General features: G+C 47.7%; 2 protein-coding genes, 1 long non-coding RNA gene and 1 other non-coding gene across 7 annotated transcripts; 2 read left to right on the top strand and 2 right to left on the bottom strand.

The window, feature by feature from the left end:
* The first annotated feature begins 232,676 nt into the window (after positions 1 to 232,676).
* On the top strand, positions 232,677 to 411,161 carry LOC138503343 (ras-related protein Rab-39B-like). The gene is made up of 3 exons (XM_069622977.1): positions 232,677 to 233,369; positions 355,197 to 355,581; positions 410,098 to 411,161. The coding sequence occupies exons 1-3, from the start codon at positions 233,158 to 233,160 to the stop codon at positions 410,149 to 410,151; spliced, it is 651 nt and encodes a 216-aa protein (XP_069479078.1). The 5' UTR covers positions 232,677 to 233,157; the 3' UTR covers positions 410,152 to 411,161.
* A 96,665-nt stretch (positions 411,162 to 507,826) lies between these two features.
* LOC138503341 (transcription initiation factor TFIID subunit 12-like) lies at positions 507,827 to 921,287 on the bottom strand. 4 transcript variants are annotated; one of them, XM_069622975.1, is made up of 8 exons: positions 920,999 to 921,142; positions 900,288 to 900,355; positions 871,084 to 871,167; positions 848,715 to 848,969; positions 742,680 to 742,757; positions 656,923 to 657,037; positions 578,475 to 578,563; positions 507,827 to 508,356 (listed from the first exon to the last, which is right to left on the bottom strand). In XM_069622975.1, exons 1-8 carry the CDS (start codon positions 921,054 to 921,056, stop codon positions 508,321 to 508,323), a joined length of 783 nt encoding a protein of 260 aa, XP_069479076.1. In that variant the 5' UTR covers positions 921,057 to 921,142; the 3' UTR covers positions 507,827 to 508,320. The 4 variants fall into 4 exon arrangements, with proteins under 4 accessions (XP_069479076.1, XP_069479074.1, XP_069479077.1 ...); XM_069622973.1 differs by lacking the exon at positions 900,288 to 900,355 and having other exon boundaries at positions 920,999 to 921,287; XM_069622976.1 differs by lacking the exon at positions 871,084 to 871,167 and having other exon boundaries at positions 920,999 to 921,141.
* On the top strand, positions 757,266 to 1,007,178 carry LOC138503342 (uncharacterized). The gene is made up of 4 exons (XR_011279621.1): positions 757,266 to 757,377; positions 996,738 to 996,836; positions 997,163 to 997,254; positions 1,006,998 to 1,007,178. It is a non-coding gene; the product is annotated as an uncharacterized lncRNA (long non-coding RNA).
* LOC138505269 (5.8S ribosomal RNA) lies at positions 978,451 to 978,601 on the bottom strand. Its single transcript, XR_011280094.1, has one exon. It is a non-coding gene; the product is annotated as a 5.8S ribosomal RNA (ribosomal RNA).
* Positions 1,007,179 to 1,153,433: the final 146,255 nt, after the last annotated feature.

The raw sequence follows: 1,153,433 nt of genomic DNA, 5'->3' as shown, positions 1-1,153,433 counted from the left end.
ACACGGTATATGTAGGGCGACTAACATTACATCTGGAGTCAAGAGGGATTGACGGGTGAGTCGAGGTGCAGTAACGCCCCATGTCAAAAAAGATTTGCGAGCAGCTGACACTGGAATGGATATCTATCTGATGAGAAATCTGCGGGAGAAAGCAATCCGTTGAAATGTGTTTTGCATAAAAATTGAACTGGGTAGCCATACTTGCTCCCTCTCACTCTTTCACTCCGTTCATGATCTTACTCTCTACCTTTGTCTTCGACCTCTCTCAATTCTTACCCCCCTACCCTCCCACCTTCTCTTACTACCCCCACTTTCCATTCTCTCCTCCGACTCTCTCCCTTTTCCCTATCTGCTTCCACCTCTTTCCTCCTCTGTCCATTCCGTGTTCTCACACTCCTTGCTCTTTGGTCTCTCAAACTCCCCTTCTTCAGCTATGACAGTCTCCACCACTTCATATGCCCCTCTACAACTCCTGCATATCATTTGCCCTCTGTACCACTCACTACTCCCTCACTCTACCACTCACTTCTCATTTCCACTTTATATGCCCCTCTAAAACTCCTGCATATCATTTGCCCTATGTACCACTCACTACTCCCTCACTTTACCACTCGCCTCTCATTTCCACTTCATATACCCCTCTAAAACTCCGGCATATCATTTGCCCTCTCTACCACTGACTAGACCCTCACTCTACCACTCACCTCTCATTTCCACTTCAACCCCCTCTACTCCTTCCACATCTACACTCTTCACCTACCCCTCTTATACATCCTGCACACCACAACACTACCGCTCATCTCACATACACTCACAATCACAGATCCCTCTGGAGTCACTGGTTACCACTCCCACACAGAGTGTACGCAAGTCATCCACAGATTATTCAGCACTTGGTTCAACCTCTGTGCACCTCTCTGATCAAAAGGTATCGGGGCATCTAGGAAGGGGCTAGAGGATGCATATACATCGCTTAAGGGGAACCAGAGTAAATCTAAAATAGGATAACCACTTGTTACTGTGAATTACCCCATGTAAAACAGGGTATGTGAATTACCATAGGTGTGCTCAGGCCATGAAATCATGCACCCCCAAAATGAAAAGGTATGTGGGTGTCCAGGGAGGAGATAGATGGTGCTGATACATTGGTTGGGACCGGAGTAAATATAAAAACAGGATGACCACTTGTGTTAGTGTGAATTACTGCAAGAGAATTAGGGGATGCAAATTACCATAGGTGCAATCAGGCCATGATATCTTGCACCCCCACATCAAAAGGTATGGGGTGTCCAGGGTGGAGATAGATGGTGCTGATACATTAGTTGGGACCAGAGTAAATATGAAACAGGATGACCACTTGTGTTAGTGTGAGTTAACCCCAGTGAGGCAGGGGATGCAAATTGCCATAGGTGCAATCAGGCCATGATATCTTGCACCCCCACAATCAAACGGTATGGGGGTGTCCCACGAGGGGCTAGATGGAGCCTCCACATTGGTTGGGACCAGATTAAGCATAAAACAGGATGACTACTTGTCATTGTGAGTTAACCCCAGGGAGACAGGGGATGCGAGTTACCGTAGCTGTGTACAGGCCATGATATCTTGCACCACCACAATCAAAAGGTATGGAGGTATCTAGGGAGGGGCTAGATGGTGCCCTTACATCATTTGGGCCCAGAGTAAACATACAACAGGATCACCACTTGTGTCCGTGTGAGTTAACCCTAGAAAAACAGGGTATGTGAATTACCATAGGTGTGCTCTGGCCATGAAATCATGTACCCCACAATGAAAAGGTATGGGGGTGTCCACGGAAGAGATAGATGGTGCCGATACACTGGTTGGGACCTGAGTAAATATAAAACAGGATGACCACTTGTTTTAGTGTGAATTACCCCAAGAGAAATAGGGAATGCAAATTACCATAGGTGCAATCAGGCCATGATATCTTGCACCTCCCACAATCAAAAGGTATGGGGGTGTCCCGGGAGGGGCTAAATGGTGCTTCTACATTGGATAGGACCAGAGTAAACACAAAACAGGATGACCGCTTTTGTCAGTGTAAATTATCCACAAGAAAGCAGGGGATGCAAATTACCATAGGTGTGTTCAGACCATGATATCTTGCACCCTCACAATCAAAAGGTATGGAGGTGTCCAGGGAGGGGTTAGATAGTGCCTCTACATTGGTTGGGACCAGATAAAACATAAAACAGGATGACCACTTGTGTCATGGTGATTTAACCCCCTGGAGACAGGGGATGCAAATTATCATAGGTGCGTTCAGGCCATGATATCTTGCACCTCCACTATCAAAATTGTTTGTACTGTTTTTGTAAGTGTGTGAATGCTGCACCTCTGGAACATGTGCATAGTATTCAACGCTGTGACGTGCGTTATGGGCCATGATTTGCAAGGGCAAAATTGTTTCGATGTAGTAGGGCCCATAGGTCTGATAAAATGTCCTCTCCACACATAATGGAATATTCTCTGCAGGCCTGGGTGAAGATGTGAGGGGGACTATTTCAACATGATGGTTGGGGGCTCCCCTTGCTTAGAGCAGAAAGGAATCTGAGGCTCCTGTGGGGGTGGAGGGCATACATTATAATGGAGATAGGGATATGGTTAATAGCCGCCAGTTATCATGAGCCAGCAGGGAGCTGAAACACTGAATGACCACTTAATAGTTGTGAATGATCCTTCTTCATAAGAAAGGACGTGAAGTGAAGGAAACAGTGTTGAAAGTAGGTGATAATATTTCTGTTTTCCTCAATAGGGCTCCGTTAACGGTGCCGGTGCTTCCGTCATCCACATTCTCATTGAGTCCTATAGGACTCAAATGGGAATGGGGATTTACCGTTTACCGGCGCCTGACTTCCCAGAACACTGGGGTTGTAATCCCCCCGTGTTTCCGGCAAGCCAGGTGCCACTAAATATTGCAAGTCTGGCTGGAACCTGCCAGTAGCGCACCGGCAGGGTTACTGCCGGACTTGTAATGAGGCCCATTATGAGATTACATTATTTGCTCAGGATCGCACACTTACGCTAAGAAGCGAAGCAGGGATTTTAACCCACTCTGCAATTTGGGCACGGCCATCTTCTTCCACACTTTACTTGGAACAAATATTTAAGTTTTGGGTGTGAAGACCTACAATAATACTGTCCTATAGAGTTTACTTACAAAATCCACAAATTGCTTAGTAGAGCATCATGACAACATCTAAATACTTATAGCAGCAGCATGTTGGGCCACAATAATCTCAGTGTACCTTTATTTTCCACACCCTGAATGGAAAACTATAAGATGCAAAAGGCAAAATATCTATGTGCTCACTTTATTTTCAGCGCTTTAAGACACACAATCAAAGAGGCTAAAAAACTGACTTTGGTTTGGAGATGTGTCACAAAACTCCAACGTGGTGTTATGCATGGTTTTAAGAATATTCAACTGAGGACATGAAAGCACACTTTACGTTTTAGGATATCAAGCTATCAGACGTTGTGGGTGTGAACACATTTTAAAAGTGTGCTTTATTGTGTTGCACACTTTGGGGCAAATTCATGGAATTATTTGCGCCGAAAAACGGGGATTTGTGCGCCATTCTGCCCGCAAATCCCCATTTGTTAAACAGAGATTTGCGGGTAGAATGGCGCACAAATCCCCGTTTTTCGGCGCAAATAATTTCATGAATCAGCCTCTTTAACTATAACAGATTTGAAGGTGACTGGTGGTCTTTCAGTTGGAAAGTCACCATTATGAATAAGCAAGCCTCGGCTGCCGAAGGCAAAAGAAAAATAAACATATTGCTGGGTTTATTACGCAGACTGTGTGTCTCAGAGGGGCTGTGACACTGTGAAGAAACAAAATGTGTCCCATGTTTCTGATCCTTTGAACTCTTAGCAGCTAACATTTCGTTGCGTGCCTGCCTTTTTTATGATATTCTGCATCTCCACAGATGACAGGAATGGTCAGGGGCGGAGCTACAAAGACATCACTGGCCAATCCCAGGAACAGAGCTGTTGGAGGGTGGGCTATCAGGCTGTATTTTCTCATTTTTACGCTGTTTGTATGGCTGTAGCCATCTGTGGTGGGCGGGGCATCCAAGTGACCGGCTCCAAAGATTGCTGAACACTTGCCTCCCACAAGCTACCATGGGATGCACGATAGCATACAACACTGGTGTAATATCATTTTTTTTCAGCCGGACTTTTCACAAATATGTAGTGTATGTGAACTAAGTGCATTATTATAACATTAATAATGCACTTAGTTGACATACATGTAAATATATATTTGGGATGGATTCTTTCATATGTTTTGCACATTTAGTGCTTATTAGAATCCTGTGAGCTTATAAATACAGTGTCCACTGCGTTTTGTCCGCTGGGTTTGTGCTTTTTGCATCTGTTTTTCAGTCGCTCGTAATGCAGCTTCACTTTGTTCTGTTACTTCAGTGAGCCTGGCTCACATAAGTTACAGAATTACACCCGGGGACCATAGAAAGACAGGCACACCACATTCCTGCTGTCAAAAAATCCTATCACTTAAGTATGGAGTCAGCAAGATAGGATTTTCTGACAGATAGGAAAAAGTGACGTTACACGGGCTTAACGCCACAAACCTCTGTTCTTCAATCAGTGTAAACTACTAAACCGTGCGTATGAATTTGTTGACCGGAGGCTCCATGTAACGCCATGCTTTCAAGCCCGGCAGTGCGATAATTTCTCCCAACTAAAATGGTGCCCTCAGGAGCCTGTTGACATACCTCACATTCCCTTTCTTTGGAGCTCTGGGTGTGGGCCCTACGCCCGGGGAGCACAGAGCTGGTAATGTGAGCTGGCCAGCATTCCAGAAGCATGGATGTTACAGGGCGGCAACGGTTTCCATGGGGACGTTTGTATTTATTGGCTGCGCCTACACTTTGTGAGCTTTTATGTTTCAAGATTCAGCAGTGTTTGTTTTATACTGTAAGAGGTAATTTGGCAATAGGTTTTAAACGGAGGAAATCTCAAAATACATATATACTAAAAGTAATCGTCTAATTATTAACTCATGCCGGCAGGTTTACGTTAGTATACTTTAGTTATGACATCACAATTGTCAGCACATATATAGAATTAGACATGGTAAGCTATCAACTAGTGGGGCATGTTCCAGCAAGGGGTTCAGAGTGACAGACAAATGGAGCAAAGCTGGAGTTGTCTGATGCACCTTGGAAGATCAAGATGAAATGCATGTACCCTGAGCTTGAAAGCTGCCCAGTTATAATTGTATATGACCGCCCCTCCAACTCTTTCTCAACACCTGAATGGATCATTGAGGGCTACAACATAAAAATAGCAAGGGCCTAATAACGTGTTTTGCGGTGTGAGAAAAAAAAATGCAGTGCGGTAATTCCTTTACCGCCAATTACCCTGTACGACCAAATTCCTAGTTTAGTGGTAACATGAAGGAAATAACTCCCAACATTTTCTGGAGGTTTTTCCTCAGTTTACCTCCAAAAACTGGCGGATTTACCAGGGCCAGGGCAGGGGCATAACTACTTTGGTCTCAAAACTACATAGTAAATTCCACCACTCGTAATCCGTCGGATTTACTGTGAGTGGCAGAAACAGTAAATGAGTTTGGCAGTACTTCACAAGAAATACTGCCACACTTGTCAGGAGGGCCGAAGAGCCTTCATCCCAAGGAACCCTAGCCAGAGAGAAGATAACATCCTATAACCCCCTGCTGTGACTTCATAGTAGTTAAGACTTCCATAATCTTCTGCTATGACGTCACAGATGGAAGATATCGAGTATTTGGAAAATAGTTGCTAACAGCTTCCCATAGCAGCCATACCCAACATGATTTGCTAGTTGTGAAGTCAGCTAACGCTTTGCGACAGACTAAAGTGGTTTTATGTAGCGCAACTTGTGAATTTTTGGCAGGCTTGTGGCCAGGGCCGGTGCAAGCTGCCTAGGGTGCTGACTGGACGGGGGAGCCAAACAACAGTTTTTTCCCTAGGTTATATATTACAAAAACGTAGTAAGCCAATCTAAAATAAAGTGACTACATATGCAAACCATAGTACTCACAGGTTTAGGCGTCACTAACGTGGCAGTAGAAATAGCCTTCTGTCCTACTTGCACCTGATTTCTGGCTGCGCACCATCTTGCTGGTGCAAAAGTAAAAACACTGAGGCCTAATAACACCCCACTAGTCACTCACATGTCATAGTCATGGTAGATCCCTCCTGCGACTTCTGGGCAGAGCTTGGGCAGCAGAAGTAGACACCACAGGCAGAAGCAGGCAGGAGGTGGAAGGGGAGTGGTGGTGTCATGCAAGTTCCGCAAGGAGGAGCTGAATAGACTTGTCCATACAACCTCAGAATAGGACAAAGGGCATCATTTGAAAGTGCGGGAAAAAACAGAGTTAACACTGCATTACTTTTTTTTTTAATTGAATTTAGCTGAATTTAATCAACTTTTTCAATTATGAAAAGACACTTTATCAAAAAGTTACAAAGCATAATGACGAAACAAAATAGAAAAAATTAACATTCACTTCCTTTCACAATTTACAAGAGGACGTCCTTAACTTAATTAATTACACATGCTAAGTTAAAAATCTTTTGTGAAACACGATAAAATATAGGAACAGAAATGTCAAACAGCACAAATGGTAAGCAAAGGGAGAAAGACATTTAACATTCAAGTCCTATACACTTTGCACGAGGATGCCCTCGGACTGTTTAGTAATCAATTAAAAAAAATAAAAAATCCTTTCTGGAGCACAATAAAATATAAAAGCAAACATAACAATCGTCGCAACTACTAGTTGATTACATTTACAGTAGATTTTCCTTTTTTTTGTTTTAAGGACCACAATTGCAATTCATAAATCGGAACTACATAAACGTCAATTTGATTGAATAAATTCCAGAAGTTGATTGAAAGGGCAGCATATATAGTTCGTACAGACTTCATAAGGCATTTCTCACAAGAATTCAGACCATTATACCAAGTTTAGTGCACGCAAAAAGTTAACTGTTGCCAACCTTATACTCATACAATTAGTGGCAGAGATTGCAAGCCATCTATTTTCCTGCTTCATTTGACTAAAATAAGCCAAGTGTTTTATGAAAGGAATTTGTCTTAAATGCATAAGATCTGGACAGTCTACTATAACATGCTCTAAGGTTTCTACAATTATTGCATTTTTACAGAAGCTACACCCTGTGATTTCAGGAACAATCTCTTTCCTGCGTGCTTGGATTTCACGGGTGGGGCATAGGTGGAAGCGAGTGCGCAATATTGCATTTCTGATGGCAGGAGAAGGAGCTTTACAGAGATAGGAAGCCATTTCTCTGTAGCGTTTAGGGGCAAACACAGACGAGTCAAAGTCTTTGTACCTTAGACAGGAGGATCTGGTATCGATCCAGTCCATCATGTAAAGCTTTTTCTTGGCTCTGTCCGGGTTAGAGACAAGAGTTTCAATTGAAATTTCAGCATTCAGCAATATGGACAAGATGTTTTTGGACCATGTTTTAGGGAACTCGTGAGGAGATGAAAGCAAATAACTGGATACTGTGGCTAGGGTAGACTTATTCAGAGCTGACACCAAACATTTTCTAAATAAGCCACATACACGCCAATTATACATAGCCATTAGCGAAGTAAGTCCTCATTCATAACGAATCATCGCCCCCGGGGTACATTGCGGAAGATGGAGTGTCGCACGCCAAATCTTGCTTCCAATACATTCAAAAACGCTGGTTGAATTACATTGTATGTTTCTAAACCATATATAATGGTGGGAATGACATTTTGAGTCCAAAATATAAGAGCAGATATACAGGGTAATTCATAGAATTTCGCAGAAAAGTGTCGCAAGCGGCTGGCGCAGAGTGTCCGCGTGCGATTGTCTGCGCCAGGCACGTGCGGTAAAACCGATTTCCGCGCACAGCGTATTCATGGATTTTAGGCTCCCAAACCAGCAGTGGCGCAGAGTATCGCAGCGACCCTGCAGCAGCGCCAGTAACGCCCCCAAGAACGCCCTCGCGCAAGGAAAAGCCATCAAAATCGCTAAATCATCGCAAAGGGCTGCGCTAACCCTGGACCAGTTTACAGGGCTGCCAAACAAGGAACGCAAAGCGGGTAACGTTCATATCAGGGGTACGGGGGAAGTTTTACATGCGATTAGCCAGAGTACGTGTATTACAGGGGTACGCGGGCAGTTTTACACGCGATTGCCCAGGGTACGTGTATTAGAGGGGTACGCGTGAAGTCTCACACACGATTAGCCAGGGCACGTGTATTACAGGGGTACGCGGGAATTATCAAACGCGATTTGGCTGGGTACGTGTATTACAGGGGTACACGGGAAGTTCTACACGCAATTTGTCTGGGTACGTGTATAACAGGGGTGCGCGGGAATTATCACACGCGATTTGGCCAGGTACGTGTATTACAGGGGTGCACGGGAATTATCACACGCGATTTGGCTGGGTACGTGTATTACAGGGGTGCGTGGGAAGTTTCACACGCGATTAGGCTGGGTGGGTCCTCACAGGTGTTCCCTGTACACCCTCCACGGCCCCTGCAGGCAGCCCACAAAACAGGGGACTACCCTGCACACCTGCTCATGTCCCCTTGCACCCCCACCCCCCAGCAACCAGGGGCAGCCTCCACCAGGCCCCCACTCATGTCCCCTTGCACCCCCACCCCCCAGCAACCAGGGGCAGCCTCCACCAGGCCCCCACCCATGTCTCCCACCACCCCCACCCCCCAGCAGTGCAGGGGCAGCCTCCACCAGGCCCCCACCCATGTCTCCCACCACCCCCACCCCCCAGCAGTGCAGGGGCAGCCTCCACCAGGCCCCCACCCATGTCTCCCACCCCCCCCCACTCCCCAGCAGTGCAGGGGCAGCCTCCACCAGGCCTCCACCCATGTCTCCCACCACCCCCACCCCCCAGCAGTGCAGGGGCAGCCTCCACCAGGCCCCCACTCATGTCCCCTTGCACCCCCACCCCCAGCAACCAGGGGCAGCCTCCACCAGGCCCCCACCCATGTCTCCCACCCCCCCACCCCCCAGCAGTGCAGGGGCAGCCTCCACCAGGCCCCCACCCATGTCTCCCACCACCCCCACCCCCAGCAGTGCAGGGGCAGCCTCCACCAGGCCCCCACTCATGTCCCCTTGCACCCCCACCCCCCAGCCACCAGGGGCAGTCTCCACCAGGCCCCCACCCATGTCTCCCACCACCCCCACCCCCCAGCAGTGCAGGCGCAGCCGCCACCAGGCCCCCACCCATGTCTCCCACCACCCCCACCCCCCAGCAGTGCAGGGGCAGCCTCCACCAGGCCCCCACTCATGTCCCCTTGCACCCCCACCCCCCAGCAGTGCAGGGGCAGCCTCCACCAGGCCCCCACTCATGTCCCCTTGCACCCCCACCCCCCAGCAACCAGGGGCAGCCTCCACCAGGCCCCCACCCATGTCTCCCACCCCCCCACCCCCCAGCAGTGCAGGGGCAGCCTCCACCAGGCCCCCACCCATGTCTCCCACCACCCCCACCCCCCAGCAGTGCAGGGGCAGCCTCCACCAGGCCCCCACTCATGTCCCCTTGCACCCCCACCCCCCAGCCACCAGGGGCAGCCTCCACCAGGCCCCCACCCATGTCTCCCACCCCCCCCACCCCTAGCAGTGCAGGGGCAGCCTCCACCAGGCCCCCACCCATGTCTCCCACCACCCCCACCCCCCAGCAGTGCAGGGGCAGCCTCCACCAGGCCCCCACTCATGTCCCCTTGCACCCCCACCCCCCAGCAACCAGGGGCAGCCTCCACCAGGCCCCCACTCATGTCCCCTTGCACCCCCACCCCCCAGCAACCAGGGGCAGCCTCCACCAGGCCCCCACCCATGTCTCCCACCCCCTACCCCCCAGCAGTGCAGGGGCAGCCTCCACCAGGCCCCCACCCATGTCTCCCACCCCCCCCCACCGCCCAGCAGTGCAGGGGCAGCCTCCACCAGGCCCCCACCCATGTCTCCCACCACCCCCACCCCCCAGCAGTGCAGGGGCAGCCTCCACCAGGCCCCCACTCATGTCCCCTTGCACCCCCACCCCCCAGCAACCAGGGGCAGCCTCCACCAGTCCCCCACCCATGTCCAACCCATGTCTCCCACCACCCCCACCCCCCAGCCACCAGGGGCACCCTCCACCAGGCCCCCACCCATGTCTCCCATCACCCCCACCCCCCAGCAGTGCAGGGGCAGCCTCCACCAGGCCCCCACCCATGTCTCCCACCACCCCCACCCCCCAGCAGTGCAGGGGCAGCCTCCACCAGGCCCCCACCCATGTCTCCCACCACCCCCACCCCCCAGCAGTGCAGGGGCAGCCTCCACCAGGCCCCCACTCATGTCCTCTTGCACCCCCACCCCCCAGCAACCAGGGGCAGCCTCCACCAGGCCCCCACCCATGTCTCCCACCCCTCCCCACCCCCCAGCAGTGCAGGGGCAGCCTCACCAGGCCCCACCCATGTCTCCCACCACCCCCACCCCCCAGCACTGCAGGGGCAGCCTCCACCAGGCCCCCACTCATGTCCCCTTGCACCCCCACCCCCCAGCCACCAGGGGCAGCCTCCACCAGGCCCCCACCCATGTCTCCCACCACCCCCACCCCCAGCAGTGCAGGGGCACCCTCCACCAGGCCCCCACCCATGTCTCCCACCACCCCCTCCCCCCAGCAGTGCAGGGGCAGCCTCCACCAGGCCCCCACCCATGTCTCCCACCCCCCCGCCCCCCAGCAGTGCAGGGGCAGCCTCCACCAGGCCCCCACCCATGTCTCCCACCACCCCCACCCCCCAGCAGTGCAGGGGCAGCCTCCACCAGGCCCCCACTCATGTCCCCCTGCACCCCCACCCCCCAGCAACCAGGGGCAGCCTCCACCAGGCCCCCACCCATGTCTAACCCATGTCTCCCACCACCCCCACCCCCAGCCACCAGGGGCACCCTCCACCAGGCCCCCACCCATGTCTCCCACCACCCCCACCCCCCAGCAGTGCAGGGGCAGCCTCCACCAGGCCCCCACCCATGTCTCCCACCACCCCCACCCCCCAGCAGTGCAGGGGCAGCCTCCACCAGGCCCCCACCCATGTCTCCCACCACCCCCACCCCCCAGCAGTGCAGGGGCAGCCTCCACCAGGCCCCCACTCATGTCCCCTTGCACCCCCACCCCCCAGCAACCAGGGGCAGCCTCCACCAGGCCCCCACCCATGTCTAGCACCCCCCCCACCCCCCAGCAGTGCAGGGGCAGCCTCCACCAGGCTCCCACCCATGTCTCCCACCACCCCCACCCCCCAGCAGTGCAGGGGCAGCCTCCACCAGGCCCTCACTCATGTCCCCTTGCACCCCCACCCCCCAGCCACCAGGGGCAGCCTCCACCAGGCCCCCACCCATGTCTCCCACCACCCCCACCCCCAGCAGTGCAGGGGCACCCTCCACCAGGCCCCCACCCATGTCTCCCACCACCCCCACCCCCCAGCAGTGCAGGGGCAGCCTCCACCAGGCCCCCACTCATGTCCCCTTGCACCCCCACCCCCCAGCAGTGCAGGGGCAGCCTCCACCACGACACCAACTTCCCTGGCACTGAAGCTGGTGCCCCTCTGCCTCCTTGGCCGGGGGTTGGCACTGGTGCCACCTGTTGTAGTGGCCGACATGGCAACCCCAGAGGCAGGAGTGGGTGGGCAACTGGGTCCTGGGGCAGGGCTGTGGGGCGACGGAAAAGCAGTCGGGAGCCTTTGGTTCCAGCAGGGGTGGTCACAGCAACAGCACCCCTGGCTGATGTGCAGGCAGCAAATGGCAGGGCACGTGGCCAGCAGGCAGTCAGGCAGCAGCAGATGGCAGGTGGGAGCGTGCTCAGGGCTCTGGGGGGCAGTAATTTGGCCCCCTGGGCAGGAGCGTGGTCTTCCGTGTGTGAACGCGTGGCCAGCTTGATACGAGTGATTTTGCACGCGAAAATCAAACACGTCTGCGTGTAAATCGACGTGCACGCGTAGAAAATGTTGCGTGACACGTCCCAGTGTCAAAGCGTGTAATAGTTGAAAATGGACCTACACGCAGAAGTGACAAAGCGTATGATTGGTGAAAAAGGACCTACACGCAGAAGTGACAAAGCGTGTGATTGGTGAAAAAGGACCTACACGCAGAAGTGACAAAGCGTGTGATTGGTGGCAATGGCCCTAGCACGTACACGCCGCGTAAGTGACGTTGTACGTGTGGGCCTGTATATAAGGTACGTGTAGAACACCATTTCCTTGTACGTGCTTTTCGTGGAGAGCGAGTGGGTGAATTCTGTACTTCTTGTCGTTTCACACGCGATTTACTTCACGGCGTTTCCAGTTCGTACTCCCTGTTACCTCTGACAGCTTTTTCTCTTGTACTGGTTTACCTGGGCCTGTTCCCTCAAACAGTGTCCCCTTCTACTGTTGTCCTGTCTCCTCAGACAGCGTACAAATCTTCTTTTGGCGGGGGTGTTGCCAACCAAACGCGCTCATTTTTCACGCTCTTTTACCTGGCAGACGGTGAGTCACGCACGTATCTAACTTCTGTGCTTGCCCCGTGTGTAGCCTACCCCTTCAGAGGTCATTCTAGGCTGCGTGTGACACGCATACGTTCATTCTTGTGTTACTGGGTGCCACAGCGTAGTGCAGGTTTTTCTTTCTGCACACGTGGTCTAGGAGAGGTTGCGTGCACGTCATCTCCCTTTTTTGGGCCTCCTGTGCGTTGCGTGACCCGTCATCTTTCCCCAGGGGTTACTACCCAACCCCTTTGACCCCCAATTGCCCAGGACAATAGTCTACATCCACTCCCATACGCACATTAATATCAGTGCCATGGCTGGGAGGCGAGGATTCCGTAAGGGTGGCAAAGGTGGAAGAGCCACAAGTGGTGGCCGTGGTGGATCCGGTAGGGGACGTGGTCGTAACTTGCAGGGTGAGCCTGTCCCCCCATGTGTGGAGGACCAGTCAAGGGCACCCATAATCCCCCCCCTCCCCCCCTCCCGTTGAGGCTGATGTGGCTGACACCATCCATGCTCAGCCCTTGTTGGACCAGCCCATTGTGGCACCAGACCTGGCTGACTCCATGGCTGACTTCCAGGTCAGCAGGGCTACGACACGTGCGCTGGTGCACGTTGATGCCATCATGCCACGTGGATCTGGGGCAGCAAGGTCATCTGCTGCCCCAAGTAGGCAGGGCGGAGAGGCTGCAGGGGCAGCTGCGGCTCCATCCACCCCAGCTCTCACACACCCAGCCAGGACAGTGTCGGTCCTAGTCCATCCTGCTGACATTCCCCCTGACACCATTACACTAGAGCCAATGCCTGCACCAACTCCCATGCTGAGTGTGCAATCCCACACACCTGATACAGAGCCCACCAGGGCTCCTGCCCCTAGTGTCCAGAGCGGCGCAGGACACTCAGGATCACCACCACCTTCCAAGCGGAAGAGGAAGAGTGCTCGTCCGGCACAGGCTGATGCCCCAGACACGGCTACACAGTCCGGCCCGTCCAGGAAGCCCAGATTCACGGATGACGAACTGAATGCACTTGTCCAGTATGTGTCCGGACATGATAACGAGATGGTCATTGTTGCAGGATCCAAGACCACACCTGCACAACGCCAGGCACACTGGCAGACCGTTGCGGACATCGTAAGTGCCCTTGGAATCGTGAGGCGCACAGCCAATGATTGCTATAAGCGCTGGAATGACCTAAAGCGCAGGGCAAAGAAGAAGCTGGCCTCAAGTCATGCCGCAACTCTAGTGACCGGAGGTGGGTCTCCAGTATTAGACATGGAACTCACTCCACATGAGTCGGTCGCTGGGACCTACGTCACGGAGGAACAGATCCAAGGCGTGGGAGATCTGCCTGATTACGAGGCATTGTCCGGTGAGTGCACATGCATGTGTGTGTCATCCATGTGCATGGTGTGTGTGTGAGGGCATCTGTTTGTGTGCCAGGTGAGAGTGTGTGCGCCTGAGTCGTATGGGTCAGCCATGTGCTTCATGCAATACATCCTGCGCAGCTGCATTTGGCCATTGCAGTATCCCTTCTGCCAACAGTAGACATCTAGCCCAACAGCACCCCAGTTGCCCTTGTAGTGTCACCTTGCCACAACATTGTTGCTTATTTTTCTATGTTCAATCAGACAGATTGTTTGCATTCCACCACTTATACTAGGCATTCCTCAGTCCTCTGGTCACATGTCTGGCATGGCTATGGTAAAGTGGAGTGACTTTGTTACCTGGATATCATATGTTCACACATGTCCCTGTGCAATTGGACCATATTGGACTGGCAGCTCCAGGTGAAAAATCAGACCTGTTTGAATTAGAAAAGCTATTGCATGCGGGAACTGGACTGAATGAATAAGTGCTGCCCTCCTCTCCATCTACACTCAATAGCAATGGTACATGGCAGCTGTGTGATGGCATGTGTGTGTCACCTGGCAATCACAGGCCAATGTGTGATGCCACTGCCAGGCAGCATGCAGAAAATGTGTTCATCTTCCATCTTTGTGTCATGAGTGTGTGCCATTTGCCTGCCCTTCATACGCAGTGAGGGTGCATGCATGGGAGGGTCTTAGTCATGTGGGACATGTGTCAATCAAGTACTGGTTCTCTTGCTTCTCAGCCCTCATTGTGTGCCATGGTGCTAATGCGTGTTTCCATTTCTTTGTCATTATGTCATTGCAGGGGAAGACGCACCTGATACTGCTGGGGTTGTGGAGATGGTGCAGAGCCAGGAGGGGTCCGAGGGCCGACCAACCACCAGTGAGGGACGTGGTGTGCTGGTGGGTGAGAACCCACAAGTGCTGTAGGTCGTGCTCTCAAGGGGTGTCTCTGGCTGCACCTCCCCCGAGCTGTACTCAGCTGTTGACTCGGATGATGAGACCTACGTGCCGTCGCAGGTGAGTGTTCCAGGGAGGGATTCTGTTCTGTCCCACCCACCTGCACCAGGGTCAGAACCCTCAATGGGGATGTCAGTGTTGGCAGCTAGGCCTTTGGTGGTTACGGATGCAGGGTCACACTCCGCGACATCTGATCCTGTTCCTGGGCCAGCAGATCAGAGGGGGAATGCAGTCCTGCAGCCTCAGGCAGTGCCGGCACAGCAAGGCGCAGTCCGCCTTGCCCCAGACAGGTGTGGTGCCCGCCGACGTGGTGGCCGTACGCCACCTGGCAATACCGCATGGGAGCAATCCATTTACGGTATGGCTACCCAACAGGCAGCATCATCCGAGATGATGGCTCAGGCCATGGATAGGGTGGCCACTTCCATTGTCCCCCATGAAAGGCTGATGGAGCGACTAGAGCAGGCAACCAACTCCATCTGCCAGTCACACAGGGAGGACATGTTGGCGTCCAACAGGGACAGGCGGGCGGCACTGGCGACTCTGCAGGAGGCCATCTCCATAGAGTCCCAGGGCCACAGGGAAGCCCTGAGGCAGGAGCTACATCAACTCAGGACGACTCTTGTTGAGCTTGAGGCTTCAACACACCAAAGGACAGAACAGCAGCTGGAGCGTCTCACCCGTACGCTCTCAGCTGAGATGCAAGCAACGAGGGCGGAGGTCCGGGCATCCCGTGAGTTGTTGCATGGGGACCTCCGCACCCTCATCCTCCAGAACGAGACCTACCACACCCGCATGCTTGCAGCCATGGAGGAACAGAGTAGGGCCTTGCGTGGGCTGCCTCCCATAATGCAACCACCTCCGGATGCAGCTGCACAGGGTGATAATAGCGACAGCAGTGATACTCCCACAATAGGGTAGCCGTGTGGGCCATGAGCCCATGGAGGTGTTTTTTTTTCCCAGGATCCACACAGGTGGGTTTTGGTGTGCACCCTGACCTCGGACCTCCTGGGTGGCCTCCCCAACCCCCCCGGGCCCTTTAATGGCCATTTTTTATTTTTTTTTATTTTTATTTTTATTTTTATTTTTAATTTTATATTTTTCCCAATTTTTTTGGGACAATTTGTCGGCTTCCGTGGTTCCTGTGGGCATACGCTGCATTGTGGCTGGGCACATGCAGGCTTGTCATGTATTAGGTTCAGATGCCTGGGTTTGAGTCACACACACCCCTCCTGCTTCCCGTTTCCATGGGCTTGCAAAGGGTGTGCCCAAGTGACATTGAAGTACATGGTGACATTGGACTCCCACTACATGTGTGGGTAGTCTAGTCAATACTGTGTATACATTCCTAGTGCATATTGCTGTTGTGTTGTACACTGCATGTTGCATTGATGTGTAACTCATCATCTGTGTCTGCCTCCCAATTTGCAGGTCCCTACCTCATGTCTACACAAGGCCCTCTAGTCTGGAGATGGGGTCCTTGTTGGCAGCAGTGCACCTACAACTCTACATGGCGCCAACACTGTTCAGATGGAAGTGGTGGGAGTGCAGGCATTTCCAGGTGGTGAGACTACTGATTTATCACATTAGTGAAGTCATGTCAATGGTAGTACCTGCTCAAGTTTGTTGTTGGTCCTGCATTACAGTGAGTATTTCAGGTGTAGCAAGTTTCAATTGGGGACACTGTACATCGCAACACTTGTCATGTTGTGGGGATTACTTTGTTTACCTGCACATAGCATGACATGGCATGGTGTGTTGTGTGGCGGTGCTGGGGATGGGTTGGGTGACATGGCACTGTCCTCTTGTTGCATTTAGCAAGTGGGTATTCATTTTAGCTGCTTGAATGTGTTTCTTCACAAGACTGCATTGGTGGTGTGTGTGGGTTGGGATGCACACATTGTAACACTTCCAGGTGAACAATCTCAGGCTGATATGCTTTTCACGGTTGAATCTCCAGACATTCAGGATCAGTGTCAGGTTGAGTCATCATTGACTGTCAGATGGAATGTGCCAGGCCAGTGTGCAGTCCACAGGGGTGTGATTACTATGTGAAGTAATTAGCCACTAGCTGTGTACGGGCTGCCTCCCCCCGTGCCCTTTCCCCTCCCATGCGCAGCGGCTGTGCATGTGGTTGGGGATGTGGGGCCACCACCATGTCCACGGCCAGGCCCCGGCGTGTTGCAACGTTGTGCAGGACACATGCTGCCACTATGATCCTGCACACTACTGGGGGAGCGTATAACAGCTGCCCGCCAGAACGGTCAAGGGAGCGAAAGCGTGACTTTAGCACTCCGAATGTGCGCTCCACTATGCCCCGGGTTGTAATGTGGGCTGTGTTATATCTTACCTCGGGTGGCGTGGTGGGGTTCCGAATTGGCGTCATCATGTGGGGGCTGAGAGGGTAGGCACTGTCCCCTGTGGAGGTGGTGATTGGTATCATTGGTGGGGTTGTGACCTTGCTCAGTATCCAACATGCATGCATGTGCAGTGGCATACATACTCACCAAGCAGCCATGTATCGCCATGCCGCCCAGCATCTAGGTCCCGGCATAGGGTGGACATTCGGTAAATGAAGCTGTCGTGGGTGGAGCTGGGATAGTTTGCATATACTGAGGTGATGATTCCCTTGGCATTACATACTACCTGCACGTTGATGGAATGCCAGTGCTTGCGGTTCCTATAGATGTGCTCAGATGCCCTGGGGGGACGTAGAGCCACATGGGTGCAGTCGATGGCACCTAGCACTTTGGGGAATCGTGCCACGCCGTAAAAATCCAGGGCTGCAGCGTGCCTTTCTGCAGGTGTTCTGGGCAGGTATATGTGCCTGCGGACTGATGGGCGTGCAGTGATGATGTTCAAGACCTGGTGTCGGCAGCGTGACTGGGTGGCCTGTGACACCCCACCCACTATGGCACTTGTCCGCTGAAATGATCCAGTGGCTAAGAAGTGCAGTACATTGAGGACCTTCTCCAGGGGGCTGAGTGCTTGGGAGCACAGGGTGGGTGATGTGAGGTCATCCTCCCACTCACTCACCAGGTCCAGTATTATGTGTGGTGGAAACCTGTACCTTCCATACACCTGGTCATCAGGCATCCCGAAAAGGCTGGTTCTGGGTGGGAATATTCTGGCCCTGACTATCCTCCTCCTTTGGTAGCCCACTGCCACTGCTGCTAGGAACGGTATGTTCATCCTGGCGTCTGGCTTGTTATTGTTAAAGTGCGCAAATTCATGCTTTGCGCGTGTTCTAGGCGAGCGTGTGACCCGCGCACCCCTGGAATCCAGTTCCCAGTCCAATAGCGTGTGGAAATTCACACGCACAACGGGATACAGGTGCGCTGACGTACTTGCGTGTGTAAGTGCCCGCGCACCCCTGAAATACACGTACATAGGCCAATCGCGTGTACGCGCACTTTTGTCCAATTACACGCGATGACACTCTGACGTGCAGCATTTACACGTGTGCTCCGTCATCACGTGCTGGGTGGGGAACACCCGTGCGGGTCACGTCACATACGCGCTTACGCGCTGAGGGACTCTGGACCAATAGAATCGCGTATGCGTGCTTACGCGCTTACGCGCTAAGGGCCTTTCCTCGGATTTCACGCTGACGTGCCGAATTTTCACGTGCCAAATCACTCCGTATCAAGCTGGCCACGCGAAAACACACGGAAGACCACGCTCCTGCCCAGAAGGCCGAGTTACTGCCCCCCGTGCCCCGAGCAGCCTCCCACGTGCCATCTGCTGCTGCCTGCCTGCCTGCCTGCTGCCACCGTGCCCTGCCATTTGGTGCCTGCACATCAGCCATCTGCAGGGGTCCAGTTGCTGTGTCCACCCCTGCTGAAACTGAAGACTCCCGACTGGGATTACATCGCTCCACAGCCCAGCCCCAGGACCCAGTTGCCCACCCACACCTGCCTCTGGGGTTGCCATGTCGGGCACTTCCACATCTGGCACCAGTGGCAACCCCAGGCCAGAGTGGCAGAGGGGCACCAGCTTCACTACCACCGAAGTTGGTGTCCTGGTGGAGCATGTCCTGGGGCAGTATGATACCCTCTTTGGATCGTCCCGCGCCAGCAAGGATGGACGGGAGAGGATCTGGGCCGACTGTGTGGTTGCCATCAACGCGGAGGGGGTGGCAACCCGCAACGTCCAGAAGATCAAGAAGCGCTGGGAGGACTTGAGGTCCAGGACCCTTGTGAAGGCCCGGCTCCTCGTGGAGGGGGGCCGGGGCCGCATGAGTTCCATCCAAATTAGGGTCCTGGAACGCGTACGCCCAGCGCTCCACGCCCAGATCCTTGAGAGGGAGGCCCGTCTGGAGTTGAGCGGTAAGTGTCCAAGCATTACTGTGTGACGCAGGGCATGTTGCTGTGTGCTGGGTCTATGATACTTGCCTGTATGTGTGCCATAGGCCATGTATGCATGTATGTGTGCATGGACATCATGGTAATGCATGTGCAACCAGTGATGTGTGACCCACATGGTTGTTGCATGTGTTCAAATGCCGCATGGGGACCCCTATGCAGATTTTGAACATGAGAGCATGCCAGTCTCTGTACCGGGACATGGGTGGGGGTGAGGGATTGGTGCTGATGCCAGGTACATATGTGGTAGCCATGTCTGTGTGGCTGACCTGCGTGTCTGTGACTTGTGCATGCCATGGATGCATGACACATGTGTGTGACAATGCACAGATTCAGTGAAGCAGCCAAATTGCCCTTGTATCCGCTGTGTTTGTTGTGTTTGGGGCCAGATGGATGTGACTGAGGTGAAGTGTGTGCATGTGAAAGGCATGAGCCATGATGCATGTGAGTTCCATATCATTGAATGTTTCAAGAGTCCATTGGACATGCATGGAAATGTCCATGGCATGCAGCATGCCTGTTACTGTGTGTGTTTTGCCTGCACTGACCCATGTGTTGTGGAGGGACATGATGGAAGTGTACTTTGACAGTGGTGGTCATCTGCTATTGCTTCCTGTCTAGGGGACCATTGTACAGTACCCTGATGCTTGTGTTCTTTGTCTCCCTCTACGCAGCGGCTAGTGAAGAAGAGGGCGGAGACGGCGCTGTGGAGCAAGGCGGCGGGGATGCCCCCACGGCTGCAGCGGAAGGGGTGGGTGAGCCCCCACAGGGGCCTGCTACGGTGGGAGACGGTGAGGAGCCATCCAGGTTGGTGGTTTGCACAGAGGAGGAGGAGGCCGCCACTGGGGCACACATGGGGCCTGGTGGGGGCATCCCTGCTGGTGCAAGTGGTGCAGTCCAGGGCCAGGGGCAGGAGGCAGCACAGGTCACCGTGGAGGGGCCTGTGCATGTCGCTGTCCCTGACCCTGTGAGTGCACCACCATGCACCAGCAGGGATGCCCCGTCCCAGGCCCGTCCGCAGGTAGAGGGGATGTCCATGTCACCTGACTCCCCTCCACCTGCGGACGTGGGAACCCCTGGCCGTGTGGAGAAGGTCCTGATTGGGGTCGCGATGCGCACGGCTGTGATTCGTGATGCCGTACGTGCTTCCCGGGAGGAGCACGCACGTCATCACGAAGTGCACCGTGCCGACGTGGCCCAATTGGGATCGGCCATGTTCGGGGGTTTCCTGCATGTGTTGGCCAATGTGGCGGCCCTCTCCTCCTCTGTGCAGGCTATCCACCAGTCGTTCTCCTTGCCGTCTTCCAGCCCAGATGCCACCAGGGCCCCCTGTGGACCTGCCCCGACCAATGCAGCCAGCTCGGTGGGGATCCCATCCCTGCCACAGTTGGGAGTCGGAGGTCCAGCAGGGGTGGACAACACAGCAACTGGACCCCAGCAGATGGAAGATGTGACAGCATCATCAGGCAGGGCACGTGCACGACAGCGTTGGTGGTTTCCATCAGCCTGGATGCCGTCGTGCTGGCAGAGGCAGTGGCGTCGGAGGCAGCAGCGGGCTCGACGTGGGAGGCATCATGGCTCGGGGCCATCAAGATCAGAGGGGCAGGCATCGGCCGGAGGGCAGGGCAACCCTGGGATGGTGGTGTCTTCCGTGTGGGAGCAGTTGGTCCAGCGGATAGGTGCGGAGCGGCAGCGGGCGGAAGAGGAGCGGCTCGCCATGGTCAGGGCGGAGTTCTCCATGCGTCGGGCGTTGAGGCGGGCTGAGTGCCTCGAGGAAGCTCGCAGGGAGTTTGAGCTGAACATGGGGTTATCCCTGCGAGACCTCGGGGCCAGGACAGAGTCCCGCCTCCAGGACATCGACATGGAGTTCGATGATGCCCTGGCCAGCAACATCAACAAGTGAGCCGCAGGACTTGCCCGCTGCCTTTGTATATAGTTATATAGTTAGTTAGTGTTAGGTTTCCTTTATTTGTTTTTATTATTTTGGACCGCTCGGACAATGGCCACTTTTTTGTTTATATTTTTTTCATTAGGTAGTAGTAGGTTTCCTTTATGGTGTTGGGCTCATGGACCCTGGTACATTCCTGTATTTAGTTTGTTTTTTGAAGGAACATTTTCTTTTTTTCATTATTGTGTTCACCATGTGGAAATGGTTTTTCATTCTTTTCCTTCGACTTGATATTGCTTTGGTCAACATTTGTTTTTGTATTCCTTTTTCTTTTTTTGATTTTTACTTATGTTCTCCGACATGGACCATTTATTTTGTTATCCACATGGTTGTATGTTTGATTTGTTTACTTATTTTTAATCTTTAATACATTTTTTATTTTTACTTCCACTTGTGTTATTTTGTCTTTGGTTTCATACATGTCATGATATGGGTTTTGACATTCACTTGCAGCCATTGTGTATGTGTGTGTGACGGACATGTGTTCATTTACATACTTGCCATTGGGGTTGTGTCATGTAATTGCATTCACTATGTGGGTGGATGCAATCCTTGCCTGGGTGTTTGTGCTGGGAATGCTGCCCATTACTGCCATGATTGTGTATCGTCAGGACCTGGGGGCAGGGGGACATGGGTGGGGGCCTGGTGGTGGGTGCCCCTGCACTGCTGGGGGGTGGGGGTGGTGGGTGACATGGGTGGGGGCCTGCTGGCAGGTGCCCCACAGTGCTGGGGGGTGGGGTGGTGGGTGACATGAGTGGGGGCCTGGTGGTGGGTGCCCCTGCACTGCTGGGGGGTGGGGGTGGTGGGAGACATGAGTGGGGGCCTGGTGGAGGCTGCCCCTGGTGACTGGGGGGGTGGGGGTGGTGGGAGACATGAGTGGGGGCCTGGTGGAGGGTGCCCCTGGATGGTGGGGGTGGGGGTGGTGGGAGACATGAGTGGGGGCCTGGTGGAGGCTGCCCCTGCACTGCTGGGGGGTGGGGGTGGTGGGAGACATGAGTGGGGGCTTGGTGGAGGCTGCCCCTGGTGACTGGGGGGTTGGGGGTGGTGGGAGACATGAGTGGGGGCCTGGTGGAGGGTGCCCCTGGATGGTGGGGGGTGGGGGTGGTGGGAGACATGAGTGGGGGCCTGGTGGAGGCTGCCCCTGGTTGCTGGGGGGTGGGGGTACAAGGGGACATGAGTGGGGGCCTGGTGGGGGCTGCCCCTGCACTGCTGGGGGGTGGGGGTGGTGGGAGACATGGGTGGGGGCCTGGTGGAGGCTGCCCCTGCACTGCTGGGGGGTGGGGGTGGTGGGAGACATGGGTGGGGGCCTGGTGGAGGGTGCCCCTGGTGGCTGGGGGGTGGGGGTGGTGGGTGACATGGGTGGGGGCCTGGTGGAGGGTGCCCCTGGTGGCTGGGGGGTGGGGGTGGTGGGTGACATGGGTGGGGGCCTGCTGGCAGGTGCCCCACAGTGCTGGGGGGTGGGGGTGGTGGGTGACATGGGTGGGGGCCTGGTGGAGGGTGCCCCTGGTGGCTGGAGGGTGGGGGTGGTGGGTGACATGGGTGGGGGCCTGGTGGAGGGTGCCCCTGGTGGCTGGGGGGTGGGGGTGGTGGGTGACATGGGTGGGGGCCTGCTGGCAGGTGCCCCACAGTGCTGGGGGGTGGGGGTGGTGGGTGACATGAGTGGGGGCCTGCTGGAGGCTGCCCCTGCACTGCTGGGGGGTGGGGGTGGTGGGAGACATGAGTGGGGGCCTGGTGGAGGGTGCCCCTGGTGGCGGGGGGGTGGGGGTGGTGGGTGACATGGGTGGGGGCCTGGTGGAGGGTGCCCCTGGTGGCTGGGGGGTGGGGGTGGTCGGTGACATGGGTGGGGGCCTGCTGGCAGGTGCCCCACAGTGCTGGGGGGTGGGGGTGGTGGGTGACATGGGTGGGGGCCTGGTGGAGGGTGCCCCTGGTGGCGGGGGGGTGGGGGTGGTGGGTGACATGGGTGGGGGCCTGGTGGAGGGTGCCCCTGGTGGCTGGGGGGTGGGGGTGGTGGGTGACATGGGTGGGGGCCTGGTGGAGGGTGCCCCTGGTGGCTGGGGGGTGGGGGTGGTGGGTGACATGGGTGGGGGCCTGCTGGCAGGTGCCCCACAGTGCTGGGGGGTGGGGGTGGTGGGTGACATGGGTGGGGGCCTGGTGGAGGGTGCCCCTGGTGGCTGGGGGGTGGGGGTGGTGGGTGACATGGGTGGGGGCCTGCTGGCAGGTGCCCCACAGTGCTGGGGGGTGGGGGTGGTGGGTGACATGGGTGGGGGCCTGGTGGAGGGTGCCCCTGGTGGCGGGGGGGTGGGGGTGGTGGGTGACATGGGTGGGGGCCTGGTGGAGGGTGCCCCTGGTGGCTGGGGGGTGGGGGTGGTGGGTGACATGGGTGGGGGCCTGGTGGAGGGTGCCCCTGGTGGCTGGGTGGTGGGGGTGGTGGGTGACATGGGTGGGGGCCTGCTGGCAGGTGCCCCACAGTGCTGGGGGGTGGGGGTGGTGGGTGACATGAGTGGGGGCCTGCTGGAGGCTGCCCCTGCACTGCTGGGGGGTGGGGGTGGTGGGAGACATGAGTGGGGGCCTGGTGGAGGGTGCCCCTGGTGGCTGGGGGGTGGGGGTGGTGGGTGACATGGGTGGGGGCCTGCTGGCAGGTGCCCCACAGTGCTGGGGGGTGGGGGTGGTGGGTGACATGGGTGGGGGCCTGGTGGAGGGTGCCCCTGGTGGCTGGGGGTGGTGGGTGACATGGGTGGGGGCCTGCTGGCAGGGGCCCCACAGTGCTGGGGGGTGGGGGTGGTGGGTGACATGAGTGGGGGCCTAGTGGAGGCTGCCCCTGCACTGCTGGGGGGTGGGGGTGGTGGGAGACATGAGTGGGGGCCTGGTGGAGGGTGCCCCTGGTGGCGGGGGGGTGGGGGTGGTGGGTGACATGGGTGGGGGCCTGCTGGCAGGTGCCCCACAGTGCTGGGGGGTGGGGGTGGTGGGTGACATGGGTGGGGGCCTGGTGGAGGTTGCCCCTGGTGGCTGGGGGGTGGGGGTGGTGGGTGACATGGGTGGGGGCCTGCTGGCAGGTGCCCCACAGTGCTGGGGGGTGGGGGTGGTGGGTGACATGGGTGGGGGCCTGCTGGCAGGTGCCCCACAGTGCTGGGGGGTGGGGGTGGTGGGAGACATGGGTTGGACATGGGTGGGGGCCTGGTGGAGGCTGCCCCTGGATGCTGGGGGGTGGGGGTGGTGGGAGACATGAGCAGGTGTGCAGGGTAGTCCCCTGTTTTGTGGGCTGCCTGCAGGGGCCGTGGAGGGTGTACAGGGAACACCTGTGAGGACCCACCCAGCCTAATCGCGTGTGTAACTTCCCACGCACCCCTGTAATACACGTACCAAGCCAAATCGCGTGTGATAATTCCAGCGCACCCCTGAAATACACGCGCCCAGGCTATTCGCGTGTGGAAATTCCCGCGCACCCCTGAAATACACATACCCTGCTGTAATTGCGTGTGGGACTTCCTGCGCACCCCTGAAATACACGCGCCCAGGCTATTCGCGTGTGGAAATTCCCGCGCACCCCTGAAATACACGTACCCTGCTGTAATCGCGTGTGGGACTTCCCGCGCACCCCTGAAATACACGCGCCCAGGCTATTCGCGTGTGGAACTTCCCGCGCACCCCTGAAATACACGTACCCTGCTGTAATCGCGTGTGGGACTTCCCACGCACCCCTGAAATACATGTACCCTGATCGAATCGCGTGTGGAACTTCCCGCGCACCCCTGAAATACACGTACCCTGCTGTAATCGCGTGTGGGACTTCCCGCGCACCCCTGAAATACACGTACCCTGATGGAATCGCATGTGGAACTTCCCGCGCACCCCTGAAATACACCTACCCTGATGGAATCGCGTGTGGAACTTCCCGCGCACCCCTGAAATCCACGTACCCGGCCAAATCGCGTGTGAGACTTCCCGCGCACCCCGGTATACACGCACACGTATTTTTTGTCAGCGTGTCCGTGTTTGTGGGTACCCCTTTGCACGTCATTTGTCCAGGAGGGCCACAGTATAGGACATTCATCATGGCAGTATATGGGTGCTATTTGTTGGCGCACCTTTTGGCGCACATTTCTTACAGCCGCAGAGACGCTACCGCCTGCTTTCTTGTGGCGGTCGTGTTTGTGCCTGTGCGCTGGTTTGAGCGTGCGCTTTTTTGCCCTATTCTATTCCATGAATACGTGTTGTAGGCGAGCGTGTGGGCGTTCCGCGCACTTGTGCCCTGTACTTCCCCCGTGACGCCCACGTTTTTGCAAGTTGTTCCCCATTCCGAGTGTTACGCCCGTGTTCCGCCTACTTTTGTTGCGTGCGCCGCGCTATGTGCGAATTTCGCTGTGGCCTGTGCGATTTTCGCTGTGACCTGGCGCACGCTGTTAGATGGCCTGTGCGCCAACGTGCGCGGCGCACTTTTTATCGCACATCCGCTGGTTTTCTCGCGCACAGACTTCCATGAATCGACGTGCGCTGCTTTTCGTGCGATTTTCGCACTTGCACTGCGATTTTCGCTATTCCACTGCGATTCGCACGTTTTTGCCCACTTGCGCAGCGCTAATTATTCCATGAATCGGCCTGTTAATAGAAAATTTGCCATACTTGAACATAATAAGTCTTGTCTGACGTATTGCAGCAGTTAATTTGAATTCGATTTTGGTTAGCTGGGACTGAAATGATGCAGGACCATCAAATATGAGGCCTAGATAAACATAATTAGGCACCACCTCTAGACTTATGTGTTCAATTTTCCAGTCCATTCTGTGACTGCGCTTGCCTTTCGGTGCATATACAACAACTTGAGTTTTCTTGCTATTTACTATCAACTCATTAGTACGAAAGTACTAGCACAGTGCTGTTAAGAGGTTCTGAAGACCAATGGGCGTTTTAGAAATTAACACCAAGTCATCAGCATACCAAAGTGCTTTCACCTCGATGTTATGCAATTTTGGAGCATCCTCACAAACCTCATCAAAGACCCTTCTGACATCATTAATAAAGAAATTAAACAACGCTGAGGCAAGGATGCAACCCTGCTTGAGTCCCCGTTCGGTGAGCACTGCTGATGACAATAGTCCCTCTGATTTCAATCTTATGGAAACTGAGGTATTTGAATGCATTGCAAAGATGATATCACTTAGGGTTGACGGGCAATCTGCCTTTATCAATTTATCCATAATTTGGGGTCTAGAGACTGAATCAAAGGCAGAGTGCAGATCTACAAACGCAAAATAGATGGGTTGTTTAGTCCTTTGAGCTTGATCTTTGATGGCATGAAGAGTGATTAAATTCACCGCAGTCCCCAATCCTGCTACAAAGCCAGTCTGTGCGGGCTCACGCTGATTTACTTTAGCGGTCCAATGATTGAACTCTTTTAGAACCAAACGAGAAAAAATCTTGCCAAGCGCATCCAAAAGAGCAATCGGGCGATAGCATTTGGGATCCTTACGGTCACCCTTTTTATAAATGGGGACAATTAAGGATGTGCGCCATGATTTTGGGATTGCTTTTGTTAGTAGGATGTGTTGAAAGGTGTTGTTTAATATAGTCGCCCATTCTTTTGGGTTTTGTTTGAGCATGTAATTCGTCAGGCCATCAGGCCCAGCGGCTCTTGAGGAAGATGACTTATTTATGAAATCATGCACAATGTCTGTGGTGCAATCCAAATACCAACATGAAGACCACTGCATTACTGCTGCATTGCTTCACAGCCGTACTATAGCTTTGGCGGTGAGACAGAGGAAAAAACTCAAGCAAAATGCTGGAGGTAATTCTGTTGCTTTACTGCCAAAAATTGGCAAAATTACCCCCAGTGGTAACTCCGTCAAAATCCTCATGAAGTCCACTAACACTGCCATACCACCATTTATAAATCGGCAGTTATTCCGCCAGACCAAGTGGTAGTAACAGTAATTCTGTTTGTCGGTATTCTGGCAGATTTACCACCGGAATACTGCCAAACTTGTAATAAGGCCCAAAGATGTGTTGTACTTACAGCACAGTTTTTCTCAAACATTGTTCTCACGATGAACATTCTATTAGTTGTAGCTCTTTAAGCCAAAGTATATTTACTGAGACCAACCCATGATTGATTTGTTGTAGGGTTGGTTCTCGGGCCGACGTATATTTACTTCTGCCACTTCAAAATTACTGCATGAATAGACTTTCTTGAGCACACGTTACTGACAATTTGTCATACTTTGTATGTGCATAAAGTCATACGGCAAACATTATCTAGCATTTCTTGGAAAGTTATCAACCAAAAACTGGCCAATTTGCACATTTCTGTACTAACTTTCCAAACCACGCTGACCCGCAATGGTTAGGGCTTGCCCATGTATGCCAGTGCATGTTCATCTTGTGCAGGTTATAAAACCAAGGCAAGCTTGCTGTCTGAGACTATGTGCATATTGAGAGGAAATGCACATCGTTCAACCTATCAGTGTTTGGGTCATCTAATGTTATATTAACCTTAGAGTGAAAGGCATCAACCTAAGTGAATATTTTGGAAGGTCACTGCAGACTACAGGTACTTTGATGCTGACAAAAGTTTGGACCCTCTAAACTAGGGTCATTTATAAGCGGAGCAGGTGTAGACACTAGGAGAGAAAATTAATATACGTGGCGATGATAACACTTTGCCTGCAGTGCACAAAGTGCAACGTGTGTGTGTGTGCCTTCAACAGCTGCGCTTACAGACCACATTTTCTTCACCTCACCCTTTCGCTCGCACACAAGAAGTAAGACCATCAGACTGGTATTGCCTAGCAAGAGAGCGCACATAAAGTAGGCATGCTTGCACAGTATGCGCCTTGTCCCGGCCCCTCTTCCGCGACAGCCTCTGGGAAGATTGGCAGAGGGGGGCATCTGAATGCACAGAGCTCCTTATGCATGGAAGTTTTCAGGTTGTATGGAGCCAGCACCCATGCTGTAACTGTTCTTAGCAAGTAAAAACTGCACTGGCACAGTCCATGCTGTGCCAGTTTTGTCTGAGGTGAGCTTTCCCTGGCTCTAACTCTGGCTTGTTTGCACTGCAACTGTAACCATGTGTAAGGAAAGCTAGCCCTGGCCTTGCATATGCTGTAGCTGTACCAGGGTATGAGGTGATTTTCGCACTGGTCCCATCTGTGCTATACATTTGTACCATGTATGATGGAAATGTGCACAGACCCTTGCAGAAAGTTGCCGTGATAATGCTTTTGTACATGGCATACCTATTTGTGTGGGAAGCTTTCAGTAACCCTGCAGTAACCCTGCACATGCTGCACCAGTTTTTGGGGAAACCTTCTATTTCCCCAGCAATACCTGATGATGATGATGATGATGATGATGATGTTGAGGGAAGCTTGTACTGCACATGTCCACACTATACCTGTCAAAGGAAAGCTTGCACATGCCCTTCCTAGACTATGCCTAATCCATTTGTGAGGTAGGCCTGCGCTGGTCCTTCCATTATGCTGTATTTGTGAAGAAGGTTCATACTTTTGGGAAACGTGCAGTGCTGCTGCCTAGGGAGTGGGTGTTATGGGTGTCTGTGAGGCAAGCAGACACTGCTGCTAGCCATGTTTTACCCATGTTGCTGGGTTCTTTGTGAATTATGCAAAGTCCTGCTTGACTCCATCGCAGGACGCGCTGTTCCTGGGATCCAGGCTCAACACAGTGTCATGCCTGGCATCACCATCAGAGGAGAGGATATCGGCCATCTTGACCACTGTGCAACGGCTGTTGGCACTGAAGGTAGCCACGGTAAGGACCATCAAGTCTCTACTCAGCATGATGTCGACGTGCATATACCTGATTTGGCTCTGCAGGTTGCGGATGCGCCCACTGCAGGGGTTCCTCGATGCCCGTTGGTTCCAGGTGTCCGGAGGCTTCCAGGACAGGATCACGCTCGATGAGGAGTTCTGTCGTGTGATAAGGTGGTGGGGAGTGCACTCCAATATCTCTGTAGGCATGGATTTCCAGAGCCCCCCCCCCATACCAGGAGACGGTCATGACAGACGCTTCCCTGGAAGGGTAGGGAGGCCACACCAGACGTATTCACGTACCAGAGGCCTGTGGCTACCAGAGGAGAAGGCGCTACACATCAGTGTTCTGGAACTACAGACTGTGTTTTGGGCTCTCAAGTCATTTCTTGCCGTCCCTCAAGGGCAAAGTGGTGAGGGTCTTCACGGACAATACCACCATAATGTTTTACATCTGGAAACGGGGGCACCATATCCCCAGTGCTCTCCAAAGAGGCGCAGGACTTATGGCACTGGGCTGTCGCCCAGGGGATGTTCCTCATTCCGTTTCACCTGGCGGGAGTAAAGAACACTGTCGCCCACTCTCTCAGCAGGGAGCTGCACTCGCCATGAGTTGGATCTTTGTCAGGACCAAGTGGACAAACTTTTCCTCAAATGGGCAGTCCCCAGATCTATCTGTTTGCGACCGCGATGAACACCAAGTGCCGGGGGTTCGCCAGCACGATCCCCCAGGCAGGAAGCATGGGGGACGCATTCTCATTCCCTTGGGAAGGCCTGTTTCTGTATGCGTTCCCTCCGTTGCCGTTGCTTCTTCGAATCGTCAGTCAACTCAGATGCTACTGGTGCAGGATGATTGTCGTCGCTTCAGCGTGGCTGAGGCAGATCTGGTATTTGGACCTTCTCAGCATGACAGCGTCCCCTTCAGTCAAGCTGCCAGTGGTCGCTGATCTTCTTGCCAGTGAAGGAGGAGCAATTCTGCACCTCAACCCGGGGTCCCTGAACCTGAAGGCCTGGATTCTGCAGCGTTTGAGTTCAGGGGCTACGATCTTCCGGTGGACTGCAAGGAGATACTCGCAAGGCCAGGGCGTCATCTACTTTAAAAAGCTACGGACACAAATGGAAGCGCTTTGCAGTGTGGTGCCGTTTGCAGAAGATCACCCCTCTGAGGGTCACGCCCCTCAAATACTTTGTATTTACTGTCATTGGCTAAATCGGGGCTGGCTCACGCCTCTCAAGGTTCATCTGGCGGCTATCTCCCACGATGGTCTTTATTGTGGTCGCACTGTCTAGTTAAGGAATTCATCATGCAACTGTTCCGCTCGTTCCCGCCGGTGAAGGCTCTGGCCCCGGTGTGGGTGCTGACTAGGTTCATGGGGGTGCCATTCGAACCTATGCGTTCAGCTCCGCTCAAGTTTCTGTCGTGTAAAACAGCTTTCCTCGTGACCATCACCTCTGCACGACGAGTAGGTGAGATCCAAGCCCTGTAATGCAAGCGGCCTTACTTGACTTTTCACAAGACGAGGGAGGTGCTGTGGATGAACATCTCCTTCGTGCCCAAGGTTCTGTAGGAATTTCATCCCAACAAGCCCTTGGCGTTACCTGTGTTTTTTCCGACGCCCTCATTGCCGGCTGAATGGACTTTGCACTTGCTGGATGTGGCTAGAGAGCTGAAGTTTTATGTGGCCCACACAAAGTTTTTCCGGAAAACTTCTCATCTTTTTGTGAACTTTTGGTCCTGTGAACCATGGGAAGGCCCTGTCCAAGGCTTCCATTTCCAGGTGCCTCTCCAGCTGCATCACTCACTGTCACCGGTTAGCAAATTGACCGCTACCTGTCCGTCTGAGAGCCCATTCTACCAGAGCAATCACTGCTACTACGGCGTTCCTCTCTGGTGTTTCCCTGCTGGATATTTGCAGGGCTGCTACATGGAAGTCGACGCACATCTTCTCAAAATTCTACTTTGTCGAGAGGGATTCCAGGGAAGAGTCCAGAGTCGGCCAAGCAGTACTGTGCGCAACCTGTTTGCTTGAGGGAGAGCCGGGTGAGGAGGTAAGAGATTGCCACCTCCTGTGGTTGTGCATGTGTGTACTGTTATGTATTCTTTATTCATAATATGATATGATTGATTATTTATAAGGCGCTTAATACCCAGAGGTTTCTAAGCGGGGACCCGGGGATCGAACCTGTGTTGCTCTGTGTCATCTTGCTTCCAAGGCGAGCATGTTACCCCTGAGCTATCCTCCTGAGAAAATGAGCATGTGAATCCATGCCAGAGAAGGAACAAGTTACTTACCTGTAACTGTTGTTCTCCAGCATGGGTCTGGCATGGATTCACATGTGAACCCTCCTGCCTGCTCCTCTGTGGTTCTTCTCTTGGTTCTACTGTCACTTTACGTGCTACCAAATTTGTAGATGGCTGCCAGAGGAGGGGCTTTGGAAGAGGGCAGTCATTGGCTATGGGCAGGATGACCCAGAGATCAGTTTATAGGAGAAAGACAGTTTAGAAACTAAACTGAAACTGTTTTTTCTTTTACCGAGGATTCCCAGCCTGACTACAGGGAATATTCATGAGCATGTGAATCCATTTTTTTTCCAGGGTATTTCTTTGCCATTTTTGCTGCCTGAAAGCAGGGTCTGAGGGGACAACCTCCAACCTAGCAGTGGCAGTAGTAAAGCTACCGCCAGCCAACAACACCTGGGGGTCTGTGTGTGTGTTGGTGTGTTGTGAGAAAGGAGAAGCCCTGTGGATGCCTGATAATTATTTTTTAATTTTACCAGGTTGCATGTAAGCGTATTTGAACTTTGTCTTGTTATGAAAAGATCTAAAATATGATGCTAAACAGCAGCTTGTAATTGTGATGGGGGGCAGGCCCTGCATGTTAAGTGGTGAGACACATTTTGGGGAGGGGTGCTAGTCGGAACACATGAAGTTGGCAGGGGGGTCGGCAAAATCCCTTGAACCAGTCCTGCCTGTGGCAAATGGTTCTGGCAGAAGGGGGAGGAGTGTGTAACTGGATCGAGGCTGAGGCTGGATTTAAACCGCAATTGTTGATAGTTATTCAAAACGTTCTGTCGGCTGGTTTGTTTCTAGTTGATTTATAGCAGTGCTCAGTTAGTTTCCAGCTCTGGCATACCAGGAGAGCTGCTGGTCTAAAATAAAAAGTAAGGGGTTTGTGGTAAGAACAGAATTAGAAGTGTGATCAAAGCTGTGAAACTGTGACCTTAGCATGGGGCATCCATGGCGGCCAGGGGCTCCCCATGTCATGGGTCTGGCTGAAGTGGGATGTAGAGCCGGCCAAATGGGCACTGTACGCAAAATAGGGCAATTCTGCTGGCCGGTATTTTTTCTTCTTCAGTCAAAACTAACTGCTGGTTTTCCTCCTGCAACTTGAACACATTCTAGAAAGTGTGGGCAGTGTGGTCATTTAGATTGTTGTTTGGTTTTCAGTAGTAATGACCGTTTTTGTTTATTGTTGTACAATAGTTTTGATTCTTGCAATTTCTTAACGGTTCAAATTTGAAGATTAAATAGTGTTTAACCCCCTCACCCAAATGGGGCCCCTTCAGGTGGGGGAAGGGGGTTATAAATAGGCGCATGTAGGGAAAACATCACAGGCATGGCTATGAGTGTTTTAAACAACTTTAATGTCTGTGTTTTTTTTTGTTTGACTAACTTACCCGACTCTACCATGCCTCTCTAAAAGGGGGGCATATTGACCTCTGGGACTGAAAACCATGAACAGGAATCAACTGCCTACAACAGGAATTACTTACCTGATGAGAACATTCTGGAGAGAACCGTTAAAGGTCGACAGTTGAAAGAAGGAGAAAAACAGAGGAAAATAAACCAAAGAGAGACCGAGAAAGGGGAGAGAGAAAAAGAACAGCGCTTCCTGCGGAGGGCGTGGCTTCAAGTGCACACCCAAAGGCATCACAGAAGTGGTGAGCCAGGCTGCATATGCCAGCAGCAGCCCGGCAAAGATCGGGCCTGGATAGCTCTGGATAATCTCCCGGGGACTGCTTCTGCGAAATATGAAAGAGTGATGAGTGGTGGGCAAATCTATGGCACATTTTAAAATGTTTTTGTATAATTTAGAAACAATAAAGGAAAAAAGACATAAATCAGAGTTAATAATGACTGTCTCATATTATCAACGTCTCCCAATGTGGCCCTCTAAATTCCCTCTCATCCCTCCTGCCCAATCTGCTGCCCCCTTTTAATTCGTACTAGGAATCGTCACAGCATTATTATCAGAGCAATGGTGTACTTTACGCCCGTCTGCTTGGGCATATTCAGTACCAGTTGAAGGCACCAAAGGTCAACCGTTAACTCCCCAACATGAACCCAAGAACTGCTCCTGCCTGTGCGGACAGTATTATTACAGCCGTTGTTTGTCCCCAAGATCCACAGTTGTCATCGTATGCCACTATCCGCCGTCCTTCAGAACTCTCATATTGATAACTAGCAACATCATCACTTGCACACCTACAGGGGCTTAGTGTCAAAGAGGGCAAACAGTGCCTGTGTCAATGCATTCCATGACATCACATCACATCACTCTCTTCTCTCAAGCCTGTGTACGCAGCTCAATACCAGACATTAATTTCAGCCATTGCCCTAAACTGCAGATCTCCCCACCACGCATCAACCCCAGGGCTTGCCTTCGAGTTTCATGCCATTGCAATATTTTATTTTTTTTTCATTTCTTTTATAGTGTTATAGTATTTTTACAAACCTTTAAGAAGGATAAAAGAAGGAAAAAGAAGGATAAAGGAAAAAGAAGGAAGGAAAAAGCAGAACAGGCAATCCAATAGGAAGCAAGACCTCTCCTTCTTTCGTTATTCAGTTTTCAATTTCTCTTCTTTCCTATCATTTTCTTGTCTCTTCTTCCGTAATCATTTTAATCCATGGATTCCTAGTTCCCATATTTCGTGTTTCTCTGAATTATTCGTATGTCAAATAAGATTTCAACCGGTGCGTGTTTTAACTTCCTTCCTCATTTGATTTTTGATCTAATATTTGGTCGAGGAAGTTCATACCTGCATTTATTCTTGATGTGTTTTCACCAGCCATGAATAGCTTCCACCATTCATCTGCAGTTAATGTTTTGGTGATGCATTTTCCTAGTAAGTTAGTTCTTTCCATCGTTAGCCCCGGATATAGTCAACAGATGTTTTGTTGATTTAATATTATTATCGTGGTTGCAGAATCGGCAGAAGTTGTCTGTGTAGTCTCTTTGTTTCCATCTAAACAGAATCTCCTTTGTTTGATATAGGTTTAGTTGCAGCTGTAAAAATTGATTCCGATGATAGCGGCTAGGAAACGTTCGTAAATTCTTTGGTGTCTTGTTCAGCCTTTGGTGAACTATTGACATATTAGCTAAGGATTTGTAGTGTGCTCTTTCATTTTGCGTTGCTATCCAATCTCTGGTTTGGATTTATTTTTTTCGCCGCTTCAGGATTTTCAACTAAGGTGATAATGTCCAGATCAAGTTCTGTCAGCTGCTTCATACAATTCTTATTCCATTCATTTAACAGCCATATGGCTGCCCCATTTTATGGTTCAGCTAGAATTCGATATGGAACTGCAGACTCTTTCATCATTTTCCTAAGCTGTACCAAACTTTTCCAATGTTATTTTTGAATGCAGTGATTTCAAGCCTAGTTCACTACGAATTGCACTCATCAGAGTAGTTTTTGGAAGAAGGATTTTTTTCCAAAATATTCCTTCCTTTAGATTCCCAGTGGACCATATCATGCTCAAAGCCGTATCGCCTCAATATGTGACTATTGGAAACACATTTTTGTTTATAGAAGCTTAGTAGTGGTATCCTTGTGATTTTTCCATACCGTGCATTAATGATTGCTCCTTGTGCAGCTAGTAATTTGTTTTTTGATTTCAACATCTCTATCCAGATCCGTTCACAAAAGGTTTTATTAAACTGAATTCCTAGGTAGCTGATATAATCGACTTCTTCAAGACTGTCATTCCCTAGGCAGCAATTGAATGGCTGTTTTTTACTTCTGAATCCGTGATTGAATGTTACTATTTTGGATTTCTTTGTGTTTATTGAGAGGTCGTTTGTTCGCATATATCTTTCCAGTCGGATCAATTTCCGTTGAAGCCCTATTTGCGATGATCAATGAGCGCCAGATCCTCAGTGTACAAGATCCATGCTATTTGTTGACCATACATTTTTGGTGGAAAGCAGTTTGCCTCCATCAATTATTTGGATAGGTCGGCTAGATACAAGTTAAACTGCCTGTCTGCAGCCAATAAATGCTCACTGACCACTGCCTCATCTAACTACAAAGAAGCCATTATCCTCGCTAAAAAATATACTTTTTTTAAAAAACAATTTGTATTGGTTTTCTTCAAGCAAACATACAATCAACTTGCAGTACATGTCAAATTGCTCGAGTGTCACATGAGTCAATGAATGTCAATTGCATCCCCTTTCCCCTCCCCCTTACGAGCTTACTCCATCTCGCGCGCTGCAGCTGTTTCATGCGCAGGGGATTCCCTATCTATACTTTCATCTGAGTACCGATCACTTGGCCAGTCCTGGGTGGGCCCATACAGTGTAGCCACCAACTGTTTCCAGGCCGTCAGAGTTCCCATTTCCTCCTCCCCTCCCGTAGTACCAGCATCTTGCCACACACCTGTTTCAGCTTCGGTCCATTTCTGGAGGTCTTTCCACCAAACCTCTATCCTCGGTCTGTGGCATGCCTTCCACCCCATGGCAATTCTGCGCTTTGCTAGTATGTACGCCAGATCTTTTAACTTGCTTACGTGTTTCAATTTGCTTGGTCTGGAGAACCCTCCCAAGATGCATGCCCATGCCGTCTCGATATCTAACTTAACCCCTTTCTCGTCTAATCTCTGGGCTACTTCTTCCCAGAATTTACCAGTCTCTGGGCACGCCCAAAACATGAGCATCATCCTAGCATTTTCTTCACCACAATTGGGACACGTCTGCCTTCCCACGATCTTGAATTTGGCTATCCTTTGGGGAGTCATATATGCCCTATGGGTTATATATAACTGTATTTGTTGTAACCTCGCATTCCTCGACACTTTCTTGTGGTACCCTTGAGCCCGTTCCCATATCCCATCACTCATAGGAGCACCCACATCTTCCTCCCAGTCCTGTCTTAGTTGTGTCACTTCCTTCCCCGCTCTGGACATCAGTAGCTCATATAGTCTAGATATCTCGTGCCCTCCTTCTGCTATGTCATATATTGTTTCTGTGGCGGCATCTGGTAGCTCTTCTAGTATTATTTCTGACCATGTCTCTTGGATCCTCTTCCTCAGTCTGGTATATGTAATGTATTGCCCGTTATGCAGCCCCGTTTCTTCCACCAACACCCCAAATTTCTTGATCTTCCCTTCCTGTAGTACATCTCCCACCGTTGCTATCCCCACCAGCACCCAGCGCCTCCTAACTGTCATCATTAGCTGCCCATCTTTTCCTGTTAATGCTGCCAGTGGCGCTTGCAGGGAGCACGGCGGTGGGTTTTCTATGACCTGGCAGGCTCTACGCCACACCTTCCATCCCAATGTCAACATCTCTGGCCGGTCTTTAATCTCCTCTTTGGGAAGCCATATCATCTCCCTCAGGAAGAACGGGGTACATTCCTGTCTCAATAATCTGGATTCTGCGGTTGGATCTTCTGATAGCAATTTAGCTACATATTGTAGTTGACTAGCGAGGTAGTATAACTCATAGTTTGGCAATTTGATGCTCCCTCTCTCATACGTGTTTTGTAGTTTCCAGAGAGCTATTCTATTCCGCGTCCCATGCCAGAGGAAGTCCCTGCAAATGCTATGTAGCTTGACAAAGAATCGCTTTGGTATCAAATGTGGTATATTCCCGAAGTAGTGTAATAATCTTGGCAGGACCACCATTTTGAGCATTGCTCCCCTCCCCATCATTGCCAGGGGGAGTTTCTCCCAGAACCTCATGCTGTTTTCTATGTTCCTAACCACCTTCTCCGTATTGTGGTAATGTTCTGCCTCCACAGTATGGTAAATATCTATCCCCAAGTATCTAAACGTGTTTGTCTCCCATGGTATTTGTAGGATTGGTAGCTGTTCTCGTGGGGTCCCTACATACTTGCCCAGTGGAAATATACATGACTTCTTGGGGTTCACCGCTATACCTGATAGCGACGCAAATCGCTCCATCACCTCCAGAATATACTGACGCTTCTCTTCGGGGTATCGTACATAGGGCAGCATGTCATCTGCGCACAATGAGATTAGGTGCGGCTCCCCCTTCATGTTGATCCCTATTATGTTGTATTGCTGCCTCAAGTCTATAGCCAGGGGTTCCAGCACAAGGATATATAACATTGGGGACCACGAACATCCCTTTCTAGTGCCCTTGCTGAGTTGCCATCTCTCCAATATTACCGCTCCCATCTTAACTCTGGCCAGCGGTGCACTATATAGCAATTTGACCCACCTGAGGTACCCCGGACCAGTCCCGTAGCTGGCCAGAGCAGCCATCAGCCAAGGCCATTTAACTGAGTCAAATGCTTTTATTGCATCCAGTGACACTATCACTATCTCGCCCGGATCCTCTTTAGTATGTTCTATGACCCGGTGCAGTCGTCTAAGGTTATCAGATATGTTCCTGTGAGGGACATAGCCAGCCTGATCTGGGTGTATGAGTTTATTAATAATCCCTTTCATTCTATTGGCCATCACCGCTGTAAGTATTTTACTATCTTGGTTGAGCATCAACAGCAGCCTATATGAACCACAGTCTTTGCCCAATTTGTTGGATTTGGGTAGAGGAACTATGATCGCCTCTCTTAGTGAGTCTGGCAATCGTCCTATGTCATATGACTCATTCAACATTTTCAAGAGTGGAGGGGGTACTTCCTCGCTATAAGCTTTATAAAATTCACCAGGGAGTCTGTCGGCCACGGGGGTATTACTAGTGTGCAGCTGTCGTACCACCGCTTCCAGTTCTTCTAAAGTTATAGGGGCATCCAATGTATCTCGCTCTTCTGTACTAATTCTCGGCATGCTTATGTCTTCTAAGACCTCCTAAATTTTCCTGCGATCGCTTCGCTCTGCATCCCCATATAATTGCTGGTAATATTTCAGAAACTCCAGGTTCACGCCCTCCTGGGTGTCCTCTGTTTGCCCATCTACTCCCGAGATCTCTCGAATTACAGTTCTGGGGGTGTCACTTTTGTACAGCCAGGCAAATATCCTCCCCGGCTTGTCCCCTCCTGCATGCTGTCTCTGCACATATTTTTTATAGTTCAGATCGCAAAGTCTCTCCCAATGCCCCATGCATTTCTGTTGCAATTTAAGTAAAGTGTCAGCATCTTCTTTGGAGCCCCTCTCTCTGCTTAGGGTCCTTTCTAACTCCCCCTCAGTTTCCTGCAGTTCCTGTAAGATCCCTCCTTGCAATCCTTTGGCCTTAGCTATGGCTATCCCTCTTTCCACTACCTTAAAGGCTTCCCAGAGCATGCCGGCTGACACAACACTCCCAGTATTAAAATCAAAGTAATTTGTGATTTCTTCTCTCAGGTCCTCCCTAAATGTCACATCCTTCAGTGCCTTGGCTCTGAGTCGCCATGTTGGAATCCTAGCTGTTGGGGGTCGATATTGCCATCTCAGGATCAATGGCGAATGGTCTGACAAAACCCTTGCTTTATATTCAGTCTGTGCAATTTCCACCATCAGCTCCTGTGTGGAAAACATATAGGGCCTCATTACACGGACAGCGGTAAGGGTTAACGGTCACCGTTAATGGTACCGGTGACCGTTAACCCTTACCGCCTTACTACGAGGTCCCTTTGCTGGTTGGAGACTTTAACGCCTGCTTTTTGCAGGCGTTAAAAACCAACCCGCAAAGGGACCAGGGAGCTAATTACGGTACCGCAATTTGCGGTGCCGTAATTAGCACCTTCCCCATTCCCATTATGCCCTATGGGGCAAAAATGGGAATGGGGAAGGGCAATGGGGGAAAGGGGAATTACCGCCCCACCAACCTTGGAATAGGGCAGTAATTCCCCTTTCCACCAAGGCAGTGCTGGTATTTTACCGCATAGCATAGACAGAGTACGTAGCTCCCACCATAGTCCCCTTCCATTTCTTCCAGACCATTTCTAGTTTTTTTATCGAGAGGTGGGTCTCTTGTATCAAGGCTATATCTATCTTTTGTTTGCACAAATACATCATAACTTTATTTATTTTTATATAGCTATTGAGTCCCCTGACATTCCAGGTAATTACCTTAAGGTCCCCCATAGCCCTTTCGCATCCCGTCCCCGCCTTTGTCTATCTCCAAGCACTGCTCGGAGACCATCTGTCGTGTATGTAAGCTCGCCCCCCAAACTGCCCAACTTTTCCCAACACCCCTCACCCCTGCTTCCATCCCTCCGCCGCCCTTCCCATACCCCACACATCACTCAACACCCCACCCCCCCACCCCCAACTGTTGTCCAGCTCCATCCCTGGATCTCCGGCTCCCCCACATCTAGCCCCTTTCTTGGCACTGCCTGTACTTGGGACTCAGCGGGGAGATGCTGCCCTATTAGCACACCTACTACTTCTACTAGTGGAGGTATAGCGTATGCGGCCTGTGGCTCCGATATATCTATAAGTTGCTGCGCTGTGCATCACTTGTCTAAGATACTTGTGACTATATTCCAGTCCACAATGTTCTTTGGTGAGTATATATGGCAAATGGTCCAGCCTCACTGCCGGCCAGTTTTCGCAATCACTGCCCCTTTACCCTACACAGTACCCCACCCTTCCCTTTAGCCCCCATGTCATCAGATCACTTAGCTCCTCCGTCTCAAGCCTGATCCCCCTCCGGTTCTGGGCATCCCTGCGTGTCCAGCCAGCTTGTCGCCTCCTACGGGGTCTTAAAAAAATGGGCTTTACCCTTGTGCAAGACTTTTAGCTTCACCTGATATAAAAGCATGTATTTCATCCGAGCAGTGCGTAATCTCCTCTTGACCGCCACATAACTGTATCGTTGCCACTGCACTAGCATAGCATAGTCCGGGTAGGCCGTGATTGCTGCTGACGCTCGATCTATTGTGCCACCTTTCCGGAAATATTCCAAGATCTTTTCTCAATCCCTGTAGTTCAAGATTTTAGCAATGATAGCTCTGGGCGGTGCTCCTGGTTGAGGCCTTCTCGTCTGGGCTCGGTGTGCTTGCTCAACCGCGAACCCTTGTGAGAGTTTGCCTGGTCCTATTTCCTGGATTCTCATGTTCTCAACATAGTCCGTGGGATCCGTGCCTTCTTCACCGTCCGGTAGCCCCACCACTCTTATTTTACTCCATCTCGCGCGCCCTTCTGCTTCTTCTGCCCGGTTTTCCAGGTTAGCCACTTGTTGCTTCAGCACGTGTACCTCTCTCGCGTTTGCGGCACTAAGTTCTTCATTCGACTTTATGGCGCTTTCTAACCCACTGGCACGGTCCGCCAGCGCCCTCACATCTTGCCTTAGTAGGTTAACGTCAATGCCTATTGTGTCTATCTTCTTTTCAAGCATCTCCTTGAGCTCGCCATTGCCGTTCCCCACGAGGATTTCAATTCTGTAATGGCTGCAAGTATTCGTTGGTCATCTCTCGGCATATTCTCAGCCTCTTACACCGTAGTCCCGGGCTGTGTTGGCGAGGTTACGGGCTACTGTGCTTTTATGTCCATGGTGGGCTGCTTTGCCTTCCCTTTGCCTCCCTTTTGGGGCATTCTGTGGGCGTCTCCTTCTGCCTTGGCGGTTCACTTCTTGTGACGATGCACCGCTCGCCGCTTTGTTCACCTTTCCGTGGGCTCTCGGCAATGATTCTCCTCACCTCGCTTTTTGTCCGTGACGTGGGTCCGCCCCTCCCGGGAAGAAGTATTATACTTCCTGTGTTTAATGCCTGTAGGGCACAATTCTCTCTTCTATGCTTAAGCCCTTCCAGCAGCCAATTCTTAGTTGCCGTTCTTTGCCTTTGTGGCCTCAAGCCTCCATAGGTTCTTTGCAACCTCGCTGCAGGCCACCACGCCTGTCAGTCCTTTGCGTGACTCTTCTCGCCGTGCGGCTCTTCCACAGCCCTCCCAACTTGGAGGGTCAGGTTCAGGTATGGTGTCTCATGGCAGTGTGTGGGGCTGCTTATAAATCACTGCTGTGCTGCCTACTGCGGACTGCACCATGCTTCCTACGATCTGTACTCCCTGTGCTTGGGGGGGTTAACTCCCGGGCTCTGCTATTGCTGTCACGGTGCTGCTGGCCTCGTGTCACGTGCTATGGTGCATATTTACTTTGCCCTGTGTTGTGCATATTGCGGGTTGTTGCACTCCTCCGCCTCCTCCGTGTTACACTGTCCTTGTCGCCATCGTGGTGCTGCCCATGCAGTACACCCTGTGGATGCTGCTGCCTTGGGCTGCTTTCCACCACTCTGCAGCCCTGCGCACCGGGCTATCCTCTACCTGCCCTGTGTGCCCAGGTTAACATTAGCATCTGTGTTCAGTAATATCCTTGGGGCCACCAGCCGCTCTGTGTCCCAGGCGCTGCCCGCTCTTCGTTATGAGTGTATGCACCGCAACGTGCTGCTCATAGGCTGATAGCTGTCCTTTATGTGTGCCTTATTGTCACACCCGGACCACGGGGTTCTGGCTCTCAGCTGATTTCAGGTTGGGCTGCACAGCGAACTCCCTCCGAGCAGCGGCACTTTCTGTTCACACGGGGGCTCATGGCCATCCCCTGCCACCGGAGCTGCTCGCTTCATAGAATTAATAGATTTGCTGCGTGTATTCATTGCCTCCGGCGGCGGCGGTCCTCATTGGTGCCGCTCGGGGTCCCTTGTACCGAGATTTCAGAGCTGCACGCTCACTATCAAGTGTGGCATCGCCGCCCGCGCCGCTCTTTGTCGTTAGAGCGGCGGCGGCCCTATGTTGTGTTCCCAGGGGTTCCCAGTCTCTTCGATTCACCGGAGCTGCATGCTCCAAGCCGAATATTGCATTGCTGCTCTGTGCTGCCCCGATAGTTCACTCCTGGGCTGATGACAGCTTTTTGCAACAGTAGCAAGCCTCCGGCATGCCAGCCTCTTCTTCCTCGGGGCGCGCCCCTCTGATGTTCTTTGTTCTACACCGCTGCCATCTTGATGCCAATTCCGCGGCCCGGGTCTTTGAGACACAAAGTAGCATTACAGTTGCTACAGTGCCTCGAGCATTCCGCCGGCCTGTTCATTTCCTTCCCAGCATATTCCTACACGTTTTGTGTAATTTTGGGGCTGCAGTCAGGTGTCCAACTGCACGTGCTTTGTCGGATCTGTGTGGCGGATCACGGAGCTTTCAGGACTTGCATCCTACTCCATGGCTGCCTAGTCACACCCCACACTAAAAAAGATACTTATAATAAACATATCACACAAGCTGCATCCAATATTAAAGAACTGTTCAAGATACTTAAAGAATTGGAATCTCCAATTGCCCTTCCAGACAATTGTATTACAAATGCGCTATGGTGCACTAACATTCAGAAGGCTCTCCTCGATAAAATATCGATGTTGCAAACAGAAATTAATGCCAAAAAATGCAACCTACTTCTTGACCCGGAATCCAAACCAGCAGCGTACAACATCACTACACCCGTGTTCTCATGCAAACCATTTAGCTTTTCTCCCTTGTCAACATGGGAAGTGGAAAATATCATCAGGAAGCTTAAACCTTTCCCATGTCCTGGTGATTTATGTCCTGCACGTGTTCTTAAAGCAGCTGCACATGATCTCGCTCCCTTCATCAGCAACCTCATTAATGCTTCCTTCAAAACTGGAACGGTACCTGACAACCTAAAAGATGCTTGTGTCATTCCCCCAATAAAAAAACCTACACTTGACCTTGGGAACCCATCTAACTACAGGCCCATCACAACGGTGCCCTTCTTACTGAAAATACTAGACCGGCTGCCTACCTCCAAATACAGGCATATCTTGAAACTAACAAGCTTCTAGGACTCAGGCAATCAGGTTTCAGACCCAGACATGGTACGGAAACTGCCCTGATCGACCTTATAACACAAATCCAAGACATAAAAGACAAGGGTAAACTATCCCTCCTACTTTTACTTGACCTATCAGCAGCTTTTGATTTGGTCAATCACCAAACTTTCTGCCACCACCTGAAAACTGCTGCACATTTTTCGGACTCATATTATGGATTAGATCCTTCCTTGCTAACAGAATTATGAGAGTTTTCCTTCCAACAGCCTCTGCTGAACCTTCCCCAGTAACCTGTGGGGTGCCACAAGGCTCATGTGTCTCTCCTACGCTGTACAATGTCTTTATGAAGCCTCTCTCTGACATACTTGATCAACTGGGTGTCACGTATACTAATTACGCTGACGATACCCAGAGACATGTACCCATCATGGGAGATCATGCAATAGACAATATAGCTCTCTATGAAATCTACTCAGTAATCCAAGCCTGGATGGCACAACACAGTCTGTGTTTAAATGACAAAAAAAACGATTTATTAATCCTTGGTTCTCAGGCCAGACTCAGTAAGCTAGACCCTGCCTTCAAATCCTTCACAATCGATGGCAACACTATTGATATGATATGATATGATATGGCATTTGTAACGCGCCTATACACAGGTGTTTTAATGTCTTTAATAACACGAAAACCCTTGGTATCTACCTTGACGCCACACTATCCTTCACCAGGCAAACTAATTCTGTGGTAGCAGCATCAGCATACACCTGTAAACTAATCACTGCATGCAGGCCGTTCCTCACGACAGCTAACTGTATCACGCTTGCCAGAACCCTAGTCATGTCTAAAATGGACTATTTCAATGCCCTCTACTTAGGGATCTGCCAAAAAAACATGAATACGCTGCAATTAACACAGAACAATGCTATCAGGGCGGCACTGAGCATCTCTAAGAAATCACACATATCAGACACCAGACGCAACCTGCTATGGCTGTCTGTCGAGCACAGAATCTCCATGAAAACACTTGCTCTAACCCACAAAATAAGAGCAAACCTTGCTCCAGTCTACTTTAACAATAGACTCACTTCACATACTTCCACCAGGCCACTTAGAGCTGTCCAAGTTCATACCATGTCTATCCCGAGATTCAAGCTCCAAAACTCAGGTGGTTCTAGTTTCCCTGTCTTGGCAGCCAAGCTTTGGAACACGCTTCCTGCCTCCCTTAGATCAGAACCATCCTTCCACTCATTTAAGATCAACGCTAAACATTGGCTCCATGAACTTGACCTCACTGGACACCCTCAAGTTTAGGTCCCTGACAGGAATCTACTGCCACTACTACATCTATATCCGTCCGGCTTTCTCTCTGGCTTTATTTTGACTCACACTGTATTGCCTTATTCAATATTGCATATTGCCTGACTAGACTATGTAACTTCTGTATATGTTGTGTAACAGCTGCTCTACAACTCATGTAAATAATGTAACCTATGTAATACCTTAAATGCTTTGTAACACTGTATGCTGCTAAACATGCGCCCAGATGCCCCAGGGCCAGGAGTGCTTTATAAATAAAATAAATACAAAAAAACAAATACAAATAAAAAGTGGGCAACCTTGTTTTACACCTTTGTTTGTTTGGATTTTAGAGGAGACCTCTCCTTGTTTGTTTAGCCTGACATGAGGTGTTAGAGTAGAAGGCTTTAATCCCTGGCTGCAGTTATTCTGGACATTTCCAAGCTTGCATTTCTTCCCAGAGTCCAACCCTATTTATGCTGTCAAACGCCTTTTGCAGGTCAATAAATGCTAGTTGTAAATTCGTTTTCGTTTTTATTGCATGAATTTTGAGTACATTTAAGATAAATAGATTTAACTCTGTGCCCGTCCCTTTGGTGAACCAGGTCCGTCTCGGATCCATAGTTTTTTTTTTGTTAGCCCATGATGCAAGTTGTTTTTGTATATTTGATGCCAATACTTTACCAATTATATCCATAAAGCTATTGACCTGTAATTCTTCGGATCTGTTTTACCTCCTTGTTTAAATATGGGTAGAATGGTAATGTCTGGTATGGTAATGTTTATTTGTATAGTGCCTATACACAGGCAAGTTTCAAAGCGCTCAAGGAGGGTAGGAGTACAAGGAAAAAACAATAGCCGTTCAGAGTCCTTGAAATTCTGAAATGATAATAGTCTCCCTAGGCAGACTAAGTGCATATAATACAATTATCAATTGAGACAACAGCAAATGGGTCTGACGACAATTCTGTAGTTTTCCAAGTTCAATTAAAGAGTGAAGACCGGGGGTAACAGACAGACTATCTTCAGGCAGGTGCATTTGGGTCGCGCAAGTGCACAGACGGTTACAGGGGAGGGGGAGGTGAAGTGAGGGAGAGGTCCTGGAGGCGAGGAGGGTCCAAGTGCATTCAGTCGCCAGAGAGTCCATCTCATGGGTCATTGCTCAAGTGCAGCAGTGATGAGGTGAGCTCAAGAGGATTGGCAGGGGTGCCAGGGATCTGTGAGACTCTGAGGTACACTAGGTGGCCAGTCAGCAGGCTGTACAGAAAAGAGGAGGGAGAGAGGGAAAGAAAAGAGATAGGTTAGCAGGGTAGAGGAAGAGAGAGAAGGAGGAGGAGAAAAGGAAAGCCTTGAGGAGTTTCCGGAACTTAAGGAGATCAGGCTCAAGACAGAGGGCGGCAGGGAGGCTGTTCCAGAGGGAGGCCCCTCCTGAGGACAAATATCTCCCTCCAAATCTCTGCTTGGAGAACTGGCTCCCGCGCAGAAGGTTGGAGGTAGATGAGGCCACTCTCCCACTTGTCTTCTTTCACACTTCCTTCATTACAACTGACATGAAATTGCTCCCTTGGTCTGTCACGTTCTCAAGGGGTATTCCCACCCTAGCAAAGAAGGGTAATAGTACATCGCACACCTGTTTAGCTGAGGTTCCTCTTAAGGGGAACGCCTCAGGGTATCTGGTGGCGTAATCCACTATTACTAGGAGGAACCTAAATCCTCGACTAGAGGGTTCTAATGGCCCTACTATGTCCATTCCTATCCTCTGGAATGGCTCCTTGATCAGGGGCATTCGTTGCATGTGTACATGGGCTGGTGTGTGGTTGCTCGTTTTCTGACATATGACACACTCCTGGCAATAGTTAGCTATATCTGCGTATATCCCAGGCCAGTAGAAGTTCTGTAACACCTGTTTCCCCGTCATGTTTTCTGCTAAGTGACCTCCTGTGGAATGATCATGTGCTAGCTGAATCAGCGTCTTCCTATATGACTGGGGAACCAACAGTTGTTCCTTTTCTTCGTTATTTGTTCCTCGGGTCACCCTATAATATAGCCCTTGTTTCTCCTTGAATTATGGAGTGGTAGCTGGGTTTTCCCTTTTGTTTAAGGCTTGTTCCCGGGCTCGTTTTAGGGTTTCGTCTAGACCTGGTTTAGTCCGGAAGGATGGCAGATGATCCCCTATGAGGGCAATATCCTCTTCGTTTCCCCCATTCTGTTTATTCTTCCTTTTCTGGTTCTTGGTGAGTTTTCCCCTTATGTCCCTTCCTATTATCTTGGTTTGTGAGAAAGGGGCTTCCTTTAACCATTGATCAAACTCAGGAATGTCTGTTCCTATTAGGACGGGAGCGGGTAGGGTAGGGATAATGGCCACTTTAACCGGTAGTTCCTTCCCATGTAACCCTAACATCAATTCTTTTGTTGGGTACCCTTTAATATCCCCCATGTACACATTTAATGTCAATAGATCTCACCTGTCCTGGATCAGGTTCGCTCACATGTGGTTGTATGGCCGTCTGTCGACTTCCGCTATCCATCATAGCTTGTTGTGGATGTCCATCCACTGTTACCTCTATCACATAGGGCAGCTTCTTCTGATTTCCATGCTGTTGTAAAATCCCTATTTCCATGGGTTCGGTCTTGTTTCTCTTGGCACAAAACCAGGCAATGTGCCCCCATTCCCCACATTCAAAGCATTGGAGCGTCTGTCCTTTCATTAGGTTGGAGCCATTATTAGTTTTCAGTTCAGGTCTTGTTCTCGGCTCCGGGGCGCCTTCTCAGTTGTTACCGCGCAAGGAAGGAAGATCATGGTGGTGCCTTGCTGGTATCGTTGTAACACTGCGAGGGGTTCCAGCTTTTTGGTAGGCCGTGGCTACATCAATAGCTTCCAACAAGGTCAAGTGGTGATGTTGCTTAACACACCTCTGGATGGGCCCTGGTAAGGCTTCAATGAACTGCTCAAGCATTATCTTCTCTTTTATTTGCCCCATTGTGGCTGTATTGGTCTGTAACCATTTCTCTGTTAGGTCTTGTACTCGGTAAAACAGCTGCGTTGGGCTTTCGCCATTTTTTAGTCGGGTTCACGGAATTGGGGCCTATATGATTCATCGTCCATTCCTAGCCTCTCCAGTACGGACTTCTTGATGTCGGCATATGGGGTGTCCCCATTAGGATTGGCTGCCTGATAGGCTCCTTGCATCACTCCCGCAAGAAGGGGCACCAGAAAGAAAGACCATCTGTCCTGGGGCCATTGTGCTGCTCGAGCTATTCTTTAAAAATGTACAAAGAAGAAACTGGGATCATCTCCCACCTGGTATTTTTGAAGCACAGTAGGCGGTATGGCTGGATGTGACCTCTGTGCCGCTACCGATTCCCCCAGAATCCTCAGGGCTTCCCTGCCCTGCTCTTGGGCTGCAGTTTGTACCTGTAGAGCCTGTTGCAGGGCTTGTCGGTCTGCTTGGGCCTGATGACCTTGCACCTGCACTAGTTGTAACTGTTGTTGCCCCTCAGCCAATGCCTTTATGACTGCCTCCATGGTAGACGTGTCTCTGTGAATCCCACTGCTGGCACCACTGTAAAGTAGTGAGCCAGAGACAAGAAGGTAAGTTAACCAATGGTATTTTATTCTTACAACTCACCAAGGGTTAAATGGTTGGGTGCAACCAGTCTTCTCCTTAGCCAATTAACGTCACTTAAAGTTCATAGCGAAAAACCAAAATAAAGGGTCTTCCAGGTTGCTCAAAAAGAAAAACTCAAGGATTGCAATATTGCTTGTCCACAAATGAATGCAGTTCAAAACATGGAGAACACAGGAATGGCAGCCTTTCTTTGTTCGAAACAGCAATATCCAGACTCGAGCGTTTTTACTCCACACTTCTGAATGGTTCAGAGCCTTCTTGTTCAAGCTCTGCTGCAGGGTCTCGGAGCCAGCCGTTCCACACTGGCCTCTGGCTGGAATTCAGTAAACAAACAAACTTTCCTTTTTACGCCGTTGGGACTCAGGCGTCTTCATCTGCTGTGCAGTCGGATTTGACTACAGGTCCGGTATGGTACACTCCAGTGAGATTTCCTTTTCCCTCTAATACGCCCACCGATATGGGGTACTGTCCTCGTACCATTCCGAGTCCACTCTGTCAGCCTCCTTCCACTCCTGCAAAACGAGAGACAAGTTGAGCTGTTTTCTGATGCTTTTATCCCCGGTGAGTCTCCTCCCCAGCAATTAGCCTTGGGCGTTCCCAGCCCTGGGCTCCTTACACCTGCGGCTAATTCACCTCCCCCCAGCTTCAACTTCACGGAGTTAGCCTTGTATTTAATCCCCGCCTGCCCGGAACCCCCATTATATGGAAACGTGGTTTTTCGTCCTGCTTGTCTGATTTCTATTCCCATTTTCTGGCTTTTGTTTTGATTATGTATCCGTTGGGGCATTCTGGGATATGTAGTTTGTGTCTTTTCTCTTGTGTCTCTTAAATTTGTATTGTCCGGTGTGATAGTTGATTGGTGGGGCATTCTGGGACATGTAGTCTGGGTTTTTACTTGTTCCCGCGTGTCTCTTAAACTTGTCATTATATGGTCCGGTGTGATAATAGACTCATCCCCCTCCCTCCTGTTTTGTTCTTTATTGGCCGCTATTGGTTCCCCATCACACAGACCCAAGCCCGTACCCGGTCATTCACAGGTCAGTGATGGAAGGGAGAAGGCGAGAGATACACTGTTTGACTTGGAGCTTGTTTGTGCCTAGTCCCCCGTGAGAACAGGACTGGTGCTGCAGGAACACAGAGGGGAGGGGGTGGGGGGTAATAACTGGCTTACTGTGTGCGGTTTCAAGGGAGAGCTGCAGCCCTGCAGGTTGGCTTAGCTATAAGGCCTGCTTTAGCAAGTACAAAATTGAGTCAGTAATCGGCCCTCTGATTGATCTGATTGGGCTTTGCATCCATATGTGTCGTTCCGCTGCAGTCTGGCACCTCTAACTACAGGTGCATGGGCAGCCGTAGGACGAGCATCGTATACAGGAGGGTCAGAATGGAGGTGAGAGGGCCTAGAAGACCATTCCTCCCATACATTCCCCCCTTTTGTTACTTAAGTAACGAATACTGTAATTCACCCAGTCTTTTATGCTCTTCCTCCTCGTCCACTGCCTCATCCCATGCAGGTGTTCCCTTTCGTGGCATCCACACTCTGCACACTGCCCTGAGACTTTCCCCAGCCCTAGCATACTCATATGGGGTGCAAGTCATGTAGATACAACCCCCATCCCACTCCAGGTCGACCCACACCTCGTCATACCAAGCTAGGTCACGGGGCTCTTTTATGGTTGTGTGGTATAATCTGTCTACAATATTCCCATTGTTATATATGGTCGTCAACCTATATTTTGGCTCTGAATCATCTCCTGTTTGTACTTGTGCCTTATGTGTCATCTGCACCACTCCTTTTGCACTGCCCATTGTCACCATCATCATTGCACTGTTAGGTATTGCATCTGTGCAGCACCTAAGGCCTAATTGGCACACGCAAAAAATCAAAACCAGAAAAACGATGGTGGGCATTAATAGTGTTGACAGTCATTCTGAGCCAGGAAGGTAGGCACGAAAACATGTCATCGAACCAAGTGCTGGGCTGTACCCCTTCTTCCTTCATGCACTCGCCAAGGTTGTGCACGGTTGCTATGACATGCGAAAGTGTACCGTTGTGCACGTCTGCAGAAGGTACAAAAGTGCAACATGCGCTTCCTATTTTTCGGCAAACACCTCCATCCATGGCTGTCAACAGGTCTAGGACATACCTGTTCTGCATCGTCAACAACCGCAGGGCCCTTAGCTCCACCTTGATCACATTGAAACCTTCTTCTGTGCCGTTGGCCAGGTGGATCAGTTCCCAGCGGGTGACCTGGAGCCATTTTGCGTTGGCCTGCACCTGGATGCTGGGAACGAGGGAGGCAAAGAACGTTTCAGCAGAGTTAAACAGTCGGAACCGATCTGGAGTTTGTGCCAAAAGTTCGGAGGATGCCTTGGATATATAGTTTGACGACCTTCTTTTTCTCGTGACTGTGCTTTGCAGTAGCATTTCTTCGGATAGGGCCTATACGGGGGCGTCTTCAGTTGGTTGCCAGGGCTCTGGATTCTTGAGTATTGCCGGCCCTTTCCCCCCTTGAACATGGCTTTTAGGTATGACCATCAGGGCGGAATGAAGCGTTGCCAGAGAGCATGTGCCCCTCCATGACTGTGGAAGGTGCAAATACGCCTGTTTGCTGCAAACCCAGTAAGTGTCCATTAATGCATCAGTCCCTTTTTTCATGTCTGCAATAATGAGTGTTTTGCTACAGTTCTTGTTTGCACCCATAGCTACTTTTCCCTCTCCACGGAAGCACAGCTCATAGGATATTTCCTTCTGCAGTTTGAATGGCTTTTCAAGGGCCGTGCCCCACGTGAGCTTTGCAATGTGTTGGGTCCATATCGGGGTGCATGTTCTCTGGATCCATTGCAATTTTTCATCTGCCAGTCCTCGTAGTGCTTCTGCTTTGCATGTTATTTGCTCGTTTTGCCACTTGTCTGAATATAATGTTCCCTTTATCACTAAAAAAGGTTATTTCAGGCATATTACTCCTTAGGGTCTCGAGTAGCATGTCTTCCCATTCTGCGGCATTTCAAAAGAAACAGTGTGTGTCTCATCACGAGTTGGGCTGTAGCCCTTAAATGCGGTGGTAACGGTATTACCACCACATGTAAGGGCTGGCCCTATCACGAGTTGGTCGCTAAATCGGCTGTTTTACTGCCAGCTTTTTTCTGGAGGTGAAAATCCCTGTTTTCGGTGGTATTACAGCCGGCTGTTTTAGCCCGCAGTATTATCACCGAAAATTCTCCATTGGATCCAATGGACCCAATCAGGAATGGGGATTTACTGTTAAGGCCCAACCCGTGATCTGGTGCTAATACCACCAGGCCGGTCGGTGCTGGGGCTATTACAGTCGGCGGTATTACAGCCAGGAATACAGCCCAACTCATGATGAGGCCCTGTGTGCTTGAAAAGTATTTTATATTCTGCATAGTGCAAGATGAAGGAGACACTGTGCCTCTGCAGCAGGTGATTCTTGTGGTAACAGCACTTTAGGAGTACCCGAGGCATGGGGTATTAGAGAACACACATAGCAGCTCTCATTAGTTGTTTGCTTTGCAGTGAAGCTGATGTCTGCATACCATTTATTAGACTGGTGTGGGTGTTGTGGGTCTTCTATTGCGTCTAGTCCCAGCCCATGATATTCATCATATTTCTTCCGTCCCGCCCCCCTTTTCCTTCTTCTATTCCCTCCTGGGTGCCCCAGAGCTTTTCTTTCATCATGCTGGGTTAAGGGTGTTCCGCCTGCCCCCCTGTTTCCCACTCGTTATATAGAGCAATGTACCTTTCAACAGTACTTTCAACATCTTGTTTCGCATCCTCAGAGAATAATGCATATTGTTCAGTTGTGTCGGGTACAAGGCATACAGTTGAATAGGGATCATCATATGACCAGGGTAATTCAGAGGGGTCTGGGTCGTTCATCTCATAGACACTGAACTCAGATTCATTATATCGGGCAGTGGGGCGTATTGATACAAAAGTGCTGGTTGTGTGGTTTTCGTACTGTGTGCCGTTTCTCTGTGTCTCGTGTTCCCAAATAAGTTTGAACCCGTCCCATATGAGGTGAGTGCCCTGTTTTACCAAGTTGCCCCCCCCCCCTCATTTAGATCGCTAGATATAAATGCTATGGCCCAGTACAACACTAGGCCAAACAACATTGAGAAGAAAGTTATAGCACAGAAAAACAACCCGCACGCGTACGAGTATTAAATTAAATCCACTATTCCTATTTCTATCTAATCTACTATTGTTGACATCGGGGGCCCCCTCCGTTGCCATGGTTACTCCTACATAATAAGACATAAACAGGCCGATTCATGGAATAAATGTGCGCCGAAAATTCCGGCGCAGAGGGGCCTATACGTGCGCTGCGCCGAAAAATAGCGAAAAGCGCAGGGAAACCAGCGCACGCCGATTCATGGAAGTCCGTGCGTAAGAAAAGCATAGGACGTGCGCTGAAAAAGTGCGCGGCGCACGCCGGCGCACAGGTCAACCAACGGCGTGCGCCACGGCCACTGCGCTATCACTCCGAGCGCAGCGCACAGCTCTAAAGTAGGCGGAACACAGGGCGGGACACTCGGAATGGGGAATAAAATGGGGCACAACACTCGGAATGGGGAAGAATGTGGGCGGCACGGGGAAGTACAGGAGGCAAGTGCGCGGAACGCCCACACGCTCTCCGGCAACACGTATTCATGGATTCGAACAGGGCAAAACAGCGCTCGATCAAACCAGCGCACAGGCCCAAAAACGTACGCCACAAGTAAGCAGGCGGTAGCGTCCCGACGCACTTAACGAAAGTGCGCCAAAACCTGCGCCAACAAATACCACCCACATACAGCAATGGGCCATACCGTGACCCCAAAGGACAAATGAGGTGCAAAGGTGTACGCCATTAACACGGACACCCACTGTTCAAAAATTTGCGCGTGTGTGTACAACGGGTTGCGCGAGAAGTCACTCGCGCGATTGCCCTGGGTACGTGTATCCCGGGGTGCGGGGAAGTCCCACACGCGATTGCCCTGGCCACGTCGATATCAGGGGTGCGTGTGAAGTTCCACATGCGAAAAGCCAAGGTACGTCAATTACAGGGGTGCGCGGGAAGTTTCACACGCGAAAAGCTAGGCTACGGGAATTCCAGGGGTGCGTGTGAAATCCTACACGCGAAAAACTAGGGTACGTCATTTACAGGGGTGCGCGGGAAGTTTCACACGCGGCTCTGCTGGGTGGGTCCTCACAGGTGTTCCATTCACACCCTCCACGTCCCCTGCATGCAACCCACACCACAGGGGACTACCCTGCACACCTGCTCATGCCTCTGACCACCCCCACCCCCCCCGCAGTCAGGGGCACCTGCCAGAAGGCCCCCACCCATGTCTACCACCACCCCCACCCCCCCCGCAGTCAGGGGCACCTTCCAGCAGGCCCCCACCCATGTCTACCACCACCCCCACCCCCCCAGCAGTCAGGGGCACCTTCCAGGAGACCCCCACCCATGTCTACCACCACCCCCACCCCCCCCAGCAGTCAGGGGCACCTTCCAGCAGGCCCCCACCCATGTCTACCACCACCCCCACCCCCCCAGCAGTCAGGGGCACCTGCCAGAAGGCCCCCACCCATGTCTACCACCACCCCCACCCCCCCCCGCAGTCAGGGGCACCTGCCAGAAGGCCCCCACCCATGTCTACCACCACCCCCACCCCCCCCAGCAGTCAGGGGCACCTTCCAGCAGGCCCCCACCCATGTCTACCACCGCCCCCACCCCCCCAGCAGTCAGGGGCACCTTCCAGCAGGCCCCCACCCATGTCTACCACCACCCCCACCCCCCCAGCAGTCAGGGGCACCTTCCAGCAGGCCCCCACCCATGTCTACCACCACCCCCACCCCCCCCGCAGTCAGGGGCACCTGCCAGAAGTCCCCCACCCATGTCTACCACCACCACCCCCCCCCGCAGTCAGGGGCACCTACCAGAAGGCCCCCACCCATGTACCATCCATGTCCACCTTCACCTGGGTCACAACCCCACACAATCATGACCGTAATGGACAGTCTGCCCTGCAAGAATTCCCAAACAACTATCCCATCCACCACATATCAAACACAATGACATGTGACACACCCAATGTAAATCATATGAATGAACACATGTCTGTCACACACAGATGTTGCAAGTGAATGTCCAAACACCCCACATGTCATGCATGAAAGCAATGAGATGATACAACACATTGAAGGATCAAATGAAAATGTATTAAAAATAAACAAGGATGGTAAAAATAAAAAATAACAATAAACATGCAATGCAAACTAAATAATAAAAAAGTACAACCAAAAAAATCAGGAACACTAATTAACAAAAATAAAGTAAAATAGGGGTCCAAAGTCAAAGTCCAAAATTAAATCCAAGTACAAATGAAAGAAGAAACACATTGCCTCATGTGAAAAATTAAAACAAATATTAACATCCCTCAAACTATCAACATGATGATCCGGGTCCATGAGCCCTAATAAATGAAACCTAACTATTTACACTAAGTAAGAAAATGTCTATATACAAATATGTGGTGCATTGTCCTTTGGCAACCAAATAATAACATTAAAACAAAGGAAACCTAACTACAACTAAACTACAGAACTATATACAAAGGCGGCGGGCAAGTCCTGCGGCTCACTGATTGTTGTTCCGGGCCAGGGCATCATCGAACTCCCGCTCGATGTCCCGGAGGCGGCCCCGTTCCACAGCCCCGAGGGTCCGCAGGGACGCCGATGTACCCACCTCCAACTCCCTGCGGATGGCCTCGAGGCACTCGGCCCGCCTCAGGGCCCTCCGCATGGAGTTCTCCGCCCTGACCATAGCGAGCCGCGCCTCTTCCGCCCGCCGCCGCTCCGCATATATGGCATGGCCCAACCGCTGCCACACGGAAGCCACTTGACGTCCAGGGTCCTCCTGCCCTCCGGCTGATGCCTGCCCCTCTGATGGTGATGGCCCCGAGCCATCAAGGCTCCCACCTTCTGCCTCCTGCTGCTGACGTGCTGGTGCCGGTGCCCTGACACCTGCTGCCTGCACATCCTCCATTGTTTGGGGTGCTGTTGTTGCGGTGGCCACCCCTGCTGGACTCACGACTCCCGACTGGGGCAGGGATGTGTCCTCCACCAGCCTGGCCCCATCGTCAGAGGCAGCTCCACAGGGCACCCAGGTGACAGGTGGGTAGGAAGATGGCACGGAGGACGACTGGCGCATAGGGGGTTCAGGTGAGGAAGGGGTCGGAACAAGGCCCAGTGTATGGAGGAACACAGCCTGGTCTCCCTGAGAATGGGTCCGGACGTGGGCAACCCTGCTGGTGCAAGATGATGCAGACACAGGACCGGGGACAGGATTACACACAGGCACCTCCGCGGCGGCCTGTGCTGCCTCCTGTCCCTGCCCCTGTGCTGCACCACTAGCACCAGTGGAATGCCCACCTCCAGACCCCATCTCAGTCCCTTGCACGGCCTCCTCCTCCACCAAACCCACCACCAACCTGGATGACTCCCTGCCATCTTCCGCCGCGGAACCCTGTGGGGTCTCAGCTGCCCCTTCTGCTGCCGAGGAGTCCAACTTCCTCCTGCGCCTCCTGGACCTCCCCTCGGGAGCTGCGACCTGGGACACAGCACCGGACTCCTCACTCCCCGACGAGATGACAACAGGGGAGGGGAGCCGGGCCTTGCGTCTCCGGCTGGCGGTGGCATCCCTGCCGCTGTGCTCCACAGCACCTTCTCCGCCCTCCACATCAGATGACGCTGCAGGCAGGGAGAGACAGGAGACAGGCATCAGGACACTGTACAATTGACTCACACACATAACAGTTGTACAAGAGTGGCATTGTCATACTCCAGACCTGGCATCACAATCCCCAACACACTTGTCTCCTCAACGCACACACATGAGTCATTCAACAGCCATATTGCTACAGCCCGCTACATACATTCACATACAGCAGCATGAGCAGACAAAGGTGAGCCACACATCACATGATACACACGGACTCAAATACACATGCACACATGCAAAGCACACATCCAAGCATGTGTACCACTCCGCAAACTGTCAGTCATGAGATGAACATCCATGTCACATTTGCAATTCACTCTCCAACATGACAGTGTCACCTGCATCCATGTAGCAACACTGTTGCACCCTTCACAACTACACACACGCACACGCTGCAGACTAATGCACCTGGAATCAACATCCATGTGTCACAACACAAGCATGCCAACTCACATGCACAGTCAAACACATGTGCCCACACACAAGCATTTGCACTGCAAGCACACACACACACACACATGCACCATCCTTGTCTCACACATCACAGGCACACATGTGCTTGTCTCACAGCCCTGCACACACACATTTATACATGGCCACACAAAGACATGTGCAACATGCACACTCCTGGCACACCACCACACACACAGCTTACAATCAGTATGCATGTACACTCACCGCTCGACTCCAGACGGGTCTGCCTCCCAAGGACCTGGACATGGAGCGCTGGGGATATGCGTTCCAGGACCCGAAGTTCATCTTGCGACAAGTGGCCCCGCCGCCCCTTGGCATCCACTGCCTTCACGAGGCGCCGGGCCTTGTTCAGGGTCCTGGACCTGTAGTCCTCCCAGCGCTTCTTGACTTGATGGAATTCTCGGACTGCCACCCCCTCTGCGTTGATGGCAGTCACAATGTCCGTCCAGATCCTGGTCCGTCCTTCCTTGTCGAGGCGCATCCGTCCGTAGAGGGCATCATACTGCCCCAGGACTCGCTCCACCAGGACACCAACTTCGGTGGCACTGAAGCTGGTGCCCCTCTGCCTCCCTGGCCGGGGGTTGCCAGTCGTGCCAGATGTTGTGCTCCCTGACATGGCAACCCCAGAGGCAGGAGTGGGTGGGCAACTGGGTCCTGGGGCTGGGCTGTGGAGCGATGGTACGGCTGTCGGGAGTCTTTGGTTCCAGCAGGGGTGGTCACAGCAACTGCAGCCCTGGCTGATGTGCAGGCAGCAAACAGCAGGGCACGTGGGCAGCAGGCAGTCAGGCAGCAGCAGTTGGCAGGTGGGAGCGTGCTAGGGGCTCTGGGGGGCAGGATTCCGGCCTTCGGGGCAGGAGCGTGGTCTTCCGTGTGTGAACGCGTGGCCAGCTTGATACGGAGTGAATTGGCACGTGAAAATCATGCACGTCTGCGTGGAATCCGAGGAAAGGCCGCGTAAGCACGTCAGCACGCGTACGCGATTTCATTGGTCCAAAGGGCCAGGCGCGTAAGCGCGTCTATAACGCACGGCCGTTTCCCAACCCGCGTGATTGGTCCAAAGGGCCAGGCGCGTAAGCGCGTCTATAACGCACGGCCGTTTCCCAACCCGCGTGATTGGTCCAAAGGGCCAGGCGCGTAAGCGCGTCTATAACGCACGGCCGTTTCCCAACCCGCGTGATTGGTCCAAAGGGCCAGGCGCGTAAGCGCCCCTATGACGCACGGGTGTTTCCCAACCCACGTGAAAAAAATACACGTGCCGCGCGAGCGCGTCAGCACGCGTACCCGATTTCATTGGTCCAAAGGGCCAGGCGCGTAAGCGCGCCTATGACGCATGGGTGTTTCCCAACCCACGTGAAAAAAATACACGTGCCGCGCGAGCGCGTCAGCACGCGTACCCGATTTCATTGGTCCAAAGGCACACAGCGAGTAATCGCATATTCAACAGCGCGCGTGAAAAACGCCCGGTTACCATTTACATCTGGATACAATTACAATATTAATAACGTACATTTAACCTGGTAAACCTCGAGCATGTAGTCACACACGCTCGGCCACGACACGTGCAAAATTACAACAGGCAATACGGAAAGACGTACGCCTGCAGGAAGCAGGCGTACGTGACCCGGCACGTCTAAATATTCACGTGAAAACATCCTACAAGCTCAGTGCAAAGATGAACATACCGTTCCTAGCAGCAGTGGCTGTGGGTTACCAAAGGAGGAGGAGGAGGAGAGTCAGGGCCAGAATTTTCTCACCCAGAACCAGCCTATTCGGGATGCCTGATGACCAGGTGTATGGGAGGTACAGGTTTCCAGCACACATCATACTGGACCTGGTCAGTGAGTGGGAGGATGACCTCACATCACCCACCCTGTGCTCCCAAGCACTCAGCCCCCTGCAGAAGGTCCTGAATGTACTGCACTTCTTGGGCACTGGATCTTTTCAGCGGACAAGTGCCATAGTGGGTGGTGTGTCACAGGCCACGCAGTCACGCTGTCTACACCAGGTCTTGAACATCATCACTGCACGGCCATCAGTCCGCAGGCACATATATCTCCCCAGGACTCCTGCAGAAAGGCGGGCGTGCATCCAGGAATTCTATGGTGTGGCTCAATTCCCCAAAGTGCTTGGTGAAATTGACTGCACCCATGTGGCTCTACGTCCCCCCAGGGCAACAGAGCACATCTATAGAAACCGCAAGCACTGGCATTCCATCAACGTGCAAGTTGTATGCAATGCCAAGGGAATCATCACATCAGTATATGCCAACTATCCCGGGTCCACCCACGACAGCTTCATCTACAGAATGTCTACCCTAAGCCGGGACCTAGAGGCTGGCCGGCATGGAGATACATGGCTGCTTGGTGAGCATGAATGCCACTGCACATGCATGCATGTCAGATACAGGGTCATGTCACAACACCACTAATGATACCCATCACACCCTCCGCAGGGGACAGTGCCTACCCTATCAGCCCCCACATGATGACCCCAATCTGGAACCCCACCACGCCACCCGAGGTAAGGTACAACACAGCATGTGTCCTGCACAACGTTGCAACACGCCGGGGCCTGCCCGTGGACATGGTGGTGCCCCCACATCCACAACCACATGCACGCCCGCTGCGCATGGGAGGGGAAAGGGCACGGGGGGAGGCAGCCCGTACGCAACTGGTGGCCAACTTCTTCACCTAGGAATCACAGTGCTGGCTAGTGCACACTGCTCTGGCACATACCATCTGACGATCAATGATGACACTACCTGACAATGTCACAAAATTTCTTGACAATAGACTGTCAGAAACACATCAGCCTGAGATTGTTAACATGGAAGTGTCACTATGTGTGCACCCCTACCTACACATACACCAGCAATGCATAACTATGAAAAGACACAACTCCATTCATCAAATATGCATTGGCACAGGCGAATTGCTACATGACAACATTGCCATGTCACCCAATCCCTTCACAGTCCCGCCACAGAGGACACCATGTCATGGTATGTGAGAGCAAACAAACTGACCCTCACAACATGACACCGGTGTCACAAATTGCAGTGCCCCAAATGGAACATAGCCGCACTTGAACAGCTAACCGTGATGGAGGCACTACTACACACCTGTGTAAGAGTCATTTCAATCAAATTACACACCAACCCACCCTGAAGCCCACCAAAACAAGACACAATGCATGTAATCAATGGTAGTCTCAATACCTGATTGTGCTGGTATGTCCTCACCGTCCAGATGTACAGTGATGGCGCCACGCAAAAGTGTCACTGCACATCTACCGACATGTAGTCTGACTCCAGAGAGTATGCCCGTGTGAAGAACTGTGTGAAATACCTGCAAAACATGAGTAACATATGTAAGTTGAGGCACATATCAAACCATCATGCTTAGTTAGGTGCAACAACAATGTACACTATGAATGTCTACACAGTATTGACTATGGACTGCCCAACAGCTCATGGGAGTCCAATGTCACCGTGCAATTTGCTGTCACTTGGGCACACCCTTTGCAAGCCCATGGAAACGGAAGCAGGAGGGGTGTGGATGCCAGGTACCCAAGCATCGAAACCAAACTCAGGACAAGCCTGCATGTGCCCAGCCACAATACAGTGTATGCCCAGGTACCCACACAAGGCAACACACTTGAAAAAGAAAAATATGATAAGAAAAAATGGCCATGAAAGGGCCGGCGGGGAGGGGGGGGCCACCTATGAGGTCCGAGGACAGGATGCACGCCACAATCCACCTGTGTGGATCATGGGAAGTAAAAACACCCCATAGGCTCGTGGCCCACACGGCTACTCTGTTGTGGGAGATGAGTCGCTATCGCTCTGGCCAGACCCTGCAGCTGACTCAGGAGGTGGGGGAGCTGCCTCAGAAGATGGTGTGACAATGGGAGGCAGCCCACGCAAAGCCCGAGTTTGCTCCTCCATGGCTGCAAGCAGGCGGGTCTGGAAGGTCTGGTTCTGGATTATAATCATGCGGAGGTCCCCATGCAGTAACTTCCGGGATGACCTGACCTCCGCACGAGTTGCCTGCATCTCGGCCGAGAGCGTCCGTGTCAGACGCTCCAGCTGCTCCTCTGTCCTTCTATGGGATGAAGCCTCAAGCTCTGACAGGGTCGACCTGAGGTGATGGAATTCTTCCCTCAGGCCTTCCCTGTGGCGCTGGGACTCCATGGAAAGTGATTCCCGCAGAGTCGCCAGTCCTGCCCGCCTGTCCATGTTGGACGCCAACATGTCCTCCCTGTGTGCCTGGCAGATGGACTCTGTAGCCTGCTCCAGTCGCTCCATCAGGCTTTCTGGGGGGACAATGGAAGTGGCCACCCTATCCATGGCCTGTGCAATCATCTCGGATGATGCTGCCTGTTGGGTGGCCATACCGTAGATGGATTGCTCCCAAGCGGTATTGCCAGGTGGCATACGGCCACCACGTTGGCGGGCACCACACCTGCCTGGGGCAAGGCGGACTGCGCCTTGCTGTGCCGGCAAAGCCTCAGGCTGCAGGACTGCATTCCCTCTCTGATCTGCAGCCCCAGGAACAGGATCAGAGATTGTGTGGTGTGGCCCTGCATCCGTAACCACCAGAGGCTGAGCTGCCGACACTGACATCCCCATTGAGGGCAATAACCCGGCTGCAGGTGGGTCGGACAGAGGAGATTCTCTCCCAAGAACACTCACCTGCGACTGCACATAGGTGTCATCCTCCGAGTCTACACCTGAATACTGCTCGGGGGAGGAACCCCCAGAGACACCCCTCGACAGCACGACCTGCAGCACTTGTGGGTTTTCACCCACAAACACACCACGTCCCTCACTTGTGGAAGGTCGGCCCGGGTTGCCCTCCTGGGACGGCTCCACCACCACATCCCCAGCATCAACAAGTGCGTCGTCCCCTGCAAAGACATGAAAGAGAGAAATGGAAACAGGCATTAGCACCATGGCATACAACAAGGGCTGATGAACAACAGAGCCAGTAGTTCAATGACACATGTCCCACATGACTGGGAAACCTCCTATGCATTCACCATCACTGGGTCTGGAGGGGAGGCTCAGGGCACACAATGATGACACAGAGAATGGAGAGCAACGCCTGCTCCCCATGCTGCCTAGCACTGGCATCACACATTGGCCGGTGATTGCCATGTCAAATGCACATGCCATCACACACATGGCATGTGACATAGCCACCAAGTGAAGAGGGAGAGGAGGGCAACTAATTTGGATTTTGGCCACTCTGGTCCTGACATTGCTTCATCACATCAAGAAGTTAACATGTTGGACATGGATCTGCTAGTCCCAATTGGCCACGATGCACAGTGCCTTGTCAACATTAACAAAATGCAGTAAACAATGAGATTCCACCTCCCCATCACCTGTAATGGATTCATATAGCATTCGTGAAGCACCTGTACAGAAATGTATGAAGGTACAGCGGAGCACTGAGGGGTGGTGGGGCAGAAGGGGATGCCATTCAACAATCCTACTGGTGCTGGTGTCATTCATGTAACGCAAGTGCAGAGGTGGGTGGCACAATGAAGTGCAAGGGGAAGTTGCGGCTGGAAGTGCTGTACAAGGTAAGTAGGACTTAACGTCGAGGGCAGATGGTGGTAGGCGCAGACAAGTGCTGGGGGGGGTGGCCTATAGGGGTACAGAGACAGTCATGCAGTGCTGTGGGCTCGGAGGGGACAGGGGAGGTACACACTGCATCTGGCTCGGCAAGGTCCTTGCAGATTTCAATGTGTCCTGCAGAGTTGTCAGATGCCGCAGATATGTGCCCTTGGATTGGGGCTCTCATCTTGGTGAGAAGGGTGAGACGCTATTGCCTTTGGAGCAGGCGGCAGGCCAGTTTGCCAGAGGATGAGCATGATGCAGGCCATTTCCTCTCTGCCACCCGGCACCTGTGTTTTGGGTTCACAAGATCCGAGTCATGCCAGGAGTCAGCATTGGCATGGGGCTTCAGGCGGATTGTCATGACCATGGCAAAGACATCCAGTGTACCTGACATAGAGTGGAGCATGGAGTGGGCCCTGTCAGGATGGGAGTGAGCCTAAGGGGGAGCTGGATGGGGGGGGAGATTTTGGCAGCATAAGCCTCGACTGACACACACTTCATGGGTTGGAATACCAAGAAGGTGTGTGACAGTGGTGAGGGTGGCTTTGCCTGTGGGGTGGTGAGGGTGAGGTGGGAGGAGAGGAGAAAGTGATCAATCCAGGAGAGAGGAGTGCAGAGAGGGATGGAGAGGGGAAGGTCAGATGAGATCAGAGCATCAAGAGTGTGCCCTGCAGAATGAGTAGGGACAGACGGGAGTTTAGAGGGTGATAGGGAGTTGCTGAGGTCACGGAAAAGTCACGTGGGGGGGACAACAAGCATGCAGGTGGATGCGTACATCACCAAGGAAGAGGATTTCAGTGTCTGGGGACATGAGTGAGGAGGAGAGGTGAGGCCACTCAGAAAGGAAGTAGTACATTTGACCAGTTTTCCGATACACAGTACGCACAGTTTGTGAATGTCGAGGTGAGATGGAGAGAGACGTCACACAAGCCATTCCAGAGGGGAGTAGGTCTACGTAGGATTGACAGTGGCAGGAATACCCTCAGGGAAGGCAAGGGCACACCCCCCCCTGCACAGTAGTGCCGGGCCAAGGAGAGGATCTCCTGAACGTCAGGTAGGAGTGTGTCAAAGATGCAGACAGAGCTGGCCGTTAGACATGTTTCCATGAGACCAAGGATGTCAAGGTGCATTACCTCATGTAAGTGACATATATTGGAGGAATGCCTGATGCAGCGGCAGAGTAAGGAGTGTAAATGTGGAGGAGGTTGACAGCCTTGTAGGACTTACGGGGAGTGCTACAGATCAGAGGTGCAGCATGTGTAGGAGTTGGAGTGGGAGGCGGAGAAGGATCATGGGAGGGTGCAGGGAGGCAGTGCAGGATAGATGAGGAGAGAGGAGGGGGGACAGCAGGAGAGGAAAGGAAGTTGATGAGATGTGGGTAGCATTTGTCAAGGAGAATAAGGTTGGCCTGAGGGCCTTGGACTGAGATGCTCCCATTACCATACACATCAATTGTGGCCTCTGAGGATTGGAAGGAGGCCAAGAGTACACCCCAACGGGTCACACCATTGATGGTGGAAGAGAAGCAAGGAGAGAGGACTGGGACCATGTGAAGGGTCCATGGGACAGGCAAAGGCATGTATGAGCAGATGTCAGTGAGAGTTAACCTTGAGTAGGCTCAGATGTACTTGTCAGCAATAGGGTGGGTCGCATTGGAGGGCAGGGTGCCCTCATTTGACTGTTTGCAAGCAGGTGTCGTGAGTAGGGCACGATGGTCTGAACAGTAGAAGTCAGGGAAGATAGACCATGAAGAGCAGCATGGAGTGTGAGGGAATGGGGCTTGAAACCAGACGGAACAAGAGCACACAGGTAGGAGGTGGGTGTCAAGGCAAATTCCAGAGTATGACAGCATGTTGAGTGCCATGTATATACAGAGGACGCATTAGCATGTGGTATCATTGCATGTCAGGCATGTGACGATGGAACTTGAATGGCTGGGGGAAAGTGTAGGAATGGTATGTAAGACATAAGATGAATAGACAGGGGAGAATGAGCAACAATGTCGTGACAAAATGACAATTCAAGGGGAACTTCCATGGTGTAGGGCCATATGTGCACTGTTGGCAGTAGGGATAGTGCTGTGGGCACATGGTGTTGCACTGAACATACTGGATGAGGCACATGGGTGACACTATCAACTCTGCCACACACCCCCTTGACAGGCACCCAACATGAAGGCTTCGCACACACACCATGCACATGGATATAACACACATGCATGTGCACTCACCGGATGATGCCTCGTAATCAGGGAGATCTCCCACACCTTGGAGTTGTCCCTCGGTGACGTAGGATCCAGCTACGGACTCGTGTGGTGTGAGTTCTATTTCCTGTGCTGGGGACCCACCTCCAGTCACCAAGGTTGCGGCATGACTTGAGGCCAGCTTATCCTTTGCCCTGCGCTTAAGGTCATTCCAGCGCTTCTGGCAATCACTAGCTGTGCGCCTCACTACTCCAAGGGCACTTATTTTGTCAGCAATGGTCTGCCAGTGTGCCTGGCGTCTGGCATGTGTGGTCTTGGACCCTGCAACGATGACCATTTCCCTATCATGGTCTGACACATACTGAACAAGTGCATTCAGTTCGGCGTCTGTGAAGCTGGGCTTCCTTGATTGGCCGGACTGTGCAGCCGTGCCTGGGGCATCAGCCTGTGCCGGACGTGCACTCTTCCTCTTCCGCTTGGAAGGGGGTGGGGATCCAGAGTGTCCTACGCCGCTGTGGACACTAGGGGCAGGAGCCGTGGTGGACTCAGTACTGGGTGTGTGGGATTGCACACTCAGCATGGGAGTAGGTGCAGGCATTGGGGGTAGAGGAATAGGGTCAGGCCTGATCTGAGGTGCATGAACTAGGACCGACACAGTCTTGGCAGGGTGTATGAGAGGTGGGGTGGATGGAGCCACACCCTGCCCACGGGGGGCAGCAGATGACCTATCTGGCGTAGATGCGCGTGTCCTGATGACACCACTGTGCACCGGTGCACGTGCAGTGGACCTGCTGACCTGGATGTCAGCGATGGAGTCACCCTCGGACAGGTCTGGTGCCACAATGGGCTGGTCCAACAAGGGCTGATCAGGGTTGGTATCAGCCACATGACCCTCAACCTGGGGGGGAGGGGGGGCATGGGTGTCCCTGACTGGTCCTCCAGACTGGGGGGGACAGGGGCACCCTGCAAGTCACAACCACGTCCCCTAGTGGATCCTCCACGGCCACCACGTGTGGCTCGGCCACCTTTGCCACCCTTACGGCTTGCACGCCTCCCAACCATGGCACTGATGTTATTGTGCGTATGGGAGTGGGTGTGCACAATTGTCCTGGGCAATTGGGTGTCAAAGGGGTTGGGTACCAGATGGTATTCGTACCCTAGTGCAGTGGCAAGGCTATATGACACCCCTGGGGAAAGATGACGGGTCACGCAACGCACAGGCACCCCAAAAAAGTTAAGGAACGTGCACGATACCCCTCCTAGACCACGTGTGCGTATAAAAAACCCTGCACTACGCTGTGGCATCCAGTAACACAAGAATGAACGTATGCGTGTCACACGCAGCCTAGATTGACCTCTGAAGAGGTACGTGACACATGGGGCAAGCACAGATGATAGATGCGTGCGCAACTCACCGTCTGCCAGGGAGAAATGCGTCAAAAAGACGCGCGTGTGCGCGTTGGCAACACCCCCGCCAAAAGAAGAATGGGACGCTGTCTGAGGAGACAGGACAACAGTAGAAGGGAACGCTGTGTGAGGAAACAGGCCCAGGAAAAAGAGCAAAAGAGAAAAAGCTGTCAGAGGTAACAGGGAGTACGACCTTTGAACGCCGTGAAGTAAATCGCATGTCAACTGACAAGAAGTACAGAATACACCAACTCGCTCTCCACGAAAAGCACGTACAAGGAAATGGCGTTCTACATGTACCTTTTATGCAGGCCCACAGGTCCTGCGTCACTTCCGCGTGTAGGCGCTGGAGGGCCAGCCTCCAATCACACGCATTGACACTGGCTTGTGTTTCTTTCACGCGGGTTGGGAAACGGCCGTGCGTTATAGACGCGCTTACGCGCCTGGCCCTTTGGACCAATCACGCGGGTTGGGAAACACCCGTGCGTCATAGGCGCGCTTACGCGCCTGGCCCTTTGGACCAATGAAATCGGGTACGCGTGCTGACGCGCTCGCGCGGCACGTGTATTTTTTTCACGTGGGTTGGGAAACACCCGTGCGTCATAGGCGCGCTTACGCGCCTGGCCCTTTGGACCAATGAAATCGCGTACGCGTGCTGACGTGCTTACGCGCTGAGGGCCTTTCCTCGGATTCCACGCAGACGTGCATGATTTTCACGTGCCAATTCACTCCGTATCAAGCTGGCCACGCGTTCACACACGGAAGACCACGCTCCTGCCCAGAAGGCCGAGTTACTGCCCCCCAGTGCCCCGAGCAGCCTCCCACGTGCCATCTGCTGCTGCCTGCCTGCCTGCCTGCTGCCACCGTGCCTTGCCATTTGGTGCCTGCACATCAGCCATCTGCAGGCGTACAGTTGCTGTGTCCACCCCTGCTGGAACTGAAGACTCCCGACTGGAAGAACACCACTCCACAGCCCAGCCCCAGGACCAAGTTGCCCACCCACTCCTGCCTCTGGGGTTGCCATGTCGGGCACTGAAACATCTGGCACCACTGGCAACCCCCAGCCAGAGAGGCAGAGGGGCCCCAGCTTCAGTGTCACCGAGGTTGGGGTCCTGGTGGAGCGAGTCCTGGGGCAGTATGATGCCCTCTTCGGAAGTAGCCGCGCCAACTATGAAGGACGGACTCGGATCTGGGACGACATCGTGACTGCCATCAACGCGGAGGGGGTGGCAGTCCGCGACAACCCACATGTCAGGAAGCGTTGGGAGGACTGCAGGTCCAGGACCCTCTCAAAGGCCCGGCGCCTCGTGGAGGGGGGCCGGGGCCACATGAGTTCGATCCAAATGAGGGTCCTGGCACGCATACACCCAGCGCTCCACTCCCAGGTCCTTGAGAGGGAGACCCGTCTGGAGTTGAGCGGTAAGTGTGCAGGCATTGCTGTGTGAGACAGTGCATGTTGCAGTGTGCTGGTTGTGTGATGCTGTATGTGTGGAATGGGCCTTGTAGGCATGTATGTGTGCAGTGTTGTCATGGTGATGCATGTGCGACCAGTAATTTGTGGATCACATGGTTGTTGTATGTGTTGCTATGCAACCTGAGGAGGCCTATGCAGATTGGACACATGTGAGCATGCAAGTGTATGTTCGTGGACATGGGTGTGGGTGAGGGATGGATGCTGATGCCAGGTACATGTATGGTGTCGAGGTCGGTGTGCTTGACCTGCATGTCTGTGACTTTTGAATGGCATGGATGCATGACACATGTCTGTGACACTGTACAGATTCACTGATGCTGCCTAATCATCCTTGTATCCACTGTGTTTGTGATGTACGAGGCCACATGGATGTGACAGAGGTGAAGTGTGTGCGTGTGATTTGCATGACCAATGATGCATGTGAGTTCCATGACATCGTACTTTAGAAGAGTGCAGTGGACATGTATGTTGATGTGCATGCCATGGACCATGGGTGTTGCGTGTGTGTATTGCCTGACCCATGTGTTGTGGAGGGACATGATAGAAGTGTACTTTACCATTGCCAGTCATCTGATATTGCTTCCTGTGTAGGGGACCATTGTACAGTGCCCTGATGCTTGTGTTATATGTCTCCCTCTATGCAGCGGCTAGTGATGGAGAGGGCGGAGACGGCGCTGTGGAGGTAGACGGCGGGGATGCCCCCACGGCTGCGGCGGAAGGGGTGGGTGAGCCCCCACAGGGGCCAGCTACAGCGGAAGAGGGCAAGGAGCCATCCAGGTTGGTGGTTTCTACAGAGGAGGAGGCGGCCGAGACTGAGGCACACCTGAGGCCTGGTGGGGGCATCCCTGCTGGTGCAAGTGGTGCAGTCCAGGGCCAGGGGCAGGAGGCAGCACAGGTCGCCGTGGAGGTGCCTGTGCATGTCGCTGTCCCTGACCCTGTGAGTGCACCACCATGCACCAGCATGGATGCCCCGTCCCAGGCCCGTCCGCAGGTGGAGGGGGTGTCTATGTCATCTGACTCCCCTCCACCTGCGGACGAGGGGACCCGTGGGCGCATGGAAAAGGTCCTGATTGGGGTCGCGTTGCGCACGGGGGTCATTCGTGATGACGTGCGTGCTTCCCGGGAGGAGCACGCACATCATCACGAAGAGCACCATGCCGACGTGGCCCAGTTGGGATCTGCCATTGGCGCGGGTTTTCTGCAGGTGATGGCCAATGTGTCGGGCATCTCCTCCTCTGTGGAAAGTATGCGCCGGTCGTTCTCCTTGCCGTCTTCCGGCCCAGTTGACACCAGGGCCCCCTGTGGACCTGCCCCGACCAATGCAGCCGGCTCAGTGGGGATCCCATCCCTGCCACAGTCGGGAGTCGGTGGTCCAGCTGGTGTGGACACCATGGCAACTGGACCCCTGCAGGTGGAGGATGTGCCGGCATCATCAGGCAGGGCACGTGCACGACGGCGTCGGTGGATACCATCAGCCTGGATGCCGTCGTGCTGGCAGAGGCAGTGGCTGCAGAGGCAGCGGCAGCGACGTGGGAGGCGTCATGGCTCGGGGCCATCAACATCGGAGGGGCAGCCATCGGCTGGAGGGCAGGAGGACCCTGGACAGAATGTGTCTTCCGTGTGGCAGCGGTTAGGCCACGCAATAGATGCGGAGAGGCGGCGGGCAGAAGAGGGGCGGCTCGCTATGGTCAGGGCGGTGGACTCCATGCAGAGGGCCCTGAGGCGTGCCGAGTGCCTCGAGGAGATCCGCAGGGGCTTGGAGGTGGACACTGCGTCAGCCCTGCGGGCCCTCGGGGCCATTGAGGATGAACGCCTCGGGGAGATAGAAAGGGAGTTCGATGATGCCCTGGCCCATAACATCTCTCAGTGAGCCGCAGGACTGGCCCGCCGCCTTTGTATATAGTTATGTAGATAGTAGGTTTCCTTTATTTTTATTTATTATTTGGGTTGATTGGACAATGGCCCACGTTTTTTGTATATAGTTAGCATTAGTTAGGTTTTGGGTAGGTTTCATTTTATGGTTTTTAGGGATATTGGACCCGGACAATCATCTTTGTACATAGTTTGTGGATATTTTCGATTTTATTATTTGGACCATGGGGCAATGTGTTTGTTTTTGATTTCCATTTTGATTGACTTTGCACCCGTTCTTTTGGATTTCACCTTTCATTAGATTTTTTTTGTTTTTTACCTGTTACTTTGTGTATTCATTTAGGTGTTTCTTTTTTTTTCCTTCTTACATTTTAATACATTGTTCTTTTGATTCTATTGTGTGGACTTCTCTCATTGGTTTGTTGACTGTCACAATCTGGGTTTTCACAGTCATGTGTTGCCATTGTGTGAGTCTGACGGACTTGGACTCATGCGCATACTGCTCATTGGTTATGTATCATGTAATTGGTATTTGATTTTTGAATGGATGTGTACCTTGGATGTGTGTATGGACTGGGGTGACATGGGGTGGGATGTGGTTGCCCATGGGATCCTGGGATCTGTATTGTGATTTCCTATTGGCAGGGGAACATCTGTGTGGGCCTGGTGGAGGGTGCCCCATGACTGCTGGGGGGTGGGGTTGGTGGGAGACATGACTGGGACATAAGTGGGGGCCTGCTGGCAGGTGCCCCACAGTGCTGGGGGGTGGGGGTGGTGGGAGGCATGAGTGGGACATGGGTGGGGGCCTGGTGGAGGGTGCCCCATGACTGCTGGGGGGTGGGGTTGGTGGGAGACATGAGTGGGACATAAGTGGGGGCCTGCTGGCAGGTGCCCCACAGTGCTGGGGGGTGGGTGTGGTGGGAGGCATGAGTGGGACATAAGTGGGGGCCTGCTGGCAGGTGCCCCACAGTGCTGGGGGGTGGGTGTGGTGGGAGGCATGAGTGGGACATAAGTGGGGGCCTGCTGGCAGGTGCCCCACAGTGCTGGGGGGTGGGTGTGGTGGGAGGCATGAGTGGGACATAAGTGGGGGCCTGCTGGCAGGTGCCCCACAGTGCTGGGGGGTGGGGGTGGTGGGAGGCATGAGTGGGACATGGGTGGGGGCCTGGTGGAGGGTGCCCCATGACTGCTGGGGGGTGGGGGTGGTGGGAGACATGGGTGGGGGCCTGGTGGAGGGTGCCCCATGACTGCTGGGGGGTGGGAGTCATGAGCATGTGTGCAGGGTAATCCCCTGTGGTGTGGACTGCATGCAGGGGACGTGGAGGCTGTACAGGGAAGACCTGTGAAGACCCAACGATCGGAGTAGCGTGTTCAACTATCCACGCCCCCCTGAAATGGACGTAGCCTGGGATTTCGCGTGTGAAACGTTCCCGCGCACCCCTGAAATGGAAGTAGCCTGGGATTTCGCGTGTGAAACTTCCCCGCGCACCCCTGTAATGGACGTACCCTGGCTTTTCGCGTGTGAAACTTCCCGCGAACCCCTGTAATGGACGTACCCTGGCTTTTCGCGTGTGGGACTTCCCGCGCACCCCTGGTATTCCCGTAGCCTAGCTTTTCGCGTGTGAAACTTCCCGCGCACCCCTGTAATGGACGTACCCTGGCTTTTCGCGTGTGGGACTTCCCGCGCACCCCTGCAATTCCCGTAGCCTAGCTTTTCGCGTGTGAAACTTCACGCGCACCCCTGTAATGGACATACCCTGGCTTTTCGCGTGTGGGACTTCCCGCGCACCCCTGGAATTCCCGTAGCCTAGCTTTTCGCGTGTGAAACTTCCCGCGCACCCCTGAAATGGACGTAGCCTGGGATTTCGCGTGTGAAACATTCCCGCGCACCCCTGAAATGGAAGTAGCCTGGGATTTCGCGTGTGAAACTTCCCCGCGCACCCCTGTAATGGACGTACCCTGGCTTTTCGCGTGTGGGACTTCCCGCGCACCCCTGGAATTCCCGTAGCCTAGCTTTTCACGTGTGAAACTTCCCGCGAACCCCTGTAATGGACGTACCCTGGCTTTTCGCGTGTGGGACTTCCCGCGCACCCCTGCAATTCCCGTAGCCTAGCTTTTCGCGTGTGAAACTTCACGCGCACCCCTGTAATGGACGTACCCTGGCTTTTCGCGTGTGGGACTTCCCGCGCACCCCTGGAATTCCCATAGCCTAGCTTTTCGCGTGTGAAACTTCCCGCGCACCCCTGTAATGGACGTACCCTGGCTTTTCGCGTGTGGGACTTCCCGCGCACCCCTGCAATTCCCGTAGCCTAGCTTTTCGCGTGTGAAACTTCCCGCGCACCCCTGAAATGGACGTAGCCTGGGATTTGACGTGTGAAACTTCCCGCGCACCCTTGAAAATCGCATGGGCCGCTTGCCGTGATGGTCCAGGGTTAGCGCAGCCCCTTGCGCTGGTTTGTGATTTTTATGAGATTTCCCAGCGCAAGGGGCGTTCCTGGGGGCGTAACTGGCGCTGCAGCGAGTCGCTGCGCCACTGTGCGCCACGGCTGCCTGGGGAAGCTAAAATCCATGAATACGCTGTGCGCCGGATTCGGTTTTGGCGCACGCGGCTGGCGCAGACTATCGCACGCGCACGCTGTGCGCCAGCCGCGTGCGCTACTTGTGCGCTGAATTCTATGAATTACCCTGAAAGGCGGGTTAAGCATACATATATATATAGTAAACAAACTTTGTTAAAGGGACGTTATGGTTCAAAGTGAAACCTAAAACACCCTGAAATTCGCTAGTTATGGTAAAGTAAGCAACCATAATTAGCGACACCAACGTGCACTGCTAAGACTAACACCCAGGACATCAAAGATGACATCACAAATGTCATTGATGACATCACATGTGCATATACCCGTCATGAAAAGTCTGTACAAGGGATTCTTATTGTAATGTTAATAAAAAAAGTGTCAAGGATCATTGGAATAAATATCATGAGGTACGTAGTGAATTAAGCAATGCATTAATCCAAATATAATGGTTGTGTTGAGCTATCCCTTGATAGTGCGCCGAAAAATAATGGAATGGCAAGTAGTGATGATTAATCAATTCCTGTTTATTTTTGTGATGTTAGAGCCTTTGTGGATGACACGTCCAGTGTCCAGGACACTCGGACATACGGAGGACTTCTTTGTATCAGGAGGGATTCATCCCTGTGAACTTCAGCACCTTTATGCATTATGCAGTGACTTATGAGCTATCTATATAGCCTGGATTCGATAAAGGCAGCTCTGCCGAAACACGTGTCATCCACAAAGGCTCTAACATCACAAAAATAAACAGGAATTGATTAATCATCACTACTTGCCATTCCATTATTTTTCGGCGCACTATCAAGGGATAGCTCAACACAACCATTATATATTGTCACAAACGGAGTGGAGGGACTCTAAGTCTCCGTAGTAGCTAAACCTGGTGCGACGCAAGATCTTTAACATCACCTCAACTCTCATGGACAAACCCTTTTAATTTAACGGGGCGCGTAGGTACTGCAGCAGGTGTCATCACAAACAGTCCCTCACCAAGAATGCATTAATCCAAATAGCTTTGTATTATCAAGTTTTTCCAATATACCAAGGTACACCTGTAGTAACATAGGCATAGTGTGCAGCAGACATGATGGAGATGCAATATTAATAATCTTGCCATGTTAAATACTAAAATTATAAATGCTTTCTTATTAGAGTTTTTCATACTGTAAAACATTTACTAAGTACCTAATAAAACCCACCTACTACATTATTGCATTACTGCACACAAAACACAAACAAACAACAGCACATACAAATATGAGCATATACAGGGAAAGTGAAGTAACCTAACTGATTATCTTCATGCACAGAAATGATTGCTCTGTTTCAAAGCTACTACCTCCCTATGTATAACTATCACATATTGTGACTAGGCCCTAAGGAAAGTAGTGTAAATGCAATGTGTAAAAATATGAGCATACCCAAGGAAAGTACAGTAATAAAAAACAGAACTAAGTCAGTGTTGATAACCTTACTTATCATCTTCATACATAGATAGCATTGCTGTCTTCCAAGTCTGTGTTTTCCCCTTTGTATATGTTTCATATGCTGTGAGTGGACCCTAAGTGAATTACTGTAAGAACATTTTTCAAGTATAAGTCTACAAATATAGTACTTTTTAAATTTCTAGTTCCTGACTGTACTGGCCTAGATATATCAGTAAAGGAAAAAAAGAGTGAGCCAGGCATCTGATGTCATCAGTGATGTCATCAATGACATTTGTGATGTCCTCTTTGATGTCCTGGGTGTTAGTCTTAGCAGTGCACAGTGGTGGCGCGAGTTATGGTTGTTTACCTTACCATAACTAGCAAATTTCAGGGGGTTTTCGGTTTTACTTTGAACCATAACGTCCCTTTAACAAAGTTTTTTACTGAATATACATAGGTTTTTGGTAGCGCAACTTAACCATAACGTCCCTTTAACAAAGTTTTTTTTACTGAATATACATAGGTTTTTGGTAGCGCAACTTAACCATACCGTCCCTTTAACAAAGTTTTTTTACTGAATATATATATACATACTGTGAATTTGATGTATGTTTACTAGGATTCCCTTACTTTATATACATGTAACATAGAACATGCTGAACCCCCAGCTAGTGATTTTGACATCCGCGGACTGTGCGTATGTGTGCGGCCTGATGCTGAAATGGGGGATGAAAGCCATTAGCAACCTAGGTTCCCAAAGCGGAACAGGGGGTGCTAAAAACGAGGATTTTACTTCCTACACCGGGACGCCTGTGGCGTCGCAGTATAGGAAGGAAAATCCTTTTCCAAGATGGCCACCATGGAAAAGGAAGGTGAGGGTTCCATACAGGGCCCTGTTCGCTTTCCATGGCAGCGTGCAGAAGGCAAAAAGAGAACTCTATGACCATATTACCACAAGCACATTTTTCTTCCCTTTCAGATCTATCCTAATTTCGAATAACTTTACCACAAAGCCAGTCCCAGGTGGACATGGCCACTTCATATGTTTTCTCACTTGTGGTCATAGCCAGTGGCCAGATTGTATGGATCATGACCTTATTCCATGAACCAGACAATCTGCCCATTGCCACAGGCTACCCCTCATTCACTAAAGGTATACCCTTATTTTTTTATAGACATTATGACACTTGGCAAATAATGAAATACTGGTACATTGGTAAAAGCATGCTTGTAGGTCCTTGCCAATGCTTCTTATGCAAGTTTGCTACAAATCCATCCATGTTTTATTTTTTCAAAAGTGTCAAATGAATGCACACACAATCTTCATATAACCTAGCCCCCACTTGACAAAATCCATTCAGACTGTACGAAAACATTTATATCTAGATCTATAACCTTTTTGCAAACCTTTGTGTAGATTTGTCAAATGGCACCACATTAATAAGCCATTACATTATTTTGGCACCTCCCCTCTAATTTTGCCCCCTCTTGACAAAATCCCACCAAACTTCGGAAAAACATTTATATCTAGATCGATTATCAGTTTGCCAAAATAAGTGTAGATTCATCAAATGTCACCTCATTTATAAGCCATTACATTATTTTGGGACCCTCCCTCTAATTTTCCCCCCTCATGACAGAATCCTACCAAACTTTGTAAACTCATTCGCAATCAAGTCACAAATATACAATCCCATCCTCATCTCCCCTTACCTCCTTAGAGATTATTTGATAAGTTTGACAATAGCAATGCTCAGAAAATATTATTGTTCCGAGGGTTCAGGCATGTATTTTTATACAATGTTGATCAATCGCACAAACATTTCCATTGCACCTTACCTTAGTTTTCCTCTTTTGTACACGTGCAAAATCTGGCAAGAGGGCGCGGCCATCTTGTGCTAATCTTACCCGTTGCTTCATCGACCTAAGGCAGCAGTATTCAAACTGGGGGCGCGACCCCCCAGGGGTCCGTGGGTGCATCACTGGGGGGCCCCGAGAGCTCAGCATGAAATCTAAAAAAAAAAGAAAAAAAAAAAAATATATATATATATATATATATATATATATATATTTTTTTTTTTTTTAGATTGGAAGAAATGGGCTGAGTGGCTCACATGGTCGGGCTGAAGCATGAAACTGTCTCAGGCAACAATGAAAAAGTGGACCGCAGTTGTAAATGGATATTCATTCCTTTAGTCACAGACTGGGCCTCATTACAACTATGGCGGTACGGTAACAAAGGTGCCGGTAAGCTACCGGCACCGTTGCTACCGTACCGCCATAGTAAAAGTTGTGCTTGCGGGTCAGATGCACCGGCAACGTTATTAACGGTGCCGGTGCATCCGAGCTCCCCTTTCCCATTGAGCCCTATGAGGCTCAAATGGGAATGAGGATCTACCGGTACCGGCACCCGCGAAAGGGCAATTATCAGGTCCGCCTAACTCGGCATGACCCGGGAATTGGCACTTCGCGGGTGCACAGCTACCGCCAGGGTTGTAATGAGGCCCACTGTTTCAATAGTACCCAAGGGGGTGTTTTGTGTTAAAATGTAATTAAATTGTGATGTATTCAGCAACAATGGTCAAAATTACTAACTGCATAGTTAAGTAACTCATCAAACTGGTCCACATTGGCCAAAATGGTGGCCCATTTTGACTGGCCCACACTAGCATTTTACATTTTTGGTACAGGCATTGCCCTATAGCCCAGTCCGAGCCTGGCGGCTCATCCATTATGGAGGAGCTAAGGAGCCGGCCCAGTGAAACAGTGAGCACTCCCTCAGCTGCTTTTTCCAGCTGATGGGGTGCTCCTGGGCTGGCTGAACTGTCTAAGGGAAAACTGTTTCCCTTTGACAGTTCAGTTTAGTTCCCCAGCCGCACATGTTCACTGAGCCATAAGTGCTGGGGCGTTCTGCTTCGCCAGCATTGCATAGCTCATTGAAAATGCTGGCTGGGGCACTGCATGTCTGTATATCCGAGGAGGAGCTCCTGCGCCTCCTCGCACATATGGACAGAGCAGCCTGGAGCAGGGCGTTTCAGCACCCACACGCAGGCCAATGCAGAAGGTACGTTTATGTTAATTGTTTTTATTTAAACATGTGTATGGATGCGTGTATGCTTATGTTATGAGTGAATGTATGGTGATGGATGCTCGTGTCAATGATAGAGTGATTGCTGTATAAATGTGCAGCGCCTTGCATACACACGTAATCATGTTGATTGTGTTAGGCCCAGTGAGGCCCAGGGGACAGGGATGGTATATTTTTACTGGACATCTATTATAGATGTCCAGTAAAAAATGTCATGCCTGCCCCCTGGAACCCCAGCACCAATTGCAAACTGTTTGGCTATTTACCCATTTGTTTGTTAAAAGTATGCTCTACAATACAACATTTTAACTCATTATTTAAAAAACATTCGCAGGGAGAACCCCCCCCCGAACCCCCCTTTATTGGTTCTGGCTCCCTCACTATGCTCGGTCGCTATGGCATTTTTGTTGGAAATAGTTATGCCCCTCCACTTAAAAAAATCACCTGCTGCCACTGGCCCTCAGACTGTGTTGGAAACAGGATGGGGGGATCCCACGTACTATGGTGGGATCACAATGGGAATTTGAAGACCACTGGCCTAAGATGAACTGCCCTGACGGCACTAAGCCCTGAGCCTCACATTACCAAACCTAGTGATATTGTCTGCCTTCCTCAGTGACGTTCCTGAGCAGCGTACCCAAACGCGCCCAGTCATCACATACGTGACGTGACGCAGAACCCGAATATCAACACACAACTTCTCACAACACAGCACGGCACAATTTGGAATACTAAACCGTACTTTAAAAAGAAACAACAAGACTGTACAATTTGTGAAGTACTTTTATTTCACAATAAACGCTCTGACAACATCCGACTATTGCCATATTCAATCAAATTTGAAATTTCTTTCTTCGCTTGTAATCCAAAATGTTTATCGTGAGTCACGTGTTGTTCTTTTTGCGTACACAAGGTGTTCGTTTTGGATAAAAGAAGCGCTTGGGTCGCACTGTGAATTCCAGGGCTTGTGCATCAACTTGAGGCTAGACCACCGTAAAGGATGTTATGTTGCTCCTAATCGCTAGTACAGCGTAAGGGCAAATCTGCCCTTGCCGATCATCCCAAAAAACTGTTAAACACATCCAGTTGTTCACAAGTAGCTGGAGCTGCCGATTAAAAAATCTGTCAGTTGGCATCTGGAATCTACGACAATCGCAAAATGGCAAAATGTACCTGTTTCGGAAACATAATAGAAATATGCCTCACTAGCCGATCTTTATTACAATATGCTTCCGAGAACATTGCTATGTAGTATGATCAACTCTAAACGGGATACGAAAGCTGACGCTACAATTTTATGTGCTCATACATGGCATTTTAATGAAATATTAGCTTTGAACCTGGGAGAGCTGAGTAGTGGTCTACATGCATATCAATGCTGGCCTGTCCATCTGGACGGTAAAAAGAACATTACACACAAAGGTTATACTTGCGTTTTCATTGTAATATGCCACACAGAACAAACGACTACAATGTAACCCACAAATAATGCTCAGATAATGATAAGTTGATGCTCGTTCAAGTATAAAATCATCCAAAATTAAACTTACATTACATTCACCATTTCCATTCTCTTGGCATAGCTCAGACCGTAAGGCAGACTCCGTTCACATCAACAATTTTTCATTAAACTGAATTTACATGTTCCTTTGTCCACTTTTTGAATACATAAGCTTATCATATCTTACATTATAGCAATACTCTTTCATTCAATTCCTTTTGGAATGCTCCCTTTGTCTCAAGGTCAAAAAACAATTGAACCTTATACTGTGTGTCCAATGCGTGGGCTTCCTGAGCTCGCAAACAAAAATTCAAAGCTGGTGACCTTCACTTAGAATCAAAATACATTCTTACTTTGCAACAACTTGCCACACTGCATCCATGAGAACTGTAACTCTCATGCACGTGCAGGGCGGTCTTTGCATCAGGCAGGGAAGGTGGCTGCCTGAGGTGCCGACTGTAGGGGGCGCCAGCCTAACTCCATTATTACTTTAATTACATTTTAACACAGACATGCATAGCCCTTTCTTTGCCGCGCTCTGAGTGTATGTTACGCTCACCTGATTCCCACGGGGGCGTCGATCTGGACTGGCCCGCTGTTGCTTCCACCAGAGTAACACGTAGAGCCGAGATGACAGACTGGACAGACCCACTTAGCTTTGTTTGTTGGACTCGTACGAATATCTTTCTGCAATGGAGAAAGGGAATTAACCTCCCGTAATATGAGCGTTAACCCGCCTTCCCACTCCCCTTGTCTGCCCACAGAACACTACTGAAGTTCCCTCTTAATCTCACCTGAAGATTTGGAAAGATGAGCTCTCCATCCTGCGTCGAGCGCAGCGGCGCGTAGACGACCAGTTACTTCACTGGCGTGGAGGAATTGGTGAGTTCCAGTATTGACTCTAAGTCCAATTGTTCGTAAGAGTTCAAAAGTCTGATCAAAAGTCTGAAGAGTTCCAAGTGGCTATTGGTAAGATCCTGGTAAGTCTATTGTGGTTCTCCCCTTTGGGGCCGGGGTACAGCGATGATGCAGAATTAACTGCGCCGACCCGAAATGAGGTGAGTACCCCCCTGTGGTATATCAGGTAAGTCTTTGGGGTTAGGTTGTATTGTCCTTGTTTTTTCCCCTTAGGGGCCGGGGTGCGGCGGTGATGCGGAATTGACTGCGCCGACCCGAGATGAGGTGAGTACCCGCTGTGGTAATCAGGTAAGTCTTTGGGGGTGATTTGTATTGTCCTTGTTTTTTCCCCTTAGGGGCCGGGGTGTGGTGGTGATGCGGAATTGAATGTACCGACCCGAGATGAGGTGAGTACCCCCTGTGGTAATCAAGTAAGTCTTTGGGGGTGATTTGTATTGTCCTTGTTTTTCCCCTTAGGGGCCGGGGTGCGGCAGTGATGCAGAATTGACTACGCCGACCCGAGATGAGGTGAGTACCCCCCTGTGGTAAATCAGGTAAGTCTTTGGGGGTGGTTTGTATTGCCCTTGCTCACCTATCTGTTCTTGTCTCCCCCAGGTGATGAAGAATGGCCTGGAGATGCTGGATTCGCGATGGAGTAAAGGAATGCAGCCCCGGTTTGTGAGTTCAGCGCGGCTCTGCGAGGTGCGTGGCAATGCACCTGAGAAGGCTTCTCTCTTCCAGATCGACGATGTGCTGGATCAAGGATTCAGGTAAGGGTTTTGTTCTGACCTCTTCTCCTTCTCCTTTTCTTGTTCCAGGTGTTCAAGGGCTGAAGCGGGCGTGGCTGAAGACTGGAGCTGCTGAAGACACGGTGAGCGTTACGCTGCAGCAAGCAGAATAACGCGAAGCACGTGTGGCTGTCCGGGTGTGGCTTAAATAGCCTTGGAAGAAGTCCCAGGTAAGTATTCTTCCACAGCCCCACCCGAGAGGAAAGGAGTCCCTGAGGTAAAGTAGTCCCTTTAAGCCTCATTTGGCTTGTGGCTTCGTGCAGCATGATCTGCATCAGGTAGGTGTGCAGCATGGTCTGCAACAGGTAAGATTTCTGTAAGATTTCTGTAATGAGCCTGGCGCCCAGGACTGTAGCCAAAGAGCCCCTAACTGGGGTTTTTGGGCATGCTTCAAGTGGCTTCAAGTGGCATGATGCCTGCTTCCGGGGTTGCTGGGCCTGGTCTGGCTTTCCGGGGGCAGGCATCATGACAGTGTAGCAAAACAACATCAATTTATAAACATCAAGCGTCATTGCAAAGTTTCCTTACCCCATAGCAGTGGGTACTGTATCACTTCTCTGCACAGTGCTTTTAGCCTGCAACCTTCACTAATTTTTAAGTTGATTGCATTATTTCAGTGACAACACAGATGGTGAGGCAGAAACGTAAATGGTGGATTTATAAACATAGATTGTAAGTCAATCAACCACTTCTTCGGGTCCTCCACAGGACTGTTCACAAACATCCTAACTGTTTGCACTTTGTAACAAAAAAACACCTGTTTTTTGCTTCTTACAGCCATATCCCATCCCATCCTCATCACCCCTCACCTCCCCAGAGATTATTTGATAGGTTTGACAAGTGCAATGTTGTGTTTTTCAATATGTTTATACCGCGATGTCCGCGGACACCAAACACGGATCCAAGATGACGGGCGTTTCCAAAAATCTGACACACTTCACGCTCTTCACCATCCAATCAGGTACACGTTGCATGTCCGCGGATATGACGTGAGCCGATTAGCCAATCAGAGGAAGTGTGTCCTCGGAGCGGACATAGATATTGCTAATTTTGTGTGACCTACTTTTTGGTCTTTTTAAAAAAACTACCAGACAGATTTTCACCAAATGTACAAAAGCACGCTTTTGGGACCAAGCCACTGCTCCTGCCGCAAATTTGGTGAAAATCCGTCCAGCGGTTTAGGCTGTAGGCGTGCGCAAAGTTATTTCCCCATTCAGTCTATGGGAAAAAAAATACATTTTGGGACCCCCCTATAACTTTCCCCCTCCTGGACCAAACCTCACCAAACATTGCAAAATAATTCAGAGTGGGCAATAAACTTTTTTTTCCAAAGTTTGGTGTGGATTCATCCAGGGGGAGCGAAGTTATAAGCCGCCCAAAAAGTGCTCTTCCTATGGGATTAGCAACTTAACCATAACTACATAGCCACTAACGTGGCTGTGTAATATATATAAAATTGTTACTCTGCTTTTTTATATACATTTCGTTTGTGGCTGTGTAATATATATAAAATTGTTACTCTGCTTTTTTATATACATTTCGTTTCATTTAATTATTACTCTTATTATTTCTTGTGTCTTTTCATGAACACCATTGTTTACACTATTCCACTAACATAAGGAAAGTGAGAGAGAGAGAGAGAGAGAGAGAGAGAGAGAGAGAGAGAGAAAAAAAGTCACTGTTCATCATCACTGTTATTGCAATGTTATTACTTTTTTGACACCTACAACTTCTATTTTCTTCACATTTTTTACAATACAAAGTGCACATCTAATTTCCCCATAATCCATTTATTTGTCTTTACTCTTTTGTTTCACATATCTCATCAGTTGTGTCTGTTCTCCCTTTTACGTTTGTGTCTCTCCTTCTGACCCATTTGTTTCTACATTTTGTGTTACACTGTCATATGCTTTGCGCACATCAGCCAAATGTATCCAGTGTCTCAGGCCCTTCACCTTCATGCCAGTGGGTGTGCAATAAACAACTTCATATGGGCCATGAAACCTTGGGGCATTTCACCGATGTACAAAGCTCCTTGCATACACCATCTCCCCTGGCATGAGCTTGGGCTATCTGTGGCTGGCGTTACTGTGTCATTTGCTGTTTCTTGCGTGAATGGGGTTGCTAGCTGTCTTGCAATCATACGCACTGCTTTTTTAAGTTGTTTCAGATACTTGTGGAACTCTTCCCCCAGCACCGTTGCAATTCTGTGTGCATCTGATTGTCTCCGTAGTGGGGAGTGTGCTGTGTGGATGCGTCTGCCTGTCTCTATCTCGTGGGGGGACAAGTGGTGGTCCTTACTGGGCTAGTTTCTCAACTCAAACAGTGCTACGGGTAAACAATATACCCAATTTTTCTTTAATGTGTAACATAGTTTTTACAGTCTACTTTTAAGGAGTCAGTTTATTTTCTCAACGATGCCATTTGATTGTGGGTGGTAAATTGTGTATAATTTTTGAGTAATGGCCAACATTGTCGTTACTGCTTTGAACAGATCATTGATGAAATGCGTTCCATTGTCGGAACGTATTACATCACATATCCCCCAACAGGAAAACACCTCCCGCACTAGGAACTTGGCTACGCACTCGCGTCTGGGTAGGCACAGGGCCTGCTTCCACCCACTTTCAAAAGGGACACACTACCACTTTCATGTATCGGGATCCATTACATCTTTCTCCCATATCTGCATAATCTATGTGTAGTTCTCGAAATGGTCCTATTTGCTCAGGCAATGCTCATCATAGTGTTCTCAATGTCATCCCTGGATTGTATATTTGGTATGTGGTACATTCTATCACCATTTTGGATATCTGCTCTTGTAGGCCTGGCACGAACCAATTTTCCTGAATTTCCGCTGCAATATGTTGTTTGGCATTATGGGCTGGGAAGTGAAGCTGTTGAAATGCTATTTCTAGTAGTTTCCCTGTCATCACTACTTTACTTGTGTTATTCTGCCGGGAGAAGGTCAGAGGATGATTGACTACACCCTCTCTTTTCCCATAGTTCTTTTTCCTCAGTTGACACATCCTGCTGTAACTCTAATATCTGAGAAACTGGCATGGAGTTGTATCCCTCACTCTGCTCTTCTTCCACATGTCTTTGCAATATGTACTCACCTGTTGTTTCCTTAGTTAAGTAGGATGCTGCTTTGGCGGCAGCGTCCGCTGCCGCATTCCCTAATGAGATGACATCATTCTTGTTTGTGTGGGCCTGGCATTTTACTAACGCTACAACTGTTGGCTCTTTTAGTGCTCCTATTAGTTCTGCTAGTAATTCAGCATGCTGCACTGGGGACCCATCTGCTCTTCGAAATCCTCTCCTTCCCCATCGGGCCAGTCCCCCATGCACTGTTGTGGTCATGTATGTGGAATCAGTGTATATTGTTACAGCACTTCCTTTCGCTGTATGCAGCGCTTCAATTAGTGCCACTAGTTCGGCTGCCTGTGCCGAAAAATGGGCGGGCAATATTTTTTGGACAATTACTTCATATTCTCCTTGTTCCAATCATACCACTGCCGCCCCACATGTTTTTCCCCAGTTTCACAATTTATTGATGCTGACCCATCTACAAAATATACCTCTCCTTCAGTCAGTGCATCTTCATTGGCTGTCGGTGTACCATCATCTTCCCCTCTGTATTTGGCACATGCTTCTGTGAGAAATGTGGCTGGGTTCACTGTTTTACACCTTACTATGTGTATATTTGCACTTAATATTATTTCATATGCTGTGGCTCTTTGTGTTGTTAGTGTACTTTTGAAACTTTCTAGTATGGCAAACAGTGAATGCTCCACGTACAGAGTCACGGAGCATCCCATCAGAATTGCTGCACTTTTTTCAATGGCAAACGCTGCCGCTGTGAGAGCTTGTTCGCAAGTGAAGTGTCCCTGCATTACTGTGTCTAGTGTACCACTGTAGTACGCCAGAGGCTTGCGACCCAATGATGTTTTTTGTGTCAGTAAGCCTGCCATGAGTGTTCCATCACAATGTGAAAATAAATAAAATCTGCGTTCATAATCTGGTGTGGCTAGGACAGATGCCGTTGATATCTGCTCCTTTAGTGTGTTGAAAGCAGTGTGCATTTCTTGTGTCCATTGTATTGCTATGTTTTCCCTTTGTGCTTCCTTTAGGGCCTGTAGGAGAGGTTTTGCGTATCCTGCGTATTCTGATATACAGGCGCGGCAATAATTGCACATGCTGAGACATTTCTGCATCTCCTTCACTGTTCTAGGCTCACTCACAGCTCGTACTGCAGCTGCTCTGTCGAGTATTATTCTTTTGCCATCTTTTGATATCAGCTGGCCCAAATGCAACACTTCTGTTAAACAATACTGTAATTTCTTCTTGTCCACTTCGTAGCCCTTATGTGCTAACAATGTCATAGTGTTATGGAATCCTGTCTGTACTCATCCTCATTCTTTCCACAAATCAATAGGTTGTCTATGTATTGAATGATCGTGCTCTTTGTGTCAATGTTTCCAAGATCTTCGTGTAAAATTCTGTTGAATATACTCGGGCTCTCACAATACCCCTGGGGCAACCTACAATGTTCATATCTCCCCCCACCCCAGGGTGAAGGCTGTCAAATATTGTGACTCGGGGTCTAGTGGCACTGAGAAAAATGCATTCTTCAAATCCACCACTGGGAAACATGACGCATCTTTGGGTATGCTGCACAAGAATGACACAGAATTTGGGACAAGTGGGAATTAGTTTTTTATGACATCCTTGAGGGGGCGTAGGTCCTGTATCATCCTCCAAGCCCCTCCCTTTGCCTTTTTGATGCGGTAGATACAAGTGTTACAGGGAGAATTTGAAGGTACTATGATCCCTTGCTGTAATAGGGCGTGTATTGTTTCTTTTATCCCTTCTGCTTCTCATGACAGGGGGTACTGTTTTACCGGGTTGAGTTTGATTTTTACGGGTGTCACCTCACGCAGCAATCCCACGTCATGTGGGCCTGTTGTCCATAGATCTTCTGGCACCTGTTGAATGTCATCATTGAAAATGTTGGTGGTGCGTTAACAACGGCCATAAGCGGAAGTGGCACTTGTCGATTCTGAATCATTATGTCACAGGGAATTGCTGTCTCCATTATTATTTCTATGTCATTGTCTGAGTCAGTGAAAGGTTCTCCATCAGACAAATCTCACAAGGCTATGTTGCCATTTATGCACAACACTGTTCGCCATTCACATCCATGTATGTCTAGTCCGATCACTGCTACCCTTTGTGATGATATCCCATGTAAGTCTAGGGATACCACTGACCCGGGCATTATCTCGGGGGGTGCTACGGGACAAAACACAAATTCTGTTGGCACTCTCCATTCTTGGCGCTTGAACTCAGGTACAAAACGCGCCAAGGCCTTTAACCCTTGGATAAACATATCTGAGTCTACAAGTATTCCACACACCTGCTGTGCTGTAGCTTGTGTGTTTATTACCAGCATGGCTCGCATTGCACAAAACCCAGGAGTTGAGCACACTATCCCTCTCTCTGTAAATGAAATGGTCATATTGAGCTTACTAAGGAGATCCCTCCCTAGCACATTTATGGGCGATTCTTCATAGTACAATAAAAATGCCCGCACTGTTTTTCCCCCTACTGTTATTTCCAATTCTTCTGTGTATGTAACCTCGACCACTGCCTGAGAGAACCCCTGCGTCTCCATTTTATGATTAGATAGCGGAAACCTGCCTTCACGTAGGCCCGATTTTTCAGCTCCCGAGTCATAAAAATGACCTGTTTTTGCCTATCACTCGGCTGAACTCTTTAAAATCTGCAAGGATCTGGCCAATCCCGCCGCAGTCTCTACCTCTCCTGTCCCCTCCCAGGCCCTCTGCACGGCTCTGGCTTCTCACTTCATTTTCAAAACTCAGGACATCCTGTCCTCACTCTCCTCCTATCGCCTCCCTCCCCCTATCGCCTGCTCCTCCTCTGGCCCTTCTGCTGCCACCCCCCCCTCCCTCCTTCTCTGCCTTTCCCCTTTTCTCCACAGACAATGTTTCTAGACAAGTCCGATCTATGAAAGTCTCGTCGAAACAGGTTCACCGCTGTTCATCCAAAACCATCAAGGACCACATCGACTCCCTGGCTCCTGCCCTGGCTGATTTCTGCAATCACTCCTTCGCCACAGGAATCTTCCCATCCTCTCTAAAGCACTCCCTTGTGCACCCTCTTCTTAAGAAGCCCTCTGCCGACCCCTCTTGCCCGGCTAACTATTGCCCAATCTCCATCATTCCCTTCCTGGACAAGCTCCTGGAGAAACTGGCCATCTCCCAGCTTAATCTCCACACTGAATCTGTTGGTTGCCTCCATGACCATCAGTCGGCTTCAGAGCCACCAGAAGCACGGAAACTGCTCTCCTGAACATCCGTGAAGACCTGCTCTCCAATCTCGACTCCAACACCCCTTGCGTCCTCATCTTGCTTGATCTCTCTTTTGCCTTTGACACTGTCAACCATGCCATCCTGTTCAACCGCCTCCGTGATAACCTGGGTATCACTGGTCAGGCTCTGGCATGGCTGACTTCCTTCCTCTCCGATCGACCCTCCCAGGTCCAACTTGGGTCCTTCCTCTCTGATATTTTTTTCTCTACCTGCGTTGTCCTCCAGGGATCTAACCTCTCTCCCTGGCTGTTCAACCAATACTTAGCACTCCTTACCCACCGCATCGCGGCTTTCTGACCCAATTTTCAGTGCTATGCGGATGATACCCAGCTCATTTTCAGGCTACCCTCGGCCTCCTCCTCTCCTTCTCTCATCTGTGACTGTCTGTCTGCTATCCAGGTGTGGTGTGCAGCCAATGACCTCTGCCTTAATGCCAGTAAGACTGAGATTCTACTCATCGGCACACCCACTCCCTCCTTCCCTGCAGCTCTCTGGCCTGCCTCTCTTGGCCCTCCTCCTGCTCCCACCTGCAAGGCAAAAAACCTCGGGGTCATCTTCGACTCCTCACTCTCCTTCTGTCCTCACATCTCTGACGTCTCTAAGAAGTCCCACTACCATCTGCACCTCCTCAGAGGTATTCTTCCTTTTCTCACCTTCCCCCAGAAGCTCATTGTCTCCAGAGCCCTGGTTCTCTCTATGCTGGACTATTGTAACAGCCTCTATCTAAATCTGCCTGCCTCTACTCTCCGCCCTCTGCAACTTATCCAGAACAGTACTGCGAGACTTGTCCTTGGCCTCAAGCCCAGGGATCGTATCTCTCCAGGACTGAAATCTCTGCACTGGCTCACAGTGGCTGCGAGGATTAAATTCAAAACCCTCTGCATTGTCCACAAGGCCTTCTGGGGGCTGGGGCCGGAATACCTTCAACTCTCTCTTCCTAAATATCTTCCTTCCCGAGCTCTTCGCTCATCCGCCTCCAACTCCCTCAGGGTCAGTCGCTTCTCCAAGCAACGAGTTGGTGGTAGATCTCTCTCCTCGGCAGGGGCCTCCCTCTGGAACAGCCTTCCTGCCTCCCTGAAACTTGAGGAAAACCATCTCCGGTTCCGGAAGCACCTCAAAACCTTCCTCTTTGCTTCTGATTTCTATCTTCCTCTCCCCTGCTGATTCCTGGCTGAAACTGCACTTGTTACATGGCCTCCCTCTCTGCTCACAGGCCCGGCCCTGCCAGTTGCTCACCTGCACTGCCTCCCTGGCAACCCCTCACCTGGATACTGTTTCTGTATCACTACAGTCCCCCTACCTGCACTTATGCCTGCACTTACCTTGCACTTGCCACTAGCTGGCCGTTTATTTATTCTTATACTTCTATCCCTTGTACAGCACTTCCCCTCTCCCTGCACCCTCGCACTTTTCCCTTTCCCCCCTTCCCATGCACTTGCTCAATCTGAATGACACCTGGCCTAGTAGGATCGTTATCTGTCTTCCCCTCTTCGAGCCTTGAAACACTTGTGTATAGGCATGTTACAAATGCCATATCATATCAAATCTATCTCCGCCCCACCAGTAGTTCCTCAGCTGCATCGAGGGTCGTTGATAGTACTGGACATGCAAGTGCTCCCTGTGGGCTGTCCTATGCTGAATATCTCGTGTTCTCTCCATTATCAAAAACATTGCCTGATACCACTGCCTTTCCTCTGAAAGGCGCAGGGGCACCATTTGCCGTTCTAACAATGGAATTACCGCGAATAGGGCCATGTGTTCTCAGGACTGGTATTGTTGTTGTGCGTGCTGTTGGGGTGCTCTGTGATCATCTATGTACCTCGGATCGGGTTGCCCTTCTCATCTGTCACCACCAATAGGCAGCCCATGTGGGCTTCTGGGCTGGGGGTGACCATACTGCTGTTCATTCAGGTAGTTGTTCATGGGGTGGCTTTGGCACCCCCTTAAGAAATGCCCCACCTCCCGCAGTTCTCCTCCTCCTCTTGGACTATGTCCTCCATACCCTCTGTACCCGTACCCACCCCCTCTAGACCCTATGTACCCACCTCTGCCTCCACAGGCGCTCCTTACTTGCCATTGTGGCCCCCTGTATTGTTCTTCTCCATTCCATTGCTCTTGTCCATTTCCTGCCCAGTTTGCTGCCATCCTAGCTTGTATTGCTATTGGCCCATCCTCCTCCTCTCGTTCTCTGCCTACAGGGAGGGCAGCTACTGCTGCGGTGACCTTCAACTTCTTTTGGGCTATCTCCCTTTCTCTATATTTATTTCTTTTGCAATGATGTACTATAATACTGTATTTCTGGCCAGCCTTTGACTTCTACCCCAGCTATTTTATCAAGAGCCTCCTGAACTTCCTTCAGGAACCCTCTTTTGATTATAAAGTAGAACAGGGAGGTTGATTGATCCCAAGCCATTCCCGTCTCCGAACTCCACATCTACTGCAACCATAAAATGAAGGCCATTGCATCCTCCTCCTCTCCCATTGTGCAATGCATTATAGACTGTAAATCTGGTATATCAGGAAACGTGTAGGTTAGTGTATCCCATGCTCTTGCTCTCACTGTATTAAAGGATGTCCCATCATGGCGGTCACAGTCTAGTGTTTTTCCGGGGAAGCCTGCCTTTGCCCACACCCTGTTGGCTTGGCCACCTACTGAGGACACTAATACACTTTTGACATCACTTACTGCCAAGGGAACCCCGGCAGTGTTTTTCTCAAATGCATATATCCACTTACTTGCCCCTCCCGAAAGTGGGGGTAACAATTTTAGTAAGTTTGCCTTATCCATTTGAGCCCAAGGTATATAATTGGGTCTCCCCCCTTCTGTGTATCAATGGTAACTGCAACTTGTTTCTTGCTGCCTTCCCTATACTTACCTTTGCTCCCTTTTTTCCCAGCACCCCCATTCGTCCCATCCTATTCCTCAGCCTTCCATTCCATTCTTCTTCCATCACCCTCCCCAAGGGAGTCTGTTCCATTCCTGCTGGTACCCCACCTGTTGCCCCCCCCCAGTCTCCTCTCATCTTCTTCTTGCTCTTCTATGTCGCACCAATATTCTTCCTTTCTATCTGATGTAATGCCCCCTCCTTCAGCACCCCCCTCACTTGCTGCTTGATCTATTTCTATTATTCTTGTTGGTGTATTATTAATTCGGAACAATATTTCTCCCTTCTTCCACCCCTCCTCCGTTGACCTCTCATGTGGTTGAGACATCTGTGTTTGTTCTACCCTGGTGGTACCGGAGCCTCCTTGTTCACATATAGCTCCGAATCGTGATAGTTCTGTCTGAGCCATTGTTAATCGTGAGTCTAAATCTTGTGTGAATTTTTCGATATCTATTGCTGGGGTACTCACTTGTCCACCTGCTCTTGGACACTTGCATGGGGGAGGTGCTGTGGGTTGGGGTGTGGAAGGGGATGTAGGCTTTGACACGTACACTGGGTCACTATACCCTTCAGCTGGTACTGGCTTTGGCAAGAGGGGATATAATCGGCCATTTCTATTTTGCCCTCCTTCACTTCCCCCTCCTTCCCACTACCATTTGCTGCCAGGGGAGATGTGATCTGTTCCTTGCTCTGTTCTTTTCCCTTGCTTGGAGGTACTTCCTAGAAGAGCCTCCATAAATCTAATATTTCTTGTCTATTGTGCAATTGTTTGCCATTGTACTTTACAAACAAGCAAGTGGCTACCATGTCTAGGACGTTCTTGTTGAACGATCCCCCTTTGGGCCATACCTGGGGTAGGCTTTCCCCTTTTAACTCTGTGATCCATTGATCATGGTATTTTGTGATCCTATCTGCGTATCCTGGCAAACTTTGACAGATGTGTGCCAACAGTGTTTCTGCACCCATTCTGTCTTAACAATTCCTTCCCATCTTGTGAGTCTGTACAACAATAATGCAATTCACAATACTTCAATACTTTACTTCTTCGTATGTCACTTCTGTGACACTGTATTTGATACTTTCCACCTGACAAAATATGTTAACACAATCCTGTAACACTGCCTTTTGTCATGGCTTGTCCGTGTACACTATGCGCAACAAACACAACAAAACAATTACATACCAACGACCATTAAACATTTCACATTTAACATAAATCCTACCTATCTGTCCCCTTTACTCTTGCAATGTATCCCCTTGATTCCCTATCTTGATCCCTCACCCATTACCCCGCCCCTACCCAAAGAAGAAAAGAATGAAGCATTTCTAAATTCTACTCTGAGTCTTCTCTTTAAACAAGACTCCTACTGATTCTACTTTGTTTGTTTGTTTATTTGTTTGTTTGTTTATTTGTATAGCGCTCCTGACCCAGGGGCATATGGGCGCTTAAACATCAAGTTACAGGCAATGGTGAGGAACATTTGTACATTAGAGCAACATATGTATAGTTACAAGAAAGCAGATAGTACCAAGCAGACATAGTACAGGATACATTCGTACATTAGGCATGCATACATAATTGGTTATTTATTGAGTAACCAAGTGATGACCTTAGTTCTGAAAGGTTGGAAGGTGGGGGTGTTTTCATATCCTGTGGGATAGTGTTCCACAGTTGTGAGGCTAGAACTGGGAAGCTGGATCCACCGGCTCTTTTGAGGGAGTATTTGGGCACCATCAGTTGTAGTGTATTGGAGGATCTGGTGGTTCTGGCATTCTGTCTTAGGGTGAATTTATTGGTTAAATAGGGCGGGGCTAGGTGGTTGAGAGCTTTGTAAGTGAGGCAGATGGTTTTTAGGTCTATTTTTTGTTGGATGGAGAGCCATTTGCATGAGGTTCTTGTAGCCGAGATATGTTCTCTTCTAGGGATATTGAGGGCTGCACGGAGTGCATTGTTTTGTAGAACTTGCAGTTTATTGTTTACTGTCTTGTTGGCACCTACATAAAGGCTGTTACAGTAATCCAGTTTGGATTGTATAGGTGCTCTGGCTAAAATGAGGCAGTTGTTGGGGGAGATCAGAGGTCTGCAGGTCCTAATTAGTTTACCAGTGTAAGTGGTGGCTGAGGCAGTCATATTAATTTGTTTGGCGAGGTTGGTATTCGTGTCTAAATAGAAACCAAGAGTTTTTACACTTTTGGGGATGGGAATAGTGTTACCGTCAATGGTAAAGCTGGTGTAACTAGGGCTAAGATTCCGGGTGGTGTTAGGTGAGCCGACAAGGAGCAGTTCGGTCTTGTCATCATTCAGGCAGAGGCCATGTGTGGCCATCCATGCCTGAATGATGGAGAAGACTTCACTGATCCGGTTGGCGTCCAAGTTGTAATTGCCGGACAAGGTGAGGAGTATCTGGGTGTCATCTGCGTAGTTAGTGTAGGTGACACCCAGATGGTCCAGCTTGTCAAATAGGGGCTTTGTAAATATATTATACAAAGTGGGTGAGACACAAGAACCTTGTGGGACACCGCAAGTAATGGGAATAGGGTCGGCCGCTGCTACTGGTGAGAAGACCCGCATGGTCCTGTTGTCAAGGAAGGATTGGATCCATGTGACCGCGGCGTGGGAGAAGTGTGCTGCCGATGACAATTGGTTGCACAAGATTTTGTGGTCAACCAGGTCAAAGGCAGCGAAAAGGTCAAGGAGAAGAAGGATGGCAGCCCTACCTTTATCTTTGAGTTCGTCTATCTGGCTATTGAGGTCAACAAGGGCCGTTTCCGTCCCATGTTGAGGACGAAAGCCAGATTGGCGAGTTCCTAGTAGTTGGTTTGTCTCAAGGTACTCCTGAATTTGTAAATAGGCCACTCTGTCAAGAATTTTTAATAGGAATGGGACAGTGGTGATGGGTCTATAATTCGTGTGTATATCTGGGTCAAGAGTTTGTTTTTTTAACAGTGGTAGGACCCAAGATTGTTTCAGATTACTTGGGACCGTGTTATTGGCGAATGACAAATTTATTAATTTGGTAATGAAGGGGGAAAGATCCCTAGCTGCATCTTTTATGATCTGTGCAGGGCAACTATCCCCCTTACAGTTCGAGGGTTTCAAGGATGCTATAATTTTTTGTACTACAGGTATGGTTACCTTTTTGAAGGTGAAGCTAGAGCTCGTGGCGGTGGGTGGAGGAAGGGTGGGTCTGGAGGTAGGACCATGAGTGAGTTGTTGTCGTTTGTTTTCAATTTTAGTTTGGAGCCCTGAGATTTTGTTAGCAAGGGCATTCTGGATCCCTGTGCACCATGGTTTGTCCTTAGTGCAGGTATCTGCAGGAGGAATGGGGTTTTCTAGTTCCTTTAGGATGTTAAAGAGCTCTTTTGTGCTAGAGCCTGCCTGAGTGATCCTGGAATTAAGAGATTCTTTCTTAGCGCATGTGATCTCATTTTTGTAGAGGGTGGAGATATTGGTAAGATTAGTTCTATTATCTACTGAGGGCACTGATTTCCATAGTGCTTCAATTTTTTTGTTGTCGGAGAGTTTTGAGATCCGGGGTGTACCACGCATTCAGGTGCGCTTTTGGTTTCCCTTTGCGCATTTTTAGTGGAGCAATGATGTCGATAGCTTTAGCCATGGAATCATTATAGGCGTTGACCAGCAGGTTTAAGTCAGTTGTATCTGGTAGAGCGTTCAGTATAGGGGTCACTAGGGGTATTAGGGCTTCCGCTGTGATGTTGCTCTTTTTTCTAGTTAGGCAGGCCGGTGCAATGACAGGCCTTTTATGCACTAGGTTATTGATATTAATGTCGAGTGGAAGGAAGTAGTGGTCCGTCCAGATGAGCTGTACAGGGTCTTTCAGGGTGATGTCGCAATTAAGGGCGGTTACCCAGTCAAGGATTCTACCCTTCGAGTGGGTGGGTTTGGAACAGAGTTGTAGGAGGCCATGCTTCTCTAGTGCCGTGGCCAGGGTAGTGGCTGGGGTGTCGAGAGGGTCGTTGAACCCAAGATTGAAGTCTCCAGGTATAATCATTTGTGCTGAGGGTTTGGAACTTTCGGCTACTAGTGAGGTGATATCTTCCTCAAATGAGCCAGGTGGGCCCGGGGGTCTTTTAAATAAGATGCAACGTGATAGTACTCTTAGGGGAGGTTTGTAATTTAACTGTGAGATGCTCACATCTGGAGGAGAGGAGACTGGTCTAATATCAAGCAAGGACTTCAAAATGATAGCTACACAACCTCCTCGAGCGTTAGGTCTGTCTACTGTGAGGATGGTGTAATTATCAGGGATAGCTAGGGTAAGAGATGGTCCCGCAGCATCATGCAGGCAGGTTTCAGTCACAGCGAGGAAGTCCAGGTTGTTGGTCAGGATGATGTCTGCGACTTCAATGGAATGGGCAACTAATGATCTAACATTTAGAAGAGCTCCTTTTAGTGTAGGAGGAATTGAGGGAGGTTACAGTGTGATTGTTAGTCTTGTCGGGTAGATTAGCTGGGCGTTTGCTAGTTTTGTGGTGGGTTCTGGCACCAAGTCTATTGTTACGATCGGTAGGGATGAGGGTAGTAGTTTGAAGGACAGTTAGGTCAGTTGTTATGGAGGGGCTGTCGGGATGCTCTCGTGTCGGTAGGGTTTTGCTTGGAGCTAATTGAGTTCTTATTTGTTAGGATATCAGAAAAGTGTGCATGGTCAAAGGCAGGATAGGCAGATTGTGAGACCGGGAGGAAGGCTGGTGTAGTGGGCAAGAATGGTGTGGGGCAGACGATAGGCTGATGTCTTGGGCAGGCAGGTCTCGCTAGACCATTTTTATGGGCTATGTATCTGTTACCATTGCAAGGTGGATCCCTTTGCATGACACAAAAGGGGAACATGATCACGGTAAGGCAAAGTAGCATAATGAGGATGCTAGGGCTGAGGCACCGTGCAGAGGATTGGCGAATAAGGGACATCAGTGGCCTGGGTGGAGTGTTGCCAGATAGTAACAAAGTTGGAGGGCTGGTATCAAGTTGTGGCTGAGTGTCAGGCAGGCAAGGATATTGGTATCTTTTAAATAGCTAAATACAGCTATCAAGATAGGCTAAATACAACTATCAAGGCAGGCTAAATACAGCTATCAAGGCAGGCTAAATACAACTATCAAGGCAGGCTAAATACAGCTATCAAGGCAGGCTAAATACAGCTATCAAGGCAGGCTAAATACAACTATCAAGGCAGTGTCAAGTGATATGCGACTAACAGGGCAGGCTGAGTACAGCTAACAGGCATGCTGAGTGCAACTTTCACAGTTACAGTGTACATTCAAGTAACTAAGTGCCGCTGTCCAGTGAGAAGTAGTCACAAATGAGTGCATGTGCTCGTGCAGCTGTAGGGCCATGTAGTGGGTGTCTCTGACAAGGGGTAATGCAGCAGGTATCAAGGGAAGGTCTTTATAGTGGATTGACACAGTGATTGCAAGTGTGAGCAAGAAAGAACCAATAAGAAAAGCAGTAATGGTACTAATGCATTTCAAATCTCCAATGTAGAAAAGAGGCAACACGGTTGTAAAGGCATTTGGAAGAGGTCACTCTGTACAGTTATGCAATTATATTAAGAGAAACAATCTAGTTGGAGTAGTGCTGATTTCTCATGCATACGATGTATGATAGGCAGGGCGCCTAGTTATGGGTCGGTGAGAACGAGATCCATGTCGGGAGATGCTTTGGCGTTATACCAGTGTGTCTTAAAATCTTTTGCAGACCAGTTTTCCTCATTATATCCAGCACTAGTCGAGATAGCACTAGGTGGCGCCGCCTTCCACCCCCTCACGGAGCTAGGTTCCCATATTCCTTTTTCACCTTGTAATCTCCTTAACTTGTCCTAATGGCCATATGCAGAAAGAGAAAGAAAATATATTAAGCCCACGAGTTCTCCCTTAACTATATTAACCTTTACTCTCCTTTAATCCCCCTTCACTTCGTCTGACTCCATGCACTACATCTGCATCCCTCCCCTAGCTTCTTTTAGCGTCACCGCACTTGATACTCACGTGTCTGTCTTGATCCGAGACCCTCTGGATCTGGTCTGTCAAGACGCTGCCACGCACTCAATGGTCGCACCTGGCTCCGGCGAGTGGTACGATGGGTTTTTGCAAAGCCAGGACCCGTAACCTCTTGCCCTACTGCGTGCGCACGTCTAGGTGTACCGGTTGCCATAGGTGGGCAGCTCTTTTGAGGGGTGCGCCCTCGGTCTCTGCTGTGGCCTGGGACGTCTCGTGGCAAAAGGAATGAAAAGAACGCTATTGCGTCATTGTCACCAAATGAAAGTGAGCGTCCCCCAAAAGTGCAGTAATAACTCCCCAATGAGAGTCAATAATAGACACACCCCAGGAGGGAATGAGACCAAGACCAAGTGTGGGGAAAGATAAAAAGTAAAGTTTATCCAAAACCAAATAGGGCAAGCTGAGAACTCTGCAAACTCTGAGAGCGCTCTGCCCAAACATCAGAAAATGCACATTATATTACAAAATTACGTCATCTATGACGTGTGCTATAGGAGATACATTGAAGGATGGTTATTGGACAAAGGGGACAGGACTGTATCCATGCTGTAGGGGTGGTGCTCCCAGATTGGCTGGCATAGAACTGCTTACATTGTGGAGCATGTCGGTCAGCTGGTCTCATCTGGGGGTGTGCAGGGTCAGGCGATGTCCAAATTGTGAAGATATATACTGTGTAACATTTGCCAGTGCGGCCACACATACGTTGAACATTATTTATACATTTTGGCATATAAGAATTACATCACTGGACGTTTGACCTTGACGATAAAAGTGAGACTACATGGGCCCAGGTTTCTAATCTATTCACAATATTACATTGTCACATTCATCAAACATTCCCTTAGATTCCATGAAAGAATGGTGTATTGTTGGTTATTGTGACGGGAATATATTGCCACACATAGGATAAGTGGTCTGGAGTAAGCAGGGGTGGTACACTGATGAGGGGCATGCAACCGTTACATCAAAAGGCTTTGAGGTGAGGGGCTTGTTGTTTCTTTAAACAGTGTCTAGGGGTGTGAGGTGGGTTTGTGGAGACATCATATGACAGGAGGCCGGGGGGTGGATAATTGGTGCGGGCTCAGCGGAAGGGTGAGAGGTTACATTTGTTAAATTAAGGCATCAGTAAGACAAGAGCCTTTGGCCATCAACCCAGCGTTGGGGGGAGAATGGTGGGGGCTGAGTGTGTGGCACTGCTAGAGAGGGGAGAGAAGGTCCTGAGGTTTAAGTTTGGTCCAGTTTGATTAGTGCAATTATACGTGAGTCATTAGAGGGAGGTAAAAAACGTTTATTGCCACTCCATTTACAACAAATAATAAGCAAGCTCTGATTACATTATAGGCTGTGCCTCTGCATTTACCACGATCATCCACGATCATCATGCTGCTAAATAGCTCTATTTACATTGGCCTCGTGGCCTTGCCATTTATAGTGTACACATGAGTCTTGTACCATTTGAACCTAGTTGTGAGCATACATAGTATTGAAAACCCAGTGAACATGTGGACCATACAGTTTGCATCATATCGAACGAGTCACTTAGCACGTCATATATTAGCGAGAGTCTATGATAGGGAGCGATGTGTAACCAACAATATAAGACCCAGACACATGGATCATAACTTTATGTTCAATGAAATGTGTTTTAGACATGTTAATAAATGATCGTTCTGTTACACACAACCACAGAAGTGGATTTATAGCCTTGACAGAGGGGATTAACATTGGGGGGTGAAATAGAGTGGCACACAGTCGTGGGGTACATATCTGTTAAATCAAAAGAGGTGTGAGGTTGGGGGGTTATCCACAGAATATATCTTGAATGCAGGGTCTGCAAGTGATGAGCCATGTTTGTGGAGATGAATTGTTTTTCCAGACCCAAGCTTGTGTATATCTTGAATGTAGGGTCTGCAAGTGATGAGACATGGCTGTGGAGATGAATTGTTTTTCCAGACCCAAGCTCATACCCGGTCATTCACAGGTAAGTGATGGACAGAGCAAGGCGAGAGATACAGTGTTTGACTTGTAGCTTGTTTGCGCCTAGTCTCCCGTGAGAACAGGACTGCTGCAGGGACATGGAGGGGAGGAGGTGGGGGAAATAACTGGCTCACTGTGTGCAGTTTCAAGGGAGAGCTGCAGCCCTGCAGGCTGGCTTTGCTATGAGGCCTGCTTTAGCATGTACAAATGGATCCATATGTGTTGTTCCGCGGCAGTCTGGCACCTCTAGCTACAGGCGCATGGGCAGCCGTAAGGCGAGCATCGTGTACAGGAGGGTCGGAATGGAGGGGAGGGTCCCTAGGAGACCTTTCCTCCCATACAGGAGTCAAGGAGGACAAAGGAGTTGGGACAGTACGGGAAGGCAAGGGTGCCTGTGCAGAGGAGGAGGAAGGCACAGTGGGGAAGGGAGCCTGTGCAGAGGAGGAGGAAGGCACAGTGGGCAAGGAAGCCAGTACAGAGGAGGAAGGAACAGTGGACAAGACTGTTTGTGCAGAGGAGGAATTGGGCACAGGAGGCTGTGGGGCCTGGCCGGAAGGAGATGTAAGGTTAGAGAGACGAGGGAGACATAGGTCTCTGCAATAGGAATACCTACGTTGTTATTTGCAGTTGTCCAGGAAGGTGGTAGTTGGCCCATTATTACCATTGTGATATTATTTAGATATCATTTTGGCTCATGCGTCCGGTTCCTTTTATGTATATTATTTGTGAGGCCACTGGTCCCGCAGCATTGGGTGAGTTTAATTTTCTTATTGCAATCTCTATATCTATTTGGTCGAAGTTAATTTTCCATACTGCTTCTGGAATTTTCATAGACACAGGGGGCTTTATCTTGGGATCTATGAAAACTTTGGAAAAATGATCCACCCATTGACTTTCTGTTACTCCGCTGCATAGGATTGCCTGTTGATTAAACGTTGTTTAATTCAAGAGAGCCCATGTCACTCTGTCATTTGCTTGTACTAGTGCCTTCAACATCATCTCTCCTTGTTCTTGATATCTCAATATACGAAAGTTAATCAGCCAGTTTACATACTGTTGTTTCCTCTATTTATTTAGCTCTGTTCTTTTATCTGCAGTTAGGTTCTTCATCTTTTTGTAGGTCTTTCCTCAGGCATTTGTTTTATTCTGCTATCATGTTACTATTTTGATGTTTGTGTTTCATGTGGATATATTAAGCCAGTTTCAACTATCTTATAACTTTCCAATAGCGGTTGGTAGCATAGATCACTGCTTCCATTCTTTAGGTGATCTGTGAAAGCATTGTTTAACTGCGCAATGTCATTCGCCTTAAACTTTAGCCGATTCCTTCCTTGGTTTAGTGTTGTATTTATTGCGAGAAGGGACTGAGGTTTCTTTGTCCATATGTTCCAAGAGAGACGCAATGCGCCATGATTGCTTTTTGGCCATTGCTAGAATCTCTAATTGTTTGATGTTAGTGTGAAGTTACATAAACTCCAAATATATTCCATGGTCGAAGCAGAACTCTCACACTGCCATGTCACTTTTCCTGGGATATCGCCTCTTGTTTGGCCATTCAGCATATAGCAGTTACGTTTTCAGTTCTTGGTACCACATTTGGTTTCTTTGTTTGTCATTCTGAGTTGCTGTGTGTTTAAACGACAGTGGGATACCTCTCTGATGCAATCATTTATTATTTAAATTGTCACAGATTGGCAAGTGTGGGTTTCTCAAAGTAGCAGTTCTCTATTATTGCAGTAGCTGTTTGCATAAATGTCCTGTTTGTGATCATAGCTGGATTCCAATAGATATTTAAGATCACTGAATATCTTGGATAATCATCATCATTGTGTATATGCTGTAAGGTTGTGACCTGCATAAAGGGGTTTGGGTTTTCATTCTTGAGGACCCAGACACTGGGATTATTATTAATCATTGTCAGTAATCCTGAGAATGGTCTACCATGTTCCCCTTTAACACAGGATTTAAGAATAATACATATCCATCTCTATTTGGTAACTCACGCAACCAAGTCTCTTGAAAACATATGATATCATGGTCCCCACTATGCTGAATTGGGTCCAAATAGGTGTTTAAAACACTTGTGTGTTCCATGAGAATAGGGTTCCTGTTTTTTTGGACCATTTTCCTTTTAGCTAATTGTCACGAATCGTGGCATCAAGCATGGCAACAAACACAGTAATACTCACGGCGTAAGGTCCTCTTATCGCTTATTCGGAGCGAAAAAGATGAACGGCAACCTTTGCTCTCTGAACTCATGCAAAGGTCATATTCTGCGCTCCAGACCGCGCCTTGCAAATGCCCCGCAGTGGGTCTTCGTTACTGGACGTTCCCGTATGCTAGAGCATTGGAGGTTGCCTTGGAGACGATGGCGTACTCTCCACGCAACACGTCACACGGTGCGACACGATTGGGTCACATGACATGTAGCATTTAAACCCCTTTCATTTTTGCTGCGATGCTTCTGATTCGTACTACGGTAGCTAACCCTTGCGTTACTTTTTTGAATTGTGCTTTTGTTGTATAATTCTCACAAGAAATGATAGGAGGCAGAGTAGTTGCAAGTTGTGTCCTTTTATTCTTCTGCACCACTCAAGTAAATCTGCAACATATATATATATATGAGTCAATGATGGGCAACAGGCCCCGGTTCTGCGACACAACTCGTGTAAATGTCGGGAGTCTCTCTTGCGACTTGGAGTCCTCTTCTCGGGAGGAGCGCCCGGGAGCGCGTCCTGCTCCATGGCTTTCCCCCACCTGAATGCCGGCTGGGCACGCAAAGCCCGCACTTCCGGCCGCGCACGAGACCAGGAGGTCTCGTGATATCTCTACACACCTCCCTCTGATAATGCAAAGGCAGTTCATTTCAATACATAGTCATTGTATCTCACCGGTCTTCTGTGTTCCCTTCGCGGACGATCGCCTCTCTCACTGCACACGTCCTGCTGGTCATTTTCTCGCTCGACTGTGGGGCATCCACTTGAAACTCATTTTCTTCAACTTCTCTTCTGTCTGTCTCCGGTTCCCGTTCTTCCCCCCTCTCATTGTCCATTACTCCTTCAGCTTCAGACCTTTCAAAAGTCTTTTCTCTCTCTTGCCTCTTTTCAAACATGGCTACTCTTTCCATGTTCCATGTGCGCCCATATTCGGTGCGGACATGGTTTGCGCCTCGGTGAATCACCTTCACAGGTCTGCTGAACTCTGAGCCCGTGATTTGATCCTTGGTCGGTAACCGTATTTTGATCCAATCTCCTTCTTTAACTTCTGACTCTTGTTTGGTCCTTCTTCTTCTGTCACTCCACCTTTTCATGCGTGCCTCGCTGTTCTCTATTCTCCACACCCCTTCCGACATGTCTACTTCTTCGTCTTCTCTTACTCTGGCCAACCATGGCGGCACTAGCGTGGATGCTGCTCTCCTCCCTCTCAGCATGCGAAAAGGAGAGATTTGGGTGATCCCGTTGGGGGTCAGTCTGTGAGCTGCGATGGCCTCTTTTGTTGTTTTGAGGGGATCCATTCCTGAAGCGGTTGCTAATTGGATGGCTCCCTTAATAAACCTGTTGGCTCTCTCGACGAGCCCATTTGCTTGGGGATGGTAGAGTGCTGCTTTCTTCTGGTGTATGTTGTGCCTCAGAAACAGTTCCATGTCTCTGGATATAAGTTGTACTCCGTTGTCTGTTACTAACTCGTTGGGGAGCCCTTCCCTCTGAAAAATTGCCGTGAGGACCTCTATTACGGTTGCGGTCGTGATGTTAGGAACAAACTCGGCCTCGACCCATTTCGATAAATAGTCCACTAGCACTATGCTGTACCGATGCTCAGGCGCCATCGCCTCCAATGGTCCTATAAAGTCTAGACCCACTTTTGACCACACCGCTTCTGGGGTCTCTGTGGGAATCATGGGCGCCTGTCTGATCTTCAGGCGCTTGTCACTGTTGAGACACTCATGGCATCTCTCAATCATGGTGCGGATCTCTTGGTCCATGGCCGGCCACCAGTAGGCTTCTCTCACTCTGCGACGTGTCATGGTGTTCCCTAGACGGCCCGCCTGGGCCCTGCACAGAATGATTTTCCTCATGCCTGTGGGCGGGATTACCTGGTCGGTTTTCATAATTATACCGTCGGCTTCTGAGATCTCATCTGCCACTTTCCAATAAGGTCTCATACCTTCTGGCACTGCCCTTTCATCTGGCCATCCATTTTTGATCCATTCTCTGATTCTGACCATGGTAGGATCCTTTCCGTCTTCTTCCATCCAGTGTTTTTCGCTGAGTTCCAGGTAGTCGGGCGCCTTGAGATCTGTAATGGATGCTACAATGCATTCTTCTTGTAAGAAAGTGGTGGCATTGTCCTTGCCCTCTAGCAATCTTGACATGCAGTCTGCCTGCAAATTCTTCCATCCTGAGATGTGTTGCACCTCAAAGGTGTATTCCTGCAGTTTTGCTGCTATACGAGCCAATCTGGGCGTTGACACTTTGGTGCCACCTCGGCTGAGCCTGTGGATGAGGGGCTTATGGTCGGTAACCAACTTGAACTTTGTGTTCCACACATATGTCCTGAAATGTTCTATGGCCCATGCACACGCTAGCATCTCCTTCTCTATGGTGGAGTAGTTTTGTTCAACTGACGATAGGGCTTTCGAGGCAAACGCTACCACATGTTCCGTGTCGCCCTTCTTCTGAGTGAGAACCGCCCCTAGTCCATATGCACTGGCGTCTGTAGTGATGACTGTACTCCACTCTTGGTTGAACGGTTGCAGGCATGGCGCTTCAACTATGTGTCATTTTATGCTTTCCAATGCTTTCTTCTGATCTTCCTGCCACGTGTACTCTGACCCTTTTTTGAGGAGCTCTCGGAGCGGCGCTGAGGTTTCCGAGAATTTGGGGATGAATTTTGCATAGTACTCCGCCAACCCAAGGAATGACCTCACTTCGTCTTTGTTGGTGGGTTCTGGAGCTTTAATTATGGCCTGCAGTAAGTTTTGCTTGGGATTTATACCCATCTCTGATATTTTGTACCCCAAATACTCAACTTCTTTTGCTTTGAACATACATTTTTCGTACCTTAATCTCACTCCCGCTTCTTGCAGTTTGGTGAGGACTGTTCTCAATGTGACATCATGCATCTGTTCGTCCCTTGCGTAGATAAGGATGTCATCCTGGAAATAGGCCACGTTCCTGACGTTCCGCAGCAGAGCATCCATCATGCGTTGAAACGCCGAGGCTGCAGATGATAAACCAAATGCCATTTTGGTGAACTGGTACGTGCCAAACGGGGTGATGAAAGCAGTGAGTGGCTTGGACTCCTTGCGCAGTTGAATTTGATGGTAGGCGTTCCAGTTTCGAGAATACTTTGGCGTCCTTCATCATGAGGATTAACTCATTGATGCTCGGCAGTTGGTAGCTATCCGCAATAACTTCCAGGTTAAGGCTGCGGAGATCAATGCATACTCTTAGCTCTTGTGAGTTCTGTTTCTTTATGAGTACCACTGGGCTCAGCCACTCAGAAGCTTCAATTTCTTCGATGACGCCATCTTTCTTCATTCTGTCCAGTTGGCTTCTGAGTGTCCATCTTGCAGTTGCTGGTACTGGCCTTACTCTGTGCTTGACCGGGACTGCGTTCGTTTTGAGTAATATGTTGTGGACAAAGCCCTTGATGTGTCCAGGTTCTTCTGAAAATAGTTTGGGGTAATCACTTTTTGCTACTGGTGCGCTCCTCCAACTGACTGACAGTACCTGATCCTCTGTGCTGGGGTCCAGCTTGATTTTCAGTTTCGCCTGATCATCCCACCCTAATACCGCTGGGCCTTCTTGACTAAAGTAAACTTTGGTGGTGGTCTCTCTTCCTTTGAACTCTACTTTCCCTTTGATGTAGCCCAACAAGTCTACAGACGCACCACCAAAAACTGTAGGCTTGTGCCGTGTGCTGAGTACTTGGACCGTCTCTGTACCCATCATCCCTTTGTATGTGCGTAGGGGTATTATGGTGAGATCAGAACCCGAATCAGCCATGACCCTTGTTTCCAGTCCATTGATTTTGATTGCACAATGGGGCTTTTCTCTTCTGGCCCGTGAGCACTGTCGGTCTCCCTTCATCTTCCGAGGACGAATCCCTCTCCGTGTTGTGTTCAGCGTTGACACTCATGATCTTCTTGTTGCGCCACCGACACATGATTGAGAAGTGACCAATCTTTTTGCATACTGAGCACTCCTTGTCTCTTGCTGGGCACTCTCTATCGAAGGCTAGGTGCTTCGTGCTGGTGCACCTGTGGCATTTCAACGGTTCTTTCTTCCCCCGTTTTCCTTCTCTCGCATTGAGGACCGGCCTCTCCTTCTTTGGGCGGAATGCCACAGATTGTACTTCGGTAGGGCCGTGGCCGCTTCCTTCTGCCTACCGTTTCCTCAACTGCTCTCGCTATTTCAATAGCTTTTTCCAGCTGCAATTCCTTCTCTAAAATGAACTTATCTTGTACTTTTCTGCTGTTGGTGTGGACCACCAGCATGTCGCAGATGAGACTCTCAGCGTTATTACCAAAGCTGCAGAGCGCCGCCAGTTTGCGCAGTTTAGTGACATAATCATCAACATGTTCAGACGCCTCCTGTTTGCGGCTGTAGAACCGAATCCTGTGCAGGACGGTATTCTCCTTACTGGCAAACCTTTTAACAATCCTTCGTACAGCCTCCTTGAATACATCATCGTTATCACCAGCTACCGGCTCCGGGGTGAGACTCTCAAACACCCTCTGTCCTTTGACGCCTAGGGCATTTAGTAACATCGCCCTGCGTCTCGCCGCCGAGTAGCCCGCACCGCCCATGGCCTCTACATACTTTGTGAATAAGGGTTGCCATTGTGGCCACGGAATGGCAGGCCTACCTGGAGTTTGCAGGAAGGGCGGTGGTGGTGTCGCTCCTTGCATGGCTCCACGCGGGTTTTAGTGGTGATCCTCGTCGCCAATTATGTTGTATAATTCTCACAATACATGATAGGAGGCAGTGTAGTTGCAAGTTGTGTCCTTTTATTCTTCGGCACCACTCAAGTAAATCTGCAACATATATATGAGTCAATGATGGGCAACAGGCCCCGGTGCTGCGACACAACTCGTGTAAATGTCGGGAGTCTCTCTTGCGACTTGGAGTCCTCTTCTCGGGAGGAGCGCCCGGGAGCGCGTCCTGCTCTGTGGCTTTCTCCCGCCTGAATGCCGGCTGGGCGCGCAAAGCCCACACTTCCGGCAGCGCACGAGATCCTGGTCTCGCGATATCTCTACAGCTTTGTTCCTGAAACATTGCTTCGACCCTGGATTTCCCTCACATCTGACCCTCATTGCACTCTGAAACCGCTATTTGCCGACACTGCATTGTACCTTGACTCTTCTTGCCTTACGATTCTACTTTGCCTTCTCATGTGCATGACCCGGACTGTACCAAGGATACTCTTTGCCTCACGTTTTGGAATTACTTTGTCTGCCAGTTGCCACGTTCTGTTTGGACTTTTGAAACCTTGCTACTTTTGAACTATTACACGCACGGACTAGAGACTTCCGATTGTGCATTTTGATTGCTGACTCTAGGCGTCGGGTGCCGATGGCGCATGGGGCTAGAGACTGGTGCCACCTTAGACCTAGGCGTCCTCGTGCCGGCAGGGTAGGGGGTCTTGTTCTGGACTATGGTAATGGACCCTTTTTGCTTCTGAGGAAAAAGAACATTCAGACTTGTGCTCTTTTACATCCTTGAATCATGGTGATCTGTGTTCATTGTTATTCTTTTCCTTGTATTCTGCTTCCTTTGCCATTCGTAATCCCAGCCTTATAATACTACGTTTATTTCTAGGGCTGACCTTGTCTCTATCTGAAGACCTTAGTCATAGTACGCTGTATAATGGAGACTACCTTCAGGTTAGTTCCGTTTGACATTGCTTCACAGGCATTGATTGTGTTTATTAAGTGTACTTGCATTGTTCTTCTTTGTTTACCTGCAGCCTGCGGTCGTCGTCTGCTGTTCCATCTTCCAGTTAATAGACCCATTTGTGTGTATGTAAATTGCTCACTCATAGGGGTATATTATCGGGAAGAATAATTAGTCGGCTACTCTACGTGCTCAACGGCCAAGAGTGGACAGATTCTAACACTAATTTAGATCTTTTTTGCTAGGACAATGGGTAGCCAACTCCAACTATGGAGATCATTTTGAGACTGTTTTAAGGCTACTTACCTATTTTGAGCCACTTTATTTGTAAAGTGATTTGCATTGGTTGTTGGGGTCCATCCACACTAAGAGCTGCATTTACCATTTGTTTTTCTGTTCGTAAAATGTGGCACCATTTCATGAAATTCTCCCGCTTTACATCACTTCATGTCTTGGTGGTAGCCTATAGTCTCTCATCTCAAAACCGAATGGCAACAATGTCTCTTTTGCATCTAGTAGTTGTTCTTTGGCCAGCTCTGATTTTATGTGCAAAATTACCCAATCCAACCATGACTCTTTTGCATATTCAATAATGGCAATGTTGTTGGATGCAATTGATTTTAGGACAGGAACACAGTGTAATAGCTGAATCACATTTCTTCTGTTTAAATTGATCTCGTTCTTCACTGTCAGAATATTCTGTAGGTGTACTTTGCATATATCTGTGTTCCTTCTTCCTTGCCTCTCATGCCACTTAGAACCAAACGCCTCCAGGGGCTTCATATTCTTCTATCTCCAAATTGGCCTGTATTGTAGCACTTCTTTTGGAGATTGTCGTGATTTTTGGTTTCGACTGTTCGAGTCTTATGCCTTTGCACTTAGCGTTCTGTATTGGTGGGTTAGGAATGTTTCTCAGAAATGCTTGCGACCCATTTGATTTTGGTTTTGGTCCACCTCTCTCATTTTTTAAATTTAATTTCTTTGTTTTTGTTTCCCATTCGATTGGTGTGGAGTGGTATTTTCACATTAACTGTCTTTCCTTGTTTTTTAAAGATATCAGACTTCCCTATATACATTAGGTAAATCGGCTCGACAGTCCTAGGGTTTTCTTTGGAAGACCTCTCGCTTGTCATTATCAGCACCCCTTTTGGTAAGCAAATCACTTCTTTTGAGACCGGGAGGACTTTATCACCGCTGTCATTCTTTTGCTGTGTTCCTTCCATTGGTTCTCAGGCTTTCTCTCCTTTTTCATGTATTACGCCTTCAACCTGAGACTGCATCTCTACATTATTGACCTCTGACAAATTTGGGGGCACTAGAGGAGGTCTTACCTGTGTGCTTGCATGCTTTTTGTTTGTTTTATTACTTGAGGTTACTTTCGTTTGTCCAGTCCGTTTAGGACTCCCTTGCTGACTCAAGTGAATATGCTGCAATTTTTCTACTTATAGGGGGTTGGAGCTTGTTAGCATTGCGTTCTCATTGCTTACATTATGTTGTTTTTATCAGTGTATTCTCCTGGTGCAATATCACTCAGTCTTGCTTGCTTTCTGGCAGATACTTCCGCTTCCGTGTCCAGTCTATATTGCACCGATGTAGTAAAAGTTTCCAAGTGCAGGAGTTTTGTATGTATCATGGCAAGCAGGGTGTCATGGTCTTTCATGCTACTGTTTATCTTCATATCATTTTTAAAATGGTGCAATTGAAATTGATAATGCGGCCACAACATTGTTGTGTATTTGTGTCAACGCTACATTTGAAAGCTGTGACTTATGCTCATTCAAGTCGGTATCCGCTGATTGCTCCGATATTGTTGAGGTGTGTTAGGGAGAATTCTCAAAAATGTGCTAATTCCCTTCACCTTACAGACCCCCAGCAACTTTGCTGGATTTTGAAGACTTGATTTTTTTTACCTAGAGAGAGTGTGAGCCTTTATTCCCACTCTCTCATGCATTTTCATGTGTGTTTTACTCTTGTGTTCTTTGATTATGGAGTTTTAGACAATTCCATAAGCATCATCTGTTCATGGGTGTCACAAAGCACCCTCAGTGCAGTGACACAGGGAAGCCTTTTAGGCTGTCACATGGTTTAAATACCTTATCTGGAATAAACTACTGTTTCCCAGAGAATGTAAAGTTAAATTGACTTTACTAGTCTTTTTAAATTCCTAAACCCAGCACGCACTATCTTCCAATAGAGTGCTGGAGGGGTTACCTAGTATCCCCTATGTCTAGAAACTCATGTAGCAGTCAAATGCTACCCTTTCCTGTCGAAATGGCTAGTGGCAGTGGTTTTACAACGAACTACCATGATTTTTCCCAACCGCAAACACTGGTAGTTAAAAATCGCAGGGCCATGTTTTTCAAGAAGGCGTCTGAGCCCCCTTTGTTTAAACAGGTCCCGGTCTTTTTTTTTCGTCACTTCTTTTTGGAAAGGTCCTTCTAGAGTTTTTCTGCGTGCTAAACCATCTTTGGTCCCTTTGGCCCTACGCCTTTGCCGGGCTTCAGGACTGAAGACCGCCTGTGGTGCCCGAGTGTCTGGGGTGGGCAGGAAGTGAGGGAGGTGCCCGAAACTCCCTGTGCTTAGTCTCCTAGGAGACCCAAATGCACTCTGGCGCCATTGGCTGGCTGACTGTCCGGCAAGGACAGCCACCCTGCTGGGTGAGTGGCAGCTAGGCTGGAATGAATGGGAGAAAACTGAATAAAAGGCACGTCTCTTGGCTTGGAAGGCAGTGTCGACCACTGGAACGAAATAACTGAAGACTAGCTGGAAGAGGACGGCTGCTGCAACTCCTGGACCGTTGGTTTGCCCGGTGAAACCCTCCTGCAGGGCCGAATCGCCAAGTTCATCTCGACAGAGAAGCCCTTCAAGGACAACTTCTCCCTTTGAGTTGGTGGGACCAATCAACTCGTAAGCCACCTGGACACCATTCTCGGAGCTGGTTGTATTTTCCTCAGAGTGCTGCAGGAAACCGAATAACCAGGGAGAAGGACACCAGTTTGTGTGCTTGAAGACAGCTACCGGAATCGAAGATTTGCTAGTTTGCCAGCTTTGTGACCAGTCCCAGTGCAGTGCAGGAGTCCCCCGGCATCCTCCCTCTTGTCCCCACGACTGAGGCTCAGGAACAGCGAGATCTGCAGGAACTGCCAGGAACAGAAGTCATCAGCTGCATCTTTTTCTTCAATACAAGGTACTGTGAAAACCCGACCGAGAAAACTTACCTCTCACTGTGAAATTGCGTGAAACTTTGGCCACTTGAAGGCCTAGTCAGCTTGTGACCCGATATATGAACCTTTCTTCTATGAACTACTTCTGAGAACCGTGGCAAAGACATTTCCGTTTAAACTACCAGAACCGCTTTTACCTGTCCAATAATCTAGTCCATTGACTTTGGCCTACCTATTGCATTGAATCAACTCCTCTGGTGAACTCAAACTATTTGCAATGTTTAAGAGTAACTGAAATATTTGTTTTATTATCTTATGCCTTTTTGCTCCCACTTCAAATGCTCTGAATGCCATTTTGCTCCTCCTTCAAAGTAGTTTAAATACCTCAGAACCTGATAGTGTGAAGTATTGTAGTATATGTGTGTGTGATATTGATTGCCTCCTTTTATTGAATTTTTTCTAACTGAGTGTGTAATAAATTGAGAAGTGTTTTACCAAGAAACATTGAGTATAAGTGTCTATCTGAATACTTGTGATTGTAGACCCCTCTATAACACCCTTACAAGCTCACATTCCCTCTTGAGATAAGCCTGGCTGCTCAGCTCGCTACCAAAAACTGTGTGGTACAGACTTATACCAAAGGTTGGTTTTGCTTACACCTGTAGTCATAGTTGTGTGTAGTGGTCCCACAGGGTAGTGCATGCAACCTTTGCCTAACAAGATGGCTGGAGAGCACTGCACATTCGAGGAGCGATTCTCAGTTAGTTGGAGGTCCTCCTTGTGCCTTTGACTGTTGAATACTGTGGAATCTCTCAAAGTCTTAGCAGTTTCCGCCTCATCACCTAAATCAATGATCTCACCGTTTAAGTCACACAATGTTTCCGGGGGATTTGTATGTTGACTTTTCCCTCTGTGTGGTACGCTGGACGTAGAGACATAATTATTTACTTCATTATTAATGTCTTTCATTGAAGTAGAAGCGTAGGGACCGTGTACAAAGTCGTTCCTGAATTTCTGCCATGTCTTGTTTTAATCTGTTGTCCAGTCGTATGTCATGCTTCTCAACTTCATTTGTTAAAAATCTGGCAGCTATCGTCTTTCTTTTGGGCTCTTCATATATCTTGTGAGCCCTGTGTGTCTGTGTCGCATCGCTATTTTTTTATTCCATCACCGGCGCATTATTAGCATTATGGGTAGACTTATTTCTCTCAAGTCTCTGTGCCTTTAAATCTTTACATAAAGTGTTGTCACTCCAGCGCTATAGAAATCTGTGATTCATTGTTCGTTATGTGCCTCAATAATATTTTATTACCTTGCTTAGGTCGTGTTAGTTGTTTCGTCAAACTGCCGAGAACCTGGACCCGCTCCTCACATTCCCCTTTTACTTCGTCGTAATCATCCTGTTGTATTTGCTTTGTCGCGTCTCTCTCTGTGAGCTCGCCTCGGGCGACTTCATTTCCAGGTTGTCAATTTCCTCCCTCCTGTCGAGCACAGTGGCCTTTTCTATCTCTGACAATTCAGTGTCTGTTATATCATGAGTTATTGTCATACTTGAATCTTTCAAATGTACGGCTACTTCCGCCACCACTGCAACTACATTGATGACATGCTCCACCTCCAATGCCAATGTCAAATTCAGTGCTGTCTTTACAGATGCTGTATTCATATTACTCTGAAGTTTTCCACTCACCTTCGGAGTAGCAGAGAGCAAACTCTCCAATGGTGTAGTTGCCATCAGCCTTTGTTGTTGTTGCCGAGTCCAGGGACCGGAATGTTTCATCTAGCTCGGGTTTGCTGAATGCGCTCGCTGCTCGTAGGTGCCTGCAGCGTGATTGCAGAGAGACTGGACTCTCTGCCGGACTCTCTGCCGGACTCACGCACCCTCTTCTGTTTAAATAGGTGGAGCCAAATAATTAAAGTGGTAGTAGTCAGTTCTTCACACTCCAGCAGATGAAACAGCAGGATGCAGCTCACACAAAAAACAGAGGACTGGAGAGAGACTGGACTCTCTGCCGGTTTCACGACGTTTTGCTAGTATGCAAGCCAGATCGCTCATCCTGGTGAGATGAGCACTTCCCCCATCTGCGTGGGAGCAGTGCCAACAAGCAGGGCTCAGGGGGGTCATGAATGCATATCTATTCCCCACCGCTAACCATCCTTTCAGCTATCCTTGACCAGAACCTCTGAATAACTCGGCAAGTCCAAAACATAAGAAACATGCCCGCAACATTGTCTGCACATCTGGGGCAACTCTGCCTGGCTGCTCCTGGAAACTGAGAAATCCTATGGGAACTCATGTTATGTTATGTTAAAGGAACTTCTTAAGTGCACATTCACCCGGAGGTATCTTGGTGCTAGAGGGCAAGGCACACACCCGGATAAGACCCACTAAAACAAGTATTGACGGCCTTTCTAAAGGCGCGATGATTTGACATTCTCTTTATACCTACAGGGAGCTTATTCCAGGGCTGAGCAGCTGCTTCGCACATGACGAAAGGAGGGTACACAAATCTGCCCGGACGAAGCAGAACGCAAACATCACCCAGGACAGTAGCGTGTAAACCTGACGCTGAGGAATTCCGCGCCCTTTTCATGTAGTGCCCGATGCACAATACACAATGCCTTAAAGCTAATGCGTTGGGTGACCATGAGCCAATGAAGAGAGCGGAGAACTGGTGAAATATGAGCCCTGTAGGGACGTATTAGTAGCAACACGGGCTGACAGACTTTATAAGTGCTGCAACTGCCGGATCAGCCCCTTAGGTTGTGCCAGATACAGGGAGTTACAGTAATCCAACCTGGACAGCACCATAGCCGCTACCATCGGTGGATGAAGAGTGGCAAGAATCATGGAGAGCACTTTTTTTTAACACTTTCAGATGAAAATGGCCCATCTGGAAAACAGCCCCAACCTGATTGTTCATAGATAAGGATACATATAAAACTACACCCAGATTTTTTACCTTCTCCACTGGAACCAGGAGAGAATCAAGAGAGGAAGGCCAGAAAGAGGACACCCAAAGTGAAGGATTGGGGGGGACAGCCCACCACCAAGACCTCGCTCTTGTCTCTGTTCAATTTCAGCCAGTTGTGGCTCATCCACTCCCCTACGGCCGACAGGCATCTCCACAAGCACAATGACATCTCGGCCTGATCAAGATCTAAACCGATCAGGATCTGGGTGTCGTCGGCATAGGAGTAACACCTGATGCCAAAGGAGCGGATGAGACACACAAGTGCCCAAATATAGATGTTAAAGAGAATCGGGGACAAGGAGGAGCCCTGGGGACCCCACAACTGAGGTGGCAAGGAGCAGAAAGAAAAGGAGGCATGGCATGAGTCTGGGTGCGGTCCGCGAGGAACAAAGTGAACCAGGCCATTACTTGACCAGATATACCCATCTGGGCAAGGCGAGACAGCAGGATGGGGTGGTTGATGTAAAGACTGGAGGGGGGGTATGTACTTCTGCTCCCTATATGGTAGAGGAGATGCACAGAGGACCCCAGCCAAGATTCTCTATTATTGGTACGTGGTCGAGCAATCAAGGCCTAGCTTCTCAGGAAGTGATGCAGGCTGGTTCTTTAGTACAGTGTAGTCCCCAAGCACCCACAAAGGAATGTCCGCACACTGTATCGGTTAAAACGCAGTCTTTATATAATTAATATTGAAGGTTATGAACACTATCACAATAACTCACTTTGTGCTCAGAAAATCAACAATGGTGAATATATACAGTTCTACAGTGGTACCACAAATATTATCAGATCGTGTTAAGGTGCATCAACTATACTGTCAAAAAGGCACACAGATCAATGAAGAGGAAACCAGCAGTAGAGAGAGGAAGGAAAGCAAGACGGTTGAACAATTGGCAGAATACTGGTCGCTACCGTTAAACACAGCTCTGTGTGGAGATCATCCCACCTGGGCAACCGGTAGAATAAAGCTACAAGCCCAGTCTATATATTGTTCACAATAGACTTCCCAATAGTTCTGCAACCCCAAAGTACCTGGCGTTGTAGTGTTCCTCGGCGCGGAATCGACGGCCCTTCTTGATTGCCCTCCCTTTAAGGCAGGAGTCACGGGTCGTCGGACATCCGACAGAGAACAGGGTGAGCTACGACGGTGAAGTGGTAGCTTCGCTCCTAGCGGTGCTCGTTGACGGGGAAGCGTTAACGTCCTGCAAGGAAGAAGCGTGCGGGGCACCTCGGTGTCAATAGTTCTGGACCGCAAAGAGTTTCAAGAACTGTGGCCCAGCAAGGGCGTCGAGTCGTCGGCGTCTCTGTGGTCTTTGGGTGGCGGGAAACCCACCGGCGGATGCTCCTCAGCGCGTCGACTGTCAGGCCTTCTCCAGCAGGATACAGCGGCGACGATGTGGACGAGAGCGTCCTTGGATCAAATGAAGTTCTTAGGCAGAAGGGAGCACGGCGGCTCCGGTCGGCGACGGCGGTCGTCGAAAGTGGCAGATAACAGTCCGGGCGCTTCTCCGTGGGATTCCGCAGCAGTCCCCGTCTCGGGTCGGCAGCCTGTCAAAGGTCTGTCTGCCAGGGAGCTTTGGCAAAGATCAGCTGGTGCACAATGGTTCCTCATAGCTCGGGAAGAGGGCGCCTTACCAGGTCCTCTCTGGGTCAGTCCTTGGAGACACAGCAGCTTTCAGATTGTGAAGGAGAGCAAAGCAATTCTTCTCGTCCAGCAGGGTTTCAAGGTCAAGGTTCAGTTACTCCATTTACTCGTCGTAGTGGACTTCAGCTTCTGAACATGATTCCTAGAAGCGAGAGGTCCCCAGATATACTGTTGATCTCCCATTCATTCTGCTGGGTCATACTCAATCATCCAATCACGGCAAAGGGCATTCATGCAGGCAGGCAGCCAATCAGGCACACAGTGCATTCAGGCCATTCACTTCTCTCCAGACAGTCACAACAAGTTATGTGTATTGGGACAAGTACCCAGCCATTCAACACTCCACACTGCATTCATACCGGTTTCAGGCAGGGCTGTCTCAGTCATTGTGTCAAACACCAGATACTAGACACCCACAACACAGAATGCATATTTGTGTCACACTCCATTCACCCAGGTCCCACCCACAGGCGTACCCACAACACACGGTCGTTGGGAAGGCTCCAGCCAGTCTGGTCAGCACTTCCCCACACTACCATATATGGAACTTCCACCCAACAGCCAGTCAGGGGGAAGGGACAGAGTCAGTGCTTCCCGGGACTTTGGGAAGATCAAGGTAACAGATGATGGAAGGCAAGAGGCCACGGGGGCCATTTTATCTCCATCAGGAATCTACCGATTCCAATGACAAGGCCTGGGCATCCCAAAATGGAGGACGCTCAGGGCACCAGTCAATTCAGCACAGAGCTGCCACCAGCCCGTACCTTGCTCTGTGGGGCACCCAAAGGTGCCCAAAAACATATACTAGGGGCACAGGGTTCCACTCCTACCCATGGGTGCCATAAGGGTATCCCATGGGTCTGTTCACCAAAACCAAAGGAGAGAGCTGCACCGCCACGAGTCCCACATGAACACCTGCGCAGAAAACACGACAGAACACATGATAAAAAGCAGTAAAGGACAAGGATACGGAGGCCCTGTCCCTCCGAGGCATTTCCAGCATCACAGTCGACAGTGTCAATTGCAGCTTAAAGATCGAGTAAAATAAGGGCACCCCACCCCACATCTGCCTGCCTGGCCATGTCGTCCTGGATGGAAACTAGGACACTCTCAGTACCCCTGCCAGGCCTGAAACCAGACTGAGCGGAGTCAAGAAGATGAGAAGATTCAAGCATTCATCCGTGGGCCTCAGGATGCAGGAGCCCCCTGCACCAGCTGCTCAGCTGCCGCATCCTGTGAGCTCGAATCACTGCCCGACACTGATTGACTTTGAACCTAACATCTAAGGATAAGCGCGTTAACTTCCCTTGGATGTAACCCCTGCCAGAGGGATTATTGCTCCTTTTGCCTGTTTTTCATCCTGTAGTGGCCGTTGCACTAAGATTCCCTGCCCTGACCCAAGAGGAGAAATTATAAAATGGCGTCAACCGTATTGTTTACTAATGTTGCCTGGCAACGTGATGAGAAGCTGTTAGACCGCCCGCAAGCTCTTCCATGACGTAGGGTCACCGGAAGGCGAAAGCCGGCCGATCCACTAAGGGCGTCCAACAAGGGCACTGCCTGTCCGTGCCTGTCGTTTGCCGGAGGGGCCGTGGCCATACACTATAGTCCACCAACATGCAACCACCAAGTAAGCAATCGCCCAATAATCTGTTCATTGCCCCATACTCCATGTGAAGTGACACTATTTTTTACTGCGTAAACTCCCCCACGCTACCTAGATACTACTATTGACCCGACACCAGGCGACCAGTGCTGCCTCATCATTCCATCATTCTGTAAAACACCATTTACCTACTGCGCTACCTACTCATCATTCTTCTAAAACCTGTTGTCTTCCGACACTTACCCTGTCGAAAAGTAGCTGGATACTGGATTTGCGCCGGCAAACACTCATGATGAACTGTATTATTGCTTAGGGGCTTCCGTCTTGGCTAAATTACCGGTTCATGCCACTCAGGTCCACCACGAACACTCAACTATGCGTACGTGCTAGTGTGGACATCAACATCAGCCCGCTTGCTCTTTCATGCAGCACCTGTATTATGATATATATAATGAACCAACCTACCTGTAAATGCTAGCCCAGTATCCTGTGCACCTGTCTGCCCAGACTAGCTTACCTCATTCAGCCTCCCAGCTAATGTGGGACTAGCCTATTTTTGATTTGCAACTGACCCAGTGATCTAGACTATTTTGCATTTAACTGCTTTGCCTATGTGGGACTAGCCTATTCTTGATTTGCAACTGTCCCAGTGATCTAGACTATTTTGCATTTAACTGCTTTGCCTATGTGGCACTAGCCTATTCTTGATTTGCAACTGTCCCAGTGATCTAGACTATTTTGCATTTAACTGTTTTGCCTATGTGGGACTAGACTATTCTTGATTTGCAACTGTCCCAGTGATCTAGACTATTTTGCATTTAACTGCTTTGCCTATGTGGGACTAGCCAATTTTGATGTATCCACCCTGTATGGGCGGGACCAGCCTATTTGCCTGCAACCGCCTCACTAATGTGGAACTAGCCTATTTACTTAGCATCTGCCTTGCCCATGTCGTACTAGCCTCTCTGATTATCACCACACACCTCCCAGCTAAATACCAAAAGACAGCAGCCAGACAGACCTATGCACACCAGAAAGTCCCTGTTGTCCAACATACGACTGTCACTTCCATGCACCCTCACGATAATGGCTTGCATCAACCTCATACCCTGCCCTCTACAGGACAGAAACCACAGACTACGAGCAAGACTACCCCGTCTTCATGAGCCTAAGACAAATAGAATCAGGGTCCAAAATCCCCTCCTTAATTATAACACCACCGCCACAAATCAGGAACCTTTCATACCAGATCTAGAATCCATGCAAAAAACACAGAACTGCGCCATCCTCCCCTCTCTTCACACCCATATGAGAACCAATGATCCCAAACGCAGACGCCCCCCCTCCTCAAGGGCAGAACAACATAACAACAATCTCAGGAGCTCTGATTAACGCCAAGATCTCTCATGGCACATACTACTGAGATTGCAGACATATTATCCACTGACGGCTTAGACATCATGGCAGTAACGGAATCCTGGCCTCATGATGCAGCACGCCCTGCCATCATGCTAGCTATCCCAGACAACTACCAAATACTGAGAATAGACAGACCCAATGCCAGAGGAGGTGGCTTAGCCATTATACAGTGGCCGAAGTGAGCGGGAGCGGTCGGGAGCGGTGCTCCTCTACTTATTAATTAAGTTTTACTGTTCCTATACTTTTATTTTAAAAAGAAATCATTCTGGAATGGTTCCTACACTTTTATTTTAAAATGGAAGAAGTTGAAACTTGCATTTTCAGTGCAATGCACTGAACGTTCTCTTAAACATCAGGTGCATGTGTTTGGGGGTTTGTATTGTGTGTGGGTGGGGGCGTGGTGATGGGTTTTGTGGGGAGTGGGTGCAGGCCTGTCGGAACATAGTTCCACTACTTCTTTTCGTACACTTCGACCACTGCCATTATATCCAAAACAAATTTGGCAGTAAGACTAACCACAACACCCCAAATCAAATCTTGCAAAATACTCTCAGCCAAATTACCTATATTCAACAACCGTGCGCTAACTATTTTCTTGTTGTACAGACCTCCAGGACCAATAGGCACCTTTGAGGAGGACTTATCGAGTCTCCTTACTAACAACACTAAGGACTCTACACAGCTACTACTCCTAGGAGAATTTAACTTGGGCTTCAACGACCCTCAGGACAAACACGCCCAATCAGTTGAAGCTATCCTGGCTGAACATGGCCTTACCCAAAAGGTTCCTGCTCCCACTCACATCAAAGGGAGAACACTAAACTGAGTCGCCAATTTAAATCGCACTATCACTATCACCAAAATAAAACTGCAACCATGGACGTACCACCACTTAATTGGCTTCTCCTCAACAATAGACCCCCAAAAGCCAAAAATGATAGATATGGTACCCCCTTCAAACCAGAAGTAGAAGAGTAGAAGACATTACAGCTGAAAAATGACTTCCTCACCTACTCCCCATCCTCATATCTCTCACTAATAATCCGAATCCCAACGCACTAGTTGAGACCTTCAACAACACTATGACCAAGGCCCTTGACATCATTGCACCAGTCAAACTACGTAAAAGTAAAAAAAAGACCCACCTTAATACCTGGTTCACCCCCCAGCTTAAAGATCTAGGACTTCAAAAAAGAAAACTCCAAGCCATATGGCGACACTCCCCTACGGACGAGAACAAAGTCCAATTAACTAACTTCGCTAACATGTACAAAAAAGAAATAATCCTCACAAGAAGGAATACGTTTAATGACAGAATCTCCAAGGCCAACTCCAACACTAAGGAGTTATTCACCATCCTCCATGAAATGGAAACTCCCATTCCACCCACAGACAATGTCCCTAAACACAAGCAATGGTGCGCTAGCATCCAGAATGCTCTCTCTAACAAAATAGCAAATCTCCAAACTAAAATTGCCAATAAAAACGCATCCCTGCTCTCCATTGAGACGCAACCTACCCTACCCACTGTTATACCTAGTACCGACACACCTTTCAGATTCACTAAAATCTCTATACTAGAAACTGAAAAAGTCATACTATCCCTGAAGCCTTCAAATTGTCAGGGTGACAGCTGTCCAGCACAAACAATTAAGGACGCAGCTAGAGATTTAGCGCTGTTTATCTCTAAACTAATGAATGCCTTCTTCAAGACCAGTACTGTCCCAAACAATCTCAAAGAATCCTGGGTTCTACCGTTACTGAAGAAACAGACCCTAGACCCCTCTATCCCGACGAGCTACAGACCGATTACCACCGTCCCTTTCCTCCTTAAAATAATTGACCGAGTAGCCTACCTCCAAATCCAGAACCATCTTGAAGCTAACCATTTACTAGGCACCTGCCAACCTGGATTCAGACCACAACACGGTACGGAAACAGCACTAATTGATTTAAAGACTCAGATTGATGAGCTTAAAGACAAAGGTAAAACAGCTATGCTACTCCTCCTCGACCTATCAGCGGCCTTTGACCTGGTGGATCACGCAGTGTTATGCAAACACCTGGCGTCAGCTGCCCATTTCTCGAGTGATGCTATAGCCTGGGTCCAATCCTTCCTAGTCAACCGTACGATGAGTGTTCTCCCCCTCAGCAGCCGCAGACCCAATCCAAATCACCTGTGGCGTTCCACAGGGATCTTGCGTCTCACCGACAATGTATAACATCTATACAAAGCCACTTTTTGACAAATTGGATAGACTGGGTGTCACCTACACTAATTATGCAGATGATACCCAGATCCTCATACCACTTTTGGACAATTTTGGCAAAGACTCAGCTCTGATAAATAAGATATACCTCCTCATTCAGGCATGGATGACATCACATGGCCTCTGCCTGAATGACAACAAAACTGAGATCTTGATATTGGGTTCCGATGCTAGCCTATAAAACTCAGCCCCAGCTATGTTGCATTTAACATTGATGGCAACACAATTAAAGTAGTAACTGAGGTCAAAACACTAGGATTCTACCTAGACTCTGTCCTAACATTAAAAAAACAAGTTAGCGCCATGGCATCATCAACAGCCTATACCTGCAAACTAATCAGGGCTTGCAGACCCTTCCTTTCCAAAGGCAGTTGCATCACGCTTGCCAATGCACTAATAATGTCTAAATTAGACTGCTGCAACGCCTTTTACATAGGAGCCAATAAATACATCTTAGATAAAATACAGACACTTCAAAATAACGCCCTAAGAGCAGCTCTGAACATACCCAGTAGAGAGCACATCTCCAACATCAGAAGAGACCAGCACTGGCTTAAAATCAACAACAGAATCCTTCTCAAAACTGTATCCCTGACCTTCAAACGCCTGAACAATGCTGCCCCCCCATATCTCTGACAGAATGATTAGAAGAACCTCGACCCGCCCTACCAGATCATCTAACTCCCAGTCTTTAGAAATTCCCAGATTTAAACTTACTAAATCTGGCAGAGCCAGTTTCCCAGTTAAAGCCTGGAATGCACTCCCCCAAGCCCTCAGAGCTGAGCAGCCATACCCTAGATTCAGACACAATATGCTAAACTGGTTCAGAGCAAATGGCAACTAATTCCTGCTTGACTTGCTGCACCACCCATACGTGCACCTGACTACTTGTTTATCCTTTTTATCTAATGCATCATTCTGTTGAATTGACCACTGCACTTGTTTTGTATGTTATTCCTTACCCACTGCACTCCCAGATTTGTATTACTGTCCTTTTGTTCATGTTGTAACCAAGCTTCAAGTATCCTTGTATCTGTTGCGCGCAGCTACCTAAGGGTTTGGTGCGCATTACCAAATAAACAAACAAGAAAAGTTGAAAGTAAAGGTAGCACCAGGGACTCAAGGAGCTTTGTGAGAAAGGGGAGAAGACAAATGGGGCAGAAATTAGGTAGAACAGAGGCATCCAGAGTAGGCTTTTTCAGGATAGGAATGACCCTAGCAGCTTTGCGTTCTGGCGGCACTAGTCCAGACTGACATGAGTCATTAATAGCTGATGTAATTTCCATAAAGATGTCAGGGGCGATTTTTTTCATAATAGTAAGAGGAACAGCATCAGACGGAGAGCATGACTTAAGCTTAGGGATAGCTGCCAATACCGTCTCTTCTGAGAACATCGGAAAAGATTACCATCTCACCAAGTCGTCAGAGTCAATAATCTCAGGAAAGTTGTTCCCAGTAATCAGCAGAGTGCTCAGTGATAAAGATATGTTGGTGCAAATTGTCTCAATCTTATCCGAGAAGTAATGAGAGAGAGCATTACACACATCCTGAGTAGGAATAATGCTAGGCGTCACTTTGACATAAGAAGAGAGGGCATTAACTACAGAAAAGTGGGCTTTGGATTGGCATAAAGAAGATTCAATCTTCTTAGTCAGATGTATTGTTTTGACTGATTTAATAGCCAGCATATATGTTGTACAGCAGGCTTTATACTGTCCATTAAATATGGATTATAGGCCTAGCACCATTTGCGCTTGGCCTGCCTTAACCTCAGCCATGCCGCCTTCAATGTGTCCAAAAACCAAGTCTCAGATGGTAATCTACGAGGTTGGCTAAGGTGCAGGGGGAGGCACTGCATCGGCGGCCTCAAGCAGTGTCTGAGAAAGCAGGGAAAGAGTAACATTAGGAGCTGCCCTGCACTTAGCAATGACCGCGGTAGTCGTAGCGCAAGTGTCAGTAGTGCGCCATGAGCGTTGCTATATTTTTACTGTAGGGATCAATAGATAGAAGAGTTAGTAGATTGTTTCTGGCCCAGATCAGATCAAGAGTGTTACCCAACTTATGTGTGGACCCTGTCACATGTTGGTCTAATTCTAGATCAGATATACTGTCAAGAAATGTATTAAGAACCGGGGACCGAGGCTGATTAAACTTTAAATTGAAAACGCCTAATACCACCAAATGAGAGTATTGTAGCTGGAAACCAGCTAAGAAGTCAGGAAAAAGTTCCAGAAAGTCCCCATGCGGGTTAGGTGGGCGGTAAACAAGCAAAAGATGGTATGTAAAACAAGATGAGATCACCCATCTGAAGAGTAGGGACTCCATACCCAAGCTATGGGAGCAGTCAAGCTGGGTTATGCTAAGATCTGACTTAAAGATATCTGCAATCCCTCCCCCATGCTGAGGTGACTGCCGATCCACTTGAATAATATAATAATCAGGAGGAATGGTTTAGATAAAAGCAGGTGCAGAGCTGGCTGTATGCCCTGTCCGTTACATACAACTGCGCAAGTTTAATTCTCCCATTCCTGGAGTCTTTCATTTTGTAGAGCAGTGCACATGCCCACTTCCCATCTGCAAACGTCTTGCCCAGGACGGCCTCCCATTTCCCATGCACCGCTAGGTGTGTAGTGCCTGCCAAGCTTACTCAGTAGCGATTCATAAAGTCTGGAGACAACGCAGCCCCCCTCGGACATGTAATACATTGGTCCCAATGTTGGATTGCCCTCCATTCCAGTCTCGGAATCCCAGTCATTTGCGTTCAGTTTCCCTGGCCATACCCATGTATTGCAGGACGTGTCCCCTATGTATACCAAAGTTGGCCTCTAGCTCTGCAAATCCCATCATAGTGCCCTCTCGGAGCAAATCCCCCAACGTAACCAGGCCCAATGCTTCCTGACCATGCAAGTCAGGATTAACTCCTGATATCATGACTAGGAGAATATTCAAGGAGTAGGGATCTTCCACTCCTAGGAGCTTCCAGGAGCTGCACCACAGTCCCCGGCCGAGTGCTTACAAATGCGGCATATGAGCAATCCCACCATCCTGCTCCCATAGCACCTCCTTCAAATAATATTGTCATATCAACGGCTGCAGGAGTATCGCATCCAGCGAGGCCTCATCAGGCAGCCAGCTCATCATAAATTGCAACGGCCCAGCCAAGTAATACAACTCCATTAGGCAGCCTGATCTTGCTGTTTTTATAGTCTCCTTGTAGGGTATTTAAAGCAATCCTTCCCGGTTTGCCCCTACCCCTCGCCTCTAAAAATTCTCTCAATAGAGAATCCAGCTTGACAAAAACTGGGTAGGTCATAGGGGACATTTATAAAGTAATACATCAGTCGCTGCAGCACTACCATTTTCAGGATGGCCACTTCTTCTGTTATCGACAGGGGGACTTCCTTCCAGAAGTCAATGGATTTGGTGACCCTTTCAAAGGCCTCTAGCTTATTGCGTTCATATGAAGTCTTAAAATCATGACAAACATTAACTCAAAGCTAACTAAAAGTATCTGTGGTCCACCTTAGTCCTAAATCAGGCAATTGTTCCGACCTGTACCTCTCAGGCCAACTAGCGGGAACTAACTTTCACGGCTGACTGTTATAACTGACACTTCCACAAAATTGTCTATCACATCTAGCATTTACTCCAAATTAATCTCTGGATGCCGGACATAAAGTAGCATATCAGTGTACATGGAGATCACATGCATCACTCCATCAATGGGGATACCAGCGTCTGCATATTCCAACCTGAGGTACACTACACTGTGAGTGGATCCAGGGCTAGTATAAATAGCATTGGGGACAACAAGCATCCCTGTTTGGTACCCTTCTTCAGCACCCAACTTTCTGAAATGTGTTTACCAGTTGTGACCCATTCAGCCGGCTTGGTGTAAGCCAACTCCACCCATCTCCTGAATCTTGCTCCGAACCCAAACTTCCTCAGGGTGAGATGCAGTCAATCCCATCTAACAGAATCAAAGACTTTTATGGCGTCCAAAGATGCCACGGCACAATGCTCTTTATGATGCGAGACTCTGTCTATGACATGATGCAGTGTTTCAGGTTCCAGGAGGTGTTCCTACCTGGCACATAGCATGTCTGGTCAGGATTTATCAGAGTGACAACCACTTGTTTTAGTCTATTTGCGAGTAGGGCACCAATAATCTTGCAGTCCTGATTGATCATTGATCGCGACCTGTAGGATCCATACTCCAGCGTGGGTTTGTTCGGCTTGGGGATTGGCACAATAATCGACTCTCTCAGGCAACCAGGTTCAGAACCCTGCTCATATGCCTCTTCAAACATCTCCAGGAGCTGGGGTGTCAATTCCTCTGCAAATTCTTTGTAGAACTCACTCGGTAGCCCATCTGCTCCAGGTGTCTTCTCCGTTGGTAGCACCATAATGGTGCTTTGCAATTCATCAACAGCGAGAGGGCCATCCGATATATATCTACTCTTTCACTGTCTAAGGTAGGCAGGTTAATCTGAGACAGAGCCTCCTATGTCAGTGGTGCAACCGCGCGCTCTTGCGGAGTACAAGTTGTAGTATCTGGAGAATGTGTTATTGATCTCTCTTTGGGCCCTCAACGTGACTCCACATTCATCCATTATGGAACTAATCATTTGTCTTCTTTTTTGCACAACCATACTAGAAGCCTACCTGGTTTATCTCCCTCCATGCAACCTCTCGGTGTACATGGCGTAATCTAATTTACCCAGCCTATCCCAGTCCACCATACATTTGTGCCATTTGGGTGATTAAGCCACTCTGCACCCTCAAGTGCAAACACACGCTCTGTTTCTATTTCAGTCTCTGTACTGGTTAGGGTGTCCATCAGGTATTTTCTGATACCGCCTATGTTGCCAATCATCTCTCCCCTCATCACCACCTTAAAGGTATCCCATCGGATACTAGCACTCCTCATGCTACACTTCTCCTCAAAAGTAACCTATAATTCTATCCCACATGTATTCTCTAAAGGTTTCATTTAATAATGCTTCCGCCCGTGGTCTCCATGTGGGCAGCAGGGGATTCTAACATTCTTTTTTTTCCAAGTTACCATCAACGGGGCGAGATCCAAGAGAACCCTGGCTTTGTAGTCCGCCTTTGTGAATTCACCCAAAGCTTCCCTTACAGTAATTATACAATTTTTGCGAGTGTGTTCTGGTAATAAACATACTAATATGAGTAACCCCTGGTATCCCCACAGAGTGCTCGCCACATGTCAAAAAGTTCAAAGTGTTGCAATAGGGATCCCAAGGTCTTAGCCGGTGGGGCAGGCCTTCGATACCTTGTCTGACCTATCTATGGTTGGGTCAAGAGTGCATTTGAAATCCCCACCCCACATCCACAGAGTATGTCTATAGGGAGCTAATCTAGAATAGAGCGACTTGAAAAGGACGTCATGGTTTGGGGCATATGTAGTGATAATGCAAACCTCCCTGCTTTCTAAGAATCTGTAGACCAGAACTGTTCTACTCTCATCAGCCTTGATCTCCAATACCTTCAATGGCACTAATGGCACTATCCATATAAGGACCCCTCTTGCATACGCTGAGTAGGGAGAACCATAGATTTTTCACCCCACTTCTTCGCAAGCACATTTTGTCTGTCGGTAGCGAGATGCGCTTCTTGCAATGATGCAACTGCAATTCCCTTTCTGCATAAATAGGAGTGCACTCTTATCCGATTAATATAACTATTAAGGTCACAGACATTCCAGTTAACCACCCTCATTGTGCTGGCCATCCCCATTGACTCCTAGGTCGACTTGTTCCCACAGACCTTCATATTGTGTTGTGTCGCAGTGATGACCCAAACGACCACCAAAGGGCTTATGGCATAGATCAAGCCTGGTAACTTTAGAATGTGAAAGAGGACCCAAAAGGGACCGCCCCAAGGCTCTATGCTCGGCACTAATGATCCCAGCATGTCAGATCTTACTTGGTGATGACTGTGACCCTCGGAAATCTTGGACACTGTGCTCCACCTCCCCAAAGAAACCAGCCCAACAGTCTAATAGACTGCCTGTGTGACTGGGTCCCCCAGGAAGCAGTGCTATTGGACACACCCCCTCTGGAATTTTAGTTTCACAGGCGTCAAGAACCTAGATGCTGTTCTTGACGCCTGCCAGGTGCAATGGGACAAGTAGCATCCCCTATCTGATGGCCCAATGCCACAAATTCTGAGCTTCCTTGGAGAGTGCTGGGGATCGGGCGCCATCCCTGCTTCCTGATGTAGAACTTGGTGGTGGTGGCGTTGTCCGTGAAGATCCTTACCACCTTGCCTCTGAGAGAAAGTAGGAAGGACTTGAGGGCCCACAACACTGCCCGTAACTCCAGAATGTTGATGTGCAGATCCTTCTCCGGAAGCCACAGACCTCTGGCGTGTAGACGTCCGTTGTGAGCTCCCCAACCTTCCAGAGTAGCGTCCGTGGTGACTGTCTCCTGGTAGGGCGGGGTTTGAAATCCCGTCCCATGGACGATGTGGGAGCGTACCCCCAACCACTCTAGCGTCCACAGGAACTCCTCATTGAGGGGGATTTTGTCTGCAAAATTCCTGGACACTTGTATCCAACGTGCATCCAAGAATTCCTGTAGGCGTCGCATCTGCAACCTGCAGAGATGGGCGAGGTAGATGCAGGAGGATCCCATGTCAAGCAAAGACTTGATGGCCCGAACCATGGCCGTCTTCGCTGACGACAGCCACTGTACCTTCCCTTGATTGGCCGCTTGTCTTTCATCCGATTGGGATGCCAGGCAAGCCACTGTGTTGAATCTGGCACTGAGGAACAGCACGTTCTGCGATGGCGTTAAGCAGGACTTTGGATAGTTCACAAAGGAATGAGAATACCAGTGGTTGCCTCCCTTACCTATTTGGGAGTATGTTTAAACACTAGCTCCATTGAAGCACCGAGCTACAAGTCTCTCTTATAAGGAAAGCACGGAATCTAGCAGGACAAGGCAAGGTGTTACTTAAAAAATATGGTGGCTATTCAATGATCCCTTTAATCAGATTCCACCAGTTAAAAGTGTCAGCAATTCTAACTTAGGAGCAGAAGGCTCCCTTCAATGCAATCCTGGGAATAGAGCAAAAATAGAAGTAGCCTTTTGGAAAAGGGCACTGAACCTTCCGTGAAGTACTCCATTACAAGACGTGAGGATGGAACTAGGCCTTACCTCCCTAAGGGCAATAGCTGAATGGAAAGTATTGGCCTTTTTCAGGAAATGCATTCAGGAGGAGAGGAGGGGTCTCATGCTTAAAAAAACCCTAATTAATCAAAAAGAGCTAGCTTTGATAAAATGGGAGGGAAAATGCCAAACACTGTTAGCCATAGCCAGTATGGAGGAATCGCCCCAATACCTCACCAATAACCCAGATAAAAGAAACTGTTTAACCAGGATTGGATTCAAACACAAGCTGAAAGACAGAAATACAGAATGTATGGGAAATCACTGGAGGAAAGCCGCAAACTAAACACCTTTCCAAGGTACCTGCACGTTTTCCCAAATTGGTTTTTCAGGGACCCATTTTTTCGTTTCCGGCTGAATTTATTTCAAACCAAAGAGTCAAGGAATTGGGGAAAATCAGACGGTAATACATTGATCTGCAGATTGTGCCTTGCCGAAGACTCACAAGAATCGATAAAATATCTGGTGATGGACTGTCAAGCCTTGGAACAGCAAAGAAGAAAGTCAATGTGGGAAGTGATAATTAAATACGGCCAGAGAACTGGAGAGGACTGGTGGAAAATTCTGCTTTCAGGAGAAAAGACTTGAATAACCTCTGGTCACATTTGTAACGGTGATCCAAAATAAGCTGGAAGAGTGATTGAAGATGCTGCCAGCTACTCTATTCTTAAACTGTGGAATGTTTTATGTACATGATGCTAGATGTTTTGTTTTTGTTTTTCTCTTTTAGCTCTCATACATAACAGACCAGAGTGGTTAAAGGTTGTCAATATGTATAACCAACATGAACCACTTTAAATAATAAAAAAATAAAAAAGATAGTTCACAAAGAACCGCAGCTCCGTCAGTCGCTGGACGGTCTCCCTCATGTGCTCATCGGCCAGCTCCAGAAGCGGGTTCATATCAGCCAATCGTCCAGGTACAGGAATATGTGGACTCCCTGCAGAAGCAGGTGGGCTGTGACCAGGGCCAGGCATTTCGTGTACACCCTTGTGGCTGACTTTCAGCCGAAAGGAAGGGCCTTGAACTGGTTGTGTTGTCCTTGTATCACGAACCGTGGGAACTTCCGATCTGTGGATGGGAACATGGAAGTACGCATCCTCTAGGTTCAACGATGTCAAGAAATCCCCTTTCTCCAGTTGGCAGAGCACGGGACCATCCGGAATTTTGGGGATTTCATGTACATGTTTAGATGGCGAAAGTCCAGGATGGGTCCCCAACCCCTCTTCCCCCCCCAACCCCCACATCTTCTCTCTGACCAGAAAGTATCTGGAATACATTCCAGAGGCCTGGAGCCATTGGGGATCAAGCGCTATTGCCCCTTTCCGTGACATGGCTCGCACTTCTTCCAGAAGCTGAGGGATGTGCTGCTCCTGACTGGGAACTGGTGGAATAAGAGGACATATATGTTGGATCTCCAAGGTGTTTCCCTGGGTGAGAGTGTCAAGCACCCATCTGTCAGTGGTGATCTTCTTCCACTCGCTGATGAACCTCGTCAGCTGGTCTAACACTGGAGTGCACAAATGGGGGCCCGACGTCTTGGCCGGTTCAGGCTTGCTTGGGTGCAGGGGCCCTGCCCTGTGGGTGACAGGGACGCTGACCTTCACTGCTGTAGTCCTGGGAGTGACCCTTGTAGACTTACTGCATGGAGGATCGGGGAGGTTGCCTGTATGATGTGGGGTATCCCTTGGATGATCTGCTCGATTTGCCACTGGAGGAGCGAAAAGATGACGAGCAATGCTGTTGCAGAGTGCCAAGGAACGTGCTGTCTCCATGTCGTCTTTATGGCTTGAAGGGATTTGTCGACTGCCTTTCCGGACAGATTTTTGGTAGTAAAAGGCAAGGCATATCCAGCACCTTCGCATTAACGTCCGGGCGAAAGTTTGTGGCCTTCAACCATCCCTGCCGACAAAAGCAAACTCGGTCTTCCATCTGTCGGAAGCCTGTGTCAGTGATGTCCACTGCCACCATAATGGCATGGTCTGACGCCACCTCCCCTTCCTGAAAAGAGTGTGAGAGCCTCTGTTTTCTTGTCATTGGGGAGGAATTCCAGGATAGGGCCCAGCTTGTACCAAAGCTCCCAGTTGTATCGGGACAAGATCGCCAGAACATTAATTGCCTTGATCGTGGATGCTGCCGTATAGATGACTCTCTTCCACATGGCGTCCATCTTCTTCCCCTCGTTGTCCGGGGGGACTTATGATGTGGAGGCCGGGTTGACCGAACGTTTTCTTAGGGCGACCGACACTACCGAGTTTGGCGACGGTTGTGACCTCAGTCAGCACCCTGTATTTCTTCTCCAACCTGTCCCGTTTGGTTGAGCCGTGCATGGGTTTTTCATGAGGGCTAGGCCTTTCTCCCAAATGTCATCCAAGAAGGGTAACGTCATGATAGTCTTCCTCTTGGACTCCAGTTGTTGATATAAGAAGCCCTCCTTCTTGGTTTCCTTGTGCACCAGCTGAAACAGCTTGGAGACCCTGGTGACGGAATGATCAGTGGTCGAAGTATACAAAAAGAAGTAGTGGAACTATGTTCCCTGCTGGCCTGCCCCTGCTGCCCACAAACCCCATTGTCACGGCACCTCACATACACAATACAAACCCCCAAACACATGTGCCTGCTGTTTAAGGGGACGTTCAGTGCAGTGCACTGAAAGTGCAAGTTCTAACTTCTTCCTACACTTATTTTAAAACGAAATCATTCTGAAACCGTTTCTTTTTTAAATAAAAGTATAGGAACAGTAAAGCTTCATTTCAAAAGTAGAGGAGCACCGCTTCTGCCTGCTCCCACCCACTTCGACCACTGGGAATAATCCCACCTCGTCTGGTGGAGAGCCTCTGAGGGGCGTCCAGGTGCAGAGATTCGTCGTCTGCCGGGACAAAGTCCACTTCTTCATCTCCATGGCCATCTCCGTACCAGTGTCCGTGTGTGTATCCTGACTACTGGTGGGGTTGGGTCCCGACACAGTGGAGGAGGCTGATGCACTGGCGTCGAATGACTCTTCCTCTTCTTACGAGGAAGCTGGTCAGGGGCCTATGGTACAAAAGGTGCTGGTGCTGGAGGCAGCCTCTGCTGGATCTCAGTCACTAGGTTGTGGAGAGTTGACAGGATATCCATGGATATGTCCCTCGGCCGTGGAGGGAATGGTGAAGCGCTAGGCCCTGCACCGCCATCTTCCTCAGAAGCAGTGTCATGCCTGGGAGGCAGAGATACTCTCTGCGCTGTAGCCACCACTCTTGTCCGGTCAGTACCATCCGCTGTAGCGGATACTCTAGAGGATGTCGACAAAGTGGTCGCCGGAGACTCTGGCTGCTCCTGATCAGCCTACTGTGAGGCCTTCTTCTCTTCCTCCGGCCTCTGTTTCTCTGATTTGTCCCGTAACTTGGCCAGGGTGGAGGACTTCCTATTTCAGGAGGAACTGATGGCAGGCTGGCCGAGGCGGACGGCGATCGTGGTCTATCCGACCTGGGACCTGCATCAGCGGCAAACCAGGCAGAATCGGCCTTGCGGTTCTTGGCCTTATCCTGGACTCCCACGGATGCGGCGTCCTCCAAGGACTTTGACCTCCTTTTGGAGAGAGGCCGCTCCTCGTACTGACCCATCCTGGGTGAGGTATGACCCTGCTTGGAGCATGGGTCAGAGGCCTTGCTTGACTTGAGCCTTGCCATCAGCCTGCTAGACCTTGTTGTGGTCCGGGTGAAAGCAGTACAGACACTTCTGCTTTTTGTCCTCCACGAAGATGTACCTTACCCCGCATTGGGTGCAGGGCGTGAAGTGTCCTCCCCTCCTTTTTCTCCTCCATCAGGGTCATAGGACATGAAGTAGGCCAAGATGGCCTTCCAGAAACTTCAACGAAAAACCACCTTTGAGGGGCACGTAACTTCGCCAACAACGGATCCCCGTTTCCGGCCGATGAAGATAGGAGCACACAGGCTGCGATGGAACAAAAATACAACTTTTCTGTGACATTTTTGGAAAAAAAGTAAAAAATAGCTCGGAGAGCAACTCGAGGACTCCCAACACTGAAGCGTGCAGTAAAAATCTGAACATGGCTAACAGAGGCAGGGCATAGGGAGAGAACTGAGGGCAGTATGACCCAGAGGACTGTGATTGGTTTAGAGGAGAAATACAGTTTTAAAGTGAAAGTGAGACTGTTTTTCTTTTACTGATGATTCCCAGCCTGGCAACAGGGAATATTCATGAGCCTGTGAATCCATGCCAGACCCATGCTGGAGAACAATAGTTACAGGTAAGTAACTTAAACCTTCCTTATGCTCTCACTGAGACTCCTGGCATCATGGAACGTCTGTGAGTGATCCTGGTGCCTCACCTAACCTAGTAACAATGCATGAGGTATCCAGATGCACAGGGTCCGTGACAATGTAGTAAAACACTGTTGCGAGACAGAAAGCCCAAACATAAAGGGCTTTTATAATGAATGAGGTGAGGGAAGCGTGCAAAGGCTGTGATGCAAGGAAAGGGCCTAGCGCATTGTGACATCACGCTCTGAATTCATGCCGAGGATCAATGAATACCGTGGCGTCGGGCATCATCCAAGCACCACGGTAATCTGTATTGTGTCCTGAAGGGACGGGTAGCACCCCAGGCGTGTTGGACCTGTAGGGGAGGCATGGTATCATAAGCATGACACTTACACAAAAGGTACAGTTTGTAAAACCTTTGTTAAAGTTTCTGGGTTTGGAAAAACTCCTACTTTGCCCTATAACTAGGATGGGAGTAGTCTTGACCATCAAATAATAAATAAAACAGTCCTAGTTGAGTCTGTCAAATCAAAATGGCCTATACTAACAAAACCTAATGCCTGCCTGTCATGACCTTAACCCCCAAACCCTGGGACTCGGACACCATGGCCCCCGCCACAGTACTTAAACAAGTCCAGAAAGGGCCACTTCGGCCCGTTGCGGGTGCCTTGGATGCAATTCTGGCGCCGCTGGCACCAGGCTCACTTGGCAAGCATGAATTCCAATGGACAATGGGTGAACATGGCTGCCCCCACAAGGATTATCGGGGAACTGCAACAAGTAGTCTAGCATCAGGGCGGGACCCGCCCCAAAGGCACCTTGGATACCTGCCGGGTATTTAAACCACACCCGACCCGGGTTCGCGTTATTCTGCTCTTGCAGCGTGAAGTTCACCGGGTCCTGCTCAGCATCCTGCCCTACAAGGGCGAGAGACTCCAAGAACACTGCCACCCTTACCTGTTCAGCTCCAGCTTTACCATACAGTCGGAGCCTTCGGGGACTTCTCCATTGTCTTCCTGCTACCTTCCTATGAAAATAGAGACAAGAATCAGAAGCTACTTACTCAACTCTCCTGGAGTGCCTCTGCCATTCCGAACATCGCTGCTTCCAGGAATCCTCTGCGACCTGTAAAGAACAACAGCACAGGTTAGACCACTTGCAAGGACGCTTTCAGCTCCGCATCTAGCGCATCCTTACCTTCTCGAACTCAGCCGTCAGCCTCGGCTCGCTCCATCAGCCCCTGCAAGACAAGAGAAGAAGGTTTTTGGAACATTCAGCCATACAGACATTATCCTAAAATCTCTAAAAAGACTTACCTGAAAGGTGGAGTCACAGCCGGTCTGGACTCCGGCCAATCGCCAGTGAAGTAACTCGGCGACCAAGCCAACAACGACGCACCCCTGCCCAGCACGGCAGGATGGAGAGCGCAACATTTTGAAAATCAAGATGAGAGAAGTTCCCAGGGGAAGCGCAAGGGGAACACGGGGAGGTGGGTCTCTCGAGGGAAGGAGAAGTCGCTAAAATCCACCTCCTGTCTCCTAGAACTGATTCCTGGCAGAACAAACCCCGGGGAAGCTGCAGTGTACCCAGAAGCATCCCAGACCAGTCGAGGGGCACCCCTGTGGATACAAGGTGAGCGAAACACTGCCCTATCTCTTATACAAAAAGTGTGGAAAGGAGAAAATGTATACAAAGGAAAATCAGTGTTCAAATGTAAAGAATACATGTGGCTGAGTCAGCTCTCCTCCCCACATTAGATATCACGGAGTAAGGCAGTCCCTGTAGGCAGGATGACACACTCTGGCTCAGGTTCTTAATACAAAGGCAGTTCAAAATGTGGATCGAAGCCCGCCTGGCCTTTCATGTTAAAGTCTCTCGTTTCAGCTTTCAAAACACAGTTCAATAAAAAAAGTTCACGCCGGTCCCCCTCTGTCGGGCTCAGACCTTTTAAACACAAAACTTGCAGGGGTTCCCTTCCCCTACCTTATTACACTTCCGGTCTGCCTCAGTTGAGCTTCCTGATATCGAAGACTTTTGAAATGTGCATGGCTTTTACTACAGAGGTCCGCAGGACCACTTCGACTTTCCCCTTGCCTCACACTCTTGTGTTCTTTGCCCCAGTGCTTCTTGGTCTGGCTAGTTCAATGTCATAAGTACCAAAGTTCAACGTTCACCTTTTACTCTCCCCTTTCCTCTGGGTTAATTTTGATCACTTCGCTTTTACAGTTCATTCATTTTATCGCTACAAACATTTTACCTGTCACAGAGATTTTCGAGTGGCCTACTTCCTTTTGCCAGACCACTCTGTTACTCAGTATCGCCGGTTTCAATGGCTATCCTTACTTCAAAGTACATTCATAGGTCTGCCTTTCTTTGTGTCTCATCCACACGCATGCAGCCTTCAATTGTGCAATATAATGTTGCTACTTCAACCTTCCCTAACACACACCGGTCTTTCATGTCACTTGACAACTCACTAGCTGTGTACATCTCTTTCTTGTCTTTATAGTTTTCAATTTACGAGTCAAGGTTAGTACCACAGGCTTGACCTCACCTCCCCAACTCTGCCGTTCACCCGGGAGGGTCACTGGTGTCCTTCAAACTCGGCCTGCGGCCTTCTCCACGTGTCTTTCACGGCCGTTTGGAGGGAACAACCTTCGGCATGGAACTCATGCAGTCCTCATCACGTTGCTCTCGTCCCTCGGTCCGTCGCTCTGCTCCAGTAGGTTTGCCTTCACCTTGGAAGTTCTGCTCTTGCTCGTGTTCCACCTTGCTCAGTGTGTGTCTCTATTTCGTCTTTCATCCGTGTGGTATCAAATGTGTGCAATTAAAGTCAAGTTCCTGACTTTGCCTGACCCAATAAGCGGGACATTGTCCAATGCGATATGTAAGGTTTAGCCTCTTTAGTCTTAGACACCCTCTTTCTTGGCCCAGTGTTTGTGCGAAAGGGGTTGGGGGAAGTTGGCACATCAGAGAATCCTAAAAAATAGGATGGGTTAGGTGTATGGGAAAGGGGAAAATACTGTTTCTCACCATCGGTCGCCTCACTCCCACTCCCTGAAGGACCCTCACCCAGGTGATCCTCACGCGCTGGTCCACCTCCAGGATCTGGATCCAAAGGCAGTGGCTGTGCCCTGGCCACCTGTGAGAGAGATCCCCGGGGACTAGTAGGTGAGACACCCTTTGGTTTCTCACAGACCCGCCCCGGCAATGACAGCAGTGATTTAATTATTTGCCCAATCCCACCCAGTGTGAGCTGCGTCCACGGAAGACGCTACTGCGTCTTAATACAGCTCTGTTCTCCTGCCACTCTTACCCAGGCTCCCAGACACCAGCAGAGCAGTAGGTAGTGTGAAGGTATCATGAAGTAAGGCACAGACAACAGATTCAAAGTTCAAACCGAATTCCTTTATTACCACAAATGTCAGAATGGAAGAAGGCCTAACTTGCCCTATGCTAAGCTGGGATTTCCCCACCTGAATGAAACTAATGAAAGTCAGAGTCAGAAAGGTCAACTAAAATCTGCCTGTGTCCAAAACCTATCCTTGCCCTCACAACTAAAGCTAAACAATGTGTAGGGATGGCAGCAATGAAAGAAATGGTGATTGAAATAATGTTCTGAGCTTCTTCCAGCCCCTACCTTTCTTTTCAGCTTCTCGACGTTCCCTTCCCCAAGTTCAAGATAGCACAGTTCCAACAAAAAGGGTCTTGAGGTTCCCGTCGTCAAGACGGCACCAAAGTTCAGTAAGTCTCAGATTTCCCTTCCCCAAGACGACAGCTTGCCAATTTATACTTGGTCTCAGTCTCTCAATGTTCAAAAGTACTCTAGTTCAACGTGGCACTCCTTCTGGATTGGATTAACAGTTGATTCAAATTAATTCAGCTTGATTTGCTTCAACAATGGGGGTCATTCCGAGCATGGAGGTAAGGACCAAACCATGCCGGTAATGATTTACTGGCATGGTTTTCCGCTCCATGCCATTCCAACCCCGCAGACCGTAAATTACGGCACCGTAAATTACAATGCCGTAATTTACGTTCCTGGGTCGCGCACGCGCCCCACCATGGCGAAATTAACGGCATGGCGTAAACCGGGGCTGATTCCAAGTAAGGAGCACACGTAAATTACGGCCTCCTCAAGGCCCTAAAGTACCTTACCGGCATGGAGTACATACAGGCATCTCAGAGAAGGAGTAAAGAACCCTGAGCAGTGGGACCCAGAGCCACAGGTGCACACATGCAACAGACAGAGGCCAGGAGTCTGCCACAGCAGAAAAGGAACACACCCACACACCACCCCCCTCCCACTCCAAGACGACACCAACCGAACAAGCAAGGGCACAACCACACAAACCCCTACAACAACACCACGCCCCCCCACTGAGGAGACACAGGGAATAGAAGGAGGGGGGAGACAGGCCCTGCATGCAGCACCAGTGCAGCCTCTGTTACCACCCCAGCAGCCCCCATGCACACGCAGCATGTCCGGCCCCTCTAGGAGAAGTCCTACCAGATAGACACCCCTGACCACCTAGACTGTGACACCGTCACCACCATATTGCGCCACAGACACAAGAAAAGCGAGCACTATACAAATGTACAGTGCCAACCCGGCACAAGTGATGGTGTTGCCTGTGCCCCACACCCATGCCAAAGGCACCCACCAGCACACAGTGGCATGTCACAACCGTCCTTCATGCAGCCACATATACAAGTGACGTTACACCGCCCCAAGCACACAAGGGTCCACCAATCCCCAACATGGACCACCCATGAGATACACAACAGTAAAGCTGGACCTAATGCAAATGGAGGCATGCCAAATGACAATGGTGCCCCTGACAGCACCCATAGGTCGTATGTGGACCAGCTTGGCATGCACGTTGCGGACAGCAACTGCAAACAATACCACTCCCCCTACGTGCAGATGGAATGCATCGATACCAAGAACCGCACACATGGGTGGGCCCGACACCAAACAACTACACATGACTCAAAGGGCCAGCTGATCACCACGGCACCGCGCAACATGGCCCAACATACAGGACGACCTGTCTGGCTGGCTGTTGAGTCGTCTGACTGTGTCATGCAAGTGCACTGGTGCCACGGGGTGGGTGCCCGCATGAACCGACTGCGTTGAAACGATGAAGCCATTGTACGGTGTTCACCCCGACAACAAACCTGTCACAGAACCAGTGCAACGGCACATGTGAACAGATTCCCACTTTGCCAGAACAAGGCACCCACATCACACTACATCTCCACCAACTGACAAGGGCTAAGCACACTACACCAGCACCACTCATTGGCGGACACCACAACCGTAAGCGCATATCGGAGGACACAGTGCACATGCACAATGTGGCATCCCCCTGCCTTGCACCACATTGGAGACCCATCCCTGGGAGTGGAATTCACGGAGGGCAGCAGGGGTACGATAACACGTCACCAGCATGGCACCCCCATAGGAGTGTTGGGAATCACCATAGAATGGATCAGAGCAGGATGAATACCATGCTCCACAGACTACAGCCTTCACACCAAAATAAGAATAAACACAGTACACAGCACCACAATGATCCAACGCCAGGACAGCAGCATGCTGTCATGTCCGCGCCGCTGGCGCACACATTGACAACCATCATGGACTACTTGGTACTCATTTATCCTCCTAATACTCCTTGAACAACTCCTTTTCACACCTTTGTCTTTTATTTCCATTTGCTCAACTTTGGTTCTTTCTTATTTTAATCAATTAACTACATTTACCATAATGCACCTGGCTGCAGTCCTCAATTCCTGGCTATTCTCATTCATCGTTATTGGGACCACAATCCCCAGAAGTCCTAGCGGCCAGTGCTGCTTCCACCTGCTCAGGACCAGAGAAGGAGGAGGCAGATTGTCTTCAGGTGTGCTGCTACAGGTGCTGTCAATTAGCCTGCCTCCGAACAGGGCAGGGCTGTATATAAGCAGTTGCCTGCAGGAGCACAGTGTCTTGCTTCTTGAGTTCTCCCCACTCCTGTTTGCCTTGACCCTTTACCTTGTATGCTGTTCCTGTTGCTGTTTATCCTGTTTTGTTCCAGTGCCCTTTCAGGGCTCCCTGCCTTGCAGCCGATCACGCTCCGCTGCCTTCTACCTACAGCCCTTGTCCTCTGGGCTTCCTGCCTTGCAGCCTGCACCTCTTCGCTGCCTACATCCCTGCTCCTCTGGGCTCCCTACCTAGTGGCCCTATTCTTTTGGGCTCTCTGTCTGTTACCTACTACTAATCTCTCTCTGTCCTGTTCTTCTGGACTCCCTGCCTTTCAGCCTACTACAGTCCTTGGCAGTCCAATACAGTTTGCCTGCACCTAGTGCCACTCTTGACTGCAGACCTGCTTCCTACTTTGCAGCCTTCTGTTTACCTGACTGCTGCTCCTTGTTCTCTTCCTGAGTCCGCTGTACTCCACCTTAGGTTATCTATTTCAGTCTAACTGCCTTACCTTCATTTCCTTCTGCTAGATTGCTCATTGATTTCCTTTTCGCTGGATATATCTGTTCTTGTCTTCTCATGTGTCTTATGTAATCCCTTTGTACAGAGCTTGCCTGTTAGTTTCCGGCAGGCAACCTCTGCCCCTTCCCTTGTCCCGTTTTCAGTGTTACAGACACCCACGCAACCAGACTATGGCCATACACGTGCATCCTCGTAGATGAAGCAGTCACCAGGCTTGCGTGATGCACATATGTGCCGGCGAACCAGGACTGGTGGCTGACCCCTCAAATGATATTTGGTGTCAAATGGGCCCATGCCATATGTGCAGATGGACAAAAAGTGCATCCCTACGTGAGCGGCTATCACCCCTGACATGGTACTGCTACAACCACTGCGGGGAAGGCGGAGGGTGAAGTGCCAACAAAGGTCCATTGAGGCTGTGCACTTGAGGGCCATGTAATGCTCTGTACTTACAGTGGACAAGGTCTCCAGGACACAAGTCAGTAGGGGGTGTCATGACATGGGCACACAGGGCAACGGATTTGTGCATACTTGTACACCATGCACTGGCAGTAGTCAATGAACAAAAATGCAATGATGAATATCCACAACGGTTGAACTTTGCAACACCAATTGTGTATTGTGATAAAAAAAGGTAAACAAAATAGTGCTTCCATCAGCAACTGTCCATGCCCCCTCCCCCCAACTCCAGAACAAACCATCACCCACCTCCCCCCTCTCCCCCAACTCCAGAACAGACCATCACCCACCTCCCCCCTCCCCCCCAACTCCAGAACAGACCATCACCCACCTCCCCCCTCCCCCCAACTCCAGAACAAACCATCACCCACCCCCCCCCACTCCAGAACAAACCATCACCCACCTCCCCGCTCCCCCCCAACTCCAGTGCAGTCGTCCCATGTAGGGTGTGGGGCCCACATGTGGCAGGATTGGCAAATGGCTAATGTCTCTTGCCCCCCTTGTCTGGGGGAGGCAAGTCCCGGTGACGCAAGGAACGCTGAGTGCGTCTCTCCGGGCTGCATTGCGTGGCCTCACTTGTCGCGGATGTGCCCTCCTCGGTATTGTTTTGGCCTGCCTCAAGGGCATTTGCAATGCGATTCAGGACATGGCATAGCCGGGTCGTGTTGTCCGTCAGGGAGTCGCACAATCTGGTGATGCAGTCATTGAGGGACTGCCGCATTTGATTTAGTTCCTCATGTAGTTCAGCCCGGGCCTGGCGATTGTCCTCAATATAGTTATCAATGAGATCGCTCAACTGGCGCACTTGGTGCTGGTCATGGGAAGGGGGACCATCTGAGGATCCACTGGCACCAGCATGCCCTGCAGGGGGTGGTATGGGTGGACTTGGGGGAACGACGTCATATCCCTGCGGGTCAAGTTCAACACTGTTCACAGGTGATTGTGCATCCCCGGACTCACTGCATGACGCAAGGGTCACGGGGCATGGCTCCGGCATGTGCATGCTGTCCTGGTCGTCCTCCAACATGGGCCCCTGGATGGGTGGCGGGCTGGGCTCCCACTCATCCGGTGCGGTAGCAGCAGCCTCCCCTGAGACGCTCGACTGTGCTGAGCTAGGGGTTTGCACAGTTTCTGCCGCCGATGCTGGGTGGGTTGCTGGTCTGCCAGCTTCAAGTGGCCTTTCCGTAGGCTGGGGGGTGGTTTGTCTGGCTGCTGGCTTCGGCCTGGCCCAGCCAGTACCCGTGGAGGTGCTTGGGCGGCTTCCTTGGGGCTCTGTGCTGTCATGGTCTGTGCCTGTGGGAATAGGAGAGAGGGACAACATTAGTGTATGTGCAATGTCCTATTTGCATACATGGTTGCATGGACATTTCGGTCATTTACGGTTTGTTCTGTTTGGGGGGTATAGCTATAGCAGTGGTACAAGTGCATGGTGATGACATATACACATGTCTGGGAGTGATTCATTGTGCCCTGTTCATGTACATTTTGGCTGCTACTATGCCTACCACGTTGGACAATGTGCAAGTCAATGCACTATGGTAGATGTGCGTTATGTACTCGCACTTGGCCCAGCATTAGGCGGCACTTGCCTCAGCATTTGTTGGATGGGAGGAGGGCAACACGAGAGGGTGCCTTCGATGGCCCCTGGGTCAGTTTACATCATGCAATGGACATTGGCAGTGTACACTGTCGACACTCACCTCCTTCTCCAGAAGTCGTTCCCCCGCAATCCATGGTCCCCACGCCCTCAATGGATTCCGTGCCAATGAGCTCCGCACAGGTCTCCACCCAGGGCTCGAGTTGTACTGCGGTGCTTGGCCCACCTCCCGTCTGCAGGGCCTGGCTGCGGTTGCTGGATAGGAGGCCCCGCACCCGCAGGTCGTCCCACCGCTTGCGGCAGTCCTAGAGGTGCGGGGGGTGTTGCCAACAGCGCTCACCCTCTGTGCCAGTTCCGCCCAGATGGTCTTCTTGCGGAGGGTCGATTCCCTCTGCATGTCGCCTCTGAAGACTACATCAGCATGCTCTGCCAGGTGGTTACCATGGCCTGGAGTTCGTCTGGGCAGAATCTCTGCTTCCGGATGCGATCCGCCGCCCTTTTTGGTGCTTTCGGCATGTCCTGCGGTGCCTGATCCGGTTCCCAACTTTGTTTCCCTCACAGGGCTGCTGGCGGCTGCGGATGGCAATGGATTGTGTTTTTAAAGATGGCCGCCGCTCTCCTTCCCGTTCCTGTGCAATGTCGTAATTTCCGGTTCCTTTTTTTTTCAGTTACCGTAAGTAAATTACGGTCAACTTAATTTACAGTCACCGTTATACTTGCTTACAGGGCGGTGTTGTACTTTACGTGTCGCTGCATGCCGGTAGGGGTTTTTCGGGGGGGTTTTGCGGCAGGTCGCGCGGTCCTTTTCCGGCATGGCGGAAAGCGCGTGTCCGAGAGCTCGGAATGGGTCGTAATTTTCGACCTACAACCAGCACGGTGTTGGACTTTACGCCATGCCGGAAAATTCCGATACTTACCGGCATGACTCGGAATGAGGCCCAATGTCTTTGGATTTCACAATTGAGGGTTCCCTGGTCTAGGCGCAGTTGTTAGAACACACAGTCCGCCCATTACAGGTTGCGCAACTATGAATCCTAGGCTCTTTAGCCCACACAGGTCTTTCTGTATCTGTCCCTGTGTGAATGTTCACACTCTCTAGGCTTGTCCTTGTCAGCCTCTTGGCTTTATGTGAATGTTTCACGCTCATTTGACTTCTCCTTGTCAGCCTCTTGGCTTTATGTGAATGTTTCACATCTCCTTTGCCAGTCTTTGGCCTTGCCACACTGCATTCATCTATAAAGTTCACTTTGCAGAGGTTTTGTTTCTTCCACACCTTTTTGTCATGCTCTTTAGGCTCTTCCACACTTGCTCTATTATTTCATACGTTGCTTTCAAAGGGGCAATTTCACATTCATCTGCCATCAAGTTGTGGCTCTGGCCATAAAGTGTTCATTCAGTTCGGTATTGAATATTCATGATCATTCACTGTTGCCACTTCATTTTTCTCCCAACCCATGGCTTTGGGTTTGTTTCATTGTGCGCATATTACTCTGTGCATTTGATATTCGCCTCTCTTCCACACAGCCCCACCAGGAGCAACCAGTTTCGAGTGACTTTCCTCTTCACTTACCGGTCCTTGTCGTTCCTTCAAGGCAGCTGTGCTGTTCCGTTTCTGCTCTGCCTGCTGGCTTTCCATCCTCTTTTCTTCTGCGGACACTGGTGGCTAATTTGTTTCCTTTTTTATGCCTGCACCTCCAGCTGCGTATCTCTGACCACAGAGGCTCCCACACCTGTGGATTTCATACGGCCTACCTTGTCCTGGGCAGCACAGTTCCTTGGGGTCATCTGCCGGTGCCCTGGCTCTCCTGCAGGACCCACAATGGCTGACTCCTCGCAAACAGGATCCCCTGCTGGTCTCTTTGCTGCTTGTCTCCTCCCTTCTTCTACACCTGCAACCATGTGGCAGGTGTGAGTTCCCAATTGAAATTGCCTGACTACAATTATAGTAAAACTTGGGACATGCCTGACCTTTACAATACTCTGCAGGCCTCTTCCTTGTCTCAGTACCAGAGTGGTGAAATTACTTACTAGTGTTCACTACTCCTAGTTGCATCTTCCTTGTCCCAGTACTATAGTAGGTGGAATGAGGGGAGTTGTTTTACAATAGTCAATAAAGGCCAGAGGAAGGTTTGGTTGGTTCTCATAAGGGAAAGAGGGATCCCATGTCTCACCCTTAAACCGTCTCTTCTTCATCATCCTCTTCCTGGTCCTGCTATACCGATACTCCCTAGTGTTTCCTCTGTCAGTTTGACAGGTGTAGCAATATCCCATAGCTGCGTCTGGGATTGAAGGTTCCTCCTGAAATGGGAATGACGGATCCTGTGTTTTTTTTCCAACATTGTTTTTATTGTTTTGGCATAACAAATGATACATAGTGCAGTTTTGCATGAGGCTACGTTTGTTATAATGTTATAAAAGAAAAGAAGACAACAAAAGAAAAGAACAAGAAACATAACTGAGATGTCAACAATCGTGTGAGTTTGTTGGCAAGAAAGTCCAGAACAACAACCAGGGAAGGGAGGGGGAGAGACAGAGCCCTCCAGGAGTAACGGGGGGGGGGGGGAGACTGCTTTATACTTCAATGGCGGAGAATCAAAATTACAAAGGAATCTAAGTATCTGGGTGTGGGATGGGTTCAATCAGTGGCGGCTCTACTGGGTTAGTGATTCTAGGCTATGTAGTCTGTGTTGACTTGGGAGAGTTCGGGGGACTGTTCCACATCACAGCCCAAGATTCGGTTCCCCACTTTTCAGTCCTGGGATTCCATCCAACGAAGCGTCGGGGGCTGTCTCGCCAGGCCGTGGAACTGCTGCACAAAGTCTAGGAAGGGGGCCCAGGTGCGTTCAAATTTAGGCTTATTGCCGAGTCTAACAGCCGTGACTTTCTCGGCTGCCACAATGTCCCAGCATTTGGACAACCACATTTGCCGGGACGGGCCCTCCGGGTTTTTCCAGAGTCTGGCGATAGAAATTTTTGCGGCTGTGAGGAGGTGAGAGCAGAGATCCGCTAGGGCGCCTATCAGGGGGAATTGGCCATCTCCGGTCCCCCCGAGCAACACGATTCCTGGGTCCCAGGGTATGGAGAGTCCGGTGATTCCTTTGATCTGATCCAGGACCTGTTCCCAGAACTGGGAGGCTTTCGGACAAGTCCAAAGCAGATGGAACAGGGTCCCGCGGTCCGGACATCCTCTCCAGCACTGGGCGGGGATGGCTGCGTTGCATTTGTTTAGAATTTCGGGAGTGCGGTACCATCTGTAGCAAACTTTAAATGCGCTTTCTTTGTTGGTCACGCACTTAGAGCTCTTTTGTGCGCGGGACCAGATGTGCTTCCAATCTTCGGGTTCGATCAGTCTGCCAATATCTTCTTCCCATTTAAGCATATAGGGCTCTTTTGTCGAGGGGTCAGACCTGTCCAGAATTTTGTACAGGGTAGAGATTTTCCCTTTCGGGAGGCTTTCTGACAGAGTCTGCTCTAATGCCGAAAGTTCTCTGCTGCCATGCTTCCTGACTAGCTCGTTCGACATCCAGTGCGTATATCTGAACCTTTCGGTTTCCGGGATTTTGAACTTTGCTTTACACTCCTCGAAGTTTAATGGGCGGCCCTTCTCGTAGAAGTTTGCTAAGGTCTCCAGACCCCCGGCTCTCCACTCCCCGATTGGTTTGGACTGATTCCTGGGGAGAAGTCAGGATTGTCCCAGATCGGGGTAAGGGGGCCCATTGTGCGCCTGCATTTCCACCGGCGGGCTGCCTTCTTCCAGCAGGTTACTGTGTTTCTGGTTGATGGTAGCGGGCCCTCATTTGGGGACCCCTTAGGATCCTTGCTGTGGGGCAGCCATTCAATCGGGATTTTACTCCAATCTTCTTCGAGTTGCAGCCACTGGGGGCGGTTGGACTGGAGCTTCCAGGAGAAGGCTGGGGCCAGCTGGGCCGCCAAGCAGTACCTCGCCACATCCGGGACCCCCAGCCCTCCCAGGGCAGCACTCCGGAGCATGATGCATTTTGGGATTCTGGATTTCTTTCCCTCCCAGACGAAGCTCAGCACCTCCCCTTGCAGCTGCAGCAAGGCCTTTTCCCGAATCGCCACTGGCAGTGCCTGAGCGAAGTATAATAGTCGTGGGGTTAAGTTTATTTTTATCGCCGTGATCCGCCCGAACCGCGAGATCTCCTGGGCTCTCCAGCGTCGGATGTCTTTTTTCAGTTCTCTGAAGAGAGCCGGAAAATTCGCCTTATATAGCTTCTCGGAATTGTTGGAGAGAAGAACCCCCAAGTAGTTGATGTTGCTTTTGGCCCAGGGAATCTGGAGCTCTGCTTCCAGGAGCGTTTTGTTCTTCCTTGGGATGTTGATGCCCATAGCAACAGATTTGTGGATGTTCACTGTGAACCCCGAAGCTGCCCGGAATTCCTCAAGGGACTCCCAGAGTGCTCTTACGGATTCCGTAGTTCTGGTGAGCGTGAGCAGCACATCGTCTGCATACAGTGCTATTTTATATGACTCCTCTTTGACCTTAAGACCATGTATTGCTGGGTTCAGGCGGATCTTGTCCGCGAAAGGCTCCATTGAGAGGGCAAAGATGAGGGGGGAAAGAGGACATCCTTGCCTTGTGCCTCTGGTTATCTTGATTTTGGTGGATTTGACTCCGTTTAGCCGCAGCCTCGTGTGGGGATTTTGGTAGATGGCAAGAACCCACTTTGCAAAGTTGGGGCCAAAGCCGAAATGACCTAGGACTTCCTTCAGGTACCCCCAGTCCACCATGTCGAAAGCCTTGTGCGCATCCAGGGAGAGGACAGACAACTTCGAGCCCATCCTATTTGCAGAGTCTATGATGTTGACGGTTCTGCGGATGTTATCTAGGGTTCCCCGCCCTGGGATGAAGCCTGCTTGATCCGGGTGGTTGAGCTCTGGGAGGAGCGGGGCCAGTCTGTTCGCCAGGATCTTGGCAAAAATCTTTGCATCGTTATTTAGGAGAGTTATAGGTCTATACGATGCGCACTGCGTGCAGTCTTTCCCAGGCTTCAGGATAAGCACTGTTATAGATTTGTTCATGGATGTGGTCGTGGAGCCAGTGGAGAGAAACGAGTTGTATAGATTTGCCAGGTGGGGGGCCAGCAAGTGAGCGAACTTCTTATAGAATTTAGTAGTCAGCCCGTTAGGTCCAGGTGTGGTGTTCGTCAGCTGGCGAATTGTTTCACTGACCTCTTCAGCTGAGATTGGACTCTCCAGATCAGACACCAGGGGGAAGGGCGAGGCTTTGGGATTAGGGCCAGGAACTGAGCAATGGAGTGTTTCGAAGTCGGAGGTCCCGCCATAATTTCCTGGTGTTGTTGGACCATTATCTCGAGCTTTTCGGCGTCTAGGTAGTGTAGAGAGCCGTTTTTATCTAGCAAGGCTTGGATAAAGTTCCTGGTATGTAGCTTTCTCAGTTTGTGAGCTAGGAGCCGGTTCGCTTTGTTGCTATTGAGGTAGTAAAATTGTTTCGTATAGGTCAAGGTTCTGGCGACCCGGTCAGCCAGGTGCATCTCCAGTAACCTTTTTGCTTTTATTAGTTCACGATTCATTATTTTCGTGTAGCGATGTTTGAGCTTTGTTTCCAGTTCGACTAGCCGTTCCTCCAACTTTCGCTGTTTCAACAGGTTTTGCCGCCTGAGCCTGCCCGAGGCATCCATTGCCACCCCTCGGATCACTGGTTTCATGGCGTCCCACACTGTTGCCGTTGAAGAGCCTGGGGTTGTATTCTCAGCAAAGTAGTTTTGGATCGCTTCGGCAAGGTCGGAGCTAGCCGCTATGTCGGACAGGATGTGGTCCTGTAATTTCCATTGCCGTTGAGTGGGTTCTGGGGCTCAGTGAAGGAGCAAGGTCATCGTGACCGGTGCGTGATCCGAGATAGCAATGTGCCCGATTTGGATTTCTTCCACACAGGGGGCGATAGGGCTAGCGACTAATAAGAGATCAGTCCGCGAATAGCCGTTGTGGACATGTGAAAAGAAGGTATAGTCTCTATCTCCCTGGTTGCGCAGCCTCCAGATATCAATCGTTTCGGTTTCCCGGAGGAATTCGGCCATGGCTAGGGATCTGCTGAAGTCTTCCCTAGAGGCTGGGAGCGTTTTATCCATGCTGAGGTCTGGGAGGAGGTTAAAGTCTCCTCCGATTAGTAAGTGCCCAAAGGAGAAGGCGGTGATAGTCGGAAGGAGGTCACGGAGATATTGGCCTTGGTCTTTGTTTGGAGCGTAGAGTGCCACCAAGGTGATTGGCTGTTCGACTAAGAGGCCTTTTAGGAGCAGGAATCTCCCTTCAGGGTCTTTTTTGACGGTGATCCGGGTTAGTGGCAGTCTTGGCTCAACAGGATTGCGACTCCTCTTTTTTTCTGTTTGGCTGAGGCAAAGTAGCGTTTCGGATATCGTCGGAAGCGAATCCGAATTTCATCTTCTCCAATAAGGTGGATTTCCTGGAGGAAGACAACGTCGGCCGCAAGTTGGTCCAGCCTGTGTTCCACTGCCTTCTGTTTTCTTGGCACGTTGAGACCCTGAACATTCCAAGTCGTGATGAGAAGTGACTTATTTAAGGAACCCATCCCTTGAGTCCCCTGTAGTTCAGCTCATAGTCTTCCCCAGCGGTTGAATGATTCGATATTTTTGGTGTCTTTATACAGCAGACACCCTCCACCCCGAGGACCCCCCCCCACGATCCCAAAACAATAACAAGACTTCCGGGCCAGCCTACGACCAACGGGGCACGAGGCCGGACCGGTGCAACAGCTTCAATGGAGGCATGGCAAGCCTCGACCTTTAGCTGGTAAAATCCAGGTTGAAAATGTTCGGCCGTCCTCCGAAGGAGGGGATGGGGCTTTAACTTTGGCTGCTTGAGAGTGGTTACCTATAGTGTAGGAAGTAAGAGCACAGCCTGGTGGAATGAACTCAAGGGGCCCGAGCCAATGGTTAGTTCGTTCGGAGGAGCCACTTGGGTGCATTCGAGATTATTACCCCTTAGGTCAGTAATCAGATCCAGTGGGGAGTGCCGGGCCTCCACCTTATATCGCGGCCATGACCGGAGGGAGTTCTTCCTTATAGGTTATTGGCCCTTTTTGTTTCATTGGCGGATCGCGGGGTCTGCGGCGGCCCGATACTCTGGCCTATGACCCAGGGGGTCTCTGTGGGGACTCCCTGAGGACTCCTCAACCCTCTCAGCAGTCTCCCCCCCCGGCATCCGGGTTCATGAAGCGTTCGGCCTCCTTGGGGGAGGGGATTAGTCTCGGTTTCCCCTCCCAGGTGAAGATTAGGGCTGTGGGGAACCCCCAGCGGTATGGTGTTTTCCTATCCCGTAGCCATTCGGTAAGTGGTTTGAGGGCTTTTCTTTTGGCCAGTGTGGCGGCTGCCAGGTCCTGGTACAAGGATATCTCGGCGTCTCTGAAGCTGATGCGGGCTGAGCCCCTGGCTTCCCTCATAATTTCTTCCTTGACCTTATAAAAATGAACTCTTACTAGGACGTCTGGCGGGGAGGTTGTGTTTTGCCTGGCCCTGACCCTGTGAACCCTGTCCAGTTCCAGAGGGGAACCATCTGGGAGCGTGAATATGAAGCGGAATAAGTCATTGACATAGTGGTCGAGACCTTCCTCGGGGACGGAGCGCGGGATACCTCTCAGACAGATGTTGTTGCGTCTGGACCTATTTTCAGCTTCTTCTTGCTTGTTCTCCAAGACTTCGCACCTGGCCTCCAATGCAGCTAGTCTGTCCGCCCCCTCTCCGATCTCGAAGTTTTGTTCAAATAGGGTCGTTTCTATTTCTTCTGTTCTACTTTTGACTTCCCCTACTCTCTTGTCTAGGGACGAAATTTTGCCTTTCAGTTCTTCCGTCCCTTTTTGGTATTCCTTGGTTATGGCCGATAGGAGTTCCTGGAGGTCTGCTTTGGTGACAGTTTGGGCTGGCATTTCCGTATTGGAGTCAGAGGGGGCTCCCGCCGAGTCAGGATTCTCTCCTTTCTTTACCTTCTCGCCCGCGGGCACAGCTAGCAGGGTCGCAATGTCAGCGTGTTTAGGAGTCTTCGGGTTCCTTGACATTGTGCCTTGTTTGTGCCACCTGGGCCCTCCCCCCCAAAGGCTGAATAGATTGTACCCCAAGGGGGACTGTGGGCATTTTGCCGGCTCGGCCTGTGGATCTGCTATTGGGAGCCTAAGGGGGCGAACAGAGGCACAGGACACAGGACCGCGGAGTGCTGCGGTTCGTGGCACCTGATGAAGGAGGAGGGTCGCACCCCCTAGGAGACACCAGACAGGGGGCCACTTCTGTAGCAGGGCGCTGAGGCAGGGGCTCGGGGTGCGCACTCTTGGCAGTCGGGGGTGAGACCAGGGGGCCCCCGACCAGCTCCGGGGAATGTTGCAGCTGGAGCCACCCTACCTTGCCCCAACCTGGGCCCCGGCCCGTCTGGAGTCCGTAGTTGACTACCCCAAGGTTCCAGGCTCTGCCGACCGCGGATCTAGTGAGGGATAGCAGTTCCCCCGCCTCCCTGGCCCACTAACAGGGGCACGCCGGGAGGGAGGTCGGAGGTCGGGGAGGCCCGCACTGTTGCTCTTTGTGGAGGAACCCCCTCCGTAGTCGATGGAGAGCCGACTCCGCTTTCAGCCTCTCCGTGCCGCCGCCACTCCCCCCGTCGGAAGCGGCTCCCAAGCCTCACCCGATGCCAGCAGTCCGGAGGCCGAGGGAGTCGGCGGGGGGCCGCTAGAGGAGGCATGCTGCTGGGCTGCTGGGCGCCGTGCTGGCTCTCCCCGTAGAGGGAGATCCCTCCCCGGCTGATGTCTGGGTCCACTCCCAGGCTCCGGGAGCCGCACCGCCTCCGTGGGACCTTTCGGAGGGCGGGCCACCACCACGCCAGTCATTGTCGGAGGGAGGTCGAAGAGGCCCCAATGCTCTGCGCTCTGGAGGAGTTACACTCGGCAGGCTCCAGGGCGCGCTCCCCCGGCACCTTCTCCGCACTAGATCGCCTGCCGGGGGAGGGACGAGCCGCGTATCATTGTGGGCCGCGTAGCATCGTGGGCCGCCATCTTGGGGTCGCTTCGCCGCCGCAGTTCCCCGCTGGGCCGCTCTGACAAAGCTCGGTCCGCTGCCGGTTCAGGGCATAGAATTTCAGAGCTCCAGCTGGAGCAGCCCCCAATCTTCGTCGGACGCCGATTCTCCTTGATGAAGGATGGATTTTACCGGGGCATGACGGATCCTGTGTTTTACCCTAGGACATCTCATCTCCAATCCCCAAGGAACCTCCACCCAGGTAATTTCCCCTCGCTTCTCAACCCCCAGGGCCAGGATCCAAAAGTGATGGCCTTTCCCTGGCCACATGAGAAGAGGAGTCAAGGGGAGTAGATGTGAGGATGCCCTCCGGTTTCTCACAGTTATACCAAACAAAAACCCAACCAAAGCAGATGAAAGAAAAACAAAAAGTGAAAGAAAAGGGAACGTTCTCTCAAACACCCAAACAATAGTCCAACAGCATATTCCGGCTCAGATGCTTCTCCAGCCCACCCCTCCTCCAGTCCATCCCGGTGATGTGCAGCAGCAGGATACCACAAAACGGGTATCGTAAAAGACAAAATGTGCACAGGGATGCTAGCTGCGGTTGCAATGAACCAGCCATGATCATGCATCTAGTCATGACCTATAAACCTATTCCCGCTATATGCTGTTATTTCATTGCCCTCTTGCACATAATCAACTAGCTTCTGTTGTTTCTTTTTTCTGGGAGTGGGACAACTCCTATCGTGTGCATCCAAGTGTGCACCTTTGCAGTGTCTTCAAAGAAGTATGACCTGTCATTATGCAGCATCTTTAGCTTTGCACGGTAAGTTAGCATATACTGAAGGTGCGCTAGGTGCAGCCACTCCTTAGTCGGGCCAAATTCAGCACCTTTGAACCAATATGGAGTAATCTGGATATATGGCTAGCTTCGAGGATGCTCTTTCTATGGTCGCACCCTCTATAGAGAAGGCTAATACACGTTACCTATCCCTGTAATTCATGATTCTTGCTATTAGAGACCTGGGCAGAGCTCCAGGAGGTGGTCTTCTGGCTAAAGATCTATGTGTCTGCTCTACAGTGAAGCCCTGTGTAACTTCCTTCAGTAGCAGGTTTTCTGCATATGCTGTAGCATCGTTCCCTTCCTGTCCTTCCGGCAAACCGTGGATGCGAATGTTAGTTCTTCTGGCCCTGCATTCTGCATCTTACGCTCGCTGCTCTAGAGTCTTCACATTGTTCAAGAGCTCCATTACCTCAGACTGCAAGTTTACAATATTGGTCTTGTTCTCTTGCACCTGTGTTTCTGCAGTGTTCAATCTTTCTGCTATGGAACGCACATACTGTCTGTGCAGGCCGATGTCCACAATAACCTAATCTATTTTGCGTTCCAGGTTCATTTGTAGTACTGCTATAGCAGCAAGGATCTGGTTCTCCCCTTGGTAACTCTGGGGGTGAGGACGACCCAGGCGCAGAATCCGTAATTGTGGGCGCATTATTCACACCATCTTTCTTTGTATACGCCTCCATTACAGTCTGTTTGGCTTTGCCCTTACTGAGCTTATCTGGCATGTGTGTGACAAATGAGGGGGCACACGGCACTTGGGTGGGTTTTATATACCCATGAGCACCGTTTTGCTAGAGTGCACAAGCACCATCTCAAGGTCTCTGTAGTGCCACAGATCTAGTATGTGCTGTTAGTGTGAAGGCAGGTCAGACACTCAATACTGCTGTGGTGGAGTTGCAAATCCTTTTGCTCGTATCTGTACAGAGCATGTGTAATCAGAAGCAAGCACTCCTGGGAAGGGCATCCAACATATGCCTACCTTAAACTATGGCGCCAGATCACCACAACAACGCAAGCCTCTCCCTCTGTTCCCGGCTATTCTCCATGGGTACTGACAATGTCCTACACGTCCTATAGAGGACAACGCACACCGGGCCTCATTACGACCCTGGCGGTACGGAGTGAACGGCACCGTAAAAGGTGGCAGCGCCGTTTACCCCGTACCACCTCATTACGAGGTCCCCTCGCGGGACCCAGGAAGCAACGACTGGTCAAACCAGGCGTGCTTACCGGGTCCCGCAAGGGGAAGAGGGAGCAAACAGCGGGCCAACTCGTAATGGCCCGTTGTTTGCTCCCTCTCCCATTCCCATTCAGCCCTATGGGGGCTGAAATGGGAATGGGGAAGGACCGTGGCTGGGTCCTTGGAGGGAGGAATTACCGGGCCTTCCGAACTCGGAATGGCCCGGTAAGTCCTCATTCCGAGGACCCGGGCCCCGATGCGATTTCGGCAGCAGCCATTCCGCCAATAGCGGCATGGTTACCGCCAAACGAATGAGGGCCACTGTGTCTCCTCTCGCAACGTTGAAACTGCTCGATCAGGGAACCAACAGGGAACCAACAGCCACCGCTTAGGTCGGCGCGTGCTCCCCACTGTGAACACCCAGCTTTCGACCCTCCTTCTTCAGAGCAAAGCTCTGATCACTCTGGGTGCCATTTTCCTTTCGGCTCACCTCGCTACTGGGTATCTGCTGTGCCGGGCCGTTTCCACCGCTTTAGTGTGCAGCAAATGTTCTGCTTACAGGATTAGGGTGTGGAATCCTTAGAAGTGCGAGCTAGGGCATATCAATTGACATACCCAGCAGGAGCACAAAAAGGCTGCGACTTCCCTTCATGGCTGCCAGCCACGCCCCCCTGGCAAGGGGTGAATTCCTAGTTATCCTGATGGCACCATTATTATGTGTGGGGCTGCCAGCACCATTGCGGGACTGTTAGATACATAAATTGCTTGCCACACTTGTTATGCTTATATTTAATATGAGATTTATTCACGATTAAGGAGTCCCCAGGTGGTTGGGACCTCCGTTAGCAGACTCGCCTTCCATTTGACTCTCAAACGCAACATTTGAGAATCATACAGAACGTGAGCATGCACACGGAACATAATTACATAATATGGAACGTAAATATATCATAACATCTCCCCTTCTACTTTTTTCAGAAAAGAAAATGAAGATGAGAGGGGGCATGGGGGAAAGAAGGAAAAATATATATGTAAAACCTGGTGAATAACAAAACAAACATGACCAATTTATCACTGAACATATTTGAACACAAATCAAACTAATTTAAAAGTTCCATAACATGAATATACCAATTGGTTATTCTAAATATTTTGCAAAGGATATAATAATTGTTGTTGCACTCCTTGAGTCAATTAGTTCTCAGCAGTTCTGACTCTATAACATCTTCTCGTAGTAAATGAAATCATCTTTAAACTTTCGCATGATTTTCCTGTTCCTTGATGACATAAGCTTACTTCCCATCATCTCCCCGGAACACTCTTGCACAACTTCTTCTTGCACGTCATCCACCTTTCCCGCAGGTATGATGTCATCACAAGACCACATCTTGCCATCCTCTAAGAACACAGATTTGTCCAAACATTTCACCACTTTTTGAGGAGGTTGATACTTGGATTCCCCTTTCATCACCTTTTTTGGCTCTTTTACTCTGATCCAATCTCCTTCCCTGACTTTGTTCTCTGACACATGTTTCTTGGTATTATACTATCTCTTATATTCTGTTTGCCTTTTCCTTACTTTCTTCGCAATCTCCTCCAAATTGATTATCTTATTTTTTTCCGATACAAGCCATGCAGGCCTACGTCTGTTGGTGGCTGTTCTTCCTCTCATTAGTGTAAAAGGTTCTTCCTTAGTAACTGAATGTGGAATGACTCTATACGTGTTTAATGCCTCCTTGAGTGTTTCCTTCCAAGGCAATTTGTTGACTACCGCTAATTGAATGATACCTTTTATAAAACCATTCATCCTTTCGACCAAACCATTGGCCATAGGATGATAAAGTGCTGTCGTTTTATGAGTGATGGTTCTTTCCCTCAAGAAATTCTGCACCTCAGAAGACATGAATTGAGCTCCGTTGTCTGATATCAATTCTTGTGGGTCGCCTTCCCTATTGAAAACTTCCACTAAGAATTTCACCACTTTCCATGCTGTAACTGTTTCTTCTGCCACACCCCACTCTACCCATTTTGACGTGTAGTCTACTAATACTATGAAGTAGATTTTCTGAGGCTCTAGAACCTCAAATGGGCCCGTTATATCAATGGCCAATTTAGACCATACAGCACCCGGCACTTCCACAGGTTGTAAAGGTGTGTTTTGTGTTCTCTTTCCTTTATCACTCACCGCACAGGTGGTGCAATCTTTGACTAATGTCTCTAACTCGTTCCACATGTTGGGCCACCAGTATGCTTCTCTCACTCTTCTCTTGGTTAAGCTTCTACCCACATGGCCTTCATGGGCAATTCCCATTATCCTTTCCCTCAATGTTGATGGTGGGATTATGCGATCATCTCTGTAAACGCATGTGTTGTCACTGGAAATCTCATCTTTTATCTTCTCCCACGACATAATGCACACGTCAACATCTTTCCAATTGCTCGCAATGGCCTTTCATAGAATCCTCGTTCTGCATCGTTTTTCGTAGCAGTGATCCACTCTTCCTTAAAAAAACCTGGATTTATGTGTGTAATGATACATTCCGCACCTTCTTCTGTCAGCTCATCATCATTCAAGTGGTTACTACCCTCACAATCCCACTGTAGTCTAAAAAAACAATCTGCATCTACATTGGTCTTTCCTGGTGTGTGTCTCACCCTAATATTATAATGTATAATATCTAATGTCCACCTCCTTATTCGTGGTGATGTTAGGTGTGGATTTTTTTTTTTTTCAATACATGAATGAGTGGTTTGTGATCAGTCTTCAGATCAACAGGAATACCCCAAATGAGTCCTCTGAAATGTTCCAATATCCATTTAACTCCCAGTGCTTCTCTCTCAATGGTTGAATAATTTTTTTGAGCACCTCTCAAGATTCTAGACGCGTAAGCAATTGGGACCCCTGCACTTTCCTGTACTTGCTCAAGGACACCCCCTAAACCGATGTTGCTGACATCTACTAAGATCATGGTCTTGGCATTGCGATCAAACATCTTCAGGGTTGGGGCTTTGTTTATCCGTTTTTTTATTTGGTCGAACTGCATTTTACATCCATCTGACCATGTAAACCTTATTCCTTTGGACATTACTCTCTCAATTGGGGGGCGTGGCTTGGCAGCCATGGAATAGGCTGGAAACCCTGCGAGCTCTGTGATCCGACAACTTGATCCGACCAAGAAACGCATATTTTTTGGATTAGTGGCGGCCCAAAAGTATGTGCAGGCGTGGGAAGGTACAGAGTATGAGCAGGTTGACTGCAAATTTAGAGCGGAGGAACGGCCGCATCGTTACTTTGTCCTGAGAAGTTGGCTGCAGAGAGGGCACCAAAATGGCCGCGGATGAGAACAAAGAGATCCCGAGGGGTGCACCCCTGAGACGGAGGAGCTGTCTCCGTTCGACAACAGCAGAGGAAGATTGCTAGGGATACGAAATAACTATCACATTGCCCAGTCCGGGTGGCCACGGAGAAGTAAAGCAAAAGGAAAAACGCTGGCGGAGTGCTCCGAACGGAGCGTGGACGATTGAAGGAACTAGCAGATACCACCGGCCCTTTGAGGACAGTGAGAACCCACCCTTGCTGGGACTGAGGACCACGGGTGAAGGGGCTGATTCATGATTCATAGGCACAGCGCCATGTCTAATAAACCCCCAAGACTGAAGAGTAAGCAGCCCACATTAGAGGAATACACAAAGACGCCACCAGGCCCGGAAGGAGCCAGGAGCAAAGACAAAGCCCAAGCTGGGAGCAGCGTCACCATGGGCGCGAATCAGGAGGTCCTCGAAGCGATCACCGATCTGAAGGCGGCTTGGGAGACCAATCTCGAACTGGCGGTGGCAGAACTAAAAACAGCACTGGAGCTCCAGGTCGGGGCAGTGCAGGAGGATGTGAATCTGCTACGACAAGACGTACGGTCTCTGGCGGAGCGCACGGCGAACCTCGAGAAGGAGATGGGCCCTAACACGGTGGACTGTGCTTCTAACCGGTCGGAGCTTCACGCCCTGGTACAGCGAGTGGGTAATCAGAAGAGCAGAGCGGAGGAGGCAGAAGGGCGGGCCCGGAGGAATAATATCCGTATTGTGGGACTACCAGAAGGAGCGGAAGGCCATAACTCCACGGATTTCGTTGAAACAATGTTGCTACAAGAAATCACTGGGGGAGTGCTGTCTCAGGGGTTTGCGGTGGAAAGGGCGCACAGGGCCCTAACGAGGAGACCGCCGCCAGGAGGCCCACCTAGGCCGGTGATCGCTAAAATACTTACTTACAGGGATCGAGAAAGGATCCTGGAACACTTCCGCAAAGGTGGGACAATACAGAGAGGTTCGGCAATCATAACGGCTTACCCGGATTATACCCTGACGGTGCAGCAGAGCAGAATGAACTTTGGGGCAGTCAAAAGGAGATTGCGAGAAGCGGGTCATAAATACATGCTGCTCTACCCCGCCAAACTGAAGGTTTTTCATAAGCACATAACTTTGTTTTTTGAAACTCCAGAAGAAGCCATGGGATGGCTCGACACCCAGGGATGCCCCCAGGAGTCGGACGTTCGGACAGGAGAAGGAGGTGACGTGGATAAGTAATGAACGAGAGGGGCACCAGGCAGTCTCCGAACTTAAGACTATGGGACTTGAATATAGTCACTAAAGTAGCCAGCGGAATGGTGTTGTCGGGATGAGATACATTCATGATCCGCGAATATTGCGATTTAGGCTTTAACTAGGAGCCTTGCAGGACCAACCTGTACATCCCCCATTTAGAGTTTAGTTAGGTTACCCTGCTGGGGTCTTGCCCGGGGTACCAGGGTAGGCCCAAACGCGGGGGAGCCTGACATCCAGGGATGGAGCTGGGCAACTGTTGGGGTTGGGGTAGGGTGGGGAGGCGGGAGGGAATGGGTTGTGTGCTGTGGTTTGTTATAGTTTGGGTAGAGTTATGGGGTAAGCCTACACTTCACGGGAAACAAAATGAACCATGGGAGACCTTAAGATAGTCACTTGGAACGTTAGGGGGCTTTATAGTTATCTGAAGCGGAACAAGGTAATGATGTACCTACGCAGACAGAAAGTGGATATAGCCCTGTTACAAGAAACTCATTTAACGAAAGACAAACTAGAAGTGATACGGAAAAAATGGAGAAGGACAATGGTGGGGGCAACATACTCCGCCTATGCAAGAGGGGTAATCACATGGGTGGCCCCGCGTGTTCCATTTCAGTTGCTGAGCTCGTAGGTAGAGGTGGATAGTAGGATGGTGATTATGAAAGAGATGGTGGAAAACAGAGAAATCTGCATTGTGAATACTTATGCTCCGAACCAAGATACAACTGCGTATTTTAGGACCCTGTATAGTAAGCTCAGTGGCAGCGTGGAGGGGGCCATATTGTGGGGGGGTGACTTCAATTGTGTGATGAACCCCACCATTGATAGATCAGACACTAAAATAGTTAGACCCACCCCGGCTGCAAAAGCACTACATGCTCTATTGGTGGAGTTTGGGTTTACAGATGCATGGAGAACATGCCATCCGCAGGATAGACACTAGTCACATTTGCAGCCCCACAGGGCCTACATACAAGATTGGACTATATATTTGTCACGCAGGAGTTGCTGACCGAAATACCGCAGGCGGAATACAAAGCTAGAGTCCTCTCAGACCACTCGCCACTGTTGCTAACATGGCAATACCGACCCCCTAGGGGAAGGATACCCACATGGCAATTGCGTGCAGAAGCTCTTAAAGACAGCGTATTTAGGGAGGATATGCGAGAGTAAATAATAAGTTATTTCGAGATAAATACTGGCAGTGTAAAGACAGCGGGCACACTCTGGGAAGCTTTTAAAGTGGTGGTGAGAAGAATCACTATAGCCAAGTCTAAAGGACTGCAGGATGGGATTCTGACCGAATTACAGGACTCTGAGAAGGAATTGGAGAGGGTATTAGAACGAGGCAGTAACACTAAGGCAGATATAGAAAAGTCTCTGGGCCTGCAGCAGAAATGTGCAGGATGTTGGGAGAGATTATGTAACCTGAATTATAAAAAATACATAGAAAGACAACATGCTGGATGCGACAAACCAGGAAGACTCCTGGCATGGCTTTACAAAAACGAGACTCCTAGGCCCCCAATTAGAACAATGGTGAGAGATAATGGCGATGTAGTGGATACGCAGGAGGGGGTTAACCAAGAATTTGTAGACTACTATAGACGCTTGTACGGAGACGAGACGGGAAGCGAGAGGGGGGAAATAAGAGACATGTTGGAAGATATTGGGCTACCCCAAATTAGTGTAGAAGAGAGGGAGGTGCTAGATGCCCCGATCACTCTAGAAGAGTTAGAAGAAGTGGTGAGGCAGCTGCCCACGTGTAAAACCCTGGGAACTGACGGACTTCCGAGTGAATTTTATAAGGCATATAAAGCAGAGATTCTCCCCCCACTGCTGGAATAACATGTCAGACGACATGTTATTGGAAATGCTTAACGAAGCATATGAAGTTGGGAGACTACCGGAATCACTGCGCAAAGCAGTTATTATAGCACTCCCCAGGCCTGACAGACCTGGTAGTGACTGAGTTTCCTATAGACCCCTATCAATGTTAAACCAAGATAGTAAGATTTTAACAGCGGTGTTAGCAAACGGATTGAAAAAGGTCATAACCAAATTAATCCACCCTGATCAAACAGGATATGTCCCAAATAGGAATATCTTCGAATCATTTGAGGCGACTCCATCGAGTGATTGAACATACTGAAAGGAACACTAGTGAAATGGCGATAGTGTCGCTTGATGCGATCAAGGCATTTAACTCGGTCAAGTGGCCCTGGCTGAAGGCGGCCCTAGCCAGCTATGGTATGGGACTAGGATATCTTCATTGGGTAGAACTTCTATATAGCGAACCATTAGCGAGAGTGAAGACAGGAACTGTGATTTCTGAAAGGTGGCAACTTGGTAGGGGGACCAGACAGGGATGCCCCTGGTCCCCCATGTTGTATATTCTGGCTTTAGAATCCCTGGCGATTTATCTGAGGCAGCAATATGACGCAATAGGCATTGTTGTTGGGGAAACATCGAATTTAATTTCTCTATACGCAGACGACATGTTATTGTATTTGCGCTACCCAGAGGAAAATCTGCAGTATGTATTAGAAGTGATAGATAGGTTTGCTGAACTCTCGGGTATAGCCGTGAACCCAAGTAAATCCTGTGTGTTTCCGCTGGGCAGATATAGAGGGCTCTTGACAGAGAATTTGCTGGTACTCCAGATACCGTGGGAGACCACAACCTTTAGGTATCTTGGGGTAGATATACATCATACAGTAGAAGCCGAACATAGGCATAATACAGAAAGAACGGTTCAGAAACTGGAAAACAGCATTAAGTTCTGGGCAAAACTCCCCTTAGCAATGATGGGATGGGGGGCGATGCTCAAGATGGTGGCATTGCCCAGACTGTTGCATTGCTTTGTGAACATCCCATACTCCATACCCCGGCAATTCTTTACTAAGCTGGACAGTATATGCAGGGAATTCCTATGGTACGGGATGAGGAACAGGGTAGCCCTATGGAAACTCCAAAACCCACATGAGAAAGGAGGCATCAAATTACCTAACTGGGAAGTATATTATGTAGCGAGCCAGTTGCAACATGTAGCCAAATGGCTCTCTGCGGAGTCCACCTTAGAGCATAAGCTGCATCAAGGAGATTGCACCCCATATTTTTTGAGGGAAATGATATGGTTACCCAAGCGGGAGCTAAGAGCTCGCCCGGGGATGTTGGGTCTTGGGTGGGGCATGTGGCAGAGGGCGTGCCGGTTGATGGATAAGCCGGCCCTTTGCTCTCTGCAAATCCCACTGGTTACAATGATGGGAACAGAAGAGCAACTTAGGTTAATGATTAGGAAGTATTGGGAACCGGTAGGAATAGCAACACTGGGGGGTGTGTGGCAAGAGGGGAAAATACTGGAATTTGAGGATCTGGTGGAACAAACGGGGTTGAGCACTGGGCAATATATCACATATCATAGGATGGTGCAACAAATTAAAGATACCTGGTCCGAAGTGGAACTTGCAGAGGAACCGGACACCACACTAGATGTGATATATGCTATAGCAGAAGGTGGGCATGAAACGTCTAGAGTGTATGAGATGATGATGACTCAAGTGGGCAAGGAAGTGGTGCAACTTAGACTGGCCTGGAAGGAGGAAGTAGGAGATGTGATGAGTGACGGGATGTGGGAAAGGGCTCAGGGGTATCATAAGAAAGTGTCGAGAAATGCTAGGCTGCAACAAATACAGTTGTATATAACGGACAGAGCATATCTGACGCCATTAAAGGTAGCTAAATTTAAGAATGCTGGAAGCCAGGTGTGTCCCAAATGCAATGAGGAAAACGCAGGAATGGTGCATATGTTCTGGGCATGTCTACAGATAGCGAAATATTGGAGAGATATAGCACAGAAAATGGAAGACAAGGGAATCCGCATGAAGGTGGATACGGCATGGGCTTGTTTGTTGGGAGGGTTCCCCAAGCTTAAACATGTGAGCAAATTGAAAGATCTGGCATATTTATTGGCGAAGCGAAGGATTGCAATGGGATGGAAAGCGTGCCACAAGCCCAAAGTGGAGACGTGGTGGAGGGACTTGCAGAAATGGGCAGAGGCAGAAACAGTGGCATGGTAGGAAGCGTGCAAAGGAGACATAGAGGGTGAAGCCGGAGCCCTAGAGGGTTGGAGACAGCTAATAGCAGAGCTATTTGGGCCCACGTATGATGGACCAAGTGATGATGATTCAATAAATGTGGCGGGAGAGGTCTCCCCAACACAGGAGGTGGAGACTAACAATGGGAGACAGTAGGCTTGGGAGGGGGGTGGGACGGGAAAAACAGTGGGCGAAAAAAATTAACAATGTATGTGTATTTACGAACAAGATATGTAACCACTGTATGTTGAGTTGGGTTTGTTATTTGTCGTTTGAATAAAATCAATAAAATTGTTTAAAAAAAAAAAACTCTCAATTGCCTTGTCCTTTCAGAATGGTGATCAATGAACTTCGAGTAATATTCAGTTAAACCAAAAAAACTCCAAAGCTGATCTTTATTGTTAGGCTCTGGAATGTTCAAAATGGTGTTCACTAATGCTTCCTTGGGCTTTATCCCATCAGCATTTATGCAATGCCTCAAGTATGTCACTTCACTTTTTTTTATCTTACACTTTTATATCTTGAGAGTAAGGCCTTTTTCTTGGATGACTTGCAAAACACCCAACAATTTCGCATTATGTTCATCTTCTGACATTGCTGATACAAGTATGTCATCCTGAAAAAAATGCACTCCTTGGAGGCCACTAAACAGTTGATGCATCAACCTCTGAAAGACAGCAGCGGCTGATGCCAGCCCAGACGGCATCCTCTTATACCGAAATGCACCCAACGGGGTGATGAAAGAGGTTAGGTGTCTTGATTGTTCATCCAATACCACTTGATGGTAAGCTGAAGACAGGTCTAGTGTCGTGAAAAATTTTGCTGGCTTCATCGTAGTGAGCATTTCTCCTATGTTCAAGCAATGGGTGTCGATCTACCCATATGTTACTATTAAGATCTCTCAAGATAAACACACATCCTAATTGATCCATCTGGTTTTTGAACGATGACAATCGGGGACAACTATTCTGAATTTTCAATTGGTTCTATTATGTCTTGTTCACATAATCTTGTCAACTCCTTCTGTAAAGCCTCAACTGTCTTCTGTGATGCTCAGGATGGGTATGTCCTCGCCTGTATCTATCCTAATTTGTAAGGCGGCTTATTCCCACCATCCCACTATGGAGAACCCATTTTCAGCTACATATAATTTGCAGTAAGTCTTTCTCCCTTTGAAATTCAAATGCACCCATGTGTACCCTATGATGTTAATTGGTGTCTTGCCGTAACCAGTTGCTCTCACTCTCGTCATGTGCAAATCTTCCATCTTTCCTTCCAAGTCTTTGAGAAACTTTTGTACATCCACTATGGCGTATGGAGAACCAGTGTTAACTGTCACTTGAAGTGACACTCCATTTATCAACATGGGCACCCACAGGTCTACTGCTCCTTTGGTTGGTGTAAAAGCTAAAATCTGCACTTCCTCTTCAATTCCATCTGTAACTGACAATAAGATACTGGGACCACCTATTTCTTATAGAGCCTTTATACTGGCCATGTTGCCTCTTCCAAAGCGATAATTATCTCTTTGTAATCCGCCATTGAAACGTGGGTTTGCTCTGCCTCTTCCTCTGATATTTCAGCACACCTTACCAAAATGACCAATTTGTCCACATCTGTAGCACTCTGCCGAGAATGCTGGACAATCTTTCTCATTGTTCATATGTCTGTCCCAGCCACACTTGTAGCATCTGCCTTGCATTCTGTTCATGGTTTCTTTTTCTTTTCTGGAATTCATACCAAAATCGGCTCTGGCCATTTTCGTCACTATGGCAATCAATGCCTCTTCATTTTTTTTTTAAAACATATTTTTATTGTTTTCAAATGCAAAAATAAACATTAACACAAATAATTTCTCCCAACTCCCCCCCCCCCTGGCCGGAAGAGTGGGTCCTCATCAGTTTTCAGTTCTGGAACATTTACGTACTGAACATGTCTGATATTTTAATATTATGTGGGCACCATTGGGCCATGTAGTCTGATTTCAAATACTCTAGGACTTGTCCCCATTCCTTCATGAACGTGTTGTTTTGATCCTGGAGATGGTGCGTGATCTTTTCCATGGTCATTTGGGACCACACCTTTTGCAGCCAGGTGAATACCAACGGCGGGTCTCGTTTCTTCCAACTTTGGGCTATCGTTGCCCAGGCTGCAATGACTAAACCCATGAAGCTCCTCCATCGTGCTTTGTGGAGTCTCTTGGCCTGTGGGTCTTTAAATCCGCACAACCACACTCTATCCCCCATTTGGTCTGCCTCTGGGAACATTTTCTGGATTTCCAGACGCACTTCCTTCCAGAATCCCTGTACCCCCTGGCAGTCCCACCAGATATGCCTCCAAGTTCCTGCGTCAGGGCACCACCTCCAGCAGCGATCCGACATTGCCGGGTACATTGATTTGAGCCTCTCTGGGGTGTAGTGCCATTGTGTGGTTATTTTCACCCACATTTCTCTGGTTTGGACTGCCCTGGTGAGTTTTGGGATGCCCGCCCAGAGTTCTTCCCATTGCTGCCTGGTTATTTCTTCTCCCAGCGTGGCTTCCCATCTCCTCATATATGCCCATTTTATTTCCTCTCCTTGTGTGTTAATGTGGGTATAGAGGGTTGACACCAGCTTTTTGTCTCCTGGGTTGGAGATTATGTACTGTTCAAATGGTGTGAGGTCCCTTGAGGCCGCCTGGAAGATCTCTGGTGTACTTAGCCAGTCTTTTAATTGCTCGTATCTAAAGCGGTCGGTCTCAGTTAGTTTCCACAGGTTTTTGCATTCCTCGAACGATCGTATTTCATTATCCTGGATCATTTCGCCTAATTTCCTGCATCCAGCTGTTTCCCAGTTCTCAAAGGTGCCGGATTCCTGTCCCGGGGGGAACTGAGGGTTACGGCAGATTGGCGTGAAGGGGGCCAGTGGGGTGGTCATGATTCCCTTCCTGGTTTGGTCGTCCCATGCGTTGAGGGTGGCTTTCATGACCTCACTAACTCTGAGGTTTTGGTGTCTGTGTTGTTTTTGTTTCCATAGTAGGTCTTCTAGGGGGGTCCTGGCCACTGCCCTGTCTTGTGTTGCCCAGATCGTCTGTTGGTCCCCCCCAGCCATTCCTTGAGGATCCAGAGTTGGGCTGCCTGATAATATTTTTTGAAGTGGGGGAGGGACATGCCGCCTGCCTTGGTAGGTGCCGTGAGAATGGCTCTAGAGATCCTCGGTGGTTTCCCATTCCACACGTATTGGGATATGGCTTTGGATGGTGCTTTGAAGAAGGAGTTGGGGACTGTCACTGGGAGGGCATGGAAGTGGTATAGCACCCTGGGGAGTATATTCATTTTTACTGCTTGGATTCTGCCCCACCACGAAACCCTAAGCAGGGACCATCTTTCTAGATCCTGTCTGACTTTAGCCAGGAGATGTGTGTAGTTGTTCTTATAGATCATGTCTACTCTGTGTGTTAGCGTTACCCCCAGGTATTTGATACCCTCTTCCACCATTTTTAGACTTAGCATACCTGCAACTGTTTCTGTTGTCTCTTTGTCTCCGGCCAGGAGCATAATCTCTGATTTATTCTTGTTAATCTTCAGGCCTGAGATCACCCCAAATTCCTCCAATATTTCTATGGATCTAGTCAGGGAGTTCACCGGGTCTTCCAGGGCCAATAGCATGTCGTCTGCATATGCAATAACTTTATGTTGCCTGCCCGCCATCTCGATCCCTCTTACCCCCACCGTTTCCCTTATCTTAATTAGGAGAGGCTCCAAAAATATGGCATATAGCAGTGGTGATAGGGGGCATCCCTGTTTCGTACCCCTCGTGATCTCCACCCTCCCCGTGACCTCTCCGTTTATTGCTATTCTTATCGATGGGGAGTTGTAGTTGGCCTTAACCATATTTATAAACTGCTCTCCGAACCCCATGTGCTTCAACGTTTTAAGGAGGAAGGACCATTCAACCGGGTCAAAGGCCTTCTCGGCGTCTAGTGAAAGTAGGATTGCTGGTGTGTGGGTAATGCCTATTTTTTCTATAAGGTGGATGACTCTTCTTAGATTGTCGTGTGTTTGTCTACCTGGGATGAAGCCTGATTGATCTGTGTTTATAAGGGTCGGGAGGAGTGGTCATAGTCTGGCCGCCAGTACTCTAGTGTAGATTTTGGCGTCTAGGTTTATTAAGGCTATCGGGCGGTATGAGGCCGGGAGAGTGGGATCTTTACCTTTTTTGTGGAACACAAGGACTTTTGCCTCATTCATGGAGAGGGTGACGTTCCCGCTGTCCTTGAATGTGTTTAGCAGCCTCGTCAAGAATGGAACTAAAGTGTCCGCATATTTTTTGTAAAATTGGGCCGTGAAGCCATCCGGGCCTGGTGCCTTTGACTTGGGGAGGCCCGCTATTGCCCTTTGGACCTCTTCCTCTGTAATCCTTGAGTCTAAGGTCTGTTTGCCTTCGTCTAGAATTGTCCGGATGGGAATAGATTGCAGGAACTTGTCTTGTTTCTTTTCGTCCGGGTGTTCCGTGGCATATAGTTCTTGGTAGAACGCCTTGAAGACTCCCCCTATGTCCTTTGAGTTAGTATGTGGTACACCTTGCGCATCCTTGATGTTCAGGATCGTCATCGCTTTCTGTTTTTCTGTAAGTTGTCTTGCAAGATATTTGTCTGCTTTATTGGCCTTGATATAGTGTCGCTGTTTTAAGTAAAGTAGGGATCTCTCTGCTTTTTTGTTGCGGAGCATCTCTAATTGACCATGCACGTGTTTCATTGCTTTCTTGAGAGTTCTGGTGGGATGGAGTGTTAACTCCTCCTGTATGTCTGTTAGTTTCTTTTCGAGCGTTCTTTCCCATTCTTGATGTTGTTTGTCTTTGGCTGCCTTTTGTGCTATGACATGTCCCCGTGTTACTGCCTTGAAGGCTTCCCAGACTGTTCCCAGTGGAACTTCTCCATTGTCGTTTAGATCGAAGTATTCCTTGATTGTGTCCCTTAGATCCTCTCCCTGCATCTGGTCCGTTAGAATGTCGGACGGCATTCTCCATCTCCAGACACCTCTTTCCCTTCCGGGGGCCTGTACGTCGAGCCATAGGGGGGCGTGATCTGACCGCGCTATCGCTCCCTTTTCGATATCCTGGATTCTACCCATCAGTCCCACCGACACCCAGATATAGTCAATCCTCGACATCGTGTTGTGCAAGTGCGAGTAGTAGGTGAATCCTGCATCTTGTCCCCTTATTTCCCTCCAGGCGTCTCGTAGTGCCATCTGTTCCATCCTTTGCTTTAATCGTTTGGAAGGGGTCCCATGTGCCTGCGTTCCCCCGCACTCCTATCTAGGTGAGGTTGCCAGGCCAAGTTCAAGTCTCCTCCCAGGATTATCTCTCCCTTCGCAAATTCCTCCAGTTTCCCCAGGGTATCCCGGAGAAATCCGTCCTGCCCAGTGTTCGGCGAGTATATTGCCGCTAGGGTGAGTCTATAGCCTTCTAAGGAGATATTAACAAATGCAAACCTCCCTTCCCTGTCTACTCGAGTGTCTATGAGGTTTGCCGTCAGACCCCCTTTCGCAGCAATCAGGACTCCTGCTCTTTTTTCCCCAGCGTTCGCCTGCGCCCATATCGTATATCCTCTGAGATGTACTTTCTTTTTGTCCTGTGCCTTAATGTGTGTCTCCTGGAGGAGCAAAATGTCCGCCTTTTCCCTTCTCAGCTGGGCCTCCATTTTTTTCCTTTTCACCGGTGAGTTCAGCCCCCTTATATTCTGTGAGAAAATTCTGAGCTTCCCCATCTCTTCTATTCTGCTTGTACATTTAACGTTCCCGTATGCTGTGATCCCTTCCCTCTTCCGGATTGTCCACCACCCTGGTCCCCCCCCCAACTTCCCATCTCTCCCCCAACTATTAACATGAATTCAACTTCGATCCCAAGGAGGGCCCTGGTACCTAAGGTTGCTAGGGCGTTGCGCCTATCGCTCCCTGCCCTCTCATAGCTCAGGATTAACTGTGCGGGGGGTCCTAAACCCCGCTTCATCCTCTACCTAGGGTACTTCCTTCCCATTCCCCCGCCGGGCCTGTTCTAATTGGTAATCCGAGGTTTTCTAGTTAATCTTCTTCCGTCCTCTCCCTTCAAGGGGGGACGAGCCGGTGGCCCTGTTGGTCATCTCTGGTGGTCTCCTGCTGGTTTCCCTGTTTTCCCCCAGCCATTTGGTTTCTTCATTTGTCTCACTACCTCCCATCCTCTCAGCCTTTTGTGGGTCTCTCTTTTCGTCCTGCTATCCCCTGTGTCCGTCTCTTCCATCTGCTTGTCCATTTCCATGGGAACGTCCATTTGTATCTGATTTCTTTCGCCACCAATTCCTGCACCAATGGGGCCATTTCCCTTCTTTTTAGGAGTGTTGCTGAGGCGAGATCTTGGTACAACAGTATTTCCACTCCATTCATCCTAATGTGGTCAAGGTGCCTCGCTTTCCTTAGGATCAGTTCCTTTTGTGGGTAGGAAGCGAGTGCTGCTAATACGTCCCTGGGTCTCTCCCCTGGGGCGCCGGTTCTTCTCGGACCCACCCTGTGAATTCTGTCTATCCCAATGTTCTCTGAATCTTGTTCTTCAATTATATCTCTGAACACCTCTTGTATCGCTGTTTTGAGGTCTTTGTCCGTTACCGATTCGGGCACATTCTTCATCCGGATGTTGGATCTGCGGGAACGGTTCTCGAGACCTTCACACTGGATTTCCAGGTTATAGGTCAGCCGGATCAAGTGCTCTTGTGTTTCGCTGTTCTGTTTCGTTTCCTCCTCTAAATTTTGTACGATTCTCTCTACTGTGTCTGTCCTTTCCTCCAGCTTGGCCACGTCTATTTTCAAGTCCTGTACCGCCTGCTTCATCTCGTTTTTCATGGGGGCGAATTGGTCCTGGACTGTGGACATAAACTTGCCCTGGAGCTCCGCAAACCAGGCCTTCATATCATCCCTTGTCGGGGGGAGAGCGCTCTGGTTTGGGAGATACGTGTCGGAAGGGAGTTCTTCTCCAGACCTGTCTCTTGGGACTGCCTGGGCTTCTGAGGACCACATTTGTAGCAGACTTGTGTCCTGTTTGTGGGATTGCGATGTGGGTTGAGAGGGGGCCCCTTTCCCCTTTGCTCGAGACATCCTCCTTGGTTGTGTGGGGGGGGTGGCTGGTGGTGGTGTGTTCCCCCCCGAGGCTGCCGGAGTTTTCTTATCGGGGGGGTTGTGCCGCCTCACCTGCTTCCTCCTTGAGTGCCCTGAGGCCGACGTCTTGTGTATGTACTCCCCCCTGATCGTAGCCTTATGTGCCGGGGATAGTGAAGGAAGGGGGGGCGCTTGAGCGGGCGCGCTCACCTCTCTATCTCCTCTCTTATGTCCGCAATGCCCTCGGTGCCGTGTCCGTGAGTGCCCGAATGGTGCCTCCTCCTCCTCTCGTTCCTCGCCGCCGGAGTGTCGATCCCTGTGTGCCTGCGTGCCTCGCTGCTGTCGATCCGGCTGCTGTGCCGCCCACCGCACCCGGCGGTGATGGGGGGGGTTCTTCTTGGTGCCGGGGTGGGTCCCGTTCCTCTTTTCTGTGTCGGGATAGTGGGCGGCCCTCACCCCGGGACTCTGTTCGTTCGCGGGTCCGCCGCTGCGCGGCCTTCTCTGCTAGGCCACCGAGAACACCCTCGATGGGGGAGGGGCGGTTGGTTCTTTCAGCGGCGGGATCGCCGGGGGCTGTGTTGCCGGGGTTGCCTCCGATCGCCACCGAGTCCACTGTCTCTTGGGTGTTGCGGCTCCGATTCCGGTGCGGGAACCGTCGGAAAAGCTCATTTGAAGTGCTTTTTTGTTTAGGCCCTGCGGGAGCGCGATCTTGACGCGACCTCCTCTGCCGGCGGCCATCTTGGAACTCGCCTCTTCATTTTTATCATGGTTTTCATCATGTGCTTCCGGGACACATTTCACTTCATTTCCCTCCATCTTATTTTGTATTTCTCTCATGCATTTTTCCCCCAACTCCATTGACCTGGCTATTTCAATGGCCTGTTCCAGTGTGGGATCTTTCGCTTGCGACAACCATTGTTAGATACGTGGATCTGCAACATGTAGGACCAACTGGTCTCGGAAATATTCATCAATTATGCCAGCAAATTTGCACGTAGATATGAGACCTCTTAATGTAGCCATGTAGGAGTCAACACTCTCTCCTTTATTTTGTCTCCTGGAGAAAAATCTGTAACGTTCCAGTACAATGTTGGTTTTATTGCCAAAGTGTCTGGACAGCTTCGCTAAAGCAGTCTCAGACCTCCTGCTGCTGGCTGTGTAAGTTGAAATCACCCAAACCTTCTCCATCATTTGGCGATTCAGGCAATGATCTGAATATCCTCAGAGCTTCTGCACCCACACAATTTAGTAAGGTGGCTTCCTTAAGATCATTGTTGTATTTTGCCCCTCCTATGGCTCTCAAATACACCTAGAAACTGTCTTGCCATTGTTCCCATGTGCATACTGGGTTGCCAGGTTGTGCCAACAATTGTATAGGGGCTGCTATGCTCTGCATAGTGTTCTTATGAAGATGTACTTGTAGTGGAAAGTAATGTCACTATAGAATGGTGTTTTTAGTAAACCATGTCATTTGTTTAAATCAGCAGTCTTGATTATTTCACTATCAGATCCCCTTTGCTTTCTTATATTTTCTCCATTTATTTATTTTTTCCTTATCTTTTTGTTGTCTTTGATATTAATGTTTATATAGTAAGTAAACCAGATGCAGACATCAATCGCAATATATTGTATAAACTTTGCTGCTTTCAAACTGGATAGTTTTCATTTCTCATTTTAATCCGCTCCGTAATGTTCGTATATGGCATGGCAACTCACACTTATTTCCAAAATGACGGCACGTTTCTCACGTTATTTTAGGTCCTTCCCTCTAGTATAATTTTGTTATGTGCTCACGCACAAGTTCGTATGATGTAGCTCATACCAACGTCTGTACGTTCAGGTATTTTCACTGTCTTTTAATATTTATAAAGATCCCCTTCTTGACAGCTGTCATTGCACTTATTGCAAGGTTTCTTCTTTTTCCATAATCCTTATTCAATGGAGAACCATCTATCGTGCTAAGCTTCTAGGCGCTTGCAGTAACCTGCATTTGCACTAACCTATTGAGATATCTTGTGTGTATTAGAGCTTATTCGAAGCGTGGAAGAAAATGCTGAAATTAGCCAGGCCTCTCGAACTGGGTGAGCCCGCATGCTTGTAAGGGTTAACTGCGAAGGCCTTTCTTGAAGAAATATACATCTAGCCTTTGCAAGAGGCTCTACGCAGCCCTTGGGAGCCAGGCACAGCTTTGCACGGCCTTGCTCGTCTTCGCTCTGCGAGTCAGGTGCACTGATAACACAGAAATGCCAGGCCTTCCCCAAAACGACGTGCACGAAGCCTGGGAGCCAAGACAGGCTGTTTCCAGTCTTGTAACTTTCCAGACGAAAACATGTTTACTGCCCGGAAGGATGAGCCCAGAAGCTTCTCGAAGAGCTGGTACATCATAGTGATTGACGTGCAGCCCCTAATAAGAGAACTATACCTGGGCAAGTGAGGGAGGGACTCATCCTGGACTGTTAAACGCGCGCACGAAGAGGAACAGTGCCTGGACGACCAGCCGTGCACTATCTGGGCCGAGACTCTTAGCATCATATCCCCGCTCTGGTGTAGGACTGTGGGGGGCTTGGCCAGTCCTCCCCTCCTCTCTCAAGGAGTGCCGGGCACCTGTAGCGGCGAGGGTCCCGGGTGTGATCTAATCATCTACATTTTCTAGGAGAGTAAGATAAATAATTGCATATTCATCTATGACTGACAATTGGTATTATTCAGCTTGCACTTTTATTCCCATATTATTGTAAATTGCTGCTTAGTTCTCACTAGACATTATAGAAATAAATGCACGCATCGTATATTCTGTGTGATTGGCTTTCTTCTAGACTGAGTTCATCGTGCTTCGTACAAACTTACTTGTGTGGGAAGGTGATTAGGAGTGATTATAGCACCAAGGGCTGGCCCCAAAAGAGGGTGCAGGATTCCCCTGTTCACTACACCATCCTTCAGGTAGTGTTGCAGCACCCAGCTTTCTTTTATATGCGCCTCAGCTGGGGACTCCTCTAACACAAGCGATCCTTGTCGCCATTTATGTTAGATGCATAAATCGCTTGCCACACTTGTTATGTTTATATTTAATAAGAGATTTATTCGCGATTAAGGAGTCCCCAGGTGTTTGGGACCTCCTTTAGCAGACTCGCCTTCCGTATGACTCTCAAATGCAACATTCGAGAATCACACGAAACACGAACATGCACTCGGAACATAATTACATAATATGGAACGTAAATATATCATAACAGGGACCTGTGTGGTCCGTTCCCTCCACGGGGCTACACAGGGAGGGCGGCGCAGGACTTGGCGGTTTGGGTTCCAGGTTATATTGCATGAACTGGGGTTCTGTAGCAGTTCCTTGCAAGCTCCGCCCACATGGGTGGGGCATGGCTGGAGCATGCCCATTTGAAGCATTGTCGCAGAGGAAAGCATCTCTACCCATGTGGGCGGGGCCTGGGTGGAGCTTCACGCAGGGGACACGCTGGATTTAATTTCAAACAGCATCACAGTGGAAATAAAGGTCTTCACAAGCCCAAGTTATAACAGTACCTCCATGGAGGAATAAAATGGATTTACAAGACCCAGTCGGGACAACACCGCTACAAAGGATAGGAGGGCTCTGACCGCCATCCATGAACACTTCACTGCCACAGAGGAAATTGGGTTGTCCATCCAGCCCTGCACCGAACAGAGTGTTTAAACCTGTGGCAGTCACCCACTGCAGAGCTGTGATGTTCAAAACCGGAAGTTAACAGAAGACTACACTGCACAAGTAGGGAAGGACAGCACAAAAAGGTTTTGTACTTGGGAGATTACTATATTTATAAAGTGACTGACAAATAGGGAACTTGAATTGGCAAACAAGGGTAGACTGCAGCTGCCAAGGTTATTGAAATGAATACAACAGAAAGTGTGCATTGGGAGAAAGAGGAAGTATTTGTTTGAGGGGTTGGGATCCCAGGGGAAGTGTGCGCAGGAACTTGGTCAAAGATCAAATTGGTGGCATTTGCTACAGAGGGTATTGCTCACTCTTGTAAAGCAAATAACAAATAAGACACTCAGAAAATGGGAGAGAATGCCTAAGGGCAGTGATATGGTGTTTAAATATAAACGCCTGCAAGGCAATAATGTCGTCAGATCTGCCTCTTTTCCTCTGCACTGGCAGGGCTGGATGCTTCTGTAAATAGTGGCACAAAATTATCCGGTAGTAGTTAGGTTTATGAGCATCCAGAATGCACATGCCCTTGGTTCAGTAAAGAAAAGGAGGCACATGTTCATACCAAAATGATACTTGGAACCAAGTGATGCATTTTGGTCCTTTTCGCCAGGCTTCTAAAACAGAACACTATGCATGCATAACGTAAATGAATTTTATCACCGTACAGCATACTTGCCAACTTGTAATTCGTTAAGCTCTCCCTGAGGTCCTCTACACACCAACATTGGAGCAAATAAACTGTGCGTTACATGGTCTTGGGCGTTGCTTTTCTGCTTCTCCAGCATTAGACATTTCATAGATTCACATGCTGTTTGAATATTTCACATAGTCTGGCAGGGAATCCCTGGTAACATTAGTTTACTTTTAAATTTAAAACTGCAGTCACCCTAGAGCTCTTTTAGAAACGTTTTATGGTTCTACCGGCCCACAGCCATTAAACCGGTCTCCCTTTGCTTCATCCATGGAGGCCATGTTCAGATTATTTACCACACGTTCAGTGTTTTGGAGTCCTCATTCAACATTCTACAATTATTATTCCACAATTTTACAATAATTATTTGCGATTTTGGATCCCGTCTTTCCACCTATTGCGGTCTGTGCAAGAGACCTTTCCCTTGCAAGTGTTCCACAGTTATGGCAGATTCCATGGCTAAGAAAAGCCTTTTTAAGGCATGCTCCACCTGCCATTTTTTTTACATGTATTTATTGATTTTATAAGACAAACTTGCAAAAAACTAAAATCTCAACAATGGAGTGTCTAGTAGGAAAAAAACGAAATGCAATAACCACAAAGAAAATAGCGCATGAACTGGCGTTGTGTACACTCGAACCAATAGAGTGACGACTCTTCACGTCTGAGACCGTATCTGGCGCATACAACACACATTGTGAATGAAGACCCCAAATATCCGGGGGGATGAGCATGTAAAGGCATGGTTCGTATAAATGCAACATCGAGGTCATAACAATAGGCTATATCTACCATGCAAGTTGCAACTTTAGGTAGCGGTCCTTTCCACCAGGCGATAGCTACTCTTCGCTCGTGCCAACACCAATAGAAGCCCTGCAGGTTTTCGCATATGCCTGGTAAGTGTAACGGTCAACCCCAATAATTCTAGCAATAGATCTATTGTAAACTGTCCTTTCACAACAAGGGATATTTTCTCAAATACCCCATTCCAAAATGCAACTATTGGGTGGGCGGGGCACTGGTCGATGCTAAATGGGCTATATTGGCAGATATTGTTGCACATCTCGTGCAATCTTGGGGGGTGTTTGGGAAATATTTATGTAACCTCAACAGTGTGTAATAAGTCTGGTGCATGAAGTTAAAGTGAATCATTTTGTACCTAGAGTTAAGGGAGACTGCCTTGGTCCGACCCATTATGTACTTTCATTCCTCTTCTTGTATCTCAATGCTCAGGCTATTCTCCCAACGCCATCTAGAGATGTCGCCTTCCTGAGGAATGTTGGACATTAGATTGTTATATATCAGAGAGACCAGGCGGCCCTCACCATGGGCTGTGATCGAGATGGCGCCATGTAGGAGCGAAAAATGGAGGGGTTGCGAAGGAAAGAAGGGGATCACAACCCTGATGGCATTCAGAATCCTATAGTATAGGAATATATCCAGTGGAGTGGACCCACTTCTTTGCTTAAATGCTTCCAAGGCCAGGAATGGTCCCTCCATGTAAAAATCATCCATCTTAGTTATGCCCAGTTTAGTTACCAGTTGAATATAGACCCTCTCGTGTGGTATTGCTAATCAAAGGACTTAGTTTAACGGCAGAGTCGGGGAGTATACATTTTCTGTCCACAACTGTCTTGCTTGTTTGTACTTGGAACAGGAAGGGCCTTCTCAGCATCTAAGAGCACCGACCCTGCCGAAACTTGTAGGTCCAGGGCAGTTAGCAGCACAAGGAATCTTCTCAACCTAAACGAGGTGTTTTTCCCCGGGACAAAGCCAGATGGATCAGCGAGAACCAATCCCAGCATGAGGGGCAACAGCCTGTTAGCCAGTAGTTTTGCATAAATGTTATTGTCCACATTAATAAGGGAAAACGGGCGATACAAAACAACCTCATCCGCCAGCTTCCCCTGTGATTGTCACCTCCCAGAGGTTCAGGGGAGAATGTCTCCAGAGCTAGATTCTAAGTACATCCTAAGCAAATAGGGAGCCAGTATCTGAATGTAGGTCTTATAGAACTCTGTCGAAATACAGTCCGGCCGTGGGGCCTTTGAGCCTGGAAGATCGCTCACTACTTCTACAATCCCTGCTAGCGTGACCTCCTGACAGAGGATGTCTCGCTTTTCCTGTGATAACCAGTGCAGTTGCACATTTTCCAGATACACGTGAATTATCACTTTGAACTGATGATTTTTCGACGCATCGCATGCAATTCTCCATAAAATTTTCTAAACGTTTCTGCAATGTCAGATGTCTTATATTTATAATCCCCCTACGCAATCCTTAACAAGGTCAATATTATGTGGTCTCTTATCAAAAGCTAGCATCCTGGCTAATAAGGTTCCTGGCTTTTGACCTTGCCCATATTGCCATATAATATGGGATCAGTTCAGGAACTTGACTTCCTGTAATGCATTCATGTGATATTATCCAATTCGCCACCAATATCTGGCAGTATTCGACAGTCTCTGGTTGCCAAATAATGGTTTTCTAGTTCTTTAAGTTTGGCATTAGAGGAATCCAAGTCTATACAGACCCCCAAATGTAGCATTTAAATGATTCTCATAGAGCCCCATTTGACTCCACTGATCCCTCATTCCTCTGAGAGAAAGAAACAATCTCGTCATGTAATTCACATTGAAATACTACATCCTTCTAAGGCTTCTGCTTTTCAGCGCCAGGTACCCTTCCTAATTGCGAGTTCAGCCCAGGACCATTCCATCGTGACCAGAGAATGATCTGGTGGGGTCCTCAGAAGAATCTCAGTTTCCCGATAGTACAGATGTTGATTTATAAATCAATATAAACTCTATTTGGGAGGCTGTGTTATGGACCCAGGAGTGAGAAGTATAGTCCCTCAGTAATGTATGTTGCAACCGCCAAATATCTAACAAATCATACATGGAACATATGTCAATGCTTTTCTGGCTGGCTTTAGTGTGTCAGTTAATCATTGGGTTTGATTTACTCAGTACAGTATTTAATATCGTATTAAAGTCACCACCCGAAATCACTGTGTAGAGTTAGATGTGGGGAGTAAGTTCGAGAGAATCCAGTAAAAAATAAATTGGCATTGTTCACATTTGGGGCGTATGTGTTCACCATAGTAACTAATGTATCCTCCAAAAACCTGGTCAGTCTCGGGGCCCTGCCCTCCTGGTGCCTCCTAATCTCCATTAAGAGAAATCAAAGGGAACTGTGGATAAGAATTGCCACCCCTCGAGAATACGTGGAGTATGATGAATAGTACCTATGGTACCCCCGTAAGGCAAAGTCCATTCATTTTCAGTTGACAATATAAGATGTTTCTTGAATGAATGCAATATTGACATTATGGCTTACCCGCATGATTACTCCACGAATATTCCACGTGATCATCTTAAATCTCATTGAATACACATCAGGGTTACAGCCCCCACAGGACTATAATTGAAGAACCATCTTGCACTTGTACATATTATTAACATATAATAACCTTCCATTAGGGGTAGCCCGCCCCCAAACCGTGTCGGCTAACTTGTTGGCCCATGCGGATTTCCCACCATTCAGACACTCCAAACAAAAATCAAGACAAAACCCCTTATTGTAACCCCCGCCCCCTCTTCAGCACCCTCCCACTGGGACAACTCCAATTGGCCCATTTCACAAATTCCCTCCCCACCCACAATTGTATTCAGACAATTAACGCATGAGGCACTCATGTGTAAGTGACCCTTCAGTCTCAACAGCCTGAAAATAGTGTCCTAGTCACCTTAGTTAAGGATGCAAGCAATGATTGGTCTGGGTAGCCACCAATTATTGGTCTGGCTGTGGGTATCCTGTGAGCACGATCCACCACAAACAATGGTAGGAAAATTCCCTCTGCCAAAAACCGTTGTGCATATTTTGTCGATACATTCTTCCATTCATCCAGTTTGTTGCGTTTCTCGTACCCCAACCAGATGGAAGTTGCGCATTGACCTTCCCTCTAGATACTCAGTTTTGCTGTTACCATTTTAATGTTGGTCTCCAACTAGGTTCACCTGGAGGAGACTGTCACTGATTAATTTTCCAGATCAGAGATCCGATTTTCTGCCTCTCCCAGTCTTGTGCCCCATTTGTCCAGGCGTACATGAGTAGCCACCTTACAGGTAGGTGCATCTAGTTTAGTATCTATCTTGCCAATAGCAGGCTTGAGGTGCAGAAAAGGTTCTTTCACCTCCACTTCGGGACAATCGGTTGAGTATTCTGCATCACTCCCCTTCAACAGAGAGCTTTTGTTGGTTCTCGTCTCCCTTGCCCATGATGATCGTAGGCCTTGGGCGAGTAGGAGGTTCTCTACAAGGATTGTGACATGACTCCTCCCCGCAACTCTGTACATTACCAATGTCAAGTCTGTACGATAGTGACCCCATGGCTCACAAACCAATGGCCCTGGTGTTCTCCTTCCCCACAATTGTCCTTCCGCCACGACGCACACCTCCTGTGACTACATGACACAGTGTATGTGCTCATATAGGGTGGAAGGGCCTTCAATATTTCTCAGATCTGCCGGGAGTATCTCAAACGGTAATAGCCACCAGGGTAAACCAATGAGCGAGCCACCTTACTGGACATTGGCATAACTGCACTTACCAGCAGTGTGCAGAGTGCTAACAGCATTCCGGGCTCCAAGCCTGGAGAGATTCTTTCCTTTCCACTCTGGAGATCTTGGATGGCCCAGCAAGGCCTTCCACCTCCCACAATTTCTTTGGGCACTGTCCCAAACAGCTCCTGCTGGCTGGCCTCCCTGCTGGTCACCACCCGGTATATCCACTGGCTGGGACGACCAAGCTGGTTTTCGGGAATTTGCCACCCCCAGGGGTGACCCGCTGACAGATCTGCAGTCCATTGTGAACCGATGGTAAGGTGGCAAGACTGTGATCATGTTATCTACCACACCACGGGAGCCCCCAGTCACATGATCTCTTCTTGGGTTGTTTCAGATCCCGTGGGTGAGGTTTTCTGAGCAGAAGCCAGATTGACACAGTATGTATAGCTGGTGTGCAGAGCTTATATGTGATCCGCCATGCTGGCATGGATTCCCAAACACCCCCCCTAAACCTGCCATTAAGGAAATGGCTACATCTAGTACCAGGATGCCGACTGCCTCTACTGTCTCCATCCATGCCACAGCCTCAGCGCATGTTCCATCTGCCACTCCTTCTAGAACAAGCCACACAAAGACTGTCACTTAAGGTAAGTCGCTTGGGTGGACCATGGTACTACAGCCACTGATTTGGCTTTGGTTTGGAGCCATGCTCCTTTCCGTCACAGCAGACCCCGGGAGCAAACTCCCTCGTCTAAGAGGCTGAGATCCCACAAGTGTTAAAGGTGGAAAGAGGGTGAAGAGGGCTAGGCCACCCACGTCCCTGCTCAACCTCCGGCAGCAGTCAATTCACATAATTCCTAACAGGTGCCTACTTCATTGAAGGCCACAATGGTACCTTTGGTGATGGCCTCAGCACCTAAGTTGTCTTCATCTACAAAACTCTACAAAACTCTTGTCCACGGCTTTGTCGACCCTGTTGATGTCTTCTTCATTGACATCCCATAAACATGGCAAACTCTCTTCTACTCTGTCTCCTACAAAGAAGTCTGACCGGCCGCGAGACCATTATGGCTCTCAATCACCACGTGGACAGACTGTTTACTTTGTCCCCTTATGTAACCCCGGCTGCTCCAGGACCTTCCAGGATACCTCCAGAAGACATTTTGGAGCATAAAATTGATGGGTATTATGAGGGACCGGAATGTGTGTTCTCGGAGGAAAAGTTAGGCAGATTTGTCAGAGGTTCATGCTCAACCTCTTCCTGTCATGCTGCTCCCACATGCCACTAGTGCAGCCACTGGGCCTCCACCACTACCAGCTCGCAATCAACTGAAACCCCGCAATCTGTCAATGGATATCCTATCTACATCACAGACTATGGTCTCAGAATTGCAGCCTAGAATACCCAGACTTCCGCCACTGCAAGATTTGCCTGCAGGCCCGCATCCTGCTCCGCAACGGAGAGGCCGCCATAAGCATGTCCCTACACTGCCCTCTCACCTCCATGACAAACCTTCTGAGATGGAATCCGAGTACGAGGCCTCTCATGGTGATACCTTTACCTATAAAGCCACCACTGATTAATTTGATGACCTGATCTCAGGGGATGGTGAAACCTGAGGTCCCTCCTGTCAGATTTTCATCCTGATGAAATTGGGTCCTTTCACACCGTTAAGTCTATGGCCCCTAAGGTGTTTGATCTGATTCCTGAAGAGCAGAAAGGAAGGTTTCCTATATCAGCGTAGGGAACAAACTAGGAGGGCTGTTCTCTCCATTTCTGTCCATTGACATCTGGGAGAATAGTCGTTTGACCATGAAGAACCCCTTCATTTATTTAATTTTTTTATTTAATGTTTTATTGGTTTTAAACATACAAAAGTAAAACCTTTAACATTACCCAGCTTCCAACAAATTAAAACATTGTCTCTTTTCCTTCATCTATAGGCATTTGAAGTCCAGTTCCCTGCCTAATATCTAGTCTATTCTTTCTTCTTCAGCACATACTTCACAAATTTCAAGGCGGCTAGAGTTAGCCCAATTTTATCACCCATCACATTTTTCTCCCACCATTCTTCCTCTGACAGCATACGGATTTGTTTTACATGGTCCCCCAGAAGCCTCGTTCTTAGTTCCGTAAGGGATTTACATGACATAATGAGATGGTAAAGGGGCTGTGCCTCATTTGGCTCCTTACAGAATCTGCAGTGAGAGTCGTGTCTTTTTATTTTTTTCTGCGCCAGCAATACATTTCTCGTCGCCAGAACATTTAGCATGCATCTCATTAACAGGTCTCTATAGTGAGCCGAATGACATTTTTGGAGGTATTTGGTAGCTATTTAATTTTTTCACTTCCCCGTTCAAAAGTTGGCCCGCATTTTGTCCTTCTTGCTTCTAGTGTTGCTATCCAATCGATATTTTGCAGTCTCCTTTTTACCTTTTCCGGGTTTGTAACCAGCCAATCTAGGGGGATATCACTGGCCTCCAGATATTCCTTGCATCTCGTCTTCCAACACGCCAAGTTTTTGTCTTGCTCCTCCGTTGCTATACTCAGGATTTCAAAATGGACCGGGCTGCTCTCCAGTGCACATTTCCTGTATAATGATATGGTCTTCCAAAACCCAATCGATGTCAAGGATTGCAGTCTTAGTTCGTATCTGAGTGCACTTCCTGGTAATGCATTTGACAATTTCAGGATCTTCCTCCAGAAGATTCCCTCTAGAACTCCCCACACTTGAAGGGCTTTGCCCTGGTTTATTAGTTTCCCTAGTTTCTCTCTTAACATCGGGTATTGGCCTTTTTTTCGTCTACATTGTTATTGATGTTTATTCCTAGATAGGTCATGGAGTTTACAATTTCCAGATTTTGGTTATCTATTCTCCATGTTAAAGATGCTTTTTGTTTGCAGAGGGCTGACATTATCAGAATTTGGGATTTTCCCACATTTGCCTTCATCCCATTTTCTTTTAGGTAGTCATTGAAGGCATCTACTCTCTGCTGTAGGCCGATCACGGCCTGGTCAATAAAGACTGATGCTCCTTTGAGACTCTTTCAGATCTGACATATATAGGCTGAACAGGAACGGGCCAAGTGTACAACCTTGTTTTATGCCAACATATGTTTTGCTTTTCTTCTACAGCGTTCTGTCTTCCAAGAATCTCGCCTGTATAGAGGTCTCTACATATAAGGCTTGTATTGCCTCTAATAGGTCCAGGGGGCATTTCCATCTCTTGAGTTTTGCCCACAAGCGTTCGCGGTCGACTCCATCGAACGCTTGCTCCCGATCGATGAAATCTAGGTATATTTTTGTCTTTGATTACAGAGCTCTCTGCTTTAAAATGTTCAGGATGAATAGATTTAGAGATGTCCCGACTCCTCTTATGAAGCCAGTTTGCCTAGGGTCTAGGTAGCCCACCTTTGTTGCCCATACCTTCAAATCTTGCAGCAAGGTGGATGCAAATAATTTCCCTACTCAATCTAATAGGGGGATTGGTCGATAGTTCCTGGGGCCGCATCGATCTCCCTTTTTGGAGATTGGCACAAAAATCACCTCTTGCCAAGATGGTGGTATTCTTTTGGTCTTCAAGATTTGTTTGAATAGTAGAGTAATAAGATCTTCCCAATTTTTCTCATTCATTTTAAGGACGTGATTTGAGAGGCCATTGGGGCCAGCCGCCCTTGATGAACACAATTTACCAATCATCCATCATATCTCTGCGCTGTCGAATTTAAAGATCCAGGGTTTGTTTCCCCTTTGTGTCCTAGTGTTACTAGGTTCTCGTTTCTTGCTAAAGAGTGCTGTGTAGTACTCTACACAACGTTCCTCCGATACCTGTTCCATCATAAATGCGGTTTGGAAATTGCTTTATTGTTGATAATATCCCACAAGTTCCTTGTATTATTCAAGCACACTGCTCTTAGCATTTTTCAGCATCCCTTTGTGCTCACTTTGCCCTGGTCGCATAGGTCCAGTTCTTATATGCTTGTTTGCATTTCCTTATCCTTTCAGGTATATCTCGCCAGTTTCCTTTCTCACCTTTCTCAACTTGGTTCTGTGTGTTTTCCTTCTCATCACCAAGTCCTAATCATACGCATGTTTCCTAATCATGGATATTTTTCCTCCAGCCTCTTTTGTTACTTCAAACTCTTTTAATAGCCAACCATATTCTACTGTCTGTGGATTCTCTTTCACATAATGTTCAAATCTTGACACCAATCTCGGAATTTCAGCTTGTTTTGTTCTTAACCTGTTTTTCCCCCAGGTTAATTCCACTGGTCCCATCCTTTTTATTTATTTCCTTATGGTGGGCATTTTTAATGTGATAGCTAAGAGGTTGTGATCACTTATTTGTTGGCTCCTTAGTTCGAATTTCGTGACTAGGTCTAACATATTTTCAGAAACGAAACAGTAGTCTAGGCATGATCAACTTGGACTTCTTCCCCAGGTGCTTGCTCCGTGTCTGTCTCCTTTTGTTTGCCCATCTAAAATTGTCAGATCTCGCTGCTCTGTCTCTCTCACCAAACTTTGCGCTCTCTCCTCTTGAAGTGTATCTGTTTTCGGTTTCCCCACTTTGTCCAATAGTCTGATGTTTAAGTCACCACAAATCATGATATGTTGATTTTTGTTTCCTACCGTCTACTCATCCACCTGATGCATTATGTATTCAATTAAATATTTAGTTTCACACATTTTAACGCTCTAGTATGTATTAAACAATGTTTTTTTAACCTTTTTTATTTGCATTTTCAACACAAAACATAACACAAAACCACCTAAGACAACCCTTGTGCCCCAAAACAATTCTACTGGCATGTTCAGGTTTGAGTCCATATTATTCTTATCTGCTCGGTTCACGGTTATGCCTCCTTTCTCCCATACTTGATGTTCATATGGTATTTTGTGCGTTGCACCCGGGTGCAACATGTATTAATCAATGTTATCTCAATTTCCTGATTCGTGACCCATTTCCTCATTTTTACTATCTGAACAAAAGAGTTAGGGTTGAAAGATTCAACTACATTCAGCCCGCTGTTCACCTTAATCATTGTCAAGAGGCAGGAAAAAGGTCTCCCTGTTCTACCTGTTCCTGACGGATTCAGGTATATCTCATACCCTCACAGACTGGTTTGGATCTAATCCAGGTTTCCTGTAGGCAGAGTACATCCTATTGTATGAGCGAACTCGCTTTTCCTGCGAGTACTGTTTTAAAGTCTCTTGTGTTCCATGATGCGATGTATAATTCCTCTGCCCTAGCCTTCCCATCAGTCTATTGGTTTTTAGGTCTCGATAGTGCTCCTGCAAGCCAAACCCAATCTTCCTCTTTCTCCACTTCTTGTTTAGATTTAATCTCTTTCCTTTGTTTCTTTGAGTTGTCAATAGTAAATCTTAGTACTTTTTGCTGTTCTGAGAAATCCTTTTTTTAATGTTTTTCCTCTATATTCCGTCTGGATTTCAGGATTTCTTTTCTGTCTGGACCTCCCCTTTATATTTTTCACCCATATTCCTTCTCATTCTTGGGCTTTCTGCTCTAGTCCCCTCAATTGTTCTCTCAAGCTCCTTTCTTCCAGTAGTTCTAGGACTAGGTTACTGCTCCTCCTCTTTATTACAGTCCGCAGTGTTTCTGTTCTGTTTGTCTAGACCACTATTTCCCTTATAATTGCTTAACTAGTATCCTAACGGTAGGAGTTTCTCTGGATTCCAATAGTGATTCTTTAATTAGGTGGGATTTCAGATGTAATATCACCCAATCCAGTCTTCTCTCATTTACAAACTCTACTACTTGAACATCACCTGTTGAGATATAGCTCATCGTTGGTATATGTTGGAGTAGTTTCATAATGCTTCTGCGATTTAGGATGGGTCTTTTGGGCTCTGTCACTATTCTCTCTAGTCTAACTTTGTTCTCTTCTTCGTCCAGACTAGTCTTCCTTTCTCTCTGGTCCTTTTTATCACTCTTCAATGGTTCAATCTCTGTTGCATTTTTAATTTCTGTCCTATTTTCCTTCTCCACTTGATAACAATTTGATCTTTTAATCATTAGTATGTTCCTTCGTTTTTCCTCTATCGTTCTAAGGTCTGAATGTTTACTAGATGTTGTAATAGGCTTTCCATTTTCATTATGACCGGTAAATTGCTCCCTTAGTGCTAAGGTGTTTTTTTCCTTCTCCTTACGATCCGTGGGCTGCTCTCTGGATGGTGCCATAGTCAGTCCCTTCACCTGATTCTCTATCTCTGCCCACTCTGAGGAGCTTAGGTTATCCCATTCCGCATCATCATTGCCCTTTTCCAATACTTCTATCAGATCAATGAGGCATGCATTTGAGGCAGAGTCATTCTCGTCCCATTCATTCTCTCTGTCTCTCAGACTATTAGATTTTTCAATTTGCTGAACATGGGCTTTATCCTTCGGCAACATCATCTCTCTTCTTGGACGTTTGGGGCTTTGCATTATTTCCATGCTAGGGGGAGTTCTTATATTTCTTAGGAAAGCTCTGGATCCATTTGATTTTCGTTTTGGGGCAGTTTTTATATTTTTTTTCCCCTTTTGGTCTGATTGAGGCTCATTTAGCAGAGTCTTTCCTGGTCTTTCCGATGGTTGAACTACTTGAAATATTGAGAAGTTGTTACTTTCATTCCCCCCTTTTTCCAGAGTGCTTAGGGTTTCTTTTACTTCCATCCCTTTCCCTCCCCCACTTTGGACCTCACATGACGCAGCTTCTATATTTTCAGTGATCATTGTTTACCCTGTCTCGGGGCCACGTCAATATTTATTACTTCTGACCTTTTTGGTGTTTGATCATCGATAGGATGAACCACTTAACCAAATCTATTCCCCAAATTTTGGCCCGTGACCTGACATTGGGTCGTATCCTTTGGTACTAGCGGCGTTTCCTCTCTCACCCCCTCGATTTTCCAGCAGCTCCTCATCCACTTACAATCTTCTACTACAGCCCCTATTACTGTGTTTTTATCAATTGCTTCTCTTCTAGCCATATCGTGTAGGCGGTTTTGCCAGTTCATTGAGGCTTCTGCCTCTTTGTCTAGTCTCTCTTCCACTTTCTTTATGAAGCATTGCATGCCGGTCATTTTCGTATGTGCCATTGCAATTAATTTGTCCTGGTCTTATATCGAAGTATCAATAGCTTCATAAAGTTTTATGAAAGTGGTGATTGAGATAGTTAAGGCTGCCATCACTGTTTTTTGAATATGGGCATGATCTTCCATTCTTCCATTTCTTTCTCTACAGTTTCCTCTGCATTCCTGGAGTGATTCTCCAAGCCAGTTCCTTGAATTTGTAGAGGGAGGGAAGCTACTGCCGATTGAGGGGTTAGATCTCTGACCTAAGCCTGCATCCTCCCTTCCTGAGATAAGGGTTTTTTTATCTGTCTGATTTCTTAGATCTTCTTGCCCCTCCTTCTCTTTTTCATCCCCAATTCTTTTTTGCAGAATTCCAGGTTAGCAGGGCTATGCCAATCCCAATTGTTACTTTCTGACATCTGTCTTCTGTCTGCAGGTCTACTAATTCCTCTACTTGCAGAGACCATTCTTTAATCGATTGCTCCCTATTTCCCCCACTCTTGACTGAGGTTATAATTTCAGAGTCAAGTGCTGTCATTTTCTCCTCTATTGCTGATAGACTTTTCCTATTTTCCAGTGCAATTTATTTCTGTTAAATCAGCTAAGTCTCGTACTAATCTGGCCGTCAATGCTGCGTTCCTTAGTCCTCTGGGCCCTGAGGGACTTATTTTTGCATTCTCTTAGCTGGCCATCAATGCGTTTGCCCACATAAAAATCAATTACCCCCCTCCCTCCCGTTGTCTGGGGCAAGGTTCTCATGTTGGATATTATGTCTTTCTACTTTCCGCTTTCCCTCCTTGTTTTGCGACCAAACCAACCCTTCCTTTTCTCCCTTTTTGGGGGATTTAAACACCTCAGGGTCTAAATCAACCAACCTTCTCAGCCCGGACTGCCAGAGTATTTCCTCTCAGTCTGCCGCCATTTCACTGACTCGTGGTGTCAGTCCTTGGGCACTTCTCTCTTTTTCCTGCTGCAGGTAGTATCTGTCTGCCATCTTGCTGTAAATTGGCCTCTCCCCCGCCTGAATTTTCAGTTCATCGTTGAATTTCATTTTCTTGTGTGAGCACTCAGATCTCGGGGGTATAATGCTTTGATAGGCCCCTCCTTTTATTGATGTAGCTTCAACCTCCTGGTTTATGCTTAGATCGCCCATGGAGGCGCCGTCCTCAGTCAGTATCGCCCACTACTCTTCTTCGATTTTGAGGGATCTCTCCCCACTGTGATACTGGCCGCACTTCCCGTAGGCTCCTCCCTCCTTTTTAGCATATTTGGGCACTTAGGGTTTACTTCCATCTCGGGCTTTGGGACTTCTCCCCAGGTGTATCCTTGGGGTTACTGCTCTGCAGTTTGGTAGCCATCCACCTAGCGGACGCCTTCTTCTGCTCGCATAACCAGATGGGGGGGGTGTTTCTTTGCTGCGTTGGAGCACCCCTGGCGGAGACGGGGTTGGGAAGGTTGATGGGAGGGCGTGCAGTCTCACCTTCTGTCTAGTCCTGGTGCCGGTCTGCTCATTGGCGATCAGGGAGCGCTCAGCCATCCTTCTCCTGGTTGAAATATAGTTCCTCACTTGGGTCCTCGCTGCCACCCACTACTAACCACTAATGCACCACTTTTGCTCCACTGTCGCAGGATCATGTGTTTATAATTGGTAGGTGTTACTCCTCCTCAGGTCAGATGGTCGCGCAGCAGCTCCTCCTCCAGCATAATTAAAGGGCCCAAGCTCATGCCATCCACTAGTCAACACCAGATTCGAGAAGAGATATAAAGCACTTGATGGTGCCTCCAAGTACTTGTGTACACAGGCAAGCCCAAATGCGGTGGTCTCTGCAGCGGCCTGCAAACGCTGTAACAACCTCTCCCCTCCGTGTACTGTCCTTCTGGATAGGGAACGGAGTCAACTAGACTCCTTTGGAAAGAGTATTGTGTCCACAGCAGCCACTACCAGCAAGGCAGCCAGCTCCATGGCAATCCTGTCCTGCTATGACAGGGAGTTGTGGTACAAGATGGGTTCTGTCATGGATTTCTTGTTGGATGACAAGACAATGTCATATCAATAGCAGTGGATGTTGTAGACACTGTCTTTTGCCAGATGAAGGACAGTGCTGTTGTATGCCAGCAGGGATTGCTGACGGTGACCAACTTCCACCCAGAGGTACAGTTCAAGATCATTGACATGTCTTTTGATGGCAAAGATGTTTTTGGGAAGTAGGTTGATCACGCCCTCCAGGCTTTCAATGCTGATACTGACACTGCTCGCTCTCTGAGCACTGTAAGAGTGTTGAAGAAGGATGCTGACACAAGGGTGGGAATTTGGTTGGCAAAAACTTTAATTGATCCAGAAAAGAAACCCTTCCTATCCCTATCTTATAAGAGGGGTTTACCTGGCTCAACAAACACTAAACGATCTGCAAGGAAAAGAGTTCCAGTTGACTGACATCCAGAACATCTTGAAGTGGTTTGCAGATTCGCTCCCGGTGGTCATACACAAACTTTGAGAGTACACTATTGTTTCATGGAACTGCAGAGGCTTTACACACTTATTCACCCCTGATGGATCCCTCTCGCATATTGTGAGCCACACCTGTTTCTGTTTACAGGAAACGTGGCTGACTGTGCCAATGATTTTGGATGGGTATAGAATCTATCAATCATTGGCAAAAAAGGGTTCACGAGGACGTCCATATGGGGGGCTGATTATTGGTGTGTCACAAACTGTTAAATCCTGCTGCAAAATTACTAACTGCGATGATAACCTGATTGACATTGAAATTGAAAGCCATATGGGTGGCGTGTTGGAGAGAATCCTGCTTAATAGCCTATACAATCCACCTGGGGATGTTCAGAGAGAGTGCTTGCAGGAGGCTATGTATAACCTTTTGGTACAATGGTCACTGCTTCCTGGGAACACTGCAATTATAATTATGGGAGATTTCAACTGCCACATGGGTGGGCATAAGGGGACTTCCACCAATCCCCATTTAAAATCAAAGAGTCTAATGACCCACTCGACAATTGACCCAGAGGGATTGTATTGGAAGAACCTCTTCCACATTTGGGATCTTGAAATGGATAACGGGAGGACATTGAGTGATCACCCAGGGAAGCATACGTGGAGAAATGGTAATTCTCAGAGTACTCTTGATTTTATCTTTATTAGCTCAGTTATTGCCTCTTGTGTAAAGGATATGAAGGTTAACTCAAACGTATGGAGTGCTCATGACTCATTAACCCTCACGTTTGAAGCTGATGAAATCTATCATAATCCTAAACATATGGGTGATATGTTAGTAAATCGCGCTGCAACCTGCGTCCGTTGGTCAGAAACAAATATAATCAAAGCGGCACTTGCTGTGTCAGTAGTTAATATGCCCAATTATGGTTAATTTGGAATTATGTCAGTGGCTGCCATTGAAAATTGGATTTCACTATTTACAAGTACACATGCCACCTCCATCGTGAGGATGATAGGAAATGAGCATTGTAAAGGCAAACCTTACGATCGATACATAAGAGATGTAAAAAGTAAAAAGAGAACGTAGAGCAGAAATTCGTATGGCAAAGAAAACATGCCCTACACTTGAGTCCTTTCATACAAACTGCAGAGTTATTAAGAACAAATATAGATCTCGAATTAAAGCAAAGAGATATTTAGACAAGATTATCAGTTGGCAGAAAACAGTCAATGTGCTGTGCACCAAAAATACTAGACATATATGGGTGCTGCTGGGGGAGGCAAGGGGTAAAGTTAAAACACAGCTGATCAATCCTATAGGAGCACTACAATGGGAGTACTTTTTGGAAAGTCGTAGCAGCTCGACTAACATTGACAATCGAGTGGAAGTCATCACAGCACCATCTAGACCTCATTTTATAGTGACCTATGATGTACCAATAACGAAGATCAAGAGGTTAAAATCCTCTCGTGCACCAGGCCCTAATGTTCTTGCAAATATAACACTTAAGAGCAGGCCGGAATGTTGGGCTGTATTGCTAAAAATCCTTTTTGATAAGGTGTTAGTTGAAGGAATAATACCCTTGTCATGGCAGACTGCCTTCTTAATACCTATATTTAAGAAAGGCAATACGATGGACCCAAGCAGCTATAGATTGCTGTCAAAGCTTGATTGTATGGGCAAATTATTTGCAACACTTTTGCTCGACGAACTTCAAGCATTGGTGCACAAGTCGGGACTCCTCTATCGCTTCTATCGCTTCCAATCCGGATTTAGATGCAGGTATTCGACTACATATCGTATAATCATGGATACACTCCGCACGAGAGCCAGGATTAAGGGAAACCAACCAATACATGCCCTCTTCGTGGACTTCAAAGCAGTGTTCAACTTGACACCCAGAGAAAAACTATGGGCAAAATTAAAGTCAGTGGGTTGCCCTGAGGGCCTGCTGTATTATCTGAGGTTATTACATCATAAAACCAGTGTATCCTTCAAATTACACTCTCAAGGGAACATGACCAAGTACATACCGCAAAACAGAGGGGTTAAGCAGGGTTGCGTCACCGCTCCTTTACTATATAACCTATTTGTTTATGACCTGCCGGTGGCTGTTGTGTCTGTCCACAATTGTCCACCAATGATTGGTTCTGCTCACTGCGTGGTGTTGGCTTTTGCCAATGATTTGGTGATCTTAGATTATACATTCAGCGGCCTCTTGAGATCTACAGAAGCATTATAGGCATATGCAGATAGTAGTGGACTAATCATTAACCGCAAAAAACACAATTGATGCTGTATACTAATAGGAAGATTGCCCGCCCTAGATTAATGATTAAAGATGTAGAGATTTATTACACTTCTCATTACAAATATCTCGGAATTGAAATAGATGATAGGGGAGACTATACATCTTATAAACAAGCGCGCATATCTAGAGCTGCGCAGATTACTGCTATGGTGCACCGATTCACCGTCAATCACGGTGGAAATACCACCTGGGGTGCTCGACAGCTTTATACCCAGGTACTTGCTCCTATGATAACCTTTGGCCTGGAATCTCTTCTATCGATAGATTTAAAATGGTTACAGGTCATAGAGGGCAAATTCTGGAGACAAATTTTAGGTCTCCCCGACTGAATACGAATGGCTATTATTAGATTAGAACTTGGCCTTATGTCATTTAAATCTATTGTGTTAAAAAAACAGGCAGAATTGTATGTTACAATGAGTAATAACCCTGCAAATTGTCTATTAATGGCCATGTATCAGGAAACGCTTAAGGAGTCTACGAATTGCCAGTTAAATAAAAGCATGGAAATATTTTTTGATGAGATATGCTGGTCACAGAGAGGAGGGAGTGATATTGCTGCAATGAAGCGAGCACTAATGAAACGTATAGAGCTGTGGGATTGGCCTGAAAATTATGCCCACTTAAACAGCTTAAAAAAGTACCAATCTAAACCATATATACTGTATACATTTAAGAAGCCGCATAAGTATCTAAACCTCTGCCCTTCCCCTAGACTCAGGCACTTTTTTCTGCTCATTAGACTTGATTACCTGCCCGTATTGGCAGTTACTGGCACTGTAAACTACATACCTTGGGCAGACCATTGGTGCCGGATATGCAGGAACAGAGAAGCAATAGAAGCTGCCAAGCATTTACTATCTGACTGTCCCAATATGATAAAGATCCATTTTATGCAGTATGGTAGTTATGTACATAACCCAGACTCAATAAGAGATATGGGGCCTCATTACAAGTGAGGCGGTAAGGGGTTAACGGCACCGGTAAAGGTGCCGGGGCCGTTAACCCCGTACCGCCTCATTATGAGGTCCCCTCGTGGGACCCGCTCTGGATGTCTGGTCAGACCAGACGTCCTTTGCAGGTCCCACGAGGGGACCAGCATGCTAACAACGGGCCCGTCATTAACGGGCCCCTTGTTAGCATGCTCCCCATTCCCATTTGAGCCCTCTTGGGGCTCGAATGGGGATGGTCCTGGACTGGGTTTGCTGAATGGGGAAGTACCGGGCCCTCCAAAGTCAGAATGGCCCGGTATTTCCCCATTCAGGGACCACGGACCCGGACCCGAGTTTGGCTGCCTCCAAACTCGTAATGAGGCCCATGGTATTTTGGTTACAATGCATCAACACAAGGAATATGAAATTACTCATCTCAATGTATAATGTCTGGCAGCAGATAGAGAGGATTGTGAGAATAACCATATAGAATCTGGAAGGTACTCTAATTACTTTCTGTTGAACAGATTGGAGTCTGTGATTTGAGAAGGATCTGTGGTCAAATGCTCCTGTGGGATGATGAGTTAAATAAGGTGATGCACAAATACATTCTTGAATGATCTGGATGAGAGCACATAGGCTTCAATAGAAAAACATAAGAGAAAGGTGGTGTTCAGACGTATCTTTTACCTACCCTGACATAACAACAGGAGCTGAAATAGCATTCATTTTGTAACAGAATTAGTTATTTTATTACGCGTGAATGTCTTTTCTATGCCCATGTAAAATTATATTGTTTAATTTGGTAAATCTATGTACTTTTTTATATTTTAATTTACGTTACATATTAAGTATTACTTTTGATTAATTAAACTGTCATAATGTCTATCAAACTACATCGTCCTCTGTCATAACCTACTTCTCTATTCCTTACACTACAACTAAAGAATAAGTCAACAAAGTTCCTTCTCCTGGAGAATGACTCCCTTCTCCTGTTATTTGGATGGTATTCCCAGAAACCTTATTTGGCAAAAGGATGCCAGGGGTAATGACTCTCTTTCCCTCGTTTGTGGTTCAAACAAACCTTTGCAGCAGTCAACTTTCAGAACCAAGAGGATGACTCTGTCCTCCTGGTATTGGTTCACACACTCCAATATAGTTCACAACAAAGCCAGGGAGAATGACTCCCTTCCCCTGGCATCTCTTGAGTGTATCAAAAGGCATTCAGACTCTCTTCTCCTGATGTTTGGAGAGTTCTTTTCTGTATATATCCAGTTGGTATATCTTTTGTCCCCTTCTTGTGCCAAGTCCCAAGTCCTTCTCAGAGCCTCAATGGACTTTTCCCTGCCACTGCAATGAGGATGCTCTCCTCGGATGCTTAGTACACTTATGTCAGGATTCCCAGACCCTTCTCTGGTGGTCAGTGGGGCTGCTGCCACCACTACGATGAGGACGTTCTCCTCGCTTGCCCTGATGCACTTGTGTTGGGATCCCAGACCCTTCTCTGGTGGTCAGTGGACTTATTGCTGCCACTTGATGCTCCGTCCAACCTGTCCAATAATTTGACTGTTACTACTGAGCAGGCGGAAAGCTGCTCAGGTCTTTCTTTCCTCCACCCTTATGTCCACACCGGGTCTCTTGTACCTCCAGTTACCTTCTTTAGTGACTGGTGTGCATCTCTTCTACTCTTTGGACTTCTCTCCCCTGTTTCCACTTTGGCTTTGCGCACTAATGGTCTACTCGGCTCTCTTCCTGCTTCATATTAGGGTTTGCTTCTGCTGGACATAGAGAGAACTCACTCAGGGATTTCTCAGCTTCCTCCGCTCTTCAGCATCCCCCGGCAGCCGACAGGATTTGAAACACCCACGCTGCTTGGTTTCCGGTGGGTTAGGGAAGGTTTGGGTGTGACGTTGGCCAATGGGCTGTACCCTAGGTAATTGTTCTTATCCCCAGAGTGGGAGTCCCTCCCCATGATGTCTTTCCACATTAAACCACCCATAGGTGGATATTGGTTTGCGGCCGCACCTCCACAGCCTCATGGGAAAGGGCTCCCCCTTGGGGATAGGTGACGATACCTAGCGAATCTTCACAGCACCCACCAGCATTTGCGCCAGTCCTTTAATTCTGAAAAATTATGTTTTTCCTGCATGTTCTGAGAGTACATACCATCCTACAGATCATTCATACCAATTTAACACATACGCATCCTCTGACAGTTACAAAGGGAAGCCACAGGCCTACATGACAGCCAGCACTGCTGTGGTTCCTCTCATGGCAAAGGTCAATCAGACCTGACCAGGAGTCTGCTTCACCCCACAACTTCCACACCCCAGTGAGCTGTTTTGTCGATGAAAGGCTCAACATCCCCACAGATGAATGGGTGCTCCCATTGATTCAGCACGGACACAAATTAGAATTCCTTCTGCAACCATCCAACATTCCTTCTTCCAGAAAAGTGGAAAAGCATCTTTTGCTACTCCATTGCAAAGTCATGTCCCTCCTTGCCAAAGGAACTGTGGAATACGTCCCTCACAGTCAACAAGCCATGGTGTTTATTCACAATACTTTCTAATAAGAAAGAAGTCTGCCAGCTGGTGACATTTATTGTCCCTTTGTCTACTCAACAAATTCATTTGGTTTCAAACTTTCTGGATGGTCATGTTACAACACATCCTAGGCCAGCTGCAGAAGGGGGATTTCCTGTACTCTCTGCACTTTGAAGACGCATATTATTATGTACTTAATCATCATTGGCACTTACGGTTCTTGAGGTTTACTCTGGCGGGATTACACTATCCGTTCAAATCCTTACCCTTCAGCCTCGGGTCTGCATCTTGGGTATTCACCAAGTGCCATGCCCCAGCAGCAGCTCCGCTCCGTTGTTCGGGGATCCATGTTTACCAATACCTCGATGACTCACTGGTTGGTTAGAACTCTATTCCAGCAGTCAGGCACATGGAGACTACCATTCAATGTTTATCCTCGCTGGGCTTCTCTGTCTATTATGCAAAGTCCTGCCTGGCTCCATCTCAACATTGTCTGTTCCTAGAAGCTCAAATAAACACATTATCCTGAATCACCACCCCATCAGCAGACGGGATCTCGTACATCCTGGCAAAATCCCACCTGCTTTGACAGAAAATGGTTTCTTCGATCCATGCCATGAAGTCCCTCTTCAGGATGCTATCTTCCTGCATTCCACTGATCTATTACTGCCGGCTTCGAATGAGGCTTCTCCAGGAATTTCACGATGCCTGCCAGGAACAAATCTACAGCGGTTGGGACAAGATTCTCCTCACATGCATGCTGCGTTGGTGGTTGGTGCATCTCAACATCACTCGAGTGGAGGAGGGATGGCCCATGGGTCAGTCGTAACTGACTGATGCTTCCCTGGAGAGTTGGGCAGCCCGCACAGGAATACCCCACCCCAGAGGCCTCTGGTCACAGGAGGAGAACCTATTTCATATCAACATTCTGGAGTTGCGAGCAGTAGTCTGGGCATAAGTCTTTCCTCCTACTGCACCAACAAAAGGTAGTTTGGGTGTTCACCGACAATATGGCCCATGTTTAACATATGGAAGCAAGGCGGTACCCATTCTCCCATTCTGTCAATAGAAGCCCAAGCCAATGAAATGTTTCATAGCCATCTGCTGGGCATACACAACATGGTGGCTGATTCCCTCAGTACGGAACTGTGTTAATGCCATGGGTGGGAACTTCAGCTCAACTTTAGTGTGTGGGGAATTCGGAGAAGGATCTCTTTGCCACTAGGAACAACAGGAAATGTGAAGCATTTGCCAGCAGGTTCCACCAACCCGGACGTCTAGGGGATGCCTTCATGTTCCCGTGGACCAACACGTTTCCCTATGCATTTCCCCAGTTTTCTCTAATCCCAAGGGTCCTCAATGTTTTCAGACAACAGCAGTGCAGACTGATCTTGCTGGCCCCAGCCTGGCCGAGGCAGTTTTGGTTCTTGAAACTCCTCAGTGTAATGATGCCTACCCCCGGGCATCCGGATCAAGCCCATCAGCCCCGGGAGCAGGCATCCAGACATTTACAAAAACCCCAGCAGCCCCAGCTAGGGGCTGTCTGGGTTCAGTCCTGGCGCCGTAGGCACCAGGCTCATAATAAAAATCAGTCCTGGCGCCATAGGCTCCAGGCTCATAGACATTACTTACCTCATGCAGACCATGCTGCAAATAAATCCAAGCCAACGTGAGGCCTGGATGGGACTATTTTACTACAGGGACTATTTTTTACTCGGGTGTGGTCCTGGGGAACTTCTTTCCTGGGACTACTTTGGAGGCTATTTAAACCACGCCCGAACAGCAGCACATGCTTCGTGTTATTCTGCATCCAGCAGCGTGACTCTCACCGTGCCTGCAGCCAGCATCCAGTCTTCTGCCACGCCCGCCTCGAATCCAGAGCTCCTAGAATAAAGAGGAAGAAAAGGACAAGGTTAGAAAATGAACTTATTTCAAATTCCTCACCTGATTCCGGATCCATTTCATCTCCCGACCTGGAAGTACATCAGTCATGCACGCGTCGCTTCGCCAGCTCCAGCACAGCGCCATAATCGCCAGTTCTCACAGCATCTTTCGATCCGGCACTGTCTCCATCATTTCTTCGCCGTACTCCGGCACCTAGGGGCAGAAGAATAACAAGGTGAGCCAAGGGAATCAACAAATACCTCTTACCACCATAGACTTACCTTATTTACCACCGGCGGTATTATTCTCCATATCTTCATATGCCGCATCTGTAAAGAGGGAGAAAAACAACACGTTAACGCATGTAATAGTTACCGGACAGCGTTGGGTAACACAGACTCTTACCTGAACGCCAGCAGCAGCTACGAGACCTTCTTCTCACAAACTCAGTTGCAACTTAAGGAAGGAAGGGGACAAGAGTGAACATCGGGCACATTGAACTCTTTGAACTTGATACTTACCAATTCCGCCTGGGACTTCAGAGTCAATGCTTACCGGAACTCTCCCAACGCCTTCAAACCAGTGAAGTAACTGGTATCTACGCACCCCTGCAAGACACGCAGGATGGAGAGCTCATCTTTTACAAACATAAGGTGAGGTTACTAAGGGAATATCGGAGGTGATTAGTGGGGGAGAGCGAGAACAGTTGGGAGGCCATCACTAAAACCCACAGGTGGCTAATCCCTGTCTCCACTTGCAGGAAAATACTTCTTCGGGTCCAGCAGACAAGACTAGGCGGGCCTGTCCAGTCATCTCTGCACTACGCATCACGTTGACGGAGACCGCAGCTGTCTGGGTCCGATCGACACCCCTGTGGGGTCCAGGTGAGCGTAACACTCAGTCTGTCGTCCACACCTCCCATCAAGATGCCTCTCCTCTTCAACCTCTTTTCCAGGGATAAAGGAGCAGTGCTACACCATGATCTGGCCTCCTTAAATGTGACAGCCTGGCTCCTGCATGTCTAGAATTTGGGATAATTATTACATTCGGGATAGTTATTATTTTAATTCGTTATTTATAACACACTTAATACCGAAGAGGTTTCTAAGCGCAGACCCAGGATTCGAGCCTGTGTTGCTCTGCGTCGTCTTGCTTCCAAGATGAGTGCATTGCCACTGATCTATACTACCCGTGCTTCTTCGCTTTGCAAGCTCAGGACGTATTGCTTTACCTTCTGTCTTTGGCCAATAGTGGGCTTGCACATTCCTCGATAAAGGTATATCTCACAGCAATAGCTAGGTTTCTTGCCTCGCTCCCCTGGTGCACCTTCATTGTGGTCTAACAGGCTCATTAAAGAATTCCTCAGGGGACTGTTCCGTACCTTCCTGCCAGTGTGAGCACTGGCTCTGGCTTTGGAGTCAGAACGTGGTCCTCTCCAGGTTGATGGGTCCACTGTTCAAACCCTTACACAAGTCCAGTCTTAAATTCTTATCATGGAAGAATGCCTTTTTGGTCGCCAGCACCTCTGCCCATAGGGTTGGGGGAAATCCAGGCTTTGTCATGCAAACTCTCCTATCTGGAATTTCATAAGTCCAAGGTGGTCCTTTGCATGAACTCTACTTTCATGCCCAAGGTTCCCTCTTCTTTCCATCTCAATGAACCTTTTGATTTTGCCTGTTGCCTTTGGTTATTCTTTTACTCCCGGCTGAGCACTCCTTACACACTTTGGATGTTATGTGGGTTTTGAGGTTTTAGGTCGCTGGCACCAAACATTTCCAATAGTCCTCTCAAATGTTTGTGGCGTTTTGGTCTGTTGGCAATGGGCAGGTGTCTCTCCAAGGCCTCCATTTCATGTTGGGTATCCACCTGCATCTTATGCCGTCATCACATGTCCAACAGACCTCTTTCTGGTAAGCTCGGAGCAGCCTCTAGGAGGGCTGTTTCTGCCACCAGCGCCTTTCATTATAACTGCAGAGCTCCTACATGGAGATCAGTTAATACCTTTACAAGACTCTACTGTATCAGCAGGATTTCCTTGGAGGAGTCCAGGGTTGGCCAAGCAGTGCTTAGTCATCTGTTTGCGTGAGGTAAGTGTTTCCTACAGGTGAGCCTTTACCTCCACTGTTGTCACATATATGTACTGCTTTGTAATCTATTCAAATAGCAGTGAATATATGAAAGCTCCAACCCCGGAGAAGGAATAAGTTACCTGTAACTCCTATTATCCAGCATTAGCATCGTTCATAGATTCACATGCAACCATAACGCCTACCCACTTCTGGCTCTTCTTGGCTCATTGCCATTGGCACTTCTTGTGCGCTATGCAAAATCCGAATATGGTCTCCAGGAGTGGTCTTTTGGCTGTGGGGGTGATATGACCAAAAAACGAGTCTAAAAGAGCACTAAAGTGACTGCAGTTTTACATTTAAAAATAAATTGCTAAACGTTAAAAAATGATTCCTAGCCTGACGACAGGAACTATTCAGTGTGTGAATTTATGAAATACACCAATGCTGAAGCACAGGACTTACCAGTAAGTTATTGAAGCTAGCCATTGAAATATAAGTATGATGTATGCTACAGCTGCTAAAAGAACAGTTCCACAACTGTGAATATTGTTGTAAAAACTAGTGTTACTATAAAAAGAATACAAGTAGTGGCATACAATTCTCACTCAATTCAAATTTGTGGGTACGGGAAGTGATGCAGGGGCTGTTCAGAGAGTGCTCTCTCGTGTGGTGGAGGGGGTGCTAGCAGTCATGAGCTGGACTCTGCATTATACTTTGTGTAAGGTGGAAATAGAACACGTGAGTAGGATGGGGCTTCCTGAACTGTTGTAATAGATGGAGATGGTGGGTTTCCCACTGTGCTTGGCTTTCTTTTTCTCCATGATGACTCTTGGTTGATGATAATTCAGGCGGTTCTGGAAGTGTCATGAGTCTGTGGTTGATGGACTAGATTGACCTGGCAGGGATTTGGCCAGCTAATAGGATTCAAAGCCCTCTCATCCATCGCAACATCACTCTTTCCCCTGTGTCTGATGCGGATGGAACATGACTGGGACACAGTGGATCGTGGTTGTCATTGGTGTGGTCTGGTCCTGCATACGGAGCGTGTGTTGAAGTCTCATATCTGTTATGGAAGAAGTAAGGCCATGAATGAATCATTGGTTCCCAGTTAAAAGTGCACCCTTGTTTGCGATGTTGTACTCTGGTGCGTCTTGGCGTCTTCAATCTGTAATGGTGTGTATGTATTGAAGTGGCCCGATTGGGTCCGATCTTTTGGTCGATTTATTTCTGTGTTAGTTTCCTTGTTGCGGACTGGAGAACTGGCTGGTTTTAAGGGGTTTTCTAAAGATTATGTGATCTTCTAATGTGCAGAGCTGTCTGGGCAGGTCCATGCTTTGGTGGCCGGGCGATGAGGGGGTGGGGATCCTAATTTACGTTTCCAGTTAAAGCACTGGCTCCCTTACTAGATCCGTGTGGAGGATTGAAGAATTCTATAACCAACAGATGTGATGGGTGGAAGGTTATGAATTAATCTTAGGCACGGGCATTGCTCTGGGCAGCCTTCCACACCACTGTGCCATTGGCAAAGGGGCCTAGAAATGGGTAAATCAGTCTTGGTCCTGCCACAAAAGGTAGTAGTCATGACCTCTCTGCATAGAAACACAAGCGACCCCGGAAATGTTTCGCCTTATTCGGCCTCATCAGAGAGATGCAGAATGGTTCCCTATGGCACAACGAGCAAGTGGCCCACGTCTCAGGATAAAGTTTATCACACAGGGAGACAAACTTTCATAAAAAATAAATGTGATGAGTGGAAGGTTATGAATTAGTTTCAAACAATGCATTGCTCTGGGAAACCTACCACCCCATTGGTTTTTTTAATTATTTTTTATTAAGCTTTTGGATTAACTTAAACCTTTTTGTTTTACCCACCTGTGCCATTGCACAAAGGGAACAAGAGTAAGTTCCCTGTTGGGGAACTCCCGTCCCCTGCACACTATCTATGGCTAGAATAGCCCAGTAATTTTCCAATAGCAGAAATAAGTATTTCAATTCAAGTCACTGTTTTCTCTGTGGGTCTGTTTATGCAAATAAGACAAAAAGTAGTCAATTCACAAAGTCTTTTTTTCTTTAACGGTGATTTATTCCAAATGTATGTGCCCAACGCGTTTCGAGATTCATTCTCTTCATCGGGGGCTGTGAGTTCAATCAATTTCCATTTATCTATAAATATTCAACAAAAATACGAATCAATAAGTGTATAACATCCAAAGCAATAATAGTGTAAATCATCTAAAAATTGTTCTTGTACAGAAATCAAGTTAAATCATCATATGTCAACACCTGACCAGATTTCTCATAATGTGACAATTTAAAGAAACCAGAATTTTTTACAATGTTGCCCATCCTAAATTATAATTTCTGAATATAATTCATGATTGTGAACACAATAGGGAAGTTTTTGAAAATGATAAATACCATGTCAAAAATAGAGAAAACATATGTTAAAAAATGAGCATTCTGTAAATGATGAGATATGCTAGAGATTAGCCTCAAGAATATGTCTATGCTTTGGACTAAGTGTTCTGACTACATAAGTGAAAGAGAAGTTAAAGCACTTACTCAAGTATAGGGTGTGGCCAAATTCCAGATGTAGGAAAGCGGCCAAATAAGTGTGGCTGAAGCGGGTAAACCGAGAACAAGTCTCACGGTCAAGAAGTCCATGTTCCTACGGACAACAAAACGGGGTAAAAGTAAAGAAAAATAAGGACCCGGGCTTGAAGTATGCCAAGGAATGGTGCAGAACGAATCTATGAGTACTTACAATAGGAGGAATCACGAGCTATCCAGTTCTTGCCTTGTCCAAAGCAGCAGAACATAACGGCATAAATATACGTCATGCGCGTGACGTCATCACGTCGAAAACGTGTCTGACGTCACAAAGGTAAACAAGTGGTGTTTTTTGGCTATGCTTGTGACGCGATTGCATTGTGAACACAGTTCATATTACTATTGTAATGGAAGGAACAAAGAGTAATGTACGAGATATACAACCGAATTATATGATCCTGTCTGCAGGTAAAATCGCGTGTTGTGAGTGCATGTAAAAAATCAAAAGAATCTTATAATGGGAGCGATAGCATGCGATCTGGGATACCTTTCACTGCTTAGTCCGTATCAGTAAGGGTATTTCTAGGACTCAAAGAGCAGTGAAGTGTCAGAAAGACTGTCGTCAGAATAAATAGTAAGATGCTATGGTATATATGGTGTATAGATAAGATGGTTCCTGTCTCCTAAAACTGGAGTGCACAATCTGATGCAGTACTAGACATTTCAATAAATAAGTCAAAAATACAGGTAGGTAGTGACCATTCAACATAGTGTGTACAATCTGATTTCCTATAACCATTTAAGGTATGAAGCATATACATTTTGTCAACAATCTTTGCAGTATCATTATCAACCTTGTTCAGAGGAAGGATCCTAAGTAAAAATCTTCATTGAGACCATGTGGTTGGGCTGCGTCTAATTTATATATCCACCATAATTCCCTCTGGGATAGTTTCTTAGCAAAGTCCCCACCCCTTGGTAATGAGTGTACAGTTTCCAAAATTACCCATCGTAGTTGGGTGATATTGTGACCATTTTCTTTAAAATGTCTAAAGACTGGAGATTTTTCATTTTTGGTTCTGATATTGGACTTGTGCTCAGTCCAGCGTTCTTTAGCCTTTCTAATCGATTTACCAACGTAATCTTTCCCGCACGGGCATCTGAGGGCATATATGATGTTTTTACTATCACATGTAGCAAAATCGTGAAGAAGGATTTTTTTGCCATTACTGGGATGGCGGACGTGATCTCCCTTGATGATATTGGAACAATGTTGGCACTGTAAGCATGGGTAAGTTCACGGTTTTTGTTTCGTAAGTGTAGTTTGACTCGAGGGTTTCTTCCTTTCTGCTTTGATGAGGCTGTCTTTGAAATTCCTCCCTCTTTTGTATGCCAGCATTGAGGGTTCCGGAAAAAGTCTGTTTAAATTGGAGTCTGATTTTATGAGATCCCATTTTTTGTGATTATCTTTTTGATCTGATAACTCTGACTTGAACACTTCATGGTGTGGATGGGTTGTGTTTTTTTTTGGTTTTACCACAAGTAGTTGAGCTCTAGAGAATGATTCTGTTCGAACAACTGCTTTATCCAGGATTGTATCCGGACCAGGACCTCCAAGACCTCCAAGACCATCAGGACCATCAGGACCTACAAACAATAGTTATAGTAGCGACGTGACTAGTGGAGAACAAGAGACCCCAAATCAAACTCCATCCACATCACAAACTAATCCGCTCCGGGATTCATCACAAACACATCCTCCGCATAAGGGAATAGAAACACATACTCAACCGGATACATCAGCTGCTATTACAACTGCTCCCGTTTTTTTAGGAGGAGGAAACCCCGAAGAGGGAAAAAGAAAGCCGCGACAAAAAAACAAGCAGTAGACTCCATCATTGTGAATATCTCCTCTAAACTACTTAGCATGTCACAAATGGACACCCTTAACCTAGGATTATCCTTCATTCCTACCTACCACTAATACTTCAAACTTCAAAGAAGAAGTAAACTTGTTTAAATTGATAAGAAAAATGGAACTCAAAGTTTTCTTTGATTCACTTCCGGAAACCCCAGACCGACAGAAAAAACATGATTACTTGGAATTAAAGAATAAGAGCTCTTTTCACCCCCAGATAAATCATCCGGTCATCAATTTATTCAAATTAAAGACATCGAAAGACTTGAAACGTCTCAAATACAGTTCCACCAAGAACATCAATATTAGAAAACATCAATTGAAATTGATAAAAGAACTAGCGGATGACACTACTATTATATTGAAACCAGCTGATAAGGGGGGAGCCCTTGTCTTAATGGATACTGAGTTCTACAATGAGGGTTGTTTGACTTTATTGAATGACCGAGGGACATATCTTGTCCTAGACACAGATCCGATTTTTTCTATCAAAGAAACTATTAAACAAACGATAGAAAGAGCTACAGATATGGATTGGATATCGGACAAGACATGTGACTTCCTGATTAAAAAATTCCCGGTTACTCCGGTCTTTTATGCTTTGCCAAAAATACACAAAAATAAAAACAACCCCCCTTTTAGACCGATTGTGGCGGGCACAGAAAGTGTATTTCACCCTCTAGCGGTTTATTTAGACCAGGCCTTACAACCACTGGTCCAACAAACATCAACTTACTTGAAGGACACATCCCACTTCTTGAAATTACTTGAGGAAATACAAATCACTGTTCCCGCAGTGATCCTGTTTACATTAGATGTCAACAGTCTGTATACCTCGATCCCTCACCAACAAGGAATTGATTCTCTAGAATGGTTTCTTCTTAAACATAGGCACACTACAATCCATAAGACTTTTGCTATTGAACTTATTACCATCATTCTTTTTAACAACTATTTTCGATACAACGGCAAATACTTCTTACAAACTGCAGGAACATCAATGGGATCACCGGTGGCCCCATCTTATGCAAACATATTTATGTTCCACTTTGAGGAAACACATGTACTTAACAAAGAATCCTGGAATTGGAAGAGATTCATAGACGATATCTTCGGGATATGGAATGGCACTATTGAAGAACTACATCAGTTTTTTGACTATCTCAACAACTGTAATGAAAGAATTACTTTCACCCTGGAAAGAGGGCAACTGTTACGCTCACCTGGCTCCCACAGGGGCGTCGATCGGACCCGGACAGCTGCGGTCTCCACCCACGTGATGCGTAGTGCAGCGATGACTGACTGGATCTGCCCTCCTAATCTTGTCTGCTTAACCCGTAGAAATATTCTCCTGCAAGTGGAGAGATGGATTTAGCCACTTGTGGATTCAAGTGATGGCACCCCCACAGTCCTCCCCAACTAAGCACCTCCGAAATGACCTCACAGCAATCTCACTTTATATTCTTGAAAGATGAGCTCTCCATCCTGCGTGGATTTGCAGGGGAGTGTCGATTCCAGTTACTTCACTGGTTTGAAGGCTCGGGAGAGTTCCGGAGAGTATTGACTTTGAGGTTCCTGGTGAGGACCAGTAAGTATTAAGTTCATAGAGTTCAATATGTCCGATGTTCACTCTTGTTCCCCCCTTCCTTTCTTGTCTTGCAGCTGGCTCGTGAAAAGATGCTCTTGTGGCAGCTGGTGGCGCTCAGGTAAGAGTCTGTATTACCCGGCGCTGTCCGGTAAATGTTGCACGAGGAAAACGTGTTGTTTTGTCTCTCTTTACAGATGTGGCACGTGAAAATATGTAGAGTCACAAAAGGATGCCTCCGGTGGTAAATCAGGTAAGTCTATGGTGGTAAGAATTATATTTGTTGGATCCCTCGGCTCACCTTGTGGTTTTCTTTTGTCTCTTAGGTGCCGAATTTCGGCGAAGAAATGATGGAGGCAGCGCTGACCCGAAGGATGCTGTGAAGACTGGTGAGTATGGCGCGGCGCTGCAGCTGGAGGTGCGGCGCGTGCAGAAATGATGTTCTTTACAGATCTGGAGACAAGATGGATCCAGAATCAGGTGTGGAATAGAAATAAGTTCGTTTTCTAACCTTGTCCCTTTCTTTCCTCTTTGTTTTAGGAGCTCCAGATTCGAGGCGGGCGTGGCAGAAGACGATGCAGGCTGCAGGCACGGTGAGTGTTACGCTGCTGGATGCAGAATAACGCGAAGCGTGTGTTGCTGGTCGGGTGTGGTTTAAATAGCCTCAAAAGTAGTCCCAGGTAAGAAGTCCCTAGAACCACACCCAAGTAAAAAATAGTCCCTGTAGAAATATAGTCCCTTTCAGGCTTCATGTTGGATTGGTGTCATTTGCAGCATGGTCTGCCTGAGGTAAGTAATGACTATGAGCCTGGCGCCTTAGGCGCCAGGACTTATTCCTACTATGAGCCTGGCGCCTAAGGCGCCAGGATTGAACCCAGATAGCCCCTAGACGGGGCTGCTGAGGTTTTACTAAATGTCTAGATGCCTGCTCCCGAGGCTGGTGGGCTTGGTCCGGATGCCTGGGCGTAGGCATCATGACAGCAACCTGACATACACTTCCTGGATGTTAATATTCAAAAAACTGGATTGAATCTAAATACTACAATCTATAGGAAACCTACAGACTGCAATAGCACATTGCACCTCGGAAGCTTTCATCCTTCTCACCTCAAAGAAAACCTCCCTTTTAGCCAGATGCTAAGACTCAAAAGGATAACATCTGACGTCACACGACTACAAAGTGAATACGACAAAATGAAGAAAAGATTTAAAATAAGAGGTTTTCCGGATACAATCCTGGATAAAGCAGTTGTTCGAACAGAATCATTCTCTAGAGCTCAACTACTTGAAGTAAAACCAAAAAAAACCACAACCAGACTCATCCACACCATGAAAAAGATCATCACAAAAAATTGGGATCTCATAAAATCAGACTCCAATTTAAACAGACTTTTTCTGGAACCCCCAATGCTGGCATACAAAAGAGGGGGGAATTTCAAAGACAGCCTCATCAAAGCAGAAAGGAAGAAAACCTCGAGTCAAACTACACTTACTAAACAAAAACCGGGAACTTACCCATGCTTACAGTGCCAACATTGTTCCAATATCATCAAGGGAGATCACGTCCGCCATCCCAGTAATGGCAAAAAAATCCTTCTTCACGATTTTGCTACATGTGATAGTAAAAACATCATATATGCCCTCAGATGCCCGTGCGGGAAATATTACGTTGGCAAATCGATTAGAAAGGCTTCAGAACGCTGGACGGAGCACAAGTCCAATATCAGAACCAAAAATGAAAAATCTCCAGTCTTTAGACATTTTAAATAAAATGGTCACAATATCACCCAACTACGATGGGTAATTTTGGAAACTGTACACTCATTACCAAGGGGTGGGGACTTTGCTAAGAAACTATCCCAGATGGAATTATGGTGGATATATAAATTAGACGCAGTCCAACCACATGTTCTCAATGAAGATTTTTACTTAGGATCCTTCCTCTGAACAAGGTTGATAATGATACTGCAAAGATTGTTGACAAAATGTATATGCTTCATACCTTAAATGGTTATAGGAAATTAGATTGTACATACTATGTTGAATGGCCGCTACCTACCTGTATTTTTGACTTATTTTGTGAAATGTCCAGTACTGCATCAGATTGTGCACTCCAGTTTTAGGAGACAGGAACCATTTTAGCTATACACCATATACACCATAGCACCTTACTATTTATTCTGACAACGACAGTCTTTCTGACACTGCACTGCTCTTTGAGTCCTAGAAATACCCTTACTGATACGGACTAAGCAGTGAAAGGTATCCCAGATCGCATGCTATCGCTCCCATTATAAGATTCTTTTGATTTTTTACACACACTCACAACACGCGATTTTACCTGCAGACAGGATCAGATAATTTGGTTGTATATCTTGCACATTACTCTTTGTTCCTTCCATTACAATAGTATTAAGAACTGTGTTCACAATGCAATCGCGTCACAAGCATAGCCAACAAACGCCAATTGTTTACCTTCGTGACGTCAGACACGTTTTCGACGTGATGACGTCACGCGCATGATGTATATTTATGCCGCCATGTTCTGCTGCTTTGGACAAGGCAAGAACTGGATAGCTCGTGATTCCTCCTATTGTAAGTACTCTTAGGCTCGTTCCGCACCATTCCTTGGCATACTTCAAGCCCGGGTCCTTATTTTTCTTTACTTTTACCCCGTTTTGTTGTCCGTAGGAACACGGACTTCTTGACCGTGAGACTTGTTCTCGGTTTACCCGCTTCAGCCACACTTATTTGGCCGCTTTCCTACATCTGGAATTTAGCCACACCCTATACTTGAGTAAGTGCTTTAACTTCTCTTTCCCTTATGTAGTCAGAACACTTAGTCCAAAGCATAGACATATTCTTGAGGCTAATCTCTAGCATATCTCATCATTTACAGAATGCTTATTTTTTAACATATGTTTTCTCTATTTTTGACATGGTATTTATCATTTTCCAAAACTTCCCTATTGTGTTCACAATCATGAATTATATTCAGAAATTATAATTTAGGATGGGCAACATTGTAAAAAATTCTGGTTTCTTTAAATTGTCACATTATGAGAAATCTGATCAGGTATTGACATATGATGATTGAACTTGATTTCTGTACAAGAACAATTTTTAGATGATTTACACTATGATTACTTTGTGTGTTATACACTTATTGATTCGTATTTTTGTTGAATATTTATAGATAAATGGAAATTGATTGAACTCACAGCCCCCGATGAAGAGAATGAATCTCAAAACGCGTTGGACACATACATTTGGAATAAATCACCGTTAAAGAAAAAAAGACTTTGTGAATTGACTATTTTTGGTCTTATTTGCATAAACAGACCCACAGAGAAAACAGTGACTTGAATTGAAATACTTATTTCTACTATTCGAAAATTACTGGGCTATTCTAGCCATAGATAGTGTGCAGAGGACGGGAGTTCCCCAACAGGGAACTTACAGTTGTACAGTAGAACAAGAGTTCTATTGTATTGACAACCCATATGCCAGGGCTGTTTCTTTTCTCCTCTGCACCTTAAACCTGTTTTATATTTTCTTGAATTGCTTTACTATAATAATTGTACCATACATTTGGAGTGCATTGTGTCTAATTCGCTCCATTGCACAAAGGGACCAGCGTTTTGACAGATGTGCAACAGATGGACTATTAAGGTGTGATGGGCAATTCAAAGGATTTTGAATGCGATTTTGCGTTCCACTGGGAGCCAGGGGATGTTTTCCCACATGCTCAATCTTAGGGGTGAGTTCTACTGCTGTTTTTCAGTCTTGGTAAATGTGTTAGCAGGTACTGCAGGGTGCCTGGGCAAAGGCTGTTGGCACAATTCAGTCTTGACAAAACCAATGTGGAAATTCCCAGTATGGCATTGATCGATGTATGCGGTTAGAATTGGCTTTTCACTGCAGCTTTAAACGGAGGATTTATGGAATAGTCAGTGAGGAATGTGAGGTTTTTGACTGCTGCTGTTAGCTGGCATCCCATTTCTACTGGCCAGTGAATGTTTGTGTGGAAGCAATTTTTAGAACCGCAGCTCATAAATTCTATTTTAGCTGATTTTGTCGTCATACATGAATCTACATTTTAGTTGACTTGTCGCCATGCACGAATCTACATGTGAGAGACTTTTACCAAGGTCATGCTGAATAGATTTGTAGATTTTGCACGTTGCCCATGTAGTTGTAGCAGGTAAGGTCTGAGTTGCTGGTGATTTTTGCGAGTGATAATGTAGATAATAGAAAGAAGTGGCTAGACCCCTGTGGTACTGTGGTAAAGCAGAGCAATGACGCACGTGACAGGTTATGGCAGCCCAAAATAGCTTTATTAACTATTTATTTTCAGGAATGGATTGAACCACAAACGTATAGGATCATGGAGATGATCTAAAAATGAGGAGACTGATTTTAAAGTAAAAACATGTCAATGAAGGGCCAGAGTAAAGTGGGGCTCTGTCCAGATGTCCAACACCTTTTTGGAGATCCGTATTTAAATCATTACCTTCGTAATATATTCTTAGAAGGCCTTGCCCCTCCTTGAGAGAACATTCCAAAACTTAATCTTAGTGAGTCGTTTGGCCTCCTAGCTACCCTAAGCTTTCAACACAAAACGTTCCAAAGTTCAGCCACCAAAAGAATTAATACATCCTAGCCTCAAATGTCCATCCTTTAACTAACAAAACAATACTCCTGAGAATGCTCGGTGTGTATTCTTCTCCAATCCTCCTTTTACCAGCTCTCTGAAGCACCCTCCCAGGTTGCACGTTCAATAGTTGCTTTGTAGAGCTCCTTCTTTTAGGCTTTCCTGCGTCCTCTTATTTCTTCAGTATGTACTATGCTCCTCACAATACTCTTTCAGTACCTCTGGTCACTCTCCAACCTTGGGATTTATCAATGTTTACAGTAGATCCCTCCCAGATTTGGAATTTCATCAGCATTCTCATTGGATCTCTCCCAGACATTGGGTTTCATCTGTTTTCACAATGTCTCCCTCAGACCATGGGTTCCAGGGCATCCAATGCAGGGTCCTTTTCAGTCAGAAAATATTAATGTCAACCTCCTGCCACATGTCTCCCTGATCAAAGAAGCACTTACCTTCTGGCCTCTTTACCCTTTGCACAGGGTCTTCCACAAGCCCACTTCTTTTCTAGGACTCAGCTCTTTTGTTGGTAGAGACTTTGGGTTGGCCCTCTCCAGAGTAGCTGCTATAGGATGGCCAAGACTTGGACTACCACTTCTCAGGCAGCATGGTCCCAGTGTATCCCGGCATGTTTTGGGAGTGTACTGCTTCCTTCCAAGCTCCTTTTCTTCTCTCATTTTATAGCGGAGCCATGGAATTAGTAATTGTGTTGGCCCTTGGCTACAGGCTTTGCGGTTTTGTTTCAGAGTTTTTTTAATTGGTTCCTTGCTTGTACTTCCCTTAACGGATATTTGAATCACTGTGTGGGGCTCGCTTTACATTGGTGTGAATATTTGTATAGTACCTGCAACCAATTTGGCACCCAAGCACTGTTACCAGAAGATGTTGCTCATCAAAGGTATGCATTCACGCAGATTGTTGTGAAAACAGAAAGTATTAAGTCTGCGTCTGAACAAATTGAGATTGTTCATGCTACAAAGTGCTTTGGTATTGAATTCCATAGTTGGGCTACTAAAACTTGAAAAGATCTGCGAATAGCCCATGTCTTTCTAAACCTGATCTTGAGAATGTTGCTGTCCGAGGAGTGCAATGATCGTTGAGGACAGTACCATTTAAACCTGTAAAATAGTGTGGCCCTTTTGAATGTAGTGATTTGAAAACAGTTGTTAGAGCTTTAAATTAAATATGGGACGTAAATGGCAACAAGCATAGACTTTGAAGGATAGGGGTAATATGAGGTTTTCTGGTGGTGCGGGTCAATGTCGGGGCAGCCATATTTTGTAATATCTGGAGTCAATTTATAACATCGGTGGGGCACCCAAAAATAGTGTTTCCATTATCAGTATGGAAGCCTATGATTGCTCTTGCAACATCGGCACGGTCAGACAGAAAAGGTCTAATCACCAATTGATAGTCGAGCTAATCATTTTAGTCACCCAATTCAAGATATTTAATGAGGAATCAAAACAGAGTTACAACCTAAGTTACAAACTGCATTATTTTTTTATCTTAACCCTGATGTTGTGGAGAGGAATCACAGTGAATGATGGGCTTATACTCTTAGCATCAGAGGCACTAATGGATGTACTAAGTCATTCGGTCTTGGCAGCATCTCACATTTTGGACTTAAAGGATATAAGTGCCTAAAGTGAACTGACAACAGAAAGGTCGGTCTGTAGAGCGAGAAAGGCATTGCCAGAAAGAGCTTGTTTTGTGTAGGAGATTTCTTCCTTTGCTCGCAGCCACGATAAAAAGGATTCCCATGTAAAATGCAATGTATAAATAAATGCATGCGTGCCTGAGAACTTTTGTTAAGAGTTAAAGTGAACCGTATCAGTTGCAACAATTTCGAAGGCCTGGAAATGTAATTCCAGAGATTGTCTGGTTGATGCGAAGGACAGGCCAAGAACCAAACAGGAACTTTTACATGTAGAAATTTAAAAGGATTGATTTAATGCTTTAAAGACGCAAATGGATATCACACATCTCTTCAATTATCGCCTGATTAATATGGGAGGGCATGAAGAAAAATGCACAGGAAGGTTGAAACTCTGCACATGTAAAACGAGTGTCTTTGCCAGATGTAAAAAAAAATACTAAGACCCAAGCATGTGGTTATCAGCAAAGGAACTCAGCTGGGGTGTTGGAACACTTACTTTCATAGCCTTGCAGCTTAAACAGCACCCTACCTCTCTGCATATTCCTATAATTTGTATGCCATGTCTAGAGAAAACATTATCTGCAATTTTAAAATTAGTTTCTTTGTTTTGAGCGACTGTACTTGCTATCTATTTTGTTTGCCTAAAATAATGTGAAATGTAGGGTAAAAAAATAAACCTCATTTGAAGTCATTTGGCACGCATGCACTTCACTTTGAATAAGGTTGTAGTTCATTTAATTTGAAATGAGGCTTGCTTGAACATGGTGCTGGATTTAACTTGAACTGAACAAAAATTCACCTTTCTAAAGTCCAACCCCAGTTTAGGAATTTGCATCACAAGACATGAGGCCACGCAGCACTGTCTAGATTCATCATGTTGAAACTGGTTCTGAACATTAGACAAATAAACCATGGCCAGATGTCCGGCCTAGTGTGCAGCTCCAAAGGGACTGGCCACATTTATCGAACCCAGGATTCTCATAAACCCAGGTCCCAAAAAAGAGCTGATTGATCTCTGTGATCAAGCAAAAGACACTTTGCCTTGACATGTATTCATATCAGGAAGGAGACTGAGCAGAGAGATATACCAACAATGCCATCCGCCGGCCATAGTCAGAATTTCTTCACTTTCAAACTCATTAGTAAAGCTACATATGGCATTGTAAACCCAAACCTTTAATCATTTGAAAAATGAATATTTTATAAGGGAAACTTTTAGAAACATGATATGGCATTTATAATGGGCCTGTACACAAGTGTTTCTAGGCACCAAACATGAGACTAATTGCAGCTTACCAACCTACATAAATTTGACCTGTGGTGTAATGGAAAATTGTGGAGATAAATAGGGAAATAATTACCTCTGGAAATATCTCAACATGGGAACAGTTAACGTTTCAATTGTTTCCTCAGACATGCAGGTTAGAATAATGTAGATTTTATTAATCTTACACAGAGTTATTTGAGATGAGAGAAAAGCCTCTCCATAAGTTTAGGAGGAACGTTCCCTTCCACCTTTTCAGTCATTGGACTCAGAGGGAAGGGTCCCTCCTTTCAGGTCACAAGTTTGTGGAGGAGTTGAAGATATAAAATAGCATGCACATAGGGAACGAGATGATTAGGAAAATATGAAGGAATGATATAGAATCCTATTTCTATATACAACTGGAGATGGCTTGGGAGAACCGAGACCTGGAGACTGGTTGGCGGGTAGACTGGAGAGATGAGCAGGCTTGGGTTCCAGAAGCCAGCTGAAAAGGGCCTTGCTTAATGCAGCAAATCCATATTGAGGACTGATTTCCCACTGAGCAGTCACATTTGAAATGCAAATTGTCCTTTTATTATCCATGGTAAAATCCTGGGAATTAAAGGGAAATTCTAATTTGACAAAGATACAGGTGCCGTGTTAAATATGACTGTCTCCAATTTATATTGATTATAAAGTAAAGTGTAATTTCCTTAAAACCCAATGCATTTTTATGTAGAGCTGCAGTTTAAAATGGACAGCATTTTATGCACTTGAATGCATATTGCATATGTAGAGTTATATCAGTTCAAAATAGAATCCTTGGATCATGCTGGTGTAGAATCATCTGGCCCATAGTGTGTTCGACAAACTATTCTCTGGTGTGATATGCAAATTTGCAGCCACTGTGACCCTAGTCTTAAATTAGATATTTATCAAACCAAACTTACCACAGAGAATTCATCCTATTCATGGAAAAGCATCTAGTGTGTTGAACCCCTACAGTCCCTTATCTTTGAATGAACACAGAGCTGTGTGTAATGTGAAAGGCCAGGGGTATTTTAACATAGTAGCTGTTACTGGAGAATAGTACATCTCCAGCCCAAAACCACTTGTAACTTGAAAAGTGCACAGATATGTAGATTGCAATCTGCACATACATATTCTGATGAGACTGTTCACGTGTTCAGAGAAGAGTGCAACATCCTTCAGCATTATTTTACTAATGAAAACCTGTAGGAGTTGTATGCAAGCTGGCCTTGGTCTACATGTAAAGGACTTACACATAGCCAATACATTCAGAACTCCACACACATGCAAGGGAATCAAGTGAAATGAATATGTATTAATAACTGCAGATGCTGGCCAGAAAGCAGCAATGTATCATTGAAGTACATTTTGTTGCATAGATATAAGGAATCCTAGAAGGAGTGTATTTAACATGCCTATTATCTTTTAGTGTATAATACATATGTAGAATTGAATATTGAACGTAATGCTTGCGTGAGAACCAGTAGTGAGATTTATGCAGGTACATACAATTAATTTTACTGACCAACTGTTCTTGTAACTATAGCACTGCAGTGATTTCCTTGGTGTAAATATGAAGACCCACTTTCATTTAATTAATAAAATACACTTTTAGAGTTTGGAGCAATCCCGGTCTGTTTATTGCCCAGCATTGTGGGTTGGTATTGTACATTGTGAAGATTAAACTAATAGTGTTGCCCTGGCATAATCAATAAATTAATCCATTGATAAATATTTCTACAGGCATTAAGGCTGTGTAATGTCTGGTCCATCAAATAGTCTGGTCCCTCCTTATATTTCAAGTTGGAAATATCTTCCTTATGTAGAGGAAGGATAAATTACATATCATCTGCATAATTCTGGAAGAGAATATTTTGTGACAGTAGCCAGTCATACAGGGGTTTAAAATGCACATTGAACACTAGATTAAAGAGTGGAACAACATGCTCAATGTTTAAACTTGAGCCATTGTTCTACTTAGAAATGCTGGCAGCTATTTAATAGCATGATCTGACACTCCAGATACTTCACGCAATCGAAGTATGAGGATTGAGTGGTTCAGAGTGTCGAATGCAGCTGGTAGCTTCAGTAGCATGAGCTGTGTTATTGACCCCCTGATCCGTCATGCCAAGAAGTCTTTCTTTAATACCAATCACAGCACTTTCTGTACAATAGGAGTGGAACCTGGAATAATAAATGTAGCTATCTACCTCAACTTTTCATCCCCACTTCTACAAATGCGACCTATAGCATTGCCACCATCTTGAAATGCATCCGTTTCCTGAACTGGAATACGCGCCACTCTGTATTTGTGCATAGGGTAATCGCTGGCTTTATGGCGGCAACTCTACCTGACTGCAGTGTTTTTAAGTTCAATAACTTCTTTGTTTTTGTTGCGTGGGCTTCGTACTCTAATTTGCAAACTCTATGCTGGTTAACATGTGACATTCTTTCATTGCTTGTCATGGGTCTAACAGTGGAAGAGTTTGCCACTTGATGCTCTGACTTTCTTGCAGATAGTAAAGCAGTACTAGGCAGAGTTGCCTGAGAGTTTTGTTCTGGTTCTTCTGAGGAAATCCTGGCTAGAATTCCCTTGAGGTATTTAGCAGCAGGAGTCAGTAACACCTTGGCGGTTGCAAAACTGAGCCTTATTTAGCGTGGCTACCCTAGAGGATCCTACTCTTTCCATCCTCTGAGAGGCACATTGGGTAGCAGCTGGGCAAACCAGTGCCTATCAGCTTGTGCCCCTGGGGACTTCTCACAACTCGCCATAGTACTCAACAGATGATATTGTGTAGGGGTACTTTAAAGATGGATATGTGGGTGGTCTCTGTCCTATTTGCAACAATAACATGTCACCCAACAGAGTGTGCTCTGTCCAGCCTGTTTTACAAAAGTGGAGGACTTTGGGGCTGATGCTATTGAAACCCACCGATCTATTCAGAAGCATGAGTGCACTTGGTGTGTCTGTGTCAGCATTATATTTAACTGTGCCCCATGGGGGTGATGGCATTGATTTCTGGTTCCCTTCATTAGTCTGAATCTATGTTGTGATTCATGCCTATTATTGGTGTACATGTGATCGCGAAGTTGTTGATTAACTCATCTAATATTTTTGCTGTGAAAGGAGTGTTAGAAATGGAATGGTGGCCGTCAGGGTGATCAGTGATATTCTTTCGTAAAGGTGTGACAGGATGTCATCTGCAAGAGTGTACAATCCACTGCTATTTTGATTTTTGCTGTGCAAAATGATGGTGGTTTTCTTTCTTTAAAAGTGGGCTCTGCTAAATGGGCCACACTTTCAAAATGCTACATCCTGAAAGGTTTAGTTCGCAAGTGTGCTTTGCTGGGCCCTGTCTACTGACGCATTAACAGCTTCAACGGCATTTGGCGACATGGCAGCTACAGAAACCCATGTGCCTTCCTTAAACAGCCTGATGGACACAACATAATTTCAACAGCCACTGGCTGCCTTAAAAATACTTTCAAAATACTTTAAACTTGACCTCATTTGTCTGGTGACTGAGCTTTGACTAAAGAAAAAAAAAGCAATGTCAAGGTTTGATATAGTGGCAGAAGACGAAGTGTAGTTAAGTTACAACCCAATCCGATGTCCTCTTTTTGTTTCGAGTTGGCCTGCAGCTGCAGGGCCATTTGTGTATTTCATGTTGTATAGATTTTTCATTCGCAACGTTTGGTGAGCCTTGCCCAGGATTCTCTTTGTTCTCTGCTGATAGGTGTTGACATGGCAAAGCTCCTCTAGGGGCTGGGCGTGAGTTAGACGCTTTAAGGGGCATCTGCAACACAACTGTTGTTGTAGAAATCGCAACAAGAAGAGAATTGCTTGAGTCCTTTTGATCTCAGTCAGATCAGGTGGGAGGAGGGGAGGGCAGTGTAGCTTGGAGAAGAGAACAGGGGAAGAGGCCAGCCACCTTGTATTTGCCAGGCCCACACTTCCTGCCTAATACACTTCCGAATTTCCTGCAGACAAGGCACTCTGGGAGCTGACACCCTTGTTAAGTCTAAGGCTAAGTCTGACTTTGAATTAACTCATCAACTGTGGCAAAGAGACTATGTAAGGAGGCAAGCCCCCCTTCATTGATTCTCCTTTGACACCCCTCTTGGAAAAACCATCTTGATGATGATTTCACTGGAGCCTTGCTCCAGAAATTCGCATCCACCATTGAAATGAATGAATGAATGTTTGCGTGAGAACCAGTAGTGAAATGTATGCAGGCACATAAAATTTGTTTTTACTGACCAATTGTTCTTGTATCTATAACATTGTAGTGATTTCCTTGGCAAAACAATGATTTCCAAGGCAAGTGCAGACCGTCTTCCTAATCGCGTAAGAGGAATATCTGAAGTGACCTGTTGGGGACAGCCTGACTGCAAAGTGTGTATTCTTTGTGCATCTCATTATATGTGTGGGTAATTAGTGTTTTTCATAGTTTAACGTCTTATTTTTATAGAACATTGATTGGACATATCTGGTATTTTTGTACTTGCCATGCTATTGTTTTGGATGCTTTCATGCTGCTCACAGCAATAAGAGGAGTATAGGCTGCCCTCAACCCATGCTACTTTTAAGGGGTGAAGGAGGTATACCATTCATGTTGTGCCTGTTTAACCTTTGATTGAGAATAATTATGTTCTATTAGTGGTGGGCTGAGTAGGAGTTTAGAAACCATTACATATAACTGTACTCCTGCAGGGCAGTTGTCCTTTTCCCACAAAATGCTTGCCTTATTCAGTCATGAAGGCCCCATAGTCTGTGAGGGTGCTTTGTTGGGTTCTGATTTCGTTTTTTGTGGTTGGGTGTTGCTATAGGTTTCTTGTTTTTGAACAGGTGGTCTTGAATCTGTAGAATGTGTTTCATTGAAGTGGGCAGAAATGGAGTCCCAGCCTTGTGATAGGGTCAGGGTGATGGATTTTTGAATTTATTGACTATTTTGAACATTTCTTTTTGGGCGCTTTGAGACGATACTATTTGGTGTCTAATGGGTTTGATTTGGCCAGTACGCTCTCTGTATGGCCGGAGCTGCCACTTGCACACAGTTTTGCCTGTTTCAACTAAACTGTTAACTATTCTGCTCTTTCTTGAGTTAATTATGTTACGGCTTACCTCTATGGGAGCGCTTAATGGGCTTCTTATGGGCAGGCCTTTCAAAGACTGAGATGCATTCAAGGAGGCATGGTCGTTCTTTATCAACGGTTTCATGGATTGAAAAGGAGGAGTGGAGTTTAGACGTCTCAAGTTTAGTGAGAAAATCGTTCAGCTTGATGACCTTCCATGGTCTGTTAGATTTCAATGTAGTCTTGTATATAGATTCACAATGAGTGAATATGGAGAAAGGGAATAGTGGGGTGAACACCACAGCATACCGGGAGGGGCGTTATTCCTGTAATTTTTCTGTTGCAGAGAATTCCATCCATACATAGTATGTCTGTCTTTGTGGGTAGTCTTCTCACAAATTGTTTGAAGTGGAGGGCATCCAGCTTCACTGACAGGATTTGTATGCAATGTTTTCGTTTTCCACCAGGTTGTAGTTGTGACGATCCTTCAGATAGCACCACTGCTCCCCAGAGGGGAGCCACTTTCCATGGGGTTAGGGAGGTGCAGCCCCTAACCAATAGCCCGCTTAGATGGTGGTAACATACAGGAGGATCTCATAGGGAGGTACATGAGTCTAGGACACAGCCTCTTTAACTCCAAATTCCATGAGGTAGTAAAAACACCCAAACCTTATCTACCTATGGTGCAGTCTGAAACCATGAGTTGCCAGACAATCTCGCTGTGATAAGGACCGGGACAAAGATCGCAAGCACATTGCCCTGAAGTTGAAAAAGTGCTCGACCGGCTGTTGTCAATCGATCTGATGTTACACTGGGGCTATCCCCGCTATTGAAACTAAACAGTAAAGAGGGACTTTGTTCCAAATCCTGAAGGAGAACCCAATGAGCAAGGATGCCATTGAGAAGCCTGCAAGGTTGGAATTGGTGGGTTGGGGGGCCTGAGGGGTTCAGAAGACTGCAGCGAGGCAGCTCACCAGAGTAGCAGTGGGAGGTTCGAGAAGTGTCTTATGAGTCGGCTAGGAGCCGGCACCCTTGAAGTGGGGAAAATGAGAGATGGTGGCATGACCTGTCATGGGTGGACCATGAAGTCCGAGAACCGCCCTGAGACCGCCTATTCGGGCCTACCGCGGAGCCGCATAGGTGAATGTAGGGGGAGCACGAGTAACTGGTTAAGGGTGAACTGCCCCATCCAGAAGGTGAGCCGAGACCACCTACAGTACCTGGCCATGAAGCCAAGCATGCCCATCGTGGAAGAAGGAAGAAGCAGATGGGTCGAGATATGGTCCCAGTTAGAACCATTGAAACGTTCCTCAGGAACAAGGTAACAGGAATGGTTGAAAGTCCGGGGGACGGGGGAACCGCGGGAACCGTGAGAAAGTGAAGTCAGCAGAAGAAAGCAGAGTCACTCACTTTGTACAGTAACTGCTGGAGCAGTCCTACAAAACTGTAAAGAATCAAAGAGTGCTCCGGAAGCCCCTGCCTCGCCCCAGTGGGGGCAGTCAAAAGACCAGTTATTACATGAAGCTAGAAAACAACCCTTGGAGGGAATTGCCCAAGTTAATGCACAGGCTTCGGTTACGGTAGCCTGGAGATCAGCCTAAAGAAAAGTTGTCTGGAAGTTAGGAGAATGGACACATTCTCCTGACTCTTCGACACCTCTGAATTGGAAGAAGCATTTGCTTTGTTTGGAACCCCATTTCTTTTTTTTAAAGACTTGTACCCAGAGGAAGGCAGTCTTTCTCCTGGGTCGTGAAGCGACTCTTGCCTTGGTACTTTCTGTTCTAGTGGTAGGGATAGGTGTGGAGTTTGACTTTGACAGAACTTTCATTTGGACCGTACTGACATCCTGACAGGCATGAGTTTAGTTTGTTTTGGTATGGAACTTACCTTAGTTAGGCAGAGTTAGGTTTGGTCTTTCCTTCAATAAAGATCTTTAGGCCAAATCATGTTTCCATTTGGTCAGGCTCTCATTCCTAGACCGCCACATAGTCTCTTACGGATGGAGAAATGTTAACGGTTGACCAAGAAGTTAGCTATCACATTCACAAAGTTGTCTGTAAATTAGTGATTGTAGGAAGGTGGTATGTAACTTAAATTTAAAAAAAAATGTGTGAACATGTGTGAGATGGTGCAGTATGATAGGAGGGATTTGCAGTCAATGATGTAAAGGGTGCTACTTTTGTGTCGATGGAGACTTTGCAAGATTGTGATCTGTCCTCCACATTTTCTGGGTTGGTTGATGAATTTAATTTTGAATTCTGGTGGGACGGCCTTTTCCAGCTTAGTAATTGTCCAGTAGGTAATGAAAAGAAAGTGTGTTATTCTCACAAAACAAGTTGTAGATGTCTGTGCTGTGTATTGAAGCAGGCATTGATCAGGAAGCAGGTAATTCCCCCTCTCACTTGGTTCTGGGGGGGATTCTTTGGTAGCTGGGACTATGTGATGTGATCTCATATGTGGTGGATTTATCAGTCAAGATTATGAGAAAGGTTCTCTTCAGATTTAGATTGTCTGGCTGACTTCAATAGAATAGTCAATAGTCATGGGGTACTGGTCTGTTGAAGTTTGTCTGGTGTGTTACCAGCCAGAATGGAGGGTCATCAAAGTTTATTTGCCCTCCTTTTCCAGGTCTACTGGGTAGGAGGTTGATTGAACATAATGGAATATACCTATTCCTGATTGCTGCTGGTATCTCATAAAGTATTTTGAGATGTAGGAAGTGGATGGTCTTGTAAATTGGTAGGCATCTCCCATGAGATTACCAGTCCTTGAGTAGGATTTAAGTCTACTGCGGCCATTTTAAGAAATATTTACAAAATCCCTGGAGCAGATCGGTTTTTATAGCCGCTTGCAGGAGAGGATAATACTGAGTTCCTGAAAGGGTAAGGAACGGATGCTCCAATCATGGAGGTTTTTAAACCGCACGCATTACTCTTTATTAATAATGATTGAAACTGACATATAATATCTTACACCATGGGACTGTAAGAATACTTCTAGCAGTAAACAAAACATTCAGTATCATGTAGATTAGAATGATTCTCAACCTTTTGGAAAAAATAATTTTTCTTTGGGTCAAACTGCTAAGCATTTATGCAAATAGTGATTTTTGTTCTGTGTCTTATAGATACAGACAGAAAAATAGGCAGGTAGGGGGATTCATTTTTTGTAATGGACTTTTTGTGAGGATGTAATGTAAAAATGGAAAAAGGACAGAATATCATGGTGAAATGACAATTATGTTCATCTAGATTATGATTCCCGAAGATGGTCGAAGGACTGAAATGCATTGGATATGAACATTTGCCTGTGTCTTTGGAATAAGGAATCTTTTTTATGAAAATGAGAATTTGTTAAAGCTGAACTTCATTACTTGAAAGTAACATCGAAGATTGAAATTTGTAACAGGAATATTCGCAAAGAAAGTGTTACGTTTTTTCTAAAAATTAATTTTGTGTGTGTGAGATACACAAGAGGTCCTTCCAATTTCTTGGGTTAGTATACCCAAGAACAGTTTGCAAATAGGATTAAAGTCTTTGCCTCCATCCTGCTGGTGTCTGCTGTTTTTAGATCCCTTTGCCATGGATTTGTAATCTGCCATTGGAGCGGCCTCTTCAAGTGTGTAGGGCGGTTCTGAAAGGTAATTTTAGAGGTGACTGATAAACTGTACATGCAATTGGTCTGAGCCTTGTGTGGGAGAGCAAGGATAACATATTGTAAATAGGCCTTTGGTCTGTGGTGCTTGGTGGATCAGTTTATTAATGTGGTAGTGTAGTCATTTTTTGGATGCAAACAGTTTAAGGGTGCACCAGGAATATATAGAATAACGGTTGAAAAACATGACGGATGGCTGCAGCATCCGAAGTCCCCTCATCATCTTCGAAGCAAAGGTGTGAAAGCATGAACTTGCACATAACTCCACATTCCAAATATAAAAGATAGCGCATCTAAACGATTGAAATGTTTTTATAATTCCTTTTAGGCCTTCAAACTTATGGCCAAAACGCGTTTTTGGCAAGAAGTTTTAAATCTGCCCAACATTACCCCCACGGTTGCGATAAGAAGAGGACTAAGTTTAAGTTCAATGAAAGCCCTGGTGGAACCTAATACACTGATGTTATTTAGAAAAGCCATTGATCCATCAGCAAAACCCATCTTGAAAATCATCAGAAAAGAAATGGAGAACGAAAACAACAGGATGCTACTCCACTGGAGGTCGAGGAACCGTCAACTCCTAGAGAAAATCGACAGCACAGAAGAAGATTTGTTAACCAATCCCACGAAGATCAATGTAAAACTTCTAAATATGGACTGGATTGAGACCAGTGATTTGGCAAATCAATGTGAACTGCTCACTGACCTCCCATGGAACCCAAAAAAATAGAATGAAGGGCTTCCTTATTTAGCAAAATGCCCAGACCAACGAACACTACAAGCTTTCTTCCGGATCAGATTGAATTTAGTTAACACAAAGGAAATCTTAGCAATCAGAGGAAATGTAACATCAAACAAATGCAGATTTTGTCAGTCGTCTACCCAGGTGTGGACGAGAAGACACCTTCTACTTGAATGTTTGGGCTTCGAGAAGATTAGACACACCTGGCTAGGCCAATTCTTCAGAGACCTCCACGTTTACAGTGAGGATGACTGGTGGGCGCGCCTAATGAGTGGGGAAAAAACCAGTTGGGCGATGGCTGTGGTGGGATATTTTGGCCAACATGGTTTGGAAAAGAAATGAGGGATAGTGGTGGGTATCATGGAAAACCAACAGGAATACCTTGGACTTCTGAGATCGAGCTCTGGGAAAAGCGGAAGGGTGACCGGATGGACTTTTTTTCTTTTTTCTTCCACATAGTTCTATCCCCTTCACCATTCCCTTCCTCGCACCCCCCTCATTCTCTCTCTTTCCTATCTACTCCCTTTCTACCTTTTTCTTCACCATCTCTTGGATTCTTCCCGACTTGGGTTCCTTCTTGCCTCTCTTTCCTCCTTAAATAACCTCCTCGCAGAAGAGCTTCATTTTCATTTTGTAAAAATTGTTTTGTACAATTAAATCAAATAAAAAAACAATTTAAAAAAAAAATCCTTTTATTGAAACAACCAAAACTATAATTGTCAAATGTACTATATCCCCTGCTAACCGCCCACGACTAATCATAGGGCAAGCTGGGGAACACCCAAATGTTGACAATCTCCTATCGCTTTCCTTTTTGACACACCCTGCTTTAGAATACTATATTGTACTCTCTAATCCACCGTACCCATCGGCGGAGGGTGGGAGGATGACAAATACCCTCGCAAAAAGTTTTAACTGCTCTAAGCTTGTAAACCTATCTGCATAGCAATAAAGAACGGCGAATGTGTAACCATCTCCCGATCAGGGGGATGGAGCATGAAAACATAACTTGCACTGCTTTAAGATGCCCAACATCATGTAGGAAGTGGATGGAAGCTTTTAAGAATACCGCAAAAAACTGTGCCAAGAAGTGCCCTCCTTAGTTGTTCCTCGCCTTACCTAAGGTGATGTTTTGCAGACATCTTTAGCATTTTGCAAGCTCCATAGCCCTCGGTCACAGGAATATGGCACAAATGGAAGGAGCCGAAAAAAACCTGAGTTTAGCAGATACGTCATCTACAGTCACTTCCCCGAGTTGCTTTCTTCCTAAGACCAACTCCATTTGAACATCACCCCCAGCAGGATTGTGGTCGCAGGTGTATTGAATAGCCCGAAATTGTATTAAGGCACTGGGTGATGATAAAGCACGTGGTTTGGTTGACATTTCCACCATTGTAGTTGCAAAGGATGTTGAAGCCATTAATAAAGACCCTACCTGCTGTTGACAAAACATCATAGCATGCCATTACTGCAGTTTTAAGAAACTAGTGGCGCAGCCAAATCGTCACTACTAAACATTTAAATGAGGTAACCCGTTAGACCATGAAACCATTGATGAACATGTTATTAGACTTCAAAAGAAAGTGGTATTATGTCAATTTGCAAATTTTTCTGATGAAGAGGCCATATGATTAGACCTGATCAAAGGGTGCATATCTTCCTTATTCTGGTAACACCTATTGAAAAAACACTGCTGCTTGATTAAATTGTTAACCTGGCATGTATTTATGAAAGTGTATTTCCAGGATGCTGCAATTGAAGCTCAAAGAAAACCAAATACAGTGGCAGCATTGCAAACAAGCCGTTGCGGCTCAAGACCTCCCCCCTAAACCACACCCGAGTACCAATGAAAATCTAGCACATCGACTGTTATAGATGTAGATTTGTTTTTCCCCTACAAGGGTACTTGCCTCGCGATGGGGAAATGTTGTGACAAAGGTGGCAAGAAGAACCATTTCAGTCAGTATGCCGGGAAGGAAAGGCTTTTACGCAGAAATGTTAGACAAAATATGCACCACATATACAACGCCAAGTAGTCCAGCCTCTGCAAGATTCACAACCTAACAATTCACAAAAGCAAGATAATGCGGACCATACAATTCCATCAAATAATGAGTATGTATACCTGATGATCCATTACAATCGGATATCATTGAAATAGCAAGTGGGCCTGCCCTGTGAGTTTCCCCACTAGTAGTAGTTCCTTAAGATGGAGCACACAGACTTTTCATTGATATGCTGTTACGAATTGAAGGAATTTATCCCTTCTCCCCAAGGGGTAGCAGCACCTGTGAAGCTAGGGAGGTGAGCCTGCTCTGCAACACCCTGTCTAAGGGTTGGTATGATATGGCATTCATAACGTACCAGGTACAAGGACTCCCGTTCCTGTGAGGAACTCCGTAAGCCAATTCCCTTCATGGCATACATTGGATTATCCAACATATCAAATACTTCCAAGTACAGAGACTTGACTGAATAGATAGTTAGAATGTGCTATCTTCACGAAGAAAGAGAAGTGTTCTCTTTAAATGGAAATCACCAATCCACTGCAACAAGTAGGTTAAAGGAGTACATGTCAAAGGAGGGAAGAGGAAAGAGGAACGCATACTGAAGCAGGGGTCCCCTAGGTGCGTAACACTAGCAGGCGGCAAAGCCGCAGCAGAATGCAGAGCACATGTAATTCTGAGTTGTCTGGGACCTGCAAAGCACACGCTGGAAGCAAGGTGTGTCCGAGAGGCGGAAAGCAGATGTGACTGGAGTTGGAGATTCAGTGGTGGCGGGACGATGAGATCGTCGTGGTGGGCAGACTGCCTGTACTATGACGCCAACACCACACCGGGGAAGCCACAGCAAATGGCACGGTTTCCTGTCGAAATACTGAGAAGCCAGCAGAAAGAACGGAAGTCGTTCGGCGAAGACGCCAGTCAGAATGTGAGACGGAGAACTGGAGAAGATCCCAGGCTTGTAAGAGTCCCAAAGACATTCCCAAACAGAGGGTAAGGTAGCCCGAGAGGAACGGGGCTATATGTTCCAAGAAACTCATCCCAGTACAAATTACAACAGCGGGGAACCAAAGTTAAGAAACTTGAACTGTCTTACTGAAAGAACGAGAATAATAGAAATCCCTAAAGTGGAGACCAATAAGACTGGCATACCACTAGCCTGGGAGGAGGGGAAGTTAACTCCGGGTCAAGAGTCACAGAGTGGAATATAACAAAGAAAGAATATGATGAACTGGAGGCCAAAGAAGCCTCCAGGATAAATAAAACACAAGAGAGACCAGGACATGAAAAGGTGAACTATAAATGTCAAGGAAACAAGAATCATACAGGAAGCTTTACTTCACCAGCTTATGCAAAGCCCATTAAGATTGATCCAAGGATTCAACAAGAGTCAAGGAAAGCCATTTCTAAAGAGGAAACTAAAGTCCATAATCTCTTGAATGAGCTACACAACCTGATAAAAGAAAGACTATTTAAAAATTGCATATTAACAAGAAGCCAAAAGACAAAGAAGAGAGGTGCATGAAGCACACATCATGAGAAGGAAGTAATTCTCCTGACCTTAGTTTGGTAAGTTATTGGTAGGGTCAGTTAACATTCGACAGCGGGCATATTCTTTTTGGACATTCACAGAAAACTGATGAGCCCTGTAGTTATCAGCTAGGGCATACCCCACAGAAATAGGGATAGTTAGGCCGCCTTCTTATTTAATAAATACACCTTGTTCTTATTTAATCAATACACCTTGTAAATGTCCTCGGAGAGGCTGCATCCTTCTTCTAATCCACCACAAGGCACATGCCTAACGTGGTTGGGTAAAGAAAATGCCACTAAGGACCCAATATTGAAGAAGTGATTATTCGATCAAAAAAAGTTGTGAGGTTCTCCAAACCAGACTTGAATCAACAAAACAGGGGGGGCGTTCTGGGAGTCCGTTTACTGGCACGAACACTGCCCGTTGACCTGTTCTTGGGTGGATGGCCCCTGGTAGAGTCCCAATCAAGTCTTTAGCTCAGTGTCCCTTTCACAGAGGAGAAATGTCCCCGCATATCAGTCTTTGTCCTGCCCAAGGGCAGTCCAGCACTGAAATGCTAGGCAATTCTCCACTGAACAAGAGTACCAACAGCAACCCCAGACATGTGTTTTGGCCTAGTCGGGCCTCATCAGTGAGGTGGCGCTGTGCCTCTCTAAGGCAAGTGAGCAAGGGGTCCACGTCTGGATTCCCCTGGTAATTTAGGGTGAGACCCAAAGTTACTTAATATGCAAAAAAAGGGGGATTCTTGGAGTCCCTCCACCGGCATGAACACGGCCCATTGACCTGTTCTTCGATGGCCCCCCCGCTCTCAACCAAGTCTTTAGCTCACTGTCCCTTTCACAGAGGAAAAATGTCCCCACATATCAGTCTTTCGGCCCGTTTCGTGCCGGTAGAGAGACTCCCAGAACTTCCCTTGTTTTTATAGACTTGAAACAGGGTTTGGACTGCATGCAGATCAGATTCCAAGCCAGAACTACCTTATCCACAAACTGAGGATTATACAGGTACAAGTGGCTCAACTTTGGCATCTCACTGCCAGCTAACATATTTTAAGAAACCATCAGACACATCCTCTTAACGTACAACTACGCTTTCACTTACAGTGATGACATACTCATAGTCAACAAAACACTGCAGGAACATGATGATGAACTGATAAGAGTATGCCAGACTCTTCAAGAAGTGGGCTTCACATTGAATGGTGACAAGTGCAACACAAAAGCCATCTTTGATTCTATGGGCACACCTTCTCGGATCATGGCATGATACCCGACCCTAACAAAGTGCTCACAAGTTATCTCCAGCCTGCCAACTGGTGGAGTTCAGATCCTACCTAGGGATGGCAGGATAACTGTGCTTGATACATTCCAAATTATGCGGCTTGCCAGAGCCCCTTGCCAACTTCTACAGAAGGATCTCCCTTTCCAGGGCACTTCAACCTGCCAAAGGACGTTTCAAAAGCATCAAATTAGTGTTGTTGCAGCGAAACATGACATTTTAATCTCTCATGGCACACTGAAAACGGTTGATACCAGCCCTGAGGGGCTCGGAGCCATACTGGTACATTATAAAGAGGGCACGACTATGCCAAAACGTACAGTTGCCTATGGCAGTCACGTGCTCTCCACCATAGAAACTGCCTACTCAAGACCATAAAGGCTGCAGTCTCGGCACATTGGTGATGGACCATTATGTACGATTATCATTTTTTGGCAACCCCAGAACGCCTCTTCGCACAGAGAGGTGGAGCATGTGACATTATACATCTCCTGACATCCAAAATCTACACATGATGAGAAATTGCAAAATGAAGCAGAAGAGTATATACGAAATGTAACAGCCAACACACTTTTCTTACGGGCAGGCCATATGCTGCCTCTTGCCTTGCTTCTGATAAGCATGTTGTATAGATCTGGGTGGCCCATACCGGAAGCCACCTTGGCCTCCGATAGGATACAGGGGTCGAGGTGTCCAGGGGGGCCGTAAGTCCCTGCGAAAAGCCAATAGGCAAAAACTCCTGGACACCATAGGCTGGGGCTGTGTCCTGATTACTAAAGGAATGATGGGCGTTCTCCTTCCGTAGGCTAGCAGATGAAGTAGGGAGTGGAGCGACAGGAGATGTGGATTGGACTGGAGGCTACGGGAAGAGGACGGAATAGGCAGTAAGCAAACCGAAGGAAACACAGAAGCAGGAAGAAGGGGAAAGCATGGGAAACCAATGAGACATGAAGGACTGGGGCATGGCAGCAGGGAACAGCAGAGTCGCGGTATGGAGCATTGCAACATGCTGGAAGCCTTCCAGTGATTCCTTAAATGAAAAATAAAGCTGCAGCGAAAGATGGTTCCTGCCGCGGTTCAGGATGCGACGAGTTGGCATGGTCCAAAGTGGCGCCAGGCTGAATCAGTTGTTACAGCGCCTCCATCTTGGAATGGGTGTGCGATCACTGTAAACTGTAACACATACACATTATCGCCTGCACTCTCAGAAGAGAACTTCCTCCCTGTTTTCCAAGAAGACACAGCAATAAAGCTCGCGGCCATTCTTTCTAAAGAGAACAAATGGAACGGTTATCGAGCTGTACAACACGTACACCCCGACATGAACAAGAAATAATTCGATGCTGAACTAGCTGCATCAGGAATAAAAGCTGCAACAAAGAGGGCACAGACAAAAGTCTAAGGAAAGACTTGGTCCATACTGCTCCTGATGGTCCCAGAGGCATATAATAAATATGAAGAGATTACTCAGAAATCAAGGATGGATCCAATATGTAGACAATCTAGTGGAAGCCATCAAACACTGCATGCTATATCAATCTATGGCCCGAAATTAACCCTATATCTTCTAAAATTCACTGATCTACCACAAAACCTCTGGCATAAGGTAGCCCTGGATTTGTGTGATCCTCTATCATAGGGGTCATATTTATTGGTGGCCCTCAAATGAGTATTCAATATTCCCAATAATAGAAGCAGTGAATTCCACAGCATTCACGAAAATAACATGCTTACTAGATGGATTATTCAGTAAATGGGGGATTCCACATATTATTAAAACATTGGACCACTGTTTAATGGAAACCAAGTCAAAGATTTGCTCCGCATGTGGGTTTTCATTATCAAAAGATCATGCCACTATGGGCCCACTCCCTGAGGCAAAAAAATTCAACTCAACTATTAAGAGGATAGGGGAGTGAGGGCTCATTGAAGAGATTTCGGTGCAGCAAGTTCTACGTCGTATGTTATGCAACTATCGTACAACGCCTCATGATTCAACTGGAAGGACTCCAGAAGAACTAAGGATTATATATCCTTTAAGAACAAGACAGCCAAGCATAAATCCAACCACGTGAAAGGGATGACAACATTATCATTGGAGACACCAGAAAGAAACGAGATGCAAAAATACAGGCTGATCACAGACGAGGATCCAGACGCAGGGACTTCAACAGAGGGGAAGAAGTCCTTGCCACACAAGTAGAGATAAAAATGTCTGCCTCACGATATGCAACCACAAATTTGAAGATAATCAGACAAAGGACTATGTAGAGTGGGGTATTCGAACACAAAGAACTTGCCGGGAATGCATCACATTTTAAAACGCTTAAAAACTGGGACAAGGAAAAAAGATCCCTGAACAAAGAAGACATTTTCCAAACCACAGGAACGTGGAGCCTAATTAACCTTTTTATATGACCAATGCAGAGGAGGTTGAAAGTACACATGAGGCTGAGGAAAGAGGAATACCAAAGAGGACCATAAAGAAACCGCAGATACTGGTGGAGGAAATATGAGACTACTCAATGAGAAGTATGGGGGGGAGGCTGTGTCTTTAAGAATGTGTGCCTGCCCCTGTTGACCCGTACTCGTGCTAAAGGGAACGGAAGGCAGGCAAGCAAGTAGACCCATCAATCCTGCTGGTAGCTTGACTTTCACAATGCCTGGCTCACATGCTGCACCCCACCAGCTCCCGCAGTTGAAAACTCTGATCCTGTGCCATTTCCCTTCAGAAACGGAAATTACCTATGTTACTTTCTCTTTCTTTCTAGGACGCACAGAACTGGGAATTTTCGTGCAAATCCGTGTTACGGTTCAAAAGATATAAAGGATAAAGAAATTGTGTTTTTACACTTTTTCATTAATTTTCCTTTTTTTGTTCAAGAGCACACTCTGAACCGCTGAACAGATTTGCACCAAATAAGAAACAACCTGGGCACAAAGCGCTTGAAGAAAATCCATTGTTGGTTTGGTGTAAATTCGGTGTAAATCCGTCCAGCCGTTTTTTTTTTTTTATTTGGCGTTGAGTGACGTGCCCCTGTACCGGAAATGTTGTAATCTCTCCAATAATGCATTGCGGGTGCCTAGCTTTTTAATTTATGAAAATCCACCATTACCTGATTTGAGAATCAAATTCTGGATTAGATTTTAGAAAGTTCCTGAAAATCATATAAGGTGGGGGGGGAGCGTAGAGCAGGTTGGAGGCCTGGGAGCCTGCGAGATGGGTAAGAAAGTATGATTTGTTAAGGTTTGGGGCTCGTGTAGTTTTGTTTATTTTTTTACAAGCCATTTTTCGAATTCGAGATTTGCCACAAACACAAAAAAAAGGAGTAAATACTTCTGAACTATGACATATTGAGATTTAGGACCCAGCGACAGACAATCAGATTGTTAGACGCAATCTGATTGGCTCTCGCCCGGTCCATACCCCACGCAGAATCCCTCGAATCTTTATCCCTGGCAGGGTGGTGTGTCAGCCCCTCAGCCAATGAGGAGGCTTGAAACGGGGCAATCACCGCTCTGAGCCTCCACTTGGCTGGAGGCTGCCATCCTCCCCCACCGGGGATTCAGGTGTTTTCTTTCCTCCTCCCCTGCAAACAATCCACTCCCAAACCCACTTACCTTCTTTTTTCTCCTTTTTTGGGAGCAAACGCGCTGGGAACATTTCTGTCCCCAGCGCGTCCGCTACCGGTGGCCGCCATGGAAATGGAAAACGGACTCTGTTTTCTCTTTCCCGGCGGCCATTTTGGTTGAACATTTTTTTGTTCCTGTTCCGTTACGCTGCAACAGAAAACAAATGCCATTAGTAGCTCAGTCTTGCAGGCCGGGGTACTAATAGCAAAAAGCCCCTCGCTGCGGGAGCCTTAACTATGGGCCCTGGGGCATTACCTGACTCAGTAATGCCCCGCGCAGCTCTGGGCTTATTCCTTAAGTGGCAATAACTGTGATTGCTTGTTAGGGGAAGATGAGTATTTTAAATTAATTTAGGAAGCAATCTGTTTTTTTTTATTTAAAAAAAAAAGGACAGACATTGCTCCCTAAATTAACTTAAAATGTATTGAAGGGGTATATTAGAGGGGCTGTTTGTGTTTTGGGGTGTTTAAAAGTTTTTAAAATGTTTATATTTGCTGAATTAGTTCAATGAAAATTGTGTAATGGAAGCCAATGCTTAATTACTATATGCTTTGTTTAGACTGGACAAGCTCTTCACGTGACTTAACAGTGAAGATCTCGATTCAAGCCTTATGTCAGCAGGAAAGATATCTACGGGATCGTATTCTTCATCATAGTACCTAGCTAATATTCCTACATGAACTCATGTATCCCTCTTTCTCGTCCTAGTACTTACCTAAATACCCCATATCCTTCTTCCTTGTCACAGTCCCCCCACTAACTTCACCTCACTCTTCCTCATCACAATACAACACTAACATCACCTCACTCTTTCATCAGTCCCACACTACATCCCTCTTCTGCATCACAGTGCCCCACTACCACCAACTCACTGTCCCTCATCACAGCCACCAACTACCATGTCACTCTTCCTCGTCACTATACCCCACTACGACCATCTCATTATTCCTCGTCAGTCCCCGACTGCACCAACTCACTCTTCATCACAGTACCCCAATACCACCACCTCGCTCTTCATAGTCAGCCCCACAATACTACCACTTTGTCCTCATCAGTCCCTACTACCCCACCACTCTTCCTTGTCACCGTCCCACACTACCACCCCATCACTATTCCTTGACAGTCCCCCTCTACCACCACCTCACTCTTCCCTGTCACAGTACACCTCTACCGCAACTCACTCTTGCTAGTCAGCCCTCCACTAACACCATGCTACTCTTCCTCATCAAAGTCCCATACTACCATCATCACGCTCTTCCTCGTCACAGTACCCCACTATCACGTTATTCTTCCTCGTCATAGTACACATCTACCACCAACTCACTCTTCATCACAGTACCCCACTACCACCCCCACACTCTTCCTAATCAGTCCTGCACTATCACCACCTCCTCCTCATCACAGTCCCACACTACCCCACCACATTCTTCCTCATCAGTCCCCCACTACCATCAACTCGTTCTTCCTCTTCGGAGCCCTCCACTACCACCACATCACTGCCATGATGCCTACCCCCGGGGACCCAGACCAAGTCCAGCAACCCCGGAAGCATGCATCAAGTTATCCTAAGCAAGCCCAACAACCCCTGCTAGGGGCTATTTGGGTCCAGTCCTGGCGCCTATGGCACCAGGCTCATATGGAGAGTCAGTCCTGGCGCCATAGGCGTCAGGCTCATAGATTAAAACTTACCTGATGCAGACCATGCTGCAAACTTACCTGATGCAGACCATGCTGCAAGAGCTCCAATCCAAAAGAGGCTTGGAAGGGACTACTTTACTTAGGGACTATTTTTTACTCGGGCGGGGCTGGGGAGGAATACTTACCTGGGACTACTTTGGAGGCTATTTAAACCACGCCTGAAGAGCAGCACACGCTTCGCGTTATTCTGCATCCAGCAGCGTAACGCTCACCATGCCTGCAAGTCTGCATCAAGCCTTCGGCCACGCCCGCCTCGAGTTTGGAGCTCCTAGAAAAAGGGAGAAAGAAGGAGAAAAGGTTAGAACAAGAGCAATACCTTTGATCCTTACCTGAATTCCCGATCCATCGCACCTTCGAGCTGGAAGAAAGAAGATATTTTATGCGCGTCGCCTCACCTGCTGCTGCGCCGCGCTGAACTAACCGGCCTTCGCAGCATCTTCACATTCCACCGCATCCTCCTGCATGTTCCCGCCGCACTCCGGCACCTAAGGAAAAGACAAGAACAGCAAGGTGAGCCAAGGGAATACACAGAGGAATATTAGTTACCCCCCCATAGACTTACCTAATTTTACCACCGGGGGTACAATTCCTCTTCACGGGTCGGCGCAGTTTCCACTGCATCTTCGCCGAACCCCGGCCCCTAAGGGGAAACAAAAGGACAGCAAGGTGAAACAAAGGAACTAACAAGGGGAACCCTCCACACCACAATAGACTTACCTGATTTTACTGACGGAGGTATTATTCCCCGAGACTTCATAATTTCTCTCAGCGCCTGAATAAGGTAGAAAGCAACAGGTTACATATTGACATTATTTTATGGAACTGTGTTGGAAAATGTGATGCTGGAAATGCATCGGAGGGACAGGGCCTCCTTATCCTTGTCCTTTACTGCTTTTTATCGTGTGTTCTGTTGTGTTTTCCACGCAGGAGTTCAGGTGGGACTCCTGGCGGTGCAGCTCTCTTTCTTTTGGTTTGGTGAACGGACCCGTGGGATACCCTTATGGCACCCATGGGTGGGGGTACAACCCTGTGCCCCTAGTGTATGTTTTTGGGCACCTGTGGGTGGCCCGCAGAGCAGGGTATGGGCTGGTGGCAGCTCCATGCTGAATTTGACAGGTGCGCGGAGTATCCTCCATTTTGGGATACCCCGCCCTGCCATTGGGATCAGTTGATTCCTGATGGAAAACAAGATGGCCCCTGTGGCCTCTTGCTTTCTATTACCCATTACCTTGTTTTCCCAAAGTCCTGGGAAGCCCTGACTCTGTCCCTTCCCCCTGACTGGCTGTTGGGTGGAAATGCCATGTATGGTGTTGTTGTGAAGGCCCGGCCAGACTAGCTGGAGCCTTCCCGGTGATGCATTTTGTGGGTACCTCCTGTGGGTGGGACCTGGGTGAATAGAGTGTGTGACGAATATGCATTCTGTGTTGTGGGTGTCTAGTATCTGGTGGTTGACACAATGACTGAAGCAACCCTGCCCGAAACCGGTATGAATGCAGCTTGGAGTGTTGAATGGCTCGGTACTTGTCCCAATACACATAACTTGTTGTGAGTGTCTGGAGAGAAGTGAATGGCCTGAATACCTCGTGTTCCTGATTGGCTGCCTGCCTGCATGAATGCCCGTAGTCGTGATTGGATGCTTGAGTGTGACCCAGCGGAATGAATGGGAGATCAACAGTATATCTGGGGACCTCTCACTGCTAGGAATCGTGTTCAGAAGCTGAAGTCCACTACGACGAGTAACTGGAGTAACTGACGCTTGACCTTGAAGCCCCGCTGGACGAGAAGGAGTGCTGTCGCTCTCCCTCACAATCTGAAAGCTGCTGTGTTTCCAAGGACTGACCCAGAGAGGACCTTGTAAGGCGCCCTCTTCCCGAGCTACGAGGGACCATCGTGCACAGCTGATCTTTGCCAAAGCTCCCTGGTAGACAGACCTTCGACAGGCTGCCGACCCGATACGGGGACTGCTGCGGAACTCCAAGGAGAAGCGCCCGGACTGTTGTCTGCCACTGTTGACGACCGCCGTCGGCGACCGCAGCCGCCGTGCTCCCGTTTTCCTAAGAACTTCCATTGATCATCGGACGCTCTCGTCTGCATCATCACCCGCTTGTCTCCTGCTGGAGAAGGCCCGACCGTCGACGCGCCGAGGAGCATCCACCGGTGGGTTTCCCGCCACCTAAGGACCACAGAGACGCCGACAACTCAATGCCCTTGCGGGGCCACAGTTCTTCATCATCTCTTTGCGGTCCATAACTATCGTCACCGAGGTGCCCCGCACGCCTCTTCCTTGCAGGACGCCAACGCTCTGTCGTCGATGAGCACCGCTAGGAACGAAGCTGCCACTTCACGGCCATAGTTCAACCTGTTCACCATCGGACATTCGACGACCCGTGACTCCCGCCTTAAAGGGAGGGCACTCAAGAAGGGCCGTCGATTCCCCGATACCGAACGCCGAGTTCCCCGACACCTCTCGACGATCCGTAGCTCCTGCCTTAAAGGGAGTCACTCAAGAAGGATCGGTCGACGCATCGTCGGAGACCTCTACTCCACCAGGTACATTGGGGGGGTAATACCTTATAGGAAGAAGTGAGACTATTGAACATATGGACTGGGCTGGTGCGATATATCTTTATTTACAGTTTGCCCAGGTGGGGGATCCCCACACAGAACTGTGTCTAGGGTACGGGGCCATTATTCTGCCTACTGTTTCAACCATCTTGCGTTCCTTCCTATCTCTATTGCTGGTTTCCTCGTTATTAATCTGTGTGACATTTTAACCAGACAGTTGATGCACTTTAATGAGATTTGATAACATTGGTGGTACCACTTTAGAATTGTATATATTTATCATTATTGACTTCCGAGTACAAAGTGTGTTATTGTGATCGTGTACATACCTTTGAATATTAATTATATAAAGACTGTGTTTTCAGTAATACAGTGTGTGGACAATCCTTTGTGGGGGTTCGGGGACTACACTGTACTTAAGAACCAGCCTGCATCATCTCTTGAGAAGCTAGGCCTTGATTGCTCGACTACGTTACCAATAATAGAGAATCTTGGCTGGGGTCCTCTGTGCCTCTCCTCTACCATATAGAGAGCGGAAGTACAGACACCCCCTACCAGTCCTTACAGAAAATACAAATCCTTACCAGAATACTACCGGTTGCCAGGAGGAACTCTTCATTGGGGTCAAGCTGCAACCTGCAAGGAATCGGACAAGAGTGAAAGTCAGGCATTTGAACTCTTACGAACTTTATACTTACGGCGTCTTGCCGGGAATCTCGGAGTCAATATTGTTCTGGAACTCACCAATTCCTTCGAGCCAGTGAAGCAACTGATTATCAATGGCCCCTGCGCTCAATGCAGGATGGAGAGCTCATCTTTTCAAACCATCAGGTGAGACTATAAGAGGGGACATCAAAGGTGATCTGTGGGGAGAACAGCGGGGGTGGGGGGATTTACGCTGAACTCCACGGGTGGTTAATTCCCTTTCTCCATTTGCAGAAGAATATTCCTACGGGCCAAGCAAACGAAGCTAGGTGGGCCAGTCCAGTCCGTCATCTCGGCCCTATGCGTCACATTGGTGGAGACCGCAGCTGTCCAATTCCGATCGACGCCTCTGTGTGAGCCAGGTGAGCGTAACAATCACTTCTTTGTCACAGTTCCCCACTACCGCACTCTTACTCATCAGTCCCCCATCCCACTACCACCACCTCACTCTTCCCGTCACAGTCCCCAATTACACAGCTTCAGTCTTCCTAGTCTCAGTCCTCTATTATCCCCACCTTGATCTTCCTCGTCACAGTACACCATTACTAATCCCTTCTTATCTAGTGGACAAAATAAAAGATTAAATACTTGATAAGCCCGCTGTTGTGTAGCTCAAGAACAGGTATTGATAACATAACTGAGGTCATATCGTTTATTATCAGGCAAAAGACAGAATTACAGTGCGATGTATAGCAGAAAAAACCCTTGACATTCAGTGAAACAATTTAGCTGAAGTGACATTAACGTGCTGATTTTAATGTAACAAAACCTCTGACATTCGGCATGTGCTGGAAGATATGCCACCTTAACTATGAGGCTTGCATTGCAAAGCCGTAAGCACCTTGATGACATCACCTAAGGCATCATGAGTGACATCATTGTTACAGCAGATCGCGCGTGCCAACAAGATATTTGCAACATTTATAAAGCGTGATTTTCAGGTGCATTTATAAACAATGCCTGTGATATGGCAATGTATCTGGGTAAACTTCCACTAGCCGTACCCAGCATAGGCAATGGAGAGCATAAACAGGAGTCCTAATCCAAAATATGTAGTGGAATGCCAGCTTCAAAGCCCGGCACTAAAACAATTTTAACTTTTGTCCATCCAGTGCATTAGCTACTCTAGTCCCGATTACTATGTTTTCGCACACCATGAAAGTGTTTTTTTAAATAGTTGACCGTTGCAGGCCACCTGCCGTAGCCTTTATTATTTTACATGGTTATGGCTTAGAATTCTATTTGCTATGACACTAAATTGTCTGCAATATGTAAGTATGTTGAGTTTGTTGACCCTCGTTATGTATGTTGTGCTCTTGGGTGGACAGGTGTAAAGTCATAATTGGAGTACATGAGACAGTTTTTAGAACAGAAATAAAGATACTAGAGTATCTCATTATGCCGAATACTCAATCAATACTGAGTTGTGTAAGAATACCATGGTTGTTAATGGAAAGTATTATTAAATGCTAACTCCAACCAAGCTTTGCACCTGAATCCACCTTTATATGCAGAAACATGCTTTTTAAATGTTGCATCTCTTTCTTGCACGTGTGATCTGCTGTACCAGTGATGTCCCTCATCATGCCATAAGAGCTGCTCTATGTGATAGCAATTATGTTATTTGTGATGTCATCAGGGTGCTTGGAGGCTGTGCAATGTGGGCCTCATAGTTAAGGTGGTGTAGCTTCCATAACCTGCCGAATTTCAAGGGTTTTGTTGTATTAAATCCACACCTTAACGTCACTTAAATGTACGTTTTTTTACAGAATTTCAAGGGTTTTGTTGCATAAGACTGTTACCTTAACAGTGCTTTCACTCAAGTTTTTCACTGAATATATATATGTATATATAGTAACAACTATTTGATGTTACTATTAGCCAGAATTAACTGAGTTGGCTGTGCCTTAGGCCAGTGAACTCACCAAGCAACGTGACGACTGGGTGGTTGCTGCCTTATCCGCAGAGCACAACAGGCCACGGGTGGACCCTGCCCCCAACAGTTGGGGACATCAGAGGCAGACAGGGGGGCGCCAGGTAACAGGAAAGGGGAGGAGAGAGGAGACCTGAGGTGAGAAAAGGACAGGAAATGGGTAGGGAGGGAAGGCTTGCCCAACCGACAAAAGGGGTTTATAAACTCAGCTCACACATGCAGACACCCTTTTTTCCAGGACATGCAGTGGAGGATAACAGATGTCCACCCACGCCATGGTGAATGTTATGAATGATGATTGTTAAATTATCTGTTTAATTTTACAGCGGAATTGTCGCAGTGGAGGTACATGGTGCATCCAGGCTGGAAGGGCTGTCAGAAAACACAAGGGACTGTGCAGTCACTGAAATGAATAACCTGCGAAGAGCCACAGGACAAGTGGCGGATGGTTGGTGGGGTGTTCAAAAGGACTAAAAAAAGTTACATGAAAAGCAAAGTGCAAGATACGTAAAGTGGTGGGACGGGGCGGAATGGGGTAGCAAGCATAAAGGTATAAGTGTGCAGGGGAAACAAGTTAGGTTGTAGAAGGGGTCCAAAGGCACAGCAAAAGGGTACATCAGCTTGGGAGGTAGAGGACACAGAGAGCAGAAACAAAGGAGACAGTGAAAGGGGTAAGAAAGAGAGGGGTGGAGTAGGGGAATCCCAGAGAGGCTGGAAGAGGTTCAGAAACCAATGAACCCAAGGATCAGGAGAGAGGTCCAAAGACCCAGGGACGCATAGAAGAGGACAAGGGTCCCGGGGAACGATAGGAAAGAAGATAACGCCACGGGGGGAAGCAAGCAAGTGGGAAGGTGACAAGCCACTAGGGAAACGTTAAGGGGGCAAGGGCAGGACACACATGGGGAACTTTAGAGAAGGAGTGACTGGGTATGATGACAAGAACCCTGGGGAAATGGGCACTGGGTAAGAGGTCAAGGCACCTAGGTAACTGGGAAGGGCATAAGAGGCTCAGAGACCGGGGAAATGAGTAAGAGGTTAAAGCACCAGGGGATAGGAATAAGAGGTAAGAGCTCAAGGCACCTGGAGATAGAAGTAAGAGCTGGAAGAGTTCAAGACACCTGGGCAATGGGGAATTGTGTAAGTGGACAGGAGACCTGGGAAATGAGGAACCGTGAAAGTGGTCAAAGCACCTGGGCAAGGTGTAAAGGTGTAAGAGTTTTAGTAACCTCCTGGTTGCAGGAGGAGATCATCTGGGGAAAGTTACAAATGTGTATGGGAACCAGCTCAGAGCAGAATCCTGATGCAGCGCTGCCGAAATCGGAACACCTGTAAGTTATCTCCTGCCTAATAAGCAGTAGCAGCTGTTTCCACCCACAATATGAGTCTGGGTGACATTATAGGGGGTGGGGGCAGGAGACATACGGGCACCAGCAGGGGCAAGAAGAATTGGTACTCAAACAGGGTCGAGGGGCCTAGTTTGCGCTGTTGTGGCTAAGTCGAAGTAGTAGCCTGAAGGTCACATACAGAAACGGCTCCACTGCATGCGCGTTAACCTACTGAGCTACTTCACAGATAACTTTAACCTTTGATGCACTTGCATGAGTGACAGACCACTTTACACCATAACAAAGGTTTATTGAACAAAAAAGAACGTGGATAGTTGGCAGTGAAACGAGGATGTTTCTGTAGGCTCCCTCTCTAACCCGAGGGCATTTGCTTAATAAAAGGGAGGGGCGCACAGAGGGTGTGCATGGCTTTATGTGTGGTTAGGAACACGAGACCTGCCATCTGCTTTGACCCAGTTCGAGCTCGGCGAAACTCGCCAAAGGAGGAAATGTAACACATTAACTCAGAACCGGATAACTGTGCAGCGCCTTCCATAACAGGGCCTCGCCGGCAGAACGTGCGCATGTGGGCACGGAGACTGTTTTGCTTATTCGGGGGTTGGGGAGGGGGCAGGGGGATACGGGCCGCCGGTTGACGTCAGGGTCGCGATAAACAATGCCTGTCTCTCTTTTTCGCCCCCACACACCTCTCGCGGTTTCTATAAACATGTGTCTGCCGCCGGGCCCTGACGGTTTCACAAGGCAGAAGGGAGTGCGCTGCCGGGGATGCACGTCCAAGACCTGCCCAGGCACGGTGCCGACACCCGTCCCTCTCCGGTGCAGTCCTACGGCAATCCCGCCCGCAGCCGTGTCTGCACAGGGGCCCCGACGTGTCCCGACTAGCACTCTACAGTAGACTAGAACTTCCCCCGACACTACCAACAAGTGCCGTGAGACCGACAGCCGAGCAACGAGGAGCACCCTGGCGGTGAGGCTGCTCCGGGAATTGCGTGCTTGCAACTTATTTGCGACTACTGCTCACGCCCAGGGGCCTGGGATAAAGCTAGACGCCATCTCCGGCTGTCCGTCTACCGCAGTGCCACCCCACCCACCATGGAGTCCTGGCACTACCAGTTCCGCGTCATCCTGCTGGGCGACTCCACCGTGGGCAAATCCTCGCTGCTCAAGCGCTACACCGAGGGGGTCTTCCTGGACATCATCAACCAGACGGTGGGCGTGGACTTTTACGTCCAGTTCGTGGAGGTCGAGCCGGGCAGACGGGTCAAGCTGCAGTTCTGGGACACGGCCGGGCAGGAGAGGTTCAGGTGTGTACATGGGCGTGGTGCTAACAACATGGGTGTGGTGCTAACAACATGGGTCTGGAATGTCCTTTTAGAAATTGTAAGGTACAGGTCCTAAATAATATAAGCGAGGGAACTAATTGACAATACGTGATGTGCAACAGTACGCGAAGTGATACCAAGGAACGAAGTACCGCCGCCCCCCATCCCGGCAATGCCAGACTGTTACTTAAAGTGTGTGTGCCTTGACCCCTTGGTTACATTGATTTAATTGGCAGCAGCAATGCACATGCAGAGGTCGAAATGCGGAATTGCCCGCATTTCCCACCTAACATCACTCCTGCATTTACACCCCTTTTTAAAAAAATAGGGAGAGCCTGCAAGCAATGTTTTGCAAGTCCTGGATTTCATTTCACTTTACATGTCTGTAATGCATGTGTAGATGTTTCCCCCTTTTATACCTATAGGACTGCAAGTACATCATCGATGCAAAGTGATGTGTGCTTTATAGCCAGGGCGAGCTGAGACATTTAAATGTAAGTCTCTGTAAACGTTCCTGATATATTAAAGACGTGGACACGCTCCAGGGGGTGATATGTGATAGCCTACGCTTTCTAGCCATTCTTTGGCACGGGCATGCAGCCTGCCTGTTACGCACGCTGAGATTAAATCTGCAGTTCAACAAAACACATTCATTTTTAACCTGTCAAACAGGCAGCCACCCTGGTAATGGAGTAGACGGACTTCAGAGCATCTAACTGCGGATTGTTTTCCGTTAAGATGCAGATAACCAGCTGTCTCGGACTGGCACAGGGGGCAATAGGGCAATGCTCAAACCAAAAACCCGAAATGCTAGTGTGGGCCAGTGTTTGTTTTGGTCAAAGTGGGCCACTTTTTTGCCCAATGTGGGCCAGTTTGATGAGTTACTTCATCATGCGGCTGGTAGTTTTGGCCATTGTTTCTGCATACATATTCTTTAAATTGCACAATTTGCATCAAAAACCTCCCCGTGCATAATTTTCAAACAGTCTGTCACAAAAGGAATGGATTGGCATTTGCAACTGTGGGCACTTTTTAATTGGCGCTCGAGACCATTGTATGCTCCGGTCCGACCCGGATAACAAGCAAGACTCAAAACAAGCGGAGACATGATTCGCAATGGCAGCTCAGCACGAGATTCCAGCATTGCTCTCTTCCTCGGGCACGCGCGTGTTCTTCAAAACTGAATTACGCAATGGTGCTTATAGAAAAGAATTACCATTTAATAGCAGCTTAACTTTGGGAATATTGTTTTCATGTTTAATATAGAGTTGGCCTGCTCCTGTCAAGCACCTTGAAACGCGTCGGCGTGCTGCAATTTCACAAAAGATCAGGTTGAGCCAATCTCCACAGAGCGGACCAAAGGGTCGGTGCGGTGGCCCTAACACACGCCTAGGCCCTGAAGACTCTTTCAAGTGACACTAGGTTTCAGTGTGTGAGTTCCCATCTGAATTTAGTGACCTGTGGCTGTTCTCCACCTATGGCAGTATATTTTAGTGCTCCAGTGGTGGTGTGAAGACACGCTGCCTCTTAATCCTGTTAGGTTCCTCTAGGAATCCTCTATATATACCACTACTCCCCAAACTCACTCTCTTTTCTGCAATTACATTTGTTGTGTTAAAAGGGAGCAGTGGTCTACAATAGAGTTTGGTGATCCCGGCGGGGCTTGGGCCGGCTCTGGTCACAACTGGTGCTCTGGCTGACCCTCCTTTCGGGTCAGTGCCTGACCAGAGGTGGGGCTGGCTGCAAGCTCCACTGCCTGCCCACCCCACTCCCGAAAAGACAAAAAACACATGCTCCTGTCTTGTCACAGCCAGGGGAGCCGACTTATGAATTTCCCAGGGGGTCGGGGGGCGGGGCAAATACAGGAAGTGACATCACTGGCAGTTATATGAGCGCAAATTTGCATGTAGTCGCCAACTTGGTGCAACGGCGCGCGGTGGGTGGAGGCGCGCGCAGCGCAGAACAGTGGAAACATTGGCTAACATGCACTGCATATACTAAAGTCAAGAAAGGAGATTTAAGCCTTTGAGTTGCATTCCAGTAAGACATCACTGCCCCTACTCCACCGCTCTATAATCGTCCAGCAACACAACTAGGATGGGAGAATGAAATGCTTGCTAAACAGAAGGTACAGCTGCAAGGTGGAGTACCACCACCACCAAAAAAAAAGTTCCCAATTCAAGGGAAACGAGAAGTAAAGAGGTTTCCCGATTAAAAACTACCAAGCAAGACATGTGTGGTGCCATAGTTCAGTAAAACATCAACAATTCAAACTTACAATAGTGCTGCTGTAGATTGGCCAGCCACAAGTGAAATTTGCTAAGATGTTACCTAGGGTAACCAGATAGAGTTAGGGATATAGCTTAATCTTAAACCTTTCAGTGGACACATCAGATGTGCTGCTGAAGTATAATGCAATCCTGGCTGAAGTATAATGCAATCCTGGCTGAAGTATAATGCAATCAATTGTGGTTTCAGACTTGTGGGGAAGAGTGTTAACTGCTTTTAACATTGTAGTTTACCAGAAATTCTGGTAAAGTAGTGTACAATGTTAAAAAGCAGTTACTCAGGCTCATCCTCCACCCAGGTGATGTTTGGGACTGATGGAAGCACTCGCGTCTAAATGTTGTAGCCATGGTTGTCTCCATGTTTTAAAAACTCCCACTTTCCGGGTTTTCAACATTCATTTGAAACACCCCTTATTCAAAAAATGAAGGAGTCAGTAAAAAAGCCAATGCTGAAAAGCCTATTTCGTACAAGTAGCAAGACCCAAAGGATAAGAGTGACTGTATAGCAGACCATGCCAATGTAGGGTACTCCAGAATTACCTTCAGTCAAAATTCACCCACTCCAATGTTCCTAAATTCAGATTGCAGAGTAGTGTCCGACTGAACCTCAATCAGCTCTTCCTGGGCATCAAATGGATGATGCACCACCTCCTCTGCCAGAAAAGTCTGCATCACCCAGTCATTAATGCCAGCATTTACTTCAGGGAAGTATTCATCAAAGCTGGACCTTAATGTTGCTAGGTGGCCTGCCCAGCTCCAACTGTTCTTTTGCAAAGGTCTAGCTTCCTCTTGAAGGCAAATACTTTTTTATTCATTCTTTTCTCTGTGTTCCCATGTCCACAGGAATGCCCCCAAAGGTGGGATTGGGAGTTTCTGGGGTGGTGAGTTCTAGTGGTCTTACTTTCCTTTATAAAATACACAAATCACATAGTATGTCAACCAGACAATGTATCATTGTGTACAGCTTAAAGGGGGCCACCTGACCCGAAGCAGCACACTAGGAGATGTATTTTGGAACAATCAACATTGTAAACACACCTCTAGTTTAGATTGTAAAGAGTGCTTGTGCTGCAATTACAAGCACCCAGTTAATAAAGTCCAGACTTAAAACACTTGATCAGCATTCAGTGAGTAAAATAACCTTATAAAAATAAAATGCAGCTTTGCATAAAATTATAGAGAATTTTGGGATTATCAGGCACTGGCATGCGGGCTCTGCTGTTGCTGTGGGAGAAGTGAGACTTGCAATGGCGACAAATTTAAGGTTAATAGCTGCCGTTTATCACAAGATGGCAGGCCAGCATAGATCTTAACCGCTGAATGCCCACTGAACAGCTATAAACCCTTCTATGTCAGCAAGAGGCTGATGTAGAGGAACCAGTGTTAGAAAGCAATGAGGTAATTATACTGTACCATATCCCGTGGGAGGTGAAGACCCCCCAAGACTCAGTGAAGGCCCCTCGTGTCAAAAGGTTGAAAAGTCCTGCTGTCTAAGTTCCTACAGTCCTAACTTCTCCCCCGCTTAGAGTGGAAGCAGTCTGCGGCACACAGCTTGTAATGCAAATCACACATTTTAAGCGTCAGGACAAAAAACAGAGAACTGAATACATTGCTGAGGTAAATGAGTTCTGACTGGCAACACTGGTAATACCGTATAGAGCCACATTATCGCACCGCCCAACTATGAGTTTGAGGGCAAAGGTGGAGGAAAATCCTCCAGCGAGAAGCTGGAGGTATTTCCTCCACCATACCGCCCAAAATAAAACAATTTGGGATATTACCACCAGCAAAATTACTACCAGCAGTAATACCACTGAAATCCACCATGGAGTCCTATGGACTCCAATTAATGGGGACTGACACTGCCTACCACCACTTGTAATCCGGCAGTAGAACCGCCAGACCAAGTGGCAGTAATGGTAGTACAGTTTGGTGGTATCTCGGCAGATTTACAGGCCACACAGAGACATCACCTCTCTACATGTTGTCTTTTATTGTAAAATGGATTACCAGGTTTCAGACCTGTAAGATACCCCTGTCTCCTCAGGTGACTCAGACCCCCACCATTCCATCCTACATAAACTTGATGCCCCCAGGCTGTTCTTGTAGTCTACTTTTATTCTACCCATGTAGATCCAGGAACGTCATACTCCTGTTACTTTCATGGATTATTTTACTTCCTGTTCCTTAAAGCCAGGGGTCTTAAACATGTGGCTCTCCAGATGTTTTGGACTACGACTCCTATGATCCATCACCATTGACTATGCTGGCTGGGGCTGATGAGTATTGTAGTCCAACGCACCTGCAGAGCTAAAGGTTGCAGAACCCGGCGTCCAAGCAGAGGCCTGGAACTCCATACTGCCACAAGCACCTTATCATTTGACTCTGGCTCTGAAATAGAGACTTTATGCCGGCCCTTTACCCACAAACACTGGTTGTTATTATACCTTGGAGCTGCACGCGTTAATAGCACTAGTGCAAGAAACGTTCAGGACGGGCGGTAAAAAGACTTCTGTGGGTCTTATGCGGCCTATGAGTTCACAGGGTTAGTTGACCAGGTAATAGCACACGAGGCATGGAGTTGGGACAGGATGGCAGGTTAGCTGCTGGCAACCTTTCAGGTGGCAACCGTAAACCCATGAAGAGGGAGTGGAGATGTGCAGTGCTTCTTTGCCCCCCTGATTCTCTGATTTGTCAGAGCTACATTTTCAAAGCCTCTCTCTGAATGGAGCATGAGTGCATTCATCTCTCAGTTGACTCACACAGTTATTGTTCTGTCTGCGTCTTTCATTTGTTATAAAACAGCACCCAAGGTTGGTGGCTCTCAGGGGGTAGGGAGCCTGGGACGTTCCAAGGACAATGAACTGGCAGCCAGGGGGTTTTAGCAATGCCCTACTTTTGTAAACATAAAAAGACAAAAAAAAGCACACACATTCTTTTGCCGCAATGACCATCATCAAGGCAAAAGAAGGTGTGCGCTTTTCTTTTGTCTTCATTAATAGGCTCCTAATGGAGCCTGAGACCTCACAAAGGCCCGGCCCCTGTCGCACTAAGCATGTGTGGCAGGGGCCGTGGGTCGGGCTGCTGCTTGTTAATGAAGCAACAGCCCGAGGACTCTTTGGTCATTTACCCTCTTTCTTTCTTCTTTTCAAACTGTGGATGCGCGCCCCCCCTGGGCATGAGGCTGCAGCCCACCAGAGGGGCGCGCCCCACAGTTTGAATACCCCTGCGGCCTAAGCCCTCCCCTCCAGGACCATACACCAATCCAATGAGTCCTAGAGGGCAGGGCTGCACCTTTACCCGGCTGGAGAGAAGTGATGCAGTATCGATGGAAAGGGCCTTCGATGCTGCATCACTTCTCTCCGGCCGGATGGGGGGGGGGGGGGTTCGGGCCCCGGAGCCCACCCTACTCGGCGCCCCTGGTCACAGCCAAACTGAGTGGCTGGGGACAGAAGGGAATGCGGGGGGGGGGGGGGTATAGAGGTAAACCAGTTGTCTGGGTCAAGAATTCAGGCAGCCACTTACAGGAATGCTGCTGCACGGCTTCCTGTCCCTGCCGTCTGGCCTCCTGTCCTGCTCCAGTCACTCATTGATTGGCCGGGACAGAAGCACTTCCTGTGTGAGTGTGCAGCGGCTGGTGGGGCAGGAAATTTAAAGTTGAGCGAAAGAGAGGATGCCCTTTTCTTGCCCATAGCCCCTGTTTTTGTCCCAACCACTTAGCCAATTGGGTTGCCCCGAGTCCTGTTTATCCCCTTTTCGTGACTCCTTTCATCCCCATTTCTCACCCTAGTCCCTTTTGTGGCCCCAAAACTCTTTAGCCCCTATTATTGTCCCCAATCCCTTTTCTTGCCCAGTCCCTGACACACGCCCCTCCCCCATTTTGTGCAACCATTTCCTGAGCTGGGCTCGCGTTGGTCCCTAAGTCCCAGGCCAGACCCCGTGGCTCAGTCCTACCCATGAATTCCCTGGCTCTCCCAGGTCCAGTCTACATAAGACACACAGTAAGAGCTGCTTGGCTGTAAACGGATGAATTGAGCTGGCCTGGGCTTGAACCTATACATGGATCTACAAAGATGCACACAAAACGCTGAGCTATCTCATCCAGAGCATGCTTACACCTAAAGAAGTAGTTCAATTCCAGACTGGCCAGAAGGATCCTATGAAAAGACCAGTTAATTTGTGGCTGATTCTACCCTACCATCGCCATCCTTTCAGTGGCACTGGTATGTTCCTGGCCCATCATTTAGAATCTAGGCCTTTCAGGGGTTATATGTGATATTACCGAAGCACATTTCAGAGTGGTACATTTCACTGCTACCAAAATACCGAAAAAATTCGGAATGTTCTTTTTTTTAAATATTTGGTAGGATTCCCCCTTTAGCCCCCCTTTTTCTATGCTTATAGCCCCACACGGCCCATTTTCACCTCTTACCCCACTACCCTATATATATTTATTGAATATTTTCGGTATTTCTCGGTGTTATGGTTGCAGTGAAATGTTACCACCCTGAAATTTGCTTTGCTAGATTGACTGGGTACCCTCTCAGGACTCAGAGAAAGTGTAATCTCCCTGACATGAGGCTGACTCTGTCCCTTTTAGATGTATTGTTTTTCCATGATTTGTGATTGTCAAAGCCCTTTGCCATTTCCAAAGCACCTGGATATAGGTACATTTACTGATATCTCCGTTAGCCATTCTGCATCAGGCCTGTTTATCCCGGATCAGAAAATGTAGCTGTTACCCATTAAACACAACAAAATCTCAGTTTTTTTAAATTGCAGTTGATCTGAGAGCCCATGGATGAGAAGTGACATTGTCTCCTTTACCTAAAATTAGAACTCCCAGAAAGCATCAGTAAAGAATATTGCTAATATTTGTATATATTCCAAGGATTTGGCGCAATATCCTGATCGATTTAAATTACAAATGAGCACCGGGGAGATTGCTATCCAATCAGAGAGCCATGCTTCTGAATAGCAGGATAAGAATGTGCTGACTGCAGAATTGGCTGCTTGGAGATGGATGAAAGAAACATGTTTCCAACCACCTATAGTAAAATTCTACAGATAACTATTTGCAAAGTTTTCATCACAAAAACTGCAAAGTGGAATTTGTGCAGACATAGCAGAACCAAAAAACCCAGAAGCTAAATTGCTTTTTAAAATATTTTGTAATAGGAGCATACGTTTTACTTTGTTGACCTGTGTTGTAATCCTCCTTTAAAAAAGTTAACAATGTGCAGGCTGTATGTTTATCTGGTTCATGAAAGCACATCAGGGGGCAGGAGCTTAAAATATGGCTCATGTTGGTAAAATCTAATAATAGTAAAAACCATTAATCTTGGTTTGTCAGTGGTTCAATTTTTGTAAAAGTTCTGTAAAAACCCATCCTTTCATCTGGATCCGACCACCAGGGGCATAGCCAGGATTGTTTTAACAAGTGGGCCCTGAAGCTAATTTAGTTGGGCACAAACCAAGCAGAGCCTGTAGAGGGAAGTTTGTTCTTGGCCGAATATGGGGGAGCGACTGAGTGTAGTGAGGTAGCCCAAACCCCAGGGTCAGTTCTAGGATGGGGCGTTATACTCGCGAGAACACGTTATAATTTGTTTAATAATGAGTTGAAATTACCCTCCCCATTTACAGTAACGTTGCTGCAAAAAAAGTAAATCGCTGCACAATTTATCAGTGTTGTGGTATCATTTTCATGATGCAATGCGCACTATATGCCAGTATAAAAAGGCATTTTCCCGGCTGACTGTGCCCATAAATTGCAATGCTGGCTGCACCAATATATGCCACTATTGCCACATAAGAACATACTCCTTTTGGCTTTGTTCATAATGCCAGTAAAAAGGGCATGCCACAGGAAGAAAGCATGTCCTTTCTTGTTGCGCAAATCCCATCCCCCATGCAAAAACAGTCATCATTTTGACCTTGCCCTTTACACCAGTGCAAAATGCCATGCCACAGTGAGAAAAGGTTTCCTTGCTGGCTGCACAAATGCTCCCCCCCTTTTGTAAAAACAAATATGTTGGCTTTGCCCTGAACACCCATTAAAAATCCATGTAGGAAAACATGTCCTTCCTGGTTGCACAAATGCTCCCTTTTTCCCAAATGTAGAAACATGTTGGCTTTGCCCTTAATGCAAGTAAAAAATGGCATGATAGTAAGCAAACGCACAGGCTGCCTGTCCCATTGTAGTATAAACCTCTCCACCAGAACCCCTCCTCCCGGTAATTACACTCATCAATTTGGCATTGTCAAAAAATGCCATGTCACTGTAAGAAAACATCCATGCTCCAATGCCCACCGGGTCCGATACCTTGCACACACCCACATTCACACACTAGTCACTCACCCATACAGCTTTTCTCTCTCATTCGAACGCACATCCAGAAAATTTCACAATGCATTCTCATTCACACGTGTACTCACACCCACACTGCACATTTACAGACACGCCGTTGCATGCATACATACAAATCGACACACTTGGGCCTTGCCTGCTCGTGCCCTATTCCACCTGCCACCTATTACTTCTGAAGACCCAACGCCCCGGGCATTCATCAACCCCACCTTGCCAGTGAAAGCCCTCTTCAGGCTTGGATGGGGAAGGGGAACCTGGATGGGAGGCTGGTATGTGTGGCATGGATTAAGGATGCTACAGTGCTGCCACTTGTCCAACCCTATGTCTTTCAGTAACCTCCAATTGGCAGCTGTGAAGGTTTATCGAAGGGCCTAATGCACAGGCCTTTCCATCTTTCCACTCTGTTTAAAGGTAGGAGGCAGTCTGGAACCTGTGCTGCTCCTTTATCTTGCATGCCTACTGATCTTGGACGTTATCTGAGGCATGTAAGTGTGAGCCTCATTCTAAGGCAATTCTCCCTGCAGCACTTCTCTTTGGCCTTCAGGCCAGAGTCAAGCAGGATCCACCAATGAGAAAGGGGAAGGTCTATTTCCTGCCTGTGCAAGCGTCTCCCTGGTCTATGATTTCAGCTATGAACAGACAGAACTGGGGTGTGAGGAGGACTGCATGAGTGTATAATTCCTGTCCTGCCTTCCCCGTGGAGTGGAGCAGGATGTGTGGATCCTCAGAAGCAGAAAGGGAGCCCTTTGCAGCAGGGAGCTGACCCTGCAAAGTCAATTACCTGCGACTGTAGAGCGAGTGATCAGGTGTGGGCGGTTCCATGTAATGTCCCCGCAAAAATGTCTCCTGACAAAAATATCGGCCTCTATAATGTCGCCAATGGCTTTTCCCAGAAAAATTATGTATGGGGACATTATTACCTGATACCGTTTGGGGGAGGAGTTTGTATTTGGGCATTTGCTCACTGCACTTGGGGTGACTGTCATGGGCATACATAGTTTGCACTTGGCCGTATATGGATTACCCTAGGCCTGTGAGACTGTATTAAGGTATATGGCCATTTACCCTGGAATATCATGGTTGTTCCCTGGCATTGGCCGTGCTTGGGCAAATAACGTCTTTCTTGGTATACAATGTTTCTGGGGCTTGTGAATACCTGCAACATTGACATGTTGTGCATAGTCTGCCATCTAGCGGATGGCTTGCAGTATTGCATTTTATTTAATTTTAAAAACAGTGGGCCTCATTCCGAGTAGGGCGCAAAGGGATACCGGGCACCGTTAAGGACATCGGTGCCGGTAATCCCTTTGCGCCCTACTACGAGGTCCCTTAGCGGGTCCCGCAATGGGCGCCTGGTTTTACCAGGCACCCTTAGCGGGAGCCGCTAAGGGCGCAGAGAGCTAATAACGGTATCGGAAATTGCGGTACCGTTATTAGCTACTTCCCCATTCCCATTGAGCCCTGTGGGGGCTGAAGTGGGAATTGGGAATGGTTTTTTCAATGGGGACTTTGGGGACTTACCCGTCCCTCCAAGGTCGGAATGGACCGGTAAGTCCCCATTGAACCAGGGCGGACTCGGTACCGGTATGGGAGGTAGTCATGGCGCAAATAGCGCCATGATTACCTCCATACTCGGAATGTGGCCCAGTGTTTCGAGCGGGGGTTCCTATCACACGATTGCTATCCTACATGTATAGGCAGTGGTGGACATGCAAAAAATCTGTAGGGGGATCCCACAAGGCCCAGGGTGGGGGTGGAGTTTTGGGGGTGGGCAGTGTCTGAGGAGGCGGGGTTTAGAGGGGGCGGAGCTAGGAGGTGACCTCCAATCAAAGGAAATGTCCAAAATAAGTTTAAAGCAGCGTCATTTCTTTAATCAGGCCCAGGTTATTAACAAACTCCACAGCAGTCCGTTGCAAAGAGAGATGGTTGCTTTTGCATCCCTCCGGGGTACTTAGTACGGCTTTCAGGCTCTAAGGATGCTCCACGCAAATGTACGGTTCATGCCACCTGACTGCACGGTCTATACGTCGCATAACTGTTGGACCTAATGAATGGGACAAAGTATAGAAATATTTTACTACATGTACTACAATACTGCATGTTTCACTTGTGGAGGACAGGGGAGGGTATGCAAGTACACAGCCCAAATCACAATTTTATTTGCCCAAAAAGTATGCTTATCAACAGTGAAGCCCAGTCACCGTTTAATGTCTGTCCTGCCATAACTCTGTGGGTCAGCCATGCAAGCCAACATAGTTCAAAATTTCAGGGGGCAGGGGAGGCCCCGCGCCGTTCTGAAAGTTAAGGCCTGATGGCCAACCGAGACCTGCCTTTAGGAGGCAAACCCACAGGACTCACAAGGTCTCCTTTGAACCATGTGTCAGACATGTAACCGTAATGGCCAACTGCTGACAAATTTACTCATTTGGCCAACATGAGCCCCTAAATGTTACTTGAAAAGCTATTAAATTGCTTTTTGACATCAAGATGCTAATGTACACAAACATTGTGAAAAGGAAACAAGGTGATAAGAATGTTGCTGGATACAACAAGAGGTCTGAGGGAGGTGATGGCCTAAGTGCGCCTGCAAAGGCAACCTGTAATCTGCACTCTGCAAAGCGCACATTTTATGTCCTGACTTAAAGTTGCTGTGTCATAAGACTGCCAACATGGTGCAGCGGCTCGGGGGCCCACTGAGCCTCGCAAACTCTTTCAACAAAAAGAATTAAAAGGCCCTGCCACTATACCTGTGTGAAGGCTAGCCATAGACACCACCTACCTTGACCCACTGATGCCATGTCCCGGGCTATTGGAAAAATTGGTGCCAGGCAAAAAAGTAGAGGTCCCGGGCTATTGGAAAAATTGGTGCCAGGCAAAAAAGTAGAGGCCACGGTTAGGGAGTTGACAACCTGTAATGGCGTATGGACCAGGCAGACACTGTTGCATGGGGAAAGTCTGCCCTGTCCCTGGACAATCCTAAGGGGCTGAGAGAAGGATCACTGGGGACAAACACAAGGAACCCCACTGTTGGCAATTGCTTGCCTGCACTGGTAAGCAAAGTGGCCTGTTCCCACTAACTCCAGTGGAGCCAGTGCTAAGGAGTGAACAGGAGACAATCATAAGGCTGGAATACAACACTCATCCTGCCTGCAATTACAAAAGCTTTATTTTAATTTTATTTGTGTACTGTTTGGCTAACATTGTTATTGGCAGAACTTAAAACACCCAGCAATCAGTGGTCAAAGTGTACGAAAATAAGTAGTGGAACAATGTTCCCTACTGGCCAGCACCACTCCCCACAAACCCCACTACACCCCCCCACCCCCTCCCGCGCACAATACAAACCCCAAAACCCATGTGCCTGCTGTTTAGGGAAACGTTTTCTACTGATGCCCCAAAGTCACGAAAAACAGAATTCTCCACATTTAAATCGGGGTAAAGAAAATCTCCATAGTTAAAATAGCTACCGGTGTGGCGCAGGTCACTTTAGCCAGCGTTAATTCTTTTAGACTGCCCTGTGCAAGCACACTGCACACAGAGCAGATTACCTTTGCTTTGTGCACAGTGCTCGCACAGTGCAGAGACCGTGTGAACATTGCTTTTAATGCAACATTCAGGTAGTTTAAAGATATTCAAGTTTACATTAGTAACATGAGACTACTTATGTAAACTTGAATATCTTTAAACTATCTTTAAACTACCCTGAATGTTGCATTAAAAGCAATGTTTACACAGTCTCTGACCTGTGCGAGCAGCTGAGCACTGTGCACAATCTAACCTGCTCTGTGTGCAGTGTGCTTCCCAGGGCAGATTGGATCACTGCTCTGAGCGGCCCATTTCCCACCTTCGCGGGCCCGGCAGTGTAGTCTGCGATGAGTGCCTGCAGCCTGGATGAGGCAAGCAAAACTTACCAGTGTGACGGTGACGGTGTCGGCGAAGTCGGGCTCCAGAATCCGGTGAAGGCAGCTCCAGCAGCAGGATCCAGGACGATGGCAGCTACAGCAACAGAATCCGGGATGATGGCAGCAACAGGCTTGGCAGATCCAGCCGCAGACTCCAGATGACGATGTGGGAACTCCGGCTCCTCAAGATGGCGTATGGTAAGTGCAAGCCAGCCAGCCATCCTTAAGAAGGCCTGGTGTCCTGGTGTTGTGTAAACATAGGGGGGTGGAGCCAGAAGAGCGCTCTTGGTGGCAATGAGCTGCTGGCTCGGCCCCCTACGCCATGCCATTGCGGGCACTTTTTTTTTGGTTGTTTTTTTTTGAGCGACCCAGCTGCAGAGGAGGGGTTTAGTGTTTGGGGCGGCTGACGCTGGCCGGATCCTGAGATCCGGCTTCACATCTGATGCCGGATCTCGGATCCGGGGAGAGCTGGCCCATTCACCAGCCCTGTGTACAGGGACTCACACAATCCTTCACTCGTCAACGTCCTCACATTGGTTTTTTTCTGCTATTGTTTGGCAGCAACCTCGAGATGGAGGTATCTTTTTGATGCCATTCAATGCGAAAAACTAACTTCAGAATTTGAGATCAGTGTTTTGGGCACAGGACTCTGTCGACCCCAACAGTCAAACAAAGAGCCGCCAGTAAGAAAAACATCACAGCCAATCCCCAGCTCTGACGGGTCAGCGAAACGAGTTCTACAGAAGTCCCTCGGCGTTCGAGAGGCTTCAAAGCACAAACCTAAGCATGACAGAAGTCAAGAAAAAAGCGTTGAAGTGTCAGGCTCAACACCAAAATGCAGAGACATACCTCACTGTTAAAGGTCCTGTCAGGCCTGTAGTAGCGGTAGCCCCAGGCTCCCACAGAGGACACATGAAACACTGTTGCTAGTCTGGGCTCCGCTCATGCACTTGCGTGCCGTAGCGTGAACGCCCCATTTATTCACACGACCGAGTTGCGTCACTCCATTGCGTGCCTCTTAAAGCAGCTGCACCACACACCTCCTTTTTCATAACAACAACAAACAGTGTGGAACCCTCATTAAACGTTCTTTGACATAACACAACTAGTCAAACAATAAACAGTACTGGTTAACACAGTTGAAGTGTCCTCTTCCCTTATGCATCCAGCACATAGTCATTGAGACAGGAAGGCCTACTTTGTGTAGTGCGTTGGGGGTACCGCCTGCTCCCTCCCCAGCTCGATCTCCCGTCGCCAGTCATTTCGTCCTTGCCAGGTTTGTGGTGAACACTGCCGTCACCTCCTTTGTCCAGTACCTCATCTCTCAGGGTACAGTGATTGCATGTCCACCTGAAAGGTACCCCAATTTACAGGGGTACCCCTTAAATACAGGTACCCCTAATCACGTTCACACCAGATTAATAGTTCATCCCTCTAGGGAATTAAGGCCACGAGTCTTGTCTTGCAAGGATAACAATTTAATCTGTACAAAAATGAGGATGGGGGGGCAAAGGACTCTTTCCCCCCTCCCCCCACGACCAGCATTCTGTCCTTCTTCCGTGGCCGGCTCCTCGGGACAGATGGCAAGCAGGTGCTTTTATATACTGTTCAACTTGGTTACTGGATACTGGCATGGCTCATCCAAAACTGCCTTTCCTCCTTACAAACAATGCTGCAGTCTTCCTTCTTGCATGACCGGGTTCCCATTTAGGACAAACATACTTTGCATACTGGTGCATGGGCAAGAATACATTGTAGCTCCTCTTTAGCATCATTTTCTAGATTATAAAAATGTATATATAAACACACCTTCCCGCCATGCTCTCAACACTTCACTGAATATCCTCATATTTTATCTGGTCCAGTAATTCTGCTTAAAAATCTTGTTTTTCCATAATGTTGTATGTCGTGCCTTAAGCATGTTCACTCCTATTCTTAGTATACATGGGCTTTTGATGGACGGGGAACAGCTGCTGAGTTACTTCGTGTGCTCTGCCAGAGCTAGCCTCAGTGACGCAATGCCTATAATCTATTTTTAGCACAGGCTGCATTCCTTCTGGCACAGAACTCTTTACCGTGCTCTGAGAAAAACGAACTACAATTTAACCGTTTTACAGATGTATTCAGCTAAATAGTTATTTGCACCTTATATTTAAATACTAACTAGTTTCATTTAGTGCTTGACCACATCTTTGAGAAGTCTTGCCTAATTGTAAAGCGATTGAGGGGTGCAGGAAGGCACTACCCAAAGCGCTAGCTCCTCCCCAACATTCCCCCCTTTTGTTACTTCTACAAACTCATCCCCACCCAACATATCTACAACCCCAGAAATATTAGTTTGAGTTTCGCTGTATATTGTATGGCAAGGTGTTTTATATTCCCCCAATTGATACCATCATCTTTGCACTATTAGGGATTATATGAACACAACATCGGAGACCCAACTGGCACATGAAGAAGAGAACCAAGAAGAACATGATCACATGCACCAATAGTTTTCCTGCTGCCCCAGCCATGACGGGACCCAATCAAAGGCAAGCGATAGCCAATCTGTGTTCTGAACTCCAGCTTCTTTCTTCATTTGAATACCTAGATTATGCACCGCCTTGACGATTTTGAATAGTGACCCATCCTCAGCATCCTCCGGGGGTATAAAAGTGCAGCAGCTGCTTGCACCCCAGGAGCAAATAAGATGAAAAAGAAAGCCTCTCTCAAGCTAAAAAGAGCAGTGTGGAAGAGTCTTTTGAGACAGTTTGAGCTCTCCTTTCTGCCCAGCCATTGAAATCGTCCTTTTTCTTGCAGCATACCAAATTCTTGTGTGATCTGCAAGCTTCTTTCTGCTTCTTTAGGTGCTAGAGTGGCTGTTGGCACCTCGACAGGCATTTCCTCTCCCTTCAGGTGTTCTACCAGGATTACTAGTAGCACTGAGTGCAGGGTGGCCAGTGGACGCTTGCCCCTCCATGAGAGTGGGAGGTGCAAGTAGGCTTGTTGGCCACAAACCCAGTAGTAATCCATCATTGCTGCTGTACCTTTCGTCAAATCGGGGATCACAAGAATGTGGTTGCGCCACCAGGAACTGTTCCTTCACTGCTAAAACAAAGTTCAAAGTTTTTGGCTATATGTACACCCCATTTATTCACACATTGGAGCTGCGTCACTCCATTGCATGCTTTATTAAAGCAGCCGCACCACACTCACCTACAGGTGTCAAGCGTGGCAGGCCTCAACACCGAAAAAGACAAACATACCACACAAAATCACAAACGCACCGAGAAGGGAATCCCCAAATACACATTGACTGCATCTTTACTGGGGAAACCTGCTAAAGAGGGTTTCACTGAGGGGACTAAAACACTCCCTGCAAGCATGCAGCATAAAGCATTATTTGACATTTCAGACTCCGAAGAGGACTCTGTAGAGGACTAGGAATATGAAGAAGGGGGTTGTGTCAGCATTGAAATCTAAGCCAGAAGGCACACCCGCAGGTTTCACTTTCGACAGAGTCTCAGGATACCCCTCGACATTAGAAGGCATGTCAAGGTGAGATTTTAAAAAGAATGATGTCAAATATGGTCTCCTTCATTGACAAATCATGAACAAGGCAGTAAGAGGCAGGCTGCACCACCTCACGGAGAAACTCCAACACAGGAGGCCAGACATCGGGGACAGCTGAGTTTTCAGGAGCAGGAGGACACATTCTCTGTCCATGACTATCAGGAAGATACAGGCGAGACAGACTCACACCTAGACTATGTGTAGCCTGACAATTATGTTATGGCGTCCCTAGATGAGAATGAACCACCAGTTTCATCCTCTCGTACTGAGGATCATTTTCAATAGACTGATCTACTTGTCAGACGACTCAACTGTTGGGGCTCCTTAGTGAGGCCCGAGATGAGGACGTCTGGGGGGGAAAAAACAAGTATCCCTTTACGTTCCTGTAGTGGGCTCCATTAAAAAAAAGAATACATCCTTCCTCACTCTAACCAGTCACTACTAAGGCAGTGAACCCAAGAGTAGTGAAAAAGTATAAACTGTCTGCTTCTGATCAAACTTACATGAAGGAACAGTTAATTCCAGACTCCCTAGTAACTGCCTGCAAAAGAGCGACGACTGTCACGAGTACCCGGCATACAATGAAAAAAGGCGCATATTCTAGCTTTAGTAAGCAAGCAGCAACTTCTGCAGCTTATAGGGAAAGGGTTGCCAATAATACAGCTCTCATGATCAGATGCACAGGTCACAATGGAACGACATGGAGGATCTGGGTAAACAGATCCCAGGAGAACTACAGGAAGCATTCTGAAAAATGTTTAAAGAAGGGAAACAAACAACCAACACTATTATAGCAATAGTTTAGACGCCCCATCCAGCGAAATGCATGGCTACGTGTAGCTGAATTGAAGCCTGAAACACAGGACCTGCTCCTAGACAAGCCAGTAGAGGAGACACAATTATTTGGAATGGCAGTTGATAATGCTCTAGAAATTGTTAAAAAGGACTATGGCACTTAAAAACACTGGACCACATATCATGCAGGAGTTTTCAAACAAGAGGGTTCCAAGCTAACAGATGGCCCTATCGGACCTTATGCACAGCAGTCCCAGATAGGGACTAGTTAGTATTCAGGGTCTCATCCTCAGCAAACAACATGCTGTTCAACAAGAAACATACGTAGAGGAAAGCCTAGAGGAAGAGGACAATCCTCACAAGGACCGTCCCTCGCCTCAAAGCAATGAGTCTCAGATGCAATTCCCTTCCCATGCTTCTTCAGTTGGAGGTTGCATAGGAAAGGTTCACCACACTTTGGGAAGACCTAATATCAGACCAGTGGGTGTTGCACACAGTAGCCAAGGGGTACTGCATCGAGTTACTCCAGTCTCCATGCAAGCTTCCGCTGTAGGACAGAAAAATGGCAAAGAAACACAAAGAAATGCTTTGGTCTTACTCCTAAAGAATGCCATCAAACCTGTTCCTCAGTTCCAAGTAAACAAGGGCATATACACACTGTATGTTCTAGTTCCCTCAAAAAACAGTATTGGATCTTTGACCAGCAAATAAATATTGATCTGAGACCAGCTACTTGAGGCATCCGGCCCGCAAACGTATACTGTGCCGGTCTGGTAACAACGGTGCCAGTAAGCCTACCAGCACCGTTGTTACCGGACCGGCCGGGTCGTAATGAGGCCCAATGTCTGGAAATACTGAAGGGTGGCTAGAAAACCCAACACAAGCCAACCCAACACATGGAAGCTGTTTCCTATTTGTTGTAAACAGAAAGAGGTTAACCCTATTAAATGCACACCTACAGATATTTTAATTTATTTTTTACATTTATTGGATACAGGACTAGTGTTTAACACTCTTAAAGTTCATCTGTAGCAGCCTACACCACATCACACCACATCACAAAAAACTATTTCATGCTGGGAAGTGCCAGTGGTTATGTTAAGATGATTTATACTGCGCACAACTGCCATTTTCATGGCTAAAGCATTCATGAAGGGCGTTAAATGTATCCACCCCTCAGCAGCACCCCCACTCCTGGGTGGGACATCAACACTGTTCTACAAAGGCTAATGAGGGCTCCCTTCAAACCTGTGCATTAAGCTACATAAGGAAAGCTACAAGGTGGTTTTAAGGACTGTCTGCAGAGCTCTGGCCCTCTCTAGGCTGGACTACTGTAACAGCCTCTTCCTCAATCTGCCTAAATCCTCCCTTCGCCCCTTCAACTTATCCAGAATAGGACTGCAAGACTTATCCTTGGCCTCAAGCCCAGGAACCGCATCTCTCCATCCCTAAAATCTCACCACTGGCTCCCGGTGGCTGCGAGGATCAAGTTCAAGGCCCTCTGCATCATCCACAAGGCATTCTGGGGCCCCACCACATCCAGCTCTCTCTCCCTAAATACCTCCCTGCTAGAGCCCTTCGATTTTCCAGCTAGAACTCTCTGTAGATCAGGAGCTTTTCTAATCAGAGAGTGGGGGGGAGGGGTAGATCTGTCATCCGCAGGAGCCCCCCTCTGGAATGGCCACCCTACCCCACTCAGGCTTGTGCTGGATCTCCTGAAGTTCCGGAAGCTTCTCAAGGCCCTCCTCTTCTCTTCCTTCCCTCTCCCCTCCCCTGGTAATGGCTCCCTCTGCCACTTTGACTGGCTGCCTGGTTCCTTCTGAGTCCTACAGGGCATCAGGCCCTCATTGCCCAGTCTGCTCCCCTGTCTCCCTGAACCCCCCTTAATTCCGGGCCCCCTTCCCCTGACCAGCCTGGTGGGGTGTGCCTCCCTACCTAGCCTGGTCCAACCCGTCCTTGCACTTGTGGTCCTGACCCCCCTGCCTCCCTGCCTGACCTGGCACTTGGCCACCTTGCCTCAGCTTAGCACATGCCTAGCCTTACAAGCCCTCTTCGTCCCCTCATCCTCCCCCTCTGCTTGTTTGCCTCCCCTGCTCTTCCTTCCCCCCTTAGCATTATCCCAGCTGCCCCCACTGGCACCCCCCACTGCACTCTCCCTGCACTTCTTGTTACTGCACTTTCACAATCCGAATGACACAAGGCCTAGTAGGACTGTTATTGCTACTTTTCTCCCTTGCCCGCCGTCTCCCGTTTTGTCTTGTGGCGCCTTGAAACACCATTTGCTGTATAGGCGCTTTATAAATATCCAATAAATAAACAATAAATAAGGACACATCCTCTATTCTCACTGAAATAAATGTAAAAATGTCATGTCAACCAATCCATCAACCTACTTTCTTTCTTCCCTAACTCTCAAAATGGAGGGGAAAGAGCATTCCTAGATATTGTGAGAAACCTGAAGGTGACTTCCTAGTGTTGGGAAGGAGCTAGCGTCTTCCTTCATTCCCAAGCTCTTTAGAATTAGGCAAGACTTCTTTTGACTGCTTCTAGACACTACAAGAGACCAGGGGGGGTGGGGGCACCGAGAAAGCTCTCTCATGCAAATATAATCATATACACATACATGGGTAGGCACTAAAAGAAGGCAGTTATTATTTAAATATAAGACGCAAATAACTATTAGCTGTATACATTTGTAAATGTTAAATCCTATGTAGTTCTCAAAGCACTATAGAAGCAGGCTCTGCCAAAAGGAATGTGGCCTGCTCTAAAAATGGATCGCAGGGCTCATGCAGTGTTGCGTCATTGAGGCTAGCACTGACAGAGCGCATGAAGTGACCAGCTATCTGCTGTTGTCAAAAGCCCATGCAGGCTAAGACTCAATGCACGACATCCAGAATTATGAAAACAAGGTTTAAATGAAATTACAGGACCAGATAAAACCATAGAATGAATGAAATATGGAGAGCATGACAGGAACATGTTTTTATATATAAATGTTCATAGGTAGCAAAAGTGTATTCTTGCATAGGCTAGCAATATGTTAAGTAGTATGGCCTGACAGAAATCGCTGATGATGAAGAAAGGAAGACTAGAGCATCCCTTGTATGGAAGCAGGACGGTGTGGAATGGAGCCATGCCCATATCCAGTGACCAAGCCAAGAGTATGAAAGCTCCTGCCTGGCACCAGTTTGGCAGGAGAAAGGAACAGGTGAGTGGCAGAAGAGACAGTTCAGGCAGCAGAGATCTTTGCTCCTATCCTCATTTCTGTAAAGAATACATTTGTTATCCTTGCAAAATAGACTCTTGGCCTTACTTCCCTAGAGGGGCATACTTTACTCTGGTCTGAGCGTGATTAGTGTTACTCTTATCATTAGGGATACCTCTGGAAGTTGGGCTACCCTTACACTAGCTAGTCCCCGGGATCTGTCATCCAGGTGGTCAGGACACAGCCATCACTATTGTATACAGTTTCTGCGGGTGGACCAGTGAGGGAGGATCACCTGGATGGGCGGTCCTTGGGGAGTGGGAGTGGGACACCGAAGGGTGAGACGCGGTATCCCCCTTCTTTCAACACCTTTTCCCCATCCTTTTTCCCCATCCTATTCCAAAACACTGCCCACCCCTTTTCCGACACAAACACTTTCGCACAACACGAAAGACAATGGACAAACACCAGAGCCGTTTACTTGACATGTCCCAATACAAGGGTCAAGCACAGTCAGGCAATTGACCAGAATCACACACACTTGACTGCACTTTCCCTTCCCCACTGGGATAAAAGGTGGATCACAAGAGCACAGGACTGGCAAGGCAGTCCGCACAACGTGAGAGCCAACCCAGCACGGCAGTTCAAGAGGAGGCAAAAGACGCCGCATATCAAGAGGGTGACAAGGAGAGAAGCAACCTTGCCCTTTTCAATCAAGGCCCACGAAACCTCTGCAGACGGAAGCATAAGACTGCAAACAATAGGCAGTGTGTGTTGCAGCAGGTGTCGGCGGTACACAAGACCCTCCTCTGCTGATTACTAAGCTGGGGAGAGACGCTTGTCTCGGAGGTACCAACCTTGACTCCAAAGAGAAAGAAAGCCAAACGGTGCATCACAGCCGATGAGTCGAGGGGAGAGTCGATAAGAAACCAAACTGTGTTGAATGAAAAAAAGCAAACAGGTAATTTGAAGGTTTAAAGAAACAATTCATGAAAGAGGGGGCAAACCACAGCAACAGAGGCGTCCTGCACCACGTGGGTGTTCACATAGGAAACTCTGGGCGATTACACAATGGTAGAGACTACTGTAACCAGAAGGCCTTGGAAAGAGGCGAAGAGAGGTCAAAGTGGTCATACAGGGGTCTTGTAAAATCCTCTGTACCAGCGAAAGTCTTTGACCGACAGATATTGTGAAAGCTAAGGGAAATTAATCCTGCATGGTGAAATTAGTACATGAACAGTGCTTTGCAAAGGTTGGCAAGAGTGAACCCGGCGGAGGGATGCTAACAAGAAGGCACGAAGTCTGAAGTCCCATGAACAGTGTGTTGACAGGAATTAACCCAACAGAGGGAAGTCCGCAGTGAATTGTTTGAAAAGACATTAAGGTTTGTGAGTGCAAGAAGGATTGTAAAACCAGGGGAAGTTGATTGTCCCCCTTGGCATTGGGAGCTGAGCCCGGCAGAGGGAGATACAGGGGGTGGAAAGGCATCACCCCAACGTTCATATGGAGAGGAACATTTTGTTTGTTTGTTTTATTGAATGCATCAGGCCCTCGAAGGTGAGAGACTTTTATTGAAAAGAGACTTATACATCGAAGAACCTCGACTCGTGCAGGGAAGGCTCGAGTGTGTGCTGTGCTCAGGAGATCCACCTTGTCCCTTGCTCAAAACATGGGGAAGGGAGACCCCTGGCAATCCTATCCTGACTTATTATTTGTGGACACTTTTTTTCTTTATTGAAAACCCTATCCCACACACTTTCTATCATTAGTTGTAAGGATGTGGCAGTAGTTATTTACTCGCCACAAGGATTGCCTCATTTTTCATTTCATGATCGAAGCTTGCTCCCATCTTAGATTTAGGTTTAGATTAGGCGTTTTTCCACCCTGCATTTACAGTTTAATAAACACCCTTGAACTGTGATCCCTTGTGTCTGTCTTTACTGTTGCCACCATGAGTTATTTACAATATCTGTAGAGGAGTAATGCTTTACCTTAACAAAACTAAAGAGATACAATCAAGTTAATTCTTTGTTTCCTTTGTAGTGGGCAAAGATGAGGATTCCGTAACTAAGGCCACTATTTCAAGATGGATTGTCAAGTACATCCAGTTGTGCTATTTATTAGCACATACAATATTACCATTTACACAGAGGGCACACTCCTCATGTAGCAATGGACCAACATTAGTTTTCTATTGCTAATGTCCCATTAGAGGACATATGCAAGGCTGCAACGTGGAGTTCATTCCATACATTTACATGTAACACTACTGTGCAGACACACAAGCAGAAGCAGATTCACAAGTGGGTCAAACAATTCTTAAACAGTCTCACTGCTTGTTACTGCTTGTTACAGCTTGCTAATCCATGCATAGCGTGTGAATGTGACCAGATTCACGAACCCCAGAAGACAAATATTATTTACCAAGTGATCTTTTTCAGTGACTTGTATCTTCTTAGAATCACATGCGCCCGTCCAACCTCCATGCAATGAAACATCGCAACAGTATAAAGAACAAACTAAACTCTCAGTGGCAGGCACAACAATAGCGGCCAGGGCATAAAAAACAAAAATCTGAGTATGCAACCTGTGAAGGATTGTGGGTCCCTGTACACACCAGATAGTAATAGGGTGACCAGAACGCCATTGACGATGCGCTGTTTTTCCAAAATGATTACTAGGTTAGTATTATTTGTTGTCCTTAGTTGCCTGGGCATGGGAAGTCTGTTTTTGGGCTTCAGAAGCTGCGCCTGGACAGAATATATTGTACCTGGCATTTGATGCCTGTCCCAGAGCATTTGAGGGTGTGCCAAGGCATGAGCAAGCACGACCTAATTATGGCTATAGCTGGGCCTGTGAATGATGTAACTGGACTTAGAGGGCTCCACCTGTCACATGACGAAACTACTATGGTCGTGATACAGCGCTGTACAGAAGCATAGTAACATAACATATGACTTCATGGGCATATAAATACATCTCCTTGCATATTGATGTATTTATTTAGTAGTGTCTTCTAACAAACCGAAAATGAATGCAGTAGCCGCTTCCCAGCCTTGTCTCCAACCTTGCCTCCCAAAATAGATGCTTGCCAGTGTTGTTTTATTCCATTTTAGGGAAACTATATGTGAAGCTACCGACAATGCAAAAGGGAAACTTGCGGGCCCACAGCCAACGGATGAGGGGGAGAGTCACAGAGGAGACCCAAAATCCCACGGAAGCCACAGACAGCAGAAAGAGTCCCGCCACAGGGAACAGAGGAATTGCAGAGGCCAAGATGTCCAGTGCAGAGGCCAGACTCACATGATGGAGTGAGCGAGAAGCTACATTCATATGCTGTGGTATGGGAAAGATTAGGGAGCCGCTGAGAGGTGCAAACAAGTCTGCACAGCCACATAGAAGTTGCCTAGACCACCGAGGACTAAGAAAGGGGATTGACCCACCCTATGCAAACAGGCCTACTGGGGGCCCTCTCAGGGAAGGGACCCGACTCACGAGCAGGAACATTGGTCCCACGCACACCGCCATCCACAATGTATGGAGAAAGTGGGCAGGGCTTAGCCCACTTCTTATGATTTCACATAACTTACCCTCCCTGATTGGGGAAGTATGAGGAGTCAGAAATTAAAGCCGAACACAAAGGTGTTACATTTTCAATCAGAGACATTTTTATTAAATAAAAATGGGTTGGGAAAATGCCTCTCTAGCCCTATCTAAATAAGAACTTCTCTGCCTAGAAACCAAAACTAAGGATCTGTCTGTGTCAGGATGTCAGTAACTGAAAAGCCGTCCTTGTGTCCAAAACGTCTAGCCTGACCCTACACTACAAACAAAACAACAAAGGGGTGCAAGGAAATGACTTTAACTTGATATTGGCAAAAGTGTTAAAACCTAAAAATATAACAATGATTAAAACGAAAATGTTCTCTACGGTAAAGACCCTTGGATCCAGATGGTGATCCCCTTCCCCTAGTTTCTTAAATAGGATGGCAAGGATGTCTCTTTAACAGTTCCTTCGTGTCTTCACTGGACTCACAAAGGTTTTGTTTAAACAATAAGTTCTGTAACAGTCTTTCTTTAGTATTTCTTGTAACTCTGCGGATCTCCTGGTATACTCCCCTGCCAGGAATCTTTATACAATTTCAACTGCCTGGTGTACTCGCCTGCGAGGACTTCTTATGTGTTTTAAAGTACTTTGGCTTTACCACAATAGCATATACCGTGAGGTACTTGGTATAACTGTCTATGGTAACCTTTGCTCAATCTTTTCCCCTACACTGTCAGCTCATGCATCTGTACTTGATTGGGGTTTACCTTTGTACTTTGCCTTGTCGGCATTCAAATATTCGTCTTATTGGTTGTTGAATTTGTACTTTGCCCTGACTGCATTCAGACAAATTTAGGGTATTTTCTGCATCAGCAATTTCGTACCATTCAAATATTTGTTGCCGTGCTTGTCGGAATGCCCCAGGAACCCTAGCTGCTTTGGGCAGACTCGCTGGTTCTTCCAGTTTCTCCGATTCTGCTTGCACCTCTGCAGTGTGGCTCCTTCACCCGCTTTCCACTTTGGAGTGTGCGGATGTTCTTCCAGCACCCTGCGCGGCTCCGCGATCACATGCCGGCTTTCCTTTTCGTCTTGGACTGGAGAACGCTGTCTGCTCGAGTGGTCTAACAACCAGGAGCTCCTGCACGGCTCCCAGCACCTCCATGGGCCATCTTGCTCACCTGCAGCATTTCTCCTTCTATCCTGGCAGCCTTTTCCGGGTGCCTCGAATTCATGAGCCTCAGCATGGGGTTCAACGCCTTCTCCTGCACTGTTCGGTGTAATAGTATGGTAGCCATCTTTTAATGTCCAGCGCACTGAAGGCTTTGAAAAACAACTAGCCTACATGTTGTACTTTGAGCTCCTGTCCCTTTGCACACACTCCCTCATCCTCCTCCTCGTCTCAGTACCTGGGTGGTTATGGGAGTTGGAGTTGTGATGAATCCAGTGGAGTCATCACTGATTCCCCGGTGGTGACTTCCTCCTATGTGGCCATGGGGCAGCAGCCCCTACCTCACCCTGATCCTGATCCTGGGGGTGGCAATATGAGGGAGGATCACATGGGAGGAGACAACTACCGGGGGAGGTGGTGAGTCCATCAGATGAGATGCAGTATTCCACACTTTCTCCTGAGGAAGACCCTATAATACCTAAGTCCCTAATGGCCTATTTTCATTCTAGTCAAGTCCCCATCCATGACTCAAACACTCACAACTCATACTTAACCTCTTCTGTTTCTGATGTGTCTTTATGTGAGACTTTTGAACAACACAATCCAAGAAATCCAATAACATCTATGGACTTCAACTCCCATAAATCCTCAGGTAGTGAGATGAGGAGGAAGAGGAAGGAGTTTATGCAAACCAAGAGAAGTCCGAAGCCTAATGTGCAGGCTAGTTGTTTTACTTGAACTAAAGTGCGCAGGACTTTTAAAAATGGCATCAGCACTAATGAAAAAAAAAATGTGGGAGAAAACAGAGAAAGAGAAAGCAGTACGAGAGAGGCGTGCAAATCCAAGTGTCGACTTGTGAACGAGAGACACACATACTGGTGTGCCAAGAACAGAGGAGATGCACAGCAAGCACTCCTGTAGAACCATGGAAGCACTGGGAGCCACAGAGGTGCTCCTGGAGGTACGGTCGTGCAGAGAGGCAGCGCTCTCCTTTCCAGACCACAGAGGAAAACTGGGGAGTTATCATGCAGCTGCAAGAAATGCTGGAGAAATGTTCACACAGTGTGAGAAGCCAAACCAATGAGGAAGCCTAATCGCAGAGGCATGCCAAGAATTGGAGACGCTGGGAAAGACTGGTGAGTCTGCCTAAAGGAGTTGGGGACCATGCTGACATGCATGCAACCAAGTGATTGAATGGTATGAGATTGCTAAAATGTATGCGAACCCAGCAGGTCATCCCCACTGCCCGATTCAACCCCCTTGGCTAAGGGCCCCGGGCAAAGGGTAGCTCCTACAGTTGCAGCTCCAGAGGGTGTTTGCCGGTGTTCACCATGGGAGCATGCAGTGCAGCCATCAACCAGCAGCAACTAACAAAGTAAGAAAGGTGAGGGCCGGGGGAACAGCCATTGCTGCTCACTATGGAACTGTCAGCCCTCTCTTATTACCTCTATTATCTAATTCTGCAGTCTAATGCACTTGGCAGTTGTATGTCATTCTTATCTGGCATTGGTGAATTGTCATAATTAGCCTGTGGGGCTTTATCCCTCTTTCTAGGAAAGTCGAAGCTGAGTGTTTTTGTATTTGCTGCTGTGTTTAAAAAATCAGGCTGTTCCCTCTCTTCTAGGAAAGTCGAATCTGTGTGTTCTTGCATTTGCTGCTTTGTTTAAAAAGTATGCCTTTATGTCATGATCTCTGCTTCCAAAAGGTCAGGGTTTTCCCAACTCCCTTGGAAGCAGATCCATAACCCAGGTTCCGAGTGCCAACCAGTCCCAATTGGGACCTTTTGGACCCAGTCCTGGCGCCAGTGGCACCAGGCTCATAAATATGCCCAGTCCCAGCGCTGGAAGCGCCGGGCTCATAATGCTTGGGTGGACTTACCTGCAGCAGACCATGCTGCTTACTTGCCTGCCAGTTGAGCCTCTGATCCTCTTCTGTTTGGAACTACTTTTCCTGTTGGGTGGGGCAGGAGCCACTCCCTAGATTCAGAACACTGGAACTCTTCTGGAAAGCAGGAACTCTTTTCTTACCTAGGCGTGGCTGTGGAAGGAGACACCTAAGCACTACAGGAGGCTATTTAAACCACACCCGATGGATGAATCTTGCTTTGCGTTATTCTGCATCCTCTGCAGCAGAACGCTCATCGTGTCTTCTGCATCTGATCCTGGGCCTAAGGAAAAAGGCTTACCATCCTGAATCCAGTCTTCAGCAACACCTATAAAGACAAGAAAGAACAGGTTAGCATTACGGTCTTCAGTGACAGCTCTTCACTTACCTGGTCCATCGGCTGTCACCAACGCCTCGCGCTGCATTCCGGCATCTGAAAGACAAGGGCTTACCTACTCTTCGTGCGCTCCGGAGGTCTTCACACTGCATTCCGGCATCTGAAAGACAAAAGCTTACTAACTCTTTGCACGCTCCGGAGGCCTTCGGCGCTGCATCCCACATCTGAAAGACAAAACAAGGTGCGTTTAAAGACATTGGGGAACTTTAATACTCACGTGCCATTACTCCTTTCCACATCTAACCCAGTGGGTATTCCGGCACCCTGCAGCCGCTCCGAACTTGTACCTGCAAAATAAAAAGACAGTTAGAGCGCATCGTGAAGCAGGCAACAAGCGCTTACTTACGTGCTTCCAGGCGCTTCTATTCATCACACGGGCTCCATCTTCAACTCACTTCAGCCCGTCATCCGCCATCGCCGGAACCCTGCAAAACAAGAAACATCATTACTAAAGACTTTAAAGACATTAGAATTACTCGAAACTTACCGTTCGTGCAGTAAACGACGGACAGCAGTCCTCTGAAATCAAGAGGCCTGCTCCCCTTATCCAGTGAAGAAACTGGTTACAGCACCCTGCCCCGAGGCAGATGGAGAGCACGGCGTTCACTTACCTAAGGTGAGAGCGTTAACCTTTGGGGTTCTACAGGAGAAGAGAAAGGGAAGAAGAGAGAGACATTCAATAACCCAGTTCCTTAATCCCATATTTTCTATCTGCAGACATCTTACCCTTCGAGTCAGACATACAGTGCACAGAGGTCCAGCCCAAAGAGCCAGCCGTGTGTTACACATCACCTTTGAAGATACGGTATACGCCCAGTCAAGACCGGCGCCTCTACGGGAATCAGGTGAGCGTTACAGAACGCAAAGCCTACCACAAAACTCCCGTCCAGGCGCTATGGAAACCTCGGATACCTACCAGCTAGCCCAGTTACTTGGGGAACTAAGGGCAGAAGTGCATGCAGCCCGTCAGGAAACGAACGCTCTAAGAAGGGAACTGATTATTTCCAAGGAGCGAACAGATGATCTCGCTAGACAATTGCTACAGTCACAAGCCGGAAAGACCCCGTTACCCGCATCTGGGGGAAATCTTCCTTCTACATCCTCTATGAATCCAGTGCAGATCAACCTACCTGGGAATGTACCTCTGGCTCCGCCCGAACGATTTTCTGGTGACCCAAAGAGATTTGCAGTATTTATCAATCAGTGCCGGTTGCATTTCTTATGCCGGCCAGCAGCCTTTCCAACTGATCAAGCTAAAGTAGCTTTCATGCTTTCGTACCTTAGTGGCAATGCGGCAGACTGGTCGATCCCTCTAGTAAATCAAGATGATCCGGTCCTCCATGATTTTCAAGCTTTTCAGCTCAGTATGGAAAAACTGTTCGCAAGACATTCACAGGGGCAGGCCTTGGACAATGAGCTTCTTTCGTTGCGACAAGGTAATCAAGACCTTTTGGCTTATATTGCGTCTTTCAACAGACTGATAGTGGAAACTCAAAGGCCTGAGGACAAAAGGATTACGCTGTTTTATAGAGGTCTACGTGGAGAGCTCAAAGATGTGTTAGCCCAAGTAGTGAATCCCCCACAAGATTGTTCGGACTATATAGACTTAGTCGTTCAAATAGATCACAGACTGCAGAACAGGAAGGCCGATCGTTCCAAGTTTGATGCTCGAGTATTTTCCAAACCGCCAACTCCTTCCAAAGGAGTAGACTCCGGGGAACCCATGCAAATAGGGGGTCTGAAAGGTCCTCTAACACAAAAGGAGCGGGAAAGGAGAAAACAGTTGCAATTATGCCTCTATTGCGGAAACTCGGGGCACTTTCTTCGAGACTGTCCGGTGAAACCTGCCAAGAAGGCAGTAGGAGCTGCAGTTACCAAAGTTACAAACTCTGAGCAGGGAAACGACCTCGCCCGACAAGAATAGAGGTCCTCTTGCCGAGCGTGAAAACCAGTTCCGTGACCTCGCATTTCGTGATACCTATGGTCCTCATTAGCCCTGATAATCCGGATCGATTACATGCAATTGAAGCTTACGTCGACAGCGGTGCCATCGGCAATTATGTGGATCATGAAATGGTTTTGAGGATGAATCTAACTCTTTGTCCCAAGGCTGTAAAGAACGTCAGTACTACGGTGGATGGTACGGAGATAGCCTCCGGGCCAGTAACGCATACCACTCAAGAAGTGACGCTAATAAGTCAAGATGGACACCATGAGAAGATCGTGTTCGATGTGATCAAGGCCCCTCAGTTTCAGTTTATTCTAGGAATACCTTGGTTAGAGAAACACAATCCTCTGATCGATTGGCGAGCAAGAACGGTCCAGTTTCCAGAATGTGTCTCTACTCGTCACCCTCCACCTGGTGTTGCACTGGCAGCAATTTCTTCAGAGACTCCCCAGTTACCTCCCGAATACCTAGAATACCAAGATGTTTTCCGGAAGGATCAGGCTAACTCTCTACCTCCTCACAGGTCTTATGACTGCCAGATAGACCTGATACCTGGATCTACTCCTCCTTGTAGTAGAATTTATGCCCTCACCGAGCCTGAGAACCTTCATCTTCGACAATACCTGGATCAATACCTGGCAAATGGGTTTATTCGTCCTTCCAAGTCCCCTGCTTCTTCAGCTTTGTTCTTCGTTCCAAAAAAGGAAGGAGACCTTAGAACTTGTATAGATTATCGCTCCCTGAACCAGATCACCATTAAGAATAGATATCCGTTACCTTTGATCCCTGAACTCCTGGACCAAGTCAGAAAAGCATGCATATATACAAAGCTGGATCTTAGCGGAGCTTACCACTTGGTACGAGTAAAAGAGGGCGATGAATGGAAGACGGCCTTCCACACCAAGTATGGGCTATTTGAATATCAGGTCATGCCCTTCGGACTTTGCAATGCCCCGGCCGCCTTTCAATATTTTATGAACGATGTCCTCAGAGAGCTCATAGATGTGTGTGTTGTTGTTTACATTGACGACATCCTCGTTTATTCTTCATCGGAATCTGAACATCGGAAACATGTGAAAATGGTCCTCGAAAGATTGCGTCAACACAAACTTTTCGTTAAGTTGGAAAAATGTGTTTTCAACGTGACTGAAGTTGAATTCTTGGGATTCATATTATCCCCTGGCGGAGTGCGTATGGATTCAAAGAAGGTCGATGCAGTTCTCAAATGGCCATCACCATCCTCCGTAAAAGGTGTGCAAAGCATGTTAGGCTTCGCTAACTTTTACCGCAGGTTTATCCCCGAATTCTCTCGAATAGTCCAGCCCATCACTGCCTTGTTAAAGAAAAACAAACGTTTTGAATGGTCTACCGAGGCGGAACAAGCTTTCCAGGATTTGAAGACTAAATTTATCTCTGCACCAATCTTAAAACACCCTCGCCCCGAACTCCCCTACATCGTGGAAACTGATGCTTCAAGCCTTGCCATGGGGGCAGTTCTATCACAAAAGGACCCGGTAACCAATCAGTTGCATCCCGTGGCATTTTGGTCCCGCAAAATCTCGCCTCCTGAAATCAATTACACAATTACTGACAAGGAACTTCTGGCTATCAAGTCTGCCTTTAAGGCTTGGCGGCATTATCTGCTGGGGGCCCGACACACCGTTACTGTGATTACGGATCACCGAAACCTGCAATATTTGAAAACCGCAAAAGCCCAATCCTCTAGACAACTCCGTTGGGCATTATTCTTTGCCGAGTTTGACTTCATAATTACCTATCGACCTGGTACAAAGAACGGTAAAGCTGATGCCCTTTCTCGGATGGGAGTGGAAGAACACTTGATCAACCCTAAACCTGTACCAATCATTCCCGAACAAAGAATTCTGGGTGTAATCGCCACAGAATCCATAGAGGAAGTTAAGGATAAAGCCAGGCAACTTGTAACTCCAGCAGACATACAGAATTGGCATCTGCAGGGAAAGGACTTTGCAGTAAAGGACAACTTATTGTATTTCCAAGAACGATTATACCTACCCAGCACAGATTTACAGAAAAAAGTAATCTCTTGTTATCACGATTCTTTAATGGAAGGACATCCCGGTATGGCCAAGACCTCAGAAAAGATCAAGCGCTACTTCTGGTGGCCGTCTTGGAAAAAAGATATCAGAGACTTTATAATGTCCTGTGGAGTATGCGCCCAAAACAAGAGTCAAAAGGAAAGACCAGCAGGCCTCTTACGCCCTATTTACATCCCACCTCGCCCTTGGCATACGCTTTCTATGGACTTCATCACCGATCTACCTCCATGCTCCGGATACAATACGATTCTAGTAATCGTGGACTTATTCTCCAAGATGGCGCATTTCATTCCGCTCAAAGGCTTGCCAACAGCAGCAACTCTGGCCCGAGAATTTCTCGAAAACATCGTCCGACTGCACGGTTTTCCTTCGGTTCTAATTTCGGATCGAGGTAGTCAATTTATTTCTCATTTTTGGCGAAGTTGCTGTCGGTCGGCTCAAATTGATGTGAGACTATCGACCAGTCACCACCCTCAGACCGACGGACAAACCGAGAGGACCAATCAAACTCTGGAACAGTATTTACGCTGCATGCTGCAACAAACTGAAAAAACTTGGAAAGACATCCTTTGGATAGCCGAATATGCCTACAATAACTCTGTCCATTCGGGAACTGGGAAAACCCCGTTTTTTCTTTTGTACGGCAGTCACCCTCGAACCTCGGAGTTGGATCCCCTCCAAGATCTTGAAACACCAGCAGTAGACTACCTGCATTCTACAATCACCCAAGCCTTTAAGGAAGCTGTTTCTCACCTTCAAAGGGCTAAAGAACAATACAAGAAAGGAGCAGATCAACATCGGAAGGAAGCCCCTCAATATCAAGTAGGGGATCAAGTCTGGTTATCCACCAAATATCTACCTCTAAAAGGGCCACGCACATTCAACCCAAGATACCTTGGTCCCTATTCCATCACTACCATAGTAAACCCAGTAGCGGTCAAGTTGGACTTGCCCCCGCACATGAAGATACCTCCGGTCTTCCACGTCTCTCTATTAAAACCCGTGCAACCTCAAACCCGACTAACTAAATCTCCAAAACCTATCCTTGTTGATGGAGAACTCGAGTTTGAAGTCAAAAGCATTCTGGACTCCAAGATCTCCAAATCTAAACTATTTTACCTAATTGACTGGAAAGGCTACGGGCCCCCAAGAGAGATCCTGGGAACCTGCTGAATATGTCCACGCTCCTCGCCTAATCAAAAGATTTCACCGAACATTTCCTGACAAGCCAAAACCCCCGGAGAAGCCCGGTTTGGGAGGGGCCTTGAGGGGGGGTACTGTCATGATCTCTGCTTCCAAAAGGTCAGAGTTTTCCCAACTCCCTTGGAAGCAGATCCATAACCCAGGTTCCGAGTGCCAACCAGTCCCAATTGGGACCTTTTGGACCCAGTCCTGGCGCCAGTGGCACCAGGCTCATAAATATGCCCAGTCCCAGCGCTGCAAGCGCCGGGCTCATAATGCTTGGGTGGACTTACCTGCAGCAGACCATGCTGCTTACTTGCCTGCCAGTTGAGCCTCTGATCCTCTTCTGTTTGGAACTACTTTTCCTGTTGGGTGGGGCAGGAGCCACTCCCTAGATTCAGAACACTGGAACTCTTCTGGAAAGCAGGAACTCTTTTCTTACCTAGGCGTGGCTGTGGAAGGAGACACCTAAGCACTACAGGAGGCTATTTAAACCACACCCGATGGATGAATCTTGCTTTGCGTTATTCTGCATCCTCTGCAGCAGAACGCTCATCGTGTCTTCTGCATCTGATCCTGGGCCTAAGGAAAAAGGCTTACCATCCTGAATCCAGTCTTCAGCAACACCTATAAAGACAAGAAAGAACAGGTTAGCATTACGGTCTTCAGTGACAGCTCTTCACTTACCTGGTCCATCGGCTGTCACCAACGCCTCGCGCTGCATTCCGGCATCTGAAAGACAAAGGCTTACCTACTCTTCGTGCGCTCCGGAGGTCTTCACACTGCATTCCGGCATCTGAAAGACAAAAGCTTACCAACTCATTGCACGCTCCGGAGGCCTTCGGCGCTGCATCCTGCATCTGAAAGACAAAACAAGGTGCGTTTAAAGACATTGGGGAACTTTAATACTCACGTGCCATTACTCCTTTCCACATTTAACCCAGTGGGTATTCCGGCACCCTGCAGCCGCTCCGAACTTGTACCTGCAAAATAAAAAGACAGTTAGAGCACATCGTGAAGCAGGCAACAAGCGCTTACTTACGTGCTTCCAGGCGCTTCTATTCATCACACGGGCTCCATCTTCAACTCACTTCAGCCCGTCATCCGCCATCGCCGGAACCCTGCAAAACAAGAAACATCATTACTAAAGGCTTTAAAGACATTAGAATTACTCGAAACTTACCGTTCGTGCAGTAAACGACGGACAGCAGTCCTCTGAAGTCAAGAGGCCTGCTCCCCTTATCCAGTGAAGAAACTGGTTAGAGCACCCTGCCCCGAGGCAGATGGAGAGCACGGCGTTCACTTACCTAAGGTGAGAGCGTTAACCTTTGGGGTTCTACAGGAGAAGAGAAAGGGAAGAAGAGAGAGACATTCAATAACCCAGTTCCTTAATCCCATATTTTCTATCTGCAGACATCTTACCCTTCGAGTCAGACATACAGTGCACAGAGGTCCAGCCCAAAGAGCCAGCCATGTGTTACACATCACCTTTGAAGATACGGTATACGCCCAGTCAAGACCGGCGCCTCTACCGGAATCAGGTTAGCGTTACACTTTACCCTCTATCCCTCTATCTTGTTTTTTCCCTCTGTCCTGATAACTAGCTTCTAGGTGTTGTGCTTTCTGTTATATGATGTAACCTAGGCCTTTTTCCCTTCCTGAACACTTGACTCTAGGTTGTTGCATTGATGTTGGTTGTAGTTGGTGTCATGCTCTGCAGTTCCTCCCTCTCTCCTGCCTTCCTTTCTCCGCACTCCCCCAATGGAGCTCTCAATCTCCCCTATCTTCTCTAATTGCTATTCTATCATCTATCCTATTCCTCTGACAAAGTCTGGAAGGAAAACATTCAAGAAGGATCTCCTGGTCTCCAAACCAGGCCTGCCCATTGCTGACACCGCTTCTTCCAGGCAGACTTTCACTGACATCCTCTTTGTCGTTCCTTCTCCGGACCTTTGGATTCCCCTTATGGTCTCTGTGCTCTCCCCTTTCTCGCCCATTAATGGTGGCACCTACCTAAATGGCATTGTCATGGTCCAGGGCTGTCAGACCAGCATCCTCCTTCTTGACCGGTGTTTTCTGTCTCTCATCAACTTCCTCCCCTCTCCTGCCACTCCTCTTTCTGCCACTCCTCTGGCCCTCTGCCACATCCGACAGGTGTACCACACTCCTGTGCCCCTCCTCGCAAGACCTTCAAAAGTGGAATCTGCTCCACTTACCTACGATCAACTCTCGCACTGCTGTCAAACACTCCTCTGCCATGTGCCACCTCCTTGACAACCTCAGCCAAGATGTCCTTGCTCACACCGAGACGTTGTTCACTGCCAGTTCTGTCACAAGTTTTGAGACTCTCCTCCCTGAGGGTTACAAGATCCATTCCAAGCCCAGGCCTAACCATCCAGGGGGCAGAGTTGCCCTGATCTTCCCTGAGTGGGTCCCTGCTACTATCATACCCACTCAGGCCTACTCCTCTTTCGAATGCCTTGTCTGCAGGTTTGTTGTCTCTCCTGGCCTCTCTCTGACTCTGGCCACTATCTACAGGCCCCCTGGCCATGTCTCCCACTTCCTCCCAAATGGGCTGACCTTACCTCTTCCCTCCTGGCCCCCTCCCCCAAGCTCCTCTCCTCCTCAGAGACTTCAATATTCATCTCGACTCCCCTGATGCAGACTCTTCTGCAACATTTGTGACTCTGTTTCCCTCTCCATTCTTCCCTCCGGTCTGACTCACTCAGCCGGACACACCTAGGATGCTCTCATCTCTTCAGACATCCCCATCTCCAACCCTCTCATTACTCTTCTCTCCTGGTCTAATCCTGATCTCCTATCCTCTCACCTGGACCTCCTGGGTCCCCCGACTAAGCTCCCGCCTGCACTGCCAGCCTCCTTCTCCATCATTCGACCTATGAAGTGAGTGTCAGTTGCCGCTTTTGCCTCCACCTTCACTCCCCCCTCTTACTCCTACTCCTGCCATTGACTCACTCTGACACAGCCATTACTAACCTTCAACTGTCCATCTCTTAAACTCTGGACGTCCTTGCCCCTGTCATGAGAATCTGCATGAAACCTGCCTCCAAGTGCAACTCCTGGGATGACTCCGACCTGAAACACAAGTGTGTAGCAGCTGAGCGGAAGTGGCAGGCTTCGAGCACATCCTCTGACAAACTGGCCTGCCGCCCGCTCCAAAGGCAATACAGACTCTCCATCTGCAAGAAGAAGTGGGCCTATATCCAAGCCCACATCTCTGCGGCCAATAACAACACGACTGAACTTTTCAAACTCTGGAAGGAACTTACCAACCCTACTGCAGTCCCTACTTCTCCTCTGCCGTCCTGGCCCTCTGCTCTTCTCTGGCCTCTCACTTCATTCCTAAAACTCAGGACATCTTGTCCTCACTCTTCTCTATTCCTCACCCTTCTTCCTCACCTGCTCTCAGGCCTCCCTTGGCCCTCTCTGCCTCCCCTCCTACTAACCTCTTTTTCTCCCCTTACACCGGAGGAGGTTTCTAGACAAGTCCGCCCTATGAAAGTCGCATCCAAACAGGCGCTCCCCTGTTCATCCAGAATTATCGAGAACAACATTGTCTTCCTTGCTCCAGCCTTGGCCGATTTCTATCACTCCTTTGCCACTGGATCCTTCCCCTCACTCCTCAAGCACTCCCTTTTACCCTCTCCTCAAAAAGCCTTCTGTCAACCCTTCATGTCTGGAAAACTAAGGCCTTATCTCCATTCCCCCCTTCCTGGGCAACCCGTGAAGACCTGCTCTCTAATCTTGGTTCCACCTCTCCTTCCGTTCTCATCCTTCTTGACCTTTCCTCTGCCTTTGATACAGTCAATCATGGCAGCCTGATAAATCGCCCCCGTGATACCCTTGGCATCACGGATCTGGCTCAGGACTGGTTGACCTCCTTTCTCCCTGACCAACCTTCCCGGGTTCAACTGGGCCCTTTTCTCTCCACCATCTCACTCTCCACCTGCGGTGTCCCTTGGAGCTTTGTCCTCTCGCCTTGGCTTTTCAACATCTACCTGGCCCCTCTAGCCCATTTGATCTCCACCTTCTCTCCTATTCTTACAGTGTTATGCGGATGACATGCAGCTCTCCTTCAAGCTTCCCTCCTCTGCCTACTCCTCTTCCTCTCTTTCTCTCTCATTCCTGACTGCCTGTCTGCTATTCAGGCGTGGTGCACTGCTAGCAATCTCTGCCTTAATGCCACTAAAACAGAGATCCTTCTCATTGGGACCCCTGCTCCCTTTTTCTCTCCCGCTCTCTGGCTGCCCTCCATGGGCCCCCTGCCCTCACCTTCTTGTGTGGCAAAACCATTGGTGTCATCTTCGACTCCTCTTTCTCCCTCTCTCCACTCATCACAGACCTTGCAAAGAAGGCCCACTTTCAGCTGCTCCTCCTCAGAGGCATTCTCCTTTTTCTCACCTTCCCCCAGAAACTCAATGGGCCTCATTACGACCCTGGCGCTAATGGGTTAATGGTGCCGTAAAAGGCTGCGGCACCGTTAACCCATTTGCGCCTAATTAAGAGGTCCCTTTGCGGGACCCGACCTTAACGGCTGGTCTAGACCAGCCGTTAAAGCAGGGACCTGCAAAGGGACCTTCGCGGTAAGTACAGTACCGCAATTTGCGGTACCGTACTTAGCGCCTTCGCCATTCCCATTATGCCCTATGGGGCAAAAATGGGAATGGGGAAGGGCCATGGGGAAATGGGGAAATACCGCCCCGCCAACCTTGGAATGGGGGGGTATTTCCCCATTTCACCATGGCGGACACGTTACGATACCGGCACCAACCATGGTGCTAATAGCGCCATGGTTTAGCGCCAGTATCGTAATGAGGGCCAATGTCTCCAGAGCTCTGGTCCTCTCCAGGCTGGACTACTGCAACAGCCTCTTCCTCAATCTGCCTACCTCCCCCCTTCACCCTCTTCAACTAAACCAGAACAGGACTACAAGACTTATCCTTGGCCTCAAGCCCAGGGACCCCATCTTTCCAGCCATAAAATCTCTCCACTGAGTCCCGGTTGCTGCAAGGATCAGGTTCAAGACGCTCTGCATCATCCACAAGATTTTCCGGAGTCTTGGACCCCTCTACATCCAACTCTCTCTCCTCTCCCCAAATACCTCCTTCAGTCGTCTAGCTCTAACTCTCTGCAGATCAGATGCTTTTCCAAGCAGAGAGTGGGGGGTAGATCTCTCTCCTCCGCAGGTGCTTCCCCCTGGAATGGCCTCCCTGCCCCTCTCAGACTTGACCCAGATCTCCTTAAGTTCCGGAAGCTTCTCAAGACCTTCCTTTTCTCTTCTTCCTTCCCTCTCCCCTGCTATGTCCCTGTCTGTCTCTTGACTGGCTGCCTGATTCCTTCAGGGTCTTAGAGGGCACCAGCCCCCCTTAATCCAGTCTACCTGTGCACTTAGTCTCCCCTGACCGCCCCTCAACCTGCTTTTGCCCTTCCGGGTCCCTTCCCCTGCACTAGCCTGGCTGGGCCTGAACCCTTGTAGCCCTTCCAGCTCCTTATCTCGCACTCAGCTCGTGGACCTTCATTCTCCTGCACTCTCTGCTTTCCTTTGGCTCTGTCCACCTGGCCTCCCCTGGCACTCGCTTTTTCTCAAGGGCCCTTCCGTCCAGACCGGCACTTCTCTTACTGCACTTGCACGATCCGAATGTCACAAGGCCTAGTAGGATCGTTTTTGTTTTGTCCTCCTTGTTCCCTCACCCGCTTGTCTTGTTGTGCCTCGAAACACATTTTGTATAGGCACATTATAAATACCCAATAAATAAATAAAAATAACACAGACAATACTGAAAAGTGGTTTGAATGCAGACAAAACCTGATTCCAATTCAATACCTGCTAAGAAGAATATTCGAATGCAGACAATATAAAGTGCAGCAACATACCCAGTATATGCTGCTGTGGTACAGTGAAAAGAACAGTGAAACAAATAAGAAGTCCTTGCAGGCAAGTACACCAGGCAACTGACATTTTGTGAAGATACCTGGCAGGGGAGTATACCAGGATATCTATTGGTTTTTCAGAAGGATTGATGGCAGAGGAGTATACCAGACAATCTGCAAAAGTTACAAGAAACACTAAAGAAATACTGTATTGGAATGTATTGTTTGAACAAGAACTTTGTGAGTCCAGTGAAGACACAAATGAGACACTCTTGCCATCCTACCTGAAAATCCACGGGAAGGGAACCAACCTCTGGATCCAGGGATCTTTCCTTGGAGAACACTCTTTGTTAGAGTCATCCTTACATTTCTGGTTGTGAACACTTTTTTGCTAACATTAAGTCAGTTTAGGGTGTTTTGGACACAACGACGGCTTTTTAAGTTACTGACTACTTGACACAGACAGATCCTTAATTTTAGTTTTCTAGGTAGGGGAAATTCTTCTTTAGAATAGGGTTAGAGAGGTGTTTTCCCAACCCACCTTTTGTTTAATTAAATATCTGACTTTGAGAATACCATTTCCTTGTGTCCTGCTCTCATTTCTGACTCTTCACAGAGTCCATGGATGTCATTAGACTTTTTAACTCCTGGATGGTTTTTCTAAGAGATTTCTCATAAAGGCATATCCGAAACAAAAGGTGTTATGTGTGTTTTGTGGGTGTTTGGATAAAAGGTGGGATTCTGACAAGAGTAGTGTAAAGGTTTCTTAAGGTTTCTCACAAAGGCCACACTAAGGCCTGTTGGGTGCCTGTGCCTTCCGCACTCCACATCATCTGCCCAGGGAAGAGGGCAGGAGCCCTCTCCCCCGCCCCGAAGCAGCCAGCAGCACAGACGAGGCCCACAGAGACCGCCTGACTAGGTCTGAGAGGCCTGCCTGACCTCTCCATGCCGGGCGCAGCGCGGCGCCAAAACGAGGCTGAGACCGCCTCTTAGCTCGAACGAGCATCCGCCGGCAGGCGGATTCGCCGGCCCTCACAAAGGCCACACTAAGGCCTGTTGGGTGCCTGTTCGGAGCCTAAGGAGCCAGGGACCAGGAACGCTGCCCCTACCTCTCCAGAGCCATCATGAGCAGGAGCTCCTTCCATCTACTGCTGGAGCAGTAGCCAGCCCTGCCTGACACCAGGTATGTCACGAGTCCCTAGCCGCAGCACGAGCGTGCGTCTTGAAGGCAACACGCGGCGGATTATTTAATAATATCCGCGCCGCTCAAGCGTTGCCTAGTGTGGCCTTCTCCAGCCAGGATCTGCCCCATTATTGCACTCAGAGTGCATCCAGCCACCAATTGAAGCCCCTAGGTCCACACCATTTATAGATGGCTGACCGTCGCATCTTCAGCCCTCCACCCGGCCCCGCAACCCTGCAAACATCGTGATTGGCCCCTCTCCTCTACTGGGAGCCAACCACAAGCCAGCAGGCTTCGAACCGGCCCACCTCGAAGGCACTGTACACTGTGCCTATCTCTAGCTGTATACGCCATCGAGCATAGGGCTAGATCCCCTGCCCATCTCCTCTGGGGCAAGCATACTGCCCCTTACAGCAACCTTTTTTCCACTGCTCCAGCCAGCAACCTGAACTGCTTCAAGCCTTCACTGAACCCTGTTTTTGCAGTACGGTCTAACACAAACTACTTTCACATTGTGTTGTGCCTTATGGTCGCTTAGAGACCACTGTGACATTGTGTTGTGCCTTAGGGTCGCTTAGAGACCACTGTGACATAGTGTTATGCCTTAGGATCGCTTAGAGACCACTGTGACATTGTGTTGTGCCTTAGGGTCGCCTAGAGACCACTGTGACATTGTGTTATGCCTTAGGGTCGCTTAGAGACCACTGGGACATTGTGTTGTGCCTGATGGTCGCTTAGAGTACACTGTGTACTAGCACTGTGTATTAGCACTGTGTATTAGCACTGTGTACTAGCATTTCTCTGATTCTCTGCGTTAGTACCCTCACTGCAGCACCATTGTGCACTAACATTGCGTACTAGCTTCTCTCTGATGATTTTGTGCGCCAGTTCCCTCTAAATTCAGATATGATCACCTGGACCTTCCTCATTATGTTCCCATTCTGCCTGGTCCCCCATGACACCCCTTGTACAGGGCCACACTTTCGCTTACACCCCAATGGCCTCAGCAGACTAGCCTGCCCCAGACATTATCCCATACCCTGCCCCACCCCCTTCCTACCCAACATCAACCCCTTCCAGCCTACCTCCTCCATCGACTCTCATCGCACAGCAGACACCTCCAGCCCCCAAGAAGCATCACAAACTACTCCCATCGGCCAATCCACTATCACGAACCTCACTACCAGCAAATCCTATCCCTGCTCAGGCTTATCGAGACTCACCCGACTCAGATCCAGAACACACACACCCGTATCCTTCCTCAATCTAGGCAACAAAGAAAATATAACCTTAACCAAATCTGCCCCTCCCTGCACACGCCCTACACTTCCGTCGGACCAGATATCACACGTCCTGAACGCACCCTCCCCCCGCACCCACATCAAAAAATCATGCATCACCACCGAAACCATCAAAGGTGCACTCATCAATGCGAGATCTGTAGTCGCCCATGCCCTAGACATAGCCGACATTATTTCCTTCAATGATCTCGACTTCATAGCTATTACAGAGAGCTGGCTCCACCCAGCGTCTGCCCCCTCTCTATCACTTGCTATACCCAATGACTATACCATCTACCATGCAGACAGACAAACAGCTAAAGGTGGTGGAGTAGCCATCATTGCAAAAAGCTCCATCAACATAAGACACATACAAAACCAATCACTGCCATCAGCGGAACTACTCACCCTCAAACTATACACAACGCACACAAGCACCATCACCATCCACCTCATTTACAGACCGCCAGGCCCTATACTATCCTTTAATGACGACATAGCCCTTTTACTCTCTGACAATATCAAACCTAACTCTCGACTACTCATCCTAGGAGACTTTAATCTAGGTCTCAATGATGAGAAAGATGACAAAGCTCACACTGTCGCCAACACAATTTCAGAATTAGGACTCACCCACCATATCACACAACCCACACACAACAAAGGCCGCATCCTTGACTGGATAGCTGACCTCAACTGCAACACTACCATCCTTTCCAACACTCAATGCGCTTGGACTGATCACCACCTTATTACCTTCACCATCAACAAAGGCACTCAAACACCAGGGCCTTCCTCCAATGCCCCACCCACACTCACAAGAAACAACAAAAATATTACACTAGAGAAACTCCTCCCGTTACTCCAACCCATCATCGACTTCTCACCCACCATGACCAACCCTACTGAACTAGTAGAGTTATACAACACAACTATCCTTAAGGCCATAAACACCATAGCACCACTCAAGCTTCGGAAAGCCAAACCACGAGCACACCTCAATTCTTGGTTCACCCCCAAACTAAAAACACTCCGCAAATCCAAAAGACAAGCTGAATTAGCATGGAAACAGTCACCATCCACTATTAATAAGACATCTTACGCACTGGCATCGAACATCTATAAATCAGCCATCATCCAGTCTAAAAAAAACATGTACAATGAAAGAATCAGCAACGCCAAATCTAATACCAAAGAGCTCTTCAATATCCTGAGAGAACTCGAATCACCCTCCCCCACTCCAGACACTTGTAACAAAGACATCCACTGGTGCACGAGCATCCAGGAAGCACTCCTAGGCAAAATTGCCACACTACAAGCCAAAATCCTGACAAAGAAAGAAAGCCTCACCCTCACTGATAACATCACCCCCTCTACACACACCCACACCACCCCCCAAAATGATGACAATAACCTCTTTGAGTTTTCCACCATAACCATCAAAGAGGTTGAAGAAATAATCTACTCTTTTAAACCGTCCAAATGCCAGCCCCAGTCATTAAAGATGCAGCCAAACAACTTGCTCCCTTCATCACTTCCCTCATCAACTCATCTTTCACCTCCAACATAGTGCCCAACAACCTCAAGGACTCCTGGGTTCTTCCTTTACTTAAGAAGCCCACCCTTGACCCTAATGTCCCCACCAACTACAGACCCATTACGACCGTACCCTTCCTACTAAAAATCCTCGACAGAGCTGCCTATCTTCAGATACAGAACCACCTTGAGAAAAATAACTTACTAGGACTCAGACAATCAGGATTCCGCCCCAAACACGGCACTGAGACCGCCCTGATTGACCTTAAGATACAGATGGACAACATTAAAGACAATGGTAAACTAGCCATCCTTCTCCTTCTTGACTTATCGGCCGCCTTCGACCTGGTCAACGACATCCTCTGCAAACATCTATCCTCAGCAGCCAAATTTTCAGATAACGCCAACGCATGGATCCATTCCTTCCTTAACAACAGATCCATGAGAGTCTTCGCACCCACAGCCTCTTCCATCCCAGCCCCAGTCACTTGCGGTGTCCCCCAGGGCTCCTGCGTCTCCCCCACTCTATATAATGTGTTCACGAAACCCCTCTTTGACATATTGGACCGCTTGGGTGTCATCTACACCAACTACGCAGATGACACCCAAATACTGATCCCTTTAACAGGCGACTACTCCACCGACCTCACTGCTATCAACAACATTTATTCCATTATCCAAGAATGGATGGCCAAGCATGGCCTATGCCTCAAAGACGACAAGACCGAGCTTCTTCTCCTAGGTTCCCAACCCAGACTTAATAAACTCGACAAACTCTATCAAGCATTCACTATAGACGGCAATAACATCATCGTCTCTAACAGCGTCAAAACCCTAGGAATCTACCTCGACTCCTCCCTCACACTGACAAGACAGATCAATTCCATCTCATCAGCCACTGCTTACACCTGTAAACTCATCAATGCCAGCAGACCTTACCTCTCACCATCCAACTGCATCACCTTAGCCAGAGCGCTAGTCCTCTCCAAAGTTGACTACTGCAATGCGTTATACTTGGGAACCAGTCAGAAAAACATCAACAAACTACAAGTCATACAAAACAACGCCTTGCGAGCAGCCCTGAACATACCCAAACATGAACACATTTCGGACGCCAGACGCACCTGCCATTGGCTATCCATACCACAAAGAATTGAATATAAAACCATCTCACTCACACACAAATGCCTAGCTAACCAAGCACCCAGATACCTATCCGACAATCTCAATCACCACACCCCAGCGCGCCCTACCAGATCAGCTCAAACACATTGCTTAAATATCCCAAGATTTAAGCTCCAAAAAGCAGGTGGCTCCAGCTTCCCCGTGCTTGCCTCCAAACTTTGGAATTCACTCCCACTCGAGCTGAGATCAGAACCTTCCTTTCACAGATTTAGACACAACACCAAAACTTGGCTTCTATCCAAAGAAACGTAAACTGCCTAGCCCTACCTTACTAGCATGCACCAAGACTGTAAATTTGTAAATATGTAATCGGTTTGTACATTTCTGTTGTATTATTCTTGTTGTATTCATCGCTAGCGCCTGGATGCCCTAGGGCCAGGCGGCGCTATACAAATAATAAACTAAACTAAACTAAACTTTTTCTACAAGGGGTAACCATTAGCTGACAAGGGTACGGCCTAGGGGGTAAGAGGGCCTTCCTCATGGAGAAGGGGGGATACTGCGTCTTATCCAATTAAGTCAAAGCATCTCCCCGGTAGTTGTCTCCTCCCATGTGATCCTCCCCCAGGATCAGCATCAGGAAGCGGCTACCGTCCCCTGCCTCATGGGAGGAGGTTTCCACCGGGGAATCTGTGATGACTCCATTGGTTTCATCACAGAAGCCAGAGCTTTATTGGCTGGGGGTGGGGAGGGTAGCCAAGGGAGAGCCAGCCAAACCCCCGAAGGAAACATGAAGTGTGGGTTATCTGGGTGAGGTCCATGGCAGATGTGGATCAAAAGGCCAGCAGGAGGAAGGAGGGATCAGCAGTTTGTGGAGGAAATATGTGCAGCAGGCGAGGTATTGGTTTAGAAGTGAAAGTGGTTCTGCAGTTTGAGTCTGCGTGTTTGGGCGGCGCATGAGTACAGTAAATTAGTATAAAGAGTGAATACAAAGCAGCTGGTACAGAGTGGAAGGAAGGGTGTTTGAGTAGTTTTGAGGGAGGAGAGTAATAGTGGTAGCAGGAGAGTAGAGAGGTTGAGTGGAGGAATGTTGAGATCAAAGGGTGGAGGTGAGAGTTGGGTGGAGGGTGAGACAGTGAGAGTAGAAGGAAGAATTAAGCGTGGGAATGAGTGAATACTTCTGAATCCAACTGAGTAAGGGCATGGTCCTTCCAAACCCTGATAGAAAATGAATATCTGGATAGAGTGGGTTGTAATTCACTGAGGGAGTTTAGCAAGCCATCATCCTGGGGAGTCATCATTGCCTAAGGCAGCAATTCGACAGCGGGGATTACCACTCTGTGGTACTAACTTATGGTTATGGAAGCCTGGGCTGGGGAGGAGATCCCAAGGGAGATGAGAAAGGGATAGCCCCAGGGGCACAAACTAGAAACCCTGAAACCTCCTTGAGTTTCAGAGTAATTTGTGTGCCATCTGTGACGGCACCCTAGTTTCAGTGTTTCTTTGTTATGTCAGCGGTATCTTTGAAGTACCAGCCCTCAAGAGCTCTCCTGGGAGGGGGTCCAGAGCCCTGGAGGAAGGTGTTACCCTTCTTCAAGGGATCAAAGAGGCAGCATCCTGGCCATTGTCCCATATGCCAGTTGGAGAGGCAGCCAGGCCAGATAGCTAATACACACTGCCACATCATAGCTGAGCTTTAGAGGCAGCCAGGTGGCTAATACACATTGCTCTTCTCATAAAGCTCATAGATGAGCTCTTCTCATAAAGCCGACAGTAGTTTGATTTAAAACTGCTGTGGCTGTATACATTTGTGACCCTAGCAGCCACCGTTTTCCAACCAGGCATGGCTTCTACCTAAAGCTTAACAGGCAACCAGGCTACACAATTATTATCCTTTGGATCAGAGGTTCAAAGGCCACCTCTGCTGCTGTCACTTCGTGTTCTAGCACCTGTCCAGAAAGTATGCAACTGTTGAACCTTCCCAGTGCCACTGCAGAGCTGGTGCTGAGGGGTCGGTAGACAATCGCAGCAAAGGCGCGCGTTTCCACATTAGTTTTGACATGAGGCATTTATAAAACAGGTAGGCGGTATATTCGGCAGTCCATCTACCCATTTTAATTATTAAAAATCAAAAAATCAAGGGCTTTTACACCCTCACAGATGTCAATCCGTAACAAAGAGACTACAAATTCAACCAAGAGACAGAACATGCATAGGTAAACCATCCAAGGGATCATGGCGAATTAAGACCTCCTAAGTGCTTGCAATGTTAGTGGTGACCACATAAGTGCATACAATGTATCTGGAGTTCCAATAGAGTACTCAGTTAAGTCCAGACAAGCCATATGAGATCAGGGCCAAATAATTACCTGAAGAGAAAGCTTTGATGTTTTTCTCTGCAATTGAAGTATGTTACCCACCAGTTTTATTTTGGTGGGAAGATCATATCCAGAGGTGAGGCAGAGGCGCAGCAACCAGATATCTTACTCCAGATTCATTTTTCTGAAATCAGCAGACACAGCTATCTAGGTGCCAGCAGATCTCAGGGGGTCTAGACTGAGGGTATTTCTTAACCCTAACCATTAACTTATCCAGAAAAGGACTGCAAGACTTGCCCTTGATCTCAAGCCCAGGGATTGTATCTCTCCAGCCCTGAAATCTCTCCACTGGCTTCCTGTGGCTGAAAGGATCAAGTTCAAGACCATCTGTATTGTCCAAAAGGCTTTCTGGGGCCGGGGACCACACTACATCCAACGTTCTCTTCCTAAACATCTTCCTTCTCGAGCCCTCCCCTCATCCACCTCCAACTCTCTGAGAGTCAGACGCTTCTCCAGGCAAAGAGTGGGGGGTAGATCTCTCTCTTCAGCTGGGGCCTCTCTCTGGAACAGCCTCCCTGCCCCTCTCAAACTTGAGCAGGACCATCTAAGGTTCCAGAAGAAACTCAAGACCTTACTTTTTTCGCTTCCGCTTTCCCTCCCCCGCTCCCTTGGTGATGTCCCTGTCTGCTGTGCACTCTGGTTACCTGGCCACCCACTGAACTTATGGGACCAGGCTCTTACACAACCAGTTACCCTTGCACTGTCTCTGGTCCTCCCAAACATTAAGGGACTGTATCTGCAACCATACAGTCCCCTGACTCTCTGCACTTATGAGTCACCACCCAAAGCACTTTACGAGCTATTTGCACTCTCCTCCCCACCCCCGGTCCTTCCCCCTTCCCCTTCTGAACGACACAAGGCCTAGTAAGATCGTTGTTTTGTCCTCCCTTGTCCCCCCTTGCTTGTCTTGTGGCGCCTAGAAACACTTGTGTACAGGCGCGTTATAAATGGCCTATTATATCATATGATATCATATCATAGCCTTGTGTTTAAGCAAAGCAGGACCCTTAATCCAATAGCCTCTGGCCATGAGGTATGGCACCTTTAAACTGATGCATGCTTTAACCAGGAGCTAGTGCAAGGAGAACCAAGATATTGTGGTGCAGCCCCATGGTTTAGGGTAAGTTTGGCTGCCTTGCCCTGTTTGATTTGAAGCTGCTAGGCAAGGTATTTGGGAAACACAGCGAGAGGTTGTAATTGCCAAAACGAGACATGGCTGTAAAGGACCGGAGGGGGGTGTCTGTACTTCTGCTCTCTATATGGTAGAGGAGAGTCACAGAGGACCCCAGCCAAGATTCTCTATTATTGGAACGTGGTCGAGCAATCAAGGCCTAGCTTCTCAGGAGGTGATGCAGGCTGGTTCCTAAGTACAGTGTAGTCCCCAAGCCACCACAAAGGTATGTCTACACACTGTATCAGTTAAAACACAGTCTTTATATAATTAATATTCAAGGTTATATACAATATCACGATAACGCACTTTGTAATCGGTTATCTAAAATGGCAAATATATACAGTTTCTACGTGGTACCACAATTACTATTAGACCTCTTTAAAGTGCATCAACAATATGGTTAAATGGCACACATGTCAAGTCCTAAAGGAAAACAACAGTAGAGAAGAGAGGGAAGCAGTTGATAAGAACAATTGGCAGAAATACTGGTCACTACCGTTAAACACAGCTCTGTGTGGAGATCCCCCCCACCTGGGCAACCTGTAGAATAAAGATACAAGCCCAGTCCATATATTGTTCACAAGAGACTTCCCAATAGTTCTGCAACCCCCAAAGTACCTGGCATTGTAGCGTTCCTCGTCGGGGAATCGACGGCCCTTCTTGAGTGTCCTCCCTTTAAGGCAGGAGTCACGGGTCGTCGAACGTCCGACGGAGAACAGGGTGAGCTACGACGGTGAAGTGGCAGCTTCTTTCCTAGCGGTGCCCATTGACTGGGAAGCGTAAACGTCCTGCAAGGAAGAGGCGCGCGGGGCACCTCAATGTCGAATGTTCTGGACCGCAAAGAGTTGGAAGAACTGTGGCCCAGCAAGGGCCTCGAGTCGTCAGCGTCTCTGTGGTCTTTAGGTGGCGGGAAACCCACCGGTGGATGCTCCTCGGCGCGTCAACGGTCAGGCCTTCTCCAGCAGGATACAGTGGCGACGATGCGGACAAGAGCGTCCTTGGATTCAAAAGTTCTTAGGCAAACGGGAGCATGGTGGCTCCGGTCGGCGACGGCAGTCCTCGACACTGGCGGACAACAGTCCGGGTGCTTCTCCTTGGAGTTCCGCAGCAGTCCCCGTCTCGGGTCAGCAGCCTGTCGTAGGTCGGTTTACCAGGGAGCTTTGACAAAGATCAGCTGGTGCACGATGGTCCCTCGTAGCTCGGGAAGAGGGCGCCTTACCAGGTCCTCTCTGGGTCAGTCCTTGGAGGCACAGCAGCTTTCAGATTGTGAAGGAGAGCAACAGCAATTCTTCTCATCCAGCAGGGCTTCAAGGTCAAGCTTCATTTACTCCAGTTACTCGTTGTAGTGGACTTCAGCTTCTGAACACGATTCCTAGCAGTGAGAGGTCACCAGATATACTGTTGATCTCCCATTCATTCCGCTGGGTCACACTCAAGCATTCAATCACAACTAAGGGCATTCATGCAGGCAGGCAGCCAATCCGGCACACAGTGCATTCAGGCCATTCACTTCTCTCCAGACACTCACAACAAGTTATGTGTATTGGGACAAGTACCCAGCCATTCAACACTCCACACTGCATTCATACCGGTTTCGAGCAGGGCTGTCTCAGTCATTGTGTCAAACACCAGATACTAGACACCCACAACATAGAATGCGTATTTGTCACACACTCCATTCACCCAGGTCCCACCCACAGGCGTACCCACAACATACGGTCGTTGAGAAGGCTCCAGCCAGTCTGGTCGGCACTTCCCCACACTACCATATATGGAACTTCCACCCAACAGCCAGTCAGGGAGAAGGGACAGAGGCAGGGCTTCCCAGGACTTCGGGAAGATCAAGGTAACAGGCGATGGAAGGCAAGAGGCTACGGGGCCATCTTGTCTCCATCAGGAATCTACCGATTCCAATGACAGGGCCTGGGCATCCCAAAATGGAGGACGCTCAGGGCACCAGTCACTTCAGCGCGGAGCTGCCACCAGCCCGTACCCTACTCTGTGGGTCACATACAGGTGCCCAAAAACATACACTCGGGGCACAGGTTTGCACCCCTACCCATGGGTGCCATAAGGGTATCCCATGGGTCTGTTCACCAAACCAAAAGAGAGAGCTGCACCGCCAGGAGTCCCACACGAAATCGTGCGCGGAAAACACGACAGAACACACTACAAAAAGCAGTAAAGGACAAGGATACAGAGGCCCTGTCACTCCGATGCATTTCCAGCATCACAATCGCCATTGCAGGTTTGACTTTACATTTCTGAGACATGCTTAGGAGAGGGAGGATATGTCTCAAGGCATTGGGTTGGAAGTGCAACTTCTTTGAGACCTTGAATCGGAGGCACAAAAGAACAGAGGTTATCAAACATAACCCTGTGGTTCTTAGCAGATAATGAACAGGTCCGAGGAACTTCAGGCAAGGAAGGGGAAGAGAAAGATGGTACTTTATTGCTTTGAGACTTTGGTGAGTACCTCCATGTCCTTCTTCCCTGACCCATCCCTTAAACATGAAGGCAACCTGCCTTCCTCTCAGATATTCTCAAATTGCTTTAAATTCTTCGTTTAACCCCAATTCCCCTCCCTAGTTAGCCACAACCATCCGAATTTGTTTTCGGTCTCCCGATACATCCTTCAGAATGTCTGCTGGGCTGAAATTCCATTGTTGCAGCAGCCCTGCTGCTGGGCTGTGGGGCAACTGATATGAATAAATGTTCCTCCTGTGGCTTGTTCCAGGTGGAGTCTACAGTGGAGAGGTGGGACTGGGACCCCTGGTGAGTAGGCACCCATGGATTGGCTGTGCCTGGCCAGATGATCAGGGGGTGTGGGACCCTGATCTTGATTTTGCTTTGGACCCATTGGAGCTAGTTGAACCAGTGGTTGGCATAAATTGCGTGTTGGTTTTGGGAACCTCCTCTCCCATTCTAGTGCAGATGGGCTTGGTTGCTTCCCGGACACTCTTGTACATGTGCTGGTTAGGATTCTGGGACACCGGTATTGCATGTGCGGGAGGCGTGCGCTACGGAAACAACCGTTTGCCAAGCAAACACACCTAGACAACAGGGTGTCAGTGCTCTGTGTATGGAGCAGTAATGTAACGGTTAGGCTTCTGTTGTTGATGCTGCGTAAAGGAAGGCCAGTCTTTTGGACAGTCTCTTGGTACAAACATGACTGAAAAAAAGCCCAGAGATGGCAGCTCGCCCTCTACAGAATCAGAGTATTCTACTGTGAAAAGATCAAAGTCTGATGAAAGGCTTGAATAGTTCAAAAAGGAGACCTCAAGGAAAAAGAACGAGGCAACATGGGGGGGAATAAGCAGGAAAGGATGCAGACATCATCCTAACTTGTCAATGTGGTCATTTACCCACTCTTCCTACATGGCCAAGAACCTTGTGGAGGAAGTTAACACTGCCTTTGATAAAATGGAAGAGAGTGCAGTTTGCCCTGAATTGATAGAGGCTATGCATCAGCAGGCAAACTTGTTGTCGGATTTGGGGTGAGAGCAGATACTTTGACAGCGGGAACATCAGTTGCAGCTGGCACCAACTACATGTAAGGGATTGGACCACCAACAATGCTAAAAGACGGTGGCCCTCCTCTTGCCATTTCAGGGAGTCGGTTGTTCAGAGATGAGAAAGTGGACATGGTCTATGAGCAGGATAAGCATGCAGGCATCTAACGGAATAAGGATGATCATTCTCGATCTGTACCAAATCATGGCATTCTTCAAAGCCAAGATATCTGGAGAACCGTTTTCAGGGAATGTCATAGAGACCCTCCTAAATCCTGGAAAGACCTTTGCCTGGGAACAAGTTGGTGGGTCCAACTATGCTCTGGACTGCCTAGCTTTGAACAGATTAGCGCTTTATCTGCAATGGCACAATTCTAGATCGGACCTCTGGTTCCTGGTGATTATCAAGGAAGGATACAAGTTCAAATTCATAGACACCCTTATCCATACAGCAGCATTGGTGACTCCGGTGCCCAAAGACAACCCCAAGGGAGGTGCTAAGAAGGAGTTACAGACCTTGTGGGAGAAGGGTTTCATTGTTCCAGTTCTGTTTAGGAACAAGGTCGAGGGTGTTACTCCATAGTGTTCAGGGTCCCTGAGGTTTCTTGGGGTGGGTTTGGGGGGGTCTATGGGGGTTAGGGGCCTCAGTGTGGTGCACAGTCATAAAAGGGTAACTTCATGAGAGACATGGCAGAGGATCAAGCCTCTTGTTTGTCAGGCAGATTGGCTGGCTTCCCTGGATTTCATGGAGGATTACCACCAAGTCCCCATAAACCAGGAGCATCATGGTTCCATCTGGTTTGCAGTGGGAAGGGAGCATTTCCATTTCACTGCACTGCCCTTTGGCCTAAGATCAGCACAGCGGGTCATCACAAACATTTTCATGCCATTAGTTGGGTTTATCAAGAGGCTGGTCAGTTTGGCAGGTATCGGAAGGAGTAGAGCTGACTTGTGACACGCTTTAGAAGCACATCTTTCTTCTGAATATAAAGAAGTCCCACCTGACACCCAACCCAGTTACTCAAGTACATGACCAGTGTGTTTCATTCCAAAAGAGGCATAAAACATCACCCAGATTACCAGAGTTTATCTCTGAGCGACAATCTGGCAGATCATTGCAGGTATTCATCAACCAGACTGATAACATGGCTCAGGTTTCAGGCACAAATGGCTGCATCTATATTTGTTACTCCATGGGCTCGTCTTCACATTCAGCACTATTATCTCTTCTCCACTGATGTTGGGATCTAGCATCCCATGCCTTCAAGAAGGGAGTGAGGATGTCGGAAGAACTCCAGACACTTCTACAGTGGAGGATAAACCTGGAAAATCTGTTGAGGGGGAGTTACCCTCGATCTCCCTCAGCCGATTGTCATCACGACTGATGCCATTGCTAATTGATGGGGAACATTTCTGGGGCTTCTTACCACTCCAGAGCTTTGGTCTCCAAAGGAGCAGTAAATGAAATCTGGTGGGAGCAATTCATGGGGTCCTTACCTTTCTTTCTTCACATAATACGGGGGAAGGCATTATTCATGAAGAGAGTCAATGTCATGACCTTAGCTTACATAACGAGTGGAAACAGGTAGATTGAGGAAGAGGCAGTTGCAATAGTCCGTAATGTGAGGGGAGAAGGAGAGAGCAGAGTCAAAGACGACTCTAAGGTTTTTTGCCTCACTAGATGGTGAGGGGAGGCGGCCCAAGAAGTGTGACCAGAGAGAGGGAGGGAATGAAACAGGGAGCTTGGGACCCTGTTCCAATGAGAAGGATCTCAGTCTTACTGATATTAAGACAGAGATCATTAGACGAGCACCATGCCTGAAGAGCAGTCAGTCAGGAATGAGAGAGGAGGAGGTGGGGAGGAGCTTGAAGTAGAGCTGAGTGTCATCAGCATAACACTTGAAATGTGAAATGAGGAGAGAAGGAGGGAATCAAGTGGGCCAAGGGGCAAGGTAGATGTTGAAGAGCCACAGAGATAGTATAGAGCCCTGAGGGATGCCACAGGTAGAGTGAGAGGTGGAGGAGAGGAAGGGGCCCAGTTGCAGTTGCACCTGGGGAGGTCGATTAGAAAGGAATGAGGTCAACCAATCCTGTGCAAGGTCTGTGATACCAAGGGTGTTGTGAAGCTGCTTTAAGAGGGTGGCATGATTGACCATGTCAAAAGCAGAGGAGAGATCAAGGAGGATGAGAACAGAGGGGGAATTAAAATCAAGGCTTGAGAGCAGGACTTCACAGGTGTTCAGAAGAGCAGTTTCCGTGCCTCTGGATGCTCTGAAGCCAGACTGGTGGTCATGGAGGCAGCCAACGGATTCAGAGTGGCGGGTCAGTTGGGAGAGGACTAACTTCTTCAAGAGTTTTCCCAAGAAGGGGGCAGTGGAGATAGGGTGCTAGTTAGCCGGGCAGGAGGGGTCTGCGGATAGCTTTTTTAGGAGAGGGTGCACTAGGGAGTGCTTGAGGGGAACGTGGGAAAGAGCCAGTGGCAAAGGAACGGTTGCAGAAATCTGACAAGGCAGAAGCGAGAGTGGAGGTGTTGTCCTTGATAGTTCTGGAGGAGCAGGGGAGCACCTGTTTGGAGGAAACTTTCATGGAGTGGACAGCTTTTGAGACTGCGTCCGGTGCTATGGGCGAGAATGAGAGTATAGCAGAGGGAGAGAGGGGGGGCCAAGGGAGACTTGAGAGCAGGTGGGGGAGAAGGGAGGAGGAGAGGAGAGGTGAGGCACAGGATGTCCTGGGGTCTGGTAGTGAAATGGGAGGCCTGTACAGTACAGAGGGCTTGGGATGGAAGAGAAGAGGTGGAGAGTGCAGTAGGATTGGCGGGTTCCTTACAGATTTTGAAAAGTCCATTGGTGGTGTTGGTGGCCCCAGAGGTGTGGGTTTGGACATGGGCCCTCTTCTTGGAGTGGATGGAGAGACGTTAGTGCCTTTGGAGCAGGCGACAGGCCAGTTTGTCAGTGGATGTGTTTGATGCCTGCCACTTCCGTTCAGCAGCTCTGTGCTATCCTTGTTTGAAGGCTGTGCCTGGACCAAGGATGATGATCTGGTCTTTGATGGTTTTGGTAGAGATTGGGTTAATCTGCAGCGAGGAGGCTCTCATGTTCTTGACAAGCAGCATGCGCTCTGATTCATGCGAGAGTCCAAAAGATGGCTTTAATCCTCTCAACGAAAAATGAGGACCCGTAACTTGCACGTACCTGAGAGAATCTTGGGGGAAATAACATTATGTGGGGGATGGGAGCACTTTGTAAATTGTGAATAAAGATCAGCAGATCAGATGAGCGACTGCGCAATGTAAAAACCTTCTGACTGCATGGGTAACCATTTTGGAATTGTAAACCTGCTTTTTAGTCTATGTGGGTGGGTTAAAAAGCACTTCCCATTTCAACTGCCAATATGTCCATAGTGTGCTAGGTTCAGAGGAAGGGGGCTGCACGGAAATACCTCTTATAGTGCTACCTCCCAGGGGGTACACAGGGTTTTAGAATACAAGCAGCAAATATAGCCCTAATTTAAAAAATGGAGCGTCAAAATGTCACTTCCCCAGAGATGGCAGAAATCATTGCACCAGTCCTGTGCGTTAGCTTGGAACACGATGAGTATGTTTTGGAATTAAATGATGAATTCATTGTCTCATGCTCTGTTAGACAAACCAGAGGTATCAAATATTCTGACGTGACGTTATGACGTGATGTTCTGACGTTCATTTGCGGATTTATATTATCTCCTGAATTTATGCCAAGACATCCATGGTGTGCATAATTGTGATGATTTGTCTGTGCAAGGTGTATATTTTTGTGTATTTTTAGATGCATAATAAAATGTAGATTTTTTAGATTTAGTTTGAATATCTATTTGTTCTCTCCTATTACCATTTTTCCTTTTTTGTTTGTTTACGGTTATATTGCCCAATTAGTAGGAATTGTTTATTCCAGTAGGAATCGCCTCCAGGATATTGGGTTATTTGTATTGTATCTATATACCAGCCCTGTGGGGACATCAATTAAACACTTTTTTTATAGGCTTGCCAATACATCGAAGACATTGTATGAGCCCACATACCCTGCAGTAACTACCTAGTTGTGAAACAAACCAGTTGTCAACAATGCTTACACTAGCGCCTCGGTTGTTTGGTGAATTGCTCCGGTGCAAATGGGAATGGAGAGCTAAGCCAAACAACAATTGGGGAAAGCCTTTTCCCCCCTTTGCATGACTGGGGACACGAAGTACACCACATACGTGGAAGGACTACTAGAGAATAGCGGGAGGCGAGTTGACTTGGAGGCAAAGTCCTGCAGAGATTCAGTGTACAGCAGTTTAAAGGTTGATGGTCAAGAAACCCGATTAAAGAAATAAAAATCCATAAGATGCATTAACGGTGAACCACTTAAGATGCTGCTTGGTGGATGACCAAAAATGAGCCAGGAGCCGGGAACATGTTATTATTTCAGCTCAGGTGCCTCTGGGAAGAGTAAAGCCTGGAACGGACCAAAAATGAAAGGAGCATGCCAGGAAGCCCAGATCTGAAAGACACAGGGGCGGACGGGTACATTGCAGATGGGCGGGATCCAGACTACAGTGAGACAGAATGAATCCACAGATGTGTGAGGGGGCGTTGACGGGGCCAGAGAGAGAGAGCATGATTCTAAGAGGCATGACCGGGGCTATAGAACCAAAGAGAGTAGACCACAAAGCAGAGATCTGCGGGAGTAGATGGAGGCAGAGAGGGGGAGGGCCCACGAACCCAAGCAGTGCAAGCTAGATGTGAGAACCGAGGCCGGGCCAACAGGCAACTGAGGAACGAATGACCTGAATGCTGATGGCGCCAAGGAACAGGAACCTGCAGTGGGGTGCTGCGATGAGTGATTAGAATCCACAGGGGAGCGACTGAGAACAAGGACCCGGAGCCGGAACTGAAGATGTGCATTCTGCGAGACAGAGCCCTCTTTCCAAGCATTTCCAAATTAAAAGATGGAATCTTGAAACACTCAACTCCGACATGGATCGAGTCCAGAAAGAGAATGATGATAATTGAGATACTGTATCTTGGGAATAGAGACCATAGTCCTAACGTGCCACAGAAACAAGAAAGAGACATTCAAAGACTATTCTGAAGGAGATAGAGAAAGGCGAGAGTACCAAGCGGAATTGCCTGTAATTGCCATTCTTGGAAACAGTTCAAACCTAATCTGAAATGTAGAGGGGAGGCGGTGGAAGGGTCTCCAAAGGACACAGAGGAATTCACAGATGCTGACCTAAGACTGATAACCCTGTAAGCCTTTGATATTTGTGCCTTCTTTGGGACACCCTGTCACACTTGTTATGTTGTCTCAATCACTCAAACATGAGTCATGGAGAGCTGCTTATCCGTTGTGCGTTTCTATCGGATATCGCCCGTGCTCATTTTTGGCTGAACCATAGTTCCTCATTCTTGTTGACTTATTTTTCCTTTGCAAGGGGATTGTGCAATCTTATCTCACATCTGGGGGTTGTCCAGGGTTTATAAACATGTTTTGACGTTCTGTCAAAATATTCTGCGACTCTCTCAGTTCAAAATCCAATTGGTTGTGTGCCTCATAAACAAACATGCAGTGGTACTTGAGACTTTGAAGAACTAGGTGTGTTTCTAAAGACACCAGCTTGCATGTAAAAATCGAACCTTCTAAAGATGTTTGTTTTTTTATTTGCAAATTTGCTCAAAAAACGCAAGTCGTTCGCAATTTTCAGGAGCAAATGGCTTGCCTTTGAGCTATGTCCACACCCACAATGCCTTGCTGGTGTATCTCTGAACTGGAGGTGTACTTCCAGCAATGGTTACTAGGTGGCGTTGTGGCGTGCGACGACTTAAATGGATTATTGCACTTTCACATTTCAGGCGGTGGGTGGGTTTTTTGAAGCCTTTTGTAACCCACCATAATGTAGCTGTTGTTCGAGATATATGAGAGAACAAGAGAGCACACTCCTTTACAGGTTCTCTGTCTGCCCCTACCCATCACTCCCCATCACATCGCTCAGAAATGTGGATCCACGAGCGCCTTGAAGACATAGATATAAGCACTATACACGAAAGATGGACAATAAGGCTACCAGGGACGTCATTTGGGGGTCGCCAGGGGTCGCAACTGCGACCTCTGTGGTGTCCCTTGCGACCTCTGTGGTGTCCCTTGCGACCTCTACTAAAAAAAAAAAATACATTTTTTTTTTTTTTTTTTAAAGTTATACAAGCTCCTGGGCTGTGGCTCTTTACTTCTGGGGTGGCTGGCTTTCTTGTTCAGGCCCCTTAAAAAAAAAGACTTGAGGCACTCCTGTTCTTATTTTTCTTCTAACACTTTCAGCACTGACCCTAAATAAGAAAGAATAGGAATACCAAATAATGTGTCTTTCTGGAATTCTATACAGTAATTGCTGGCCTCATTAAATGTTTATTTCAGGCACACTTCAGGGGGTGAGTCACTGATTTAGTCTGTTCTTAAACGCCTCACTAAGCCTAAGCCGTTCATCCTTCTGAGGTCGATAAATGAGTACCAACACAGGTTGGGTGATATTGGGTGTATATTTTTTCTATATAAAGCGCTTAATGATGTGTTATTATATAGCACTTACGCTTATCATTTGGTCATGGAAGTCTGCTTGCATACACAGTCATTTGGTAATACGGGCCAAAAAACACTGAACTTAATGATACATATGACGATCCATTTTTGTATGAATGTACATCATATAGTGATATCATAACTATATTTTTCATAGTGTACAATGCTATGTGATGCCACTTCCTGTTTTGTGAACGGGTGAAATGTCGTGTTCCATCGCTACCCGCTATATCACTTTGGGGCGGGGTCTAATGATATCACTTCCTGTGATGTCATCAGGGGGTCAAGGGTCGGGTGATGTCACTTCCGCTACCCCTGGCATTTTGGTGAAATGACGTCCCTGAATGCTACTAATATTTACGGCCAATCTACATTCCTCAGTAAGTCCTACTCTTGCTTGTCCTAGATGCATACATTTTGAGAGGGAGCTCCTTCCTCCTCCAAAGATAGAAAGTCCATGGTCTATACAACATTTTAAAATAAAAGCACCTCTCTTTCCCGATATCCGCCTGCACTGGCTATTAAACGCGGTTAAACCCTAAGTCTCTGTAAATTGGAGGGCAAGGAGGGTTGTGGCGAGGAAGAGAAGTACTGAGATACATACACAGCTTTTTTGAATTAACAAAACCACCATGAGGGTGTTGAATGCAGGAAAAAGAGCCTCATTTGGTTGGATAAATGTCACACTCTATAGCATACTTTTATCTTTAAGGAATGTACACTCCAATTACTTACTAAGCCAGGTTTATTATCTTTGCATCACATGCATATAAGGGAACCGAAGCCCCAAATGCAAATCATACTTTTATCAGAGCTCAGATTTTGCACTCGCCACTAGCCATTGACCAGCGATACTTCACTCGTGGCGAGTTAGACATCTTGTGCTGTGTGTATGTCTAGCATTAAGGTGGCAAGTAATTTTTTGTAGCTGGCTAGCAACTTGAAATGTGTACCCCTGCTCTTATTACGTACTTCAAATTGCTGTCACCCAGTCACTCACCCAGAGACACCGGTCTAAGTGGGTAGTTCTCGATGGCCAGCCACTGCATAGCAATTCTGTTTTTAATATTAAGGACCCGTACTTGAGAGACCTGATGGGGTAGAAAGTATCATACCTGTTACTCTTTTCTAACAGATTTGCAATTCTTAGTTTTTGACACATGGTGAAACTGTGACCAAAAAAAAAGGCCATGGAACCTGAAAAAAAAAGTGGACCACATTTGTCAATGACAGTTTGGGCCTTTTTTGCATCTATCTTAGATGCGTAATAGAGTACAGATGCTAGCGGTCAATGGTCCAAGTGTACCCAAAGAAGCCCCCACTGCCCACAAACATCATTACCACGCCCCCTCCTATGTGCAGTTATGTGTTTGTATTTGTATTTTTTGATTTATAAAGCGCCTTACACCATGGCGCTGTACAGTGGAACAACTTAATACATAAAAACATAAACAATATAACGGTGGAAGCAAAATTACAATATGAATCATTCAACAAAACAGTGAAAAGAACAATTAACTGAAGGGGAAAGGGGGAACAGGGGAGTGGGACTGGGTAGGGGGGGAGGGGTGGTGATGAGTTGGAGGAGGGAAAGGGAAGGGAGAGAGAGGGGAGGTGGGAGAGGGGAGAGAGATAGTCAAGGGGAAAGAATAAGTAGGGAGGGGATGCAGAGGAGGGAGGGGGTTTCAAGGAGGAGAATAGAGGAGGAGAGATTTAAGGAAAGTGCGGAATGAGGAGAAGGTCGAGGTGGAGCGGATTGCGAGAGGAAGGGAGTTCCAGTGCAGAGGCGCTAGGAGTTGGAAGGAGCGGAAACTGGAGGAGGCACAGGGGGATGGAGGTACAGTGAGAAGGAAAAGGTCAGCGGATCGAAGGGAACGGGAGGGGGGGTAGAAAGAGAGAAGGGAGGAGAGATAAGGAGACTTTTGTGTGCCACCCCAAGATTTCCTATGGCCTCACCAGGCCACCCCTATAAAAATATTCTGGGGGCGCCACTGCCCTTATTATCCAATTTACATGACCACACAGCTTCAACATGATATATAAAACATATAAAGACGCATACAACATTTCTTAATAGTGGAATCTACGATGAAGGATATATATTCAGTGTTCAGAAATCGAATCCCATTTGTTTCATGAGAAAATTATGTCTTTCAGCAATGCTATATGACTTTCAGCATGTTCAATTTCCCAATTTCATTTAATTCAACTTGTTTCAATAATAATTCATGAATAACACTTAATTGCCCTATTCTTTCAATAATTATTAACTATAGAAGCCTAAAATGACTCACGTGGGCCTCAGACAAGTGAGCTGTGGAAGGATAATGGTCGTCATGATTTTTAATAGCTCAAATATGTGCTCTGGGGAAGACCCACACTGTGTACTCGCTACCTCGTGGCTTGCATTATCAGAAAAGGAGAGCGACAAACGGACAAGGTTTCATTGTTTATTTACAATCATGCTGAATAGAATCTAAGCCAAAAAGGGTGTTTGCCAGAGACAGTCATGCCTCATGAACCGGTGAGGGAATTAGGATGGCACCAGTCTCTGTCCCTTTTACTTGGGTGTGGCTGCAACTGTCAAGTACAATTTGTTATCACCCCATACCTGCCATGCCCTATTCTGGCCTGTGTTCTTTTTCCTTTTTTTGAGGACTTCAGAGATGAGATGTCCTTGTGGCAGAGAAGGGAATGAACTTCAGAGGCATTTTAAAGCCTTGTATCTGTATGTCACGACCCTTGGGAAAGAACAAGCCAGCGATTGACCTGGGGGATGCAAGGACCAATGGGAGGGCGAGGAGGAGCATAAAAGGGGGACACATGAAGCAGGGCATTGTGGGTTGTTTGGCTGAGGTCCAAACAGGAGGCAGTGGACTGAGTGATTAAGAGGAAGAAGGATGGCAAAGGAGAGCATGGGGGAGGATTGTAAAGAGTGTATGCAAGGTGAGGTATTGGTTGGTGAGAAAAAGTGGTACTTGGTTGTTAGAGTGTGTGTATAGCGAGTGAAGAGAGTGACTAAGATTAAGAGTGGGGATGTCTGCGAGTAAGTGAACCAGGTGAGTGAGGGAGTGAAATGATGGTGACTGTGAGGATGGAGTGGAGTGGTGTGGTGTGGAGTGGACTGGAGCGGGTGAGTGTAGTAGAGCAGAGAGGGAAGAGTAGTAGAGCAGAGAGTAGCAGGAAGTGAGAGAGAGCAGCAGGAGACAGAAGAACATCAGCGGGATAAGAGGTATAGGAAGGAGAGTGGAACAAAGACAAGGGAGGAGAGCAGATGGAAGGAGAGAACTTCAGGACAAGATGTACACGGACGTGAAAGGTGAAGGCTAAGTGTGACCTGGGTGATGGAAAGGCACCCCTTCCTAAGATCTTATGTTTTTGTGGGACCCTAGTTAGGATACACAAAGGAATTCCTGCAGGGAACCAGATAGATGGATAAGGTGATTGCCCTTAGGCTCTCACAAGTTGCCCAACAGATCATAGACAGTAGAGGTTACCGTTCTCTAGTGCCCACCTTGGGATTGATTGATTTGTGTGCGCATTTATGGTAGCAAACCAATTCTTAGCAATTCTCTTAATGTAGCCACCTGGCAGGGTGACTACAAACTTGCTTCCATTTGCAGCCCCTTACATACCCTATTAACTCTTGGCAGGGCGCCTAACCTCAACAAGCCAATACTGCCAATTTCTCAAAACATCTTCAAGAGTTGGTGTGTTCTTGAGGCAATAGTGATGTTTTCCTTCGACTCTCACCTTGTTCTGTGGTAGTCTCCTGGTGCAGGTCCATGCCTCTTGGACAGAGTGTTGTTTTGGTGGTCTGCCAGACCTCTGTCATCTAGGGCTCTTTCCCTTTTTTCCAGTCAGGTTCTGACTTGCCAGGAGGTATTGCTGGCCCTGATGGGGCATGATGGAGAAGCAGAGCCCTCTTCTTAGCCATTACCTTCCTCCTTCTCCTCTTCATCCTTCTCCTCCTCCTATGTTGCCTCCAAACGCTGTCTTTCTTGCCTTTCCTCTTTCTAGTTTCTCATTCTTGACCCCTATATGATATGATATGATATGGCATTTATAACGCGCCTATACACAAGTGTTTAGTATAATTGACTCAAACCTATTCCCGCACATACACTCTCGCCTGTACCAGCATGGCTTACAGGAACCTCCCTTTTTCTGTCTCTAACCCTCTCTCAAGTTCCTTGGGGCTATGGTGCTGTGCCCTATCAATGGCATTCCACTTCCTCCTCGCTCGTCCTATTACAAATCTCACTTTTGGTCCTGAGTTCCCTTTGTATGCACAAGATCTCTCTCGGCCTCCTTGTACAACCGTACCTCTCCCTCTTGACTGTTCTCTCTCCATGGGGGTCTCTTTCCTGGCACTTGCTTCCTTCGTGTTGGGTAGATTTCCCTTTTTGAGTGAAATTCTCCCAACTTCGTGAGCCTCCCAGCCTTTTAGCTGGACTGTTGGATTTTTGAACTGATTCTCCTGAGTGAGTGGGAACCTTTTTCCACACTCACTCATTCTTTTACTCTGACCCTAGGAATCCTTTTTACCTCTTTTTGGTACTTTTTAATGGAGTTATGCTTTCCTCCAACTTTTCTGAGTAACTACCTTTATATTTTGCAGCACACAGCACCTTCTGTGCACTGTTGCTGGGAGTTCCCAGGGCTTCCATTTTGCTTGTGATAACATGTTGCCAGAGCAGGGGTACCCCTTTTTTGTCCCACCTGTATTTTATTTTGCAAGATACGCACACCCCCACCTTAAGTGGAGTGCTGAGGGGAAACCATGTCTCCCTTTTCTCACTTTTTCGTTACTGTGACAAGATAATCTGACAGGCTGGAGGCAATGTACCTTTTTACACAACCTTTTGTGGACCTTTGTCACAGCCTGTCGTCGCAGCTGCGGCAAGGGGCACGGGCCACCATTTGCCTAAAATGCTGGCTGTACTTTTTAAAGCCCTGTTCTCTATGACCTGTCCTTTCTTGAGCTTTGTTATACCTACCTACCTGGCTGGAGGGAGGTCTTAATGGGTCTTTTATCTTTGGTGGGCATCCCTTGGAAAACCCACAAAGATTCTCTGAGTGAATGAGAGGACAGGAACTGGGGGAGGTGACCGAAACTCCCCAGGTCTTTAACCTGCAGTGTGCCTGCTTGGAACCAGTTTGTACTGGGAGGCTGGCTGTCTCCATTGGACAGTCACCCCCCAAGTTTGAATGGTGATTGGTGGGCTCAGCTAGTGTTCCTAGATACATCTGAGGGTCCTGGAACTGAAACTCAGAGTCGACCACTAGAGCCAAGATTCTGACGAAGGACGTCCGCAGCCACTTCCAGCGACCAGCAGAGCTGGCTGAGTAACCCCTGCTGTCCCAACTTCAGATTCTGTGTTACAGGAAAGCTTCGAAGAGGACAACTTCCTCCCTTGGACTGGTGCGCCTAACCAGTCCCATGATGAACTGTATTTTGCGCCCTCCCTGGAAGAGCTGTGACCTCCACGGGCCGCAATTTACCAATGCCCGGGATCCTGTGCCATTTTACGGTGCAGCACCTTCTGAAGCACGGTTCCATCTGAAACATTGCAGGCATCCTCCTGGAAGTCCAGATACCGGTCCAGCTCCTGAAAGTCTCCTCCGCCATGACGAGGACTGAGAACCGGAGCAAAGTCTACCACACGACAACCACCCTCCACCTGAACCTTGAAAAAGGTGCCTACGAGACAGTGCTGCAAAGATCCTCTGCTGGGCATCTGACCACACCAGAGAAACTGCCAGATCCACTCCAAGTGTTTCCGTTCCTGTCACCAAAACCGAAAAACCCAAACTGGGGTCTGCTGTCGCCTCACTGTGGGGACCGTTCTGCTTCATCAGCTTCTTTGCTTAAAAGTTCTGTCCTGCTCCTAGTTACTTACCTGGAGCATTGCTTTGTTGATACTATGCTTCTGGGGGGTGCAGATAGCTGTATCTTGCACCCCTCCAGGGCCTACCTTGAGCTACATTGCAGTGGACAACCCATTGTGCTTTATCTTGCCTTGGAACTCTTGTCTTTGGGGCAATTCGGTGAAGGACCCTCCTAGGAGACCCTCCACACCCTTTCCCACTCCCCCATCCACAGGCCCACCCCCCATCTATACCAGAAACAAGTTACTCCGTATGCGCACATGGCCAACCCTCCACCCACATTGTCCAGCCAAAAATAAACTCACCGCCCCTACCAATACCCCTCCTCTCAAATGTGCCTTAATCAATCAACGCCAGGTCAGTCCCAGTTCATGCCCCTGGGATCTATGACCTTCAACGACCTTGACTTGCTTGCCATATCCGAAACATGGCCCCATCCCGCTGCTGGCCATGCATTATCCATTGCTATCCCCCTACGCCATCCTACAGAATGACAGAATCCTCAACAGAGGTGGCGGAGTCGCACTCATCTTCAAAAACAACTTTGCCAACAAAACCATCAACTCGAGCACTATCCCGAACTGCAAATCACTCGCCACCAAGCTCTTCATTTCACCGACACGCACCATCAATCTCCACCTCATCTCCCGACCCCCTGTCCCCATCACCTCCTTCGTGGAAGATCTCTTACAAGTCATCAATACCTCATTAATACCGAGCTCCAAACTCATCATCTTAGGTGACCTCAAACTGGGCCTCAATATCCCCTCTGGCACACACGCCAAAAGCTTAGCCATGTCTCACGATCATGCTGGCCTCCTTCAGCGAATCACTGACCCTACCCACATCCATGGCCGCACCCCTGATTGGATTGCTGATCTCAACTGCAACATCACATGCCAGACCATCTCGACCTGCCGATGGTCAGATCACCACACCATCACCTTTGACATCCCGATTGGCAAACGACACTCCTCCTGCCACCCAATGCCTCCTCCTGGCCTAGCCCGCTGCACCAAGAACCTAACCCAGGGTCACCTCCTACCATTCCTCTCCGACCTCAAGAACCCAACCACCAGAACAACCAACCCTGTAACCCTAGTCGATCAACGCCACGATTGCTCAAGCAGTTGACGTACTCGCCCCGCTCAGACAGCGCAAAGCCAAACCTGCTCTTAAGAAAAAGTAATGGTTCACCCCTGAGCTCCTTAGTTCGCGCACTCTGAAACGTGCTGCAGAATTGACTTCCTCACCTAACAAAGTCCAATTCACTTCTCTCACCAAAGAGTACAAAAAGGCCATACACACCGCCAAAGCAACAGCTACAACAAGAGAATAGAATCCGCCAAATCTAATTCTAGTGAACTCTTCACTATCTTGTGCGAACTCGAGTCTCCAGTCACCCTTCCCACCATTCACACAGTAGATGACGACTGGTGCACCAAGGTGCAAGATGCTCTCATAGGAAAAAGCTGCACACTCCTAAAAAAAAAAGGCTTTAAGCAACAAGCTATCCAAGCCAAACCACTACTCTCCTCTCATCCTGTGGCACCACTCCCCATCCTCCATGCCATTTGACTTTCACCCTGTCTCAGAATTGGAAGTAGCCAACATGAACAAAAACCTCAAGCCACCCCGATGCAAAAGCGACATTTGCCCAGCTTCCATCATCAACAAGTGCAGAGTCACTCACACCATTTACTACAGCCATATTCAATGCATCCTTCTCCGCAAAAACTGTTCCAGCATCCCTGAAAGAAGCATGGATCCTCCCGCTACTAAAAAAAAACCTCCGTCAACCCCTCCATCCCTACCAACTACCGTTCCATCACAACAGTGCCCATCATCCAAAAGATCCTCGACCGTGCAGCCTACATCCAGGTACAACCATACCTTGAAGCCAACCACAATTTAGGCACCCGCCAATAAGACTTCGGCAGAAGACATTGCACGGAAACTGCCCTGCTCGATTTGAAAAATCAACTAGACAGCAAAGACACAGGTAAACCTGCCTTGCTCCTCATGCTGAATCTCTCAGCTGTGTTTGATCTTGTTGACCATCAGTTTCTCTGTGACCATCTCACCACCACAGCAAACTTCTCTCCTGCAGCCACTGACTGGATCAAATCCTTTCTAGCAGACATATCATCTTGGGTCTTCATAGACAATCATGCCGCCTCACCCACGGCAGTTACCTGCAGCGTCCCCCAAGGTTCTTGCCTTTCCCTGACTCTGTATAACATTTATACAAACCCCTTTTCGTTCACCTGGATGTCCTCGGCATCTCCTAAACGAACTTTGCCGATGACACACAAAATCTCCTCCCCCTCTCAGGATTTTGCCACCAAGACACTGCTACCATTAACTCAGTCTACAACATCATCCAAAACTGGATGGCAACACGCATGCTATGCCTAAACGACGATAAAACTGAGATTCTCATTGTTGGGTCCCCCACCACTCTCTGCAACTTTGATCTGGCCTACAATTTCTTCAACATTGACGGCAACCTAATCCTCATCTCACCCGCTGCCAAAACTCTGGTTGTCTATCTGGACGCTTCACTCAACCTCTCACTTCAAGTTAACGCCATCTCCTCCGCTGCCACCTACACAGCCAAACTGATCAACGCCAGTACTCCTTTCCTCTCCATACCCAATTGCCTCACAACTGCCAGAGCCATCACTGCGGCCAAGCTAGACTACTGCAACGCGCTCTTTGCTAGCACTTCAGAATGCAACATGAAAAGGTTACAACTCATCCAAAACAATGCCCTCCGAGCTGCCCTCAGATTTACCAAACATGCGCACCTCTCAGAGCCAGAAAAGACACCCATTGGCTGCCGATACGAGAGCGAATCAACTTCAAGATCCTCCCCATCGTTCACAAGTGCCTATCCGAAACTGCACCTGCCTACCTTTACTCAGCACACAGAAAAATACACTGCCTCTCGTCCCCTAAAATCCTCACATGCATCCTCAAAGTGCCCAGCTTCAATTGCTAATCTGCAGGAGGCTCAAACTTCCCTGTCGTCGCTGCCAAGCTGTGGAACAATTTACCCTTGTTCTTGAGAATAGAACCCTCCTATTGGTCCTTTAGGAGGAACTTGAAAACCTGGCTTTTCGCCTAAGCTCCTCGGAGCCAAGACACTGTATTACTGCTGAACGTCTTGAATGTATACCTCCTACTTTCCCCATTTACCTTTACCTGTACACATCTTCCCCTTATGTAACTAGTGCCTAGATACCTGAGGATTCAGTGCGCTGCTACAAATGTAAAAATAAATACATCATTTCCTTGCCCTGTGAAACATGACTGCTACCAACTTGCAGACCTGAAGAGTCCCTGTTGGACCCTGCTTCTTTGATCCCTGAACTCTGTTTTCTTGCCATGTCTTCCTCAGACCTTGGTCACTGGTGCCACAGTGTCTCCTCTGGCTTTGTGAGACTCACCTAACACAGGGTTGGACTTTCTAAGCTGATGTTATCTAAAGTTATCAAAGTTTCTATAAGTTTGTATATATGTTTTAGGAGGTTTGATTATGTGATTTGTTACCATTATTGCTATTCTGAAGTATCTAACTCTGTGAATATTGCAACTGTTCTCCTATTATAATATTGTGTTATAGTTAAGTACCGCTTGCAAAGTACTGCTTGGCCCGCTCTCCCGCTCGTGCTGCTCTTTCTAATGACGGTGACGGCGCCTGCGAACGTGACTTGGACTTGATTTGTGCAGAACTTTTTTCAAAGTCCCATGCCACGCCCCCGGACGGGTTGGACTTGTGAATTTCCTATTTCCTGTTTTTGCCCGCTCACCAGCGCGCGCGCACTCGCAAGCTGAGTACCGCTTGCAAAGTACCACTTGGCCTGCTCTCCCGATCGTGCTGCTCTTTCCAGTGACGGTGACGGTGCCTGCGAACGTGACTTGGACTTGATTTGTGCAGGTGATTTTACGGCCGAGCAAAGGAACATTGCTTCGGTGACAAGACTCTGCTGGTCTGAAGTTTTATGTTCGTTTGTTCTCTTGCAGAACTTTTTTCAAAGTCCCATGCAACGCCCCCGGAGGGGTTGGACTTGTGAATTTCCTATTTCCTGTTTTTGCCCGTGCAACAGCGAGCGCGCAGTCGCAAGCTAAGTACCGCTTGCAAAGTACCGCTTGGCCCGCTTAGCCCGGCGTGCTGGCGTGCTGGCCTGCTGGCAAACAAGGGAAAATTGCCCTCTTTACAACTGAGGTAATAAGTATTTGCAGCTTTTGTTTTCGTTTATTATACAGGTTGAGTGTATGCTAAATTATTGTTACTCGCTGAAATCTTTTATGCCTGATAATATAATTATGTCTGTGTCCAATAATGTTACTAAAACGTGTTCGTCACATAAATCTATTATCTTAACTCCACGTGCACCAGACAAAATTGCCACTCTGAGCAAAAAATATCCAATATTTGGACTTACACACCCCGTCGGCAATATTAGACAAAGACCGCGATTAGCGGTGCATGACCATCCTTGTCCACGCCTGCGCATTGGTTCGGTATTTATACATCCTATGCCTCAGCTGCTATCAGATATCACTCTTCTGTCAGCAGATGTGGGGAAACTTGCCAATGCTCCTTTAAATGCAAATGCCATGATTCATCTTGATGAATTAAATTACAGCGAGAGCTCCGAAGATAATGTTTCACTTTACTCTAGCCAATGCGAATCTCCTATATCAATTCGCGGCGAGCATGTTAGCGAAACCAGGAGTGAGTCATCATTCAACTCGCAAGCTAATGTTTCCTGCTATGTCATGCCCACTCCACGGCAATGTAAGAAACGGGATAGTCCCAGCATACAAGTTTCTACACCGCTACCAACGCCATTAGTAGAACTCACATTGTCAGCAATCAATACCACAATTATGAGTTTGTTTAAATTATTTGAGACAATGAATGAAAAAGTATGTAAACAATCGAATCAATTGGACTTCATTGTGGAGTGGATACATACGTCCTCATTGAAACTGCTGAGGCAATGTCTGCAACCTTTGGGACCCAATCCGCAAACTTTGGGACCCAGCTTGTGGAGAATCCACAGCAGGCGGTGACTTTAATATGCACTTCGACTCTTCCTACCTTCACCCATGTCATACGACCAGTTGAAGATGAGGAGCCGGATACCAAGACAAGAAATGTAAACGAATCATGGACGAGTATTCCTTCTAACGAGTCCCTTAACCTAGCAAATTTGACTATAGTCGAAGAGCTGAAGATTAATCCCCCCAATATAAGTCAAAATTTGACTGAGGCTGAGAGACCTAAATCCCAAAAAATTGTCCATCGGCTGAAGCCGATTAAAAAATCGAAACATATGGCCCAGCCAAAACCGTCTGGAAATACGCTGTCCTCTTTTTTCAAAGCGATTACAGTAGCCGTAAATACAACAGCTTCCAGCAGAACTGCAATTAGTAGCTCAACACGACAAGAAAGTAAAGTCACAAATGTGGACGTATTGCTAGTTCCCGACAAAGCATCTGAGTCGAGTGAGTCTATGAATAAGCCAGTAGCTGATCGTCCTAAATCAACGCATGCACATAAACTTCTAGCTCCACCCGCAGTTTAGCCTGACATTGTTCCAATTGTACATAAGCATGTCTTAAATCACTCTCCTTTGAACAAACTATTAGATCTTTCAGAACAGCCAAATGCGCAAAATACGAGTAAGGCTTGTAGACAATATCCTCAAGTAATTGCTAGCGCTCAGTACAAAGATAAGCATATTTTGAAACCTAACACAAATGTTAAGAGTACTTTGGAAGAAATGCAAAAGGCGCTCAAAATACACTTTGAAAAACAAGACCATATCGATGATATACGAACCACATCAGCTCCTAAACAGTCTGATTCTAATGCCTCGTTGGAACAAATTAGGAAAACAGTGGATGAATATATTACTAAGAGATTAACAACTGGTGACACTCACCTTAGTATACAGACTACTGCCTCTACTGCGGATGTAATTCCACAATATGTTGCTCCAAAATCTTATGATCTGGAAGTTCAGTCCCTTCCAATATGCATGAAAAAATATCATATGCAAGCACGAAATTACTCTTCCGAACCAAACCACCTGATGAAAGGTAACCAGGGTCTGGAACGAAAGAATAATCCCAAATCACAACAACTTAGACCTTTATGCCGCACATTAATCATGAAATGTAGAGATGAGCCATTCTCTACCTATGATTTAAATAGACAAATTATCTTGAACATCTTCAATGATGTGATTGAATTGGAAGACATCACATCAGGTGATATAGATTTGGTCAAGTTCGTAGCAGGCACAAATATGACTGTGGTGAGACTCTGGATCCATTCAGGGATGGTCATGAATGCTATATGGCAATCCAAAATGACTTTATTCAAAATGGGCTTCCTAATAGCTCAAGATCCAGATTGGATCCAGAGACAGGAGTAGCAGTCACGAAATTTGCAGCAAAATTCTCCTTTAAACCATTTACATCAGGATTCAACTCACCGTACTGTAAGACAATACGAGAGGACATCATAACTAATAAATACTGAACAACAAACCCTCTTGACTATAGGATGTTGGAATACAAGGGGTCATACACATTTACAAACATCCATAAATAATTTTGTCCACCCTTTCGACATCCTAATACTACAAGAGACATGGTTTTTAACCCCACCAGTATGGGACAATTATGAGATTTCTTTGATCCCTCCTGCAAGGGGTTCCAGAGGCAGACCCTCTTCGGGCCTATTGGTGGCGACTAGACGAAATTCTGGCTTTCGGATAGAATCGTGGCTATCACATGATATTTTCTTGCAACTCACGAAATTAGCAACTCCATCAGGGAACATTGCAATAATAAATATATATTGCAACCCTGAAGGTATATCGGATAACATCTTTTACGAAGAATTTATAAAACGACTTGATATCATTGCTACTACGGTAGATATCACAGCCACGATCGTAGCTGGTGACCTGAATATAAACTGTCGAATCTTAGAACATGGAAGTACGCACCAACAGGGTCATAGATGGTCTAGTCTCATTGCTGAAAAAAAACTTTATCTACTCAATGGTGCTGTCACGAATGACATCCGAGCCCAACCCACATGGCACAGAGACGGTTTTCACAGCATCATTGATTATATATACGTTGATGTTCATTCATTCATGCAAGTGAAGTCATTTAAAATTATCCCCCAACAATTCAGTGACCATAATTTACTTGCCCTAGAACTGTGTTGGAAAAGATCTGTAATGGAACCCAAGATAAATTGGTATGGTTTTTCGCTGTCGGTGAATAACGCAAGGTCCCGTTTTTCATGGTCAATTCCTAAACTCCAAGCACTAAATGAAGCCATTGAATTGAACTCATCTGATTCTTCCAGGAAACAATATACAACACTATTGAATCAGTTCAAAGATAATATTATGGTTCCGAAACACCAAGCAGTGAAACATTCTCATGTGTTTGATCCTGAGGTTCAAGAAAGACATATAGCTTATCACAAAGGGCCTCATTCCGAGCTATGCCGGTAAGTACTGGTACTTTCCGGCATGGCGGAAAGAACGACACCGGGCTGGCGCCAGATCGCTAATTGCGGTCCATTCCGAGCTCGCGGACACACGCTTTCCGCCATGCCGGAAAAGAACCGAGCGTCCTGCCGCAAAACGACCCGAAAAACCCCTACCAGCATGCTGCGAAATGTAAACAACAACACCGCCTTTGAAGCTGTTGCGTCAGTACATAACGGTGACCGTAATTTATGGACACCGTAATTTATGGACGCCGCTAAAAAAAGGAACCGGAAATTACGTCATTGCAAAGGAACGGGAAGGAGAGCAGCAGCCATCTTTAAAAACACAATCCATTGCCATCCTCACCCGCCAGCACCCTTGTGAGTCAACTAACGTCGGGATCCGGACTACACAACGCACAACATGCCCAAGGCACCAAAGAGGGCTGCGGATCGCATCCGCAAGAGGAGATTCTGCCCCGAGGAACTCCAGGCCATGGTCGACTTCCTGGCTGAGCATGCCGATGTTGTATTCAGCAGCGACATGCAGAGGGACTCAATCCTCCGCAAGAAGAACATCTGGGCCGAACTTGCACATAGGGTGAGCGCCGTAGGCAACACCCCCCGCAGCCCCAGGGACTGCTGCAAGCGGTGGGATGACCTGCGGGTGCGGGTGCAGGGCCTCCTCTCCAGCAACCGCAGCCAGGCCCTGCAGACGGGAGGTGGAACAAGTACCGCAGTCCAACTTGAGCCATGGGAGGAGACCTGTGCGGCTCTCATTGGCACAGAATCCATCGAGGGCGTGGGCACCATGGAGTGCGGGGGAACGACTTCTGCTGAAGGAGGTGAGTGTCCACAGTGTACACTGGCAATGTCCATTGCATGATGAAAACTGACCCAAGGGCCATCAAAGGCACCCTCTCGTGTTGCCCTCCCCCATCCAACAAATGCTGAGGCAAGTGCTGCCTAACGAAGGTCCAAGTGCGAGTACCTAACGCACATCAACCATAGTGCATTGACTTGCACAGCCCATCATGCACACTCTCCAGCGTGTTTGGCATTGTAGTAGCCAAACTGTACATAACCAGGCCACAATGAGTCACTCCCAAACATGCGTAAATGTCATTACCATGCACATGTACCACTGCCATAGCTACCCCCAAAACAAAAAAAACTCAAATTACCGAAATGTCCATGCAGCCATGTATGCAAATAGGAAATTGCACATTCAATCATGTTGTCCCTCTCTTCTACCCCCACAGGCACTGACTATGACAGCACAGAGCCCCAATCAGGCCGGCCAAGCACCTCCACGGGTATTGGCAGGGTCAGGCCAAAGCCAGCCAACCCCTAACTCGGCACAGTCGAGCATCTCAGGGGAGGCTGCTGCTACCGGGCCTGATGAGTGTGAGCACAGCCCGTCACCCATCTGTGGGGCCTTGTCTGAGGAGGGCTAAGACACAGTGCACAGCCCGGAGCCATGCATTGTACCACTGGCCTCATGCAGTGACTCTGAGGATGCCCCTGCACCTGTGCACAGTCCTGAACTCGACCCGCAGGGGTATGACGCTGATCTCCCCAGTCCACCTGCACCGCCCTCTGCAGAGCATGCTGGACCAAGTGGATTCGCCGATGGTTTCCCATCTTTTGGCCGGCAGCGAGTGGATCAGTTGACAGACCTCATAGAGGATTTCATTGAGGACAACCGCCAGGCCAGGGCAGAATGGCATGAAGGACTCAGACAAATGCGGCAGTCCCTCACCGACTGCACCACCCAATTCTATGACACTTTGACAGACAGCACGACCCGTCTATGTCATGTCCTTGGCCGCATAGCGAATGCCCTTGAGGCAGGCCATTCCAATTCCGAGCCACAGCAGGCCGACACGGCCGCAACCAGTGAGCCCACACAAGGCAGCCCGGAGAGACGCACTCAGTGTTCCATGCGTCACAGGGATATGCCTCCCCCAGACAAGGGGAACAAGAAACAATAGGCATTTCTGCCACATGTGGGCTTCGCATCCTAGATGGGACGACTGCTCTGGAGTTGGGGGGGAGGGGGTGATGGGCTGTTGTGGAGTTTGGGGGGAGGAGGGAGAGGGGTGATGGGCTGTTGTGGAGTTGGGGGGGAGGTGGGTGATGGGCTGTTGGGGGGGAGGGGGGAGGGGGGTAATGGGCTGTTGTGGAGTTGGGGAGGAGAGGCTGCTGCTGATGTTTTCACTATTTAATTTTTCTCACAATACACGATTGGTGTCGCAAACTTCAACCGTTGTGGACATTCATCATTGCGCATTTGTTTATTGACGTCTGCCAGTGCATGGTGTACAAGTATACACAAGTCCAGTGCCCTGTGAGCCCATGCCATGCCACCCTCTACTGACTTGTGTCCTGGAGATCAAGTCCACTGTAAGTTTTGAGCATTACATGTCCCTCAAGTGCACTGCCGCCATGTAGCTTTGTTGCCACTTCACCCTCCACCTTCACTGCATCGTCATGTGGTTGTAGCAGTACCATGTCAGGAGTGATAGCCGCTCATGTAGGGATGCACTTTTTGTTCATCTACACATATGACATGGGCTCATTGGGCACCAGATATCAGTGGATGGGTCACCCACCAGTCCTGCTTCGCCGACTCATATGTGCTTTACGCAAGCCAGGTGACTGCTTCATCTACACGCATGCACGGGTATGGCCATTGTTTGAGTGCTCCCTGGGCCTGTTCAGAGGGTTAATGACAGGGGTCATGTAGCATGTGGTCAAGGGACAGCCACCTACAGCTGCATGTCTAGCCAAATAAGGTGAGTGTCTGGACTGTCATGGTGGAGAACAGTACTTGGCTGTCATGGCAGGCTTTCAATGATGGCCATCTGCACATGTCCATGGATGGATTCCGCACGATTATGGACGCAAATATGTGTCCAATACAATGGTATGCAGTGGGGGGTTGCGTCTACAAGATGGTCCGTGAACAATGGTATGGACATCTTGTGGTACATTTTCCGTTGTTGCATGCTGCTGTCCTGATGTTAGATCCATGTGGTGCTGTGTACTGTGTAGAATGGTATTTGGGTGTGATGGCTGTAGTCCGTGGATCATGGTCATCATCCTGCTCTGATCCATTCTATGGGGAATCCCAACACTCCTATGAGTGTGCCATGCCGGTGACGTGGTGTGGTATCGCTGCTGCCCTCCGTTCATTCCACTCCCACGGATGGGTCTCCAATGTGGTGCCATGCTGGGGGCTGCCACATTGTGCATGTGCAGTGTGTCTTCTGATATGCGCTTACGGTTGTGGTGTCCGCCAATGAGTGGTGCTAGTGTGGTGTGATGCCCTTGTCAGATGGTGGAGATGTAGTGTATTGTGAGTGCCTCATTCAATCAAAGTGGGAAGCTGTTCGTATGTGCCGTTGTACTGGTTCTGTGGAGGTTTGTTGTTGGGGTGAACACCGTACGATGACTTCATCATTTCAACCCAGTTGGTTCATGCAGGCACCCACCTCATGGCACCAGTGCACTTGCATGACACAGTCAGACGACTCAACAGCCAGCCAGGCAGGTCATCCTGCATGTTGGACCATGTGGCACGGTAGCGTGGTGAACTGCTGGCCCTTTCAGTCATGTGTAGTTCTTTGGTGTCGGGCCCACCCATGTGTGCGGTTCTTTGTTGCGTTGGATTTCATCTGCACGTAGGGGGAGTGGTATTGTTTGCAGTTGCTGTCCGCCGCCTGCATGCCATGCTGGTCCACATACGACCCGTGGATGCTGTCAGGGGCACCATTGTCATTTGGCATGCCTCCATTTGCATGAGGTCCAGCTTTACTCTTGTGTATCCATGGGTGGTCCATGTTGGGGATTGGTGGGCCCTAGTGTGCTTGGGGAGGTGTAACGGCACTTGTTTATGTGGCCGTCTAATGGACGGTTGTGACATGCCATGCATTGGTGCCACTGTGTGCTGGTAGGTGCCTGTGGCATGGGTGTGGGGCACAGGCAACACCGTCACTTGTGCGAGGTTGGCACTGTATATTTGTGTGGTGATCGCTTTTGTTTGTGTCTCTGGCGCAATATGGTGGTGACGGTGTCACAGTCTAGGTGGTCAGGGGTGTCTATCTGGTAAGAGTATTCCTTGTGTGGCCGGACATGCTGCGTGTGCATGGGGGCTGCTGGGGTAGTGACGGAGGCTGCACTGGTGCTGCATGCAGGGCCTGTCTCCCCCTCCTTCTACCCCTGTGTCTCCTCAGTGGGGGGGCCTGGTGTTGTTGCAGAGGTTTGTGTGGTTGTGGCCTTGCTGGATCTATTGGTGTCATCTTGGTGTGGGAGGGGGGGTGGTGTGTGGGTGTGTTCTTTTTCTGCTGTGGCAGACTCCATGGCCTCCATCTGTGATGTATGTGTGCACCTGTGGCTCTGGGAACCACTGCTCTGCGTTTTTACTCCTCCTCTGAGATGCCTGTATGTACTCCATGCCGGTAAGGTACTTAGCGGCATTGGGGAGGCCGTTATTTACGTGTGCACCTCACTTGCGATCAGCTCCCGTTTACGCCATGCCGCTAATTTTGGCATGGTCGTGCGCGCGCAAGACCCAAGACCGGTAATTACGGCATTGTAATTTACGGTGCCGTAATTTGCGGACTGAGGGGTCAGAATATCCCGTAGCGGAAAACGATGCCGGTAAGTCGATTCTGGCATGGTTTTTCCGGTTCCTCCAACCTCGGAATGACCCCCAAAGAACGAAAACAAATTTTAAAATCTGAAATGACTATGCCACAAGCTGCCCTTAGAACAGCAAAATGTAGATATTAAAAATGGATTCGAGCATGTAGATCATTGTTATTTCAACATGATAGTGAAACCATGCTCAAAGCCATAGCAGTAAAAAATACAGCTGATATCTGTACCCTACTCAATAATCGCTCTTCTATTTCTCAAGTTGAAGTTCAAGCAAACGGAGTGAAAGAAGCACTATAGATTTATCATTTCACTCAGTTATATGAGGATAAGTGCCTTGAAAACTATAGGTATACCCTGAATACTGAGTCAAGGTGGCAAGTAGAATGCTCAGCTGAGATTATAGAGGACTATATAAAACAAGCTAGTGGGTCGAGAGCTACGGGTCCCGACGGTCGGAGCAATGCAATGTTAAAAACAAACAGTCGAGTATGGGCAACCATCCTGAATAATTTGTTTCAACAAATATTGTTCACCAAAGCTCTTCCGCTATCATGGCAAACATCAATTATAGTCCCCATATTTAAAAAAGGGGATAGAGCTATACCGGGGAACTATCGACCCATAGCCCTCTTAGATACCCCGGGAAAACTGTTTGCAAAATTCATTCTGAAAGATTTTAATGCTTGGATTCTGCAGAGTAATTATCGTGATCCTTTTCAATCTGGATTCGTGGCAGGCATGGGCACGACCATTAATCCATAAATGCCCTAAAATCAAAAAAAACAACCCCTATACTTAGCTTTCGTTGATCTACATGCTGCCTTTGATTCGGTTTCACGGGTTTTACTTCTGTCAAAACTGCATAGAGATCACTGCCCCCGACACTTTCAGATGTACTTTATAGTTTTCACTGAAACACGTCCATACGTGTACGATTAGATCTAAATGGCCGACTAACAACCTCAATTATGACTGCACGAGGCCTAAAACAAGGCTGTTTGTTGCCCTCAGCAGTTTAACTACTTTATATATGACATCAAGACCACTTTTGATTCCATTATTTCTGATTCTCCTAAAATCAACAATATACAGGTTAAAGCATTGCAGGGCCTGTCTGCTGATGACTTGGTTTTGATATCACAAACTCCGATTGGCCTACAAAGATTATTGGATGATTTTGAGGTCTATATTGATCAAAATGAATTGAAAATGAACACTAAGAATACCCAAATCATTGAATATACACACAAGAAACACAAGCGCCGCTTATACCAATGATCAATCAATAAAATCAATTTGATGGTCGTCCCAATGTATACATACCTGGGGATGATATTTGAAGCCAACAGCAGCTCGAAAGGCCATATTACTCAAATGCAACAAAAATTGGCCACAGGCATCTCACAAGCCAAAATTATATTACATCGTTTTGGCAAATTTTCCATGATTCCAGCCTTAATATACTGGAAACAAAAGACCACACCGTGCTTATTATATGGTCTTGAAACACTTGCACCAATCCCTGCCCAAACGTTGAATAAGTTAAAGGCCAATTTCTGGCGTCAAATACTCGAGTTACCACAGTGCATTCCCATTTCATGGTTGCGATACGAATTGGGTATAATATTGAATGCGGCATATCAGTGGAAAATATGTGCATTTTTAGGGAAATGTATGGTGTCCACCAAGATGCATGTAATGATAAAAACTCTATCAGCTCATCTTTTTTCTTCTCAACATGAATTTGTTCAATCTTGGATAAAGGCTACATACAATATTCTTCTCAATGCGGATATATCTATTGAAATGTTACTTAATAACCCGGATAAGGCCAAGAAAAAGTTGTATACCATGGACTGGATAAATAATATAGCTACATGTGTGCAGTACAAGATTGTTTCTAGTCGAAGATTTTGGCCCAAAACGTTGGGAGTGCTGGAAAATTATCTTTTAAAGTGCCTGTCCAAATTTTATAGACAGAGTATACTTTGTTTTCACTGCAATCTCTGGCCCACCAGGAATTTGGCATACATACGTCAGCAGCTACCTTTGTCAGCTAACTTCTGCAGATTCTGCGAGAATCACAAAATCGTGGAAACTGCAGAACACTTAGTTGATAACTGTTTAGCTCTGAGAGAATTAAGAAGTATTCATTTCTCGAAATACTGTCAATATCTGAGCTTCCTGGATAACAAATTGTGTTGGGACTATATAACCGCTGCGGCAGTTGTGCCGCTTCAGATTGCAGTGATACAATTTTTAAATGCTTTAAAACTCCAGGGTGAAGAAAATTGAATTACATTTTAAATTGCTACATATGATTTGTACGAAATCTACAGATAGAAGACTGGCACACCTCATATATTTCATTTTTAGTAAGAAGGATGATAATAACCATGTCTGTTGACTCTGTTTTATATGTGAGTTTTGTATTAATTTTTGTTTTCTTTGTCTTTATATATTTAAGTTTTTTTGTTAGTAAGTTTCATAAGTAATGTTGTGTAAATTCATGAACTAATGTAGTATAATTGTATTGAAATTATAAAATGAAATTGAAAAAGTTGATTAAATTCAGCTAATTTCAATTAAAAAAAAGATGTTATGATTCATACAATAAAAAAATTTAAAAAATGATGTGATAGTACTTACCTTACTTGAATGCTCTTTAGTGTATATAAATAAATATCTATTTTTATATAAAGTTCACAGTGTATTAGTGTTTCCTTGAACTAAGTATGCTCTGAGTTCTTTGTGCCTCACTACAGCCCTCCTAGACTAAGTCTGGCTGCTCATCCACAGCTATCAAATCTTTGGGTAGCTGAAGCTGAACCTAAGGGGTGCAACCCTGTTCATCCAAGGCGGGCATTCTAAAATCTTGACACAGACAGGACTTCGGCCAAAAAAACAAACACCTATGCTTCCCTCTCTCTCTTTTTCTGCGATCTCCCACTATGTAATAAATGCAATAGATTATGTTATGACCTGCTCTGTCTATGCACAAGGGAATAATGAATGAGGAAAGTCCAAGGGCTTGCTTCAGCTTATGCCTATTAACCATAAAACATAATAAATGGTTACTATGGACTTCATCACAGACCTTCCCGAAGTAAACCAAAAAATCACCATATGGGTGGTGGTGGACACCCTTACAAAAATGGCACGTTTTGTCCCTTGTTCTGGAGTGCCTCCAGCTCCTGTGATGGCCGATCTGTATTTATGGCATGTGTCCTCTGTGTTCCCTCTATCATTGTTTCTGACTGTGGATCTCAGTTTACGTCCGGTTCTGAAAGGCCCTTACTGCCCTTACTGCTCTAATGGCCTTCGATATGCGTTTCTTCTCTGCCTATCACCCAGAAACAGTTGGAGAGACAGAACGGGTTAATTAAACCTTGGAGCAATTCCTGAGATGTTAATGCCTACAACAACAAGAGAACTGGCTGTCAGTGTTGTGCTCTGCTGAATTTGCTTACAACAATGTCCCCCCTTTTTACGTGTTGTGTGGCCAGCAAGATCCACGACAGCTGCTAATGCGTGTTTCAAGCATTTGCAGGATATTCATGTACAGGTATCTTCCAACCTGGAAGACACCCAGATATGCATGCATTTGTATGCAGATCAATATCGTCAGGCAGCCCCTGCTTACCACCCGGGTGATCTGGTATAGTTGTCCACTCTGCAGGGGGGCGTGGCTTGGACGGCCATGTAAGAGGTCGCACTCTGGAGGAGCTCCGCTGATCCTGTTTTGATCCTGATGGAGGGGTACGTCCACGGGGGCCGGCCGACGCTGGAAATCGATGTCCAGGTGTGTGAATGCCACCACTACACCCGGTGAAAGTTTGTGATGTCTAGAAGGCCTAGAAACCGGAATAAATGTGATTGACTGGGACGAGCCCTGAGCAGGCGGACAAGACAAAATGGCGGCGACACGCTGCGAACACCGAGGATCGTGAAGTCAGTGTCGCGATCACGAGTGCAGGACCCTTGGGTCCCTTTGCTTGGAGACCAAAACACGTGAGCGCCGCCTAGGACGCATGGTGGCCCAGCGAGCTGGAGAGCCGAACGGATGTAGCTGTGACGATGGGACCGTGGGACCGGCGGTTGGGGCGCTCCAGGCGTGTTGGATGCCCCAGGGTGTGGTGGGCCTGGCTTTGAACATTGTGTGGCGTGACTCCCCCTCAGTGCCCCCACCCGACTCATATAACAACATGGCCACGAGAGGTGTGAAACCCAAGGCCAAACAGCCCACGATGGAGGCTTACGCCAAGTCCCCCTCAGGGGCGGAAGGAGGCAAGAACAAAGAGACCCCTGTGACGGCCGCGGAGTCACCGGGCACGATACAGGAGGTGCTGGCGGCGATTGCGGACTTAAAAGTGTCATGGGAGACCAAGTTGGGCCTCGCCATGAAAGAGCTACAGGAAGGCTTAAACCTTAAGATCGGTGCCGTCCAGGAGGAGGTGAACCTGCTTAGACTGGATGTGAGGGCGATCTCGGAGCGCACGGGGACCATCGAGAAGGAGACGGCCACGAACACGGCAGACTGCGCTGCTCATAAAAAGGAACTACACGCCCTTGTGCAACGGGTGGGCAACCTGGAGGACAGAGCGGAGCAGGCGGAGGGACGTGCCAGGCGCAACAATATTCGCATCGTGGGCCTACCTGAAGGAACGGAAGGGCCAGACCCCACGGAATTTGTGGAATCCATGTTTTTGCAGGAGATTACCGGCGGGGTACTGACCCAGGGGTTTGCAGTCGAGAGAGCGCATAGGGCCCTAACCAGGAGGCCGCCTCCTGGGGCCCCCCCGCGGCCGGTGATCGCGAAAATTCTGAACTTCCGAGATCGCGAAAAAATCCTTGAATTCTTTCGAAAAGGGGGAACGATTGACAGAGGATCGGCCAAGATCACGGCCTACCCTGACTACACGCTACAAGTACAGCGGAGTCGGATGCACTTTGGGGCGGTGAAAAGGAGACTTCGTGAAGCTGGCCATCGCTACATGCTACTCTACCCGGCCAAATTGAAAGTTTTCTACAGAAGCAGATCCCTGTTCTTTGAAACACCAACTGAAGCGATGGACTGGCTAGACGCGCTGGGCAGTCCTCAAGAATCGGGCATCCAGGCAGAGACTTCGGAAGATAAGTAGCTTACGGCTGGGTCGCCTAGGGCAATGGGGCCGAGACATTGGGACTTGAATATAGTCATTTATACGGTATATGATGAGTATGATATGGTGCTGACTGGCTGGCCCATTGGGCGTGCCTACCCGTGGTTACTTGGTTGGGAGCTCCTAGAGGCTTCCTTTGTCCCCAGTAGTAACATATCTAGTTAGTTAGGTCGCTGTTAGGACCCCGCGGGGCGTCACCGATCTACTCCTTGAATACGGGATAAGACCAGACGCGGGTGGGCCTGAGATCCAGGGATGGAGCTGGGCTTTTGTTGGGAGGGGAGGGGTTGTTTGCTGTGGTTTGTAGTTGGGAAACAGGGAGGGGGGATGGGGATCAAGGGCGGAAGAGCCGGCGGAGTGTTAGACCAAGGGGGTATTGTGGGGAGGGCGGAGCTGAATACAGACCAAACCGATGGCATCGGATAGTCTCCGCATAGTTACCTGGAATGTCCGAGGCCTCAATAGTTACCTCAAGTGGAACAAGGTAATGCTATACCTGAAGAGGATGCGGATAGACATAGCCCTGCTACAAGAGACCCACCTCACCAGGGAGAAATTGGAGGTAGTCAAGAGGAAGTGGAAGGGCAAGGTAGTGGGTGCCACGTACTCGGCGTATGCTAGAGGGGTCATCACCTGGGTGGCGCCGCACGTGCCGTTCCGGGTGCTTGACTCGATAGTGGACCCGGAGGGTAGAATGGTGGCGATAACAGGACTCCTGGAGAACAGGGAAGTACACATCCTCAACCTGTATGCCCCCAATCATGATACTGCAGCCTACTTTAGATCCCTCTATGGCAAACTTGGCCCCTTGGTAGGGGGTGCGATGGTGTGGGGTGGGGACTTCAATTGCGTCTTAGATCCCAAAATCGACCGGTCCGCTGATACCAAAGGGAAAATGTCGCCGGCGGCCAAGGCGCTTGGGACATTGCTAGGAGACCTGGGACTGGTAGATGTGTGGAGGAAACTCCACCTAACAGAGAGGCAGTATTCGCACTATGCGGCGCCATACGATTCATATACGAGATTGGATTATGTGTTTGGAACCGCCGAGATAGCGGGCGAAATAGTGGGGGCGGAATACAAGGCTCGAGTATTGTCGGACCATTCGCCCCTGGTGGTAGAGTGGCGACACCAACCCCCTAGGCCTCGGGTCCCCACATGGAGGCTCCGGTCGGAGGCACTGCAGGATGAGGGATTCCGGGAAGACCTGAGGGTTGCCATCGGGGAATATTTTGAGATAAACACGGGTAGCGTGCGTTCTGCAGGAACTCTGTGGGAGGCCTTTAAGGTGGTGGTGCGCGGAGTGGCCATCTCTAAATCCAAGGGACTTCAAGGGGGTATCGGGAGGGAGCTTCAGGACACTGAAAGGGAACTGGAGAGCCTGGCTCGTCTCGAGAACGCCACTCAGGTAGACAAAACTAGGATGAGGGACCTTCAGGTGGCGTGCAGCGCTCTTTGGGATCGACTATGTAGATTGAACCATAGGAAATACACCGGCTGCACGCGGGGGGTGACAAGCCAGGCAGACTGCTGGCTTGGCTGTACAAGAGCGAGTCCCCCCGAGTGGTTATTCATGAGATCCGTGGTGAGGACGGTTGTCTTCGCAACACTCAGGATGGGGTGAACGAGGAATTCCTCAGGTTCTACAAACGTTTGTATGAGGACACTGGGGAGGACAGGAGCCAGGACATCCTGAACACACTGGAAGACATTGGTCTGCCCACCCTAGACGACCTGGAGCGGGAGGAACTGGACGCCCCTATCACTTCAGATGAGCTGGAGGTGGTGATCCGGGGCCTCCCCACGTGTAAGGCACCTGGAGCGGATGGACTGCCTGGTGAGTTTTACAAGGTGTACGTGCAGGAGCTGCTCCAGCCACTGCTGGCCTTGTTGAACGAGGCATACGAACAGGGTGAACTCCCGTTGTCCCTCCGTGAGGCCATTATTGTCCCATTACTGAAACCAGGAAAGCCGGCTGTTGAGTGTGGATCTTATAGACCTCTGTCCATGCTAAACCAGGACAGAAAAATACTCACGGCGGTGCTGACCAACAGGTTGAAGAAGGTGATTGGCAAGCTGATCCACCCGGATCAAACGGGATATGTCCCAGGCAGGAATATCAGTGATAACCATAGGAGGCTGCACCATGTTATCCACCATACTAAGGATGACACGGGCGAGATGGCGGTAGTGTCGCTGGATGCGGTCAAGGCCTTTGATTCGGTGAGATGGCCTTGGCTGAAAGCGGCCCTGCAGGGATACGGCGTGGGCCCTGGGTATATCAGATGGGTCCAGTTGTTATATAGCAGCCCGGTGGCGAGGGTCAAGACTGGGGCCACAGTCTCGGATGCCTGGCAACTTAGCAGGGGGACCAGGCAGGGATGCCCTTGGTCACCCATGTTATATATACTCGCGCTGGAGCCGCTGGCGATATGCCTGCGGCAACAATACGGAGAGGTGGGCATTAACACCGCCAGCGGCAGCCACTTAATATCTCTCTATGCGGACGATATGCTGCTTTACTTACGCTACCCGGAGGAGAACCTGCAGTACGTACTGGAAGTACTGGATCATTACGCTGTCCTCTCGGGCATATCAGTGAACCCCGGGAAGTCTAGCCTGTTCCCTCTGGGCGGGTACAGGGACGTCCCGCTGGTGAGGCTGCCTGTGTTGCCAATACCATGGCGGACCGACATGTTTAGGTACCTGGGGGTAAATATTTACCACCGGACTGAGGCGGTACACAAGCATAACACAGAGAGAGCCATAGAGGGGGTCAGGAACAGTATGACATTCTGGTCCAGATTGCCCCTGTCCATGATGGGGAGGGCGGCTTTGCTGAAAATGGTGGTCCTTCCCAGACTCCTGCATTTCTTCGTGAACGTCCCGTATTTGATCCCTAGGAGCCTATTTGTACGACTCCATAGTATGTGTAGAGGCTTCGTGTGGGGTAACTCCAGGAATAGGGTGGCCCTGTGGAAGCTCCAGAACCCGTACGAGAAGGGGGGTATAGGCTTGCCCAACTTCGAACTATATTATCTGGCGGGGCAGCTGTTATATGTGGCCAGGTGGTTGTCTGATGAAGATTCGGCGGAATCTAGGTTGCTGCGGGAGGATGCGGCCCCATACTTCCTGAGAGAGGTGGTGTGGCTACAAAGGAATAAACTGACGGGAAGAGGGCGGCTATTGAGGTTGGGATGGGAGGTCTGGTACAGAACATGGAAATTGATGGGGGAGTCAGAACCGCTATCTTGGCAGGTCCCGCTGGTGGCCCTGTGCGAAGACGACTCCCAACTGTTTCAGTCTGTCCGGAGGCACTGGGAGCCGGTGGGCCTGGTCACGCTCGGGGACATATGGCGGGAGGGGGAGGCGTTGGACTTCCAAAAGTTGCAGGATGAGACGGGGGTGCACAGAGGCCAGTACATCACCTATGCCAGGCTAGTAAAACGAGTAAGAGAGAGATGGCCGGAGACGGCACTGGCAGATGATCCGGATGCCACCCTTGAAACTATGTATGATGTCTCAGAGGGCGGGCATGAAATATCACGGATATACGAACTCCTCAGAACGAAGGCTGGGAAAGAGTTGCCCCAACTGAGGCATGAATGGGAGGAGGAGATGGGTGGACTCATGACGGAGGGTCAGTGGAAGAGGGTCCTGGGGTATCATAAAAAGGTGTCCCGAAATGCACGGCTCCAACAACTCCAGTTCTACATTACTCACAGGGCTTACCTGACTCCCCAGAAGATCGCACGGTTCGGAGGCTCGATCACTCAAAAATGCCCCAGGTGTGGGGAGGTGGACGCTGGGTTGCTACACATGTTTTGGGCCTGCCCGGAAGTGTATAGATTTTGGGAGGAGGTTAAGATGAAGCTCGCAGGTGGGGGAGTGGTGTTGGACGTGGGATCTGCCTGGTCGTGTATGCTTGGGATCTTCCCCAGGCCCAGACACTTTAGGCACCTGAGCAAGCTGAGGGACCTGGCATATGTTCTGGCCAAACGCAGGATTGCCATGAACTGGAAATCGGCTAGCAGGCCAAGAGTGGAACTGTGGTGGGCGGACCTTATGAGGTGGGCGGAGGCTGAATCCGTGGTATGGTTTGAAGCGGTCACTAGAGGGGGCGAGGAGGAGATAGGGCCCTTGCTGGCCTGGCGACAATTGGTGGCCTCTATGACCAACCCACAACAGGGCTTGGACGAATCTGAGAATTCGGAAGATGAGCCTACGGACAATGTTCCACCTGACAGTGCCCCGACTGAGGATACAAGGGAGCCGGCTCTGGCTTGATGGAGGGTGGGGGGAGTTTTTTTTTTTTTTTTTTTTTCTTCTTTTCTTTTTTTCTTTTTCTTTTTCGTATTTTCTTTGGTGTTTCTGTAAATAATTAACAGTTGTATTGTGTTGTGTGTCGTTTGTTTTTCTAAAATATAAAATCAATAAAATATTTTTTTAAAAAAATAGTTGTCCACTCTGCATTTACACACCCCGGGTTCTTGCAGATTGTTGCCTCGCTTCGCAGGCCCTTACACAGTACAAAGTGTTGTCAACTCTGTGGCCTACCACCTTCTCTGACCTCGATCTTGGCGTATCCATTTGGTGTTCCATACTTCCCTTTTGAAGCCTTGTAAAGCCTCGACTCATCTTCCAGCAGGCCCCCCTCTGATCCATTTAGATTTGTCAGAGGAATATGAGGTGCATGGTATCCTTGATTTCTGCCTTCAACACAAGCTACTTTACTATCTTGTCTACTGGAAGGATTCTGTGCCTGAGGAACGTACCTGGGAGCTTCTCAAGAATGTACATGCTCTCCGACTGACTGCACAGGTTCACCAGCTTCATTCTAAGCACCGGCGGGGTCCACGTGCATTGGGCGAGGGCTCTGTCGTTATCCCCGCTCTTACCATGCCGTCACTGTGACAAGTCTGCTGGAAGATACATCACTGGTATCTCATGTGTCAGCTGGGGCTGCAGCCATGGGAGAGAAAAGTACATTGCCCAGTGCTCCATCTACTAAACAGCGCTCACGTGATGAGACGGTCACATGATGTCACGTGACACAATCACAAACACGGGCACGCACTAAGGCTGGTGATTAAAGAATAGAGTTTTCACAGCATCAACGCTTCTCAACTGCATTCGTGAGTAGCATTTTGCAGTCTTCTGTGCTTTCTTCTGGATTGTTTGGACTGTGGCGAATTCTTCATGGACTTTTTTTCAGGGTTTCCCTTATTGGATTGGTGTGTAGGCGTTTTGGAACTTTTGGATCTGCTTTTCCTAATGGACTTCTCTGGATTCTGGACTTGGATTTTGTTTTGGAAAGATGATGTCTTCAATTGATTTGTGACTACACTTGACAATTACCCCGTTTCTTCCCCCTCCCTTTGTTTTCCATCCTCGTGCCGCGCAGGTTAGTTTTTCCTATTACCACCTTTCTCTGCTCTGGTATTATTGTTCCCATACACCCCTCCACCATTTGGTTTCAGGTACTCCTTGTTCTTGGGGAAAGGGTTGGGAAACATTTTGTTGCTTGATTGTTTTTCGTTTTTTCTTTTCAGCTACGCCGAGTGCCTGCAGCGCTTCCTTCCCGGTACATTTTGTGTAAACCATTGGCTAGCAGAGTATTGGCTATCCAGTGTTCCAAAAGTTCAACTTAAATCTCAAAATCCTTTGCAACATAAAACCCCAAAGTTCAACAGAACAATCTTCTAATTTCCAAATTAAAGTATTTTTCACAACGTCTCGTACTCAAGGAGATGCCTCTTTTCATCCTGTCATATGTGTGAGGATAGTGATCACTCGCCTCTTTTTTTGGTTAGTTTCCTGCTGTGGACCCACAGCTGACAGAGAGGTGTTTTGGTGGTCCGCCAGACCTTTATCGGCTGGGTCCCTTTCACTGTCTTCACTCAGAGTGTTGCTTTCCATAAGGTCTTGCTGCCCATGTCTGGGCGTGATGGAGTAGCAAGGCCCTGATCCTTTCCCTTCCTCATTCTATGTTGTCTCCCAGGGCTGTCTTTCTTCCACTTTCTCTTTATAGGCTCTACTTGTCCCCTAGCATAGGATCATCGACTCAAACCTTTTCCCACTGTGCTCTTCCCTAGACCAGGGTGGTCCTCAGAACCATTCCCACTCCCCTCTAGGGAGGGTATTGCACTATCCACTTCCTCCTCACTCTTCCAATAAAAGGTCTCACTTTCCTGGTCCTGAGTTTAATTTTGTATCCAGGTGCTCTCGCTCTGATCCCTGGTACTGCCAAACCTCTCCCTCTGAATGGTCACCCACTCTAGTGGTCTCTTTCCTATCTGTCGCTTATTTAGCCTCCCCTCTGACTTTCTCTGTTCTCTTGACACTATTCTCTCTTTCTGGCATGATCTTAAACTCTCCCATATATCCCCCCTGCTTCCCAGCTGGTACTCTTTGCTTCCTTCTCAATTGTGCTATGTTCCCTTCGCTCCCTACAAGTCATACCCTCTGAACACTTTTTTGCTCTCATTCTATAAACCTCACTCTTCCATTCTATTTCACTCACCTTTCTACTTCTGAGGTGGTATCTCTAGCATCACCATCCAAGTTGTTATCCTTCTCACTTTGTTCCCAAGTAATCTCTGGTTCCCGTGTATTTTTCATGTCTTCATTCTGTTTCACTCTCTTAGCTGCGAGATGGTACCCCTCGACTCTCCCGCCAAGTTGGTTTCCTTGTCACTCTGCTCTCAGACAAGCTCTTTCCCTCTCTGGCTCTTCTAAAGCTCACCGTTGTTTCATAGTTTCGTCCTCTTCCCCAATTATATCCCTGGTTCCCTTCACCAAATGGTACCCTGCTCATTCATTTTCCAAGCAACATTTTACTCTCCTTTTAAACCCCAGCTTCACCATTTCTCTTCCCAGATGGTACTCATTGTGTCCCTCACCAAGCTAATACCCTTCTCGCACAATAACTATCTCTTCTAAACCAATTTCCTTTCTACCCTCCCTCACATCTCCAAACGTACCTTTGACAAGCAATTCCTCTCTGTACCACTTTGCCATTGGACTGTCAAATGCCCACTCTCTGGTGCAGGCTTTCCAGAGTCTGCTGCTTTTCACTGGCCAGCACACATCTGCTCTGCAAACCTCGGGTCCCCAGGATCTGCTTCCCTTCAAGCCCTTAGAACTGATGGTCAGCTGTCAAATCCCCTGACTTATGGTCTCTTGGGTTCTTCTGTCTTTCAGGTGCTGCTTAGGCTGGCTGCTTTTTATTTGGTGACAGCTACTCCCCTTGGGTGGACTCCAAGGTGATAGGCTGCACCAGTGAATTGTGGGCTGTGCTATTCTCCATTTGGCCCATGCGACTGGGGTTAGGTGATCTCTAGGGGAGCTGGCATGAAGCTACATAAGGGTCTGCTGCCATTTTAGATTTCATGTTGGCCTCTGGTGCATTCCTCTTCCTACCGTGAGATATCTTCTGAGGTTGCCTGCTGCTCTGTGCGTGCCTCTTTATGTTCAGACTGTGTATTCCTCCTATATAAACCCTTTGGTAGGTAAACCTAGGGAAGCACTGGTTAGATGTTTCCTCTGACAGGATTTTAGGTCAGGGAAAATTGTAACATTTCCTCTTCTGTGGTGCTTATTGGTATTGGAGAAAGAGCAGAATGTGTGATACTGTGTATGTCTTGGAAGGATTTTCTTCACAGAGCTGTCTGTGTTTGTGTTCATGCCCTCGTCAGTGGAAAACACTAAAACAGTGGAATTGTGCACGCTTTCAGAATCATTTTCCTTGGCAACACTGCTGGTCAATACAAAGTAACAGGCCTATTGCCTAGGTTTCTGTGAAACTATCTCTTCAGTGGTTCAATGGGTCGCAGCCTCTTTTTTTCTATACCCAGAGACTGGATCTGCATACAGAGAGCTTGTATCCCTCTTACACATATGGGCTTTACTTCATTGTGGATTTGTAATTGCACCCTGTGACAGTCATCCACTCTCAGTAGGGTTGCCTTATCGCGGCCCCTTTATCCTCATTGCCTCCTTTCCTAATGTACTCCCCACATATAGTCCAAAAGGACATACTGGTACAGTTCAAGTCCAAAGTTATTACCACAACTTTCTTAACTTTATCCCATAGTTCCTTCTGTTTATGCAGGATGTAGGGACAAACTGAACAATTGCTGCATTGGAAAGAAGTTATGGTTCCTTTATGCAACCATGTCAATGTTATATTTTTAGCTTTCAAGTAAATAGTGACCAATACATCTCCCAAATTTGGTGATTTCTTATATATCCCAATTTCATAGTCTACAACTACCGACTGAATCTCCTTCTCTATGGTGAAACCATTCCAATGTCTCCTCTTTTTTTTATGTCTCAAGACTGGTTTGAATAGTTTGTCAAAAGTGAATTGCTATGGGCTGAGTATTCATTTTTTTCACGGTTTTACCCTTTCCTTTAAAGAACTTCTCTCTCAATCATTCTAACCTTGTACAGAGCCCTATGCAAGGCCCATTGGGGATATCTTCTGGCTCGAAACCTTTGACACATGCTGTTTGCTTCCAACTGAGTCACCCTTAAGGCTACCAGTTTCCCTTATCCCTGAGTTGTTTCTTATATGGGATAGCCCATTTCACAATGGACTGATGTGAACTACTTGCATGCAACGTGTAATTACAGAAGGTAGAGTTACAATTGATTTTGGTATCTAGTTTATTATTGACCACATTAATTTGTAGATCTAAATCATTTGTTTCATTCTGCAAAAGTTCCATTGTGAATTTCAAGCTAATGTTATTCATGGCTAGATACTCCACGCATTTCTAGGACCAGAAATGTCAGCTCTCCAAATTATAAATAGATCATCAGTGTAACATAACCACATTAGAACATTATTCCCCCACTGCTTACCATCACTAGCAAAGGCCCACACTTACTTCCACCAGCTCTCAACTAAGTTGTCATAAGGGGTAGTAAAACATGAACCTAGGGCCGTATCCTTGAGTTGAATGTAATATTTATTGTTGTGCATGAGAAAGGTATTCTGTGGGGATATTTTCACCATACAAATGAGCGGACCTATGTTTAAAGGCCGCCGACATGAGTGATGCTGTGCCAGTATGCCATTTTTGGGAGAATCATCTTAAAGCCTGCACCCGCCATCCCCACTGCACAGCACGAGCCTCCCACTTGCCTGCCCTCCTCCCCTACCTTCCAACCACTGTGTCTTTTCTGAAGCAACATGCCCTGCTCCTGCCTTTGTGCTCTGGCGGCTGCTACGGCAAAGTGCAACACTCTTTTGTGTGTTGATGTATACGATTTGTATGGTTAGTAGCCTTATAACTTCTTCCCATTAAATACATTGGGGGTCATTCCGAGGTTGGAGGTAAGGGAAAAACGATGCCGGTAAAGTATTACCGGCATCGGTTACCGCTACGGGCTATTCTGACCAACCAGACCGCTATTTACAGCACCGTAAAGTACGATGTCGTAAATAGCGGTTAGGGCGCGCGCACGCGACACACCATGCCTGCATTAGCGGCATGCCGTAAACCGGAGAAGATCACAAGTGATGCGGACATGCAAATAATGGCCTCCTGGAAGCCGGAAAAGTGCATACCGGCATGGTGTAAATACCGGCATCGCCGACCAGGCGTTAACAACCCTGAGCAGTGTTTCCAAGAGCCACAGGTGCACACAATCAGCACAGGTGGAGGCAATGGAGTCAGGGCCAGTACAAAAGGAGCACACCCACACACCACACACCCTCCCACACCAAGATGATACCAATAGTAGTAGCATTACTGGAGCTGGAGGCCCTGCTTGCAATGCCTCAATACAAACAATAACAACAGCCGCCACCACAGAGGAGACGCAAGAGGAGAAGGAGGGTGAGACAGGCCCAGCTTGCCCCACCAGTGCAGCCACCGTTACCACGCCGGCAGCCTCCAATCCCTCGCATCAGAGCCACCCCCTTCAACCTAACACCTGAGCAGATCCACACCCTGTACCGGCTTGACTGTGACACCATCACCACCATAGTGGACCTGATACACAATGACATAGTGAGCCTCATAGAAATATGCACCGCCATCCCCCCTCTACTGAAGGTAGTGTCTGTGCTTCACTTCCTTGCCACAGGCACCTACCAGCACACAGTGGGGCACATGCATGGCATATCACAACTCTTATTTTCCCAGATACTGAACCAGGTGCTGGATGCCCTCCTCAAGCACACAAGGGACTACATAGCCCTACCACGGTCTCCCCGGGAGATATTCGATACAAAAGTTGCCTTCCATGCAATGGCAGTCATGACAAAATGTGTAGGTGCCCTCGTCTGCACCCACATGGAGTTGGTGGTCCCGCATGCCATGGAGGTGGTGTATCCCAACCGCAACCAATACCACTCCATCAATGTGCAGATGGTATGCAACGCCAGCAAGATCATCACACATTGCTGTGCCCCATATCCCGACTCTTTGGTACTGCTGAACTCCACGCTACATGGAGCGACATGCTGGACGACGTGCCTAGCTGCTTGGTGAGTTGCCTGACTGGGCCATGGCAGTGCATCGGGGTTGTGAGGTGGGTGGTTGCATACTCCAACCGTGTGTGAATGGGGCGGGGGATGCATACTCCACTTGGGTGGGAATGGGGTGGGGGTGCATACTCCACCTGGGTGGGAATGGGGGGGATGCATACTCCACCTGGTTGGGAATGGGGGGATTGCATACTCCACCTGGGTGGGAATGTTGACGTCAGTGCACAATGTGCTCATCACCGAACACTGTGCCCCAAAGCAACTGAAATGGTACATGACAACCAAATCCCATAGTGATGAAGTAAGTCCGACACCTATCACTACATGACTAACAGGTAACCAGCCCACATCCCACAACACATGCACCACACATCAGCGGCCCTCACACACCGTAAGGTCATCCTGCACTATGCACTGCATATGCACTATGTTGCTGTCTCCAGCATATCACCACACAGGACAGTCATCCCTGGCCGTGCATTGAACTGAGTCAACCAGGGATACCACAGTGTGTCACTGGTTCGGCACACCCATAGGAGTGCTGCATGTCACCATGGAACTGATCAGTGCAGAATGCCAATATAGAACTGACTACAGCCAACGCTCCCTACTACCAAATTCCACAGAACACTACTCATCACTGATTTTACACCCACACTGCTATATGCATATACGATGCACGTGCAACAAGATGTCAGTGCACACCATGACCCATCATGAAGATGCAACCCACACCTTTAGTCCACTGCACAGGACACATAGCAGGGCCAGAAATGGGGTCAATGCATCCAGGGACATGTGCGTGTGGGCACAAATTACCTGCTTCCATGTGAGACTAGTACAGTTGTCCTAAATGAATTTAAGAACACTTACCTTCATTCCACTCTCATGCAGGTGATGGTGGCTATCCTCTGAAGCCGTGGCTCATGACCCCTGTCCGAAACCCACAGAACAGGCACGAGGAGGACTACAATCGTTCCCATACCCATACATGTGTGGTGATAGAGCAGACCTTTGGCCTGTTGAAGGCACGATTTCGCTGCCTCATCCGGTCGGGTGGGGCACTTCTCTACAGCCATGAGAAGGTGGCCAAGATCACCATGGCATGTGCAATGCTGCACAATATGTGTATCCGTCGGAACGTGCCCTGCCCCCTGACATGGAACTGCTACCACCTGATGATGATAAAGGGGAGGAGGAAGATGTGGCAGGACAACATCACAGTGCCGATGCACAGGAGGGACGTGCCATGCGGCAGTCATTGATTGCACAATATTTCTGACACACAAGTCAGCAGAGGGTGACATGATGTTGGGACATAGGGCACTGGGTGTAGGGATACATGTACACATGTACACTATGCACTGTGCAAGATTAAATGACACATGCGCAATGATGAATGTCCACGCTGGTTAATTTTTTGTAACACAACTGGTGTATTAAAAGTGAAAATATCAACGTGAGAAACAAACCCTACACCACCCCCCCCCACCCCCCACAACTCCCCCACATACCCTCACCCCCCTTCCCCTCCCCCCACAACTCCCCCACACACCCTCACTCCCCTCCCCCTCCCACCACAACAACCTCACACTAGTCCCACAGTGTCCACGTAGCCCACATGTGGCTGCCAGTATAGTCACTCTGCGCTCCCGGAGACAGGGGGAGGCATGTCCCGTCGGCGCTGCGCACGGAGCGACCGACGGAGCGGGCTGGTCTGGGTGGAGTTGCTCGTGTACGGTGTGTCCTCATGCTGAGGCTGTTGGCCAGGATGAGCAGCCTCCAAAGCATTGGCTATGCGGTCGAGCACCTCGCAGAGGCGGTTAGTGTTTTCCGTTAAGGACTGGCCCAGTGCCCTCAAATCAGCACGCCACTCCTCCCTGGCCTGGCGATTGTCCCCCAAGAATTCCGTTATCAGGGCAGAGAGCTGGTCAGCCCGCTGTGCACTGGTGGATGAAGCAGTGTCCCTGCTGGGGATCGGGCTGACATGTTCTGCCGGCGCTTCCTCAACGGGACTGTACACGGGACTGCCATGTCCCTGTGTCTGTCCTTGGCCAGACTGCTCCAGTGTGTCGTCCTCACCAGAGTCACTGAAGGATACCTGGGGGTTTGAGAAATATTCAGGGGTGTGCACGACTTCCACAGTTTCGTCCTCTGTTGTTCCCCAGATGTCATTGGGGCTGTCCTCAACTTCGAGGGGGGCCGTGGCTGCCACCTCCCCAGCCACACTGGACTCCTCGGACCGTGGCATTGGGCAGGAGTCTGCAGGCAGTGCAGGGAGGGGTGGGGGTGAGGCTGGGGCACCCTCCACGGGCCTTGCTGGTGGTGTACGTCCCAGTGTTGTCTTTGTCGCTGGGACACGGCGGCCCCTGCCTTGGCCCCTGGATGTGCTGGGACGGTTGCTGTCCTGCTCCTCACTGTCATGCTCACTGCCTGTGGGGGTGGAAGAGAGGGACGGCATGAGTGATGTTTGGATAGCCAGTGGTATGTGTCATGTACGTTACGGCCTTGCACCTGGCACTAGTTTGGGTATCACTTGCTTCGGCATGATTTACAGGGGGGGGTGTGGCCGACCATGGCGTGACTCTTTGGCCAGACGTTAGCAGTGACTTTCATCACATTTGCCTTAGCATTATTTACTTTGGACACTCGCCTCCATCAGCGGATGACGTGGCCCCACACTCCATTTCTCCGACCCCTTCAATGGATTCAGCCCCTATCATGCCCACACATGTCTCCTCCCACCGCATTAGTTTTATTGGCAAACTTGGTCCTCCTCCGGTCTCCAAGGCCTGGTTTCTGTTTGCAGAAAGGATGCTCCGCACCCTGAGCCGCAGGTCATCCCACCTTTTGCGGCACTCCTTTACGGTGTGGGGTGTGTTGCCCACTGCGTTCACCCTCTGGCATACTAGTGCCCAGATTTCTTTTTTTTTCTGCACCACCTCCCTCCACATGTTGCTGCTAAAAACAGTCCCAGCATGCTCGTGTAGGGTATCCACAAGCATTTGTAGCTCATCTGGGCTGAACCGCTCCTTTTGGAGGCGGGCAGCTCCCTTCTTTGGTGCTTTGGGCATTCCTGGGTGGTTGTAGTAACTTTCCGGTCGGTCACCAGTGTGCCAGGGGTCCTGTCTGGTGAGGATGGCAATGGATTGTGTTTTTAAAGATGGCTGCCGTGCTCCTACCCATTCCTGTGCGATGTCGCTATTTCCGGTTCTGCAATTTAACGGTGACCGTAAATAACAGTGACCGCTATTTACAATCACTGCTAATGCCGCGTTGGTCTATGGCGCTAGTGCTGTCTACGGTGCGATAGGTGCCGGTAGGGGGTTTTTCGGGCCCTTTTGCGGCATGCCGCTAGGTCCTTTACCGGCATGGGGCAAAGCTCGTGCCCGCGAACTCGTAATTGTGCGCTTTTAGCGGGCTTCTGCCAGCTCGGACACACTATTTGCGCCCTGCCGGTAAGGGACGGAACTTACCTCCAAACTCGGAATGAGGGCCATTATATTTGTGAAAGTTTAGTATCCTGAAAATATGTTGGCAAATATGCCATTGGCAAAGATACCACATCGGGAACTGGGAAAATGTTCATAAAAATACAGTTTTTCCCGTTGGGAACTTTATGAAAATATTGTTTTTTCTGGCGGTCTGTGAAAACGTGTATGTTTATTTGGCAAAAAGTAGATATAAGGTACACTGGCCATAATACATAGAGAAAATACATTAATCCTTCCACCTTCATGTGCATATTTAGCAATTGCATGTGTAATATCTACCTTGGTCACTAATTTACCATCTTTGTTAGTATTCCAATAATCGGTGCAATCACGTAATTGTCTAGTCATTTCTAATTGGTATAATTTAGCATCCATCTCCACATCGTTATCTTAATACTTTCTTATAATAGATGTATTCTTTTTGAAAGGTTTGACTGGCAATCACTTTGAATGAGAAATATTCTATTTCCTCTGACAATTGATTATTAAAATAAGTTCTTAAATCATTAATCACTCATTCAAAAAATACATCCAATGAATTACCTTTTTCCAAATGGGGAGTAAATAAAGAGGGTTTCAGCCCACTGTTAGTGGTCGGACTAATACATTTCCCTAGACCTTCAAAGGCAATATTTTGGTCATAATGTCCCATATTGTCATCTTCATGGGTCAATGTCCACACATCATATACAAAGTAGTTAAGTCCAATGTCTTAGCTTGTATTGATGGCTCCAAGTTCTGAATAGTACTATCCCCCACTGGTTGATGTAGAAAACGTTTATGTAACTTTAGTTTTTCTACTGAACTGAAACAGATCATTCTGGATATTTACCAAATCAGACATCTTTGCAGGAGAAGAGCACGGACCCTTACCTAACAGTTTCTTTTCAGATTTTGAAAGAGAATTGTTTGAAATGTTCACCACTAACATTTCCTCCTCAAGTTCCTCATCTTCGTCCCATGTTATGGTTGTTGTTGTTGTTGCTGACTTCTGCTGTATGTTATTTCCCGTTCCACCCCTCCCGATGTCCCCTGGATGTCTTTGGTTGGTCAGTTTGTCTCTTCTGGTTCTCTTCGACTTGTATTGTGATGTTTTTGTTTTTTCTTTAGGGTGCCCAGTCTCATTGTTGCCTAATCCTCAGCATTTGTAATTTAGCCAGAAAGGTTCTTCTGTTGAAGTGTTGGGCTTTTCTTCCCCATCCAATGACCGTATTTCTGAGGAGGATGACGTTTGCAATATATTCCTCTCTCACAGCTAGCTGATGTCACTGTAGTTATTGTATATTACAGTCTTGCTGCAAGTTCTGTTAGTTACAGCTAAATCTCAACATATATCATATTTCTTTATAAACACAAAACTCCTGTCTCCTCCATAATCATTTTTATCACGAAGCAGCGTATGTTGCTTATACATCTTTACAGCTCCTTATAAAAGATCAGGCTATTTTCCATTTTCTGAAATAGCTGAGCGGTTTCCTCTCTGGGGCTCACCCTTGAACATGTGTCTCAATTTGCTCACTTAAGAAACATGTTTCTTCTGGAATATAGCAGCCAACTTCATCAGCATAACAAGAAGTCTTCTGGAACAACCCACAGTACATTCACACCATTCTAAATCATCATATTACACAATCTGCATAATTTCAGATAATTCTGAAGCGAAGTATTTTCCCACCATTTGTGAATTTCTTTCTTTTTTAAAAGTGCTTTGATTTGTTCATATTTTTGTTTTAATGTTCTATCTTGCAATTGGTTATTTATAACATGCATAATACCCAGAGGTTTCTGAGCACGGACGTGGGGATCAAACCTGTGTAGACGAGCACTTTGCACCTGAGTGATCCTCCCGATCTTGCACAATACCACTATCTAATTCATTGCAATTTGTTTTAGGAGTTTCTGCAAAGGTGTCCTTCAGCATTCTACAGCTTACTTTCCTCCCATCTTATCATGAATCACACTTTTCGCACCACATTAATACAGTGGGCGATTGCCATATTCCATAGGGTGGTAGCCAGTGAACTAAAAGTTGCTAGTCAGTTACTTCAAAGCACAACATGCATTGCTGTTTTTGACAATCCTGTGTACACAAACATAGGCTTGACTGTAAGGGTACCAGGTCTGCAGAAAGCATACGCCAATCCCTCTTACCATCAACTATAGTCTCCCGTTCTCTACTGCACAGAGACAAGGGTTTGTAGCAGGCTTCCCTTCATAGTGGCAAAACAAGATGCTTCTTTTCAGAGCCTGTATGCTACTTAATGCTTGTCCTTAGTGAGGGCTTTATTCTCGATTGAATAGCAGCTTCAAATAGAGTAGAGTCCATACCAAAATATTAACACCAGAAACCACACTTCCGCCACACTACAATATATTACAAATTAGTTTTATTTTTATAATACAAGAGCAGAGCCCGTCTCCTGACAATGCTTCTTGTATCTCGAAAATTAGGTTTTCTCAAAGTAGCCATGTTAGAGTAGTGAGTTGTTTATTTGTATTCTGAGCAGGTACCCCATGGTACTTTATTACATACAATACAACATTAAATATTGATAACCTCTGAGTCAGTGACTATTGTAAGCTGTGCTCTTTAGCACATGGTGGCTGTTGCATCAAAAGATAAAACGCGTGAGGCCTCTTACATTGTCAGATTTATTGCTACTGTATAGTGGACTTTGCTGCTGCCTGTTATGATCATCAGCTTTATTTCTGTTTACACCATAACAACATTTGACAGACTTCATAGAATCTAGGATAAAAAACGTATATATTACCACAGTTAAAACCAGTTAACAATAGTTAACATACAGGATAAAAATAGTTATTCCAATATTACACAAAATGAATATTTAAAGTCAGTGCCCAGTATTATGATATCTTCTAAAATGTTCTCCTCACTTTGAAAGCAATAGTCAAAAATGGAGACACCGCAAAAAACACAGCATTGTAATACTAAACTTCATTAACACAATTGATTCTCTCCTAGTTCTAATTGCATGGGAATTAAGGATTGGTTTAAGCCATTTGCTTCTACAAACCTCATACAGCGGGCATGTTAACAAAAAGTGCAATTCATATTCTTCATATATTTTGCAACACAGGCATTTTGTTACGGATTTAAGCAGTTAGCTGTAAAAGCAGCAAGTGGCAAAATGCCAAGACAGAATTACCTAATTCTAGCACAGCAGGTGTAGTAGGAGCGCTATGTGGTAGGCCCATTATCCGCTTTCAAATGTTGTTCTTCAGCACCTGTATTTTGGAGCATCATACATAGCCCCAATATGTACCCCAAAGGTTATAGCCGGAATGGCTTGGGCTCTGTATTCTTTCATGGCATGCAAGAGTGTTTTACCCCCAAAGCGAGACGAGAAATATGCTACAGCACCACCACGCATGACTGCTGCTACATTGCTCTTGTCTATTTAGATAGACCCGTTTAGATTTTAGAGATAGGGAAACTCCCAGATATTCAAACGCTGGAACAAGTTCTAAGCCTTGCTATTTAGAAGGAAATGTGGTGTGGGGCGTTGTTTTCAAGACCATGGTTGACATATCATTAGTTTTAGAGATGTTAATTGTCAAACCCTTGGCGTTACATTCATAAGAAAACACAGACAATTGATGTTGTAAGCCAGATGAAGTTTTTGAAACTAGCTGTCCCTGGCGTAACATATGCTGTTCAAGCATATCTTAAAGGTTAAGGTTATTAATTAAATATCATTGCACTTTTATTTATTTATTCATTCATATATTTCATTGTAAACACAATTAACAATCTCATTCTTCTCAGATACAACACTTAATGAGCTGAATGATCAAACTCTTGGGAGAGCAACATATAGTTGCCTGTGACTGAATACAGATTTCGGAAGGTATAGGCAGATTCTCTCAAAACACTGATTGAAAAGGTTAAACGTACAGGAAACTGTCTTCTTTTGAAGTTGAAAGCAATATTTTTATCAGATGGAATGAGAGAAATGTGTGGTATAATAACAGTATCTAAGTTCAATCCATTGATTACACAGGCCTCTGTGATGTGTCTTTATAGATGCGTAATTGTCAACCCTGTTCCGTTGCAGAGTCCCCGTGATTGCATAAGATTGCGTAGTAGCATAATCACAGCACCTACTTTCAGTTTTAGCTTGTGAGAAGGAATTCCTTTTGGTGTTAAGCTGTTGAGGAACTCTTCATAGTATGGTAGATGATCACTTGGTTCATCGCTTGCTACAGTATCTAGACTTTTGTAAACAACCCCTTCTCCTTGCATACGGTTTAACACTTTGCTGTTCAGTTCCAAAGAATGCTCATTTGTGACAGTATTGCTCTGCCTTTGAGTTGCTGAGCTGTAACAGTGTTGAAGTTAATGTCACCAGAGAGTTGTTCTACAAAGTCTTGTGTATTTCAAAAACAGGCTTGAGGAAACTTAATAGTTGCAGTGGGGTTGGAAAGAAGTAACTTAAAATTATTCAGAATGTTTGCGATAGTGGAAGGTGAAGGTGACCATGTAGAACCATGCTCATTCATTTTGTTAAAATGATAGCTGTTGTTGAAGTGCAAGGGCACACAGAGGTGCAGTTTACCATTTGGACAGGAGAGGGCAACCTAACACTAATAAATTGCATCAGCTGAGTACGGAAAATACCCAAGCGTTTTATATATATTTATAGATGGATGGGTACATAGTCATCCGCAAATAGAAGACTCCACTTGCTTTTGCCTAAGGACGGGCATCTGCCGATAGATTATTGATAGTAGTGGCAATGTCATTAAGATATATCTTTGCCTCACTCCCATGTTGATCTTTACAGGATTAGAGCATTCCCCGCTTGGACCCCATCTCAAATTCAATGGGATCTGAAGATCAGCAAGGGCCTGCCATAACGGAAATCGAGGTACAGTGTCAAAGGCCATCTGCAGATCAATAAAGGCCAGATACAAAGTTGGCCTTTCAATTTAACAAATGTCTGGAGAATAAGGAGCCACCTGAAGCGCTGATCTGTTGTTGAAACCCCTCTGTGAAATCCGGCCTGGACTGTGGATAAAATGCAATGGTTGAAAACCCATTCTTCAAGCCAAAAGAGGACGATTTTTGTGTACATAAGGAGTCGATTAAAGAAATAAGTCTTTGGTTTGAGGGAGACCCACTATCTCTGTTCTTAAAACATGGGATTACTGTTGCTCCTCTCCAGCTCGCAGGCAAATTTTGTGTTCTATAATTATTGTTAAACATTTTAAATTATGGGGTACCCCGCTTATATCTAGGTTAATCTTTAAAAAAGTCTGTAGGAAAATCATCAGTGCCAGGGGCTTTTTAGTTGTGTTGTGACAGCAAAGCCCTCTCGACTTCAACAGCAGAGAAAACCAAAGGATTAGACATGGAAGAAAACAGAATTTCAGTCAGGTGGTTTCGAGCGGGTGCAGGTCATTCGAGTTTAAAATATTTCTTGACGAGTACAAAGACTGGACATGATCTTTCCAGGCAAGGCCCGAGATGTTATTTGATATATAGTTCCGGTCTGGGGTTGTACTGTCCTAACTATATACCAGAACTCCCTGGCCTTGTGCAATCTAGAGGCATCAATAAGGGATTCCCGTAAAACCATAGGATTATCTATTTTCTGCCTTTCAATTAGGAATTTATATTTGTTCCTTTTGCACACTATGAATTAAAAAGTCGTAAAGTCACAGGATATTTAGTTCAACTCACATTATTAAACCTTAACGATACCAGTTTCTTGAATGAGTCTACATTTCAACATAAATGTACTGAAGTTTGTAAGCACATACATTCTTCTTAATGGTAAATGCGTGAATGCATAGGGGCACACCCTGGTTATTAAAGTGGCAATGTCTTGTCTTTGTAAACATAACCTTAATTAAAGCGATGTGTGCTATTTTATGCTTTCATGCATATACAGTTGTAAACAGACACACTTTATGGAATGTAAAATGTGCGCCCCTGTCCAAAAAGCAACCGTGCCTCTAGTCAACCAACTGTGAATCAGAATGGCTAAGGGAGTCTGCTAATGTTCATAGGCCTGAAAAATAATGTGTCTAACCTACTTACTAAGGGTAGCCATGGGCGATTTCTTTCTTTTTGGTTTAAATTGTAAGAGCCTCATTTCCCTCAGAAAGAGAAGTACGATTCTGATAAATTCTAACTGCCTTAGCAACATCCTGGAGATGGCAGAAGAGGATCATCAGTGGAAAAATTATGGAGGAGCAGTTCCTGATGAAGATGAAACTTAGAAATTACCTTATGCAAGAGGAAGCAGATCTCAGTAGTCCTTCAAAGAAAAAACACAGTTCGCTCTATGAGCATACTAGACCTGGAAGGTACCTCATGTGCCTTGCAGGTGTAAGTACTGCTAAAAAAATAAGACCATTTAAGACTTAAAATAAAAGGCCACCTCTTGAGGGGTTCTCAAAAGGAGGAACCTAAAGGCCACAAAGTAAATGGGAACTCTGCCTCGACCACTGAGCTAACATCCCAGAAATACTACAAACCCTTGCTATGTTATAGCTGGGCGCTTTGAATTGGCATAGCTCCATCAAAAAGCCATTCTTCGAAAATTGTGGAGGGCTGCTACTCACAACTCTAGCTCTGTGCCTCATGGAGGGGTTCTGGGGCCCTGTGTCACCCAGAAGAGCTTTGGTCTGGAGGGACACTATTGAATGTGTCCTATTTCTGCTGCGCCTGGTCTTTGCTGTCTTTCTTGTTTGCCCTCTGGTTATGGGGGGGGTTTCGGGGCCTTCCATCAGGCCTGCACTAGAACAGCGCTGCTTCTTCTCACCATTGAGTGTGCTAGGAGGCCGGATTCAGTGTGGTTTCTTGGCCCTGGAGAACCCATGGTTTCAAAAACACCTATGTGGAGGTGGCCACACCTCAGGTGGAGTGTCCCTGAATGATTGGAGGGTCTGGTGTCTGGATAACTTGTCGTGATGACAACCAGGGACATCCATAGTAGGCATCAGAGGGAAGAGGAGGATTATGTTTCACCACACACCCAACAAGCAAAATATACTGGAAAATTAGATGGCTCACTGCCTTCTGTACTGGAAAAGGCACAGGATTTAGGGACAATTGTGTTATGTAATGTACTCTGCTCATGAGGCGTCCATGAAAGAACTCTGGAACTCCTTAAGGCGAACGTTGTGAAGAACTTCTGGAGGAATGGCAATTGCTTGAGAAGGTAAGGAGGAGCATCAGAGTGAGGGGTTTTATTGTATGCATTTATGCTGAAATAAACCTAACTGTTCAACATATTGGGTGTCAGAGCTTCTGTACCTAACAATTATGTCTGCAATCTCTGCGCATCAACAGCTGTGGACATATTGGAGCGAAGCATGGCATCTCTGGAATCGACAGTGGAAGCCAGAGAGGGTGAATTAAAAGGACTCAGCAAGAGTTAAGTGGTGCTTCGGTATAATTGGAGAAGGCATTATATAACAAAACACAACAGCAGACTATGCTAGAGATTAAAGAATACATGGTGGGACCATTGTATTTACTAGCCTGAACATTTTCACGGGGTTTTCAATTGGAGGTGTGACAAATCCTTGGATATCGTTCCTTCTCCCCTAGGGGAAACCACTTGCCATGAGGCCAGGGATGTGAGGATGCTACCTGACAGTCCCTGTGGGGGCGGTACTCAGTAGGAGGATCTCATGAGGAGGGATTCCCCCTCTGGGATACAGGGAGGACATTGGGGAGCAACGCATGATTTAAAGCCCCGCCCCCACTCCACTTTTCCATCCACCACCTTACCTTCCTCTAATGTTCTGGCCTCCCCTATGTGTTTCCTTAAGACCAGTAACAACACGAGTACTGAGACGAGGAAGAGCCGGGTTGACTCCACTGGATATGTGTTACCAAGGACTGGGACGAGTCATGTTGAATGGCCTAGTCTTTTTAGTGCCTTCAACATAAAAACGAATGAAGGACTTACAGAGAGAGAGAGATCCAGGGCCGGAGAGGCAGTGCCAGGAGAAACTGCAGGTGCATGCAGCACCTGGCGCATGAGAGTGGAACGCGCTGGATGAGTAGGAGAGGAGAGAATGCTGGCAGTCAGCCGTATTTACTGCTGGAAGTACCCACGGGGGCCGTCCCATACGTCCCATACATAGAGGCTGCAAGCAGGCGAGCAGAAGGAAGAATTTATGTGAACGCTGTCCCAGCCATGCCAGGAGGCAGAGATGCTGCAGGGAATCCACACGCTGCCCGCTGTCCCAGGAATACCTGTGAAGGTAAGGGGGGGCATGAAAGATCCGGAGGGGATGCAGGGATGAGGGTGAACCATCCTCCTATTCACAGTACTGGGGCTAAAGCGATAGGCCACAAGGGAAGGGTTGAAGACTCCAACCGCCAAAGTAAGAATGAAGAAAAGAAACCAGAGAAAGGGAAGCACACCCCCTGGTTGTGGGTGACTGTGAAACCAAGTGAGCAAGGCTAGGGTATGGGAGACATTCCCCCACCATCAGTGAAGTGTCCGAGAAGCCTGCGAAAGGCCAGTGGAAGAGAGAAATTCCTCCTACGTTTTGGAACTTTGAAGAGAAGCCTGCAGAGAGCCAGGAAAGCCCCAAGAAGGGAAGCATTCTATGGGCAGTGCAAGGAGCCAAGAAAGAACCAGAGGAAGTGAGTAATTCCCCCTGGTGTGTTTGTGAACATTGTGAAAACCCAACAGAAGAGAAGCAATCTCTTGGCATTGCAAGAAGAGTGAGAAACCAATATGAAGGGGTTAAGGACTCGCACGTAAAGACCCATAGCTGGTAGGGAAGTGTACCAGTGATACTGGACCAGTATAGCTGGCAGGGAAGTATACCAGTGATACTGGAAAGAAGCCAGTTTGATGAATACAGGCAGTACCTGGCAGGGGAGTATAAAAGGCCTGCCCAACAGAGCACCAGAGAATTTCAAAATAAACCTGAGAAAGACCAGGAGAACAGAGACATTGCCCCTACATTGTGGAACTTTGAAGAGAAGCCTGGAGAGAGCCAGGAAAGCCCCAAGAAGGGAAGCATTCTATCGGCAGTGCAAGGAGCCAAGAAAGAACCAGAGGAAGTGAGTAATTCCCCTTGGTGTGTTTGTGAACATTGTGAAAACCCAACAGAAGAGAAGCAATCTCTTGGCATTGCGAGAAGAGTGAGAAACCAATGTGAAGGGGTTGAGGACTTGCACGTAAAGACCCATAGCTGGTAGGGAAGTGTACCAGTGATACTGGACCAGCATAGCTGGCAGGGAAGTATACCAGCGATACTGGAAAGAAGCCAGTTTGTTGAATACAGTCAATACCTGGCAGGGGAGCATACCAGATCTGCCTAACAGGGCCGTCAGAGACCCAGTATAGCTGGCAGGGAAGTGTACCAGCGATACTGGAAAGAAGCCAGTTTGATGAATACAGGCAGTACCTGGCAGGGGAGTATAAAAGGCCTACCCAACAGAGCACCAGAGAATTTCAAAATAAACCTGAGAAAGACCAGGAGAACGGAGACATTGCCCCTACATTGTGGAACTTTGAAGAGAAGCCTGGAGAGAGCCAGGAAAGCCACAAGAAGAGAGGCAATTAAGACTTAAAACAAAAATCCACCTCTTGACAGAAGCTGAAAAGGAGAAACCTAAAGGCATCTAAGTAAATGGGAACTATGCCTCGACCACTGAGCTAACACCCCAAGAAAGGCATTCTCTTGGCAGTGCAAGGAGCTGAGGGAGAACCAGGGAAACAGAGTCACCCCTTGTTGTGTTGTGAACATTGTGAAGATTCAAGCGAAGGAAGCCATTCTCTTGATACCAGAACTTTGAGTTGGAACCTTTGTTTCTTTCTGAATCAGAGAACTGTTGTTACTTAGGAACCTTGCTTTAACCTTTGGGCAAGGGATTGCAACCTGGGGAAGAGCACCCATCCCCTCAAGAACCCGTTTCTTAGATACATGGAACTGTGCCTGTTCAGAAGAAGGGAGTCATTCTTCTGAACCAAGAGGACAGCAAACCACTTTTGATACAGGACGGTGGACTCTTTTAGTTCTTGGACATTCTGAAAGATTCCTTAGTTTTTGTTGAGGCAGGGGAAACCCCTCTTAGAGATAGGGTAAGATAGGGGTTTCTTTTCTTTTTCTATATAAATAAAGGTTTCTGCCAACCACCATGCCACCTTTGTGTCAGAGTTGTACTTCTGAACCCTTACAGAGGGCTGTGAGTAAACCAGCAATGGTAGATTCCGCCCATCTCCCTTTAGAAGGTAATGAGACTTCTGTTGAGGAGGTTCAGCATCCGTTGGAACTCGGGCTCAGGGGGTTATGGTGATACTGGTCCAAAAGAATCCCTACCTCAGGGAACAGCTACTGTGAAAGACAGCGGATAACACAGTGTTGGGGATAGAGGAACAGAGGATTTTCCTTTTCCCAGACAGCTTTAAATAATAAAAGGTATTAATTGGTGGAGGTGAAGATGCTGCCTATGTGTGGTTTCAAGCAAAACTGCAAGTGTTGTATTAGGAAAAGTGGTTTATCTTTGTGGAACCAGAGGCTACACATGCTTTCCTTTAGCGGTTTGAGTTGGTACTTGCACATGAAAATGTAGTACCCCTCCCCTTGACTTGAAGTTAGGGAGCTTGTAATTCCTTCGTTATTTTAAGCGAGTATTGAAAGAGACCCGAATAAATTTGTGAAGACCACAGGTGAGACTTCTGGTAGTTGATGAGCCAGACGTTCTGGATTAGGAAATTGCATACCCACTTGGTATCCACAGAGGCTTTTTGGAGTGGTCCGCATTGACCAATCATTGATTAGGATAGAGATGTAAGTAAATAGCCTCTGAGCGCAGGAACATTAAGAAAAGGCAATCACTGCTATAACCCTGCAAGGAGCAGATCTTATGCCAATTTAGAGGACCTGGCACTAGTTATCAGGTCCCCAAACATTAAACATAGCAAACCTCGGTGGTCTGGGTGTATGGGAAAGCGGAATTCGGTATCCTGTAGCTCTGTGGAGGCTATGAACATCAATTTGGTCAAAAGAGCAGACAGACTGAACTTATTTCATCTTAAAGATCGCTTTTCTTTACAAAGATGTTGATACATTTGTTATCCAGTTCAGGCTACAATCTACCTGAAATCTTCAAAATTAAGAAGAGAAAGGATTTTCTGTTTATGGACCTTTCTTCTTCATTTACAGGGTTTAAATATCCTCCTGGGTCAGACTCTAAATTCCCTGGATTAGAGCATGAGTTTCATGGTCACTTTAGAAATTGGAGTTTGTAAAATAATTCGATCACTTGTAACTTGGAAACTTAATAGCGTTGTTTTGATGCAACACCCACAGAATCATCGAGGGGTCTCTAAGAGATAATACCCTCTTGCGAAACATGGCTTCCTCCAAGGGTGAGAAGGCAGACCTTAGCAGTAAATAGCAGTGGGGAACATCTCCAACCTCGACCTTCAGCCTGCGTGGGGAGTCTAGAAGACTGGAAAGTTGGAAGTCAAGAAAATATTGGTCTTCCAGAAGGCACTCGCCAGCATCCAGGGAATGTTTTTTGACAAAATGGAATTTTCAAGTTCCTGTCCTCGGATCCTTTCACCCACACAGAGGAGATAGAAGAGAGAAGCCTTCTGGGTTCCCTTCACCTATTGCCATCAAACTGTTGTCAGGCATGGATGAGGAAGCAGGCCCAGAGGATTAAAGGATGTTGCATACTGCATCCAACTAAAATGTATCTTGCTTTTGCATTATTCTCAATCTTTCTGTACTGTCGGACCCATCATCGGCTGCTACCCACAAGTCATGGAAAGCCCATGTGGACTAGCTAGTACAAGTGGAAACCCTCTCCCTGAATTTATTTTCAATGAGCCTTTCTTTGCAATCAGTGGAATCTAATAGGGCCCTATCCTTGAACCCCACTGCAGTTTGGCAGCAAGGAATTGATATTGAAGATGGGGAAATATGCTTCTTCACATTCTTGGAGCTGATGGATGCACATACGATTCAAGAAATCCAGTCGTGTCTGGTTCCTTACATTCTCTGATCAATGCATCCCTCACACGCTATAAGAAAGGGGGTCCTGCCCCCCTTGGAGCATGTGTGTGGTATAATCTCACACCTGCTGATGTTAAAGGCTGTGCTGGATCCTCAAAAAATAGGTTTAAAGGTCCGTGGCCTGAAACTCTGTCATGCTCTTCATTGCTTCCTGAGGGTCCTATTCTGAATATTCATCAGGCTCAACATCTGGAAACGTTCTCTGTGTAGCCACCGATTTCCCACACTGCCCCAATCCTTTATAAATTGCATCATCAATTGTTTTCCTAAAAAGTTCTTTATAGGGGAGGTAGAGAAAATATAGCGGGAAGTGAAGGCTCCTTTTGCGCCTCCTTTTCAGTGTGCAATTTCTTATGTTCATGTTTTTCCAAAGAGGAAGAAGAGTCTTTTGCGTGGCTCTTCTCCATGTGTCTGGCCAGGACATCCGCCATGCTTTTAACAAGCACAAATCATGGTCTTTAAACGCCCTTACCTGACCCAGTGCATTGTCTGCAAACAGTAACATTACCTGTAGTAAATCGCCACCGGTGGCTCTACTCACGCACAGGTCAACACATCCAAGTGAATTCTGGGGTTCACTGCCATATGGAAGTACATGCTGCAACAAGGTGTCTGATTTCTCCATCCATACAATTGCATGTGAGGAATGTAGAAGTGCTTCACACATTCCACTAGGTAAAGCAGAGCATCTTATTGGGGCCCCTGCCTTCAAGGGACCCACCGCAGACGTCCCTACAAAGCCTAGAAGGGGTGTGAGGAATTTGTCATACTGAATAAATAAGGTCTGATCCAAAAACAGATGTGGGGATGCAGGCAGTCTTTTTGGGTGAGTCTAGTTCGAGACCTTATGGACAACGAAGTCGCTGTCTCTGGGGCGGGCTCACCTTTACTGGTTATGAATGGGAGATGGGAAAGCAGGGCACAAAATTTGCACTCTCCACTAGCCATTCACTAGTGATACCTGGCTCTTGGTGAGTAAGAACTGGTGTGCTGAGTTTATGTGTAGAATTAAGGTGGCAAGTGACTTTATATGGCTGGCTGGTATCTTGCATCTTGAAATCTTTTCTCCTGGGTAGCCAAGTGTTGCTGCTGATCTGAGCTTTTATCACGGGGTGAATTTAGACTGAAGAGATTAGTATGTGGCTACATCTCCAATGCAAAGTGTATGAACAGCGAATAGCCTCTGGGTCAGCTCTGGAGAAACAAACGCCCTATCGATCTACAAACATACATCAGGAGTTACTGAACATTACCCACCATAAACTGCAAGAGGCTAAACTCACTCTACTAATCCTATCAAGCACATAGAAAGGACACATGGATATTTTGGAAAACTGAAAGACCAGGGCCCCCGTCTCCAAAATAGGAAACTTAGCTACCCTAAAGCAGCTCACTGACACACGGGCGTCCTGGACAGACATGGGCGTTCCAATACATCACTAATGAAAACTGATAACACATTAGGGAGTCTGGATCGGACCTAAGCACTAACTGTCGTAAGACACTACACAACTCCAAACACCTCTCGACGTATCACAAGACTCCTTGTACAGGAACTCCGGGCAAGTTCACGCACTAGGCAAACTAGGCTGCTGCCTACAGTACTGGCCAGAAGGAGGCACCAAAGAGCATGTTTTGCCACTGCTTTCATGAAGTACAAAAGAGATGCTAACAATATAGATTACCCCTGCTATCTGCGCAGGGTGTATTAATTCTATTAAAGACTAGGAGGCGAGCATTATGCTTCATCTTCATTTATTCTACTCTTGAGCAGTTCAACAAAACACATACAAAAAACATGAAAAGTGTATAACCAAACTTTTCTCCTTTGTAAAACTACAATCCCCATGAGTCTCTGTAGTCCTTAGTCCTTCCACCAGTCACAACCCACTTCCTGTGGCTGGACTCCTCCTTTACTTTTACTCGCTCTGACAGTCTCTCATGGTTCTTTAACATCTCCTCGCTAACGATGCGAAGGCTCCTCTGAACTGTAACTCAACTGCCGGAATAATTCCAACCATTTGTTCTACATTTCCTCCGAGCTGACCTCAGATATTCTTCTGGTCTTCCCCTATGAAACAAACCAAATAACATATTTTAGGGTAGTGCGTATGTATTGTACTTGCTCATACAATATTTCAACATTTCATTATACAGTACAATTCTCGGGTGGGAATTTAATGCTCGCCTCCTAGTCTTTAATAGAATTAATACTCCCTGCGCAGATAGCAGGGGTAATCTATATTCTATGACAAGACTGGAGGCGAGCATTATGCTTGTTCAAAGCTTCCCCAACACTGCACCTGCCAAACCTTCTGCTGGCTTAAAGTAGAACTCCTTAAAGGTGCGGTCACTTGAACAGTCTGCTGCTGCCATTATTTCACTCAACGACACTCCTGCTCTAGCAGCTGCTGAGGCCATTGGCCCCCTCACAGAATGAGCTCCATACACATTCACATTCACACCTGCTGCCTGCATAATCTCTTTAACCCATCTTGCGATGGTAGCTGCTGTAACTGTGTGATAGGGCTTCCTACGCGCTATTAATAACTGAGTAGTACTCGCTGCTCTATTCTCTGCAGTTCTATTTTCGTATTCTTTAATACATCGTGCCACGCACCATTTTGAATTGTTAGGGAAATACGGATAGTGTACCGACGATGTCCCTGTCTTGGTTCTCCTGGCAATGGAGAATGTAAGTCCCTCCGGTCCAAAGGACCGTCTGTTAACCTCGAGCGCTCTCACATCCGATACTCGCTTGCAGGAGATTAAACATAAGAGCATAGCTAACTTGCCTGATAATTGCTTAATCGAAAGATACTTGTTCGACGGCCAATTTGCTAAAAGGTGCAATACCGTCCTAACATCCCATGTTGTGTTATACCTAGGCTCCGGAGGGACCCTAAATCTCGCTCCTCTAACGAGCCTCACTACCGCTGGATGTTCTCCTGCTGGTACCCCTTCGATCGGCAAGTGCCCAGCTGAAATTGCTGATCTGTACACTCCTATTGTCCGGAAAGGCTTTCCCGTTCTGCAATAGACTCGCTAGGAAGTTCAAGATTTCCACTACAGGTGCTGAAACGGGATGAACACTTCTGTTCTTACACCAGCTTGACCATTTCGCCCAAGCTGCGTCGTAGCTCCTCCTAGTGGAAGGAGCCCAGGATTCAGCGATAAGCTGAGCAGCTTGCTCTGAAATTCCTGGCAGCGCCCAGCGTCTCCTGATATCCTGCACGCGAGTAGCGGGAGTGTCCCTCTCACTCTCAGAGGATGACACAACCCAGCTGGGTCCGTGAGGAGTCGTTCTCCTTCGGGCAGGATCCTGGGTACGTCCGTCACGAGTTCCATCAAAGTGGGAAACCACACTTGAGATCTCCATAAAGGCGCTACCAACACCAACTCTGCTTTCTCCCTCCGACATTTCGCTAGTACTCTGCTCAACATCACAAAGGGGGGAAACGCGTAGTGGGGACCTCCTGCCCAGTCCTGCAGAAATGCATCTGTTCCCTGTGCTCCTGGATCTAGTCTCCAGCTGTAATAGAGATTCCTCTGCGTATTGAGCCGGGAAGCGAACAGGTCTATCTGTAGAGGACCCCATTGCCAGTTCAGCTCCTGGAAGACTGCCGGATCCAGTCTCCAATCGCTGGAGTCCGTCAGATATCGGGAGTTCCAATCTGCAACCCCGTTCAGCGTCCCTGGCAGATACTCTGCTGTCACTGACGTCCCTGACTGAAGGCAGAAATGCCACAGGTCTTTCGCTAGTTCCGCTAGCATCTTGGACCTTATACCTCCTAGGTGGTTGATGTAGCGCACCGCTGAGATGTTGTCCATCTTCAGCAGGACACAGGATCTTACTCTTTCTCTTGTGAAAGCCTTGATCGCGAAGATCCTGCAAGCAACTCTAGACAGTTTATGTGTAGGCAAAGCTCCTCTTCACTCCACTTGCCTCCGGTCTGCAGAGGCCCACATCTGGCTCCCCAGCCCTTCAGGCTGGCGTCCGATTCTATTACCAGATCCGGCTTGTCTCGAATATGGCTCGCCCATTCCAGGCGTCCATATTCTTCAACCACCATTCTAGCTCTGTAATGGAGTCTTGGTCTAGAGGTACTAGTTGATGGTACTTCAAACCTTGTTGTAGATGCCGTATCTTCAAAAGTTGCAGCGCTCTGTAGTGTAAGGGCCCTGGGAAGATGGCCTGAATAGAGGCTGCTAGGAGACCCACTATTCGCGCTAGCGATCTGAGAGATACCTTCTGCTTCTCTAAGCATATCCTGATCTCTCTCTTGATGTCTCTCATCTTCCGCGCCGGTAGTTCCAGTGTCGCTTTCCTGGTGTCTAAGACAAAACCCAGGAAATCTAGCCTTTGCGCTGGCGTGGTGTCTGATTTTTCTGCATTCACTAGAAAGCCTAGCGATGATAGTAGATCCTGCACCCAATTCGTCTGGTATATCAGAACTTTCCGGTCTTCTGCCATGAGTAAGAGGTCGTCTAGGTAAATTATTAGCCTGACTCCCTTTTCCCTGATCGCTGCTGCTACTGGTTTCATCAGTTTCGTGAAAGCCCAGGGAGCAGATGCAAGGCCGAAAGGCATTGTCCTGAATTGCCAGAATTGCTTTTGCCAGCGAAACGCTAGAAACGGTCTGCACTCCTCTATCACAGGTATTGTCAGGTAAGCGTCTTTCAGATCTAGACGCGTCAACCAGTCTCCTTCTCTTAAGGAGTCTCTGAGCTGATGGACACCTTCCATCTTGAAGTGTCGATATACTAACCAGCTGTTCAGCTCCTTGAGATTTATAACTGGTCGAACTTTTTCCTTCCTGTGAACCAGGAACATATTGCTCACAAATCTCGGGTGCGTCTTGCATCTTTCTACTGCTTGTTTGGCTACTAGCTGCTCTAATTCGCTGTCTAGGCATGCTTGCTCCGCTTGCGCTAGTCTCTGACTCTGCGGCCTGCGCTGCTGCACTGGCGCTTCTATAAAATCTAGCTGCAGACCTCTGACGGTCTGCAATATCCAGGCATCGCTTGAAAGCTTGCACCAATTCTCTACAAACTTGCGCGTCCTCCCTCCTACTGGAGGATATTGTGATGCTCTCACCTGGTGTAAATCCTTGTCCTCGACCTGTCCCTCTGGATCTACGACCCCTCGGGAATCTTCCCCTGGACGGAAAGAAGGAATCTTGACTTCTGTTCTCCCAGTATTGGGCTCTGTTATTCTGGGGTCTCCTTCCTCCCTGGTTGCGACCGACAGCACGACCCCTGAAGCGGCGGGTCCCTCCAAAAACGCTACTGGGAAAGATTTTTCGGATCGAAGCTTGTGCCTTTTCTAGTGAAGCGTAAGTCCCGACAAATCGGCCCATCTCCTTCCCAAAGGTCTCTCCAAACAGGAGGCCTTGGGCTCCTTCTCCTGCTTCATATGAAGACATATCGCGAAGTTTTGAATCTATCTTGAGAAGTAGGCCATTCCTTCTCTCTGATGCAATGGCACAATTCGCGTTGCCCGGCAGGCAGACTGCTCTTTGAGCCCAACCTGCGAGGGCTTCTGGATCCACTTCTTCTCCTGTATCCTTTGCCCTTTCCGCGAGGTCCATAATCTTTGCCAGGGGACCTGCTAAATCTAGAACCTTTTCCTGGCAGCTTTTCCAGGATCTATCAATCCCTTTGCGGGGGTCCTTGCTCGTCTTTGACACAAAGATCAGCATTTTTGGGTCAAGTTCGGGTGCTTCCGCTACTTTCCCTGGCAAGTCCGGCCGCGGACACTCTGCCCGCAATCGTTGCCTCACCTCCTTATCGAGAGGCTTGCGAAGCCTTGCTGCCATGTACTGTGTCACCCGGGGGGATGGCTGCCATTCAGTGGACCTTGGATTGCATATGCTGTCCGGGTCGAACAAATCGTCCGGATCCTCCAGAAGGTGTTTTTCCTTCCTTGATCTCTTGCCTCCACTGGGTCTCGTCCAGTCCTCATTTTCCGCCTCCTCTTCCTCCTGCGAGGCCTGCTCCTCTGTCGGCTCCTCTTCCGAGCCCGGGTCTTCTCCGATATTATCATCCCCTGGAGTGGGGGTTATGAGGTTCGGCACCGCCTGCCTTTGCAAGTAAGCTTCCTTGAGCTTCGCGAAAGCGTCAGGCACCTCTGAGGCCTTATTTACTGCCTCCTCCAAAGAGCCCCGGGGGTCGTCAGAGGCTCTCCTCTTCAGGGCTATCTTACTCCCCTTCTGACCCTCCTGCGGGGGTCCTGTGGCCGTGTGATTCCAGACTGTGGTGCTGCTCTTTGGCTGAGAAAGCATGGCTTCCAACGACTCCAGCCTCTCCTGGAGGGGTCTTACCCCCTCCGCCACCGCATCAATAAGAGAGCTTCCCAGCACATGCTTGAAACTGTCTGCGAGGTCCTGGCATTTCTCTTCCTCGCTCCACTCGAATTCCGACATTCTGCGGAGTGCTGTGTGCCTAAAATACCTGAAACAGGTGTCCTGCACGCCCACTGCTCTCTCTTGATGTTACCTTAAAACCTATGTTATATATATTTATATGTATATTTTTTTTTTTGGTGGCTGCACCTGTCTTCAATCTGCCTTCTGGCTTATGCGAGTGTCTTCGCTGTCATTGCGCCGCAATCCAACTGCTATTTGCAGTAGTGGGGAAGAAAAAACCCCAAACCTTGCTCTTCCTGGTCTTGAGCTTGGAGTTTGCCTGAGCTTGTCACAAAAAGAGCCTGAGCTCAAGGTGGCGCCGCGATCTAGACGATCGCTAATATCTTTTTATAAATAATCCTGTGGTTCTGTGAACCGTGTTATGCACGAACAATTGAACGGTCGCGGCACTGAGGACCGAAAACAGGAAACGCGTCAAATGCGCGCTGTAACTCCTCCCACCCGCGGGTGGGGGCCAGCTCGCGGGAGCGGTATGCTCCGAGCTTCGCTGTTGAGGCTCCGCCCACCCGCGGGTGGGGGCTGCTTCGGAGCGGGCTCCGGAGCTCGCGTTGCCTACACGCGGGAGCTAGCTCCTCCCACTCGAAGGTGGGGGCTGCTCCTGCGCGAACGATGCGGCTCTGTCTCAGCGAGGCCCGCGAGGCCGGCGAAAAAAACCCTGACGTGCCGAATTTGCGACACGGGGCCGTCGGCCTCGAGGGCTAGATGTACCGAAACAGAAAGAAAATACAACTTGCGGCAAACACGCGATAACGTGCCTGAACGGTTCAGATCTTAAAACGATCTAGACTCTTAATCTATATATATGCTACTTAATTACAAAAAAATTTCCCATAAATCTCCCTCTCACTCTTTCTGAGTGTGAAAAAACTCCATACATGTCTACGGTATGCAATTTGCCTATCTTCCACTCGCATTCAGTCTATATAACTCACTGGCAGACGGAGATGGAAGAAAAGGTACTTATCTGCTTGAAGAGCAGTAAAAGAAGAGGGGGAGTCCAGCCACAGGAAGTGGGTTGTGACTGGCGGAAGGACTAAGGACTACAGAGGCTCATGGGGGTTGTAGTTTTACAAAGGAGAAAAGTTTGGTTATACACTTTTCATGTTTTTTGTATGTGTTTTGTTGAACTGCTGAAGAGTAGAATAAATGAAGATGAAGCATAATGCTCGCCTCCAGTCTTGTCATAGAATCTGAGTTCATAATGTCCTTCTGCAATTAGGGGGTGCCCTGCTGCAAATCACAGTACCAATTTGAGTGAGGTATGCACAGGCCATTGCAATCGGTTTCTCTGCCAATGCTGAATGCTGTCCTTGTGTATATTTGTGAGGAAATAATACACTGGCCCTGGCATGCTGTGCCACTACCTGTTTGCACGAGACTTGCAGTGACCCTGCCCATGTTGCACCTGTTTCAGAGAGAAGCTTGCAGTAAACACACGCATACATGTGCTTGTGAGGGAAGCTTGCCTGGCACAACCCATGCTGTGTCTGTGACTCTGACCATTTGTAAGGAAACATATAATAGATGTGTCCATGCTGTACATATACCCACTTGTGAGGGAATAATGCACTGACATGTCCAGTCTATACTGGTACTTGTTTGTGAACGACCCTTGCACTGATTTTCTTTTGTGAGGCAACTTTCACTTGAATATGCAGACCCGTTTGTGAGAGAGGTTTGCTCTTATGTTATAATTGCTGAATCTGTTTGCGATGGGATCTTGCACTAGCCCTGTCCATGCTGTATGCATACTTGATTGTTATGGAAGCTTAAAGTGACATTGCACACGTTTTACCTGTTTGTGGAAATCATCCACTGGTCCTGTCCATGTGGTGCCAGATGAATTTTGAGGAAAGCTTGGTCTATGTTGTACATGTTTGGGGAAAGCCTTTGCTAATCCTGCCTAGGCTGTTCCTTTACCTGTTCTGTTTGTGAGGGAACCCTGTGCTGGTCTACACATATAGGTACTGTATGTGCTGTATTTGTGAGCAGAGGTTGTACGTTTGGAAACTTCGCAGCAGTGCTGCCTAACCTGTGACTTCTGGGGCCCTGTGAGGGAATCTGGACCTGCTGCTTCCCACCATGTTGTACCTATTTGGTATATGATTGTAGCTTGCAGTGTTGCTGACCATGATGTATCTGTTCAGTGTGTCATGGAAGCTTTCGATGGTGCTCCCTATCAGGCTCCTGTTGTTTGTATGAGGGTCACTTGGACTGATACCATATATTGTACATTTCCTGCATGTCAGGGAAGTTTTAAGTTCTGCTGCATGTGTTGTCTTTTATGTGTTTTAATAAAGTTTGCACTGTTTGTGCCAGTACTGTGCATGTTTAGTGAGTTAAGGAAGCAGTGTGACCCACATTCATGAAACACAATTCATGACTTCACACAACAAACTGAATATTACCGGAATTACCTTTTCTGGCAGTTTGTGAGAAATGGGGCACTTCAAAGAACATTGGGCTAGTAAAATCGGTTCAAACTCCCAGTTGTTCAGTGCACTAAAGCCCTTATTTTGTAGATCTGATGGAAGCAGAGCTTTCACCGCATCTCCAGGCAGCATGGCCGCGAGACAGAGATACTGTCCCATTTTGGAATCTGGTCCTAATGACGGCCAACTGGTGGTCATGAGCCTGGTTAAAAAATGTTCACCAGGTGGATTTGCTGAAACACCAGATGGTGCTTTAGGTAGTGCACCACCTGCTTAGGGATGGCGGGTGCTGGCTCCCTCCTCTTCTCCACCTCTGAGATGCCAAAGGAATTCCCTCCACTTACTTGTGAATACAGTCAAGCAATGGGTATTTCTCTGCCATCCTCGACACCTGGAAAGAGGATATGAGGGGGCTACCACCATGCAGAGCTAGAGGTGGTGGCAGAAAAGATACTGACAACCACTAACACTCTCACTTTCAGTAACTCGAGCAGTGGTTTCTGCCATTTTAACGGATGCAGGAGGAGGCAGGGCAGAGATACAGCAAGCAAAGCCAATGGTAGGTCCACTCCAGTTCTGGGTGCTTGCAGAGAGCCACTGGGGTTGGCTTCATTCCAACTACTTTTAAATAGACGCCTACTGTATGTAATTAAAGTGCATTACAATTTCCCCGAAAACAGCCTTACAGAGGCACACACAGGTGTGTGTATTTGGGTGCGTGGGGGATGTGTGGGAAGGCGGAAGTCCGAGGATCATAATTAAAAATTCTACTGATAGCATAGATTTTCATGATTTTGCCTATTTGTATTGCTAATCATTCCTGATCTGGTGATAGTTTCCAAGTCAGCCTGTATGTTAGATATTGTGTGTGTAAGAGAGAGATTTAATTTGACATTGTTATGAAAAGGTATAAAACATGATGGAGAAACTGCAACTTGTGATCAAGGAAGGAAAAACATGCATGTCAAGTGGTTAGGACACTTCTGGGAAGAGGGGAGTGTATATTTGGGACGCATAGGGTTGGTAGTGGGGGTGGAAAAAATTACCTTTCGCCTAGGGTGGCAAAATCCCTGCACCGGCTCTGCAGGAACTCTGCAGTGGATTTATGGGTAGGAAGAAAGGTTACATGTGATTTCAATGAATTAAATTACAGAGAATGCTATAATAATGAAAATGTTACCGCCTGTTTCCATATTCTTTTAAACCCACCCCAACCCCACCCATTTTAACACCTTACCCCACACCCATATACATCTTAAACAAATAAATCGATATTTTTCGTTATAACATTTTCGTTATTAAAGCATTCTCTGTAATTTAATTTGTTAAAATCTCTGCATATTGGAAGAAATTAAGCATAAGTACTTCCACCCCTATAAAAAACAACCAAAACCGTTCTCTGTGTGCCACACAAGTTACACATGAATATCACCCAGACAACCAGCAAAGCTATGACCTACAAGAAGGTTGCCAAGAAAGCCAAACATCACACACTTATATGTGACCATGTACCAGCAATTCAAACTCAGGGAAGCTCTGTCAGCACACCCTAATCTGCCGAAACCTCGTCATAACACCACCCTGCCAGTCAGTCTTCCTTGCCATTTCCCAGCACAGGGCTCCAAAGTAAAACTAACATCAAAAACATGGAGTGATAGGGCAGTCCCTTATGGAGTACCCCTTGGGGGAAGCCTATTCTCAGCCAGTCTAATTTAACAAACACAAATCATACTCTGCATAACCACACAGAAAGCCATCAATGCCATGATGCATTTTGTAATTATTTTGGAAATAGGGAACAGAGCTCAACGCTGTGTTAGTACAGTTTTAAAATCACAAGAGATGCAGGTTTTGAAACCATTTATTGAAAGAACTGTAAATACTATTCAGAGATGGAATAAGGTATTCGCTATCCAAGTCCCACAGACTTCCTCATCAAGTGATGCAGTGTGAAATGATTCGCAGAGAGACAGCCACATCAATGTGCTCGTAAAATGAAGAAACAAAACATTTTAAATTATATTGGCGGAAGTAAGAGTATGCCTGGACTGTGGATCTGGAAACTACAGTCTTATCTAAAAGACCATAAAAATAGAAAAGATGCAACTGATAGAAGAATGTAGCACTCTATGAATACAGAGGTGATAGGCAAATTATTAACCACAAAAATAATGTTTGTATGGGTGAAAAAGGTGCTAAAGTGACCTAACAAGTCTCTATGGCCCATATGGACCAAGGGGTCAGTTATTGTTGACAGTACCTCGTTTCAGATCTTTGGCGGGCCGACTGTGTTGAACCCAGCTTCGAGCAGTGATGCGAGCAGATCAAGCTCAGTTCAGGCATGGTGAATTGTGTGGTCCCCAAGCAGCAAGCAGGTGTCAAGCAGGTTCAAATGTGGTAGCTCTGTGCGGTTCAAGGCGGCTATGGGCGATGTATGCCAGGACCTCTTTGAGGTCTAGCTCAGATGGGTTGTACCCGCCGGGAAGGGTCGAGGTGTGACACTCCAGTGGTTCGCGTTGGCAGCGACAGTGGTCGAAATGGGGATCCTCTGTTGCTCTAAGGTGCGGTTCAGTAAAGCAGCAGTTTTAAGAGTCGAGTCATGGCTTAACCTCTGGTGCGAGTCGGAAAAGTGACTCTCGTGGTTTGAGTCGCAGTTTATTTGAACCTAGAAGGTGACTGGCTCTGCAAGGGAACGATGCAGCGTCAAGTGGACTCAATGTACAAGCAATTGTTCAAATGTTTCGAGTATTGCCAGGAAGTAACACTAGTGGGATCGCTCAGCATCAATGGTGTCAAGTTTGCTTCGATGGCCGTCTGACCAGTTTTAAGTTGGCAGAATGGGGAGCCTTAGAAGATATGTTTCACCGGGTGCAGTGAGACCCAATTCAGGGTCTCGGGGACAGGGTGAGTCCTTTCAGGGTCTGCACTCCTAGTCCTGGGAGATTCTGATGCAGAATGGTATGGTCTGGTCCACAGCAAGTGTCACCCCCAATGTGCTCTCTGAGTGGGTAGGGAGAAGAACTCTCCTCTACCCTGGACTGCTCATTCTTCACCTCAGTGCTTGGGGGCCTTGGAAAGTACATCTCCCCCAAAAGAGGTCCAGTGAATCCTTCTCAGGTGTTGTTCCAGAGTGAATCAAAGAAGTGGTGGAGAACCCTTTCTTTCAAAGGTAAAGGCCTGCAGATGATTGGACTAAAGCTATCCTGCCGTAGTGGTCCAATCCCTGCTCTTGAAATGAGTGGACTTTGGCCTTCTGACATCACACCCAAAGTGCTTTGTGCTACAGGAAGTAGGGGGGACTGGAAGGAGAGAGAGAGTATGAGAAACCTGAAGGTGTCTCCCTGACTAGTCCCCGGGATATGTCATCCAGGTGGCCAGGACATGGCCATCGCTATTGAATCCAGTCCCTGGGGTGGACCAGTGCGGAAGGATCACCTGGATAGGGGATCCTCAGGGAGTGGCGGGACGCCGACGGGTGAGACGCGGTACCCCCTTTCTCATGACACCTTTTCCCCATCCTACCTTGTAGGCTATTCAGACGTTCTACCCCGCCCCTTTTCCAACACAAACACTTTCTTACACCGTGGCAATCAACGGACTAACACCCGAGCTGTTTATCTGACATGTCCCAAGACAAGGGTCTGCCCGAGTCAGGCAATTGACAATAACTACACACAGATGACGGCACTTTCCTTTCCCCATTGGCATAAAAGGCGGAGCACGAAAGCAAAGGCAAACCGCACAAGGAAGCAGCTGTCCTGGACCGGCAATTCAAATGGAGGAGAAAAGCGGAGGAGAAAAGCAGAGCAACCTGGAGTGGCGACAAGGAGGGAGTTACCCTTGGCCTTTTCAGCTCAGATCTGCGAAGCCTCCGAAAGGGAAATCACAAGACCAAGGAGTCCAGCTGGCGTGTGGTGTGACAGGTATCAATGGCACGCGGGGCCCTCCCACGCTGGTATTCAAAGCGAGGAGAAGTGCTTGCCACAGTGGTGCCACCCTTGACTCCTGAGACAAGAAGCTCCAACAGTTCAGCACAGCCGGTGAGTCGGAGAAGACGGATAATAAAACCGAACTGTACTGGGCCCAAAGTCGCAGGCAGCAATCTTGTTGAACAAAGAACTTGTGTAATTGAACTTTAAAGGAACCCTATCAAAAGGTTCAGAAGCAGATTGGTCAGGCGTTGCAGGAGGCGCTCATTCAAGGGACTCTGACTGTAGCTTGTTTGGGGTTATGGTGTTGGTTAAAATTACAAAGACCGAGGGTCAAGCAAAACCCCCTTGAACACTAGAAAGTCTTTGACATAGAAGATCAAACTAAGAATTGTGCAACTGGCAAATCATGAACTAACTGCGTTTGAAAATCATAAACTGTGATAATAAGGCTATGTGAACCCGACAGAGGGATGCCAAGGGGAAAGCTAACTAGAGCAAATCCTGCAGTTCGAGAAAACCAAGTGAACTGTATATGTGGCAAGAGTCAACCCGGTTGAGGGTTGTCCACAAGTGAATGGTGGTCTAAAGGTTCGGTAATTGTGGAAAGAAGGCCGTAGTGAACCCAACAGAGGAGGTCCACATTGCTGAAAGGATCAGAGCCCGGCTGAGGGGTATCCAAGGGACGAAGAGCAATCGCCCAACGTGAAAGATTATCAAAGGAACTTTTGTTTGTTTATTGTTTTGGTACAGCTGGCCTTTTCAGGCAAGAGACTTTTGCAGGAAAGGAGACTTGGCCCCAAAAGGTCCCGGGATTTTTCAAAGGAACTGTAACCGTGTGCTGGCGAGGCCCATGAGTGTGCTGTGCTCAAAGGTCCTGCCCTGTCCCGTGCTTAAACTGTGGGGAAGGGAGACCACCAAATGATAAATCAGCATGGTATGGTGGGAACACTTCTTTCTTTTCCTGAGAACATTGTCCCACTCTCTTTTTGTAACTTAGATGTAAGGATTGGCAATTGGTTTTTTAGTATATGCCCTTTTTATTTGACAAGATGCCACTAGGACTGCTTTCTTATTATTTGATGGTCGTAGCTTGCACCCATCTTTGATTTAGGTTTAGATAGGCGTTTTTCTCACCCACTATACAGTTTAATAAACACCCTTGAACTGTGATCACTTGTGTCTGTCTTTACTGGTGCCTCCATGAGTTCCTTACAAGAGGCAGAGAGACATCAGATGGCAGAATCTTCCCCAAACTATGCAGGTCTCTCTGTGGCTATACTAACCCTGCCCCTCCTTCTCAATAGAATAAAAAGCCTTTAGAAATGCAGCACCCTGGTGCGAGGCTACTCCCTTTGAATGGGTGTGCTCCTTTGATGCCTTAGCCCAGGGCAGCTGCCTGGCGTGTGTCTGGCAAAGGATGTTACCTACTCTCACAAAGAGATCAAATAAGAAGCATGGCCAAAGTGCCTGTCCTGTCATTTGGCAGGCTCAGCCCGCCTGGCCAAAATACACATCACCTTCCACAGCGGAGCTGACATGTGTGATATCAAATTGGATGTGGTTGCCTTGATCATAAGTAGTGGATTGCACCATGCTTAAACTCAGGCATAGCTTTATTGTAGAGTATATCCTGCCACCATCATGGGCTACTTATGATCATCATCGTTTTGGTACAAGGGACCTATCTTAAGTGCAGCCTAGGTGCTACAGAGACTTGGCTGTCACTTTATATGTGAAATGGGGGTCTGTGAACCCTGATCCTGCTCTGTGCCACTGGTAGAGCAGGCGCTGCAGATCAGGGTACCCTGTGCTCTGAAAGGGGAATCTCATCAGCAGATTACCATTTCGGAGATGGATTAATAAACATTTTAAAAAGCCAGGCCTTTAATACCATTGCCAGATGGCCGTTCATCACAAGTGCGATGCTGATGTTTTTTATTGGTAGTGTTCTGTCTTGTTTACATTTCCATAGAAATACATCATTCCCACCTTAACCAACTCTGTGCTTAAAACATAGCTCCAAAAGGCAACATCAATGCCGAAAACCTCCACCTTTCACCAGCCGGGCATGAGTTTAGAATGATCTTAGACTGTGTGCATGTATTTAAGGATTTCCCTCCCCACCCCTTCCCTATCGGCTATGGAGGATATCCCCATCCTGCTTATCCCATCAGCAAAACGTATTGAAATGACATTACAGGAAACATGGGTATGCAATTTACAATGCCCGAATAAAACACTGAAAATCATGATTTGCTCATTCTAACAGAGGGAGTGACTTATTTAGCGATGTGTTTGATGCAGAGATGTCTTTGAATCCCATAGGCACATAACTCAAACATACATGCTGCTAACCCATCGCAAAGCACTGGGGAATTGTTAATCCTCCGCTGACCGTATGACCTGCTGCATTGTGTTTCAGTTAGATGCCTTATGTGCACCGTGTACAAATAAATATATATATATATTTTTTTTTATGACCACCATCTGCCCCTAGGCCTCAGGGCGCACAAGTAACAGATAAAACAACAGCCGAGACAACGACAAAGCAGGGGTCAGGCAATCAGAACCGGGGTTAGGGGGCACAAGATTCTCTCAACCTGGTTTGATAAATCATGTAAAAGCTTAAATGTGGTACATATCATTTATTTGTAGAGAAAAAAGACAATTTCGTTTGTTAAATGAATAGTAAATATTATGTAGCAGAAATATTTATATGCGACATTTCATACTTTCATCTCCCTCTTTTTTACAAGGTCTGTGACCCGCTCATACTACCGGAACTCGGCTGGCGGCCTGTTGATGTTTGACCTCACCAACCGGAAGTCCTTTGAGAGCATCCTGGAGTGGCATCGAGAGGTCAACGAGCGCGTGCAACCATTCAGCCCTATCTTTGTGCTTGTGGGCCACAAAAGTGACCTGGTGGCCGAGCGGCAAGTGCAGCAGGAGGAGGCTGAGAAACTGGCCAGCTCTCTTGGATTAAAGTATCTCGAGACCTCAGCCAAGACCAATAGCAATGTAGAGGCTGCCTTTGAACTCCTTACCGGTGAGATATACCAGGCTGTACAGAACGGACAGATGGTGCCGCAAGAGGATTGGGATGGCGTGAAGAGCAGAATACCTCTAGCCGCAGCACCAAAGGTGGTATCCCTGGAAAATAAGCAGGAGAGAAGCAAGTGCCAGTGTTGGTAATAAAGCAAACCGATGTCCAATGCCCAGTGGGCAACGATCATAGGACCAGAGTCACCAGACCATCAGAAAACAAACGGCATTCTGGGCCAGGCCATCCTGCCACTAGCACGATGCTGGATCGACCGCAACTTTGCAGTGGTACGATGAATGGTGCTGTACCGAAGTTGCAGTGGTAGAAAGGATAGGCCATCCTCGCATGGTAGTGAAGTGCAGGAGTTCAACCAAACATTAAAGTGGGAGGACTGGGGGGAACTGCCAAACATTGCGCCAGTAGAATAGATGGGGAGCATCCCAACGTTGACACATGGAATGGAGGGGGCAAAGCGCACTGTTGGCGTGGTTTGAAGGGAGGGCCATCCCATTGGTGTAATTATAGGATGCTGAAGGGCCATCTTAACATTATACTGGTAAGAAGAGGTGCATATTCCAATTTTGGTGTGGGAGAATGGAGAGGGCACCCCTTAATTGTAGACCAATGGTAGGTTAGAGGGTGCATTCCATCTTTGCCATTGTTAGGTTTTAAGGCAGTGCCCCAACCTTGCATTGGCTGGAATAATGGGTCCAAGATAACAGTGCAGTGGCATGGCTATATGTGCTCCTTGGCATCTTAGCTTGGCAGACCTAGCTTACACTAGTAGCAGTAGGAGAGAATGTTATGTGGGCCCACCCACCATACAAAATGGTAATCAGATGGAAATTAGAATTAATACCTGGCACCCAAACGTTGCCATGTTCTACACAGCCTGAAGAGGAGAAATGTTAATAGTGCTTTAAATTATAGAAACACTCTGTTCTAGCTGTGATTTATACTGTGCAATCCAAGAGCGCCACCCGCTGGATTCCGATAAAGACTTCACAAGCTCTCATGCCTCATCATGAAAGAAAACAAGGGCTATGGAGAGCAGACACCAAGGAGGAAAAACACTTGCACATAGTGGACTCCAGCTTACACCAACGCTTTTCCATGTCCGGTCCCACACTTTGCATAAAATATATTCCTTCTTTCAGATATACTGAGTTGTTCCGATAGTCTTTGTGTGACGAGCAATAAAAGTGAAATGTCTATCATTTCTTCCGGTGTACTGCTGCTGTTAGTGCCTAAATGAGCTTGGGCCATAGATTGCGCTTTACAAATCTTATTTAATTCATTCATTTCAAGCACTGGACGATTGGGGTCTTTCCATGATTTGCCAACGCGTAATAAGTTCCTGGGATGCCCAACGTGGTGTGTCTGCAGGGAAGGTCAAGAGAAGCCCCGGTCTTACCAGGGCTTGTGTATGGAGCGTCCTAGGCTCATGTCTGCATGTTTTGGTAAGCTAACAGAGACTCAGAACTTTCAGGTGCAGCAGCCTGCTGTGTTGGGACTTGGCTGTCAGGCTGCTGCATCTGAAGGTCCTGAGTCACTGTTAGCTTACCAAGAACTCTTCCAACTCTGTTGGCCACTTCACGCCCATCTCTCATTCCCAGTCCTATGGCCACCGCATTTTGTTATGCAACCCAAACGCCAAGGGCAGAAGATGTTTCCCTGATTGACATTTGTAAATGCAAGCCTAAGCGTTATCATAATCCATTTTGGCAACTTTTCAATTAGGTCTGCTGAGATCATGTCCTGTTAAAAAAAAAAGACCTCTATAGGGTTGTTCTCACAGGTAGGTTAACCACCTTGCGCGCACTAGATTTGGATTTCCCCCGCCTATCGTGCTGCAAGTGCCTGCTTAAGACTCTTTGTCACTGCTAGAGCGTCATCAAAATTGTCCACCTGGAGACTGTGGCTTAGGTGTCAATAAATAAAAACATAATTTGTCCATGCTATGGTTACTCATCTATAACATTACTTTTGCAATTTGGGGTCTGTGCTGCCTATTTTGACTGGTCATACCATCTAATGGTAAGATCGAGCCCGAGCCTGGAGGAAAAAAACGAGCCAAGTGGCTGTTAAGGGAATGACTAACCGGAACCTAGAATGCCCCTCGACTACTGTTTCTGTTCAGATTACTTTTTCAAGTTCTGAAAACAACTTTGCGTTCATAATACCATTCGGTAATAACTTTTAGTGTTTCTTGTCAGTCTTGCTGAGGTAATAATACCTCATGGCCCCTTCTGGCATCTAACCGATCCCTGTCAGCTGGTGTCTTTGGGAAGAAAACTGGTAAAGGCCAGCGCCACAAGGTGATGTCCCTGGAGGAGGTGCGCTAGGCAAATCTCACAAAAACAAGGAGTAATTGACCGCCATAAAAATACAATATCATCTTTTGCATGAACTTTGGATATGGTTGCTGTATGAGTACTTTCTAGGAAACTGAGCAAAATAATAATTTACTGATTGACTTTGTAGTTCATTGACTCTTTTTGTAGATATGAGTGTAACCACAGTGGCTGGCTTTCCTGTTGTGCCACAGGTCTGCAGGAGTTCATACAGTTGTACAATATTTTTAATATGATATTTTATTCTCATAATGGTGCTGTCTGTTCACAACTGGCACTGTGAGAAGATATCTATTCTTATGGATGGATTTAAAGACCAGAAGAAATTTTAAGAGGCAGCAGTTGCAAAGAGAGGTGGCCTGGGGGAGATTGGACTGCTGAGAAGAGTTCAAATTGGGGATTTTGATAGACAAGGGGGTGGAAATGCTTTTTCCTCCCAGAAGTTAAAGCCTACAAGTGGATTTAATGAACATTTCGAGTTTGAGGTCGCTGTTGAAGAGGAACACAAGATTGCAGACTTTGCAGGATCAGGTGAGATCTGAGAGAACAGATATGGGGGAAGGGAGTGTTGGTGGCCAGGTGAATGATTACTTCGGTTTTGGGTGATTTAGGATCAGGCCACACAGCACCATCCTGTGACAGATGACCAAGAGGCAAGTCATTCATGCGGGAGGGTAGCTCTCGGATGAAGAGGGGAAGATGATTTGGTTGTTAGCTGCAAAGAGTTGATAGGAGAAGGCAAAGGAGGAGATCAGTTTGTGAAACACTGAGATGTAAACAGAGGGCCCAGGATGGACCCTTAGGGACAGCCAACCGGCAATGCGTTGGCAGAAGATGTTTTGGCATCCAGGAGATGAAGAGTAGACAGATATTTAGGAGGCAAGTCATATACAGGCAGTCCTTAAAGCATAGGTGGTATGAAGTTCTTAGGAGAGCAGGCAGTCACCCATGTCAGAGGCAGGGGACATTTCAAGGATGAGATATAGCAGGTGTGCAGAGGACTCATTAGATAATTGCGGATATATGTAAGTGATTATTGGCAAAATCCAGATTGAAAAGGATTGTGGAGTCAGTTGGTCTCCATGGAATCTGATAATGCATTTGAAGATCACTTATTTTGAGGCCTTGGAGAAGGGAGACACGCCGCTAGTTAGCAAGGTTTTTGGGGTCAGCTGTAGTGTGTTTTTTTTAAGGAAAGAAGAGTAGCCACCTTGAAGCAGGCTGGGAAAATCCCTGTGGAGAGGAAAGGTAGGGGCAGTGTGGAAATGCAACTTTCCTAACTGGGATGGAAAAGGGACAGTGGGACTAGAACTGTAAACGTCGAATAGAGCCTACCAGCAGCCACTGGTGCAAATGAATAGCATAGTTGTCCTCCATTGCTGGATAGGTTGAGCGATCCATGATCAGGGCTGTGGCCGTGAATCAGTAAAGGAGAAAGCAGAGTAGAGGTGTACAATGGGCGAGGCCCTAGGGAGTGAAAGCTCTGGAAGGCTTGCTCAGGAGAGCTGGTAGAGGAGCAGAGAGGCTTAGGGTATGAATTTACATTTGGTGATGGGGCGCGGCAGTGGTCAGAGAGGGGGGGTCAATGGAAGTGGCAGAGAAACATAAAGATGAGGAGAGGAAGACTAGTTTAAACGAGTTACATTAAGTCTGAGTTGGTTGTAGGGTGAACACAGTGTGGTCAGAAAAGGTAGACCTTGGTGAGCCTGTGCCATATTTGGGAGGTTGAGCTACTCCCAACTAACCATCAACACCTGACTGCCTCCTTCGTGTGCAAGAGGCACAAACACACGGAGGAAGTGATCACCGGGCAGTGGACTAGAGCTGGGGACCAGAGTGCACCCTTCACCCCCCACGCCAAGCACACTACTTTGAAATTCCAGACTCCAGATGGCCCTGTGGGTGGACACAAAGGAGTGCCAGACTCCTGACATCCCATGCCCCCGCCACTCCTCACTGAGGTCAGATGGCAAACGCTGAACACAATATGTCTGAATGAAGTAGGCCAATGGTAACCAAAATAGTGGTAACTAGTTCAATATAGAATGTAATTCACAATCTACACAAAATATATGCCACATCTCTCGAACTAGAGGATATAAAACAGTACATCAGGCTTTTTGGAGTACAATTTTCTGGTTGTAGATCTTCATGTCTGTGAATGTTCATGTAGTCAGAGGTAGGATTAGATATGTTGTATTGTTGGTGTCGCTACTAAAGTGCACTGTCATAGCATTAGCATGATCCAGTCCCCTTATGAATGGCAAAAACATGAGGGTTGAACACTGGCAAGTTGCCCCGTAGCTTCCAAGGGTTAACCAGGAAGTGTACTTGGGTATTATGAAGGCCCGTACAGAAGATGTTGGAGCCTGCCACTAGTTAAATGGTTGGTTATTTCTGCACTGGCCTATGCTAAACATAGTACATGTCCAACTGCTATTTGACAATGGCAGCATGGTTGCACGACTTTAGAGACCTACAATAGTCTCTGTTTGTTGACAGAGAATTACAGCAGGTGCAGTACATAACCTTTTGTGCCGACCAAATATAGACTTCACTCACTGTGACCAATATTGAAATATAGATTTAAGAAACAATTGTCCAACGTAGTGGGCAATGACCAATCTTAATGACCTGAAACCCTAGGTAGCAGACGTAACCAAAGTGAGGGCCATTAATGAGGGATCCAGTTCAATTAAGCTCTGCCGTTCCCCCGCAGGACTTATCAAGTTAATAGTACTTGGGTCATGAGCAAGAGGCATGTTCAGAAACCAGGTTTTAAGTTAGGATGGCACACTGTTCACTGCAGGAACGTGAAACCTGGTATTCCACAGTGTTCACACAAAGCCAATGAAACCTGGCCTCTGTAAAAAAAGACTGCAAATGCAGTGAAAGAGCAGCTACTTTCCATGCCCAACAAGAGAAATCAGCAACTGGAGAGCAGACATGGTCCAAACAGTGTCCTTACTCAGGACAGAGGTCAAGCCACAAATTGGTAGACGCACACTTCCCCACTCTTAGATAAACGTTGGGTGCCCCGGAAGCTGTAACAAAGTTGGCAGCAACACCAAGAAGAAGCAAGGTTGGGTATAGTCACTCAGACACCAAGAATGGATGTTGTGAGATCTAGGGCCTTTCGCACCAGAGGAAGGGCGAACAGTCAATCAGGCGGCTGCTACAGCGGGCGAGAATACATTCTCTGCCCCATTTCTAGCCACCTGAGGCCCTTCTGTGAGTGGTGCCATCTTTTTTTTTTTAAATGGCTGTTTTTATTTCTGGGGAGATTGACGTCGCTTGCGCAGCCAATCTCCAGAGGGAATAAAAAAAGATGACGCCACCTGGGGAAGGGCTTCGGGTGGTTCGAAACAGTGGATGGTGAATGTGTATTCTACCCTACTGTTCCAGAAACCTGATTGGCTGAGCACCCTTCCCCAGGAGCAAATGGCTATTAGCACCCAGGGCGGGGGGGTTAACCATTCAGGTGGCTCAGATTGTGGGATGAATCGCAAGATCCAAGCCCACATTCTGAGCAACCTGACGACTGCTTCCCCCACCCTGCCATCTTCCCCCCACCCTCCCTTCACGTACTTCTTCATTTCCCCGTCCCTCCCACCTGCACTAACCTGATGGTGGCGCTGCTGCCACTCCGTCTTCCTTCAGGCTGCCCTGGAAATGGAAGAGGGGCTTGGAGCCCTGTCTTCCAGCTCTATGGTGGTCATTTTGAAACCATCTGCTCCCCGTTCATTCATCCAAAAGACATAGCTATCAGCACCCCAGGTTGGCAGGCCCGGCTGCTAATAGCAATAATCACCCCTTCCACAGGCTGTAACGGCACCAGGACCATTGCTAAAGGCCCTCGCAATGGTCGGGCATTTAAGTCAGCCCCAGGACATTACCACCCATTCCAGCCCATGGAAGGGGTGATTATTGCTAAGTTAATATCCAACATTCGAAACTACAAGATTGCCCCAAATCATTCTACTCAAGTTGCTAATACCCAAAACATCCATTAAATGCAAATGGTTATAGAAGTGTCTGCTCTTTTTGCACCACAGTTTCATATTGTTTTTCTCAATTGTTTGTTCCTGTGGTGCCCCAATGAGCTTTGTGCTGATGCCGTTTTCATAAGCATATTCCAATACAGAAAGAGATTCAAGCATCTCACTTTGACTTTTAAAGGGACCTTTTAACTTCCGGACAGCACAACCCTGGTGGAGTCCCTGATGATTCTACATTTGAAGATCCCATTTTACAATAGGATGTTGATGCAATGAACAACACCTCAGAGGAGACTATGGATCTTATTTATTTTATTTATTTCTAATGCGCCAACAGCCCGCTGGCATTGGGGTGCACACCAAGACCTCAGACAAAAACATCTAGCAGAGGACACCATAGATCTTGATAGAGATTTGGAGAGGGAGAAGAAAGGGGTACTAGCTCAGACCCCAGTTTGCTCATGTGATCTCCTTGAATCAATTGCCTCCCCTAACATAGCCACAGATGGTGGAACAGTCTTCGACACATCCAGCACTTGTCCATCTCCTTCCATGCTGTATCACAAGAAATTACAATTAATAATCTTGAGGGTTGTGGTGTTTTCTCCACCACAGTGCTGGTGAAAGACATTGAATTGATAGTCCTAGAGCACAATCTGTTGTACACTAAGAATCTCGTTATTCCCTGTATCAAGGTCCAATCTCAGACCATCTGGGAGCAAAAATGTCACCCTTCTGGGGAAATCCAGAGAAAGAAGATGAACAAATGCGTGGCTATAGCCACTCAGGAAAAGCAGCGGACAGACGAACAGCCTAGCATGACAGCTTTGCACGATTCAACTACAGGTAAAAATCAGACCTTTACTGATGGAAACATCTATTCTAATCATGCGTTGAGCTGGTTGGCTGATGGAACAGCGATGGCGCCAATCAAGAGTATGTAAACTTTGTTGTACGTTCTGATCACATGTGTAACGGAAATGATACTTTGCCTGATCGGGGCAATGCTGATTCCTGTGGCTTTTTGCATTTACAATTTTAAGACTGGAAGTTTCCCTAAAAGAACTAACCCCTTCGACTATCGCGAAAGAAATAATTCAGGATAAAAACCTGTTAGAGAAGAGTCTGGACCTAGTTAAAGGCCCTCATTACAACCTTGGCGGAGGACCATGGTGCTATTAGCACCATGGTCCATGCCGCTAAGGTTACGATTCCGCCATGGTGGATGGCGGAATTACCGCCCCATTACAAGGTGAGTGGGGCGGTACTTCCCCATTCACCAATGGCCCCTTCCCCATTCCCATTTTTGCCCCATAGGGCATAATGGGAATGGGGAAGGCGATAATTACGGCACCGTAAATTACGGTTGCCGTAATTATCGCCAAGGTCCCTTAGCGGGTTGGTTTTTAACGCCTGCAAAAAGCAGGCGTTAAAGTCACCATCCCGCTAAGGGACCTTGTAATCAGGCGGTAAGTGTTTAACGGCGCCAACGCTCTTTACGGCGCCGTTAAACACTTACCGCCTGGATTGTAATGAGGGCCAAAGACTTGTTTCACTCAATAGGGACTCAGGAATCATCTAATGAGGCATGCGGGGGGCCAAAACCGGATTCTGCTTCTTACATTAGATCCTTAAGTAAGGTGTAGATACAGTGAAGGCTGCATGTATTGTTTTGGGCATTGGGCAAACACTGGATTTGCCTTGGCTGCTTACCTCGGATGCCTGTTTGAAAGCCGATACCATTCCAGCACCTGCAGATGATCTACCGAATAACATGAAGTTGGATCATCTTGCTAGATGGAAGACATTTGCTGTCAATCCATTGCCTGATTGTGGTATCTTGGATTCTCATGAGCTAGAGCTTTCCTCTAAATTGCCTTTTGATCTTATAGTGTGCCCAAAATTACCCTCTTAATGTAAATCCATGGGAAAACAAGTCAAACCCGATCTAATGGCTGGGTGGAGGAAGAACAACTTGATCTGTACTTTTAAAGGGTGCTTCCATTGAAACAAGAATGCCTATTGAAGGGCTCTGTCAGGCAATCTAGGGATCATTGGCAGCGCTAACAAAATCTTTCCTTTAATGCGCATCCTCTCATATTGTATGTACTGTGGGGGCTGTAGCCTTAGAGTTCATTTTGCTGATTCTAGTATCTGCAACCCATTCTGAAATAAACATAAGGTTTTATCAGATGCTGGAATCAAAATCTATCTTGATAGCAGAGCTATAAAGTGACATCTCCACAAAAATTGGTATCATCCCAAAGTAGCCGAGTGTCTGAAGAATGGGCACATCTTTAAAGGGAGTTGCATTGAGGGTTTAACTGCCACAACAGGTAACGCTATATTTAATATCATGAACCAGAACCATGGGCCATGTTGTGGTTACTGTTGAAGCCACCGCAGATGGGAGCTCTCTGTTCAGGCCAAATACCTTGTTTATAAAGCTGCCGGTTATCATCTCTAAGAACAGGACAGTGCTTTGTTGACTCATCCTGGCACAGTCTTAATTGTCTCCTGCAAAACTGCTGGTTTGAACAGACAATTAAGCGTTCCCAACTTTCTTATGTATATTGATGGACTGATTGAGATATTTGTATTGAACTACTATGACAAACTGAATTGTATCTAGGTGCAGCTGTTATAAACGGCATCAGCAGGTTACCAAATCATGAAAATTCCTATACAGTCCTAGATCATGTATTCTCGACCTTATTTGAACAGATTGGTTTTAAAAAATGTTTCAAGACAGGGACAAGGATTCTGATTTCCTGATCTCTAGTGATAGACTGTTCCAAAATTTTGGTCCAAATATCGAAAATCTGCAGTCTCCTCTAGACACACAATGGGATGGGGGTATAGTCGGCAGGTACTTATCCTTTGATCTTAACGGCTGTGTTGGTTGGTAACCATTAGCTTGTCTACCAAATACATGGGAGCTAGATTATTCAAGCATTTAAATGTAATGCATCCAATCATGAACTTAATCCTGTCCTCCACAACCAGCCAATGGATTGATTGGCAGAGCCCTGAGATTGGTGTAGACGTATTAACTCCAAACATCAATCTAGCTGCTGCATTTTCTGCTTTCTGCAGCCGATATATTTGTTTGGCAGGAGCCCCGGCCAGTAAGCTGTTACAATAATCCAATTTGGAGTTTGCAAGGGCCCCTACCACTGCTGCATGATCCTTCTGAGGTACATATGGAAGAGCTTGCCGTAGCAGCCGCAGATTGTAAAAAACGGCCTGCACTTTGACTCCAATTTGACCTTTACAGCCAAGGTCACTCGGCCAAATCAGCCTAGATTTTTGATCCAGTCAACATACTTCAGTTCTGATCCCAGAAGGAAGGGGGCCGGGTGACATCTATTCTCACCTAAGAGGTGCTTCGGACCAAACAGGATGACATCTGTTTTGTTTGAATTGAGTTGGAGTCAATTGGTGTTCATCCAGCTGCTAACTTCCTTCAAGCAACTGCTCACCGATGAAAAAGACTCCTCTATATCATTTAGTTGAAGGAACACCCGAGTATCGTCTACGTATGAATGGAAGCTAACTTTATGTCTTCGCAGGATGTCCATTAAAGGGCATAGATATAGATTAAATAATAGCGGTGAGAGGGAGGACCCCTGGGGAACTTCTCAGTGCTGCAGGATGGCATCTGATAGGACCCCGCTCCCCCGACTTCATTCGTTGCCGCCCTGACAAAAAAGAAGTGTACCATTTAATAGCGCTGGCAGAGATACTCCCTATTCTCCTCAGTCACTCAATGAGAATGTTGTGGTCCATTGTATCGAAAGCAGCGGAGAGGTCTAACATAACAAGGATTGATTGTTCCCCTTGTTCTCCCACTCGCAACAGTTCATCCCACACTGCCACCAATGCTGTTTCTGTTCCAAATTGTGGCCGGAAACCAGATTACAGCAGGTCTAATAGAAGTTCTCTCCCAACATATTCCTGAAGCTGCGTCGTAGCCACTTACTCCAAAATTCTACCAGTCAAGGGAGGCCTGCAACTGGGCAGTAACTCTGCAGGTTGTCCGGGACTAAATTTGTTTTTTTCAACAGTGGGGAAATAATGGACAACTTCAAATCATCTGGAACTATCCTTTAACTCAGAGATGTGCTTACAAAGCGAGTCATGAAAGGAGTTATTCTAATGCTAAACGCTTTATGATCAGAACAGGATAGGGTAACGCACACCTTAATTATGTGAGAAAGTAATACTTTCGATGCTGTATAAAGAAATTATTTAAAAAGTTTGAAGGTGTACGGGAGAATAAATGACTCTGACACTGAAAGTCCTCAAACTAATTGAAAAGGCTAAAGTGTCCTCAATTGACGGACACTGCCGTCCCCTGCACACCCTTTGAACTGGTAATTACCAGTCAGAAATTCATTTGTAGTAATACAGACTTTATCATTAGACCAGATGCCCTCTATAAATTGCACTAATAAGTGTTACTTCAATTCATTATGGTCAATCATTTATTCCATATAGTATTTTTCAATAATCAGTATAACAGTTGAATAAATCATAATAAAAACAAAGCTCAATGCATTTCCGGAATACATATCCCTCCATCAGGAGCAAATAAACGTCTAACTCAAATACATGTTCATTTTTCAAAACTCCGAAAGAATCTACAAGGCAAATTATAGATTTGTATCAGGTAACTGTGAATCATTCTGTATATTATGTAATTAATTGTTATCCATCCATGGGTTAAAAGGAAATCACCTGTGTAGAAGAGTTTTCAACCAAGGTTGAAATACATCAGTTCCATGAATTTATCTTATGGTCGGACTAATATAACGTGTTACAGGGTCTGTCAGACAAGCAGAAGAGTAGATAAACAAAAAAATCTCATCTTGCTGACAATCAGCCACATAGAAATCATGAGTACTTGAGAGCAGGCATACCTGTGTAGTGTAGTGACTGTGCGAGTTGAATTCCCATTAAAATCATGGATGATATGCTGGTAATCAAGTGTCAAAAACGCCCCATTCCTTGACAATCTATAAAACATTCAAAGAGTATGTTGCGAATGCTATTAGTCCAGAACATATGACCCAAATCTTAACATATGAAAGAAAGAAATAGTTTCCTACCTGCTTCTGCAGAGAGGTGGATCAATTTCTGCTAAATGCTAAATGTATTGGTGTATGGTTTTATAGTCTTGTAAGTCCCTGTGGGGCGATTTCTGATTAGCAAGCATCTGAAAATGGCAAACCAAAGTTCTACTATGAGGTGTGGCCTAATTCCTCAGTATTTAGATGAACATATAGACGCAGTATTTAAATATAAGTATAGTAGTATTTAAAGTAAGTAATAACCAAGTGATTTGCTGATTTTTGATTACCACTCATGACAATCTATTACCTTTCTGACCATATTCGACGCATCTCATTTAATTGCACAATGGGACGTCGACCACCACACAAGCGGGTGAAAACATTATGTTCTGTATGTTCATCTAAATACTGAGCCCAACATATTCCTGAAGCTGCATCGTAACCACTTTCTCCAAAAATTTACCAGCCAGGGGAGGGCTGCAACTGGGTGGTAACTCTGCAGGTTGTCAGTGACTACATTTGTTTTTTTCAACAGTGGACAAATAATGGACAACTTCAAATCATCTGGAACTATCCCCTGACTTAGATACATGCTTACAAAGCGAGTCATGAAAGGAGTTATGTCTAGTGCTAAACGCTTTGTCGTCCAAGCAGGAAGATGGAATAACAAATAATTTGTAGGTTTAATGGTGGTTAGTAGAGCACAAATAGTGTCTTCCAAGACTGTATTAAAATAGAACATTGTGGTATTTAATGTATTTCCTCTCTCCATCAGAATTCCCACATCAGGATAACTCAATGACTCCCTTACCTCTGTTTCTCTCTCAAGTGTTATGTGTTTCTGGATTGTTTTTATTCTTGTCCAGAAAAAAGGTATTAAATGTATTGGCCTGCTGTACTGACGATTCTCCACCTTATAAGGCATTATTTGGACAGACCAAATTGGAAATTACCAAAAACAGCTCTTGTGTTTGATTTGCTGCTGCATTAATCATTCCGATCAGGAAATCTGACTTGGCCCCAAAAATGGCTATTTTGTACTTTTTTAAGGCTAGCTTAACCTTATTGGCCCATTCTGGTGTTCTATGTTTTCCCCACATTCTCTCCATGGCTCTATACGATTTCTTTAAATTTGTCAGATTAGGGGTGAACCAAGATTGGGAGATTTTTTTGTGAGCTTTTGGTCGCAGAGGAGCATTCAAGGTATAGATATTGTCCATAATTGCAGCACCTTGTTTAAAAAGGGCATCAAATTTAAGTGATTTATCAATAGAGTCTAGGCCTTTCCTCAATTCAGCGCCAGATATTTTCTCCAGCTCTTTCGGCTTACGAACTGCTACCAAACATTTGGAGCTGAATAGCAGCTCTCTGGGCTTGTTCTGAGTTACTGAGAAAAGCCTTAAGTAATGGTCTGTCCAGGAGATCGGTAATGTTGTAAAAATATATTTAGTTTAGTGTCCTACAAAGTATGCATATTGGCCTAAGCACATTCTCATCACACTAAAATTCTATTGCTGCAATAATGATGGTCACATTGCCATTTTGTTTTATTCACCATCTTGGATGCAATGTTCAGTTCCCTGCTTATTCCGCGTTTTTCACTCTGAACGCAGTAGCAGACCGCAGCATGAACTTTCAGACACTTACAAGACAGGAATGCACATTCTGCTGAGCGTGTTGTTTGTCTTTCACTATAGAACCTTGAAGCTCTTGCAGAAACGCAGCTAATCTTCAAGTTAGGTGCCCTCTTGTCTCGACCATGTTTTCCACGTTGAACCATTTTTTATAATAATGTGCATCTGAATCGTGCTCCTCTAGAGAAAACCCTATTCCCAAGCTTTAGAGCAGATTGACCTAAGGCTCCAGGTGCAACATAGATAAGCTGTACAGCAAATATGACCCTGTACCATAGAACACAATATGCCCCCACGCACTGCTTTGCCCTGCTCCCAGACAGTAAATTGTCAGACAGTAAATTGTCAGTAGGACGACAGGAGAAAATGCAAGAATGTTGTCTTGGTAATGCCATCTACGTGGAAAGGTCATGAACCCTATAGACCCTATCACATGAGAGGGCTGGACAAGTGTATTGTATGTTATTCCTGAATGTATATACGTGCCGCTCTTTGGTGATTCAGGGCTCTCTCTCGCCACAGTGTCTGTATGGATGCATCGTGTGGTGCTGAGACCCATTCATGACTGTATTAAACCTTGTTCTTTGACCTCGTGACTGGCTATTTCCATTTCTTTGTAGTAAGCCTCATTTTGTGGTCTTGCAATGTATCCTTCACCAGAGTTCAAGTCCCTCTTGCCAATAACACATCTAGGCAATGCCCATGCATGTGGGAGGTAGAGACTACTAATGGCGATAAATCATGCATCTCAATTACTTCCTATAATCGCTTAGAATCAGTCTCTTAGTAGCCCTCCAACCAAATGTTGAAGCCACCCAAACAGAGAATGTCATTATACTTGCTGCCGATAGTTGTAATATCTGGGTTTGATATTATACTGTTCTAGGAATGTCCTAGGAAACTTGACTGATTTCTGCAGTTTTAGTTGAAGATTTTGACAGCTTTTACTCCCCTGCAAATAAAAGTCATAATTGAAGAAACAGCACTGCCTGGTTATTCTTGGTGCAACTCAGATGTTTTCCCATTATTCTTTGCTACGTTCAAGTGATTATCTTTAGGCTGTTGTTATAAAGGTTCTTAATGGCGGCTCCCTCTGCATTTTAAACTTTTATAATTCTTTTTATGGTTATGGTTTGGGCCCAGATGTCATGGATCTTTTGAACTTGGTTATGAAATATCTGAATTGTGACCTTTCTGAAGATCACAATAAATCTGCTTTTATAGTAGGGGATGATTTTAATCTGAGGTTCAGGATGCTCCAGGGTGGGCACCTCAATGGTGGAAGATCTTATTTATAATATACCAAAACGAGTGTTAAAAGATCCAGACTGTAAACAGGAGGCTTCCCTCCGATCTGCATGGATGCGTCACTCTTTGGAACAGCGGATATGCTTCAACATTTGTTTACTTCTTGACCCTTGTGTGCAATTTGCATTATATAAGTGACTATTCTGTAGATAGCTTGAGAGCTATTTCGACCTGCTCATTTTGGTACTTCATGCTCTGTTGGGTAGGGCAGTGGGTAATAAGAAACGGTCAATGAGGCCACCACATATCACATTGCAGCCATTAAAATGGAACGGCTTCGATAAAGATCTTAGGTCAGACAGATTGATTAATGTTGCATTACTAGTGATTACAGTCCTTCTTACTACTGCTGTTTCTGGTTACCCCACTTTGGCGCTATATGTCAACTGCTAGATCTGTGCTGACCACCAGTTGCTTTGTTTCTAACTCTTCGCTTCATTCAAATGGCTGGTTTACTAAAGAGTAGCTGTGAAGAACTCTCCCAGAGACGGTTCTATGCTTTGGATGAGCAGGTATAATTATAAAAGAGCAACGAGTGAAGCAAAAAAGTGATGGCAGCGTGCGGCATGGCAAGAGCTCGAGCTTGCAGCCTGCAGAAAAAATAGCAGTGATTTCTGGAAATATGTATTCCTTGTCTTAGGCTCACAACATTCAGGCGACTCAAATTATGTTTCTGTGTACATATGGGTGAATCACTTCTTGTTGTACAGTCCTTCATCCGAGGCTGCTGACAAGTCATTCTGTAGCTCTAAAAGAACAGGCTATGACTAGAGGTGAACGAATTGTGTTTTCTTGCACTGAAGTCAACCAAACTGTACTTCTTCTAGCAAGTGGCAAAGCCCCAGGTGGCGATCTAGCCTTGATGGATAGCTTTAAATTTAACCGTGCAGTTTGGGTCCCTGTTTTCACCCAGATTATTTTATAAATCATCTTATACCGTTAACCTGGAGGCAGCCTACCATTGTGGCATTTTATTTTTTTAAGTAGGGTAATAAATCAGACCCGTGCTGCTATCACCCAATCTCTTTGATTGGCTCTTTAACCAAATGGTTTGGGAGATTAGTCTTTATTAGAATTTACGAATAGGCAAAATTCAATGACATTTTGGCAGAGGAGCAGTACTGCTTTGAAAAGGAGTCAGCACCACGGAACAAGTTCTGGATCTTAGGCTGATTATAGACAAATGTGTCCTTGGATACATGTGCCATTTATACTTGATTGCATACACTTAAGTTTAGCTTTCGACAATGTAAATCAAGGAAAACTATGGAAATCATTGTCGATTATGGATTTCCCAGCCCTCTACTTTCCATCGTGTTGGCTTTGCACGATAATCTTACTGCTAGGAATCACCTAGCTTACTCTGGTGAGCTGTCTGCTGCTTTCCCGTAGGCTCAGTTGGTAAGGCGGGGGTACGTTTTAGCACCCCTGCTGTTTAATCGTTATATTAATTGGCTACTTGGTGAGCCTCGTACCACATCTGACATGCCAAAACTTGCAGGTAGGTACATCTGCGCATTGGTATACGCTGATGATGTAGTTGTGCTAGACCGCACAACCAGAGCATTACAGTTTCTGGTCTCCGGTATTGTGGAATTTATGGCTGCTCGAGTCCTGGATCTTAATACTGTTAAATCTAAAATAATATGTGTTGATAACAATTGGAGCAAATTGCCCATAATTATAGCCGCAGCTATCAAACTTGAAGGGGGGGCATGGCTAGCAGCCAATGGAGTAGGTCGCATTCATGGACAGCTCCCGTTGGATCCGACCGTATCCTTACGAATAGCAAGCTCTATTGCAACAATCTTGCTGAAAGTTGGTGACAGCATGGGGGAACATTAGTGGAGAGCCTAGTGGTGAAGAGGCGAGCCGAGCTCTGGCGGAAGGAGGGCTATGAGGCCGCGTGGTCCGGGACCTTGAAGGTGCCTTTGATCAAAAAGAGATGTACATAAGCAACCTGGCCCCCTGGGCTAAAACAGCTGCTGCAAGGGTTCCAAGGAAGTAGCTTTGTTGCCCACCTGGTGCCTCGCGCTCAGAGGACCGGACGCGCGCCTGGGATAAGAAGACCCAGGCCAGTGGGTGAAACTGTATTTGTGTAGCACGCGGCGGCCCTAGTGTGGGGGGGACCGTGCGTGGGCCTTGTAGACTAAGACCCGGGCCGTGGGGTGAAATTTTGCAATAGCATGGACGTCAGAACCCCAGAGAGCAGTATATTGGCAGCGTGTTGTGCACGTCAAGGTCCTGGGCTGTGCAGAATAATAAGGAAAGCAGCTCTGGGGGTTCCACTGGCCATAGGGAATCCACAGGCATAAAGGGAGGGACAAAGACATTGCACACAGATCCGGTCTGAAGACAACAGGCAGGCTCTGGAGATCCCTATATAACAGAGACAGGTGAACAGGGACGCACATGAAGCCGGCCCGGGCCGAGCTGCGGTGACGTGCACATAAGCAATCAAACCCCTCGGGCTAAAGCAGCTGTTGCGGAGGTCCCACGGCTGTAACTTTCGCTGTGCGCTGGCAGCCTCACGCTCCAGGGACAGGATGCATGCCTGGGATAAGAGGACCCAGGCCACAGGATGAAATTGTATTTTTGAAGTGCGCTCAAGCCCAAATATGCAGAGGTCCATGCGCTGGTCTGGAACATAAGGACCCGGGCCACGGGGTGCAATCTTACAATACTTCTGGGACATTGGAACCCTCGTGGGCAGCAGATTGTAAGCACAAGGAAAGCAGCCCTGCGGGTCCCCATGGCCATTGGAAATCCTCAGGCTGACAGCAAAAGATGAATAAATAGCGCTCAGCACTGGACTGATGACAACTGGCTGCCTGTGAGATCCCTATACAACGAGGGATAGCATACAGGCTGTATTCATCTATGTCAAGTGCAGCTCTAGCAACAACGCCCGGCTAGCCCTTGTGGCCACGATAGCGAGCGTGGAGACAATTGCCATACTTGATGCAACGACAGGCACGACCCGGGATGATGGCCCAAGTGCGCACGCTGATGAGGCGAGCAGCCGTGGACACGGCTGTCAAGTGGCCAAGACACGGAGGACATAAATAACAACAGTGGTGGAGTACAAGCCCCTGCTCCTATCATGCACGAACATAGCCCTGGGGTGAGCTCAACCACAGCTGTTTCACAAACACCTACACCCCAGTGCCTAAAGCAGGGGCTGAGGGAGGAACGCAGACGAGACTGAGCACCAGGAATTCAGCAGGCTCGATGCCTCCTAAGTCGTCTAAGCTGAAGTCAAGCCAACCTACACTGGCCGGCTTTGCCAAGGGGAAGCAACAGACCCTTGGTAGCGAGATGGAACGTGCGCGAGAGAAAGAAGGCGAGCCTAAAGAGCTGCATAAACAGGTGATGCAGGCGATCGCAGACTTGAAAACCTCCCTGGGCACGCATATCGCAGCAGTGCAAGTAGATGTCGAACTGCTACGCCAAGACGTAAGAAATCTGGCAGAGCATATGGTTACCCTGGAGACCCAGACAAAGGAAAACACGAGAGTGCTCCGTGACACACAGGCAGATGTTCATATGCTGCAGCAGAAGGTCAGCCTCCTGGAAAATAGAGTGGAAGAAGCGGAAGGATGTGCCAGGAGAAATAACATTCATATAGTGGACTTGCCTGAAGGGGAGGAGGGCGCTGACCCTATGTCCTATATCGAGAACATGTTACTTCAGGAGATTGGGCCTGGAAACCTCACGTATGTTTCACAATGGAGAGTGCACACAGAGCACTGACCAGACACCCCCCTCTAGGAGCACCTCCGAGGCCGATCATCGCCAAGGTCCTGAACTATAAGGACAAGGAGAAAATATTAGCCTACTCCAGGCAAGGGGGAGAATTGTGAAGAGCCTCAGCAGATATGGTGGTTTACCCTGACTATACTTTCCAAGTGCAGAAGAGCAGGGCGCAATTCTCAGTGGCAAAGTTGAGGCTCCGTATGGCAGGCCTGAAGTATATGCCGATCTATCCTGCGTGACTCAAAATCATACATAAAAACAGGTCCTGAGCGCGTCATCTGGCTCTTTGACCTCCCAGATGACGTGCAGGCATGGATGGACAGAGACAAGATAGGCCCTGGCGGCAAGGAAAGAGATGCAGATGAGGAAAGACGTAATGGAAGCTCTACGCAACCAGTGGTCGGGAGCATCTAGAGTACTGGTCTGGACTGCAGCAGGAGGCAGAGCACGAGTAACACGGACATTGAGCAGACACTTGGAGGCGAGCGATCTTTCGCACGGAGCCGGAGCCTCCTTAGAACAGACTTTCTGTGCTTGCTAACTCTTTTCCTTTTTGGTGCATGACGGGATTTCGGCAAAGCATACTATGCTGAGGAAGGATGTAATTGTGGCTGCAGATGCCCCATCCCCCAACCCCCGAGTTGCCTTTTTTCCTAGGGGCACTTGTTTGTGTGCCTATCCGCTGTGCACGAACGCAAGAAGCGGACATGCCTGAGCAACGGGAATGTTGCTGGGTATTTGGTTGTGGTTGGGGATATTGGGAGTTTTTTTTGGCAGGACGGGGTTGCCTGCACGTATGTCCATTGCGATGGCTAGAGTATTACCTTTGTTTGGAACATTTAATGAGAGGAAGGCAGAGTTGGATGTGAAATGTGGTTAATTTGGTCCAGGAGCGGGAGAGAAAGGTCAATGGCTGGATCAGTGCAAGTCCTCACATGGATTGTGAGGGGTTTGAACGCTTACGTGAAAAGAAACAGGGTCTACATGTACCTTAGGAGATGCAGGGTGGACATAACTATGCTGCAAGAAACACATTTTACTGCTGTGAAGCTAACTCTGTTGCCAAAGAAATGGGGGGACAGGTCCTGGGATCTACATAGTTGGCTTATGTACGCAGAGTCCTAATATGGATTGCACCCTCAGTACCCTTTAAGGTAACCCATATTAAAACGGATAATGAGGGAAGGATGGTGGTGGTGCAGGGCCTTCTTGAACAAGTGGACACATGCCTGATCAATACGTACGCTCCCAACCATGGGGCTGCTATGTTTTTCCAGACATTGTACCCCAGGTTGGGCCCTTACAGGAGTAGTAACATAATATGGGGGGGTGACTTTAAGGGTACACTGAACCCTCTCCTGGACAGATCAGACATGAAGTATATGATGCCAGGGGGGGCGTGGCTTAAGAGCCATGAGATAGACGTGATTCCGGACGCTCCTGTTGATCCTTCATGATCCTTTGAAAATGCAGTGACCAGAAGAAGACCCCATGTACAATAATGGCTGTGCATGCAGACGAAGGAAGCAGGAACACAGTGTTCACAACTTCGCAGAGATTTGCCGTGCAGCCCGTGAGCTGCAAGCCAGAAGAAAAATGAAGTGGTCTGTCGGAGACGGAAACAAGATGGCGGCTAAGCTGTAACAAAAGATTCGGCAGTCGGGTCATCATAACCACAAAAGGGAAAACGAGTGCTGTGCATGGAGAGGTTAAATCATAGCTCGGTTGGTCAGAAAAGCATGCCCGTATGAAAGTTGGAGACAGTTCTGCAGAGCTGCATTGGAATATAGAGAGCAAAGACCCCTGCGAGGACCGAAGGGCAGACCCCGGGGAGTAGGAGTGGAGTTAGTGTGTGCCGGTGCACCAGGTACAGTGGGTGAAGAGCCTGTGGCAGGAGGACATGAACAAAGGCACTGAAGAAACGCCAAGCAGCGAAGCCCGAAGGATACATTAGTTGCGGTATTCCCGCCGGCACTATAGCACATCCAAAGGATGTAATTACAGTGTTACAAGTAGCAGGCTGGGGAAGCCGAAGTGACGTGGCGCATGAAGGTGAGACTGCACACAGCCTCAGGGGATGTGAGGAGGGTCTGATAAGTACTGGACAGCGGGGACAAGGCCAGTACAAGCAGAACACAGGTTGGGCTCCCAAGAGGAGTGACTGAACATGTGGGCATAACTGCAGCGGGTGCACACGTATATTGAAACACGGATGGGCTGTGGTGCAGTGCATGAAACAGACGATGATAAGATCAAATACAGAAAGGAGCACGTGGATGCCAGCTGACTTCCGTAGAAGCTTGGACACAGAGGCCCACATAGGTAGCCCGAGGTGCGGCAACATACATCGGTGCCCGACTCGGACGGAATCTGGGTGGCGCTGTGACAGTGTGCTATGATTGTGACCTGGCCTTGGCAGACGGAAGGGCTCAGAAAGAAACTAACGACCTAACAATAAAAGGCTGAGGGGCGTGGCCAAGAGGCCACGTGATAGGACGGGTTTCGTGTTGTCTCACAGTGGCTGACTGGACTCACGCAAGCTAAACAAGGTTGTAGCAGACGTGGAGGAATACCTAGCTCCTCCATGACAAATGGAACTGAAAGTGAGAGACACTGGTAGCATGGGGGCAGGTGCTAGTAATGACACGGATGGGAGGAGATTCCACTACTAGCCCCATACTAGGCTACATATAACCTATCCCACCTGGGGAGACACTAACACACAGCAGCTGTGGCAATGGCACCGAACCGAAGCACGGCGGATCGGACCCTGTTAGCGAGGAGTGCATGCTAAGCAAGCAGACTCTAGCCGCTAATACGTGACAGACGTGTAGGTAGATCTGCAGCGTGGGAGCCAGGACTGCAGGCTCGTCCCCGTTGGTGGGTGTGGACACCAAGTGATTATAAGGCCCCCTGGAGCGTGAGAGACCACGTGGAGTGGCCCCTGCCGGAATTGTAGTGGATAAGAGGTGGGCTGACCCACAACATACTGCTGCCGCGTCATGTCCAACAAGCCTCCAAGACTAAAAGGGAAGCAACCTACGCTGGACGAATTCGCCAGGACACCGCCGGGCCCCGAAAGCGCCAGGAGCAAAGACAAGCCCCCCGCAGGAGGCATGGCCGCCATGGGTACAAACCAGGAGGTCCTGGCTGCAATTGCAGACTTGAAAGTAGATTTGAAAGCGGCCTGGGAGGCCAAGCTTGAAATAGCTGTGTCTGAACTGAAAACAGCGTTGGACCTTAAGGTCGGCGAAGTGCAGGAAGATGTGAACCTACTCCGACAGGACGTAAGGTCCCTGGCAGAGCGCACAGAGAGCCTCGAGAAAGAAGTGAGCTCAAACACAGCGGACTGTGCCTCACACAAGTCGGAACTGCATGCCCTGGTGCAGAGAGTGGGTAATCTGGAGAATAGGGCGGAGGAAGCGGAAGGACGCGCCTGAAGGAACAACATCTGCATCGTGGGCTTGCCGGAAGGAACAGAAGCCCACAACCCCACGGAGTTTGTCGAAAACATGATGCTGCAGGAGATACCTGGAGGAGTTCTGTCTCAGGGGTTCGCGGTGGAACGAGCGCATAGGGCTCTAACGAGGAAGCCGCCGCCAGGCAACCCACCTAGGCCTGTTATCGCCAAGATCCTTAATTACCGGGACCGAGAGAGGATACTAGAACACTTCCGCAAAGGTGGAACAATCAAACGAGGGGCGGCAAACATAACGGCCTACCCGGATTATACCCTGATGGTGCAGCGGAGCCGAATGAACTTCGGAGCTATTAAGAGGAGACTGAGGGAAGCGGGCCATAAGTATATGCTACTCTACCCGGCGAAATTGAAAGTTTTTCATAAAAACAAGACCTTGTTTTTTGACACTCCGGAGGATGCCATGGGATGTCTTGACACGCAGGGTTGCCCCCAGGAGTCCGACATCCAGACGAGAGAAGGAGACGGAAGAGATAAGTAATGAGTAATGGGAGCACTGGAAGATGGTGCGGTCTAAGGTTATGGGACTTGACTATAGTCATTGATGTGGCCTGTTAGTAGATGAGACCTGATTAGAATAGATAATGTATTGTAGGCACTGTGACTGTTGCTTTGTTAAGGAGCCTTGTGGAGCTAGTCTTTACACCCCCATTTAGTATTAATAGTTAAGTGGCCATTAGGGCGACTTCACCCTACTGAGCTCTGAGCAAATCAGACAGGGCTAGATGTGGGGGTGCCTGAGTTCCAGGGATGGAGCTGGGCAACAGTTGGGGGTTGTTGGGGAATGGGGGGAGGGGGGAGTTTGATGTGTATATAGTTATAGGGAGTTTGAGTTCAAACATGAGCCTACAAGGAATAGCCCAAGAATTGTATCTGTGTCACGTGGGCGGGTGGGAGTGGCTGGGAGGAAGGGAGATGGGTACTAATGAGCTATGGGAGATCTTAAGATGATGACGTGGAATGTCAGGGGACTTAACAGTTATTTAAAAAGGAACAAGGTCATGCTGTATTTGAAAAGGCAAAAGATAGATATTGCATTGTTACAAGAGACGCATCTGACACGGGAAAAGTTGGAGCTGGTGGGAAGAAAATGGAAAGATACTGTAGTGGGGTCCTCGTACTCAGCCTATGCTAGGGGAGTACTGGTCTGGGTGGCGCCGCACGTCCCATTCCAGCTGATACAGGAAATAGTGGAAACTGAGGGGCGTTTGGTCATAGTGAGAGGGTTGGTAGAAAATAAAGAGGTGTGCATTGTAAACACGTACGCCCCCAATCAAAACACGGCGGCATACTTCAGGACTATGTCCACCAACCTAGGTTTGTGCGTGAGCAGCGCAGTGATCTGGGGAGGGGATTTTAATTGTGTACTGAACCCCAAAGTAGATAGATCAGATAACAAGATTGACAGGCCCGCCCCAGCAGCTAGGGCACTGCAGACGTTGTTAGATGACTTCGAATTGGTAGACGTGTGGAGAACAAAGCATCCTAATGAGAGGCAGTATCCGCATTACTCAGCCCCGCAGCAGCTGCATACAAGACTTGATTATGTTTTTGCCACACCAGACGTAATGATAGAGATCGTTCACATAGAATATAAAGCGAGGGTCCTATCGGATCACTCGCCCCTGGTCCTGGGGTGGCAATATTGCCGCCCCAGGGCGCGGATTCCGACATGGCGCCTCCGTGCGGAGGCGCTCAAAGATCCAGTTTTCAGAGAAGATATAAGAGATGAGATTATTAACTACTTCGAGGTGAACACAGGCAGTGTTGACTCGGCGGGTACACTATGGGAGGCCTTCAAGGTGGTGATGCGGGGTGTAGCCATCGCTAAATCGAAAGGCCTGCAGGGCGGGGTCCTGGCTGACTTACAAAGAGTGGAAGATGAATTAGAAAGAGAACTAACAAAAAGTGGAAGTGTAGACACGGAGCTAGTACTTAAACTACAGCAGCAGTGCGCGGAACACTGGGAAAGGCTCTGCAACCTTAATTATAAAAAGTACGTTGAGAGACAACATGCGGGTGGGGATAAAACGGGCCGCCTCTTAGCGTGGCTATACAAGAGTGAAACTCCTAGGCCCCTGATTAGGACAATAACCAGAGAAGACGGTGAGGTAGCGGACACCCAAGAGGGAGTCAATAGGGAATTTGCGGATTATTATAAGGAACTATACAAGGACAGGGGAGGGGGCAGCCAGGATGAGATACTTGAAACTTTGGAGGATATAGGATTGCCCAAGATTAGTGCATAAGAAAGAGAAGAACTTGATGCACCAATTACTTTGGAGGAGTTGGAGGAGGTTGTTAGGCAGCTGCCTACCAGTAAGACCCCAGGAGCAGATGGGTTCCCTAGTGAATTTTATAAAGCATATAGGGCAGAAGTACTCCCCCCAATGCTAGAAATGCTCAATGAGGCGTTTGAAGTGGGACGGTTGCTGGAGTCGCTCAGAGAAGCAATCATAATACCGCTCCCCAAACCCAATAAACCTGGGCATAGCTGTGGATCATACAGGCCGTTGTTGATGCTGAACCAGGACGGCAAAATATTGACGGCTGTCCTGGCGAATAGACTGCGGAAAGTAATTAGCAAATTAATACATCCAGACCAAACGTGCTATGTCCCGAACAGGAACATAACTCACAACCACAGGCGACTCCATCGGGTGATCGAATGGGGTTGTGACAATGAAGGAGAAATGGTAATCGTGTCTTTAGACGCAGTAAAAGCTTTCGATTCGGTTAGATGGCCGTGGCTGCTGGCGGTCTTGGGAGAGTATGGGATGGGGCCGGGGTACATCAGGTGGGGGGAGATGCTGTATAGTGCGCCGCTAGCCAGGGTTCGAACAGGAGCAGTGATATCTGAGAGATGGCAACTTAGCAGGGGCACTAGACAGGGGTGCCCCTGGTCCCCGATGTTGTACATTCTGGCTCTGGAGCCACTGGCACTCTACCTTTGGCAACAATATGACACGATAGGCATTGAGGTAGGAGGGGAAAGACACCTGATATCCCTATATGCGGACGATTTGTTATTATATTTGAGATACCCGGAAGAAAATCTTCAGTACATTCTGGAGGTGATGGAAAGGTATGCGAGGCTGTCCGGCATAGCAGTAAATCCCCAAAAGTGTAGCATTTTCCCGTTGGGTAGTTACAAGGGAACCCCTGTAGAAAGGTTGCCGGTGTTGCCGGTGCCATGGACTGTTAGTTCCTTCCGCTACCTTGGAATAGATGTGTATCATACGGCGGAAGAGGAACATAGGCATAATACCGAGATGGCCATTGGGAAAATCCGCAAATGTATGAGGTTTTGGGAGAAATTGCCCTTAGCAATGATGGGACGCGGAGCGATGCTTAAGATGGTGGTTCTGCCTAGGCTTCTACATTATTTTAGTAATATTCCGCATATGATTCTCGAGAGTTCTTTTTTTCAACTGAATGGTATGTGTAGAGACTTCCTGTGGCATGGTACCCGGAATAGAGTGGCGCTATGGAAGTTGCAGAATTTTCATGAGAAAGGGGGTATTAAACTACCTAATTTTGAGGTTTATTGTGTAACGGGTCAACTACAATATGTGGCCTAATGGCTCTCTGATGAAGCGACCCCTGAGTTTAGATTGTTTGGGCGGGACTGTGCCCCGTTTTACCTAAAAGAAATTGTCTGGTTGCCTGAGTCAGAAATGAAGGAGCACCCGGGGATGATGATGCTGGGGTGGAAAATGTGGCGTCGAGCATGTATGATGATGGGGGACCCGCTCCCGTGTTCCCCGCAGGTACCGCTGGTTGCATTGGCAGAAGGAGATAAGCAACTGAGGGTGATTATCAGAACCTACTGGGAGTCAGTTGGACTGGTAACGTTAGGGGATATTTGGCATGAGGGGACCATCAGGGATTTTGAAGGACTTGGGGAGGAGGCGGGATTGCATGGGGGCCAATATGTTACGTATCACTGGTTGGTGAGGAAAATTCGGAAAATGTGGCCTGAGACAGTACTGGCGGAGGAACCGGACGCCATTATGGGGATGATATATGACATAGCTGAAGGGGGGCATGAGATCTCTAGATTGTATGAGATGGTAACGACTAAGGTTGGGAAAGATTTGACACATTTGAGATTGGATTGGGAAGCAGAGGTGGGAGCCCAGATGGAGGATGGAATGTGGGAGCGTGCCCTGGGATACCACAGGAAGGTATCTAGGAATGCCAGACTGAAGCAAATACAGCTGTATGTAACGCATAGAGCGTATATGACCCCTCTGAGGATATCTAAGTTTAGAAACGCTGGGAGACAGGCGTGCCCTAAGTGCGATGAGGAGAACGCTGACATGACACATGTTTTGGTCATGCCCAGTAAAAGGGTGTTTCTGGAGAGAAGTGGCACAAAAATTAGCTGAGAAAGGGGTCACGCTCATCATAGATACAGCCTGGGCCTGCCTGTTGGGAGGGTTCCCCAGGCCACGAAAACAGAAGCATGTTGGGAAACTGAAAGACTTGGCATACGTGCTTGTAAAGCGGAGGATTGCTATGGGATGGAAAAAGTGTCACAGGCCACGGGTGGAGGTGTGGTGGAAGGAATTACAGAAATGGGCGGAGGCTGAAACGGTGGTATGGCAGGAGGCAAGTAGCATGAATTGGGAAGAAGAAGTGGGTATCCTGATGGCATGGAAATCATTAATAGCTGAACTATTTGGAACAATATTGGATCCAGAGGAATCCGATGAAAGTGACGCCCTGCCAAGTGTAACAGATACAGAGCGTGAAGGGCAAACAGGCCCGTAAAGGAGGGTGGGATCAGGGGGGCAGTGGCCAAGGACTAATTGATGTTAATGTAATGGTTGTGAATTGCACTGCGCGTTTGGTTTGTATTTTTGGTGTGTTCAAAATTAATAAAATTCTTTAAAAAAAAAAAAAAGTATATGATGCCAGCTCCGCCTGCCAGGACCCTAGAGATGCTTTTGGACTCCTTCGCTCTAGTGGACACCTGGAGAGCTTTACATAGCGATGCCAGGCACTACTCGTACTATTCTGCACAACATGCTGTGCAAACAAGGTTTCATAGGCTGCAAATCAGTTCACTTCCTCAGGAATGCACAGTACAAAGATAGAGTGTTGTCGGATCATTCACCTGTTAGTCTGCTAAGCCAGTAGAGCCCCGATCCCTACGTGGCGGCTCAGATGTGAGTCGCTGCATGATCCCCCCCTTGCCCCCTTCCGGGATCGCATCAAAGACGGCATCACTGATTATGTTTAGAATAACAAGGGAAGCGTCCCTAGTGCAGGGACCTTTTGGGAGGCGCTCAAGGTAGTGGTTAGAGGGAGGGCCATAGCAGGGGCGAACAGTGTCCAAGCGAGCATAAGTAGGGATCTGTCATCCGCGGAGGAATGCTTGAGACAGCTGGAACAATCTCAAGAGCAGCTGCAGGACAAAGACGCAAAGGTCTTTACGTTAAAACAAAAATGCATGGAATGTTGGGAGAGATTGGGGAGGCATAGTTTTGCAAGATACACTGAGAAGCAACATATAGAGGGAGACAAACATGGTCGCCTGCTGGTATGGCTGTATAAAAAGTAAGCTAAACAGGGGCCCATACACTCTATATATACGAAACAAAGCGATTTGTGTCATAGCCAGAAGGGTGTCAATGACGCGTTTCTAGCCGGACCAAACGGGCTATATACCGGGACGAAGTATGTCCTGGAACCTGAGACGACTGCATCACGTGATAGATATAACAACATTCTGGGACACCCTGTGTGCCATAGCCACGTTGGACGCAGTTAAGGCGTTTGATTCCGTTAGGTGGAACTGGCTCTATGCAAATTTGCATAGGTTTGGATTTGGGCAGCAGTACATCAGGTGGGTACAACTAGTGTAGACTATGGCTAGGGTTAAAACAGGGAAACATATCTTGGAGGCATCCAAAATTGAGAAAGGGACGAGACAAGGTTGCACGTTGTCGCCACTGCTCTATGTTCTAGCCATGGAGCCTATTGCTCAGTACCTCAGGGCGGAATACACAGACGCTGGTATTGAAGTAGAGGGGACTAGGCATTTGATATCCCGGTATACGGATGGTACGCTGTTATATATTCAGAACCCTGAGGATAATTTGGAATTGTTACTGGAAGCATTGCACTCTTCGCAGAATTGTCAGGAATTACAATTAGTATGGATAAGTCATCCTTGTTTCCTGCGCAAGTTGGAAATAGGGGCACTGCCGATTCTTGCACTGCGATGGGAAGTGAATACGTTCAGGTATCTGGGAGTTAATACATATCATGACCCTACGAAGGAGCATGCGCAGAACACACTGAGGGCTTTGGAGGGTGTTAAGAGCTCCATGAAGTTCCGGACTAGACTGCCTCTGTCAGTGATGGGGAGGGCAGCCCTGTTGAAGATTGTGGTACTGCCTAGGATGCACACTTTTTTAGTAAATGTCCCGGTCTACATACCTAAAATTTCTTTTAAAACCTTGGATAGCATTTGTAGGGGGTTCCTGTGGCAAAAATTGACGGAATCTAATAGCGCTGTCTTTATTGCATAGGCCACATGCTGAGGGCGGCATCAGGGTTCCGCAGTTCGAACTCTATTATGTAGCGGGGCAGGTACAGTTTGTGGTGGACTGGCTGGCAGATGACCCCGCCCGGACACTTTGATGCTGCAGCCCTCAGGGTCGCAGCACTACCTGAAAGAATTGGTGTGGATTAGGAAACCCCGGGGAGGCCATTGGCCACATTTAGTGGCCTTAGGAGTGAAAATGTGGGACAGAGCTTTGGCGGCTATGGGCCTCACAGATCCAATCTCGGTGCAAATCCTGCTGGTTTCGGTGGTGGCACCATCAACACATGGCAGGAGGGGAATACGCACTAAATCAAAAACTTGTGGGGTGTCCACAATAGGGGACCTGTTACAGGATTTGACCTTTGTACCCTTCTCAGAGCTGACAGAGCGCACTGGGCTACATATGAGCCAACATCTGTTATATTGCTCGCTTAAGAAGGAGATAGAGAGCAGATGGCCAGCAAACAGTGAATTGATGGGTAGACACCCGGTGGTAGATGTACTGTATGATATGGCGGAGAGAGAACACACTATATCACGGCTATATGACCTTTTATTGACTAACGGGCCTCCTTCCCCTGTAGCGACACAGGGCAAATGGGAGAAGGATCTGGGAGTGGAGTTTTACGGATGCACAATGGGGGAAGGTGCTAGGATACCACAAAAGAGTGTTGCACAACGCAAGACTGCAGCTTATACAGATGATGGTGACACATAGAGCATATATGACCCCTCAAAGGATCTCACGGTTCCAATGTGCTGTGGTGCAGGCGTGTCCCAGATGTAAGGCGGAGGATGCAGGCATGTTGCACATGTTTTGGGCATGCCCTGTGGTAGGACTATATTGGCAAGAGGTGGCAGGCAGATTGTACAAAGGGGGGCTGGACCTGGATGTGCTTTCCCCCGGGAGCATGCTTGCTGGGCTGCTTCCCACAGCCTAAGGGCACTAAGCATGGCCAGAAGATGAAGGATCTGGCTTGCATCCTCACCAAGCGTAGAATTGCTATGGCATGAACATCTTTTCAGGGCCCGAGGTTGGAGGATTGGTGGAGGGACTTGAGGCATTGGGCAATAGCTGAAACAGTGGCATGGAAAATGGCGGCATGGGGCAGTCCATACGAGGCAGCGGGGAGCATCGCAGCATGGGCGGCCTGCTGTGTGCTCTGTTGGTGGGGGGAGGCGGTGGACCAAACCTAGTAGTTGTATGTGAGGTTCTAGATGATGTGAGTCTTTAGACTTTTCTTTTTGTTTTTCCTCTCATTAGATGGAAATTATACAAGTGCTTAAGTCAGCAGTGGATGGAAACCAGGAGGGAGGGGGCAAAGGGGGGTTGTTAGTGGGTAATGTATTATGGAATGTTGATGCCACAGCTATTGATCTTGTTCTGTAATATGATGTTGTTTGTAGTTTGTTAAAACCAATAAAATAAATGTTAAAAAAAGCTATCAAACTTGAATGGATCAATAATTTTTCCTGTTTGGGCATTACGTTCAAGAATAATCTGGAGTGGGGAGCCCAGGTCTCAAACTGTGCCACAAAGTTAGCACAAATTAACAGCAAAATACTGAGATTTGGCAAGAGTCTGGGCGGCTGTACCTTGGACACAATTCGACCCATTACCTCAGCAAAAGCTTTCTTGGTGGCAAGTTATGGCGCAGAGGTCTGGAGTTACTCTCCTGCTGTCCCAATACAATGAAAATCAGTTCCTGCGACCTGCGTTATTTGTGGTGTCGGTGGTCACCCTCAAACACCCGATGCATCTGGATGCAGGTCTAGGCTATACTACAGAGCTACTTAATTTTAAACCACTGAAATTGTCGGCAGGTCTCTGGGGTAAAATGGAAAGGATTCTATGTCAAGACAGAGGCGAGCATTATGCTTCATCTTCTTATCTTATTTATTACTCTCCAGCAGTTTCAACAAATTATAACATTTTTCAATCTTTTCACTGAAACAACATTTTTTTGTTTTGTTTTTTCAGAAACTTCATTTCCCATCAGTCTTAGGTCCCTGTACTCCAGTGTCCTGGTCATGTGACCTAGTCCTTCCTCTTCCTGTAAACCTCCTCTTCTTTTCCTGCTCTCCAGAGATAAGTACCCTTTTCAATCAGCATTTGTATTAGGGTTATGGATAATGTTATCGTGATAAACAGAGATGGCACATTAATACACTGTGAGCTCAACGCTACACTAGCGCGCAGGGACCGCGCAGCGTAGAAAGGATTAGTTAATCCATAGAATGGAATCATCCGGCGGCCCTGTGCTGCATTTTCAGCACTCCGGGGGCTTGCCAGAGGCATTCCGGCTCACTCGCGGAGCGAAGAGCCCCCACCCTTGTGGGGGCGGAGCAAAGCACTCCGAGAGCCTGCCAGAGGCGTTTTGCTCACTCGCGTAAGACGCGAGTGAGCGCGGAGCCCCCACCCTTGTGGGGGCGGAGCAATCGCGCAAGCGCAAGAGAGCGGCTCACGGAGAGCCGCACGCGCAGCCCCCACCCATGCGGGTGCGGGGCTTAAAGCCGGGAAAGCCGGCGGATCGATTGGGAGAGCGCAAGGCCCCCTCCCTTGGAGACGAGGGGCCAAACGCTTCACAGGCATTGCGCTCCGGTCTCCCTTCAGTGACAGATCAAGAGAATTTAATGAGAAGCCCCAAAGACTCCGGAGAGGAGATACAGTATATACAAACATTACAGCTCGTGCCAGAGCATATTGTGAACACAGTGCCCAGCACTGAGTGAGAAGGAAGCTGACTGACAGCACAGGTGCAGCCTCAATCGATTAGAGTGAACAGTGGACGTGCCACCACCCCTGAGAGGGTATTTCTAGGCACCTACCAGCACACACTATGGCTGAGTTTGAATGGAGTGAGGAGGAGCAAGAAGCCATGTACTCAGAAGACTTGGCTCACAGCTTCAAAGAAGTGCTGGGAGAATCACTCATAGAGGCAGTGGCTCAAGGGGTCAGACCCTTTTAGGAAAGACTGGAAACAATTGAGATGTTCCTGAGCCAAAGAGACAGAAGCACCACACCACAAGCAAGCACGTCCACGAGGGCTGCGCCAGAGGGCCCACAGGGGTGTAATAAGGCCCGGAAGAGCAAGGACTCTTCTGACCCCCCGGGCCAACCAGAAAGGGCAGATTCAAAGGCCCCAGAGGCGACCGACCGTTTAATAGGCTGAGAGAAGCCTTCATGACTAAGTCGGTGGTGCCGAGCCTTACGATCCCCTACCCAGGGGAAGAGAATATGGGCAACACAGAGGAAGAGGTTCCCCCTGAAGAGGAACCCGCAGAATCCCCAACCTCCTTGCAAGAGGAAGCCGATAAGGAAGGGGACGAAGGAAGTCTGCCGCCTCCAAAAAAGAGGCTGAGGAAGCTAAACAATCTGGAGGACGAAGAGACCTCAGATATGTTTCAGCCAGAGGAGATTAGAAACCCGAAATCTTCAGAATGGGTGCCCTCCCCAAGAGTTGCAAGATACATGACTCAAAGACTGCGCAAGGCGCTTGACAAAGAGGTGAGGCAAAGGATGAGGGCGGAGTGCCCAAAACCGGAACTTCCAGGCAAAGTAGCTGAAGCGCTGGACCTAGACCCCAAGATGCTGGCTTTTGTCACCAAATCTAACAGAGACGCCAGGAAAAGGATCGACCGCTCATGGAGGAGTTGCCAGGAGAAGGTCCTGGATCTGGCAGGTCCCTTAGCCAAGATCATGGACCTAGCGGAGCGAGCGAAAGACACCAGAAAAGAAGTGGACCCAGAGGTGTTAGCAAAACTGGGCACAGAGAGCGGTGTGTTTATTGCGGAACCACAATTGCGCAATATCCTCCGAACGCAGAAGGGGACTACTACTTAAAATAGACCACAAGTTAGGGGATCTGTCGTCATACGAAGCGGGCGAAGCAGCGCAAGGGCTGCTGTTCGGTGAAAACTTTGGAAAAGAGATGGGGAGATTCGTAGGGACCTACACCTCCCTGGAAAAGGCGCAAGCCTCCATAAAAAAGATCTTCCCCGGAAGAGATTTTGGCGGGACCGGTCGGCATAGAGGCCGAGCGACCGGTCCCTATCAGACGTCCAGGAGGCCCCAATGGAACAGAGTACAATACTGGGAGCATTAGCAGCCATACGGGGCGTGGCCAAGCAGCCATGGCATAAGACTTGCTTCAGACTGTCTCCTGCCGATCCGTGATGATCCTGTGGGGTATGGACACCTAAAACTGGAGCACTTGCAACCAGCTAAACACCGGAGGCTGTGGGAACGCCTGCAGCACGGAATGAATGAATCCCAGCTGAAATCAGTAAAGTAGCTGAGCAGTTACGGCAGAAACTGTGTCAAGAGCGAGAGACAGCGCTCCCGGGGAAAGATGGCGGCTGGACCCATCTGCCGAACAAAGGAGCGAGACGGTCGTTGAGGAGGAGGGCTCGCTGAGTGCCTCGGGTGCAGGCACCCGCGACCAGCCGTGAACGCAGCGCATGCTGCAGATACAAGGTGCACGCATTTCCCGAGAACGCGGCGAGTGAAGAGAAGCGGATGCTCCAACTAGAGCCCTGGAGGCGAATATTACAAAAGGACGGGGCATTACCCATTCTTCATGGCAGCGAGCCCTGGTAAAAAGGAAGCGGGCGGACAGCAGGATCAGGAGCCTATACTTGCTCCATAGGCTCGTTGGGGCCCCCGTGGAGCGGAGTGCAAGCGGATGAACAGAGCAGGACAACAACAGGGGGAGGGTGGAGCCACCCCTGCGTGAACGGCTGCCTAATACAGAGCAGCTATACAGAAGCCACGCTACCCTAGCCGTGAAAGGAGGCACAACAAAGGCGGGCTGCACGGGGGACACAAGCCCCTACACTACGGTGCGCCTATGGGTCAAACATAAGGGAACAAGAAATCCCTGAACTAAATACGCCACGAACAAAGTAAGTGGGCGGGACAGGAGCTGCCCAATACAGCGGAGTGCAGATTGTCACCGACGAGGGACAGGGACCGGTGTGAGGTCCCGAGGCACAGCTGGCGGGGGACCGCACCAGATGCACAAACGCAGCGGCAGGGACACAAGACCCGGAAACGACCGCGAGGTAGGCCGCGGCAACCAGCCCCGGCCCGGGAGGTAGCCGGCGCCAACGAGCACCACCCCGCACACGACCCTGACACCCGGTCTGGGAAGATGGACTGGAAGGGTGCAGAGCCACAACGCCAGGTGCCTGGCGCACACAGCGTGGCACGGGGCGCACGGTAAAATCACAGATGGAAGCGCCAGTGAGCAGGCGGAGAGTGGAGCAGAAGGGCCACAGGAGCGCCCACGGGAGCGGACTGGGAGGGGAAACCACGGTGCGGCAACACAACAGGGAGGCACACATAATAGCTATCAAGGCTGACACAGCGGAACAGTGAGAACCTACAAGGCCTTCAAGAAGTGGGGCAAGTCTAAGGCGCCCATCCAGGGGGAAGCACCGCAAACGCACACAAGCATGGCTGACCCTGCCTCAGAGCCGGCACCTGAAAGTTGTAGGTACTGGGGGCATAGCCAACATAAGGCCAATACGGGCCAGCACACCAAGGACAACCAAGGCAGCGGTGGTAACAGCAGCCAGCAAAGTGGGAGGACACAACCCACTCGAAAGCCAACACACAGTGCATAAAGGGGCCAAACCACAGCCTTCCGCCGGTGCCACGGCCAGCCATAAATAGGCCTGTAACACCGGAGGTCACACTCAGGACAGCCAAACCAAAGATTTGGGGCAGCAGCGTGATGGCAGGCAGACCAAGATCAAAGCAAAACAACCCACGCTGGAGGAGTTTGCTAGGTCCTCGCTGGCGGCGGAAGGAGCCAGGAGCAAAGACAAGACCCCTCCTACAGGCTCCACCATGGCACGAAACGACCAGCAGATCCTGGAAGCGACTGCCAATCTGAAACGCACGTGGGAAACCAAGCTGGAGTCCGCCATGACGGAATTGAAAGCGGCATTGGAGCTCAAAGTCGGAGAAGTCCAGGAGGATGTGAATCTCCTAAGACAAGATGTAAGAGCACTGGCGGAGCGAACTGGCGTGCTTGAAAAAGACGTCACCCCAAACACTGCAGCATGTGCGTCCCACACATCGGAGATCCACATCCTGAAACAACAGGTGAGCAACTTGGAGAATAGAGCGGAAGAAGCGGAGAGACGCGCTCGAAGAAATAACATATGCCTTGTGGGGCTACCAGAAGGGGCAGAGGGATCTAACCCGACGGAATATGTCAAGACGATATTGCTGCTGGAAATTGAAGGAGGGGTGCTCTCACAGGGCTTTATTTATTTATTTATTTTTTATTTGTTACACGCCCAGACCCTCAGGTGTCACGGCGTGGTTATAAGACAGCTTAGCAATTAGTAAAATTCAAACATTACATTCGTTCCATTACATGATATAAATTACAGAATATTCACAACATTATACAATAGCCTAAATATTCACAGCAGTATAAGATGGACGGGGTCCTATCTTTGGGTGCTAATACTGGTTGAATAACCAGGTTTTTAACTGTTTCTGAAAGAACGTGAAGGAAGATGCTTTTTTGATGTGGATGGGTTGGGTGTTCCAGTGTTTAGGGGCTAAAGTGGTGAAGCTGCTGCCCCCTGCTCTTGTGTTTTTGAATCGGGGGGGGGTCCAGGAGGAGTTTGTCATTGGATCTAAGTAGCCTCATGTCGGATTTGGGATGCAGAGTGTTATTGAGGTAGATAGGTCCTTGAAGCGACCAAATACACGCAGGAAGACGTGATTGATTAATATGCTATTTATTTACATTAATAGCTAAGTGATAGTGATTTGGCCCCACCGACCGCGGAAAGCAACTGACATGAAGCAGGTTTGAAACTCGCATTCTAAACATACATCATTGTATCCTATTCACCCTTCCATCACGAGAGCTCGCGCAAGTTCTCGTGATGAAATGATGAAAGGATATTACACATCTCCCCTCCTTAGTCTCTTGCTGTTTATGGAACACAGTCTAGTATGCTTCTTCTGTACGTTCCGTAATATTAGACAAAATCCTTCATGTGGTTTGGTTTGTGGATTACTCTTCCTGTTCTTTGCACATGCAGAGAATCTGGTTTATATGTTGACAAGGAAATTTTTGATATTACATTTCTATTCAACCTAGATCTCACATGCTCAACATTCCTCTTCATGCTTTCATTGCCATTTCTCTTCATGCTTTCATTACTACCTCTACTGAATTGCTCCTTGTGTTCCACTTCACCAGCTTTCACATCCTTACTTGACTCCATCACACATACTCTCTCCATATTCCAGACTCTACCATCTTGCACCCTCACCGCATGTCTAAATACCTCAATCACACTCACTGGTTTGGACCATTTGCAGGGTCCATCTCTTAGTACAGGGGGTAGTTTAATTCTCACTAGACCCCCTACTCTGGGAACCTTGTTTCTTTTCCCTCAGCTCATTAAACTGTCATGAGCTGCCTTATTCCTCAACTGGATTTTCCTGATACTCTCTACTGCCTCTCCAAAATCTTTTCTTACTATAGTCTCTCTCTCCAACCAAGATGGTGTCAATTTGGTGTTTGCTCTGCGCCCTCTACTTAACTCAAAAGGTGATAGACCAGTTGTACTATGGGGAGTAAAACGGTGAGCAATTATTTTCCTTCTCACCGCTTCTTCCCAGTTGAGCCCATTTGACCAAGCCCACCGAATGGCATCCTTGAGTACTTTATTGAATCTCTCAACCACCCCATTGGTTTGTGGGTGGTATATTGCGCTAGTTTTGTGTACAATGGAATTACTGGTACAGAACCTTTCCATCTCTTTTGACCTAAATTGGACACCATTATCAGTTAATATGCTTCTTGGGAAACCCTCTCTGGTGCATATCTCTGACAAAAATTCTATCACTGTTTTAGCGTTCATATGAGGTTTGATTAAGACTTCTACCCATCTGGTCAGAAGGTCAATGACCACCAGGCAAAATTGTTGCTTACCATCACAATGAATAGGCCCTAGTATGTCCATGCCTACTTCATCCCATACTTTTCCTGGAATATTCGTTATTACCATAGGGTATTTCACACTCACACATGCCCTGTCACTCTGATTACAAAGGATACATTCTCTGATGGTTCTCTCGATTTGTAGGTCACATCCTGGCCACCAGAAATCATTGCGTATTCTCTGTTTAGTCTTGACAATTCCTTGATGACCTTCGTGGCCCAGATCGATGATTCTTTGTCTCAGACTTGTAGGCGGAATTATTCGATCTCCTCTCATAATTCTGTCATTTGCTACATTGAGTTCATCTGCAACTCTCCAGTATTCGATGAGACCGGACCTTTCAAATATAACTTTCTTTAGACTTCCATTGCTTTGTATAATTTGCTTCAACTGTTTTATATTTTCATCTTGTCTCTCTGCTTCTTCCCACTCAGTTTTGGATATGGATAGTGCTTCAACATTCAAAACAACCTCTGGATTGTTTTCACTTTCATTATCTACCTCAGAATTGTTGGTAAGTCGCGACAGACAATCAGCAGCACGATTCTTCACTCCCGGTACCTATCGTACTGTACAGTTGTACTCTTGCAGAAGTACAACCCATCTTTTAATCCTGTTAGATACATTGTCCAAACCTTTATTCATAATGACATGTATCAATGGTTTGTGGTCAGTGCGAATCTCCACCTCCACTCCCCAGATGAAATTCCTGAACTTTTCTGTTGCCCACTTGATGGCCAGTATTTCCTTTTCTATTGCAGCATACGATCTTTCTGCACCCTTTAACAATCTAGATGCAAATGCGATAAGAACTTCTTTTCCTTCGACTTCTTGTGTGACAACAGCTCCTAACCCTAGGTTGCTTGCATCTGTTGTTATTATAGTCTTCCTCCCACTCTTGAAATTCTTCAACGATTGTGCTCTGTTTAATTCTGATTTGATATTTTCAAATTCTTCTTCGCACTCCCTGTTCCATTCAAATGACTTCCTCTTTAAAAGTTCACGTAGCGGAACAGTATGTATGGCAAAATCCTTTATAAACTTAGAATAGTACTCCGCCATTCCAATGAACGTACGCACGCCTTCCTTTGACTCTGGTCTTGGCATGTTCATTATGGCATCAGCAAGTTGCTTCTTTGGTTTTATGCCGCTAGCAGATATGGTATGTCCTAAATATTCGATTTCGCTGCGATTTATATTACATTTATCTTTACTAAGGGTCATACCTGCTTCATATAACCTCTTGTAGACATGTTGTAATCTTTCATTATGCACCTTCTGGTTGACGGCGTGTACCAATATGTCATCTTGAAAACAAATAATCCCTTTGTCACCTTCAAATAGTTTGTGCATGATTCTCTGAAATACTGAAGCAGCCGACACCAACCCAAATGGCAATCTTCTGTATTGATACAGCCCATCTGGCGTGATAAAGGCTGTCATTTTCTTAGAATCTTTATGGAGTTTAACCTGGTGGTATGCTGATGTTAGATCCAGAGTGGAAAAATACTTTGAGGGTCCAATAGTGGATACAATCTCTTGAATATTGGGGAGTGGCTGTCTGTCCGGGATCACGCTCTTATTTAGTTCTCTCATGTCTACACATATTCTCAATTTTCCGGACTTTTTTCTTAATACAACTAATGGTGAAACCCATTCACTGGCATCTATTCTTTCGATGATCTTCGGATTTCCAATAATTTAATCTCCTTTCTTACTTCTTCTCTCATTGAGAGCGGAATGTTGCGTAACTTCTGTGCAACAGGAACATGTCCTGGCTTCATTTTGATCTCATGAACAAACCCACGCAGACATCCAATTTCTTTCCTGAAAATGTCTTTCATCATATCAGCTTCTATGGTGATTTCTTTGTTTCCTTGAATTCCTCCAGCGTTGCTTTCAACCGAATATACAGACTCATCCGACGCAGCATCTAACTTCACTTTGAGTTTGCATTGGTGAGTCCAACTTAACAAAGGCGTTCTCCCCTTCTTTGTTATGTATATTTTCCCATTTGCTTTCCTCTCCTTGAATTTGAGTGCTCCCCAAAACCATCCAATGACATCTATTTTAACTTCGCCATATGCCCTGGGTTTTATGTCTGGTTCATGCAGGTACTCATGTTTCTTCCTGTCCCAGAAGATTTGTGGTATCAAAGTATATTTTGCACCTGAATCAATCATCATGTGCATGTTGGTTCCATCAACACAAACTACAGCCTTGGGGCTTTCTATTTCTTGTTCATTTTCATTGTCAGTCACGACAAACACGCATTCTTCTCCATCTCCATCACTATTTTCATTGCTTCCTATCCAGTTAGTGGAAGTGTTTTGCATTCTGCAACATCGGGCGTAATGCCCCTTGCCTTTGCATTTCCCACATATAATTTTCAAAGCAGGACATTCCGGGTTATCCGCCCAGTGATCCATGCTATCACATCTAAAACATCTCCCTGTATTCTTCCTTCTAGGATCGTCTCCTCGCCTATGCGGACTTTTCTTTCTCACATCATTGTTATTAACTCTGGAACTTGGTTTTTTTTTCTATCATCATTCCAAGGTAATCTCCCGTTCCTTTCTGATTTGTATCTCCTATTGGGATTTCCTGAAATTTGAGCAATGGTTTCGTTCTCTTTACTTGTGGTAAGTGTTGCATTCTTCTCTTTGGAAATTTCATGTTTAATATCAGTAGTTTGTATCCTGCTTTCTAATTCTTTAACACATTTCTCAGTGTGCTCCACTTCCTTGGCCACACGTAAGACAGTGTCCAAGTTGGGGTCGTCCTCATCCCATAATCTTTCTCTTACTTTGCTACTCCTACACTCCAGCATGAATTGATCTCTCAACCTCTCATCCAACTGAGCATTGAAATTGCATGTCTTGGCTAGCTTTCTCAAGCTAGTGATGTATTGTTCTATGCTTTCACCCTCTCCTTGAGTTCTTTTCCCGAATTTATAACGTTCCAAAATAGTGCTCAGTTTCTTTTCATAATGTTTTCCCATCTTCTTCACTGACCGCTCATATTCATTTAAGTCATTATCTTCATCGGAAGGCAGATCTGGTAGATCTTCAAATTTTTCTTGCCCTGCCTGGCCCAAACAATGCATTAAAAGGGACTTCTTCCTCTCCACGCTGCAATTCTGACCACACACAACACCAGAGTAATGTTCAAATGATTTAATCCATCTTTTCCATGGAATAGCTGGATCACCAACGTCCGAAAGGAAGAACATTGGCGGTGGCACACTATTGAAAGACATGCTGACTAAAATGTGTATGTGTCACAAAATTGGAAAAGGATTGACCAAAATTGTGAATTCCGGTCCTTTTATTGTCTCTTTTAGATTGGAGGCTTGAAAATAGTTATTTATCAGCCCAACATATGACTTCCTGCAGATTAAACGCTTGTCAGTTCAAATTTATGTATACTTTCACTTTCCATGTGATTGCGCCTTTATACTGGGAGTTACGGCAGATGAAAAAAACTTGTAACAGGCAAAAAGCACCTCTATTCTGTGAAATACGGTAAGATTAACAGCACAGGCCAAGATGTCCGGACGACATACATTGAAAGTAAACACTAGCAGGGTTAACGGAAATCACTCACTTAATTGACCTTGACTGGCATCGCTGGAAGTCGAGTTGATTGTAAGTGGAGCGGAGCGGCCACAGCTTTTATGACAGCTGCAGGGCCTGCTCACGCACATAAATCACGGCTGACAAAACGAGCGTCGAAGATGGTAGACAGATTCAGGTAAAATGAAAGCCTGGGGCACACAAAGGGGCGGTGGGGCCTGAAGATCCTCGTTGCCACTTGAAGCGACCAAATACACGCAGGAAGACGTGATTGATTAATATGCTATTTATTTACATTAATAGCTAAGTGATAGTGATTTGGCCCCACCGACCGCGGAAAGCAAGTGACATGAAGCGGGTTTGAAACTCGCATTCCAAACATACATCATTGTATTCTATTCACCCTTCCATCACGAGAGCTCGCACAAGTTCTCGTGATGAAATGATGAAAGGATATTACAGTCCTTTTTTGGTAAGGCATTTGTGGGTGATGCATAATGTTTTGAAGATAATTCGGGCTTTGATGGGGAGCCAGTGGGCATTTTTCATAATCTTGGATATATGGTCTGATTTTTTTATGCCTAGAGCGGCCCTCAGGACTTTATTTTGCAAAAGTTGCATTTTGGCTAGGTTGGTGTTAGAGGTGCCCAGTAGTAATACATTACAGTAAGCCAATTTCGATAGGACCAGTGCTCTGGCTAGGGTGAGGCAATTTGCTAGGTTCAGAAATTGTCGGCTGAGCGCAATTAATTTAGAGGTGTAGGCCGTGGAGGAGGAAAGTACATTGATCTGTTTAGTCATGGTCAGGCTGGCATCGATGTACACGCCCAGTGTTTTTACTTGCTTTGACACTGGAATATTGGTACCGTCGATATTGATGATTGAATATTCTGGCTGAAGGGTTGCTCTTCTCATCGTTAAGACATAGGCTGTTTAATGCCATCCAGTTTTGTATGATGACGTAGATTTTATTGATTGTTAGTGTGTCCTGGTCATAGTTGCCTGTCAGTGGTATAAGGATCTGGGTGTCATCCGCAAAATGTGTGTATATGACACCCATTTCGTCAAGTGCTGAGAACAGGAGCTTGATATATGCATTGTACAGCGTGGGAGAAAGGCAAGAGCCTTGGGGTACTCCTATGGGGACTGGGATGGGGTTGGCTGCTTCTTTGCCTATGGACACTCTGGAGGTGCGGTCGGTTAAGAAGGATTTCACCCAAGCAGTGGCTGCCGTGGAGAAGTTAAACTCGCGGGCAAGTGAGTTGCAGAGTTTGTCGTGGTCCACCAGGTCGAACGCGGCTGAGAGGTCCAACAGCAGAAGAATGCAAAGTTTCCCTGAATCTCTGATGGCATCCATCTGGATTTTGAGGTCCAAGAGAGCTGTTTCAGTGCTGTGGTTAGGCCTGAAACCTGATTTTCTGGTGCCGAGGAGCTGATTGGATTGTAAATGGGTTTGAATTTGGTTGTAGGCTAGTTTGTCGATGATTTTGAGTAAAAATGGGACCGTGGTTATGGGGAGATAATTAGTTGGAATGGTGGGGACTAGATTTGGTTTTTTTAGAAGCAGGGTAACCCAGGCTTCTTTAATGCAGGTCGGAACTGTATTGGAGTTGAACGAGGCACAATTTAGTGATGAGAGGGGTCAGGGTGTGTGCACAGGCTTTGACTAATTTGGCCGGGACAGTGTCTCCTTTGCAGTTGGATGCTTTTAGTTTGGAAATTGTGTCGAGTACGAGGTCGTGGGTGACTGGTGTGAATTGAAAGGGGGGGTTGGAGTTGTCACTGGAAAGGATGCAGGGATTAGGGGAGGGGGAGTTTTTGGTTGCTAGGAGTAGTTTTTTGGAATTGATTTTATTTTGCAGCATAGTGATTTTGGAGGCAAGAGCGTCTTGTATGGTGGTACACCATTCTTTACTTGTGTTTGTGGGTGTGTCGGTTGGAAGTGGATTTTCAAGTTCTCTAAGGATAGAGAAGAGCTCTTTGGAGTCTGATGCTGCATTGCTAATGCGAGCATTGTAGGCGTTTGCTTTGTGGGTGATGATAGCTGATTTGTAGAGGGTATTTGCGTCTTTGAATGCTTTGGCTGCGTCCGGGGAGGGATGTTTATTATGGACGTGCTCGAGAGAGCGTTTTTTCCTTCTAAGGGCGATTAGTTCCTCGTTGAACCAGAAGTTGGATTTTTTATTGAGGCGTCTTAGTTTGGAGGTGACAGGTGCTATGGTGTCAATCGGTGTGGAGAGGCATTTGTGGTAGTACTCAGCGATGGTAGTTGGGTCATTTCTGAGGATTGAGTGTGTATCTAGCAATTTGTTCAAGGTGGGGTCGAAGTTCTCAGCTGTGAGCTTTTTCGGGTTTCTACTTTCAATGGTGTCCATAGTTATGTTCTTGGGTGTGCAGGGGTCGTCACTAGTGATAGTAAATTCTATGTAGTAGTGGTGTGTCCAACTAAGTGGGGTAATCGGGCCTAGAGTGATGTTGGTGTTGAGGGAGAGGATCCAATCAAGGGTTCTGCACTTGGTGTGAGTGGGGACATTGATGTGTTGACAGAAATTCATGTCATTTAGTGCCAGGAGAAGGGCGGTGGCTTTGGTATCTTGGTTGTCATTAAAACCGAGATTCAAGTCACCAATGATGATACATTTCGTTTTGGGTTTAAGGAGGGGCGCCGGTATTAGGGGGATGTCTGTTTCTGGGTGGCTGTTTGTGCTAGGGGATCTATAGATGACCACTATGTTAATTGTGGTGTTTTCATTCAAGGTGAGTTTGGCGAGCAGTAGTTCGTACCCTGCGATTATTTCAATGGAACTTGATTGTCATGATCTCTGCTTCCAAAAGGCCAGGACTTACCCAACTCCCTTGGAAGCAGACTCATAACCCAGGTTCCGAGTGCCAGCCAGTCCCAATTGGGACCTTTTGGACCCTGTCCTGGCGCCAGTGGCGCCAGGCTCATAAATATGCCCAGTCCCAGCGCTGCAAGCGCCGGGCTCATAATGCTTGGGTGGACTTACCTGCAGCAGACCATGCTGCTTACTTACCTGCCAGTTGAACCCCTGATCCTCTTCTGTTTGGGACTACTTTTCCTGTTGGGTGGGGCAGGAGCCACTCCCTAGGTTCAGAACACTGGAACTCTTCTGGAAAGCAGGAACTCTTTTCTTACCTAGGCGTGGCTGTGGAAGGAGACACCTAAGCACTACAGGAGGCTATTTAAACCACACCCGATGGATGAATCTTGCTTTGCGTTATTCTGCATCCTCTGCAGCAGAACGCTCATCGTGTCTTCTGCATCTGATCCTGGGCCTAAAGGTAAAAGGCTTACCATCCTGAATCCAGTCTTCAGCAACATCTATAAAGACAAGAAAGAACAGGTTAGCACTACGGTCTTCAGTGACAGCGCATCTCTTACCTGGTCCATCGGCTGTCATCAACGCCTCGCGCAGCATTCCTGCATCTGAAAGACAAAGACTTACCTACTCTTCACGCGCTCCGGAGGTCATCGCACTGCATTCCGGCATCTGAAAGACAAAAGCTTACCAACTCTTCGCACGCTCCGGAGGCCTTCGGCGCTGCATCCCGCATCTGTAAGACAAAAGAAGGTGCGTTTAAAGACATTGGGTAACGTTAAATACTCACGTGCCATTACTCCATCCACGCCGAACTCAGTGGGCATTCCGGCATCCTTCAGCAGCTCCGAACTGGTACCTGCAAAATAAAAGGACAGTTAGTGCGCATCGTGAAGCAAGCAACAAGCGCTTACTTACGCGCTTCCAGGCGCTTCTATTCCGCATACGGGTCCATCCTCAACTCACTTCAGCCAGTCAACCGCCATCGCCGGAACCCTGCAAAATAAGAGACAGCATTACAAAAGACTTTTAAAGACATTTGAAATATTCGGAACTCACCGTTCGTGAAGTAAACGACGGACAGCAGTCCTCTGAAGTCAAGAGGCCTGCGCTACCTATCCAGTGAAGAAACTGGTTACAGCACCCTGCCCCGAGGCAGATGGAGAGCTCGGCGTTCACTTACCTAAGGTGAGAGCGTTAACCTTTGGGGTTCTACAGGAGAGGAGAAAAGGAAAGAGATAGGGACACCCCAATAACCCCAGTTCATTAATCCCATATTTTCTATCTGCAGACATCTTACTCTTCGAGTCAGGCATACAGTGCACAGAGGTCCAGCCCAAAGTGCCAACCGGGTGCTACACATCACTTTTGAAGATACGGTAGTTGCCCAGTCAAGACCGGCGCCTCTGCGAGAATCAGGTGAGCGTTACATTGATCTAAGTTTGATGGTATTTTTAGTAATGATTGCAACACCGCCTCCTGGAGTGGTGGTTCTATCAGATCTGAGAATGGTGTAATCTGGTGGGATGGCCAGTGCTAACAGAGGACCTGAGGCTTGGTGTAGCCAGGTTTATGTGATTACTAACAGGTCTAGGTCGAGTTCAATGATGAGGTCATGAATTTCAATGGCGTGGGCTCCAAGGGAGCGGGCGTTGATGAGTGCATTTTTTAGGCTAATGAGGGGGTTGGGATCCTTAGTAAGAGTATTTTTAGTTGGTGGGCAACACGGTGGAGTAGTTTTAGTTACTGTAGGCTGAGTGTGTTTATTATTTGTTGTGTGGGCCGTAGGTTTGGGTGATCTGGGTGGCTGGGACCTGGTAATGGTGTTGTGGTGTGGTAACCTTGTGCGTGCTCTTAATCGGGGTGTTCTCTTATATCCTAGGATAGGGTATGTTTTACCATTGATTGAAGGGTTGGGAGCCGTACATGTGGATCATTGATGATGGCCGGGGTGGGATGGTGTTCCTTACTGGTTATGTAGGGGTCCTTGGGACTGGGAGTGAGAATGGAGGAAGATGGGAAAGGAGGTATGGTAGGGAGGAAGGGGGTAGGACAGGGGATGGGATGGTGTCTTGGGCAAGCTAGTTTGGTGAGCCCATTACTGAGGGTGAGGAAGTGGTTGCCAGTGCATGGGGTGTCTGCTGGGACAAGGCAGAAGGGGAACATGATGCACAATATCCAGTTTATCATAGCTAAGGATGTGGGGTGGTGTAAGATGAGGCTGGGCTCACTTTGTCTACACCAATAAGGCTAGATACCGTAGTCAATAGTAAAGTGCTAGTAGGCTGGTAGCAATAATCCTAGGAGGGGTGCAGTTTAGGCTAGATAACATTATCATACATGCAGAAGCATTAGGCTAACAACAATAATCCTAAACGGGACACGAGCTAGGCTAAATATCATTAAGGCACATGGGACAACATTGGGCTAAATGCAGTAATCCTAGGTAAGACACAAACTAGGCTAAATACCATTGATGCACGTGGGACAGCGTTAGGCTGAGAGCTGGGCTGTAAGCTACAGTATTAGAATACAGTGTAAACACAGGATCAGAGTGCCAATTGGGCAAGAGCGGCACAGGAGAGCACTGGCTGTAAGTACAATGCTGCAGTGATCTGATCAGGGCGATCATAGTCTCTGGTGGTACACAGGCAGTGCAATGGGGCACAATGAGGGATTAGCTCTAATAGGAAGTATGGTGCTGGCCGGGTGTCAGCAGATTATACAGTTGAAGCGTAAACAATAGTCATTGATCTGCAAGCACAAGTGGCATGGTTAGCAACCAGATGGGGCTCTCACCTTTTGCAGACTAGTAGTAACTGGGCGAGCGGTGGGATGTGGTGGTGGAGCTAGATGACTTAGTCCTTGGAGTCGGAATAGGCGGCTGGCGGCATCCACCGGCAAACAAGGCCTTTTCCTCTGGCCTTCGCCTCCTGGCCGGCGTTTCCGCCTGCCGGCAGATGTTTCCCACTTAGATGGCCTTCGGTTGCCTAGCAATCAGGCCACGAGGCTGGAGCCTCGTTTTCATCCCGTGCTGCGCCCGCCATTGCAAGGTCAGGCGGAAAAATGGGACAAGGTCAGGCAGGGATTTCAAGCAGGCAAGATGAGCGGTACGCTTACTGCTCAAAGGGTGCACAGGGGCTTCAAGTGCAGGGTGAACAGGGGCTTGTAGATCTCACCCTGGATGATAGTAATCCCGTGCTGGTGGATGTGGGATCTCGTGATGGGCTGCTCACAACAGCAGCTCCTGGGTGAATGGTCGGTGCGGGCAGGGGCTCCTGCCCTCTCCCTCGGATGATCGTGGCTGCACTGGGGCGACAAGGGCAAACAAGGCCTTTTCCTCTGGCCTTCACCTCCTGGCCGGCGTTTCCGCCTGCCGGCGGATGTTTCCCACTTAGATGGCCTTCGGTTGCCTAGCAATCAGGCCACGAGGCTGGAGCCTCGTTTTCATCCCGCGCTGCGTCCGCCATTGCAAGGTCTGGCGGAAAAATGGGACAAGGTCAGGCAGGGATTTCAAGCAGGCAAGATGAGCGGTACGCTTACTGCTCAAAGGGTGCACAGGGGCTTCGAATGCAGGGTGAACAGGGGCTTGTAGATCTCACCCTGGATGATAGTAATCCCGTGCTGGTGGATGTGGGATCTCGTGATGGGCTGGTCGGTGCGGGCAGGGGCTCCTGCCCTCTCCCTCGGATGATCGTGGCTGCACTGGGGCGACAAGGGCAAACAAGGCCTTTTCCTCTGGCCTTCGCCTCCTGGCCGGTGTTTCCGCCTGCCGGCGGATGTTTCCCACTTAGATGGCCTTCGGTTGCCTAGCAATCAGGCCACAAGGCTGGAGCCTCGTTTTCATCCCGGGCTGCGCCCGCCATTGCAAGGTCAGGCGGAAAAATGGGACAAGGTCAGGCAGGGATTTCAAGCAGACAAGATGAGCGGTACGCTTACTGCTCAAAGGGTGCACAGGGGCTTCGAATGCAGGGTGAACAGGGGCTTGTAGATCTCACCCTGGATGATAGTAATCCCGTGCTGGTGGATGTGGGATCTCGTGATGGGCTGCTCACAACAGCAGCTCCTGGGTGAATGGTCAGTGCGGGCAGGGGCTCCTGCCCTCTCCCTCGGATGATCGTGGCTACACGGTTGAGAGAGCGCACAGAGCCTTAACCAGGAGACCGCCACCAGGCTCTCCCCCCAGACCGATAATAGCCAAAATCCTGAACTATTGAGATAGGGAGAAGATCCCCGAACACTTCCGGAAAGGAGGCACGATACATAGGGCATCAGCGAACATCACAGCGTACCCAGACTACACACTCCTGGTGCAAAGACAACGTATGAACTATGGGGCCGTGAAGAGAAGATTGCGAGAGGCGGGCTACAAATACATGCTGATGTACCCGGCAAAGCTGAAGGTGTACCACAACAATAGAGCCCTGTTCTTCGACTCCCCAGGGGACGCAACGGGGTGGCTGGATGCCCAGAACTGCCCGTCGGAACCAGACCACCAGAAGGAAGCCGGAGTAGATAAGTAGAATTGAGGCGGCTGGCCATGAGGTGCCGGCCAACTTGACACTGGGACTGTAATATAAGATAGGGTGATGCCAGCTGTGATAGTTACATTCTGGGTGGCATTTGCAGAAGAGCCCCTGTTGGGCGAAATAGAGCAAATTGCAGGAGGGAGGTCTGAGGAGCTCGCTCTTATACCCCCATAACTAGTTTAGTTGGGCCGCCGTTAGAACGGCAACCCCCTGCTGGGTTCTTGAGACCAGCATTGCTGAGTTAAACAACCCAATGCGGGCAAGCCTGAGATCCAGGGATGGAGCTGGGCAACAGTTGGGAGGGGGTGGTGGGGATTGGGGGGGGTTTGGGGGGGAGTGTGCAGTGTTGTTAGTTGAGAGGACTGGGGGCAGAGGGGTAGTTGGGGAGTTTTTGTTGAAAAAGCACGGGGAACGAGCTAATACTCAGGCCAAGTTAATTGGAAAAGGGGGACGAGAGGGGCAGAGGGAAGGGGACAAATATGGATGACGATGGGAGAACTTAGAATAGTGACCTGGAACGTCAGAGGCCTCAACAGCTACTTGAGGAGGAACAAGGTTATGATGTACCTGAGAAGGCAAAAAATAGATATAGCCCTGCTGCAAGAATACCCACCTCACTAGAGAGAGACAAGAGGTGGTGAGAAGAAAGTGGAGAGGGACCACCATTGGCGCGACATATTCAGCTTACGCTAGGGGGGTGATCACCTGGGTGGCACCACATGTGCCCTTCCAACTGCTCCAAACCACGGTAGATCCAGATGGGAGGATGGTAGCAATGCGGGGGCTGTTAGAGAAGAGTGAATTGTGCATCATAAACACATATGCCCCCAACCAAGACACAGTCGCCTATTTCAAAACACTATACCACAAGATCAGCCCCCACTTAGGAGGCGCGGTCATATGGGGAGGGGACTTTAACTGTACGTTGCGCCCCAAAATGGACAGGCCGGATACCAAACTAGGCAAACCCACCACTGCGGCAAGAACATTACAGGCCTTGCTGAGAGACTTTGGATTAGTAGACATATGGAGGCAGCAACACCCAAATGATAGGCACTACTCGCACTATGCTGCCCCACACAACCTGCACACGAGACTGTCCGGGGAAATGATCGACTCAGAATACAAGGCGCGCATATTATCGGACCATTCCCCTCTGGTCCTGGCCTGGCGACACCAACCTCCCAGAGCTAGAATCCCCACGTGGAGGTTTAGGGCCGAAGCATTGAAGGACACTGCTTTCCGAGAGGACCTCAGGGAGGAAATAACCAGGTATTTTGACAACAACACGGGGAGTGTGAAGTCAGAGGGAACCCTATGGGAGGCCTTCAAGGTGGTGGTCAGAGGGGCTGACATATCTAAATCCAGAAGGCTCCAAGGGGGTATAGAGCGAGAGTTGCATGAGACTGAGAGGAAACTAGAAGGAATTATGCAGAAAGGGAGCACCTCACAGGAGGACGCTGGACGGGTGGGCCAATTACAACAGGCGTGCGGGGGACTCTGGGAGAGGCTCTGTAACCTGAACTATAAAAAATATGTTGAGAGGCAGCATGCGGGGGAGGACAAACCGGGGAGGCTGCTCGCATGGCTATATAAGAGCGAGACTCCGAGGCCAGCGATCAGAGAGATACTGGGGGAAGAGGGCCAGGTATGGAATACCCAGGAGGGAGTGAATGAAGGATTCTGTAGATTTTACAAACGTCTGTACGAGGACGCAGGAGAGCCCACAGCGCAGGAGATCCAGGAAACGCTGGAAGACATGGGTTTACCAAAATTGAGCGAGGAAGAAAGGGAGAACCTGGACGCCCCCATACCTCTAGAGGAATTGGAGATAGTGGTGTTACACCTGCCCACGTGCAAGGCCCCAGGGACGGATGGCCTCCCCAAAGAATTCTACAAAACATATAGGCAGGAAGTGCTCCCCCCACTGCTGGCAATGTTAAACGAGGCCTTTGAGAGGGGGACTCTGCCGGAGTCCCTAAGGGAGGCGATGATCATCCCGCTTATTAAACGCGGCAAGCCAAGCACGGATTGTGGGTCATACAGACCCCTGTCCATGTTAAATCAGGATAGCAAAATCCTAACAGCAGTGTTGGCTAACCGATTGATCTGGGTGTATGAGTTTGGTAATCACCTTTTTCAAACGGGTTACGTCCCAGGCAGGAGCATAATGGATAATCACAGAAGGCTGCATCATGTCATAGAACAGGCAAAGGATGACCCTGGCGAGATAGAAATAGTCTCACTAGACGCAGTAAAGGCCTTTGATTCGGTGAGGTGGCCATGGATGCTAGCAGCCCTGAAAGAGTATGGGATGGGACAAGGGTAACTGCGATGGGTAAAAATGGTGTACAGCTCCCCAATAGCCAGGGTTAAAATGGGGGTGATAATATCTGACAAATGGCAGCTCAGCAGAGGGATGAGACAGGGATGCACATGGTCTCCGATGCTGTATATGCTGGCCCTGGAACCGTTAGCAACCCGCCTAAGACAGCAATACGAGGAAATAGGGGTACAAACTAAAGGGGACCGCACTTGATATTGTTGTACACGGACGATATGTTGTTGTACCTGCGCTTCCCTGAGGAGAACTTACAATACGTCCTAGAGGTGATGGAGAACTATGCCACCCTCTCGGGCATAGCAGTTAACCCAGAAAAGTCATGTATGTTCCCCCTGGGCAGGTATACGGGAGCCCCACAGGGTAGCTTGCCCACTTTGCGGATACCATGGCAGACCAGAACATTTTGCTAATTGGGGATTAATATATATCACACGACCGCAGATGAGCACAAATGTAACACAGACAGAGCGGTGGAAGATATTAAAAACAGCATGCAGTTCTGGGCAAAACTCCCCCTTGCCATGGTGTGGAAGGCGGCGCTGCTCAAGATGGTGGTCCTACCCAGGCTGCTACATTACTTCGCAAACATCCCGTGCATGCTGCCCAAACGTTTCTTCACCAAACTCCAGAGCCTTTTTTCAAGGTTTCCTATGGCATAACTCTAGGAACAGAATAGCCTTATGGAAACTGCAGAATACGTACGATAGAGCGGGAATTAAGCTGCCGAACTTCGAGATATACCACCTGGCAGGGCTGCTACAATACGTGGCTAAATGGCTGTCGGAAGACGAGATGGCGGAATCCAGACTTCTTAGAGGCCAATGTGAACCCTACTTCCTAAAAGAACTAATATGGTTACCGAAATCAGAGCTGCGGGGGCGCCCAGGGTTACTGGTACTGGGCTGGAAGCCGTGGCGTAAGGCGTGCCGGCTGGTGGGTAACCTGACCCCTAGCTCCCCGCAGGTGCCACTTGTGACCCTATGCGGGGCAGATGAGCAACTAAGGAGAGGGATTTGTTAATACTGGGAACCAGTGGGCTTGGCGACCCTGGGAGATTTATGGCAAGAGGGGAAGGTACTGGATTTTCATGCGATAATGGAGGATACAGGGGTACACAGTGGGCAGTATATTACGTACACTAGAATAATTAAACGGGTAAAGGAGACGTGGTACGAGGCAGCACTGGCGGAGCAGCCGGACGCAGCCATAGAGACGATGTATGATATCTCGAAGGGAGGGCATGAAATATCTCAGATATATGAAGTATTGATGTCCAGAGTGGGCAAGGAGTTGCCCCAATTGAGAAAAGAGTGGGAGGAAGATGCGGGAGAACCCATGCTAGACAGACAGTGGGAAAGATCCCAGAGATACCACAAAAAAGTGTTCAGAAATGCCAAGTTGCAGCAGATGCAGTTATATGTCACACACAGGGCGTACATGACCCCCCTAAGGATTGCCAGATTTGGTGGCCCAGACGTCCAAAAATGCCCCAGGTGCGGGGAGGTGGAGGCTGGGATGAGCCATATGTTCTGGGCCTGCCCGGAGGTGGGGAGATTTTGGGGTGAAGTCAAGCTACGATTATCTGAGAAGGGGATTAAGCTGGATGTGGAATCCGTGTGGGCATGCATGTTGAGGGGATTCACCAGACCACAGAATTTAAAACACGTCAGTAAACTCAAGGACCTGGCATACATCCTGGCCAAAAGGAGAATAGCCATGGGGTGGAAAGTAGCTCACAGGCCCAGATTTGAAGTGTGGTGGAATGACCTCCTGAAATGGGCTGACGCTGAGACCACGTCGTGGTACGATGCAGTCAGTAGGGGGGGAGAGGAAGTGGGCCCACTTATAGCTTGGAGGCAAATGGTTGCCACACTGGCGGGTTCTGCCATCGTCGACTCCGACGAAAGTGATACTAGTGGACATGATGAGCGGGATTTGCCCCCGGATTAGAGAAATTTGAGGCAATGAGAGGAAGCTCGAGTTAAAGGGGTTGGAGGGGGATGACTGGAATATGTAATATAGAATGAATGCCATGTTGGAAGTAACCGTGACAGTCAGGTGTGTTGGTTATGTTTTGTATGTTGTGAAAACCAGAGGAAGGCGAAGCAGAGGCCAGGGAAGAGGACAAAACTTCCCCACAGGTGAGAGCAGTAGGGGGGAGGACAGCAAAATGCTGGGAAAACTGCTGCACGCTTTTCAACTACGCTTGGGTATTGCAGTTAGCAAGAGGCCTGCACATACAATTTACTCAGACCCCGACCCAGTGCAAAGCCCCCCGACCAATAGTATCAGGGTGAGCAGAGAAAGACTTGTTAGACGCAGAACTACAGAGTCTAGCAAAGAAACTAGCAATCGAGCGTGCAAAGCTCCAAGGTTCATAAGCAATATGTTTCTGGTTCACAGAAAAGACAAAGTGAGACCAGTTATACATTTGAAAGACATGAACAGGTGGGTAGTCTACAACCATTTCAAGATGGAAGGTACTCACCAATTAAGAGACACACTCAGACAGGGTGACTGGCTCGCAAGAATAGATCTGAAAGATGCCTATCTTACGATTCCAGTACAAAAAGAATACCGCCCCTTCCTAACGTTCGACTGGGACGGGCAATATTGGCAGTTTGCGACAATGCCATTCAGGCTAGCATCATCGCCCTGGGCGTTTACGAAACTGATGAAGCCTGTAGCAGCAGCGATCAGGGAGAAAGGAGTACGGATCATTATCTACCTAGACGATATCCTGCTAATGACAAGCAGCAAAGACATACTTCGCTACCAGACCAGCTGGGTAGCAAATCTCCTGGCCTCACTAGGCTTCCTAGTGAACCGAGAGAAGTCAGAGATGATACCAGCGAAGAGGATCGAGTTCCTAGGTTTCATCATGGATACCAGGACAGCAACCCTGGAGCTACCGAACAGGAAGATTCGGGACATAAAGAGAGAAATAAGAAACTGTCTCAGCAGAACAGTCACATCACTGCGGACGATCGCACTGATAGTAGGCCTATTAGCAGCATCAATTCAAGCGATATTCCCAGGGCCCCTGCATTATCGAGCGCTGCAGAGACTGAAGATAAGACATATGCAGCAGGGTCTCAGCTACCACCAGCTAGTGTCCCTAGACCAAGAGTCCAGAACAGAGCTGGAGTGGTGGCTTCAGAACATGGAGGCATGGAACGGCAGAGCCATTTTCGCCGACCGTCCCGACATAGTAATAGAATCAGACGCCAGCAGAGCAGGCTGGGGAGCCCGGTGCGGGGAACTCCAAACAGGAGTCAGATGGTGCTCGGAAGAACTCAGACTGCACATAAACTGCCTAGAACTATTGGCCGGCTCATTCGCGATCAAAGCTTTCACGAAAGACAGGGTGAATTCATGTATCCTACTGAAGATGGACAACATCTCAGCAGTCAGATACATAAATCACTTAGGTGGAACGAAGTCCAGATTATTAGCGGAAATAGCCAAGGACTTTTGGCACTCCTGTCTGGAGTCAGGAACTGCAGTAATAGCAGAATATTTACCAGGCACTCAGAATGTAGTGACGAACTGGAACTCCAGACATCTAACAGACTCCAGCGACTGGATGCTGGACAGAGCAATCTTTCGGCAGATAGAGGAACTCTGGGGGCCAATTCACACATATCTTTTTGCGTCCAGACTGAACGCACAGAAGAGCAGATTTTTCTGCTGGAGGCTGGACCCAGCGGCAGCAGGGACGGATGCCTTCCTGCAAGATTGGAGAGAAGAGACACTATACGCATTTCCTCCATTCGTAATGATAAACAGAGTTTTAACGAAAGTACGCAGAGAAGCAGCAAATCTGATAATAGTAGTTCCGATATGGAAGTCGCAAGTATGGTTTCCAGCACTTATAGAGCTAATATCCAACTATCTGAGAATGTTGCCTCAAAGGGAAAACCTTCTCACGGACCCAATTGGGTCGTGTCACCCTCTGAGAGTGAAGGGGACACTGCCGCTGATGGCGTGCAGGATAGCAGGAGACGCTGGAATCTCCCAGGAATTTCAGCGCAAGCTGCAAACCTTATCGCGGAGTCATGGGCTCCGTCAACTAGAAGGAGCTATGACGCAGCGTGGAACAGATGGTCAAGGTGGTGCAAAAGGAGAAGTTTTCATCCCGTTTCTGCCCCTTTAGTAGAGATACTAAATTTCTTAGCAGAACTCTTACAAGACGGCAAAGCCTACAGAACGATAGGAGTAAATAGATCCGCAATATCAGCAGGCCACATGCCCATCGAAGGAGTCCCAGTAGGGGAGAATGTGGCAGTAATTAGACTCCTAAAAGGGATAAGATTTAGGAAACCACTGCAACCACGATACGAGTCCCTATGGGACGTAACATTCGTACTACAACTTTTAGCAGACTGGCCCATTAATAAGTACCTACCTTTAGACAGACTGTCTGGGAAATTGGCGATGCTACTTTGTATGGTATCATGTAGGAGAGTAGCAGATGTCAGAGCATTAGAAATAGACAGAATGGTATATGGACCAGACGGAGTGACTTTCCATCTGGCCAGGAGAACGAAGACAGATTCCTCCACAGTAACATACCCATATATGCAAGAACACCCAAAATGGTGCATAGCTGCATGTATAAAAGAATATGCAAATAAGACAGCTGAGCTGAGACCGATGGGAATGACACAATTGCTGATAGCGCGCAGGAAGCCGCATAAAGGCGTAGTGACAGCCACCATAGCGAGATGGGTTAGAGAGGTTATGAGTCTAGCAGGAATAGGCATGACAAAATTTGGAGCACACTCAGTGCGAGGCGCAATGGCATCAAAGGCACTGAGGCAAGGGGCAACGTTGCAAGATATCCTGAAAGCAGCTGATTGGGCGAGTGATAATACATTTAGAACGTTTTATTTTAGACCAATTAACACTAGCGGAAGCTATAGTAAGAAGCTTTGAACAAGCATAATGCTCGCCTCTGTCTTGACATAGAATGAAGATTCCCCCTGCTAATAGCGCAGGGAGCTCTTGATTCTATTAAAGACAATGGAGGCGACCATTACTTTCCCGCCCTAGATACACGGGAGAGACAAAGTGATAACAAGAAAATGTACTGTGCTATGTACCAGAATAATTCACATGATTTCCTCTCAGAATAGGGTGTGTATCCGCCGCCCTAACATGTACTGTTGTTTCTGTCTTTAGGAGACGATCAGAAGAACAGCTGAAGAAGTACAAGAAGAGAACGAGATACGTTGACCAGGATCGCAAGTTAGAATGCGAAGAATCGACTCAGCAGAGCTCTACAGTTCAGAGACTTTGTGGAACAAGTTGACAGTTCAGTCATTGTTAAGATTGCAGTTGGAAGCAGTCAAAGAAGAGGAGGTTTACAGGAAGAGGAAGGACTAGGTCACATGACCAGGACACTGGAGTACAGGGACCTAAGACTGATGGGAAATGAAGTTTTTGAAAAAAAAAATATATTTATATGTTGTTTCAATGAAAAGATTGAAACATTTTATAATTTGTTGAAACTGCTGCAGAGTAATAAATAAGAAGATGAAGCATAATGGTCGCTTCCATTGTCTTTAATAGAATCAAGAGTTCCCTGCGCTATTAGCAGGGGGAATCTTCATTATTATCTCACTCATTGGATCATCAACGTCTATGGCATTGACTGTTGGTGGATGTAATCCATGCCTGCAATTTATGAAACAGGAACTTGTTAGGCTTTGGAAGTTATTTTCTGTACCATTTGCGGAGGTGCTAGTCAATCTCACTGCACTGCGCGCTGAAATTTTCCATCCAAAAACTCTGCAGTGCCATAATCTCGAGCTCGCTAAGCACTTGGTGCAACACTATTTTGAACACAGCCATTATTACTGTATTGACAACGACACCAGTTGATTTTCTGATTAACGCAAGCAGGCATTCTATTTAACTTAAGGCCGAATCATCTCCCATTGGCTATGATGCTAGTTCTAATGTTGATTTTATATTTTTTATTTTGCTGTTCCATTTTAAATGATTTAAGGCAGAAATGTCTTTTACAAACACTTAGACCTTGTAATTTAAGAACTGTAAGCACTGCCAAGAGAGTTCTGCTTTCTCTCTCTACTAAAAATGTGGCTTATGTTGTTTTTTTTCTTTTATTGGGAATGCTTTATTACTTAGGCAGAATACCATTGCTAATGATGCACTGTAATCCTGTATTTATTTACTGTGTAAAATAGTTTTGCTTTTTTTAAATAAAGCTCTTGTGAAACGAATAGTATTGTGGACTGATGTTGAGGTGGTCAGGAAAGGTCCCAATGATAAAGAGGGGTTCATGTTGCGTGCACCATATTTGTGACTGGGGGTGCGGCGAACTGGGCACAATGTTGCAATTTCCTATGTATCCAGTGTAGTTAAATGGGAATGGGATATGTTACTTTAGTGTTGTTTTTTGTTTAAAGTTGATACATATTACATTTGCCCACACATAGAAAGATAAAATGCTAAAACCGCAAAAAGAAATATAAACATGATTTAGACATAATGTGCTATGGAGTGCTGAGAAGCTGGCAACAAGGAGTTTCCTAATGCGCAATGCGGGAAAGGGGGGGCCTGTATTGAAGAACCCACTGTAAAGGAGTGATAATATTTATTAAGCAAGCATGCACACTGAGGAACATACAAAGGGAATTTATAAATCTGTGATCTTTTAGGAATTCATTTAGATTCAGCAGCCGGCAGTTCGTGCAGTGAATGTCAGGTGGCTGGGAAAATCTAGTTCTGCAGGATTGAAGGTTAAACGAGGAACAATGATTAGCCAAGCAGATGGTCAGCTGTTGAACAGGACGCAATGTTTATGGCTTGGTAGTTGCGCAGGAGGTAGATGTAAAAAGGGCATTGACGTTTTGCAGAGTGACCCGGCCATTTGTTTTGACCAGCAATAAAATGTGGGATTAAGTAACTCTTGAGGCTAAAGTGATCAATATGCAGGAATTTCAACAGTATTCTCAGATGTGACGTGCGTGTTGAAATGGTAGTCATTTAGATTAGGGTGTTCCAATGATATCATATGATGTTTTATTTAGTGCGTGCCAATACACAAGTGTTTCAAGGTGCGACGAGGCAAGGAGGGGAACAGGAGAGGACAATACAATGATCTTACTAGGCCAAGTGACATTGACATTGCGCAAGTGTGGGGAGAGGGAAGGGGATAGTGCAAAGGGAAGGGGAGGAGGAGAAGTGCAAGACATAGGATCAAGACATGGGAATATAGTGCAGCCAACAGGTGGTGGTGCAGGGGTTAAGTGCAGACAACAAGAGTTGGATAAGTGCAAGTAGGGGATCTGTAGGGGTGCAGATACAGCCCCCAAGTGCAGGGTTGCCAGGAGGCAGTGCAAGTGTGCAACTGGGAGGGCAGTGAACAGGTCGTGAATCAGAGGGTCGCCAGTGCATATTCAGGCAAGATATCAGCAGGGAAGTAGAAGACAGAAGCAAAGAGAAAAGTCTTGAGCTGCTTCTGGAACCGGAGATGGTTCTGCTCAAGTTTCAGAGAGGCAGGAAGGCTGTTCCAGAGGGAGGGACCGGCTGAGGAGAGAGATCTGCCCCCAACTCATTGCTTAGAGAAGCGAGTGACCCTCAGGGAGTTGGAGGAGGAAGAGCAAAGAGCTCGAGAAGGAAGATACTTCTGAAGAGAAAGCTGGAGGTATTTTGGTCCCAGGCCCCAGAAGGACTTGTGGACAATGCAAGGGGTCTTGAATTATATCCTTGCAGCCACTGGGAGCCAATGGAGAGATTTCAGTGCTGGAGAGATACGATCCCTGGGCTTGAGGCCAAGGACAAATCTTGCAGTCCTGTTCTGGATGTGTGTAGAGGAGGGTAGATTTAAAAAGAGGCTGTTACAGTAGTCAAGCCGTGAGAGAACCAGAGCTCTGGAGATGGTGAGCTTCTGGGGGAAGGAGAGGAAAGGAAGAATACCTCTGAGGAAGGGCAGTTGGTAGTTTGACTTCTTAGAGACGTCGGAAATGTGAGAGGAGAAGGAGAGGGTGGAATCAAAGATATCCCAGAGGCTCTTAGCCTCACAGGTGGGAGCAGGAAGAGGGCCAAGGGAGGTCAGCCAGAGAGTGGTGGGAAAGGAGGGTGCAGGTGTGCCGATGAGGAGGATCTCGGTCTTACTGGCATTCAGGCAGAGATCATTGGCAGCGCACCACTCCTGGATTTGCAGACAGACAATTGGGGGTGAGAGAAGTTGAAGTGGTGGCAGAGGGGTACCTGAAGGTGAACTGGATGCCATCTGCATAGCACTGGAAGTTGGGGAAGAGAGCAGCAATGCAGAGGGTGAGAGGTTCCAGGTATTGGTTGAACAATCAGGGAGAAAGGTTAGAGCCTTGGGGAACACCACAGGTGGAGAGAGAAAAAGAGGAGCAGAAGCACCCAAGTTGGACCTGGGAGGGTCGGTCAAAGAGGAAATAAGTCAGCCAGGCCAGAGCCTGATGGGTGATACCCAGATTATCACGGGTGCAAGTAAGCTGGGGCGGATGAGATAGTTATCACCATTTGAAAGAGAAACTGTTTATGCAGCCTTCTTCATGTTACCTGAAGTATCCATGCAAACCATGTGCAATTACAATTAAGGTTAAAGGGCTCCGGCCAGTTGTTACTAGTAATAATTTATGTTTGCATACAAATCTTTAACTGTGTGATGATGTCATGACCGGCCACGGATGAATCCCAAGAAGGGGTGTGCTATGAATATGATCTGAAGATGGTAGTTAAGATAGAAAGTGACCAATGAGACTGGAAGAGTTGGAGAAAGATAGGATTTCTTTGTAGAGCTTTTGTCCAATCACATGTGGGGGGTGGATTGTAATAAATATATGGAAGTGTTGAAAAAATGTATATAATGTGTCAACATATGTGGTTCAGGGAGACTTTGGTTAGTTTGACTCTATAGAGTCATCTAGCTGCTTCCTGGACGATTGTACAATAAACTTGCTTTAAGTACAAACGTGCGCTCGCTTCTGAAGCAGTGGATCTGGTTGGTTAAGGTGATTGGGGATCATCCATACATTTGGCGACCACAGGCTTTCCGTGATGTTGGGGTGATCCTGTACGCACAACTCGGCCGCGGTACTTACGTGCATGGTGAAAAAGAGAGGTTTGTGGGTGGCCATATTGGTTAAAGGCCCGTCTGTTCCCTGGATGCGTGGTGCCATGGTCCAGCTGTGCAGGACAACTTGACAGAGCACCACATCGCAGTGCTTTGGGTTCTCATGTGTGCTCTTTTGGGGGGTTAAAGCAAGAAGGAAAATATGGGTAAAAGAAGGTTTTTTTTTATTTAAGGGTTTTGGTAAGGGTAGAATTGGAGTGTGTGCATGGAGTTAGCTGAGGTTACGGGGACTGAAAGGGTGAATGATTTGAAGGAGTGAGTGAACTGTTTTACATTGCAAGTCCTTTGTATATATTTTTAATTAGTTTGTTATTTTAGAGGTGTGAGGTGGGATCCTACCCAGCACGTCCATTGTGAGGTTTGTCCTGATACCCTTCAGTTTGCACGTCTGGTTGGCGTGAGCCCTCAAGTAGGGGTGAGGTGGCATTTTATGGTAAGTCACCCATAGATACCTTCCTGATGTACCTGAAGTATACCTTTCACATCTTTCATTATGTATTGGTTGTGCATTGGAGCACTCACCTCGCTTTTCTTGGTTAGTCGAAATAGTAAAGGGAAACTTTCTGTTGTCAGGAACAGACGGTATTGTAGTAGAGAAGACCGTACTAGTAATGAAGAGAGCGAGAGCAGCGGTGTTGTAGTGAAAAGCATTGCGCTCCTTCGATGCCCGAGTCAAGGAGATATCTCGGATATATTGGCCGGTGTGTGTTTTTTTTATTATAAGATGCTGTGTTTTGTGTAAGAGTGAGAAGTAGAATTAAAGCAAGTAGCTGAGCGAGGTGGCTGCAGTGATAGCACATGAGTGATTGTGAGTAATGACTAAGAAACTGGGAAGGGGGTTCTTTGGCAAAAATATTTTTTGTACCACAGGTTTGGCTTCAGTGTTATTTGTTTAGAAATTGGTTTGGGTAAATTGGGTTGGAGTATGAAGACTCTGCTGAATCATTTGTGTCAGGTGCTTCCTGGTTATAAGGCAAAGATCTAAAATACCAGTGTGCCGATTATTTGTTCATATGGAGTCTGCTGGAGTCTGTTCTCAGCTGCCAATAATTTTCTGTGTAATGAAACCTGGAGGCGTGCAAGTTGCTCAAAATGTACCTTGGACGCAGAGCGTGCAGAATATGCCGAGTACTTGGTCATTTGGAGTCCTCTGGAATCTGTGCACAGCTGGCAATAATTTTCTGTGGACTCACGCCTGGACGCATGCAACTTGCTCAAAAGGTACCTCCGGCGTGGAGTGTGCCGAGTGTTTGGTGTTCGGCGTCTGCCGTTGGTGCTTCTCTGTTTCATGGCGTGTCCTGAATGGTGTCTTATAATGAATTGCCTAAACAATTAAAGAAGTGGAGCAGCAGTGCAATAAACCCTGGTGAGAGCGGCTAAACTCTGTCTGAGTGACATTGCATTTGTTCATGAGCGCAGCCTTGTTTGATTTGCCATTTACACGTGAGCTCAGCAGCAACAAGGAGAGTGAGTTGCAATCAGTTTTAATGTAACACGTGTAAACACTTTTGAAATTGGCACGAGCACGAATAACAACGTGGTGGCTAAAACTGTGGGGAGGACATGGAGACCTACTTTTAGTAAATATGAATGGTCTTGAATGCCCTTAGTTCCTACAGCAAGCGCTTGTTGTGGGTATTGACTGTCGGTGACTGCGGGGTAACTTTTGAAATCCCTTGAGCCGACTAACATTTAAATAGTAATAAAATAAGCAAAACACTTGCTGTTGTTTTTGTCAGTGACTGCTGGGTTAATATTGAATACCCTTTGAGCCGACAAATGTGTAAATGGTAAAATAGATAGATACATCATTTATAACGCGCCTGTAAACATGTATTTCTAGGTGCCACAAGACAAGTGAGGGAAGACAGAGGGAGGACAAGACAAACGATCTTACTAGGCCTTGTGTCATTCAGATTGTGCAAGTGCGACCACTTGCAGAGGAGAGAGATCTACCCCCACTCTCTACCTGGAAAGGCATCTGACCTTCAGAGAGTTTGAGGTAGCTGAGCAAAGGAATCGAGAAGGAAGGTATTTTGTAAGAGAGAGTGCAGGACCGGCCCCAGAAAGCCTTGTGGACGCAGCAGAGGGTCTTGAACTTGATCCTTGCAGCCACCAGGGACCAGATTTCAGGGCTGGAGAGATACACCCCCTGGGCTTGAGGCCAAGGACAAGTCTAGCTGTCCTGTTCTGGATTAGTTGCAGACAGCGGAGAGTAGAGGAAGACAGATTGAGAAAGAGGCTGTTGCAGTAGTCCAGCCTAGAGAGAACCAGGGCTCTGGAGACAGTGAGCTTCTGGGGGAAAGTGAGAAAAGGAAGAATACCTCTCAGGAGGTACAGCTGGGAGTGGGCCTTCTTGGCAAGGTCGGTGATGTGAGCAGAGAAGGAGAGAGTCGAAGATGACACCAAGTTTTATTGCCTCACAGGAAGGCAAAGGAAGAGGGCCCAAGGAGTGCAGTCAGAGTGAGAGAGGGAACGCGGGAGCTCGGGTCAATATTGAGCCAAAAATTGATTTAACGATAGCTCCACAAGAAAAACAGCTGTCAGTAGGGAGTGTCGGTGATCAACTACAAGTTTAGCGGCCTGGTTAAAGGAGGCCATTTATTTATTTATTTATGTTGTGACATAAGGGGAATTGCACTTGTAGAAGTACCGCACTGAGCACATATTGCCTCTGTGAGTACTTCTATGTGATACTATGCGTGATAAAACTCTGGGGTATAATTTAAGGAGTGAGGAACCTACACCCTTGAATAAGGAAATGGCAGCACATCTGGGATTACAAGAGGCAAGTGTTAATCAGACAATGCAAGACAAAATTACCACTTTCTTTCTGGTGCAAGTAAAATCTGACAGCCAAGTAGCTCAATCGCTTCCCAATACTGCAATATTGGAAATGGCAAAGGATATGGCAGAAGATATTGACATTTCGTGTCCTGTTCTTTGTGATGTGGAAAGGAGATCTAATACCTTATTGATGAATGCGTGTTTAAGCTTGATTTAAGAAATTCAAGCTTTAGACATTCCATCAACACATTTAAGCATTTCACCGAATTTGATTGCGTTCCCGTTGAATATGGGAACTACAGCTCACATTATGAGAAATAAAGCAATGATACAGGATCATATACAATTTGAAGATCACTCTTTACCTTTGCATGGTGATGATACTCCCTTGGCAGCATTGAATGTGGTTTTGCTATATGATACTTTGGTTGTATAAGTTACAACAAATACATCTATTCTAACTGAACTACGTGAGTTGATAAACAATAATACTCATTTGGAACTCACAAAAGCAATGCAAAATCAACCTCCTAAAGAGCCTATCTTGTTTAACAATATTATAAATGAGGTGGAAGATGACTCATCAGTTATGGGAAAAAATGATTTGGACAAAAAGAGGAAATCTGTCACTGATGCTCCTTTAAAGAAATCAATAAATGTAAAAGGAACTGTGAATAATGCTAGTAGAGGATCAAGGAAATTCCTCAGAACAATTTTGGGGTCAACGCAATCTCGAGAAAAAAATGACATTGGATCAGATAAATTCCGATTTACAGCATCCGGAGATCAAGGATACTCGACAATTAAATGAGATAGTTGTTACGATTAAAGAGGGTGCAAACTCTCTCTGGAGATAATATTAATCAAGGATGTTCAGCAATTAAAGGAGATTGCTGTTACGGATAAAGAGGGTGCAAACCCTCTGAAAAATAGGTCAAAGATAGAAGTACAATTTGAGGGGCTTCCTAAACAGTCAAAAAATCACGTATTAAAAGGAAAAAGAAGAGAAGAATAAAAGGTAATGGAATTAGAAAATTCTTCTCTGCAATAGAAACAGCGGTTGACTGTGTCGAGAGAAGATGATTTAGAACAAAATGTGATTGACTCTACTACTAGTTCTAATGAAGAAGAACAAGAGGCAATGAGTGTAATTGATCCTGTTAGACCAGCTGTACTTCAAAATAATAAACTGATTGACACACGAAGATTGGTGGCTGATAAAGATGGTGGTTCTAAGATTGTAACAGTTGAAACCAGAAGCAACCCTATATGTAAACATAAGTATACTACACCAAATATTACTTCTTTGACATTAATATTTGAATATCTGTCTAAAGAAAACCACAACATACCTCTAAATAGATCCAGAATATTGTCCCTTTTTAGTACGATTCCGGAAATTGGAGTTAATTTGTCAACAGATTAAAATTGTGGACATATTTGACGATGGGTGGTTGGCAAAAAGAGCTGTTCATTTTTACTCTCCTTTGATAATAAATGTTGTGTATACAAATTATGAGAATATTTTAAAAAGGCGGGTTTGTCTCTTACATATAGAAACCCGTTCAAAATTATGAAAGCCATATGTTTGATGATTGTAAGATGTCGGAATTAAGAATAAATATAAAATGTAATGTTGATGGGCAGGGACGGAAGGCAGGTCACATTTAATCAAGAACCTGCAAGTTGGGCTTGGCTTGCCTGCTCCCTTACCAGAAATATTGGAAATCATTCCGGGTAAACATGAGGTTAAGATTATGAGTTGGAACTCTTGCGGCCATAATAGCTTTCTGAATATGAATACGAGAAAGACATTCCAGGAGTTTGATACAGTGTTGATACAAGAGATCTGGTTTAATGTTATCCCAACCATTGATAGTTTCCTTTTGGACGTCAAGTTAGCTAGAAAGGGAACTGGAGGAATGTTAACAGCGGTATAAACTGGTCAAGGAACATTTATTGAGCATATTGTATCCGGATCAGAAGCTATTTTGGCAACAAGTGTTTGTACAAAAAATGGGGGGAATTTATTAAAGATGTGCATCTTTAATTTTTATTTTAATCCTATTACAGATGAAATGGATGTTATTAAGTTGGAAAATATTTAAATGGATTTTACTATGAATTTCACTAATAGTCCTGTAGTAATTGTGGGCGATTTTAATGGTATTTGTCTTGGAGTTGACCAACCCTTCAAGTAAATGAAGTGAGGGAAAGTTATTATGCATAATTTAGGACAGCAAGAAAGACATATGTCAGACTGAGGCATTTGGGCCCGTTTTCTGACCAGATGGGAGTTCATTCAGTTAAACTCCCTTTTTTGTCAAAGGCATATTTTGGACCCTACTTTGTTTGGTATTGCTTTGTCATCAGCAATTGATTACATTTTTCTTTCACAATTTGAACTAACTGACATCTCCTTGTGATAGAAAAAACTAGGGTGAGTGATCATGCTATTTTAACTGCATGTTTTTCAAGATTGGGTGATGATACTCATAGAGTCAACTCTGCATGTACAAATATAATAACGAATGACTCAGAAAATAAGCTAATTCAATTTAGTAAGAATGCGTGTAAAGTAAATCAAGATTTAGAAGCATGGTAGAATGTCTTAACACAGTTTGAGAAAGACCATTGTTCCTCCTCCAAAGAGTTTACTAGTGACATGTCCCTCCTTAAAGGGAGGTTAAAATTAGTAAGGAAGTAAAAACAAACAATGTTTGCTGTAAATAAGGGGAAGAATTGTAATGTTACCATAAAAATGAATCAGAAAAATGTTATGAAAGATCTCACAAAAGTAAAGAAAACTTTAAAGGTGGATCGGGATGAAAATAAAAGCAAAACACGTTTGCTTAAACAAAAACATAAAAATTGGTTGAACTATAAAACATTGAATTTATATTAAGGAAAATCAAGAGTTTCTTATAAATATAATTCATAATGATGCATGTGCAATATCGTGGAAGTTAAATAATAGAGGAAAAAATGAATCTAAGATGCAATCAACATGTGTTCCTGGGTCAATCACTTTGCCGCTGTCTTTATGAAGAATGGTGGTGATGAAGCAGTTGAACATGTAAGTATACTAAGGGACGAGGCATGGAAGTATGACTTTGATGTAGAAGATATCAAAAGGTCCAACACTTCACACTCCTGTGTCCTGGATGGAACATCACTTCATCTTTTTAAGAAAAATTTAGATTTATAGGCCGAGAGTCTTTTTAATCTTTTAGACAGGTAGCTGAGACTATGGTGAATCCCTTGCTCTTGGCACAATGCAATAATAATTCACATTTTTTTAAAAAGGAAGCCATGATTCACCTACAAGTTACCGTCCCATTTCCCTTATAGACTGTTCCTCAAAGATCCTCGATAATTTGATCTTGAAGAATCTTAATAAATGGGTTGAGAGAGTGCAAAGATATAACCCCTGTATAACAGGATACAGGAAAGGGATTAGAACAGTATTGAGTGGGATAGTGCTACATTCATGCATGGCTCTGGCAGGTAGAGAGACAGGTTGTACCCTATATGTGGCAAGTCTGGATCTATTCTCTGCCTTCAACAACGTGGATAGATCAATTTTGTGGAATAAGTTGCAGAGGTGGGTGAGCGATCCTGGCTTGCTACATATGTTGGAATGCTGCATTCTAAAAATTAGGTTAGGGTAAGGGTAAATGCAGAGGGGGATTTGTTGAGTATAGTAGCTAATAGAGCAGTTCGACAGGGCTGCACGATAGTTCCATCATAGTTTGTTATACATTTCAGACTTATGGGACCATACTCTAAATTGGGGAGCCTATCCTCCCAAATTAAATGGAAATAGAATACATTGCATAGCCTATGCAGATGATTTTCAGCTCTTGGATCTTACATCAGCTGGCCTGCAGCATTCGCTCAATGGGGTGGAAGAGTATCTTGGAGAGAATACATTGCTGATAAACACGGTAAGTAGTAGTCACAGTAATGACAGTGGGCTTCATTATGAGTTTGCCGGTCTGGAAATAAGGGTGCTGTTAAGTTCACCGGCACCCTTGTTTCTGGATGGACAAACTCTGAGTCTACCTGCCGTGGCCGCTGTGCCCGACAGGTCTGACCCTGGCGGGGGCTGCAGCCACAGTAGGCAGACTATTCACGGAAGCATGGGCACCGGTGCTTCTGTGTCGCCACTCCCATAGAGTCCCATAGAGAAGACTCTATGGGAATAGGGACTTACAATTTGCTGGCGCTTGACTTCCCGGGCTGGCAGACTTGTAATGAGACGATGGCACCGGGCAGTCAGGCACCAGTAAAATATTATGGGTCTGGCGGCAACCGGCCGGTACCACCGGCAGGGTTACCACCAGATGCGTAATGAGGCTCAGTAACTTGTTAAAAGCGGAAAAGGCACTTTTCTTGGCCTATTAATAAAAGAAGTAGATTCTTTTCATTATTTGGGCTTTATCTTTACCAATAAAATTATTTTAAACATGCAGAAAGACAAGATGCGAGACAAACCATAGCATAATATCCTTAATGAAGTCTATTAAATTTCTGCTTTGTGCCATTTCACTTAAACCACTGATTGACTTTTACCACATGAAAGTAACCCCAATGATACTTTATGGAACTGAAATTGTTTATTTTCCTAATAGGAAATATTTTGATATTCTGGAGCGATATATTTGGCGAGAAGTCTTTAGGCTCCCTCAACCAGTTCTGATAAGTGTTATACTCTAAGAGATGGGCCTTGTCAGAAATAAGGTTTGGGGCAAGAAACGGCATATTCCTGGGAAGAAATGAGCTGGAACTACACTTCCCAGCAGTCTGTAGGACAGTGTGTAGTTCGAGGGAATTCGCGCCTCGAGCCAGCTGCACGTCATTATGGCGTTACTAAACCGCCGGCTGCCCGTGCACTGGTGCTGATAATTACAGATTGTGCAGCACGGGTGGTCACAGCATTCGCAGAAGGAGCACATGAGTAGACATGCTGGCATGCTGATGGAAAAACCGGGCCGCGGCGAAGATCAGCGAGGACCCAGGCGGGTTTTCGTTTGCCGCACTGTTAAGCTGACTGAAGGGTCTGGGTCACGGCGGTGAGCAGTGTGGGCCCAGGCGATACTACGACGTCACTTCATGGAGTCTGGGTGATCTCATGAGTCACCCGGACACACATATAAGTGACTCAGCATTTTGTTGCATAGGGTTGGGGCAGTGTTCACGGAGCTAATGTTTGTTGACACCCGAGTATGGAAAAAGTCTAATCTTTTCATTTATGAACTATGAACTGAGCGCAGAGTCACGTGTACCGTGGCTTTAGTTAATGAGTATTCTACATTAAGGAGCTACATTGAGGACGCTCTTGGTTACGGAGTATGATGCAATACCCATAGTGAATACTGGTATCCTGATAATGGATGCAGGTTATAAGTTGTGTTAAAGAGGGACATTAAGGACAAGTATACCAGTAGATTGCCTATCAGATATAAGTAGCTATTTCACCTCAATGTGTTAAAGAGCGCTGCACCTTGGAACTACTGTTTTGTGTTGCTATTGCTAGCCCAATGGGCCATGTGTCATGTTTCTTCATGCTAGGGAAATTCCCTTGTCTGTGCCATACAGCTTGTTGCTAACCTCATGTCTGGTATTTGGGTCCATGTCAGCTTTATGTTTGTATTCTGCTAAGTCACGTTCTATGTTAAGTGAAAACAATGGTCCTTCATGTGTATGCAAGTGGAGGATGCTTATAATTTGCTGTCTGTTAGGTAGTTAGGCAGGAGTTGTGAATGAATAGCCAGTATCAAGGGTGGAGGTCAGGATTTGGAGTATAGGCTTTTCAGTGGGAAGTGAATGTGCTATAGGTATAGATATGTATGTTTCCTCTTCCCCACCTTTCCTTTGTCAGTCCACACCCTTTCCCTAACTCTGTCTTCCCCCCCATTGGCTGCCACATGGTTACCTGTGTTATTACTATTCAGGCGCCGGTGCCAACCACGGTGGGAGAGTCGAGGAGAGGCGGTCGATACCCTTTCATCCCTTCACTAGTTTTGACAGAATTATCAGCCCCCGATTTAGGGGTATTTGAACCACCCAGGCCAAATGGAGTCATATCCTCCCTCTTTAGCAGAAGTGCTAAAGGCTCTGCAAGAGATTCAGGTGGAATTAGCACATGCGAGACAGGAGTCGGGTAATCTTAAGGCCCAGGTGCAAGGGTTAGTAGCTCAGGGCACCCCTTTGGAGGGTGCTGGTTCCTCCACAGGAAGCAACGTAGGAAGAACGTCCACAGTGATTGTGCAACCTCCTAGTAGTGTACCATTGGCGGCACCAGAAAGATTTGCTGGTGACCCGAGGAAATATATGATGTTTTTAACGCAACATTTTTTGTGTAAACCTACTGCTTTCGAAACCATCCAGGCCAGGACAGCATTTGTGATTTCATACTTAACGGGGGATGCTGCAGCATGGGCGATGCCTCTGGTGCAGAAAGATGATCCCTTGTTATACAATTGGGATGGGTTTTTGAGAGAATTTGGAAGATTGTTTGACCGTAGGGAAATTTCTTTGGCACAAGACAAGGAATTGTTGACGTTAAAACAAGGAACACGTGATTTCGTATCATATGTGACTCAGTTCAACAGATTGGTAATAGAGACAGATTGGCCTGAAAATAAACAGACTGTATTGTTTTATCAGGGACTGAGCGAAGAATTGCTATGGCTCAGGTAGAACCTCAACCTAGTTCTTGCACAGCTATGATTGATCTAGCTTTGAGATTAGATCATCGTATGAATGAACGTAAGGGGGATAAGAAAAGACCAGAGGTGGTACCTTTTGCACGATTGGATAAGGGAAGGGGCATGAGAAGTGGTGATGGAGAACCTATGCAAATCGAGGGAGTAAAGGTTCGCTTGTCGGCTGCGGAAAAGGAGCAGTGTAAGGTTAATAATCTGTGTTTGTATTGTGGGCAGCCAGGACATTATATACGAACATGTCCAAACGGCAGCAAATACTGCAGCCAATAGGAATTCTCATTTGTACATTTTGGTGACGTTATTATTTGCATGCACTAAACAGATGGTGTCGGCTATGGTGGATTCAGGCGCTGCAGGAAATTTCATTGACATCAGTTTGGCGAAGAGGGTGGGTTTGCCTTTGAGGGACAAATCACAGGTGGAAGCAGTGCTTAAAGTGGGCTGGGGCCTGCCGGGGCCAGGCCCGGGCAGTCTCCAAAAAGTGGGACTGAGCCGGGGCCCTGCCGGGGCCCCCGTCCAACCGCAACATTGGCGGAATACATTATCCCGTCGTGGCCGCAGCCGCGACGGGAGATGCGCCTGCCATGAAGTCAGGCGAGCCGACAGAAGTGGCAGCCAGCCACAGCGACGCTGTGACTGGCTGCCACTTCTGTCAGTCATAGTAACTGCCTTTGGTGACCCCTCGCGCGAGAGGTCACCAGAGGCAGTTACTGTCCCTTTGTTTCCCCAGGTCGCCGAGGCGTCTTTAACCCTCGGCGAACCTGGGGATTCCTCGACGTTTATAAAAGATGGCTTTGAAAGTACACATTTCAAGCCATCTTTTATAAAGCTTTGTCGACGGACAATTTTGTCCGTAGTCAAAGCTTTATAAAAGATGGCTTGAATTGTGTACTTTCAAAGCCATCTTTTATGAACCCGAAATCTTTAAAAAAAAAGATGGCCTGAAAACTAGGCAAACCGTAGGGTATGCACACAAATATATTTTAATGTTATATATTTGTGTGCGTACCTTACTGTGGTTTGTGTACTTTGCAAGCCATATTTTATAAACGTAGAAATATGTTACATATCTCTATGTTTAGAAAAGATGGCTTGCATAGTACACAAACCATAGTAAGGTACGCACACAAATATATAACATTTATATATATTTGTGTGTATACCCAATGATTTGCGTACTTTTTAGGCCACGCCCCTCCCACAAGCCACGCCCCCAAATGAGGGCCCCCCCCTCGATTTCTTACACCACTTAAAGCCCTGGGTGGAAGGGGTACAGCCAGTGGATGGATCACCTTTGATTTCTGGGCCAGTTTGTCAACAGACGCAACCAGTTCAGATGCTGTGGATCAGGACATGTGGAGGAAATTGTGTTTGACCTGATAGCAGCAGCTCAGTTTGGACTCATTCTAGGTATGCCTTGGCTACTATTGCATAACCCTAGTATTGATTGGGGGGCATGGCTATCCAGCTATGGTGTAGAACGTGCCTTTCTGGGTAGCTCCTGCTGATCTGAAGTTGATCCGCAACAACGTGTGATAAAAATAGCCTACGGGCTCCAGAAATGAAGGCAAGTGCGTCGGAAGATGTGCTCTACATACACTGAAGGAGGCGAGCGTATCGGAACAAGGTTTTCTGAGAAAAGGAGCTTTTGAGATGCGGCCACTCATGCATATTTGAAACAAGATGGCGGACCCGGACAACAAAGGAACTGAAGGAAACGGCCGCAGATACGAATAATCTGCGCTGGGGTCTGCGCAGCAGAAACGTGGGAGAGAGGTCAGCACTCAGAGCTCATACGGAGCACTGACTTCGGACCTATCTAACCAGAATATTGCAAGCATTTGCTGCTTGCCGCATGATATCGCAGCAGAGGCACCCACAGATGTAGGAGCACAGAGCTGCAGGGTGATCGTGAGGAGCCGGCGCCCGAAACATGTGCCCGGCATGTGGGAGCCAAGAAACTATGGCCCCCGTATGCATCAGCGTGCAATAGCCAAGGCGGCATGGTGGAGAGCACCAGGACATTGAAATAAGTACAAAGGAACGAGCCGTGCAGGAGACAAGGCTGTGCAGTCGTGCATGACCGTCGCAGACCCGCCGCAGCGTGGAATACATGGAATACACGGAATACACAGTGAGATCTGCAGGAGTGTAAATGAGGCTGCGCTCCGCTAACATAATTGACTGCGACTGCGGCTAAGGAGTTTGGAGTACGAGAGGTACAAGAGGCGCGGCTGGATATATCATAACAAGCACGCAAATACAGCGAAAGAAATACTGGGCAGACATAAGGTGCAGTGGGGGCCGGCAGGACAGTAGATGTTGGAAAGTGTGAGCCACGCTCATCGTTACTGTTGCAAGTAGAAAGTAGGACCGAAACGAACAGTAACTCAGCAAGATACATTGTAGCATTACAGACGGGAGATCAGAAGCGAATGGAAGGCAAACGAGCACGTTATGCACATCGTGTTCTGGAAGGACCAGGATACAGTGCTGTAAGCGAGGGCCTGCAAAGCGAGAGGTCTCAGGGGTGTCTACTGGCACTGTGGAGATAGAGCATGAGTGTGGCCGAGGCACACCAGCAGTGAAGTATTGCTGTTGGTGAGACCATAAGCCACAAGCACCTGAGTACCCCAACATGCTGAGAGAGACCAGCTGGGTCACATGGATGCAGCACTGGATATGTACCCTGACATTTAGCCAACAAGATATACTGAACAACCGGATGAGGGGGGCCAGCTCAATGGACCCCTAGATACTGGGAGGGGACAAAGGGAGGTGGACACCGAAAAGGGGCCCTCATACAAGAGGATATGGCGACCAAATTCAGAGGGAAACAATCCACCATGGAGGAGTTTGCCAAGTCGCCGCAGGTGACCGAGGGGGCAAGTGGGAAAGGACATGGCATACGAGAAAGCGACAAAATGGTGCCCAACAATCAACAGATATTGGACGCGATAACGGAATTGAAAACATCATGGGAAAGCAAGATATCGGACTTGAAGACTGCGCTGGAGGCCAAAATTGACACAGTGAGCATAGATGTGAATTTGTTGCAGCAAGATGTACGATCACTGGCTGAACGGACGGGAACCCTAGAAAGGGAAATGAAACAGAACACGAGCACAAGCAAGGCAAATGCAAAAAACGTCCATGTGTTGCAACAGCAGATGCAGAATTTAGAGAATAGAGCTGAAGAAGCGGAAGGGCGGGCTTGTAGAAACAATGTGCGTATTCCGGAAGGGGAGGAAGGCTCTGACCATGTCGAAAGCATGCTGCTGCAGGAGATTTCAGGCGGAGCACTAAGCCAAGGATTTGCAGTGGATAGAGCGCATCGGGCCCTGACAAGGAGACCGCCTCCGGGAGCCCCACCACGGGCCTTCATCGCCAAGATTTTAAACTATAGAGACAGAGAGAAGGTCTTGGAGCACTTCCGTAAAGGGGGAACAATACGTAGGGCATCGGCCACCGTCACTGCGTATCCGGACTATAAACTCTTGGTGCAGAGGCAGCGCTTGAACTATGTGGCAGTGAAGAGGAGATTACGTGAAGCAGGACACAGGTACATGTTGTTGTACCCAGCAACAATGAAGGTGCTCCTGAAGAATAAAGCTCTGTTCTTCGAGACGCCGGAGGATGTGACAGCGTGGTAGGACTCGAGGAACTGTCGGACGGGAGAGGAAGAACAGATGGAGGGTGCAGCGGAGAAATGAACTGGAACCACACACGAGTCGCACTGATGCACCAGATAACTTTTGCGGAGATAAGTACGGCACACATAGTGCCAATGGGACTGGAATATAGCAAGTGGCATGGGAGAACGGAAGGTTAGCATATATGATCCTAAATTGAAACGGGCTGTGAGCGCATAGCAGGAGGCGCAGTACCAGGAGACACGCTACCAAACCCCTGGGGTAGTTTTAGCTGGGGTACTGTTAGGGCGGTATCCCCCTGCTGAGTACTGAGTATCGGTTATACCGAGAACAGGGCTAGATGCGGGGTAGCCTGAGATCCAGGGATGGAGCTGGGCAACAAGTTTGGGAATTTGGAGGGGGGAAGGGGGTTGGGGGAGTTTTGTTGGTTGTGTGGGGGGGGAGTTGGGGATAGGTAATGAGCTTACACCCACACGCTTCTGCGCATGGCGCGGAAGACAAGGGAGGACAGAGGTAGGACTGGGTATGGATGAGAGATGGGAGTCCTTAAAATAGCAACCTGGAATGTCAGGGGGCTCAAAAGGTATTTGAAGAGGAATAAGATCATGATGTATCTAAGGTGGCAGAGGATAGATATCGCCCTATTACAAGAAACCCACCTCACAAAAGAAAAACAGGTTGTGATAAGGAAGAAATGGAAGGGGACCATCATAGCGGCAACGTATTCTGCATACGCCAGAGGGGTGATTACATGGATAGCACCACATGTCCCCTTTCAGTTATTACAGTCCACCGTGGAATCAGATGGGAGGGTGGTGGCGATACGGGATTGATAGAAAATAGAGAGTTGTGTGTCATTAATACATATGCCCCGAACCAAGATACTGTGGCCTATTTCAAGACCTTATATAGTAAAGTTAGCCCGTACCTCAGGGGTGCAGTGATATGGGGAGGTGACTTTAATGGCATGCTGGACCCCAGGGTGGACAGATCAGACAGGAAGTTAGACAAACCTACCCCTGCAGCCAAAGCCTTGAGGACCCTGCTGGGAGACTTTCATCTGGAAGATATATGGAGGCTATACCATCCACATGAAAGACAATCTTCTCATTACTCGGTCCCACAAAACTTGTACACACGGCTAGATGGTATGTTTGCTTCCCTGGAGCTGACCGGGGAGCTAGTGCGGTCGTAATACAAAGCGAGGGTCCTCTCAGACCACTCGCCACTGATCTTAACATGGCAATACTCGCCTCCTAGAGCTAGGATCCCAACGTGGCGGCTTAGAGCCGAAGCATTGAAAGACACAGGGCCTCATTCCGAGTTGGGCGGTAAGGGTTAACGGTCACCGGTAACGAGACCGGTGCCGTTAAACCCTTACCGCCCTATTCCGAGTTCCCTTTGTGGGTCCTTCCTTAATGCCTGCTTTTAGCAGGCGTTAAGGACGGGACCCGCGAAGGGACCTCGGGGTCAATAACGGTACCGCAATTTGCGGTACCGTTATTGCCGTCTTCCCCCGTTCCCATTGAGCCCTATGGGGGCTCAAATGGGAATGGGGAATGGCCCTGGTGAATGGGGAATTACCGGTCCCTCCAACCTTGGAATGGACCGATAATTACTCCATTCACCAGGGCGGAGTCAGACCGAATTTGGAGGCAGCCATGCCGCAAATAGCGGCATGGTTACCTCCAAACTCGGAATGAGGCCCACAGTGTTCAGGGAGGACCTGAGAAAGGAAATTGTAGAATACTTTGAAAAGAACACTGGAAGCGTAGAATCGGCTGGCACTCAGTGGGGGGCATTTAAGGTGTTGGTGAGGGGAGCAGCTATATCCAAATCTAAAGGGTTGCAAGGAGGCATAACGCAGGAGTTGCAAAAGGCAGAGAAGAAATTAGAGGCAATTATGCGGAGAAGAGATAACTCCCTTGAGGATGCCGAAACCATAAGCCAATTGCAGCAAGAGTGTGGAGGGCACTGGTAGAGATTATGCAACTTAAATTACAAGAAATACATAGAGAGGCAGCACGCTGGCAGGGACAAGCCGGGGAGTTTGCTAGCATGGTCATATAAAAATGAGACACCCAGAGCAACGATCAGAGCAATAAAGGGTGAAAATGGACAGATACTTGATACCCAAGAGGGAGTGAACAGGGGGTTCATTGAGTTCTATCAACAACTGTATGAAGATGTTGAAGGAGGTGAATGGAGCGAGATGATGGAAACATTAGAGGATATTGGCCTACCTAAACTGGATACCGAGGAGAGAGAGAACCTAGAGGCCCCAATCACATTGGAAGAACTAGAAGCAGTAGTTAAGCTATTACCTACTAGAAAGGCCCTGGGAATGGACGGACTCCCCAGTGAGTTCTATAAAACGTATAAGATGGAAGTGCTCCCCCCGCTACTAACAATGTTGAATGAAGAAATAGGGATACTACCGGAATCCCTGAGAGAGGCAATTATTCTGCTTCTCAAACCTAACAAGCCGAGCACGGACTGCGGGTCATATAGACCACTATCCATGCTGAACCAGGACAGCAAGATACTCACAGCTGTGTTGGCAAGTAGACTATGACAGGTTATTAACAATCTTATACATCCTGACCAGACCGGATATGTTCCGCACAGAAGCATATCCGACAATCTCAGAAGGCTCCACCGGGTCATAGAGCAAACAGAAGGGGACATGCAAGGAGTTGCAATTGTCTCATTAGACACAGTGAAGGCCTTTGATTCTGTCAAATGGCCTTGGCTGATGGCAGCCCTATAAGAATACGGAATAGGGGCCGGGTACCTGAAGTGGGTGAAACTACTGTACAGTACGCCACTAGCCAGAGTCAAGACGGGAGCAATCATCTTGGAGAGATGGCAACTCACTAGGGGCACCAGACAGGGCTGCCCTTGTTCCCCGATGCTGTTTATCCTCGCACTAGAACCCATAGTGATATATCTGAGACAACAATACAAGGATGTGGGAATCTACACGAAAGGAGAGCCACATTTAATATCAATGAATGCCGACGATATGCTGTTATACTTGAGGTATCCGGAGGAAAACCTGTAATATATCTTAGAAGTAATGGAGCGATTTGCGTTGCTCTCTGGCATTACAGTTAACCCTAAGAAGTTGTGCATATTCCCCCTGGGGAGATATAAAGGGATTCCGCAAGAAAACCTACCAGTATTACAAATACCCTGGGAGACCAGAACCTTTAGATACCTGGGGATTGATATCTATCACACGGTGGAGGCTGAATATGAACATAACACAGAGAAGGCAGTGGCAAACATTGAGAATAGCATGAGATTCTGGGCTAAGCTCCCTTTGGCCATGGTAGGGAGGGTGGCACTGTTGAAGATGGTAGTATTGCTGAGGTTGTTACATTTTTTCAGGAATAAGCCATACATGATATCCAAGCGATTCTTTGTTAAACTTCAGAGCATATGCAGAGGGTTCATATGGCACAACACCAGGAATAGAATACCCCTGTGGAAACTGCAGAATATGTATGATAAAGGGTGCATAAAATTGCCCAACTTTGAGGTCTATTATCTGGCCAGCCAATTACAATATGCGGCTAAGTGGTTAACAGAAGACTCAACATCGGAGTCCAGATTGTTGAGGTCTGAATGTGCTCTGTTATTTTTGAAAGAATGGATATGGCTGCCAAAGCCAGAGCTAAAAGGGTGCACGAGGTTGTTAGAATTGGGATGGAAGATGTGGCGTAATGGAATTTAATGTACTGGTAGAAGAAACAGGTCTACACCTAGGGCAGTATATAACATACACCAGATTGGTAGGGCAGGTGAAAGAGACATGGTCCGAAATTGTGCTGGAAGACCAACCCGACACGGCCATAGAAAAAATGTATGATATCTCAGAGGGGGGGGGGCATGAGGTCTCTCGAATCTATGAACTGCTGATGTCCAGGGTGGGAAAGGAAGTGACCCAACTGAGACAGGACTGGGAAGAGGAAGCCGTGGAACCCATGAATGATGGGTTGTGGGAGAGGGTCCAGAGATACCATAAAAAAGTGTCTAGGACTGCGAGGCTGCAACAGATCCAGCTATATATTACCCACAGAGCGTACATGACCCCCCTATAGGATTGCTCGATTCAAGAGCGCAGAAATACAAACATGTCCCAAATGTGGGGAAGTGAACGCAGGGATGATACATATGTTCTGGGCATGTCCGGAAATTGGAACATTCTGGGGAGAAGTAGCCCACCGCTTAACCGAGAAGGGGATCACGCTGGATGTGGAATCTGTGTGGGCATGCATGGTAGGGGATTTTTCTAGACCGCGCAAACTGAAACACATAAGTAAACTCAAGGACTTGGCCTATATACTTGCCAAGCGTAGAATTGCATGGGTTGGAAAGCAAACAATTGGCCAAAGGTAGACCTATGGTGGCACGACCTCCAGAAATGGGCAGAGACGGAAACGGCAGTGTGGAACGAAGCGGCCAATGGGGGGGGGTGAGGAAATGGAAACGGAAACTCTGATGGCCTGGAGACACTTAGTGGTCACACTGTCCGGGTCCACCCAGGCCTGCCTAAGTGAACATGATTCCTCCAAGAATACAGAAGGGGAGGTACCCCTAGAGGAAACAACGGCGGAGGGCGAAGTGGAGTAGGCTCGAGTTAAGGGGGTGGGTAATGGGGAGGCAGTGGACATTTCACGATACTGTATATGATGCTTGAATTTATATGACATGCACTGCTGAGTTTGTTTTTTGTTGATTGGCTGTTGTAAAAGGTAATAAAAATTGTTTAAAGTAAAAAATAAAAAACCTAGTATTGATTGAGTTACTAGGGAAGTACTTTTTGAAAGAGCTGTGTGTGGAGGTCATTTGGAGGAAGAAATTGGACCTGCCTTGTTTTTGGCAGATCAGGCATCAGACATACAAGTGGTGGGAGCTGTGGGCTCTGGTATTCCTGATCAATATAGTGATTTTACAGGTGTGTTCGACAAAGGGGGAGCGGAAAGGCTGCCTCCTCATTGATCATATGATTATGTGATTGAGTTAGAACCTGGGGCCAAATTACCGTGCAGTCGAATCTATCCACTAACAGAAAAAGAAAATCAACATTTACGAGAGTATTTGGACGATATGTTGAAAAAGGGTTTTATTAGACATTCCACTTCTTCAGTATCATCGCCTTTGTTTTTTGTCCCTAAGAAGGAAGGAACACTTAGAACCTACATAGACTATTGAGCTTTGAACAAGGTAACCGTAAAAAATTGATATCCATTGCCTTTAATTTCGGTATTAATGGATCAGGTGAAATCAGCTGTGGTATATACTAAATTGGATTCAAGAGGAGCATATAATTTGTTTCGAGTAAAAGAAGGGGATGAATGGAAACCTGCTTTTTGAACTAAATTTGGATAGTTTGAATATTTAGTTATGCCTTTTGGATTGTGTAACGCACCTGCAAAGTTTCAGTACTTTATGCAGGAAGTGTTGAGTGAGTTTTTGGACATATTTGCCATTGTATATATTGATGACATCCTGATTTATTCTTCTTCAGAAGATCAACATATAGGTCATGTTAGAGCCGTTTTACAGAAGTTGCAAGATTATCAGTTGTATGTAAAATTGGAAAAATGTGAATTCCACACTACACAGGTAGAATTTCTTGGATTCATACTGACTCCTACTGGCATAGTAATGGACGGGAAAAAAGTACAGGCAGTCACTGAATGGCCAATGCCTCAATGTGTCAAAGACATTCAGTCTTTTTTGGGGTTTGCAAATTTTTATAGAAGGTTCATTTCAAATTTTTCACAAATTGTCACTCCACTAACTAAGTTGTTAAGGAAGTCATCTGGATCTTGTTGGAATCAGGAAACAGAAAGGGCTTTCCACGAATGGAAGGAGGCATTTACTTGCGCTCCAGTCTTGAGACATCCAGATCCTAAAAGACCTTTTCAAGCGGAAACAGATGCATCCAATGTAGCAGTGGGGGCAGTGTTGTCTCAAAAAGATGGGGAAGGAATTTGGCATCCAGTGGCTTTCTTTTCTCTTAAACTCACTAGTTGTGATCAAAATTATTCTATTACAGACATTGAGTTGTTGGCCATCAGATCAGCATTTTTGGAATGGAGGCATTACTTCCTGGGGGCTAAACATCAGGTGATGGTAGTAACTGATCATAAAAATCTTCAGTATTTTAAAACTGCACATACACTAAGTCCCAGGCAACTGCGTTGGTCTCAATACTTCAATGAATTTGATTTCTTGGTAACTTTTAGACCAGGAAAGAAAAATGGGAAGGCTGACGCGTTGTCAAGAGAGCAAAATTTAGAAAATACTGTGATGGAGGTGAAAACAATACTGCCTGTGGAAAGGGTGGTAGGAGCAGTGACCAACAGATTGTTGAGACAGGTGAAGCAAGAGATGAGGAAACAAGAAGGATTGAAATGGGGAATGAACGGACCGTTAGAAACTGTCAAGGATGGGCTGCCTTACTATGCAGGGAAGTTATACTTGCCTACTCAGGACTTACAAACAAAGGCATTGTATTGGTGCCATAACTCGCCATTGGTCACTCTGGGAGTAAAAAGACACAGGAGATGTTGGAGAGGTACTTTTGGTGGCCCAAATTGAGACAGGATACAATGAAATACATTCAAAGGCGTGAAACTTGTATACGCAGTAAGACAGATCATGTAAAAAAAAGCAGGGTTACTGCAGCCTCTGCCTACCCCGCAGAGGGTCTGGTCCCATATTTCTATGGACTTCATAACTGATTTGCCTCCTGATGACCAGTATGATACTATTTGGGTAGTAGTAGATTATTTGTCCAAACAAGCGCATTTTGTGCCGTGCAAGGGAATTCCAGGAGCAGGAAATCTGGCGGAACTATTTCTGCAACATATTGTCAGACTACATGGGTTGCCTCAAAGTATTGTGTCCGATAGGGGTCCCCAGTTTACATCTAAGTTTTGGCATGCCTTCTGTCAGATGTTAGGAATTGATTGAGCTTTATCTACAAGCTATCATCCCCAGACTGACGGACAAACTGAGCGTGTCAATCAGACTCTGGAACAGTATTTACGTTGTTATTTGCATGAGGGCATGGACTCCTGGGTACAGGCTTTGTGGCTAGCAGAGTTTACCTATAATAATACTGAGCACGCCTCATTGGGAATGGCGCCTAATGAATGTTTATATGGACAAGTGCAAAATATGTTGCCAGAACGTTTACCAGAAGTGGAACTACTTCCAGTGTTGCATGAGAAAAAACAATTGCTTCTGACCATCAGACAGAAGGCACGAGCTAACCTAGAACAAGCCAAAGAGGATTACAAGAAACAGGCAGATAAAAAAAGGTGTGAAGCTCCCCAATATAAACTGGGAGATAAAGTATTGTTATCTACACGCAATTTACCACTGGTAGGACCTCGTAAATTTGCACCAAGGTTCATTGGACCATATGAGATTGTGAAGTGTGTGTCTACAGTGGTTGTTAAATTAAGATTGCCTACCACTTTAAAGATACATCCCGTATTCCATGTGTCTTTGCTTAAACCCGCAGTTCCTGGAACGCGTGTGCAGAGACCCCCAGCCATCACCAAAGAAGGTCACACGGAATACGAGGTCAAGAGAATACTGGATTCAAGGCACAGACAACAGAGCCTATGGTATCTAATTCAATGGTCTGGTTATGGTCTTGAGGATTGCTCTTGGGAACCTGCCAGTTCGGTTCATGTACCTCGATTGGTAAGACAATTTCATTTGCGCCATCCTCAGAAGGCAGGCCCTGGGAAGAGTCCTGGGAGAGGAGGTACTGCCAGGAATAAGGTTTGGGTCAAGAAACGGCATATTCCTGGGAAGAAATGAGCTGGAACTACACTTCCCAGCAGTCTGTGGGACAGTATGTAGTTCCAGGCAATTCGCGCCTCGAGCCAGTTGCACGTCATTATGGGGCTACTAAACCGCTGGCCGCCCGTGCACTGGTGCAGATAATTACAGATTGTGCCTCAGCATTTTGTTGCATAGGGTTGGGGCAGTGTTCATGGAGCTAATGTTTGTTGACACCCGAGTATGGAAAATGTCGAATCTTTTGATTTATGAACTATGAACTGAGCACAGAGTCACCTGTACCGTGGCTTTAGTTAATGAGTATTCTACATTAAGAAGCTACATTGAGGAGGCTCTTGGTTACGGAGTATGATGCAATACCCGTAGCGAATACAGGTATCCTGATAATGGATGCAGTTTATAAGTTGTGTTAAAGAGGGACATTAAGGACAAGTATACCAATAGATTACATATCAGATATAAGTTGCTATTTCACCTCAATGTGTTAAAGAGCGCTGCACCGTGGAACTACTGTTTTGTGTTGCTATTGCTAGCCCAATGTGCCATGTGTCATGTTTCTTCATGCTAGGGAAATTCCCTTGTCTGTGCCATACAGCTTGTTGCTAACCTCATGTCTGGCAATTGGGTCCATGTCCGCTTTATGTTTGTATTCTGCTAAGTCACGTTCTATGTTAAGTGAAAACAATGTTCCTTCATGTGTATGCAAGTGGGGGATGCATGTAATATGCTGTCTATGTTAGGTAGTTAGGCAGGAGTTGTGAATGAATAGCAAGTATCAAGTGTGGAGGTCAGGATTAGGAGTATAGGCTTTTCAGTAGGAAGTGAATGTGCTATAGGTATAGATATGTATGTTTTCTCTTCCCCACCTTTCCTTTGTCAGTCCACACCCTTTCCCTAACTTCGTCTTCCCCCCACTGGCTGCCACGTGGTTATCTGTGTTATTACCATTCAGGCGCCCGTGCCAACCATGGTGGGAGGGTCGATCTATTCGGCTTCTGTGGTTTGGGACAGGGGGTCGATGCCCTTTCATCCCTTCACTAGTTTTGACAGGCCTCATATATAAACAAATGCATCTGTTTGTATTGAAAGATTACTGATGCAGAGGTGTCTAGATTAGCAAGTATATTGGGAGATATTTTAATAAATAGCTTTGAAATTTTAGAAGATGTCTTGAGTCTATACAATTGTTCAGCTTAAATAATGAAGATACATTTAGCGTCACAAAGCAAACGTTGTGAAATTGGGACAGAATAACAGACTGTGTGGTATGTAACAAAAAAATGAACTAAGGCTAGACCTACGAAATTTCCATCATCCGATTTCCGATCTCGGTATATGAAATTTGTTTTGAATTGTTTGCCTATTTTAGAAGTGGGTGGACCTAAATGAAAAATGTCCAGAGAATTAAGAACTTGTAATCCTGTCAAAGTCTGTGTACAGAAACTCTTCATCATGTAATTATTGTATACCCAGCTTTAAAATTGCAGAGATAAAATATCTTGGTCCATTTGTATCCTCCACTTCTAAGGTCCTCTCACAAATACTATGGGAAAAAACTCATGAATGGTGCACATGTATCCTTAATATTGGCATTAATTAGGTTTCTAAAGGACATTTTAAATTAGTGTATGAAGTGGTTTGATGGAGGATTCAGTATTTGTGGTAATTATGTAGAGGTATTCTTTTTAACGTTTATTATGATGAATATGTATTAGAGTGTTTTTTTATGAACATGGTGTATAATTGTTTGAAGATAATTATGGAATTGAATTTGACGTTTTTGATAAATGTTTTATTTGTGAATGGTATGTTTTATACCTAAAACACAATAAAGAAAAAAAAACACCAGGAATGGCTGCGGAAAACTAAGGGTAAAATGCTCAATCAATTCATGGCCTATCGAGGGGACCTATGATAAGGCGATATTGGAAAACCTGCATAGTTTTTTAACCACAAGGGCTCGAAACTAGAGAAGCAGGTAAATATCTTAGAGCTATGGAGAATGTATGAAAAAGTCGGGCAGGCTGCCATAGTGTTAAAATCATGGAGGAGGGGTCGAAGAAGGAGGGTGCAGAAATTCCTTCTGCACCTCCCCCAATTGGGTGGTATCCTTTATGGCCTGCAGAAGGGTATACAGACCCTGAGTTTGAACCTCCATTTTCCTCAGCGGCCACTCCAGTGGTTCTGAGACAGACACAGGTAACTTCTCCCACAGCAATAATTCCTAGAAAATGGGACAGAAAAGAAAGTGGAAGGGTAACTAGATCAGCAGAGAGATTAAGGGTGGAAGAAATAGAGTGAGGACGGCAGCTAGAAGAGCGGAAGAAGGATTGAGAATGAGGGAGAAGGAGGAGATTATGCCTTTTCCTGCTAGAGAGACACAGGAACGGGAAAAAATTGAATTAGTGCTGAGGCTAGCAGAGGAAGAGGTAATGCCGTTACGGCAGCAAGGAAATGAAGAGCGAGAAGAAGTGAGTAGACAGGCAAAAGATGTAGAGGAAGAAAGGTGGAGGCATGGGCAAGTAAATGTTAGGTTGGTGTTTTGCTTTTCTGGCATGTGCAGTTACCCTAAAAACCACTTACCAGACCACACAGACCAAGAGTTCTTGGACTCATGGAGGCAATAACCCACACTTAGACCAATAGTTAGAATATAATCGGCTCTTTACGGGCCCTTTATTCACATAAAATATAAACACACACACCACTCTGTAAATGAATAGGGTTGATTATACATAAACATACACATAAGATAAGTAAAGATAGATCTGTTACATCACTGTTAGTGTAGTTGAAGAAGAAAATCTAATCTCTGCCACCACGTCACTACCCAGTCCCGAGGCAGGTAGGAAGAGTGAGCACACGTGCTAACGGAGTCTGTAACGGAGCGTCCTCCCTCTCAGTGAGACTTCATTACCCGGGGTTTCAATTCTGATTCTACTACCTGGATAACCCTTTACTTATGGAGAACAGATCCCCGCCAACCGTAGGTTGCCAACCGTCCCCGGCCAAAGGACAGACAGCAAGCATGGGGGCACAGATTGGAAAAATCCAGTTAATAGTGGAAACACCCAGCTGGCCTCCTGCATGCTCGTTTCCAGCACCCCTTATCGCTGCACCTGCACAACTCCAACTCCCTTCTTGGCGCATTCCTTATTGAACAATGCACCAACTATCCTCCATAATGAGCTCATCTGCTTCCAAATATACACATCGCAACCATGACAGAACTCATGTCTGCTAATTGAGCTCACAGAAACGTAGACTTCCATTGTGGTTATGGAAGTAAATGTCCAAAATGGCAGCTCCCCGGCGCTATGTTTTTTATATCATTTTCGCACACGCATTACACTCCACCCTTTGGACAATCAATTTCCATATCCCAATGAATGAAAAGCTGGTCTTTGCCACTGACGAAACATAACTTAAACATTTGTGATACAAGCAATACAACAACAGCAAACAACGAGAACCATCAATGCAGCAAAAAAAAAAATATATATATAACGCAATGCCCATGGAATCTATGAAAATATCTGATCCCACCAGCTCCCACCGTGATCTTGAGTGACTTGTGAAATCAGGTCCTTTAAACCACCAATATGCTTTTCGATGGAATAAGAACAATCCTCTGAATTAAAACAACACATTCCTTCAACGGCATTCCAACATAAGTTGTGTTTCAAAAACAAATAATCAATAGCAGCCCTGTTCTGCAAAATAGCTTTTCTAAAGTTTTTGTTGTCTAACAGCAGCTCAGTTAAAGCTTGGGGGTTTCATTAAGCCCTATCACTACAACACAAGCCAGCTTAATTAAGGATTTATAGCCTGCAGCAGCTAACCCGAACACCCCCACCAAAGAATTGGCCAGTGCCAACACTTCAGCTTCGGAGATCAATCGCACATTAGAATCACAATCAGGAGATAAATGAATATGCTGAACAGCACGCATAGAGCGGCGAATAGCAGGTTGCAAAGACAACATCATCAAGCTAAGGCGTGTTTAGATGCAAGTGTCACCAGAAATGTTAGCAGGAATGTATGAATAGATACCATTACCACAGGAAAATAGCCAACCAGTAGGGAGCTTAACATGTCGAATGTGACTGGCTGTCAAAACAGTGAAATTGCAAAACATGTTATTAGACACATCAGTACACATAGATATAGATCGGGCACATAAACGCTTTTCAAAATCAGTGCCACTCTGATCATCAGTCAGTTCTAGTTGTTGACACTTGCCAATGCGCTGAGGATCACAAGTCATTAGATAGCACACATCAGCAGGAGCAATATTATAGGTAATAATGCAAGTCATATTTTTCCATTTGCGATCAGTGTCAGCGCAAAATCGGCGGTACTCATAGACAGAAAAATAACCCCCGACATCCGAATCCTCCATGAGGGAGTCATTATGCAGTACTCCATAAATGTGCCGCAACACAGGGGCCGGCGTGGGCACAGCCACGAGGCACGTTGAACTCAAATTTGTAGCATCGTGAACATCAGCCAAACAGAAATGTGAGATGTTTAACACATGACGGGCCAAGAAGACCCATATATTTTCAGGTTGCTCCACAATGGTGGCATAGCCATGCCGAACAAAAGACATGGAAACTGCAGAAGGGGGCAAAACATCATATCCACGACGTTTCCTCCAGGAGCCACGATACCCGGCAGCAGAACTGGCAGCGGGCGGCGTGGCAACATTAACATCGTCATTCGACATCCAGATCATTGAATTCAGCTGCAACATGGAGACACTTGCCACTGTTCCTCGCATGTTCCCGGACCCGCCTGAATGCACTCCACACACACCCACAAGCGCAAACACCACCACCAGGGTCCGAAAATAAAATGTCAAAAGAGAACAAGATATCAGTGGAGTACATCAGTCGCGTAAATAACCTTTGTCAGCCATAATATGACTCTATTTCCTCTTCCCCGGTTCCATCATAAGAACCACTTGGCCCTCTACTGCTGCAATTACATATGCCAGAACCGGCAGACAACTAAGTTTCTCGACCCAGACTTTCGCTCCCAGAACCATTTTGCCTGATGAGCCAAAACCTCTATCCCCACGTGTAGTTATCACAGTGGGTGGCTCTCCCTTTTTCACCATAGACACTTTTACAGGTACAATGATTAACTGTACTACCCTATCACCCTTATGGATAGGTAGCATTTTCTCTCCACTATTAATCAGAATTATTTTTATTTCCCCTTGATAGTCAGCATCAACAATTGCTCCCATTACCTGGATTCCTCTTAAGGCTACCACAGATCTAGGGCATATTAATCCCATATCCTCTGATGGAATTTGTACTCTGATTCCTGTGTCAATTACACCAATTGCCCTTGGTTCCAGTCTAATTTCTTCACTTGCATGTAAATCCACCCCTGCAGACTCTGGTTTAGCTCGATAAGGAGCTAGTGCTCCAGTTGACATTTCCCAATACACCAAGTTTCAACGACCCCATTTGGTTTAATTTGTAAAGCTGGCATTAACATACGCATCAAGGGAGTCTCTCCATTGGCAATTGGTCTGTTATTAAGCACTTGTACTGCATCGAAAACTCGTTCACACCACCCTTTCAGACTGCCTCCACCAGTTTTCCGCAACTGCTCTTTCAACAAGCCATTCATTCTCTCAATTAATCCCAAAGCCTCAGGATGCTAGGGGGCGTGAAAAATCCATTCAACCCCCTTCTCTTGACAATAGTCTTGAATCAGTTTTCCTTTAAAATGTGACCCATTGTCACTTTGAATTTGTAAAGGTATTCCATAGTACAATGCCACTTGATCTACCAATGTAATCGTATCCAATTGGGTAGCTCTCTTCCATGGCATCAGCATCAAATATCCAGAATATGTGTCCACAATAGTGCACTCATATTGACATCCTCTGCTAATTGGCATAGGACCGATATAATCGATCTGCCAGATTTGTCCAGGTAGTTTACCCCTTTTCAATGTACCCTGAATAATATGCGGTATAGACCTTTGTTTGTGATGTTGGCACACTGGGCATCGGACAATCACAGTTTTCACAATCCCTAACGGAAGGCTAATTCCTCGATCTTGTGCCCACCTGACAGCAGCCTTCTCTCCAAGATGCCCACTTTTCTGGTGTGCCCATTTAGCAAGCCCTTCCAGATCATCTTCCTCAGACCTCGTGTCCATGACTGAAATTTTGGCATGGTCATCTGCAACAAAATTCAACCAAGGTTCCAATGAGTCAGTTGCTCAATGGGCATCTACATGATATACACAGTCACTGTACATGCATCAACATCTCAGCAATGTCTTGCCACAGCTCTTTCCCCACACCAATTTAGCATGAATCTTCCATCAATTCTTTTGCCATGTTGGCAGCCAAACTGCTAGTCCATTCACCACTGACCAGGAGTTGGTGTATACATAACAACAACCAGGTGTCTCCTGCTTTAATGCCCGATATACTGCATATAATTCTGTGGATTGACTACTCTTCCCTTTCCCTGATGTAGTCATTATTTTCTCCATTTTGGGATTATATGCCACAACTTTCCAGTGTCGTTCGGTCCCCACATATTTGGCGGAACCATCAGTAAATCATACATGCTCAGTTTGTTCACTCATCAACTCTCCATACGGGACTCTTTCACAGGAGACTCCCTCACCTCAGTCCACTCCAAAGGTTCCAAATCAACCAGCGGAACACCAGCCACTTACTCATGTAATTTCGCAACTCCCTCTTTCCCCGTTTTGCCACGATCTTGAATGTACCATTTCCATTTAATGATACTTGCCTCTTGTACATGCCCTATTTGAAAGTGTCTTAGGAGAGCTCAGTACCCACTGCATAATCGGAATTTCCAGTGGGATCAATCATGACCCACCATCACTTGCTCTGTATCCACAAGAGGCCAATAGCATGCCAATAATTGTTTTTCAAAAGGAGAATATCGGTCACCAGCGTTGGGTAACTTACGACTCCAGAATCCCAAAGGGACACGCTTCTGGTCCTGTTTCTGCCACAAACTCCAGTTTGCATAGTTCTCTTGTACTGACACATTGAACTCCACTTCCCCTGCCCTCAATGGCCATAAATCAAGCACTCTCTGTATGGTATCCTTTGCCAATTGAAATGCTTTTTCTTGTTCCTCTCCCCACTCAAAGTGAAATTTCTTCCTCGTCACCTTACAATGGGGCGCAAGAATCTGCCTCATGTGGTATATGCTGTCTCCAGAACCCAAACAGACCTATGAACTGTTGAGCTTGTTTCTTATTCATAGGTGTGGAGAACTTAAGGATCTTTTGTTTAGCCTTTGGCACCATCTCACGATGCCCATTGTGCCACTGAATCCCCAGAAAAATCACAGTCTCTGCAGGACCTTGGGTTTTCGTCTCATTAATTTCCCACCCTTCCTTTCTCAGTCCCTCACTAATGAGGTCTAGGTGCATCCACACATCTTTTCCATGTATCAAAATATCATCGACAGTGCGAAATGTGCACACCAGGTTTGCACAGAATCTGATCTAAGTGTTCTGCCACCAGCTGGTGACAGATGGTCGGACTATGCATGTACCCCATGGGCAAATGTTGAAATGTATACTGCCTTCCATTCCAAGAGAATGCAAACTGCTCTTGGCATTCTTTTGCAATCGGTACTGTGAAAAATGCATTTGCCAGATCGATTACCACATACCTGGTTCCTTTGAACCTTTGCACATTTTCAATCAACGTAACTGCATCTGGAACTGCAGGGACTAACAGAGGAGTGTAGTTCTTCAACTCTCGATAATCCACAGTCATCCTATAGTTTCCGTCCGGCTTTTTAACCAGCCAGACCGGATTGTTCCAAGCCGTAGTCACAGGTCATAACACAGCTGCTTCAACATATCCTTTAAAAGTGTCTGAAATCTCCTTCTGCCCCCAGGAATATGATATTGTTTCACAGATACTTGTTTTGTGGCTAAGGGAACCTGTATGGGGGCATTTTCAATGTTCCTACAAGGACGGGCGTACAAGTCAATGCACTCACCCCAAATTGATAGGTTTTACCTTCCAACACGAGTGTCAACCCCTCCAGAATATCAAAGCCAATAATGTATTCTGGTATGGGAACAATCAGCACTTGATACTTGTTCCTTTTCAAATTGCCAATTTTCATGTCAACTCTGGTTTGGACTGCGGGAGTCTCTTTCCCTCCCAACCCCGTAATGGTGAAATGTTTACCATTAAGCCTTGAAGGATTCCCGTGAATCAATGAGGCCTCCGCCCCGGTATCAATTAAGGTGCAAACCTCTTGTGTATTTCTCGATTGCCAAAATAATGTAATGTTCACATGAGGCTATCTGTCTACCTTAAGTCGGGCGGCCACTATGGGAGTTTGACCACAATTCTATTCGTATTTTGAATGCACGTATTTGAACTCTGTCTCCAACATTGCACTCACAACCTTCCGTAACTCAGCATAAGTCTGCTGATATGGTAAAGGCACTCCTTGCTTGTACCGCTCATTTCCTTCTAGCCCTCTCTTTTTATAGAGCTGATACATTTCTCGGGTTTCGATCCCATCAATGCCTTCCAGCGGTACTCCCTCTTATAGTAGCACCAAAAACATATCTTTCCTGAATACTCGAGAATCTCGGCTATCGAACCTCCCTTCAGGGGTTCGTCTGTCACTGCGCCCCTCTCTTTCTCTCTCTCCGGGTCTTTCTTCTGCCTTATCCCATTCCCCTAGATCAGCCAACTGCCTGATGGCATCTACCACCTCATTCGTTATTTTACCAGTCATCCCCACCAGCAAAGTCATAATGACATTTTTGTATGCCGGAGGAGCAGTTCGAATAATGGTATTCCGGCCTGAGACCGATAATGCTACTACCCCCATATGTTCGGGCGTCTCAACATGAATGGCTTCTTTCATGGCATGTTCTCTCAACCTCTGAATCGCCTCTCGCTCGGTGTACCATTTTTCCTCCTCACTAGGCCAGTCCGACGCCATCGGATACTTGCGATTACACCCTTGTGCAGCTAACTGTAATAGCGATCATGAGGTGGTCCTGCACGCAAAGCCTCCTGAATATGTCTTTCCTGTGACAATGGTAGAAACCTTGCAGCGTCTGTCGCACCCATAAGCAAACCTGCCGCACCTCCATCAAATAATCGAACCCTCCATGTCAACAGAGCCTCACCAGCCCTCTGTTTCAATCGGTTGATTATCTTTCCAACCTCCTGCTGAGAGTAGTCCTCTAACGTTGTCATATCCACTAAACCACCTCCCAGATTATTCGGATTTGTGCCCAGCACGACTGTGCATGACTGGTTTAACAGTCACTTCTTTCCGACCAAGTTCCAGTTTGGACGGTGCTTCCCTTTCCATCCCACTCTCTGAGCTGGTACTATCGAAAACATCTCCATCCCATTGGTCGGGGTCCCAATCAACCCCTGCGGAGGCAATTACTGTTGCCACCTTTTGGATGTTCACTCCCCCTCTTCTCTTTCAATATTTATATCAAGCAACTCTCACAGCAGCTCACTCGGCTACTGCTTGGTATTTATCAGGCTTGTCATGATACAACTTCATTTGAAGCTGCTGCATTAACGCAGTCTGTTTCTCAGCAGCCAGCTCCTTTTCCAATCTTAAATCATGCGCCTGCAACTCTACATTCTGTTGGTGTATCCTTCTAAATGCATGCAACAAAATCAACCCTCGTCTACCTAGGGCGGAACACTCCTTCCCCTTTTCTACAGGCACCTGTTGCAGGCACCCCGCCACTTCATCCAGACTAGCCTCCCCTAAACTTGATTCCCAGGTCTCACTCAAACCTGCGCCACACGCCCAAGTCTGTGCCAATTTATCATATGGACTCTTTGTCCACCCTGGGATCGTCACCTCAGGACAGTCTCCACCTGCAGAGCTTCCCTTTTTCCTAAATAGGGAACTCATACTGTCAATCAATGTTTCACGCCCCTATTAACAATACCTCAAAAACACACTCACTTTCCTTCTGATCACAAAAAGAGAATTGCCTGTCTGAGTCCAAGCTCCAAGTTTGTCGGGTTCTTTCTCATCAACAACAGCACAAAGATCCTGCTCACGGTTTATAGTCATAATTTCGAAAACAAAAATGTAGAAAGTCATTTTTTCGACAAGAAAATGTCGAAAAAAAAAACGGCGACTTTTTTTTTCAATGCACTGTTTTTTCGAAATGGGGGGTTCCCCCCACCTCCCTTTTTTCATTTTTTTTTTATTTTTCCCTTTTTTTTTAACTCCCAAACCCCAAAATAAATATATAATAAAAAAAACGAAAGTCGACATTTTTTTTTCGACATTTTTTTGTCAACATTTTTGTCAGTCTACATTTTTTTTTCGAAATTATGACTGACCACCCCTGCTCACAGTGCCAAAATGTTTTGCTTTTCTGTTGTGTGCAGTTACCCTAGAAACCACTTACCAGCCCACACAGACCAAAAGTTCTTGGACTCAGGGAGGCAATAACCCACACTTAGACCAATAGTTAGAATATAATTGGCTCTTTACAGGCCCTTTATTCACATAAAATATAAACACACACACCACTCTGTAAATGAATAGGGTTGATTATACATAAACCTACACATAAGATAAGTAAGGATAGATATGTTACATCACTGTTAATGTAGTTGAAGAAGAAAACGTAATCTCGGCCACCACATCATTACCCAGTCCCGAGGCGGATAAGCAGAGAGATCACACATGCTAACGGGGTCTGGAGCGGAGTGTCCTCCCGCTCAGCGAGACTTTATCACCGGGGCTTCTAATTCTGATTCTACTACCTGGATACCCCTTCTCTTATGGGGAACAGATCCCCACCCACCGTAGATTGCCAACCGTCCCCAGCCGAAGGACAGACAGGAAGCATGGAGCACAGAGTGGAAGAATTCAGTTAATCGTGAAAAAACACAGCTCGCCTCCTGCGTGCTTGTTCCCAGCACCCCTTATCATTGCACCTGCACAACTCTAACTCCCTTCTTGGCGCGTCCTTGATTGAACAATTCACCAACTATCCGCCATAATGAGCTCATCTGCCTCCAAATATACACATCACAACCGTGGCAGAACTCATGCCTGCTAATTGAGCTCACGGAAACGTAGACTTCCATTGTGGTTATGGAAGTGAATGTCCAAAATGGCTGCGCACCATGTTTTTAGCTCATTTTCGCACACGCATTACAGTTGGATAAATCAGTTATCAAGGAGATCAATGTGGACATGGAGAACAGAAATGTTGTTATGGGTACAGGATTTGAGCAGGGGGGACGGAAGCCGGCACCCTACAGTAGTGCTGAGTATGCTTCCCTGCCTGTAGAAGTGTCAGGGGAAGGGATAACAGGAGTAGGAGACTAAGAGGATTGGGAATCGGATGTAGAGCAGGGAGAGCAGGGTTTAGCAGTCCTACTTACCGATCCAGTAGCAGAGATAGAAAATACTCCATGGGGTCTTAGGATATGCTATGGTACCCGTACGGCTGTAGTAAATAGCAGGGGAGAGATGGGTAGAGTCCCAGTGAAAGTGAGTGCAACCCAGGTTCTCTTGCTCCAGAAGGGTCTGGGAAAGGCGTGTTATGTCTAAGGTTCCCTGTTTTAGTTTATTTTTATTCTTACTTCCGGGGGTGTTTTTCCAGTGTTTTAAAAAAATGTCAGAATGTGTGTTTATCAGTGTTTCAACTGTTTCTTCCAGTGTAAACACACACATATTCTTTCCATTTGTGAAAACAACATTTCTACATTGGCACTGGACAGGGTCACATTTCAAAATGCTGTGAGGGCCCCCCTTACTATAGCTAGGAAAACCTACCTTCAAATGTCAACAGAAATGCTTCGATTTGGTGTAGTTTAAGATGTTCAAACGGCGCAGCTGCAGCCCGCAGTTCATGTTATTGCCTTTGCCTGACTTCCCAGAGTTAGCGCGGTCTTAAGAGAAAATTGATGCTTCTGAAAGGCCAGTGGGGCTGAAGAGGTACCATTCATATAGCAAGCCTGTCAACTTTCCTGTAGGCTAGTCCGTCTGCCTCTGGAGCCAGATCCTCTTATTTCCAATGGGACACACTGATCACTTTTATCAGCCTTACAATCCCACCTTTAAAATGATCCATCGCTTGCATCCGGATCTGCTTATGTTTGCACCCCTCACACGCAGCACGTAAACTTGTGCTTTCGAACCAGGAGCTACCTTGTCGGTAAATCCCTCCGTGCAGACAATCCTTCCTTTTGCATCCAGCACCAGATCACCCTCCATCTCCCCATCATGTCAGTGCTGATACCTAGTCTCATCTTTACACATCTGCATCACGAAGATATAGCAAATAATTCACTGTGCGAATAAGACACAACTCCAGTGGAAGGCAAATTACCAGAAAGCAAACTCAAAAACCTGGAATTCATCCGTGCTCCCACGGTAAATTCTAGTAATGAGAAGCCAGGCCACAGCAGATGCAGGAAGCAATCATGCCTGATGCGGGTGGCGTGTCTAAGGCTGCAAACACTCACTGTTTTGCGTCAAACAATTTAAGAAATGAGCCACTGTGTAACTTATTCTGAACACAAACCTTGCTCGATGCGAGTTACATAGAAATACATCCATGATCGGACTGGGGCATAACAGTGTCTCGGGCACCAAAACAAAAGTGTCCCGCAGTTGCAAATAGGAATTCATTCCTTTTGTGACAGACTGTTTGAGTAGTACCCGAGGGGGAGGTTTTTGATAAATGTGATGAAAATTGTACATTTTAAAGACTATTTATTCAGTAACACTGGTCAAACCTACTAGCTGCATGGTGGAGAAACTTATCAAACTGGTCTATATGGACCAAAGAAACAGGCCCACACTAGCATTTTATGTTTTTGGTTTCGGGCATTGGCCTATTGACCTATAGGCCAGTCTGAGGCCGATGACAGCCCAACTCTGTTCCATAATTCCTACCAGGTACCACACTGTTATAGAGTTGTCTGAATGTTAGCAATCGGCATACTCGAACTGAGTTGTGGACATTAGCATGTACACGGGCCGTATGAGTGGAAAAGGAAGGCAGGTAAGGTTATGAAGGAAGTTGATGGAAGTGGAGGCCAGATGTGAATGGGACTGTGAGTACCGGACAAGCCCAGATCAGGACAGAGGTGCGAAAATGCTCCCACACCCCATCTGGGGAGATTACGCAAACCCAGCGCCTCACTTCGAGACAGAAATGCCAACTAACCAATCCACTAACAATTTCCCCCTCTGCATACACCTCTCAAACTCCAAACCAAACACAACCACAAACTTACAGGACAACAAACCGCACAAAATTCACTACACTGCAACAACAAAACAAAAAAACACACATACACTCACACAACAGTACACAACGATTACCGACCGCAAACACCCCAGGCCCAGCCAACGGACCCACCAGGCTGAGGCCGCCAACAGCACATCACTGCTCTCTTGCACTTTTCCAGCTACCTCCCACTAACTCACCCTCCCTTCTCCCCTCTTTCAGAGCCGCCAGAGCGCCAGGGGTGGTGATAGTGCACGGTACAAATGTCCTTTAACATTAACATTAACATAGAGCAGCTAGTGCGCTCATGTGGCGGCATTCTGACATTTCCTAACAGATGTAAATACTAGTCACATGCGCTTAGCCAAAAATGTATTTATTATTTCTAGAGCAGTCGGTTGGACATGTCAGTAATGAGCAGCCAACACGTGTTTCGACACATCGTCTTTATCAAGGCTGCCAATTGATACAAATTATACAATAAAACGTGTATGTAGTTATCATTAGATCATTGAGTAATACATAAATCAGATCACATGAATTGATTAACATTGAAAAATATAGAAAAATGTGAATTCTATTCAATAAATAAATTACTAACACATACCAGAGAGGAGATCGGTATGCAGGTGGATTAACAGATGGAACATGAAAAAATAAAGTTCCAAATTATGGAAAATCATATCCTGTTACTATTGACACATTACACAGATCACACAATCCGTATCACCAAGTTGGTGCAGTCATTTATGCTACATAGCAATTAGAGTGATCACTGTGGCTAGAGTGCAAACAAGAGGTACCCAAATGCCAGAACATGCAAGGATTTTGATTCACCTTAGTGAATAGTTTAACCAATAAAACTAGGACTAATTCAGACCCCTACACGGAGTGTTGTATGGGTGAATTTCCGATGGCCAATGATCTTATGCATCTAAAAAAGGGGACGGGGACTGGCAATTACCAGAAACCTGAAAATGAAAAACTCACCATTGGGCGAAACATTGTCAATCTGTAATACAGATTCAGTCAATTGGAGGTTGTGTTAGTTAGTAACACGATAATTGGTCAGAAAATTCAATAAGAGACGAGGACCTACACACCTTTTTTTTAATTGTTATGTGCATTTAAGACACAGTAGGTCTTTTCTCACAATATAAAGGGGGTAATTCACAGAATCCAGCGCACAAGTGGCGCATGCGGCTGGCGCACAGTGTGCGTGTGTGCGGCAGTCTGCGCCAGCCGCGTGCGCCAAAACCCATTTCGGCGCACAGCGTATTCATGGATTTTAACATCCCTAAGCAGCTGCGGCGGCGAGTGGCGCAGCGACCCTGCAGCAGCGCCAGTTACGCCCCCAACCCCGCCCCGTGCGCCATGAACAGCGCACAAATCCAGTACATGGCGCACAGGCCAGTGGACCAGCATACAGCCCCCAACCACAAAAACACGTGTAAAACTTCCCGCGCATGCCCCAGAATACATGTACCCCGCTCGCGCTAGGCCAATCGTGTGTAAAACTCCCTGCGCACCCCTCTGAATACATGTACCCCGCTCGCGCTTGGCCAAAAAGTCCCCCCTGTGGTGTGGGCTTCCTGTGGAGTATGGGGAGGGTGGATGGGCTGCCTGTGGTGCATGCCCAGGGTGGATGGGCTGCCTGTGGGGCATTGGGAGGGTGGCTGCGTGTATTCCTGGGGTTCGCGGGGAAATTCACACGCGATAGAGTGGGGTACGTGTATTATTGGGGTTCGCGGGGAGTTTCACACGTGATAGGCCTTGTGCGAGCGTGGTACGTGTATCACTGGGGTTCGTGGGGAGTTTCACACGCGATAGGCCTTGTGCAAGCGGGGTACGTGTATTACTGGGGTTCGCGGGGAGTTTCACACGCGATAGGCCATGTGCGAGCAGGGTACGTGTATTACTGGGGTTCACGGGGAGTTTCACACGCGATAGGCCTTGTGCGAGCGGGGTACGTGTATCACTGTGGTTCGCGGGGAGTTTCAGACGCGATAGGCCTTGTGCGAGCGGGGTACGTGTATCACTGGGGTTCACGAGGAGTTTCACACGTGATAGGCCTTGTGCGAGCGGGGTACGTGTATTACTGGGGTTCGCGGGGAGTTTCACACGCGATAGGCCATGTGCGAGCGGGGTAAGTGTATTACTGGGGTGCCCCAACGACAATTGGCAGTGTGTGTCCTCCCAGGTGAGCACTCACCACCCTCCCCAGGGCCTGCAGGCAGCCCACACCACAGGGGACTACCCTGCACCCCTGGCCATGCCCCACAGGCAACCCATCCACCCTGGCCATGCCCCCCAGCCAGGCCACATGTCACCATGCACAAGTGAGCCCCGACTCTGCACCCCATCCCCCTAGCAGTGAGGGGCACCTTCCAGCAGGCCCCCACTCATGTCCCTCATCCCGCCAGCAGTGAGGGGCACCTGCCAGCATGCCCTGACTCATGTCCCCCAGCACCCCCACCCCCCAGCAGTGAGGGGCACCTGCCAGCAGGCCCCGACTCATGTCCCCAGCACCCCCACCCCCCAGCAGTGAGGGGCACCTGCCAGCAGGCCCCCACTCATGTCGCCCATCCCCCCAGCAGTGAGGGGCACCTGCCAGCAGGCCCCCACTCATGTCCCCAGCACCCCAGCAGTGAGGGGCACCTGCCAGCAGGCCCCGACTCATGTCCCCCAGCACCCCCAGCACCCCCACCCGCCAACAGTGTTGGGCACCTGCCAGCAGGCCCCCACTCATGTCCCCCAGCACCCCAGCAGTGAGGGGCACCTGCCAGCAGGCCCCGACTCATGTCCCCCAGCACCCCCAACCCCCAGCAGTGAGGGGCACCTGCCAGCAGGCCCCCACTCATGTCCCCCAGCACCCCAGCAGTGACGGGCACCTGTCAGCAGGCCCAGAATCATGTCCTCCAGCACCCCCACCCCCCAGCAGTGAGGGGCACCTGCCAGCAGGCCCCCACTCATGTCCCCCAGCACCCCCACCCCCCAGCAGTGAGGGGCACCTGCCAGCAGGCCCCCACTCATGTCCCCCAGCACCGCAGCAGTGAGGGGCACCTGCCAGCAGGCCCACACTCATGTCCCCCCCCAACATGACATGAAGATGCACAATCATGGGCCTCATGTCCACCAAAATACCACAGCACGCCACCCCAGTCTTGACACGCAATGCCTTTCCCAATCCACCCCACACTGACTTGCCCATCTCAAGACAGAAGTCAACTATGTACATCAACACATGTCCATCACACACACACACACACCGATTGCCATTGATAGTGTAAACCCACATTTTGACATGCATGAACCCAATGAGAAAATCACACACATGGAAGTAAAATATAAAAATGTATTATGACCAAAATCAACGTAATGAAATGAAAGCATAAAAAAAGTCAAACATGAAATGAAAAGCATGTCCAAAAGAGAAGAAAATGAAAAGTATAACCAATCCAAAGAAATCCAAATGATCCATTGTCCAAACTCTCTGTCCACCAAAGCAAATCCAAAGGAAACGTAAAAAGTAAAATCCATTGCTCCATGGAAAAATCAAAAAAGAAAATGCCGACAAATGCACACTCCAACTATTTACAAGGATGAAATCCTGGGTCCATGAGCCCAACTGTTCAAATGAAACCTACAAAAATACACTAACTAATGAAGAACTATATACAAAAATGTGGGGTATTGTCCAAGCGCCCCAAAAAAATGAAAACAGAAATGAAACCTAACACTAACTAACTAACTAACTATTTACAATGGCGGTGGGCTAGTCCGACGGCTCACTTTCCGATTTCCCTGGCCAGGGCATCATCGAACTCCCGCTCGATGTCCTGGAGGCGATCCTCTTCCATGGCCCCGAGGGTTCGCAGGGACGATTCCATGTTCAACTCCAAGTCCCTGCGAATTGCCTCGAGGCACTCGGCCCGCCTCAGTGCCCTCCGCATGGAGTTCTCCGCCCTGACCATTGTAAGCCGTGCCTCTTCCGCCCGCCACCGCTCCGCATCTATGGCGTGGCCCAACCGCTGCCACACGGAAGACACCCCCAATCCTGGGTCCTCCTGCCCTCTGGCCGATGCCTGCCCCTCGGATGTTGATGGCCCCGAGCCATCATTGCTCCCACCTTGTGGCTGCTGCTACCGTGCCTGTGCCCTGGCTCTTGCTGCCTGCACGTCCTCCTCCGGCTGCGGTGCAGTTGTAGTGGTGGCCACCCCTGCTGGACGTCTGACTCCCAACTGTGGCAGGGATGTGTCCTCCACCAGCCTGGCCGCTGGGTCAGAGGTAGCTCCACAGGGTACCCAGGTGATACATGGGTGGGAAGATGGCATGGAGGACGACTGGCGCATAGGGGGTTCAGGTGAGGAGGGGGTCGGAAAAAGGTCCAGCATACGGAGGAATCCAGTCCTGGTGACTCATCCCAGTAGGTCAACGCGGTCAATGAGGCATCCGAGATGACGTGCAGTGTCTTCACGAAAACACTGCAGGTCACCTCGCATGCCCCGTTGACGCAACACCATCCCACTCAGGACAAGCTCAATCCGGTCCCGGATAGCCACGTCCGCAGGGAGAGGAAGGCCAGTTGTTGTAAGCGGATCCCCTCCCTGAAAACGGGTCTGGACGTAGGCATCCCTGCTGGTGCAGGATGATGTAGTCACAGGATCGGGGACAGGATTACACACAGGCACCTCCGCAGCGGCCTGTGCTGCCTCCTGTCCCTGCCCCTGCACTGCACCACTAGCACCAGTGGAATCCCCACCTCCAGACCCCGCATGTGTCCCTTCCACGGCCTCCTCCTCCACCAAACCCCCCACCAACCTGGATGACTCCGTGCCATCTTCCTCCGTCGGACCCTGTGGGGTCTCAGCTGCCCCTTCTGCTGCCGAGGAGTCCACCTCCGACCTCGGCTTCTTGGACCTACCCTCGGCAGCTGCGGCCTGGGACACGGCACCAGACTCCTCACTCCCCGACACGATGACAACCTGGTAGGGGAGCCGGGCCTTGTGTCTCCGGCTGGCGGTGGGATCCCTGCCGCTTTGCTCCACAGCACCCTCTCCGCCCCCTTCATCAGTTGACGCTGCAGACAGGCAGAGATAGAACACAGGCATCAGGGCACGGTACAATGGACTGATACACACATGACAGTTGTACATGAGTGGCAGTGTCAAACTTCATACACGGCATAACACTCCCCAACACACATGTCATTTCAACTGACACACATGAGCAATTCAACAGCAATATTGCACCAGGCAGCACCACCCATACACAAACAACAGCACGAGCAGCCGAAGGTGAGCCTTACGTCACATGAAACACGGGGAGTGCACAACACATGCACACACGCCACCAGACTTATATGCATGTGTACATCTCCACCAAATGTCGCAGTGATGAGATCGCCATCCATGTCACATCTGGCATTCAGCCTTCTACATGTCAGTGTCACATGCATCCATGTTGCATCACAGTTACACACTTGTCAAATACACACACATGCACATGTACACAGTGCAGATACATGCAGCAGGAACCACCATCCATGTGTGACACCACAACCATGCCAACGTACATACACAAAAATTCAAACATGTGTGCTCCCACACCTGCATTTGGCCAGCATGCTTACCAACACATACACCATCGATGTGTCTCACACATGAGAGGACTCACATGTGGCAGCCTCACGTCCCTGTACATACGCATCCATGCATGGCCCTACAAAAACACATGTGCAACCTGCACACTACTGGCACACCACAACACGCACAGCGTCCAATCAGTATGCATCAACACTTACCGCTCGACTCCAGACGGGTCTGCCTCTCAAGGACCTGGACGTGGAGCGCTGGGCGTATGCGTTCCAGGACCCTCATTTGGTGGTCAGACAGGTGGCCCCGGCGCCCCTTGGCATCCGCTGCCTTCAAGAGGCGCCGGGCCTTGTCGAGGGTCCTGGACCTGAAGTCCTCCCAGCGCTTCCGGACATGTTTGATGTCGCGGACTGCCACCCCCTCCTCGTTGATGGCAGTCACGATGTCATCCAGATCCTGGTCCGTCCTTCACTGTCGGCGCGCGAACTTCCAAAGAGGGCATCATACTGCCCCAGGACACAGAAGCTAGTGTCCCTCTGCCTCTCTGGCTGGGGGTTGCCAGTGGTGCCAGATGGTGTTGTGCCTGACATGGCAACCCCAGAGGCAGGTGTGGGTGGGCAACTGGGTCCTGGGGCTGGGCTGTGGAGCGATGGTATCCCAGTCGGGAGTCTTCTGTTCCAGCAGGGGTGGTCACAGCAACTGCACCCCTGGCTGACGTGCAGGCAGCAAATATCAGGGCACGTGGGCAGCAGGCAGGCAGGCAGCAGCAGATGGCAGGTGGGAGCGTGCTCTGGGCTCTGGGGGGGGCAGGAAAATGGCCTTCTGGGCAGGAGTGTGGTCTTTGGTGTGTTGTCGCGTGGCCAGCTTGATACGGAGTGACTTGGCACGTGAAAAAAGTGCACGTCAGCTTGTAATTCGAGGAAAGGCCCTTAGCACGTAAGCGCATCTGTGACATTAGGCGCGAGGGCGTTTCCCTCAAGACGGGTGCATAGTGAATCAGCACGTGAAAAAACAGCACGTCCGCGTGTTAATGCGTGTAATCCAAGGAAAGGGCCTAAGCGCGTAAGTGACGAGACGCACGCAAGCGTTTCCCTCAGCACGGGTTAAAGGTGAGCGGGTCCGGCAGTTCGCTGTACGTGCCTTTCGTGGAGACCAACGTGTGTGTTGCTACTTCGTGCTGTTTCGCCACCATCACAACTTCACAGCTATCAAGGATGTATCTCTTCTTTTGGCGGGGGTATTGGCTGCGCATGTTTTTCTGCATCGTGCTAGTCTGACGGTGAGTCGCGCACGCTATTTTTCCCACTGTGGGTGCCCCTGTGTATCGCACCCGTTTTCGAGGTCATAGTAGCCTGCGTGTCCCATGCGTACTGCGGGAGGCTAATTCCACGCACGTAGGCTGCAGGGGTTGCGTGCACGGTTTTACTGCAGTTTTGGGGTGCCTGAGCATTGCGTGACCCGTCACTACATCACCGGGGTCACATATAGCCTTGCAGGTGCAGGGGTGCTGTTAACATCTTGCATCCCACCCCCTTCACCCCAATTGCCCAGGACAATTGTGGTGTACACCTCCCATTGGCACTACTCCATCTGTGCCGGCACCACTCCATCTGTGCCATGGTTGGGAGGCCACCAAAGGTGAGGGGCGCCTCAGCTGGGTGTACTCCTCGTGGCAGGCGTGGTCAGGGACGTGGCCGGGGTGACCAGGGAGTAGAGGGACTCCAGGGTGTCCAGGGTGGCCGCAGAGGGGAAGAGGCAGGGCTGCGCCACTTGAGCACAATGATGTGCCATGTGTTGGTGCAGTCATGCCACCACCCCCTGTGGTTCCGGGAGATGCAGCTTCTGCATCTGGCACTGGCGCCCGTGTGACCCGGCAGTCAATTTCATCGACTGCCACGGGCCCAAGGGTAGTGGTAGCTGCAGGTGCAGCTGTAGACACCACCACCCAGGCTCAGGGTCTGCCAGCGCAGGCTGCGTTGGCACTTGAAGAGTCACTGGAAGAATTCCAGCTGGTCAGGAGGAACACCGTTGGTGCATGCAGGGCTGCCCTGACCGAGAGACGTGTCCCTGGGGCAGCAATGTCATCTGCTGCCCTGACCAGACGGGTGTTGGCAACTGCAGGGGCAGATGCAACCACAACACCCCGGTTATGAGACTACCAACCAGGACAGTCACGGTCAATGACCCTGGCACAGCGGATGTTGCTGCGCAGGGTCCATTCCAGGGCACCCAGCAGCCACTGACGCGAGTCAGGCCTTCGGTCGTCCTTCAACCTGCCACTCCCTTGGTTCAATCCACCGGTCCCACTGGCCATAGTGATCAGGGCGGCATTCGCCAGCCAGGGTCTGCGCCACTATCCAAGAGGAGGAAGGTTGCATCTGCAGCACAGGCTGGGACCCCAGACACAGCCACGGCCTCCTGCACGTCAAGGAAGAAGCCTTTCTGCAAGCAGGAACTGGACTCCCTTGTGGACTATGTGCGGGCCCACAGACGTGACGTGCTAGTGGGGCCGAATTGTCAGACTACGGCTGCCCATCGTAATACCCACTGGAAGCATGTCGCGGATAATGTGAGTGCATTCGGCCATGAGGTGCGCACAGCTGCCGAGTGCAAGAAGCGTTGGGATGACCTCAAAAGCAGCACTAAGGCCAAGCGTGCCTCTAATTACACCATGACTCTGGTGACTGGCGGTGGGCCACCACCTGAGGAGGATGACCTCACTCCGCACAAGGCACTCGTTGCGGAGTTCATACCAGAACAATTGGTCGAAGGAGTGGGAGAGATGCAGGACTTTGATGCCCAGTCCAGTGAGTGTTGTTGCGTGTATGTGAAGCCCATGTATGGTTTGCCTGTGTGATGTGTTGCGCTTGACTGCCACTACATGCTATGTGTACATGGTTCTCATGTGCTCGTCCTGCAATGCTTCACAGATGTGTGCTTGCTGTGCAGGATGGTGTACATGTAGAGCAGAAGGGGACTGTCCTCATCACCACACTTGTACCCTACTCACATGCTAGTCACTCAGACGCCCCTCCGGTCCATGTTCCTGCTCTCTGACCCTTCTGCATGTAGCCCGGGGTGGATTTCCTCTCAGCACTGGGACTATGTCATTGCATGACTGACGTGCATGTGTCCTCTGCCTGCATGCAGGTACTCCACGTGGGCATGCCCCCTTGCCCCTCCACCCCCCCTGCACCCCAATTACACCATTGCACTTTTGTGCAACTTTTTGCACTACTGCAATGGCCTGTTCAAGCCTCCTGTGTACATGCTAACTTCCACCAGCCACCCTGCCAGACACATGCAGTGCGGTGCATCCTCTGCCCTTCATGCAGGGTGTCTCACTTGGACTGTGCAGATGGCAGATGCTCCGCAGGGACATGAGTACCCATTCATGCTCCATGTGCATTCCATGCATGCCCCTATGTGTCATTGCCTGGATGATCATTGTAGTATGTGTCTTGTATGAGCAACATTTCATGGGATTTCTTCAGCCATCCCATGCCCACCCTGGCCCTGTCCTGCATCACACACGTTTAGGGTGTCAGAGTCTCAGTGGGGCACAGTCCTCCCCCAGTTTCAGGCCCACTGACTCTGTCCAACTGGTGAAGTGGCTTTTGCACACTCGGGTGTACTACTGAGGGTTTGTCATGGGTCCTGCTTACTGTCCCATCATCATCTGCTGTGTTGTCAGTTGACTCAGATGATGCCATAGATGCCAGTCAACACTGTCTGCCAATACACAGGTCTCTGTTCAGCCTTTTGCTACCAAGCAAGGCATCCCTACATTTTCACGGGGAGGGGGGCTTTGCTTTTAGCCATACAACCCATTGCATGCACATTGCACATGATGCCTGAACTAGCCCTTCCACTGGCTTCCAGATTTTTGATACACATCATGAAGTACTTGCTCATGTAGATAGTGAGTAACGTACACATGTTCTGCACTGCATCAACCCGCTTCCGAGCCATGTAACACCGTTCTACATGCCTACTCACTGATGCAATATCAAATTGACCAGGCATGCATGGCAGGTTATCGTTTGTGTGTGACATGTCTGCTTCATGTGCTGGCTGTCTGTGTGATGTCTATGTGTATGTGTGTCATGTGCTTCTGACATGTGTACTAATGTATTTTTCTCTCCACTTTTCAGATGATGATGCAATGGAGCCAGAGGATGGTGTTGTCATGCCAGGCACAGGGTTGGTATCACAACCACAACCCGGCACAAGTGGGGGTCGTGGGGTGGTAGTCCACGAAAACCCACGTGTGCTTCAGAACATCTTGTCTTTGGCTGGCTATGAGTCCAGCCCAGATGACCACTCTGACAGCCATGACGAGTTGGATGAGCATCAGGTCCAGGCGTCAGGGGGGAGTGATTCTGATGTGGACACTACTCTGTCCACGACACCTGCACTGAGGGAGCCAGTCAGTGGTGGGACCTCCGCCTGTGGTGGATCGGGACACAGGGTCACCCTCCACACCAGTCGCTGATGTGCCTGGGGCATCACGTAGATGGGGGCATGTAGTCGTGCAGCCGCGGGTGGTGCCAAGCCAACGAGGACGGCCGGTCCTTGTGTCCTGCAGGTGTCAAGCCCAGCAACACGGTGGCCGCGCGCCACCGAGGTTTACTGAGTGGGAGCAAGACATGACTGCCAATTCAGAATGTCAGGGGGCAGCACTTGATAACATCGGTGCGAGCATGGAACATGTGGCCCAATCCGTGCTCCCCCCTGCTAGGCAGGTGCTTCTCCAGCGGCAGGCGGCGCAGTCCACGGCCCGCTCGCACAGGCTGGGCATGGCGGCCTCTGACAGGGCATGCCAGGCTGAAATGTTGTCTCTGCGTCAAGCAATTAATGCTCACGCAGAGGCACACATGGAGGCCCTGAGGGAGGAATATGCTTCCCTCAGATCGACTCTGGGTGTCCTCTGGATGTCCCAGAGTAAGCGGTCAGAGGAGAGGTTTGAGCACTTTGAGCATACCATCTCGGCTGAGCTACATGCTTGCCGGGAGGTGCATCGGTTGTTCAGCCAGACCACGCAGGAAGAACTCCGTGCTACATGTGTTACCTTGCAAGAGGAAGCACGTGTATCAAGGGAGGTTCTGCATGCAGACCTGCATGTCATTGCCGCACAGAACCAAGCTCACCCGTCCGGCAGACTTGCTGCCGACGAGGGACAAGCTGCGCCTAGGCGTGGTCGGCCTCCTGGCCCATGTCCTCCTTTACAGGATGAGGCATCTTCGGACGACGCATTATCTCCCACACAGGTCGAGCCGTGCAGGCGTTGAGCCCATGGAGGGTTTTTTTTCTCAACATCATCGCATGTGGGTGTTGAGGTGCACCCTGTACCTCCCCCCCTCCTGGGTGCCTTCCCCCCGGGTCGTATGTGGCCATTTTTCCTTTTAGGTTAGTTAGTTAATATTAACTATTTGATAGTTATTTTAATTAGTTTATGTAGGTTGTTCATTGTTAGTTTAATTAGTTAATATAGTTTAATATTGTTTGTCTATTGTGCATTCATGTGACGGTGTGGTGCTTTGTGGCGTTTGAAAGCATCCACTGTCTGTTCCAGCTGGGCCCTTCAAGCTTGTCTTGTGTATGTGTTTGCAGCTTGGGGTCCTGACTCACATAGGTCACTCCTGCTTCCCTTATCCATGGGCTCGCTAGGATGGTTCGGTGTAACAAAATATTATACAAGGGCATTGGACTTGCCTCATGACTGTGGCCTGTCTGCTGCTGTATTACTTGTGTTAACACCCCTAGTGGGGATTGTTTGAGTTTCATCCACCCGATGTCTGTAATGATTTTGGGTGAGTATGTGATTGATTTATCCATTAATTGATTTGGATTGTGATGTATGTCATTTTCTTGCCTGTATATGTGCTTGATGCACTTCATGCTGTAGACAGTAGCCTGCACCCTTGGCCTGTCAATGATGGTGGGAGGAGTTTGGATGTAGCTCTGTGACCTGGACCAGTGACAACCAGCATGAAGACACACACACAGGGAACTTTCATGTCTTATTGATTTCTTTAATGCACTTTCTGCAGGAAGATGAGCCTCCAGACTACCTTTGCCAGCAGACACAGGGACGACTAATCCAGAGAACTGGGCACATTCGGTGGTGCAGACGTGTGGATGTGTGCGCAAGCAGAGGCACAGGGCTTGTGCGAAGATGTCCAACAGAAGCAGACGTGTTTCCAGGATCTCCAGCCAAGGTGAGCAGCACAAGGGCCGACACCGCAGCCAACCTTCCACCAGGCCACTTGCACATGCATGCTAAGTAGCACCAGTGCTGGGGAGCTTTGCCAGGCATTGTTGGATAAGCACACAGTACAGCTGGCATGCGTTGAGGGACAAATGCAAAGTGGCTTTACAAGTTGTCAGGGGCACACTCAGGGGCCATCAAACATTTCCTGGAGTACCCCATGCTCCATTGAAGCATAGTTATTAGGGTAGTAGCATTCCTAGCCAGATACTGATACAACGCCCAGGGACACCCAGCGAGGCACAGACTCCTGTGCAGTGCATGTTATTTGCATGTGCTAATTGCCAGGTGCACTACCTATTGAAATATGCGGCTGCCAGAACACAACTTGTACTGAAGTTGCACCTTGCTATACGCGTCTAGCAGCTCACCCAGGGACCATTGTATCATGTGTGATTCTTGACCCATTGGTGTTCCATTTCCCGCACGGCCACATGCGCCTGCCTTACTGCATTGACAGTGTATGAACCATCGGTGGGCCAAGCTAACGTATGGGTACAAAGCAGCAGACAGAGGTGTTTGTTTGTGGAGAAGTCACTTACTTTGGGGCATGGATGGGGTTGTGTGTGTGTGTTGTAATCACACATTCAGATTAGTAACTCACGCTCTCTTTGCAGCATTGAAGTGCTCCTGTTACCGGACCTGAGAGGACGCAGGCAGGAGGCCAGCCCTCACCCCAGAGATAAGTGTCTCATTGGCTTGCATTTAACTGTTTTGGTACAATGCGCATGATGAACATGTTTTCTATAATTGAGTATGTGTTTTTGTGAATAGTTGTTTTTTGCCTACTTTCCCTTGCTAATCCACATCCACTCTCCTGCCCCTCTTTCCGGTTCTCCTGATTACCAATACCTGTCCCTGTGTTGTGTTTACTTTTCAGGTGTCAGGGGATTGGTGTGGTTTGACATGCTGGGGTGTTCACATGGCCAATGTTCACATGTGATGTGTACAGGACACTGAGGGTCACTTGATTTCACATGCATATATTGAGTGCATGTCCCTAATGACACACACAGTTGCACAATGATCCGCCACACGTACAACCACCCTTCCATGGCCACAGGTGCACACAGATTGCATTCTCAGGCCTGCTGTGTCCATGCAGCACATGATCTATTACCATTTGTGTATCCTGTACATGTGTCATTTGGTTGTGGATGTGATTAGTCTTTTTCATGTGATGCTCAAGGTGTATCTGCTTCACAATGGCTGCTCAAAGTGGTGTGTGCTGAGCAGTGTGTTGCAGGAGGCACACACAGTACACGGGTTCGGGATTAGGGATTTTGGGTTGCCCAATGTGCATGTGAAAAGGCATTCAGTGTAATGTTCATGGTAGGACTGTTTGATAGCATTTGTGTATGGCTTGGTATGTGGGGGAGGCTGTTGGTCAGTCATTTCATCTGATTCCATGTCAGGCGTCATTGTCTCGGGACACTTTCCATTTATCACATGTCACTTCGTATCTTGTTGGTCATGTGTTGGGCTTTTGCTATTGCATGCCATGTCATGGTGTGGCAGACAAGGGTGATGTGCGTTGGGAGGGTTTGGATGACATACCAGGGATTGTCATGGGCTGTTTTGGGGGGGGGGGTGTGATACACACCTTGCAGGATTGGATATGTTTAAATAGCTAGGGACGCACACAATGTACCACTTCCGTGGCAACATTCTCAGGGTGGTAAGGTTGTGACAGTTGACTGTCTCTTTGTCATCATCGATTGTCACCTGGTATGTGCCAGGCCTGTGTGCACTCCGCAGGGGTGGGAGTTTAGGTGAAGAATGTTGCCAAAAGCTGGGTCCGGGCTGCCTCGCCACGTGCCCTGTCCCCTCCCATGGGCAACACCTGTGCCTGTGGTTGGGGATGTGGGGGCACCACCATGTCCACTGGTACCTCCCGCCGTGTTGCAACATTGTGCAGGACACATGCTGCCACAATGATCCTGCACACTACTGGGGGTACATATAGTAGCTGCCCACCAGAGCGGTCAAGGGAGCGGAAGCGTGACTTGAGCACTCCAAATGTGTGCTCCACTATGCCCCTGGTTGCAATAGGGGCATCGTTGTATCTTACCTGTGGTGGTGTGGTGGGGTTCCGGATTGGCGTCATCATGTGGTTGCTCAGAGGGTAGGCACTGTTCCCTGGAGAGGTGATAATAGTTGTGATTATTAGGGTTTTGGTATTTGTCTGTGTGTGACATGCATGCATGTGCACAGGCATATGTACTTACCTAGGAGCCATGTGTCACCATGCTGCCCAGCTTCCAGGGCCTGGCTCAGGGCGGACATTCTGTATATGAAACGGTCATGGCTGGAGCCAGGGTAGTTTGCATAGACAGAGGTGATGATTCCTTTAGCATTGCATACAACCTGCACATTGATGGAATGCCAGTGCTTGCGGTTCTGATAGATGTGCTCAGTGGCCCTAGGTGGACGTAGGGCCACATGGGTGCAATCTATGGCACCGAGCACTTTGGGAAAGTGTGCCACCCTGTAAAAGTCCTGGACCACGGCCTGCCTTTCTGCGGGTGTTCTGGGCATGTATATGTGCCTGCGGACTCAGGGGTGTGCAGTGATGATTGCCAACACCTGGTGTAGCCAGTGTGACTGCGTGGCCTGTGAGACTCCCCCCCACTATGGCAGTTGTCCACTGAAATGACCCAGTGGCCAAAAAATGCAGGACATTGAGCACCTTCTCCAAGGGGCTCAATGCTTGGGAGCACAGGGTGGGTGATGTAAGGTCATCTTCCCACTCCCTGACGAGGTCTAGGATGATATGAGGTGGAAACCTATACCTGCCATAGACGTGGTCGTCAGGCATCCCCAAAAAGGCTGGTCTGGGGCAAAGAGATGCGGGCCCTGGCTATTCTTCTCCTCCTGCGGTGTCCCACGATCAGTGCTGCGACAAATGGGGCATTCATCGTAGCGGTATATACGTGTTTGTTGTTTGCGTGCACTTTTATGCTGTGCGCGGGGACGCTTCCGCCTGCCTTCGTGTGGCGGACGTGTTGACGCCTATGCACGTCTTTTGCCGTGCGCGGGTTTCCCGTACTCAAATCCATGAATACGGGTTGTTCGCGTGCGTGTGGGCGTTCCGTGTATTTCCCTGCAGTACTTCCCCTGTAACGCCTTCTTTTTCACGCGTTGTTCCCCATTCCGCGTGTTACGCCCCGTGTCCTGCCCCCTTTTTGGTGTGTGCGTGGACGTTGTGCGCTTTTCCTGTGTGCGTTGCGCACGGCGGTTCAAGCTGTTGCAATGACGTGTGCGCCTGTGTGTGCCACGCACGGGTTTGGCGCTCCTCCCAAGGAAAACACACGCAGGGACTTCCATGAATCGCAGGCGTGCGCCTGTTTTTTCACGCTTGCGCCTGCTTGCGCCAAGATTTTTGGCGCACGTTTGTTCCATGAATCGGCCCCAAAATATCAATATATTAAGCCTTTGACGTGGCCCTGTAATGATTATAAAAAACCAATAGAATACATCAACTACGGGTTACATTTGCTACTTGTGCATAAAAACCTTTCACTTCATAATACAATTCATGCTTATACATTTCTTTTAAAAAATACATTAGGTTGGGCAATCATTCACACAAAGTTGCCTAAAAAAGTTACTTAAAGATGTTGGGCCTCATTACGACCCTGGCGGTAAGTACCGAACATTACCGCCATGGCGTAATCAACGTTTACGCCGTGGGTCGATGGCGTAAAGTGCGGCATATTCCGACCCATCGGGCACGTGCATTACGCCATGGCGTTAATGTAAAGTACGGCATGGCGTAAATGGGCCAAAAACGGCCCTTACCGCCATCGCACGCCGCGCAAGGAGCACTACCGCCACACACACCATAGCGGCGACCGCAATTAGCGGTCACCGTAATTAGCGGTCACCGTAAATAGGCGGAACCGGAAATAGCGTCATCGCGGCGGAACGGGAAACTGCACGGCGGCCATCTTTAAAAACACAATCCATTGCCATCCTCCACAACCATACCTGATCCAACCCTGACACCTATCCACACCCATCACCCACCCAATTAGCCAAGTAAAAATGCCCAAAGTAGTTAAAAAAGCATGTGACCGGCAGCGCCAAGACCGTTTCTCAAAGGAGGAACTAACCATGCTCGCAGAGACCCTGCGAGAAAATGCTGCAGCTGTATTCTCCGCGCAGATGACAAGGCCGGCAATAGCGAAAAAGAAGGCCATATGGGCCCTAGTGGCACAGCGTGTGAGTCCAGTGGGGGCCGTACCCAGCACTGCCCAGCAGTGCAGAAAGCGCTGGGACGACTTGAGGCTCCGTGTCCGAAGTATCCTCTCAGCTAACCGGAACCTAGGCACGTCAACTGGGGGTGGATCCGAATCGCCCATAAAGCTGCAAGCATGGAAGGAAATATGTGCATCCACCATCGGGATGGAGAGCATCCAAGGTGTCGGAGGGATGGAGAGAGGAGTGCCGACCTCAGGAGATGCAGGTAGGTGGCCAGAGCAAGCCATGCTAAACTCAACAAAGTCCTATAAGTACCATGTAGCCCCATAGTGCATATGCAACACATCGGCAGGTGAATGTCCACAGACACATCCAGACTCCACCCTGTACACATGCAGCATGCACACCCTAACTGCTGGCACACACATACCACCATGCTACCTCCACACAAAAGGCACAAAACCTGTATGCCCCTGCCTGAAATGTGCTGCATGTACCCACTGTATAGATGTCATCCCTCACAATGCACGGCCAATGTCCGCGGACCCATCAATAACACTATCCCTCCTTTGCTCCACCACAGGATCTGACACAGACCTCCAGGAAGAGGACAACACTGCATCCAGATCCACCAAGAGGGCCAGGCCACAGGCATCCACCTCAGCCGTCCTAAATGAAACACACCAGCAGCCACAAACCCTGCCTGGGGAAGAGGACAGGCAAGTGCCAACCCCCACAACAGCAAACACAGACCCAGCAGCAGCACCGCACATGTCACTAGTCGTGCCCACTGAAGGGACAGGCTCTGCTGCAAGCAGCACCCTGGGTGAAATCGCTGCCATAGCGGCAACCTCTGACAGTGAGGCAGGCAGCATCGAGGTCATCGATGAGGAAAGGCCCACTGCCCAGCCACATTCCCCCTGCACATCCCTAAACCCCCTGCAGGCGGATGCCACACAGGGGCAGTCGGAGGCCGAGGATTGGCCAGCCACCCCATCCCCCCAGCCTGAGGTGAGCAGCCCAATGGACATGCAAATGCCACTGGGCATGGGCCAGCGGAACCAGCAGACACTTGAAGATATAGTTACCCGCCAGCAGCAGCTATCCGCCCTCCTCAACGAACATGTTGCACAGTGTGGGGTGGCAAGGGATGGCATGGAGAGGTTGGCAGACCGAGTCACAGCTGCCATAGAGTCCTCCACAAAGGACATATGCACGGAACTCGCGGCTGTGCGCAATGTCCTCACAGAACTTGTTCAGACCATCAGGGACATGCGTCCAGATGTGCAGGCCGGACCCTCCTCATCAACCAGCTCGGCACAGAGAAGCCCCATCCGCAGATCAGGGCGCAATCTACGCAGCACGGGCAGGGGTGCCCCGGGGGCCAGGGGAGGGGATTCACATTAGTGGCTTGACAGTCGAGCAGGACTACTGCACACCCTGCTGCACAGACACTACCGCACCTTCGTAGGGATTCCAGGGTGGAGGGGGGAGGGGGTGTGTTGGGGTGTTCAGGGGGGAGGGGGGAGGGGGTGTGTTGGGGTGTTCAGGGGGGAGGGGGGAGGGGGTGTGTTGGGGTGTTCAGGGGGGAGGGGGGAGGGGGTGTGTTGGGGTGTTCAGGGGGGAGGGGGTGTGTTCAGGGGGAGGGGGGAGGGGGTGTGTTGGGGTGTTCAGGGGGGAGGGGGTGTGTTGGGGTGTTCAGAGGGGAGGGGGGAGGGGGTGTGTCACGACGTTTCATAGTTTCAATACACTTTTTTCTTTCCCAAAATGAAATGTGTGGACATTTTCATTGCATATGTGTGCTTTATTGGTGTACAGTCCACAGTGTGCATGTCCCAGAGACACACAGTGCCCCAAGTGCAGTCTTCATGTGATTCACACCAGCCGTGTGTGCTAGAAGCAGTGGTCGATGATACTTTGGCGCATTGCACGCCCCTCCTGTGCGTCGCCTTCCCAAAATGAAATGTGTGGACATTTTCATTGCATATGTGTGCTTTATTGGTGTACAGTCCACAGTGTGCATGTCCCAGAGACACACAGTGCCCCAAGTGCAGTCTCCATGTGATTCACACCAGCCGTGTGTGCTAGAAGCAGTGGTCGATGATACTTTGGCGCATTGCACGCCCCTCCTGTGCGTCGCCTCCTCCATGGGATGCCGCCCCATCTGCACCCTCCTCATCCTCATTGTCAGGTGGTTGCAGTTCTGCGTCAGGGGGCAGGGGCACATTCCGTCTGATGCACATATTGTGTAGCATGACACATGCCATGACGATCTTTGCCACCTTCTCATGGTGGTACAGGAGTGCCCCACCAGACCTGCTGAGGCTTCGGAACCGTGCCTTCAATAGGCCGAATGTCTGCTCTATGACCACACGAGTACGTGTATGTGCACGGTTGAAGTCCTCCTCGTGCTGGTTCTGCGGGTTCCGGACTGGTGTAAGGAGCCACCTCTTCAGGGGATAGCCTGCATCACTTGTATGTAGGCGAGAATGTATGTGTCAGTCATGTCGTCTGATCAAGAACATGATGTGCCACCATGGCTTGCATCCAACTGTTACTTCGGCTCACTTCTACATGCACTAATTGATTCACACAATGCAACCAGTATATGCTCATGGCTCTCATGGCCTGTTTTGCATGCCATCACCCAATGTATGCAGAGGGGTTGAGTGCATTGTGAGTGCCCATCCTCTGTCTCCGTTCTCTGTGTTGCTCACAGCCAGGTGGAGTATGCATCATTCCCCCCCCTTTCAGCCAGGTGGAGTATGCATCATTCCCCCCCTCCCCCTTTCAGCCAGGTGAAGTATGCATCATTCCCCCCCCCCTTTCAGCCAGGTGGAGTATGCATCATTCCCCCCCCCCCCTTCAGCCAGGTGGAGTATGCATCATTTCCCCCCCCCTTTTCAGCCAGGTGGAGTATGCATTGGTACGTCATTCACCTGCCCACTTCCATGACATTGGACTCACCGAGTAGCCAGGTTCTTGGGCCTGCATGTCGCTCCATGTAGCGTGGTATTGTGGAGTTCCTCAGGACCATAGAATCATGGGTTGATCCGGGGAATTGGGCACAAAATGTGTGATGATCTTGTTGGAGTCACAGACCATTTGCACGTTGATTGAGTGGAACTGTTTCCGGTTGCGGTACGGTACCTCCATGGCACGTGGAACCACCAATTCCACATGGGTGCAGTCGATGGCACCAATGCAACCGGGTATGCCGGCTAGTGCATGGAAACCCACTTTGGTGTTTGCAATGTCCTGGGCAGTCCGTGGTAATGAGATGTGGTCGTCTGTGTGCTTGAGGAGGGCATCGAGCACTTGGATGAGTGTTCGTGAGAATAATGGTTGTGAAATGCCATGCAAGTGCCCCACTGTGTGCTGGTAGGTGCCTGTGGCCAGGAAGTGGAGTACAGACACTACCTTCAGTAAGGGGGGATGGCGGTTGGAGTTTCTATCATGCTGACGATGTCGTTGTGTATCATGTCTACGATGGCGGTGATGGTGTCCCGGTCCAAACGGTACAGGGTGTGAATCTGCTCAGCAGTGAGGTTGAATGGATAGGCTCTGATGCGTGGGATTGGGGGCTGCCTGCGTGGTGGCACTGGCTGTGCTGGTGGGGCTTGCTGGGCCTGCCTTGCCCTCCTTCTCCTCCTGCATCTCCTCTGTGCTGCCTGTTGTTGTTGTTGCTGTTGTAGCACATGCATTGCTATCAGGTCCTCCAGCCCCAACATTGCTAGTCGTATTGGTATCATTGTGGAGTGTGACTGGGTGTGGGAAGGGGTGGGGTGTGCTCTTTTTGTACTTCCTGAGTCTGTATTGCCTTCACCTGTGCTGTTTCTGTGCACCTGTGGCAGCTGCATTCACTTTACATGGCCCTTTACGGTTGGTTCACGATGGCGTAATTAGCACCATGGCGGTAAGGTACTTAACGGGCTGGGTGATGGCGTTAGGTGCATGTCCGCTTGGGTCGGCATTTGCGTACCTTTCCGCCATGGCGCTAAGTACGGTGTGGCCGGTCGCGTGCGCGCACCCTTAGCGCAGTTAGCGGTAGCGTTAACTACGATGCCGCTAATGGCATCGTAGTTAACGGTCACGGGTCATGATCGGACCTGGCGGAAAACGATGGCGGTAACCATTTACCGCCATCGTTTTTCACTTAGCGCCAGGATCGTAATGAGGCCCGTTGTGTTCTTAGTTAATTTTAAGCCACACATGGAAGGCAGAGGCAGAAATGACATGGGATTCAGCAGAGTAGAGCATGCTCCAAAACTGATCAGATTCAAAATGAACAGATTTGGCATAGCCCCTTAAATATAAAGCATACAAGGCCCTGCAATTGGTCAACATGTGGCGGGCCGTTTCCACATGTGCATGGCATAGCTGACAGAGGCGAGCGTCTCTAGTGATCCCCATCCTAGCCCTGGAGTAAGCTAGTACCGGCAATAGATCAAAGAGTAGATGGAGTATAAATCTAGTAAGTGCCGGACATCGGACCGACACCAGATATTTGCCAGGGATGTCCCCAAATAAACCCTGTTGGGTGCAGGTTGCGTACTCGCGTGTCTCCGCCAATCTGCTGAGGGATGAGATCCGGTCAGCCATGCCAGATTTGGCCGTAAGCTTACTCAAAAATAAGGGGATATAACTCTTGTTGTGGCAAAATAAATTAATATCATAACAATGCGTGCCCACCGTGGCCTCCAATTCCCTAAACCATAGGCTTTTTTGTCAGCAATCGGTGGGTTCCATTGTGGAAAAAGCAGAGAAGGCGTAGCACTCAAATGATCTTTGATCTCTGCCCATAATTTACAGGCCGCGATTTTCCAGGCAGACAAAAGTGAGTGGAAGCCCAATTCAAGTCTTACAGCCTCCACGGGGACACAACTAGGAAGGGTCAAAATAGACCGAAGAATCTTGGCTGCCAATATCGGGAGCCATGAGAGAGCCTTACCTGGGAAGACCTCAAGAGCATACAAAATAGTGGCTATAGTAGACACCCTATATGCAATAACGAGTGCTTCGATAGGATGATTCTGGGCGGCCATAAGGACAGAAGTGGGGAGCCTTTTATTCGAAGGACCATGCAGTGTCGCTTGGTGAGTGGCTCCATCCGAGAAAGTCTTTACTGCCACATATTTGCCCGTGACGATTGAAGCCACCTGACAGTTCATGAATGTATGTGTAGGAGGCTCAGCAGCTACCATAGCCTGGGTCACCCTTAGAAGTGGAGGGGACCCTCTACCGGACTTAGTCCTACGCCTCTTCCTCGGGGGGACTCCAGGGTCAGCAAGGAGGGACCACTCAACATCAATAGCCTCCAGTGCTTGTTTGTGTGATCGGGCTGTTACTCTCAGCGAGGGGCCATGCAGGACCACCGGATTAGCGGTCACTTTTCTTGTGTGGCACAAAAACTGAAGGAACACTTGGTTTGGCAGGCCTAACTGGCACTGCCTTATCCAGACCGTTCTTTTACTCCTGTAATTTATTGTAAGACGTATCACTAAAAAGAGAGGGCATAGTTCTGTTGATCTAAGGTTCTTCTTGTCCGACAGTAGCGAGCTGAGCCGCAATACATTTTATTGAGGAATTATCCTCAGCCAGCTTGGAGCAAAGTAGAAATAGGGCATCAAGTTTGGCTAAAATCAGCTCCAAAGAGGAGGAGCCTGCGATCACCTGAGTCTCCCCAAGGGTACATTTGAGACTAACCTCTTGAGCAAATTCAGAATCTTCTCCTGTCGTGTCGGCATAGTATGAACCTTTCAGGTGAGACTAAATGCTCCAAATGTTTATTTGTTTTAATTTTATTATTTGTTATTAGTGCACAAGCACCTTTACAAATATTTCATTACATAGCTGTATAAAACAATATTCAAATATGCCTAAAACATACATTTCTAAAATCGTACAAAACAAAGGTAACACATTACAACTAATATAAAAACACAATGCTAAAATCCACCTGAATAGCATAAGCCTTCGTGATCCATTATATCATAAGCCCTAAATCAGGGTGAAGAGATTAAAAAATTAAATAAAGAACAACAAAATTAGTACAAAACCAAAACAGGAAGAAGACATGCAAGAAACAGAAGGAGGTAGTCACATAAGACTAATATTACATATTATACAAAATCTCATGGATCATTGAATTCAAAATAGGACATCCCTGAAAGGAAACTTTGTCTCATAGAAATCAGACAACTGTGCTCCAAATTAGTGGTGCCAGAAAGATTAGAGATCCCAGAGTTTGTTTGACTGCAGTCATGTGGAGTTAAGGAAGTTTGTTTCAGGTTTAGACAATGCTTCTAGAGGGATTGATTGTTATCAATCAGGAAGGAGCTTTGTAATAAAAATTGACCGGGTGGACCTAACATTGCTTTTGAATTGAGTTTGGACTTAACGCAGTAGAATTTGTGACTTTCGGGAGAATTTTCTTGAAAAATGCGGTCATTTTCTTTTGTGCAGAAGACAGTGGGCCTCATTACAAGTGCGGCGGTAAGGGGTTAACAGCACCGGTAAAGGTGCCGGAGCCGTCAACCCCTTCCCGCCACATTACGAGGTCCTTTAGCGGGTCCCGCTAAGGGCGCCTGGTAAATCCAGGCGCCCTTAGCGGGACCCGCTAAAGGCACCCAGCATGCTAACAACAGGCACGGTATTAACGGGCCCGTTGTTAGCATGGTCCCCATTCCCATTGAGCCTTATGGGGGCTCGAATGGGAATGGGGATGGGTTCCCTGAATGGGGAAATACCGGGTCCTCCAAGGTTGGAATGGCCCGGTATTTCCCCATTCAGGGAACCCGGACCCGGTATGTGGTAGGGGGTAGCCATGGCGCCATGGCTACCTCCAACCTCGTAATGACCCCCAGTGTTTATTTTTTCTCCAGATTTCATTTTTGAAATAGTTTGCTTGACTGCTTTTATGTTATTTAGTGCACAGGGGCCGCGTGCCTGCTCTGCAGCCTGGGTGAATACCCTGCGTGGGACAGGTTTAGAGGGGTTAGCTTTTCCTATAATGCATTCAGCCCACGCACCCAATAATAAACAGTACGCTTGCTCGAGTGGCCCAGAGTGCGTTCTGTCAGGGAGATGTAGTCACCGGAGGCCACCACAATACAGAAGATCCCTCCAGCCTTTTCTTCAAGATGGTCTCTGCGGGTCCTCTTATGGCTCACCTGTGGGAACCACTGCAAGGAATTCTGCAGTGGCTCTAGAGTAAAGACGGCTGCTAGGAGGAGAGCGGGGCCAGGAGGAAGGGGAGAAGAAAACGAGGGCAGAGCGGGGGCCAGGCAGGGGGCGGTCTGCACTCACCGCCCCGCTCACGCTGTGCTACCCACACTTACCCCAACACCCTCCACCCCCACTCACAATGATTACCTCAACTACGCCAGACACCGGCAGCCAAGCAGCCGGTCACAGCCTCATGCTGTCTCTGTCCTCAGTCCTCAGAGATGCGGAGCCCTGTTCAGAATGAACAATGGGCAAACCTGCAGGAGCGTTTGTGAGATCTGAGGAAAGGACCCTAGAGGAACATAACAGGAACACAACAGACCGCTGCTGACGAGACAGACCAATGCGAGCAGCCACTTCCGACTTAAAATTAATAAAAAAAGGTATCTTACCCCATGCAGTGGGTGAATTCAGTCTGCCGCACTCTGTTATAGTATTTGGATGCTGTTGTGACAATTAATATTCAAGTATGTTTTAATAATGTTAAATTGGGTAAACCTAACTCTCCAGCTTATAATTAGTGATAGCATGCACTAACCTTGTGTCGCTATGCTCTGCGGTATATTGGCAAATGAGCCTTCCAGAAAATGTATTTAGGCCATAATGGTCAACACCAAAATATTGGGTTGCGAGTAGATCTCCTGAAAGTGACATATTGTTCACTAAGAATGTATCATAATGAGCTCTCAAAATTAATAAAGGTATAACTTAACAGTGTAAAGAAATAGATCACCTACTGTGTAGTAGTAAACAGATGTCCTATCAGGAATCATCCGATGTGGCATCCACGGTCAATAAGCGTGCATGCGCTTTACTGCCACCGTATTAATGCGTCGGCAACTAGACAGTTAACTTAGATAGATGTAACGTGCACTGGACCTCACTCGTGCACATTTAAACCGTTTGAAAAGAACAAACTGTCAAGAGATACTATTATACTCATGGAACCTGTTAGTTGCTGCAATCTACGTTGAATTTTTAGAGTACTATGAGACTAAATGATGCTGAGTTATCAGGTCCTTAATCATTTAGGACCTGATAACTCAGCATATTTTGAGTACCCTGAATGCACTTTCCAACATGCAAGGATAGGAAAAGTTTTTGGGGGGATATTAATTTAGTCTAATATTACTCTAAAAATTCATAGTAGATTCTCAGCTCTTATTGAATTTTCTGACCAATTATCATGTTTCTAACTAACACAACCTCCAATTGACTGAATCTGTATTACAGATTGACAAAGTTTCACCCAATGGTGAGTTTTTCATTTTCTGGTTTCTGGTTATTGCCAGTCGTCTCCCCCCCCCCCTCCTTTTTTGCACGCATTAGATCATTGGCCATGGGAAATTCATCCATACAACATTCCGGGCGGGTAGGGGTCTAAATTAGTCCTAGTTTTATTGGTTACAATATTCACTAAGGTGAATCGAAATCCTTGCATGTTCTGGTATTTGGGTACCTCTCATATGTACTCTAGCCACAGTGATCACTCTAATTGCTATGTAGCACAATGACCGCACCAACTTGGTGATACGGATTGTATGATCTGTGTAATGTGCCAATAGTAACAGGATATGATTTTACATAATTTGGAACTTTATTTTTATCATGTTCCGTCTGTTAATCCTGCATACCCATCTCCTCTCTGGTATGTTATTCATTCATTTATTTATTGAATGCAATGCACATGTTTATATATTTTTCAATGTTAATCAATTCATGTGATCTGATTTATGTATTACTCAATGTCTAATGATAACTACATACATGTTTTATGGTATAATTTGTATCAATTGGCAGCCTTGATAAAGACAATGGGCCTCATTACGACCCTGGCGGTAAGGGATTACCGGTACCGGTAAGGGCACCGGTACCGGCAATCCCTTACCGCCCTATTCCAAGTTCCCTTTGCGGGTCCTCCCTTAACGCCTGGTTTTACCAGCCATTAAGGTCGGGACCCGCAAAGGGACCTTGGAGCTAATAACGGTACCGCAATTTGCAGTACTGTTATTTGTGCCTTCCCCATTCCCATTGAGCCCTATGGGGGCTCAAATGGGAATGGGGAAGGCCCTGGTGAATGGGGAATTACCGGTCCCGCCAACCTTGAAATGGGCCGGTAATTGCTCCATTCACCAGGGCTGAGTTGGCACGAGTTTGAAGGCAGCCATGCCGCAAATAGCGGCATGGTTACCGCCAAACTCGTAATGAGGCCCAATGTGTCGAAACACATGTTGGCTGTCATAACTGACATGTCCAACGGACTGCTCTGGAAATAATAAAGACATATTTTGCTAAGCACATGTGACTAATATTTCTATCTGTTGGCTTATTTACTGTGGTGAAGGGTAGAACCACTATAATAGATGTGCAGCTGGCACATAGATTGACCTTTGGTCAGGGTTTAGGACACTGGGATTCCAGTTCACCAGAATTTGGTAGTTTGCACTTCCTTTCCTGTTTGGCATTTGTTTGAATTTTGAACCTTTCCTTGCACAATAGATGAATCTATCCTGAACGGTCCCAGGCACATTTCCCTGCTGAAAGGCGCATTGAATCCTCTGAGTGAGTGTTGATTGCTCGCAAACAACTTAGCTCTTTGCATGCATTTCGTTAAGGGAGCTATCATGTCAGTTCCATATACTGAAGATTTACGTATTAAGGTAGGTACACAAAATGTATTTGCTCCTTTGTTGTATTGTACAGATACCCCAGCAAACCTTCTGGGTAAAGACCTCTTGAGTAAGTTACAAATGTCGATTGCTTTCACGGAGGAAGGTATAGTATGCTCGACTCCAGGTTTGTATCCGGTAAGGGAAGCAGCGCGTTTGCATGCATACTGTAGCGACAGCCTGATAAGGAGGGGTTCCTTTACATTCAACTTTGTTTCTTTATGGGGTAATGGATTTGTTGAGTTGGGTCACAGGGATCAGAAATCAGACATGGCGGGTACTGTTTTAATTTTTGTTTCAGGTTGTTGTGCATCAGGAAGGAACACCAGGCACCATTGTTACGATTCTCTTCGAGGCAACAGGGTGGTTCTCTCAGGCACACATGAGGAAGGCAGAGAATGGAACACAGAGCTGTGCATCGATCCAACCTTGTCGCTAAGGGACGTGTCTGACCAGCAATTGTTCAAAAACACTGAAGACACAGGAGAGATGGTTTTTGAGATTGGGGTACCTTGTCAGATAGTGATAGAGAAAAGGGAAGTACTACCACAGACCATGCTCATCATTAGAAATACATCACCACATTGGAAGGAGGATTTGGAAATGGTGCCAGACCATTTATGGACTAGCAATCCTCATGGTGCGGGGCTGCTAAAGAGTGTTGGAGCAGTGCGTATACAATTGAAACCTGGTGCGATATTACCACAAGTAAAGCAGTACCCCATGTCTAGAGAGACAAAGGGATTTATGAGACCATTATGGCATTGTTGAAGCAAGGCATAATACAATGCGGCCATCTATCCTGTGAAGAAAGCAAAGGGGTACAGTTGGAGGATGGTCCAGGATTTGCGCCCCCTCAATAATATTGTTGAGGCAGAATTTCCGGTGGTACCGAATCCGGTCACCATTCTGTGTAATATCCCTACTGGCCCAACCCACTTCACAGTGATTGATTTAAAAAATTCATTTTTCTCTGTCCCTTTACACTCCGATTCTCAGTACCTCACAGCCTTTACGTATCGTGGACAGAGGTTTGAGCACACAAGGTTGCCCCAGGGGTACTGTGAATCTCCGAGTGTCTTTCACAGGGTGGTTCAAATGGATTTGGGGAATTTACATGTGTACAATACAGTAATCCAGTACGTGGATGATTTGCTAGTCTGTAGCACGTCAGAGGAGCAGTGTCACAGAGATTCAATAACGCTCCTCACCCGGTGTGAGGAATTCACCCATCCGCACGGTGGGTGTGCGCTTGTCTGGGCTTTTTTGAAATTTTAAATTAAATAGAATGATGGTAGACCAACCTCATGGAAATGTGCGGGGCTAATCCACACACATTTTCCTATGCTCGCAGCACGACAAACGCATAGACGTGTGTGCACAGCCATGTCATATTTAGTCGGGATATGACAGCAGGAGTACATGATGCATCTCCAGAAGGGGGAGGACCAAACCTTCCCCTGCCATGATTAACTAACAAAGGCTCCATGGATCTGCACAGCTCTTTTGTTGGGCCCTGCAGCTGGTGGCAGAGATTAGCATACCAGTTAAAGGGTACTTCAAACAGGCCCATCTGGGGCCTGGCTGCAGAGGTTAACAAAGGAGGCCAGAAAACCCAACAACTTTTTTCATATGCAACTGTGTCAACCTGAAGCCAGCTCCTGCCCTCAGTATCGATGACAGGGAACTGTCATGTCTGGGACTGCGTGTTTACAGTAGTCAACCCCGCAGGGGGAGCCCATTTATAAGTACGAGAATGTGGTTTGCAGGAGCCAGAGAGTCTGGTCTTGCCACAGCTTCAAGGGAGACCTGACGCTTTAATCAGGAACCATTGAGAGATCCATTAACCAGAGAGACTCTTTGATCCACAACAGACAGGAAGGTGGATGGGACTTAGTATCACATGTTTTCACCCCTTTAACTTTCCTGTTGCAAAGCTCTCTGGTTATGTCCTCACACATACAGGAGAGTTTATGGTGACCCCAGCATTGGTTCATTAAGGTAGGTTTAGCCAACACCAATCACTGTGGCCCATTTGGCTTTCAAAGAGGGCTGAGCACCTCTTTTGGCAGATCATCTGAAGACTTCACAAGAAGTAGCAAGAATAAATCATCATTCGACCCTGGCTGAAGGTACAGTCTGCTTTACATCTTTCGCCAGTGAAGGAAGGCCAGGACCTCCAAAGAGGGAAGCAAGATCACTCCCCTAAATATCTCCCAGGGAACAGAGGGAGATACCAAATCCAAAGGACCCTCCGTTCTCCTTCCAGAACCGTTAACCATGCCAGCAAACAGTATGCCCTGCTAGGCTCTCCAGCAAGCTTCCTAAGTAGGAAGCGCCAGAAGGTCTGTGAACCTACAACCATGGACAAGGCCGCTGCCTGCAACACACACCACGGCTGTGGGCCGTCCACCTTAAAGGACACAAGTCCATTGAAGAAGCTGGGAGAACTGCCTCGATGAGCATCTACCGAAGTCTGCCTTAAAGGACATTTTCGAGCCAGTCGTGTTCCTTGAGCTGCAACTGACTGCAACGCTGACTGTTGTCAAGCTGCTGTCGCATAAAGACATCGGAGGCATATCGACCAGTGCTTCAGATCCGCCGATCGGCAATGAGACAACAATTCCTGACCCCGAGCCGCCGTGTAGGCCAGCCTACAGCCGTTAGTCCAGCTTCGCGCTTCGAACCGCCGGATATTAGCAGCTCACTCCCATCTTTAACTCTGTCACAAAAGCCTTCAAAGCGCCCTGAAGCCGACTCGACCTTGTTGCGCACCAAGAACTCCTACAGCAAAAGATACATTGTGGTTCTGTCCTCCTAGCCCTTCCCATTGCTCCCTTTGTGCAGAAGCCAAGTAACCTTAAACTGCTGCGGTTATTACCAATACCGACTACCGTCCTGTCAGTATTGTAATAAAATGCATGGTATCAAACAGTGAAGACATACAGTTCAAGGGTGTTTATTGAACTTCAATGGGTTGGAAAAGCAGCCATCTAAACCGAAATCTAAGGATGGGAGCAAGCTATGACCCTCAAAATAAAGATAAAACAGTCCTAGTAGTTTCTTCATCAAAATAAAAGGGCTGATACTAAAAAAAAAAATATATATATTTCTAATCCCTACTTCTAAACAACAAACAGTGTGGGAAATGATGTAGATAACAAAAGGTGTACCATGAAACAATATGTCAGGAAGACAGGATAGTTGGTTCACCTTCCCCATGTTTTCACCACGGGACAAGGCGGTACACTTGGGCTTGCTACACACTTCAGTTCGGCTAATCACAAGGGCACGGTTCCAGTTCATATATCAGCTCTCCGCAACCAAAAGTCTCTTGCTCAATCAAGGAAGGCTTCTCCATTGCAACACAAAAGTTCAACAAAAAGTGTTCAAAGTTCCTTTCCTCAGGAGTTTACTTTTCAATCAACAAAAGTCTTTTACTTCCACGTTGAGTCCCCCTCGACCGGGCTCAGACTCCCTTTTCACTTTACAATTTACCACAGGCCTCTCTCTGTCTGACTCAGGCCTCTGTATGGTTCCATTCTCAATTCACACAACTTTCACCTTTCTCTTCGAGTCCCTCTCTGTCGGGCTCAGACTCAGATTTATTTCACTACAAACCAAAGACTTTCAATTGTGCAAAGGATTTGACTTAAACCCTTGCAGGACCACTTCGATTCTCTTCCTCATAAATCATATTCACATTTCATACGTTTTGTTAGCAGGATACATTCAGGCAGAGACCTTTCGATTGTGCACCCATGCAGTGCCGGAACACTCTGCTACTTCGTATTGTGCGTTCACTTCTCAAAGTTCAGAAAACAATTATCAGCTTTCCCTTTTCATTCGTGTCTTTCATCAAACGCTTTTCCAATTCGACTTCATAGGACACTTAGTTGCCGCCCGTAACCTTCGTTCATACGCAGCCCGGTTTCACACAGTTGCCTTCAACTCACCGGCTGTATACAAGGTTTGGCTTGCGGCTTTGTTCATGGAGCCAAGGGCGATACCACAGCAGATGCACTTCTCCCCCTACTCGACTAATCAGGCAGGAGGGCCAAATGGTATCTCGGATTACAGGATTCTCTGGCCTCACTTCTCCACCTCACACGTGCTGCTTCAGAGTTTTTAACAGCCTAGCGATTACTTGTCAAATGGCCCAAGGGCATCTCCCTCCTTGGTTTCATTCTGCGACTTTCCACCTGGCTTCCTCGATTCAGCTGCAGTCTAGAATAGGCTGCTCCTTCATGTGCTCTGTCTCATTCCTTGCCTTGCTCGCAGTGTGCTCCCACGCTCTGCCTTTTACCCAGGTGGGGAAGGTAAAGAGGATTCAGGTTTGAGTTGTTCCAGGCAATTGCCTGACTCTGCCTGACCACGGCACTGGGACATGATCGAGTCGGTCTTAGCCCATTGTGTAAAGGGAATGTATATGTCATCTAGGAGGTGATTCTTTAACAGAGTTTTCCCTTTTCCCTATGGTGGCCCTTGGTGAATCATAGGCTTGATTTGACTGAAGGGGCAATATCATGCCACATGACCTATTTTCCAACAAGAATAACACATTTTGGATTTGGTACTGGAGAATGTCAATTCGCCTTTATTTACTAGATGGATTTTTGAGTCATGAATTCCAGTCCCATAAGGCACCCCGGAGTTGGTCTGAGTCAGGAGGATATAGTTTCAACTAGGGGCATGAGGGGATTCTGCTGACAATATCCCATGACAACTGAGGGGATGTCAGGTAGGGGTGTATCGGTACGGGAGGAATACCATGTCTCGCTCGAGGGCACGTCTCCCATAGACCCCAAGGACTCCCTGCCCAGGTGGTCCTCCCTCGCTCGTCTCCCCCCAGAGTTGGGATCCAAGAGCGATGGCCCTACCCTGGCCACCTGAACAAAGGAATCCTGGGGATAGCCTAGGAGAAACGCCTCAGATTTCTCACAGTATGCAGAGTGCATCACTTTTCCTTCTTTGAAACAGTCTGTCCTCTGCATCTCTTTACAGAGTGGGTTGTATTTTGTAGTGTTGCCAGAACTGTCTGTAGTGATATAATTAGATATCTTTATACAACCTTGACTGGCCAGTCCCTTCTATCATTGCGATTATTTATTATACTGACCACGCTCCTGCCAGTATCCCAAGTGAATCCCTTTTCCTTCTTTGAAACGGTCTATCTTCTGCATTCCTTTACAGGGTGGGTTGTATTTCGTATTGTTGCTAGAACTGTCTGCTGTGATAATATGGTAGATATTTTTATACAACCTTGACTGGACAGTACCTTTTATAATTGGGTAATAATTGTATTTTCGCTGTGTTGCAACTAACCAACGATCCACAACCTTTCGGAGATGAGGCTGCCGTTCCCTCCACGTTACCAAAATTGGACAAGGAGGTTTATAATTTGCTTGTGTTTCCAATCTGTTCAGATTCCTTCTGGTGTACTAGAACTGTGGGGCTGATTGATGGTTTAGAAACAGATATCCATACCGGACCATTGGTGCCCCGGAAGTTGATTCATCACACCCTGCTTGCGCAGAAGGGGTACAAAGTGGACGAAGAAGAATTGCAGTACTGCCAGACATAGGTAGTATATTTGGGGCAAGTGATATGATATAATCTGCCCTTTATAACGTGCCTGTACACAAGTGTTTCTAGGCGCGACAAGACAAGGAGGGGGGAAACAAAGAGAGGACAAAATAACGATCTTACTAGGCCTTGTGTCATTCAGATTTTGCAAGTGCAGGGAAAAAGAAAGGGGAGAAGTGCCAGGGGGGAGGGGAAGGGGGAAGTGCAGTTAACTCACAAGTGCAGCCAGCAGGTGGCTCATAAGTGCAGAGTGAAGGGACTGTAGGGTTGCAGATACAGACCCTTAAGTGCTAGGGAGCCTGGAGTAAGTTCAAGGGCAACTGGACATACAGCAGCCTGGCCCCGAGTTCAGAGGGGGACCAGTGTGCGGAGCAGTCAGGTGCATCAGCAGGTGAGTGGAAGAGAGAAAGCGGAAGCAAAAAGGAAGGTCTTGAGTTGCTTCCAAAACCACAGGTGGTACTGCTCAAGTTTGAGAAAGGCAGGGAGGCTGTTCCAGAGGGAGGCCTCAGCCGAGAGGATAGATCTGCCTCCAACTCTCTGCTTGGAGAAGCGTCTGACCCTTAGAGTTGGAAGGGGATGAGCAGAGAGCTCGAGAAGGACGATGTTTTGGAAGAGAAAGCTGGAGGTATAGCAGTCCCAGGCCCCAGAAAGCCTTGTGGACGATACAGAGTGTCTTGTACTTGATCCTTGCAGCTTTGGAGAGCCAGTGAAGATATTTCAGAGCTGGAGAGATACGATCCCTGGGCTTGAGACCAAGGACAAGTCTCGCATTCCCATTCTGAATAAGTTGTAAGGGTCGAAGAGTAGATGCAGGAAGATTTAGAAAGAGGCTGTTGCAATAGTCCAGCCTAGAGAGGACCAGAGCGCTGGAGACAGTGAGCTTCTGGGGGAAACTGAGAAAAGGAAGAATACTCCTGAGGAGGACTGATAGTTTGACTTCTTAGAGACGTCAGAGATGTGAGGAGAGAAGGAGAGGGTGGAGTCAAAGATGATATCAAGGTTCTTAGAATCACCGGAAGGAGCAGGAAGAGGGCCCAGAGTGGGCGGCCAGAGAGAGAGAGGAAAGGAGGGAGCAAGTGTCCCAATGAGGAGGATCTCGGTCTTACTGGCATTAAGGCAGAGGTCTTTGGCAGCATACCATTCCTGAAATGCGGCCAGACAAGCTGGTATGAGAGAAGAAGCAGAGGTGGCTGAGGGGAGCCTGAAATAGAGCTGAGTGTCATCTGCATAACATTGAAAATTGGAGCAGAAAGTAGCAATGTGGTGTGCAAGAGGTGCCAGGTAGTGGTTGAAGAGCCAGGGAGAGAGGTCAGACCCATGGGGAACACCACAAGTAGAGAGTGAGATAGAAGAGAGGAAATACCCCAGTTGGACCCAAGAGGTTCGGTCAGTGAGAAAGGAGGTCAACCAGGCCAGGGCCTGATCAGTAATACAAAGGTTGTCATGGAGGCAATTGAGCAGGATGGTATTGTTGACCATATCACCTGCAGGAAGGATGGCAATGCCAGAGGGACCCACTGCAGTTCAGAATACGCCTCAGCCAGGCACAGTGAAACAAATGCAGCAATTTCAGGGGCTCTGTAAGTATTGTAGATCATGGATCTTTGACTACTCTAGTTACGTGAGGCCCTTACAGCAGGGTTTTAAGCAAGTTCAGAGGGTGAAGGGTCCGATAGAAGGGTCTGAAGAAATGGTAACTTGCTTTCGGGAACTCAAGGCGGTGCTCAGCAATGCTCCGGTCTTGGCATCCCCAGCAGACATCACTAAGTCACAAACATTTATCGTACTATAGCGGACTCCTAGACTCAGTGATGCAAGGACAGTTCACTTGTGAGCAAGCTTGAGCAGCAGCGGCGGCTTTTGCAATTCAAAGGTCTTCAACCATTACCATGGGTTGTCCGGTGACAATATATGTGGAGCATGCGATCTTGGAAAATTCCAAGTCGACTTTGACGACGCAAAGAGTTTTGTGATACAAGGGCATTCTATCAAACGCATCGATACATCCCGTACAATGTCACTTAGTCAATCCTGTGACATTTGTAGCTGAGCTAGTAAAACCTGATGACATTGTTCATGATTGTGCAACCTATTAGGGGGAAGAGAGGACAGATGTTAAAGAGGTTGCCTTGGAGGGAGGGGAGGTACATTTTGTCGATGGGTCTTCAACAATTAATCAGGACACTGGTGAGAGGCATATGGGTACAGTCGTTGTGGGCCTTGTGGATGGGGGATACCAGGTCAGAATGAAGAAATGGTTGCCTTTGCATTACTCTGCGCAAGCGGCAGAACTAGTGGCACTTATAAAGGTGCTAGAAATTAGTGAGGGGAAGGCAGTCACTATTAATTCTGACTCTGCGTATGTAACCTCCACTGTACATTCAGGGTTATCAAGGTGACAGAGAAGAGGGTTCAGGAGGTCTGGCATGACCCCTGTACAGCATGCTGCGCTGCTATCTAGACTAATCAAAGCGTTAGCCCTGTCCGCAGAGGTGGACATAGTTAAATGCGCTGCGCACACAAACCATACTAATCCAACATCCCTTCGGAATGATGCCGCATACAAGGTGGCGAAGGAAGACGAGTACTTACCATTTACAGATTCACGGAAAATGGGCACCATATCCCAGCAGGTATAGTTGCCAGCTCCATACATCATAGTCCTGGTACTTCAAATCATAGAGATGCAAGGAAAAGCCCCTAGAGAAGAACAGGAGCTCTGGAAAAAGAGTGGATGTGTTCTCTCACGCATGGAATTGCTGTGGAGACAAGAGTTAATGGGGAAGGTAATGATACCTGTAGAGCTGCTCCTTATGGCTCTGGAGCAACTACCTTAGCCGTTCCACACTTCTCAATGACAAATTGCAGCAGACCTCCAGTAGGAATGGTTCATACAGAGCGTCCAGGAACAGGTAAGTAGATTCATAGGAAATTGTGTAGTTTGTAAATAATTAAATCCTGAAAACACCATGAGGTCAGTAAGGGGAGTCTTGCCTAGGCCCTCAGGGCCATTTAGGGAGCTCCACATACATTTTGTGGACATGCTAACAAGATGTAACAATTATTGGTATCTCATTGTAATTGTTTGTCCATTCTCCCAGTGGCTTGAGGTTGGTCCCTGCATACATCCTGATGCTGTCTTCAGCAACATTTCTGGTGGGAGAGGTATTTCCACAGTGGGGAATTTATGAGATCCTAAAATCCGACAATGGAACCCACTTTTTTAATGCCTTGTTCGCAGAAATTACTTTGTTTTGGGAACCAAGCACAGGTTATGTTCAGTATACCACCCGCAATGGTCCTTAAGGCCCAGCTGGCCAAAATATGCAATGATTTAAGAAAGTCATTGTATTACTGCTTTCCTTTAGCACTGTTTTATTTGAGAAATCAGTCAGGAAAATAGCAGCAGGATAGTCAAAAATGTTGCAGGCATATAACTGACCAATGGCAAAAAATAAAATGTCTTGGTATTTATGTAGAGAAATCCGTTGTCGCAAGTTGCCCTTTTGTATTGTGCCTGCCCAATAATCGAGGAATTGTGTAAATGATGCTAAGGTCAACAAATTGTGCCAAAAACCCTTTATGTGTAATGTGCCCAGTAGTGCTCTGAAGGTAGTAAAGCAAATAAGATTCCACTAGTGATACATTTTTTCAATATTTTATTACTTCCTTATATTCAGATTCCATTTTTCTTTTTTATGTTCCGTTTTTAACTGTACAAATGTGGCTCCTTTGATTGTTTACAGGTTTTGTACTGCTTTCACCTTGTGGGTGTTTATTGTACTCTTCAAAGTTGAAAATGTTAAATCATTTGATAGCCTGAGCAATGTTTAAATTCCTCTTCATTTACTTTCCTCAAATTGTTCCGTTTTCTTTGTTAGCTATATATTTCCTCATATATGCTTCCTCTCATATATATTTCCTCTACACGTGTTTCACAGTCCTGTATGGAGGGCTCTTCAGGAGGAAACAATGGGTACCTATTTGTTTGATTCAATCAATTTTTGAATTGAATTTGAGATAGCCATAGGTGCATGTAGCTATGTAGCTCCTTTGGGGGTGGAGGGGATTCCCTGGTCAGGTGAAAAGAGCCCCTTCTGATTTTTATGTCAGCTGCTGCAGTCTACTGCCAGTTACTTCTGCAGATCCTGTTAGGATGAGGAAAATAGCACCACCTCAGCCCTCACGAGATCGTGACGGGGCGTAGACTACACACACCTCTCTCATCGGCACGCAATGCATCAGATGCACACAAGACCGCAGCTGTACTAGGTGAGGAGTTTAGGGAGTACCTTAGGGCTTTAACCAAGAGTGTCAAGATTATATATTGACAGGTTGTTTCTTTTCACCAACAGTTTACAGGAGAAAGCGGCAAGGAAACAGACGATCAGCACAAGCAACAACTGCTCCCGGGAGACCAAATTTACACCCGGACCTTCATACGCTGCTGGATTGAGCAGCGTTTCCATGTGACACACTGGGTTATTTATGCGACTCAAACTGCTTTGAAGGTGGAGGACAACAAGAGCTATATCCACTCCAGTGACACACAAGGGGATACTGGTACCCCTCCACCGGCACAGGGGTAGGAGCAGGCTTAAAGTTAAGTATGCCCTAAGGAGCTGCAGTTCATTCCAGTGGAAAAGAGGGGTGCGAACGGAAATCTAGGAATTTAATTTCTTTGTTTAGAAAAGTAAGAAAATATTTGAATTCATGATGTACATCAGGTTGAGTGTTCATATGTTATTTGTGTTTCTTTTGTCATCATGTTGGAAGATGGCAATAAGTGTAAATGTAAAAGGTTTACATTCATATGGTTTTCCAGAACCTGAGGATATATTGCTAAGGTCGAAGAGAAATATTGATGTGGATTTTTTGGATGATGAAATAGATCCCACAGTAGATGCACATGGCTTTGCAACAGATAATGTGTTGTACAGCCACATGAGGAAAGTTGGGAGAGAGGTTGTTAGAATTGTGCTACATTTACTCTCTGATCCCCCATGCTTCTGGTGTCCTTAGGGTGTTTATCCCAAATGAAGCTGAGTAGCAGACACAATGTGCCTAGTTTACCTAGCATTGTGAAGGGTCCAAGGGCAGGTTAAAGGGCAATCAGTCACAGCATCCATTTTACCTATCAATGAAGACTTTTCAGCCATAGATCGTAAAGAGCCGAAGAATGTTCGGTGTACACAAAGAGCCCAATTGAGAAGGGGTGGCACGGGTACATTGAGAATGTGGAAATTTGCAGCATCCGACGTGGCTCAAGGACCCAGAAAAACCTATTAAGATACAGATGCTTTCCCATTTTTCTCTGTGCTTTAAGGGCAATGGCACGGTGCACGCTTCACATCACCGATCTGGCTGGAGGTACAGCTGCCTTTTTGGACATTTTGTGGACATGTGGATTATATGCCTATAGGCAGCCTCCAGCCTGGTGAGGTGTGTGCGATCTCACTACACTCCTTGTGCCCATCTTTGTTATCCCCAAGGAACATTTGGTCCTGGCCTGCCCATACCCAAAGTCACACCTGTGTCCCGTGTGTCTCCTTCATCATCCCATATGGACAAATCAATGACTTTATTCAACGACGGGAAGCAGGAACTATTAGAACTGACTAAACATTCTAACTACCTTTCGGCTGCATCATCGAAGGCTTTAATGGATGTTCCTGAGCAGTACCGACTGTTTAATCACACACAAACATTTTTCTCCTCTCTCCTAGTGCCCAAACCACAGTGTGCCCAATTAGCCTCTCTGTGCAAGTTGAATTTAGAAGTGTACCCAATAGCCTCCCTGTGAATAGATGAATTTAGAAGAGTGCCCAATAGCCTCACTGTGGAAAGCTGAATTTAGAAGTGTGCCCAATTACATCTCTGTGAAAGTTGAATTTAGAAGTGTACCCAATAGCCTCCCTGTGAATAGATGAATTTAGAAGAGTGCCCAATAGCCTCCCTGTGAATAGATGAATTTATAAGAGTGCCCAATAGCCTCACTGTGAAAGTTGAATTTAGAAGTATGCCTAATAGCCTATCTGTGAAAGTTGAATTTAGAAGAGTGCCCAATAGCTTCACTGTGGAAAGCTGAATTTAGAAGTGTGCCCAATAGCCTCTCTGTGAAAGTTGAATTCAGAAGTGTGCCCAATAACCTCTCTGTGAAAGTTGAATTTAGAAGTGTACCCAATAGCCTCCCTGTGAATAGATGAATTTAGAAGAGTGCCCAATAGCCTCACTGTGGAAAGCTGAATTTAGAAGTGTGCCCGATAGCCTCTCTGTGAAAGTTGAATTTAGAAGTGTACTTCTCGGTGAAAATTGACTTTGAAGTGCATTTGGAAGCTGAATTCAGAAGTGTACCCAATAGCCTCTCTGTGAAAAGTTGAATTCAGAAGTACAATTAGTTGCATTTAGAAGTGTGCCAAATAGCCTCTCTGTGCAAGTTGAATTTAGAAGTGTGCCCAATAGCCTCTCTGTGAAAGTTAAATTTAGAAGTTTACTCAATAACCTCTCTGTGAATTTTAGAATCATGCCCAATAGCCTCTCTATGAATTAGAAGTCTCTGAAAGGGCATGTAAACCATCACATCTCACCAACACGCTTACTCTCTCCTTACATCACCACTCAACTAGAACACAGAGATACTATGACACCATTCGGTATAACTGTTCTCATATCAACATCCGCCGCTCACTCCACATCACTCTAAATAATCAATGCTGGTTACACACCCCCCAGCGAGGCGTTCTCCTCAGGCTTAACGCAGCCACATCCGATCTGGATAAATCCTGCCAGAACGAACACATACTCCTGACCTCTAAACCACCACACCTACCGCTAGAAAGCAGCTATTACACGATACCGCATGAGCTGAACACATACCCGGTGCTCACACGCACCTTTTGACTCTATCTACTCTCTCTACTGATATGAACTTCGGTTCCCAAGGGCGTTCCACCTACCAGCGCCTTCAGACCATACCAATGGTATATAAGGCGCTATATAAATGCAAAATAACATAACAGTAAATGCCAAGTGGCTCCAGGTGACCAGGTATGAACTTCTGTTTATTAATTCATCGGAGTCAGCGTTCATTGCCATCAAAGAAAAGCTGCAGGCCCTGAGGCTCATGACTTTACAAAATCAATACATCCTCGACTTCCTCACTACCATGGAGGGAGGGGTTTGTCAAAAGATAGGGCGCACATGCTGCACATTTGTGCCTCACAATGATTCAGAGAATGGGTCCCTGACACATACTGTCACTGCCTTAAACAAGCTCAGAGTGATTATGGAAAATGAGGCACGAATAACAAATGACCCATGGCTAGATTTGCTTTTCTCTTGGGTGCCGACTTGGATAAGCCTTATGTAAAAATTCTCCTACCTAATTTTGTCTCGTTTCGTATTATTTTTTGCTCTTGGCAAATGCTCGTACGATGTTCTGCTCAAGTACCAAAAGCAGCTGCCATGATGGCTGTGACCCTGTCAAAACCCTTTTTTGTGTCCTCTAACAAGTTGGGATGATTGTGTGGAGCAGCGGGTAGATTGCGGAAATGGTGAGGGGGAAAAGTTGGGTTTGTTCAGCGGAGGATGCCCATATTGGGACCGGTATGAAAGACGATTGTAGGGTTGTTCCACAAAATGATTTGTAAGTTAACATTTTAACTAAAGGGGGGAATGTTGCATGGTCAGGAGAGGTCTCAGTGAAGAAGACGAGTTCATGTTGTGCGTGCCATATTTGTGACTGGGGGTGTGGCGAACTGGGCGCAATATTGCAATATCATATATATCCAGTGTAGTTAAATGTGAATGGGATATGTTACTTTTTGTTTGAAGTTGATACATATTAGATTTGCATGTGCATGGAACAATAAAATGATAAAACCGCAAAATGAAATACAAACATGATTTAGACATAACGTGCTATTGAGTGCACAGAAGCTGGCCATGAGGCGTTTCCTAATGCGCATACAGGAAAGGGAAGCCTGTCCTTTAGAACCCACTGTAAAGGAGAGATATTTATTAAACATGCATGCACACTGAGGAACATACAAAGGAATGCATAAATCTGTACGTAGTGAGCTTTTATGAATTCATTTAGACTCTGCAGCCAGCAGCTCGTGCAGTGAATTTCAGCTGGCTGGGAAAATCTAAGTCTGCAGGATTGATGGTTAAAGGAGGAACAATGATTAATCAAGCAGATGGGCAGATGTTGAAAAGGACACACTGTTCATGGTTTGGTAGTCTCACAGGAGGTAGATGTAATCTCTTTAAGTAAGTGCATTGAGGTTTTGCAGAGGGACACGGCTATTTGTTTTGATCAGCAATAAAACATGGGGTGAAGTAATGCTCGAGGCAAAAGTGATCAATACGCAGGCGTTTCAATGGTATTCTGAGACGTGCTGTGTGTGTTGGAATGGCAGTCATTTAGATTACAATGTTCCAATGGCGCCAGTAAGCTCGGGCAGATGAGTTAGTGATTGCCAGCTCAAAGAGTACCTGTTTCTTCAGCCTTCCTCATGTTACCTGAAGTATTCATGCAAATCATGTGCAATTGCGATTAAGGTTAAAGGACTCAGGCCATTTGTTACTAGTAATGAATTATGTTTGCACACACATTTTTAACTGAGTGATGATGTCATGACCTATAACCAACGAATCCCAAGAAGGGGTGTGCTATGAATACGATCTGAAGATGGTAGTTAAGATAACAAGTGGCCAATGAGACTGGAAGAATTGTAGAAAGATGGGATTTCTTTCTAGAGGTGTTGTCCAATCGCATGTCAGGGGTAGATTTTAATAAAATATATGGGAGTGTTTACTGTTGCAAAAATGTATATAATGTGTCACCTTTAGTGGTTCAGGGAGACCTTGGTTAGTTTGACTCCATAGGGTCATCTAGCTGCTCCCAGGATGATTGTACATAAACTTGCTTTAAGTACAAACGTGCATTCGCTTCTTAAGTGGTGGGCCTGCTTGGGGAAAGTGATTAGGGGCCCATCCATACACTGACCAATGCCAGTTTAAGATTCCAGAAAAAAGAAGAGGGCATCAAGTTCCAGGTTACTCTCTGAAACTCGAGTTCCTCTACTTAAAATATCGTTAGATTTGTGCATAATGCTTGATCTCCTTTGAGAATGGTAAGTGACGGTTTGTCTCAATGCCTGGAGCCTGGAGGTTGTTGTCTGACTGCTACCGCAACATCCTTCAATGAAGTTAATGCTTAAAGGAGGAGTTTTGACAAATTATAAGCTCCCAATCAGCATCCAAACGACTACTTAGCAGGATAATGAAAAGCATATAAATCTATAAGAGAAACAAACTTCAAACCCATAGCTTTTAATTTGCGGGCTAAGGCACCTCTAAAAGGCCTTCATCAGATGGAGATCCATATGGACATTCTTGAACCTTCAGTGTCATCCAGCCTATACGAACCATTTCCCTTATCTGAATTACTAAGACTCAGATCGAGATTTTAAGGTAATTCACGGACAGAGCAGGAAATAAAGATTTGGTGAGGAGCTAAACACAGCTCCTTGGGGATCAGGCATTGCACAGTAAGAAGTAGCTACCTCAGGAAAAATAGATTTAGCATGCTGGAAATCTATAAATTACATGTCAACTATAACCTTTTGTCTGACCTACTGTACTTGAGAGATCTTGGAGATGTGCCTTATGCTCTTTGTGTCACCTTCTCAAAAATCCAGAGTTAAAGTCAAATAGTTGTTTGTATGGCATTAGTTGGCTCCGGCAGTCAAAAGTAGATCATGTTGGTGTCAAGATAACCAGGCACGTCCAGGACATGTTATGCTATTTTTAGTATCACTTGTAACACGCACATTCACCCGAAAGGCATCATGGAGCGAGGATATCAAGGTAAAAGGCCATGCAGAGTACTAAAAAAGGAGCATTTTCAAAATCCACCTAAATTGAAGGTGGTTCTCCATCCCTCTCATCTCGGAAGTTAGACCATTCCACTCCTTTGCAGCAGCAAAGGAAAAGGCACGTCCTCCCACTCGCACAAGCGGAATTTTAGGAATCACCAACAAATTGGCTTTGCCCGAACAGAGCAATCGACCCGGAATATAAGGATGGAATTTATCTCCAAGATATTCAGCTCCCTGGCTATAAAAGGCCTGATGAACCAAACGCATGGACGAACTTGATTCTTTGGCCCACTGGGAGCCAATGCAAAGCCCGAAGCAAAGGACTGATATGTGCTCCATAAGGGGAGTTGGTAGCCACCCGAGCTGCCAGATTCTACAACAGCTGCAGGCAGTGGATAGGGCCGACTGGTTGAGCCAAATAAAAGGGCATTGCAGTAGTCAATATGACTAGTGAGAAGCGATGCCAATACAAGCGGGTGCAGATGACATGGGAAAAAGGGAAGCCCTTTTCAGAGCACTCCCAGGAGGAAGTGCCTCGTTTTGCACAGTGCACTCAATTGCGGGGTCAGAGGTAATGAGGAGAGGAGTACTCCAAAATTTCTAACAACTGTCACAGGAATAGGAAGATCGCCAAACGTGGGGGCCAAAGAGAAGATGTCCACATACCAGAACCAGACGGGCAACACACCACCATGACTTCCGTCTTGTCCCTGTTCAGCTTAAGCCAGTTCACACTCACCGCTCCTCCACCACCGACAAACCCCCCCGCAGCCCTGACGACGACCCAGCCTGGTCCAGATCTAATCGGACCAGAATCTGGGTGTCGTCGGCATATGAGTAGCATTAGAAGCCATTGGAACAGATAAGGCGGACCAGCGGTTGTCCATAGATAACAAAGAGCATGGGAGACCAGGCTGAGCCCTGGGGAACACCGCAAGTAAGTGCCTGTGAGGATGATAAGAAAGGTGATAAAAGCAGTGATTGACTCCTATCAATTAGGAATTAGATAAACCAGGCCAGGACGTGACCAGAGAGGCCTGCTGCTGTGAGCCGGGACAGCAAGACGGGAGTGGTCGACAGTGTCGCAGCCCGCCGACACATCTAATAAAATCAGGGTGCCCCCACCTCCCCAGTCAACCAGCATGGTCAAAACATAAACCACAGACAGCAGGACACTCTCAGTGCCACGCCCCGGTCAGAACCTCGACTGAAAGGAGTAAAAAAAAAAAAAAAAAAAATTTGCACCGTTTCCAGAAAAGAAGATAGAAGAGAGGACACTAGGGATTCAGGAAGTTTCATATAACATAGAAACAATAAGAGTTTGACAGTTCCCAGCACTCCATGCATTGAAGTTATCATGACATGACAGATCATGCATGCCAAAAAGGAGATTTAGATACACAAATCTCTCATAGAAGGCTCACTAAGAGCCAAGTTCTCTCTCCAGTTGGAAACCTCAAGATCTTTCGGATTTTCTGGTGGCAACTAACTTGGAAATTAGCCTGCAAGTGACAGTGCCATCAGTCACTCAAAAAATAGCTCTTATTACTATCACCAATGTTTTCCAGTGTATAGAAGGTACGGGTTATAAATGCAAGGACACCGGGAGGAGAGGGTAATGAATATAAGTATGGAGAGGGATCTGAGGTTTGTGGAAGGAGCATGTTTACATTTCATGAAGCAGTTTCTGAGAGTTGTGTAGAGGGGTCGATTGCTGTCTCTTGATGTCTACTTGCTGAGTACCAGCAACACAAAATGAGAACTCAAAGCAACATTAGTTATTTCACTGCAGAAAATAAATCTCATGCGAACCAAATTGTGTGACTAATTATAGTCCTATATTTAATTATGTATCCAGAGTGAATGGAATGTGTAGCCTGTGAAGAATTTAATTCATTGGGAGTCATTACAAATTTCCCGCCGGTAATTCCGGCAGGATACCAGGAAACTGAGCATACAGTTACCGGCAACAGTGTTAAACCCCATTCCATAGGACTCCCTGGAGGGAAGTGGCAGTAATTCTGGCATTTATTTGCCGGTGGGGGGAACTGATTTAACTCCAGCTCTTTGATGGAGGTAAATCAGTGTCCCACCGCAAACTTGTGTTTTGCCAGTCCGGGAAAATTGCCAGTGCCAGAATTACCAGCAATCTTCCCGGACCTGCAAACAAGTAATGACCCCCATTGTGTCCAATGACATTGTGAAATCTGCACAGGTTCAATTTCGTCATGCATTGAATGAAATCAGGGATTGTTTCTCTTCAGGATGACCACATTGATAAATCCATCCTTTTGGACATCTCTGCTGCCTCCAACAAGGAAGATCCCACTGTCCTGCATAGAATAGAGCTGAAAAGAGTTCCTAATTGCACACAACTTTGGATAAGGTCCTCCTGCATGATGAAATAATCATTACACCAACTTTTTTTGTCTTCTACTAATCTAAGCAAAAATTCTATATATGCTTGTATTCCTCTCATTGGTTTGCATTATTTTTCCTTCTTTTAATATGATTGTTCTCCACTCCCCTGAAAACGCTGATCCACTTATATGGTCTTTTTTCCATGAAGATAACTTCTTCCACACCCAACTCTGAATTGCCCATTGCCACGAGGTCCTCTCTTCCTCATTCCAATTCCTACTCTATGAAGGCCATCTGCCTTCCGACAAAACCCTTTCCAAGAATCTTTTTATTTTTTTGACGCTTCCCCATCATAGCCCTGCATAGTAAACATCTGACCAGTCCCATAATCATCCTTCCTTTATGTCCTTCCGGACAGTGAACCTGGGATATGCCTGCTGGTCTCCTCCCTTCCTGAAGATTCTGACCCCACTGCTGGGCTTTGTGGGTTTGTGAATCCTGTTTGTGAGTGCCCCCTCAGTCCATCCTGGGCTTGGACTTCAAAAGGGGAGGGCAGTCTCAGGCTGGGTGAGTATTGGGCATCATTGAGTCTCTGCTGGGATGAGAATCAGGTATGCTCAGGCTTGAGGGTGGCTGCAGCCATAAATTGTCCTTTTGTTGACGAGCATTTTTTGTTGGATTTCTTGCTGAAAAATCTAATCGAAATGTATATGGGGTTGAGGGGGGAAAAGGGTATAAAGGAGGGGCGAGGGGCTAACAGCACAGGGAAATTGAGGGTTTGTGAGGCCCCCCCAAAATAATAAAATACATGTCAATGAGTTTTTTCAATTGATTGTCAGTGAAAACCCAATAAAAAAATAAAAGTCAGTAAAATGATATAGAACCAGCTGCAGCAGCAAGCCACACAGCTGGTCTCTTGCTTCCAGAAACGTGGACCCTGCTGCTGGGCTTCAGAGGTCTAAGTCTTCTGTTTGTATCCCCTCAGTCCCTGCTGGACTTGTACTTCAGGAGAGGAATGAAGCCAGAGGCCTGGTAACTAGGGGACACACCATGAGCTGGGAGGAGCTCCATGGGCGCCCAGGTTTGAGGCTGGCTGCAAAGGACTCTCCCTGGACCCCAAAAAGGCAGGGCACTCCGAGTGGTCGAAGTCAACGGAGGGTGAAGTGCTACATTATGATATGTGGACCGCAGACACCCCTCACAGGAGCCTCTATGTCACATCGAGTAGGAAAGAATTGGACTGCAGCCATGATGTTATTCTCTAGAACACGTGTAAATGGCCCCTATTCTCTTTATGTGCCCACTCAAGTTTGAAAACAAGGTTTCTTGCAGTTCTGTTGGAATTCCCAGGATCCTTGGTGGTGGTGCCCCATGTTTCAGCAGTGGCAGCTTGAAAATGGCAAAGGGGGTGAGCGACATTTTGGGGATTCACAGGACAGTAGACAGATTGCCGGTGCTGCTGGGATAACCCTGTCTCTGTCCCAGCCCCTCAATTGACGGAAGAAAGCTGCATAGGAATGTGTTGATGGCAGACACTCCTCCAAGGAGCCTTAAGCTCACAGTGAGCAGGAATACTGCTACTGTGTTCCTCTCCTCTCTAAACAGATTCGTTCTGTCTTTTTTGCTCCTTAGCGCTTGGGGACACTATTCACGAAGTAATTTTGTACACATCCTCTTGTACACTGTACCTATAGCATCACTACCTCATTTGAGAAGAATCTCTTTTTCAATTCGTTTGAGTCCCACTTCCCGGACAGAGATCCAGCCCTTTGAAGGTATGAACCCATAAGCCATATTTTTAACATCTAGTGAAATCTTAATCAATACCATTTGTTCCTAACTTTAGATATAATCTGTCTCTTTCACCTTTTGAGTGTAGGCTACAGCATGTGTTTTTAATTGCTGAGTATACCGGACCAACGGTACCATTTTCAATTCCACAGGCAGCCGTATTTATCACCCGTCGCTGAATCCACCACGGGTCAAGTAACACACCCCAGGAATTCCAATGCAGGCACTACAGGTAAACCATTAAGCCACTTACTGCCACCTAGCAGACACAGATACTTTAGTCTACATGATAAACTCTGGCTATTGATCTCTTCTTCTCTCCCATACCAGAGCGACTCCCGTAGTCCTAAACCAACATATGTAGATATCAGCACAGCCGCACCATAGGAACCCTGCGATTCCGGAAACAAGGTCACACCTCTCACACACCCCTGTCTGAATTTCATGGTGAGTATAAAGGTGACCTTTTTGTATATATATTTTGTAGCACATGTCTAGACTGTTCCTTTAGGAATAAGTAATTACAGTTGTGTCTTCCACGCAATATTGACACATCTCTGCATCTTTTTCTCTCCGTCTCTCCTTCTCTTTTGCATTTCCTAGGAGACTGTGGTCCTTCTTTTTTTCCCCAAAGAAGGCTGAATTTAGATGCCGCCAATTCCGGCCAGCCGAAACGTTCTACATCGCTTCCCAAAACCACATTTTTTCTCTTGTGCAAATAGCTTGTGGTTTATTACTTTAGGAAGGTCTGTTTATATTAGTACTTTGCAACGTTGGCAAATTTGGCAAGTTAACAAAACAAGACATGATCAGATTCTGATCATGCACATACACACAACTATTACATCCACAGCTGCAACTAGTTAGATGATCCAATTCTAACCTATGTGTATCATTGTTGATTCACCTAAGCTGTGGATATAAATGCCTAACTAAATGTGTATTTCTTTGCATTCTTTCATCACAACTTTTTTATGTGACTATCTAAATGTTTTTTGTGCAATAATTTTCCCTTTTGTAATCAATTGTTCTCTATTTATTTGCCTTCATATGTATTCATTGTTGATATGATATGTGTTGGCAATAAAATTAGGCACTTCGAAGACACACCTGTACATTTTTCTTTCTTCTTTCTGATGACTAGTTTGAGCATTCGGAACTGGTCTTTTCTAAACTACTACGACAAATGCCCCAATTTTTCGTGTACCATGTTTCAGCAGTGGCAACTTGAAAATGGCAAAGGGGGGTGAGTGAAATTTTGGGGATTCCTCCCACAGCACAGTAGACAGATTGCCAGTGCTGCTGTCTCTGTCCCAGCCCCTCAATTGACAGAAGAAAAGCTGCATAGGAATGTGTTGATGGCAGTCACTACTCCAAGGAGCCTTAAGCTCACAGTAAGCAGGACTACTGCTACTGTGTTCCTCTCTTGTATGTTGCCTCTATTCTGTCCGGATTTGATGGTTCCTCATTTTCAGGCTTGCAGCCATGGCCTCTTGCAAAGTCGCTTGGGCTTCCCTGTTGCTGTCTGGGGGTAACGATTTGGGTGCTACCCACGGTCACATCTGTGGCAGGCAGCAGTTGGCGTGAGCAATATTTCAGCTGTGAAGCAGAGCAGACTGGCTGTCAGCATGACCAGAAATCCCCTTTCTTCTGCCCCCCCCTTCAACAAAAAGGTGTCCAGACGCTGTCAACATTTTTGGTAAAAAAAAATATGACATGCATTACTCATCGTAATAGCATTTCTGATGATTGTATCTGCTTAGATTCACATGCTGTGCATATGGTCCGACATCCAGTGGTAACTGCAGAGTATTGCATCTTGTCTTTCGGGGACCAAAAGAGGATGTCGGCATAGGTATGTCTGTAACACTATCCCTATCGTGACGTATAATGTACCCAAAATCCCTCATGCGCCGAGGTTCCTCTGATTGTATTTTTTCTGCCATGAGGGAGCCCAAGGCTATTGTGAGGGAGTACATGAAGAGAGAAAGTAGAAAGAAGTCTATGTTCCTTCCACCCCGAGCAGGGAGGGTGCATGTGAATCTAAGCAGATACAATCATCAGAAATGCGATTACGGTGAGTAATGCATGTTTTCTGATGCTTGTTAATCTGCTTAGAATAACATGCTGGGCATAGACTAGTGAGCGGTAACCGGTGTTGGCGGTGGGTTGTGAGAAGGAACAGTAGAGAAAAAAGGTCTTAATACTGCTTGTTCCACCTGAGAGTCAGATCTAGAATGAGTGTCTAGGCAATAGTGTTTTGTAAAGAACTCCAGGTTGCCACTTTGCAAATGGGCTCTAGGGGAACATTTGCAATGAATGCTATGGAAGCCCCAGTGCCCCGAGTAGATGGTGCTCTTGGCTTGACGGGCAATTATCTCTTAGCAAGAGCGTAACACAGTGTGATACATTTGACAATCCACCTCGAGATAGCCAATTGAGAGACAGGATCCCCTTCTCTACCAGCTGCCACTGAAACGAAAAATTGGTTTGTTTTTCTCAGTGATTTTGTTCTCTCCAGGTAGAACATAACTGTCCAGCACACATTTAGTATGTGTAGGCTTCTTTCGGCCATGCTAGTGGGATTCTGGAAGAAAGTGGGTAGTTCGATCGATTGGTTCACATGGAACTTTGAGATGAATTTAGGCGCAAATCTGGCATGAGTGCGCAGAACTACTTTATCCCTGTGGACTGTAACAAAAGGGTCTAGAACCGAAAGGGCCTGTAGTTCGCTAACCCTTCTAATAGAAGTGATAGCCACTAAGAAGGCCATCTTGTAAGTAAGGTCTTTTATACTGGCTTTATGCATTGGCTCAAAGGAAGATCCCATGAGTCTGGTTAAAACCACATTTAGATCCGATCCAGGAGCTGGGTGAGAAATGGGGGGGATGGATCCTTTTAACCCCTTCCATAAAGGCTTTAATCACCAGTATTTTCCACCATGACACTTTCTGTTGTGACGTGGTGTAGGTTGAGATAGCAAAAGATGAACCTTTAGGGAATTGAAGACCAGTCCTGTGTCTAAAAAAAAATGGGTTAGGTACAGCACAATGTGTGTGGGTGAGCAATCGATGGGATTGACGCCCTTGGTATTACTCCAGATGACAAAACATTTGCATTTACTAGCATGACAATAGCGGGTGTTCAGTTTCCTAGCTTCCCTGAGAATGTCCATGCATCTCTGAGGGAGCTGAAGGTGTCCAAACTCTATGACCTCAGGAGCCAGGCTGCTAAATTCAGAGTTTGTGGGCATGGGTGTAGGGTCTCCCCCCCTGTCCTGAGACAACATGTTGTACGGGCAGGGTAGTTTTACTGGTGGGGAAGAGGGCCATTTCCATTAAATGAGCGAACCAGGGTTGGGGGGGCTACCAATATCATGGTGACTGGTTCCTGGTGCATCTTGTGCACTATCTTGTTGAGTAGGGGAGTCGGGGTGGGGAAAAGCTTAAACAAATTTCCCTGACCATGTTATCCAGAATCTGTTCCCCTTGGAGCGGTTCTGGGGGTACCAGGAGGCGTAGTCTTGGCATTGGGCGTTCTCCTGAGTAGCGAACAGGTCAATCTCTGGGAAGCCCCATTCTGCGAAGACGTTGGACACAATGTCTTTGTGCAGACATCATTCGTATTCTATGGGCAGTGGGAAATCTCTGCTGAGCACGTCTGCCAGAAGATTGAGTTCCCCTGGAACGTGGTGGGAAAACAGAAACATCTTGTGTTTGAGAGCCCACATCCAAATGTTTTGGGACGGCTTGGATAGCCCTGGAGAGTGTGCCCCCTTGTTTGTTCAGGTAATACATGGATGTGGTGCTGTCAGAACCAGCACTGTCTTCCCTTGTAGTAGCGCCTGAAAGGCTTTCAGTGCCTTGAACACCGCTAATAGCTCTAGCAGATTTATATGGTTGGATGCTACTTGTGGGGACCACACTCCATGCACTGTCTGCTGAATCAGGTAAGCCCGCCACCCCGTGAGAGATGCGTCTGTCGTAAGAATGACTTCCACTGCGGGGGTGGTGAAGGACTTCCCCTTCAAGAGGTTTTCCCTCGACCATCAGTGCAGAGAGAGAACAAGGGCTGGTGAGAAAACTACCAGATCTTCCCATTGTCCGCTGCCCTGACACCACTGGCTGTTGAGCCACTCTTGCATGGGACGCATGGGCAGGCGCGCGTGGGGAACCAAGTATATGTATGACGCCATCATACCTAGCAAGCGCGTGGTTTTGCATACAGTCACCTCCCGACTGGCTACATAGTGAGGGATCTGAAAAAGCATGTTCTGAACCCTCTCGTTGGAGGGGAAGACTAGGCCATCCTTCGTCCGGATTAGAGCCCCCAGAAATTGTTTTACTTGACTGGAGACTAGACTGGATTTTTTTTTCGTTGATAGAGAATCCCAGACTGAACAGAAGGTCTAAGGTCTTCTGGGTGTTCAAAAAGCATGTGTCATAAGAGTCCCCTGTTATGAGCCAGTCGTCGGGGTAAGGGTAAACCGGGATGGATAGTCCGCGCAGATGTGCTGCCACTACTGCCAGGACCTTTGTAAACACCCTTGGCGCCAAGGCAATGCCGAAGGGGAGCACCTTGAATTGGTAATGCCTGTCCTTTATCATGAACCTCAGATATTTTCTGTGCACTGGCAACATTGAAATATGAACGTATGCATCTTTCATGTCCAATGTGGCCATGGGGTCCCCCTGTTTCAACAGTGAGATCACATCCTGTAGCATTACCATACAAAACTTTTGAGATTTTATAAATTTGTTCGCTGGGCGCAGGTCTAACAGGGCACATGGTGAAGTCCTTTTTGGGTACAAGGAAGTACACTGAATAAATACCCTCGTTTACCTGAAGAATAGAGATGGCTTCTATGGCATCCTTTCCCAGCAGCGCTTCCACCTCTTGATTCAGGATCTGCAGATGGTCCGGCGAGAGTCGTCGTGAGCATGGCGGTCTGAACTGTGGTGGCCGAATTCCACGCAGTACCCATGGGCGACCATCTTTATAACCCACTGGTCTGAAGTTATCCCCTCCCATGCCACGAGGAAAGATGTTAAATGCCCCCCGACCGGGGTGACATGGGAGGGGACCTGGATCTGTTGGTCATTTCTGACCAGAGGCTGCTGCTCCTCTGGGGTTGGGGCCTCTGCCTCGTCGTTGACCCCTAGGGGGGTAGTTGGCAGGGCTTCCTGAAGTTTGCCCAGAGTTCCAGTTTCCCGTGTTGTGGTTGCTCTGACCTGCACGGGACTGCCCTCGAAAGGACTGACAAGAACCGCCTTCCCTTTGGGGGGCGGGGGGGAGGCCTCCGAGTTATTTGTTGTAATGATTTAAGAGTCTCATGTCTCATCCAGAGCATAGTCAACCGCTTTCCTGATGAGATTGGTCTCTTCTATGGGTTTATTAATAAGGGCGGCCTGTGTTTCAGGCTTGAACCCCGAGTTGCGGAGCTAAGCATGCCGCTTGAGTAGTGTGCCCTGGCCCAGGGATCTGCCAGCTGTCTCAGCAGTTTCCAGAGTGTTTTTGATTATATTCTGATCGGTCACAATGGTGAGAAGTCTGGACCTAGCGGGTTCAGGGACCTCCTGGAGACCCTCTTGTACGAGGTTCCATTGTGCGTCTGCATAACTGGCAAGCAGCGTGGTGTTAGTCGCTATGCGTGTGGTGTCTGCAGCTGCCGAGGTAACATTCTTACCTAAGGCGTACAACCTCTTACATTCTTTATCCCAAGGTGCCTCCCCCGTAGCAAGGGGTAACCCTGCTCGTTTCCGGGTGGTAGTAACTATCAAGGAGTCGGGGGTGGCGTGGCCTTTAATATATTGAGGGTCCGTAGGAGCTGGCCGAAATAGTTTTTCCACTCTTGGATTCACTGCCTCGGGTCTGAGCTGGCGTGACCAGGGAGGGGCCAACCTTCTCTTAAAGGGATGGTCTAGTAAACATTTTTATTAAAAAAATAGATAGGCAACATAAAAAAAAAAAAAATACTAGCATTCTCCGTTTTAAAACTTCCTATGTAAAATTTTGAGCTATTCAAGCTCAAAATTCGCAAAAGCAAGCACATGGGCGCATCCATTTTGTGAAATGAGGCCCTCCTGTGCTGGCTTTTGCGGCACTAATGAAGGAAAAGCCAGCCAGCTGTAGTAAACAAAGGCTACCGCTGGGTGGCTTTCCCTTCATTAGTGCTGTGGGCGGAGGACGGGGACCGGAGACCAGAGCAGGAAAGCTGCAGCTGAATCTCGGTAAGTGCTATTTATTTTTTTAAAAAAAATAAGCACTAGCTGCGTTTTTTTTTCTAAGTTTTCCGGGCTGGAGGAGCCCGGAAAACTTAGAAATAAAACCGCAGCTTTAAAAACGTTGTATTTATGTTTGCGGTCGCTTCAAAAGCGACCCCAAACATAAATACAACGTTGTGTTGGAAAACGCTGCGGTTTTTCTTTCCAAGTTTCTCAGGCTCCTCCGGCACGGGGAGCCCGAGAGCCCCAAATGGGAAAGCAGATTTAGGCAGACAACGCAGCATTTAGCATTTCCCATTTGGGTCTCTCGGGCTCCCCACGGGGAGCCCGAGAGCCCCAAATGGGAAATCAGCTGCAGGTAGAAACACTACGCGGTATGTAAACATACCTGCGTGTGTTTCTGCCTGCTGCGACTTTCACTTTGGGTCTCCGGTGCTCCCCTAGGAGCACCGGAGACCCAAAGTGATAGCCACAGCAGGCAGAAACACACGCGGTTGTGTTGGAAAACGCTGCGGTTTTCATTCCAAGTTTCTCAGGCTCCTCCGCTTCAAAAGCGACCGCAAACATAAATACAACGTTTTTAAAGCTGCGGTTTTATTTCTAAGTTTTCCGGGCTCCTCCAGCCCAGAAAACTTAGAAAAAAAAACGCAGCTAGTGCTTATTTTTTAAAAAAAAATAAATAGCACTCACCGAGATTCAGCTGCAGCTTTCCTGCTCTAGTCTCCGGTCCCCGTCCTCCGCCTACAGCACTAATGAAGGGAAAGCCACCCAGCGGTAGCCTTTGTTTACTACAGCTGGCTAGCTTTTCCTTCATTAGTGCCGCAAAAGCCAGCACAAGAGGGCCTCCATTTCACAAAATGGATGCGCCCATGTGCTTGCTTTTGCGAATTTTGAGCTTGAATAGCTCAAAATTTTACATAGGAAGTTTTAAAACGGAGAATGCTAGTATTTTTTCTTTTATGTTGCCTATCTATTTTTTAAATAAAAATTTTTACTAGACCATCCCTTTAACAGAGTTCAGGAGGGGAATGGCTTGGCTTGAGGGGGGTTTCTCTTTGAGAATGTCTTCCACAAAATCTTGTTCGGGTACCGCCTCCTGGGTGGTGATCTGAAAATGCTCTGCTGCCTTCCTTAAAATGGCATTGAAGACCATTTGATCGTCCACAGGCGAGGCCTGGCGGGCCAGAGTGGTGGGAGGAGAATCCAGGCATAGGCCATCAGTGTCCTGATCTTGCGTGGAGAGCTTCCATGGCTCAGTCTCCACTTGCTGCGTTTCTTCCCAGTTGTCCATGGCATCCGCCTGGTCATCAGGGTAGTCCTGCAGGAAGGAAGGGTCTTCTTCCTCGTCCTAGATGTCCTGGTAAGTGTCCATCTGGATCACATCTTCATGGTGTGCAGAAGCCAAAGGCTGAGTCTCAAGATTTTCCTGGAACCGTGAAGCTGACCCCAAAATAGGGTCTTCACAAGATCTCTTAGGGGAAGGCTGCTCAGAACGCGAGACAATCCTTTCTAGACGGTCCATACATCCTTCAAATCTCTCCCTGGTCCACTTAGATGAACCAGAAGGGCTCAAAGGTGGAAAAGCGTCATCTTCCTCTCTTTGGCGTCGAAATCTGTCCCCAAGGGTGTTGGACAGAGGCTCCTGACTGTGCTCGTAGGTGTCGAGAGTACTGGGGCACCAAGGCATGTCTTTAGACTTGTCTGCGGCATGCTTCATTTGTTTCGACGGTATCTTATGCATAAGCCCAACCACCGAAGTAATCCTCGCGTTACTATCCTCAATCTCCGCTGAATCGGCATGAGTCAATGGGTCAGCGGTAGATCTACCGCCAACCGCGGCATCAGCGGGCCTAGCTGTAGACTTTTCGCCTGTGGCAAGGCTAGGAGGCCTAGGAGTAGGTTTCGGGCCTACCAAGGCCTTAAGGGGCGGAGGAGCGTCGGATGACCACGCTTCGGTGTGTAAAACAGATTTAGAGGTGGCGCCCTTATTTTTGGAATGCCCAGTCGCAAGACCCTGCTGCGGATGCGGGGGAAGGCTGCTGATCTATCAGACCAGAGGATTCCGTCTAAATCTTCGGCGGTCATGTTGGCGCTTTCACCTTTTTCGACTGAACCATTGAAACCGGTGGTGGGGTTGTGTGTTTAGTGGTTTCTGTACGCCCGTCTCCGGGTGTTGTCCCCGAAGCGAGACTTAAGTCAGGCCTAGAGGGGTTGGGGACAGGCGGGGCAGACCTAGAAGCATCTGCCTCAAGGTCGATGACATCGGATACGGATGTCTGGTCATCATCAGTGCCCCCCTCACTTTCGGCGGGTGTGGCTTCGGGGGAAGAGGGTTCCGCCCACGACATACCGTACATGGCCCACCGCTTTACACAGCGCTCCTTAAGGGTCTTAGGCAGAAGGAGCTTACACACCGCACGTCGCACACCGCGTCTCGACGTGATCTTGGGGTAGACAAGAATTACACATTCTGTGCTCATCTTTCCACGGGTACCTGACCCTACACCTAATTGGAGTCCTTTCCATAGCGAAAGGTATAAACATAGATGACCAGACCTAGAAGGGGAAAGAGGAGAGACATAACAAAAGATATGGCCACCCCTGACCCCACTCTCCCTACTGTGTAGGCCGGCCTGAGGGCCAGGCCACGTGGATGGCTCAGATGCCGGATCTTAGGTGCCGAAATCCACCGCCATCGAAACTTCCTGCAGTCTCCGTCAAGGTTGCTTGAATTGCCATCAGTGACTTAAGGGGAAATAACTGACAAAGTTGGTATAAAGATAAACAATGTCTCTTATGAAGAGCTCCGCTATAGGGCAAGCAGTTATCTGGGCGGGGAAAAAACAATCTGAGGTACCTCGGTGCGTGAGGAAGTTTGGGTACACTACAGGGTTCCGACCGCATCCCAATGCAGGGGAATCTTCTCTGAACTGCACAAGCACTCACATTGGCATGAGGAGACTATGTTCAAGTTGCTGTGCGGGGGAAGCCCATATAGCATGCATTTAGGGTTGACCTGCAGTCTGTCACAAAGATATGCAAGATCAAAAGATGTTTCTGATTCAATAACTGACCACCACCCATGCTTCCTTTTTTGTGCCCTGAAGAAGGCAGTGCGAGACCTTGTTAGTTTTCACACTGCTGGCCAAAACTCAAGTTGGCATGAGTCAATTAGATACCTTTGATATGATATGGCATTTGTAACGCGCCTATACACAAGTGTTTCACAAGTGTTTTGATAGGGTTTTACAACTATATGAGTTTCATTGTATGCGATCTGTAATTTACACAGGTGTTAAAACTCACTAATTCGCCACGTGGTACAGAGAAATGGCACAGAGTGTTCCTTAATGACAGCACTTGCTGGATTTGTAAATCAGATAGGGGAGATGGTTGGACTGTTCAGCTCCTGAATTCAGTTATTAGTTTGTATCTGTTTTAACCAGTTTATTCTTTGAGTAGGTGTTTGGCACATGTGTTAGTAAGAGTGTTGATGTGTGAATGGTGGTTGGTTGCAGTACCTCTCAAAAGACATTGTATATTTGGGGGGGGGAAGTCTATGGGTAACAATCCTTTGAATGTTTCATCACAATGTGTACCCTTTTTGTCATTAATTATGCCATCTTGTGATTTGACCTTGTATACCTTTGAATACATTCTCATTTTCCATATTACTGCAGTGCTTTATGTTTTTTCAAAAGTACTTGACAAATTGATTTCTCCGAAAAATTACAGGGGTTTCCCCTCCTGGTGTAGTCCATGAAAAGGTTTTGCAGGTGGGCTGACCGGAAAGCTACCACCTCTCCCACTTTCACTCCCCTATTGTTGTACCGGCAACATTTTTCAGCCAATCACAGCTCAATCTGGATTACATAAGGAAGCTGGTGGAGGGTCGCTCCAGGGCACCATGCCTGGGGAAGCGGGGTTTCTTGGCAACTTAGAGAGACTGTTCGCTATAATTTTATTTTGAAAGAAATTCATAATTTTAGGTCACCTTACAGGCGCTGCGTTGGTAGTATTGGTATAGCAAAATGGTTCAAGCATTGGACTACGAGCCCCACAAGTGAGCAATACCCACATAGTGCTGAATCTTGCGAGTGGGCATCCCACTTCCTTGTTTGAAGAAGAACACACAGCAGAAATGTGTAGATGCACAGCAATTCTTACCCAACTATCATATGTGGAGCACAGGAATGACATTGCTAGAAGTTCACAGTTCCTCTGAAAGTGGGGAGACTTCAAGGCTCCAGCTGCTATCTGGCAGTATCTCTATTATAAGGCAGAAGGTCAGGAAATAAGTGGTCCCTGTGCATTATGACTGATGAGCACCAGAGAGGTTGGCAGGATGATCCTCTCTTGTTGGCTCCTGTATCTTGCTCTTCTATCATCACAGGGCTTGCAGACTGGTTTAGGACACTATGGCCAGGAGTAACGCTCTGGGTCCTAGAAACCACCAAGGACTGGTTGGTTGTTGTTTGAACATGCTTAAGCGAAGGGTTGGGGTGATGACTCTGGTTTGGGTGAGCTTGATAGCCCCTTGGGTAGTCTCTGGGCCCTGGTGTGGTTGGAGAATGCCACAAGGGATATGCAGAAACTCATGTAGGTGCTGGATGTCTTCCTTCATGATGTTTTGGCAGTCACCAGGTTTGCCACCTCCTGAATTGTCCTCTGGTACCTGCTCTGCCTTGTTTCTTTGGTGGCCCTAGCAAGTGGGATCCCCTTGTTTTAATGTGAGTTGCAGCAAAGTAGTTGGCATCGCCTTAAGTGCTCTCTGGGTTCTGCCCCCTGCCCATCTCCAGTTTCCGACTGCAGTATGGAGTGGACACAATTTCCTCCCTCTCAGGTTTGGTGGTGCCCAGTTTCAGCAATGGGTTGCCTCCTGTCTGAATTGCATTAGACTTCTGGCCCCATTCCTGCTAGCATGTGGGTTGTTCCTGACTGGTATGTACTGGATGAAGTCCCTGTTTAAGGCAGATCCCAGGCCCTTAAATTGGAACGAGAGGTGAATGCTCCAAGTTCTCCTGAACAACTTGCCCCTCTATGAGGAAAAACGGTGACTGTAGACCATCTTTGGGGTACTACCTTCTACCTGCAGGCTTGTGGCCTGTTCCTTGCAATGTGTCATCATTGGGACCTATGTGAATGGGTTCCCCCTCCCAGTCCGGGGGGGGGTGGGGGGGGGGGGGGGGAACTACCAGGCTTGGTGAGGGGTGATTGCCTCACCCTTCCTGGTAGTTTGACCAGTTTTGCATGGCGGATTTGGGGTGCTGCCTCCAAATTAACCTCTGATCCTTTTAGTACTCATGGTATCTCAGCAGATCCTACTTGCTAACTAATAGAACCTGTAGATACATGCCCCCTATATGGGCACATTGGTACCTGTTTCCACTTTTGGTATCTGCTTCTTCAGCCCACTCTAGAGGTGGCTCTAAGGGCTGCAGGCAACCTGTTACTCTGCCCTTGATCAGGGTACCCTTTGAGGGGGGAATCAGGGTTTTAAGAGCTTCTGCCTTATTGCCATCTTCACGTGACAAGTGCTTGCCCAGCTGCTCATTCGTCATCCCAGGACCCAGTCTGGCTTTGTTGAAGCCCTTTGGTTTCCTTTTGTTGTTCAGATTGGTGTCTTCTACACTCAGACTTTCACTGGGCAATAGTTGGTGGGGTGCTCTAGGATAGAATCTTCTTGCTCTGGGAATAGAGTTGCAGTTGTTGTCCCTTTTCTGTTGTAGGGAACGCTAGGCACCTGCCTTGCTCATTTCCTCCTCTGGACTTCTCATGTCAGAGTGGACCTAAGCGTTGCTTTCTTCCCTGGCTGTTATGTTATTTTGTGGCCATCCATGGGTGTGGATGGTGCAGGGCTAAAGCCCTAGGGCTACATGAAATAAGCATATTGACCAGTCTAGTATAGCACCTGGCTTTTTACCTCTCCCAGGCTGATCTCGGGATCTGTGAGGAGGGTTTTTTCAGGCCCCCACCCCCTGTCTTGTCTTAAAAGGAATTGCTGATGACTCACCAGGATGCACAGTAGGTAATTCCTTTTTCAGTCAAATTGTGTGCCACTCCTATCGTGGGGATGCTTCATAGAGTAAGTACTGAAACACGAAAGAGATGGTATGGGAGAAATTATCTGATTAATTACCAGAACACCTAGTCCTACTCATCCCCGTCACAGTACCAACAACCCACCTCTACCTGCCCATTGTTAAGATTGTCTCAGTTCCTAGCAGTATAGACAGGAGGATTAGGGAACTGATCAGGTGCTTTATACCCCAATCTATGAGTGGAAGGGGTCAAAGAAGAAACTTGGGAAACTCAGAGTACAAACTGTGATGAGGAAGATTAGGACTAGGCATAATGAAGATTGTCAGTAAGTGATCGGAGGATTGTATGTTAACGAGATATTTTTTTTAAAAGACGCCATTCAAGAACAGTATCCTGGTTGAGCTTTAACAGACATCTGCCCTGTTGGAATATGCCATTAAACACTTGGAGATGGAGATGTCCCTTAACCGTTCACAGGATGAGAATTCTAGGGGCATACACTTGCTGCTGTCACAGGGGCTGGTGGCCTTCACCTGCAATGCCACTTCAATTTAATTTGATTCCCAAGTTAACTAATACAATTCAGGCTGTGCTTGCACTGTTCATATCCAGAGAACAGGTCAAATGACTCTTTAGACATTCCTATACAATTCATGGTGCCCATTAAATACAGCTGAAGTAACCATATCATGTAACTCATATGCTCCATGCACCAGTGAGTTTATTTCCTGCTTCAAGGCACTTTGGTTTTTGTACCTCCCATTTCTCAGTAGAAAAACATACATCAAGCAGAAATCTTTGTGAATTGTGACCCTGTCCTTGGCTCTTCATGGGAACAGAGAAACATTTTCTTTACAGGGAGCTCTACTATGAAACAAACTATATTCGTGTTTAGAGGAATAGAGGCCTTTGGCTCCTGTTTGGAGACTACTATAAACAACTTTCCTAGCCAACCAACATTCCCATTTGTGTTAAGTCTTCAATCCAGATTGTCTGACAGCACGAAGACGCAACTATTGGCATAAAAGCACTGTAGAACTAACCTGGAGAAGATAAAAGGATGTTATATACTCAAATTAATCTCTGGAACTCGATCCATCTCCAACCCCAGAACAGGTGGATACTGCAGCATTAGTTCCATTTAAAGTGTGTACTTCACAAAGACTGCAAACATATATATTTTTTTATGTTTACCGACTGAATATTTTCTTACAATGTGGTCATTTGCCAATGTTTTATGTATATACCATAGAGTAATTTAGAAAGAAAGCGGCTTAGAGAGCTAGCTATTTGCACAGGCTCATACAATTGCAGGGGTATGGCCAGAAATAGAATTTAGATCTCCTGGCTCTATAGCCAATCACTTACCTACTGTACATAGTGATGGTCCCAAGATGAGTAGGTTGTTTAGGCGAGGAGGCCAAGGAACGTAAGCATCAGTAAGGTACATTAGTGGGATTCACCATAATAAGGGAGCTCCAACGAACATACATAAAGGGAATTTTCAAACGCAACACCATCACTTCTCTCTTGCTACAAAAGGTATGCCTTCCAAGCAGTAGTGGTGGTGGAAGGCGCGGGTGAAAGGGGCTGTGTTATACAGCATTTGAAAGAGGAAGGCTCCTCTCTAGCTTAATAACTTTGTTTTATTCATGAAAAAACAAATGCAAGTTGTATTTATATAAACACCGACAATACAAAGTACAAGGGTTGGAGGGGAGTCAAAGTGTGTGTGCGGGTTGGGGGGGGGATAGAAGAGGAGGGACCAAACAAAAAACCCTCTACTGACAATTCAAATACTCTCACCAAACAAGACCACATGGCTTGCCCCCCCCCCCAATGGGCACCCACTTAAAGAGAATAAACTACTTGGAACTTTGTACACAAGAGTCTTCGTCTCTCAAGTTACATTTCCTCTCATGGACTCCTGAACGGAGGAGGCATACAATGTTCTTTTGGCAGTTCTGCTCAGAAAGTCATCACGTGTATTGCTGTGGCGGCTGTCAAAATATATGCTCCTCTGTAAAGCATTAGAAAAAAAAATCTCCTTATGATGCCGCCGAGGTCTCTGCACCATAGTCGGATATCTCAAAACGCACCATGAGCATCTCCCAGTCATTCATCATTTCTTGGTCGTTTTGCGGATCAAAGCCATTCGCTGGAAATAAAGAGAGATGAGAATGATTAAGAGTACCCCTCCGCAAAGTGGATAATAAAAGAAGGACAACCTCTAACCTTCCAAACCACCTTGAACATGTCCTGAACACTCACTAAACAAGCCAGTGCAGGCATACATGGTAAATACAAATAAAACTCCCTCTTCGTCCCAGAAAGACAGACTATTATTCCAGGCATTGAGCTGGGAAATAGACACATGTGGGGGATAGCCTTCATTACATACTGTGATCATGGTATAGAAAAGAGCTGTCTGGGGCCCCTTCGCACACCAATTGGAACAAAATTCTACAAACACGAAGTTTCTATTTCATGCAGTGAGGTAAAAAAGTGAATAACATCTAGGAATAATTTTCTTTCATTTGAGTGCCATTGGGTTGGGCAGCAAACATCATCCCTCTCCTCCCCCAAGGTGTAAACACACTCCACAAAATACAGCTATGTTATCCTGCAGTGAGATTGGAGGATTTATAATACCCAAAAATGTTCTTTATTTTTTTTGGGTATTTTTATTGATTTTAACAACATAACCACAAACAAAACAACCAAACAATAAACTACAGTCATAGGCACGATTCTTAAATAGCAAGTACACCTCCTTTTTCAGCACCGTCCACCCTCCCGACCTTCCTCCGTTACTCCATCATTAATCATATCTCCTGTAGGGGTGTTCCTCCTGCGCTCATCGAGGAGTCATCTCCCCCCGTGTTGGTCCGAGCCGGCTCAAACATAGTGGAGACCAGGTGCCTCCAAGACATCAATGACTCTCCTGGGTCATCTCCTCCTCTACCCGCTGCTTCGCTCCACACCACCATCTCTGCCGCCACCCACTTCTGAAGGTCACGCCACCACACCTCTATCCTTGGTCTATTGGCAGCTTTCCAGCCCATGGCAATTCTGCGCTTGGCTGTTATATAGGCTAAGTCCTTCAATTTACACACATGCTTCAATTTACGTGCCCAGGGAAACCCTCCCACCATGCATGCACACACCAAACCCACTTCCAGCTTTGGCCCTCTGTCTTCTAAACTTTGGGCCACTTCACTCCAAAATCTCCTTATTTCGGGGCATGCCCAAAACATGTGCATCATTCTCACATTCACTTCTCCACATTTAGGGCATGTTTGTATCCCGGCATTCTTAAATTGTGCAATCCTTTGGGGAGTCATATACGCCGTATGTGTAATATATTTTGGATTTGCTGCAATCTCGCATTTCTGGATACTTTCTTGTGGTACCGCTGGACCCTCACCCACAACCCATCACTCAGACTCCCCCTCCTCTTCCCAGTCCCTTCTCAGCTGGAGCACCTCTTTGCCCACCCTGGACATGAAGAGTTCATAAATCTGGGAGACCTCATGGTCACCATCGGATAAGTCATAAATCGTTTCAATGGTTGTCTCAGGCTGACCTTCCAGCCCCGCCTGCGTCCATGTGTCTTTAACTATACATACCCGCCTGGAGAAAGTGATCTATTGTCCCCGGTGTAGCCCAGTGTCCTCCACTAGCGTATCAAATGCCATTGCCTCCCCTTCTTGCCATATGTCCCCTTGCGTAGCAATGCCCACCGGTTCCCAATGTCTCCTGAGCACCTTACATAATTGCGCATCCACCCTATTCAGAGCAACCAACGGTATCTGCGGGGAGCATGGTGCCGGGCTCTCCATAGCTCGGCATGCTCTATGATCTCGGACACCTTATGGGCTTTCCTCACATGTGGGGTCCAGCACTCTGTTGAGGTGGTTCAGGCTTGGTCCGTCCTGCTTCATGGTAGTCTGGTGGATCTTCCTGTATCCTGGCAATTGGTACCTGCAGCAGCAATGGAAGTACAGCCAGCTCAGAGAGGATTTCATGATGTGTTTGTCTTGGGGTCAATTGGCTCCACAAACCCAAAGTGAGAAGTCGTCCTTTGCAGGGCTTCTCGGGTTGAGGCGAATTCAGAGCTTCAGCAGGGCTTCACTGGGCAAACTAACAGTGCAGGGGTTGCAGCAAGTGCCTCTTCCAAGTTCTTCGGATTCCTTCGTCCAGTGGTCGACTCTGCCTTCCAAGCAAAAGATCTCTCCTTTTATGCAGGTATTTCCCATTCATTCGCAACCTAGCTGTCAATCACACAGCAGGGTGGCTGTCCTCCAAGGACAGCCAGCCGTCCAATCACCTTTGGGTGCATTCCTGTAACAGAGGAGACCAAGCACAGGGAGTTTCAGGCACCACCCTTGGTTCCTGCCCTGCCAGACACCTTGGAGCCAGAGGCGGGCTTCACCAGTAAATCCCAAGGACTAAACGAACAAAGGGACCAAACCTGGTTTGGTGCGCAGAGTAAATCTCAAGAAGGACCTTTCCACAAAGAAGACCGGGCCCTTTTGACAAAAATGGCACCCTTGGGTGCTTTACTGCAGCTGCGAACGCAGCCCGCAGTAAAAGCCCACCACGGTAGTTAAAAGTAAACCACTGCCACCAGCCATTCTTCGAGGAAAGGGTAACAAACATGTTACATGAGAAGCTAGACAAAGGGGATACTAAGTAACCCCTCCAGCACCCTATTGTAAGATAGTGTGTGCTGGGTCTAGAAAGTTACAAACGTAAGTGAAGTCAATTTCACTTCACTGCTCTTGGAAACAGTAGTTTATCCAAGAGAAGGTATTTACACCTTTGGGAAATCTGAAAGACTTCCCTGTGCCACTGCACTGAGGGTGCTCTGTGACACAATGTAAAGATGATGCCAATGGAGTTTGTCAGACTCCATACTTAAAGAAACACAGAAAACTCAGAATTAAAAGTACAGTCCCAAAGTTCAGCAAAAGAGCTGGGGGTCTCTAAGGTGGAAGGAATTTAGCACTAAACTGAACATTCTCCCGAACATCCCTACAAAAAGTCACATTCTATAACTTGTGTAGCTGGGAAAGTTAATTTACTTTGCAGGGGGGGGGTTCAAAAGTACTTAACTGCTTAAGAATATTTGTTAACCATTGTTTCTTCCCTCTAACCTTTTTCTTTTTACACACCAAATTCAGTATTCATCTAAATGTGCCAGTGATATATCAATGTCCACAGTGTCCTAGTTATTTAAGTCACCTCGGGGTGTAGGAAGGGTCTGTGTGCCATCCCAAATGGGTATCTACTGATTTATTGAAAATTAAGAGTGTGTGTATATGTTTGAGTATATTGTATTAACTATTTGCTCCCTTTTAAAGAAGGCTTATTCAAACTGACTTAAATAAACAATTGTTTAATCAAGAAACCTGGAGCATATGTTTTATTTGGATATTTGTCACTGTGAAAGTCTATGTTACAACCCTACAGCTCACATTGACCCCTCTTGAGATAAGCCTGGCTGCCCAGTCCCTCTACCAACTTGTGTAGTACATGCTTATACCAAATGTTCGGTTAACAATTGCTAAGAGGACAAGGCTTGTGAAGTCTCCCACAGGGTGTGCATACAATCTTGCCTAACACTAACAAACCTAAATGGCTGGTGGCAGTGGATACTTTTTCTACATTTTTGTGCAGGTTACTAGCAGACTGATTTCTCAGCTGCAGTACAGCACCAATGGGTGACCTGATTTCTCAAAATGGCCAGTCTTCTTCCCTTCACCATTTTTAAGTTTGTCAGTTCATTCTGGGCTCTCACATAATTTTATGTAGATTTGAGTCCTTTGCTAGTTTTGCCTTTGGAAGGCTTCAGCCCTGAAGCCCACCCAGGCTCCACTGTGTCTGGGAAAGCAGGAAGTGAGGGAGGGTCCCGGAACTTCACTGTCCTTTGTATGTGAGCCTGGCTGAAACCAGTTCTAACTGTGCAGCTGGCTGTCCTGCAGTACTCTTCAGGTACTGTGGGACTTGGGTTGTACTTACCCTAGGCCATTTTCGGCGGTCCTTGGCTTGGAGAGTGCTTGTTTTCTTCAATTTGGAGTTGAACCCAACTCCACTGTGCAGGCCCTACAGCCTGTGTGTGCCATCATGAAGGCTCCCCTTGAGCTCCTGTATTTTCTACAAGAACAAGCGACTGGTTACTTAACTTGCCTCTGAAGATTTACATCAGAACTGGTGCTGTCCATTTGCCTGCGGCTTTGCTGGTTTCCCAAAGGTCCATCTTCTTGATCCTACTGGCTTTGGCAATGCTGGTTTCTCCATAAACCTTTATTGTGAATACTTTTTTTTGTTGTTAGGAAATAAACTGCCTAAATACCTCTTGGAGAGTGTACATTGTTATTTAACAGTTGCTAGCTGTGTTCCATCTAACCTTTACTTTCCTTCTAAACTGAATTTTGCAAAGGTGATACATATAAGCACTTTTACTGACCTTAACTGAAGTCACTGTGTGCTGTATATGAAAGGTTACCCACCTGCATTATTGTTCCTTTTACAATCTTATTCCTGTTTTAATTAAATGTTATTAGCAGTTGCTACTGTTTAGATGTGCTTGTGTGCCTTGTGTATATATAAATACATACATTTTAATATAACTGAGTGTTTTCTTGGGTCCCTGTATGAACTGGTTTCTTTGTACTGCTCTACAGCCTGAACTACCCAAAGGTTTGGTAGCAATGGCTGAGCAGCCAGGTTTAGCCAAGTAGGGATAAGGACTGTAATGAGGAAATTGGACTTGGAGCATACAAACTGGTTCAAGGAAGCACTGACACACTACCAGTTATATCAATATATGTATTTATTTTATATACACTAAAGCTTTAGAAAAACAAAAGTCATGCAAGTACTATCCACACAGTAAAATCACAGCAGAATAAGAGGTAGCACACTATAAATCAGAAATGTAAAGCACCACAAAAGTCTTGGAGCTTTAGTTAACTCTTAAAGGAATGGTTCGGCAAACATTTTTTATTGTCCCTACGGGTCGGCCATGTGTTTTTAAGCCTAAGTCGCTCGATTTTAGAAAAGTTTCCTATGGACCTTACCCGAGTTTTCGTCCATTAAACGCATGCGAAAACAGGCATCAGGGAGCTGCCATTTTGTGATAATCCTATCACTTGCCGCATCTCCCTGGCTGACCTGCTTTTGCGGCACTAAATCATATCCCCCGCCTCTGAGCCTGTCATCAGCAGACGCGTACCGCCCATTTCACAACGCCAAAGCACGTCTCGTGTCAACATTCGCTGCGCTTCAGCTAATGATGTGTCGCCATGGAAATGGCAGGACGCCTCTTTCCTCGATAAGTATAAACAGACAGTTTCACAACACACAGCAGCAGATTTTCGATTCCATTCCTCTCACTGTATTTCTTTGAGTATTCTGTGACTCGTTTGTGTGCTCTGGTCAGCTACCTTCGTTGCTTGTAGCCCGTGTGAACAAATACCAGTACCACCGCTATGAATTATTTTAGTTTGTTTAACACACAATGGCTACAATAATGTCCTACATGTACAAGCCCGAGTATACCGAGGAGGAACTACTGGAAAGGGAAACACGCGAAAACGATGGGTCTTCTGACGACAGTTGGGAGGACGATTCAACAGCTGAAGAGCCTGGACCATGTCGCATGGACGGTGTTTCCACCTGGTGCACATGCAATCGGTGCGAGCTAATGCCAACCGAGGACGAGAACTACTGCTGCTGCTGTGAAAACTCGGGATGCGTGGCCTACATTTCGTAAGGCGAGCCAAGCAGTGCATCACAGAGCTGCCAGACTTCAGGGCTGCCTGCCTCACACGGTCCGTGTTGAGGATAATGATGGTGCTTATGCACGAACTTCGCGCAACTGTTCGTCCTCGTAATCCGAGTAACGAGTAAGTATACTGTGCTTGTCATGCCACTCCTATTTCATGGTCTTCTACTATATCCAAAATTACATATACATATCATTGTAACGCATTAAACTTGTGCAATAGTGTGCAGTGTCTAGATAGCGTTTGTCCGACCAGAATGCCATTAGTTACAGGAATTGTCATTGACAGCAAACGTTTATTAAACTTATCTTGGGCATTTAAAAACAGTTTGGTTCATTCCTTTTCACAGGTGGTACAGGCTGGTTGCCTATCGTTCCTTTACATGGTGGCTTCACGGGAGGCTTGGACACCGCATTCGAAGAGTTATACCCGCCTGTGCCGTTCGTGCCATAAGAGAAACTTTCCCAAGTGACAGCGGTCAGTACAGGGGATTTTCTCTCGCTGTGCTGCAACCTGACCTGTATAATGTGTCAAGTCTTGTATTTTTGTGTCATGAAAATAAGATACAAAATAAAACACCACATATCGATTTTTTAAATGAATCAAGTGTGTCTGCGTTCAAGGATGGACGTCAGACATCTGTGCTCCGAATGGGTGAAGGTCTGGTCGCTGTGAAGCAGGGTGGTCACTATCTATCTAAGCTAACATAAAATATACTTGTTAATGCATGCACTAAATAACACTTGTTGAAAGTCTTTCAGTAGGTTATGTCTCTATAAAAGTCACACATATCTATACTAACAATTAACATTGTATTATACAGACCTTAGGTTAAGGGTCTTGACCACTATAATACACCGGCTGAAGTGTGGGTCTGTGCTTACAAGAATCTCCGGTATGTGGCATTTGTTATTGATAGGCAACGATATACTGCAGTAGGGGTCTAATGTTAATTGGGGATCTGCTTGGTGGGCATCATGTCGTCAGTGGTCTGGCACATGAAGAGAATACCTTGCAGGGACACAGGGTCACAATGGCAGTAAGTTTCCACTGGCGAGGGTGCGTGGGCAAGGACACGTTTATGGAGACGAACCAGCTATGTGCTTAGTTCATGCAGGTTCACATGCAGGACAGTGATCTCAGAGGAAGAGTGATGTGTTACATTTATTGGCTGTTGCAAATACCTGCGGAGTTTTCCAGTCAGAGTGGGAGCGAGGGTGGGGGCCATGTGCTCTGCACGCTGTACTATCGCAGTGAGTCCTGGTCACCAAGATGGAGTCGAAAGGGGGTACAGAAACGGATGCCCCGTGTCATGCTCAGTGGTCCCATCTACGCGATTGTCAACCAAAGTTATCACATAAGGGCAAGGGGCGAACCCACTACTGGAGGCACTTGGTCCTAGTTTCTACTGAGAAGTAAAGCATGAGAGGGGCCTGATGGCCCCTCGCTCCCACACACTTATCTGCACGCCCACCGTCCCATCCATCCCACCCCCACTATCAAAGGCAGTTCGCACCCGTGGATGTGCGCAGCCATGGGGGGCTGTCTGGGGCGCAAACGGCCAAGGTCCCAAACATGTAAACTTCAAAAGGTATCTTACGCCCAGGGGCCATTGTTCACATGGCCTCCTCAGACCCCGTGTCTTTAGGCAGGCCTCCCCTGAAGCAGGCCTCCCCCCTGCAATCCACATAAGTGTGTCTCCATTCAGCAGTCTTCCTGTGCCTTGTCTGCACGCCCACCGGCCCATCCATCCCACCCCCACTATCAAAAGGCAGTTTGCACCCGTGGATGTGCGCAGCCATGGGGGGCTGTCTGGGGCGCAAACGGCCACGGTGCCAAACAACATGTACACTTCAAAAGTTATCCCACGCCAAAGGGGCATTCGCTCACATGGTCTCCTCAGACCCCGCGTCTCCAGGCAGGCCTCCCCTGAGGCAGGCCGCCCCCCTAATACCACGACATACACACGTCATTCATTCACAAACTCACCCCTGTTTCTAATACTTTATAAACCACTTGATATGTCTCAAGAGAACATCTTTGCAAGTCAACTCCTGAACGTTCTACCTGAGAAGCACTGAGATCTATGCTAACCTGCTCGCAGTCGTGCCATCTGTGACCGCTTCGAGCAAACTCGTCAGTGTGCAACTTGTGGCCATCTACCTGTTCTCCTGCAACATACTGCTAGGCCTGCTGAATCCAACGGTTTGTTGGTCAAGGTAAGGCCATGTATCCTAGCCATATTTCGGTCATTTTTAAATGTCTATTTGCGATTCGAGTACCCAATAGTGCTATGTTCATTTGGCTCATTGCTATTGACTTGAGTTTCAATTGTTATGCTATCAATAGATCTATTTATTTTCATCTGTGTCAATTGTCATCGAATTGCATCCTTTTGGGGTCCAGTCTATAATGTAAGCTTGTTTCCTTCGCGTGCAAGACATAACATCCAAGGGACGAGTCACATGTTCAGAGTTTAGTCACATTATTTTACAAATTTCTGCAACTTATGCAAATAGTAAGCTGCACATGATGAACTGGTACAGTTCCGGCGAGTAAAACAAACTTTGCATTGAACATTGTATGGATCATTTACTTTTGTATCACATTTTTATTCATCAAGATTGTTTAATAATGTCGATATTTACTTTTCAGAATTTTCAACAATTCCTGCATGTTCGATTAGCGGTTGCCCTTCGAAGACCCATGCTAAATCTGAAGGCTCCACAATGCATGTATTCCCGAAAACTGTTGATCGAATAAGAGAATGGGTCAGACATTGCGGATATCCACTGCATGACCTTGAAAGTAGAGTCCAAGAAGTCTTACAGGACAAGAGGGGTGATCGATTCTGCATCTGCAGCCGGCACTTTTCCTCCGACATGTACGCCACATCTGGGGTAACAAAGAAGAATAAACGGCAAATGACACGAAAATTCCTCGCAAACGCTATTCCCACTCTAGTCGTCCACATTCCACCACTGGTGAGTCAAGTGTCCGGATTTAGCTTTAGGCCTTGCGGTAGTGTGTAGGTAGCCGAATGGATTAATTGATATTTTAGGTGTTGTTTACAATACTTTCCACATTGATAAGAGTGTATAGCTTTTTGAATAGTGACATTTATCAATAACCCACAAACGAAATCTATATATGGGCACAGGGAACTGTGCTATATTGCGCATTTTCAATAGCATTACTCAAGTATTCTGTCTCCTTACATGGCAATTTTAAATATTGGCATTTCATTATCAAACAATAATATACCTTTACAACTGCTTGACTATCCCTTGAATCTGAAGCAAGAACATTCTACTTCCGTGACGTTCTCGCAGTTATCAACCACTTCTAGCGCGTATCAGGTAATCTTACTTGGCTATTCCGCTACAGACTTGTTTTATGCATGTCAATTAATAGTTTTTATGTATCGTGTGATTATTTTACCAATTGTTTGGTTAGTGCTTTCAAATTGATATACACCTTGTCATCCCCTGGTGTTTGTTTTCAGTTATAATTAGTGTTATCCATACTAATGCAAGTACGGTCTTTTCAGGGAGATGCTGAAGCGTCCACCACATTGACAACAGCCCTAGATGTTCTTCAGCAGCACGAGGTATGGATACTGACAGCTCCATCGACCGTGATCATCAGTACTGGAACACTTGTCGTTTGTTCTACACCATGTTTCATTCGTGGTTAGCCATTGATATGTACCTGTGCAGTTGACCCCAAGTGTGTGTTAGGTTTTCAATACTGTAATCCTTTCAGGCAGTTGTTGAAGCGTCAACCCCCGCACTTGATGCAGAGCCTGACAATCAAGTAATTCCGTGTGAAGTGGAAGCGGGACCATGCGGATACGAATCGGCGCAACAGCTTTCGGAAGTGCGCACTACATTTACAACATCCCTAGATGTTCTTCAGGAGTACTAGGTATGGATACTGACAGCTCCATCGAGCGTGATCATATAACGTGATTCCATTTGCTATACTTTCTTCCCTATTAATGCAAGTACTCTCTTTCAGGGAGTTGCTGATGCATCCTCTTCAATACAATCATTGGTGGCAGTCCATGCAGAGCCAGAGGTATGGATACTGACAGCTCCATCTAACTAGTTCATCAGTGCTCGAATACTTGTCGTTTGATTGTTCCACACAATGTTTAAATCGCGTTTGGCTATTGAGATGTACCTGTGTGTTAGTCCTCACGTGTGTTTTATGTTATCAATATTGTGATACATAGTAATGAAAGTACTATGGTTCAGGGAGTCGATGGAGCCTCATTCCGTGCTGTCTATGCGGATCCAGAAAATATAGTCGTTGCAGCGCAACAGGAAGGGAAGAGATGCGGAAACGAATCGGAGCTACAGCGTGCAGATGTTGAAGGTTGAGTCAAAAAAGTTGCAACGAAAAGAAAAAAAAAATAAGGTTACAAACAATTCATAACTTAAGAAATTTTTTTGTGCTGGGGACTATTTTATATTTTCCAAGCAATTGCACTATACTTCATCTTGTGTTTAAACTGAACATCCCTTTTCGATTCTATCATCTAGTTACCCGTGGGTGTCCGAAGTATACATACACACACAGTGAAGCGAATGAGAGATGTTGCTTGCCAGACCATTTACAGTATGGAGGAACTATTAATTCAGACGCGGCGTCTGAGACTCGAGATGCTCATGTCCAATGGCCAGAATATGAATTGATTGTGTCCGGAGAATCCAGCAAAGTTGTATTGGACCATTGCTACAGTATGACCGCACCACCACAACATGATACTGGATGTATTGAAGATAGCTCTGAAGTAGTCGAAGATCAATTCACACAATCCACACCCGCCAAAAAATTGCAGCCAAAAAAGCTGTCGACATTGTTGTTTTCTCCCATCAATGCTGAAGTAACAAATGTTGAAATGACAGAGAATGAACCAGCAGCAGCATCCACCGACGCATCAGAACTTGATACCAGCAATATTTCTTTCAAATGTGTTGGTGTCCTCCACGTCACAGGCCGAAACAACTTTGACGCCGGATGACAGTCTAATGAAAGAGGGCAAATACATCGTATTCGACAGTTGTTTGATGGATATTATAAGTATGCTGAAATGTGGGCATTCCGTTAGAGGGAAAGTATGTGGGAAGCCATTGATTCATGCGACTCGTCAAAAACAAGGCAATAACGTCAAAATAAATGCCGCCTGTAGATTAAATCATACGTTATCATGGTCTGCACAACCGATGCTGGAGAAAGTGCCAGCAGGCAATCTACTGTGTGCAGCTGCATCACTTTTTAGTGGCTCCAGTTTTAGAAAGTTAGTCTTTCTTTCAGTTTGTGGGACTCCATTTCATTTCTAAAACGCAGTACTACAAATACCAACATGATTAACTGTTTCCGGCCATTAGTGATGCTTGGAAAATTTAACAATTGTCTCTTGCAAGTACATTCGAAGGAAAACGATTCAGGCTAGCCGGCGATGGACAGTGCGACAGCCCTGGATTTTCTGCCAAGTACTGCACCTACCACTTTCAGGACATGGATAGTAAGAAAATTGTGAGTTCGGTGGTCGTGCAGGTAACACAATGTACATCCTCAATGGCCATGGAGAAACTAGGATTTATAAAATCAGTGGAATATCTACAATCGAGGGGAATGCACATCGATCTCATAGCCACGGACAGACACGTTTCAATTGCCAAGACAATGAGAGAGCAGTTCCCACATATTAAACATCAATTTGATGTATGGTATGTTGCTAAATCAATCAATAAGAAAATCTCGGCTGCAGGGAAAAAAAAAAGGTTTGGAGTATTTCACAGTGGTCCCAGTCTATCAGTAACCATCTTTGGTGGAGCTCCAAAACTTGTGAAGGGTCGGTGGAAATACTACTTGAAAAATGGCGGTCACTGATGCACCACTGTACCAACGTTCACCGCTGGTCAGAAAACCTACATTTCCACCAATGTGAACATGGCCCTTTGTCCCCAGAGGAGGCAAGGAAGAAGAAGTGGTTGATTCCATCTTCACCGACACACAAAGCCATTGAGAAGATTGTTTTCGATAAAACTCCATCAAGAGATTTGAGTGAACTGACAAAATTCTGTCACACAGGAGGTGTTCCACAATATGTGCCTAAAGTACAGGCCGAAGCGCTTGCATTTCAGCATACAGGGCATGAGACATAGGAGTCTACTTGCCGTCTTGGCCCACAACGAGAATATCGGCCGTGAACAATCTAGGACTACGGGTAATGTAAGGATGCCTCGCTACACTAAGGCCTTTTCAAAACGAACTAAGCAATGGGTGATCAAACCAGTCTATGAGGAAATGCAGTTCGAATTTGTCAAAAGCCTTACTGTTGCTATATTAGAGAAGCACCGATATGGAATTTTGAACGTTTCTGTGCAGAGCAGTGATGCATTGCCACCGAACATTGCCACTGTGCCACGTCCACCCAAAGGAGAGCTGGTTGTGAAGTACAAATCCCGGTTTAAATAATTGTAATATGATTGTCTTTTTGTAAATAAATGTTATTGTACAGTGTACGTACAAAGTATTCTAACCCTAACCCCTACCTTCACCATCATGGGTGGCGAACAACCTGGGTGTCATCTTTGAATTCTCTCTCTATTCAACTCATATTGCCGACCTTGTCTATATGTGTATGTATATATTTTTGTTGATGTAACTAATTTTCGCAATCTCATGTAAATGCTGCGCACTGTTAACCGAGGGGAGGCTTGCGTATTGCAAATAATAAAAACAAACACAATAAATCTCACTTTCAACTCAAATCCCCGGGTACTTTATACTTTCCCTGACCTTCTGCCAAAAAAGAAATGTCTCCATGGTTATGGCTCTTTGGGGCTGAAAAGCTCGCAGACGAGGACAAAATTGGGGGCCTTAGAACGCGCCAAGCGAACCGTGGCATTTGGGAGAGAAGCCAGTTCACATTTGCACATTGAGGCGCATTACATAGATGGATTCGAAACTTCAAGCTCTCACAGATGCCTTTAATACGGGATGTTGCTCATAAAGAATGTATGCTCATTTCTAGTGAAGGTCAGCGGCTTTGATTTTCTGCTCGCGGCCTGAAGTGGCCCACGACTCGCACTGGCAGTATAAGGTTCTATTGTTTTTTGACCTTGAGAGACAGGGACCATGCCGAAAGAACTTCATTTGAAGGGGGTGTGCAATAACGTAAGAGACGATAAGGCAGAAAATTCTGAAACTAGACCGTCTTTCATGTTAGTTCAGTATATGAAAAATCGTTGTCAAGAGCACAGTCGAATTTACGGACTGCATTACGCAGAGATACAATGGAAATTGCAAATATAATGTAAGTAACTCTTTTGACGCTTTTATACCGGAATGAAGAATTAATGAAAGAATGAGGAACAAGGAAAACGTTTGTGGGATCGTCCTTGTAGCGGGCACATGGGCATGCAGGTCCACATTCCACACGCATGTATACAAGCAGTCGTTTGTCATTGTGTGTTAACCTCGATTTATATCGTTACTTTTCACATTGATTTTAGAGCCGAACATACTACATTGCACTATCCTTGCAAGCAAATAGTTTGATCGGCCGTAATAAATAAAATGAATAATAATAAATATCGGTAGGCGAGACTAATTATAATTTTTATGTTTTCAAAACAGGTATATCCTACCCTTCTGCTACTGCCACCAGTTTCAGACCCCGGCAGATGGCTTCTTCAACCGCCAGCTGCAGCTTCGTGTAAACAACTGCACCACTTTGACTATTTTATGGGACAACCGCCAAGGGCCCATATGCCCTTACGCGGTACTAGCGGCTAGAAGCAACATATCGACCTTTACGCTGGCCTAATGCCTAGTTGATGGAAAAGCCTTGCGTTTCACCGTGCGACCAAACTGCTTCTTTTAACGAAAACCAACACCCTGTGTACCATCAAGGAACAGCACGTGACTCACAACAAAAAGGAACAGTTATTGCGGATAGAGATAAAAGAAAATAAATAGAATTCCGAGTTAATATGGCAATTGTTGAATATTCTATAAACATTTAATGTCAAATAAATGTACTTTACCAAATGTACCGTGTTGCTGTTTGATTTTACAGTACAGTTTCATATTCCGAATTGTGGCGCGCTGTGTTGTGAGTTGATCTGTGTTGGTTTCCGGGTTCTGTGTGAAGTCGTGTAGACGACTGGGCACGTTTGCCTACGCAGCACAGTAACGTCACGGAGAGAGGCGGGGAATAAGAATGTTTTGATAATGTCAGGCTCAAGGGCGGGCAATATGATTTAGTGCCGGAAAAGCAGGTCAGCCAGGGCAATGCGGCAAGTGATAGGATTATCACAAAATGGCAGCTCCCTGATGCCTGTTTTCGCGTGCGTTTAATGGACGAAAACTCGGGTAAGGTCCATAGGACATTTTTCTAAAATCGAGCGACTTAGGCTTAAAAACACATGGCCAACCCGTAGGGACAATAAAAAATGTTTACTGAACCATTCCTTTAAACACTCTTCAAAAGTCCAACCCTATACTAAATGAGTCACAAAGTCAAGGGGGGCACTGGGGATCCAGTGACCAAGGGCAGAGGAGGAAAGAGATACGTAAGCAGCAAACAGAACAAAGTCTATGAGGATGTCTTCAGGTTTGCAGGAAGGTAATAGTTTGTTTGAGCCATTAAGAGCCCAATGGTTTGTTTACCCCAATGGGACTCAGGGAGCCCTGGAGGAGGGTGCAATTAACAGCATAACTGCAGCCCTCCAAGAACAGCTGAGCAACGCAACAAGACCAAGGTAAGTACCTAGGCTTGGAACAGTACCTTATCCATGAAGAACTTGGTACAGCAGGTTGGTCCCCAAAGTGAGGTGACAGTTGTGCCCGGTTAAGGTTTCTTGGCCTGGATGGCTGAGGAAGGAACTTTGGAGGGAACAGATGGATGCACTCTAGCAGTGGGACGCCCAGCAGTGGATCTTCACGGCACTGGTACGTTGGAGCCCTTCACAGGCTTCAGTTCAGCGGTGGTTGTCATCCAGGAGACCTTTCTTTAGTTCTCAGTGTTAGGACCGATTTCCTATGCTCTGACCTTGTGGACATAGAAGGCCAACCTAGTTTAGTCAAATAAATATAAAGGGTACCTGGTACACTCTTGGGCCCCACCAGGCAGGAAATATATAAATACAAAAAATGGACCAAGAGCTAGAGGATTGCAGAAAAAGTATATCTAAAGCCAATTTTCAAAAAATATATCTTTAATCTCATACAATATACATATTTCGTGGTTTCAACAATAAAACAAAATACATTTTGAAAATCAATCAATAATGGTTAAAACTCACTTTTCCAACACTCTCCTCCATCATATCCACTCTTTCTCACACATTCATAATATCCCTTAACTATACAGATTGTGTATCGGTCATGTGTCATGCACAACCTTCAAACAAATTATTGAAATAATATGTTTGAAGGTCATGCATGACACATGATCCTCTAGCTCTTGGTCCATTTTTTGTATTTATATACAACCTAGTTTAGTGACAGGGACAACTTTGAGAGCTGTGGCCAAACCAGTTCAAGGTAGCTAGGCGAGGGGTCAAGGCTATGTCTCAAAGGGGGTGAGCCTGGTAAGGGATCCTCAATGAGTACACAAAGTGAAAATTCAAGGAACGCACACACAATCAGTTATAAAAATATTTATTTATGGCGACATAACACTATGAAAAATTACTACTAGCATGTAATACCACACAATACTAAATAAAAGATACATATATACAATCACTGGAGTATGGCAAAATACATAACAAGCCCCTGCAAAGGAAGGTAAGTATTAGTATCGAGCATTAAGGGTCCACAGAGATACAACACTAACTTTAAAAGTACATCAACACTGTTCCACACAGTTTTGGGAGACGGGAAAAAGTTAGTGGATGGCTTCTGGGGACCAATGAAGAGTTCCAAGGGGTAAAGGCCAAGTTGTTCTAGTGAATAAAAGGGTCCCCCATTTTTCGGAATGCTTGCACGAGCAAGCAATGGCAAAAACAAACGGTTACAAACGTTTCTAAAAGTTACGAAACTTTTAAAAGAGAGATATGGGTTTGGGTAAGTACTGCTAAAACTCACCCCCATACTCCTACTTCTTGCGACTTGGCAGGTCTTCAGAAGATGGTCCAAGGTTGCTTTTACCGCTGTTGGCTCTGGTCCTGGATGCCCAGGGGTTGCGAATGTCGGTGACAAATGTTGGTGCAAGGTCATCAGTATGCAGAGGAAGTGGATGCAGGGTCCCTCTCAAGCACAAGACTGGATGGAGGAAAGCTGTGTTGGACAACGGCCACCAATGCAGGGTGACAAACATGTCGCGGTCAGACTTTGCCAAATGTTGTAGTACCAGCATCAAGGGTACTCGAGATACGAGGCAGAGACGAGTCCTGTAGCACAAGCAGTTCCAGGCCTCAACGCAGAATGGCAACGTCTGCAGCACAGTAGCCCAAACTCTGAGCTGGGCAGCCACTGAGTGATCCAGGGGCATTTCCGAGGGCTCGTCTTCCCAACGACTCCAAACTGATGTGAAGAATGGATGTTCCCTCCACCACAAGGGTTTAAGCTCCTTTGCAGGACTTCTGAAGATCACCTACAAGACAGGGCTCTCCCAGGACAGCAGCAGAAGTTGGTCGCAGGCCTTCTTCCAACGGGTCCACAGTCTCCTTACAAGTCTTGCAGCTGGACGGGATACTGCTCTCCTTTAGGTTTCTTCTAGGATCTCTCTGAAACAGGTGCAAGGGTGGTGCCCTTATCCAAAAGGCAGGTTAGAGTTGAAACTCCCACTAGCCAATCAAAGATCTGTGCCCCCACCCCCGCCCAGAGCAGTGGTGCAATCAGGGCCAATGGTAGCACAGCTCATGCATACTATTCAGACACACCGAAATCAGTTTGTGTATTGGGACCAAACAGTTCCAACCCACTTCCTGGCATTAAACACACATGGCTCCTGAGTAGCTCGTCAAAAGCCACAGCTTTCCAGGGCACTGGAAGTCCATATAAGAATTTCCCTGTCCTCACAAGTCAGGAAGAAGGGCTAGGATTTTTTTTTTAAATGGCCAAGGTACAAACAAAAATCTTGTGGCACAGCCATGTTTGGACACTAGCCACCGTAGGTAGCCAAACACTGTAAACGCGGTAAGGTTAAATCAAAATAAACCAAATAGTAACTGCAGCCACCAGCTTGTCCCTTAGGGACACCGAAAGTAACCAAAAATTCCCTCACTGTTTACACTAGGGAAAAACAAAAAGTGTATCTCATTGTAACAAGACTAAGAGAAACAATGTTTCCCAGTACTGACAGCCTGAAGGACATGTCAGTTTCCCCATGACAGATGAGCAAAGGCAAGTGTAGTGAAGGTGAAGGCTTCACTGCACTGTAAAAAGTACAGGTCAGATTCAAAAATATAAAAGCAAAAAGTTTGAGGGTCCATAGAAATGGAGGGAAAGGTGCTGTAAAGATAATCTTTCTTAAAACTCGGTCCTCGACTCAGCTAAGGGGACATCAAGGAGTGGAAAAGTTTCACTGCAGGCCCAGAAGGATGTCCACAAGTTTCAGCCCATTCCGCGCTTCACACAATGTTGCAGCACAAAATGGCACAGGTCCTAGGGTATTGGGAGTTTGGAGCCCGGGAGGATCACAGCTCTTTTTGGGATTGTGCCACATGCAGGTATTACTCGAAGACTCCCATCACTTGCATTCCCTTCCCTCTATCCCTTCTCATCAGTCTGGTTCCTGCCTTGATTTCATTTTCTCCTCACTCCCTCCTCTCTCTCCTCTGTCTTCCTGTCCCTTTTGTGCCTCTGATCACCTACTACTTTCTTTGATTAACCTCCTTATCTACCTACTTCTTCTTTGACTATCTTTACTCATTTTTATCCTTCCATTGACTTTCTTTTCGTTCTTTGCACTCTTCTCTTCCATCAATCTCGCTTTTCTCTTCTCTCTCCCCGATAAAGCTGCTAGTACTTTACACTCTTCTGTGCTTGACTCAACTTTTCCGCTGCACCCCTTTTCTCCTACTCAAAATATGCCACAGCCCTGGCTCTCTCCCAATCTTGTTTCCCTTTTCCACAGCTTGCGCAAAGCAGCACGGCAATAGATTCTCACTCCCCCTTGTCACACTTTCAACTTTGAACTCCTCCTTTGACTCTGCCTTACTCACTGCAAAAAAATATATATATTTTTTGAAACTCGCACTTTATCCCTCCACTTTCGTCGCCTACATCAGCTTCTTCACAATATTCTGTCTCCTAAAGCGCCTGATCCATCTGCTTTTTCGTCCCTCTCTTCCACTGATATTGCAAACTACTTCACATCTAAAGTAGCAAATCTATGCTCAGCTTTAATTTCTTCTGTTACTCCTCCTTCCACTCCCTGTCCCACCTCTATATTCTTTTTCCTCATTCACTCCTCTTGCTGACTCTGGCACCTCTGCCCACTTAGCTCAACCTACTGCTTCTCCTTCTGATCCGCTTACCTCTTCTCCCTCAAATATATCCTCATCTTCCTTATCTAACCTCTTATTAACTCATCCTTTGCAAATTCTTGCTTGCACACCACTTTTGAGCATGCATTTATTCTTCCCATTTTGAAAAAAACCCACTCGACTCATCTATTCCTGCCAATTTCCATCCTCTCGGTCTCTCTTCTGCCCTTTCTTTCCAAAATTCTTGAGCAGGCTGCCTATGCTCAGATAACCCGCTATATGAATCTTCACTCTTCCCCTCCAGTCTGGCTTTCGTCCTTGTCAATCTACAGAGACCGCTCTTCCTGTCTCAGATTCTTTCCTCTCTGCTCGTCACTCTAAGCTCCCCTCTATTCTTATTCTTCTCAACTTGTCCGCGGCATTTGACACTATTGATCATTTCCTCTCCTTCTACCTTGAGCATCTCAGGGTCTGTTCTTGAATTGTTCCATTCCTAGCTCTCCCTTTGGTCCTGCTCTGTAACCTGGGCTGGGTACTCTTCTCCTTCACTCGCTCACTTATATGTTTGTTTGTTTGTTTTATTATTTATAATGCGCCTCATACCCGGGGGTAACAGGGTGCAGCAGTCACAAGTATATGCAAGGCTTAGTTACAACAGAGAAGGTATAAAATGTACATATAAGTCATTAATTACAAGAGGGTATATACAGAAGGTGCCCATTTACAGGCGTAGGATACAAGAGGGGTATATACAAATGATAGACATTTTACAGAAGCAATATATACAAGGTTTAGGGTGTTTATAGATAAAGCCAGGTGGGCGGAGATAAATACAAGTATACAGGCAGTGAATGGGGCAGTTTTAGTTACCACAAGGGTAGCAGGTCGAGAGAAGCAAGGGAGGATACGCTCCATACAGGCATAGAGTACCGTAGCAGTGAGTCCTAGCTGCTTGCTGAGCAGGAGTTATCATTTACTGGTCATTAGATTTCAGCCACATAATGATGTTGGATCTGAAGTTTTGGTAGGATTGGTCTATTCTCAATATGGGAGGCAGGGAGTTCCACAATTTGGCTGCTTTCACGGGGAAGCTGTTGCCTCCGATTGTGGAGCATGTGAAGCTAGGTATGGAAAGGCGATCTCTGTTAGCCGATCTAGGTGGTCTCAGGGAGGTCTGTTTATGGAATCTCTCGGCCTGGTAGATGGGGCAGCATTGTTAAGAGCTTTGTGGGTGAGCAATAAGGTTTTTGTATGTATATGGTGTCCCTCAAGGCTCAGCACTTGGTCCTTCTCTTCTCTCTTTATACTGCTCCTCTTTCTACTCTCATCTCCTCTTTCCATCTTTCTTTTCATCTATACGCCAACGATACTCTGATCATTTTCTCCTTTTCTTCCTTTGATTCTGCTCTTCACTCTGTTTCAAATTGTCTTTATGCTGTTCAAAACTGGATGTCCTGATTTTCTACATCGCAACCTTCTATTTTTTAGGCATCCTGGTGTCTGGGGTACAGTTCTTGCCGCTACTCTCCTGGTGTCACTGACGGCCATTGTCAATTGGGCGCCGGGGGATGGCTATATAGACGTGGGGCGGGTGTGTCTCGCATTGCATGGTTCTTTCAGGGGGGTTCATCGTCAGAAGGGTGAAACATGTCCCACACCAGTGCTTTCCATGCGGCCCATTTGTCGTTGCCATGCGGCTCCGATCTATTGACCCCTTCCATCCACGCCTTGGTTTCAGCCTCTGCCCACCTCTCAAATCCCCTGTGCCATTTTTTGTATTGTGGCCCCCCGCCTTTTTCCAGGACATGGCGATGGTTCTCTTGTGCTCAAATTCATGGACCTGGCATGCATCTTAACCATGTTTGTATTTGCTAACCCTGTAGTAAGCTCCGAGCAGGCACTCCCTCGGCGACCATTCATACCTTACTACGCCAGCCGCTCTGCAGGCTTGTTCTATCCGTGTCCAAAATCCCCTCACACGCCCACACCCCCAAAACATGTGTATCATGTCTGCTCCTTCGCACCACGGCCATCTTGAACTAGCCCTCTTATTGAATGTGGCTACCCTTTGCTGAGTCATGTAGGTGCGGTATAGCACATTAAAAACGTTATCAATTTAAAGCGGGGGTTCCGCAATACTGCTTTAGGGTAACCCAATATCCTCTCCCATTTCTTTTAAGTTATTGTTGTGCCCAAATCTAACTCCCATTGCTCTTTTAATGTTGTGCTCTTGGGGTTGGGCGCGTCTATTAGCATGCTGTACAGCCTTGAAACTGGCCGCCAGTCGTCGCTCAGGGTGTACATCAGCGTGAGTATTGGTTTCGCTTGCGGTTCTTCCGAACAGCCCTCCCATCTATCTTTAGCCACCTTTCAGACTCGTTGGTACCAGAGGAACTGCCCGCTCAGGACTCCTCCTCTCTCTTGTATTGTGTTGAACTCCCTGAATGCCCCCTCTTCATATACATCTCCCCATGCACATATCCCTTTCCATCTCCTCAACACCGCCATGTCTGTGCTGTCTCGGCATGAGTCCGCCGCTATTGGCACTTCTGGGGAGTAAGGGTGTGCAAGTTTCAGTAGGGCTTGTGTCCTCTTCCATATTTTCCTTCCTAATGTTACCATCATTGGGGTGCGTTCTGCATCCCTGTGTGTTACCCCACAGTATTTCTTTCAGCTTAATGGGAGCCACCAGGTGTTGTAGCAGGCCCGTTTCTGAGGTGGACTCGTCCGCCAGCCATTTGACCACATGGCTGAGTTGGGCTGCTAGGTAATATCTCTCCAGGTTTGGCAGTTTCACGCCCCCCCTGTCATACAGTTGGTGTAGTGTTGTTAGTGAGAGTCTGTGGCGAGAAGTGCCCCACAGAAACTCCCGGATCAGTGTTTCCAGCGTTCAGAAAAAGGACGCTTTGATGTAGTAGTTCATGTTGTTAAAGAAGTATAAAAATCTCGGTAAGATGATCATTTTGGTGATGGCTACCCTGCCTAGTAGCCAATATTCAAACAATAGTCATGTCAAGCGGAACAATGCTGAATAGGCAAGGAGAAACCGACAAAAATGACAAAAAGAAACCCAGAACATACACTGTAGATCAACCCAGAAAAAACATAGTAGACTTAAAAAACTATAATCATTTTATTGTCATTTGAACATTAAAAAATACATATTAAATCTACAAAATAGAAAGTATGCTTGTTTTTTTTATATAAGAATAAAGAGCATCACAATAAAGTGCTTGTCTGAGTACTGGACAGTCTAACCGGTCCTTGCTGCAAGAACGCGACTGGGATGTCCGAAACCCCGAGTGAGTGAAGGAGATCACTCAAAGGGGGGGGGGGGGCATCCCCCATTGTTAGTCCTTGTATGTATTTCTATTGTTTGACTGCATATTTCTGATTTCTTAGTCAGTAATCCGCAGACGCATCTGCGATTGCCAGCCCCCCCTTTGAGTGATCTCCTTCACTCACTCGGGGTTTCGGACATCCCAGTCGCGTTCTAGCAGCACGGATCGGTTAGACTGTCTGGTACTCAGACAAGCACTTTATTATGATGCTCTTTATTCTCATATAAAAAAACAAGCCTACATTCTATTTTGCAGATTTAATATGTAATTTGTAATGTTCAAATGACAATAAAATGATTATAGTTTTTTAAGTCTACTATGTTTTTTCTGGGTTGATCTGCAGTGTATGTTCTGGGTTTCTTATTGTCATTTTTGTCGGTTTCTCTTTGCCTATTCAGCATTGTTCCGCTTGACAGGACTATTGTTTCAATATGGTTTATTGCTTCCCCTCCGTCAGCGATGAAGGGGGTACCCATCTTCTGTGTTATCACCCTGCCTAGTAGCGACAGCAGTAACTTAGACCAGAACTTCATGGACTTCCCCAGGCCTTGCACCACCTTTGCCGTGTTATGTTCGTGCATCTGTTCTGGCGTTTGCTTTATGTTGACCCCATGGTATTTGAACGAGTCCACCTCCCAGTTGAGTCCCACTGCTGGTAGTGTGCTGGTGTCCCTCCCTCTTAGCCCCGCTATTGGGAATATGCAGGATTTGGATCTGCTAAAACTGATTCCGGACACCTTGGCATAATTGTCTAGTATGTCTAGGATAACTGGGACGTTTAGATGTGGGTCCCTTACGTATAGCAGCAGATCATCCGCATAGAGTGACAGTAGGTGCCCCACTCCCCCAACCCAGATACCGGCATCTAGATACTGTTTCCTGAGGTATATCGCTGTTGGCTCAAGGCCCAAGACGTATAGCATTGGGAACAGCGGGCAGCCTTGTCTGGTCCCCCTCTTTATATCCCAGATTGCCGACACAAACCTCCCAGTTTTTACCCTGTCCTTGGGGTTCGTATATAGGATCCGAACCCAGCGAATGAAGACCTCCCCGAATCCAAACTCCCTTAGTGCCGCTAGCAGCCACTCCCAGTAAATTGAGTCGAAGGCTTTTATAGCATTTCTCTTTGGGATCCCTCTGTCTGCGCCAGGATGTGTTGAAGTCTGCGTAGGTTTAACGCAGTACTGCGCCCTGGTATGAAACCTGTCTGATCGCTATGTATTAGGCCCCCTATTATTCTGTTCAGGCGTTTAGCTAGTATCGTGGTGAGGATTTTAACATAGGTCAGCATCGCCAATGGGTGATCAGAATCACATTCTTCCGTTGGTTTGCCAGGCTTGGGTATCGGGACAATTAGCGTTTCTCTCATGGACCACGGCAGTTCCCCATTGGTGTATGCTTCTCGGTAGACCTCAAGCAACACCGGCGTGATGACTGTCTCATACGTTTTGTAGAACTCCAGAGGGAGTCCATCACTATCAGGTGTTTTGCTGGAGGCAAGGGACCTTATTGCCTCAGCAATGTCATCCCCCGTTATTTCCGCATCTAGGGCCTCTCGTTGTGCCGGTTCTATTTTGGGGAGACCTATTTCCTCCAGTGTGTCCAGTATGTCTGGTTGCGCCACTTGATGATCGTGGCTATAGAGGCTGGAGTAAAAGTCCAGGAATGTGTAGTTTATTTCCTGTTGTGTTTTGTGTACTGTGCCTGTTGGGTCTTTAATCTCTGTGACTTGGTGTTGTGGGTGTTCCCTTCTGCACAGCCACGACAATAGCCTGCTCGGTCTATCTCCCTCAGCGTGTGCCCTGGTGGTTTTCACTGTGTAATCAAATTTGGAGAGCCTCCCCCATGCTTCCTGGCAATCCCCTCGCAGCTGCGTTAGTTCACCCTCCCCCTCCCGTGTCCCCTGCAGGTTAGCTTCTTTGTGTTTTATCTCCTCCTCCATTTTTTCCAGTTCCGCTCTTAGTGTTTTCCGCTTCTCTGATGGCCTCGCCCCTCACCACTAATTTCATTGCTTCCCAAACTGTGCCCCATCGTTCAACGCTGCCAACATTCACCTCTATGTACTCCTCCAGTTTGTCTCGTAGCCCTTCTGCAAAAGCCTGGTCGGTCAGGGCGTCTGATGACATGCGCCATAGCGGTATGGGTTGCCTAGGGCCCCTTGCCTTCCATGTCACCAGCAGTGGCGAGTGGTCTAAGATTGACCTGCCCAAGTACTGTGCCAAGTCTATTTGTGGCTAGTGGTGCTTGGGCACGAATAGGTAGTCATTTCTGGTGTATAGGGTGTGTGGCGAGGAGAAGTGCGAGTAGCCTCTGTCCGTTGGGTGGAGCTCACACCACACGTCGACCTGGTCTAGGGCTTCTACCAGTGCGTTTAATGCACCTGTCACTGCATCGCTTCTGGTTGCTGTCGATTTAATCTGTCCAGCTCCCAGTCCCTGACACAGTTGAGGTCCCTTCCCCAGATACAGAAGCTGTCCTGATGGTGAGCTAGTTTGACCCCCAGTGCATCTAGGTGTTTTTGGATCCCGTAGTTGGGGAAATACGAATTTATTATGCAGACTTCTACCTGTTCAATCCATCCCCCAACTACCAGGTATCGACCCTCCGGGTCTGCCTCCCAGCCTATTACTTTGAATGGAACCGCTGGACTTCTCCAAATGAATACCGCCCGGGGATACTTGGAGTAGGGAGCCCCATAACACTGCCCATCCCAATGGTCTTTCACCGCCCCCATGGTTTGCTGCGTCAGGTGGGTCTCCTGGGGCAGTGCAATGGACACCCTCTTCCTATTAAGAAAGAACTTCACTCAGTTCCTGCGCATATAAGTTCCCAGGCCCCGGACGTTCCATGTTAGAATTTTAATTTCGTTGGCCATGCCAGTGTGTAGATCCCCACCCCCAGCCTTTTGACCCCTCTAGTCTCAGACCCCCTCCCAAAAGCCCTTTTTGTCTCTCGCTCATGTGGCCCCGCCTTCCGGTCACGCACATCAACACACCCGCACTTCATGGTGCACACCTCATTTTGTGTAGGAATCAAACCGTTTACAATTCCAGAAAAAAATCAAAACCAAACAAACTCTTAACCAGACCAAAACTAGGTAACTGCTCAGCAGCTACCTTTCGCCCGTGGCGCTCGAGTGCGCCCGCAACTGCCGGACCTTCCTGGGTCATGGTGTGCGGGCTGTGGTGCGTCAGCAACTGGCTGACGGCGAACGATTCGTAGGGCGTGTTCATTCGCTCCGTCAGAGGTGCTTGCCTCGCTCCTGCCTTCTAACAGAATGTAGTGCTATTCTTAGTCCTTGTCTCGCACCCGCGGGATCTTTCATGACTATGTTCTGCCCTCCCCCACTTTCATCTTTTGGGTCCGCTGCTCTTCATGTGACCGCCTCTTTGCCATCGTCTAAGTTATTATGCTCCAGCCACATGTTGGCCGCAGCCAGCGTTTCCAGGAAAACGTCTCGTCCTTTGTAGAGTACCTTGAGCCAAGACGGGTACATCAGCATGTACTTGAGATTCAGTTTCCCGAGTTCCAGCTTGATCGGGACAAAAGAGTTCCGGGCCCTTTGCACCGCCGGGGTGTAATCCGGGTATATAGCTATGTTGGCATTATCTCGGCGGATCATGTCTCCTTCTCTGGAGAATTTCAGTATTGTTTCTCTGTCGCAGTAGTTCAGTATTTTTGCTATCATGGGGCCAGGGTGTGAGCCCGGTGGCAGCCTTTTTTGTAAGGATCTGTGGGCCCTTTCCACTGCAAACCCCTGTGATAATGCTCCTGCTCCAATTTCCTGAAGTATCATGTTTTCGACAAAATCCATTGAGTTGGATCCTTCCATCCCCGCCGGGACTCCCAGGACGCGTATGTTGCACCGGGCGCGTCCTTCCGCGTCCTCTGCTCGAGCTTCCAGGGTAGTGTTCCTCCTTTCTAGCTCAGTCAGCCTTTTCCCCAGGTCACTAGTGGTTTCTGTCATCTCCTTTAGCGCTGTCTCGGCCGTTGTGACTCTCTCCGTGAGGTTTCTCATATCTTGTCTCATCAGTTGTACATCCGATTTGGCCTCCTCGATCTTTAGATCTATGAAGGATCGTAGGGCTGCGATTGCTTCGAGCACCTGGTCCTCTTTAGTAGCAGTGTCCTTTTCAGGCTGCTCGGCTTGTGTTTCTGAGGCGGTTTGTGGTTGCCCCTTTTGTTTAGCGGCGTTGAAGGAGTCCATGATTGTTGAGTCCTTATGTTTTGTGGAGGGCCTGTCCTCAGCAGTGTCAGATCGTGCGATGAGTGTAGACTTTCTTTTTTGGTGTGCGCTTTGCTGCTTGTGCACTATTGTCCTTCCCGTGAGGGGGTCCCTCAGATTAACTCAGCCAGACGCCTTTCCTTGTCGTAGTTTGTGTTCTGTGGTTTATAGCTCTTCGAGCTACCCTTAGCCTGTGGGGGTATGGCACTGTTTAGTGCCCCAGTGTTTTGTTGGTGGCGCCCTGTCCCCGGGCCCGAGTTGTGTAGCGTTCGCCCCGGTGCAGCAAGCTGGTAGTTCCTTCACTTTGGCCAGTGCGGCGTTCCAGGTTTGCCCAGCGTTGTTTGTGCGCCGTTATCCCTTCCTTGCGGGGGTCCCCCAGGTCAGCCCAGCCGTGCACCTCTCCGATTTGTGGTTTGGTCTCGTGTGCTTATGATTCCTTGTGCCAACTGCGGCATGTGGGGGTTTGGCGCTGTTGTGTGGTGCCCTAGCGCTTCGTTGATGGCGCCCCGGCACCAGGCCTGAGTTGTGTTGTGCTCTCCATAGTGCGGTGGCCCGTGTTTCCCTTTGCTTTGGCCAGTATGGCGTGCTTGGATTGCCCAGCGCTGTTTGTGCGCAGCTGTCCCTCCTGTGAGGGGGTCCCTCAGATAATTCTGCTGGACGCCTCTGTCGTAGTTGGTGCTCTTTTGGTTTATAGTTCCTCAAACCATCCGCAGCCTATGGGGGTTTTGGCACTGTTGGCACAGCGTTTCAGTAATGGCGCCCCAACACCAGGCCTGGATTATGTTATGCTCACCGCTGTGTGATGGGCCGTGCCTCCCTTTACCAGCGCTGCGTTCTTGGTTCGCCCAGCTCTTCTCCCATGTATGCAGGGCCCCAGGGGTGGTAACTCGGCTGTAGATCGTTTACTGTGGTGTCCCCCTGCCCTCGCTAGGGCCTACTCCTGAGCCTTCCACTATTGCCTTCTTGGGGGGGCATGACGGGAATATTGTGCCCTGGTTTTACAGTCTGGTTCCATTCTCCCAGGCCAGCTCGCTATGGCTTTGCCAAAATGGTCCCCCTGCTCTCAGAGTGTCCCAGCGTACCTTTCCGCCGCTCATGCGGTCCTCACGAGGCTCCTTTTCTTCGCTTCCGATATTGCCGGGCGCGCGCATTTTTCTTCAGCCTGCGTCAGTCTCTCCTCCTCCTGGGCGATACTCTCCTCAGTCGCTCGCTGCCTGGTTCTCCTTACTGTCAGCCTCCTACTGCGGGTCTGCCGCCTTGGTGCGCCTTATACCTTTCTCAGATTTCTTCTCCGAGCCCGCCCTAGTGTGTGAGGGGAGGAAGGGGGGAAATCGGGTAGCCGCGGCAACAAACGAATGTGCTTCCTTACGTTCATCTCAGGCTCCGTCTGTTGTGCCGGAGCTGGAGCATGCAGCACCGGCTTGCGCTGTCGTCTGCCTTGGCCGCTCCGCCCCCTCACCGCCAGGCCGTGGCTGCGCTGGCCATCTTGGTTTCTGGGGGGCCTCCTCTTTCCCACCGTCTTTCTCCACCTCCGCTCTCCATTTTTTAGATCCGTTCAGCCCGGGGGTTGGGGAATCGATTGTTGTACCCACCGGTGCGAGTGTAGTGACTCGAAATAGTTTATTTGCAGGTCAGCGTCGGATCGTTTCACGATCTAGGCAGGAGCTCGGAGCAAACCCGGCCTCACAGCATGAGCTTAGGACATGCCCCCATCTCAACATTTCTATAACCGAGGTTCTATTCTTTCCTGCTTCTACTATTTCTCCTAGTCTTCCGCCTCCGTCTCTCTCATTTCCATCTCCTCTTTCTTTCTCACTAGCTGCACGTAACCTAGGCGTAATCTTTAATCCTTCCCTCTCATTTTCTCTTCACATTTCCTCTATTGCCTGCTCTTGTCGTTACATACTTTTTAACCTCTGTCGTGCTCGTCCCCATTCCTCTTTTCATGCCACGAAACGTATCATTTCTCTTGTCTTTTCTCGTATTGATTGCTGCTCATCTCTATTACTTGGTCTTCGTGCCTCCCATCGTCTTCCTCTTTGCTCAGTCTATATTCCTCGATTTGTCTCGCCTTTTCTTTACCCATTCGGTCTTCTATTACACCCTCCCTACCTTCCATTTCTTGACTCTTTTGAATCTCATCTTCTTTACCACTTTCTCTAAAATGTTTTCAAATGTGCCCATGGCCTGCCGCCCATACCCCCTTATCTCTTTGCCTTACTCTCATTTTACATGCCATCTTGCCCTCTAAGATCACAATGTATTTCTTTTAACTGTTCCTAAACCTCCCTGTGTTTCTCCTCATTTCCTTTCTTTTGCTCTTCTGGCTCCCAAACATTGGAACTCCCTTCCCCTCACTTCATTCTGCTTCATCTCCCCGTATCTTCCAATCAAACCTCAAAACTAATATGTTATCGTCCCTCGTCTCTTAATCCTCTGGCTTTCCCCTCTTCTGTTTTTACCTAGGTTTACATTTTATCATGGATGTACTGTTTTTTTGATCTACTTTGTTCAGCGCCTTTGGAGAAAGGCGCTCTATAAATCCAATAAAATGAAACACCAAATTCCTACTGCTAACCAACACCATCAACCTCACATTTCTCTTCTTCCTTTAAACGTGCAGTGGTTCTCCCCATTCTTAAGAAACCTTCCCTTGGCCAAGCGTCTCCTGCTAATTTTCATCCCCCCTCTCCAAAATTCTCCATCGTATCATGTACTCCCAGCTGTCTGCTTTCTCTGCTTCAATCTGGGTTTTATCCTATCCACTCTACTGAAACTGCACTTATTAGGGTCTGTAACAATAATACAGTCAGTTAAAGATTGCAGAATTTGGTGAGGTTAAAGAGTATATGTAGGGCAACTGCTGAGATGTGGGGGCGCTTCTTGAATAGGGTGTTACAGGAATCATCCGGTCCTGGAGCCCTAGAGGTTTTAGCACTTTTTATGATTTTTTTTTAAATTTGTTGGATGGTGTGCAAATATTTCCATCTATTGCTAATGATGATCAAAGAATATTTACCCTCTGGTTGAAGCCCAATTGTATTAGTGCCATGTGTTGTCCAATCTGCATTAGAGACACCATTAACTAGTGCAGGCGTACACTTGGGAGTTATTTATGATATTCTAAAAGGATCTCGGATCTCCTGTATTGGCACAATTTGCCACCGAGAGCCAAAGATCTCTATCCTTGAGCCTAAAATTATCTCTTAACCATTTCTGGTAGACTGATGTTCTGTTCTTAACTAGTGTTGAGATAGGTCACCTTGTCTTAGTTGGATTACCCTTTTGAGATGAGTTTTCTCTTAACTATTTATCCAGCTCAGTCATATCCACATCTATGGTTTCTGCTTAGAACAGCTGAGCTATTGATTGTCGGATTCTTCACACGTCATGATATTCAAGTCATGATTCGTGAGACAATTGTCTCGTAGTTATCTATACTGCTTTGTACCTGAAAAGAGTCTGCTAATTGTGGCTCCATCAGTGTGTTGGATTCTATAAATTCTCCTAGCAGCCTGCTCACTGAGGCACTGGCTTTAGTGAGGTTAGAAGTATTCCAACAAATGCCATTAAGACCATTATTCATGGAGACAATACTGGTAGAGACTAATGTAGGAAAACATTTTTTTCAAGGTTCACAATGGTACATAAGGAAAGTGATCGCTTTCCTCTCTAACTACTTGCATATCTAAAACTAAAGGAAGAAGCAGGTGATTGAGTGTCTGTAATTTGCTCATCACACTAAACAACCCGCCATTTCGATTCTACTTGATCTATTAGCTCCTTTGAATCGGTGCATCGATATCTTTCATCTGCTTTTCTTCTTGGTTCGCTTTATGTATTTCTGGATCTGCTCCTAGCCAGTTTCAATCCCATCTCTAAGCATTCCTTTTCTATCCCCCAATTTACACTTCTCTTGCTGATATTATTAAAGCATTTTGTCTGTCCTGTCATTTTTATGCTGACTATTCTCAGTTCTGTCTTTTCCTTCTTTCTCGGATGCTATCCATACTAAGATTACTGCTTGCTTACTCATACAATCCTGTATGCACTCTTGCGTTCTCCATTTTAAACCCTCCAAAACTGAAATCCTATTCTTCCCCCATCCTCTCTCAATGTGTGTAGCCTTTGTGCCACCTTTGCCTCTTCACTCCCCTTCTCCAGTCACATCAACATCTCATCATACTTGATCTCTCCTCTGCCTTTGACACTGTCAACCATGCCATCCTGCTCAATCGGCTTCACGATAACCTGGTTATCACCGATCAGGCTCTGTCCTGGCCGACTTCTTTCCTCTCTGACCAACCCTCCCAGGTCAAACTTGGGACCTTCCTCTCTATCTCTCTCTCTCCACCTGTGGGGTTCCCCAGGGTTCTAACCTTTCTCCCCAGTTGTTCAAAAATACTTGGCACCTTTCACCCACTGCATTGCTGCTCTCTGCTCCAACTCCCAGTGCTATGTGGATGACAGCCAGCTCACTTTCAGGCTCCCCTCTGCCTCATTCTCTCATCCCAGTAGGTCTGTCTGCAATCCAGGAGTGGTGCGCCATCAATGATCTCTGCCTGAATGGCAGCTATACGGAGATCCTCCTCATCGGCACACCGGCAGCTCTCTTTCCCTGCACTCTCTGGCCGACCTCCCTTGGGCCTCTTCCTGCTCCCACCTGTGAAGCTATTGACCTCAGCATTATCTTCAACTCCACACTCGCCTCACTTCTCTGACGTCTCTAAGAAGTCAAACTACCAGCTGCACCACTTCAGAGGTATTCTTCATTTCCTCTCCTTTCCCCAGAAGCTCACTGTCTCTAGAGCTCTGGTTCTCGCTAGGCTTGACTACCGTAACAGCCTCTTTCTAAATCTGCCTGCCTCTACTCTCCGTCCTCTCCAACTCATCCAGAATAGGGCCGCGAGACTTGTCCTTGGCCTCAAGTCCAGGGATCATTTCTCTACAGCACTGAAATCTCTCAATTGGCTCCCAGTGGCTGCAAGAATAAAATTCAAGACCCGTTGCATTGTCCACAAGGCCTTCTGGGGCCTGGGACCAAAATATATCCAGCTCTCTCTTCTGAAGTATCTTCCTACTGAACTCTGCGCTCCTCCAACTCCTTGAGGGTCAATCGCTTTTGCAAGCAACAAGCTAGGGTCAGATCTCCCTCTTTCTGCTGGCGCCTCCCTCTGGAACAGCCTCCCTGCCTCTCGGAAACTTGAGCAAATCCATCTCCAGTTCCAGAAGTAGCTCAAGACTTTCCTCTTTTCTTCTGTCTTCTCTCTTCCTCTCCCCTGCTAATCTCCTGCCTGATACTACACTGGATACCTGGCCACCCTCTGAACCTCGGGACCAGGTCCCTGCCCTCACAGTTGCACACCTGCACTGCTGCCTGGCCACCTGGCACTTGGGGGCTGTATCTGTAACCCTACAGTCCCCCAACCTGCACTAACACTTGCTGTCTGCACTTAACCCCTGCACTGCCACCTGCTGGCCGCACTTCTTTTTTTTTGTTGTTGATCTCATGTCCTGCACTTGCGCCTTCCCCCGGCACTTCTCCCCTTTCCTCTGTCCTGCACTTGCACAATCTCAATGTCACTAGGACTAGTAAGATTGTTGTCTTGCCCCCCCCCACTTTCCATCCCATGCCTCGAAACACTTGTGTATAGGCGTGCTATGAATAAAATATAATAGTCCACTCTTGCAACTACAGCTTCTCAATACATGCAAAGTCCTCCCTTTCTGTCTTGTCAAGCCACCAAACTTAACTCTACTCGGATATTTTTGACTGGATTAATGTTCTGCTCTTTTGATTGGCCTTCCTGCCAACCTTTCATCTTCCACAATTCTATCTGCACTCTATTTACTCTCTCTGCTCATATTTCTAGTTCCTGTCATTATTTCCTGACTACCTTTTGAATCAAACTTATCCTTCAATTCCTGTACATTGTTTAATGCATACATGGTGTTGCTCTCCCAACTCCAAACCCCATCTTTCTTCTCTTGTTTTTTTTATGTTCCTGTTGATCATTACACCCTCAAACTTTCTTCCAACAAACCCTAAACCACCCCACGCCGCCCCCAATGAGTCAATCTGTTTTCGCTTTTTCTCTTTACTGGCTCCTAAACATTGGAACACTTTACCTCTCACTAGAAGCTCTTCTTTGGACTAATTTCGAACTTCCCTGAACACTCCTTTGCTGTCCTTAGAATGCTCTTTGTTTTTCATTAAATCTCTCATATTGTACCATTTTATATTTCTTGTTCAGTGCTTTGGTGAAAGCACTCTACGAATTCAATAAATACAAATACACTTAACATCCAGAATTGGCTCTCTGCTATGAACCTCAAGGGTTTCACACCCCAGCTGAACAGCTGGACCAGGTCCCTTGGATTCTATATGGGCAGACACCTCTCCATCAAGTAACACAGTAAAAGAAAATAAAGACAAACGGCTTGGCACCAACTTTCCTTTCCTCTGGAAAATCGACTCTCATACAACAAACAACTTGGTGCTCCCATCTGCATGGTGGCAATGCCCTCCTAGAAGGTACTCCAGCAGCCGCCCTGGCACCCCTGGGATCAGTCCTACATGCTGCAGCATGACTACAAGCACTCCTTTCCTCAGGTCATTGGGATGAACTCAGAAGTTTGAAGTGCCAAGTACAGCTTATGATTCCAAGGCTGGTGGTTGACTTGGGCGAGTATATTCTATTTGATGGTGACATTCTCAAAGTTGAAGTAAGATGCTAGATCGTGAACCAGTTTTTGTGCAGGTAAGCATTTCTTGATCAGTATATTAAATTCCTTATAGATTTTTAATATTTCAGCAATTTTATTTTGGGCCACATTGACTCTCTGCTGGTGATATTGCATAGGATAACTCAAAGGTAGCCTATAGAGAGGATATTGGGACAAAATTCATTCTTGTCATTTGTTTGTCCCATTTTATTGGATCTCAGAATGATTACCTCTTCTCCCTCCCCACCCCCAATTCCCCCATTTCCCTTCTGGTTTTCTTGATCTGACAATTTTTCTGTTCAGGACGACACTTTACTGAATTCCCTCTGCCACTGCAATTTTTTTTTCCTATACGGTCCTCAGGTAGCCCATATGGCTCCTAAAGAAAGCATGTTTTTAAGCACCCCATTATGGTCCTTAAGTGTTTTTATCACCCTACACTTGAGTTGTGAAGTAGGCAGGTGGCAGCTGCACCTTTAGTTTTTGCTTTCCCAAGTGTGCAGCCAGTTTTGACTCATTAGTAGCCCAATGTACTCGCAGGTAGGTACTCGCATCAGAGGTTTCAGCGAAACAGGAGTATGAAATAACACCGCGAGAAGTCTCTTTCCCACAGGTGCCTTTTGCAGGAACTTGAACCCTAGGCCATTGAAAGGCCCCAGCATCCCAGGAAAGAAACAAAGGCTCCTCCTAGGCGCTTTACATTTAAGACAGGGGAGAAAATTCCGGCAAGGAAGAAGAGCAAACCAGAAGAAAGGTCTCTCAGCAGCAGGGTGGGCAATGAACGAAAAGATCGAATCTAAAATGCTGAATGCACATTATTAGATTTTTTGTCCATAATTCCAAACAGGGGAGCAAAGGTTGCGGTGGTACAGTGCGGGGGACAAACGGGTGGAATTCAAAAGATCAAATGACAAAATACGGGCAAATGTAATTCGATCTTTTGGGATACGTTTTTTAATCTACATCCGCAGGGTGCACAAAAGAAGGCAGCAGCAAACGTTCCTAGGATGGAGACAATGGTTGGTGGCTCCCTTAGAAGTCCCAAGCTAAAGATCTGGTGAAAAGTTAAGACTTCAACCACCTTCTAGACTTTTGCAGCAACCGAGAGCCAACCAGAGGATTCTGGCAGTAAAAAGAGCAGCGACACAGCCTAGAAACTGGTCTGCCGTGGAGGCCTTGGCGCAGAAGTTGTGGGGAGCCTCGACCTAAAGAGAAACCAAAATCAAAATAAAACACCTGGGCTATGCCCAAACCACCGTACCTACCCAGTATGGCCAGGTAAGGGTTCAAAAATGGCAGACATCTTGCAGACCCGCTTCCAACTCATTTCAGAACAAGAAACCATGAGAGTGCATCAGGGACAGAACAAAGCCTAAATACCCTTGCACGAAGGGGCTCATGGTCCAATGAGTAGGAGTGTCACTCAGCCTTTGCCATCCCCACAAGAGGTGAGAGGCATAGTCCAGGGACCTATACTGGCCTAAAACAGATAGGACCAATATTTTGGCTGTTATTGTGGGTTCACAGAGAGCACATGATCAGAACAGCCATTTTAAGCCTACCTTGTGTTAAGGAGATTTATCAGTTGTATGCTTAATCCCTCTCCTAGTGACACCCACCACACTTTTTGCTGGACTTCTGGATCTTTTTCTTGTTCTCCTGAATGAGGGCAGCTTCCCCCCGCCACCCCCTCATTCATTCTTTTCTGCTCCAGTCATGTGAACCCTGTTCTATAGGTTTTACTTTAAAAAGGAGGAAGTAAAGCAAGATTCCATAAAACAATGGCATCTGTGTTTCACTTTTGCAGCACACAGCACCCTAGCTGCAGTGTTGCTGGGAGCTCTTTGGGCTCTCCTTTTTATATTCTTTTATTTTCTTCAATAACTACTGTTCTAAAGGATTGAGGGATACTTTTTATACTTTCTAGCTTTTACATTTGAGAGATCAGCACTGTTAGGCAAGCTTGTATGCAGTACCCTTTGGGTGCACTACAATAACCCAGACCTCCTGGCAATAGGGACCCAGCCTTTGGTATAAGTCTGAACTACACAGGTTGGTAGTGTGGCTGAGCAGCCAGGCTTATCTCAAGAGGGGTAAATGTGAGCAGTAATGTTGTGACAGAGTTTCACAGTAGCAGTTATTCAAATAAACTCTTACCCTCAAGGTTTCTTGATCAAACAATTACTAATTTATTTCACAGTTAGTTGTATAAGCCTACTTCAGAAGGAAGCAATATACATGTAACACTTATAATACACTTCAGAACACACTTATTTTCTCTAAATCAGATAATACCCATTGGGGATGGCACAGACACTTTGTTAACCCTCAGGTGACTTAAATAGCTAGGACACTGTGGACATTGATTTATCACTGGTACATTTAGAGCAATACCGAGTTAGGTGCAAAGGTTCGACGGGGGAATAAAACAAAGGTTAACTAATAATTCATGAACTGAAGTACTTTTGAAACCTTCTAATGTTCAGTTGGAAGGTTCCTGGGGAAAAGATAAAGCACTAAGTAAAAAGGTAAAGAAGAGTCACTTAGGGAGCCAAGACAGCCAATTTATATTGCACAATGTCTAAGGGAACTGAAGATCTTCTTTGCAGGTAGGTAAAAAGTCTTGCAAAGTTTTTAGAAAGGTTTGTTGAAAATAAATAATTTGAAGGGCCACAAGCTGGGAGGCTTGTGAGGGGCAACGCTATAGCAACTCTGCAAGGCAACCAAGACAGGTCTCAACAGAGCAAGCAGGGCTACAAAACAAGAGGCAAGTTCTCTTAAACATTACAGTACCTCTGGTTAGAAGAAATAGTTCCAGCTGGCTTCTGTTCCTGGACAGCTCTGCAGATCCTGGTGTTCCTGAGCCTCAGTCGTGGGGACAAGGGGGAGGACGTCTGGTCTCCTGCTCTGCAATGTGAAGGTCAGCGGCAGCAATGGGCAAACTTCGATTCAGCGGTCCTTTGATGTTTCAGCTCCTCGCATCGACAGCAAATTGCAACACTGAGGTTCTTGGATACCACTCTGGACTTACCTCGCATCTGGGGTCCAGCACTCTGTTGAGGTGGCTCAGGCTTCGTCAGTCCTGCTTCAGGAAGTCCGGAGGATCTTCCTGGCGCTCGGGACAGACTTAAAAGCAACGCACACACAATCTGGTGTTCCTCTCCCTGGCACTTCGGTTCCAGCAGCAGAAGTACAGCCAGCTCCGAGAGGACGTCCAGACGGGCTTACTTTGGAGTGGATTGGTCCCACCAACTCAAGGGGATAAGTCGTCCTTGCAGGGCTTCTCTAGTCATGGTGAATTCTGAGCTTCAGCACAACAGCAGGGCTTCACCGGGCAAACCAGCAGTCCAGGAGTTGCAGCAGGCGTCTCTTCCAAGTTCTTCTTCAGATTCCTTCATCCAGTGGTCGACTCTGCCTTCCAAGCCAAAAAGCCTGACCTTTTATGCAGGTTTCTCCCATTCATTCCAGCCTAGCTGTCATTCACACAGCAGGGTGGCTCTCCTTGTCAGACAGCCAGCTGTCCAATCACCTTTGGGTGCATTCCTGTAACCAAGGGGATTAAGCACAGGGAGTGTCAGGTACCTCCCTCACTTCCTGCCCCTGCGAGACATATTGGGAGCCAGAAGCAGGCTTCACTCGTGAATCCCGCCAAAGACAAAGCTAACAAAGGGACCAAACTTGGTTTAGCACACAGAGTAAATCTCAAGAAAGACCTTTCCAACAAGAAATGGCGAAAAAAGAAGGACATGGCCATTTTGACGAAATGGGCACCCATGGGTGCTTTACTGCAGCTGCGACCGCAGCCTGTGGTAAAAAACACACAATGGTAGTAGAAAGTAAACCACTGCCACCAGCCATTAATTGTAGGAAGGGTAACATAAAAATGTTACATGAGAAACTAGACAAAGGGTATACTAAGTAACCCCTCCAGCACCCTATGGTAAAATATGTGTGCTGGGTCTAGAAAGTTAGAAAATGTAAGTAAAGTCAATTTCACTTAACTGCTCTTGGAAACAGTTTCACCAACAGAAGGTATTTAAACCTTTGGGAAATCTAAGAGACTTCCCTGTCCCACTGCACTGAAGGTGCTGTGTGTCAATGTAAAAATGATACCTATGGAGTTTGTCCAAATCACAATAAAAAATACGTGAGGGTGAGAAAAAGGGTTCACTCTCTCCAGGTTAGAAATTAAGTCCTAAAGTCCAGCAAAAGAGCTGGGGGTCTCTAAGGTAGAAGGGAATTAGCACATTTCTGAGAATTCTCCCTAACAAGCGCACATCACCTTATGTCGAGTACTGAGGGGATACCCAGTATCCCCCTTCTCTCTACTCCTGTAAATCTATGTTCCAACATGGTGGCTCCTTTCGTTTATCACCATTTCTTGTGTGGTTTTTCTTTCTTTGCCTTTCTTTGCCCTTATTCTGCAATCCTGGGAGGGGGAGGTCTTGATGCGAGTTTGGTCTAAAACGCAAAACTGGGTGAGAGCAGAATAAAAAAAATAAAAAAACAACGGCCACCAAAAAGTTATACTGAGCTTCTAAAGCAGTAAATTGGCTTACGCCCCTTGTGAATATGTATAGCTGCCAGCAACCCACTCCGTAAAACCTGTGTAGGGTGATAGAATTACCATAGAGCAAATATGGTGAGCCTCACCTAACAGCACCTTAGGCACGACCCAATACCATACACCTTTCATAAGGTAAATAAAAAGGGACATAAAGGTAGAAGGTCTTCAGGAGAAGGTCCTGTGGCCACCACAAAAATACAAGGGGGTTGGCGCGGTTATGAAGCAAAGATGTTGAGGGCCGTAGAAGCGAAAAAAAATAGGAATTCTGGCTTAACAGGTTGTAATCATAACTCATTTCCATAATGGATGGTTCTGTTCAGGAATTGCAGAATGAACATTAAAACATGGAATGTTACCCAAAGGCAAAGTAGTGTAGGTAATAGCCTTTCAGGTTTTGGTTTTCTCATGTTCTTTCCCCCAGGCTCCACACATAGTTTTTGCTTCATGTGTTTGTGATGCTGGCCGATTAGCAGTGCAAATGCTCCATGGCTAATTATGTGTTACATTGTGCAGTATTCCAGCAATAGACACCCCATGTTCTTTTTGACAAACACCAGGGATTCCAAAGTTCACCAACTCCTGGAGCGAAGCATCAATCCCCAGTAAGAAATCCAAGGGGGTTGTTTCTGCCACTTGAAGCTTGGTGGCACACTTTCAAGTCCAAGAGGCCCACAGGTTTTGACAGGTACTTACTCATATGCCAATCCTATTCCTAACCCCCTCACCCCCCGCCCACCCCCGTCAAAAGCTTGGTTACGAGTGGGATACTGCATCATTCAATTGAGGCACCTACCCTTCACTTCAAGTTGGACTGTCCATGAATAGCTGGGGCACTGAAATCATAAACACCCTTTCCCTGAAGAGCTACTCTCCTAAGGATATGCAGCCATGAGTTCACAAATAGCACAGAAATGAGAATTCTCACTAAAAACTGGCTAATTCCCTTCAACCTTAAAAGACGTTCCCCCCCCACTCCCCACTCTTTTGCTGGTCTTTGACTTTTTAGTTTTTACCCTGCAGTGAGTGAGCTCTTTTTCCTCACTCTCTCATGTGTTTTGACCTGATTTGGATTATGTGTTTCCTTTGTTTTTGGAGTCTGCCAAACTCCATAGGCATCTACTTTTTGTATGGTGACACTGCACCTTCAGTGCAGTGTCACAGAGAAATCCTTTAGATTTCTCATAAGGTTTGAATACCTTTTCTTGTGTGAACTACTGTTCGGAAGAATATTAAAGTGAAATTAACTTTACTTACCTTCTCTTTGTAGGTCCAGCACACCCCATCTTATTTATTTAGACAGTTATATAGCGCATAAAGCCCAGAGGCATCTAGGCGCTTTTAGCTTAAGAATATGGTTACAGTAAGTGCTGAAAGCATTGAGCAACGGTAGTTACAGGCCAGATAAAACAATATACCTGGGTAGTGCAGCTTATACGTACATGGAAAACTCGCATCTTGTTGCGGGGAGCTACGTCATAGGTATATATACGGGACATGATAGGTTGGAGTGCTGGGGGGTTAGTAGCCCCTTTTCCTACCTACTTATGTACAAATGTTGATGTTACCCTCACTACTTTAAATGGCTGGTGGCAGTGGTTGAATTTTCCTACCGCAAGCTGAATCCTCAAGCTGCAGTATAGCACCCACGGGTGACCATTTTGTGAAAATGGTCCTGGTCGTCTTTTTTCACCCCTTTCCAGTTGTGAGGTCGTTCTTGGGTTTTACTCTGCGCGCCAAACAAGGTTTGAGCCCTTTGTTCGTTTTGCCTTTGGCGGGCTTCAGTACTGAAACGCCTCTGGCTCCAGTGTGTCTGGAGGGGCAGGAAGTGAGGAAGGTTCCCGAAACTCCCCTGTTCTGTGTTTTTAGGAATGCCTGAATGCCCACAGTCCCGATTGGCTGGCGGTTCTTGCAGGACAGCCACCCTGCTGTTTGAGTGACAGCTAACCTGTGCATGAATGTGAGAAACCTGCTTAGAAGGAGAGGGTTTTGGGACTGAAGACTGAGTCGACCACTGGAAGAACAACCCGACGAAGAAACCGTGAACCAAGCTTGTTGCATCCTCCTGTACCGTTGAACTGCCCGGTGAAGCCCTGCTGCTGTGCTGAAACTCCTTTTTCTGATCAACAATAGATGCTCCGGAAGGGAAGACTTCTTCCCTTGGGTTAGTGGTACAAACTAACCCCGAGACGACCTCCACTGGACGACCTTCCCCAACTGGCTGTAAATTTTTGCTGCGGCAGGAACAGAGTGGCAGGGGTCAATAAATCTATAGTAGAGTGCAACGTCTGTGTTCCGGCCAGAAGCTCCAGGAGTCACCCCAGGACCCTCCAGAAGCAGGACGACCAGAGCTCAAGTCCCCTCACCAGAGTGCAGGACTCAAGGAGTGAAGGAAGCCCAACCGGTATCCAAAGATCCGCAGTGGTGCTGTTTAGCGAGCGTTGAAACCGCAAAGTGCCGCTGATCCGAAAAGAGCCCGTAGCTGCCGCCGACCTTCGAATTGCTGCTGCAGAAGTCCCCAGGCGTCCTCCCTCTTGTCCCCACGACTGAGGTCCAGGAACACAGAATCTGGATCGCTGCAACCAGACAGAAGCCAGCTGGACCACTCTTCTAACCAAAGGTACTGTTCTGACTTGGGGTACTTACCTCTGTGTCTGTAGCTTGCTCTTCTCAGTTGAGACTTGCAGTAGCTGCTTTGCTAGAGTTTATTTCAGCTCTAACTTTCACAAGTATAACAGCTCGTGACCCTACAGTGACTTATCTTCAACAAACTCTCTAACTTTGTGCAAGACTGTTACTATCTAAGAAGTGCCTCAGCTCCATAGACTTCGCTCCAATTGACTGGCTGTCCCGACTCCCTGCAGACTCTATTCCATTTGACTGATTCTTACTGTCCCTCATAGGCGATGCATTGGTTTTAAACTAATATTACTGGGAAAGGTTTTTATCTAGACTTCATTGGAAGATTTAAAGCGCTCACATGCTCTGAGAACACGTTTAACCTTTTTCCTTCCTTTAACCTTTTTCCTTCCTTTAACCTTTTTCCTTCCTTTAACCTTTTCTTTCTACCAACCTCAGAATCTACAAAGTGTACCAGTGATCTATAAATGCAATTACTGTCCTAGTTAGTGAAGTCAACTCAGGGTGTAGGAGGTGTGTAAGAAGCATCTCTAAGGAGTATCTACTAGCTTTGTGTTGATTCTGGAAAAGTAATTTGAACTGTATTTTTTTGCTGCATATATTGCCCTTTTTAAAGAATGCTCATTTAAAAATGACCGTTAAATAAAGAATTATTTTAACTAAAAACCTTGAGTGCAAGTGTTACTTGGCTACTTGTATTTGTGCATTTCATTGCTACAGCTCACATTTACCCCTCTTGAGATAAGCCTGGCTGCTCAGTCAAACAACCAACTTGTGTAGTACAGGCCTATACCAATAAGTGGGTTACCAGATACCAAGAGGACAAGGGTTGTGTAATCTCCCACAGGTTTACTACATCAATTCTTGCCTAACACCCGTGTCCAGTAAAGCAGCCTAAGTACTCAAAAGCTGGGTAACTACAGCACAGCACTACAAAGCCATTGCTACATTGTATTGTATTTGTCATTTATATAGCGCCCTTTCCCCATTTCCCCATTTGTATGGCTTCAATGCGCTTTGTGGTAGGAACGCCCTTGGTGACCGCAGTCCATTTGTAGGAGGTTCCAAGAGTTTAAATTAGAAATGCAGGTGTGCATTTTGCCATGTTAGGATTTAGGTGGGCTGGCTAAGCTCCCGTAAGCAACCCAGAGATAAGGCATGTGGGTGGGTGCTCTTGGTGGTTTAGAATAGAGTGTTAGTGCTGAAGATTCGATGGGTGTCCAGCTAGACCGAATTTTTGTGCTGTATACTAATGGCAGAGGTGTTGAGGTGCGTCAGGGGTTTCAGTGTGGACAGCTATGTGAGCTGCTAGACCACAATAGTATAGCCATAGCTGCATTCTAGGGTGGCCATGCCTGCGTCCACAGACATGGTGTAAGGTATATGTACCGTGCGCTTGGATGGATTTCGACTACAATGTTTATTTTCATGATCTACTGGGAGTTTGGTTTCGCTATTCGTGGTCTCCCTGGAACAAAGTGCTGAGCAGTGGGAGAGGGGCCCGGAGGAGGAGTAATGGGAGGACGATAGTCTGTCATGATACAGCTGCAAACATATGTGACTGAGTAGAGGGGAGCACATCCAACTGGGGTACAACAGTAGGTGTGAGCAGGATTTGAGAAACCTGGATAGAGGGGTGGGGGAGGCAGGTACCACAGTAGACAGTAAAACCCAGCAACACCTAGACTTGGGACACCAGTTTAGGAGGGAGAGACCCCTAAATGGGGATACAGCAGTAATGAGGAAAATGCAATAGCACCTAGATTTGGGACACCTGGCTAGAGGGAGACACCTAAATGGGGATACAGCAGAAGACGGTAAACTGCAGTAGCAACCAACCTAGATTTGGGACACCTGTGTAGAGGGAGATGCGCCTAAAAGATATCAAATTGAATGTGGCTGCAAATATCAAAAGTAGTGCCATGCAACAAGCCTGTTAGGGAGATTTTTGTGCAACCCTCTGGTGATGGCTGTGTAATCATCTAACCTAAGGGCGGAGCAGTGCGTCACCCAAAAGGAAACACCAGACTCTCCAATTGCAGCTGTAGCAGAGCAGTCAGCTTAACTTTAGGAGGGAGGAAGGTTGGAAGTGAGGTACAGTTAGTACCAACAGACCACACAAGGACACCTCACACTGGTATACAGTAGGAATATACACTAATAGAACGTCACACAAAATATGTATGATGTTGGGGGGTGGGGAGGAAGTACTCCGGTTACACAGAACATAGTGTAGTTTAAAAAACAGTAAATGGCCAGTAATGGCCTAACTCAATTCTTTAACTAAAATGTAGGCAACATACCTGGTGGTAGGTCCCATACAAATAAGCTTTCAGATGTAAGTTAAGAGAAAGACCCCTAGACAATATTACAAACGATAATGAGAATAGGGTTCAGGTTCAGAATTCAAAAGGTACCAAACAGAACTTGGTACAAGCTTTGTATTACCTTCTACATGAAGTATTATACTTAACACATTCATCTAACACAGTATAGCACTTAGATGTTGACCACAGGGAAACACAATGTCCAACACAGCCAGGAAGGCTACTAAAGTCAAGGATACATTTTAGATAGACAGGACCTAGGCCCAGAATGGCATACTACACATCAAGGAGGGAATCCATATTAATACACAAGGATACAAGGTATAAACTATGAATGAATAATGTACAGATTTAAAAGTCCCTAGTACATGAGGGGAAGTCTCTTAAGATCCAGGGCTTGTTGAGGGACTCCTGGCACCCTAGAAGAACATCACACGTCAGGTGAGTAACTTGCAGTGTCACTTGAAAGAGTTCCAGTATTGCGAACAGAGCCCACAAAGGAAACAATAGGAAAATTACGTTAAGTCGTTCTTTCAATAGGCAAAGAAGAAAGCAAATCAACCCCACTGGAGAGCCAGAAGAAGAGATCCAGCAAACCCAGGAACAGAAAATTAGTGCAGTATTCTTCAGGCTTCCCGCTACAATGTGAAGAGCTTAACCCTAATTGCATCTCTGTCTGACCTCCCTAAAGAATTTAATCCTTCCTCCTGAATCCAGTTTTGCACACCCCAAGATCTGGGATATACTAATTGTGCATATTTAAGGATTTGTCGATGTAGTCATTGAGAGCTGCAAAAACAAACTCATATGCCCTAGTAGAGTCAGTGGCCACATCCACAAAGCAGTCTGTGTTGGGCACATGCAGGCTGAATTGGACACTGCATTCACTGTGCCATTCTGAGCTCATCTGCTGAGTACTCAGTGAGCGCCATAAATCATAACTTCAAGTTGTACCAAATTGATATAGGCTCTTGTTCGGACAGCTTTTCTAAAGTCTAACTAAGGGCTTCATAAAAACCATACATCCAAGGCAGTACATAAATCAACTCATTTATTGGGTATGTATAATGCACCTATACAGCAAAAGGTGGTTCACGGCGCACCTTAGTAGAAGGCTGTCCCACCTGAGAACATTTGGTAGGCTAGACAGAGCAGCCAGGTGTATCTCGGGGTGGAAAGGGAGAGAAAGAGAAAGAAAAAGAGAAGCGAAAGAGGGAAAGAATGCAATAGAAAAAGATAAGCGAAAGAGAGGGAAAGAAAGCAAAAGAAAAAGATAAGCGAAAGAGAGGGAAAGAAAGAAAAAGAAAAAGATGAGGGAAAGATGGAAAGCGAGATGTAGCTTGGTACAAAGAAATTGTAGCATACATATGGTCTAAAGAAACACTGAAACACTATGTATTGTAAAAATAAAGGGTTCATTTAAAAACAAGTAGGCCAAGATAAATCTTGCGAAAAGTACTATCAACATCATATATACCCAATTATAAAAAACAATTAAATACTTATAAGATACAACCCGAAGTATAACCTTATTAAGAATACTATCATTAGTCAAGGTTAGTCAAACCTACAACACATTCAGAATGGCAGTCAGCTATTCTTGGCAAGTAAAACCAGGTTATATATGCTTTTATAATACAATCAGTAGACCCCATCCGTCATGCAGTGCCACTCAGTTATTGAGGTCACATAATAAACTAACCCTGTTACAAGTATACACCTTGCAACATTACTTTTTAGAATTCAGTTCAGAGCTAGTAAAATAACTCATACTTTCTAGAATAGCATCAAGCTACGACATTTTAAGTACTAACACTATTTTAGAATGAACTAAGCAAATGAGGGAATGCAAAACCCAACTATGGTTTAAGAAAGGCAATGGGCCTCATTACACGGTAGGCGGTAACCACGGTGCTATTAGCGCCATAGCTACCCCCTTACCGCATTCCGGGTCCGTGTTCCCGGAATAGGGATTTACCGGTCTATTCCGACCTTTGCGGGACCTGTAAACCCCCATTCCGGGAACCATTCCCCATTCCCATTTGAGCCCCCATAGGGCTCAATGGGGATGGAACTAATAACGGTACCGCAAATTGCGGTACCGTTATTAGCTCTGGAGTCCCTTAGCGGGTCCTCTTAGTAGGCCGTTAAGGGAACTCTTAGTAGGCCGTTAAGGGATTACCGGCACCGGTGCCCTTACCGGTGCCGGTAATCCCTTACCGCCTACCGTGTAATGAGGCCCAATGCATGTTAAGGTAAGTAATTGACCTGTTCGTACATAACTATCCTTAATCTAAAAGCTAGTTATACTCTGTATACTTGTGAATAATACAGTTTCTAGGGTACGTAAGAACTGTAGGAAACTTTCAGAATAGCACCAAAGCAATTCAGGGAAGGATAACCCAGGGTTATAAGTGTAGAAGAGCAGCAGCTAATCAAGGCAAGACCTAGATACTTATCAGAGGTGCTATCAGCAACTCAAAGCTAAGTATTAACTCAGAGACTGTTTTAGATCTGTATAAAGCAGACCAGGGAAAGCAAAACCCAATGTTACACTTTAAGAAGACACAATGTATTTCAAGGTATGTAAACCCTATTGGTGAGCTTTTACACTCATTCAGTAAAGAATACTAAAACAGTACCAACACTTATTACTTTTTAGAAGGGTGGCACCATTTAAAGTTAGTAAAGCAACTATTTTTAGGGGGGCAGAATGCAACTCAAAATGTTAAGCAGAAACTTAATGACACTTTTTTCAACAACTTTATTGAAAACCGGTTGCAGCAGGTTACATGCATAACTTTGTGCAGTAAAGGTAGCCAATGTCAACCCTGCTCCCCCCCGTCCCACCGTTACAGGTTGTATATTCTTGTCCCCTCTCTCTCTCTGGTGCCCCCCTCTCTCTTGTGGGATCACGTGGGTGTTCTTAGGGCTGTAGGATGAGACTCTTGTCTTGGCTGGAAGGTCAGTCCCGGGAAAGCCTTCTCATATTCCAGGACCGGTCAATCAGTGAAGCGTTCCTTCTTTGGCCGCTGTGACCTTCTCAGCTACCAAGATGTCCCAGACCTTAGTCCATCATAGTGGGAGATGAGGGCCTTCCCGGAATTTCTATTTCAGAGCGAGTTACATTTCACAGAGATGAAGTTAACACACTAACATCTTTAGCAAGTAAGTACGTTCACACGTGCTATACTTTCAAGGCAGAATCCTTTTCTTATCCAGCCCTTCCCTAGTCTATTGCAGTTCTCAGAGGCAGATGAGGGAACCTAGCAGTCTAGGTGCCAGCTGCAGGCAGGGTGAGATGGGGTTTAGTTGCAGGAAAGTCAAGGTTCCATAGGAGAGCTTCTTAAACATAAGTATTCACTTTCAGAGTTCAAGTGTTCAGGGACTTCACAGAAGGCTCCCTATATGTGTTCCAGCATTAGGCATGGGGAAGTGGTATAGGCAAACTACCAACCACGCAAACACCCCTTCAGCCTCACAGGATGCACAACAGACTTAAGGTAACTATTACCCAAGTCCACACAGTGCCTTAGGAGAAAGGAAGAGCTTCAGATCAGAGTGGCTGCCTTCAGGATGAAGCAGCACAGGACCCTGTCCCTGGATTCTTGGTCTGGAGACGAAAGAACTGGACACTGGATGGGAACTAGCAGCAGCAGTCAAGAGGAGGCTTCCAGCAAAGGTTTCTTCATGGATTCTCGTGGCTCTATGGATTTGGTACCTTTTTAAAGCAGCCAGATGAAGAACAAATATTGCTAGTTGGATTCTCTTCACTCTCTCGGTCCTGCACTCTGGTGGGGTGGACTTCAGGTATTCTAATCGTGTCTCTGGAGGTCCAGAAGGAGTCTGCCAAAGTTTCAGACGGATTCAGACTTCGGAAAACCATGAACTGCACTCCGGTGCGAGGTCCAAGGGTATTGGCAGTTTGCAGCCCAGCAAGGTTGCAGCACGTTGTGGGATGGCTCGAAATGCAGGTCTTCTTGAGGCTAGTGGGTCTCACCAGCCTCTGGGTAGGAGTCGCTGCATTCGGGACCGTCAGGTCGATTGGAAGGAAGGGTTGCGTCAGGCTCCGTTTACACAGCAAGCTCTCCCTTCACTGGAAATCGCCCCATATGTCTGTCTTTTCTACATCTTCCTCTTCGGATTCAGGTCCAGTGGTCGACTTTTCAGCAGCTACCAGGTTCAGAGGTTTTATCAGAAACTACAGCACAACTTCTACAAACTCTCCCTTCAGTTTACAAAAAGGGGCAGTTGTTAGGCAAGAATTGATGTAGTAACCCTGTGGGAGACCACACTTGTTGTCCTGGTAATAGGTAACCCACCTTTTGGTATAGGCCTGTACTACACAAGTTGGTAGTGTAACTGAACAGCCAGGCTTATCTCAAGAGGGGTAAATGTGAGCCGTAGAGCTGTAGCAATTAAGTCCACAAATACAAGTAGCCAAGTAACACTTACACTCAAGGTTTTAGTTAAAATAGTTATTTATTTAACAGTAGTTTTTAAATAAGCATTCTTTAAAAAAGGGCAATATAGGTAACAATCAAATATACTTTAAAATACTTTCCCAGAATCAACACAAAGCTTGTAGATTCTCTTTAGAGATTTGTTTACGCACTTCCTACACCCTGAGATGACTTCACCAACTAGGACAGTAATGGCATTCATATATCACTAGTACACTTTGTAGATTCTGAGGTTTGTAGAAAGAAAAGGTTAAGTAAAGGAAAAAGGTTAAACAGGTTCTCGGAGCATGTGAGCACTTAAATCTTCCAATGAAATCTAGATAAAAACCTTTCCCAGCAAAAATAGTTTAAAACCAATGTATCACCCATGAGCTACAGTAAATATCAAAGTCAAGTGGACTAGAAGAGTCTGCAGGGAGCCAGGAAAGTCCAAGTCCATTGGAGCAGTCTATGGAGCGGAGGCACTTCTTAGATAGTACAGTCTTGCACAAAGTTAGAGAGTTTGTTGACTCACTGCCCATCAGTCTATGTAACCTTCTGCAGGCCTCTACGCGCCTCCGTTACCACAATTAACTGTTATGAGTGCTTGACCACGTGCATATAGACTTATCTATCTCACGTCCATCTTACATATCACAATGTGTAGGCCTACCTGGTCTTACTTTACGCTCATCCAGTTATTTTACATACCACTCGACACTTGGCTTACTCTCACCATTACTATAGACAGACTGGGTGCTAGCAACATTGCTCAGCTGCAATGCACACAACAGAACCTTGTTAGTTGGCGTCTCTATCAACCCCCTATCCTCTCACCACTTACTACCATCTCCAACCACGCCCAGTCTGCGCTTGCACAACTTAGTGCTCACTACCACAATTACTATGCCAGACCTCAATCCATACTTGAACTCACCAGGCCTCTGGTTACAACATTTTGCAGCCAAACAAACGCCTAACCAACCATGCACCACTCCCCTCAGAAATCAGAGACTAGGCTTTAGATTCTGCCACAAAGTCTACCATTCCCACTTACGCACTAATAGCAAACCAGCATCCAACCAGAATCTCCCTACTAATGCGACCCTTGCTATCGACACCACGACTCCGGCTCAAAACATCATCCCAATCATTCATGACAGTAGCCATACCAGTGCCAAAACTCTAACAATCAAAGGTGCCCTAATCAATGCCAGGTCTCTCCCAGCACACGCTCTTGACAATGCCGACTTCATCACAACGGAAAACCTTGACATCCTTGCCATTACGGAAACATGGCTTCATGCTGCCTCTGGCCCTGCCTTGTCCTTGGCTATACCAGACAACTATGCCATTATCAGATGTGACAGGAGTACCAACCAATCCAAAGGTGGCGGCATCGCCATCATTTTCAAAAGCTCCCTTGGGCTTAGACCTATTCCGTACTCGCAAATCCCCTCTGCTGAATGGTTATCAGTCAAACTACCTATTTCGCCTAACCACACGGCTTCTATGCACCTCATTTGCAGGCCATAAGGACCTATCTCCTCCTTCACTGAGATATTTCCACTATCCTTGCTGCTAACACAAAGCCAAATTCACAAATTATATTACTTGGCGATTTCAACCTCGGCCTCCAAGACCCGAATGACACCATACTCCTTGACGTAGCCAACTCCCTAACGGATCTAGGCTTCACTCATCACATCCAGGAACCTACTCATATCAAGGGTAGAACCCTCGACTGGCTAACAGACCTGAACTGCACAATCAAGCCATCGGCAATAACACCATGCTCATGGTCTGACCACCACAAAATAACCTTCACCATCAAAGCCGCCCGCTAAGTACTAAAACAAATATAGCACCTGCCATTCCTACCCGTAACAAGAAGGACATCACTAAGGAGAAACTGCTCCCTTTAATCATGCCCCTTCTTAATAATAGGTCATCTAATTCTGACCCTACAGTACTTGTGGCCACCTACAACCTTACCATCCTGAAAGCGCTAAACACCATTGCCCCACTAAAACTGCGTAAAGTAAAACCACGTCCTCATCTGAACTTGTGGTTCACACCTCATCTCAGAGACCTCCGCAAAGCAAAAAGAAATGCAGAGGCACATTGGGAAAGTATCCCATCCTGTGCTAACAAAAGTTCCCTGATCACTGCATCATCCAACTACAAAGAAGCGATATTCCTCGCAAAAAAAAAAAGATGTCTACAACAATCGCATCCTGCTGCCCGAATCTAATACTAAAGAGCTCTTTAAGATTCTTAAAGAGTTTCATTCGCCCATAGCCCCATTAGACCAGTGCAACACAGATTCTTCCTGGTGCACTAGCATCCAGAAAGCTCTTCTTGATAATGTCTCATCACTACAAACAAAAATCAATATTAAAAAAAATGGAGCTTAGTCCCAGATCCTGCACTCAACTCTGCATTTAACACCACAACTTCATCATATCCTGCCAAACCATTTTGCTTCTCAACACTTTCCACATGGGAAGTCGAGAACATTATTGTTTGTTTATTTATTTGTTTATTTATTTATTTATAATGCGCTCCAGACCCACAGGTTACCGGGCGCAGCAGAAAGTATATGCAAGGCTTACAATGTTACATGAATAAAAATTACAATCGATAAAATTTACAATATTACATAAATGTACACTTACAAGCTTACAAATAAGTGATTACCAGGATAAACTAAGGAGTGCGCAGGAGTATACATGCAATATTAACAGTTCTAGAATAATGAAGGGTAGCTAATAGTACCTATGTACAATAGAGTAGGGCTAAGCCTAGAGTGGAGTCATATTCAGGTGTCTAGACATTGTTAGCATTCATGTGTTTGATGAAGTTCCTTCTGAAGTGTGAGAAAGATTGGTCTGTTGCCGCCGAATAGAGGAGATGTGTTCCCTTTTCTTTATGCCAAGTGCAGCTCTAAGAGCATTATTTTGTAACGTTTGGAGTCTTTGGGTGGTGGCTTTGTTAGCACCGCTGTAGAGGGCATTGCAATAGTCGAGTCGGGAAAGTATTAAGGCTCTCGCTAGGATCAGGCAGCTATTATTGGATAAGGAACAAGTTACTTACCTGTAACTGTTGTTCTCCAGCATGGGTCTGGCATGGATTCACATGCTCATGAATATTCCCCGTCGTCAGGCTGGGAATCCTCGGTAAAGAAAAAACCAGTATCAGTTTCGTTTCTGATCTGTCTTTTGTAGTAATAACCAATCACTGATCTCTGTCTCATGCTGACCACAGCCAATGACTGCCCTCTCCCTAAGCCCCGACTCTGGCAGCCATCCTCAGATTTGGTAGCACGTAAAGTGGCAGTATGACCAAGTGAAGAGCCGCAGAGGGGAAGGCGGGAGGGTTCGCATGTGAATCCATGCCAGACCCATGCTGGAGAACAACAGTTAAAGGTAAATAACTTGTTCCTTCTCCAGCATGGGGTCTGGCATGGATTCACATGCTCATGAATATAAGAATACATAGAAGTACACACATGCACAACTACGGGAGGTGGCAACAGGCTCAACATTAAGCAATACAACAACTCAACATTAAGCATCTCTTACCTCCTCACCAGGCTCACCTTAAGCAAACAGGTTGCGCAACACTGCTTGACCGACCCTGGACTCCTCCCTGGAATCCCGGTCGATGCAGTAGAATTTCGTGAAGGTGTGCGTCGACCTCCACGTAGCCGCCCTGCAGATGTCCAGCAGGGGCACACCAGATAGGAACGCCGTGGTAGCTGCGATCGCTCTGGTGGAATGGGTTCTCGGACGGCCGGGCAGCGGTCGGTTTGCCAACCGGTGACAGTGCATGATGCAGCCGGAGAGCCATCTGGATATGGAAGCCTTCGAGAGAGCCTTCCCCTGATTCACATGTCCAAAATTTACAAAAAGCTGTGATGTCTTCCGGAAGCCTTTCGTGCGGTCCACGTAGAACTTCAGCGCTCTAGCCACATCCAGCGAGTGCAAAGTCCTCTCTGCCGGCGACGAGGGAGACGGGAAGAATATTGGTAGCACCAAGGGCTTGTTAAGGTGAAAATCTGACGGTACCTTGGGCATGAAGGAGGGGTGCGTCCTAAGCACCACCCTCGTGGCATGGAAAGACAAATACGGGGCTTTGCAGGATAGGGCCTGGATCTCTCCCACTCGTCGTGCGGAGGTGATGGCCACCAAGAATGCAGTTTTCCACGACACAAACTTCATCGGTGCAGAGTGCATCGGCTCGAATGGGGCCCCCATGAGCCTGGTCAGCACAACATTAAGTTCCCACGCCGGGGCCTTCACCGGCGGGAACGACCGGAACAGTCCTTTCATAAATTCTTTCACCAGTCAATGGGACCATAGGGACGTCCGTCCAGTGGTCCTGGTATATCTTGAAATCGCCGCTAGATGAATCTTAATAGATGCGTGGGCCAGCCCAGCCTTCGCCAGTGACAGCAGGTACGGCAGCACCCGAGGGGCCGTAATCCGTAGAGGGTTAATCTGCTGCGTCCGGCACCAGACAGAGAACCTCTTCCAATTGTGTCCGTAGCATTTGAGAGTCGAGGACGCCCTGGCCTTTGCAAGAACCTCTCTGCAGTCAGCCGGGATATCATATCCACCAAACTCTAGTGCTGCAGGAGCCAGGCCTGTAAGTTCAGCGACTTCGGGTCGTGGTGAAGAATGGAGCCTCCTTCCCTGGCGAGAAGATCTGCATCCGCCGACAGCTTGACTGGTGGGGACGCTGATAAGTCCAGAAGGTCCGGGAACCAGATCTGCCTCGGCCACGACGGCGCGATGAGGATCATCCTGCACCGGGACCTCTTGAGCTGGTTGATGAGTCGAAGCAGCAACGGCAGCGGAGGGAACGCATACAGGTATAGGCCGTCCCAGGGGAACGAGAACGGATCGCCCATGCTTCTCGGCTGGGGGAACCTGCTGGCGAACCTCTGACACCGAGTTTGTCGCCATCGCAAACAGGTCGATTTGGGGTCTGCCTCATCGTCGGAAGAGTCGATCCACCTGATCCTGGCGCAGTTCCCACTCGTGACACGCGCGCAGCTCCCTGCTGAGCGAGTCGGCGATGGTGTTTCTTTCTCCTGCCAGGTGGAAGGGAACCAGGAACATCCCCTCAGCGACCGCCCAGTGCCACAGATCCTTTGCCTCCTTGGAAAGGGCTGGGGATCTGGTGCCTCCCTGCTTCCGTATGTAAAACATCGTCGTGGTGTTGTCCGTGAAGATCCTTACCACCTTGCCCTTGAGGGACGGGAGGAACCATTTGAGAGCCCAGAACACGGCTCGGAGCTCCAGGATGTTGATGTGCAGGAGCCTCTCCTCTGGGAGCCAGAGGCCTCTTGCATGGAGATCTCCAGTGTGGGCGCCCCAGCCTTCCAGGGAGGCGTCCGTCGTCACCGTCTCCTGGTACGCCGGCGTCTGGAAGACCGTGCCCGCCGAGAGGTGTGCTCGAGTGCCCCACCACTGAATCGCTCGCCGGAACACCTCGTTGAGGGGGATCCTGTCTTCGAAGGAGCCCGTCGCTTGCATCCAACGGGCGTCGAGAAATTCTTGAAGGGGGCGCATCTGTAGTCTGCATAGGTGCACCAGGTTGATGCAGGAGGACATCATCCCTAGGAGGGACTTGATGGACCTCACCCTGGCCACGTCCGTGGCTAACAGGCGCTGCACCTTGCCTAGATGCGACTTCAGGTAATTTATGGCGAAACCCAGGTCTGAGTAGCCGGACGGTGCTCGCAGTGTGTTCGACGGCCAGTTCTCTTGTCCTTGCGCGGATGAGCCAGTCATCCAGGTAGGGGTAGACGTGAATCCCCTGCAGGCGCGGTGCCAGACACTTGGTAAAGACCCGGGGTGCCGACTTCAATCCGAACGGCAGAGCTTTGAATTGGTAGTGGCGTCCCTGGACGACGAACCTGAGAAACTTCCAGTGACTTTTTAGGATGGGAACGTGGAAGTACGCATCCTCTAGGTCCAGCGACGATAGGAAGTCGCCTTCCTCCAGCTGTCCCAACACGTGTTGAAGAGTGACCATCCTGAACTTTTGTGACCTGATGTATTTGTTCAAACGACGAAGGTCCAGGATGGGGCGCCAGCCGCCTGTCTTCTTTCTGACGAGGAAGTACCTTGAGTACACTCCGGAGCCCCGGAGTCTCTTGAGGACGAGCTCGATGGCGCCTTTTCTGAGCATCGCCCGTACTTCCAACACAAGTTGCGGAACAGGATTTTCCTTCCTGGCCACAGGTGGGAAGTGAGGGCACTTCTTCAGGAATTCGATGCTTGGCGGTGTTGGCCTTGCCGCCCTGGCCTCCCCGTCGACGGAGGTGAGATCCTCCCTGCTTGCCGCGGCCTCTGTAGGCCTCCTGAGACGATGAACGTGCCGCTTGGCGGTAGGACGACGAGACACCGCTGGATCCTTTGCAGGCCCCTTGTTTGCCTCCATATCTCCGAAAGGGCCGTTGTTGGGGGGTTCATAGGGCTCGGGCCGTCTCCGTTTTAATGGCTTGGAGTGATTCGTCCACTGTTTTCCCGAACAAATTGTTGCCGTCGAATGGCATGTCCAAAACCCTGGTCTGGACGTCCTGACGAAAATCAGTTGCTCTGAGCCAACCTCGTCGTCGCAGGCAGACTTCGTTGCCCAGTTGGCGAAAACCGGTATCGGCAATGTCCATTGCCACCGTAATGGCGTGGTCCGACGCCATCTCGCCTTCCTGTAGTATTTCCAAGGCCTCAGACCTCTTGTCGTCCGGCAGGAAGTCTAAAATGGGGGCCAGTTTAAACCAAAGCTCCCTGTCGTAACGAGCCACTATAGCAAGGGCGTTGGCCGCTTTGATCGTTGTCGCCGCCGACGATATGACCCGTCGCCCCATGGTGTCCAATTTCTTTCCCTCGCCGTCCGGTGGGGAATTGGATGTTGAAGCTCCTGAGCCTGCCGCCTTCTTCTTCGCCGCCGCCGCCGAGACGACCGAGTCCGGTGTTGGCTGGGCCCTGAGGCACAGGGGGGCTGTGTCGGGGACCCGGTACTTTTTCTCGTACCTGTCCCGTTTGGCCGGTGCTGTGGAAGGGTTCTTCAGTACTGATAGACCCTCGTCCCAGATGTCATCGATTAGGGGTACCGCGATGACAGTCTTCCTCTTGGCCTCCCGGCGCGGATATAGGAAACCTTCCTTCTTCCGTTCTTCTGGGCAGAGCTGGAATAACTCAGATGCCCTGGCGACCATAGCGTGGAACGAGCCAATCTCGTCGGGCGGGGAGGCCCGTGCGACGGGAGATCTATTACGTCGTCGTGCCCACCGCCTCGTCGTCTGCCGGTTCGGGGGAGGAGGAGGCGGGAACCGTAGGTCTTGCATGGGCGAAGGGAGGAGAGGGGTGGATCCTCTGTCGTTTGTTCAGCGGGCTTCCCGACGGACCGTTTCCGAGTCCTCCGGCCTGGGTCGTGGTTATCTCAGAGCATAAGGACTGGATCGCAGACAAGATGGCCGCCGAGCTATCCTGGGGGCCGGGTACCGGTTGAGCCGGAAGAGAGGGCCGCTCTTCCTCGCTCTCGTCGTCCTCCTCGACTATATCCCGGGAATCCTCCTCGCGGGATCGAATCTTCTTGGGGCGTACCCCAAGGTTTCCCACGACCTCAGTCAGTTCTTCCTCCGAAGCCGAGTCCGAGCTCGAGATGGCTACTGCGCCCCCGCCTTTTTTCCATCATGGGGGTCTTGACGATGGGCTGAAAAGATGATTCCCTTCTAGGTAGGGAAACTCTAGTCCCGGAGAAAGCCTCCTTCAGCGGGGTCTCTGCCGGCTTGGCCAGAGTCGCTGCGATCGCCTCGATAGAGGTCTTAGCCTGATGGGAAGTGGTCGTCACTACCTTAGGCGTGCCTTGGGCCTTCTCCTTGTGGGGAGGGTCAACGCCTCGCTCCCCTGCATCCGAGATCTGACGGGGCGTCTCGGCCTCCCTCTTCCCCGCACCAGAGCGTTGGCTCGCGGTTGATGGTGTCGGGGAGGTTGCGCCCTGCCTGGCAACCGAAGAGCCCAACCTTTCGGCGCTCCGGAGCCCGCGGACTCGCTGTGCTTGGCCTGCTTTTGGGACCCCGTCGCCGGGGCGCCCGCACAGGGCTTAAAAGCCCGCTCGGACCCTTTCTTCTCCCCAGCTGAGCCCTTCTCCAACCAGCTGGCGAGACGGGATCGACGGTCCCTCATGGTCCGCTCCGACAGGTTCTTGCAGAACTCACAGTCCTTCTCTACATGCGTCTTATCCCCGTGGAGGCAGTAGAGGCATCTCGAATGTTCGTCTTCCTTAAAAACATTCAGTTTCGAAAAAGCTTGGATCCGGGCGACGAACTCTTGTCCTGGGCCATGTCCAAGTAGGCCGCAAATCTTCTGGAATCCTCCAAGAAGTTGTTTGACGAAATCTTCACCCTTGAGGGGCGTAGGAAAAAATTCCGAAACGGGTCCCCGTTAACGGAATTAGGAACGGTGGAGCTTGAGGCTCGAAACCAAAAAAAGAGAAATCTGAAAAAGCGCGAAACACGCAGAAAAAGCTCGAGAGCTAAGCACGAGGACTCCCAACACTTGAACGTGCGGTAAAAATCGGAGGATGGCTGCCAGAGGCGGGGCTTAGGGAGAGGGCAGTCATTGGCTGTGGTCAGCATGACACAGAGATCAGTGATTGGTTATTACTACGAAAGACAGATCAGAAACGAAACTGATACTGGTTTTTTCTTTACCGAGGATTCCCAGCCTGACGACGGGGAATATTCATGAGCATGTGAATCCATGCCAGACCCCATGCTGGAGAAGAAGGGCTTACCTGCTCTTATCAATTTGCAGGTGTAGGCTGTGGTAGAAGCTGGGGAGTTGACCTGTTTAGTAAAAGACAAGGTAGAATCAAGGTAAAAACTTCCCTCGAGACTTTGATCACATTTCCATCTATGCTGAAAGCAGAGTAGTCCGAGCCCAATTTGTTGATGTTGGCTTGTGTGCCCAAAATTATCAACTCTGTCTTATCATTCAGGCAGAGACCATGGGTTGCCATCCATGCCTGAATGATGAGATACACTCTGTTCACCAATTCTCTGTCCTTACTGTGATCCCCAGAAAGCGGGAGGAGAATCTGTGTATCATCTGCATAGTTAGTGTAGGTGATACCTAGATTATCCAGATCATCGAACAGAGGTTTGGTGAAAATGTTGTATAGAGTAGGGGAGACGCAGGATCCCTGGGGGACACCACATATGATGGGTATGGGGTTTGCTGCTGCCGATGGGGAAAAAACTCTCATAGTTCTCTCACTAAGGAAGGATTCTATCCATCTAATGGCTTGTGTGGAGAAGTGAGCGGCAAAGTCCAAATGTCTGCAGAGGACCTTGTGGTCCACGAGATCGAAGGCCGCTGAGAGGTCAAGTAGGAGGAGGAGGAGAGCTGTCTTACCTTGATCTCTCAGTTCGTCTATTTGGGTCTTTAAATCGATACGGGCAGTTTCCATTCCATGTACTGGGCGGAAGCCAGATTGTCTTAGCTCCTAGTAGCTTATGCAATTCAAGGTGTTTTTGAATCTGCATATAGGCCACTTTGTCCAAGATCTTCAGAAGAAATGGAACTGTGGTAATTGGACGGTAATTAGTGGGGATAAGAGGGTCTAGTGTGTTTTTTGAGCAGCGGGAGCACCCAAGATTGTTTTAGGTTGGCAGGGATGGTGCCTGTGGAAAAGGACGCGTTAACAAGTTTGGATATAAAAGGTGATAAATCTCTGGCAGCGTCTTTTATTAACTGTGCTGGGCAAATGTCACCTTTGCAGTTAGATGGTTTAAGGGTAAGGATGATTTTCTCTAGTCTAGTACTTTTGGTGAAGGAGAATTTACTGGTTTGGGGATTGTGGGTAGCATTAGGTGGTGGCATAGGCAGGTTAGCGAGGTTGAGCGAGTCTTTTTTTTGTTGAATTTTGTTTTGGAGGGTATTTATTTTGTTAGCTAGAGCATGTTGGATATCTGTGCACCAGGTCTGGTCCTTAGTGCAGGTGTCTGGTATGGCAATGGGTGATTCAAGTTCCTTCAGTACAGAGAAGAGTTCCTTCATACTTGAATTGGAGTTGGCAATGCGATTATTGTAGGAGTTCCTCTTTGCCAGGCAAACTTCATTTTTATAATGGCGGGAGATAGATGTTAGGTTAGGCTTATTCTCATCCGTTGGGCATAGTTTCCAATTAGATTCACATTTTCTCTTAGTAAGGCGTAGGGCCTTAAGTTAAGGTGTAAACCATTAATTTAAGTGGGCTTTAGGTTTACTTGTACGCATTTTAAGTGGGGCAATTTTGTCCATAGTCTCAGTCATTATTTTATTATACTTGTGAACTAGAGTACTAGGGTCTAGGTTGTCAGGTAGTGCGTTTAATGTAGGGAGGATGGCCGGTATGACATTGTCTATTGTCATGTTCTTCTTGTTTCTAGTCAGGCACGGTGGTGCCGTGGGAACAACTGTGGGGGATGGTCGGGTGGTGGTTGAAGGACACTAGTGAGTGGTCAGTCCATGGTAAAGGCGAGATAGAAGAGATGGCTGCTGTACAGTTAGAGTCAGCGACCCAATCTAATATTCTACCCCTCGTGTGGGTTGGATTGTTGACTTTTTGGGAGAGTCCTAGGGAATTGATGCCATTGGCAATGGTCAAGGCGTGCACGTCCGCTTGGTCGTTAAATCCTAGGTTAAAGTCACCTAGTACCAGCAGTTGTGAATTGGTTTTAGCATTATTGGTTCGAAGCTTGTGCAGATCCTCTTCAAAGGTCCCAAGCGGGCCTGGAGGTCTGTAGATTAGGTGGATGGTTAAGGATCGAGTATTGTTTGAGGAGTTTGGCAGTGAGGGCTTCACAAGATTGTAAGGTTTGTGTAGGGGCTAGCCTTCACGATAGGTTCGATTTGGAAATAATGGCAATTCCACCTCCGCGGGTACCCTCTCGGTCTTGCCTGCATATGGTGTAGCCGTTAGGGATGGCCAACATGAGTGATGGGCCTGCTGCCTTATGTAGACAGGTCTCAGTTATTGCAATAAAGTGCACATTTTCCTCAGTAATTAGATCCGCTATATCAAGGACATGGGCAACTAATGACCTAGAATTGAGGAGCGCTCCTTTATAAGAGTGATCCTTGGTTTCCGCTTTAAGTTTTGTAAGATTTGGAGTACTTTTAGCACTGGATTTTGTCTTGGCTTTAGATATTTGTGGGTTCATTGAGGCTAGTGTGATGTTGGAGGCATTACATTCCTTATCATTATAGGGTTTCGTCTCTCGTTTTGTAAGAGGGAGGAGTCGTCTAGGTATCTCGTGAAGTTTGTTAAGTCTAGCTCGTAGTTTATGGTTTCTATCGTAGGTGGATCTGGGCTGGGAGGCATAGGCTGATGGTCCTGACATAGGCTGGTGTTTTAGGTTAGTGTCGACAAAAGTGTTGGTAGCTATGTCTGTCGATATGAGTGAGGAGGGTAGTGGTCCACATGGGGGGACCCCTGTATGGCCTATCTGATTACTAGTGACAGGGAGTGTGACAGTGGCCATGATACAGTAGATACTAAGTAGGCTTGACATTATACAGGGCTATCACTTAATTCGGAATGTAGGCGTCGTACAAGGTAGTTGTTTCTGTGGTAGGGTGAGATGACCTAGCTGGTAAGTTAGGCTGTGTGGGCAGCTAGTGAGATTGACAGATAAAACTTTATGTACTAATTCCTATCTGATGAGCGCATTGGGTGGTCACACGACAAGTTCTGGACATGTGCAGGTCTTTATACTATCCACAGTGACATACACAGCGCGATTGCACGTATTCGTGATCAGACTATAATCTATAGTGCTTGCAAACATTCATGATCAGGCGATAATCTGTAGTAGACAGTGGTTGCAGGAGATTTTCAGGTAGTTGAGAGCAGCCTTAAGCTGGACAGCAAACTAGATGGCAAGTAATAACTGGATAGGTCGGCAGTATAGTCACACGGCACACAGGTTAGATACAGTTATCCAACAGCAGGTGAGTAGCAGGCTAATGCAACAACAGGCTAGATGCAGCTATCAGGCAAAGGTAAGTAACAGGCTAATGCAGGATTCAATTAGCAATTGGGTAAATGCAGGTGACTGGCAATAGGCAGTTTCAATAAGCAACACAATTTTATAGCTGTACACAATAATAACTTTGTACAATAGGTGGAGGGCTAGCTAGGCTGCTTCTACGTATCACACATGTGATGGGTTCATTATGCAATCACATATACAAGTCGGGTCAGAATAAGGCATTTGTTAGTTACTGTATATATTTGACTACCGAACTGGTGAGGTAAGGAGCCATGAGACAGGGTAGAGCATACAAGCTAAGTAAGAGCAATTTATGTAACGCTCACATGACAGGTCAGAGATTTAGCAGTGACATTGTTGGCGATACTCACGCATGATAGTGTTAACCTTTGCTGCGACAATGCTGAAAGGTTAAGGGTCGGCGTAGGCATAAGTTCATGATGGTCTGTTATATGCTCACATGAGCAAACAGGGAGCAAACAGGGGCCTTAGTATGGGCCTTTGTGTGGCCGCCGGCGCTTCCGCCTACTGGCGGATGTAGGCAATTGAAAAGGCCGCCAGTTGCCTGGATACGAGGCAACAGCCTCGGTTTGGTGCCGTACTGCGCCTGGCATTAGGAGGTCAGGCAAGATGGGTCAGGCACTGCAGGAACGATGATGCCTGCCCGATGGCATCTGATTTTTAAATTATTCTTGATGCCGGCAAGGTGAAGATGGGGTATCTGTCTCTTACCGCAGGGATGGCTCGGCGGGGGCTTTCATACGGCTGGGTGCCGTGGATGGCGGTGACCGAAGCACGTGGAGTGCTCCTGCAGCTGGTTGGGAGCTGCTGCAGGGGAGGAAGGACTCCCCTCAAACCTTCTAATTGTCAAGGTGACTCTTGCCCAGCACCTATCATTAAAGAGGCGGCCCACGAGCTTGCCCCCTTTAACACTGCCCTCATGAACGCTTCCTTCAAACCTGGGATTGTACCAGACAACCTCAAGGATGCTTGGGTTATCCCTCTAATCAAAAAACCTACCCTTGATCCAAGTAACCCGGCCAATTATAGACCCATTAACACGGTGCCCTTCCTCCTAAACATTTTGGACAGGGCAGCACATCTACAAATTTAGGCTTACCTTGAATCCAACAAACTTCTTTGTCTCCGTCAATCGGGCTTTCGCCCTAGACACGGAACAGAAACTGCCCTTATTGACTTAAAAACACAAATTGAGGATAAAAACACAAATTGAGGATTTAAAAAGATAAAAAGGTAAGCTGGCCCTACTTCTACTGCTTGACCTATTGGCAGCTTTGGATTTGGTCAACCACCAAATCTTATGCCAACATCTTAAAACTGCTGCCCACTTCTCAGATGCAGCCACCTCCTGGATCGGATCATTCTTGGCAAACAGAACTATGCGTGTCTTCTCACCGACCGCTTCTGCTGAACCATCACCAGTCCTGTGTGGGGTCCCAAAAGGCTCTTGTGTCTCCCCAACACTATACAATGTATTTACAAAGCCCCTTTTTGATATTCTTGACTATCTGGGTGTCACCTATACCAATTATGCGGATGACACCCAGATACTCATCCCTATCACGGGCAACCATGCTATTGACTCCAAAGCACTTAATGTTTAGTCGGTCATCCAGGCTTGGATTGCACATCATGGACTGTGTCTAAATGATGAAAAGACAGAGCCGCTCATTTTAGGCTCACACACTAGACTCAGTAAACTGGAACTCTCCTTCAAATCCTTCATTATTCATGGGAATACCATTAACATTTGTAATGACACCAAAATATTAGGTATCTACCTTGATTCCACCCTGTCACTCACAAGACAAGCAAATGCTGTGGTATCAGCATCGGCCTACACATGTAAGCTTATAACAGCTTGTAGCCTGTTCTTAACGGCCCCCAACTGTATCATCCTTGCCAGAACACTTGTCATGGCAAAAATCGACTATTGGAATGCCCTATATCTAGGTACCAGCCAAAGAAACATCAACAAGCTCCAAGTCACCCAGAACAATGCTATAAGGGCGGCCCTTAACATCCCTAGGAAATCTCTCATTTCTGACACGCGGCAAAGTCTACACTGGCTCCCTGTTGCCTCAAGAATATCACTCGAAACTCTTGCGTTGACGCATAAAATCCCAAGCTAACCAGGCACCTATCTATCTTGCCAACCGCTTCACTGCACACATTCCTAACAGACCTTTAAGATCTGCACAAGCCCACTTACTGGTAATACCTAGATTCAAGCTCCAAAAGGCTGGTGGATCCAGCTTCCCTGTCCTTGCCGCCAAACTCTGGAACACATTACCTCTTACACTCAGAGCCGAACCATCCTACTTCGCATTTAAGAATAAAGTCAAATCCTGGCTCATCGAGCAGGACCACACTACGTCGCTTATGTAAACTTGCTGCACCTTCATAATCACCTCTCCTTACTTCTTGGTAAATACACTTGCCCACATTAGCAACTGAGCCTCCTTAGCTTATATGTTACCCACTTCAGCTATACTGTCTTGTTGTAAATTTGTTTTCACTGTTGCATTTTGCGTTTCTTGTAAATTCACGGCTATTGTATGTACCTTTCCTTTGATACCCTCCCTGTAACTACTGTGCCTTTCCTAAGAAATGCGCCCAGATGCCCGCGGGCCAGGTGCGCAATACAAAATAAATAAATACAAATACAAGAAAAATCACTGTAGGGTCATAAGCTGTTACACTCCTGAAGGGTAGAGCTGAAATCAACTCTAGAAAAGTAGCTACTGCAAGTCTCAACTGAGAAGAGCAAAGCTAAAGACACTGAGGTAAGTACCCCAAGTCGGAACAGTACCTTTAGTTAGAAGAGTGGTCCTGCTGGCTTCTGTCTGGTTGCAATGATGCAGATCCTGGGTTCCTGGGCCTCAGTCGTGGGAACAAGAGGGAGGATGTCTGCAGGTCTCCTGCGGCAGCAATTCGGAGGTTGGCTGCAACTATGGGCTCTTTTAAGATCAGCAGCACTTCGTGGTTTCAGCGCTCGGTAAACAGCACCACTGCGGATCTTGGACACTGGTTGGGCTTCCTTCACTCTAGCTCTGGTCGTCCTGCTTCTGAAGGGTCCTTCGGAGACTCCTGGAGCTTCTGGCCGGCTTACAGACGTTGCACTAGACTACGGATTTCTCCACCCCTGGCACTCTGTCCCTACAGCAGCAAAGAAGTACAGACAGTCAGGGAAGGTGGTCCAGTGGAGTTCGTCTCTGGGTTAGTTGGTCCCACTAACCCAAGGGAAGTTGTTGTACATTCCGGAGCTTCTCTTGTCGATTAGAAAAATGAGTTTCAGCACAGCAGCAGGGCTTTCACGGTTTCTTCGTTGGGTGCTCTTCCCAGTGGTCGACTCAGTCTTCAGTCCCAAAACCCTCACCTTTTAAGCAGGTTTCTCCCATTCATGCACAGCCTATGACAGCCAGCCAGCCAGCCAGCCAATCTGGGCTGGGTGCATTCAGGCATTCTTTTTTTTTTTTTTTAATTATTTATTTTCAACAGGCAGGATAAAACATTACAACGTATGATCAATCACGACAAATGGCATAAAGGAGCTACAGAAGGTTGCTCTTCCCTCCCCTCCACCGGGTCCTAGTATTCTTCTTCCTGTCCCCGCTGGGAGTTATCGTTCCGTAAAGTTCTCCTGGCTAGTTGGGGCTTGTATGTTAGGGCTGGATACTTCTGATCAAAGTCTAGGATTGGGCCCCAGATGTTCTCAAAGCGATGTAGGTGGCCTGCCCCGGCAGCCGTCACCTTCTCTGCGATTAAGATGTCCCAGATTTTTGCCCACCAAAAAGGCATTAGCGGTCCCTCTGCGGTTTTCCAAGTGCGAGCTATTACGTTTCTGCCCGCCAGTAGGCATTGGGATAGTAGTTTGGCCATAGGGCCAGATCTAGGGTAGATCCCGGGGACTGGGGCTCCCAGGAGGATGGGTTCGGGTTCCAGGGGAAGTCGTACCTGAGTGATGTCTGTGATTGTTGCTAGGCATTGTTTCCAAAAGGTTTGGGCCCCCGGGCAGGACCACCACATATGAAAGAAAGTCCCTACTTGGCCGCATTGCCTCCAACAGTTCGGGTTGAGTGTGGGGTTCATATGGTGTAGTCTTAGGGGAGAATAATACCATCGAAGGAGGATTTTGTAGGCGCCTTCTCTGTTCGTAATGCAAGATGAAGAAGTGTGAGCCCGCGACCAAATGTCAACCCATAGCTGGTCTTCGATTGGGCGGCCTAGGTCTGCCTCCCATTGGGCCATGTACCGGGTTTTGGAGATTAAGAAGTCATTTTGGAGGCGTTTGTATAGGGTGGAGATGCTCCCTCTGGTTGGGAGGTCATTTAGGGTCAGTTCAATGGCCGTGGGAGGGCGGGTGGCGGCTTGGCGGGTCTGTGGATGGGAGCACCAGTGGCGCAGCTGAATGTACGTGAATCTGTCCTGTTCCTGCAGTTGGAAGAGTTCTTTACATCGTCTAAAGGTGCAGGGCTGCCCCCCTTCAAAAAGTTGTCCCAGGGTCTCCAGGCCTCCCGCTATCCAGGATCTGAAGTTCCTAGTGGACCAGCCAGGTGAAAAGGCCGGGTTCAGGAACACCGGTGAGGAGGGGCTAAGTCCCACTGGGGTTTTCTTTTGTTTCAGCGCTTTATCCCAGGTAGCAATAGTATGTTTGGTGGACCTCAGGAGGTTCTGCCATTGGCGGCGCTCGGAGGGATTGATATGTGGGAGAAAACGTAGCGGGAGCTGCAGTTGTGCCTGTTCGAGGTCCACCCATCTTGGGCGGTTGGTAAGTGTCTGCCATGTTCTGATGCAGGCGAGTTGGGCCGCCATCTGATATTTTTGTAGGTCTGGAACTCCGAGGCCCCCTAGTCTAGCATTGCCCAGCATCGTGGTCTTAGGGATCCTGGGTTTCCTCCCTTTCCAAATAAATCGTGACATTTTCTTTTGTAGATTTTGAAGGGCCGGTGCCGGGATTGGTACTGGAAGCGAAGAGCAGGCATACAGGAACCTTGGTAGCAAGTTCATTTTACAGGCCGTGATACGACCCATCAGTGAGATTTCTTGCGCTGCCCACCGTTTTAAGTCCGTCTCGAGGTCCGTGAACAGTGGGAGAAAGTTTGCCCGATAGACTTCTCCCGGGTCAGCTGGAATCTGGACACCCAGATAACTGATGCTCTTAGTTGTCCATTGTATCGGACATAGTGGGGCCAGAGCCTCCCGGACCTCTTGGGGAAGGGCCACCCCCATGGCAGCTGACTTCCGGAAGTTGATGGCAAAGCCGGTGACCTTTCCATAGCTCTCAATCTCAGCTAGGGCCTGAGGGAGGGAGGTGCGAGGTTCTGTGATGGTTAGTAAGACGTCGTCTGCATATAGGGCTAGTTTATGGTGTGTTGTGTTTGATTGGAAGCCCTTGATCTCCGGGTTTCGCCTGATCCGTTGGGCGAATGGTTCCATGATTAATGCAAAGAGCAGTGGCGATAGCGGGCAGCCCTGTCTGGTTCCGCAGGTCAGGTCAATGGGGGGAGAGAGAATGCCATTGACCCTGAGAGAAGTCTTGGGCGCAGAATAGTTAGCCAAAGTCATGGCGCAAAACTCCGGGCCAAAGCCAAAGGCCTCGAGAGTAAGCCTCATGAAGTTCCAGTCCACTTTGTCAAAGGCCTTAATTGCATCCAGGGCCAGAAGCACCAGCTCTCGGGAGTCTCGGGAGGCAAGTTCCACCAGGTTCAAAGCTCTACGAATATTATCCGCGGTAGAGCGGTGTGTGATGAAGCCACTCTGGTCGGCGTCAATTATCTCTGGCAGGATCCGGGACAGGCGGGTTGCTAGAATTTTGGAGTATATGTTGGCATCTATATTGAGCAGAGCAATCGGTCTGTAGGACGCCGGATTTTTCGGGTCGCCGCCAGGTTTGGGCAGCAAGACTGTGATTGATTCTTGCATTGACGGGGTTATAGTGCCTGTGGTTCTGAATGAGTTGAAGAGCTGTACCAGGGGTGGGAGGAGTTGGGGTTTGAAGACTTTATAGAACTTTGCCGTGTAGCCATCCGGGCCAGGGGCTCGAGACTTAAGGGATTTTATTGCCTCATCGACTTCTTCGCCGGTGATTGGGGCTTCCAGTGAGTCCCGGGCTGCGTTCTCCAGTCGGGGGAGCGCCGCCCTTTGCAAGTATTCCCTTTGTTCTTTGACGTTCCGAGGCGGGGCGGTCATTACCTGGGTCAGGTGGGTCGATGCGATTTGAAGCTTGTCGTGATCTGAATATTGAGTCTTGCCCTGCTGATCTCGTAGGCCCACGATTGTGTTATTTCTTCTTATCTTGGCAAGTTTAGCCACCAGTAGTTTGTTTGCTTTATTATTTTTGGCATAATAGAACTGTTTGGCTTTCGTCATTTGATGGGCGGTGTATTCAGCATAGTGGGCTTCAATTTTCTTTCTTGCTATTCGAAGAGCCCGCTGCGTTTTAGGGGTCCAGCCCTTCTCCTTATGGGTCTTTTCTGCCTTCTCCAGTTCTTCTTCGAGGCCCTGACAAATTTGTTGTTTGTGTCTATGATAGGCTGCCCCTTTGGCAATCAGTTCTCCCCGCACCACTGCCTTCATTGCATCCCAGGTGTTGGCTAGGGAGGTATCTCCGCTAGGGTTTTCCTTAAAAAAAGTTGTCGATCGTGGTTGCGATTGCGTCTCTGAGTGGCATCTCGTTAAGGATGGGGTCATATAGGGTCCATCTGCGCCGCTGGGGATCAGGAGGTCCCTGGACTTGGATTTCCAAGGTTACCGGGGCGTGGTCGGATAGGATTCTGGAGCCTATGGTCACCTCCTCAGTGAAGGCGAAGATTTGCGGGGATATTAAAAGAAGATCTATCCTGGAGAATGTCCGGTGAACATAAGAATAGAAGGAGAAGTCTTTTTCAGACGGATGGAGCGCCCTCCATGAGTCCACCACCTCTAGAGTCCTGAATAATCGCAGGAGAGCTAAGGCCGTGGTGTAGTCTCCGGCGGAGGGTGGGTGCGATTTGTCCTTTACGGGGTCCGGGACCCCATTAAAGTCCCCACCGATCACTATCCGGCCCTCCAGAAAGGGGGAAAGAGTAGTGGTTAGTGAATCATAGAAGGGCGCTTGGCCCGAGTTCGGCGCGTATACGGAGACCAGGGAGAATAGCTGTCCCGCTAGCAGGCATTTCACTGCAATGTAACGTCCTTCCGGGCAGCTTATGGTGTCCAGAATCTGGGGACTCAGCCCCCTCCGGAACAGGATTGCTGTGCCACCTCGCCTGGAGTTGCCGGATGCGAAGAGTTGCTTTGGAAAGTCGCGAGAGTGTAGGCGGCTGAAGTCTGCCGGTAGGAGGTGAGTTTCCTGTAGCATGGCCACAGCGGCGGTATCATTCTGGAGTTTTTGTAGAATTGATTTGCGTTTAGCCGGTGAGTTCAGTCCCTTGACGTTTAGAGAGACAAACTTCCAGGTTTGCTGTTCCGGAGCGGGACCTGGGGTCGCAGCTGAGGCTTGTGGGAGGGGGGGAGCTACTGAGGAATCAGCCATTATGTCGTGGAAGATATGACCATCTGTTATCCTGCTTCTGGGGTTTTTGCTCGGACCGCCAACGGGAAGTCCGAGATTTAACTGGGGATGGGGGACCCATTAAGGGGTTGGGCCCTCCCCTGGCCAACGGGGCCGTGTAACGGAGAATAGCCAACATGGCTGAAAGTATGAGTGAGATGCTCCAAGGACTCATAGATGGAATGTACCTTGAAGCTGGGCATGGGCCGTGGGAGGGGCCCGCTGCATCGGGGATGGAATTTATCTGCGTTTTCAAGAGTGGTGGTCGGCTCCGCCGAGCTGGGTCATAGGGGTCGGAAGAGTCCCTTGTGGGGTCGTTCCAGGTTATCTTCTCTTCCTAAATCTCGGAACCCTCGACCATGTATTTTGTTTGGACCTAGGGGAGGCTATGAGGTCCGAGTCAGTCACCGCTTCGGTGGCCTGTGGGGGCGAGGAGTTAGCCGGGACCGGGTGCAGTATACTTCCAGCGTCGTCTAGATGATTGATCCTGCGTATGGTACCCTTATAGGAGAATTGCAAGGCTGTAGGAAAAAGCCATTTGTAGCGAATTTTTTGGGCTTGAAGGAAGGTGGTTAGTGGGCGAAGGGCTCGCCTTTTCTGGAGGGTCAGCGGAGATAGGTCTTGATAGATCTGAAGAGGAATCCCTTGGAAGGTGATTTCGTTCTCGGAGCGACTTATTGCTGATATGGCTTCCTTCGTTGTAAAGAAATGCACCCTGGTGATCACATCAGGAGGGCCGTCTGACTCCACTCCACGGCGGGGGTTCAGTCTGTGAGTGCGATCCAGTAGCAGTAGTGAGTCCTCCATATCTGGGAGGAGAGATTGAAAGAAGAGGCCCACGTATCCGGCAAGCTCTTGGTCTGGGACTGACATAGGAACCCCCCTGATGCGGAGGTTGTTGCGCCGGGCTCTGTTCTCCAAGTTTTCCTGCTTATACTCCAGGATTTCGCATTTGTCCTGCAAAAGCCCCACGGCGCGCTGGATCTCAGTCAGGGAGGAGGCGTGGTCCTGGGCTCGATCCTCAATCTCTCCCACTCTCTGTTCCATCTCTGAGACCCTTTTATCAGTATTCTCCAGCTTGGCGGTAAGCTCAGACATACATGATCGAAATTCGGTTTTAATGTCAGCCATGAACTCACGGATGTCCTCCTTAGTTGCTAACGGTCCCTTGTTGTCCAGGGATTCTCGTGAGGCGGAGGGAAGAGAGTCCAGTTTCTTTGCTTTGTCGGAAGACATTAGCATTGTTGCTATGTCTGAGGATTTGGTGGATTTCGGTTGCCTGGACATAGTGTGGCCCAGCAAGAGTGGGTCAAAGGCCACTGGCGATTCAGGCGTAATAATGGCGATGGCTTGAGAGTAGCCTGAGTCACTCAGGGGCTGGGATGCGTGTTCCGATGTTTTGGTTGCACGCGGGAGATTTCAGTGCGAAGGGGAGGAGAGTTGCAGTGTTGTCCCGGACTCTCTGGTACCAAGTTGGGTAGAGGGGATGGCGAACGTGGGCCGGGGCGCCCCAGGAAGCAACAGGGGAACAGGCGGGGGCAGTTTGGGTGCCGGAGCACGCCAGTCCAAGGTGGGCTCTCGGAGTGGAGGGCGCGGATCCAGATCGCCAGGGGTGCCAGCAAGATTCCTGGTGATAGTGGTGGCAGTAGAGGGGTTTAATTCTCAGAGTGCAGCAGAACGTGGCGCCGCTGACCAGAACCATGAGCCAGGAGGTCCGCTTTCGCAGGGGGTGCAGAGACTGGAGGCGATGTAGTGTCGCAGTCACCCCACAGTTGGAGGGAGAGTTGAAGTGCTTGATCCGTGCTGCCCCCTCGAGGACTCTCCGGTCTCAGCCCCCTCCTCTGGAGTGGAGGCGGGGGGGTGTAGCGGAGGCCGAGAACGGTGGGGGACCGCCGCTGCGTGTTGAGGCGTGCCCCCGGTGCGTTTGGGGCGGATGCAGGGACCTCTCTTCCTGGGGTCGTCCGGGACAGGGGCGAAAGCAGAGAAGGCCCGGGGCCCGAGGCACCTACCTCGCCCTCCGCCGCCCGGAATATCAGCTGGATCGCCGGAGTGCGGTCTGGGTCCCTCCGGTCATGTGGGGCGGGAGGTTTCTGGGTCCAGAACAGCTCGGGAGTTCATAGGAGGAGCTCCGAGTTCCCGGGTCCCGTCCGCCATCTTGGATTATGTGGCGGAGGGGCCGCGAGGTAAAAGCGGTCCGATTATCTCCATGTCGGCAAATCTGGGTCCTAGCAGCTCAGCGGCGGGGCTCTGGACCTTCGCACGTCCCCTCACCGAGTCGGGTCCGAAAACGCTGCCTGGGAGCCTTCGAAAGCTGAGATGCAGCGGGCGTCCCACGGAGGCCATCAAGGAGGCGACTGCATAGTCCGCGCTCCAGGCCACGCCCCCGCATTCAGGCATTCTTAAAGACAAAGGACAGGGGAGTTTCGGGAACCTCCCTCACTTCCTGCCCTTCCAGACACACTGGGGCCAGAGCCGGGTTTCAGTACTGAAGCCTGCCAAAGGCAAAACGAACAAAGGGCTCAAACCTGGCTTGGCGCGCAGAATAAAACCCAAGAAAGACCTCACAAACAGAAAATGGTGAAAAAAGAAGAGGATTCAGCCTGCGGTAGAAAAGCACAATGGTAGGAAAATTCAATCACTGCCACGAGCGATTTAAAGTAGTGAGGGTAACATAAAAAATGTTACATGAGTAAGTAGAAAAAGAGGCTACTAAGTAACCCCCCAGCATTCCACATAAGATGTGTGTGCTGGACCTACAAAGAGAAAAGGTAAGTAAAGTCAATTTCACTTTACTATTCTTGGGAACAATAGTAAACGCAAGAGAAGGTATTTAAACCTTATGAGAAAGCTAAAGGATTTCTCTGCGACACTGTACGGAAGGTGCAGTGTGTCACCATACAAAAAGTAGATGCCTATGGAGTTTGCGAGACTCCAAAAACAAAGGAAACACACAAACTAAATCAGGTCAAAAAACACATGAGAGTGAGAAAAAGGGCTCACTCACTCCAGGGTTAAAGTTAAAAAGTCCTAAAGTCCAGCAAAAGAGCTGGGGGGTCTCGAAGGTCAAAGGGAATTAGCACAGAAATGAGAATTCTCCCTAACCGCTGTCTGGCTGGCCATTTAGGACAGCCCGCCTCCCCGCAACCCATCAAGCCCCACCCCCACCCCATTGGTGCTTGGTTCCCTTCAGGCTAGGTGAAAGACAAAAGGCTGCAGAGTTTTGGACTCCTCCCTCACTTCCTGCCTTCTCAGACACTCTGGAGACTTGGCAGGGAATACAAAGGAAACCCGCCGAAGACAACACTTCCACTGAGGCTGTTCCTGCCTGGAATGGCAGGGGAAGACCGCTGAAACAAGCAAACGAGAAAGTGCAAAAAAAAAGGAGCCCACCATTCTTGCAGAAAGGTGGCCCTTCTGTGAATTACCAAGGCCGATTTACCAGCATGTGAGTAAGGAGACTAAAAAGTCACTAAGATAAAACCACTGCCACCAGCCATTCAGGCAAACTTACAATTGTAACAGTAATGTTACCAGGTAACTAAGAAAGGGGAAACATTGTATGCCCCACCCAGCTCTCCACATAAGGTTGGGTGTGCTGGCTCACTATAATTAATGTAAAAGGGGTGAGGGATCCCACTTTAATTCTTGGGAACAGTAGTTCACCCAAGAAATAAGAATGAAAAGGAAGCCACTGCATTTAAAATGCAGTGTCGTCCCATAGTGGATTACAGTCAGTCCAAAGTTCTAGGAAACTAACTCCAAACATACACTATGGAGAGCCATAAAAAGGTCACCCATAAAAAGAGTTAGACTAGGTGAGAAGGGGAAAAAGATTCCCACTCACCCAGGGAAAAGGGAAAATAATTACCAAGTCCAAGCTAAAGGTTCGGGGGTTGACAGAGGTCAGGATGATTTATCATAATTATGAAAATCTTACCCAACAGCTCTTGCAGTCTTTCACAAACATACCTCAATGTGGAGAGGAAAGTGTAACCAATGGTGTAGATGCCAACTCCGAAGCGCTCTACCAAAAGATCAAGATACATTGAAGCCCCGATAATGTTGGGCATTACGGCATTAAACACACCCCAAATTACCAGGGACCACACAAAGAAGTGGATGCTTAGTGCAATGTCTGTCAAATACAATACTTCACCTGTTTGTGAGCCTCTGTTGTGCACGCTTTCTTGTAGGGTCGGATTTCTTCTGACCCAAACCCTGGGATCCACATATTCCACTGTCGCTCTAGGTTTCCAAACAACAAATAAATAAGTGAGGCCATCACAGATTAACCTGATAAACAACAAATGAATATGACATTCGTAACCACACAAGGGGTGTAAAAATACAAAAATTAAATAAAAAAAATAAAAACATTAACCCGTTGTCTGGTTGTGATTACAATCAGAAATATACTTTCTGGTGAAAATAACCCAAATCCCTGCCCTTAGCTGCCTACCTACTCCCTTTTGTATTATTTATGGAGGGTACAGAGCTCTGAATATAAATAGATGAAAACAAACCGTATACCGTCATTTCATCGCCGCACTTTTCATCGCGGGGTTTTTTGCCGTTTTTTTCCCCCGAAGAAAAATAGTCGCATTTTTTTGGGGGGTTAAAAATAATAAATAATTTTTGTGTGGGTGTAAGGGGATATAAAAATAAAGGGGAGGCGGGTATTTGGTGGGGTAACCCCCCCCAAAAAAAAAACATTTTTTCAAAAAAAATTCCGCGCCAAAAAACCATGCGATGAAAAGTCTGGCGATGAAATCACATAGAACCAAAACAAACAGTATCCAAGGCAGTGCCTTATAAAAGAACTTGTGAAACAGACTTAACCGAGTGTTGTATAAGTTGGAACATAAATCGAAGGTGGTGACTATTTACAGCTGGAATTCAAAGGGTAGAGGGTGCTAGGATAGTTTGAAATCCTTTCAATGTGAAGGAATTGGAGCCTAAGTGTTTTCTTGAAGTCATGGATGTTAAAAAGGTACTTACCTGTAAATACCAGTTTTACTTTCATAGATTGACATGTTGCTCCTCAGTACTACTACAAAGCAGTTTACACACACCTATAAACAAAAGACTTCTTCCACACCAGTGTTTTTCAGTATCATGTCATGCCTTTTGGCCCCCAGCCAATAGGCTAAAAGTCTGTTTAGCTCCACCAATCCGAGGCCATCTTCACTTTCTGGTACGTACGAAACTCAATTACATATAGCTTCAAGTGAGGTTGCTGCTATGTGATTCTATGAAAGATACAAATGCTGAAGAACTGTAGTTTACAGGCAAGTAGATTGTTCTCCAAGATTGAATCCTTCATAGATGCACATGAATCGATTACAAAGCAGTAAAACATTCAATCACATATAGGTTGGAGGCAAGAAGTGAATCTCACTGTCTACAAATACGCTGTGCAGGAACGCTGTGCAGGATCGCCTGTCTGGCTAGGCGCCACTTTCTTATCAATCCAGTACTACTTTGTAAGGTGTACATGCCCCTGCATGTCATGGCTCCGCAAATATCTTCTAGTGAAATTCCCATCAGCATAGCCATAGTTGACAACATTGCCCTTATTGAAAGAGCTGTAGGCTTCCTAGGAATGGGGTTGCCAGACTTCCTGTGGCAGAAGGCAGCAGGCAGACAGCCACCTGGCGATGTCAATATACCAGGGCCCAGGAATTTGGGGCCAAAAGCCCTAAAAGCTGATACTTTCTAATATGCCTCACTCGTTAAATGTAGTACCGTAGCACCTATCTGATGTCAAGAGAATGACAATGCATTACTTACCGTAAAAGCATTTCTGATGGTTGTATCTGCTTAGATTCACATGCTGTGCATAGTCCGACATCCAGTGGTCACTGCGGAGTATTGCATTTTATTTTTCGTCGTCGACAAGGCGTGTCTGTAACACTATCCCTATAGTGACGTGCAGTGTACCCACAATCCCTCACGCGTCGAGGTCCCTCTGTTTGTATTTTTTTTGCCCTGAGGTAGCCTATTAGACGCGAGTGAGTACAGAAAAGAGATATAGAAGAAGTCTATGTTCCTTCCATCCAAGCGGGGAGGAAGGGTGGGCGCATGTGAATCTAAGCAGATACAACCATCAGAAATGCTTTTACGGTAAGTAAATGCATTGTCTTCTGATGTTTGTTAATCTGCTTAGAATCACATGCTGTGCATAGACTAGCGAGCAGTACCCGGAATTGGAGGTGGGTTGTGAGAAGGAACAGTAGAGAAAAGATGTCGTAATACTGCTTGTCCCACCTGGGAATCAGATCTAGAGTGGGCATCTAGACAGTAGCGTTTTGTAAAGGTGTGAACAGAACTCCAGGTTGCCGCTTTGCAAATGGACTCAAGGGGGACATTTGCAATGAAAGCTATGGAAGCCCCGGTGCCTCGAGTGGAGTGTGCTCTGGGCTTGAAGGGTAGTTCTCTCTTAGCAAGAGAGACCAGAGAGTGATGCACTGTACAATCCATCTAGAAATAGTGGATTTTGAAACTGCATTTCCTTCTCTTCCTGCTGCCACCGAGACAAAGAACTGATTAGTCTTTCTCAATGGTCTAGTTCTTTCCATATAAAACATAACGGCTCTGCGAACATCCAGTGTATGCAGGCTCTTTTCCCCTAAGTTTGAAGGGTTTTGGAAGAACGTTGGCAGTTCTATAGATTGGTTGACGTTTAGAGATACATTTTGGTGCAAACCTAGGATGCATGCGCAGAACTACCTTATCCTTGTGAACTGTTTCAAAGGGATCTAGTACAGAGAGCGCTTGTAGTTCACTCACTCTCCTAATGGAGGTGATATCTATTAGAAAAGCAGTCTTAAGAGTGAGGTGTTTAAGAATAGCTTTGTGCATGGGTTCAAAGGGGGGGCCCCATGAGCCTAGTCAGTACCACATTAAGTTCCCATCCGGGAGCAGGGTTAGCTATGGGAGGGTGGATCCTCTTTACCCCTTCCATGAAGGCTTTAATAACCGGGACTTTCCACCATGACACTGAGTTGGGAAGTGGTGTATGCGGAAAGTGCAGCTAAATGGACTTTAATAGAGTTAAACACTAAGCCTGAATCTAGTAGGTGAGTCAGGTACAAAACAATTTGAGTGGGAGAGCAGTCAACAGGGTTGATGCTCTTCCCTCTACACCAGATGACAAATCTCTTCCATTTGCTAGAATAACAGTGACGAGTGTTAGGCTTTCTAGCCTCCCTGAGAATGTCCATGCATCTCTGCGGGAGCTGCAGGTGTCCAAACTCTATGACCTCAGGATCCAGGCTGCTAAATTCATGTTCTGAGGGCAAGGATGCAGAGTCTTGCCCTTGTTTTGTGACAGCATGTTGTACGGGCATGGAAGTTTCACTGGAGGGGATAGGGACATCTCCATCAAGTGAGCGAACCATGGCTGTCGGGCCCACATAGGGGCCACTAGTATCATGATAACGTGTTCCTGGTGCATTTTGTGTACTATTTTGTTGAGAAGGAGAGTCGGGGGGGAAAAGCGTAAACAAATTTCCTTGACCATGGTATCGATAGACCGTTCCCCTTGGACTGGTTCTGGGGGTACCTGGAGGTGTAATCTTGGCATTGTGAGTTCTCCAGAGTTGCGAACAGATCTAATTCTGGAAAACCCCATTGTGTGAAGACGTTGAAGACGATGTCTTCGTGTAACCGCCATTCGTACTCCAATGGCAGAGGGAAGTCTCTGCTGAGTTCGTCTGCTAGCAGATTGAGTTCCCCATGTACATGTTGTGACAGTAGGACAGTAGTGTTTGAGAGCCCACTTCCAGATGTTCTGGGACAGCTTGGACAGTCCTGGAGTGCGAGTGCCCCCCTGCTTGTTGAGGTAGTACATGGCTGTGGTGCTGTCCGTGAGGACCAACACCGTCTTCCCTTGCAGGTGTGCCTGGAAGGCCTTTAGTGCCTTGAACACAGCTAGTAGCTCCAGTAAGTTTATGTGCTTGGATGCTACGCTCGGAGTCCAGACTCCGTGAGCAGTCTGATGGGATAGGTGAGCCCCCCATCCTGTGAGGGATGCGTCTGTGGTTAGAGTGGCTTCCATTGAGACGGTGGCAAATGGTTTCCCTATTACCATGTTTTCCTTCGACCACCACTGTAGCGAGAGAACCAAGGCTTGCAAGACCACCACCAGATCGTCCCATTGTCTGCTGGCCTGACACCACTGGCTGTTGAGCCACTCTCTCATTGGGCGCATGCGCAGGCACGCGTGAGGTACCAAATAAATACACGACGCCATCATTCCCAGTAAGCGCATTGCTTTGCGTACCGTCACCTCTCGACCGGCTACATATTGAGGGATCTGAAACAGCATGTTTTGGACCCTCTCGTTGGAGGGGAAGACGAGGCCGTCCCCTGTTTGAATTTGCGCCCCTAAGAATTGTTTGATTTGGCTGGGGTCTAAGCTGGACTTCTTCTCGTTGATGGAAAAACCCAGTTGAAACAAAAGGTCTACAGTCTTTTGGGTATTTGCGTAGCATGTTTCGTAAGAATCCCCCGTTATGAGCCAATCGTCGAGGTAAGGGTATACTGGGATGGACAATCTGCGCAGGTAGGCCGCTGCCACTTCCAGTACTTTTGTGAATACCCTTGGCGCTGATGCTATGCCGAAGGGTAGCACTCTGAACTGGTAGTGTTTGCCCTCTATCATGAACCTGAGTTATTTCCTGTGCGCTGGCAACATTAAAATATGAAAGTATGCATCTTTCATGTCCAGTGTTGTCATGTTATCTCCCTGAGAAAGCAGGGGGATTACCTCCTGTGGAGTGACCATACGAAACTTTTGAGGTTTGACAAATTTGTTTGCTGGCCGCAAATCTAGTACAGGGTGCATGGTTAAGTCCTTTTTGGGTACAAGGAAGTACACTGAATAATACCCTCCGTTACCAGGGATAGAGGCACGACCTCTATGGCTCCTTTTTCTAGTAGTTGGTCCACTTCTCGAAGAAGGATGGCGAGGTGTTCCGGTGACATGTGTCATCCCCGCGGGGGTCTATACGTAGGGGATCCGTTGAACTCTATACAATAACCGCGGGCTATAGTTGATAGTACCCAGCGGTCTGATGTTATACCCTCCCATGCTGGAAGAAAGGATGTTAACCGGCCCCCGACCAGCGTAGCATGGGAGGGGACCCGAATCTTTGAGTCATTTAGTATTGGTGGCTTGGGAACCTCTAGGGGTGGGACCCCGACCTCTTCCCTTGCCACGACGTTGTCCTCTTTGGTTATATTGTCCACTGGTGGCTTGGTTAGAGGACCAGTTACCTGCAGCCTATACCTGCTGTTGCTGTTGTTGCTGTCGTTGGCCTCGAAAAAAACACTTGTTGCCATAACCACGTCTGTTGGGAGGCCTTGACATTTGATCTAGTGTCTTGATGGTGTCAAATTCTTTCTTTGCGGTTTCTAACGCCTCATCCACCGCTTTACCAAAGAGGATTGCATCTTCTATAGGTTTGTTAATAAGAGATGCCTGCGTCTCAGGTTTAAAGCCTGAATTACATAGCCATACATGGCGTTTCAGTAGGATTTCTTGTACTAGGGAATGCCCGGCCGTTTCTGCAGCATCCAGGGTATTCTTGATGATGCTTTGTTTGACTAAGGACCCTTCAGTCACCGTGGCTAGAAGGCGAGTACGCAGGGGTTCCGGTACCTCCTCAATGTCCTTAAGTAGCTTGCTCCATTGTGCATTTGCGTAACTTGCTAGCAAGGAGTTGTTGTTAGCAATTCTTGCCGAAAAGGCAGCTGAGGATGTGATCCTCTTTCCTAGGACATATAATTTTTTACCCTCTTTATCTGGTGGTGCGTCGCTAGTTGACAGCGGCACCCCTGCTCTCTTCCTGGTATTAGTCACCACTAAGGAGTCTGGTACTGAGTGGCCCCTGATGTATAAAGGGTCCGATGGAGAAGGACTGAACAATTTCTCTATCCTCGGGTTGACCCCTCTGATCAACACAGGAGTGGATAGTGAGGGAATAATTTGCCTCCTCACAGAGGCGAGGAGGGGAATAGTCTGGCTGATGGGGGGTTTCTCCTTAATGATCTTCTCGACAAAGTCGATGTCAGGAGAAGTTTCGCCTGTCTCTATCTCAAAATGGGCTGCTGCCTTACGTAGAAGTGCATTAAAGGTTGTTTGATCATCTATAGGCGATGTAATTCTAATGGGCAAATCTTTAGGAGGGGAGAGGTGTATTGCTTCAGTGTCTGAATACACTGACGGGGACTGCCAGGGTTGTGAAGCCCCTTCTTCTGGGTCTTCACCGAAGTCCCTATCACCCCTATCAGGATTGCGTTCAAAACCTTCCTCCTGTAGGTTTTCGTCCCCCTCATTGTCTATGAATTCATCTATCTTCCTCCTGAAAGTGGGTATCTTCTTCAGTGAGGTCGTATAAATCCACATTATCTTGTGGTGTATCCAACAGCCTGGGGTACTTGGCCCTGGGATCCTCCTGATGTCCCTCTCTTGATCTTTTAGGTGTTGGAAGGTTTTGAGTCTCCATAAACCATTCCATCCTGTCCATACAGAGCTGGAGTCTCTCCAGGGTTTTGTGAGGTACTCCAGAACGATCAGGGGGAGGAAAGGGAGGGCCTTCCGTTAGGAAACGCTTCGACCTATCCCCTAACATCGAAGCAAGGTTTCCTTTGCCTTCAAAAAAGCCTCCCGGTAGGCTAGGAGTCCCCCTCGACGAAGGGGGAGGTTCCTGCCTTCCTTCTGGTCTTCTCGGCGTCTCCCGGGCCTTGTGAGCGGTAACAGACGTAGCCTTCGCCGTCCGTCTTAGGCTATCGGCAGAAACGATCCTTGCTAGGCTCTCGACGACTAAGTTGTCTGTCGAGGGTACCTCTGGCATAGCCGTTGCAGGCGATGTTTGCTCTACACCGACGGGTGCTCTCCGGGGGTGCGCGTCGTTTGGCGGTTTAGTGGTAGCGCCCTTATCTGGGGTTGGCCCAGTCGCACATGCGGTTGCGAGGGGGGCTTCAGGCTTGTACGGTCTGAGGAGGCCGCCGGTAGAACCTGCGTCTCCGTTGGCGCTGACGCCCTCTTCGTCTTCGACGATGAAGAGCCATGGGTTGTGTGCTTATGGGAGTGCTTTCTATGAGCGTCCTTGTCGCCGGGGTGTTCATCCCCATAAGCAGGGCGTGAGCCGAGCTTGTCGGGGCCGGGGACGGACGATGACGAGGAGCGTGAACGCTCCCTTAGAGAGGTCTACGACTTCCGAAACGGAAGTCGTGTTGTCACATTCCTCGTCACTTTCTGCGGCGGGGGATGAGTCCCACCTGGACATAGCGTAGGCCGCCCACCTTTTGACCCTACGGTCTTTCAAAGTCTTAGGCTTAAGTAGCTGACAGGCCGCATAGCCGTCTTCCTTGTGGTCGAGGGGCAAACAACGGTTGCACCGTTTACGTTTGTCTTGCCAGGTAAACTTGCCCTTACAACTTGGGCAAAACCTAAAGGGTGTCCTCTCCGTAGCTGAGGAACCGATTGCATGTGACAACAACCCCGAGGGAAAAGGAGGGGAAAGGGAAAGGCATTCTCAAAGAGAAACAATAATGTCCCACAACCCCACTCTCCCTACTGTATTTGGCTGTCAAGGCCAGGCCACGTGTTCGGCGAACACCGAACAACCTCTTCCGTCGAAGGCACCGCCGTCGAAGATCTTGATCGGCGGTGAATAGCTTTGCAGCTACGATGACGAAGGGGTGGTGAAGAAGGATATAATTAAAGGTGACCAAAAGGTCTAATAAAGATTTGCAATGTCTCTCGAGGAGCTCCGCGTATAGGCGACCAATATCTGGGCGGAAAAAAACAATCTGAGGGTCCTCGACGCGTGAGGGATAGTGGGTACACTGCACGTCACTATAGGGATAGTGTTACAGACACGCCTTGTCGACGTCCCCTTTTCGACTACGAAAAACAAACTGCAATACTCCGCAGTGACCACTGGATGTCGGACTATGCACAGCATGTGATTCTAAGCAAAACAAGGGGGGGGGGTCTGGGAGACTCTCTACCAGCACAAACACAGCCCATTGACTTGTTCTTGGGTGGATGGCCCCTGGGAGAGTCTCAACCAAGTCTTTAGCTCACTGTTCTTTTCACAGAGAAGAAATTTCCCCGCATATCAGTCTTTGTCCTGCCCAGGGGCAGTCCAGCACCGAAATGCTAGGCAATTCTCCTCTGAACAAGAGTACCACAGCAACCCCATACACTTGTTTCAGCCTTGTTGGGCATCATCAGTGAGGTGAAGCTGCGCCTCTCTAAGAACAGTGAGCAAGCAGATTAACAAACATCAGAAATTAGTTTGTCAAAGAAAGCTGGGAGCCAAATGGGCTTGTTCAAAATGGTGAGAAAAAGGGAAATGTAGGTATGCATCTTGGATTGGTTTCTCAGGATGACCATCTTGAGCAAATCTCTCAAATATGCATCATTTACAGCCAGTGCCGGAATCTCACAGCTGTGTTAGCTGATGCAATGAAGACAGGAAAAGTAATTTGCCAGGATACATACTGGATATCCTGTGCAATGGTTCAAAAGGATGCCTCCATTAGTTTTGCAAGCACTGTATGCAACGCCCATACTTTCTTGGAGGGAGAAAAAAACTTTGCACCAGAATTATCCTGAATTGTTTAAGAAGCCTTGAGTGAATCACAATATCAGTGCAAATGTACTCTTCTGGAAAAAAAACACGCCAAAAGGTCCACAACCAGCTGGCACAGATATTGAAGAGGTCTGAAGGAGCTACAGTAAAAAGAAGAGATTGTGATGGTGTCACCATATGCCGACACTTTCCCACTTCTTGTAATTAAAAAGCGTGGTGGAAAGAGCGGTCGCGCTGCCAAGATACCCTTGCATTCCTGATATTGGCGATATGGAACAAGTTACTTACCTATAACTGTTGTTCTCCAGCATGGGACTGGCATGGATTCACATGCTCATGAATAAAAAATACATAGCAGTACACATGCACAACCACGGGAGGTGGCAAGGCTAAACAAAAGCAATCTCTTACCTCCTCGCCAGGCTCAACTTCAAGCTAACAGGTTGCGCAGCACTGCTTGGCTGACCCTGGACTCCTCCCTGGAATCCCTGTCGATGCAGTAGAATTTTGTGAAGGTGTGCGTCAACCTCCACCTAGCAGCCATGCAGATGTCCAGCAGGGGCACACCAGACACGAACGCCGTTGTAGCAGCGATCGCTCCAGTGGAATGGGCTCTCGGACGGCCAGGCAGCAATCATTTGGCCAACTGGTGACAGTGGGTGATACAGCCGGAGAGCAACCTGGAAATGGAAGCCTTGGACACGGCCTTCCTATGGTTCACAGGATCAAAGTTCACAAAAAGTTGAGAAGTTTTGCGGAAACTCTGTGTGGGCCACGTAAAACTTCAGCGCTCGAGCCACATCCAGCGAGTACAAAGTCCTTTGAGCCGGCGACAAAGGTGTCGGAAAAAACACAGGTAACACCACCAAGGGTTTGTTGAGGTGGAATTCCGACAGAACCTTGGGCATGAAGGAGGGGTGCACCCGCAGCACTACCCTTGTCTCTTGAAAAGTCAAGTAAAGCTGCTTGCATGACATGGCTTGGATCTCACCTACTCGTCTTGCAGAGCTGATGGCCACGATGAAAGCTGTCTTCCACGACAGAAACTTGAGCCAAGCTGAATGCATAGGTTCGAATGGGGGCCCCCCCATGAGCCTAGTCAGCACCACATTGAGTACCCGCGCTGGGGCCTGGGCCTTCACCAGTGGGAATGAGCAGAACAGCCCTTTGACGAACTCCTTAACTAGACGTTGCAACCCCAGAGAAGATTGTCCCAGAGATCTGGTGTAGCGGGAGATAGCCACCAGATGAACCTTAATGGAGGCATGAGCAAGGCCGATTTAGCCAATGACAGTAAATACGAGTACTTGAGGGGCCGTGACCCGCAGAGGGTTGATCTTTTGAGAACGGCACCAAATTGCAAAGCGCTTCTGTTTCTTGATTTGTAATGTGCGCCAGACCCTAGGGTATCAGGGCGCAAGGTACAAGAATATTTTCATTTTATGGTTCCAGAGTTACAAGGTTACACAATTATAATACAAATACACAGTTATGATACATTCAGATACAGCAGCAGAGTATATACACACAGTAAACATAGTCAGAGGGCATTACATGGCAAAGATGGGATCAATATGCTGTATGCCTAGTGGTGTCTATTTACATTGTAGGGGAATAGGGATATTAGGATGGTGGCAGAAGTGCCTTTAGTGGTCGTTTTCTTTAAACCAGTTGATGTTTTGTCTGAAGTTCAAGTACGTTTGGTCTGCTCTTAAAGCGGGGGGCAGGGCGTTCCAGAGCTGTGCGGCTTTAAATGGGAAGCTGCCTCCCCCAGCTTTTGTCAGTTTGAATCTTGGTACGACCAAGCAGTTGGTATTAGCAGTTCTGGTAGGTGGGTTGGAAGATTTTCTGTTAAATCTTTCTATGAGATAATGAGGTGCAGCGTTGTTTAGGCACTTGTGAGTTAGTGAGGCAGTTTTTAGCTGATTTTGTCGCTCGTGGAAAGCCAATTGTTCCGTCGATATACTTATTGGCTCCTAAGTCTATTTTTCCGACGATATACTCATTGGCTCCTATGTATAGGGCGTTACAGTAGTCCAATTTGGACAAGATTAGAGCTCTGGCCAAAGTAATACAGCTGGTTGTGGAAAGAAATAGTTTGCCAGCTCTGATCAGTTTGCACGTATAAGCTGAAGCAGAGGCAATGAAGTTAACCTGTTTGGTAAATATTAGGGTGGAATCTATGTAAAACCATAATGTTCTTACCTCTTTGGCGACCTTGATAGTGTTGCCATCAATAATAAAGGAGGTATATTTGTGACCAAGTTTGTTGAGATTGGATGTGGATCCCAATAGGAGTAGTTCAATTTTGTCATCATTCAGGCATAGACCACGGACCGCCATCCATGCCTGGATGATGAGGTACATTTTATTTACCAAGGCCAAATCCATATCATAATCCCCAGTAAGTGGTATGAGAATCTGGGTATCGTATGCATAGTTAGTGTAGGTGATACCAAGATAATCCAGATCATCAAAAAGGGGCTTAGTGAATATGTTATACATTGTGGGTGAAACACATGAACCCTGAGGCACTCCACAAGTGATGGGAATAGGGTCTGCTGCTGCTGATGGTGAGAAGACTCCTAGTCCTGTTGCTCAAAAAGGATTGGATCCAGACTATGGCCTTCTGGGAGAAGTGTGCTGCTGAGTCAAGTCGATTACATAGGACCTTGTGATCTACCAGGTCAAATGCTGCCGAGAGATCAAGGAGCAGCAGTAAGGCTGATTTCCCTCTATCTCTCAGCTCATCGACCTGGGCCTTGAGGTCAATCAGCGCAGTCTCCGTGCCATGTTTGGGCATGCATCCTGATTGCTGGGCTCCTAGTAATTGGTTATTCTCCAGGTAATCCTGTATTTGGAGATTATGCCACCCTATCTAAGATTTTTAGAAGGAATGGCACTGTTATGGGCCTATAGTTGGTGGTTATAGTAGGATCTAATTACTTTTTTTTTTTTTTTTTTTTTTTTTTAAGGAGTGGGCGTGCCCAGGACTCCTTTAGATTACTTGGGATGGTGCTGGTAGTGAATGAAGCATTGATTAACTTTGAGATGAATGGCGCCATGTCTCTGGCCGCATCTTTAATGATTTGGGCTGGGCATATATCTCCCTGGCAGTAAGACGGTTTGAGGGAGAGGAGGATTTAACAACCTCTAAGATTGAGACTTTAGTTAAGCTAAAGCGTTGTGCTAGTTTAGGTGGTGGCGATGAGGTGTTAACATGTGTGGTCCTGATAGGTAGGTTAAGTTTTTTATTGGCAATTTTGTCCTGAAGAGTGGAGATTTTGTTGGTAAGGGCCTTCTGTATGTCAGAACACCGTGTTTTGTCCTTTACACAGTTGTCAGACACAGGGATCGGGGCTACAAGTTCTTTTAGGATGATGAAAAGTTCCTTTGTACTTAATTTGACTTGCAGGATCCGGTTCTTTTATGTTTCCTGCTTGGTACGGAGTATTTCATTTTTGTACGTAGATGAGATGTTGATAAGATTCGCTTTATTTGCATCAGTAGGCGTCTGCCTCCAGATGCCTTCACATTTTCTTTTGTCCTTTCTTAGGGTTTTGAGGTGTGGGGTGAACCAAGAGTTCAGATGTGCTCTGGGTTTAATTTTTCTCATTTTTAGAGGGGGCAATTCTGTCTAAGGCTTCTGTCATAGTTTTAATGTATTCATTAACTAGGGTGGTGGGATCAGAGGTATCTGGTAGAGAATTGGTAGTATTAGGGGTAGGAGTTTGTGGTAATGTTCTTTTTATTCCTCGTTAAGGTGGGGGAGCGATAGTGTTATTTTTGGTTGAGAGAATTTTAGCATCTAATGTAAATGCTATCAGATGGTGGTCTGTCCAAATTAGTGGGGTTATAGCAGTGACAGCGGCATTACAATTGTAATCAGCCACCCAATCAAGTGTTCTGCCTTTGTCATGGGTTGGTAGTGTCACTTTCTGGGTTTGGCCAAGTTCAGAAAGGACATTGGCTATTACTACTGCTTGCTGGTCTTTAGGGTCGTTGAATCCCAGATTGAGATCCCAGAGCAAGAGTACTTGCAAGGTATTTTTCTGTCTGCTCTAAGAATGGTATAGTTGGCGGCTACTGCGAGCATGAGGGCAGGGCCTCCTGCTGCATGTAGCCAAGATTCAGTAATGGCTAGAAAGTCGTGGTTTTCTGCCTGGATTAAGTCAGTTATCTCTGTAGCAGGAGCAACTAAGGACCTGGAATTTATTAAGGCCCCCTTAAGGTTTGGAACATGATTCCCTGACAACGGTACAGTTGAGGTGTAGTTGTTGACTTCATCCGTCGTAGTCGGGAGATGGGGTTTGTTCTGCTTGTGCTTTCTATAGGTGGGATTGTCAATCTTGGGCATAGAGAGAGTGTTGGGATTTGTATTATTGGTTATGGTAATTTGCTTTTTGCAATTTCTCATAAGGCCAATGTTAGTTATAGAGCTGGCAGGTGGTTCGAATCATTTTGTTAGTCTGGAGCGGAGTCTAGTATTTCTGGACAGGAAGTGGCAGGGTATATTAGTTCTAGGTGGGCTTTGGGTGGGATTGGCAGTGAATGGCAGTTGTCGTTGGCACAGGTTACTAGATGCCAATGGGGTGCAGGTATCATCTGATATAGCTGTCATGGTATTCATAGTGATGAACTCTGGAACAGGAATGCTGTTTAGGTCTATGGAGTCTAGTACTAGTGCCAGTAAGATCCACTGTACATAGTGCACTGAAAGTTAGTTAGGATGTGGTGTTTTCACAAATAGGAGTTCAATGTTAAAACATGGACGGTAAGTAGGGTAGGTAATTTACGTTCTAGTAGCATAGGTTGCTTCTCTTGGCCAGTCGTATAGTAGTTTGCACTTGGGTAGAATAGGCTTGTTAGGAGAGCAGGCAATAGCTTAGTTGTCTTATGGACGGCTATTTCTATATTAGCTGTGTGGGTATTAGCATACAATCTATTTGCTAGCGTTGACTCAAGTACACCAGGAGTGCAATAGGCTAGTGAAGGTAGATTCCAAACGCATGAGGTGCCGTAGGCTAGTTTGGATCAATTCAAGAACACTGGAGATGCCCGTGCAATGCAGTAGGCTAGTTCAAATCAATTTAGGAGCACCGAGAATGCACATGAAGTGCAGTAGGCTCGTTAAAGTCAGTTTAGAACACTGGAAATGCTCAGGATGTGCAGTAGGCTAGTTCAAGTCGGTTTGAAAAACTGGAAATGCCCTAAAATGCCATAGGCTACTTCCAATTAGTTTAAAAGCACTGAAAATGCACATGAAATGCAGTAGGCTGCTTAGGGTAGACTCACAAGCACACAAAGCACAGTAAAATAGTTAAACTAGACTCAGATACGTATAAAATACAGTAGGCTAGTTAGAATACGATCCCATGGCAGGTTCGGCATAAATGCAGAACAAGTTGGGAGCAAGGAGGTGAGGAACATAGATGCATCCTTTAGTTTGTTAGATCAGATAATCCAAACAGGAGCCGTGAATGCTTTGGCACTAAACCCTTAGCAGAGGCATATATGGGCATGTGGGATACTTTTGCATGCAGCAGACCATCAATGCGAGGGCACAACAACTGCACTGCACCGCGGTATAGTGCGTCAGGAGATGGAAACTCAGTTGAAGCAATTCGGCAATGTTCAGGCAGGCGTATTCATCTGCTAGGCATTTTGTGGTGACACGTGGCAATCAACGTGTCAGACATACAGCGGTGAGGTTAGATAGAGACAATAGCAGTGTGTATAGTGCGCTGATGGTAATGCTGGTACACAATTACAGGAAACGTTCGATAAGGCTCGTCATTGAGGTCGTGCAAGTTGTCGGACGAAGTGAATAAACAGTTTCAATGATGGCTACGTAATAAATGTTAGAGCTCAGGTGACAAGGCAGTGTGGCAGTGTAGAAAGCTTACCATTGTAAGTCATGGATCATGAGGGAATGGGGCCACCACACACCAGTGTGCAAACATGTGCAAAACAGGGCCTTTGCATCGCAGGCCTTCACAGTGGTGGGCCGGCTTCTGCTTCGCCGGCGGATGTGCGTCGGATGAAATTCAGATGGCGTTGCTTAGCAACGCAACGCTGGCTCTGCCGTAGATGCGGCGGCCATTTCGAGAGCGGCAACCATTCTGTAAACAGGCGAACGGTACAGATAGCAGATAAAAGGTGAATCTGGCAGATTGGGGAACAGAGCCTTTCAATGGCACCAATGTGCTCACCTTCGCCTCGCAATGTGCGAGTGCTCTGCTGCTCCTGTAGGCGGTGTGGGGATCACAGCAAGTGCGTCAGGGCTGCGAGGAGGGACATGGCTCCTGCTTTGTGTCTGTAGCATTTTAAAGTAGATGACGCCCTGGCCTTGGCAAGAATCTCTTTGCAGTCCGCCGGAAGATCGTAGCCACCAAACTCTAATGCTGCAGGAGCCAGGCCTTCAGGTTCAGAGACCCTGGTCATGGTGAAGAATGGCACCTCCTTCCCTGGCTAGAAGATCCGCGACCACTGGCAGCTTGACTAGCAGTGACGCTGAAATGCTGAGAAGGTCCGGATACCAGATCTGTCTCGGCCACGCTGGTGCGAAGAGGACCACCCTCACCGGCACCGTCTGAGTTGATTAAAGACTCGAAGAAACAACGGAAGGAACGCATACAGAAACAGGCCTTCCCAAGGGAATGAGAATGCATCTCCCATGCTGGAACCTGCTGGCGAACCTCTGGCACTTGGTGTTCATTGCGGTCGCAAACAGATCGATCTGGGGATTGCCCCATTTGAGGAAAAGGTAGTCCACTTGATCATGTTGAAGCTCCCACTCGTGGCAAGAGCTTAGCTCTCTTCCGAGGGAGTCAGCAACAGTGTTTTTTACTCCTGCAAGGTCTAATGGAACGAGCAACAACCCCTGGGCGATGGCCCAGTGCCACAAGTCCTGCACCTCTTTGGAGAGAGCTGGGGATCTGGTGGCCCCTGCTTCTGGATGTAAAACATTGTGGTGGTATTATCTGCGAAAACCCTCACCTCCTTGCCCTTGAGGGACGGCAGAAATGACCTGAGGGCCCAAAATACTGCCCATGGTTCCAGGACGTTGATATGCAACATCTTCTCCTTCGGTAACCACAGGCCTCTGGCATGAAGATGGCCGGTGTGGGCTCCCCATCTTTCCATGGAAGCATCCGTCATGACCGTCTCCTAGTACAGGGCGGCAGGGGTTTGGAAATCCGTACCTCCGGATAGATTGGAGCGCACGCCCCACCACCTTATCGCTCGACGGAACTCCTCATCGAGCGCAATCTTGTCCTGGAAGCCTCAGGACACCTGGACTCAACGCGCGCCGAGGAACTCCTGTAGCGGGCACATCCGCAACCTGTAAAGACGAATGAGGTAAATGCATGACATCATGCAGAGAAGAGACTTAAGGGCCCTCACCGTGGCGATCTTCAGTGCCAACAGCTGTTGCACCTTGCCCAAGATGGCCGCTATCCTCTCCTCCGACGGGGACGATAGGCATGACACCGTGTTGAGCCGTGATCCCTGGAACAGAGCATCCTGCAATGGAGTCTAGCAGGATCTGGCTTAATTCACTGAGAACCCCAGATCTGCCAGTAGGCAGACGGTCCTCGCTGTGTGGTCGTCGGCGATGTCTCTTGTCCTGGCCCGGATGAGCCAGTCGTCGAATTAAGGGTAGACGTGGATCCCTTGCAGTCGTAGATGGGCTGCCACCAGCGCCAGGCACTTGTTGAGGACCCTGGGCGCCGACTTCAGTCCAAAAGGAAGGGCCTTGAATTCCCCTGCACAACGAAGCATAGAAATTTGCAGTGTCTATTGTGGATGGGGGAAGTATGCATTCTCAGGTCCAACAATGACAAAGTCTCCCTTTTCCAGCTGTCTGAGCATGTGTTGAAGAGTGACCATTCTGAACTTCTGGGACCTATTGCATTTGTTCAGTCGTCATAGGCCGAGGATGGGCCTCCAGCACCCGGTCTTCCATCGTACACCTTGAGTACACTCCGGAGTCGCTTTGGAATTAGCTCCATCGCCCCTTTCCTTAACATGGCCCGCACCTCCAGCAGCAGCTGAGGAACGTGGTTTTCCTACCGGGCCACCGGTGGTATTCGGGGACACTTTCGCTGGACTCTAGTGTGTGTCCGTGGATGAGGGCGCCCTGCACCCAACGGTCGGTGGAGATCCACATGCTGACGAAGTTCGCCAGCTGGCCTCCCACCGGGGTGCATGGGTGGGGGCCCGACGTCCTGACCGGTTCAATCTTGCTTGATAACGGACCGCTCTGTGGTCCCCGACAGCGGCGACCGCCCCCCGAAGGCCTTGGAGCAGACCCTGTTGGCTTCCTGGGTTGAGGAGCGAGAGGGCTGGCGGTAAGAGGTGGAGCCCCTGCCGGAACCACTCGGAGATCGGCTAGACTTCCCTCCTGAAGAATGAAAGGACGGCCGTCGTCGTAGAGTGCACGTGCCGTCTCAGTGTCCGCTTTGATGGTCTGATGGCTTATCGTTGGGGAGGATGTCCAGAAGAGGAGCTAGCTTAAACCACAGCTCCCAGTCGTATCTGGCCACGATGGCAAGGGCGTTGGCAGCCTTGACCATGGTCGCTGCAGAGTAGATAACCCTCCTACCCATTGAGTCCAATTTCTTCCCCTCGCTGTCTGGAGGGGTGGATGAAGCAGAAGACATTGAGCCAGACGACTTCTTCCTGGTGGCCGCCAAGACCACCGAGTCTGGCGATAGTTGATACCGCAAGCACCTGGGCGCAGAGTCCAGCACTCTGTACTTCTTCTCCAGCCGGTCTCTTTGCTGGAGCTGTAGAGGGGTTCTTCATCAGAGCCAGTCCTTCTTCCCAAACATCGCCCAGTAGAGGGACCAAGAGGATGGTTTTCCTCTTCGCTTCCCGGCGCTGATACAAGAAACCTTCCTTCTTTTACTCCGGCGTGAGCTGGAAAAGCTCTTAAGCTCGGGCGATCATTGCGTGGAAAGATCCTATCTCGTCCGGAGGAGAGGCTCTGGGCAGAGGCGATGGGAGGTCTCCCATCTAGCCGTCGTCATCCGTGCCAGTCGTTGCTGTGTCCGGTTCCGTTTCCCTTTGGGGGGAGAGGGGCTGTGTAGAGGATGGGGAAGGGTGGCATTGAGGCATCGGGTGTCTCCTCCTCTTCTTGGTTGGTGGTTCCCCAGGTGGCAATGGTGTGACCAGCACTGGTGCCGCAGGAGGGGCCGACGGCGGGATCGCCGGTATCATCCTCTGTAACTAACGAGTTGAGGGCTGAGAGGATATTCCTTGCAAAGTCTCTAGGCAGCCTCTAGAGCATAGGGGAAGGGCCGGGGCTGGGCCTCCCCGTCGTCGTGGGGCCCTTCATCAGAGTCTTAGTAGTTGCCCTCGTGGGCACGTCCACCAGCAGTTCAGTCGTCATCGCCCCCCTGGATGGTATGGATGAAATGACCTCTTCCTCAGCCGAAGAAATGTCAGTTGCCTGCAGACCTTCCAGAGTCGGTCTCGGGCTGAGGTCCGGCATCCTCTTCTCCGGAGTCTTATCAGCGGGCATGTTCGAAGCCTCCCTCCTGGGAGGCAGGGTCACACTTGCTGTTGCCGACGCACTCTGCGGGTCCGCCCCTATGGCTTTTGAAAGCTACGCCACCACCACCTCGAGGGAGGGTGAAGGTTTCTTTCGCCGGGTGCACCTGGGTCTTCACAGCGAGACCGGGCCCCTTGTCTTGCTTGGCCTTGCCCTTCACGGCCGAGTCGGAGGTCTTGTCCTGCCTGGCCTTCTCCTTCAGGGCCGGATCAGACTGTCTCCTTTGGCCTTCTCTGCTGCGGGTAGGCAGGACACCGTACCCTCCTTGGCCTTCTCCAGCCTGGCCTTCTCCGGGTTCTCCCGTGGCTTAACTGGGTTATTCGACTTTCTCTTGGATAAGGAACCAGAGTGTTGGCTGGAGATCGACGTAGATGGAGATGATGGGCGCGCTGTGCCCGTCGCGGGAGCCGCAGCAGCAGCGATCCCGTCGGTAGTGGACTCTCAGTGCTTGGCCTTGTGTTGGGCCCCCACAGGTGGGGTGCCCTCAAAGGACTTAGCAGCCCGCTCAGCTTTCCCTGATCCTGGAGAGGCATGCCTCTGGGTACCACCTGGTGCAGAATTCTTGGCCTGCAGCCACGCTTCCAACCGTTGTCGGTCCCTCAACGTGCGCTTCGAGAAGCCACAGCAAAACGCACAATCTTCCTCCTTGTGCGTCGGGTGCAGGCAATACAGGCACTAGGAATGCTTGTCGTCCATGTATACATCTCGCAAACTGCAGTCGCAGCAAATCTTGAAGAAAGAAGGGTTGTCCTTTTCGTCCTACATGATCCACGCGGTGTAGCCTGAAGAATCTTCTGGAAGCCTCCAAGAAGAAAACTCGATGAAAACAGCCCTTGAGGGGCGTTGAAAAATCAAAAACAACTGGTCCCTGTTAGTCGGAAGGATGATCAATGGAGCACACAGGCTCGATTGACCGAAAAACTCTCAAAAAGCGAAAAACGCAGCAAACGCTTGTGAGAGCACAGGACGAGGACTCCCAACACTTCAACGTGCGGTGAAAATCTGAAGATGGCTGCCTGAGGCGGGGCTTGGGTAGAGGGCGGTCATTGGCTGGGGCAGTATGCCCCAGTGCTCAGTGATTGGTTGTTAGGAGAAAGACAGTTCAGAAATGAAACAAACTCATTTTTTCTCTTACCGCAGATTCATGAGCCTGTGAATCAATGCCAGACCACATGCTGGAGAAGGTCAAATCTCCCAAGCATCTGAGAGCAGGTCCTGAGTTGGGTGAAGGTGAGCTCCGTTTGATCTAACTGAAGGAGGTCTGAGAACCAATACTGGTGGTGCCAAGTAGAGCAACTTGCATCATTCTGAATTATTCAGTTTCAATCTGTTAAGGGCTCTTGAGATTATTGACAGAGTGGGGTGACAGAACCAGCGTTAGGCATATAGAAACTAGTTGTTGGGTAAGATTTGCATAGTAATGATAAATCTTCCTGACCTGGGTCAACCCCAGAACTTTGTTTTTGCTGGTAGATTACTTTTCCTTATACCTCTGTGGGAAACTTTTTCCATACTCAGAATCTTACTCTTTTTATGGGTGTTATTTTTAGGACTCTCCATAATGTCTTTTAAAAGTTATCCTCTTTGACACCTTTTTGGCAAGAAGTGCCTATTGTTGCTGGGTTGCCGTAGGGGCTCCCCTTTTAACTTTCTCTGGCTAACCTTGTGAGAACTACAGTTCCCAGGGGTAGAAAGGATCTTTGGATCCATTTTATTCGGTGAGACCAGCACCCCCACATTATGTGGATTGCTGGGGAGATACTGAGTTTCCCCTTTCATTTTAAATGTAACATTTATGTTATAAGGACAAACGTAACTTTAATGGCTGGTGGCAGTGAACCTTTTTATTAATTCGGTGTACCTCTACCACGGGTTGTTTGCACAGCCACGGGTGCTCATTTTACCAAAATGGCCCGGTCTTATTTTTTCGTCATTTTAGCGTTTCTTGTCCATTCTTGTTCTTTCCCCCGACCTCCATGGTGGGAAATTCCTTTGTGTGATTTGTATATTCGGCGGGAAGCCTCTGCACTCTGCGGCCAGGCTCCAGAGTCTGAAGGCAGGAAGCAAGGGATGAGTCCAAAATTCCAGAGCCCTTTGTCTTCCAGCCTGCCTGTGAGAATCCAGTTCAAACTGGGTGCTGGCTGTCCTGACAGGACTGCCAATCCCCCCCAGATCCCCCTCTCCAGTTTGAATGTTGCATGCCGTTTGATTGGCTGGGTTCCTGCATAAAAGTCGGATCCTGGAAGCTGAAGAGGTAGTCGACGAATGCAACCAAAACCAAAGAGGAACATGAAGAATTCACGGCTAAAATGATTTTCCGCGACCGGAGAGCTTGCTGTGTAACCGGAGTCTGCTGTTACCCTTCCTTCCAATCGACATGGGGACTCCGAAAACGACTACCCCAACCCAAAGCCTGGTGAGACCCGGTAAATTCAAGAAGACCAACATTTTGAGCCATCACAGACCGTGCTGCGATCTTGCAGAGTTGCAATACCCCAATACCCTGGACCTTGAGCCATTGTGCAGTGCAGTCTTCTGAATTGCAAATCTTGCTGAAATTTTGTGGGCATCCCTCTGGACACCCAGAAATGTGAATAGAGTCCAAGAAGTCTCCTAATCAGAATGTCGGGACTTGCCAACGACGAAAATACGACTGGCGTTATTCGGTCTTCTTACGGGCTCCTGAAAAAGGCACCAAATCCACAGAGCCGCATCCAGCCGCGAGGAAAAACGTGCCTGAAGCCTTCTGACATGGTCCCTGCTGCAAATGTCCTTTCAAAGTCCTGTCTTCAGTCTTCTAGACAAAGGAATCCATTGACCAGGTTTTTGGCTGCATTTCCTGAAGTCTTCCTGCTGCAACACTTCTTCTATGCCGAAGTGCTGTGTTGGCTGGGGTATTTAGTTACCTTGAGTCTCTTGTGATTCCTGTGTAGTTTTGGGGTGTTTGATTGGGAGGTCTTTCGTCCAGTTCACCTAGGCCCATGCTGGAACCCTCCTAGGGTGTCTTCTCCGTCCCTGACCCTCAACTAACTCTAAAGTGAAATACTTATTTGTTTGAACAGTGTTCCTTTGGAACTCTGAACTTTGCCTGCAACTGAGCCCCATCTAACCCTGCCTACAGCTGGCTGCTAGGCCACTAGGGCCACTCTTCTGCTTCAGAGAACGCATGTACTGGAACTGGGAAGGGCTGGATACTTTAAGGGGTCTGCCTTGAAAAGTAAAACAAGTGTTGAAGTGTACTTACTTGTGGATGAGTTAGTTGGTAACTTTAAACTCAGAGTGAATAGTTATTACTTAACTTAGATATGTTTTGCTATTCTGTAAAGTATATATAGGATTTGCTTATCTTGAATAAGCTGTGTGCCTTCTTAAATAATAATTCTCCAAGTCTAACTTTTCTTAGAAACGGTCTTGTCATTCTAACAGAAAGCAGATAGAAGGTTAACGTACTCACCCGTGAATTGGGTTCCCCTCTTCCCAAAAGTAATGCTGTTGGGATAATTGTATGAGTGTCCCCAATTGGGTCTTGCTTCCCCTGACTTGCTGTTACCCTGTCCAGAATAAGTCTGCCTAGGTCATACTTAACTTCTAGGTTGCTGGTAGCTCCTTACAAACGTTTATAGAGGTTGTACTTACCTTGACTATAACTGTTATCCTAAAATAAGTGAAGAGTAATTGCTTCCCTTTGTCTGTGAACTGAAACAAACTAATTGAAAACTACACCTCAAGGTCCAACTCACCTAGAATAACTTATCCTGAAACAGAGTTATAGGTTGTTACTGTTCCTAGAATAAGTGTTGCACTATTCAGAAAGGTATATTGTCCCGTTGAATTACTATGCAATTTGTTGCTGAGCGTCACTGTACAACTGTTAGCGTCTTCTACCCATGTATTACTGAAGGTAATCCAAAAGTAACTACTGGTTTTTACTCCCCAAGAATAGGTGTGACCTATACTGAATATGTATGAAAAGGTTGGACTTACCTAGACTATTAGTTCTCTAAATAAGGTCTATGCTTTGGTCTGTGAACTTTAAAGCATAGTGTTGTTTTATAATTGTGCTTACATATAATGTGATGGTACTTATTTCCCCTCAAGATTTATCTGGGCCTACTTGTATTTAAATGAACCATTTATTTTTTTACAATTATTTGGTTTTTATTGTGTTATAGTTCAAAAGAACTTTTCACAAATCAGATATCAAAAACAATTACAAAGGAAAAAACAGATAAAACAGGTTATCATCAATGATAGTTTCACACTTAGAAAATTAAAAGAGATTACAAAGAATATAAGGTAACAATATCAGATATATAAAATAAAATATTCTTTGTAGTTTGATTGCATCAGAAAAAGAAATAAGGCATAGCATACACTTAAAAGATAACACAAAAGATCAAAACAATGGAAGACAGACACAACACAGCATGCTAATAAAGCATGACGCACTTATAACGCAGCTAATAATTTCTTATTTTCTTCAAATTCCCTGAGGCGAGTATTCGCCACCTTCCATATTTGGGTGATAGCAATAATAAGGCTCCTATTCCACCCTGCTAGGCATCTGAACCAAAAATGTTCACTTGCAATACAGTCCAAATCATATTCATATTTTGCAAAGTATTTCTCATAGATGGAGCTCATACTTTTGCAGCAAGTGAGCACGTGTCTGACTGTTTCAACCTCCGTTTCGTCACAGCACAATCTACAGAGCCTACTTTCCATAGGAATTCCTGACCAGGCTCCTCGTACCCCCAGAACATTAAGTCGGTTGAGTCTCATGTCTAGAAATATTTTCCGGTTATCCTTAGAGGGCATCAGCTTATAGTATTGGGGCTTTTTGTAGAGGAATGGTAGTTTAGCAAATGCACACAAGGAGCTTAATTCGGCCAACCTGTCATTACTAATGGCCAATCCCACTTTTCCAAAGAGTTCTTCAGGGATTTTAGAACCACCCCCTCTCAGTGTTCCCATTTAGGGGAGAACGCAATTCTTTCAAAGATAGATTTTCTTCTGAAAAGAATTCAATACCTCCATAGTTCCTAACTCCAATCCTTCACGAATATGTAGCAGCGTGCCTTCATGCGCATATTTTATTTTAACATATAACTTTGCCCTGTTATATTCAAACTGCGCAGATAAGGAAATGAGCCCCATTTCTAACCAAATGGCCTGTATCGGTGTATAATTAGAAAGACCAAGCAATCTTCTCCAGATCAGACCCTCAGTCACATCAGCCCAATCAGAGAACGGCTTCCAGAGCATACAGAAAAACTGCAACCAACTTTTGCTTGTATATATTGACAATTCCCAGCAGACTGAACCCAGCTGTTTTCTTAGAGAATGACATAACAGCTGTTAGTGCTGCCATTACTTTAGTTCTTTTACCAAGTTGGACTAAGGGATTCATTTCCCTTCTTTTTCGACATATCTCCTGGTCCAGATATTTATAGCTCTCAACTTTCCTGATCATTCCAAAGGAGCACGGTTTGGTCATTTCTTTTGCAGCAATGATGTCCCACCGCCATAAATTACGTTTTTTTCAGATTTATAGAAAGACCATTAGTTTTTGCATACTCACACAGGGCCAAGGTACGATTACATATACCCACATAGGTGTTGTCTAGGATAATGATGTCATCTGCATAGCAGATCCAGCCAACCTTATTTGGGGCAATTTTAGGAAAGGCACTCATTTTGTCTTTAAAGATACCCCCAAAATCAGACAAACAAATTGTACAGCGAGGGGGGCGTGGCTAGCTGGCCATGTAGGAGGTTGGGGAACTTCGGAGCTCCTGTCGATCCGAAATATATCCTACCAAATCCTGCGTTCCCAGCGGCAAAAACGTGGCCCCAAACACAGGATGGCGGATGGGATGACAAGCGGTGCGTAATGCGGGCATCGATCACTTAAAAGGCAGATTACCGAGGAAGATATCTGAAGTTCTTTTTTCGGCAGACCTGAGCAGCGCCACTCAAAATGGCCGCTGTGCCCCAGGACAAAGGCTTTGGAAGCGGGGCGCAGCAGTGAGGAGGCAGTGGCATCCCGTGGCCACCGATTGTGGACCCGACGCGAGGGGAAACTCCTGCAAGGAGATTGCATGGTGCTGCAGAGCAGTGCGCACGGAAGAGTGCGAGCGGGTGCCGGTGTTGTGCCCGGAGCGTCCCTGGAGGAGAAGGAGGGACGGAGATGGGCGAGGCGAGGGCGGTAGGAGCTGCCGACCCTCCCCTGCCGCTGGAGCTTCGGGGCGTGCGGGGCTCGTGGTCGCCGTCGGGTCTCTGCTGCACAAGTCCCCTCACTTAAGACGCGCGGCGTCCGGGAGGCTGGTTGTCGTGCCCGGCAGGGCGCGCGAACACTGAAGCCCGTGGGGAGGGGAGCAGCGCGGGGCAGTGCCAGCGGCCCTCCCAAGCACAGGTGGGTCGCGGGCCGCCTGCGCGACACGAGAGCCGGGGCCCCAGATTGTGGCTTGGTGCGGGGCCCAGAGGAGACCCCCCTCGCCCCCAGCTGGAAGTGGGGGAGAGTTAAAGCACCTCGGGTGCAGCCCTGGGCGCCCCTGCGAGGTGGGCATCCACGTGATCACCTGGAAAGGAGCCGACTCTCCTGGTTCACCATTGTTAAAGCCACATAAGGGTCTAGCGCAGCTACGCCCTGGCCCATAAAGGAGTACCCAGCCCCCACGGGAGGCAGCTACTACGAGCCGAGGGACGCTGATGCACCGGCCACGAGCACGCATGAGTTGGGACTGTGAGGCCCATCAGGATATGAGAGCTGGGAAGCTACAATAGTCTGAGAGGCCACAAGGTGGTAGGAACTGCGGCTCTGAAGCACGTCCAAGGGGCAGAATCCGGGCCTGCTGTGCCGGGACCAGTGGACAGATCCTGCGCCTTACATGGGTCAGAGCCCCCCCCAACCCCCCCCATGCAGACACGGAGGGGTGAGGCCCCAACATAAGCAGAAGAGAATTGCACGGGATTGTCCCACAAAGTAACCCTGCTGGAGATAATAGCAATTGGAGAGGATCTCTGCCCTGGGGACGGGTTACTTGGTCACCCACGCTCACGAAGCTAAGCCCCTGACGGTGGCACTGCATCGCAACGCCCGAAGCAGGCAGCCGGCTTGCCTAGTGGAGCGATAGACATGGCGACCAAACTCAACAAAACCAAAGTGAAACAGCCCACGATGGAAGATTACACCAAGACCCCGCAACCTACGGAGGGCGCTAGAAGCAAGGACAGCAGCGCCCGTCAAGCAGTCTCCCCAGCAAGGGAAGACCGGCATATCCTGGAGGCTATTGCAGACCTGAAAGCTTCGTGGGAGACAAAATTGGAGGCCGCCATGACCACATTGAAGGTGGCGCTAGAATCAAAAATAGACGCAGTGCAAATAGACCTTCGACAAGATGTAAGGTTGATAGCTGATCGCACAGGAGAACTGGAAAAGGGAGTTGAGGCCAACTCTGCGGCTTGTGCTTCGCATGCCCTGGAGAGCCATGCGTTGCGGCAGCAGAAGAGCTGAGAAAGCGGAGGGAAGAGCGCGAAGGAACAACATGCGCATCGTGGGGCTTCACGAAGGAGAGGGAGCGAACCGTGGAATCCTTGCTCCTTCAAGAGATCGAAGGAGGCACACATTCTCAGGGATTTGCGGTGGAGAGGGCGCACAGAGCCCTGGCAAGGAGACCCTCCCCGGCCCCCCCCCCCCCCCCCCGAGACCCATCATCACTAAAATATTAAACTACCGCGACAGGAAACGCATACTGGAATACTTCCACAAGGGACACAATCCAGAGGGTATCCGCCTCAATCACAGCATACCCTGAACTACACTCTTCAGGTGCAATTAAGAGGAGGCTACGGGACTCGGGCCACAAGTATATGCCGATGTACCCAGCGAGACTGAAGATATTTCACAAGAACAGAACACTGTTTTTCGACACCCCAGAGGAGGCGTCGGACTGGCTGGACGCACAAAACTGCCCAGAAGGAAGGGAAGATCAGAAGGGAAGCAGCGCAGAGAAATGATGCAGCTATTCAATGAGTGAGGTGCTGTATAAAGATGCGCCAATGGGACGTGATTATAGTTGTACTAAATAATGGGAAGGCAGAGTATGATGATGCATGACCGGGAGCAGAAGAACACCCGACCTCAAACCCCCTTAGATAGGTTAGTTCGGTTGCCAGTAGTGTGGTAACCTCCTGCTGGGTGTCCGGTACCGGAGTAGCTGGACGGAACCAAATGAGGGATCGCCTGAGATCCAGGGATGGAGCTGGGCAAATGTTGGGGTGGGGAAGGGGGGGGGGAGGGAGTTGGGGTGTGTGTGTGTGTGTGTGTGTGTGTGTGTGTGTGTGTGGGGAGTGTAGTGGTTAGAGAACGAGCATGTACCCGCGCGCCTTTGCGCGTAATCCAAGATGAGCATCTCCGGGCTGGGAACCCCGGAGCAAAGGGAAAAGAGGAAAGACCGAAAGGGGGATGGTGACCTTAGAATGATAACCTGGAATGTCAGGGGGCTCAATACTTATCTGAAGAGGAATAAAGTGATGATGTACTTGAGGCAAAAAATAGATGTAGCCCTGTTGCAAGAGACCCACCTTACGAAGGAGAAACAGGAGGTAATTAAGAAAAAGTGGAAGGGCACCACTGTGGGTGCCACTTACTCAGCATATGCCACGGTGGTGATTATATGGGTTGCACCTCAGGTGCCTCTTCAGATATTACAGACTGTGGTGGAGCCTGATGGCACCTCGGGGACTCCTGGAAAACAGGGAAATAAGCATCATAAATACATACATTCCTAATCAGGATACTGTGTCATACTATAAATCGCTATTATAGGAAGATTAGCCCCCTCGTAAACGAGTTGGTCATTTGGGGGGTGGTGGGGATTTTAACTGCACATTAGACCCTACACTAGACAGATCAGACACGAAATATGATAAACCCACACCCGCAGCGAGAGCACTACGGGCCCTCCCGGGGGATTTTGGGCTCGAAGACACATGGAGGCAGCAGCACCCGACAGCGAGACACTATTCCCACTACTCGGCCCCACATAATCTATACACAAGGTTGGATTACATGCTCACCACCCCCGGAGTATCTAGGGAGGTGGTGGGCTCAGAATACAAAGCCAGGATTCTGTCGGACCACTCCCCGATGGTCCTAGAGTGGAGACATCAGCCCCCAAGAGCCATAGTACCCACATGGAGACTTAGAGCTGAGGCCGAGAGATGCTACATTCCGTGAGGACCTTCGGGAGGAGATAATTAACTATTTTGAACTCAACACGGGAAGTGTGAAGTCTGGAGGGACCCTGTGGGAGGCCTTCAAGGTGGTAATCAGAGGGCCGGCCATTGCCAAATCTAAAGGGCTCCAAAGAGACATGGAGCGGGAGTTGCAGGATGTCGAAAAGAGATTGGAAACAATAATGGAGAGGGAGGGGTCCTCGCAGGAACACTGAAGGGGCGAGCCAGTTGCAATTGGCGGGAGGAGAGCTATGGGACAGGCTCAGCAACCTAAATTATAAGAAATATATTGAACGGTAACATGCGGGCGGGTTCAAACCAGGGCGGCTGCTAGCGTGGCTATATAAAAACGAGGAACAAAGGCCTGTGATTTTAGATCTGCAATACCCAGGAAACGGTGAACGAGAGGTCTCTCGAATTTTACAAACACCTCTACGCAGAAGTGGGGGGAGGACATGGAAAGTGAAGCTCGCGAGGTCCTAGAGGACATAGGATTGCCCCAACTAAGCACAGAAGATAGAGAACTTAGAAGCCCCGATCACGCTGGAGGAACTAGAGGCAGTGGTGACGCATCTACCCACGTGCAAAGCCCCTGGCATGGACGGGCTCCCCAGTGAGTTTTACAAAACATACAGACAAGAGTCTTAAGCAGTCCTACCCCCACTGTTGGCCATGTTGAATGAGGCATATGAGACTGAAAGACTGCCGGCGTCCCTGAGAGAGGCAATGATCATCCCCCTTCTCAAGCCAGGAAAGCCCAGTGTGGACTGCGGGTCGTACAGACCACTGTCCAAGCTGAACCAAGACAGTAAGATCCTTACCACAGTACTCGCTAATAGACTTAAGCCAATGATAAATAAACTAATACACCCTGACCAAACAGGATATGTTCCGGGTAGGAGCATATCCGACAACCACAGGAGGCTCCATCACATCATAGAGCAGGCAGAGGGCGACCCAGATGAAATGGCAGTAGTCTCACTGGATGCAGTCAAGGCATTTGACTTGGTCCGATGGTCATGGCTGATGGCGGCCTTAAAGGGATTCGGGATGGGACCTGGGTACTTGCGGTGGGTGAAAATGCTTTATAGCTCCCCCACAGCCAGAGTAAGAACGGGCAAGATCATATCGGAGAGCTGGCAGTTGGGCAGGGGCACAAGGCAGGGCTGTCCATGGTCACCAATGTTGTATATACTAGCATTTGAGCTCCTGGCCATCTACCTTAGACAACAATACGGCGAGATAGGGGTGCGCACCAAAGGGGGACCACACCCAATATGGGTATATGCAGACAATGAACAAGTTACTTCTTACCTTGTAACGTTCTTTCAACGGGATGTTCCTCCGACGTATTCCTCATCTTAGATATATCCTTCCAGCTCTGCTGGCCTCGGAAAATTTTTTCTCTAGAGGGCGCTACGCGTCGACGTCCCTCGAGTCGATGTCCCTCGACAGCCGCCGTATCGACGTCATCCTGCCTACAAAGGCCGCACGCAGCGTCCGTTGCTCAGTTCCGTTTTGTAGCCCACAGTATTACTGTCTGGACTAGACTAATCACCCTGAAGGAGCGTAAGCTGCAACAACAAGGGAAGTAGAACTGCGGGGATGGATGGGAGGGTCGATGAGGAATACGTCGGAGGAACATCCCGTCGAAAGAACGTTACAAGGTAAGAAGTAACTTGTTCTTCGAAGGGATTGTGTCCTCCGACGTATTCCTCATCTTAGATAGGCTCCCATAGCAGTATTCTATATTCGGAGGAGGGAGTACTGACTTCACGCTGTCTTCTATTGATGAATAGAATGCAGTACAGCCCTTCCAAACCTAGTCTCTTGACTGGAGGAGGAATCCAGATTGTAAAAACGTGTAAAGGTATGGACAGACGACCATGTAGCGGCCGCACATATGTCTTTAACCGGCACGCCTCTTTTGAGGGCCGATGAAGCTGCAATACCTCTAGTCGAATGAGCCCTAAGGTTTTGAGGGGGCTCTTTCCCTGCCAGTTTATAACATTCCAGAATGGCTAGAATGATCCATCTGGAAATGGTCTGCTTAGATATTGGTAACCCCAGCTTGTGACCTGCGTAACCTACAAACAGCTGGTCTGCCTGTCTTATCCTGGCTAGTCTACTAATGCAAAAACTTAAAACCCTCCTAGGGTCTAGTCTGTGTAACCTCTCTTCCTCTTTCCCCGGGTGAGGAGGAGGATAGAAAGATGGTAGGGTAATCTTCTGAGTGATGGAATTCAGAAACCACCTTTGGGAGGAAATTAGGCTTCACTTGCAGGACAACTTTGTCTTTGTGAAAGATTGTATGAGGGGGTTTACAAGAAAGAGCTTGTAATTCGCTCACCCTTCTAGCAGATGTAAGTGCTATTAATAAAACAGTTTTAAGGGTAAGGAATCTTAACGAACAAGAATGGAGAGATTCAAAAGGTGTACCCATCAGGAAAGTTAGTAATAAGTTTAAATCCCATAGGGGAACTTGGAATGGTCTTGGGGGATAAACATTGGTTAACCCCTTTAGAAACTGTATTACTAAGGGTAATTTGAAATAGGATGGTTCTTCCGCAGTACGCTTAAAGATAGATAGCGCTGCGAGATAGCCCTTAATGGTGCCAACTTGAAGGCCTGAATTTGCCAAATATAGTAGGAAGGACAAAACCATTGGTGTACCACATGAAAATGGGTCGATATTCTGTTTTCTACACCAGCTGCAAAATCTGTTCCAACGGCAGCGGTATAAAGACTTTGTTGCTGGCCTCCTTGCCGAAAGCAACACCTCCATATCATCAGGGAGGTCCCAATCCTTGTACCTCAGCCGTTCAGAAGCCAAGCATGAAGGTTGAGGGTTTTGATGTCTGGATGGAGAACCTGACCTCCCTTCTGTGAGAGTAGGTTCTCTCTCAGAGGAAGTCGAATTGGAGGGCAGATGGACAAGTCTAGAAGGTCCGGGTACCACGTTCTCCTGGCCCAATCCGGGGCAATTAGGATCATGGTTCGCTGGAATCTTCTCAACCTCCTGATCATTTGAGGAATGACAGGGACCGGTGGGAACGCGTACAGAAGCGGAAACTCCCAGTCCACTATGAACGCGTCTCCCAGAGCTCCTCTCGGAGGAAATTCCCTTGAGCAGAACAGGTCGCATTTCCTGTTTAGGCTGGTGGCGAACAGATCTACCTGAGGGGTTCCCCAAAGGGCGAAAATCTCTTGAAGGACTTCCTGAGCTAGCTCCCACTCGTGGGAGACTGTGTTCTGCCTGCTCAGAGCGTCCGCTGTCAAGTTCTTCTCTCCAGCTAGGTGAACTGCCGATAGAGAGATTCCTTCTTGGATTGCCCAAAACCAGAGCTGCATCGCCTCTCTGCATAGGGGTAGTGATCCTACGCCTCCTCTTTTGTTGAGGTAATGCATGGCCACCGTGTTGTCCGTCATTATCAGGACGTTCTTCCCTTGTACAGCTGGCAGGAAAGCCTTCAACGCAAGTCCGATGGCTCTCAGCTCTAACAGGTTGATGTGTAGTCTGGACTCCGATGGAGACCAACGACCGCTGATGGTCAAGTCGTTGGCGTGGGCTCCCCACCCCGTGAGTGAGGCATCTGTGACTACTGTTATCTCCGGCCAGGGTTGCCAAAACTGTTCTCCTTTCAGAATGTTCTCCTGACAGGCCCACCACTGAAGGTCTCGAGCCACCCTGCCGGGAACCTGAAGAAGATCTGTCATTCTCCCTGAGAATTGTGACCACCGAGTCCTCATTGCCCACTGGAGGGATCTCATTCTCAGGCGAGCCTCTGGCACAAGGAAAATGCAGGATGCCATGAGGCCTAGCAACCTCAAAAAGTCGAAGGCTGGGAGACGTTGGGCATGCTGGAACTTGGTAACCATCTGTAGAATATCTTGAGCCCTCACCTCTGGTGGCGAGGCTTTTCCCAGGGAAGTATCCAGGATCGCTCCTATGAACTGGAGTCTCTGCGATGGTATCATTTGTGACTTCTTTAAATTGAGGGAGAAGCCCAGTCTGTGAAGGAAATGGCACACGTGATTTAGCTGGATCTGAGCTTGCTCCGGAGAAACAGCCCTGATCAGCCAATCGTCCAGGTAGGGGTAGACGTGAATCCCTTCCCTCCTTAGACTTGCAGCCACTACCGACATTAACTTGGTGAAGACCCTCGGGGCGGAGGTCAGCCCAAATGGCAGTACTCGAAATTGATAGTGAGAGTTGCCAATTGCGAACCTCAGGTATTTCCTGTGTTTGAGATGGATAGGCACATGGAAATAAGCGTCCTGAAGGTCCAGAGATACCAACCAGTCCTGAAACTGAAGGGCCTGGAGGATCTGAGAAAGAGTGACCATCTTGAATTTGTCTTGAATGAGGAATTTGTTCAATTCTCGCAAGTCCAAGATGGGTCTCAGTCCTCTGTCTTTCTTCGGAATGAGAAAGTAAGGGGAGTACCAGCCCTTGTCCCTCTCCGCTACAGGTACCGGTTCTATGGCACCTTTCTCTAGCAGGTCCAAAATTTCCTGCAAGAGGAGCGGATCTGGAGCTTTCTGAGAGCTGATCCCCGGTGGATGACTCTGAGGTATACGTAGGAAAGGCAGGCAGTAACCTTGGGCGACTGTTTCCAATGCCCAAGCATCTGACGTGATAGCCTGCCATACCGTCAGATGTTGAGTCAACCTGCCTCCTACAGGTGTCCTGTGAGGGGAGTCCTCAGAGTGGTTTTGGGGCGGCTGATGCAGATGCCAATGGTAAAGAGGCACCTGTTGCTGCGGCTTTAGAATATCTACCCCGTCCACCTCGGGTAGTTCTTCTTTGACCCCTTTGAGCCGGTCGTCCTCTACCTCTTCCGAATGCGGAGTAGAAGCGAAAGGACTTGCCCCTCGCAGAGGTTCCTGTGGGACGAAAAGGAGTCTGCAGCTCCTAGGGATTTTGCTGCAGCTTTTGAAGTTTGCAGTTTCTCTAAACTGTCATCCACCTTTTTCCCGAACAAAGAAGAGCCATCGAATGGCATGTTCAAGAGCCTGGCTTGCACATCTGGGGCAAAACCCGACTTTCTCAACCAAGCGAATCTCCTGGTTGATGTACTTGCCGCCATCGCTCTGCTGATACTGTCAGCCGAATCAATGCCCGTCTGGAGGGATTCGCACATAGCGTCTTTACCGTCCTGTATAATATTCAAGAACGCATCCCTTTCTTCTCCCTCCGGGATGCAGTCAGCCGCTGTAGAAGCACACTCCCAAAGTGTATGGCTGAACCTAGCAAGGGTGCAAGTAGCATTAACAGACTTTAACGCCATGCTACATGCTGAAAAGACTTTCTTTGCCATAGACATCGGTAGAGGATGCTGCTTGTACCACCAGACTTTCTGGGGATGGATGTTAGACAAAAACTCTGGGTCTGTGGAAGATACCCTGTACTTTGCAGACGGTTTTTTATTTACTGCTGGTATTACATCTGGGGTTTCCCAGTTTGTCATGATCTTTCTCTGAAGAGCTTTATGAAAGGGCACCAGAGGATCCTCTTGTGGGCCTTTGTCAAGAATATCCGTGAGGTCATCTTGCTGGAAAGATTGTGAAGGTGCAGACCACCCCATGAACTCTGTAATCCTGGCCATTAAGGCTCTGTAGGGGGGTTTCAGCATGCTCCCCCGGGTCTGGCTTAGCAAAATCCACCTCAGGGGAAGTGTAACCCACTTGCCTCATGTAAAGTATCATGAAGATCCTTTAATCTGCGCTCTTCAGAGGAAAATTCCTCTCTAACTGGGGTTACAGGTCCCTGTAACTCAAATGTGTCTTGTTCAGACAAATCACCCTCTTCTAAAATTGAGGATATAGTTCTCAATTGTTCTGAACTCAAAGGGAGTAAATCCCATTTCCAAGGCAGAGGGTGCCGAACTTGTCATTATTGGCCTCAAAAACGTCGATGTCGTCGACGTCGAAGGCTTCGAGCGTGGCGTCGAAAACAGAGGTGGAGGCCTCGAGGACCTCGACAGAATTGGAATTCTACTCGACAATATCGACGTCGAGGGCCTGGGGATAGTCACTGGATGTGTGGTCACCGTTACTTTTCTTGGCGTCGACGCCGGTGTCGAGGCCGGCGTCGAGTCGACAGACCCGTGTGTCGAAGGTCCCCTCGACAACGGCGCCGAAGACATCGACCTCGATGTCGACGGGACCTTCGTCGACGGAACCGTCGAGGAAGGTTTGGAGGTCATAGTCCTGCTCGAGGGTTCGAAACGCACTCGAGAGGTTTCTTTCGCCGGGTACTGCGACTCGCGGCGTTTTGACCTTCGGGTCTTTCGACCAGAGCATCGCTCTCGGCAGTCTTCGAGGGGGTCGAGGCCGCTTTCTCGAAGACGCTCATCATATTCTTTCGGAATTCCTCCCATTCAGCCCGGGAACTATGTTTCGTGGGGCAAGGGATTCTTTTTGGCGAAACAGAGGAAGAGGAAGACGGAGAAGGGGATCTTCGACGCCTCCTCTTCGAGTGCTTCGATCTCGAGGAGTGATGAGACCCACTCCGAGACCTGGAGCGCGAATGGTGACGAGGAGACGAATGTCTCGACTTCGTCGACGAAGAAGCTTTAAAAGTCTTACCTTTCTCCAGCTTCCCCCTACGCTCCTTCAGGGCCTTAGCTGTCATGGACATACAGTCCTCGCATTCCGAACAATGGTGTTCAGATCCCAAGCACCACAGACAATTTCTGTGAGGATCGGTCAACAACATCTTTTTCCCACAATCTCGACATTTTTTGAAGCCGGATCGAGGAGTTGTCGGTTCCGACGAGGAAGCCATCGAGTATGGATCGAATAACTCGAGGTAAATAGGATTAATCTGACTAAGAACTGAGCAACGGTATTCCGAGGCACCGAGTAAGCGCGGAAAAACGGAACTAAGCAACGGACGCTGCGCGCGGCCTTTATAGGCAGGAGGACGTCTAGCGTCGATACGCCGGCTGTCGAGGGACATCGACTCGAGGGACGTCGACGCGCAGCGCCCTCTAGAGAAAAAATTTTCCGAGGCCAGCAGAGCTGGAAGGATATATCTAAGATGAGGAATACGTCGGAGGACACAACGTCGGAGGACACAATCCCTTCGAAATGCATTTATACCTGCTCTACCCAGAGAACCTGCAATATATCTTAGAAGTGATGGAACGCTATGCGGCCTTCTCCGGGATTAAGGTCAACCCCAATAAATCAACCATGTTTCCCCTGGGCAGATATAGAGACACTCCACAGACAAACCTGCCCACCCTGCAAATAGCATGGCAGACAGAAACGTTTAGATACCTGGGGATTAACATCTATCATACGGCAGCGGCGGAGCACAAACACAATACAGAGAAAGCGGTGGAAGGTGTTAAACAGCATGGAATTTTGGGCCAAGCTTCCCCTGGCCATGGTAGGACGGGCGGCCCTGCTAAAGATGGTGGTTCTGCCCAGGCTACTGCACTACTTTACAAACATCCCATACATGGTGCCCAGGCGCTTTTTTACTAAACTACACAGCTTGTGCAGGGGCTTCCTGTGGCATAACACGAGAAACAGAGTGGCCCATGTGGAAGCTCCAGAACGCATATGATAAAGGGGGGATTAAGTTACCAAACTTTGAGATATACTACTTAGCGGCGCAATTACAATATGTAGCCAGGTGGCTAGCGGAAAACGAGACTGCTGAATCCAGGCTGCTGAAGGAGGAAAGTGCCCCTTATTTTTTACGAGAACTAATATGGCTTCTCAAACCAGAGATGCGAGGGAGACCAGGATTGCTCAGATTGGGCTGGGAGATCTGGCACAAAGCGTGCCGGTCCATGGGGGGCTTGGCCCTGTGCTCCTCGCAGGCGCCACTGGTGGCGCTGTGCGGAGCAATGTCCAACTCAGAAGAATGATCCGAAGATACTGGGAGCCTGGCCACCCTGGGGGATATCTGGCAGGAGGGAGAGGTTATAGAGTTCCAAACAGCCAGGACAGTAAGTCACATATAACAGAATTGTCAAAAAAGTGAAAGAAACATGGTCTGAGCTGGAGTTGGCGGAGCTCCCGGTTACGGCCATCGAAACAATGTATGACATCTCAGAGGGGGGGGCACGAAATATCCAGGATTTATGAATTAGTATGCTGAGAGTGGGGAAAGAGCTCACCGAACTAAGGAGGGATTGGGAGGAGAAGGCAGGAGAAGCCATGCAAGACGGGCAATGGGAGAGGGCCCAAAAATATCACAAGAAGGTGTCCAGAAATGCCAGGTTACAACAAATACAACTATATGTCACTCATAGAGCACATATGACCCCCCCCTGTATGATAGCAAAATTTGGAAACGCAGAGGCACAAAGATGCCCCAAGTGTGGCGAAGAGAAAGCCGGGATGATCCATATGTTCTGGGCATGCCCGGAGGTTGGGAAATTCTGGGGGGGAGGGAGGGTTAAACTCAAGCTATCCGAGAAGGGGATCAAGTTAGATGTAGAATCCATCTGGGCATGCATGCTAGGGGGATTTACCAGGCCACATAAACTGAAACATGTATGCAAACTCAAAGATTTAGCATACATCCTGGGCAAGAGGAGAATCGCCATGAGCTGGAAAGCCGCTCACAGACCTAGAGTGGAGAGAGGTGGTGGGAGGACCTCCTCAAGTGGGTAGATTCGGAGACAATGGCATGGTATGAGGCGGCTAGCAAAGGAGAGGGAGAGGAAGTGGGACCACTGATGGAATGGAGACAAATGATAGCCTCGCTACATGGGTGCACCCGTAGGGACCCCAGTGACGAGGACTTGCTTGAGAACCCTGAGGAGGACTTACCCTGAGCAACAGATACCGGAGGTACAAGGAGTAGTGCTCGAGTTTTTGGGGGAGGGAGGGGGAAAGACATTGTAGAGACAAACATGTAATGCATACTGTGAAACACATGTAATTGGAAATGTCGGGAGTGTTATATGTTGTGTGTGGAATTAATAAAAAAATAATGAATAAAAAAAACTATCAAAAAAAACAAATTGTACAGCGTGGGGGCTAGTTCACAACCCTGTCTTACCCCTTTTTGAATAAGGATAGGATCAGATAGTGTGCCCCGATTATTTTAGTGAATCCTAGCCCTACTATCATCATAGATCATCATACAAAAGTAGAGCAGGTGAGCGGGCATACCAAAAGATTTAAGTTTCATCCACAACCTGCCCTGCGCAACAAAATCAAATGCGGAGGAGAAGTCGACAAAAAGTACATCTAAAATGGTAGCCTTTTATCACAATTAGCCTGCTCAATTAATGCATTCAGAATGAAGATATTATCCACCGTTGCACAACCTTTTCCTAAAGCCAGTCTGGGCCTTATCAAGATGTTATCCTTCTCAATCCACTTATTTATTTCCTGTAGGATGATAGTACAGAAGATCTTGCTGGGTACGTCAGTAAGGGATAAGTAAGCTCTCTGGGAGATTACGGGGGCCACTCTTAAAGACCAGTATATTATGAGCATCTTCCAGGAGTCAGGCACCCTCCCCGTATTAATGACCTTTTGAAATAATATTACCAGGATATCGGCCCAGATTTCAGGATTTTCTTTAATGATTTTACAAAGGCCATCCGGGCCCGAGGCCCTGGAGCACTTTAGGTTCTTAATTGCTAACAAAATATCATCACTATGGCCATATTGAATATCGGTTGTATATCAAGCTTTAGGGATTCACCTTTAAATTTGTTAGTTAAGAAATTAGCCCATGTATGGCTGTCAATGGGAATCAGGAGCTCCGGGCTGCCAGCATTGTTAATGGTTCTAAAGCTAGCCCAGAACTTCCTGGCATCACCTTCAATAAGCAGGCGAACCATACGTTGCCATCTAATGTTCCTATCAGAGGCCAGATAGCATTTATTTTGTACAATACATAGTGTTTCAGTGTTTCTTTGGACCATTTGTATTACAATTTCTTTGTACTGATTCTACAGCCCTCCCTCCCATTCCAAGATAATCCTAGCTGCTCTCTCTACCCTACCATCAACTCCGGTGGTACAGCCTTATACCAAGTGTGGAGTCTTGTACTCTCTCAGTTGAATGGTTTTACTAAGTCCTTCGTTGGACTTCAGAAAAACGGTCCCAACACTAGTTACTCCACGGTATGGCATATTCGACCCCCCCCCCCCTACCCCCAAGCTGGCCTCCTGCCACAACTTGCTGGTGAAAGCTAAGCCCATAGATCTTTGCAACTTGAGAAAGCATGTTGAGTGGTGTCCCCCCCGCACTACTTCAAGATAAAAGCTACTTTGATTTTTGTTCCCCATTTGCGATATAGGGCAAGGTCTCTGCTGGATAAGTGTGCCGATGTGTTTTGAACACCAGGGAGATGACATGAAATTAGACATCTTTGCTGGAGAGCCGTTAGGGAGAATTTTCATTTCTGTGCCAATTCCCTTTAACCTTAGAGACCCTCAGTTCTTTTGCTGAACTCGGGGCTTTTTAATTTAAACTCCTGAGTGAGTGGGACCTTTTTTTATTTACTCTCTCATCTCATGTGTTTTTCTGACTATGATTTTCTATGTTCTTAACTTTTTTATGAAGTCTGGTAAACTCCATAGGCATCTGCTTTTGCATTGTGACACACATCACCTTTTGTTAAACTATATTTTCTTGGGTGAAGTAATGTTCCCAAGAATAGTAAGATGACTCCTGTCTTACTTTCCTTCAATTTATGGGTTCAGCACAGAACACCCTATGTGGAGTGCTGGGGGATTACATAGTAATACCTTCAACCGATTCCTCATGTAACATTTTGTTACACTAACTCACCTGAATGGCTGGCGGCAGTGGTTTCTTTTTTACTACCTAGTGACCTGTATCTGCAGGCTGATAGCTCAGCTGCAGTGCTGCATGCACCCAAGGGTGACCATTTGCTTGAAATGCCCACCATCTTTTTTCGCCATTTCTTGTTAGTTTCTTCTTGGCTTTTACTCTGTTTGCATCAGGTTTGAGTCCTTCGTGTGTTTTGCCTTTGGCAGGCTTCAGTCCTGAAGCCCGCCCAGGCTCCAGTCCTGAAGCCCGCCCAGGCTCCAGTGTATCTGGAAAGGCAGGAAGTGAGGGAGGGTCCCGAAACCTGCCTGTCCTTTGTCTCTAGGTGTGCCTGAGTGAAACCAGTTCCAATTGGCTAGCTGTCCTCGAGGACAGCCACCCTGCTGTGTGATTGACAGCCTAGGGCTGTGAATGAATGGGAATGTTAGATAAGCATTGGTGCAGTCACAGTGGGTAAGACTACACAACACTTATCTGCTTGGTATTGGGTAACCCACCTTTTGGTATAGGTCTGTACTACACAAGTTGGTAGTGTGACTGAACAGCCAGGCCTATCTCAAGAGGGGTAAATGTGAGTTGTAGAGCTGTACAAGTGAAATCCGTCAATACAAGTAACCAAGTTACACTTACACTCAAGGTTTCAGTTATAAATAGTTCTTTATTTAACATCAGTTTTTAGTAAAGCATTCTTTAAAAAGGCAATTTTTGTAATAGTCAAGCAAACTTTGGAATTACTTTTCAAAAATCAATAAAGCTGGTGAATACTCTTTGGAGATTCCAATACTTTGCTCCAACACACTGAAGTGACTTCAATAACAAGGATAGTTTGCATTAATATATAACACCAGCATACTCTTTAGACTCATTTTCAGAAAGTAAGGGTTAAGGAAAAATAGAAAGGTTGGAACATTTACTTATAAAGTGGGGACAATGGGAATCCTCCAACGAAGCCTAGGTAAGCCTTTTCCAGCAGAAAAAGTTTTCAACAAATTTCAACCTGTGAGGGACAAGCAATGCCAAAGTACATGAATTCAGAGAGCTGCCTTTGGAGAGCCAGGACAGCCAAAGTCATTTGGACAAACTCAATAGTTCTGATGCACTTCTTGGATAAAAGTATTTCACAAAAGTCAGATAGTTCAGGAAATCAATGTAGGCACACACACTGTTATGCCTGTGCAAAAGGGAGTTGGAATCAACTCAAAGTTAAGCAAGTGCAAATCTCAAGTGAGACCGCACAACTTAAGGTAAGTACCCCCAAACCTAAACAGTACCTCTGGTTAGAAGAAAAGTGGTCCAGCTGGATTCTGCCTTGCTACAGCCAAGCAGACCCTGGATCCTGAGCCTCAGTCGTTCGGACAAGAGGGACGACGTATGGCGGGCTCCTACTGCAGTACTCTGGAGGTCCTCGGCAGCTACAGGCTCTTTTTGGTTCAGCAGCACTTTGCGGTTTCATCGCTTCACAAACAGGCCCGATGCAGAACAAATCTCTGGTTGGACTTTCCTTGCTCCCGGACTCTGGTGAGGGGACACTGGTGAGGGAGTTCCTGCCTCTGGGGTGTCCTTAGGAGGCTCCTGGAGCTTATGGCCAGGTTTGTTGTTAGGCAAGATTGTATGCAGTAACCCTACACCAGTCTTGTGCTCTTGGTATTAGGTAACCTACCAATTGGTATAGGTTCAAACTACACAAGTTGGTAGAGTGACTGAGAAGCCAGACTTATCTCAATAGGGGTAAATGCGAGCTGTAGAGCTGTAGCATCGAAATCAACAAATACATGTATCCAAATAAAAGGTTTTCTAGTAAAATAATTATTTATTTAACAATCAGTTTTAAATAAGCCTTATTTAAAAAAGGGCATTGTGCAACAATATATACTTCCCAACACTTTCTCAGAATCAAGATAAGCAGGTAGATATTCTTTAGAGGTGCTTCATACACTCTTCCTACACCCTGAGGTGACTTCAATTGCCAGGACAGTATTGATATATATCTATCACTTTTGCACTTGGTAAAATTATGAGATTGTGGAAAAGGTTAGGGAAGGAAAAAGGTTAACAGGTTCTCAGAGCATGTGAGTTTAGTTTAGTTGTTTATTTATAAAGCACGTCCGAACCCTCAGGTAGCTGGGCGCATAATCATGTGCACAGCAGAGTTACATATCGTTACATAAACACCTTAATACACCAGTCAGAGCATACATTAGTCCAGGCTCTGAGTAGTTACATGCAAGAATAGAGTATACAGAGAGCAGCGTACAAGATAGTTACAATGGGGAATGAGGACCGGTTTACAGGGTGGTCCTGAGTCGGATAAAGCCAGGGTGAACATTACTACATGGTGGCGAACGGCGGCTGGCCGAACGTGTCATTGAGAAGATTGGATGTTTAGGCTAGTAACCATGATTTCACCATGGCTCTGAATGGCCAGAATGCGGCTTCCGATCTAATTGCAAGAGGGAGGGTATTCTAGCATTGTGCTGCGAGCACTGGGAAGCTTGAACCTCCTGCTGTTTTTAGGTTATAGTTGGGGATCTTTAGTTGGTGCAGGTAAGGGGTTCTGGTAGGTCTAGTGGAGCAATGTCTGGCGAATTTGTCTGAGAGGTAGCGAGGGGCGGTGCGTGACAGGCACTTATGGGTGATGACCAGGGTTCTTAGCTTGATTCTGTCGCGGATCGGGAGCCAGTGGACTTCTTTGCTGGCCGTAGAAATGTAAGCCTTGCGCGGGAGGTTAAGGGCACAGCTTAGTGCATTATTTTGCAGGATCTGGAGCCTGTTCAAGTTTTTTGTGGTAGTGCCTAGGTAGAGTGTGTTGCAATAGTCTAATTTAGACAGTATCAACGCTCTTGATAAGGTGAGGCAACTAGAGGTGGAGAGAAAAGGCCTACAGGCATTGATCAATTTATTGGTGTAGGTGGTGGCTGAGATGGTGGAGTTTATTTGCTTTTTTAGTGACAAGGTGGAGTCGAGGTACACACCTAGTGTTTTGACCTCTTTGGAGACTTTTATGATGTTGCCGTCAATGGTAAAGGATTGATACCTTTGGTCTAGTTTGTTGAGGCGAGCCTGGGAGCCTACGATAAGCAGTTCTGTCTCATCGTCGTTCAAAGACTGTGTGGCCATCCAGGCTTGGATTTCTAAGTAGATTTCATTAAGCTTTGCAACATCCTCTTCATAGCTGCCAGTGAGGGTGATGAGGACCTGGGTGTCGTCTGCATAATTAGAGTAGCTGACATTCAGATTGTCAAGACGGTCAAAGAGGAGCTTCGTGAAGATATTGTAAAGTGTGGGGGAAATGCAGGAGCCTTGGGGCACTCCACATGTGATTGGGATAGGGTCCGCAGCCGCGGTGGGGGCGAAGACCCTAGTCGACCTGGATCCACTTAGTGGCATTCTGAGAGAATGCAGCAGCCGAGGAGAGGTGTTGAGTGAGGATCTGGTGGTCAACCAGATCGAAGGCAGCAGATAGATCCAACAAGAGCAAGATGGCCAGTTTGCCCTTATCTTTGGCATCATCCATTTGGATTTTTAGATCCAAGAGGGCAGTTTCAGTCCCGTGCCTTGGTCTAAAGCCGGATTGTCACAGGCCTAGGAGGTTGTTGTCTTCCAAATGTTGTTGTATTTGGAGGTAGGCTACCCTGTCTAAGATTTTGAGGAGAAATGGGACTGTGGTGATAGGCCTGTAATTAGTGGGGTTGTTGGGGTCTAGGTTGGGTTTTTTGAGCAGGGGTAGGACCCACGCTTCTTTAAGGTTATTGGGGACCACTGAGTTTTTGAAGGAAGCATTGATCAAAGGTGATGAGAGGGGCTAACTCATTAGCCCAGTCTTTGATGACGGAGGCGGGACAAATGTCACCTTTGCAGTTGGATGGTTTGAGACTGGCGATTATCTTGATTACTTCCTCTTCTGAGACTGGTGAGAAGTGGAAGGAAGGGCATTTAGGGGTGGTGTGGTTTATTATGCTGTTGGGATTCTGTTTGGAGTCAAGGTTGGCTTTTTTTGCTTCTATCTTAGTTTGTAGGAGAGCAATTTTATTAGCGAGGGCCAGCTGAATATTATTGCACCAAGCTTCGTCTTTAATGCAGTCGTCTGAAGGAGGCAGTGGTGATTCGAGTTCCCTTAGTATAGAGAATAGTTCTTTAGTGCCAGATTTGGCATTTTGTATTCTCATGTTATAGATCTCTTTTTTAGCATTTAAGATGGCGGATTTGTAGGTGGAGGCTGCTGAGGCAAACTTATCTTTAGTGGAAAGAGAATGGGCTTTTCTCCAGCTAGTTTCTGCAGTTCTTTTGATATTGCGGAGAGCCTTTAATTCTGCTGAGAACCATTTGTTGGAGTGGGCAATGGGTTTTGCTTTTCATTGTTTAAGAGGAGCTATCTGGTTGAGAGCTAGTTCTAGGGTATTGTTGTATAGGTCTACAATGGCTGATGGGTTGTCATTTTGCATAGGTAGATTAGTTTTACTGATAGGCACGAGAAGAGGTCTAAGGTTCTCTATAGTGATGTTGCGGTTATTCCTTGAGATTATTTGAGGTAACCTATTAGGTAGTGTGGTAGAAGGTATGGATCCGGGTAGAGAGAAGGTAATAAGGTGGTGGTCAGTCCAAGCACAAGGAGTGATGTCGGTCAGTGAGAGGTTGCAGTTGGCGTCTGCAAGCCAGTCCAAAGATCTTCCTTTTGTGTGTGTAGGTTTATTAATGTGTTGGGTGAGGCCTAGATGAGTAATGGTGTCATTAATGGAGGTAGCCTGATTGTCATTGGGGTCATTAAGTCCCAAGTTGAAGTCACCCATAATGATGATTTGTGATTTAGGTTTCAGATTGGTAGTGAGTAAGAGAGATATCTTCTTCAAAGGTAGAGGGTGGTCCTGGAGGTCTGTATATAATGTGGAGAAGGATAGTTTGGGTGTCAGATAGTGGGAGTTTGACGGATAGGAGTTCGGCTGAAGGTAGGGTTGTGCTAGTTACTTCTCTGATGTTTAGGGTGGATTTCGCAATAATTGCTATTCCTCCTCCTATTCCATTTTTTCTATCAGCTCGGATGATGGTGTAGTTATCCGGCGTGGCTAGAGCTATTGTGGGACCGGCTGCTGGGTGGAGCCATGTCTCCGTGATAGCGATAAAGTCTAGGTGGTTGGTGGAGATAATGTCGGCGACATCAGTAGCGTGGGCTACCAATGAGCGTGCGTTGATGAGAGCTCCCTTGATGGAGGTCAGTGGAAGGTTGACTTTCGTGTGTGGTGGTGGGTGAGGTGTTGCAGGCTTGTGACTCGGTGGAGGGTCAGTAAGTGAGGTGGTCTGCGCGAGATTCCTCGCCCGATTAGTGAGCATTCTGGTGAGTTTTACATCAGGATTAGTGCGATGGCTGAGTCTAGCGTTTCTAATCCTGGTCGGTGGGGCTGCGTTCAAGAAGGTGGTAGAGGGTACAACAAGACGAGAAGCTAATCTTGTATTTCTAAGAGGTGGGGGACAGGGTATTAAAGGTGTAGGTGGGCTGGCAAATCGGTTTATCCAGTCCGCTGGAGATAGTAAGTCTGGGTAAAGTGGTGTGGTTGTGTAGGCACAGTTCCGAAGTGAGATATTCTGGAGCAGAGGGAGGAGAGTAGCCATAGTTCGAGTGGCACCTCTAAGTGAGGCCATCATGGGTGACTTGGAGAGGCAGTGAGGTTCATAAATTATTAGCAAGAATAGTTTGTACGTTCAGTTGACGTGTGTGTGGACACTAGTTAGGCGTTTCAATGGCAATGAATGGCATAGGCATCAACTCAAATTGCAGTCAACTCAGATTTCAGTGTGCAGAGGGCCGTGTGCAATTCAATTCAGGGCACCTCTAGGCTAGTCAATGCAATTACAAGTGGGCTAAATGCAAATCAGGGCGCAGGGCACCTCTAGGCTAGTCAATGCAATTACAAATGGGCTTTGTACTTTTCAATCTCCCAAAGAAGTCTAGATCAAACCTTTCCCAGTAAACCAATGTACCATCTATGAGGGACAGTTAGAATAAAGTCAATGGGTCAGTAGAGTCTTCATGAAGCCAGGACACCCAAAGTCAAGTTGAACAATGTCTATGGAGCTGAGGCACTTCTTAGATAGGATAAGTCTTGCACAAAGTTAGAGAGTTTGTAGAAAATCACTGTTGGGCCACAAGCGGTCAGGCTTGTGAGGGGGTAGAGCGGAGATCAGCTCTGCAAGAAGTAGCTACTGAAAGTCTCCAGTGAGATAATGCATGCTAAAGACAAAAGAGGCAAGTACTCCTTAGTCACCACTGTACCTTACGTTAGAAGAGGATCCACCTGGCTTCTGTTCTGGTTGCAGTGTTGCAGATCCTGGGTTCCTGGGCCTCAGCTGTGGGGACACGAGGGAGGATGCCTGGAGGACTCCTGCACTGCAGTTCAAAGGTTGTCGGCAGCTACAGGCTCTTTCCAGATCAGTGGCACTCCGCGGTTTGAGCTACCAGCAAATAGCACCACCGCAGCTCTGGGACACTTTAAGGGCTTCCTTCACTCCTTCAGTCCAGCACTCTGGTGAGGTGACTCGAGCTTGTGTTGTCCTGCTTCGGGAGGGTCCTCAGGATCTTTGGTTCGATTTAATGACGATGCACTCTACCACGGATTTCTCAACCTCTGGCTCTCGGTTCCACCAGCAGCAAAGAAGTACAGCCAGTTGGGGAAGGCACTGCAGCAGAGTTCGTTGAGGGGTTAAGTTGGACCCACTAACTCAAGGGAAGAAGTCGTCCATTCTGGGCTTCTATAGTCGATTCGGAATTGGCGCTTCAACACAGCAGCAAGGCTTCACGTGGCAGTTCAGCGGTCCAGGAGGATGCAGCAAGCTTTGCTTCAAGATTCCTTCGTCAGACGCTTCGTCCAGTGGTCGACTTTCTTCAGTTCAAGAAGCCTCGCCTTTTATGCAGGTTTCTCCCATTCATGCACAACCTGGCTGTCACTCACACAGTAGGGTGCCTGTACTGCAAGGCCAGCCAGTTTGCACTGGGTGCATTCAGGTAACCAAGGAGATTTAAGGACAGGGAGTTTCGGGCACCTCCCTCGCTTCTTGCCCTGCCAGACACACTGGAGCCAGAGGCGGGTTTCAGTACTGAAGCCCGCCAAAGGCAAAACGAACAAAGGGCTTAAACCTGGTTTGCTTCGCAGAGTAAAACCCAAGAAAGACCCCACTAACAAGAAATGGCGAAAAAATAAGACTGGGGACATTTTGACACAATGGGTGCTATACTGCAGCTGAGAATTCAGCCTGAGGTAGAAAAGCACAATGGTCGGAAAATTAAACCACTGCCACCAGCTATTTAAAGTAGTGAGGGTAACAAAAAATGTTACATGAGTAAGTAGGAAAAGGGGCTACTAAGTAACCCGCCAGCACTCCACATAGATTGGGTGTGCTGGACCTACAAAGAGAAAAAGTAAAGTCGATTTTACTTTACTATTCTTGGGAACAGTAGTTCTCACAAGAAAAGGCATTTCAACCTTATGAGAAATCTAAAGGATTTCTCTGTGACACTGCACTGAAGGTTCATTGCCACCATACAAAAAGTAGATGCCTATGGAGTTTGTCAGACTGCAAAAAACAAAGGAAACACAGAATCCAAATCAGATCAAAATACATGAGAGAGTGAGAAAAAGGGCTCACTCTATCCACGGTTAAAGTTAAAAAGTCCTAAAGTCCAGCAAAAGAGCTGGGGGTCTCTAAGGTTGAAGGGAAGTAGCACAGAAATGAGAATTCTCTCCAACAGGGGGTCACTTAGTAGACCTGTATCCTACTTTCCCCATGTAACATTTACTGGTTACCCTCATTACTTTAAATTGCTGGTGGCAGTGGTTTCAATTTTCCTTTTCTACCGCAGGCTGAACCCTCAGCTGCAGTACAGCACCCATGGGTGACAGATTTTGTCAAAATGTTCCCGGTCTTTTTGTGCCTTTTTCTGTTTGTTCTGCCTTTGGCGGGCTTCAGCCCTGAAGCCCGCCCCTGGCTCAAGTATGTCTGGAAGGACAGTATGTGAGGGAGGGTCACAAAACTCTGCCTGTCCTTTGTCTCTAGGAATGCCTGAATGAAACTAGTCCCGATTGGCTGGCTGGCTGTCCTTTTAGGACAGCCACCCTGCTCTGTGATTGACAGCCTAGGCTGTGCATGTGTTAGGCAAGATTGTATGCAGTACCCTTTGGGTGCACTACAACAACCCTGACCTCCTGGCAATAGGAACCCAACCTTTGGTATAAGTCTGTACTACACAGGTTGGTAGTGTGTTGAGCAGCCAGGCTTATCTCAAGAGGGGCCAATGAGAGCAGTAGGGGAGTTATAGAGGTTCACAGTGACAAGTATTCAAATTCACAGTGACACGTATTCAAATTAACTCTTACACACAAGGTTTCTTGATTAAACAATTATTAATTTATTTAACAGTCAGTTTGAGTAAGTCTTCTTCAGAAGGGGCAATATAATAGTAACACATAAATACACTCCAAAATACACACTTAGTTTCTCTAAAAACACCAAGTACCCATTTGGGATGGCCCACAGACACTTCCTACACCCTCAGGCGACTTAAATAGCTAGGACACTGTGGGCATTAATATATCACCGTTGCATTTAGGGCAATACTTAGGAGGATGTCAAAGAAAAAGATTATTAGAATAAAATAAGAACTCACAAATATTCTGAAGCAGGTAAGTACTTTTGGTAACCCCCAATGCAAAGTAAGTTAACTCCTTCCTGCAAGGAAGGAAAAACACACATAGGGAAGAAGAGTCATTCAGGGAGCCAGGCCAGGCCAAAGTCAATTGGACAAAAGTCTAGGTGAGCTGAAGCACTTCTTGCAGGTAGGTAAAAGTCTTGCACAAAGTTTTAGAAGTCTTTGTAGAAAAGAAGAAATCAAAGTATGGCCACAAGCCGATTAGGCTTGTGACGTAAAGAAGCTGTTAGCAACTCTACAGAAGCAACCAAGACAAGTCTCCACTGAGAAGAAGTGAGGTTACACAACAAGAGGCAAGTTCTTAGACTTTACAGTACCTTTGGGTTAGAAGAAAAACAGCTCCAGCTGGCTTCTGTTCCTGTGCAGCTCTGTCGTGGGGACAAGAGGGAGGACGTCTGGAGGACTCCTGCACTGCAACGGGGCGGTCGGCGACAGAAAAGGACCATCTTCTATTCAGTGGCACTTCGCGGTTTCAGCTCCTCGCATCTCAGAAAATAGCACCACTGCGGACTCTTGGCTGTTGAGATGAACTTTCCTTGTATCTGGGGTCCAGCACTCTGTTGAGGTGGCTCAGGCTCCGTCACTCCTGCTTCATGGGAGTCCGGAGGATCTTCCTGGAGCTCTTGGTCACCTTAAAAGCAACGCACACGATCGGGTGTTCCTCTCCCTGACTCTTCGGTTCCAGCAGCAACTGCAGTGGAAATACAACCAGCTTCAAGAGGATGTCCAGGTGGCTTACTTTGGAGTTGATTGGTTCCATCAACTAAAAAGGGGAGAAGTCGTCCTTGAAGGGTTTCTCTAGTCGAGACGAATTCGGAGCTTCAGTACAGCAGCAGGGCTTCACCGGGCAAACCAACGGTCCAGGAGTTGCAGCAGGCGTCTCTTCCAAGTTTTTCTTTGGATTCCTTCTTCCAGTGGTCGACTCTGCCTTCCAAGCCAAAAAGCCTTGCCTTTTATGCAGGTTTATCCCATTCATTCCAGCCTAGCTGTCGGTCAACCAACAGGGTGGCTGTCCTTTGCCTGACAGCCAGCTGGCCAATCACCTAGGAGTGCATTCCTGTCTCCTAGGAGACAAAGCACAGGGAGTTTCGGGCACCTCCCTTGCTTCCTGCCCCCGCCAGACACCATGGAGCCACAGGTGGGCTTCACTCGTGAATCCCACCAAAGACAAAATGAACAAAGGACCAAACCTGGTTTGGCGCACAGAGTAAATCTCAAGAAGGACCTTTCCACAAAGAAATGCTGAAAAAAGAAGACTGGGGCCATTTTGACAAAAATGGCACCCTTGGGTGCTTTGCTGCAGCTGCAAGCGCAGCCCGCGGTAAAGCACACCACGGTAGTTAACAGTAAACCACTGCCACCAGCCATTCATCGAGGAAAGGGTAACATAAAAATGTTGCATGAGAAACTAGACAAAGGGGATACTAAGTAACCCCTCCCGCAGCCTATTGTAAGATAATGTGTGCTGGGTCTAGAAAGTTACAAATGTAAGTAAAGTCAATTTCACTTCACTGCTCCTGGAAACAGTAGTTTATCCAAGAGAAGATATTTAAACCTTTGGGAAATCTGAGACTTCCGGGTGCAGTGTGACACAATGTAAAGATGATGTCTATGGAGTTTGTCAGACTCCATACTTAAAGAAACACAGAGTTCAAATCACAGTAAAAACACATGAGAGTGTGGGAAAAAGGGCCTCACTCTCTCCAGGTTAAAAATTAAAAGTCCTAAAATCCAGCAAAGTTGCTGGGGGTCTCTAAGGTTGGGAGGAATAAACACATTTCTGAGAATTCTCCCTAACAGCATGAATGGGAGAAACCTGCTTAAAAAGGCGAGGGTTTTGGGACTACAGGTCGACCACTGGAAGAAACATCCAACGAAGAAACTGAGAAGAGAAGCTGCTGCAGCCTCCTGGACATTGAATTGCCCGGTGAAGCCCTGCTGCTGTGCTGACCTCCTTTTAAACCTCGACAGAGAAGCTCCGGACAGGAAGACTTCTCCCCTTGGGTTAGTGAGACCAAATAACCCCGAGACAAACTCCTCTTGTGCACCACCCCAGACTTGCTGTGCCTCTCCGTTGCTGCAGAAGCCCAATGCCAGGGGTCGAGTGTGCATAGTCTAGTGCAACGTCTGCCACAGAAAGAATCCGGCTAAAAGCCCCAGGAGCCTCCTAAGGACCCTCAAGAAGCAAGACCTCCAGATCCAGAGCCCCCTCACCAGAGTGCAGAACCGGGGGAGTACAGAAAGTCCACCCGGTGTGCATTGTTCCGCATCAGTGTGGTTTGCCAAGTGCTGAAACTGCGAAGTGCCGCTGAACCGAAGAAAACCCATAGCTGCTGCAGACGATCCCGAGTACTCCGCAGGAACCATCCAGACGTCCTCCCATTTGTCCGCACGACTGAGGCTCAGGAACCAGGGCCTGTTTGGATGTAGCAAGACGAAATCTAGCTTGACTACTTTATTCTAACCAAAGGTACTTTTTCAGGCTTGGGGGTATTTACCTTCCCGCCTTAGGTCGCGTGGTCTCACTTGAGACTTTCACCTGCTTAACTTTGAGTTGATTTCAACTCCTTTTGCACAGGCTTAACAGCTTGTGTTCCTACAAGTGATTTTTCTGAACACTCAACTTTGTGCAAGACTTTTATCCAAGAAGTGCATTAGAATCATAGACTTTGCCCGAACAAGTTTGGCTGTCCTGTCTATCTGCAGAAGCTTCTAGTCGACTTGACTGATATTTACTGTCCCTCATAGGTGATGCATTGGTTTTAAACTATTATTGCTGGGAAAGGTTTTTATCTAGACTTCGTTGGAAGATTTAAGTGCTCACATGATCCGAGAACCTGTTTAACCTTTTCCTTCCTTCTACCAACCTCAGGATCTACAAAGTGTACTAGTGGTATATAAATGCCATTACTGTCCTAGTTAGTGAAGTCACCTCAGGGTGTAGGAAGTGTGTAAAAAACATCTCTTAAGAGTATCTACTAGCTTTGTGTTGATTCTGGAAAAGGATTTTAAAGTATATATGATTTTTTTTTTTTTTTTCAATTTTGTTTTATTGGCATTTTCATAATATAACAAAAGGGCGCAGAACATTTTCACAAATTGTGCAAGTAACAGGCCCAAACCCCCCCCCCCCCCTCGCCCACCCCAAACACCCCCACCCCCCCCAAAAAAGGAAAAAACCAAAAAACTTAGTCCTCATAGCGCCGTTCTGCTGGGGAGCCACTATGTAAGCTCCGAGAGTCTGGAGCTCCTGGAAGAGCGAGAGCATTAACTATTAGAAATGGCTGAAGAACTACGCTCCTTGTCCCCCTTGAGGATCAGTGCACATCCCAACCCCATGTCTGCTGTGCCTCGTACCAGTTTGCGTGGAAAGAGCCCAAATTATTGTTCATCATTGCCGTCAGTTTATCCATCAGGTACATTGCCCCGTTTAAAGAACGCTTATTTAAAAACTACTGTTAAATAAAAACACCAATTTAACTAAAACCTTGAGTGTGTTACTTGGCTACTTGTATTTGTGGATTTCATTGCTACAGCTGTACAGCTCACATTTACCACTCTTGAGATAAGGCTGGCTGCTCAGTCACACTACCAACTTGTGTAGTACAGGCCTATACCAAAAGGTGGGTTACCTAATACCAAGAGGACAAGTGTGGTGTAGTCTCCCACAGGGTTAGTAGATCAATTCTTGCCTAACAGTGGTCGACTACCTCTTCAGCTTCCAGTTACGGACTTTTATGCAGGGACCCAGCCATTCAAACAGCCTTACGACATTCAAACCTGGGGGTTTGGCAATCTTTTCAGGACAGCCAGCCTCCCAGTTTGAACTTCAATCTTGCACTCAGGTTGGAAGACAAAGGACTGTAGGTTGTGGACTCCTCCTTCGCTTCCTGCCTTCACAGATACTCTGGAGCCTGGGCAGTGAGTCAGAGAGGACTCCTGCCAAAGATAAAAATCACACAAAGGAATTTCCCGCCCTGGATGTCAGGACAAGGAGCAAGAAAGGACAAGGAAACCTAAAATGGCAAAAAAACAAGGCAGGGCCATTTTGGTAAACAGCCAGCGGTAAAGGTGCACCGAATTAAAAAAAAAAGGTATCCCTGCCACCAGCCATTAAAAGGTAAGCTTGTCCCTGTAACAGAATTATTACAGTTTTTGTGTGAATGGAGATACATACATTGCATCTCCCAAGCACTCCACATAAGGTGGAGTGTGCTGGTTTCACAAAACATGACAAAGGGATCCAAAGATCCTTTCTACCCTTGGGGAACTGTAGTTCTCACAAGGTTAGCCAGAGAAAGTTAAAAGGGGAGCCCCTAGGGCAACCCAGCAACAATGGGCACTTATTGGCAAAAAGTTGTCGGAGGATAACTTTTGAAAGACACTATAGATAGCCTTTTACTCTTTATGGGGGTCATTTTTTTAGACAGTGTGGAAAAAGATTCCCACTCACTGTGGTATAGGGAAAAATAATCTACCAGTACAGCAAAATGTTCTGGGGTTGACACAGGTCAGGAAGATTTATCATTACAGAATAAGACTGTGTAAGATTTTCATAGTAAAGGACATCAGCAAGTCGGGGGAAGCAAGACCCAATTTGGGACACTTATCCTAAAAGGAAAATAAAGTGACACCAACAGCATTACTTTTCGGAAGAGAGGAACCCAATTACAGGTAAACTTAACCATCACTCTACTTTCAGTTAGAATGGCGAGACAGTTTAAGGAAAGCAAGATTTGAAGATTACTTATTTAAGAAGGCACACAGCTTACTCAAGTTAGGTAACTCCTATATATACTTTTCAGCGTGGCAGAACATAGCTAAGGTAAGTAATAACTTTCAGTAACTATTCACTCAGAGTTTAAAGTTACCGACTAACTCTGTACACTCAACACTTTAAAAGGCAGCGCCCTTAAATTATCCACCCCTTCCCAATTCTAGTACATTAGTTCTCTCAGAGGCAGAAGAGGGACCCTAGTTGTCTAGGAGCCAGCATTAGGAAGGGTGAGCTAAGGCTCAGTTGCAGGTAAAGTCAGAGTTCCAGAGGAAGCCTGGGCAAACAAGTAAGTAGTTCACTTTAAAAGTTAGCAGAGGGTCCAGGGGCTTCACAGAAGACACCCTAAGAGGATTCCAGCAATGGGCCTCGGTGAACTGGATGGGTAAGCCTCCCCAGCACAGCAGCACCCCAAGGATACACAAGAATCACTCAGACTTAAGGTAAGTAAATACCCAAGCCAGCGCAGTACCTGATCAGTGAAGAAGAAGAGTTCCAGCAAGAAGACTTCAGGAGCTGCAGCCAAAAACCCAGAAGGACTTTTTCAAAAGGAATCATGGGGAAGACTCTAAACAAAATGTTCCTCACATGGACTACTCAGCACAGAAGAGGCGGATGCCAAAGGAGGGACTTCAGGATCTGCAGCCAAAAACCCAGGCACTGCATTCCTTGTCAGGATGACAGAAGACACGACCCTGGATGGGCTTTTTCAGCAGAGATCGACATAGAAGGCTTCAGGCAAGGGTTTATTTGCGGCTGGATGCGGCTCTGTGGTTTTGGCGCCTTTTCAGGAGCACAGAAGAATATTGCTGGTCGGATTCTCGTTTGCAAGGTCCAGCACTCTGGTCAGGGGACTTTTTGGACTGGAACCGTCCGGGAGATCCAGCAGGATTCCCACGAAGTTTCAGGGAGAATTCGGAATTCAGAAGACCGTGCACCACACAATGGCTCGAGGTCCCAGGATATTGCAGCCCCTCAAGGTCGCAGCATGGCGTGGGATGGCTCAAAATGCAGGTCTTATGTCAGGTCTCACCAGGCTCAGGGTCGTCGTTTCCCGAGTCCCCAGGTTGATTGGCAGGAAGGGTTACAGCAGGCTCTGGTTACACAGCAGGCTCTCCTGTCGCTGGAAATCGTCTCAGCTGCGGTTTCTTCATCTTCCCCTACGGTTCCAGTGGTCGACTACGTCTTCAGCTTCCAGGATCTGACTTATTGTATTTGATTATTTATACAGCACTCGTTCCCCATTTGTATTTGTGGTTGGAACGCCCTGGGTGACCGTAGTCAATGTGCTGGAAAATTGTGTAAAAGTTTAGATTAGGAGATGCGTGTGTTCATTTTTGCAGGTCTAGGACTTTGGTAGCTGGCTAGGCTAGTCTAGTCTAGTCTAAGCAGCCCAAAAGAGGTCAGGCACGTGGGTGGGCGCTGTTGGTGGTTTGCGATAGAGTGCCACTGTTGGGAGAATCGATGTGTGGCCAGCTGTACCAAATTTCTTTCGTTGGTAGTCGCTGTATGATCGTGGCAGAGGTGTTCAAGTATGTCAGGTGTTTCAGTGTGGACAGCTATGTGCGCTGCTAGACCAGAAAGCATAGCCATAGATGCATTCTACGGTGCATGGATGGTTGGCCGTGCCTGCGGCCTGTGGCCACAGGTGTGGTGCAAGATATACGTACCATAGTCTACAAAGTTTTACGTACCGTAGTCTTCAGAGTTGTTCGGCTTGAGAGATCTTTGTCCAGTGTGGATGGCGTGGTCTTGTTGTTCACAGTCTGGTGAGCGTGGGTGAGATTGTTGCGGTGTGCCTAGCCTAGCGAGGGCTGCTGGCTTCCCAGGTCCATTTGTCTCATTATTCCTGGTCTCTCTTGTGCGAGGGTCCGGGGGGATGGGAGGGGGTGGGAGGAGCGCGGGTACTGTGTGGTTTATTGCGGTGTGCCACAGCAAAGGCTGCTGGCTTCACTGGTGTATTTGGCAGGTAGGAACTTTGTTGCGCATGTGGTGAAAGTGTGTCAGGTGAGCCGCTGTGAAAGCTGCCAGCCACTGTGTTGTAATTGGTGTAAGGGGATATCGGCAGTGCATTGTCAAGGAACGAGGGTTCAGGGGGATATTGGGAAGAGCCAGGATGTTTAGGGCGTTTCTGAGTTTCAGATGGTTTTCAGTGTTGCAAATGTGTAGGTCTATGGAGTCCCAGATGATTGGCAGTCTGTCTGAGAAGGTTTAGCAGGTTAGAGGGCATGGGCGGAGAGGTGGGCGAGTTTTTTGCAGTGTGCCCCAGCGAAGGCTGCTGGCTTCCCTGGTGTATTTGTTAGGTAATGAATGTTGTAGTGTAAGGGTGGGGTGGGGGGGGGGTGGAGGGGAGACAGTATGTCAGGTGAGCCGATGCAAATTCTGCCGGCCTCTGTGTTGTAATTGGTGTAAGGGTGTCCTGTCCTGTCCTGTCCTAATTGGCAGGCCTGATTGGGTTCGGCGGTGCGGGTTCGACTGGGGAATTCAGGGGAAACATGGGAAGAGCCAGGATTTTAGGGCCTTTCCGAATTATGCCCAGCCTCGAGGAGTTGCAAGTTGGGACCACCACGTGGAATGCTGTGTGAGATCTGAGATTCCTTGAGGGCTGGTAGGGCATGATTATGTCTCGAAGGAAATCCGGTCCGGAGTTGTGGACAGCTCAGTGGGTAATGAACATGGCTTTAAAAGGGTAGTGCGTCGACCAATCGGGAGCTAGTGGAGGACTTTTAGTGTGGGGCTGATTTGTTCTCCGACGGGAAGGTTAATGAGCATTTTGGATCTTTGGCGTTTCCTTAGTTGAGATGCTGGAGTGCCTAGGTAGAGGCGGTTTGCGTAATCTAGGCGTGATAGGATGATTGAGTTGATGGCCGAGAAGCGGTGGGGATAGGTGAGGTAAGGGAAGATACGTCTGAGGATCCGTAGATGGAAGAAGCAGGTTTTAGATCTTGCAGTGGTGTGTTGTTTGAAGGATAGGTCCAAGTCCAATGTGTATCCCATGTTTCCTAACACGTTGGAGATTGCCGGTGCTTGTCCTAGGGATTGAGGTGAATCAGTTGGGGGAGGAGGGCAGTTTTCCTGCAGACTAGGATTTCAGTTTTCCCCGGGTTGAGGATGAGGTGGGTTGGTTGTCATCCAGTGGTCAATATCCGAAAGGCATGGTGACAGGTCCGGACTGCCAGAGCCTTGGGCTTTTGAGGATGATCTGGGTGTCATCTGCGTAATTGTCGCAGGTAAGGTTGTATGAGCGAATGATTGCGGGCAGGGGTTTTAGGTAGAAGTTGAAAATTAGGGGCGATAAGGATGCTCCTTGTGGACACCTTTCCTTACTGGTCGAGATGTGGAGGTGAACTGGTGGAGGTGCATGATTTGTGATCGGTTTGAGATAAAAGAGGAGATCCAGGAGAGGGCTGTGTTTTTGATTCCTAGTGTGTTTAGCCTGTCTAGTAAAATACAGTGATCAATGGTATCGAATGCTGCAGAGAGGTCCACCAGGAGGAGTACTGCGCAGCCTCTCTTTGTCGGCTGTTCTTTTTAGGTTGTCCCAGATGGAGACTAGGGAACAGTCTGTTCCCCTGAGTGGCCTGAAGCCTGATTGTGCAGGGTCTAGGAGTTTGTTGGCTTCAGCAAAGTGGCCAAGCTGTTTGTATGCCACGCGGTCCATGAGTTTGGCGTTGAAGCGTGTGTTGGAGATAGAGCGGTAGTTCTGGGGAAGGAGTGGGTAGAGTGTTGGTTTTTTGAGAATGGGTTTGACGTAGGAGGTTTTTAGTGCTTTCGGCAAAGATCCTGATGCGAGTGGTTGAGGATTGTGTTTGCAATACTACCGGCACAGGTGGAGGCTACGATATTTTTGAGGAATGAGGGTGGGCAGGAGTCATCAGGGGTACCTGAAAGGCGGCTATCTGGTACGAGCAAGAGGAACTATTGGTGTGGGATGGGAGAGCAAGTCGAGGATTTGTATCATGGGAAGGGTTTTTCCAGTCGGTGGGTGGGTGGATGGCGGGGACAATTGTTTTAATTTGGAGATGATGGCGGAGTGTCTGCCATTAGCGACATTGTGGAAGTGCAGTGATAAGGTGTCACAGAGGGCTTGGGAGATTGGTGGTGACTGGCTCGTGCATGCATGGGATTTGAATTCCGCTATGATTCTATGAAGTTCCTTGCTTGGGTTAACGAGCATTTAGGATTCTGTTCCCATAGAATGTTTTCTTGCTTTTTTTGATTTCCAGTCTGTATGTTCTGGTTGTTTTTGCTAGGGAAATTTTTTTCTGGGCTGAAGGGTCAGCTCTCCAGGTCCGTTTAAGACGGTGCTTGAGAGCTTTTAGTGATTTGAGATTGGCCGAGAACCACCTGGGTGTTGGTCCTGATCTCTGTGAGGTCCGTTTTGTTGGAGTGAGGGGTGTGAGGGCATTTGTAAGCCAGCGGTCGAAGGATTCGATCGCTGGAGGTCCTTCTTGGAGGCAGAGTATGGAGAGAGTTGAGGAGAGAGTGTGCTAGAACTGGGGTGATTACGACTTTGTTCCATAGTGGAAAGGTAGGGGTGGTGGTTGGCAGTGGTCGTGAGTGGCCTGGGCCGCCGGCCGCTGTGTTCAGCGGTATGCTTAAGTAAATTGCTGAGTGATCAGTCCATGATAAGGGGCGGGTGGGCTGGGTAGATATATTTGTGGTGCTGGAAATTGCATTGAGGGTGTGGGTAGGTGTGGAGATGTATTGTGTCAGGTTGAGTGATTCTAGATTGTCTGAGTGATTGGGTCATAGGGTTTGAGGGCGAGTCGAAACATATGTTGAAATCCCCCAAGACGATAAGTGTTGGATGTAGGATGATGTCAGTGGCTAGTGCTTCAACAAGTGTCTCTGCAAAGTTTTTGTTGTAGCCGGGGGGTCTGTAGATGAGCAGGAAACTGTGGGAGGTGGAGGGTGAGAGTTGCAGTTTTACCGAGAGAGATTCATAGTCTGTGGTGTTGGTGGAGGTGTCCTTGATTATTAACTGGAGTTGGTGTTTGGGTAATAGTGCGAGCCCCCTCCAATTCGTGATCTGTTCCGCAGTGAGGTTGTAGCCAGGAGGGAAGGTCTTGTGTGCGATGGGCTCGTAGTCGGAAAACCAGGTCTCAGTGATGAAAAGGATGTCTGGGTTTTCATCTCTGATGAGGTCATAGATGTAGAATTTGTTTTTGGAAGCCGACCTGGCGTTGATGGGGTGCAGGATATTTGGTGGGTTGCCCTTGTGAGTGCTGGGTGGGTGGGGGCGGGGGGTTAAAGGGGTTAGCGGGGCCGAAAGGAGGCTGTGCAATGAGTGGAGTGGGGCACGGTAAGGGGAGATGGCATAGTGTGGAGAAGGGACAAGGGAAGTGGAGGAGAGGGAAATGGGGCTAGGACTGGGTTGGGTGCGGGAGGGGAGGATTGGGTGCTATAGTATGGTGGCAGGGTTTGCAAGCTGGGTTGGAGGAAAGGTGATGCTAGGAGGGGTATATGGTGCCTTTGGTCTCAGCCTTTCCTTGACTTTTGGGTGGTCCTGGGGGTGTGGGTGAGTGGCAGGGGCTGCGGAGCTTGGGGTTTTGGCCAGAGCTGCTCTTGCTGCACTAAGGCTGGGGAAATGCGAGTTTGAGGTGCTGTGTTGTAGCAAGGGCATGGTGTGTGCAGATGTTGTGAGTGGTTGGTGCGTGATGGGTGTTTTATGTGGCTCGCTGTGCCTTCAGGTATGTTTGAGAACCATGTTCTCCATTCCCTGTCTCCATCTTGCTGTTCTGAGTTGCGCAGAGCAGGTTCTACGTGGGGGCGGGTCGAGGTGGGGTGGGTTGGCGAGGAGCGGGAATAGGAGAGGTGTGAGGGTTGCCAGTTGATGGAGTGCAGTGGTGGGGTAGTGGGATGTGTGTTGGCGGAGGTAGAGTTCACCTGCAGTGGATGACATCGGGCCTACTCGTGCACCAGCGTGCTGCTCTGCTTTGACCAGTGTGTGGCATGGTGTCTGCCTGGTCTATGGTACTTGGTCGGGCAGTTGGGCGATATTGGTGGGAAAGGCTAGGTTTCACAGAGCAATTTGGGTTTGAGAGATCAGGCCTAGATTTGAGAGTGCAGTACCATGGGAGAGGGGTCTGGTTACAGATACAGTGGAGGAATTGAATTTGGGAACCCAGTATCGTGGGAGAGAGGCCTAAGTTTCACAATTAAAATTGGGTGGGGTTGGGGGGGGGGAGGGAGAGGGAAACACCCAGAATTGAGATTCCTATATAGTGGGAGAGAAAAACCACCTAGATTCGAGAGTCCTGTATAGTGGGAGAGAGGGCTAGATTTCACGGTACAGTAGGTTTCACAATATAATGGCAGATATGGGGGAAATACACCTAGCTTTGGGAACCCTGCATAGTAGGCGAGGCCCAGGTTTCACAGTACAGTAGGGGTATGGGAGACACAGTTAGATTTGAGAGTCCTGTATAGTGGGGGAGAGGCCTAGATTTCACAGTACAGTAGGTTTCACAATATAGTAGGCAGATATAGGGATACACCAAGGTTTGAGAGTTCTGTATAGTGGGAGAGAGGCTTAGATTTCACAGTACAGTAGGTTTCACAATATAATAACAGATATGGGGGAAATACACCTAGCTTTGGGAACCCTGCATAGTAGGCGAGAGGCCCAGGTTTCACAGTACAATAGGGGTATGGGAGACACGGTTAGATTTGAGAGTCCTGTATAGTGGGAGCGGGCCTAGGTTTCACAACTCAGTAGGTCACAGTATAGAAGCGAGATATAATCCGTGAATATCAATGACCCTATCTCAGTGCGGCGCAGGCTAATGTTCAGTTCTATTTCAAAGTGGCGCAGGCCAATAATCACAGGTCTATTTCAATGTGGCACAGGCCAATATTCACAGTTTTCTCCTACTGCGACGCAGGCTAGTGACCACAGTATTATTTCAAAGTGGCGCAGGCTGATGGTCACCGCCAATACCCACATCCCGTGGTCCGACCACCACTATATCCAATTCAACCTCATCACTAAAAAAGGCTCTATACCCACTCTGACACCCTGCCCAGCCGCACTCGCCAGGAGTTCACGTAAACTTACAGTAGATAATCTTGCGCCCTTCCTAATGGTCCCCGCTCTACAAAAGCCCACTTCCAACAACCCAGAAACTCTCGCAAGCACCTTCAAAAGCATCACCAAAGCTATAGACGCAATTGCTCCCCTAACCCTCAAGAAAGCCAAGAAAGTAAAGCACTCCAATTCTTGGTTCTCCAATGAGCTACTGAAACAACGCTTAGAAAAAAGATCCGCCCTCTCCACTTGGAAAGCCAACCCCACAGAAACAAATAGGGAGGCTTTCAAAATCATCTCCAGATCATATAAAAACAACGTTGTCAAAGCCAAAGCCCTTTCATTTAACACTAGAATCAATGATGCCAAATCCAACTCCAAGGAAATCTTCACCATCTTCAGAGAATTGGAAAAACCCTCTACTCCTCCCCTCACGCTCATCAAGGATGCCAAATGGTGTAACAGCATTCAATCTGCAATGCTAGACATACTAGACACCATGCAAGCCAAAATCATTGGTCACCAAAAAATGCGTTAAAAAGTTAATAGCCAGCCAGCATAGTAAAGTGCCTGTCTCGCCAGACACAAAATCCTCTCCTCCATTTGAATTCAGAGACATCACTGAATCAGAGCCCATCACCTTGCTTAAATCTATTAAACCCTCCAATTGTAAAGGTGATGCCTGCCCTGCCCAATTTATCAAAGATTCCTCTCACGCCCTGGCTCCCTTTATCACTGCCTTCATCAATGCCTCCTTCAGATCAGGCCTTGTCCCTAAAGATCTCAAAGAAGCCTGGGTACACTCGACCCCACTGTCCCCAGTAACTACCGGCCTATCACCACAGTCCCATTCCTGCTAAAAATTCTCGACAAAGCAGCCTATCTGCAAGTCCAAAAACACCTCGAGGAGAACCAACTTTTAGGCCTGCGCCAATCAGGCTTCCGCCCAAGACATGGTACGGAATCAGCCCTCCTCGATCTGAAAAACCAAATGGACGACATGAGGGACGTAGGCAAACCTGCACTTCTCCTACTCCTCGACTTATCCGCTGCATTCGACTTGGTCGACCACAACACGCTGTGCCATCACCTTGCTTCTGCTGCTAACTTCTCTCACAAAGCACGCGACTGGATCACCTCCTTTCTCCAAGGCAGGGCTATGAAAGTCTTCTCTGACTCAGCCACTGCCGACCCGAGCCTTCTTACATGTGGTCTCCCTCAAGGGTCCTGCATAGCACCTACACTTTATAACCTGTTCACCAGGCCACTGTTTAGCATCTTGGATGCCATGGGCATATACACCAATTATGCGGATGATACGCAGGTGTTAATCCCTCTCACAGGTGACTACAAGACTAACATGGCCAATCTTACTGACATATTCAACTATCCAATCCTGGATGGCGGACAACTGGCTCTGTTTAAACAGCGATAAAACAGAACTCCTACTCATTAGCTCACTTACCACCCTGGGTAACCTTAGTCAGGACTACTCCTCCTTCACCTTCGACAATACACCCATTAAAGTTTCTGACCATGTAAAAACACTGGGCGTATACTTAGACTCAAACCTCACTATGGACAGACAATTAAATGCCATCTCCACCTCATCAGCATACTACGCCAAAATCATTAATGCAGCCAGACCATTCCTCTAATAACAAAACTGCCTTTCCATAGCCAGAGCCATCATTGGCTCTAGACTAGATCACTGCAACGCCCTACTATCCGGGACGTCATGCAAAAACATTTCTAAACTACAAATAGCGCAAAACAATGCGCTGAGTGCAGCCACTGGGACCTCAAGGAAAGAACACATGTCAGAAATCAGGAGACAAGTCCATTGGCTCCCAGTCAAACAAAGAATTACGTTCAAAACTCTCTCTCTGGCACACAAATGCCTCCATGACACGGCCCCTCCATACCTTGTACAGAGGATTGTCAAACACACTGTCGTAAGACCCCTTAGGGAGGGTTACTCTAACCTTATACAGATGCCCAAAACCAAAAAAGCCAGCGCAGGAGGATCCAGCTTCCCTACGATAGCTGCCTCTCAGTGGAATGCCCTCCCTCCTAGCCTCAGAATGATTCAGTCCCACCTTGCGTTCCACAAAGCTCTCAAAACCCTACTCTTCATTTAACCAACACAACATGCTGTGTTTCTGTGTTCTCTGTCTGTTAAATGAAAACTGTGATGAATACTGTATACTGTAACTAAGAGACCTTTGGTCAGATGTAACCTCCCCAATGAAAATTCTTGCAAACTCATGTAACAAGCGCCACAATGCCTCTGGGCTGCACGTGCGCTTTACAAATGCGGATAAATAAACAATCACAGGTCTATTTCAAAGTGGCACAGGCTAATATTCACAGTTCTCGCAGAGTGTGACGCAGGCTAATACTCAGTTCTAGCTAGTTGTTAAGCTGGTTGGTATTAACAACTTAGCGTGCTGTATTCTTAGGGTAGGTAGAGTGACAGGGTTTCTGGAGTACAGTGACTGCTCTACTCCCCACCCGGGCCACACCTACCTTGGTGGTTGTTGCTGGTTGACTGCTGGCCGCTGGCCTCACCTGCAGAGACAGACTGGAGCTGCCTATGTAGGAGCCGCCCTTTGCCTTGGCTACCCTGAGGGTGTGTGATATGAAGGACAGATGGATTGATCGGGGGGGACGGCGTTGGGGTGCTAGGCGGGAGCAGGCATGGTATCAGAAAATAGGTGGGTGGGAAGCTACTGGGCCGCGCACAGAGCGCAATGTTATTTAAAATATTAAATTGGAAGTAAAAAAGTCAGGCTTCAATGGGGAGCTGGCTTACCTTTGTAGAATTGCGCAGAGTGCCTGGCCTGCAGCTACACAGGGCCTCGAGCCTCGTTTCTTTTTTCCGGGTGGAAGATGGGCCAATCGGATGGGGTGGGGGGGAGGGGCAGGGAGGCTGGAGCAGGCCGGGTATCAGAAAATGGGTGGGTGGGAAGCTACTGGGCCGTGCACAGAGGGCAATGCAATTTAAAAAATAAAGTTGGAAGTAAAAGTCAGGTTTCAATGGGGAACTGACTTACCTTTGGAGGATTGCGCAGAGTCTATGCAGGAACCCAGCCAATCAAACAGCCATGCAAGAATCAAACTTGGGGCGGGAGAGGGGGTGGTTGGCAGTTGGGGGAAATTTTAATTTTTGTGCTAAACTCCTCCCACCTTAGAGACCCAGCTCTTTTGCTGGCCTATGACTTTAATTTTAACCCCTGAGTGGGACTTTTTTTCTCCCTTTCTCATGTGTTTTACCCGATTTGGATTTTGTGTTTTCACTGTTTTTGGAGTCTGACAAACTCCATAGGCACCTGCTTTTTGTATGGGGACACCTTCAGTGCAGTGTTTGGATTTCTCATAAGGTTTGAATACCTTTTTCTTGTGTGAACTACAGTTCCCAAGAATAGTAAAGTGAAAGTGATTTTACTTACCTTTTCCGTTTGTAGGTCCAGCACACACCACCTTATGTGGAGTGCTGAGGGGTTACTTAGTAGCCCCTTATCCTACTTTCCCATGTAACAATGTTATGTTACCCTCACTACTTTAAATGGCTGGTGGCAGTGGTTTATTTTTCCTACCATTGTGCTTTTCTACCGCAGGCTGAACCCTCAGCTGCAGTACAGCACCCATGGGTGACAGATTATCAAAATAGCGGTCTGTTTTCACCATTTCCTAATGAGAGGTCTTTCTTGGGTTTAACAGTGCGTTGAGACCGGTTTGAGCCCTTTGTCTTGCCTTTGGCGGGCTTCAGCCCTGATGCCCGCCCCTTGCTCCAGGGTGTCTGGAAGGCCAGGATGTGAGGCAGGGCCCCGGAACGCCCCTGTCCTTTGTCTCTAGGAGTGCCTGAACGAAACTTCCGATTGGATGGCTGGCTGGCGCGAAAGGACAGCCACCCTGCTGTGTGATTGACAGCCTAGGCTGTGCATGAATGGGAGAAACCTGCTTAAGAAGGCAAGGTTTTGGGACTACAGGCAGAGTCGGCCACTGGAAGAAATATCTGAAGAAGAAGCCGTGAACGAAGCCTGCTACAACCTCCTGGACCTTCACAATTGCCTGGTGAAGCCCAGCTGCTGTGCCGACCTCCTTTATCACCTCGACAGAGAAGCACCGGAGAAACGACTTCTCCACTTGGGTTAGTGGTACCAACTAACCCTGACACAAACTCCATTGCCGCCTTCCCCGACTTGATGCGTCTCTCCATTGCTGCAGAAGCCCAATGCCTGGTGCTGAGTTTCCATAATAGAGTGCAGTGTCTACCGCGAATGAATCCGGCAAAAGCTCCAGGAGCCTCCTAAGGACCCTCCAGAGGCAGGATATCCCTCACCAGAGTGCAGGACCGAGGAGCACAGAAAGTCCAACCAGTGTCCAGCGTTCTGCATCAGTGCTGATTACAAAGCGCTGAAACGAAAAGAGCCCATAGCTGCGGACGACATTCCCAATGGACTGCCGCAGGAGCCCTCCAGACATCCTCCCTCTTGTCCCCATGACTTAGGCTCAGGAACCAGGGCCAGCTTGGCTGTAGCAAGACCGAATCCAGCTGGACCACCTTTTCTTCTAACCAGATGTACTGTTTGGGCTTGGGGGTACTTGCCTTCTCACCTTAAGTCGTGCTGTCTCACTTGAGCCTTGCACCTACTTAGTTTCCGAGTTGATTTCAACTCCCTTTTCACAGGCTTAACAGCTTGTGGCACTACAAGTGATTTTTATGAACTCTCTAACTTTGTGCAAGACTTTTATCCAAGAAGTGCATCAGAACTGTAGACTGTGTCCAAATGACTTTGGCTGTCCTGGCATTCTTCTAAATCCATTGACTTTGGTATTGCTTCTCCGCCATAGGTTGTGGCTTGTTAAACACGGTTACTGCTGGGAAAGACTCATCTAGACTTCATTGGAGGATTCAGTTGTCCTCACATTATTCTGAGAAACTGTTCTAACCTTTTCACTTCCCTTAACCTTTCCTTTCTGCAGCTCTGAATCTGCAAAGCATGTTAGTGTAATATATAAATGAAATACTATCCTTATGATTGTCACCTCCGGGTGTAGGAGAAATGTATTAAGCATATCCAAAGATTATTCACTGGCTTTATTGATTCTGAAAAGTAATTTCAAAGTGTATTCGTATTGTTACAAACATTTGCCTTTTTAAAGAATGCTCATTTAAAACCGACGTTAAATAAATAAATAAATAACTATTTATAACTGAAACTTTGAGTGTAAGTGTTACTTGGCTACTTGTATTTACAGATTTTCAATTGTACAGCTGTACAGCTTCCAATTACCCCTCTTGAGATAGGCCTGGCTGCTAACTTGTGTAGTAAAGACCTATACCAAAATGTGGATTACCTAATACCAATCAGATAAGTCTTGTGTAGTCTCACACAGTGTGACTGCACCAATTCTTACCTAACAGCAGTCCTTTCAGGACAGCCAGCCGCCCAGTTTGTACTGTACTCTCACATGCAGGCTGGAAAAGGGTGGTGAAGTTTTGGACTTCTCCCTCGCACCCTGTCTTCACAGACAATCTGGAGCCTGGGCAGGGAAATCCAGAGGATTCCCGCCAAATCACACAAAAGAATTTCCTGCCCTGGCGGTCAGGGGAAGGAACAAGAAACGCTAAACTGGCAAAAAAAGACCACTGGGCCATTTTGGTAAAAAGGGCACCCATGGATGTGGAAACAGCCTGCGGAAAAGGTGCACCGAATCAGTAAAAAGGTTCACTGCCACCAGCCATTAAGGGTAAGTTTGTCTTTGTAACATAAATGTTACATTTAAAATGAGAAAGGGGATACTCCGTATCTCCCCAGCACTCCACATAAGGTAGGCAGCGGAGGGCGAGGGGTGCTGTTCCCACCTAATAATATCCAAAGATCCCTTCTACTTTTGGGAACTGTAGTTCTCACAAGGTTAGCCAGAGAAAGTTAAACCCAGCTCCAATAGGCACTTATTTAGGCATTTGTAGAGCGCATCTAACCCGAAGGCATCTGGGCGCTGATATTTTTAGGAGTTACATACATGTTATCAGTAGCAGTTGAATTAATATACTTGTTAAAGGTTGCAGACATGTTAAGCATAAGCGATTATAGGTTACAATTTTGTGGTACAATATAAATTGGCAGTGAAGTTCAGCAGAGTGTCTTTAATTTTAAGGTACAATGGATGAAGGAGCGTGCAAAAACCGGTATCAGTGAGAATTAGAGGTGGGCAGTAAGCTGGGGATCTGATATGTGGTTGGGCTAAATATATTACTCTTCAGTGAATAGTCTGGCTTTCAGCTTTTTGCAGAATGTCCAGAGGGAGGATTTGGACCTTAGTGATGTTGGTAGGGCATTCCAGTGTTTAGCAGCCAACACTGGGAAACTGATGCCTCCTGCTAGATTTGTTCGATGCAAACTAGTTGGATAGGTATTTGGGGGCGGATTGTGAGATGCATTTTTGAGTCAGGGAGAGGGTTTTGAAACGGATGCAGTCAGGTACTGGCAGCCAGTGGGCGGCGCGTCTTGCCTCGCTAACATGGTTATTTTTGGGTATGTTAAGTGCTGTTCTTAGCGCATTCTTTTGGATCAGCTGTAGTTTTATGTTGCTTTTGTTGGTTCCGATGTAGAGGGCATTACAGTAATCCAGTCTGGATAGGATGAGAGCTCTGGCTAGAGTCGTGAAGCTGGCTGAGGACAGGAAGGGTTGACAAGCTATAATGAGCTTGGCTATGTAGGCATCCGCAGTGGCTGTGGCGTTGACTTGTCTTTTTAGCGTAAGGGCAGAGTCGAGATAGATGCCCAGGGTTTTTACTTCCTTAGATACTTTAATGTATCGTAAAGGATCTGTAGGCATCGTCAAGTTTATTTAATCAGTGTTGTGAGCAGATGAGGAGAAGCTCTGTCTTTTTATCATTGATACAGAGGCTGCCTGGATAATTTGGTAGATTTGATTTAGAGATTTAGTGTCAAGGTTGTAGGAGCCTGTTAGGGGTAAGATGATTTGGGCATCATCCGCTTAGTTGGTATAGGTGACACCCAGCTTGTCAAGGAGGTCGAACAGTGGTTTTGTGAATATATTGTAGAGTGTGGGTGAGACGTAGGAACCTTGCAGCACTCAACATGAGACTGGGGCAGGCGGCACTGATGCAGTGGGTGCGAAGACCCTTGTGGTTCTATTGGTCAGGAAGGATTTTATCCAAAGTATGGCATCAGTTGAGAAGTGGGCTGCCGCGGCGAGGTGATTGCAGAGTAGGTTATGGTTGACAAGGTCGAAGGCCGCTGATAAGTAGGAGTCGTCATCCATTTGAATTTTAAGATCCAGCAGCGCTGTGTTTCGGTATCATGCCCTGGTCGGAAACCTGATTGGCAGAGGCCTAGGAGGTCGTTGGTTTCAAGGTGTTTTTGGATTTGCAGGTAGGCTGCTCGATCCAATTTTGTAAGGCGGAATGGGACCGTTGTTATAGGGCAGTAGTTAGTGGGAATGTTTGGGTCGAGGGTGGGTTTCTTTAATAGTGGAGGAACGCAGGCGTCTTTGAGGTTGGTAGGGACGGTGTTTGTTTCGAAGGAGGCGTTTATTAGTGTTGTAATGAACGGCGATAAGTTCGGATGTGCATTCTTTGATGAATGAAGCTGGGTATATATCACCTTGACATTTAGAGGGTTTGAAACTTGTGATAATATTCAGTACTTTAGTTGTAGAGACTGAAGCGAAGTCAAAGTATGATATCGCGTTCTGTGCAGGTTGGCTCTGAGCCAGGTTAAACTTTTTCAGATCCATTTTTGTTTGGAGTGAGGCTATTTTGCAGAGAAGAGCCTTTTGTATACCTGTGCACCAGACAGTATCTTTGTGGCATGCTTCTTGGGGATGCACTGGTGACTCAAGCTCACGTAGAATAGTAAATAACTCTTTGATGCCAGAGTTGGCTTTGGTAATTCTATCGCTGTGAGTGGAGCGCTTGGTTAGTACAATAGCCTTTTTCTAGTTCTTGGAAGAGCTAGTGAAAATGTCTTTGTTCATTTCAGTGGGTGCTTTTTTTCCAGTTGGTCTCTGCTATTCTCTTGTGGTGGCGTAGTGTTTTGAGGTCGGGGGTATACCTGGTGTTAAGGTGCGCTTGAGGTTTGGCTTTGCGTATGCTTAGTGGTGATACCTTGTCGATGGCAACTAGGAGGGTTTGGTTGTAAAGCTCCACCATTGTAGTTGGGTTGTTGCTAGTGTTTCTGGTAATCAGTGATGTGGAGCATTAGTGGTAGAAGATTCTTTGGCGTTATGTTGTGAGAGTTTCTGGACGGTGTGTCTTGGGTCTTGATTTTGGGTATGGTGAATGAGATAATGTCCATGGTCCGAACAACACTTTGGGTGTTAGAGAGCATCTCAGTCTGGCAGTTATGGTATGCCAGCCAGTCGAGTGTTCGACCTTTAATGTGGGTAGAGCGAATGATGCAGTGGGTAAAGCCAAGTGCTTCGATGGTGTTGGCGATAGTGGAGGCATTGTCATTTGGATCGTAGAGGCCCAGGTTGAGGTCGCCGACGAGAATAATTTGTGAGGAAGGCTTGGTGTTTGCCGATAGAAGTTGAGTCACATCTTCAAATGAGAGGACTGGTCTGGGGGTCTGTATATGATGTGGATAATCGCAGTGCTGGAGTGGGTTGGGACCAGTTTAATGTAGAGTAATTCCCCTGAGGGAAATGATTGGTTGGAAATTTCTCTTACGAGGAGGTGGTTTTTGCCAATGGTTGACACTCCTCCACCTTTGGCGTCCTGTCTGTCGGATCTGAAGACAGTCTAGTTATCAGGGATGGCCAAGGAAAGTGAGGGACCCGCTGCTGTGTGTAGTCATGGTTCAGTGATGGCTAAGAAATCCAGTTTGGTATGATGAGGTCAGCAATGTCTATAGTATGAGCTCGGAGCGATCTTAGTCTAGTTTATTAACTTGTAGTGCGCACCAGACCCGAAGGTATCAGGGCGCATTGCATAAGACAGCTTGCTTGGTTACAGAAAGTATGTTTGCATAGATAAATTTACATGGTACAGAGTATACAATCCGGATAAGATAAACTTGCGTAGAAAGGCTATAGATAGGAAACTATGTACAGTTGTGGTAACATTATTACAAAGTATACTTCTACATAGGTATATTTACATGACAGGTATGCACCTCCTAGATAAGAAGTCAGGATACAGGCAAAATACTATGTACAATATGGAACTACTTTGTTATGTACAGGGTAGACCAGAAAGTGGAGGGTCGTCATATGCCAGGATGATGGTTCTGGTTTTTCAACAGTTATGTAATTCTGTCGGAATTGTGTGTAGGATTGATCTTCTCGTAGGGGAGGGGGTTGATGAGGGTGCCTTTGAGTGTTGAATCTGCTGGGTTATCGGTAACATGTGATGTTAGCATGCTGGTCCGGATTGCTGATGTATGTGGGGGTGTGGAACGTATGGTGGTGGCAGTTGCGCAGATGTTGGCGCTGGCAGTGTGATTAATAGGGTCAGTCTGGTTAGGTGTGATGGGTATAGCTTCCCGGGTAGAAAGCTAAGTGTTTCGACGTGTGGCTATAGGATGTGGTAAGTGGGCTCTCCTAATGGTAGGGTAGGGTGTTCTAGAGTTGAGGTGTGCTTTTCTCCATGTTAGTGAAGGAGTCATGGTTTGTGGTGGTAATGGGGTTGTAGCGGAGTGCAGTGTGGGCCCGCATTTGCATGTCGGGAGTGGGTGTTGAGTGCCAGGTATGTTAGTCGTGGGCCTGAGTGTGGTGTACTGGTGGGAAAGAGGCATGAGTTGGGAGGGTTTATGATTATGGTCGCTAGGAACTAAGAGGCCATGGGGGATGGCAATATGGCTAGGTGGTAGGAAGCGGGTGGGAGAGATGGTGTAAGATTCTGGTAGGTTAGTTGCCATCCTTAGGGTTGTAGTATGTATAGGATTGGGGTTGTCATAGTGGCAGGGTATGGTTGAGCTAGTAGGGGATGTTGCGCTGACTAGGTCGTTCTTGATAAGTCTCGAATTGGTTAGCGTGCATAGCTTCATGGGAGCAGTGGTTGGTGCGGTATAGTAGATACTGACTATTGGCAAAAAGTTGTCAAAAAGGACAACTTTTAAAAGACACTATGGAGTCTTAAAATGACACCCATAAAAAGAGTAAAAGATTCTGTGAGTGTGGAAAAAGGTTCCCACTCAGGAGGTATAAGGAAAAAGAATCCGCCAGTAAAAGCAAAACGTTCTGCGATTGATACAGGTCAGAAAGATTTATCATTGCTATGAACATTTTAACTAACAGAAGGGTCAGCACAGCAGCAGTCACTCAGCAGGGCTCTTCAGTCGCTGGAAGTAGCTACAGGAGTCTTCCTCCCTTCTTCCTCATCGGATTCCGTTCGTGGTCGACTTATCTTCAGCCTCAGGATCCAAGCCATGTATCCAGGAACTGAGCCAATCAGCACTCATGCTACATTCTGGGGGGTTGGCGGTCCTTTCAAAAACAGACAGCCTCCCAGTTGGCACTGGCTCCAGGCAGGCATGCCAGAAGACAAAGCACTGCAGAGTTTCTGACTCCTCCTTCTGTTTCCTGTCTTCACAGACACTCTGGAGCCTCGGTGGGCTTCACAAATGATTCCTGCCGAAGACATATGTCAAACCAGGACATTCCCCACAAAGGACCAAGAAGGAACAAGCACACAAGAAATGGCGAAAAAAGAATCCAATCAACATTTTTGGTCAATGGTGACCCTTCTGTATATTACCGTAGCTGTGAACATAGCCTGCGAGTAAACATTACACAAAGGTCAATAGAATATGTCCACTGCCACCAGTCATTCAGGTATGCCTTTCACCAACTAACTGTTACACGAGCAGTGAGATACACAGTGCAACTCCTCAGCATTCTGTTGGGAAGGAGCCCAGTGCTTTCCTTCATTCCCAAGTTTCCCAAGCGCTTTAGAATTAGGCAAGACTTCTGTTAACTGGATTCTAAGCACTACAAGAGTTCAAGGGGGAGGAGGGTCACTAAATAAAGATAGTTAGGATTGAAATATAAGGTGCAAATAATTATTTTGCTGAATATATTTGTAAAACTGTTACATTGTATTTAGCTTATCTCAAAGCAGGCTCTCTGCCAGAAGGAATGCAGCCTGTGCTAAAAGTAGACTACAGGCATTGTATCATCGAGGCTAGCTCTCGCAGAGCACACAAAGTAAATGAGCAGCTTTTTCTGTTCATCAAAAGCCCATGCAGACTAAGAATAGCAGAATGTACGTGCTCATGCACACAATGCAACAATATGTAATACGGGTTTTTATGAGAATTACTGGACCAGATAAAATATAATTTTATTGAGTGAAGTGTTGAGAGAATGGCAGGAAGATGTGTTTATCTATGACTGTAAGAGCTACAATGTATTCCTGCAGAGGCAGCAGAGTGATAATGTAGGATTGGTCTAAATATAAACCTGGCCATGCAACACTGGAGACTGCAGCATCCCTTGTATGGCAAGAAGAAAAGTTTTGGATGAGCTCTGCCGGTATCCAGTGACCAAGTTAAAGAGTATATAAAGGCGCCTGCTTGCCATTTAGTCTGCAGGAGCCAGCCAAGGAAGACAGAATTCTGGTCAGAATGGCAGAGTCCTCTGCCATTTCCCCCAATCCTCATCTTTGTAAAGATTAAAGTTTGTTATTTATTGCAAGATCTACTCATGGCCTTAATTCCCTAGAGGGGTGCATTTACTCTGGTTTGAGCGTGATCAGGGGGTACCCCAAGGTATTTAAGGGGTACAAGTATGGCCTGCCTTCCAATTCCACATAAGTTGGTGTGTGATGAGCTCACAAAAGGAAAGGCAAGAAAGATAAAATGTATCCCCCTATCCTTGGGAAGGAACAAGTTACTTACCTGTAACTGTTGTTCTCCAGTTTGGGTCTGGCATGGATTCACATGCTCATGAATATTCCCCGTCGTCAGGCTGGGAATCCCCGGTAAAGAAAAAACCAGTATCAGTTTCGTTTCTGATCTGTCTTTCGTAGTAATAACCAATCACTGATCTCTGTGTCATGCTGACCACAGCCAATGACTGCCCTCTCCCTAAGCGCCGCCTCTGGCAGACATCCTCAGATTTGGTAGCACGTAAAGTGGCAATATGACCAAGTGAAGAGCCGCAGAGGGGAAGACGGGAGGGTTCGCATGTGAATCCATGCCAGACCCATGCTGGAGAACAACAGTTACAGGTAAGTAACTTGCTCCTTCTCCAGCATGGGGTCTGGCATGGATTCACATGCTCATGAATATAAGAATACATAGCAGTACACACATGCACAACCACGGGAGGTTGCAACAGGCTCAACATTAAGCAATACAACAACTCAACATTAAGCATCTCTTACCTCCTCACCAGGCTCACCTTAAGCGAACAGGTTACGCAGCACTGCTTGGCCGACCCTGGACTCCTCCCTGGAATCCCAGTCGACGCAGTAGAATTTAGTGAAGGTGTGCGTCGACCTCCACGTAGCCGCCCTGCAGATGTCCAGCAGGGGCACACCAGATAGGAACGCCATGGTAGCTGCGATCGCTCTGATGGAATGGACTCTCGGACGGCCGGGCAGCGGTCGGTTTGCCAACCGTTGACAGTGCATGATGCAGCCGGAGAGCCATCTGGATATGGAAGCCTTCGAGAGAGCCTTCCCCCGATTCACAGGTCCAAAATTTACAAAAAGCTGTGATGTCTTCCAGAAGCCTTTCGTGCGGTCTACGTAGAACTTCAGCGCTCTAGCCACATCCAGCGAGTGCAAAGTCCTCTCTGCCGGCAACGAGGGAGACGGGAAGAATATTGGTAGCACCAAGGGCTCGTTAAGGTGAAAATCTGACGGTATGTTGGCCATGAAGGAGGGGTGCGTCCTAAGCATCACCCTCGTGGCATGGAAAGTCAAATACGGGGCTTTGCAGGATAGGGCCTGGATCTCTCACACTCGTCGTGCAGAGGTGATGGCCACCAAGAATGCAGTTTTCCATGACACAAACTTCATCGGTGCGGAGTGCATCGGCTCAAATGGGGCCCCCCCATGAGCCTGGTCAGCACCACGTTAAGTTCCCATGCCGGGGACGGGGCCTTCACCGGCAGGAACGACCGGAACAGTCCTTTCATAAATTCTTTCACCAGTCGATGGGACTATAGGGACGTCCGTCCAGTGGTCCTGGTATATCTTGAAATCGCCGCTAGATGAATCTTAATAGATGCGTGGGCCAGCCCAGCCTTCGCCAGTGACAGCAGGTACGGCAGCACCTGAGGGGCCGTAATCCATAGAGGGTTAATCTGCTGCGTCCGGCACCAGACAGAGAACCTCTTCCACTTGTGTCCGTAGCATTTGAGAGTCGAGGACGCCCTGGCCTTTGCAAGAACCTCTCTGCAGTCAGTTGGGATATCATATCCACCAAACTCTAGTGCTGCAGGAGCCAGGCCTGCAAGTTCAGCGACTTCGGGTCGTGGTGAAGAATGGCGCCTCCTTCCCTGGCGAGAAGATCTGCCTCGGCCACGACGGCGCGATGAGGATCATCCTGCACCGAGACCTCTTGAGCTGGTTGAGTCAAAGCAGCAACGGCAGCGGAGGGAAAGCATACAGGTATAGGCCGTCCCAGGGGAACGAGAACACATCGCCCATGCTTCTCGGCTGGGGGAACCTGCTGGTGAACCTCTGACACTGAGTTTGTCACCGTCGCAAACAGGTCGATTTGGGGTCTGCCCCATCGTCGGAAGAGTCGATCCACCTGATCCTGGCACAGTTCCCACTCGTGACACGCGCGCAGCTCCCTGCTGAGCGAGTCAGCGATCGTGTTTCTTTCTCCTGCCAGGTGGAAGGGAACCAGGAACATCCGCTGAGCGACCGCCCAGTGCCACAGATCCTGTGCCTCCTTGGAAAGGGCTGGGGATCTGGTGCCTCCCTGCTTCCGTATGTAAAACATCGTCGTGGTGTTGTCCGTGAAGATCCTTACCACCTTGCCCTTGAGGGACGGGAGGAACGATTTTAAAGCCCAGAACACGGCTCAGAGCTCCAGGATGTTGATGTGCAGGAGCCTCTCCTCCAGGAGCCAGAGGCCTCTTGCGTGGAGATCTCCGGTGTGGGTGCCCCAGCCTTCCAGGGAGGCGTCCGTTGTCACTGTCTCCTGGTACGCCGGCGTCTGGAAGACCGTGCCCTCCGAGAGGTGCGCTTGAGTGCCCCACCACTGAATCGCTCGCTGGAACACCTTGTTGAGGGGGATCCTGTCTTCGAAGGAGCCCGTCGCTTGCATCCAATGGGCGTCGAGAAATTCTTGAAGGGGGCGCATCCGTAGTCTGCATAGGTGCACCAGGTAGATGCAGGAGGACATCATCCCTAGGAGGGACTTGATGGACCTCACCCTGGCCACGTCCGTGGCTAACAGGCGCTGCACCTTGCCTAGAATGGCCTTCGTCCGTTCTTCCGACGGTGCCACCAGACACCTCACTGTATCGAGCTTTGCTCCCAGAAACAGGGCCACCTGCGATGGAACCAGATGCGACTTTGGGTAATTTATGGCGAAACCCAGGTCTGTGAGTAGCCGGACGGTGCTCGCAGTGTGTTCGACGGCCAGTTCTCTTGTCCTTGCGCGGATAGGTCAGTCGTCCAGGTAGGGGTAGACGTGAATCCCCTGCAGGCGCAGCCGCGCCGCCACCGGTGCCAGACACTTGGTAAAGACCCTGGGTGCCGACTTCAATCCGAACGGCAGAGCTTTGAATTGGTAGTGGCGTCCCTAGACGACAAACCTGAGAAACTTCCGGTGACTTTTTAGGATGGGAACGTGCAAGTACGCATCCTGTAGGTCCAGCGACGATAGGAAGTCGCCTTCCTCCAGCTGTCCCAACACGTGTTAAGAGTGACCATCCTGAACTTTTGTGACCTGATGTATTTGTTCAAACAACGAAGGTACAGGATGGGGCGCCAGCCGCCTGTCTTCTTTCTGACGAGGAAGTACCTGGAGTACACTCCGGAGCCCCGGAGTCTCTTGGGGACGAGCTCGATGGCACCTTTTCTGAGCATCGCCCGTACTTCCAACACAAGTTGCGGAACATGATTTTCCTTCCTGGCCACAGGTGGGAAGTGAGGGCACTTCTTCAGGAATTTGATGGAGTGTCCGTTTGCCAGGGTATCCAGCACCCAACGGTCGGTGGAGATGTTTTCCCACACGCCGACGAACTTAGTCAGCCGGCCTCCCACCGGGGTGCTTCGGTGGGGGCCCGACGCCACGGCCGGTTCAGTCTTGCTTGGCGGTGTTGGCCTTGCCGCCCTGGCCTCCCTGTCGACGGCGGCGAGATCCTCCCTGCTTGCCGCAGCCTCTGTAGGCCTCCTGAGACGATGAACGTGCCGATTGGCGGTAGGACGACGAGACACCGCTGGATCCTTTGGAGGCCCCTTGTTTGCCTCCATATCTCCGAAAGGGCCGTCATTGTTGGAGGGTTCCTAGGGCTCGGGCTGTCTGTGTCCGTTTTAATGGCTTGGAGTGATTCGTCCACTGTTTTCCCGAACAAATTGTTGCCGTCGAACGGCATGTCCAAAACCCTGGTCTGGACGTCCTGATGAAAATCAGTTGCTCTGAGCCAACCTCGTCGTCGCAGGCAGACTCCGTTGCCCAGTTGGCGAAAACCGGTATCGGCAATGTCCGTTGCCACCGTAATGGCGTGGTCCGACGCCATCTCGCCTTCCTGTAGTATTTCTTAGGCCTCAGACCTCTTGTCGTCCGGCAGGAAGTCTAAAATGGGGCCAGTTTAAACCAAAGCTCCCTGTCGTAACGAGCCACTATAGCAAGGGCGTTGGCCGCTTTGATCGTTGTCGCCGCCGACGACGACGATATGACCCGTCGCCCCATGGTGTCCAATTTCTTTCCCTCGCCGTCCGGTGGGGAATTGGATGTTGAAGCTCCTGAGCCTGCCGCCTTCTTCTTCGCCGCCGCCGAGACGACCGAGTCCGGTGTTGGCTGGGCCCTGAGGCACAGGGGGGCTATGTCGGGGACCCGGTACTTTTTCTCGTACCTGTCCCGTTTGGCCGGTGCTGTGGAAGGGTTCTTCAGTACTGATAGACCCTCGTCCCAGATGTCATCGATTAGGGGTACCGCGATGACCGTCTTCCTCTTGGCCTCCCGGCCCTGATATAAGAAACCTTCCTTCTTCCGTTCTTCTGGGCAGAGCTGGAATAACTCAGATGCCCTGGCGATCATAGCGTGGAACGAGGCAATCTTGTCGGGCGGGGAGGCCCGTGCGACGGGAGATCTATTACGTCGTCGGCGCCATCAGACCCCGTTGTAGTGCCCACCGCCTCGTCGTCTGCCGGTTCAGGGGAGGAGGAGGCGGGAACCGTAGGTCTTGCAGGGGCGAAGGGAGAAGAGGGGTGGATCCTCCGTCGTTTGTTCGGCGGGCTTCCCGACAGACCCGGTTCCGGGTCCTCCGGCCTGGGTCGTGGTAACCTCGTCCTTATCTCAGAGCATAAGGACTGGATCGCAGACAAGATGGCCGCCGAGCTATCCTGGGGGCCCGGTACCGGTTGAGCCGGAAGAGAGGGCCGCTCTTCCTCGCTCTCGTCATCCTCCTCGACTATATCCCGGGAATCCTCCTCGCGGGATCGAATCTTCTTGGGGCGTACCCTGAGGTTTCCCACGACCTCAGTCAGTTCTTCCTCCGAAGCTGAGTCCGAGCTCGAGATGGCTACTGCGCCCCCCCCCTTTTTCCATCATGGGGGTCTTGACGATGGGCTGAAAAGATGATTCCCTTCTAGGTGGTAGGGAAACTCTAGTCCCGGAGGAAGCCTCCTTCAGCGGGGTCTCTGCCGGCTTGGCCAGAGTCGCTGCGATCGCCTCGATAGAGGTCTTAGCCTGATGGGAAGTGGTCGTCACTACCTTAGGCGTGTCTTGGGCCTTCTCCTTGTGGGGAGGGTCAACGCCTCGCTCCCCTGCATCCGAGATCTGACGGGGCTTCTCCCGAAGCTTACCCGGGGTCTCGGCCTTCCTCTTCCCCGCACCAGAGCGTTGGCTCGCGGTTGATGGTGTCGGGGAGGTTGCGCCCTGCCTGGCAACCGAAGAGCCCGACCTTTCGGCGCTCCCAGAGCCCGCGGACTCGTGGTGCTTGGCCTGCTTTTGGGCCCCCGTCGCCGGGGTGCCCGCACAGGGCTTAGACGCCCGCTCGGACCCCTTCTTCTTCTCCCCAGCTGAGCCCTTCTCCAACCAGCTGGCGAGACGGGATTGACGGTCCCTCATGGTCCGCTCCGACAGGTTCTTGCAGAACTCACAGTCCTTCTCTACATGCGTCTTAACCCCGTGGAGGCAGTAGAGGCATCTCGAATGTTCGTCTTCCTTAAAAACATTCTGTAATCCGCATCCAGGACAGTTTCGAAAAAGCTTGGATCCGGGCGACAAACTCTTGTCCTGGGCCATGTCCAAGTAGGCCGCAAATCTTCTGGAATCCTCCAAGAAGTTGTTCGACGAAATCTTCACCCTTGAGGGGCGTAGGAAAAATTCCGAAACGGGTCCCCGTTAACGGAATTAGGAACGGTGGAGCTTGAGGCTCGAAACCGAAAAAATGAGAAATCTGAAAAAAGCGCGAAACACGCAGAAAAAGCTCGAGAGCTAAGCACGAGGACTCCCAACACTTGAACGTGCGGTAAACATCTGAGGATGGCTGCCAGAGGCGGGGCTTAGGGAGAGGGCAGTCATTGGCTGTGGTCAGCATGACACAGAGATCAGTGATTGGTTATTACTACGAAAGACAGATCAGAAACGAAACCGATACTGTTTTTTTCTTTACCAAGTATTCCCAGCCTGACGACGGGGAAAATTCATGATCATGTGAATCCATGCCAGACCCCATGCTGGAGAACCATAGTTCTCACAAGGGAAATAAAAGAAAGTAGAAAGGGAAGCCCAAAGGGCTCCCAGTAACACCGCACAAAAGGTGATGTGTGCTGCAAAAGTAAATTACAGATGCCTATAATGTTGGAGGAAAGTAGGACTACAAAGGTAAGGTATGGGGAGACACAAAGGACTCCCATAGCCTGAGTAAAAGGGGTGAATGAGGGGAAAAAGTTCCTCCTTTCTCAGGAACAGATAAAAACAAAAAAAACACAAGTTCAGGATAAAGTGCTGGGGTCTCACAGGAGAAAGATTTGGCATACATTTGGCACATGGTCCATATACAAGTAAGGTATTCATCATGCCTGTTCTCCATATAAACATTAAGGTGAAATGCTGCACATCATTAAATAGGCTTTTCCTGGACTGATAATCCGATATCATGAGCAAAGAGGCATCACCACACTGTAACTTTCCCCATTGGGCATCAGCATAACTTGCCAGTAAGGTGTTATTGGCAATTCTGGTGGAAAAATCTGCCAAGGCTGTAATCCTCTTACCCAGGGCGTAGAGCTTCTTTCCTTCCCTGTCTGGGGGTGCTTCGCTAGTTGATAGCGGAACCCCTGCCCTTTTCCTTGTCGTAGTTACTACCAAGGAATCTGGTATAGAGTGACCTTTAATGTATAATGGGTCCGATGGAGAGGGACTAAACAGTTTTTCAATTCTAGAGTTGACCCCCTCTGACCAACGCAGGTGTTGACAGCGATGGAATGAGTCGTCAGCACTAGTCAAGTCAACTTAGTACTAGAGTGCAGGTAACCTTTTGTGTGACAGGTGGAGAGAAGAGGTGGCACTTTCCGATAGTAAGTAGGTTGATGTGAAGGTGGAATGGTTGGAGCTTTAGATCTCTTTCGAAGAGGATCCACGATTGAAAGCCTTTGGGAGCGTGTGTGGTGGTCAGAGGAAACGGACAGTGGCGAGGGGATGACAGGTAGATCATTTTGGGCAGCAAGGTGGATGGGGTTGGGGGATTCCCTGTGCATTTTAAAAGTATATATGTTTCTATAACATTTTCAATACAGTTTTCAAACAATTAAAATGTGCACTGCGAATCCCCAACATATACCTGTGCCTCCACAGAAAAGTACGGGGATGAGAAATGTTCTTTCAATATTAGGAAAGGTTCATGAGTAGATGTGCCATAAGAAGGGGTTGGATTCACCAAAAATTGTTTCTGCTTGAAAAACAACAAAAAAAAAACAAACAAACAAACAAATAAAACGCACAAATATGGGGATTTCTCATTTTAGTTGACTGATTTCTTGTGGTGCAAAGTATATTGTAGGGCGGGTTCCGCGAAGGATATTTCTTAAGCGTGGAAGTTACTTACTTTGGGCAAAGATCACTCGTTTTTATTTTTAAAAATCTGCTGAGGGCCAAGCAAACCTTTTTTGTATGCAAAAGGTGACTACCACAAAGTAAGAATTTCATTTCAAGGGGAAAGAATGGATGACTAAGGAAACAAAAGACATTTTGTTTTAAACTGTGCTGGAAGCAGAGGCTTTGAAGAGGCTCAATTTTACCAGGGCTGAGGCAACAACTAGAATGCTGGAGCACACTTATACGCTAATTTCTTTAACAAGTGGGTGGAGAACGAGACAAGTTGAACCATCCCAGTGTAGTTTATATTGAAGAAAGGGAAGGGAGGTCATTTCTTTTTTTTTTTTTTTTTTAATAAGAAGCAGGGCAGGGTTTGTTATTTTTACCCAAGCCGGCAACTGGTTCCACAAGGCAACAGTGGATTTATGGGACCAGAAGAGTATGGTCTTCAGAGCAAACAATGGAAAGGTGGGTCATGTGATCTGGGAAGCAGAATTTCTTGGTTCAGGAGGAGGTTCTCGTCAGTGTATTGGGTATGGACAAAAAATATAAAAACACACTGATGCTCCAGAGGGCCTCTCAACACCATAAACTGATCTGACTATTGTCCCTGGCAACCTATTCGTTCTATGAAGTGTTTGTCGTACATGCGTCTAAAAAGTGCACTTAGACTGTGGAAGAGAAGAATGTTAGAAGAGGCAGAATTAATCTCACCAAGGTGTAGCTGCACATCTTTCACCTCCAGAGTATTGGACTTGCGGTGTCGGGCTAGCTGGCAGGCGGCTGTCACTACACTTTCTATGAAATCATCAGCAATCTGTAGGAGCATCTGCGAGAAGACATGGTTAAGAATTGAAGCCTTTCAGGAAGTCACAAAAATAAAAATATATAGCAGAAGGATCTCGAACACAAACTATAAAGCCAGGGACAAACTAGAAGGCTCATCCTCCACCCCCACCCACCCACCAATCAAACAACCAGCCCAACCACATAGCAGGTATAGGTGAGACAACTGAGCAAATACTTCCTTCTATCATACACACAGCAGGTAGTTAGGCCCCAGCAGGAAAGGATTTCTTCACACATCAAGTACAGCATAGGTGGAATCTGCAATAGTTAAAGGATACCCGGACACACAAGCCAGTTACAGGATGGATCAAGGAAATGTCGCTTTGCGCACAAAGCAAGGGTGCAGTATCCACATCAGCAATACAAGATCCCATACATACACACAACGATATCACAGGGTGCAACACTAAAACATTCCCTCACAGAAGAAGTTACTTACCCCTGGTAACCATCTTTTGACTGGATTTTCCTCATCTTTAGATATCTTCCCTTCCAGCGTCAGCTGCACCGGAAAAGAAATTCGGCAGAGGGCGCTGTGTGTGTATGTGGCCAAATCGATGTCCCTTGAGGACCTCTGTCTTGAGGTCGACGTTGTGATGGTTATATCTAACGCGCGCAGCGCCCGTTACTTCAGTACAGTTTTTGCACCTTCCTCCCACAGGATTACCGGCATTAGTGTGTACAATACAGTATCAGACTAAGGAGCGCAAGGTGTAATGCATGGAAATTCTACTGCGGGGTAGGCTGGCAGGGGCGATGAGTAATACGTGGGAGGAACAACCAGTCAAAAGAACGTTACCAGGGGGATGCAACTTGTTCTTCGAATGGATTGTGTCCTCACGCGTATTCCTCATCTTTGGATAGACTCCCAAAGCAGTGTAAGGTTTGGAGGAGGGAGAAAGAATTTTGGAATCAAGAACTTCATTCTCATGTTTTGTCCTGGATAGAATACAAAACCGCCTTTCCAAATCCTCCTTCCTGGCCTGAAGACAAGTCCAGGCAGTAGTGTTTTGTGAAGGTATGAATGGTAGATCAGGTGGCTTTCGCACAAATGTCATTTATCAGCACCCCTCTTTGCAAGGCAGAAGACTTTGCCATGCCATTTGTGGAGTGAGCCCTCGGGCCTTCTGGGGTATCCTTTCGTGCAAGCCTATAGCATTCTGTGATGCATAGGATGATCCATCTGGATGTTTGTTTTGTGACCATGAAACCCAATTTGTGTCCGGTGTACCCAACAAAGAGTTGGTCATCTTGTCTTTTATTAGACATAATATTTATTATGTATATACGCGATATATAAAAACTGTGCCCTATTTGGATTTAGACCGTGTAGCCTTTCCGCCTCCTTGCTAGGATGTGGAAGTGGGTAAATGTTGGCAAAACAATCTTTTGAGAGATGTTAAAGTCTGATACAAATTTTGGAAGATATATAAAAAGTTGTAAATGGTGGTTTACTCGATAAGGCCTGTACCTCGCTCACCCTGCGGGTTGATGTCAAAGAGACTAATAAGATGGCCTTAAAAGTCAGCAGTCTCAAGGGACATGACTGAACCAGCTCAAATGGAGCACACAAGAAATTTCAGCACTAGATTTGAATCCCAAACCAGGACTAGAAATGAGATAGTAGGAACACGTTTGTGAGCCCTTTTAGAAATGCAAAAATCGGTGGCATTTTGAAATATGAAACCTCTTCTGAAGTGTGCTTAAAGATCAAAAGCGCAGACAAGTATCCTTGGATGGGTCCAATCTGGACCCCAGATTTGCCAGGTGCAGTAAGAAAGACATCACCATAGGTGTATCGCACTGAAAAGGGTCCACATTCTTTTCCCTACACCAGCTGCTGTATTTGTTCCAACGGCACAAGGACTACGTTGCCGGCCTTCTGGCTGAAAGCAAAGTCTGCATTGCGTCTTCCGGTAGGTCCCAATCCTTATATCTGAACCTCTCAGAAACCATGCTTGAAAAGTTGAGTGCGTTGGCCTCTGGATGGAGAACCAGACCATCTTCTCGCGAGAGAAGGTCCTCTCTTTGTGGAAGACGCATTGGAGGGCAGATGGACATGTCCAGTGTTGGGTAGGGATTGGTGCAGTCACACTGAGACAACACACAACTTATCTGCTTGGCATTGGGGAACCCACCTTTTGGTATAGGTCTGTACTACACAAGTTGGTAGTGTGACTGAACAGCCAGGCCTATCTCAAGAGGGGTAAATGTGAGTTGTAGAGCTGTACAGATTAAATCAGTAAAGGCAAGTAACCAAGCAACACTTAGACTCTAAAGGTTTCAGTTATAAATATATTTTTATTTATTTTACACACCAGTTTTAGGTAAGCAATCTTTAAAAAGGGCAATTGTTTGTAACAGTCATGCAAACTTTGGAATCATTTTACAAAGTCAAAGTTGGTGAACACTCTTTGGACATGCAAATACATTTCTCCTACACCCTGAAATGACTTCAATAACAAGGATAGCATTGCATTTATCTTAAACCCCAATATAAGTTTTAGACTCTGGGTTTCAGGAAGAAAGGATTAAGGAAATAGAAAGGTTAGAACACACTTTGGCATAACATGAAGAAAGTTTCACTCCTCTAATGAAATCTAGGTAAGCCTTTCCCAGCAGTAAAAGTGTTCAACAAATTACAACCTATGAAGGGACAAGCAATGCCAAAGTCAATAGATTAGAAGGGTGCTTTTAAGGAGCAAGGACAGCCAAAGTCAATTAGACGCAGTGAATAGTTCTATTACACTTCTTCTTGGATAAAGTCTTTCACAAAGTCAGATAGTTCAAGAAAATCACTGAAGGAACACATGCTGTTAAGCCTGTGCAAGGGGAGTTGAAATCAACTCAGAAAAGGTAAGCCAGTGCACTTCTCAAGTGAGAAAAACAACTTGTTAGGGAGAATTCTCAGAGATGTGCTAATTCCCTCTACCTTAGAGACCCCCAGCAACTTTGCTGGATTTTGAGGACTGGATTTTTTTAACCTGGAGAGAGCGAGACCCCTTTTCCCCACTCTCTCATGTATTTTAATGTGATTTTCAACACTATTTCTTTTGGTTGTGGAGTCTGACACTCCATAGGCATCATTTACATTGCGTCACACAGCACCTTCAGTGCAGTGGCACAGGGAAGTCCTTCAGATTTCCCAAAGGTTTAAATACCTTCTCTGGGATAAATTACTGTTTCCCAGAGCAGTAAAGTGAAATTTGACTTTACTTACATTTCTAACTTTCTAGACCCAGCTCACACTATCTTACAATAGGGTGCTGGAGGGGTTACTTAGTATCCACTTTGTCTAGCTTCTCATGTAACATTTTGATGTTACTCTTTCCTCACTGAACGGCTGGTGGCAGTGGTTTACTTTTTACTACCATTATGGGATTTTACTGCGGGCTGCGTTCGCAGCCACGGTAAAGCAGCCATCAGTGCCATTTTTGTCAAAATGGCCCTGATCGTCTTTTTTCGCCATTTCTTTGTGGAAAGGTCCTTCTTGAGATTTACTGTGCGCGCCATACCAGATTTTGTCCCTTTGTTCGTTTTGTCTTTGGCGGGCTTCACGATGAAACCCGCCTCTGGCTCCAGGGTGTCTGGCAGGGGCAGGAAGCGAGGGAGGTGCCCGAAACTCCCTGTGCTTAGTCTCCTAGGAGACAGGAATGCACTCTTAGGTGATCGGCCGGGTGGCTGTCTGGCAAGGACAGCCACCCTGCTGGGTGACTAACAGCTAGGCTGGAATGAATGGGAGCAAACTGCATAAAAGGCGAGGTCTTTTGGTTTGGAAGGCAGAGTCGACTACTGGATGACGGAATCCAAAGAAGAACTTGAAGACGCCTGCTGCAACTCCTGGACTGTTGGTTTGCCCGGTGAAGCTCTGCTTCTGTGCAGAAACTCCAAATTCGTACCGACAGAGAAGCCCCTGCAAGGACGACTTCTCCCTTTGAGTTGGTGGGACCAATCAACTCCAAAGTAAGTCACCTGGGCATCCTCTCAAAGCTGGTCGAGTATCCACTGCAGTCGTTGCTGGTACGGGATAGCCAGGGAGAGGAACACCAGTTTGTGTGCGTTGCTTTCAAGCTGGCCAAGAGCTCCAGGAAGATCCTCCGGACTCCCAGGAAGCAGGACTGACCAGGCCTCAGCCCCCTCAGAGTGCGGGATCCCAGACACAAGGGAAGCCCAACTCGACAGCCAGGAACTGCAGCGTTGCTATTTGTGGTAGACGCAAGGAGCTGAAACACCAAACAGCCACTTGTTTCAAGTTTGCCAGTTGCGAGCGGTGACCGTCCCATTGCAGGAGTCCCCACGACTGAGGCCCAGGAACAGCGAGATCTGCAGAGCTGCACAGGAACAGAAGTCAGCTGCTGCCTAAAGGTACTGTAAAGTCTAAGAGAACTTACCTCTTGTTGTGTAGCCACTTGTCCTCGTTGGAGACTTGATTGGTTAAATGTGTAGAGTTGCTTGCAGCTTCTTTACCTCACAAGCCTAATCAGCTTGTGGCCCTACTTTGATTGCTTCTATTCTACCAAGACTTTTTAAACATTGGAAAAGACTTTCTACTTACCTGCAAGAAGTGCTTCAGTTCACCTCGACTTTTGCTAACGTAACATTGGCTGGCCAAGGCTCCGTGAATGACTCTCCTCTCTTCTGCTTATGTGTTTTGCCTTCCTTCCAGGAAAGGGTTAACTGACTTTGCATTGGGGAGGTGGGTTGTATTCAAAGTACTTACCTACTTAAGGAGGACTATGAATACTTGTTTTATTCTGAATTCCCTTCTCTTTAACACTACTCCTAAGAATATTCTAAATGCAACAGTGATGTATTAATGTCAACCGTATTGAAGTCCCCTGAGGATGTAGTTAGTGCCTGTGTGTCATCCCAAATGGGTATTTGCTGATTAAAAAAAACTAACAGGGTAATTCATAGAATTTCGCAGAAAAGTGTCGCAAGCGGCTGGCGCAGAGTGTCCGCGTGCGATTGACTGCGCCAGGCACGTGCGCCAAAACCGATTTCCGCGCACAGCGTATTCATGGATTTTAGGCTCCCAAACCAGCCGTGGCGCAGAGTATCGCAGCGACCCTGCAGCAGCGCCAGTAACGCCCCCAAGAACGCCCTCGCGCAAGGAAAAGCCATCAAAATCGCTAAATCATCGCAAAGGGCTGCGCTAACCCTGGTCCAGTCTACAGGGCTGCCAAACAAGGAACGCAAAGCGGGTAACGTGCATATCAGGGGTACGCGTGAAGTTATACACGCGATTAGCCAGGGTACGTGTATTACAGGGGTACGCGTGAAGTTTTACACGCGATTAGCCAGGGCACGTGTATCACAGGGGTACACAGGAATTATCACAGCCAATTTGGCTGGGTACGCGTATTACAGGGGTACACAGGAAGTTCTACACGCGATTCGGCTGGGTACGTGTATTACAGGGGTGCGCGGGAATTATCACACGCGATTTGGCCTGGTACGTGTATTACAGGGGTGCGCGGGAATTCTCACATGCGATTTGGCCAGGTACGTGTATTACAGGGGTGTGCGGGAATTATCACACGCAATTAGGCTGGGTGGGTCCTCACAGGTGTTCCCTGTACACCCTCCACGGCCCCTGCAGGCAGCCCACAAAACAGGGGACTACCCTGCACACCTGCTCATGTCCCCCTGCACCCCCACCCCCCAGCAGTGCAGAGGCACCCTCCACCAGGCCCCCACTCATGTCCCCTATCACCCCCACCCCCCAGCAGTGCAGGGTCACCCTCCACCAGGCCCCCATCCATGTCTCCCACCACCCCCACCCCCCAGCAGTGCAGGGGCACCCTCCACCAGGCCCCCATCCATGTCTCCCACCACCCCCACCCCCCACCATCCAGGGGCACCCTCCACCAGGCCCCCACCCATGTCCCCTATCACCCCCACCCCCCAGCAGTGCAGGGGCACCCTCCACCAGGCCCCCACTCATGTCCCCCATCACCCCCACCCCCCCGCCACCAGGGGCACCCTCCACCAGGCCCCCACTCATGTCCCCTATCACCCCCACCCCCCCAGCAGTGCAGGGGCAGCCTCCACCAGGCCCCCACTCATGTACCCTATCACCCCCACCCCCCCGCCACCAGGGGCACCCTCCACCAGGCCCCCATCCATGTCTCCCACCACCCCCACCCCCCACCATCCAGGGGCACCCTCCACCAGGCCCCCACCCATGTCCCCTATCACCCCCACCCCCCAGCAGTGCAGGGGCACCCTCCACCAGGCCCCCACTCATGTCCCCCATCACCCCCACCCCCCCGCCACCAGGGGCACCCTCCACCAGGCCCCCACTCATGTCCCCTATCACCCCCACCCCCAGCAGTGCAGGGGCAGCCTCCACCAGGCCCCCACTCATGTCCCCTATCACCCCCACCCCCCCGCCACCAGGGGCACCCTCCACCAGGCCCCCATCCATGTCTCCCACCACCCCCACCCCCCAGCAGTGCAGGGGCACCCTCCACCAGGCCCCCATCCATGTCTCCCACCACCCCCACCCCCCCGCCACCAGGGGCACCCTCCACCAGGCCCCCACTCATGTCCCCTATCACCCCCACCCCCCCGCCAGCAGGGGCACCCTCCACCAGGCCCCCATCCATGTCTCCCACCACCCCCACCCCCCGCCACCAGGGGCACCCTCCACCAGGCCCCCACTCATGTCTCCCACCACCCCCACCCCCCGCCACCAGGGGCACCCTCCACCAGGCCCCCACTCATGTCCCCTATCACCCCCACCCCCCCGCCACCAGGGGCACCCTCCACCAGGCCCCCATCCATGTCTCCCACCACCCCACCCCCCCGACACCAGGGGCACCCTCCACCAGGCCCCCACTCATGTCTCCCACCACCCCCACCCCCCGCCACCAGGGGCACCCTACACCAGGCCCCCACTCATGTCCCCTATCACCCCCACCCCCCCGCCACCAGGGGCACCCTCCACCAGGCCCCCATCCATGTCTCCCACCACCCCACCCCCCCGCCACCAGGGGCACCCTCCACCAGGCCCCCACTCATGTCTCCCACCACCCCCACCCCCCCAGTCACCAGGGGCACCCTCCACCAGGCCCCCATCCATGTCTCCCACCACCCCCACCCCCCAGCAGTGCAGGGGCACCCTCCACCAGGCCCCCACCCATGTCCCCTATCACCCCCACCCCCCAGCAGTGCAGGGGCAGCCTCCACCAGGCCCCCACTCATGTCTCCCACCACCCCCACCCCCCCAGTCACCAGGGGCAGCCTCCACCAGGCCCCCACTCATGTCCCCTATCACCCCCACCCCCCGCCACCAGGGGCACCCTCCACCAGGCCCCCATCCATGTCTCCCACCACCCCCACCCCCAGCAGTGCAGGGGCACCCTCCACCAGGCCCCCATCCATGTCTCCCACCACCCCCACCCCCCACCATCCAGGGGCACCCTCCACCAGGCCCCCACCCATGTCCCCTATCACCCCCACCCCCCAGCAGTGCAGGGGCACCCTCCACCAGGCCCCCACTCATGTCCCCTATCACCCCCACCCCCCCGCCACCAGGGGCACCCTCCACCAGGTCCCCATCCATGTCTCCCACCACCCCCACCCCCCTGCCACCAGGGGCACCCTCCACCAGGCCCCCACTCATGTCTCCCACCACCCCCACCCCCCCAGTCACCAGGGGCACCCGCCACCAGGCCCCCATCCATGTCTCCCACCACCCCCACCCCCCAGCAGTGCAGGGGCACCCTCCACCAGGCCCCCACCCATGTCTCCCACCACCCCCAGCCCCCAGCAGTGCAGGGGCACCCTCCACCAGGCCCCCATCCATGTCTCCCACCACCCCCACCCCCCACCATCCAGGGGCACCCTCCACCAGGCCCCCACTCATGTCCCCCATCACCCCCACCCCCCCGCCACCAGGGGCACCCTCCACCAGGACACCAACTTCCCTGGCACTGAAGCTGGTGCCCCTCTGCCTCCTTGGCTGGGGGTTGCCACTGGTGCCAGATGTGGTAGTGCCCGACATGGCAACCCCAGAGGCAGGAGTGGGTGGGCAACTGGGTCCTGGGGCTGGGCTGTGGGGCGACGGAAAAGCAGTCGGGAGCCTTTGGTTCCAGCAGGGGTGGTCACAGCAACAGCACCCCTGGCTGATGTGCAGGCAGCAAATGGCAGGGCACGTGGGCAGCAGGCAGTCAGGCAGCAGCAGATGGCAGGTGGGAGCGTGCTCAGGGCTCTGGGGGGGCAGTAATTTGGCCTCCTGGGCAGGAGCGTGGTCTTTCGTGTGTGAACGCCTGGACAGCTTGATACGTAGCGAGTGATTTTGCACGTGAAAATCCCACACGTCTGCGTGTAAATCGATGAAAGGCCCTTAGCGCGTAAACGCGTATGCGCGTCTATGAAGTCACGTGCACGCGTAGGAAAAAGTTGCGTGACACGTCCGAGTGTCAAAGCGTGTTATTGGTGGAAATAGCCCTACACGCAGAAGTGTCAAAGCGTGTAATTGGTGCAAATGGACCTACACGCAGAAGTGACAAAGCGTGTAATTGGTGCAAATGGACCTACACGCAGAAGTGACAAAGCGTGTAATTGGTGGGAATGGGCCTAGCACGTACACGCCGCGTAAGTGACGCTGTACGTGTGGGCCTGCATATAAGGTACGTGTAGAACACCAATTCCTTGTACTGCTTTTCGTGGAGAGCGAGTGGGTGAATTCTGTACTTCTTGTCGTTTCACACGCGATTTACTTCACGGCGTTTCAAGTTCGTACTCCCTGTTACCTCCGACAGCTTTTTCTATTTTTTCTCTTGTACTGGTTTACCTGGGCCTGTTCCCTCAAACAGTGTTCCCTTCTACTGTTGTCCCGTCTCCTCAGACAGCGTACATATCTTCTTTTGGCGGGGGTGTTGCCAACCAAACGCGCTCATTTTTCACGCTCTTTTACCTGGCAGACGGTGAGTCACGCACATATCTAACATCTGTGCTTGCCCCGTGTGTAGCCTACCCCTTCAGAGGTCAGTCTAGGCTGCGTGTGACACGCATACGTTCATTCTTGTGTTACTGGGTGCCACAGCGTAGTGCAGGTTTTTCTTTCTGCACACGTGGTCTAGGAGGGGTTGCGTGCACGTCATCTCCCTTTTTTGGGCCTCCTGTGCGTTGCGTGACCCGTCATCTTTCCCCAGGGGTTACATTCAGCCTTGCTAGAGCACTAGGGTACAATTACCATCTGGTACCCAACCCCTTTGACCCCCAATTGCCCAGGACAATAGTCTACATCCACTCCCATACGCACATTAACATCAGTGCCATGGCTGGGAGGCGAGGATTCCGTAAGGGTGGCAAAGGTGGAAGAGCCACAAGTGGTGGCCGTGGTGGATCCGGTAGGGGACGTGGTCGTAACTTGCAGGGTGAGCCTGTCCCCCCATGTGTGGAGGACCAGTCACGGGCACCCATAATCCTGTCCCCTCCCGTTGAGGCTGATGTGGCTGACACCATCCATGCTCAGCACTTGTTGGACCAGCCCATTGTGGCACCAGACCTGGCTGACTCCATGGCTGACTTCCAGGTCAGCAGGGCTACGACACGTGCGCTGGTGCACGTTGATGCCATCATGCCACGTGGATCTGGGGCAGCAAGGTCATCTGCTGCACCAAGGAGGCAGGGCGGAGAGGCTGCAGGGGCAGCCATCATGCCACGTGGATCTGGGGCAGCAAGGTCATCTGCTGCACCAAGGAGGCAGGGCGGAGAGGCTGCAGGGGCAGCTGCGGCTCCATCCACCCCAGCCCTCACACACCCAGCCAGGACAGTGTCGGTCCTAGTCCATGCTGCTGACATTCCCCCTGACACCATCACACTAGAGCCAATGCCTGCACCAACTCCCATGCTGAGTGTGCAATCCCACACTCCTGATACAGAGTCCACCAGGGCTCCTGCCCCTAGTGTCCAGAGCGGCGCAGGACACTCAGGATCACCACCACCTTCCAAGCGAAAGAGGAAGAGTGCTCGTCCGGCACAGGATGATGCCCCAGACACGGCTACACAGTCCGGCCCGTCCAGGAAGCCCAGCTTCACGGATGACGAACTGAATGCACTTGTCGAGTATGTGTCCGGACATGACAACGAGATGGTCATTGTTGCAGGATCCAAGACCACACTTGCACAACGCCAGGCACACTGGCAGACCGTTGCGGACATCGTAAGTGCCCTTGGAATCGTGAGGCGCACAGCCAATGATTGCTATAAGCGCTGGAATGACCTAAAGCGCAGGGCAAAGAGTAAGCTGGCCTCAAGTCATGCCGCAACTCTAGTGACTGGAGGTGGGTCTCCAGTAGTAGACATGGAACTCACTCCACATGAGTCAGTCGCTGGGACCTACGTCACGGAGGAACAGATCCAAGGCGTGGGAGATCTGGCTGATTACGAGGCATTGTCCGGTGAGTGCACATGCATGTGTGTGTCATCCATGTGCATGGTGTGTGTGTGAGGGCTTCTGTTTGTGTGCCAGGTGAGAGTGTGTGCGCCTGAGTCGTATGGGTCAGCCATGTGCTTCATGCAAAACTTCCTGCGCAGCTGCATTTGGCCATAGCAGTATCCCTTCTGCCAACAGTAGACATCTAGCCCAACTGCACGCCAGTTGCCCTTGAAGTGTCACCTTGCCACAACATTGTTGCTTATTTTTCACTGTTCATTCAGTCAGATTGTTTGCATTCCCCCACTTTTACTAGCCATGCCGCTGTCCACTAGTCACATGTCTGACATGGCTATGGTAAAGTGGAGTGACTTTGTTACCTGGATATCATTTGTACACACATATCCCTGTGCAATTGGACCATTTCAGACTGGCAGCTCCAGGTGAAAAATCTGACCTGTTAGAATTAGAAAAGCAATTACATGTGGGAACTGGACTGAATGAATAGGTGCTGCTCTCCTCTCCATCTTCACTCAATAGCAATGGTACATGCCATCTGTGTGATGGCATGTGTGTTTCACCTGGCAATCACAGGCCAATGTGTGATGCCACTGCCAGGCAGCATGCAGAAAATGTGTTCATCTTCCATCTTGGTGTCATCAGTGTGTGCCATTTGCCTGCACTTCATACGCAGTGAGGGTGCATGCATGGGAGGGTTTTAGTCATGTGGGACATGTGTCAATCAAGTACTGGTTCTCTTGCTTCTCAGCCCTCATTGTGTGCCATGGTGCTAATGCCCGTTTCCATTTCTTTGTTTTCATGTCTTTGCAGGGGAAGACGTACCTGATACTGCTGGGGTTGTGGAGATGGTGCAGACCCAGGAGGGGTCCGAGGGCCGACCAACCACCAGTGAGGGACGTGGTGTGGTGGTGGGGGAGAACCCACAAGTGCTGCAGGTCGTGCTCTCAAGGGGTGTCTCTGGCTGCACCTCCCCCGAGCTGTACTCAGGTGTTGATTCGGATGAGACCTACGTGCCGTCGCAGGTGAGTGTTCCAGGGAGGGATTCTGTTCTGTCTCACCCACCTGCACCAGGGTCAGAACCCTCCATGGGGATGTCAGTGTTGGCAGCTACGCCTTTGGTGGTTACGGATGCAGGGTCACACTCCGCGACATCTGATCCTGTTCCTGGGCCAGCAGATCAGAGGGGGAATGCAGTCCTGCAGCCTCAGGCAGTGCCGGCACAGCAAGGCGCAGTTCGCCTTGCCCCAGACAGGTGTGGTGCCCGCCGACGTGGTGGCCGTACGCCACCTGGCAATACCGCATGGGAGCAATCCATTTACGGTATGGCAACCCAACAGGCTGCCTCATCCGAGATGATGGCTCAGGCCATGGATAGGGTGGCCACTTCCATTGTCCCCCCAGAAAGGCTGATGGAGCGACTAGAGCAGGCAACCGACTCCATCTGCCAGTCACACAGGGAGGACATGTTGGGGTCCAACAGGGACAGGCGGGCGGCACTGGCGACTCTGCAGGAGGCCATCTCCATTGAGTCCCAGGGCCACAGGGAAGCCCTGAGGCAGGAGCTCCTTCACCTCAGGACGACTCTTGTTGAGCTTGAGGCTTCAACACACCAAAGGACAGAACAGCAGCTGGAGCGTCTCACCCGTACGCTCTCAGCTGAGATGCAGGCAACGAGGGCGGAGGTCCGGGCATCCCGTGAGTTGTTGCATGGGGACCTCCGCACACTCATCCTCCAGAACCAGACCTACCACACCCGCATGCTTGCAGCCATGGAGGAGCAGACTAGGCCCTTGGGTGGGCTGCCTCCCATAGTGCAACCACCTCCGGATGCAGCTGCACAGGGTGATAATAGCGACAGCAGTGATACTCCCACAATAGGGTAGCCGTGTGGGCCATGAGCCCATGGATGTGTTTTATTTTCCCAGGATCCACGCAGGTGGGTTCTGGTGTGCATCCTGTCCTCGGACCTCCTGGGTGGCCTCCCCAACCCCCCCCGGGCCCATCAATGGCCATTTTTGATTTATTTTATTCCCTATTTTTTTGGGACGATTTGTTGGCTTCCGTGGTTCCTGTGGGCATACGCTGCATTGTGGCTGGGCACATGCAGACTTGTAATGTATTTGGTTCAGATGCTTGGGTTTGAGTCACACACACCCCTCCTGCTTCCCGTTTCCATGGGCTTGCAAAGGGTGTGCCCAAGTGACAGTGAATTACACAGGGACGTTGGACTCCCATGAGCTGTGTGGGCAGTCTGTAGTCAATACTGTGTATACATTCCTAGTGCATATTGCTGTTGTGTTGTACACTGCATGTTGCATTGATGTGTAACTCATCTTCTGTGTCTACCTCCCAATTTGCAGGTCCCTTCCTCATGTCTACACAAGGACCTCTAGTCTGGAGATGGGGTCCATGTTGGCAGCAGTGCACCTACAACTCTACATGGCGCCAACACTGCACAGTTGGTAGTGGTGGGAGTGCAGGCATTTCCAGGTGGTGAGACTACTAATATGTAACATTTGTGATGTCATGTTAATGGTAGTACGTGCTCAAGTATGTTGTTGGTCCGGCATTGCTGTGAGCATTTCAGGTGTTGCAGGTTTCTAATAGGGACACTGTACATAGTGACACTAGTGTCATGTTGTGGGGATTACTTTGTTTACCTGCAAATAGCATGACATGGCACGGTGTGTCGTGTGGCGGTGCTGGGGTTGGGGTTGGGTTGGCTGACATGGCACTGTCCTCTTGTTGCATTTTGCAAGTGGGTATTCTTTTTAGCTGCTTGAATGTGTAACTCCACAAAACTGCATTGGTGGTTTCTGTGTGGGTAGGGATGCACACATTGTGACACTTCCAGGTGAACAATCTCAGGCTGATATGGTATTCACGGTTCATTCTCCAGACATTCAGGATCAGTGTCAGGTTGAGTCATCATTGATTGTCAGATGGAATGTGCCAGGGCAGTGTGCACTCCACAGGGGTGTGATTTCTATGTGAAGTAATTAGCCACTAGCTGTGTACGGGCTGCCTCCCCCCGTGCCCTTTCCCCTCCCATGCGCAGCGGCTGTGCATGTGGTTGGGGATGTGGGGCCACCAACATGTCCACGGCCAGGCCCCGGCGTGTTGCAACGTTGTGCAGGACACATGCTGCCACTATGATCCTGCACACTACTGGGGGAGCGTATAACAGCTGGCCGCCAGAACGGTCAAGGGAGCGAAAGCGTGACTTTAGCACTCCGAATGTGCGCTCCACTATGCCCCGGGTCGTAATGTGGGCTGTGTTATATCTTACCTCGGGTGGCGTGGTGGGGTTCCGAATTGGCGTCATCATGTGGGGGCTGAGAGGGTAGGCACTGTCCCCTGTGGAGGTGGTGATTGGTATCATTGGTGGGGTTGTGACCTTGCTCAGTATCCAACATGCATGCATGTGCAGTGGCATACATACTCACCAAGCAGCCATGTATCGCCATGCCGCCCAGCTTCTAGGTCCCGGCTTAGGGTGGACATTCGGTAGATGAAACCGTCGTGGGTGGACCCGGGATAGTTGGCATATACTGAGGTGATGATTCCCTTGGCATTACATGCTACCTGCACGTTGATGGAATGCCAGTGCTTGCGGTTCCTATAGATGTGCTCAGATGCCCTGGGGGGACGTAGAGCCACATGGGTGCAGTCGATGGCACCTAGCACTTTGGGGAATCGTGCCACACCGTAAAAATCCAGGGCGGCAGCATGCCTTTCTGCAGGTGTTCTGGGCAGGTATATGTGCCTGCGGACTGATGGGCGTGCAGTGATGATGTTCAAGACCTGGTGTAGGCAGCGTGACTGGGTGGCCTGTGACACCCCACCCACTATGGCACTTGTCCGCTGAAATGATCCAGTGGCTAAGAAGTGCAGTACATTGAGGACCTTCTCCAGGGGGCTGAGTGCTTGGGAGCACAGGGTGGGTGATGTGAGGTCATCCTCCCACTCACTCACCAGGTCCAGTATTGTGTGGTGGAAACCTGTACCTCCCATACACCTGGTCATCAGGCATCCCGAAAAGGCTGGTTCTGGGTGTGAATATTCTGGCCCTGACTATCCTCCTCCTCCTTTGGTAGCCCACTGCCACTGCTGCTAGGAACGGTATGTTCATCCTGGCGTCTGAGCTTGTTATTGTTAAAGTGCGCAAATTTTTGCTTTGCGCGTGTTCTAGGCGAGCGTGTGACCCGTGCACCCCTGGAATCCAGTTCCCAGTCCAATAGCGTGTGGAAATTCCCACGCACCACGGGATACAGGTGCGCTGACGTACTTGCGTGTGTAAGTGCCCGCGCACCCATGAAATACACGTACATAGGCCAATCGCGTGTACGCGCACTTTTGTCCAATTACACGCTGACGTGCAGTATTTCCACGTGTGCTCCGTCATCACGTGCTGAGTGGGGAACACCCGTGCGGGTCACGTCACAGACGCGCTTACGCGCTGAGGGACTCTGGTCCAATAGAATCGCGTATGCGTGCTGACGCGCTTACGCGCTAAGGGCCTTTCCTCGGATTTCACGCTGACGTGCAGGATTTTCACGTGCCAAATCACTCCGTATCAAGCTGGCCACGCGAAAACACACGGAAGACCACGCTCCTGCCCAGAAGGCCGAGTTACTGCCCCCCAGTGCCCCGAGCAGCCTCCCACGTGCCATCTGCTGCTGCCTGCTGCCACCGTGCCCTGCCATTTGGTGCCTGCACATCAGCCATCTGCAGGGGTCCAGTTGCTGTGTCCACCCCTGCTGGAACTGAAGACTCCCGACTGGGATTACATCGCTCCACAGCCCAGCCCCAGGACCCAGTTGCCCACCCACACCTGCCTCTGGGGTTGCCATGTCGGGCACTTCCACATCTGGCACCAGTGGCAACCCCAGGCCAGAGGGGCAGAGGGGCACCAGCTTCACTGCCACCGAAGTTGGTGTCCTGGTGGAGCATGTCCTGGGGCAGTATGATGCCCTCTTTGGATTGTCCTGCGCCAGCAAGGAAGGACGGGAGAGGATCTGGGCCGACTGTGTGGTTGCCATCAACGCGGAGGGGGTGGCAACCCGCAACGTCCAGAAGATCAAGAAGCGCTGGGAGGACTTGAGGTCCAGGACCCTTGTGAAGGCCCGGCGCCTCGTGGAGGGGGGCCGGGGCCGCATGAGTTCCATCCAGTTGAGGGTCCTGGAACGCGTACGCCCAGCGCTCCACGCCCAGGTCCTTGAGAGGGAGACCCGTCTGGAGTTGAGCGGTAAGTGTCCGAGCATTACTGTGTGAGACAGGGCATGTTACGGTGTGCTGGTTCTATGATACTTGCCTGTATGTGTGCCATAGGCCATGTATGCATGTATGTGTGCAGGGACATCATGGTAATGCATGTGCGACCAGTGATGTGTGAGCCACATGGTTGTAGCATGTGTTTAAATGCCACATGGGGAGCCCTATGCAGATTATGACCATGAGAGCATGCCAGTCTCTGTACCTGGACATGGGTGGGGGTGAGGGATGGGTGCTGATGCCAGGTACATATATGTTAGCCATGTCTGTGTGCCTGACCTGCGTGTCTGTGACTTGTGCATGCCATGGATGCACGACACATGTGTGTGACAATGCACAGATTCACTGAAGCAGCCAAATTACCCTTGTATCCGCTGTGTTTGGGGTGTATGGGGCCAGATGGATGTGACTGAGGTGAAGTGTGTGCATGTGATAGGCATGACCCATGATGCATGTGAGTACATATCATTGTATGTTTCAAGAGTCCATTGGACATGCATGGAAATGTCCATGGCATGCACCATGCCTGTGACTGTGTGTGTTTTGCCTGGACTGACCCATGTGTTGTGGAGGGACATGATGGAAGTGTACTTTGACAGTGGTGCTCATCTGCTATTGCTTCCTGTCTAGGGGACCAATGTACAGTACCCTGATGCTTGTGTTCTTTGTCTCCCTCTACGCAGCGGCTAGTGAAGAAGAGGGCGGAGACGGCGCTGTGGAGCAAGGCGGCGGGGATGCCCCCACAGCTGCAGCGGAAGGGGTGGGTGAGCCCCCACAGGGGCCTGCTACGGTGGGAGACGGTGAGGAGCCATCCAGGTTGGTGGTTTGCACAGAGGAGGAGGAGGCCGCCACTGGGGCGCACATGGGGCCTGGTGGGGGCATCCCTGCTGGTGCAAGTGGTGCAGTCCAGGGCCAGGGGCAGGAGGCAGCACAGGTCACCGTGGAGGGGCCTGTGCATGTCGCTGTCCCTGACCCTGTGAGTGCACCACCATGCACCAGCAGGGATGCCCCGTCCCAGGCCCGTCCGCAGGTAGAGGGGATGTCCATGTCACCCGACTCCCCTCCACCTGCGGACGAGGGGACCCCTGGCCGTGTGGAGAAGGTCGATTGGGGTCGCGATGCGCACGGCTGTGATTCGTGATGCCGTGCGTGCTTCCCGGGAGGAGCACGCACGTCATCACGAAGTGCACCGTGCCGACGTGGCCCAATTGGGATCGGCCATGTTCGGGGGTTTCCTGCATGTGTTGGCCAATCTGGCGGCCCTCTCCTCCTCTGTGCAGGCTATTCATCAGTCGTTCTCCTTGCCGTCTTCCAGCCCAGATGCCACCAGGGCCCCCTGTGGACCTACCCTGACCAATGCAGCCAGCTCGGTGGGGATCCCATCCCTGCCACAGTCGGGAGTCGGAGGTCCAGCAGGGGTGGACAACACAGCAACTGGACCCCAGCAGATGGAAGATGTGACAGCATCATCGGGCAGGGCACGTGCACGACGGCGTCGGTGGTTTCCATCAGCCTGGATGCCGTCGTGCTGGCAGAGGCAGTGGCGTCGGAGGCAGCAGCGGGCTCGACGTGGGAGGCATCATGGCTCGGGGCCATCAAGATCAGAGGGGCAGGCATCGGCCGGAGGGCAGGGCAACCCTGGGATGGTGGTGTCTTCCGTGTGGGAGCAGTTGGTCCAGCGGATAGGTGCGGAGCGGCAGCGGGCGGAAGAGGAGCGGCTCACCATGGTCAGGGCGGAGTTCTCCATGCGTCGGGCGTTGAGGCGGGCTGAGTGCCTCGAGGAAGCTCGCAGGGAGTTTGAGATGGACATGGGGTTATCCCTGCGAGACCTCGGGGCCAGGACAGAGTCCCGCCTCCAGGACATCGACATGGAGTTCGATGATGCCCTGGCCAGCAACATCACCGAGTGAGCCGCAGGACTTGCCCGCTGCCTTTGTATATAGTTATTTAGTTAGTGTTAGGTTTCCTTTATTAATTTTTATTTTTTTGGACCGCTCGGACAATGGCCACTTTTTTGTATATATTTTTTTCATTAGGTAGTAGTAGGTTTCATTTATGGTGTTGGGCTCATGGACCCTGGAATTTTCGTGTATATAGTTTGCTTTTTGAATGAACATTTCTTTTATTAATTATTGTGTTCACCATGAGGAAATGGTTTTTCATTATTTTCCTTCCACATGATATTGCTTTGGACTACATTTGTTTTTGGATTCCTATTTTTTATATTTTTTTACATTTGTTCTCGGACATGGACCTTTTATTTTGTTATCCCCATTGTTGTGTGTTTGATTTGTTTACTTATTTTTCATCTTTAATACATGTTTGTTTTTACTTTCACTTGTGGTATTTTCTCATTGGTTTCATACATGTCATGATATGGGTTTTGACGTTCACTTGCACCCATTGTGTATGTGTGTGTGACGGACATGTGTTCATTTACATACTTGCCATTGGGGTTGTATCATGTAATTGCATTCACTATGTGGGTGGATGCAATCCTTGCCTGGGTGTTTGTGCTGGGTATGCTGCCCATTACTGCCATGATTGAGTATCGTCAGGACCTGGGGGCAGGGGGACATGTGTGGGTGCCTGGTGGAGGGTGCCCCTGCACTGCTGGGGGGTGGGGGTTGTGGGTGACATGGGTGGGGGCCTGGTGGAGGGTGCCCCTGCACTGCTGGGGGGGTGGGGGTGGTGGGTGACATGGGTGGGGGCCTGTTGGAGGCTGCCCCTGGATGGTGGGGGGTGGGGGTGGTGGGAGACATGAGTGGGGGCCTGGTGGAGGGTGCCCCTGGTGGCGGGGGGGTGGGGGTGATAGGGGACATGAGTGGGGGCCTGGTGGAGGCTGCCCCTGGTGACTGGGGGGGTGGGGGTGATAGGGGACATGAGTGGGGGCCTGGTGGAGGCTGCACCTGCACTGCTGGGGGGTGGGGGTGGTGGGAGACATGAGTGGGGGCCTGGTGGAGGGTGCCCCTGGTGGCGGGGGGGTGGGGGTGATAGGGGACATGAGTGGGGGCCTGGTGGAGGGTGCCCCTGCACTGCTGGGGGGTGGGGGTGATAGGGGACATGAGTGGGGGCCTGGTGGAGGGTGCCCCTGGTGGCGGGGGAGGGGTGGGGGTGATAGGGGACATGAGTGGGGGCCTGGTGGAGGCTGCCCCTGGATGGTGGGGGATGGGGGTGGTGGGAGACATGAGTGGGGGCCTGGTGGAGGGTGCCCCTGGATGGTGGGGGGTGGGGGTGGTGGGAGAAATGAGTGGGGGCCTGGTGGAGGGTGCCCCTGGTGGCGGGGGGGTGGGGGTGATAGGGGACATGAGTGGGGGCCTGGTGGAGGCTGCCCCTGGTGGCGGGGGTGGTGGGAGACATGAGTGGGGGCCTGGTGGAGGCTGCCCCTGGATGGTGGGGGGTGGGAGTGGTGGGAGACATGAGTGGGGGCCTGGTGGAGGGTGCCCCTGGATGGTGGGGGGTGGGGGTGGTGGGAGACATGAGTGGGGGCCTGGTGGAGGGTGCCCCTAGATGGTGGGGGGTGGGGGTGGTGGGAGACATGAGTGGGGGTCTGGTGGAGGGTGCCCCTAGATGGTGGGGGGTGGGGGTGGTGGGAGACATGAGTGGGGGCCTGGTGGAGGGTGCCCCTAGATGGTGGGGGGTGGGAGACATGAGTGGGGGCCTGGTGGAGGGTGCCCCTGGATGGTGGGGGTGGTGGGAGACATGAGTGGGGGCCTGGTGGAGGGTGCCCCTGGATGGTGGGGGGTGGGGGTGGTGGGAGACATGAGTGTGGGCCTGGTGGAGGGTGCCCCTGGTGGCGGAGGGGTGGGGGTGATAGCGGACATGAGTGGGGGCCTGGTGGAGGCTGCCCCTGGTGACTGGGGGGTGGGGGTGGTGGGAGACATGAGTGGAGGCCTGGTGGAGGCTGCCCCTGGATGGTGGATGGTGGGGGTGATAGGGGACATGAGTGGGGGCCTGGTGGAGGCTGCCCCTGCACTGCTGGGGGGTGGGGGTGATAGGAGACATGAGTGGGGGCCTGGTGGAGGGTGCCCCTGGATGGTGGGGGGTGGGGGTGCTGGGAGACATGAGTGGGGGCCTGGTGGAGGGTGCCCCTGGTGGCGGGGGGTGGGGGTGATAGGGGACATGAGTGGGGGCCTGGTGGAGGGTGCCCCTGGTGGCGGGGGGGTGGGGGTGATAGGGGACATGAGTGGGGGCCTGGTGGAGGCTGCCCCTGGTGGCGGGGGGGTGGGGGTGGTGGGAGACTTGAGTGGGGGCCTGGTGGAGGCTGCCCCTGGATGGTGGGGGGTGGGGGTGGTGGGAGACATGAGTGGGGGCCTGGTGGAGGGTGCCCCTGGATGGTGGGGGGTGGGGGTGGTGGGAGACATGAGTGGGGGCCTGGTGGAGGGTGCCCCTAGATGGTGGGGGGTGGGGGTGGTGGGAGACATGAGTGGGGGCCTGGTGGAGGGTGCCCCTAGATGGTGGGGGTGGTGGGAGACATGAGTGGGGGCCTGGTGGAGGGTGCCCCTGGTGGCGGGGGGTGGGGGTGATAGGGGACATGAGTGGGGGCCTGGTGGAGGCTGCCCCTGCACTGCTGGGGGGTGGGGGTGGTGGGAGACATGAGTGGGGGCCTGGTGGAGGGTGCCCCTGCACTGCTGGGGGGTGGGGGTGGTGGGAGACATGAGCAGGTGTGCAGGGTAGTCCCCTGTTTTGTGGGCTGCCTGCAGGGGCTGTGGAGGGTGTACAGGGAACACCTGTGAGGACCCAACCAGCCTAATCGCGTGTGTTACTTCCCACGCACCCCTGTAATACACGTACCAAGCCAAATCGCGTGTGATAATTCCCGCGCACCCCTGAAATACACGCGCCCAGGCTATTTGCGTGTGGAAATTCCCGCGCCCCCATGAAATACACGTACCCTGCTGTAATCGCGTGTGGGACTTCCCGCGCACCCCTGAAATACACGCGCCCAGGCTATTCGCGTGTGGAAATTCCCGCGCACCCCTGAAATACACGTACCCTGCTGTAATCGCGTGTGGAACTTCCCGCGCACCCCTGAAATACACGCGCCCAGGCTATTCGCGTGTGGAACTTCCCGCGCACCCCTGAAATACACGTACCCTGCTGTAATCGCGTGTGGGACTTCCCGCGCACCCCTGAAATACACGCGCCCAGGCTATTCGCGTGTGGAACTTCCCGCGCACCCCTGAAATGGAATCGCGTGTGGACCTTCCCGCGCACCCCTGAAATCCACGTACCCGGCCAAATCGCGTGTAAGACTTCCCGCGCACCCCGGTATACACGCACACATTTTTTGTCAGCGTGTCCGTGTTTGTGGGTACCCCTTTGCACGTCATTTGTCCTGGAGGGCCACAGTATAGGACATTCATCATGGCAGTATATGGGTGCTATTTGTTGGCGCACCTTTTGGCGCACATTTCTTACAGTCGCAGAGACGCTACCGCCTGCTTTCTTGTGGCGGTCGTGTTTGTGCCTGTGCGCTGGTTTGAGCGTGCGCTTTTTTGCCATATTCTATTCCATGAATACGTGTTGTAGGCGAGCGTGTGGGCGTTCCGCGCACTTGTGCCCTGTACTTCCCCCGTGACGCCCACGTTTTTGCAAGTTGTTCCCCATTCCGAGTGTTACGCCCGTGTTCCGCCTACTTTTGTTGGGTGCGCCGCGCTATGTGCGAATTTCGCTGTGGCCTGTGCGATTTTCGCTGTGACCTGGCGCACGCTGTTAGATGGCCTGTGCGCCAACATGCGCGGCGCACTTTTTATCGCACATCCGCTGGTTTTCTCGCGCACGGACTTCCATGAATCGACGTGCACTGGTTTTCCTGCGATTTTCGCACTTGCACTGCGATTTTCGCTATTCCACTGCGATTCGCACGTTTTTGCCCACTTGCGCCGCGCTAATTATTCCATGAATCGGCCTGTAAGTGTATTTGTGAAGTATATTTGTGTGGTGTTTTATATTGCTCCCTGCTGAAGAAGGCTTACTATAACTGACTGGTAAATAAATTAATAATTGTTTACTCAAGAAACCTTGTGTGTAAGAGTTTATTTGAATACTTGTCACTGAATCTCTGTGCAACTCCCCTACAGCTCACATTGAACATTGACCCCTCTTGAGATAATCCGTAAACCACTGCCACCAGCCATTTAAAGTGGTAAGGGTAACAAAGAAAAGTTACATGAGAAAGTAGGATAAGGGCCTACTAGGTAACCCCCCACCCCCCGCCAGCATGCCACATAAAATGGTGTGTGCTGGACCTACAAAGTAAAAATTTCACCTTACTATTCTTGGGAACAGTAGTTTACCCAAGAAAAGGTATTTAAACCTTAAGAGAAATCCAAGAGACTTCTCAGTGACACTGCACTGAGCGCGCTGTGTGTCACTATACAAAAAAGAAGATGCCTATGGAGTTTGTCAGACTCCAAAAACAGTGACAACATAAAATCCTAGACAGGGAAAAAACACAGCGAGTGAGAAAAAAGGTCCCACTCACTCAGGAGTTCAAATTAAAAATTCCCAAGTCCAGCAAAAGAGTTGTCTATAAGGTGGGAGGAAATTAGCACAGACATGAAAATTCTCCCGAACATCCAGAAGGTCCGGGTACCACGTCCTCATGGTGGAATCCGGAGCAATTAGGATCATGGATCCAACTAATTCAACCTCCCAATTACCAGATGAATGACAGGGACTGGAGGAAACACGTACAGGAGTGGAAACTCCCAGTCCACTACAAACACGTCCCCTAGAAGTCTTCTTGGGGGAAATTCCCTGGAGCAGAACAGTACGCACCTCCAGTTGACACTGGTCATGAACAGGTCTACCTGAGGGGTTGCCCAAAAGGTGAAGTACTTACTGAGCTAGTTCCCACTCGTGTGAGACTGCTCTGCCTGCTCAGAGCGTCCGTCGCTGTGTTCTGCTCTCCGGCTAGGTGAACTTCCGATAGGGAGATTCCATCTTGAATTGCCCAGAACCAGAACTGCATTGCCTCTCTGCACAGTGGTAGTGACCCTACACCTCTTGTTGAGGTAGTACATGGCCACAGTGTTGTCAGTCATTACCAGGACAATCTTTCCCTGTACAGAGGGCAGAAAAGCCTTCAGCACTAGTCTTATTGCTCAGCTCCAAAAGGTTGATGTGTAGTTTGGACTCCGATGGAGGCCAACGACTGCCGACTGTCAGATCGTTGGCGTGGGCTCCCCACCACGTGAGCGAGGCATCCAAAACTACTGTCATCTCCGGCCATGGTTTTCAAAAAGGTTCTCCATTCAGAATGTCCTTGCAGGCTCACCACAGGAGCTCATGTGCTATGAACCTGAAGCAGATCCGACATCTTACCAGAGAACTGAGACCACTGGGATCTTAGGGCCCATTAGGAGGGATCTCATTCTCAGGCGAGGCTCTAGCATCAGAAAATGTACGATGCCATGAGGCTGAGGAACCTCAGAAAGTCGAAGGCAGGAAGACGCTGGGAACTCTGGAATTTGGTGACCATCTGCAGAATGTGTTGCACCCGCATCGCAAGTAATGCCTCGCCATTCTTGTAGATGCTGAGTGAGTCTGCCTCCAACTGGGGTTTTGTGGATTAAGGCCTCAGAGAGGTTTTGAGGCGGCTGAAGAAACGGATTAGGGTAAAGTAGTCGTTGCTTGGGCAGACTTGGCACCCCTTCCCCATCCACCACAAGGGAATTTTCTTTGGCCCCTTAGACCGGCCAGTCCTCTAGCTCTACCAAAAGAGGAGTAGTAAAGGAGTAGTAACGAAAGGACCTACCCCTCCAAGCTGGTCCACTGGGGTGTGACTATTGTGGCTGTCTGATGGTGGCACCAAGTGATTTGGCTGCCGCCTTCGAGGTCTGCAGCATCTCCGGGCTCTTATCAGCCTTGCTGCCAAACAGCTGAGTGCTGTCAAAGGGCAGTCTGGACTGCATGTCCGGTGCAAATCTGGACCTCAACCACGCAAACCTGCATATCACTGTGCTCGCCACCATGGCTCTACTGATGCCGTCTGCAGAGTCCAAACCTGACTGGAGAGACTCGCACATCGGTTCCTTTCAGTCTCTCACAATGTTCAGAAAGCCGTCTCTCTTTCCCCTTCAGAATGTGTTCAGCCGCCATGTAGATACAGTCCTACAAGGTGAACGAGAACTTTGGAACACTGCAAGTGGCACTGGCCGATTTCAGCGCCATACTCCCGGCTGAGAACGCCTTTTTCGCCATTACGTCGAAACGCTTATAGTATCTATCTGGCGGTATAGTGGGGTATGCCGCTTGCTTAGACATGGAAGTCGCCACTTGAACCACCAAGCTTTCCGGTGTTGCATGTCTGGAAAAGTACTCCGGATCACTACTTGAAGGTCAGTATTGTTTGGTGAGATTTTTGTTGACAGCCGGACTTTTATTCAGTGCCTCCCAATTTGCCTGAACCCTCTTTTGCAGGGCAATGTGCAAAGGCAATACAGGGTCCTTTTCTGGCCCCTTATCTAGAATATCAGTTAGACAGTCCTGTTCAAATGGAGGAGCTGGACTACCCTATCCCAAGCATTCAATTACCCTAGACATTAACTGTCTATAGGAAGCATCTGTGTGTTCTGCTGGATCTGGCTTGCCAAATTCCAGCTCTGGTGAAGTATCAATGCCACTTGCAGATTGCAAATTTTCATATAGGTCCTTTATTCTGGATTCCTCCGAAATGAAGGCCTCAGGAACATTAGGTGTTCCAAACTAGAGTCCGAAGGGCTGTGTATCCTGGTCATGGCCCATGTTCCTCATATATGGAAGACAAGTACTTAAAGAAATCCTTTCTAGGGAACGGTTTTAATGTTTTTCCATTTCCTTCGATGGAATAAAAGGATTCAAAGCTGATGGCGTCGATTACTTCAATGCTTTTGGTGTCACAGGCTTCGACCTCCCAGGAGCCTTCGACGGATGAGGACTGGTCCAGACGTCGAGTTGAGACCTCGACGGTTCTCGAGGGATCAATGTCTTGTCTCCTGCGTGCGAGGGGGCGCTGGTTTTGGCCTTGGACTTCTTGTCAGCTTTTGACAGCTTGACAGGGACAGGACTGTTTTCTCCATAGAGTGGGGCAGGCCGCCATCTTGAATATTTCAAGCATCTTCTGGCCGAATACCTCCCATTCGGCTGGAGTCGCCGACTTACTTGGGCAGGCTATTTTTCGTTCCGGCGAGGAATCAGAGGATGAGGAAGGGGATCGCCAGCGCTTCGGGAGCGAGAACGTTTTAGACCTCTTCCTCCGTGGCGTCGCCTTTCTACTTATCCAACAAGTGCCTTTGACAGTGTTGAAGGGGATTTCGAAGTGGCGCTACCCGCTGCTAACTTCCACTTACACTCCTTCAACGCCTTACCTGTCCCTTGCGCTCCTTCAACGCCTTGCCTGTCATGGCCCACAGTCCGCTCTCCTATGCTCGTCACCAAGACACCACAGACAGACCGAATGGTGTCACAGTCATGACACTTCTTAAACCCGGTCTTCGGGGTCGATCAAGCCGATTAAGAGGCCATTTCCTTGAATGTCACGTGAGGAAACTGAAAGCGTGCCATAATCTTAGACGTAACGGGCCCTGTGTGTATGTATATATATGGGATACATTACTCACCGTAATCGTATCTGCTTAGATTCACATGCTGTGCATAGGCCGACATTTAGTGGAAGCTGCAGGGTATTAGTTTTTCGAAATTCGAAAAGGGGCGTCGAACCAGGGCATGCCAGTAATACTATCCCTAGTGTGACGTCCCCTGTACCCATGACCCCTCACGCGTGTAGGACCCTCAGATTGTATTTTTTCTGACATGAGGTAGCATGAGGAGTAGCGTGAGTATAGAGTATCCAAGCAGATAAGACTACAAGCATCCATGCACCTTCTCTCACAGGGGAGGAAGGGCGGGCGCATGTGAAACTAAGCAGATACAAGCATAAGAAATACGATTACGGTGAGTAACGTATCCCTTCTGAGGCTTGTGAAATCTGCTTAGATCACATGCTGGGCATAGATTAGCGAGCAGTGTTAGAAGAAGGAGGAGGAGGAGGAGGTGGGATGTGAGAAGGGTCATGAGCGAACAAATGTCTTAGAACCGCTTGTCCCACTTGAGTATCTGTCTTGGAATGAGTGTCAATGCAGTAGTGCTGAGTAAAGGTGTGAATAGAGCTCCATGTAGCTGCTATGCAAATGCGGTCAAGGGGTACATTTGCAATGAAAGCTAGAGTAGCTCCAGTACCTCTGTAAAGTGTGGTCCTTGGCGTAAAAGGCAGTGTTTTAACTGAAAGGGAATAGCACAGTTGGATATATCTGACTATCCACCTAGAGATGGCATTTTTAGAGATGCGATCTCCTTCTCTGCCTGGGGCTATGGAGACGAACAGCTGATCTGTCTTTCTTAGCGGTCTGGTCTTGTCTACATAGTAGAGGACCGTTCTCCTCACATCTAGTATGTGGAGTTTCACCTCAGCAGAGCTCTTGGGTTCTTGGAAGAAGGACGGTAGCTCAATAGACTGGTTAACAAGGAATTTGGAAATGAACTTCGGTGAGAACCTAGGGTGAGTGCATAAAACAAGTTTGTCCTTATGAATAGTAAAGAAAGAATCCTGCACTGACAGAGCTTGAATTTCACTGACCCTTCTTATGGAGGTGATGGCTACTAAGAAGGCAATTGAAGGCGGAGTGAAGTGGGACAAAGTGGTCTGTTGTGTCCACTACTCAAGTCTTTTTGCTGTTTCCATTACAAGGAGGAGCTGCAGCAACAGACTCTACAAAATAGCATTCGCCGCGCGGAGTGAAGTGGGATGAAGTGGTCTGTCGTGGTCCGGCAGGAGCCGGGGACCGTGGAGAACAACTTTTTAAAAGACACACGCGGTAAGCAAACACGCTAAACAAAGTACATTGTCATTTAGCAGTTGAGCAGAACGTCTCACGCCGCATCACGTCTCCCTCATATGGAGGAAGATATGCGCCTACGATGTTCGAAACAAGGGGATGGCAGCGCATATAATGAGGATGCGAGGCCCGCCACAAAGCGTGCCCCACGCCCCCGCATTCTACCCACGCCTAGACCACAGGCGCAGAAAGCGGTGGAAGGTGCCCCCCCCCTCGCAGAAAATTGCAATTCGGCTTCCCTCCCTAACACCTCAACGAACCTACCGGCAGCAGAGGCAGCGAACACAGGGGAGGTGGGGCAGCTGTTTCCAGGGAACTTACCGAACATAGCGCTCACAGTAGCGAGGCACGGCGCAGCTGTATTAGCTAAGCCGCGGTCCCCCGTATGGGAGACAGGACAAAGCAATAGCTGCGACCTTGAGCCTGCTAGGGTGCAAGACGCTCACGAACATGCCGCAGGCATTAACGTAGCTCCATGTGCGAACAATGATACTCCCCTGCAGTTGGACAGGCTAAAAGCCCACATGCGGCAGGTGACGGCTCAAGTTCAGATTCATGAATCCGGCCGAACGACCGTACAACAGACTTTGATGTCCAGTGCTGAGCTCATGGAGGACAAATGTAATGATGAAATAAGACCTGCCTCCTCACCAACACAAGGAACGACGGTGCAAGTTCATGCTTCCAGTGAAGCAGATAAACCCCAAGACATGGCAGAGCGGTCCTCGCGACTGCCAGAACAGCAAACAGGCATTTGTCCAGATGGTACCCTAACAACTACTCAAAACTGTAAGAAGAAAGTAAGAGACAAATGCACAAAAACCAGCAAAAATGATTTATCACAAGCCAAAAAGCAACAAATCAGGAACCAAACTGAACAGACAACAAACAAAGCAAACAGATACAAAAAAAAGACAACTATTTACGAGTGGCAACTCGACCAAAAACCTAAACTATACAAAGCTACGGAAAAACTACACACTGCGAATGCTGACTTTTTCGAAATTCAGCCGCAAACAAAATCTAACCTTTTCATTGAAATCTCCGATGCAGAAATGCTTGCCGCATAGACGGAGCAGATGCCTCCAGCAAAGCAAAGAAAACTCGACCGTATAAAGAAAATCGAGTCAGAAATGGCAGATGAATTCGACTCTGTCTGTAGAAGTCCCTAAACAACCAACTCCAACTAAATCAGATGCATCAAAAGATAAGGCTGAATCATGCAACCCTCAATCTCAATCGCAACTCCTGGGTATAGACCAGGAACAGCCTAACACCGGAGAACATAAAGCTGAGAACCAGATGGCAAAGAGGCTGGAACTGTGCGAAAACCCTATATCGCGAACTACTGAAACACAAACAAGGGTTAGCCCAAAATAAATTCCTCTGATAAGGGAACAAAGCTTAACCAACCAACAGTCAGCTCAAAGCGAAGAAACCAAACACATCTCATCACCCAGTTGACGCCAATATCGAAGAACCCAATGATGAACTTAATGTAGATCTACAACGTCCTGTAACCTCTATTATTAACACTGAGGCATCGATTCACACCGAGAAACAAAATGAGCAAAACGGTGCACACTTGAAGGAGCATGAGGAAGTAGCTGTTGAACTTCCATCTCAAATTGAACACCAGCTCCCAGAGGCACCAACGCTAGATGCTTTCACAGGACAGGATCTGCGCATTTCAAGCCTTGCGTAACAAAAACTACAACGCATAACGATAGTTTGATAACGGCAGCAAAGGCAACATGCACATCGATTATCGGCAAGACATACCATGTCGCCTCGGCAAACAGGAAGAGCGACACATCTGACACAAACACTGATTAAAAGGCACTCTGCCTCTGGACACATGCACAATGAAAATATGGCCCATCAATCACCAACTGTAACACAAGACTCGGCGTCAAAGAAAACAGATTTGCAAGGCATGTCAGTTATAACCATCGCCCTGAACCCTTTTTACAAACTGTACAAAACGATGACCGAGTCTGTCAAAGATCAACAGGTCGTCTTAGCCATGATCTTGACACAGGTCTTGTACCTGGAGGGCTACATAAAAGCAAAAGAAAATGCTGCAAGCATTAAAGATAGGATGAATCAGCAAGTCAGAAACATAACAAATAAAGTGATATCCTCTCATGATGAAGTACCAACGCCAAAAGCCAAAGAGCACACTGCAAATGATGTTGGAACACAAACTAACATAGTTATTGACCTCACAGCAGAAAAGAGTGCAACTGGCACCACGACAGCTCTGACAAAAGCTCAAGAACAAACAGACAAATGTAACCACAAGGTGAGGTCACCTTTGAAGCCAAAAAAATCAGGCAGCCAAAGTGCTGCTAGTTCTAAACAAAGCACCCTTAAACACCGGCATGGAGGAAGATATAAGTGAACCAACATACGCAATCTTTGAACCCACCAACTGCCAAGACAAATTGGGTGCGAGATCTGCCTTAGCAACTTCAAACAACAACTCCACCTCTCAAAAAAACAATAATCCATTCCAAAAAAGTAACTTTAACAGCGATACCTCATGTAGAGGGCAAACAATGAGAAGAACATCTTCGCAAGTAGAAAAAAGCCAAATGGCTCTTATTGGCAATGCAGCGTGTTCAAGAGTGAACGAGGCAAATGAAAGACACAATGTTAGATGGAATTTCGCGGCAAGAAACCTTTCAGAAGGTTCAGACACAGTAGAAGCACTACTGAATCTTAGCGTCTACCCCGACGATGATCCAAACTCAATTGTCACACCAGAACGAATCAGCAAATCCAAGGAAAGTGGACATCACATGAATCAAGAAGTAACCACACATATGGGAGGAAATAATAAAGATCAAAAAGAACGCGATTTTGAAACCCTGGAAGAAAAACGTAACCGCTTGGAATATCATTTCAAAACCACTGAGGAAGACAAACGCCATAGAAAAGCGAATAACACGACGAAGATGCCTGACAAAGAAACCAACCATAAGAAACCAAAGAATAATAATACCACAATTAACTCGGATAGGAAATCCAGGAGGGAGAGAGATGCGTCTGACTGGCAACCAAGCGATAACCCTGCAGAACAAAAGAAATCACAAACATTACGTCAAGACTCGCGTCTCACCATTCATGGTGACCAAAATGAGAAACATGATAGAAAAACAACGAAAAATCATCATGACAGAGATGAATATACACGAACAGATGATAAAGCAATAAACAGATCAAGCCGGAGAAATTACGAGGACCACAGGATCAGAGGTTTAACAACAAAAGACCCGCACCATAAACAGAATAGACAAACGAGCCACAGGTGGCTCATACGAATGACACAAAGAAGGTGTAACACTGACGACGCCATCCTAAACAGGAGATCTGTCATGGCTACTTTCAGCTTAATCGAGACACTGCGAGATATACATTCGGCAGATATAAAAATTGTGGAGCCATGGCATAATCGATCTGGTGCAGCTACTCTACTTCATCCGAATTCCCACACGGTGTATACAAAAATACTTAAGCACAAACATGATATCCATAGTCATGGATTTCACATTGAAGATCAATCGGCCCACCAGGTTCACGAAAGTGCGGACGCCTCAAGACGTAGACAGCAAAGAGATTCCAGAGTCAGACATGATAAATCACTTCTGCCTTTTTGTACAGGGGGACCCTGTATGTAGAGTTATCAGAAAAACTCCAAATAAGTGGCCGATTCAGACGCACAATACCACAAGGCCCATTATGACACATAAGAGAGCAGCAAATACCTGCACACAAACAAATATCTTCCAAACCAAGGGAGAGAAGCCGAGATACAAAAGAGCAAAGATCAGATAACAGTCGAAGGCCACACAAAAAAACGAATTTACAAACAGATGAACTTAAGAGCGCACAAAATAAGAAAGATACATCTTCAAGTAACAAAACAGGGCTCTGAGCTTGGCTGCCAAAGGTACTTACCACACATTGTACGAAATAGCCATCCCTGAAGGGTGGCCCTGCGACAAGCGATACATCCAAAGAAAGGCCAACCAAACTCACCCTTTGCTCATGGAATACCCGCGGCCACTCATCTGACGAAGCCAGGTGGGCCCAACCTAGGGGAATTCGACATATGTCTCCAGGAAACCTGCCTCCAACAAACGCCTACGATGGAAGGATATCAGACCATACTAGCACCAGCTGCCAGAGGAAGCAAAGGGCGTCCAACTTCAGGCTTACCGACAGCCTGCCGTAATGGATCCGGAGTTCAAGTAGAGAGAACGCTTATGGCAAATCAATCGCTGTTAGCAGTACTAGTCTCTTTGCAAGACACGTCTAACTCAAATCCAGGACCAAGACATGTCATCATAGTCAATCTATACCGGAACCCAGCAATAATCACCACAAAAAGATTCATCGATCTGTGTGAAAATTTGCTCGTTACAGTCACGACCGAACATCCAGCCACCGCCGTCCTAATGTGTGGAGACCTAAATGCCATCTGCAAACAGTCAAAGAAAGTAACGGCAGCCTATCAGGCATCTGCACGAGGCAAAGTATGGCTAAAGTTCAGTAAATCGCAAGGGCTCCATAACCTAGATGACGCATTTCCAGCATTGGACACAATACCGACGTGGGAGCGTCCACCTGCAGCCACAACCATTGATTACATCTTCGTTTCACAGCCACTACTCCTTATCACCAAATCTTTCACGGTGCGTCGAACACCAACAAGCGATCACAATCTGCTTGAAACTGCTTGGCATTTAAAAAGCAATAAGAATCCGGAATTTACCACCCAAATTGTGCCCAATGTGCAAGTTACAAGGCTGAGAATAAACGCTGCAGATATTACCAAAGTGACAAGCAAGTACAATGAAAACAGATATTCAGCAGGCACTGATGGCATCGACTATCAACCATTATTGATACCGTACATCCGCCAAAAAAGGGGAAATGGGTTTGTATCTAATCAAAGCACTAAACACGTCTATAACAAAGAACTTGTCAAGACAAGGCGCAAGTACAGAAGAGCGCTAAGAGCAGCTCGTAAGCTCGCTAGCACAGACGTGCCAAATGATATAAAAGAACTAAAGAAAAGGTATAAAGACTGGGTAAGATCTCAAAGGCACAAATTACACCAGGCAGACGCCGAGCACATAACCAAAGCCCTCGTCACCAACAGCAGAGATTTCTGGACACTAATACGTGACGTAGATAAAACGCTAGACAACCATATTCTAAATAACTTAAGTCAAGCAACTTGTGAAAAGCACTTTACCAAAGTATTTCGATCTCCTGTAAGTCCTCCATCGCAAGAGCAATAAGAAAATGGTGTAACGTGGATCAATCTAGAAAAAGAAGAAGATATTCTCGACACCATTAAAAAGCTAAAAAACTCCAGAGCCCCAGGCCGGACGGCATCTCAAATGCAGAACTAAAAAGCCATGCTAAAGAATGGGCAAGCTTAATGAGCGCTATCTTCCGTCGGTGTACTGAAACACAATCTATTCCTCAATCATGGACCAAAGCCATAATCATTCCGATCTACAAAAAAGGAAATCTAACAAATCCTGAGAACTTTCGACCGATCGCCTTACTTGATGTAATGGGCAAGGTATACACTTCATTACTCATGACTAAATTTCAAAAATGGACAACCGGAGCCAAATGCAATGATCCCTTTCAGGCCGGGTTCAAGAAAAATGCAGGCACGACCAGCAACATCTTAGCATGCAGTACGCTAAAAGCTAAGACTCTACAAAACAAACGTCATCTGTTTGTTGTATATATTGATTTTACCCAAGCCTTTGATCGGGTGGAGAGACAGGTATTATGGGACAAACTAAAAGCCTGGCAGTGTCCCAAAGACATACTCGCCCCTATTCAAGCATTACACAACCACTCCGCACTGAGAGTACGTCTGAATCGTGAAGGCGTGCTATCAGATGAAATTTACAGTGAACGAGGTGTGAAACAAGGGTGCCCGCTGGCATCAGCACTTTTTCTCACATATATCGGCGACATCAACTGTATAGAAGACTATCAGGGCCTTTCCACCGAAATTGGGCCCACGGCCGATCGGTAATCTCCTGTATGCAGATGCCCTGACTGTTTTTGATCAGACAGAAATAGGGCTCCAGCGGAAACTCAGTTCTCTTCAAGCGTATGCCATAAAAAATCACCTTGAAATCAATACGAGCAAAACGAAAGTTATGATTCTCCAAAATTGTGAGAAAAAACAAAAAAACAACTTTAAATGGCACCTGGGAGAAACCAGCATTGGGACCGTTGCCCAATTGAAATATCTAGGAGTGATTATGGACAGCTCAGGAAAAGAAACCGCCATGCAGGCAGAACTTTACTCAAAGATCAGAAAACTAGCCGCCCAAGCCAAAGTCATCGACGGCAAATTCGGAAAATTTTCCTTGGTTCCAACGATCAATTTCTATAAAATGAAGGTGGTGCCATCAGTCACATATGGCATAGAAGCAATGCCCACGATACCAACACAACTATGGCCCAAGTTAGAGGCACTGTTTTGGCGCACAGTGCTGCAACTACCAAACTCAACACCTGGGCCAGCCATCAGACGAGAACTAAGTCTGTCATCACTAGAATGCACAGTGCTCTGCAATTCTATTATGTTGTACAGAAAATGTCGAATGGCCCACTGCAACGAGGTGTTCAAGTTGATAAAATGCGAAATGGATAGCAGAAACTGTAACATGCTAAATGCCTGGCAAGACCAGAATCAAGTGATTCTAAACAACATTGCGTCAAATGAGGAAGAACTCATAATTAACCCAGGCAAAATTTTAAGGAAAATAAAAGACAATGATTGGGCTTCCACGATGGACACTGCCGCAAAACTAAAACTGACTCAACATCTACCTAGCAACACATTAAAAAGAAATGAGTTGCAAGCCTATGTAAATCAATGTCCAAGAAGACAGGCAAGAAACCTAATTTTACGAGCAAGGCTGAATTTATTTAAAAGAAATGAGATCCTACACATTCGAGGACAGACTCCAACCAATGGCTGCCGCTTTTGTAAACAGGACCCTTATCCATCAAAAGAAACTTTAAGGCACCTGATCATGACTTGTCCAGCCACAGCTACCATTAGGCAACATTATCTACCACGAATCGTAGGCTTTGACACCTTGGCCGAAGAAGACACATGGTGGTGTCGATTGATAGGAGGAGAGCAAACTACATGGCAAATTGCATTGGCCAAAATGATCGAACACATTGAGACTAATCTATTACATGACAAAGACGGCCATCAAGCAGATAAATAAGCTCTAACCCAATGCATTCAGATGAACTGAAATACAACATTGAAGCCTGTTACGGCCTCAACAAAGCTGTGCAAAAGCATCAAAGTCCTGTGCTGCGATGATTGACGAAACACTGAAAGAAAATGTATTGTAAAATCTTATTTTGATTAAACAATAAAAAAAAAAGAAAAAAAAAAAAAAGAAAGAAGGCAATTTTATAAGTAAGGTGTTTGAGACTAGATTTGTGCATGGGCTCAAAGGGAGGTCCCATGAGCTTAGCAAGTACCACATTAAGGTCCCAACCTGGTGGTGGGTTAGAAAGTTAGAAATTGGAGGGTGGAGTCTTTATACCCCTTCCATAAATGCTTTGACAACTGGCACCTTCCACCATGACACCTTGTTATGGGAAGTGGTGTAGGCTGATAAAGCTGCCAGGTGCACTTTAAGTGAGTTAAACACTAACCCTGCATCCAGTAGGTGGAGCATATAGGTGACCACACTAGAAGGAGTACAATCAACAGGGTTGATTTGCTTATTCTGGCACCAAATTACGAATAGTTTCCATTTATCATAGTAACAGTGCCTCGAGTTTGTTTTTCTTGATTCCTTCAAGATATCCATACATCTTTGAGGTAAATTGAGATGTCCGAACTCTATGGCTTCAGGAGCCATGCTGCCAAGTTCGAGTTGGGCTGAGGATGCACTGTTAGACCCTCGTGCTGGGAGAGTAGGTTGTACCGGCACAGGAGTTTGATGGGGTCGCACACCGCGAGCTTGCATAGGTGTGGATACCATGGTTGTCTCGCCCACATGGGAGCAACCAGGATGAGCGTCATCGGTTCCCTGTGAATCTTGTTCACCACCTTCCTCATCAGAGGGGTTGGTGGAAAAACATAGGCAAATATCCCTGACCAATTCATTCATAGGGCGTTCCCCTTGGAGCCTGGCTGGGGGAATCTGGATGCGAAGTCTGGGCATTGCCCGTTTTCGCTTGTGGCGAATAGGTCTATAGTGGAGAAACCCCACTGAGATAAGAGGTCTCTTACGACCTCTTTGTGTAGTCGTGTTCCTCTCGGAGGGAATCTCTGCTCAGAGCATCTGCTAGCGAGTTGAGTTCCCCTGGAACATGTTGGGATGACAGATAAATCTTCCGTTTGAGTGCCCATTTCCAAATTTTCTGGGTAAGCTTGGACAGATGGGAGAACGAGTGCCCCCTTGTTTGTGTAAGTAAAATATTGCAGTCGTGCTGTCTGTTAGGATCTGCACTGACTGGTTAGAAAGGAGGGGTTTGAATGCCCGAAGCGCTCTGAAGACTGCCAGAAGTTCTAGCAGATTGATGTGGTTCTGAGCCAGTGTGTGAGACCAGAGACCCTGAGCTGTGTGGTGAAGGTGGTGAGCTCCCCACCCTGCCCGGAAAGGGAGGCGTCTGTTGTGACGACGGCCTGTACCTCTGGATCGTAGAAGGGTTTCCCCTTCGTCAGATTTTCTCTTGTCCACCAGTGAAGACTCTGTACTAGTGTTGGCGAAACGACCACTAGATCGTCAGACTGACCACTTGCTTGAGACCACTGTTTCGCCAACGATTCCTGCATGGGTCGCATGTGCAGGCGCGTGTGGGGAACCAGGTAAATGCAAGATGCCATCATGTCTAGCAAACGCATATCTTTGCGCACCCTTATTTGGCGACTGGCCTGATATTGAAGAATTGAGGAATTTGCAGCAACAAATTTCGAATTCTCTCCTCTGACGGCAAGGCCAGCCCCTCTTTGGTATTTAAGACAGCTCCTAAGAACTGTTTTGAGGTGTTTGGCACCAGGCTTGATTTTTTCTCGTTGATTGAGAAGCCCAATTGGAAGAGGAGGTTGATTGTTCTTTGGATGTTTAGCCTGCAAATTAGGGGGGACTCCCCTGTAATGAGCCAGTCGTCCAGATAAGGGTACACTGGGATTGCCTCCCTGCGTAAGTGCGCCGCCGCTACCGCCAGTACCTTGGTGAATACCCTTGGAGCCGAGGCTATTCCGAAGGGCAGCACCTTGAATTGGTAGTGCTGGTTGTCCATCTTGAAACGCAAGAATCTTCTGTGCGCTGGGAACAATGAGATATGAAAATGGGCATCTTTCATATCAAATGTTGCTATGTAATCCCCCTTTTTTAGTAGAGGGATTACTTCTTGTAGAGTAGTCATGCAGAATTTTTCTGGCTTGACATACTTGTTTGCAGGTCGCAAATCTAATACTGGGCGCATTGTCAGATGTTTTTTTGGCACAAGGAAGTAGGTTGAATAAATACCACTGTTTACCTGGTTGATTGCGATGACTTCTATGGCGTCCTTTGCTAGCAAAACGGCGATCTCCTCGAGGAGGATCTTCTGATGTTCCAGCAAGTGTATCTTCTGTCATGGAGGATGGTCATGGGGGCGCCCTAGCAACTCTATGCAGTATCCTCCGGACACTGGACAGCACCTATCTGTCCGAAGTGATCCCCTCCCATGCGTGGGTGAAGGTGGAAATGCACCCCCCTACTGGGGATGCATGGGAGGGGACCTGAAGCGGAACGTCACTGCTTGTTGGGTGGCGTACAACCTCTGGTGGGGCTGCCTCTACCCCTAGTGCGTCCCCTGCGCTGCCCTCTGGGGAAGCCTTGTGAGGATTGGGATTGATTGTTACCCCATGAGGTTCCCTGATTCTGGTGATAGTTTGAACCCCTTTGGGAACCCTGGCCCCGAAAGCGGCGAAAATTGTTGTTACCCCTCTCTGTCCAGAGGGTTTATTGGTGAGTTGGCCAAGAGATTTTAGGGTCTCATACTCATCCTTAGCCGTCTTTAAAGTTTCCTCCACTGCCTTGCCGTATAGTACTTTCGGCTCCACAGGCATATCTATAAGGGTAGCTTGGGTAATCACAGTGCCTTCAGTGATTAACCTTCCAGCATTATCTGCTGCATCAAAGTTCGTTTTTAGCATGCAGCCCGATACAGATCTTCCATCTGCTGCCAGTTGAGCCAACTGCCTCTTTAAGGGTTCGGGTACGGAGGATACCAAAGCGGATACGTCTTCCCACTGATGGCAATTGTAGCTTGCCAAAAGGGTGGCACTGTTGGCAATCCGTGCTTGATAGGCAGACGTGGAGGCAACCTTTCTACCCAGAGCGTACAGTCTTTTACTCTCTTTATCAGGTGGTGATTCTTTAGAAGCAAGCGGTGTACCCTGCCTTCTTTCTGGTGGTTGTAACTACCAGGGAATACGGTTTTAATTGGCCCCTAATGTACAGGGGATCTGAGGGTGCGGGCCGGAACAATTTCTCGACTCGCGGGTTAACCGCTCGAGTGAGATTAGTGGTTACCAGCGAGGGATCAATCCTACGCTGAATGGATTTTAACAGAGGGATAGCCTGAGTAATGGCTCTCGTGTCTCCTAGGATTTCTTCAGAGAAATGCCTGTCTTCTTGGACACCTTATGTGTCGATATGAAAATGGGCAGCTGCCTTTGCCAGTACCTCATTGAGGAGAGGTTGATTATCAACAGGTGAGTCATGTACCGGGGGGGTCCTCAGGAATCGGGGAGTCAAGATTGTAGGCTTCAGCCTCATCCTCCCCCTCCTCCTGGTCCTCGTCATCCCCATAATAAGAGACCCCTGTCTGGTCATCCACCAATTGTGGTTCCGTTTCATCACAATATGAATCAGGTTGGTAAGGTTCAACCCTAAAGGAGTCTGTGACCAAGACCTGAGTCGGGGCATCAGAGCGAAGTTTCTTAGCAGGGGGTTGAGAGGAACTAGGTATTGCCTTAGACCCCTAAGGGGCAGAGGTAGCAGGGGTGTTGGAGTAACTATGAAAATAATTACGGTCCTTTTCATAGAAGTCTGCCACGAATGACATCCTTCTCATTACCCTATCAATGTCAGCTGAGTTCCATTCTTTAGAGCTAGGAATCACAACAACATGTTCTGGTTCCTCATCAGTGCCCATATCGTGAGCAGTGGGAGGAATGAGTTTAACCTTAGTGGTAGGATCTGATACCTTGGACTTCCCTACTGATTTAGGGTCTTTCTGCTTCTCCTTATGAACATGGTGTTCTGAAGATGATTTTTTATGTTGTTTATCACCCTTCCCATGACTAGAGGAGTGTTTTCCAGTTTTTTGAGGGGCCTCTGAGGGATTTGACGCCTCGTGTCGAGATTCGGGGGTGGTAGTCGAGGAAGAACGTCAAATCTCGGGTGTAGACAATACGTGTCTTGGCTGTGTAGGATAGAGGGCAGAATTGTCAGACGATCGGGCCTCGGGGACTATTGATAGTGCGACACCTTTGTCAACCGAAGACGGTTGGCCTTTGTCATGAGGCGAACGGGAACGCCCAGGGGACACAGATTCGTTGGACCGCTCTCTTGGTGTCTTCCGTTGCCGATCGCTCGACACGCGTGTCGAGTCACAGCCGGGGCTAATGTGCTTAGTGGAGGTAGTATGTGTAGCGCTTTTGCCGCCGGGTGTTGTCCCCACAACTTGGCCGCCGGCCAGTCCTTCGGGGTCAGGGGCCTGCACGTGGGTGTCCGAAGTCTCCCCTCTACCCTCGCCGTCCGATTCAGCGGTGTTGCTGCCATCGCTGAATGTCCCCTCCACTTCCATGGCCGTAGCTGCCTGGCGTAGTGGGCCCAGCGTTTAGTTGAGCGGTCTATAAGGGTTTTCGGCTTGAAGAGCTTGCACGCTCGACAGGTAGCCTCGGGATGGTCTTGTGGGAGACACAGATTACACGTATTGTGCTCGTCTACCCAGGGAAACTTCCCGTTACACTTTGGGCAGAATTTGAATGGAGTACTCTCCATATGTTACAGAACTGCAGCCGTCGGGTATATGTAGGAAAAAGGTGGGAAGAAGCCAGTATGACCACCCCCCACTCTCCCTACTGTACAGGGCCGAGGCCTTCCAAGGCCCAAAGTCCGTCGTGGTCGTCCTCGATGGCTGTCTTCCTCGATCTTTGGCGTACGGTGTGAAGTGAAAGGGGAAGTATTTAACGGTAATTGTAACTATAAACGGCTAAGAGCCAAGGGAACTCCGCAACATGGGTCCGACTAGTATCGGTGAAAAAAACAATCTGAGGGTCCTACACGCGTGAGGATTCATGGGTACAGGGGACGTCATACTAGGGATAGTATTACTGGCACGCCCTGTTCGACGCCCCTTTTCGAGTTTCAAAATCAAACTAATACTCTGCAGCTTCCAATAGATGTCGGCCTATGCACAGCATGTGAATGCCTAAAAGGACAGAGTCAACCGCATCGACGCACAGCAACTTCTGCCGAAAAAAGTTCAGAAGGAGACGACACTGTAAGAGAACATATCTAAAGATGAGTAATACGTGGGAGGAAACTATACATTTGAATAGGGGTACAGTACAGATCTCTGCAGTGCCCACTTCCCACACACAAGTAAGAGATACAGCAGAGGCAGCTCACTGAAAGTTTCTTGATGCAGGACTACTTGATGAAAAGATTTCCCCAGACCACATGGTCTACGTAAGATAGTGCTTTATGCAAACTTAGCATGAAAATACTAAATTGTAACTCACAGCGAGTCCACTGTCATTTTTGCTTCCCTCAACACTGTTAGGCAAGATTGTATGCAGTACCCTTTGGGTGCACTATAACAACCCTGCCCTCCTGGCAATAGGAACCCAACTTTGGATTAAGTCTGTACTACACAGGTTAGTAGCATGCTAAGCAGCCACACTTATCTCAAGAGGGGTCAATGTGAGCTGTAGGGGAGTTACAGAGATTCACAATGACTAGTATTCAAATAAACACACACAAGGTGTCTTGATTAAACAATTATTAATTTAACAGTCAGTTAGACTAAGCCTTCTTCAGAAGAGGGAAATATAAAGCAACACACAAATATACTTCAAAATACACACCCTAAAGTTTTCTAAAATCAGCAAATACGGGGGGGCGTGGACTGGAGCGCCAGTGATGCGGTCGCTCCCTTAATGGCCTCCGTTCGGGACCTGCAGCAATCGACTGCAAGCTAACCATTTTGCGGGCATCTGGTGATAATTCCTGCATTTATGGCATCTTTGAAGGCTTATCTCCCCCTCGCCCGACTCCAGCGGGACGGTGAGGCACTCTGATCTGCACGACCCAGGGTGCGGCCAAGGGGGGAGGTGAGACTCCGGAGCCCGGGGTGACGGCGCGCTCAAAGGAGGATCCGCGCGACGCCTGGAGCAGAGGTCGTGTGCTGCCCCTGGGTTCTGGCGAGAGTGGATGGAGCTGCACTGAGCCCGCGTCTGCAGCAGAACTACATACGAGTTGAGAGCCCCTGGGTCCATGGCACGCTGGATCCCCTGGAAGAGGCATAGTGTCCAACAGTAGTTCGCCTCTGGTGGGGCCCTGAACTTCCCATCTTACACTGATAACAGCTGCCTGGACCACCCCTCTCGGTGAGATCCCAATGGAGGAAGGTGACCTGTACAACCCGTCATCCATCATGAAGGGCGCTGGGGGTGTTCCAGCCCCCTAATCTCCCGAACTCGTTATTTGGTTCTCGGACCAAGCCCAACAACTTCCTGGGGCGCCCCGGCCCACTCTTCTCCCCTCCAGGCTGCCTGCGCACAGAAGCTTAACCTCACCTATAAGCTCTTGGCTTTCCTTTCCCGCTGAGGTCAGACAAACATCACAGAGGATTCCGCCCGGAGAGACACCTGCTGATTGACGCTGAGGCGCTTCTCACTACTAGTCACCAGACCCATAGCTGGTGGGGAGCTCACAGATTGCCCTGTGGAAGGCCCCCCTTCCTGACGCCCAATATAAAGCTTCGAGGTAGCCACACGATGTCGAAGGCTGTCAAAGGAACCAAGCACTCTGATATCTCCACTATGCTGTTGGCGGCAGACAAATCTAAGAAACCGGACCTTCCGACACTCACCCCACAGAAGTCCCCAGAGGAGCAAGGAAGGTTGGCAACGAAGGAGGATATAAGGGCCTTTATGCTAGATATCAAAAGAAGAATTTAGATCCTGCATGGCCGAGTTCACCGCGAAACTCCAGATATACCAGGACCTCTCCCTGACGACTCTACAAAAGAGAAGAGCCCTCAAGCCCCTGGCTCTATTCCTGCAGAACCAGAAGATCCGGTACTGGTGGCTTTTCCCTACTGCGCTCCAATTCACCTATCAAGGTACTCAGCGCTCAATAAGTCACCTGGAAGACGCTCAAACTATTCTCCGCCCAGCCTCTCCGATGACTTCGCCCGCTTGCAGCCCAGCCTCCATGCCTGATGACCCAAAACAGCCTCCCCGGAAGCAGGCTCAACCGGCCTGGTCAAAGGCGCAGAGACGGCGAAAATGAGAAAGATGCAGGAGGACTTTATCTTAAAGATCACCCACCCGCTGAATGAAGAAAGTTGATAACATTGCTGCGGGACCCGAGCGGTCCATACCCCCGCTCCGAGGTGTATGCCACCAATCTACCCTTGGAGACGGACTCAGTTAAGTTTGATAGTCCCAGCCCGGTTGGCTGAGAGGACGAAGATGGCCGGGTTGGCCATGGGAACCGCCGCGAAAGAAAAGTCGGCCTCCCTCGAAAGGATAAGTTCACCCTCCCGTTGGAGGGCGCATAAAATTCGACCACTGGAGAACGGCACATGCCTGATACCTGCTGCCTCCCCCTCCTCAGACGTCGCCCCAGGAGCTGATGGAAGATCGTGAGACCTCACAACAGTACCAAAAAGTAAGGTTCCTGACGATCAACGTCAGAGGCTTAAGAGGAAATCCATGCTGCGACGTTTGCAGAACGAAGAGACCTCGGTAATATTCCTTCGGGAGACCCACCTGATCTCAGCAGATTTTACTAGGCTCCGTGACAGGCAATTCCCGTTACAGTTTCTGGCATCGAATGGCACCAAGAAAGGTGGGGCGGCGATACTCTTCGCCAAGGACCTTAGGCCACAAATCCTAGACAATAATGGGAGGAGACTTTAATGGGGTACCGGACCCAGTCAAAGATAAATCTCACCCCCCGACTCGCAAAGACTATGGCATTGCTCTGGCCCTACTCAAATTATTCCGATCCTTGGACGTGGTGGACACTTGGAGTCCTACACCGGAGGTCCGGGACTACTCATTCTAATCCTACGTACACAGAACCTACTCCCGCATCGATCTTCTGTTAGCTACCCCCCCAAGCTTTGGCCTACACTGATGATGTAACCAATGGCCCTCGAAACCTATCGGATCACGCCCGATCATCCCAACGCTGAGAGCTCACGATCCTGACCCGCTTCCAAAGCGCAAATGGTCGCTGTACGACCCGATTTTGGGAGACATGTCGCTGAGAGACGTGGTAGCGAAAGCCATCAAAGATTTCTTTAAGGAATATAAAAATGAAGACACCTCTCCGGCGACCACATGGGACGCAATGAAGGCGGTCGTGACAGGGGTCTTAATCTCGCAAGGGGCAGCTTATCACAAGAGGAAATGGCAAGTCCGCCAGGTCCTACAAGATGAAGTGGAGAAAGCGGAAGCAATATGTAAGGCAAAGAACTGGTCGCCTAGAACCCACCGGACCCCGCAGGTAGCCCGTAAGAAACTAGAAGCACACTATGCAGAAGACACGGGCCAGATCTTAGTCAGGACTAAACAAAGCTATTATGCTAAGGGAAATAAGGCTAACAAATTCCTGGTAGAAAAGCTAGCGAAGGTCAGGAAGAGGAATGCCATCCTGGACCTCCAGGATCCTCAAGGTAGAGTCCAATTTGCGGAAAAAGACAAGCTGGATATTGCAGTAGCCCATCTGATGGACACAATGACAGCGTCCCCGAGATCCCAGGAAGACCAACAGTTCTACCGTCGGGCTGCGGCCCTCCCCCAGGTCCTCCCCCCGTGACCAGCAGCGAACTAGAGACCCCGATTACAAGCAAGGAGGTCAACAACGTCATAAAGAGGCTGAAGCCGAGGGCCCCGGGTCCGGACGGGTTCTCGACCCGCTTTTACAAAATGTTCCGCCCCCAGCTGGTAGCCCCTCTAACAACGCTTTTCAACTCCTTCGCTGTCTCTGGGACGGTTACTCCATCCATGCAAGAGTCAATTACTGTCCTCGCTCTGAAACCAGGGAAAGACCCAAGGGATGTCACAGCGTATAGACCGATCTCCCTATTAAACCTTGATGCTAACATATATTCAAAAGTCCTGGCTAACCGATTAGCAAAGGTGCTCCCAGATATCATCGACCCAGACCAGACGGGATTTATAATGAACAGATCAGCAGTAGATAATATATGCAGGGTCCTGAATCTGATTGAAATCACACAGCGAGACTCACGAAAGTTGGCAGTCCTGGCTCTGGACGCGGCCAAGGCTTTCGATTAAGTGGATTGGTCGTTCCTCCGGCTCACCCTGGAGTCCTTCAATTTTGGACCCACATTCCAGAAATACGTCCTAGCGAACTATCAAGCCCCGAAAACCTTGCTGCGAGTCAACAGGCTCCTATCTAACACAATTCCCCTATCATGCAGAACAAGGCAGGGATGTCCCCTATCCCCCCTACTCTTCGCCCTTGTCATGGAACCCCTGGCTCAACGAATCCGACTTAACCCCAGAATCAAAGGCCCTCATGTAGGCCCTTCACAACATAAAATAGCGTTATACGCGGATGATGTGATGCTAACCATAACGGATACTGCCCAATCATTGAGGCCTTCCCTGGCAGAAATTCATGCCTTTGGTAGGGTATCGGGATTTGCTTTAAACTTCACGAAATCATCAGCCCTAGGGGTGAGACTGGCCCCGCAAGATAAAATGTCCTTCAGAACCCTCTGCTCGATCCAGCTAACAGAAAAGGCGATACCCTACCTAGGAGTCCTTATTACAACCCGTCCGGAGGATTCCTATCGGACGAACTTCCAGCCGTTGCTCAAGACCCTGGAGGAGGATCTAGATCGCTGGCTGCCACAAGAAATCTCGCTGTTGGGCCGTATAGCGGCGTGTAAGATGAACCTCCTCCCACGGCTCCTTTATGCTTGCTCAGCCCTTCCGATTATGATCCCTCGGCCCCGCTTCAGCGTCTCCAGAGGAAGATATTGCGCTTTATCTGGAAGGGGAAAAAACCAAGGATCCCACTAAGCACGATGTTGAGCAGTCCAAACCTAGGAGGCCCCTAAGGGTCCCGGATCTCCAGAAATATCAGTTAGCGGCACAACTAGCCCGAACTCAAGCCTGGACTATTAGCTCGAACCGACCACGATGGGCAGAGATTGAGCAATCCCGCTCGCCCCTCCCTATCCGTTTCCTTCTGCATCTTCCCCCCGCCTCACGGAGAACGTGGCCAGCCATTCTATCCTCCACCAAACATACCCTGAAAGCATGGGAATGGACACGTAAGCACAAAGGTATCCCGAGAGACCCAAGTCCATCAGCCCCAGTATTCCTTAACCCAGCGTTTTCACCAGGAACCCACCCGCGAACTTTAAAAACTGGATCGCTGGGGGACTAAGCACCACTCAGAGGGATCGACCACTCACCTTCGAACAATGCAAGAGCACCTTTAGCTTAAAGGAAATGGATCGATTCTCTTATGCACAGTTACGTCATTGGTGCTCCCATCTATCCACCCGCTCTGCAGCAACACGAGATTTGGACCCCACAGAGCTGACAATTGCTGCTCCCCCCCGCTCCCCCACACCAAGGTCGAATCTCAACCTTCTACAAGCCGTTACAGACAAACGCTCTTGCCGCCAGAGAAACCTACATGACCCAATGGGAGGCGGACCTAGGACACGCAATAGAAAATCAGATGTGGATAGATATTTGGTCTGGCACTCGATCCTCCTCCTACTGCATCACTAATCGAGAGTGTGCTCATAAATTACTCTTAAGATGGTACTACTCGCCGCTCCGACTACACTGCATCAATCAACCCTTAGACCCCCGATGTTGGCGCCAATGTGACCTTCCGGGGTCATTCCTACATATGTGGTGGTCATGCCCAGTGGTCGCAAAATTCTGGTCCCAATGTATCCTGGCCATAGCGGACATAATGAAGATAACATTACCCCTGGAACCAGAATCAATACTATTGGGAGCTCCGATCCCGGGCATATACCCAAGAGCAGGCAGAGCGGCCGCCCTCCTAACTCATTTACTTTTAGCCGCAAAAATCACGGTGGCTCGAACTTGGAAATCTCCGGAAGGCCCCCTAATGATCCTGTGGTGGTTGAAAATATGGGACATCTTCACAGCGGAGAAAATTACAGCGGCAAGCAGGGGCCTCCTTCACCGCTTCATAAACATTTGGTCGCCGCTGATAGACTACGACCAGAGTTATCCGGCGCTGACATATAAGCCACGCTTGGTGGCAAACGCCCTGGTGGCCGAAAGCACAGACATGACGCAGCGAGCAGACGAGCGAGAACTGGAGGAGGACTGAGGGCTGGGGGTAAGGTGGGGGCTAGCTTTAAGAAAGGGGACTAGTGGGCTAGATAAATTGCAAAAAGTCAATATGCTGTAATGTATGTTACTCTGGTGTGTCGACCAAATAAATAAACACGTTTAAAAAAAAATCAGCAAATACCCTTTTGGGATGGCCCACAGACACTACCTACACCCTCAGGTGACTTCAATAGTTAGGGTGCTGGGGACATTAATAGATCACTGTTGCATTTAGAATATTATTCAGAGGAGTGTCAAAAGAAGAGAGGTTTCAGAATAAGACCAGTATTCACACAATTATTCTTAAGCAGGTAAGGACTTTCAAAATAACCCCCAATGCAAAGTTAGTTAACCCCTTCCTGGAAGGAAGGCAATACCTCAGCAGAGGAGAGAAGAGTCATTCAGGGAGCCAGGTCAGCCAATGTTAAATTAGCAAAAGTCAAGGTGAACTAAAGCACTTCTTGCAGGTAAGTAAAAGTCTTGCACAATGTTTTAGAAGTCTTTGTAGAATAAGAAGAAATCAAAGTAGGGCCACAAGCCGATTAGGCTTGCGAGGTAAAGAAGCTGTTAGCAACTTTACAGATGCAACCAAGACAAGTCTCCAACGAAGACAAGTGCAGTTACACGACAAGAGGTAAGTTCTCTTAGACTGTACAGTACCTTTAGGTTGAAGAAAAGTGCAGCAGATGGCTTCTGTTCCTGTGCAGCTCTGCAGATCCTGGTGTTCCTGGGCCTCAGTCGTGGGGACAAGAGCGAGTACTTCTGGGGAATACTGCACTGCAATGGGACGGTCACCGACCACAACCGGCAATCTTCGGAGTTTCAGCTCCTCGCGTCTACCGCAAATAGCAACACTGCGGTTCCTGGCTGTCAAGATGGGCTTTGCTTGCATCTGGGGTCCAGCACTCTGTTGAGGTGGCTCCGGCTCGATTAGTCCTGCTTCCTGGAAGTCTGGAGGATCTTCCTGGAGCTCTTGGCCAACTTAAAAGCAACGCACACAATCTGGTGTTCCTCTCCCTGGCTATTCGGTTCCAGCAGCAACTGCAGTGGAATTTCAACCAGCTCCGAGAGGATGTCCAGGTGGCTTACTTTGGAGTTGATTGGTCCCGCCAGCTCAAGGGGAGAAGTCGTCCTTGCAGGGCTTCTCTTGTCCAAACGAAATTGGAGTTTCAGCACAGCAGCAGGGCTTCACCGGGCAAACCAACGGTCCAGGAGTTGCAGCAGGCATCCTCTTCAAGTTCTTCTTCGGATTCCTTCGTCCGGTGGTCAACTCTGCCTTCCAAGCAAAAAAGCCTTACCTTTTATGCAGGTTTCTCCCATTCATTCCAGCTTAGCTGTCAATCACCCAGCAGGGTGGCTGTCCTTGCCGGACAGCCAGCCGGCCAATCACCTAAGAGTGCATTCCTGTTTCCTAGGAGACTACTGTAAGGGAGCGAGAGGCCTTCAGCCCCCTCGCATCTTTACTTCCGAGTACAAACTTGGACCAAGTGCCTCCAGTAGTGGGTACGCCCCTCGCCCTTACGCGATACCACCCTTGGATGGTATTCACGTAGATGGGACCACTGAGCAGGACACAGGGCATCCATCTTTGTGCCCCCTTTCCGACTCCATCTTGGTAACCAGGCCTCACTGCGATAGTACAACATGCGTTTCTCCCTTGCTGCTCATCGCTGTGTGCAGGCCCAGAGCACACACTCGCACTCATGACCCCCACCCTTGTTCCCACCGTGACTCGCAGTTCCATTCTCACGCTGAAGCCGGAGATACTTGCAACAACTAATAAATGTATCACATCACTTTTTCTCCGAGATCATTGTCCTGCATGTGAAACAACATAAAACTAAACTTGTAACTCATCCATCTCCGCAAAGCACAGCTTGGGCCCCACACCCTTGCCAGTGGAAACTTACTGCCCTTGCGACCCCATGCCCCTGTAAGATATTCCTTTCATGTACCACATCGCTGACCATGCCCAGATGACCACCCTGCAGACCCCTGACTAACACCAGAACCTTGCTGCAATATATCGTGTTCAATACTAACAAATGCCACATACCTAAGAGTTCTGTAAACACGCACCTAAGACCAGAGTAGTAGATATATATAGTGGTCAAGACCCCAAGCCTATAACTTTTCAGTAAGCCCATAACTTGTTTTTATTATATATCTTAGACCTTAGATAACATAGAAGAATAGATGATTTGTGTAATGATGTATTGAGTGCTCGAACAGAGTCCTTATTGATCTACAAAGAATGAAGTAAATCTATGTGTGAATAATGAATTGTCTTAGCGTAGATAGGGATCATCATGCATCATCGCGCTATGACCTTCCCCCGGCCAAGGACACAGATAGATGACGTTCATCCTCCCGCCAACCAACAAGCCAACCAGGAGTAAGGGATGTTGTCCACGCCAACAGCACCACCTCAAGTGACCAATTTGGTCCAACGTAGTATCATATGTTAAACATTCCAAACTGTATATAAGATGTTTGTATTCTGTAATTGGCAGAGCGCTCTCACAATCTATGATCACGAGTCATACGATTAAACCTTTTATTTTTTGGACACTTGCAGCCGGCTCTGTGCCTCCTTCCCTGCCTCGGGAGTCTCAGAATTTTATTTCTTTTTGCACGTCTGTATTGCGGGGAGGGCACAAACATTTGATGACCCCCTGCAACGTGATATTGAGAGGTGCCTTGAGGCTGCGCTGCACGGCGAGATCTGGAACGCGCCCCAGCAAAACCATCGCCCCCCACGGCAGACCAGTTGTGCGCACCACGAGAGAAGGGTCCAGGGTTCCCGGTTGACGAATACCCGATCAGAAGAACTGCTCGCCAAGGCGGGCCACGGCTTGGTTGGGGTGCGAACCTGACTGGGGTCAGACCGTGAAGAGTGACCCTCGGAGCACCTGTCCGAACACATGAGTGCCGGTTGCGAAGGTCCCTGAAAAGGAAAGGTAAGGGGAAAAGGGGACCTGAAACTGGTGGGAGGAAGATAAAAGGGGAGAATAGAGTCTGTATGACATTATTTGAGAGATTGTAGAATGCACCCTTCAGGGTATTTCCAAGGACAACCGCCTATAGATAATGGACAAGGATGGGGATGTCCCCACACAGGCAGTCCTTATGGGCTGCCGATGGGGAATGGAGGGCAACAAGACCAATGCTATAGCGAACCTCAGATACAGCAAAGACAGCAGCCGCTGCCACCACAGACTACAGCAAGGCAAAATACAGTAGGGAATGCGGCCAATAATTGTTTCTCACACAATGCCAATGGTGCGCCTGCACTATACCGCGGTGTGACCTTGGTTGGTGACAACGTCTTTTCGGTGCCAGGGCCGGAGAGACACACAGAATAGGACAGCCCACAGAGCGCTTGCGTGTCCAGTCCTATCCACCACCCTATGTGCATATGATGAACCACTAGTAGGGGCAGAGATAGGAAATAAGCAGTTTATCTTCATGGTAGACTCAGGGGCAGCAAAATCATGCCTTACCGAAGGGCGGTTTCCGCTCTCGGGTAGGAGTTTAGAGACACAGGGGTTTCTCTGGGGCTATTTTAAAAGTTCCTTACACAAAAGATCTTGACATAACAAATAGGGGGGAAGACAGTGCGCGCACCCTTATTGTACCATGAAGACGCGCCAATCAATTTGCTGGGTCGAGACCTAATGAACAAGTTAAATATGTCCATCTCCTTTACAGAAAGAGGGATAGTGTGTTCAACCCCAGGAGTGTGCCCAGTGCGAGCAATGCTAATGGTCAACACAGTCATCAATGACAGCGTGGTGCGAGGGGTGCCCATTGACATAGACATGTTCATTTACGGCATAAAGGTATTGGCCAGAGCAGTACCCGAGATTGCAAGAAAAGAGTGGAGAACGCCATCAGATTTCTTGTTCCGCCCCATAACAAGTGTGGATGTTGTGCCATGCACGATAATGTCTATAGACATCGAGGGAGTGCAAGGGTCTAGCAAGCGCATTGTGGTCATAGGAATGGACACGCAAAGATGCGAGTGGAGAACTGTCTTGTGCATAGACCCAATGATAATGATGAGAGAAATAACTGATGAAGAATTGTTCACTGATAACGAGGGGGATGGGGAAATAATAATAGAAATAGGTGTACCATGTGACATCATGATTCAGTACAGAGAGGTACATAACCCCCTCATGGCAAGCGTTAACCCACCCCCAACCATTTTTCATGAAGACATGACAAAGGTAGCGCCAGAAATATGGACAACTGGTCCCCATTATGTAGGATTATTACACAAGGTTACACCCATCAAGATTAAATTGAAACCAGGAGCCCTCCCACCAAGAGTCAAGCAGTACCCAATCTCCCGAGAGGCAGAAGAGGGAATAAAAGAGACCATAAATGAATTACTGAAACAAGGAATAATTGTACCATCGACATCCCCGTGTAACACAGCCATCTTCCCGATCAAGAAAGCTAAGGGAGGGTCATGGAGGATGATCCAAGATCTCCACCCACTAAATGACGTAGTACAGAAGGAGTTCCCTTTAGTCCCGAACCCAGCAGCCATATTGTGTAGTATTCCAAAAGAATCCACATGTTTTACCGTAATAGACTTGAAAAATGCCTTCTTCTCAATCCCGCTTGACCCAGAGTGCCAAAACCTCACTGCATTCACACTAGGGAACAACAGATACGAACACTGCCGACTGCCACAGGGTTACTGCGAAAGCCCAAGCATATTTAACAGAGTGCTACGTGAAGACATTGGAAACATAAATGTGGAAAGTACAGTTATACAATATGTAGACGACTTACTCGTCTGCAGTGAAACAGAAGACAAATGCAGACAAGACTCCATAACACTCCTGAACGTGCTAGCAGCGAAAGGGTACAAAGTGGACAAAGCGAAGCTGCAATATTGCTTGACGGAGGTATTGTACCTCGGTCAACTAATATCAAAAGATGGAAAAAGAGTCCTCCTGGACAGAGCAGAGGCTATACGCCATATGGTTATACCCAAGACAGTGAAGGACATGCAAAAGTTCCTCGGCATATGTAACTACTGTTGAGCATGGGTATTAGACTATGCCGCGTACACAAGACCCCTATTGCAGGCATTAAAAGACGCCCAGAAAAACAGAGCCCCCATAAAATGGACACATGAGATGATATCACAATTTTTCAAACTACAAGACCTAATTGCAGATGCACCAGTTCTTGCGAACCCAGATTACGAACGAGAATTTTTCCTGTTTTCACATTGTAATGGAACGCTAATGACAGCAGTGCTAACACAGAAAACATCATTAGGCCATAAACCCCTGGCCTACTACAGTGGGACCCTAGATGCAGTGATGCAGGGGCATTTCGCGTGCGAACAAGCTCTCGCCGCCGCCGCAATTGAAAAAAGCGCCACTATTGTAATGGGGTGCTCAGTGACGCTCTATGCAGAGCACTCCTTGTTTGCCATCCTCGAGCGAACAAAATCAACATTGACCACACAGAGAGCAACTGCATACAAAATAATAATCTCAAGCCCAACGTGCATGTAGTACGATGTACAACAGTGAACCCTGCAACATTCATCACAGAACCATGCACAACAGAAGATATACAGGAACATGATTGTGCCACCTATGAGGGAGAGCAGGATGACATACCAAAAGCAAGTGAAAACGCCCTAAAAGAGGGAGAGATATATTTCATAGATGGGTCAGCATCAATAGATCCAGAGACTGGGGAAAAACATGTAGGGATTGCTGTAGTGCGCATGGAAGAAGACAGTTATGAAACATTTGTTAAGAAACGTCTCCCATCCCATTCTGCACAGGCTGCAGAATTAACAGCATTGATCGAAGCATTATACACAGCCAAAGGGTGTACAGTAACCATTTACTCTGATTCAGCATATGCAACTACAGTGCACTCAGGGTTGTCCAGATGGTGCAGAAGGGGGTTCAGAAGAGCAGATGGGTCCCCAGTACAACACGCAAAACTGTTAAATGAATTGATAGATGCATTAGCACTACCCTCAGTAGTAGCCGTGGTTAAATGCCAAGCCCATACCAATAATACAGATGCAATCTCATTGGGGAACGCGGCAGCAGAAGCGAAGGAGGCCTCGTATCTCAATATGACTCCAACACCAGAATACGTAGTAAAACTAACACCACCAGAACCCTCAGAAGAAGCATACAACAATACACCAATAGCTCAGATAATTGAACTACAGCGGAAAGCACCGCTGGAGGAACAAGAACTGTGGAGCAAACGAGGGTGTAAGCAATCAGCTACTGATCTCATTTGGAGACTACAGGAAAAGTGGTAATGCCCGTAACACTACTCGAGATAGCGTTTCAACAATTACACTTCCCGAGTCACGTGTCAAAACAACACATTGCAGCAGACATTCAGGAACATTGGTTCGTTCCCAATCTACAAGAACAGTTGTCTAAATTTGTTATCGAATGCACAACATGTCAAACATACAATTCAGGCATGACTTTGAGAACACTGCGCGGCACATTGCCAAGACCAACTGGGCCATTTAGAGAACTGCATATTGATTATGCAGACATGGGAGAAAGGTGCAACGGAGCTCGATACCTCATTGTGGTAGTATGTCCCTTTTCACGGTGGGTAGAAGCAGGCCCGTGTCCCCACCCAGATGCAAAATGTGCAGCGAAATTCCTAGTGAGTGAAGTGTTCTCACGATGGGGAATATGTGATGTCATCAGATCAGATAACGGCACCCATTTTGTAAATTACCTTTTCAAAGAAGTAACTGCACTCTTGGGGGTAAAACATAAACTGTGTTCGATTTATCATCCGATGGCCAATGGAGTGGTAAAAAGGATCAACGGCCTACTCAAAAGTAAATTATCCAAGTTGTGCAACACCCTTAAGAAGAATTGGGTGTACTGTCTGCACCTGGCACTGTTCCAGGTCAGAACGCAGCCTTGCAAGGATCATCACTTAAGCCCCCATGAAATTGTAACTGGGAGGCGAATACACACACCCGTATCTCTGATAAGGAGAGCATCGGTATTAGGGGAAGAGTTCCGAGAGTATCTAACCCAACTAACGTGCGCAGTTCGCAGTATAGCTCGACAGCTAGCACCCCCATTCACAGAAAACACTGCCACTGATACAAATATGCCTGCAGCAGACAGTCCAAATGGCCCATTAATGCCTGGCGCACATGTATATGTACGGAGTTTTGTGAGACGATGGAACTCACCGAGATTCCAAGGACCTTATGAGGTTGTGTTTAGCACACCCACCGCAGTAAAAGTTAAAGGATTGAAATATTGGGTGCACCTCTCTGACGTGAGAAGGGCACGCGATAGTGCAATCCTTCAAAGCGAACAAGAAATTGCCACCAATACCGCAGCGTAACTAGCAAACAAACAACAAGCGAAGTGAAGCATTTCGAGAAAGTACATGTGATAATTGTCTGATTTTGCTGAAGATAACACACTCTCTATGACTTTCCTATTTTTCCGGTTTACCACTATCTTTCTCCTTTTCCATGTTCTATTTTCTCTCTAGTTAGGTCTTTCTTGATGATCTTTTATGGTTGGTTATATAAAGTGAAAATGAAATATATGACAAAGAATAAAAAAGAAATATATATATATATATATATATATATATATATATATATATATATATATATATATTTTGTTGCAATAAAAAGAAAAGCTTGTTGAAGTGCCAAGTGGAAAATGAAAATCAAATGTACATAATAGAATGACTTAACAATTCTTATATCGCCCACTTAGGTGAACATGACGGACACGCCAACAATCGTCGAAAATAAAGCATTGTTAGATAGAAATAGGAATGCCAGTAGGGCCGATAGGTTTAGCAATGAGTGCGTTTTAAAATGCGCTGCAGTAATGTCAGTAATGCTACTATTTGCCATCTGGTACTACACCATTGTATCTCTCGTAAATTACATGTATAAAGGGGGGAGCGGGGCCAACATGATACGAGAAGGGTCTCATTTGATATGGACCGGAATGAAAACTATATGGTCCACCGAACATTATAAGGACTTTAATGTACCAACAATTTGCATATACCAGAAGATGATAAATTAAATACCACAATTGCCTCGATCTTGCACCCTGATGTAAACATGAGTACTTACCCTAAATGGAACAAATATGATGACTATTACTGGCCAGTTATTGGAGCTAGCGCTAGTATGTATGCACAGACAACCATAGACCCTACCTCATATTATGCTGCTAATGAATACAAACATGCCATGACTAACACCAATACGACTTGGCCTGGAATGTTTCCCATACGCTATGAGGAGGTAAACAGTACAAACGGGAAAGGGAGGAGAAGAAAAAGGGGGGCGAGGGGAAAAAGGTATGACATTTATCATAGCTTAGGGCTTGATGAGATAGAAGATCCCCGCCACCCTGATCAATCTAACAAATGGTACTCTGATATGAGCGCCACGGCAAAACAAGCAACTAACGAAAGTTGCTATGTATGCTCACTCATCCCACACGCATCAGGCACACCTAAAATGCTAGTACCACAGGAAGTACCCTTGACGGAGGCCCAATGTTTGATTCATCTGGTTCTATGCAGAATAAGGAACACCTTCCAGGCACACACCGTGTCATTAGAAAAACTGGCAACCGAGAAAACGTGCACGAGTCAACAACAAGGAGTAGTATGCCTCCAAGAGCCCTTCCTAGTGATCAGAGGAAGGAGGTATGCGGAAAACGAATGGCACGATGAAACAATCCAATGCAAAGCAGAGGCACTTCGAGGAGTGCCTGAGGACTCTCTTCAATGGATAAAGAACACATGGCCCCCATGTGGTCGCAACACGTCACAAAGCTGACATGGATAGCAGCCTTGGAAAAACCAATAAAAGTGCAAAAAGAAATTCCACATGAACTTTGTTTCCAAGGAGATGGGAAGGTGATGTTGGGGGAAGTAAAGAAATGCAACCGGACAATAATAATACCTGACATGAAAAAAGGTACTGCAGCACTTATGGACACTTATTGGCTTTGCGGTAAACAAGCTTACCTACACCTTCCCCCATTATGGAGAGGAACATGCGCTCTAGTGACTCTCCATACAGCATTAATGGTGATACCAGAAAGCCACATCCAAGGGGTAGGAGGAAAATCGGCTGGCATATCGGCAGCAGGGCAATCGGCTGGACCATCGACAGCGCCCAATCCAATGACCACAGAAGCCCCAGCATATGAACTGATGTCCGAGAGTGAGCTACAACAAAAACTGTCTCGAAATAAAAGAACTTCCAATTATATTTCCTCTGAATCATCAAAACTCCTTGAAGAGATTCCACAACAATATAAGCTCTCATCTGCAGAGACTTTTTTCGCATCACTGCTGGCTCCAGGACTTCAGGCCCGAGCAAACACCAAATGGTTACAAATAGTGCGCTGGGAGCTCATCCAACTGGCCAACGAAACTGACGAGGGGTTCAACGTCATAAAAATAGAGCTCTGCGCACTACGCCTAATGACAATGCAAAACAGATATGTTCTAGACCTCCTCACAGCAATGGACGGTGGTGTTTGCCGAAAAATAGGAGGATCCTGCTGTACGTTCATACCAACTGAAGATGCAGATAATGGAATACTCTCACATGTCATAACAGCAGTGCACAACTTGGGGGAAAGAATGAAAACAGAAGCAGGCATAAAGGAGAACACCTGGTTCGATGAAATGTTCAGCTGGATATCATCCTGGATGAGTATAGCCATGAAAGTACTCATCCCCATCATTGTCTTCATGCTATTATTCTTGTGTGTGTGCCAACTTGGACTTTGATGCTGTGAAAAAAGTATTCCTACCTCTACCATGATGATGGTAACAATGGGCCGACCGGCAACGGTAACAGCAATGATAGATGCACAAATCCAAACGGGAATACAACCCACCTAAATATAGGTTAACCGCCCTATACAGACAGTATGGGACCGGGTGGATAACTTATATCACACTACTATTAAAGAGCCGACAGAACTACAGTGGTACAAAGAAGTGTGGGTAGATTTAGATGGTCATGGAGGAATATACATGACATGCACCCCAGATGAATACGCAAGGAGAGGAATGAGAAGTGTATGTAGGGCATGGATGCCAATAAAAGGAACTCCAGCGTGGGAAGAGGCAGTTCAGGAAGCTGAGTACTACCGAAGGGAGAATGAAAAGAACACAAAGTGTTCGTTACTTTAGATGTAACGAAAGGGGGGAATGTAAGTGAGCGAGGGGCCTTCAGCCCCGTCGCATCTTTACTTCTGAGTACAAACTTGGACCAAGTGCCTCCAGTAGTGGGTACGCCCCTCGCCCTTATGCGATACCAACCTTGGATGGTATTCGCGTAGATGGGACCACTGAGCAGGACACAGGGCATCCATCTTTGTGCCCCCTTTCCGACTCCATCTTGGGAACCAGGCCTCTCTGCGATAGTACAACATGCGTTTCTCCCTTGCTGCTCATCGCTGTGTGCAGGCCCAGAGCACACACTCGCACTCATGACCCCCACCCTTGTTCCCACCGTGACTCGCAGTTCCATTCTCACGCTGAAGCCGGAGATACTTGCAACAACTAATAAATGCATCACATCACTTTTTCTCTGAGATCATTGTCCTGCATGTGAACCGACATAAAACTAAACTTGTAACTCATCCATCTCCGCAAAGCACAGCTTGGGCCCCACACCCTTGCCAGTGGAAACTTACTGCCCTTGCGACCCCATGCCCCTGTAAGATATTCCTTTCATGTACCAGATCGCTGACCATGCCCAGATGACCACCCTGCAGACCCCCGACTAACACCAGACCCTTGCTGCAATATATCGTGTTCAATACTAACAAATGCCACATACCTAAGAGTTCTGTAAACACGCACCTAAGACCAGAGTAGTAGATATATACAGTGGTCAAGACCCCAAGCCCATAACTTTTCAGTAAGCCCATAACTTGTTTTTATTATATATCTTAGACCTTAGATAACATAGAAGAATAGACCATTTGTGTAATGATGTATTGAGTGCTCGAACAGAGTCCTTATTGATCTACAAAGAATGAAGTAAATCTATGTGTGAATAATGAATTGTTTTAGCGTAGATAGGGATCATCATGTATCATCGTGCTATGACCTTCACCCGGCCAAAGACACAGATAGATGACGTTCATCCTCCCGCCAACCAACAATCCAACCAGGAGTAAGGGATGATGTCCACGCCAACAGCACCACCTCAAGTGACCAATCCTGGTCCAACGTAGTATCATATGTTAAACATTCCAAACTGTATATAAGATGTTTGTATTCTGTAATTGGCAGAGCGCTCTCACAATCTATGATCACGAGTCATACGATTAAACCATTTATTTTTTGGATACTTGCAGCCGGCTCTCTGTGCCTCCTTCCCCGCCTGGGGAGTCTCTGAATTTTATTTCTTTTTGCACGTCTGTATTGCGGGGAGGGCACAAAAACTACGCACAGGGAGTTTCGGGCACCTCCCTTGCTTCCTGCCCCCGCCAGACACCCTGGAGCCAGAGGCGGCCTTCACTCGCCAGATTTGAGCCCTTTTTTCATTTGGTCTTTGGCAGGCTTCAGTACTGAAACCCACTTCTGGCTCCAGTGTGCCTGGAAGGGCAGGAATGCACCCAGTCCTGATTTGCTGGCTGCTGTTTTGAGTGACAGCTAGGTTGTGCATGAATGGGAGAAACCTGCTTAAAAGGTGAGAGTTTTGGGACTGAAGACAGAGTCGACCACTGGGCAGAACAACCGGTCGAAGAAACCGTGAACAAAGCTTGCTGCATCCTCCTGGACCTTTGAATTGCCCGGTGAAGCCCTGCTGCTGTGCTGAAACTCCTTTCTCTAAATCGAAAAGAGAAGCTCCAGAAGCAACGACTTCTTCCCTTGGGTTAGTGGGACCAACTAACCCAGAGACGAACTCCACTGGACCATTCTCCCCGACTGGCTGTACTTCTTTACTGCTGCAGGAACAGAGTGCCAGGGGTCCAGAAATCTGTAATCGAGTGCAACATCTGTGATCCGGCCAAAAGCTCCAGGAGTCTCCCAAGGACCCTCCAGAAGCAGGGCGACAAGATCTCGAGTCCCCTCACCAGAGTGCAGGAGTGAAGGAAGCCCAACCGGTATCCAAGATGGTACTGTTTACCGAGCGCTGAAACCACAAAGTGCTGCTGATCCGAAAAGAGCCCGTAGCTGCTGCCGACCTCTGAATTGCTGCCGCAGGAGTCATCCAGATGTCCTCCCTCGTGTCGCCACAACTGAGGCCCAGGAAGCCAAGGTCTGCATCACTGCAACCAGACAGAAGCCAGCTGGACCACTCTCCTTCTAACCAAAGGAACTGTTCTGACTTGGGGTACTTAGCCAAGTGTCTTTAGCTGTGCTCTTCTCAGTTGGGACTTGCAGTAGCTACTTTTCTAGAGTGGATTTCAGCTCTACCCTCCACAAGTGTAACAGCTGTTGACCCTACAGTGATTGCTCTTCAACAAATTCTAACTTTGTGCAAGACTTTGCTATCTAATTATTGCCTCAGCTCCATAGATTATGTTCCAATTGACTTTGTCCTGGCTCCCTGCAGACTCTTCTAGTCCATTTGACTTTGATACTTATAGTCCATCATAGGTTATAACTTGGTTTTTAACTATTATTGCTGGGAAAGTTTTTTATCTAGACTTCATTGGTAGATTTAAGTGCTCACATACTTCGAGAAACCATTTAACCAGTTTCCTTCCCTTAACCTTTCCTTTCTACAAACCTCAGAATCTACAAAGTGTACTAGTGATATATAAATGCCACTACTGTCCTAGTTAGTGAAGTCACCTCAGGGTGTAGGAAGTGTATAAGAAGCATCTCTAAAGAGTATCTACTAACTTTGCATGGATTCTGGAAAAGTACATTGAATTGTTACACGTATTGCCCTGTTAGGGAGAATTCTCAGAAATGTGCTAATTCCCTTCTACCTTAGAGACCCTCAGCTCTTTGGCTGAACTTAAGGACTTTAACCTTCTAACCTGGAGAGAGTGAGACCTTTTTTCGCACTCATGCATTTTTCTGTGATTTGGACTCCGTTTCTTTTGACTTTGGAGTTTGCCAAACTCCATAGGCATCATCCTTACATTGTGACACACAGCACGTTCAGTGTAGTAGCACAGGGAAGTCCCTTAGATTTCCCAAACGTTTAAATACCTTCTCTTGGTGAAACTACTGTTTCCAAGAGAGTGAAATTGACTTTACTTACATTTTGTAACTTTCTAGACCCAGCACACACAATCTTACCATAGGGAGCAGGAGGGGTTACTTAGTATCCCTTTGTCTAGTTTTCTCATTTAACATTTTTAGGTTACCCTTTGTACAATGAATGGCTGGTGGCAGTGGTTAACTTTTTACTACCATTGTGTGTTTTTACCGCGTGCTGCGTTCGCAGCTGCAGTAAGGCTCCCATGGGTGCCCATTTTGTCAAAATGGCCCTGGTCTTGTTTTGTCGCAATTTCTTGCTGGAAAGGTCCTTCTTGAGATTTACTCTGCGCGCCAAACCAGATTTGGTCCCTTCGTTCATTTGGTCTTTGGCGGGATTCACAAGTGAAGCCTGCCTCTGGCTCCAGTATGTCTGGAAGGGGCAGGAAGTGAGGGAGGTGCCCGAAACTCCCTGTGCTTAATCCCCTTGGTTACAGGAATGCACCCAAAAGGTGATTGGCCGGCTGGCTGTCCTGCAAGGACAGCCACCCTGTTGTGCGATTGACAGCTAGGCTGTAATGAATGGGAGAAACCTGCATAAAAGGCAAGACTTTTTGGCTTGGAAGGCAGAGTCGACCATTGGAGGAAGGAATCCGAAGAACTTGGAAGAGACGCCTGCTCCAACTCCTGGGCCGTTGGTTTGCCCGGTGAAACCCTGCTGCTGGGCTGAAGCTCCAAATTCGCCTCGACTAGAGAAGCCTTGCAAGGACGACTTCTCCCCTTGGGTTGGTGGGAGCAATCAACCCCAAAGTGAACTCGTCTGGACATCCTCGAGAAGCAGGCTGTACTTCCTCTGCTGCTGCTGCTGGAACCGAAGTGCCAGGGGGAGGAACACCAGATAGAGTGCATTGCTTTTAAGTTGGACCCAAGCGCCAGGAAGATCCTCCGGACTTCCCTGAAGCAGGACTGACCAAGCCTGAGCCACCTCAGAGTGCTGGACCCCAGATGTGAGGAAAGTCTGAAGTGGTATCCGAGAACCGCGATGTTGCTATTTGCTATAGACGTGAAGAGCTGAAACTGCGAAGTGCCGCTGAATTGAAGTTTGACCTTTGCTGCCGCTGAGCTTCCCATTGTGTTACAGGAGTCCCCAGAAGTCCTCTCTCTTGTCCCCACGACTGAGGCACAGGAACAGCAGGATCTGCAGAGCCACACAGGAACAGAAGCCAGCTGGAACTATTTCTTCTAACCAAAAGGTACTGTAAACCTACCTCTTGTGTAGCCTTGCTTGTTCTCAGTTGAGGCTTGTCTTGGTTGCCAGTGCAGAGTTGCTTGCAGCTTTGCCCCTCACAAGCCTCCCAGCTTGTGGCCCTTCAAGTGAATCTTATTTAAACAAAGTTTCCAAAAACATTGTGCAATACTTTTACTTACCTGCAAAGAAGATCTTCAGCTCCCCTAGACTTTGTTCAACTAACATTGACTGCCCTGGCTCCCCGAGAGACTCTTCTTACCTCTGACTTTGTGCTTTTGCCTTTCCTCCAGGAAAGGGTGAATTTACTTTGCATTGGAGGGTTTAAAAAAGTATTTACCAGTTTATGAATTATATCTTAACCTTTGCTTTATTTATCTAATCTTTTGCACCACAAACTCAGTATTGCTCTAAATGTACCAGTGATAAATCAATGTTCACAGTGTCCTAGTAATTTAAGTCACCTGAGGGTGTAGGGAGTGTGTGTACCATCCCCAATGGGTATCATCTGATTTAGAGAAACAGAGTGGGTTTTGAAGTGTATTATAATTTTTACATGTTTTTCTCCCTTCTGAAGGCGGCGTATAGAAATGTTAAATAAATTAATAATTGTTTAATCACGAAATCTTGAATATAAGTGTTTATTTGAATAACTGTCTCTCTGAAACTCTGTTACAACCCTACTACCTCACATTGACCCCTCTTCTGGCTGCTCAGCCACACTACCAACCTGTGTAGTACAAACCTATACCATAGGTTGGGTTCCTCTTGCCAGGAGGTCAAGGTTGCTGCAGTCTTCCAAAGGCTTCCGCACACAATCTTGCCAAACATGCCCTTTTTAAAGAATGCTTAAAGACTACTGTTAAATATGCAAAACAAAAACCTTGAGTATAAGCATTAGTTGGCTACTTGTATTGGTGGATTTCATTGCTACAGCTCACATTTACCCCTCTTCAGATAAGCCTGGATGCTCAGTCACACTACCAACGTGTGTAGTACAGGCCTATACCAAAAGGTGGGTTAGCTAATACCAAGAGGAAAAGTGTTGTGTCGTCTCCCACAGGGTTACTACATCAATTCTTGCCTAACACTGCTGGCAGGATAGACGTAGAGTGGTTACATTGATTATTTGCTGTACTTGTGCCCAACTAAACCAGCCACAAGGCTACGCCCCATCAAAAAGTGAAGCAATTGTAACATGCCAAATATGGATAACTTTAATGAGGCAGCCCTGATTGTCCCGGCAGTAGATCAACTGAAAAACATTTGTAAAACCAGGGGTCGGACTCTGAAAGGAAATTAATGTGAATTGATTACAAGGTTGTTGAATCACCAGTTTGGGTAGTAGGCCTGTAACACCTACTCACCCAAGTAACGTGGAAGATAATGAGGAGGAAGAGTTTCAGGAAGAGACCCTCTCTGCCACAGTCTGCCCTTATGCCTCAGCCATTTTCCATTGGGACCCAAGAAAGTCCACTTTCAAGCACAGAATGTTTCTCTTGAAAGACTAAGATTAGAGTTGGAGTTCAAGAAACTAAACGCCTAACCTGAAGCCAAACATCAAGAGGTGAAACGAAGAGAAGGAGATGCAACATGAAATGGATATGAGAAGGATGTCCCTTGATTCTGCTTCCGTTTCAGGGTCCTCTAGGTCTGCTAGTCCCAAGAGGCCTCAACTGCCCAAAGAAGCAGTGATTATGTATGAACCTAAACTTGATGTGTTGGATTGGCTGGGTACGTCTGAATACACATATGCTCTTCAAGGAATCAGTGGGAATGATTTCATTCCATGGCTCATGTCTAAGCTCCCCCTGAATGGCTGTGATGCTGTAATTGAGCTTGGTGCCATTGAGAGAAGGGATTATGAATCAGTAAAACTGGCATTAATAGCCAGACTTGGGAAAACTCCTTCCCAGTACCTTAAGAGGTTTAGGACCCTCAAAAAGACTGATGGTAACCCTTGGGCTACCTGGGTATATGGATGTTTGAAGAACTTAGATGGTTGGGTTAAGGGGTACAGAGTAAACTCCTTTGAAGGAATGAAAAATCTTTTTTTGTTCGGATCCATTTTTGATGCCTGCTCTCCTGAGCAGAGACAGCACTTGGCTGACTCAAAAGAGATTGATCCCAAAAAGCTAGCACAGGCTTCTGACTTGTGGGTAGCCAACAGGGCCACTCACAAGGACCATGGGGCAACTCACAAGAAGGAAGAAGGGAAGCAGCACAAGAGAATTTAATTCCAACCATCCAAAAGAGGGCTCCAAACATAGCAAGGGTAAATTCCATGGGAAACCTGGTAGGTCTAGTGAAACCTCTGGTGGCAAATGAGAGGGAGGTCAGCAGAAACCCCCATTCCAGAGAACATTTGGGAAATGTTTTCTATGTGGGTGTGTAGAGCATGTGAAAGGGGATCCCAGATGCAAGTGTAAACCTTCACAGGTCCACGCTGCCTCCTTAGCCTTCATCCCTGAGGGAGAAGCTCAAATAGCAAGTGCATACTTTCAGTAACTGGCTGAAGACCCCATTGGATTTCAAGCCAATGTTTCTTTAGTGTCCCTGGGTCTGTGGGGACAACAGAATGTGGATGTGTACAACTCCATACCAGATAACACAAAAGAATATTGTAAGGACAGTGTTCTTGTAAATGGTCATGAAACCCCTGCCATCAGAGACCCCGGGGCAAGCATTACAGTGGTAGATGAATGTTTTTTCAAACCTTAGGATGTGGCTAAGGCACCCAAACGGTCCCACTAAACGTCCAGGTGGCCCTATCCATATGGATCCTATTCTGCCAGCTCTCATCCAGTGCAATAATATGACAGTTAGAATGCCTGTTAGTCTACAGAATGAAGTGCCGCGGAGAACCATGTTGGGAAATGATTTGAAAACTCTTGAGTTAACTAGTACCCCCAGGACTCCCAGCAAAAAGAAGCAGGGGTAAACAAGATTGGCCAGAGGCAACCTTGAGAGATTCTCAGTTTGAGGTTGAGGAGATTTCCAATACCTCCAATCCACAGGAAGGCCACCCTTTTATTTTCAAGAAGAAAGAAAGACAAAAGGAGAAATCCAAGGTCTCTGGGAGAAAGAAAGGTCTCAAACCTAAACCTGTTCACAGGACAAGGACATCCCCAAGAGGACTGTCCAAAGTCACCCCAGTGACCCCTTCTCCAGCTGAGGCTAAATGGGAAGACCAACCAAACTCTACAGAGACAGCTACTGGTGACACAGGGCTGGAAGAAAACCTTCCCTGCGTTGGAGATCTGCGCCCTAGAGACCATCCTGAGCTGCAGACTTACTTGCAGAAGGTGGACCCTCTAGGGCAGACTTCTGCAGAGGACAAAGAGTGTCCCTCTCAAGAAAGTCTGCGCCAACCGATGGCTTCCCAGCTGGAAGGGCAAGAGCCATGGTAGTATAGGCTTTACTGGGAGGATGGACTCCTCTACAGTGAACCAAATGAGTCTACCCCAGGGCACTACAGGAGACTGGTAGGGCCCCAGGAGGTGAGAGAAGTTACTACAGTTGGCACAAGAGATTCCTTTGGCTGGCCAAAGAGGTCATCTATGTACTTCTACTGGCCCTAGATGGGGGCTAATGTAGAGAAATTCTGTAAGAGCTGCCACACTTGTCAGACCTCTGGCAAGAGTGGGTCCAGGAAGGTGGCACCTTTAGTGGCACTCCTAGTGTTGGGAGTAACTTTTGAGGGTGGGGATTGACATTGTTGGTCCCTTAGACCCTCCAACTTCTTCAGGGAACCAATTTATATTGGTTATGGTAGACCATGCTACCAGGGATCCTGAAGCTATACCTATGAGAATTGTTACTGCTCAGGCAGTGGCTAAGGCCCTCCTTGGTATCTTTACCAGGGTAGGTTTTCCTAAGGAAGTCATCTCTGGCAGCGGATCAAAGTTTATGCCCCACTACATGCAAGACATGTGGAAAAACTGTGGAGTGACCTACAAATTCTCAATAGCCTACCATCCCCAAACCAATGGGATGGTGGAGAGGTTTAACAGAACTATGAAGAGTATGATAGGCGCTTTAGAGGAAACCCTTAGAAGAATGTGGGACTTTCTACTGCCATGCCTTCTCTTTGCTTATAGAGAAGTCCCTCATGCAGGGGTTGGGTTCAGCCGCTTTGAACTTCTCTATGGTCATAAAGTCAGAGGGGCCCTTTGGCCCTGATCAAGGAAAGGTTGGAGAGCGCTCCTGTGCTAGGTCTCAGGAAGAGAATGGCACTCATGATGACAGAAGCTTCAGATAACCGGAAAGCAGGTCAGGCTCTGGTCAAACATTGGCATGACCAGAAGGCCGACATGGTGGAGTTTATTCCAAACCAGCCTGTTTTGGTTATGGTATCTACAAGACAGAGGGCCTTACAGGAAAATGGATTGGACCCCTTAGGATTGTGGGTAAACCTGGAGGTCAATTGTTTAGTGAACTTGGGGTAATCCCAAGGAGGCCCCTAGGGTCAATCACACTAACCATCTGAAGGCTTACGATTCCAGACCAGAACTAGGAGCTTTGCTCCTAGCCTCTGATCAAGAAGAGGAGAGTAAGCCTCTCCCTGATCTCCTCAGGGGAGAACCCTCAGATGAGACAATTGAAGGAATAAAACTTTCCACCTGGGTTGGCCCAAGGCTGACTGACTACACTTTTCTGAAGCTGAACCGATTCCTTTTTGAACTCTCTGCAAGACTTTACAAGCCTGTCTTTAAACTGTGTGAACTTGGACTAGTGGTATTCCACTCTCTCTAAGAGGGAGCTGGGCCCCTGAACTTTCTGCTCACAAGTAGACTTTGACTTTCCTGCCTTGCTAAGTGCTCCTAAAGTATTTGTGTTGTGTGCTTTCCTAAATTCCGCCTTTTCCCTCCCTTTTTCATTAACTTATTATAGAGCCATCTATAGTTAAGCGCTCACCTCTGTCTGGAAATAAGTGGTGTTAACTAAACCTGACTGATAAGGAATAAGGGATGTATATATATTAATAGTAACTGTGTTTTGAGTGAATTACAATAATAGTGCTGGAGTGTTTCAATCAGTGTGTTTTTAAATAAATAATGATATACCTTGATACCAAACCTCTGGTCAGTGTTTACTTGTGCTATTGTGTATACTTTATATACTGCCTAAATCTTCTTGAGGGAAGTCTGACTGCTCAGCCACAGCTACCAGGTAAATCTGGGTGGTACAGACTGCTACCAAGTGGGTTTACTGCCAACACCTGTAGTCCTAAGCCTTTTGCAGTGGTCCCCAAGGGAACTGCACAGGTTTCTGCCTAACACAACCAAACCTTCATTGCACAAACAGATACTTCTAACACAGGGATAAGTGCAGTTTTGAGTCAACTGGATGAGAAAGGCAGGGAACGCTCCATCTGCTTCATCAGTAGGAAACTGAAGGACCGTGAGATAAGGTGGGCAAATATTGAATGTGAATGTTTTGCCATTGTGTGGTCTCTGAAAAAGTTTAGGCCATACTTGTATGGTTCTACTTTCATTATTCAGACAGTCAACCAACCCTGGAGATGGTTAATGCAGATGACGGCGGGAACATCAAAAATTGTTGAGGCGGTCAAACAGTCACCAAGTGTTTGATTCCACCATACAACACAGGTCAGGGTGTAATCACCAAAATGCTGATGGTCTCTCCAGAAAGTATGACCGACTGGATTAGGTGATTCATCCAGGAGTGGATTAAATCCTCCTGTCCCTTAGTCTGGGTGGGATGAGTGTTGGGGAGAAATCTCATTTCTGTGCTAATTCCCTTCAACCTTAGAGACCCCCAGCTCTTATGTTGGACTTGAGAACTTTTTTTAAATTTAAGTCTGGAGTGAGTGAACCCTTTTTCTCACTCTCTCGTGTGTTGTAACCTGATTTGTATTATGTGTTTCCTTTGTTTTTGGAGTCTGACAAACTCCATAGGCATCTACTTTTTGTATGACACACAGCACCTTCAGTGCAGTGTCACAGAGAAATCCTTTAGATGTCTCATAAGGCTTAAATTCCTTTTCTTTGGTGAACTACAGTTCCCAAGAATAGTAAAGTGAAATTGACTTTACTTACTTTTTCTCTTTGTAGGTCCTTTGTCAAAATGCCCCCAGACTTCACCATTTTCTGTTTGTGAGGTCTTTCTTCGGTTTTACTCTGCACGCCAAACCACGTTTAAGCCCTTTGCTCGTTTTACCTTTGGCTCGCTTCAGTACTGAAACCCGCCTCTGGCTCCAGCGTGTCTGGCAGGGCAGGAAGTGAGGGAGGTGCCCGAAACTCGCTGTCCTTAGTCTTCTTGGTCACCTGAATGCACAGAGTCCCGATTGGCTGGCTGGGTGTCCTTGCAGGACAGCCACCCTGCTGTGTGATTGACGGCTAGGCTGTGCATGAATGGGAGAAACCTGCATAAAAGGCGAGACAACTTGGACTGAAGACAGAGTCAACCACTGGACGAAACATCCGACGAAGGAATCGTGAAGAGAAGCTTGCTGCATCCTCCTGGACCGTTGAACTGCTTGGTGAAGCCCTGCTACTGTGCTAAAAATCTTTTTCCGAATCTACAAGAGAAGCTCTGGAAAGGACAACTTCTTCCCTTAGGTTAGTGGGACCAACTATCCCAGAGACGAACTTTGCTGGAAGACTTTCCCCATCTGGATGTACTTCTTTGCTGCTGCTGGAACCAAGTGCCAGGGGTCGAGAAATCCATAACCGAGTGCAACGTCTGTAAGCTGAACAAAAGCTCCAGGGGTCTCCCGAGGACCCTCCCAAAGCAGGACAACCCAAGCTTGAGTCACCTCACCAGAGTGCTGGACTCAAGGAGTGAAGGAAGCCCAATCAGTGTCCAAGATCCATGGTGGTGCCGTTTACAGCGCGCTGAAACCACTTAGTGCCACTGAATTGAAAAGAGCCCGTAGCTATCGCTGACCTCCGAACTGCTGTGAAAGAGTCCTCCAGACGTCCTTCCTCTTGTCCCCAAGACTGAGGCCCAGGAACATAGGATCTGCAACACTGCAACCAAGACAGAAGCCAGCTGGATCCTCTGCTTCTAACTTAAGGTACTGTGCTGACTAAGGGGTACTCTGTAGCTTGCTTTTCTCAATTGAGATTGCAATAGCTGCTTTTCTAGAGTTGATTTCAGCTCTAACTTTCACAAGTGTAACAGCCTGTGGCCCAACAGTGATTTTCTACAACAAACTAACTTTGTGCAAGTGCTTTTGCTATCTAAGAAGTGCCTCAGCTCCATAGACTTTGCTCCAATTGACTTTGGCTGTCCTGGCTCCCTGCAGACTCTTCTAGTCCATTGACTTTGATTGTAACTTTCCCTCATGAGTGATACATTGATTTTTAACTAATATTGCTGGGAAAGGTTTTACCTACACTTCATTGGGCGATTTAAAAGTGCTCACATGCTCTGAGAACCTTTTAATCGTTCTCCTTCCCTTAACTTTTCCTTTTTACCAACCTCAGAATTTGACCAAGTGCACAGGTGATATATAAATGCCATTACTGTCCTAGTTAGTGAAGTCACCTCAGGGTGTAGGAAGTGTGTACGAAGCATCTCTAAAGAGTATCTAATTGCTTGACTTTGATTCTGAGAAAGTATCTGAAGTGTATTTTTATTGTTGCATATTGCCCTTTTTAAAGAATGCTTATTTAAAACTGACCGTTGAATAGATAATTATTTTACTAGAAAACCTTGATTGGAAGTGTTATTTGGATACTTGTATTTGTGGATTTCGATGCGACAGCTCTACAGCTCACATTTACCCCTCTTGAGATAAGTCTGGCTGCTCAGTCACACTACCAACCTGTGTAGGACAGACGTGTGTAGGACAGACCTATACCAAACGGTGGGTTACCCAATACCAAGAGGACCAGGGTGGTGTACTACTACAATTCTTCCCTACATTCGGTTACTTCAGCTTCCAGTGGTCGACTTGCTTTTCACTCCAGAAGCCTCATCTTGTATACAATTCCACCACACACTCCTCTGCAATCTCGCTCAGCATTTTACAGAAAGGGGCGATTGGCTGTACAATCACCCCAGCTGGTCCTATTCAGGCACTCTGGCAGACAAAGGACGGGGGGGGGGGGTGGCAGACACCGCCCCACCCCCCCATTTCCTGCCTGCCCAGACACTCGGGAGAATAGTCTGGGATACCCAAGGGTTCCCACCAAAGGCAAAACACAACAACCTCCTGCTCCCAGAATGGTAGAAGAAGGGCTAACAAAGGACAACCACGCTAGTAATGGCAAAAAAAGAAGGGAGGCCACAAGTTGCTACTTGGGTGCCCCTTTTGTGCACTACCGAGACTATGGACATAGCCTGCGCTATAAAAATGACACAATAGTTGGTAGAAGACGTCCACTGCCAGCAGCCATAACTAGGAGATTGTCCATGTGACTAAAAAGTATCCCTTTGGCACTCCACTGAAGGTAGTGTGTGCCAATCTCCCAGACTACAGAGTTTTGAGAGAGATTCCAAGTATCTATCTATCCTTAAGAACTGTATTTCTATCCTTAAGACCCTAAAGGTCCCCAGCATCACAGTCCATAAGGAGCTGTGTGCTGCAGTGGCAAGAACACAGATGCCGTTAAGAGCTATGGAGATAGAATCCAAAGTACAGGTAGAATACAAAGAATAGAGTTCCAAATGACAGAGCCCACAAGAATGAATGAGTGGAAAAAGGCTCCATTCATTCAGGATTGAAAGAAAAAGGTCCAGAAGTCCAGCAAAGCGTGCAGGGGATCTCACTAGTAGAGGGGATGAAGCATAATCATGATAACATCGCCCAAACAAAGGATCCGAATGGCTAAGGTTGAGGTGTTTCTTGGAGAATAAACTCAGATTGGAAATGTCAGCCTTGGAAGAGAAGGTGCAACAGGAAGGCCAAGGGATGAGGGAATTGATAGGTGTTAGGACAGATTTTCGGAGGTTCAACTAAGGGCTTAGTAAAACCATTCAACTGAGGCAGTACAAGACTCCACTCTTAGTATAAGGCTGTACCACCGTAGTTCATGGTAGCGTAGACAGAGCAGCCAGGCCTATCTCAAGAGGGGTAAATGCGAGCTGAAGAGCTGTACAATTGAAATTCGTAAATACAAGTAGCCAACTAACACTCAAGGTTTCAGTTAAAGGAAATTTGTTGTAGAAATTCCAATACACTTTAGAATTACTTTTCAGAGTCAAATAAAGTCAGTGGATAATCTTTGGATATGCTTCATACACTTCTCCTACACCCTGAGGTGACTTCAAATCACAAGAATAGTATTTGCATTTATATATAAACACAAATATACTTTTGTGGACTCGGAGTTGCAGAAAGGAAAGGGTTATGGAAGTAAAAAGGTTAGAACAATTTCTCAGCAATAGTGAGGACAGCTGAATCCTCCAATGTAGTCTAGAGACGCCTTTCCCAGCAGTACCGGATCTACGTGATACGACCGCGGCTGATTTGCCCACGGCCGGAAAGATCGCATGAGAAAGATGCGAACCACCAAATGTTTGCACCTTTCTCATGCGAACACACGTACATACCCACATCCCCACCCACACCACACCCATGATACACCCCCCACCCACATCCCCCACCCTCAACACCCCTCCCAACATAAACAAACCCCACTTAACTTTTTCTTCACGCCGAGTCCCTGCGGCGGCAGTTCCCTTTCACTTCCGTGATCGGGAACCGGCGCCGCCTTTTTTTTCTTCTTTTTTTTCCAGGGGCTGCAGGGGTATCCCCCACAAGCCCTGCTCACTATACTCTGAAGTATAGTGAGCGGGGTGTTGCGGGGGACACCCCCGCAGTCTTTTATTTTACTTACCTGCAATGCTACCACCAAAGGTTCGAACTTTTGGTGTACGAACCTTTGGTGGTAGCATTTTTGGACCTTTTTGTACGTGCGACCGTTCAGATGCAGTCGAAACGTACAATACCGCAGTACCAGTATAAAACAAGCTACCACCTATGAGGGACAAAAAGTAACAAAGTCAATGGATTTAGAAGAGTGCCTTTAGGGAGCCAGGACAGGCAAAGTCATTTGGACACAGTCTATGGATCTGATGGACTTCTTGGTTAAAAGTCTTACACACAGAGTTCAGAAGAAAATCACTTGTAGGGTCACAAGCTGTTAAACTTGTGAGACGGGAGTTGAAATCAACTCGAAAAAGGTAAGCCAATGCAATTCCCAGTGAGAAAAGCACGGCAAAAGTCAATAAGGCACGTACCGCACGCCTAAACAGTGCCTCTGGTTAGAAGAAGAGTGGTCGAGCTGGATTCAGTCTTGCTACAGCAGTGCAGGCCCTGGTTCCTGAGCCTCAGTCATGGGGACAAGAAGGAGGACGTCTGGAGGGCTACTGCAGCAGTACTCGGGAGGTCATCGCCAGCTCCAGGCTCTTTTTGGGTAAGCGGCACTTCGCGGTTTCATTGCTTAGCAAACAGCACTGATGCAGATCTCAGACACCAGTTGCACTTCCAGAGTGCAGGACAGGGGGCGTGAAGGATCTGGAGGTCCGGCTTCTGGAGGGTTCTTAGGAGCTTCAAGCTGGATTTGTTCTGCAACAGACGATACACTCTATTACGGACACTCGACCCCTGGCATTGGGCTCTCGCAGCAATGGATAAGTACAGCAAGTCGGGGATGGTGGTCAAGTGGAGTTCGTCTCGGGTTTGTTGGTTCCACTAACAAAAGGGGAGACGTTGGTCTGTCCGGAGCTCATCTGTCAAGGTGAAAAAGGAGGTCAGCACAGCAGATGGGCTTCACCGGGCAATTCAAAGGTCCAGGAGCAAAGCTTTGTTCATGGTTTCTTCATCGGTTGTTTCTCCCAGTGGTCGACTCTAGCTTTAGTCCCAAAACCATTGCCTTTTAAGCAGGTTTCTCCCATTCATGCACAGCCTAGGCTGTCAATCACACAGCAGGGTGGCTGTCCTCAAAGGACAGCCAACCAGCCAATCAGGACTAGTTGCATTCAGGCATTCATAGAGACAAAGAACAAGGGATTTTCGGGATCCTCCCTCACATCCTGTCCTTCCAGACAAACTGGGGCGCCAGGGGCAGGCTTCAGGGGTTAAGCCTGCCAAAGACAAGACAAACAAAGGGATCAAACCTGTTTCAGCGCACAGAGTAAAACCCAAGAAGGACCTCACAAACAGAAAATGGCAAAAAAAGAAGACGGGCCATTTTGACAAAATAGTCACCCATGGGTGCTGTACTGCAGCTAAGGCCTCAGCCTGCGGTAGAAAAGCACAACGGTAGGAAAAAAGTAAACCACTGCCACCCGCCATTTAAAGTAGCGAGGGTAACATGAAAAAAATGTTACATGAGAATGGAGGATACAGGGCTACCAAGTAGCCCCTGTTAGTTAGGATTTACATAGTAATGTTAAATCTTCCTGACCCATGTCAACCCCAGAGCTTTTTGCTTTACTGGTAGATTATTTTTCCTCCTACCTCTGAGTGGAAACCTTTTTCCAAACTCACAGAATCTCTTACTCTTTATGGGTGTCATTTTTTAGACTCTCCATAGTGTCTTTTAAAAGTTATCCTCTGACAACCTTTTGGCAATAAGTGCCTGTTGTTGCTGGATTGCCCTACAGGATCCCCTTTTAACTTTCTCTGGCTAACCTTGAGAGAACTACAGTTCCCAAGGGTAGAAAGGATCTTCGGACCAATTTTACATTTTATTTGGTGAAGCCAGCACACCCCACCTTATGTGGAGTGCTGGGGAGATACAATGTATCCCCTTTCACACTAAAACTAACAATTCTGTTACAGGGAAAAATTTATCTTTAATGGGTGGTGGCAGTGATACCTTTTACTAATTGGGTGCACCTTTACCACGGGCTGTACACACCTGCAGTAAAGGCACCCAAGAGTGCTCATTTTACCAAAAGGGTCCCAGTATTGTTTTTTCACCAGTTTAGTGTTACTTGTACTTCCTTCATCCTCCCCCCCCTCCCCAACACCTCCCTCCCGTCATCCAGGGTGGGAAATCCCTTTGTGTGATTTTTATCTTCGGCTGGAGTCCCCTGGACTCCCCGCCCAGGCTCCAGTATGTCTCTGAAGGCAGGAAGCAAGGGAGGTGTCCACAACTCCACAGCCCTGTCTTCCTCCTTGCCTGAATGGGGACAAACCCAGTGGGGGGCTGGCTGTCCTGATTGGACGACCAGGCCGCCCCCTGTTGTAAAATGCAGGGAGAGAATGCATAAGTTGTGCTGTAATTCCTATTAAATACTCCGAATCTGGAAGCTGAAGACAAGTCGACCACTGGAATCAAAACCAAAGAGGATGATGAAGGAAAAGCGGCTGAGACTATTTCCAGCAACTGGCGAGCCTGCTTTGTAACCCGAGTATGCTGTAGCCCTCGCTTCCAATCGACCTGGGGACCACCAGCAACGATGACCCAGAGCCTGGTGAAACGCAAAAGACTCAAGAAGACCTGTATTTTGAGCCATCCCACGCTGTGCTGCGACCTTGCGGGCTGCAATACCCCAATACTTTGGGACCTCAGGCCATTGTGCGATGCACGGTCTTCCGGATTCTAGATCTCGCTGAAACTTTGTGGGCATCCTGCTGGATCTCCAAAGGAACGATTCCTGCCCGAAAAGTCCCCTCACCAGAGTGCTGGACCTTTGTAACGAGAATCCGACCAGCGATATTCCGTCTTCTTCTGTGCTCCTGAAAAAGGCGCCAAATCCAAAGAGCTGCACCCAGCCGCGAGGAAAACCTTGCTTAGAGCTTTCCCTGCTGATCCCTGCTGCAAAGTCCCTTCCAAGGTCCTGTTTTCAGTCACCACGACAAGGAATCCACCGACTGGGTTTTTGGCTGCAGATTCTGAAGTCCTCCTGCTGCAAAATCGTCTGTGCTGAGGTACTGTGCTGGCTTGGGTCTTTAAGTCTCTTGTGATTCCTGTGTAGTTTTGGGGTGTTTTCTGTGATTGGGAGGCCTCTCGTCCAGTTTACCCAGGCTCACTGCTGGAATCCTCCTAGGGTGTCTTCTGTGAAGCCCCTGGACCCTCAACTAACTCTAAAGTAAAAAACTCACCTGTTTGAACAGTCTTCCCTAGGAACTCTTGTTAGGGAGAATTCTCATTTATGTGCTAATTCCCATTCAACCTTAGAGACACCCCAGCTCTTTTGCTGGACTTTTAATTTCTACCCTGGAGTGAGACCTTTTTCTCACTCTCTCACATGTATTTTTGATCTGATGTGGACTCTGTTTCTTTGTTTTTGGAGTCTGACAAACTCCATAGGCATCTACCATTTGTATTGTGGCACACAGCACCGTCAGAGCAGTTTTAAAGAGAAGTCCTTTGGATTTCTCACAAGGTTTAAATACCTTCTCTTGGGTGAACTACTGTTCCCAAGAGTAGTAAAGTGAAACCGACGTTACTTACCTTTTTTCTATGTAGGTCCAGCACACCCCATCCTATCTGGAGTGCTGGGGGGTTACTTAGCCCCTTTTCCTACTTACTCATGTAACATTTGTTATGTTACACTCACTACTTGTAATGCCTGGCGGCAGTGGTTTAATTTTCCTATCATGTTTTTCTACCGCAGGCTGAATCCTCAGCTGCAGTATGGCATCCATGGGTGACCATTGTGTCAAAATGGTCCCGGTCTTCTTTTTTCGCCATTTCTTGCTAGTGAGGTCTTTCTTGGGATTTACTCCACACGCCAAACCAGGTTTAACCCTTCTGTTCATTTTGCCTTTGGAGGGCTTCTTGAATAAACAATTATTAATGTATCAGTCAGTTAGAACAAGCCTTCTTCAGAAGGGAGCAATACAACAGTAACACTCAAATACACTTCATGAAATACACACTCTTAATATCTCTAAATCAGTAGATACCCTTCTGGGATGGCCCACAGACCCTACCTACACCCTCAGGTGACTTCGATTGCTAGGGTGCTGGGGACATTAATATATCAGTGTTGCATTTAGGATCATATAGTAATAAGTCAAAGGAAAAGATTATTTAAAACACACAAGAGACCACAACTACTCTTAAACAGACAAATACCTTCAGATCCCCCAATAAGAGTAATTCAGTGGAAGAGGATAAGCCAAAGTCAATAGGCAAAAGTCTATGTAAACTGAATCACTTTGTAGTTTAAGTAAAAGTCTTTGCACAATGTTTTAGAAAGAAGTCTTTGAAGAAAAGAAGAATCAAATGTAGGGCCACCAGCTGATTAGACTTGTGAGTAGTAGAAGAGGCAAGCAACTCTACAGTAAGAGGTAAGTTCTCTCAGACATTGTACAGTACCTGTTCCTGTGCAGCTCTGCAGATCTCACCGTTCCTGGGCCTCAGTCGTGGGGACAAGAGGGAGGACGTCGGGGGGACACCTGCACTGTGACCATCAAAAATCACAACCAGCAAACTTCACTTTCCGTGGCTGTTCAGTTTTTCAGCTCCTCGCATCTACCACAAATAGGAACACTGCGGTTCCTGGCTGGCGAGATGGACTTTCCTTGCTTCTGGGGTACCGCACTCTGTTGAGGGGGCTCAGGCTCGGTCAGTCCTGCTTCCTGGGAGTACGGAGGATATTTATGGAGCTCTTGGCCAGCTTGAAAGCAAAGCACACAATCTGGTTCCTCTTCCTGGCTATACGGTTTCGAGCAGCAACTCTGTGGAAATTCAACCAGCTCTGAGATGATGTCCAGGCGGCTTACTTTGGAGTTGGTTGGTCCCACCAACTCAAGGCGAGAAATCGTCCTTCCAGGGGCTTCTCTGTCGATGCGAACTTGGCGTTTCGGCACTGCAGATTGGCTTTACCGGGCAAATCAACGGTCCAGGAGTTGCGGCAGGCGTCCTCAAGTTCTTCTCGCCTTCTTCGGCTCCTTCGTCCAGTGGTCTACTCCGCCTTCCAAACCAAAAGACTTGACTTTTATTCAGTTCTCTCCCATTTATTCCAGCCTAGCTGTCAATCACCCAGCAGAGTGGCTGTCCTTGCCGGACAGTCAGCCGGCCAATCATCAGAGTGCATTTGGGTCTCCTAGGAGACTAAGCACAGGGAGTTTCGGGCACCTCCCTCACTTCCTGCCTACCCCAGACACCCTGGAGCCAGAGGCGGGCTTCACTCGTGAATCCCGCCAAAGGCAAAACGAACAATGGGATCAAACCTGGTTTGGCGTGCAGAGTAAATTTCAATAAGGACCTTTCCACAAAGAAATGGCGAAAAAAGTAGATCAGGGCCATTTTGACAAAAATGGCACCCTTGGGTGCTTTACTGCAGCTGCAAACGCAGCCCGCGGTAAATGCACACCATGGTAGTTAAAACAAAACCACTGCCACCAGCCATTCAGTGAGGAAAGGGTAACATAAAAATGTTACATGAGAAGCGAGACAAAGGGGATACTAGGTAACCCCTCCAGCACCCTATTGTAAGATGGTGGGTGCTGGGTCTAGAAAGTTACAAATTTAAGTAAAGTCAATTTCACTTTACTGCTCTGGGAAACAGTAGTTTATCCCAGAGAAGGTAGTTAAACCTTTGGGAAATCTGAAAGACTTCCCTGGGCCACTGCACTGAAGGTGCTGTGTGACACAATGTAAAAGATGATGCCTATGGAGTTTGTCAGAAACAGTGTTCAAAATCACATTAAAATACGAGAGTGGGAAAAAGGGTCTCTCACTCTCCAGTTTAAAAAAAATCAAGTCCACAAAATCCAGCAAAGTTGCTGGGGGTCTCTAAGGTGGAGGGAATTAGCATATTTCTGAGAATCCTCCCAACATCAGGAAGCAAGGGAGGTGCCCGAAACTCCCTGTCGTTGGTCTTCTTGGTTACCTGAATGCACCCAGTGCTGACTGGCTGGTTGGCTGTCCCTGCAGGACAGCCACCCTGCTGTGTGAGTGAGCCAGGCTGTGCATGAATGGGAGAAACCTGCATCAAAAACGAGGCTTCTTGAACTGAAGGCAGAGTCGACCACTGGACGAAACATCAGACGAAGGAATCTTGGAGAAGCTTGCTGCTTCCTCCTGGACCGTTGAACTGCACAGTGAAGCCCTGCTGCTGTGCTGAAGCTGCAATTCCGAATCGACTAGAGAAGCCCGGAACGGACTACTTCTTCCCTTGGGTCAGTGGGACCAAGTAACCCCAAGACAACTTTGCTGTAGGACCTTCCCCAACTGGCTGTATTTCTTGGATGCTGCTGGAACCTCGTGCCAGGGGGGGGGTCGAGAAATCTGTGGTCGAGTGCATCATCTTTAAACCGGACTGAAGCCCCAGGAAGATCCTGAGAACCCTCCCGAAGCAGGAAAACCCAAGCTAGAATCACCTCACTTTAGCACTGGACTCAAGAAGTGAAGGAAGCCCTTCAATTGACCAAGAGCTGCGGTGGTGCTATTTGCTGGTAGCTGAAACTGCAAAGTGCTGGTGCTCTGAAAAGAGCCTGTAGCCGCCGACGACCTTGTCCACATGACTGAGACCCAGGAACCCAGGATCTGCAACACTGCAGCCAGAACAGAAGCCTGCTGGATCCTCTTCTTCTAACCTAAGGTACTGTGCTGACTAAGGGGTACTTACCTCTTGTCTATAGCTTGGATTATCTCACTTGAGACATGCAGAAGCTACTTTTTGCAGAGCTGGCATCAGCTCTACCCCCTCACAAGCCTATCAGCTTGTGGCCCAACAGTGATTTTCTACAAACTAACTTTGTGCAAGACTTTGTGCTATGTAAGAAGTGCCTCAGCTCCATAGACATTGTTCAAATTAACTTTGGCTGTCCTGGCTCCCTGCAGACTCTTCTGACCACTGACTGATTCTAACTGTCCCTCATAGATGGTACATTGGGAAGGTTTTTAACTAGACTTCATTGGGAGATTGAAAAGTGCTCACATGCTCCGAGAACCTGTTAACCTTTTTCCTTCCCTAACCTTTTCCACAACCTCAGAATTTTACCAAGTGCAAAAGTGATATATAATGCCAATACTGTCCTAGTAATTGAATTCACCTCAGGGTGTAGGAAGTGTGTATGAACCATCTCTGTATGAACCATCTCTAAGGAGTATCTATTTTCTTATCTTGATTCTGAGAAAGTGTTATGAAGTGCATTTTTATTTTTGCAAATTGCCCTTTTTAAAGAAGGCCGATTTAAAACTTAATGTTAAATAAATAATTATTGTACTAGAAAACCTTGAGTGTACGTGTTATTTGGATACTTGTATTTGTGGATTGCGATGCTACAGTTCACATTTACCCCTCTTGAGGCAAGTCTGGCTGCTCAGTCATTCTACCAACTTGTGTAGTACAGACCTATACCAATATGTGTGTTACTGAATACCAAGAGGACAAGACTGCTGTAGTCTCCCACAGGGTTACTGCATACCATCTTGCCTAACAACTCTGACTTTTGCTACTTAACCTACCCTGACACTGCCAGTTGCCCACTAAACCCTAGTGAACATCCCCTTCTGCGACTGAGAACACTCATGCACCAAGAATAAGGGAAAGACTTAAAGGATTGGGCCTTTTGCCTAGAAAAGAGAATACGTGTTTAAAAGTTACTTATAAAAGAGTTAGTTGGTAACTCCAACTCTGAGAGAACAGTTACAAATGTTCTTGCTTACCTTGAATGGGTGTTGCACTATTCTGAAAAGTATATGTAACATCTTTCTTTCCTTAGAAACTGTTTCGCCATTCTAACAGAAAGTAGATGCAAGGGTATACAACTCACCTGTGATTTGGTTGTGTCTCTTCCCAAAAGTAACGCTGTTGTTTCAAGGTATTATTCCTGTTAGGATAATTGTATGAGTGTTCCCCAACTGGGTCTGGATTCCCCTGACTTGCTGTTATAGTCTGTTCAGAATAAGTCTGCTTTAGGTTTTACCTACCTAGAATAACTGAGTCATTCATACAGACACAAAAAGAGTCTTAGGTTTACACCTGCCTTTAAGTTGCTTGTACCTCCTGTTAAAATTTTCTTTTAAAAAAAAGTGTAGGTATTACTTACCTTTAGTAGAACTGTATTATCCTAAAATAAGTTTGAGTTCTTGCTTTGCTTAGTCTGTGAACTGAAAAGCAACTGCAATTGAATATTACACCCCAAGGTCCAACTACCCTCTAATAACTTATCCTGAATCAGAGTTATAGGTTTATACTGTTCCTAGTATCTGTGTTTCACTAGATCAGAAAAAGATATTGTCCAGTTGATATGACTAGGTGATTTGTTGCTGAGCGTCACATGAATATAAAGACTGGAGGGTTTTTTTCTGTACTCCTGTCCTCTATATGGCAGAGTAGAAGCACAGAGCACCCCAGCCAAGATTCATTATTTGGTAGCTATGGACGAGCAATCAAGGCTTAAGCTCTCAGGAGGTGATGCGGGCTGGTTCTTAAGTACAGTATAGTCCCCAAACGCGCACAAAGGAATGTCCACAGACTATGTTAGTGATAAAACAGTTCTTTATATAAATAAGGTTCAAGTTATACACAATAACACACTTTGTGCTCAGGCAATAATAAAATGATAAATTTATACAGTCTCTATGTGGTACCACAATTACTCTTGATTCCATTAAAATGCACCAACTGCTGACAGTTTCAAATGGCATACAAATCAATAGCAAAAAGGTATCAACAATAGACTAGGGAGGAAAACAAGTTGGTTAACCAATCGGCAGAATACTGGTCCCCTACCCCTAGGCACAGTTCGGTGCGAGGATCCCCCCCTGCCTGGGCAACCTGTAAATAAGGTAGATTGACATGCCCAGTTAGGGAGAATTCTCAGAAATGTGTTAATTCCCTTCTACCTTAGAGACCCCCAGCAATTTTGCTGGACTTCAGGACTTTTAATTTCTAACCTGGAGAGAGTGTGTGGGAGGACAGGTCTAAACGACCCCCCTCCCCTGCAGTCCCCTCCTTGTGACGTCCATGGCTCATCAGGGGCCCCTCTCGCCGTCTGTGCCCGGATGGCTGGTGGGCTCCTGGCAGACACATTGACCACACATACTGTATTTTGTGAAGGCCTAAAAGAACCATTTTGAAAAGACAGAACTCCATCTTGGAACACACACCCCAGTACACTGAAGCATGGCCCCCACCCGCGGAGAAGCTCGCGCTTGCTCTCGCTACCGTTGCTGCCTGGCAGATCCGTTGAAAGCCTGTTCCCACGAGCAGTAGAACATGAGCTAATGCTGTGAGGCAAACACTATCATTCACCTTCCGCTGCACACCACTATTCCTTGTGTGAATCAGAGTGCAGAGCCAGCTTGGAAAATAACTGAAAATGATCTCCAGCAATATTATGTTTTAAACATATGTCAAGAGTTTAGCAGGATTAATTACATTGCGCGAATGTCCATTGTGCACGACCCTGCATCAAGAACTCACAAACACTGTTAAAACGTGACGAATGTATCTTACATGCATCTATGCACAGAATGGTCAAAAGCGTGTAAGCACCGTGTGAATGTATTATGTAAATGGCCTTTTGTATAGAATATTTCTCTATGTGCTTTATCAAGTATGGCGCAAGCAAACCAATACTAAGTCCTCACAGAATGACTAGACTAATGCTGCTAGAGTATAACGAAATGCAACGATGATGGTATCATAAGCATATGTAAATTGCTCAGGAGAGACACATAGAAAGATAGGAGTTGTATGTGTGTGCAATACAATATGTAATGAGTTTCCAAACCACATTGGCCTGCTGTTTCTGCATGCTCGATCAAACGTAACGCTACCTCAACTGTTGCTTTAATCAGTGAAAAGCAAAACTGCTCGTTTACAAGTATGCACTTTTGTGCGAGAATGAGACGAAAACATTGGTAGACCTGCATAGCACAAATGTGCTGGGATATAGACAATATAAGTATGTAACCTTTTAGATAACTGACAAGTATTATATATTTTTACTGTATTCCTCTTTGTTATTATAAAAATACTGTGTATGAAAAGAATTTAACGGTAGACATGCTCAAGGCCATTTCTCCTCCCTTCCCAGTGAAGCCCGCCAAGAAAGGCGAAGGCCTGAACTATACCACTTCACCTCCCCCAATTTGGCCGGAGCCATCTCGAGGCATCCCTGTTCCCCCGCAGCTCATGGAGCACCCCCACGGGTTCCATAGCCCACCAGATAACCTTGAAAGTAATGGCCCGAGTGAAGCGGACACTCGATATTCTACAGATACCCTGTCAATCTATATTTCACTACTTCTAACAAGACCTGAGAATTGGTCAATCCACCCAATGCCCTCGAGACCCGACCCTGTGATTCACGATACCGAGTCAACAGAGCACAAGTAACCATGCCCTGATATATGGACCACATGTCTCTCAAATAGCGTGCACTCCTTCAGACCGGGTGGCACCATGCAGATGAGCCCAGCTGACCTCCCCACCCCACGTTGGCACCGTCGAGGCATCCACCAACCACGGAACAACACGTCACAGCTGCACATATAGCTAGTCGACGCCACCCAATCCCTACGAATGGGTGCCCCCTATAGTGTGTAGGTTCTCGTGACGATTTTTTTAAATATAAACGCCTGTCTTTGCTATTGTCAGACAGAGCGCTCTCGGAGTTTGCAGAGTTCTTTGCATGCCCTATTTTAGATAAAACTCCGGTTTATGCTCACCCGCACTTGGTCATAGTCTTCTTCCCCTTGTGGGAGAGTCCGTTATTGTCTCCTATTGCGGGGAGGGTCGTGCTATTTGGGGACGCTCGCCTTCAAGAGTGAGCCCTTTTTCTCACCCTCTCATGTATTTTTATTCTGATTTCGACTATGTGTTTCTTTTAACTTTGGAGTCTGACAAACTACATAGGCATCATCTTTATATTGTGACACACGGTATCCAGTTATAATGTCGAAAAAAAGAATGTCGAAAAACAAATTAGAATGTGTTTTTTTTTTATTTGTATTTATTTTTGGTTTAGCTAGTAAAAATAAACGGGGGGGGGTTGGGGAGGAACCCCCCCATTAAAAAACAAAAAAAAAAACCACATTCGAAATGTCTTTTTCTGCATTATTTTTTTCGACATTTTTGCATTCGACATTTAAATACCTTCTCTTGGTGAAACTACTGTTTCCAAGAGCAGTAAAGTGAAATTGACTTTACTTACATTTTGTAACTTTCTAGACCCAGCACGCACTATCTTACAATAGGGTGCTGGAGGGGTTACTTAGTATCCCCTTCGTCCAGTTTCTCATGTAACATTTTTGTTACCCTTTCTACAATTAAATGGCTGGTGGCAGTTGTTTACTTTTTACTACCATTGTGTGTTTTTACCGCGGGCTGCGTTCTCAGCTGCAGTAAAGCACCCATGGGTGCCCATTTTGTCAAAATGGCCCGGTCTTTTTTCGCCATTTCTTGTTGGAAAGGTCCTTCTTGAGATTTACTCTGTGAGCCAAACCAGGTTTGGTCCCTTTGTTCGTTTTGTCTTTGGCGGGATTCACAAGTGAAGCCCGCCTCTGGCTCTAGTATGTCTGGCAGGGGCAGGAAGTGAGGGAGGTGCCCGAAACTCCCTGTGCTTAACACCCTTGGTTGCAGGAATGCACCCAAAAGGTGATTGGCTGGCTGGCTGTCCGCCAAGGACAGCCACCCTGCTGTGTGATTGACAGAGCTAGCTGGAATGAAGGGAGAAACCTGCATGAAAGGTGAGGCTTTTTGTCTTAGGAGGCAGAGTCGACCACTGGACGAAGGAATAAAAAAAAAAAAAGAACTTGGAAGTGACGCCTGCTGCAACTCCTGGACCGTTGGTTTGCCCGGTGAAGCCCCGCTGCTGTGATGAAGCTCCGAATTCACCTCGACTAGAGAAGCCCTGCAAGGACGACTTCTCCATTCGAGTTGGTGGGACCAATCAACTCCAAAGTAAGCACGGCTGGACATCCTCTTGGAGCTGGCTGCATTTCCATTGCTGCTGGAACCGAAGTGCCAGGGAGAGGAACACCAGATTGTGTGTGTTGCTTTTAAGTCGGATCCGAGCGCTAGGAAGATCCACCGGACTTCCCTGATGCAGGACTGATCAAGCCTGAGCCACCTCAACAGAGTGCTGGACCCCAGAAGCAAGTAAAGTCTGAAGTAGTATCCGAGAACTGAAGTGTTGCCATTTGCTGTCAGAGACGAGAAGCCGAAACACTGAAGGACCGCTGAATTGAAGTTTGCCCATTGCTGCCACTGACCTTCCCATTGCAGAGCAGGAGTCCCCAGATGTCCTCCCTCTTGTCCCCACAACTGAGGCTCAGGAACAACAGGATCTGCAGAGCTGTACAGGAAAAGAAGCCAGATGGAACCATTTCTTCTAACCAGAGGTACTATAAAGTCTAAGAGAACTTACCTCTTGTTGTGTAGCCTTGCTTGCTCTCAGTTGAGACATTGGCTGTCCTGGCTCCCTGAGTGACTCTTCTTACCTCTGACTCTGCTTTATCTTTTCCCCAGGAAAGGGTTAATTTACTGAACATTGGAAGGTTTCAAAAGTACTTACTTGTTTATGAATTATTTGTTAATCTTTTGTTTTATTCCCCTATCTAACCTTTGCACCAAACTCCGTATTGCTCTAAATGTACACAGTGTCCCAGCTATTTAAGTCACCTGATTTAGAGACACTAAGTGTGTTCTGAGGTGATTTTAATTGTTACATAGTTTTGCTTCCTACTGAAGGCCTGTACAACTGGCTGTGAAATAAATTAATAATTGTTTTATCAGGAAACCTTGAGTATACATGTTTATTTGAATAACTGCTACTGTGAAACTCTGTCACAACATTACTGCTCACATTGACCACTCTTGAGATAAGCCTTGCTGCTCAGCCACACTACCAACCCGTGTAGTTCAGACTTATATCAAAGGTTGGGGCCCTATTGCCAGGGGGTCAAGGTTATTGTAGGGCACACAAAGGGTATTGCACACAATCTTGCCCAACACCAGTCCATATATTGTTTAGCAGAGTCTTATTTCCTTCTACAAATGTTCTACTACCCCCAATGTACCTGGTTTAGCAGAGTTCAACGGCGGGTTGTCGACTGATCTTTTAGTGAACTCCCTTTAAGGCAGGAGCCACGGATCGTCGCGATTCCTCGAAGAAAAGGTGAACAATGTTGTCGAGACGGCAACTTCGGCCTTTGCGGTGCACGTCTGCGATCGATCGTGGACGCCCTGCGAAGATGAGGCGTGCGGTACACCTCAAAAACGATTGTTTGCTGCCGCAAAGAGTCAAATGAAGAACGTAGGCCCAGCAAGGGCGTTTGGTTGTCTGCGTCGGACGATCAGGACTCGACCACAGCTGGCTTTCGGATCTTCGTCTGCGTCTTTGAGGACTTTGGGTGTCAGGAAACCCACCGGCGGATTCTCCTCGGTTCGGCGTCAACCTCGACTTTGCCAGGCGGGACAAAGCGGTCGACGGGGATGAGCAAGGGAGTCCTTGATTCAAATGTCTTAGGCGATGGAGTGTTGCCGCTCCGGTCGACGGTTATGGTCGGCGACGGCGATGCACTTCAATGTCTGGGTGCTTTGCTTCAGATTCCTCGGCGGTCCCAGTCTCCGCTTGGCAGCCTTTCGAGGACGGACTTCCAGGGAGCCTTGGTGAAGGTTAGCTGGTGCACGATGTCCCCTCGTAGCTCGGGAAGCGGTCTCCTAGCCAGGTCCTCTCTTGGATCAGTTCTCGACGACATGACAGCTTTCAGATTGCGTTGAAGGAAAGCAGCAGCAATTCTTCTTCCGGCTCGGCTTCGAGAGTAAGCATCACGTTTCGACTTCAGCTTCTGAACAACTCCAGTAAGTGAGAGGTCCCCAGATCTACTGTTCTGTCTCTCATTCACACTGCTTGGACTAAGCTCAGCAGCCAATCATTCAGAAGGGCATTCATGCAGGCAATCAGGCTCACAGTGCATTCAGGCCATTCTTCTCCATCCAGACACACACAAGGAATGTGGATTGGGACAAGTACCCAGCCATTCAGCACTCCAAACTGCATTCATACCAGTTTCAGGCAGGGCTGTCTCAGTCACTGTGTCATACACCAGAAACCAGACACCCGACACCCATAACATGGATTCGTAGTGGTCACGCACTCCATTCACCCAGGTCCCACCCCAAAGGTATACCCACAACATACAGTCATTGGGAAGGCTACAGCCAGTCTGGCCTGGACTTCCCCTACAATACCATATATGGAACTTCCACCCAACAGCCAGTCAGGGGAAGGGACAGAGTCAGGGCTTCCCAGGACTTTGGGAAAACAAGTTAACAGGCAATAGAAAGCAAGCGGCCACAGGGGCCATCTTGTCTCATATCAGGAATCAACTGATTCCAATGGCAGGGCTTGGGTATCCCAAAATGGAGGATACTCGGAGCACATGTCCAATTCAGCATGGAGCTGCAACAAGCCCATACCCTGCTCTATGGGCCACACACAGGTGCCCAAATACATACACTAGGGGTGTATGTTTGTATCCCCACCCGTGGGTGCCATAAGGGTATCCCAAGGGTCTGTTCACCACAACCAAAAAGAGGGAGACCTGCACTGCCAGGAGTCCCACATGGCCTCCTGTGCAGAAAATAACAGAACACACATGATAAAAGGAGTACAGGACAAGGAGAAGGAGGCCCTGTCCCTCCAATTCATTTCCAGCATCACTCTTGTAAAAAAAGTGTGTAGGTTTTACTTACCTTGAGTAGAACGGTGTTATCCTAAAATAAGTTAGAGTTATTGCTTCCCTTAGTCTGAACAGAAAAGCTACTGTAACTGAATATTACACCCTAAGGTCCAACAACCCTAGAATAACTGTTATCCTGAATCAGAGGTATAAGTTTATACTGTTCCTAGTATCTGTTTCACTAGATCAGAAATAGACTGTCCAGTTGATATGACTAGGTGATTTGTTGCTGAGCGTCAACGTACAACTGGTAGGGTCTACTACCCTTGAATTACTGAATGTAATCTGAAAGTAATCAATGGTTTTTACTCCAAGAATAGCTGCAACCTATACTGAATGTGTATGAAAAGGATTGACTGCCTTAGAACTACTGTTCTGTGTTCCAAATAAGGTTATATGCTTTGGTCTGGTCTGTGTACCTTCAAGCATAGTGTTGTGTTTTTATAATTGTGGTTTTAGATAATGTGATAGTACTTATTTCCCCCAAGATTTATCTGGGCCTACTTGTATTTAAATAAACCATTTATCTGAACAATACATAGTTTTTGTATTTCTTTGGACCATTTGTATTACAATTTCATTTGTACTGATTCTACAGCCCTCTCGCTCCCAAGCCTGGCTGCTCTGCCTATGCTACCCTGAACTCAGGTGTTACATCCTTATACCCAGAGTGGAGTCTTGTACTGCCTCAGTTGAATGGTTTTACTAAGCCCTTAGATGGACTTCAGAAAAACTGTCCTAACAACCCCACAGCACTCCACATAAGATGGTGTGTGCTGGACCTATAAAGAGAAAAGGTAAGTAAAGTACTATTGTACTATTCTTGGGAACTGTAGTTCACCCAAGAAAAAAGGTATTTAAACCTTAAGATAAATCTACAGGATTTCTCAGTGACACTGCACTGAAGGTGCTGTGTGCCACCATACAAAAAGCAGATGCCTATGGAGTTTGTCAGACTCCAAAAACAGTAAAAATAAAATCCAAATCAGGTAAAAACACATGAGAGAGTGAGAAGAATTAAAAAGTATTAAGTCCAGCAAAAGAGCTGGGCGTCTCTAAGATTGGAGGATTTTTGCACAGAAATGAAAATTCTCTTTAACAGTTCGTCATCTGCACTGCAAGACTGATCTTTGAACAGCATGCATATCAGGAAGAAGACAGTTTACAAATAACTGTGACACAAGCCTTAAAATGTTACAAAGCGCTTCAAAAGAGCAAACAATTGGTCAAGAAGTCACAACTATTACAGAGGACTTTTCTCCTGTGTATGTAAATCTGAATTGCACCCCCGCCCCCTACTTGGCTGTATTCCTACTCCCTTTCATTAGCAGTTACTACTTACTTCCTCCACATCCTCATCCAGCTGTTCATTTGGATCCACCTCTCGCACAAGATCCTGTAGCTTCTTTTTCGTTAGAACCTAATGTTAAGAAATAATAGGCAGCAGTGTTTTCATATCTGCTTATACTCTAGCAATACAGAAACATGTTGTCAAGTGCAAGTAATGAGAGAAAGCATTTTTTGGAAAAACACAAACATCCATATTTACTTTAAAGCCCTGCTAAAATGGATTTCTAAAATCAGCCCTGGTGGGAGGGAGGAGATTTTAGGAGGGCGTCCTAGTTATGGTGAACAGGCAGTCTAAGAGTTTAGCCAAAATCCATTCAATGTATCGTGGATGAGCAGTCAAGGCTTGATCTTAGGAGTGAGTGGTTTAGGGCGCCAACGAGTTCGCACAGAATAACACAATAATTCAGCTTAGACAGTATGTATACAAATAGTCATTAGGCCTTTTCAGAACACACTAAGAAGGCCAGTTGAAAAAACACCTATTTTTAGTAACGTGTTTTTATTGGTTAAAATTAAACCTATAACACAAAAAAACAATATAATTACATAACATCCATCAGTTCAGTTAATCATGGCATTAAAACAATACATACTTTCATAAAAAAAAATAATTTAAAAATAAATGTAGACCTTTTAGGCCAATTTCTTTAAAATCTCCTGCCATATGTTAAACACAGTATAATTCAGAACTAGATTTTCAGCAGAATATATTAAAGACCAAAATTGATCCGAGGTGTATGATGCAAATCATATCCTAACTTTGTGTAGGCTTTTTTTTTTTTTAATAACGCCTAATAAGTAGAGTTCAGTCTGTTAATAAGTGGTGAGACGTCTCTAGCTTAATTTTGCACATTCTGCCTAGTCGTAGTTGTCCTAATCTCCTACACATAATAATTGAGTTTCGTCGTATGTTTTTATATAAGTACAGGGCATGTCAAAAGCAAATGGTTCTAAGACATAACTATAGAGTAAGAAGATTTTTCGGCAAGTTTGTCGCTTCTAAAGTTAAGACCCCAAACAAGTGCCTTTTCTTTAATCTTTTTACATTTTACTGCACAATTTTCTTCCACGCAAGGGACATTGCCAATTTCATCTAAAAAAAAAAAAATCATATCTCCTCAACCCATGTTTCAATAACTCCTCAACCCATGTTTCAATGCTAAGCAGGGAGATTTCAGATCAATCAGGCCTTGGTAATATGAATAGATAGTATTGTCATTAAAACAGTCTTCTTGCATTTTGAAATATAATACACAAGTAAAAATCTTTTTCTGCGTACTCAAGCTAATAATACCAAGCTCGTTGCAAATTGCTTCTACCAGGACCGAATTTAATAATCCTAAAGCTCTCCTCCACAGCTTTCTTTTGAGTACTCTAAGCCACGTTACTTCCTTAGAGGTAAAAGCCTCAAGGCCATATAAAATGCTAAGACCTATACATGATTTATACAATAGCAACAAACATTCAATAGATTGGCTTGAATCCTTTTGAATAAATGCCTGAATGGCAATAAATCTTGCCTGGGGCTTGTTTATTATGGAGTTTGAGTGTATCTCATCTCCTGTTTTGTTAGTCATTGGGATACCCAAATACATATAGGCTTCCACTTCTTTTAGGCGATCATTACTGATTGTCCAATTGTACCTTTCATTGCACCTGTGTTTCTTAAAAATCATAACTTTGGTTTTATCCAAATTAATTAAGAGCCATGGCAGGTAGCAAAAGGGTCTAGTGATCTAAAATTAAATGTCATCCGCATCTGATAACCAAGAAACTGGGTGCGGGACAATCCTTGGCGTGTGCCACATTTCACAAACACTTTTTCCAAATCAGAAATATATATGTTAAACAAAGCAGGCGCAAGGGAGCATCCTTGTTTTAGGCTGCGGTTGGTCAGCATTTCTTCACTTAAAGAGCCTTCTTGGTTAATTCCAACTTGGGATCTGGCGTCGGTGTATAGGGCCTTTACAAAGTAGAGTATTTGTATATGGAGCCCTTTTTCCTCCATTTTTTGCCAGAGCAGATTACTATTGACAGTATCGAAAGCTTTTGAGAAATCAATAAAACAAGCATACAAAGTTCTCAAATTAGAAGACTTAATGTCTAATAAAATATCTTAATGTCCAGAGGTTTGACAGGTTACTGAAGCCTTTCCTAAAGCTCGATTGTTGCGATTTAGAATATTTTCTTTATATAACCAGGCGTTTATAAAGCCTAAGAGCAGTTGTGCAAATATTTTGGAGCTAGAGTCCTTCATAGCCAATAGGCAATAGTTTGTTGGTAGATCACGTAAGCCTTTTTTGTAGATGGGTATAAGAGGTTCATATTTCCAGCTAGATGGAATTTGGCTGGTAGCAACAATCTCCTGGAAAATGGTGAAAAGAATTTGAGACCACATTTTAGGATTCTTTTTGAAGATGTTAGATAGACCATCGGGGACTGGTGCCCTTAACTACTTTAGCCTAATAATAGCTTCGATATCATATTCTGTGAAAGTGAAAAATCTCTTTTTTAACACCTCCTGATATTTGAGTTCGATAACAGATACATTCTCTTTATAATACATACCGAGGATATATGCTTTCCATTTATTATTTGTGATGGGATTTAATTCATGTTTAGCCAAATTAACCTAATTATGTTTATTGTAAATGTGCCAGAATCTATGCATATCATTGCCTCTCAATTTGTTTCTCATGATTTGCCAGTGGACTGATGCAACCAATCCTTTATGTAATTTGGTCCAGTTTTTAAAATCGCATGGTCTGTTTAGAGCTCTAGCTTGGGATTATCAGTGTTTGCCTTCTTTATGAGCTTAATTGATGTACATAGTTTCTTTTCAGCGATGATATAATCGAAATCGCTGTTCTTTTCTTTAATTTTCAGAAAAAAATGTCTTTTGTGATTTGCCAAATTGTTCATTACTTGGTAAAAATACTAAACATTTAAATTCAACCGTTTATCGTCTCCTCCAAGTGATTTACTCCTCAATTCACTAAAACCCAACACATTTCTTTCAGACCATTTTATTCTATTACCTGCATTATTGAGGTAAATTCGAACACTACATGATCACTAAGGTCATTTAGAATAAAACAGTAATTGTTTAACATTTCATAGCCTCTTTCATTTGTAAGGACGAAGTCAATCCAGGAACAACTCGTCCGATTAGAGCAGGTGTAAAATGGGCTGTCTTTACTTACCTCTATTAGCTGAATGAGTTGTGTCAGGCAAATGAACGTAGACCAGTTATTTGTTCCGATTTCTGTCTCTTCAGCCTCAAAATCAATAGCTTGGAAAACCATTAACATTGGTCCTGACGGACCCTTCATATATTCTACAACCTTCTCTCTCCAGTGAATAGCGGGCGCTGCTAATCATTTCGATCCCCTACTATACAATATAATGCTCCCGCGTGCTCTATTAACCATTTCTCAACTAGTAACTCCACATGTGTAATAATCATTGCAGTGCTTACATTACCCGGAGGATTATATACGTTGATGAATAGAACATTATTCTCATAGCCCCCAAATGGGAAGTTAACCATGGTTGCCTGCACATTGTCTTCTTTTATATTACTACCAAATTCAGGAGGCATTCAAGTGTGCTGTAACACCAGTAATCAGTCCACCATACACTTCCCTTCACATTTCGTTGAGCTAATGTTTGTGCGATATAGAACCTGTCTAAATAAAACTTTCATGAGCCACGTTTCTTGGAGCAAAAATATATTAGCGCTCACAAAATAATGTAGGCCCTCAGAGTGGAGACTGTTAGGCAGAATCCTCTGCAGTTCCCTTGGGGACCACTGCAAAAAGATTAAGACTACAGGAGTAAGCAGTAAACCCAATTGGTAGCAGCCTGCACCACCCAGATTTACCTGGTAGCTGTGGCTGAGCAGTCAGACCTCTCTCAAGATGAGTAGGGCAGTATGTAGAGTATACACAATAGGGTCAAAAACACAGTGGAGCAAACAAACACTGACCAGAGCTTTGTATCAAAAGTATATAATTATTTATTTAAAAACACACTTTATGAAAACACTAGCACTCTAAATCAAAAGCAAGTTAAAACACAGTCAGGTAAAGTATACACACCTCCCTTAATAATTATTTGACAAGTCTAGGTTAACACACCACTTTTGGTCACAACCGCGGTGAGCGCTTAACATAGATGGCACTCCAATAATTCGTTAAAAGGGAGAGAAAAAGGCAGGGCATAAAATTAAAACAGTTCCCAATGCTTTTCTAAGAACACAGCAAGTGAAAAAAGGCAGAATATACTGTAGAGCCAAAGTTCTTAGGCCAGGGCCACTATAATGGAGCAAGGCGGAATGTGCCCAAGATCAGACAGTTTAAATGCACTAAAAGTTTTTGCAGAATTGTTCAAAAAGAGATTGGTTTTACACGAAAGATAAAGTTAGAAGGTCTGGGGGCCAACCCAGTTGGAAAGCCAAGGATTTAAGGGTCACTTTTAGCGATCCGAAGAAAGGGAGGCCAGGCGGAACAGAGTACCTTAAAGAGTGAGGAAGCTCCAGCGGTGGCGGTTGTTCCTGGCAGCGGGTGCAGTTCGTGGATTCGACCAGGGAAAGAGATGATCTCATCGAGGAAGAAAACGTGGAGTCGTTGCACTGCCCAGGGATGAAACCAGCCGCGGAGTTCGTCGGTTAAAAGGTGCGTTCCTTTTATTCGCGGTCAAAGTGGTGAAGCTTGACTATCTGGCCGCCGGGATGCTTGTCATGGGCGATTCGACCAAGAGATGTCCTTGAAGGCGAAAAGAGTCGAACTGGTTGATCCCACCAGCTCAGAGGAAGAAGACTCGTCCAGCAGAAGATCTTCTCTTGTCGTTGGGAAAGTGGCGAGTTTGTTGCAGCAGTGCTCCACCGGTGGTGTCGTTGTTGCAGATGGCTCCGCTTCTTCCCTCTTCGGATTCTTAGGTCCCGTGGCGACATCTGAAGTTCCAGTCCCAAAAGCCCCGCTTTTATGCAGAAAACCCCCCATTCAAACAGCCTAGCTGTCACTCATACATGCAAAGTGGTGAGCCGTGCGACTCACCACTGGGCCAATCAGAACAGAGTGCGACTTGGGTTGCCAAGGCAACGCAGTTCAAGGTGCCAAAACCCCCACCCACACATCCTGTGGAACCCAGACAGAGTGGCACCATTTGGAGGGCTTCTGTGGAGAAGCCTGCCAAAAAGTGGAACAAAGGGCCCGACCTTGGTTAGAGTTAGAGACGAACGCCATTTTAGAATTGAGTTCTGGCGAAAAGACCCAACCGGATATTTTATATTAATTTAATAGCCCGGCGGTATCTTAACATTGCACCAAAAAGTGGTGCGTTTAAAACCAATGGGAAAATCCCGTAGGAAATATTCCGGTGGGAATATTTTGCGTGGTAACCACTGCCACCGGCCAGAAACTCGACAAGGGGGGACTGGACAGTGCCCCCTTGGAAACAAACCCAGGGGAAATCGAATTAACCCCTTCCAGTACTTCCACAATATGATAGTTTGTACTGGTTCTGTTCACAATTTTGGACTAGTAAAGCCAATGGTGACTTTACATGCCCTGGGAGACAGTCAGTCCCAGGGTATGGAGTCTATGTTTGGGGGGTCACTATGACACCCCTGTGTTACTGCACTGAGGGTGCTGTGTAACATGTACCAAATCAGATGATACCCTATGGAGAAAAATACCCCATAAGCACACAAAAAGTCAAAGACATACCTCAAATCATGCCCACGAGTGGGAGGAAAAGAGTCTCACTCTTAGAAGGAGAAAAAACAAACCCCAAAAATCCAGCAAAGCTGCTGGGGGACTCACTAGATTTGGGAAATTAGCCATATAAGAGAATTCTCCCTAACAGAGACAAAGGACCTAAAACCTCCAGTATTCCATGATTTAATATTCAGATCTTTGTAGGAGCTGTTATTTGGTCACGCTACATCTTCCATCTCAGATTGTTCCAGCACTGCTTTTTGAGTATTTGTTCTAGTGCCATTTTTAGCATATAGAGATTTGCATATCTTGGCAACAATAGCTTTCATGGATTCTTTTGTCATCATATCTAGACTTTTTCCCTAACTTGTTTCCAATGTATTAATTTTCTTTTCCAGTTCCACCAGCTTCTCAAACCTGTATCCTATATTCAGGAATTGAGGATTGTGACATAATCACCTCCGTTACAAAAGGGGAGACCAGATGGAGCACTGACCAATTTTCTTCCCAAGAGACGTGTGAAATTTCACCCAAAGAAAGGTCTTGTGAAGAAATGACAATTTCTGCACTTGATGCATCAGCACCAATACATTGGATCCATTTAAGAATAGACTTGCATTTGTGGCATATAGATCCACAATCTTTATCTTTTTAGAGGATTTATTGTTGGGTTTAGAGAATATGGTTTCTAAATCATTCAATGGGTCATAAATGGTAGGCGCCTGTGTAGCACTTATTGTCCCTCAAAGCGTTTACCGTGCTTGAGGGAGAAAGTTCTGCAATTTCTACTACATTCTCCACCTGATGATCAGGACTTTCAAAGCCAGATAGCTCATAATTATTAGGTTCTAGCAACATTTCTTTGCTCTTATTTTTGTTTTTTCATCGATCTGCATTAATGTTAACAATTTCAAATCCTGTTTTTGTTTCAACACCTCTGGTGAGAAAGATATTTCTAGTGATAGAGACTCCACAGAGGCCTGACCGTTTAGCTTTTTTGTCAGCGCCCCTTTTTTATTTACCAAATGTTTTCTTTTTTGGGTCATTTTCTTATGTGGGGGAGTTTTCCTATTATTTATACCCGATGTGCTTGCTCGACTAGAATTTATGACCAGTTCTACATTGGTCAATCTAGTATTACTACTTGTTATCAGGTTAGCAACAAAGGGTATTTCAAGTTCCTTACAACCCTGAGGTAAAGCATCCCTCTCTTCATTCCTGCCCGCCTAAATATCCCATTTTCTTTCAATTGAGTCATAGCTATGTTTTTCAACAACCAAGAAGTCATGAGAGGAAAGCACCACATCAAGTAAATTGGTAATGCCCTGCTTAATGATTTGTTGGCCTTCATGTATACAGTTAAAGTGAATAAGGCATTCAGAATTATTAATGATTCAGGTTCTCTACAAAGCTCTAAATCAATGTAATCAATGTCAGTATAGCTTTTGTGGCGAGTAGGTGATGAGGAATACGCTTTAGCTGCAATTTGTGTTAAATTCTGAGATTTAGATACATTTGTTGAAGAAATTGAATTTCTCTCCCTAATTGAGATAGGATTGGATAATGGTAATGCCGATATGGTAATTCCATTTCTGTTGGTTTCTGCTTGTAGACTCAAAACCATATTTAGTAAAGAGTTAATGTCAATAGGATTTGCAAGCGACAGATAGAGAGCAGGATGGTCTCCATTCTGAATTGTGTTGAGGTGGTTAGGAATCAAATTTATTTCACAAGCTGCACATCTCATTTGCTTAGTTTCTTTTGGTTTTAAAAAGGCAGTAATTTTACTTCTATCCCCAAGTTTGTCGCATTGCAGATGGTCTCAATAATAACCCCTACAGCTGACTTTGCGGGGTTGGTGCTTTTCTTTAGTTTTTTCCTTTTAAGATCTCTGGTGGCTTATAGTGCACGTTCACAAACCAGGCACTCTTTACTGCGTAATTGAGAACTACATTTCACAGCAGGCATAGTGATGTAGTAGGAGACCGCAGAGCATTTATATATTTTCCAAAAAGGAGAGCAGGCATAGTTCATACGTCTCTGTTGTAAGCTCACCAATATCAGTCTCAGGTGAACCTCAGAGACGAGTGGATGTAGATGTAAATGTGGGTTTAAGCGGCTTGACAGAGAATACAAGCTGATAGTCACAGCAAGGAAGCGGAGTACTAACACCTTACCATGCTCGCCCCGGTCACCTGATCCACAGGTAACCACTCGACTCACCACTCGGTGCATATTCAGTAGTTTTATGCTTCCAAGCGTTTGTTTCCAGCAACAAAAATGGAAGGGTAGGCCGACTCCCACAGGTAACCACTCGGCTCACCACTCCCAAACAAACAGTTTAGGCTTGCATGGCCAGCAGCCAGCCTGTGTGAGAGCTTTTGGAAGGCATGAAAGGCTACACACTCCTACTAGGCCACAAAGTTCATAAGCCCCAGGGGGGTAACAGAGCAATTTGTGACCAATGCCTTGCAGACTAAGTTATTGGGATGTTAATGAAACAATCATTTGGAAAGGGGGGGGGGCAGTTGGCCCCACCAAGTAGGTTATACGTGATCTTCTGAATGCCAATTGGTCAGATCTTTCATGCATACAGGAACTAAGGAAGTGAGTTCTGAGAGGGTTGGTTGGATGCAAGAAATGTGTAGGTTTTAGCATATAATTGGTAAATGCAAAGGACTTTCTATACTCTGACTCTATAACAGTACTGTTAGGACAGTTTTTGTGCAACCCCTTATTAAGGACTGTACAACCAGCCACGCATGGAGAATGGGAAAATGCACCCAGCCAAAAACAAAGCCAAACCTCTTTAAAAGGTAGGTGGGATAGCAGTGGCAATCAAGCTGAACTCTTAGGAAGGGGTAGCATGCTGCTCTGCTTCCTTCCCGCTCGCAGGCTGGATTTCGAACCTAGCTCTGGAACTCTTCCGTCGCCCTGCACCTGTGGGGGTAGAACAGCTACTTACCTGCCCTTTCCTCCCAATAACCTATGTACCTTGTCCATTCATTTCTAATAGAGGAACTTTGTTCCAATTTCTGAACTCCAAATGTGAGAATGCCCTCATGTAACCTCCCCATAGCAGGACTTGCGTCGTGCCTATCGGGGGCGGGGACGGAGGTCTTGGAGCGAGTCTGCTCCGTTGTAAGGTCAATGGCGTCCATGTCGGAGCCATGGTCGTTGCTATGTGCCTCATCACTTTCAGTAGGCTGTGGCGGCGGAGGAGCTACCTCGGCCTATGACATCGCGTAGGCCGCCCTCCGTTTTACACAACGCTATTTTATGGTCTTAGGTCACAGGAGCTTACAGTGCCAACAGGACGCCTCAGCGTGATTGAGGGGGAGACACATATTGCACCGAGGGGGCTTGTCTTTCCAGGGAAATGTTACAGGAAGGGAACAATTTAAAGGGAGTCCTGTCCATAGCGCATGTAAACAAAAGCAACGACAAGGGGCAAAGAGAGGGGAGAAGGAAAGCCATTCTTAAAAGAAAGAAAACCCCCAGACTCCATTCTCCCTCCTGTGTAGGCCGGCCAGAAGGCCGGCCACGCGGTCGACAGCGGAGACCGGAACGCCAGCCTTCGAAGTCTGCTGTTCTGTCTTCGGCGGCGGTTCAGTAATCGTCAAAGAGGGGACGAATGTGGTTATAAATGATGAAAGGTTGTGATTTTAACAAATTTGACATTTTAGGTAGAGCTCTGCATAAGGCGACCAGCTAGCTGGGTGGAAAAAAACTATCTGAGGGACCTCGACGCTTGAGGATTTCTGGGTACACTACACGTCATGTTAGGGATAGTGTTACAGACACGCCTATGCCGAAGTCCCCTTTTGATCCTCGAAGGACAAGATGCAATACTCTGCGGTTACCACTAGATGTCAGATTATATGCACAGCATGTGATTCTAAGCAGATTAACAAGCATCAGAAATACAATTAGTGTATTTTGTGAGTGCACAGTATTACCAATAGTACTGTCAAACTCCTGTAACAATTGAATGCTTTCAGCAACTATCAACGTACAGCCCCCGTCAGCTACTGCCATCGAGATCTGGAGGCCCCAGCCCGCTGTAAGCATTTCCCCACTCCCTAGCTACCCACACTAGGCAGACCAACACCCTTAGTCCTGTAGCAATACCCTTGCCCAACAAACCCCACCACATACTGACGTCACCAATAGGACACACACAGTCCAATTTTTGAGACTCTTGTTCCGCCCTACTGGTACACAGCTCCCAAAACCTCTGAACCTTGACACATGACCTACCTAAACCTAAGACTTTCCTGCATCCTCTTGTGAACATCCCTCAGCCTCACTAGCAGGCCCGACAGATCACAGTACTCAAGACCACCCACATCTCTGCCCCCCTTCATCAGGATGAAGGGCTCATCACTCGTGTGTGAAACCGGACCAGACCTCTGTCAGTTTTGCAGGCATAGAACCCTCTTCCCTCCATCGTATTTCAGCCATCCCCCAATCCACCATGAATATAAATACCCGCTTAGGTGATCGCATAGTCAGCACACAGCTCAACATCTAAACAATCAGCCTTCCCCCAACCCACTACGAACAGAAACACCCGTCCTAAGGGACTGCATGGTCACTACTCCTAGCAAAGGATCTAAATAATCTGTTCTGCCAAGTCCAAAACCACCCCACCAGACCTTTGAACCCTAAGGACGATGCAAATATCCTACTAGAGTAAATGCTTTTACAAGCCATCTTCGTGGGACCTGTTGGGGAGAATTCTCAGAAATTTGTTAATTCCCTTCTACCTCATTTGCTGGACTTTAGGACACATTTTTATCCTGGAGAGAGAGACCCTTTTGCCACTTTCTCATGTATTTTTTATTGATTTGAACACACTTTCTTTTGACTTTGGAGTCTGCCAAACTCCATAGGCATCTTATTATATTGCGTCACACAGCACCTTCAGTGCAGTGACACTGGGAAGTCTTCCAGATTTCCCAAAAGTTTAACTACCTTCTCTTGGTTAAAACTACTGTTTCCACGAGCAGTGAAGTGAAATTGACTTTACTTACATTTTGTAACTTTCTAAACCCAGCACACACTATCTTACAATATGGTGCTGGAGGGGTTAATTAGTATCCCCTTTGTCTAGTTTCTCATGTAACATTTTTATCTTACCCTTTCTACAATTAATGCCTCCCAGCTTGTGGCCCTACAGTGATACTATTTTTCTACAAAGGCTTGTAAAACATTGTGCAATACTTTTACTTACCTGCAAGAAGTGCTTCAGCTCACCTAGACTTTTGCTCAATTAGCATTGGCTGGCCTGGCTCCCTGAAAGACTCTTCTTGCCTCCAACTTTGTGATTTTCCTTTCCACTAGCAAAGGGTTAAGTTACTTTGTATAGGGGGTGTGGGGGTTAAAAAGTACTTAACTGCTTCAGAATATTGGTTTAACCTCTGTCTCATTTCCAAACCCTTTTCTTTGACACCAAACTCAGTATTGCTCCAAACGTACCAGTGACATATTAATGTCCACAGTGTCCTAGTTATTTAAGTCACCTCAGGGTGTAGGAACCATCTGTGTGCCATCTCAAATGGGTACTTGCTGCTTTAGAGAAACTGTGTATTTCGAAGAATCTTTTTGTGTTACTTACATATGGCTACCTTTGAAGGCCTAGTCAACTGACTTAAATTAATAATTAAGAAACCTTGAGTGTAAGAGTGTATTTAAATACTTGTCACTATGAATCTGTGTAAAAACCCAACTGCTCACATTGGTCCCTCTTGAGATAAGCCTGGCTGCTCAGCCACACTACCAACCTGTGTAGTACAGACTTCTACCAAAGGTTGGCTTCCTATTGCCAGGAGGTCAAGGTTGCTGTAGTCTCCCAAAGAGTACTGCACACAATCTTGCCCAACAACACCTACGAGGGACAAATATCCAAGTCAATGGGCTAGAAGAGTCTGCAGGGAGCCAGGACAGCCAACGTCAATTTGAAACAGTCTATAGAGCCGAGGCACTTCTTAGATAAATGTATTCCACAAAGTTAGAGAGTTTGTAGAAAAAATACTTGTAGGGTCACAAGCTGTTAAGCCTGTAGAAGGGGAGTTGAAATCAACTCTAAAAATTAATGCAATTCCCAACCGAGAAGAGCACAGAAAAAAAAGACAATGAGATAAGTACCCCAGTCTAAACAGTACCTCTTGTTTGAAGAAGAGTGGTCCAGCTGGATTCTGTCCTGTTACTGCGGTGCAGACCCCACGTTCCTGAGCCTCAGTCGTGGGGACAGGAGGGAGGACGTCTGGAGGGCTGCTGCGGCGGTAGATTGGAGGTAGTCGGCAGCTACGGGCTCTTCTCGGTTCAGCAGCACTTTGCTGTTTCAGCGCTTAGTAAACCGCACCGTCGTGGATCTCTGATACCGGTCGGGCTTCCTTCACTCCTTGGGTCCTGCACACTGGTGAGAGGACTCATGACCCTGCTTCTGGAAGGGTCTTTAAGAGACTCTTGGAGCTTCTGGCCGGATTTCAGACGTTGCACTGGACTACGGATTTCTCAACCCCTGGCACTCGGTTCTTGCAGCAGCAAAGAAGTACAGCCAATCAGGGAAGATGGTCCAGTGGATTTAGTCTTGGGGTTAGTTGGTCCCACTAACCCAAGGGAAGAAGTAGTCCCTTTCCAGAGCTTCTGTGTCGAATTGAAAAAAGGAGTTTCAGTGCAGCAGCAGGGCTTCACCAGGCACTTCAAAGGTCCAGGAGGATATAGTAAGCTTTGTTCAGTTTCTTCGTCGGGTGTTTCTCCCAGTGGTCGTCTCTGCCTCTAGTCCCAAAACCCTCGCCTTTTAAGCAGTTTCTCCCATTCATGCATAGCCTAGGCTGTCAATCGCACAGCAGGGTGGCGGTCCTGAAAGGACAGTTAGCAGAGAGTCAAAGGACAGTGGGGTTTCGTGAACATCCCTCACATACTGCCTTTGCAGACATAGTGGAGCCAGAGGCAGGCAATAGGGCTGAAGCCCGCCAAAGGCAAAACAAACAAAGGTCTGAAACCTGGCTCAACGCACAGAGTAAAACCCAAGACCGACCTCACAAACAGAAAATGGCGAAAAAAGAAGACCGGGCCATTTTGACGAAATGGTCACGCATGGGGGCTGTACTGCAGCTGAGGATTTCACCTGCGGTAGAAAAGCACAATGGTAGGAAAATTAAACCACTGCCACCAGCCATTTAAAGTATTTAAAGTAGTGACTAACATAAAAAATGTTACATGAGAATGTAGGTTAAGGGGCTACCAGGTAACCCCCTCAGAACTCCACATAAAATGGTGTGTGCTGGACCTACAAAGAGAAAAGGTAGTCAATTTCCCTTTACTATTCTTGGGAACTGTAGTTTACACAAGAAAAGGTAGTTAAACCTTATGAGAAATCTAAAGGATTTCCCTGTGACACTGCACTGAAGGTGCTGTGTGTTACTATACAAAATGTAGACGCCTATAGAGTTTGTCAGACTCCAAAAACAGTGAAAACACAATACAAATCAGGTCAAACCACATGAGTGAGAAAGGTCTCACTCACTCCAGGGTAAAAATGAAAAAGTCCTAACGTCCAGCAAAAGAGCTGGGGGTCTCCAAGGTTGAAGGGAATTGGCACAGAAATTAGAATTCTCTCTAACACACACTATCAGGGTCCAATACCATTACCCTTCACACTATCTCCCGCCGCCCAGGTCCAGCACCTTCTTTTGAAAAGGACATGTTACATACATTGGGCGCCAACATCAAATCTACCTCGAAAATGATTCTCATGGGAGACCTTAACCTACAATTCAATAACCCCGCAGATTTAGTCTGCCTCACTCGCCAACTCTCTGAATGCATTAGGCTTCCAACAAACTTCTGCAGCTCTGGTGAGGCATAGCAAGTGGGGGGTTGCGCCAAATGGAAGCTTGTCTTGAGGCTAGTTGGTCCCACCAGCTCAAGGGGGGGAAGTCGTCCTGTACATGTCTTCTCAGGCGATATGAAAACTGGGTCAGCACAGCGGCATGGCTTCACCAGGCACTTCGTGGCCCAGGAGGCTGCTGCTGGCATCTTGGGAGGTCTCCTTTGGATGTTCCTCTCCAGTGATCGACTGCATGAAGTCCCAAAAACCTAGCTTTTTATGCGATTTTCCATTCATTCACAGCCTATGCTGTTAATCACACAGCAGGGTGGCTGTCCTTTCAGGCCAATCAGTTAACCTGCACAATATAGTGCACATACGTATAAGTTAATAGAGGTTAGTATAATGTGCTTTGGCACAGATTCATTCTAAGATTATCATTAAAGAGTATTCATGATAACATAAATTCAATTAGGAATACCAGACCCCAAATCGGCATCACTTGAAATATTCACATACTGGTCAGTTTCATATCCTGCAACACATAATTAACAATACGTACAACATAGGATGCATGTGTACGTTCTGATACTCTATTTTGTATTTATATATGCATCAGGCATGATGCCAAGACAGTCACTTATCACGTGATTGGGCCACAATCACATGATTCATTTGATAGCACATTATCACAAGAGGCTCTGTGGTCATGAATTCAGAGTTCATAAAAATGTTGACAAAATATAATAAATGAGTTGCATACCAGCTGATAACAGGAAAGGATGTGACAGAGCACCTTTCTCGTATGTGCAAGCCATTCAACACTGACTCCTTTGAATACTGCAACAAACTATTATAAAATATGTATCACGTATGATGTAGTATTGAATTTTATTATACATTAAGCAAAGCGCGCAACATAGGTTTGTATTTTGAAACTGTAGCCATAACCACTGCAAATCAAACATCAGGTACGTCACCATGGCACGCCTCCTATCATGTGATCGGGCCGTAATCACCCGATTGTTTGGCAGCACATATTTAAATGGTTATTAGGGAACGCGAGCTTAGCTCGCCAGAATACTATACGGATGTGGAGGGACGCCTACATGGGGAACACCTAAGGAAACAAGGTAATTTCACAAAACGGCATGTCAAACAGACGTGTACTCGGAATTATAGTATGATGAAAATCGAGTCTAAATGAAGCACCTAATGCGCGCCTTTGCCAATACCGGTTGCATGATATTCAGGAAGCATCCATATGGAATTGTATTTTTGATGGGCCAGACGGAGGCCGGGACAAATAATTAGCAGCTATAAACGACCGTAAGGTAACTGACACAAGGCATGACTGTCATATTTTTGTTTAAGATAGAGTCAGAATGAAGCACTTAATACGTGCTATTGCTAACACTATCAAGTACGTTGAGACATCCATATGGAATTGCATCTTTGATGGGCCAGACGAAAGCTGGGACACATGATTAGCAGTTTCAACTCATTGCAAGGTAACTAACACGAGGCACTACTTTGTCATATTTGTGTAATACAGCATCTAGTTCATGAACATTCACGAGACATTCAGTAAATATTGCCTCGAAGCATTGTAATTTCAGACAATGCGCTGGTCTAATTTACCTCACCCCGTTCATTTGGGTCCTCTCCAGATGTTTCTATTGTAAATTCATACAGGCTATGTACTGATAACATGGCACAATCATGCCCCTACAGTGCTACAATGATTCATATGGAATAATTACTGATACGATATGAGTGGCAATGTGGATTCATATGCTGAAGACGACTAATCTTACTATCAGAATGTCATCATCACCCTTCTGTGCATGTGGTGGTTGTCATCATATTAGCCGCAACACTGATACTTTTAGATGTGGAGGAACACAAATCTGAATACTGCTACAATGGTAGATTGATGCAATTCATTTTATTCCATTTTGTGATGTAATCATTTTCTTGTCCCCTCTTCTCTTTTTTGTTTCTTTTTATACATTATTTCTTTTATATATCCCGTTTACATTTGTTTATTTCTTATTCCTTACTCCTTATGGTGAATTAACATCATTGGACGATTTATCCATGGCATGGTATGATCCGTTGTATTGATCTTGGCATTGTTAATGGCCAAACGATATTGTCTTTACCTTAATAACGACACGAATGAATGTCAATATGGTTTTTTACTCATTGCGTAACACATATGTGATACTATGCCTTGAGAAGTGTTGGCTACTACAGAATAAAATATGAACGTTTTGATTGGACTAGACTCAGTATAATATTTATATGATAGCGCGCGTTTATGGAACACTATTGACTTTGTGTATAATCATAGGTAGGGGTTACCTATAGTTAGATACTAACTGCAGCAGTAATAATATAATCCTTTGTGAATATAACCTCTAAAGCTACAGGGCACCTCACCCTGGTTACCCCTTTTCACTTCTATTTTATATACAAACTGGACACGAACATGTGAAAGATGTACATTTCGTAAATGTACACTAATATATACGTAAATCCTCCCATCAAAGTAAGGACAGACTTGGAAGCCACTTATCTAGAAATGTAAATTGTGCACACGTTCAAACTGTACAACACTTCTACGCCTTCTATACATATTAAAAGTTATACCCGATTTCAATGGAAGATTCCATAAGTATATTAGGTGTGTAGGGCATGTACATTTCACAACTTTGTATCAACACTCCTACGCTCATATGTATTATGGACACACACTCTTACGACACATACTTTTTATATGCATATGAAGCATACTGGGATGTAAATTGTGTACATGTGCAAACTTTAAAACTTGTATAAACCTGACACGCACCTAGGACACAAATACCTATGCCATCCAGTAGCGTTTGTGTAGAAGGGATAGAAGAAATGTGCTAAATTAATAGACCTGTTCTACAGGAACTCGTGTATATGTATGAAATGTGCATTACATGCAAGTACATTACTATACAAATAAGAACTGATAAGAGCCAGATCTGATGTTCATTGTCACATATATGGAACATGTATACAAGATGTAAATTACATAATGTGTGAAATTTCAACTGTATAACATACACCAAATGCTCACACTCTGGTACACTCATACGGCATACACTTATGCAACATACTATATATAGTACTGCATTGTTCCCTGTCCTCTAGAATTGTATCTGTTGGCGAGCTTTAAGGCATGAGGCGTGGAGCTTTTTGAGTGCAATCCCCAGTTGCTTTTTTTCAATGTGACATGCATTACTCACCATAATAGCATTTCTGAAGATTGTATCTGCTTAGATTCAGATGCTGTGCATATAGTCTGACATCTAGTGGTAATCGCAGAGTATTGCATCTTCCTTTTGAAGATCGAAAGGTGACGTCGACATGGGCGCGACTGTAACACTATCCCTAACGTGACGTGTAGTGTACCCAAAAATCCCTCACTCGTCGATGTCCCTCTAGTTGTGTTTTTTTCTGCCGTGAGGGAGCCTTATAGTGAGCGTGAGCGAGTATATAATAGAGAAGGTGTAAGAGGTTCCTTCTACTCCACGAGGGGAGGAAGGGTGGGCACATGTGAATCTAAGCAGATACAATCATCAGAAATGCTATTACGGTGAGTAATGCATGTCTTCTGATGCTTGTAAATCTGCTTAGAATCACATGCTGTGCATTGACTAGCGAGCAGTACCCAGAGATGGTGGTGGGATGTGTGAAGGAACAGTAGCAAAGAGATGTCTTAGCAACGCTTGTCCCACCTGAGAATCAGACCTAGAGTGTGTATCTAGGCAGTAGTGTTGTTTAAAGGTGTGTAGAGAACTCCAGAGGCAGTAGTGTTGTGTAGAGAACTCCAGGTTGCTGCTTTGCAAATGCAATCAAAAGGAACATTTGCAATAAATACTATGGTAGCCCCTGTGCCCCGAGTAGTGTGCTCTAGGTGTGAAGGGTAGGTCCCTCTTGGCAAGAGTGTGATGCAGTTAACCATCCACTTAGAAATAGCAGATTTAGAGACAGGGTCCCCTTCTCTACCAGCTGCCACTGAGATGAAGAACTGGTTTGTTTTTCTTAGTGACTGTCTTTTCCAGATAGTAAATAACCGCCCTCCTTACAACCAGTGCGTGCGGGCTTCTTTCCGCCACGTAAGTGGGGTTCTGGAAAAGGGTGAGTAGTTCTATGGACTGGTTTACATGGAAATTCGAGATGAATTTGGGCGCAAAGCGAGGGTGTGTGCGCAAAACCACCTCATCTTTTTGAATCTTGACTAATAGGTCCTGAACTGAAGGTTTCCGTGCTTCTCCGAGTACGTCCATGCATCTTTGAGGGAGCTGGAGGTGCCCGAACTCTATGACCTCAGGAGTCAGGCTGCTAAGTTAAGAGTTTGCGGGCAAGGATGAAGTGTTTCCCCCCCTGTCTTGTGACAGCATGTTGGACAGGCACGGCAGCTTCCTGGGAGGGGAGACGGACATTGCCATGAGATGGGAGAACCAAGGCTGGCGGGCCCAAATAGGGGCCAACCGAATCATCCTGACTGGATCTTGGTTGAGCAAGGGAATCGGGAGTGGGGGGGGGGGGGGGGGGCGTAGACACATTTCCCGGACCATGTTATCAAAAGACAGTTCCCCTTGGAGCGGTTCTGAGGGTACCTGGAGGCGTAATCTGGGCATTCTCCAGAGTGGCAAATAAGTATCTCTGGGAAGCCCCATTCTGCAAAGACGTTGAGTACAATGTCCTCCTGTAGCCGCCACTCGTGCTCTACGGGCAGCGGAAAGTCTCTGCCGAGTAAGTCCGCCAGAAGATTGAGCTTCCCTGGAACATGTGAAAGGAGGAACAGGTCGTGTTTGAGAGCCCACTTCCATATGTTCTGGGACAGTTTAGACAGCCCTAGAGAGCGAGTGCCCTCTTGTCTGTTTAGGTAATACATGGTCGTAGTACTGTCTGTGCGGACTAGTACTGTCTTCCCCCGGAGGTGTCTGGAAGGCCAACAGGGGCTTATACACGGCTAACAATTGAAACAGGTTGATGTGATCGGATGCTACCGCTGGGGACCACACGCAGTGCGCAGCCTGTTGAATGACTTGAGCTCCCCACCCCGGCAGAAGTGGGTCTGTGGTGAGAGTGGCTTCGACTGCGGGGGTGGTGAAGGTTTTCCCCCGCAGAAGGCTTTCCCCTTGACCACCACTGCAGGGACTGAATGAGGGCTGCAGAGACCACCACTAGATCATCCCACTGGCCAGACACCACTGGTTCGAGATCCACTCTTACGCGGCGCGCAGACGAGCATGAGGTACTAGGTAGACGCAGGAAGCCATCATCCCCAGCAGTCGCATGGCTTTGCGTACTGTCACCTGGTGACTGGCTACATAGTGAGGGATCTGTAACAGCATGTTTTGAACACTCTTGCTGGAGGGAAAGAGGAGGCCGTCTTTGGTCTGATTAGAGCTCCCAGAAACTGACCTGTTTGGGGTTTAGACAATTTTTTCTCGTTGATAGAGAAACCTAGGTTGAAGAGGAGATCTACCGTATTCTGGGTATTTGTTTGGCATGTTCTGTACGAATCCTGTTATGAGCCAGTCGTCTAGGTAAGGATAGTAAGGATAGAGTGGGATGGACTGCCTGCACAGGTGAGCAGCTACTACCGCCAGTACCTTCGTGAAAACCCGTGGTGCTGAAGCAATGCCAAAGAGGAGAACCTTGAACAGATAGTGGGTGTCCATCATGAGCCTGAGGTACTTTCTGTGCGCTGGCAACATTGAAATATGAAAGTATGCATCTTTCATGTCCAATGTGGCCATGTAATTCCCCCCCCCCATGCTGCAGCAGTGGGATTACCGCCTGCAGTGTTGTCACCCTGACTTTGAGGTTTGACATACTTGTTCGCCGGGCGCAAAGTCTAAAAAAAAGGCGCATGGTGAGATCCTTTTTGGGTACAAGGAAGTACACTGAATAAATACCCTTGTTTACCTGGAGAACGGGCACTACTTCTATGGTGTCCTTTTCCAGCAGGACCTGAACCTCTTCCAGCAGGATGCGCAGGTGTTCTGGCAACAGGCATCGGCTTCTCGGTGGGTGGTATCGAGGTGGCTGGAGAAACTATGCAGAAGCCTTGGGCAACGGTCTTTAGCACCCACTGGTCTAATGTGATCCCCTCCCAAGCGTGAATGAATGACAAGCGATCCCCCCGACCAGGGAAGCTTATGAGGGGACCCGAACCGGCGAGTCACTTTGCGGTGGAGGCCAGGGAGCCTCTAGGAGTAGAGTTCCTACCTCTACCCTTGCCTCTACCTCTTTGTTGGTATTGGTGGCTAGCAGATGAGCCTTGGCCAGAGGATCGGGGAGTATTCCCTGAGCCGTATTGTCCTTGGGGAGCGCAGGAAAAAGATTGGCCACGAAAGGACTGGCGTGAGTTAGAGCCTCCACGTTGGTGGAAGGGTTTAGCCGTGATCTGGCTAAGCGACATTAGTGTTTCGTGTTCTTTCTTAGCCGTCTCCAGGGTATCACCAATAGCCTTCCCAAAAAGGTTGGAGTCATCCACTGGCTTGTTGATCAGAGAGGCCCGGGTTTCGGGTTTAAAGCCGGAGTTCTTTAACCAGGTGTGTCGTTTAAGTAAGGCCCACTGGGCTACGGTGCATCCAGCGGTCCCAGCAGAGTCCAGGGTGTTCTTCAATATGTTATGGGTGACTTGTCTGCCTTTAGCCACGACCGCCAGCAGGCGTGATCGGATGGGCTCTGGAAGACCATCCTGAATTATGCCCCATTGTACATCACTAACTCGCCAGGAGAGTGGTATTATTTGCGATCCTTGTGGAGTAGGCTGCAGAGGTGGTGACCCATTTGCCCAAGGCATAACGCTTTACAGTCTTTGTCCGGAGGGGCTTCTGCAGATGACAGTGGCACTCCTGCCCTCTTCCGAGTGGAAGTGACCACCAAGGAATCTGGTGTAGCATGACCCCTTATGTAGAGTGGGTCGGAAGGTGATGGGCGGAATAATTCTTGACCCAGGGGTTGACCGCCCATGTGAGAGATGGGGGTACAGCAAGGAAGGAGCCAGGCGCCTCTTTGTAGAGTTCAGTAGGGGGATGGCTTGACTAGTTGGAGCCTTCCCTTTGAGGATATCTCTGCGCAGTCTGAGTCTGGAGCTGCCTAGTTTGTTGCAATTTGGAAATGAGTGGCTGCTCTTTTTAGAATAGCATTAAACATCTGGTCGTCAACAGGTGACGAATCCCTCTGTGCAGAAGAAAGGGGATCTAGGCAGATGACGTCCGGGTCTGGGGTATGCGTTGGTGATAGCCAAGGGACCTGATCCTCCGCCTGATCCTGATCCCAGCCTGGGTCTTGATCAGTCGTGTCTTATGCAAAAGTATTCATGTCTTCATAAGTATCCTCCTGCGTTGGGTCCTCCGGGACATCCAGGATATCTTCCTGGTGTCCCTGTGCAGCAATAGGTCATTTCTGCAGTTTGTAAGGAATGGGGCAGGAGTCCTGTTAGGCAACATTGTATGCAGTACCCTTTGGGTGCACTACAACAACCCTGACCTCCTGGCAACAGGAACCAAACCTTTGGTGTAAGTCTGTACTAAACAGACTGGTAGCGTGTGGAGCAGCCTGGCTCATCTTAAGAAGGGTCAATGTTAGCTGTAGGGGAGTTACAGAGATTCACAGTGACAAGTATTCAAATAAACTCTTACACACAAGGTTTCTTGATTAAACAATGATTAATGTATCAGTCAGTTAGAAGAAGCATTCTTCAGAAGGGGCAATATAACAGTAACACTCAAACTTCAAAAATACACACTCTTAAGGTTTCTAAATCAGCAAGAACCCATTTGGAATGGCCCACAGACACTACCTACACCCTCAGGTGACTTCAATAGTTAGGGTGCTGGGGACATTAATATATCACTGTTGCATTTAGAATCAGATTTAGGAATACGTCAAAGGAAAAAGGTTATTAGAACAAAACAAGAGATCACACAAATATTCTGAAGCAGGTAAGTACATTTGCTAACACCCAATGCAAAGTTAATTAACCCCTCCCTGGAAGGAAGGCAACACCTAAGCAGAGGAGAGAAGAGTCATTCAGGGAGCCAGGATAGCCAATGTTAAGTTAGCAAACGTCAAGGTGAACTGAAGCACTTCTTGAAGGCAAGTAAAAGTCTTGCACAATGTTTTAGCAGTCTTTGTAGAATAAGAAGAAATTCAAAGTAGGGCCACAAGCTGATTAGGCTTGTGAGGTAAAGAAGCTGTTAGCAATTCTACAGAGGCAACCGAGACAAGTCTCCAACGAGGACAAGCAAGGTGGCACAGCGTACCTTTAGGTTGAAGAAAATTGCAGCAGACGACTTCTGTTCCTGTGCAGATCCTGGTCTTCCTGGGCCTCAGTCGTGGGGACAAGAGGGAGGACTTCTGGGGACACCTGCACTGCATTGGGCCGGTCACCGCTCGAAACCAGCAATCTCCAAACAAGTGGCACTTCAGTGTTTCAGCTCCTTGTGTCTACCGCAAATCGCAACACTGCGGTTCCTGGCTGTCGAGATGTGCTCTCCTTGCATCTGGGTTCCCCCCCACTCTGTTGAGGGGGCTCAGTCAGTCCTGCTTCCTGGGAGTCCGGAGGATCTTCCTGGAGCTCTTGGCCAACTTAAAAGCAACGCACACAATCTGGTGTTCCTCTCCCTTGCTATTCGGTTCCAGCAGCAACTTCAGTGGAATTTCAACCAGCTCCGAGAGGATGTCCAGGTCGCTTAATTTGGAGTTGATGGGAGAGGTCGTCCTTGCAGGAGCCTCTGTCGATACGAATTTGGAGTTTCAGCACAGCAGCAGGGCTTCACCAGGCAAAACAACGGGCCAGGAGTTGCAGCAGGCATCCTCTTCAAGTTCTTCTTCGGATTCCTTTGTCCAGTGGTCGACACTGCCTTCCAAGCCAAAAAGCCACGCCTTTTTATGCAGGTTTCTCCCATTCATTCCAGCCTAGCTGTCAGTCGCCCAGCAGGGTGGCTGTCCATGCCTAACAGCCAGCCGGCCAATCACCTAAGAGTGCATTCCTGTCGCCTAGGAGACTAAGCACAGTGAGTTTGGGGCACCTCCCTGGCTTCCTGCCCCCAGACACCCTGGAGCCAGAGGCGGGCTTCACTTGTGAATCCCGCCAAAGGCTAAATGTACAAAGGAACCAAACCTGGTTTGGCCTGCAGAGTAAATCTCAAGAAGGACCTTTCCACAAAGAAATGGCAACAAAAGAAGACCGGGCCATTTTGACAAAAATGGCAGCCTTGGGTGCTTTACTGCAGCTGCAAATGCAGCCCGCGGTAAATGCACACCACGGTAGATACAAGTAAACCACTGCCACCAGCCCTCGAGGAAAGGGTAACATAAAATTGTTACCCGAGAGGCTAGACAAAGGGGATACTAAGTAACCCCTCCAGCACCCTATTGTAAGATAGTGTGTGCTGGGTCTAGAAATTTACAAAGGTCAATTTCACTTTACTGCTCTTGGAAACAGTAGTTTTAGCCAAGAGAAGGTATTTAACCCTTTGGGAAATTGACGTGCCTGTGACACTGCACTGAAGGTGTTGTGTGACACAATGTAAAAGAAGATGCCTATGGAGTTTGTCAGGCTACACAACCAAAAGAAACAGAGTTCAAAATCACATTAAAATACATGAGAGAGTGGAAAAAAGGGCCTCACTCTCTCCAGGTTAAAAACTCAAGTCCTCGAAATCCAGCAAAGTTGCTGGGGGTCTCTAAGAGAGAGAGGAATTCACATATTTCTGAGAATTCTCCCTAACAAGTCCTCTTCCCTGGGTCCCTGGTTCTTTTTGGTGTAATGTACCTGTCCGAAAAGTCAATAAACTGGGCTATATTGTCCATTTATTGCTCAAACCTCTCCCTAGTCCATAGAGAAGAGGCAGAGGCATCTGGAGCTGGAAAAGGTTGCCCAGGAGGGGGAGATGTTCCCAATAAAGCATTGGAGAGAGGGTCAGGGGCTTCAGAATATTCCTCTCGACGACAGAGGGTGATCTTGTGCTCAGTGGCCAGCGAAATAATAGCTGCAAGGCTTTCGCAAATTTTCAGCGGTTGTATCAAAGGTTTCGATGCGCCCGACGGCACAGTTGGTAACTCCACCGAGGCCTTGGGTGTCTGTGCACCCCTAGACGATGTGTCGACTATGTTTTTAGGGTGGAGGTCCATTCCAGAGGGAATCCCAGTCGCATTGCGCGAAAGTGGTTGCGTGGAGGGCACCAAACCGCAAGGTTCAGAATGTGCGTCAACATTTTCTGCGGCCTTGTTGGCGTTCCATGCTTCTTCGATGATTCCGCCGAAGAGGCCTTAGGGGTTGTGTGTTTTTGTATCCGTGGTGTGTGGGTGCCCTTGTCGCCGGGGTGTGATCTCCCCATAATGTCGGGGCCGGGGACGGGCATTTGGGAGCCTGCCGGCTCCGCCGAAAGTTCGATGACTTCCAATTCTGAGACATGGCTGCCGACAGGTTCCCCGTCCGAAGCGACGGCACCAACGTGGGAAAGGCTTTCTACCTGCATAGCGTAGGCCGCCCACTGTTTAGTGCGCCTGTCTTTCAATGTTTTCAGTCGAAAGAGCTTAGAGGCCTTGCATGAGTGCTCATCGTGGTCTCAAGGAAGACACTGATTGCATCGGCAATAGGTGTCCTTCCAAGGAAAAGTGCCGTTACACGATGGGCAAAATTTAAAGGGTGTCCTCTCTATAGCAGTAGCGGCAGCGAGACCAAGAAGAGAAAGAGGGGTAAAGGAAATACATTCTTAGAGATTAATAAACCCAGGGCCCCACTCTCCCTATTGCAAGGGCCTGGCCGGAGGGCTGAGGCAACGCGGTTGACTGTCGCAGAGCAGTTGTCGTCGGTGGCAGGAACCCACTAGGCAGTCGAGAAGATTAGTCAGGAGACTAGACGACCGTAAAACGTGGGGACAACGTTAGCAATATAAAACTCTTGCGAGCTCTGCATAGGAAACAAACTAGGTTGGCGTAAAAAAGAATCTGAGGGACCTCGACGCGCGAGGGATTTTGGGTACACTACACATCATATTAGGGATATTGTTTGTCACGCCCATGTCAACGTCCCCTTTCGATCTTCGAAAGATAGATGCAATACTCTGTGATTACCACTGGATGTCGGAAAATATATATATATATATATATATATATATATATATATATATATATATATATATATATATATATATATATATATATATATATATATATATATATATATATATATATATATATATGGAAAAGTCTGCAACGGAAATGTTCGCATGACAAATGTACGCAGAACAAAAGCTTTGTACATTTCCCATGTGAACAAACATTGCAAACCCCTACATACCTACACCCCCACCCACGACCAACCCCCACCCTCAACGCACCCCCAACATACCCACACCCTACTTACCTTTGAAGACGCGCTGTGTCCCTGCAGCGTCAGTACCCTTTCACTTCCGTGATCGGGAACAGCGCCGCAGGGCCCTTTTTTTGGCCAGTTACAGGGGTTTCTCCTGCAACCCCCTCTCACTGTATTGTAAAGTATAGTGAGCGGGGGACACCCCCCAAAGCCCCCGTTTTTTTGTTTTGTTTTTTCTTCAGGTGTGTTCCCCACTCACTATACTACACAGTATAGTAAGGAACAAGTTACTTACCTGTAACTGTTGTTCTCCAGCATGGGTCTGGCATGGATTCACATGCTCGTGAATATTCCCTGTCGTCAGGCTGGGAATCCTCGGTAAAGAAAAAAATCAGTTTCAGTTTCGTTTCTGAACTGGCTTTCTACTAATAACCAATCACTGGTCTCTGGGTCATACTGCCCCCAGCCAATGACTGCCCTCTACCTAAGCCCCTCCGCTAGCAGCCATCTTCAGATTTGGTAGCACGTAAAGTGGCAGTAGGACCAAAAGAAGATCCACAGAGGGGTTGGAGGGAGGGTTCGCATGTGAATTCATGCCAGAGCCATGCTGGAGAACAACAGTTAAGGTAAATAACGTGTTCCTTTTCCAGCATGGGGTCTGGCATGGTATCACATGCTCATGAATACAAGAATACATAGCAGTACACACATGCACAACCACGAGAGGTGGCAAGGCTCAACATTAAGCATTACAACAACTCAACATTAAGCATCTCTTACCTCCTCAACAGGCTCACCTTCAAGCTGACAGGTTGCGCAGCACTGCTTGGCCGACTCTGGACTCAGTAGAATTTCGTGAAGGTGAAAGTCGACCTCCACGTAGCCGCCCTGCAGATGTCCAGCAGGGGTACACCAGACAGGAACGCCATAGTAGCAGTGATCGCTCTGGACGAATGGGCTCTCGGATGTCCGGGCAATGGTCGTTTGCCAACCGGTGACAGTGCCTGATGCAGCCGGAGAGCCACCTGGAAATGGAAGCCTTGGAGAGGGCCTTCCCTTGATTCACAGCGCCAAAGTTCACGAATAGCTGTGATGTCTTCCGAAAACTCTTTGTGCGTTCCACGGAGAACTTCAGCGCTATAGCCACAGCGACTGCAAAGTCCTCTCAGCCGGCGAGGAAGGAGATTGGAAGAAAACAGATGACACCAAGGGCTCGTTGAGATGGAAGTTCAACGGCACCTTGGGCATGAAGGAGGGGTGCGTCCTCAGCACTACCCTCGTCTCGTGGAATGTCAGATACAGAGGCTTACAGGAGAGGGCCTGGATCTCTCCCACTCGTCGTGCGGAGGTGATGGCCACAAGAAACACCGTCTTCCACGATAGGAATTTCAGAGGCGCTGAATGCAAAGGCTCGAATGGCGGCCCCTTGTGCCTGGTCAGCACCACATTGAGCTCCCATGCCGGGGCCTTCACCGGCGGGAACAAGCGGAACAGTCCTTTCATGAATTCCTTCACCAGGCGGTGCGACCACAGCGACGACCGCCCCGGAGTTCTGGTGTAGCGGGAGAGAGCCGCCAGATGGATTTTGATTGAGGCATGCGCCAGCCCCGCCTTGACTAGCGACAGCAAGTACGGCAGCACTTGAGGGGCCGTAATCCATAGAGGGTTGATCTTCTGTGTGCGGCATCAGACAGAGAACCTCTTCCATTTATGTCCATAGCACTTCAAGAGTCGAGAAAGCCCTGGACTTGGCAAACAACTCCTTGCAGTCTGCTCGGGCATCGTAGCCTCCGAACTCTAGTGCTGCAGGAGCCAGGCCTGTAGGTTCAGCGATCCTGGGTCATGATGCAGGATCGTGCCTCCTTCCCTGGCGAGAAGATCTGCGTCCGTCAGCAGTCTGACTGGAGGGGACGCCGACATGTCCAGAAGGTCCGGGAACCAAATCTGCCTCGGCCACGCCGGTGCGACGAGGATCATCCTGCACCAGGACCGTCTGAGTTGACTGAGTCGCAGAAGCAACAGCAACAGCGGGAACGCATAGAGGAACAGCCCATCCCAGGGGAAGGAGAATGCATCCACCAAGCTCCCTGGCTGGGGAAACCTGTTGGCGAACCTCCGGCACTTGGTGTTCGTCGCCGTCACAAACATATCGATCTGGGGACTGCCCCATCGTCAGAAGAGAAGATCCACTTGATCCTGCCGAAGCTCCCACTTGTGGCAAGAGCGCAGCTCCCTGCTGAGTGAGTCGGCAACGGTGTTCTTCACACCTGCCAGGTGGAAAACATTCCCCGAGCGCGGCCCAGTGCCACAGATCTTGCGATTCCTTGGAGAGAGCTGGGGATGTGGTTCCCCCCTGCTTCACGATGTAGAACATCGTGGTGGTGTTCTCGGTGAAGACCCGTGCCACTTTGCCCTTGAGGGAAGGGAGGAAGACCCGAGGGCCCAGAACACAGCCCGGAGCTCCAGGACGTTTATGTGCAGACCTCTCCTCCGGGAGCCAGAGGCCTCTTGTGGGGAGATCTCTGGTGTGCGCACCTCACCCCTCCAGGGATGCGTCCGTCGTCACCGTTTCCTGATGTGTTGGGTTCTGGAAGTCCATGCCCGCCACGAGGTGCGCGTGGGTGCCTCACCAACGGATCGCTTGTCGGAAAACCTCGTTGAGGGGGATCTCGTCTTCGAAGCTTCCCGCCACTTGTATCCACGGTGCATCGAGGAACTCCTGCAGTGGCCGCATCCGCAACCTGCACAGACGCACAAGGTAGATTTAGGACGACATCATGCCGAGCAGGGACTTGATGGATCTCGCCCTGGCAACTTCCATGGTCAACAGCCATTGTACCTTGCCCAGGATGGCTTTTATCCTCTCTTCCGACAGTGAAGCCAACTGCACCACTGTGTTGAGCCTGGCTCCCAGGAACAGGGAGTCCTGCGATGGCACCAAGCAGGACTTTGCATAGTTTATCGAGAACCCCAGTTCCATGAGCAGGATGGTGCTCACTGTGTGGTAGACGGCAAGTTCTCTTGATTTCGCTCGGATGAGCCAATCATCCAGGTAGGGGTAGACTTTTATCCGCTGGAGGCGCAGCCGCGCCGCCACCGGTGCCAGGCCCTTGGTGAAGACCCTGTGTCGACTTCAACCCGAAGGGCATCGCCTTGAATGGATAGTGCCGTCCCTGGACCACGAAGAGCAGAAACATTGGATGCCCTTTGTGTATGGGGATGTGGAAGTACGCATCCTCCAGGTCCAGCGACGACAGGAAGTCCCCTTCTTCTAGTTGTCCCAGCACGTGCTGAAGGGTGACCATCCAGAATTTTTGAGATTTGATGTATTTGTTGAGGCAGCGGAGGTCTAAGATGGGTCGCCAGCCACCCGTCTTCTTTCGGACGGGGAAGTACCCAGAGTATACTCCGGAGCCCCGGAGTCTCTTCGGGACAAGCTCTATCGTGCCCTTTTTCAGCATCGCTCGTACCTCCAGAAGTAGCTGTGGAATGTGGTTTTCTTTCCTGGCCACCGGTGGAAAGTGTGGGCACCTCCTTTAGAACTCTGTGCCCGTGGGCCAGGGCATCCAGCACTCAATGGTCGGTGGATATTGATTTCCACACGCTGACAAAGTTCGCCAGCCGGCCTCCCACCGAGGTGCTCGCCCGGTTCAATCATGCTTCGCCGAGGCCTTGTCACCTTGGGCCCCTTGGCGACGACTGTCCACCGGCCTTGCTGCGGCCTCTGTAGGCTTCCTGCGACGAAGAGCAGGCCGCTTGACGGTAATGAGGAGCTGCCGCCGAATCCTTTTGAGGCACCTTAAAACTTGCCTCCGGAGGTCCGAAAGGATGGCCGTCACTGATGAAGCGTGCCCAAGTCACAGGCCGTCTCGGTGTCTGCCTTGATAGCGTGCAGTGACTTGTCCACTGCCTTACCGAACAGGTTGTTCCCGTCAAAGGGCATGTCCAGTACTTTGGTCTGTACGTCCTGACTGAAGCCGGTGGCCCTGAGCCAACCGCGCCGGCGAAGGCAAACGTTGTTGCCAATCTGGCAAAACCCGGTGTCGGCAATGTCCGTGGCTACCGTGATGGCGAAGTCCAGGAGGGGGGCGATTTTAAACCACAGCTCCCTATCGTAGCGGGCCACGATGGCGAGATCGTTGGCCGCCTTGAGGGTAGTCACCGTAGACGGGATGACCAGACGTCCCAAAGCGTCTAGCTTCTTCCCCTCGCCGTCCGGCGGGGCGGTGGAAGTCTATGCTATCGCCCCTGCAGATTTCTTCGTAGCCGCCGCGGAGACCACCGAATCCGGGGACGGTTGCGCCCTGAGGCACATAGGAGCGGTGTCTGGGACCCGGTACTACTTCTCGTAACAGTCTCTCTTTGCAGGGGCCGTAGATGGGTTCTTCAGCAGGGCCAGTCCTTCGTCCCATAGGTCGCCCAACAGCGGGACAGAGTACGGTCTTCCTCTTAGCCTCTCGTTGATAGAGGAATCCCTCCTTCTGCTCTTCGAGGTATAGCTGGAAAAGCTCCGAGGCCCGGGCGATCATGGCGTGAAACGAGCCAATTTGTGGGGAGGGGGCGATGGGAGATCAATTCCATCGTCTCCGCCGTCATCCGTCACTCATCTCAGTTTCCGTCTCATCCCTCGGTGGAGGGGATGGAGGTCCAGGATGGAAGGGTGGGGGTCGGGTGTAATCACATCCGCTTGGGTGGTGGACTCCCCAACGGTCCAGGCGTCGCTTGATCGTCCGCAGGAGGTAAGGGTAATCTTGTCCTGATCTCTGTGCACAGGGTGTGCAGAGCCAGCAAGATATCATCCGATCTGTCCGACGGTGGTGGCATCGGTTGCGATGGGAGCATCGGCCGAGGCTCCTCCGGATCCTCGTCAACCTGCCGTTCATCAGCTCCACCCTCGCTCTCCACGTCCGCCTCGTCGGGATCCTTCCCATAGGTCCTGACCTCATCAAACCTCTTGTCCAGGACAGACTTGATGACAGAAAGCTTGTCCTCGGTGGAGGTATCCGAGTCCGCTAGAACTACCGCGCCCCCCCTCCTTCCCGGCCTGGGGCTTCACGGGGGTCTTTTCGATCGGTTGGAAAGACGATTCCCTCCGGGATGGCAGGGAAACTCTAGGCCTGGAGGCCGTCTCCACTGGGGTCGCCTCTGCGGGCTTCGCCAGGGATGCCACGATTCACTCAATCAAGGCCTTAGTCGGGTGAATCTAGGCCTTCACGACCTCGAAACACTTGTGTATAGGCGCGTTATAAATGCCATATATCAACGTGGACTGAGGGTCACCGCCTCGCTCCCCCTTGGCTTTCTCTGTCGGGATCGACCGGGGCTTCTCCCGAAGCTTAGCCGGGTTCTCCGACTTCCTTTTCACCGAGCGGGAGCGTTGGCTCGTGGTTGACAGCGTCGGTGACGTTGCGCCCGGTCTGGCAGCCGAGGAGCCAGAACCAACGGCGCTCCCAGTGCCCACGGACTCGCAGTGCTTTGCCTTCTGTTGGGCCCCCATCGCTGAAGCGCCCTCAAAGGCCTTAGAAGACCGCTCAGATTTCTTCTTCTCACCTGCTGCCGGGCTCTTCGCCTCTAGCCAGTCAGCGAGTCGTTTATGACGGTCCTTCATGGTCCGGACGGACATGTTCTTGCAGAACGCACAATCTTCCTCCTCGTGCGACTTGTCGGAGTGCAGGCAGTAGAGGCAACGGGAGTGCTCATCCTCCTTGAAGTTGTATTGTAGTCCACATCCTGGGGAGATCCTAAACAGCTTGGATCCAACAGGCGTCGAGTCTCCTTTGTCTTGAGCCATGTCCACGCGAGGTAGGCCTCAAAGATCTTCCGGAATCCTCCAAGAAGTGAAATTCGATGAGAAAAAATGCCGTTGGGGGCGTAGAAATTGCCGAAACGGGTCCCTGTTAATCGGAAGATGAATCGGAGCGGGAGGCTCGATTTGACTGAAAAAATATGAGTAAACTCTTTGAAAAAACGCAACACGTAGTAAAAGCTCAAGAGCTAAGCACAAGGACTCACAACACTTGAACGTGCAGTAAAAATCTGAAGTTGGCTGCCAGAGAAGGGGCTTAGGTAGAGGGCAGTCATTGGCTGGGGGCAGTATGACCCAGAGACCAGTGATTGGTTATTAGTAGAAAGACAGTTCAGAAACGAAACTGAAATGGATTTTTTCTTTACCGAGGATTCCCAGCCTGACGACGGGGAATATTCATGAGCATGTGAATCCCTGCCAGACCCCATGCTGAAGAAGCGGGGTGTTGCGGGGGGACAACCTTGCAGCCTTTTTTTTACTTTTGGTGTTCGCATTTTTTGGTGGAATGCATTTTTCACACTTTTTGTAAAGTCTGACCTTTTTTTCGGTCATTTCATACAGTTCCATATATATGACATGCATTACTCACCGTAATAGCATTTCTGATTCTATCTGCTTAGATTCACATGCTGTGCATATAGTCCGACATCTAGTGGTATCGCAGAGTATTCCATCTTGTCTTTCGATGATTGAAAGGGGACAGCGATATGGGCGTGCCTGTAACACTGTCCCTAACGTGACGTGTAGTGTACCCAAAATCCCTCACGCGTCGACATCCCTCCGATTGTATTTTTTCTGCAATGAGGGAGCCTTATGACCATCGTGAGTGAGTACAGAAAGAGAAAAGCAGTAGTAAGATGTCTATGTTCCTTCCATCCGAGCGGGAGGTAGGGTGGGCGCATGTGAATCTAAGCAGATACAATCATCAGAAATGCTATTACGGTGAGTAATGCATATCTTCTGAAGCTTGTGAATTTGCTTAGAATCACATGCTGTGCATAGACTAGTGAGCAGTACCCAGAGTTGGAGGCGAGAGATGAGAAGGCACAGTAATGAAGAAATGTCTTAATACCGCTTGTCCCACCTGAGAATCAGACCTAGAGTGAGCATCTAGGCAGTAGTATTTTGTAAAGGTGTGTACAGAACTCCAGGTTGCGCCTTGCAAATGGACTCGAGAGGGACATTTGCAATAAATAATGCCATGGAAGCCCCAGTGCCCCGAGTAGTGTGCTCTAGGCTTAAAGAGCAAATCTCTCTTGGTAAGGGTGTAAAGAGTGTGATGCAATTGACAAGCCACTTCGAGATGGCCAATTTAGAGACAGTGTCCCTGACTCTACCAGCCGCCTCTGAAACAAAAAACTGTTTGGTCTTTCTTAGTGGTCTAGTCTTTTCCAGATAATATGACTGCCCTGCGCACATCTAGTGCTTGTAGGCTTCTTTCTGCCACGTTAATGGGGTTCTGGAAAAAAGTGGGTAGTTCTATTGATTGGTTCACATGGAACTTTGAAATGAATTTGGGCGCAAACCGTGGGTGAGTGCGCAGAACCACCTTGTCTTTCTGGATAGTGACAAATGTGTCTAGAACTGAAAGGGCCTGTAGATCACCAACTCTCCTAATAGAAGTGACTGCCACCAGGAAGGCGGTCTTGTAAGTGAGTGCCTTAAGGCTAGCCTTATGCATTGGTTCAAAGGGAGATCCAATAAGTCTGGTTAGTACCAACTTTAGGTCCCATCCGAGAGCTGGGTTTGAAATGGCAGGGATGAAGTCTCTTAACCCCTTCCATGAAAGCTTTGATTACTGGGATCTTCCACCGCGACTCCTTCTGCTGGGACGTGGTATAGGCTGAGAGTTCAGCTAAGTGGCCCTTCAGAGAACTAAAAACCAGACCAGAGTCAAGAAGGTAAATCAGGTATAGTACAATATTAGTAGGAGAGCAATCTATGGGATTGATGCTCTTGGAATTGCACTAGATGACGAAGCGTTTCCACTTATTGGAGTAGCAATGTCTGGTGTTAGGCTTTCTTGCTTCTTTAAGTATATCCATGCATCTCTGCGGAAGGTGGAGGTGCCCCAACTCTTTGATCTCAAGAGCCAGGCCGCTAAGTTGAGAGTTTGCGGGCATGGATGAAGTGTTTCCCCCTTGTCCTACGATAACATGTTGTATGGGCAAGGTAGTTTCATCGGAGGGGAGATCGACATCTCCATCAGATGAGAACCAGGGTTGACGGCCCCACATCGGGGCCACCAATATCATGGTAACTGGTTCCTGGTGCATCTTGTGCACCATCTTGTTGAGAAGGGGAGTGAGCGTAAAGAAATATCCCAAACCATGTTATCCAGAGACCGTTCCCCCTTGGAGCGGTTCTGAGGGTACATGGAGGCGTAATCTGGGCATTGTGAGTTCTCCAGAGTTGCGAACAAGTCTATCTCTGGGAAGCCCCATTCTGTGAAAACGGAGACTATGTCTTCGTGAGTCGCCATTCGTACTCTGTGGGTAGAGGGAAGTTTCTGCTGAGCACGTCGGCCAGAAGATTGAGTTCCCCTGGAATGTGTTGAGACAGGATAAACATCCTGTGTTTGAGAGCCCACTTCCAAATGTTCTGGGACAGTTTGGATAGCCCTGGTGAGTGTGTGCCCCCTTGTTTTTTCAGGTAATGCATGGCTGTGGTGCTGTCCATGAGGAACAGTACTGTCTACCCTGCAACTGTGTGTGAAAAGCCTTTATAGCCTTGAACACTGCTAACCGCTCCAACAGGTTTATGTGGTTGGATGCTCCTACTGGGATCCAAACGCTGTGCGCCGTCTGCTGAAGGAGATGAACCCCCTCATCGAGGTAAGGATAAACTGGGATGGATAACTTGGGCAGATGAGCTGCCGCTACTGCCAGCACCTTTGTAAATACCCTTGGGGCTGAGGCAATGCCGAAGGGAAGGACCTTGAACTGATAGCGTTTGTTTTTTATCATTAACCTTAGGTATTTTTCGATGTGCCAGCAACTTTGAAATATGAAAGTATGCATCTTTCATGTCCAATGTTGCCATGTAATTCCCCTCGAATTAGTAGAGGGATTACCTCTTGAAGCGTTATCATTCAAAACTTTTGTGGTTTAACAAATTGGTTCGCTGGGCGCAAGTCTAGCAAAGGGTGCATTGTGAGATCCTTTTTGGGTACAAGGAAGTACACTGAATAAATACCCTCGTTTTCCTGTAGAACAATTTCGATTGCACCCTTTTCCTGCATGATCTCGACCTGTTGCAGTAGGATCTTGGAGGTGTTCCGGGGTGTCAGACACCTGGACTTTGGTGGTCTGAATCGAGGTGGCCGGCTGAACACGATGCAAAAACCGTGGGCAACGGTCTTGAGCACCCACTGGTCTGTGGTAATCCCCTCCCATGCATGAAAGAATGTTATCCGCATGGTAGGGGACTCAGATCTTTGAGTCATTTCTGGAGGCTGGGGAGCCTCTAAGGGTGGCACTGCGACCTCTTCCTTTGCTACGGCGCTGTCCTCTAGGTGGATACTGGTTAGAGGCAGCTGAACCCTGTCCTGATGACCATGTACCCGTCCCATATTGGTTATGTGGGGCAAGTGGGTAGGATTGTCTGCGAAAGGAGAGGCGAGAACTCCCACCTCGCTGCTGAAAGGACCTTGGAGTTATTTGGTTTAAAGATTTCAAAGTCTTATGTTCTCTTTTCGCAGTTTCTAGCTCCTCATCTACAGCTTTACCAACAGGTTAGCTTCTTCCACCGGTTGGTTGGTGAGAGACGCTTGCGTTTCTTGCTTGAACCCCGAGTTCTTTAACCATGCATGCCTCTTTAAAAGGGTACCTTGGGCCAGAGTCCTCCGCAGCATCTAGGGTGTTCTTAAGTATATTATGATTTACCTGCCTCCCCTCTGACACAACCACGAGCAAACCAGAGCTTTGACACACTCCTACCTGACGGTTACAAGATCCTCTCCGTGCCCAGGCCCAACCGTGCAGGGGGGGGTGTTGCCCTTATCTTCCCTGAGTGGATTCCTGCCACTGTCACTCCTACGCAGACCTACTCCTCTTTTGAATGTCTTGTCTGCCGACTCTCTATCTCTCCTAGCCATTCCCTTACCGTGGCTACTATCTATCGGCCACCTGGTCAAATTTCCTCCTTCCTCTGAGTGGGCTGACCTCTCCTCCTCACTCCTGTCCTCAACCACTCAACTCCTCTTTCTTGGTGACTTCAACATCCACCTTGATGCCTCCTGTCCCCCCCCACTGGACTCTTTCGTGACCTCTGCGACTCTCTCTCACTCTCTATTCTCCCATCTGGGCCTACTCATTCTGCAGGGCACACTCTTGATGCTCTTATCTCTTCTGACCTACCCCTCTCCGTCCCTCTCCCCACTCCTCTCTCCTGGAGTGATCACTTTCTCCTAACCTCCCACCTCACCCTCCCTACCCCTCAGGCAAAGCCACCCTCATCATTGCCACCCACCTTCTCGGTCAACCGATCCATGAAGCGCGTGTCAGTTGAGGCTTTCGCTGCCACCTTCTCGCCCCCCCCCCCCTTCGGCTGACTCCCACCCTGACACAGCCCTCTCCATGCTCCACTCTGCTATATCTGATACTCTTGATATCCTTGCCCCTGTCATGAGCATCCGCCTGAAGCCCAAAGCCAAATGTAACGCCTGGTATGACTCGGATCTCGTCACCCTAAAACGCAAGTGCAGGGTGGCAGAGAGGAAATGGCGTGCTTCATGTTCATCCTCTGATAAACTGGCCTGCCGCCTGCTCCAAAGGCAATACCGTCTCTCCGTTCTCACCAAAAAGAGAGCCCTTATCCAAGCCCGCATCTCTGCGGCATCTAACAACTCGGCCGAACTCTTTAAAATCTGCAAGGAGCTTGCCAACCCTGCTGCAGTCTCTACCTCTCCTGTCCCCTCCCAGGCCCTCTGCACTGCACTGGCCTCTCACTTCATCTCTAAAACTCAGGACATCCTGTCCTCACTCTCCTCCTATCACCTCCCTCCCCCTCTTCCCGGCTCTTCCTCTGGCCCTTCTGCAGCCACCCCTCCTCCCTCCTTCTCTGCCTTTCCCCTTTTTTCTGCTGACGAGGTTTCCAGACAAGTCCGATCTATGAAAGTCTCGTCTAAACAGGTTCATCCCTGTTCCTCCAAAACTATCAAGGACCACATCGACTCCCTGGCTCCTGCCTGGCTGACTTTTGCAACCACTCCTTCGCCTCTGGAGTCTTCCCATCCCCCCCTCAAGCACTCCCTTGTGCACCCTCTTCTTAAGAAACCCTCTTCCGACCCCTCCTGCCCGGCTAACTATCGCCCAATCTCCATCACTCCCTTCCTGGGCAAGCTCCTGGAGAAACTGGCCATCTCCCAACTTAACCTCCATGCTGGAACTGTTGGTAGTCTTCATGACCATCAACCTGGCTTCAGAGCGGCCAGAAGCATGGAAACTGCTCTCCTGAACATCTGTTAGGACCTGCTCTTGAACCTCGACTCCAACACTCCGTGTGTTCTCATTCTGCTCGATCTCTCTTCTGCCTTTGATACCGTCAACCATACCATCCTGCTCAACCGTCTCCGTGATAACCTGGGTATCACTGGTCAGGCTCTGGCGTGGCTGACCTCTTTCCTTTCCAATCGACCCTCCCAGGTCCAACTTGGGTCCTTCCTCTCCGACATCTTTTTCTCCACCTGTGGTGTTCCCCAGGGATCTAATCTCTCTCCCTGGCTGTTCAACCAGTATCTGGCACTCCTTGCCCACCGCATCGCCGCTCTCTGCCCCAACTTTCAGTGCTATGCGTACGATACCCAGCTCATTTTCAGGCTACCCTCGGCCTCCTCCTCTCCTTCCCTCATCTCTGACTGTCTGTCTGCTATCCAGGAATGGTGTGCCGCCAATGACCTCTGCCTTAATGGCAGTAAGACTGAGATTCTACTCATCGGCACACCCACTCCCTCCTTCCCTGCAGCTCTCTGGCCTGCCTCGCTTGGCCCTCTTCCTGCTCCTACCTGCAAGGCAAAAAACCTCGGGGTCATCTTCGACTCCACACTCCTTCTCTCCTCATATATCTGACGTCTCTAAGAAGTCACACTACCAGCCGCACCTCCTCAGAGATATTCTTCCCTTCCTCTCCTTCCCCCAGAAGCTCACTGTCTCCCGAGCCCTGGTTCTCCCGAAGCTGGACTACTGCAACAGCCTCTATCTTAATCTGCCTGCCTCCACTCTCCGCAACTCATCCAGAACAGAACTGCGAGATTTGTCCTTGGCCTCAAGCCCAGGGACCGTATCTCTCCAGGACTGAAATCTCTACACTGGCTCCCAGTGGCTGCGAGGATTAAGTTCAAAACCCTCTGCATTGTCCACAAGGCCTTCTGGGGCCTGGGGCCCAAATACCTTCAACTCTCTCTTCCTAAATATCTTCCTTCCCGAGCCCTTCGCTCATCCATCTCCAACTCCCTCAGGGTCAGCCGCTTCTCGAAGCAACGAGCTGGGGGTAGATCTCTCTCCGCGGCAGGGGCCTCCATCTGGAACAGCCTTCCTGCCTCATCTCCGATTCCGGAAGCACCTCAAAACCTTCCTCTTTGCTTCTGCTTTCTCTCTCCCTCTCCCCTGCTAAATTCTCGACTGAAACTGCACCAAATCTGCAACTGGGCCACTCTCACCGACCTCGGTCCTGGGCCCAGCCACTCTCCTCTTCCACTGCCTCCCTAGCAACCCCTGCACTGAGGGACTGTGTTTCCCTACAGCACCCCCTTTCCCAGCACTTGTCTGCACTTACCTTGCACTTGCCACCATCTAGCCCTATTTATTTATTTTTATTCTACTTACTTTGTAATGCACTCCCCCCCCTCCCCTTCCCCTTCCCCTTGCACTTGCTCCCTTCCCCCTACCCCTGCACTTGCGCGGTCTGAATGACACCTGGCCTAGTAGGATCGTTGTCTGTCTTCCCCTTGTGCCCCCTCCCTGCCTCGTCGCGCCTTGAAACACTTGTGTATAGGCGCGTTACAAATGCCATATCATATCAAACGTGAATGTACTGGTTCGGGGACCTCCTGCAGGCCCTCCTGGAGCAGGTTCCACTGAACATCGCAATAGCTGGCCAACAGTGTGGTATTGATGGCAATTCTGGTGGAATAGGCTGCCGCAGTAGTGACACGCTTTCCCAGGGCATACAGTTTTTTTGCAGTCCTTGTCCGGCGGTACCTCACCCGTGGACAAAGGTATCCCTGATCTTTTTCTAGTTGTAGCGACGTGGGAATCTGGGGTGGCATGTCCCTGAATGTAGAGAGGGTCTGTAGGGGAGGGGCGAAAAAGTTTCTCCACCCATGAGTTTACAGCCCTGGTTTGCGATGGTGTCAGTAAAGGGGCGATATGCCTTTTAATGAAGTTCAGTAAAGGTATAGCCTGACTGGTAGGTGGCTACCCCTTTAGAATATCCTCCACAAAGTCTTACACTGCTTCTTGCGTGGTAATTTGGAAATGTTCGGCTGCTTTTTGCAGAATGGCATTACATGGCATTAAATGTCATCTATGAGATGCCTGTCTAAGAGGTGGAGATGTGGGAGGATCCATACATATCGTGTCTGGGGTATTGGTAGGTGACATCCAAGGTGGGTTATCCACTGATGACTCATCCCCCCAATCTGGGGCCTGGTCAGTGGGGTCCTCAAAGGGATCATTCTCCTGTAAAACTGGTCCTGAGGAACCTCTTCCTGATCTGTCAAATCAAACACCTCCTCATGAAGAGGACAGGAAGTCCTCTGAAATTTTGACACAGTGGGCTAAAGGTCCTCCTCACTAGGCCTCTTAGGCATGGTAAACCTTTCTGTAAAGTCCACGGATTTTGCAAGCCTATGTTCATACACCCCTCAAACATTCTCTGGTCCATACGGAGGGGTCTAGAAGGGGAAAAGGGTTCTTCCTGGGGATCTACCCAAGACCGTCAAGATTTATCTGAGAGGGTCTTAGCTAGTGGCTGGGAGCTTTCAGAATAGTCTTCCTACCTTTCTCAGCGTGTGGACGTGTTCGTTGACCTGTCTTTGGGCTTATTGGCCGCTGAAACAATCTTTGCGAGACTCTCACGGATGTTCAGAGTCTCTGGTAGGGGTTTCGGCTGTTCTACTGGCTTTGCCGTAGTTTGATGTTGCTGGAACTTTTTGCGTCGGCGGGCTCTTGAGAGGCATCTCAACGGCCCTATGGATTTTGGTGCTGATGCACTTGTGGAATGCCCAGACACATGCCGCTTACGCAGTTGCGGGAAGGGCTACCGACCCCATTGATCGGCGGGTTCCGTCGAAGAAATCTGCGTACTCGCTGGCATCTTGGACCATCCCGACAAATCCGTCGAGGCAGTTAAGGAGAATTCTCTGTAAAGGCTAATTTCCCAAACCTAGTGAGTCCCCCAGCAGCTTTGCTGGATTTTTGGGGTTTATTCTTTTCTCCTGCCAAGTGTGAGACTCTTTAACCCTCACTCTTGGACATGATTTGAGTGTGTTTCTTTGAATCTATCTGTGTTCGATGGGCTATGGGGTCTTTTACTCCATAGGGCTTCATGTGTTTTTGTGATGTGTGTGTTACACAGCACCCTGTCACGTCTCCCGTTGCTCGCCCCATTAAGAACCGCACAACCACAAGCCCCACACCACACCTAACAACAAGAGCAGTCCCTGCACATAGAAAGAACCAGCAGTTTGCCTGGCGTAGGAAGACACCAGCCTGTAGCCCCGGCGTCTACCGTCCTTTGTTTCGCTGGCAGTTACCATGGAGGCGCGCTCACAGCTGGTCACGCCCACGGAGACTCCCAGGGCAACAAACATCCAGCGTCCCGTGATCACGTCACGTCTCACACGTCCGTGAGACACATCAAGTGGTTACTGAATCAGTTTAAAAGCATCTTGGCAACATGGTTACAGCGCTTCACATCTGATCTCTTGAGGATTGTGTAGCGCTTTGGTTTTCCTGTTTCTGATTACGGATTTTGCGACCTCGGACTGTTCTTTGGATTTGTCTTGCCTGCCCCTCGGATTTCTGTTTCTTGGATTCCACCTTGTTTCCCCGGCACCTTGACCTTGGAACTCTCTTGGACTGCCTTTGGATTATCCTCTCTGAATCTAGTATCTTGGAACTTGGTTTTGACCTTCTTGCCTTGCTGGTCCATCTACATCAGACCCAGGTGTGTCCCACCTTCTAGCCGTGCAGAAGACACCCTCAGTGCAGTAACACAGGGGTGTCATAGTGACCCCCAAACATAGACTCCACACCCTGGGACGGACTACTGTCTCCCAGGGTCTGTAAAGTCACCATTGACTTTACTAGTCTCCTATGCTGAACAGAACCAGTACAAACCATCATATTGTGGACGTACTGGTCGGGGCAATTCGATTGCCCCGGGGTCTGTTGTTCGAGGGGGCATGTCTCCGTCCCCCCCTGATCGCGTTTTGGCTGGTGGCAGTGGATACTACTTTTTATATTCGACCGCGAATATATCCCTATGGGATTTTCCCATTGTTCGAGGCTACCACTTTTTAATATAGCCTCGAACATACCGTCGGTTTATTAAATTAATATAAAATTGCTGGTTGGTATATTTTGCCAAAACTCTGTTCCAAAATGGCGTTTGTGTTCGCATCTGTGACCCCAACCCAATTCGAGCCCTTTGTTCCACCATTTTGGCGGGCTTCTACACAGAAGCCCTCCAAGTGGTGCCACTCTGTCTGGGGTACTTAGAGGGGGTGGAGGGGGATTTAGGCACCCTGGACTGCGTTGCCTTGGCAACTCAAGTCGCACTCTGCTCTGGTTGGCCCAGTGGTGAGCATGTTTGAGTGACAGCTAGGACTGATGAATGGGGGTTTGCTGCATAAAAGCAGGGTCTTGGGGACTGGATCTTCAGAAGTCGCCACAGGACCCAAGAATCCGAAGAGGGAGAAGCTGAGCCGAACTGCAACAACGACACCACCGGTGGAGCCCTGCTGAACCTGCTGAACCGTCTCACCACTTCCCAACGACAGAGGAGATCTCCAATCCGGAGAGTCTTCTTCCTTCGACTGGTGGGCATAACCAGTCTGCCTTCCTTTTTCGCTTCCTGGAGCATCTCGTGGCCGCCTTGCCTGTGCCAAGCACCCCGGCAACCGGGATACCACGTTTGACCATGACCGCGAAACAAAGGGTGGTACCTTTAACCGGAAAACTCTGCGGCTGGTTTCTTCCCTGGCAGTGCAACGACCTTCATCTTTCCTCCACATCGAGATCTTCTCTTCCTCTGGACGACGCCGTGACTTGCACCCGCTGCCAGGAACAACTGCCCCAGCTGGAGGATCCTTTCCACATAAGGTACCGTGTTCCGCCTGGCTTCCCTTGCAACCGACTGTACGGGGTAGATTTAGCCCCCGGCTTTCGAACCTGGGTTAGCCTGGGACATCCTGGCTAAACTTTTCTGAGCCTATCTAATCCCTTTCTGAACTCCCTGCAAGACTTTTTTTAAGCCTGTTGTAATTTTGTGATCTTGGGTGCATTTGTGCCCTGCTCTCTCCAAGAGTGGGCCCGGCCTATGGACTTTGGCTCACAAGTAACTTTTGACTTTCCTGCCTTGCTTAAGAGTTCCTAAGTATTAGTGTGGTGTCTTTTCCTACATTCTGTCTTTTTCCCCTCCCTTTTTCGTTAAGTTACTGGAGTGCCATCTATAGTTAAGTGCTCACCTCTGTCTGGAAATAGGTGGGGTTAACTAAGACTTGTCAGATAAGGAATAAGGGATGTATATATAATAATAGTAACTGTGTTTGAAGTGATTTACAATAATAGTGCTGGGGTGTTTCAATAAGTGTGTTTAAATAAATAATATACCTTGATACCATAGCTCTGGTACAGACTGCTACCAAGTGGGTTTCCTGCCAACACCTGTAGTCCTAAATCTTTTGCAGTGGTCCCTAAGGGAACTGCACAGGTTTCTGCCTAACAGCAGTACAGGGTTTGTGCGTTTAGCCTTGTGTGTAGTGGGTGCGTCCCTGTCGCCGGGATGTACATACCCCATAGCAGAGCCGTCTGCCTGCCTGCCGGGATGGACGGCTCAGAGCGTGGTCGCTCCGATGATAGGTCGATGGCATCCGTATCGGAGAAGCGGCCGTCGCTCAACTCCTCGTCACTCTTGGCACCTGTGGTGGCAGTCGAGCTACCCTCGGCCTGCATCATGACGTAGGCCGCCCAACTTTTAATTCGACGCTCTTTAATGTCATGGACGCAAGAGCTGACAAGACCAACAGGACGTCTCTTGGTGATTGCGAGGGAGACACTTATTGCACCTCCGGTGCGTGTACTTTCAAGGGTACTCGCCTTTACAAAAAGGGCAAAATGTAAAAGGTGTCCTGTCCATAGCTCAGGTTTAAAGCAACGGCAAAACCAGAGGGGCAAAGAGGGGAGAAGGAAATACATTTGTGAAAAGAAATGGAAAACCCCGGACCGCACTCTCCCTACTATGTATAGGCCGGCCACTCGGTCGACCAGAGCACCAGCCGTCCAAGTTTGGGGTCTTCTTCCACGGTCTTCGGCGGTGGCAGATGAGTAGTCGATGAAGGGGACGAAATATGCGACCAGCTAGCTGGGCAGAAAAAAACAATCTGCGGGACCTCGACGCGGGAGGATTTTTGGGTACACTGCACGTCATGTTAGGGATAGTGTTAATGGCACACCCATGTCGACTTCCCCTTTCGATCCTCTAAAGACAAGATGCAATACTCTGCGATTAACACTAGATGTCGGACTATATGCACAGCATGTGATTCTAAGCAGATTCACAAGCATCAGAAATATGGGGTACATTACTCACCGTAATCTCATTTCTGATGCTTGCATCTGCTTAGAGTCACATGCTCTGCATAGTCTGACATCTAGTGGTAGTCGCAGAGTATTACAAGATTTGTTTTTGAAAGTCTAAAACTGACGTAGACAGGGTGTGTTAGTAATACTATCCTAGTGTGACGTGTACTGTACTCATTGTCCTTCACGCATCAATTTCCCTCAGATTGATAGTTTCTGACATGATGTTGCATGAAGTGTAGCGCGAGAACAGATGTGATGAAGCAGAAACAGTGAGACCAGAAAACATCTACGCCCCTTCGACTAAGGGGGAGGCGCATGTGACTAAGCAGATACAAGCATCAGAAATATGATTACGTTGAGTAACGTATCCCTTCTGAGGCTTGTGGATCTGCTTAGATCACATGCTCGGCATAGATTAGCAAGCAGTATCTAGAGAAGGAGGTGGGATGTGAGAAGGTACAGCGGCAAATAGATGTTTTAGAACCGCTTGTCCCACCTGCGAATCTGCTTTAGAGTGTCAATACTGCTGTGTGACGGTATGAATGGAACTCCACGTAGCAGCCTTGCAAATGGCATCTAGAGGGACATTTGCAATGAAGGCTAAGGTAGCTTCGGTACCTCTGGTAGAGTAAGCCCTGGGAGTGAAGGGTAAAACTCTTTTGGACAGGGAATAGCAAAGCTGTATGCACCAGACTATGCATTTGGAGATGGCGTTCTTAGATATCTGATCGCCCTCTCTCCCAGATGCTATGAAAACAAAGAGTTGGTCTGTTTTCCTTAGAGGTTTAGTTTGTTCACATAGTACAAGACTGCTCTCCGCACATCAAGTGTATGGAGGCTTCTTTCAGCTCAGTTAGATGGATTTTGAAAGAAGGTAGGAAAGTCTAGGGATTGATTAACATGGGACTTTGATATGAACTTAGGTGAAAACCTACGATGTGTTCTGAGGACAACTGTCTTTGTGGATTATGAAGAAAGGGTCTTGTAGAGATGATGGCTACTAGGAATACAGTCTTGTAAGTTAAGTGTTTTAGGCTGGCATTGTGAATAGGCTCAAAGGGCGGACCCATGAGTTTTGAGAGCACGATATTAAGATCCCAACCCGGAGGATGGTTAGAGATGGTAGGGTATAGCCTCTTTACCCCTTCCATGAATGCATTAATGACAGGATCTTTCCACCAGAAAACTTTGTTCTGTGAAGTGGTGCAAGGCGACAGAGCCGCCAGGTGTACTTTGATGGAATTGAATACTCGACGGAGTCTATTTGGTGAATGTAGAATCTTAGCTGGGGAACATTGGATTGCGTTTATGGTTTGTGACCTGCACCATATCACAAATCTCTTCCACTTGTTGAAATAGCAGTGTCTGGTGTTGGGTTTCCGTGCCTCCTTTAAGATATCCATACATCGTTGTGGTAGATTCAAGTGGCCGAACTCTGACTTCAGAAGCAAGGCTGCCAAGTTCATAGATTGAGGACGAGGGTGGAGAGATGTTCCCTTGTGTTGCGTTAGCATGTTGTAAGGACACGGTAGCTTGATCGGGTTGCACATCGCCAGTTTGAGCAGATGTGGAAACCAAGGTTGTCTCGCCCACAAAGGAGCAACCAGGATTAGAGTAGCTTGTTCCTGGTGCATCTTGTGCAGTATCCTGCTGAGGAGAGGTGTTGGAGGAAAGACGTAAGCAAATTTCCCGGACAGTTATGAAAGAATTCTCTTTACTGCACCTTTCCTTCCACATGAATGGAACCTCCAAACCTTTTTCTTTTATTTTTCAATCTGACCTGTACTTTTTACAGTGCAGTGAAGCATTAAGCTTTATTGCACTGGCTTTGGCTCATACGTCATGGGGAAACTGACATGTCCTTCAGGCTGACAGTACTGGTAAACCTGGTTTCCCTTAGTTATGTTACTGTGTTAACTTTTTATCATTGTACAATGCAGCTTACACTGCAGTACAATGGGGCACATTTTTGTTTTGCCATAGACTAACACTCGGAGGATTTTTGGTTACTCTAGGTGTAACCAAAGGATAAGCTGGTGGCAGCAGTGACTTTTCCCCCACTTTTGGGGATTTCGTTTTAGCCTTACTGCGTTTGGCTACTAACTGTGGCTACTAGTAAAACATGGCTGTGCCACACGATTTTTCGCTTGTGCTTTTGCCATCCTGCCATAGAGGACAGGGAAATCCTTATAAGGACTTATAGTGCCCGGGAAAGCAGAAGATTTTGGTGGGCTACTGGAGGGCTGTGTGTGTTTGCTGGCAGGATGTGGGCTGGGATCGTCTGGTCCCAATCCACAAACTGGTTTCAGTGTGTGAGTGGTATTCTTGAGTGTTCTTGCCAGTGGTTCTGGTTGGACCACTGCCGGGGATGTGTGTGGGCTTGTCCTGCTATTGGCTAGTGAGGGAAGCAGCGCTTACCTGGCTTTTAGGATACAAAGAGGACCCCTGCACCCATTCTTCAGAGATTCTGGAGAAACCTAAAGGAGCCAAGAATCCTATCCAGCTGTGAGACCCTGCGAAGAAACCCAAGAACTGACTCAAGGAGGCCTGGCGACCAACTTCTGCTGCTGTCCTGGAGGAGCCCTGTCTTGCTTGTGATCTTTAGTAGTCCTGCTAAGGATCTGCAACCCTTGGAATGGAAGGAACATCCATTCCTGACGCCTGCATGGTGCCCTGCCAAAGAAAGCCTTCAGATGTGCCCCAGAACCGTCCTGTGGCTGACCAGCTTCGATTTTGGGCTCCTGTGCAGCCAGCATCACCGTTCCGTGTTTCGACCTGGAACCTGGGGGATCCTCAGCTGGCCCTGCATGGCTCACCTCAGCGAAATGTTGGCGTCCTAGCATCGAGGGACCAGAGATAGGAGGGAATGTGTGACAGCGTCCCTTTGCGTCACGGTGCTGCAGTGACCACTGCCCGAAATCGATCACCTGACCCGAGTGCAGTCCTGAGAGGGGTCCTGCATAGAGTTTTGCTGCAATCTTCCATCGAGAGTCCTTGCAACAGTGAAAGACACCAACCCGAGATTAGCTAGAACCTGCAACCTCTGTGAATAGAGGACAGCGACCTTCAGCAGGAAAAGCAACCTGGGACACTCTTCCTTTGCCCTGCCAAGTCTGGGGAACAATCTGGGTATGGGGGTAAGTTACAGAGCTTCTTACCTACCCCTATACTCACGTTATAAGTCAATGGGTTTATAATAAACCTTTAGTCTAACAGTTTTGGCTTTGCCGTTGCTTGCTGGCGCAAGACCTCTAAAAGTTGGAGTCACTTTTGGTAGTTAGTTTAACTCGTACCCTAACCCTAAGAACCCTTCACTGCACACCACAGACCCTACCTGCTTTTTTTCCTGCATCAAAGATTCTGTGGCACTTTTACCTGAACTATTGGGCAAAAGTCCCCAGACAAGTTAGGGCTGGACAATTGTTGTTAGGGTGCATCTCTGTGGACCTGGAGTGCATAATACTGATCTAACTAACCTTTGCTTTGCAGGAGTTTCCGATATGTATTGCGCCCTATAACAAGTGAATGTATATATGTATCTGTTTATTAGTCTTCTGTGATAACCCTACTTGCTAGCAGTCATTTTGACCAATAAATAACTATTTGTATACATCCTGTCTAAGTGCAATTTGTGATTCCCATTGTGTGACCTCATTGTGGACTCTTTACAAGCTCACCACCACTTCAGAACTTAGCCTAGACCGCCTGTCACTGCTACCTGAACTGGTTTGGCTACAGCTCCCCAGAGTTGTCCCTGTCACAATATAGGTTGGCCTTCTATACATCTGTCCACCAGGACAGAGTATAGAAAATCATTCCTAACACCAGTTCATCCACAGGGCGTTCCCCTTGGACGCCAGTTGGGGAAACCTGGACGTAAAGTCTGGGCATTGTGTGTTTAGGCTTGTGGCAAACAGGTTTAATGGGGGATGAGCCCAATGGGGGAAGATTCCATCTAGGATATCTCGGTTGAGTTAGCACTGGTGTGCTTCTGGTAGAGGGTATCTGCTTAGAGTGCCTGCCAAAGCATGGAGTTACCCTGGAACATGTTGAGAGGTTAGGAACATGTTCCGCTTGAGTGCCCACTTCCATATTCTTTGGGATAACCTGCACAAACTTCGAGCGTGTGTGCCTCCCTGCTTGTTTACGTAGGACATGGCAGTCGTTCCGTCTCCGAGGACTTGCACGTCTGATCTGAAAGATGTTACTGAAAGGCTTGAAGAGCCTTAGAACTGCCAGAAGTTCTAGGAAGCTGATGTGTTTTTGAGCTGTATCACGTGTCCACGGGCCGTGGGCTGTGTGGTGGAGGGAGTGAGCCCCACCATCCAGCGAGCGAGGTGTCTGTAGTGTAAGGAAGGCATGGCATCACAAGTATGACACCGACAAAAGGTACAATTTGTAAAACCTTTATTGAAGCTTCAATGGGTGTTCGAGAAACTCCTACTTTGCCCTATAGCTAAGATGGGAGTAGTCTCGACCATCAAATAATAAATAAAAAGGTTTCGGCCAAAAAGACCGAATCCAAATGACCTACCCATCTAAAAGTTCGAAAATAGGTACCACCAAATGTTCTACCTACCAAAAGTTTGGTTGGGTAGGTCATTTGGATTCGGTCTAGGGCTGTGGGGGCTGCAGAGGTGTCCCCCCAACCCCTCCTTACTATACTGTGAGCGTGGGTTTCAGGGGTGTTTCCCCCCCCAATTCCCTGCTCACTATACTATAAAGTGAGCGGGGTTGCAGGGACACCCCTGCAGCTGTCCCGAAAAAAAAAAAAGGAAAGGACCCCGCGGCACCGGTTCTTGATCACGAAAGTGAAAGGGAACCAGCGTCGCAGGGACACAGTGCGTCTGAAAGAAAGGCAAGTAGGGTGGTGGGGGGGGGGGGGGGGTGGGCGGGGGTTAGTGTTTCTATAGATTTGGGGTTCTTTTACCGTGGATGTACGAAATGGAAATGTACAAACAATTTTGTATAACCTATATTTCTCACGAGGTCATTTCCGTCGCAAACATTTCATCTGCAGTAAAACAACCCCAAATCAAATAAAACAGTCCTAGTTGAGTCCGTCAAATTAAAATGGCCTAAACTAACAAAAATCGAATGCTTGCCCTATATCCTGTACAAAAACTGAAAATATAAATAAATGTGGCTGAGGCAGCTCTCCTCCCCACACTACTAACTAGCTAAGAGGGTAGACCAGATATGCCGCTGAGGATGCAACCTTTCTTCTGAAAGTGTGGATTTCTTTTCATCTTTGTCTGGCAGGGCATCTGCTGATGCCAGAGGGGTGCAAGCCCTCTTCCTAGTAGCTGTGACAAGTGAGTCAGGCTTTAGCTGACCCCTAATATACAGGGGGTCTCAGGGCACTGGCCTGAATATTTTTTCTATTCTAGGGTTAACCGCCCTTGTGTGGTTAGGCAATGAGGGCTGTATACGTCTTTGCATAGACTATAAGTAGGATAAACTGAGTGGCGGACTTCTTGTCACCAAATTTCCTCCACTAAGTCCTAGTCTCCTTGTGCTTCTTGGGTGTCGATACTAAATGTTGGGTAGCCTTAAGCAGCAGTTAATTGTATTGGAGCCGATTAGCTACAGGTGAATCGGCTACAGGCTGATCCTGGTGGTCGGGCGATTGGATGACAGATGTCATCGTAGTACTGGTCCCGACTGTATTGATCTCCCTGAGAGCAGGGTTCTCCCGACCCTGAGGGATCAATGGCATACAAGTCCCGAGAGGGGTCTTATTAAATAGATGTGGAGTGGCCTAGTGCGGAAGTGCTTGGCTGTGGGTCAAAACGTGTTTTTTTGGCAGAGGATTGATGTTTTGCAGCCCCTGACTGGGAGGCATCTCTAAGAGACGCAAGTTCTTCTGGGTTACTACCACAATGAACTTTCTGCTGGTTTATCACTGCTCCCCCCCCCCCCCCAACTCTATGCCAGATTTTATGGTGCAATGGAATAGTCTTGTCCTGTCCCAAACTAAAGGAACAGCCAAATGGCTGATAATGGGAGACTTCCATTTCTGGATGGACGATCCTAAGGATTAAGCAGCCAAGGAGCTTGCCAGATTCATGTAGTCTTTGGGATTTATGCAACACATAAATAAGCCCACTCATTCCAAGGGTCACATATTGGATTGGGTCTTTTCAATCAATCTAAAAATTAGCACCCCTGATATCTCCATGTGCCCCTGGTTAGACCACACTTTTATAGAATTCGGTGTGGACATTATGACTCGGAGCAAATGGACCATATCCAAACCAAATTGGACAGAGTACAGAAATTTAAAGAAGGTAAATCAAGATTCCTTGAGAGATTGGATACCACCCATATCGCAAGATGACACATAGCCATCCTTGACGGTGGAAAGCCTAACTGCTTCCCTCTTGGATACGCTAATTAAAGCTATCGATGTAATAGCTCCAAAAAAGTACAGGAAGGTAAGGAGTTGCACTAAAAATAACTGGTTCTCAGAGGAGCTTATGAAGCTCAGAGTAAATAAAAGGAAAACTTTCTACCAATGGGAAAGCTCAAAGAAGGAAGAAGATAGAAAATCTAGCTGAAAGCAGCTAACATTTTTAAATTGGCAGCCATAAAAGCAAAAAGTGAACCTTATGAATCACATATTCAAAATGATTAACAGGACTCTAAGCAAATCTTTGCAATACTTAGAGAGTTTCCAATTCTGAATGATGGTCAGTCGGGATTTCGGCCAGGCTTTAGCACAGAATCAGCGTTGCTAGAACTAAAGTCCAATATGGTGGGTAACATTAATAACGGCTCAACAAAGCTGCTGATGTCTTTGGACCCATCAGCCGCATTTGATGTGGTCGATCACCCCCTCCTCTAGACAGACTGAGAAGCTTGCTAATTTCAGTGAACAAGCAAGAGACTGGATGCAGTCCTTCCTGGGGATGAGGACAATGCAGGTCTGTAGTAAGGATGCAGAGGCGGACCCTGTTTTAGTTAGTTATGGAGTGCCACAAGGATCCTCGCTTTCCCCAGTCCTATATAATTTGTTCACAGCCCTTTTTTTTCATGTTAGAAGACAAAGATGTTTTTCTAACTATGCGGACGATTCGCAGTGCCTCATCCCCCCCAACAGGCAACTATGAGAAGGACGCTCTAGCAGTGGCAGAGGTTTATTACCTCATACGCGAATGGCTGGCCATGAGTGGGATGGCATTGAATTATGGCAAGACCGAGCTTATGATCGTCGGATCTAGACCTAGAATTGGAAAACCTGCACCACAGTATGAATCCTTCCGCATTGCGAATCACGACATCCTGACAACGGATAACATAAAAAATCCTATGGGTGACTTTAGATCAGACCTTGAATATGTCCGATCATGTCAATGGCCTAGTTTCAACATAAGCCTATTATATCAGTCTTCTTTTGCACATTTGTACGTTTTTATCCCAACAGGGTTGCGGAACGATTGCTCAAGCTATTATCTCATCCAGAATTGATCACTGTGGCTCCCTTCTCATAGGAGTGGGTAAAATAAATCGTTGTAAACTCCAAGTGTTGCAGAACAGCACGATCAGAGCCATCATGGGGGTTACGTAGGTTCGCACATGTATCGGAGTTGAGAAGAAAGATCCACTGGCTACCCATTGCAGAAAAGATTGAATTTAGGTTGCTCACCATTACGTAAAGGTCGACGGATCGTTTCCCGCCTTTATATATCAAATAGACTGAAGTACAAACAGGTGGCGCGCAACCTTCACTCCAATGGTGAAAAAAATGTGATAATTCCAAAAACCTCATTGGAACTCGTTAGAAGGGCGCTTTTTGGCCAGCTGCCCCAGCGAGATGGAATGCCCTACCGTCAGGCCTTAGAAATTGCCCGATATTCGAGCTATTCAAGAACAAACTTAAGACAGACCCGTTTAAATAAGGGGTCCTTCCAACTCCTATAATTTGACTGCTTTTAAGCAAAGTCTTCGGCGCCTGTATGCCTCCAGGCCACTTTGGTTGCGCCTAACAAATAACCAAGTAAAGTGCTTATCCATTAAGTCAACAAAGCATGACATCCGTTACATAATTTTGTTAAGTTGTTCAGGGATCCACTCAAGGTGGGTGGGAACCCTGAAGGGGTATGGCTGGTTTGGGAGGAAGTCTGCTCTTTGTGTTACACTCACAGGGGCAATGCATCTGCAGGGAAGGAGGAAACCCTATCCAGGAAGCTCAAGGTCCTGGGAGACAAAGGCATCAAGGATTTGTTTTTTCAGTGATTTTGTCTTTAAAAAAGAGTAGCAGGGACATGTTTTTTTAATAAGTTCCTGCATTTTCAGCTTATGTTTGGCGGACGCCAATATGCCTTTCGCCAGCTGTTTTACAGGGCGCGAAAGGCAGGCTTTTTTGATGCGTGGTGTCCAAATCAACTTTTGAGGTCAGTTTCGGAGGCCGGTCATGAGGTGAAGGCGTAAGCGATGGCCCAGAGGACAGGGAAGATCGAGGCTTTTTCAGCAGACTCCGCGTGGGTTTCGACGGTCAACAATTTAGCCGAAGGTCGGCCATGGGCTATGTGCTTGGTGTGTTTGGATGTGTGCGCGCTATGACTGCCGGGTGTCTGTCAGTGCCGCGGGCCCGCACATGGGGTTCCGATGAACCCTGGTCACCTTCAGCATCACTAGGAACACCGATACTGCCCTCGCTAGATTTCCCAGTCACGTCAATGGGGGCTTCTGACTGCATGGCGTGGACGGCCCAACATTTGGTCTGGCGGTCTTTAAGAGTTTTCAGACGGAAATGTTTGCAGGACTTGCAAAGCTTTTCTGGGTGGTCCCTAGGGAGACAGTAGTTGCACACTCCGAGTGCCCTTCCACAGGAACTTCCTATAGCAGGTAGGGCAACATTTAAAAGGTTTTTTCCATAATAAAATGGAAAGGGCAGTTTGGCTACAAAAGGGAAATTGGGTGCCAGAATATTCATTCTCTAAAAAGGTGTAGATATATGAAACCTCCCCCGCTCTCCCTACTGTAAGGGCCGAAGCCCGAAGCAGCCCGTAAATGCCATGTCTGGTCATCGAGACAGGTCAGGCGTCGACGACGACGATGTAGCTGTTTGCTGAGGGCCGTTGAGCAGTTGGATTATGCTGTGGCAAAAGCAGACAGTAAAACAAAGAAAGAGAGAAGTCAACGAATAAACTTTAACTAGTCAAAGGCATCAGCCTGGAAAGGAACTCTGCAACCTGCGACCGACCACAATGGTGGAAAGAAATAATCTGAGGGACCTAGACACATGAAGGAACATGGGTACAGTACATGTCACACTAGGGACTAACACGCCCTGTCAACCTCAGTTTGACTTTCGAAAACAAACCTTGTAATACTCTGCGACTACCACTAGATGTCAGACTATGCAGAGCATGTGATCTATGCAGACCCACAAGCCTCAGATAAATATCTATCTATCTATTATCTATCTATCTGTGTGTTCTTTTTACAATTAGTCAGGTAAGATTATCAGAAATGTGACTAATGTTCCTGACCTGTGTCAACCCCAGAAAATGTTGCTTGGACCTTTTTATGTCTCTACAAGTGTGTGATTCGAGTTATAGTTTCCTGCAACTTTTGGGCTTAAGCTGGGTTGCCCCTTTGGCCTTCCCTTCATAATTTTTCCTAGTACCTCCTGTGTGAACTAACCTCCTGTGTGAACTACTGTTCCCAAGAAGTAAAGTGGGATTCCTAGCCGCTTTACATTTTATATAGTGAGCCAGCACACCCCATCTTACGTGGAGTGCTGGGGAGATGCACTGTATCCCCTTTCTCACATATCTGATAATAGTTTGGTTACAATTGCAAGTTTACAGTGGCTGTGGTTTTACCTTAATGACTTTAGTTTGATTACCCGCAGGCTGTCAAATCAGCCGCAGTAACGCATAAAAGGGTCACCATTCTGCTAGAACGTGTGCTTCTTTTTCGCCATTTTTAAGTATCCTCCTTTCCTAGGTCTTCTGCCATCCTAGGCGGGAAAGATCTTGGTTCTAATCTTGTCTTCGGCAGGAGCCCTTTGTATTCCCTGCCAAGGTTCCAGAGTGTCTGTGAAGGCAAGAAGCAAGGGAGGAGATCAAATCTCTGCAGCCCTTTGGCTTCCAGCCTGTCTGAAAGGAACCAGCTGTCCCAATTGGCCAACCACCCTTCTGTAAACTGCAGGGAGAGTTTGCAGAAGTTATGCTGTAGTTCCTGATAAAAACTCTGATCCTGGAAGATGCTGACAAGTCGACCACTGAAACCAAATCTGAAGAGGAAGATGAAGATGAAGATACGACAGCGGTAACCATTTCCAGTGACCGGGGATCCTGCTGTGTAACCGGAGTGTGACAAAAGATCCACTGCAACCTAATCAATGCAAGGTCAATGTCCAAACATGCCACCGAAATATACGATCTGCTCTGCGACGGAGGGATCGACATCCTATTTGTAACAGAAACATGGCTAGACGACAACTACAAGATTACCCTCAACAACTGCCTGCCTGAAAGCTTCAAATGTGTCCAATCAAACAGAAAAATCAAAAGAGGGGTGGGGGGGGGGCTGGCAATCATCCACAAGAAACACCTGGATATCAAACTTGAAGACCCACTAAACATTGATAAATGCGAATCCTTAATCATACGTCTATCAGTAAGCCCCAAAACAAACTTGAAATTCATACTGATATACAGACCACCAACCTACGATGAAACCTTTGTAGACTCCTTCACGGAAGCAATCACCATCCTAGCCATCAAAACACAATCACCTGATCGTCCTCGGAGATTTCAACATCTTGTTCGAAGAAGAAACCACAACCACACAAAAATCTCTAACCAGCCACCTAGCAGCAATGAATCTACAACAACTAGTCAAAGGAGCAAACCACTCGGCAGGGCATACACTTGACACAATCTTCGCGAACAAACAACTCCTTACCACAGCACCTCCAATTAAAATACTCTGGAGCGACCACCTCATTATCCCCTTCGTAATCAAAATGACCACTCCAGTAAAAAGGCAACCAGACAAAACACAGAACACCATGAAAAGAAACTGGAGAACCATCAAAAACTCCAATCTAATTGAACTCCTGGAGCTCAGCAAACTACACCCAACATTTATGGAAGAAGGTGACCTGGACAAAAAAGTAGCCCTGCGGCACTCCTGGATTATAACAACCATAGACAACATCGCCAAAGAAAAACTATTCACTCCTTCTCATAAAAGGGCAATGGCAAAAATGGTTCAGCCCACTACTCAGCACCATGAAAAGGAAAAACCGAAAGACTAGAACTAGATTGGAGAAAACAAAACACTGCGAATAAGCTGAAATTCCTACAACACAACTGCGCATACAAAAAGGAAATACAAAAAGCAAAGAGGAAACGCTACGACAACCGAATCTTTTTAGCACCAAACACCCAAATCATAAATGAAATAAAAAATCCACCGGGATGCAGCAACACACCAACTCCATCTACGAAACTATGCAATGTACTTGCAGACCACTTCAAAAAACAAAATCACCAGCATCCAACAAACCATACAAAACACACCACCCGATCTTACTACGATCCCCACCTACACTCAGGAGGAACGCCCAAACAAACTACAAAGCTTTCCAGAAATATCAGTTGAGACCTTAGTCAAACTGGTGAATCAAAGCAATAATTCAGGGTCCCCCGAGGACCCCTGCCCCCCCGGACATATACAAAATCGATTCTTAAACAAGGAACGCCCATGGAACATCACAGGAACGTCCTCAACCTTTCAATAGCAACTGGGAAAGTGCCACAAGCCTTCAAATCAGCATACATCAGGCCACTTCTCAAAGATACAGCGGGAACCGTAGAGGACCTTTCCAACTACAGACCAATCTCCAACATCCCGTACACAGTCAAGTTGCTCGAAACTTACATATACAAAACGACCCAAGAATTCATAGAAGAGCACTGCCTACTAGAACAGGCACAAGTTGGCTTCAGACCAATAAGAGGAACAGCATCAGCTCTCCTCTGAATATGGGATGACCTAAAAATGAACGCAGACTCTGACAACAGCACTGCCTTGATACTTCTAGACCTATCCGCAGCATTTGACACAGTTAATCGCGACACCCTCATAAAGAGATTAGAAGGACCCGGAATAACAGACACCGCCCTACTATGGATCAAATCCTTCCTAAAAAACAGAACGGAAACCGTATGAATGAAACCCTTCAAATCCAAGCCAAGAGATTCCACCTGTGGAGTACCACAAGGATCATCCTTCTCCCAGCTACTATTCAACATCTACCTATATCTACTAATCAGAATTATCAAAAGTCATGGCCTCACCTGCTACAACTACGCTGATGATACACAAATCTTCAAAATACAAGACAACCCAGAAATAAACCCAAACGCTAGAAAACTGCCTCCGCAATGTATTCAACTGGATGAACTCAAACTGCCTCAAAATCAACCCAGGCAAAACAAATAATGATAGTCACAAAAAAATGGAGGAGAAAACCACTTCATCCCTTGGCCAAGGGAACTCTGAACAACCCCAGCACCTTTGCAGATTGTAAAAAACCTGGGGGTCCTGATGGACAATAATATCGCCCTAGAGCCACAATTAACGCCCCACTCAAGAAATGCTCCTTTCTCCTGCGAGCGGCAAAGAGGATCCTACCGTTCTTATCATTCACCAACAGAACAACCACCATCATCGCACTTGTCATGTCTAGAGTAGACTACGCCAACAGCCTATACATCAGTATGCCTGAACGACTTCTAAAAAAAAAAAAAACTACAAAACTACAACGCATACAAAATACGGCAGCCAGACTGCTACGGAAACTACCCCGAAGAGAACACACAACATCAGCGCTAAAAACACAACATTGGCTACCAATAAAACAATGAATAAAGTTCAAAACAATGTATCACGCACAGAGCAGTACACAATCAAGGCGCCGAGTTCCTGAGAGACAAACTGCATCTACATCAACCAACAAGAACACTCGGATCGAGCATTGACATCCGCATGGAACCGAAACCGTTCATCAAAAGAAAAGCATCTTCTTTGTCTCACCAATCGCAAAAAACCTGGAACGACCTTCCAAATTACATACATAACACAAGCAACCACGTACTATTCCGGAAACTACTCAAAACTTGGCTCTTCACGTCATAACTAGACCACCCAGAGGGAAACCCACAACTAAAATATCGATTAACGAAGAGACAGACCCTGACCCATACCAAGCAATCGATGGGGAAAAGATCGGAAGGAAAATACTCCACGACATACCAAACGACTAACCGAGAGACCGCCGTAATAGGACCCAAAAGACCGAATAAATAGCAAGACGAAGACGGAAACACCAGGACGACTCAATAGCACCCTGGCCCTAAACCACAGCCATTCCCCTACAGACCCAGTCACGGCAGATAGCAAGGGAATAGCGAACTCTCATCCATTAGCTCCAAACCGGAGGGTAAGAAACAGAATAAGCATTCACATTACACATGCTCATCAAGATACAGCGGGAGGCACAATGCGCCATCACACACAAGCAACAACTAAACAATAGCTCTTAAGGAAGTCACCACATGGAAAACCGAAGGACTAACTGAAAGATAGTCATGACAGGAGGAAACCAACGACTGAATACACAGGCTGACCAAGACGGAAGCACTAGGATGCCTCATCAACAGCACACGGACCCTGAACCATTCCAAACTCCAACAGACCACTGTCACAATAGATAAGATAATAGGTAGTACCAACCTCAGCTCCACCCCCGAATGAAAGGCTCAGACACACCCATCACTCCATACAATACTCACTAGGATACAACTGGATCTGCGCCGCACCTTCACACACCACAGCGAGACTGCCTATAAGGAATCAGCAACAACCCTACCCACAGGCATACAGGTCAAACGGAACCAGAAGTATCAGAATCAGGATACAGACCCGTTAGGGAGAATTCTCATAAATTTGCTAATTCCCTTCACCTTAGAGACCCCCAGCAACTTAGCTGTATTTTGAGGACTTGATGTTTTTCCTGGAGAGAGTGAGCCTTTTTTGCCCACACATGTATTTTGATGTGTGTTTTACTCTTGTGTTCTTTGATTATGGAGTTTTAGATAACTCCATAGGCATCTTTTCATGTGTGTCACACAGCACCCTCAGTGCAGTGACACAGGAAAGCCTTTTAGACTTCCCAAAGGTTTAAATACCTTCTCTGGGATAAACTACTGTTTCCCAGAGAAGGTAAAGTGAAATTGACTATACTAGTCTTTTTAAATTCCTAGACCCAGCACACACTATCTTCCTATAGAGTGCTGGAGGGGTTACCTAGTATCCCCTGTGTCTAAATACTCATGTAGCAGTCCCCTGCTACCCTTTCCTATTGAAAACGAACTACCATGATTTTTCCCGACCGCGAACACTGGTAGCTACAAATCACGGGAGCCATGCTTTTCAAGTTGGCGGCTTAAGCCCATTTGTTTAAACCGGTCCCGGTCTTTTTTCGCGGTTTCTTTTTGGAAAGGTCCTTCTAGAGTTTGTCTCTGCACGCCAAACCAGGTTTGGTCCCTTTGTTTGTATGCATTCGGCGGGCTTCAGGACTGAAGACCGCCTCTGTGTGTCTGGTGTGGGCAGGAAGTGAGGGAGGTGCCCGAAACTCCCTGTGGCTGGTCTCCTAGAAGACCCAAATGCAATCTGGTGTGATTGGCTGGCTGACTGTCCAGCAAGGACAGCCACCCTGCTGGGTTAGTGACAGCTAGGCTGGAATGAAAGGGAGAGAACTTTTTAAAAGGCAAGTCTCTTGGACTGGAAAGCAGAGTCGACCACTGGAACGAAAGAACCGAAGATCTGGAAGAGGACGGCTGCTGCAACTCCCGGACCGTTGGTTTGCCCAGTGAATCCCTGCTGCAGGTCCGAATTGCCAAGTTAATTTCGAAAGAGAAGCCCCTTCAAGGATGACTTCTTCCTTTTGAGTTGGTGGGACCAATCAACTCTTAAACCACCTGGATACCATTCTCGGAGATGGTTAGGATTAACCAGGGAGAGGGAAACCAGCTTGTGCGCTTGAATCTACAGCTACTGGAACTGAAGTGACTCCATCTCCTTTGCTTTTTCGACGATCCCGTGCAGAGCAGGAGTCCCCCGACGTCCTCCCTTTTGTCCCCACGACTGAGGCTCAGGAACAATGAGATCTGCAGGAACTGCCAGGATCCAACGACTTCAGCTGCATTCGTTTCTTCATACTAAAGGTACTGTGCCAACCAGATTGAGAGAACGCCAACTCACACTCGTGAAACTTTCCCAACTTGCAGGCCTAATCAGCTTGTGACCCGACATATGATTCTTTTTCGTCTAAGCTACTTCTGAGAACTTTTGCAAAGACTTTACCGTTTGATACCAGAACTGCTCTTTCCTATCCAGAACATTGGCCCATTGACTTTGGCCTGGCCTATTGACTTGAATTTAACTGTTCTGGTGAACTGAAACTATTTGCACTGTCCATCAAGTATTTGTGATCTATTCTAATTACCTTGTCCCTGTTGCTCACTTCTAACTGAACTGCCATTTGAGTTTTGTATTGAAGTGCATTGGTACATAATATTAAGATGCCTCTTCTAGTGTAATGTTTTCTAAATGACTGTGTAATAAATTAATAAGCGTTTTACCAAGAAACCTTGAGTATAAGTGTCTACTTGAACCACTGTGATTGAAAGTCCTCTGTAATTACTTGTACTGCTCACATTCACTCTTGAGATAAGCCTGGCTGCTCAGCTCGCTACCAAAAACTGTGTGGTACAGACCTATACCAAAGGTTGGTTTGCCCAACACCTGTAGTCCTAATTGTGTGTAGTGGTCCCAGGGGTACTGCATGCAATTCTGCCTAACAGTAGGGCCAGCTGAGGATCCCCAAAGGTCCAGGCCGCAACTTGGAATGGTGACGTCGGCAGCACGGTAGCCCAAACTCAGAGTTGGTCTGCCACAGGACGGTCCCGGGACACTTCCGAAGGCTCTTCTTTGCAGGGTACCCAGCAGACATCAGGAATGGATGTTCCTCCAATCCCAGGGTCGCAGCCCCTTCGCAGGACTGCTAAAGATCTTCAGCAAGACAGGGCTCCTCCAGGACAGCAGCAGTGGTGGTGGTGGTGGTGGTTGGTAGCCAGGCCTTCTTCAGTCAGGTCTCACGGCTGGATAGAAGTCTTGGCTCCTTCAGGTTTCTCTAGGATCTCTGAAGAATGGGTGCAGGGGTCTTCTTATCCTTAAAGCCAGGTAAGAGCAGCTGCCCTCGATCGCTAATAGCAGGATTAGCCCACACACACACACACACACACACACACCCCCCCACCCCCACGCCCCCCAGCAGTGGTCCAATCAGGACCACTGCGGTAACACATGCATATGACTCAGACGCACTGAAACCAGTTTGTAGATTGGGACCAGACAGCCCCAGCCCACATCCTGCCAGCAAACACACACAGACCTCTGGTAGCCCGCCAAAAGCTTCTGCTTTCCTGGACACTGGAAGTCCTTATAAGGATTTTCCTGGCCTCACGGTAAAGCTAAAATGAAAAGTCCCATAAAAATGGGAAAAAGTCACTGCAGCCACCAGCTTATCCTTTTAGCACAACTAGAATAACCAGAAATGTTTGTCTAGGGCAAAACAAAAAGTGTACTGCATTGTACTGCAGTGTAAGCTGTATTGTACAATGATAAAAGTTACCACTTGTGATAAGTTACTAAAAGTAGTAACAAAGTCGCAAGACAATATTTCCCAGTACCGACAGCCTGAAGGACATGTCAGTTTCCCCCATAATATATGAGCAAAAGCCAGTGAAGCTTAAGGCTTCGCTGCACAGTAAAAAGAGCAGGTCAGCATCAAATATAAAGCAACAAAGTTTGAAGGTCCATAAAGATTCAAGGAAAGTTGCAGTAAAGAGAAATCTTTCCTAACACCAACACAACCATGCTGCTTCTCGTAGCATTAGTCATGGACCTGGGGGTGCTGAATGCAGGAATACAGCTTTATGAGCAGGAGCTGCAACAGTCTGACAGGCAATGAAGGACGACGAGAAGGAGAATGCAGGTGAACAATGGCATGCAAGTTGCACCCTGCAGGCGTGCAGCCATACACTGCACAAGGCCCACACCCTGGGCACTGACTGACAGGCAGATCCACACACTATAGCATCCTGGCACTTGTGCAGCTCATGCAGGACGACATCCAGAGCATCATCGGCATCAGGACTGCCATAACCCTCCCTGCTGAAGGTGGTGTCAGTGCTGCACTTTCTTGCCATGGGCACATTCCAACACAGTCAGCGAGCTGCATGGCATCTCGCTGTCCGAATTCAACTGTGCTGGTGCAGGATTCCCTCCTGCGCCATGTGTCCCTTCACATCGTCCTCCCAAGTACAAAGGCACAGGTAAACGCCACCAAGGTCCGCTTCCATGCACTCGCGGGCATGCCCAATGTACTTGGAATAGTGGACTGCACACACATTGAGCTAGTGGCTGCCCATGCCACAGAGGTGGTGTATAGAAACAAAGCTGCATCACTCAATGAATGTGCAGATCGTCTGTGATGCGGACCAGACTATCGCCCATTGCTGCACCTGCTTCCCGGGTTCAACCCATGACTCATTGGTCCTGCGTAATAGCACCCTGCCTGCATACATGGCACGTTATGGAGACAGCGGACCTGGCTATTGGGCGAGTAAAAAGCATCAACACACTTTTGCATGTGCACCGGGCGGATGTTCACCGACACAGTGCATGGCCCACATCCACCATGCCAATGCAGTGACACTATCGGCATGCAAGAGTGGGTGGCCATTACTGGCATCGACCACGTGTCACCACATCACAATTTGGGAACCGACGGACAGGCACATGCAATGCACAAGAGGTACCAGAATGCATGACTGCCATGTCACAATACGACATGCATTACCTACCGTAAAAGCATTTTTGATGATTGTATCTGCTTAGATTCACATGCTTTGCATATAGTTCGACATCCAGTGGTAACCGCGGAGTATTGCATCTTGTCTTTCGAGAATCGAAAGAGGACGTCGACATGGGCGTGCCTGTAACACTATCCCCAAGTGACGTGTAGCGTACCCAAAATCCCTCACACGTCGATGTCCCTCCGATTGTATTTTTCCTGCCGTGAGGGAGGCTTATGACTATCTTGAGTGTACAGAAAAAGAGAGAAAGTAGTAAGAAGTCTATGTTCCTTCCAACCGAGTGGGGAGGAAGGGTGGGCGCATATGAATCTAAGCAGATACAATCATCAGAAATGCTTTTACGGTAAACCCCATATTTCTGGTGCTAGTTAATCTGCTTAGAATCACATGCTGTGCATAGACTAGCGAGCAGTACCCGGAGTTGGAGGTGAGTTGTGAGAAGGAGCAATAGTGAAAAGATGTCTTCGCAGTGCTTTTCCCACCTGAGAATCAGACCTAGAATGAGTGTCTAGGCAATAGTGTTTTGTAAAGGTGTGTACAGAACTCCAGGTTGCCGCTTTGCAAATGTTCCCCTAGAGTCTGTTTGCAATGAATGCTATGGAAACCCCAGTGCCTAGAGTAGAATGCGCTCTAGGCTTGAAGGGCAGTTCTCTTAGCAAGAGTGAACAAGAGTGTGATGCATTTGACAATCCACCTTGAGATTGCCCATTATTTAGAGACAGGATCCCCTTCTCTACCAGCTGCCACTGAAACGAAAAATTGGTTCGTCTTTCTCTGTGGTTTAGTTCTGTCCAGGTAAAACATGACTGCCCTACGCACATCTAATGTTTGTAGGCTTCTTTCGGCCATGTTAGTAGGGTTCTGGAAGAAAGTAGGCAGTTCTATTGATTGGTTCACATGAAACTTGGAGATAAATGTAGACGCAAATCGAGGGTGAGTGCGCAGAACCACCCAATCTCTGAACTGTAACGAAAGGGTCTAGAACTGAAAGGGCCTGTAGTTCACTAACACTTCTAATAGAAGTGATAGCCACTAGGAAGGCTGTCTTATATGTAAGATCTTTGAGACTTGCCTTATGCGTAGGTTCAAAAGGAGACCCCATAAGTATGGTTAGTACCACATTCAGGTCCCATCCGGGAGCTGGATTAGAAATGGGAGGGGGATGAATTCTCCTGACCCCTTCCATGAAAGCCTTAATAACTAGTATCTTCCACCAGGACACCTTCTGTTGCGACGTAGTGTAGGCTGAGAGAGCAGCTAAGTGAACCTTAAGGGAATTAAAATCCAGCCCTGAGTCAAGTGAGTCAGGTACAATACAATGTGCGTGGGAGAGCAGTCAATAGGATTGATGCCCTTGGTATTGCACCAGATAAAGTGTTTCCATTTACTAGAATAGCAATATCTGGTGTTCGGTTTCCTTGCTTCCCCCAAGTATGTCCATTCATCTCCGAGGGAGTTGCAGGTGTCCGAACTCTATGACCTCAGGAGCCAGGCCGCTAAGTTCAATGTCTGCAGGCATAGGTTGAGTGTCTCCCCTTTGTCCCGAGACAACATGTTTTACGGGCAAGGTAGTTTCACTGGGGGAAATGGAGACATCACCATCAGATGAGCGAACCAGGCTTGGTGGGGCCACCAATATCATGGTGACTGGTTCCTGGTGCATCTTGTGCACAATCTTGTTGAGTAGGTGATTTGGGGTGGGGGGGAGGGGTGGGAGCGGCATAGCGTAAACAAATTTCCCTGACCATGTGATCGAGTCAGTTCCCCTTGAAACGGTTCTGGGGCTCCCTGGAGGCGTAGTCTTGGCATCGAGTGTTCTCCAGCGTTGCGAACAAGTCGATCTCTGAGAAGCCCCAATGTGCGAAAAAATTTGGAGATGATGTCTTTGTGTAATCGCCATTCGTACTCAATGGGTAGTGGGAAATCTCTGCTGAGTAAGTCTGCCAGAAGATTGAGTTCGCCTGGAACATGTGTTCGAGAGCCCACTTCCAAATGTTCTGGGACAGTTTGTCAGCCCTGGAGAGGAAGTGCCCCCCTGTTTGTTCAGATAGTACATGCCCGTGGTGCTGTCTGTGAGGATCAGAACCGTCATCCCTTGCAGTTGTGTCTGAAAGGCTTTCAGTGCTTTGAATACTGCTAACAGTTCCAACAGATTTATGTGGTTGGCTGCTATGTCTGACGACCAAACTCTGTGCGCTGTTTGTCGAAGCAGGTGAGCTCCCCACCCTGTGAGAGATGCGTCTGCAGTGAGTGGCCTCCACTGCGGGAGTGGTGAAGGATTTTCCCTTCAAGAGGTTCTCCCTCGACCACCACCGCAGCGAGAGAACAAGGGCTGGCGAGACAACCACTAGATCATCCCATTGTCCGCTGGCCTGACACCACTGGCTGTTGAGCCACTCCTGCATTGGACGCATGCGAAGCGTGCGTGAGGAACCAAATAAATGCATGACGCCATATTTCCCAACAGTCGCATAGCCTTGCATACCGTCACCTCTCGACTGGCTATATAGTGAGGGATTTGAAACATGTTTTGGACCCTCTCGTTGGAGGGGAAGATGAGGCAGTCCTTTGTTCGAATTAGAGCCCCTAGGAACTGCTTGACTTGAGTCTAAGCTGGATTTCTTCTCGTTGAGGGGGGAATCCAAGGCTGAATAAAAGGTCTATTGTCTTTTGGGTATTTGACAGGCATGTCTTGTAGGAGTCCCCCGTTATGAACCAGTCGTCGAGGTAAGGATAAACCGGGATGGATAGCCTGCGCAGGTGTGCTGCTGCCACTGCCAGTACCTTTGTAAATACCCTCGGTACCTTGAACTGATGGTGCTTGTTCTGTATCATGAATCTAAGGTATTTTCTGTGCGCTGGCAACATTGAAATATGAAAGTATGCATCTTTCATGTCCAATGTTGCCATGTAATCCCCCTGTGTGAGTAGGGGGATGACCTCCTGCAGAGTGACCATAGGAATGTTTTGAGGTTTGACAAATTTGTTCGCTGGGCGCAAGTACACGGCACATGGTGAGATCCTTTTTGGGTACAAGGAAGTACACTGAATAAATACCCTTGTTTACCTGTAGAAGAGGTACAACTTCTATGGCGCCCTTTTCCTGCAGGGTCTCGACTTCTTGTAGCGGGATGTGCAGATGTTCTGGCGGGCGGCGTCTTTAACATGGAGGTCTGAATTGGGGGGACCTGCAGAATTCTATACAGTAGCCGTGGGCGACGGTCTTGAGTACCCACTGGTCTGTAGTTATCCCCTCCCATGCTTGAAGAAATTAGGTTAGCCGGCCCCTGACCAGGGAGGTATGGGTGGGGACCCGGATCTGCGGGTCATTTTTGACCCGAGGCCGGGGAGCCTCAAGGGGTAGAATTCCGGCCCCTTCCTTTTCCACGTCGTTGACCTCTTGGAGGATACGGGGTGGTGTAGCTGCTTGTTTCTTGGGGAGAGGACCAATTATTTCCCCGAGCCGTATTGGTTCGGAGGGAAACATGGGCCACGAAAGGAACGTCTAGGCCCGCTCCCCCCTCCTTGGGGACGGCCTCTGGGTGATCTGATCCAGGGTCTTGAGGGTGTCATGCTCTTTCTTAGCCGTTTCGAGCGGTTCATCAACTGCCTTCCCAAATAAATTAGTTTCCTCCACCGGCTTATTAGTGAAGCTTGAGTCTCTGGTTTGAAACCAGGGTTTCGTAACCATGCGTGCCTCTTCAGGAGGGTACCCTGAGCCAAGTACCTGCCAGCTGTCTCTGTCGCATCCAAAGTATTTTTGAGGATACTTTGAATAACCGGTCTGCCTTCTGCTACCGTGGAGAGCAGGCGAGCCTGCAGCGGTTCATGGACTTCTTGAAGGCCCTCCTGTAGCATGGCCCATTGAGCATCGGCATAGCTAGCCAACAAAGTCGTGTTATTTGCGATGCGAGTGGAAAAAGCTGCGGCAGCCGTGACCCTTTCCCCCAGAGCATATAGCCTCTTTCACTCCTTGTCAGGGGATGCCTCCCGAGTTGATAGGGGAACCCCCGCTCTCTTCCTGGTTGTAGTTACCACCAGTGAGTCTGGAGTAACATGGCCCCTGATGTAAAGGAGGTGAGAGGGGGAAGGTGGACAATTTTTCTACTCTAGGATTTACTGCTCTAGTTAAGGCAGGTGTCAATAATGAAGGGGCCAACAGCTTCTTGATCGAGTTTAACAGAGGAATAGCTTGGCTGGCCGGTGGTTTCTCTTAAGATGTCCTCGACAAAAATCAGCCTCTGGTACAGGTTCCTGGGTAGCGATCTGGAAATGTTCCGCTGTCTTCCTTAATAATGGCGTTGAACGTCATTTGGTCATCCACCGGGGAGGCCTGTCGAGTGGGTGTGGTTGTGGGGAATCCATGCACAAGGCATCAGGTTCCAGTGTTGGATTAGGTGACTGCCCAGGCTGAGGATCAACCAGGTCTGGGTTGTCCCCCCCCAACCCTCTGTGGAGTCCATATGAACATCCTCAGTGTCAGCAAAGGAATATTCATCCTGATTGGTCCACAGGATCCTCATCCTCAGTGAGGTCATAAGTATATTCTTCTTGAGAAGGATCAAAGACTTTTTGAAGTTTAGCCACAGGGGGGAAAAAGGGACTCCTCTCTCGAGGCCTTTTGGGCATGGACTTCTCTGAGAGTTGTACAAACCTCTCTAACCTATCCATACATCCCCTTGAACTTCTCCCTGGCCCAAATAGATGAACCAGAGGAGCCTAGGGGTGGAAAAGGCTTTTGTAATGGACCTTCCATCGCAGAACGTCGAGATTTCTCCTTTAACGTCGAAGAAATCCCTCCAGTGCCTTCAGAAAAGTCCTTTCGGGAGGACCGATGGTTGATGTGTGTCCTTGTGTTTGTCCTTAGGCCCCTCTGTGGGTTCTGATGAATCCTTCGGCCTATCCCTGGATTTCAACGAATCCCTAGGTGTGTCCATAGGTATCGACGAATCCCTGGACCAATGCTTCTAATTATCCGCCGAAATAATCTTAGCAATGCTGTCGGCAACCTCTTCAGAGGCGGAAAGGTGTCTAGTTCAGGCCGTTTTTGGTGGAACCAGGGCCTTCTCTACCGTGGACGCCTTCTTCCGATGTGCCTCGACGGTTTTCTGAATATTGGGGGCAGCGCCCTTCGATTTAGGATGCCTGGTCGCAAGGCGCACATGCGGTTGCGGGGAGAGCTGCCGATCCCGACGATCGGCGGGCACGGCCGTAATATCCAGTGTGCCCGTTGGCGCTATGGGCCGCTTCGACTGTTTTGTCGAAGACGTTCTGGGGGTTGCGTCATTAGTGTGCGTCCTTGTCGCTGGGGTGTACAGTCCCCATAGCAGGACCTGAGTCTTGCCTGACAGGGCCGGGGACAGGCTATGCAGGCGGGAATGCTCCGCCGAGAGGTCAATGGCCTCCGAATCAGAGGCCTGTTAGTCACTTAGCCCCTTGTCACCATCGGCGGTTGTGGCAGCGGGAGAACTAGACTCGGCCTGCAACATTTCATAGGCCACACACCGCTTAACACGGCGCTCTTTTAGTGTCTTTGGACGCAGGAGCTTGCAAGCCGCACAAGCCGTCTCGTCGTGATTCAGGGGCAGACACCTATTACACGTAAGGTGTTTATCCCTCCAAGGAAATTTGGCCTTACAAGAAGGACAAAACCTAAACGGAGTCCTCTCCATAGCGGAGGAAAAATATAGCGACGAAAGGACCCTGGGAACAAAGAGGAAAGGGAAAGGCATTCTTAGAAAAGGAAATGTCCACCCTGACCCCACTCTCCCTACTGTGTAAGCCAGCCAGAAGGCCCGGCCACATGGTCGGCAGCGCCGACCGGATCCCTGTCCATCGAAGGTCCGTGGAACCGGCTTCGGCGTAGTTCAGGAAACAGCCGTTGAAGGGACGGTAGGTAATATTCGCTAACTCTACAATATACGACCAAGGGTCAAAAGGATAACAATAGCAATGTCTCTGTACGAGCTCCGCATAATGCAACCAGTATGCTGGGCGAATAAAATCAATCCAAGGGACCTCGACGCGTGAGGGATTTTGGGTACACTACACGTCATGTAGGGATAGTGTAGGGATAGTGTTACAGGCACACCCATGTCGGCGTCCCCTTTCAATTCTCAAAAGGCAAGAGGCAATACTCTGCGGTTACAACTGGATGTCTGACTATATGCACAGCATGTGATTCTAAGCAGATTAGCAAGCATCAGAACCAGCATATCCTGACTCAGACCCACCCACCACCACCAACCCATCTTTGGGAGTCAGACTCTACAAATGACCTGAACAGCAGTGCCGGTCACAGGGTGCATCAATGTTATTGAGGGGCCGCAAGTGCACAGACCCAGATGCATGCGTCACTCACTCACATCCCAATAAGTATGCACTGCCCAGGAACCTCAGCAAAATTGCCCTCCCTGCGTCCCATTGCACGCAGGTGATTCAGGTTATCCCCTACTACCGTGGCCGACGACCCCTTTGAGAGATCCTCACACTCACCAGGAAATTACATACCATGGCACACACATCAGAACACAGACAATTTAACGGACCTTTTGACCGTTGAAAGTATGTTTTCCGCTGGCTTCATTGTTCCGGTGGGGCACTCATACAGGCCAGTGAAGGTGGGGGGGGGAGATAGTCCCGGTCTGTGCCATTTTGCACAATATGTGCATCAGGTGTAACATACCCCTGGCCCCGGACATGCCTCAAGCGGAGGACGATGGTGACGGAGATGCACATGGACATGCAACACCACCATCACAGTAATGGGTGTACAGCATGCCAGGAACTCATCCAGAACTACATTTGAGCCCCCAGGAACTGCGCACAACCCATGGAACACACTGCATGTGATACAGCGCAATAATAAAGCACACCACTTCACAAATGGAATGTCCAGATGTGAATTACTTTGCAGAACCATGTTTATTTATCAACAAACGTGTGGCTCACCACCCCTTCCCAAACTAGCCCTCCCACCTAACCCTCCCTACCACCTGTGAGGAAGGCATGGTATCGAGCAGTAGACAACACAATGGATACAAGTTTCAAATACCTTTATTTAATATTTTAGTTGGGTTGGTAGAATTCCTTACTGGCCCAACTCTAAAATGGGAGTAATCTCTACCATTAAACAAATACGTCCAAGTCTGTCTGGTCAAGAAAACCTAACATTGCCATCCTTCTCAAAATGACAAACATGTTAAGGGAATACAAACGAATAACAAGTTCCTTACCAACTGTAATGTTCTATTGAATGGATGTTCCTCCCACATATTCCTTATCTTTGATATTCATTTCAAGCTTGCTGGCCTCGGGGGGGGGGGGGGGGGGGGAATTCAGTATAGGGCGCAGTGTGTCGATGTCCCTCTGAGGCCTCTGTGTCGACGTCATAGGTATAAATAGTCGTGCGCAGAGTCCGTTGCTCAGTTCCATTTTGAAGTGCTATGTTTGTTCAGGAAGAGATGGTCAGTACCCTTGAGAGAGCGTAGGCTGCAACTACAAGGGAAGTTTTACTGCAGGGAAGGATGGGAGGGGCGATAAGGAATATGTGGGAGGAACATCCAGTCGAACGAACGTTACAGTTGGTAAATAACTTGTTCTTCGAATGGGTTGTGTCCTCCCACGTATTCCTTACCTTTGATAGACTCCCAAAGCAGTAATGTGTACAGGAGGCAGGAGTAAAGATTAGTATGGTTTAAGTGTGCACAGAGTGCAATACAGCTTTTCCAAATTTAGTTTCTTGACTAGAGGAGGAGTCTAGACTATAGAATCTGGTAAAGGTATGTGCAGACGACCATGTGGCAGCTGCACAAAGTTCTTTTATTGGAACTCCCCTCTGGAGAGATGACGACCCCCTGGTTGAATGAGCCCTCAGATGTTGAAGGGGGTCTTTTCCTGCCAATTTATAGCATTCTAGGATAGTTAAAATTATCCATCTTGAGATGGTTTGTTTGGTGATGGCTAGGCCTAGTTTATGTCCTGCATACCCCACAAACAATTGGTCTGCTTGCCTAAGTCTTGCAAGTCTGCTGATGTAGAAACTCAAAGCACGCTATGGATCAAGTCTATGCAATCTTTGCTCCTCTTTCCCAGGATGAGGGGAAGGGTAGAATGAAAGTAATGTTATTTTCTGCGTAATATGAAATTCTGACACCACCTTTGGGAAGAAATTAGGCTTCACTTAAAACTATTTTATCCTTGTGGAAGATAATATGTGGAGGATTGCAAGATAAAGCTTGTAGTTCGCTCACTCTTCTGGCAGAAGTTACAGCCACTAGGAAAACAGTTTTGAGAGCGTGAAATCTTAATGGGCAGGAATGGAGGGGTTCAAAGGGAGTGCCCAATAGAAATTTTAAAACTAGATTTAAGTCCCACCAAGGAGTTGGAGGGTAGACATTAGCCAACCCTTTTAGAAATTGAATGACTAAAAGGCATCTCGAAATATGAAGGTGCCTCAGCCGTGCGTTTGAAAATTGATAGCGCGGCGAGATAACCCTTAATTGTGCAAACTTGTAGCCCTGAATTTGCTAAGTGAAGTAGGAAAGATAATACTGTCGGTGTGTTACATGAAAAAGGGTCAAAATTCTTATCTCTACACCAACTGCAGAATTTGTTCCAACGGCAGCGGTATAGTGATTTGGTTGCTGGTCTTCTGGCCGAAAGCACTACATCATCCGGGAGGTCCCAATCTTTGTATCTCAGCCTTTCAGAAACCATGCGTGAAGGTTGAGAATTGCGATATCCGGATGGAGAACCTGACACTCCTCGCGAGAAGATCCTCTTTGTGGAAGACGTATCTGAGGACAGGTGGACATATCTAGAAGAAAATCTGGGTACCATGTCCTCCTTGCCCAGTTTGGGGCAATTAGGATCAAGGTTTTCCGGAATCTTCTCAACCTCCTTATTACGTGAGGAATGACGGGGACTGGAGGAAATTCGTATAGAAGCGGAAATTCCCAGTCCACCACAAACGAATCTCCTAAAACTCATCTCGGGGGAAATTCCCTGGAGCAGTACTGTTCGCATTTCCTGTTGAGACTTGTTGCAAACAGATCCACCTGAGGGGTTCCCCAAAGGATGAAGATCTCTTGAAGGACTTCCAGAGCTAATTCCCACTCGTGGGAGACTGGTCTGCCTGCTCAAAGCATTTGCCGCCGCATTCTTCACTCTGGCTAGGTGAAGTGCCGATAGAGAAATTCCTTCTCAAATTGGCCAGAACCAGAGCTGCATTGCCTCTCTGCACAGTGGCAGTGACCCTATGCCTTTTTTGTTGAGGTAGTGAATGGCCACTGTGTTGTCCGTCATTATCGAAAAGAAATGTCCCTGTACTGATGGCAGGAAAGCTTTCAGTGCTAGCCTGATTGCTCTCAGCTTTAATAGGCTGATGTGTAGTTTGGACTCCGATGGAGACCAACGACCGATGGTCAAATCGTTGGCATGGGCTCCCCACCCAGTGAGTGAGGCGTCCGTCATTACTGTCATCTCTAGCAACGGTTGCCAAAACGGTTCTCCTTTCAAGATGTTCTCCCGACAGGCCCACCACTGAAGGTCCTGTGCGACTCTGTTCAGAATTTGTAGGAGATCTGACATCTTTCCTGAGAATTGCGAACATTGGGTCCTTAGAGCCCACTGGAGAGACCTCATTCTCAGGCAAGCCTCTGGCACTAGAAAAATGCAGGATGCCATGAGGCCGAGCAACCTCAAAAAGTCGAAGGCAGGAAGATGCTGGGTATTTTGAAATCTGGTCACCATCGAGGGAGAAGCCCAGCTTGTGGAGAGAGTGGGTAACATAATCCAGATGATCTTGAGCATGTTTCGGAGACACTGCTCTGATAAACCAGTCGTCCAGGTAGGGGTAGATATGAACCCCTCCACTCCTAAGACTTGCTGCCACAACCGCCATTATCTTGGTGAAAACCCTGGGGCGGAGGTCCGTCCAAATGGCTGAACCCGAAATTGATAGTGAGAGCTGCCAATGGCGAACCTCAGGTACTTTCTGTGCTCGGGATGGATTGGCACAAGTTAGCATCCTGAAGGTCCAGAGATACCAACCAATCCTGAAGTTGGAGGGCCTGAATGATCTGAGAAAAGGTTACCATCTTGAACTTGTCTTTCCTGAGGAATTTGTTCAATTCTCGTAAGTCCAAGATGGGTCTCATTCCTCCGTCCCTTTTCGGAACTAGGAAATATGGGGAGTACCAACCCTTGTTCCTCTCCGCTACAGGTACCGGTTCTATAGCACCTTTCTCTAGCAGGTCTAAAATCTCCTGCATATGGAGTGGGTCTGGAAACATCAAAGAGTTGTTCCACGGTGGATGACTCGGAGGAGTGTGTAGAAAAGGCAGGCAGTAACCTTGGGCAATTGTTTCCAATGACCAAGCATCTTAAGTAATAGCCTGCCATTCTGTCTGATGTTGAGTTAACCTGCTTCCTACTGGTGTCTTGTGTAGTAAGACCTCAGAGGGGTTTTGGAGCGGCTGACACAGATGCTGAAGGCAAGGCAGCACCTGCGGATGCAGCCTTGGTACCTTTGCCCTGACCACCATGGGTGAATCGTCTCTGGCCCCTTTGAGCTGGCTGTCCTCTTCCTTTTCCAAACCGGACTGAAAAGCGAAAGGACCTGTGGGGCGGTTTGGAGTTTGTCGAATTGCAGCTCCATCAGCTTTTTACCAAATAGAAGGTGCCGTCAAAGGGCATATTCAGATGTCTGGATTGCACATCAGGAGCAAAGCCAGATTTCTGCAACCACACAAATCTGCGGATTGTGGTACTATCCGCCATGGCTCTGCTGATGTCAAAGTCGAGACCGGTTTGTAGGGACTCGCACATCACATCCCTCCCGACCTTGATGATGCTCAAGAAACAGTCTCTCTCCTCTCCTTCGGGGAGGTGGTCAGCCTCCATCTAAGCACACTCCCAAAGGGTGTGGCTGAATCTTGCCAGCGTGCAAGTGGGGTTAGCAGACTTAACCATGCTGCATGCCGAGAAGACCTTCTTGGCCATGGCGTCAAATTTCTTGTCATCACGATCCTGCGGTATGGTGGGGTATGTAGATTGTCAGCCTGATGAAGTTGCAGCTTGGACTACTAGACTCTCTGGAGTCGGGCATTTAGATAAATAAGGAGGGTCTGTAGCCAATGACCTATATTTTGCAGACAGTTTACTGACTGCAGGAACTACTTCTGGAGTCTCCCAATTTGTGGTTACCTTTTTCTGTAATGCTATATGGAAGGGAACTATAGATTCTTCTTGAGGTCCCTTATCTAAAATGTTTGTTAGGTCATCTTGGTCAAAAGAGGGTGTGGGTCTCGTCGACCCCATGTACTCCATTACCCTGTTCATAAGTAACCTATAATTTCCTTCTGCATGGTCACCAGGCTCCGATTTACTAAAGTTACCTCTGGAGCGGTATCAATATTACCGGCCTCCTGTAAGGACTCTTGCAGATCCTTTAGCCTGACCTCTTCTGGTATAAATTCTTCTGGCAGAGGAGGTCTTGTAGATTGTAGACCAAAAGGCCTTTTTAAATCTGAGTCTATCCCTTCTTCATATATGGAAGATCAAGCCCTGAAATAATCAGAGCATGGAAGAGGTGTGAAGCCCATCTCAAGTGATGAGGGGGCTATATTCGTCATCACTGGCCGAGAAAGACTCGTAATCGTCGAGGTACAAGTCATAGGTCTCAGTGTAATCATGAAAGGCGTCGATGTACTCTAGATTGGCCTCGATGTCGAGGGATTTTGGATTTTCTTCGATGGGGTCGACACGGTTCTCGAAGGAGACACCGATGCTTTGGGTGCGGACGGCGTTGAGGGGCACGAGGCGGCGGTAATTTCTCCTTCGACGAAGTCGCTGATGACACAGTTTTGGACTTCGGAGGTAAGGTCGACGTCTTATGCATCGAAGAGGCTTTCTCTCTACTCGAGGGTTCATGACGCTCTCGAGGAGTAGGTTTTGCCGAGGTCGACGCCGCACGGCTTTTATGTTTATCAGGTTTTTTTTTACTATGATAACGTCGACACGGAGGCCTCCGAGGGACATCGACGCGCAGTTCCCTCTACTGAAAAAAGATTACCGAGGCCAGCAAGCTGGAAATGAATATCAAAGATAAGGAATACGTGGGAGGACACAATCCATTCGAAAAAGAGTCTCAAAAAGAAATGCCAGAATGGCTTCAGTGCCAACTACCTTCTCTAGATTCAACCACACGGGGTCTAGAGAATCTCTTAAGAAACAAAGGATAGGTGTATGGCATAATCAGTCTTGCACACTTTGGCTTACTGGTACAATTCAATAGTTCAATCTTAGGCTTCCATCTTCTGGTAGTTCAATCACTTCTTTAGGCTTTGCCCGCCTTACCAACAATATTCAGTTCACATTCACTTTCTCAATTTCTCACAGTTCTGCTCAGGCTTCCCTCTGCCGGGCTCGAGCCAGTCTCTCATTCATGGGGGTTCCCTTCCCCACGTTTTATCTGAAGTATCTTTTCACTGTCGAAAGAACGTTCTAAACCGCAAGGAATTAACATAGACCTCTGAATGACCACTTTGAAGGATTGTTGAAAGAGAGGTCAATTTACAATCTTCTCTTGCAGCACCAATTCAATTCCTCTTAGTACTTAGTAGTTCGTATTCTCTTTAGCTTGCCTTCTTGAAAGTTCTTATATTCTGCCCTCCTGGCATATTCATAGTTCACATATTTCACTTTCCTCTTATTCTGTCACGGTTGTCTTCTTTCCTTTGATCTATGCTGTAATATCTTTCAAAACTCACATTTCACAGAGACTTTCGAATGTGCAACTTCACCTCGCAGGACCACTTTGTTACTTTGTATCCTTTCAACAATAGTTCTCTTCATTCGCGTTTTACTCGGCAAACGCGCAACCTTCAACTTTCAAATTACAGTCACTTTCCCTTTAACATCAACCAGACTTGTTCCCTTCGATTACTCACCGGTCGTGTTAATTGGATTTCTTTCTACTTTTTCCTGCAGCTCAAGGCCGTTACCAACACCTCCTGTACTCCTCCCCAACACTGCCTGTCACCTGGAAGGTGCTGCATTCTGACAACTTGAAGGTTTTTTTCTTCCGCTCACTCGGTTTTGCTCTTCGAACGCTCACCGCTTCCCGAAAGCATGGAAATCTTGCCTGGCTTTCTCTTGATCCTCTCAACTGCCGATCAGCCCGTTGGCCTTCCAACTTCCACCGCCTGGCTCGCATCAGCCTTGGAAAAGCTGTTCCTTTTCATACCCAACTGCACTTCAAAGTGTGCTTGTGTGCCCCACCTTTTATACTTGGTGGGAAAGTCAAATGGAGTCAGATGCGAGTAGTTGCCTAGCCCTAGCCTACTATTAGTGGGACATTGTTATTTTCTAAAGTCAGTTGACCCCCCCCTTATTCCCCATGTAATCTATAGGGGTAATCTGTAGCACCCCCCTGGTTGCCTGTTCCTCGTCCCAGTACTTTGGCAGTCAAAGAGAAAACAAGAATTATGGGAGTTCCACTAAAAGAGAAGGAAAGTTGGGTAGATTACTGTCAGGAAAGGGGGGGGGGGGGGAAATACCATGTCTCACCTTTAGGCACTTCCTCCTCAATACCCGAGGACCCTCTACCCAGGTAGTCCTCCCTCGCTAGTCCGCGATGGCCCTCCCAGGGCACCCATGTAGGAGATCCCCGGGAAGTAAGGTGGGAAAAACATTTTGGTTTTCCACACAGCCTCTCCCCAACTAAGCTCTTCCTCCTCCTCCCAAACACACCCTCCCAAAAACACGCCCTAGGTTGCAGCAGTGTTACTGGAAGTTTTGTACTGGGTCACTTCGTGGCAACTTTACACCGAACCCGCCCTCCTTCGGTGACCTTGACAGTTGCAGGAATTGGCGCCTTGGGTTTCTCCGTTGTGAGCTGAGGCGGAACATGCAGTGTCTCTGCGCTCTAGGGCCACCTGCAGGGAGAGGGTGAGGTACTCTGCTAGTGTGGGGATGGTCTTGTTCCCCTGCCGGAAACCTCTGTGCAAGCAGGACCATTGCGCACAAGGAGCGGCCCATGGCACATGCACAGCGCCGGCTGTTGGCCTGCACACTCTCCCGCATCATCCTGGTCTCCTCCAGCTGCTGGCGCACAAGCCCAGCCATCTCCTCATGCCATGCCTTGATACGCCATATGCGTGTATCCATATCACAGATGCTGGGGAATCGGTGGTGGAGGCGAGTTGTGGAGGTCAGAGGGGCTGAATGAGGGATGGTGGTAGGGGTGTGTTCTGGCGACCCCTCGTGGTGTCCTTACCCTCCTGCATCATCGTCCACTGAGGTGGCGACGTACATGGAAGGCTGGAGGGGGCGGGGGATGGCTGTCTTTGTGGCACACACTGCTGTGTGTCATGGGTAGCCGGCTGTGCCTCCGTGGGCGTAGCTGGTGTTGCTGTACGGGCAGATGGCATGCTCACTGGGCCCGTGGCCTGTATTGTCCAGTGCTGGTGTGGCCTTGGTAGTGGTGTTGCGGGGCGTGGCTCTACTCCTCTGTGTGAGTGGCCGTGAGGTGCTTGGTCCACCTTTATTGCTGTCAGACGAGGTGCCTGTGGGGGGTGGGGGGTTGCGTTATTCACCTCCGACATCCTATGGCCTTGCAACATGCAGTTCATACATTGTGTAACCTGGTGCCTGTGCATGGAGTTTTTCAGTTCATACATTGGACATTTGTATGGCACCTATACACAAGTGTTTCCAGGTGCCACAAGACCAATGGGGGTGGACATAGGGGAAGAAATTAGAATCAACTGGGCCTTATGACATTCTTACCGTGCAAGTGCAGGGAACAAAAGAGCGCAGGGGAGGGAGGAGTAAGGGGCAGGGATGGGAGGGAGATGCAGTGCCAGAGGGGCAAGTGCAAGGGGTAAGGGTGGCGGGGAGTACAGTGTGAAGGATGGGGTGGACCAGACATGGGCTAGTCCAGGAAAGGGTGCCAAGGGCTAGTGCTGGTAAGGGATGCTGGGTGGAGAGAGGGGTGGGGGGCGAGGATGGTGAAGGATGGGCTGGCCACAGTAAGACTCATGAGGGACCAGGATATTGTACCTTGTGGTCACTGGGAGCCAATGGGGAGATTTCAGGTCTGGAGGGATGAGTCACGCAGCACTATTCTGGATTAGTTTGAGGGGGCAAAGGGAAAAAAGAGGTAGAGTGAGGAAGAGGCTGTTTCAGTAGTCAAGCCTAGAGAGAACCAGATCTCTGGAGACATTGAGCTTCTGGGGGAAGGTGAGGAAAGGAAGAGTGCTTCTGAGGCGGTGGAGCTGCAAGTTGGACTTCTTGGCAAGGTCCATGATGTACGGGGAGAAGGAGAGGGTGGAGTCAAAGATGACCCCAAGGTTTCTAGCCTCACAGGAGAGTGAGGGGGCCCATGGAAGGTGGCCAGAGAGTGGGTGGGAAACAGAGCACAGGCGTCACAATGATAGGCTTCTCTATCTTGCTGGCATTAAGGCCGAGATTGTTGGCAGAGCACGATGCATGAATAGCAGTCAGTGAGTCATGTACGAGAGGAAGGAGAGGAGGTAGAGGGTGGGAGCTTAAATGTGAGCAGTGTGTCGTCAGCATGACACTGGAAGTGAGGAGAGAAGGTGGAGATCAAGTGGGCCAGAGGGGGCAAGGTAGGTGTTGAGGAGCCATGGCAATCAGATAGTGCCCTGAGGGACACCACAAGTGGAGAGTGAGGAGGAGAGGGAAGCGCCCAATTGCACTTGGGAGGGACGGTTTGACAGGAAGGCGGTGAACCATGCCAGGGCCCGGTCCATCAGGAATGCTTTGAAGCGTGCATGCATGCAAGTGTTACAGGGGCACATTGCTCATGGTGCATGCACGGCACCTTGGCGGGTGCCTCGTGTAAGTGTTGCTTCTCATGTCGTCACTTTGTGCACATGACCAGTACTCATGTGGGCATGTGTGTTTGGATGTTCCGGGGGGCGGGGTGGAGGGGGGCAATGCTTGTGAACCCTTGGGCAACGGCCATTGTTCGTTGGTCACTCTATGTTGGATGTGGTTTGGTGGCATGCAGTTGGACATGTCTCCATGTAGTGTGTGCTTCAATTGCCTGCCCACTGTGTATAGTGGTTTTAGTGTGGCACATTGTACTCACTGCCCTCTCCATGTAACCCTACAACAGCCTCCACCGCTAACACTCCATCGATCCCCTTGAGGTGCAGCAAACTGCTGCCTTTCTCCACCCACAGCATGAGCTTTATTGGTCAGGGCGTCCCACCGCTAGTGGCCAGGCATTCCTTCCTGTGGGCCGACAGCAGGTTGCAGACCCTCAGGCGGAGGTCATCCCACCACTTATGGCAGTCTCGTTCTGTGCTTGGTACAGGTCCCACGGCCGACACCTACTGCACCACCACCTCCCAGATGGCATTTGTGTGCAGTTGTGTACTGCGTTGGTGGTTGTAGCAAACAATGTTGCACTATGGTGTCTGTCAGAATGGGGAGGTTTTTACTCTGAAAAGCATGGCTTCCGCAGCCGCACTTCAGGAACCAGAGTTGTCATGCCTGCTGTTGAGATGCCGTTATCTACATGTCCGTATGGCAACAGGAACTAGGTGATATTAAATGGATTGGGTTTTCTAAAATGGCCACCGGCGGGCTTCCAGTTCCTGCAATTATGTAGTTTCTGGTCCCGGTGTTTGTGAGAGACACGCTGGTAAGGGTGTAACCGGCATTTTTGGTGATGGGGTCACCGATTTCAGTAGATAGTGTTTCCGCCATGCCCATCGCACCGTTGCAGGCATGCCAGATTTCACGCTCCCACAAGGTTGTGCTGTGCCAGTGATTCCGTGGTTGCGGTTGCCAGAAACTGTCAACGGCTCCACAGCATCACCCGCACATTACTGGCAAACTCGTAAAAAGGGCCGTAATGTGTGTCAGTGTTTCTTTGGACCATAGGTATGCTACAATGTATTTGTACCAAGCCACAGCCCTCTCTCCCTCCAAAGATAGGCCTGGCTGCTCTGTCCATGCTTCCTTCATGCTCAGGTGGTACAGCCTTATACCAAGAGTAGAGTGTGTGTACTGCCTCAGATTTGGTTTTGTGACGCCCTTACTTGGACTTTAAAAAAACTGCCCTGACACAATTCCACACTGTTCCACCAATCTGCATCAAATGTTGCATAGTTACCCGTTCGGACCGTCAGGACATTACTGGCTACATGACATTAAACCTCACTGCTTTCCCTGGATTTCAGGACCTTCACACAGGACTGCTACCTGAAATCAGCAAAACATCAATGTGGTCTTAGAAGGACCAGACACAGCTCATTTTAAGCGGCTCGACGCGAGGAACACAACTCAAAGGTCCCTATGGGACCTAGAAAACCACGTTTCAAGGACCTAGGACGCACGGTTTGAGGCATTTGCACCGCGCCAAGGTGAGGAGGCGGGTGGGGAGAGTGCACAGACTGTCACAAAATGCTGCAGCACACCAACTCTTGCTTCCCCTCCAAGTATGCTCCAAGGTAGGTCAGCCAGCCACACATGCCATTCTCAGTGCAGATAACTTCAGAGTGCAAAGTACATTAATCGATAAGCGACTCGAACAGCGACCTACAGGATCATAGATTTTCAACAATTGATGTGTTTTATCACATCGGTCTACCGAACCTGTGCGGAGTAATGGTACTTTGTTAGTATTCTATATGCCATACTCCTCGCAAAGAAAACCCCACAAACATTGAAATTAAAAAAACACTCACAAATTGATGAAGTGTTCAAGTGGAAATAACAGTTAGGTACAAACACTCACTGTAAACTACTACAAATTGAAGCATAAAACTAATTCAAGTATCAGGCAGATTACATCAATACCACCGTTCAAGTGAGTGTTGATGGTAGATTTGTAGGGGTATGGAGCGATTTTGTATCTTAACTATGTAATTCTCACTGTTTGGAAATTACCTTTAACTTCGAACGTAGAGAGCAAATTATACATGCACAACAATGAGGGTACCTAATAAGGGTATACATTTATACAGCGATTTGCAGCTTTAAAAGTTGTCGGTATTGGTTTGAAAAATCTATACATAAAATAGCACTCTCCAAGAAGAAACCAACTTGCATTTCAGCTCATTTGCATAGCCACATTGTATTGCTTATGTGGCTCTGAACTGGAGATGAACTTCCAGTGATGGCTACTGGGCAACACGTACGACTTGGAAATGGTTTGTTCCACATCAGGTGGAAGGGTCTTCCAAGCCTTTAAAAACCGACAATAAACTTTACTGGTGTGTGTTTGATATATTGATGTCTACATGTGTATTAAACTTCTTACTGTGTACTAGAGGTTGTGGAGATTACAGTGACTGTTTATGTGTTGGCAGTTTGGGTCCTAATTAGGACTATGTATATGCATTTTACTATTGTCTAGAGTCACCTTTATCTCCCCATTTGTGACGAAATGACTAGTAAAGTAGTGGCTAAATTGCCTACATCAGCCCCACAGTACTACAAAACCAGTAGTGATCCCTGAAGTTGAAACAGCCACTGTCCGACAGGTACACCTCATTCAACTCTTTTGTATTTGTATTTATTTGTATTTATTTTATTTGTACAGCGCAAACCAGGCCCGTAGGCAACCGGGCGCATATCTTCAAACAATAGTTACAATACAGGAGCATAGTACAAAGCATAGGCATACAGGAGCAGTGCAGGTTAGTCAGGCATACATAACTCTGAGAAATCAGCTATTCAGAAGATAATTGGACATCTGATGCGGCTAGCCAATGTTTAACCTTGAGTTTAAATAGGTTAAGAGATGAAAGATTTCTAATAGATAGGGGCACAGTGGTCCAAAGTTTAGCGGCCAGGACTGGGAAGCTAACCCCTCCAGCTGTTTGGAGCTTGAATCTGGGGATTGCGGGGCTTTGACTAAGGGCAGACCTGAGCGACCGCGGCAGGATATATTGAGTGAACCGTGAGGCTAAGTAGATAGGGGCTTGGTTGTGAAAGCATTTGTAAGTAAGGGCAAGTGATTTGAGTGAGATCCTTTGGGTGACTGAAAGCCAATGAAGGTTTTTCCTAGTTTCAGAGATGTGTGCTGATCTAGGGATGTTGAGGGCTGCTCTGATGGCGTTGTTTTGAGTGATCTGGAGTTTGTGGTTACACTGGTTAGTGCCTTGGTACAGTGCGTTACAGTAGTCCAGTTTGGACATAACCAGTGTCCTGGTGAGGGTGATGCAGTTCTGCGAAGAGAGGAATGGGCGACAGGCTGTGATCAACTTGCATGTGTAAACTGATGCGGTCGCAACTGCATTAGTTTATCTGTGAAGTGAGAGTGTAGAATCTAGGTAGATTCCCAAAGTTTTTGTATCTTTGGATACTTTGATGGGATTGCCATCGATATTGAAGGAACTGAACAAAGGGTTCAACTTGTTGAGTCTTTGTCGAGTGCCTAGGATGAGGAGCTCTGTCTTATCATTAAGACAGAGCTCATGTTGTGCCATCCAGGCTTGGATGACATGGTAAATGTCGTTTAGTGATTTAGAGTCTACAGAGTAGTCGCCTGTGATGGGAATGAGTATCTGGGTGTCATCGGCGTAATTGGTGTAAGTGACACCCAGATAGTCAAGCACATCAAACAGGGGTTTAGTGAACACATTGTAGAGGGTGGGTGATACACATGACCCTTGCGGGACCCCACAAGGGACTGGCGCTGGGTCAGCTGAGGAGGTTGGGGAGAATACTCTCATGGGTCTATTGTCTAGAAATGACCTGATCCAGTTGGTGGCGTTATCAGAAAAGTGGGCTGCAGATTTCAAATGTTGACAGAGGATTTGGTGGTTGACCAGATCGAAGGCGGCAGATAAGTCCAGTAGGAGTAGTAGTGCCAGTTTGCCATTATCTTTTAGGTCCTTAATTTGGGTTTGGAGTTCTAAGAGGGCTGTTTCGGTCCCATGTTTGGGTCTGAAACCAGATTGTCTTGTGCCTAGAAGTTTGATTCCAGATAGTTCTGTATCTGTAGGTAGGCTGCTCTGTGTAGTATTTTTAGAAGAAATAGGACCGTGGTAATGGGCCTGTAGTTGGTTGGAATCTCCGGATCTAGAGTCGTTTTTTTTTTTTTTAGAAGTGGGATAACCCAAGCATCCTTCAAATTGTTAGGGACCACTCCAGATTGAAATGAGGCATTGATGAGGGTGGTTATGAAAGGAGCGAGGTCATGGGCCGATTCCTTAATGATCAGTGCCGGACATGAGTCACCTTGACAGTTTGAGGGTTTTAAGGTACTAATGATTTTTTCAAGCTCAGAGGTGGTAAGTGCCGTAAAATTGAATGGCTTGTGGGAGAGTGGGATGGTCTTTTTGGGTGGCATGGTTTTAGTTGGGGGCGGGGGGAGGTGAGAAGGGTATTTTGTTTGGCTTTCATTTTGGATTGCAAGGTAGTGATTTTGTTGAGAAGTGCATTTTGGATGTTATTGTACCAGGTGCTGTCTTTGATGCAGGAGTCGGGGACAGGCAAAGGGGATTCTAATTCTTTTTAAATAACTATTGCATTGGATTCAGCTTGAGATATACGTTGGTTGTATGTCTCTTTTTTGGCTTCGAGGAGGGCTTCCTTGTAGTTAAGTGAAGTGATGAGAAGGGAGTCTTTGTTAGCCATGCTAGGATTGCTTTTCCAAAGAGCTTTGGCCTTCCGCTGATCTTTACGAAGAACTCTAAGCTGCGGGGTGAACCATAAGTTCAGATGGGATCATCTTTTGGCTTTGCGTATTTTAAGTGGGGCTATAGTCTGAATGGCATTGAGTATGGTAAGATTGAAGGTGTCTACTAGGACGGTAGGGTCCTTGTGCTGCGAGGCACATTTGTTAAGGATGGGGAGAATGAGAGGGAGCAATGTATCCCTGGTAATGTCCTTTTTGTTCCTGGCGGGTATAACAGCGGCTATGGTAGGTTTGGGCTGGGGGTTAGTGGCTGTTAAGTGGCAGGTAATGATATGATGGTCGGTCCAGGCGCAGGCGGAGTTAGAGGTGATCATGGTGTTGCAGTTAAGGTCAGATATCCAGTCCAGCATTCTGCCCTTGTTATGGGTAGGTGCGAGAATGCGTTGTTGGAAGTCTAGGTTACCAAGGGTAGTGGCAACCTCGATGGCCATATGATCCTTGGGGTCGGAGAGGCCCAGATTGAGGTCACCTAGTAGCAACACCTGCAAATTGGGCTTAGTGTTGGCAGACAAGATAGATGTAATATCTGTGAATGAACCAAGAGGACCTGGGGGTCTGTAGATGAGGTGTAATGTTGCTGTGTTAGTCGGTGAGAGGGATAGTTTCACGGATAGGGATTCTGCAGAGCTGAGTTGGGAATTCGTAGTAGTTCTCATAGTGATATTATCTTCGTGTATAAATGCGACTCCTCCACCTTTGGAAAGGCGGTAATTTCTAATGATGGAGTAACCGTTAGGTATGGCTAAGGCGAGAAGAGGGCCAGAGGCAGCATGTAACCAGGTTTCAGTAATAGCTAAGAAATCGAGGTTTTGGACAGTGATAAGGTCAGCAATGTCGAGAGCGTGTGCCGTGAAGGATCTGGCATTGATAAGAGCACACTTGAGCGCTGTGATGGAGGCGGGAGGAGGGGGGAGGTTGGGTCTCGTTGGTGAATCATGTTGTATATAGGTGGTGTGGCTGCGCTGCGTGCAAGGTGCACAGGCAATCTAGATCTGAGTCTGGCTTTTCTGGTTTGTAATGTGCACGGTTGGTTGGGTGTAGGTTTTGAGGCAAAGTGCTTGAGCCACAGAGCCTGGTCGTTGAGGTACGGATTAATTGAGTGGTCTGTGCAATGATGCATGGTAAGGAAGTGTGTGGAAGTGTCGTTGTGGACGAGGGTGTGATGTGTCTTGGCACTGTTGGTGGAGCGAATGCCGAGGGTAGAGAATGAGTACCCTATGATAAGGTGGATAAGGTGGAAGCAGGCAGGGTGCCACAGCTGCATGACGTGGCCTAGTGGTTCGGATACCAAGGGTAGGGTAAACCAAGGGTAGGGTAAAGTGCCAGATGCTTAATAGGTGTGGTACTTATCAGGAGGATAAGTTACAGTGGGGATGCCCTTCGCAAGTGGCCACTGGTAGTGAGCAATGGGCAGCACCTAAATTCGAAGTCACAATGCACTGATGTCACACATTAAATAGAGTACAGTAGGGCACCTAGATTCGAAAATCAGAGGGCAAGGCAAAATGCACTGATGTCACACAGAGTACAGTAGGGCACCTGGATTCGAAATCGCGGAATGGGGCAAAAAGGTAGCACAGTAATCGCATGATATGGCAGGCGGGCACTGGGGTGTCACGGTTAAGTAATAAGCAATATGTAGCACATAGGTTTAAGAAATACAAAATGCAAAAGGGCGAAATGCTGTGATTCAGTCTCTGAATGCAGTAAGGTACATTGATACGCGTTGATATAGTTGTGCGGTGACTGACTATGATAAGAGTGGCGCAGTTCGCTACATGTATAGTACAAATCAAGTTAGAATAAATGCACATCATAAAATGCTGTGGGGCAGCAAAGCGATAGGATGTTGACAATTTATGTGCCAAAGATGAGATGATGCTCATATCAATCAGACAAGCAAGGTGTAATATGCAAGAGACCGTGTCAACAGAATTTAGGGTGAGACTGTAAACAACAGTCATTGAGGGTGCGGGGCGCAGGAGAACAGCGGGGATGCAAAAGTTACCTTTGCGGGTAGACGCGTGGACCAAGGGGGTCTGGCAAACAGCAAAATCGGCATGAGCAGGCAGGGAACAGGCAATGGCCTTGTTGTTGGCCTTGCTGGAGGTGGGCCGGCTCCGCCTGCCGGCAGCCAATGGGCTTCAAATATGTTGTTGAGCTAATCCGGTGTGGATGGGGACTGCTGGCTAGGCAGTGTGGAGACAGGCCAGGCAGTAGGCGGCCATCTTAGAGTTCCATGGTCTCGTGTGCCGTAATGGGGGTACGGAGCTAAAATGCTCTTTAGAGCTTGGAATAGCGTTACTGATATATTTAGCCAATGGCTTGGGCCATTGATAGGTGCGCAGGCCACTACACGCAAAAAAGCATCATGTGCGTGAATGCGCTCGCGGGGGCAGGGTGCTCACCAATAAACCTCTGTGATCCTAGGTGGTGCATGGGCACCCTGCAGCAAGTCCTCTGCTCCGGCAGGGACTGATCCTCCCCAATAGAGCTCCTGCTCCTCGGGCGGGGTGTAGACTACTTCATATCAGAGGCCAAGGGCAAGCTATACATTTCACACCCTTCGGGTGTGAGCCGATGCAGGTGCAACACAAACAGTAGCATGGTGGTCCTAAAATAAAAGAATGTCCAACCAATGTTCTAGCAAAACAAACTTTAATAAAAACTATCAATGCACACAATGAAAAACACTAAAGACCCACCTACATAAAACACACAGATAATGGATACTTTGAGAATAAACATCACCCTGGGTTGATAGGCAGGGGTGCTCAGGCAAAGGATTCCAGCTGTAATGTTAATGTTCAAGGTTAGTAGGGATTACAAATCACTATAGTCCTTTAAGGTTTGGGGGCTTGACAGCGTTGAGCTGGGCTTCTGGGCACTTTCCTGCAGTTGAACCAGAACCAGTGTCATGACAGTTGAGTCGCGTTGAACTCCAGGCGGTTTGAGTCAGTGGGTCCCAACAGCACAACCCTGGTTGAAAAAATGCCTCTGTTGGGTCGAGTGCGTTACAGACCAGTTGAGACAATGCCTCGGTTGGTCATGTTAGCACTCAAGATGCAGCGAGTCAGGTTTTCCCATAGGCTAGTGTGAGAAACCAAAGGGTGTCTCACTGCTCAGTCCCTTGGGAAGTGTCATCCAGGTGGCCAGGACACAGCCATCGCCTTTGGATCCAGTTCCTGGGGGTGGACCAGTGCGGGAGGACCACCTGGATGAGGGGAGGAGTGGAGCACCCAGAGGAGAGACGCAGTAACCCCGTTCCCATTTTCCTGTAGAACACCCTCATTCGATGGACTATCTAGGAACTTTAACCACCCGCCCCACTTTCCTACACACAGCTGCACGGGCAAAGCGCTTCAGGGAAAGACAGACTCACACACAGCCAGTCCATTTGACTTGTCCCAACATCAGGGTCAGGCACTTAACCTTAACATCCCACACCTGAATCCTGTTACCTTTCCCCACTGGGATAAAAGGCAGAGCATGAGAGCACCCAGAGAGCAAGGCGAGAAGGGCAACCGAAGCGAGCAAGACCAGCAGGACGGAAGGGCGGGAAATACCGGGAAGACGATGCGACCATGGAAGCAGAGCAGACGGGACCAGGAGGCGAATGAAAGGCTGTGGTCCCACCAGCTGCGGGCAAAGGTCGCTGCAGAATCCCAAAGGGGCAATTCCCTGCCACTGCAGAAGGTCACAGCGGTACCTCCATGTGTGGTGTGAGGACCTGAAAGGAGGCTTGCCACGCTTGGCCAAAAGCCTTAACTACACGGAAGGTCTTCATAAACTGTATCAGCCGCTGCTGGTAAATGAAATGGGAGACCGGCATGTGACGATAAATGTAAAAGACATTAACGTTTGAAGTGGTCGTTGGGTTGTCGAGAAACCGCGAGCGAAAGCACATTGTAGAAAGAATGAAGAATGCCTAGATTGTGCGTGTAAGAGAAGCCACGAAAGAAAGTAACCGAGAAATGAGGCGAATAGTCAAAGTGGTCATACAAGGGTACAAGACCCCCCACTCGTACAGTCAAAAGTCTTTGACAAAAAGTGAAACTAAGTATAAAGCTAACCTAAGGAATTATTAGCGCTGTGATGCTAAGAACTGCAGATACCAGAAGGCCTCGGAAGAGGAGGCTGGTACAAACCTTTGAACTATATCCAGTATTGTGGGTTGCGCTTAGGATGGCAGCCATGAGAAAGAGAAGCCGGATTGTTGAAAGTAAATGCACTTGCTACAATATAACAGTGACCCGGCAAGATGCGATCGCCTATCCAAAGTCTCTGTATTGAACTGGCAAGTACTTTGAAGTGAAAGCGTGAAAGATTGCAAAGTAACAAGTGTGATGCTAGTGGTTTGAAGACTCGCGCCCAATCGAGGGAAGCCAGAACTGCCTACAGACGAAGGTCTGAGCCTGGAGGAGTGGGACCGGAGTGAATCTATGAAAGTGAACCAAATATTTGTTTAAAATGACATTAAGAGCTCCTGAGTGTTTTGAGCTTGTAGAACTGGTAAAGTTAACTGAACTGTGATTTAAAAGCTACAGCAAACCCAACGGAGGGATGCCAAGTGAAAGCAAGGGAAAGTGAATCCCGCATTTTGATAAAGTGACTGAACAGTGGTGTAAAGACGAAGGTGAACATAGCGAAGGGGTATTAAGAGAAAGCCCCCGGGAGGATAGCCCAGGGGCAACGTGCTCGCCTTTGAAGCAAGACGACACGGAGCAACACAGGTTCGATCCCCGGGTACGCGCTTAGAAACCTCTGGGTATTAAGCGTGTTATAAATAACCTATTCTATAAAAGCCGGGGAGGAGGGGTGTTAGGGAGAATTTCAGACCTTCCAGGATTTTGCGGCATGAAATGGCAAATTTTGCGGCACAAACCTTTATTTATTGCGGCATTTTTGCGGGACATTTTGTATTAACTGGAGGGTGTAAGATTGCCACATTGCAGGAAATAGGTAGAGTGCAAGGCTAGAAGAGAGCCAGGGTATCATTATTATGTGTCTTTTGTATTAATTTAATAGGAAGAGTCCCAGATGTCTCTGGCTTGGCAGAACAGTGTTTGATTTGGCTACATTTCTGGTTTAATGTTCATGCCTATTTAATTGTATTAACTAAATTGATCATTATCAATTGTAATGCTGAAAATATTCCCCTTCTATGTTCTCCAATCCCCCAAACACCCACAAACATCTCACCAACTCTCCATCATAACTTACATTCCTTAACCTCTCACTCTGTCATACAAATACTCATGTGCTATGTCACACTGTCAAGTCACAATCTGCACTGCCCAGCCCCTGCCACACTCCAAATCATACTCCCAACTCACACCTTACACTCTACAATTCCTCCCTCAATATACAGTCCTTCATTCTTTTGTGCTGCTTCTGCATCTTGCATCTTTTCTCCCATTCTATCACATTCTTCCCTCATCCTTTTTCCCAATCTGCAGCTCACTGCCTCTTTCTGGCCAACCGCTTCCTCTACTTTCTGTACCTCCGCTCGCTCTCAGATTTCTGGCCCACCGCATCACTGCTTCCTCTGCTCTCTTGTGCAGCACTTCCTCCTCTGACCCACTGCTCTTCCTCTGCTTTCTTGCCCATCACTTCACATCTCACCCATCACTCTCCCTCTCTCTCATAGTGTAACCATTTTTTTTTTTTTTTTTTTTTTTTTTTTTAAATGTAGATTTTGTCCCAGTTCCTCAAATGAGGGGGCATTTAAAAAAAGAACGGAGGATATGCTATTTTTAGACAACCCATTTTTGGAAATGAGCAGGTCACCTTATTCTCAAAGGTGACTGGCGCATTTCCACAGCCTTGAGCTGTAGCGCAAATTGTGCGCTGGCAGCTGCCTTGAATGGTGTTCTGGGTTGTTTGACCGAAGTGTAATTATTTGCGGCGGAATTGACCGTAGTCAATTTTGCTGCAAATTGATTTGCACTTCAGCCAAACAACCCAAAATGTACCTTTCACCACCACCCGACCCCCTCCCCTACTTAACCGCTTGGTCGCTGCAGCTTCCCCTGCAACCCTGCGGTGCCAGATCCGTCCCTCTAACGCGGGTCGGATCCGTCCCTCTAACGCGGGTCGGATCCGACTCTGCAGGGTCCTTTTTTCGTTATTTTCCTTTTTTTTCTGTCCCCGCCTCCAATTTTGAGGAAAAAGGGGAAAACACTTCTGCAACCACCCTAGACCAAAAATACTAAACAAGGGGAGCGGGTGACACCCCCGCAACACATGTTCAGTATTTATAAAAATCGATCTAATAGTACTGCACGTAATTGGTCAAATTGTAACATTCGATAGATTTTTGTCATCAAAATGGGGAGTACTTTGAATAGAATCGCTCTCCCGACAGTGTTCTGCAAGCTCCCAGCGCCTTTCACAGGGACAGGCACTTTAGGTGCCTGCCGCTGTAAAATGTGACCCAAAAAATGCATTTTTATCCTGTTTGAGGAACAGAAATGCAAGCGACTCAGCAGCGGTTCATACCTTAAAAGAAATGCATGACAGGGTCAGGAAAGACCCTGTCATGCAGTGGCAGCCCCACATCCCGTGCGCGTAGGGTTGCCTACAATTTCTGCACATTTAAAAGTGCATCTTGCTTGGAAATGAGGGATGTGCTTTTAAATTGACAGAAACGCCACTTTATTTGATCAAGGAGGTGAAAAAGGCCATCTAAGTGGGCGCGCATATAAAATGTGCCCATTCATGTGTCCCTTGTGGATTGGGCTGCAATTTTTGGGGCGCAAGTGATTTCATTTCTTGTGTAAATAAAAACAAAAAAAAAAGTTGAGCACCTGGCACCCTGAGGATTCTCTTTTTCAAAACAGTAATTTTTGCAGATTACTTAAAAAAAAAAAAAAATTTTTTTTTAAAAAGATGCTGTTTTCGCACAAAACGGCCATTTTTGCGGCATTTTGCGCAAAACGGCCGTTTTCGCGGCATTTTGCGGGATCGCAAAATCGCAATAAGCTGGAGGGTCTGAGAAATGTGCTAATTCCTCTTTACCTTAGAGACCAGAGACCCCCAGCACCGTTGCTGAATTTTGAGGTCTTTAATTTTTTTACCTGAGAGTGAGACCCTTTTTTCCCCACTCTCTCATGTATTTTTGCTATGACTTGAGCACTGTGTTTTCTTTTGGTTGTGGAATCTGACAAACTCCATAGGCATCATCTTTGACATTGTGTCACACAGCACCTTCAGTGCAGTGGCGCAGGGAAGTCTTTCAGATTTCCCAAAGGTTTAAATACCTTCTCTGGGATAAACTACTGCTTCCAAGAGCAGTGAAGTGAAATTGACTTTACTTACATTGTAACTTTCTAGACCCAGCACACACTATCTTACAAAGAGTGCTGGAGGGGTTACTTAGTATCCCCTTTGTCTAGTTTCTCATGTGACATTTTTATGTTACCCTTTCCTAGATGAACGGCTGGTGGCAGTGGTTTACTTTTAACTACCGTGGTGTGCTTTTACCACGGGCTGCATTCGCAGCTGCAATAAAGCACCCAAGGGTGCAATTTTTATCAAAATGGCACTGGTCCTCTTTTTTCACCATTTCATTGTGGAAAGGTCCTTCTTGAGATTTACTCTGCGCGCCAAACCAGGATTGGTCCCTTTGTTCGTTTTGTCTTTGGCAGGATTCACAAGTGAAGCCCGCCTCTGGCTCCAGTATGTCTGGCGGGGGCAGGAAGTGAGAGAGGTGCCCGAAACTCCCTGTGCTTAATCCCCTTGGTTACAGGAATGCACCCAAAAGGTGATTGGCCGGCTGGCTGTCCGGCAAGGACAGCCACTCTGCTCTTTTGACTGGCAGCTAGGCTGGAATGAAAGGGAGAAACCTGCATAAAAAGGCAAAGCTTTTTGGCTTGGAAGGTGCAGTCGACCACTGGATGAAGGAATCCAAAGAAGAACTTGGAAGGGACACCTGCTGCAACTCCTGCCCGGTGAAGCCCTGCTGCTGTGCTGAAGCTCTGAATTCGCCTCGACTAGAGAAGCCCTGCAAGGACGACTTCTCCCCGACTTCTCCCCTCGAGTTGATGGGACGAATAACTTCAAAGTAAGCGACCTGGACAACTTATCGAAGCTGGTTGTATTTCCACTGCAGTTGCTGCTGGAACCGAAGAGCCAGGGAGAGGAACACCCGATCATGTGTGTTGCTTTTAAGTTGGCCAAGAGCTCCAGGAAGATCATCCAGACTCCTAGGAAGCAGGACTGACCGAGCCGGAGCCACCTCAACAGAGTGTTGGACCCCAGATGCAAGGAAAGCCCATCTCAAAAGCCAAGAGTCCACAGTGGTGCCATTTGCTGGTTTCAGTTCCTTTGCTGAGAAGCAAGGAACTGAAACCACAAAGTGCCACTGAATAGAAGTTGGTCCTTTTCTGTCGTCGACCGTCCTGTTGCAGTGCAGGAGTCCTACAGACGCCCTCCCTCTTGTCCCCTCGACTGAGGCCCAGGAACACAGGTCTGCAGAGCTACTCAGGAACAGAAGCCAGCTGGAACCATTTCTTCTAACCAAAGGTACTGTACAGTCTAAGAGAACTTACCTCTTGTTGCGTAGCCTCACTTGTTCTCAGTGGAGACTTGTCTTGGTTGCTTCTGTAGAGTTGCTATCTGCTTCTTTACCTCACAAGCCCAATCAGCTTGTGGCAGTACTTTGATTTCTTCTTTTCTACAAAGAATTCTAAAACATTGTGCAAGACTTTTACCTACCTGCAAGAATTTGTCCAATTGACTTTGGCCTGGCCTGGCTCCCTGAATGACTTTCGCTCTGACTTTGTGTTTGGTCTTCCTTCCAGGAAGAGGTCAACTTACTTTGCATTGGGGATCTTTTGTTTTATTCTGATAACCTTTTTCTTTGACATACTCATAAGTATTGCTCTAAATGCAACCGTGATATATTAATGTTCACATTGTCCTAGCTGTTTAAGTCACCTGAGGGTGTAGAAATTACCTTTGTGCCATCCCAAATGGGTATTTGCTGATTTAGAGAAACTAAGAGTGTGTATTTCGGAGTGTAGTACAGACTTGGACCAAAGGTTGGGTTCCTATTGCCAGGTGGTCAGGGTTGTTGTAGTGCACCCAAAAGGGTACTTAATACAATCTTGCCTAACAAGGGGAAACCTGCATGGCGAGAGCTTGGGGAAAAGTCTTGGGAGGTCAAGCAAAAGACATTGATTCGAGGGATCCTGCTTTTTCTGAAGAATCCGCTTCCTGGTGCCTATAGACTCAAGGGGTGCTCACATGCATGACACTGTTCTGCTTTGCCCCGTGATGTTACGTGGGCAGGGAGTGCATTAGTTCAGCAGTCCTGAACTACCAAAACCCTTTTGGACATTTCAGTATGCACTACACTCTTGTTATACAGATCATTGTCCCACACCCTTTTGTTTTATTGAGTACGGATTTGGCAATAGGTTTATTAGTATCGGCCATTTTGTTTTGACACGACAGCAATAGGACAGCATTTTCTTTACTTTGATGGTCGTACCTTGCTCCCATCTTAGATTTAGATTTAGATTGGGCGATTTTCTCACCCAAATACTGTTCAAGAAACATCCTTGGATTGTACTCCTTGTGTCTGTCGCACTTCTGATAACCATGTCTTCCTTACACTAGTCAGCAGTCGAGGTCGGGAGAGCTCAAAAGAGTGCCCCAAGCCTCAACACAGGTCCTATAGGGTCTTGAAGTGAGGCGACAATGGTTGGTCTGGCTCAGATGCGTCCAAGCAGCCAATGGGGTTCCAAGCTGCTTCTAGACTTCAAGAATGCTGCAAGGACCTAATTCACAGTCTGCAGATACAAGCTTAGTCCTTAGTACAGCACTTCTACTCCAGGAGGTTTATCTGTGTTAGGTACATTTTTCTAAAGTCCAACTGGTGTGGGACTCTAAGACTTCTCTTAGTATTACCGACCACAACTCTTAATATATGCCTGTACTACAAGTCAGTAGAGTGGCTGAGTAGCCAGGCTTATCTTAGGAGGGGGAATGTGAACTGTAGAGCAGTACACTGAAATCAGTAAACACAAGGATCCAAGTAAACACTTTATATTACATTGTTTATATATACACACAAAGCAAATCAAGCAAACTAAAAAGGCAGTAACTAACAATAACATTCAATGGAAGATGGATTTAATTTAATATAAGAATCAATAATGCAGGTGAGCAATTTCTTTCTATGGTTAACAGTTCAGTGTTACACAATTTAAAACATGTGGAGGAACCAGCACTGCCAAAGCCAATAGGGTTGGGAAGAGGAGCCTTTAGGGAACCAGGATAACCAAGGTCAAGTGGATAGTTCTAGTTTGGATGCAGTTCTTCAAAGAAAAAGGTTCACCAGACAGTCAGAAGTTCTTTAAGAATCACAGGAGCTCAAGAGGAGCCTACCTGAGGGTGCACACGCTGCAAGGCCTGCTCAATCGAGTGGAGGTCAATTCTAGATGGGTGAAAACAGCAAGTCAGGAACCACTGAAAATAGCACAAGTTAGTTACACCCCAAACCCCACAGTACCTCAAAGATGAAGATTTTGCAGCTGGCTTCCTTCCTGATTCAGACCCAGATTACTGCTCCTTGGTTGTGGTGATGAAAGGGGGAACCTTTGGCAGGATTCTACGGCAGCACTTGGGAGAGGGACTAAGCAGCAACGGATTCCACTCACTTCAGCGGCTCTTTGTGGTTTTGACGCCTTTTTCCCAACGCCAAGAAGGAACGAATATCCCAGGTTGGATTTTCCTCAATCACTCGGTCCTGAACTCTGGTGAGGGGACCTTTGTTGAAGGATTCCTGCTTATGTAGGACCCCACAGATGCGAAGGTTTAGCTGGATTTGTTCTTCGGAAGACAATGCACTCGATGATGGTCCAGGTGCCCGGGTATTGGGATATAGCAGCACAGGAACATCACAGCAAGTCGGGGCTTGAGCGACAATGAAGCAGGTCTCCAGGCTAATTGGTCCCATCAGCCTAAGGGAGGAAGTCGTCCTTGGTAGATCTTCCCTGTCAATGTGAAAATGGGGCACGCACAGCTGCAAGGCTTCACTGGTGCTTTCGTGGTCCTAGACGGTGCTGCTGGCGTCTCTGCTCGTCCTCTTCGTCGATGTCTTGCTCCAGTGGTCAGCTTCCAGGGTCTGACTTTTATGCAGGAACCCAGCCAATCAAACAGCCATGCAAAATTCAAACTTGGGGGGGTTTGCCAGTCCTTTCAGGGCAGCCAGCCACCCAGTTTGAACTGGATTCTCGCAGTCAAGCTGGAAGACAAAAGGGCTCAAGTTTGACTCCTGCCTCACTTAATGCCTGCCTTCACAGACACTCTGGAGCCCGGGCGGGCTTGACCGAGACCTCCCGCCGAAGATGAAATTGACACAAAGGATTTTCCCACTGGAGATCAGGGGAATGAACAAGGATGGACAAGGAACACTGAATGTTGAAAAAATAAGACATGGCCCATTTTGGTAAAATGAGCACCCATGGATGCCTCCAGCGGGGCTGTAGAAACAGCCCACAGTAAAGGTGCACCGAATTAATAAAAAGGTTCACTGCCAGCAGCCATTAAAGGTAATTTTGTCCTTGTAACACAAATGTTACATTTTGAATGAGAAAGGGGATGCTGGTCTCACCTAATAAAATGTAAACGGGATCCAAAGATCCTTTCTACCCTGGAGAACTGTAGTTCTCACAAGGTTAGCCAAAGAAAGTTAAAAGGGAAGCCCCAAGGGCAACACAGCAGCATGTGCCAAAGGTTGTCAAAACGGATAAAATTAAAAAGCCACCATGGAGAGTCTTGAAAAGGACACCCATAAAAAAGAGTAAAAGACTGGTGTGGAAAAAAGGTTCATACTCACTGGAGGTAGAAGAAATAATAATCCACCAGTAAAGCAAAAGGTTCTGGGGTTGACACGGGTCAGGTAAGATGTTCATAGCAATGGTAAATCTTCCTAACAGTCTACCACCTGCAGTGGTTCCTTCCACCTCCAACAAGCAGGATCCTGGTTCAGTGCACAGGTGCCCTGGTCCACAGCAGTCACTCCAATGATCCCTGGGGATGGCTCAGGGAGGGGGGAGGGTGGGAAGCTTTCATGTGACTTGGAGCCCTCAGTCTTCACCTCTATGGCGGAGGACTTTGCAATAGATTGAATTCCCAACAGAGCTCCAGTGAATCCTCCTTCTGAGAGTCCAACAATAAATAAACTAAGGCCAGGGAAGTGTTGCAGACACTGGCAGAAACCAAGATAGTGCAACCCCTCACTCAGTGCATACCCGTCATCTAGCTACTTTAATTACACCCTCTTAACATGTCGGATGACTCCAAAAGGAGTCCAGTGATAGTACTTTAATGTGAGAGTGCCATTCATATGCCAGAACTAGCTTTGAAGTACCAGTTCCCAGCCCCCAGCCCCTCACCCCCTGGAGAGGATTCCTGTGCCCTGGGAGGACGGTGTTGCCTTTCTCAGGGGGATCAAAGAAAATGCTTCCTGGGCATTGTTCCAGGAGGCTCTGGAGACAACATCCAGGCCAGACAACAAATGCATATCGGCCCCCATTATGGCTGAGCAGTGCTCACCAAACCATCACAGCTAGGAGTAGGCAGGGTTTGGGGGTCTATCTTGCTGCGATTTATTTGCAGCAATCTCTTGCATGTGGCTATCCAGTCTTCATGTATGAAATTGAAAAAAACGAGTAAGAAGCTTCATGTCTGTAACCAGAGGTTTTAGAATGGATGCAATATATTCCGACTTTGTTTAATGTATTGATTCCAGAGATTATCAGGAAGCCTAGATTTTCCGGTTTGTGTATATTTGGGAGCATAGAGAACCTCCCATAAATTGGATTGTTTGGCATCAGATGGTTGTGTTGTGCCTCAATACTGCTTGGCATGGTCTGGAATCTTTTGTACTCCATATGGTATCATTAAGTTCTTGGTATTTGTGTCAAGGTAGGTGCAGCCCGTGGCCCCACAGTGCCCTGCTACATGCTTGCCAAAGACACACACCAGGGAAAGAAAGGTTTTATTATTAAAGGTGTAGTGTGCGTGTGCGTTCTAGGGAGAAACCATTCAGACCACCATGAGGCTGGATTGAATGCAAAAAGTAGAAAAAATAAAAGAAATAGAAAGGACCCCCTGTGCCCAGGAATGGGCCTGGCAGGGGAGAAAAGAATCAAAAAAGAGGATTCAAAACAAACAACGGTTGGAGGGACAAAAGGAGATGAAAGACTTACCGGGTTGCGGCAGTGACAAAGTAGGCCGGGGGCGCACATTGATTTCTGGAGGGGGGGGTCCACTGCCAACAGGGCCCACCCTGAAGCTAATGAGTTAGGGAGAATTCTCAATTCTGGGCCAATTCCCTTCAACCTTGGAGACCCCCAGCTCTTTTGCTGGACTTTAGGACTTTCTAATTTTAACCCTGGAGCGAGCAATACCTTTTTCCTCACTCGTATTTCTGATCTGATTGTGACTCTGCGTTTCGTCGTTTTTTGAGTCGACAAACTCCATAGGCATCTACCTTTGTATTGTGACACACAGCACCTTCAGTGCAGGGTCTCAGAGAAGTCCTTTGGATTTCTCTTAAGGTTTAAATACCTTATCTTGGGTGAATTACTGTTTCCAAGAGCAGCAAAGTGAAATTGACTTTACATACCTGTTTTTCCTATGCAGGTCCAGTACACACCCCATCTTATTTGGAAGTAGCCCCTTTTCCTACTTACTCATGTAAAAAAATGTTATTTTACCCACACTACTTTTAATGGCTCGTGGCAGTGGTTTAGATTTTCCTACCATTGTGCATTTTTACCGCAGGTGGAATCCTCAGCTGCAGTAAGCACCCATGGGTAACCCATTTTGTCAAAATGACCCCAGTCGTCTTTTTCGACATTTCTTGCTTGCAATGTCTTTCTTGGGTGTTCCTCTGCGCGCCAAACCAGGTTGAACAGTTTTGTTAGTTTTGCCTTTGGCAGGCTTCAGTGCTGAAACACGCCTCTGGCTCCAGTGTGTCTGGCAGGGCAGGAAGCGAGGGAGGTGCCCGAAACTCCCGGTCCTTAGTCTCCTTGGTTACCTGAATGCACCCAGTGCTGGCGGGCTGTCCTTCCAGGACAGCCACTCTGCTGTGTGAGTGACAGCTAGGCTGTGCATGAATGGGAAAAACCTGCATAAAAGGCGAGGCTTCTGAAACCAAAGAGTCGACCACTGGAAGAAACATCCAACGAAGGAAACTGGAAGAGAAGCTTGCTGCACCCTCCTGGACCGTTGAACTGCCTGATGAAGCCCTGCTGCAGTGCTGAAGCTCCAATTCCGTATTGACTAGAGAAGCCCCAGAACGGACAACTGCTTCCCTTGGGTTGGTGGGACCAACAGACCCCAAAACGAACTTTGCTGGAGGACCTCCCCCAATGGCTGTCCTTGTTTGCTGCTGCTGGAACACAGTGCAAGGGGTCGTGAAATCCATAGTCCAGTGCATTGTCTTTAAGTCGGACCAGAGCTCCAGGAAAATCCGGAGGACTCTCTCGAAGCAGGACGACCCAAGCCCGCGTCACCTCACCAGAGTGCTGGACTCCAGAAGCAAGGGAAGCCCATCAAGTGTCCAAGATCCGTGGTGGTGCTATATGCCGGTAGCTTTAAACGTTGACATGCCGCTGATCTGAAAAGGGCCTGTAGCCGCCGACCACCTTCAAACTTCCTCCTGACGTCCTCCCTCTTGTCCCCATGACTGAGGCCCAGGAACCCAGGATCAAGTCTGCAACCAGAACAGAAGTCAGCTGGATCCTCTTCTTGAAACCTAAGGTACTGTCTGGACTAAGGGGTCCTTAACTCTTGTCTGTAGCTTGCTTGTTCTCACTGGAGACTTGCAGTAGCTGCTTTTTGCAGAGTTGATTCCAGCTCTGCCCTTTACAAGCCTAACAGCTTACAGCCCCAATAGTGATTTTCTTTCTACAAACTCTTTAAAAAAATTGTGCAAGACTTTTCTGCTATCTAAAGAAGTGCCTCAGCTCCCTAGACATTGTTCAAATTGACTTTGGCTGTCCTGACTCCCTACAGACTCTTCTAACCCATTGACTTTGGTTCTAACTGTCCCTCATAGGTGGTGCATAAGTTTAACTTGTATTGCAAGGAAAGATCTAATCTAGACTTAATTGTGAGATCGAAAAGTATTCACATGCTCCGAGAACTTGTTCACCTTTTTCCTTCCCTAACCTGTTCCTTTTCCAAAACTTCAGAATTGCATTACGTGTAAAAAGTGATATCAATGCCAAACATTGCCCTAGTAAGTGAAGTCACCTCAGGGTGTAGGATGTGTGTGTGAGAGGCATCCCAAAAGGGCATCTACTTGCTTATCTTAAATCTGAGGAAGTGTTATGAAGTGTATTTTTATTGTTGCATATTGCCCTTTTTAAAGAAGGCTCGTTTAAAAACATACCATTAAATGAATAAATATTTTACTAGAAAACTTTGAGTACAAGTGTTTTTTGGATACTTGTAATTGTGAATCTCAGTGTTACCTCTCTAGAGCTCACATTTACCCCTCTTGAAATAGGTCTGGCTGCTCAGTCACTCTACCAACTTGTGAAGTACAGACCTATACCAATAGATGGGTTACATATTACCAAGAGGACAAGGCTGGTGTAGTCTGCCACAGGGTTACTGCATCTAATCTTGCCTAACACCAATCATATGAGACATCCAGGACAGGCACAGCCTGCAACATTCATCAACCCAGCGAGCCATCACCCAGCTGGTCACCAGGTCCAGCTCTGCACCCACGCGTCCGGCGACAGCGCCACAATGACAGACCTCAAGGTACTGCGATGGGTGACTGACTGCAGCAGTCAACCCCATTGTGACAGTTTTATGTTGCGAGTTAATGTATATATGCATGTGTATAGTTACTTCAAGTAAATGTTAAGTAGATTAAGTATTAAGTAGGAAGTTGGGGGTAATTAATAGGGGGTTATGTTAAGAAGGGATAGAATGTAAGATGGCCATTATTTTTAATAGGGCGTAAAGGGGAGGTACTCCGTTGCAAGCTAGTGGGATAGGTTGGGTGCCATGCCTGAAGCCATCTAGCAAGATGTGATCACCCACAGATGCCATTCTTTGGCCTCACACTCCATGTGGGTGGTGCCCGAAGTTAGAAAGGGGGGTCGGTTGAGACAGCCTCACCCTAAGGGTCCCGGAGACCCCCTCCAAGGAAGGGCGAGTTGACATAGCCGGTCCCTGCTTAAAAGGAGCTCACGCCAGGGGAATCCTAGGGTAAGGTTTTAAGATCAAGGGTGTTGTGACGAATTAACCTCCAGGGCACCATCAGTTTCTAAACCATCAATCAGCTCCACACCTCTAGTACACCAGAAGGTATCCAAAATTTTGGTAACTTGGACAGAATGGCAGGCTTATCTCTGCAAGGTTGTGGATCGTTGGCAGTAGCAACAAAGCGAAAAAACAATTACTACCCAAAAGGGACTGTCCAGTCATGGTTGTATAAAAATATCAACTTTATTATAACTAAAACAGACAGTTATAGTACACTACAATTACAACCCACACTGTAAAGGAACACAGAGGGCAGACAGTCGGAAAGGGATGCACTCTGAATACTGACAGGAGGGTAGTTGGTAAAGTAATCAGTTCAAGATTATTTGGTTCCAGCACCAAAGGGGCAAAGGGTCGTATCTGTCTCTAGGGGCCTTCAGAGAAGGACCAGGGGTGCAGAACCACAATGTACCTGGTACTGAAGAAGTTCTTGGTGCTCGACAGCATGGAGACAGTTCCAGGGCGCCACGCAGCCCGTGAGACAGTAAGTGGCGGGAGACAGCTGCAGGTACCAGGCGGCAGGCAGTTTGGCAAGCGAGGCTGGACGGATGTCTGCAGGCTGCGGCGGCTCGGGGCCAAGAATCGTCGTCTCTGTGCTGGTTGGCAGATCTGGAATGCTGGTCGAGGCGTCTCGGGTGGCTCTGGTGACTGCGGCATGACAACAGTCAGCGGGATACGGTTTGAGGACTCGAAATTGTATTTAAAAAGATGGAAGCTGAATGATGCTTGTGTGGCACTCCTCTTTGCTTCTTCGCAGGGCTTGCGTCCTTTCAAGGCAGAGGGCCCTAAACTCAGGAGGGTGCTAACAGGCAACAGCCTTGTCCGTTGTCCAGAGACTCTCCGGCTCTTCCGACCTAGGAAGCTTGCTGTCAGAACCTAGCAGGGCATGCTGTGTGCTGGCTGGGTACAGGTTCTGGAGCTACTGGACGGGTTCTCTGAGTCTATCTCCCTCTGTTCCCTGGGAGATGTTTAGGGGAGGGATCTTGCTTCCCTCTTGGAACTCCTGGCCTTGCTCCACTGGCAGAAGATGTAAGGTAGACTGTACCTTCAGCTTGTGTCCAAACAAGTCTTTACTCCTTGCAAAGTCTTCAGATGATCTGCTAAGTGAGGGGTTCAGCCCTCTTTTAAAGTGAAATGGGCCCCAGCGATTGATGTAGGCTAAGCACACCTTAATGGACCAATCCTGAGCCCCCACCAACAATCTTCTGTTATGCATGAGGCCAGGACCAGAGTGCTCTGCAACAGGACAGACAAGGGGGTGACAACATATACCCAAGTCCCACCCATCTTCCCGTCTGTTGTAGATCAAAGTCTCTCTCTGGTTAATTGAGCCCTCCGACTCTTGATTAAAGCGCAGGTTTTCCCTAGTGCGGGCTGGGAGCAGACTTCCTGTCTCCCCCAAACCACATACTTCTCCCCTCTGAAAGGGGTCAGCTGTGCAGGGGTTTGCCTACGGGAAATAGTGGACCCATACATGCATTTCACTGCCTTTCATACAGAGGGGGTGGGAACTAGCTTCAAGTTGACACATTTCACACCAAAGGTGTGTTAGTTCTGCCTTCCTGTTGTCTCTCCGGCAACCAAGCCCACTCGGCAGGCTTGCCTAAATTATCTCTCATTAGTAGTATGCACTGCCACTAGCCTGAGAAAAAAGGAATGCAGATCGATGGAGCCTTTGATATTTTAATTAGGCTGCTCATGGCTGGAGGAAGGTGCACCTTCCACCTTCTTAGAATGTTTTGATGTACCCAGGGCTGTCTCATTCCATGTGAACATGACAGGGGAAGACGGCACCCGTAGGCTGGGTCTTCCCAGAGTACAGGTGACTGTTTGGTGCAGCAAGCAGAAGAAATGGGTGCAGAGGAAGTTGGTCTCCCATCATTCATATTCATTTATCTAAAAAGCCCAGGCAAGCGCACTCACCCTGTGCGGATGGTCAAGGAGTCTCAGTTGGGATACCTATCCAATTTCACTCTGGGGTCTGTGTCCATTAGTCATTAAGAACTATGGGTATAGCCCATCTCCTGTTAACAGCATGCTATTTGAGCAGGTGCAGCATCCCTCCCTACCCAGCAGGCTGGGGTGTTGCAGGGTGGCATCTAGGTTGCAGGTGGGGTATCCAGTGTTTTTGTAGTCATTTTATTTCCTGCGGATTACCAGATATCATGGGGCTGTTTTTATCTCCTGCTCATTCATTCTTTATTTAAATCCTAGCAACAGCTGTACCATTGTCAGCTGGTTTAATTAAGATTTCCTGGTACAAGTGTTATTACTGCCCTTGGGAAAGGTTTGGTTAAGTTACCCAATTGCTGAATAGGTCAGATCTTACTTTTTCTTAGACAGTCTATGTAGACATTAAGTTTTAGGTTACAGCCATACCGAGAGGTTAAGGCAGTAGTTTTTGCACCAACATTGTTTATCAGAGAGCCCAATTTTTACCATATGTGGTAGCACCTTGTCATTTTTCTGGCTTTTCTTTGGTTTGGACTGTTTTTCTCACAGGAAGACTTATTAGGGTATTTATTGAGCGCGTACCAAGCTTTGGGAAGCAACGGAGCATTTTACAACCATAGGGTGACGAAAAAGGTTAGGGAGCAGGGAAACTAGGGAGTGGTGATTCAACAGGGAAGGTAGGGCAATACAGCAATGGTCTACAAATGACCAGGGGAGGAAATAGTGGGGATCAGACCACCGAGTCTCTGGTATGGTGGAGAGTAGATGGTGTATGGACCTAGGTGTTAGGGAGGAGCCATTCCTTTAAAAGGATGGTCTTGAGCTCCTTCCTAACTGTAGAAGCGAGGGGGAGGAGGTTCCAGAGTCTTGGGGCGCAGACAGCGAAGGCCAGTTTTCTGTTTTTTTTCCTTTCTGCACTGGAGGAGTTCAATTCTACACATAGCCTTACTTTTGGTGGATCATAGGCCTCAAGAGATGCAAGAGTTTCTCAGTGAGGAAGCTTGGAGACTTAAGGGTGACAGCTTTGTAGAAGATGCAGTAAGATTTGAAGATGATCAAGGCTTGTAGCAAGATGAGGGTTGGGGTGATGTCAAATTTGCAAAGTCCTTTGATGAGTCAGGCTGCAGCATGCACAACATCTCCGGGGAGCCAGGGTAGTCGCCGGAAGGCCTCCCAAGAGGGCACCGTCACCATCCATGTGGGAAAGAACCAAGGCTTAGACAGCAGCTCTGAGGTTATTTTCTGGGATGAAGGACTTGAATTTTCGCAGGTGAGAAAGTTGGTAGCAAGCATTTTGTGTTGATCGTGGATCACCTTGATGGTAGCCGTTTCTGTGCTGCATCTGGGTCTGAAGCCAGATTGGTAGGACTGAAGGAAGCTTTTGGCTTCAATGTGTTTTGCAGCTACTGCTTTCTCAAGGATTTTACCTAGGAAGGGAAGATGGGTGACAGGGCGATAGTTGCTGAGGTCATCAGGGTTCAGTGATGGTTTCTTGAGGAGAGAGGGGAAGAGAGAGAGGGGAAGAGAGAGAGGGAAAGAGAGAGAGGGAAAGAGAGAGAGGGAAAGAGAGAGAGGGAAAGAGAGAGAGGGAAAGAGAGAGAGGGAAAGAGAGAGAGGGAAAGAGAGAGAGGGAAAGAGAGAGAGGGAAAGAGAGAGAGGGAAAGAGAGAGAGGGAAAGAGAGAGAGGGAAAGAGAGAGAGGGAAAGAGAGAGAGGGAAAGAGAGAAAGAGAGAGGGAAAGAGAGAGAGGGAAAGAGAGAGAGGGAAAGAGAGAGAAAGAGAGGGAAAGAGAGAGGGAAAGAGAGAGAGGGAAAGAGAGAGGGAAAGAGAGAGAGGGAAAGAGAGAGAGGGAAAGAGAGAGAGGGAAAGAGAGAGAGGGAAAGAGAGAGAGGGAAAGAGAGAGAGAGGGAAGAGAGAGAGAGGGAAGAGAGAGAGAGGGAAGAGAGAGAGAGGGAAGAGAGAGAGAGGGAAGAGAGAGAGAGGGAAGAGAGAGAGGGAAGAGAGAGGGGAAGAGAGAGGGGAAGAGAGAGGGGAAGAGAGAGGGGAAGAGAGAGGGGAAGAGAGAGGGGAAGAGAGAGGGGGAGAGAGAGGGGGAGAGAGAGGGGGAGAGGAGGGGGAGAGGAGGGGGAGAGGAGGGGGAGAGAGAGAGGGGGAGAGAGAGAGAGGGGGAGAGAGAGAGGGGGGGAGAGAGAGAGAGAGGGGGAGAGAGAGAGAGAAAGAGAGGGCTCTTCAGACACTGGATGCCCATGTCCCAGGACTGGGGGCTGTATTTAGCCAGAAACCAGTTCATATTGGCAGGTGCAGGACTAGTGTGGGATTCATACTTCTGCATGAAAAGATCCTTCCAGAATGCACAAGTATGCTTGGAAGGATGGTCTGCCATTAGTGGGTCACCTCATCGAATGATTCTTGATGATCGACTGGGTGCTGTGTTCACCAACTGCCTTACGAGATGGATAAAAGCAGGCCCGCTCAGACCCCAACCCCTCTGCCTCCTTGCTCGGTCACCTTGTTGACTGTTGGAACTCTGTACCTGCATTCCTGGAAGGCATGCTGCTCAAGGAAGGACCAAAGCTTTGCACCAGCATCCTTTGACACGCCAAAGAATCTAACTGCAAAGCTCTGCCGCTTCGGATGACCAGCAAGAACCCTCTGTGGCACTCTTCTCCCCTGGATCCGGTGAGGACACCTGGATGAAAGCTCATATTCGAAGTGCTCATCTCTCTGAAGTTCATAACCATGACTGCATCACTGGATCCAGAAGCAGGTGCACTTCTTTGCCAGGACTCTGAAGATTGTCTGTACCAAACAGACCCAGAGATTAATACTCACACCCTAGTTCCATCTCCCCTATCTGGAAAGCTCCAGGGGCCTGTGTTGCCTATGTTCATGCAACCAAACTGCCAAACTTGCCTCCTGGTCCAGCTCACATCCAAGCCGGCGTCTCTGCGGCATCCAACAACTCGGCTGAACTCTTCAAAATCTTCAAGGAGCTGGCCAATCCTGCTGCAGTCTACCTCTCCTGTTCCCTCCCAGGCCCTCTGTACGGCCTTGTTTTCTTTGATCACTAAACCTCAGGACATCCTGTCCAACCTCTCTTCCTCCACTCCTGGCCTACCTGTTGCCGCCTCTCGTCCTCACTTCTCTTTCTTTCCCTGGTTCACCCCAGAACATTTCTAGACAAGTCTGATCTATGAAAGTCTTGTCAAAACAGATTCTTCCCTGTTCATCCAGAACCATCAAGGACCACATCGACACCCTTGCTCCAGCCTTGGCCGATTTCTGCAATCACTTTTGCAACGGGAACCTTCCCCTCCCCCTTAAGAACTCCCTTGTGCACCCCCTCCTAAAGAAGCCCTCCGCTGATCCTTCCACTATGGCTAACTATCGCCCGATCTCCATCACTCTTTCCTGGGTAAACTCTTGGAAAAGCTGGCCATCTCCCAGCTTAATCTGCACACTGAATCTGTTGGTTGTCTCCACGACCACCGTCTGGCTTCAGAACAGCCAGAAGCACAGAAACTGCCCTCCTCATCGTCTGTTAAGACCTTCTCTCTAACCTCAATTCTAACCTTCCTTTAGTCTTCATTCTTCTTGATCTTTCTTCTGCTTTTGATACGGTCAACCATGCCACCCTGCTCAATCGCCTCTGCGATAACCTGGGTATCACTGATCCGGCCCTGGCCTGTCTGACCTCCTTTCTCACTGATCGACCTTCTCCGGTCCAACTGGAGTCTTTCCTCTCCTCCATCCCTCTCCCTACATGTGCTGTTCCCCAGGGGTCTAACCTTTCTCCGTGGCTGTTCAGCCAATACCTGGCACCTCTTGTGCACCGCATCGCTGCTCTCTGCTCCAACTTTCAGTGCTATGTGGATGACAGCGAGTTCTCTTTCAGGGTCCTCTCGGGCGCCTCTTCTCCATCTCTCATTCCAGACTGTTTGACCGCAATTCAGGAATGGTGCGACGCCAATTATCTCTGCCTTAATGCCAGTCAGACAGATCCTCCTCATCGGACACCAGCTCCCTCCTTTCCTCTCTCCCTCTGGCCGCCAACTCTGGGTCTTCTTCCTGCTCCTCCTACCTGTGAGGCTAAGAACCTTTGGTTATCTTCAACTCCACCCTCCCCTTCTCTCCTCACATCTCCGACGTCTCTAAGAAGTCAAACTAACAACTGCACCTCCTCAGAGGTATTCTTCCTTTCCTCACTTTTCCCCAGAACCTCACTGTCTCCAGAGCTCTGGTCCTCTCTAAGGTGGGCTACTGCAACCGCCTCTTTCTAAATCTTCCTGCCTCTACTCTCCGTTCTCTACAACTTATCCAGAACAGTACTGTGAGACTGGTCCTTGGCCTCAAGCCCAGGGATCGTATCTCTCCTGCTCTGAAATCTCTTCATTGGCTACCAGTGGCAGCAAGGCCCCCTGCATCGTCCACAAGGCTTACTGGGGCCTGGGACCGCACTACCTCCACCTCCCTCTCTCTAAACATCTCCCCCTCTCGAGCTCTCCGCTCATCCACCTCCAACTCTGAGGGTCAGTCGCTTTTCCAAGTAGAGAGTTGGGGGGCAGATCTCTATTTTCAGCTATGGCCACCCTCTGGAATAGGCTCCCTGCCTCTCAAACCTGAGCAGAACCAGCTCCGGCTCCCGAACCAACTCGAGACCTTTCTCTTCGCTCCAGTTTTCTCTCGTCCTCTCCCTGCTGATGGCCAAACTGCTCCACGCAATGGTCACCTGACCACCATCTGAACTTGGGCCCAGGTCCCTGCATTTCCAGTTGCACCTCCCATTGCCTCTTGGCTTCCCCAGCACTTGTGGTCTGTATCTGTAACCCTACAGTCCCTTCTCCGCCCACCCGACCCTCCCCCCCCCTTCCCTCCACACCACCCCCCGGCACTTATCCCCTTCCACTTTCCTGTACTTGTGCAATCTGAATGACAAAAGGCCTAGTAAGAGCTTTGTTTTGTGCTCCCTCTGTTGCCCCCTCCTTGTCTTGTCGCGCCTAGAAACACTTGTGTACAGGCGTGTTAAAAATGCCATATCATTTATCTTCCGTGGCTAGCTCCTCTCCGGTGTGACTTCTTTAACCCTTCAATATGCGTTCTTCCTTGTCTCTCCAAGACTAAGCCATCCTCCGAAGCAGAATAATATGCTCCGTACAGTGGGAACCTTGCAACGAATACCACTACCGACCACTCTAGAGACACCTTTCTGCTACTCCAGCTCGGAACCTCGATGTAGGAATACCCAAATCGCCAAACAGCTTTGCTCCTCTGGAAAGTCAAGCCTTTCATCCCTGCCTAGAGTTTCAGAACATTTATCCATACGCTGGTGATCTCCCACATGGATGGTGCTGAAGCACTACTCGCAAGAGCCCCAGATGCCAAATGGCCCCTTTGAAAGCTCTCCATTACTCAAGCAGAAGTACTGCTACCCAACCCTTCCGACAAACATCATTTTTCAAGGCAGCCTGCATTACCTACAGAGCAGTCAAAAAAAAAAAAAAAAAAAAACACACACACACACCCCTCTCCTGATCGAGAAAGTGAACATCCTGGAAAGCCAGCGCACCACCAGAAGCCACAACATCACTAGAACGGAAATAAAGACCTGCAAAAGGGGGATTTGGCTGGCAATGTTGATATAAAAAATGCCAAACACACATTTACTGCACGGTCGGAAGTTAAGAAAATGCCCAATCACATTATACCGAAGAAGGGAAGCAGGGGGTATCAGTCATGATCTCGCCCCATCCCCTTAGCATCCCGAGCTCCTCCGCTACCCCAGCACCTTACATGAAATATCCCATATGTACATAGCATCATTACACCCAAGCCAAGTTTGCGTTTTGAGTCACATACATACAGAGAACCATAAAGACATCACTGTTAAAAAGTGTTCCGATATCCAACACAAAGGAGCAGATATTGTTTTCGGAATATTAAATCCTCCCCACTCAACCACCCTCAGGTATGGCAGAAGCTAAGCAAATAGCAAACCCAACACCATTCCCCTGAGCCTATTCATTTTATTCCATGAAAGAACAAACTATTCAGAGGAGAAGATAAAAAGCCAGAGGAGAGGGAAGGTAGACCAACGTTAGGAAACCATCTCCTTAAAGAACTTCTTGACAAAGTCAAGATTTTAAGCTTCGAGAGACACAAAAGGGATGATGGGTTGGTGATGGACAAGTCACAATCCCAGGGAAGCATGCAAGCCATTGGTATCTAGATCTACAATGACATTTGACCAATACCAACCAGACTCCAGCACAGAGCGTGTACCCAATAGTGTTCGGCTAGTAAGAAGCATGCCTGGGTTAGTTGGCCTTTGCTCAGACACAAAAGACAATCAGTCAGGGGGTAATGCTTGAGTGTCTTCAGTGTAAAGCTTAAAACTAGAAGTTCAGTAAAAAGATGTTGCTTTTTATAATGTCAATTTCCATTTATTTTTTTACATTCTTTGAATTTTATGTGCAAATATGCTCTGCACATAGAATTACAACGCTCTGCAGAATTGAACATAGATTAATGAAAATAGCAGCTGTGTCAGGTGGGGCGTATGTACCTGGTTGGTCTCAGGACTGATGCGGCCGCCTCCCACGCTCGTGGCACCTGGCATCTTGGCCACCACGGGGGAGCTAGCCATGGAGTTTTGTGGTGGGGTGCTGACGGGTTCTGGCTTCACTGACGAGAAATTTGACAGGTTGATCAAAGCGGAGGGAGCAAACTGGTTCATAATTTGCTGGGCCTTGGCCTGGAGGTCGAATAGCTTCTCCCGGTCCTGCTTCTGTTTTGGGGTGTGGGGGCCCAGACCAATCAGCTAAACAAAGCAGCAAGAAAGCACAAAAAGAAGAAAAAAACCAAAAGATTGGTTATCAGCACTGCAAGGCATATAACCAGTTGTAAAGGCATTCAAAGCCAACGGCTCACAGACAAGGTAAGAGATTCTTAGCACTACCAGCCTTTACGCTTCACTTTCAAGAACACCACAAAAAGGAACACTTACTCAAACAGTGCAATAAAGCTCAACAAGCCCAAACTCCTGGATTCCTGCACGATGCAGGAGGAAATAGAAATATCTTTGTTAGTAATAAGTGACAAAGGCACAATTTTAAAGAAGATTCCCAGTGATTATTATTAGGCTGGAGGGCCTTTATTTGGCATAGGATTTTTGTGACGCAAAGACAGAACCATCACCTTTTCTGCCATACGGAGAGTAGGACAAACCATGCCAACTGCAAACAATCTTGCAATAATCTGTTCACAAAGTATGTGTGTGTAAATAAACAGGGACAGCTAGGATGGAAACACAGTACTGGGCAAACTTTTAAATTGCAAGGCAGCTTTGTTTGTCCCACCCTGCCGTCCTTCACCAGATTTGGGTAGTGCTGATCAAAAGATGCAGGCCGGTCTACATTCAAGAAACAACATAGCACACATTTTGTTGTTTTCTGCAGTGCACACCATAGCTATCGCTCACCTATCCAGCAAAATTCAGTCCGGGGACAGGGGGGCATGGGGCGGAGACAACATATCGATCTATATATTATTTTTATTAAAAGGCCCCGGCCCGACCAGATGGAAGATAAACATAGGGGAAATTACACTATTCTTTATATGAAGAATAGTATATCTGCCCCTGTTGGGGAGAATTTTCATTTGTGTTAATTTCCTCCCACCTTAGAGACATCCCAGCTTTTGCTGGACCTTTTAATTTTAGCTTCAGAGTGAGTGGAACATTTTTATTTTTTCCACTCCCTCGTGTTTTTCCATGACCAGGATTTTAGGTTTTCACTGTTTTTGGAGGCTGAGAAAACTCCATAGGCATCTGCTTTTTGTATAGTGACAAACAGCCCCCTCAGTGCAGCGTCACTGAGATGTCCTTTGGATTTCTCTTAAGGTTTAAATACCTTTTCTTGGGTGAACTAATGTTCCCAAGAATAGTAAGGTGAAATTGATCTTACTTACCTTTTTCCTTTTGTAGGTCCAACACACTATCTTATGTGGAGTGCTGGGGGGTTACTTAGTAGCCCCTAATTCTACGTTCTCATGTAACATGTTTTTGTTATCCTCACTACTTTAAGTGCTCATCTGCAAGGAACTGGCCAACCCTGCTGCAGTCTACCTCTCCTCTAGCCTCCCAGGTCCTCTGCACTGCCCTTGCCACTCATTTCATCTAAAAAAAACAAGACATCCTGTCCACCCTCTCATCATCTCCTCCTCCTTTCTCGGATATTTCTGGCCCCCCTGCAACTGCCTCTCCTCCCCCTTTCTCATCTTTTCCTCTGTTCTCCCCAGACAAGTCCAATCTATGAAAGTCTCGTCAAAACAGGATCTTCTCTTTTCATCCAAAACCATCAATGACCACATTGACACCCTTACTCCTGCTCTGGCTGACTCCTGCAACCACTCTGTCGCCTCTGGAGCATTCCCTTCCCCTCCCCTCCCCTCCCCTCCCCTCACCTCTGAAGCACTCCTGTGCACCCTCTTCTCAAAAAAACCCACAGCCGACCCATCTTGCCCAGCTAATTATCGCCCAATCTCCATTACTCCTTTCCGGGGCAAACTCCTGGAAAAGTTGGCCATCTCCCAGCTTAATATTAACACCAATTCTGTTGGCTGTCTCCATGACCATCAGTCTGGCTTCAGAGCTACCAGAAGCACGGAAACTGCTCTCCTGAACATCCGTGAAGACCTGCTCTCCAACCTTGATTCTAACACCCCATCTGTCCTCATCCTACTTGATCTTTCTTCTGCTTTTGACGCGGTCATGTCATCCTGCTCAATCGCCTCTGTGATAATCTGGGTATCACTGATCAGGCCCTGGGCTGGCTGACCACCTTCCTCTCCAAACGACACTCCCAGGGACAATTTGGTTCCTTCCTCTCCTCTCTCACTTTCTACCTGTGGTGTCACCCAGGGGTCTAACCTCTCCTTGGCTTTTTAACCAATAACTGGCACTGCTCGCCCACTGCATTGCTGCTCTCTGCGCAAACTTTCAATGCTATGCGGATGACACCCAACTTGTTTTCAGGCTCCCCTCTGCCACCTCTACTCCCTCTCTCCTCTCCGACTGTCTGCAATCCATGTGTGATGTGCCGCCAACGACCTCTAATGCCAGTAAGACAGAGATCCTGCTCATCAGCAAATCTGGACCTTCCTTTCCTGTCACTCTCTGGCCCGCCTCCCTTGGCCCTCTCCCTGCTCCCAACTGCGAGGCTAAGCAGCTCTGGGTCATCTTTGACTCAGAGCTTTCCTTTTCTCCTCACATCTCTGACGTCTCAAAAAAGTCTAATTACCAATTGCACCTCCTCAGAGGTGGTATTCTTCTCCTTCCCCCAGAAGCTCACGGTCTCCAGAGCTCTGGTTCTCTCTAGGCTGGACTATTGCAACAGCCTCTTTCTATATCTTCCTGCAACCACTCTCCGTCCTCTACAGCTCATCCAGAACAGGACTGAGGGACTTGTCCTTGGCCTCAAGCCCATCTCTCCAGCTCTGAAATCTCTTCATTGGCTTCCAGTGGGTACAAGGATTAAATTCAAAACCCTTTGCTTTGACCACAAAGCTTTCTGGGGCCTGGGTCCACTACACCCTGAACTCTCCCTCCGAAAATACATTCCGACTCAAGCTCTTCACTCCTTCACCTCCAACTCCCTCCGGGTCAGTCGCTTCTCCAAGCAATGAGTTGGGGGTAGATCCCTTTCCTCGGCTGGGGACTCCCTCTGGAACAGCCTCCCTGCCTCTCTGGAACTTGAGGAGAACCATCTTCAGTTCAGGAAGCACCTCAAGACCTTCCTCTTTGCTTCGGTCTTCGCTCTTCCTCTCCCCTGCTAATATGTCTGCTTTGGCACCGCGTTACCCTCTGATTTCGGGCCCAGATCCCTGCCCTCCCAGCCACACACCCGCACTGCCTCCTGGCAACCCCCGCACTTGGGTCTGAATCTGAAACCCTACATTCCCATTTCAACACTATCAGACACTGTTGTCTTCACCTTATTCTCGCACTTAGCCACCCGTTGGCCGCACTATCTGTTGTCATATCACATGTTCAGCACTTTCCACTCCTCCCCTCCCCCACACTTTCCCCCTTCCCTCTACCCTGCACATGCACGTTCCCAATGTCACTGGGCCTATTAAGATTGCTGTTTTGTCCTCTGTGGATTCTACTCCTTTGCCTCGTTGCGCTCTGAAACACCCGTGTATGAGTACGATACAAATAAAATATATCCTATATCAATGCCAGGTGTACATAACCGAGTGCAACGTCTTCCACGGAACTAATCTGGCCAACAGCTCTAGGAGTCTCCCAAGGACACTCAAGAAGCAGGACATCCCGATCCAGAGTCCAGGACCGAGGCAGCAAGGAAAGTCCAACCAGAGATATTCGTTTTGCATCAGTGCTGTTTACGAGTCGTTGAAACACGAAGAACCGGTGAAACGAAGGCAACCCGTAGCAATAAAGTCCTAGTTAGCGCCCCCCCCCCCCCAAACCGCTCATTTTGTCCAATTGACTAGCTGTACTGGCTAGCAAAAGGCACCTTTCTGAATCCATTGACTTCGGCATTGCCTGTCCCTCATAGGTTGGAATTTGCTGAACACTTTCATTGCTGGGAAAGGCTTACTTAGATTTCATTGGAGGATTCCAACTGTCTTATTCTTACAAGAAAGTATGTTCTAACCTTTCTATTTTTTCCTTAACCCTTCTTTTCTGAAACTCAGTCTAAAAGAGTTTACTGGTGTTATATATAATTGCAATACTATCATTGTTATTGAAGTCACTTCAGGGTGTAGGAGAAATGTATTGGCATATCCAAAGAGTGTTCACCAACTTGACTGTTGGAAGTTATTCCAAACTTTGCTCGATTGTTACAAACAATTGCCTTTTTAAAGAATGCTTAACTAAGCTTGGCGTGAATAAATAAATATATGTTTATAACTGAAACCTTGAGTGTGTTACTTGTATTGACCGATTTCATCTGTACAGCTCACATTCACCCCTGTTGAGATGGGCCTGGCTGCTCGATACACTACCAACTTGTGTAGTACAGACCTATACCAAAAGGTGGGTTACACAATACGTATCTGCTTGGTATTGGGTAGTCTCACACAGTGCGACTGCACCAATTCTTACCAAACAGCCCCAAGAATCATAACTTTAACATACCATTTAAGGGGACACGCTTCCCATCAGTGTATTATTGAGGCATCTTGGCCTATACAAACTCAATCTACCCAGGTTTCTACAGAACACTTTCAAGTGAGTTTTTTACTCAGCATTTTGTTTCAATTGGGAGTAAACTTATTAATTATTCTAGAACGGACAGCTGAATGAGATGGCTGCTTGAGAGCTCTGCTCCTGCCCTGAAGATCCTGTATTGAAGATGACAGACCAATCCTCTGTTGAGATGCCAGACCCTCACTCCTTCGGAAGAGCTGGGCAGGAGGCTGAATCATCTGAACCCCCTGAAATTGGCACTCAACCCTCAAAAAGGGTCAAGGAAGATGGACTGATTGCCAATCGAGCTGAAGGCCAATCTGCTGAAGATTATCTAACACAGATCATGGACAGTGTTGTTTTATCTATTGGCAAGATTAAACAAACTGTTCTAGAAATGAAAAATTATCACGCTACGGTCAAAAAGTGCACTGAAGACCTGGAGTGCAGGGTCTCAGATTCTGAAGTTTATCCCCATGCACTCAAAGACAAGATTTCACACCTAAGCCTGCGTTTAGATGACGCTCCGAAAAGGATTTTTGAGCAAGACAATTATTCAAGACGCTCCAACATAAGGATTACCGGTTTTCCTTAAGGTGTTGAGGGTGGTCGCCCGGTGGAGTTCCTGCAAAAGACCTTACCAAAACTTTTGAAACTTCCTCCAGGAGATCAACTGGAGATTGAAAGAGCACACCACTCCCTAACCCCAGACCAGCACTTGGACAACCACCCAGAGCCTTCCTGGTGAAATTGCTAGGATTCCCTGTTAAAGAGTCGCTCCTGAGAAAAGCTAGAGAATTGGGGGATTTGAGATAGAATGAAAAGCATAGGATTATGCCCTTTAATTATTACAGCAAGGATAGAGCACTGCAGAGAAAGCTTTTTATGGAATCAAAGCTGTTGGCAAGAGAGAAGCACCTCTCTTATTACATGGTTTATCCAGCAATCTTCAAAATTATTGTGGAAGGTACTTTTACTGACCACACAAAAGCCACTGACTTTCTGAACGCCTTGCAGCCAGGAAGGGAGGACAGGCCGCTGCATAGAAAACCAAGACATTAATAATATGAAGATTTACTGGATTTGCATGCCCACAGATGTTTTTATTTTATGTTTTTTTACTTGTTGCGAGTGTAAATTATAGGTATTTTACAGCACTCCGACATATTGTTGGAAACGTCAATTTGGAGACTTGCCGCATGTTTTGAAACTGTTAAGAAGGTCCCCTTCTTTAATATCCTCATGGACCACTAAAAAACCTGGATGTTGAATACCGGAAATGTCTTGCTGACGAGACTCCAGACGGAATATGCGAGAAAGGAGATACTGAGTCACTGCGTTTGGGGCGGGGGGGGGGGGGCATTGACCTTCACTTTTCTTTCTTCCTTGATCCTGTGTGGCCAACCGACGTGGATACCGAGGGGACAGTGAGTCGGAGAATTGCGGGTCATGAGGGTAGCAGGCCGAGTTTCGTAGTTTGAATACTGCGCCCCTGGGTTTTGTTGTGGGGATGCTGGGTCCTGCATGGAAAAACAGGCAAGATTTTGTTCCTTCCGACTGTGCCGTGTTGCTGCATCGTAATGCATTTCTTGATTATTCTCCTCCCCTTGTTCTACATGGCTGACGTAGAACGGACCTTTAGAAGTGCACATGTTTATGAGTGCTGCATGCTAGGGAAGCCTCTTGGTGCTGTTTGCTGACTGCATGGCTTCACTGCAACTGGTGGCTTGCGGGTGCCGAGACACTCCCAGGCAATGTGGTGAGACAGGCAACACCGCTGTCACAGGCTTGGAGCTCAGCACAACGAGTGGCTGAAGCATGAGATCTGCAAAGCACTGGCAGATGTAGTTTTTTTATCAAAGACTGTCATAAATGACCAGGATTTGGAAACTATTGGCCCCATGTTCTGCTCTAGACCACAATTACACAAGCGCACAGTCCTCTAAGATGTCATCTGACACTCCTAACTTCAGCGCTAACTTAGTGTCTCACCTGAAGAATGCAACCGTGATATGGCCCGAAGAGATAGTATATTCTATCTGTTTGGTGTTATATCTATGTATGTGGATAAAGCTTCACACATGCCTGCTGGAATGCAATTTTTGAAACCTGGTCATGTGTGTGTGTTCACCGGGGCAGAAACGGGTCCTTCTATAACCGAAATATATTTTTTATGAGCATTTAATCTTTTAGATTTGCAGTCGCAGGAAGTAGATAGGCGTTTTCCTGGCACTGGCCTGGTTGTCCTCCTTTCTCACCGACCGACCCGCTCGGGTCCAACTGAGGTCTTTCCTCTTCTAGCTCTCTCTCTCTCTATACTTGTGGTCTTACCCAGGGGTATACCCTCTCTTCCTGGCTCTTCAACCACTATCTGGCACCTCTTGCCCACTGCATTGCTTCTTTGTGCTCCAATTTTCAAGGTTATGCGGATGACACTCCGCTCTCTTTCTGGCTCCCCTCAGCCACCTCCGCTTCTTCTCTCATACCAGACTGTCTGGACGCAATTCAGGAATGGTGTGCCGCCAATGATCTCTGCCTTAATGCCAGTAAGACTGAGATCCTCCTCATTGGGACACGGCTCCCTCCTTTCCTCTCTCTGGCCGCCCACTTTGGGCCCTCTTCCTGCTCCTTCCTCTGAGGCGAAGAACCTTGGTGTCATCTTCGACTCCACCGTCTCCTTCACTCCTCCCATCCCGAACATCTCTAAGAAGTCAAAGTATCAGCTGCACTTCCTCAGAGGTATTCTTCCTTTTCTCACTTTCCCCCAGAAGCTCACGGCGGCCAGAGCTCTGGTCCTCTCTAGGCTGGATTATTGCAACAGCCTTTCAAAATCTTCCTGCCTCTACTCTTCGACCTTTACAACTTATCCAGAACAGGACTGCGAGACGGGTCCTTGACCTCAAGCCCAGGGATCATATCTCTCCAGTTCTGAAATCTCTTCACTGGCTCCCCGTGGCGGCAAGGATCAACTTCAAGACCCTCTGCATTGTCCACAAGGCTTTCTGGAGTGCTACATGCTAGGACCACTTTACCTCCAACTTTCTATTCCAAAACATCTCCCTTCTCGAGCTCTATGCTCATCCACCTCCAACTCTGAGGGTCAGATGCTTCTCCAAGCAGAGAGTTAGGAGCAGATCCATCTCTTCAGCCGGGGCCTCCCTCTGGAGCAGCCTCCCTGCCTCTCACAAACTTGAGCAGAACCACCTCCGGTTCCGGAAGCAACTCAAGACCTTACTTTTCGTTTCTGCTTTTTCTCTTCCTTTCCCCTCCTGATGCACCAGATTGCTCTGTGCACTGGTCACCTTCTGAACTCTGGACTAGGCTCCTGCATGTCCAGTTGCCCCCGTACTGCCTCCGAGCTACCCAGCACTTAAGGGTATGTATCTGCAACCAGTCCCTTCCCTCTGCACTTATGAGCCACCCGCTGGCTGCACTTGTGAGTTTACTGCACTCCCACCCCCCACTTCCCCTTGGCACTTCTCCCCTTTCCGCTTACCCACACTTGCGCGTTCTGGATGATACAAGGCCTAGTAAGATAGTCATTTTGTCGTCCTCCTTTCCCCTCCTTGTCGCGCCTCGAAACACGCGTGTACAGGCGCGTTATAAATGCCATATTATATATATCACTGAATGAGCAACATTTTTGAGTAGGATAATGCCGGTGTGCATTGCTGCCAATCTACCCTTCTACATCCAAAAGGAGCGAGGGGGAAGGCGGGGAGTTTATTAACTAAACGTGGCTATAGAGGTTACTAGAGGGTATGTCCTGATTGTGCTTAAAAGGCTGAGGCGGTTGTATGGATGAGTGAATCTTGCAAAAAAGAGATTTTGTTAATAAGTCTCAGGTCGCCTACTGATTGCTTACACAACTAGACTTTCGAATTACATGCATAATTTGTTGATGCCTCTAGACTAGTAGTAATATCTATTGTTTTTTCGCTGCGATGCACCCTATATTTAAAATTCAATTGTACATTATGCACTTCTACCGAAAAAAAAACGGAGATATGATTTGCTTGGAACATAATGAAGTTGTGATTTATGGCTTCACACACAATGTTAGTGTAATTCATGAACTGTAAATGAAAATGAGACGAGAGAAGAATAGAGGTTTGTATGTGCTGTTAATATCCCGTAATGTCATACTACGGAAGATGATAGGTTCAATATGCTGCCTGTATATTACCCCCATTCTTAAAGACTTAAAAAAATATATAGATGTATTTATTGCTGAAATGCAAGATTCCCCAATATATATATATATATGTATGGTTTTTTTCTATCGCTCCTTGAGGGTTATATGTTCTATAGGATACTTGTTAAGAGTTATGACTATGGATTAAAACTCGTTTTCGGGATTGATGTTTGGTATTGATATTGGGCAGCTGATGCTTCTCTCTTTGCTATACTCATGTTCTGTCCTCAATCTGTTTTTTATTTATTTTATTTACTTTGCTTCTTTTTTTGTTTTATTCCTTTATATCTTTTTTACCTTTTATTAGTTGGCTCCTCTCTCACATCTAGTGATGCTAATCATCTGATGCTTAATGTTTGTTGGGGATTTATCCTTTTGTGATCCCATCTTCAGTGTGTTGATGGTGCAGTTTGAGTGGAGCAGACCCACACTTGCGGACTTGCATTCCTCTGGGTAGGTTTCGCCGCCTGCCTAAGTAGGTTAGTTATGGGACATAGTTTGTTTGTATGGCAAATTTTAAGTTGGCAAGTAAGAGGAGTGAATTGTCCGAGAAAGGAGGTACTTCACTTCTTAAATAAATAAAGACCCAACATTGTTTTACTCCAGGAGACCCACCTGTACCATGATAAAGTTGATTATATTTTCAATAGTACGTATGTGAAAGAATATACAAGTGCTTTTGCTAGCAATTCTAGGAGAGTGACTATCTTATTTAAGATTAATTTGCGCGTCTCAGTGGAAAAAGTCAGCATGGACTATGGCGGACGATTTGAGGTGCTTAAGCTGTTGGCGGGAAATAGATGCTTAATAATTTTAAGTGTATATGCGCCCAATGTAGCCCAAACGTGAGTTTTTGGGAAAACTGAATGATTTTCTCAAGGATATGGGTAACTGGCATATACTTCTCAGAGGCGACTCTAACACCATCATAGATAAAATCTTGGATAAATCTGAAATGTCACGTTTTCATGCAGAAGAGAAGGCTAGAAAAGATCTCATGCAACTCATGCAGTCTTGGGACTTACATGATGTTTGGCGAAAATGGAACCCTCATAAAAAGCAATATAGTTACTATTCACCTTCACACAGTACTTCTAGAATCGATCTCTTCCTGGTAAGCGGAGATTTATTTAGTGATATGATTGCATCCGATATGGGTGATATTATAATCTCTGATCATGCGTGTGTAAATTTAATATTAGATCACTCTTTAGAAGGTGGAAAGAATAATAGGCAATGGAGATTCAATGCTAGATTGCTGATGGATAGAGATTGTATTAAATAAATTGAGACTGAAATCTCTTTTCATTGAAGAAAATACCAGAACTGTTGATAGATTGTCCACACTGTGGGATGCGTTTAAGGCCTTCTTGCGGGGTAGGATAATTAGCTATGCCTCATACAAAAAAAAATACAAAAAATAAATGAATGAGGCAGAATTTGTGCGCCTAGAAACTTATTTATAATCAGTCGGTGGTTTTACATACGGCCTGCTCTTCAGCTACTAACCGTTCTTATATGCGAAACAGGCCCTTGATAAAGTGATACATGCGAAGGCTGAGAGAGATTTATTTTACACAAGACAGACATTTTGGGAGCATGGGGATAAATCAGGGGCTTTGTTAGCCAATAGACAAAGGTAGAGATAAGGGGGAGAAAAGTACTTTTTAGTTCAGAAAGTAACTGGCAATTGTTGAGGAAGAACCAAGACATTTGTGTGCGTTTAGAAAATGTTATGCATCACTGTATTGTGAAAATGAGGCAGTGGCTGATGAGATAATAGAGTTTCTTGAACATCTTGATATCCCGAAATTAAGTGACAATGACAAACCTTGTTTAGATGGTGAAATTTCAATACAAGTCACTGACTGTATGGGGTTAATGTCACCTGGTAAGTGTCCGGATCCAGATGGTATTCAATTCTATGCCGCTTTCAGTTCATCTCTTGCTCCAATTTTGGTTGAACTTTCCACAGAGATTATCAGTTCCGAGCAGGTGGCCGACTCAAAGAGGACTGCAGTGATATATGTGAATTAGTCCCATATTCTTGCTGAACGCAGGCGTCAAACTTCTCGTGAAGGTTTATGCAGTGCGATTTAATCCGATACTGCCAAAACTAATTCACCAAAATCAAACGTGTTTTGTGTATGGTAGGAATAGTTTTGATAATCTAAGGGAACTATTGGATGTTATACACCTCAAGAGTACTTCGCTAGATCCCTACTCTGCCATCAGTATTGACGCGAGAAGGCGTTCGACATGGTCAGTTGGACATTCCTCCGACAAGTATTGATCAAAGTGGGTTTTGGATCACGTTTTCTGAAGCTCTTCAATGCACTTTGAAGAGCCGCAGAAGCGAAAGTCTTAGTAAATGGTTGTCTGTCAGAGTTTCTCTATTCACCTGGATACACGACAGGGATGCCCTCTATCCTCGCTCTTTTATGACCTCTTTATTGAGCCCTTGGCAACCATTAGGGAAAATGCTGAAATTAAAGGGCATCCTGATTAACAGCTGTATCTCCAAGGTCCAGCTATATGCAGACAACCTTTTAGTCTTCCTCTCGGACCCGGAAATATTTGTTTCAGGAACTGCTCTCGACATTACAGGCATTTGGTCGAGTGTCAAACTATAAAGTTAATGTTTCAAAGTCATTGGTCTTTTTGATCTCGTCAACATGTCATAGAGGTCTTCTTGGAGTTGATCAAGATGTCTGGACAGTGAATGGATTTAAATATCTGGGTATTGTGGCTACAGGATGATGCGAGTTGCCCGAACTGGGTTAGTATGGAGAAGGCATCTGTGCATCCAATCCCTTTGGGCAGCCTCCTTAGTATGGAGAACAAGTTGGTTGTTGACAAGAGCCCCCTTTTGTGAGACCTATTTTGAAATATTGGAAAAAGTGCTGTGAAATCTCTAGAGTCAAATATCTTCTGATCTCAGAGTCCTCAATTTGGAAAAACCCAGCAATTCGCTCTAACAATCAAAACCCTGTCATAGCCCTTTTGGCAATCGATGGGTATTTGGAATTGGGACTGTCTAGGATGGTACTTCGTTACCCAGTTTGATTTCCTTAGATTTAAGTCTAAGCTGCGCCCATAAGAAATCTGTCGTTACTGTATGCTTTGTGAGGTGTCCGATCTATTGTTTGCTCCTCTGAACGCGCCCTTGCATGCTGTCGCCAGTATATTACATTTATCTAAAAGTGCGCCCCTCTCGGCTTCTACTTTATATAAACTTCTCGCACCAGCAGATATCACTTCTGCTTCAAAACAAGGTAGAGAGACATGGTGTTCAGATTTGAACTTTATTCTTTCAGATAGGGAATGGAACCAAATTTGCGCAGGACCTACTAGATATAAAATATATCTAGATCCACGGTTTACTCAACAAGTCGTGCTGCATTGCATCTATTGAACTCCTTACAAGGCGAAGCGTTGTGATCTCTTGGATGATGCATGTTGGAATTGTAAATGGGATGGTGATACTGGTTTACATATGTTTTGGTCTTGTCAAAAAATGTGTGATTTCTAGGAGGCTGTATTGCAGCGTATAGATCTTGCGTTTGGTCTTCCACTCCCTCGAACTGTTATTGTTGTTGTGTGTGTTGGGTCCGTTTCCCGTTAACCTTGGTTTGTCGGTTGACTCCCTCTTTTTAGGCATACAGAGCATTGATTGGGGTCGAAGAAACCAATATTAAAAATGTTGGAAAAATTTAACTAGACCTGTTGATGACTAGTTGCATGATCTTTCTACTCTTTCAAGTAGGGAGTTTGTTACTTATCAGAGATTAGAAAAAAACTGACTAATACTCTGCAATTTGGAGTGTATTTAATGAGTTCTATACTTAAGGAGGGCACCCTCCCCCCATTTTTTCTTCCTTTTCATTTTTCTCGCTGTTGTCTGTCCCTTATTTGTAAAGATTACTTTTCTATTCAGGATACATTTGGTTATATGTGTCACTTGTTTAATTATTATACGGGTTGTTCAGCTTTGAAAAATCTTAATAAAAAATTGTGAGAAAAAAAAATATATAATTTATGATAAGTTATTTATAACGCGCTTAATACCCAGAGGTTTCTAAGCATGGACCCGGGGATCGAACCTGTGTAGCTCCCTGTCGTCTTGCTTCCAAGGCGAGCATGTTGCCCCTGCGCTATCCTCCAGAGTCTATTTGGGGAGTAAAATGTAAAGCCTATTCCCTGTGGGGCTTTTTATTTTTTAAATACTTTAATTCTATTGGCCCAACCCTCTACAATTTATATGTGGCTGATATAGGCCAACACATGAGGGATATTCAAAACGTACCTCCCGAAACGGCTAAAGAATCTGTTAGCTGGTTAGCCTATGCGGATGATACCCTCCTGATTGATTGCACCCAGATTGGATTACAGAGCAGTATGCACAGTGTAACAATCCCTTAAAGGAGTGGGTGGAGGATGTTTGCCTGTTCTTTGTAGAGAAAGGCTTCCAAATTAATGTTGAAGATCCAACTGGGGTGTTGGAAAAGAAACTAAAAAAAAATGTGCCTCAACTTGAGACCGTGGTGCAAATGTCTCTTACTTGAACATTTAAAAAATGTGGATCATATGCGCGACAAGAATTGCCGGTAGATTCTCCATGACATTACATCACAAAACTCTGATACCAGGGTGAGAACATTTGTACTGTTCTTACGTTTGGAATTGCTTCCTACGCTTTCCCGTACTGGTGCCTGCGTGGGACAACCATATGAGCTTAGAACTTGTAGGCTATGTAATCAAGCAGTCCAAACCCTCAGACACTCACTTACTTTATGCCCAAAACTGGAGGAAATCTATGAAAAAGGTATGGAATGTTGCGATATAAATTTACGAATCCAACCTATGATCATGTTTGGACAATCCTATATTCAGGGAAATCAAGGATATTAAACTTTGTGGTTTACCCTATGTGGACCAAAATACTAGAGTTGCTATGAATTTTTTATGTTTTTATTATCGTGATGTATTACTGAAAATGAATTGTATAGGTAGACCTGTAGATCAATTTATTGTATATGTGTATTGTTATAAATTAGACGTTTTAGCCCTTTATATATTCTCATGTCTTTTAGAACGAATAAACTAATGAATTTAATGATCTGTTGTCTCTTAAAATGTCAAAATGTATGGGTTTTATGTGTTATAAGGTTTAACTTGAAACACAATACATTTTTGTTAGAGAACTTTACTTATAAATCTTTTTGTTTAAATCCATACTGTATAGCACCTAGATATTCATACAAATTAAAACATGCTTTTTTTACGCTCAAGGTCATCTTCAGAAAAGGCAGTGATAACAGGAAAGCTACTTGTGGCACCCCTTTGCTGGTAATGATCCAACATTTGGAACTAGGGGCCCAGACCCTATGCCTTGGTTTCCTATTTTTTTTATAGGGGGTATTGCAACTCCCTAATTTGTTTGAAGTATTATCTTGTGTATACTCAGCGAGTGTATCGTATGCAGTATTTCTGTAGGGCTTGTGCTGCCAATAGCAACATTAAGGTTAATGAAGATAACTTTCTTTGCACCACTCTGCAAAATGTGTAGGCTAAAGGGGGTCTATTTTACAAAGGCATCTAACGGGAGCAGCAGCTTGGGAGGCAGGGCTTCAGCAAAGCTCAGATTTTTAGAGTCCTCCATCTGTTTATTTATTTTAATTCATTTATTTGTATAGCGCCGACGGCCCACAGGCATCGTGGCGCTTACAGTAAAACACAGAGAATATATGAAGGACGAACAGTGATTACAGGACAGATTACATAAACCAGAAGAATTGTGGTGGATTAAGAGATAGCTGGGAGTGCACCATGCTAGTGTTTTTTATTTAAAAAGGAAGGTTTTTAGCTTCTTTCTCAAGGCAAGGTGGTTCGTCTCCAGCCGGAGGCTGAGTGGGAGTTTGTTCCAGCTTGCTGCTGCACGGTTTGGGAAGGCTCTTCCCATGCTGTATTTTTTTTTTTGCGTTGGACCTGTTACAAACCCAAGGGCTTCTGATCTTAAAGTCTGGGGGCGTGGGGGGGAATTTTACGCAATGATTTTGGATTTCAAGTATGCAAGTGCTTTTCCATAGTATGCAGGCACTTGTGTGTCAAAGTCAGAGATTTGAAATGTATGCAATCTTCTATTTTCAACCAATGCATCTCACGTCTAGCTTCACTTATATGTTCAGTCCTAGCTTTTTGTTTATTCTAAATCGTGTTATTTTGAATCCGTTGGAATTTGTGCATACTGTGTTTGCTGGCTCCAGCTAATAGAGCATTTCCATAGTCTAGGCGGGATAGAATAGTAGCTCTAGCTATATAGTAGTGCATTTTTTCCCTCACTGAGCAATGGTCTAATTGCCTTAAACAATCTAGTATAGTAGGCACAGTTTTTGCTTACATACATTGCTTGGGCATCTGCATTTAGGGAGGCTTCTAGTGTCATGCCTAATGTTTTAACTTTTCCCGAGACCTCAATGTGGGATTCTTTGATTTTACAAGATTGGTAGTCTGGAGAGAGTTTGGCTTGTGCCTGTGGAGACCCGAAAATCATAAACTCAGTCTTATTGCTATTCAAGCACATCCAGTTATTATCCACCCAATCTTCTATGATGCTATAAAGGTCGTTAAGACCTTTTTTATTTAACTCAGTTCCATAATAAGCTGAGTTTCATCAGCGCAGTTGGTGAAAAACAACATGGTCCAGCAGTTCACATAGGAGTCGAATGTACAAGTTAAATAACAGCGGCGAGAGGCTGGCGCCCTGTGGAACACCGCAGAAAATGTTGGATTCTGCAGAGAATTTGTCACCCCAGTGCACTCAGGAAATTCTATTCTCAAGGAAAGAGGATAGCCAGCCAATAGCTTCCTTGGAACAGTTAGCAACTTTTTCTAGTGCTTCTTGAAGTAACTAGATGGTCCAGCAGATCGAAGGCAGCACTAAGATCTAGCAGAATTAGTAAACCGGTTTTACCCTTATCCATGATCCCCAGCATTTTGGTCTGCAAGTCCAGCATTGCTGTCTCAGTGCTGTGGACAGGTCGAAAGCCTGATTGCTGTGGGTGTAGAATTTCATTACTTTCCAAATATGCCTGGAGCTGTGCAGTAGCAATTTTATCCATAACCTTGAGAGTAAAATTACAGGTCGTAATGTCTCAAGTTGTTAGGGTCGCGTTGGTCTAGATTGGGCTTTTTAGCCAAAGGAGTAACAGTGACCTTTTTTATATTTTTGGGGACCGTTTGATCACGAAAAGAAGAGTTTACTATTTTAGTAAGTAAAGGTGCGAAAATGCTATTGGGACAAAGTTGCTGTCTGAAGGCAACGCTATGAATGAATCATTTGTAGCATGGTTGAAGATCATGTCACCTCCATTTCAAGAGACCAACAGAGACTGAAGGCCACTATTCTTTTGCTGTAGGAGGTAACCGGACTGGGAAGACATTTGATGTACGTGTGTTCCTTATTAACAGATAGCCATATTGCAAATATTAATTACACTAAAAAGTAGGTGTTGGCATGTTCAGATTATAAAAGGGATAGAAACAAGGGCAGAAGACAAAGCAGAAGTTCATAAGTATTTAATCGTACTACACCAAATCAGAATGACTCGGGAGGAGGGTGGAGTAGAGAGAGGGATAGTTGGAAAGACTTCAGTCAAAGCTTGTTTCTTAAAAGTGGCAATTCCTGTTCAAAGAAGAATGCTGCACGCAGCTTCAGACACAAAGAGGTTTGTTGCTTCTCAAGGTATTTTTGAGCTAAAATGTGCTATCAAGAAGTCTTCCTCAAAACATTGTGATGCCTAGAGCTGTGCATCACATTCTGCTTTCAGTACATAAACCGGTTATGCCTTTCTGGGGGATAATGACTACCAGCACTGGGCGTTCTCGCGCTGCCCGTTCTCTCTCCTGTGGCTGTGTGGGATGCTGCTGCAGGACCTTCCATTTACAGGAGGAAACTCTTCTTGTTTTTTTTAGTTCTTTTCAAATCCATCACACTTTGATTTGACCACTTATAACCTCATAGTGAAATGAATCTAGCTAGGAATAGGAAAATTGAAAGCGGATAGGACAGTGGAACAGAAAGACCAAGAAGGTTAGCTGGACCCTAGCAACATCACTGGTCAAATAAAACAACAGGGGACAGAACTGAAAACTAGAGCAGGGAGGTTGTGGTTCCTCCATTTAAAAGGGTAGATTAGAGTGACCTCAGGAAGGAGTCCAGTCAGGCTCTAACTTGGCTGATGGAATGAATTTATCAACCGTGAAATATCCAGAACACAATTAATTGATATGCCAATTAAACCACTGAACAATGAAGAGGAACAAAAGCCACCACAGGGATGTGATGCACTTTGGATTATAAAAATAGGTCTAACAGTCTGACTTTCAGAACAGCTGTTCATTTTAGAGTCTTGCAAAGATGCTTAAGAGATTACACTACATACTGGAAAGCAAAAAAAGTAGTGTCAAAGGTTTTAGAACCCATCAAGCGGATGTCAAAACAAAAAATGGTACATGCAGGCAATGGGATGGTATACGTGTTGACAGATAACCCCACAGACAGTTAAACAGTCACTCTAGTAGCAAAACAAATTAACTTTCAAGCACGAGAATGGAAATGGCCGTTTTAGCTTAGATTGAATGAATATGTGCATTGAGGAAGAGATCAGTAAGAGGAGCATAGGTTGTGAAAAAGGCAATCAAACAAAAGAATCACATGCGCACTCTGGGAGCTGTGCCGAAGTACACGGGATGGTTCTGGTGACATCTAGTGGAGCGACCAAAGTAACAGGGCTCCTCCCTAAGCTAGCACAAGATGTGCCCGAGAGGTACACAGAAGATACCACTGGTCACCCTCAAGTCCCCTTCAGATGGCAAACAGCACGTGGCCCTTATAGCTGGAAGTGAAGACAACTCAGCATCAAGGAAATCAAGTTCTCCACAACCCCAATGTTGAGACAGGTGACCAGAGGTTTAATGAAGGGGGAGTAAAGAGCATGCAGAGAAATGGAGAACCAGGAATTTGGTGTTCAAGAAGGTAAGCGGCAAAGAAGCCAGTTTGGAGCAAGAATGGGGCCAAGAGTGGCACAAAAAGATGAAGGAGCTGAGAGATGTTGGTTGAAAAGTGGGTGGCGCTAAAAAGGGGCAAAGAGGGAGACTGTGGCTGAGACATGAGAGGTACTTTGGTAAGAGAAGTGCATCCAAAGGCGCGAAGAAGAAAGGATCAGAGAGAAGGGGGACAAAGTTGAAAATGATTGCGTTCAAGGGAGAAGAGGGAGCAAGATATTGTGCAAGAACTGATTTGGGGAGTAGATTTCAGAACACAATATGTCATGGCAGTAGATCAGTGGATAAAGAGGATGTGGTGGGGACCCCTAAACGCGGGAGCAAAGGTAAGGTAAATCATTGAACCAGAGTTGGGACTGACCATTGAAACTGCAGAGACATTGCTTTAAGACTCTTTTGGTGCACCATTTTCCACATTCTGGGAGGGGACTGGATTACAAATCTCTCTAAAATGAGAGAGGCCAAATTATCGGCATCTTGGACGAAAATTGATAAGCCTATTCGATCTTTGCTGGCATATCTTAAAAAGTCAGCAAATCAAAGAATAATATCAAACAAAGATTTAGACTAAATCTGGTTCTCAATTTAGGATTAAAGCATATTAGAGACCCAACAGCCTATCCATGTAACATCTGTGATGAGTGTGAAGATGGTGTTAAGAAAACTACGATCCACTTGTTGTCAGAGTGTGTGGGGACGTGGACTGTGAGACAGAAAAGATTCCAAAGATTTGTGCACAACCCGCAATTACATAACTCCACTCTGTTTTTGGAAAGACTTGTGCAAGGCCAAGAAACCTCTCTTACCTATGAATTTGTTTGCATTCTAACGGATATGAACTTACTATCTGAGAATGGATAAGGGAATGCTTTTGTGCATATTTAAGCTGATAACTATATTCTTTTCCTGTTGATTTGTTCCGGTTTTTTTCTATGTATGAAAGCTAATTTTTGTCACTTGGTTTGTGATAATGTTTTAAGTATATATTCTTTTGTATGTGTAAAAAAAGTCAGATTTTGACTAATATCATAATAAATACATTGAAAAAAGATATCATTTGATATGGCATTTTATAACGCGCCTATACACAAGTGTTTCAAGGCGCGAGGGATCACATAAGGTATATGCAAAATTGCTGTGTCAGAGTAGGTGTGGCAAAATTGGACCATAAATCTACCAGTCACTGGCATTTCCCTGCAAACATGAATGGAAATCTACTGGTCAGATGGAATACTCTTGTTGATCTAGCTGAATATGCAAGATTAGTGGATCCATGTACTAATTGAGTGTCGCTCACACACCATGACGTGCAGCAAACTCAATGTCTCCAATCGAGTGCCAGCCTTACACAGTCACCATGGCTATACTTGTGGCTTCCTTCCAGTCTACAGGGCATTGTTGGGTAAGAATTAAGAACTTGGTTAAAAACAGAATTTTGGGGGAATGGGGAGTATTAGGAAAGATTGCTCTTTACTGCTCCTTTCCTTCCATTTCTATGGACCCCCAAACTTTTTGCTTTATTTTTTGTATCTGACCTGTTCTTTTTACAGTGCAGTCTCAAGCCTCACTACACTGGCTTTTGCTCATCTGTTATGGGGAAACTGACATGTCCTTCAGACAGTCGGCTAATGCTCAAACATGGCCATGCCACAAGGTTGTTTGCTTGTTCTTGGCTATCTCGTCTTTTAGCCTTTTTCCTGGCCTGTGAGGCCAGGAAAATCCTTATTTGGACTTCCAGTGCCCGTAAAAGCCGAGGCTTTTGTCGGTCTACTGGAGGGCTATGTGTGCTTGCTGCCAGGAAGTGGGCAGGGATGGTCTAGTCCCAATCCACAAACTGGTGCCGGTGAGTGGTATGCATGTGTTTTGCCTCAAGTGGTCTAGACTAGACCACTGCTGGTGTGTGGGTGTGGGTGTGGGCCAGACCTGTCATTGGCTAGTGGGAGCTTCTGCTCTTACCTGGCTTTTAGGATAAGAGGAGGGCCCTTGCACCCACTCTGGAGGGATTCTGGAAGTAACTGAAGGAGCCAAGACTCCTGTCCAGCTGCAAGACCCGCAGGGAGACCAGGGACCCGTTGGAAGGTCTGGCAACCAACTTCTGCTGCTGTCCTGGGAGAGCCCGGTCTTGGAGGGGAGTCCTGTCTTGGAAAAGATCTTCAGCAGTCCTGCGAAGGAGCTGCGCCCTTGGCGTGGAGGCAACATCCATTCTCGACGTAAGTTTGGAGTCCTACGAAGAAGAGCCTTAGGAAGTGCTCCGGGAACGCCCTGTGACTGACCAGCTCGGAGTTTGGATTACCGTGCTGCAGACATCGCCGTGCCGTGTTGAGGCCTGGAACTTGAGGGTTCTTCAGCTTGTGCAACATGATTTACCTCTTCTAAATGTCTCGGTCCTAGCATCAAGGGGACTCGCGAAAGTCTGACCGCAGCAAGTGAATCCCTTTGCGTCGCTGGGCATCGGTGGCCGTCATCCGAAACTGCTTACCTACATCCAGTCCAGTCTTGTGAGGGGCCCTGCATCGAGTTCTTTTGCATTTCTTCACTGAACCTTGCACCAGCATTATGTAGAAAAATGACTCAGATAAAAGACAGCGCCAAAGTAGTAGTTTTGCAAAAACAAAAATAATTCTTTTATTCAGACAAATTAGCCCTTGTAGATTGACAGGTTTGCCCTTATAGATGACACGTGTTTCGGCCGTACATAAGGCCTTTCTCAAATCAGGGCATTAATATTGGTCATTAACGCGAAATTATGCGTTTCTCATACGTTTCATGCCCCAGATAATAGACACACGCGAGTAGAACGCGAGATGCGATCAGTCAAGGGATTGAACCCAATTATTGAGGAGCACTGATAAGAAAATAACGTGGGGGCATGAAACGTATAAGAAACGCATAAGTTTGCGTGAATGACCAATATTAATGCCCTGATTTGAGAAAGGCCTTATGTACGGCCGAAACACGTGTCATCTATAAGGGCAAACCTGTCAATCTACAAGGGCTAATTTGTCTGAATAAAAGAATTATTTTTGTTTGTGCAAAACTACTTCTTTGGCGCTGTCTTCTATCTGAGTCATTTTTCTACATTATTCTTATTAGTGGTTTCTTTGGCTTTGTTAACCACAACTCAGTAAGACGCGGCTTTCGGTACAGTACTTTTTGAAAAGTTCTACAATGTATTATTTGTTCAAAGTTTATTCATGTCGCCTTGATAAACCGGACCACCAAAGCCAATAATTTTCTAATTGCACCAGCATTAGTCGACAACCACAGAAGTGGCCGAACCTGCAACCCATGGGTATCGAGGGATGAGGCCGACGGCGGGAAAAATCGACCTTGGACCCTTTTCAACCATCCTTCCAAGTCCTGCGAAGAATCTGAGTACGGGGGAGGGTGGAAGTGAGTTGTAGCCATACTTACCTGAACCTCTAACTCCCCTTCAAAGGTTTGGGTAACTTTTAGAAACTTTTGTATTACTTTGGCTTTGCTATTACTTGCTCACACAAGCACTCCAAAAGTTGGGAACACATTTGTTAGTCAGATTAACTTGTCCCCTAACACTTGGAACTGTTCACTGGACCCCAGAGACCCTACCTGAATTGTTCCCAGCTTCACAAAACTGTACGGAACTGCTGAACTTTTGGGTACAAGGCCCCATACATATCTTCTGAAGTTAAGATTGAATCTCTGGACCTGTAGTGCTAATACTAATCTGTACCTTCCTTTTCATGGGTTTGATATGCATTTTGCCCTACCCTAGTGATTGTGTATATGTATAATATTTTTAGTGTTGTGTGATGTTATTACCTGTTAGTAGTCATTTTTCACTGTTATTTGGCCATAGGTAAAGAAGTATGTTTATACCCGTTTGTCTAAGTGTGTTCCTTGACTGCTTAACTCTGTGTGCTCATTGTGGACCCCTTTCTAGCTCACCACCTCCTGAGACTTAGCCTAGACCACTCGCCTAGCTACCATGAACTGGTTTGGCTACAGCTCCCAGAGTGGTCTGTCACAATACTAGGTTTGCCTTCTATACATCTGTCCACCAGGCCAGAGTATAGAAAATCGGTCCTAACAGGGAGAAAACTATTGTCACCACTGGCTCCATGCGTTGCCGGACATGCAATGCTTTCACTCAATGTTCTTGTGACACATATTGATGAATTTAGTTTAAATTACAATTAGGAGGTGGGTGGAGAGGTAGTGCTACTGCTTTATAAGCACCAATAAGCCATAGACGCGATCTCAGGATAATCTCATTATGCTTCAGAAGAATCGCAATGATTTCCAGTGGGCATAAACATTAATAACATCTTTAAGCGGGGTCAAAGGTGTGCAAAACATACTAACAGGTACAATAATTTCTAGAATGCACTCAGGCATCCCAAGGATTCAGTGCCCACATTGTGCATGCCACACACCTTCTCCATGCCCACTGCAGACCAGCGCAGGCAATTTACTTACAGCTATCTGCGTGTCTAGGTCTTTAATTACATCAGCTACTGCGGTCGGCCCGGTGAAGGGAGAAGCCATTTTTCCATGAGCAGCCTGGAAATAAACAGTAATTAAGGAGGCCATTTTCGGACCTTGTTCACCAATTGCATTGGTGATCAGACTAAAACACAGCAAGCTAAAATCAGCATATAGTGCATCACAAACTAAATACAATCAATAGCAAAATACTAGGTAATATTTATCAAACAAACATGTTTACTGATGTTCGTTGATACATCATGTGCTAAACTCTAAAAATCTCACACGCACACTTATGATAACACTAGATTTAAACACAGAGGGAGGTATTTACTCGAACAAGTCGGACAGTTTATACATAAAGATGTGGGTATGTTCTTTGTCTAGAACAGGAAGAAGTTTTAGAACTCTCATGGTGTGCTGCGGAAGGGAAAACGAGTGGGCATTTTAGTAGAGTAACAAAACAGTGGATTACTGATCACATGCTGCCACTGCAACAAGTAGGGAGATTCATGGGCAGGCATACTTTGTAGTCCAATTTCTCATGGTTAGAAGGCATTCCAATTATTTAAAGAAAAAAAGAATCCTTAATATACTAAACGCAATTTAAAGAGGGACAGTACAGTTACTCCGACAATTAAAAGTATACCAATGTGAGCACAGTAATATTGTCAACATCATCATTAGCTCAATACTATCCAGAAGAATTACATATTAATAAGCTTGAAAGGGTTTTGATATGTACTCTTTCACCCAAGTTATTTGCAATTTGGCTGTATTTCTCTTAATCAGGAAAAAAAAAACGCACACCTATAGGAAGACTTGAAGAAAAAAGACACACAATGGTTTAGGCCATATGGGATGAGGGTCTCCTCCCCGCATTTTGTGGTCAAAATAAATTGGTAAATATATGAAGGAAAAAAAAAAAGTTTCATATTTACACAAAAATAAAACAAACTTATTTATTTTAAAAACGCAAAGTAAAACACATGGAGCCCTCCATAACCAAACATTTTGATTGAAATGTATTTTTTTAAAATTTTTTAGTTTTGGCTACTTAGTTGGTGGGCCAGCCACCAATTACTGCTGTATTCAGTGTGGAGAGCTTAAATGGGCTTATTACGACATGCCAAACAATCTGCGCACGAGCGTCCACATGCAAAATATTATGTTGCAAACGTATACTCCCAGCATGGAATGCTGTGGACTGCATGCACCGATGCCAGGAGGGTCTGGCCTTACAGTATAACAGGTCAGCGGTGTGCTGCAAAAGGCATTTTAAGTTTCGGCTATTAGGTAGTGCCTTGAGCAGATTCTTGGAATGGGAATTGAAGACACGAGAGCGACGGGATGAGGGGATGGACACAACCTGTGGGTGTTATTTTTTGTACCCACTTATTGACCACCTAAGGCAACTTCCACTTATTACCTGCCCCTCCCTGCCAAAAGCACCAACCCATAGCAGGATCTCTGAGATAGCTTTGTGCCTTTAGAGGGATGCACATGTTATTTCTAAGTAGTCTTCTGAAGTGTAATGGCTTAATTGCAACTGTAAACCACCTCCTGATTTAATAGAAATGGCTTAACCAAGTGGCCTTCAGCCATTCGATTTCTAAGAAATATGCCCATACTTGAACTGAATTCCTTTCAAAAGAAGCACTGGCAAAGTCAACAGTTCTGGCTTTTGTACAGGCATTAGATTGGTCAGGGGTTACAACAAATTCAATTTAAAAGCTACTAGCCTGGAATTTTCTGGGTAATGCCATAATGGCATTCAGGTACAAGCACCATTTGCCGGATGTTGCCATAGCATCGCTAGGTAGTACCGTTATTGCAATGTGTGAAAAGGGTTTACCCAATGCCTAAATAAAGGTAAAATATGTTGTTTTTGCCAATGCTCGTTTCATTTGTCACCAAAGCTTTAAAATAACTGGCTAATGATGCAAGAATATGGCTAATGATGCAAGAATCTGGGCATTTAATGGACATTGTAGGCACCTGTGTTTTTATTGCATAAGCTGGTATAGGATGGCAACCATGTTGATCTGACTGATTTTTTATACTTTTGTCTGGTGGACAGATGTATACAAGGCCAACCTATATTGTGACCGGGACAACTCTGGGAGCTGTAGCCAAATCAGTTCAAGGTAGCAGTGACAAGAGGTCTAGGCCAAGTCTCAAGAGGTGGTGAGCTTGTAAAGGGTCCACACAGTGAGTACACACAATGGGAATCAATTACACCTACACAGTATGCATACAAATACAGTTATTTATGGCCAAATATCACTATGAGAAATGACTACAAAAAGGTAATATCACTCAATACTAAAAATTAGATACATATACACAATCACTGATGTAGGGCAAAATACATATCAAACCCCTGAAAAGGAAGGTACAGATTAGTATTGGCACTACTAGTCCACAGAGAATTAATCCTAACTTCAGAAATCCATCCCTAAAATGTATGGGGCTTTGTGCCCAAAAGTTCCATACAGTTTTGTGAAGATGGAAAAAATGAAGGTAGGGTCTCTAGGGTTCAGTGAACAGTTGCAAGTGTCAGACGAGTTAAACTAGCTAACAAACGTGTTCCCGACTCTGAGTGCTTGTGTGAACAAGCAATGGCAAAGCCAAAGTGTTGGAAAAGGTTTATTAAAGTTATCAAACTTTTAAAGGGGATTTAGGAGTGCAGGTAAGTAGCGCTATAACTCATGCTTCGTACTCCGATTCTTAATAATATGCAAGCTCTCCCAGTTGACGAATGCAGCAAAACTCTATGCAGGGCCCTCTCAGGACAGGAATGGATGCAGGCAAGCAATTTCGGATGACGGCCACCGATGCACGTCGACCCAATGGGATTCACTTGCCACGGTCAGACTTTCATCCCATCTCGAGTTTCCTTGACACTAGGACCATGACATTTCTCAAAAGGTAAGTCACGAGGTGAAGATCCCCCAAGTTCCAGCCCTCAACTCGGAACGGCAACGTCTGGAGCACAGTAGCCCAAACTCAGAGCTGGACAGCCACAGGGCAGTCCTGGGGCACATCCGAAGGCTCCTCTTCTTAGGACTCTGATCTGACGTCGAGAATGGATGTTTCCTGCACTCCAAGGATCGCACCTCCTTTGCAGGACTGCTGCAGATCTTGCACAGGAAATGGGTCTTCCAGGGAAGCAGCAGAAGTTGATCACCAAGACTCATTCCGACGGGTCCACGTCTCCTCACAAGTCTTGTAGCTGGACAGGAGTCTTGGCTCCTTCAGTTTCTTCCAGGATCTCTCCAGAGTGGGTGCAGGGGCCCTCGTCTTATCCTAAAAGCCAGGTAAGCACGCTTTCGCGGGCACTGGAAGTGCATATAAGGATTTTCCTGACCTCACAGAGCAAGAAGAAGGCTAAAAGACAAGATGGCCAAAGGAAAAGCAAAGGCAAAAAACCTTGTGTCATGGCCATGTTTGACCACTAGTCAGAGTAAGTAGCCAAACGCAGTAAGGCAAAAACAATACACCAATGGTAAAAAGTCACTGCTTACTGATAAATACAAGGCTAAGTGCAACATAGAGAAGGTGTAGAGCACGGTTAATACCCATTCGTTACCCTGGTCCCCCTCCTTTGACCGATTAGACACTGAGCTCACTATTAAACTAAATTATTCACGAGCATCTGGTCCGGACGGGATGACGAACGGTATCATTAAGAACAACCCTGTACTTTGGGCAGACACATTATTATTTGTTCACTCACATCGTTAAGGATTCCATCTGCCCGACTTCTTGGACCTCCCCGAAACGTGTCACAATCTTTAACAGGGAAGATCCCTCCGGTTACCGACATCTCATTGATCGACACAACATCCAAAACCTTTGCAACATTATTGCTTAAAGAATTGACGGTGTGGGCTGATGGGGCCAAACCTCTGAGCCCCTTACAAACAGATCTTAGGAGAAGAAGTGATGAGTAGTGAGTGGGCTGGCCCCGACTGGCTGCCTGTCTGATTGTTTTTTACAACAATAGACCCATCCTCAGCCTTTGACAATGTGGATATCTCTAGATTATGGCTCAAGCCGTCTAGTTGGGGGATAAACCGGGGTGTATATACATTGGCTGAATGATCAAGAATCATCTATTTAAACAGGGATATACGCCAAGGGTGCATGTTAGCTTCCATTTTTTTTTAACTTATAAATCTGGCTGACCTCTTGGCTAAAGTGGGGACTGGGGATGGGGGGGGTGGGGTTGTGTGCTCCAATGTGGCCAGGTCTGAAAGTGAGTTGCATTGCCTACGCTGATGATCTGACATTAATGGACTATACACTGGCAGGATTACAGCGACAGCTTGCAGGCGTAGAGAAATATCTTAATGCTAACCACTTGCTGATTAACTCCAGGAAATCTTTGTAATGGTTAGCACAAAGCGAAGGAAAATCAGTAATTTCAGATGGAAATTAAACAATACTTCAATCCAGAGAGTGGAATCGATCTGCTATCTGGGCTTTATCATTTCTGTAAAAAAAAAAAAAAAAAAAAAAAGCACATCAGGTAAACATTAGATCACGAATGGATGAAAAGATTTGCTCATGCACCTCACTCCAGAAAGCCATAATGAGTAAATTGGGGGCCTACTCACTAATCCCACTTATTGAGTTCTACAAAGTTACGGTGTCATCAATCTTGTATGGCTGCCAATTGTTAAATATTGGCGATGGACGCCTTGATGTCCTCGAGTCAAACACTGTTCTCAGTTCCAATTAGTGTCATCAGATTGGAACTGGGCCAGACCTCCTGATGGTCACAGTACATCAGGATAAGCCTCTCTTTATTGGGCAATTTGGAGTATGCAGGCAAATCGTCTTTGGGGTTTTATTTAATTGCACTGCTCTCAAAAGAATCCGTCTAAAAAAATGTAAAAGGCGATGTGAAAAGATGAAAGAGTTGGTGGGTCTGAATGGTCTAGACTCTTGAGCCGGAGGGCGTGCTGAAAAAAAAAAATCAAAAATATGGACAGAGAAACTGATCTGCAAGATCTGGGTAGATTGAAACTTTACTCTGGAAAGGAGTTTCTTTATCTACCTCCAATGGTTTTGAGATTATATCTAGCTGTCTATCTAGATATCGAGCTAATTTCCCCATCTTTGACATTTCGGCACTGGTATCTCAGGTTCAGACTTCAATGCCTCCCCACTGGAGTTCATTGGCCCAAGCTTGGCATCCCTATTGAAATGCAAACTTGCAGATTGTGTAATATGGGTTCTGTCGAGACTTTATGCCACCTTGTGATGTGCTGCCTGCATTTCTTGGACTTGAGAATCGGACACTTTGGGCGATTTCTCCATTCAACGTCCCACATTTTCATCTCCCGATTTATGGTGTAGGCGTATGATGAATTCCCAAGATTCACTTCGTATTGCCCTGGTCAGAATGTTAATAGACATTTTTTCAGAGATGACCAAGGTATCATGGGATACCATAGCATAAGGAACATGCTTGGCAAAGATGATCCTTCATTTGAGTGTTCTCTATAGTACACAATCAGTAAACCAGTAACACTACAAAAATTAAGTAAGGTACCCTGGATAAGGCGTTAGTCCCATTGACAGTATTTAGCAACTTAATTCTTCTTGGAAGAAAACAGTATTTGTTGTATGATTTAAGGAAAATGCCTTTATTTCTTATTTTTAAAGGGTGCCCCTTGGGTTGACACGTGTTTCGCCTTCTATGAGGTCTTTTTCAAAACTGGGTACAAGTTCTGAAAGTCTCACTATGAGGTTGCAAATGGTTGTACCTCAGACAACAATGACATGGTCGGTATTGAAGCAGGGGGAGAGAAACACCTAATATCCTTATATGCTGATGATTTGCTACTGTATTTGAAATATCCGGAAGAAAATCTTCAGTATATTCTAGAGGTCATGGAAAAGTATGCAGAACTGTCCGGCATAGCGGTGAACCCCCAAAAATCGAGCATGTTCCCATTGGGGAGCTACATAGGAGTCCCTCTGGAACGGCTGCCAGTGTTTTCCGTACCTTGGGCGGCTGATTCCTTCCGCTACCTCGGAATAGATGTGCATCATACTGTGGAGGGGGAAGACTTGCATAACACCGAGGTGGCAGTGAAAAAAATCCGCACAAATATGAAGTTTTGGGAGAAGCTGCCGCTGGCGATGATGGGACAGGGGGCGATGCTCAAAATGGTGGTCCTGCCTAGGCTGTTACATTTCTTCAGTAATATACCATACCCGATACCCAAAAAGTTTTTTGTCAAACTGAACAGCATGTTTAGGGACTTCCTGTGGCACGGCACTCACAATAGAGTGGCGCTATGGAAGCTATAGAACTTCCATGATAGAGGGGGCATTAAGCTGCCGAACTTTGAGGCCTATTATGTAGCCAGTCAGTTGCAATATGTAACCAAATGGCTCTCTGATGAAGAAACTCCTGAATCTAGGCTGTTTGGGAGGACTGCACCCCGTTTTACCTAAAAGAGATTATCTGCGTTCCTAGACTTGAAATGAAAGAACGCCCGGGTATGCTGTTGCTTGGGTGGAAGATGTGGCACAGAGTATGCCAACTAATGGAGAACCCGTGCCCGTGTTCCCCACAGGTGCCACTGGTTGCCTTGGCTAGGGGAGACAACCAGCTCAGGATGATAATCAGGACCTATTGGGAATCGGTTGGGCTGGCCACATTGGGAAACATATGGCAAGAAGGGGCTATTAAAGATTTCGAAGACCTGGGAGAAGAGATAGGCTTGCATGGAGGCCAATATGTCACGTATCTTAGGCTAGTGCAAACTATTCGCAAAACCTGGCCAGAGACTGTACTGGCGGAAGAGCCAGACGTTCTAATGGGAACAATATATGACATATCGTAGGGAGGGCACGAGATCTCTAGACTATATGAGATGGTGATGACCCGGGTGGGGAAGGATTTGACTGATCTGAGACTGGACTGGGAAGCGGAGGTGGGGGCACAGATGACCGATGGAATGTGGGAACGTGCCATAGGATACCACAAGAAAGTGTCAAGAAATGCTGGATTGCAGCAGATACAGTTATACATAACGCATAGAGCCTATATGACCCCGAAGAGAATATCTAAGTTTGCAAACGCAGGAAGACAAGCATGCCCAAAATGCGATGAGGAAGACGCTGATATATGACACACGTGTTCTGGTCTTGCCCAGTGATTGAAGCTTTTTGGGGGGGGAAGTGGCACGGAAACTAGCGGATAAAGGGGTCCCGCTCAACATAGATACGGCCTGGGCCTGCCTATTGGGAGGGTTTCCCAGACCACGGAACACTAAACACCTTGGGAAACTGAGGGACCTGGCATATGTGCTTGCTAAAAGAAGGATAGCCATGGGCTGGAAGCAATGCCACAAGCCACGGGTAGAGGTATGGTGGCAGGACTTGCAAAAATGGGCGGAGGCCGAAACGGTGGTGTGGCAGGAGGCATGTAGCAATTGCGGGGAGGAAGATGTAGGTAACCTGATGGCTTGGAGAATGTTAATAACAGGACTGTTTGGCACAGTAGTGGATCCTGCAGCTTCGGAAGGAAGCGATACCCAGCCACACGCAGCGGATACAGAACTAGAAATGCAAATAAGCTCTTGAGGGGGGGGGGGGATTTGGAGAGCAGTAATGAGTGTTAATTGATATTCACGAGTTGTAAATAAAGCTGCAAGTTTGGTTTGTATTGTTTATTTTTCAAAATAAAAAATTCTTTAAAAAAAAAAAAAAAAATGATGGATCTTTGCAAACACTCGCCCCTCCCAGACTAGGGACAGGGGGAACTAATCCACCCCTGGATGGGTACTCTGTTCCAGTCGGTTATACCAGTTGGACAGACCATCAGCATTGCTAAATATGGGATCTGGTCTAAGCCCAATAAGTGAAGTTCAAGGCCTGTAGACTTATGAACCACCCGAGTCACTTTGGATTCTCTTCCCTCAATATCCACCAACCACTTGAAAGGCTTACAGTGAGCATATCACTGTGAAGTGAGTCTCACAGGACCTCAACTTCCTAAGGCACCATTTAATGGAAAAGCATATCTTCCCCACCTGTGATCAGCAATCAACAATTGTAACGTATTGCCTGAGGGCTCCACGGTCAAAGGGCTAATCAAATTAGGCCTTACTTCTGGTAAAAAAGGACTCCGTTCCTAAAAGTGAACTCGGGGATAGCAATTCCGCGCTCATACCTGTGAACCTGGTGACAGAAAGTGAGACTCCTACATTGCTTTTCTTCTGGGATCCCCATCATAGGCCAGAAACAATGTGTAAGACACTATGGTGGCATTCTGACACTAGGAAGATCCACAAGGGGAATGTCACACCAACTGCAGGAGGAGGGCCTCACATGCTGAGAATCCTCCAACCTCTCAAGGTTTTCTCTGGTGGGCTCTGTGGGCTTACTTTCCAGTAACCCACCCTGTTGAATTCTTTGCTTCACTGGAGGGCAACCCTCGTATTGGAAGCAGTCCTTTCGCCATAGGCTTATCCATGATGGTTTTCTTTTCTGCTGGCCCATACTTCTCTCTCTCCTAGGGATCTCCTCTACCAGCATGTTAGGTAGCTCAGGAGTCCTATAGGATATCAGATTTACTGGGGGTCTTTCTTCCAAACTTGGAATAGGGACTCTACCAACTACCTCAACAGATATTGTAGGTAGGACAGGAGAATATTCCCCTTCCTTCTGTCTCCTCTGGCCATGGGTTTCCCCTTAGGCCTAGGCTTTGCCATAGGCTTGGCTAAGGCAGCCTGAATCTGAGACCAAGTGCTCGAAGGGTCTGGCGAGGACCTAAGTCTTAAAGACTAAGCTGACCCAGAACTCTTCTAGGAACCATTGACAGATGCCCGACCATTTCTCTTTTTACAGCTCTAATGGCAGGTGCTAATATAACTTTGAGAGAGGCCTACCAGCTGAGTATCCTCCACAGGATCTCTGGCAAGAACCTGTGGGTTTACCGTGGAGGAAGATACATCAGTAGGACTGGGCCCAGTATTCCCAACAGTAGAGGCACTTACACCTGCTACCTGAACACTACCCTCAGAACAATTAGGACTAAGGGACAGTACTGGAAAGGGAGCAGAAGATCCAGCACTACAAGCTACAAGTTACCAAGAAATCTAGACTAACTTCAGACTCTTCACCTGTGGGGAAGGAATCTAAAAGGAAGGTCACCCCTGCAATCTCTTCTTCCTCATACAAAGCGAAGGCCAGACTTGCAGAGTGGACCCCCAAGGTCTTACCCTTAAACCTGGGGTCCCACTTCTTGTGATCACTGGCTCCACAAGTGTAACAAGTGCCACTGGATCTCGACACATAGGGATGCTTAGAGAAACCACTCATGCTTGTGAGGATTAGTCCCACTACCCTGACCGGACTCTTGTGACTTCCCCTTATTAAACTTTTTGTGGGCCTTCTTGAACAATGTTTTATCAGTACCCACACCCCCTGTCTCTTTCTGCTTCTGCTTCTTTCACTCCTCCTGCTTACCTGAAGCAGGCTTGTCCTTATGGATCACTTTATGTGAAAGCCTTAAGTCAGCAGCAATGGCTAACCTCAAGGATTTAACTCCTTAGAGTCAGCCAAATGCTGCTTAAGCTCTGGGGGTCGAGGGGGAGGTGAGGCAAAATATGCTCAAGCATGACCAAAAGAATCATGCCCTCAAAAGGCAGTTACACCCGATAACCCTTTACCCAGCGACACAAGTTTTTCAAAGAATCTGTATCAAAAAGTAACATAAGTCACACATTATTTTTTCTTGCACTTTCAAATTTCCTCATGTATTGGGCAGGAGTCTTCCCAAACTTTAACATAAAAGTTTGCTTAAGTTCTGCAAAATCTCTCCTCTCAGCTTTTGACATTTCAATAATGACACTACAGCCAGAATGTGGCAGTCTACTGAGCAACCATGCAATCCTATCGGCATCACTCACTCCCTGTACTTCACATGCATACTCAAACGTTACAAGCCAATCAAATCATTCTTCTCTGCATACAAATTGAGCAGTTCTTTTGGGAATCTTGGATGTGAAGGACTGAGAAAAATCTCCAGCCTCTCTGGAAGACCCCTGTGAAGCCTTGGCAAGCACCATCTAGTGATCTCTGTCCGTTTGCCTCTCAATTTCTTTCAAAGTATAACCTAGCAAAGGTAAAAAGTGCTCTCTCTTCGAGCCGGAGCTTCTTTTTTAAGTCAAAAATTTGAGTCAGCCTCGGAGGTTGTGACAGAATATAGTCCAGAGGATTCACCTTCTTCCTCCTCATCCTCATCAGTAGCTGCAGTGGCTGCAACTCCATTACTGTTGTTGGGTCCAGCCCCAGCTCCACTATCAGCACCATTAGTTAGGGGAGGTATACTCTTACTCTTCTCAAAATAATTTCTTTTACAATTAGTTCAGCTTTAGTGCCAGAGACTGTCAGGTCTCTGTCACTTAGCAACTTTTTCAAGTGAACCACTTTTGAAGAACTTAAGTAGTGAAAGTAATTGTTTCCATATTATCAACTCTAGTAGGGGACTTAACTACAAGGCAGACAAATATCACAGTTTACCAGGTAGGGGTTATCCAGACACTCCACCAGTGTACAACACTGGAGGTACCCAATCCTGATCCTCACCCACTAAACACCTAAATGTTAAGTGGAGAGGGTCATCACACTGCTGTACACCAATTTGTTAGAACTGATGTTCTATACTCTGGCCTGGTGGACAGACGAATAGAAGGCCAACCTATTACTGCGACAGGGACAACTCTGGGAGCTGTAGCCAAACCAGTTCAAGGTAGCAAGGCTAGTGGTCTAGGCCAAGTCTTAGGAGGTGGTGTGCTTGTAAGGGGTCCACAATGAGCACACAGTTAAATAGTCAAGGAACACACTTAGACAAACAGGTATACAAATACTTCTGGCCAAATAACAGTGAAAAAGGATATATCTATATCTATTCTCCTGAAAAGAAAGGTAGAAAGGTACACTTTAGTATTAGCACTACTAGTCCACAGAGATTCAATCCCAACTTCAGAAGTCCACTGCGTTTTCATCTGCCTTGCTTTAGTTTTGAATTTAGCTGTGCCCATTGGCCACTGCTTTTTCCAGTCAAGTTCCATCTCTTCTGCTTGCAGCCCTCCCTCCCTTGTGTTCTCCCCCGGTGTCTCCAACCTCCACCTTTGCTCTTCTTCCTCCCCCCTCCACTACACTCATTGTGCAGCCTGTTTCTCCTATCTTCTCGAACTGTTTATCTATCGACTACCCTTCCCTTCTCACCAAGTCTGGTAGGAGGAAATTCAAAAAATATATCCTGGTCTCCAACCCAGGCCTCCTTAACGCTGATACCTACACCAGCGCTTCCTGCAGACACACCTTCACCGACATCCTCTTTGTCGTTCCTTCGCCAGACCAATGGACTCTTCATATGGTCTCTGTGCTCTCTCCTCACTCCCATCAATGGTGGCACCCAGTGGGAGGCCCTACTTGCTTCCTTCCACTCCTCTAAGGTCATCATTAATGTTTACCGCAATGGCACCATCTTGGTCCAAGGCCCTCAGGCCAACCTCCTCTTTGACAGATGTTTCCCACGTCTTATCTATTTCCTTTCCTATCCCTGCCGTCCCTTCTTCGGCTTCCTTGCCCCCCCCCTTACCACTTCTCTGTGACCCTCTTCTTCCTCCTCAGCTACCTTGCTCTCTCCTCCTACCTCCTCTGCACTCCCTCAGGCTCCTTCTACACCTCTGTAGTAAGAAACTCCGATTTGTACCCCTCCCTGGAAGTGTCAAGGATGACAACCTTCTTCACCTCACCACTCTGAGCTGTCAACACTCCTGACATCTGCCGTCTCCTGGAAGAACACAACCATGCTGTCCTTGGTCTCACCGAGACATGGTTCACAGCCATCTCCGTCACAAGCTTTGACACTCACCTTCCTGATGGCTGCAAGATCCTCTCTGCGCCCAGGTCCAACCGGTCCAGTGGGTGGGTGTAGCCCTGATCTTCCCAGAGTGGATTCCTGCCCCCATCATTCCTATGCAGGCCTACTCCTCCTCTGAATGCCTGGTCTGTAGGCTCCCCCTTCCTAGCCACTCTCTCACAGTGGCTACCATCTACCGGCCACCTTGTCGGATCATCTCCTTCCTCTCCGAGTGGGCGGAATCCTCATCCTTGGAGACTTCAACATTCACCTGGATGCTTCCGCGACCTTATCGTGCCTCCCTCTCCTCCTCCCGACTCAATCTGCAGGGCATTCCTTTGATGTTCTGATCTCCTCAGATCTTCCCCCCCTCTTACCCTCTCACCACTCTCTCCTGGAGTGACAACTTTCTCCTTTCCTCATCTCTCTTCCCCTCAGTCCAAGCCTACCCCCACACTGCCAACCACCTTCTCAGTCATTCGACCCATGAAGCATGTGTTGGAGGCCTTCGCCTCCCCTCCTGCACCTCTGGCTGACCCACACCCTGACACAGCCCTTTCCATGCTTCGCTCTGTTATCTTTTATACTCTCAAAGTACTTGCCCCCATCATGAGGATCCACATGACGCCTAAAACCAAGTTCAACTGCTGGTACCACTCAAACCTCGTCACCCCTAAACGCAAGTGTAGTGGGGCTGAGAGGAAATGGTTGGCATCTTGTACATCCTGACAAACTGACCTGCCGCCTGCTCCAAAAGGCAATATCGACTCTGTCCTCACGAAGAGGAGAACTCGCATCAAAGCCTGCGTTTCTGCAGCATCTAAACTCAGCCAAACTCTTTAAAATCTGCAAGGAGCTGGCCAATCCTGCCACAGTCTCTTCCTCTCCTGTTCTTCCCAGGCTTCTCACTAAAACCCAGGACATCCTGTCCACCCTCTCACTCCACTCATCCTCCGGCCCCCCTCCCTCCCGTCTCTGCCTTTCTTCTCTTCTCCCCTGGTGAGGTTTCAAGACAAGGCCGATCTATGCAAACCTCTACTAAACAGGTTCTTCCCTGTTCTTCCAAAATAATCAAGGACCACATTGACACCCTCCGCCCTTGCTGACTTCTGCAACCACTCTTTCGCCTCCAGGACCTTCCTCTCCCCCTGAGGCACTCTCTTGTGCACCCTCTTCTCAAGAAACCCTCAGTCGACCCCTCACTTCCGGCAAACTATCGCCCGATCTCCAGCACGCCTTTCGTGGGCCAACGCTTGGAAAAGCTGGCCATCTCCCTGCTTAATCTGCACACTGAATCTGTTGGTTGTCTCCATGACCATCAGTCTTGCTTCAGAGCAGCCAGAAGCACGGAAAGTGCTCTCCTGAACATCAGCGAAGACCTGCTCTCTAATCTCTGCTACTTGATCTCTCTTCTGCCTTTGACACGGTCAACCATGCCATCCTGCTCAACTGGCTCCGTGATAACATGGGTATCACTGATCATGCTGTGGCCTGTGACTTATTTCCTCTGCTCTCCCTCTCTTTCGTGTGTTCGTTCTCTCCCTCTGTCCCTCTCCGCCCCTCCCCCCTAGGTGGTTAACCTTTCTCCTGGTTGTTCAACCAACACCTGGCACCTCTCACCCACCGCTGCATTGCAGCTCTCTGCTCCAGTTTCCAGTGCTTTGCAGATGACACCAAGCTTGCCTTCAGGCTCCCAATGAGTGGTGCACCGCCAATGATCTCTGCCTGAATGCAAGCAAGATGGAGATCCTCCTCATTGGCACACCCGCAGACCTCTTTCCGGCCACTCTCTGGCCTGCCACCCTCTGCCCTCCTCCTGCTCCCATCTCTTGAGGCCAAGCACCCCGGGGTTATCTTTGACTCCTCGCTCTCCTTCTCTCCTCATATTTCCGACGTCTCTAAGTCGAACTACCAACTGCTACTCCTCAGGAGGTATTCTTCCTTTCCTCTCCTTCCCACAGAAGCTCACCGTCTCTAGAGCTCTGGTTCTCTGTAGGCTGGACTACCTTAACAGCCTCCTTTTAAATCTGCCTGCCTCTACACTCCGTCCTCTGCAACTCATCCAGAACAGGACTGCAAGGCTTGTCCTTGGCTTCAAGCCCAGGGATCGCATCCCTCCAGCACTGAAATCTCTCCATTGGCTCCCAGTGGCTGCAAGGATCAAGGTCAAGACCCTTTGCATTGTCCACAAGGTCTACTGGGGCCTGAGACCAAAGTATCTCCAGCTTTCTCTTCTGAAGTATCTTCCTACTCGAACACTTCGCTCCTCCAACTCCTTGAGGGTCAGTCGCTTTACCAAGCGACGAGTTGAGGGCAGATCTCACTCTTCGGCTGGTGCCTCCCTCTGGAACAGCCTCTCTAAAAATTGAGCAGAAGCATCTCCGGTTACGGAAGCAGCTCAAGACTTTCCTCTTTGCTGCTGCCTTCTTTCTTCTGCTACCTTGCTGATCTCCAGTCTTATACTGCACTGGCTACCCTCTGAACCATGGGCCCAGGTTCCTGCCCTCCCAGTTGCACTCCTGCACTGCCCCCTGGCAACTCTGCCCTTGGGGCTGTATCTGCAACCCTACAATCCCCCCCCATACTTGCACTTATCACCTGTTTTTCTGCACTTTACCCGTGCACTGCCACTTGCTGGCCACACTTCTTGTTTTGGATGTTTGATCCCATGTCCTGCACTTGCTCCTCCTCCCCTTCCCCTGGCACGTCTCCCCTGCACTGCACTGGAAAAGAAGGGTCTCTGGGGTCCAGTGAACAGTTCCAAGTGTTAAGGGACGAGTTAACTAGCTAACAAACTTGTTCTCAATTCTCGGAGTGCAGGTAAGTATCGCTATAACTCTCCCCCATACTCATATTCTTCATGAGACTTGGCAGGCCAGTTAAAGAAGGTCTAAGGTTGCTTTTCCTGCCGTCAGCCTCATCCCTCAATTCCCAGGGGTTGCAGGTTCAAGCTGCTCTCTCCGGTCGGTGTCTAATGCTGGTACAAGGTGTACCAGTTGAAGAATGCAGCAAAACTCGAAGCAGGGCCCCTCTCGGAACAGGAACGGATGCAGGCAAGCAATTTCAGATGCCGGCATCCAATGCACGGTGACGCAAAGGGCTTCACTTGCCACAGTCATACTTTCCCTCCTATCTCGGGTCCCCTTGATGCTAGGACCACAAGATTTTGCAGAGGTAAGTGTTGTTGCACACACCGAGGACCCCCCTAAGTTCCAGGCCTCAACTCGGAACAGCGACATCTGCAACACGGTAGCCCAAACTCAGAGCTGGGTCAGCCACAGGGCGGTCCTGGGCCACTTCCGAAGGCTCTTCTTGGTAGGACTCCGAGCCAACATCGAGAATGGACGTTCCCTCCACTCCAAGGGTCGCAGCTCCTTCGCAGGACTGCTGGAGATCTTCCACAGGACAGGGCTCTACCAGGGGAGCAACCGATGGTCAGGGAGTCCCTTTACCGGCACAAACACAACCCACTGAATGCGTTTTCACCTGGTCCTGCTAAAAATCGAATTTAGTTGTGCCCAGTTGCTGAATGTGTTTTCACCTTGTCCTGCTGAAAATCGAATTTAGTTGTGCCTAGTGGCTGCTTGCGTCTTCACTAGCTGGTGCGCTACCCTCCATCTCCACCCCTCCCTTGTGCCCCCCCCACCGCCCCAGACCCCCTTCCTCCGAGTGCATCAGACTATTAAGTGTCCCCCCCCTCCACTGCAGCCAACCATGTCGCTTTCTATCCCTCCTATCCTCTCCAACTGTTTTACTATCACCTATCCTGCTCCATCACTAAATCTGGCTGAAAGAAACTTAAGGAGGACATACTGGGCTCCAAACCATGCCTTCCTATTGCAGACACCTAGGTCACGGCTTTCACCAGAGAGACTATCACTGACATCCTCTTCTTCGTTCACGCACCTGACCTATGGACTCGCTACATGGTCGGCTTTCTCTCCTATCGCCTCTTCTCCCATTAATGGTGACACTCGCTGGGAGGTTCTCCTTGACCTCTTCGCAATTTCCAGAGTCATCATTAATGTTTACCTCAATGGAACCATCATCATGGTTCCGGGTGCTCAACCCAACCTTCTTCTCTTCGACAGGCTCCTCCCTCGCCTCTCTAACCTCACCTCTCCCCCGGCCAGGCTCCCTTGCCTTCTGCGCCCTCCTCCTATGCACAGGCTCCTTTGTCTTCTGTGCCTTCCTCCCCCTATGCACAAGCGCCCCTGCCTTGCCATACTGTACTGTCCCTGCTCCCTTGTCTGCCTTGGCTCCTTCGCCATCCTCTGCTATCCCCCTGGCCCTCTTGCCACCCTTGGGGTGGGAGAAAGGGGGGATGGTGAGGTGGGTAGGGGTCAGGGACCACTGTCCACTGTGCCCCCACCCCCAAAGAAGACCTTCATAGATGGCAAGCTGCTCCATATTGCCACTTTCAACACTTGCTCTGCCGTCAAACACTCGTCTGACATCTGCAACCTCCTCGAACTCCTGGCTCTTGATGTGCTCACCATCACAGAGATATGGTTCAAGGATAGCTCTGTCACGAGCTTTGACAATCCTCCCTGAAGTCTACAAAATCCTCTCTGCACTCAGGCCTAAGACGACAGGTGGGGGAGTGGCGCTCATCTTCCCAGAATGGATACCCTGTGCACATCATCCCTACTCAGGCCTACTCCTCCTTTGAGTGCATAGTTTGCAGACTCTCTCTCCCCCATATCCTCTCTCATTATTGCCACCTTCTATCGGCCACCAGGTCAGTCCACTCTCCCTCTCGGAATGGGCTGACCTGGCCTCCTCCCTACTCTCCTCTCAACTCCTCCTGATGGGTGATCTGAACATCCATCTGGACTCTCTAGACTCCTGCGGTCCTTTCTGCAACCTCTGCAACTCTCTCCCTCTCTATCCTAGCCTCTTGCTCCACACACACATTGCGGGCCCCACCTTGGATGCTCTCATCTCGGACATCCCTCTCTTGGACGGACCACTCTTGTGGCTGCCTTTGCCTCCACCTACTCTCCTCAACCCATTACTTCGGCTGACTCCCACCCCGACACAGCCCTCTTTCCCCCCCGTCATGAGGGTCCGACTGAAGCCTTCCAAAAAAGTGCAACTCTTGGTACGACTCCGACCTGGCTGCGCTTAAACGCAAGTGTAGGGCAGCTGAGCGGAAATCGAACACATTGGGCTATCCATCTGACAAACTGGACTGGCGTCTCCTTCAAAAGGCAATATCAACTCTGCATCCGCTCCAAGAAGTGTTTATTCAAGCCTGCATCTCTGCGGCTTCAAACAACACGGCCAAACTTTTCAAAGTCTGCTAGGAACTGGCCAACCCTGCAGCAGCCTCTTCTTCTGCGACACCCACCCAGGACCATTGCTCAGCCCCGGCCCCACACTTCACCATAAAAACCCAAGACATCCTTTCCACCCTCTCTTCCACACCACAGTATACACCAACACTGGAGCGTCCCTTCCCCCGCCCCCCCTCCACTTACACTCTCCTCTCTCTCACCAGTCACACCTGATGAGGTCAGCAGACAAGTCCGATCTATGAAGGCTTCATCCAAACAGGTGGACCCCTGTCCCTCTAAAACCATTAAAGAAAATATTGACTCCCTCGCCCCAGCCTTGGCTGATCTCTGCAATCCCTCCTCACTGCCCTTAAACACTCCCTTGTGCACACACTGCTCAAAAAACCCTCTGCCGACCCCTCCATTCTGGCAAACTACCGCCCTATCTCCATCACTCCTTTCCTGGGCAAACACCTGGAGAAGTTGGCCATCTCTCAGCTGACCCGCCACACAATCTATTGGTTGCTTTCATGACCATCGGTCTGGCTTTAGAGCATCCAGAGGCACGGAAACTGCTCTTCTGAACACCCGTGAAGACCTGATACTAACACCCTCTCTGTCCTCATTCTCCTGGACCTCTCCTCTGCCTTTGACACGGTTAACCACAACATCCTGATCGCACGTCTCTGACACCGAGTATAACAGGTCAGGCTCTGGCGTGGTTAACCTCCTTCCTCTCTGACCGCCCATCCCAGGTGGAAATCAAAGCCTTTCTCTCGACATTAGCTCTCTAAACCTGTGGCATTCCCCAGGGATCTAACCTATCCACCTTGTTCTTCAACGTCTATATGGCTGTTCTTGTACGTGTAATTGCCACTTTCACTGCCAAATTCCAGTGTTACGCAGATGACGCGCAACTTTCTTTCAGGCTATGCTCAGCCACCTCCGCCTCGCTCAGATCTGACTGGCTGTCCACGATTCAGTCCTGGTGTGCTACAAACAACCTCTGCCTTAACGCCAGTAAGGCAAATCGTTCGCATTGGGACCCCTGCACCAGCTTTCCCATTTCACTCTGAGCAGCCTCTTGGCCCTGCGCCCACACCCACTTGCGAGGCAGGAAACCTTGGGGTCATTTTTTGACTGCACTCTCCTCCTCTCACATTTCAGACATCTCTAAAAAGTCTAACATCAGCTACACCTCCTCAGAGGTACTCTACATTTTCTCACTTTCCCCCAGCGGCTCACTGTCTCCAGAGCCCTGGTTCTCACTAGGCTGGACTATTGCAACAGCCTCTTCCTCAACCCCCCCCCACCCCTTCTTCTGCCCTCCGCAACTCATCCAGAACTGTAAGACTTATCCTGGCCTCAAGCCCAGGGACTGCATCTCTCCGGCGCTGAAATCCCTTCATTGGCTCCTCGTGGCTGCATGAATCAAGTTCAAGACCCTCTGCATTATTCACAAGGCTTTCTGGGGGCTTGGGACCTACTTACCTGCAACACTGCCAGCCTAAATACTGTCCCTCACGAGCCCTCCGCTCATCTACCTCCAACCTTCTGCGTGTGAGCCGGTTCTCCAAGCAGAGATTTGGAGGGAGATCCCTATCCTCAGCAGGTGCCTCCATTTGGGGGGAGCCCTCTCCCTCTCTGACCTACACCCCACCCACACTCACCGCACTTGAGAACTAACCCAAGAGAGTGGCTCTCTCTGCACTTACCCCAGTCTCCACTGACCAGGTGCACTTGGATCTCCCCCCTCCCTGTGACCGTGTGCACTTGTACGATCCATACCCCCCCCCCTTAATTGTACTGGAAAAACTGCAGAATCTCCATCAGGTCTATTTGCTGCATCTCAAACTGTTAAATGTATTTTACGCGCTTACTCTGCCTGTGCACACTTATCATATAAGAATTTCAAAGGCTCTGAGCGATTGTTGCTTCCCCCTCGCCCCCGTTCCCACCCTCCTTGAGCGCTTTGAAACACCATACCAACAATACCATACCACTGACCTGTTCTTGGGTGGATGGCCCCCGGGAGAGACTCGACCACACTTTAGCTCACTGCGCTTTTCACACAGGAGACATTTCCATATGCTTAGCAGTCTTTGTCCCACCCAAAGGCAGCCCAGAACCGAAATGCTAGGCAAATCTCCTCTGAACAAGAGTACCAACAGCAACCCTAGAAACGTGCTTCGGCCTAGTGGGGCCTCATAGGTGAGGTGGAGCTGTGCCTCTCTGAGCACAGTGAGCAATGGGCCCACGTCTGGAATACCCTGGTAAATTAGGGCGAGACCCCAAGTACCTCAAATTATGCAACAGAAGGGCTGGGAGCAGCAGAAGTGGCCACCTAGCCTTCTTCCGATGGGTCCATGGTCTTGTAGCTGGACAGGAGTCTTGGCTTCTGCAGTTACTTCCAGGATTTCTCTAGAGTGGGTGCAGGGGTCCTCCCAATATCCTAAAAACCAGGTAAGAGCAGTAGCTCCCACTAGCAGATCTGCCACCCGCCTAGCAGTCCAATCAGGACCACTAGTGGCAAAACCCATGCATACTACTCAGACACACTGGCACCAGTTTGTGGATTGGGACCAGACAGTCCCAGCCCTCTTCCTGGCAGCAAACACATAGCCCTCCAGTAACGTTTCGGGGTCCATAGAAATGGAATGAAAGTAAAGAGGATCTTACCCAACACAAAGCCATTCAAACAGCCCACTTTCTCATTGAATAATTGGGAGTGCAATATTTCACTGTCAAAGGTGGACACATTCTTCATTGTTGGGATTCAATCTAATTTTTAGACTTTTCTGTTACAGCCAGCTTAGTTGGGGGAACTGATCCCTTTTCATTGACCCATGCTTTTCCTGAGGCTGTTCTCCCCTTGAATTGGAAGTTTCCTTTAAACCAGCCTAATACATTAATGTTGGCGCCTCCATATGCTCAAGAGTTTAGATCAACTTCCATTAAAGCTCTTTTGGCAATATTGAATGTGTATTTTGCCCCTGAATCTATCATATCGACAATTATCAATTGTTACTAGATCTCTTGGGCCATTTATTTCCTCAGTCTTCATTATCCACCGCACAAACTGCATCTTCTGAAGGATCATACCATTCAAGCAACCAGGTTTATGGTGTGAGACTTGCAGCTTTTTGTCAGATGCCTTTTTCTTTTGCACCTAGTGCATTTTACTTGCTGGACAAGAAGGGGTGTTGACAAGATGGCCTAAAGCATCGCACCAATAACACCTTTTCTGAGAGGAGGTATTTTTTTTTTAGATGGCTCGAGTTTGGTAGCAGCATGTGTCATTTTTCGGTTTTGAGGACAGCTTGCTCTTGGAGCCAGCCACCACGACTTAACGCTTCCCTTCAAGTTGCTTGCCGTGTTGCACTTTTTTTCTCAAGAACGTTCACAAATTTGCTTGTGTGCTCCACCTCCTTAGCAATTCATAACACTTCTTCCAAGGATGGCTCTCCCATTTCCCCACAGATGTTTTCCAATCTTGCTGTCCCAGCATTCAAACATAAACTGATCTCTGAAACACTCATCGGTTTGTTGCGCAAAATTGCAGTTCTTCGCTAAATCTCTTAAAGCAGTGATGAACGTTTCCAACAATTTGTTTCCCACTGTACCCTTTTGCCAAACTAGTACCTTTCTAACATGATGCAGAGTTAGGTTTCATAATGTGTATCCAACATGGCAATGCATTTTGCGTAAAGTTAGCTGCCTCTCCCTCTAGGTCAGGTAGGTCGTCACATTTTTCTTGTCTGGGAGTGCCTAGGCAATGCCTGAGGAGCGTTTCTTCTTTCTGCGCCAAAACTGGCTCCACAAACTGCCGCTGCATAGTGCTCAAAGGACTTCTTCCAAGGAATTGGAGGCTCCCCCTGTGCTGACGAGAAATATAAGTGGAGGGGCTATATTCGGAATCATTTCCTCATGAATGTAATCCCCTGATGCAATCTTGATGTACAGTACTTTTTATTTCCTACTATCTGTATGTTCAGTTGGCTTGTGGCAATGCTTTGAACATCAGTAATATCAAATGTGTAATCATTGAATTTTTTTTTTATTATTAAAAAGGCAGGAACACTGTCCCAGTGCACTGTAATGGAATTGGTTTCCTTTAGATCAGTTTACGTCCGTTATGCTGCATCGCAACGGCTGTGTAGTAGACCTCTGTTTCCTGTTGCTAGGCAACAACCAAGACTGCAGGGAAGGAGCATAGCACAGTGGGTGCTTTTCTTTAGCATGCTCGTACACCGTTGCGCTCAAGTCACGCAACGGCCTTCCCCAATTCCCTTGATTAGCCTCTTTATTCATTTTGCTCAAACTGCTGACGCCTCAACGTGCCGGGGAAAAGGACCGGGAAAGCGAGAAATGCAGCAACAAAGCCGGGCTTACCCAGAGTGCTCCCAGAGCTGCTGTACTGCACCAAAGCTCACACGTGGATCCGGGCTGGTGGGCGCTCGTCGCCAGATTGAAGTATGCAGCCAAACGAGAGGATGTGTGGACAAGTAGGTTGATTTGTGATCCATTACTTCTTAAAGGCCACCAGCACAATCACTGATAGTTCTTCCTTCATCCACTCACTTACTGTCTGCCAACCATTTCCAGAATCTCCCTTGTACTGACACATTCCAAACATGGCAACAATCAACACAATCCAAGCACACTAAAATTCCCTGGGTTTGTCTTCCCCTCTCGGAGAGTGGGTATTCCTTCGAACCAGAAAGAATCCACAATACAGAAAGAGAATTTGGACCTAGAGGTTACAGCATGCCTTAAGAGTCAAACTCCAATTATGGAAAGCATACCTGATGTAAATAAAAATATTACAATGCCCCTTAAACGCTGATAATGCAGACAAGGGGGGGGGTGTGTTAACATATCCCATTTAATACTGTAACAGGCATGAAACACAGAAAGATTGAACCAGAGAAGTTTGCCGATCTCAGAAAGAAGCTAAACTGCAAAGGAACTCGCGCACAGAGCTAACATCCAAGTAAAAGGCAGAATATTCTGCGGTGTGTCCGCTGCACACCGCAGAAACCAGTCCACTCCTGTTTAAATATCCAAAATGTGGGTTCAGTCACTGATAAAAGGCTTGGGGTGGACTGTTAAGCAATCAAGACAGCAATAAAATCCCATTCACCCCTTCGAGACACGGAAAACCATCACTTGGTAAGAGTTCGTACTTTTGCTTGTTTCTGTACAACAGTTACTTTTTCATGGGTATTCCAGAGTTGCAACCAGAAGAGCTGAAGCTGTGTTGGAGAGGACATGGGGAGATATCCTAGCCACAGAGTTTGATACCAGAGGCAAGGCCCGATGGCAAGGCACTTGAAAAACCTGAGAAGAGGAACCCCCTTCGGGACAGTGAGAACATGGGTCAAAAGTCAAGTTACAAATTACTTGCCAGCCATAAAAAGTAATATGCCCCTTCACTTGTGCATGCAAACACATCAGCCCATTTCTTACTTGCCAAGATTCATTCATCACTAGCCAACAGCTAGAGGCAAGTGCAAATTCTGAGCTCTGGTGAGAATATAGTCTAGCTGATAAGTACCCTGAACGTGGATGAGAAGGGATAAATACCCATTACGGTCAAGAGTGTTGCCTCTTAAAGAAACCTGAAAAAGTTGGAGAACAGCAAGGTTGTGGAGAAATCACAACTCATACTGCGAAGGACCCCACTTTAGAGATGAGCCAGTGTGACAAATACCTAATTCCCAGAGGGATAAAACTCAAGGACTGCAGAAAACACACCTCCCAGAGGGGAGAGGAATAAGTAGTGATGGCCCGTACCCAATGAGAAGACAAAAAAACAGACTTGGATATCCAGTCCCTAAAGTAGTGCGCAGAAACAAGATTCGAAAATACACACATCCAAAGAATGATGGCTTAAGGATAGACTCAGACTACTTGAAGAGGGTGATGAGCAGCTAGATGGCAAGTACCCCCAGAAACATAGAACTTTAATGGCTGCTACAAGAAGACCCAGCAGCAAGGAAAAAACACATTATGCAGAGAGAGTGAAGTCGGTTATGGGTCAAGAAAATGGTGGTGGAATTCAACTCCAACAGGCAAGTCTTTGATGGGACGTAACCTACACTGCAGAAATGGGCAGTGAAGTTAACCGAGTCTCAAACAGTGGTAGACTAAACTCTCGATGGGCAATTAAATGGGTCTGATCTGGAGATGAGCAAAAGTAGAAGAAAGGGGAATAAACACTTGGAGAACAACAAGGGGAAAGCAGTGTTTCAGGGGTCGCCTGATAGGGAAACAAACTAAGGGTAGAATAGTAAATGAGAAAGGCGGTTGTAGGGAGACAAGCAGATCACCCAAAAAAATAAAGACCCAACAGAAGGTAGAATAGACACAGAAACAAAAAGGTCAGACCAACCAGGTTGGAGGCAACAAAGGAGAGACTGGAAGGTCTGCCCACCGGGGGAGAAGGACAGACTAGTAATACAGTGGCCGGCTTCTGGAGGACAAAGAAACAAAACAAGGGAAGTAGTGAAAAACCTCATTGTTAAGCTCCAAGGTTCACAAAGCCCTAATGGATCTGAATCCAGTAGTGAAATTATCCTCAAGTTCTTGTTCCTATGTTGCTTCTATGGTGGCCAACTTTGAAACAGTTACGACCTAAACGAGAAACCATTTTGCTCTTGCATTTCTCCAGGAAGCAATCCGATATATGTTTTGTTTGTAGAATGGAGAGAGACTTCAAATGATAGGATTCAAATGATAGGATTATGAACATTTTGTCAGCCAAATCGGGAAAACATGTACTGTACATTGGGATTAGCCTGTAATGTAAAGGAATATGTTGGAACTTTCTTCTGGCTACCATTTAAACAGGGTGTGCTTTGGAGACCGAAAGACTTCCAAGAATAGATTCACCATGTTTTATGTTAAGCCATTTGAACAACCTGGAGTTACAGTGAGCCCACAGCAAACCTTACTTTCAGTTAGCCAGTCCTTGACACTCACATGTTCACAAAATAGTTAGTAGAGCAATTTCCTAGTACCTTAAGGCGTTCATCCAATCCAAGACTCTTATAAATTCTAACAAAAATTGGTATCTGAATATGTTATACATTGTGTCACCACCACACAACCCACACTTGTTTTTAGGTGCGTTTTGTTCACCACGATATGCAGACATCTCGGATCTACTACAACATGTAATGTGCTCTTACTGGCTATGGGCATAGGGTAAAATAATGCTGTTATATGATCCGTTCATTCGTTTCAGAATGGCGCATATTTGACTAAACCGTGATCTACCAAAAACTCATAATTGTGCAGCACCATGCCGCTTGAAGGAAAGCCCTTCTCGAGGTATAGTTTTGTAAAAAGTGAGGTCTGTGTCCACAAATAGCATGTTCAGTGGCTTACTAAATTAGGAAACGCATGGCCCCACTACATTCCTAGACAGATCACCAGAGTAATGGGCAACCATGCATATGGAGGGCTATGGATATAAGTTGTCGGCCCCCCAAGACTATAGCATCAAACGTATTTACTGAAGAAATGTGAGCTCTTTGAACAGAATGCTTTACAAGAGAACACCGTTCATGAGAGAAATCCCTATGAAGGGTGCTATACATCACAGTAAATGGATAAACAAGTAGGTTGAATTCCAGTTCTTGAAGGGGGCTGGGGGGGCCACAAAATGGACATGAACTGGGTACAGTGTTGATACACGACTTAAAGTGCAGTATGTACAGATATTTACACCGGGGAAGCAGAGTCCCCCGGTGTAATATTAACTACTACATAGTAGTAAGATCAAGCGTCTTGCTGTCTTTCTTACAGATTACTTCTATACAGATATTTGACTCTTGACAAGTAAGGAATAGTTTGCGTTGTGTATGTGTAGGTATGAGGTGGCACGTGACTTTCTATGCCTAAATAATAAGTTGGGGATATTGAATCTCGAGGGAGAGGACACAGAGCTTAAGGACAGATTTCAAAGGCAAGCATAGTAATACTTTATTTGGGGGAACGGATGGCAAAAGAGCTGAAGCAGTAAGAAGCACAAGACGGATGGGGAAGAGAGACTGAGTAATGAACTGGAGCAAAGCAGCAGAAGAAGATGGTGTGAGCAATGCAAGGTGAGGCTAGGCAGTTTATAGAATTGAAAGGGATATACAGTTTTTACAAAAATAAAATATGCAAAGGGCAAGCAACTTGATGGAAACCAACGCACATCTTTTGATTTGTGTCTGCATGTATGAAATTGCAGGCAAAAATGTCTCTGAGCTGAAGTGCACCGAGCCTGTCAGAAACAGCACACAGTGAATGGTTTCTTTCTGTTCAGTTTCTGCTGTGTTTTGTTTGTAGATGCTCATGGAAATGATGCATTTCATAGTGCATTCATATTTATTTACGTAGCATTTTATGATCATAGCCATAATAAGATGGAAAACATAAAAGGGGAAGTTTGCCCAGGAATTCTATTGTCCCAATGGATAGGGCATGTATTTTTTAGCATACAATCAACAATTCCAATGCATCTTATCATAGATTGTCACATTTACACATTCAAAACTCACACGTTGGAAACCGCCATCTTCTGCTAACCCTGTCGCCCTAAGTTAAAGTGCCTTAGCGGCAGTGCATCATAAGACCCGCCCCTCAAGCTGACATCAGAAGCGTACGTCCCTTGTCACAAGGCCAGCGCACGTCTCATGTCAATGTCTCCCACCCGCAAACCAACCTAGGCCAAATTCCGCTTAGCTTCACCGGCAGCAGGGTGGAACCCATCCAGTCTGTAAAGCCGAATACAATCAGTGTTTCATCTCAGCACCCAATTTTCCTGCCGCCCCCGTTAAGCTAAGCCGGATCGACCCCGGTTGGTTTGTGGATAGGCGAGCACCTGGGAAATACCAAGCTTAGTGATTGCACATTGTTTGCGTTTATACATTTTAATTTAATCACGACTGGCTCTAGAGACCCACTAGCCGACTGGTTAGAGCCTGGGTTTACCAGGGGCAGGTTCCAGTGCAAGCAATGACTATTTGTGGGGAAGTTCACTCAAAAATGTTATCATTTAAAAAAGTTGGCCATCCATGAGCAGCAATTACCAAGCCTGGTATTTCCCCTGTGGCAAACCAACATACCAACCAAGGCCACAGTCACCACTGCCCCCAGCCCAGGTCAGACCCCACCATACGGCTGTGCCATAATCAATGCCAAATCCATTGTGGCCCATACATCCTGGACCTCATGGTCAATGAAAATCTCAACATCCTAGCCACCACAGAAACCTGGCTCAACCCCTCCCTTGCCATTTCCGTACCGCCAGACTACACCATCCTCCGCTGCGACAGAGCCCTTAGACAAGGTAGTGGGGTTGCGCTCATTTATAGTGTCGACATCCCTTTGCGCTCCTTCACCACCACACAACTTCCCCACTGTGAATCCATTGCTGCTCCATCGCTGCCTAACTTACCTGGTCGCCCAACTCCACCATCACCCTCCACCTCCTCTACCGTCCTCCAGGACCTAGCACTACATTTGAAAGTGACGTCTCCCAACTCATTTCCACCAACCTAAAATCATCAACCCAAGTGGCTATCCTGGGCGACTTCAGTCTAGGATTCAACGACACAGAGGACGCAATTGCTTCAGCCCTTGCAAAAATTGGCATCTAACCTGGGTGCCACCCAACAAATCCTCAATCCCACACATATACGTGGCTGCACTCTAGACTGGCTTTTGGATCAGAACTGCAATATCTTGATCACAGTCAACCTACCGTGCCCATGGTCAGATCACCACGTCATATTCAGCATTCCCATACCAGACCAAAAAATAAATACATTTAAAAATAAAAAGTCAAATCAGCACCCCTTTGCCTCCCACTCTCGTCCGCAGCTCGCACACCCTCACCAGCTCCCGCCTTATTCCACTTCTAAACCTCTCCCTTCCATGACACATCAGCCCTCGTGGACCACGACAACTCGCTATTAGAAAACACCATTAAATCTCTAGCCCCTCTTAAAGCCCGGAAAGCTAAAAACACTAGTCATCGCAACTCGTAGTTCACCACCAACCTTCGGACAATCCGTAGCAAAAAAGGGTAGCATAAGCTGCCTGCCACAAAGACCCAACAACCGCTAACAAAACCCTCTTCTCCAACATCTCTCACCAGTATAAGCAAGTCATCTATGCTGCTAAAGCCTCCTACAGAGAACCAATAGCAAATGCCCTCCCCCAACCCCCACAAACCCCAGAGAACTCTTAACCATTCTCAGAGTTCTAAACTCCTGCTACCATTCCCTCCTCTATGGTGAAAGAGAACCTCTGGTGTAACAAAATCCAAGATGCCCTCACTGTAAAAAAAAGTCACCCAACTACAATAAAAAATCAGCAAGAAATCCACCAGTATTTCGGACCTCCAACTACCCAACCCCATTGAACCCAGATCCCAACACTCGTGTTCCTGCCTGTCTGGACATCTGACCTAACAGCTGTAATCAAAGGGCTAAAACCCTCAAGCTGCAAAGGCGACTCCTGTCCAGCCCCCCATGTTAAGGTTGGTCTCCCTCCTGCTCAAGAAACCCACCCTCGCCAACTACCGGCCCATCACCACTATCCAGTTTCTCCTTAAAATCACTGCAAAGCCGCCTACCTTAAAATTCAGGCAAACCGGCTTCCGAAACAGCTCGCCTCAACCAGAAAAATCAACCTCGACAAAACCATGGATGCCAGCAACCTCTATCGCCTCTTACTCCTTGACCACTCAGCCGCCTTTGACCTAGTCGACCACTCGACCCTTTGCCACCACACCACTTCCTCTGCCCATTTCTCCTCTAAAGCGGCCAAACGGAACTAATCCTTCCCAGCTAACAGATATTCCAAAGTCTTCCCATCTCCAGCATGGACCCACAAGGCGCCTCCATCTCTCCCACCCTCTATAATGTTTACACTAAGCCCCTACTTGACCACCTCGACTTCCTGGGCATCATCAACACAAACTGCCCAGATGATACCCAAATCTTCATGCCCCTCTCTGGGATCCACATCCAGGACACCATCAAAGTAAACCGCATATATGAAACCATCAATTTCTGGATACCCTCACCTAATTTTTGCCTGAATTATGAAAAAACTGAACTACTGCTCATTGGCTCTCCTGCCCGTCTCGCAAAGCTCAACTACCTTCAGCCACACCATTCTAGTTGCCTACTCCGTAATTATCTCGACGCATCCCTCACAATGACCAGCAATGGCAATCACATCGCCTGAACCTCAGTTTACACTACGAAGTTCATCACCGCCTGCAAAACTTTCCTCTATGCTGAGAATCGCCTTAATATCACACAAGCCTTCATTTTGTCCAAGCTAGACTATTGTAACGGACTACGCTGCAGCATCTCTGAGACAGACCTATCCAAATTACAAGTCCCGCAAAACAATGACCCAAGAAACCACGATCACACCTCAGAGGCAAGAAGATCTGCCAACTGGCTCCCCATACGCGAACAAATCATATTCAAAACCCTTGCCATTACCATCAGATGCCTGTTCAATGATGCCCCCCATCCCTCGCCCGGAAGATCAAGAGACATATGCTCAGCAAAACTCTCCGATCCTCACACCCACCCACTGCCTCAGCACGCTAGAATTCAAACTCGAGAGGGTGGCTCCAGCTTCCCCGTCCGCTCTGCCACACTTGGGGCAATCTCCCCCTCACACTTCGGGAGGAGCCCTCCTTCCATCCTTTCCCCAAAAAATCTGAATACCCACCTATTCATTTGCCTATCAACGAACTTTGCCTGCTATGGCCCCACTCAGATAATTGTTTTAATGCCTATACTGTCCGTCTGCACGTTTTAGCGCCTAGATGCCCACGGGCTTTACGCGCTTCTAGAAAAGTAAAAATAAATACAATTAAAATAAATAAAACAGTATCAATAGTTGCACTTCTGGTACTAGCCTTATATTAGTGGGGGCAGGATTAGTAAGGAAACTGGTTAGTGTAAAGTAAAAGAAAATGCAGCCTTTCATTTTACCCCTTTTCTGCTACAATGGATCTGCAAACAGCACGTTCTCCGCTCAGACGTCAATTCCTCTTTAAAAGCTTCAAAAACAGGCACAAAACATTGCTTACAAAGATGTTGAAAATAAGAACAGTAAGAAAAAAAAAAAAAAAAAAAAAAAACATGTTCCATTAAAGACTATATTGAGATACTTGAAAAAGATCTGTGGTAAATTGAGAAACATTTGCCATGGAGTCCGAGCAGAAATGTGGTGCCGGTGGAGATGAAAGGCGGGGAAAACAGGGAATGTTGTATATAGTGCAACATGCAAAGCTAAGAATGTTATTGAATGAGGCAAATGCAGAGATAGGAAGACTCCAAGGAGTAGGTTAGATCAATAGTCAAGATGGGCGAGTTGGATGATTTAGATAAGCGTTTTAGCAAAGTTGTACGTCAGAAGGTTGTAGGTCTTGATGTAAAAGAAATTGGAGCATGGCATGGGTAGGTTACAGGCCTTGTGGGATGGTGAGAGAAAAAGGGAAAAGAAGAGAAAGGGAGAGAAAAAGAGGTTGAGCAAGGAGGTAGATAGTTTCAATTAATGAGTAGAGAGAAATAAAATGGGCTAGAAAGAATGCCAGTAACAGGCAGTGACCAAAGGTTGTGTATGTGTAGAATTTAAGTGGCGAGTGACTTTTTATTTTATTTTTACTGTTTGTAGAAAGATATTTTCTCACCACACAGACAGCAATTATACGATTCATAAGAGATGACAAGTGCATTGTTGCGATAGAGCATAAATCTGGACTGTATCGTCAAATCAACGACAAGGTAACACAGTAGTAAGAATTACCTACATTATTGGCCTTGAAAAAGACCAGTGTAGGTTGAAACATGTGTAGGAGTTTTTTTCTCCTCATTTGTTTTCGTATAATATTCAAACTAACTGTGGACCAATGATATTTAATCAGTTACTGAAGACTACTCAAAACCTTGTGATTTGCCACACAAGGTTTGGGGTACCCAATTTCCATTATAGTGGATTCTTGTGCTGTTTATTATCACGACATGGACTGGTTGGAGGGGATGTTTGTTTTGTGCTATTACCTGGAAACAGATGGATGTAGACAAAGATACAACCCTCCCAGGGAGAGAATCTACAAGTCGGGTACCTTTTTGCATGAATGCAAAGAGGACCATGGAACTGAATGCAGAGTTAGGACATGGTACAATATGGCTCTGTGTTGAAAGTGTAATGTCATCAGTTCTTTAAACTTTTGTATGCGAGTGCAGTTTATAGATATGTGACTACCGTGTTCTAAAATGCAGGGAGCTACTTAGCTCCTGCTTGTAGCCCAGAATAGCCTGGTTAGCTTGACACCAATAGCAGCAAGGAGCTATTTTTGGATCCCCAAGCAAATGGTACCTATATAACAGACAAATGTTCATAGTTTTCCTCGCATGTGGAAGTTAGATTTGTAACTTACTATGTACTAGCTCAATGTTCCCCCGAGGTGATGTCCAGGAGCTGCATTTAGCTCCTGCTCAACAAATTCTTATTTCGATACCTGAGATCGAACACAACTTTTTTTACTGGGTGATTGCATGGGATAAACAACAGGGTTTGCTACATATTAAAGGTCACAGCACTTCAGCAGGCATACTCCTACGAGTGTCAGTCCTTACTTTTGAAGTACAACCAAAGACACAAAGGTTTTTACTGTGAAAACCCAGTAAAATGTTCCCTTAAAAATAACCAAAGTCTTAGTAGTGTACTGCCTTAATGCACACAGGTACCCAGTGCAATCCAGGGGACATCCTACACATTTCATGGCAAGACACTGTCGAAGCCTCCATCCAGAACACAGCCACCCCCCCCTAGTTTAGCACTACTGAATCCAAGAGGCAAAGAAGAAGTATTAGACAGTGCACACACCAGTGCAATAGTGTCTCAACAATCTGCTAATGGACATGAGGGTGGGGCGGTTTGGAGAGGGGCTGCTTTCCTGCCTTTTTCTGACGCTCCAAAAAGGAGAAATAAAAATGTAAAGAAACAGATACTGTGCTCTCAGGGTAAATCAAGATGGACCATCTGACATTCAGGAGATGCCTCAGTGCTTAACTGATTCAGAGGAAAAGGCTGGGAGAACATAATCTTGTATCATATGGAATTTAGAAACCACATTTGGTTTAAATGGTGTGTCTTGTTGCAAGAGCACAGGCTTGGGCAAACTCGCCAAAAATGGGGCAGGGGTCTATAATACCAAGAGTTCCCATAGCCTTCTAGCAGAGGCTATTACCATGAGAAACCATCACCTTAATTATCCGAAAGTTTACATTACTTGTGGCCAACGGTTCAAACAAAGCTCTCTGTACCTGTGGCCGATTCCAAGTCACAATCAAAGATCTGATCAGGGGGTTAAACCAGAAGCATGCTGCCTAAAGATACACCTTCTATAGCACCCACCCATGGCTCTTTGAACGTTTTATTCTGTCCCATAGAGAGAATGTCAACCCTAACTCAAATCCAACATGGATGAGGTGTAAAATACATGGTATTCTACACTCCAAAAAGGATTATATCCCTGGACTGACATTATACCTCAAATAAATTCCGATGTTGAAGTAAGATTTCAGACCAGTTCCTGGGAGCAGCAGTGGGGTCTGGTGACTGCACCTCTCCTCTTGCACAGTTACAGCCCCAGAAACGCACATTTCAGCTGCAGTAAATCACGGCAAAGTTCCAGAAGCTTCTGATCAGGAAGTGCCAGTCTGTTACGCCGGCGGAACACACTGTTTCGTTGCTGGAGCCCTGCTGAACTTTTTCCCATTGGACATTTTTGGGGCCACGCCCCCTCTGCGCATCCAGCCAGCGTTAAAACATCCAGGGCTCGCACCCTTGCGCGCGAGCCAGGAGTGCCCGCCTGTTACACCCATTAGACCTGAGGCCGGGTCCCCCTACTCCCTCACAGGCGTCGTCCTTCTGGTGGGCAAAGCAGAGGGGCGGAAGGAAAGGGAGGCATTTTCTCCATTGTTTTATTCCCTCCGTGCTTTTGGTTTGCTCATCTGCATTTTGCATTGTTGCTCGCTTTCAGCCACAATGATTACACGCAGAGCAACATCTTAAATAATACATTGTGCGGGCATTTGATAAGCAATGTCGAGAAGACGTAATAGTATCGAGTACGTCTATACTCGACCCATTTCCACGGGGCCTGCAACAAGAAGCTCAAAAATACAGGGGGCGCGGTTGTATGAGGATATACTGTCCGCGCCCCTTGTATTTACTCCAGTGAAAAACACGATGCGCATGGCAATGAACATGCCTCTTCCATCATCTCCCCTAGAACCTAGTGACTCCTTGTTGCTGGACTCAGAGGCAATGGCACATTCCTCGATGTTGTCGATCGGAGGACATGCGCAAGCTCATCAAGAGGAAGCCTCAAGCTCTTGTCTCTTTGCAACTCAACCCAAAAAAAAAAAAACAACACTTCCATTCTGCCAGATATATCCTTCCTGGATACTCCTCAGGATTTTTTAATATTTTTTTTTTTTTTTTTACAGCTGATCCAGCATACTTGCATTGTCTCAACATCTCCAAGAGCCCTCTAGTTACATAGAGCATCAGCAATCACCTCAGAATGTGGATTTGGCAGGGACCCTATACAGGAATTAAAAGTCCACTCTACCCGTTTTGTGGAGTGCATAGTAGCGCAATCTAAAGTAGGTCTGGACACATTGGTATTGCTTCAAGCCAAGTTGGTTACCCAGCTGGCTGGCTGGGATAGGATTATAGATAAGAGACTAGATACTAAATTAATGTAATCTGTACCTCCCTCTAATTTCCCACTGGGATCATTATCCCTGGAGTCACAGCTACAAACAAACAAAAACCTCTCTGGGGAAAAAGCAAAAATAAGTAAATAAAATAAATAGATCCAGAAAAATAAGAAAAAAATACTGAATTCCTCTATATACAATCAGAGGAATACATTTCCCAAACATACTTGACGAAATTTCATTAGAGAGGAAAAGGAGCAATCTCTGGTCCTGGATGTGGAAGTGGTTGAAAATCCACCTGCAAATCTGACCACCAATGCTGGAGCTTATATTATTTCCACTGACACACTCTCAGATGAGATGAGTCATAAAACTGCAATGAAAGAGACGATCTTGGGTCCAAAAGTAAAGCAAGGCACGGGCATTACCCATTCGGCGATCCCGCATCTTAAGGGCAATTTGCCACTCTCTTTGGGACAGAGGGAAACTTATGGCCTATTCTCTAAAGCCAACCCGATAAAATCAGGCAAAGTTGACTAGCTTTCCTTCCGTCCAAGCGATCCCGCCTCAATTGGATCTGACAGAACCATGGTCCCCCAATTCGAATCAGCCTTCGAATCCAATTGAGGGCCTCCCTAAAATAGTCGATCTAACAGCAGAAAAGGCTTCTCCAGGTAACCTATTAGAAGGTGATCTGGAAAAACGAGCAATGAGCGATGTACACTTGGAATTGCTGATTGCACAGCTGTGGAGGAAGTGCTGAAGGCCAGCGGGGCCTCACTGGATATAGCTGAAATTGGTGCTTATCAAGTCAAGATGCCTCGTGCATCCATTAATGAGGCTCCTCTAGAAGAGGAAAAAAAAATAGAACTGACTGGAGTACCAAATGGTATTATTCCACTACACATTAGTCCTCCTCACTTGTCAAAAGTACCGGATAAAGCACAAACACCTCCTTTTTTGAGACCTCCGAACCCAATGCTACCACGCCCGAGAGAAACTCTAGGGGAAGTAGTCATGAGGTTCCCAAAAAATTATCTAGAGACTGAGCTAAGACATACTCTATGGAGAAAGCCATGTCATCTCGAACTTCCAAGCATCTTACTATATCCCCCATTTGATTGTGGTAAGCAGCCATCAATGAATAGGGTAAGATCCCTGCAACTCCTTCACGATATCCCTTCTTTGGAAATCTGGCCTCGGCCGATATTAAGAGGATTGATTTTATTCATCCAATGTGCTACGATCATGTGAGGATAGTTTTTCATTCCAAATTGGTCTACCAAAAAGTGCTGGCCGAATTGGAACAGTTTAACAGCAGGGGTTTTGACATATTAATCTTTGGTGAGGGACTGGTACAACAAGATGGAATTAATCAAAACAAACTTTCCCGATCCCTAAACCCTGTGGCGCAGCATCAAAAAAAAGAAAATGGAGAGTGCTTCAGATCAGGAAACAAGTTGGAGATGGTTGGCATTGAGCTTACGAGATTCTATATCGTAGCTCCAATCAATAAAACAGCAACTTTAACCCAGACAATACATTATCCATACTATGTTGGAACTCCCACGGCAACTCTCATCTTTCATCTTTTCCCCAACTATGTCACAAGTTGAGAGGTAAAAATAAACTGTGTATACAGGAAACTTGTATGACGACCCAGCGCAGCTTGATGGCTTTGAATGCTGCCACCTATTAGCCACCAAGGGTCTCAAAAGGTAGACTCTCGGTGGCCTTCTCATCGCCATTAGACTGGGCGGTGGCCTACATCTTATTGAAATCTTTCCTGTTCCGCCTCATGTTTTAGGTGTTCTGGTGAAGTTGGATGGCAATACTCATGTTTCTCATTTCTTGATGTTGAATGTTTACTGGTCCCCAGGCTCTAATCTCTATGATCCAATTACAAAAATGGAAACCATCATGGAGAATTGCCTCTCCAAATGCATAGACCTTCAGATATGATATTGATCATGGGTGATTTAAATACCAGTATGAAGCTTCTGACTGATCATCTAGAGGGTGCCCCTGCTGTACCGATGAATGTGATCCGGGAACCTGTTGGGGACAGTAACTCAGATTTCTTGGGGCATGTACATAGCATATTCCACAACATAGTCACATTTCCTATTTAAATCCTGGGATTTGAGATTGCTGTATTCAATCTTGGGGCTGGAAAAGAATTATATAACCTGGTCATTGGGAAACAGGTCATCTGCAAATGATTACATCTTCACCTCTGATTGTATTCTTAACTTAGTGGACATTTGTGCCACAAACTCAACGATATTCAGTGACGCACAAGATGCTCAAACTGGATTTACTGATACTGAGATGTGTTGCTCCCTCTAATTCTATGTCCACAAAACTAAGCATGAATCCTGCCAATAATCGGATCATATGTCATCCTGGAAATGTCCAGGCATGCAATGACGCGTTTCGAAATGACCACTGCATATCTACCTACGAAGAAAAGCAAGTAAGATTCCCCCATGCCAATTTCACTCCCCATGTTAAGACCCTTATAGACAACTCCATAAAGCAAATTGGCAAAAGTCAGATAAAGAAACTTCACGCTCATAAATATGACAATATTGTCCGGACTAGTAAAATCTTGCTGCGCCGTTCTAAACTTAGATTACTAACAATTTCTGAAAAATCAAAAAAAGGAGGGGGCAAAATATTTGAAACAACTTTACAAAAATTGGCTAAAAGGCCATAAAAGTTCAATGTTCCAAGCAAACAATGAAGAAATGCTGCGATCATTGAAAGATAATCAGGCGCCAGAATTGTCACGCAGAGTTAACAAGTTCCTCCGCCAATATAGACACTGGCCTCAATCCAATTACTGAACAGGTATGGTCTGGGCATTTTACTGATCTTTAGAAACGGGGGTGGGGAAGGGGGGGGGCTCTTGTTGCATAATCACTAATATTCTATCAACCATTCAGTGGAACTGCAATTTTTTCAATTGCCAAGATTCGGGAAAAGATTCTCCTGGCTAGCCCCTCTAGGGCTGCTGGCCCTAACGGATTATCCAACGCTTTATTGAAGGGTGACCCAGACATCTGGTCAAGAGCGCCATTTCTTCTTTTTGCAGACATAGGTCGAACTAAGCGCATTCTGCATTTGTGGGATATGTCCCTTATTATCCCAATTTATAAGAAGGGTGACAGATCCTCGCCATTAAACTACCGACTGATCGTGCTATTAGATGCAGACTCTAAAATCTGTGCGAGTCTGCAAAAGAAAAAAATAAATTAAGTAGGGATTTTCCGTTTTCAAGTCCAAAATTTGTTGTTAGCAGGCTTGCTTAAAGAATAAGGCAGAAAGCGTAGGCTAGTCTTCATACGCCCAACGGAACGTATCTGCTTCTTCATCGCGGGCTGCTGACCTCTGAAACACAAAGGAAACTAATCTCTCAGTTCTTCCTCATTTCCGTCCTCAAATAGGGGCTTGAACCCCTTTACCCAATCAGGAAGCTTTCCTGATCTAAAGCTTGAAAAGCCCCTCCAAGCCCTGCCCCCTTCTTTCGAGGATTTTGGTCGCCATAATGGAGCCTGCACTCGTGCCTCATGGGGAACGCTGGTTTCCACCCTTTTCAGTTTTAAATGTAACGGTAAGTTGTGCACTGGTTCAAAAGTATGTTCAATCAATCCGTTCGTAAGGTTTTCTGCTGCTTGTGTAATAACAGCGGTTCGTCCGTGGAAGTCTCCTGCCGATTGCACCATACGGAATGTTTAAAGGTTTCCCTTCTCTTCTCGTTATTGCGGACAGCCCCGTTTTATGTGCCAGTGTTTCTTTGACGTCTGTTTTCACTACATGTATCCATTCCTTTCTCCTGTTCTGGTAGCGTTGTATGGTCTGTATCCTGGCCCCACCAAGCCTCCTTCAGGTCTTCGGTTCCCGGGCTGTCAGTCAGGTTGTCACAGCTTGTTAACAGCCTTTGCAGATTATATGGCTATAAATGGTTTGATTGTAAATGTGCAAAAATACCATGTTTTGCGCCTTGGCCGAAAGAAAAAAGCAGTTACAGGAAAAATTGTTTTTGGCTAAGACTAAATTAGGAATTAAGCATTTTATGATATATCTTGGTTTTTTGGTAATCGATAGCCCAAATATTTCCCCCAGTCAGAATTATTATCTCATGGAAGCTAAATTATGCACTATCCAAATGCGAATAGTGGATCGTAAGTTTGGCACATTTTCCTGCCTACCTTTCCTTAGATACTACAAACAAAAAGCTATTCCGTAAAATTTCGTATGGCCTTGAAATCTCGTTTATAACAGGTAACTCAGACTTGAATAAATTGGAAGCTAGTATTTTAAGAGAAATGACATTTTGTTTACCAAAATGAATTCCTCTAGTAGCTCTGAGATACGAATTCGGTTTGCAATCACTATATTATAGAGTGGAAATGTCTCACTATATCGAAATCGCATAAGACAAAATGGAAAAACTTTGTATAATGATTTGGGTTACCATATGAAACAAGATGTCACAAAATACGCTTTCCTCAAGAAATTAATGGAAATATGCAAGCAATTACTGAGTATTGCGGGAGCCCCCGTGTGCACATTATTAAATAACCCAAAAAGAGTAAAACAATTGCTTCAGAATAGAGACTGGGCTAACAATTAAAAAATTGACTGATTATAGACTATACTCTCATATGGTTTCTTACTACAACTGCATGGGTTCTCCGGAACCATATCTAATCTGTTTCCCAAACAGATGTTGGAGAAACATATTCATGAGATTTCGATTCAATGTGTTGTTAACCGGAGAAATTATAAACAGCGCAAGCCATATCTTTGGCTCTTACTATCCTATGCAGACACTGTAAGGAGGCAGAAACATTGAGACACCTGTTGATTGATTGCCCAGCCTTAACCAGACCACTTTATTTTGGCCGTTTCGTACCGGATCCAAATAATGTGGACCTTGATCTTTTATGGAAGCGCATGCCATACGACAAAAAAAAAACTTCTCTGCAATTAGCGGTCGTTAGATTCCTAAAGATGGAGTGTGATCTTCTCTAGTTCATATACCATCCTCAGCATGTTAAGAGAAAGGTTTAATTGCCCTTCCTTTGCTAGATAAGCTACTGTACCTGTTCTATATGAAATTGAATGTAAATATATGTTTTGAGTTGTCATAGGAATCCCTTTAAACCAAATCTGTTGAAATGTTGTACTCTAGAACTATTTATTTTTGATTTGATCTTTTCCTTCTCTCGTGATGACCCATTTTATCAGTTGTATTTTAGATAGAATTTTAAAAAGCAACAAGTTTGTAGAATCTTACTTTTGTATTGTTCGTTTCCTTTTTCTACAATTTTGTAAAGCCATATACAAATAAATAAAAATTTTAAAAAATTAAGATTTCAAAGGCCAAAGGAAGAAATCTGCAACCTTTGGCTATCCAGATGCAAGGTTTGAAATCAAGATTCGATGAGCAGGGGCTAAAAAGAAGAGTTCCTGGGTGACTGGCATCACCCAATAGGTAGGAGCTATCACTGGGGAACTAGGAGCAAGTACTGACTGAACTGCAAATTCAACTTCCACATAAGATGCACACTAACCTTTTGCCCACAATGTATGATTGATAACATTTCAGTGATAACAAAAATCATGGGCACGAAGATTTCCAATGGACAATATTAATTGCTATCAAAGGGAAAGACATCTGCCTCATGAAGAAAATCCTTCATGAAAAAGAACAAAGACTAATCTTTTTAACACAAAGCGACAAAGAAGGTCTTAACGAGGCCGTTGAATGGTACAAACTGTAGGGAATTTCACACACCTCCAACTTAAGTTTATCTCAGCTAAGCGAGAGCGACCAACCCCTAAGAGCCGCGTATCCTACATACAATTAATATTCAGAGACAGAGGATTTCACTGAGTACCCATAAAACTATAAAAATAGACAGGAAATGAGAACTATACGTGACACGCGATGAATTCTAACCTAATGCCACGTCCATATATTTCACATAAGGCCGATGATATGAGAAAAATCACTCTAGACACGGCTTACTATTTTCATACCCGAACAACTCAGGAACCTTTGATGATTAACATAGTAAAAGTAGAACTTTATCATGCAGCACTCACCGCTGCCTCCAAATACCAGAATTCAATTGAATCTTGGCGACCATTATACTAAACATTAAGGAAGGACTTAACACCTGGGTATTCCGAGTAACTAGTACCTTTCCTGATATTAAGAGGAACACACTAATATGCTTTCGCTACAAATGACGAATATGTGCCAGAACGAAAAGGTAATTGAGAACGGAATTCATCTACAAAATCATATGTTTAACTTATCAAGCTGCAGGACGAAGTAGTAATACTAATACTAAAAATAAAGGAAGGACCACCCCTTTATAGCTACCCCCAAGATGGCGTACCATGCCGTTTTGCTACCGTTGAAAGCAGACAGAGCGCTGTGGATGCTGTCTAAGTAGACAATCCAGGAGAGACTGCTAGTCGTCCTGTGAATACATCACTACAGGTAAGTTTGAAAGATGCTATTAATTTCAATTAGCTCCACAAGATTTTAGAGATTATTGTAATACAGAAATAATTGCAACAGGAGCTTAACTATAAGTGCCCTCCTCTCTTTCGCAACGTGATAGGGATATAAACATACATCCCACAGAAAGGAGCCGACCGACACCCAGTTCGTCAGATCTAAATGACCAAATTCAATCGGGATAAGAAATACACAGACAAGGAAGGTAAGCAGAGCGGCTGAGCAGACCCCAGATCTAAATGATAACCGTAACTATTTATTAATACTATTGTATATACATAGAGAGGGGCAATGATATGTATCTCCATTTTCATATAGGACTTATCTAGTCCCACGAGGTGCGACTATGGAAGATCCTGAACCTAGACAACTATGGTACCTAGCAATGAGCTCCGATTAAAAAGTTCCGCTCTTGAAGGTAAATACAATTTATAACAACATTGACTTATCTTAGACAGTATTTAAGTAAGACCCCTTAGAACAGCCTTTCTTAAATGTCCATTCTCGACCCTTCTAGAGATCCTGAATTTGACAGACCCCGATTCTAATATACAAAGGAAATCTCGACCTTTAAAGACACTAAAAGGGAATTCAGAAGACTACAGAATTACCAGGTATGTGAACCCATACACAGAGATCTGAATTTAAGGAAGCGCATGAGTAGGAGCGAGTAAGATCGAGGAAAGTCAAGATAAGTCTCTTTGACACTCTTCCGTAGGTCGATACCACAGCACAGATGGCCGCAATTGACCCTTGATAAATAGTCCTAACACATAAGGGGACAGCATCCACCAGAGACTAACCTTACGCTCAAACAGGTAATTTAATAGCATATTTGAGCTTTATTATAATAATAATAACTCAAAAGAAATTTATAATCTAAAGCTTCTCTTTTCTTTCTTTCTTGTATGTTTTCCAACAGCTACACCATACAAAGAAAACCATCAAACCTTTGCCAGTTGTCAAATGCGTAATACTGGCGATATGCATGTTTTAAAGTTATCACTACTAATGTGACCAACCTCCTGACGAATGTTCCGATACCAACGCATGAGAACAGAAACATGTTGAGTCCTAAGCTCTAGTAGATTGATTAGCTAGAATTATTAAACTAGACTCCTTGGTAGAGTATGAGAACAGGAAATTAGCAGATGTGCTGAATGTTGTCCACTATTTGCTGCGTTTATTAACTCAACACTTGTCTTCACTCAAGAGGGCACATTGTCACCATTAGGATTGTGTTTTAGAATGCTTTTATTACTATATTGACAAGCTGAATTGTCTTATGTTAATGAATTGTTTTTTTTTGAATAAATGAATATGTTGTACTCTGATCTATATTAGACTAATTGAATTTATTTGGTCTAACTGTTGCCAAACTTGATAACTACCTCCTGCTATACTAATAATTGCATGAATTAACACAAATAAATAGATATGATAAAAAGGCTCTGAAAACAGTTTTCAGTCGAAGGTTGTGCAACCGGTTGCAGCCCATGTTGCACAGGGCAGTGTCTCCTATTGTATGGTTGCCCCATCATTTTCTGTGTAAGGAGAAGGAGAAGTTAAAAGTTCACAATGTTTAAAGGAAAGTCATAGCTTGGAACTAAATACATATTATGGTGTTGCGGCATGCAGGGTAAATATGACTTCCGGTGGTCATGATGGCCCCTGCCTGTCATTAATATCAACTGTTTTCAGTACAGCATTCAATACAACTTTCGCAGGAGGGCAAGGCCACTAACGGACCTCAAGCCTGAGCCAGGTAGGTTCGAGCACAGCATTCCAGCCCTGCGCACACATGAAAGCAATATTTATTACCATTAGCACTTTGAGCCACATTTGGAGGCAATGCCATGTTTTACTTTAGCAATACTGTAATTAAGAATTATGTATCATCTTCCATTTTTGGGAAAGGAATTGCAGGACTGTCTTTAAAACAAATAAAGTACATACATACTGGTCTTTGAAACAGGATATAGTTTGCTTAATGCATCCAGATTACTTATGGTTTGCAATTATTTGAAAAATAACTTTTCTTGCCTAGCACTTCCACGCAGGTCTTTGCCACTTAAGAGTGGAGCAGATGGTTACTGCTGCACTTAGCCCCTTTGAACTTACAGTGAACAGAGATCAAAGGGTGGAGAAAGACCTGAGGGTAAGAGGAATGCAGACTGAGCTGTGCTTTCATTGAACAGGAACATTTAATTAGCTAGCTGTGCTACACATGTCACAATTTAATAAACAAACCTTCAGAATTGCATAGCAAATTGCTATGCAGCACTGCTTATTTTATGCCTTGGTATATGCAAGTCTAAATCAATAAAAGGTGAGGGAATGTCCGGTGGTAATACATTACAATGTTGCAGGAGTTAACTGTCACAAATATATTGGTCTAAATAACACAAGTGCGCATAAATACTTGCATGCAGTATTAATATGGTTTTAAGCTTCTATTAGTATACCGAACCCAGTTGAGCATTAGTTAAAAAGGAGTTGGAAATGGGATTCAGGAAACAGAAAAACAATCAAGGTAGAAATAAGGCAGGGTTAATGAAATGGGATCATAACTGTAGTTGTGTGAAGCTTAGAAGCAATACCAGTTGTCAGTCCAATGTTAAAAAAGGGAGCAAATCACAGCTTGCTCACAGGGGTTGGGGCGTCACATATACAGCATTCCACACAGAGGCCACATCAAAGAACGTTCACATATACACACACAGCAGATGCTTCAGGGTCAGAGTTTGCATCACAGATACAACCATAATATTATAGGTGAATCAAATAAACTAAGGCTACCCAATTGAATAAGGGCAAATATGTTTATGGCAATACGTAACAGGGTTCGAAATGGAGGGGTGATGGGAGCCATTTAGCTCCTGCTTGTAGCCTAGAAAAGCCTGGTTAGCTTGACACCAAACAGCTACCTTAGGCTCCCAAGGCCAACGGATGCCGAACAAACATACCAATGTGAATTTAACTCTTTGCATTTGGGACAATGTATAAATAAACATTAGAACACGTTGATACAATATTAAAAGCATAATGGGTCTTTGCTACCAACAAGATTATAAGTTTGCATTTTATGTGGGAGTTAAATTTGCAAATCGCTATGTAATAGCTCCTCATTCCCCAGTGGCAGCTCCTGGTTAATGGTTAACGTAGGATACCGAGGAGCTGCTTTAATCTCATGCTTACTCAATCTTAATTTCGATCCCCGATGTTAATATCCATCGATGTCAGGTTTACATAATGTTGGGGCAGGTGTAAACTGCACCCATGGTCCAGGCCATAGAGGACCACAATGCGAAAGTTATCAGGTGAAAGTTTGCAGTGAGCAATGTAATAGCTTCTGTGCCACCACAGGGTCCCCCATTCCCAAGAGGTAGCAACTGCTTACTAGGCGATGCCAGATACCCAGAGCTGATTTCAGCACCTGTTCATACGTCCATTTCTGTCCATTTCTCTCCCTGAATTTGTATTATTCAAATGTGCCCATTGTAGAAGACCTATTACATTTTGCAGAGTTATTGCCACATGCTTGTATAAGCTATTTTACAATACACAGATTAAAAGTGCAGAATGGAAAAGCAAATGTGCAAAATACTACTATGACAACTTGCATTTTTAGATTCGACTACACTAGCAGCAGAATCTTTCAGATATAGGTACAAATTAAGAAATCATGTGCCATTTACCCAATATGCTCTGTATGCATAAGAAATAACAGCATTAGCAAAGCAAACAAATAGCAAGTGTGATAATACCCGGGCACATTGAGGCCGTGTCTGGCAAATGCCTAAGCCCTACACAAGAGCCAAAACTGTTGGGCTTTGCCAATGTTGGTTTGTAGGAATTCCGTACAAGAACAGATGCAATGACACTCAGTGCTTCCATATCAAGTGATTGGAGGCACACTTCATTACATTTTTTTGGTATCCAGTGATAAAGTTTCCTGTAGGAGACATTTCCCCAAATTTGCAACCCCTACGAAAATCAAGCACTTTTCCCCAAATAGTCAGGACTGGAGTTACAATAGTAATTCATACCCATCCTAGAATGTGTGTTGGGGGTGGGCCTTTAGTGATACAGGGGGAAAAAAAAGTCACATAACATACATTGCCACAGAGGACATTTTCACATACAATCCATTTTTTTACAACATAAGCTGATTTGTAGCTGCAATTGAGCCATTACTTTTCAGAAGGAGCGTTCAGAAAGCACAGAGCTAGCTTAAAGAAATTCTGTGTTTTAGGCATGGAATGGCAGGTAACGGGTGGTTGAATAACCAAACACCGCCGACGCCCGGCCCTCAAGGTTGTCTCTCCCCTCCACTCCACTCTCTCCCACTTCACATGATAGAAGATTTGTCTTATCCCTGGTCTAAAAGGATGACTTTAGAGACCATCCTGGGGTCATCTGATGATCATCGAACTACACTAGAAGTCATTCCCACATCATCAGACGTCATCACGCTGTTAAAGCCATCAGCAAATATCTCAGAATAGTGGACGATGATTTGGGGATGAGCTTAGGATGACTTAATGAATATGCTAACATTATCCCCATTTTAGAAAACTCTTTGTTCCTGATGCTTTTAGGATGACCTACTGATCACTTCAAGAGATTGCACGTTTGTTCTTGATGATTTGGGGATGACTTACTGATTACTTCAGAACATCAAAGTTTGTAGGATGATATGCGGACCAATACAGATTGTAATTCTGCTTTTGCTTAGTTGCACTTATGCTGAATGATCCCCCATTGTGGCAAGTGTAAAGCTTGAGACTATGTTGGGCCAAAGTAGAAGCCAGAGGCCTAAACATAGCATGCACCCGTGCAAATCCTTTGCCATCCCAGTCAAAAGCAGGCACCCATTACCCTCACAATGCCCAATGTGGCATGGCTAAAGCCTGAGACCATGTTGGGCCAAAGTGGAGGAAAGAGGCCTAAACATAGCATGCACCCCCTGGGTGAGAATCCTTTGCCATCCCAGTCAAAAGCAGGAACCCAGCACCCTCACAAGCAATACATGTCCATGCTGATTTGTTAGGTAAGAATTGGTGTTGTCCCACTGTGTGAGACTACACAACATTTATCTGCTTGGTATAAGGTAAGCCCACCTTTTGGTATAGGTCTGAACTACACAGGTTGGCAGTGTGACTGAGCAGCCAGGCCTATCTCAAGAGGGATAACTGAGCTGTAGAGGTGTGCAAATGAAATCTGTAAATACAAGTAGCCAAGTAACACTTACACTCAAGGTTTCAGTTATAAATAGTTATTAATTAACATAATTTGTTAAATAAGAGTTCTTTAGAAAGTCAATTCATGTAACAATGTAAATATACATTTAAATTACTTTGCAGAATCAGAGCAAGTTAGTGGATAATCTTTGGATATGCTTCATACACAATTGCTACACCATGGGGTTACTTCAATCACAAGGACAGTAATGGCATTTATATATCACACTTGCAGATTCTGAGGTTGCAGAAAGGAAAGGTTTAAGGAAGGAAAAAGGTTAAACAGGTTCTCAGTATATGGGAGGACAAACAAATTTTACAATGAAATCTAGACCAGCCTTTCCCAGCAGTAACAGTCTAAAACAAGTTACCTCCTATGAGGGACAAACCATGTCAAAGTCAGTGGGCTAGAAGAGTCTGCAGGAACCCAGGACAGCCAAAGTCAATTTGAAACAGTCTATGGAGCTGAGGCACTTCTTAGAATCAAAATGTCTTGCACAAAGTTAGAGAGTTTGTTAGAAAATCACTTGTAGGGTCGCAAGCTGTGAAAACAGAGTTGGAATAAACTCTGAAAGTAAGCCACTGCAATTCCCAACTGAGAAAAGCAAGGCTACAAGACAGTGAGGTAAGTACCCCAAGTCTAAACAGTACCTCTGGTTTGAAGAAGATTGTTCCAGCTGGCTTCTGTCCTGTTACAGCGTTGCAGACCCCGTATTCCTGAGCCTTAGTCGTGGGGACAAGAGGGAGGACATCTGTAGGGCTCCTGCGGTGGTACTTGCGGCTACGGGCTCTTTTCGGTTCAGCGGCACTTTGCGGGTTTCAGCGCTTAGTAAACAGCACTGTTGCGGATCTCTGGTACCGGTTGGGCTTCCTTCACTCCTTGGGTCTGGTGAGGGGACTCTAGCTCTTGTCATCCTGCTTCTGGAGGGTCCTTAGGAGACTCCTGGAGCTTCTAGCCGGATTTCAGACGTTTCACTCTACTACGGATTACTCGACCCCTGGCACTTGGTTCTTGCAGCAATGAAGAAGTACAGCCAGACAGGGAAGATGGTCCAGTGGAGTTAGTCTCTGGATTAGTTGGTCCCACTAACCCAAGGGGAGAAGTCCATTCCGGAGCTTCTCTGTCCGAAAAGGGAGTTTCAGCACAACAGCAGGGCTTCACCGGGCAATTCAAAGGTCCAGGAGGATGCAGCAAGCTTCGTTCACGGTTTCTTAGTCGGGTGTTTCTCCCAGTGGTCGACTCTGCCTTTAGTCCCAAAACGCTCGACTTTTAAGCAGGTTTCTCCCATTCATGCACAGCCTGGGATGTCGATCACATCAGGGTCGCTGTCCTGAAAGGACAGCCAGCCATTCAGGACTGGTTGCATTCAGGTATTCCTAGAGACAAAGGACAGGGGAGTTTTGGTACCCTCCCTCACATCCTGTCCTTCCAGACACACTGGAGCCAGAGGCGGGACTCAGGGCTGAAGTGCGCCAACAGCAAGACAAACAAAGGGCTTCAATCTGTTTGACGCACAGAGTAAAACCCAAGAAAGACCTCACAAACAGAAAATGGCAAAAAAGAAGACAGGGGCCGTTTTGATAAAATGGTCACCCCTGGGTGCTATACTGCAGCCGAGGGTTCAGCCTGCGGTAGAAAAAAAATAAACCACTGCCACTAGTCATTTAAAAGTAGGGAGGGCAACATACAAATGTTACATGAGAATGTAGGATAAGGGGCTACTAGGTAACCCCCCAGCACTCCCCATAAAATGGTGTGTGCTGGACCCACAAAGAGAAAAGGTAAGTAAAGTCATTTTCACTTTACTATTCTTGGGAACAGTAGTTCACACAAGAAAAAAGGTATTTTAAACCTTATGAGAAATCTAAAGGATTTCTCAGTGACACTGCACTGAAGTTGATGTCTGTCACCATACAAAAAGTAGATGCATATGGAGTTTGTCAGACTCCCAAAACAGTGAAAACACATAATCCAAAGGTCAAAACACATGATGCAGTGGGAAAAGGCTCTCACTCACTCCAGGGTTAAAATTAAAAAGTCCTAGAGCTGGGGGTCTCTAAGGTTGAAGGGTATTAGAACAGAAATGGGAATTCTCCTTAACATGACTGCACCAATATATTCGCCAGTATTCACATGCACTCCTTCACACAAGATTCATGTTTGCTTTGCGCAAAATCCAATAATCAACAACCACAACGAAAAGAACCTTCAGGATAAAAAAAAAAATAAAAAGAAAAGGATCCAAAAAAGAAAGAAGCAATAAACAAACGGAACCACAAAATCCCCATCAAGTACCCACAACCTACCAAATACAAGCAACAACAAACCAAACAGCAACGACTAAACCCAAAAGACCATGAAAAACACCAATCGAAAGAGTACACCCACTAAGGAACACAACCGACGCATCATGCCTCGCCTCAAGAAAGACAAAGAAGCCAGAAAAGACAATAGAAATAATAAGAAATCCCAAACCACTCGGGAAGGCACGGACCAGCATGATCCCACAACCCCAAAAATCTCGACAAACAACTGAGATGGCCCAAGGAGACATACAAATAACAGAGCAAAGACAGACTACAATGCTCGCCACCTGTCCGCATACGACAACATGGTAACCAAAACAGTACAGCAACAATGAACCGACAGCCAACAAGCTTCACGAATACAGACCCAACCAGGACACCAAACGGATGACAACTAATAAACCATCCCAACCAGGTCTCCACCATGGACAATACCCCAACCAGAACAAGGAAAAATTGGAAACCATCATACTCACGCTACACCCCCTATATCACCAAGACTGGAACAACAGAGGGGTAGCGAACCTATTTACCACCCGGAAATGAAGCAACCCAGCCATAAACCTTATCGGTCTACTCGACAAAGACTGGCCAACAAAGAACCACCCCACCCAAAAGACTCAACAGGGAAAACCCCACCTGGAATGGAAACCCAACCAACACCACACTGGTCAGAACAAGCAATACTAACAACAACACAAAAGGGAAATCCAGCAAACTACACTGCATCCTCCTCAACATTAGATCCATGGCAAAACACTCAACAGAAACCAATGACCTCCTAAGCGAAGGAGGCACAGACGTGCTCTTCCTTACAGAAATCTGGCTATCAGACAACTATAAAGCCATCGCGAACGAAGCAATACCCGACAATTATAAATTAATTTATGCCAACAGAGAAAATCGAAGGGGAGGTGGAATCGCAATTATACACAAAAAACACACCTGGGCATCTCGAATCATCACAACCAACGCGGAAGACTATGAATCCCTGAACTCATCGACCAATCCAACATAGTATTCCTACTGATCTACAGACCATCTTGTTACAACCCCAACTTTGCAACAAAACTAGCGGACGAGGCCATCATGCTATCAACCCACCACGACAACCTAGGTTAAAGATCCCACCGATACAAACATAGATACAACAAAAGACACAACAATTGGATCACCAAGGCCATTGACCAATTAGCACCAGTTAAAACATTCAAAGCAACACCACCAAAAAAAACTGGCAGCAAAATGGTGCACAGAAGAACTGAAAAAACACCAAAAAACAACCGCAAAATGGAAATAAAATGGAGAGAACAATACCCCAGACAAGAATAAATAAAATACCAAAGACAACTAAAACTGTACAAAGCAACAGTCCTCAAAGCAAAAAATAAATAAATAAAAATAATTTTTAAAAAAACTACTACGCCACAAGAATCTCCAAACAATTCATAGAAAGAACTCCATCACCCCTACACAAACACTTTATGAGGGTCACTTACACCAGAGCAGGCTCTGTGTAGCAGCTGCACAGCAGTTACTGCGTCTGCGAGCCTTAGCCTGCGCAGGTATTATATATGTAGTCACTTACACCAGAGCAGAGTCTGTGTAGCAGCTGCACAGCAGTTACTGCGTCTGCGAGCCTCAGCCTGAGCAGGTATTATATATGTAGTCACTTACACCAGAGCACGGTCTGTGTAGTAGCTGCACAATAGTTACCGTGTCTGCGAGCATTATCTGGCACAGGTATTATATATATATATATATATATATAGTAACTTACACCAAGAGCAGGGTCTGTGTAGTAGCTGCACAGCAGTTACCGCGTCTGCGAGCATTAGCCTGCGCAGGTTTTATTATATATGTAGTCACGTACACCAGAGCAGGGTCTGTGCAGTAGCTGCACAGCAGTTACTGCGTCTGCGAGCATTAGCCTGCGCTGGTACCATTATATATGTACAGGGTCTGTGTAGTAGTTGCACAGCAGTTACTGCGTATGCAAGCATTGGCCTGTGCAGGTATTATTATATATGTACAGGGTCTGTGTAGTAGCTGCACAGCAGTTACTGCGTCTGCGAGCCTTAGCCTGTGCAGGTTTTATTAGATATGTAGTCACTTACACCAGAGCACAGTCTGTGTAGTAGCTGCACAGCAGTTACCGCGTCTGCGAGCCTTAGCCTGTGCAGGTACTATTATATATGTACAGGGTCTGTGTAGCAGCTGCACAGCAGTTACTGCGTCTGCGAGCCTTAGCCTGTACAGGTACCATTATATATGTACAGGGTCTGTGTAGTAGCTGCACAGCAGTTACTGCGTCTGCGAGCCTTAGCCTGTACAGGTACCATTATATATGTACAGGGTCTGTGTAGTAGCTGCACAGCAGTTACTGCCTCTGCAGGCATTGCAGAGCCTGAGCCTGAACCGTACCGTAAATAAACTTCGGAGCAGCTACTGTGTCTATACCAACAACAGGCTATCCCGTGGAATTTCAAAACCAGAAGTTTAGAAAATCACGTACTTACAATATTTAATTTCAACAAGTGATAAGTGCAACACAAGGAATTACAGCTTCAACGTGCACTCCTAGAGGATTCAAAGGGGCTCCTCTTAACAAAATAACAGCATACATGCCAACCCTCCCGATTTTTCAGTGAAAAATATTGCTATTTTTCACGTTCTCCCGCCTAAAAGAAATCTTTGCCCAATACATTCCTATGGGAACATCTTTTTTTCCCCGATTTTTCGGACGTAATCTCCCGCACAGGTGGGTTGAACTTGAAATGTTGGCATGTATGAAAGGGATAAGAACGTCTAAGTTGATGGATGCTAAAAGAAATGCATATAAAATTCACTACAAGAGCTGGATCGCATGCACTCACCTGATAGCCTGGAAACGGGACACGAGCGTTTCGTAAAGGGTAGTTTTCTAGTTCCCATTCGAGAAACGGACAATAGCAACACTCCGCCTCCACTTCATCGTGTGGGCTGCTCTGCGTCACGTGGGTTTCAACGTCCGCTTCATCACGTGGGCTGCTCTGCATCACGTAGGTTTCAACGTTCACGTCATCATCATTTTTGTAGGTGCTGGAAGGAAGGTTGATACTAGTTCCCATTCGAGAAACGGACCATCGGTTGTTAGGGCCATTTCTTAGATGGGAAATAGCTGCTTCAGTGTGAGTGAGCTAGTTCCCATTAGAGAAATGGCCCTTTTTTGCCCCCTAGTGGCTAACTCCTGTATAATAATGGGAACTAGCCCACTCACACAGAGAAGGCTAGTTCCCATTAGAGAAATGGCCCTTTTTGCTCCTCTAGTGGCCAAGTCCTGCATAATAATGGGAACTAGCCCACTCACACAGAGAAGGCTAGTCCCCATTAGAGAAATGGCCCTTTTTGCCCCTAGTGGCCAAGTCCTGCTATTTCCCATTAGAGAAGTGGCCCTTTTTGACCCTAGTGGCCAAGTCCTGCATAATAATGGGAACTAGCCCACTCACACAAAGAAGGCTAGTTCCCATTAGAGAAATGGCCCTTTTTGCTCCCCTAGTGGCCAAGTCCGGCATAATAATGGGACTAGCCTAGAAGGCTAGTTCCCATTAGAGAAATGGCCCTTTTTGCCCCTAGTGGCAAAGTCCTGCATAATAATGGGAACTAGCCCACTCACACAGAGAAAGCTAGTTCCCATTATAGAAATGGCCCTTTTTGCTCCCCTAGTGGCCAAGTCCTGCATAATAATGGGAACTAGCCCACTCACACAGAGAAGGCTAGTTCCCATTAGAGAAATGGCCCTTTTGCCCCTAGTGGCCAAGTCCTGAATAATAATGGGAACTAGCCTACTCAAACTGAGAAGGCTAGTTGCCATTAGAGAAATGGCCCTTTTTGCTCCCCTAGTGGCCAAGTCCTGCATAATAATGCAAACTAGCCTACTCACACTGAGAAGGCTAGTTCCCATTAGAGAAATGGCCCTTTTTGCCCCTAGTGGCCAAGTCCTGCATAATAATGGGAACTAGCCCACTCACACAGAGAAAGCTAGTTCCCATTAGACAAATGGCCCTTTTTGCTCCCCTAGTGGCCAAGTCCTGCATAATAATGGGAACTAGCCCACTCACACAAAGAAGGCTAGTTCCCATTAGAGAAATGGCCTTTTTTGCTCCCCTAGTGGCCAAGTCCTGCATAATAATGGGAACTAGCCTACTCACACTGAGAAGGCTAGTTCCCATTAGAAAAATGGCCCTTTTTGCCCCTAGTGGCCAAGTCCTGCATAATAGTGGGAACTAGCCCACTCACACTGAAGCAGCTATTTCCCATTAGAGAAAGTGCCCTCCGACCTGGAAAGGCAGAAAGGTCCTCTCGTCTAATGGGAACTAGCCCACTCACACTGAAGCAGCTATTTCCCATTAGAGAAAGGGCCCTCCGACCTGGAAAGGCAGAAAGGTCCTCTCGGCTAATGGGAACTAGCCCACTCACACTGAAGCAGCTATTTCCCATTAGAGAAACGGCCCTCCGACCTGGAAAGGCAGAAAGGTCCTCTCGGCTAATGGGAACTAGCCCACTCACACTGAAGCAGCTATTTCCCATTAGAGAAAGGGCCCTCCGACCTGGAAAGGCAGAAAGGTCCGCTCGGCTAATGGGAACTAGCCCACTCACATTGAAGCAGCTATTTCCCATTAGAGAAACGGCCCTCCGACCTGGAAAGGCAGAAAGGTCCTCTCGGCTAATGGGAACTAGCCCACTCACACTGAAGCAGCTATTTCCCATTAGAGAAACGGCCCTCCGACCTGGAAAGGCAGAAAGGCCCTTTCGGCTAATGGGAACTAGCCCACTCACACTGAAGCAGCTATTTCCCATTAGAGAAACTGCCCTCCGACCTGGAAAGGCAGAAAGGTCCTCTCGGCTAATGGGAACTAGCCCACTCACACTGAAGCAGCTATTTCCCATTAGAGAAACAGGCCCTCCGACCTGGAAAGGCAGAAAGGTCCTCTCGTCTAATGGGAACTAGCCCACTCGCACTGAAGCAGCTATTTCCCATTAGAGAAAGGGCCCTCCGACCTGGAAAGGCAGAAAGGTCCTCTCGGCTAATGGGAACTAGCCCACTCGCACTGAAGCAGCTATTTCCCATTAGAGAAAGGGCCCTCCGACCTGGAAAGGCAGAAAGGTCCTCTCGGCTAATGGGAACTAGCCCACTCGCACTGAAGCAGCTATTTCCCATTAGAGAAAGGGCCCTCCGACCTGGAAAGGCAGAAAGGTCCTCTCGGCTAATGGGAACTAGCCCACTCACACTGAAGCAGCTATTTCCCATTAGAGAAACGGCCCTCCGACCTGGAAAGGCAGAAAGGTCCTCTCGGCTAATGGGAACTAGCCCACTCACACTGAAGCAGCTATTTCCCATTAGAGAAAGGGCCCTCCGACCTGGAAAGGCAGAAAGGTCCGCTCGGCTAATGGGAACTAGCCCACTCACACTGAAGCAGCTATTTCCCATTAGAGAAAGGGCCCTCCGACCTGGAAAGGCAGAAAGGTCCTCACGGCTAATGGGAACCAGCCCACTCACACTGAAGCGGCTATTTCCCATTAGAGAAAGGGCCCTCCAACCTGGAAAGGCAGAAAGGTCCGCTCGGCTAATGGGAACTAGCCCACTCACACTGAAGCAGCTATTTCCCATTAGAGAAAGGGCCCTCCGACCTGGAAAGGCAGAAAGGTCCGCTCGGCTAATGGGAACTAGCCCACTCACACTGAAGCAGCTATTTCCCATTAGAGAAACGGCCCTCCGACCTGGAAAGGCAGAAAGGTCCTCTCGGCTAATGGGAACTAGCCCACTCACACTGAAGCAGCTATTTCCCATTAGAGAAAGGGCCCTCCGACCTGGAAAGGCAGAAAGGTCCGCTCGGCTAATGGGAACTAGCCCACTCACACTGAAGCAGCTATTTCCCATTAGAGAAAGGGCCCTCCGACCTGGAAAGGCAGAAAGGTCCTCACGGCTAATGGGAACCAGCCCACTCACACTGAAGCGGCTATTTCCCATTAGAGAAAGGGCCCTCCAACCTGGAAAGGCAGAAAGGTCCGCTCGGCTAATGGGAACTAGCCCACTCACACTGAAGCAGCTATTTCCCATTAGAGAAAGGGCCCTCCGACCTGGAAAGGCAGAAAGGTCCGCTCGGCTAATGGGAACTAGCCCACTCACACTGAAGCAGCTATTTCCCATTAGAGAAACGGCCCTCCGACCTGGAAAGGCAGAAAGGTCCTCTCGGCTAATGGGAACTAGCCCACACACACACAGAAGCAGCTATTTCCCATTAGAGAAACGGCCCTCCGACCTGGAAAGGCAGAAAGGTCCTCTCGGCTAATGGGAACTAGCCCACTCACACTGAAGCAGCTATTTCCCATTAGAGAAACGGCCCTCCGACCTGGAAAGGCAGAAAGGTCCTCTCGGCTAATGGGAACTAGCTCTCTCACACTGAAGCAGCTATTTCCCATTAGAGAAAGGGCCATCCGACCTGGAAAGGCAGAAAGGTCCTCTCGGCTAATGGGAACTAGCCCACTCACACTGAAGCAGCTATTTCCCATTAGAGAAAGGGCCCTCCGACCTGGAAAGGCAGAAAGGTCCTCTCGGCTAATGGGAACTAGCCCACTCACACTGAAGCAGCTATTTCCCATTAGATAAACGGCCCTCCGACTTTTCTGCCTCTCCAGGCCAGGGGGCCGTTTCTCTAATGGGGAAATAGCTGCTTCAGTGTGAGTGGGCTAGTTCCCATTAGACAAGGGGACCAATTGATCTCCTGTTGATCATCAACTTGTCCCGAATGTCCTCTTTCTGATAATATTCAAAACAACACTTTATAGCCAACCCTCACAGTGCTGTAACAAACTCCTAAATGGTCTCACAACATTTCTGATGTCTGATGGAAAATTGATAACAAGCCAAAATGTTATTCCCCTTCCCTCGTAATGCTTGTCCATCTTGGCTATGCATACATCAAGCTGGTTGCCCATCTTGATGCATTCAGCTTGTTTTAAGAAATTGTTGTCCAGCCCGACCTCGACAAAGAAACAGTGCCTCTTTCTTTTTACTCAAATAATTAGGACCATATACGGCTAACATATACTTCTGGAATCTTTCTTTCGATTTAATAATCTAGGAATAACCCAGTGCCTGGTATATTTCCCATAATCTTTGAATTCGTTTCTGTTGCTTCCCTATTTTTGTGCTCTTGGTATTTGTCACCTTGTTCACAGGGACAAATGTCTGTAATCTCCCTTTTAAGGTGCAATGAAAAAACACCTCTCAGAGTAACAGCCAATTGTGCTACGGCATGCTCCCTTCTTTATGTGTGCAAGTGTTTCTGTCGGTCGCTACAGTGCACGTGGGACAGGCACAGCACGGAGCGCAGTGCCCACAGTGAAGGCCTTCAGCTTGTTACATAGCTAAGCAACAGACATGTCAACTCCTTATCATGTCTAAAATTGCCAGGTAACAACTTGCAACACCGGACGATGCATCCTTGGATCACGTGTTCTGTCGTCTGCATGCACGGCTATGCTGCTAGGGTGCTTCCTGTGTCCTCATAGGCTCACGCACAGCCCAGATAATCCCCAATACACACCTGGAGAGTCCCACTGAGCCACCTTTTTGACCGTGCAACTAACCCTGTACCTGTTCAGCCAGGGCAACCACACTCAATGGCAAGTGCAGGCTCTTTGTCATTGCCGCAACTCATCACCAGTTAAGGAAGTGAACCAGAACACAGCCAGTATGTGTGACTTTGTTTCTTTTAAGTTCATCTTTATGCTGTAACAACTCTCTCTGTCCTCACCCTTACACCAACCACCATACAACTTGCCTTGCATTCTCTTCTAGTGTTCTCTGTTCACATTCCACACCCATAAGATTCCCTCTGCTGACATTCCTAACACTATAAGGAGTCCCCCTTTCTTCTAGAGGACTTTAATCCCATGGCCACTTTCCGTATTCTAATATTACTCAACTAGAGTTGTATTGCCAAGTGGGAATGGTTCAGTTAGTCCCCCTCTAGTGCTCTATATGAGCATAGGTTGATCCTCCTCGGATTGACGACGCATTGGCCCTATTGGGCATGAAGATTTGTTTGCTCTCCTGGCCAGAAAGACCATTTGTCTGTCTCGGGCTTGAAGATGCGCTGGCACTCCTGGGCTTGAAGACAAAGATAGGCCCTTCCAGGGGCCAGAAACTGATGATGTGATGCATCGGCAGGGCCAGAAACCGAAGAGAGGCCCACTCAGCTTGGTGTTGAAAGTTAAACCACGGTCAAGTGTGTTTACCCAGGGTACTGCACCCCTCCTCATCTTTCCAATACCCCTCTCTACTTTTGATGGGCTAGGTATTAGGTTAAGATGTACAACAAGGCACCAGCTAGAATAATACTTAATGGACACAGGCTTTCGTCCACACCATTTACCTTATTTTCAGGGTCCACCTTCTGCACTTCTTCCTTCCTCCACCTTCCTTTTCTTCCTCAGTACCTTTCCAAAAATGTTCCTCCATCGGTGGCCCTCTTCCTACACCGATTTTGTCTGTACCTTTTAAACTGTTCTCCAAGTAATTTCTTCCTTTCTCTTGTGTCTCACCTTCCATCTCTGCTTTTCCCCCTTGCTAATTTTCCCCTTTTCACGCTGCTCTCCCCTTTCCCTTCCTTTGACGCATCTTCACCTTCCTCTCCCATCCACCTCAAGTCTTACTCTCCTTCAACTCCCTTCGCCTTCCTTCTTCCTCTTTTACTCCGCTCTTTACTGCAACGCTTGTTTCCAAACTCCCATACCAGGCCTTCTACCAAAGCCTCCCTGTATAGTCCTGCCCCTTTTTATACTGGAAAAGGAAAGGTGTTAATTAATGTGCCCAACTCCCTGTGTGTACGTGACAAAGTGATTGGCTCTTCTGAGTAACTCGCCATCTTCAGATCTAGGGATTCGTATCAGTTATAAATTGTCAGCTGCCAACTTGAAGACAAGCAGCGCTGTCATGGTAGCTGCCTGACCCCACCATGGTGCCTCATGCAGGCAGCTGCACAATAACTCTGCCAACCTTGAACCTCCTTATATGCCAACTTCATTGCATACCCAAGCTCAAGTAGGTCTTTTCCACAGTCCATCCTGCAGACTGTGTATTCAAATGTACTTTTAGTGGGATCAAAGACGATACCCACAAATCTTTTGACCTTCTAATGCAGAGTTGTTCATTCTTCAAAACTCTACCAGATCTTGAATTACAGACTGGTACCTGGCAAAGGATAAAGTGGATAGAGTAGACACCTTGGGAATAGCTTATATACTGGCTATTATCTTTCTGAAAGTACAGGCCCCTCCAGGGTCTCGTAGCTCCATTCCCATATGTCCACCTAGAAACATGGTCACAGTTCTCTCCTTTTTTATGCTGTCACTCAGTTCATTGTTGTACTCAATATGTAATTCTTTTCATTGACAGTTTCATATTTTAAGTCATTTATAATCCATGAAAGTATTTATATTGTTAAAGTAGGCCTTATTTTCATTTATTTTATTACTTGAGTTATCAGTTCATGGTTCTTACATATTTATCATATTCAAGATTTATTATAACCATTTAATTGGACCAAAGTGTGAAATATCTTAGCCGCTGGCATAATTATGGATCTATGTGTTGAAATTGAACCTGAAGTAGTTGCATTTTTTCCAAATGTTTTGTACCAATTTTTTTAAATGTCAGATTTTGGGGTAGGTCGCTGCCACTGCACTTGGGGGTGGTGGACTCACATGGGAGACAGATGCTGAAGGCCGGGGACATCACCTCCAGCCGTCCTTGAGTTTTGGCTGGGCTACATTACAGCTTTTCCCTTCGTGGAGGTTTAGGCACACTGCCGGGGCTCCCTGGTGGGGGAAAGCTGTAACATAGGCCAGCCAGAGCTCCAAGATGGTTGCAGGTAAAGTGCCCGGCCTTGGGCGGCTGTCTCCCATGTGGGTTGACCATCCCGCAGCCCAGCAGCGGTTCCAGGAAGCCCAAGAAGGGTGTCACTCCCTCAGGGTAGGTGACCCTGTCAGGGCTCCCTGGGGCAGCCGCTGCACTTGGACATGGTCACTCCATATGGGAGACAGCTGCCCCAGGCCAGGAACAAACTATCCTGGAGTTCTGGCTGGCCTGACTTACAGCGTCTCCCTCTGGGAAAGGTCGGGGAACCTGCCGGGGCTCCATGGGAGTCCTGCTGCACTTGGGGATGGTGGACCCACATGGTAGTCATCCAAGGCCGGGGACATCACCCCAGACCATCCTGGAGCTCTGGCTAGGAAGCATTACAGAATTGCCCCTCAGGGAACGGATGGAGACCCTGCTGGTGCTCCTTGGGACTGCCATTGGACTTGGGGGATGGTCAACACTTTTTCACCCAGGTAGGTACACCCACACGAGGTACTGTTTTCATCCAGACACCTTTGGGAAGGTAGGCCATGTGTTGGCGGTATGTTTCAGTAGTTTCCAGGTTGGAAATGTCTGAAAATTGTGTTTATTTTCCCTAAAGTTCAGACTTTGCCGGGCTTTTGGGTAATAAGTTCTAGGGCAATTGGCACAAGTCAGACCTCTGTGGGTTCCTACGGGAGTCTGCTCTCCTGAAACACTTGGGTTACCAGTGGTTTAGCCTTTTCCATTTGCACCCAGGTAGTTGCACCGACACATGAGGTACAGTTTTCGTCAGGACATGTGTGTGTATGTAGGATGGTAGGACATTTGTTGTTTTCTCTTGGTTTAACATTTTCATACATTTGCTATTGCACTTTGTTACACAACCCTTTAATTTCCCAAATGTGAACTACATGTAGTTGCCGATTTAAGCACTGTATGCTTTTGTAACCTGCTCATGTCACCTACCCTTCAAAAGGGCTGTCTGTGCTCTTTCAAAAATGGTATGCTTGCCATTCCTCACATTTATTTTCCTTATTTACACATGCTAAGTATGTCTGTTTAGGCCGTCAGCATAAAATTCCTGTGTACTATGGCTCCGTTTTTGGTTTATGGTACATGCGATTTCCTAACTGGAAAAGTCAGGGGAATGTAGCGGGGCACTGCTTTTCTCATTATTCATAGAAGCCATTACCTTACAGGTCCAACCATTTCCAGCACATACCTTTTTTAACTGTCATTTTTCAAATCTTTCCCCAAACTATGGGCATTTTCCCTACATAGATGTTGCCTCACCTGCGCAAATCACTTTTCCTAAACTTGGAATTTCGATTACTTTTCAGAAATGTATGCCTTGGTCTTCCCTTTCAGCTTTCCTACCCTCCTCTTCCATTCCGTCCACGCATGGACTATTGGGGGGATATGGGGGAGTGGGGGTAAACTCGCATAGCTCTCACAAAATTGATGGCAACCTTATTATTTTGGTTTTCACTCAACCTGTTCTTGAAAGCCTGGAAAATGGCAAATTCAGCACAGTAAATCATTTGTTCCTAGCTCTTACAAGGAAACACTCACAGGCTTCTTTGTACATAATTTTATTGGCATTGTCTGAAAAAACACGAAATGTGCTCCGTTTTCGGTTATTATCTCTCACCCCATACAGCAAACTAGGATTCCTAGGTGGCGTTATGATCATCTACATGTGGGAAGAAAGGGGGCCAAATTTGAGCGAGATATCACATGTAAATAAAGCATTACAAGGGATTGAATGGCGACATACCGAAACCACCAAAAAAGGGCTTGGCGCGTGGGGGTGGGGCGGGGGGGGAGGCATTGGCAGTTAAGGGGTTAAAAACAAATAACACATTAGCTTAAAGAAATAGACAATTTGGTAATTAAGTGTTTTTATTATGACAAGTGCTTACACTGTAAAGCAACATATAATACATATACATGTGTAAACCAAAGATCAAATTGGTGGAGCCATATGAAGTGAACCTGTTTTACCTGGGGGATTGGAAGGAAAAAGAAGCCGAATAGTGAAACATTTATAGAAAAACAGTTCTCATAACTGCACATGAGTCGTTGCAAGAATTGGATAAAAGAAAAAGTAAACTTTATTATTGCAAATGTTCACAATCTTTTGTCACAATATTTCCTGTAAGGGCTCAACAGATATCACGACTTAACACCTTCAGCAGGGGCACGATGATACACAGTGCCAGAGGTTTGTAACGCAATTATCGATCTATAAATTATTTGCTTTTCATAATGGTGCTGTAATGTGAAAAAGTACAGGTAAACTATAGACAACTAAATGTCTCAGAACATTTCCAAGTTAAAAATGTCACTCGAAATATGGATTTATAGGACAGTGAGCTAAAATAACATGGAAAGCAACTCACACTGCCTAAAATTAAAAATGTGATTAGAGTGGAAGGAACTCAGAAACACTTGACACTTTTCTCAAGCACACCTGGCACTTTTTGAATCTGTTATTCTCTTTGCACTTTAATCAGGCATTTCCAATAGTTACGATTTGCCTTGAAGTAATATGGTTCTGCTTTGACTTTATGACGCATTTGCACACAGCAATTTTATATGGATGTATAATGGATTTATATGTACAAGGCAGTTTTGTCAGTATTTAATATCAGGCATTCCAAGCAGAGTGGCCGAGCACAAATGTACAAACAGAATTTGGCCTGTAGATATTCTGCCCCAGTTCCATAAAAGGCATGATGTACTAGACATTAGCCCTTGACCTGAATGGGCTTGGCCATGGGTAGCCAATAAAGATGGTGCACACATGGAGTAATGTGAGCACAACTAGGTGTGTAAGTGGCTACTCTGGCTGCAGATTTCTGCAGGACCTGAAGGTGCCATAAGAAGTAGCCAGTTTGTGCCAGAAATGGGGTGTTGCAGTGTTCCATGGAGGACATAACAAGTAAGGACACCACAGGGGCACGTAACTGAGAAAGGAGTAAACAAAGAACCTTACTATGGGGTTTTCAGTTGAAGATGGCCCCTTTGACATACTGGACTTAGCTTTTCTGTCTGCGGAATCTCAGATGACATATTTACCTGTAAAGATGGCCAAAAAGAGGGGGTCCAAAAGGCAGTAGAGGAAGGAGGGCCCACCACCAACACCACATTTTTTTTACCTTGAACCAGCTATTACACATCCATGCACCCACAGCTTCGAGACAGGACCTAAATCTGGTAGCTGCCTTGACAGGAGAGATCTAAACGGACCAGGATCTGTGTGATCTGTTAAGAATAACAGTGGAAGCCGTGATAGCAGATAAGCTTGGTAAGAGGTTACATGTACATGTTAAACAAAACCTGGAAGATGGAGGAAACCTGAGGGGATCCACATCTCAAGGCAGACGGTACAGAGTGAAAAGGGGGGGGATGGAAATTGACTGTTCGGTTAGAGAGAAGCAAAGAAAACCAGGAAAGTAAGTACGGCACCAGAAAGGCCGGCCCAGACGAGCAAGGCGGCATGGTCAACGGTATCAAAGGCGGCAGATAAGTCAAGTAATAAGCACCGACGCTGCCAGAGTTGTGCAGCCAAGGCGCATCATCAACGTTGGAGACCAGCACCCCCTCTGTGCCAAATCCTGGACGAAAAATGGATTGAGAAGTGTGGAAGAAAGATTACTCAAAGGGCAGATGAAGGTTCAAAAAGCTTCATAAGAAGATTCCAAAAGGGCCCCCGTGACCACCCCACCGTGAGGAGCGCGCTCCTCCCCGGTCATCCGAAAAAGGAGCAATAAGCGGCGTTACAAGACCCGAGGGCAGCAAAAGCAAAGGGGACGACCCGTGAAGCGAGCGGTCCCCAAGAAAACTCCAACTGCAGCGTTTGGGGGCAGAGTTAGTGGACCTGAGACCGCCAGCAGTGATGCCTGTGTGGGGACTGGCAGTCGAGCCGGAGGAGATCAGCGAACCCACGCGGGTGGTGTAGAAGACGCAGGGTGCCCATTCAGCCAAGGCAACATAGGCGTGACTGGGGAGTGTGAGCGGACCACCGTGGATCCACTGGCAGTACAGCAGAGCCGGCGCAGCCCGGACACCCAGCTACAAATGAGAGGGAGCGGGTAGTATTCCCCTGAAATCCTGCGCCTGCCTCTGCCCCATACAGCAAGCCCGGCTCCACGCAGCGCAGGGCCTCCACGAACCACGCGGCGCAGGGCCCCCATGAGCTGTGATGCGCCCCAGCTGGCGCAGGGTAAGTAGGCATAATTAAGGGAGTTGGCAGCCATGAAGCAGGCGCACGCAAGACGCTCCCCACCCAAAGAACGGAGATGGAGGTTTATGAAAGCATCTACCCCAGCGCACCATAACCTACACTTGGAAGGGGACCCCCTTATGGCAGGAGACCCGCAGCATACCCGGACCCCGGCAAAGGCCCATTCCCATACCATTCAGCAACATCAGAGGCAAACTGCAGTAATAGAAGGGTGACAGCACTAAGTCTCCTGCAGCATCCCCCCCTCTAACGGCCAGGGAAGGAACCCGGGGGCGAGGGGTGGGGACGGCACATGCCCCCAACCCTCAGCATTTGACTCTGCAGGAGAGCGCTGCTTCGCTCCACCACCCACCCTTATGAAAACTAACCCTGCCATGCAAGATTAACCGAGAAGGAACCTCCATAGGTTCAAGAGCATACTTAGAGGCTCAGGAGTGGCGGGAGCACGGGGGCCCCCCGGGAAGAAATTCAAGAAGCTCCTGGACTCCAGGCCAGTGTGACACTGCGACCATATCCACTTTCACCTTTGAGCATATTAGCCCCACGGCCCCCAGGGGGCAACCAACCTAGGCTCTAAAGGGGAGCTAGACCCCCGCTGCGCACAGGAGGGAGAGAAAAGAGTCCCCTTCCTAGAGAACAACTGGCCAATCCCCTGGGGTCAAGAAGAACCTCAGAGGCCTGGGAAGAAGCCCCCTACAGTAAGGTGCAGGCAGGCACTCGCCATCAGCAGGGAATGTTGCGCAACAAGGCCAAGGAGGCCAAAAAAGGCCCCTCAAGGGCCAAGATCTCAAGAAAACAGAAGGGACCCTCCAAAAGCTATGGAGAAATGAGGGGGAAGCCCCGGAGGAAGAGGATCCATCGGTGACAGAGAGGCAGCAGTTGGAGGAACCCCTGACGCTACCACAGGGGCAAGAGATCACGAGCAAGGGGCTGCAATAGTGCTTTAAGGAATTCAGTGACCAAATGACTGCTACCCTTCAGACACAATTAAGCCTAATACGCACAGAACTTGCACAATCCCTGAAGGACATCAAAGGCGACAGTTGAATTGATAAAAATGAAACGCAATTCAAGAACTCACTTAAAACACCCGGAAGATAGATGTATTAGCGAAGCAGCAGGCGGTAGCGACACAACCTGGAGCTCCAAGCCAAGGACTTGGAGAACCGCTCGGGAAGGTCCAACATCAGGGTGAAGAGGCTGCCAGAAAGTGTGAGCGATGCCGACCTCAGGGAAACAATGCAGCACGTGTTCAAAGATTTGCTGGGCATGGCTGGGGGAGAAATTCTCAGATTGAAGGTCCGCAGCGAGAAGAACCCGGGGCCAGGCCAAGAGAAGTGGCGATGGCTTTACAGCGATACAACCGAAACAAATGGATCCTCCAAGCGGCGAGGAAAGCAACCCTGATAAAAGTGAACAGCGCCGTCAGAACTTTTCCAGGACCTGGCCAAATCCATACTAACAATGAGGAGGCAAATGGGCCCGGTGACCAAAGCCCTTACCAAAGCCCAGATAAGATCCAGGTGGACATTCCCCTTTGGAATGGTCTTCAAGTGGGAAGGGTGCCAACACCTCATCACTACGTTGGATGAGGGACCCAAGATCCTGAATATTGAAGAAAAAGGGGATGCAGGGGGAGGACCTAATAGGAGGCCAGAACATGAAAGCCACCAAGAGAAGCCATGGGAGTGGAGAAGAGTAGAGAGGTCAGAGCAGAGACACAAACAATTGCGGATTCCGGGGGGATAGCAACCGAAGCCCCAGGCTGAATAGGCTGTCCATTTAACAGCAGCAGGGGGGATCATGAGACAAGGGTTAAGACCCGGTGGGGTTACACAGGGAATGTCAGCCTAAGGGTCGGCTCCGGGAGACGGGGGGGCTGGGGGCGTGACGGATCTTGGAAACAGGGGAGAGCAGAGGAATGGCTCTCCCCGCACAGTTATTCTCTGGGATGGGTACGAGATCCAGCAACCTAGGACGACGTTACGGCTTGGGGAAGTTGAGCCGAGTCCAGCCGGAGGGGGCGATGTTACGGCCTGGGGAAGTTGAGCCGAGTCCAGCCGGAGGGGGATTGTTTCGACATGGTTACTCTCAGAACGTAACGGGGTATGGGTAGGGATCCAAATACTAAAACTCAATGTTAGAGGACTAAACACACCGACTAAAGAGACAGAAACTGGAGAACCTCCTCCAGGATACCAAGCCCGACATTGTGACGCTCCAGGGGACCTATATCCGTAAGCAAGACAGATACAGAATGAAGTTGAGGATAACACCAGCTTCTGCAGGCCAACGACAAGAGCAAAGCTTGAGGGGTCCTCATAGCGTTTAGACACCTACCTGACGTCGAAATAATAGGCACAAAAGTCGACAAGGAAGGTAGATTCCTCTTCGTCCAGCTACAATGGGGGGTGGCCTCTCACAATCGCCACAGTGTACGCCCCCAACTCCGGGCAGGACGAATACTTGCAGGGGATTTTGGAGAAGCTAAACCAATTAAGAACAAGCCAGCTAATACTGACGGGATTTTAACTTGGCGTGGCGCCCATCCACAGACAGAAGCGCAGACAGGACACCCACATCTGAAGGCCCATCTAGTAAACTACAGGCTAGCATAACAGAATGGCATTAGCAGATACATGGCATGAACTAAAAGGGGACTCCAAGGGGTATACTTACTACTCACATGTGCACCGAACATTCTCAAGAATTGATTACATATTGTTTTCGGAGACAATGCTTTACCAAGTATGGATCATAGAATGGGAAACCATAGCCATGCCCGACCACACTCCCCTGCAGCTACAAATCCAATGGGAGGGGGGGGGGGGCTCTGGAAGTGGCGGTTCCCCTGACATCTGCTGACAGATGCAGTAATTTGCGACGAGATACACAAGTCCATCCGCAACTTCTTTGGGGAAAATAAGACCCCGGAGGTGCAGGAACATGTAGTATGGGACGCCTTTAAGGCAACCATGTGGGGGATGCTCATAGCAAAGCAGGCACCTCGAGCCAAACAGGAGAAGGCCCTTCAGGTGGACCTAGAACAGGGGTAATGGAGACCGATAGTGGGGGTAATGATCAGGATGGAGTATAGGCATATCAAAGGGCAAATCAATATCCTTCTAGCTAAACAAGCAGTAAAATCGCTCCGATTCTTGAGGCAGAAGTATTACCTCCAGGCAAACAAGACAGGCGGCTCTTAGCCAGGTAGGTTAAGCAGAAGGCAGGTACAATACGCCACATTCAGATGGTGCAGGGACAGGAAACCACACGTACAGAAGAGATCCTTCAGGCGTTCACAGAGTTCTATACAAGCCTCTACTCTGCGGAGGCACCGGAGAGTGACCTCCAAAAGGCCTTCTTAAAATCTTGCTGGCTAAAAAGATTAGAACAGAGCCAGCGTGACGCTTTAGAAGGGAGGATTACCTAAGACGAGGTGCGTGCAGCGATCCAATCGCTACAACCAAATAAAGCACTAGGCCCGGACGGGTACCCCGCCACATTCTATAAATGTCATGATCTCTGCTTCCAAAAGGTCAGGGTTTTCCCAACTCCCTTGGAAGCAGATCCATAACCCAGGTTCCGAGTGCCAACCAGTCCCAAATGGGACCTTTTGGACCCAGTCCTGGCGCCAGTGGCACCAGGCTCATAAATATGCCCAGTCCCAGCGCTGGAAGCGCCGGGCTCATAATGCTTGGGTGGACTTACCTGCAGCAGACCATGCTGCTTACTTGCCTGCCAGTTGAGCCTCTGATTCTCTTCTGTTTGGAACTACTTTTCCTGTTGGGTGGGGCAGGAGCCACTCCCTAGATTCAGAACACTGGAACTCTTCTGGAAAGCAGGAACTCTTTTCTTACCTAGGCGTGGCTGTGGAAGGAGACACCTAAGCACTACAGGAGGCTATTTAAACCACACCCGATGGATGAATCTTGCTTTGCGTTATTCTGCATCCTCTGCAGCAGAACGCTCATTGTGTCTTCTGCATCTGATCCTGGGCCTAAGGAAAAAGGCTTACCACCCTGAATCCAGTCTTCAGCAACACCTATAAAGACAAGAAAGAACAGGTTAGCATTACGGTCTTCAGTGACGGCTCTTCACTTACCTGGTCCATCGGCTGTCACCAACGCCTCGCGCTGCATTCCGGCATCTGAAAGACAAAGGCTTACCTACTCTTCGTGCGCTCCGGAGGTCTTCACACTGCATTCCGGCATCTGAAAGACAAAAGCTTACCAACTCTTCACACGCTCCGGAGGCCTTCGGCGCTGCATCCCGCATCTGAAAGACAAAACAAGGTGCGTTTAAAGACATTGGGGAACTTTAATACTCACGTGCCATTACTCCTTTACACATCTAACCCAGTGGGTATTCCGGCACCCTGCAGCCGCTCCGAACTTGTACCTGCAAAATAAAAAGACAGTTAGAGCGCATCGTGAAGCAGGCAACAAGCGCTTACTTACGTGCTTCCAGGCGCTTCTATTCATCACACGGGCTCCATCTTCAACTCACTTCAGCCCGTCATCCACCATCGCCGGAACCCTGCAAAACAAGAAACATCATTACTAAAGACTTTAAAGACATTAGAATTACTCGAAACTTACCGTTCGTGCAGTAAACGACGGACAGCAGTCCTCTGAAGTCAAGAGGCCTGCTCCCCTTATCCAGTGAAGAAACTGGTTACAGCACCCTGCCCCGAGGCAGATGGAGAGCACGGCGTTCACTTACCTAAGGTGAGAGCGTTAACCTTTGGGGTTCTACAGGAGAAGAAAAGGGAAGAAGAGAGAGACATTCAATAACCCAGTTCCTTAATCCCATATTTTCTATCTGCAGACATCTTACCCTTCGAGTCAGACATACAGTGCACAGAGGTCCAGCCCAAAGAGCCAGCCGTGTGCTACACATCACCTTTGAAGATACGGTATACGCCCAGTCAAGACCGGCGCCTCTACGGGAATCAGGTGAGCGTTACAGAACGCAAAGCCTACCACAAAACTCCCGTCCAGGCGCTATGGAAACCTCGGATACCGACCAGCTAGCCCAGTTACTTGGGGAACTAAGGGCAGAAGTGCATGCAGCCCGTCAGGAAACAAATGCTCTAAGAAGGAAACTGATTATTTCCAAGGAGCGAACAGATGATTGTAGTGATAAACAGTACCCGCACCTCCCTGGGATCCAGCCCTTTGTGCAAAGTAAATCACTCCTAATTACCTTCCCACACAAATAAGGTTTAAGAAGCACGATGAACTCAGTCTGGAAAAAAGCCAATCACACAGAATATGATGCTTGCATTTATTATCTACAATGACTAATGAAAACTAAGCAGCAATTTATAATAATGTGGAAATAGAGAGTGCAAGCTATATAATGCCAATTATCAATCACAGATGAATATGCAATTATTTGGTCTTACGCTCCTAATGAAATGTAGATGAAGGTACGATCTGATCACACCCAGGACCCTCGCCGCTACAGGTGCCCGGCACTCCTCAGCAGAGGAGGGGAGGACTGGCCAAGCCCCCACAGTCCTACACCAGAGCGGGGATGTGATGTTAGGAGCCTCGGCCCTGATAGCGCACAGCTGGTCGTCCAGGCACTGTCCTTGATACGCGCGTCTTTCCAACAGTCCAGGATGAGCCCCCCCTCCCTGGTCCAAGTATAGTTCTCTTATTAGGAGCTGCACGTCAATCATCATGACGTGTCAGCTCTTCGAGAAGCTTCTAGGCTCTTCCCTCCTGGCAGTAAACATGTTTTTTGCTTGGAAAGTTACAAGACTGGAAACAGCCAGTCTTGGCTCCCAGGCTTCGGGCACTGTGTTTTTTTTGCATTCTTGTCTTATCAGTGCACCTGACTCGCAGAGCGAAGACGGGCAAAACTATGCCTGGCTCCCACGAACTGCATGGAGCCTCTTGCTAAAGCACGATGTTTTATGTCTTCAAAAGAAAGGCCTTTGCAATTAACCCCTTGCAAGCATGCAGGCTCATCCAGTTTGAGAGTCCTGGTTGATGTCAGCATTTTCCTCCACGCTTCGAATAGGCTCTAATACACACAAGATAGCTCAGTGGGTTAGTGCAAATGCAGGTTACTGCAAGCGCCTAGCAGCTTATCACTACATTCCACCCCTTTCGAAGTGAGGCCTGAAAATGCTGACTCAGTTCCATGATCTGGAAGCATGCACAGTGTGCTGTAGGCCAATTAAGCGTTTCTCTAGCGCAGTCATTCTAGTATAAAGGAAAGACATTCTGCGCAAGAGCCCAATGAAGACGATAAGTATGAATATTAGGGAAATCAGCAACCACAGCAATGGGTGCAGTATTATATTAAGCAGCTTAGTGGAGGAAGGAGACCATCCAGTGAAAATATCCCACCAGTGGTGAGTAGTAACGGATTGCAGATGGTCAGCAGTTTTGATTAATTGATTTCTGTCTATTATTAGCTTGTACTCTGCAGAAATAACTGAGGTAGCTAGCGTCTGGAAATCTTTCCAAGCAGTTTGAGCAAATTGTCTAATAGCTTGAAGCCGGGCAGTAATCACTCCATAGGATAGAGTCCAGTTAAGCAAATGCGTGAGCTCAGCATGCAGAGTAGTGTGAGACCACTGGGTTAAAGAATATAGGGTATGAGTAACAATGTCTAGGATAGTCACAACTTGATCTACACAAAATACGTGAGGATTCCCTAATAACCTATAATTGTTAATAAGCAAGGAATGATTAGTAACTACGCAAGCTGTATGCTGATCTATCTGAAAGATGTCAGTCCCATTTATGTGGTATTGCATCCAGGTGCACTCCCCTGCTACGGGATGTATACATGGGTCCGGAACCCTCCCAGTTAGGGGACACACCCACCCCTGATCCCAGGGCATGCAGGTGTGACTGTGGATGGTGTAGTTTTGGCTGTCTAACCATTCCCCTCGTATTTGCGGAACCCACCAGGAACCATTGATTTTCATAGGCAGTACTATAAAAGGGCACCATATTTCTAGAGCATAAGCGGTCCTACTCACTTGCATTAACGCATGGCAGGTGTTATTCATGCAATCAAAAGCAAGCGGCTTAATCCATATGTCTGCTGGTAACTGTAGCTCTGTGTGCCAGTGGGTTGAAGATAGTCGCCCCCATTCGGAGCGGAAAGCCAACACCTGCTGATTTAGCAAAGTTTGCCATAAAATACATTGTGTGTCTTTAGCAGTCTTGTTGACCTGTCCTATGGCAGAGAAAATGTCTTCATAGCTGAAATTCTGCCACTTCCAATGGTTGCCAATACTTGTAGCAGTGTTGCGCAGGGTGGGACTTATCAATGGGCCCCACTGAGCCAGAAGTTTTATAGCGCCGCTGACATCAGAACCCATAGTGGCTAACTTGTTGCGCACAGTTTCTATGTCAAAAGCATTTAAAGCCCCCGTTCCCACTCCCGCTGCACCCGCAATCAATGAATCTAAACCCCTAGCTACGTGCAATTTGGTGATGGGCCATAGAAATTGACTCCATTTATAGCAGCTTGGTAGTACTAAGGAGACATTGCCCCGTGACAAGTCTATGTCTAAGTGTACCTCTGAAATAATGGAAGCGTGCATCACATGTCTGCAATTTAAATGTTGTCTTACTATTGGAAAATCTAGCAAGTTCACCGACTACACTTTGTGAGATTTGAAAAACACCATCCTCCAAGTGGGATGCCTACCATGTACAATATTGGTTTTTGATACAAACACCATACTACCATCTGGTATAGGCTGTTTCAACGTACAATTATATGAAGAACATGTGGCTAAGTTATAGTCCAGAAAATCTTGGCGAGTACACTCGTTGCAGTTCTTGGGACAAAAGAAACATGAAACATCAAACAAATTATTTGATCCATTCACTGAAACTTTTGGACCTAAAATCTCGTAGGCTCCAGTCATATGAGTTAGTGATAAAAGGTGTCCAACAATGTGCCAATCTAGAACTCTTGCAGTTCCATGTGGATACTCATTTGTAACGCTTTTCTCACAGGTTACGGTGCGGTTGTAGTTATCACGCAGGACTGGAGCATCAGGTGTAGTGCATGCGATTCTCAGAGTCCATGTAGTGTCTTGCAATAACCCACTCTTTACAGAGAAAGCGTTGGTTTGGCAGGCCAGGAGCACCCACAGCAAGGCAAGTCCCATCCCCTTCATACTGCTCTACGTTCGTGGTGTGAGCCTAGTAGCGGGAATATAAACAGGCACATCAGAATTATGCAAAAGTACAACATAAGTACTTCCAACACCTTGACTTAACACTTCCCCAGCCTCAGGCTTTTTGTTAGGATGGTGCACCCACACCTTTTTTCCTGTGCTACCGAAGCCTCCTTCCCCCCTCAATGTAGTGTCTGGAGATTGCTTGCTTTCTACTACTAGGGGGACAACTGCTTGTTCACAAATCAATTGTGCAATTCGGTCATATTTGGTTAATGGTACTGCAGATGCACCAGCATTATGTAAAAGTACCGAAACAGTCCCTCTATAATCAGGATCAATCACACCTCCTAATATGTCAATGCCTTGTTTTGCCAGGCTGGATCGTGCAGCAATGCGTCCATAAGTGCCAGCTGGCAATTTGATGCCAATACCCAGCGAGATGGATTTGGTTTGCCCCGCCGGTATAACATCATCTTCACAGGTAGATAGATCAAGTCCAATGCTGCCTGCAGTGGCTTGCACAGGCAGCTTAGCTTCTTTGTCGGTTTTCCACACAACAAGAGTCTTTGTAGATTCCACTTTCTCACTTGTCAGTCTCACAAAGGGTGTTTGGCGATTTCCCAGTGGACGATTATTCAGTTCAAACAGTGCATGTGCCAGATGTTTGGACCACCCCTTGAGAGTGTGAGTCTTAGTCAGCTTCTTTATTTGTTGCTTGAGCAGCCCATTGCTACGTTCCACCAAAGCAGAGGATTCTGCGTATCGGCTGATGTGCAGTGTCCACTTTATGCCTTGCTCTAGTGCCCAGTCTTGCACATTGTGTCCAGCAAAATGGCTGCCTTGGTCTGATTGGATTTCATCCGGGATGCCATAGTGTCTGATGAGGTATTCCATGCCTTGCAAGGTAGCCCGTTGATCTGCATGGGCAGCTGGATAAGCTAATAACAGTCCAGAATATGTGTCTACCATGGTCAACACATAATGCTTTCCATTCTCGGGCGGTAAAGGGCCAATGTAGTCAACTTGCCATACGCTAGCAGCTCTTTCACCTCTTCTCAAAGGGCCTTGAGGCTTCCTCTCCAGAGGGTAGTGCTTCACTTCACTGCACACGGAACATTGGGAGGCAGCTTGTCTGGCTTGATCCATGGTAATGGGCAATTGTCTCTTTTTTGCCCATTGGTAAGTTCCTGTTTGCCCTAGATGCCCTGAGGTTTGGTGTGCCCAATCCGCCATCCCTTGCAGCACCTCAGCTTCTTGCGGTGTTGTCACTGGGCGAATCTTTGCCATTTGGTCCACTTCATTGTTGAACAGGGCAGCCAGTGAGGTGTCAGGGGGCATGTGTGCATCGACATGCCCAATGCAGATTTTGCACCTCTCACCTTTGCACCACATCTCTTCCCAGATGTCTGGCCCTCCCCAGATCGGCGTGTTCTTGATCTGCCAACCATCTCTTCTCCATGCCGGTGCCCAATGTGTCAGGCCTTGATATGTGGCCCAACTGTCTGTGTATATGTATGCAGTTTCTGTTTCCTTCACTTGTTCAATCACGGAGGCCACTGCTTGCAGTTCAGCATACTGACTTGATCCTCCCACACCTTCTCTCATTAGCAGTGTTTCTCGATGGGGCTGGAATGCGACAGCTTGCCAGTGTCTTTGCCCTTTATCATACTTTGCTGTGCCGTCCGTGAACCATGCAGACTTTTGTTCTTCTTCTGTCAATGTATCATAGGCGGGTGCGACTTTGAAGGGAGATTCTGGCAACGCCACAGGGGTGTTTGGTTCAGGCATCGCTTCCAGATCTACCGCCTCCAGCATTTGTTCTTGCAGTCTGGAAACCCCTGTGCGGCCAGCTTTCGCACGTTGCTGTAAATACCATTTCCATTTGACATGAGTGGCGTCTTGTGCTCTGCCACTTTTCCCATTTGCAGCAGTGTCACGCACCCAGCCCATGATTGGAATTTCTGTGCAAATTGTCACTGGTTGCTCGCCTGTGATTCTTTCAGTTTCAACTAGAGCCCAGTACACTGCAGCAACTTGTTTCTCAAACGGAGTGTATCTTGTCATAGGATCTGTGAGTTTCCTTGACCAGAACCCCTGTGGCACTCTTATGTCCTTGCTTTTGCCACAAGCTCCACACAGCCACGTCATTGTAGACAAGAATTTCCAATTCAAAAGGATCAGTTTTTGTCAGGGGCCCCAGCGTGATGTAATTTTGCAATGCGTCTTTAGCCTGTTGGAAGGAAGTCTGTTGCTCTAGGCCCCATGTAAAGTCATGTTTCTTTCTGGTGACTTTGTAAATGGGTTTCAGTATCAGGCTTAAATGAGGTATGTGATTTCTTCAAAACCCCATTAACCCAATGAATCTTTGTGCCTCTTTTTTATCTGCTGGTGGAGCCATCTGCTGAACCATATCAATTACCGGGTCGGGAATTTTCTTAACTGACCCAGACCAGATTGCACCTAGAAATTTCACCTCTTGAGCAGGCCCCTGTACCTTTTTGGGATTTATGGCCCACCCCCGATTTTGCATGTGTGTGATCAACTTTTCAGCAGCGTTTTCTACATGTTCTTTCTCAACACTGGTCAGCATGATGTCATCAATGTAATGAGCAATAAATACATTATCCAATTGCACCATTTTTAAGTCTCTGGCAATCAATCCATGACACAGAGTGGGACTATGCACATACCCCTGGGGCAATTTAGTAAAGGTAAATTGTCTGTCTCCCCAAGTGATAGCAAATTGGTCTTGTGATTCAGTGTCAATATCAATGGAGAAAAATGCATTGGCCAGGTCAAGGACCACATGCCATTCACCCACTTCTCTCGTAAGGTTTTCAATCAGGGTGATGATGTCTGGCACCGCCGCAGCTAAGGGCGACACCTTCTTGTTCAAAATGCGGTAATCAATTGTCAGACGCCATGCCCCATCCGGGCGGCGGACAGGCCAGATCGGCGAGTTGAATGGACTGATTGCCGGCCTCATTATGCCAGCTTTCACCAATGACTCAATAGTTTCACCAATCTCTTTATGTCCTCCTGGCAACCGGTACTGTTTCACACACACTGGGTCAGCAGGAGGAGGTAAATGCAAGGGGGACCATTTGGCATGCCCAACCACAACGGGGTTAATAACTCTCCGGTATATCTGCAATCAATACATTTGCTGTGAAAGGCAATCCCGCGCCAATTGACATTTTTACATTAAAGGCTTTTGCAACAGTTTCTGCTCCCCCATAACCATTGACCAAAACTCTGGGACCAGACAATTTACTGGGATTGCCATTCAGAATGGTTACCTCAGCTCCTGTGTCTAATAGAGCCAAAACATGTTTTACTTTCTCATCCAAGTACAAGGTAAGTGGCACAAAAGGGCGTCTGTCTCTGGGACTAGTTCTCTTTATTAACCGTACCTCAAAGACAGAGCCAGCCCTTCAATCAAAAATGGGGTCTGGGACCTCCCACTTGTTCTTTGCCAAATCAGGGTAACCTTTTGCTCGCACTTTGGGCTTTAACACCTCCTCTTCAGAGGGGGCAGAGGGCTTAGTTTTTTCCCGTCCCTGTCTTTTTATTTTCTTCCATTTCTCAAGCAGCTCAGATGTGGGTTTACCATCTATCTCTTCCCTTGGAATTCCTGCTTTTAGCAGGTCCACCCACATTTGTTTGCGTGTGATCTCAACAGTATCAGCTTTCTCTTTAGACTTTACATTTTTACCACGCTTTTTTTCTGAATCATTGTTTGCAGCCACTAAACGCGCTGCTTTGCGTACATCCAGCCCTTCTAGTTGCCCTAACAGAAGTGCCACTTCACCAATGGCTTTGCCCTGCGCTGGACCCAGCAATGAAAGCAATGCGCCCTTCATGTGACTCGGTGCATTTCTTAACAAACGTGCGCGCATGCCAGCTGTAAACAGCTCCATGTCAGGCCCTGCAAAATTTGCACTGTACAGTGCACACTGCAAACCCATCTCTCTAAGCTGGTTTGTTGCTTCAGTTAGTGACTGCCAACAGCCCCAACTCTCTTCCATATCCATTGGACTCCCATACAGATTCATTAGGGCAGTCTGAAGCCAATTAAACAAGGAATGAGAACCTTGCTGTCCGAGCGCACCGCGCACTATCTGTCCCAACATCACATTAGTAGTGAGTGAACCCATCTTTAACAGTTCCTCTGGGGTTAAGAAGATACTATCGGCACCCGTGTCCCAGATGCGAAGGAACCAAGTCAAAAGTGCTTCACCTAGCTTCTGTCTAAATAACTTAGCAATCTCTAAAAGCTCTGTCTGTGTATAATCACGGACAATCCTTGTATTTTGAATATTTGCACCGCCAGCTTGGCCTTTTGATTTGTTAGTGATTAACGGCCGTGCTGGATAAACACATTTCTTTGGAGCACATTCCAGCTCCTCTTCATCAGACCAATTTAATTCAGCAAGTCTAATTTCTACAGACTCATTCCAGTCATGTGCTTGCTCAGTTTCACTATCACTGACTTCACCCGACCATAAATTTGGGTCCCAGTTATCTTTCCTAATTAGCGCGCGAATCCTTATCTTTGACGGATTGCCCCGCCGCTGTCTGCGCTTGTGCGTGGCTACACGCACAGCTAAAGAGGCACACCTGTCCTCCATCTGATCAGCCCGTTTAACGGACGATTCAAGGGTCTCTCTCATAATAATTTGTTGCTCTTGGAGCAGGGATATCTCGTCTGTTAATTTACTAATTTTAGCATCTTTAAGCAATTCATTCTCATGCACCTTTCTGAGCGCCTGCAGGAATAACCAGCCTATGTTTCCTGCTGCCTTTAGCTCCTTTCTGCATTTCTCAAGCGGTAAACTCTCCAAGCACTTACTAATTACCGCCGGGGAAACATCATTTTCAAGCATGTCCCATGCCCTCGGTGCCGAGTACCGATGCAAAATATCTGCCACACCCGACCAAGCATTTGATGCCGGCCATCCTGGAATGTGACAGAGTGCACTATCTTCCCCATTGCATTCATCTTTTGCATGTTTTTTCCAGAAGGGCATCGTGCTCGTAAACCCTGCTCCCAGCGCCAAATGTAGTGATAAACAGTACCCGCACCTCCCTGGGATCCAGCCCTTTGTGCAAAGTAAATCACTCCTAATTACCTTCCCACACAAATAAGGTTTAAGAAGCACGATGAACTCAGTCTGGAAAAAAGCCAATCACACAGAATATGATGCTTGCATTTATTATCTACAATGACTAATGAAAACTAAGCAGCAATTTATAATAATGTGGAAATAGAGAGTGCAAGCTATATAATGCCAATTATCAATCACAGATGAATATGCAATTATTTGGTCTTACGCTCCTAATGAAATGTAGATGAAGGTACGATTTGATCACACCCAGGACCCTCGCCGCTACAGGTGCCCGGCACTCCTCAGCAGAGGAGGGGAGGACTGGCCAAGCCCCCACAGTCCTACACCAGAGCGGGGATGTGATGTTAGGAGCCTCGGCCCTGATAGCGCACAGCTGGTCGTCCAGGCACTGTCCTTGATACGCGCGTCTTTCCAACAGTCCAGGATGAGTCCCCCCTCCCTGGTCCAAGTATAGTTCTCTTATTAGGAGCTGCACGTCAATCATCATGACGTGTCAGCTCTTCGAGAAGCTTCTAGGCTCTTCCCTCCTGGCAGTAAACATGTTTTTTGCTTGGAAAGTTACAAGACTGGAAACAGCCAGTCTTGGCTCCCAGGCTTCGGGCACTGTGTTTTTTTTGCATTCTTGTCTTATCAGTGCACCTGACTCGCAGAGCGAAGACGGGCAAAACTATGCCTGGCTCCCACGAACTGCATGGCGCCTCTTGCTAAAGCACGATGTTTTATGTCTTCAAAAGAAAGGCCTTTGCAATTAACCCCTTGCAAGCATGCAGGCTCATCCAGTTTGAGAGTCCTGGTTGATGTCAGCATTTTCCTCCACGCTTCGAATAGGCTCTAATACACACAAGATAGCTCAGTGGGTTAGTGCAAATGCAGGTTACTGCAAGCGCCTAGCAGCTTATCACTACAATGATGTCGCTAGACAATTGCTACAGTCACAAACCGGACAGACCCCGTTACCCGCATCTGGGGGAAATCTTCCTTCTACATCCTCTATGAATCCAGTGCAGATCAACCTACCTGGGAATGTACCTCTGGCTCCGCCCGAACGATTTTCTGGTGACCCAAAGAGGTTTGCAGTATTTATCAATCAGTGCCGGTTGCATTTCTTATGCCGGCCAGCAGCCTTTCCAACTGATCAAGCTAAAGTAGCTTTCGTGCTTTCGTACCTTAGTGGCAATGCGGCAGACTGGTCGATCCCTCTAGTAAATCAAGATGATCCGGTCCTCCATGATTTTCAAGCTTTTCAGCTCAGTATGGAAAAACTGTTCGCAAGACATTCACAGGGGCAGGCCTTGGACAATGAGCTTCTTTCGTTGCGACAAGGTAATCAAGACCGTTTGGCTTATATTGCGTCTTTCAACAGACTGATAGTGGAAACTCAATGGCCTGAGGACAAAAGGATTACGCTGTTTTATAGAGGTCTACGTGGAGAGCTCAAAGATGTGTTAGCCCAAGTAGTGAATCCCCCACAAGATTGTTCGGACTATATAGACTTAGTCGTTCAAATAGATCACAGACTGCAGAACAGGAAGGCCGATCGTTCCAAGTTTGATGCTCGAGTATTTTCCAAACCGCCAACTCCTTCCAAAGGAGTAGACTCCGGGGAACCCATGCAAATAGGGGGTCTGAAAGGTCCTCTAACACAAAAGGAGCGGGAAAGGAGAAAACAGTTGCAATTATGCTTCTATTGCGGAAACTCAGGGCACTTTCTTCGAGACTGTCCGGTGAAACCTGCCAAGAAGGCAGTAGGAGCTGCAGTTACCAAAGTTACAAACTCTGAGCAGGGAAACGACCTCGCCCGACAAGAATAGAGGTCCTCTTGCCGAGCGTGAAAACCAGTTCCGTGACCTCGCATTTCGTGATACCTATGGTCCTCATTAGCCCTGATAATCCGGATCGATTACATGCAATTGAAGCTTACGTCGACAGCGGTGCCATCGGCAATTATGTGGATCATGAAATGGTTTTGAGGATGAATCTAACTCTTTGTCCCAAGGCTGTAAAGGACGTCATTACTACGGTGGATGGTACGGAGATAGCCTCCGGGCCAGTAACGCATACCACTCAAGAGGTGACGCTAGTAAGTCAAGATGGACACCATGAGAAGATCGTGTACGATGTGATCAAGGCCCCTCAGTTTCAGATTATTCTAGGAATACCTTGGTTAGAGAAACACAATCCTCTGATCGATTGGCGAGCAAGAACGGTCCAATTTCCAGAATGTGTCTCTACTTGTCACCCTCCACCTGGTGTTGCACTGGCAGCAATTTCTTCAGAGACTCCCCAGTTACCTCCCGAATACCTAGAATACCAAGATGTTTTCCGGAAGGATCAGGCTAACTCTCTACCTCCTCATAGGTCTTATGACTGCCAGATAGACCTGATACCTGGATCTACTCCTCCTTGTAGTAGAATTTATGCCCTCACCGAGCCTGAGAACCTTCACCTTCGACAATACCTGGATCAATACCTGGCAAATGGGTTTATTCGTCCTTCCAAGTCCCCTGCTTCTTCAGCTTTGTTCTTCGTTCCAAAAAAGGAAGGAGACCTTAGAACTTGTATAGATTATCGCTCCCTGAACCAGATCACCGTTAAGAATAGATATCCGTTACCTTTGATCCCTGAACTCCTGGACCAAGTCAGAAAAGCATGCATATATACAAGGCTGGATCTTAGAGGAGCTTACCACTTGGTACGAGTAAAAGAGGGCGATGAATGGAAGACGGCCTTCCGCACCAAGTATGGGCTATTTGAATATCAGGTCATGCCCTTCGGACTTTGCAATGCCCCGGCCGCCTTTCAATATTTTATGAACGATGTCCTCAGAGAGCTCATAGATGTGTGTGTTGTTGTTTACATTGACGACATCCTCGTTTATTCTTCATCGGAATCTGAACATCGGAAACACGTGAAAATGGTCCTCGAAAGATTGCGTCAACACAAACTTTTCGCTAAGTTGGAAAAATCTGTTTTCAACGTGACTGAAGTTGAATTCTTGGGATTCATATTATCACCTGGCGGAGTGCGTATGGATTCAAAGAAGGTCGATGCAGTTCTCAAATGGCCATCACCATCCTCCGTAAAAGGTGTGCAAAGCATGTTAGGCTTCGTGAACTTTTACCGCAGGTTTATCCCCGAATTCTCTCGAATAGTCCAGCCCATCACTGCCTTGTTAAAGAAAAACAAATGTTTTGAATGGTCTACCGAGGCGGAACAAGCTTTCCAGGATTTGAAGACTAAATTTATCTCTGCATCAATCTTAAAACACCCTCGCCCCGAACTCCCCTACATCGTGGAAACTGATGCTTCAAGCCTTGCCATGGGGTCAGTTCTATCACAAAAGGACCCGGTAACCAATCAGTTGCATCCCGTGGCATTTTGGTCCCGCAAATTCTCGCCTCCTGAAATCAATTACACGATTACTGACAAGGAACTTCTGGCTATCAAGTCTGCCTTTAAGGCTTGGCGGCATTATCTGCTGGGGGCCCGACACACCGTTACTGTGATTACGGATCACCGAAACCTGCAATATTTGAAAACCGCAAAAGCCCAATGTTACCCTCTTAGAAGGGCCAGTAAGGAGGACGCGCACACGGAGTGGATGTAACAACTTCTTTATTCATCTCATATCTAACCGGAAACTGGCGCCTTCGCGCCTTACCCAGAACTCCCCGTTTCTCCTTCCCGCTCCCCAATACAATAACTCCGCCTCCCCAACGGCAGGGGCTGCACTCGTTAACTCTCGAGTGCCTGGCAACACCACCCCCGAACAATATGTCCAAACATCAAAGTCAACACTCTTCAACTAGTCTCACCGGCTTCTTGATAACTCTCCGAGGCCTCTCATCAGGGCCGCTTGGTCCCAGGGTTTCCGGAGCGTCTTCTTCCTGACTCGGCCAGTCCGGGTCTCTTCCCGGGGGAATCCACGGGTCATCCCGCGGCTCTCGAGGCTCTGGAGAGACAGACCTTTGGGGCGTTCCTACTCCCTCTCGTCTGTTGTAGTGTTTAAAGTGTTGACAGTTCCTGGTGACAGCTCGATGTTGGTCCTCCGCTGTCACCATAGTGCCATTGACTGCGGTTACCCTCATGGGGCTTGGGGCAAACCGCGGATCGATCTTCCTAAGGGTTGGTTGTTGTACGAGCACTTCGTCCCCTATTTGGAAGTCTGGTAACGTCGCATGGCGGCGAGCGTCAGTGTCCCATCTCGCTTTTTCCTTTGCCTCTGCGTCCTTTTGAAGCACCTCCATGTCAGGCGGTTCTTCAGGTGACAGATTGTGAGGTATGCGAGATCTCACCTTGTATCGAAGCATTAGTTCGGCCGGCGTCTTGTTCGTGGCTTCGTGTGGGGTGTTTCTATAATCCCTTAGGAGTCGGCACAACGCCTGGTGAGGATCGACTGCCTCCAGCATGGCTCTTTGTCGTGTTTTTTTGATGGATGCCATGAAGCGTTCGGCCATGCCATTTGCTTGTGGGTGGCGAGGGGTCACCTTCATGTGTTTGAACCCTAAGTGTTCTGCTAGTGTCCTGAATTCGTGGCCACAGAATGGCGGTCCATTGTCAGATTTGACCATCTTCGGGATCCCCCACTCGCTGAATGCCTCTTCTATCACCGCTGCTACCTGGGGGAATGCGGTGGTGGTGACGCATTTGACTAACGGGAACCTTGAGTGCTCGTCTATGAGAAGCAGGAGGTAGTCGCCAACTTCCGTCGGCCCGTAAAAATCCATTGCCACGCGCTCCCACGGGCGTTCTGGAATCTGTGTGAGCTGTAGCGGAGGAGGGTGTTCTGGAGGGGCCGTGCACTGGCATGCATGGCAGTTTCTCACCCATTCTTCTACTGCCGTGTCCAGGAAGGGGAACCAGACGTGGCACCTCAGCTGTTTCTTTGTATTGTCCACACCCCTGTGGCCTTCGTGTGCTATGTGCACGACCTCGTTCCGTAGCGTGGCGGGGATGACGATCTTGCACCCTCTGAGGAGGATGTCGTTGTCTTTGACTGCCAGCTCCCTGTGTATCCTGGCCAACCGCTCGATTTCCTGCGTGCACACCCCCGGGTGCGCCAGCATCGCTCTGCGATGGTCGTGCCACTTGTTGGCGGAGGTGAGGCTGATGGCAAGGGCCATGGTTGGGTCGGCCGCCGAAGCGGCTGCAACTCTCTCAAGGGTCATCGCGGGTGGCAGTGAGTTGGCAGAGATGAACTGTACGTATGCGACGTCACCCTCCCGGGTCACTGGCGCCCCGACGGGGTGTCGTGATAAATAGTCAGCAGGGTTGAGGTCGCCCCCGGGGCGGTGTATGATGTCGTAGTTGTATTCTTGCAGGCGGATGCCCCACCTCTCGATCCTGGGGGGCATCTTGGTGTGGGGGTTCCCAAACAGGGACAACAGGGCCTGATGATCAGTGATGAGCGTGAACTTTTTGCCAATGACGAAATTGTGGAAATGTTCGCAGGCCCAGACGGCTGCCAGGCTCTCCTTTTCCGCCTGGGAATAGGCAAGTTCCGGGGCGGACAGCGCCCTGCTCGCATAGGCGATCACGTGCCGTGGGTGACTGTCTTCCCCGCTAGTCTGGGCCAGGATGGCGCCGAGGCCCACCGGGCTAGCATCCACGACAATTTCAGTGTGCCATGACGGGTTAAAGTACGCCAATCGGTGTGCCTCCGCCAGGGCACGTTTGATGTCGGAGAATGCCGCACGACACGCGGGGGTCCACTCGAAGGCTGCTTCCTTCTGCAGGAGTTTGCGTAGTGGGTCCGTGAGGGACGCGTAGTGGGGTATGTATCTGGCACAATACCCCGCCATGCCGAGGAACGAACGGACTTCGGCTACTTGTCGCGGCTCGCTCAGGTTGGTAATGGTGTCGACCTTGTCAGGGTCCGGGAGCATCCCCTCACGGGAGAAGATGTGGCCGAAGAATTTCAGCTTCGACTTACTGAACCTGCATTTGGAGATGTTGAGGGTGAGACCCGCGTCTTGGAGTGCCTTGCACGTGGCAAGGAGGGCACGGTCATGGGCCTCTTTTGTGGGCCCAAACACGAGGATATCGTCGCTGTAGTTTAGGGTACCTTTGATGGGTCTTATTACCTGCCGGATGGCCTCTTGAAAAATTTCCGCAGCGGACGAGATCCCAAAGTTCAATCGCCGGTATCTGTAGAGGCCATCGTGGGTGGCGAATGTGGTGATGGGTCTGGACTCCGGATGTAGCTCCAGCTGATGGTAACCTTGATTGAGGTCGAGCTTGGAGAACATCTGTGCGTTGTTTAGTTGGACGATCATGTCCTCGATGCACGGTCCTGGATGTCTCTCCCGTTGGATGGCGGTGTTTGCCACCCTCATGTCGACGCACAGCCGTATTTTGCCCCCTTCCTTGGGCACGATCACCAGTGGTGACACCCACGGCGTCGGCCCAGTGGCCGGTTCAATGATGCCGTCGGAGAGCAGTTGGTGAAGTGCTTCCGACACTGCCGTCTGTAGGTGAAATCCAACTCTCCGAGGGTGTTGCGGGACGGGGGTCACCGAAGGGTCGATGTGTAGCCGGATGGGGGGGGCCTTGAGCTTGCCTAGGCCCTTGCACAGCTTCGGGAAACCACTCGCAACGTCGGCCTGTGTGATCACGTTTTGCGGTTGGTGGCACGTGACGGTGCCGACAGAGTCTCTCGGGTTTGGGTTGTCCGAGGTTGCGGCAATGACGTCTCCCGGTCTCACGTGGATCTCGATTAGTCCCAGACGAGATGCCGTGTGATAACTGAGGAGGCATCGGCTTTTGGTGAGCGACCTGATGACGTGGATGGTCGTGTCGATCCGCCGGCCATTCAGGAGGAAACATTGTGTAAAACACCCCACCGACTGTAGGGGCGTTGCGGCACCCCACTGGAAGATTCTGGAGCGGGGGGCTACCAGTGCTGGAGGGTTCAGAATTTTGGCGTAGTCTTGTTCGCCCATGATGTTGACGGTGGCGCCTGAGTCGATCATGAAAAGGAACTGTTGATTTCCCATCTTGATGGGGATCTTGGGGGCCTCTCTGGCCTCTTCCGTGTCCTGTATCAGGTTGACGAATTCGTCCTGGTCATATATGTCATACGGCGGGTCGTATGCCGCCTCTTGAACGTCGTGGTAGGCAGTCCCATATCTGAAGTCTATCGGGGGGTGGTCATATTCGTCGGTGAGAGCTTGTGGCTGATCCGGTTGTTCAGGTTGCATCGGGTAGCCTTGGGTCTGGTACTCGTCGATGGCTCTGATGTAGCGCCGCTGTCCCCCTCCGGGTTGGCCGAATCTTGATTGGTGGAATTGTGGGGACGGCGGGCGAAAAGGCATCCTGGCCTGTGTGAGGGGTCTCACCGGCGGAAATGGTATGCCCTCTCGGCACACGGACTGGAAGTGGCCCTCTCTCCCGCAGTTCGAGCAACGTTGTGATAGCGCTGGACACGCTCCGGCATGGGGGAACGACATTCCGCATCGATAGCACTGCCGCTGTAGGCGAGGAGCTTGCGTGGGCTGCGTCCTGTATGGGTATGAGCTTCTCTCTCCCGGGCGAGATGGCTGTAATGCTGCAACAGATTCAGCAGTGTCCAATTTGAGTTGGGCCGGATTGCACATGGATGTGGCCTGGGCATCCACCCTCTCATGAATGCGGGCCAATTCACTCACCTCCTGGATGGTGAGAGGTTTCTTCAGGAGCTGTTTCTTGAGAGCCGGAGACAGGCATCCTTCAATGACCCTCAGTTTTATGGCCTCTTCCAGTGAATACGCGTCAAATTGACAGTTTGCTCCTTTTACCCGAAGGCGGGTGATGAACTCATCTACCGTCTCTTGCGGCATTTGGGTGCACTTGTTGAACAGGTAGCGTTCATAGTCACGATTGACCTCAATAATGAGGAGTTTGTCGAGCGCTTTAATCAAGTTCTTGAAAGTGTTTTGTTCTGCAGCGGGAATCGTTTTCACCACGGTTTTAATCTCTCCCCCCACCAGATTGAGGAAGATGTCCCTGATGTTGGGCGATTCTCCATCGCCGGACCCCCGTACGTAGTGCTGAAAATCCTCCATCCAGTCAGTCCATCGCGGCCCTTTTGTGGACTGCGGGGTCATGGTGAACGGTGGGGGCAGCCGCAGTTGAATCGGTTGTGCCGCACGGGGCAGTTGAGGCGAACTGGGCCCGGACCCCGAGGTGGAGCCTCTTCTGCTCATGGCGATGTGCGGTGAGCGCTCGTCGGGAGGAGACCAGTCAGGCCGTGGCGTGTCGCAGTTGCCGGAGGACACGTGGGGAATCCCCGATGTAGCGGAGCAGGAAGGTGGTGGCACGTGTGCGGCCACCGAAGGAGCAGGAGGAGGTGCCTGCGGCGGAGGAGCCGGTAGGCCTGCCGAGCACGAGTATGGCGGATTGCCAAGGAGGAGGAGGACTCCGCGGTGCGCACTGGAAAGACCTCGTCGCCAGTGTTACCCTCTTAGAAGGGCCAGTAAGGAGGACGCGCACACGGAGTGGATGTAACAACTTCTTTATTCATCTCATATCTAACCGGAAACTGGCGCCTTCGCGCCTTACCCAGAACTCCCCGTTTCTCCTTCCCGCTCCCCAATACAATAACTCCGCCTCCCCAACGGCGGGGGCTGCACTCGTTAACTCTCGAGTGCCTGGCAACACCCAATCCTCTAGACAACTCCGTTGGGCATTATTCTTTCCCGAGTTTGACTTCATAATTACCTATCGACCTGGTACAAAGAACGGTAAAGCTGATGCCCTTTCTCGGATGGGAGTGGAAGAACACTTTATCAACCCTAAACCTGTACCAATCATTCCCGAACAAAGAATTCTGGGTGTAATCGCCACAGAATCCATAGAGGAAGTTAAGGATAAAGCCAGGCAACTTGTAACTCCAGCAGACATACAGAATTGGCATCTGCAGGGAAAGGACTTTGCAGTAAAGGACAACTTATTGTATTTCCAAGAACGATTATACCTACCCAGCACAGATTTACAGAAAAAAGTAATCTCTTGTTATCACGATTCCTTAATGGAAGGACATCCCGGTATGGCCAAGACCTCAGAAAAGATCAAGCGCTACTTCTGGTGGCCGTCTTGGAAAAAAGATATCAGAGACTTTATAAAGTCCTGTGGAGTATGCGCCCAAAACAAGAGTCAAAAGGAAAGACCAGCAGGCCTCTTACGCACTATTGACATCCCACCTCGCCCTTGGCATACGCTTTCTATGGACTTCATCACCGATCTACCTCCATGCTCCGCATACAATACGATTCTAGTAATCGTGGACTTATTCTCCAAGATGGCGCATTTCATTCCGCTCAAAGGCTTGCCAACAGCAGCAACTCTGGCCCGAGAATTTCTCGAAAACATCGTCCGACTGCACGGTTTTCCTTCGGTTCTAATTTCGGATCGAGGTAGTCAATTTATTTCTCATTTTTGGCGAAGTTGCTGTCGGTCGGCTCAAATTGATGTGAGACTATCGACCAGTCACCACCTTCAGACCGACGGACAAACCGAGAGGACCAATCAAACTCTGGAACAGTATTTACGCTGCATGCTGCAACAAACTGAAAAAACTTGGAAAGACATCCTTTGGATAGCCGAATATGCCTACAATAACTCTGTCCATTCGGGAACTGGGAAAACCCCGTTTTTTCTTTTGTACGGCAGTCACCCTCGAACCTCGGAGTTGGATCCCCTCCAAGATCTTGAAACACCAGCAGTAGACTACCTGCATTCTACAATCACCCAAGCCTTTAAGGAAGCTGTTTCTCACCTTCAAAGGGCTAAAGAACAATACAAGAAAGGAGCAGATCAACATCGGAAGGAAGCCCTTCAATATCAAGTAGGGGATCAAGTCTGGTTATCCACCAAATATCTACCTCTAAAAGGGCCACGCACATTCAACCCAAGATACCTTGGTCCCTATTCCATCACTACCATAGTAAACCCAGTAGCGGTCAAATTGGACTTGCCCCCGCACATGAAAATACATCCGGTCTTCCACGTCTCTCTATTAAAACCCGTGCAACCTCAAACCCGACTAACTAAATCTCCAAAACCTATCCTAGTTGATGGAGAACTCGAGTTTGAAGTCAAAAGCATTCTGGACTCCAAGATCTCAAAATCTAAACTATTTTACCTAATTGACTGGAAAGGCTACGGCCCCCAAGAGAGATCCTGGGAACCTGCTGAATATGTCCACGCTCCTCGCCTAATCAAAAGATTTCACCGAACATTTCCTGACAAGCCAAAACCCCCGGAGAAGCCCGGTTTGGGAGGGGCCTTGAGGGGGGGTACTGTCATGATCTCTGCTTCCAAAAGGTCAGGGTTTTCCCAACTCCCTTGGAAGCAGATCCATAACCCAGGTTCCGAGTGCCAACCAGTCCCAATTGGGACCTTTTGGACCCAGTCCTGGCGCCAGTGGCACCAGGCTCATAAATATGCCCAGTCCCAGCGCTGGAAGCGCCAGGCTCATAATGCTTGGGTGGACTTACCTGCAGCAGACCATGCTGCTTACTTGCCTGCCAGTTGAGCCTCTGATCCTCTTCTGTTTGGAACTACTTTTCCTGTTGGGTGGGGCAGGAGCCACTCCCTAGATTCAGAACACTGGAACTCTTCTGGAAAGCAGGAACTCTTTTCTTACCTAGGCGTGGCTGTGGAAGGAGACACCTACGCACTACAGGAGGCTATTTAAACCACACCCGATGGATGAATCTTGCTTTGCGTTATTCTGCATCCTCTGCAGCAGAACGCTCATCGTGTCTTCTGCATCTGATCCTGGGCTTAAGGAAAAAGGCTTACCATCCTGAATCCAGTCTTCAGCAACACCTATAAAGACAAGAAAGAACAGGTTAGCATTACGGTCTTCAGTGACAGCTCTTCACTTACCTGGTCCATCGGCTGTCACCAACGCCTCGCGCTGCATTCCGGCATCTGAAAGACAAAGGCTTACCTACTCTTCGTGCGCTCCGGAGGTCTTCACACTGCATTCCGGCATCTGAAAGACAAAAGCTTACCAACTCTTTGCACGCTCCGGAGGCCTTCGGCGCTGCATCCCGCATCTGAAAGACAAAACAAGGTGCGTTTAAAGACATTGGGGAACTTTAATACTCACGTGCCATTACTCCTTTCCACATCTAACCCAGTGGGTATTCCGGCACCCTGCAGCCGCTCCGAACTTGTACCTGCAAAATAAAAAGACAGTTAGAGCGCATCGTGAAGCAGGCAACAAGCGCTTACTTACGTGCTTCCAGGCGCTTCTATTCATCACACGGGCTCCATCTTCAACTCACTTCAGCCCGTCATCTGCCATCGCCGGAACCCTGCAAAATAAGAAACATCATTACTAAAGACTTTAAAGACATTAGAATGACTCGAAACTTACCGTTCGTGCAGTAAACGACGGACAGCAGTCCTCTGAAGTCAAGAGGCCCACTCCCCTTATCCAGTGAAGAAACTGGTTACAGCACCCTGCCCCGAGGCAGATGGAGAGCACGGCGTTCACTTACCTAAGGTGAGAGCGTTAACCTTTGGGGTTCTACAGGAGAAGAGAAAGGGAAGAAGAGAGAGACATTCAATAACCCAGTTCCTTAATCCCATATTTTCTATCTGCAGACATCTTACCCTTCGAGTCAGACATACAGTGCACAGAGGTCCAGCCCAAAGAGCCAGCCGTGTGTTACACATCACCTTTGAAGATACGGTATACGCCCAGTCAAGACCGGCGCCTCTACGGGAATCAGGTGAGCGTTACAATAAAGCATTCCATACCACATTAGTCCTGTTAATGACATCCCTGTTCAACTCCTTCTCCGATACAGGCCGCATCTCCCAGTCCATGGAGGAGGCCAAGGTAATCCTCTTCCCTAAGCCAAACAAGAAACAAATCCTCTGTAGCTCCTACCGCCCTACTGCCCTAATAAACCTTGATGCCAAAAAAATTCTAACATCTAGAATGGATAAAGTAATCACTGACCTGATCCACCCGGATCAAGCAGGCTTTGTCAAGGGGCGACAAACGTTTGTCAACATTAGGCGAATATCCCACCTGATAGAGAAGTCAAACAGGGCAGTCCTGAGGGCAGGGAGTGTTAGCACTAGATGCAGAGAAGGCATTTGACCGAGTCAAATGGTCATTCTTGTTTGCTACCATGATGGTTATGGGGTTTGGCCCGGGCCTTGTCCACCTGGTCAAAGTCAACTATGGAGCACCACTTATCAGGCTGGCTATCAATAGGCATGTCTCCCAGGCGATAAGGATCACTAGGGGTACTAAGCATGGCTGCCCATGTCACCATTCCTGTACGCAAACTTTCTCAAACCCTTCCTAGCTAGAATTAGACAGGAGAGGGGAATAAAAGGGATTACATTCGGTGGGGAAGACCATAAGGCAATGGCCTTTGCCGACGACCTCCTTGTCGTGCTAACAGACATGGACACTTCCCTCGGGAAGTTAACAGCACTCCTAGGGGAATTTGGCAGAGTGGCAGACCTGAAGACCAACAACCAAAAACAACAGTCGATTAATGAAAACATTATTGGCTAATGCTTTCACTTTGGTTCGTCTTGCGCCGGTCCAAGAATGTCACCTCTAGCGGCACAATACGAATGCCCCCGGCCGTCCCTCTTAATCACGGCCCCAGTTCCGAAAAACAACAAAATAGAACCAGTGTCCTATTCCATTATTCCTAGTTTAAGTATTCAGGCGACCAGCCTGCTTTAAACACTGTACTTTTTTCAAAGTAAACGCTTCAGACCCCCAGGACGTTCAGGCAGGGGCTGGGACAGGCAGTGGTAGCTCGCCTCACGGCAGACCGCCAGCTCAATCCCAAGATCCAACTACAAGCTTTTTAACTGCAGAAACTTTAATATATGCTATTCGAGCTAGAATTACTGTGGCTGCTGGCACCAGACTTGCCCACCAATGGGTACTCGTTAAAGGATTTAAAAATGGTACTCATTCCAATTACAGTGCCTCGAAAGAGTCCTGTACTGTTATTTTTCGTCACTAACTCCCGGAGTCGGGATTGGGTAATTTCGGCGCCTGCTGCATTCCTTGATGTGGTAGCCGTTTCTCAGGCTCCCTCTCCAGAATCAAACCCCGATTCCCCATTGCCCGTGGTCACCAAAGTACCATCGAAAGTTGATCTGAAAGCATTGTCGCGGTCACATGGATGTGCGATCGGCATGAGGTTATTTAGAGTCACCAAAGCGGCCGGGCGAGCCCGGATTGGTCTTGGTCTGATAAATGCATGCATCCCGGGAGGTCCGCGCTCGTCGACATGTATTAGCTCTAGAATTACCAGTTATCCAAGTAACAGATGGCGCGATCAATGGAACCATAACTGATTTAATGAGCCATTTGCAGTTTCACTGTACCAGTCGTTTGTACTTACACGTGCATGGCTTAATCTTTCAGACACACATATGCTACTGGCAGGATCAATGAGGTAGCCGCACCTGATGGAGGGTGGCAACGGGGGGAGCCGCGCGACTGCCTCAGAGCCAACCTTCGCACCCTCTGGGGCTGTCTGCAGGAGCCGAGCGCCAAAGAGCACCCTAGACGTGTGCTTGTCGGATGGACAGGTTGGTCACGCCGGTGCCGGCGGCCGGGCCTGCTCAGCCATGCCACAGGGTGGGTGGGAGAGGCCAGGCACAACTTGAACCGGTAGGGGGGGGTTTGCCAGCACGCTGCCACTGGTATGGCGACAGAGAGGGTCAGCAGCCAACGTGTGTTCCGAACTGCTGGAGAAACGTGCTCAGTGGAGGAGGGGCCGCGTCGTGGCTTGCGAGGGGATCCCGTGTGATCTGACCACTGGGGAGTTGCCGGGCTGCTTAGCCTTCGCTCTAAAGCTGCCCACACGAGGGGGCCCTCCCCGAGGGAAGCAAACCCTTGACACGGTCCCAAGGCGGGTGGAAGCAAATTGCTTGAAACAGCCGAGGATGGCCAAGCAGTCCAACCCTAGACAGACCAAGTGCACCAAATCGATCCCATGGAGTGCTCGGAAGAGCACCCCCAGCAGGCCAGACTCTGCTGGGGCATTGCGTGGGGCACGCCCCCCGGCTGGCCCGGGTTTTCACCATAGAGCCCGGGTTGGGCAACGAGAACCAAGAGGAGTGCAGACAGGTCTCTCTCACCCAGTTTATAGTAATCCGGAGGAAGGAGACTAAGTTTTGTCATCTGTGTACCCAGAGTGACAGAGTGGGACCTCTCGGCAAAAGCGTTGGGCTCCTTATAGACCCAACTGGAGAAACATTTTAAACTGACGCCCATCAGAACTTCCAGAGCAGCCAAGCCGCCTGGTCCTTGCAGACATTCCTCTGGCCAATAACCAGATGGCCGGGCTCGGAGAGCGGCCATCTGGTAGGTCAAAGCATTTCAATGGGCCTGGACGGGAAGGGCCTTTGGCCCCCCCACCTGACAAAGGACAGGGCACCGGCAGGTGCCCAAAGGCATGGGCCAGCACCAATCGTCATCCTCGAGCTCTGGCAAGGCCACCTTAGAGTTTTTCTCCCCCCTCCACGTAAGAGGTTTTTGATCCACCCTGGAGCTTATCCCTCTGGGGAGGGACAGTCGCCCCACATGTGAGACAGGTACCCAAGGCTGGGTGCTTGGGGGGACCAGCACCCCCCCAGCCATCCTGGAGCTTTAACAGGGCCCATTTAGAGCTTCTCCTCCCAGGGCTCCCCGCAACTACCGCAAGGCTTGGGGACTCCACCCACACGCACAAGGCTGGCACCCAAGGCCAGTGGGGGCAGCAGCCCCAGCCACCCTGGAGCTCTGGCCCAGGCCGCCTTAGAGCTTTGCCCACCCCATTAGAGCTTTACCCTCCAGAGAGGGACAGGGCTCCCCACGATCACCACCAGGCTTGGGGACAGTCAACCCAGACGTGAGACAGGCACCCAAGGCCAGGACACCCCCGCCGCCAGCCACCCTGGAGCTTTAGCAGGGCTCCTTTAGAGCTTTTCCCTGTGGGGAGCGATGCGACTACCACTGGGTCCGGGGGCTTTCACCCTGGCGCTCTGGCCTGAGCTGCTCCCACAACATTAGAGCCTTTCCCTCCAGGACTAACCCACAAACACTGTGGAACTCCGTGTCGGCCACTGCGAGCGCATTTACCCCCACACGGAGGAAAGGGACCCGCTCAGGGCGCCCCTTGACATACGCACCTCGTCTTGGACCTGACCACACGTGGTTGATACTTGCCAGAGGACCGGGAGCAACCCACGGACGCCATTGAACTAAAGCCGGTAATTGTGCCACGGCCGCCCTGAAGGACGCAAGGTGGCACTTCCATGCCAACCGTAGACAAATGCAGGAGTCAGCCGCGGCAACCACAACTCGGGCCATCTGGGCCTACTCCCCAGGCCAGATGGCCCAGCGGCCGTACCTGCCCCCACCGCCCAGGGGCACAGGCTTAAGGTACCACCCTGCATGCTCTGGGGTGGGTGCTTAAGCTGCTGCCTCTCTTCCCTGACCTGGGCTCTCGGGCCGGGAAGACACTTCCACGCCGACTATTAAGCTTACGGAACCCGACCGGAGACAAATGCAGGAGTCAGCCGCAACTCGGGCCATCTGGTCCACCAGCCACAACTTGGGCCATCTGGGCCTACTACCAGGCCAGGTGGCCCAGTGGCCAGCCGGGCCTGCCCCAACCCCACTGTCCAGGGGCACAGGCTTTAGCTACAACCCCGCACCCTGGGGTGGCTGCACCCTCTCTTCCCCTGCCCTGTCCGGGGGCTTAAGGCATCACCTCGAAGGCCCGGGCCCAAGGCCATCTGGTCTGCCAGGCTAACCAGGAAAGGTGAGAAGAGTGCTCCCCACCCAACCCGCACTCCCCCGCGGGTGCGCCCCTAGGGTGGGTGGTATTTTCCTGTGCACCCCGCAGGCCCCAGGAGGAAGGATGGAGAACCTTGGCGGTGCTGCCGCCTTGCAACAAAAGCTTGGCTCATAGGATGACTTCCAATAGATCGCAGCGACGTAGCTGCTCTGCTACTTACAAAACCCTGAACCAGAATCAGGTTGTCGATGAATGATTTAGCACCAGATTCCCCACAAACATGCGGTGCACTATGGGTGAGAGAGGTGGCCCCCTTCTGTCCACACTCAAGTCCTGAGGCAAGCGGCTCTACACACCGGCCCCCGAGGCCGGCTATCCTAAGCTAACCGATGCTCGACAGCGCTGCAGTATCACGGTCTAGGGTGGAGGGGGGATTTCGGACGTAGAGGCGTTCAGTCATAATCCCACAGATGGTAGCTTCACCCCATTGGCTCCTCAGCCAAGCATGCACACCAGATGTCTGAACCTGCGCTTCCTCTCGTACTGAACAGGATTACTATTGCAACAACACATCATCAGTAGGGTAAAACTAACCTGTCTCACGACGGTCTAAATCCACCTCACGTTCCCTATTAGTGGGTGAACAATCCGTTGCTTGGTGAATTCTGTTTCACAATGATAGGAAGAGTCGACATCGAAGGATCAAAAAGCGACGTCACTATGAAGGCTTGGCCACAACAAGCCAGTTATCCCTGTGGTAACCTTTCTGATACCTCCTGCTTGAAACCCAAAAAGTCAGCAGGATCGTGAAGCCCTGCTTTCACGGTCTGTATTCATACTGAAAAATCGAGATCAAGCTAGCTTTTGCCCTTCTGCTCCGTGGGAGGTTTCTGTCCTCCTTGAGTTTGCCTTAGGACACCTGCGTTATCCTTGGACAGGGTGTACCACCCCAGTCAAACTCCCCACCTGCCACTGTCCCCGGAGCGGGTCGTGCCCGGCAGGTGCCGGATGCTTGGAGCAAGAAGCGAGAGCCCTACGGGGCTCGCCCCCCGCCTCACCGGGTAAGTGGAAAAACAATAAGAGTAGTGGTATTTCACCAGCGGCCCGAGGGCCTCCCACTTATCCTACCTCAAGTCTCTTCACAGTGCCAGAATAGAGTCAAACTCAACCGGGTCTTCTTTCCCCGGCGATTCTGCCAAGCTTGTTCCCTTGGCTGTGGTTTCGCTAGATAGTAGATAGGGACAGTGGGAATCTCATTCATCCATTCATGCATATCACTAATTAGATGACGAGGCATGTGGCTACCTTAAAGGTCATAGTTACCCCAGCCGTTTACCCACGCTTCATTGAATTTCTTCACTTTGACATTCAGAGCACTTGGCAGAAATCACATTGCGTCAACACCCTCCACGGGCCTTCGCAATGCTTTGTTTTAATTAAACAGTCAGATTCCCATTGTCCGCACCAGTTCCAAGTCAGCTGCTAGGTGTCGGCCGAGGCAGAATGCCGGCCCTGAACCCCCAGAGGGGGGAGATTGGCGAACACTGCAGCTGGGGTGATCCCCAGGAAGGGCCCGGCTCGCATCCAGAGGCAGAGCCGCCCCCGGGGGGCGGGGGGAAGACGCCTCATCCAGCCATGGTGCACACCCAGCCCTGCTTCGCGCCCCAGCCCGACCGACCCAGCCCTTAGAGCCAATCCTTTTCCCGAAGTTACGGATCTAACTTGCTGACTTCCCGTACCTACATTGTTCTGACATGCCAGAGGTGGTCCGCCTTGGAGACATGCTGCGGATATGGGTACGGCCTGGCGCGAGATTTACAAAATCTCACCCAGATTTTTAAGGACCAGCGGGAGCTCACCGGACGCCACCGGAACAGCAACGCTTTGCAAAGCTCGGACCCCTTTCTCGGGGCAAACCCATTCCAGGGTGCCCTGCCCTTCACAAAGAAAAGAACTCTGTGCGGCTGGGGGCGTGGCTACAGAGCCATGTAGGAGGACGTGTTTCCAAGGAGGCTCCTGATGATCCTGAAATGATCCGGGAAAATGTGACACATTGAAACCATCCTGGTCTGAATACATCGTTTGCCCGAGTTCATGAACTAACACTGCCCAACCAGAGCTGGAGATGGTGAGGATCAGCGCTGGGATGCGAGCGAAATCAGCCATAAGAATTTTGTGGCGGTGCGCTTGTGAGGAATCCAAAATGGTGATCCGCCAACAACCAAGAGATGTGGAGGACAACTGACTCGCGAGCAGCCCGTTGTAGGAGAGCGAGCTGCGCTCAGATCGGGTCTGCCAGAAGGGTCCGTGAGTAGAGTGGAGCTGTGAAGACCCTCTGTGGCCACAGCGCGGGACCCGGGGGAGAAGCCCGACGTCGGAGTAAAATGGCAAACGAACAGTGCCGTGATTGAAAAGTGCATGCCCGGTGCGCGACGAAATGGGACTGGAACCCCAAGCAGTCCACGTGTATGCGTGATAGACTACGAGGCTGCTCACCCACGAATAATACCCAGTACAATATACACTGCAATACTCGGCAGTGTATGCGCAACACATACGAGGCACCGGTGTGCCCACAAGCAGCTGTAGCGGAGTGACGGCGTGTGAGCCGTCCAAGCATTATGGGCGGGTTTGCTTGCAGCAGTAGTGGAGACTTGGCCATTAGTCAGGCCTATGACGGGGCAGCCTTTCGGGTCGCGCATGGTGCCCACGGCTGCAGGCTCCGTGTTGCGGCCATCCGGACGGAGGTACAGGGCCAGTTTAGTATACGGAGTGCCACACAGAAGACCCTGAAACGGATGCAATCAAGTTTCACTGATAATAAAGCCGAGCACAGCCTAAGGGTTGCCTGAGACCTGACAGAGGCACACAGGGGGACCCTGATTAGATGTGATAGCAGCTCCTAGCAAAACAGATGTCAGCTTAATCATATTACCCTTTGCAACGTGTATAAGTTCACGCATCCACCGGGGACAAGGGAGTTGATCTTGCAATTGTAGCACAGGGCAGGGTCATGCACAGCGCTGACCCTGCAAACATGGAACTATTGCATGGTGGAATGTGGAACCAGTAACTAGAATGAACTGGTGGCGACCAGAGCACTACTGACTTATATTGAACTAACTATCACGTTGCCAAGCAATTCTTTGAATGGGCTGCGATGCAGAGCTTGGATAGCGCATTCAAAATTGCGCCAATGCGCGCGTGTATATAGACGCGGGGAGCTGCCCGGTACGCTGTGCACCAAGCGGATCACTCAGAGGGAGGCGACGCTGGGAGCGTCCGTCTCCTTTAACGAGGTGACGGGAGGAGAGAAAAGAGCACCGTAGCTGCTCACAGACAGCTGATGATAAGCTGAAATGCCCATGACACAATAAACCCAGCGCCGCACCGTGAGACGAAGAGGCGCAGGCACACATCTGCAACCCAACCTGCAACAAACTCCACTAAACCATCCTGTGGAGGCTAGTAAACACAATAGCACAACGAAGCACAAGACATGCCTATGATTGATTTACGAATGCTGATCCAGCCACCCGAGGGGCACAGACAGGCATAGACAGAAACACAGACACTTGCAGCCGTCTGAAGTGGGAACAAAGAGACTCACACAACGTGCCCGAGGTGGCCGCAAGAGGTAACTGCAGATGAAGGTGTACGGGGTTGCCCCATGAAAGTGGGGACCGGCAAGAGTGGCCACCGAAGCCCGCAGAGCCACACCAGCGCCAGGCAGACAGCCTGGGGAGCCAGATCGACTGGGGCAGGGTCCTTAATCCTGTGAAGGAGGAATGAACCCACATGGGTACGTGGGAGGACACAGTCCATTCTAGAAATAGGGGAGGTCGCTGGAGGACACCCCTCAAACGATCAGGCCGGGCCTAGACATTTTGGGCAACTTAGCACGTTCTAAAAGAGGACAGCACGTTTTGGGGCTGACTCACTTTACAAACCCATCAGACAGAAAGGCAAGCAGCCCACACTGGACGATTTTGCCAAAACACCACCAGGTGCTGAAGGTGCCAGGAAGAAAGACAGGACCCCCGCTGGGGGCCCAGACATTATGGGCAACCAGGAGGTACTTGCGGCGATTGCTGACCTGAAAGTGGCCTTGGAGACCAAACTGGGCCTGGCAATCAGTGAATTGAAAGCTGCACTTGAGCTCAAAGTTGGAGCGGTGCAGGAGGACGTAAATCTTCTCCGGCAAGACGTACGATTGTTGGCTGAGCGCACGGAGGACCTGGAAAAAGAGGTGGCCCCGAACACAGCAGCCTGTGCTGCCCATAAATCTGAACTTCACGCCTTGGTACAATGTGTGGGCAATCTGGAGAGCAAGGCGGAAGAGGCGGAGGGGCGCGCCCGAAGGAACAATATTCGCATTGTCGGAAGGAGCTGAGGGAACTAACCCTACGGAATACATCGAGTCTATGCTATTACAGGAGATAACCGGGGGAGCCCTGTCCTAGGGGTTCGCTGTAGAGAGGGCACACAGGGCCCTGATGAGGAAGCCACTGCCGGGGAACACCCCCAGGCCGGTGATAGCGAAGATCCTAAACTACTGGGAAAAAATCCTTGAACACTTTCGGAAGGGCGGCACGATACAAAGAGGTGCTGCGAACATAACGGCATACCCGGATTATACCTTGCAAGTACAGCGCAGTTGCATGAACTTTGGGCCCGTTAAAAGAAGATTGCGGGATGCGGGCCATAGGTACATGCTGCTTTATCCAGCAAAACTGAAGGTTTTCTACAAGAGCAGAACCTTGTTTTTTGACACCCCAGAGGATGCCATGGGCTGGTTAGATGCGCAGAGCTGTCCCCAGGAACCGGACATCCAGGGAGCAGAAGGTGGAGATAAGTAACATGCGTCGGTAAAGCGCCCTAGGTGCTGCAGCTCATGACAATGGGACTTGAATATAGCATTGCATATACCCGCAGAGGAGTGTGTTCAGAGCTACAATTTTATAAATATGATACGGTGGCACTGGAAACCTTGATATAGATATAGGAGCTATACGGAGCATGACCTCACAACCCCATAGCGAATAGTTTAGTTAGGTCACTGGTAGTTCGTTGACACCCTGCTGGGTTCTGGGCCGGGGCCTTTTAGGGCAGAACCAAACGCGTGGGGGTCTGAGATCCAGGGATGGAGCTGGGCACTTGTTGGGGTTGGGGTAGACGAAGGGGGGGGGGTGTGCAGTGGTTTGAAGTTGGGGAATGGGGAGTTTGGGGAATGGGGAGTTGGGAAGGGGGTTGGAGGGAAGTTTGATGGGAGGGAAAGGGTATTGAGCCAAAATGTGACCCTTAACAGGCGGGATAAGAGGCAGGGAAGGAGTGCAGGATATCATGGTGATGGCGCCAGGGTGCCTTAGAGTAGTTACCTGGAATGTCAGGGGCCTCAAGAGCTATCTGAAACGTAACAAGGTGATGATGTATCTGAAAAGGAGGAGGACCGACATAGCATTATTGCAAGAGACCCACCTCACTAGGGAGATATTGGAGGTGGTTAAGAAGAAGTGGAGGGGGTGCCTGGTGGGATCCACATACTCGGCCTACGCTAGAGGAGTTATCATCTGGGTGGCGCCGCAGGTGCCATTTCAGCCGCTTCAGGTCACGGGTGACCCAGATGGCAGATTGATTGTTGTGAAGGGTATATTGGAAAACCGAGACATGTGTATTGTAAATTTATATGCCCCTAACCAGGACAGAGCGGCTTACTTTAGGACCCTGTACGGTAGAGTCGGCCCTCTGCTGGGTGGTGGGATTATTTGGGGAGGTGATTTTAACTGTGTACTTAACCCTAATGTTGACCGATCGGATAGTAAGATAGACAAACCAACCCCAGCAGGAAAGGTGCTACAGGCCCTCCTGAGGGACTTTGACCTAGTGGATGTCTGGAGGCAGTTTCATCCAGTGGATAGACAATACTCGCACTATACGGCACCACACGCCCTTCATACAAGATTAGACTATGTGTTCGCCTCCACGGAGTTGGCAGGAGAGATGGAAGGTGCGGAATACAAAGCTAGGGTGCTTTCGGACCACTCCCCCCTGGTCCTGGAGTGGCGGCATCAACCTCCCAGGGCACGGATTCCCACTTGGAAACTCAGAGCCGAGGCTCTGCAGGACTCGGGATTCAGGGAGGATTTAAGAGAGGCGATCACTGAGTACTTCGAGATAAATACTGGTAGTGTAAGCTCTATGGGAACTGTTTTGGAGGTGTTTAAGGTGGTTTTGTGGGGGGTTGCCATTTCGAAGTCTAGTGGGTTCCAGGGGGGCATAGAGCAGGAGTTGAAGGGAATTGAGGAGGAGTTGGAGGGCAGGATGCGTACGGAAGGCACCGCTGATGAGGACAGAGACAGGATAAGGCAATTACAACAGGCCAGTGGGGACTGCTGGGACAGGTTATGTAAACTAAGCTATAAGAAATACGCGGAGAGACAGCACGCAGGGGGAGATAAGCCGGGCAGGTTGCTGGCCTGGCTATACAAGAGTGAGACGCCGCGAACAGTGATCAGGGAAATTAAAGGCAAGGGAGGGTGGACTCAGAATACCCAGGAGGGGGTGAATGAGGAGTTCCTGAGATTCTATAAACATCTTTATGGGGACCCAGGTGGCCCTAGAGACCACGAAATTCGGGTAACATTGGAGGACATGGGCCTACCCACCTTAGATGAGGCAGAACGCGCAGACCTAGATGCCCCTATTACGATGGAAAAACTCGAACTAGTGGTTCGCTACTTGCCCACCTGTAAGGCCCCCGGGTCCGATGGGCTTCCAAGTGAATTTTATAAAACCTATAAACAAGAGTTGCTTCTCCCGCTGCTGGCCATGCTTAACGAGTCGTATGAGCAAGGCAGGCTACCAGAGACCATGCGAGAGGCGGTGATTATCCCGCTTCTGAAGCCGGGCAAGCCTAGCACTGATTGTGGGTCGTACAGGCCCTTATCGATGCTCAATCAGGATAGTAAAATCCTCACTGCTGTACTGGCAAATAGGCTTAAGGCTGTCATTGGTAAACTGATACACGCCGACCAAACGGGCTATGTCCCGGACAGGAACATAACTGATAATCTCAGAGGACTGCATCACATCCTTGACCAGACAAAAAATGACCCATGTGAACTGGCAATAGTTTCACTAGACGCGGTCAAGGCCTTCGACGAGTGAGAAGGCCCTGGTTGATCGCGACCTTAGAGGGCTATGGAATGTGACCGGGGTACCTCAGGTGGGTGACAATGTTATACAGCTCCCCGATGGCCAGGGTCAAAACGGGTGCTATCATTTCGGACAAATGGCAACTAAGCAGAGGCACTAGACAGGGCTGCCCGTGGTCGCCCATGTTATACATATTGGCACTGGAGCCATTGGCCACCTGCCTGAGCCAGCAATAGGTATTCGCACTGCGGGTGGCATGCACCTGGTTTCTTTATATGCGGACAACATACTATTAAATTTACTCTACCCAGAAGAGAACATGGAATATATTCTAGACATGATGGAGCAATTTGCCGTTCTCTCTGGCATAGCGGTTAACCCCAAAAAGTCTAGCGTGTTCCCTCTGGGGAGATACAAGCTTGTCTTGCCCGGGAGTCTGCCAGTGTTGCCGATACCCTGGCACACAAAGTCGTTCCGATATCTCGGAATTGACATGTACCATACGGCAGAAGAAGAACATGCACGCAACACGGTTAAAGCAGTAGAAGGAATTAAGAACAGCATGGGATTCTGGTCCAGGTTACCCCTGGCTATGGTGGGGAGGGCTGCTCTGCTAAAAACTGTAGTTTTGCCCAGACTGTTGCATTTCTTTGTTAACATCCCGCATGGGATCCCGAGGCGCTTTTTCGCTAGCCTCCATAGCCTGTGTAGGGGCTTCATCTGGGGCAACTCCAGGAACAGGGTGGCCCTCTGGAAACTACAGAACTCGCGTGATAGGGGAGGTATCAACCTGCCAAATTTTGAGCTATACTATCTGGCAGGGCAGCTGCAGTATGTAACAAGATGGCTGTCTGACGAGGAGACGGGAACCGCTCCCCTTCTTCCTCAAAGAAGTGGTGTGGCTGTCCAAGTCGAGGGTCCGGGGGATGGCGGGCTGCTGGTACTGGGATGGGAGATATGGCACAGAACGTGGCAGATTGCGGGACACCCGGTTCCGTACTCTATGCAGGTGCCGCTTGCAGCACTATGTGGAGAGGATCCCCAGCTGACGCAAGGGGTCCGCAAGTACTGGGAACCAGTGGGCCTGGCCACCCTGGGAGACATATGGCTGGAAGGGGAGGCATTAGAGTTCCCAAACCTGATCGAAGATACTGGGGTGCATAAAGGGCAGTACATAATTTACACCAGAATTGTCAAGAGAGTACGAGCGAAGTGGCCAACAGAGGTGCTCACCGGACAACCGGATGCCACCATGGAGGCTATATATGATATTTCAGAGGGTGGGCATGAGATTTCCCGCATATACGAGCTGTTGGGGTCCAAGGTGGGGAAGGACCTGACCCAACTGAGACAACTTTGGGAGGATGAGGTGGGAGAGCCTATGTCGGATGGGCTCTGGAAAAGAGCCCAAAGATATCATAAAAAAGTGTCCCGGAACGCAAGGCTCCAGCAGATCCAACTATATGTCACACATAGAGCATATCTCACCCCCAGTAAGATCGCTAGGTTTGGTGGCCATACGACTCAGAAATGCCCTAGGTGTGGGGTGGAGGAGGCTGGGCTACTCCACATGTTTTGGGCCTGCCCTGAGGTGGGGTGGTTTTGGCAAGAAGTGAAGACACGCTTAGCAGGAACCGGTATTACACTGGAGGTGGAGTTGGCCTGGGCATGCATGCTGGGGGGATTCCCTAGGCCACGTAACTTAAGGCACATAAGCAAAATGAAAGATCTAGCATATGTCCTGGCCAAACGAAGGATAGGTATAATAGTGGGTACTCCCAAATTTTTTGTTTTCGGGGGGTCAGGTCTGTAAACAGGGAGAGTGAAGGGGAATAGAAACACAAAAGGCAGACTGACTACCCCTCTCTCTAGGTCTGGCAACACAACAGGTACAGGTGCTGAGAAGCTGGCATATAAATCTACAGCTATTGTCTTTTAAGAGAGACAGTTGGTATACAGAAACCGTAATACAAATATCAATAAATCTCTTTAATAGTTAAAAATAAAATTTCATAGAAAAATATACACTTCAAAGAACAACCTATCAAAGGCAGAAAGAGAAGCACTCAAAGCTTTAAAAACAAATGAGAATCTCATAATTAAACCAGCGGACAAAGGTGGAGGCATAGTGCTGTGGACCAAAGAACTCTACGAGATCGAAATAATGAAACATCTGAATGACAGATCTTCATATAGAGAACTTCCATGCTGACCCCACCCCCCGACTACAAGAAGAAATTAACAGTCTTATGAAATACGCCCTGGAAGAAATTTGGATAGACTCCGAAGAACGAGAATTTCAGGTGAATCAACATCCCACCATCCCGGTGTTCTATCTACTCCCCAAAATCCACAAGCATGAAACACAACCCCCCGGCAGACCAATCGTAGCAGCCATTAATTCTATCTTAGAACCCCTATCAATGTACTCTGACTGGTTTCTGAGACCTTTTGTTTCTAAAATGAAATCGTATGTGAAAGATACTACGAGTATGATCAAAATACTAGAAACGATTCATCTAGATCCAACAGATATCCTAGTAACTCTAGATGTGGTGAGCTTATATACCAGCATCCCACAAGATGATTGTCTCAAGGTGATGGCTGAATATCTAGAGAGACGCACTGAAACCCTACACCAAGTTCCGACTGCATTCATTTTGGAATGTATTAGGTTAGCTCTCACCGAAAACTTTTTTCTATACAAAGATCGGTTTTTCAATCAGCTGAAAGGAACAAGTATGGGAGCCACTTTTGCTCCAGACCTGGCAAATCTGTACATGGATAATTTAGAACAACAATCCATCTACAGCTCTCGCAATCCTTTTCAAAATCTCATTAAAAATTGGTTACGATACATTGACGATATCTGCCTAATCTGGAGTGGCACCCTAGAGCAACTAACCCTGTTTCATCAGTGGTTGAACCTTCAAAATTCTCACATTCAATTTACAATTCATATTGATCCTAACAAAATACCGTTTTTAGATTTGGAAATTCAAAAAACTACAGGAGGCTCTATTGAAACAGTTCTCTATAGAAAACCCACTGACAAAAATACTCTGTTGAACTACACTAGCTTTCATCCGCTTAGCTTAAAAGAGGGTTTACCTTATGGTCAGTTCCTGCGCATCCGCAGAAACTGTACAGATGTACAACAATACAAAATACATGCCAAAAGTCTGAAGTCGAGACTTAAAGAGAGAGGCTACCCCCACAAAACGATACAACGAGCATACAAACGTGTGTTGCACATAAATCGCTCGAGTACGTTAGAACCTGCACCAAAACACCAAGAAGATAAGATCACCTGTGTAAGTACTTATAGTCCGATCAGCAACACCTTCAGAAAGATCATACGTAAACATTGGAAGATGATCTACACAGAAGACTTTACCCCTTCAACTCCAAGGTTTGCATTTAAAAGGCAATCCAACATTAAAGATAATTTGGTACACTCGTACCTACCCGTTAAATCCAAGAAATTTGCACAAACAACATTGTGGGGCCTACCGCCTTTAACTGGCCATCATCGGTGCGGACATTGTTCCGTTTGTGCACAGACAACCACTCTGAAACAAATCACTTTATGTCACCATACTATCCAGCTGAAAGAGTTCACTAACTGTCTCACACCATGGGTGGTATATGCCATTATATGTCCATGCGATATGGTATATATAGGCAAAACCAAACGACCAGTCCGCCAACGGATAAATGAGCACAAATCCTGCATTCGTAACGCAGTTGAAAATAAACCACTAGTGGCCCATTTTGCCAACAAACAACACAAATGCACAGATTTTCTCTGGTGTGTCATTCAAGTTATACAAATCTCTCGCCGCAATGGGGACAAAGATAAAATCCTGACCCAAGCGGAACAAAAATGGATCTACAATCTGAAAACAGTCCAAAAATGGACTAAATATAGCCATTGAATGGAGTGCTTTTCTCTGAATAGCTCCAATTTTGAGTCCACTATTTCCACAGCAGTGCGAGGGGATATACTCATAATATATTAATATGACACTTATACCAAAGGGCATTGGGACCCTGGTTTTCATTTCGTAATATGCGGTGATACATCAGTAAATAAAATAAACCTATACGGCTTATTTTACATTATATCGTGCTGTCGTTCTTCTGACAATTGTAACCACAAAACACTCTTGTCTGTGATCTTACACAATTACGATGCACTCATTTGTCATAAGTGAGATTATTGCGAAGTCGATTCATTATCTCAAAGACACTGTGTAGCTCCTGCTATTTAAAATTAAGACACCTGTTGAAAGACAAGTTTTATTGTAGTCCCCGTAAGCGTCCATGGTTCGTTCCAGGCTTGCTGGGAAACGTAACCTACAAATAACTCGCTTTGTCAGCACCGCGTAGTTGCACGTTTTCTTTGGCAACACGTGATCTTTAAATAGCCTCAGCCCCTCCCCTTCTCTAACGCGACTCACTTACAAGTCAGCAGACGCCGCTCGAGCAACCTCGCTGCTTCGTCCCAACTAACTATAAAGGTGAGGAACAGCGCTCGTTCATAAAGCTGCGAACAGAAGTCCATGCAACTCACTCACAAGTCAGCAGACGCTACCCGAGCTACCCTGCTGTTTCGTTCCAATGAACCATAAAAGTGAGGAACAGTACTCTTTTACAGAGTCGCGATTAGAAGTCCATGCACAGACTCCGCTATGCAGCAAAGAGAACCGCCGGGTATGTGCGTCAGCACTACCAGTTACATTACACGTAGCGTCCAAGTTAATCCGCGTTGTTTAACAGGCAACTGATGCTCTAGGCTGCCTTGTGATAGATAGACACAAACACTAACATGTCTTTCTCCTGATTTAGATCTTAGCTCTGATAGTGAGTGTAGCCCTGTGACTAGCCCATGCATTCCCACCACATTTAAATGAGAATTTCTTTTCAACGCAACGTGGTTGAAATTATACTTGAGTAAGGTAATTTATTGAACACCTCTCTTTTACAGACACTACGTGTTCAAGTGTCGAAGGAAGCAAGTCCCTCTTGAAACTTGCCCATGAAATGAGATGGAGATAAAGAGATTTGAAGCTCCACCCACTTGCGAAAAGGTATCTGTTAGGTTGCTCCGCAATGCAAATTTAAAACAAAATGCTCTGCAGCTATATAGCAATATATTAAACTTACAAGGGAGTAATTTGCCGCGTTGTCTTTTCTCCTTTCATTAGGGTCATAGACTAGGGTAATACAGAAAATACCCTCCAATTTCTTATTTCTTCTCCGTGGTCCACAACTACGTTCTCGGCCAGAGGTAGGTGCATATTCTCTGGCATAGTTATCTAGCCATCATCGTGAGATCAATTAAAAGAGACCAGACCAGTATACATTGTAATTTGTTTTTAACTTATGTTTATAGATTTGGCTTTTCATATGGAAAAAGGGTGAAGACGTTAAGCTTTTACTAAATCATCACTGTCCTGAAGATGGCCCAACACTGACTATTTAGACCATCGTAGACAACGATGGGACTATGGAAAAGGGGCCGAAACATATGTTGACCTATAGAAAATCCAATTGTGTGTTTTCCAATTGTCATACATATTAATAATAACTAATATGTGCTAAGAAAATGTTAATTGCCGAACCCGGATGTCACAGAATGAGTGAATTGGTATGAATGGAATGAGTGAGATATGATCAAGCCTATTAAGTGTATATTTTTCTATGAAATTTTATTTTTAACTATTAAAGAGATTTATTGATATTTGTATTACGGTTTCTGTATACCAACTGTCTGTCTTAAAAGACAATAGCTGTAGATTTATATGCCAGCTTCTCAGCACCTGTACCTGTTGTGTTGCCAGACCTAGAGAGAGGGGTAGTCAGTCTGCCTTTTGTGTTTCTATTTTCAAACGAAGGATAGCAATGTGCTGGAAGGCAGCCCAGAGGCCGAGGATAGAGTTGTGGTGGGCTGACCTCTTAAAATGGGCAGAGGCAGAAACGGCTGTTTGGTGGGACACGGTTTGTAGGGGAGGGGAGGAGGAGGTAGGACCCCTAATTGAATGGAGGCAGCTGGTGGCTACCATGAGTGGCCCCTACAGTCTGATCAGAGCGATGATGAAACGGATAAAGAGACGACGATAAACCCGCCTGAAAAATCACAGGATGATGGCATGGACATATTGGCTCAGGTTAGGGGGGAGGGAGGGAATGGGACTGGACAATGATGATTGTAACACTCTGACGCTGAATCTGATGATGGAAGTCCCAAGAATTGTAATGTTTAATGTTTGGTGTGTTATATAAAATAAAAATTGTTTTTAAAAAAAACAAAAAAAACTCTGTGGGGATCATTTGCATTACCGCACTGGACGCCGCAAGGGCGCCCGTCCCTGCCACTCTGGGTTCTGGGATCTGAACCCGACTTCCTGTCGATCGGCTGAGGGCAATGGAGGCCATAGACCATCCCTTCCGAACGGCGCTCGCCCATCTCTTAGGACTGACTGACCCATGTTCAACTTCTGTTCACATGGAACCCTTCTCCACTTCATCCTTCAAAGTTCTCATTTTAATATTTGCTACTACAACCAAGATCTGCACCTGTGGCGGCTCCACGCGGGCCCTCGCCCCGGGCTTCTGTGCGTACTGCAGCAGCCCTCCTACTCGCCTAACTTAGCCCCCGCGGCTCTCAACGCCGGCCTGGTATGGGCCTGATGCTCCAGGGCCATCCATTTTCAGGGTTAGTTGATTCGACAGGTGAGTTGTTACACACTCCTTAGCGGATTCCGACTACCATGGCAACCATCCTGCTGTCTATATCAACCAACACCGTTTCTGGGGACTCATGAGCATCTGCATCATGCGCCTTAACCCCGGGTGCGGTTCATCCCGCAGCGCCTGTTCTGCTTACCAAAAGTTGCCCACTGAGCACTTTCATACAATACCCGGCTCCACGCCAGCAAGCCGGGCTTCATACCCATTTAAAGTGTGAGAGCAGGTTGAGATAATTTTGGCCCCAAGACCTCTAATCATTCGCTTTGCTAGATAAAACTGGGGTTTCCGTGCGCAAGCTATCCTGAGTGAAACTTCGGAGAGAATCAGCTACTATATCATTCGATTTGTCTTTTGCCCCTATACCCAGGTCGGATGACCGATTTACACATCAGGACCGCTACGGACCTCCACCAGGCCGAGTTCACCATCTTTCGGGTCCTATCACACACGCTCATGCATCATCTCTCTGACAGAGCGGGCGAGACGGGTCGGTGGAGGGCCCACCGCGACAGGATGCCACTGCAATCGCCGGGCACTGGCCCTCAACATCATTACATCACAGGGTTTCATTCATCCCTCTGACTCGGGCAGGCGTTATACTCTTAGTCAGTGTTTCCAGACAGGTCGGGTGGTTAACTGACATCACCTCAGACTCCTGGCGCCCTTAGTGGGCCTCCCCGCCCGGCAGCACGACGTGGTTAGGGCGTATTGAGGGCAGTCCACCACAGTCACATCGGGAGCCCCGTCTCCCGTGGCCACTCTAGCAACCCCCAAGAGGGCCCAGGACAGTTGCCGGATAAGGGCCTGGTGGAGGTCTATCTCCCTCAGCCCCGTGGACACAGCAAAACTGCTGTCAGGGGGCTGTAACACTCTCTGCTGGAGCAGAGAGCCACCTGCCCCCTGGGGCCTTCCCAGCCGGTCGTGTTGCACCGATACAGAGGAAAGGCGCCCTGCTGGGGCTGGATGTGCCCGGGCCGCAGACCTGCAAGGGCCTCCACCGTTCCAGGTGACCAACCCGCCTGCCGTGTTGAATCCTGTGGGTGGACTGCACAGACCCCACCAGTTTACCGCTCAACCGTTTCACACCCTCTTGAACTCTCTTCAACTTTCCCTTATGGTACTTGTTGGCCACCAGTCTCGCGCCCGTATTTAGCCTTAGAGTTTACCACACGCTTTGGGCTGCATTCCCAAGGAACCTGACTACAAGAAGACCTGATCCCGGTGTGCAAGAGGCCGCTATCGGCCTAACACCATCCGCGTGGGGAGACTCGATTAGAAGGACTTGAGCCCCCTGAGCGATGCCGTGGAGTCGGTCTTCTGTACGCCACATTTCCCACGCCTGCTGCTGAATGGGGATTCGGCGCTAGGCTCTTCCCTTTTCACTGGCCTTTACTGAGGGAATCTTGGTTAGTTCCTTTTCCTCTGCTTAGTAATATGCTTAAATTCAGCAGGTCACCACGTCTGATCTGAGGCCGTGGTCGGGGAGCACAAATCTCAGGGCACCTGGCCTCTGGCCCGTACAGGGGGTTGCCCCAGCCCTTGGCGCAGGCGAGTGTATTCTGTCCCAATCTGTGACCGAAGCCCACATGGTCACGAGATCCGCGCTCCATGGTCATCCTGCGCCGGCATGTTAGAAAACGGTTTTCCCGTTTCTCTATCTTCTTGCAGGCAGCAACAGGTACGCTTACCTGGTAAAATACGGAGGTGAGCAGTGTTTTGTCCACGAGCCAACTTGGGCAGACGCGCTCGTCTGAGACCACCTTACGGACGCTTTGTTTGGAAGTTGCCATGGCGATTACGGCAATGGGCGCAGCATGTCCCACGTGATTCCTTACGTAGCGAGTCACGTGATCGGGGTATTGCCGGAAGTCCGTTATTTAACTCCTCGCCCTCCACTCAGCGCTTCGGATCGTGTTTTGACAGCAGCGTTTGTTTTTTCTCTTGGATTTACCGGTACCTTGATCTCGGATTGCTTCTCTTGGATTTTGCGCCTGGATAGCCCTTGTATTGATGTTTTCTTGGATATTTTCGACTTCGGATCGTTCTTGGATTGCCTGGCTTTGTGATATTGTGAGTTTATTCTTGATTCTGGACTTGGGTGGGTTCAAGACCGCTTGCTACCTGATACTTCTGCCTGTTCTCCATCATTCCTGGGGCTCTACTCTACTGTTGTCCTATTCCTCTTCTATACTGTTCTTCTGCTCCTCATCTACTACCCTCTGTCTGGCTCAACTAGGGTCTTAGGCGTCCTCGTGCTGGTGGGCACAGGTTTGGTTGCTGGAATAGAGACTGCCTAGGCACCTTAGGCGTCCTCGTGCCGGCGGGCACAGGGTTTCGGTCCTGGACTAGAGACTGCCTTGGCACCTTAGGCATCCTCGTGCCGTCGGGGTAGGTGCTTGGTACATTGGAGCCACTTACCACCAAACTGGACTCCGTTTACAAGAGGCAACAAGGACAAGAATTCACCTGGGGGTCTATCCTTTCACGGACACACTGGTAAGAACTCCTCCCTGCCTTTGCCATTCTTTTCTCTGTACCTTTTGTTATCTGCTATGCTAAAATACCTTTTTTGTGGTCTACAGAACCCATAATTCCTGAGGATCAAATTGTACGAAACCTCTGTGGTTAATGTTACGTTCTTCTGCAGGTTAGTGTTCTGTATGATGTGAGGTATTACTAGAGGTTTCTATACTAGTTGGTAATTATTGGTATTTCTTCTGCAGTCATCAGGAGTTGTCCGGAGCCCTCGTCTTCGTGCAGCTGTTGCGGTTCCAGCGAGGTCATAACATCTTTCGACCAATTGGTTTCTCAGTCTGTCCTTGCATACCCCTGAGAATCACATTGGTAGAAAGAATTCTTTACTTCACGACGCGTTCAACAAGAGGCAATCTATTAAAGGATTCTGACACGGCAGCCGTGGGACACCAAAGACAGCCACACACACAGCACGGCCAGGTGCCCCGGGGTGGGGTGAAGGTGCGCCAGGCTTTTTTAAAGGCTGCTGCCGCCGCCACCACATCCAGGGTGCATCAGCCACCTGGCCCTCCCGAAACCAGCATGAGGAGGGGAAACTGGGGAAGCCAGGACGCGTTGGCAATGAGCTTGCGCGCCAGATCCAAGGATCCAGCGACGGTGCTGATCGGGGTCTGACCTTAGGGGGATGAATGGAATGGGGTCCCTGCGACAGCCCCAGCCACGACCCTGGGAGTGAGATTCATGTACAAGCGACCCTCAGACAAATGTAGTCCCGGGAAAAGCCCAGGGCCACATGGTACGTTCGACGTGTTGATCAGTGTGTCCTGCAATTCACACTAATTCTCGCAGCTAGCTGCGTTCTTCGTCGATGCACGAGTCGAGTGATCCACCGCCAAGAGCCACAGGCAACTGTTTTTGTCCTAGACGTCGGCCTGACCCTGCCGGTGCAGGAGAGGTTGGGGGAGGCAGCGCTGGCTGTGGCAGGACAGCCCAGCTCCCTGTCTAGGTCGGCCGAAACCATTGTGGTTTTAAAAAAAATAATAATAATAATAATCCAGGTGTTCAGCCTGACCACCAGCTGCAGCAGCACAGCGCTTCCCAGGGGGATGGAGGTGGGCCGCTCCGCCACCTGCCCACACGGCCCGATCCACTCATCCTTCCCCGACCCTTTCCCTTTTGGGAGGGGGGCTGGGAGATGGACAACGAGGCAGGCCAGAGACAGCACAGACAGGGGGTCGGGTGGGACCACTAGAGTCTTCAAACCCCAGCCCGGCTGCATAGGGCCCAGCTCCAGGTACAGGGGCAAGAGGGAAGGTCACCCACTGTGCCAGCGGGCCTGGCCATTGCTCACACACAGATGTGGGCGGCTGGAACCTTGGCGCCCACCGTCAAGTGAGCCAGCTGCACCATGGCTCAGGGCTCATGCCTGGCGTGCCGGGCGCCTTTCTGCCTGGGGAGGCACCCCTCGAGAGCAGTCAGGTTTCCCTCGGCTCCCGGCTGCCCCCCTCGGGGCTTCCCTGGTGACCGGGGTGTGCCCACCAATGCCCAGCCGCCGGCAGGTCAGAGAGAGGAGTGTGCGCCCCCGGCCAGCGCAGATGCGGGCTCAGTGAGGAGAGGGGGCTGGTTGACCACGCGCACCGGACCGCTATGCGAGAGGTGCCCCGGGCTGTGGATGTGCACGTCTGGGATGCAACCGAGGTCGGGCCCACGGCTCTCCTTCCCGCTGCTCCGCTGTTAATGATCCTTTATGCCCCTACCCACAAGCAGAAACCATTCACACTCAAACGGCCCATTTCTCCTTCCAAACACGTTCCAGATTCAAATGCCACCTCCCTCCTGACCTACATGCCACCATCCCTCCATCCGAACCCACACAAAGACACAAACATCCGTCCCTCCATACCTACACCAAGATGCTCCACCCCTCAGAGCCACACCAATATGCTTCATCTCTACCTCCACACTCAGATGGCGCCATTCGCCCTCTCTCTAGACCCACACCCGATTACCCCATCCCTTCGACACACACATGCTCCCACCACTCCAATAAACCAACATCCTTCTCTCCAGACAAACATACCCCATATCCCTCCATTCACACCCAGATGCCCCCTTCCTTCCCACCAGAGCGCTCTAGCCCTGACCCACATGCTCCACCATTCCCTGACATGCCCCCATTATATGCCCTGTCCCTCCATTCCAGATCAACAATGCCCCCTCCGATCCAGACGCCACGATGCCCAATCCCTTCCTCAAGACCCATACCATGATGGCCCATGCTCCCTCCACACAGAAAGATGCCCTTATCCGTCCTCCGACCAATGAGCCCCAATCCTTCCCTCCAGACCCACACCAATGTGCCCCATCCCTCCCTCCAGATGCACACCAATGTGTCCTATGCCTCCCTTCATACCCACAGCAATGTCCCCATCCCTCCCTACAGACCCACACCCATGTGCACCATCCCTTCCTCTCAGAACCACACCAAGATGCCCCATCCCTCCCTCTAGACCAATACCATAATGCCCCATCCTCCCTCCACATAGCAAGATGCCCCTTCCCCTTGCATCAGATGCCCATGTGCCGATCCTGAATCACATGCAGATAGCCCCAGCCAACCCCCTCTAAAACCACCCATCCTAGTATGCCCCCATCCGCCCAGACCCACACCAATGTGCCCCGTCACCTCCTTCCAGACCCACACCAATATGCGGTCATCCCTCCCCAGACCAACGTCCCCATCCCTCCCATCAAACCCACACCAATGTGCCCCAACACCTCCCTACAGAGCCACACCAAGATGCCCAGTCCAACTTCCCAACCCACACCTAGATGACCCATGCCACCCTCCAGAACCACTGTGCCCCATCTCTCCCTCCAGAAACACAACCATGTGCACCATCCCTCCACCCAAATCCACACCAATGTACCCCCACCACCTCCCTCCAGAGCCACACCAAGATGCCCACCCAACTTCCCAACCCACACCTAGATGACCTATGCTACCCTCCAGACCCACTGTGCCCCATCTTTCCCTCCAGAAACACGCCCATGTGCCCCATCCACCTCCCTTCAGAGCCACACCAATGTGCACCACCACCTCCCCCCAGAGCCACACCAAGATGCCCCGTCCAACTTCCTAACCCACACCTAGATGACCCATGCTACCCACCAGACCCACTGTGCCCCATCTCTCCCTCCAGAAACACACCCATGTGCACCATCCCTCTGCCAAAATCGACACCAATGTGCCCCACCACCTCCCTCCAGAGCCACACCAAAATGCCCCGTCCCACTTCCCAACCCACACCTAGATGACCCATGCCTCCCTCCAGACCCACTGTGCCCTATCTCTCCCTCCAGAAAAACGCCCATGTGCCACATCCACCTCCCTCCAGAGCCACACCAATGTGCCCCACCACCTCCCTCCAGAAACACACCAATGTGCCCCCACCACCTCCCTCCAGAGCCACACCAATGGGCCCCCACCACCTCCCTCCAGAGCCACACCAATGGGCCCCCACCACCTCCCTCCAGAGCCACACCAAGATGCCCGTACCACTTCCCAACCCACACCTAGATGACCCATGCCACCCTCCAGACCCACTATGCCCCAGCTCTCCCTCCAGAAACACACGCATGTGCACCATCCCTCCGCCCAGATCCACGCCAATGTGCCCCCACCACCTCCCCCCAGAGCCACACCAAGATGCCCCATACAACTTCGCAACCCACACCTAGATGACCCATGCCACCCTCCAGACCCGCTGTGCCCCATCTCTCCCTCCAGAAACACACCCATGTGCACAATCCTTCCTCCAAGATCCACACCAATGTGCCCCACCACCTCCCTCCAGAGCCACACCAATGTGCCCCCACCACCTCCTTCCAGAGCCACACCAAAATGCCCCTTTCCACTTCCCAACACACACCTAGATGACCTATGCCACCCTCCAGACAAACTGTTCCCCCATCTCTCCCTCCAGAAACACACCCATGTGCACCATCCCTCCGCCACGATCCACACCAATGTGCCCCCACCACCTCCCTCCAGAGCCACACCGATGTTCCCCCACCACCTCCCTCCAGAGCCACACCAAAATGCCCCGTTCCACTTCCCAACCCACAACTAGATGACCCATGCCACCCTCCAGACCCACTGTGCCCCATCTCTCCCTCCAGACACAGGCCCATGTGCCCCATCCCCCTTCCTCCAGAGCCACACCAATGTGCCCTACCACCTCCCTCCAGAGCCACACCAAGATGCCCCGTCCAACTTCCTAACCCACACCTAGATGACCCATGCTACCCACCAGACCAACTGTGCCCCATCTCTCCCTCCAGAAACACACCCATTTGCACCATCCCTCCGCCAAGATCCACACCAATGTGCCCCACCACCTCCCTCCAGAGCCACACCAATGTGCCCCCACCACCTCCCTCCAGAGCCACACCAAAATGCCCCGTCCCACTTCCCAACCCACACCTAGATGACCCATGCCACCCTCCAGGCACACTGTGCCCCATCTCTCCCTCCAGAAACACACCCATGTGCACCATCCCTCCACCCAGATCCACACAAATGTGCCCCCACCACCTCCCACCAGAGCCACACCAAGATGCCCCGTCCAACTTCCCAACCCACACCTAGATGACCCATGCCACCCTCCAGACCCGCTGTGCCCCATCTCTCCCTCCAGAAACACACCCATGTGCCCCACCACCTCCCTCCAGAGCCACACCCATGTGCCCCACCACCTCCCTCCAGAGCCACACCAATGTGCCCCAACCACCTCCCTCCAGAGCCACACCAAAATGCCCCGTCTCACTTCCCAATCCACACCTAGATGACCCATGCCACCCTCCAGACACACTGTGCCCCATCTCTTCCTCCAGAAACACACCCATGTGCACCATCCCTCCACCCAGATCCACACCAATGTGCCCCCACCACCTCGCTCCAGAGCCACACCAAGATGCCCTGTCCAACTTCCCAACCCACACCTAGATGACCCATGCCACCCTCCAAACCCACTGTGCCCCATTTCTCCCTCCAGAAAAATGCCCATGTGCCCCATCCACCTCCCCCCAGAGCCACACCAATGTGCCCCATCACCTCCCTCCAGAGCCACACCAAGATGCCGCGTCCAACTTCCTAACCCACACCTAGATGGCCCATGCTACCCACCAGACCCACTGTGCCCCATCTCTCCCTCCAGAAACACACCCATGTGCAACATCCCTCCGCCAAGATCCACACCAATGTGCCCCACCACCTCCCGCCAGAGCAACACCAATGTGCCCCCACCACCTCCCTCCAGAGCCACACCAAAATGCCCCTTCCCACTTCCCAACCCATACCTAGATGACCCATGCCACCCTCCAGACACACTGTGCCCCATCTCTCCCTTCAGAAACACACCCATGTGCACCATCCCTCCACCCAGATCCACACCAATGTGCCCCCACCACCTCCCTCCAGAGCCACACCAAGATGTCCCGTCCAACTTCCTAAACCACACCTAGATGACCCATGCTACCCACCAGACCCACTGTGCCCCATCTCTCCCTCCAGAAACACCCATGTGCACCATCCCTCCGCCAAGATCCACACCAATGTGCCCCACCACCTCCCTCCAGAGCCACACCAATGTGCCCCCACCACCTCCCTCCAGAGCCACACCAAAATGCCCCGCCCCACTTCCCAACCCACACCTAGATGACCCATGGCACCCTCCAGACCCACTGTGCCCCATCTCTCCCCCCAGAAACACACCCATGTCCTCCATCCCTCCCCAGACCCATACCACTGTCCCTATCCCTCACCCAGACCCACACCACTATGTCCTATCCATCCCTCCAGACCCACACCAATGTGCCCCCTTTCTCCAGAGCCACACAAGTGCCCCATCCCACCAGACCTACACCAGCATGCCCCTATCCAACCATTCAGACCCCAGCAAGATGCCCAATCCCTCTAGTCCAATACCATAATGCCTGATCCTTCTTCCAAATAGCAAGATGCCCCTTCCCCCTTGCAACAGATGCCTGTGTGCCATCCCGAATCACACGCAGATAGCCCAGCCAACCCTCTAAAACCACGCATCCTAATAATCACACCCTCATAAAACATTAAATCACTCTATTAACCCCCGTTGTTCAGTTAAACACCACCATACACTGTCTCCCCATTCCTTTTCTTAGCCCTCCATACCTTTCATGTTGAATAGCTGAGCATGATTTTTAAAGTAAATGTAATTTCCTGCTCCCCCGTCTAAATCGGGTGTCTTGCAGGGACGTTCACGGTATCCGGAAGAAAATTCCAATTGTATTTACAGCCAAAAGCACACGAGTTGCTGCTGTTCCTGCAGCCTGGCAGCCAGAGCCTTGCCGCTCAGGACGCTCCAGGGCCTCCTAGAAATGTTCCCGGTGTTGAAATGCCAACCCCAAACGCTGCAAGCAAAAGGCTGGCAGGGTCCGGTTGCACTTGCACCGGCGGCAGCCAGAGCGTTAAAAATTCCCGCTCAGCCCCAGCCCGCTCACTGAACGTGCTCCGGAACCGCTTCTCTGCTCCGGAAAGCACACGGATGACAGAGGTCACGTGACAACGAGGGGGCGGGCCGTTGCTATGGTCCTTTTCTCAGATGGGAACTAGTCGCTACCCTGGAAGGAAGGCGTTGCGGGAGAGATTTCGCCGTTGCAAAGCACATTTCGTTATTTGGTTTCTGGTAAGTCTTAAAATTATCTCCTGTTGATTGTCGATATTGGGGAGGGGGTATTTCAGTGTATTTTGGTGGTTTATAATGTGTATCGGGTGAGATTTACTTAACTTTCAGGCGGATTCAGTTTTGTTTTCGTTATTTCGGTGTATTTTTGGGATACGTAACGTGCATCACGGGTGAGGTAATATTGGGGAGGGGTATTGTGTATTTTGGGGGTTGAGATTTACTTAAAGTACAGGTGGATTCAGTTTGTTTTGGGGTTTTCTCATGCAGATGTGCGACGTGTGTCTTACGGAGTGTGGCTGGGCACAGTGCGTTCCTCCCGTCCCAATGGGACTTCCACTGTACCAGTGAACAGTACAGCCAACAGTTATCCTCCCCGCTGGAGGGGGAGGCAGGGAGTTGGAGGATTTGGTATGTGCAGCAGATGGGGATATGTGTCTTGTGCAGACAGACGCATAGGGGTAAGAATTTCCAGCCTAACTGTTCAGTTATTTATTTCTCCTGCACGGGGTGGGGGGGGGCGATTTGGCATTCGCCAGGGAGGGGATTGTTCATTTACCCCTTCGCAATGTGTGGAAGAGAAGGCTAAACGGAGGCCTTGTATTGCTTTCATTATCAATCACAGCATTGTGTGTTTGTTTTAAAGTTTGCCGATACTTTCTGAAATGTCTTTTCGGCTTATTGATGTGTATCTTTTACGTCGTCGTCGTTTTAACGTGGGACGTCTACGTGCTTAGGAAGAGGATCGTGGAGGCAGGAGCGCTCCACGCCGTGCATGGATATATATATATATATATATATATATATATATATATATATATATATATATATATATATATATATTTTTTTTTTTTTTTTTTTTTAAATGATTTAGTTTAAACAAACTGTTCATTTGATTTAATAAAAATATATCTCATTCTTAACAGTATGGCAAACATAGTAACATTGAAAAAAGGCAATTTTCTACAATCCGACATTTATGGGGTTTGGATCTTTTGAATAGTCCAGAATGTCTGCAAGAAATTGGACGACTGTGTATATCAATTTCTTGTCCTGGCCTCTTAAGATCTTCAGCCATCTAGAGTCTCCTTCTTCTTGTTGGTCAGAAATCTTGAATAGATCTCCAAATAGGAGTCTCTAGTCAGTGAGGGCAGAGCATGATAAGATGTTTCAGGTGTTTTTTTTTATCCATACAGGATCGACAAAATTGTTCTGTTGTGAGTATTTGTCTAATATTTGCTAGTCTGTCTAGTTGGGGAAAAATGTTTAGACGGATTTTCATGACGGCAGTACGAATGATTGGGTCTGGGAAAAGTAGCAAATATTGCGGGAGTTCATGACTTGCTCGAATGTCAAGTGAGCATTGTAGGTTCATGGAGTTTCTTTGTTTTTCTTCTGATGTTTTAGCCCAATTGTTTTGCTGTATTTTTACCTTAGCGCGTTGATGCCGGTTGGTGAGAATTTCTATAGTGATGTCTTCATTTGCCATTTGTTGGAATATGGTGACTTTCCATGTTTTCAGCAGAGTGTTATTCATGGCGTACGGGGGATCTTATAAAATTTGAATTGCCGGCATTGGATCTTTGTTTATGAGCTTGAGCAGGAAGTCCATCTGCTTCCACAATACAATTGAGGAAAGAGATTGTAGTGCCACTTCAAACCGTATTCTGACAATGGGATAACTTTTTGGGAGATTCAGAAGGCAGCTTCAATGGTTTGCCAGTTTATCTGGGTTGCTGTGATCATCACATCGCTCCCGTAAGTGATGATGGGGATAACCTTTTGACGATAGAACGCCAGGATAGGTTTTAAAGAGAATTTTCCATAGCGTCTATGTAGCATCACTCCTTGTCTGGCTAGCCTTAGAATCTTGCCTTCCAGCGAAGTCACCCAAGCTGTTTCAGATTTCTGCTGATTAATTAGTACACCAAGTTATTTGAAAGTTGCTTGGTTAGCGTCATGATTTTTTTTTTTTTTACATTGATCTGGAAATCATTGACATTCATGTATGTCTCTGTCATACGCAAGTTTTCTTGAAGACCTGATGGAGTTTTATCCAGTAATACAATGTCGTCTGCATACATGAGGTATGCTATTGGACGGGAATTGACTTTTGCCGGATTAAGTGCATCATGTTTGATGTAGGTGAGGTAGTCAGTGTAGAGGTTATACAAGGTTGCAGCGAGGGGGCATCCCTGTTTTAGTCTGTTAAATGTTCTTATTTTATCTGTGGTGATTCCTTCTTTTGTTAATCTAATCTTGACAGAGGTGTTGGAGTAGAGCAGCTTGATGGGTTCGCTGATCTCCAGGGGACATTTCCATTTTGCAAGTTTTTGCCAAAGTGTGTTCCTATTTATGGCATCAAACGCCATATGGAGATCTATGAAAGCAGCATGTACTTGGGAGTTGTTTCTTAGGGCATTGTGCTTTATTAGATTAAGTATCAGGAGGTTCACATTTGTGCCCACGTTTGCGTGAAGCTTGTTTGTCGGGTATCGAAGCGGTTTGTTTCTTTGGCCCAAGCAGTCAGTTTTTGAAGAAGGTATGTCACAAACAATTTGCCCAAGGGATCTAGGAGAGCAATAGGTCTAAAATTGGCTGGATCGTCTCTATCTCCTTGCTTGGAGATCGGGAATCAGCACTGCTCTAGTCCAAGTAACAGGAATCGATTTTAGTTTGTTGATTAGAGTCAGAATAAGGTCCATTAAGTTCGCCTAAGTCTCCGGAGCCTGTTTCAGGATGCCGTTGGACAGGCAGTCAGGGCCAGGAGCTCGAGAGGCGTTTAATTTTTTAATCATCTCCAAGAAAAGATATTTGTCCCAAAGAATGGTCCATTGCTTTGAGATTGATGTTTCTGGTGAGTTTTCTTCTTGGCAGCGGGATTTGTACAGGTTAGAGAAATGTGAAATCCATTTTTGTTCCGAGATATTGGAAACCATCAATTGTTCTGGCGTTGTGGTTTAGCAGATTCCACAAATTCCTCAAGTTCTTGAGCTTTGAAAGCATAGTTTCAGCATCTGTTTGTTGCAGAGTCATCGCATGGATTTTTTTCCAATTTCTGAAAGCTTGTTTTGCTTTTTTCATCTTTTGCAGATTTTCAGGGGTGAAATTCTTCCTCCATTTTCAGAGGTTTTGCCGAAGAGTTTTCTTTGCATTTACCAGCTCTGGATTATAGTAATGCAGATGGGCCGACTTTTCTGCTGTGGTGTCAGTGATCTGGAAAGGGATCAATATCCAGTCATAGTTTAACTTTTCTTCGTCTGGAATGTTTGTTTGGGAGAATATCTGCGGCAGGAAGGCTTGATGTTTTAGGCTGAGTCTGGTAGTTCCTGTAAGTTCCAACGTTGGAGCTGGAATTATCGTGTTCTGCTCGCACATTTCAGCACCACACAGCACAAGCATAGAATGATCGCTCTTGATAGAGGGGAGGATTTTATATTCGAGTATCAGGTTGTTCAATGATGGAGATAAATAAATATAATCGATGATTGCCGTTGTGTTTCTACAAGACCAGGTGGGAATCGGCGATTTGTGTTCATCACAGGGGTGGCTTGTTAAAATAAAGTTTCTCATGGTTGTTTCTTTAGACCAGCGGAGAGCTCTGACAGTTGGAAGCATAGTGATGGATGTTAAGGTCCCCACAGATGATGAAATCGATGTTAGGAAATTTCACACTAAGTTTATCAATGGTCAGAAAAACACTGTCCAGGAAGTTGTCATTTATTGCCGCTGGATTCCAATACACATTTATGATTGCAATCAATCTGGGAATCGGGCTGTTCAGTTGGATTTGATGAGCCGTTTTGGTAGGTTTACAAATCTTGATCAATCTGAGTTGTGTCCATGGGTTGATATTTTCTGTTTCAAGAAGGTTCCATGTTGGGGTGATTTTTAATCAGCGTCAGTAGACCAGAGGACGCACGCCCTCAGGAGCTTTGCAGGGCAGGTTTGAGCACAGTTATGAACCCGTTGCAGGTCGGCGGTTTGGTGAGCCACGTCTCTTGGAGGCATATAGCTTGACAGGATTCAAGTTTAGGAGCTGGTGAGTCAAACAGATGGGAGTGGCCTCTCGTGTTCCATGAGCACAGTATCCAACTATGGGTCCTTAATGAGGCTGATGGTTATGAGTGGTATACCGGCTCGTTAAGTTGGGATGGAAAATCATCTTCATACTCTCGCCAAAAAGGAGACTCCGAGTATATCTGGCTGTCAGAACGATGAACATTCGGTCTAGAGGTTACTCGGTCTCTATCTAAAGAGTTCCTGTTGTTCATTGTTCTCAGCGATCTGTCGTGTTGTCTCCGTCTGCAATCGTCAAGAGCCGCTGCAGGTAACATAGCTGGCAACTTCAATTCCTGAGGAGCTTCTGTTTTCCCTAATGTAGGTGAGCGTGCAAAGCCCAGTGATAGTAACGGTGCAGTCATCTGTGTAATTCGATTCATTGTATCTTTCGTGTATAGTTCGATCTGAATCTTGTCTAGCGATTTATTGTCCAGAAAGAGTACCATCTTGATTTCTTGCGATTGTATTGATTTCAATTGCTGTATTGCATGAAACAATCTTAGGTTAGTCCTGTTGAGAGTGACAGAATCTCTTCTGTGATCAACACAGGCCATCTGGAGGGTGTAGATCTGTTTTTTCTGCCATGGGTCCACAAACTGAGGTAATCTGTATACATCAGAAATAAAAGGCTTCTGTGTGTAGCCCTCTCGCGGGTGTTGTCCGCCGGATAGCGGGTGAGTTGGTGGATCTGTGATTGTGATCTCGTTTTCTGAAGTCCTTTCAGAATTTTCAGACGTTCTTGTGTCGCTGGAATAGTTTGATGGTGCGTCTGACATTGTTTTGATGTCGCCTGAGTAAAAGGAGGGCAAGTCTGAGGTACTTTCACAGGAAAGGTTTGGCCTGTTGGACCCCTCCCGTGGATCAAAAACGTACTCATCCAGTATTATCAGTACTGATTCATTGGGAGGTGGATTCTCCGGGGGATCCATGTGTATTGTAAGATTGAGGAGATCTTCTATTTGAAGTTCTGGCAATTTTGAACAGCTTTGTGTCGGGCATGGTGGATGGAAATGCGTGGTACTAGACACTATTTTCGGTTCTCTATCTTTTTTCCCGGTTGTTCTAGGGAGTTTGGAGGGCTTATTTGTGTCAGGACGTATGGTCATATTTAGATTTCTTAGAAAGGCTGGAGCTCCCGTTTGTTTAGTGCCCGTTTTTCTTTTGTTTTTAGGTTTAGAGAACTGTTTGGCAAGTGGCATTTCATTGTGTGTTTTGTTATTTGATAAAATGTGGAAAATATCAGTAGGTTTCGTAATGGGTAATGTTTTTTTGGATGACACACTGGGAGATTGTGGTTGATCAGGCAAGGGGGCAGTAATAGTATTAGGGTTCTGTGGTCTTGTCGCAGTAGAAGGCATTTCATGGTCCTTCAGCTTCGCTGGTGATGTCGTGTGGGGCTTGGCTAATGGCAGGGGATGTGCCTTCATCAAAGTCATCATTGTTGAAGTGAGGAGGGCTTTTTCTGCCCTGTCTGCTGCTGCCATGTCAAACAATCTTGTTTTCCATTGATGGGAGAGCTCTGCTTAACGATCCAAACGATTTTCTATTGTAGCAAGGAAGGTCTCAAAATAGATCTGTTTGGTATGGATTCATGCCAAAAGAGTTGCTTGGTCTTTGATATTTTCGTTGGCAGCTTCATATAACTAACAGAACGGGATCATGGTTTGCGTGGTAATTGCTAGGAGTATATTTTGGAGCTCGACCATGGTGGTTGGGATCCTTTTGATGGTGTTGTTCATCAGGGGTTTCACATTGACATTTATTGATTGTAAATTGATCCTCCTGTATGGTTCGAGGAGACTGTCTTTCTCTTGTTACTCTCAGGGTGAGTGGAGCAAGAGGGGTCGTCTTCTTCGTGCTCAAACTTGAATTTCTTTATTGTTGGCTCCCAGGTACTAAATGATGACTGTTCATTCAAGGCTTTATTTGATGGATACTTGGCAAGGGGATGGGGAATTCTTAGGGCCGGCGTCGATGTAGATGGAAAGTCATGTAATCGATTGAAGTGTAAGTCTCCAAATATTTTCTTCTTTTTTTCAATATTGGTCATGAGTGACTCAATTTCAGTGATATCTAGAGATAGTCGCGCCGCCCTAGTGTTGGATTGATATACACCGCTTGGCTTTGTGGTTTTTTGAGGGCTTCTCATAGAGTAGGACTTGAGCCATCTCAGTTTGGCTTGTTTGGCTTTTTCTTTTTTAGACCATTCCAAGCGTTGGCTCTTGTCTACTTCAATTGTTTTGTCTTTTAGAGCTTTGACAGTTATTGTCTTAGATAAAAGGGCCAGGTTAGATTCTGTAGCCTGCTCTGTCTGTTGAGTGCCTTGTGAAGTCTTGGACGGCAGCTCTATTGCCAAATCTCCTCATATTTTTATGTCATCTGTTTTTTTGGCATCGGCATTCGGAGAGAGGGGTGAGGGGGTCAGCAGTGGTAAGATTCACAGAGTTGCTCAGAGTCTACAGAGTTTATGGCACTGAGCAGAGAGGGAGCAACTTGGTTCAGATCATAGTTTCCAGGCTGGGAGATCTTCTGTCTCACTGCTTCAGAGACATTGAGTTCACTGTTCAAAGGTTCAGGGCCGTCGATTGGGAGAAGGTGAGTAGTAATATCTTCCGTTTCTTGAGTGAGATCCGGTCTCGGTGGAGTTAGTATTGTTGAAGTGGGAGTAGCCATCTCATCCATTATGGGCGGCTGTTGTGTAGGCTGTTAGATGTTCGCTTGCAGATATTCCTTTTTGTGAGAGGACTTGGAAAGAGCTTGCTCTATCGTAGATTGAAAAGAGGAATCAGAGACAATTGGGAGATTTTTTTTTTATCGCGTTTCCCTCGTTGTCTGGTTCTAGGACCGGGTTTGTTTGTAGGAGTGAATTCTTGCCCAGTAAAGGACGAGTTTATCCGAGATGTCATCTTGGTAATTACTCTCAGAGACAATATTTCAATGAAGTGTCACCAATGTATTCTGTCGGGATATAGAAAAGTTCAGAGGGTTACGACGCACAGGCTCAGGGGGGCGGGAGAACTCCAGTCTCCCTGGCCAAGCTTGTTTCCGACTAGCGTTCTCAATTAGGGATCCTTGATTATATGCGAATTCAGTATGTGCAACACAATTCGAAAGACAGTCTTAAGCGGATGGCCTCACACGAGTAAGAAGTGGGGGGGTATGAGTCACGCGTCAGTCAGGGTCAAAGGGGCAAGCCCCCGCAGTCTCCTGGACGCGACGCTAAACAGATGGGTCAATCTTGCGCAGTGCCCAGAGGTAGTGGTAAAGTCAGGCTCAGCGAGGCACACGAGCACTAAAGATGATTGGAGTGGGAGTCACGCGTCAGTTAGGATCAAAGGGGTGAGCCCCCGCAGTCTCCTAAACACAACGCTTGGCGAGGGGCTCAGAGTTGCCTCAGGGTTTGTTGCCGCAGCTGGACAAGATGATAGGGACTCGCAGCAGTCTCTGCAGGGGGCTGGCGCTGTGAGGAGCACAGCAGGAGGCCGGGCGGCACAGCAGCACTACGAAGGATGAGGGAGATGGTATGCGAGTGTGGCGAGAAAGCTCGAGCAGATTGGATAAAAATCAACCTGCGTCCAACTCCTGAATGTCAGGTCTCTTTAGAGTTTAGGTTACTGTGATAATCCAGACTTCACAGTGCCCAACTAAAATGCCTATCAGTAATAAGCACTGATAAGCAGACAAACAAACGCGCAGTGCTGATAATCACTGGATACAACCAGTCAAATGAGGAAAACACATGTGATTATGCTGACATATTCAAGCTACGTCCGCATCTACTTCGGGGTTTGGCCCACGTGAGCAACTTGGCGACAGAAGCACAGCAGCAGACCCCTTAGTGCACCAAACTTTCTCTCAGGCACCCTACTCACCGCATTGGCCGCTGCCTCAGCAGCTTGCAGCCTTACAACCCCATACGGAGCGTATGCAGGATTTCTCTGCTCAGCTGGCTAGGCAGGGCAGGGCCTGGCAGCAGTCTCTGCCCAGCACTCCTCAAGGGGCCTTAAAGGCCTTAAAGGTGCTCAAGGGTCCAGGTGTTCTTTCGATTTTACGGCTCCTGAGTTCCACAGTATCTCGCTTCTCGTTTCTCATACACACTAGAGGAAAGGACCTAGGAGCAGGGAAACGACGAGTCAAGCCGCGCTGTAGAGTGTATCACAGAACGCGAGAACACACAGCCGCTTCAGACTGCCATTTTTATTTTTTATTGCGTATTTATAATGCGCTTATTCATCTCGGAGAAGTAGCAGGTATATTTAATGATAAGGAAATGTTTAATTACATTGAGCTCATACACAGGTGTTTCACAGCGCGGCAAGGGAGGGGAACGGGGGAGAACAAAACAATGATGAGTTTGTTTTTCCTATTTTGATCTTAGTTGCACCAACAGCAGATCTTTCTGTGTCTTCTTGTCTGGTATCCCCATCCTCGGCTCCACCCACCCCCAAACAGAAGTGGTCTATGGCCGTGCCGCACATGCCGAGGGAATTTCAGGGCAGATTTGGCTGCCGCCATCTTCACCCTTATCCAGTGGTGGAAATTGAAAACATTTGGTGGGGGGTCCCACAAGGGACGGGTGGAGGTGGAGTTGAAGGGGCGGTGCCCAAAGAGGCGCGGTTTGGACAGGTGGAGCTGGCAGTTGACCTCCGATCAAAGGAAATGTCCAAAATAATAGTTTAAAACGGCGCAATTTCTTTCATGCTGTTTCTTTTCCAAACTATACATTTATTCCACTTTAAACCACTTCATGGCACTGGTGATGAGTTACTTCACTATGCAGATAATAGTTTTGACCAGTGTTGCTGAGTACATATCCGTTAAAATGCACAATTTGCATTCCATTTTATAAAAAAACACCCCCCCTTGGGTACTATTCAAACATGGTCCGAAAAGGAATGAATTGCCGTTTACAACTATGGGCCACTTTTTCATTGGTGCCCGAGACAATTTTATGGCCCAGTCCGACCTGCACTTGTACAAGGGAGCAAACCGTACCAGCCATATGTGCACCTAAACTACCACCAGCAATGTTAGTCTACACTGTGATCTGAGCTCATACAGAGGATTATTTTAAGCAGACTGTTAAAGAATCATTAAAAAGAGCAATTACTCTAGCTAATGGTGAAAGAGCAGATAATCTGTGGGGAAATCCTGGTTTAAACCGACAGATTGTCCTGCAACCTCATTCTTAAAACCTGCTGATTTCTGTAAGCCATAAGCAACATTTTCTTTTACTTGAACCACACCCGGCACAGCTCCTGCAGCTCCCCCTGAAAGCCGTTGGGTGGCTGCATCGTGTGGGATAGTTTCAATGATAATAGGGGTATTTATTTATTCATGCAATGTTTGACGGCTACCTGTATATTTATTTTTTTATGCAATGTTTGTCGGATACAGGTATCCGACAAACATTGCATAAATAAATGAATAATCCGGGTCCATGTATGCGACAAACATTGCATAAATAAACTGGGTCGTGGCTGAGGACTGTAACTTCCTTTGGTGGCCCTGTGCACACTGCACAGGGTCACCAGAGGAAGTTAGTTTGCTTTTCCTGCAGCTGTGACCTGTATCAAAGTCCTGCTGTGTACACGTAGGGGGCAGAGCCATCGGAGAGCTCATGGCGGCAATGAGCTGCTCCGCCCCCCCTACTCTGTGCCGCCGTGGGCGCTTTTTTTTTCCAAGTAACCCAGCGCAGAGCATGGGTTTGGGGTTTGCGGCGGCTGACTGTGGCCGGATCCCGCAATCCAGCTACACATCTGGTGCCGGATCTCTGATTCGACGAGAGCCGGCCCAATGACCAGTGCTGCCGTTATCTGCGCAACACGGCTTTCACTGTTATAACGGCAATGAGCTCACTACGACAGCATGCAGTTCCCTTGGTATGATTTCTGTAACTTTACTGCCTTTACGAGGTGAGGGGTTATGAACATTGCAGGGAGATGTGCCTGACTTTACCGCTCAGTGCTGCCAGGCAGTGCATTGAGCTGTACCGGCCAGAGTCTGTACCACAAGATGTCTCTTGACCTCTAGGACAGACTTCCTTCATTTCCCTGCAACTTCCTTGATTTACCTGCGTTGTCTCACTGACTAGGTGCCTGCATGTTGCTTTGCTAGTATACAGTGAAAATGCAAACTCCTATGTAGTCCTGCCAGCAAGATAACCATGAGTATTTAGCCCTAACAAATAGCCATACTGTAGGCAGAGGTCTTCAATCTGTGGGGCGTGTGATCCAGGACAGCGAGAAAAGAGAAAATACATGCTCAGTCAGTGCAACGTGATGAGGGCACAGGAAATAAATGCAGCCTGGACGTGCTCTTTCCTGAATTTGGATCGCGTGTCCACGCTGCGTTGTTGCTTCCTGCTGGTGACGCCAGCCTTTTATTGCCTGGTAAGGGATGCCGCTTCTCGCCTCAGACCGCGACACCACAGTTGGACGGAGTGCCGGGAAGCAAGCGTTTCAGGCCTTTGTCGGTCCCTCTGCTTCCCTCTCCCCCCTTTGGACCCACGAAGACTAACGCGTGGGGAAAGGTGAGCAGGGGGGCTGGATCACTGCAATGCTGGTTCCCCCTGTGCCCCTCTCCCTTTGTGCCCCTACCTTGCTTGGCCATGGGGGAAGAAGAGGCGAGCGGCGACGGAAGCACGCATTGCCAGTGTTGTATGATATCCAGCTCCCCCACAGCAGATTGCTGGGCTTTCCAGCAATCTGCTGTGGGGTAGCCAGATATCGTACAACACTGATCCCCCCTGCTTTGGCTGTCCCTCTGTCTCATTACCCCTCTGGTCCATGGGACAGAGCTGGCCGGGTCCGAGATCCGGCATCAGATGTCTGGCCGGATCTCGGGACCTGGCCTGCCTCAGCCATGACCAGGCTTTATCAAGCCCCCAGCTTTGCAGAGGGAAGCTGGGGGCTTGGTGACCTAATCTAAGCAGGGCTCCTTTTCCCAGCCGTCACTCGTGCATTTCCTGGCTCTGTTTGCTCATCCCGTTTGTTTTTTCTGTCCTGAAAGGGACACCATGGAAATCAATGGGCCATGAACATCACTGTGGCGGGGAGGGGTGTGGTCACTGTTGAAAGCAGGCATTCTACCTGCTGGACACATTATTGTTCAAATGTGCTTTACATTCAAAGGAAAAAAGTAATTTCCAAACTCAAAAACGCTGCTGAAACTTGCGTTCACTGGTTTTCTTTGAGATGCAGGTTTTTTTTTTTTTTCTCTGAGCACCACTCAATACAATTTGTGTGCCCCTTGCTTTGTGTTTTATCACAGGTTATATTCATAAAGATGTTATGTTTACAAATAAATGCTTCCATTGTGCTAACAGCAGTTATTAGGAAATTAAACAGGGTTCATGGGTGCCAAACTGAGGCAGAAATACCCCAACCCATCCCTTGGCCAAACACATTTCATAGCACTTCCCTTTTTTTAGCTGTAATTGCAAAACGCCCTATCGATAACAGGTTTTGCATTTTTTTTTTTGTTTTTATTGTTTTGGTTAAATTCAACCTTAAACACAGTCTCAGCAATGGTCTGTCAACCTGCTGAGCTATCCTGGGAGCCATCTACTATAGAGCAAGTCTATGCATCCCATGATATACTAAAATCACTGCATTACCAACAGTACATTGGTCGCACCGCTGCCATAGAAGTGATTTAAAGTGGAATTCATGTATATCATCCTGCTGTGGGTGCCAGGCCTTTGCCTGCATGTGGCACCATATGTTGCAGAGAAGCCTGGGGCCCTCCTGTCTGGCATGGCAGCCGCCACCGTCTGCTGCTACGTCAGCGCTGCCACCTAACTGCAGTATAAGCTACATGGCTATTACTCAATGTTTCCGAAAGTTGGCTCGGTGAGTTAAGAACTACTGTGTCGTATTCTATGTAAGATATGTAGATTAATGCACGCTGGACTACACAACTGTTAAGGGTAACCTATAACAAACTGATGCTCTTTCTCTCGCTCGCTCTATTATTTTGTTTCGTCTCTGTGACTGTGTATGAGTCACGTTTCCAGGTATGTGCTTTTGACTGTTCTCTCTACCAGCTGGGGTGGACTGGCCTATAGGGAACTTTTGGAGATTTCCCAGGTGGACCATGCACCCTAGGTCCCTTTTGTGTGCGGGGGAGGATGTGTGCCGACTGGCAGAGTGTAGTGCGCACATATTGGTACGGTCAATCTGGTACGTTTTATATTTTTATTTTTTATTTTTTTTTATTTACTTTTTTATTGTACCTTTTCAATTGCAGGAACACAAATTGGCTTAATCATCCCATCTTGGACAGCAAAGTCCCCAGCAGCAATGGCACCATAAAAAATCCTGACATCTGTATTAGGAGTTTCCGACGGTAAGAATGTCTTTTTTTCAAACAACTGTATTTTGCTGTGGGTGATGGTGGGGTAATTTTAAAGGTATAGTAGGAGTCACAATCGGGGATTTCAAACCTATTTTTGAGGCTGTTCCTTTCTCATGTCCAGTTCAGGGGGGTACTGAAAGTTTCACGTCTCATGTGGGAGTTGCATTTACAGTGCACTGTGTACTCTCTCCTGGTTTCCCAGCATTACGTCCTGCTTACTAGCTGATGCCTAACACCCAAGAGCTGGTTTTAACCCCTGCTCATTTTTGAAGTCTCAAGTAGACCCATGTATCCTTGACTAACTGTTTTCATTGCAGCAGCATCGCTCCACGCGTCGGTGTGTCAACCTAACCACCTGTGTCCCAGCAAGAAAAATCCAATGAAGCCCTTGACCCAGTCACGCAGGCAAGTAAGGATTTCTTCTCCCTATGTAATATTGGTTGAGTAGAAGTGCTGAAGGTTTATATCAGCCCTGTGCAATGTGCATCCAGGTGTGGTTTTCGCCACCCTATGGCCTAGTCCAGGACCACACTTCAACAAAAAATTCAAGCTAGAACTTCACGATCTGAACAGGGAGTCTTCTGAGACTTGTATCAATGTGGTGTTTTTTTTAAAATCCAAGCAGCATTTCTGACCCTTTACTGCTGAGTTTGTTTTTTCCCCAAGCTGTTCGCATGGTTTTGTTTTTTCGCCCCCCCCCAGCGTTTTCACGTGGTTAGCTTTAAATCTTATGTGGTGTTTTGTTAATTTAAATCTTTTAAAGTGTTTTTAATTTTTGAAAACTTTAAATGGTTTTAAAAAAATAATGTGACATCAATTAACGTGGGGGGTTTGCAATGTTTTCAGAGTCGGGCTACTTTTTTAGATAGATCATTGGTACTAAGTGAAGAAAATGTCTTTTTCACTGTACCGATTGGGGGGGGGGGGCTAGGTGTCGCTTTAGAAAGACCGCTCTGTGACCGCTCAGAGCGGTCTTTCTAAATCGAACGATCATACTTGTCAAACCCCTGTCACACATGAGTGCGAGCAGGGGCCGGCAGGCACTGTGAGACCCAGCAGAGTCGTCACAGGAGGCAGATGTGTGTTTTGGACTGTGTGTGCGCATGTGGGTAAGATGCGTGTGTTGGGGGAGGGAAATTGGGGGTTCGGGGGTCCCCGCCTGTTTGACAATTTAATGAGCGGGTGGGGAAGGAGGGGGGCAGTATGTGAATTCCGCACTTTAAAGTCAATACAAAAACGGCCAGGAAAAATCCGTCTTTTTTGTGTTTGGGCTTTAAAATGCAGAAATAAAACATAGAACTGGATAGTTTCCTAGTGCCCAAAGATGGTAGGAATCTCAAGCGAAAAGCAGAAGGAGAGGTGGAAACTGACACGAGAAATGCAAAAACACGGAAATATGTCTCTTTTGCGTTTTGGGTTCACATGGATCACAGTTGCTGACAAGGTAAGCTGCAGTGTGTAGTTTGTGGCACTACATTAGCAAGCCTGAAGCCACACTTAAGGCACATTTGGAAACAAAACCTTAGCAAAAAAGGCCATGGATTTGTTTGTACGGCAGCTACAAGGCATACACAAGCAAAAGACACTGTTAAAACGTGGCCTCAGTACCTGCAAATGCTTTGGAAGCTTCTTACCACATTATCTGGGGGTGGGGGGGAAAGCCCTCTACAGATGCTGAGAGTAATTCTGCCAACAATTCTCACTGTCAACCGGGTAATGCTTAGTGACGGTGCAGCGGAGAAATGCAAAAGTATCTTTGTCTGACACCACAATTTTCCGCCGTATCACTGACCTGTCCTCTTCTATCAGTACAGAATTGATATTGTGCTTGAAATATTGGAGAAATATTTTGTAAACCAATTCAGGGCAGAGAACCTGCATCTATAGTCATTGACATTGTTAACTACTTCCTGAGTTCCCACTGCCTAAAGCGGGAGGCGTGTGTTGGTATTTGCTTGGATGATGCTCCTTCAATGTCTGGTGCTAGAACTGGGTTAAAAGCAAAAGTGTGGATAGTAGCTTCGCATATATTGTGGACACACACACTGCATGAGTCCCGGGAAGCTTTGCCTGTGCGCAATATGGGGAATGGACTCTGAGATGCTGGCTTTTTTTGTAAAGATTGTGCATTTTATTAAGATGCACCGCACAAGAGCCCCTCTGTTTGGCACATTATGTGCAGAAATGGGAGCTGAAGATGATGCTTTGTTTCACACGCAGGTCAGGTTGCTCTCCAGGGGGAAAGGTTTTATATTGTGTTTAGGAACTCTGGAACAAAGTGAGACGCTTTCTCTTGGGTTTAGACCAGATGAAAGAAGAGTCTCTGTGTGATTCACACTGGCTTGTACTGTTAGCTTACTATGGTGACCTCTTTGAAAAGCTACATTTTCTAAACCTCTCCCTGCAAGGCACAGAAAAGAAACCACATCATTGGCCATGAACGCAAAAATGTCAACATTTAAGAAGTTGGAGCTTTGGAGGAGGAGGGTTAATGTCCGCATTCCGACGCGTTTCATCATTAGCAGATGCTCTTGAGGAGGTGGAGTATGATCTTTTCATGTGTTGCTGAACTAATGGGAAACCATCTCAGAACCACTCTCAAAAGTACTTTCCAGAGGACAATTGTAGTATCAATGACTGAGTGGTTCAGCCTTTCCTATCGGACGTAGGGGCCCGCCCACCTCCCAATACACCTCCAGGAGGAACTAATGGAACTTCAAAGTGACCGCCTACTGGAGAGTCAATTAAAAAAATTGTCCTTGGTGGATTTTGGCAAAATGCAGTTTCCTCCTTTTATCCAAATGCAGTCAATGCACTGTTACCTTTCAGCACCTCGTACCTTTGCAAGATTGGATTTTCAACTTTTGCAGCCCATAAGACTAAACACCGGTCAAAGCTGGAAGGAAGCCAACCACAGGTTATTGCAAAAATTGAACCCAATAGTGATGGCTGGCTGCTGAAAGGCAGGCCCACCCTTCACACTAGCTCTCCAGTATGCCACTTTCCAACTTGCAAGTGACTGCATTGATAGTAATCAAGTTTTTGTACTTAAGTATGTCCTACGTTACTCTTTGAAATAAATATCCAACGCTACTTTTAGTCACGTCCCCTGTAGCAAAAAATTCAGAATGCTGCATTTGCAAATATTTGCCCTCTAATTAATTTGAGTTATTGCAAGTGATGATTTTGAAAGAATGTTTTTTGGCACCCACACCTCTATTTGGCACCCTTCTACACCAGATAAACATTTTGGAGTCCATGTGGATAGAGGGGCCCAAGCCAGGTACCCTTTTTCTTAGGGAGGGCTTGGGGGTCAAATAAGTTTGAAGACCACAAGACCACTTCCTGTAGAGTTACTATCTTGTTATCAAGAAAATGTTTTTTTTAAAAAAAGGGCAAAAAACCTAATTGCTATCTTGCTGGCACTGCTATATGTTAACATACATTTTGATTGCTAGTTTGGATGAGCACTCCTCCCTGGTCCCTAGGGGACAGTGCATCTGTGGGCTTAAACGGCAGAAGCTTAATGTACTAAACAAACATTTGCAAAATCCCTGGTTGCTTTAAAGTGGTCCATTATCCACGTGCTTGCTGTGCCCTTGTGTGCAACGTTGCTATGTTTCCGGTACGGTGCATTTACAACTCGTACACATGACCGCACATCAGTGGGTAGGAGCGAAATCATTCCGGTGCTTTACTGGGAAGGAAAGAGTTGCACAGACCAAGTGATACTTAAGATTTGACTCTTGTCGTCTGCTTAAGAACATTGCAGTGTCGCCAGTGCTCCAGATAAGATTTTGAGGTGAGAGAATTTTACGCGTGCTTTTTTAGATTAGAGAGTAAATGCAATTTCAAGAGAGTATAAATGAGTTTTCTCCTCTGCAAGAGAGTAAAACGTATCCAACACATATACAGCTGTGGTGTGCCCATCCCCAAGTAGGGTGACCAGACATCCCGGAATTGGGCAATCATTTTCATTATTGTTTAAAAGCCCTATACTGGTTTTGATGGGGGTGACCACTGGCAGCATCCCAGCTGTCACTGCTGGAAGAGTAAATCTTCACATCTCGATGCACAATGCTCATTTACCAACAAGTCCACATAACCGTTCAAAATTAAATAAACATTAGACTAGCTTGGTAGTTTTACATTAAAATGAACACTTAAACTAGGTCTCTTATGTCCCATTGTGAGCTCGAACACCTGTCACATGAATTAACTCATTGTGCCACAGAGGCTGCTCGAGAATTGGTTTTATAGCAATCAAAGCAAAAGTTCCTTTGTTTTTAACATGCTTGTCACTACAAATCAGCGGAGTTTACATCCAGCGGAATGTGTTGTATTCCTCACCCAACTGCTAAAGTTCTGTCATGACAGCCACTGTCAAATTGCAGTGCTACTTTTATGTTGGTGGCCTGCCCTGTGTTTTATATCTTGAAAATGTTGTCACCCTACCACCAAATCATAAAATCCATTTGAGGAACCGTAGCCATCTAACACAAACATAAAGGAAGGTAAACGTGTTCTAAGAAGTCTACGAAGTTTGATTTTCAAGTCAAGCCGCAAATTTAGGAAATGTCAACTATTGCTTTCAAGTACATTTCAAGTTTGTCTCTGTGATAAACGGTGGGTGGGAACGGATGGACAGTGCCAGCATGTGGACATTGCCCAGAGTGAAGTCTTTTGACTGAAACTGAAATAGAGCAACAACATTTCGGAGGCGCTAATAACTTCAATGGTTGTGGGGGGGTGGATAGAAAGCCAAATATGAAGGGGACAGAAAAAAAAAGCGTAAATTAGTCCGAGACGAAGGGTTACACACAACGCGATAGACATTGCTTAGGGTAGGTAAGGGTGCATGCTTTATTGTGTTGCTCGCTTGCTATGGTACACCCCTTTTTGGTGCCGCCGATTCGGCGCAGGCCGGTTTGTTGCGACTGCTTTGGCGCAGCGGGCAGTTCGGCGCGCCTCTTTTGGCGCAGAAGCCTTTCTGGCGCTGTCGATTTGGCGCGAGGGACGTTTGGACGTGGCTGACTTTGCAGCCACTTCTAAACTCCCTCGCGCCAACTTCAAAAGAATTATTTTCAAATGCAGCACGTTGGCAGGAAATGTTATCATGTTGCATTTGAAAAGAATTTTGGGTGTGGGTTGAGCTCCTGGGTACAGAGCAGGGGCAGTCTAGTGAAGAGAGCTCTTGTCTATAGAACGGAACGGTCTAATGCCCAACGCTCAAGCCCATATAGAGAAGCCTAGTGCAAGAGCTCCAGCCCACGGGGTGTAGGCGCTACATAATGCAGGGAGTTCCTGCTTTAGAGCAGGGAAGTTGAATGTCATGTTATTTTGCACTTATATAGCGCCTTATATACCATCGGAATGGTCTGAAGGCGCTGGTAGGTTGAACGCCCTTGGGAACTGAAGTTCAGATCAGTAGAGAGAGTAAAGAGAGTCAAAAGGTGCATGTGAGCACCGGGTATGTGTGCAGCTTGTGCTGTATTCGTGTAACAGCTGCTTCTTAGCAGTAGGTGTGGTGGTTGAGAGATCAGGAGTATGTGTTCGTTCTGGCAGGATTTATCCAGACCGGATGAGGCTGCGTTAGGCCTGAGGAGAACGCCTGGCTGGGGGGTGTGTAACCAGCAGTGTTTACTCAGAATGATGTGGAGTGAGCGGCGGCTGTTGGTATGAGAACAGTTATAACGAATGGTGTCATAGTATCTCTGTGTTTCAGTTGAGTGGTGATGTAAAGGAGAGAGTAAGCGTGGTGGTGTGATATGATGGATTATATGCTCTTTCAAACGTTCTCTGCTTTCCAAACCATACTATATACGTCATGCAATTTTATGCGCTCCAGTCCGTTCCATGCACTCGTATCCACCCCAGTCTGCTCCATACACTCCGGTCCGCTCCACGCACTCATGCATTGAGCCCGCCCTGCGTGCTCCAGTCCGCCCCGCGCGCTCTTGTCTGCCCCACGCATGCGCTCTTGTCTGCCCCTACGCATGCACTCCTGTCTGCCCATGCTCTACGCATGCACAAAGCTCAGGACTAAACGGAGTAGTCTAACGCAGTAGTTTCTGTCTCTAGAGCAGAGGTCTTCAAACTGTGGGGCGCGGCTGCATCCCAGGGGGGGGGGGTGCCAGAGCCCAGCATGAAATGTTTGTTGTTTTTTTTTTTTTTTTTTAAAGATTGGAGGAAATGGGCAGGGCCGGCACAAATGGCCAGACTGGACCATAAAACTGTCTCAGGCACCAATGAAAAAGCACCCGCAGTTGCAAATGGATATTCATTCCTTAAGTCACAGACTGTTTGAATAGTACCCAAAGGGGTGTTTTTGGTTAAAATGTAAGCAAAGTGTGATATTTTATGCAGGAGCAGGGGAGCCAGCCCAGTGAAACACTGAGCACTCCCTCAGCTGCTTTTTCCAGCTGAGGGGGTGCTCCTGGGCTGGCAGAACTGTCAAAGGGAAACACAGTTTCCCTTTGACAGTTCAGTTCCCCAGGTGCACATTCTCACTGAGGCATGCAAGGCTGGGGCCGTTTTGCTTCGCCAGCCTTGCATAGCTCATTGGAAATGCCGGCTGGGGCACTGCATGTCTGTATGTGTGAGGGGGAGATCCTGCGCTTACTCGCACATACATACAGACAGAGCAACCTGGAGCATTTCAGCACCTACGCGCAGGCCCCTGCAGAAGGTACATTTGTGTTAATTTATTTTTTATTTAAATATGTGTCTGGATGCGTATATGCTTGTGTTATGAGTGAGTGTATGGTGATGGGTGCTTGTATGAATGATAGAGTGATTGCTGTGTGAATGTGTGTTTGTTTGTTTTGGTCCGTTGAGCTGATTTTGGCGTTTGGCGAGTGGGGGGTACAGGAGGTAAGGAGGGTTGCACAACAAAGGCATTTTAAAAATGCCTTTGTTGCACAATCCCTCTACCCACCTGCCAAAATCAGCTCTCCTTCTGAGGCGCTGTGGAGCCCAGGGGACAGGCATGGTATTTTCTTTACTGGATATCGTTCATAGATGTCCAGTCAAAAATACCATGCTTTCCCCCTTGGCACCCCAGTTCCAGTTGCAAATTGTTTGGCTTTTTTACCAATTTTCTTTTAAAGTATGCTCTAAAATGCAACATTTTAACACATTATTCAAAAAAATATTCATGGGGGACCCCTCCCCCCAAACCCCTTTTGATTGGTTCAGGCTCCCTCATTGCGCTCGGTCGATATGGCATTTTTGTGGGAAATATGTATGCCCCTCCACATAAAAAATACACCATCTCCCACTGGCCCTCGGACTGTGTTGAGAACGGGGTGGGGGGGGGAGCTCAGGGACTGTGGTGGAAGCAGGTTGGGCAGGAGCACTGGGATAGTGGTGGGAGCAGGGTGGGGAGAGCCCAGGGTCTGTGATGGGGAGGGGAGAGCCCAGGGACTGGGTAGGAGTGGGAAGAGGGAGCCCAGGGACTGTGATAGGAGCAGGTGGGGGAGCCCACGGACTATACTGGGAGTAGGTTGCGATGACGGCGCGTAATAGTTCATAGCCATTTGTACATATGTCCATTTCACATTTTTGGGGGGGCCCGGCCTCCCCAGATTTTGCTCGGGGGGGCCCAGGCCAAAAAAGTTTGAAGACCACTGCTCTAGAGGGATGCAGTCTAATGGAGCCGTCTAATGCACAAAGCTCAGGCCCACAAAGAGCAGTCTAATGTATGAGCTCCTGTCCTTGGGTTGTAGGCGCTAGATAGTTGAGAGAGCTCCTGTCTACAGAGCAAGACAGTCTAATGCACAACGCTCAGGCACACAGAGGTCTAATGCAAGCGCCCCTGTTTATAGAGCAGAACAGTCTGACAGAGCAGTCTAATGCACAACGCTCAGGCCCGTGGAGAGCAGTCTAATGCAAGAGCGCCTATCTGTGGGGCGTAGGCGCTACATAGTGCAAGGTGCTCCTGCCCATGGGCTTTATGCAGGGCATATTGCAGGGAGCTCCTCTCTACAGGGCAGGCTGAAAGTAGTGGTGAAAAGTATGTTTTTTTTTATGAATAAATAAAGCGTACATGGTACGCAGTATGAAATGAAATCCTCCGTATTGGCCATAATTGCATGCGTTAAAAGGCACGATACGCAGCTTATCTAGAGGGCTGAGTGTCGCATAGCCCCTGTGAGAATGTGTCTCTTGTATATAGAGGGCACAATGCTTGTAATTTTCAATAAGTTGCCCAGACAGCTGCATGCCAGTGCACAGACAATATTTCCCTTGTGTGGGGATTGTTGATGTGTGGATTGAGCGAAGCGTGTGTGACTTTCGCAGCTTAATTCCGAAGCAGGGTGCCGAGTGATACGTTTTGTTTGGCTAGCATGAAGGCTGGTTAAGTTTTGAAGTGTGTGGCAGACTGTTTGAGCCGCTGTTTGGTACAGGGTGTGCTGTACACACCGCCAGGTGTAGTCTCAGGCTGGGGATGGCTGAAACGCCCTGATGAATGAGTTCTTTGATTCCTTCGTTCCTCCTTCTGGTGGCACATGGTGCTTTGGCCTTAGATTTGCTGTTGTAATTCGGCGCACAGAGAATGGTTGCAGATATTGGCCATCCAAGCTCTCATGAAGAAGGGAGAGAAAAAGACTCTAACCAACAGTGGACAGATGCCCCCCATCTATTTATTTCTCTTAGCAATGCTTGCAACCTGATCATTGCTTTCACTTAAGCCATTGAACACCAACCAACTTAAAAAAAAAGTGGCATCCATTAATTGTTCAGCAACTGAATTTGCATTAAAGGAGAGTTTCAACGCTCCCCACGCCCCCTCCCCTCCCACCGTTTCAAGCTGGGGAACATGAGATTTGTGTAATGTGAAAAGTGTACAGGGCAGGTACTCTGTGAAGTTCAAGGTCAAAGCTCCCCTAAATAGGTTCTGTAAAGCTGCCCCCCATAAAAAGCGAACTGTCTGGCATTCAAAGACTCATTTTATATTGTAATGCTTTTGAATATTATTTTTTCACTGCTGGAAGTTACAGATGCTATACCCACGAGGCAGAGCTCTTTACGCCATTATTATTTATTTTAAAGGGCACACTTGTTCACCCCCCCTTACCCCCAAGTAAAATAATTTCTGCCCCCCGCCATAAATTCTTATATTTTCTATTAAAAAGTCACCATAATCCTTCAAGCCCCCCACCAACTGGCATCCTTTGGGCCCCCCAGTTTGAAGGCATCTGCCATAAGACACCCTAGCTGTTCAGCATACAGACGCCCCCCTTTTCATGGGTGGGGCGACTCCTTCCCAGTTCCACACAATGACTGTTATACGGATTATGCTGATTGCTTTCAAACCGTTGCCAAGTAGGGGATAAATGCTCCTACTGGCTGCCCCTCTCTGGCTTTAATGCTGTTGCTGCTCCAATGCCCCCACAATGTTCCACACAAATAGTCCATGCCTTCCTGGGATAGGTGCACCCAACCCTCTACGTAATAGGTTATCTACATGGATCCAGCCGTGGTGCATGTGTGAGAAACCATGCCTCTGCAAAGTTTACCCATGGCTTGGTTTTACTGTTTTTGCAGGATTTTTCCACTGCTGAGCGCTGCACTAGTTCAGCTGTAGTGCATAATTTATTGCACCTTAGCGATGCTTATGTGGGGGGGGGGCTTGTGACCCTTCTGGAGGATAGTGCCTGGCTCATATTAGCAAAGGCCTTCCTGCTAAGGTGTAATATTTACTTTTTGTTCCCCCAGTAAAGATCACTTTGGTCATGGGTTCTGTCACTGCATACCCTCCTATTTTCTGTACATGTTGCTGTCTGCACGTTTGGGCTCTCTGTGGTTGATATTTACATTTAAGAAACTGAAACATGTGTTTGTCTTTTAAAGGACACACACAAAATGACTGCAGCATTTTAGGTAAAAGAGCTCTGCACTTAAGACCGTATTGCCTCTCCAGAACACATACCTCTAAATTTGCGAACAGATGCAACTAGTTAAAGCCACAATGGGTGGAAGTCTTGGAGGAAGTTAACCAAGCACCAAGAGACGCTTCACTCATAAATCGGGACACATCAGGCAGGAACATCCATAGCAAGCCCACTATAAATTAATGGTTTTGGGTACAGATCTGGTTCACAAATACTTGGCATATACTAAATTTACATATTTTATTTCTTCTTTCAGACAATAACTCAAATCATCATGGCACTCTTTGATTCAGACAATTCTCTGTGCATTTGAAAGGATGGGGAATTTGAGCCTTTGCAATTCCTGGTGAAGTTAATTGGTTGGAAATTGCTGATACAGGGTATCAATGAAAGTAGAAGAGAAATACATGAGGGAAAGGATTTCATGGAGTCATGCTTTTCTAGTTAGGTAAGCAATGTGTTTTGTTTTTTTTTTTTTTTTTTTTGTTTGTTCATCTATTTGAATGTGGGGGAGGAAGGGTACATCTGACGTCCCTATGTGGAGTTGTTCCCCTTTTTCACACATACAGATGAATGCTACACAATGCCCACCTCATTTACAGCATCTCTTTCCTCTAGAGTAACTATAGATGGTCTACTGATTCTCTTATGTTATTGACGAAGCGCTATGGGTTGAAAGCCCTCTGGGACTGTGTAGTGATACACAAAATTGCAACCTTGCCAATCAGGGCTTTAGATGACAGCATTAGTCGCTGAAAGCCAATAGTGTATTCAAAGTATGTGCTAAAAATGCTGACAGTAGTCTGTTGTAGCACTTCCATTATGCAGTAGTGAGCTACAAGGAATATGCAGGCCTGGTATGAGTGATAGGTCACATTATGCATTGTTGATAGACAGGCAGGGCGAAGGCCCCAGCTCTGTAAGCTAATGGACATTTTTGGAGTGTTTGGAACATTATGGCACCTATATAGCGCTTAGATAGTTAGTCTTAAGCGCTATGAACCCTAAGCTATGAGTACATGCCTTTAAGAGCTTGCAGATGGGGTTAATACATCCCTGCTTCCCTTAGAATATTCTGCCTCACTAACGGTAGCCCTGCATGGCCCCAAGCTAATCTCCTTTTCTCTGGGAAGGCACTGATAAGACATTCCTGAGCTTTCGCGCAGATGGGAGCCAGGGAGGGGCTCAGAAGAAGGAGCAGTGGAAATTAACAGAGTTGGGTTTTTTCCATGAGCCAGCCTATATTTTGCACAGGGAAAGTTCTGGAACTGTGCGTCATGGACGGGCAGCACGAGATTATAAAATATGCATGCTCACATGACTCGGGTGGGAGATCGTCCTGTGGACTTGGTTCGAGCCAGATCAAGTGCCCGGAATTGGAGCTCTGACGGCATCCTTCAGCGCTGTCCTCTGAGCGGGGCTTGTTACAGCTAGCTTATGAGGGCCAGGGTCTCCCAGTGCTGATTGAAGGGGCATAAGACTGTGTTTCTCTATGTTTCTCTATGTTTATCTAAGTTCCATGTTTCTCTATATTTTGCATTTCTCTAGGTTTTATGCTTTGTAATCTTCTCTAACTTGAATCCCAAATGTATATGAAATTCACTGCTTAGAATAAAATACTAAAACTTATTGAAGGTGTCATTTGTCACTAGCATGAGATCACTGCTCAGCACAATAGAACCTGTATTTTGGGCTGAATTGGGTATTTTTTGCTCTCAAAGGGCTGGCCCTTAGGAAGATTTTGCCCATATCAAGACATTTGGTGGCACCGGTGGGATTTGTGCAGAGCAGTGCCTTGCTGTGAAATGACAAATTGTGTGAGAGAACACAGTGTAGAGTGAGGAGCAGGCTGTCGCATTTCCTTGGTGGTCTCACTGCAGCTCTGAGACTTCAAAAGACAGCAGTCGTGACTGACTTATTGCTTGGGAATGGAGCCAGGGAGTACAAGGCGATAAACAAGCTGGAAATGGCTTTGTTTAAAGCGCTCTGATGAATGGTCAAGAAAGATGTATGTTCAATTAGGAAAGAATTTTATCATGCGGTTTCCCCAGTTTAAAGTTGTAATTTGAAATGCAAAGTGAGACGGAGTTCTCATCTCTATTCTGTCATGAGGGTAGGGAAAAATAATTGCAAGGATTTGACATGCAAATTGTGAATAGTAATTCAACCATTGACTCAGCCCCAGTGTGCTAGCGAGTGGGGGGCTGTAATTTTCGGAGGCGAAGGTTTGCTTTTTTTTTTTTTTTTTAATGTATGCTTTTGAAGTGTTGGCATTCCTGAAGATAACGTGGGGAATGAGCCGTGCTTAGGAGAAAGAGTAACATCTGTGCTGAGAGCCTAAAGGGTTTGTTTTTCTTTTGGCAACTGTAAACTCCATGTGCTGGTGGCGAATTCTGTTTAAAGGAAACACACTAAAATGGTTATATTGCATTTTAAGCTGTGCCATGCTTATAATGGGTGAGAGACTCACTTAAAAAAGAAAGTGAGTGAATGTTATTTGGATTTTCGATTTTTGTGTATTGATTTGAAATTGCAGAATCAGTTTGCAATGGTTTGGGGGGAAAAACAATTTATATTTTTCTAAATTGCCTCTAAATTGCCCCTGGAGTATTTTTTGACTGTTCCCACGCTATGCCATGGATTTGTACTGTTGCCTTATAACTGATGCATGTTTGGAAATAGTGACCTGTTGACTGTGGTACATGGTGAAAAATGTTGTTGACACAATAACAGCCCACAAGCAATATAGAGTGTGGGTTGCTCTTGCAGAAGGAAACCGTGCAGGGAGCTGCACTAAACATGGCATTTTTTAAATGCACTGAAATAAGTGGTTATATTCTGGCAATGGTACAACAGAATGAAAAATCTGTGTGTGATAAGATAGCACAAAGATTTAGTGGGTTGCGGGTTCTTTTGAAAGATCGCACATTGCATTGGAGTGAGCTCGTGAAGCCAAACTACAAGGTTACAAGAAAAAAAAACGTATGCTTTTAAATGGGACATTAATCAGTATAAAACAGGCTAAAAAGACGCTTTGACATTTTGCTAAATTACATGGAGTAGAATCTGATGAGAAGAAAAAGTGCCTCTTTTGAAAATAAGAGTCTTGCTGTGTGTGTAGAGCTTGTGCCTTGAAGCTGTCTTGTGCGAGGTGCAGGAAGGCAGACAAAAGCAGAATACTGCACTCCTGTTTAATGAAATGGTGTTTCAGATATGGGAGCTTTTCTGAGTTGCTGGAACAGTGCAAGAAAGAGTTAATCTGAATGAACTGTCTGAAACGAGTGCCTTTCCATTGAAGCCGCCACAGTGTAAGAGTTATAGGCAAAGAGATAAGCTTGCTGCGCGAAAGATAAACATTGACATTCCTGCATTCCATCCCCTGTGAGAGACACCGGTCAGTGTGAGCAAAAAACTGAGGAGAGGGGGTGCAAAGACAGAAATGCTGATCAGAAGTAAAGAATTTGCCCAGTAACACTGGAAGGAAAACAAAGGCTGCATGCAGGATGGCAGATGGGCACATCACATCTGAACATTTGGGGAACCTGTGCATCTGTGAATGGGCTAAGAAAAGACAGCTGCCCATTGCAAGAGACTCCGTGCAAACTGCATTCCCATGCACCATGTGATGTGATGTGAAGTGAAGCGACATTGCTGTGCAAGCTGCATTCCAGTGCTCCATGTGATGTGAACTGAAGTAAAGCGCTGTGCACTGGAGAAGAAACCTCTAGGCGCTTTGAGAAATGAAAATACACAGCTGGCAAAATGCAAGCTACATTGCCAGGGCTGGAGTAACTGACAAAGACATTATGCCATTCCAGATGGAAGCAAAACTGACAAAAGCGCTTAGCCGTTTTGCAAGAGACAACATGCAGAGCGGGGCTTTGGAGTACAACATGAACACTGCACATTAGCCATGATCCAGAAGCCTCACGGCTTAGTGCAAGAATGAATGATTTGTTGAAGCAACAAAAGAAACTGACTTAGACTATCGCTCTCAAAGGGGTGGGCCAAGAAATCAGCAAACACCCTTTGAGAAAATGATAAGTGAAAAAACCAGAGGCTTGAAAGACACTAGCTGTATGGAGAAAAATAAACAAAGCTGCTTGTGCAACTGCAGGCGATATTGGACTGAAAGACTTTACCTTTGAAAAATGGAGTGATGCCAGCAGGGCAAACTAAATCAAGATCATGAGACACTGGAAGCAAGTTGGCGCCTGGCATTCGTGATCGCTTTGGTCAAAAAGAAAAGTATTGTGCGACCTGGGTACTTATTATATGGCTTTTGTAAAAGCACAGATCAGTCTGAGGTACCATTGACCAACTATGATCGCATTGCACAAATGAGTTTGTGATTAGGCAGTTACACCCCGTATGGTTGAGTGTAAATAAGCCCCCAGAAACATGCAGAAGGGTGATAAATAATTGCAGTAGCAATGATAAAGTGTGTAGTTACCTGATGAGACGTCTGAAGATGGGGGTGGTATTATGGGAAGGGGTGGATAACACTGATATTGATGAATAATGACATTGTACTTTTGATGAAATCCTAACATTTCTGTTTGTATTTTGCCTAGGCAAAAAAGCAAAATGCATTTCACCATTTACAGAAGTAGATGTGTGCAATTTGTGGGTGACACTGATCAGTCAAGCAAACTGTGCTCAGAGAAAGAGAGTCAACTTTAAACGTGTCCTGCACCGCACTCAATGCTGCTAGCATGCATGACGTATGAGGACATTTGTTCTGCAACCTGCGAAAGGTGTCCAACAGAGTAATAACTTTTGCTGAACTGGCATGGTGCAGACTTGGCTAGATATCAAATATTTGATGCTGCACATTCAAATGATTCAGTTGCTGGAAATAACTTAATTGACATGTCTTGCCTTTCTTGTTTAAAGGACTATGGACAATGAGTTGTGGACTGTAAGATCATACACCACAAACAGCTGTGTGACACAGCACTTGAATGCTAACACATTGAAAAAATGGTTTTTTAAATGCACTTTTTGAGATGAATCTGAAAAAATGAAATGGTTTTGCTCTTCCAACTGAATTGCTTTAACCAGAGATGCTTTGCTTTTTGAAAAAAAAAAAAAAAAAACTTCTACGTTGCACGTAGGCAGAAAAATGATTTATGAATTGTTGAGGCAGCAGAATTATACAAGCAGGAGCGTAATTTATTTTGAGATAAAATGAGTGCGCACATCAAAGTCACCTGTGCGTAGGTTAAGATCCTTAATTGAAGTAATGCTGCCAAGTGTGTGAGCTCTAATTTGAGATGGTAACCTTTGAAACACTGGATACTTTTACAGCCAGCTTTAAGGCGGGTAAATGAAACCATGACTGACTAGTTATTTGATTTTATGACACAGAGTGTGACACGGTTTTTGTTAAACCAACCAGTTTCATGTTTTTGTGGGGACAGCTGTCTCCAGCACACTAATGCAAAGAGTCACCTTTTGATTGTAGACATTTGGAATAATTCTTTGGAAAAGCGCTACAAATGAGTATCCACATGGAATTGCTAGCGTACTGGCCTGACACATTGTCGGACATCTTTTGTCACTGAATGGATACAACGATTTGTTTAATTTGTTTAATGTGATGATGTTTTTCTGACCAAGAACTGCAGCGAGTGTTCTCGCCAAGATTTTATGGACTATAACTTGACTAAATGCATTTTACACAATGGTGTGATGAAACAGCCACTGCCGGATGGTAGTATGGTGTTTGTGGCAAAAACTAATATTGTATATGGTAGATATCCCACTTGAAGAAAGGTATTCTCCAAGTCACAATAGGTAGACACTGTGAACATGTTAGATTTTCCAGTAGTAAGGCAACATGTAAATTGTAGGCTGGTAATGCACACCTCTATTATTACAGTGATACACTTAGACATAGATTTATCACGAGGCAATGTTTCCTTAGTACTACCAAGCTGCTACAAATGGAGTCCATTTCTATGGCCCATCACTAGAGTGCGCGTAGCTAGGGAGCTAGATTCATTAATTGCAGGAGCAGCGGGGAGTAACAGGAGCTTTATATGCTTGTGACATAGAAACTGTGCACAATAAGATAGCCACTATGGGTTCTGATGCCAGCTCTGCTATAGAACTTCTGGCCTAGTGGGGCCCATTGATACGCCCAACACTGCTACAAGTATTGGCAACCACTGAAGATGGCAGGATTTTAGGTATGGAGACATTTTTTCTGCCATAGGGCAGGTCAACAAGCCTGCTAAATACACACGATGCATTGTATGGCAACATTTTTACTGAGTGGGGGCGACCATCCTCCACACACTGGCACGCAGAGCTACAGTTACCAGCATACATATGGATTAAATTGCTTGCTTTTGATTGCATGAATAACACCTGCCATGCTTGATGTAAATTAGTAGAATTGTTTTTATTTAGATAACCTGGTGCCCATGGGTTCACCTTGTTCACGGAATTAGATGGTTTCTGGTTGGGTTCCACATACATGGGGGAAGTGTCTAATCACACAGCCCATAGTCACGTTTGAATGCCCTGGGATCAGGGGGAGGGTAGGCCCTCAGAATGAAAGGATGCCAGGTTTTAGAATTGATAACCATACATAAATGCAATAGTGCATTGTAGATTAGACTACACTGGATTGCCTTGACATTCTAACTGCATGCTGCTTTTTAACTGACAATCAGTTATACAATAATTATTTAGGTATTGTTGTGTAGGCCAGGTTTTGGCTAGAGTAAATGTCCATGTTCACTTTGTGTAGGTATTTTTGTGTAGGCCAGGTTTTGGCAAGGGTATATGTCACTGTTCACTTTGTGTACATTTTTGTTTAGGCAGTGTTTTACCTTGCATGCCACGCTGACTGACCGCTAGAAGATAGTTTGCTTAAACCTCTTGCAAAGCCCCAAGGTCTTTATCACTGCACTAAATACTATATTGATGTGTATTAGTCAGCATTTGTCGCACACACGTTGAATAGGGGTGGAATGTAGTGATACACAAAATTGCAACCTTGCCAATCAGGGCTTTAGATGACAGCATTAGCCGCTGAAAGCCAATAGTGTATTCAAAGTATGTGCTAAAAATACTGACAGTAGTCTGTTGTAGCACTTCCATTATGCAGTAGTGAGCTACAAGGAATATGCAGGCCTAGTATGAGTGATAGGTCACATTATGCATTGTTGATAGACAGGCAGGGCGAAGGCCCCAGCTCTGTAAGCTAATGGACATTTTTGGAGTGTTTGGAACATTATGGCACCTATATAGCGCTTAGATAGCCAGTCTTAAGCGCTATGAACACTAAGCTATGAGTACATGCCTTTTAGAGCTTGCAGATGGGGTTAATACATCCCTGCTTCCCTTAGAATATTCTGCCTCACTAACGGTAGCCCTGCATGGCCCCAAGCTAATCTCCTTTTCTCTGGGAAGGCACTGATAAGACATTCCTGAGCTTTCGCGCAGATGGGAGCCAGGGAGGGGCTCAGAAGAAGGAGCAGTGGAAATTAACAGAGTTGGGTTTTTTCCATGAGCCAGCCTATATTTTGCACAGGGAAAGTTCTGGAACTGTGCGTCATGGACGGGCAGCACGAGATTATAAAATATGCATGCTCACATGACTCGGGTGGGAGATCGTCCTGTGGACTTGGTTCGAGCCAGATCAAGTGCCCGGAATTGGAGCTCTGACGGCATTCTTCAGCGTTGTCCTCTGAGCGGGGCTTGTTACAGCTAGCTTATGAGGGCCAGGGTCTCCCAGTGCTGATTGAAGGGGCGTAAGACTGTGTTTCTCTATGTTTCTCTATGTTTATCTAAGTTCCATGTTTCTCTATATTTTGCATTTCTCTAAGTTTTATACTTTGTAATCTTCTCTAACTTGAATCCCAAATGTATATGAAATTCACTGCTTAGAATAAAATACTAAAACTTATTAAAGGTGTCATTTGTCACTAGCATGAGATCACTGCTCAGCACAATAGAACCTGTATTATTGGCTGAATTGGGTATTTTTTGCTCTCAAAGGGCTGGCCCCGAGGAAGATTTTGCCCATATCAAGACAGACTGTAGTCCAGGTCAGATTATGTGTGCAGTTAGGACAGAGAATTGATTGCTATTGGCGAATCGCACTCTACCTCCTTAAAGTTAGGTATACAATCTTTTAGAATGAAGGTAAAACAATATCATTGGGGTATTCATCTGTAGGTGAATTTATTCCCATAAAGTCAGCCGACACATGTTTCGACCTTAGCCTTCTTCAAGGCCTTGAAATTGAACACTTGGTATGGTGACCAGGTTTGGAAGTTGATTGTGAAAATATCTTGAAACTATTTTCTGATAGTACTTGATGATTAAAGGGTTGAGTCCCGAGAGACCCGTCAATGGCTGGCGCGTTGTGCTAAAAGTCTTTAGTGGTGCTTGGAAATCGTAGATTGGTTCCCCAAATCGAAATTCCTAATTTATATTAATCCTGAAAATGTAGTCCTCGGGTTGGGGAACTAATCTAGGATGTCCAAGGTAGAGCGTGATTCGCAAATACAAATCCGTTTTCTGTCCTATTCATTCAAGGTCTTTATGCATAGACCTTGTGGAATTGGGGATGCAGCTCGCCACTATTTATAAATTACAGTGGTCACGGCGCACTCCCAACGGTATGTACCCATACACATTGTTATGTGTGCAGCTACACTGAGTTGTGGGTAGCTGCATGGGGAGGGAGGGAAAGCACCAAGGAGAGCAAGAATAAGCAAAACTCCAAGGGGGTGCATAGGGTCACGCTTAAGGGGAGTCACCGCAGTGTACAGCTCAGGCAAAATGTTTGTTGTATTGGTAGTCACATTATGAAGTTTCAACTTGCCTTTTTCATACCCGCAGCCAAGAAACGGTATTAAGACACAGGAAACATTTGCTGAAATAACGAAAAGCTATAATTGAGGCATTAAAAAGAAAGGTAGAGGAGAAAAAGCAGCTACTGGTGGAATCTGGAAAAAGAAGATGCAGTGAAAAAAACAAGAGAATTATATTGTAAAAGCTGATGGGTGAAAACGGACTATTCCAAAATGTATTAATGGCTGTTCACAAAAGCTGGAAAACCTTTTTGGCAGGGATGGCTAGTGTTCTTCATTCCTTCCTCGGAACCTGCCTATTACTTCACCTGGACAATTGATAGACAGCATTAAATCGGCAGATGTATGTGCAGTGTTGCAGTTCCCAGAGATGTAGCTGTGCAACAACTGCAAAATATTGGACTATAAAGTAAAGTAACCCGTCAATTGTCTGCTACAAATGTTTTGTCGGGCAGATCTAATTTGATAAGCTCAACTCTATCACCACGTCTTCTTAACAGTGTGTGCTTGTTACAGTATGACAGTCATGCCTGTTTGGACCATGAAGTGACACCTACACGTTACCACACACCTGTGCAATCTTTCAGATTACGGTTTTTTAAAAAAAACAATGGAAATGGAACATCCCCACAACCGAGTTTGGTTGCTACGTCAGCCACTGCTACTAATCTACAATGTAATTGTAGCTCACATGCTGCTCTATGAAACTGAAGATGCAAGTAATCTTGTGTGTAGAACTATTATAGTTGATCCGGTGAATTTGTAGGTTGGTGCCAACTTGTAAATGGTACATGTTTTTGTGCTATTGGGGGTCAGCTAATGTTTTCTTAGGTGTGGTGAATGGTCGAACTAATTGCTAGCTGCTCATAGTGATATTGGGTGAAGTGATCGACAGTCTTGTCATGCAGGTAGACCTTCTGTTTAGGTCACTGAAAGTGTTTATTTTAGTGCAGTGATTTGTAATTGTGGGAGTTTATTGGGTGTGATGCCATGCTAGCTAGAGGTGAGATATGAAATGAGGGAGTTTAGAGGTTGGTTTGTGGGGTGGATTTGTAGTTTTGTATACTAAATCGGCAAACCTTAGTTAAAGACATTTGAGTGCTCTAGCAAAGATGGCAAGTAACGGCTGCAAATTCCATGTTTTCCAGTACACTATCCATAAATCTAACCCTATAGTAATACCTCCCATCTTACACACAAGGAATCAAAACCCTTTTCCTAAATCGTTTGAAAGCAACATCCTCCTGAAGTTGTCTGCAATAATCGTTCACAATTTCAAACCCATCCTAAAGTTGTCACAGGGTCATCCTGGAGTAATCCCCAACCATCCCTGAAGTTGTCATGGGGTCATTCTGGAGTAATCCCCACCCATCCCTGAAGTCATCCTGGAGTAATCCGCACCATCCTGAAGTTGTCATGGGGGTCATCCTGGAGTAATACAAGATCATCACTGGAAGTAATCAGAACTTCTCTTGGAGTAGTTTCTGTGATAACTCTAGAGTCATCTCATTTGAATATTTCAGCCTATACACATACTTAAGGATTCGGATGATCTCCCTGAACTAGCCATGGATGACTCTAGGATGGAGTCACCGGATGACTCAAGAATGATTCCAGGAAGATCTTCCTTTTTGACTTGGGATGGGTAGCACTTACACAGCACCACATAATAGCCAGAAATAATGCGGCCGCAAATAGAAACCTTAGCTGTAAATATGTGAAAGCCGCAGAAACATGAGTTTAAAGTGCAGGTCACATGAATGTATCTCACTCGGCAGACTCATCCTTTCATACTTTCAGGATAATAAATCATTGATGTGTGATCGCAGACACGTAGAGCTATACAATGCCTTATTCCCTAGGCGCCTAGCTCTGCACTTAAAGTGGTGGCCATGAAAGAAAGGTACATTTGATACAATGTAGGAGCGTTAGCGTGCTTCAACCAAGAATTCTGCAGCAGAGCATGTCCTCAATTAAAGCAGATGCTGCAACAATTCCATTCAGTTAAAACGTTGAACATGTTTGTAAAGGTGAGATCAGCTTGCCTTTGGATTCTAGAAGGGTGTGAGGGTTGTAGGGGAATGCTGGTGGGGACACACCGACATTTGGCAGACCAGGCCACCGCCTGAAAGAGAAACAGGCTACATAATAAAGCGACGTGGATTACTCTTGACCTTAAATTATCAGGCGACCGTAGTCTAAAAAAAAAATAATCAGAAATAAGACTGGGCTGTATGCTGAAGCAACTGCAGATCGATTCAGATGGTGTTCCACTTTAAACCCCAGACAAAACATTTATCAGCGGGCCAGAAATTAATGATGGCAAGACTGCAGGATAAGCGTAGATTCCCCGGGGTCCAATGCCTGGGGAAGTGGCCTACTTCTCCGGGGCCAGTCGTAGCCCAATAACGCATTGTCGCAGTGGTTGGGTCTTGGGAGGCAATGCAAGATGCTCATTTTGCATACCAGACTAAGAAAGTGTACGCAATAGAACATGGCTAGGGTCCCCTGAGATGATGTGCACTATGGAAAAGTTTCACGGTAGGGAGCAATGAAATGTTGCCTTCTGCGTGAGATTCCTGTTGCATGTCTATGGGATTAAGACATTCTATGCTGCGGATGTCCTCGGACTGTCACTGAGGTTCTCTGTTCCTCGGCTCCAAAGAAAATGTGTTTTGGCAGACAGCTCACGGTGGAGGACGCTAAGGTATTCTGAATTTAGCAATGGCTAATAGTTGCTTTGGAAGGAGAAAGTAGTATGGGACAAAGGTATCTTAGTGTGAATATGGCTAGAGTATCCCTGGAGAGCTGTGACGGATTGTTCCTCCCTGTTAAATCTCTGATCCAGGTGTAATCCATAGACCAACACTCACCTGGTTGCCGTCCTATCTCCCCACCATGCAGTGAAAGGGGATGAAGTACTACCAAGCACTCGCGAACTTAGTCTGCGGCTCTTAGATTCTCAAACACTCAGTCAATCAGTCTGGTGATACTTCCACTGTGCAATACTACGACTCGGAAACGCTTACCTTTCCGGGAGAAGAACTGACAAATTACTATATGCATGCGCATGCACAAAATCAAACTACAAAATGGCCGTAATTCAATGATAGCGACTAGTTCCCATTCGAGAAACGGACCATAATAGCCCGCCCACTCTTCTTCACGTGACTTTCAACATCATCGTGATTTTTCCGGAGCACTTTCAGTGAGCGCTGAGTGGGATTCGGGAAGCGGGTAGGCTGTGGCTGCCAGCATGCCGGTGCGAGTGGGCATTTTCTTCGGGATACCAGGAACGTTTCTGCAAAACCCTGGAGCGTCCGACTTCGTCTTGTCCCTCGTCATTTTTTTGAGGGGAACCAGGAAGGCACTGGCTGCCAGGCTGCAAGAGCAGCACCAATTTGTGTGCTCTTGTCTGGCTGGGAATACAATTTGCATTTTCTTCGGGATACATGAACGTTCCTGCAAGACACCAGTTTGAGATGAAGAGCGGAAAATTACATTTACTTTAAAAATCGTGTTCAGCTTGGGTCTGGAGGGAGGGATAGGGACAGAGTGGTGTGGGTCTGGAGGGAGGGATAGGCACACAGTCGTATTGGTCTGGAGGGAGGGTTGGGGTATAGTGGTGTGGGTCTGGAGGGAGGTATAGTGACACAGTGGTGTGGGTCCGGAGGGAGGGATGGGGTACAGTGGTGTGGGTCTGGAGGGAGGGATAGGGACATAGTGGTGTGGGTCTGGAGGGAGGGATAGGGAGACAGTGGTGTGGTTCTGGAGGGAGGTATAGGGACACAGTGGTGTGGGTCTGAAGGGAGGGATAGAGACACAGTGGTGTGGGTCTGGATGCAGGGTTGGGGGCACACTGGTGTGGGTCTAGAGGGAGGATTGGGGCACAGTGGTGTGGGTTGGCCACATTGGTGTGGGTCTGGAGGGAGGGATGGGGACACAGTGGTGTGGGTATGGAGGTACGGGGTACAGTGATGTGGGTCTGGAGGGAGGGTTGGGGCACAGTGGTGTGGGTTGGGGTACATTGTGGGTATGGAGGGAGGGATCGGGACACAGTGGTGTTGGTCTGGAGGGAGGGTTCGGGGTACAGTGGTGTGGGTCTGGAGGGAGGGATAGGGGCACAGTGGTGTGGGTCTGGAGGGAGGGATGGGGACACAGTGGTGTGGGTCTGGAGAGAGGGTTGGGGGCACAGTGGTGTGGGTTTGGAGGGAGGGATAGGGACTCAGTGGGGTGGGTCTGGAGGGAGGGATAGGGACACAGTGGTGTGGGTCTGGAGGTAGAGGTGAAGCATATGGGTGTGGCTCTGAGAGGTAGAGCTTCTTGGTGTAGGCATGGAGGGACGGATGTTGGTGTCTTTGTGTGGGTTCGGAGGGAGGGAGGGATGGTGGCATGTGTGTCGGGAGGGAGCTGGCATTTGAATCTTAGAACATGTGTTTGGAAGGAGAAATGGGGCATTTCAGTGTGAATTGGGACATGTAGGGCTGGGGTATCTGCTAGTGAGTGGGGGCATTAACGATCATTAACAGCGGAGCAGCCGGAGGGAGAGTCTCGGGCCTGACCTTGGTTGCATCCCAGATGTGCACACCCACAGCCTGGGGCACCTTTCGCAGAGCGGTCCGGGGTGCATGGGCAACCCGGCGCCAGGGAGTGGGGATTGCCTTCCTCTGTAGGGGGGGAGGGGTCCACGATCAACAGATGGACGGGGACGCCTGGCAGGGTTGGGTTAACCTGCTGTCCCCAACCACGCACCGGAAAGGGAGCCCCGCATGGCCCCCTCTCCGCACCAAGCCGGCTGGTGCGCTGGCCGGGGGCGTGCACTCCTCTCTCTGACCCGCCAACAGGTGGGCGCACCCCAGTCAGCAGGGAAGCTCTAAGTGGTGGCAGCCAGGAGCCGAGGGAAACCTGACGGCTCTCGAGAGGCGCCTGCCCAGGCAGACAGCGGCCCGGCACGCCAGACGCGGGCCCTGAGCCATGGCGCAGCAGGCTTACTCGACGGGTTGGTGTCGAGGTTCCAGCCGCCCACATCTGTGGGCGAGCGATGGCCAGATAGGCCAGTGCAGCGGGTGACCTTCCCTCTTGCCCAGGTACCTGGAGCTTGGCCCAGTGGAGCCAGGCTGGGCTTTGAAGATTCTAGCAGTCCCACCCGACCCCCTGTCTGTGCTGTCTGCGGCCGCCTCGCCGTCTGTCCCCCAGCTCCCATTAAAAGGGTCTGGGCCGACTGTCCGCAAGCCCGGTGGCGGTCGTGGGGAGCCCCGTCCCTCCCCGGAGGGAAAAGCTCTAATGTGGTGGGAGAAGCTCTAAGGTGGCCCGGCCAGAGCTCCAGGGTGGCCGGGGCTGCTGCCCCCACCGGCCTTGGGCACCAGCCTTGTGCGTGTGGGTCGAGAGTCCCCAAGCCTGGTGGTGGTCGCGGGGAGCCCGGTGGGGTCCCCATCCCTCCCCGTATGGATAAGCTCTAAAGGGGGCAGAAGGGGGTGTCTTGGGCACCTGTCTCACGTGTGGGTCGACTGTCCCTCCCTGGAGGGATAAGCTCCAAGGCGGGCGAGAAACCTCTTATGTGGAGGGGGAAAAAGCTCCAAGGTGGCCTGGCCAGAGCTTGAGGATGACTATTGGTACTTGCCCATGGGCACCTACCAGTCCTCTGATCTTTGTCAGGCGGGGGCGGGGGGCAAAGGCCCTTCCCGTCCAGGCCCATTGGAATACATTGCCCTATCAGTTGGCCATAGGAATGATTGCAAGGACCAGATGGCCGGGCTGCTCTGGAAGTCCCGATGGGCATCAACTTGAAATTTTTCTCCAGTTGGGTCTATAAAGAGCCCGGATGCTTTTGCCGAGATGTCCCACTCTGGGTACGCAGATTACAAGAAAGCTTAGTCGCCTTCCTCTGGATTACTATAGACAGGGTGAGAGGGACCTGTCTGCGCTCCTCTTGGTTCTCGCTGCCCAACCCGGGCTCTGTGGCGAAACCACTGCGCTTCCCTGGGCCATCCGGGGGAGCGTGCCACACGCGATGCCCCAGCAGAGACTGGCCTGCTGGGGGCGCTCTTCCGAGCACTCCATGGGATTGATTTGGCGCACTTGGTCTGTCTAGGGTTGGACTGCTAGGCCAGCCTCGGATGTTGTTTCAAGAAATTTGCTTCCACCCACCTTGGGACCATGTCAAGGGTATGCCCCCCTCAGGGAGGGCCCCCCTCGTGTGGGTGGCTCTCCCCGCCGAGCAGAGCGAAGGCCGAGCAGCCTGGCAGCTCCCCGGTGGTCAGATCAGAGTGGACAGTTCGGAACACACGTTCAGTGGGGTGCTGACCCCTGCTGTCACCACACCAAACCCCCTACCGCTTAAAGTTGTGCCTGGACCCGGCCTCTCCCTCCCGCCCACCCCGTGGCATCTCTTTGAAGCTTGGGTCCCACAGACGCACCCAGAGGGTGCGAAGGTCGGCCCTGAGGCAGGCACGCAGCTCCCCCCGTTGCCACCCTCAACCAGGTGCGGCTACCTGGTTGATCATGCCAGTAGCATATGCTTGTCTCAAAGATTAAGCCATGCATGTGTAAGTACACACGGCCGTTACCGTGAAACTGCGAATGGCTCATTAAATCAGTTATGGTGCCTTTGATCGCTCCATCTGTTACTTGGATAACTGTGGTAATTCTAGAGCTAATACATGCCGACGAGTGCGGACCTCCCAAGATGCGTGCATTTATCAGACCAAGACCAATCCGGGGCCGATCGCAAGTCCCAGTGACGGCGACGATGCATTCGTATGTCTGCACCATCAACATTCGATGGTACTTTCTGTGCCTACCATGGTTCCACGGTAATGGGGATCAGGGTTCGATTCCGGAGAGGGAGCCTGAGAAAAGGCTACCACATCCAAGGAAGGCAGCAGGTGCGCAAATTACCCACTCCCGACTCCGGGAGGTAGTGATGAAAAATAACAATACAGGACTCTTTCGAGGCACTGTAATTTGAATGAGTACACTTTAAATCCTTTAACGAGTACCCATTGGAGGGCAAGTCTGGTGCCAGCAGCTGCAGTAATTCCAGGTCCAATAGCGTATATTAAAATTGCTGCAGTTAAAAAGCTCTTAGTTGGATCTTGGGATCGAGCTGGCGGTCCGCCGCGAGGCGAGCTACCGCCTGTCCCAGGCCCTGCCTCTCGACACCCCCTTGATGCTCTTGACTGAGTGTCCTGGGGGTCCGAAGCGTTTACTTTGAAAAAGAGTGTTCAAAGCAGGCCGGTCACCTGAATACTTCAGCTAGGAATAATGGAATAGGACTCTGGTTCTATTTTGTTGGTTTTCGGAACTGGGTCCATGATTAAGAGGGATGGCCGGGGGCATTTGTATTGTGCCGCTACAGGTGAAATTCCTGGACCGGCGCAAGACTAACCAAAGTGAAAGCATTACCCAAGAATTTTTTTAATTAATCAAGAACGAAAGTCTGATGTTCGAAGACAATCCGATACCGTCGTAGTTAACAACCATAAATGATGCCGACTAGTGATCTGGCGGCGTTATTCCCATGACCCGACGAGCAGCTTCCAGGAAACCAAAGTCTTTAGGTTCCGATGGGGGGTAGGGAGATGGCTGCAAAGCTGAAACTTAAAGGAATTGATGGAAGGGCACCACCAGGAGTGGAGCCTGTGGCTTGATTTGACTCAACACCGGAAACCCCGCCCGGACACAGAAGGATTGACAGATTGATAGCTCCTTCTCGATTCTGTGGGTGGTGGTGCATGGCCGTCGTTGGTTGGTGGAGCGATTTGTCTGGTTAATACCGATAACGAACGAGACTCCTCCATGCTAACTAGTTATGTCAACTTCTTAGAGGGACAAGTGGCGTTCAGCCACACGAGATCGAGCAATAACAGGTCTGTGATGCCCTTGGATGTCCGGGGCTGCACGCGCGCTTCACTGAACGGATCTGCGTGCATCTACCCTTCGCCGACAAGTGCGGCTAACCCGCCGAACCCTGTCCGTGTTAGGGATTGGGTATTGCAATTATTTCCCATGAACGAGGAATTCCCAGTAAGTGCGGGTCATAAGCTCACGTTGATTAAGTCCATGCCCTTTGTAAACACCACCTGTCGCTACTACCGATTGGATGGTTTAGTGAGGTCCTCGGATCGGCCCCGCCGGGGTTGGCAACGGCCCTGGCGGAGCGGCGATAAGACGATCAAACTTGAATATCTGGAGGAAGTAAGTCGTACGGGTTGGGTTAACCTGCCGGGGACGTCCCCCTACCGGAGAGGTGGAGCCCTGAGTGGCCCCTCTCCTCACCGAGCTGGCTGCTGAGCCGCCGGGCGGGGGCTCGTTCCTCCACCCTGACCCGCCAGCGGGCGGGCGTTGGTGAGCGCACCCCGGTCGGCAGGGAATTCCTGAGTGAGAACAGCCGGGGGCTGAGGGAAGTTCGGCCGTTCTCTAGGGAAGCCTCCCCAGACGGACAGGGGCCTGGCACGCCGGGCGAGCCCCATGGCGCAGGCGGGCGTCTAGGTTCCATCTTGCCCAGGTACCTGGAACTCGGCCACATGAGGCCGGGCTGGGGTTTGAAGACTCTAGCGATCCCACCCGACCTCCCTGCCCCCTTCCCCCTGCCTGTGCTGTCTCTGGGCCGCCTCTCTGTCCGGCCCCCGAAAGGGGAGTGGCAGAGAGTGTTGGGGAAGGATTAGCAGGATCGGGCTGGGTGGACCGGCGGTGGAGTGGCCTTCCTCCGTCGCCATGGGAAGCCCTGCCGCCGTGTTGGTGCAGGTGGCGGGCAGGCTTCCCGGGCTAAGCGCTGGATTTTTTTGTTTGTTTTTTTAAAAAAACCAGATGGTCTCGGATGACTCCCAAGTGGGGAAGCTAGACTGGGCGCGGGCTGCCTCGCCGCGGCGGGCGGGACAGGCGGTGCTGCCTCCCCCCTGGCCTCTTCTCCTAGCTACTCTTCATCCCATTTTGTTTCTTCAATTTCTTATGAAGCTATTTTTTTAACATTATTTTTATTGGCATTTTAAAGTTTTGAACATTAAAAATATCCTTCTGCCTCCCGCCCCTGGATCACTGCGCTGCATATCTTCTGAGGCAAATTTACAGGGTAGAACGGGTTGTAATCTATAGAGTATATCCAATAGTCTTAGTCTCTGAGGACACCATTGTTCGCGGTAGTCTTTGTGCAGGAAGTTCAGGACGGCATCCCACTCGTTCTTGAATTTAGTGTAATCCCCCTGTATAGTGTATGTTGCCCATTCCAGTGAAGTGTAATACCACATTTTTGCTATCCTTTCCTGTTCACTGGGGATCGTGATTTGTTTCCACTTTTGCGCAATTAGGGAGATGGCCGCCATGCTTAGGACCATATATGCTTTCCTATGTGGTTTAGTCCGGAGTGTGTCCAGCACGTCACTAGCTTCTCCATATTCTCTCCGTATTTGGGGACCAAAGATGGCTTTCATTTCTTTGTTGACCACTTCCCAGAGCGGTTTTGGGATGGGCAGGACCACCAGACATGGAGCCACGTCCCTACTTCTTTGCAGCCCTGCCAACACATCTGTGATACTGAGGGGTATATTTTATGTACTTTCTCGAGTGTTTGGTGCCACTGCACCAGTATCCTGGTCCACATTTCCCTGATCTGCATCCCTCTCATCATTTTGGGGATTTGCTGCCACACTTCTCACCACTCTTCTTCAGAGATTGGGAGGGGCAGTGTCTCTGCCCATTGTTTCATATAGGGCCACTGAACCTGTGCCTCTCGCATTGTAAATAATTTGTGCATTTTACTAATCATTTGTCTATCACCGGAATTTGTTAGCAAGTACCTTTCTAGCAGAGTGAATTCTCTGAGGGTGGATTGTTTCATATCTCGAGAAGAGAGCCAGTGCCGCATTTGAGCGTAGCGGTACCTATCCTCCTCCCGCAAACCCATGCTTTGTTTGGGGAGCTGGAATGACTTAACCTCCTGTCCCTTGAGTGAATGCTGCCTGCCTCTTCCCACCTGGCATATGCTCCTTTCTCCAGCCCCGGGGTAAACTGTGGGTTGCAGAATAGGGGAGTGAACGGAGATGGGTAGGACGTGATCTTTGCATTTTTTTTAACCATAGCATCCCATGTATCCCCCACTACTGCTGTAATTCGGCTTCTGTACATGTTGGGGGGGCCTGTCCGCTTTTGGGCACCACAGGACCTTGTCCAGGGGCCTTCCCACCACTGCCCTATCCATCCTTTGCCAGATGCTGTCGGGATTCCCATTGAAGCATTCTCCGATGACCCTCAGTCGGGCTGCACATTAGTACACGGCATAAATTAGTTTTTGAAAATGGATTAGCAGATTTAGCTAATTAAAACATTTTTGATTAGCAAATTAACTAATTTGATTAGCAATTTTGTACTAATATTGAATGTCACCAGAATTAGTTGAACCCCAAGAGATAGAATTAGCAAGAATGCAGAAATGATTTCTATATACCTCCTGAAGTATAACATCAGTGCAATGTCTGTAAAATGTAAAGGTTCGCTGCATGAATGGCCAAACAAATAAAGCTCTAAAAATATTTTTCAGATCACGGATGTGTTGCTGGGTCATGCAGTCTGATGATCACAAATCTATTATTGCAAGTCTTGGTTGCTGCTGACAGGAAAGAACAAATGATTTAGCCTTCTGCAGGCTTTATCGGTGCAGAGCTGCATGCTAGCAAAGGGCTCTGGGACAAATATTTTGCCCACCAAATGCACACAGCCCAGCAATTTTAACACAGACTGCTCAGAAAGCATTCTAATATTCAAATTGTGATTGAAAGAAGGCTTTCTGCCAGCACCGACAGTGCTTTTAGTGTGGGGCTGAGCGCAAGCAAGTGGCTGGTATTGATATTTCTCCCACCCAAACGGAAATTAATTCCCATTGTGGCCACCTGCACCAATAACACAAATCCTGCTTGCAGAAGGCCTTTACATTAGAAAGATATTTTTAGAATAAAAAGTTGGGCTAGGCTTTGCTTACCTCTTAAGGCCCGTTGCTAAGTCACAGTGGGAAGGTACTCTCTGCCTAATCTTCCTCTACATTGCAGACAAATTCCTACAAAATAGGCAAAAAGCAACTCATTACCTACCCACAACAATGCACACTCACTCTGGGGAGGAAGGGGGTGCCTCGAGAATCGACAGCCGAACAAATGCCAGTGCAGCCACTTGCCAACACCCAGCCCAGCAATCGGGGACAGCATTGGGGCCTTTCACCTTTACAAACTTATGCAAATTAAGAGGTTTACATGTATTTTGCCCCAGAGCGCATGTACAGGGCTCTAGGTTTCCTGCATAAAACTGCAGAATCATTAGCTGCATCTGTAATGATTCTGCAGATTTATTTGTTTTTGTTATGTGTTAAAATGCCATCTTCCACTAATGCCAGCTACCAAAAAGTAATTGGGGCCGGGCTGGGTGGTTAAGGGGTGCAAAAAAAAACGTTCAAAATACTAAAAGATATGTAGGCTTAGCCGCAAAAGGGGAGGGTAAATCGAGATCAGGACCTTTTGCCATGCACCTCTGAACAGTCATCAGGCTGCGAGATAGCAGACAAGATCAAAGTGCAGTTGGATTCTGGTAAACATTTTAAAAACTCTGGAAGACTTTTATTGCAGGCAGTGTGTGAGAGAACAAGGGTGTGTGGGGTGAGTGAGAATGAACGCTAAGGGACAGGGAGCAACGGAGAGTGGGGGGCTATATGCAAGAAAGAGCGCAGTTGTGAGCGAGAGCTCGGGTGCAAGTAAAAGTAAGGGTGTGGGTGACTGCGATTGGGAGCTATCGTGCAAGAACGCATGAAAACTAGGTTTAAGTAAAAATGTGAGCTAACGTACGAGTGAGAGTGAGAAGTAGCATTATTTGAATACATAGTGAGTGTGAGTGTGCATGTTGAGAGGGCTAAGGTGTGAGGGCTAGGATGCAAGAGAACTATGGTGTGAGAACAAGAGCTTTGGTGCAAGAGTGAGAACTATGGTGCGAGAGACGAGTTTGGGCAAGGCTTCAAAAGAGCCAGGGTTGAAGAGTGTGAGAGATGGTGGGCCAGGGTTCAAGAGAAGGGGTGTATGGGAAGCTGGTAGAGACAGAGTACAGGTGTTTTGTGAATGAGGGAAAGCAAGGGTGCTAGAAAGGGTGCCTGCATGTGGAGTGCTGGGAGGGTGAAAATGAGCCCAGTGAAGGTGAAATGTTGAAAATAAGGGTCTGTTAAAAGCTACGAAATGTGCAGGACAGGAGAAAGAGGATGTGAAAGATGGGTGCCTGCATGAGTTACCTGCGCGAGGGTGGGAGGCCAGAAGAGAGAGAGAGGGGGGGTGGGGGGATGGGAGGGGGGGTGTGTGTGTTTGTGTGTGTGTGTGTGTGTGTGTGTGTATATATATATATATATATATATATATATATATATATATATATATATAAAACAAAAGAAATAAAGAACAGGGTCTGGTGGGTGTAGGGTGGAGTTTGCAGGGAGATGGTAGGCGAGGGAGGAAGAAAGGAAGGAGCTGCCCGGGTGGCAGGGCGAAATGAAAAGATAATAAATAGCGCACTTACCTGCTCCTCGACTTCTCGGGCCAGGCAGGAAGGACTAAGCCCTGCCCTCTAGGCCCACCAATATGAGGCCTAGGGGAGAGGGCTTATTTTGTGCGGCCAGGGCCTTCGCCACCAGCAGGTTACTGCATACTCAGCACCCCTGCCTCTTCTACGAGCAGCAGGCTGCGTTATTATGGCGGGTGCTGGGTGTTAGAGAGCAGCCGCTCTCTAACACCCAGCACCCGCCATAATCACGCAGCCTGCTCGTAGAAGGCAGCCTGCTGCATTATTACGGCGGTGGGTGCTGGATGTAAGTGTATGACGATAATATTTCTCCCGCCCGAACGGGCGGGAGAAATATTATCGTCAGACACTAACACCAGCACCCAAACACATTTTCATGAAAAGGGCCTGGCTTCCCCACCCAAACCTCCCCTAGCACTGACTCCCTTGGCCTCCTTACCTCAAGAAAGTTAAGCCAGAGTGTGAGAGGGGGGCTGAGCTCCTCCTCCCACGACGTGATGACGCCACATCTGGGCTGGGCTGACATAACATTGATACAATGTTTTTAGCCCAGCCTGCGAGGCAGAACTTTAAAGGCACAATTTCAATTTCTTTTTTTTTTTTTGCTGTGGAAATCATATCGCAATTGGTGCGACATGATTGTGAAAATACACAGCAAAACATCATTATTATATCGCAAATTGCGATGCGATACAGCTTATTTTATGCCTTGTAGTACATTTGAAAGTTCGGAACTCCCATTCCCACCCCCACACTGAAACAGCTATTTCCAATAGAGCGGCCCTCTAACGGCCCTCCGACCCGGTGAGGCAGAGGTCTCCTCGTCTAATGGGAACTAGCCCACTCACACTGAAGCAGCTATTTCCCATTAGAGAAACGGCCCTCTGACCTGGAGAGGCAGAAAGGGCCACTCGTCTGGTGGGAACTGGCCCTCTCACACTGAAGCAGCTATTTTCCCATCTGCAGGTTGCAGGTTCGAATCCTGACAAAGCCAACTCAGCCTTTCATCCTTCTGAGGTCGATTTAATGAGTACCAACACAGGTTGGGTGATATTGTATGTATATTTGTTCTATATAAAGCGCTTAAGTGTAAGTGCTATATAATGGCACATCATTATCATTTGGCCTTGGAGGTCTGCTTGCATTCACAGTAACTTGGTAATATTGGCCTATACGCACTGATATTAACGATACATATGGTGATCCATTCTTGTATGAAATGTATATCACATTACAGTGATATCGTAACCATATTTTTTATAGTGTACTGAGGAACAATGCTATGTGATGCCACTTCCTGTTTGTTAAGGGGTGAAATGTTGTGTTTCATCACTTCCTGTGATGTCACATAATAGATCTGTTATTTTTCAAAGGAAGGCATAGAAACACACGATTGGTCGGCCTTTTGATGGGCTGATTAGTGTAACGGACAATCATTTAAATGCTAAAGAATTTCTACCCAATTTGCAGTCTGAATTTATTTTGGCCATTACTGTTGAAAGACTTCTTGTGGGTAATGAAAGGACAATATTGTTGATAAATGTATACAATCCTCTTGGTAATGGTAAATATGAGAGGGTGATTTCACATATTGAGCTACTGCTTGAGGTATGGGTAAGTATACATCCAAATGGCCATTATATTATGGGTGAACTACCAACAACCTTGATTTCCCAACAAGAAGGTTACGGTCTCCCAAGACTATTCTTTAAAAAAAAATGGTTATGGCAGGTGGGCCATTGGAAGTGATGAGGATGAAATGTTAAAAGATTCAAGCCCTCGGTTGGGTTTCATACATTCACATCAATTGTTAAAAATTCTTAATGTTAATATCCAAGACACACTACTTGGTCCAAAGGCTCAGTTTTCTTGGATTGATTTTGTTTTAACCAATGCAGGTGGTTTTGGAAATATTGACAATTTGGTTTTGATACCAACAATTTGAGTGATCATGTGGTGATTGAATTCTCCCTGGTTGGAGAATCTAGGCAATCGCGAGGACAGTTAAATGGTAATTTTTCAATTAATAAGGGTGGTAACAGAATAAAGTGGACAGATGGTAATGTTCATAAGATCAATGCCACCCTTTTAGCACTATTGATTGAAGAGAATGCACCCAAATTCTCTAGTATTGATGATTTTTTAAAATAGATTATACACATGTCTATTAAAAAATGATAACGCCCTAAAAAGTTTGTGTCAAATAATAGATCTTACAAAAAGAGCTATGACCATACCATTGTAATAAGAAAAAACAATTAAATACAGATAACCGCGGGGTCAGGAAAAAACGTTAATGATCACATGATCCAGCAGAATAGTATAAAAAAAGCTGCGACTACGTTTTGAAAACTGGCTTAAATCGCAGGTACAATGCCTCGGCTCAATGGAAGCTCATGTATACTGCGCTTAAGGTTAGAGATATGCAGATGTTTTGGTACATTTCTAATAAACATAATTCGATGTCCACAAGAGAAATCAATCCCATTTCGAATGATACCTGGAAAAACTCAATACCGGCACTATATTATCATACAAACCTTCCAGAAGCATGTAACAATTATCAGGATATAACTAAAAGATTTACGGAGGATGATGTGGGGAATATAATCAAGGGCTTAAAACCCTCGCGTTGCCCTGGGCCTGATGGCCTCCGAAATGTTTTATTGTAGAAAACCCCAAAGTCTTGGGCCTGTATATTGTTTATAATCTTCCAAGACATTGTTGTTACAGGACGCATTCATGCATCCTGGAATAGATCTATGGTAATACTGATTTATAAGAAAGGCTGAAGAGATTCTCCTGCCAACTAATGTATTTTGGCTATGATCGAAAGTGCAATCATTTTCTGCAAGCTACTATTTGGTTATATTAATGCGTGGATAGATGAAAAGGGGATTTTTAGCAATCGGCAATCTGGGTTTGGAATGGGCTATAGCACACCTAACCTTTGGACTATAATGTATTTTATTTGATCCTCTTTGAAGTCTAGATCTTATGCTCTATATATTTGTTTGATTGATTTCTCCAAAGCTTTCGATAGGGTGAATCGGGACATCCTATGGGAAAAGATGAAGAAAAGGAACTTGCACCCCCAAATTCTATACTTCGTGAAAGTCTTTTATAGGGACAATCTTGTCCAAATTAGAATTGATCAGGAAGGCTCTTTAAGTGAACGCTTTGGGGTAAATTATGGTTTAAAACAGGGTTGAACATTTGTTTGTTTATATATATATATATATATATATAGCGCCAGCAGCTAGCATTATGGCGCTGGCATATACACGTAGGGACAAAACATATAAAATCACAGGCGCTCAAAGAGTCATTATTGGTATCGGTTTCTTAGGACCGGTTTATAATTTGAACAGATGAGTCTTGAGGTTTTTTGGAAGCTTGTGTATTTTTGTTCTAGTCTTAAAGAGATGGGCAAGTGGTTCCACATTGTGGATGCTTTAATATGGAAGGCTTTCCCAAGTCTGTTAGCCTTTTTGAATCTGGCAATTTCGATTTGACCTTTTGAATCGGACCTGAGTGTCCGTCTTGGTACGTTTGTGACCAGTTTGTTTTTCAGGTAAGACGGTTAACCAGTGTAGATTCCTTCTACCCTCGCTTATGTGTTCCTTTTTAGACTTCCTTTTAATAATCCTTACTGCATTATTTTGGAGCATTTGGCTATATGACCCTTATTTGCTCACAACATAAGGGCGTTGCGGTAATCCTGCCTTTATAGGATGGTGGCTCTGGCTATTTTTGCGCAATTTTCTGCGCTTAGGTAGGGGCGTATTGACTTGAGACGAAGGTGTAAGCGCAGTTCTTGTTTAATTGGAGAACATGGGCTTCGGCACTCATGGACGAATCCATGTACATACCTAATGTTTTTACTCTGTCTACCACTTTGATTTGGATGTTGTTTATTTGGAAGGATTGATATAAGCTATTAAGATTGGCTCTGGCATGGCTTCGACCGAAGACCATTGGCTCTGTTTTAGTTGTTGTTCATCCAGTTCTCAATGGATTTTTAGATTTATTCTACCTTTGCGCTATGCTGTTTGTAGTCCCCGCTCAATTCCACCACCACCGGAGTGTTGTCGGCATAGTTGGTGAAAAAGACATCCAATTTGTCGAGGACCAGACATAAGAATCTTGTGTACAGATTAAAGAGTAGAGGAGACAGGCTGGCTCCTTGAGGCACGCCACAGTTAATTGTCTACACAAATTAGCAGTTGTTACCGCAGTGAACCCTGGATTTTCTGTCTGACAAGAAAGAGGCTAGCCATCTAATTGCTTCTGGGGAGCAATTTGCAACCTTTGCTAAAGCCGATTTGAGTTGATTATGGTCTAAGAGATCGAAGGCTGCGCTAAGGTCTAGAAGCATGAGGAGACCGGTGTTCCCCTTTTCCATGATGCTTAGCATGTGTGACTGCAGGTCCAACAATGTGGTCTCGTGCAATGAGCTGTGCGAAATCCAGATTGCTGACACTGTAGCACATTGTTGGATTCCACAGACGATTGAAGTTGGGCAGTTGCTATCCTGTCAAGTACTTTTAGCAAGAAATTGCAGTTTATCGGTCTCAGATAGCCAGGGTCTCTTTGATCAGAATCCGGTTTCTTTGCTAAAGGTGTGACGGTGACAGATTTGATGCTTCCTGGGACATGTCCATCACGGAAGGATGCGTTTACCATTTTAGATGGGTGTGGAGCAAACATGTTGGCATTTTCCAAGATAAGTTTTGGGGGGATGGCATTTTCTGCTCATGTGGTTGTCTCATTGAAGTTAGGGTTCTCAGTCTTCTGTGGTGACATTTTTAAATTGGAAAGGTTCCTATTGGCATGTGATCGATGCTCCTACTGAGTGATCTGTTCGATCTGAAAGTTGTTTTTGAGCCTCCCGAAGCAGGGTCCTGGCTTTGTTGACTTTGGCAGTGAAGGCTGATTGTGCATTGTCACAGTCCACTTTAGATGGAGTAAAGGGTGGAGCTAATGCCATGGGTATATCTATTGATTTTAGTATTTCAAACAATTTCCTCGTGGAGTTACCGGCTTTATTTGCTCATTGTAGAAATTTCTTTTGCCGTCGCATATGCTTTTTGTTTTTTTTCACGCTTTCCACCAGTCCTTATTTTCTTGGGACGGATTTTTCCTCCATCTTTTCTCCCTTTTCCAGTTTTCTTTTTTTAAGGCAGTTAGGGTGTTATTCAAGCCATTCTGGTGGTTGCCATTTGGTCTTACTATTTTTGTTCTTAGAGGGGCTATTTGATCCACCATTAAATCGGCGTGAAGTGAAAAGTTTGCGATCAAGTTTTCACAGGAATCCTCCTCAGCATGTGTTGAGTATACCTTGTTCTAGATGTGTTGGCTTGGTGTTTTTGTAATTCCGTTTTTTAATTTTGATCGGTACATTCTCTTTGTTATTTCTCTTAGGAGTATTTAGTGACAACGAGAATAGGATGGTGAAGTGGTCTGACCAAATACATGGTTTGGTTTGAAAATCACTTGTCTCCAAATTGTTGGTGATTACCCAATCAAGTTGGTTACCATTTTCCATGGTAGATTCCGTGTTTTTAACTGTAAAATCGAAGTTGTTCAGGATTTTCTCTAAGTGGATGGCGTCTTTATCCTTGGGGTTCCTGTACCATCTGTAAAAGTCCCTCAAAACAAGTGTTGCAGTGTTTGGGCCCTTCAATGGGCTTAACTGCTATGGTGCATGTTGGTCCTACAGGATTCTATAGCCATGTTTCTGTGATACAGGCTATGTCAATGTCTTCCTCTATAATTAAGTCATGTACATCTTGTGCATGTTTGTTGAGAGAGCGCGTGTTGAGCAGCCAAGCTTTCATTTGTCTTGTCTCAAGATTTTACCTTGATTGCTTTGGTGAGTTTTCCTACCTTCGCCTTATGTGCTCGATCTGCTAGATTGCAGAGAGGTGGCGGTCTAGTGGTGTCTGTTGGCCTTGTTTTGGAGTTCTCTCTACCCATGACGTTGTGGTCTTATTTAATGTCTATATTGCTGACCTGGATGCTGCCCTAAAGAACTGCAATAATAGTCAGCAGCACATTTTTCGACACCCTATCGTGTTGCTGTCCTACGCAGATGATATTGCAATTCTTGATTTAACTGCAATTGCCATGCAGCATAGCCTTACGGTGCTGGAGACATACTCTTCAGTTATGGCCTATCTATCAAGTTGAATAAAATCAGAATTATGGCATTTAATGCAAATAGAAGAAGCACTAAGAAATATAATTGGGTCATCCAAAACATCCCAATAGAAGACGTTACAAGCCATTGCTACCTAGGTGCACTTATATCAAATAACATGGATGGGGATACTTTTTCTAGAACCATAATGGATAAGGCTATTATTAAATTCAAGGCTATTAGATATTTTATGCAGAAATCGGGTGAACAGTGCATAGAGGGATTGCGAGAACTGTATAAAACATGTATTGTTCCATGCATACTAGATCCCCTTGAGGTTTATACTGCAAAAGAAACTGCCTGGTTAGGTTTCTTGGAAGGCAAACGGTGGAGATCATCTTTGGGGTTATGACAATCTGTTCCTGTTGAAGCTATCTGCAATGAACTTGGTTTTACCTCTTATTGCACAATTATATCTGCTAGTCTTTTATGTTAAACCTTTAATGAATCGGAAAAATTCAAACTCCATCTATTCATATTTCTTGGAAGAAGAGGGCTGGTATAGAAATCAACAAGTGTTAAAATCGTGGCTTGATGAAATTGCTGTTTTTCTAAATGAGCTCAGATGCTCTTGTGCTCCAGATGACAACTTAGCCCTCACATTTAAAGAAATTAAGCAAAAAGCTGCAATTTGGGAACATTTGGTTGTCAACTTAGGCAAACTATTTGGAGTACACTATGCAGTTGTTCTCAGTGGACACCCCCGTACTTATGTCAAGAATGTGCATAATGGTAAGGTGAGGAGATTTGTAATGTGTCTTAGGCTGAATCAACTGCCCACCTATCAAGTATAGGGGCCTGGCATAACATCCCTATCAACGATCGACTTTGTAAATTGTGTAAGGGAGATATTGAGCAATGTAATAAAAGGGTATGTGAGCTTAGGGTATGATTTTAATTTTATTCCTAGTGATCAATTTTGATCTCATTTTTATTCTGGAGAAAACATAGTTAGGAATTTTACAATGTTTTATTTATGGAAAGATATTCTTACGAAATTAATAAGATTAAATGTATTATTAATTATTATGCATTATTTATATGGAGATTCTGACATTTTTAAGTGGCTGTGATTTATATATTGTGGAATCTCTTTATATTGATATGTTTTTATGTGTTAAAGGTTATATTTGGCCAATAAAACACAATAAAAACATTTAAAAATCAGTGGTGTTAAATAGATGTTTAATGTTTTCATTATTTAGCACTCTGGGACTTGTAGCTCTCCTTTCAAGTGGTACAAAATAAAGCTGCAGTGATATTCTTGTAGCTTAACATGTTTCTTCCAGGATTTACATGTTGTCACGCTGCTTGCCCGTAGTATATTTTGCAAGTAAACTCTATCAAACAGTATTATTGCAGGCCTAGAAATCCATTTGTTCGAAGAAAAGCTTGGAAGGTGTGGGGTCAAGTGTTTAAATTGCAGAGTGGGCTAAAAACCCTAATTCACTGTTTAGCCAAAGTGTGTAATCCTATGCAAAATATTTAATCTCACTCTGATTTAACTGCACACAATAGACTGCTTTTAAGTGATTACATTCACAGTATATGAAAAAAGATGGCATAAGAATGGTGCAAATTGAATGATTTTAGGGACCAAATGGTGCACCCTCCGGCTCCTCTGCTATGGGCTCCCAATGCCGTCACCTAGAATTGATTATTTTTGCATTCGCCTTCCCTCAGTCCCATATCACTTGATTTGACAGGCAGATTATAGTGTAACCAGACATTCAATGCACCAGAGAGTCCAGTATAGTGGGGTGACTGCAGAAAAACTCTTTCTCTATATGCACTGTCATTCAGCCAAATAACTTTATTTTGCATAGAAATGTTCCATAAAAGTGTATACATCCACAGCAATAAATGTACAAAGAAACATCCTTTGCATTTAGGTGATAACAATTGTTTAAAACAGGTTTAAGCAATCAGCCAGTAAACAGTAGATTAAACATTCTAGAATGGATTAATAAATCTCTCTGCTTTAGTGCACGTCGTTAATAATAAATTAATTTGAAAGGCAGGTCTTCATTGTCTAAAGTGCAATTTGATAATAGTACTTAAGGAGTGTTCTGCCTAATGTGGGAATACACAGTATAGAAAAATAAAAAAAATACATCAAATCTTCAGAGGTGGCACAGCAAACCTGGCAACACAGGTGTCACTGTGAACTATCACTATCTAAGGACTACTTGCCAATGACCGCCCTAAGAGGTAACAAGTTAAGCCTTTACCTCATTGTGACAGTGCATTCATATTTAAATTTGGTCCAAATCAGATAATCTGCAATTCTATCACCAATAAAAATAATGTGTGTTTGATTTGCAGAATTGGCCACTTTCTTGTGCTCACGTTCCATAAGCCGTTTTAGGGCTAGATTCTGGATATCTGTCATGCTGCATGACAGAAAAATAAGATAAGGGTCAGTGCAGCATGAAATGACATTTGCTATGGCAAGATGATTTTTACACAAATGTAAACAAAGGGATCAGTAAACAGTTGACCTGGGAGGAAAGAAAGTGAGATGAAAAAATGCAAATAAGTGTTGCCTTCTCATTAGTACAAGACCCATAGCCAAAGCTTCACTGGTTCCTGCTTTAAATTATTTGCAAGATATTCCATGTCCAACCCTCTATGAGCGGTAAAGGAAAGGGCTGAAATGGGGAAACCAAGTAGTAATGATTTAACTAATGTATTTTCTTCCATGTGAAGGCTAGTTGTGGCCTATATTACCAAGAGACCAGATCCTTAAGTTGCTATTGATTTTGCCTTACCCAGATACATTCTTAGCTGCATATTAATAGGCTGTATTTTGAAGACCTTTGCAAAGCAAAGCAGAGCTCGGAGGGCTTGAACCATTGTAAGTTTCTGGCATTTATGTGTTTTATGCCTCTCAATATTGCTGTAAAAGTGGTACCCAAGTAGTCATAATGTGTGCATTCTCAACAGTTATCCCCACCCGCGGCTGTCATTTGGGGGTCGGCAGTGGTTGCAGAGGCGACCCCTGGTGACTCCCCTGTGACCTCCACTGCATCTGCGACGCATGCTGAAGATGTGCCAAGGCAGGGCTCCTGCGCGTAAGTGCATACATCAGGAATCTCTCTCGCCTTCCTGTTTTCTGTTCTTGTGTGTGGTACCTGAAAGGACCTCAGAAGCAGCATCCGGACTGTCGCTGACTCAGAGGTAAGTGAAAGGAAAATGTAATTTTGTATGTGTATGTTATATGCATGTGTGAATGAGCGAGTATGTGCTTTGTAAATACTGTTTGAATGCATTAATATGTGTTTGAATGAGCAAATAAGTGCTGTGTGAATGTGTGTTTGAATAAGTGAATGAATGTGGTTGAGCTTGTGGTGGGTTTGTGCCAGCCAGGGAGGCTGATTTGAGCAGGGTGGGTGGGGTGTAGAAAGGCGGAGGAGGAGAGTTGTTTATTTTTTTATTTTTAACTAGGCATCTATGATAGTGTATCATAGATGCCTAGTACAAAAATGTCATGCCACAGTAAAAAATGGCTAGACTGATTGCATGAAAATGCATTTTTAGCCTCGTAATCACACGTATCATGCTTGCTTTAAAAGCATGATTAAGCAAGCATGAAAAGTGTTATTACTTTGCATCAAAAGGCCAGTGTAGCCATCAGTCTTGTCATTTCTTATTGTGGAATGACATTTATTACTCGGAATCAATGATAAAGCAGGCATGCTAAGCGTTATTACATGACTAGACTGGTATTTTGGTGCAGCCAGTCTAGCTATAATAATTTACCATGGCATTTTTACTGATCCTCATCTATGATGATGCGAACTTGACAAGTGCTATTATGTGTTTGGACTGGCCTGCATTGAGGCAAACAATATGAAGTGAACACGGGCTACCCTGCCCTTACACACGTCAGTAGATGGATACAAGCTAAGGATTGTACTGAAGTTAACCACTAAGCAGCACGCATGGTAAAAAAAAATTAAAACAATTTATTCAAACAAGATAATAAATCGTGGTATCAAAAACCATTCTATACAATACATATCACACATTTAGCACATAGACAAGACATCAATCAATGGTTATAAATCTACAGCCACTGGAGATGGCTATACTAAAAAAAATGACCTAATTTATGGGCAAACTGATAACTGCGCATTTGCCCAAATCTAGGTGAGGTTAGAAACAATGTGACAGAAGTTCCACCATCAATGTCAACACATTGTGTTTCTGGCTAGAGAGGGAGGACTGTTCCTTGCATCAGTTCAGTTGTATTCATCCCACCAAGCCTTCCTCAGGACACCCATCTCAAAACGACGTAGATAGAGTTCCTCAATTATGAGGAGCACCTCCAGTTAAACACTCGAAAACAAAAAACATGGTTTGATTTAAAAACTAACCATGAGAGGTTCTGTTGTATATGAAACCCATAAACTGAAACTGTCCACCAACCTTCAATTGCTTCTACGTGTGTTGGGCCACTTACTTCTCGGCACAACATAAATATTGTGTGTTGCGCAATTTCTTACTAGAAATGAAAAGGGGAGGGGTTATCTTCTTGCTCATGTCATTACTGCTAACCCTGCAACACAGTGTAGCTATTGACAAAGTTATTAGAATTATTGTTACCTTGCTGTTTGTAGTATCCGGTACCGTGAATAACTAATGTCCGGGTTCTTTTCAACCATCATGCAATCCTATTGTACTCCAAGAATGTTCACATGTCCCAATTATCTCATGGCCAGGACTTTCTTATGAGTATCTGTCAAAGGTGAGAAACATCTAACTCATTATTTTGTTTTTTGTTCGACCCTTGCAAATACAAAAATTGTTCAGAAAGCAACCAGGATTGTTGCCTATGCTAGCATGCTCGCATGACATTTAGGGCCCGATTCATGGAATACATCTGCGCCGAAAACAGGGCGCATGCATGCAAAACGCCTGTTTTTCCGACTCATGGAACACATTGCGCGTGGCTTACCTGACACTTGCGTTGAATCCGCGCGGGTCCAGCACGTCACCGCGACAATCACGAACGGCTTGCGCGAGACGCCCAGTGAAGGCGCACACCGTCCAGCGCGCACACCTAAAAAGGGGGCGGAACACTTGGAATGGGGAACAACAAGCGTAAATGTTGGCGTTACGTGGGAAGTACCACAGTAAAATACTCACAACGCCCACACGCGCGCTAACACGTATTCATGGAATTGAACAGGGCTCCTGCTGGCGGGAAAAGACATGCTAATCCGGAAACACATCCATCAAGCGAAAGCAGGCGTAAGCGTCACCGCGCACCTAAAACAACGCATAAAAAGCGCACGCAAGACTTCAAGATGGCCACCGTGGAGGGAGGACGTGCGTGAGCTGAGCTCCGTCTCCCCTCCCGGGAAGCAGCAGAAGCCTGCCAATTAAAGCGGACTTCTCGCGGTATATTTGGCGAAGAAATCCTTGAGACCTGCAGGCAGAATCGATCGATTCCCCCATCGCAGCCAGGTGCGGATTAATTGCTTTACCGTGGCGAGGTACTCCCAGACAGAGGGAGGAAGAGCAGCAAGAAATGGCGGAGGCCCCCGCACAGTGCGCATTGCATGTTGGAGGAGAGCTGGCAGAGACCTGGTGAGGAGACCGCCCACCCGCAGAGCGAGATATCGGTGCCAGGGGCCCCTGCGTCCCCCGAACGGCTATGAAGGCTCGCCGCCGGGAGATACGAGGTGTGGGCCGAGAGGCGGCCCAGGAGAGGGGAGGAAGCAGTCAAGGACGTTCCCCGGCGGAGGGCCGGCCCGGGAGTTCTCTGTGCGGTCCCACACGAGAGCGAGGAGATACGCAGCCGAGAGCAGCAGCAGCGGGCAGCCTGCATTGTCGGAGCTGCAGACGAGGTGAGCTCGGCCTAGAGTCGCTGTGGGGCAACGGGGAAAGAAAGGACACCCCTCTCCCGGACCGCGGGTGTGGAGGCCCGGGTCCTGGAGGCGGAGGAAGCCCACGAGCAGGCATAATCGGCCCTGGAGCGGCGGCAATCCAAATCTGGTGTCACATGAACACCGCGGGAGGTGAGGGGGGTCACGAAATAAAGCACGGCAAGGAGCACGGGCACCACAGGCCCAAAGCTAAGCAACCGGACCCGCCCCCCCCAGAAAACGGACATTATATTGAGAGTCTGGCCACAAAGGGACACACATAGTGGGGGACGCTTACGGCCTGCCCTCCATCAGAGAGGCGGCCGAGTGGTTCTCCCCCTAGGAGCCAAGGGCCTTGAAAAGCACGGAGGTGTGGCCCCCTGCCCTTCAAAAGGTGAAAATAGTATTACGGTGAGAGGCTGCACAGCGGAGGGGACCACGAACGACCCACCCTCATCTGGGAGAACAGCTGGGGAACCACGGGCCAGTAACGAAAAACAGGGCTCCTGCGGTCCTCCTTCACCCATTCCCCCGGTACATAGAAAACGGGGAGGAGACGGTGGGGCACGGAGCGGGACACTGTGCCGCAGACCATACGGGCCCATCAGAAAGCAACCAAAGCACAGGCCCAAATCTCAAAATCCAGAGGGAAGCAAGGTCAAACAAACCCTACGATCCAGCAAACGAAACAAGATCAGAACCTGGTACACCTCGGGGGAGGAGACAAAGGGATCCCAGAGAAGGCTAAAATGCACAAAGGAACAAAAAGCGGTCTGGACACGGATCCCCCTTTCCTCGAAGAGATAGCCATGAAAGAAGATCTGAAATCGTGGTTTTGGGGAATTCCAGTCGCAATTTATGGACTCAATGAATGCGCACCTGGATTCCATGAAAAGCTAATTCAAATCTGCGCTGCAGGAACTGAAGACGTAAGTGGCAACAGACACCCTCGAGAAGGTAGTGCAAAATATGGAAGAAGAGACGCAACAAGTGGCTGAAACTCAGGAACATCTGGTCCGCCTAACACATAACTTGAAACTCCAGTGCGAAGATTTAGGAAATGGATCACGAAGATCAAACATAAGAATCAAAAACATGTCAGAGACAATGGAGGACAAGGATATTAAAACAGTGGTGCAGCAGGTATTCAAGGATATCCTAAATCAGGAAGAGGAGCAAGAAATCCCGATTGACCGAATTCACAGGGTGGGGCCAAAGAGAACAGTCGCCCAAAGCGCCCGCCCGAGAGACGTATTGGTGGCCCTTATCAGATATACACAAAAGGAACAGATCCACAGAAAAGCAAGGGCATTGGACCACATACAAATGAATGGGGAAGACATCTATCTGTTTCAGGATCTGGCACAATCAACGCTCCAAAAAAGAAGAGACATGTCCCAGATAACGAAGGAGCTGGCCTCACGTCAAAACAGATATAAGTGGACATTCCCTTTCGGGCTGCTGTTCACATGGGAGTGGACGCAAAAAAGAAAAACATCAAGGGAAGAGGGTCAGAGATTGCTGAACATACAAGAGCAGGAAGATGAGCTCCTGCAGGCCAGCGGCACAGACCCTACCCCCAGAAGGAACAAGTGGGAATTGAAAATGACCAACCGAAGGATGAGACGCCCCAGCAGAAAGAAATAACAATCAGGGACGCACCCCGAAAGCAGGAGCAGATAGACACCATTGTTGCAAGTTTATTGGAACTCAACCGCTGCAGAAGACGATCCGGAAGTCCAACCAACAGGTGCCAGGAGAGGAAGGGGGTCGACCTGGCTGCCACTGAAGTCATGGGGAAGGGTTTAGGATTCCCTTCAAAGTTATCTCTGAGAGCAATTGAGGGCGTGACGCACAAGGCGATACGCCTGAGCGACCGTAGGGAATCATACCATCCTCAGGGTAGTTGGGGGGGGTGTTAAGGGGAACGTGCCAGTTGGGGGTTGCGCAACACCAAGTTGGGGGAGGGAGAGTTGGGGACAGGGGATGACCGGGAAGAACTCCGAATTGACAAAAGGGGGAAAAGAACCAAGTGATAGACTCCTTCTACAGAAAAAGGGATGAGGATGAAAATATTGACATATAATGTTAGGGGCCTAAACTACCCAGTCAAGCGGAAAAAGGTGAAGCAATTCCTTAGGCCCAGCGCCTATGATATCGTAATGCTCCAAGAAACACACATAAGAGCTCAAGACGAGCATAAAATACGTATCAAAGGGTTTAATCAAATTCACCAGGCGAACGCACAAGAGAAAAAGGCTGGGGTGCTTATTGCGATCCGAGACTCCCTGCATGCGCAAGTAAAGTCCACCCGGCGGGACAAACAGGGAAGGTCCCTGATAGTGACAATAACAATTGAAGGTAGGCCCCTGACAATAGCAACTGTCTATGCCCCCAACACGGGCCAGGGCGGCTTTCTAAGGGACATACTTGACAAATTAGAACACCAAGCCACAGGGGACATTGTGTTGGGAGGGGATTTCAACATAGCATGGGATCCTTCCCTAGACCGATCAGGACCCAAGCAACAGGATCAGGGCGCTCCGTCAAAAATATTAAAGCAGAAAATGACATGTCTCGGATTGGCAGACGCATGACGTAATTTGAACGGGAAGCAGAAGAGCTATACATACTTCTCGCATGTACACAATTCGGCCTCAAGAATTGACTATTTATGGGTCACGGTGGGACTCCTAGGGAAAATAAAACAGACAGAGATAGACCCTATTACACTCTCGGATCACGCCCCCGTGTGGGCTTCCGTTAACTGGGTTAAGTTATCCCGGCTATGGGCCTGGCGTCTCCAAGAGGACATCATTAGACATCTGGACAGACTCTCAGAGAACATATCATAGAATATCTGGCAAGTAACGACCTTCCGGATACAAATAAGGGAACACTGTGGGACGCCTTGAAGGCGGTAACAAGGGTACACCTAATAGCACTCAAATCTCAGAGAGAGAAATTGAATCGCCAATGGGAAAAGGACCTAGAGGCAAAAATAGGTGCGATCCAAGCCGAATTGGTTCAGACCCCAACCAGAAAACTCACACGATCATTGAGACACATCCAAGGGCAATTGGAAGCACTCCACACTAAAAAGGCGGAGAAGGCTCTCCTCCACAAGAAACATTGGTATTATGTGAAGGCGAATAAGGCCGACAAACTCTTAGTGAGACAATTGAAAGGTAAGCAGCAGGCACAGACAATAAAGGCTCTAAAAGACGAGTCAGGCCAGCTCAAGACACTAACTTTCGACATAGGAGACATATTCCAAAGATTCTACCAGAAATTATACTCCACGGATCTCCCCAGAAAGGAACAGCAAGAAGCCTTTCTGGCAGGGGTGCAGCTCCCGTCGCTAACAGAGGAAGACAAACAAACCCTAGACAGGGAAATCACTTTGGAAGATGTCTATGCCGCAATTCAGTCCCTCCCGAAAAATAAAGCCCCGGGCCCGGACGGATATACCGCACTCTTTTATAAAACCTATAAAGATATTCTTGCCCCGCCACTCACAGCTTTGTTCAACATTAAGGGGAAGGGAAACGTGACCCAAACCATGAATGAGGCAAAACTGCTGGTGTTACATAAAAAGGGGAAAGAGGAACAACTTCCCACTGCATATCGCCCTATAGCTCTAATCAACTTAGATGCAAAGCTGTACACTAAAATCTTAGCAGCTAGATTGGCACAACTCCCTAAAATTGATCCACCAAGACCAATCCGGGTTTGTCCCAAATAGGCAAACTGACAATAATATACGTAGAGTACTACACCTAGTCGAAAAAATTGGAATCAGACACCAGCAGCCCTGGTAGCCCTGGACGCGGAGAAAGCGTTTGATCGAGTAGAATGGTCCTTCCTATTCCGGGTACTCGAGAAAATGGGAATGGGCAAGGGATACATAGATATGGTCCGCGCCAATTATAACTCCCTGTCCATAAGGTTAGCAGTTAACTGAGGCCTATCTGAAACAGTGCGATTAGAAAGAGGGATGAAACAAGGGTGTCTGCTATCCCCCTTCCTCCTGGCAATATACCTAGAACCCCTTTTGGCAAAGATTAGAGAAACCCTGGATATAAAGGGTATAGAGATGGCGGGACAGACACACAAAGCGGTAGCGTATGCAGATGACATGCTAGTGGCACTGGGGGACCCAGGGAAATCGCTCCTGCATTTAATGGATGTCATAGAATCGTTTGGAGAGATTTCGGTGTTAAAAATAAATAGGCAGAAATCTGAAATTCTGATCCTTTCAGGGAATAAAGAAGAGATCTGAGCAATCGCATCAGCACTTCAACTGAAAATAGCGACCACGGGAATCAAGTATCTGGGAATCACGCTCACGGGAAGAATGGAGGAATTGTATGCCCATAACTACCCACAACTCCTAGCTATTATCAAAAGAGACCTATTAAGCCGGAACCCATTAACAACATCATGGTGGGGCAGAATTACAGCAGTGAAAATGACAATTCTCCCAAAACTAATGTACCTATTTCAAGCCCTTCCGATAAGGCTCCCCGTGGCGTTCTTTAAGTCACTCAGGAAGATGGTCTCAAATTATGTATGGCAGAACAAAACCCCAAGAATCTCAAACGCGGTCCTGACGGCACACAGAGGGGAGTGGGGTGTGCCTTACCACATTTCAAGAAATACTATGAAGCCGCGCAGCTCTGGGTGCTGAAGGAATGGATTCCGGAAAATGGGGGAAAAAATCTGGGAGACGCAGGATAGGGCAGTAGCAACAACCTCCACCAGACATCTGTTATGGATCAACAAAAGGTTCAGACATGTCAATACACACATCAGTGAGATAATGAATGGCGCACTGGGGGTGTGAGATGACGCTACTAAAAAAGAAACTCTAACTAAAGACCCAGCCCCGTTTATGCCACTGTTTGGAAACCCAGAATTCCAGCCAGGAATGGAAAGGGGACATTCCGAAAATGGGAGGAAGCTGGGTGCAAGATGGCCGGAGACATGCATCAAGACCAGCAGATAAGGTCATTCGCGGATTGCACAACACTACTGAACTTAACTCCCAAAGACCGCTATAAATACAAACAACTTTACCACTGGCTGAGTACACCCCACATAAAAGAAGCTGTGTCCAGGGATCTGACTCCCTTCGAAACTTATATCATGACACACACAGGTACGCACAAGTTTATCTCCAACACATAAACATATGTAAATGCACAAGCTGAACCAGCCACTTGGAAATACATGAAAAGGTGGGAGAAATCCCTGGGATACACACTCCCCAGGGAAACATGGGAATACATTTGGCGCATGATACCAAAACTGACGAGAGCCATCCAAACTAGAGGAATGTGGGCGAAAGTAATGCTGCAATGGCATTATACCTCGGAGAGACTGCACACAATGTACCCTAACTCCTCAGATAGATGCTGGAGGGAATGCGGCGGGAAGGGGGACTGGCAACATATATGGTGGGAATGCCCGAGGCTGAGTTCATTTTGGAAGGAGATCAAAGCCCAAATGAAACAAATGTTCCCAGGGACAGAACACATAGAAGACGAAGTGTGGCTAGGGGGTCTATGGGATCCCAGGGATAAACAACTGAACGTCACACAGCAAAGGAACTTTATGGGCCTTCTGATAGGGGCATGGCTGGAAATAGCATACAACTGGAAACAAAAATCCCCACCACTCGCAGTGGACTGGACGTGAAGGGTATAGTCACATCTGGCCATGGAAATACTAACATACAACATTCAAGGAGAACACGAAAAGTTCAGAAACGAACTGGGGCCTGGTTCTGGAATACCTCCAATCAGACTATCAAGAACAATGGTGCCCACATAAAATAAGAATACTGGATCTATTCCTGAGAAGGGCGTAAGAGACTTCCTAGAGAAGATGTGCAAAATCGGACTATACCCGGTTGGGGGGCAAGGGGGGTACATTGGGGATGTTTGATAATGTTATGCTGTACCATTTGAAAATAATAAAAACACTTTAAAAAAAAAAAAGCACGCGCAAACACAAACGCGCGTATACAACTACGATGAATGTACCATTCCTCGCAGCAGTGATCGTGGGACACCGCACCGCAGGAGGAGGAGGAGGATAGCCAGGCTCTGCATATTTTTTTTTTTTTTTTACCCAGGACCAGCCATTTTGGGATGCCTGATGACCAGGTGTATGGCAGGTATAGGTTTCCACCTCATATCCTAGACCTGGTCGCTGAGTGGGAGGATGACCTCACATCACCCACCCTGTGCTCCCAAGCACTGAGCCCCTTGGAAAAGGTGTTCAATGTACTGTATTTTTTGGCCACTGGGTCATTTCAGCTGACAAGTGCCATAGTTGGGGCGTTTCACAGCCCACGCAGTATACACCAGGTGTTGGCTATCATGACTACACGCCCCTCCGCAGGCACATATACATGCCCAGAACACCCTCAGAAAGGCAGCCTGTGGTCCAGGACTTTTATGGGGTGGCGCACTTCCCCAAAGTGATTGGTGCCATTGATTGCACCCATGTGGCCATACGTCCATCTAGGGCCACAGAGCACATCTATCGGAATCGCAAGCACTGGCATTCCATCAGCGTGCAGGTTGTATGTGATGCCAAGGGAATCATCACCTCTGTATATGCCAAGTATCCACGGTCCACCCATGATAGTTTCATATTCAGAATGTCACCCCTACACCGGGACCTGGAAGCTGGGAGGCATGGCAACACATGGCTCATTGGTGAATATAAATGCCTGTGCACATGCACGTTGGGCACAGACAAATAGACAAAGCCAACTAATGACAACCATTCTGTCCTCCCCAGGGGACAGTGTCTACCCTCTGAGCAGCTACATGATGACGCCAATACGGAACCCCACCACACCACCCCAGGTAAGATGCAACTAGGGCCATATTGCAACTAGGGCCATAGTGGAGCGCACATTCGGAGTGCTAAAGTGACGCTTCCGCTCCCTTGACTGCTCCCTTGACCACTCCGGTGGATAGCCACTATATGCACCACCAGTAGTGTGCAGGATAATTGTGGCAGCATGTGTCCTGCACAGCATTGCAACACGGCGTGGTGTACCGGTGGACATGGTGGTGCCCCCACATCCCTAACCACATGCACGCCGACTGTGCATGGGAGGGGAAAGGGCACGTGGCGCGGCAACTCGTACCCAGCTTGTGGTGCAATTTTTCACCTAAAATCCCACCCCTGCGGAGTGCACACAGGCCTGGCACATTCCAGGTGACAATCGATGATGACAAAAGGAAATTCAACTGTCACAACCTTATCACCCTGAGAATGTGTCCTTGGAAGTGCTACATTGTGTGCATCCCTAGCTACTTAAAGTAACCCAATCCTGTGTGAAAAAAAGGCACACATTGAAGATACAGTAAGCCACCAACCCCATGGAAAACAGCACATCTAAATCCTGGTATGTCACCTAAACCCTCCCAAACTTCATGTCACCTGGTTGGCACACCATGCCATGCAATGTCAAAAGTGACAAATAAATGGCCAATACAGAACGCTACTGTCACAAAGTGCAGGTCAACAAATGGAACTAGATCAGAAATAGCTCCCTCTGACACATCAAAATGAAATCGTACACAGGAACATCCATCTTCCAGCATAACATATAAACACAGGACCCAACAGTGATCATGTCAGACAGCGACCAATCACAATAGCACAAGTGCATCAAAGTGACAAAGCTACCACATGGACCCCTTCTATCTTGAATGTGTCTCTGCTAGCTAAAGGGGGCAGGGTAATGCATACAGCAGGAAGGGCATCAATAATGGAGACAGTCAAGGTAATTTTTTTATTTATTGAATTATTATATAGCGCTTTACACCAAAGCGCTTTACAAGAGGACAAAGAGAATACAACAAGCATTACAAAACATGTGAATCAAGTACCAGAAAACAGTATATGAAACAATTTACATGAGTGATATGGTCTAACATGAGTGGTCTAGGACCATAGTGAGAGAAGCAGCAAGAAGGTGTTAGGATGTAGAGTAGGACAGAAATGAGAGAGGCAGCACAAGATGTTAGGGTGGTGTTTGGAGGAGATGGGATTTTAGAGAAGTGTGGTAGGATGAGATAGAGCGGATAGGCAGAGGGAGACGGTTCCAGTGGAAAGGAGCAAGTAGTTGAAAGGAGCGGAAGCAGGATGGGGCACAGGGTGGAGGAAGAGGAGTGAGTAGGAAAAGATCGGCAGAGTGGATTGGGTGAGAAGGAGTGTAGAAGAGGAGATGGAATTTTGAGGTGAAAGAAGAAAGAGGGAACGGATGGCAGAGTGGTAGATTGATTTAAGGGGGGCTTATGTGAGTAGAAGAGAGTCTGAAGAAGAGAGTGGAGCAGTGGAAAAGTCTAGAGAAGACAAGGGAGGTGACTAGGAGAATAGTAGAATGGAAGGTTATGAAGGGTTGATTTTTACGGAAGTCATCGAGGTGGAAGCGGCAAGATCTGGCAGTGAGAGAGATGTGGTGAGAGATTAGAGTCAATGTGAAGGCCAAGATTACAGGCATGGGGAGAGATGGGGAGTTGGGAAGGGGAAAGGAGAATGGAAGGAGGGGGGAGGGAGGAGGAAGTGTGTTAGCATGGAAGAATAGGACTTCAGTATTGTCCGTATTTAGGGTAAGAAAGTGAGATTTAACATGAAAAAATGCACATTAACCAAAGTCCAAAGAAAGAGGTATGCTAACCATGTACTGGAAAACAATCATGAATCCCCACTAGGGGTGTATACACAGGTTGGACTTCAGGCCAACCACAGAACTGATGGAAGGCCAATGCCGCTGTATAAGTTGCTTTCACACGCTGCCCTCCTTGCAAGCCCATGGAAAGGGGAAGCAGGAAAGGCACACGTGTCTGGACCTTAAGGCACAAACAAGGAGTGTACCAACACGAGACAAACCTGTATGGGCCCAGCTGGAACACACAGTGAATTCCTTTGGATGCCATACAAAGCAACACACTGTCACGTGAATGCACAATAGAAAAAAAATAAAGTAAAAAAATAATAATCAAAAATGGCCATGGTGGACCAGGACAGGGTGGGGGGGGCACCCAGGAGGGAGTAGGTGCAGGGTGCACCTCAACACCCACATGTGTGTATGATGAAAAAAAAAAACCTCCATGGGTTCATGGCCTACGCGGCTAGTATAGAGTGGGAGAGCTGTCGATGTTGTTGTCACCCTCTGGTGTAGCATTAGGGGGTGTGCGTGGTAAGGGAAGCTGACCACCTATGATTTTGCATCATGATGGCCCGGAGGTCTGCATGCAGCACCTCACGTGATGCACAGAGTTCCGCCTGCAAGATGTCACGGGATGCACGGATCTCCGCTTGCAAGACCTCATGGGTTGCACAGAGTTCTACAGAGACGTTGTGCGTCACCTGCTCCATCTGCTGTTCTGCCTGTCTACTGCGGGCCAACTCGTGTGCAGCCAGAGTAGATCTGAGGGAGGTATTCTCTTCCCTCAAGGCAGCCCTGTGGGCCTCAGCAGCTATGGCTTGCACAGAGCCCCCATTTCAGCCCGTCGGTCCCTGTTGCTGGCCGACATGTCCAGCCTGTGCGAGCGGCATGTGGACTCCAATGCCTGCTGCTGGAGCTCCATCTGTCTTTCCGGGGGACCATGGAATTGGCCACACTACCCATGCCCGGTGCCAACATCTCGCATGATGCCCCCTGTTGCTGTGCAATAGTATACATGGATTGCTCCCACACAGTATTTCCGGGTGGCACACGGCCACCGCGTTGCAGGACCCCACACCCGCCAGACCTAAGGATACCTGGCCCTTGCTGCGCTGGCGCTTCCTGTGGCTGCAGGACTGCATTCCTCCCTTGATCAGCTGTCCCATGAACAGCAGCCAATACTGTGGAACGTGACCCTGCAGCCGTAATCACCACAGACGGACATACCAACACTGACTGGCCCTGTGAGGGATCTACCCCCCGCCCCTGCAGGTGTTTGGGACAGAACAGCATCCACAGCAGAATAACTCGCCTGCAACAGCAATGAGGGTTCCATGTCTGATTCAGCACCAGAGGTATAGGCGGACTCAGAGACACCCCTGGCCATATCGGTCTGTAGCACCAATGGATTCTCATGGGCTACGACATCACGTACTCCACTGGTGCCTGGTTGGGGCTCAGTATACATTTCCTCCTCCTCCTCCACTTCCTCTTCCACTGCATCCAGTACCTCATCACCTGCAAAAATGCAAAAAAGAGACATGAATACACATGTTAATAGCATAGGCCACACACATGGGCATTACAATGTCAGCCAACACATGAACCTGCCATGTCACACATGACACAAACTGAGACATGCACGCAGTGGCAATGAAATGGTATGTGAGCCTGAAAGCAGACATGGATGTGTGTCAAAGGCCAGAAAAATACATGTACTGCATGGAGCATAGCACCTGCATCACACACAAGCATGTCACTGGCATAGTGCTTCCACAAAGATGACTGATGCCAATACACAGATGGCACGCACCATAGCCATGCCAGAAGGCTCCACCAGCCTCAGGTGGAAGTTGAATACTACTGTCCATGAGCCATATACAATGCACGTCAGACTGTGTTGTAGCAGACAGTGTGGGCAGGTGGCAAGTGCATTGTCTGTCATTTGGGACTACAGCAGGGGAGAGGAGGACAGAAAGCGCAACACATGAGGAAGCATCAGAAGTGCCTCCAGACCCGGAGAAGCTACACCTCCAGTTACATAGAGGTAGGGAGGCTGTACCAGAGGGAGGGCCCAGCTCAACACAGACGAGAACCACAAACAAATGTCCATGAGGAGCAACTGACCCTGAGGGAGCATGAAAGGGATGATCAAAGAACATGAGAAGGAAGTACATTCTGGAGATGGAGTAGAAGGAATTGCTGGGCCAGGACCCATAGGGACTTGCTGAGAATGCACAGGGTTCAGGAATTAACACTCATAGCCACTGTGAGCCTGTGCCATCCTCACAGTCCTAGGCAGATACCTTGCACCAAGCCTAAAGGACTTTCCACACAGCCCAGGTCTGGCAGAGTTGCAGAGGGAAGAGTGTAGAATCTCAGAAATCCTGGTAAAGCCCGTTGCAGTAGTCCACCATAGGGATTACCAGTCCTTTGGAGACAGTGAGCTGCTGGGTGATGGACACCGGACATTGGCTCATACATTGGCAGGTCTCCCATGCCTTGGACCTGCTCCACTGCAATGAAATCACTAGCGATCTCCTCATGTCCAGTGAGTTCATCGTCCTCTGGTGTTGACCCACCACCAGTCACCTGAGTAGAGGCAAACTTGGAAGCCAGTTTGTCTTTTGCTTGGTGCATGAGGTAATTCCAGCACTTCACGACATCACTAGCTGTGCGCCTCTCATGGCCCAAGTCACTAATATGGTCCGCGAGGCACTGCCAGTGAGCCATACGCTGAGCAGGCGTATGTGTGCTCCCTGCCTGCACCAGCATGTCACGGCTGTGATCCAACACATATTCCACGAGCGTGTCCAGTTCCTCTTCACAGAAACTACTCTTTCTCGATGTGTGGGATTGCTGTGCCGTGCCTGGGGTCCCAGCCTGTACTGCTGGAGCACGCTTCTGCCTCTTGCGAGGTGGTGCAGACCCTGAGTGGCTTGTACCGCTCCTGTCAGTAGGGGCTGGAGTACAGGTGGACTGGCATATGGAATCAGCCACTGATGTTAGTACAGAAGGTCGGCTTGCAGGTATCGGTAGCTGGGTGCTGTTGCCAGGACCCTGCACCGCACGTGACCTGGCCTTCGGGCCATGGGAATTGGCCCACTACAGTCCAGGCTGGTTTACCCTGAGCCTGGGTAGTGGTAGCTGCAGCTGCCCCTGCAGCTTCCACACCCTGACTGTTCTGGACAGCAGACGGCACTGCTTGTCCGGGACCACGAGATGACAGCAGCAGCTACATCTCCCTGCCCCGTTTGGGTGGGGGGCATAGCTATCCCTGCATGGGCCTGGACAGCTTGCCCACATGGACCACCTTGGCCAGCTTGTACAGCTTGACCACCCTGGCCACATCGCCCACCTTGGCCAGCTTGACCAACCTGGCTACGTCACCCACTTTGGCCACGTCGGCCACCTTTGCCACCTCTGGCAGGTCACCCAACTTAGCCTCCCTTCCCTCTTGTTGCCCTACGAGTCATGGCACTGATGGACTAGCGCAATGGGAGGTACAGCCAAAAAGTGTCCTGGGCAATTGGAGTGTGGGGGCAGGGTACGTGATGAAAAACATATCACTGTGCTCCAGCAATGCTCTATGTGACCCCTGGTGAAAAAATAACAGGTTGCGAAATGCTCAGCCACCCCAAAAACAAAAATAAACGTGTGCGCGACCCCTCGGTAGTCCATGTGTGAGTGAAAAACATCCCGCAGTACTCTGTGGCACCCAGCAACACAAGAAATGCGTACGCGAGGAACACGTAGGCTACTATGACCTCAAAAATGGGGTACGCGACACACAGGGGCAACCACAGTGGGAAAAATGCGTGCACGGCTCACCGTCTGCCCCGTAGTATGAAAAAAATCACACGCACGCGTGCAACTCCCACACCAAGTACAAGAAGTACACACTGCCACAGTAGTGAAGTAATCGCGTGTGAACCCACAAAAATATGAAATTCACGCGTCCGTCCCCACGAAAAGCACTTACGTTGCACTGTCGTCCTACGCACACCTTCATCCCATACTGAACGTCAACGTCCAGCGGGCGTCACATAACTTACGCTCTTAGGGCCTTTCCTCTCATTACACCTCTTGTAGGCAGGAGTGTGGGTCTTCCGTGTTCTTTAGCGTGGCCAGCTGGAAACAGTGTCTCTGCACGTGCGGAAACAGCACACTCCTGCCTATAAGGCCATTTACCTGCCCCCAACTGCCCCAAGCTGTTTCCTAAAGCCACTCTGTGTGCCTGCTGCCCACATGCCCTGCATTTTGGTGCCTGCTCATCAGCCATTTCCAGTGATGCTGTTGCTGTGACCACCTCTGCTGATCCAGAAGACTCCTGACTGCCATACCATTGCTCCACAGCCCAGCCCCAGGACCACCTTGCCCACCCACACCTGCCTCGGGGGTTCCACACCATCAGAGGCAAGTGACAACCCCCTGGAAGTGAGGCAGAGGGCTGTCCGCTTCAGAGCCAATGAAGTAGACCTCCTGGTGGAGCAAATCCTGGGGCATTATGATGCCCTCTTTCATGGACCATTGCTAGTCGACAAGGAAGGACGGTGGAAGATCTGGGTGGACATCGTGGGTGCCATCAAAGTGGAGGGGGTGGCACCCCGCGACTACTGACATGTCCATAAGCGCTGAGGGTCCTGGACCTGTAGTCCTCCCAACAAGGCCCAGCGCCTCCTCCAGCCTGGGGCTGTCCGAGTGGGGCGCCGGGGCCGGTTGACCACCGATGAAAAGAGAGTCTTGGAGTGCATCGACCCAGCGCTGCACACCCAGGTCTTGGAGTTGGAGCTCCGTCCGGAGTCGACTGGTAAGTGTCCATGTCTTCTTGTCCACCATAGCGCATGTGCATGTAGATGTGTGGTTGGTGTGTGCACCCTGCTGTTATGTTTGGCATGCCTACTGTACAGATGTCCGTGTGCATGTCCCAGGCACTGCTGCATGTGAGTTCATTGATGCATGTCCAACATCAATGGTGTCTGTGTGGTAATGCGTGATGCGCGCATGTGTGTCACAGCGTGCACATATCCCTGTGTGTGGATTGTGTCATGCCAAAGGTGTGGCATATGTGTGCATTCGGCCATATCATGGACATGCATGGTGTACATGTGCGTGTGTATGATAAGTGAGTGGCAAACAATCCAGGATGTCTGTGACTGTTTGCTTTTGAATGTGTGATTGCCTCATGCTGCCAATTTGACCTCAAGTGCCCTCAGACGTGATGGATCCATGGCCTGCTTCATGACTGTCAGGTGATGTGTGTGAGTGAGATGTGTATATGCCATGATGCGTGTGATGTGCATGCACAATTCGGATGTGCTAGCAGTGCCTTGTCCAAGGATGTGAATGTCTGGTGTGAATGACGGACATGATTGTGCATGTGTGTGAATGGCACTTCCCTGTGTGTAGTGGATGGTGATGATGGTTGTGACCTTCGACGGTGGCAATTATGTACTTTTGCATTGTGCCATGCACACATATGTCCAGTACCCTGATGCCCTGATGTATGTGTTCTATGTTTCCCTATCCACAGCGATGATGGTAGAAAAGGGCGGAGAAGGCGCTGTGGAGGCCGGCAGCAGGGATGCCTCCACCAGGCATAGACGCAGGGCCCAGTCATCCTCCCAGGGACCGTCATCCTCCGGGAGTGAGGAGACTGGTGGTGCATCTGTGACAACAGCCACAGCTGCTGAGGGGAGGCCCAAGAGGGCGAAGTTGGTTGTGGGCTCCTCGGCAGTGGGAGGGACAGGTGAGCCCACACAGGGGCAATCCGATGCAGAAGACAGTGGGGAGTTATCCAGGTTGGTGGTGGTGGAGGAGGAGGAAGAGGAGGCCACAGCAGCCCAGCCCATGGGGCACAGCGGGGGTGATGAGGTAGGTGTGACTGCTGCAGTCCAGGGTCAGGGGCCGGAGGCAGTGCAGGTAGCCATGGAGGGGCCTGTGCCTAATCCTGTCCCTGGTACTGCAGCAGTATGCACCTGCGGGCATGTCCCATGCTGTACCCGTCCGCAGGTGGCGGATGTATCCACGGATCTCCCACTACCTGCGGATGAGGCAATTCGTGACCGGGTGGAACCGTTACTAGCCGGTATTGCGAGGCGTACAGCCAGCATTTGTGATGATGTGCAGGCTGCTAATCGGGGGCTTGCATATCATCACGATGAGGTCTGTCTCCTCATAAACTGGCTAGCTCCATTCCTGGTCAGGAATTTTCTACATGTGCTGGCCACTGCTGCGACCACCCTCCTCCTCTGTGCGCCGTTCATCCTCCCTGCCGTCTTCCGGCCCAGATACCACCAGGGCCCCCTGTGATCCTGTCCTAACCCTGGCGGCCAGCCTGGTGGAGACCACATCCCAGCCATAGTCGGGAGTCGAAGGAGGATCAGCACAGGTGGTCACTGCAGCAACAGGACCAATGGCAATGGAGAAAGTGCAGGCAACAAGCAGCAGAGCACGTGCACGACAGCCCCGGGGGTTGTCATCTCGGAGGCTGTCCCGGAGGCGCAGGCACCAGTCTTTTCGGCAGCTGCGGGCTCGACGTAGGAGGCATCAGGACTCCGGGCTCTCAATATCAGAGAGGCAGGTATCGGCCATCGGGCAGGAGGGCAACGTGGACCTTACCTCAAGGATGTCTTCCGTGTTGGAGCGAATGGGCCAGCAGATCGGAGCAGATCGGCAGAGGGCACAGGGGGCACAAATCACCATTGCTAGGACGGAGAACACCCTGTGTCGGCCGGAGAGGTGGGCTAAGTCCCTCGAGGAGTCTCGCAGGGAGTTTGAGATGTGCACAATGGAGTCCCTGCAGGCCCTCGAGGGGAGAGCACAGGCCTGCCTCAGGGAAATAGACGCAGAGTTCGATGATGCCCTGGTTGAAACTCTTGGGGGGAAATGGTGAGTCGTAGGACTAGCCCGCTGCCTTTGTAAATAGTTCTTTAGGAGTAGGTTTCATTTGTTTGTTTTTTTTATTTGGATTTAATGGACTTTGCTTCACATCTTGTAAATAGTTATTTCTTCTTAGACTTGTTATGGATGTTGATTTATGTTTTGGGATCATGGACCCTGGAGCTTTGGATATAGTTGAACAAATAAATATTTTTTAAAAATTTTTTTCAACATGGAGGAATCTTTTTTAATGATTTCTGTTTACAATTTGAGAAGCATCAATGGACATGGACAACTTTTTTGAGTTTTTCATTTCTTACATCACATTTCTTTTTATTTTAATTTGGATTACATTCATGTTGATTTTACTGGTTGTCTTTTAGTTATTGTGAGTTTTATACATTAATACATTCTTATACCTTTAAAATCCAAGTGGTGCCTGCTTTAAATGCTTTGGTGCATGTCTCACTCTGCCTTGGCTCTTACATGTCCCTGCTGTTGAGCAATGTTGTTCATGTGTGAACAAGCATGCATGTGTGAATTCGTGATTCCCATGCCATGGGGCATGTACTGGGGAGCATGACTAAGGGATGGGTGTTGAGGTGCACTGTGGGGGGGCGGGGGCAGTGTGTGGTGGCATTTTAGTGGACATATGCTACATGATTGCATGTTAGGCCAATGTGTTGGGGGGGGGACATGAGTCGGGGCCTGCATGCAGGTTGCCGTCACTGGTGGGGGTGTGGGACATGAGTCGGGGCCTGCATGCAGGTTGCCGTCACTGGTGGGGGACATGAGTCGGGGCCTGCATACAGGTTGCCGTCACTGGTGGGGGGACATGAATCGGGGCCTGCCTGCAGGTTGCCATCACTGGTGGGGGTGGGGGACATGAGTCGGGGCCTGACTGCGGGGTATGGTCACGGGTGATTGGGGGGGGCGCTTTGTGGTGTGGGCTGCCTGTGGGGTATGGTCACGGCTGATTGGGGGGGTCCCTTGTGGTGTGGGCTGCCTGCGGGGTATGGTCACAGGTGATGGGGGGGACCCTTGTGGTGTGGGCTGCCTGCGGGGTATGGTCACGGGTGATTGGGGAGGGTCCCTTGTGGTGTGGGCTGCCTGCAGGGTATGGTCACAGGTGATGGGGGGGTCCCTTGTGGTGTGGGTTGCCTGCAAGGTGTGTTCACGGCTGATGGTAGCACACGTGGCCCTTTCCACACGATTTGGCTGGCGCGAGCGGGGTACGTGATTTCGCGGGGGTACGCGTGGCCCTTTCCACGCAATTTGGCTGGCGTGAGCGGGGTACGCGATTTCGCAAGGGTGCAGACGGGGCACGCGCACGTTTTTCCACGCGATTTGGCTGGTGCGAGCGGGGTACGTTATTTCGCATGGGTGCAGAAAGGCACGCATGGGCCTTTCCACGCGATTTGGTTGGTGCGAGCGGTGTACGCTCCAATTTTTCACGCGATTACGATGGAGGGGTGCTGTGTGCTGGGCCACGGATGGCGCAGGGCCTTGCACCGTATTGGCCATTTCACTGGCTTTTTCCTGCGCACGGGGCGATGTTGGGGGCGTTACTGGCGCTGCTCGCTGTTCATTGCACCACGGCTAGTGATGCCTCGGGAAATCCATGAATACGCGTGCCGCGCAATTGCTGGTTTGCACCACGGCTGGCCACGCGTGGTGCAAGCTCCTTCCGGGCGCATGTGCTGCTTCTGGGATGGATTCTATGAATCGGGCCCTAAATCTATGAACTCATGCCCCTGCTTCGCGTATGGCCTACTATACCCTAGGGTGCATGGCCAAATTGCCAGCTTGAGTCATTTGTAATGATGGCATCAGGGCCGCAACTGCCTGGGGCACCATACCCCCAGGCCGCTATTAGCCCCCTGCCACGCCAGCTCATGGTAGTCTTTCAACGGCTCCCCAGAGCTGGCGTAGTGGGAGAAGGCGCGGCAGGCGCCCTTTTGTTATAAAATGTGCCTGCAGCGGCGGGGTGCATTTACTAACAATAGGGTGGTATGCTTTGCATCAGTACCCTATTCAGATGATTACCTCCTCTCTCAGACGCGGGAGCGAGGCGGTTTTCATTGGAATAGGGCGCTCATGCATTAGCATGAGCGTCCTATTCCAGTGATTTACTCCCTGCCAGGCGCAGGGGTGGGGAGTTAGAAACAAATGTAGCGCTCCTACCCCCCACCCCACCCCTCCCCATGTTCACCAGGGGCGCGCAGGGATGGGGGTTGGCGCCAATTCGCCCAGGGCACTTCTGCCGCTTAGACATGCCCAGGTTGGCATGTATGTTACTCTATATTTAATGCCAGAGAACAGTATCAATGAGAAACTCAAAACTTTACATTTCCTAAGAACATCCAGGAGAAATTAGAATTTTAAGAAGAAAACATGTGGCAATTGTGTGACCCTCCCAAGTGTATTGCCCTTTTAAGATGGGCCAAGGGCCGACATCGTAGGATGGACTGAGCCTGAATGTGGCGAAGCCTAGACGCCCTGCTGCCCGCGTCTCGCTGCCTGCCCTAACATCATGGGGCTAAGCCGAGGTGGCCCCTGGTGCGGCTTTGCGGTCCTTTGTACTGTGTTAGCAATGGACCTTGATTCGTGGTAGTGACTATCCTGAACGGAGACTGGTGCAAAGTGAAATGGTCTCCTGCAGTCCTGCTAGTGCTCGGAGAAGACTCCGTAAACATGTGTTTTGATGCAGCGAGCCTGCAACTTTCCATGCGAAACTAACATCAAGAGATTTCGGAAGTGTAAATTTTTTTATTGGGGCTGTTGGTGATCACTTGTCCATGCGTCCCGAAAATGCAAGTAATAAGAAAGATTGGTGTATGTGTTCTGTATTCTTATTGGTACTATCCTTCACGCATCCGTAAACAAAGAGACTTTTGATGTTTTGTTTCTTGAAGTTGATGTTTTTGTTACGATAGCTCGGGAGGATAGCTTAGCGGTAAAGTGCTCGCCTTGGAAGCAAGACTTCACAGAGCAATACAGGTTCGATCCCCGGGTTTGTGCTTAGAAACCTCTGGGTATTAAGCGCGTTATAAATAACCTATCATATCATAGTTGAGACAGTTATATTTGCTCATACTTTTGGTATCAGTATGCTTTAAACACGTGATTCATTTGTGCGCCTTCCCCGTCGTGCACTCCCTTCAACCCAGGGGTGGACAGAAGCACACCTCCTTGAATTTTAATTTTCAGAGCAGACCAGTGGGCGTTTTACTCCAGTGTGCATGTCTGCTCTCACCAGGATCTATAGCTAGGCAGTCCTTAGCTATTGCCTCAATGTGACTGGCCACTTGGTGACACCCGTGCATTGGTGTCTGTTCCCTAAAGAACTCCCGCCAATCTGTGCTGGAAATGGAAAAAATGTATTGGGGGACCACTCCCATCCTTGGAAGAGCGTGGCCGTAGGGAGGAGGGGCGTGGCCCCAGGTCAGGGCACACAATACAGCATCTCTTCATAGAACCCAATTCTGGTGATTTGCATAAAAGCAAAGAGCATTATGGGAGCATTTTTTGCCATATGAACCCCCTGCATATGCTCTGTACTTTGGCAAAGAATCGTTTAGGAATCATATGTGGAATGTTCGCAAAGTAATGTAATAGTCTGGGTAATATCACCATCTTTAACAGAGCCAATCTCCCCATCATGGACAAAAAGCAGCTTGGCCCAGAATGCCATGCTGCTTTCGATTCTAGATACTGCCTTCTCAGTGTTCTGTTTGTGTTCAACTTCGACCTTGTGATATATATCTATTCCCAGATATCTGAACGTCTCAGTTTCCCCACCCTATCTGTAATACCGGCAGTTTGTAGTGGCACTCCCACATATCTACCTAGGGTCGAAAATACTAGATTGTTTTGGGTTAACTGTTATACCAGACAGCATTGCATATCGCTCCATCACCTCCAAAATATACTGTAGATTCTCCTCGGGGTACTTCAGGTACAACAGCATATCGTCTGCATACATCGATATCAGATATTGCCCTCCCTTAGTGCTGATTCCAACTTCTCCATATTGCTGCCTCAAATACACAGCATGGGGTTCTAGTGCTAGAATGAAGAGCATCGGGGACCACGGGCACCCCTGTCTAATGCCTCTGCTCAGTTGCCACTGTTCTGATATGGTCGCTATCCGTTCTGACTTGGGCCAATGGTTTGTTGTATAACAGTTGGACCCACTTCAGATACACCGGCCCAACCCCATATTCTTTTAAGACAGCCAGTAGCCAGGGCCACTTGACTGAGTTGAAGGCTTTCACTGCATCCATTGAGATTATTGTATCTCTTGGGAGCTCCCTTCTGTCTGATCTATGACGTGATGGAGCCTTCTAAGATTGTCTGATATGCTCCTTCGCGGGACGTATCCCGTTTGATCAGTATGTATGAGTTTGTTTATGACTGGCCTACACCGGTCAGATAGCACAGCGAGTAGAGTGCTCGCTTTGACATCAGTGCAGAACCTGCTGACGCAGGTTCGAATCCCGGCAAGGCCAAACTCAGCCTTTCATCCTTCCGAGGTCGATAAATGAGCACCACACACTGTGGGAAATAAGCAGCGCTCAGATACCTGTGGGTTCGTAGCGCTATATAAATGCCCAAACAAACAAACAAAAACCTATTTGCCGTCACTGCTGTGAGTATTTTACTGTCTTGGTTGAGCATCAAGAGCGGTCTGTAAGACCCACAATCAGTGTCTGGTTTGTTGGGTTTGAGTAGCGGGAGGATGATAGCTTCCTGAAGGGATTCAGGTAATGTGTTCCTGTTAAATGCATCATTGAACATTGCCAGCATCGGAGGGAGTAATTCCGTCTTGTATGCCTTATAGAACTCACTCGGGAGTCCACCTGCTCCCGGGGCCTTGTTGGTAGGAAGCGTCTTAACCACCTGTTCTAGCTCTTCTAACGTGACTGGGGCCTCTAGGTTCTCCCTGTCTGCCGCATCCAGTTGGGGCAGAGCAATCTCTGTTAATGCTTCTAGCACTTCTAATTCTTCCCCCTCAGTGATGTCTGCATACAGCTTCCTATAGTATTCAAAAAAGCATTCGTTCACCCCTTCTTGAGTGTCTCATATGCGGCTGTCTGCCCCCATCATTGCTCTAATCGTTTGCCTGGGGGTCTCGCTTTTATATAGCCATGCTAGTAATCTGCCGGGCTTGTCTCCCTCCGCGTGCTGTCTCTCCACATATTTCCTGTAATTTAGGTTGCATAACCTCTCCCAGTGGTCCCTACATTCCTGTTATAATCGGCATATGGCCTCCGCCTCCTCAGGGGATCCCGTACCCTTCCGCATTTTCGTTTCTAACTCCCTTTCTGCGTTTTGCAATTCCCGTATTATGCCACCTTGCAGTCCTTTCGATTTTGATATAGCCGCTCCCCTCGCCACAACCTTAAACGCCTCCCACAAAGTCCCGGCTGATTCCACACTGCCTGTATTATGTTCAAAATTCTCCCCTATATCTTTTCTCAGATCTTCTCTGAACACTGTATCTTTAAGTGCCTCGGCCCTGAGTCTCCATGTCGGGATCCTTGTCCTAGGAGGTAAAATCTGCCATGTTACTATTAACAGTGCGTGGTCTGAGAGGACTATAGCCCTTTATTCTGCCCGTGTCATCCCTTCCATTAGCTCCAACCCGATGAATATATAGTCCAATCTAGTGTGCAGATCCTGTGGGTGGTGCATTCTCCACACATCTACCAACCTAAAATCATTTAGCAGGGTGCTCAGGGCCTTCGCCGCAGGGGCAGGTCTCTCGACCTTCCTGTCTGACCTGTCTAGCCTCGGGTCCAGGGTGCAGTTAAAGTCCCCTCCCCAAATAACTGTCCCATCCATATATGGACTAATCTTAGCATATAAGTTCTTGAAATAAACAGTGGTATCTTGATTCTGGGCATAGGCATTTATAATGTTTACTTCTTTACTTTCCACCATCCCTCTTGCTAACACCATCCTCCCGTCTTTCTCTGTTAGACTGTAATAGCTTAAACAGGACGTGCAGCGCTATCCAAGTAATGACTCCTCTGGCATACGCCGAGTATGTTGCCCCCAGGGCCGTCCCTTTACATTTCCTCTTTATTACCTCTTGCTTTTCCTTGTTCAGATGGGTTTCCTATAACAGTGTAATATCAATCTTCTGTCTCTTCAGGTACATCATTACTTTATTCCGTTTGATATAATTATTTAGTCCCCTCACATTCCAAGTCACTATCGTCAGGTCTCCCATTCTACCCATTCCCTGCTCCCCCTTTTTCCGCCTCCACCCGCCTCTTCTTATTCTGTGGCTTGTGATTATAGGCTTGCTCTCCCTTAGCTTCCCCAACTCCCTCCCCTTCCCCCCCTTGAAACTCCCCAACTCCCTTCCCTCCCTCCGCCCAATCCCCCCCAAACTGTTGCCCAGCTCCAACTTTGGATCTCAGGCTACCGCGCATCTAGTCCTTTCCTCGAGCTTCTTCGATTAACAGGGCTCTGCAGGGGGATACCGCCCTACTGGTATACCGACTAAACTCACCACTAGGGGTGAGAACCTGTACCAAATGTGTCTCCCGCATTACCTTCCAATTTACTACTCTCTCACACATCTTGTGGCTTTTTGGTGCGCATTTACTTTACTGCCCCCCTTATTGCGTTTTATATTCTAGTCCAATGTCAATGTCATCGCTGTGACTAACATCCCCCCTTACTCAGCTTAGAGTACCTGTGCAGGAAAAACCCACATTCACTTGTCCGGTCTGCTCTCCGTCTGGTCATCTGCTCCTGCTGGGCAATTCCGTGCGTCAAGCCATGCCGTCGCTTCCTCCGGGGTCTCGTAGAAATGCGCCTTGTTATGCATCACCTTCAATTTCGCATGGTGTAGCAACATGTATTCATATCCCGCCTCACATAACCTTCTCTTTACGGATACATAATTCAACCGTTGTCTTTGCACTATAAAAGGTATAGTCTGGGTACGCCGTGATTGTCGCGGATCCCCTGCTGATGGTCCCTCCTTTGCGCAAGTGCTCCAGTATCTTCTCCCTATCTTTATAATTTAGAATCTTGGCAATGAGTGGGCGGGGAGGTACTCCTGGCAGTGGCCTTCTGATCAGGGCCCTGTGCGCCCTCTCCACGGCGAATCCCTAGGTGAGTGCTCCCCCCATCTATTTCCTGCAGCAGCATGTTCTCGATATAGTCCGTCGGGTCCGAGCCTTCTGCTCCTTCTGGGAGCCCTACGATGCGTATGTTATTCCTACGCGCCCGCCCTTCTTCCTCCTCAGCCCTGTTTTCCAGATTGCGCACTCGTTGTAGCACAGTGACTTCTTTGGCGTTCGCAGTGCTGGTGCTTGTGTTAGCCTCGGTGTCCGGTCAAAGGATTGAATCAAAAGGATCGAATGACCTTTTGTTCGAATCCAAAAGGACTGAAAAATAAGGGTTGAATTTTTTTTATTTAGTTATTTATATATTTTTTTAGTTTAGTGTGCATAAAAAGGTTTTTTATAAAAAGAAAACGGGGGGGATCTAAAAAAAAAAAAAAAGAAAATGCGAGCTTTTTTTCCGGTCCTTTTGGTGTCGATAAAAAGGCATTCGAGCCTTTTGTTTTTGACCCTTTGAACCTACAACTGTTAGCCTCCACGTCCTTTTCTAGCGCGCTCGTGCCCTCAGCCAGTTTCCTGACATCTTGTCATACTAGATTGACGTCCACACTGACAGCATGATTTTTTTGCTCAAGCGAGGTCCTCAATTCTGCGATAGACGTGTCCATTTTGCATGCCCATGATGTCTTTAGCTCTGCTATGGCATCCAAGATCTGTTGGTCATTTTGTATCGGGGTTGCCTCACTTTGCATATCCTGCTTCATAGGTCTTACCACTTCCGTACTTGGGGATGATTTGGCAAAATCCTCCATAGTTGGCTGTTTCCCTTTGGTTTTGCCCACCTTAGAAGCCATATCCACTATCGTATTTGTGCAGTCCCGTCCTCTGATGTCTGGGTCACTTATTTATTTTCATCGCCGGTCACCCGGGTCTCAGTCTCATGGTGTGATTCCACCGTCTTTGTGTCTTGCGTTGAGCTATGGCCCCCTGGTTCCGGTGTGTCTGGACACCTTGTGCCGTAGTGGCTGTTATCTCCTGCCCCTATTTGGTGTAGGGTTATGCTGCCAGCTCGGTGTTCGTGCCGTTTTTTCAGTGTTTTGGCAAAGTTGGGCCTTTACGTGGATGCCCCCGTCCACCATCTGTGGATCTTCACTCATACACCTCGAAGGTGTACTTGTCCCCACAAAGCTGATTGGATGCTGTATGGGCTCATACTTCAGTGTAGCCGTGCCCTGGCGTTCGCCCTATCCTCTGAGCATTCCGCTTTACGACCCTGGTGCTGCGGGCCCAGCAACCGTTACTACCAATTGTGCAACCTCTGGCTACTGTTTGCGCTTATAGTGCGTGTGGGCCTCCTGGTTAGGTTCCCATATACATCAGAGCTGTTCAAAGTTTGGGTTGAGCTCCCCTTGGTCAACAAGCTTCTGCTGCTCGTTGGTGCCCCTCAATGGGATGGTCGCGCTGGAGGATGAGGACGTGCTTGCTGCAGTGTTCTGGCCACGGGCCGGCCCCCAAGGATACCTCGCGCAGCACTATTTGATTCTATTAATGTGGGGCGGACCACTCTGGAAATCACCTGTTGATTCCCTTCGTTACTCGTACCATGGGGGGGCCACCAGCCACCTGGTTTTGTCCTTTGCCGACAAGGGTTCAGCTGCGCTACAGCAAATTCAGAGTTTATTCTGCCTTGTTAGGCAAATCCTTGAGCTGCGCTGCCGCGATGCAGTTGCCTGCTTACCCAGCTGCGCGCCTTCACTCATGTGCCTGCTGTAGTTGGACCTCCATTGCCATGTCCATTCTCTGTCACTTCGGGATCTCTGCTTCGGGCCCGGGTAGTCGTGGTTCGAGGTGAGCTCTCAGTGCGAACTCCCTCTCAGTCCTAGGTCTCCGGCTGTACGGCTGCACTCAACTGTGTCCTCGCAACAATATATCCCACCCATTGCAGCATCAGTGTGTCTGTGCACCGCAGTCACAGCCCGGCGTCTGCATCACAGCCGGTTGTTTGCTCTTTCACCAGCTGCGCCATGCAGTCTCTCGCCGGTATTTACTACTGCGCCCTTCCCTTTGTTCGGGAGCGCCGGCCATCTTTGTTTTCCGTCTCTCTGCTGGACACAATCTAGCAACAAGCTTGTAACCATGTATCCCTTGCACTTTCAGCGTCCAGCTTGTTCTCGCTTGTGCGCCGCTCATTCATGCCTCCAGCCTTCTGTTTCTGTGCCCAAACGTTAAATATTTGCATCGTTTCATCGCAGGATTATATCGGATCGGCAGGAGCTTCACAGAGGACACGTCTCGCTACATGCCTCTTAGCCACGCCCCCTTTTGCTCTGCAGTTTTGATTGGACACAGTACTTCCCCTCAGGAAAAATAAATCCAGAACACACAATAACGCCACTTGACAGCTCTGAAAGTAGGGTTTAGAGATTGAAAGATGTGTCTTGTGTTGCTTTTTCCTTTGTAAATGCAGGACTGTGCACTCATTGAAACTGAAAAGCCAGGACTGGATTACATACTAGCACCTGACATAGAGCGATCTGAGATCCTCTGCTTTTCCCGTTATAAGTATAGACCTAAAATTCCTAGAGTGCTTAGCAGATGTCTGTAGAAAGATGTAGCCCCACATGGTGCCAACATGATAGCTGACTACAAGTATCGGAATGCAAGAGGTTGCAGTGAGTATGCCAATAGAGATGGAGTCACCAGAACGTAGGCTGACCAGATAAAAAATAAAAAATCAGGACAGGCCAAAACACAAATAGGACTTTGATAAAATTGTAGTCCTACTTCTATGTCTCTGGCCTGTTGCGGGGGTATTCACAGGCACAGAGAATGGTTGCATCAAAAAAGAGGACATGGTTTCCGGTTGAGGGATTTATATGTCTGAGTGGACTGTGATTGGAGGACATTGTTATTGTGGGGCTGGCGGTGGCCACAATGGCGGCCTCACGGGTGCTGGGGGGCCCAGCACCCTGTTGGGATTGCCAGGGTCACCCAGACTTACAGTGCTTGCAGAGTGGGACCCTGTTAGGCCATAGGCACCCTGGATTCCGGTACATCCTAGATGGAGGGGGCCTGGGTTGGGCCCAGGGCACCAGGCTGATCTGGGAGGCCCAGACCAGCAGGGGCCTGCAGGAGCATGGTCACACGGTGTGGGTCTGCAGGCTCGTGAACACACAGTGTAGGCCTGCAGGCCCAAAGTGAGAGATGGAGACCACAGATCCATTCTTGGAGTCTGCCGCCATTCTGAGGCACGTGCCTGCAGTTGCTCCTTTTATTAACTCGGGCCATGACATAGTCATAGCCCACCTTAAAAGGGCAATACACTTGGGAGGGGCATACATCTTAAAAGGGCAATACACTTGGGAGGGTCACACATAACACTCCTCCCTTTTTCCTAACAAACAAAACAAGTGTTACTGAAACATGAATGATTCCCCCCCATTACAGAACGACAATACTTATAACACTTGGGAATTGTAGGGTGGATGAATCGCAGGATAGACCAATGATACATGCATAGGGTAGTTGCAGACATATAACGCATATCAAAACACTCTACGCATATTCAGGAGGTGACAGTTGGGGTTGGCAAACTGCTGGTGGTATGTTGGCAGTTCTACCACATTTTACAAAACCCTTTATTAACCTGGGGTAAGTGGAACTTCAACCACTAAATGACGCCATTGTTAGCTGCTGACACCATTTAGAGCATGCCTACAAACTGCGGGAGCACAGCTTCACATCCATTTAACTCGGACCACGTTAAGTATCTAATTTACATGCAGGCTCGTATCAAAACACATGTTTACTGAGTCTTCTCCGATCACTAGCAGGACTGCAGGAGACCATTTCACTTAGCACCGGTGTCCGTTCAGAATAGTCACTATCACAAATCAAGGTTCGTTGATGGCACTGTTCAAAGGCCTGCAAAGCTGCACCTGGGAGCACCACGGGCCACATCGGCTTAGTACCATGATGTTGGGGCAGGCAGAGAGACGCGGGCAGCAGGGCATCAAGGTTGCGCCACATTCAGGCTCAGTCCGTCCGGCGGCAGCAGCGCCCTGGGCGAATTGGAGCCACTCCCCGTCTCTGCATGCCACTGGTCAACAGGGGGAGGAGCATGGGGGAGGGCGGGCAGGAGTGCTAAATATTTTTCTAAATCCCCGCTCCTGTCCCTGGCAGGGAGTTAATCAATGCAATAGGGCGCTCATGCTAACTGTAGTCCTACTTCTATGTCTCTGGCCTGTTGCGAGGGGTGTACTCATGGGGACACTCCTCTCATTAGGGAGATCGTCCAGGGAGGGGAAGCGGGAGGAAATGGGGCGAAAGCATTCACGCCCCCATTCACGTGCAGGAAAAGTCCCGCCAGGCCCTATTTTGGGATTTTGGAATCGGTTTCTAGCAAAAACCGGGACCGTAGCCACCCACCCATCCAATCCCGGGATGGGGTTCATAAAATAAAAAAACTCCTGGGACAGAGGGCGATTTCCCGGGACTGTCCTGGGAAAACCGGTATGTCTGGTCACCCTACCAGAACGACAATAATCCATGATATATATTGCTCGCTTCGCCACACTTCTTCAGTTTCAGAAAGCAACAGATGCTTCCTTCGCCCGGGTGACAGGGCAGTGCTGCACGCATCGTGAACCAGCTCGAGAGACCCAAGCTACAAAAGAACAAGGCGTTTGCCATGTCAAACTCGCAAAATTATATTTTTGTTGTGCATTTTAAATGACCCTTCTTGCCAGCTGCACCACCAGCCTCCTTGCCAGAGGCATTACAAAAAGTGAACAGATGCTTCGAGCAGGCAACATGGGCTGTGGGGTCTTGTATGGTGATTCTGGGCTGAAAGGTGGCATAAACATAAGCACAGGAAGATTATTTCTTTACTAAAGTAGCAGGAACTCGAATCTTCATGGAAAACAAGGCATGCAGGGCTCAGCCTTCCAAGATGGCCAAAGGGCAAAAGAGGATTGCCTGAAGGAAGGTAAGTATGATGCACTGCACTTTCGCAGACACAATGATTGGCTGCTTGTTCCTCCTTATGATTGAAAGCTGAAGCTACTATTCAGCTTCTGGCCATTCATAAGGATTATAAGCAAACAGCCCATCCTTGTTGGCAATTGGACGAGTAGGCGGTGCTTAGTCCCAACATAGTGTCTCCCTGTGCTTAGAGCTTTCCCTCTGCCATCAAGCTCCTTCGCAGTACTCTGGAGCATTTTCTTGCACAAAGCAAACAACCCAGTGGCACAGAAGCCTCTTGGGCCACGGGCCTACACGGAACGCCGCTCCTGCAAGAAATGTTATGCCGTGGCGGAGCTCTGTCTTGTTCGGGCACAAATCCACCCCTGTCCCCAATGCTACATTGTAACTAGTCACTGGTCCCTGTCAACTCTTTGTATTTTATCACCAACATCATAGTGTGACTTCCCAGAGAGTGCCACTTTATCCTTTAGCTCCCTGCGTCATATAGGAATTCAGTCCATGCCATCACTGGCTGACCTGTTAAGTATTTCAATCAGGCGATACACCCTGGTCTCAGCCTAGTATGTAGCGCACAGCTGAAATGCTTATTTTATTATGTCTACAGGTTCACTATTCTGAGTGATATACCGCTCATATCACACCCCTTATGCAAATACCCCGGGTCACAATGGACCAGGAATCAGGCTGGCTGGTAAAGGTAATATTTATTTATTTAAAATTCAAACAAACATATACTTTTTAATAGGGAGCAGCAATCGCCAATGTGGTGACAACAGATAAGAAGGTATGTAAGGCAGTTAAATTCACTTTTAGCAACACAAAATATAAAACATCAGAGAAAAGAACACTTTTGGCTTGTTGGGAAAGAGCACTTAAGTTAGAATTTCCCCCTGCAATATTCCTCAACTCACAAATAAGCAATTCTGAATAGATATAAGGAAGCAGCAGGTATTCAGGAATAAAGAACAGTAAACAGAATTTGAATACAACCTTCCCTCCCCAAACAAGAGGGAACAGATTTGAAATCTTACACTTTAAAATGACATTTCGGAAATGGCTTAGCAAAACAATGAAAAGTGTGCAGAAAAAATCCTTAAATCAGTATCAATGTCTATGGGAGCAACATTGGAAACATACTAACAATCATGAGCTATAGTTTGAGCAAATGTAAACACTTTGAATCCAAATGGAAGGTTGGAAATAATTTAGAGTGCAAATCACATGTGTAAAACTTTGCAGAAATGCGAATTCCCGCCTAAAATTAACCAAACGTTTTTTAAGAAAAGTGGGTGAAATATACTGATTTGGAGTTTTAAGTTGGGGTGTAGCTATAGGTCTTAGGTATAATCCAGATTTGAAATGGAGCCTCTAGCTATTAAACTGAATGAGTTATGCAATGTTGAATGAGAGGCGTTTTTGGAAAGTAAAGGCTCGAAAAAGAACAGAAATCAATTTTTATAAGGATAGTTATGCTCTCCACTAGGGCATTCAGGCTAGGTTACCAGATTGAAACACAGTAAGCTCTAGAGTTCATCCGCGGAACCAACGCCAGCTCCTCCGTGCCCGCCCTGGCGCACTCAGTCCGATTACCCGAGGGAGGATTAAGGGTTTAGGATTTTACAAGACAAAATTGTTTAAAGAAGTTAGCACTAGCACAAGGACTCAAAGGCAGGGTGGCAATAAGGATTCTGACAATGTTACAGGTTCTTAAGGTTAGGATAGGATGGTTTAGAGATTGGGAATGGACAAAACAAGGCAAGGTATGCTATGATTTACTATGCTTCCTATTAATACTTACAGTCCACTTTAATTTAGGATTTTGGACCGTCAAGCGTTCTGGTCATCACACGGATCAGGTCTAACCAAGAACAGCAGGGCACATCTGGCGGGATAGGGTCAGCTGGGCGGTTGTGGTCACAGGACTGGCACTGAACTGGTTACTGGAGACTGGAGATCAGTGGGATGGCGAGTTTGCAGCAGGCAGGCATTTAGTAGTAGCAAGCCAGACTGGATCAAGATGCTTCCCTTAGGTTTTTGGGATTGCTTCAGAATTTGAGGCCTAGCTGAAAAAGGTTTCAGCAATGCAGAAGCCTTGGCTTTGCAAAGAAATCTGGAATCAGGAGCAAGCAGGGTGGAGAAATCAGGAACAAGTCACCACGCAGGAATCAGGAAGAAAGTCAGGAATCAGTGTGTTTGTATGCTGTGAGGTTCCCTTATTTAGCCTGTCAAATGACATCACTAAAGTATATGGCAGGGGCGGGCTTACTGTCCACACCCATAATGCTAGGATTGGGCAAGAGTACAGTTTACGCCTTGCTTTTCTCTGATTGGATCACAAAAAGGATGTCATGTTTATGGTGTTACTTTTACAAGTCTAGAAACCTCCCCTAGCTATGGGGACCAAAATCTAACGTTCCCACAAATACATATTTATACAGTTATCCCCTCTGAGAAAATCAGATGCACAGGTTACATATTTTGTGGGTCACATTTCGATCCAAATCCCAAGTCTGTGGGACCTGGTTTTGCCTTTCTGCTACATTTTGGTAATTTTCACCATGAAAGATTTGGCCTACAATTTCCCAACTTTATACATAGATGTGCATTTACCTCTAGAATATAAAATGGTAAGTTTATAACATTAATACTTTCTGTGCAATCGGTCATTCTTTATAACTTCTGTTCCTTATGCAGTAGTGAGTCCTACCAAGTCTTAAAATAAATAGCATAAAATTATATTTAGAATGATGCACTTTTCACATTTTTTCTCATTCTTGCTGCCATGTTAAATGTCTTTAAGTTCAGTTACAAAATATGCTTTTCAAACCAAATGGAAGTCTGTCAGGTTTTTTTTCTTTCTTTCAACTGTAAGCAAATGTCAAATCCTTTGAAGCAGGGTGAGGGGCCTCTCTCTTGTAATGGAAGCTTCCTGCCCCTCCCACTGGAAGGGTGAGTGTCTTAGCCTACTATTGTCTCAGCCTGGGGCAAAGACGAATGTCTAATGCAACTTGAGAAGTCCCATTATCCTGGGTACTCAAAGCCTTCAAGCTAGCAATTAGCCTTTTCCTGGGCCAGCAGTTAAAGTGACACCCTTTCTCAGGACTAGCAACTCGCAGAGCAAGTTTTTTTTTATATAGTTTGCCAGTTCAGACTGGGTTTAGCTTTTATTTTCCCATTTTAAATCTTGACTTTAAACCTATAGAATTAAAACAGTTTATAGGTGGATTTTTAATGAAGCTTTTACACAATAATATACGTTAAAAATAGGCGATTTTGCTCTTCATTCAGGACAAAGCACATTTAACTTATTTCTTTAAATTCGGTTTTCATCTACAGCAAATACACATTTTGGAAAGCTCTAGTCCTTTCCTTGAGTGCTGGAATTGTTTGAAGTATGGATAAATGTATCAAGCATCTGTTTAGAGTTTTTCTCTGGACAGCTGATTTTTGATACTTGTTGCAAAGAAATAGCTGTGTTTCCTGTGTAAAATGAAAAACACAGTCCCTGGGTTGCTTATCCAAAGATACTTTTGATAGGAGCTGTCATTCAAATGAAGCCCGGTTCATCTGAGACTCAAGAAATTATCCTGGGCATTGCAGGGCCCTTTAATCACATTGGTTCAGAAGGAATTGATGAATTTAGCGCCAAAACAGCACATTTTAAGGTTGAAAAGATGACATTTTAAAGAGGCATTTTGGGTTTTCAGCACAATGATGCTGCCTCTTTCCTTTCACTCCATGTTACATGTTGCAGAGCACACCTGGCATACTCCTGCAGTGAGTACTCTGTTCCAACCCACCTGAAATGTGTGTTGGCAGGGCGGTGCATCCATTTTCTGGTTGTTACAAAACACAGTTTCGAGATCTTGGTGCGCACAGGGGTCAGCGCAGCCATTTTGTGCTGTTTCTTGCACCAATGCAGTAAAGTGATGTAACACAGCTCAGCTTAGTGGGTCAAAATATCCCACAGAACCCCCCCCCGACTTCATCTGGACTTCCAGTTGCGGGGAGTGGCAAGTGGGATTTTTTTCTTCTTCAGTCGGGCATGAGTCCTTCTTCCATCAGCAAAGGATGCAACACGCTCTCCTCGCTGCCTCTGGTTGGAATGTGGAACGATACCCCCAGCCTTCTCTCTTTTCTTTTCTGGTGTGGAGCGAGACTCCGGATTTCCTTTGGTTTCTCCTTCCCGGGTCCCCAAGGAGGTCCTCCTTGGTTGTTAGGTATAATCAGTGCCAATCTATAAAATAGAACACAAACCAGTTATGACAATGTTCCCCCCTACTGTCTTCCAATCGGGATTTCAGTAGTGGGATATACGCATGCATTCAGTAAACATTGACATATTTCTATGCTACAGAAGTATCCCCCACTGGGTTTTCTATGGACTCCTCTATTCGCTGAAAAGTGTGCCTGGGGGCGCAACTCTTTAGCTGATTAATGTGGACCCACCTTTCTTCTGTCAAATCACCCTTGGGGATGCGGATTCTGTAGGCGACTGGTGAGATTTTGTCCATAATTTCAAAAGGTCCCCTCCAGCTAGACAAAAATTTGCGCTCTTTGGTTTGGTTCCTTTGGAAATTGTACAAGTAGACCCTGTCTCGTACTTGATATTCCTTTTTGGTTGTCTTTAGATCATAGTGGGTCTTCATGCTGTCTGCAGATCTTTCTAGATTCCGCTGAGCATACGCAAAAGCATGTTGAAGGTGTTTTCTCAGATTCTCAACATACTCATGAGTTGTGGAGGCATTTATCAATGTCTGCTCTTGTGTTCTACAGAGCAGATTCTGGGGTAGCACCATCCTTCGTCCAGTCATCAGCTCAAATGGAGACATTTTAGTTGCAGAAGGGGTAGATCTGATGGCCATCAGGACAAGTGATAACCGAATATCCCAACTTGGCCCAGAGTCTGCCACAAACTTTTTTAGTATGCTCACAATGGTTTTATTGTACCTCTCAACTCCACCACTAGAGGACTTCCAGTAGGAAATGTGTAGTTTCCTTTTTACCCCAAGTGTCTCCCACATCTTTGTCATCACTTCGCTGGTGAAGTGACTACCTTGGTCTGATTCAATCCTTTGGGGTAGTCCAAAATGCGAGAAAATGTGATTGATCATCAGGGCAGCTGCTGTTTCTGCCTTGCAATTTGGGGCCGGGAGACATTCCACCCATTTAGTTAACAAGCATGTGACAATTAACATGTACTTGTTCCCCCTAGAGGAGCGAATCACGGGCCCGATGAAATCTACTTGTAAATCTACCCAAGTCAGTGTCATCCCCCTCTTTTGGAGGGGAGCTCGGTGTATGAGTGATGTTGGCTGAAATTGTGCACACACAAGACACCCAAAGTATTGGTCAAGGTCCTGCCCCATGTGTGGCCAGTATGCAACCGCTCACAAGATTTCTAATGTAGTATGAAACCCCCGATGACCGGCTGCGGCCGCATCATGGGCATGACTTAGCATCAGGCTTCGGAATGAGGTAGGGACCACCCACTGGTCACAGCCAGATATGGATCTGCTCACCAACAAACCTTCTTGGATTCGGAACATTTTTGGACATTTCATCAACACTCTGAGGTCCTCTTTCCCAATGCAATCGGTATCCATCAGGGGAAAGTTCTCAGGGTCCTCAATGTGTTGATAAAACTTACCAATGATTGGATCCCCTTTTTGAGCCGTGATTAAATCGGCATCTGGGGTCTCCTTACTCCACTGGGCAGTTGAGAGTTCATTGTGAGCATTTGTTTGGGGCCTAGTAATAGCAGTGACCTGTATTTCCCCCAACAGGGACTTGATCTCATGGAGATCCCCTTGGATGGCTCTGGTTTTGGCCAGCTGATCAGCAAGATAATTTCCAGTTTTGTCTGGTCCCTCTATTTTGGAATGCCCTTGATCTTTTTCCAGTCGATAGTCATCCCACTAGAGGTGACCAGATCATCAATATTTTGTATTATCTTGCCATGCTTGAGTGGTTTGTTGTTAGCACATGGCATGCCTCTGGTTTTCCAATTAACCAGGTGCTCCACAAACCCGTTCCGGACATAATCTGAATCAGTAATTATGACCAGTTCGTGGAGTTGGTGTTGGACGGCAGTGAGGATGGCTTGATGAACTGCCATCAGCTCTGCCACCTGACTACTACGGGGACCGATTTTGTATCCAGCAGAGGGTTCCGGGGCATCATTCCCCCAGGCATTCCCAACGCCGGCCACCAGTTCCTTTTCCCAGTTGTTGTCAACATGGTAGGAGCACCCATCCATATAAACAGTGGGCATTCCCTCACACTTGTCTTCTTCATAGACTTTGTGCGGGGAATTCAGGTATGCCTCCATGTTGTCCTGGGTTTTAAGACTCAAGCCCTCAAGACTGTTTTCTCTGGCACAATCATGCAAGTCAGCCAGACCTTGCGCGAGTGGACTCTTCTTGTTTTGGCCATATCTGACCTCCACAGGAAAGCCTTGCATTGACAGAATCCAGAAAGTAATTATGGAATTACTCACATTTCCAGCCCGGATTCTGTCACTTTGGAAATATTGCAAAGGCTGGTGTGGAGTCTCCACTATGATGTGTTCCCCCTGGATGAACGGGCGGTAATTTTTCTTTTAATTTTTTTTTTTAACTTTATTTTTGGTATGTTCAACTAATTGTACAGAAACATAAGGAAGAACAACATAAAGTAAACGTGGAAGAAACATGTGCCTCGTATTCTGCTTCCCCTCCGCCCGCCCCCGTCCCCCGAAGGTGCGCCTGTGCATGAGTTAGTGGTTATTATCAGTTCGTCATCAATCTCTGGCTGGGATGTGTGCCTGTGTGATTCCGTTGGGGCTCTGGAGATGTTTCCCTTGAAGAGTCACTGTTTGCGGTGGACATCAAGTAGGTGATGTAGGGGCCCCAAATGTCGGGGGGCCGAGCGTGTAGGGGTATTAGTTTGATAAAGTTTGCTTCTGTGTCCTGACAATAGGATATGCCCTTCAACCATTGTTGTACGGTCGGTGCGGGTCCTTTTCCCCACGACATTGCAATTCTCCTGCGCACCAACACCAACAGCAGCCCGCCTAGTTTGCGTGTTGGGGGGTGGGGGGGGTTTTGGTGAGGCCCAGGAGTGTGATCTTGGGATCGGACTCTATGGGTATGCTTATGATTGCGGCTGTCTTTTCCAGTGTCGCCTCCCAGAATTGGTGTACGGCTGGACAGGACCATGCGAGGTGGACTAAGTCCGCCAAGGGTGCGCCGCAGCGACCGCATGACGGGGAGGGTCGAGGGGTGGTAGTTGTGTATTCTCACTGGCATATGGTATGCTTGATGTATGAATTTAAGGTGTATTTGTTTATATCTTGTGTTTAGCAATACCTTCTGGGTTTGTGCCAGAATGTATTCCCACTCCTCGTCTGGAATTAACACATGGAGGGACTTCTCCCACCTCGCCTTGGGTGTTATCGGGGTTGGGGATGTTTCTGATAACAGTGATTTGTATAGCATTGATACTAGCTTACACTCCCTCTGTGACTGGATAACCCCGTGTAGCAATTGCCATGTTGGGGGCTGTTGCGGAAACGAGGGTAGTATAACTTGAAGGGAGCGTCTGAGGCGGAAATAGACAAACGTGTCGAGGGCGGTGGTAGCTCTGTGGGTTTTAGCCTGTTGGGGAGTGAGGAAGCGCCCTTACGAAAAAAGGTCGCCCATGGTTTTTGTTTAGCTTGTCGACCCAGTTTAGATAAACTTTCTCTGTGGTCAGGGGAATTCCAGGAATGAATTTTATCGGCAGGAGAGGGGAGAACCTGGTCTGAATATCGCATTTCTGCGCAATTTTTTTCCATATTGCTATGGTAGAGAGTACCGTATTTAGAGTGTTGTGTGGAGTGTGTTTGGCCGAAGATAGCTGCTCTAAGCAGGTTAGGTGATGTGAGAGCTCGCTCTAGCTGGACATGGGGGTGGACAAAGTACGTCGCGTACTAGTGACCTAAGAATTGGGCCTGTGCTGCCTAGTAATAGCGTTCTAAGTCGGGGAGTGCCATGCCGCCCTTTTTTACTGGTTGGATCAGTGACCTGTAGGCGATTCTGGCTGGTTTGCCCGCCCACAGTAGTTCTAGGACTAGGCTCCGAAGGTGTTGGAGATGTTTCTGGGGCACCAGTAGGGGAAGATTTACAAAGAGATGGAGGAGTTTGGGGAGTATCACCATTTTGACTAGCGACACTCGTCCCCAGAGGGTGAGTGGCAGTGACTTCCATCTATTGATTTTCCCTTGAAGTGTCTCGGTTACTTTGCCGTAATTGTCTTGAAAGAGACTTTGGTGGTTTCTGGCCATTTGGATACCTAGTATCGGATGTTTGTGTGCTCCCATTTGAAGCCATAATCGTCTGGGAATTCTTGGGTCTCTGGGGTTAGCAGGAATATAATTGACTTGCTGTGGTTGATTTTTAGGCCGGAGAAGTTGCCGAATTTAATGATATCACCTATTACCGGGTTCAGGTTTGCTGCTGGGTCGCGTATGTAAAGGGCAATGTCATCAGCGTACAGGGAGATTATTAATTTGTGAGGGCCAAAGGACAGGCCTCTGTGTATTTGTCTGGCTCGGAGGTCCGAGGCGAGGGGCTCCATTACCAGCGCAAATAGCAAAGCAGATAGGGGGCACCCCTGCCCTGTTCCCCGCTGAAGAACAATTGCCATTGATCTGGTTTTCCCCAGAATTATATGTGACCGGGGTTGGTTGTACAGGAGGGCAGCTAGCTTGAGGTATTTTTTACCGAGACCCATTCGCTGGAGGACCTCAAAGAGAAAGGGCCATTCGATGGAGTCAAAAGTCTTTTGGGCGTCCAGGAGGACTGCTACCGCTTGGTGTGAGGGGTCTAGTACTTACATGACTCCGAACATGCGTCTGATACCAAACGTTGTTGCGACCCAGGACAAACCCCGCCTGGTCTGCGAGCACCAGCGCGGGCATCAGGGGAATGAGTCTGGAGGCCAGGATCTTGGCTAGTATCTTATTATCGAGGTTGATCAATGAGATCGGTCTGTAAGAACCACATTCTTCTGGGGGCTTGTTGGCTTTATGTAGTAGGATCACGTCCGCCTCACATAGGGTCGGGGCAGTGAACCGGACTCGAGTGCCTCCTCGAAGACCTGCATCAGTAGAGGGGCGAGGATGGGTGCGAATGCTTTATAGAACTCGCCAATTAGTCCGTATGGGCCGGGCGCTTTAGTGTTTGGTAGTTCTTCGATAGCCTGGAGGATTTCCTCTGGTGTGGTGGGTAGGTTTAGAGGTTCCCTTAGCGTGGCATCCACCCAGTATAGTTCTATTTCGTTCAGATAGCGTACTAGTTCCTCTTGGATGGCAGTGTAGTTGGCCCTGTACAGATTTTGATGGAAGGCGCAGAAGGTTTCCGCTATTTCTTTGTCGCTGTGCACAAGGGTGCCTTGGGAATTTCGGATCTGCTCTATTTGTGTGGGTTTACGGTCTGCCGCTATCAGCCTTACGAGAAGGGCGCCCGGTTTCTGCCCCTCTCCATATTGGCGGATGCAGTGACCCTGCGAAAGTAATTTCTGTTCACGGTCTGCTGCCGCTCTGAACTGGTCTAGCTCCTTCTTTAATGACGCCAGCACGTGCGGCTCGGGTGATGTGATGTGCAAGTGTTCAAGCTCCTTTAGGCGGGCTTCGCTTGAGGCCAGTTCTCGTCTGATGAGTTTTAAAATTCCTTGTTCTTTTGTTAAGCAGATCCCCCCTGACGTAACACTTCAGGGATTCCCATAGGGTACCAGCTGATGTCACCGAACCCTGGTTGAGTTCGAGGAAAGCGACGATCTCTGTGCGGAGTTCGTTCGCGAACACCTGGTCCTGTAGGGCTCCCGGTTTGAATCTCTAATGCTGTCTCCCCTCTGATGGATCTGGTGGGGTGCACTTGACTGTGACCGCTGAGTGGTCAGACATTGATCTAGGCAGTATTTGGCACTGGTTCCATTGGACTTGGCTGTGTGCGGAAACCAACAGGTAGTAAAGGCGGGAACTGGTCTTGTGGACCCAGGAGTGGAACGAGTAGTCTCGAGTCTCCCTGTGCTGGCGTCTACAGATGTCCACCAAATTGTATGCTTTGCAAATTTCAAGAACTTGGAGGGCTGCTTTAGAGACAGTTGTAGCCGAAGGGTGGGACCTATCCTTCTGTGGGTCTAGTGCGGTATTCATATCGCCTGCCCAGATAATTGTTGCGGACCTCGCTTCTCCCAGGTGTGTCATTACCCAGTCGAAGTTGTTGTGTCCATCTGTGTTTGGTCTGTAGGAGTTTACGATGATGAATTCTGTGTTTTCCAGTATCCCCCGTACCAGGAGCGTCCTCCCCTCCTCGTCATTTCTAACTGATAGTAGTTTGAATTTTAAGGAACTATTTATCAGGATCGCAACCCCTCTGCCGTATGAGGAATATGAGGCAAAGTATCTATGGCAGCCCCAATCTCGGGCCCAACGATTCTCTGTTCCGGGGAGGAGATGGGTTTCCTAAATTAGATCAATGTCCACTTTGTGCCTCCGGAGGTACTGTGTCATCTTTCTCGTTTTGGTCAGGTTATTGCCCCCTCTAATGTGCCAAGTAGCTAACTTGAATGTTGTTGGTGGGTAGATTGTTTGGCTGACTTTGGGGCAGAGATGCGGTTGGTTACGTTAGGCCACATTACAGCTGCGTTGCGCCTAGGTTCCTGCTCTCCCAGGCAAGGGCTAATATCGGTGCATCCACCGGGTGATCCTGGGTGCAGGCGGAGGAGTGCGGACACCTGGTGAGCACGCTTCTATAACATTAAACAATTTCCCTCCCAATCACAGGCAACCCCCAACTCGTCCATCGAATTTCCCCTCCCAATTACCCAAAACATAAACGTAGCTGCGCTTGGGGCGCTAGGGAACTTCCAAGGTCAGGCGCACCCTGAAGTCCATCATGATTGTAGAGACCAGGGGCTCTTTTGAGTCGCACATAGCGGCCTGGTGATGGGCGTGATTGGGCGTCATGGTGGGTCCCTGTCCACTCGGTCTCTCCTGGGAGGTCTTGGGATGCCGACGGTCTGTTTACACCCCAGCTTGTCGAGAAATGCATTTGCCTCTTCGGGTGTGTTAAAGAATTGGGATTTGCCGTCGTGTTGGGTTTGCAACTTGGCAGGGTATAGCATGGAGTACAGCATTTTGTTGCCCTGTAGCCGGCGCTTCACCCCAGTGAACGTTTTGCGTAGCGCCTGGACCGACGGGGCGAAGTCGGGATAGAACTGAACGTCGTCTCCGTCGTGCTGTAGGTTCCCCTTCTCTCTTGCAAGGCGCAGGATCATGTCCTGGTCTTTGAAGTTAAGTAGTTTGGCTATGATCGGACGAGGGGCTGCCCCGGTGATGGGTCGGCTGGTCGGGACCCTGTGGGCTCTCTCCACTACAAACATGTTGGACAACGCGGGGCTACCGAACAGCTCTTTGCATAAGGATTCCACAAAGTCTTCAATTTTCCTTGTGGTTTGTTGCTCTCTCACCCCTAGGATCCTAATGTTGTCCCGGCGGGATCGTCCTTCGAGGGACTCTTTTTTTTAGCAATGACGGCTTTCATTTGGGTTTCAAGTGTTGACACCTTGGCGGACGCATTATCTTCGATGTCGGAAATTCGCTGCTCGGCGGTGTCTAGCCTGTCGCTGTGTTTGTCCAAGCGATGTTGTAGCTGGTCAACTTTTGTGGACAGGGTATCAAGCTTTGGTGCCTGATGCCTTCCCCCCAGCAGGGGTTTGATGGGTGTTGTGGGGTCAGACCTAGGGGGGCCGTCTGCCCCCCTACGCACCTGGACGCTTGCCTGTGTAGCCTGGAGTTGGAACCCCCGGGTTGGTGCGTCCGCCGGTGTTTTAGGGCGGGCCTTAAGTTGCCGCTGTTATCTCGCTCCTGCCGCGGGGGCTATGTGCATGGGGGGGTGTCCCCTGGTGGTGGTCTTAGGCCCATGCAACCGAGTCCTGCACCGAGCCTGGGGCCCGATATGTACCTTCCCAGTGTTCGCAGCGCCTCGGGGGCTCCCCAGGGGAGGGCAGGCTCACCTGGGAATGTCTCTAATTTTGCTGCCTCCTCACGCCGTAGTCCGGGCTCCTCGGGGCCAAAGTATGTTCGGAGGCTGATTGTCTGGCGGAAGGCTGCTGGTCCGGTTAGCTGTCTGTGTGCCCCGGGTCTTGCCGCCTGGTGCGCGGCGATGAAGGTTCGTTGGTGGGGGCCACCCAGTGGGTCCGCCGCAGCGTGAGTACCGGATCCCTTCCGCAAGCTGATGCAGGGGCTGATGGCGGCCGGATTTGCCCTTCTGGACCCGCTCTCCGCACGCGGTCTCCTGGGCAGTCGCATGGCCATTCTGGGCCCCCAAAGGGGGGTGCAAGCATGTCACAAGCCCCCACGACCGAGATCCCCGGAGCCGTCGGCCACGTCTCGGGCGGCACAGGGACACCCCGTCACGGCGTTGCTGTACCTCGGAGGTGGCCGTGGGGAGCTAGTTTGGCGGGCCTCTCCCTTTTCAGGCCCCGCACTAGTCCGGCAGCATCGGCGTTTCTTTACACCAGTGAGGGATGGCGGGCCGATGTAATTCATCCGGGGATGCCGGTGCCGCTTCTGGAGAGGTTGGATGGCCCCTGGCTGCGCTGTTTTATAGGATTAATGCGGGTGCTCCTCCGGAGCTCACACAAGAGCCGCCATCTTGGTCCCGCTAGTGCCTTCTCCCAATCGTTGAATTTTTCCTCCACAGAGGATAAAGTCTTGCTTGCTTAGGAGATTACTTTATTTACCATGTCATGCTTTTGGTATAATATTGCGGTCAAGCATGTATTTGAGAACCCCGTCTCCAAGAAGAACTCCTTGGTTTTGACTTGGTAAACTAGACAAGGCGCTTGTGAGAGGTTTCATTTGAATTGCTTTACTGCCTCCGCTTGTTCTGGACCCCACTTCCACTTGACCCCACCTTTAACAGATGGATCAGGGATCTTGTGATCTCTGCTTAATCCTCAATGAACTTTCTACTGGAATTAGTCAATCCAAGGAGGCTCCTTAGCTCAAGCAGAGTTGTGGGGTCTTTTAGTTTCAGGAGTGCTTCCACTTTCTTTTTCCTGGGGACAGAGACCCTCAGAAGTTATCTCATGCCCCAAGAAATTGACACGGGTCCTGCACCACTGTGCCTTTTGGAAGGATAGTTTTGCTCCAGCAACCCTCAACTGTGTCAGAACATAACGGATTTCTGCTATATGTTCCTCCACAGCTGAGCTTTTGATCAGAACATCGGCCAGGTTACTTCTTTCACCCAAGTCGGGCATGGCCTTGTGTAAGAATATGTTAAATTCATTGCCGAAGTTGATGTATCTGAAGGGAGTCCGGGTCCAAGTGTATTTCTGCCCCCCGAAGGTAAAGGCCAGCTTGTATTGGTCCTCCCTACTGACAGGTACGGTCCAGTACCCATTGGTCAGGTCAATGGCAGTTTATACCTTTGACCCCTGGATCTGGGCCAGCCCCTGGTCAATGTAGGGGAGAACCATCGGGACATGTGAACCCATTTGTTTAGCTCCCTTAGGTCAGCATAGAGTCTCCACTGGCCGTTTGGTTTTAAAATCCCTAGCACCGGATTATTGAAGGTTCTGTGGACTGGACGAATTATCCCACAAGACTCAAGGTTTTTGATTATTTCTGTGAGGGACTCCATGGATGCGAGAGGCAAGCGGTATTGCTTCACAAACAACTGGAGTCATACCAGGGTCCGTGGGAATTGTTGTTTGTATGGATTTCGGTGCGACCACAGTCATATAAATCCACCGCAAAGAGATCATGAAAATCTAAGAAAACTTATTTCAACTTTTACTTTTGCTCCAGAGTCTCACAGGCATCAGCTAGGTTGACTCTCTATTCAACCATTTGCCTGAAGCCGGAAAGACTTCTGGTTTGGCTATCTCAGCAGCCTCCTCCAGCTGGGTGGAGAGGTCCCTGGTTAAAGTGTTGACCTGGACCGAGGGTTCCAGGCAGGGAAGGCAGTCCTTGTGGACCTGGAAGATCACCTCATCCCTCCTGATGTCACAGGTCACCTCTTCCTTCCCATAAGGGCAGGAAGAGTACACCAGAAATTCCCCCCATGACGGGTGAAGATCCTGTCAGGTGTTATGTCATTGTCACTATCACTGTCAAAACAGTCATTGGGGATTGGTCCTATCAGTTAATTACCTAAATCTATGGAAAAATGTCGGTCATCAACCGCCATTCCAATAATGGTGCCTGCGCCCAGAGTGATACTCCTAAAGTCGCTGTCATCCATCAATATTGGAATGGTGTTGTGTTCTACATTGACTAATGGTGTTGGGTTTAACCCCAACCCTTGCTGTTGGAGATGGGCGTTGAGATGTACATATGCGTCAGGATTTTGCAGTTTCTGTGCTCTTTTAATTTTTAATTCAAGTGGGAATAGTCGTGTCCGTCCTGGGTTGGTGACTTCCTCTCCAATATGAACTTCAACTGCATATGGCAGCAATTGGGCTGACCGAAATGCTTTTTCTAAATCATCAAATTCCATGGGATTACCCCCTAATCGGGACCAGGCTTTGTAGTTTATCAGGTCCAAATTAATGGCAAAGCGGTTGAGAATGTCACTGCCTAAATAGAATGCAGCAGGGACATCTCGCACGACCCAACAATTATATACTATGCTTTTGTTGCCTATAGAAATTTTGAGCATACACCTGCTAGGCAGGCGATGTTTGGAATTGGGAGTTGCCAGGTCCATTTTCCATTTGTCAATCAATTTAAATGTGGGAATGGCTGGATCTTTTGGGAGTTTTCAGATCATGGCCTCGCTGATGAAGCTCTTACCGTTGGTCACGCACACTATGGCGAGAACAGATTCCTTCCCCTCATTTAACTGAATAGGGATGAATAACAGTTCTCTAATTTTCTGAATTTCAGCTAAACTTTGAGCTGGTTTCTCATCACTCTGGACTATGGAGTTGGGATTTTCTGATTGTGAATTAGTATAGAATTTCAGAGTATTTCCTTCCAGTGTGGAATGCCACTTGAAACTGGAAGGAAGGTTGATTTTAAGAAATGGAGAGGAATTCCCATCACCAGTTTGTTGTCCTACAGCAATTATTGTCACGTCAGGGATTTGGTTATTTTGAAAATGGAACTCAATATAATCCTGTTTTTGTTCAACCATGTGGCATGTGCCATTTAAACTAATATGGTTGACACTATGTTTTAATTTTATTGGCCGGTTAGTCGGGGTCCAGAGGACCTTGTTCACGTAGTCTATTAGGGGGGACAACCTTCGCAGGATGTCATTCCCCAGTAGACAGGGTGTGCCCTCTGGCATCACGACTATGACTGGGTGTTTCACCTTGTGTCGCCCAATTTTAATTTCCACATCTGCAGTCCCCTCGACAGGAATTTCCTTCCCATTGAAGTTCTGAAGTTGTCCAGCAAGAGGGGTGAGAGGAATCTGGTATCTCTCCCCCCTTCCTGAATTCAGCAGATCAAAGGCCCTCTATGACAGAAGAGTTGCTTGGGATCCAGAGTCCACCAGTGCCGACACTGTACACTGCCCTTGTATTTGGACCGAGGCATAAAATCTTCCCTCCTTCTTCTCAAGGGGGCAGAGATAATGTGCTTTTTGGGCCAGTTGGTTGGTCAGTTTCTTGATTCTTGACTCTGACACAGGGGTAGTTTGGGCATGATTCTGTGTGGGAGTTTGGGGATCTGCAAGAAAAATGTGGCAGTTGGATATTTGGGGAGTTTTGGGCTCCCCGGGTTCTGGTTCTGGGCCGCCCCCCCCTTTTTGGAGGCAGTCACCAGCACAGGTTTGGGCAGTGTGGTTTTCTGGATTATCATTCTGGGGTTCAGTGATGGGCGATTCTAACTCAGTCCCCACATTCACCCAGTCTTCATTAGGATCTCTTGGGACCCATTTACCTTTGGGAGGAGTTCCCCCGTCCCTGAAGGAGAAGATCTTTTTCCCAGAATCCTCTAAGGATCCTTCCCCTTCAAATTGGATGACACTAAACTCCTCCACAAAATGGGCCTTTTTGGGTTCTTTATTTCTCCTACCCACCCTCTGTTCCTTGGGTTGCAGACTTTCGGGGGCAGGAGATTTTGGTTCCGGTTCCTCGGTTTCACAAGTGGGGAAGGAAGCTTCCTCTAAGGCTTTACACCTCCCTTCCCCCCCGTGCCTCCTCCTTTGGAACCAGTGAGTTGTCGGGGTGCTCTCCCCGTCATTGTTCTGGAGTACCAGACCCTTCGTTTGTGGGGTTCTCAGTCGCCATGTTCATCTGTTAAGCCCTCAACATGCGACCCAGATCCTGGGACAGGTTCTGGACCTGGCGCTCCAGTTGAGACACCCGTTCCGGCTGGTACGGGGGTCTCTGGTCCATCCTAGGTGAATCACGGGAAGGGTAACTATCCCATCTCCCATAGTACCCTGGGTTTGGAAAATTGGGGTAACCCTCCACCCTTGGCCTCCCCTCTCCCGGATTGGGCTGTTTGGGCTCAAGAAAGTAGGGAAAGAAGGGCGTGTTGTTCTGTAGGTTGAAGTTTTGAGGGTACCAGGAAAAGTAACTCAACCCAGCATTTGGGGGATTACTGCCCTCCCGGGGAAAGTTAGAAGGGAGTTTCCTGGGGTGGTCCCTACCTGGTTGGACCTCCCCCCCCTTGGACTGGGGGAGTGCATACATACCCCAGGATCGGTTTGTTACCCTTGTATCGGGGGCCAATGTAATCAGGGGAGTTAGGGGTCCCATTTGTGGGATTACCTCCCTGACTACCACCTGTCTGGGATTGACCCGAGGGCCTTCTGGTTTCTTGACTGGACGGATTTTGTACAGGTATATTTTTAGGCCCCCCCATCTCCAGACCTAAAATGGGGGCAACCTTCACCTCTGCCACCTTAGCAGCAGCAGGGGTGTTGGCTGGTTTGGGGTTTTTGTTGGTATTTTTGCTATTTACAGGTTTTTGTACCTCATAAATATGGGTCGCCTGTTCTATGACACAGTCCAGTGATCTCTTCTCGTGAAAGTCCCTCACCAGCTGGGTCATTATATATTTGGGGAGTGCATGGAAGAAGGTGTTGATGAACTCCCTACTATCTGTGCGCACCCTCCTGGTGGTCTGCGCAAAGGCACGTTTGAGCTCCTGCACAAATTCTTGTGGGGCCTGATCTTCCCGCACTGCAAATTGTAGGCCGCCTTGTGGGCCTCTTGGGGGTTTCTATGTGCAGAGAAGTGTTTTAAGATGGCCGCCCTGTAGGTGGACCATCTTGAGTGGTTCTGATCCTCCAGCAAAGAAACTGAAGTATTCAGGAGAGAATGTCCACTTCACATACTGTATGCAATTCTGGCTGTCTTTTAGATGAAAAGTGTCCATCATCTGTTCATATAATTCAAGGTGTTCCCAGACCGAATACTTGGCATTTTTATGATCGGGAGTTATAACACTCTTAATGGCCTTGATCTGCTTAAGGGGATCTTTTTGCATAGCTCTCTTAATTTTGTTTGCCTTTTTGTTTTAGTCACCCGAGTTCACTCGTCCTCAGACTCAGCGGCACTGCTACTGGAGGTGGCTTCTTGATCCTCTAGGCACTGCCTGATTCTGTGAGCTTGAGAAGGGCCTGCAGAATGTTGGGCCCTAATTTCCCTATTCCTGTGGTGCTCAGAAGAGTCTTCTGACTCTCCCCTGCTCCCAGGATTGGTGGAGTGCCCCCCCCCCCCACTGCCCTACCTGGGTAGAGGTCTTCAGGATACTCTTTTTGGGCTTTATTTCCTGGAGTTCCCCACTAAATTTAACAAACTGATCTTTTGGAAGGCGGTATTTTTGTGGATCCAGTTCCCTGACTCTCCCTTCAAAGGAGTCTTCCTGGTCAGAGATATTAGCCCTAACATTTGGGGATCTGTACAGAGACGCCCGTCCATCAATTTCTGGTGGGGGCGCTGATCTGTCAGTCCCATCTCACCAGCTCTATTGAATTCTACCATCCCCATGGCCACTGGTTCATATGAGGCAGTGGACATGAAGGTGGCAGAGTTCATGGTATTGAAGGGGTTAGAGTCCCTGAGTACAGGGGTCCTGATGTTAAGCTCAGGGGTTGCTCTGCCCCTCTCTACTTTTTCTCTTTCAGCCCTTATTCCCTGGTGATAAGCAAAAATCTGAGCCGTTTGTTCCTCTATCAAGGCCTTACTGGTCTCAATGATTCGCTCTTGAATTGCTGCTTGTTGGTGGAGCCCATCATTCTTTTCACAGAGAGCCTCATTGTCTCTCTGCGCTTCCTGCCTGGTCTGGGAATAGTGGGCCAATTTCTGCTGCAGGAGACTCACTTCCTGAGTTTTAGCATCTCTGGTCTGGATGTTCTCTTCCAGAGCACCTTCTACCCGTCTGGTGTACTCTAGTAGCTTCCCATACTCTGTCTTTAATTCATTGAGCTCCTGGAGGGCCAGCTTTCTTTCTTCTAGCTCGGTTTTTAATTGGCTTACTTCCTGGTCTAAGGCGTCTCTCTTCTGACTTAGGGTGCCTCTCTGTTCAGCCAGGTCGTCCCTTTGTTTTTTGAATACATTGGATTTCTGGCGCTTCTCATCAAATTCTGTTTGAGTGTGTAGGTCTCTCATAATTAATTTATTATTTTCCTCTTCCAAGGTTTCTATCTGGTTTTGTAGGGTAACCACCTGCTCTGTGCAGGCTCTAGTAAACTGTAATTGATGCGCCAGCTTGTGTTGACTCTGTTGCAGAGAGTCAACCCTTTCCTGACACTCCTCTTTCAGTGCCTGTAATTGGGTGTCTTGCTCTGCATTCTCTTTCTGTAGGAGAGCCAGATCTTCTTTTAATTTTGTGACATACTGTCTAGATTCTGCCTCTAATTATTGGCTCTTCAGTAGCCTTTGTTTTGCAGAGTCTAGATCATTCTGGATTCTCTCTAGTTTGATTGATTCTTTGCCAGAGCTATGTTTTCAGCGTGCTTTACCCGTATCGCTCCTATGTGGAGGTATAGGTAGGCGGCAATTCTGGCAATTTTACTCTGCTCCTCTTTAACCTTTGGAGCCATGTACAATTCACTGAGAGCTTGGTGTAATGGGCCCTTGCCCTGCCATGTCCAGGTCCATGGCAGTGACCTGTTTTGTGATTTCCTGCAGCCAGACATGTTCATTCGGTTTCTGGCCACTCACCCCTGAAAAAAAGCTTGTGCAGGAGGTGCTCCCTAGCTATACTGATTTCTACAGGAATAGCCATTTTGGAACTATCAATTTCTTTATTAATTATCTCAGGGTTGATTTACTTTTACAGACCGGCCTGGTCTTGGAGTATTTGTTTTGAGAGGTGCTTGTACAGTGTAGCACAGTACACCAACCAAGCAAGGTGTCTCTACCCTGCAGGTTAGTCTGCTGTGTTAGACTGTCACGGGTGGTAAATCAAACTCAAAATCCCGGACGATCCTCCAAATCTGTTAAGCATTTCAATCAGGCGATACACCCTGGTCTCAGCCTCGTATGCAGCGCACAGCTGAAATGCTTATTTTATTATGACTATAGGTTCAATATTCTGAGTGATATACCACTCATATCACACCCCTTATGCAAATACCCCGGGTCACAATGGACCAGGAATCAGGCTGGTTGGTAAAGGTAATATTTATTTATTTATTTAAAATTCAAATCAAACATATACTTTTTAATAGGGAGCAGCAATCACCAATGTGGTGACAACAGATAAGAAGGTATGTAAGGCAGTTAAATTCACTTTTAGCAACACAAAATATAAAACATCAGAGAAAAGAACACTTTTGGCTTGTTGGGAAAGATGGCACTTAAGTTAGAATTTCCCCCTAAAATATTCCTCAACTCACAAATAAGCAATTCTGAATGGATATAAGGAAGCAGCAGGTATTCAGGAATAAAGAACAGTAAACAGAATTTGAATACAACCTTCCCTTCCCAAACAAGAGAGAAAAACAGATTTGAAATCTTACACTTTAAAATGACATTTCGGAAATCCTTAAATCAGTATAAATTTCTATGGGAGCAACATTGGAAAGATACTAACAATCATGAGCTATAGTTTGAGCAAAAGTAAACACTTTGAATCCAAATGGAAGGTTGGAAATAATTTAGAGTGAAAATCACACGTGTAAAACTTTGCAGAAATGCGGATTCCTGCCTAAAATTAATCAAACGGTTTTTAAGAAAAGCGGGTGAAATATACTGATTTGGAGTGAGTTATGCAATGTTGAATGAGAGGTGTTTTTGGAAAATAAAGGCACGAAAATGAACAGATATCAATTTTTACAAGGATAGTTATGCTCTACACTAGGGCATTCAGGCTAGGTTACCAGATTGAAACACAGTAAGCTCTAGAGTTGGTCCGCAGAACCAACCCCAGCACCTCTGTGCCCGCCCTAGCAGACTCAGTCCGATTACCCGAGGGAGGATTAAGGGTTTAGGATTTTACAAGACAAAATTGTTTAAAGAAGTTAGCACTAGCGCAAGGACGCAAAGACAGGGTGGCAATAAGGATTCTGACAATGTTACAGGTTCTTAAGGTTAGGATAGGATGGTTTAGAGATTGGGATAGGGCAAAACAAGGCAAGGTATGGTATGATTTTCTATGCTTCCTATTAATACTTAGTCCACTTTAATTTAGGATTTTGGACCGTCAAGGGTTCTGGTCATCACACAGATCGGGTCTAACCAAGGACAGCAGGGCACATCTGGCGGGATAGGGTCAGCTGGGCGGTTTTGGTCACTGGACTGGCACTGAACTGGTTACTGGAGACTGGAGATCAGTGGGATGGCGAGTTTGCAGCATGCATGCATTTAGTAGTAGCAAGCCAGACTGGATCAAGATGCTTCCCTTAGGTTTTTGGGATTGCTTCAGAATTTGATGCCTAGCTGAAAAGGGTTTCAGCAATGCAGAGGCCTTGGCTTTGCAAAGAAATCTGGAATCAGGAGCAAGCAGGATGGAGAAATCAGGAACAAGGCGCCACGCAAGAATCGGGAACAAAGTCAGGAATCAGTGTGTCTGTGTGCTGTGAGGTTCCCTTATTTATCCTGTCAAATGACATCACTAAAGTGTATGGCAGGGGCAGCCTTACTGTCCACACCCATAATGCTAGGATTGGGCAAGAGCACAGTTTCCGCCTTGCTTTTCACTGATTGGATCACAAAAAGGGATGTCATGTTTATGGTGTTACTTTTACAATTTGTCTAGAAACCTCCCCTAGCTATGGGAACCAAAATCTAACTTTCCCACAAACACATATTTATACACTTATCACCTCTGAGAAAATCAGATGCACAGGTTACATATTTTGTGGGTCGAATTTCAATCCAAACCCCAAGTCTGTGGGACCTGGTTTTGCCTTTCTGCTACATTTTGGCAATTTTCACCATGAACGATTTGGCCTACAATTTCCCAACTTTATACATAGATGTGCATTTACCTCTAGAATATGTGTATAACATGTTAAGATCGCAACATTAATACTTTCTGCGCAATCGGTCATTCTTTATAACTTCTGTTCCTAATGCAGTAGTGAGTCCTACCAAGTCTTCAAATAAATAGCATAAAATTAGATTTAGAATTATGCACTTTTCACATTTTTTCTCATTCTTGCTGCCAAGTTAAATGTGTTTAAGTTCAGGTACAAAATATGCTTTTCAAACCAAATGGAAGTCTGTCCGTTTTTTTTTCTTTCTTTCAACTGTAAGCAAATATCAAATTCTTTGAAGCAGGGTGAGGGGCCTCTCTCTTGTGATGGAAGCTTCCTGCCCCTCCCACTGAAAGGGTGAGTGTCTTAGCCTGTTATTGTCTCAGCCTGGTGCAAAGACGAATGTCTAATGCAACTTGAGAAGTCCCACTGTCCTGGGTACTCAAAGCCTTCAAGCTAGCAATTAGCCTTTTCCTGTGCCAGCAGTTGAGGTGTCACCCTTTCTCAGGGCTAGCAACTTACAGAGCAGGGTTTTTTTTTTACATAGTTGGCCAGCATAGGCTTGGTGTAGCTTTTATTTTCCCATTTTAAATCTTGACTTTGAACGTATAGAATTAAAACAGTTTATAGGTGGATTTTAAACAGTAGCAAATCCTTTTATATTCTTAAATAATCAAGCCTTTACACAATAATATACTTTAAAAATAGGCGATTTTGCTCTTCATTCAGGACAAAGCACATTTTACTTATTTCTTTAAATTCGGTTGTCATCTGCAGCAAATACACATTTTGGACAGCTCTAGTCCTTTCCTTGAGTGATGGAATTGTTTGCAGTATGGATAAATGTATCAAGCATCTGTTTAGAGTTGTTCTTTGGACAGCTGATTCTTGATACTTGTGGCAAAGAAATAACCGCGTTTCCTGTGTAAAATGAAAAACACGGTCCCTGGGTTGCTTTTCCAAAGATATTTTTGATAGGAGCTGTCATTCAAATGAGGCCCGGTTCCTCTGAGACTCAAGAAATGATCCTGGGCATTGCAGGGCCCTTTAATCACAGTGGTTCAGAAGGAATTGATGAATTTAGCACCAAAACAGCACATTTTAAGGTTGAAAAGATGACATTTTAAAGGGGCATTTTGGGTTTTATGCACAATGATGCTGCCTCTTTCCTTTCACTCCATGTTACATGTTGCAGAGCACACTGGCATACTCCTGCAGTGAGTACTATGTACCACCCCACCTGAAATGTGTGTTGGCAGGGCGGTGCATCCATTTTCTGGTTGTTACAAAACGCAGTTTCGAGATCTTTTCGTGCCCAGGGGTCAGCACAGCCATTTTGTGCAGTTTCTTGCACCAATGCAGTAAAGTGATGTAAAACAGCTCAGCTGAGTGGGTCAAAATATCCCACAGAATACTGGATATCACTATTGAAGGTTTATCTGTCAGCCCACAACAAAACCATTTTGACTGCTAAATTCTGGCAACTAGGTTTCACTTCTGTCTACAGTACAATAATAATGCTCCTATTATCATTAATATTCATTACTCCTAGTCCTACTCTCCCTCATCACAGGACTTACTCTATGAAGGCGCTCTGCCTTCGGACAGAACCTTTTCCCAATAAATCTTTAGCTACTCCCCTGACAAATCCCATAATCCTCCTGTCTATACCCAAGGAAGCAGGACAATTTTATCATGGGGGTGGGAGAGGAGGGTGTCAGTACTGTTACGAGGAAGAGTAGGACTATAAGTAATAAAGATTACCAGCAAGTAATCCAAGTATTACCTCCACGTCTCTTACTCGTAACACTACTCACTCTATGAAGTAAACCAAAGATCCAGATATCGGATCAGCACCTACTGGGACGGCAAAGGAATTACCTCCCCCCTGCACAACAGGAGCAGTGGCCATCCAAAGGAGAGTCACAAAGAACTCCCCAACGGGTGAGAGGGAAGTATGTAGGACATCCCTCAAAGACACTAACAGGGGACGGGTAAAAAAGCCATGCACAATGGATCGACACGTATCTAGACTTTTAAACAGGCCTATGTCAGGCCATCCAAGAGCCCTAGTCTTGGGCAGTCCAAAACCAGGGACCAACCAGAGAATCACAGAAGCCCCAGGCAAAGACAAGGGAAGAAAGCAACCTTAGGCCAACTCCCAACTCGACGAGCCCGGAGGAACAACTGAGGAAGACAGGGGCCCAGCACTCCCCACAACATAAAAGGGCAGCAAACGTAACCATATTCTCTGAGTTAGACAATCAGGAGGAGCCTTTCAGAAAGAACCCCATCCAAGAACACTCCACCAAATCTGGCCAGCTATAGACCAAGTGTGGAACTCCCCAACCATTTGAAGGGGGAACCAAAGGGATTAAAAAGGGCTGCCAGGGTTGGAGGGTGGTGACTGAGCACCAGGCTACTCCCCATAGAAGCAGAAAAGGAGGATAGGGCTCCCAAGACCCTGACCCCTACTATAATCTATGGCCAATGATTTATGGTGATTGGAGAGAGAAAAACCTGAATGAAGGGTCCATGCTGAAGACCTCCTACCCAGTGGAGGTGCTCTGACAACAGCATTTCTGCTCTGGGGGTGGAGGGGTGCCTCAGGATAAATGGTTTGGAAACCATTGAAGTAGGAACCATGGAGGGGGATGGGGCTTGAGAGAACGTCAGCGCGTCGTTCTCACCTAATACAGTGGTAAATCCCATTATAGGCTAGAATTTACTGAGGGAACAAATGGCTGCCAACACAAAATGCACACATCTTTAACGGTCCTACTACAAAGAGCCGACCTGTACCTATTCCTTTCATCCTCTGAGGCAAAGCCAGGTCCTGGGGAAACCACGTAGGCCACCTCCACATACATCCCAGACACCTAGACCCCTTTAAATACAGCTTTGGTGCCACTATATATTAAGCACCCCTAGATAAGGGCAGTTCCATGACTCACAAGCAGAGCCAGTCATGGCCCATAGAGGTCTGATGCTGCTGTAGTACAGCTGGAATGCCCTAACTCTCAGGTATTCCCAATCCTCTGGGAGCAGTGTAGGCCAAACTAAGGATGTCCCTGAACATAAGAAGACCAGAGCCAGGGTTTCACCCTGAGAACAGTGACCCTATCCAATACCACAACTAGGCATGATCAACCAACTTGCTGGTAGGGCCGAGTTCAACAGGCTTGTGTATTCACACCCCCAGGGATACTCCAAACCTAACAGGGGCCACCTCGTATCACTGAAATCTGTCACCATCCCCCCTTCCACCTAATACTGCAGTCACCAGCTGGAGAAGGACAGGCGGTGGAGCGCAGTGACCACTCATGGCCACCTCTATTACCTAGTTGCAACTCAGAATAATGCCAGGGGACCCAATCTGCTAGGGTCCCCCATGGAAAATAAGGAAAGGAGACAAGGCCAGTACCTGACAACATCTAACAGGCACCAAACCTGGTGACAGCTGAACAGTCATGACAGTGGTAATCCAGCACCCACACTAGTCTGTGCATGACTCATGCAGCAAGCTCAAACCACACATACCAGGTCAGGGGGACAAGGGAATACATGAAGGGCTATCAAGGCTCACCCAAACCAAAATCCTAGCCCTGACCCTTTGTTCAGCAGGTTCTAACCACATAAGACCCTTAGGGTCTAAGGGTGCAGAAGGAGGAGACTAAACAGGTGGTATAGTGATTGCTATACTTTTATATGCGATGAAAATAAAAGTAAACCTATCTCTTTCCCTGCCTCAACCAAAGTGCTAATGGGTGTGCCAAGATGTCTGAGCAACTTAAAAATTCCACCATCCTGTGTCAAAATGTTCCTTACACTCCACCTCTCTCGGGCTCTTCCGACATGTCTGACTTGCCTCGTTCTTCTCCTGCTTTCGTGGTGCTTGCAGCGATTCTGCAGCATTTCTTCTTGGGGGAGCTATGCATCTCTAAGCGACTGCATGGTCCAGCGGCTTCACTCACCCGGGCCCCCGGCTGCCTTGCTTTTCGGTCTGCCCGTGCCCGGCAGACCGAGAAAGGATGCCTGGATTCTCCTTTTCACGTCCCGGTCAGCAGCGTTGTCTCCTTCCCAAGCGGGACGTCCTCCTCGCTTGCGGTACCTCCAGGGAGGGTCTGTTTCCCATGTGAGTCCTTCTTTACTTTCTATCTGCAATGAATAACGTGATCTAGACTGCTCTTTCCAATTCCCTGGAGGGCTCAGCATGCCTCACCGCCCCCTCCTCATCTCAGTATCTCTATTAGTGGTGTTAGTCCAGTCAGCCCTAGTCTCCCTCGTCTCCGTAGGTCTGTAGTTCTTAGGCTCGCAGATCTACATGGAGGTGGGGTATAAGGGATATGATATGATGTGGCATTTATAATGCGCCTGTACACAAGTGTTTCTAGATGCAACAAGACAAGGCGGGAGAAACAAGGGAGGACAAAATAACGATCGTACTAGGCCTTGTGTCATTCTGATCGTGCAAGTGCAGGGAAGAGAGAAGGGGAGAAGTGCCAGGGGGGACGGGGAGGGGAAAGTGCAATTAACTCCCCAGTGCAGCCAGCGGGTTGCAGATACAGACCCTTAAGGGCTAGTGCGCCCGGAGCCAGTGCAAGGGCAACTGGACATGCAGGAGCCTATCCCGAGTTCAGAGGGTGACCAGTGCACGGAGCCGTCAGGTGCATCGGCAGGGGAGAGGAAGAGCGAATGTCTTGAGTTGCTTCTGGAACCGAAGGTGGTTCTGCTCAAGTTTGAGAGAGGCAGGGAGGCTGTTCCAGAGGGAGGCCCCAGCCGAGGAGATAGATCTGCCCCCAACTCTCTGCTTGGAGAAGCGTCTAAACCTCAGAGAGTTGGAGGTGGATGAGTGGATAGCTTGAGAAGGAAGATATTTTGGAAGAGAAAGTTGGAGGCAGAGCGGTCCCAGGCCCCAGAAAGCATTGTGGACAATGCAGAGGGTCTTGAAGTTGATCCTTACAGCCACAGGGAGCAAGTGAAGAGATTTCAGATCTGGAGAGATACTATCCCTGAGCTTGAGGCTAAGGACAAGTCTCGCAGTCTTGTTCTGGATAAGTTGTAAAGGTCGAAGAGTAGAGGCAGGAAGATTTAGAAAGGGGCTGTTGCAATAGTCCAGCCTAGAGAGGACTAGAGCTCTGGAGATAGTGAACTTCTGGGGAAAAGTGAGAAAAGGAAGAATACCTCTGAGGAGGTGCAGCTGATAGTTTGACTTCTTAGAGACGTCAGAGATGTGAGGAGGGAAGGAGAGGGTGGAGTCGAAGATGACACCAAGGTTCTTAGCCTCACAGGAAGGAGCAGGAAGAGGGCCCAGAGTGGGCGGTCAGAGAGAGAGAGAGAGAGAGAGGAAAGGAGGGAGCGGTTGTCCAAATGAGGAGGATCTCAGTCTTACTGGTATTAAGTCAGAGATCATTGGCGGCACACCATTCCTGCATGTTGGATGTTTGGTGAGGGTGTCCTACCGCGTTTCCCTTAGATGGTCGTCCTTGTCCCTAGAGGGGGAGTCTCTCCACATGAGGTTCTCCCGCTGAGTACCACCCCCAGGGGGACCATTAGGTAGCGGCCTCACCTCCTTGGCCTCATGGGAAGGGGCTCCCCCTTGGGGAGTAATAACGACATCTAAGGATTTGCCACAGGCCCCACAGCCATGCTACTGGTCATCTAGCTTCCATAGCAGTCTGCAAACACCTGTGACAACAGAGGAGTATGATACAGTAAACAACACAAGGGTATCTTTCTGCCAAGCTCCTTGGCACTTTGCCACCAGTCACAAAGTTCAGAGATCAGTAATTCCATACCCTCTGCCTTCCAAGGAGATGCTGCCTTCCATTTATCAGCCGAAGGCCAAAGTCCCTCCCCACTTCCAGAGGGACTGTGGCCTTCAAGCCTTGTAGTGATGACTTCCCTGCATTCCACACAGAATAGGCAGGTACAAAACACTGAGCATCAAAAATGTAATCTGTGTGTTTATTATTCATGATTTCAAGTTTCAGCCCTGGCTTGGTACTGAACTCCTGTGGGACTAATGTCCAGTGATCTAACCATTGCACTATGCAGATACCACCAGCACAGCATCCACATAAATGACTTAAATGGATATTTCCCTCAAATTACAATGTAAATGTACAAAAGAAATTCTGTGAAAACAAGACCTGCATTGCTCATTCATGCTTCTAACACACGAACCTTCTCCTTTCTAAACATTCAAAGTCAAAAACGAACATAATCGGATTGTGGTCAAACAGATTTCTGAAAAAAAGGAACAGGTCAGGCAAAAAGCATTGGACACCCCACACCTGAAATGGATTCAAACTGCAGAGCTGCCTGGAAGGATACCGTTGTTGGTGTTTGCAATCACCATAGTAACCAGAAAAAACAAAGTTCATTCACAAGGACAGGCCATGCAGACAGCACAGAAATGAAAAGCCTCACTCTGTTGTTCGGAATCACATTTTTCATGTATGTTGTACTGAAGAGGACCTCCACCAGCTTTCTCATGTTCTCCAGCTCAAGCAGTGACCAGCTGTAAAGAACTACAGGTACAACAACAGGGAAGTGAAGGCGGGACAGAGAGAAGCTTTCGGGTCAGTCAGTCTGCCAGACCCAATTCAATGAAGCATCACAGAAAGCATTTGCCTAACAGCACTGGCAGCCTGTCCACTATGCTGTGGGAGGATTCACTGCACAAATATCACTCACCCCCTATGCCTGCCTGCCACAGAAACGACAGGGAGCAGTACCCAGATCTCTTCCCACATGAAGAAACTGGGAGCCCCGCAAACCTGCAAAAGGCCTTGGTTGCAAACCTTCGATTGGGGGACAGTCAAGCCCCATAAACAGAATCGAGTCAAGGTACATGAGACATATAGAATACCACAGTGTCTGCAATCATATTTTCCCATAATCACTGTGACCTCAAGGCATCACTGGAGGGGTTCTGCAATCCACCCTTCCTCATGCAGTGCTCCTGCCTTTAATTTGGGGGGAGGTGGGCAGAACACAGGGTAATCCAGCAGGACTGGAAGCCTGTCCACTGTGCTGTGCGGGGATTCACAGCCCGAAATGTCATCCCCCAACATCACACTCAGTGCTCATACTGCCATTCCAGCAACAGGGGGCAGTGCCTCGCCCTGTAACGCATACCAAGACACAGGGGAGAGGCCTTGTCAGTTTCAGACATGACAGTGGGTACCCATCATACCCCATCCACAGAATAGTGGCAACCTACATGAGACATAATCAATAACACAGTGACCTCAGACACAATCTCCCCTACTCACTGTAACCTCAAGGCTCCTTGGAGGGGGTACCTGCACTCCACACATTGCCATGCAGCACTCGCTCCTTAAGTCATGGATGAAGCATGGTCCCCTCGTGACCTCCAGCGCTGTTGACATTTGTTGCTTACTCCCAGCGCACTGCCCTTTTACAAAACAGCATTCATAGACCGACAACGCCGAGCAGCTGGGTCAACAGTTCAGGAAAACAGGAGACCTACCTAGCAGGCCTCTCCAGGATGCACTGTCCATAAGGACTGAAAGAGCTCCTGCTCGCAATGCTGCTTTCCACACAAAATGAAGGAATCACTGTAGAAAAAACGTCAGTTTCAGAGAACGCACCTTCTCCTTTCATTCGATATCTTTGATCTCTCGAAACGGGGACTAATAGGTCAAGATGTATCGATCAAATCGAAGAGCAAAAAGACTATTAAAAATCCACAAAATGGGTCACGTGCCTTTCTGAGAAAATTACAAACTACCCTGAAAACGAATAATGAAAGGACAAAGAAAAATACAAAACTGGTGGCTACTAATCAAACCACTATCCAACAACCTATCCCGAAAACAGGAAAAATGAACAAAATACAAAAGGCTCGGCCACAAGGCAATCAAACAGTGCCTGAACCATTAGATGCACTCATAGATGTAATTAATCAAGAAACATGCATCAATTCTACAAACTCAACCAAACCGATAGACATATCGACGGAAGATGAGGTAAACGACTGCAACTCTATTTCTATAAACTCACAAGACGAGTCCCTCAATGTAATAGATGAATGTCAAGATTCCTTAACAGATTGCTCAAATAGCGAAAGCACCGAAGACGAACAGCAAACTAATATCTCCCTGGCATACTCAATAGTTTCTAATGAAGAAATATGGCCATCAGAGGAATCAGAAAGCCCAACTGAAACCCGTAGAAACGTGGCGGCTCAATTAAGTCCTAAACTGGTCAGACCAATCTTCAAAAACCCGTCAAATGCCTCCTGTGCATACAGAATAGCTATATACCCGATGAGTTCAAGTACAGAAGAACCGGTTATATTAAACAGATATAACATTCTGCGATTATTTAAAGCCATTCCACAATTTACTAAAATTGAAACTGGACATATTGAGTTAGTTCTATTTCCAAACAAGCAATACCTGGAAGAAGCCCACATTGATTTTTACACTCACGACATCATGCAACGTGTCCTTGACACTAAACACCAATTGGTTATTTTGGGATTTCAAATAGAAGAAATCATGGTCTCACGATCGAGGGCGGAAAAAAAATCAAGAACGCTAGAGCTATTCAGCAAAAATATATTTAAAAATCGAAGCACACAGAACATAACTCAAGAATCCCCAAATTATTTGATTGACTCAAATCCTAGGTCCCATAACCAAGATAAATTACAACGGGTGGTGTGTAAGCAATCTGAAACAACTAGAAACATCTCCAATTTTAATGTGAACCAGAGTGCAAAGACAACATACTTATAACAACGAAAAGATGTACCTGAAACCACCACAACCTTATGTTCTTGGAATACGAGAGGTCATAGACATCTGTTTGATAATGAGTTGTCTTTACTTGAATAGTCCGACATCATTTGTTTACAAGAAACCTGGCTGAAAGAGGAAGTACTATGTGATGGCTATAGAACGTTCATGAACCCAGCTATATCCTCACAACAGGGAAGACCGGCGTCAGGGATGTTGTTATTAACAAAAATCAACCCTTTGTGGCGAATAATAGAAAGTAAAAATATTCACCCTTGGGCCCAATATCTTTCCATCAAGATGCCATCAATCCATAACACCATTGTACCTAACACTGTAGAATATACTTGCCTATCGATTTTCAATATATATTGGAACCCTACTGCTATGGCTGATAATAAATTCATCGATTCCATATGTGAAGAAATTGATCATTTGAACAGCAGTAACAGCGGGAATGAAATCATCATAGCAGGAGACTTCAATTTTCATCTCTTTGACAAAGAAGGAATCCAATTAGTTACCAACGAAATGACATCGAGAGCTAGAAAATGGATTAAGGAAACAAGGCTGCGTAACATTTTCTTGAGTGCTCAACCAATGAATGATAAAGGTATCCCGTTGTCGACTTGGTCACGGGAGAACTCAAATTCAATAATTGATTACATCTTTATAACAGAAGGAATTCGGAAAATTACAAACTCGACTACGAATTCTCCACACCCAGACAGCGATCACCATCAAATTTTTATTTCCTGGTTATCAGAAGTATCAAGTGATCAATGTTTGATTCTACCTGAACTTGAAATAAATAATAGGTTGAACCGACTGCGAATTAAAGAACAACAAACTCAAGAAATAGCAGTCCGATTTGAAGAGGCCCCGCTTAAGGATCATGTGAAACTAAATTACGGATGGATCCTAGAGAAATACCAATAAACAACATCAAGAAATCAAAAAAGATGCAAGCAATCGCATACTCATTATTTTAATTTAGAAATCCATCCAGAAAAAAAGAAACACTATAAACGTCTGCGACAAATAAAGAAAAACAGAAGAGACTATGAAGCCGAAATAAAAAAGGAAAAACAAAAATACTCCAACTTAATGAAATCTTATAAAATGGCAATAAAGCAACACGACGCAGAAGAACTTTTGAAAGCGTTAAATCAGAAAAACACACAGCACCTGTGGTCTTTGATGAATGATTCATCGAAAAAACAATCCATGATTCAAGAAGTTGAACCTCATACATGGGTTAAGCACTTCGAAAATCTATACAAAAAACCTAAACACTATCGAACAACAGACCCACAAGATGATACTGACGACTGGAGCTTGAAATGGGACTTAGAGGACATTACCAACACTATCAGGTGCCTGAATTCATCTAGAGCACCTGGACCTGATGGGCTAGCCAACAGCAACCTTAAAGCAGATCCAGAACACTGGGCCAAATTCTTTTTCCATCTTTTACATCTGATAGAAAAATCTAAAGAGATTCCATGCACATGGTCTGTAGCTGTTTTAATACCAATCTACAAAGCAGGTGATCGGAAAAATCCGGCCAACTACAGACCAATTGCCCTGCTGGATCCGTTAGGAAAATTATTTGCCGGATATCTACAAAAAAAATTGAACTGTCGGGCCATACAGCACGGAAGACAAGCAAAAAGGCAAACTGGCTTTGTCACAAAAATAAGTACCAACGTCAATCTGTTGCTATTAAATATGCTAAAATACGAAGGGTTGACGAAAGCACATCAGGTCTACGCAATCTTCATAGATCTAAAAATGGCCTTTGATTCAGTCAATAGACAACTTCTATGGTCCAAATTGGCTGCGTGGGGCTGTCCATCTACTATTCTGAACCCAATACAACAGCTGTATTCGAATACGTCTATCCGAGTTCGACTTACAAACAACGGAAAGGCAACAGAATCAATTCTGACTTGGAATGGGCTCAAACAGGGATGCCCCTTGGCTGCTTGTCTTTATAATCTCTTCACCCACAATTTTGAAGAAAAAATTCACCATCCGATGGCGAATCCTCCTAAGATCAACAGTGAAAATGTTCAAACCCTAATCTATGCTGATGACATTATCATCTTGGACAAAACTGTGAAAGGTCTGCAGATAACATTGAACAAAACTCAAAATTTCATGAAGGAAAATGATTTACAAATCAACATCAACAAAACCAAGATAATGAAACTTATAACTGAAAAATCCAAGCAGCAATGGACTCCAAAATTCTATCTGGAAGACAAAGAGATTAAGCTAACCAAAACAATAAAATACTTAGGTGCAATAATCAATCCATCGGCAAACGAAAAGGAATGGCAAGAAAACATTGAAGAAAAAGCAGCATCGTTAGCAAGGCAAGGCCGGTTTTTTCATCGCAAATATGGCACTTAATCTGCAAAAGCTACAACTATACTATATAAACAAAAGGTCATACCAATCTTGACTTATGCGAGTGAATCCCTGATAAACCAACATTTATTGAAATGGTCCAAATATGAAGCTATTTTCTGGAGAAAAACCCTTGCCTTGCCAAAGTCATTTCCGATTGCCAGAATCAGATATGAACTTGCCTTGCAATCTATTCAGTCCATAGTGCTATGGAAACAAATGGACCTCCACAGAAAAATCATTTCAGAGGAAAATATACCATCGTTGGAAATTCTTAAATAAAAAAAAAACAAGCATCCCAAGTTGCAGATTTAATAAAGTCGACAAGTGAAATTAAGCAAAAAATGCAAGAAGAAGAAATCACAGAAGAAATGTTAAGAAATAGACCTCAATATGCAAAACAAAAAATTCAGAAGAATGATTGGATAAGAACGATCGAAGAACAAACAACTTATAAACGCCAATTAACCAGCTACATGGAAGCAAGAGCACTCAACCAGTTGCCTTCTTATCTCGTCCAATTCCCAAGTGTGAAAATTCGTGATTTATTCTTGCGCTTTCGGCTGAACATCTTACCCACAGGCGAATACTTGGCTTTAACAGACCGAGCCAAAAATATTTCTCCTGTCTGTCGATACTGTAAAGATCCAATGGGGAAAGAAACTTTATTCCATCTAATCATGGTGTGCCCAGAACTAAAAAATAAACGAGATCTATTTAGAGATTTTTTTAAAATCTCAGAGCAACAAATGACAGCAGAGGAGAGATGGGCAACACTGCTCCAAGGAAACCATCAGTGGCTGATCATCACAGTGATCAACTTCTGGATTGAGATCGATACAGAATTATAAAAGAAAAGCCGAATTGAATCACAGTTTTAAAAACTTTTTTGTTATGAAGACTCAAAAAAATGGAAAAATGAAAAGTTTGACAAATCAAACAAAACATTAAAAAAAAAAAAAAATCAAACTGTCCCTTTTGTAGCCACCCGCAAGCCTGAGCGCCTCTGGGGCTTTGCGCAGCAGAAACCGCTGGGTTAATCCATACTCACCTGACCAGGGGCTGCCTCCTCTCCTGAAGTCCTAGACTAGTAGGGACTAAAGGGCAAATTGCAAAACTGGAGGATTATGGGATTAGTCAGGTATTTTATACCCTGGGCTATGAGGGGAATGGGACAAAGGAGAAAGGGTTCTGTCGGAAGGCAGTGCATATTCATAGAGTAAATATTGTGACATGGAAGAGAGACATGGAGGTAATGATTTATTTGCATGATACATGGATTTATAATGATTGCCGAAGCTTTAGAGGTTCACTAGTTCCGCAACAATAACAGATAACATGTGACTCTGTAAGTATCTGACGGTGTTGCACTGGGCTTCTAGGCATTCTGCTGATTTTTCTGATGTGCCTCTGGGATTTCGCCAAACAGGATTCGGATTGTCTGTACATCTTCAAGCCTTGGGAAGCTTTTGATCTTGTTAGAACATTATCAGTAGTCGTGTTATTTTGTTTTTACCTACTGTTGACAGTGAAAGAGAAAATTTATCTAGTTTTCTACAAGGCAGGATAAGGGTCATGATCTCATGGGTCATCATTCCAGGACCTCTTTTTCCAATCTTGTTCCCCTCTCCACTTTACTGTTCTGAAGGGGTCACTTGTAAAACTCTCTCCCATTGAACAAGGGGCAGCCCACCCAGTGACATATTTTTGTTTTTACGGGGTATGAAATCCTTAACCGGGGAAACATTTCTGCAGTAAAGTGACCTGTTCTCCAAGGACTAACTCACATTCCCAACATATATTATCTTGCTCTGCTTTCCAGGTCTTGGATTTGGTAATTAGCTGCCTGGCATTATATTAGGCATTCCATCAAGCAAGCATCCACAGAGGGCCAGAGCAAGGAGACACGAGAAATAACATATCCCCCCCCCCCTTTTCAGAGACCAAAGAACGGGCATGGAAAAGAGCACATAGGGAAACCTCAAGGGAAAGATAATATAAACTAACTCTGGCCACAACCGACCTCCAACTGGAAAATCTACTCACTCCATACCACAGAACAAATTGCCAAATGCTCCCACCTAACTCGTCCCTTCAACAACTTACGGGGAAGCGGAACAGCCACACAGTACACTAAAAATCTGTCACAGGCCCACATCAGACACTCCAGCGAGGGAACCAGCCCTGACACACAACACCCGACAATGCCACCAAAGCTCACAAACCAACACCAACCATCATCCAACGCAATCAACTAAGGTGCACTGAGACACAGCGCACCCCTCCACACTAAACATCCATAAAAACTAAAAAAAACAAATAACCACTGATGCACAGGGCACAGGAACCCACTACATCACCCTAACCGTTAGAAGAGAAACACCTTGGTATCTGCCACTCAAGAGTGCAGGCAGGAAACCCCCCAGGTGTGTGTGTCCAACACCCCAAGAAACAAAACGGCATGGGTCAGTGACTCCCCCAAGTGCCGGGTGTCCAGCACCCTGGACAGCCCGTGGCTAGGTCGGGCTCTGATAGCGGATACTGCGCCACACTAACACAAAGACAGGTCAAGCCCCGTAAGCGGACACTGTACTGCAAACACATAAACAAAGGGGTTGGTCTACCACAAACCCAGGCCAGTGATTCTCTACGCCAGCAGGTCAGGTTTACAACACAAGACATACAACATTCAGGCCTCACTCCACACAAGTGTAGGCAAAATGAGCATTGAAGGCATGGCAAACGAGAGAAATATTCTCTAATCGAGTCGAAAGTCCTAGAGGTAAAAAATCCTTTAACACTGTTGGCGCTGTGGAGGCAAAATCAACGTCAGATATTCTCCATACACACATACAGGAATAGTTGACCTCAACCCAAACTAAGCAAAGTCACATCCATTTCAAGATATAAAGCACACAAGGCAACACTGCACCAACTGGAACATGCATAATGTCATAGCAAATAACAGGCCTCACATGACAACTACTATTTAAAGGGTGAATTGCTGCATTATGATGACCTTAACACCATCTGAAAAACAAACAATGGCCAGACCAACGTCTTCAAAGTGAGGACACAACCGTTTTACCAAAGGACAGTGCAGCGTCCTTAAAAATGCCTCCAACATCCAGATGCTAGAACGGCAGTTTCTCAATTGCAGTTCCTCCCTTGCAAAATCACCCAGCACCGATGGTACTGCGCTCCATGCAGTACTATAAAAAGGTGACTACTGCTGCCCAACAATGCAGCGGCACCCCCAGCTCACCACACACTAGTACCTGATGCCTTTAACCCTCACGCATGCATCCACTTGAACTGGATGATCTCCAGCCAGCCCTCTGACTGGAGGATTTCCAAACAGCCCTTTAAGATGAGTAGCAGTACCCTTGAGATAGATGGGGATGCAGATTCATACTTATGCATCAAATAATTAAGGCAACTGAATAGTTTGGCAAAGGGAGTCCGTTTAATGACAAGTTAAAAAAACGGAGACTACAACGAACATCAGCAATCACTCGATCTTCTCGCTCCCTGACTTTAAGAAAAAACACAGTATTTATAGCAAAAACCCATCATTACTGATGTCATTCTATGTGAAACTCTTAAAAAACCTAACCTGCAATGTGATTGGTTATAGGAAGGTAACTTAACATAGGTACTATATCTGTATGTGGTAACAGGGAGAGGGGATTGCATAATCACTGTTAGGTGGAGCAACTAAGCCCTCCTTCTAAATGGCCACCATGAACGTCACTAAAAGTAAGTTGTCCCATTGGCTCTACTCACTATACGACCCTAGATTACATGGTCCACTATGATTGGGTTGGCATCAACCCCACTCATACTTTCCATCTACGTCTAGCAGCATGCAGAAAGAACATCCAGGTGCAGAGAGATTTGTCTGCACCCCCGCTTCCTTACAATTATGTTCCAAGCCTTTGAGCTTCTCACATATCCCATTCTCTTGCAGATGATATGCCGAAGAAAACTTGTGCTTTATACCAAGCCACAAGCTGACGTGTTCAAGTGCTGTGTTAACAAAATGAGGACAATTATCTGACCTCATTACTTCACAAACTCCCCACCTGGGAAACACCTCCCTCACCAGGAATTTGGCCACACAGGTAGAGTCTGGGTGTGTACATGGACCTGCTTCTATCCATCTAGAGAATGGACACACCATAGCAATTAAGTACCTGTACCCGTTGCATACTTGAATCATATCAACATAGTCGATATGCAAGTGCTGAAAAGGACCATTAGGCCTTGGGATGATTCCTCTGATTACACGTAGTGTATGCCCAGCCATGAACTTCTGACAAATTATGCAATTTATCATAAAAAATGCAACATGTTCTGCCAAGTTCGGCACAAACCAGTCTTCGGCAATTGTTGCTGCTAGATTCTCTCTTGTTACATGCGCTGGATAGTTTAACTGTGCCAGTGCTATTTTCAGTAGGGCTATAGGCATTACTGGTTTACCATTGCTGTCTTGTCCCCACAGAGCCTCAGAGGGGTTTAAAGAACACCCTCTTTGCTTCCAAAGATTCTTCTCTTTCTGCAGTCCCTCACCTTGGAGCTCCCTTAACTGAGTGTTTCACATATTGCTGTAGCCTTCCGGCTCACTCCTTAAAATAAACATTTTCTCATGTACATCAAACATTTCCACATCCATCATTTTTTCATCTTCGGTTGCCACACGCTTGGCTTCAGCGTCTGCTGCTTGATTTCCACGTGAGATAAAATCTGTCCCTTTCATGTGGGCTGCGCATTTCACAACTGCTATGCGCACTGGGAGTTTAGTGCCTTAATTAGCCTGTCCAATCAGATGGTGTGCTGCCCTGGCATGCCATCCACTCGGAGGTAGCCCCTCCTTTTCCAGCGCGCTAAGCATGCGTGCACTGTCGACATCACATAGGCAGAGTCACTGTACATCGTTACTTCCTGGTGTTCATGTCCTTCAATTGCGAGTATCAATGCCAACAATTCTGCAGCCTGTGCTGAGTAATGAGAGGGTAAAAATGCACTGATAAACACTCGAAATTCCCCATTTGCCATATGCTTCACCACAGCGGCACCTGTATATCTTTGTCCATCATTTTGATAGATTCTAGAAGAACCATCAATGAAGACGATTTCTCCTTCTGCCAAAGCATTATCTTTTATTCTTGGGATCTCATCATAAAATTCTTCATAGTTCGCGCAATCATGTATTGGCTCTCCTTCAGTGACTGGCTCTGCTATAAACATAGCTGGATTCACTATTTTGCACCAAACTATTTTGATCGCTGGATTTAATATGACCACTTCATAAGCAGAGGCTCTTTGGGATGTCAATGTACCTTTCGGTTTCTCTAAGATGGCAAATAATGCATGCCCAACAAATAAGGTCATTAAGCACCCCATTACTATGCCTGTAGCCTTTTCTATGGCGAACGCGGCGGCAGCCAAACTTTGTTCGCACGGGAAAATACCTCTTATTACTGGGTCTAAACTCCCACTGTAGTATGCCAGGGGCTTGTACCCCAGCGTGGTTCTCTGTGTAAGGAATGCTGTCATAACAGTTACATCTGTGTGTGAAAACAGGTAGAATTCCTCTGCATAATTTGGAATCCCTAAAACTGGTGCCATGCAAATGGGCTTTTTTAGTTCATCAAACCCTTCCTCCATGGTCTTAGTCAACGCGATTTTTTCTCTTGTTGCCTGTGCTTTCTTTAAGGCTTGTAATAAGGGCCTACTATAAGTGCTATAGTCAAAGACCCATGCCCTGACGTAATTACATAATCATAGAAAACTCTGAATTTGTTTTACTGTGTGTGGCTTAGCTGTTTTCAGAATAGCTTCACCTCTTTCAGGGGTAACCTTCTTTCCATCATGTGAAATCAGTTGGCCTATGTGCAACACCTCTTGTTGACAATACTGTAACTTCTCTTTGTCAACCTTATATCCTTTCTCAGCAAGTATAGTCATCAGCTGAATGGAATCGCGTCTGCACTCTTCTTCTGTTGTGCTGCAAACTAAAACGTCATCCACATATTGCAAAACAACGCTCTCTAAAGCAATGTTGCTTAAGTCCATTTGCAGGACTCTATTGAAAATCGAAGGGGACTCACAATACCCTTGAGGCAGCTTTGTGGTTTTCAGGTGAACTTGTCTGAATGTAAAGGATGTCAAATCCTGCAAATCCTTGTGCAATGGGATTGAGAAAAATGCATTTTTCAGGTCAATCACTGTGAAATACCGTGCCTCAACAGGTATGTTACATAGGATCGTAGACTGGTTCCGGACTAGAGGGAACTCAGCCTCTGCTATCTGGTTTATTGGCCTTAAATCCTGGATTAAATGCCAGGACCCCCCCTTAGATTTCTTGATAGGGTACACTGGCGTATTACATGGTGACTCTGACGTCACTAAGATGCCCTGATCCATCATGGCAGAAATTGTCTTAAAAATCCCTTCATCCACCTCCCTAGACATGGGATTCTGTCGTGCTTTTGGTAAAATTGCTCCTGGTTTCAATTTAATCTTCACTTCTGCGACTCCTTTCAGTAAGCCTACGTCATAGGGGCCTGTAGTCCATACTGAGACAGGCACCTTTGCCATGTCATCATCAAAATATTCAGGATGTTTTTGTGCTAGCATCATTCTCTGAGGCACCTCTCTTTTAATCATTTCCACCCAATAAATGAGATTTACCTCAAATGTCATCTCATCCTCACCTATTTGTTCTTCAAATAGATCGTCATCAGTGACGTCAGTCAACCTGTAACCTTCCCCAATGGCAATAACTGCACACCATTGTCTGCCTTCATCATCATAACCGTCAAGCAAAGCCATTTCACCTCGAACTATGACTGCTTGAATTGCTAAGGGATACACTTGTCCCTTTTCCTCATGCATAGCTATTCTTGGCCTGAACAGAAACGATCCGGGGGTCTCATTGCTCTGTCTGCAAGGCCTGGTAGCCATGACATTAATATGCGCACTCCATATGCGAATATCTCAGGTTCTAACGGAATACCTCTCATAGCCATTCGTCCTGCGTATTCTCTGATCATTTTGCACACGTTTAAATAGTGCATTCCTGGAGCTGAACACACTATGCCCTCCTCAGTGAACGTGATTGTCCTATTTAACTTTGTCATCAAATCTTGTCCCAATATATTTACAGGAGGCTGTCTCAAATATAACAGTGGCACTTTCATGTCACACTCTCCTATAGAAACTGGAAGTTCTTTTGTGAAGCCTTGAGTATTCATGGTGTCGCCGGACATAGAAAACTTGCCTTCACGTATACACAAACGCGTCGTACCTGTTTCAACTAAGAACGAATATTCTTTACCCCTTATAGAGACATCTACCCTTGGTTCCTCGTGAGGGTTCGGTGTCACTGATAGGATGGAACACATCAGGTCTCCATATATAATTGCGTTCCACTGTTAGTGAATGGATTTCCTCTGTCACCATTGGCATTTCCTGCTCTTGAGTTCAATATCTGTCCTGTGCCTGTAATTTGCTGAAGTTGCATCGGCGACTGAGACTGCTCTTGCGGGAAATTGGTCACAGTCTACTGTGGCTGCAAGTTTTGCTGCACTCTCTGCGCTTGCTGTTGCACAGTTTGATTCTGCGCTAATCCATCTCCATCCTGCTGCGAGAAAGTAGGTGGATTCATCATCCCCCCTCTTGTGAATTGGTCATTTTGCACCATCCCTTGACTTCTGCACATACGCGCTAATTGTCATCCCGCACGTCCACCAAGTTGGCGGCAGTCTGATCATTTGCCCTTGTTGCATATTCTGATTTGCGCCTTGTATATTTTGTAACCCACCTTCATTATTCTGAAAGCCTCCCTGATTACTTTGCCATCCTCTTCCTCGGAAGCCTCTTCCTCTTCGGTTAAACCCATTATTGCCTTGATTGAACTGCCTTTGGTTATTGACCTGCTGCGCATTGGATCCATCTGTATTAATTAACATTGCCCCTTCAATGGCATATTTGGGCAATTTTTTTCTGCACTAATTTAGCCTTTTCGCCTTTTCATGCAGCATCTTTCTTGCGATTTTTCTCTTGCAGTAGCCTGCAATAGTGCGCAATGGTCAGTTGTATTTCTGACTATAGTTTAGCTTCAATCCCTACCAACTTCTTGAGCTGCTTCTGTACCTGTTCTGGCAGCCCTTGACATAATATATGGTAAAACACGGGTATAGATTTCCCCCAAGATTCCCCCGTTTCCAGTACCCACGCGTCTTGGAAATTCTGAATGTAAATCAACGGATCATCTCCCTCTTGCATCTTATGCGTCATTATAGCTCCCATATCAGAAATGTCCGGGTATAGCACTTTCCCCTAGAGAGACGTCTCTCGCGACCTCGTTCTTCGTCTCTCTCTTCTCTTTCACAGGCTTCTCTTTCTTCATCTGATATTGTCTGTGCCAAACTCGTGCAGCTTCTCTCATCTTCCTCATTTCTATATAGAGTCAGCTGATCTAACAACAGTTCTCTATGTCTGCTGCTGCGTGAAGCGTCCTCAGTGTCATACAACTGAGTGCTTTCAATGCGCTCATCCTTTCCCTTTCCTTAGGGTACTTATTCTAGCCCCATTTCATCATATATTTTATCGATCGTCTCTCCGATACTTCTGGTATCGAAGTCATCTTCTAGATTTACTCTATACGTGCCTCGTACTGAATCGTACTCGGGAAAGAATTCTTCTATATCTTCCCATTCCACCATTGGATCGAGTTTTCTCACCTCCCTTTCCAGATACTCGAGATTGCGTGCTCTCTGTCGATGCTTGCGTTCTATGTCGTCATCAAATTCTCTACACTTCCTCACTTCCTCTCTAACCCTATCTTCCTCTTGTTTCCTCGCATCTCTTCGGTCGTTTGCCCTTCGTATTTCCTCATCTTTCCGCCTTTTTATTCTCTTCTCTCGTATTTTTTGCTCTTCTTTGTCTATTCTCCTTTGTTCTATTCTTTCCTGATCGTCGGCTGTTCTCTGCTTATTATCGCATTTTCTTTGTTCTTCTGCCTTTTCCTGTTTTCTGACTTGTTCGTCATGGTATAACTGCTCTTGTTTCTGCCTATCCTTTTTTCTTGCTCCTTCTATTAATTGTTTTTCCTTTTCCTTATCTCTTCCTTCTAGTTCATCTTGTCCTCCCCTTTGTCTCATGTCCTCAATGCCTTTACCATCGAGTTTCAATAACATCTGACCTCCCATCCATTTGTTCTGTGTGAATGCCTTCTCATCAGTTCTGTCTTCCTCTCCTTTGCATCTCTTTACCTCTCTTCCCGTACCTAGAGATGTACCTGCTTGTGCTTGATCACCTTTTCCCTTTTCACATCTCTCCTTGTCCCTCAGGACTTTGGAGGTAATATTTCTTTCCTTGTCTTTCGTCACTACTTTGCATAGGTGACTCATATGACGGGTTGCTATATCCCGTCGCTGCTTTAAGTTCCCTCAGTGGGTACAATCCTTCGTCTTTACTAGCTTTGTTTTTTATTTCAAACGGGGCGGCTGGCGTAGAAGGCTCTTCACCCCCCTCTGTGCATATATTCAATATCCAGTCTAACGGCGGCTCCTCCTCTTTTTCTTCCTGGTACATCTTCCAAAGTTCTAAACTAGCCAGGCACTTGTCTAACTTTTTGCCTGTGTATGTGGTGTGTAAATATGTCATCATGTGCTGCAGGACTGTTTTAGATAACGATCTGCCTTGGGGCCATGGCATAAACATTTTGTTCTCAGTCCCTTTAACCCATTCCGCACTGTACTGTTTAAGCTTAGGTGTGTGTTTCGGCAACTGTTTGCACAGGTGTATTAAAGGAGTAATGTCCTCCATGCTTGACTCGTCTTCCCTTTATTAGTATAACACTTGTTTATTTTTCACGTCTCACTTTATTAAAAAAATCACGTTTTCACAAATCAACAATATGAGCGAGCACCAATCGTCGCAAGCTCCAATCCTGCTAATTTCAACTTTTAACAACACTTTTTTATTTTAATCTTGCTTAAAAAAAAAACTGAATTCATATCATGCAATGATTTTCGTCTATAATCATGCACTTTTCATGATTTTTTCACGTCCAATTATTTTTTACTGTGACTTCATGAGTTTACTCAAACACATGAAACAAACAGACGAACTCTGGCCAGTTACATGAACCTTATGCCGTCTGTTCTCTCAGACGCATCTTACCCCTATGTATGTTCCGACATGGAATTTAAGCCAATCTCTTTCAGATTATCTTGAATTAATCTGGTCTCCTCCGTCATCCCGTTTTTGCAGGACTTTAGATAAGGGCTTCTTCTAGCGCTCTTTAAAACCTAGGCACTGGGTGTGTCCTCTTATCACGGCCACACTAACAATAACTCTTTATATTGCTCGGCCACTCTCGAGTCAATATCATTCCCCTTATATATACATTATACTCTTACGTTATATTTTGTCCCGCCTCCCTCCGTTACCTTCCCTTACTTGTTTTACGCATGCATGCTTTGCCAAAACATTTAGTCTTTTTTACTCACTGTTCACATGTTTTTCATCTACGGACACTCGGGATCACCGCCCTCGTTACCGCCTCTCTGTGCTGCTCGTCCGATCCGCTACTCGTAGAAGTGGGAGGTTTTTTTTGGGTGAAAGCAAGGGTCCCCTCACACCTAACCCGCAGGTTTTTCAATTAATCTAACCACTATCTACGGGGAGCTTCTCGTTCTATCAGCTGGATGGCAAAGGACTCGTGATATTGCCGAGGACCCAAAGTTACTTATGTCGATGGGTATCTTTATCTAATCGAAACCATCTAAACTCTGCTACCAAGTGAACTGAATGATCTCCAGCCAGCCCTCTGACTGGAGGATTTCCAAACAGCTCTTTAAGATGAGTAGCAGTACCCTCAAGATAGATGGGGATGCAGATACATACTCATGCATCAAATAATTAAGGCAACTCAATAGTTTGGCAAAGTGAGTCCAGTTAATGACAAGTTAAAAAAAGGGTAGTACAAAGAACATCAGCAATCGCTCGATCTTCTCGCTCTGTGACTTTAACAAACAAACACAGTATTTATAGCAAAAACTTGTCATTACTGACGTCATTCAACCTAGCATGCAACGTGATTGGTTATAGGAAGGTAACTTAACATAGGTACTATATCTGTATGTTGTAACGGGGAGAGAGGATTGTATAATTGCTGTCAGGTGGGGCAACTAAGCCCTCCCTCAAAATGGCCACCATGAACATCACTAAAAGTATGACGTCCCTCCCTGGACTCTAGATTACATGGTCCACTATGATTGGGTTGGCATCAACCCCACTCATACTTTCCATCTACGTCTAGCAGCATGCAGAAAGAACATCCAGGTGCAGAGAAGTTCGTCTGCACCCCTGCTTCCTTCCAATTATGTTACAATCAATCATTGCTTCAGTAGCCATGTGTCAATTGCTTCTTTACATTTTGGCCTTCAGTCTGCTCTGTGGACTGAGAACTTTTAAGGAGTAAGGGCATGGCAGGGATCCATGCGAAGGTGTGAAAGTCTCACTCTTCCAGCCTGCCCTGTCACGTGGCTGGACTCCGTTAAATCAGCCTTTTCTTCATGTATTTTTGTCTATTTGATTTAATTTTACCAATCCTCTGACATCTGTTGCTTATCTTGACCTTTCTGAACAGGATCTTCGGTTCTCTTCTCCTTAATTGTATCCAATGTCTGCATTTTCCAGTCAGATAAGACATTGGCTTTTGGCATGGTTATCCTTAGCTGGGTTTTATTCTGTGTCGGTTCTTCATTTTCTTGCTGCAACATACTCTAGTAACCTTTGTTCCATTCTGCTCATATGCGTAGTGGAGTTATATTCATTCATAAAGTGCTTCTTGAGGTATATACTTGTAAACGTTGGCACTTGCCGCAATCTATTTACTATTAAGCATAAGCAAGCTTCATGATTTCTTAGCTTCTTGCGGTTACTTTGCATCTGTACACGTTTAAAACAACTAAATATCTTCATCTTGTACTTGGCATAAGTTTCTTCATCCTGAGCCCAAGACGTCACTTATCTGTGGTATCTCTTTTATATTTCGTCTCTTATCAGTATTCTCAGGTCGTTATTTCTCTATATGTGTCTCAGTCCGATTTTGTATGATGTCACTATTCATTTTCCTTCATTATCTTCTTGGCTTCTTTGGATATTCCATTCTGATAACCGTCATATTCTCTGGGATGTAGATATGGCCTTTTCAATGGATATCCTACTGTCCAGGTTTTCTTAGGTGTCAGTATATTTATGGGTGCTGTTATTCTGATAGGTACTGGGCAGAGCCCATGTGCTGCTCTCTGCTGTCACATATTTTGGTGTGAAAGTACCGGGCACTAAGAGGGGGGCAACTGGAGTGGGGGCGATACTTGACACTTCCTCTTCACGCTTAAGTCTTCTCTCCTTCTTTTCTTTTCTCTTTTTTAAAAACAGATACCCACAGCGTTGCACCGCTCCCCCATGCTGGAAGATGCAGCCTCCCGATGAGAGACCACAGCTCCCATTACAGTTGAGTTGCATCCCCTTCCCTGTCTAGTTTCCGGCAATGCAAATGATGTGATCACAATTATGTGATAACCCTCCATACATACACTCGCACTGGAAACAAACAACTGACCCAGAGGCTTCCACGGCACAACGTTCTAAATGTTCACACTGTCACCAACTCCTCACGGAACATGAGCGACATCATCAGTGTAGACTGGGACCTCAGACACGGCACAGCTACCTGCTCCACCAGACCTCTGCCAATATAAGACAGCTCTTCACCCCCTGACACACAGAACTTCCTGGACTGCTATGCTGCACCATACCTCAAATCGGGGAAAGCTAAGGTGAGTGGTCCACACTTAAATATTCACACCATACCCTGGCGGAGCAGCGCCTGAGTCCACGTTAGGGCTCCAATGAGATAAATGGCAGATACAATCCCCATGGCTGTCACAACCTTCACTTTCTCCTCTACAGATTCACCAGGTGCCTTTGCTGTGCCATATTCTTCTCCCTGAGGCATAACCATCCTCTTCAGGCAATATTATCCACCAGGTGCCCTGACATACAGGACGTCCCCACTAATGGCAGGGCCGTCTAATTGATCCTGGTGCCCTGACTCTGCAGGATGTCCCCACTGATGATGATTGCATCTAGTGTCATGTTACTGCAGGATCTCCCCGCTGACAATGGGGCCCTCTGATTGCCTCTTGCAGTCTCGCTTCCACCCCCAGCTTCCCCCCTGCCTCCCTTGGTCTTGCTGTTTCGCTCTGCGCAGGGGTCAGCTCACCTTTGAGGGCTGGTGGGCCAGTGGATGTTTCCCCGGCAGGTCAATGATGCTTCCTTCCTTCCAGGTACTAGTCCCTCTGGAATTTCTGGATCCTCGCATCCACACAGGGCCAGAGCAAGGAGACACAAGACATAACATGTTGTTCATAATTGTTTGGTTTGACGTGGTTTGCTTTAAGGGCGAGTTGACACTAGAGTTCACTTTCTCAAGATGGCCATCAAGAACCAGCATGCTTTTTAAGGGTGCTTTTCTCTAAATCTTCAGGAGTTTTCACTCTTTCGAATCTGTGGTTCATTGTTATGGCTCAGTCTAGGAACTCTTACTGCAAGTTCCATCATGGGGTATAACTTTGTTTGGTGGCTTTCTCAATGACCTTTACGAGCTTGCACTAAGTTCCAACGTTGCAGCAGCCCTTTTCACTGTGGATTTCTCAGTGCCTTTAGGAACTCGCACTCCTAGTTCCAGCAGGGGCCATGTCCCAGCTATGTAACTTTCCCAGTGTACTCTGGTAGCTCGGACTGTAACTCTTAATATGCAGCAGGTCTTTTCAATGTGGATTTCTCGACACACTCTAGGAACTTGCACTCAAATTCCCAGTCTGCAGTGTGTCCTTGCAACGTGTCTTTACCAATCTGCTCTGGAACTCAGACTATAAATCCCATTAGCACCAGGGGGAATGGCACAAGCCAATCAGGACGCGGAGAACGTGGGCTATATCAGTCCATATAAGATGACTTTCCTTTCTAGCCCGCTGTGCCATTCTCCCAGGTACCACGTTTTTTTCTCTGGTTGGTGCTGGGCACCCTTTCTCCATTCACCCTGCAGTGCCCCCGCCCCTTTGGAACTTGCGCTCCCCTGCTCCACTCCCACACAACCCCAGTATTCCACCTACCACTAGCAGCAAGCCGCTGTCTCCCACTCTGCGCTTTGCCTGCTTGTCACCCCACCATGAAAATAGAAAAGAGACAATGGGCTTCATTACGGAAGCAACATACCGGCACCCTTTTCTGACCGCCAGACTACGAGTATGCCTGCAGGGAGAACCGCCCCCTGCTGGCATGGGTTCCACTGAAACACTGGCGCCGTAAGCAACGTTGCCGGTGCTTCCATGTCCCCATTCCCATGGAGTCCTTTGGGACTCCACAGGATGGGTACTTATAGTTCCCGCCGCCTGACATCCTGGACTGCCGGGACTTGTAATATTCCTGTGGCAGTGAAATATCCGGTGTCGGAAAACAGTGTTATGAGGTGGGCGGCACCCCACCAGTAGCACTGCCGGGTTTCCGCCGACCTCGTAACGAGGCCCGTCTATTTTCGGTTTACCCAGAAGCCATTATTCTTCATAATTAGTTTTTGGGGAAATCGGCCAATGCAAGACATGCAAAGCGGTTTACTATTAAAAAAACAAATAATGCACTATGACCTCCCTGTCTGATGGCCTGAGGTGCTATATAGCTGTAACTACCCATGTTGGGGGCGGGCTTCTGTGAGAATGACTCTGGGCCCTCGCCAAGGCCCTTGCTTCTCTTGACCCTTCAAAGGCTTATACTGGTGGGCCGTTACCACTGAAGCCTACACAAGACATGGCAGTTAATGCTCCAGAATGCAGCAAGTCTTCTCAAAGTGGCATTCTAAATGTGCTCTAGGGATTTCCACACTATGTCCCAGCATGCAGTGTGTGCTTGACTCATTACGGCCCATGCCATTGGAATTTGGCCTTGGTTATTTCTCCTAATTGAATGGACCATTTTTATTTTTTGTAACGCATTTTATTAGCATTTGTATTAGGTGCATACAAATAGTACAAAGTTACCAAAAATAAAACGTCGAAACTAAACAACGACAGTCTACATATGGAAGGTGCCTCCGACTCAGATGGGCATGGTTGCAGGTAAGGGTACAGTGTCTCAGGAAGTGAAGGGGGCAATGGTCACGGGGACATCGTCTCTGTTCCAATGCTTGGGTTCGGATAGAGCAAAATAATAAAGTTCATCAAGGGGGCTTATGATCTGCACTGAAGTGTATGTCTCGCAGGAGGGCTTTCCAAGAGTCAAGGGTGCCACTCGCTATGTCCCCACAAGGGATGATTCCATCTTGCCAGGCTCTGGTTTCGGCTGTGGTCCATCTTTCTAGTTCTCTCAACCAGCGTTCATGCCTCGGTCCTCCTGGTGTCTTCCATGCCATGGCTATGGTTCTCTTTGCCAGTATGCATGCAATATCCATCAACTTTACGACGTGTTTATATTTGCTTGGTCTAGGGTAAGTCCCTAATAGGCATTCTCCGGGTGTCCATGCATATCTGCGTATTCCGGCGTCTGAGCAGGTCTGTTGTACTCTGGACCAGAACGCCATTGCCTTGGTGCAAGTCCAGAACATGTGGATCAGATCAGCCTTGTCGGTCCCACACCATGGGCATGCTGAGGGGGCCTGTTTATTAAAGGAGGCCACCCTGTGTGGGGTCATGTACATCCGGTAAAGAACGTTTAGTTGTATCTGACCAAATCTAGAGTTTCTCGAGACCTTCTTGGGGTATAAAAGTGCTCTTTCCCATTCTTGGTCCGTGATTGCAGTTTCAAGGTCTACTTCCCACTTCGCCTTTAGTGCCGAACTTTTGGGATTGGGTTTGTCGTTGAGCCTTTTATATAGTCGAGAAACAGTTTTCCAGCCATCTGTAAGGTCGTGCATTTCTTGTAACAGTGGGTCCGGGGTGGGTTCCTCTGGCCAGCTGCACCAATTTTTCTTAGCGATTTGTTTGAGGCGATGATACCAGAGAAATTGGCCACTCGATAACCCTTCGTTGGTCTGTAAAGATTCGAAGTCCCTGAACTCGCCTTCCTCGAACATATCTCCCCATGTGTAAATTCCGAAGTCTTCCCATCTCCTAGCTATTGAGAGATCCGTTTGTGTTTTGCACACGTCAATCAGGATGGGGTTGTCTGGAGAGTAGGGATGTTTCACTTGCCTAATGTAGCAAGTTCTGGTCCAGATCTGCCTGCCAAGTTCGACAATCATGGGGGCATCGGGTTTCTGTTGCAGAGGGTCCCAAAGCGTTTCTCTGGGGAGTATTTTGGAGGAAGATTGTCGTATCAGCCCCAGCTCAGCAGATGGATCGTCCGAGAGCCACTTCGTCACATGGCTAAGCTGTGCCGCAAGATAATACAACTGGAGGTCTGGGAATTGTATTCCTCCTCCCTTATGCGGCAGGGATAGGGTAGCCAAAGACAATTTATGCTTGGTAGGTCCCCATAGGAAGTCCTTGATGAGTGACTCCAGTTTCTTAAAGAAGGGCGGTCTGACGTAGTGGCATATGTTAGCAAAGAAATATAAAAAACGGGGGAGAACTATCATCTTGATAATTGCTGCTCTTCCTACCATCGCAAGTGGGAGTCTTGACCAGAATTTCATAGATCTGCGAAGGCTGGTTATTGCTACTTCAGTATTGTATTCGTGTGTGAGCATCGGGGTGTGACTCACATTGATTCCTAAGTATCGGAACTTGTCCAGTTGCCACTCCATCCCTATATTCGGGAGTTCAGCCTCTTCGAGGCCTCTCAAGCTGGCCAAAGGGAAGGCTGAGGATTTCAGTCTACTGAATTTGATCCCTGAGTATTTTGCGAAGTTGTCCAGTACTTCCAGTGTGATTGGTGCGTTGGCTTGGGGGTCCCTCAAGTATAGGAGCACATCATCCGCGTACAGCGATATTATGTTGTGTTCGTTGCCTACCGTGATGCCTGCGTCAAAAAACTGCTTCCTTAAATATATGGCAATCGGCTCCAGGCCCAGTATATATAGCATGGGCGACAGCGGACACCCTTGTCTGGTGCCCCTCTGTATTTTCCAGGATTCGGACATCATTCCGCCGGTCTTTACTCTTGCTACGGGAGAATTATAAAGCACCGTGATCCATCTGATGAAGCCTTCGCCAAACCCAAACCCTCTCAGTACCTCGATAAGCCACTCCCAGTAGATGGAATCAAAGGCCTTAATGGCGTCAAGTGATAACAACGCTAGGTCCTCTTCTCTCGCATAGGTTTCGGCCATCATGTGTTGAAGCCGTCTCAGGTTGGCCGTAGTGTTGCGTCCTGGAACAAGGCCATTCTGATCTTTGTGTATTAGGGACCCAACCACCCTAGCAAGTCTGCAGGCCAGTATGGTGGTAAGAATCTTGCTGTCATAGTTTAACATGGCCAAAGGGCGATAAGAGTCACAATCGGTGAGTGGTTTGTTCGGTTTAAGCATGGGAATTATTATCATCTCTTTCATAGTGTTAGGTAGGACCCCATTTTCGTAAGCCTCCTGATAGACCCCATGGAGAATTGGGGTGAGAGTGGTTTCATATGTTTTGTAGAATTCAGGCGGAAGGCCGTCGCTTCCTGGAGCCTTACTAGTGATCTGTTGCCAGTGATCTGATTGCTGCTGTCACATCTTCAGCCGTGATTTCCAATTCCAATGCTTCTCTGTTCGCTGGATATTCTGGGGAGGCCTATCTCCTCCAGTGTGTCTTCAATATCTTCTCTGGGTATTTGTGTGTCATGGGAGTACATCTTGGAGTAGAATTTGGCAAACGCTTCATTAATACCCAGTTGTGTCCTGTGTCGTATCCCCTTTTCATCGAGTATCTCCATTGGGAGGTGTTTGGGGCGTTCTCGCTTGCACAACCAAGCCAGCAGTCTTCCAGGTTTGTCGGACTCCCTGTGGGATCTAGTGGTGTATGTTGCAAAATCAAACTTCTCCAGTCTATCCCAGGAAGATTGGCATTTCTCGCGGGCTTCCTTCAATCTCCCTTCAACTTCTGGTGTAGTGCATGAGGTGGATTCCAGTCGGAAGATCTCCTCTTCCTGTGCTTCGAGTTCAGCCCTCAGTTGCCAACGAGTGCCTCCAGCTTTGGATATTATTTCTCCTCTGGCCACTACCTTCATGGCCTCCCACACTGTGCTCCAGGTGGATACTGAGCCTTGGTTAATGTCGATATATTCCTCTAGTTTTTCGGCAAGGTCCTCTCTGAATATAGGGTCGGCGAGGGTCGCAGTGGGCATTCTCCACATGGGGATTGGTGGTCTAGGCCCCTTGACTTGCCATTGCATAACCAGTGGGGAATGGTCAGAGATTGATCTTCCCAAATATGTTGTGGCTTCAGCCAATGAGGCTTGTTCTCTGTCGATAAACAAGTAGTCGATTCTTGTGTAGACCTTGTGTGGGGCCGAATAATAGGAGTAGTTCCTTTCGTCGGGATGTTGTTCCCTCCAGATATCAACCAAGTCGAGGTGTTCCAGCGCATCCGTCAGGGCAGATGTTGCGGGGTTGCTTGGGTGGGGGGGTGGTATAGACCTGTCTTTAGAGCCATCAATGACGCAATTGAAGGGCCCCCCCCCTTATGAAGGTCTTGTTCCGATGGTGTGTCATCCGTGAACATATTGCTTTGAGGTGTGAAGGTATTCCGTGTTGCGGGAAGTACTAGGCAAATTGGAGTCTGCTCAATAGTGCCCCACATTATTACGTACCTTCCCTCCTTGTCAGATTCGAACCCTTGTAATTGGAAGGGTACATTTGGGTTCACCCAGGTGAACACTCCCCTCGAGTATTTGGAGTAAGGTGATCCTCTCCCGGTCCCAGCCCATTTGTCCGCTAGTTTAGACATGGCATCTTCCGTGAGATGTGTCTCTTGCAACATTGCAATCGATACTTTCTTCCTGCGGAGGTAGGACTGTATTCGATTCCGTCTCAGGTATGAGCTCATCCCCCTCACATTCCACGTCATTACTTTGAGATGTGACGCCATCGGAGCAATGCCTCAGGCCCAGCTGGCCGCTCCCCGTCGGGAGTCTGGAGCGATCTCAATCGTGAGTTACGATACAGCAGGCGAGGGTATCCGGGTTCCACACCCTCTGAGTCGTAGCATGTATCCTTCTTGCGCTTTTTCGGCGGTAGTGATATGTAGACTGTGTAACTAACAAAACAGTTAACAGAACTCGAACTGGTGCGCCCAGCAACTACATCTTCGTTGTGGTGCTCAGGCGCTCTCGAGCCGTATAGACCCATCCGGGTATCGGGCGCGAGGTAGGTTAGGCAGGTGGTTGACCCGACCTAGGTTGTTTGCGGGGGATAGGGCTGGCGTCTGGTGGCGAGGCCGAACGAGGGCCGTTTCTGCGTAGCTAACTGTTAGTTGGATTACCTTCCGAGGTCCGAACACATGTGCTTGTTGTGTCCTTCTATGGGGTCGTGTCTCGTGCGGTCTGGGGAGCATCTGTCCCTTCTGCGAGGTTGTTATCTTCTAGCCACATATTAGCGGCTGTTGGATTCTCCAGAAATATCGCCCGTCCCTTGAAGATGACCTTCAGTCTCCAGGGGTAGAGCAGCATGTATTTCAAGTTTAGCTGTCTTAGTCTTGCTTTCACTGGTACAAATGAGTTTCTTTCCCTCTGAACTTTCTGGGTATAATCAGGGTAGATAGCGATTTTGGAGTTACCTCGTTCTATGGGACCTTCCTCTCTGGAATACCTCAGGATGGCCTCTCTGTCCTGAGAGTTGAGTATTTTGCCAATTATGGGGCGAGGGTGCGAACCAGGTGGGGGCCTCTTTTGGAGGGACCTATGTGCCCTTTCGACTGAGAATCCTTGGGTTAGCTTCTCGGCGCCTATCTCTTGTAGTATCAGAGACTCAGTGTAGGCCATGGGATTCGGGCCTTTGCTTCCTTCAGGTACTCCCGGTATTCTGATGCTTCCCCTTCTAGCCCGACCCTCGGCTTCCTCAGATCTTGTCTCTAGCGCTGCCACCTTCCTCTCTAAGTCTGACTTTGGCTTTCAGGGCTACGGTGTCTTCGGTCGTTTCGCAAATGGTTGTCTCGGCGTTCGTCACTCTCTCAGTCAAGTTTCTGGCATCTTGGCGCATGAGTTGGATGTCGGATCTGAATTCATCAATCTTAGTGTCTATGTGTGTTCTAAGCGAAGCTATAGCCTCCATTACCTGGGTATGGTTGTCAGCGGTTTCTCCCTCTCTTGCCTGTGACAGTTCCGGGGTGGGAGGGCGAGTATGCGTAGGGGTTTTTGATTTAGTGGAAACATACGAGTCCATAGTGGCTGGTTTCCCTTTGTTCCAGGCAGCCATGTTCAAGTCGTGCGTTGTTCAACTCGCTGCAGGGGCAAGGCGTGTAAATTATGGAGCAATCCGGATAGATTCAGGACCGGGCAGGTGTGCCAGGCTTGTTTTTGCAACGTCTTATGTATGTTGGGGCCAGGGGACAGATTTGTGGCCGTCAACTCAAAGTGGTTGGGTGTTAATTGTCCTGTGCCCCGGACCCCATTGCGTGTGCGTGATCCTCAAAGGTCTGAGACCAAATGACGTGTTGTCCATTTATATCTGGTGGACAGTTCCTGGGGCGGGGGCCACTCGCCTCTACTGCTTATGTTACCCCCGGCACATGTGGTGGGCGCAATGGGTGATTCCCACCAACTCCTCACCTTAACTGTCCACCTCCACTTCAATGAGGTCGGATGATCCGGAGCCCGCCACCTCGATGCCTCCCTGCCGCTCCTCTCCCTGGGCGCAGACTCGAGCCCCCGGGTGTTCGGGCGAGTGTGCTTGGCGTCTCCAAGCTCGTTGCGGGCCTCTGGGCAGCGATGGGAAGGAGTCCCGGATGGCCAATTCTGGGCCTCCCGACCCGCTCCCTCCGTTCCAGGCGGCACACGATCAGCGCAGCCCCCAATCTCGATCGGGGTAGGCACCCTGCAGCAGTCCACAGCACGGCGAGGGGCGCCATAGGCGTGTCATGCCGGCACTCTTGGGCTCCCGCACGGAAGACCGGGACCCAGAGTATTCCCTGCAAGCTCCGGGAGGTGCACCCACGGGAGCCGCAGCGTATGGCTTCGCCTCCTCAGGAGAGGCTGTATTCAATGGCGATCCGCCATCTTGGAAGCAGTTGAGAACGGGCAGGGGGGGGACCAGTCCGAATGCGGCCCCTCACGTCCTGTAAGTCTGTTTTCACAGCGGATCAGCTCTACCTTGTCGGGGACCGCTTCCTCTGTCCTTGCAGTCACTTTTTCGTCCCCGAGGGTGCAAATCAGGTCGGCAACAGGATCAAGAAACAGCGCCACGGCCGGAGCTCGGCAATTCAGCCTCTGCACGCCATAAGCTCCAGGCCACGCCCCCCTTGAATGGACCATTACAACATATCTGCACTTTGTCCTCCAGGATATGCCTGCTAGCCTCTGCTTCTTGTCTGGCTTCTGGTGTTGCCTCCTCCCCTAGTTTGCAGGTGTCTGGCCACCATGGCAAAGGTCTCTCCAACGGTACAATGCTGTTACATCACCAGGCTTCTTTTCGTGAAGTTTTTTGCAGAATGTTTTCAGCTGAAAAAAGACTCATTGAAAAATATGGAGGCGGGGTAAGGGGCTAAACGGGATAGGAGATGTGGAGAATAGGGACTAGATAATAGGGAAGGAATGGCTTGGGGGGAACCACCCCCAATAAACAGGAAATCTGAGTTTTTTCAGCCAGAATTATTCAACAAAAAATTCAACCAAAAGCAACTGTAGATCTAAGAACATAGAAGCCTCTCCAACAGCTTCTAATGCCAGTAGCGAGCAGCGATTCCATTGGACTTCTTGCTCTCGCCTTGTCTCTCTACCACCCCACGTATTCCACATGATTAGGGGAGCATCGCTTATCTTTTCTGCTGCTGAGAGGATCTGTGCCAGACATTTGTCAATTGCACACAGCATTGCTTTGTGTCATTCACAGGTCAAGAGTATTCCACATTCCTGCCCCTTTCACTGATGTCTCAATTCCTGCAGACCTCTTTCCCAAAATACCAGACACTTCTTTTGAGCCAAGGAGCAGTGGGCCGGGTCGGCTGACTGTCACCATGGAAAACAGACTTCAGAAAGGATAATCTGCTGTGGCTGATGGAAGGCACTTCATCACAAGGGTTAGGAACTTTCCTAGTTGCATATGATAACATGCAGTTTAGTTTCCAGCAGATAATGGTTCTGCTTTGCATCTCTTTATTAGGTGTGTCTGGGAACGTGGATTTCTATTCATAACATTCAAGGGTTCTCCTTTCCAACTCTTTAGCAGATGTAGTTGAATTCCCAGTATCCAGGGTTTCTCCATTTCACCTCTTTCTCAGAGGAACCTGGGAACTTGAACCTATTTGCACAGAATGTTTCTCTATTCCCGTTCATTAATATCACTATGGACATGGACATCAAGTCTCAGAAGTCAGTGTTTTCTCAAATCAATCTTCCAGTCACTAAAATCCTACCTTTGGGGATTTGCCTGGTCTCACTGCTCCCTGGCGTTCTGTCTATAGCTCATAGTCTCCACTCTCTGGTCCTCTGACCGCAGAGGCGTAGACAGGGTAGGGCCTGAGTGGGCCAGGCCCACCCAAAATCTGTAAATGCCCACTCAGCCTAGCTGTGTGGGCATTTTCAGATGTCAATGTTGCTGAGGTGGGCCTGACTACATTAGCTTCAGACCCCACTTATTAGACAATCCTGGCTACGCCTCTGTCTGACCGGTTCTCCTCGTGTCTGACGTATGGTCTCATGTGCACACTGGGCATTAGTATCCTTTATATGGTGCAACCAGACCAATCGAGCGGGATCTAGCTCTAGTGTGAGGTGTCATCCTATGAAATGAGACCAGAGAGCCTCAAATGCCCACATTTTTTCTAGGCACTTCTGCTTGTGAGGGAATAGTTTTTGGCTGATGTATGAAACTGGCTTCTCCCTTCCCCCCTCGGGTTTGTGATAGGACACTGCTGTTCAATTTATACATGGCGGATCTCCCTCCAGTATTAAAAGCGTCAGCACATTGCCCACCATCAGTAAACGATATTCCAATCCCTTTTATGATATATGCAGACGATATTGTCATCTTCGAGCATACATATTCTGGAATTGATAGGGTGTTGAAAGAATTGAGCAACTACGTGTTAGAAAACCATCTAGTGATAAATTATACGAAAACTAAAGCTATGCTGTTTTCACGTCACCAGATACGAAAGCTCCCTCTCATACTAGACAATCAACCTCTAGAATATGTGTCCAATTGTATGCACTTGGCTTAAAATTAAGCGTATTAAATAACACTCATGAAATACTAGCTATTAAAACTGTAAGAGTAAGACAATTGATGTCTGTATTTACTCATTTTGCTTGTAAGACAGCAGGTTATAGTTTAAGTGGGATAAGGCAACTTTACATTCAGTCCTTCTGCCCTGCCGTCTTGTACGGTCTAGATACTGTATTATCTAGTTATGACTGGCTAAATGTATTGGAGGGCACTTTCTGGAAAAGAATCTTAAAACTGCCTCAGGCTGTTCCAATGGCCCAATTAAGGCTGGAATAGGGTTTGACTTCTTTGAAGAAAATGGCCTTGTTAAGACGAAGCAATCAGTATTTGAAAAAAGCATACTTTCCCAACTGCCCAGTTCTCAGGATTTTACGAGGGCTGTGTTAAACAAACTAAAAGTTAGGAACTCCGTTATACAACCGAGAATGAGAAATTCTTTAAACTTGTTGGTTGGTCCCCCGAATGTTGTAAAATTGCCACTGAGGCAGAATACTATGGAATTAAATCAATTGTTAATAAGAAAATCAAGATGTGGGACTGGAATTTGAATTTCTCACATCTGGGCAAATTGCCCTTTTATCACAGAGTCAGCAAAATGGCATATAATACTTTTAGTCCGCAAAAATCTTTGATGGGATGCCCAGATCCAAGTGTCCGAGAACTAATTGTGAGATTACCGACCAATCATCGGTCCTTTCAATCACAGGCCCTAGACTTGTCATCCCTTTATATAATCGTCATTGCAAAATCTGTAAGATATTACACCTCTTAGAAACTCTGATGCACGTGTTAACCAGATGTTAGCGAATGGGGAACATTTATATATGTAATCTTAGAGAATTTGTGATGAATCTTAATAATATTAAGAAATTCTGGTTTAAATCATCTACATATTGCTTTATTTTGAATATGGAACATTATCGAGAAAATGTTGATAGCTGAATTGAGTTAAATATTTTATTATTCAGACTGTAAAATACTTTTAGTTTGTAAACTAACACAATATGACATTGGGCCTCATTACGAGTATGGAGGTAGCCATGGTGCTATTATCGCCATATCAAAACGCAAAGAGGTTGAGGGGGGTTGTTAGGAGTCTAAAGCAGACTCTCAAATAAAGGGTTTAACCCTTAAATAATAGACACTAGAGCTTATGACTCCAAAATACCGCTTTCTTATTATAAGAAGAGAAGTTAGCTCATGTCCTCAAACTATAACCAACACTCGAAAATGATTACGGCATTACTACTATGGGTAGAAAAAGTACATATTTTAATTTTCATTATACAAAAATACGTAACACATATATCATATAAAAAGATTCAAAAACGTTTGTAAACAGGTGTGATCAAAGGGCTAGTGTAGTACTAGACAGAGATTCACTGCAATGGTGTGTGCGAAACATCTCCAAAACCAAAGCCCAAAAAGTGGCCTAGATGTTAAAGTGGCTTGTGTCGTGCATCATCATTTGGACATACCTAAATTCATCACTCTTCCACTTCATACTCATTCATTCCATTCAATTACTCATGTATTCATATTCACTCAAACCTATAAAAATTCAAACAATGGTTAAAAAGCCCAACATGTTTCTTTCTTAGTCTATTCAGGGGTTTAATCCTTGGAAATTCATCAGGGGCAACACAGATTTGCAGCTGTTACACACAAACAGTATATTGGGGCTATTCTATTAGCCTAGTCAGGTCAATACTTTGTAACATAGGTCAAGTAATATGCTGAATTAGCGATAGTTCAGATCTTCTGTTTCATGAAGACGTGAAGAGAGGACTACAGGAGGTATCTTCCCCTTGTCGATGGTCCAGAGTGTCGAACGTAAAGGGTGTTGTCTTTCCAGTTGCTTCTTATTGGTGAAAAGTTAACACCTCATAAGATGTGCGAATCGTCCGACCTTTGCGTTATTGCGGTAACGGGTCTCAAGAATGGTAGAGTTACATTGGAGATCGTTCTACTAGTATACGTCAGGCATCAGGGTGACATCTGATACGCAGTCTTTCTTCCAGTCAGACCAGAGGTTTTACTCTGTGTGCTTGTCAGTCCGGTTCCAGGAAACGGGAAAGATGTGGCAGGGTCACAGCTTGAATCAATCCTTCAGTTTCCCTTTCGCTCGAGCGTGGATGCCTGTCAGAACTCACCCTCTCCTTAAGGGCGTGTGCTTAGTGAATTCTGGGCATCCGTCGTCTATAAATAGTAAGTGCGCTGTCCTAGGCAGTCCATTCCGTGAGTTCGTGCTACAGGGATCAGCCAGCTGGAACGTCTGTCTCACAGGCTCGTTATCGCATTCCATGGCTACCCCATACCGCATACTGGGTTCTCGGTATGGGGACTTACCGGGTCATTCCAACCTTGGAGGACCCGGTAAGTCCCCATTCTGAAAACCATTCCCCATTCTCATTCGAGCCCCCATAGGTGTCAAGATCCGAGTCCACCTCCCCTTTCTCCTCACCTGACTCCTCCGAGGTAAGTTCACAAGGGTCCGTCTCAATCTTGCCTGGCTTCTCCTTAGCCCTTGGCACCTTGCCTTTCGGTGTTCTGGTCTTCTTTTCGTGAAGGTAAGGTCTGGCCCCTCCAGAGGCCACCTTGACAGAGGAGTGGACCTGTCACCGGGGACCCCCAGGGGGCCAGCCTCAGCTCTAGGGAAAAAGCCTGAAGGCAGAAAAAACCCTAGTCCGTAGATGGGTTCAGAAGACAGGTCCTTTAGATGGTCAGATCTTAGGTTGCAGTTCCAAGATACCAGGTATGATGACGTACTCAGTGTAGCTGAAGGCAGGAATCCAAGAAGCTAATGCCAAGATACGGAGTGGAAGGGTATCAAACCCTGGGAGAAAGGTAGGTGAGGGAAGGTATAGTAAAGAAAAGATACATAGGAGTTAGAAGCAACAGGAAGGGACTACTGTGCCAAGTCAGGGAGAAGGAAGCAGGAATGCCTCAGGTAGTTAGAAGCAGCGCTGAACCACCACGGCGGAGCGGAAAGGAACAACCCCGCCAGAAGGCAGTACGCCGAGAAGGCAGGAAAGTAGGATAAGCAACAGGGGCTCAAGGAAACGCAGAAGCGGCTAAGCGCAGCGCCTCCGCGCCCGTTAAAGAAAGAAAACACCAGACAGAAGGGCTGAGAGAACAGCCGATAGCGAGACCAGCAGGGAAGCTCCTGTTCACGGCACGGAACACAGTGCGAAGAAGTACCCTCGCGGCCGGAGCTAGGATGTAGACCAGGCAGCAGTGGCGTTAAGGAAAAAGGTAGATGGAAAGTTAGAGCGAGGGAAGAACAGGGAAGCGGAGAGGCACCGTACCAAAATTAGCGGCGGCAACCTCGAACAAAGCAGAACGTTAGCGAGCACGAAGACAACAGTAAAGGTAGAGGAAAAGAGATACAGGGAAGGAACAAGGAGAATAAAGACGAGAAGAGTAATACACGGGATGGCGATAATCCAAAAGTCGGAGCGTTGAGAGAGTGAAACAACAGATACAACGCGCCGAGAAGTGGGCGGAGCCAGATTATATAAGCTCAGGCGCCAATCTTGGATCCTGACAGTATACCCCTTTCCTCTCAGGGTACCCCCCGGCTTGCCCGGGTGAAGGCGATGAAATCTTCTTAAGAGCCTAGGGGCATGAACATGGCTTACTGGTTCCCAAGACCTCTCCTCCACGGGATAGCCTTTCCAGTGAACCAGGTATTGGAGCCGACCTCTGTGGTATCTGGAGTCCACCAGGTATGCCACTCCGTATTCTTCTGGAACTGAATGTACCTGGGCTCGACTCTTGCGGATGGGTCTGAGGAACGGGTCTACCTTGTATTCCTTGAGCAAGGAGACGTGAAACACCGGGTGAACACTTTTGAGATAGTCAGGAAGTTTGAGCCGAAAGGCAACCGGGTTGACCTGTTGGAGAACGGAAAACGGTCCAAGATAACGGGGGGAGAATTTTCCAGCATGAACCCATCTAGGAAGAAATCTGGTTGAGAACCAGACTAGTTGTCCTGGTCCCCATGTAGGATTGGAAGCCCTACTCCTATCTGCCCATCTCTTCTGTGATTGTTGGCTGAGTTGGTGTGCCTTCTTGGCGAGTTCATGAACATCCTGAAGGTCCTGTAAAACTCCGTCCAAAGCCGGAATCTTGGTGGCTAGGGAGCCAAACCTGGGTAGATGTTTGGGATGAAAACCATAAGTGCACAAAAAAGGACTCATTTGGATAGTGGTATGCAGAGTATTATTGTAAGCGAACTCAGCTTGGGAAAGGAAACAGTGCCATCTCTCTTGTTGTGTACTGCAGAAACACCTCAAGTACTGCTCCAGGCTCGCGTTTAACCTCTCGGTTTGTCCGTTACTCTGGGGGTGGTATCCCGAAGAAAGGGCTCTGTTGATACTCAGGGTCTGGCAAAGCGAAGCCCAGAATTTGGACGTGAACTGAGGTCCTCGGTCAGATACAATGGTCTGGGGTAGACCGTGTAGATGAACTATGTCTCGGAGAAAGATTTCAGCAGTCTTAGAAGCAGAGGGTATTTGTTTAAAGGCTGAAAAATAGGCCAGTTTGCTGAATGAATCTATTGTGACCATAACCACCGTCATACCCTCAGAAGGGGGGAGATCGACGATGAAATCCATAGAAATATGTTCCCATGGTCGTGACGGTAGGGAATGTTGTTGTAGGAGTCCGAGCGGTTTACCAGTTCGGTATTTGTTAGAGGCACAGATTGAGCAAGAGGTAACATACTGATATACATCAGTCTTCAATTTAGGCCACCAAAAGCCTCTTTGCAAGAGTTCATAGGTCTTTCTGATGCCCGGGTGACCCGACAGGGGAGTATCATGGCACCACGAAAGGACAAGCTTCTGGAGATCCTTGGTGGGAATGAAAAGGGCGTGATCATGATAGTACAGTCCATCCTTGCCTTGGATGACCGTGGCGGGTAGTTCTGTACCAGACTGATAATGAGGTATCAGATCTCGGAAAAAGGAGACAGTGGAGGCTAAGACTTTGAGATTGAGGAAAAGGCGGTCATGTCCCTTGTAGGTTCCTGGACTGTCCCCGATACTTCGTGATAAGGCGTCTGCCTTTTTGTTTTCTGTGCCTGGGATGTAGGTTATTATGAAGTCGAACTGTAGGAAGAAATATGCCCACCGAGCATGCCGGCATTGGTGCACTCCATTTCTTGTAGAACTCGGAGATTGCAGTGGTCAGTTCTGATCACGAAGGGATGGGTTGCGCCCTGTAAGAGATGCCGCCATTCTTGGCAGGCTAACTTGATGGCTAAGAGTTCTCTCTCCAAGACGGAGTAGTTCCGTTCACTACTGGTGAGGGTCTTTCAGAAATACGCCACCGGGTGTTTGTAGCTATCAGCTGTCTTCTGTAATAGGATGGCACCTACTGCTCCTATCGAAGCATCCGTCTCCAGGATGTATGGTATGGTCTGGTCCGGCTGTACCAAAATAGGAGCGGAGGAGAAACATTCCTTAAGGGTCTGAATAGCTCTCTTGTGTTCATCCCCCAAGGCAAACTTGACTCCCTTCTTGAGCAGGGATGTGAGAGGAAGCACTAGGTTGGAAAAGGTGGGTATAAATCTTCTATAAAAGTTGGCTAATCCTAAGAAGCTTTGTAGCTCTTTGATAGTGCTGGGTTCTCTCCACTCCATGATGGCCTTGACCTTAGTTGGGTCCATCTCTATGCCGTTGCCAGATAAAACGAATCCCAGGTAGGATACAGAAGTGGTCTCGAATTTACATTTTTCCGGTTTCACCAAAAGCTGGTGTTCAAGAAGACGTTGGAGTACCTTCCTCACCAGTGACCTGTGTTCGGTTAATGACCGAGAGTATACCAGGATATCGTCCAGATACACCACAACCGAGAAAAACAACATGTCTGCAAACACCTTGTCCATATACCTCTGAAAGATAGCTAGGGCGTTGACCAGGCCGAACGGCATCACCCGGTATTCGAATAACCCGAAAGGAGTGCGGAATGCGGTTTTCCACTTGTCGCCTTGTCTTATTCTTAGGAGATGGTAGGCGCCTCTTAAGTCCAGTTTGGTAAAATATACGGCTCCTTGCACCGCCTCCAAGATGTCTCGGATCAATGGCATAGGATACTGGTCTCTGATCGTCACCTTATTCAGCCCTCTGTAGTCAATACATGGACGCAGTTCAGCACTGTCTTTCTTTGGTATGAAGAATAAGGAGGCTCCACAGGCTGATCTCGACTCTTGAATGAGCCCGTTTTGGAGATTGGAGTCCAGATATTCTCGCAGGACCTTCCTTTCTCGGAGTGATTAAGGGTACATCCGCCCGAAAGGAATCACTGCTTCTGGTACTATGTCGATGCCGCAGTCTTCTGGTCTGTGGGGAGGAAGTTCACGTGGTTGGATGTCTATGAATACCTCAGAGAACTCGAGATATTGAGGTGGAACCGAGGCTATGATTGTCGAACTCTGTGTAGGAAGTGGTTCTGCTTCGGGGTGAGTGGAGGAAACCATGCTGCCCATACAAGTTGACTTACAAAAGAGTGAGTTGAAGCTCACTCTATTGGCCTTCCAATCGATGTGGGGATTGTGTTTCCTTAGCCACGGAATACCTATGACCAGAGGGAAATGGGCCGCTCTGATCTGATCGAAGACCAGATATTCCGAGTGATGGCTCATCTCCATCCTTAGTGGTATTGATTCTGTGGTGATAGGTCCGGATGACAAAGGTCTACAGTCTACGCCCTCTACCGGAATGGGAGTCGTTTTAGGTTTGGTAGATAAGTGGTGTTCTATAGCCCAGTTCGCATCCATGAAGTTACCTGCAGCTCCACAGTCCAGCATGGCAAGTACCTCAATGGGACTCGAAGGTGATAACCATAACCTGACCTGGAACACCATCAGGCTGTTTTCCTCAGGGTTGTTCATGGTTCTTGAGTGGTTGCAAGGGTACTTGGCACTTCCCCCGAGACTTCACTTGCTGTAGATCGGGGGTTGAAGTTTTCCTTCCTCCGGGGTGGTACTTCCGGACAGTTTCTCAATAAGTGTTTGGTGGAACCACAATACATGCATAACCCGGTCTCTCTTCTTCGTTTACGCTCTTCCGGTGTAAGGGGTCCCCGGGTAGTACCGACTTGCATGGGTTCTTCAGATGAGACGTTGGTCCGGGTTGCAGGAGAGGGGGTCGGTAGACTGATAGACGGAGGATTGCTCCTGAATCGTCTTCTTTCTTGCCGCATTTCTGTTAGCCGGAACTCAATCTGTAACAACAAGGTCATCAGTTCTTGGCAAGATACTGGTCGGGCTACACGAGCTAACTCGTCCTTGAGCTCGTCGTGGAGTCCTCTCCGGAATATTGTTTGTTGGGCTGAATCAGGCCAGTCTGCCTTAGCCGCTAGTCTCTGGAGGTGGGAGATGTAGGTCTGGACGTCTGTGTTCCCTTGTTCGACATCCAGGATAGCTTCGAAAGAGGAGTAGAACACCTCAGGTCTGTCGAATCGTTCCTTGAAGCTCTCTACAAAATGATCATAATCAATCAAGGAAGGGTTGTTTCTGGCCACAAGAGGAGTGGCCCAAGCCAGAGCATTTCCTGTGAGATTGGCAATGATGAATCCAACCCTAGATCTTGCCGATTCATAGGCATGGGTACGGAAGGCAAAATATACACCACAGGCATCAAGGAATTCCTTCATTCCTCCCGGATGACCGTTGTATTTGCCGAAGGAAAGGGGTATCGCTGGTAGATCTCCGCGGTCGTCTCTATGTAGGACTACCTGCTGTCGGAGTGCTATGTTCTCTGTCCTCAAAGCTTGGACTTCAACTGTGAGGTTCTGCATTGCCGCCACCAGTTCTTGGTATTGTTCCAAGGAGGCCATGTTAGGGTTCAGGCGTTGTATTCTGTCAGGATCCGAGTCCACCTCCCCTTTCTCTTCACCTGACTCCTCCGAGGTAAGTTCACAAGGTTCCGTCTCAATCTTGCCTGGCTTCTCCTTAGCCCTTGGCACCTTGCCTTTCGGTGTTCTGGTCTTCTTTTCGTGAAGGTAAGGTCTGGCCCCTCCGGAGGCCACCTTGACAGAGGAGTGGACCTGTCACCGGGGACCCCCAGGGGGCCAGCCTCAGCTCTAGGGAAAAAGCCCAAAGGCAGAAAAAACCCTAGTCCGTAGATGGGTTCAGAAGACAGGTCCTTTAGATGGTACAGATCTTAGGTTGCAGTTCCAAGATACCAGGTATGATGACGTACTCAGTGTAGCTGAAGGCAGGAATCCAGGAAGCTAATGCCAAGATACGGAGTGGAAGGGTATCAAACCCTGGGAGAAAGGTAGGTGAGGGAAGGTATAGTAAAGAAAAGATACATAGGAGTTAGAAGCAACAGGAAGGGACTACTGTGCCAAGTCAGGGAGAAGGAAGCAGGAATGCCCCAGGTAGTTAGAAGCAGCGCTGAACCACCACGGCGGAGCGGAAAGGAACAACCCCGCCAGAAGGCAGTACGCCGAGAAGGCAGGAAAGTAGGATAAGCAACAGGGGCTCAAGGAAACGCAGAAGCGGCTAAGCGCAGCGCTTCCGCACCCGTTAAAGAAAGAAAACACCAGACAGAAGGGCTGAGAGAACAGCCGATAGCGAGACCAGCAGGGAAGCTCCTGTTCACGGCACGGAACACAGTGCGAAGAAGCACCCTCGCGGCCGGAGTTAGGATGTAGACCAGGCAGCAGTGGCGTTAAGGAAAAAGGTAGATGGAAAGTTAGAGCGAGGGAAGAACAGGGAAGCGGAGAGGCATCGTACCAAAATTAGCGGCGGCAACCTCGAACAAAGCAGAACGTTAGCGAGCACGAAGACAACAGTAAAGGTAGAGGAAAAGAGATACAGGGAAGGAACAAGGAGAATAAAGACTAGAAGAGTAATACACGGGATGGCAATAATCCAAAGGTCGGAGCGTTGAGAGAGTGAAACAACAGATACAACGCGCCGAGAAGTGGGCGGAGCCAGATTATATAAGCTCCGGCGCCATGTTGGGTGAGGACTCGACCGCTCACCGCCGGAACCACCAGCGATTCCAATCTTTCCAATCTTGGATCCTGACAATAGGGCTCAATGGGAATGGGGAAGGAGCTAATAATGGGCCCGCAAATAGCAGGCCCGTTATTAGCTCCATGGTCCCTTTGCGGGACCCGCTAAGGGACCTCGGAATACAGAGGTAAGGGTTTACCGGCACCGGCATACTTGGTGCCGTTAACCCCTTACCTCCAACCTCGTAATAAGGCCCATTGTATTTACTTCTGTATTTGTATATATGTGAAATGTTCCTGATAAACTAGACACATTAAATAAAAAGAAATAAAAAAAATAGCACAACACCTGGATACACCATTGATGTATCAATTTGTAATGCAAAGGGCTGGTTTAAAATGTTGAGTGATCAACACTGGTGGATGACACACCACCTTTTTCAGCTCTTGAAAAGATTTCACAGAAGGTGAGCTCAACCTTAAGATGTATGGCTTGCTATTTAATGGCATGCCGGTTAAGAAATTGGCACATGGGAATAAGCCTTTGGTAATAGCTTATCAGACCAAAGAATGACTCTAGATCTTACATTTTTTCAGGTAAGGTCACATGTATTATGGCATGGACATTGGTGGCCTGACGTTGGATCAATCAATTTTCAACATAACATCCCACATATTTCTCTGATGATGGTGTGAGGGAACACATGGCTGGATTGCCAGTGAGACAAGCACTGTTGTAGATGAAACAAGCCTCACGTGTTTAAAGTGGTGTTCCCAAATGGTATTCTGAAGGATGATGTCATGAAATACACGCCAGCATTTTCTCTGTGCTTGGTCCATCTGTGTTTGAAAGTTATTGGGTGCCCCCTACAGTGAGAAGGGTAATACCATCAACTGAAACCAACCATGCATGGGGTAAGGTGGTCTTCTTTTTGTCATGAGGATTGAGTGGCACCAACCAATACCCTTTTATGAGGCCCAACATGGTAACTGTGCTGATCGCTCAGTCATCTCATTGATGCGGGGAAGGGATGTGCATCAAACTCAAAGATAGAATTCATCTTCTTGAAGTCCATGCAAAACCACCAAGATCCATCAGATACTGGGACAAGGACGATGGGGAGGCCCACTCACTAAGAATCTCTCGATCACTCCCATCTTCCACAGTTCCTCAAGTGTCTCCTGAATAACAAACAGATCAGTTGGCTTCAGATAGCCAATAGGGCCTTTGTCTCGCTATCTTTCCCACAGGTGTTCTTTTCCGTTGACTGAAAATATTGGCTTTTCCTGGGCTGTCTGAAAACAGGAAAATGTGTGTACACTGGTGGCGGTGTTAAGCTCCTGTCGTACCCAAGCACTGCCAAATTATATCGCAGTTTAATCAATAACTTATTGCCAAGAACTCTGCAACGTAATATATATGCCTCAATTTCACCTTCCCAACACAACACGCAAACACCATGCACTATAACAATTGCACTTTTTCATATGGGGCAGAAGTAAAACACAATTTATGTTCCGAAAAGTGATCTTGTATAGCGCAGCTTCTGGCAGTTTGGCAGCCTCTCATCATCCCCATTATGTTTTGGGGATTTCATATTACATTCCAAAAACCTTTATTCGACGAAAAGTCATCAGGTTTGAATACATTTACATTACAGAGTAGATAAAATACATGGCATCATACAGTTAAAATAAGCCAGCTTTGAGTAGAAGGTTGATGTATTTCACTAAAAAAGTGTTGTTGCAGCATATTATTAATAACTGTACAGCACTCAATGCAGGTGTGTTGGATGCCGCTGAGGTGACATACCATAAAAAGGAAGTCATCCGGCCACTTTTGAGGACACTCAAATGTGGCACTCATGCTATCTTCTGCTGGCTGTAGTATTTTCCAACCTTCTGGCAATCCACTTGCATCCCGGCCCTCATGGCTCCCGAGCGCAGTGTTCCCAATACCACATCACAGAGGCAGTGTCAAGACTGTCATGTCATGTCTACCATGGTAAGAAGACCGGGTACAGAAGCATACATCTTCAATGGGTAGTGAAGGGGATGTGGAAGAGGAATGCAGGGAGAATCAGGTAGCTAACTCATGTGTTAGAAGCTTGCCTCTGACATGAGGCCAGTCTGCAAGTCAAATTCTATCAGGGCTGTCTCAGCTCTCAGCTTCCAAGATTGATCAACTGAGCACATTGGGCCTCATTACGACTCAGGCGGTAAGGGGTTTACGGCAGCGTAAACACCGCCGACCCTTACCGCCTGAGTACGAGGTCCCTTAGCGCCATGGCGGATTTAACACCTGCTTTTTGCAGGCGTTAAAATCCATGGCGCTAAGGGACCTTGTTGTTAATTACGCCACCGTAATTTACGGTGGCGTAATTAACGCCTTCCCCACTCCCATTATGCCCTATGGGGCAAAAATGGGAATGGGGAAGGGTAAATGGGGATTGGGGACTTACCGCCCCGCCAAGGTCGGAATGGGGCGGTAAGTCCGCCAACCACCATGGCGGAATTGCAACCTTAGCGCCATGGACCATGGTGCTAATAGCACCATGGTCCTCTGCCAAGGTCGTAATGAGGGCCATTGTATTACAGCTCTTTGAAACGGGAGGAATCTGGCTTAGAACACTTTATGATAATGTGGTATCTTTATTTATTCCACTTTATTTTCATTCTTCATCTCCTAAAGTAGCCCTTCCTCTGGGTTTCCTTTTCTCTGCTATTCTTGCTTTTTCATCTGTCACCCTCTGCCAGAGCTCCCTTTTTATTTTCTCTTCTGAGTTTTTCTTAGTTGTGACATTTCTGGGAAAATGACAATACTTGAGATAGATACAGATGATCCATACTAACGTTAAGGAAAGTCATGATTCCAAATAAAGACACAGAGGCAAAGGATTATACTTTACTCTTTAATTCTTGAGCAGCAAACATTTTAGCACTGAAAACCAGAAAACAAGTTTTTCCTATAGTTCCATCTTGAATGCTGAGAGATGTTGCACCACTTGACCATCTCCACCAATCCCGATGCATAATGCCCTGTAACTGCCATCATCCTGAGTCCATTTTCCTCTTTCTTTTGCAGCTTCAGCCTTGAAACGTGAAACATTACAATTCGGAACTCAACAGTCATGTAACCGAAACTTCGAAGCATTCCGTCATGAACCTGGTGGCATGACCGTCGCAACTGCAAAGGCAAGAGACAAGCACAGAACAAGAGATGCCAGCAGTTCTTGGACAGGCAATTTCTCATTTAGCCGTGCAGCTCTAACGCTTACAACTGTCACCACCTCCGCTCCGCCTGGCATTTCACGCTTGCCTTCCTAGTAGTCATTTCTTTAACAGCAATTGCGTGGGTTTGCTAATACTTCCACTATGTATCTTCAATAGAATCATGACTTTAAAGTTAGTATGGAAAACTATATTCTATGTCAGGACCAGAGGCTTGCATTATGTGTGTTCAAAGTTTACTCACCACCAATGAGGCTACTGGGTCGATCAGTATGAAATAAAAGGTTTAAAGCACCAATTATTTCACCCAATCTGTGGCTTTCAGGATGTCTTCTAGGTGCTCTGAGGCTAAATGTTTTAGAGGTCATCACGCCTCTGGTGGATTGAGCTCCGAAAAAGGCTGTATCTATACCTGCCTGCTGCATGCACCATTTCACCCATCTAGCTAGAGTAACTGACAAGACTGCCTTTAAGGGTTTTCGCATGGCAATCAATACCTAAATCTCTCCAGGAGGCATAAACTGCTCCATTGCCACCTGGTAAACTCTGAGGCTCTTGACCACTCAAATCGTAGGATGTCCTGGAAATGCTGGGTAGGTTACGGTCCTGATAGTTGTCTTTGTTCTCTTCCTGATAAGAAACGACACCTCTTATGGGGAATGACTCTTAGTCTTAATCACCAGCGCCCTGAAATCAGAAGCTCTCTTACTGGATAAGAAACAGAAAAGCATTGCCACTTTGGCTGGCAGATCTTACCTGGACAACCCGTCTTTGTCATGCCACCTCTGAAAAAGCTGCAGGACATCATTATGGCCCATTCACAAGTATCTTTGGGTGTTGAAGGTCTCAGGCACTTAACTCCCTTGATCAACCTGCACACCAAAGTTTGTTCACCTGCGTGTGACCCTCCCACATATTCGTGATCTGCCGAAATAGCTGGTCTGTAGGTATTCATGGTTCTGTATGCTCTGCCTGGCACGGCTTGAGCTGCTAGAATGTTTAGGACATGAATCACATCAGCTCTAGCAAGATATATACTCCTTTCCATACAACAGATGCACCATTTTGTCCAAGCTGCTCTGTAAGATTTTGTCATTCCAGAGGGCTTGAACTCCTGGATGAAGAGTTCAGCTTCCCCCGAAAGTCCTAGCTTTCAACAGTACCCCTGAAATCGACCACACTATAAGTTTCAGAAATCTCTGTATCACAAGAGGATGAGGCAGACCCACCGGGGCTAGCACGATGCTCGACTCTTGGCGGAAGGGGGATCTGGTTATCGACTGACATCTCCAAGAGATCTGTGAACCATGCTTGACCTTTCCAGGGTGGCGTAATCAGAACCAGCCTTTCTCACTGTCTGCTTGCTTGGGCTAGCATCCTCACAATCATCACAAAGGGGGGAAACGTGAATAATGTCTATGGTACCCAGAAAGGCGTCTGTTGCCAATGCCTCTGCATCCGGTCTCCAACTGTAGAACCAGACAATCCCCTTGTTCATCCTCGAGCCAAAGAGGTTCATATGGCATGAACCCCTCATCTGCATAAGCCTGTGGAAGTCCAGCTGGCAGTTGCTGGAGTCTCTGAGATGTCTGGAGTTGCAGTCTGCCACTTGATTTGCAAGACCTGGCAGATATTCCGCTGTCACGGCTATGTCCTTCTCCAGGCAGAAACGGCAGAATTCCTTGGGCAGTTCCGCCAAGACCCTTGAACCTTGTCCCTCCCAGCTGGTTGATGTATTTTACCGCTGAGATGTTGACCATTTTCAGTAGCATTCAACATTTCACTTTTCCATGGGTTAAACACTTTACCGGGAATGAGCCTACCAGCAACTCCAAGCAGTTGATGTGGAGTTTGAGCTCTGCTTTCAACCATCTCCCTCTGGTCGATATTTCTAAGTATAGGGCTCCCCAGCCTCTTTGACTCGCATCTGACTCGCACACTAGGTCAGTGGAGGACCCATAGATCACTTTCCCATTCCATGCTCCAATTTTGTGGTCCCACCAGTACAACTCCATCTATGCTTCCCGAGGTAAATGTATTCTCTGATCGTATTACAGGCCCTTCCTGAGGTGGTGAATTTTTAGCCACTCCAGGGCTCGATAGTGCAGTGGCCCTGCAATGATTGCTTGTATCGATGATGCCAGGTAGACCTAGGATTCTCCTTAGCTCTCCTTCTTGATACAATTTACTTTTGCCAGAGGAGGGTCCCTGGGATGGAGTCTTTGACGAACCGCAGGAATTCCACACTCTGTGAAGGCAGAATCTCTTCCAGTTCTCTTCCAGCTCTTCTAGGAGAAGTGTTGTTTGGTTTACTTGGGAGTGAAGCAATAGCCTGTCCTCTGACAGAATGCAGCTACAGTCCAGGTATAAACCCAGCTTGATCACCCTTTTGCAAAATCTGCTTACTTCTGACTTTTGCATTTTGGCGAAACACCAGATGCGAGTCAATCATCTCGTTCAGTCCAATTTCAAGACTCCTAGTCAGTAACATAAGACATGTCCTTTGTCGAGCGAACGCCACTTTCACCTGGCGCTGCTTAGGGGAGTTGGGCTCCTCCATGACCCTCCTTGGGCCTGTTATCTTGTATAAGTAGCGCCCAGTGAAAGTGGCGTTCGCTCAGCAGATCACTGCCTAGTACAAAGCACAAGCCCGAGGGAGCCAATCAGGGGAGGAGGGCGGGCTGGGAGGTGGGAGGCTGGAGGAAAGGCAGATGAAAATGCGGAAGGGAAACAGAGGGACAGTCCACATGTTCTTGGTCCAAGGCCCCCAAGCCAAACTTCTCCTCTTTGATGGATGCTTCCCACGACCTCATCAATTTCCTTTCTTCTCCTGCTGTCTCCTCTGTCCCCTCCACTGCTTCCCTGCATCTCCCTGCTGTCTCCTCCTTGGCTACCTTGCCCTCTCCTCCTTCCTCTTCTGCCCCCCTCTGGGTTCTTCTACACCTCGGCAGGGCGTACCTCTGATTTGTACCCCCCCGGAAATCTTACAAGGACAGCAACCTTCTCCACATTGGCACTCTAAACTCTCGCTCAGCTGTCAAACACTCCTCTTACATCTGCCACCTCCTGGAGGAACTTGACCTTGATATCCTTGGTCTCACCGAGACATGGTTCACGGCCAGCTCTGTCATGAGCTTTGACACTCTCCTCCCTGATGGCTACAATATCCTCTCCACGCCCAGATCCAACCTTTCTGGAGGGGGTGTAGCCTTGGTCTTCCCTGAGTGAATTCCTGCCTCTGTCATTTCTACCCAGGCCTACTCCTCTTTCGAATGCCTTGTCTGTAGGCTCTCTCTCTCCCCTGGCCATTCCCTTACTGTGGCTACCATCTATCGGCCACCTGGTCAGATCTCCTCCTTCCTCTCTGAGTGGGCTGACCTCTCCTCTTGCCTCCTGGTCCCAACCACTCAACTCCTCCTTCTTGGAGACTTCAACATGCACCTGGATGCTTCCTGTCCTTCCACTGGACTCTTTTGTGACCTCTGTGACTCTCTCTCACTCTCTATTCTCCCCTCTGGCCCAACTCACTCTGCAGGGCACACTATGGATGTCCTGATCCCTTCAGCCTTCCCCTTTCTATCCCCCTAACCACTCCTCTCTCCTGGAGTGATCACTTTCTCCTTTCCTCCCATCTCACCCTCTCTACGCCTCAGGCCAAGCCAACTCCAACACTGCCACCTACCTTCTCGGTTATCCGACCCATGAAGCGTGTGTCAGATGAGGCTTTCGCTGCCACTTTCTCCCCCTCTCTTCCCCCAGTGGCTGACTCTCACCCTGACACAGCCCTTTCCATGCTCCACTCTGCTATATATGATTCTCTTATTGTTCTTGCCCCTGTCATGAGGATCCGCTTGAAGCCCAAAGCCAAGTGCAACTCTTGGTACGACTCAGACCTAGTCACCCTTAAATGCAATTGCAGGGTGGCTGAGAGGAAATGGCGTGCTTCCGGTACATCCTCTGACAAACTGGCCTGCCGCCTGCTCCAAAGGCAATACCGGCTCTGCGCCTGCACCAAGAAGCGAGCCCACATCCAAGCCCGCGTCTCTGCGGCATCTAACAACTCGGCCAAACTCTTTAAAATCTGCAAGGAGCTGGCCAATCCGGCAGCAGTCTCTACCTCTCCTGTCCCCTCCCAGTCCCTCTATATGGCCCTGGCTTCTCATTTCATCTCTAAAACTCAGGACATCCTGTCCTCTCTCTCTTCCTCTCCCCCTACATCCTGCTCTTCCTCTTGCCCTTCTTTGGCCACCTCTCCTCCCTCCTTCTCTGCCTTTCCCCTGTTCTCGCAGATGATGTTGCTAGACAAGTCCGATCTATGAAAGTCTTGTCGAAACAGGTTCATCCCTGTTCCTCCAAAACTATCAAGGACCACATTGACACCCTGGCTCCTGTTCTGGCTGATTTCTGCAACCACTCCTTTGCCACTGGAGTCTTTCCCTCCCCCTTGAAGCACTCTGTTGTGCACCCTCTTCTTTAAAAAAACATTTGCCAACCTTCCTGCCCGGCTAACTATCGTCCAATCTCCATCACTCCTTTCCTGGGCAAACTGCTGGAAAAGCTGGCCATCTCTCAGCTTAATCTTCTCTCTCAATCTGTTGATTGTCTCCATGACCATCAGTCTGGCTTCAGAGCAGCCAGAAGCATGGAAACTGCTCTCCTGAACATCCGTGAAGACCTGCTCTCCAACCTCGACTTCAACACCCCCTGTGTCCTCGTCTTACTTGATCTCTCTTCTGCCTTTGACACGGTCAGCCATGCCATCCTGCTCAATAATCTTTTTGATAATCTGGCTATCACCGATCAGGCCCTGGCTTGGCTGACCTCCTTCCTCTCTGATCGACCCTCCCAGGTCAACTTGGGTCCTTCCTCTATCTTTATCTCTACCTGTGGTGTTCCCCCGGGGTCTAACCTCTCTCCCTGGCTGTTCAACCAATACCTGGCACTTCTTGCTCACCGCATTGCTGTTCTCTGCCCCAACTTTCAGTGTTATACGGATGACACTCAACTCATTTTCAGGCTCCCCTCTGCCACCTCTACTCATTCTCTCCTCTCTGGCTGTCTTTCCGCCATCCAGGAGTGGTGTGCCGCCAATGATCTCTGCCTTAATGCCAGTAAGACCGAGATTCTCCTCATCGGCACACCTGCTCCCTCCTTTCCTGTCACTCTCTGGCCGGCCTCTGTTGGTCCTCTTCCTGCTCCCACCTGTGAGGCTAAAAACCTCAGGGTCATCTTCGACTCCACACTTTCCTTCTCTCCTCAAATCTCTGATGTCTCTAAGAAGTCACACTACCAGCTGCACCTCCTCGGAGGTATTCTTCCTTTCAAAAGAAGCTCACTGTCTCCAGAGCTCTGGTTCTCTCCAGACTGGACTACCGTAACAGCCTCTTTCTAAATCTGCCTACCTCTACTATCCACCCTCTGCAACTCATCCAAAACAGGACTGCAAGACTTGTCCTTGGCCTCAAGCCCAGGGATCATATCTCTACAGGACTGAAATTGCTGCACTGGCTCCCAGTTGTGGCGAGGATTAAGTTCAAAACCCTCTGCATTGTCCACAAGGCCTTCTGGAGCCTGGGACCTCAATACCTCCAACTCTCTCTTCCTAAATATCTTCCTTCTCGATCTCTTCGCTCATCCGCCTCCAAACCCCTCGGGTTAGTCACTTCTCCAAGCAGCGAGTTGGTGGTAGATCTTTTTTCGGCTGGGTCCTCCCTCTGGAACAGCCTCCCTGCCTCTCTCAAACTTGAGGAGAACCATCTCCGGTTCCGGAAGCACCTCAAGACCTTCCTCTTTGCTTCTGCTTTCTCTTCTCCTCTCCCCTGCTAATCTCCTGGCTGAATCTGAAACTGCACTGGCTACCTGGCTACCTTCTGATCTCGGGCCCAGTTGCATACCTGCACCCCTTCCTCCCCCCCGGCAACCCTTGCACTCGGGGACTGTCTCTGTATCCATACAGCCCCTAATAGCACTTGACACTTGATGTCTGCACTTACCCTTGCACTTGCTCTTGCACTTACCACCAGCTGCCCGAACTTCTTTTTATTGCCTCTATTTATTTTACTGTTAACTGTTATCCTATGTACTGCACTTTTCCCCTTCACCCCTCCCCTGCACTTACGCAATCTCAATGTCACCTGGCCTAGTAGGATCGTTGTCTCTGTCCTCCCTCTGTTTCCCCTCCCTTGCCTCGTCGCACCTTGAAACACTTGTGTATAGGCGCGTTATAAATGCCATATCATATCATGGAAGGTGTCATTTTGCTAAGCTTGGCATTGATTTTTTTTTTTAATTGTCCATTTTAATTCCTCACAGTCATTGCCAGATGCTTTAAAGTGGCCACCAGTGGAGCTGTCAATATGTCGTCCTAATGCAGCTTTTATGTTCTGTGATCCTCGTCTTCACTTTCCGCTCTGTTTTCCCTATGTAGATCTTATTACATGGGCAACAAATCACATAGACCTCCTAACTGCTGTTGCAGTTTGTGAACTTACGTTGCTGCCATGGTTTGTTAAGACCTATGTCCACTTCCAACGATCTCATACTTTGTGCACAACATTTACACTTCCCACATGGGCTACGCCCCAAAGGCCTGGGCATACCCCATGTCTCTGTTAATGCCATCTGTGTACCAGATTTTACATGGATGCCGTTACGTGTGACCAATTCTTTCAAGTGCTTAAATTTTTTGAAGGAACATCTAGGTTAAGTCAGAGTATTATCTCCTTAGGCCAAAATATGCCGGTTTTTCTAATGATCTTTTGAATCTGGTTGGACAGATTGTTATAGGTACTAACAAATGTGATATTGTCGTTGCCGACTTTCTCTTTGTTATATTCCAACAATGCACCCCTATGATTATTCAAGGCCCATTTCCAGGCCTTCGTGATAGTTCTCTTAGGGTATCCTCTTCTTGTCAGATTACTGGCCAACTTTGTGGCCTCTTCTTCAAAGTCTTCTTTATTAGTACTGTTCTGTTTGAGACGTAAGAATTGTCCTACTGATAAGTTTTCTCTAGTGTATTTCAGGTGAAAGCTATCAAAACAAAGTAGTGAATTCCTGTTGGTAGCTTTGTGAAATGGTTTGACTTTCAGTATACCATTCAACCGGTTAACAAAAATGGTTAAGTCCAAAAAATGTCTACTGCTGCTGCTGTAGTATTTAATGAATTACAAATATGGATTCATTTTATTTAACCATAGAAATAATTCAGCAAAAACAGTTGAATCGTCTTGGCATATCGTCAGGACATCGTCGATGTACCTTTTCCACAATCTAAAATAGTTTTTAAAGGGATTGCTGTCTGACAATATTAGATTTCTCTCTAGGCTTTCAACATATAGATTTGCTAATGAAGGGGTTATTGCAGACCCTATGGCTGTGCCATGTATTTGATGGAAAAAAAGTGTTGTTAAATGAAAACAAAATACTGTTAGGGCCATCTCAGTACACCATAGTGTGAAATAATTAGGTTTGTGCAATCCTTGCCTTTTGTTCAGTAGTAATTCTTCAACCATCTCCAACATGGCTGTCTGGGGTATCTTTGTATATAAGGAGACAATATCTAAACCCACAAGCAATTCTGATTGTGTATCGAAAGGTAGGCCTTCCACCAAATCAGATTAATAACATTGTGGTGTCTTGTATAAAAGAGGGCATTTCTTTAACATATGGTTTTAAGAAAAAGTCAGCAAATGTTGCCAAGGGTTTCAGTATAGAACCAGTCCCCGAGACAATTGGTCACCCGGGTGTTATGTACTTTAGGTACAGTATAAAACATAGGTATGCTCGGGTTAGTGGTGGGCAAGAACTCGGCTTCATGTTTAGACAACCAATTGCGACTCAAGGCTTTTTCCACTTTAATTGTAACTTCTTGTTGTAATCGTGGGGTCGGGTCAGCTGTTAATTTCTCATAAAAAGAGGTATCACAAAGTTGTTGGTCACATTCTGCAATGTATGCTGTTCGGTCTTGCAAGACTATAGTATCTCCCTTATCTGCTTTTCTCAATATAATGTCTTTATTCTTTCTCAAGGATTGTATTGCTAATCTCTCTCTAGAAGACATATTCTGTAAAGGATTGTGTTGGTTATTTTTGTTTTCCAATGATGTAACATCCGCCATCACTCTCTTCACTATTGATTTTGGAGTGTGGCTGGTAGTCAGTGGACAGAAAGTAGAGTTTTTTTTAAAACCACTCGTATTGTCCTCTTGAGCATACCTTTTGCAGAAAATGCCGCCTCTGAGTTGGCTAACTCACTGAGCTTGGGGTCTATTTTGAGGAGTATGGATCTCCTAGGTTTGATGGCTATCACACAGTTGGAATTCCCTAGAAGGCAGATGACTCTCTGTGCCCAACCTGCTAGGATGTGCGTTGTGTGGGTCTCTCGCTCTCCTTGGCTTCTTCTGCCAACTGGAGGAGTTTTGCAAGGGTGGCGACTATGTCCAGCAGCTTTTCCTAGCTTGCCTTCCGGGATATGGCAATCCCTTTTCTGACATCTCGGCCATATCTACCAAGGAATGTCAACATGCAGGAACCCATTTCTGCTGTCTCTACTACCTTCCTTGTAGCAATGGTCCGGGGCATTTGGCTCTGAATTTGTTCCTGGCTTCGCCATCCAGGGACATTCAGAACTGATTTTTAAGATAATTTGCCAATTAGGCGGGAGGCTCCCAACCCAAAGATCTTGGATGTATCAATGAGTGCGGATTGAAGTCATTGTCAGACGGCCCTTCGCCAGCATCCTCCTGGTTCCTCTTCCACTTTCTACTTTTTATTCGAGTGATCCTTCTCGCTAGATTCCAAAAACGTGGAGATGTCAGATTCCTTATCGTCCATGTATGCTTGTGAGTCTGAGGATCCTTCACCCTGGGAGTGTTCCTCTGGGCTAGAGGGTATGGCGTCCAGCCTCCTGCTATTACCTGCAGGGTTTTTTGGAATGCCCTTAGCGAGCTTGTTTAGCGTCTTTCCATGATCCAGGGGGTATTGTATCTCTTTGTCCTGTGGGTCTTCTTACTTTCCCATGTCTTGTTTATCTGGTGCGTTATGCCAGACTCTTCCTACTGTGAGTGGCCATATCACCTACGCTCTTTCAGATTCAATACTACTTGAGGACTCCTCTTGTTGATCCCTTCTGTACATGGTTCTGCAGGGAGGTGCTTTGTAGGAGTTCTCAGGTCCCTGATGCCTGTAGATTGCAGGTAGCATGAGTTTACAGGTATGTTGGGGAGCGTCAACAGGTGTGCCTGAGACCTGTAGCCCATAGGTGAGGTCTGCTTGTTGTGTTGTGAAAGCAGGCATTACTGCATTAACAATGAAGTCTGGATAGTTGGGCTGGTAAGCGTCAGCGGCTCATTTGAGGTATTCCTGCTGTTCTGGAGCATATGCGATGGGATGTCCTAGACATGTGTTGGTTGTCGGGCGAGAGCTTCCTTTGCACCGGGTTTCACCCTCATCAGTCACGATACTCCACCTTGCGCCGTGCTACATGGACCAGTGACTGCGCAGTTCACTCCAGGTGCAGTATATTGCTGCCAATAGGCAAGCAGGAGCTGCGCGTTACGGAAGTGAGGATTGCCCGCTGAAACTGCTAGGACTATCATGTCACGCTGTCAACCCTCACTTCTGTGCATTGCGGCGGTGTTCCCCGCTTAGCAGAACGTGAGACGAGTCACCATGCTGAGGAAACCACTAGGAACATTAGGAGGCATTAGCTTCTCAGATGCCAGCACGCATTAACTAGCACTCATAACACCGGAATGCCAATCCATACCTCTCAGCTCACACGCTTTAGGCGGGTGTCACCAGCCATGGAATTAATTAATTCGGCCACCAAGCCTCCTACCCGTCCATTCATTTCAATGTGCTATCACCCTCTCAAAACAAAATTCTCCTTTCACACGCCCTGGGGAATTAAAAGGTTGAGAGGTATGGCGAAACCCTGACTATACTAACGCTAAGACACAGTGCTAATGCACAAAGAAATCCAAGGTACTTATCTGTTGCTCAAGCAGCAAAGAAAGAGGAAAAGGGAGTCAAGAAGGAGCCAGTTATGGGGTATCCGCCATAGGGATTTGTGGAGATGGTCACTTGGGGCAATGTCTAAGAGCATTCAAGTTGGAATGGAACTACAGAAAAATACTTTTTCTCAAGGACGTTGCATAGCTGCCATGTTTCCCTGTTCCATGAGGAATCTTTGAGCCAGTCCTCTTATTTTTCTGCACTGCATGCTGGGACTTGTAGCACTCCCACACTCCCGTTGCAATGGTAAAAACAAAACTATTGCATCTGTAATGTTGTACACCTCTGTAAAGTGCTCTGTTATGCATCTGTATTGGTGTATACCTCTTTAAAGCGCTCCTTTGCTCGTTGAACCTAGGTCCACGCTCAGAAAAGACAATAATAAAAATAATAATAATAATAAAAAACGACAAGTACCACCATGCAACTGGAAGCAAAAACCGGGACTGGCTCATGGTGTCACGCATGAAACTGGGAAACTTGGCAGGGAGGAAGTTGTAGTTCGTTTTTGGTGTCCAGTGTTTAAAGTGGTTTCTGCTCAAGAAGTAAAGAGTATATTAAAGCAGAATACAACCCTTCATTCTTGACATGGAGTTCGATCTTAATTCAATCGCTAGATCCTAGTAAATGGTTAATCCACAGGTTTAATTAATCTGATGTATATTGCTAATAATGGTTAAGTGTGTGACTTGCAGAACAAAGGTTAGTTAGAAAATCCTCGCTCGTTGGTAGAAAGAAGGGCGGTTGTGTGAGGGGGGAGGGGAGGAGGAGGATGCGGGGTAACCGGCAGCTCACCATGCGGAATCAACATCAAGAGATTTCGGAAACATACCTTTTGTTACTGGGGCTTCTAGTGATCACTTGTCCGTGCGCCCTGGAAATGCAAGTTATAAAAAAAAGATTGGCGTGTGCGTTCTGCATTGATCTCGTCCAGGGGGTGGCACTCCCATGCTCGGTCCCCATTCTTTTGGCACCCTTCTTCTATGTCCGAAAATAAGGAGCCGGTAACATCCATTACACCACCCTTATGTGTGAAAATGCAGATTGCCACACATTTTATTAAAGATTCCATTTGTTCTGTAATATACAGATTGGTCTTGCTAATAGGTATGCAGGCTTCCTTCCCTTTGATACCTTTTAATGGAAATGTGATTTTTTTTGTTTGTGTGTGATATAGGTATGTAGGTTTGTCCTTCTAGATGGGATCGGGTTTGCCCAGGTTTTGGAGCCTCTGCCCAATAATGTATTGTTGGCAAAACACATATACCTATGTTTTGCCTAGGAATGCTTTATTTTTTGTATTGTTTGTGTCACTGAAAACTGCGTTCACCTTTCGTTTTCCATAGACTGAGTCTTTCAGATGAATACAAAACTGCACAAATGGTTCCACTTTATTTTATTTAGTAAACTGGGTAAAAGTGAGAATTCCTGCAATAAAATGTGTATCTGCAGGGTATGATCATTTTGCTTGGTTGAGAAAGTGCTAGCACAAAACTTTACATTTGGCACTATGAATAAATGCAACGTGAATTACATGCACAGGTTTGATATGAAGGTTATTCAAGGATACATTTGTATTTAGCCATTTTCTAAATAAAGCAACACAAGAGAATCTTTACATTGGCACCAGGGGTGTTGCTAGGTCTGGAAAAGATCTGGGGCTGCGCCTATTGTGGACTGTCAGGACTGGGGGCTAGCTAGCCTTTTTGGTTGTAACCCGAGCTTCTATGTTGGCCTACAACCAAAAGACCCAGGGCTATAGCCCCCTCTCAGTCCCCCCCCACAGCAATGCCTCTGATTGGCACATAACATTTAAAACCTGACACAGGGTTAAAAATTGAGGGGAGCTATTTGGCTCCTGCTTGTAGCCTACAAGAGACTAGCTAGCTTGCTACCAACAACTACCAGGAGCTTGTTTTCACTTCCCAGGCGATCTGATGCTGAACAAACAAACCTATATGAATTTAACTCTGTGCATTTGGGGCAATTTATAAATAAACATTAGGACACATCTACACAACATTTAAAGCATATGGGGCCATAAACAATGGACATAATGTTCTGTTTGCATCTTATGTGGAAGTTAGATTTGCAGAACACTCTTCACTAGCTTCTTCTGCATTTGTAGCTCCCGGTTTCTGATTAATGCTGGATACCCAGGAGCTGCTTTTAGCTCCTACTAATGCAATCTTATTTTCGACCCCTGCGACAGATTACTCTTAAGGCACATTTCAAGAATATCATAGCTTTTACATGCGCCACTTTATACTTCTAAGCCTTGCTCGTCGATTCCCTCTCTTAAATCCAGGATGTCTATTAGAATCAACAAAAAGTGGTGGTATGTCAAAACAGATGGAAACAATCATAAACTATCCCAGCAAAGCTTAGTTATCTTGTCACACTATTACACAACAGGGTTAAAATAGCTAAACATTGTAGAAAATGCAACCTGGTAGATTCAGGATAAACATGCAACATAAAAGTGACCTCTACGCCCGGGTGCCTTTAAACGGGCGCCAAACTGTGAGGTGATCATGGGGGGTGACTTTCTATCCGGGCTTTCTATATCCATTTTCCATACATTTGGGCCCAAATTTTGGGGGTATTGTAAGCCATATAATCCAGGCCCAGGATGCACGCATATAATACTCGCCCGAATCCACGACTTTGCTTAGAGTCAGGGTTTCATTGTCCCAAGACTGCCATGCAACTAAAAAACGACCTAGATGTAACAGCCAAATTCCAGCTTTTCAAATGATAGTGACCAATGGCCCCCCCACCTGACATTACAGCCGCTTATAAACGCCCTAATTCAAAATGTAAGTGCCCAATTCTGTTTGGATTATCTCTTGCAAATGTCCCTCGTTGACAGGATTCTATGTCAAGACTCAGAGGCTCTGATTATGCTCACTTCTCTTTACTTTATCACTCGAGCAGCATCAATAAACAACAACAATATCAAAAAGCTACAAATCCCAACAAAAACCGACATATTTGTAGTCCATTTTTGATAAGATATAATAAACACGTGACTTTGTTTCCCCAATCACGATCACTTCTCCCTTATAACACTCTGCAATCTCATAGTCCTTCCTCTTTTTTTGCTGCTCGAGCAGCCGAGATAAGTGCCTTTTATTTACTTCATAATTTTATGGTTATTGTGATGTTTACATAGTGATATTATTCTCAGATAGCGCGCGCAGGACCGTTAGAAACGCAGCGCTTAGGTTTTCTGGCGGAATATATCCGCGGGGGAGGAGACGCAACAGGACTTTTCGTTCCGCGTCGGTCCCTCGTCAGGAGGCCCTCTAATCATGGAAGTTCGCAACGGCGCAATGGGGCTCCCTGAGTTCCGGCGCCATTGCGAACTTGCGTTTGGATTGAAAGGTCATAGCTGCATCCACAGAGAGTTTTCCTCAGCATTCCAAATACTTTCAGCTTTAAGCTGCGAAACTGACATCGGAGCGTGTAACTACGATTGCAGCAGGAGGACATCTGCTTGCTTCTGGGAGCTGTGGGTGCCACCTGGTGGCGGAAACGGGTACTGCAGGCTGAGAGGACTGATTTCTAAATTTAAAGACTGTTCAGTCAGGTAAAATATTAACCCCTCATTATTCTGCCTGCTGGGGAGGAAGAATTCACAGATTGTAAAATCTTACTGACGGGCTCAGTCCCAGGAAAAACTGTCATTGATACAGAGGCTCGCCTAGCTACAGTAATACATATATTGTGAAGGGGGCAGCCCAAGTAAACTGCAGAAAGGCACGTGTACAGCGCTACTAAGCCATTATTGATATGAGTGATTACACTGACGATTCCGAAGGTCCTCACGTCATTGGGCTGCGTATGAGTGAGGCAGTCCAGAGAATGGAAAGTGCTGAGAGGCCCCGCGGGGAGAGGGGCATTTTGCAAAGCCTAGCTGCCTGGTCACAAGGCAAGGAGCGTAGGCAGAAAGGGGGAAGAAAACATAAAACCCGCAGGGACCGTGGCACCGAGACCCCCCGGGTTCACCCCTGTAGTGATAAGGGGAAACCCGCACCTCCCTGGAACCAGCCCTTGGTGCAATAAAACACTCCTAATCACCTTCCCACACAAGTAAGTTTATACAAAGCACGATTAACTCAGTCTGGAAGAAAGCCAATTACACAGAATATATGATGCTTGCATTTATTTCTATAATATCTAGTGAGAACTAAGCATCAATTTACAATAATATGGAAAATGAAAGTGCAAGCTGTATAATGCCAATTGTCAGTCACAGATGAATATGCAATTATTCTTTGTCTTATGCTCCTAGATAATGTAGATGATGGCACGATCAGATCACACCCGGGACCCTCGCCGCTGCAGGTGCCCGGCACTCCTCGAGAGAGAGGAGGGGAGGACTGGCCAAGCCCCCACAGTCCTACACCGGAGCGGGGGTGTGATGCTAGGAGTCTCGGCCCAGATAGTGCACAGCTGGTCGTCCAGGCACTGTTCCTCTTAGTACGCGTGTCTAACCAACAGCCCAGGATGAGTCCCTACCTCACTGGTCCAAGTATAGTTCTCTTATTAGGGGCTGCATGTCAATCATCATGACGTACCAGCTCTTCGAGAAGCTTCTTGTTAAGCTCACCTGACTCCCACGGAGGCGCTGGCCTAGTTCGCGCTGCTGTGACCTCTTCTAAGGTGATGCGCAGGGTTCGGAAGACGGACTGGACCGGGCCCCCAAATCTGGCTTGTCTGGCTCGCAGAAGTATCCTTCTGTAGGCGAAAATAGGGGATTAACTGTCTGCGAGGTAATGCAATCGGCCTCCCACTTTCCCCTCTCACCCTCCTTGAAACCCTTCTGTGATTTCTCGTAGCGTCTCACCTTAGGGTCTGGAAGGACGGGCTCTCCATCCTGCTTCTGCTGCAGGGGCGCGTTGGTATCCAGTTACTTCACTGGTTTTTCGGATTGGTGAGAACCAAACTTGCTTGGCTTCCAGGTAAGTTTTTTTATAAGAGGTTCCCCTTGTGTCCATGCATTAATGTACTAATGCTAGTGTCTTTTTCCCCATAGGGGCCAGGGTACGGAATGCCGGGGAACAGGCACCGACCCGAGATGAGAGGTGAAATCCTTGTAGAAATCAGGTAAGTCTTTAATGAGCGTTTTTTTGGTAATGTATTTTCCTTCGCTCATTAACGTTGATGTCTCTTTTTCCCCTTAGGGGCCGGGGTCCGGAAATGCCAGGATGCGGCGCGGACCCGAAATGAAGAGGGAATGAATCAACAGGTAAGTCTTAACATGCTTTCCTTATTCCCTTCTCTCTCTCTCACCTTTTGTTCTGGTCTTTTTCTCCCTAGGCGCTGGGGCGTGACTGCGAATCCGGATGATCGCTGCTGAACATGGAGGCGCCCTGTAAAGGTGAGTGGAATGCGGCGCTGCAGCGATCGACGCGATGAGCTTTTAAATTAAAGTCTTCCTTTTCAGGATTGTCGATGAGATGTCTCCGGGATGCGGATTTAGCAGGTAAGGACTTTTCCTTCTTCTGTTCTCTTCTTCTCTTCCTTTGCAGGTGATCCAGGATGCTGGCAGGCGTGGCAGAAGTCAGGATGCAGGAGCAGACACGGTGAGCGTCCAGCTGCTAGATGCAGAATGCGAAGCACGTGTGGCTGTTCGGGTGGGGTTTAAATAGCCTTGGAAGAAATTCCAGGTATGTATCCTTCCTCCAATCAGGTATGTATCCTTCCCCGACCACGCCCGGATGGTAAATTAGTCCCACAGGTAAAGTAGTTCCTTTCAGGCCTCAAGGAGGCCGGGATCGTGCAGCATGGTCTGCATCAGTTAAGTGCACCCAAGCATTCCCATAATGAGCCTGGCACCTATGGCGCCAGGACTGATGTCTTTTATGAGCCTGGTGCCATAGGCGACAGGACACTGTCCAAAGGGCCCCTATATGGGGTTGCTGGGTCCTTCCTTGGGGACTGGATGTCCGCTTTCGGGGACGCCGGGCTTGAACCGGCTCCCCGGGAGCGGGCATCATGACAGCACTCCCCCCCCAAGGCCACTCCCAAGGTTGTTCCCTCCGGGGGTTTTGGTTTGTCTGGGAAGAGTCGGTGGAATTTCCTGACTAATCGAGGTGTATGCACATGGTCGCTGGGTTCCCACGACCTCTCCTGAGGTCCGTACCCCTTCCAATCAATTAGGTAGAACAGTTTTGACCTAAACATTTTTTAGTCTAAAATGTTCTTCACTTCGAATTCGGGCTCCCCATCTATCAGAATAGGTTCTGGAGGTTTGAGTAGTCGGGTTCCGGGTACCACTGGTTTCAGAAGTGACACATGAAAAACAGGGTGAATTCGCATACTAGCTGGTAAATCAAGTTTAACAGCCACTGGGTTAATTATTGCCGTAATAGAATAAGGTCCCAGATATTTTGGGTTAAAAGTTCGAGACCCTTTGAGTGGTAAATGTCTGGTAGCTAACCACACTTGATCCCCAATCTGATACGGAGGTGCTTCACTCCGATGTAGATCAGCATTCTCCTTGTACTTTCTCTTGGCTTGTTGTAAATGCGTAGTTGCCTCTTTGAAGGCTTGGGTAATTGTAGAATGCAGATGTTCTACTGCAGGCATTTTGAGATTCGAGGGTGATGCCCAAACAAAGTATAAAAAGGACTGTGGCCAGTTCCAGAGTGTACCGAATTATTATATGCGTATTCGGCTATCCAAAGAATGTCTTTCCAGTTGCTTTTAGATTGCTGTAACATACACCGTAAGTACTGTTCAAGGGTCTGATTTGTCCTCTCGGTCTGACCATCGGTCTGAGGGTGGTGACTGGTCGATAATCTTACGTCGATCTGCGCCATTTGACAACATTTGCGCCAGAAGTGGGAAATGAATTGGCTTCCCCGGTCAGAGATTAGTATAGATGGGAATCCATGTAGCCGAACAATATTTTCGAGGAATTCTTTGGCTAGGACAGAAGCTGAAGGTAAACCTTTCAAAGGAATAAAGTGGGCCATTTTGGAAAACAAATCCACAATTACCAGAATGGTATTGTACCCCGAACAAGGAGGCAGGTCCGTAATAAAATCCATTGATAGGGTGTGCCAGGGTGCTGGTGGTATGTCTAGAGGTTGAAGGAGACCGTCTGGTCTTTTCTTTTGACTTTTATTTTGGGCGAAAACACCACAGGACATTACAAAAGATTTAACATCTTTTCGCCAAGAGGGCCACCAAAATTGTCGTTTCACCTTTTCCTCTGTCTTGGCAATACCGGGGTGTCCCTCTATTAATGTATCATGATAACCTTAAATAACTAGTTCGTGTAATTCCTTATGTGGCAGGAATAAGCGTCCTTGGAAATAAGGTAAACCATTATCTATGGTAAAGTCTGATCCCTTTTGTATCCATTCCTGTAAGGTTG

Source organism: Ambystoma mexicanum, chromosome 11, assembly GCF_040938575.1.
Source record: "Ambystoma mexicanum isolate Mex_15411 chromosome 11, UKY_AmexF1_1, whole genome shotgun sequence".
Lineage (NCBI taxonomy): Eukaryota > Metazoa > Chordata > Amphibia > Caudata > Ambystomatidae > Ambystoma > Ambystoma mexicanum.
This window is presented reverse-complemented; position numbering and strand designations above follow the sequence as displayed.

Bases quoted from the DNA above. Each gene is read 5' to 3' on its own strand.
- LOC138503341 (XM_069622973.1), bottom strand. From the start codon at position 921,232: ATGGGAACTAGTATCAACCTTCCTTCCAGCACCTACAAAAATGATGAT. The intron at 657,038-742,679 runs GTAAGTAGTAAC...GTCTTCTCGCAG, and splicing joins TGGATGAGGATGTGGAGGAA to ATGCTCCTACAGATTGCTGA. The intron at 508,357-578,474 runs GTGAAGTATTGT...CTTTATTTCCAG, and splicing joins CAACAGAGGCTCACAAACAG to CGAATGGCTTTGATCCGCAA.
- LOC138503343 (XM_069622977.1), top strand. From the start codon at position 233,158: ATGGAGTCCTGGCACTACCAGTTCCGCGTCATCCTGCTGGGCGACTCC. The intron at 233,370-355,196 runs GTGTGTACATGG...CTTTTTTACAAG, and splicing joins GCCGGGCAGGAGAGGTTCAG to GTCTGTGACCCGCTCATACT. The intron at 355,582-410,097 runs GTGGTATCCCTG...TTCTGTCTTTAG, and splicing joins CTCTAGCCGCAGCACCAAAG to GAGACGATCAGAAGAACAGC.